This window comes from Oikopleura dioica, chromosome 2 (assembly GCF_907165135.1).
Source record: "Oikopleura dioica chromosome 2, OKI2018_I68_1.0, whole genome shotgun sequence".
Taxonomy (NCBI): Eukaryota; Metazoa; Chordata; class Appendicularia; order Copelata; family Oikopleuridae; genus Oikopleura; species Oikopleura dioica.
Window position 1 is genome coordinate 11,155,991 of NC_137292.1, and position 1,025,376 is coordinate 12,181,366.

The following is a 1,025,376-nucleotide window of genomic DNA, read 5'->3' on the forward strand; positions in this document are numbered from 1 at the left end:
GAATGGAAAAATTATAATTTGACTCTTTCTTAATCGGATGAAAAATAATTATGGAAACCCGGCCATATGGTAAAAACGGAAAAAGTTAGCGAATGTTCATACTTTAAAGAAATCTTGTTGAAAATAGTCAATGCTTCGTCTGTTCGTATATAACCAGACCTATCAGATTCTATCAGATTGACAGAATACAATAAGTTTTTTTTCGAAAAAAATCAAATAAACCTGCGAGTGACACGAAGGCGCGGTGGCTAAAGCCGTAATTACTCTGAGTAAAAAACGTATTTGGTCGTAAATCGTATTCTGATCCATTTGAAACCACCAAGGTCACGATTGCGATCAAGAATAACAAGAGAAGTTTTATTTATTTTTTACATTTTTCCGCTGCTTCCCGATGCCGCTAGACAGAGAAAAAACTTGGTAATAATTTGACAGGTGATTGCCGGTGAAACTTGCTAAATTATTATTATGTAATCGAAGCTAGAAAAATAAGCCTAGGAAAGCATTTCCTCAATTTTTATGTGGGAAAATTACTTCAAAGCTGGTTCATATAGTAATCGAAAGTGATTAATTCGCGGCTTTTTATATTACCTAGAAATTGTGAAATCTGTGTCCACCAACACCATGCCCCGAGTCCTTGTCTAACAGAAGAAATGCTTGACCGCAGAGCCCATCGATCCGCGGTGGGGAAATTTTATTCCGCCAAATTGGAATTGATTTCTTTCAAGTGCAATTAGACAGGACCTGATTAATTGGGATCTTTTGAGTGTTATACTGGATTGTTGCGCGTGCTGGCCCACGCGAAGAGCACTCGTATTGTAGAACTCGGATCGGGGAAAAGCAGATTTATAAACAAAACAAACCCAAAGAAGGGTTCAATTCAAAAGTGTCCCTTCGAGTCAGCTGCATAAAAACTCCTTTACGCGATGAACTATTTCTAATTATATCTTTCAAGGTCTATTATTATCGTGTATATATTAAATATGTCTGTTTTAAGCTTAAAATTATTTGAATTTAAAATTATAATGGGATGATGAAATATCTTGAAATCAAGGAAGAAAGTAACAATAAACAGATTTCCAAAAATAAGGCGAATTTCGAAGGTGAAAGTCAAGCTCTAAAATTCAAGTTTAGATCTCGTCGCTTGCAGCGAAACCGTTCCCGACGTTCTCCATCGCGGCTCTCAACCCTTCCTCGTGATAGGTGGCGCTGTTGTGCATTTTTTCGCTGGTTGCTACGCGCGTACTGGTTACGTGCTCCGCCGTGCGCTACGCCGCCCTTGCGCTGCTCTGAGTTGCTTGGGGGTGCTGACCGTCGTTCCTTCTTTGGTGCACCAGGTGGCGCTGGTGCTTTGCCCGCTCCGGACCGCCGCGGCGCGTCCTCACGACTCCTCCAACTAACTCCTGAAACCGAGATCGACACCAAATCCCCGACCAAAGACTCGACCGCAATCGAAAACAGCCGTCTTTAGGCTTTTTACCTCAAGAAAGAGCTGCACCCAGAAAGAGAACAATAAAACGAAAAAACACCCACATACTGACAGAATATACAGAGAATAGAATTCATAGAGATCGACGTGGATCTGAGACGATCACAACGTGGATCCACTGAGCAGCGGGATCCTTCTGGACCCCGATCCTCACAACAAGCTTTCCAGAAAACGAGCTTTTCCAGGAGAGTCTGTCTGGGCACAACCCGGACAGGAAGATCATAGGCCAGCCAAGATTGCGGCCACAGCAAGTTCCCTCAGTGCCTGGCGGCAGACCCCGCCGCACTTTGACCAGGTAAAAATATCTTATTCTATTTCTATCCTTACATTTTTTAATATACAGAAACTTGCTAGTTGTCACTTTTCTTTTTGACTTCAATCGTTTTGATAAACAGAGCTTTACTTTTATGTGAATTGAAAATACACCTCGATTACTGATTTGAATAGTCCACTGAAAAAATAATCCATACCTTCGCTAAATGTCATTTTATAGACAAAGCATCCAGCTGCCAATGCGAGCATGTTGCTTAATGACACTGGCCTCAACTTTCCACAAATGGATCTTTCCACGAGTCTGCTAGGCGGAAATTATTATGGATCGCCGTTTATGTACGACAGTAAGTACTCTTCTTTATCGCCTTCGCTCTTTATCTGGCGCTCGCTGCTGAATTTGACATTCACCCACAATTTTTAAAAGAAAGTTAGAAAATTTAGATTGTCCAAAAGTGGCAGCGGAAATTAAATTTCCATTTCCGGGTGTTGGATGTCTCGTAGGACCCTAATTTAAATGCTATTTTTAAGATCATAACGCGCATCTCTTACGACATGGCTGTATTCCAGGCATGGAGCAACATCACGGGCATACGGAGATGACAAAGACTGATTCGCCGAATTTCACCTGTACACAGCTACCAGTCCATTGGAGAAAGAACAAATCCCTTCCAGCTCCCTTCAAGGTAAAGTTTTTTTTCTAATTTGTTTTTTGATAAGAGTGTGCGGATCTAAATGAGCTAATCTCACGTGCATGAGCCAGTGCATTAAGTACTGAGCCAGTTTTAACATCGGCGCCCGTTTGATATAGCTTATATCTTACAAGCAAAACTATTAGATAACTGTTCAAGAGTCTGGGTTCCATACACCCTTGCTTATCAATATTGCCACAATAAGAGCAGTGTTAGATACCGCCGTGATTTTTTGAATGCCGTCATAGCCAAACAACAGCAAAATAGCTAAACAGACTCACCAAAAATAAAGAGCTAGAATTCCTTCTTTTTCGGCGCTGGTGGTGTGAAAAATCCAGAACGCGCGGTCGGAATTTAATGATCAATTTGGAGGAATGTTCCTCATCGACCGCCAAAAAGCTCAACCAGAGCTTGACACCGCCTTAAACACCTCCACCAAATTCCTTTCTCTTTAGATCGTCGCTCTGGATCCAATCACAGTCCCGGACGGAACCCAAGTCACGATTTACGCGGGAAACGATGAAGAATACTCCGCCGAGTTGAGAAACAACACCACTACCTTCAAGAACAATGTTGCTAGATTCAACGATTTGAGATTCATCGGAAGATCTGGCAGAGGTAAGATCACGTTCAAAATGCGCCGGGATTGATTTTTGTCGTATATTTTTAATCTGGGCCTATTTTGGCTTGGAAATAAACGAGCTCTTATCTGAATCTGGGCCACGGTGCGCAGCGCGGTGGTGCTCCCTGCCCACAGGTTGCCCTGGCGGTTTTCTGAAACAACATAATTGAAAAAATATGACTCTGGGAATATTTAAACAGGGCGCTGTGTATGATAAATTCCTTATCCGTCTTGCGGTTCGGGACACACTCCAACGGTGCATTTTCAATTTCGGCTATTCGACATAGATTTCTTTCCTCATCTCATTTATATTAATCAATGTATCCTGTATGCGGCCGCCATTTTTGAATGAAAATATTCGGTAATGACAGGCAAAAGGATGAAAATGGTCGCTTCCACGATTTTTTCGCGTAGTATGGCGATTATGGATGTCACTTGGGCAGATTTATGTTTTACACGGAGTATAATTTTGTCCCTTCTTATCGCGCTTCAAAAATGTACGTTCTCCTATCTCTGGCCTTTCATTTTTACTCGCACAATTGGCATTTACGGTTACAATTTTGAATCTCAACTAAAATCAAATCCGAGATTTCCATGATTATTGCGCATTTTTGTATGATTCTCCAGTCGCAAAATAGTATTCTAGCTTAGATTGGGGAAAGCCAATAGTTTACGATAAGCGATAAACTGTTTACTAAAGCATTATGTTCGTCTAAATCATAAGAACACCTTTGATAATAAACGTGTGCAGCGCCTTGCTCGTAAATCAGCACGGGAGATGACATCACAGTGTCGAGAGGGCTCTGAGAAAGGTTCTTAGAAACCGCGCTGCGGGTCAAATGTTGTAGCTGCAGCGGTCGGGTCGGTTTTGCCCGGTTGGTTATATCCTAACCACGAGGACATTCGTGTTTACGCAACTATATGCACCGTAACATTGCCATTTCAATCTAAATTATACATTACATATAACTCCAATCATATAATTGCCAATCAGACTATCTTTCCAAAACACAGATGAATCAGCAAACTTACCAACTCTTACACATATCAAAACATAACAACCATCTATTGAATAAGTAGCTTATCCCTTGATATTTACGCTTCCTTTTCTTCTCCGCGGTCATCTGCGGTCATTACAGCCGTCAGTTTAAAGTCAAGAATGTATCCATTCCAGAGGCACTAAGGATTGGATTAGCCTCAAAACATGTGAAGATTTGGCGGCGCTTATCAAAAGAGCAGCCCCGCGAAAATAGCGCCCGCGAAAGTTGTTTGATTATAAGAAAGGGCCGTGGTATATTCATTTACAAACAAAAAATAGCCAAAAACGTCTGCACGCGACATAAATTGCCAACAATAATTAATCCGAGTTGTTTGATTATATCCGGTGCAATCAGCGGGCCATTTTTATTCATTGGAGTTTTAGGGTCTCATCATCGTGAAAATGATAATTGGAGATTGCCAATCAAAGTTATTAAATTCCTCAAGATCTGACCACATTTTGGAACCTTGTGGCTCGCCCATTATTCACGTGACCTTTCGTCGTTACATCATCAAGTGGTTGGTGATGTATAAGAAGCGCGGTCGGGAGAGAGACCGCGCAAAATCCGGCCCGTTCCATTTAGTGTCCCGCGCGGTCAGACAGAGACCACGTTACCGCGTTACGTCTTATCACGAAGCCAATCTCATCCCTTGTTGTAACCTGTTTTGCGGCTAAGGCTCTCCAGCAATCCACAGAAAAGAGACTTTAAACCAACCAAAACGCTATAACATGATTTTATAATCAACCGCGAAATCTTTGACATCTTAAAATTTCATTTTCGAATTTCTTAAAAACATAATGATTCTCCCTACTAAATTGCTGCTTAGCTTATGCAAGTGCAAGTCCAGAAGCACGCATTTAGGGAGGCCCAGCGCACGTTTCACCTGATGGACGCGCTTTTCCACATTGTCAGCCCGCAATTAGCCATGTCCCTTAGAGACGTTTCTCGCTTTCGTAATCAAATCATCTGTGTTGCCCAAGGAGCCAATTACAGGTCTGTTCGAAAAAATATTCTAGTGCTTAAAGATTTTTCAAGCTGTATAAAATTAGCCGCCGGTTGGCGCAGTAAAATAAAATCGGCTGGCCATAATTGGTACCGCAGAATATTTTGCAAATTCGGTGATCGGTTTCGTATCAAAACCGAGAAGCACGCCACCGCAAAAGGGTACTCTTTAGCATGGTCCCCGCGGTAGCAGGAATTTCATTTGCACTATTTCGAAACGAAATTCCGTTCTCTTCTGCTAGGCGCGAAAAAGGCCCAGAGAACAAGAATCATGTGTTTGGGGCTAAGCGTTCCCAGGTATCCGAGCTGATTCTGTTTCCATCGGCCACGGCCCTTTATGTGGTACTTAGATAAGAGCCAGCGCTGATTTATCGCGCTTATTTAAATTTCAAGAGCAGGGATTTTGTTTTTGCATTTTATTATGGACGCGAGATGAAAGCGGGGTGCCGCCCGGATCACCACTCAGCCGTCCAACCCACAGACTTGCAGATAAGGGGAGCATCTTACTTAACCGTAGGAAATGGGTCTCGTCCGCCAATTCCACGTTAGGGAATAAATTCTACCGCACTGATTTGAACTAAAATACGTTTATCGAATATTACGCAGCTTGACGAACTCGCCCTGTTTTCCGAATATATCAATTCTTGGCAAGGAATTGAATGAACATCATTTAATCGAATTATACGCTTTCGTTTGAGTTCCATCGCCTGTTTTTTGTAATTACTTTGAGCAAATAAAAATGTATCGGATGGTTGTTACTGCGGTCAGCAGCTGATAATGGCGGTGGGATGAAAGGCGCCGGGCGGGATCGATCAGATCATCCCGTAATAACTCTTTCTTTTCGAGCTTGGAGGTGACCACAGAAGTTTAAAAAATTCAGACACCTTCGATTATTATTAAAAAGACAGGTGCATCTTATTTCTGATAGAATAAAGAAGCGAAATAGCTCGCTGACAAGAAATAATGCGGCACCGTGATAATGCGGTCAATTAGCTTCGACCACAAGGTGGAACCGCATGCAACTACGGCGGCTTCGAAATGCACGGCGTTATGCCAGAGACCGTCTTAGGAGCGCAGCTAGAATAATTGAACGCAACACTACGTCCCTGTTGCGGCAGCGCTCACGTGCTTTGAGGTCAGTTCTATAACACTGGTGGCTATCTTCTTTTTTAGTTAATTTGAGCGAGATGTTTTATGATTTCGAGTACTGCAAGTTTGAATTCATCCATCTTATTCCCAAGAGGAGGTGTAAAGAGTAGCTGCCAATTGAAGGACTCGCTCGTGTTGAAATTTCACGCCGCCGAGTGCCGTCGTCGCACTGATCGACGAGCCCTGACTTGGCGCTGCTGGTGTAATTGGCGCCGGATGCATTTCACCCACAGCAATCACAATTAACCTCTTGTCAGAACCATTACCAATTGGGCCCTTGCGAGTTATTCCCTGCTTACATTTCAAAATTGCTAGAATTGATAGTTAGATACCGGCGCGATTTCCAAGACTGCAGACTGGAGTCCACTAGCTACTGTAGATTAAACGGGCACTAGAATTTCCACTTTCTTTTGCGCGTGCGTCCCCGGTACACGGACAAGGTGTGATTACACATCAAAGAAAACACCGCCTCAGAGGACTGAATGGTCCGCGATTTTACCCACCGCAGCGTATTGTAAATTAACTGCTCGACACCACAACTGAGTAGTAAGGTGTCGGTGGCGCAGGAAGGGTGACAATATCACTACGCGCGCGGCCGAGCGGCCCTGCTTTGATCTTCCTCCCTCAGCTGGAGGGGTGCACTTTTCACGCCGCATTCCAGCATTTTCATCGAACAATAACACATCTACTGATTTATGCATTAAACTCCACGCGCAAACACTCAACTCCGGCGCATTCCTCAAACTTGAAATCTTTGTTCAAAGAAACAAGGAATAACTTTTCATTCTAGGCAAAACCTTCAATTTAACACTGATGATCGCCACCAATCCTCCACAAATTGCTGTTTATCATCGCGCCATTAAAATTACTGTTGATGGACCTCGTGAGCCACGATCAGAATACAGAAGTAAGTTCATCTCTTAGTTTTTGATCATAGCTTAGGGCCTAAGCCTAAAATAGATATTCTTAATATGCAAGGATTGCTCACAATAAAGATCTCTGCTAACAGACATTTTCAGAACATCGACAAAAACAGTTGGAGGAACAAGGAAGAGGAATTTCCTTCGGAGCTACACTTGGTGAGATGGAAAGGCTCAGAACAGCAGTGGCGGGCGGATATGGTACGTACACGAAAATCAATCAAAATAAATAACTATGTATAGGACCAACTAACTTTCCATCAAATTTCGGTAACGTCTATCTCAGATGTGATTTTCAGCGTTTTTTCTCTCACATGATTCTTGCAGTATAATTACGCAATGATTAACACATACTTTTTTTTTATATAGTAGACCGCCCATTGCTAAATATATTTTTTTAGCGGACTCGATGTTCAGTTCCTTTGGGACATCCGATTTCCGCAGCGCCGCAGCTGGCTGGCCTTACTCGACTCAGAGCCCACTGAGAACATTCAGCCAGCACTACGGCTCAACGATTTCCCCGACTGCCGGTGGAAACCAAACTTCCACAACGCCGAAGTCCGATAAAGCCAGCTCGCACGACAACACCTCACCTTTTCCAAGAGTTCCTGATGTAAGTTTCTCCTTTGAAAGGGCACACTTCACTTTCCATTTTAAATTTTTGAAAAAGTATATTCCTTTGCTCCGGATCCAAAAACGTTACTTTGCTTCCAGTGGTCAGGGGATGTGTAGTGTTGCCGATTCCGTCTGCGGTCGCTCATATTTCCGCAGCGGCGCTCGGGCTTAGAACTCATGTCTTTGGCATTTCCCAGTGGCGACCACCGGCAAGGAGTACCCTTCACGTTATTGCATCCTGAACGGGCTTTCATCTTGCCACTATTTTCTTGCAATTGATTGTCATTTCTTAGATGAGCTATCCCTACTCAACAGCGATGAATCCAGCGGTATCATCTTCGGCCGGCTACGGGGGATTTGATTCTTCGCAACTGATGACAAATTATCTCGCCTCAACCCAACTTGCGGCGGGAGGCCTTGGTGTCAACTACCTAGGTTCTGCCTACAGTAACTCAATGGGCTCAACAGTTCCGTCCGTTCCGACTGTTACCTCCTCTCCAGCTGCACCAGCGTTGCCCAGCCTGCCAACGGTGACGAGCCCGGGCGCTGCAACTCCAGGCTCGTCTATCGCTGCTGCTGCAGCTTTGCCACATCTCCCCTCGGTACAGACGCCTTCCCTCATCCCTCCAGTAGCCTCGTCTGCAGCAAACGCAGCAGTGAGTGCGCTCTCCTGGGCGACCGAGAATTGACCGAAATGTACCATGAAATGACGAATAACAGGAAGATTTCGCAAATTTCCAGCATCTCAAAAGCGACACACTCATTTCCTTGTAAAAATATTATAATTTATATATTTTATGACTCCCAGACACGATTTTCCATTTAGTTATTCTTTATCATTGCTGATAAAAGAATACTTTTGACTTTATTCTTTGATAATTATTGTAAATAATGTTTCTTTCCTCTTCTTTCTGCGCACACTGAATCTGAACTGTCCTTTCTTGTTCATTTAAATGCCGATATACGCTCCTGATTGGTCAAAAGCACTCTTGGCTTAGCGCCATCTGCCAGCAGGAAATCACAAAGTACCCACTTTCCTTCTTCAATCGCGAAGTTCAGAAATTCTACTTTTAAAGACTTTATTAGAATGTTTTTGATAATTTTTCAAAATAGCATCTGTGGAGGAGATTGTAAACTGCTAAATAAAAAATATTTACAAATCGAAAATGATCTGTCTTTTTTGATTTTTAATGCATTTGGAATTCATAAATATTCCAATAGATAAGACAAACGCAAAGGATAGGGATAGAAGAGATTGTCAGTTGATGATAGAAGGTTGTGATGTGGTGGTGCTGTTGCGCCGCCACGAGTGCCCCTGGCCAGCTCATTGGCCACCGCAAAAACCGCAAACGCACTATACTCGGCCACTATACGCCGCCATTGCAGCCCATCTTCTATTCCACGAAACTAACGAATATCTTTGAATATCCAACACCACCAGCTCCAATAAGATCAATAATCATTTCGAAATTTCAAAAAAAAAATATAAAACTAATTATCTCATAATTATATAAAATTGCCCCTCTAGTTTGAACTTCTGACTGACATCGATCTCACGACGATGTTTGAGTATCCTTCTCTAGGATGATTCCATCGGGGTGTTTCCAGCACTGATCTTTTCGGAAACTTCTGCGTAGCAGATGCGGACAAACTGGATTAAATTTTATTTTTTAATATCTGATCATACCGTATCAACAAAGGCTAAATCGAAGGAGGAAAACAGCTTTGGAAACATATCTGCGCTCGTTTTTTTCCTATTTGCGCTGGGCCTTTTAAAATGGCAAGTATGGCGGTTATCTCCTTGGCTCAGGTATTGAGGGGCATTCTTGCGGCTTTTTCGAAGACAAACGTGAGTCACGTGACCTCAGACACCAAATGCGGCTGTCGGGCCGTTCCACTCGGCGACCAAATTTCGTAAAAACGATTATGTCAATGCGGTAGCGTAACATTTCCGATGCTGCCCGATCCTGCTCGCCTGTAAAGGCTTATTTTAGAAAGAAAATATTTTTCGCCAGAGCAGATCGCTCTTTTGGTCGAAAAGAGAAAGGTAGAAAAAGAGAGCAATCTGTATGGATGTCTTCGGAAATGTTGTGAATTCGGCCGGAAGTGATTCTTCATCTTGCTCCTGTAACCTAAGCCACTGGACGCGGGAGCGCTGTCTCCTAAAAGTGCACTATTTTCTCCCTCATCGATCTCATCGCTCACCGCATTTCCAAAATATTTATGAAGTTCTTCTTCAGCGGTTATTTACCGCAAACCACGTCAAATACGAAGGAAAGAAACGGATAAAATCGTTCTCGATTGTCCCTCAATCTGTACAGAATTATATAAAGCTCGATAAGGACTTGTAACTAACTGATCTAGGAATCGGCGTTTTCTAATGATTTACGATTGGAAGGCGGCGATACTGTCTCGTAATCGCACCGTAAATTCAAGGGTCTCTTCCGTCTGTGGCAAGCCTGGCATTTTCGAATTCCTCAATTCTCTTTATCGCCCGTGCTAGTTACTGGTTAAATGTTTAGGAAATATGCGAAAGGGGGGAATTATTTTAGGTAACAGAGAGCTGCGCGCCTATCTGACGATGAAAGCAAGATCTTGAGCGGATAAGAAAGCCTTGAACCTCTATTAAACTTTCTTATCTTCTAAAGAAGTGCTCTATAATTTTGAAATCTTGATAATGATTGTATTTAAGGTTTTTGAACATTCTGGACTTTCAAGGCAGTGAAGGCGAAAATTGATTCAGGATGATTTTTCAGAATGCGTCGCGAGGACGTCAGCTTCGATCTTCTGATTGATAGGCTTTATGGTGTATCTGAAATGCATGTGATAATGTCTACGATTGAGCAAGTTACATGATATCTCCAACGATCAAAGGCAAGTTTGGTTCAGGGTTGATAATAACGAAGCCGCGTCCAGAGTTGGCGGAATTTTGCTTCCCTTGTCTGTATGTCGCCTAAAACGATGAGTATTTGAAAATGATGCGGATTACTTACTTCTTCCATTTTCTCAGAAGGCACTTTCAGATATTTGGTTCGCTGTTCTATGAGATTATTCAGCTGATCTCGCTCTGTTCTGAGCCTCAAAGGTTCATTGTGAGAATTGAGCATATCTCCAGCTCCTTCCAAAGTATCAAGAGATCTAAAATTTGATTTATGTGAAGCTAACTACAATCAACTGTTCAATGCTATTAACGGTAAAAATTATTTATAAAAATTATCTTGCGTGTTTCGTTCAATAACGAAAGACTACGGTGAAAAATGGAAATCGAAAAATTGAAGAGTTCATGACGATGCCACGGGGCGTTATCTTTATCTAACTCAATTTGTCTATGATCGAAAAATCTCAATGGTTTGGCCTGGGCATTTGAGAAAAAAAACGGACGCGGTCGAAATCGGCCGAGGCGAAATTCAATTTGACAAACTCGATCCGCCGCGTTGCTCTTGGTGACATAACGGAGCCCCATTAGCATCCGATACATGCTAGCCTTGGTAATAGCCGTAATCGAACAGAAACCAAAAATCGACCTCATCGTGGTTGAAAGACGTTCAAAATCTCTCGAGTCAATATGGCAATGCCTTTCTTTGAATTGAAAAAATATCACCAGTGGACTTTTGGATTTCTTCATGGTAGAAAACATATTCTAAAGAAGCTGTGAAAATATGTGTTTAGCACGTTCCTTCCGCGATCTAGGAATATCTCGCAGCTAAAAATGCTCTAATTAGCTTCAAGCAGGAGGTCTATTTTTTCGAATTGCGGCTGTGGGTGCGAATTTCGCGGTCCCCGCTCAAATTGTGGAATTTTGCGCTGTGGCTTCAGCAACTACCGGAGCCCTGGTGCCTCCTACTGTAGCTCTGAAATACTTCTCGATTAATTCACGATCAAGATATCTGAATTTTCGACCGGGGAAGTTTTCCTGATCGAATTTTAGAGCTGAAGAAAGAAAGCTACTATGATGATCTTATCCAAAAGCCCAATGAACTCTTTTAAAATTTCATTTCCGAGACTGGTTCTTAAAGCTGCATTTAGTAATATATTAAAAAATGCAAATTGTGGAGACAAGGCGACAGGCCTGCGAGGCCGCCCTGCGTCTCGGCGTGAAAAATTGCCGAATAATTCGAAAAAGTAAAAAAGCCCGGTTCGAGTTGCCTCTGTCGCCAATTTGTAGACACTAATTAGCTTCCTATGCTAATTGATTAATTAGCTTTCTTTTAATTAATTAGAGCAAGAAAGGGTGAGAGATTGATGCTTACCGCCTAAATTTATTCCGAATTGACAAGCCAGCGTCAATTATCCGCGCAGAAAATCGTCTACAATTTTTTAAATGTCAAAGAAATCATCATTTAAAACTTGATTCGCATGATTAGGATGATACTTATCAAAATGCTTGATATTTTTTTTGTTAAATTAAAGAACATATCGAAATTGCGCATATGTATTTGTGTGACCTTGAAAAATTGCATAGGGATTGCTCGATTCCATATGCTCACGTGCTGATGCAAACGTTAACAAGTTAAAAAACCGCAGGCCTAGCAATCATAAAAATATCCATGGATATTCAGCAAAGTTAACATTGTTTTCATGCGTTACGAAGATCTTAGAATAGAACATTAAATACCTGTCCGAATTCGTTTTATGAACTCCAGAGCTTCTTGAGAAATCGGTCCGCTTCTCGTTGCGATAGATTCCAAGTGGAATCTCTCCTGGGGATTTTTTCATGAATGTTGGGGAAACGGAATGATCGTACCTGTGAACTGTGTGAGAATCTTGAACAATTGACTGTAATTAAGGCTCGCTTCTCGCTCCGTTACGGTTACCTAAGATTTGAAAATGTTAGTGTCGTTTGTTGCTAAAACATGCATTGAACATTTCGCTTCACTTTTATATATTGTATGTGTATTGTTTTCGATGACAAAATATGCCGACTTTGATCGATTTTTCTCATTTGCGGGATGAAAAGAAATGGAATTTAGGGACTCTTTCTTTGTGGAATTTTATATATTTGTGCGACTACTTCTGAAATAAAAAGGCCTCGTCTTTACGTGAGTCTGCGATGGTTCCTGAGATACCACTGGCTTCCCAGTCGGTTAACCAGTTGGTTAACCAGCAGTGGCCGTCGCGAAACCAAAAGCAAAGCCGCGTAACAACAGGCGCCCCATAGGCCAACATAATTGTGGCCGCAATTTTCACCCAAAGTTTCATGCTAAGCGGCCACAGTTGTTCACGTTTGTGGCTGAAAAACCTGAGACGTCTTTCCGATTCAACAGATTTTATCGTGAAAGATGATAAGAGGCTAAACAAAGGAAACTTACAGTGCCCATGAAGCCACTGCCAGGCTCAAATTGAAGACCGAGAAGGAGACGTAGAAGTTTTGGAAGGTAAGGCTATAGAAAAATTTAGTCAGCGACCATTTAGGATTAGTTTTACCTTTGTGAACGATTGGTAAAGAAGAGCGTCAAGCATTGAGCTACAGAAAGCCCGTCCGGATGCGAATGGCCCACGGAAAAGATAGGACAGCTCGTTCGTCCCCTGGACTGCATCCTCCTTAAAAGACATTTCGTTGGAAACTGTTTCAGAAACCGTGACAGTTCCACCCTGTTTCTCGATTCGTTGTAACTTATTCACCCTTAGAAAGAAAACTCACTTTCCATTTGAGCCGGCTATTCTCAATAAACTAGTCATCGAATACTATAAATGCCAAATTTATCAGTAATCAGAGTCGTTTCTCAAAAATATCGTCTGAATGCGTTGTTTGGCTATTTTGCCTTTGTCTAGCGGATGAAAATGCTGCTCAACCACGAGCAGCGACCGCGAACTCAACCGCGGTCTTTACCCGGATAATCCCGACGGACAGTCACTTTTAGCCGAAGAAAACAAAAAGCCAGCCGCCCGGCTACTGCCAGAAAACCGACGACGAAACCGCGCAAATGGATTGCGGCCTCCTTTTAGCCAGTACCCAGGCCCAGCCAGTGGTCAGCGAGCAACGCGCTGCAGACGGAAAATTCACTGAAGGGCGAGAACGAATAAGCTCATTTATTTGAGCGAGAAAATTGGGTTTATAATTTTCTAAACGGTTTCCAACTTCGAAAGCAGTTTACCTTTTCGGTTTGTAGGGAAAAGTTCATGAATCGCATGTTGGACGCGTAGCTCAGCTCCAGAGAAACATTCACAGCGGGAAACAATCTAAAAAAGCAAGTCAATGAGGTCTACTGTCGAAACAGTTTCTTGCTAGAAACATTTTAATCAAACCAGCTGTAGAGCAAAGCACGATAAAAGTGTTGGGAAAAGCGGTGCCGAGTGAATCTCCAGTGCTACCGCGATACACCTCCAGAGACAGGTGGTGCCGTGTATCCGCGGTGCCAATTACTCTGTTAATTCGGACCTATCTGAGCAGATAGGGAGCCGCAATTTTCAAAAAAAAACTTTCTACGACGCGCTCACGAGAAACCTGCCTATTGGCTTTAATGATAAGCTACGGTAAAAACTACTGAAGAAGTAAATTCCATTCGAGTTACTATCTTTATCATCTTACAATAACAGTTTTTATCTCCATTTTTTGCGCGACCGGCTGGTCGGCGCCTCCGACAAAATTCAAGATAATCTCGTTGTGGTCAAAGATTTAATTCCAGACATCGCATACTACATGCATATTGTACATATTTGCCGCATAGTTTCCTTATATATAAATTTCATCGCGGCCTGGTGTTCTAGCGGAAAACATAAATTTTGCGGTGGCTACCTTATTGCGAATTTACGATTATGTCTTTCTGTCAAACGCAATTATCCTTTTGTTTACAAATCTGGATAAAAAAAAAGACCAGCAAAAATAATTTCCGCAAGTAGCTATTAAACTAATGAATTTAAAAGGTACATAAAACAAGCTTTATGGAGCATTTATATTTTTAGTGGCTTTGTTCCGGCAATTGAGCGGCTAAAATAATCTGGCTAATATTTTCGGGCGTAAAATTTTTAGAAATTTGAAAAACCACAATTTTTGCGCGGTGTAAGCTGCTCTAATCCGGCCACTGATCCAATTTGGGCACACACGGGCAACTTCCGCAGACAATGCCACTTCAAAGTGCGAGACCTTAATTTGGCACTGGCAGAAACACAAAAAGGGCGCAAGAGGAAATTGAATCTTGCGAATTCAATTTAGATCATTTCTTCGTCATTTCTTACCGGCAAATGGTTTCAGTGGCGATGAGTTGCTTTGAATCGGCCATGTGTTCCTCGGCCATGTAGTTGAGATCGGTAGACGGGTCCCTGTTCAGAATGATAACAGAATGTGCCCACAAGATACCACTTTTCAACAAGTCGTCGACGCTAGAATTTTTTTTAATCAAAACGATCAAAAGATAGGCACAAGAAAATCTGTTTTCCCACAAAAGGCCATTCCCACGTTCCTTTCTCATCATCAGGTGTCCTTTTTTGGACATGTTGGGATGTTGTTGGTGGTGGTGTTGGTTGGCCTGGGAAGAGGACGGCTGATCAAAGATTTTTCTTTGGCGTTGTACAACAACGCGCCCGCAAGATGACATTTGGCGCCTGAACGATCATTCTGACTGAACGCGATCCAGCCACGAGCTCGTGCCTCACCACCGACCACCACCACAACCAAGGCTCGCCTTCAAAGTCAACTACCGCAGTGGGAGCAATGCCAGAGCAATTTGCCCATTTACGCGAATAATGGATAGTAAAGTTTAGATCCTTACATCAACAAGCTTTCAAAATTGCGACGCAGAGTAATTCTACACAGGCTAGGCATTTATACCTGGTACATGAGCCTTCTTGATAGTACACAAGGGGGAACCAACTGATGCAGTCCAAGAAACTCTGAGAAGGCGGCTCCTCCAAAAGCAAAACAATTGGCCTTAGCTCATCAACACTTCTGTAGTAAGCTCTCAGCGGGATAATGAAATTATAGAGCGCCATTTGAGCCTCTTCAGCTGAAACGATTATGTGACTTGCAGGCCATGTCTTTTCCCAAACATTTCCAAGTAGCATTTCTTCAACAGAAGCGGGTTCTTTTCTGATGTAACACAATGTAGGAGTGATGTAGCCAAGGTATGGCGTGCACGGGGGAAAATCGTGTTTGCATTCTCCGAGAAGATCAGACTTTGAATTGTCGATTTTTTCTGTCCATTCCGACATGTTTTGCTGGAAAGCTTTTGGACCATCCGCATCTGGTGAAATCTTCGTGTTTCGAGGACTTTGAAAACCCATTTTAGTTGTATTGATCTCTCCTAGATCATCCAAATTGTCGTCAATGAAAGCACTGTCGCCCTCGTCTGTAAGACATACGTAATAAAGTCGATCTTCCGGTCCTAGATAGAAGCCCTGGCCCGGATTAAGCTTCAGTTTTCCATCTCGTTCTACGGCAATAAGGATTGCGCCAGTTTTACGATGGACGACGCATGAGGCTTGTGGAAAGCTGTAGCCAATGTAGCTATTGAAAAACTTCGATTCAGAAGCAATTACGTCGTAGATTTCCATTCCCGCAGATCGATTTAGATGCACTTTCCAATCTCCGTGGATGTCGTCGTCGAGGCCTTTCGTCGTGTGGATTAGGAGAGTGATAAACGTGCTCATTCCAGGGATGTCGCAATTCAAAGCGAGCAGAGCGTACTTCATTTCATCGTCGCACAAGCAATTGTCTGCAAAACCAAGATAGAAAGTGCTCTCAGAACGCAAGCATTGAACAAAAAGCTTTGTTGAAGGAGCAAAATCCTTGATTGCCATAGATCGTAGAACTGTGTGCTCGTCAGTCTCAGCTCGAGACAAAATTCCACCTCTTCGAGTTCTATCAGTGCAGATAAAAACAGCAAGTGCATCGTTTAGTTTTGCTCTGAGGAGATCATCGGAACGATACGTTGAACCAATAATCAGCGTTACTCTTGGTAAGGGGATCAAAAAATTCGTACTCTTCCTTGATTTCAATTATTTAAACTTTGAATCCCTTGACTAGAATTCCAAAGAGGTGCCTGTAAGAATCTCTTAACAGACGCATCTGGCTCTTTTGCACAAAACAACACAACAGAGTAGTTTTCAGCGTGCTCGTCAACTTCGTAGAACTCGTGGAGGAAAACAACAACATCGTCGTATTGAAGATCTGTGGTACAAAGAACAACATGTTTTCGTGACTCTCTGTATTCCACCAGCCTTTGTTGTTCGAGATAAATAACCGCAATCTGCTCCACGTGGATAGGGATAATTACGAGAGCAAGAAAGATCATCAGAATAACGATCAATTTCGATGGCCAGATCTTCGGAGACACATCCCCGTATCCAACTGTTGAAAAAGTCACGACGACGAACCAAAAAGTATCCAACAAGTTCAGATCATTCGCTCCAGCTCGTTCGAAGTGGTTTACAAATCCAAGGCACGTGACGAAGATGCATAGAACAGACATAACGAGCTGAACGATCTTGTAAAATATAGTAGAATGACTTCTTCTTGAATCTCGCTGCATGAAATTGACTGTTTCGTTGACAAGTGTTCGACCAAGCCAAATGTGGAGGAATGTGGGAACAAAGGCAACTCTTTTTATAAGGATATAAATTACTTCAAAAATAACACGTTATAGCACATCGGTCTGATCTCCATTTAACAATTCAAGCTAAAAAAGTCTTACGACCAAGAAACACCTGAAAGATTGACTTTTATCCTCCGATGAAACTGGGCCATAAATTTCGTTTTCAGTAAACTTTTGACAATAGTCTATCGCACCGTGAAACTTAAACGTAAGTTTCTTTTTGAGTAATTTACGTCCACATTCCTAAGATAATAAAGCATCGACGATAGAACCAGCGGCAAAGAAATAATACACTCCAAAAGCAAAGTCAGGCTCAAGAATGCGGACGTATTAAATCCGTTGTTGAGGATGGAAATCATTATCGAGTAGACTAAGGTCATGTAGGTGAATATCACCTCCAAGATCCAAATTGAATATGGTCGGCAGACGAGGAAAATTGGAGCCCATTGGATGTCGAATGTTTCATGACCTGATCGAGACCTTAAAATTGGCGGTTGAATTGGAGGCAAACAAATAACCCTAGAAAGGCAGTACTTACTGATCAGGTTTCTTCAATTCCACTTTACATGTTGAGTTTTCATTATAATTCGGCTCCCATACGCTTTTGCAACAATACGCATCGTCTATCGTGTCAAGGCCAGCTCGAATGAAATAGACCAGAACCAGTATTACCCTGACACAGAGCATAAACAGCCGGATCGTTGCACTAATAAATTTTGAATTAAGTCGAAGGAGATAATGTATGCGTCAATGATTAAACGACTAGGTTCATTTTAGAGGTTGTACTACAACCGTTGTTAGCTTATTTTTGCTTTTATAATTTAAAAAAGCCCTTACGCATTATCAAAGCTGAAAAGTTGATTCAAAGGTGGTAGTAAAAATTTAAAAGTACTCGATTTATTATAGAGTGCAATATAATCTGGCGTTGCACGCGTCGTCTCTCGCATCTTCAAATTTTGAAATAGAAGCGGAAGTAAACTATCAATAGATTCAGCTTGTTCACTAGTCATAAAATTTCATAAGATATGAAAACATCTGAATTTTCTGTGTACCTGGTCGCGGTATTTTTGAAGAAAAATCGATGGATCCGTTCGCCGAAACTTTCATCGCTGACGTAGTACTGTAGTTTCACCCTGAAAGAATTTTTTATTCAATCTTCAGCTGAGACTCAGCTCAATAAGCCAGTTATCAAGAGTTATTATCCGTATTTATTTGCAATGTTATTATCTGTAATTTATAGCGAGCTCTGTAAAATTATAATTACAACTCTTATTGATTTGCCAATCGATTTTCAAATGAAACAAAGCGAACTTTACTACTGTAATTACGACTCGTTGAAGGCCGAAACGAAGTCCGTATAGCTCACGAATGAAATTGAGTCTCTAATCGGCATTTTCACCGGAGGAAAATAAATATCGCTTTCACTTGCTTGTTTCTCGTAACCAGCATTGCTGCATTTTTTATGAACAAGTCACGAGGGACATTATGTTTGCTTCTAATTTTTCAAATTATTTCTCGAGCCTTCTCTGTGATAATACTGAACTTAAAAGATACTCGTACTATTTCAAGTGATACTTTTAATAAATAATTCGATCAGCTATGGAAATCTCTCGACTCAATCTCATACATGTTAAATTTCTAATGAAAGCGAAAAGCTACACTCATTCAACTCTTTTTTATTCTTTCTGTAATCTTATTACGATTGTCTGTTAATTAGATCTGTTATCATTGATCCATGTCTTACGATGTTATGTCCGTATCAGTCTCTTCATAGTCGGAAAATTTGGGACTTCCTTGGGCCCAGTAAACTCCCTCGTGCGAGTGCTTATCAAACAGTAATTTTTGACTAATACCAGTCTTTTTTCGACAAATAGACTTGAATCTTTTTAGCTTATGAGTTTCGTTGAAAACTTGTATAGTTTCTACACCATCAGGGCTTTTGAGGGTAAACTGACATTGCCTGTTTCTCCCCATATTCATTGTTTATCTACCCTCCTTGATCTATGGCTAGGTTTTCTGGAATTTCTCTTAGAAAGATTCTTCATATTTGATCAAATAAAATAAGGACATTTAGAAAAAGTGCAAGAATTAAATGCGGTTTAACAAAAAAGGCTCACTCCTTCGCTGTCTCAAACGAGTATTTTCAATATTCACGAGGACTTGATATTAGACGAGGGCCTTTGACGTGAGGACAACGAAGCTTTTTTCCAAACACTACTTCTTCTCCTTTGAGGAACGACGCGTTTAGGTGAGTTCTGGAAGTTGGATGGCGTGACGCCAAAGAAGGACTTCTGGCTCGGGCTTTCCGATCTGGAGCGGACGTTTGCTGCCTGTAGCCGGTTTCAAGTTTGGTGTATATTCATGTCGTTATTAAAAATTCAAAGCAACCTTGCTTTATTGTTAGGCAAAGTAATCGAGGCACAAGAATAATGAATCTTTTTCTAAAGAATTTCATTTTTTAAAGACCTTCGAATCCAAGGATTCGATCTCTTGATGTCATTAACAATCAATAAATCGTAGTCAAATTTTGCAAAAAAATCCTAATAAACAAATAGATATTAACTAAAATAACCAAAAAGATTAGAATGAACCTTCAAAGAAGTGTTATTGCTGGAAGTTCCAGCCTGGAACCATGTCTGAGTTTGCTTTTTGCGAATAAGATTTGCATGTTCATTCTGCAGAGAGCATGAATCTTTGATAAGATCAACACTCGCTAACGTCATTTAAAAGGAGAGCTTTACTGTGTCAACCTTTACTGAGTGATTCTCTGGACTCTTGCTTCTTTCTCGTTGTTGATTTTTCCGTGCTTTTCTGGAGAAATCAGTTTTTAGGACTGGAATCATTTTCTCTGTTTTGAATTTTTATCGCTTCATTTTCTGTTTTTTTATTTTACATTTTGTAATCTTTCTTCTTTTCTTTGTTTAAGATTGACTCAAAATGGGAGTACCTTGGCCTATCGGTGGTCTATCTGAAGTGGCCTGGTCTAGAAAGCAATATAGTTGTTGTTCTTTCGCAACAAACCCAGGTAATAAAGAAAGTGATCTTACGGAGCTATCAAGTTCTTCATGGCAAGCTAAATCAACAACGGGCCCTCGGTCATAAATCCTAAAGATCACATAAAACTTGAAAATGATCCGTTATATGTCTCTCTTTCAATTTCTACTTCCAAGCCCGAAAAATGCTATTCGAAAAAGCCTCTTCTTTCAGTGCTAATTCAAGACAATAGTGACTCTACTAGTCAAAGCCTTTCAGATCCTCCGTCAATCCTTGTCATAAAAATCCATCTCTTGAAAATAATAGAACATTTGGGAAAAATAAAGCTGAACCACTGAAGGCTTAAAACTTTATGTCCTTTGGTCAGAAAGTAATTTATTCAGGTATTCAGCCGCTGACTGACTTGGATTCTCGATTTTTTTCCATAAATAACTAATGACATGTTACCATGGTAGTAACTACTTTCTCTTCTCATACGTTGCGTGGCTCGGGGAGATTATGTTTTGAATTTAAAATGACCAACCAGTAGTCATGAGATTGGATGAACTCTGTGAAGCAAAATAACCCTTTTCTCTCGAGAAAGTTCAGATTCTCTTTTGAACTGGTAATTTATATTCATGAATGTCTGTTGATTTAGTCTGTAGACTTACTCTCTACTGTCGTTCCACTCAATCGTATCCCAAAAGGGCTTTGAAGTTGATGTTGCGAGAGACGGCCGCTCTGCCTTAGATACAGTTATATTCTGCGTTATTTCATTGGAAAGATCAATTAAATTAAATTTAGTAAAAAATACTTTACTACTAATCGGAGTTATCATTCGTCATGAGTGTCACCATGGGGTTTCGGACCCAATGCTTTCCTACATCATAAATCAGTTAAAATGATCACCTTTTTGAAAAACAAGTTATCCTAATGTATTCGCGCAAAGGTACTCTTTGACGTTAATTTTCTTACTTTAGCTGTCTTATTTTTCTGCATTATTTCTCTTTCAAATAAATCTAAGAGCATAAAGAAGGATGAGGTGCTAAAACTTGACATTTTCACGTCACCGTCAAATACCACGTCAAATGCATTTTTAATTCGAATATAAATAATTCCAGTTTCATAAACATTATCGTCATACAGACTTGGTAAATCCCCATTCCATTTTACCTGTTTATATAAAACCTCCAGGTCGATTTTCGACATTCGTATTTTTCTCTGCTTTTGGCTCAGCAAAAAGGGGATCAAATCCAATGGGGCGATAAACCCACTTATCCCTCTCCTCGATTTTGGGACTAGACTTTCACTTCACTGAGATTCTCTTATCGCTGGACAAACTTGTATTGATTGGAGAACTCGTCGACTTGCACGGCGAGAATCGCATTAAATTAGCGGAAAATAAAACACAATTACCACCGTTGGGAAAAATTAGATATCTTCAAACTCAAGTGTTTTTTGAGTCCTAAATGCCCTTTGGAAACAATTCAGCGGATCGACGAGCGGGTCAATAAATAGTTTTTCATTTTTAAACGTTTCGAACTCATACTGCACCAAACAACTCATCTCAAAGGATAATTCAATTGGCTGCATCATTAAAATTGCATCAACTTTATATTCTATTTTTCGACGTTTTAAACTTTAAACTTACTTAAATCTGCCTGAATCGCTTTTTATTGCCACTTTCGGGGTCAATTTTTTCGTGTGAAGTCTCATTCTACCTCGATTATCTATTACTTCGCATTATTTTTCAAAAATATGACCAACTGGGGTCTCATTAAACATTCTTTTATCGCGCTTTCTTTTTTCGCTAATTTGCAGTTTTTCGCCATAGAAACATGAAAACAATTACGGGAAACAGAACTAAGAAACAATACTTGAAAATTGTCAACAGCCGACTCGGTTTTCTTCTTTTCATTTTATGCAATAATCATCTGCAAGTTACTACTAGATTAACGTTAGTGCAAGTCCTTATCATTAAATCCCTAAAGAGCGATAAGCTTTTGATGAACGAATAAAACGCAAGAATTTAGCGAAGGTCAGCAGCGAAATCCCCCGCGGCGAGGTGCTTGCGTACACCCGGCGCCCACTCCATTATTTCTCCATATTTATGGTGTCAAGAGCAAAAAGCGAAAGAGATAGAAAAGAAATGCTGCGGAATTTGCGATCGTACCTCTTGGTCGCTCTTCTGATAGCGCTGTACGCGCTCAGCAAATTTACGAAGATCACAGATGGACTGGAAAAATACTACGAAATGGCCGAGGAGGCGGAAAAAGTAATGAAGCCTTGAGTTAGAGAAATTCTTATTCGCGCTTTTTGGACACAGTTAACTTGAAAATTTAGAACGCAAATAAAGCAGAATATATCCCTGAACCCAATCATCCCAAATCAAGTCATCACGGAGGATCCCACAAGCACGGATCTTCCAGTAGCCCTGGAGTGGCAGATCCGTACGACTTTTCAAAAAGCAAATGGCTCCCGTCAAAGACAAACTGTGCTGCTCCTCCAACGGGGATGATCTTTTTGAAAAAGCACAAAACGGCTTCTACAACTTTTAGACACATGTTGACAAAATATGCGCGATTCAAGTAATTTTCTTCCTCCACGCTTTTTATTAATTTGGTTTATAGAGGTCTTCCATCAGTGGGAGAGCCGCAGTTAATCGGCCCGCAAGGAGGGTGCTACCCAGCCCGTTTTGACGAACGATGCTGGCCAGCAACCGGGCACATGTCTCCAATCGTTGCCTTGACCTACCATTTTCGCTGGAACATGGACCTCTTTGAGGAAAAATTTCTAACATCCGGAGTTGCCTCAGTAACAACCATTCGCGATCCAGAAACCACCTTCAGAAGTGTTTATAACTACTACTACTTGAATCACGCTGGAAAAGGTTAATTTATCGTCCTTCTAAAAAAAATAAACATTTAGTTTAGTTTCAAAATGCGACATGCCCTGTTGGGGCGAGCCCTTCCGATCGTTCAATAATGGCCGCGAGGACCTTCCAGTCGGCGAATTTCTCGACAATCTCCCAAAGCTTTTCAATGCCTCCGAAACACGGAATTTCAGAAGCAAGAACTATCAGGCTTTTGAAATGGGAATGGATCACTTGAACGATAACACAGCCTATATTTTGAGAAATCTGAAGCGCCTTGATCAGCATAACTTTGATTTCGGTAAGCCAATCTTTTAACAAAGCATATATCAAGCTGTTTTTAGTCGTACTCACGGAATACTACTACGAAAGCTTAGTATTGCTTGCCAAGCTCTTTTGCCTCCCTTACGAGGTTCTGTACGAGCCGCAGTTGAACAAGCGCGAGTACGAAATTGAGCCCTTGACTCCTACTCAGAAGAAGAACTTCGAAACTTACTTCAAAGCTGATATCATGCTCTACGACTATTTCAACAAATCGCTTCATCATAAAATTGAAGATTATGGCCGAGAAAAATTTCATCAAGAAGTTGAGAAGCTCAAGGTAAGCAAATCGTAAAAGAACACGAAAATTAATCATTTCAGGCTGTTTATGAAAAATGTGAGGAAGATGTCAAACACTGCTTATGGAAGAAAGCACCAAGGATGAACCCTGAAGATCTCAAGATCACTGCAGTACCAGGCGAAAAAATGAAGGTGCAGGACTTCATCGACCTCATGGACGAAAACTTCGGATGGTGCTCGAACCCATTTAATCCATACACTCAGCTAAAACTTTGGCAAAAAACGGGAAAGATGACGTACGGGGACGAGTGCAATTACAAACAAGACATTTTGAATAACTTCGAATTGTGAAACTTGTACATTTTTAGGCCATACACTTTTGTACTATGCTAATTATTGAAACTGCCGAACTTCATTTTATATATCGTTATCTTAATAAATATTTACAAATTATTATGTTTTTTTGATATCTTTGTCATAAACAGAATTAAGCATTACTTAGATTTGTTTCTGTTAGAGAAATAAATTATATATTTTTTATGGAATGTTTTACCTGATACTTTTGATTGTTTGAATTGACTACAAAATGTTGAGAACTTGTTCCGAGTGAAAATTTTCCCAGGAATCATCTTATTTTCCCGCTATCATAGCAACAAACGATACCGGAAGTTGACCTTTCTGTCGTTATTGTTGGCACTCGTCTCAGTAATCGCGCACATTTTTCAAATATTTGTGCGTTTTTATAAGCACTTCAGCAGATTTTCACAAAAAAGCTTCTTTTCAAACTTCGATTTCTGGATTCTATTCAATCAAATCCGCACTTTGAGCGTTTTCAAGAGGAGAAATAGAGCACTGAAGTTTGTTCAAAAAGGGAAGGGATTCTACCAGCGAAGTTTCTAGAACAAATCTTTGACGGGTAAAATGTTGACTTTGAAAAATCAGTTTTACGATACACCAGCTGCAGGATGGCTAAGGGTCCTTAATTTTTATCATAAAATAAATTCTATAATAAATAAAATTTGCCGTCCTAATTTCTATGCGTTAATTAAGGAAAAATCAGAAGATGATGTGAGGCATTCTTCTTCACTAGAACTAGTGAATGAAGGTCGGGATTGATGCTTGAGCAAATAGACAAGTAGCAAATCTCACACAAATATTCGTAATTTTACATCCGTTTACGATCGCATGATAAATTCTCCTCTTCGAAAGACCATCTTGTGCAAATAGTTTTTAATTCATTATTTTCGAATCCCTGACATCAGAGACCGAAGAAGAGTCGAATATCGAGAATCCGTCCACTGCGCTGGAATCGTCGCAAATCGAGTTGGACTTGGAAAATCTTGAGAGTCAAGAAAGGAATGGTTAGAAAGATAGATTATATTTATTGATGATTTTTTGTGAACAGAGGGGAGAATTATTTATGCACAGTTCATCTTTTTAAGCTTGTTAACGAAGAAACTGTGCTTCATTCTTGCAACTAGTTTTTCCATTTTAGCTGGAGCAAGTTTCGGCTGTCTTTTCGGATCCCAACTGTCCATGCAGACAAAAGAGTTTTGGTAGGAAGAAAGGGAGTTGAAAAAGGTTTCCAATCTGTGACATTCGTCTGAGGACGCAGTGTCAGGAGGGGTGAAGTCTTCTTCGTTGCCAGTGCCGGCCCAGTTGGTACAGCTGGATGCAGCACGAGATCGGAGAGTGAAGAATCGCATGAACGCTTCCTGCAGCTTGTTTGCCTATAAAACAGGTCACTCAGGAGTTTAGATACTTTTTTAATTGTCAAACCTTGTTGCCTCGTTTAATCAGAGAGAGCTGATGATGACCATCAAAGACATCGCTTTTAATCAGTTTGAAGGCATCCTCGATTTCGGTCCATGCAGATTCGTATCGGGGCGTAGCCAAAGCTTCAAAAGAAGCTCCAAAGCCTCCGCCAACGACTTGATTTTCATCGGACTTGAAGACGACGGTGAGCTTGTTGTAAGTGGACACAACTGGAGCTTTGTTGCCAGTCCCACAATACGTAGCAGCAAGCTTTCCTCCATCGAGTCCATCGTAGACTAAGGCGACATCGTGAGAGCATTTGCCATCGATGGATTCGTCTTCAAGAAAAAAATTGGAAAAGGAAACCTGGATTTTGTATCCTGTTGGAGCCGAAACGGAAACTCGTAGATACTGATCTTTCTCGTATTTTCCGTCGACTTTTGGGACCTCCCAGTTCCAGGTCAAGGTGTTCTCTGAAAGCTCTTTGCTAAAGGTGTTCGATGGATCCTCTAGCCAAACTTTCTCGTCGACCTCATTCGCATAAGCTAAAGCGGCAAAAGCGTAAGGAAGCTTCATTCTCTTTGTCTTCTCTTTTTATAGAAATATGAGATTATGGCTTATCATACAAAGTGCTCCTTTTTATAGCGGATTCTAGTGGTGGTGCGGTAGTTAATTTTCTGCATCGGCCATAAACACCACCGCTTACTTCTAGCGGATCCGGAGATTTATTTGATGCTAGGAATAACACACGGCTTTGAACATGGTTAGAGAAAACTGTTCATTCAAAAACCCTTAGCTATGGCTTGGTTTGTTGACTTATGTTTTGTGATGTTCAGATCTTAGCGGATTTGACCCTCAAACTTTGATGGAGCTTTAATGGTTCCGGATAAGTAAAAGTTTTAAGCACAGCATATATTTTTTTTATGAAAATATAATAAAAGAGCTAAAAATCTTGCAAAGAAAACTCAAGGCCACATTTTTGAAAATCAACCTCATTCATTTCTCTCCCGTTATTACCGATTTATGGCTGAAATTATGCTATGTTTAAATTTTTACCCCAGAATCTTAGCTTTTAGTTTTCGGAATTTATACGCAGAGCATACTAGGTATGTTTGGTCTTAACTTCGGAATGTTGACTAACACCAATGGTGTCCTTAAATATCCTTATTCCTTATCATCATTATCGTCCTTTTCGATTTACTTGAACGTATTTACAAAATATGACCAACACGAGAATTTTTCGTCCGAACAAGACCTTTTGTTATTTTAAACAATTAAATTAATTGCTGGAACAAGCCGTTTATCTCTCAATATTATGGTAAGTTTTGAATGAATACAATTTTCTGCTCTCAGAGCACTTGATCTAGTTTTCAAACTCTCTTTCGAAGATGCTTGTTTTCATAAAAATAGCCCCGTTAAATTAAATTCGAAATAATTGCCTTCGCATTTGAATGATGTTTTCTAACCACGTTTAAAGCTTGGTAGTGGCACGAAGTCCGGAGAATACTTCGCCTACTGCTGCGCCTAGTACTGCAGGTAGCGACTGTGGATCAAACAGCGATAGCAAAAGCGAAAACGACGACTTTTCGGAAGAAGACGGCGACGATTTCACGTTCAAGCCGAGACAAGTCAAAAAGGTGAACTTCGCTGAGCGAAGAGTTTCTATCGATTCCGGAGCTGGTTCTCGAGTTTCTGTTCTTTCATACGACGAGGATGAACTCAAGGATGACATTGCTCCATTAGGCCAAAGGTAATCGGCAAAAAACTCGTTAAAATACGAAATAACTTTAAGACATGTGAGGAATCGCCGAAACACGCTATTTCCCATCAACAATTTCAAACCGTTGGTCCAGCCTGCTGAATCTCCGTCAGATCGGGAAGACGAAAGAAGTCCATCTCCACAAACTCTTGATAACATCCCCCTCAGATCAAGAAGACCATCCGTATCAGAAACAGGGGCGTTTTCTCCCCGAAGAACATCTCTTCTTCCCGGTCAAGAAGGAGGATTACTCGGCGGCCCGAATCTTCAACGAAGAGGAACAATTGTCCAAGAAGGCGGTCTTCTAGGAGTCAATCAAAGAAGAAGGCCAACCCTTGTTCAAGATGATCTGATGCAAGGAAATCTTAATCAAAGAAGAGGAACAATTCTTCACGAGGGCGGCATGGATATGCCAAGTATTTTCATGGAGCGTCGCGGAACCATTTTAGAAACGGGCAATAATCTTCCTATGCGAACCTCTTTACGACGCGAAACAACTTGCGACGGGAAAATCGATCGAAGTGTATCCACAGTTGGGGATATGGGAAGTTTGATGACGCTTTTCGGAAAACGTTCGAATGGATCTATTCGAAACAGCAGAAAGTCGTCGAAAAAATCTATCATTCCCAGATTCGTGGACAATGACCCAACGAAGCTCTCTGACAACTGCATTTTCGAAATCAATCCGCCAGATGTTGCTTTTCTGATCGAGAAAATAAGCGAAAATAAAGAAACTCTCGCGGAAGACGAAGATGAAAAGGCGGATTTCGACACTTTGACTCGCTTGGTGAAGGAGATTCTGGACGAGACGATGCAAGAGCGCGAGGTTTTCGAAGAAGAATTCATCAAATATCATGTCGCAAAGAAACGTCTCGTCGAGTTCCCCAAAAATTTCAGGACTGAGGTCAATCGACAGGCGGAGACAGCGCGAGAACAGAACTTCAATATTATCAGAAATCTGAGAAAGCAGCGAAAGAATATTGAGCATGATCTCGAACAATTCGAAAATGAGGGAAGAAGTCTTACCGCCGAGAATAAGGACGAGATCGATCATAAAGAACTCTCGGACAAGCTCATGGGCGAGTTGGTGAATGGACTCAACGAGCGAATGAGTCAAAAAGCACAGAACCAGATTCAATTAAACAAGACTCTCGAAGAAATCCAGAAGATCAACGTCGAAATAGATCTTCAACCTGGAAAGCTGGAAGATTTAGAAACCAATATCGGCGGGGAAATCACGGAGCTCAAGATGAAGACTGAAATTGCGCTCCATCACAGTCAAATAACTGCTGAAAGCAATGAAAAGATCAAAGACGAGCTTGTTGATATGAAAGCAGAGTCCGAAGACCTGAGACGTTGCACCAAAGAAAAAGAAACAGTTATCAGCAAGTTGAAAACCGTAGAATCGCGAGTCAAAAAAGTCTGCGCTGAAGCTGCTGCTCACGGACGGATTGTTGATGAAAAGGAAAGCATTCTCAACACGGCTCTAGCTCGTCATGAAAAAGCCCGACAATTGGACATTGACACAAAAGACCAGCAAGAGCAACTGAAAGTCGAGTGGAAAAATAAGGGCGAAGAGAAACGTGTTGAGTTAGCAGCAGTTAATGAAGAAGTCGAAGTCGCTAGAGCAAAATCAGAAGAGTTAGGAGAAGAAACTTCCGTTCTACAAGACGCTATAAGTGAAATTGAATCATGCAAAAAACTTGAAGGAAGCGAGCTCGAGCATATGTCAACTACAATTAACGAAGTGAACAAGAAAGTCCACACGCTTTTGGAACAGAACGCTTCGTCCAATGATAAAATTGAAAAAATCAAAGATGACACCGAAGGTGAGCAAAAACGGCTAAATGAGGAACTCGAGAAGGCGGTGAACCTTGCTGTTGAAGCTAAAGCTGCCGCTGTAAAAACTGCTGCCACGTACAATGCGCTCAATGAAGAACTCAATGATTTGCGACGAAAACTTACAAAATACAATCAAGAATCAAGTGACATCACCAAAGATCTGGAAGAAAAGCAAGCAAAAATAAGCAACTCTCTTTCAAGCTCGAAATGGCAGCTTGAGCAAGCGAAAACGAACTTGTCCGAAAGCCGCCAAACGCTCGCGATGAATATCAAGAACTTCAATGATTCAGAAAAGCAGCTAAAGGAGGACATCGAAAGATGGTGCAAGAACTTGGCAGATATGATCGAGAAAATAAAGGGCTTGCGTGAAACTTTGGCAGAGCGCACGCCACCTTATGAGCAGTGGAAAATTGATCATAATGATAATGAGGTAATTTGAAAAAGAAATCATGGAAGACACAGCATTCTTATTAACACACATTCTAGGAAGCTGCTCAGCACTGTACAGATCAACTCAAGCAAGCTCAAAACAAAGAAAAACAAGAAATTGCTCGAATCAAGAATAGAGAGAAAAATGTTCAAGATGTCATTGCTGCTTTCAAATCTAAAAAAGCAGAAAAAGCGCAAGTCAGACGAGAAACAATTGCGAAAATGGCTGATTTATCTGCGAAGATCACTTTTCTTGACAAGGTAATTTTTTATTATTTTAGAACCCATTTAGCTAATTAAATTTAGACAAACTATGAGCTGTTGGTAGAAAAGGAGCAATATGAAGAAGAAAACAACCGAATAAAAGTCATTCGTGATCGCATGCGAAATCATATTGAAGAAATGAGAAAAGCAGACAGACAAACTGGCGTCAGAATCATTCAAATCCATTATGAAATTGAAAACATGAGGAAAAACCTTCAAGATTATCGGTAAATAAGAACAACTTAGCTTACGCTTACTTTCTTTAGTGTGTCCTGGGAAATCTTTTCAAAGAAATCCGCTGCTGAAGGTGCTCGAATTCTAGCATCATTAGAAACATTCGAAAAAGAAACAAACGATCGTACTGCTGTCCTGAATCTTGTCCATAAGCACATGACGACGATCGAAGAGAGTCTTGATATCGAAAATCCGATTGTGGATCTATCCGACTGTCAGCCTAAAATCAAGAAGAAAACACTCACAGAAGCGGAAAAACGAAAGTTACGAAAAGTAGCGATGGCAAAAATCGAAGATGCCGCCATGCAAAACATTCATAAACTTCGAAAAACTAATACTGCTCCGAAACGAGGAGTTAAACTTGTGCCACTGTAGCTGTTTTCCTTGTCCTGCCGAACTTGATATTTTTGATAAATATAATCGCATTTAATTTTTCTAAAGCTTTATTCGTCTTCATTTTCTAAGCAGGCGTAGTACTTATCCTCTGCAGGTGCAATAAACATCTTCGTTTTATCTAGACGATTGAAAGATCTTTTTGGGTGCAACCAGAATGCCCCCTTTCCGCTTTTAGGCTTCCACAGTCCATTGAGGTTTACGCTGGTACAGTCGTTAAACCACCAGCCTGATTTCTGGGAGAGCGCGCAGTTGGTTGAGGATTTATCATTGTCGCGGTCGGGAGCGGAAAATTTGGCGCCAAGAAGATCGTTTTTACGTTTGTTCTTGCCCTAGCAAATAGAAATTTCTTAAACGAATGACATGATTAGGGAACATACGTTTCCTCCTCGAAAGGCGTTAGGTAGTTTTGTCATATAATTATTCCAGCCTTCTAAAAGTAAAGATTAACGCCACTTCTTCCTTAATTTTAGTTCGTTTTAGACATACCAATTCTAAGTATCTTGTAATCGCTTTTTGAGTTGTCAAACTGGAATTTGTCGTAGCAAACGTATTCGTGTGGATTTGGCCCTTTCTGAATGAAGGCGCAGATTTTCGATCCTTTTGTGTTGTGGCTTCTTTGAATCCAGTACATGTATTCCAACCCGAGCCAATATTCATCTTTGCTAACAAATTTTCATAAAATATCAATTTTGATAAAATCTTGATACCAGTTCTTTTCTTCTGATCCGGGCTGGGCCTTCAAGCATCCGAACCCCCTTCTGTATTCTTCGTACTTTCTGTTAAAATTTTCCTCTCCGTTGTAGCGATTTTGAATTACTGTCCATCCTTGCTGTGTGTCAAAGATGCACTATCTTCGGGATAATCAAATTTAGCGAAAATGAAACAGATTTCCGGACTCCTAGATATCATTTGATATTCCGTCTCTCGACTTTTCTCTTGGGAAGCCAATGTCTGGGTTTTATATTATAAAATCCATTGTCTGCTGTCTCACACTTCGCCGCATGCTTTAGGAATATATCATGGCATGTTCGAGGAATCTCTAAAAAATCAAGTGATGCAAATTCTATCAGGGAATATCGTCAAGTACCGTCGGCAAAAGAAGTAGTCAGGAAAATGGCGAGTTTCATCCTTTCTCTCCTTCCTAAAGCTAGCCCATCAACATGAGCGGTCTGAGACATTCCAGACATATTTTTGATTTCCAAGATCAATGTTAAACAAATACAAAATTGTAGACGCCAATAAAAAGTAGAATTGATTTCACTGGAAATCCTAACAACCCACTTCCTTCTGGTAACTCTGGTTCAATAACAACTGAGAATATCTCAAATCTGAATTGACGATTTCTGTGTCCGATATTCTAAGCAGTACCGAAATAACAAAAAACCTGGTTCAAAGATAGAGCGAAACAGCCGCAATCAGATTATTTTTCCGCTCTAAAAGCAGCCCTTGATACCCAATCTTATCAAAATAATGAACCTGCATCGGTCGCTTACGAACCGTAAACAACTTCGTATTTAACCCGCCTCGCGAAAAACAGGATCAGTCAGAAATGATTTTCTTAAATTTCATTTTGCCAATTTTACATGCACATGTCCTAGAGACGCCTGAAATAACAGCGGCTTTTTCGAAAAGCATCGATGGAATCTTAGTCGAAACAAACGAGGCCTCACTTTGGAGAATCGAAACTGGAGAGACAAATTTTTTGCTTTTTGATATCTTCCCTCCATGCGAATCACCCGTCATTATCTACAAAATTGGAACCTTGCCGTTAGAAAGAATCTGCAACGATGGAACCGATCAGCTGCCAATTCATCTTCCTACAGAACAAGAAGATCTCTTCGTCAAATACACCGGCTCTGAAGATATCGCGTTCAGAATCTGCCACTCACAAAATTGCGGCTCCGACGAGCAGGACAACCAAATCGATGATGTCCAATCTGTGTCGCTTTGCTCCTCTCCTACTTGCACCACCCAATACTTTCAGTACTTCAGTTACTGCTCGAGATATTGCGCTGCTCCTAAAAGGATTTGGTGCAATAATGCCTGGAGATATAGCTACGCTTGCAAAAGATGGCTTTTCTGCGCTGGAAGGTGGATTCATGACACTTCCTGTCCGCAAATCACTCCAACGACTACAAAAGCTACAACAACCACTACAACTGTTAAACCCACTGCACCGAACGTATCCAGATGGCATCTTTGTAGCACAGGATATTACTATGGCCCCAGCTGCCCAGAGGACGCAGCAGAAACAGCAACTCCAACGACTGTAACGAAAACAACTAAACGAACAACAACCACAAGAAGACCAACAACAACAACGACAACTTTAAAACCAACAACCAGGCCTTCGATCATATATTGCAATGGTATCCCGTTCCGAGGAACTCAGTGTCCAGGAGCTCGACCAACGATGTCCATCCCAACAACTACCGAGAGTCAGGAAAAAGTCAAAAATCTTTGACCCACTAAATTTTCATTTATTCGATCTTTATGACATTTTTTTGATTTAAAAAAGGCTGACTCGCAAACACTTGAATGTGGCTTCTCCGCTTTTTCCACCCGGCTGATCACTGACCGAGAACATTCGAGCGACACAAATGAAGACGTCGAAATTGTCGTTACCGGTCAAACATTCGCCAACGACACTCGAGAATTGACCGGTTCACTCGTCGACCTGTCAACTCCGTCGGCCAATGTCAGTGCCACAAACGTCATTAACGGCGGCTTTACTGTCACGCAAGAGGGCAAATATCCTTGGCTGGTTTCCATTCGAACTAAACGCGGATTTCATTTTTGCGGAGGAGCGATTCTCAACAAGCACTGGATTCTAACTGCTGCTCACTGCAAAATCAAGAAATCTGATAAACTGGTATTCGCAACATTGAAACGGAAAGGAACGTCAGGAGCAACAATTCGAGGCGTTGGACAGGTAAAAACTCATCCAAAAGCTAAGCAAACGAGATACAACACTTGGAAATACGACTTCGAACTTGTTCGACTTGATCAAGCCATTGAATTCACCGACTACATCCGTCCAATTTGCCTGCCAACGCAATATACTCCTGGCCAAAACTGCGTCGTCTCCGGATGGGGCAGAATAAGTTCTACTCCAGTCAAATATCACGATTACCTCCAAGAAGCAGAAATTTCGACGAACAGAAAAAGAGAATGCGGAGCTTACTCCCCACTTATCGACGAATCGAGTTTTTGCGCAGAAGGTCGCGCTTCTGCATGCAACGGTGATTCAGGCGGCCCTTTGGTCTGCGAGGACAGTTCTGGACGTGCATTTGTCACTGGTGTGGCTTCCTGGGCAAGTACCTCTTGTGATGTTGCAAAGCCAAGCGGTTTTGGAGACGTGGCTGCAGTGCGAAGCTGGATCGATGGAATCATATCTATGTAATTTATTTATCTGTCAAAGAAACATTGAAAAAAATATAAAATCAATTAAAATAAAATTTTGAATCACAAGACGGAGTATGATATTTAATATCACGTTGATGATGTCGAAATATAAAAAACATGCATCCCTGGTCATCAAAGTGAATTTAGAAGCAACTCGTTTAGATTAAATTCGTTTACAAATTTGGCGCCACCGTGTAAAAATTACTTGCGGTAAGCGTGGCGCTCATAAATTTAAACGCTGTGCTGGTAGAATATTTCTAGAGGGGATTTCCAATAAAAAATGCGAATTTTTATAACCGCTCTGTGTTTCTATAGCAATGTCTGGGGAGAGATTTTAGAGTTGGAAGAAGGCAGAAGAACAGGAATTGTAGATGGGCGCTATAATGGGACTGGTTTCTCACAAGCAGACGCTGGTCTTGGTCATTTCCTTTCCTCAAAAGCAGCTACTCTCAGTATCGAATCGATCAATAATGAACATAGATTCACGCTTGAGGTACAGTCAATTTAAAGTCAGCCGATTTAGGTTGATCATTTTAGATTGATTTCACCGTCCATAATGCTCCTCCAAATCCGAACTGGCATGAAGGCAAATCATATGATCAATTCGAACTGCGCTCTACTGCCGAATACGAAGCAATTCTGCAATTCATTCTTTTGGAGCTCTCTTCATATCTTGGTGTCACTAGCTCAGAGCTTAACTCAGCTGTAATTAAAACCGAGCTCGACATTAATTTGCCAGGAACGATGTACAAAGCCGTTGATGAGTTGCGTCTAAACTTGGAGAACTTGAATCTCCCGCTTTCAGGAAATGATTTTCAACTCAAATTTGTCTCAATCTCAAGTCTATAATGACCAACGTCAAAATCAAATATAAGATCCTTACTCTTCGTACCAACCCTTCGATATTTCCTTTCACGAAAATGCAGTTTCTTTAACAATCGAAACGAACGTCCAAATGACCCTAGATCAATATGCTCTGACTGGATCAACCACAGAGGACGAAATATTATTACGACACGTCGCATTAGAGAAGCTTTACCAAATATTCTCAGGCATGTTATGCTGTTTTTATCCAAGTTGCCGGCTCGCTAATACCAAAATATTTACCTGCTCATTTTATCCTTGTTAGTTACTTCTTTTTAGAATCCCCAATTCGTGCGCTTGGAAATATTATTTTACATATAATTACAATCCGACCACTACAACGACGCAAGAGGGAGACAAGTACCATACCTGGTATATATGAAGTGGAACTTACGGTGGTATACGAGTCAATCCAGTACGCCGAGGATAATATCACAGATATTGTGCTAGAGGTCTTAGAGAATTCCGGCTACACATTTGATATCCAGGAACTGTTCGAAATTATCGGGTTTTCTTTTTTAGAAAGTATTCTTTTTAACAATGCGAAAGACCACCGAAACCGCAAAAATGGACCCTTGCCTTCTCGTCACTTGCCCCAACGCAGACTGGACCTGCTCTGAAGGAGCATGCATTCGCCAAAATTTCACCGTCGAATGCTCTGGGCAGGGCGCAAAGCTTCAAATGCGCTACGGCCATATGTTCGATCGAACTGATTATTTGCCAACGCCTTTTGATTTTTCAAATTCAATTCTTTTCAATGATCAAGTGATTGAAGCTCAGGCTTCTGAGTCTGAAGATTTTGATATCGAGCTAAATATTCCAATGACGGCTTTTGACATCCATCAGTCAAACGGTACCATTACTTACGGAGGCAAAGTTGAGGGTGCTCCAGGGTTAGTAAGAGACCCGACTGGAATTTTGAACTTGGGAACGGCTCTTTCGTCGCGATTCAGATGTGAGTTCCCTGACCATCTCGCCTTGTCCACATCAGGAATGGGTTGCTATTAAAGACTTAGAATGACAAAAACAGAAAAACGACCAATTCCAAAGCATCAATGATTTCGCTCGCCGACGCGGAGACGGAATGGGTACTCGCGCCGGTTTCTAATTTAGACGGCGACGACGAAGAAGATGAAATTGTTTCCGCGCCAGCCGCTGCTGACTTTGTTCTCGAGTCCTCTGTGGATCCAGACAATCCACCGAAGATCGGCGAACGGATCACCCTCTTTGTGATGCCGGAAACTGGCTTTAGCGAGCACGATCCCATTGTTTATTACATTGATCAGATCACAGCATCAGGAAAGTCTTTTCTTTTCAAAAAAATGCCAAGAAATCGATAAAATGAAAAAACTAAAAAAGATCCTAATAACAAGTCGACCTCAACCGTCATCTATAAAAACCCTTGTGCCTTCAAATTCCTCTTCATGGACTTCTCGAATGCAGCTGAAGCAACCAGTTTGGGAGCATCACAATCTTTTTCGCTAAATACCTTCGTTTTTCCTGGATCAAGTTCGCTCGAATTTGAAATTGAGATGAAATGTAAAACCTTTTCTTTGAAAAGATTTCTTGACTATTTTCAGTATGTGTGATTGATGAAAATGGAGATCCTGTGGCCGAAGGGTGCTTATTTGATGATGAATGCTCTGATCCGTATACGAGACTATGAAAATCCTGAAAATGGTTCAAAATTCATCCCTGACTGAATATTCTGTCTTTTGTTTATAATAAAATTTAAATAAACTCAATAAAAATATTAATAAAGATCTCGAACTCCACTCTTAGTGAGTAAATCGTCCCCGTGACAACGAGCGGCTCGTTGCTAAGGGCCCCTTCGAAAAAATCCCAAAAAAAAAGAGCAAAAATTATCAACAATAAAGACGCCGAAAGAGATTCTGGTGAAAGAATCGGTATTTTCATTTTTGGTGGAGTGTTTCTAGAACACGAAAGATAAGGTGGTGTTTTTTCAAAAGTGATCAGTTCTAATTTGCAAAATGACCACCGAAGAGGCTGTCCAGGTTTGTAAAATATAGCGATATTTTGATTTAGATTAAATAGATTAATATAATTAACATTGACTTATTTAACTTAATATTTTTACAGGCGGCGAAGGCCTACCTTTCAAAGTCTGAAAATGGCGAGCCCTCAGCGTACGACCACATGGTCTCGCTCATCAGAAACCTCATCACCGAGCGACCTCCCAATCCTTACCAGGATATGGAGTCAATCTCTCGGGACCTCAAGAAGAACTCCTCCAAGGTAAATCGTTTTGTTCGTTCAATAATTGAATTTATAATTTCCAGCCTGATGGAGATATTCTTCGGGACGTTTCTGATGCTTCGGTGGCACTGAAAAACGCGGAGTTGCAGAAGACGCTCTTCTCGCGGCCCGACGAAGATGGCGAAGAAGCCGAGGCGGATGACGGCGAATGCATTATTCCAGATATTCGTCAGCTCGCCAATGACTTTGAAGAGACTGGCATCTGTCTTGGACGCGATGAGCTCTTCCGAATCTACCTCGCATTAAAGGTTTGTCTTTCCAAATGATCTAATAGTCAAATTTCCTTTAGAAATTGACAGAGACCCTTCCTCTCGCCAAGTGCCGCTTCTGGGGTAAAATCCATGGACGAAACCAGAATTACATTGTTGCCGAAACTCAGGTACCTCCAAATATTGAAATAAATATATCATCAATGTCTTTAGTTCCGAGAAGGCGAAGATGAAGAAGAAAAGGAAGAGGAAGAGGAGGAAGAAAATGAAGACGAAAACGAAGAAGATAATGATGAAGGTAAAGAGTTCCTTGATTGAGGGAAAACAAATTTTGTTCTAGAAAATAACGAGGATGCTCTACCCAAGTCCGCATGGAAACCACCTCCACCAATCCCATCTGAAGATCGATCTACTGGTGCTAACAAGTTTGTCTACTTCGTTTGCAATAACGTAAGTGATCAATGTCATTGATGATCACTGATCATCATTTCGATTTTCGCTTATCGACTATTTTAGCCTGGTGCTGAATGGACCCGACTTCCAGATGTGACACCAGCTCAGATCGCTGGTGCTCGACAAATCAAGAAATTCTTCACTGGTGACTTGAAGACTGAAATCTGCGCCTATCCCCCATTCCCAGGAAACGAAGAGAACTATCTTCGGTAAGATTTTTTTTTCTGAAATATTTTTTAGCATAATTTTAGAGCGCAGATTGCTCGAATTTCCGCTGGTACTCAAGTTTCCCCACTTGGATTCTACCAATTTGATGAAGATGATGAAGGAGGTGAGCTTTAATAGTCTTTTCTGTTTTCATTCAAATTTTGAAGGAGAGGACGAAGAGGAGTTCAAATCAAATTACATCGAGAACCCTGAATTCGACGGCATCCCAGTCCGCGACTTGGCCGATCCTTCCCTCGCCAATTGGGTGCATCACACATCTCACATTCTCCCACAGGGTAGAACTGTTTGGCACAACACCAACCAGAAACCCGAGGAGGGCGATGACGAAGAGGAGGACCAGGAAGACCTCATGGACGAGATCGAGCCTGAACAGGGTAAGCAAACCTTTCTGAAAACAAGAAATTTAAATAATTCAGGTCCCTCTCTTTTGACTTCCATCTCTGAGGATGCCGAGGTCGACAACATGCCCGCCTGGACTGCTCGATTGTCTTCGAATCTTGTCCACGCTGATCACGCTCTTGCCGTGCTCAAGTCCAACCTCTGGCTCGGCGCCACCGCCTTCTCCAATGGAAAGCGATTCGAAAACGTTTACATCGGATTTGGTCTGAAGGTAAATAATCATCTGCTGAGTATGATTTTTTAACTGCATAAATTTAGTACAACGCTGATAACTACTCGCCACCAATCCCACCACCCTTCCAGACAGAATACCAGGTCGGCCCCGAAATCACCGAGGTAGAGGACCCCACCGTCGAGGAAGAGCAAGCCTTCAAGAAAGCACAAGAAGAAGAGCTCATGAACGCCGAAGACATGGATGAGGAAGAGTTCGAAGACGATTAAATGCTGCGTCACTAATTTACTAATTATATATTTTTATAACCGTTCGCCACAACTGTAAATAAAATGTTACAAAATCTCTGACAACGAAACGCACGTTTAATAATTTTTATTTATTTGGATGGCATTATTTCTAATCAGATTAATGCATAAAGCGAGGGGTTGACGAATAATTGTTACTTATTTTCGGCGAGGAGATCCGAGATGATCAGCCTTCCACTGAGCAACGGTTGTGTATCTAGCAGTCAACAGTTGATCAGTATCGATGTGGGTGCATGATCGGCAGACGGAGGTGATATCAACACCGTTCGCATCTTTCGTCTCTTCAGGTCTGCACTGGGTAGCCATTTCGAAGTTGTAGCTGCGGTTAACGACTCGTTAATAACGAGACAGGCATCCTGAGCTTTGCAGGAACCGATGACTGACTCGATCACTCCTCCTCGTTGTCTAGTATTGAGAATTGTTTACTATGCAATATTTTTTTCAGTACGACGGTCAGCTGACAAGTCTCCTCGTTGGCGTAACAGGTAGTGACAACGGCGTTGGCTTCGAATTCTGCGATGCTTGTTCCATATCCAGAGAAATGGAAACGTAATTACAAAATGTTTTCAATCACAATTCGATTACACTGCTGCCGATTAGTTTTCCCTTGATTTAAGACCTTAACACGCCACATCATAAACGGAAATCCGGGCTGATTTTATGGTAGTACGATTCAGCAAGATTTGAATAAATATGTCACTTCAATTATTGATGTCAACTTTATCCCTCTGACGTTGCGTCTTACGTTTAATAGTGAGATCACAACTACGTCGCCAACAGGTAAATACAAGAGGAAGTCCTATCAACTGAAAAAGTCTACGTTTGTTTTCGCACACAATCTCTTTTCCCTTTAATATCCTTTAACCAAACATTTCATGTTTAAGTTATTAATAAAGCTTCCTCTGATAAGGATTAATGACTGGTTAACTCTTCTGGAATTTCTCAACGGAAGTCTGCAAAACTTTGCAAGAAGACAAACACAACCAGAAATTTTTCATAATTTCAAGGCCAAGTTATGATAACAAAAGTGTAATTTATTGAACAGAATTAGAGGTTAAAAGAGCATTTTAAAAAAACTAAATAGAATAAAGCTTTGATGAAACATAAAAATAGGTAAAGGCAAGATCGGTTCGGCTCACAATCGGTAGTTTTTGAGATTCGGTCAGTTTTTTCGTTAAAGTTTACAAAATTGAACGGTTTTTGGAAAAAAAATTTAATGATTTTATTTATAAATGAGTTTTAAATATATGTGACCAATAAATACAAATGATATTAAGCATGAATATGCGAATTAAATACAGTGGATTGAAAAAGAAGTACGTAAACCTTGTGAAACTTAAATAGAATATACAGTGCATCAGATAGGAAAACTAAAAAATGGCTATTCATAAGAACAAACGTTATTTAATAACTGAAATTTAAATTTTAAGACCTCAAAAGATTATGAACGTCAAAATTCTCATCGTAATCATCGGTTCTCTTCGACCTTTTTTATGTAGGAGGGAATTTCCTAAGTCGCAAATTATTGTTGCTATGGAACTATCAAAATATGACTGAGGTTACATATAAACTTAGATGAATTGTGTTTACTAGTAAAAATAAATATTGCGAACGCTATAAAACAGTTGTAAATAAAGCTTATTTGGCATCAGATAGAACTAAGAAAAAGTAAAGCCCACAATGTATAAGAAATCAATGCGTAATAAAGACAACTTGTTTGATATTTTTTATCTCGGAAGTAAGCAGTTTGGTAAAAAAGGGTTGAAATGTACAGTAGTTGAAACAATAATTCAGAATCCATTCTAGTGTAGGCACGACTAGGCAATGAAGAAACGAATGGAAAGAACTGGAACTTTGGATCAGTAGATTTTTTGTAATAAATAAGATTGTCTGGAAGCTCAAGAAATCAGGCTTGATTCATGAGAATGGCCATTTCCTCGGGCGAGAGGCCTTTGTTGAGCGTGCGGTTGCGCTCGCGCTGGCTCTTGCGGCCGCCGGGACCCGCTCGCGATCGACGACTTCGTCTCCTAAAAATTCATTGAACAAAAAGTCCAGATAATAACATCAATGAACATGCGAATGGACCGGAAAGTTTTCTATAAACTTCCGCTAGAAAAGGAAAAACACTCTTTTCTATGCTAAGAAAAAGAAACATGCATTAGAAGAAGAAAAAAGGTTATTTTCGAAATTTCGACTTCGAAACTTTCGAAAAAGCTATTCCTAGAATAAAATTTCTATCGCTAGGTTTTTAAACAATGTTTTTTTGGTTCGGTATTAACTTGACTTTGGACGTTTACGCCTAAATGAATTTTTGCGCACTTTGGAGATGGTCTTTGGCTTTCTAAACGGCGGGTTACAGTCGAGGGTTACAGATAGAAAGAGACAACCATGCGGTTAAAAAGAAGCTCGTTAGACTGCAGATTTACAGTAGGGATACTTACTGGGCACTATTTGATACGCTTGCTTGTGCAAGAGATTCGATCATTTCCTCGTTGCTTCCTGCAGCAGACAGACTCGCCTGGCGAGCCATTGGCTCCCGACTTGAGCTTCCGCGGCTTGTGATGCTCCCCGCTAGAATTTCAAAATAAAAAACTCTAACTTCCACGGTTCTTACTTTGTCTCCGAGTCCGTCTTTCTCCATCCTCCAACAAGTTAGAAGCCATCTTCTCATGTTCGCTTTGATCAATGTATTTCCCGTTGCCCTAAGTAATAAGTAAGTATGAGTTCGTTATAAAAATTGACGAAGATTCACTTTGGAAAAATGAATCTTATATATTTGCGTAAAGAGAGGGTTAGTAATGGAAAAACGGTAATGGAATGAGTTAGCGCACTGGAATGGGACTGCAAATATGCATTTTTGTTTGCATAAATGATACACAGCAAATTTATGTTCTTTTATTCATATCACGCAAATTCAATCATCAACCCTCGAACCTCTGCAAACACTTCTTTGAAGCGTCTGATGTATTTTTCCTTAGTCATGGCGTCCGAGTAGAGATCTACCTCGCCATCCTTATTATCTCCCTCGTCCGAGTTTAGGGATTCTGTCTCTACGTCAAGCTAGAAAAGAAACTGTAACTACAGTAATTAGCAGGTGCAAATATTGCTGCGAGAAATTCCATCCTTGCAGCATTTGTGATCTCTTAAAATTTATACATCCGATATTTCACCTTCACAATCCGTGCGAAAACGGCGTGGAAAGGCCCCGGAAAAGTTAATGCAATCATTTGAACATTTGCTTAGATCGATGGGGGACGTAACGAACGTGGCTCGTTAAATCAGTAGAATCCAAGTCTCAACGTGGCCTAATTTTACGATAACGTTTTCGTTAAAAAAGTCATAGATGTCATTAAGGGTGTCCCCAACGATTTTTTTGAAACAGGATCAACTTTGAGTTAATAATTCTACTAATCGGATAGTTTTTACATAAAAAATCAATTTGAATATTATTATTTGGACCCTTCTTTCTGCATTAATCGAGACCGATTTTGTATATTTTGATCCGTTAATCCCCTACCGCCGCTTTAAAGAAGGTCGACTTCTGTAATCTCGGGTAACTTTGAGATCGTTTTTCTCGAAATCTACTCGTTCAAATTTCAAATTTCGAAAAGAATTATGTTGCTTGAACACTTCTCTCTGCATTAATCGAGACAGATTTTTTATAATTATATCAAATGCATATATATATATACAATATATAAAATGATGATTTTAACAAAATTTGAACCAAATTTTAAGGCTCTTCTCGCTTGATTTTTTTTCCAAATTTCAATCTGAACATAGTTCGATCCTTCAACAACGCTCCCATGAGCTCAGATTGTGCACCGATAAGTAGGTTAATCCCCTTTTCCGGCGCCAAAGAGCAGGTGTTTTCGAGTTTTGACGCGCTCTTACAATAAGTAAAATTCATCGGATCTTTTTGAAAATGGTATCAGCAGAAAGGAAATTTTTCAAGCTTTCAGAAGATATATGATTTGCTATACTTAATTGAGAATTTCAAAATAGCCATTTTCACAGTGCATTTCTATTGAAGGCTAATGCATTAGCGCGCTCATAGAAAAAGCCATATCTCGAGAAGTAGATAAGATATTGAAGATCTGAAAAAAGGTTCGGAATCAGAATTTCCTAAATAAGAAGAAAAATTTGAGTCACCGAATTAGACAGTCTCGGCCTCGATCGTTGGGGACACCCTTAAGACCCTGACATGGTTGTGATGTTGACAACCGCGATATCAGTGGGCTACAAATCACTAATTAGTAATGCTAATTTTCTAGTAACTAGGATTCTACCTTGATCTTGAACAGATCTGGAAAGGCAAGTACCTGAATTTTGGTGGTGATTTTCTGGCCCTTGTGGGTCTCCGTCTTTTTCTTCTTTTTCTGGGCAATTTCAATGGCTCGTTGACGGGCAGTCTTGAATTCCAGGGCAAAATCGGATATTGTCGAACAAACAGCTGATAAAAATATTATTGATTGGAATCTGCGACAAACTTACATTTGACAGGCCATGCAGAAAAGTCCGAGATTCCGAACCACCTGAGAATCTTCCGATGGCGGACCTGAAGCCTTTTCCATACTGTTTGTATAATCATAGTGTGCTGGGCGGCTTCCTGGACAAATGACGTGAGTTTATTTTTCAAATCATCGTGAAAGTTGTCTTGCTGTTTGAGCACTCGGAGATATTCCCAGCTAACGCGGCATTTGTCCTCCAAATCGGAAATGGTGTTGGCAGAACTCTCCCAATCAACTCGAGCCGAACGGGTGACGGCGCCGAGTTCTCTGAATAAAAAGTAAGCTAAAGGAAGTGATACGCTTATAAGTTCAAAAGTGGCGCAAAAAAGATTATCGTACTAATCGAGTAAAACTATGCGACTGAAATCGTAAATACTACGTTTTTGATCCATAGGAAGTCAACTGACGATTCTCATGTCTTTGAATAGAGAATCTTATGTATGGAGAAAAAAGTGCGTCATCATGTCAAGATTAGAAGTTTGCTGTAAGAGAGGTCCTACAGAATTACAGTGATAAAAACAAATTTGTTTTCCGATATTTGTAAATTTACATTTTCCCTTTTAAGTGTTAGTTTTACGGCTTAAGTTTTCCCTTTTCTATTCATCGGGTGAATCAGAATATATTCTACAGTTTGATAAACCGCGTGTACTTACTCGTAAAGGTCCTTGGTATCCGCGCCGCCAAGGTAGTTGACAACATGATGGACAAGTGAGTGTTTGTGGACGGTATCTTTCACCTCGGGTGCACGTTGTAGGTAGTCAAGACTAAATCCTTTTGCATTCGCGTTGTTAAGGTGATTGCCTATCTTCAGCAAGCAAGCCAACACCTTCACAAGTGTTTTACATTTCTTGATTTGCTGAAGCGCCTCTCGAAGGTCAGATAGCTTTTTAATCGGATACAAATTGTATGTTTGCCAACGATAGTAAATCATCATGCTTCCTGCAAGTTTTGCATCCATTCCTGATTTGCGAGTTCTCGCTCTTTTTCTGGAAAGTCCAGCCGGAAGCTCCAGATTTTCAATCTCGCTTCGAGCTCCGGAATTGAATGAATGGTAGAAAGAAATTGTTCGGCTGAGGCGAGGGGCAATCCAGGACGCTTTTGCTGCTCATCTTGGATCATGGCGATCTCTTCTTCCGTGGGCAAGAGTTTTAAAATCTTCTCGATACTTTCTTTTGGAAGGGCGTCGGAGTTCATGTGCAGGATCGCACTTTTGATCGTGCGAATGTTTGGTAGCGTTTTCATTGAAATATTAATAGCATTTGAGCGCTTTTGGTCAAGGACAGTGATTTCGTTTTGCTTTAGGCCTAGAAAATTTTAAGAAATGAATTAAATGAAGATGAATTACTTTGACCAGGAGTTCTTTCTTTGCCCTTGGAAGCATCCTTGAGGGCAAATATGCTGTCGAGCTCGGAAGAAAAGTTCGCAGGAGCTTCAAATTCGTCATTAATCGCACCCCAAATGGTTTCTGCACCAGGTTTACGAATTTCTGTCCAGAAGAGTTTCACAGTTCGATTTGATTTTTTCTGAGGTTTTGCTGGGTGAGAGGAAAAACCGCCAGATGGAGGTGGAGGGGGACCCATCCCACCTGGTGGAGGTGGACCAGGTGGAGCTCCTGGAGGACCACCGAATGGAGGTGGTGGCGGCGCCATACCAGGCGCTGGGGGTGGACCACCAGGGATACCTCCTGGAGGAGGTGGCGGAGGAGGAGGGCCACCAGGACCGCCCATACCTGGCATTGCAACGGGCTGGCGAGGAGGGAAACTTGGAGCACCAAAAGGCGGAACTTTAGGCCCATCTTCTTCGGGTTCTGACTCTACATCGTCAAAATCAACATCGCCAACGTAAAGTTTCAAATTTTTTCGGATGAGGCTGTCTTTGATTTCGTCCCAAAAGCAAGTGAATCCATCTTTCTTCTTTGGCGGCGCAACAGGCTCAGGTTCGGGCTCATCTTCTTCATCTGATTCTTCAGCTTCTTGAGATGGTCTCTGGCCAAGTCCCTGGAGATTTTCGAGGCGATCTCTGATGGAGAGCTTGCTCAATTCTTGTGCCTCTTCAGAGTCTTGAAAGTTTTTACTCTCGGGCTCAGGTTCCTCTTCAGGCATCTCATGTTTTCCATTTACCGTTCCATTTTCTACGGATTCGCCAAGGAACTGCTTTTGTTCTTCCGGGGTTGGTGGTTCTGGAAATTCCGTGGACTCAGAATTGTCATTTTCGTAGTCTTCAATGTCGTCCACAGAAGGCATTGGGGCGTCTGCATCGGTTGGTTGCTTCTGAGCGACCAGTCCAAATGTGCGTAGCTGCTTTGGTGCGTTGTCTTCTCTTGACCAAGTGGGCTCTGGTACTTGTTGATTGTTCTCGCTATTGTTGTTTTGGTCTTCACAGCTTTTAGGTGGGGTTTCATCCTTGGGGATTGATTTTGGTGTAATGTCGGGGATGCCCGATACATTGAGCAAGTCGTCGATCATGGTGACATCGAAGTCGGGCTGGAGGTGTGCTGGGACTGGAGCAGGATTAGCAGGACTCTGACGGAAGCGGCGTTGTCGGACATTCGTCGGCGTCCCAGGCTGGGCGGGGGAAACTTCTTTACGCGCAGCAGGAGAGTGCTGGAGATCGCGCGGAGATGAGGGGTAATCGTCGGGGGCAGAGTCCGACGGGCACGAGCTCGGTAAAGAGCTTGAACTAGCCGCGGTGAATCGGGCTGATGCTTGAGCTTGACGTAGGGCGAGACGTTGCTGGAGTGGCGTTAGTTCAGGCACATCTTCTTGGACAGATTTTGGTATCCTGAATGACAACATTAGCAACTTTGTTAAAAATATTCTTCGAGATTCTAGGAGATCTTTAGTGAGATTTTACGTCAGTGATTAACAAAACGGAAACATATAGATAATTAAGAATTTTGACGTCATTACTCATTCCACGTATGAAACGTAAGTTAGGTTGTGTTCGCCGCCGTAATCGTAATCATTTTTTTCAGATCGTGACATCATCAGTGACTTCACACGGGAGCGGCATTCTTTTCGATTCCTAACCCTTCCTAAGACTGCGCCACCGCTGAGCGCCACTCGGTCATAATTTAATTGGCTCTTTCGTCGGACGAGTATAAAAAGAGAGAACTTGACGATTTCCTTATCACTTATCAAACCGAGTAAAAAAAAAAACTCAAAACTTTTTCAACTCAAAAATGACCGACTACGAAAGATACACTGTCTACGGAATCATCGACGACGAGCAAGAGTTGAACTCGCAAATCGATGAATACGGACATCCAGATGATATGTAGCTCAACAATGTTACTACAACATGCTCGGACTATCAGCGGAAGAGCTACAAACTAGTTTAAATATGCTTTTGGTGCCCTTGTCGAAGCTGCAAGAAAATTGCAACACGAATTTTTTATTTATGACAACCAGTTTTGATCGTTGCTGCCCAACAAATCAGTCCAGCTTTCATGTTTGATATCCTATGGTGGCGCAGAGCGAACGGCGCGAGTCAACAGTTGGAATTCCATGAGGGAAAAGACACCAATATAAGTGCCCGCCGAACACCAACTCAACCAGTCAAACGAAAAAGAGGACAAAAAAAAATAAAAAAATACGAAATCCAAATTTGGATACCTGACAACTCAACCGACTCTAGATCAAACGAAAAAAGAATAAAAAAAATGATGCCCTACAAAGAACTAAACGAGAAACAGATCGACAAAGAGATCAAAAAATACGGCGTCAACCGAGACCTGTGAAACCAAGAGCATATTCAACTACTTTGTTTATACCAATTTGTAATTTTTATTTTACTGCGTAAAGCGTACTACTAAACCCATTAATTGAAGCCATATGACGAGTGCTTTGATGAACATACTTTTGTCAAAACAACTTCGAGGCGATGTTTATCTGTGATTCATTCCTCTGATTTTTAAACTGCATGTTTAAACATTCCTCCCACACCATTTTCTATTTAGCTGCCTACATCCTTTTTTAAATAAAATTCAATCTTATCATAAAACACCATTGTTGCTTCTTGTGTTACCATGCAATAATTCAATCATTACAAGTGGGCTTCCACAGCCAGGAAGCATTAAGTTTACAACAAGAGCAAATAATTACTAACGCCCTTCATTGCTAATAATTCCCAGTTTACTGCGACGTAGAAAACGTAAGGTGATCAATCTCTCCAATCATAGCACCCGCGGTTTAGTCGCAGCTAATTCATTTTCACACTAATTTTAATTCTTTTTTGATTCTGAGAGAAAATTTCTATGAATACGGATGATGGAGGAGCTTTTGAGAATATGTAAAACTGCCATACCTTGACCCATCGCAAAATTCAAGGGAAGTTGTTGACAGGTTATCAATGTTCTCTCCATTGTCGTTCATAATAGAAGCGAATAAAGGAACTTCTTGGATAACGAAGTTTCTTATCTTTTGAGTGATTGAATATATAGTTCCTAATGAACAAAGATACCAAAAAAGGGAAAAGAATTAAATCTAGAGGAGATGAAGATATGGAAAGATTTGAACTCGGAGATCCTTAGAAAAATTGAGTCCAGATTCTTGGCTGTTAGGCAAATTTGAAGTTGCTAACTTAGAGCTACAGTAGCCATTGTATTGAAGGGAAAATTACTAAGTTGATCTTTATTTATTGTTAATATAAAAACTCTTCTATGATTTCTAACACGAATCAGCTTGATCCAAGCCCGTAAGACCTCTGAGTTGATTTTCCCTTTATGAAAGATGCGTCGAGAATCTTAGTATTGCTGAACTACGATAAGTTTTCAGTAAGTTTACGGCGGAAATTTCCCGCTACTGAAACCATGGAAGAACCCCGCGCGCCGCGATCCTCGAGCGCCCTCGTAAATTTTTATCAAAAATAATTTACGCGTTTTTACAAATTCGCACATCACAGAGAAATCAAAGTCTCCGTAAACGATTTCGGGTAACTTTGTCATTTAGAATTATACGGCACCAATAAATATAAAAAATAACTTATAGATAATAATTTAAACTCAAATTAAAATGAGAAATTTTGAACTTATTTGCCGACTGAAAAAACGGAAACTTTCATCATTTTCCTTACTATTCAGTGGGCTAATATTTGGCGCAGTAAAAAATGCCTCACAAATTCCACCTTCAAAGAATTCAACCCGCGCCAAAACGAATCACACATGCAAACAATGATAGTGCTCTGAATTTTCTCAGACGGGGCTGCATGACTGTAACACTGTAATAAAACACGGTGAATAAAACATGCAGGACCACAAATGAGTAAAAGAGAAACCGAACGTGGTTGATTTGACACCACCTCAAATTTACTCGTCAATTATTTGCCCAGCCTGCTTATGTACTTTCAAACATCAGTCTGAATTTTCGAAAAATTCTTATTTTCCGATTTAGATTCACATGACGCACAATGATCAGAATTTCAAATAGGCGTTGGAATTCTACTCCGTAACAACTTAATAAAAACAATCAAGGAAGACCTTCTTGTTAGATAAATAAGAAAGAAAAAGAAGATATATGGCCATTTTTCAGAGGCATTATTGATGTTGCTCGTAAACTTGAGCAACTTTGAAAGGAGCTCTAATTGTGTTATTTATGATCCGAGGGCGAGACATTATTATTCTGTGATAGATCTCTCAAAGCTTTCGCGAAAAATGCATTCCAATATTTTGTATCTATCGAAAAATGCATGATTATTTCTCTACCTGACGAAAGACGCAACATTCTGAGGTTTTAAATTCGATTTTCTCGTCCGCGTCCTCACACGCCTTCTGATCTGGTCTGATTTACTGGGTCTCTCTGACTGCAAGAGCATCTGTATCTCTCCCATCTTGCAAAGAAAATAACGATATTTACAAAAATTTAGAAGGGAAAAACATATGTTGATCTTTTTTATTTTGTATATGAGTGCGTGACGAGTCCGTGGGGGATCCGCGATGCGGGCGCTCGCGGGCCGTAACAATCGCGGATCCATCGGCGGAAGACAAGCCAGGAAAGATTATGATACACATTGAGGGATCACCGCTTTAATCCTTGGACAAATCTATCGGAAGTGGAACTAACATAAATTGACGCCACTTGTGAATTTGTCTAATTGACGTTACTCTTTTTACCGCACTCATGGACGTCTATTTTCAAATTTCTTTCGAGAAATCATATTTTTTTGGTTCTGAAAAGACAGATTTTTTAGTAAAAGGACTCTTCAAAACCTTCAGTAAAGTTGAACTTTAACGTTTCGTTTCTTCGACTGAGCAAACCTTTGATAGTAATATTTGAAATTTAAAACTATTCAAATTCAAAAGACCAAAAAATATTTTCGAACGATTCCCATGCCCATATGTTTAGCGCTATTTGCATTTGGGTATTGTCTACCTTTATAAAGCTTCTTGGATAAAGAGAATTGTAGGTTGTCTGGGAAAATATCTCGCTGGTGCTTGCCGGATTCGAGCAAATAGGTTACCGTCGGTGAAAAGAGCGAAAATAGGCGGATAGAGCTCAAACACCGCTGTCACGCTATTGGTAAAGTTTGTAGTTTTAATTTGACGCGGGAAGCGAGGGGAAGCTCACTCTCTGATGAGAACTACACGAGGAAGCTTTTCAATCAACTCGCAACGTTTGCGGAGCTGGTACAATACTCCTTTGATTTTTCGCCTTTCAAAACCCAGACCCACCGACTCTACCCTTTCATACTGAACTTGAACAACCACTCGAGTATTTATAACGGCTTATGATCGCTAGAAAATCAAATCAAATAAGAGAAAGTGGAAAGCACTAGCCTAGGACCACTATTTTTTCATTTAAATTTTTCACTTCTGTTTCGTGCATAAAAAAATGATGATTTAAACTTACTTTACAGATGATGAAGCCTTCTCAGCGATGGAAGAGGGAATCTGAAGATTACCGATGGATGCTCGTTTTCTAAAAGAAATTCGACCAGCGTCAGACTTGCGTCGCTCCCTTAGCATCACGGAGACGTCCTTTTTAGTTTCCTCTTCATCTTTGAGTCGGGTTGAAATGAAAATAATTATTAACTTTTTGACTTTCAGATGACCACGCGGCGATCATATGAGAAATTAATATCCGCCGACGGACAAACTCATTTCTGTATGAAAATTCAGCTTCTTTTTTAATACCCGAGTAGAAGTTGCCTTTCACGATGCAAGATACGACTATAATAATGATACAATATCCTGGCAGATGTGCTCTTGTTAGACAAGCTAGATAAGCTTTAGCCTTTCATAATCTAAAAGATGTTCAACCCGGCTCCTTCGTTTTGCAGTGCAATGTCGTATTGGTTGAACTGTTCCAGCAACTCAGCTGGTGGGGGTCATCTGGATCATCTACTCGCAGAAAATTCAGATAAAATTCAAGCCAATTTTTGTGCGAAAGGGGTGATTTTTTCATTTAAAAAATATGCCGAGAGAGTGGCAGGATAAAGAATAGTGACCAGGTGCGCTACTTTATTAGCTACAAAACCGGGAATGTGTTACTATAAGAATAGAGCAAATATAGAATAGAGTGACAAAGCGGTCATACATTTGTCGACAGTGAAACTCTCAATTTTCATCGTTTGAAAATATATTTTAAAAAAGATTGGTTTACTGAAGACTAGCTCCGGTAAACAGCTATATTCTACCTACAACCGTGTTAGTGCAATTTTAAAATCATCATCATATTTTGTGTTGTATGATTTTAGTGACTCCGTGCCTTTCGGGCGTATGTAATAGGTTCGATATTCACCTGGTTCGAAGTGTACCTGGTTCGAAGTGTACTCGGTTCGAAGTGTACTCGGTTCGAAGTGTACCTGGTTCGATATGTACCTGGTTCGAAGTGTACCTGGTTCGAAGTGCAAATTTTCGAAGTACTTCGAACAAATCCCCTTCGAACCAAGTACACTTCGAACCAAATACACTTTTTTCTAAAAGTGGCTCCGACACAATTAAAACAATTTTCCCAACTTTTTGAGCACATTTCCAACAAATTTTCCAACTTTTTCGAACAGATTTCCAACAAATTTTCCAACTTTTTTCGAACAGATTTCCAACAAATTTTTCAACTTCCTCGAACTCATTTCCAACAAGAATTCCAACGACAGGGTTCACGCGAAGCGTGCCAATTCCAGCGACAGGGTTCACGCGAAGCGTGCCAATTCCAGCGACAGGGTTCACGCGAAGCGTGCCAATTTCTCCACTTACAACAGGGTTCACGCGAAGCGTGCCACTTTCTCCAGCCGGCCTGCTCAACTTCCTGCTCCGCCTTCCCTAATTCTAATACCCTCTATTTGTGCGTCTTAATATATACGCGCGCGGAGCGCGCCCCTCCCGAACTTTTTCAACAGGTGTATTTTTGGGGAGGGGGTGGGAGGTTGTGGGCGTTTCCTCAAGGGCTACATTCTCGTGAGACCTGCGGCTTTTTTTGCCCCAATTTTTTATATGTTTGTTATTCGAAGTATAAAAAAAGAGGTGTATTTTTGGGGAGGGGGTGGGAGGTTGTGGGCGTTTCCTCAAGGGCTACATTCTGGTGAGACCTATAGCTTTTTTTTGTAATCGTTTTATATTGTACTCAGCTCGAATATTCTATCTCAAATTACTTTGGCAGAAGTTAGTTGTGATAAAATAATCGAGCAAAATTTTTTGTGGAAGATGCGATTATTAGTGATAGAGTACTCTTATTCTTGTATTTTTATGTCGACCTTGCTTTGGCAGAAGCGTTGTCGAAAAATTTTTACTCCTTCGCTAATAAATGCGTTCTTTCGTTTTATACTAAGGTCAAAAATGGGTGCTCGATTCGATTTAGTTCATAAGTGACGGATATTCTCTAATTTTTGCCTAATTTCGCTTTGGCAGAAGCGTTGAAAGGCATTCTCTAATTTTCCTTCACTTATGCTCTAGATCTATTGGGCGAAGCTAGTAAAATTGGATTTTTCTCGCTCCTGGTGCACCGGCGCTTGTGCGCTCTCATTGGTCCACGTCGGGTGAGTCATTCTTTCTATAGAAGTTTTCGTTAAATTTAATGAGAATGCCCTTTTTTCTGCTCTCTTGTGTTAGAAATCTCTTTAACTACCTTCTTATCTTGTTTTTAACTAAATTTATCTTTTTAAGAGTTTTTGGCGATGGATTTAGAGTCAATTTTAGTCAAATCAAACCGTCTCCTCCAGGAAAAAAAAATTCTTGTATGCAATCCTTTCTATTTATGATATTGATTTTGTTATAGAGTTTCTGTCAAGCTGCGTCAATCTTGTCCTTGCCAGTCAACGTGGTCAAGCGACTCTTTCAGGATAATGTTTCAGCCTTTGGTGGTGAGCCTCTTTATTATCTTTCTGGCGAACGCAATAATGCTATTATTTCTTCTGTCGTCAGTGCTCAAGCGAAAGAATCTGTCTTGCGTGAACTTTCGTCCGTATATTCGTGTCATGTATGGGGTTTCAAGACCGAGAATTATTGTTCGCATGAGCACGAATTTTTCATGTCTGATATTCCTTCGTCCATTGGCATAAGGTATAAATTCAACTTTACCATTTCTTTTTTTTTTTTATTCAAGATCGAATGATGTACGAGCGTCAATTGTTCCTCCTATTTCTTCTTCTACTCGGAAGAATACTAATTCTTGGGACAATCTATTTGATGTTATCGGGCCGAATACGATCTCTGACAAGCCTGTGTGGATTCGTAACAAGAAGACCAACTGTACATATAGGCGGAGAAAGGTCGCTCGGTCTTTAAATAATCCTCGCGCTGTCACCCCTTCTTCAAACGGTTAGTTTTTTTTTTATCTTTCTACGAGCGCCTGTCATGCTACATTTACGTTTATTTTAGATGAGGTTGCTGAAAATGCCCTGCATGCTGTTTCTACGAACATTCCGAGTTTCATGAACAAGCCCGATGATGAAAATCATTTTCAAATGCTGTCTACTTCATCCGATTCAAAGCTCGATCGGCCTGGTCGTTTTTCTCGCTTGTTCTCATCGCTTGACTTGCAGGTGATTCTCCTTTTTTTTTTGTATATTTTTGTTATTTCTTTATAGGAACCTGATCGCGCCCACAATGCTTCATGATATGAGAGGTAATATTAAGGGATTTTTTGTTTATTTCCAGCTTCAATCATTTTTTTACCTTACATTTCTTTCTCGTCAAAATATTCTTTGGTAACATGCGTTTTAGGAAGCTCGACTGTCTTATTTTCGTACTTGCTTGGATCGTAGTTCCAGTAGGGCGCGAATCTTTTCTTTTCTGCCTTTCCCACTGCTTTTTCTCTATTTGCCTTTCCGCCGCTTCTTCTATCTTTGATACTGTTGAGCCATCGCTTGTAGTAGCTTTCGTGGAATGTGCACGGTGGCGTTCCTGCAAACAAGTTACGTTTTTATTAATTGTTAGTAACTACCTTCATACGGTCCTTCGTTTTCGTCCATTATTATAATTCTTTCGTATTTTAGACAGCACGGGTCTCGTCTCTCTTCAATTTCTGCTTCGGTCGAATCCTGCGTGTCGACTCGTCTTAAAAATGTTAGGTTGAATATATCGTTATTTTTACCTTAATACCGACGTCTCTGCTGTCTCCTGACGCGCCTGCGTGCAATCAATTACCGTTTCTAATTTTATTAATAATAAGTATTTTGATTTGTATCTACCTTGCTGGGACGCGATGAAACTTGTTCTTTCTTGTACTTCTGCGTGTTTCTTTCGTTCGCTTTCAGTTGTTTGCTCTTTCTGGTCTGCTCTTCTGTCTTTTTCAGATTTATCTTCTTTTTCTCTGGTCTCCTTTTCTTTTGCGGCGAATTCAGCTGCATTTCTTTCTGCGAGGTTGTCTTGGTTTTAATAATTATCATGTTATATAATCTTATTACCAAAGTTCTCATTGCTGAAGCTTCCCGTCGCAAAACTCTGCTGGCTTCCTGGGGTCGAATCTTGTGATGCGATGTTATTGTTCCTTCGGTAGATTAAATCTTAATTTTATTGTATGTAAAGCTTGTTTTGTCTGTATTACCAAATTCCTCATCATCGAATTCATCATCAAATTCGGCCGTGTCATGTTTTACCTCTGCCGGGGCATAGTTGTTTTGGTGATCAGCAATTTTGTGGTTAACCTTGTAAGGCTGCAAGTTCTCTGGCGAGGACCTTCTTCCACCTGCGATATCTCTGCGGTAAATGCTATAGAAGCGAGGCTCGAATCTAGGTGTAGCTCGAGTATTTATTACAAGACGACTGATGCGCTAGGCGCCGGACAGTAAGAGCGCGGCCTCAGATAAAGATCTAACGCCTCAGGATTTGCATCCTCACATCCCCCTCAGACTTTAGATGAGGTTCTATGTACAGTAACACGTAAAGAAATGTCTTCGTGTGTAGATTCGTTGCTTGAAGAATATCTCTTCGAAATCGATTCACTAGTATTTTTGGCCTTTGTTGGAGGCGATATTGAGCTTTGCAGGCTCGAATCGATTTCTCTTTGGACGAGTAGCGGATTCGACGTGTAGTTGAACTGCGGAAGAGTCGGCTGGGCGCTTACGCGGCGCGCTTGGCACAGTCAGCGGGGCCGTGGGAAAATTCGTCGGAGTTGAATCGGCGGCGGGCGCTGATTGGTCGACAGCTCCAGCAATGATTGAGAGCTCATTTTCGGCTTCGCTGAAATCCTCAGAGTTCCGAGAATCTTCAAGGGAAGAATTTGCAGAGACAAAAGTCGGATCGACTGATCTCATAGTGGCATCTGCTGGGTAGAGAATCTGATGATCAGAAGAGCTCGATGAAGATGAATTTTGCGGTTCGGGTGAGACTTCTGAGTTTTGTAGCGGTTGTTTCACCGGAGTAATTGATTGATTCTGCAGAGTTTCTGACGCACTTTTCTCACCTTCTGTACTCTTTTCTGTGTTATTTCTAAGCTGTTCACCTAGAATTTTCGGAGTACCTATTTCAGCTGATTTCGGAGGCGCGTCGGCAGAATTTCGCGTTTTATGACTCTCATCCCCCTCAGACGGGAAATTCGAAGGTTTTGCTCGATCTTCGACAATACTCGTCAGATGCTGCCAAATGTATAGTTCCTCGTCGCGGTGAATTCGGTCAACTTGGTGTAAATGTTCGGCACGCTCATCGGCTGGTACCACATGACCACGATAGACCCAGTCACGCCGTTTTCGGCCATCTTCGACCATGCAAACGGACTCGTTTGACTTGATCAGGCGTAGTGGACCGACGTACTTCAACCCGGTAGTTTTACCTTGTGAATTCAGGTCTCTTTTTAAATACACAAGTTGACCTTCGGTTAAGGTTGATGGAGGTAGCTTTTTCTCATTGCGGCGATCCGAATCGAGCTCAGCGGCCATGTTTGCGACTTCAACGAGCTTGGAGACGCGCTCGATCCTCTTACGAACGCTGTTCCCATATTCGCCTGGATTATCGGCGGCTTTATCAATTCTCGCAGTACCGAGCCAACAGTCTCGTGGAATTTGGCCCGTCGCTTTGGATTTGCTGGCGTTCATCGCCCTGAGAACATAAGGTAAGCACTGTTTCCAATCCATATTTTCCGAATGGCTCATTGAGTACAGCCCATTTTTCAAGCTTCTATGGCTGCGTTCGACAATGCCATTGGCTTCTGGTCGCCAAGCACAGGTCAAAGTATGGTCGATCTTGTTCGACTTGAAAAATTCATCGAGTAGAGCATTAGTAAAGTGCAATCCACGATCGCTATGAACTCGGTTTGGCCAAAAGTCGTACTGAAGGCATACTTGGGTCAGTGCTTGTGCGGCGGAGAAAGCGTTGTCTTTTCGACAAGGCACTGCCCAAAGGAATCTGCTGAAAGCACAGATGATAGTGAGTAGATATTTACAACCACTCGCGGGAGTTTTCATCGTGACGTAGTCAATGCAGAGTATATCACCCGGATGTCTGCCTTTTCGGACCGTACCGGTCGGTGGAGCTTGAGGTCGGCCATGAGCGCCTTTGACTTTTAAGCATGATTTGCACGATCGTACGTAGTTTAAGCAGTCTGCATCCATGTTTATCCACCAAAGAAGCTTCAAGTGCTCCTTCATTCGCGGCAGTCCACAGTGGCCTTTTAGATCGTGCGCTCTTTTCACGAAAGTAGATCTAAGTGACTCTGGAACAACTGCACGTGGGCCGCGTCGATCATTTATCACGAGAGCGTTCGATGTGCGGCAAATAGCGAGCTTCTTTTCGATTTTCAGAAAATGGCTCCGGCGGTGGTCTTTTCCGTCGATAACAGTGGCTAGACTCACTTCTGAATTTGAATCCTGAGCCCTTTTTACCGCACCAATAATCGTTTTTAGAAATGGATCATCTTCCTGGTACGCAGCTAGACAACCAAGTGGGCCGTCAAGTTTCTCCTCCTCAAGTGGGCGCAGAATCCTCGCTGTGTGTACGGCTACTAGTTGCCGCGCGTTTTTCGGGATCTTCGCTGGATCGGAGCACCAAGAAGGTATGTAGACGACTAGTTTCGAGTCGCCAATGGTCAAGAATCTGCCCGCGTTTCTGGCTTGATCGAGCTTCGGTTTCTCACTGTCTTCTGCTCCGAAGGGGCGTGAAAGCCAGTCCGCAAAGGTGTTTTTCTGGCCGCGGATAAATTCAAGGACGAAGTCGTACTCGGATAGTCGGAGTTGCCAACGGGCAATTTTACTGTTTTTGAAAACAGTTTTGTCGAGATAAGTTAAACTCGCGTGGTCTGTATGGACCACAAATTTGGTCCCTTTGAGTATTTTCGAGAGTTTTTCGATTGACCAAAGCACTCCGAAAGCCTCTTTTTCGCTCACATTCCAGTTTCTCTCCGTTTTACTGAATGTTTTAGATACAGCGCCGACAAGTCTTGTCGTGCCGTCGATGATCTGTGTCAATACGCCGCCACATGCAGTCAGCGAAGCGTCCGTGTGAAGTGCGAACGGGTGGCGGAAGTCTGGAAAATTGATGACCGGCATGGACGACAGTCTGGACTTGAGCTTCGAATATGCTTCATCCGCTTCATCGGACCAGACAAAGGGAGGCGGAACGTATCCGCGTTTACATGGGACGAGCAGGTTAGTAATCGGCTTCATTACTGCTGCGAAAAGATTTTCACCGATTTTCTCGCCCATTCTCGCTTCCGAAAATTGTTTCAACCATGTTAGACTGCCCACCAAGCTTCGGAGCTCTTTGTGGTTGGTAGGGACAGGCATTTTCAAGAGCGCCTCGGTGTAGTCTGGATCTGGTTTGACCCCATTTTTAGTAATGACCCGGCCGAGGAACTTGGCTTCCGTCTGGAGAAATTGGCATTTTGATGGCTTCAATCGGACACCAAAAGCAACCACCGCAGCCAAGAGTTGGCGGAGTGACTTGCGATACGTCGCGAACGAGTCGCCGAACTGGATGACGTCGTCGACGTAGTTGGCCACGTTTTGGCGCATTTTCACCGTGTCGAGCATTCTGGCGACGCTGCGGGAGAATATCGCTCCGGAAAATGTATAGCCAAATGGCACCCTTGTGAATGCGTATGTCTTCCCTTTCCACTGGAATGCAGTTTTCACCTGGTCTTCCTCTTTCAAACGGATTTGCCAGTAACCACTCTCAAGGTCCACGCAAGTGAAGTACTTTTGGCCTTCTCCGAGACTGGCTATGATCTCGTCCATTGCTGGCATCAAAAATGGATCGGACTGTGGGGACAAGCACTGGTTTACTGTCGGAGCGAAGTTAACGACAAATCTTGTCGATTTGTCCTTTTTGTCGACCAGCATAATCGCGCTGTTCCATCCTTTTGGATCGTCGATTTCGCGAATTGCTCCTCTGGTCAGCATTTTATCGACATGGTCGTCGACGAGTGGGTGTTGTGCCAGCGGGATTGGATGCTGCTTGCGATTTCGTACCTCGCCTGGTACAGTACGTAGCTCAGCTTCTTCCGGAAAGACGCCAAGTTCAGTTGAGCTAGTGGCAAACGCCTTGCTGAACTCTTTAAGGTCACCAGCGACGATAAGACGTTCTTCAAGTGGCGCGCTGCTCGGCAGATCTATACCCAAGTTCCGTTTTACCCACAAGATTGGGTTATCCCTGTTAGCTTGGTGATTTTCGTCCCCGCCGTCTGGTTTGGCGCACCCAACTCGGTAATCCTTTACGAGCGGGACCTTCAGTGGGGGATGTGACTTGTACCGACCGTCGAAAATCAGGCGAAAGCTGTTCCGACCGAGTTCAACTGCGCGAACGTCTCGGCCGCGGATGACGTCTCGTCCCAGCAGGCATGGGCACGTCTCCAAAATGTACACATTGGCATCGAGTTCCGGTCCAGAGCCGAATCGAAGTTTCAGCTGTAGTAACCCAAGTGGGCTTTGAGCTCGACCGTAGAGCCCCGAAATCGTCAACGGAGCGGGCTTGAGTGACTTCAACATTGCTGCTGGAATTACTCGCCGCGGCAGTATCGTGGAGAAGCTGCCAGAGTCGATTTCGCATTTGATCTCGAATGACCCGTGTTGGTTCGCAAAGGATGCACTAGCAATAAATGGGTCTTCCACTAGTGCAGGTAAGGATTGGTACACCGGAGCGGCTCGAAGAACTGCGAGCGATAGCGCGTCTTCGCTGAAGTCTTCGTCGTGGTCAGCCTCGGTTATGTGCACTTTTTGGTCGTTTTGACCGTCATCTCCGTCATCCTTAGCCTTTTTACCACTTTTCTGGCCGTTTTGACCCTTTCGACCTTGTTGGCCTTTTTGATTTTGGCCTTTTTGGTTTTGGCCTTTTTGATTCTGGCCTTTGAAGTTCTTCCCATGCCCATTTTTCTTTCCGTTATACTTCGGTTTACCAACATAGTGCGTATTTCCTTCTGTCGGACTCATATTACGTCTTAGGCTTTCGGCGGCGGCGGCGAGTTCATCTGCTTTGAAAATATCCTTCATCCGGTCGATGAGCATGTTGTACAACTCGGGCATGTTGACGCGCAGTTTCTCGGTCAGCAGATGCGTCGCGAAGATATTGAAGCAGTCCTGGGCGGACATCTCTTTGTCCTTGTGTGCCCTTCGGAACTCCTTTGCGCTAGCTTCGTAAGCTTCGTTCAGTTTCGTCTGAACTTTCCCGGCGTAGTCATGGACTGGAAGAGCAATGTCGAACTCGATGTTGGCCGCTTCCGATATAACCAACAGGTGGTTTAGCTTTCCTCCGAATTGGTCGTTGATCAGCTTTTTAGCTTTTTGGTACGTGTCGCATGCGTCGAGTTGCTGGCCAATGGATCTGGACGGAGCAACGTCAAGGTGAGCTCTTAGACACGAAAGAAAAAAATTTTCTTTATCAGGATCAGCCCTCTTCAAAGTTCGATCGTAGATGTATGACTTGAAGAAGCTGTCGGCGAGTCCAATGAAATTATCAGTTTCGGTTGGACTAGTGCCTTGGAATTTTGACGATCCGAAGTGTCTGGAGAAGGCATTATTGATCACTGACGCCGAAATCGCCGACTGACTATTCGACGAAGAAGATACGGAGCCGAGCGGAAGTTTTCCCGACATGACGAGTTTCGTTACTGCCGCGATGTTATTTTCAACTTCCTGTAATTTACTTTCTAGTGCTGTGCGGCTAGCTGCATCTTCTATATCTTCGAGGCCTTCAGCGTAAGCTTCCTTCTTAGCTTCGAGCTTTTTGTTTATTTCGAGCGCTTTCTGGACCGTTGTGATGCTATCCAAGTCGAATTTAACAGCTGGCATAGTTCGAGCGGGGACCTTGATTCGACTGGTTAACTGTAAGCTGAGGTCAGTACCTGGACCGATCCCTCTGACTCAAGTTTTGGATACTTGGTCAGATTCTAGGGATATTCGGTCTGCGAAGGGATTCGGCAAAACCACTGGAATACTGTGACGAGATGAGATGGTTGAGGAGCAGCGAGCAAGCGTGTCGAAATTGGGCGTAAGTTATCTGTGAGACTAGCAAACTACCTCGGCAGTTCCCTCTGACGCAAGTTTTGGACTACTTGGTCAGATTATAGGGACTTTCGGTGCGCAAAGAGCAGCAGAAATCCCCAAAAGTGCCAGATCGCAGATTTGCACCAGTTGACGTGCTTGTTAGAGAAGGTAACGTTGATAACGGAATCGACGATCAGATTGATTAGCAGCCCAGGTAAAACTAACGAGAAGAAGTATCGGAAGAACTGGATTTGTACCTGGCCTGACCCCTGTGACCTTGAGAGAAAGTCACTTGGAGGGGCGTACGATGCGAAAAATTTTGGCGGGCGAAGTTGTTGTCGACGTTGATAAATTCAGTTGGAGAGCGCGCGGAATGTTTTTGTCGTTGAGTCCCTCGAGCCGTTTTTGACGACTTGGAACGGATTCGACAGCTTCCAGAAGACGAAGAAAGGATGTACGTACGTGGGGTTGTTGATTGGAGGGTTTAACTAGGTTCGTTGGATCCAAAAATAAGTACCGGTTTGTGTTTTTGTGTTACTCGAGGAGCCGTCTTGAACTTCGCAAAAGATCACGAGACACCACTTGTAAGGCTGCAAGTTCTCTGGCGAGGACCTTCTTCCACCTGCGATATCTCTGCGGTAAATGCTATAGAAGCGAGGCTCGAATCTAGGTGTAGCTCGAGTATTTATTACAAGACGACTGATGCGCTAGGCGCCGGACAGTAAGAGCGCGGCCTCAGATAAAGATCTAACGCCTCAGGATTTGCATCCTCACAACCTTTAATTTAAGTCAACAATTTTCCTTTTTTTGCTCTTTACCTTTTTTGGTTTACGATCATTGTCAACTGGGTTGCATTCCATCGGTTCTGGACTTGTGAAGTTAACCATTCTAAAATGTTTATTTTAAATTCTTATTCCATGGGCCGTTCGACATAATTATTTGAATTATCGCCCTTTGTCCTCTCTATAAATTTCTCTTTATTCATTTGCATCTAAAGGTTTATCATTATCTCTCTTAGATTTATTCATTTTGAATAAATATTTTTACATGTTTCATTTGCCATTTTAGGCCAATAAACTTTGCTCACATGAGGTTATGCTTTACAAAAGTTTTGTGTCGAACGATTTTGTCGCCTCAAAATTATTTTTGTTTTAAGTTAACAAACCTTGTTTTAGTCTGTCAGCCGCGTGCGATTGCCTGAAGTTTTCGATCAGCGCCCATTGGATTACTTCTTTGTTGTCTTCGCTATTGCCTCTGTTTCGCTAATAGTTCTTGTGTCCCCTTATTTCATTACCTGTTTATACTTGTGTTATTCTAGCGTGAATGCAGGGTTGTAACTGTTGTTCTCGCGAACGGTTGGAAATTCTAACTTAGGTTCGTTTCGTTCTATTTATTCTTAGGACGTTTCCGTTTTATATGTTTATTATTCAACTATTAAGCTCAAATTCGAGAACGTTTTTGTTTTTTAAAGTCTTACTGTTTCATTTTATTCGGAGTGAACGGTTTTCGTGTATTTTTTTGGCGGATCAATTGCTGCTGTCTTCATTTCTCAGCGTTTATTTAAATCATTAAGTGTTCGTATTTGTCCATTGCGAGTCTTTATGGTATTTTTTTGCACCTACCGGCAAATTTCACGAATTTCGTGAAAACTGCTGCATTTTTTCGCCAAAAATCTCACTGAAACGCTAATGCTCCGTGTTCAATTGTTCTGATTCGGCTGTAAAAAAAGGTTTTTTTTGTGGCCCTTAAAAGGGCCTGTTTTGAAGAGCCAGGTCGGTTCTTATCGTCGTCCTCGCAATCGCAGGGCGAGTTCCATGTCGCGCTTTTGAAGCGTCTTTCTTTTGGCGTGGGTGGTGAACTCTCCCGCATCGTTGAAGATGTCCACAATTCTGCTCTCTACAGCAGTTTGGAGTGCTTCGAGAGCTTTAGACGCGATGCGGAGGGGGTATTGGATGGTCTTGACCACTTCCTTGGTGAGGCGGGCGAAGGGGAGTTTTCGAATCAGCAGCTGCGTGGACAGTTGCATGTCGATGGCCTCTCTTTTTGCGACTGTGCCGGGCTTGAACTTGTAGCGCCTTTTCGGGGCGCCATGGCGACATTGACGGTTGTTGCAAGGGGCAGCGACGCTACATGTGCCTGTCTTGACGGGGGAGCTTTTGGTTCTTGCCATTCGCTTAGTCTTCGCTGTGTTCAGGTTGGACTGTGGTTGGCTGTGCTCCTGTCATCCCTTTTATAATTTGGGTTGCGATGTGAGGGAGACAACCCTTTCCCCCAAAAAGGGTTTAACTACAAACAATTCTAGAGAAAACTTTCCGGTGGCCAATAAATTGTCAGAATTTTGGTTTCCTCCCTTTTTTGGTCTAGAATTTTTAACGTTTTTTTGTGGATTTCCGACTTAAATATCTTATGTTCTTGATTTTTTGCCATTATTTGCTTGTTAAATTTGTATTTATTTTAATTTTTAGAAATTATGGCCGTCGAAAATCGGATGATTTTGTGGTTCGAAGAGTGCTGTCATAATATCTTGGCGGAGAACGTTGATGATGCTTTAAAAATGGCTGAGAGTGAAAGCGAAGCATGCAAAAAATTTCTTAGAGTAAATGCCATTAATTGGTCTCCGAAATTTATCCTTCTGCGCATTACGATCAAAGAAAGATTGAAGATTGCAATTTCGGACCAAATCCCATTGGAAAGGATTGAAAAAATCGTTCTCTATGACGCGGATGATAACAAAATTCAACTTATCTCCGAAGAATCGATTGAAGCAGGTTTCTGGGAGTCAGTTAACGATTTACTTGTTTGCCCAAATGGAATATTGAAGAAAGACGTTAACTTAAGAAAACAATATGATCAATCTGCGATTCAAATGGCAGATGAAATAATAAGGAACTGTGATTCTTGCTCTGTTAAAACTTGGGCTGAACGCAATGACAGATTTGATTCTGAAGATTGGACGAATAATCTGCTGATATGTATCAAAGGAAGATCCTGTAACGAGACACGAATAGAAAGCTGGGTGACTGCGCTCAAGGCGAGAGAGTCTTGTTTGGGAGACTTAAAATGGAGAATCAAATTCGGACCTTATTCATTTACTCCGGTAAGGACTTGAAATATTTTGCATTTTATCGTTTTTCTTTTAGAAGTGCTTCCCTTCTGGTAAAACAACTGCAAAGGATTGCATAACAATCAAACCGCCGCATCTTAAATGGAAACCTGATGTTAGAATGATTGAAGAAATCAAGAAGATGTCTGACTATGGCGTAACAATATTTGAAAACTATGTTAATTTTCACCCTGCGGATTTATCTCGTCTCTCCGAAGATAGATATATCATCAGAAAGTGCATGGCAATCTTCAACGCGAACAGGAACAATATCGAGATGGCTTTACTGAATAAGCCTAGGGCACTTAACATCCTGCTTTCTTTGTTGGATGATGAATCAAACTCCGATGGGACAATGATGACTATTCTCGACGAAATTTCTAATGCCAGGATGGCTCAATCTGAAAAACATTTGCTTAAAGAGCTTGAAAAACTGCTCTCAAAGCTTTATCCCTCCAAAAAATCAGTTGCCGCGCGCAAGATAACACTTGAGAAAATAAGAAAAAGCGAGAGAAGATGGAACTGGGTGGACATAATTCAGGAAAAATTTGACCTGGACGTTGTTGTCATGCATGAAATAAAACAGTTCGGCCGTAAGCTTTCTAATGGAATCGATACTAATGACGTGATTGTACGGCTTCTCGACAAAATAACCTGGCGAAATGGTCATTTTGGTATGGAACAGCGTGTCAAATCCCGTGGATATAATCATGACGATCATCATTTCTGTTGGTTTGGTAATAATGAAGAGGAAATTATAAGAACATTCATCGAATACATCACCGGAAACGCTGTTTCACAGCAAGAATTATTTCAATTATTTGGTCATTTTAATAAGGACGAATTGCTTAATCAAAGCCCCAGTGAAGAGCTCGATGGACAGAATAGACAATGTAGAAAAAGGTCGGGTGCTAAGGTGGACCGAATGAATACAGTCGAAAACAGATGTCCTTGCATCAAGTTTGTTGAAAAACATGAGGAATCGTCAAAGAAAAATGTCTAGCTAAAAAAAAATTTCTGCATATCCTTCATAATTGCCTTACTTCCAAATTATTTCATTCCGTCGTATATCATTAATCTGCCAATAACGCTGCTTTGTCAATAAGACGAATAACAAAAATATACGCGATTTAAAAAAAATGCAATTTTGAAATGAAAATTCGCATTTTTATTTTTAAAGAAGATTAATGCATAAGTTAGAATCAATCAACTATCTCAGAGAATATTTGATATATTGATCTTCTAGAAGTCAATGTGTAGCTTTAGTAGCAGGTTAATCATATCGTTCTGCAATTTTTGGAATCTGGATTCTGATTTATAATTTAATATGAATTAAACGGGTGTTTTAGAAGTCTTCCTGGTGCCCAAACAAAGCTTTTGTATAGTAATCGCATAAAATTTTTACTCATCTCAGCGCATGAAAATCATCTTGTATCCTTTAAAAAATGCTGGTTCTTCTTCGATCGACTTGACGCATTGTTGTTCGTTTTTATTTTGGTCACTTTCGGCTGGCAGTACCTCGTAAATAATTACCGGCTCTTCGAGTCAAAGTTCTCTTGAAATTCAGAAAATATAAGAGCCACTAGAATCTGGTGTTCATGGGCTTTCGATTGATTCGCCGAACTTTGAAATTTACTTAAATCTTGTTTTTGGGTTTTCTCTTGGTCTGAATTCTCGCGAGAGTCCCCTTTCCGCTTCGAACTGAATACACTTCGAGTGGAATACACTTCGAGTGAAATACATCTGAGTTAAAAATTGGCTTTTTCAGAATAACTGTAAAATAATAATCTGAATATTTAAACTTACTCTGGACTCCAAGAGTCTGAAGTTTCATAATAACTGCTACCTATCTATTTTCTGTCTTTTCTATTGATGCACGCGGAGCGTGCCATTTTAAAAAACGTTATTGTGAGGATTGATTATGCTTCCCTTTTTCCTTCTTAAATACTCTGCAGTTTTTCCTCATTTTGGTTGAATTTGTTGTTTTTGCGCATTGCAATCGCTTAATTGTGGCTTTTCGATAAATTGGCAAAATAATGCAATCAGGCGTAGTCTATTTCTGTTGCTTCACATTGGTTGAGGACTCGCTTGGTTAAGCAGTTTACTTTGAATCAAATACCACTTGGGTGGGATACATTTATTCTTAACAGGTCTCGCTTATTGATTTTGAGACTGTTTCCTTTATGTCTTCTTTAAAAATCATCTTTGTTAAGATTTTTTGCTTATTTTTTTGAGAGTTTTATTTTAATTCTCTAGAAAAAGTGGTGTTTCTCACCTACCTGAGAAGCTCAAAACACTTCTCAGTATGCTTCTCAGGCTCTAGAAAAAATTTGTTTACAAAAACAAGTTCCCAAAACAAATTCTTTCTAGAGCCTGAGAAGCACACTGAGAAGTGTTTTGAGCTTCTCAGGTAGGTGAGAAACACCACTTTTTCTAGAGAATTGTCGTTGTCAAGATTTGTCGTTAATTCTGAATGAGTATTCTTGTTTTTTTTTGTGATGTTGCACTCCATTCTATTTTCGCTAGGAAATGAAAGTTTAAAGACTGGGAGTTTTGGTATTCCGATAGTTTTATTTAAATTCTCTAGAAAACCTGGTGTTTCCCGCCGAACTGAGAAGCGCAAAAAACTTCTGCGTGTTCTTCTCAGGCTCTAGAAAAAATTTGTTTACAAAAACTCCACTCTTTTTGGACATATAATTCTCAAAACAAATTTTTTCTAGAGCCTGAGAAGAACACGCAGAAGTGCTTTGCGCCTCTCAGTTCGGCGAGAAACACCAGGTTTTCTAGCGAATTTTTGCTGTCAAATTTTGAATGAGTATTCTCGTTTGTTTGGGCGATGTCGAGTCCTATTGTATTGTTTTAGGGAAATAATTGAAATAAAAGTTAAAAATTTGTAGTTTTGGTATTCTGATGTCTGCTATGATCTCTTATCGCGCGCCTCGATTTTTATTTCGGCGCCCACTGGGAGGTTTTCTTCGTTGATTTCATGTTTTTGTTTTACAATTTGGCGCTATCTCTGCCTGAGCTCTGTCACAAAAAGATATATGATAACATAAAATGCAAGAGTTTTCTACCTTTGACTCGAACAGACATTAACAGAAAATTGGAAGCAGTCCAATTATATAATTGATAAACCTGCAAGAAGAATTCCCTTTTTGTCAAAATTGTTAGGCCTTTTATGAGATAACAAGTAATTCAACGTTTTTTTTTTTAACATCTTGAATATATTAGCAGTCACGAAATTTGAAACAGTTGTATTTTTTCTATGAAGGCAGGTATAATGTGAAGTTGACTGCTTGTAATCGTTGGGAAAGAAGTTGATCATTTTCAATTGAAGATATGTCTATTATAAAGGGTTATTGTAGTCTTTTTTGAGGTTTTTTTTAATAAAAATTTTTCTTACGTTAAATTATGCAGCATTGTCTTTTCAATAACACTTGAAGAATAATTTGTAGAAACTGTGGTGAGTCGGGCAGTGCTAGAAAATGGTTATTATTTTTTTTTTTGTGTTAAGTTAAGTTTAGGATTGCCAAAGTTGACCTTTCATGATTTCATAAGTTTAGTTTACCTTATAATGAATTGCTGGAAATTAGAAACTCTCGTCGGATGGTGATTCGTCGTCTAAGTCTAGGTCTTGAGCAGTAGTCAGTTCTTTGGCAATTGACTCCAGGGCAGTGTACATTTGCTGGGCAGATGGCTTTTGTTTCTTCTTGTCAAATTTGGGTAAAAACATGTAGAGAAGGATGATACTGATTAAAATAAACAAGAGAACTCCTGTTATTCCGTAGTTCACGAGAGGGCTGATCAGTCGAATCAGGAAGCAGAATATTCCAATGCGCATCGCCGTATTTTGAAACAGGGAGACGACACAGTTAAACAGGCTCGCCATAATGTTGCGCAGGCATCTAGCGGCTCGTTCTGAATCGCGAGAGTAGAGTGAGCAGGCGAGTTCGACGACTGTGGCCAACTTGTCTTGAAAGAATTCCTTCACTGATGCAGCGCTGTCCGGGGGTGACCTGTACAGTTCTCTTGCTGTATTGAATGGCAGAGTGATCCAAAATAGGAAGAACAATTTGATTTTCTTGATCACCGATTTGCTGCCATTGTTTTTTTCTGTTGAGTCGTTGCTTACTATTTCTTCTATTTTACCAGCGTCTTTGTCTAGGCGCTTCTTTTGACGGTTGATTTCAGCTGCGAAGGCCTTGCTGTATCCTGATAAGAAAATTAAACGGGGAGTCTCTCAACAATCCAAGAAAAAATTTATCTTCGGAAGTTATTTTATCTGTAATCAAAAATTACCTTTATCAGCCGGGGATAAATGGGATCCATCTGATTTGACCAAACCGCACGGAGTCTGATGGACACAGAAGGCGCAAGGAGTAAAAGGGGCTAAATTATTTTGTCCCCGTATTCAAGAAGAAACAGAATGAATACCTGGACATGTTTGCTGAGTGGCTGTCTTTGTCGTTGATTTTTTCATTTTGACTTGTTCTGCTTTTGATTTCTCTGCAAAATTTGTAAATATGCTAAAAAAATTGTTTTCCGGCTGGTGTGGGAAGCTGAAATGAGTGTAGAGTGAGCGTGATAATAGTGGGAACAACAGCTGCAGGAATGATTTTTCAGGAGCGGAATGAAATAATCTGAGCCCGTCGCAGACGATCCTAACTTAAATTGATCATTCGTGACTTTATGAATGGCAAATGAACTTTAATCGAGTGAAAATTTCATCCTCGCGCTCGGAAATAAACAATCCTGGAAATATACAGTGCTGTTATAAAAATTTAAACTTTCGCTGCTGTTAGCAAAATATCTTTGGTGGATAAAAATTGAGGTTTCTATTATATTTGATTTATTTTTTTGTTTTGATTAGCTTTTTTCATTAAATTATCAAGTCGGCCATTCCCTTTAACAACTATTCTTTTCAAGTTTTTTTTTGTATCTTATATTTTCGCACGCGGAGCGTGCCCTCTGGACGAAAATGCTTTTGGAATCTGTTGTCTTCTATGTCTTCACATTTACATATCGGCTCTGTGACGGCTTCTTTCCTAAGTTTTCTGTTAATCTTTTCTTTTTGGCCATATCAATCGCCGAATCATGGTCTTATCATTTATTGACAAAAATGAGCGAAGTAGGAAGTCGCTTATTTACGTTGTCTGTACTTAGGTTGAAGACTCACTTTGGTAAGCAGTAAACTTCGAATCAAATATGCTTCGAGTGGAATACATTCATTCTTAGCATTCAACTTATTGACTTATGAGACTGTGTCTTCTATGTATTCAGCTTTTAAAATCATCGAAAGGTTGTTTTTTTTACTTTTTATTTTTACAAGAGTTAATTCATATTTTCTAGAGAAACTGGTGTTTCTCACCACACTGAGAAGCGCAAAATTTTTTTTTGCGTGTTTCTCAGGCTCTAGAAAATATTTGTTTATAAAAACGCCACTCTTTATGGATTATTTATTCTCAGAACAAATTCTTTCTAGAGCCTGCGAAGCACACTAAAGAGTGTTTTGCGCTTCTCAGCTTGGTGAGAAACACCAGTTTGTCTAGAGAATTGCGGGAGTTAGCACATTGCGGTTGGCCCGCGGCACCTCCGTGCTTTCATGGTTACATGGTGTATAATCCTCCTTTTTTGAAGGCTTCAAGTTGAAGTTTGTTCATCTTTATTCTTCCCTACTTAGCACCTTAAATTGAACATATTCAACTCTGGTCAGTTCGGTCCACTACGCCGAATCATGCTCTCATAATTTATTGGAAAAAGATTCAAATCGGACAAAGTCTACTTCCGTTGCTTACATGGGTTGAGTAATCGCTTGGTTAACTTCGAATCAAATACACTCCGAGTGGACTACATTGATGCTTAATTTCTATTTTGAATTCTCCATGCTTGCACTGACTGTCAACTTTTTTTTGCTAGTTTTTTTGTCACGGTCTTGGTTTTATTGTGATTTTGCTAGTAAATTTTTCGCAAGAACAGTGAAATAGTTTAGGAAATATTGTGTCTTTGGTTTAGACCTTGGACATCGAACGAATATTGTCATCTATGCGTCGAGGGATAACAGGTACTCCATGTTAGTTCTCTTGTTCGCTTGATATTTAACTGATTTTATTGATCTATTTCTAGGTATCAGGCGTTCCTGGCTAACAAGTCTCAGCCTCATATTCTTAATTTTCATGGCATCTCCTGGTGTCTAATTAAAGGTACAAAATTGTTATTTAGTAAGGCTCTCGCCCAAAAAAAAAGAATACATAGAACAATCCAGAATGTCCATTGTATTCTTTGCTTTGAGAAAATTTTTGTTATTTGTCCCTGGCTTTATGAGTATATCGGCGTCTCGAGTAATGTCCAGCATATTTTCTATCTTGCTGGTTATTTCGCTTTGTTTGCTTAGTTAACAAGCGAATATAAACAGTCATTATTTTTTTTTAACGTCGATACAATTGTAACTTTATAAGCTTTCCTGAAGTCCACGTAAATATCCCCATTGGTTCTGCTTCCACTGCTTTCGTATCTTGATATAAAATCGGAAGCTTGGGCGATGACCTGTTCGACTAAAATAAATTTTTATTCTTTGCAAATATTTAATGTTTACGTTTTGTAATAAGTCTCTTGCTGTCCATGATGAGAGGATGATCTTGATCTGAATAAATTTGTTGTTATCGTCTTTTAATGAATATCAACGATATGCACAGGTACAATGCGTCAAATTCTCTAACATCAACTAAACTGGCATTTCGCGGCGGTCAATAATAACTCAATATGATCTAGAATTTTCCGTTCTCTAAAATTTTAATTTTTTGATCAATTTCTTATTAAATTCTATCTAAGATTTCTTCTACTAAAAAAGTTGGTTATTCGGCGTTATTGTTTCTCGATGTCAGATTGTAGTCTAAATTTTCCTAGTGATTCTGGATTTTACTTCGAATGGAATACACTTCGAATGGAATACACTTCGAATGGAATACACTTCGAATAGAATAACAAATTATGCTAATTGCTCATTTTCTTTTGGGCCGACGTAGAAAACTAACTATTACGAATTTGTGATTGAATAAAAACATAAGGCTAGAATTTTTCAACCCCTTTCAGAAAATTTGTTTACGTAGAAAAAAGATTCATCCTGTGGCAAAGATAAGTTTTTAGCTTCTTTCGACCCGAATGATGATTAATGCGTGACAAGGCTTGCTACGATATGTTTGAATCCCATGTTAGTCAAACCTGGTATGGCTAGAAAATAATTTGATTTGCTGATAGCAGACATATCTAGGGTTTTTCACCGAAGCGCGCGGGGCTCGAACCCACTTTTCAAGCATCGAGAGAATTGTGCAATGCCACTGTTTTATCAAAGTTTCGGATTTTATTGAATAAGATTATTAATTATTATTTCGTGAAAAAACCCGTGAAAGTCCTCCCGATATCGTTGATCATATTTTTGAGACTATGCTCGAAGAAGACGAATGTCGCCGTATGCGCAAATTTGAGAAGGAAATGGAGTCCAGAAGGGCTGAGATCAAAAAATTGAAGTAAGCTAATTTCTTGAAAGTAAATCTGTTTCTGTTATGATAATCTTAATTTCAAGGGCGGGAAATATCAAACTCGAGCTGGAATTATTGAAAGAAGAGAAACAGTTGATCGAAGCGGAGCAACAGGAACTTCGAAAAGAGAGAGCTAAAATTACTGCACTCAAGGAAGCTAAGGTGAGCAACCGATAATGAAATAAATCTCAATTTTCGTAGGACTCGGCGTAGACGATGTTACTTGAGGCTTTCCTGATTGCTTTTCAATTCAAAAATTTCGAAAATCAGTAAAATCCTGTTTGAATCTTATTCTCTTGTTCAATTTAAAATTTGTCTCATCTCATTTTCGATTGCAAAATTGCTTTTTCGAAATAAATAGTGCTCCTCTGAATCACGCTTTTTCTGCGCCATTTCTAGAAATTCGCCAATGAGAAGAATAAATGCGGGTCGCGAAAAATGGCGATTCTATTCCTATTTGGCAATCCAATAGACTCAATATGGCGACTTTTTAATTTGAGAATTGAATTGCATATGAAAACTATCGCCGATTAGAAATAACTCATTTTCTGTCTATCGAAAATGCTGACCCGCCCGCATCAAGCGACTAAATCGAGTAGAATTCCTATCGAGTCGGCGCTCGGTGGTCACTACGCGTCACGGGGCTTTCGAAGTCAGAAGAGAAAAGTCGCTATTATTGGCTAATCAAGATTTCATTTTCAATTGACTCGTACTGCAACTACTGGATTTCGACTGCGAGAGAAATAAGTCGCGTAGAAGATATAGAGAAAGCGTCCTGCTCATTCTTCTTCTTGCTTATTTTCTTTTTGGTAGGAATGATTTTTATTTTACTCCGCGAATATTTCAATTCTTGTTCTCAATGGTTAAGTTCTGTCGCTGCAACGGTCAACTCTGCTTGTAATTTGTCTTTTTGTGTCCATTTATTGCTGCACGCGGAGCGTGCCATTACTCTCGATCGCAGTTTTTGAAGTTTTTCTTTTATTTTATTTGCCTCGAGTTCGCTCTGAACCTACAAATATCACAACTTGTTGAATTATTCTTTCATGTGCTTTCGTTTATTTCCTATTTTTTATCAAGCGGAACTCTGTTCTCGAGGTCTGATCTCCGTCATAATTTCCGTGGCTTACTTCGAACTGAGTACACTTCGAGTGGAGTACACTTCGAGTGGAGTACACCCAAGTTTGAAATCTGAGTTTTTTAACTTAATTGTGGGTTCTCTTTGTCAACTGCAGCCCCTGTTAACCTCAGTCCTTTTTCAGATATTGGTACACTTGACTCTGATATGTCCAGTGAGTCTCGAAATAATCATCGCGGGTGTGTCGAAATTCCAGCAAACGCTCCCCGTTCTGTCTGTTTCTCGGGTGGAACTTCGAAACGACCATTCGCTATGGTCGCTTACAAGTTACTTTTACCCTACACTAACCTGGCTGGTGAATTGGTTAGCCACACAAAATATTTCGCGTTCCGCCTGTCGTCATCTGCGCGCAGGTATTCTGCTGAAATTTTACCTTAATACTATATCCGTAAGTGGCGATGACGCTGTCTTCACTTTCACCTGCGTTTCTGCGCGCTGTAAGGCGACCGAGATGTTTTACGGGCCGACATCGATGTTAACTCCGGATAGAGACCAACTTGCTGTGGCGACAAGCGAAGATTTCTTTCAGTTTGTCTCCTTTCACAACCATCGACATCAAGGGCAGTCAATTCTACATACATGCTCTGGCAAGCCGCCGCACATTGCTGCGAATGCAATGTTTCGTATCAAACTCCAGGTGAGAATCTGGGTCAAATACGTTATTAATTTGTTTTAGACTACGCCGTTCTCACGTCCTCGTCGTATTTCGGAGATCCGCTCGCACATTGACATTGTCCGCGAAGATGTGAACACTGTTTTCCCAGGCTTTCAGACAGAGAATTCGGATGATGAGCTCATTGACATTGTCCTTGAACGCCTTAAATAGGTCCTCTCCAATTTTCAGCTTTTAGGGTTTAGCTTTCGTCAATTATTAAATCTTATGTTTCTATAAAAGAATTCCAGGGTTTTTCTATTAGTTTATATTAAATTTGTCGTACTCCTTGTTGTCTCAACTTGTCAATGTTCCTTTTTAGATCCTTGTTAGTTCACGCATTCGTTTAACTTACTGACCCATTAAGTGACTTTATTAAATTTATGTGTTTGCTAAATTATCACTGCAAAATGATAACTGTCTGTACAGTATCTTCAACTCTAGGCATCCATAACTGAAAATAAGACTCATATTTTTTTCTGTCTGCCAGCTATAGATTCTTGTGCTTGTCACGTGTTATCACAGTGTTAGATGATTTTTCTCAAAATGGCGCTTTATTTCTTTCCGAATGATAACTATTTTACTATTAAATTACTTTTTCTCTTCGAAACTGTACTGGCCTCGAAACTGCATGTCTCTTGGCATAAATACCGAACATATTGCATTTTTTTCCAAATAAAAGCAAGACCTAACTGTGATTTTTTAGATGCCCCGTGATGACTCCCGCCTTTTTTGTCGGATTTGTGCATTCTCGATGTGCGAAGAAAACAATCCAAGCATCGCTATAGTTCCCTGTGGACATTCTCGAATTTGTAAAAGCTGCGCAGACAGAGTCGACAGATGTCCATTTTGCAGGGGCGAAAAGAAAGAATGCATTATCATTCGTGACGAGAATCTTGGAAGGTCAGGGTCAGTATCTCACTTAACAACAAGCCTTTTCGTACTGGGCATATGCACTGCACGTGCTTATTTGTGCTTGATGCGGACCCTTAATCAAAGAGCACAGTTAGTCTGGCAACTTGACCAGCTTCAATATCGTGATATGATGGCTGATTATGAAGGCTCTCGAAATGAAAAAATGCGCCCTTAACTGCTCTTTTCTTTTCCATTCTTGTCCTTCACGAAATTCTCATTGACACTCAATGATATCTTTTTTTTTTTTAAAAATAAAGAAAGCTTATTTTAGAACAAGCATCGTGATCGGAAAATCCGCGGTTTGAATATTTCGCCTCTATGTCGTCATCTGTAAAGGCGAAATGTGGCTGCTGTGGCCATCCTTTTGCCCCTCCATTCAGGCAAGAGGTCGCATCAAACCCCTGCACTCATGTGGCGTGCTTGCAATGCTTTCTCGCCCGTGGAACGCTCTATGGCGGAGGCATAAACCGTGATGTTTTCCTACGCTGCCCGGTCCCTAAATGCCTCAAAATCGTCGGCTTCAATAATCGCGACTTGGTCTTCATTTCACGAGTCCCATTCAACCCGCTCGACCTGCCACCTGCAAGTAATCAATTCGACTCCTCCGATGATGACGAAGACAACGATCTAAATGAAGGTGACGGCAGCGATTCTAAAAGAGACGGCAATAAGACCACTGGTGCTCCTGTCGGCGAAACCGCAGATTCTATGGATTATGATCTCATCGACTCCTACTATGATGGCAAAAACAACGATCTTGATGGAGGTGACGGCGGCGATCCTGAAGGAAATGACGCCAAACCAGCAGATTCTATGGATCGCGGAAAGATCTCTGGTACCGCTGTCATTTGGATTTCTGATGAGGAGCCCGAAGAAACCAATCGTCATTAAGTGCATACTTAGCTCACGTACAAACGCTTTCGTCGAAGGTTTTTCGACTTATCTGTCGTTCTTTTTTTGATCCCTTTCCTGTCTCATTTTGGGATCACATCAAATTTGCTTCTGTGCATACTTTATGTACCTGACATGCGACTTAATCATTTTTAGGAGAAATTTTCTTGATTTTCCTCTGCCTTTTTTAGGTTGGAAATGTGTTCGATAACCCACGAGTTCCCGATTGTTATAATTTTGAGATCATCGCTAATCTTGCATCTCCCTTGAACATGCTTTCTGTCAATTTTATGTTTGCACGCGGAGCGTGCCCTTTTTAATCATTTATTCTCTTTGTATCTAATCATGTTTGATTATCTTTTCTCGGCTTTTCTTTAAAGTAGATAGTTGGCAATCGAGGGATTTTTCAGTGATCGGATCGGGATGAGCGACATGGAATCGTTTTTGAGTTCGTGTACTGACGCCTCATCTAGCGAGGACGAAGACTCTTCAGGTGATGACGATCCGTTCAACGAAAAGGTAGAGATCGAATTTCATTTTCTTTAGTTAATTTTACCTTTTTCTAGTCTACAAATGATCCTTTGCTGTCAGAGATGCCCAAGACGTTTGTGACCTCGAGCCCGAAGATGACATCTTTGCGATCGGATCCTAAAGATGACGAAAATGAAGGTCTTTTTGGTGGCAATGTAAGTTTATTCTCTCCTTTGCGATCTCTGTGCTTATCAATTACTTAGCTTTCGCCGATACGGGGTGAGCGAAGCGCTTCCGACTCATTTTCAACTAAAGTCCAAGACCCTCGCTCTGCGAATAATTCCCAAGCTTGTGATGATAAGGCTACAAATTTAATCGACTCCAAGACGACATTGGCGAAAGATGACATCGGCTTGATGGATGAGGAGGGTGATTTCGACGACGATCCTTTCAATTCCCTTTTTCCGAATCACAAGAGAAAATCTTTGGGACGTAGAACGACCTCGAAAAAGGTGCAATTGCCCCGCAATTCTTCGACAAAATCAAAACCTTCCAGTCAAAACATCAAGGCCCATAGTGGCGGACGCACTCGTTGCACTGGCTCTCAATCTGGCCCAAAGCAGACTAAAAACCTTCAAGATGATTTTGTCAGAAACAGTCAAGAGCTTTTATCTACTCCGCATAATTCGCCATCGTCGTCGCCTCAAATCTCCCGCTCGTCTTCTCGCAGCTCCTCACCGACAACTTCGAAGGCAACAAAACCAACCACGTCGAAAAAAGTAAAACGAAGACCTGAAAAGTGCCAAGATGAGGCACTGGAGCCTCAAGTGAAGAGATTGACTAAGCCTTCGAAAAGTGCCGCGAATATGTCGCAGGAGATGACTCTCCAAATCTAGAAGATATTGCTCGTCCTTCTCAACAGCTGAATGATCAGATTGATTTTTGTTGGATAATACTCGACCTCACACTGGATTGAGCCATGCTGAGGATATGGACGTTTTTGGCAATGGAGAAGGGGATCTAAGCACGTCAAACTTTTTTCGTCGAAACTCCAGCGCAAATCCACGGAGTACCAGATCCTGAAAAATTCATCGATCCAAATTCGGAAATGAAAAAGGGTATTCAGCGTGACACCGGCGATGAACCAATGGTATCGATCCCTTTGTCTGCAAAAAGGAACATTCTTCATACCTACATATCTGGCAATGGGAATCCTTGCTGCATCGTTGAATATTTTCTTCCAGTGGACGACGGCGATGGTCAAGACCTGCGTGATCAACCTTCTACTTCAACGGCGCCAGAATCTGCCACGCCTTGGACATGCTCCATTCCAAATGCAAAGAGAAAGATTCTCAAAAAAAACAAAGCTAGGCGGTCAATTCCGTCGGCAGCTCAGACAAGAAAAGTTGTTTATCATATGCAATACAATGGTTGCAACAAAAGGTAAATGGCTTGCACGATTTTAAATAACACTTATTCGTTATCTTAGAGGCAATGGTGCTGCGTCTGTCCATCTCAAGTGTCAAAACTGCTCTGGTCGCCAAACTGTTTATTGCGACGCGTCTTACATCATGCCAACTAAATCTGGCTCTTCATGGATGATAAACCCAGAAAAGGTGCAACTCTTTTGGCATAACGCGAAGATGGATCCTCCTGGCGACCATACGCGTCTTAGCCCCAAATACGAGCACAAATGCAGAGGTCTAACGAGGCAAAAAATCGCCGAAATTACATATGAGTCCGGAATTCTGGTATTTTGTGTAGAGTTAATAGTTTCTGAATAATTATCTAGAAAATGGTTGATCAGATGGGACCTACGGTCACTGCTCAGTCAGTGCGTGATCATATTAAAACTGTACAGGAAACTTACCCCGAATGGACGCCACACTACGAAGTATCACGATACATAAAAAGATGAGAAACCGAAAACGATTCTACCGGCGACAAATGCGGGAGGAGTTCAAGCATCGTGACGAACGAGTTCCACTCGTCCCGAAGGTTCTTTCGACTCTGAATTATCACAAAAGACTCGACGGCGAAGGGTTTGCGAATTTACGGTGGCCATGCGTCGTAACCGATAGGTTTCTAATCGGTAAATAAGCTTGTTTTTGTAATTAACCGTTGTTCTTATTACGCTTTTTAGTCGCAGATTTGCTAATGCTGTCTCGATTACCTCCAGCATCATTCATTAGAATGATGCTGGATGGTACTTTCACCATATCTGGTGATTTTCGGCAATGCATCACGATCCAGATAGCAATCACTGATGACACTGGAAACACGGATTACAGATTGGTTGCCGCCATTTATCTCCTCAGTAAGAAGAAGTTGGACTATGCTGCTGCTTTCTATGCATTCTGGCAAGTGTTGACGAGCATTCACGACTCAAGCGTAATTAGCACCGTCTTTGCTCAAACTGACGGTGAGATGTCATTGTATCTTGGGTAAGGCTAAATTTTTATCTTTGCAGAAGCCATTAATTTTTCCCAATTAAGCGCAGAGAATGGCCTCAAAAAACACAGCGTCAATGTTCTTTCAACAATCTGCCAAGTCCATCTGGAGCGGGCGCTCTACAGAAACCTCAAGTCCATCATTGGCTTTCAAACTACGCCCGCAGCTGTCCGGATCTTCACGTTCATGATGAAAACGATAGTGAGTACCTTTTTGTTTTTTTTACCTAAAATTTTTTGTTAAGCAATTGGTCAGACCGGATCTCATTATGCCGAGTCTTCTGGGATTATTCGCTCTTGTCCAGAGGTTGCCAAGATATGGACGAAGAATTTCCCGTTTCTTGCGGGATTACTGTCAGCGAGTCATGGGGCAGTACAGAGACAGGTTCTGCTACTACAAATTACTCCTGTTGGCGAAGAAAGAGCGATCGTCAGTTTGTTTGTCGACGAATCCGTCGGAGTCGTTAAACAATAGCTTGAACAGCCAGTTTCGGGCTAAATTCAAGAAGGTAATTTTGATTCTATAGCGACAGCCATACTTATTATCGTGTTTAGCGAAAGGGCAATTTAGACGAGGACTTGTTGTTGTTATACGAGTTCATGGATGAATCTGGGCTCAATTATTATCAAGGTCATGTCGATAAGCAACGCGAAGATGAAAACGATCAGGCTGCGAACCGAGAGGCTTACGTCAGGAAAGTGATGGACCGATGCGAGCAAGAGGAAATATATGAGCGTGGCATGCCCTTTCCGAGAGAATTTTTCATGGACCTCGTAAATTTAGCGCTTGAGCGTTTTGCGGTAAGAAAGTTGATTTTACGTTTCATTAATTTCTTTTCAGGAGAAAGCGCCCGCGCGTCTCACTGCCATTCTTCGAAAACGATGGGCACGTAATCGGCTCGAAGAACGCTTAAAAGAAATCGAAGATGGCAAAGTCAAAGCAGCTGAAATGGACCCGGAAACCGAAGAAGATCGTCTGGCAGATGAAGAAATTGCAGAGAATGATGAGCCATGTGACGTGCCTGTCGGCGCTATTGAAGATGAAATCATGGCTTCTGGCGATGAGGGTGATGATGGGATAGAGCTGAACGTAACTCGCGCGATCGGATCACTTAAATTACCCACTACGGTACAGCATGAAATGGCTATGGGCGATCTTCTTGAAGGAGCTAGGGCGCACAGTGGCGCTGCTGGGCCAAGTCGAAACAGCGACGTAGCGAACGCGTCTCCTGTAAACGGAGCCAATGAGACGCAAGGTGATTCGAATGGAACAAAGGGCATTGGCGCTGTCGAGCACTCAGCTAACATGGTGACAGAACAATCGAATCCAACGACTGTGAACGGAATATGCGACATTGGCACTGTAGAAACCTCAGCAAACATGGAGACCGAACGTGCAAATCCGGAAGCTGCTAACGACACAAATGGAGACGACCTGCTTCAGCTTGATTATAGCAACCCTTTTGAGTCGGAATCCGACACCGACATTGAAATGCCACCATCAACCGACGAGGAAGATGACGCAGACGACGGAGAACAATCGGAAGAGGACTCAATCGATTGGGGATTCAATGACAAAGTCGACACGGCTCGTCCATCTAATCATAAAACGTCTACCTCGCAAGCCTTGCAGTCTGAGAGCGACCAACGAAATAATTCAAGCAGCGGTTTATTGGAATCAGGACGAACTCTTAGCGATTGCGCTAATCGCGTGGTGAAATTCGCAAAAGAACCTCTACAATCGAAAAGCCACGTCGATGAATTTCGGGGAGGCCAGAACCAAACGCCGGAAAATGCTAGTCTAAAACGCAAGCGACAATCTGTTCAGAATTTTGAAAGGGAAGATAACCAGGTAAACAAAGCATAATTACCTTTTTATTTATTCAAATTAGGAATCCAAGAACAAGCATTTTCGATTGGAATCTTACCCGCCGATGGCCAAGTTGAGAGGAAAAAAGAAAAAAGGTCAGCTTCGCGATTTTGACAGACTTGTGGAGAATCTTGGGGATGCAGTTGCCGATGTCGATCCATCTATGTTGACGGACGCAGCATTCAAAAAATGGCCAGACAAGCCACTCAAATTGAAAGATAAGTTGAGGCACGAGAGGGCAGAAGAAAAGGCGCTAGAAGGAATCCCAAAGGTGCCAGGGGATGGGTACGAAATGGATGCTACAATCACGAAGGTAATGCCCTAAAAGTAACCGTTTCTTCCTTTCTTCTTAGTCGATGGTTGATAATGTGCAATCACACGAGCAAGCTGAAACTGCCTTCTCGCCGATCAGAACTCGTAGTCGAAGCAAAGAGGATAGGCAAAAATCCAAAAAGGTTACCATACAAAATACCATCAAACATTTACAAATTGTTTAGAACGATTCGACAACGCCTACCAATGAATTGAGTACATCACCGACTCCCGGCGAGGACGGTCCACAAAGAAGGTCTGAGCGAAAAAAGAAAATTGTCAATTACAAAGATACTTTTTCTCGACCCCAAACTAAAAAAATAAAAAAATAATGAGTCTTTGAATAAATTTGTCTCTTTAGAACATTCGCTTGTTAAATTTCTGGCTAGACAAATGAAATCATTAGCAAATTTAAGTGAAACTACGGGTTATCCTCGGGATATGGAGATGTTCATTGAGGAACACTTATGTTGGAAACTGTTGGAAGGCAACAAAAGGTCATTCATCAAATTCATGAAGATCGAAAGCGTTCAAGAATGCGACATAGAGAGGAAAGGCTACTTCGGGGCATACGTAAAGATAAAAAATGACGAGAAACGCAGTGGAGGCGCGACAGAAACGATTTATGGAATTTTATTCTCAAAATCTCAAATGTTTGACGTAAAAGGAGCAACGGAAATATATACACCTTGTCACGGTCAATATTTTTATTCCACTCTTGAAATTTTTATAAATTTCGCAGCGATGAATTTAAATGGTAATTTGAATATTGATCACCCAAAAAAAATAACAAATTGTTCAGATATAATCTTCTTTGGAAAAACTGAACAAACCCATTACGCTGACATTGTCACTTGGGTCCAAGATTGCAAGGAAAAAAATAAACGCCCCAGATCATACCCCCTACAAAGCTGGCCATTTCTTTCGAGCGCTCCTACGATGGACAACTTCTCGCTTGATACCGAAACTCCTGTCGACTACGTCTAAAGAAAGAATCTCGAGCTTTGAATTCATTCTTTTTAGAATGTACAAAATTGTGTTCACAAAGGCGGAACTGATGAAATGCATAACCGATGCACTCGTGCCACTGCTTCCCTGGGCGATATTCGACCTTACGCCAGATGGGATAAGTGTACAATCAGTAGACGACTGCCAAAATGTTTTGGTGCAATTAGTCCTCCGCGCAGTAGGAATGGAAGAATACTCAATTGACAAGCCATACGCTCTGGGCGGTAAGTTATAAAGTGGTTCATTGAATTAAAACTGTGTTCAGTTAAGGTAGATTTGATGGCAAAATATCTCAAAACCGCGTCGAACGACGATAAATTGACGATAACCGGAGACGATGAGAACGGAAAGATGGTGATGAAATTCAAATCACCGGTATGATAAATTCAAAAAAGAAAAATATCTTTGAGCAATTCAGTACTCCCCGAATGTAACGAAGTATTCAATCAAGCTAATCGTCTTTGCAGCTGAAAGATGCAATATCTCCACGACTGAATATAGGTAATATGAATCAAGGTTAAAATGCTAATTATTTATAGCTCAAAAATCACAATGCCTTCATCTCTATTCGAACAGGCGATCAAGACACTGTCTGGCGTCGGAGATGTGGCAAAAATGACCGTCACTCCCGGAAAAATTGTCTTCTCAGCAAAGGGCGACATCGGTGAGGTGGAGACAGAATTCGATGAGAAAGAAAATAACGACCCCAAAAACAAGCTTTATACGATCGAAGCTCAGGGTCACATCGAATTAAACTACAGTAGCAAGTAAATGAACGTCCAAGATCTAAACAAAAAAAAAAATTATAGATATCTCGAGATGATGTCCAGGGCCGCATCCTTGGCGGATCAGGTCATGATGCAACTCAAAGATGGCGTTCCTATGACGATCACATATAACATGAAGGCCGGTTAAAATAATGCACCACTTTCTTAAATTCAAGCAAATAGTCACAAATTAATTTAACTTCATGAAGGAGCATGGGCACGTGAGATTCTTCATTATGCAGAAGCATGAGTCTGAGGACTAGATAAATAGGTAAGTAAAAAGGGCACGCTCCGCGTGCATGTATAACTATTACAGAAAGAATAGTTTCGTCATTTTTATAATGAGTTCTTAATCCGCAGAAACAAATTTGCATCCAGTTTTTTTTTAAGTAAAATTATTTAGCCGATCCACAGCTGCAACAACATCTTTGCGTCTTGGCCCATCACTACTCTTCGAAAAATTTAATCGACTTGTCATCGCTTGTAGTTTATATTTTTCTTTTATCTGCTTGCTACTTTTGCCTGGAAAAATATTAAATCTTTTTTATCTCAATCGTGTATTTGAGAATGCCCGAGTGCAAATTTCCATCCGCGAAGGAAATCAAGATCATTTTTGAAGTGATTGCTGCGATGAAGTCAGAGTTTTACCTGAATTTTTCAAAGGAGGGGCTTCTCATCGATGGAATGGATTCAACCGAGTCAATTCTTGTTAAGGTACCCTTTATTCTCGTGACTTAGAATCTCATATCTCTTTTCAGGCATTAATGAAAGAAGATGGATTTCTCCAGTTCAATCTTGGAGAAATAAACACGGTGGCAGGAGGTAATGTCAGAATTACTTACCAACTCTCATTTATTTTTAGTAAATGCAAAAGCGATGAACTCATTTCTGAAGACATTGTCGCGCGAGAATTCCCTTGAGTTCGACTGCCATGAATATGGAGATAAAATGTTCATCACGACGGTCAACAAGGTAACGAAGGGTAAAAGTGAAAAGATTACCTATTTTCTACAAGTATAACGTCAAAACTAAATTCAAAATGAACCTCCTGGATCTAATCGATGAGTACAGATCCGTTCCGCATATTCAGTACAGGTAGTTAAGATATTTTGACAAGGTTTATAGAAGTTTTAGCTGCTCCGTCAGACTCTCGTCCCAGCGCTTTCAAAGGGATGTACGAGGCTTGTTGAATGTCAGCGATAGCGTCATCATCACCGTGTCTCAAGAAAAAGTTACTCTCGAAGCCGTTGGCGAAGAATCATCTGCTGATGTGGAATTACAGAGGAAAGAAACGCGAGCGTCCGATTATGATATGGTGAATATTACGACGAATGAGATATTTACGGCGAAATATTCCCTAAGGTAAAATTTTCATGGTCCTATCGACATTAATGACAAATGATAGCTTGCTGTACAAGATCACGAAAGCAACGCCCTTGAGCTCAATCATAACACTGAAATTCTGCAACAAATTTCTGCCAATGCTTGCCATTTATGAGATGGAACGAATTGGAAACATAACCTTTCATGTTTCACCAAGATTAAAATAAAAAAAATGGAGACATGGTTGATCAGCTTGAATTAAAAGATATTTTTAAGAATGAGTATCTCCAAGAGCCTGAAAAATCTTAAGGATTGCCTTGAGTGCCAAATATGTTTATCTGGGGAAAACACCCAGCGACAACATTACTGCCCCGGATGTTCAAAGTTACTCTGTCTATCGTGCATGAAAGGAAGCGAGCGACAATAAAAAATTATAAAGCGGCGAATTTCGGTCAAAATTGAAAAGAAAATTCTCCTGCTAGAATGGTCTTCTGAAACGCTTACCATTGATGGGCAAAATTTTGAAATAAGATGAAGTTGAATTTTTGAGGTCATATCACGGTCTGAATCCTCGCTAGGGTAAGCGTGGCTACTTCGAACCAAGTACACTTCGAACTAAATACACTTCGAGTAGAGTACACTTTGGTTTAAAATTTGACGATTTAAAAGATTTCAGGCTTAATTTTAAACTTGAAACGTAAATTCCTAATTGAATAAACCTATTAAATATAATAAAAACAATGTCATCCGTACTAGAAGTCAGCAAGGGATCCAAATTACGACATAAAACAACTTGTCCCCATTGTGGCCAATCTTTCAAGACGGTAATTACCCCGCCACAAATGAATAATAATTTGCTTATAAGGAAGACTTTCGAGAAGTTTTCTGGGCGAGTGGAGCGCTAGAAGAACTATACAGTAAGTCAAGCTTTGTTTTATGTTAGTTTAACTGTTGAAAGATATAGAAGCGCAGTCGCAAGTGCAATTGAATCAAGGCAGCCAGAATGAAATAAATTCTGCAATCAAGGAGGAAAGGTTGTCGCTTGATGGAAATACCGACGTGTCGGGGCAGGAATTCATGGGACATGGAAGAGAATCCGAGGCAGAGGCAGAAGAAAAAAACGTTCAACCAAGAAAAAAGAATCAAAAATGGTAATTTCAAGAAAAAAAAATAACTAATCCTGTTAAAATCAAGGGCCGCAACGCAAAATTTGACATCGGTGGCGTCCTTCTATCCATCATCCATTCACAAATCGAGAATGCCGAATGAGGATGGCACGTACGAAGAGTAATAAAGTAATTTCAACTTGAAATAATATCGCATCTTAATATAAAATTTCAGATGGCGAAAATCAAGGAAGAGAAAAAATTAAAATTTAATCGCTGCTTGGTTTTATGCGAACCCTGCTCACGAAGAATCTGTACATTTGACATAAAAATTCGTAAAATGACTGGCAGCTCACATAGACAACTTAAAAGAGTGAAACTGTTCTTTATGGCGGCAGCACTTATTCCTGATTCGAGGGGATTTTGTGAAAAAGTAAACGAAAAGCTCCAGGGAAGCGAGACAATTAGAATAACATTCGGAAATGGATACTTGGCAGTAAGAAGCAAAGCTGTCAATGAGAAACAACAATCAATTTTACTACATGGTCCTGAACTGAACGAATACTACAAGGAGACAAAACAAGCCATTGATTTCTTAGGTGAAATATAATCTTGAATCGCATTTAAATAAGTTTAGTAAATTACGACCAATTCAAGAAAATGCTTGGACAAGTAGAGAAGATGGAAAAGATTTACCTTGTTGTCGATATTGGTGAAGAACCAGATTTGAGAATAATCGGCGAGGAAAGCAAACGAATGAAACAATGCTTCATTGATGCAATTTCATGTAATCCGCCACTCAATGCTGTGATAAGGGAGGAACTAGCAATCAAACGAAGAATAATAGTTGATTCGATTCGCAATTTGATCAGCGAGTTATGTCAGCAAGGTAATTTTTTCTTGAAAAAGAAGACATAAATAACGAGAATAAATAAAGAGGGAGGAGATATCGATAGACGGCCTTCAACAAGCTCTACACCAGCCACAGGCAACGATGATGCAGTCTTCAGAGTACCAGAAATTCCAAGGCCCGCAAAAGCCACGCTAAGAGAATATTATAGACGGCATTTTCCACGGAAACTTCTAAGCAGACTCTGTACGAGAAATAATGCCTTCGAGCTGCGATCACGAGATTTGAGGTACAACTAAATAGACCAGAAAAAATACCTATTCAAATTAAGCATCGTGATCGATAACCTGTCAGAAAGAATACAAAGAAATGATGTTATTCTCGAATGGGCAGATTTTATGCAGTTCTTGACAAAAAACCGTACCAAACGAGTTGATATCGGAGGACTGTATGAGTCAAAAACAAGATGGCGGAATTTGGCAAAGGATGTCTTTCAGGGCAAAGAGGTAGCTTGAAACAACAACAGTTTAAGAAGGGACTTAAGCTCTGGCTCGATATTGATATCACCGACTACAAATACCGACATTGCTGCAAGACAGAGAGTCTATGCCGAAAGTGCTGGCGATTTCTAAAAATCGCCGCAAAGATAATAGAGACTGCGCTCAAGAAAGATATAGGCCTATCACGGGTTTTTTGGGGTAACTTTCATCCGAGAAAGAAAAAAATAACAATAAATAGTGTTCAGTGGCCGAAGAGGACTGCACGCCTGGTCGTTGGACCCAGTTTTCCTGCTCAACAGCGAAGAGAACAGACGTGCGATCTTGAACTACTTGAGCAAAAAAAACCTGAACTACAGGGGAAAAAAACTTTATCATACCTACTTGAACCGTGCATACGAAATCATTAGTAAGGAATGGATCCAAATACTGAGTGAACAGGGTACGCAGTTTGTTTGACGAGCAAAATTTAATTATTCAGAATTACTACAAACCGAAGAAAAAATAAACGACATTTTGGAATTCACAAAACTTCAGGAAGGAGAAAAAGAAGAAATCAAAAAAGAAATTTTACTAAAAAAGACAGTCGAAGAAAAATGGGGCGTTATCTACAATCGTCTGAAATCGGGAGACATCCGAGACGAGAACAGTGAAAGAATAATCAAATTTGCAATCGCCCTCCCGGAGTTCGATTCGCCAGTCACGCTACAAAACAGTCACTTGATCAGAATGCCATTTTCGGTACATGAAAAAACTCAAAAGGTAAAGACATATCAAAAAAAAAAGCTAACATAATTTTAGTTGCCCTACCGATAGACGCACCGAACACAGAATGGGAAGACATCAAAAATATCCCTAGGTTCTCAGAAATAAAAGCAAAACAAAAAATTTTCGACGAAAGCAAACTATACCTGACTACATTTCTTGACAAATACTAATCAATATTCAACGAAACAAGATCATCTTCAAACAATTAACTGACACTCATGCTTAAGAATGGAACTGCCTCAAGAACTGCGCGAATTGATGTCCGACCAGCGACAGTAAGAGTAACGAAAGATTAAGTAGAAGCGCTCATAAAATTAAGACGCACGGCAGATAATAGCTACAAGTTATTTCTGAAGCAGTTGGATCGAATCACGACGAGTGAGGAACATGCATACCTTTATAATATGATGCTTCAGATCATGCAAACCATGTAAGAACAAGAAACAATAATAATTTACACTTACATTGTACGGTAAAATCGCTGGTCTATGACACTCATAGTCCACTCACGTGTCCAAAACAAGAATATTATCGCTTTTGCTCTCGCGGGCCACTTTCTCTTTCGAAGTGAAGCGGTAAGTTTTAAACAACCCCGTGGGCGCGTGCCTATGATCGTTGATTTTCCCGACTGTCCCAAACCAGAAGGATTTTTAGGTGTCCACCACCAGCGAATTTTACTGTAAGTTAATTAAGGATGGAATTAGAAGCATATATACTCGGACGAAAACTGCTGATTCGACTTCAATCTGAGACATTCAACGGAGCAGCAGAACTACGATTAGGGCTTACTGCCGATGCAAAGAAAAATATCGAGCACGCAATAAAAAAGTAATTGTAAAAAAGAAATTCAAAAATAAATTTATCTAGGAAACTAGAAGAGATTGACAGCAAGCATTTCAAAAGAAGTCAATAGTAAACTTCAGAAAAAAAAAATAGATTCTGACGAGCAACTGACCCATTTATGAATATTATTGGAAAAAATCTAAAAAATAAAATTTCAGAATGTCGGCGAAAATAAAACAAGGAATCATGCTTAAAAACTTCCTCAGGATTATGGCTCAACCAAATCATTCGATGATATTTTCTTTCGAGGAAAAGGCCCTAGTTATCCAATCCTTCGACGAAAATATGTACCATTACAAGAAACTCGTAATCCCAGAGCAAAACATCGACCAATATGTATACAAGCGGCGGATAATTGAAGGTAAGCAAATGATCGAAAAAAAAATGATAAAAATAGCTAGTTCACGAAATCGTCGAGCTTATCAATGCGCTGGAGAAATTGGCATCAAAGAAAAAAGAAACACACGTGTGGCTACAACTTCACGGAGAATTCGACACTGAACTAACTTTCACCGTGTTCGGAGATGATATTCATTACAAGCTGACGCTGAGAACAACTTTGAAACTCGAAAAGTGGAACGTGAACGTTGTTGAAAGAGAGGAGGATTGCAAAGTGCTTGTAGCACGAAAGCAATTTTTGCAAATTCTCGATTTGGCACAAGGTGAACAATAACTCAGTGTTTAGCCCAAAAAAAAAAAAAATAATACGAAATAGAATTAATTTATGGCACGCTCCGCGTGCATTAATATGACTGACAGAAAATTAAGCCGGGGACGTGATGAAAATCGAAGTAAGAGGACCACGAGACGTTCGCTTCTTCTCAAAGAATATGGAAAAAACGATCGAAATCACTTTTCCAATCAAGGATAATAAACTTGTCGGAATCAGGGTCGAGAATGCAAAACCAATATCCAGCTTGTTCAATGCAAGGTAAGATACTCATCACTCCAATATACAGTTATTATACAATGAGAGTATCCTTAATATCTTTTTAAGTGCTTTACGAATGATGGCCAAAGACATGGACATAATAAAATTTGTGACGTTCCGCATGTACGAAATGGGCGAGGCAGCAGTTGTCAATTTCACGACAGAAAAGTTCAATGTAAGAAAGTGCCATAGGAGCTCACAGCAGAATTGAATTAAGCTTCTTGTGTTGATGCCTTCAATTGCGCCTCCGGATGGTAATATGCCATTCGAAGAGTTTTACGACAAGTTGCGAATTTACGAAAACGATTCTAACGCTAAGCTTGTTAATCCCTCAATCGCCAGCGACGATAACAAGCAAGCATCCCCTTCGAACACAATCAAGAAAGAAGGTAAGATGATGAATTTTAAGTACGACAAAGAACAGATTTATATAAATACTAGAAGTATCGTCAAAGAAAAGAAAAGCCACTCGTGAGCAGAACGTAGAAAATTTGGAGAAGCCCTCAAAAATAAAACAATCTAAAAAAGAAAACAGCAAACATCCTGCTTCGTAAGAATTATTATCTGCGACTTTTAGTCGATCCCATTTTTTTTTTTCAATAAGTGTACTTTTCGAGACAGCTTAGAAAGCGGCTTAGCCCAGAAACTGAATTCTAGTGACAACTGTTTTACTCAATTTTCTATTTGTAATGAACTCAGTTTTAACAGTGATTTCAATTTTCTCTGTCATAATCATACATGCTGCAATAAATGTATATAAGCCTCACCACTCCAGAATGGTGGAAGGGGGATGATGTTTGGTGGGAGACCCTATCAACAGAAGAAATGATTGAATTTCTCGCAAATGGTAAATAAAGGAGGGTTCTCAAAATAAAATAAAAAATCATAGACGGTCATGATCTATACGGCCCGGGTCCTGATGGTGAATATTGCGAAAACGAGGCAAATTGCCGAAGATTCGTAAAAGGATATGAATCAAAAAAACTGTGAATATATTTTCATCGCCGACTGAATTTGTTCGGACGAATTAATAATTCTAAAGATAACAAAGTTTCAATTTCAGATGGGTAATTGTTTCCGCCGAACAAACAACCGAAGCACAATCTCGTCAAGATGGGCGAGCACAAGCGACTTCGACTCGATCTCGGTTATCATGCGCCAGCGAATCGAGCAAGGACTCCCTGTCCCAGGTATGAATTCAGTAAAGTAACTCATTTGGTCCCATTGCTAATAAAAATTACTTACAATATTCTTAGCCCAATTTGCTCCGATAGATCCACAGCCAAACGATGAAGACATGCGAGAATCTGGCTATGTCTCGCGCTTGAGACGCGATTATTAGTTGATCTGCTCCAAAGATAATCCATTAGAAATAACAAAGACTTCTCAATTAATGCCGATGTCAATAACAAAATTTTCAGTTTCCATTGCTTATCACCCTCCTGACAGAAAAAGAAAAGAATTATTCAACAAAAATGTAAAACTGACCAAAAATGGTGCGCTGCTCAAATTCTCTTGCGAACTCGAATTTCTATATCATGTCGACTGTAAAAGCACCAATAAAGCAAAATCATTAAATAAAGGCAGTTAAAATTGTAGATTCGAAACTTGTCGATGGAGCGTGTAGAAAAAGCGAAGCAAGCTTACTACGGAGGTGAGATCGCCAAAGAAGAAAAGATATTGGCCGAGGCAATAGAAAAATTCCAATCGCTTCTTGACGAAGGCAATCTTCAATCCGATGAAGAAAAAAAGAAGAACGGCGAATTGCTCAGTAATAAATAGCAACCGTAAATGTAATAATGTAAATTAAGCGCGGTTAAAATATCAGCAACGGATGCAATCGAAGCAAGTGTTCAACAACGGAGAATTGCTGTACGCGTACACAGCAAGTATCCACAAGCAACCAAAAGAGTAAAAAATAAATAAACAAAAAAAGTACTAAACAAATGAAGGGTGGTGGAAATTCTCGTCTACGATGAAGGCCACCCCGTCCACGAGCTCATAGTGGCATGGGAGAAGATCAGCGCAATGATCGACGAGGTGACCGCCGCGATCGACTCCCTTAAGAAGAAAGGACAGATGCCCCCCGAAGAAGGTAAAAATGATTAACGAATAAATAACATTTTATTTCTTTGCCAGCGGAATCGATGAAACGGGACACTGATGATCAATGAGAACATCCAAGAGCGCCAAAAGAAGTAACTGCAATCGGGTTATTCTTTAATTGCAAAAAAATAAACTGATTTGCATAGTGCGACATCGAAATACCCGTGAAAAAAAAGGAAAATCCTAAAGTTTACCAATTTCAGATTGAAAGCTGTCGTTTACTTTTCTATTAAACGTTCATAAAGCAGAACTTGGTGCACGATGGCACGCTCCGCGTGCGAAAATAAGCAAAGACAGAAAATGACCTGACACAGACGATTCGTTCGACTTCCTTGCAATTTATTTCTATATTGAACACACTGACAGCTTGAATCGCGCACCAAAAAATTGACTAGACCCAGCTTATTTAGATAATGAAAAAAGGTGCCTTTTACCCGAAGGACCTCAGCAAATTAACGGAGCACACGCCGCCACGAGACAATGAAAGCATAATCGCACATTCTTCTGACCCAGGTTTCGAAGAAAATGTGGAGAAAACAATGCTCACCAAGCGAAGTCGCGATCACCTTGAAACTGAGCGGCAGAAAAGGCAGGAAGAAATCGAAAATAGACCGCAAAATACGCCCGGAAATACAAGAGTCAACCCTGAGCGCGAAAACTTGGTAAGAAACATACAAAATACCATACCAAATATATATTTAGACCGATCCACTTGAAGATATGGAAAATGCTCAATTGCAGTATCATCCGCATCAAAAATGGGTCAAGCATGAGCAGAAGCGCAAGTATAAACCAGACGAACAGTTCCCAATTTCCAGCAAAATTACTCCCACTTATATTGAAAACTTGCAGGTAAATAGAGTTCATCCAATTTCTCATCATTAATATAATAAAGGCGCTTTCCCTCAACATCAGCGGCAATTTCAAGCAGCACCGTGTTCTCCAGAAGCAAGAGCAAAATACAAGACGTGAATTTACCCAAGAGAGGCAGAGAGATTCACCTGAACATACAAATGTGAAATCTTCAGGGCAAGAACCGGTGAGATGCTTACCAATGAATATATGTGACAGTAAAAATTTAAGTTTGACCCATTTAAAAAAACGGAAAATAGTCAACTAAATCGCCCGCTTGGAGAGTGGATCCAACACTATGCGAATCAAAAGCTTGAAACTCGTGAAGGATATCCAATTGACGAAGAGAATACTTCGGGCATCGTTGAGCGCTTCCAGGTTTTTACCCCAGAAAAGCCAATAAACAAGTTTTCTTAGACCACTTCTACCAACAGCGGAGAATTCGATGAACGAGTTGGGGAATGGATCCAGGATCGGGCGGAACCAAAACTGGGAGCCCGTGAGGGATTATTTTCTTCCGGCAATACCCCAACGGGCATCCTGAAAGGCTTACAGGTTAATGACGCCAATAAAGCCAACTAAATCAACCCTTAAGGCATCTTCAACAAGCAGCGGAATTGCAGATGAACGCATTCGATTGACCGGGCTTAATGACAATAGCGGCGTTGAATTGCATAATTTTGTCCCGAGGCAGCACTCCATGATGCAGGAGCCACGTCTCATAATAACAACGACGAAAACTTACGAGATTCCGGGTACAGTACCAGCTGTTCACGGTTTTCTTCATTGCACTGAAGAAATTCGTATTTGCCGACAGACGGGCAAGCTCGTCCATGAAAAAACGAATAAAAAAATTTCCACAGAGAAGAACGAAAATTAGACACGCATAAGTCATAATTTGGACGCCTTCAAAATGATCTCGCCTGTAATTACTACCTTTGCACAGATATTTCATCAAATTATAATCCTCTGCAGAACTTATTTCCATGTTCTGTCTCTGCTCCATTAAAAAGTTCTTTGGCATCTCTCAAAATTATGAGCTATAAATCCATAACAAGATAAAAAAAAAGAATGGAAAGACAATTGAGGCGAGCGCACGTGGGGATAAGAGTCATCCCAGCAAGACAAGAAATCATAGATGACAACATTTGCGAGTTTCCACTGCAAATTTATCGCCGCGTTCCTCCTTACCAGCATGACGTTGAAATAAAGTCGGGTGAATAATCAGCAAAATGCACTTTGAAATAATTATCGGATAACCGAGGCGCAAAATTATATTTTCTACTCGTCAATATAATCACGGAAATGACAACATTTACTGACCCCATTAAGCAACTTGAAATCATGCTCGAAGAAAGACGAACCGCATTAGAGGTTATGGAAGGTAAGCCATAGATCATTCAGGAAGTAAAGAAATATTTTTAGCGGCGCATGATGAGTGTAAAACAAAATACGAAAGAAAGCGACGACTCCATAAAATTTTCCTGCAAGACAAAAAAGTTTCCATCATCGGACTCGACAACAAAATACCATCAAAGAGCGATAGAGAGAACGACACCATTTCGCACTGGTTTTTTAAACTTGGAATGTGCAAGAAACGTCATTTGATCGAATGGACAATCACGAATGAAACAAGATTGTTCATGTATCGATATAACTTACTAACGGAGGAAGGAAAAAAGAAATTTCTCGAGGTAAGGCCCCTTAAAAAGAATAGAAAGCCAATAACATAACACTCAGAAAGAAACACAAGACATGGGAGAGTTTATCGAAGGCACGATACCAGAAGAAAAACAGGAAACCTTATGCAGATGCTGCGACAAAACGCGTAGAAAAAACAGGCGCTGGTATACGATGAACTGGGAATCCGCAAATTTACTGGTCGAGGAAAGATGTTGTCATATCGACGATGGAAAAGGAAAAAAATGGCTATACTTATATTATGATTGTAAATATATAAAATTGAAAGCGAATAATCGAATAATATAAAGAAGATTGATTTTTTTTTCAATTAAAATAAGAGTGGCATATGTCCCGGAAGAATGGATGGAAAGAGTATTGGAGAGTTTCTTTAAAAGGGAAATGAAAAGATGGATCGAAAAACTTTCAAAAACGTACGATCAAATGCTCAATAACGAAACGAATCGTCTAGGTAATAAACATATTCAAATTCAATCTTTCGGATTGTTGAGAGCATATCTTTAGTTTATCCTAAAAATTTACTTCTTTAGTGCCTTTGCTTGATCAATGCACAATGACAAACACCCGGAGAAATATAGGGCGAACTTCAAATCAGCTGACAATTGAACACCTCGGTGAATTCGGGAAACGATCACTTCCGCCGTGCATAAAAAATCTGATATACGGCCTAGAAAAGGATAAAAAATTAAAGCACAAGGTAAAAAAATGTTGTTTCAAATCGAAAGGCGAATAGGGACGACTGAACCTCTGGAGTTTCTTCTACAACAGTGGCCTACCGCTTGAGCAAGCGAAAAGATATTCATTGGAGAAGATGACAAAGAACGTAGAGAGCGAAGGAAGAATCAAATATTATATCGAGCATGCCTATGGAAGAAAAAGGCTCAATATGCCAATAAGTAACAGATAATAAAAAAGAAAGAAAAGCCTTAAAAACTTATAAGGAAATTACACATGCGAAGAAAAAATTGCCAGCGAAGTGCAGTACAGATCCTATCACCATTGTCCATTCAAGGAACGGATTTAATTGGAATAAGTCGATTCCAGAGGCTAACAAAGGAATACACAAGAACAAAAAAATCCTTAAAAGGAAAAACGATACCTACGCCGTAACTTGCAAAAATGGAAAATGGAAGCCGGAGACATCGAAGACATCTGTAATATGCAACTAACAACAACTAGCAAGACCATGTGCAAATTTGTTTTTCGACGCATCCATGCTGGACTTGGCAACGAAGAATTCGTAGATTACAAATCGCCAACAGAATATTTCGAAGCCAGTATTGCCCTAACAAAAGGCATTCACGATGTTCAATTAAAATAATTATCAACTGCAAATATAGAAAAAAAAATTCCACCACTGAAAAAATCTTAAAGCGATAAGATTTAAATTCAGCATTCGAAGCGATAAAAAGCAGGGCAGAGAATTCTTAAAAAGACGCAGCAGAAAATCAAAACTTTGAAATTTTCAGAGTTAGTAACAGAGTGGGAATCGGAACAACTCGAATAAATGAAATAAAGGCACGCTCCGCGTGCGTATATAGAATAAAGACAGAGAATGCAGCAAATAAACCGATTTATTTTCATCCGAAAATATTTAATTGAATGCTGATAGTTTAAATCAACCAATTCTCTAGAAAGTGAAGTGTTTCTCACCTAACTGAGAAGCGCAAAACAATTCTCAGTGTGTTTCTCAGACTCTAGAAAAATATTTGTTTACAGAAACTCAACCCCCTTTGGGCGTATCAACTAAAAAAACAAATTTTTTCTAGAACCTGAGAAACAAACCAATTCATGTTTTGCGCTTCTCGGCTTAAGTGAGAAACACCAGTTTCTCTAGAAAATTCTTGATGTTCTTTTATGAATACGGATTTTAGTTTCTCTTTATGAAAAATTGATTTCTTCTACAAGCGAAATAAATTCGTATCAAAATAATCCTTATGCATCCGCAATTATATAACTTTTTTTTTACTAGTTATGCAAAAAAAAAAGGAAAAAAAAAACAGACGACAATGAGCTCTTTTCAACATAAGCTGCGCAAGTATTGCAATAGTGCTCAGCGTCGATAAGATTAGACAGAGAATTTTATTTGCCGCTAAAAAAGCATCGTTAGACACAGCACAAAAATAAGAATGTGTCATTGTTGAGCGGGAAGCGCCGACTTTGGAGATTACAATGGCAGGGCAGACATGATTTGAGGCAACCTTGTCCCCATCAATCCTCCGCAAGCATCAATCGATTCCTTAAGAGTTTTTACGCAAAATAGATTACTTGCAAAGTAATAGAAATTTACACAATCTTTAAAATAAAAGAAATGATTTTCCCTCCGGGAAACGCATAGAATTTCCACGCATGCTTCTCAGGCTCATAAAGAATAAATATTAAAATAAATTAAAACCCTTATTGGCAAATAAAAATCAAAACAAATTCTAACTAGAGCATAAGAAACATAACGAAAATGTTTTGCGCTTCTCGGCTTAAGTGAGAAACACCAGATTTTCTAGAGAAGTTTTGTTGTGAAATTGCTAGCAGATCGAATGACTTACGAAACTCACACAACAAATTTGCTTTTCTCATCCTGTCCAAGAAGCGCAAAATTTGACAGAGCTCATTACGGCTCTATTTAAATATTCACATAAATCTTACTTGTATGGTATCATGCATTTATTTGGTAACCAGACGACTCATGAGTAAACATTCTAAATAAAAAAAAGTAATGTACTTATTGTCTTTCTTATCTTCAGTCTGATGCATTCTAAAGTAAGCTGTGCAAAACAATAACAGACGTCAGTCAAATCGAAAATAATGATTGAAGCATAAATTCAGGGGCAGTCTAGGTAGAATCAGTAACTGCTTCTTCTTTGTTTGTATATTGATCGATTGAAAATATTATTTTCCTACCTTGACCGCTTCGTAATTGAATTGAATTGAACGAGATTATTGCTTAACACCTCAAACTTTCCGTGTAGAAGGTTAATTGCCTTAACCTTGTTCATGACGAGCTTCATCGCCTGGAAACATTCATCTCTATCCATTGCTCTGATTATGACCTATAATTCATAAAACTATTGAACAACCAAAAAAAAAAACAAGATTACCCCAGCTCTTTTCAACATTTGACGGAAAACGTCCTTGAGAGAATTCTCGTTATTCACGAGTTGTTTCGCCAACTCGCTGCTTATCTTCTTCTCGACCTCATTGCTCCCGCCCCTTGAAGATTATGAGTATAGCCCGTTTATAGTTAACTTACAAATGATAATTAACCCGAGCGATGAGACGATTCACTCGTCCAATTAATAGTTGGAGACGCCCAAATGGTGGAAGCGCGTTGAGTAAGTCCTCTCGAGAAAAGTCAGGTTGTTGATTATGCGAACATGACATAGCAACCGAGTCTTAAAAATTAATTTTAAATTATCTAATAGATAAATTTGTAGATGGCACGCTCCGCGTGCAAATATATTCATGACAGAAAAAAACCGATATAAGAAGAAGAGTAAATTCATAGCAGATTCTTTTCAACAGAGCAAATCATCTTCGTTGCTTTGTGAAACTACAAGCAGACGTCTTGAAAACTTGAGAATAACAGAAAAGTATTTAACAGGTCTTCTTTTTCTGGGGGTTAGATTGGGTATTGGTGAACGAAGAAACGGTAGATTTACTTAAACAAAAACATGTTTAAAGAAATGAACTTCAAGAGAAAAAAAAATTACCCGTCTTTAGAGGGCCCACAATGGTCACTGGAATCGCTCAAATCAACCTCCTTCGAATCATCTGCTTGTGCGAGGGAAAAGGGAGTAAGAACAAGTGATGAATTCAGTTTTTTGGTTGCGGCGGTCTTGATTGCCCTTGGTAGATCACAGAGAGGATGCTTTTTATTCGGCCAACGGGTAAGTTCGATGACATTATCGATGTCACTCTTCGCCAAACTGATAAAAGGAGTATTATAAACAAAAAGACAGAATAACCTGTGTCCATTCATCAATTGAGCAATATTTTTCACTGCTTCATCGACCGTTAAAAGCTTTGTAGACGCATTTAACAAAAACTGACAGTAGAGATCTTTGAAGCTCGGTCCAAAATAACAGGCGATATCAGAGCGAGAATAATACCAACTTGACCGAGCGTGGGACGAAAGTAATGCTAAATAAATAAGTACGTGCAAAGAAACAAAAAAAAAAAACTTACTCGCAGTCCTCCCGTTTTTCATATAGGAAGAACTATTTTTCAAGGCAGAAGGAAATTTCATAAGCGAACGATCGATAGAACCATCGATATAGCATCCGGGAAGACGAGAGAGTGTGGATAGGGTATCGCGTAAATCGTAGCGATGGCGTTTCGTCATCAATGTTTCCATTATGTCGCATGAAGAAAGGGAGTTTGCGGCGAGAGATAATTTTTCCTATGAACAAGTAATAAATAGAGAAAACCTTTTATAACCTGATTGGAGAAACGCTGTTCGGGAACGACCCTTCCGTAGTTTTCAAACACCATGTTCAACATGAGATCAGGATAACAATCATATAATCTGTCCATTTCAGCGAGCTTGTCGTCGAGAGAATCCGTCGCATTGAAAATGTTCCCTTCCAAATAACGCGTCGAAGCTTCAAATAAATGGGGTTTCTTGTCTTTCAAACTTGCATGGAACATCGATTCAGAAACAGGTTGCGAATCTACAAGGCCAAATATAAGTAATTTATTTTTTTTTTTTAAATTGCGATAAAAAAAAACCTTTATTGTCCCAGGCAAGCATATTTATTGTATTGATACATTGACGAACATCAAACTGGCAACGAAGTATTATTGCGCGAAGGCATTCATCGGGTATTGACAACTTCTCCACATAAGTAATTTTCCTTAAACGACCTAAAAATAATTCGAATTCGAAAATAAATGAGTACGAACCAAAAATCTGTGTCGAATTTAATGCTGGGAAGTGTAGTTCGTACATATAACTCCGAAGACTTTTGAATTTAGGAGCGGAGCAATTATTCGCAATAGCAATTATGGGAATATCGGTGAGTTTTACAAGACTAGTAAACTCAGCAAGGCCACCACGGTCTTCACATCCGCAAATGCCGTCTACTTCATCCATGATCAATATATACTGATCGTTCATCGAGCTGATATTAACATTACTATAAAGAGGTACTACAGAAAAAAAACTACAGAAAAAATTTGAATCGACATTATAGTACCAAACTGAGAGCTTCGCAGACGACATCACGAATTGATTTTTTTCCGCGGTCATCGCTAAAAAACGCGTCAGAAAACAGCCGAGAATAAAAGAGCCGCGCATATGCAGAAAATTTTGTCCGTCTTACCTAGCATTAAATTCGATAACGTGAAAACCAGCTTCAGCCGCAACAACGTGTGCAGTGGAAGTCTTACCAATACCAGGAGGACCAAGTAGAAGAGCACCGCGTAAATGATTGCCAGAAACAACAGGTTGAAATTTCGATTTTCCGCGGTTCTTTGTTCCTTCCTCGAGGCTTGACTTCCAGTTTTTGAGCCAGGCGAGCAATTTAGCAGCGTTCGAAGACGAATGATTTTGCCCAATTATATCTTTTATACGAGTTGGTTTATATTTGTCGACGTAAAGAACAGCGTGATGGTCCGGATCGCAGGATTTAGGCGGAGCTTCCAATTGCATGCTAGAGTTTGAATGGAAAGAATTGTCGGCATCAAATCGTTCGGAAAAAGACGGGGAGGATCGTATAAGGTGAAAAAGAGCAGCCTCGTCAATAATACTGACTTTTAAACGCTTAGCCTTCTCCAATTTACATTTTCCAGGATTGAGCCCAGCAACCAAATAATGAGTACTTAGAGATAAGAAAGAAGAAACGGTGCCGCCATGGGAAGTTATCAATGAAGTGAGTTGAGGTCGATTCATGCTATCGCCGTCTCCAGTCAGAACAAAAGTGAATCCAGCTAGACATTTTCGTTTGCCCTGAGGAATAATCCGAGAGCCAGGATTCCTTGCAAGACCAATACTATGCCATGGATGATTCAACATTTTATTTTCCGGGAGTGAACTCGTGCAGGGGGCAGCCGCGGAAACATTAGAAATGTCGGCAAGAGCGGGGGAAGCATGAGTTGTAGTCGAATCAATAGCAGCGCAATTTTCCAGACCTGGCGCTTCTGAACCTTCAGCTTTTTCGTTAGACTCTAACGAAACTGGAGAACGGAGGTCATCGTTGAGAGTAGGACTTGTAGGCCGTGGCGATTGCTCGAAAACGACAGTATCTTCGTCTAGACAAACGAGATTTCTCGAATCAGTAGAATGGTAGTTTTTTGGACCATACACATCCGAACCTTCAGCTTTTTCGATAGAAGCAGTAGCGTTTTGAAAACGAGGGTCCTCCTTGACAGAAGCTGAATCGGAGGTTGCACCAGGTGTAGGACTTGCAAGACGAAGCGATTGTTTGAGGACGATAGTATCATCTTCTAGACTGACAAAATTTCTCGAATGGGTAGCAGTGCAGTTACCAAGAACAGACACATCCGAAGCTTCAGCTTTATCGACTGACACTGAATTAATTGGAGAACGAGTGCCTTCGTTGACATATGCAGAATTAGATGATGAACCAAGAGTAGGACTAGCGGGCCGATAAGGTTGGTTGATTACCACAGTATCATCTTCTAGGTTGCCTAAATATGATGATTATCAGATTAAAGACAATTCTCGTACCAATTAAATAAGGAGGTTCTTCTGAACCAGAATCAACTGATCTGGCAGACGAGGAGATATGAGCAGACGCCAACTTGTTATTTGAACCCGCGTTCGAATCAGTTTTGGAGATGTCAGCATTGATCTTTTGTTCGTTCCGTTTTCCATCGTTATCACGATTGGGCGAAATTTGCGGAGAAGTGCTTATAACTGAGCCAATTTCACAGGATCTTCGAGACAAAGAAGCACGAACAGGAATTGACTCATGAGGTATATCGAATGAACTAGGATCGATTATGCCCGCCAGACGTCCGATCGAAACCCGACATTTTTTTATTTTTTTGTAGAATTCCGTCAACCTCACAATTAGAAGCGCGAATTTAAGTAAACCAAATCTAATCAATTTTTTTTCGGCTCTTTTATGAGGTCGATTCAGAGTATTGTCCGACGAACCTCGATCCAGATTCCGGGGACATATTCGATCCTAGGGGTGAAGATCTAATAAGGGTGAAAACAATATCTTCGTCGATGACAGCGATTCCATACGCTTCAGCCCGTTTTTCATTGAAGATACCAAACGCGTCACCAGCGACGACATAGTTTACATTTTGAGAGAAGGCAGTGGTAACAGTTCCACCAAAAGAAATGATTAAACAGCGTAGCGCGCCTTCGTCCAATTTACGACCACTTCCCGAAAGAAGAAAGACCTCACCAAATAGACAATTGGGAACGCCTTCGATGTGGTCGCGAAAGGCATCTTCATAGAAATTTTCCTTGAAAACAGCATTCATGTCGATGAGAGAAATAGGAGGCAACACAACATCGAAACTCATTCCAGGGGCGTTATTCGGGATGATAGAGTTACCCACAGGAATATCATCGTAACTAACTTCTTTGTGGACAATGAAGTTGGAATCAGCAAGGTTAGGTCGACGCGAATCATTGTCTTGAGTAGTAGACACCGGAAAAATGAATCCAAGTGAACGAAGATCAGAAGAAAATAGAGCAGGGGGCGAAGTATTCTCTTTATCAGGAACGCCATCGACAGAAGCAGAGGAAGTTGATTGCTTTGAAAAGCTGGAATTAAAGTTGCAAATAACAGAATAAAAAAACCAGCCCTTTCCTTTGAGGAATCAGTTACAGATATAGAGATAAAACCAAGGTCAATTAAGCTCTTCATTGCAAAGAAAACAGCAAGCGCACATCGATCCCTAAAACAGTCAAACTAAAAAAAAAGAAAAATTTTCTAGAAAAGAACTGTTTGTAGTTCTATTAAACAAGCAAAAAAGGGTAAAATATACTTAAAGAAAGAAACTTTCTAGAATATTGTTGTTTTTTAACGCAAAAGGTTGTCTCCCTCACATCACATACATAGGAATATATAGGCTGGAAAAATGAGACAAAGCACCAGTAGCAAACGTAAAAATTTGTGAATAAGATGTCCAGCGCAGAAACAAGTGGCAATAATGTCGTCAAGAGCGGCTTCAAGCGCCACAGAAAGGTGCTGAAGGATAACATTCTTGGCATCACCAAAGCCGACATCCGTAGGCTTGCCCGACGAGGCGGGATTACGCGCATGTCGGCCGAGGTAAACGACCTGGCCAGGGAAATTATAAGGTCCGACCTTATGGACCTCGTCAGTGACGCCATCACCTACACCACACACGCCAACAGAAAGACAATCGTAGCCCTTGACGTTGTCTATGCACTCAAGAGACAAGGCCGTCAACTCTACGGATTTGGGGGATAAAATCCTACCAAAGTCTTCAAAACAGGCCCTTTTAAGGGCCACAAATACAATAAAGTTGTCTTTACAGCACAGAAGAAAGAATGAAAGAAATAAATAACAAAAATACTCTAGAAAAATGAAAGAATTCACAATATATAAATAGTCGTAAATGATAAAATGACTCACCCGACGTGGACCAATGAGAGCGCACAAGCGCCGGTGCACCAGGAGCGAGAAAAATCCAATTTTACTAGCTTCGCCCAATAGATCTAGAGCATAAGTGAAGGAAAATTAGAGAATGCCTTTCAACGCTTCTGCCAAAGCGAAATTAGGCAAAAATTAGAGAATATCCGTCACTTATGAACTAAATCGAATCGAGCACCCATTTTTGACCTTAGTATAAAACGAAAGAACGCATTTATTAGCGAAGGAGTAAAAATTTTTTCGACAACGCTTCTGCCAAAGCAAGGTCGACATAAAAATACAAGAATAAGAGTACTCTATCGCTAATAATCGCATCTTCCACAAAAAATTTTGCTCGATTATTTTATCACAACTAACTTCTGCCAAAGTAATTTGAGATAGAATATTCGAGCTGAGTACAATATAAAACGATTACAAAAAAAAGCTATAGGTCTCACCAGAATGTAGCCCTTGAGGAAACGCCCACAACCTCCCACCCTCCCCAAAAATACACCTCTTTTTTATACTTCGAATAACAAACATATAAAAAATTGGGGCAAAAAAAGCCGCAGGTCTCACGAGAATGTAGCCCTTGAGGAAACGCCCACAACCTCCCACCCCCTCCCCAAAAATACACCTGTTGAAAAAGTTCGGGAGGGGCGCGCTCCGCGCGCGTATATATTAAGACGCACAAATAGAGGGTATTAGAATTAGGGAAGGCGGAGCAGGAAGTTGAGCAGGCCGGCTGGAGGAAGTGGCACGCTTCGCGTGAACCCTGTTGTAAGTGGAGGAATTGGCACGCTTCGCGTGAACCCTGTCGCTAGAAATGGCACGCTTCGCGTGAACCCTGTCGCTGGAATTGGCACGCTTCGCGTGAACCCTGTCGCTGGAATCGGCACGCTTCGCGTGAACCCTGTCGCTGGAATTGGCACGCTTCGCGTGAACCCTGTCGTTGGAATTCTTGTTGGAAATGAGTTCGAGGAAGTTGAAAAATTTGTTGGAAATCTGTTCGAAAAAAGTTGGAAAATTTGTTGGAAATCTGTTCGAAAAAGTTGGAAAATTTGTTTAAATTGCGTCCGAGGCCATTTTAGAAAATAGTGTATTTGGTTCGAAGTGTACTTGGTTCGAAGTGTACTCAGTTCGAAGCTACTTCGAGTGGAGTACACTTCGAACCAGGTATTTTCGAACCAGGTACACTTCGAACCAGATACACTTCGAACCAGGTACACTTCGAACCAGGTACACTTCGAACCAGGTACACTTCGAACCAGGTACACTTCGAACCAGCTACAAATCGAACCTATTACATACGCCCGCCTTTCTTGTCTAAACCTTTTTTGCTTCTGTATCGCTCCTGGATTTTGTCGATGTTTTGCATTTCCAGCGCATCGGCAACATCGTAAAATGTGTCCTGATCCGGAATGCCATACATTGTCTTGTTGATCAAAGTCATCGCAAAGACCAAAAGTTCAGAGTCGATGCCGTCTTGCTCGTCGAGTACTTTCATCACGTTGAAAAATAATTTATGCCCTAAAAGATTGATTTTAATTGAAGGCAACGAGGATTATGAATATCTTATGCAATAAAGCAGAGTGAAACATTCTGAATGTTGAAAATACGAAAACATGGAAATTTCATTAATCAAACATGCTCTTGGCGTCTGCCGTCGGGGCTGAGTTATTGTTCCGAGGCGATCGGCTGGTAAAGCCACCATGAAAGCGGCCGTTCACCGCTTCCTCCTCCGAGGGTATTTTCGATTTCAAAGTATTCCCTTTGAACCGGACAATGGCTATCGTTATTTATCATAAACATGACCGCGAATTCAATTTTCTTAGTAAGGAAAAACGGTCGACTTGGTGGACAAAGATGATAATTTTTCAAAGAACTATCAGTTCCTATATCGAATTTATTTGCTAAGAATCATATTGACAGATTGACTAGAATTCAGTAAGTTGTATTCGAACAAACCCGCTAACTCTGTATTTACAGTATTTGAAAATCCTGTCATGCTCTTATTTGCCTGGAGAAAAAAATTGTTGGCGATAGAATTCACCATATGCAAGCTGAGCACACAATCAAATTACCTTGAGCTTCGTCAATCGCCTGTATCGCTTCGAGCAGCTTGGCACAATTAGCGTCCGAAAATTCGACAAAAACGACAAGCAGTTTTAGGGTCGTCTTTACGACGAGGCGAAACTAAAAAGAGGGTTCAGTCAAGAAAAAATGTTCCCAGCCGCGCAAAGCCGGATTTCCCCGGACGCTCGTGAGCTTGGCACGGAGTCCAAAAAACTTCCGACAAAAGGCAATTACCAGGTGATTTTCTTGGCTTCGAAATTGAACTTTTTTAAACGAACAATTGTTCAACACTAAGCCCTGATCTTCTATGATCATACTGTTCGGCACCTGCTCTTTTAAAAATAAAAAATAACACAAATTTGTGAGGTCTCGAAAAAGTCTCGGGAAAGTCTGTTGGGATCTGATTAGGATCTTGTAACCGCGCCATCTTTACACCACTTTCCTCAATCCGCACACATGTAGTGTGTAGAAATTCTACACTGTAGAATACACCTAAATCAGAGAAACACCCGTTTTTAGGATAGATATAGGATAGAAGATATTAGAGAAAAAGGACCAGCCTCATAGTGGGAAAAAAAGCGCGTTAGCTTGCTACCTTGCGTCTTACAAAATTATTATTTTGTTCTTACCCTACTAGCCAACAACGAATAAAGCCACTTCAAAGTATCAATATGCTCGGCAACACGATTCATTCCATCGACATAAATCATTATCTGGCCCAGCGCACGCAAAATGTAATTTTGATAATTTTGGTCGGCTTCGCCGCCGACTTTGACCAGGCAAGTGAGACCATCTCGAGCCACAAACTCGTGTACGAGCTCTTCATCGTCCTGGAAAATTTGTTTCAGGGAAAAGAGCGCGCGGCGAAGTTCTCGGCCGCGTGTATTGTAAAGTTTTTCAATACAGGCGTGAACTCTAAATGGAAAATCAAGGGGCCACCCTTCGTTGATAAAAACGAACCTGACAGAAAGCTTCGTGCGAAGAATAACGGAATGTCTTCTATCCTGTCCAAAAGTTGCAAATTCTTCCTGTTGCTCGTCGATTGAAGACTCCAAATCTTCATAGACAGATTCATAAAAGTCTAAAATTTCCATTCTCTCTGGCTCTCTTTTAGCGTTTTATACTGAATGTCATGCGAAATTGCCCCCGCGATTGGCAATTAGGCAAAGATGAATATTTTAGCGGAAAATCTCTTTACTGGGGAATCGGAGCGTTATCACAAACCTAGATAGTACAAATTGGCCATTGAAAGGAAGAAGAGAAAAAATAAGATAAAGCTCTTTTTGTTGCTCGATCAAGGGGCAAACTCGAAATTCTAATTGTTCAATTATTTCACGCCGGTGCGTATCAGACACATCGACTGTCATTTCGAATCATTGGCGCTGACTCAAGAATCAGACTCAATTTTGAACCTGAAAAATGATTGTAATCAAGGAAGACAAGACTTTCGTTTGTTCTACTCCCAGCCTAGACTTCAGATGAAGCTCTCTTTCAATGTATTCTCAGACGGATTAAGACGTAAGTTTTTGTCACTCGACTGAGAACTCATGTTTCACCTGGCTGAATAGAGAAGCCACTTGAATGAGAAGCGATTCGATCCCAAGCTTTTCAGATCACAAGATATAAAATGTACTGTATGAGCAATACAAACAGTGGCGAATCCCCCTGATTATTAATGGTAAAAATCAGGATAACAACAACCAACAGAACCGTAAATTAGAGTGTTCTTGACCTTTTAAAAGGGTCGTATAAAAACATTTTCTCGACAAGAAGACTTTTCAAAAGTTGCCAAGAGGATTTCAGACTCATCAATTTTCAAAATAAAAAGTCAGATCAGCTTCCGAAGAAATAAATCAAATCCTTCTTTTTGAATCCGTTCCTAGATAGTTCTTCGTGTGGCTGAGTTGAAGTGTGCAATCGTGCAACCTGTGTGGTGCCATCAGAAGACGATGGACTCCGGCGAGGCATTCAGCAATGGGAATATGTACAGAGAAGGTGTAGGAAGGGGGTCGTGTGGGTTCGGGGAAGTTGGTGCTAAAGCGAATAAAGTTGAAAATTGCGATTCTACGGCCGATTATTACCTTGAAAACGGGTCGGTGTCATCTAAATATTGTACTCTGGCGGTGATGTACCCAGGGGTATCTCCATTCTTGTTGTTCATTCTTTATATTTACAGTTACAGTAGTATCGTTTTTCTCCTTTCTCGATTCTTGTTCATCCCGTCTAAAAAGTTTTTGGTTCAAGCGTGAGAAAAATTAGCAGGGCGCGAAAAGGCACAGAATTGATGAATATTTGAACAGAGAAATATTCTCAAATGAAATTGCAAACTCCCGAATTTCAAACGATACTCCCCATGAATATCACAAAATTGCATAAAACAGTAGGTAAATGAGGATCGAGGCGGTTTTTTCATAAATCAGTTCGTTTTACTGATTTTTTCCACTTGAAATTTGAATTTTTCGGACTCGGCGCTGGCTCCTCCGGCGTTTTCAGACTAAATTCTAGCCTTTCTATCCATCCTTCCGGCCGCCAATCGTCTCCTTTCCATTTTCCCTGGGCTTCTAGGCTTTGCTTCGTGGCATTTGGATTCTTTGGATCCCACTGTGGATGGCCAGGGCAGAGAAAAAGCGCGTTGTCGATGGAAAATGAAAAGCATCTGTCTTCTCGTCGCAAGACCGCGGCCAGTTCTTTGATATGCTCCGCCCGATCAAGTTGAAAAATCACCCTTAGAAAAAAGATTCAATATACGAAATTTTACCGGTCACTAAATACCTATCTGTCTTGATCATAAAACGCTTGACCTCAATATTGTGCGCGTTTAACATGTTTGCTTCCCAAAATAAAGTGATTTGATCGCGCTCCGCTTCCGTCGGACTTCCTCGAATGTCCACAAAGACCATGATCGCTTGTCCAGCTTTTGAAGCCGCCGTTACTGATAGAGGGTCAGACATATCGAGCTAGAAAGAAAATAAGACAGGGAAAAGAATTTCGTGATTTCAACATAAAATCTCTTTTTGAACTGTCCCCAAAATTCTGCCACTCTTACAAGTGCACAATTTGTCTGTGTTGGTCCTGAACGTCAGCATATCCGTGAAAGCCCTTGAGTTAAGAGCATCGCATACGAAATTATACGGACCGTCGAGACAGCATTTACTTATAATCTATGCTGTTTGCTCAGGTGACCTTTTTTAAACATTCAAAGATGGTCAGAAAATTACGGAGCGCTGGTCAGCAAGCCCCAAAGTAAGAGATAAGCTAATATTGGTTCTCGAAGGAATTTATATCCATGAAAAATGTTCTGACAAACAAAACCACGTTTGGACAAAAAAAACGTTTTCACCATGCTTGAGATTGACGTAGAAACTTTATTGTCAAAGATCAATGGATCCTTGGGCATTTTGAAAGATTCTAAATGACAAATTTCGCAGGTTTGCCAACGACAGAAATTGGCGGTAGTTCTGGCACTTCTCAAAAAAGCTCTCAAACAAAGTATTGATAGAAGTTCCGAATTGATATTGTCCAAATGTGCAGAATGGACAAACTTTGGAGAAAAAATATTGACACATTTCGATAAATAGAAAAAATGCTTTTCCGAAAAACACCCGAGCTTGAATTGAAACAATTTCAAAATGAAGTCTGAATAAATTTACCGCAAAAATTATCTTTTCTTACTATTCTACTCTATATTCGGTTTGAAAAGGGTGGTGAAGATGAAGAAAAACTTACCTTAGAAATATCAATCGGTTTCTTTTCTCTTTCAAAATGGGGCAATTCATCGTCAGCTTCGATTTCATCCCCCTCTTTGAATGCTTCGTCAAGTTCTCTCGCATTTATCTCTTTACGATCGAGTCGATTGTCGCCGAATGCTGGCTCTAACAGGGAAAGAAAGCAGACTGCCGCCAGGATCCATCCGTCGCGCATTCTATTAGAATTTTTCTGTTTGCAGAGGAGTTTCGAATTTTTGAAAATTTATTGCACTTGAAATATTGACAAGGGGATCAGCTGAAACAGTCAAAATGCGAAGCAGCATCAATTTATCTTTGGAACTGTAGTTATAACGACGATCATTACCAGCCAAATGATTAGCACAACAAATAATAGAAACCACTTTAAATAGGCTAATGGAACGCAATTTCATAGAGGATTAATATTTTTGTAGTAAAGAAAAGTTTTCTAAAACAACTGACCTCGTAGGGCTCATTTTACGCAAAAACGGCCTTTTTCTTCTTCTTATTCTCTTTCATAATTATCAATGAACCACTAAAGCTCACGAATAAGACTAGTTAATTCATCGTCCTTTCTTTTCTAGGGGTAATCTATCAAATATTGTTCCTAAACTTCGTCAGAAGAAGAACAAATCATCATTTGATTCATCACTTTTTCACGATTTTAAGGACTTTCAATTCTGAAGGCGCTGACCAAAAAACTGAAGGCCTCAATAAAAAAACGCAGAATATTTAAAAATGGATTTGATACTGCGACTTTGTGTGTTTGTTCCCTCGTTGAGGTACGCCAAAAATGGTGATAAAATGACGTCCAGTGTGTGCCTAGCCTGAACGCTTCCTCCGATTTGCAGAATTTCTTTGTACAGGGATAGAGATCTTTTTCCAAAAAGAAGCTTCTCTCACTGATCTTTCGAAGTGTCTGCTAGAAATCAACGAAGACGACAAAGAAAATCATAATTCAGCTAATTTTGTAATTACAGCATTTGCTGATCTCGCTTTTTATAGTGAGCACTTTCGGGCAAAGTTTCTTTCTATCCCTGCCTTCAATACTTTGTGTGGCCTTCCGCAAGTTCTCAATATTATTGTCCATCGAAGCATCTGCCGGAAAATAAGTTCATTTTCGATTCAACGAAACGGAAGTCAGGACTTACCCATTTCTCCGAGAAGTTTGTTGTCTTCTCCCACAATATCTTTCGTATTTCTCGCCTGTTCTTTCAGCATTCTCGTCAGTTCTTTTCATCGGTTTATCAATTAACCCATTTTTCTTTCTTGAGCCATGTCTGTTTAGACTTGTACTTAAGATTTTTTCAACGCTTGAGTAAACGCACCAGATTGTGATTTTTATGCATCAGTGGAAAAATGTAACCCTGGAGGCTTTCAAAATTTGCGAAACTTCCTTAAATTCCAAACGAAAGAAAAAAGATCACGTGACCGTAAGTACGTCAAAGTTCGATGCTCAAATAAAGCGTTGTGCGCTTTTCGCGATGATTTTCATGAAGGTCAAATGTTACATATTCCGCGTAAAATCGTCAAATAACGATATCCGCATCAAATAAACCTGGTCCTAATGTCTCCGTAGCGAGAGCATTGGCATCCGCTGAATCTTCGCCAGAACCATACGATGCAGATTTGCCTCTGTTTTCGTCATTTTCTAAGGGCGGGTGTAACCAATCTCTGATTGAAAAATTTGTTCTGTACCTAACAAAAGAATCCTCCTCTGCCGAAGTGTCAATTGCTTATCCTGGATTTTAGGAGGCTTCTTTGTCAAAAGACTCTCTCGTTGCCGCGCCTCCCGCTGCGCATGTCCGCGCAGCAACAGCTGAAAATTGGATACTTGTGAAATTTATTACTCCTTCAGAAATTTAAAAAGCGTGTGAGTTCAGTTGGCGATTTGGATTATTATAATTTTGCAGCGCTACCTTTTCTCTCAACGCGCTTAGAAAAAAATTGTAGTAGGGCAAAAGTCGCAGTGGTTCATTGTTCTAGAGGTAGGGACAATGAAGAAGAGTTTGCTCAGAAGAGCTTTCAGAAATATGAGCATTCCAAATTATCCGCAAATATGCGATAAACTCATTGCCATCGAAAATATCAAAATCATGCGATTTTTATAGTGCGCCTAATAAATCAAAAAAGGTCTTTCCTGTTAATTTCTGAGAGTTTAACTAGACCATCAATCTCTGGAAATACAGATTTTGTCTTGATGGAAATCTCTTAAACTAAAAGATATAAGAACACGAAGAAAAACACGATTAAAAATCTACAACCGCGAAAATATCAATTAGCGATTGACTTTTCTGAAGAAAATTTGTTTACCTGGCGCGCTTCCAAGTCTGAAACACGGGAAATTTTCATCAGACTATCGCCTTCGTCCGTCTTCGATTTCAAGTACTGCTCACACGCCACAATCCGCATATTATAAGAGACACATTCGTCTACACAAACACAGTCAAATATTCTCAAATACTCTAAGGGACTTCTTTTACCGGATGTTACAAGCTCGAGCTTCTTTATATTTTCCAAGCGTTCCCGTAGAGATTTCAAGTAGAACCGAAGAGTATCTCATAATATTTCAAAAAACAAAACGACAACCCTGTTTTCATCCCTCGAGCCCTAAGGGAAGACGCTAGAGAATCTACGAACAGGTGTTCGATGTTTTCAAAATAAAAATAAATCTGATTTAATTAAAGATAGGTCAGATTTAAAACTAAGACCGTTTAGAAATATTTTTGAAACATGCCAGGGTGAATATACGAAACATTTGTCTTTACAAAATGCTCTGTCCGATGAAGAAATCGTTTAAGATTTATCACTTCCCTCGGTGTCTGTACTTGCATTCTAAAAGTGTCTCTTTCAGCCATTTTATCACCCCTCAAATAAATCTAATCCAATCCATAAGAAATGCACCAACGAAAAGAGAAATGGAAAGCGATAGGCAACGGTATCTGTCGATTTTATTGCATGTGAACAACTCTAAGCGGAAAAAAGTTGGCTCGCCTCACAGAGAGATGGCGGGCGATATACATGTAGAACGCAATTTGTAAAAATATGAGTAAGATTCAATATCAATTTGAACTTGTAGAAGTTGGCTAGTCCATTCGCGCCTTCAGCTTGCGGGTGATGATTTTGTCCTTTTGAATGATGGTTACAGTGGCTCCCCAGCCGGATGCAGCGTTTCGATCGCAACCAGAGAGCATGGTTTGTGAGACGCATTCGAAAAGCTCTTCCGCTGGCTAAAAGAGTAAGATTCAGAAACTGCCACGCAGTGAATGAGTTTATTTAGTACCATATCAGGGCGCCAGTAAGCTTCCGCAAGGCCATGCATTTCGTTCGCTGCGGTTCCAGCGACAACGTAGTCTTTTGGCGATTCAGCGGCGCCAAGGCAATCCATTCCTAAATTTACAACTCAAGATAGAGCTCAGATATAAAACTATTATTACCGCAAAGCATGGTAGAACCATCATCATTGAGAGCGACGATGACTGGCTCGGCGAAGAAAGGCCCAAATCTAAATCAGTCGGATTAGATCGACAATGCTCTATCGCGACAATCAAACCGTCTTTCATAAAGCAAGTTGGACACCATGGTCTTAAAGCACTTCGCGCTCATCTTTCTGTTTTCTCGCAGCTCATACATGTTCACTCTGTACTTGATCTTGTTCAAAACTGTCTAAACTCGGGCTTAAGAAAAAGGATGACGTAAGGATTCTCTACCTGAATGTCTGTAGCAAGCCCCGAAAGACCAATGAAGATTCTGTCTGTAATTTTGAAGATTTTGGGAAAGTCAGTTGAGATTGTGTGAAGCTGTTGGCCGTATCGGTTGTCGGAAGCGATGCAGACACAGTTGTCGCCCGACATACCGACGATGGATCCTCCGTTGTATTGAAAAGCCATTCTGAATTGAAAATTTTCAATTTTCTCTTGAAATTTCACTAAATTTATAATTGCAGGCAGGATGAAGTCATTTAGATTTATCGGCCCCATTGCGACCCAGCACCGCCAGATGGTGGTGGAGGACCACGGCGCATTTGCTGCTGAGGGGATGGATTAGTTCCTCCGTATTGCTCCATTCCATGGGGCGGGCGATTTCCAGGAGGTGGGCCTCGTTGGGGCGTTGTTGGGTATTCTTGCTTGATGCCCGAGTGAGCATATTCTTGCTTAACTTGAGGCGGGTATTCCTGCTTCACTTGTCCGTGATGGAGCACGCCTGGGACGGCACCAGCGGAGAAACCTGGATTCATCGTTGGTGGTGGTCCCTGTTGAGCTGCAGCAGGCTAAAAAGTTCAAGGCTAGTTGCTTGAAACAAGCTGATTTATCGAACCTGGACAGGAGCTTGTCCCGGCGCTCCGGTGGGCATAATTTGTAGGCCCATCGCTTGCGCTTCAACTTTTTTATGACGGTGTCGAATATGAGCTGTCAAATCTCGATGGGAAAGGTAGGTTCTTCTGCAGCTGGGAATTCGGCAAACGAAGACGGTTCCACGGGGACATTTTTCGATTCTTTGGACAGTGTCATTACAGCGCGCACAGGAACCGCCAGTTTTTCGCGATTGACAGGAGCATTCGAAGCAGAAAACATGCTACAACAGTTTGACAAATAACGAAAAGAATCAATCGCGTACTTTGCAGGGGATCATGCGGCCGTAAGTGACGATTGGAAGCCTGCAGCACTCGCAATTATGAAAAACATGAGTGGCATCTTTGCGCCCAATAAGATTGAAAGTCGTATTCCTATCGCTAATTTCCAATCCTTCGCCCATTTTCAGTCTAAAAATGATGAAGGTTCAAGAATTGTTGTTTGTCTCGTTATTCAATAAGAATACATACTAATTCATGTGGCTGATAAAGGGCAGTGGTAAATACATGTGTGAGAATTGACAAGTGTGAATTACTAGAAGTGGAACTAATTTTTTCTATGCCTTGGTCTCTAATTTTTGCTTTTTAGCGTTTGCATTTTTGCTCTGGCCAGTGCGTTTGCGCTTTCTGTCGTTGTCGTCGTCCTTCGAAGGACCGTTGATTTCTCGCTCGATGATATTCACTGAAGGATTAGTAAGATTCGTGTTTAAATTTTATTATTACCGAGTTGATTGCACCGCTTCTGGAGTTCTGCGCTTGTCCGGCTTCGGAAGAACCAATCGAAACGGAACTTTGGATCAAATCTGACCAGCGCCTTGATGTTGTCATACGCGTGCTCTGTATCCATTCCAAACTCTGCCAACTTACAGACGAGGAAACGATCTTCCTCTTCCGTGTAGTTCTTTCGGTTGCCAGCGGCGTACATGTACGGAATGCGAAGTTGGATTTCGGGGAATTTGTAACTTGCAACCTTCTGCGAAAGAGCCTTTTTCATGCGGATCTTCTTCTCGATCCGCTCTTCTCCCTTAGTGATGATTCCGATCAGCCGTTCGTGATCTTGGATCTCTTCATAACGATCCCAGAATATCTAGTAAAGTTTGAGTATCGTCTACCGCTCCGAATCAAAGAGCTCAAATCTTAACTTACCGCATGATATTCGGTGACTTCTCCGAGACTTTTCCCATCGATCTCTGCGGCAATGCTCTTGATATCGCCCCTTCCATACTTTTCGCTGCCCTTGATGAACGCGTTGAAGTCTCTCTTCGTCCAATTTGCGAATCCTAGCTCCAAGTAGCCATCCCGTAGCCCTAGAATAGAAAATTACAAAAATGCGCCGTCATCACAAAACAATTTCTTACTTATTTGCTCCTCACTTAGCGGCTCTGAGTTGTCGATTTTCTCTTGCTCCGCTTTCTGTTTTTTCTTAGGATGCTCGGCGTCTGGATCGATAGGGACTTTGTAGTTGACTTGCTTTCGATAGGCAAGGACTTCTTGTCGCAAAAGAGGGATCAGTTCGTGGGGATAGAACTGATAGTCTTTGATGTCCGGTTGTTTTGGCGGACGAGGTGCTTTTGGCGCTTTGGGATCGCTAAAACATGTTGTAAGGACTAAAGAAGCATGAAGAGAGTTTACTTGACACGGAGAGCTTCCTTGAAATACTGATCAACAGCATAGTTTGCCTTTCGCTCTCGCTTTGGAGGCTCGATCCAGACATCGATCAACTTGCTCTCTTTTTTCTTCTCGTCTCGGAAGTCGACGCCGTTCCAGACATGACAAGTGTAATCGGTGTTTTCGTCTAAGGTGAACTTTTGCGCCGCGTTCTCACCAATTTCTAAAAGAAATCTAGCAAATTGAAGATTTAAACAAGCTCGTACTGTCGTATTCGGCCGCTAGTTCCTCTGTTTTCTTTTCTCCGGCTTTTAGGACTTCCTCGATGTTCAGATTGACATCGAGAGCTCCTGTGCTTTCGCCAGCGAAGATCTTACTCGCTCCGTGACGGATCATGTTCAACATTTCCTTTTGATTGAGCTTTTTGTTTTGATCTGCTAGTCGTCCCTAAAATTCCCTTGAACAATCAATATCTTGACTTAAAAGATACCTGTTGAATGACGACGCTATCAAGTCGCATCTTGAGCTCTGATCGCTCGATAATACGTTCGTCGACAGAATCATCTGTGATCATTCTGTAGACATAAACTTGCTTCTTTTGACCGATTCGGTGAGCACGATCCATCGCTTGAAGATCGTTCTGCGGATTCCAATCCGAATCGTAGATAATGACCACGTTGGCTGTCATCAAGTTGATGCCCAATCCTCCGGCTTTGGTAGAGAGCATGAACAAGAACTAAAACATCTATGAGGAAAGTGGAAAAAACGCCTGAACTCACCTTTTCACTGTTGGGAGCGTTGTAAGCGTCGATAGACTGAGTTCGCTCAGAGTGGTCGGTTCCTCCGTCCAGTCGACAGTATTTGTAATCTCTCCAAAGACAGTAATCCTCGAAGATATCAAGCATCGATGTAAACTGGGTGAACAACAGAACCCGGTCACCATTCGCTTTGCACCTAAATCAAAAGGTCCGGCTAGAGTAAATGAGTTTCTTTACCTTTGAAGCAACTTGTCTAGAATAACCATTTTGCCGCAATTGTCGACGATATGCTGCTCGGTCGTGTAGGGCGGCCCGGGCTCGGCACCATCGAAAAGATATGGATGATTGGTGCACTTTCGCAAATGCATCAAAATATTCATCAGCCGCATTTTCCCACCGCCCTTGTCACCACCAGTATTCAAAATGTCGATATCCTTGAGAAGAATCTTTTTGTACCAGTCCTTCTGCATTTGAGACATAGGGACGTAGATGTTGATCATTTTCTTTGGTAGGAGCGACTTCTCTACGTCGGCCTTTTCGGGGGTCATAAAGAATCCTTTCAAATGAGGATTTAAAAAGCTTATCTGAACCCTTCCTTTACTCTGCGAAGCATAAATGGCTTGAGCAACATATGCAGTCGCGAAATCAAGTCAAGTTCTTGGCCAAGCTTTTTTTGGTCAAAATATTCATCGAAATTCTCGGCATCGACGAAAATATCTGGAAGCAAGAAATTGAGCAATGCCCAAAGCTCGTGAAGATTGTTTTGGAGAGGTGTACCGGTGAGAAGGAAGCGATTCGTAGTTCGGAATTCGCGCAAGATCAGCGAAAGTTTGGACTTTTCATTCTTGATTCGGTGCGCTTCGTCGATGATGCAGTAGCGCCAGTTGATCTTTTTCAAGCTCGTCTTTTCCATCATACACTGTTCGTAAGTCGTGACGACGACATCGTAATCGCCCTGGGACAAAACATCGCGGATGAAGATCGCTCTTTCGTCCTTGCTCGCATTCATGCAAACGCATCTCAAACTCGGGCACCAGCGGTCGAACTCGTTCATCCAGTTCTGAATCGTCGACTTTGGCACAATCACCAAATGCGGCCCGTTGACTTTCTGGTAGTTTTTCAAGTAGCCAACCATTGAAATGGTCTGCAGCGTCTTTCCGAGACCCATTTCGTCCGCTAGAATGCCACTCACTCCCTTTTCGTAGAGGCCGATCATCCAGTTCAATCCTCGAATCTGGTAGTCGCGCATTTTGCCGAATTTGACGTAAGGCGGCGACTCGCTAAATCGCACTCCCTTGACCTCGCTCGCTTCTGCTTCTTCTATTTCGGACTCGTCGACCTCGTCCGCTTTCGCTTTTCCTCGTCGTCGATTTCCATCTCCTTTCTTCGCCTTCTTCTCTTCCGCTTCTATCGCGCGGCGCTCCTTGAGCTTTGTCAACTCGTGATCAGGCCCGAGAAAGTCGGTAATGTCAGTTTGGCTGACAAGGAAGTTGAATCTGTTCTCCTTGTCTTCCGCATAAATTCTCTCCCACGAATCCCGGCTCAGCGAAGTCTTGAAAGACAGACCTCGGCGATTGTCTCGTTTCTCCGATTCAAATTCGTCGTCCGACATTTTTAGAATCTAAAAGAATAAGTTAACTCTCTTTTAATTGAACTTGGGGGTATAAGCACCACTTGATTTTTTTATATTTTCATGAACAATTTTGAAAAGTTTTTCAAGGCGGAAAAGTACAAGAGAGATTTATAAATTGTATAAATAATGCATAAATATTGTTATTATTTTTCCCTAAGATATATTTACTAGAATATTGCACATACACATGATACAAATACATAGAAGTGTTTTGACTGTATGTACTCTTGTGCCAAACACTGAAGAGTTATGCTTTAGATTCAATACAGAAATTGGAAGCATCAATTGGAAAATAGATATGTTTTCTCGAAAAAGGCACAGTAGGATCGTTTAGTTTGTTAATTACTGATTAGCAACTAGTGAAAAGTATACAATAAGATAAAAATGATACAGAGGGCGATCACCCCGCTCATGATGACAGTATCTCGCCGCTTTCGCATGGAGATTTTTTGTATAAGAAAATTGAGCTGGGGGAATCGAGCGGCGAGGTCGAGCATTCGCGTGGAAATTCCGTTGAGCATGGCGCGCTGGTGCCGTAAATGGTCCTGAGTCCGGCTTTTTTGGGGATTAATCAATCGATCTTGCGGAGAATTATTGTTTATGTGCATTAGTGGGAGTGATTTTATCCGTTCCTAGCGATTTCAATGGCAGTGTCGGCCAGTCTGTCAGAGCTCAGGAGATGATCTCTTTCTTGCGCGTACATATCTTGTCTTGTGGATCCATTGAGGCCTCTGTATTCTTCAATATCTCGCTGGACAGAGCCGAGCAAATCTTCTCGAGCTTGACTGGCAGAAATATTATTCTTTGTCTTGTTGTATTCGTTTCTGTAGTCTAGAAACAACGGTAAGAGCCGGTGGGAGTTTCAGTGGCAACGAAGAAAAATAAAGAAGAAAAACGGTACCTTGAAGAATATCACGATGACGGGTAAGAGTATGGGTTACAGTGGCGTTATTTCGAACAGCTGGTTGGTCGGCATATGCACCCATGCGTTCCGTGATCCCGTCCAGCTCGATAAGCAGCTCGTCGATTTCGCGCTCGATGCTGAAAAGTATGCTTTACTTCATGAAAGTTCTATGTAGCCATCGTGTCATTTCTTGCAAAGAAAATCTTTATCAAAATGGGAGTATTTTAATAATCTATAACTTGCTTTCTTCCTATCGAAAAATACCTTGAAATTCCTTGACGATTTCCGATTTTCGCAAAAGAAATCAATTTCGCATCTAATTGCGTTTCAATTTGCCTTGCTCTCGTTCTCAGCTCATCCCATTCGCTCATTTTCGGTGAATTTATTTATCTCTCTTTAGTATTTAGCTCTCACTTTGCTCCAGACAGTTCTCCGCCAAATTCCCTTCAATTCTCAGCGCGCGCAGTTGATTGGGCGCGGGCGGCCCGCGGCGCTCCGCTCCGCCGGATTTTCTTTATTTTTCAATTAGTTCTAGAGATTCTGACGCGATTTGTTTAAACATATTGGGGTTTCAAAGAAATTTGAATGAAAGAATACCTCAAGAAAAGATTATACGGGCGCCTTAGGTTATAATGGTCATATTTCCAGCGCCCATTAGGTCTCTATGGCGCAATTGGTTAGCGCGTTCGACTGTTAATCGAGAGGTTGCTGGTTCGATCCCAGCTAGGGACGCTCTTTTTCATTTTTGGAAAATAAAATATGGTGGCAAAGTTAGAATCGAATTCAACAATTCGAATCCATGGAGAAAGCTTTCAGCCTCTTCCTACCTTGTTCTCATACCAATGAAAGCTCAAATCACTTTGAGACAATGTTGTTGCCTTCATCAGTAAATAACAGGCTTCGAGGCTCGCAGTGGTGCCGTAACCCCGGATTACAGTGTGCTCTCGTCGATAGAATGCAAGTTTAGTTGTGCGACTTCTAAAATCTTTCTCTGATCTCACATCGGAGAACTTATTTCAAGTAGCTGTATAAAATCTGTGTTATTTAAAATTTAACAAAGTTTTGTTTTCTTCTCAAAGCCACCTCGTGAATCAAACACGTTATCTCAATTTTAGAATGAAGGATATGGTGTTTCTTTATTTCGGCTGCATAATTATTTTATAAAGCTAAAAATACAGTTGAAGGTAAATTTGCAATGTCGATATTCTAAGGTTCGGCCATGCATTCGGCCATTGATCTGTACCACCAGTACGCGTGAATTTGAACGTTGAAGTCCTTCTTCTCCCTGGACTCTTTGCCGCCAGCGCGTTTCTCTTTGTACTCGTCGGCAAAGTCATCCCTGCCTCTCAAGCAAGCGTGGTCGTGCATCGTCCTTGGCGTTCCGCACCAAGCAGCGCGCAGTTTTCCCATTCCGTCAAGGAAGTACTCACGATGTCCGCGCTGTCCAAATACCGGATCTGAAAGCATAAGTTTAAAGAAAACAAAACACATTCTGAGTAAACAGTTTTCAAGTTCGAGGATGAAATTTCGCGTTTTCGTGTAATTATCGAACCTCAGCTTGCTTTTGAAAAAATATTTACAGGCTTGCACTCAAGTATAAGCCTCTAATTTAAGGCCGTGCTCTCCAGAATCTGGTGTGAAAATAAACCAATGCGAAAGTGGTTTTCAAGTAGAAGACCCGAGTTTATCCCCGGAAACCGCGTAGCAAATAATTAAAAAATCCTACTCAAAATCGAAAAATATACATACCGTGTCTCACAGAACCCGCTGTGAGAGTCCTTCCCATGAAGAAATTCCTTGCAATTTGAACAACGATGCAGTCATCCTCGTACCCCTTGACTGGGATAGTATTTGGCAGTGGTTCGCGCTTGAAGCAAAATCCATCATTTGCTGGTTCCAAGACGAGTTTATTCGCTTCTTCCCATTTGATCTGTTCTTTTTTGTTGATGGAGCCGAAGACGAGGTCGAAACCAGTCTCGTCCAAAAAGTCCATCATGTATTTGATATTGCTGTTTTCGTCGAGGAAAAAATCGTCATCCATCCAGACAAAGTATTCTAAAAATGAAAAAATTAAATTAAAATTGAACGCGAAAAAACACACGTCGCTAGTCAAATTAGAACACCGGCGAGACATCAAAAGCCAGGTGTTATGGAAATTCAAGCTGAAAAGCGGGAATTTCAATGGTGTTAGTTGGATTTCATACTCTGCAATTTAATTGAGCTCTCTCTCTCTTTCTAATGAGCTTTTTTGGGTCAAAGCTCGAGTATCACTTAACTGTAATGGATCTACTGAGAATGCTAATTATTTCCTGACATTTTTCTTGCAAGTTTACGTACCTGTTTTAACCTGACTGACTGCGAGAGCTCTTCCAGCAAAGAAACCCTCTTCTAGCGGCATTTTATATTGCTTCACTGTTGGATATTTTTTCACGTCGATATCTTGATAATACTCCTTCGGATTATCATCAGTAACGATAATTGTGACGCCAGGATATTGCTCTAGAATTGAGTCGATCAGTCTGTACATGCAAGGGTAGCGGAGAAACGTTTTCGTCAAAAAGGTAACGCGATGCTGGAACTCATTTCCCTCGCGGTAGATAAGCACGGGCGGAGGTTTGATGCGGATCTTTTCGGAGGGCCAATTTACTTGATGATTTTGGTGCAACGTGAGCGCATCCGGCCGAGCCGGAATAACAATTGCTGATCAAAAACGGATTTAAAAAATTTCCCTTTCCTGAATTGGAAATGAAGCGAACGCTTCAACGTCTCCTTCTATCGTTACTGTAACGTAGTCCATAAATGGCCGTGCATCATATTGCCGAGAAGAATAAACCAAATTTTCGAAAAGCTGATTGATCATTCTTGCACTGGTCATTCCAACGGAGTAATGCGTCTCGCCACTCTTCGCTTCAATCTTTTTCACTTGTCTCAAACCTTCCAGAGTCGGAAATTCTCCAGATAAAGTCGTGATTGCCAGCGTCATTTTCTCTTCTGGCGCTACGTGAAGTTTCAAGTGAACGTTGAGAGAATCAAAGGGAGAAATTTCGTATCCGGAAGCGACGAATTCTAGCGGATTGTGAGCACGTGATATTAGAAGACGAGGATCAACAAGTTGGTGGAAGTTGTTCTGCCGCCATTTTGTGAAATCGTAGTTTCTAAAAACATCATCAAAATAATACATATTAAAAATTAACGAGCCAAATAAGATTATTTTCAATAGAGCTTTTTTACCTGTATTTAGAGAGCTCCGAAATCTTTTCTTTCTCAAAAATCTCTGGCATTTCATTAATTGGATGTATCTTTCTTCCTTCACATTTGCAAGTCTTCTCTTCAAAAAGCTTTATCCCAAAAGTTTCTTCTGGATTGAACGGAGCGGTAATCAGATCACCCCCTTGCCGAGGAATAAGAGCTTTCGTAAAATTCGCTTGGACAGGTGTGTCTGCATCATATGCAAAGGTATGAAAATCTCTGACAGTTTCTTCTTGTTGGACAACAGGAGACGGCTTTATATCCTGAACTGTCGGGTAGCCTTGGAATAAATGTCCAGCGAGAAAGCCAAAGATAAATATTATTATGCTCTGAGTGGATTTTCCAAAAACATTTTGACAAAATACCATCACTAAAAATTTCTTCTCTTAGGTGAACGAAAATGAGATCTTCACGAAAATGCGATGATTCTTTTATCCGCAAATGCGCATCTCGACATGGCTGTCATCGCTTATTAATAATAATAAATTGTCCAAAGAAATAAATCTTTTTCTAGCTTTTTTTCTTGAAAATCCCTTCCTTTATCGAGCAAATATCTCTCAACCAGCTCATCGTTGAAACTGAATAACTTCAATTATATTTTATATCTCTATTCTCATTGTCGTTTTCAACATTCGTCTTCTCAGCATCCTCTTTCCTCTTTTCGAACTCTGGTTACGTTCGAATAAAGATTCGTTTTTGAAAGTCAGTGAATTTCTCGCGGCGCAAAATCTCAAAAAAAGAGCGGCGCTCTTGGAGCAGACTCGCGCACTTGCAAGTTACGAAAAACGATACGTTTGTTTGAAGGTCTTTGTTTGCGCTTTATAAATTTCATACTAAGATGCATGCGAGGGCTAATTATTCTCGTTTTTGTTTCTTTTCTTGACACTTTGATTACCTTTTTCTCTGTCTCGGAGCTAAAAATCTCTAGCCTCTTTTGAAGAGATAATCAAAATTAGGAGGGCAAAGAGGGTGATCAGCTTTTTTATGAGCTTTTGGTTATAAACTTAGGAAATTCGTACGAATGACTTCAGAGGGGCTTTTTATTGTTATTTTTGCTATTTTACAAATTTGAAATAAGATAACTATTATAGAAAGATATTATCTTAAATCAGTTTACTTACCCATCACTAGGAATAAAATATCAGTAAGGAAAAATCGAAAAAGTTGCAAATGTTATCTATGTCAGAGTTGAAACCACAAGATCCGATCTCAGGGTACCCTCTAGTGGTAAGATCCCAAAGTCAATCTGCCACGAGATTTCCTTTGAGGTTAGCTTTTCTTACCATTATCCGTCGATGATTTCATTTCTCTCGAAGAATATCTTTCTTTTCTCTGCGCGTTATAAGATGTACTGAACCGTTGAATGCCTCAACTAACCTTCTGCACGTGATACATTTAAAAACATGGCCGGAGACATGTCCACTTGGGGAAGTTCTTCTACATTCTGTTTATGCTTTCTTATAAATTCAATCTGAAATTCTAATTTTCCGCTTTTATCGACCTTTAGAGAGAATGGAGTTATTCGGACAATCTAAAGTAGGGTCGGACATTTTCGGAAGATGAGCGCAGACGGAACTAATATTTTTTCCGGAAGTACCTAAGGGCATCTACTTTCGTGTGCATGGGTTGTGCACGAGATTGCCACACTTTTGGTATTGTGATTTAAATTTTAAAGCAAGAAAAGTTTCAGGTTAAAACGTCTTTGCAATAGTTCATTCTGAATGAATCATTCATGTAAAAAATTATACAGTAAAATGGAGTCAAAAACCTAAAAAAATGTAAAAAATGGCACGTTGAAATTCGTGTTTTTTTCGTAATATTGCGGCTCCACCAGCGCATTCTAATTTCTTCTTGATTACAGAGACTTAGCCCACGTGCGTACCGCAATAATGCAAAAAGTACGCTTGATGAAATTTCGCACCTGCACTGGAATCAATTTTCGTTCTTATCTGAAACTAGAGACTCTAGTCTAGAGTACATTGAACGTTATTTGATCTGCTGTAGACCCGAGTCGTCGGGCCGCTTCGTTTCTTTTTTTTGAAAGGTTAACATGAAATGATTATTTTAAGAACGTTCTGCTAAGATGTCGAAGAATCTCGTTAAGACTCATTTTTGGCGTCTTTACTACGTCGCGAAGCTTCAGACGGGACTCAAAGTAGTCCGTCGCGCGCAAAGCTCGTTCAAGTTCGTAAAGTTTTCTTATAAGGAATATGGCCCGAGCATGTGAGAAACAGGGCCAATTTCCTTATGGCAATTAGTGCCCTGCGGATGCCGTCGCCACACCCACTAATTCATACTAAATTTTCCCGATTCTAGAGCCAGTAATCACTAACAAATTTATTGAATGGCTCCACCAGAGATTAATCCGGGTTCCAACATGTCAGACGGGCTTTCAGGAATCAGAGATTCAAAAGGAAAGTTTCATTGATTTTCATCGATCATTCATTTTTTCTCGACTGTACCAAAATAACCGAAAATTTTTAGTAATTCTTTTTTTTCGTATGAAATTATAGACTATAATTTTTAGTCTTGAGAGGCTTAAGATGTCAGAAAGCTGTAAGTACGTTTATTGTCGTGAGACTTCAACTATTCTCAATTAAAAGTATTTATAGTTAGCTCATGGCCGGACGTCCGAAACCCTGCCAGTTTACGATGTAAGCGCAAGGCTTCAGACCAGACATTAGACGAACACGCCGACCCCGAAAATCCTGACTTCTTTTTGGAAAACTTCGATGTTGAAAAGTAAGTGGTTGATTCTTTATGCTACCATTTTTGCCAAATTGAGATTGATTAGGTAACGCGTGCAGCTTCTCCCACTGAGTTGACACTAGAATCCAAAACATACAGATTCCATATTTGGATAATCATCACGTGTTTGTACTCAAAGTGGTTTCAACTAGAACAGTAGCCCGCGGCTGGCCGACCCTCTTTTGGGAGAGCGTGATGTTGTTTCCCACACGCAATTTTTGAAGTTATTTTATAGCAAGACTGCAAAGAGATATGCGAAAAACTCAGATAGACTCGAAGCTAAAAAGGCCTTTTGCTAAGGGTTGGAAATTCTAGTGTTAGTTGCGCAACAAACATCGTTATAAAAATACTCAGCTAGGCATTATTAACCCAAAAGACAGACACAGAATCAGAAGATGAACCCAACTATGACACTGATTGTAGGAAAACGCGAAAGATCATGGCACAAGAGAGCTTTCCTCGACAACGATTTGGACGGCCGTGCGACTCTTTTGATAAATACTGCGACCCAGCGAATCCGGTGATTGTCCGCGGCGAGCAAATTCTCGATGCGACGCATAGAATCAAGTCCGGCATCATTCGAACCCCCTGTAATTATTCGAAGATGTCCAGAACACTTGGTCTAGACTTGTACCTCAAGAAGGATTACTTGCAAGTTACAGGCAGTTTCAAAGGTTTGTTTAAACTCACGCGTAGATAAATAAAAAAAAATTTATAAAGAGCGAGGCGCACGATATGCATTGATAAAATTAAACAAGGATCAGCGAATGAAGGGAGTTATCTCTACCTCAGGTACTTTTTGCTCATCATCTAGAACACTTGAAATAACTAAATCTTTTAGCCGGTAACCATGCACAAGCACTGGCTTATCATGGACGAGACCTCGGAATTCCCGTAACTGTCTGTATGCCAAAAATCGCTCCTCTTGTAAAGGTTGAAAGCTGCCGCGAAATGGGTGCAGAAGTCATTCTCTACGGCGATTCTTTCGACGAAACCCGCGACCACGCAATGAAAATTTCAGCTGAGCGCGATCTCACCTACATCAACGGATTCGATCATCCCGACGTCATTGCTGGACAAGGATCCGTCGGTGTTGAAATCCTCGATGATGTACCTGACGTTGAATACATCATCGTTCCCGTCGGCGGTGGAGGCCTCATCGCCGGAATCGCGAAAGCTGTCAAGCATCTGAAACCCGACGTTAAAATTATCGGAGTTGAATCAGAGCGATGCCCAAGCTGGCAAACCCGTCAAATGCTCGGAAAGCACACAAAGTGTGTATGGTCCCAGTGGGGTGCGAAAAACACTATCGCCGACGGCTTAGCTGTTGCTGAAGTTGGCTGCAATGCTTATGCCACGTGCAATGATCTGCTTGAGAAGGTCATTTCGATTTCTGAAGACTGGATTTCGATTGCGATTCTGAGACTTCTTGAGAAAGAAAAAGCCGTGACCGAAGGTGGAGGTGCAGCAGGTGTTGCGGCCATTATCGCCAATGCTCTTCCAGAATTGCGGGGAAAAAAGTAAGAAACACTCATTTCGTCGAAATAAGCATTTTTTAAGAGTATGCACTGTACTTTGTGGAGGAAACATCGATGCATCGACGCTCACTCGTGTTATCGACAGAGGACTCACCGCGGAAGGAAGAATTATGCGTTTCACTGTCAATGTTCAAGATCGCCCTGGAGGAATGGTCGAAATGCTCAAAATTGTTTCTGATGTAAGTTTATCTTCGTCGTTTTAGAACTAAATTATGATTGCAGGTCGGTGCTAGTGTAAAAGAAGTTCAACACGACCGAATGTTGCTGACTGCATTTGTTTATAAAGTCGCTCTGATCGCAACTGTAGAAACTCGAGGTCGTGAAAATGCGCAGGTACGTAACTCTGTTGCAAGGACATGCTAGATCGATACTTAGGAACTGGTGCACAAGCTAAAGGAGAGATACAACGACGAAGTCACCTTCCATACTGTCAGCGCCTGCCACTACGGAGAACCTACTCCTGCTATGCTTGCCCAGTCAGCTGATCCCACGCAAGAAACAGTCTCGGAAGAAAATCTTGGATAAAAGCTGTACGCGAATGCTCTGCTCTTGAAAATCTTTCTGTCTGGATAGCCCGTGATGCTTAATAAAAATCACTTATTTTTATCAAGTTGTAGAGTATACAGTGCATTCTATACACTGCCTCTGTAGAAAAATCCTTTGAAGTTCTTATGACTAGTTATCGGTGACTAGTTATCACCAAGCAAAGAATACTCTCAGGCGTAACGATCACTGAAACAATCTAGTGTTCACGCCATATAAAATTAAGAGTCAGTCAAAATATCCCGGCCATTTTAAGATGGCATCATTTTTGGGCATCTTGTTTGCTTACTTTTTTACCAGCAGCGTTCTATGTTGCACGAAGAAGAGTCCTCATGTTGAGCTTGATTTGGATGAGGAAAACGTCTTGCTAGATCTTCAACAAAAGTAAAAAAAAAACTGTTTTTTCAACCCTTTCATTTTTTAAGTTTTACCCGAAAAGTTGGATCAAACGAATATACCAACGGAAGAGTCTATCATTTTCCACAGCATTCTGAATACTTCGGATATACAAGGCCTCTAGTTTTTGCTGACGGAAGTAAATTCTGTGAAGCATTTCGCGGTAGTCTCATCGTCCCAGAAACGGACGAAGAAATGCTGCTTGCTCAATCTCTTGGCATGACCTTACACGAAGACTTTTTTAAAAGCGGAAGCAAGGAAGAAACTGAGAGGTACCAACTAACACACGGAAGCAGCTTCTATTCCCTTTGGCTGGGAATTGATAATTATAATCGTGGATGGATGACAAGCGCGGATAAACGGAGTATTGTCTCAAATTATTGGGCTGATCAGTACAGAGCAAATAGTATTATAGTAGTGCAGTTCAGAATCACCAAGTTTGAGTTTGACAGTAATAATCTCTCCAATGGCGTGAACAAAATGACAGTTTACTCATCAAGGTACCAATTCATAAAGCAAAACTATAATTCAATGCTTATTTAAGTTCATGGGAGTCCGCCAAAGAAGAGCTGCTCAATGTTATTTGCGTCAACAGTACTGAATTAAACGATATTCAGAACTTAGGTTGTCCTTCAAAATCGACCCTACTTTATAAAAAAATTTCAGAGACACTTACATTAAAAATTGTTAGTGGGGTAACAAATTATAACGCTTCAAATGTTTGTGAAGATAAATTCGGATTATCCACACCGACAATCGATACAGAGGATGATTTTAGGCTTTTCTACAAAATAGTGGAAATGAAGGAAAAGGTTTATTCAAGCAAGGATATTCCCCTTTCTTTGAATAAACCTTCGAAGCTTGGCTTCAACAGCTGGCGAGAGAAAAACCAGAATGCTTCATTTGACAACATTGACGAAATAATAACATTTTCTGAGAATCAAACAGTCAAATTTCTGATTCAAGGGAACGCTAGAATGCTCAAATTAGCTGCTCGAGGCAGAAACGATGTTTTAATGCAATTGGAAAGGCTATACACAGTGCTTATTTAATTTTTTTTTTAAATCAAAGTCGATAGCCTGCGAAGGATACGAAAATTGGCCTTGCAAGCTTACTATGGGAGAGAAACAAGCCTAAATCAACCATTGGAAAATGGGAAATTGAAAGCTACGATCCTGCACTTGTACTTTTAGTTTCTCCCAATAAGCAATCATTTTTCTTTTCAGTATACTCATTTCGTCTTGTGCAAAGCAAATTTGAAGCGAGGACTTGGATTCAAGGGAACTTCGCTCATCACAAGCTCTGGAAAATCGACAAAATACGCATCTGCTACGCTTTGTACTTTTATCTCCACATTCTGTCTATTTCACTTTCTCTAAATTCGTTATCACTCTTAGACGATCACGTACTCAATAAAAAGTTGAACTTTGATCGCATGAGTAACAGTCAATCTATTTGCTCACATTTATTCTCTGATGATGAATGCTCGAGAAAAGTATAAGATGTTTTACGAAAACCCCTTTTCTAGCATTAACGATTTGAGTTCGTTCCAAGAGAATGCCAAGCCATCGATTCTTCGCAAATTCTTTGACGCGATGCCCACCTTCCGAGTTGCTCTTCATCAGCAAACGTCGTGTCTAAATAGTTCCGATTCACAAGGGCTTGATGCGAAGTTTATTATTCCTTTTGGGCGTCCCTATACAACCATTTATCAAGAAATTTTCAACAATACATTCTGCTTCTCAACGAAAGAAGCTTATCACGAAATCAAGGAGAAGTCTTATTTCGCAAAATATTGTCAACTTTTGTCAGAAAAAGAAAGTGTTATAAAAGAGGTATGCTTTTCGAAAGAAAAATAAAAAAAAAAACTATTTTAGAATGAGAAAGAAATAGAAAAACTGAAGAATCAAAATGAAAGACACGGATCAGAAAACAGAAATCATTGCCGAAAGATAATCGAGTTCTATAGGCGAGAAGAAACATTAAAAAATGAAATACGTGAGCTGCAAGATATTGATGCGACCCACCTCATGGAACTAAGTGCATTGAACGGCAAAGCGATACAGCGAGAAAAGCGATTAAATGACGAAGTTTTTCATCTTCTGAGCATCGAAAGGCAACAAGAAAAAACGATTCAAGAATTTAGCGGAAAATGCGCAGCACTCAGAAACGAAATTAAAAATTTGCAGCAGAGTATAAGCCGCAAAACTAACAAAAATACTGAGTTATCGAAAAAATTGGAGTCCGAAAAGAAATCGACCCGAGATGCCAGTCAAAAAATCAAGGAATACCATCAACTTGTGCAAGTTCTAGAGGACGAGTGTCACCAAGCAAGGGAGACTAATCTTCAACTACTTGCTGAAATCAAAGAAGAAAACTCAAAACTCAAAAAAGAGAACCAGGGTCTTAGCAGAGCGCTCACTAGAAAGCATCAACAGCTTGAATCTGCTAACTCAGAACTGGAAATTTCTGCGAAAAGACAGAAAGAGTCCGAAGATGAAATCGCATCCCTCATGCAACTTCTTCAAAAAAATCAAAACGACGGTATTTCAAACAACGAATCATCAAATGAATGTCCGATTTGCTTTTCCGAATACGAAGTTGGAAGTCATCAATTGTCGTGTTTTTCTGCCTGTGGTCACATATCCTGCTCTTCATGCATTCAAACAGTACTTTCGTATCAAAGTATATGCCCATTCTGTAACTGTGACAAGAAAAGCCAGAGAATAATAAAACTGTATCATGCGTAGTTGCTATTTTTTGATAAAATTAAGTGAAAAAATAGGTCAGAAAACGCCGTTAATTGACGTTCATTTCGTCGTGTAATCGGGACATTCTTTCGTTTCAGAATATTTTTTGCAGAAAATGACAATTTGAGGTTCACTGCTCATCTAAAATGAATGAAATATAGTCAATTACGGCTGCTGGCGACTCTTCAGTAAAATATCGTTTACGGGATTAGGGAGCAGAAGACTTTGTTGTTTCAGAAAGATAATTATTTTCACAAGAAGTCTTTGAAGCGCCCTTGAGCCGAGACCCGCTCCAGCGCAAGAAAAAATTACACCAGCATTTGCCAGCTGCGCTTTCTGGCTCTTCCCACTGGCTTAGCGCCGATCAGCGCCTTTGCCACTCGCAAAACTCCGATAATCCGACGCCAAGCTCTTCGACTCCCAACATCCAACAGGCCAAATCCGAAATAAGCTAAATTTGCTAAACCTAAATCTATCTAATGATGTTTACACAAAAATTGTCGAGTTCTCATTCTTCAAATCATTTGTTTTAAATCCCGATCTACCAAATACAAAATACTTGGTTTTTGGGCCAAAGAAGTAATTTTTCCAAATGCCGCCAATTTGACCGTCAAATGATGATTGAGCGTTACTTGATTTTATTGAAAAATTTAATAGCGCACCTGAGTTAAGGTTTCTCACCAATTTTCGCCGAGTTCACATGATTGATTGACCATTTTTTGGTCAGCAAAGAAAAGAAGAAAACCAACACTGTCTCACTATTATTTCAAATAATTATGCATGTGACATGCAGCATGTCCAACTTGCAAGGCCAAACACCATGTAAAAAGGCGGCTTTGAACATGTTCACAATGAGAAGTTGACAGGCGAAAATCGATGCATTAGCGGCCCAAAGTCGAGCAAAGCGAACAAGAGGTGAATTATGACGGTGGAAGAAAAGCTGCCCTCGGCTATTGGTGGCGAAATGGCGATGTTGATATTTATTTTTTATTTTTTTAAGTTAAATCTCTTTTCTTTATTTGTTATAGAAAAGATTATCTCCATCAAAAGCGCATCAAATGCCTATCGATCATCATAAAATCAAGTTTACAACACAACCTCCTTTATTGTCAACAACTCATTACTTGTCTCATAAGAGATCAAAAAATAACGATAACACCGTTCATTAACAATAACAATTACTGATAAGAACAAACAGAAAAAAGCAAAGCGCCCTCTTTTGGAGATTCGTGGTTAGCGCTCGCGCGCCGCGCTTAATCGGCAAAAAAACGCGCTCTGAAGGGAAAAATCGCTGTTCTTTTTTTCCTTGTTTTTGCTTTTTTGGAAACTCCCTTAATAAGGGACCCTTATTTTTTATCACTATCTGCGTTGAAATAGAGAGATAACGAAGAAGAATTGCCGAAAAGAAAAAGACTCGGAAGAAAAATTACGAAGGCGAATCAATGTGCGTTGTTTGCTAAGTGCGGATTAAAAATCAAAGACACTTTTGAACTTGGGCGCCGATAGAACAACGAAAAACATACATTCCTACTCTCGGTAGTACAGAGAGACCACAGCACAGAGATTTCGCGTGAATAATAAAGAACTTCAGAAGACTGCGATAAAAAGTTTATGGCCGAATAAGGAAGGGATAAATCTTCTATTAAAATTTATAAATGGCCCACTCCTCTAGAAGAAAAAAATTTAACTAGAAAGGGCATTTTAACTTCTCATTTTGAAAGTTGAATTGAAATGCATTTCTTTGAGAATCAGAAAAAAACGCGTAAAAAGATAGAGACATTTATTGGGTTGATTTGGCCAAAGAAAATTCCCAAGAGAGCGCTCGGAGCCGCATTACCGAGGAATTAGGCAGCTCATCCAAAGGCGCTAAACCTCCAGAGAGACGCCGCAAGAAGAAAAAAGGATGAGAACGCGACGATGAGCTGAAAATGCAGATTCAGCCGAAATCGGCACTCTTTTGTTTACTTTCTATTCAAGGTAAGAAAATTTTTTTAATTGTTTTATGATAAATGGGCAAAAATGAGTGCTTTTCTAATTTTCAAATAATTTGGGAAATCAGCACTTTTCAAGTGTGACTGATCTTGTCTGAATATATCCGGCGAGTCAGACTGTTCAGACAAATTTTTCTGAAAGAAGCCTCGAGCCCAAAGGTTTTTCTTTTCTTCTTTTGTGATCGCTGAGTTTTATGTGGCTGGTAAGATCAAAGGCGAGGAAGAGCGATTTTGTTTAGTTTTTTCTCTCATTCAAGGGAGGTAGTAAAATTTAACCAACGCCAGCGTGTTGACTCATGAACTGGACAAGCGCTGCTCATGACATGCCTGGACATTTTCAGATTTATCGGACCTGAAGCCAATTTTCGGAGACCCTTTTTGGCGGGAAGAACTTCGTCTTTTGATGAATTGCTGGTCTTATTATTACTTTTATTGGAAGACTTTCTGAAGTATAAAACTGTTGTTATCAATTTTCGCTGACGACTTTAATAATTTCCGTCAAGCTTTTTCGAGGCTTTAGAACTTTTTATAGAATCGTCGCCAACAAGTCCAATTGATCACATTCAACGTCGCGCATTCGTGATCGAGCGAGCCATTTCAGACTTGAGATGTTCAAATTTTCAGAGTTTTTTTCTCAAAATTTGGCTTGGATGTTCGCCAATGAGTACGGATGCTGTTGATCAATGAGACGGAGTAATTGAAGCGCTCGTTTCAACCCCTTGAAAGGGAATTAACGCGTTTTTTGCATAATTTAGAGCCAATTTAAGTCCATTCTTTTGACGAATTGAGATCAGAGGGATGCTTGTTTTGAAAGCGGAACTTGTATTTGAACATCTTATAAATACCTTCAAAATAGAGTTTGATTTGTGGCAGAAACTTAAGGCTACGGGGGTCGACGAGGCTCTAACCATGGCCTTATTCCGGGAAACTCACAAGAGTTGGAGGCTTGGATCTTTCATTAAGAGTTAATTTGAACCTAGATCTTGATTTGTATAGAAGAAAATCTTAAGTTTATAGACATTTTCTTGCCAAAAAATCGCTTCAAAGTTGGCATCTCGACCTATATTAGGGTAAAATTGGCTTCAATTCTGAAGAATTGAACCTATAAAGCTATGCTTAGTATATTTTTAAATGAAATTTCAAACCTTTTTGAGGCTTTGTATAGAAAGAAATCGTGGATTGAATCAATAAAAATATCGAATATAATTTTTTGAAAAGTTGATCTCAGTAAAAATTGCATTTTTTGAAATAACCATAAACGATTTCTGCTCTAAAATCCAAAATATCTGACTACATAAAGAACCAAGACAACCATCATATTTCTCGTGCTCTGAGCTTTCGAAAGAGCCCCAAATGACGAAAATCCAAGCCAAAAAAATTTTTTCGGTTAAAGTTCTAGCGCTCGTATCTCGGAAACTACAAATGATAACGACTCACTTTCAACTGTAAGTCTACTTTATTTTTTGCGGTGAATTCACATGGCATAATGAATATCGTCATACTTTCAAGTTAAGACCACATATAACGTCGACCCCCGTACCCTTAAGATTCCTTTAAGGTCTGTAAATAAAAACCGGACAAGTCAGGCTTTCAAACTTTAGGCCAATAATCTCGACTGAGTCGCATGTTAATCATCCCTAACCGACACGCTCTGTGAAAATAGCTTCGTAATTGAATTAATTGCCAATTTTGGTGTTAAATGTTCGCGCAAATTATATTCGTAAGGGAAACAATGTCGTTGTTCTTTTTTGCAAATGTTGCCGAATATTGTCATTTTCGCATATTTTCAATGATTTATTGGAAATGATTTTTCGCGCTTGAAAAGACCCGGGACAGGTACATCCATAAATAAATCAAGAACGGCATGGTTTTTAGACTGAATTTTTCATCCCCGTTGTCCGCGCCTTTGCGCGTGGAACAAGGCCAATTCTCTTTGTCATCCAGTTCCTCTTTTGTCAAAAAAGAAACTGTTCTAGCGCTGCTTTTCAAAAACACGCAGCTGATATCTGCTAGAAAGTTGACCAGTGCGGCAGTAGTATTTAGCCAAAAATTGAAGGTCTCGAAAAAAGCTGTCACGTGGTTGAGTAGACTTTTCAGGAGATAAGCAAGCGCCTCGAATTCTAGGATTCATCAAGGAAACCAATTTTTACTAATATATTAATTATCGTATTTTGAAGATTACGAAGCATTCATTTTGACCCAGGAATAGTTTCTGAACACTTATTTTCTTTCTAATTAGTAATCTCATTATCTAAAGAATATAATTAGTTTTATCGAGCGTTGTCGCCGCCCGCAGCCGGTCAAAGGGCTCAAAGCATGCACCCGCGAAGGAACCGTCGAGTCCCAGGTTCATCACGGAGCCCGAGGGAGCGCTTGGACAGAAGGGCCACACCGTCAAACTCTACTGCGAGTAAGTCTGCTTTCTTTGAAGAAGCCTGGTGGTCTCCTTAAACACTTCCTAAGGGAGGTAGTTAATTACTAACGCCGCGTGTTCAGAGTATCAGGATATCCGTATCCTGAAGTGACGTGGTTTTACAACGGTGTCCCCGTCGAACTGAACAACCGACGACTTAGCAATGGCAACGACCTTATGCTCATTGACTTTGACGACTCATTAGCTGGATCTTATTTCTGCGAAGCCAAGAATACGCTGGGATCCATCAAGTCGAAAGAAATCGAAGCGAAACTCATCTGTAAGTCGTTTTTCGTTTGGTTTTGTGGAATTGCTTGATATTTGTAAAATCTGAGGCGAGGAAAAAAACTGTCAAAAATTTACGCGCGGCAATTAGCGAAGAACATCTCGGTGATATATCGCGTGGCATTTCACTAAAGGCCAGAATGTTGAAAGCCACAGTTCTGCAAATAGATTTTTGTAACCAATTTACACAGCATAAGCGTTTATGCCCCGTTTTAGGGAATAATAAATAAGCCATTCGGGAGGTCTTTAATCAGCCGCTCGGGATTCTCTTTTCCGCTGCTACTAATTAGGTGATTACCGGGCTCCTTGTTAGCCAGCAGAGGTTGTTATTAGATGCTGATTGTTTTTTGAAAAGGCCAAGATGAATAACTGCTGTTTTTCGCCGCAGAAATAAGATTTTTAACCATATTCTTATTCTTGGACTTCTACGGGATTGCTTATTGAATTCTAGCGCTCCTTGCATACCCTCTTGTTTTGAATGGCATCTACTGCATAAGCAAATCAAATGCGGTCGAAAAGAGAGCGTTAGTCTTTAAAATTAAAATTTCAGAATAGAATCTGAATTCTTCATCTATTTGCACCTATTTCATGCAATATGCACTCCCGTGAGTTTGATCAACTTGCACATGTTTTCTTGAAACGGGAAGCCATAGAAATGTTCAACAAGTAGAGTCTTTTTTCAAGCTTCTTTCTTGGGATGAAAACAGAGAGGATTTCGAATGAGAGAATTAGGGCGAGGATGAGACCGAAGAAGTTCAAGATTAGGAATTATGGTTAGACTTGCCTGATTTTCCCTGAAATAGTTAAAATTGTATTTATGAGTCAATTTTATTTTATAGAGAAAAAAATATATTTTCGAAAGAAATCATAAACTTGTGGTTTTTAGTTTTCGATGGAAAATTCAAGGAAGAACCAAGAGCGACAGAAGGAGATGCCGGGTCGGAAGTCCAATTAACTTGTGGCCCTCCTGGTGGCTTTCCAAAGCCGGAAGTCTCCTGGTACAAGGATGAACAACTGGTTACACCTGACAATCGGCGAATACGCACTGAAATTATGACGAACGGAAAGGAAAGTGGGTCAGTTTTAATGAGTCTGAGAAATTGTGAAAAAACTGTGTTGACCCTGACTTGAGCACTATTTGGTGATCTCGAAGCTCAAAGAGTCCGACCGAGGATTTTATGTTTGCGTGGCGGAGAACTCTGTCGGAAGAAATCAGACGGCGCCTGTGTATCTTCGTGTCAACAGTAAGTACGATCAACTAACAAATGCTTACAACTCTTAACTGCTTCTATCAGACAGGAGTCCTTATCAAGCTCTATTCCTCGGTCAAGTGAGAATTCCAAATTTCTCGAAAATTTCCACTGTTGACTTATTGATTCAAAAAAGAGCTTCGGTGACTCTTTTGATTTTCCATTCATTCGGTCAGGAATTATCCGTTTGTCGGAAAAGTGGCTTTTCACCGCTCGTCCAGGTTGTGGACAAAGCTGGGGCATGTCCATTTGATTTCATGGGCACACTCGGCCGGGGACAATAAGCGTTAAACGTCACAATTTGACGATTTGAGGGACCTGTGTTAGGACCCATGGCGCGTTCTGGCAACATGGACACGTGCCGGTTGATTGATCGCTAATTTGGGCACACCCAGGCAGCCACGCGCGCCGAGGTTCTGCCTCGTCTTTTGTCGGCGCTTAGATCAAACGGCCGCCGTTGTCAGTAAGGCACACAGCTACTAAGTATCTCAAATTTACGGAACACGTTTGAACACTAGAAAAGCAAACATCCGCCGCGAATACTATGTATCTGACAGATGAATCGAAACCGCTTGAATACAGGAAATTAACGATTTCAAGTAACTAGAATAATATTCTCTTCCGGCGCTTGAAATGAATAAATAAATGTACACTTTGAAGTTCAATTGCCAATTCGAAATGTTTTTATTGGACTCTTGCTCAAGAACCTTTGACCAGCTTATTATTAAATACTTATAAAGAGATACTGCTTATGCTCACCGATCGATCGAAGACTCATCATCATCGAGACTCCTTTTTTGCATCAATCTCGTAAACGCAAGAGTGTCGTATTTAGTAGTAGAAACTAAATAATGAACGCGGTTTAGGCGCCTTGCCAGGGACTAATGTAGCAAAATCACGAACGACTACTCGTAGGGGCCATCGATTTTGCCGAAACGAAAATGATCCTTTCCATTCTTTTCACCAATTTTAGCAGCGTATAAATATAGAACAATCTAATAATGGCTGTCTGAAATCATATAGCTGAACTGTATTGTAATCGACAACCTGTCAGACTCGCATACAGAATGAAGTTGATCGAAACATATGGCATTGATCTTCTATGATTTCAGTGTTATTTTCAGATCCTCCTTATTTCTTCCAAACACTGCCAGAATTCGTTCAAGTGGAGGCAAATGTGGAAGCCGTCCTGCCGTGTCCGATTTCCGGAGAGCCGAAGCCTAAAATTACGTGGACGAGGCTGAACTCGAACCTGCCGAGCAAGCGCCTTTTCGGGTCAAATGACGAACTAAGAATACCCCAAATGAGTCCTGAAGATCAGGTAAGAGCTTGCGGAAGGTCTATTTAGCGATTTTGAACGAAAAGAATCAATTTTTTATGATGGTTCTCGACCGGTTAGGGAGCGGTAAATATTTCTACGCACGTGGACCATCTTTTTAAATATACATTCACAGGAGTAACACATTTTCTTTCTGAAGGGCATCTACAAATGCACTGGCGAGAACTCGTTGGACTCCATCAGTGGTCAAATTGAACTTCGTTTATCCTCCGGGCCGAAGTTCCTCTCTTCGCCTAAGAATAAGACAATCCGTGAAGGAAAAGTCGCTCGCTTCTCATGTCGCATAACTGCCATTCCAGCGCCGATCATCACGTGGAAAAAAGCCTCCGACATCATCGTGAACGACCGCCATTTTGACGTGAAATCGAATGGAGAATTAACTATTCAAAATGTTGCTGAGAGTGATGCTGGGGATTATACTTGTATTGGAAAGAATGATTTCGGGCAAATTGAGAAAACCGTCTCGCTAGAAATCACAAAATTTGACCTCAGGTAAGAATTATAATAATGACAGTTTTTTGATATTATTCCTTCAGAGAGCCTCCCGTCATCCGTGGAGTAAGCTTTACAGATGGAGCTGTTGCATGTGAAATGCAGAATGCGAATGAGAACGACACCGTCTGGAAGTTCAACTCGGATATTCTCCGAACGTCTGCATTCTACACGCCGACCGAGAATGGCACCTACTCATGCTCCGTGAGCAACGACTATGGCACGTCTGAATTCTCCTTTGCTTTCCCTCTTCTTGACACAGTATCTGGCATCGTGCGCAATCTCAAGTTACTGCGCACTCAGGCTGACGCAATCATCGTCACATTTGATGCTCTGAGTGCTGAGGGCGACGATTTCAGGCAACGGTCAATGTGCCAAGTTTTTTAACTTATAAATTTTTGAGGAGTAATTATTGATTCCCTGATCAATCTTTTAGATTCTCCAATGTATAAAACAGGAAAAAAGACCGTGAACAAAGATTATTCCAATTAGACAACAGCTTATCCAAGTTCAAGCCGATAACAGATCTCAAATCTGACAAAAATCTCAATCCTGACGACTCCGTCACGCGCAAGTTCAAAGTTCATCCTCAGATGCTCCTTGCCGACGAAGGAAGCTTCCTTATTCAGGACTTATCGTCGAATAGATCTTCTTATACAACAGGACTGATAGATTTGTCAGCTAGAGAGCTTGACCGGTCGATTAATGCAGATGCACTTGGGATTCGCCCTTCACGATGTATGCCTGGAGAAGGATTCGTGGAGATCTTCCTTGACTACTCGAGGGTCATTGAAAATGACTGCTCTTCTGGACTCAGCGTCGTTACTGATGGGCCGGTGAGCGACTTCAAGATGATCAGTTGTGGCTCGAAGAAAACTATAATTGACACAAAGGAAAGAGTGAATTCAAGAATTTCTGTTCAGACGTGGAAATCTCTTACATTAGTTCAAGCAAGCTCATATATCAAAATTTCATTAAGTTATTCGTATCTCACTCCTTTCAAGCAACGTGGAACCTTTAAAATTCGCATTGAATCTCGCGAAAACAACGAGCTAGGCGCGTTTTTCATCGTCAAGTCCGACGGCGGCAACTCAATTCCGACCTGCATCGATCAATTGATCGAGTCTTTCAAAAGCAAAGTCAATGTAGAGACACAAATGGTCGATCTGACTTGGACGAAAAACCCTCTCATCGATGATGTCTTCATTGATTCCTACCTCATAATGTGGTCTTCGGTTGCCTTAGAATCGACGAGTCCTGCTCTTCAAGAAGTAGATGATGGACTTAATAGGCCTCGGTTACACCGATAATTTGTATTTACTTTCTATTAGATATTTTCATGAACCTCAAAAAAGAGTTCAACATTCAGAAGTTATTCAAGATGCGAATTTCCGCTACAGGCAGGGTCCCTAAATTAACAATTTAGAGTGGATACATCATCTCTCTCTTAACTTCGTCAACTAGCCACTACTCCCTTTATAAATCATTCACAAACAAATCTCCATTTCTGCTCTTTTTTCCATCAACTCACTCAAGGATGTCCTTTGACGCGCGAAATAGAAAATATTTTGAATGGAACGTTTTACTTCCATTCACTTGGTCGGACGGATTTTAAATAATCATGAGAGCTTGGCTTTAGGATTTTGAAAGTTGACGTTATCGAGGTTCAGTTCCTGCAGCTTGTCAAAAGAAAGCCGAATATCTGAGATTCTCCAATAAAAAAGAAACTTTTCCCGTTTTAAGGAGTCTTAAATTAGCACCCATTTCAAAGTTTACCTCTCACTGCCGAACGAAACTACTCAATAACTGTGACACCGCTCATTTCGCTTGCTCAAGGGATGCCAGCCAAACTAACAACATCCCCTTCTCCTGACGATTTCTTTCCAAACCTCGTGAGATCGCCGCTGTTCATCGCAATCATTTGTGCCGTTTCTGCAATTTTCTTCATCATTGTTGGAGCTGTTGTTTTTCATTGCTTTCGGGCGCCGCTTCCACCTCATAAACGTTGTTACAGGTTGGAAATAAATGGAGCCATCCTGTATTAACAATTTATACCGTAGGTCGACAGAGCATCACAATGGAACTCGGACAGTTCTGACCAAAGGGACAACCTACGACGAACCGCAAAATTGGAACGAGATTCTCGGCCAGAACTTACTCCCTGATCACACAATGCCCATTTCAAATGGCAATCCCTACTCTCGAGGGAATGACCTGAGTATGAGCTACTTATCGACGAAGAATGACGATATGAGATCATCTCACGCTGACTCGATTAATATACATCATCAGCAAACTCCTGACATTCAATCAGGTGAAATCATAGAAGAGAATCTTTTTGAGGAAGTAAAACTCATTTCTAGCACATTATACTGTGGCCCCAGTTCAAAGTGAGCTCGTAAAACTCGATCTCCTCGAAGGAACTTATCTCAACAGCTCAAAAAGGCACTTTCAATCAACTGCAAGAAGTCTTCCACCTCCACCTGCGCTGCCTAGTGCACTTCAAAACTCTTCACATTCAAGCAGCATATCGGTGATGTCCAACGGCGATTATCGGGACAGGTTCAACTTTCTACAATTTCTCGTACTTACGAATATCAGTAGATCATCACCTCACATAAGTTCAAATCGGATGACCTATCGACCGCGTCAGATGTCGAATCCGCCCGCCCACTCTGACAGCGACTACCAAGAACTGGAGGTTGACCATTATCAAACAGTGCACACAAATCGCTCCAGAAATTCAAATATAATGCCGTACTATGATATCAACGAGTTCAAGCCTCTTTATTCAAACCGCCCTATTTATTCTGAAATTCCTACAACCGTAAGTTTAGTTCGTAATATCTGCGCTAAAAGATCAATTTAGAGTCCGTACTAGAGAGGTAAAAGCATTTTTTTGCACTTATGATTCTCGCACACCCCTATACTGTTGATTATTGTCCACCATTTATCTCCTCAACTCAGCCTCCAATTTTAGAACGATGCGTACAACTACCGCCGAGATACCTCATTTTATCTTCAATCAAACAGCGGGGAAACCTGCCCTCCGAATACGCCTCTTTATCGCCAGTAAATGAAGTCTGACTCTTATCTTTCCTTGCATGTCCACTTCAAAAACAACAGTTGTTCACTAGAGTCGAAAAAGTTGACCATTTCATTTTCTGTCGTAGCCTTTGTACACCTACTTTCCTCAAAGAAATAAATACAAATGATACTATTTATTGAAGACGAGTAGATGATTTATTAGAATTTGAAATCTATCTGGAAATCGTGGAAATCAAACAGAAGTGCATCGGAACTATTAAATTTTTTGAACATAGGGAGCGCAGCGAAAGACAAGAAGAGAGAGAGGGTGGAACGGAAGATGGGATCTCAGGAGGTTGATGTTGGGCCGCGGCCATCAGGGGGACCCATTTGGTTCATGACCTTATCGAGCCACTCGTAGCATTTGAGGAAGCTGATTTCTATGAAAGCTTTTAGAAAAAGGGAAACATGGTGAATACTAACCTATCCAGCAAGGACAATCTGTGACAAGCTGCCTTGTGTAATTCTTACCCCATCCTTTTATGAAACTCAATGGGTTAAAACGAGCATGAAATAGCTCAATGGACATGATTTTTTTAACCATTCCTGCATCGAACCACGCACATGTTCCCCATATTAGCAACCTGTTGATAAGATGAGACTGGTACAGAAGAATCTTAATTATTATTATAAAAAGAAATAACTGAAACGATCTACCAGCTCTGGGAGTGTCGGGACTGAAGATAGAATGCACGCGTTCTTGAAGGTGGTTAGCAAAATTATAGATACAAAAGATGGCGTTCTTCTCTCCCGGCTGCAGCTTTCTTATTTCTCCGATTTCTAAAAAAAATATTTTGTCTTCCATGATTTCACTTTGATAACCTTTGTTTTCACGGAGATTCCATTCCATGCTTTGAATGAAGATGCCATAGGGCGAGTTATTTTGCAAGATAAACTCAAAGTTCTCCTTGCGGATTTCAATTCCTCGACCAATGTGGTTGAGGAGATTTGAAGCTTTTTGATTTCTGCAAGGATGTGATAAAGACCTTGAATGTTTTCAAACTCACCGTTCAAGATGACTTCTTGAGCGCAAACAGAACCTGCCATTGTCAAATGGAGAACATCCCCTAAATATTCAAGTTTTGTCTTTTATCAGCATAATGCTCATTTACCCGTCGACTGTCACTGGATCAATGTGAGACACAAAGTCTCCAACAAACTTGCTTTCTTCATAATACGCAATTTTGATCCAGTTGCTTGGTTTTGTAGGCGAAGTACAGTTAGTGTCACTGTTACTGTTTAAAATTCATCATTACTTTAAATAACCATTGTACGAGGTCTTTTCTTGAAATGAATCTCCATTCCTGTCAACGAGAAACTGTGGCTGAATGGAACCAAGATCGTGGTGTCCGCTGTTTGGATCCTGCGGGAGCATTGGTTGTCTATTTCGCCCCGGCGGCACGTGAGGAACATAATTGTTGATCCCGTTATTGTTCATCTGATTATCGGGGAGTAGTACCCGCCAGAACCCGGCTGGTTCGAGGTGTCCATGTATTGATCGCCATAGCTAGAAAAGCGTTTTTGAGCAGGAAAACAAGCTTGAATTCTCGCAAAAAATGAGTAACACGTCGGGCAGACTTGAAAAACATAGCGACTCGTGGTGTATTTCATGGCGAAATTCTCACGCAAGAAAAAAATTCTTTGGTACAATTTGATAAACTCGCTAAGAATTCCCTCAAAAATTTTGTTCAAAACTGAAGACTAACTAAAAATATTAATTAATGTATCGCATGTATACCTCCAGTATGGATGAGGTCTGTGGTATGACATTTTTCTGGCAGTATAAATTTGTGTCTTGTGAGAAGGCAGGGGGAGGATTTCAACTCTCTGAGGCAACGATTGCGTCTCTGCAAATCAGTGGGTCTGTATTTGTTTGTTTTATGTTTCTAGGCTTTGAAGGAGTGGCGAGCTTCTCGACATTCAGAAAAAGAGTTCCTCTAGGCGCTAAGGAGCGTGGCTGTTGGCTAGCTGCATGCTTGTAAAATGATAAACGTGTCCAATTCTCGATAAAAAGTTATTTTTCTTTTCGACAAAATGCCACCACCCTAGTGGTTCTCCTGTTTGTCTGAAATCAGAATACTTCTTCGCAGATTTCGACCTAGGACCTCTAGGGACGCAGCAACCTGCGCCCAGAAAAAGTCTAATTAAATTAGACTCAAAGAAAGAAAAAGAGAGTCAAGGATAGATGAATCGCTTTTTTATGCTCTTCGGGATTTTTTATGTTCGCCGAGTAAACTTGAGTAAAGATAGAAGACCTTCAGACAATTTTTAAAATAAAATTATCGATCAGAATGCGCGCACGTAAGCTAGAATCTTACCCTTGATTTTGATGACCTTGGGATGGAGCTGGACCGACGCGTTCTTTTTTCTGTTCGTAGTGGTAGGGGTTGAGGCAGACGTAAGATGTTTGCTGCGATTCAGCTTAAAGAGTTTTTAACAAAAAATAGACATTTGGGAAGCTGAGAATCGTTTGGAGATTATAGCTCCCATGACGAAAAGGGTCCCAATTAATTAACGATTCCGATAAATATGATTTCGATAATTGAATCTCCAAGGATTCATATACTAATAAAGAATGGAATGCGGGGGAACATGACGCTCATAATTACCATATGAGTATCTGCACGTCACTCGTGCTTCAAGATCGTGGTAGTTGCTCACGAACCAGTTTCGGAAGATTCTTTGTTCAAGAATTTCCACAAGTCACGCTTGACTGTATGAGTATGCTGCATGAAAATCCGTGCCTGAAGTAACACATGTGTGGCACAACTTTCCGTTGGGCTACTTGCATGCGGCCATCGAGTGATCTTTAATTGAGTTAATCCAACGATTTTATTAGATACAAGTATATTTTTCAAAAATTTAAGCCTAGGTCATTTTATAGTCAAAATTTGATTAAAATTCATAAATTATGAATCATAATATAAATAAAAAGTCAAGATCCTTTTCGTGTTTTTAGAATTAATATCACAATTCAAAAATGATAATACGTTTATGTAATAATAAGAAATATCAGAATCTTTATTCATTTCAAGCTTCAATAAGCTCGATAATAACCAAAGGAACTGATGGTATCTTATTATGGAAATAGCTAATCCAGATGCGATGGTACGACTAGTTCCCAAGTCCAACCCGTCTCGGAGACTAAACAAGCAAGAAACTGCTTGGAGCTTGACACAAACTTACTAAGCAGCAGCAATTATTACTGCGAGGCGAATCTTTATGTAACCTAGAATAACGGCAATGAATAACTCCGGGTTCCTTGGTATTTTTATGCACAAAGTTTCGCTGTCCCGGTCTCTAATACAGCGGATGAGGTTTTCCAAGCCACTTTTATCATCTTTTCTGTGCACTGGGTCATGACGAATATTTTGCATAAACCCTTCCATTGGGTTCTTATTTTGACCCGGTCCTTTTGAGACGTCTCACCAGCGAGCGTAAAGCAGCAGTTGTTACCTTCAAAGGCTCCAATGTGTTGGAACTTGTCCGATCTGAATTAATTGTACATAACGACGGTTCTTTATAAATATTGGGTAAGAGAATTTGAAAGATTAAATAAATTTTCTTTTTATTTCAAATTTCAAAACTGACTCCAAAAGAGTAATAAAACTATAAGAAATAATCAGTTAAATTTTTCCCAAAATTCTTCCAGTAAAATAATTTTTTGTCAAGAGTGAATAAGATTCAAGAAAATGTCTATTTTTCGATCTTTAGGAGAGCAAATAAGATTTTTGAACTGTTAAAATTAACCAATCAGATTTCAGCAGCACTAAAAAACGCCTCGAAAGCAGTTGAAGTTCAAGTCATGCCTCAGCGATTCGAAATGTCCGACAAAACACTCATCAAGTTTGTCTGTCTCGGTAAAAATACAATACAGAAGTATCGATACGTACCGAAATGTCCGTTCTGGTTTCGCGTGACGCGCGCTTCCTTGCTTTCCTTCGTCGTAAACTGCATCAGATAGTCGACGATCTCCTGTTCGTTACTACCAAAATTCATTAATACCCAGTATATAAACGTATAAGAAGAACCAGTGCAGCTTTGACTGTTATTGATCAGCCGTGAATCGAGCTGTCTCGCAGACTGACCTATAGTCGGGCTCCTCTGCCATCTCCATATCTTCTGTCGTAGAGTCGATGTTGTCGTTATTGTTCATCTGACTGTACTCTTGTAGCACTGAGTAATTCCTGACCACTCACGCCTGGAGGCAGATGCTTCTCTCGAGAACTTTCTCTCTAGAATTCAAGCTGAAGGATGAACGAAGGCTCCCGGAGGAGATGAGAGGTGGTGTTGAACCAACTGATTGGCGGATTCAGGAACTGGAACTGGATGAATCTTAGTATTTTTCTTCTATCTTCTTATGACCTCACGGGGCGCCGAAGAGTAGCCTCACTCCCCACCCGCTCTTTCTCTCTCTCTCTTTTACAAGTTTCCGCGGTTGATTTGAAAAAATAGGAAGCAAATTTTTAATTGCAAAAAAAGTTTTCTGCGCTCGGAAATGGTGATGTGCGAATGTATTCAAAGCTAAAAGCAAGTAATGATGGTGAACCAACACTCCTGATTGGGCTCTGGAAAAGTGCTGAGCACAGCACCGACGCCGTCGCTGCGCCGAGATCGCGCATTCTCAAACGCGCGGTCTATTAACGCGACTTCCAGCGGGAACCGAAGCGGAATGAGGTCTGAATTCTTCCCTCCTTTTCATGATTACGTTACGATTGCGCATCAGGTTGATTTCAATCAAAAAAGACAGGAAAACTGTAATTTTAGACGAGTTGTTTTGCTGAAAAATCGCTGAGCGAAGGGTGAGGGGCGCGATTCAAAATAGTCGTCGAGACCCGAGGTATCTCATAGTCAATGTGAGCGAATCGACCCCGCCAAACAGAGTCTCCAAGACATGAAAAAAGGATGATCCAGAATAAAATCCAGAGCAGCTTATCGTCAAATCGATGAGAGACAATTATTGTCCGACGAGTTCAAATTATCCAACACGAAAACATGCATCAAAACAATATCAAGTTCATATAAAACCGGGTTATACAATCGATAAAATAATAATTATATGAAGAAATCGAGTTGTTTTCAAGATTATAAATAGAATTTTGAATTGTTGTTTTGATGAAAATGACGTGTATGGAAGGGTCTCAGGGTATTTTCTTAGAAATTTGTGATGATGAATTTTTTATGAAAAATGAAGATTTGTTGATGAAAAATTATAGAAAAGAATGTGTACCTATTCTATGAAAAATGTGTTGCAATATGCAATTTTTTCGATAAATATTATTCTTTAATGCAATTCACTTAATCTTCCTCTAAAGCGTCATTTTAGATCAGAAGTTTCTAACTGCGGCTAGATGAAAGCTTTTTGTGTTCTTGATCAGCTTACTTGGTTTAGTTAGTTTCTTTTATGGGTGGTGCTGTTGGCGCGTCGCTTGAAATTTTAAACCTGCTGCTGATCCAGCCCTGGTTTTGGTTGCTAAACCTTCCACGTCCGATTCAGTCCGTTCTGGGCAGTCTGCGTTCTCAGTTTTTAGTTTCTCGAAAACTTGAAACTGTTTTGACAAACAACGATTGCCAGCAGTACGACTCAACTTGCCCTTTTCTGAAGCAGAGATCCTCAAGATTCCAAGTTACGTAGAACTGCAGTGATCACGTGGGACGATGCGACGAAAAGAGATATTTTTCCTCGGACTTCTGCAGACTGTTTCTTCTGCGAAACGATTCAAAACGAAAGCGGAGAAAATCGAGAAACAGTTTGGAGAGACAGATGCTGACGATATCATCTTCACAAAAGCTCAGATCGAAAAGATTCAAGAGTTGAATATCTTGGAGTCGCTGAATTTTGACATTTCGAGATTGAGGACGTTTCCGAACGAAACAGAGCCAGCATCGAGAAATGTGGCGAACAGAAATCTTTACGATATCTGGGATCAGCATGTTGATGATAGAGGAAATAAGCTGGTGCACTTTGAATTCAGTGAGACCATGAATAAGAAAGACAGAAAATTAATCCAGGCGGCGATGCAGGTAAATAAAACCATATTTTCAAATTTATTCCGACTATGATAAATTCTCGTTTTTAGGAAATTGAAGATGCTAGTTGTATAAGATTTGTGCCGAGATGGAATGAGCCGGACTACCTACGAATTTTTCAAGGTAAACTCCTTCAAGAAACCTCGAATAAAATTTTCAGGGTATGGCTGCTGGAGCTTTGTTGGCCGAAAAGGAGGCGAGCAACAGATCTCTATCGGCTCTTGTATCCGTCGACATGGCTCCGTCGTCCACGAATTTCTCCATGCTCTTGGATTCTTCCACGCGCAATCTCGCCCCGACCGCGACGAGTACATCGAAGTGAGATGGGACAATATCAAGGAGGGTGTTGAGCCAAACTTCATGAAGTTGAACATGCGAGAATGGTTCAATATGTCTACTCCTTATGATACTAGGAGTGTGATGCATTACTCAGGTCTTGCTTTCGCAAAAGATAGAAGAATTCCATCGATTGTCGTAAGTCGAGATTTATATTTTTTATTTAGTGAAAGTCTTTTTTAATCTAAACATAGTCAAGTTGTAAGGTAAACAAGTTTGGATATCCGCCTTGATTTCCTGGTGACTTTGCATGCTAATCTCAGCGTTTTCTTTAGGATTTGAGCACCAACAAGCCCGTCGTCGCTCAACGTGATGGCATGTCGAAATGGGACAAGGCGAAGCTCTGTATCCTTTACCAGTGCAATTCGTGTCAAGTTTCCAACGCTAAGTTTACTTGTGGGTCCCAGATCATCCACAAGGTAATGTGAATCGTTTCGATCCGCACAGACTTGAGTTTTTCAGAACAAACTTTGTGACGGATCCATTGACTGCGACCTTGGCCAAGACGAAAACTGCTACCGAAGATGTTGCGATTCAATGAAGATATCGCATAACAACGAAGATCACTATTTGATGCGACATATTTACACCGACTCTGAAGAGGGTGCGAAAGACTTCTACGAGAATAGACATGGCCAAAAAATCTTTGCGACAGAAGGCCACTGGGTATTTGCTGATCAAAATGGTGAAGAAGTTTTCAGCTGGGAATCATTCTCCAGTTGTCCAACGGATATTGTTGAAGAAGGCAGATCCGTTCAATGCGCTGATGTTTTCACTCCGTGGTCTATGTGGAGTTCATGTGATCCAGATTGCTACGACGGAGTGAGGAGTCGAGAAAGAAGCTGTGCTGTAAGCGAAGCCTGTCAGGATGATGACCAAATCCAGCATGAGGCATGTACGCCTGCAAAATGCGCAGAAATGGCGACAGCACAGGCAACTACCACGTCTACGTCGACAACGACTACCACCCCAGATGAAGAAGATGAAACTGAAGAAGATTTAACTCCAAGCGATTCCGCTGGATCAAACCCATTTGGGCCTCCCCAGGAAAGCTTTAATAAATTAATTTGATATCGAATTGCCTTCTACCGATCGACGAAAGTGATATCACAGTTAAATCATGGGATATCAATGAATTAAGTCTATCTTTATATTTGTCCGAATATTTCGTTTTGAGCTTCTAAAAGCCACCACCTGCGCCTCCTAAATCCACCACGACACCAAAAAAGACTACAACGACGACTTCTACAACGACTACAACAACAAAGTCAACAACAACGACAACCACAACTACAACGAAAACGACAACAACTACTAAGAAAACAACAACTACCACTACACGCAAGTCAACAACAACAACAAAAGAGACAACCAGTACAAGCAAAGCATCAACAACAACCACAACGAAGGATGTAAGCGTTGTTCTTGCAGCTGATGGGACAACTGTGACGGATTGCACAGGAAAAAATCTTTTTGATTCTTTCATAATTGACGATTCTGTGGAACTCTTCGCTTGTGAACCAAAGATCTGCAACGTCAGATGTAAACATCCAACCGCTCGAGTCGAACATCCAGGTATTCGAAGCACGGGAAATATTGTCTGTCGAACACGAATCGGAAGTCCGGGAAGATGGAGACCAAAAGTCAAAGTAACTCCGTCGGGTTTTATCAATAAAGTCCTGGTGAAGTGCTCCGGGGGCACTGGAATCAAACCGACTACGACAAAAGCTACAACGACGACAACGGCCGCTTCAGGACCAGCGGATGGCGCTGGAATTACATTTGGCCCTCCTGCAACTACAACAACTAAAGCAGTGCAAAACGTATGCCCTCATAAAATTAAACATATCAGAGATGGTTCTAGACCTCCACTTCTTGCGGCGAAGTCAGATCAAAGCTCAAGGTCGCCGATGATGTTCAAATCAACTGCAAAGGAAATACATGTAAATTCGCGTGTGATGACTCAAGCAAGTTCATTTCCCGCCAACTTGTCTCCTGTAGAAAAGGAAAATACACTCCAAAACATGCTGTCGTAAGTCAAAGCTTTAAAGCCGATATGCTAAACCAGCCTTATCATTTCAGAAAAGACAAATCAGGTGCGACGTTCATCCATCATGTGGAAATGTTGAAAACTTTTTTAATTACGATTTGACGGAAATGGATGTGATTTATCGTCAAAGCGAAGATAAAAATTCATTGGGAGATGCTTTCTTCGTTTGTAAGGAATTGTTTTTAAAAATCCGCAGAAACCATGCATTTTTATAAATTAGAAAAATGTACTTCCGTATTAATAGAGTTTTTATATAAAAAAACCAATGAAGGAACCAGAATATAAAATCGTCGCCTACAAGCAAAAAGCACCCGGATACACTATTGGGCGAATGATGGTTCCTCCCAAATTCGCCCGTCAATTTACCGAAGACATCACTGAACGAGGATATAAAGTGACTTGCCAACCAAAGAAAAAGTCTGCTAGGTGGACCGGAACAGTTCAAAAGCATCTGAAATGCGAGAAAAAATAATTTAATTTCATCTTTTTGTCCAATAGTTTTCATATACTTGTGATAATTCAATTATCAATACAGAAGCCCGCGATTTGTACCTTTGGTAACATCTGAATTGTAAACTTGCGACGTCATATTTGTATTGGGATCTTAGATTCGTTAGACTCCCTCGTCCCCTAAGGTCACTTGCTTATCTAGATCGAGCTTTGCTCGGTCGCCGCCGTGTATTTCTCTCCATTCGGTAATTCTCGCAGTTCGTGAATTAACCTCTATTTTACTCCAGCTCGAAATACAGACGTCAAAGATACTTTACTCGTTTTCTTCCTTCGTCCAGATATAGAGAGCAGGCAAACTACGCTAGAAGTGGGAGATTCAGCAGAAGCTAGGATCCCTTCAGTGGTATCAGAGTAGTCCCGTTGGAGAAAAGGTAAATTTTCCGCCATCGACAACCGAAGTTTCGCAACTTGGACGCTGATTGGCCGTCAGCGGAGTCGAGGGGAACCGAATCACCAACCGCCACCGCGCCGCCGGAGAAACTCCACTCAGAGAATTTTCCGCGCCGCACCACACCAACACCACCCCGAGCGAGCGCCACCACACGAGCGCCACCACGACCCACGCGCCGAAAGTCGCGCCCACGCAACCACGCACGCACGCCGGGGAAAACCTAAAATACTCAGAAAAACAGAATTCTTTCGCCACTTTTCACCAAAAATCGAGAGAAGTTTACGAAGAATCGACCCTTGGACCAGACCTTGAAATTTCGACAATCGCTGGACAGAGAAATCGTCGGGCGTTTGCGCAAAAGGCACCTCAGCTCATCATATTGCGACTTTTAGTCGCAGTATTTTCTGAGGGCCTGAAAGGTAATCCAAGGCCCATAAACCCTTACTGCCGATATATTTCGAGCTATGGCGGCGAACAAATCACTGCTAGAAACCGTCACCGAAATAAGAAGCATAAACGATCGAGTAAACTACCTCGAAGAACAAGTGCGAAATGACGAATCACTTAAGCCAAGCCTAGAGCCCTTGATCACAGAAAGCAGAGTAAAATTAGAACAGCTCAGTACAACGCTTCTTACCTGCGAGCTCGATCAAGGAAAAGAATCTACGAATGCTACAATGAGAGAAGAAGCATGGGTGGCCACTACCTGGTCTCGTCACGTCCAAGACTTGCCGAAGCTGGACGCCGCATGCAACACATCTTTCAACACCTTCTTGGGCAGAGCCGACATTTATCACCGCGCCTACGTCCGCGACAGACCTTCACGTGAACAGCCTTTCATCGCAGCAGTGTACAGCCACTTCGACTTGAACATCGAACGCTCACTTGGAACCGAATTTCTGAATTGTCAAGACTGGAAATCGGCCAAGGCGCTGCTAGAGAAATCATTCGCCGCGAAGAGTCACTACTTACTGAAGCTAAGCGAAGTTTTCGACGTCGAATACGACCATTCGAAGCCGTTTGCACACTACACCGCCAACGTCTTGCAAAAGATGAACGAGGCGAAGCAAGCGACTTTGAACTCTTACCGACAAGAGAAGTCAGCCGACGCCGGGGTCGATGAAATATTCGACATATTCTCGACGATGATGCTGTACTTGAATCTTAGGAAAGAAGAACCAGACGTTTTCAACGCAATCCTTCCAAGCCTATCAAAAGTTTACGATATCAACGAACTCTGCCGTCTCGCCCAATCCACAAGACAGAATCGAGTTGACAGCGCGACCGTCTCCCAGCACTTCAACAGAAATAAGAACAAAAAGAAGAAGAATGCTAAGCGCGCCAGCACCGATTCTAAGGATGGGAAAGACGATAAACAACCAGAATCCAAGAAGATTAATACGACTAAGAACGTCGAAGATTTCCAACCATTCGATGTTCACTTTTACACAGTGAAGAAGAAGCGACCAGGAAAGGCTTATTTCGCTTCGGCTACCATCATTACGGGCTCTAAAAGTTTTGACGTATCGATGGAAGTCGACAGCGGAGCCGAGTCCTCCTGTCTGTCCGCTGCTTACGTTCCCGACAAATTTCTCCAGATGCTGAAGCCCTGCCCCTTCAAGGTCACCGGTTTCAGCCCAAATATCCCCGCCGAGCAGCCGAGGGGTATCCTTCCCTGCCGCTTATCATTCAATGGTGGCCCTGCATTCTCCTTGAATCTCACCATCATGCCAGGCAGTAAATACCCAAGTCTACTGGGCCGCGATATACTAGAGAATGCGATGACGGACAGCTTCACAGTCGACAATAAGAATCGTACTCTCTCATTTTGCTACAACGAAGCCTTCACACAAACTGAGACTCAAGTGGTGAAGCTGGACGGAGTGAAGCGGACCAAAATCAAGAAATACTTGACGACTAGATCAGCGGTCAAAGACAGCGATCGGTCCCGCACTCAACCACCACGAGAAGTCCCAAAGCTGGACGCGCCGAACAAGAACGCAGCCAGGTGCCCCATTCAGCTAGCGAAGCAAAAACTCGGAATAACCCTACCAGCAGACGCAGACCCGGGGCAAAAGAAGATGGTCGCCGAGCTGTGTTTGGAATTCGACGACAGATTCGGCTGCGACGGTCAAAAAATGGGTGAATTCCCGTTCGAGATCGAAATCCCGACTGATGGTACGAGTCGAAACATCAGTCAACACCCGATTCCGCAAGCTTTTCATGGTCAGGTCAGCGATCACATCTCCGAACTGCTCGAAACGAAAATAATAGAAGAGATCAAAGACCAGAAAGGGTTTAACAGCCCGGTATTGCCTATTCCTAAGAAATCTGGGGAAATGCGCTTCTGCATCAACTACAAAAACAGCCTGAACAAATGCCTCTCCGACAAATCCGACCCTTACCATCTCCCAAGCATGGAGGATACGATCGCGAACATTGGACCGGGCAATAAGTTTTTCGCCACAGTTGATCTACGAAGTGGATATTGGCAGTGCCCTGTAAAGAAAAGCGACAGGTACAAGACTTCCTTCCAGTGGGGTGGGAAATCTTACGCCTTCTGCAGACTACCATTCGGTTATCGATGCTCGGGGAATATATTCTCGCGCGTCGTAAACACAATTCTCGACTCAAGCCCCACCAGGAAAAAGATGCTTTCTTATATCGATGACATAGTGTGTTTTGGGAAGACTTTCAGCTGCTATTATAACACTCTCCGAAACCTATTCATCGCGCTCCGCAAGTTTAACGCTAAACTCAAGGGCGAAAAGTGCTCTTTCCTACAATCCGAAGCTCACTTTTTGGGCCGAATCATCAACGAAGATGGAATCAAACCGGACCCTGCGCAAGTCTCCGCTCTTCGTCAGATGAAACCCCCACGCTCCCAAAAGGAGTTAGCTTCATTAATCGGGTCATTGAATTGGATCCGAGGTTTTCTAGAAACGAAAATGGGCGAAGCTATTTCATCCGGTTGCTTCTCGAGCAGAATGAAGCCCATAAACGATGTTCGAAATTCGGCGAACGAAACAAATTGTTTCAAGTGGACCAAAGAAGCGGATTTGGCGCTCAAGGAAATTCAACGACGACTCTCCGAGACTCCAGTCATAAGTTTTCCTAACTTTGACGAGTCTTTTCATCTCTACACAGACGCGAGCCTGTACGCAGCGGGTGGCGTCCTGCTACAAGAGTATGGCGGGAGAGTGCACCTAGTAAGCGCGATTTCCCACACCTTCAACAAAGCTGAAAGAAAATGGAACACTTCAGAAAAGGAAATGTTTAGCATTGTCTGGTGCTGCGAGCGACTGGAAAAGCTCCTGAAAGGTAGATTCTTTCAGATTCACACAGACCACCGATCTTTGATCTTCCTACACAAAAAGAAGTTCAAGAATTCTAAAATAAGCCGATGGCAAAGCCGATTGGAAGAATTCGATTTTCACATTGTCTACATCAAGGGATCAGAAAATCAATTCGCCGACTTTATGAGCCGCAGACCTGGCGAGGACGACAAATCACTTGGATACGACTCCGAGTTTCCCGTTGGTCGCGAGTACGAAATCGACAAGAATTCACCAGTACGTGTCTTCGTCCCTTTCTGGAACGAAAATCAGTTTCCGGAGAAAATCACTTTATCAGAGGTGAAGATACATAAGGTAAACGTCAAGGCTATCGCGGCGCCAATGGAGATTCCGTTGGTGTCAGCGAATTATAATAACATTCTGGACTATCAAAGGGAGGACTCTGCTCTGAGTGCAATCATCACTTTTCTGGAATCTGGTAAGGAGCCACTGGACATAAAATCGCTGGTGAAGGACTCCGACCACCGACAATCGTCTCTACTCAAGATGGAAAAAGCTCTGTTCCTGGATAACACTACCGGGTGCTTGATGTGTCAATTCAAATCTGGCGCGCGGGCGGTGGTACCGGAAGCGGTAAAAGTCACTTTCTCTTTCTAGCTCACGACTTGTCCGGTCATCTGGGCGAGCCGCGGACTTTAGAGCGATTAGAGGACGTTTGGTGGCCTTCATTTCAAGACGATGTTTCTAACTACGTCCACAGCTGCGTCCCTTGCCTACGCAGAAAAGGATCTGCTGGAACTCGTACCAAACCGCCACTTGGAACCCTTCGTCGTGGAAAAACAGCTGGCGAATCGATTCAGATCGATTTCGCTTGTATGCCTCCCGCTGGCGGATTCAAGTATTATTTGGTGGTGGCGGACACTTTCTCTCGCTACACTTGGTGCATTCCGACACGGTCCGACACTGCTATCTGCGCCGCAAAAGCGCTCATCTACAAGGTCTTCCTTCCCATGGATTTCTTGCCGAAACATCTACACAGTGACAGAGGTACCCACTTCTGCGCAAGCGTGATTGACGAAATGTGTAAGCTTAACCAGATAAAACATACAATAAGTACCGCATTTCACCCTCAATCAAACGCTTTCGCAGAAAGAGCGAATCGGACTATCAAAAACAGTCTATTCTGCATGGTCAACTCATCTTCCGGTCGAAAAACTTGGGCCGACTGCGTTCCCCACGTGATGCGCGCGCTCAATAGTGTGAAAAACAAAAGCACGAAAATTTCACCGCGAGAAGTTTGGTTTGGCCGAAAAAGTACTTTCACCCACTCTACTGGCGCAGAAATGACAGCGGAAACACCTCAGGTGTTTGGTCTCAATGTGGGAGCTTTAGCGAAATCGGCGGAAGCCATTGTGAAAACTGCGATGGAAGCTGCTGACCGAGCCATGGAGCACAGGCTGAAAAACGAGCCTAAGCCGAGACCAATCCCGCTGGCGCTGTCGTGTACATTAAGCGAGAAAACCTGACCGACGCTAAAAGCAAGAAGGAACGCTGGGTAGGTCCCCTGAAAGCCGTTTCGAGCAACGACTGGGTCGTCATGGTCGAAGATAAAAAGGACAACGTGATTTCATCCATCGAGAACACGTGGTTCACGCCGCAGAACGAAATCACGACTTACGCTGGATTGATTACTACGAGGCCGAGTACGTATTCCCACATTTAACCGAAATCGTTAAGTCGAAAGTCCCACAAAAATCGCCTGTTCCTACTTCCAAACCGATGGAAAAGTCCGGGTCGAAGTCGCATGGGGGAGGAAATCTTCTCAGGTCGCGTCGACTCCGATGGTTGCTATGGAAAAACCGCCAAGATCATCTCTATCACCTATTTTGGAAAGTAGACGCCGATTGGACATGGAAAATCTGGGAGATACAACCGCTACATCTATTTTGGACTCGTCGGTAGCTCCAGCCGAGCCGTCAGATCGCTGGTACTCTGGTGGTACTCTTTATGAAACTGCCGAGGACATGTCAGCTGATGCTACAGTGATTTCGGAGGTTGCTGCGCCCGACAATAGCCATATGTCAGTCGATAAACAAAATTCAACAGTAGTTGAGGGCTCAGCAACTGAAAACAGCAAGAAAAGAACCCGTCCAAAGTCTTCACCAGATCGTCAATACTCAGCCGGCGCCGATCCGAATGCGACTTTAACCGAAGTTGGAGCAGCTCATCTCCCGAAACATACAAAACGAGCACACCGTGAAACGAGGCCCGTCGAACCTCTAAACATCGGCACAAACTCGGGTCAGTCATACGACTAAGCGCAAGTACTGCCCCACTCAGGTCCCCTATTCATCGACCGGGGCCTGAAAAGGTACGGAAATTATCACAGTTACCGTCGCCGACGTATTTTGAGTTCTTCTACATGTGCAGCTACTCCTTCATGTCATCACCGCTCGGACATCACGAAAACTTCGCATCTGATTCAAGCTTTTTCCCAAAAAGGGTTTTTAACGCGAATCAGACTGCCTCGACGTTTCGAACCTGCCATGTTACTCATCTTACGCTTATACTCCTGCAAAAATCACACACTTTGGCCTTAGAGGACGTTTCAGTCTCATGGGGGTATTGGGATCTTAGATTCGTTAGACTCCCTCGTCCCCTAAGGTCACTTGCTTATCTAGATCGAGCTTTGCTCGGTCGCCGCCGTGTATTTCTCTCCATTCGGTAATTCTCGCAGTTCGTGAATTAACCTCTATTTTACTCCAGCTCGAAATACAGACGTCAAAGATACTTTACTCGTTTTCTTCCTTCGTCCAGATATAGAGAGCAGGCAAACTACGCTAGAAGTGGGAGATTCAGCAGAAGCTAGGATCCCTTCATTTGACAACATTTATTGACATTTTTAGCATATTGACTAATACTCTTGTCAGTAAGATATCTACAGTTTCCATCGTCGATATTTTTACAGTCATATGAAGCCGAGAATAAATATGTACCGTCTCGTTTTTGTGTAGCGTTTCATAAATACAAATGAATACGGTTGGAGGACAGTAGGGTTAAGCTACTGTGGACAGTTTTCTTCTAGATGTGGGTTAACTTTGCGAACTCGCTAGCAATGGCTAAGCATATGGAGGTCAGTGGGACTCAGTGAACTGTGCGTTGTGGTTACAGGGAGGGATGGGAAGCCCAAATTTGCGGAAATCGGGTTGAAGCCAGAGTACAATTGGTCCGGTCTTAGCGACGAGGCCGAGGAGCTGATCGGGAGCGAGCCTCCACCAGGGAGCATGCTGCTGCCAGGGAAACCTAGAAATAATGATGAAAAAAGCTCGCTTTGAGGAAAATTCTCTGACTTGATTTCAAGCATACAAATCGTTGACTTACCATGTGATAGCATCGCTGCGGCGGCGGCCTGTTGCTGCTGGGAATCGATCTGCGAGACAGCAAAAGTCCCCATCACTCTGGGATCAGCATAGGGCATCGTTGCTGAGACTAAAATTAGCAATAAGTTTAATTGCATACATTTGTTACAGAGTTAACGAGATGGGGAGATTAAACGGTCGAAATCAAATTAAAAATCGTCAACGGGTAAATAAGAAATTGATTTATTTCGTAGTGATTAGGGCGTGTTGGATAGGAGACTAAATTATCTGCGCGTCTTGGAATAATTGGTTACTTACCGGCGCGGTTGCTCTGGTCAATCATGGGTTGGACGATGCGTCGACGGGCATTGATAAACCAGTTATTGACTTGAAGAATTGTAAGCCCCGTCTGCTGGCTAAGATGTTTCTTCTGCTCCTCAGAAGGGTACGGATGCTGAAAGATTTACCGTTAGAAATTTGAATGACTCAAATTGACTGGTGTGAAAGGAATCACTTTTGAACACCCCGTGGCGCTGTCAAGAAGCGCGCTCTGATGGATGAAGCTCGAAACAAAAGCTGAACTTCCTCTTTCACATATTCTAATTGCCCGTCATGATATTTCTCAACTTACAGTTAGATTCTGGAAGAGCCAAGCGCGTAGAATGTTCGTGGCCTGTTTGGGGAAGAGGCCTCGTTTCTTGTTTGACTTGCGTCCTTCAGAATCGGAATCGCCACCGCCAGATTCGTTCGATGATGGACCTTGTTCGTTGAGCCCCATCGGATCTAAAAGGAACTATAAAAGATCGAGTCACACTAATTGATGTGATTACTCCAGATTTCCGGAAGTAATCTATCGAGCTCACCTTCGAGCAAGGTAAATAATTTAGTGACAAATGGAGTCATTAAGCGACTAACTGAAAAATGATCATCGAGGGGGGTCTCGTTTTATTTGAAAAAAAAAAGATAATTAGTCGTAAACTTCATTATGAGAAAACTTAATTGTGAGATAGTTTTTGTAGGACTTTTTCCTACGAAAATTATTCGAATAGTGATGTTGAAAGCTTTTTCTTACGTGATATGTTTTCATTGAATTAGGTTCACTCAATTAGCTCTCGTGTAGTCATATCGGGTGCCCTTAGATGCTCTTTGCTGTTTGTCGTAGTTTATAGGGCGGATTATTGTGTAACGAATCGGAAAAATGATGATGAATGTGGTCGGATCAGAGCAGCGCGCCTGTCAAATCCATCATGCGCTGCGCCTGGTCGAGCGGCTTCTACTCGCGCAAAATTGTCGAAGACAAAAAAGCCAAAATCGAATTAGCTTTCATCATGCCGATAGAACACAGACCAGCCTGGCGGCATAATGCAAGTGATTAAGCTTAACTAATGCATCTTGACAGATCACCGCGCATAGACACTATTCTGGATCGTCGAAAATGAAATCAAGGAAGAGTTAAGAAAACATCTTTATCTATCACTTTTATTCCTATCCCATAATTATTGGACATAAATGATCAAGAAAGAATTCTTTAGGTTTGATATATAAATTAGAAAAGAATATGCAAGATTGCCACAAAACAATTCTCAAGTGGCTAGTTTCTTGAAGAACGAAAAAGATAAATCGACAGGTCTAACACCTCTTTTGTCGTTTGCAAGTGAGACGGATGTGATTTTTTGAATGGTGAAGAAACTCAAGCATTTCAACCATGGCGCCTAACTGCCCCCAGCCGAGAGCCCTTGAAGTTCATAATTCTAACCGCGTTTTGTTCTGGCCGCTCTTTCGAGTTCTACAGATATGAGATCTTCTACGTCTCTTGAGTTGCACTTTATAATGATAAATTACAAGCGAGGCGATTTGAACTCAATCAGAGGCAAGAAAAGATAACTAGCCGGGGTAAAAATCAGATTGTTATCATGATACACAAACTTGGAAGGCGCTAATGAAGGCTTTTTGAAAGTAATTAGGTTTTGGGCACATGAGATCAAAGCGTGCCTGAATCTTATTTACTAAATCGATGTTCGCCCGAGTGGTTTCAGCTCGAACCTGCGCTTCCAAACAAGCGCCTTTGAACAATTAGGCCATAAGAAAAAATAAGTTCGGGAGCTCGATGACCGTATATGTGTATTATGGATGGCTGCATCCGGCCGGCCCTTTGAACAAAAAGTGCCGCTGACAGATTTACGGTCTCGAAATTCTAGCGTTACTTCTACTAGTTGATCCAATAAAATAGTAAAGCGCGCTTACCATAAGGAGGCATGGCCGAGACAGAGCTTCTTGTGCTTCCAAGAGCGCTGGTGTTGGACAACATCGAGTGATTCTGGCTCATGTCGGTGTTATCGCGCAGCTCGGACTTTTGATGTCCCATCTGGCCAAGCTGAGGTTGATGGAGGTTCATCATTAGCGAGGGATTCGCTGCCGCGTGCGAAACTCGGTGGTTTTCAGGAGAGTCCTCTGGCTTTGGACTTTCTCGGTCTTCAATGACGGCGTCCATTGGCATTTTGCCCTTGAGACACTCAATGTATCTGTCGGTGAAGTTGTTGCATAACTCGTGGACCTAGAAACAGCATGTTATAAAGTTGCAAGAAAATGGGATCAGAAATAGGGTTTATTTACGCAGTTACACCCCGAGGAGCCGTAAATGCATGGCAAGGCTGCTCCAGATGGGTCATTATCCCGCCATAAATGATCTGGCCTCATAATGGCTCATTGACCTACCTTGTCCATTTCGAGGAGATGATATCGCAGCACTTGGATCGACAAAATCATCTGAATAGAATCACCGTTACGCTTATTCAGTTCAATTATCAGCATGGCGCCGACCACGCGTCTACTATATTGCAAACGTCGTACTTTTTTGAGGTCAAGTAATAACGCGAAATAACTCAACCCTAACTACTAAATTAAGATACTGTTTGAAGCTATATACAGTTATCTTAGACACTTTGATTTGGCGCTATTGACACATTTGTGTCCAACTCCGAAAAAAGGAAGTGGGCGAAACGGAGAAACGCGGCCACTTCCGAAATAACAACCAAACTCGACACAGGTCATCACCTGATTCGCCGATTATAGAAATGAAAATGTTTGTAGAAGTCCTGAGAAAATAAACACGCAAAACAAGGACTCTCCTCCTTTTTGAATAAAACGCCAAAAGTGCTTTTCAAAGTCTTGCTTACCAGTTGGTCAAGTTCGTCGTCCATATTTATTGACGGCTTTTCTTGGTGTCCATCTTCAATCTAAATAAAACCAATTATCCGACAATTCGTAAACATTTAATTTCGCCAAACATAAACAACTTCACACATATTTCGATTAGACCGAGAAATCAAAAGCGAACGCCGGTCAAATTTATCAATCACATAAAAACGAAACATTGAAAAAAAGTGAGTGTGCTCTTAGTAGATGCCCGTAACCGGTAGGTCACAGGCGTCTGTCAAATCAATCATCATACAATCAGCGCTGCCAATTGCGCTCAATTTTCAGCGACAGGGCGAAAATTCGCGTGTTGAAAAATGTACTCAAGCTAAATTTATAGTTTTACCTGCTTGGCGAAGTGAGCAATATCATCATTGAAGCTCTCCGCCGAGGTCAGATCGCCGGAAGTTTTGTCACGTGCCGAGTTAGAGGCCAATTCGCATTTGTGGAAAATCTGCTGGAGCAGTGGGAAAATCGGATGCCTAGAGAATTGGGGTAAGGTTTCTTGGACAAGAGATTTTTTTATTTAAAAAGGGATGATGAGAATCCAGCTGATTGCAGAAACAAACAGTCGATGCATTTATGACTGATCTCGGTAGGAGATCAGGGCGCGCACGGGACTCTGCAGGACGCCATAATTATTTTTAGATTTCGGAGACAGATGATGAGGGATTACGGTGTTTGTTTTTGCCGTGTAAGAGGCTTAAGCCTCAGTGGATTGTTCCTGCACTATTGACTTTTTGATAGAAATTTAAGAATTCTGTTTAACAGTTTAACTTTAATTTATGGAATATCTTTGACAAATGAGAATAATTTTCTTAGATTAGAATGAAGTGTCAAAATATTAATTATTTTTTGACAATCGCCCTTTTCCGGTATGTGTTTAAATGAAATCAACGAGGAGTACTTACTTGTAAATCCTGTCCTTGTCAAGTTTAAGTTGTTCTTGCTGAGCTTCACTCTGTGGAGCATTTTGGGCGGGTTGAGTCGGGTTCTCGCAGTTCTGAGCAAACTCAGTCCCGGAAAAGGTGCCCAAGTTCAAATCTGTCATTTTTATTCTCTCGTGGCCGGGTTTATTGTTCGCTCTCTGTTTTGAGGTACTGTTTTGTATCTCTTACGGAGGTGATTCGTCAGGATTGTAGTTTGTCAAAAAGGTTTAACTTGGTTGCGTTTTTTGTTGGTCTTTTTTGTCAACAAGATAGGCTGTTCAGAGGATATCAGTCACACTAGAGAAATCTCCTCAATCAACCAGTCACAAGCTACGGCGACAAAAAAGTAATTTATTTCTGCTCGCCAGCGCCGCCACTCAAAGCGCCAAAATCACCCGCAACCTAAGCAAAGCTACGGCACGGGTCAACTGGGAGGCGACACCTGGTGATGCATTGGATGAAACGTACTTTAACATATGTACACTGTAATGCGCATAAATGCATCATCCTTTTGATGCTCTCAACTCTTGGATAGTTCTCAATCAAATGAAATTCTTACAATATAAAATACGGCGATCTATGAAAGAAAATAGTTTGAAGAAATTTTTGGATCTCAATTTGTTGGGATAGATAGAAGTCGCGATCGCTGAATTTGTGTAGAGCAGATTTCTTATAAAAAGAGGAGTATCCGTTCATGGGCAATCTGAGGCCTGTTGAAGGGTTCTTGACGTGTGTTCGCCACGAGTGGAGTGTGTTGTAATCACAATGGGAGTGCAAGATGAGCTCCTTCTCTTGAGCTCTTTGAGTACTTCTGTTCCTGCCCCAGAAACACGAAGGTCTCTATTTCGCTCCATATTTCATAAGTGCCAATAAATTGCCTTTTGATAGCTTGGCGCGGGTAAGCCATGGTTTAGACAGGGCCGTTGAGTTGCCTTAGAGTTTGATATACGCTGCACAGTCAGAAATCACTCAACAGATACTCGAACTGTTATCGGGACAAAATCAATCACAAATTAGGCAAAGTGCATCTATCTAAATATAAAATCGCTAGGACCCGGAAAATCGCAATTGCTATCATTACATACAGTAGCTATCAGCTCCATTTCGCGATCGACAAAATAGGTTTTGTATACAAGAAGGATCTACGCTCATTAGCCATGAAAATTGATGGTAACCCTTATTTGAGCAAGATATGTTTAACAGCAGTCGAAGACAATTACGCGATATTTTAAATCGTTATTCCGAGCTTGTGTTACTTTTTTTTAAGCACCAGGGAAATAAATCTGTCAAAAAGCGTCAGCCAGGACTAAACGCAAAGTCGTAGATGACAAGTACTACCATTTGAATCAATCAAGCGAGATTCGACTTGCCAGGACCCGGAAATCCGTAAAATCCGTAAATCTGTCGACATTTTACGGCTCCTCTTACATAAACACACACATTTTTGAAAGTTAAATCTATAGCAAGTCTTCATGAACCTGAGAATGATTTATTGCCAAAAAGTCGACGAAAAAATGTTGTCTCCTGTCGAATAGCTGCTTCCACTGAAGGTTAAATTTCAGCTTGTTATGGCGCTAGAATCTCATCCGGTCAACATACACATGCTACCTGTCAGTAAGTGAAAGAAAGAAGATTCCTTGATAATGAATTCACAAGCCCGATTCACCATTTTTTTTAAATAGACAGTCTTCATAAATAAACCTGCGCGAAGAAGAATGAGCTGACTAATCACACAAGTATAATAGGCAGGTGAACGAGACCCAGAGGATTTCCCCGTTCCACATATCTTCCACATCGAGTGCACTTTTGGAATGCCTCATTTGGCTCAGAAAGCTCATCTTGTCATCACTAGTTAATTTAAATCTTTCTTTTACGTTCCCATAAGCGACGATTTGGATGAGTACGATCCAAGGAATAGGTTAGAGCTCGTCATCCGTCAGCAGAGCGGAGATAGGTTAATTCGCCGTGCTGTTGCTGCTTTTGAAGGGCTTTCTGTTTTGGACTGATGTTCCTTCTTTGAGAATGATTGATTTACGAACAGGAGTTACTTCTTCGGGCGTCTATTGATCCTCCTAAACGACGCTTTGAGCTGCCGAGCAGAAATACAATTGTCGATAATGTGTCTACTCCTTCTCTGCCTGATCTCATTATCGGAAAAACTTTCAAAGAAATACAGGTCGCTGATTATTTGGAAAAGAAAAATTGAAGATTTGTTAATAAGATGACCATAATTTAAATTGAGGAAAATTATACTCGTGACATTTCTACTAAAGGTCTTGGGTTTTTTTGATTAGCATTTCGCGATTTGGAGGATTTGGTGGTAGGGTGATGGATCTGACAGCGCCCGTCTGCGACTATAACGGATCATCCGAGCCGAACTGAGAGCCAAAGATCACCTTACACCAGGGCCAAGTACGAAAAACTTGAGAAACAACCATAATCATTTCTTGAAGTTATCATTTCGACACTCGAAAATCATTATGCACACTGTCATAAATTTCTCACAAGAATGCTAAATATTAAATGTTTTTAATGAGAACTCCTCATAAAAAATGACTATTCATCGATGCGGTAGGTCCTTAATAAACCGACTCATTGATAAGGAATCACTTTTACATTGGCTAATTTCATTTTCATGGGAATCCATCTCGCACTGAATTTTACGTACTGACAGTTTTACGTTCAACCCCTTTGATGGGCCCGCTCCATGGCGCGAGGAAGGGGTTCAAAGAGAATTTTTCATAAATAAAAGGTGCGGCTCCCCAATTCATTGGGCGAGCTAGAGCAGAAATATATAAGTTACTGATAGCGTTATTTTCTCACGAGGTCACTTGGGGTCAGAAGTGTTGCATCCGGCCAGCAATCAGCTGAGGATTGGTGAAGGTGAGTTTGTGACAAGGGTAGAGGCTCGTTACTGGCACAGTTGAGCGGCTGGCTGATCCACCTTTCGTCAGTTCGTCAAAGGTTGCTTCTGTGGCTAGGAATTAATCAAACGCGCCGAGGCAAGAGAGGTGATGAAGGATGGGTATTTGCGCAAATGCACTCTTACTGTATGCTTTTTCCTTGAATTGACTTTTTAGACAGTCAAACACAAATCAAGGGTACTTTTATATCATCAACAAATCAAGTCTAAAACAGTCAGCTCCGAAAATCTATACTTTCATAAATGCCCATAAAATCAGGTTATCGTCTGGATAAAACGGCTCCAGATGGAAAGTGGAGAGTACAGTCGGCAAGCATAAATTGGCTTAATTAGCGGCGAAGAACTTTGATCAAGCTGGGCGAACTTGGGGGCGGAAAAATTATTCGCGGAAATCGATAGGATTTATTCTTTGGGCACAATCATCAAATAATGATTTTTCAAAATCACGAGCGCGTTCTTTACTTTTGCGGCCGTAAACTTGCTTGGTTCCTTGACGATTCTTAAATTTTCGATTTTGGACGGTCTGAAAAAATGGAATTGATGTAAGGAGACATTTACGGGACACTTTCACAGTAGGTTTTATTGCTTTATGGGCGCAATAGTACTCAGCACTGTGGCTTACACCATGTGTCCATTCGCGCGTAATGGTTCCTGGCAATAATGGCTTTATGGCATCGACGACTGACACCTTCTATCGGACCTGGTTCGCCAAGCTCGCCCAGCACGAGCTCACCTAATGAGCCAGAAATTTACATGGCCGAATATTTTAATAACGCAGCCATAAATCCCCAACAGAGGCAAAGATGAGCTGCAGTTTGGGAATTGTGATTACGCAGACACTTTTACGATCCTCTGGGAACACTGTAAATAAGTAACGCAGGAGATGAAATTTTGAAATAAACGTCCATTTGAGCTCTGATATGAAATATTTAGAAACAGTAAAAAAAGCTGGTCTTTACAAACATTCACCATAGTTCAACTTTGGACAGCCTCACAACGGACATGTATGTTTAACTCATAAACGGCATGAACAAATTTAGTTAAATTGAAACTTAAATTCATCAAAACTTCCAGGAATCACCCCGTCGATCAACACTTTGGTTCTCAGAGAATAAGAGGTTAGAAACAAATTGTTTTTGGTATTATACCAATTATAAGATAATTATTAATCATAACATTTAATGTAAATGCCATTATTTATGAAGAATAATAAATAATTATTAGGTTTCGTTCTTAAAACGCTCTTCAAAGGAAAAATGGCTGAAGAGGATCCATTACATGTACCGGAAGACGAATTCATCATGCAATTTATGTTTGACGGAGACAACGACGAGTGCAATGACATTCACAACTTCAAAAATGTCTAGATTACAATATTCGTCTCAGAAATTATCAACCACAACTGTCTTATACAGTCAACAATGGTTACTTTCTATACTGCAACTTTGCATGTTTGGCCTTAACCTGCCACAAAAAACTTTTTCGTGTCATCTTTGCAGATAATGAATATCTAACTGATCCAAAAGGGGCTATATATACTGAACTTTTTAAATATTTGCTGATCCGTTTAACGGATGGGACGTCACGGAATTGTCAAAGAAAGGAAAACTCAAACTCGTTCTCCCTTTTTGCGCTTTCATGGAAAACTGTAATTCATTACATAGACTTTGGTAGAAGACCTAATTTTATTTATACGTTTATTGAAATTATCTATGTACATAAAATAGCTTCAGAAGCTAAGCTTCATCCTCCGACTCACTTGATGTTGAAAAACTGTCACTTGAACTTTCTTCTTCTTCTTTGTTTTCATCATTAGCTTTTTGTTGTGGAACTGGAACTGAGGCAACGGCGGAATTAAAAAGATCATCGACAGTCTTTTCTATGTTTTCGCTAGGATTAGCTTCTGATGCTTCCTCTTCTTCCTCCGATGATGAGCTCGAGGAGCTTGCAGTTGTTGCCGAGGTTGTCAATCCTGATTCGATGGACTCCGCTGGGAAAGTAGCACTTGCTAATGGTTTGGCTTTTGTTACATGTGCATCTTTGAACTGCTGCGAAAGAAGTCCCATCATCTGATCTGCAGTCTCAAGTAAGCTGTGATAACTTGTCTGGAACATTTCATTGCCAGTCGGCTGCTTATTCATGAAAATGGCGGTAAAAAGCACGTTCTTAGTAAATGTATTGAGAGTTCCAGCGCGAGGATCTTCTGCAGCGAGCTTTGTTCCGAGATCACCGAGTTTTCGGCCAATTTCGATTATGTTTTCGGTACCATTTGGCTTCAGAATATCCATGCCGAGGGAGAACATTTGTTTCGAAAGTTTTTCATTTTCTGGCTCACTATTTTTTCCTATTACTGTGTGTTTGTTTACCTTATTTACCTGTAATTCAATTGATGGTTGATCTTTCCCCACTTTTCCTCCAATGAGCTCATATGAGTTGTAAATCGGTCACGAGAAGCAGCAGTAGGAATTCGATTTATCTAGAAAAAGCTTGAAAAAAGCTCTTTTACTTCAGACTTACAAAGTTGTTCATTGTAGCCCTTGACTCTGGAATGTCAAGTACTTGCTCCTGTGTTCCGTAAACTGGAGGTCGCGTAGTAGCCCGAGAATTTTCAACGACTAGAATTCAAATATCAGAAAAAAAGCTTGCGTGAAAGAATACCTGATTTCTGAGAGTTGTCTGAGTCAAACTGTGTTGTCGTTTGATCCTGAGTGTAGCTTGTTTCAGTCATTGAGCTCATTCGGGAACGGCCCATCGGATTTTCTGAAGAAAATTAGGCAATGAAAACAAGGAGGACTAATCAAATCAACTGTTTATCATATAGATGATAAATCCACACACCTGACACTGAAAAGTTTTCATAATACTGTCCACTCGTTTGACTGTCATCTCTCATGCTTTTACCAACCGCGGCTTGATATTCACTGGTCACTTCAGAAATGAATGTTTGATTGGCTGTAGTTGCGACAGACGCCATTGAGCGTGTGTCGAAGTCTTGAGGCGGAATGGGTTGTTCTTGGTGTCTTTTGGTCAACTCCATGTGCATCCTCTCGAATGAAGTCACACTTGGAGGTTTGGGAGGGGCCACTTTTACAGAAGCGTCCCAATCCGGCTTGTTGAACTTTCTTGTTGGTGGGTTTGGAGCTGCTTCTGAGAACGAGAATTCAGGGGGAGCATTTGAAGGATTCGTTGTTTTCGGAGGAACGTTTGGAATTGCTGGTGCGACTCCTGTGGGAAGACCTGGCTTGAAATATGCATGAATTGGCGTAATGAACTCTTTTGTTGGCGGCTTGTCTGCGGCTGATGTCGGGACTGGAGCAGGGGCTGATGGAGGCTGGGCTGGAGCAAGATGACCATACTTGTCATCAACAGTAGCGGTATTCTCGTAAGTATGAGGTTTTGGAGCTGGGGGAACAGCTGGAGTAGTAATTTTAACTGGCGGAGGAGCAGGAGGACCAACATTCTGTGGCTTCTCATTCAGTTTTTTCCTCAACGCTTCAGTAGCGTCGTGTTGATCTGCGACTGTACCAATCAAGCTTCTGACCATTCCCTGGAGATCTTTCATTGCTTTTCGCACGAGTTATATAAAAGAAAAATATATAACTTTCACACACAAAATAATATACTCAAGTATATTAACCCACACGCCTTTTTTAGTATCATCAAGCTCATTTTTCGTGTCATCAAATTCATCCTTACTGATTTGAGGCGGCTGGTAATGTTCTTTGTATGCGTAAGCGGCTTCTTCAAAGCGGATAGCAAATTTACCTTTTTTTTAACAAAATAAAACTTTTTAAAAAATAATAAAAATGTGAAAAAATAGTCAAGAATATGAAATAATTCATATTCCATTTTATATTTGATAAAAGGAATTTTTCGATTTGAAATAGTCGTGAAATCGAACCTGAAGGTTTCTTTCTTGAAAAAGGGTAGTTTTTATGGTATAATTACGTAATCCGGTCCTCGTGAGTTCAAGCTCTCAACTCGCTGTCGTTGTTGCTGAGATTCAGTTACTGTCATGACTGATTCCATCTGCGACGGTGCGACAGAAGTGTTGTCGTCGACTGGATTATTCTTTGGAACATCGGCTTTCTTCAGCGCTTCGTTGAAATGGCGCGCGATGGAGGCGTTCATAGAGGTCTCATCGAAATGTTTCGGCACCGATTCGATGTCATCAAAATTTGTCATTGTCGTGCCCTTGATTCTTTCCATGTTTAAATCTTGGAAGTTCGATGCTTCTTCGTAAGATGGAATTTGATCCGCAGTTGCTTGAACTTCAGCTTGGAGTTCTTTGATTTTTGCGTTCAGTGTGTCTTTCTCTTCTTGAAGCTCTTTCGCGTGTTGCTCATTCTTCTCTTTGGCAACTGTACGCATCGCGGAGAGCTCGTTTTCCAAGTCTTTGATTCGATTTTCTGCTTCTTTGGTTTGTTTTCGTGTGTCATTTCGGAATCTTCTTCGGAGGTAACCTCCGTGAACTTTCAATGAACACCAGCAGCAGCCACTGAGAAGAACGATCAAGGCGACAACGATGAGAATAACCACCCAAATAGGGATGAGCATAGAAGGCATACCACTGGCGAGAACAGGGACGTTGATGTTTGTTTTACCATCTTTATCGATCGCGCCTAGAATTTTATATAATGGTGAAGGGGCAATATTTTGAACCTGTTGGATTGAGTGTTTCATTTTTGTCGTTTTCGTCGGCCCACGATGGTGGTTTCTTTGTCGGCTTGCCTGGCTTTACTGTGGTTGGTTGAGCCATGTAAGGCGGCAGAGCGCCATTTGTCCCTGGTGCTTGTGGGTAAGGATATCCCGCTGGATACGGGTACGGGTAGCCCGGATACGGATAGCCCATTGGGTAGCCGACGTTCACACCATTTTGACCGTGATCGGGGAGAATTCCTTCAGAAGCTGCGTCATTGTACTCATCTACGTAATTATCTTGGTTGACAAAATCGTCGAGAGTAGGGGGCACTGTAGTTATTTCCACTTTGACCGTAGGTGGAGCTTCCGTTGGGTCTTCGTAACACTTGTTACAAGTACCTGTTTCAGATTAGAATCTAATTTGAACAAGAGAATTCAAAAGAAAAATTATAAATCTTTCCTTCACAATTTTTCAACTGCTCAACTTCAAAATTATCGCAAGTGCCATTTTTCTGAACTAACAGTCGCTCGCAATCGCCATCTGCTGCTTTATTAGTGCATGTTTTCTCGACTATAGGGACAAACGGAACAAAAAACAGGTTCAAAGGAATTTTCTAATAAGCGAATGAGCTAAATTTTTTTTGAACCAGTTTCTTCATTTTGAATGGTTTGAATGTTTCTCGTTGGAAATCTGGACATTTGAGCCTCTGAGTGAAAAACGCAAAAAGTGAAAATTTGAAGTTTCATTTTTTTAAGTTTCTCTATTTTTTAAGAATAGTCATTATTTGGAGACCTGTCCAGGGCGGCGAACAATGTTAGAAAGGCTGAGCTCGGTTAGAGAAAATGTCAAATCTTGGCTACGAACGAGATGGCGATTTGTCAGTCTGTGATTTGAAACAATTTAGGCACAAATTGAAAATATTCAAAATAAAAAGGAAGAAAAAGTCTAATCTTTCCTTGGCAAGCTTTCTGTTGTTCTTTAGTAAAGCTTTCGCAGCTATAATTTTTCGCGACGAACAATCTTACACAATCATCTTCTGCAACTTCATTTGCACAAGTTTTACTCTCTCCGGGATTTTCAATATCTGCTGGAGGATAAGCTTCTGAAGCAGCAAAAAGCAAAAACGCTGCAATTTTCATTTTGAAAGATTGTTAGATTTTATTCTTTAGTTGAGCATTTTTAAAGGATAGTACGAATTGAAGAATTGATACAAAGCCAAAGCTCGGTTGGAATAAAAATGTCACGAATGGGAACCGAGCACAAGTTCTGACTTACGAGCTGTCAGCCGATTTGCTCTTGCAATCTCGCGAATCTGCCCACGGCAAGTTCTGTACGCAGCGCTAGAATGATAGAATAATACGCTCGTGGGAGTCTTTTTTTTTTGCATTCCATTTGTAAATAAACTTTTGACAAAAAAAAACTATTATCCAAGAAGAAGAAAATGCTCTTATTTGACAAGCAGTCAGTTTTGTCATTCAAAAAGCGCTAAATAATTTCCTTATATTAAAAATATTATTTCAACCCTCGTGGACGCGTAAATTTCAGCGCGGCCAACAGCGTGTTCTAAAAAACGTTATATTTGGAATGGAACCAAAACAAGCTCAAACATTATGGGCAACGGGTCGTCGCTTCTCGGATCTGCTGCCTTTTGCCGGAGCATCGGTTGGGAAAAAAGTGGCCGGAGAGCTCATCATTTTTAGAACATTATCAAACCTTGCGGAAAGGCGACTTTAGATTTCCGCGATAAGCAGAGATTGAAATCATGGAAGAAGACTACAAAGTTTCAGGTTCAACTGGATATTTAAAGCAGTCAGAGCTAATCAAAGCCTATTTTAGGAGCAGTCATTTTCTCCTTGATAATGATATCGTTGGTACTCATGTGCATCATAAGCGCATGTGTGGCCAAACTTCAGAGAACAAGATCGAAGAAATATGCACCAGAGCATTCTTACGGAACTTATCCTAAAGGAGAGAAGCCGTATTTGAAAGACCTTCAATTTATCAATGAGAAATACGCAAAGAAAGCATGGTATCAATCCTTGAGTCTTACGCTCTCATGAAAATATTACGTATGATAGCCAATTACTTGATTTTTACTTTTTGATATCATCAGAAAGCACCATCATACGATGAAGTGATGGAAGCATCCGATCTGCCCAAAAAAGTCGACCCAACAAAGCAGCAATCCCGACCAAAGAGAACTGACGGAGAAAGAGATGCCCGAAGAAAACAGAGACGACGTCAAGAAGGATCTGGTCACAGACGAACCGCCGATGGTGGAAAACGTCACGAAAGGAGAACACACAGGTGCTTGAGCAGAAAATAATTTTTTATTAACTCAATTTTAGAAAACCAAGAGCTCACCATGTTCAAATTTGAAGATTTTTGAAAATGATTTGATTGCTTACTTTTTCATTCTCCATTGCCTGCTAATAAATCATATTTTTTAATTCATGTGTTTCCAATGAAAATCTCGCAAAGAAGAAAATTATATCCAACAGTATCAATAAGTAAGACTGATTTATCGCAGCCAGAGCGTCCTGCGCCCATGAGCTGGGATAAATCAATCTTACCTAAAAATTAAGCTTTATTCAAGCGAAGAATAAAACAGTCTGCAGATTTTCCGTCTCATGATGAGACAATAATTAAAGAGTAAAGTAAGTAAAGTAATAAACATGGTTTTTGTGTCGTGTCCAAAATCTTCTTCATAGACTTTTCGCCACATTCCACCGGGCATTGAGAACCAGCCCCTCTGCTTAGACAAACTTCTAAGACTTTTGTATTGAAGATTTTCTATTCATTAACATCGTTGTCATTTCATCGCATTATGCGGAACAGCCACTTCTTGGCTCGTTGCGGAACACCCTTCGCAACACTCTTCTGAGGACACCCTCCTGGTAATAATCCGGCTTCATCGCCTCACTGACATCATGTTTCTCATAGTTTCATCTTTTTCTTGATAGCTTCCGGTCTCTTTGTTTCATCTCGGCATTGCCAACTGCCGCTTAGCCGCGTATTTCAAGAACTCCTCCATTTTTCTTGACGGCATCTTCGGTACCATGTTTTTGTTGAGTTATAAATTGAGACTCCGATCTGGAGTATTTGTCTGGAAGAAAATTGGACCAGTATTTTTTCAGACTGGGGCGGTGCTTGAATTTACCTAACCGTTGCGATACTGAGGGATAACTAAATTTGCCTAATTCTACTACGTGATTGTATTGGATACATTTCTATGTATATCATTTGGTAAATTCTGACGAGACAGAATAATAACATCATGGGCACCCGTTATATCGACATAATGAATATAACGAGTGCCCATGATGTTAGAAACCCAATGAATTTCGCAAGGAATGATGGTATTACCTTGATTAAGCATCTTCTACAATCTAAAAATTCATATCAATGCATATCTTTCTCTTTAAAAAAATCTTACCTAAATCCTAAATCTGCGAGTTTGCAACCGCAAGCCATCGCTGGCGCGCGATGCTTTTATATAGAGCTCATTTTCTGAGAGGGCGGATCATCGCCTACACGGGTACACATCAATAGTAGAAATGACAATGAGCAAAAAAATCGAATTCTATTGATTTTATTGTTTTAAAAGGTTAAGAGTTTATGAGCAGACTGGACCATCAACAAGTAGCATTGGAGAATAGTAAAGCCAGAAGTCGTCACCAACGGGATCGTATCCAAGATTTGTTGCGGAATAGTTGTTTTCATCCAATCTTACTTTGTCCAATTCGCTTTAAAATGATAAATCGAAAAGTATAATAAACATCATGCAACATACTTTTCACCCATGTAAGCATAGCCGTTAATGATCTTGCCAGAGTTAATCGTGTATGATGCTGCATGAGATTCTGAAAGCTCTCCAATCATAGTCCATGTGAATCCATCAAATTTTTGGACTGCCCATCGGTTGAAGTATTCTCCGATGTCAGAAAGTGTCTTTTTATGTTTCGAATCTAACCAAATATTTTTGAAGCTATAAATAGCAGTATATTTTTATTGACGAAAAATGAATCTTTGAAACACATTCATAGAGACCGTTAGCATCACCAAGCACAAGATGTCCAACCAGCTCGCTATCTGGGTGAGCAGCTGAAAGACTCCACGAAGAACCATCGAAGCTCTCCACGTGATTATGGCAACCGCCGTTACTGTAACTGTCGCATCCACCAACAACCCACATTTCGTTGTTGTAGACGGCCATGGAAGACCAATCGTGAGCATACTGAGTACGGGCATCGATGACATTCTGATTGATACCGTCGAAAGTCTGACAACCAAACATGTCGACACCTTCTTCATCAAAGCACAGATGCGCAACATCATTGTATACAGCACATGCTCCCCACATTCCGTCAATATGCTGAATTTCGAGATTCCCTTGCTCTGTTAGTTCGCATTTGTCAACTTCCAAAGTAAGGATCATATGGGGTCGCAAATAGCCACCGATGATATAGTGCTGGCCCTTCATGAAAGCGTAGCAAGTATCGTCGATGTCGATTCCGTGATAGTCGATTGAACTGAAGCTGATTTCATCGGTGGACAGATTCACGAGATATCCGATGTTCTCAAATGCTTTCCATTCATTGAGAATTAAAAGATATTCGTCCGCCTGGCAAACTGGATTCCCACAGCCGGAACATCCATTCGGACAGCCACCCTCACAAGGACATGCGTATTTACAGTCAAGAAAAGCTGCATCACAACGAGATGGACAAGAGTAATCCGCATGGTAGCAATTGTCTTTGCATTCATTCAACTCAATACCACATTGAGAAGAGCAGATTTCGTTTTTATCGAGCTCTCTAGTATTATTTTAGTCAATCAAGGTTAGAAGTCGATACTTACGGGCACATTGGTGGTGGCGTCACCGGTGCGAGATCAATTGAAAATGGTGAAGCGGCCATATTTCTCTATAGTTTTCCTTTAGTCTTCTGAAATGTTCGTTTTTGATCAGAAGACCATGAGAAAACATCCGCATATGGAGATTTCTCATGTTTTTTTTTAATTTGAATCCAAAATTTCAAAGAGATTCCATGACATAAATTTACTTGATTCATTTCTTTATTTCGAGAATATATAACTCAAAAAGAATCAAATACAGCTGACATAATTTTTTTAGTTATAATGCACAGATGGGACCATCAACAAGAAGCATTGGCGCATAGTAGAGCACAAAAGAGGATCCATCAGGATCTTTGCCAAGATTTGTCGCCGAATAGTCCTCCTCGTCCATTTTTACTTTATCCAAGTAGCTAAAATTAGAATTTATCAATCAAGAAAAGACAAATTCGTCAACTATTTTCCGGTGTATGCGAATCCGTTGATGATTTTGCCAGAAGTTATTGTGGAGACAGTGGAATGGGATTCTGAGAGCTCTCCAATTTTAGTCCAAGTAAGACCATCAAATTTCTGGACAGCCCATAGATTCTGGTTGAGCTGTCCGACATTGGTAATTGTCTAATTATAGTTGAAAGGTTTTAATGAGTAATAGCCTTAATATATATGATATAGTCTATAAATCTTAAGATAAATTGCTCTTTTAACACTTTCATAAAGGCCATTTCCATCACCGAGCACAAGATGTCCGGATAATTGTCTATCTGGGTGATCGATGGAGAGACTCCAAGAGGATCCATTGAAGCTTTCGACGCGATTGTGGCAACCAAAAGCACCTCCATTTTCGCATCCGCCAACTACCCACATTTCGTCGTTGTAAACGGCCATGGTCGACCAGTCGTGAGCATATTCCGTTCGAGCCTCGATGAGATTTTGGTTGTAACCATCGTATGTCTGACACCCATACATATCAACACCGCTTTCGTCAAAGCATAAATATGTGATGTCATTGTAAACGGCGCATGCTCCCCACATTCCGTCAACGTGTTGAATTCCCAGCATATCATGCTCCGTCAACTCGCACTTGTCAACTTCCAAGGTCAGAATCAGACGAGGATGATCATATCCGCCGATTATATAATGCTGCCCGTTCATAAATGAGTAGCAGGAATCATCGATGTCGAGGTTTTTGTAATCTATTGAAGCAAAGCTGATTTCATCGTTTCTCAAATTCACGAGGTAGCCGATGTTTTCATCCGACATCCAATCATTGAGAATCAAGAGATATTCTTCAGCCTGACAAACTGAGTTGGAACAGCCATCACATCCATTTGGACATCCAGCCTCGCAGGGACATGCGTACCTGCAGTCAAGAAAAGCCGCGTCACAACGAGATGGACAAGAATAATCTGCAGCATCGCAATCGTCCTTGCAGTCATTTACGTCGACTCCACACTCTGTTATACAGATTTCGAATTTATCAAGATCCCTAGATGTCTCTGGGTGAAATTTTTGGGTGCGCGTCGATTCCTACGGTTTCGGGGTTTTGCGTCGATTCCTACGATGCGTCGATACCTACGGTTGCGTCGATTCCTACGGTTAGAAATGACTCATGCCTAGGAGGGAAAGATAGGGTGTGCAACTTGTCTGCACGTGAACAAAAAATACTTTTCAAAGACATGTTAATGCGAATAGTTTATTGAATATTCTTGTAATTCTGTCGATTTTTTGTCGAAGAGTTGATAGGCTCTTTATCATTTCGGGAAAAATTTTGCGAAATTTATCATTTTTCTGGCAAAAAACCAAAAAAGGCAAAAATAAATTTAGCAAAAATCAATTCTTTAAAATCACTTCTCATCAAAGAGCCAACAAAGTAAAAACAGACGATAACTCTATAAAGAAAAGCCGTAACCCATCAGATATTTTATGATAAGTTGCAGACCCTATCTTTCCTTCCTTGGCATGAGTCATTTTTAACCGTAGGTATCGACGCATCGTAAGAATCGACGCAAAACCCCGAAACCGTAGGAATCGACGCGCACCCGAAATTTTTCCTTACAACGAATACTTACGGGCAGAGAGGAGGGGGTCACCCTGGGGGTGTTACTGGTGCAATGCCCACTGAGAGTGGAACAACAGACATTTCTAGCTATTTTTCTTGGATACTTCTGATAAGAATTTGCTTTGAACAGAATTTATGATGGAACACTCCTGCATGTGTTCACTTCTCATAGATATTTCCACATTTTTATAACAGAAAAGGTCAATAATTTTCTACGACTAAGCACATGAATTTATTAAAGTTCCAAGATGCAAACATATTCAGCTGTTTTCTGAACAGTTATCTTCAAAGTGGCTCATGTTGAGTTGACCATTGAGCATTTTCGTCGTATCAAATCGTCTCGTTTTGATATCAGACGTCCTTGATTTCGTTCCCACACCATTTTTTACCAACATTGAGAGCTACAGTTTCTTGCATAAATATCTACGAGGAATTTTGTTCCCCAGTATGCGAATTTTTAAGTTGCGTTGTTGTGTGACCCATTTTGGATTCTTCCACTTGCGCTTTTTCAAACAGAAGAGATCAAGAATGTCATCTCGAATGGGCCGTCCGCCAGTTTTGCATACTTTTCTAGGGATGAAGCATAAAGTTAATATAGAGAATCATTAAGTGATATGTTATCCTTTCCTATAGTTTTATCATTATTTCCGTATTCAGAAAATTGCTGATAAAAATCTGGGATTCTCGGGAGCTCTCCGCATGCTGCATTCTTATCTTTTATAAAGATTTTAGGATCGCATAGCATCTTTTGTCCTATGTTTCGCTTTCTATCGTGATTTTCTCCGAAGAAAAATTCGTCGCGTGGGTCCAAATCTTCGGGTGACCGGGTGAAGAAATGAAAACCATCCTTTTCAACGCAAGTATACTCTCCTGCTTCTCTGAAATCAAAGCACTCCTTCGTTTCCCAAATACAAAACTCAGGGCATCTCCTGACGATCGCGTTTCCCGAGATGGGCTCAAATTGCGCTGTCCAGTCGGATGTTAAAGCGTTCTTTGGCCAGAGACACTCACCGAATTGAGTGTCAATCTCTACTTTTGGAACGCGAGTCGTCGTTGTTTTAGTTGTTGTTGTTGTTAGTGTAGTTGTCGTTGTTGATGTGGTAGTGGTTGTAGTAGGCTTTTGAGTTGTGGTGCTTGTAGTAGTAGGCTTTGCCGTTGTGGTTGTGGTCGTTGTCATCGGGGTTGTTGTCGATGATGTCGTCAAAACATTTGGGCCGTTGTTCGGAATTATGCTAGTAAAAAATTACTTCGATTATGGTGAAAATTATTTACGCTTCGCAATGAAACCCATTCCCCTCGAAATTATCATTGCAATGGCAGCCATATCCATCAGTCTTGTCATGACAGACTGCGTTTTCGTCGCATTCATGAAGTCCACTAGAGCACTCGTCGACTAGAGCCAGACAAGAAGTGGATCCAGCAGGTCTTGAAAAGCCTACTTCGCAGGGGCAGTCATAGTTTCCAAAAGAGTCCACTGGCATGCAAACAGAGTTGACGCTGCAATCATGAGTGCCCAAAGTGCATGGCGAGTCGACGGTCTGAAAGAATTCAAGACAATTCGTGTTCATTGTTGTCCATCTCAAATTGTTTCCGCTTGAAGGTGGCTCCAGAGAAGGGCATTTTTGACCATTTTTATCAGTTCTTGATTGACGATCCCAAATCTCTGACCAATTGATATTGGTCTCGTCGGTTAGTGCTCCTGTTTGAAAGAAGTATTCTTTGTTAAACAAGGGTGCATATTGAACTGACATTGGAAAACTCCACCAATGGGTAGGAAATTGCTCGTTGGGCGAGCATGTGTAGTCAATGTAGCCAGATTGCTGCGTTCGACTGTACTCACAAACAGCATTATAAAATTCATGCTGAGGTACTCCGATGGTGAATTTTTTGCAGCATTCTTTCGTTTTGACACAGTTTCTGCCAGGCTGAGTTGGGTCTTGATCGTCGTAACCGTGGCAGCACTCGCATTGGTACCCGAGCTCCAAGTCAGTACAGGTTGCGTTCCCGTGGCAGTCATGGATTCCAAGGGCGCATTCGTTCAGAATCGGAATTTCTGTGCAGGTTCCATCTTCATTCGCGCTCCACCCCTCTAAGCATTCACAAACAGGCTGGCTATTTTTGATAACGCATTGGGATCCTTGTGTGCAGTTCGATCCAGAGCACAAATTTTCATCCCAATTTGGGCCTTCTGAGGCACAGAAAACAAATTGCGCGGCCGGCCCATCTGACCATAGACCGAGCTCAGGGCAAGTACTTGATACTGATTTCTTCGCAACATAGTTGAAGGTGTCAACGGGAATACCAGTGACACCGATGAACCATTCTTCTTCGAAACGAAGGACGACTTTGTCCGGGCTGCTTTCGCAGATCCACAAATCGAAATCGAACCAGGCCTGAGAATAGTGACAAACGTCATCTTCCACGATCAGTTGAGTGCAGCAACCATTTGGAGTCAATTCACCAGAAGATATACAAGTCGCGATTGCACCAGTTTCATCTTCTGCGTTTGGACAGTCTGGTCGGCCATCACAAACTCTGCTTGCGAATATCTTGCGGTTGAATCCAAACTCATCCTTTTCTAGACAGTCCAGAGCATTCATTCGCTCTTCCGGGGCGCAGTACTGCGACTGAAGCTGGAGAGCGTCTGTCGTACTCATAAATCGACCGCCTGAGAAAAATGATCCGTCATGTTTAGTCATCACCGGCCCAGCACCGTTCGTTCCACAAGTGGAGCAATAATGAAGGACTGAGCGAATCTCGTATGGAAATTCAGTCTCGATCCACTCATCGTGTTCGAGCATGCGAAACTGTTCATCGCTGTCGGTATTGCCGAAGTGGACGTTGATAAACGATGATCTGTCTGGCCGAGATTGCTCGTGCTTACCAAGGTTAAAAATCCTCGCTATTTTCTGAGGCTACTTTATTTGAAAACCTTTCCTGAAAACCCCAAGCATGTAAAAACTCATGCTGGATGGTCGTCTCACTCAGCCCGTCACAATTACTATCCAACGAGATCACCTGCCACGTACTCGGCGCGCCAAGATCAGCCATTGTTTTATCCGATAGTCCCGTGAATCCAGGTGCGATCCCAGTCGTTGTCCAGCATCCCCCTCCGGTTAATGTCGCCCAGACAAGAAGCACGCCGAATGTGTGGTGAGTTGTCTGGAGATCTTCGACTTCGACATTTGCAACACATCCGAGGTCCGCATTCATTCGGTTGATGATCTCGCGTGTCTGAGACTTCATCGGGAAGGAAGAGTGAAATGCCCAGGGAAGAATCGTCTTCAGCTTGCCGTCAACGATTTCTCTTCAATTTAATTAAAGATAGATAAGTTATATTCTCTCACTTTTCAAACCACTTGTCATGGTCGACCAAACCTCTTGCGAGTGGTTCATCTGACCCTGGGATCTCATTCAACCCTGAGATGTCTACTCCGTTAGCCTTCAACACATTGAGATCTTTCCGCCTATAGAACACATCGTTACCAGGGTAGTTGCCGGTGACAGCGTTTGGAATCACCGGGCCTTAATATTCACGAAAAATTGACCAGAAAAATAGCTTACCAGGGATAGGAACTAAGCGATCTTGAGAACGAGCAAGAGGTGGGCTAGCCAAAGAGGCTAACCCAAGGAGCCGCACCATGCGATCACCTAAATGTCCGTTAATATTTTTTCTCTGATAAGATAGATTGGGGGAATTAAATCTCTTGTTCTGTACTCGAACCTGAGGAGCAGTAGAAAACCTTTTCAGGGACCGATTCGGTCCTTTATCCGGCCTCTCTTTCGCTCGCTCTCTGACTTTCCCTGGCCCGGTCGGGTTGCTTTTCTGCACTGACAGATTCACCCAGAATATTGCTGCAAAGATCAAGCCATAATCACATCGAGGAGTAATGAATTTCTTTAGACAAAGAAAATACAATTAAAATTATTCATGCTTCTCTGAACTTAACGCGCTGACCTAAATTGATTTTGGTTCGTGAGAGGGAAAGCCGGAAATTGACAGGTCATTCGTTGAATTTCGCACGTTTAGAAAATAAGCAGCTAGCAGAATTTTACTGAAGGTTATTAGGGGCATTATGGAATGAGGAAGAGAGAATCTTTCGATTAAATCATGTCAGATGAAAAATTGAGCCCGTGAGAAACATATCACGTGAAACCAAGAAGCACTCGATAGAATTCTGTATAACTTCTGTGATCGCATTTTCCAAACCTCATTTGAAGGAGATAATTTTAATTCTCCTTGTAATAAAGTGAATCGAGAACGCAGAATATAAAATAAATTCTGATAGCGCGCTCGATTCCACATGATAAAGTCCCACCGGGATACTCAAATATTCACCAAGAGCAAAGAAATCAAACAGAACTTGGAAGTATAAAAGCACCCGCTCGAGGTGAGCACTGTTCAAATGAAAGTTCGTCTGAAATTTTTTGGAAGTGGCCTCTTGGCTTTCTTCGGCACGCTCGGCCTCGTTTTCGGCGTTGCTCAAGTTTACCTGAACACAAAAGGCTCAGAAAATGTGAGTCCTTCTCGAGCTCGGAGAGAGGTGAAAAATGATGAAGACGCTAGAATCAAATTTCCAGGTAACAATTTCTGTCCTTCAAAGTCTAACTAGCTCAGAACTTTTTGATGGAACATACAGCTACAGTACCTGGAGCCCAAACTGGAGTAAGACTACTCCCACTTACGAAATAAAAAGCAACAGCGCCCAAACTCCATCCATTTGGAAAGACGAGTTCGATCAGTCGAAGACTCCAGAGAATTTAGATTCAACTGATATTCTTGCAGACTCGTGGAGAGATCTTTGCAAAGGTAACTTTACTTTGCCTGTGAAAACTCTCACCGCTTTGCAAATAGATACTCACGGTGCAAACTGCACGACATTTATACTGTCACCAAATGAGCAGTTTATTGTTGGACAGGAACGGCTTAACTATTTACTGAGAGGGCCATAAAACTCACTAAAAAGCCACTGAAAGATAACCGGAAAGAAATTATGGCGACGATCTAGCCAGAAGTTCTTCACAGTCAGTTCTATCGATCAAAATACAAAGCAAAGCACTCCTGACAGTATCATCAACAATTTTTTCAAAGATAAATATTGTCTCTACGCCGGATGGGCACCGAACGCCGAGGGTGAACAAGCACTCGCATTTGTTTGCGGCTTCGATGTCTACGTTCTCTTTCCGGGAAAAAATACTGAAGCGGAGAAGATTAAACGAGTGACATATAATGGTGATGAGTTTAAGATGCTCAACGGAGTAACAGATTGGGCCAACGAGGAGGAGAATATCAAGGCTGACAATACCATCTACTGGTCACCTGATGGAAAAAAGCTTTTGTTCGCTTCCTACAACGTCGAGCAAGTTGATCTTCTTCGATATTCGACCTTCGACACAAAGAACGGATACCAGGAATTTAGCAAACTAGAAGATGCCTACCCGACTATCCGAGAAATTCCATATGCAAAAGCAGGAGGCAACTATGCTGGAGTGACATTAACAATCGTCGATGATTTCGTTGATAAACCGACAGGCGACGAACTGTCTCTTCCAGTAGATATCACAGACATGGCTCATCTTAGTCGAACATCTTGGTCACCAGACAGTGATTGGTTCGTTATGAGCTGGATCAACCGAGACACAACTACTCGGAGGACATTTGCATGTCGAAAAAATGGAGACTGGACTGCCGAACAAATTGATATGGAAACTTCCACAGACCACTGGGTTGGCTTTAAAGGTCCTTTCTATCCGAAAGCAACAGAAACATATGGTAAATATCTCACGATTTTGTCAAGAGAAGATGAAGGCGATAGCTACTGGCGAGTCGTTACTGCTACGAAGAATGGTGCTGCTGCCAATTTCGAAGATTGGCCGCACACAGGGAGCGAAAATAAAAATAAATACGTTGTTTCGGATATAAGCGTGAATAAAGTTATTTCATTGAATAACAAATACTATCCACTATATACGTATGCCGCTCCTTTGCCGTCACAGGAAGGGGATCTTATAATTTCTTTCTATTTTCAAGTCTTCAAATTCTTCAGTTGAAATCCCATTATCAAGCGACATCTCTATTTTTCTCCTGACGGTGTAGATGTTTGCATCACATGCGGTCTGATGGATCTGGAACATCCGACAGGAGACGACAAAAAAAGCTGCGACTGGGTTGACACACGATTTCACCAGCGTTCTGATACCGAGTACATTATTATCGCCAGTTGCAGAGGACCAGGAGTACCCGTCACATACGTTTCTACTTTCGATATCGCTGGAAAGTCACAGCTTGAGCTTGGAAGCTACTTGACAAATCTCAATTGGGAGCTCCGAATCGATAACATGAGACTTCAGGAAGTCAAGAATGAAAAGCAAGCCGGATGGTATCAGAGGAAATCTGGCACTTTCGCATCTCCGGAATGTTTTAAATGCTCACAGATTTAGTATTTGAGTAGAGCAACTAAAAACTCTAAAAAGTGGTACCCAGAAAAGCCCCTAAACTACGAGCTGTACTTGCCATCAAATTTTGATGCGACCGCGGTTGGAAAATACGCACTTCTAGTATTCGTCTACGGCGCCCCAGAATACCAAAATGTCGATCAACGATGGACAACTGACTTCGTCAAAGCATATCTTCCATCTTCGTACGACGTTGTAACAGCTGTCATTGACGGGCGAGGAAGCGCTTACGAAGGAGATAAGTTTATGCACCTTTTATACAAAAAACTCGGACAATTGGAACCCATCGATCAAGTGGACACTGCGAGACATATTTTGAACACACACCCAGCAATCGATCCGAAACGCACGGCTATTTACGGCTGGAGTTATGGAGGATACGCTACTTCCCATGTTCTCGGCTATGACGCCGGAAACACTTTCAAGGTAAATTGAATAATAATAAAGAAGCAATCGATGTCTCTAGTGTGGAGTTGCAGTTGCGCCATTAGCAGACTGGAGGTACTACGATACTATTTACGCCGAGCGATACATGGGTGAACCGGACAAAAATCTCGAAGCATACCAAAAAGGATCGATTGTTGAAGGCCATCCACGAGAAAACTACCGAAACGTCAACTACACAATCATTCACGGAACTGATGACGACAACGTCCACTTCCTCAATGCCGTTGCTCAGCAAAAAAGCCTTGGTAAAATAACTTTTTTAACAAAATGTACCTTATCGATACTCTAGTGAAAGCTGGTATTGAAATCAAGGCCGAGTTCTACGCCGATGAGGACCACTCAATTCGCTCCACTTCGAAAATCCAACAGCATGTCTACCGAAAAATCCTTAAAAACATTCTCGACTGCTTTGGTTATGAATGGCGTAATTAGACAATTGAAATAATAAACGATCAAGCATTGTTTTTACAGCTCTTTATTCACACGAGTTTTTGATAAGGGTAATTTACACGACGTATTCAACAGAAGGATTGTAAATAAATGATGCATCTGGAAGGAGGCGTGTAGAAGATTCTGTAACTTGCTTTTCTTTCTTGATGATCGATCCGATGAGAATATGGTCGTCCAACGATGATTGAAGGGAATTGAGTCGCTGTTTCGGTGGTGATTTTGGCGTAATACAGCAAGTGACGGATTTCACAAGGAAGAGTATTCCAACCACAACAAGTCCGAAAACGATTGAAAGCTGAAGAGTCGTCGGAAGAGGGGAATTCTCGAGGGCCGGCATAGAAGAGACCAAAGGAAGGATTGAAGCGATTTTCAAAATGTTGAATGTCATGTTCTCTCGTCGGCTGTAAATTTCTTTCGTGAATCAATACTTCGCGCTCTAGTGCTTTTTAGAATTGAAAATTGACTATTTCTCTCAACCCTTGGTTTTTGCTTTGAATGAGACACACGTTGGAGCCGTTCCAGTGCTTGGCCTCGCGCTTTTGGCGCCCCTGGCGATCCATCCCTTCTTTTGCTCTAAAACAATGCGGCGCCCCACCAGGCGGCGGGAAATTTCGTATTCGCGAAAATTTTTGCTATCTGATTGAATGCGGGTTTGATTTGCGGCGGTCACCTGCTGAGCTGGAACAGCCGCGCTCCCTAAATAACGCCGAGACAGCCGTAATTGGACATCTATCAGCACAGTTGGCGGCAATCAAATACTATCAAAGAATGCAATCGAGGATCAAACAACAGTACTTTCTGAGGAAATGTGCACTTTCTAGTGAAATTTTTGTTTCAATAAACAAACCCCAAGTTTGTTTCCAACCACGACTCTTTTAGAATCGACTTCCAAAAGCGAAACTGTCAAAGTTCGACAGTGAAACTGAGGTTCCATACAGATGCCTTTATTACAGTATTCAAAACCTGTTCGCGTGAAGAAAGTCACTGAAATCGAACGGAAGCGCCGTCAAAATTGCACCCTTCAGTCGCATAATCGTATTTCCGCCCCAGATGGCCGGTTTGATAATATTTAATTCACTCAGGGAATCAAATGGAAAGGTTATTTTGGCATCTTTGACAAACAAAACACAGCGAGTTTGAGGACAAAGATGAAATTTCGATTTAGGCCAATAGGCTTGGCAAATACTCAATGGCGGTTATTTATGAAGAAAGAAGAGTACTCAGACGCCGTGGGGAATCGTAATCGGATTAAATGAACTTTATGGGTCTTCATGGGAGTTAACAGCTGCTATTTTTGAGTTTGGGAACTTGTCGCATGTTTTTGAGACATTTCTATAAATAGGCCACAAATTGGATTAGCAGGGCTTGAGTGAAGATCCCGGCCGAAAATCTCAGACAAATTCAAATGATCTAAACACACCGTCCGGATTTTGTTTGTTTCTATGCACCCAAGGGAAATACCTCCGATAAATCGGATGGCCGCACTTTGTGTTTATGTTTCTAGAGCCGGCGATTTGTTTATTCGCTTGAGCAGGGAAATAATTTTTAAGCCAGTTTTATCAAGTAAATGTCGAACATGGTCACGAAGGATGATTTCAAAAAACTTTTTGCGCGGCCGGAAATCATGAAAAAAGTGCTGGTGCAGTTTTGTCAAGCTCGTCGAGACGAGTCGATTGGTATAGGTCACTCTTGAAAATTTCAAGAATTAACCGGTTAACCGGCTGATTACCGGAAATCACGTTGTCAGCTCCCGTTTTTGTTCTAGTCGTCGGATTTTCATGTTTGAAACGTCAAAATGATCCTTATGATCAGGGCTTCTGTAGCCTCCGAGATGAGCCCCATGTCTCAACTCCTGCCGAGCTTATCACTAAAAGTTTGAATTTTACGCACTTTTTTCACTTTGAAAGTTCATAACGTAAAATTTTTACAGTAAATACTAATAAATCTTCTGCGGTTTTAAAAGAGAATAAAAAATTAATAATACCCACCGTTCAAAACTTTGCAACCAGCCGGTAAAAAAGCGCTGAATCAAAATTATGCCCTCCAATACCAATTTTTTGATTATATTTTTCTCCTCAAAGATCGAAACTATAACCGGGACATTTTTGCACAAAATCAATGCTTTTTCTTTTGAAAGAAGATTTTACGGAGAATAAAGGGGTCTTTTTGAATTTCGAATTCCATAACTGGAACTTCTTGTATCACCTCCTCCACTGCTCGCTTTTTTGTCAGGTTGACCAAGTTTGATTGTAGTAGACATTTGATGCCTTCTAGGACATTTGAGATGTTTTGTCAAGCGCCTGGATGAGCAAATCTCTTCTTGGAAAACTCGGCTTTGAGGAAACTTCAGTTAATTTCGAATTTTTCTCTTCGCTTTCAGCTCGGACGAGTTGGTAGACAATTGAATTCATCTCATGTTTTCAGTCCAACATCAATCAAATCTTTGAGCAGAATTTGAAAAAATGATGAGCGCAAGCTCACACACTCACGTAAAATTTCAAAGCAACTGCTCGCGCTCACTCACTCACCTTAAAATTGCGAAATCTCTGCTCGCGCTCGCTCATGGCCAAATTTTTGGAAAAGTAACGTCCGCGACCAAGCATAGCCAGATTTCCGAAATTTTTCTTGATTTCATCTTTTAAGGGTACTACCTTCGATTCCCCCAAGTTTAACCTTGAAAAACTCAGTACTAAGTCATCTAGGAGGTCTTCATATAGGCTTTCCTTGATTTAAAAAACGGCTAAATTTCGGCGTGAAGTCAACATTTTTCCCAAAATGGCCTATGATTTGAGTGACATGATTGACAACTGAGAAGCCGGGACTGATAAGAATTTTTCATTTTTGAACTTATTTGTTCTGAATGATCGCGGTTTACGTTCAATTGCAATAAAAATTCAATTAAGATTTGAATATAATCAAAAAAGTGGTGTTTGAGGGCATTATTTTAATTTAGCGCTTTTTTACCGGCTGGTTACAAGGTTTTGAACGGTGGGTATTATTAATTTTTTATTCTCTTTTAAAACCGCAGAAGATTTATTAGTATTTACTGTAAAAATTTTACGTTATGAACTTTCAAAGTGAAAAAAGTGCGTAAAATTCAAACTTTTAGTGATAAGCTCGGCAGGAGTTGAGATATGGGGCTCATCTCGGAGGCTACAGAAGCCCTGATCATAAGGATCATTTTGACGTTTCAAACATGAAAATCCGACGACTAGAACAAAAACGGGAGCTGACAACGTGATTTCCGGTAATCAGCCGGTTAACCGGTTAATCCTTGAAATTTTCAAGAGTGACCTATACCAATCGACTCGTCTCGACGAGCTTGACAAAACTGCACCAGCACTTTTTTCATGATTTCCGGCCGCGCAAAAAATTTTTTGAAATCATCAAGCTGGATACCACGGGTGTGCTTACTGTCGAGGATTTCATCAAATCTTTGAAAAGTGGCGACTTGAAGTATCAAGTCAAAGCTGAAAAGCAAAGAAGATTTGGTGATGGACATTTTAATCGACCAGTTTAGGCTTCAAAATCTAAAAAAATATATTCTCTAATACAAATTTCATAGCCCATGAAAAGAGCTTGAATCTGTAACGGTCGATTCAGACCATCGAGGCATTATTCTTCGCCCTGTCTTCCGGATGTCAGTCCATCATCCTGGTAATTACATAATTTTATCAACGAAAAATATTTCAATAATTTCAGTCGTTTGTCATATGAATGGCTGCTCGGACGCGCAAATTGCCCTGTCAACCTGGCAATCGCCAAAATTTTCGTCTTGGTCGAACCGATTTGGCAACGACTCTCTTTATCAAACTCCAAGAGCAAGTTCGAGGCATCTTCGAAAATGTTCAGAAGCCGGTGATAGCTGTGGCAGTCAAAGAGTAACGAAAAAAGTTCAATCAATCGAGGAGAAGATTTGTGATAATTTTCGTGCTGCAGCTGATTTTGGCAAGAAAATGATCAATTCTTACATTTCCAGTGTTTCTGGAGGCTCCGACTATGGATCAAAAGAAAGTGATATTAGGCAAGATTGCTTTCGATACTTTTGAATAACTTAAATGTAGTAATCATGAAAAACTAATGGCGAAAAAACGCGGAAACACTCATGCAATGAGCCGTAAACTTCGAAAGCAAATGATCACGGACAACGAGCGTAATCGACACAAGGAGCGAGTAACGAAATCAACCCTTTACTGTAACACACCAGGATGCTCTTGTGGAGGATTCAAGTGGGAAGATCTTCGAAGGTACTTTTATTATTTGAAAAATGCATAATTTTGTATATCTAGTGCGCAAACACAACCTGCTCCAAGTTCTGCTCGAACACGGAGCACAGTATCTGACGGCGATTACTGTGTACATCAAAATCAAAGAACTCGACTTGCTTGGAAATATATTTTTTTGTAGAAAAATAAAGATTGAATGATTAAATTTCGTCCTCGTCTTCGAGGGACTCGCCAGCTTTGAGCTTGCGGATGATTTCCTTGAGCTTGGCGACTTCCTTGTTGTCTGCGTTTTTGGAAGCTGTGTTTTTGATCTCTTTGACTCGAGCAGCATAGGTCAAGGAAGTGACGGTTTCGTCCTGGTTGTACTCGACAGGAGAGATGTTTACGAACATAAGGGTCTTTGCATTTCCACCTGAGCAATTGATTAAAATTAATGGATGAGATATTCTTACCGAGAGAATCCTGCATAAGCTCAGTAAGTTTGTTGTTTCTGTAAGGAACGAATTGAGCTTCTGTACTGAGAGCATGAATGACATCACCAAGAGCTAAGATAAAATGAGCAAGAGAGCGTTCTTTATATAAAACCTGAGAGCGATTTATTGATAGAATTCGCTTCCTTTAGCTGCTGCTGAGTAGCTCCCGTCTTTGCCGCTCTTTCTGAACCAGCCAAATCGATAAGTGAGAACTTTCCTCGATTGACGCTGCCAGTTGTCTTGTTTTTCACTTCTAGTAGAACGGAGAAGATCAAATGTGATCGAGAGGATTCGGAATTCATCTTTGTACTGGCGACTTTTCTGTTGGAGGTTCCTTTCTCGAAGATTCCATTCAACGCCTCGAGATCAGCCGCTTCTTCGATAACCGATCCCTGGACGTAGACCATTCCTTTCTTATCCTTCTTGATCAAGTACTTCGCTGGAGCGTCGATTTTATCAGCAAGAAGGTCTTGAATTTGATCACAATAAAGTTCCATCATGTAACAAGAGACTTTTGTCTCAAACTTGTCTTCATTCTCTTTTATGATTTCGAAAAGACCGCCAAATGCTCGCGGAGCAAGACCAGGAAAGTCTTCATTACCAATCATGGTGAATGTTTTGCCGGAACCGGTCTGACCATAAGCTAGAACATAAATTAAGGAAATTGATAATAATCAGACTCATACCGAAGATGCAAACATTGAATCCGTCAAAGGCTGATTGCAGGAGGAAGCTTGTATCGTTGAAAACATCTTCTTGCTTACTTTCAGCCGTGAAAACCTGGTCGAAATTGAACTCTTTAGTTCCTCGATTGGTTGTATTGATCTTGATTGTATATTCATCAGGTGACTCGACGACGTTGAAATTTCCGCGCTCTTTTTCGGTGTTGGAAATCGGCCTAGATCGACAGTACACTCTGACCTTGCCCTTCATGTCCTCAATAATGTTGTAATATTTCTTTCGGAGAAGCATTTCCTTCTGGTATTTTTCGGTGATTTCTGCAACCTCAGCCTTCGCTTCACGGAGCTCTTTCTGCAATTTCTTCTGATCAGCAGTAAGTTTTGCCACTTCTTCTTCTAACTTGTCAATTTTCTCCAAATCCTTTCCATGATTCTTTGTAGATCGCTCAAGTTTCTTCAATTTTTCAGAGTGTTCTTTGCAGAGGTCTTGTTGCTCCTTCAGTTTTTTCTTTGTTTCCTCATACCGATTCTTGTACTTTTCAAGGTCTCCATCAGTTTTATTGAGTTTTGTCTGAACCATGGTTTTTTCGCGAGTCATTGTCAGATCATTCTTGCGAATCTGTTTTTCAAGATCATTTCGTTCGCGCTCCAAGACTTTGATCTTCGCCTAATTTTTGTCATATTTTTATGAAACATTATTAAAATCGTAATGATATCTTACCTGTAAGTCCTTGACTTGAGCATTGTCCCCAGTCCTGTTTCCTCTTACGGCAGCTGCTGCAACTGCAGTTGCTGCTCGACGAGGATTGCGTTTTGCTTCATCTTTGAACTGCTCCTTTTGTTTGAGCTGTTTTTCTAGCTTTTCAACCTTTCGTTTTTCTTCAGCTAGCTGATTGTTGAGCTCGTGGTTGGAGCTGTCTAATTTCTTTAGCTGATCTTCCATCTCGATGGCATGCGTTTCAAGATCCGCCATTCGTTTCTGATCTTCAGTTGTATCCGGTTCTTCGAGCGATTTGACGAGAGCTGCGATTTTAACCTTCTGTGCTGCATCGTTCTCATCCGCTTCGGCTAGTTTTCTCTCCAATTCGATAACATCGGCTTTGAGTTTTTCTACGAGCTCGCTTTGGTCTTCCATCAATTCAAGTTGCATCTGCGTTGTGTAGAATTTCTCCAAGAGTTCTTCGTCATTCATGATTTGGTCTGCAACTTGTTTTTCTTGATTAGCAGTGCCGGCTTCCATCGCAGCGACCTTTGTCATGAGCTCTTCGTTCTCGCATTTGGCTTCTCGAAGCTCATTTTCGAGTTCTTTAACGTACGAGTCGTCGTGAGTTCCTACTAGCGGGCCATCCGGGACAGAATCACCAGAATCGCCACTATTTTTGACGTGAGAAGCAACAGCAACTGCGCCCCCGGCTTTGAGGGCGGCATTTTCTCTTTTCAGGTCTTCGATCTCATTGCTGAACTTTTTTCGATCAGTTTCAGCTTTTTCGATGACTTCTTTCATGTCATCGCCGTAATTGGCCTCACGCTTTTCTTTTTCTTGCTTGAAAGCCAGGAGAAGGCATTTGAGTTGTTCTTTTAGTCTTCCATTCTGCTGTCTCAAATTTGTCATGTGGCCGTTCATCTGCTCGGATTTTGTATCTTAGATCAAATTCAGTGTTAAATAAGGACAAAGTATGCATACCCAAATCAGACTTGGCTGCTTTGTACGCCTTTCTCATAACTTCATATTTGATGGAGTACTGAGATTTCATTTGGACAACAAACGCTGAAAAATGTCCGTTTGCCTCGACCTCGATTTCTTTGTACTTTTGCTCAAGATTTCGGATGTCTTTGAGAAACGCTTGTTTTATCCCATCATTTTGTGCAAGAATCTTGGCAATATATGCCTTTGCAGTATCGTATGGGATGTATTGTCGCTCATTTTTGCTTAAATTATTATTTCGTTTCAAAAGTGACTTTGCTTCTACTCACTTGAGAACAACTTGCGTGGAAAGATCAAGCTGAACGGGTGCCTCCTCGTTGTTTTCAGTTTTAGGGGCAACCTGCTCGGTTTGAAGTTTATTAGCAAGGTCGTCTGGCATCCATTCCGGTTGTTTCCAAGCGTCGAGGTCTGTATTCGAAAGCGTCGTCTTTGTTCTTGGTTCAGCAGAGAATATCGCCGGGTCAACCCGCATCGATTGCGAAGATGTTGGCCGAGAATCACCCGACTCAAGTGCAAATGGAACCACTTGATTCTTCTTTGGCGCAGGAGAAGTAACTCGCGAAGACTTTGGTGTCATCTCTTCGAGTGGAATTTCCTCAACTTTTGATACTTTTGATGAATTCGAGATCTTGGAGCTCTCTCTTTCCATTGGCAACGCGTCTGCTTCCGGAGTTGGTTGAACTTCTGGTTCTACGACCTCAATAGGAGCAGGCTCAGCGGCGACTGGATCATCTTCTATTTCAGCCATCGGGATTTTGAAATCGAACATATTCTCTAAGTTTTCCTTTAAATCCACATCAGCAGGTTTTTCAGGCTCAGGTTCATGTACTGGCTCTGGACTGACAACATTTTTGGCTCTTTTCTTCTTTTTCTTCCCATCTTTGTCTTTTTCTTTCTTTTTCTTCTTCTTTTTCGCTATTCCTGCGCTGACTTGAACCTCTTCTTGAACAGCTTCATTCTCTGGTGAAATTTCCTCTTGTGCTTCTTCCATTTTTTTTTGATAATTTTCAATGTCTTGAAAGAGCAATAGAACTCGTACAGTTTATGACAATGAGACAAAGCAAAGACGTTTCTATTTGAATAGAGCCCATTTTGCTCTTACTATTTGCTCACTCAGTGCTACATCAAACGAAAGACAAAATCAGCGGAAAGGCAAGTTTATTAGAATTAATGGGCAGTTTAATTTCAAATTTATTGAGGAGGTTGATGGGGATGATGCGGGTGTTGATTCTGTTGCTGCTGTTGGAAAAATGCGAGCTCGGCTGCATTTGGTTGTCTTCTGAAACGGAGAATAGAAACTGATTATTTGTTCAAAATTACCTTCCATGCTCAGAAAAATGTGCGGGTCGTGGTCCTAACGCGCCAAGTCCTTGAAGATTCATCCCAGCTAATGGATTTTGACCTGAGTCAAGATTAATTTAACAAGTTTTCTTGATAGGAGATTACCTGGTTGAAACGAATTAAGATTTGGAATCGGAATTCCCATACTCGTTTTGAGTGCATTTGGCATTGAAGCCAGACCAAAAGGTAATTGTCCCATGAGAGGATTTATCTATCGAAACATCTAATAGATCGATAAAGAAACAATGTTTTCGTACCTGCGCATTTGCATGCTGCTGCATTTGTTGGAGAACACTTGGATGCGGTAATCTTGCCGGTCCTGGCTGTTCCACTTTATGAGGCAATGAAACTTTTGGGTGCCCATTGTCTGGCTTTGGAATGGGATTCATGGCGATTGTCTTATCTCGTCGTTGGTAGATGTTCAATTCTTCTTTGACTCGCTTTAGCTCGTCCTCGTACTGTTGAATAACATTCATCAATCTGAAAAGACAGTGAATATCATCTGACAACAACGAATATCTACCTCGATTCTTTTTCCTTGGATTCATCTTGAATCTTTTTGAGCTGCTCTTCTGGTGTCTCGTTGCTCTCTTCCCCGATCTTTGGAATGCTAACTTTTTCCCCAACGCTGTCAATAGTGATTGCTGGTAACTGCATGTCTTTGATTTCAAATTTGATCTGTCCATTTTGGACTGCTGAACTAGTAGAGACTGTCTTCGATTCCGCAAGTTCTATTTCTTGGCGTTCTCGCTCCCGACGTTTTCTTTCTTTTGAAAGGTGAGCAAGGACGTCTTGATAGGTCACGACGAAGTGGGTAACGTTGATTGACTCTGCTTTCCGGCTCCACTGGTGGTATTGAACATAAAGGCGAGGCTGAACCCAGAGCCACTGTCGACCTTTTGTCATCAGTCTGTAAAGAGGTGCTTGTAGCTCTCCGCATTGCAACACTTAAAATGACCAGAGTTTACTTTACAATTGATTCGAAAACAAGAAAAAAAATACTTACATTTGCCAAAAGATTCTTCAATCTTCTCCAGATCATCAACATGAACTAAATCGAAATACGACTTCCCCAATAACTCCAAGCTCGAGTATCCTAAGGCTGAACAGCTCTTTCCTTCGACATGTACAAATTTTCCTTCCAGACTCAGGCGAACGGAGAATTCAGAGGCGTTTTTGTCAGTGATTGCAAGATCTTTGATGTAAAGAGGAGATGAGAGCCGACATATTCCAACAAAACAAGTGTTGTCCTCGGTGTTTACGTCTACTAAACTGTTGAGGCCACAGAATGTATTTTGAGTGAATCTTCTGAAAGTGCCCTTGAGAATACAGTGTTCAAAGTCATTGCTCAAATCCATCTCAGGATTTCCTCTTCTCAAATGACATGAGAATTGTACTTCGGACGATTCTAGCCCCTGGGGAACTGGGAAAGGCTCGACGTTATTGAGCATATGATTTTGTGAAGATTCTTGGGCTTGACCCTGAGAAAGCTTCGCAAAAATATCGCTCCTTTCGGCGTCATGGACAAATTGAAAGAAAGACTCGTTCATCAATGTCTCTGGCGTGTGCCCTAGAAAATGTTTTTAAAATTTTCTAATGATCTATAATTTACCTAAAACGGGTGTGATGTTTTCAGAAACATAAATGACCTGTCCACTTTTGCAGATGGCAATCAAGAATCCATCTAGGCTTTCAAGCATCAACTGCGAAAACTCAGCGTTGGAAATGTACGGAGGCTTCCACTGCTCTGTGACTTCTTTTTGCTGGGACGTCTGCGCGGACATTTCCTTATTACGTTTTAAAAACGAGATTGTTGCTTGAAGAACGGTCGATTTATCCATTTTACGGTTTGATCCTGCAACAAGAGTCATTAACTCATTGATGAGAATGTTGAACTGATCTCGACGTTTCTTTTCCGACTGATTTCGAGACTTGCGCTTTTCATCGGGTCAAAATGTTTCACTAACTTTAGATTGATTTCAAGCAACATATTCAGTGAAAATTTTGGCCTTTCCTTCGTCTTATCTTTTTCATCCTCATTACCATCATCCAGGTCGTCTCCCCAGGCCATATTATCATCGAAGTCCATGCATGCTTCTGTTTTAATATTCATTTTGTTATTTGCGCTTTCTCTCCGAAAAAATATCCCGGCTGAAATTGATTTGTGTGAACTGTTCAAGTAATTTGCCTCGGGGCTCGATTTCATTCAAGAAGAAAACGGGGATGAGGGAAGGTTCTTGATTTGAACGACTGGCGACAGAGTTTTCCCTTGGGAGATTGTAGCGCAAGAATAACTCGCTGAGATTGATGAAATAAAAGTTTATTTGAAGATCTTTCCGTAGTTGAGGGTCAATTAAGATTCGAATTATTACTCTCGTTGCCGAAAACGTAAGGTGGGTTGTTAGTCTCCAAGGAAGATCGGCGCATCTCGCAGGAAATGGCGAGGACCATGCACAGAAGAATGTCAGTAAGATAGATGATTTCGAGGATGCAGGCAGTTCTCTTTCGCTGAGGCTAGCGAACATGGTTATCAATAACTAGTCTTAAATTGGTACCTTAATTTCGTCTGAGTCCTGGTCGTTTTTGATGAATGAGATACCAAACAAAATTGTGATAATACCGTAAACACCAGAAAGGATGCACATGATGCTACAGGAGAAAAGTCCATCAATCCAATTATAAATTTCAGCGAAAATTCCCAAGCAAGCGGTCGTCATGAAAAACCTGAAAATTTATTTCGAAAGAAAATTAATGAAAAAAAATTCTTACATATTGACAGCATATCCGAGAATTGGAAGGAAATTTACGGTACCAAAACAACAAAGACGGCCTGAGATGAAAATGCCGACGAAAGATAGAATAAGGAAAAGGACAGAAAGAGCCAAAATCTAAAATCAAAATTTAGTTTCGTCAAAACTCATTCGTGAAGAATGTCCTGTCTGAAAAGAGTGAAACAAGCACGTGTTTGCCACGCCTTTTCATCCCTCTTCGTTTGAACTTACCATATACGCCCATGTATCTCTCTCGTCAGGAACAAGGGGTCCGTCAAGGTCAAAAATCCTGGCATCGTTAATATTTATTTCTTATTGAGTTGTTTGTACGCTTCAAGAGTCTCTTTTCTTTCCAAAGGGGAATCACAAAGAAGGGCTTTTGTGCTGCTTTTGCTAATCCAAAAAATGCAGAGACTTGCGTACTACCTCTCTGCTAGTGTTGGCACCTGACCCTGAGTTGGAAGGAGATAAATTCTTTCGAAATAGTAAACACCATCAGCTGGTTATAAGTTATAACTTATAACTGGTTAATAACTAATAAAGGAATATTAATATCCATTAACGGTTGTGATAAGTTATCAGTGATAATATTTGGCGGGTAAGAAATCTTTATATAAATATAGCAAATAAGCTTATGCAAAACATAGTAACTGTGTAAGAGTATCAAATAGTATTATTCGATCCGTGAGTTTTCTAGTAGGAGCCAGTGTTCCTATCGATCAGATAGGCATGTCAGCGCTTCAAAATCCATGAGTTCCGTCCACTCGCCATAATTCTTTGCGAGTGAAGCGGGCACTGGACGATCGGTGAAAATGGGCTGTAGTCAAAGGTAGAGCAACTCTCGATAGAAGGAAGCACGTCCGAATTTAGAGAACTTAAAAATATGGGATTGAAGTTTTGGAAAAAATTTAAATCTAGCACCCACGAGAACTTTGCCAATGTCAAGAGCAAGAAGATCGAGCAGGAGCTCGAGAAGGAGCAGCAGACGATGAACAAGACCATCAAGCTTCTCATGCTCGGAGCTGGAGAATCCGGAAAATCGACGATCATCAAGCAGATGCGAATTATTCACGCGAACGGTTACACTCCGGAAGACTGCGAAAAGTACCTTCCAGTTATTCTCTCCAATATGATGTCCTACATGATCACAATTATCAAGGTAGGGCAAGCTGAAATAGACAACTTGCAATCAAAGTTTTCAGGCTATGGAAGGACTGAACATCTCTTTCGAAAAATTCAGCAACGGACAAGTAGCCGAGCAGTTCATGTCCCTCGCTGGAATGCTGAGCGAAGGAAGGGGTTTGAAAATTGGCATGGAGATTTCGGAATTTTTATTGATTTTGAAATAACCCTCGGAAAGGCACTGTAACAAGAGATATCTGCCATCTTATGGTGAAGCTTTGGAATGATGGTGGAGTCGCAGAGTGTTACAGAAGAGCTCGGGAATATCAACTGAACGATTCCGCGAAATAGTGCGTTTTAACTATTGAGATAAAAAAACTTATGCACCTTCAAGTTACTTGGATGAAATTGAGCGATTGTGCGATGCAAACTACAAGCCTACCCAACAAGATGTTCTTTACACTCGAGTCAAAACTACAGGAATTATAGAGACAGAGTTCAAATGCCGGGAGTTCACATTCAAGTATTTTAAAATCAATATTTCTACTGCTAACAATATCAAGGATGTATGACGTCGGAGGACAACGGTCAGAGCGAAAGAAATGGATCCACTGTTTTGAAGGTGTCACTGCCGTGATTTTCTGCGCCGCTCTTTCTGGATATGATACCGTCCTTGCTGAGGATGAAGAAATGGTAGGACCGTTGTTGATTCCTAGGCTTTGATATTTTTTAGAACCGTATGCACGAGTCCATGGCTCTCTTCGACTCAATCTGCAACAATAAATGGTTCGCCAAGACATCCCTCATCCTCTTCCTAAACAAAAAAGATATCTTCAAAAGCAAAATCGTCAAAGTACCACTTACCGTCTGCTTCCCCGACTATGACGGTTAGTTTAATTGAAAAGAAGAGGGACTAGAGATTTTTTCAGGCCAAAATACTTACGAGGAGGCATCAGCTTTTATCCAAATGCAATATGAAGACTTGAACAAGAACAAAGAAGAGAGAGAAATTTATGTCCACAAAACCTGTGCTACTGATACAAACAATATACAAGTAAGTCAAAAAATCTCTTACGCTTTATCAAAAATTCCTACAGATTGTGTTCGAATCTGTCTCCGACATCGTCGTCCGAAACTATCTGAAAGACTGCGGTATCTTCTAGCAACCGCTAACGACGATTCAATGTATAATAACAGCTCCATTGAAACTCAATCAACAACTGCGCGACCTGATTACCTGCAATTTAACAAACGATTTTTCGCATGCGCTGCTTTTGCAGCAATTTTCAAAAATAAATAAAGCAGATTTTATCTTGCCTTTATTAAATATGCATTTATGAAGAATCGCGTGTTTTATCTGTAAGCAGCAGGAGATGAAGAATAAAAGACGGAAAGTTGAATAGGAAAATGATGTTTTTGAAAACGTGAGTTGAAAAATCGATTTTACCAATCTTCCAGCGCGTTGGAGCTGACCAGTGGCACGTCTATAGATTCCACCGCTTTGATTCCACAGTAAGGGCATTCATCGGCAACTAGAACTCGCGAAGCTGTTTGGAAAGAGAAAGTAGGTTACCTAAGTCTTCGATTTTCTGCCGAGTCGATGGACTTGTCTTGTTTGAGTTTAACTCGCTCAAGAGAGCCTTCAATTCAGCTGCCTTTTTAGGACATTTAGTCCCAGAAAGACATTCTTTGACGGCACAGGATGTTCGGAAATTATGGCCGCAGTGAAATACTAAGATAATGCTGACAGGAACTTGGCTGTTATTTTACCTAGGAAAGCTGAGGAGAGGATCGGGAGAGAACAGGATGTACAAAGATTCTCGGGTGTCAAAATGTAGCATTTTCGGTTGAGATCTTTGATATCTTGACGAATTTGACGAGCGGAAATTTGAGTTTGTTGAAGTTTGTCTTGATACTCGTCGATTTGTGCAGACACAGAAACGAGAGATGAGCATAACGCTAGAAAATCGTTATCAAATGCTCAAGTGAAGAAAGATACCTTGTTTGAAATGGTCGATTGTCGCGAATTCGGGAAAGAACTTCAGAACATCGCCCACATTGACCAACCCTTCGGATTCCTTCAAGATTTCGCCCGTCGCTGCTGGATCTTTTGAGATTTCAGCTTCTGCGATATGCATCCAGATAGATTTCAGACTAGAGTTTGGCACATCCCCGGCGTTCTTTGCTCGATGAGCGAGTTTTTTAGCTAGCTTCCCGTTTGAATTTGATAGTGCTAATTTGACGGCGTCTTCCCAGCGGCCGGATTGAGTGATGAGATAGCACATTGGGATACAGTTATTCGAAAAAGACTAGAAAGAAAATGATTATTCCAAGGAAAGGAATAAGGAAACAGACCTCGAGGCATTTGAAGGCAAAACTTAGGTCGCATTGTAGCTTCTCATCGCCTTCCAGCTTCTTCACAATGTAATCTTCTGCCTTCTCAACATCGACCGAGCATAAAAGCGACAAATGGAGATTATGAATCTCTTTAGACAAGGCTTTCATATCTCTTGACTCGATATATTGAAGAACAGATGCTCTACAAGTGACGGATCGGGTTGAAGAACTGGCCATAACTTCGAGAAGCTCTTCTGGATTGATAAATTGACAGGTTTCCCACGCAGCGCAGAGCTTTTGGGGAACATGCGGCAGTAAAGATGAGCTTTTTTTAGTTTCTTTGGGTGATCAAAGAAAGACCAAAAGTAAACTGGAGTAGAAACTATTCCTGAACTTGTAGAACAATTTCGGATCATTGCATTTTTCAAGCGTTTTCACCGCCACTGGCCAGTCTTGATTCTGAAGCGAGTTGGAAATAATCGCTTCGTAGTCACCAATCAAACTGGCGATCTCTTGGAAGTCTGAAACTGCACCGTGCTGCCGTAAAAGCGAATACAAGGTCTCTTTCATTGATAAAATCGTCGGTCGAGTAGCTGGATCGTTTATGAAAGAGAGGAAGTTCTGCCGATGGTGTTTAACTTCCTCAGCTGCAGGGCCGTAAAGGTCTTCGGTGTCTCTCAGCGACGTCAGATAAAGTTCAAGAAGCCATCCAATGATAAAGCCTTTCTCGCTGATGGACTTGACAAGTGGCAGTCTGTGCTTGAGAAAGAAGATAAGAGCTTCCTGTCTCATCGAGTTTTCCTGGATCGACAAGCTTCCATTAGGTAAAAATTTAAGCGCGATTTCTGAAGTCAATTCTTCCGTCTTCGCGTAGATCATCGCCGCTTCTCGATAACTCGCAGCAGTTTTCTTTTGATTGTTTAAAAGATGTTCTGCTTGCGCGACCATGATTTCGTTTTGCACGAGTTTGTCGTCTTTGCAAAATTTCTTTGCTTCGTTGAATTCTCCAAGATCGAGATAGATTCTCCAAACCGATCTTCCTTCATTCTTAACTCTGAAAATATAGGGCGACTCGGAAGAGAACGCCCACGGAGAAACATCGTAGTTCGACATCACGAGGCCACGCAGAGGTTCTTTCTTCTCAAAGTGATCGACAAAAACTAGTTGGTTGTTCAGCAAGCATGTGGCCGCGATACAGGTAGAATGAAGGGTCACGACGTGGAATCTGGTGAGCGCTAGGCCGTGGATAGGGCCGGTTTGCCCGTGGCCTGTGATTATTTTGTTGTTAGTTATCGTTCTGAAAGAGACTTTACTCATTTATGGACGAAAAGTGGTGTCCGACCTGTTTCTATCTGCCGAAGAATTGACTTCTCCGACAAAAACTTCTTGTCCAGACATGCAAGTCCAAGCAAAAAGCCGCGAATCGTTCTCATTCGGTATCGGAGTCACCACCAATTTCGACTCAAACGTCCCATTAGCTGGAAAATTAATGACATTGACGCCTGCCGTGTAGCCGGAGAACACTTGATCGAGAGATTCGACGGCGTCAGTTCCGATGAAATGGATGAGATTTGAAGTCGTTGCGGCTAAAACGACGCGGCGGGAGTTTGAAGAGAAGGATTTCTTTCCGTTGGCTTCGAAGGTGAAACTGGAAATGCCAGTAATGGGCGTTTTTCTTCGTTTTGAAAGTGCACCTTAACGGTGGTCCCCATCGAACCACCCTTGAAAGACCAGTCGCTACTGTCAATCGAAAAGCTGAAAATCTCCCCGCCAGAATTACCAGCAATAACCCTCGACGAGCTTATCCAGCTAGCCGCTGTGATTGACATATTCTTCAGTTCTTTGATTTGTTTCACTCGATTCGAGCTCAGAGTCCAGAGAAGAGAGCAGGGCATGCCATTCTGCAGCACAGAGAATATCGCCGCTTCGCCTTTTGGATCTGGCCAGAAGTCGAGGATTTTTCCATCTGATCTGACGATGTCGATTTCCTTCGTATCGTTTTCAGCGTGAATATCGATTCTGCGTAAATGGCGAGAACGGGAAATTATAAACGCTTTCTATTTCGTGATTTAGAAAACAGGGTCTTTGGTTAAAATAATGTAATCACTTCATTAGATTAAATTTTAAATCACATTCCTGGTCGGCAACAGCAAAATCAGTAATCTCATCCTGACTTCTGAAATCAATCTTTTGCCTTCGAAAAATCGGCCCTTCGACCCCCATCTTCTAAAAACCACGTGTAAATTCCAGAATGAGTATTTTCACAAGTTCAGTTTTTCTTTCGCTTCTCTTGAAAATTGTAGCCGAAGAATCTCACAAGCGAGCGCTTATTGGTCCGCAGCGGAAAGCCACCTCAATGTGAAAATTCGGCCTATGTTTGGGAATAACTATTGCCTCTTATGGTCCCTGGCAGGGACTCTCTTGTACCAAGGCTACAAGCTATATAATTTTTTTATATAGGCTTTATTCTTACAGGAAAAGATCGTTTTTAAAGGTCAGTTTATTTTCATTTATTTCAATCAAATGGTAAGTTAGTTACAGTAACTAGTTAGTCTAACAGTCAGACTCTAACTATGAGTCAATCTATAGCATGTAAATTTTTATGTGTCCAGTAAAGAAAGGTCCATCTTCTTGCATTTTGCAGACTATCTGCAAAGTATGGAACTGTCGTTTACTTCTTTTCTTTTTCTTTCTAAAATTTTGAAGGGTAAAGGAAAAACATCAAAATTTTCGTACCTTCTGTTCCATCAAGGAAATTCTGATGGCACATTCAATTGCGTCGTCGTCGAACTGGTTCGGATCGGTCTTCATGCATCCTTGCTCTTCCTTTCTCGTACTAAGAACAGCTCTCCTTGCCATCTTCGTAACACGACGGGAGCTGGATTTGCGAGCCTTCGATAGGCCATTTGGACGGGGTTCCTAAGATAACGATGAGTATCTCCTGTACTGTACAAGTATGTGATGATAAAGTACTGCTTGAAGCAAGCAAGAAACTGACATCACCTGCTGAGGAGGATTCTGTTCCAATAAGCTGTTCCTGATAGCAGTTTCGATATCGATCCGTTTGAATCCGTCGGCATCTGTTCCTCTAAGGATATTTTTCGTCGTTTTTCCGGTTTGTTTATCCCGATGACAGCATCTCTTGCCGCCCTCGTTACTCGCGAACTGCTGGATTTGCGGGCCTTTGACGGCATATGGAATGCAGACGATAATCAATGAAGAATTAAACTCGAGAAAAAGTAATTGACTGTTTCGGAAATTTCGAATAAGCCGTTTTTCGAATGCGCTAGTAGCGTCAAAAGATAAGATCGTTTAAAAGATTTTCACTCTGATGCTTCTATAAGAAACCAGCTGCTGGTTATAAGCAGTCCTTATCCGAATAGCGCCACCCACAGCGGGTGATTTACGATATCTTCCAGTAAATATGGCCCAAACTAGGATATTTGTGACCGCAGCATTACTTATTTGATCGTAATCATTGTAAAAGAGCGATGGTTTTTCTTTTTCAAAGACATCCCGCAAAGCTAGTGGTTCTCATAGGAAACTCAAGTTAGTAAAGTGCTCACGTTTACACTTTGCTAAATTTGTCATGAAGTCTCAAATTAAAACCGGCAACATTTCGGCCAAGATCAACAAGGACATCCTCGAAAAAAAGTACCAAGCGCATGGCCGCCTTCGTGTCTTTCTTATTTCAAGCGCCTCAAGTCTCATCAATTTGTGATGATGATTTTCTAATTAAAAAGTTATCCCCTGTACCACAAAGATTGAAAGCGTACATGGTTTCTTTATGCTTCTTGAATGGCGAGTCGCTCTACGAAAATCGCTTTTTACTTTTCTTTGAGTCAAATATTACTTCATTTTGGCCAAGTTAACAGTGAGAAAACTCTTGAAGTGAGATTGCTGGTGAAAGTATCAGAAGAACTAGACACAAGGTATGATTGAACACTCCGATTGAACTAAATGCAATATGACTGTAGTGACGGAAAAGCTTTCGTGTCATTTTTCGAAGATGTTTTCGCCATGGCTTCGAATGAAATACGCAGCAGAGCTTCAAATGTGACGATATCATCTGTTACACTTTCTTTTCCTTCAAAATGGAAGAATATTCTCAAAAGTTATAGTCCGGACAAGGTTCTCAGTACTGGCTACAAAACTTATCATTCCTCAATCAGCATCATCCCTGAAACATACAATGCTGGTTCTTTGGAATTCTCAGAGCTTCCAATTTCATGTGGAGTTAAAGGTTCAGCGATCGAATTGCCTGGCAAAAATTTGCCTAAGAACGAGAATGATTATGTCTGGGAGTTGACGAGAAGTCTGGCTCGACACTTATGGGGAGTCTATCCAGAAAAAGACAGGAACTTAAAATGGGATGAGAGAATTCTTACTCAATTCAATCAAACGACCCTTTCAAATCAAACAAACTACTGTGGAGGTCAATCAATTGTTGAGACGATTTTGTCCCAAGTTTCGTCTGATTCTAGTACGTCTCGAAGGCGGAGTGGTGCCCTGGAAGAAGTGCCGAAAACCGACATAAACTTTATAATTGAAGATGAAGCCTTATCGACCGTCAATTTCATCATTGAGGGAAGATTTAAATCAACTAGAAATTGAATAATTTAAAAGTACTCAATTTTGTGAATAGGGATGATTAAATCTTGAATGAGACCACGATTATGGATGATTTGGCGCCATACCTAAAATCTCTTCTTTTTACAATGCGAGGTATAAGGTTGAATTTCATCGAAATTACGGAAGGTAATCGACTGAGCACGATCGACTTTGAAGGCTGTTCAACAAATTTTCTTTCTCAGCTACCGAAAAAATCAAAGGCCAGTAAAAAAAGAACTCCAGATCTTGTAAAAATGCTTGAATACATCGACGGAAAATGTGGGGATTTCGTGATATTTGAAGTTGGAGGATTCATTGGAGTGGATTCAAATGTATTGAAAAAAGTGATGAACATGGGCTGTAAAGTTAGTTGGGTGTCGACCCCAGAAAAAAGAGAGATATCGTCTTACGGTGGAGAGATGAGAACGACGAAACTTCGAAGAATTGTGGAAGCTACAGGAGGAAAGAGCTTTCAGTTCGGTGTCCACGGAACTCAAGCTGGAAGTAAGCAGCAACGAAGAATGATTCCAAATTTTAGTTTTGTTACGCCCATTCTCGGAAACGTTATAAAAGGAGAAGACCATGTCAAGCTACTGGATTTTATTGATTTTGATCCTGAACGCGATGGTAGTCGACAAACTCTGCGTTTCATCGCTGAGAAGAAAGATATCATTCAAATTCAAATGCGCCTCATTTCTGATATCGAGGACGAAGTTTTGCTTGAAGATTATTGTTTGAAATATCTATCCGTAAATGTGACCGACGATGAATTTCTGAAACTTCACTCTGACCCCGAATTTCTCATCTACACTTACAAACCAAAAGAAAGAAAGGATTTCAATTCTTACGATTCGGAGATCAATTTTGACGTCTGTTTCTACAAAATAGAGGGATTTATGGGACCGAATTTCCAAGTTCAAATCGCTGTTTATGCCCTTCACGACGAGTCAGTCTCCCTGTTGAAACCGAAAGCGCGCGTTTTGTATCATGTAGAAGAAAACAAGGCTCCAATCTTTGCTGCGAAACCTGAGAGCTTCCCCGAAGCTGTTCCAATATCTTTCATTATTACATCGCTCAACAATCCGAACTACCGCACCTGCGATACTATGAACAATTTGGCAACGTATCAAGACTTATTCTTAGATGATTGGTACACTGGTCTAACAACAGGTTTGAGTTGCTCGACCTTTGATAGCGAAGGGTATTGTACTGGATATTTCATGGTGGAAATCTATTTCAACAGGAGGGGCTCCTATAAACATATCTAAAACAAGTTGTATCACAAACACAGATATTAGAGCCCCTATATTCAGAGGAATCAATACGTTCGACTGTCGGATATTCTTGAATGAGTCACCTTACCAACCATTCATGAAGGTGGATATTGGGATGCTTGTGAGAACAGAAGGGGATTGTTACGGTGGTGGAAAACTTCTGAATGCAAACAAAGAAGAACTTTGCTTCCAGAAGGCTGAAAATTTTATATCGGAAACAGAATCATGCGTGCTTCCGACTATTCATGAAGCTCACTTGTTTACTAGTGAAGCTAAATTGCTGGAACATAACTTTGTGGAAGATTACAAAAGTAAAGGTTTTCATGTTTATTCGTTAGTATTCTAATCTTAGACATTTCTACACTAAAACGGACTATCGAGCTGCAGAAAAGGGGATACAATGTAGAATATATGATCCGATAGAGCCTCTAAAAGGTTCAAAAGTTATCAATTGCAGTATGCTGGAAGATGCAGATAAAAGCGAAGACTTTATCTCTTGGTGCGTAAAAGGGGTCGAAGATACTTTTCCTCCGACAGTGCCACTCAACTTTATTATTCAAACTGAAGGAAATACTCAGGTAGTCAAAATATTACTGAATTTTATCGGAATTAATAGATGATGTCTTGGACGGCTTCTGTGGACAATTCGGATGGAGTAGAAATCTATGAAGTTCATCATGTTGACCCTAGATCAACAGAAGAAGGAACTGAACTCATCTATCGAGGTGATTTTGATGGCGAAACGACTCGATTATCGATCGGATCTGACGGAAGGATTGCAATAGAGGACTTCCAATGGTACATCAAGAACTCGAACAGATTTATATAACTTTCAGTCCTCCTTATTTCTCTGGCACTCTGGAAATAATATACGAGGAGCAAGTGAAGAACAATGCTTCAAGATTAAACAAGCAGATTGATGAAATTGTGGCAGAGTTTTCTCTCGCAAAAAGAGATTTTTACAAACTCGAGCCTGATAAATTTTCCATACTCAACGATCAAGCGAAGACCAAGTCGATGAAGCTCTCTGGGGCCGATGTTAAACTAATGATATATTTCGGCAATGGAACAGCTCTTTCGAGAACTGATGAAACCATCGAAGTAGTTATCCCTTTTGGGGAGATCTGCCTCTAGGAATGGAATCTTTCCTGTTAATTTTTTGGTTGAAGGTTTAAAGTTTCCAAATAAAGAAAATATAAAGGAGGCCATTTGCGAAATCGAATCTGGCAACGATCTCTGGCTAGCTGCGAAATCAATCGACAGGAATTCAAATGAGTCTCCATTCTCCTCCGCAGCTGTTTTCAAATATCGAAGATTTCATGTCAAGAGTAACGAGTCGATAGAACTCTCTGATGATGTCGAGACGCTGAAGATTGTTCTGGAGCAAAAGCCGAAGGGAATAGAAAATAGTGGGAACTTTTTCAAGGTACTTCTTATCAATAGAATTGATATTATATCTTCAACAGGGAATATCGAAAAATACTTGGATAGCGATCGGCTCTGTCTTTGCTTCAACAGCAATTGTACTGTTCGCAATCATCAAGTGCTGCAAACATGCATGCAAGAGAAGAAAAGAGAGGAAAAAGATTCGCGAAGAACAACAAAACGGGCGCATAACTGGACCATCATCGGGTGTACCGAGTACGAAATCGCCACCTACCGTTATTCGGAAGAAAAAGAAAACGAAGAAAAAGAAAGTTTTCAAAAAGAAAGACGGAAGAGTCAGTTCTGATGAGTAAAAATACTTGTGAATAAATTGCAAATAGCATTTATAAATACTTGCAATATTAGAAAGGATCGATTATTATTTTGAATTTGTATTGCAGTGGACACTGGACAGAAATATTGGGCAGAAGTGGATAAGGGAAAAAGTAAGGAAACAGAGACAGAAAAGGGAAGGAAGAACAATAGGAAAAGGAGGCTTATTCGAGTTGAACATTGGCCATTTTAATGTTGAGCGAATTGATGTCGGGAACTTTCCAGTCGAGGCGGCTGCCTTCTTCGTACAGTTTGCGAAGGGTTGAGAGGCGGAACTCCTGTGTCTTTCGACCTAAGACAAGATATCGCATGTAAATACTCTAAGCAAACCTTGCGAGGTGATTTCCAGGTATTTATTGTATAATTCCAACGCAGTTCTTGCGTCTTCGATAGAGTCATGGACGCCTTCTTGAATTCGCTTCTTCAAAAAGAACCACGCAAGGAATCGCAGTGACACAAGCCGCTTTCTTGGTAAGTGAAAAAGCGTTACTGAAAGAAAGTGTTGGTCATGTTCACTAAAAGCTTTTACCTGTGTCGATTATTTGATCCGGGCGAACATAAAGATTCAGCTCGGTAAAGTCATTTTGGAGACCATGGCCTACGAATTTGACGCCGACGTGGGCAAGGTAACGCACTTTGCAATATGTCGCCTTCAGAGTCGCCAGATATTTTGAACTGAAAAATAAGTAAGTTTGGGGAGGCTTGAAACAAAACGCACCTGATAGCAGCGTCAAGATCACCCGGCTGAATTCCAGAAAACTTGGTGAGATAGTCAACGATTTGCTCAGAAGTAGCAATGTAGTCATCAATGAAAGGTTGTCCAATTTTCGCGCCTTCTCCGCGAATGACAGTCACTCTAGCTACAGCTGAATGAGAGGGACGCACGATTGCGTTCGTCCCATCTGATCTCAATTCGGTTTCTTCTGCGTTCAAAGTAACAAATTCGCAGTCGAGCGCAACCAGTGTTCCTGGAAAGGATAAAGTGGAGTAGTATTTTGATGTTTACTACCTTTTTTCGGATGCTCATCGGGATCGAGAGGAGTAAATAGTTGATGCTCCTTCGTCAACTTTGAGATTGACTTGGTCGGCAATAAAACTTAAGGTCTTCTTGAATGGCTTTCCAAAAAATTTATTCTTACCAGATGAGTCAAGAGGAAAGTTGACCTCATTGGAATGATCTTTCTCAAAGTTCTTCCTAACAAAATAAAGCACACAAGGAGTAGAGTACGTCAAATCAAACGTAACAGCTTCAATGGCGGGAACGGGACTGATAAGCAAGTCATTGAAGAGGTACCACTGGTCCTTGGGCGTCATTCCTTTCATTTCGTGGAAAGACTTGGAAACCTTTACATGCGATATAAGATTTCCGATTGGGTTGCCAGACTCGCGGATAAAGGAAGAAGTTGCGTAGAGCTCGTACTCTACTGACTTGCCTTCCAAGTCTAGCACGAGATTGTGCGCAATCCAAGAATCCTTCCCCTCAGCTTTAGCGAGCTCTGTCTGCACTTTCCAGAACTCCTCATTTGCGGTAGAGTCGAGGTTACAATTCAGCACAAGAATATCAGGTAACGAAAGTGGCCGTCTAGTTTGCTGACCCATTTGATAATTTTGAGTTTCTTCGCACCAGCTCTTTGTGTAGATTTCAAGCCAGATGGATTTTTTGACGACTGATTCGAACGAAATCGCCGTCGTTTTCCAGTCCTTTGAATAATTCTTCGGATTGATCCAGTGATGCCAATCGATGTTGAAGAGAAATGAGCTGGCCTCATGACTCGAACTGTGTCCTGACTTGAATTTGGTTGTAACTTCCTGTCTTGTCTCGAAAAATCGCTGAACAAGGCTGGCTTCTTCTGCATCCGAGGAGGGCTTGAAATCTGTTGATGTTGATTCAGATGCTTTTCTGCTTCTATTTTCCTTTCGATCTTCATCGGAGTCAGCCGGAGCCGCTTTGCTTGTGTCAGTGTGAATTTGCTGCAAAATAAATCGATTCCAGCTTTGGATCAGTCGTCCAAGATTCCCGTGGCGACGAGCAACATCTGCAGAACCTGCTCCATTCGTAAGAACAAGGCGCAAGGCCGTCGCCTGCGGGGACACGCGGAAGCTGCGAAGAAAGTTTGATGCGGGTGCTTATCAGGCTTTTAATAAGCAGATAAAATGGAAATCTATTGGAAAAATTGTAAGCCCTTCCTGATCCTCCTTCTTGATTGTCAAGGAGATGGAAGAGGAATCCTAGCTCAGCAGATAAATCTGTCTCTTTCATCGAACAATGGCTTTGAAGCGCAGCCCTCAAAGGGTTGATAAAATAAAGCACCTATGAATATATTTAGTAAATCAAGTATTTTTTAAAGTACCTGAAGCATATTATTGCAGTAGGTGTTCGGGATATGAGGCTCCAAGCCAACAAACTTAGTCGTATTGTACTTCTGTATTTCTGACTGCCTATCCTCACTGGGTAAATGTGCAAAAGTCATTTCCACGGGACGGTATTTCTGGGGAGTTACTCCCTCGCGTGTGACGGTCAGGTGATTTTCGTCACCAAACTCGTTCGGGATAATGTAGGGCAATTGAAATTTCTTCATATTAACGGGCTTAGGAGCGTATCCAATCTTCTCGATCACGTTCATCGAATTAATGATTTCCTGATCAATTGGTCTTGGTCTGTAGGATTTTTTGACAGTCAATTCAGCTGGCCAATCGGACAGCAATTTCTCCTCCTGTTGCGGAAAGTGTGAAGGAATCATACTGAAGGGGGTACTCTCGTCAGTCATTGAGATCTGGGTGTACGATGTATTGTCGTGTTGAGGCCTAGAAAAATTGTAAGTGGCAGAAAAAAAACTTGAGTGTACCATTCAGTTTCCTGGTAGATTTGATTGAATTGCGGCTGCTGTCTGCTTGACCAAACGTGCACCAAACTTGTGCTCGTTCCGAACGCAACGGCTTGAGTTGAGCTGGACAAAGCAACAGATGTGAAAGTGCCGCCGGCTCCGTCCATTTTGTAATACTGGGCAGTGGGTGGAATAATGTCCGACGGTTCTACAATAACCAGATCGCCGCTGGATGAGCAAATGAGCAATTTGGTTGTGAAGGAAGGAATGAAACGAAGAAAACGAGGATCAAACTTTGGCTGGAGTGGCGCGGCCGGCTTCATCATTCGCAAGTCGTACACTTGTACTAAAACTGCGCTAGAATTCACTTCCAAGATTCTACGAACCGAATCTTGTTTGAACTTGGTGCATGCCACCGGGTCGATTGGCAGAAGTGGTTTCGGATGTGCCACAAGTGACGAGAAGATTGCTACAGACATCAAAGTCCGTGATCGCGTCAAAAGGACAAGAAAGAGTATGCTGGGTCGCAAGAGAAACTGGATCTCGGCAGTGAATACTACCCTTGTGATCAGCCGTGTAGAGATATCGCGTGTTTGATTGAGAAGTTCGGAACTTTGTACAGGTTCGAAAAGTAACTGGTCTTACACAGACTTATAAGACTCACTTTTCCTAACCTCTCCCAATGAAACTCCACCAGATTTAGAATCAATCGTCCGAAGCGTCCGTCCTTTCTTTGTAATATCTAATTCGAAAATCTTGTCGCACTTTCCGCCGACAAGAACGGTTGTTCCTGGATGCTGGCCATAGTGGAATGCAGAGCCGTTTGCAAGCTCTGCTGGACTGACCGTCCATTTGGCGATTCCGCCTCGTTGGGAAAAGGTAACGCTATTTGGCGCGAGAGTTAAAACTCCTTCACCAACGGAAAGGATATCACTTACGCGCTGATTCACTCCATGGACCTAGAGAGTCTTATTGATTGTTAAATACGAAATTGAGGGAGACCTGGAAACTTGTGTATTTGGTGAAAGCGGAGGAAAAGAAACTCGTTGCGTGGCCTGTGTCAAGACCAGTCCAGAGAAGTTCTTCTCGATTGTCAAAATGAAGGGCAGAGACCCCATTCGCGTGGCCTCCATCAATAACCAACGTTTGCAATTCGGCATACTCCCCCTCGGCTGTGTTACTATTGTAAGGCTCCGAAGAGAAATTTTGATAATCGGTGAAGCCTTGCGTTGCGTACATTTTGAGCCTCGTCAATCTCGATACATCTAAAGAATCCTATTTTAACTTCTCAATACACGGGCGCGCAACTAAGCGCTCAAAACACGGGGTCGGGTGAGGGGACCACAATGCATTATTCAGCCCCGCGCGGCGCGCAAAATTCGGATTGTCAGAAAGAGCGCTCAAAACTTTTAGCTTTAACTTTCGTTTGCGGCGGGTAAAAAGATAACAATTCATATCGCTGGAAAGCTTGAACACTCACCTATCAGGATAAACAATTACTTTTGAAAAACACTTTCTGGATTTGCAGCTGTAGAATGAAAGATGAATCCGATGCAAAACGCCACCACTTTTGAGAAAACATCCAAAATTTCAGAAAGTGGTTCGTTTTAGTCATCTTAGCTCACATTACAAAAATCAGGTCAAACGGATTATCACAAGAGAAATAACGGCGGCTCAAACTCGCCGTGGTCGGTTGAACCGACCACGTGTATTGAGAAGTTAACCGCCTCTACCGCATCCAGGGGCATTATGCGGCAAACGTTTTCCGTAAATAATAATAAATTTTTGATAAGAATGAATACTGTATTTATTGTCATGTCTAAAAGTCTTAAGAAAGGCGTCACCAAACATTAAGTTTGAATCAAAATATAAAAAGAATTATATAAATGAAGAAATGGTGGCGAGTTGCTAAACAACTCTAAGTAACTGTAGCTTTACTTTTGTGGATGAAATCAAGTCGAATGATTTTCATTTTTTGAAATTGAAACAGAAAGATTTAGCAGAAAACAGGCAACATTTGAGCGACATGAACGAAGTATGGAACCACTGAAGATTACAAATTTGATTTATCATTAATTTTGGAATAATTCCACGATACACAGAAGTTATTTCTTTTCAAGGTAAATTTCGGGATTTGCGAAGATCTAAAACTAGACTTTTCATAAATTGCAGCCTTCTCATAAATGATTTTTCACCAGATGAAGATTTTTGATCATTTCTTGACGGAATTCAAGGCTCGGGCTTGAAGTTTGTTGATCCAAGTGTTTCTAGCGTCGGAAAGGCTTTTCTCCAACTCCTCGATCGTGTGTTCCAGATCTTGATTTTTACATTGAATCTCAACCAACCGAACCTACAAAAGAATCGACAATGAAATCAACGAAGAAAAAGGATGATTTACTTTTGTCTGAGCGAGTTCCAGCTCGACAGCGCCATCTGAGACTGCATGATTTTCTGAAAAGGACGAGCGAGAGGAGCCTCCTTCTCCATTTTGCTTCTTATTCCTTTCGTTCAGCGCTGTCAAATCGGCTATCAACGCGTTTTTACGAAGAATATCGTTGCGGAGCTCGGAAGCGTCAGTATCCCTTCTCAATACTTCCCTAAAAACACATCGTTAGACAAAGAGAAGAGAGCGCGTCTGACTTTCTCCAGAGCTCCTTGAGTTCTTCATTTTCTTCCTTGAAGTTTTCGACTTGCTGTGAAAAGTTATCACGCTCGCGTCGTATTTCTTGAAGCTGAAGTCTCAAAGCATCTAATTCACGTCCCATCTGAAAGGCAAAAATCAAGAAGAATCACGCTTTGCAGTTCTTACTCTTTTCGATTCTTCCATTTGCTTGTCCATCTGTTTCTGGGCAGCGTTTTCCTTTTCGATCATATTTTGAACGAGCTAGAAGTACGAAAATTTAAGAAAAAAAGGGTTTAAAATATATTAATTTACCAGATCGCTTTCAAAATCGAGCCGGAGTACTTTCGAATGAAGCCGCTGTCTGGGCATTTGAAAAATGGCCTGAAATGCATTAAATCGAACTGTCAATTGGAAAGGTCCTACCTTCCCTGATTAGGGCCATCTTTTCTTACTGTCAGTGAAAGGGCGTTTTTTCCACATTCGCATTGAACATTGCCCGCAGCAGCTGCTGAAGAGCTTGGGCCGGGATTATTTCGAGGATTATTCGTCTTTTTTGGCGGATTTCTCGAACCATCTGCTCCACCACTGCCTGGCTGGACTTCATCAGCCCACTGGAAGTAGTTACATACTTTTGGGAAATCGCTGCAGACATAGAAGTCGCGATCTTTATTCGGACCATCTTTTCGCGTCGTTAGTTTTTTTGCTGGCTTGTTGCAGCCGCAATTTACGGCTGCTCCTCCAGAACCGCCTGGACCAGAGTCATGGTCGGATTTTCGTTTTTTTCCTCGCTGATTTCCTCCCCCACGTCCGGGACCAGGGCCTGGTGGTGGTCCTCCTCCACGTCGATTGTTCCTTGCTGCGTCCCCTTCTCTAATTGAAATTCGTATCACTTCTTTGAGCGTCTCATCGCATCCCAAGCATCCTTCGTACTCTCCTGTCATGTGGCTAGGCACGCTTCCAGGCTCGAAGCTCCATCTGACAACATAAAATCCAGCGCTGCAGTTGCATGCTCTCAAACGAGCTATCATCCTTCCACCGTTTGGTAAGAATCCGCTTGTTCTGCATTCTGGATAGCCAGTGCATGAAACACAAACGCTGCCATTTGGAATAGTTTTTACGACCATTGGTGACTGACATCTAAATCAAAGAATGAAGATATTTTTGACAATGTTTATCTTACCGAGGACAACGGGCGACAGCATCATCAGCTGGATTTCTCGGCAGTTCAAAAGGTCGATCATTTTGACGAGCAACGCCCATGCTCTGCGCTATGACAGCACCGAATCGATTCAAATTCTCTTCTGCCTTTTTATACGCCTCTCGATATGCGTTTACTTGCGCTCGAACTACTGCATCTCGCTGCTTTTCGCCATTTTCAATTTTCACCAGGTCCCTTTCCAGTCCCGATCGAAGGAGGTGATTCGCAAGTGGAATCGACAAATCTTCATAAGCACTGACTAGCCCAATTCCAAGGGAGACGGTTCGAATCGTTTTTCGCGAGTGAGTTTTAAGTATCCTCTTTGTTGAATTGTAGAAATGTGATCAGCGTGCGTAGCATCCGTTCCAATGCCATACTTGTCCATCAAACCAATCAAATCAGGTTCAGAAAGCAACAGTGGAGCAGTAGTCGTGCTCTCGATGAATTCCGCATTTGTGATGGTAAATTCCTCGTTGAATTGATACTGAGGAAGAGTCTTGTCTGACCATTTGTCGTAAGGATAAACTTCTAAGTAGCCTCTGTCGGAAATGAGCAACCCTTTTGCGGAGAACTCCTCTTCGGCAATTTCCAACTTGCACGTGGTCTCGAAGCCTTGTGCATCGCGAGAGAGACACGCGAGAAATCGACGGGCGATGAATTCGTATACTTTCGCTTCCGCACCAACTAATCCTTATTCAAGCCTTCAGAAAATGGTCAGGAGGAAATGATTTTCAAGTTCTGAAGGCCCTTTCCTGATCCTTCTTTGAGCGGATGAATCGGTGGATGCGCTTCGTCAGTTTTCCTCCCATTTCTCGGGTCGATCCCGTTTTGAAGAATCTCCGTCGCGAAGGCTCCAAATCTCGGGTCTCGCTGTTGCGCCTCCACCATCGGCTTCAAGTCCAGCGACTTAGGAAAAATATTCGTTTCAGTACGCGGGTACGAAATGAAACCAGTAGTGTAAAGTTTCTCGGCGATTTTCATGATATCTTTCGCTGTTAATCCTAGCATTCGCGCTTTTTTCTCGAGCTCGACTGTTTCTAGTGGAAAGGGACGCCATTTGGACTTCGGCTTTGATTCTAAATGCGTGACTTTGGCTCTTCCGCTTTCCTCGATTTCTTCGAAAATCGCCGCCGCAGCTCGCTCTGAGAAGAGCCGAACACAAGACCAGGTGAAAATCGTGTTCATTCCACCTCTGTTGTGATGCACTTCGATTTTCCAAAACTTCTCTGGCTGAAACTCCGCGATTGCTCTCCATCTTTCGACGACAAAGCCCAATGTTGGAAATTGACAACTCCCGAAGCTGACCAATCTATCTACGAGTGTTGGAAAGCGGTTCTGTAGGAATAACGATTGTAGTCGGGTGAAAGAAGCGCCGATCCTCAGATCCAGCTCTTGTCTAGCATCGACTGCTTCTGCAATGAGCACATTGAGCGGGACAAGATTCGCCATCGCTCGTCGAACGGCCGTTTGAGTGATTTCAGAAAACCTCGCTCGAAGGACACGGAGATTTCTGTTCGCTCGAAGACAAACGTCTCGAACCTCTGCACCGATGTTCTCTCCTTCTCTATCGCAATCGGTCCAGATGATGAGGACCGAGTGTGTTCGACTCTGCTGCTCCAGATTTTGCTTTACTTTCACCATGTCTTTTGTGACATTCTTTACGAGTGGCGCATCGAAGAGAGCGTCTGGCGGGGTCGAGCTCCAGCTCTTGTACTGGATCGGAAACTCGTAGTTTTGCATGTGCCCGCTTACCGAAGTCATCACAAAATCAGCCTGGTGTCCCTGGAACAAGACAAGTCACAATCAACGGTCAGATTCGGATTCGAAAGTTACCTCAAACATCGAGTAAAACTTATAGAGTCGGTTGTATTTGCTCGGCCCTGCTTCATTCCTCGCTGAGCCATTGCTCAATTGAGCTGCAATATTTTTTGCAGCGTCGTTCTTTTCTGCTACACAGAGAATTCTCATTTTATCATTCTAGCGAAAGATTCCTCAATTAGCAGTAGAGAAAAAATTGAGAAGAGCCCAATTCCCAAACGGTATTTACTTTTTCATCCTTGATTTCCATTACTCATATGATACCATAAAGATGCATGAGGTTGCAAGAAAAAATTGAACCATGATTGTGTTGGGTGAGATTTATTTTTTGAACTTTTACGATAAATGTATCAGTAAGGAACGTGAAGTGAGGGGCAGTTAACATGTTCTATTGTCAGGATCGTTTAGGTGTTGAACTTGTTGAAAGGGAGGGGAGTTGGGTTAGATTTTGAGGGGTCTGGGTTAACTGGAAGTGACAAGATAGGAAGCGTTACATGTGCGGCGCCCAACCTCGATACATTTTGTAGAGGTTTTCGTCCGCGCTGGCAGTTTGGACAAGCAAATCGAGGTAGTCGCTGGGAGGCAGGATCTTCTTTGTCTCTGGATCGTAGCAATAGACTCTTTTGAGAAGATCAGTCAGGTCTTCAGCTAAAGAAATGAGCTTAAACAAGCATTTCAAGACAAAAAAATCTTACCGGCTTGTCGATCCTCTCTCATCATGTTCTTCTCTTTCATGAGAACGATTGGCGACTCTTGTGACCTGTCCTTTCCGCTGCTGGTTATGAGCACATTCTTCTTGCTTCTGATCTTTTCCCACTTGCAGGTTGGATCTCGGAGAACAAGCGAGAATACTGTTCGCAACAGCTTTCCCTTGTCTTTCGCGATCCGGATGGTAAGTAAAGCCGTTTTGCGGAAAAGACCTAAAATATTGAAAGAATGTTTTCGGTTCAATCTAGGTACCTTGAACGCCAACAGGACCGAGACCGTCGACTATGTTCCTTGTCATTCGGAAAGGCACGATCTCAGGCACCTTGAGATTTCTTCCCTTCAAGAAGATCATGTTCAAGTCGATATGGACGACTTCTCCTGTTCGCTGGCAGATTTGAAGGTTGTCGCAGTGGCGATCTCCTTCAATGAACAGATTAAAACGAGCCAACGATGAATGAATTACCTAAGCCGATAATTGAACCAATGATTGAGGTAACTGCCAGTGATCGTTGATACGTCTCCCTGGCTTGGTACCATTCGCCAGCAGTCGGGAAGCTTTCGAGGAACCATTCGTGGAAAACTGGTGGTCCAGCTTTCTTCTTGATTTCTTCGAAGGACTTCATTCGATCAGCGCCATCGCCGGAAAACTCAGGTGGTGACCAAAAAAGTTGGGATGTTGTGTAGCCCCGGCGCTCATAATAAGCTTGCAAGCACTTTTTGAAGGCCTGTTAAAAAGTTCAACATCTATTCTTTAACAGCTAAGAGCAGGGATCTAAATTTTTTCGCGAAAATCGCAATTTGCGAATATTTTGCGATTGCGATGCGAAATTTCGCAGAAAATTCGCAATCGCAAAAACTTTTTTGATCTAATCGCAATCGCATCGCAACTCAGTTTTCGCTAATATTTCGCAAATTGCGATTTTTTTGCGAATTTCGGCCTTGTTAGTTGCTCCCTTGTTATTCTGACAACAGTTTTCTTTGACTCAGAGCCTATGTTCTGTGTTCTTAAGGCTTAATTGAAAGCCTGACCTCAAAAATTTTCTTAAATTCTATGAAAAGTTACTTTTTTCGCTAAAATTTCGCAAATAGCGACAAAATCGCAATTCGCGAAAAATTCGCAATTTGCGACAAAAATCGCAATCGCATCGCAATTTCCGGAGTATTTTGCGTCGCAATCGCATCGCAATTGATTTTCGGCAAAAATTTAGATCCCTGGCTAAGAGATAATGAAAATTATTTGTGAACCCGAACCCATAGATCGTCCACCCATTCAATGATTCCGCGTTTGTGCCCAATCGGCAATACGTTGTACGATCGAATCGACATATCTGCATCACGGGACTCTTCATCGTGTCGGAGAAGATAGTCGAATAGCTCGAAAGTCTCTCCGATTCTCGAATCCAAGTTAAGATCGTCGCCTCTCTTCAACAAGAAGCTGTGCTCCCTACCATCTGTGCCCAGTAAGACGAGTCGCTTTGGTTTTTGCTGGGAAGACAACTGGAGTATTTCGTCCATAAAAGAAGTGATGAAAACCAGGTTGGGATGCCATGGTTTCTTCCAGGTGTCTTTCTCAGTATCGATGGGCGGGTCATAGGTATCCGGATCGTTGTCCATGTCTTCCTCTGGTTCATGATGCTCCCCTGGAGACACTGGGAACTCTCCATAATCATCGAAGTCTATAACAGTAGCAAGTTCTGGATCATCGGGATTTTCTTTGTATTCTACGTCGTCGTCAGCTCCATGGTCGAGATTGTGCATCTCGCAGAACTCTTCGCCAGTCTGCTCGATATCCTCTTCCGGTTGTTTCTTCCCTTGCTTTGATCGAGATGAGCTCGTGGTTTGAAACGGCGAGAAATTTACATCAAAGTCTGCTAGAAGCCGCGTGTTACGCTGCTTTGGTCGCATAAACTCCTTTGTCGGGATGAGAACCTTGAAGTCATCAGGCAACTTTTTCTCGAGCAGTTTTACAGAAGCGGATGCGAGGTTCACTTTATCTTTCATTGAACGGAGACTTGGCTTGCCAGACGGTGTCTCTCTAAAGTTATGGTTGATGATCTCGTTGATCAGGGTCCACGCGGCAGAGTAATGCCTGAAGATTCGCTTGTACTCTTCATCAACGGATATTAATCTCTTTACTAGTGTCATGTAGATTTTCCTTCCACGAACGACAGCTGATCGCAAATTTTTCGATTCCATTTCGCTCCATGCAGTCTGGACTGGTTTCATTCCTCTTTTTCCCTTTCTTTCCCACAAATCAATGTTATTTTGATACTCTCTGTAAAGCTCTCTCTCATCTTTCTTTCGGATGTCTTCGTATTCCTTCGCGTGTTGCGAGAAGTTCAGGAAGTACCAGGTCATTTGATAAGGGAAAACCTTCGTCATCTTCAGGGTGATCTTGAAGCACACAGTGACAAAGTCTTTGCATCGGTGGCTCAATCGACCAAGAATCTGAGTGATGATCGTCAGAATCTGCTCTGGAGGAATTATGTTCATCGTCTTTTCAAAACGAGCGAAAATCATCCTGCTCTTATCGTGAACAGATTGCTGCATGACTCCAGGCTCGCCAAGGGCATCGGCAACATGGAAGACCAACTCAATGATTTTGAAGAGACACATTCTGTCCAAACGGTGGCCAGCAACAATTGCTTGACCGTACTTCTCAATCGCGTTGAGAGCGCAATCGACCAGTTCTCTATTCTCACTGCGAGCAGTAAGCTGACTTCCTTGGGTGACTGATCCCGGTGGGGATAGGACAGATGCATCCAGATCAGCTTGCGTCTGCTCTGCGGTGTTTTTCTGGAAGAAAAACGTCGAGTGCTGTCGAAAAAACTCATCGTTCAGCTCGGCCATCGCATAGTAGCACTTTCTCTTTTGAAAATTATCTCCAGGTCGGCAGAGCTCCGCAGTCTTACACGCTCTTTTGAACCAGCCTCTGGCCTCTTCAGTTGTCTTGTAGTCCAGACTGAGCTGTGTATTCTCCAGGCCAAAGAACAATCCTTTGTCATTGAACAACTCTGAGTTGTCTTTCAGCGCAATATTTCCAAGCAAAAAGGCGATCTTGCTCGCAGCACTTGCTCGAAACCACCTGGTTCCTTCGGGCGAACCGATCAGCAATCGGTACGGCTCACGATCATCGACTAACTCGCTGTACAATTCGTACATGTGCGATCTCTCAATGTTGTATTTCTCCAATAGCGAAATGATGAGCTGATGACTCTCGAGTGTGAGTATGTTCAGCAAGTTGAGCCGCCTTTTCAAGTGCTTATTCTTCATGTTGTGAACTTCTTCGAGAATATCTGTCGCCAAATCGATGCAAGAATCACAACCTTCGTCATCCTTCATCATTCGAAGCATCTTTGCTTTCTCCATCAAAACATTGGCGCAAATCGTGTCGAGTCTGAATTTGAACTTTTTGCCTGTCTTTGCTCCAAGAGGAAGCTTTATCAGGCCGTTCCGCAAACTGACGAGACTCCGGAGTTCGGTCCTGAGGAGATGCCACTGTTCAGGAAGATCGTCCCAGAGGCGGCGTCGCTCGTCCATCTTCGTGTACATGTCAGTTAATTTGAAGGGATTGCTTTCCTCTTCCTTGTCATCAATGTATTTCAGAAGGTTCAACATGTCATGCTGATCGTTCAGAAAAAGTGCCGGCAGGGTCGTTTTGTACTCGTCCCTGTTGGTCACTCTATCGTGGAACCATTCGTGGCGTCTTTTTTTGATCTCCCGCTCGAAGATCTCAATGTTTTCCTTTCGAATAGCGTCTGTCTGAGCCTCTAGGAGCTTGTATGTGATCGCCTGGAAGTCTTTTTCATTTCCGAAATCGACCAAACTGATCGGGAAGGTCTTGAGCGCCGTGTCCGTTGCCTTCTCCAACTGAGACCAGTCCCCAAGCTCGAGAACTCGATCAGGCGCGTTGAAGGCTGCGTCTCCCCAAGGTGGATTCATCTGTTCGTCAATTTTTTGAGCGCTCTCGCCGTTCGATCGAAACTTGTCAAGTTCCCGTCAAGGCCGTACGTTGGCTCGCGATTGTAGAGATGGTTTTCGATCACTTTGCCGTTGTCGTCGTCGAGAAGTCTGTACGCCTCGAGCTGCATGTTCATCAACGATTCAATGTTGTACGCAAAGCATTCATCATGAAACTTTTTGTCGCCTTTCCAGTAGAAAGTTTCCCACTCCATGGCCGCCATATGCTGTGTGTGCAAGATGACATCTGTGTAATCTTGCAGGATCTAAGAAAAGAGTCGTGAAATCAAGGAAGATAGCAAAAAACATACCCAGTATGCTCGAATAAGATGAACTCTCGGCATCAGATTGTACATGTGATTGTAATCGTTGAAGATCTTGGTGCTCGGCAACGAATCTCTGATATCCTCAATCGTCTTGTTCGCGATCAAGTAGTTAGTTTTTCGCCGATTTTGTTCATCAATAGCCTCTGAAATTTCTTGGTAAACCTTTGACCAGTCAAATTAAGATCAATTTGATCCTAGAAAGCAAATTTGACTTACGTGACAATTCTTTATTCATTTTGAACTGAATAACTTGAATTCGCTGGTAGATCGATTCAAATGCATCGAGAATGATGCGCATCATCATTCTCAACAATTCCATTTCCTTGAGCTCTTTGCACGCCATGCCCTCTTCGTCGCGCATGCATGGGTCAAAATTTGAGGCATGCATCTCGTATTCCGCAAGCATTCTTCGCAACGAGTTTACCAGGTTCATCACCGCCTTGTCTGAGAGTTCTTCGTACGTTGGGACTCGACCAAATTTTTGTAGCTTATCTTGGTGAACTCACTTACTAAAAGAAAGATTAAGGAAGAAGTCCGGAAGGATGAGCGTTCTTACATGTTCCTTTGGGCAGCTCAGAGAACAGCGAAACAAGATATCCGCCCAATATTTTAACAAACTTGTGGTCAGCATACTCATTCCTCTGATTGAGTGGCTTGATGTCTGCATCTGTCGATGCCTTGAAATTGTACTGACGATAAGCGGCGATGATATTAAGATCTGCCGCGTAACGAATCTTCCTGAAGTCTTCGTCCTGGATCGTCTCGATCAGCTCGTCGATGAGACTGAGGTTAGAATGCAGCCATCGTATTTCGATGGGTGCGTAGATGGGACTGCCAAAGATCAGTTTTTTCTCGTGCTTCTTGTCTCCTTGTTTACTCCTTTCTCTCTCTCTCTTATTACTCGGGCGCCATACCGGAATAATGTTCGGAACCTTCGAAATCTTCGGCACCTTTGGCACCTTGAATTGATGATCCATCTCTGAAATGATGAACGAATAAAATGGATTCACTCAAGTGAACTGCTGTTTCCGAAAAACAAAGAGGTGGAAGACCAAGACGCCTACGCACACGTGACCTACACCTGGGGCGCGCGAGAGACCCACCACATGCGTAGGCGCCACGCATAATTAACCCGATAACGAGAGCGGGAGCACTAAGTGCTCCCAGAGCTAGTTGTTGCATTGTGATTTTCTTCAATTTTGAAGATAATCCAAAAATTCAAAAAAACTTAGATTCTAGCACCTATTCCTCACTTAGTTTGATTTTAAGAAATCTTCATACTCTTACTCATACTCTATTTAATCCTTATTTTTTTACAAAAAAGGAGGAAATTTTTGGAAATTCGTCTCGAGAACTCGATGTTACATAACATTCATCAAGAGAGCGCGCGTTCTTTTCGCGTTTTTCCTCACAAAAAAGAGTTCTCAGGAGTTCTAGACCGAGCATTTTTCAAAAATCCGACGAAAGCGCCGTCTTACAGACCAAGAAAACAAGCAGTTTTGCCCTCTTTTTGCTTAAAATTGTTCTAGATGGCCCGGGTGCACTAACTGCTCCCGCTCTCGTTATCGTATAATTTCAAACTCGCGTTATCGGGTTAACTTCTCAATACACGGGCGCGCAACTAAGCGCTCAAAACACGGGGTCGGGTGAGGGGACCACAATGCATTATTCAGCCCCGCGCGGCGCGTAAAATTCGGATTGTCAGAAAGAGCGCTCAAAACTTTTAGCTTTAACTTTCGTTTGCGGCGGGTAAAAAGGTAACAATTCATATCGCTGGAAAGCTTGAACACTCACCTATCAGGATAAACAATTACTTTTGAAAAACACTTTCTGGATTTGCAGCTGTAGAATGAAAGATGAATCCGATGCAAAACGCCACCACTTTTGAGAAAACATCCAAAATTTCAGAAAGTGGTTCGTTTTAGTCATCTTAGCTCACATTACAAAAATCAGGTCAAACGGATTATCACAAGAGAAATAACGGCGGCTCAAACCCGCCGTGGTCGGTTGAACCGACCACGTGTATTGAGAAGTTAAAATTATTTTGAAGATAGTAAGGAATTTACAGAATGAGTAGTGGTTAAAGATATCAGTTGGCAGTTAAATATAAATTTCAGAGTCTTGATTCTTCGGCTGGAGCCACTCGAACTTGCTCTTTGCGGATTGGGCTTGTGAGCCAGCTAGGTAAGCGTGGCAAATGTCTTTTTCGCATTGAATCGTTATCTCTGTGATTCCAGCTTCCTGAAACTTAATAAGAACAGAACAAATTCGCCGAGTGCACCTTGAAATATTGTCCAGCAACACAAATGACTGTATTCTCGACAGCAGCTTCGCCTATGTGCAGAACGATACTGCAGCAAAAGACATTCGGAGAAAGCGTCCAGCAACGATGGTCGCGGTAAGACTCCACTTCTTTCATTTGCATTATTTTGTGGAGCGCTTCTTTGAACGCCCGCTCGATGCTGCTTGGGCATCTGAGAAGTAAGATTTCCGATGAGTTCTTTAGAATCGGCAGCGATTCGTATCCAACGAAAGAAGCTAAAAATTTCTATATCGAACTCCCGCAACTTATTTCACTACCTATGGCGAGAGCGACGAGTGAATCAAAGATTGTCCACGAATTAAGAAAAACGGATAAAACGATCGCGATGAAACCGATGTTAGCCCGAAGCATTTCTTTCCAAAGCGAAGGATTTTCATACTCGTCCATTTTTCTTAAAAACTCCTCTCCGAATAATCCGTATCCTCCGAGATTGACGCAAATACTGATGGTTGTAATTAGTAAAGCGAACTCAGTTGAAACATCGGTGGAGAAAGTCATTCTAACGATCGACTCTTTTGTAATGAGAAAACAACTCATCACGATCAAAACAGATAAAAGATAATCGACCTAAAAGAATATTCAAGATTTTGTCTGGAAATTGTTACAAACCAGACTTTCCACAGAAGCAAGACCAAAGTTGAACATTTTTGACGGCTTTGAATTGCTAACAAGGCCTTTGACGAGAGACAAAATGATCTTGTTCGAATTGAAAATGGTCAAAAGAGCAGCCCCAAAGAGCGCCAAAGAGTTGTTGTAGCCAGCAACAGCGCAAGTCAAAGCGGAAATTGAAATGCTTAGAAAAGTGAAGAAAGTCTTTGTTCTTAGAACAGGGTCTGCTGAGCTTTTCGCAGCAAGGTCAAGGATGCATTTAGATATACTAAACCCACTGGTGCTCGTTGTAAGAGGAGGAGAACTTGAACTTCCGCGCCAGTACCAATCGGCCATTAGAAAAAACAGTGAAAGAACGATGATATTCCCTTCCAATTCATGGCTTTTTCTTCCGATAATTTCTTCGCGCATAAGTCCTGATACTTTCGAAGTAACTGGGTGATCCCAAAGATAGCCAAACAGAAATGCGGCAAAGAGTTCGTATCGGTACCAGAGAACAGAAGTCTTCGGGTGACAATACAACTTTAGCTTTCGAAACTCGGCGAGCCACGGGAGAGTTTTCGTGAAAATTCCAAAAGTGATCATCGGGAAAATAATTGAAATCATCGAAATTGGCTCGTCGAGAACATGATGCGTGTGCACTCCGTAACCAAACAATCGCAAAAACGCGTACAAAACCAGAATCATCGCAAAAGAAAGTGTTTCGACGAGCACTTCCGAATCCGCTCTTTGGACCGTCTTGTCGATTTTGAGATGAGCTTTTTTCGAAAGCAAGTCCAGCAAATTATCAACAATGGAAAGAAAACACCCAGTCATTGCGTTTCCACTACCGACGCAAGAGATCAGCCCAAGGATGTAGAAGATTCCAGAGCAACGGAGCGAAGGGTTCTTGCAGAAACTTGCGAGAATCCGAATTCCATCATTGAAACCGAAAAGGACGATGCTTCGGAGCGAACCGGAGTAACGTCGTGCGTAGATCCAACACAACGATTGACAGGAATTTAATGCAGCAATTGATAGGAATATTTTGCGGTTTTTAAACAAGTCTGCATATTTAGGTCTTTGAATTGCTAAAGAAGGATCTTTACTATTAGTTAGATGCGTACTAATACGAAAAAAGGGCTAAAATTTAAATCAAACTAATAGTAAGGTCCCTTGTCCTAAACAAGCTAGTACATGAACGGCGGAAATAAGCAGAATCAGCAATATCGGATGCAAGTAATGAAGATAATCATGAATCTCATAAACTCCGAAAACAAATACCAGCTTCACGAGAAACGTAAGTTTGAATCCTTCATTGAGATCTGCATTTTTATCCGAAAAACTGTGCTGCCCGTTCAATATAATGTTTTGCGGAGATTCCATCTCATTCTGAAATAAGCGAATACGAGCCGGATCAATATATACAATTGTTTTTAATAAATAAGTTAGAATGATATCGAGGAAACGTTTTCAGTATAGTGTTTTATGCAAAGATCTCTAAACTGTCTCTCGTCATAAACAGTCTCAAAAACAGTATAAACAGAAAGCGCAGCAGTAGAAGCAAGAAAAAGTTCGGAGCGCAAATCTTTGGTCGCCCGTTTTTCACCAAAATCTGACGGAAGACATCTGTCCAGAAGATCCAGTACTTGCGAGTCCAAATTTCATTGAGGCCAATGAGTTTTCCGCGGTGCTTCTCGTTTGTTTCTGCGAGGACGACCATGATTGTTGGAGGCACGATGAAGCTTGAGAGCGCGATCGCGGCAAGTGCTCGGCCGGACCAGCACATCGCGCATTCTAGGAGTTTGATTATCGTATTGGGATCTTAGATTCGTTAGACTCCCTCGTCCCCTAAGGTCACTTGCTTATCTAGATCGAGCTTTGCTCGGTCGCCGCCGTGTATTTCTCTTCATTCGGTAATTCACGCAGTTCGTGAATTAACCTCTATTTTACTCCAGCTCGAAATACAGACGTCAAGATACTTTACTCGTTTTCTTCACTCGTCCAGATATAGAGAGCAGGCAAACTACGCTAGAAGTGGGAGATTCAGCAGAAGCTAGGATCCCTTCAGTGGTATCAGAGTAGTCCCGTTGGAGAAAAGGTAAATTTTCCGCCATCGACAACCGAAGTTTCGCAACTTGGACGCTGATTGGCCGTCAGCGGAGTCGAGGGGAACCGAATCACCAACCGCCACCGCGCCGCCGGAGAAACTCCACTCAGAGAATTTTCCGCGCCGCACCACACCAACACCACCCCGAGCGAGCGCCACCACACGAGCGCCACCACGACCCACGCGCCGAAAGTCGCGCCCACGCAACCACGCACGCACGCCGGGGAAAACCTAAAATACTCAGAAAAACAGAATTCTTTCGCCACTTTTCACCAAAAATCGAGAGAAGTTTACGAAGAATCGACCCTTGGACCAGACCTTGAAATTTCGACAATCGCTGGACAGAGAAATCGTCGGGCGTTTGCGCAAAAAGGCACCTCAGCTCATCATATTGCGACTTTTAGTCGCAGTATTTTCTGAGGGCCTGAAAGGTAATCCAAGGCCCATAAACCCTTACTGCCGATATATTTCGAGCTATGGCGGCGAACAAATCACTGCTAGAAACCGTCACCGAAATAAGAAGCATAAACGATCGAGTAAACTACCTCGAAGAACAAGTGCGAAATGACGAATCACTTAAGCCAAGCCTAGAGCCCTTGATCACAGAAAGCAGAGTAAAATTAGAACAGCTCAGTACAACGCTTCTTACCTGCGAGCTCGATCAAGGAAAAGAATCTACGAATGCTACAATGAGAGAAGAAGCATGGGTGGCCACTACCTGGTCTCGTCACGTCCAAGACTTGCCGAAGCTGGACGCCGCATGCAACACATCTTTCAACACCTTCTTGGGCAGAGCCGACATTTATCACCGCGCCTACGTCCGCGACAGACCTTCACGTGAACAGCCTTTCATCGCAGCAGTGTACAGCCACTTCGACTTGAACATCGAACGCTCACTTGGAACCGAATTTCTGAATTGTCAAGACTGGAAATCGGCCAAGGCGCTGCTAGAGAAATCATTCGCCGCGAAGAGTCACTACTTACTGAAGCTAAGCGAAGTTTTCGACGTCGAATACGACCATTCGAAGCCGTTTGCACACTACACCGCCAACGTCTTGCAAAAGATGAACGAGGCGAAGCAAGCGACTTTGAACTCTTACCGACAAGAGAAGTCAGCCGACGCCGGGGTCGATGAAATATTCGACATATTCTCGACGATGATGCTGTACTTGAATCTTAGGAAAGAAGAACCAGACGTTTTCAACGCAATCCTTCCAAGCCTATCAAAAGTTTACGATATCAACGAACTCTGCCGTCTCGCCCAATCCACAAGACAGAATCGAGTTGACAGCGCGACCGTCTCCCAGCACTTCAACAGAAATAAGAACAAAAAGAAGAAGAATGCTAAGCGCGCCAGCACCGATTCTAAGGATGGGAAAGACGATAAACAACCAGAATCCAAGAAGATTAATACGACTAAGAACGTCGAAGATTTCCAACCATTCGATGTTCACTTTTACACAGTGAAGAAGAAGCGACCAGGAAAGGCTTATTTCGCTTCGGCTACCATCATTACGGGCTCTAAAAGTTTTGACGTATCGATGGAAGTCGACAGCGGAGCCGAGTCCTCCTGTCTGTCCGCTGCTTACGTTCCCGACAAATTTCTCCAGATGCTGAAGCCCTGCCCCTTCAAGGTCACCGGTTTCAGCCCAAATATCCCCGCCGAGCAGCCGAGGGGTATCCTTCCCTGCCGCTTATCATTCAATGGTGGCCCTGCATTCTCCTTGAATCTCACCATCATGCCAGGCAGTAAATACCCAAGTCTACTGGGCCGCGATATACTAGAGAATGCGATGACGGACAGCTTCACAGTCGACAATAAGAATCGTACTCTCTCATTTTGCTACAACGAAGCCTTCACACAAACTGAGACTCAAGTGGTGAAGCTGGACGGAGTGAAGCGGACCAAAATCAAGAAATACTTGACGACTAGATCAGCGGTCAAAGACAGCGATCGGTCCCGCACTCAACCACCACGAGAAGTCCCAAAGCTGGACGCGCCGAACAAGAACGCAGCCAGGTGCCCCATTCAGCTAGCGAAGCAAAAACTCGGAATAACCCTACCAGCAGACGCAGACCCGGGGCAAAAGAAGATGGTCGCCGAGCTGTGTTTGGAATTCGACGACAGATTCGGCTGCGACGGTCAAAAAATGGGTGAATTCCCGTTCGAGATCGAAATCCCGACTGATGGTACGAGTCGAAACATCAGTCAACACCCGATTCCGCAAGCTTTTCATGGTCAGGTCAGCGATCACATCTCCGAACTGCTCGAAACGAAAATAATAGAAGAGATCAAAGACCAGAAAGGGTTTAACAGCCCGGTATTGCCTATTCCTAAGAAATCTGGGGAAATGCGCTTCTGCATCAACTACAAAAACAGCCTGAACAAATGCCTCTCCGACAAATCCGACCCTTACCATCTCCCAAGCATGGAGGATACGATTGCGAACATTGGACCGGGCAATAAGTTTTTCGCCACAGTTGATCTACGAAGTGGATATTGGCAGTGCCCTGTAAAGAAAAGCGACAGGTACAAGACTTCCTTCCAGTGGGGTGGGAAATCTTACGCCTTCTGCAGACTACCATTCGGTTATCGATGCTCGGGGAATATATTCTCGCGCGTCGTAAACACAATTCTCGACTCAAGCCCCACCAGGAAAAAGATGCTTTCTTATATCGATGACATAGTGTGTTTTGGGAAGACTTTCAGCTGCTATTACAACACTCTCCGAAACCTATTCATCGCGCTCCGCAAGTTTAACGCTAAACTCAAGGGCGAAAAGTGCTCTTTCCTACAATCCGAAGCTCACTTTTTGGGCCGAATCATCAACGAAGATGGAATCAAACCGGACCCTGCGCAAGTCTCCGCTCTTCGTCAGATGAAACCCCCACGCTCCCAAAAGGAGTTAGCTTCATTAATCGGGTCATTGAATTGGATCCGAGGTTTTCTAGAAACGAAAATGGGCGAAGCTATTTCATCCGGTTGCTTCTCGAGCAGAATGAAGCCCATAAACGATGTTCGAAATTCGGCGAACGAAACAAATTGTTTCAAGTGGACCAAAGAAGCGGATTTGGCGCTCAAGGAAATTCAACGACGACTCTCCGAGACTCCAGTCATAAGTTTTCCTAACTTTGACGAGTCTTTTCATCTCTACACAGACGCGAGCCTGTACGCAGCGGGTGGCGTCCTGCTACAAGAGTATGGCGGGAGAGTGCACCTAGTAAGCGCGATTTCCCACACCTTCAACAAAGCTGAAAGAAAATGGAACACTTCAGAAAAGGAAATGTTTAGCATTGTCTGGTGCTGCGAGCGACTGGAAAAGCTCCTGAAAGGTAGATTCTTTCAGATTCACACAGACCACCGATCTTTGATCTTCCTACACAAAAAGAAGTTCAAGAATTCTAAAATAAGCCGATGGCAAAGCCGATTGGAAGAATTCGATTTTCACATTGTCTACATCAAGGGATCAGAAAATCAATTCGCCGACTTTATGAGCCGCAGACCTGGCGAGGACGACAAATCACTTGGATACGACTCTGAGTTTCCCGTTGGTCGCGAGTACGAAATCGACAAGAATTCACCAGTACGTGTCTTCGTCCCTTTCTGGAACGAAAATCAGTTTCCGGAGAAAATCACTTTATCAGAGGTGAAGATACATAAGGTAAACGTCAAGGCTATCGCGGCGCCAATGGAGATTCCGTTGGTGTCAGCGAATTATAATAACATTCTGGACTATCAAAGGGAGGACTCTGCTCTGAGTGCAATCATCACTTTTCTGGAATCTGGTAAGGAGCCACTGGACATAAAATCGCTGGTGAAGGACTCCGACCACCGACAATCGTCTCTACTCAAGATGGAAAAAGCTCTGTTCCTGGATAACACTACCGGGTGCTTGATGTGTCAATTCAAATCTGGCGCGCGGGCGGTGGTACCGGAAGCGGTAAAAAGTCACTTTCTCTTTCTAGCTCACGACTTGTCCGGTCATCTGGGCGAGCCGCGGACTTTAGAGCGATTAGAGGACGTTTGGTGGCCTTCATTTCAAGACGATGTTTCTAACTACGTCCACAGCTGCGTCCCTTGCCTACGCAGAAAAGGATCTGCTGGAACTCGTACCAAACCGCCACTTGGAACCCTTCGTCGTGGAAAAACAGCTGGCGAATCGATTCAGATCGATTTCGCTTGTATGCCTCCCGCTGGCGGATTCAAGTATTATTTGGTGGTGGCGGACACTTTCTCTCGCTACACTTGGTGCATTCCGACGCGGTCCGACACTGCTATCTGCGCTGCAAAAGCGCTCATCTACAAGGTCTTCCTTCCCATGGATTTCTTGCCGAAACATCTACACAGTGACAGAGGTACCCACTTCTGCGCAAGCGTGATTGACGAAATGTGTAAGCTTAACCAGATAAAACATACAATAAGTACCGCATTTCACCCTCAATCAAACGCTTTCGCAGAAAGAGCGAATCGGACTATCAAAAACAGTCTATTCTGCATGGTCAACTCATCTTCCGGTCGAAAAACTTGGGCCGACTGCGTTCCCCACGTGATGCGCGCGCTCAATAGTGTGAAAAACAAAAGCACGAAAATTTCACCGCGAGAAGTTTGGTTTGGCCGAAAAAGTACTTTCACCCACTCTACTGGCGCAGAAATGACAGCGGAAACACCTCAGGTGTTTGGTCTCAATGTGGGAGCTTTAGCGAAATCGGCGGAAGCCATTGTGAAAACTGCGATGGAAGCTGCTGACCGAGCCATGGAGCACAGGCTGAAAAACGAGCCTAAGCCGAGACCAATCCCCGCTGGCGCTGTCGTGTACATTAAGCGAGAAAACCTGACCGACGCTAAAAGCAAGAAGGAACGCTGGGTAGGTCCCCTGAAAGCCGTTTCGAGCAACGACTGGGTCGTCATGGTCGAAGATAAAAAAGGACAACGTGATTTCATCCATCGAGAACACGTGGTTCACGCCGCAGAACGAAATCACGACTTACGCTGGATTGATTACTACGAGGCCGAGTACGTATTCCCACATTTAACCGAAATCGTTAAGTCGAAAGTCCCACAAAAATCGCCTGTTCCTACTTCCAAACCGATGGAAAAGTCCGGGTCGAAGTCGCATGGGGGGGAGGAAATCTTCTCAGGTCGCGTCGACTCCGATGGTTGCTATGGAAAAACCGCCAAGATCATCTCTATCACCTATTTTGGAAAGTAGACGCCGATTGGACATGGAAAATCTGGGAGATACAACCGCTACATCTATTTTGGACTCGTCGGTAGCTCCAGCCGAGCCGTCAGATCGCTGGTACTCTGGTGGTACTCTTTATGAAACTGCCGAGGACATGTCAGCTGATGCTACAGTGATTTCGGAGGTTGCTGCGCCCGACAATAGCCATATGTCAGTCGATAAACATAATTCAACAGTAGTTGAGGGCTCAGCAACTGAAAACAGCAAGAAAAGAACCCGTCCAAAGTCTTCACCAGATCGTCAATACTCAGCCGGCGCCGATCCGAATGCGACTTTAACCGAAGTTGGAGCAGCTCATCTCCCGAAACATACAAAACGAGCACACCGTGAAACGAGGCCCGTCGAACCTCTAAACATCGGCACAAACTCGGGTCAGTCATACGACTAAGCGCAAGTACTGCCCCACTCAGGTCCCCTATTCATCGACCGGGGCCTGAAAAGGTACGGAAATTATCACAGTTTACCGTCGCCGACGTATTTTGAGTTCTTCTACATGTGCAGCTACTCCTTCATGTCATCACCGCTCGGACATCACGAAAACTTCGCATCTGATTCAAGCTTTTTCCCAAAAAGGGTTTTTAACGCGAATCAGACTGCCTCGACGTTTCGAACCTGCCATGTTACTCATCTTACGCTTATACTCCTGCAAAAATCACACACTTTGGCCTTAGAGGACGTTTCAGTCTCATGGGGGTATTGGGATCTTAGATTCGTTAGACTCCCTCGTCCCCTAAGGTCACTTGCTTATCTAGATCGAGCTTTGCTCGGTCGCCGCCGTGTATTTCTCTTCATTCGGTAATTCACGCAGTTCGTGAATTAACCTCTATTTTACTCCAGCTCGAAATACAGACGTCAAGATACTTTACTCGTTTTCTTCACTCGTCCAGATATAGAGAGCAGGCAAACTACGCTAGAAGTGGGAGATTCAGCAGAAGCTAGGATCCCTTCAATCGTCTATTCTAATAGAATCGCTTTCGAACCGTTTTTCAATGAATTCTTGTTGTCTAAATATTTCTCTCCGTGCCAGAAATAAGCAATGAAACCATGCTGCATACACATATAAAAGCCCAAAGTTCCCATCAATCCACCCATGAGCAGGGTACGATAGACCTCTTCGAAAGTGTACGAGTGGCGTCGAATAGCAGACATGAAGCTCATTCCAGTGAAGACTTAAGATCGACTTAGTTATGGAATACATGTTTTACATACATTGAGCGATACACGCAAGTTTAGGTCCGACATAAGCATTAAAGGCGCGGTCTGTTTTTGGATAGCCAAGGAAGTTTCCAGTTGCTGACTGCCCGAACCAGTCGACCTCGCGATTAATGTTTTCATAATAGACTTTTCGCATTCTAGCCATATAATCTTCCATAACGATGTTCTTTCTTTTCGAAGTTTTGGCAAGAAGGATGCTGCAAGAGTCAAGCGCCTTGTTGGAGTCAAAGGCGAACTTGTCATAGGTCGACTGAAAGAGCTCTTCACCGTTTGAAGTTGGAGTTGCGCTCGGTGCCAGATGATGGAAAAATGGGAGCCTGGAGAATACCTCGTCCTTGTTCGCCCCGATCTTCGAGTAAACGCTATATTGCGAATTTTCTGACATTCTTAACCGCCCTCGATTTAATATCCTTGCTGCCAGCAAGTTGCTGGTCGATGCTTTTTAAAAAGTTTAACCTGCTTGAAATGCTGTTCATAGATTAAGTCACGGTTATATATATTTTTTTTTGGATTTTATTGTATGATAAAGGCAGTATTGTTTTATAAATGGAGCCAGCTCGGAAAGAAATTATCTAAAAAAAAACCCTCCCACAAGGAAGGGGGTGAAGGGACTGTAAGAGGGGGTGCGGTGATGGAGGGATGTGAGGCTGGACTTGACTGTGGGATTGCTCTAGTTGGAGGAGTCCTCTTCGTCGGTCTCTTCGTCGGTGTCTTCGATCTCCGACTGGGTGATGGGCAATTCGGGGTCGACAAGGTTGTACCTCTTGCCGGCCTCTTTGCCAGATGGAGCCCACTCGGTGATGCCGACGTTGCTGCAGATGGCACGGCGTTCCTTCCAGCCAGTCTTGACGCCGTCGGAGGCGGAAGGCATAGGCCACGCCTTCTTGTCGTTGACAATCTTCTTGATTGCGTCCTTGGAGACACCAATCAAGCTGGCTAGAAGAACTTCGTGAATGGCTTGAAATATAAAATAATCATACATTGTTTCTCAGCGGACCAGCGGATCTTGTCGTGGAAAGCAACGGTCCACTTGATCCAAATACGATGATCTTTATCTGAAAATAATTGTTAGAATTATCGATTTTTAGAGAATATCCTACCATCTTTGAGATAATACTCGCGACCGATGCTTCCATCTTCTTTTCGTACTTTCTTCTTACCCCAGCAGAGGTACAATCCCCCGAATTGCTTGGCGCTTGTTAGAGAAAGTCAAAAAATGCTAAGCGTACCTCAATCTCCCATTCGGACTCCTCATTGAAGTCCTTGGGAGCACACTTGACGTCCTCGTCAATGTTTTGGGTGCCCTTCGTAAGAGTCTTGCCGGCAGTGACGGCCCGTCGAGCAGCTTTCGTCGACTTTTTATTTTGGGTTTTTTTCGCCTTCGATGGCATTCTCAACCGTAGATCTCGCTTTGAAGTGTCTAAAAACGAAGATTGTAAAACGCGCGTAAAGAGACGTTTTCATATTTGGCGCTCAAAGTGAACTCGGAAACGCCTACGTAAAATAATCCATGTGGAAAAAATATTTTCAAGGTGAGTGTGAGCGATCGATATTCATAATTTACAGTCATAGAATCGGGTCAGTATCTCTATTTTAGGAACGCGGAATAAATAAAAATTTGAGAAGAGGGGCAAGAGAGTCTAGAAAGTGCGCGTTAGGCGAAATAAATAACGGTTGAATAGAGGGGACCCTTTGCGCCAATCAAATGTCAATAAAATCTCGAATCCTAGGTCTTCTCTGGTGCTATTGGGCTTTCTGGGGAATGAGGCGAAGCTGCCCTCGATTACGGAAAGGGTAAGCTGTTCTCATTGGTCGAAATGATTAACGCCTCGTGCTGAATGTATTTTCGAAAAATGGTTGGTTCGAAAACTGGCACCAGTGCCGAAAAGGAAAACACGGGAAGGGTCATTAAATATTTCATAAATTCGCGAAAAGGCTATCCCCCTATCAGTAAAGTTAAAAAGAGTTCGAACTTAAGAACTAAAGAAAAGTAATAGAAGTAGTTGAGGTGTAAAGTTTTAACTGAATAAATAGGTTCCTACTATACAAAACAATAATTTACAACAAGCACATCGATGTTCCCGAGTTTTCGGATAAATGGGCCGCTAGGGTCTCGGCGTCCGGGACGGTTCCATTGAAGTGCATTTTGAAGTGTTCGTTGAGGTCGCGTTTGCTTTTTGCTCGATGATTGCAAATGTGGCAACTTTGCTCGGTGACGCCATAATGTTGAAGCTAGAAAAGAAAATAGCTCTCGATTTTGATGATGGTCACTTACGATATGGACATCCATTTCCACAGTAGCTCGAGAAATGTAGGGACAGTGCTCACATTTGATTTCTTCTGAATGATAATCTTCATGCTTGCGTTTTTCTCCGAAGTCCTTGAAATCCATTGTGCAAAGCTGACACTTGAAAAGAGCCTTGCAGAAGCCGCCATCGCCGTAGCTGTATCGTGTATCAGGGTTGTGGAAGTGGTGGTTGTGCTTACTAAAGTGGGATTTAAGTCGATCACTTAGTAAATAATGGAAGAGATTGTTAAATCAGTTTCAAATCCGCTCCTGAGTTCCTTGACGGTGTTGAATCGAATTTTACAGCTTTGGCATTTGGTGGCATCGGGAGCGAACTCACTTGCATAGCCATGATCCTCCTCGTAATGAGCAGTAGCCACTTCTGGCTGATCAACGGGAAAGCGAAATATGCAGTGTTTGTAGTGGCAGTGTAGTCCATTGGCGATGATATCCTCCATGGAGATCTCGTCGCGATAAGTATCGATTAATTGGTGGCGAGGAGTCGCTATTTATGGCTCAGCGTTTCCTCTTTGAAGATTTTTATGCATATGATATGCAGCATATCTATGATGCTTCTGAGATAAACTTTAACGATTGTTCAAAACTTTAGAATCTGAAGAAAGTAAGAGCCATTCCTATATTGACTTTTTGAGTTGGTTTGATCGCCGCTACCGGGAGACCGTGAGGCTTTTCTGGACTCGAATACAAGGTTCGCTTTCTCGCACATCTCGTTGGCATGAGCGAAGACTTTTCTGGCGACGACAGTGGATGCGCGGCGGGTGTAGCTGCAATATTTGTGGACTCTTCAATCTTCGCCGGGATGGGAAGGGATGAAACATGACTTTGAGGTAATTCTGACGTGTCGTAATCGAAAAGTTCAGCTTCTGTAAGCGGCCGTTTTCTGGGCGGAGAAGAAACTTCTGAAGATGAATCATCTTCCGATTTACGCATTGCATCGTCAGCCGAGGGTTTCTCGGGCTTGCTTGACTTAGGCGGACACGGGGCTACATCCTCTGATTTAGAGTCTTCGTCTTTTGAAGAAAGATCCAGTGGAGATTTTTGCGGCTCTTCGAGTTCAGTTGATGATTCTAATTCTGAGTTTTCTGTAATAGACGTGGCTTCTACTTCTGCTGTTTCCTTCACGATCTCACCGAAGTTCTCGATTGTCTTAGGGGGGTCTTGACGTTCAGGCGATTTTTCAAGCTCTTCTTTTGTCTTTTTGGACAGGTCGATCGGTAGAGGGATAGGACTTTTTTCAACATCTTCAATTACCATTCTAGCACTCGTCCCAACTGGCGATGACTTCTTACGTTTCTTACTGATGGGCAATGGAAACAGTTCCATCCGAGGGCAAGGAGACTCGATGGACGGGAGGACCGTTAGCCGACTGTAAACTTTACTATCTAGTTCTTCTGGAGTCAGCTTGGTGCCATCTGGCTTGACGTATACCACGTTGTTCTTGTTCGTCTCCGGATTATGAAGAGATTTTAGTTGAAGACCAGTGATAGTCTGACCAGAAACATTTCGCGCTCTGATGGGAGTGACCATTGGAGGAGACTTCGCCGCATCAACTTCTTCGTCGTCCGTTAAATCGATGGGAGCAGCTGGTGGCGGGGGCGGAGTGGGATTTGAAATGATGACTTCGATCGTCGAACTGTTGAAGAGCTTATTTCTGTTGTCTTTATTAGTTTTTTGAATAAGATACGCGAGGGCATGTTCTGGGTTCAAAATCGAAGAAAATGGAATGAAGAGGTTTTCAGTAATCTTGAGAATCATCTTGTCAATAAGCTTCGTCGGAGTTGGGTTAAATATTTTCCAACTGGAATTTGCAATGAAAAAATTCCGTCTAGCCGCTGGAGGTATGCTCAAAATCCTCTTGGATCTGTTGATAACAGAAATCGCCATGCCAAGAGTAGCTGAGGGAATGACGTAGAACTGGGAGCCTAGTGGCCTTGTATTCGTCGGTTTCGTCATAATCTTTGGACGAAATTGCTTATATCTATCAATATTGGGTAGAGTTTGGTGGTGCGGCAGTGCTGGGATCGGCAATTTCAGGGGAGACGAATGGGGTTTATGCTCCTTCTTTTGTTTCTTTTTCATCGGCTCACTGACTCCAGGTTCAAAATCTTCGTCGCTAGAATCGCTATCGTTCACCGGAAAATGCTCGTCGGGGAAGTCATCGAGAAAATCGGGGTTAGGATCTCTTTCCAGGTCTTCTGGATCGGAGTTTTCTTTATCGTCGACGAGAATGGCCGCAAGATCGCGCTCTTTATCAGTCTTTTTGACCATCTTCGGTCTTCGTCGCGGATTCTTTCGATGAAAGTTTTCGATCTCTTGTGCTGCTCCGGCGAGATTCTCTTTTGGCTCCCACGTCGCTTCGTCTTCTGGATAGTCGCGCCAATGAACGAGGTATTCTAGAACGCCATCTTCGTCTTTTCGCATATCTAGAATCGTCTCGATTTCCCATTCTTCATCGGTTCCTTCCGAGTCCGAGCTGTTCTCATTTTCTTCAGCCGGGTCTTCTTCAATTTCTGCCTCGACATAAGGAGTCTCATCGCCGGAAGTATTCTGGGCGTAGGTAACTTTATCGACAGAAGCCGGCCTTTTCTCTACGTTTTCTTCTTTGAGTTTTCTTTTGTAGGCCAAAACATCTTTGATCGTAGGAGATTTGATCGGAGGAAACTCCTCGGAGACCTGGCTGCGTTCGAATTCAAGGACATATTTGGGCAAAATTCGCCACAATGGCTGCCAGCCTGAATTCTTGCCTTCTCCAGCAACCTAAAGATATCCTTTAAAAATAATTTCTTGGGGAAAAATGAATGTCTGCGTCCTTCGATGGAAAAATCGATCGATCAAATCAAATTTATTTTCTTTACCTTGTATTCGAGCTGTTCATTGACGACTCTTCTGCCAGTTATTTTGGCCATGTCTCGAGTTCAAAATTTGCGCTCTGAAGAGCAAGTCCTTGATTTTTGCAATATTTCGTCACGCACCACGGGCGCCGCCAACCTTTCTGGTTCGATCCATTCTGGGTACCTTAAAATTAGGTTACTCTTTGTTGATAAAGGGTAGACGATTAAAATCAGTGCGAATTTATCACTGTCGATAGCAGCTGTTGTATTGCAGGCAATATGCCAAAAACTAAGTCAAAAATAGAATTCCGATCTTCGAAGTAATAAGACTGTTAACTTTACAGTGAAAACTACAGTGCATGAAAAGATTGAGGATAAATTCATCTGGAAACCCTCTTATCCTTGGGACACTTCTAGAAAAATCAATAGAATGAGTGATGGCTGGGGCAAACCCGGAAATCGCACTAAGTGTAAAAACCCTCTATAAGCGGAAATAACGGCATGGTCGCTCTTTCATTTGATAAATTTATGAGCAGGAACACTCATTATTTCAATAAAATTACTTTCGTAAAATTAACTTACTTTTTTATAAAGCTTCGTTTCAGCTCTCTTTCAGGACACTGGTCGCCTTTTCCTCATTGTAGCTCCCGGACGAGCTCTCTTTTATTTCTCAAAGAAAAACTCGGAGATTCGCTCTGTTTTTGAGGGCTCGAGCGCAAGGATGAGTCATTTTTTGAGCAAAGTGTTCTCATAAATTGCGCCTCGAGCGTCTCAATCACTCTTTTCGTAAATACTGCTTTTTGACTTTTTTGCCGCGAAAAAATTAAATCTAGAATCTTTATCGCTAAATATCTAGAAAAATTACGAATGCGAGGGAAAATGCGCTGAGGAAAAAGTGAAAAACAAGAAGTAAGAAAAGAAAATATTCTTGTCGATTCGTGAAGATGGAGGATATTCCGCCAGAAGTTCCGAATAGAAGGGAGTCTGTTTATATCGTCCCGGATGAAGTAAGTTTTTTCATTCGAAGAGTTTTTTAGAAATGTTCTTTTCGGATATTTATTCCCATTTTAAGAACTATCCTCTGATCGCCCCTTCTCTTCCAGAAATTCCCCGAGAATCAACCGAAAACAGAAAAAATGTCATGCAGCGGATCCTCATCCGAATTATGCCGAATCCTGGTCCTCTCTTCCAAACAAAAGAACCTTCAACTCTCAAACCAAAGCTATCAAAGACGGATATCAGTATGCCGAGCGATTACAAACACGTTCAGCATGTTGGATTCGACCCCAACACCTGTGAATTTACAGGACTGCCGGCAGAATGGGAACGAATGCTTGCAGATGCGAATATCTCGAAACAGGAGATTTCTAAGAATCCAGAGAACGTTGTAGCGGTAAGAAATTTGCCAGTTGTTACGAAAAACCCACCGAAGTTTGGTCACTTTCTAGTTTCTAAAGCAATTCCAGAATTTAGCCTAGGCTAGTTAGAACTTTTCCCCTCACAAGTAAAAAACAGAACTCCCCATTGAGATTCTCAATTTGAGAAATGTGTTTCAATTTCGATCCCTGTGATCGTTTGTTTAAGATCATGACCTTCCACGACGAGAGAAATCAAGAACGCGACGAGCCAAATTTCATCTTTCATCCTCAAACTCAAGAACCTCCAAAGCCGACCAAGCCACCAAAAAAGACCATGGCCAAGATCCAAGAAAAAATTTTGGAGTCAGATGAAGAATCTATCATTTCCGACGCCTCTCAGTCAGAATCGTCGGATGAGGACGAAGGTCCACCTCCGCCAGTTCCAGCAAGGCCGAATAATACGAGGAGTATTTATACGAAGAGTTTGATTGTCGAGAAGAACAACTTTCCTGACATTAACGATAGTAGTTCGAAAGCTTCAAAACCCAATGGAGTGAAGTTTGCGGAAGGAGGAGTTCCTCTCAGGATCGATTAAAATACTATCAAGGCGGTTTTATGCGTATATTCTTATGCCATTTATCGAATTAAGGGGAACATATTTTGATTTTGTTATAGAAAGAAAAAAGAAGAGTCTGCGGAAGAAAAGATGCGTCAAGTCCTCGACCAGCTGAAGAAAATCGTCAGCGTTGGCGATCCAGAGCTCAAGTACGAAGGCTTCGAAAAGATCGGTCAAGGGGCTAGCGGCATCGTCTTTACTGCTACGGAAATAACGACGAGACGCAAAGTCGCGATCAAGCAAATGGCGCTAGAAAAGCAGCCGAAGAAAGATTTGATCGTGAACGAAATTAAGGTCATGCGCGACTTTAGGCATAACAACATCGTCAATTTCATCGACAGGTTTGACTTTGAACTTGATTCATCGAAGCTTACATTTTGATTTTTAAGTTTCTTGAAAAAGGAAGAGCTCTGGGTCGTAATGGAGTTCTTAGCGGGTGGAAGTCTAACCGATGTAGCAACGGAAACTTGCATGGAAGAATCGCAAATCGCTGCTGTCAGTCGAGAATGTCTCCTCGCTCTAGAGGTAGGTCGATATGAAGATATGTTATTTAACTGTTTGCTAGTATTTGCATTCGAAGAACGTGATCCACCGAGATATCAAGTCTGACAACATTCTGCTCGGCATTGATGGGTCGGTAAAAATTACTGATTTCGGCTTCTGTGCGACGATTTCCGCGGAGAAGTCACATCGTCAGACGATGGTCGGAACGCCGTATTGGATGGCGCCAGAAGGTTAATTCATATTATTTTTCTAGTATTTATTTCTAAATATTAGTTGTGACAAGAAAAGCATACGGGCCAAAGGTCGACATTTGGTCTTTGGGAATCATGGCGATAGAAATGTTGGATGGTGAACCACCGTATCTAAATGAAAAGCCCCTTCGTGCGTTGTACCTCATTGCCACCCATGGCAAGCCGGAAATATCAAATCCTGAGCGTTTGTCAAAGGACTTCCTTGATTTCTTCGACGCCTGCTTGGAAATGAGTGTTGATCGAAGAGCCTCTGCTCGCGAGCTGCTACAGTAAGAACAATTTTTTTGCAAAATACCCAACCATTTTTAGGCATAGATTTTTGAAGATGTCCGCTCCTCTTTCGTCTCTCACTCCACTGATAAATGCAGCAAAACAAGCAATCAGCGAAGCCAGCTAGTACTCTCTACATGTATTTAATTAAATGTCTCGAGTTCCAACTTCCACCTCCTATGATTTCAACAATTCAGTCCGTACAGCCTTATTTCTTATATCAAAAAGCAAACTTTCTATTCGCCAATAATTGTGAACTATCGCCTTAGCACTCTTGAAATTTCTTGAAATTCAAAAATCTGCTTATCAATTACCAAAAAGACCGCTTTACCTAATCTTTGACATGTATATTCTGATTGCTCTTTTTCTTCTTCTCATTAAAATAACAGCTAAACTCAATAGCTTCGATTGAAAAAATTCCAATTAGACACCTCAGTAGACAAATCAGTCTGGTTGAAGTAGACTGAAAAGAAAAAAATAATTGTTTTGTCATTAGATGGGGCTTCTCAGAGGATCGAGTTGTATAGACGTGCTTTTTTAAGGTTCCTGTATTTAAAAGACCCACTTCCACCTTTTTATACCAGGAACATCATACAGATTTGGAATCAGCAGGAAATTTTAAGAACTTTGACCATTTTAGTTTCCAAAATTTCCACTTCCGGTTCGATTCTAGAGCCGGAAGTTGACGAAATTTTTGAGTCTGGGCAACTTGTGACCTATCAAATTGATGCTTAGAAGATTTCCTATCATCTGAGAGAGGAATCAATGCCGACCGCAGTCAAATCAACCGCTAAAAAATTAAAGAAAAATCACAAATTTATGCCTTTTTCCCAGTTTTGCCGGTCGGTTTGGCCGCGGTTGGGATGGTTTTCTTGAATGATTTGTAGATGAGACGACTCGAAATCTTCTGAGTATCAATTTGATAGGTCACAAGTTGCCCAGACTCAAAATTTCGTCAACTTCCGGCTCTAGAATCGAACCGGAAGTGGAAATTTTGGAAACTAAAATGGTCAAAGTTCTTAAAATTTCCTGCTGATTCCAAATCTGTATGATGTTCCTGGTATAAAAGGTGGAAGTGGGTCTTTTAAATACGGGAACCTTAAAAAAGCACGTCATAGCAAGTAGAAGCCACTTTCCCTCCAAGAGAGGATTTTACAATGATATTCTTGAATGGGGAAAGAAACGGTCCGTTCGTCGGATGTACAAAGACTTCTATGCCTCGCCAAATGATGTTCCTGGATCGACAATGGATATTTACCGCGATCTTCATCGTTACTACGGACTTCAGCACAAATCTTTCGAAGACGCGTTGCCGGAAATTCGAGCGGAATATTTTGCTAGAATCAAGTACAGCAACTTCGATCGAAATACACCGATCTAATCAAATTTAGAGCTACTTTCGTGATGGGAGCGACGTTACAGACAGCCTTTACAGTTTTTTCGATCCTGTTATTTGTGATTTTAGCGACTCAAGTAGCGGCGCAGGTTTCAAATAAGGTTAACTCTAATAAAGGGTTAGGTTCTCTTTTACTCTAATATTTTTCTGCTCAGACGAATGAAGAAGAAGTTGAATCTACCCTCAACGAAAGAGTAGAAAGCGAGGTCGAACAGATAATCTCCCAGATCCAGTCCCAAAGTTTCGATCAAAAAGAAATCGAGCGAAAATGGCAGTTCATCGTAAACGAACTCAATTTGGGAAAAGCAGAAAACGTCGAGAAGAGTCTCGAAGCTTCTTGGACTAATATTCAAACGAAAGATTTCATCACAGGCGCTCCTTTAGCCAACAAAACTGTTTACCCTTGGAGCTTCAAAAATGCTGATTTCCGTGAATCTGTCGAATCCAGAGGCAATATTCTTCCATTCCCTTTAAATTATATTCCTCCTGTTGAGTTTCATTCCTCTGTTTTAAATGTTTATAACATGTTTCAACTTGTTGCGGATGCTGGAAGTTTTCTTATTAAAAATATCAAGGACTTGCTATAAATTTGTAATATTTAAAATCAAATGTTTGAATTAAAAATTTAGATAATGGGTCGTGATTTTTACGGAATCCTTGGTGTGCCAAAAGGTGCTTCAGATTCTGAAATCAAAAGGCGTACAGGAAGCAGGCCTTAAAATACCATCCTGGTATGTCCTCCCTTTCTATTCTGAGTCTTCATAAATTTTTCAGACAAAAACCCGAACGATAAAGCAGCGGAAGCAAAATTCAAAGATGTCAATGCAGCATTCGAATGCTTATCCGACAAGAAGAAGAGAGACACGTACGATTCCTTCGGCGAAGAGGGATTGACCCAGGGAGGCGGCGGTGGCGGCTTCGGAGGCGGATTTGGTGGCGACCCAAATGATATCTTCCGAATGTTCTTTGGCGGCGGAGGAATGGGTGGCATGGGCGGAATGGGAGGTCGAGGAGGCCGTGGAAATCCATTCGGCGGCGGACGTGGTGGATTCAAGTTTGTTGGAGTACTGTTTCTCTGGATAAACTTTTGTTCAGCTTCGGAATGGACGACCTTGATGATGATGATGGATTTGGTTTCGGCGGCTTCGGTGGGGGTTGTCCCGGTGGTCGAAGAAGACGGCCAGAACCATTGAAGCCAGGAGCGAACCTCGAAGTCGACTTGAAGTGCTCACTAGAAGATCTTTATACTGGAGCAACGAAGAGAATGAAGGTAAGCGACGAAAATACATGCAGATGATTATTTTACTTTCGTAGATCGGAAGAAAGCGAAGAAATCAAATGGGCGGCTACATTACTGACTCAAAAGTTTTAACAGTAAATCTCAAGCCCGGATGGAAGGAAGGAACAAAAATAACCTTCAACAAGGAAGGCGATGAAAAGCCAGGATATGAAGCCGAAAATATCGTATTTATTATCAAGGTTCATTTTAAGACTTAAATTTGTTGTAAACATTTGGTTTTAGCAAAAACCCCATGATTATTGGGAGCGAGAAGGGAATGATTTGAAAAAGACGATTGAGATTCCACTAAAAGTTGCTCTTCTTGGCGGAGAAGTACCGTTGAAAATGCTCAATGGAAATTCTGAAAATATTCGTATTTCGAGGATGGAAAAGGTTACTCATTCTTCATTAGTCCGCCTTATTGACCCTTCTTTTAGCCTAATACCGAGAAGGTTATTTTCGAAAAAGGAATGCCCATTTCTAAGAAGCCTGGAACCTTTGGCGATATGATTCTCACCATCAAAACCCTCTACCCAAAAAATCTTTCAACCGCTGACAAACAGTTTCTTGCCGACTTGCTCTAGGCTCCTTTCGCATACATAGTTCTCCTTGTTTATTGTTGATTTCGAAATTTAATTTATTACTGACATTTTTTTCGCGTTTTCCAGCACCGGAGATAGCAATCTCTCTACCTCTGCATACCAAAAATGACATCAACAAACTAAGAATTGCCCATTGGCATTTTCAAGTAAAAATACACTAATCAAAGTTCTACTAGGATCTTCAAATTTAATTGAGAAACTACTGTTGAACTACTGTAACAGTTCAGGCATAAGTTCGACGGCTAATCAACACTTGTATTTCCCGAGATTTATTGTAATAATCTGCAAACTCTAGGACAATTATTTATAAATACTAATTCGCGAAAACTTCAACACTATGAACTGTTTTTTTACTATCTAGTTTCAAGAGTAAATGAGATGTCATCGATTTCGAGCAGAACAGTCATCGCCATCGATAAATCGTATTATATGGGCAGGCGAGTGCAGCAAGCTCTGAACGTTGAGTCACTTGTGCGGGGAAATAATGTTGAAGGCTATGTTCAACAGCCGGGCACTGTTTATCAGTCAGCTCTTCAGTCAATGACAGAATACTGTAGGAAAGGTTTTTAAAGCTTCGAAAGGTTCATTGATAACAGCTCAAAACTTGAAAAAGAATCGTCTGGGATATTTTCGGCAGCGAACGAAAATTCTTGTTCAAGACTATTGGGATCTTAGATTCGTTAGACTCCCTCGTCCCCTAAGGTCACTTGCTTATCTAGATCGAGCTTTGCTCGGTCGCCGCCGTGTATTTCTCTTCATTCGGTAATTCACGCAGTTCGTGAATTAACCTCTATTTTACTCCAGCTCGAAATACAGACGTCAAGATACTTTACTCGTTTTCTTCACTCGTCCAGATATAGAGAGCAGGCAAACTACGCTAGAAGTGGGAGATTCAGCAGAAGCTAGGATCCCTTCAGTGGTATCAGAGTAGTCCCGTTGGAGAAAAGATAAATTTTTCCGCCATCGACAACCGAAGTTTCGCAACTTGGACGCTGATTGGCCGTCAGCGGAGTCGAGGGGAACCGAATCACCAACCGCCACCGCGCCGCCGGAGAAACTCCACTCAGAGAATTTTCCGCACCACACCAACACCACCCCGAGCGAGCGCCACCGCACGAGCGCCACCACGACCCACGCGCCGAAAGTCGCGCCCACGCAACCACGCACGCACGCCGGGGAAAACCTAAAATACTGAGAAAAACATAATTCTTTCGCCACTTTTCACCAAAAATCGAGAGAAGTTTACGAAGAATCGACCCTTGGACCAGACCTTGAAATTTCGACAATCGCTGGACAGAGAAATCGTCGGGCGTTTGCGCAAAAAGGCACCTCAGCTCATCATATTGCGACTTTTAGTCGCAGTATTTTCTGAGGGCCTGAAAGGTAATCCAAGGCCCATAAACCCTTACTGCCGATATATTTCGAGCTATGGCGGCGAACAAATCACTGCTAGAAACCGTCACCGAAATAAGAAGCATAAACGATCGAGTAAACTACCTCGAAGAACAAGTGCGAAATGACGAATCACTAAAGCCAAGCCTAGAGCCCTTGATCACAGAAAGCAGAGTAAAATTAGAACAGCTCAGTACAACGCTTCTTACCTGCGAGCTCGATCAAGGAAAAGACTCTACGAATGCGACAATGAGAGAAGAAGCATGGGTGGCCACTACCCGGTCTCGTCACGTCCAAGACTTGCCGAAGCTGGACGCCGCATGCAACACATCTTTCAACACCTTCTTGGGCAGAGCCGACATTTATCACCGCGCCTACGTCCGCGACAGACCTTCACGTGAACAGCCTTTCATCGCAGCAGTGTACAGCCACTTCGACTTGAACATCGAACGCTCACTTGGAACCGAATTTCTGAATTGTCAAGACTGGAAATCGGCCAAGGCGCTGCTAGAGAAATCATTCGCCGCGAAGAGTCACTACTTACTGAAGCTAAGCGAAGTTTTCGACGTCGAATACGACCATTCGAAGCCGTTTGCACACTACACCGCCAACGTCTTGCAAAAGATGAACGAGGCGAAGCAAGCGACTTTGAACTCTTACCGACAAGAGAAGTCAGCCGACGCCGGGGTCGATGAAATATTTGACATATTCTCGACGATGATGCTGTACTTGAATCTTAGGAAAGAAGAACCAGACGTTTTCAACGCAATCCTTCCAAGCCTATCAAAAGTTTACGATATCAACGAACTCTGCCGTCTCGCCCAATCCACAAGACAGAATCGAGTTGACAGCGCGACCGTCTCCCAGCACTTCAACAGAAATAAGAACAAAAAGAAGAAGAATGCTAAGCGCGCCAGCAACGATTCTAAGGATGGGAAAGACGATAAACAACCAGAATCCAAGAAGATAAATACGACTAAGAACGTTGAAGATTTCCAACCATTCGACGTTCACTTTTACACAGTGAAGAAGAAGCGACCAGGAAAGGCTTATTTCGCTTCGGCTACCATCATTACGGGCTCTAAAAGTTTTGACGTATCGATGGAAGTCGACAGCGGAGCCGAGTCCTCCTGTCTGTCCGCTGCTTACGTTCCCGACGAATTTCTCCAGATGCTGAAGCCCTGTCCCTTCAAGGTCACCGGTTTCAGCCCAAATATTCCCGCCGAGCAGCCGATGGGTATCCTTCCCTGCCGCTTATCATTCAATGGTGGCCCTGCATTCTCCCTGAATCTCACCATTATGCCAGGCAGTAAATACCCAAGTCTACTGGGCCGCGATATACTAGAGAATGCGATGACGGACAGCTTCACAGTCGACAATAAGAATCGTACTCTCTCATTTTGCTACAACGAAGCCTTCACACAAACTGAGACTCAAGTGGTGAAGCTGGACGGAGTGAAGCGGACCAAAATCAAGAAATACTTGACTACTAGATCAGCGGTCAAGGATAGCGATCGATCCCGCACTCAACCGCCACCAAAAGTCCCAAAGCTGGACGCACCTAACAAGAACGCAGCCAGGTGCCCCATTCAGCTAGCGAAGCAAAAACTCGGAATTACCCTACCAGCAAACGCCGACCCGGGGCAAAAGAAGGTGGTCGCCGAGCTGTGTTTGGAATTCGACGACAGATTCGGCTGCGACGGTCAAAAAATGGGTGAATTCCCGTTCGAGATCGAAATCCCGACTGATGGTACGAGTCGAAACATCAGTCAACACCCGATTCCGCAAGCTTTTCATGGTCAGGTCAGCGATCACATCTCCGAACTGCTCGAAACGAAAATAATAGAAGAGATCAAAGACCAGAAAGGGTTTAACAGCCCGGTATTGCCTATTCCTAAGAAATCTGGGGAAATGCGCTTCTGCATCAACTACAAAAACAGCCTGAACAAATGCCTCTCCGACAAATCCGACCCTTACCATCTCCCAAGCATGGAGGATACGATTGCGAACATTGGACCGGGCAATAAGTTTTTCGCCACAGTTGATCTACGAAGTGGATATTGGCAGTGCCCTGTAAAGAAAAGCGACAGGTACAAGACTTCCTTCCAGTGGGGTGGGAAATCTTACGCCTTCTGCAGACTACCATTCGGTTATCGATGCTCGGGGAATATATTCTCGCGCGTCGTAAACACAATTCTCGACTCAAGCCCCACCAGGAAAAAGATGCTTTCTTATATCGATGACATAGTGTGTTTTGGGAAGACTTTCAGCTGCTATTACAACACTCTCCGAAACCTATTCATCGCGCTCCGCAAGTTTAACGCTAAACTCAAGGGCGAAAAGTGCTCTTTCCTACAATCCGAAGCTCACTTTTTGGGCCGAATCATCAACGAAGATGGAATCAAACCGGACCCTGCGCAAGTCTCCGCTCTTCGTCAGATGAAACCCCCACGCTCCCAAAAGGAGTTAGCTTCATTAATCGGGTCATTGAATTGGATCCGAGGTTTTCTAGAAACGAAAATGGGCGAAGCTATTTCATCCGGTTGCTTCTCGAGCAGAATGAAGCCCATAAACGATGTTCGAAATTCGGCGAACGAAACAAATTGTTTCAAGTGGACCAAAGAAGCGGATTTGGCGCTCAAGGAAATTCAACGACGACTCTCCGAGACTCCAGTCATAAGTTTTCCTAACTTTGACGAGTCTTTTCATCTCTACACAGACGCGAGCCTGTACGCAGCGGGTGGCGTCCTGCTACAAGAGTATGGCGGGAGAGTGCACCTAGTAAGCGCGATTTCCCACACCTTCAACAAAGCTGAAAGAAAATGGAACACTTCAGAAAAGGAAATGTTTAGCATTGTCTGGTGCTGCGAGCGACTGGAAAAGCTCCTGAAAGGTAGATTCTTTCAGATTCACACAGACCACCGATCTTTGATCTTCCTACACAAAAAGAAGTTCAAGAATTCTAAAATAAGCCGATGGCAAAGCCGATTGGAAGAATTCGATTTTCACATTGTCTACATCAAGGGATCAGAAAATCAATTCGCCGACTTTATGAGCCGCAGACCTGGCGAGGACGACAAATCACTTGGATACGACTCTGAGTTTCCCGTTGGTCGCGAGTACGAAATCGACAAGAATTCACCAGTACGTGTCTTCGTCCCTTTCTGGAACGAAAATCAGTTTCCGGAGAAAATCACTTTATCAGAGGTGAAGATACATAAGGTAAACGTCAAGGCTATCGCGGCGCCAATGGAGATTCCGTTGGTGTCAGCGAATTATAATAACATTCTGGACTATCAAAGGGAGGACTCTGCTCTGAGTGCAATCATCACTTTTCTGGAATCTGGTAAGGAGCCACTGGACATAAAATCGCTGGTGAAGGACTCCGACCACCGACAATCGTCTCTACTCAAGATGGAAAAAGCTCTGTTCCTGGATAACACTACCGGGTGCTTGATGTGTCAATTCAAATCTGGCGCGCGGGCGGTGGTACCGGAAGCGGTAAAAAGTCACTTTCTCTTTCTAGCTCACGACTTGTCCGGTCATCTGGGCGAGCCGCGGACTTTAGAGCGATTAGAGGACGTTTGGTGGCCTTCATTTCAAGACGATGTTTCTAACTACGTCCACAGCTGCGTCCCTTGCCTACGCAGAAAAGGATCTGCTGGAACTCGTACCAAACCGCCACTTGGAACCCTTCGTCGTGGAAAAACAGCTGGCGAATCGATTCAGATCGATTTCGCTTGTATGCCTCCCGCTGGCGGATTCAAGTATTATTTGGTGGTGGCGGACACTTTCTCTCGCTACACTTGGTGCATTCCGACGCGGTCCGACACTGCTATCTGCGCTGCAAAAGCGCTCATCTACAAGGTCTTCCTTCCCATGGATTTCTTGCCGAAACATCTACACAGTGACAGAGGTACCCACTTCTGCGCAAGCGTGATTGACGAAATGTGTAAGCTTAACCAGATAAAACATACAATAAGTACCGCATTTCACCCTCAATCAAACGCTTTCGCAGAAAGAGCGAATCGGACTATCAAAAACAGTCTATTCTGCATGGTCAACTCATCTTCCGGTCGAAAAACTTGGGCCGACTGCGTTCCCCACGTGATGCGCGCGCTCAATAGTGTGAAAAACAAAAGCACGAAAATTTCACCGCGAGAAGTTTGGTTTGGCCGAAAAAGTACTTTCACCCACTCTACTGGCGCAGAAATGACAGCGGAAACACCTCAGGTGTTTGGTCTCAATGTGGGAGCTTTAGCGAAATCGGCGGAAGCCATTGTGAAAACTGCGATGGAAGCTGCTGACCGAGCCATGGAGCACAGGCTGAAAAACGAGCCTAAGCCGAGACCAATCCCCGCTGGCGCTGTCGTGTACATTAAGCGAGAAAACCTGACCGACGCTAAAAGCAAGAAGGAACGCTGGGTAGGTCCCCTGAAAGCCGTTTCGAGCAACGACTGGGTCGTCATGGTCGAAGATAAAAAAGGACAACGTGATTTCATCCATCGAGAACACGTGGTTCACGCCGCAGAACGAAATCACGACTTACGCTGGATTGATTACTACGAGGCCGAGTACGTATTCCCACATTTAACCGAAATCGTTAAGTCGAAAGTCCCACAAAAATCGCCTGTTCCTACTTCCAAACCGATGGAAAAGTCCGGGTCGAAGTCGCATGGGGGGAGGAAATCTTCTCAGGTCGCGTCGACTCCGATGGTTGCTATGGAAAAACCGCCAAGATCATCTCTATCACCTATTTTGGAAAGTAGACGCCGATTGGACATGGAAAATCTGGGAGATACAACCGCTACATCTATTTTGGACTCGTCGGTAGCTCCAGCCGAGCCGTCAGATCGCTGGTACTCTGGTGGTACTCTTTATGAAACTGCCGAGGACATGTCAGCTGATGCTACAGTGATTTCGGAGGTTGCTGCGCCCGACAATAGCCATATGTCAGTCGATAAACATAATTCAACAGTAGTTGAGGGCTCAGCAACTGAAAACAGCAAGAAAAGAACCCGTCCAAAGTCTTCACCAGATCGTCAATACTCAGCCGGCGCCGATCCGAATGCGACTTTAACCGAAGTTGGAGCAGCTCATCTCCCGAAACATACAAAACGAGCACACCGTGAAACGAGGCCCGTCGAACCTCTAAACATCGGCACAAACTCGGGTCAGTCATACGACTAAGCGCAAGTACTGCCCCACTCAGGTCCCCTATTCATCGACCGGGGCCTGAAAAGGTACGGAAATTATCACAGTTTACCGTCGCCGACGTATTTTGAGTTCTTCTACATGTGCAGCTACTCCTTCATGTCATCACCGCTCGGACATCACGAAAACTTCGCATCTGATTCAAGCTTTTTCCCAAAAAAGGGTTTTTTAACGCGAATCAGACTGCCTCGACGTTTCGAACCTGCCATGTTACTCATCTTACGCTTATACTCCTGCAAAAATCACACACTTTGGCCTTAGAGGACGTTTCAGTCTCATGGGGGGGTATTGGGATCTTAGATTCGTTAGACTCCCTCGTCCCCTAAGGTCACTTGCTTATCTAGATCGAGCTTTGCTCGGTCGCCGCCGTGTATTTCTCTTCATTCGGTAATTCACGCAGTTCGTGAATTAACCTCTATTTTACTCCAGCTCGAAATACAGACGTCAAGATACTTTACTCGTTTTCTTCACTCGTCCAGATATAGAGAGCAGGCAAACTACGCTAGAAGTGGGAGATTCAGCAGAAGCTAGGATCCCTTCAAGACCTTTTACAAAATGCGTTCTAAAACAATCAGTTCTTGGAACAACCAAGGAATGGACTACCTACGCGATACTCTGAGAAGAAATGGCCAGGGTGGAAAGCAAAACGACCCTTACAACCAAAGTCCCAAATACGTTAATCTGAAGAATGTAATTGAGGATTCACTCAAAGACCTTGCAGTGAAAAGTCCGACAGATGGGAAAAAGATCGAAGGAACAGGGAGGATTATTGTGTTTACGCACGCGACAGAAGAAAACCTTGAGGTCCAGAGCAATCAGTGGCGGAAAGACCTGACTGCTACGATAGAGAAAATCAATGCGAGCGCTAAGGCGGTAAGATATTTTCTATTTTCAAAAAATATAAAGATGCTTTGAATAAGTCATTTTTCAGAATGGAACAGTGGAGCTTGATCGGGTGGAAATCGTAATTATCGACATCAAAAACGAAAAAGTGATCAACACGGACCTGAAAATTCTTGCGGACGAAAAGTACTTCAAGCTCGAGGTTACTCATGTAGAAGCAGGTGGTTCCGAAAGTGGCAAAGAATGGCAGCTGACAGATCGAGTTGTCGAGCTGGCGACGCAGCATCACCGACTTATGCGCACGATGATCTCTGGAATTCCCATGAAAGAAGAACAGACCTCCGGCGGCGGTGGCTCGGTTAACTATGAAGTACCGTTTTTGCACCCGCAGCTTGGCAAGTCGACGGAAATGGTCGATCTAAAATGGAACACTCCAAAAATCGATTCCTCCCAACTGCGCCCCTGTTGTTCGGCCGTTCGAATTTCCCCGCTTGAAGTGAATTCGAGACATTCTGATTGCCTGACAAAGTATTTGTGCAACGGCCGTCGATCCGTCCTCCTCTCCTGCAAGGAGAAGGTCACTCACATGCTTGCTTGCAACGGAGGCGATATTTACCTTCACAAGCTCTCTACTCCGTTCACTCCTCAAGAACCGCCCAGTCTCGAAAGTGCTCCTGGTGGTTTGCGATACGATTATCGAATCAACGACATGGTGAGCCTTATCAATAAGCACACGCTTTTCCCATCCCAAACTGCTACCATGGGAGCCGCAGAAACGAATAAAACTGCGATGGAGCAATACACGCGCGTTTTCCCACTGGTGAACTCAGAATCCGCACTTTACTCAATGAGTGGAACTCAATCTGTTGATAAGATTCTCCAAATGGTTCCCAAGTCAACACTATCGGAAGTCGAAAAGATCGAATTGATCAATGCCGCGACTGATCTCATTGAAAAAGAAAAAAATAAGGAGCCAATTCCTTGGTCAAGTGGATCACAGGGAGGAAAGCCGCCGAAAAAAGACGAGCAGTACAAAATTCTCTGGTCTGAGATCAAAACACTTTTTGAGGCGCATATTGGTAAATTCTAGTCCTTGATTTTCAACTTAACAGTTTTAGATAACTCTACTGCGCACAAAGAAGTATCAGATAAAATCTTCGCCACGCGCGGTCGCCCAGACGAACCCAAAGAGACCCCGATGGAAGTAGACACGACTGAAATCGAAAAAGATCCAAATTTCAACCCCGATGAAATTCCTACAAAAACGATTTTCGAGTGCTTGCTTGAGATTGACGCCAAGAAGCCAAAGCGCCCGCGGTTTTATGGACAAGTCATGGGCAGAGAGTAAGAAGTTGACATTTAGCTTGATTGATCCTCGTTTAGCAAGGTTCAGCTTTACCCGTTTCTTGGAGGCGAATCGGACAACGTTGATAACATGAGAAAAGACGGATCCGATAATATGGAGAATAAGAAGGCCCTTGACGCGATGAATCAAAAACTGGTGAAGAGTATGATGCCAAAGGGAGATCACGGACCGGTAGATCCAAGATCGAGGGCGCAGAAAAGAGGCGTCTCGGCTGATCCCGTTCAAAGGAGGGGAGATGTTGATAGTAAGCGACCGATAAATTAATTGAAAATATAATTTTTATTCGCAGATGTTCAAAGGAGGGGAGACACGCAAGATATCCAGCGACGCGGAGATACTCCAGAAGGTTTTAAAACTCCACGTAACTTTATTTATCTGTATTTATAGGGCGTAACTTCAATCAAGATCCAAGACTCATGCACAGAAACATCCGCGAAAAATGGAAATAGAAGCTTTTTCTATCAGTATTATTGAGTACCGAGTTCTTCAATCAACTGCCACGTTTTTTTTTTCTCAGAAAAAAATGAACACACAACATGTCCAGGACTCACTTTTTCAATTCTCGGTGTTTTTTAGAATGGGTAAGAATGTTAAGCTTTCAACAACGGAATCGATAGTCGCTGGATCAGTGGCAGGACTTGTATCTGGTTTTTCTTTTCAGCCACTTGAAGTTCTTCGTACTAGAGCAATAGGTAGAGAAATTTGATTTTACTCAGAGTTCTGTATTAAATTTTAGGGACGAAAGGCGTTAATTCAATCATAATCGCTCGAAAAATAATTTCATCGGATGGCTATTCCGGTCTTTGGAGAGGAACCGTCGCAAGTCTATACCGCCAAGTCCCCGGGATCGCCTGGTTTTATGCTGTGATTGAAAAGATGTCTCCAAAAACATCCACAGATAGAGTCGCTGCTGGTTTTATAGCTCGTTCTTCTGCCACCACAGTTTTTCTCCCCCTCGTTGTGATAAAGACCCAGATTGAATGGGGAAATGGAAAATCGATTGGCGAGGTGGCTAGGAATATCTACAAGAGCGAAGGCGTCAGGGGATTCTGGAGAGGGCTGTTTCCGACGCTTCTAAGAGATGGACCTTACTCAGCTCTTTATGTTCTGTTTTACAAATCTTTACAGGATTCATTTGGTTCGGAACGAGCGAGGTATGATCAGGAAGAAAACGAATTGATATCACCTTCTTTTTAGCGTTAATTTCCTTCTTGGTATTCTCGCTGGAGCATCAGCAGTGATTCTAACCCAGCCCGCAGACGTATTGCGCTGCCATCTCCAAATCGACCAGCGTATTGGACTGGAAAACTTCAAATCTCACATACGCGAGCGAGGCATTCTACGAGCTCTATATCTCGACGGTATTGGTCCTAGAATAACAAGGCGTACGCTCGTTTCCGCCGTCAATTGGACCATCTTCGAAGAGCTAAAAAGAAGACTTTGAGAACTTATTTTCTGTATTATTCTTTGCCTATGATTTCTTCAACAATTCCTTGCAAAAAACGCCTTTCTATAAAATCTTGTTCAACTCAGATTATGGATAAAATACTCCATTCAAAATCGGACAAGACAGTCGTTCAACAAGTCCGAGAGCTGCCAGATCTTACGACAAACATCTCCGAAGCCAAAGAAAATGAAATCATGAGGAAAAGGCGTCCCCTGAAGCTAACCATCGCTAATTTATCCGCGAAAGATACGCTTTCAGTGAAAAATGAATGGTTTAAAACTGGAAAGTTTTTCAATCATCCAGTCGATACAATTGCGCCAGGACAAAAGCTAACATTTTATGTAAATGAAAGAAATCGGGTTTTGATAAATAATTATTCTAGTGCGTCAATACTGATGGCTTTCATTTGGCTGGTTTGAGCGGTGGAGTGGCGGTTGAAGTCAAATCGAAGGTACGGCAGTCTTTGAGGTTTTCTTGTTTGAAACATACGAAAACTTCAGAACCAGTACGTTGATTTTTATTCATGTCACATGGATGACGAGGTTTTTTTTGTTTTATTTCAAATAAGAGAAGCACGTTTAATTACCCGTTGTAAATTTAGGAGAGAAAGAATTTCTTTGATTCACCTCTATCTGAGCCAAAAGACCAGGTCAACAAGAATGTTGAATTAATCGCCTAATTTGATTTCCACTTACGATTCTCTTGATTTATAATCTTATTGAATCAAAACTTGATTGACGGAAACTATCGTCGATAGTCTATCGATCACCTAAAACTATTTTAACTATATTTATAGAAACGGCGTGACGAGTACCTAATCTGTACCTTCTTCAACCCTCTCGTTGGCTGCATCAAGTCCTCCATGTTTCTATCAACAGAAAGCGGGGATGATCAAATTCAAGCTCTGTGGGAACCAATGATGGAATGTGCTGTCGTCAAGGAATCTTTCTACGGCAGTTATCGAGAATCCGACAAACACATAATTTTCGTCTGGAAAGATTCAAATATCAACTGGTAGAGAAATGACAATCATCAAACGAAAAGATCAAAATTCAGCATGACACCCATTTCTGCAAAAATCATTTTAGTTTCCTCCCATTTTGTTTCACTGACCTGTTCTACGAACCATGAGTTACCTTAATTTTTCAACCTTGCAAATAGACCTAATGTGCAATTTTATTTTACGCTGAAAATGATGTTTTAGAAAATTCGCTTCGAATGGGTCTATCGAGTAGCCTTTGTAATTTTCTCCATTGGGGTTGAGTACATTCCATCTTCTGAATCTCTACTAGTCCGAATCATCCACGATTTCGGCGCGCATTTCGTTCAAAATGTTCTTGTTTCAATAATTATTCTTGAGCGCTTCACAATTTGGAACATTTGGGTTCCTTTCGTCGCTTCCTTGCTAGATGTTGATCATTTTATAGCTGCAAAATCCCTTTCTTTTGTTAAGGCAACTTCGCTAGAAAAACAGGCGCCTTTTCATAATCTTGCATTACCCCTTCTCATCATCTGCCTTGGTGGCATATTTTTATACAATAATCAAAAAGCTTTTTATATTAATTCTTTAGCTCTTAGCTTGTGCTTGTTTGTCCACCTTTGCCGGGATGGTCTCAGGCGCGGAGTTGCCTTTTTCTCCTTCAGAAGTCCTCCTATTCCCTTTCCAATTTATGTTTTTGTTATATCTGTTCATCTCTTTCTCCTAGAGTTCCTTACTAAACTATTTCTAACCTAGTTTTTGTAATCAGATTTATTTTTTAGATGCGTCGAAATGGAATACAGTACAGACCGCAGCCTTGGTATTATCTCACAAAATTCTTTTGGTATAATATTGGAATAGTTCTTGAACAAATTTTCGCTAGAAGTTGCACTCCAAGGGAAGGATATTCGACAGCTACTAGTTGAACGTAAAAATTCATGGAAAAACAGTTGAAAATCCTTCAAAAGATTACGTCCGAATTACTTCGCTCTCCTCTTTCACCTTATCCTTACTACAAATTTCACTCCCCTCGCCTCCATAGGATTTTTTATTTGCATCATATACGAGCTGTTCGACAGGAGCGCGCACGTATCTTCAATTGCACCCGAAGCACCTCCCGAAGATGTACTGAAGCGGGAATCGAAAACGATTTCAGTATTCACCAACAACACATGCTTGATGCCCGAAGGACTGTCAAGAGTCAATAATCTACCTTACACTTTAGAACGGGCGACGCAAATTGGTAAGTGCCATTGATTCAATGGCATCGAAATCAACTCATATTTCTATGGAAAAATTAAGGTGACATTCTTCTAAACCCCAGTGGCAAGCGCCACGACGAAATCATAAACGAAGACATTCCCGACGACCTGGACGTAATCTGCTTGCAAGAAGTCTTCAACGAAGACGCGTGGAAGATTCTCAACGATAAACTCCGCTCAAAATATCCTTATATTCTGTTTGATGCGCACAGAGTGCGCGTTACCAATTTCAAGTTCTCAATGGTGAACTCGGGACTATACATTGCCTCCAAGTATCCTATCGTTCAGTCAAAATTCTATCCGTTCAAAAATTCATATGCCGAAGATGCCTTATCTGGAAAAGGTAAGAACCGTTTTCGAAAAAGAAAACGGCAACTTGAATCGTGAAATTTCAGGCCTTTTATGCGCCGAGATCCGGATCGGCGAGAAAACAAGCATAATCATCGCCAATACCCACATGCAAGCTCCAACAGCCTCTTTTGTCAAATCGAGTGCGACTCGCACCGAACAGTACAAAGAAATGGAAGACTACATGTCCGAGTTTGGCGATATGGCTGAGCTCGAAGTTCAAGCCGAAATCATTACTGGCGATTTCAACACTGATCCGCGCTCGCCCATCGATGATGCTTGCCTCAAAAGGTAAAATAACGCTGAAAGAATGAATTAACAAGAGTTTCTTCCCAGCCAAATCTTTGAGGACTTCCGAGATCCACTGGCTCATTGCGAGCTTGGCTCATGTCTAAAAGTCGTTGCATCCCGCCTTGAAGAAGTCCAAACGCCATCTGGGCTCAAGCAAGTCCTCTTAGATAAAGATCCAAAATTCATCTGGTCGAGTTCGAAGCTCAACAAAGACACAGGAGAAGTAGAATCACTTGACAACGGATGCACCCGATTCGACTACATCCTGATCCTTCCCCACACACCCAAGCCAATTTCTGTCACTGCTCAGTTCCACACGAAACTCGCGGGGCTCACTGATCACGTACCTATTTCCGCGGTTTTAAGTCTTCAAAGCTAACATTGCTTTTCTTCTTTTTCTTGCTATTCCTATTTTTTCACATGCTTCTAAATAGTTCTCACAAAAATCACAAAAAACACCAAAGACAGACTATTGAGATAGGTAAATATGACTGTAGCCGATCTCAAATTTCGTTTTAACATTGCATAATTTATTGCGTGCAAATATTTCGTCTCTGACAGGAATTTTCAATTGAAGCAGAAGGTACTGTTGATGAAGGTGCAATAAATAACTTCAAAAATAATCTGAAACAATATTTTTGAAAACATCGAAATCGTAAAAATAAGGCATCAAATGAGGATAAGGCGAGCGGTTACTGAGAAGTACGGAAGAGAAAAATCAATCGTTGCATCACTGAGTCTGAGCAAATGTGCCGGAGCCGACTCCATACCCAAACCCTTTAGGGCCGAAATTCTTGCCATAGCAGCTTTTGCAGTAGATTTCCTTTTCCCGCTCGGTGATAGTTGTTGAATCCAAACGCTTATTGCACAAAGCACATTTTACGCATTGCTAAAGATAAAACAGTTACTGCTTTGGCTCAATATTAGTTTTATTACCTTGTGCCAGTTGATTCCATTTGCAACCATTTTCTCGGCAAAGTAAACTCTGTCATTGCATCGCGGGCATCGGTCGTTTCCTGCCTTGTAATTCTCCGGATATTTAGTCTTTCCTGCTGGGGCAGCTGCGGCCGGAGCGGCGCCTAAGAAAAGTATTAAATCGTCACATTGGCATTTTAAAAACGCGTTGATTTGTAAGGTGTCTCTGGAACGTACCGGTTCCGACGGGTGTAGCAGCCGGCGCAGCTTGCGGTTTGTGAACAAAGTTCTGAGGCTGGGCTTGTTCAGAAGACATTACTCCGGCTCCGCCATTGCCAAATCCGTAGCCACTAAGAACAAAAAATTATCGAATGGATCCTGTTGGAGGGTCTTACCTTGGACCGAAGTTTTTCCCGTAGCATGACTTGCAGAACGGCTTTTCATCGCGAATACAAACGAAAGAATCTAAAGACTGCAGCACAGGTTATTTGAAATTCAAGGGCAACGGCAAAATGTAAATATAATTGATAAATACAGTCTTCATATAAGAAAATATGGATGTGTCGAATTAATATATTTTCAATCACGCTTGTGTTCACCTTCTTGCACGCGATGCATCTGAAGCAAGCTTTGTGGAAAGTCCCAGCTTCAGAGATTTTCTCTTCTGCCTAATAACAAGTTACTAACAGTACTTTCAGTAATTATCTGACCTTATAAACAGTCTTTGTGCAGGCAACGCACTTGGGACCTCCTCCGAGAACAAGTGGCATTCTAAAAAGTAGGAAAATGTGTGAGTCTCTTTATGAAATTATGAGTCTCTCCCAAGAAGAGAAGTGAAATGCGGCGCCCTTTTTGTTTTACGTTTGAAGAAAATAGTGCTGCGCCACGTTAAATCGAGGGAGACCACACTCAAGCACACGTACGCTATGATGATGTCATGACTGTATCCGCTACTGACTGTAGTCCCTCGCGTAACTAAATACAAGGTACTTCCTCAAGATATTATTTGTTATATGATATATTATTTGATATAACTTATATCTCAAGTTATCACACGACTAGTTGCATATATAGACTCATGTTGATAGAACGAAGAAGTGAAGTGGTGAAGTTGAACTTTCAAAACTCAGTTTCGATATTTTCATATGTTGAGGACCAGTGAGGAAAAAGCAAACAGAAGTTGGACGGCTCCGAACCAGCGAAAATGTCCACGATATTTTTTTCTTAAATTTTATCGATCAACGATAAATTTTTAAGAGCCTGAACTTACGATCATCGATTCTTTGAGCTATAGCGCGGGCAGCAAGATATAATTTTCCGTAAAAAGTAGCATTGTCGACGGATTCGCGTTGCTCTCGCCAAATATAGAGCGCTTTTGTCGATAAAAGAATCGAAATTGGCTTGAGTTGAAGTTGCTCGAACCGGTAGTGACTATTCAAATGACGGCACTCCGCCTTTTTCAAGATTTCTAAAAGAATTCCGTATATCTAAGTCTTTTAGCTCATTAATTCGTAAATACAAATCTTTCCTTCATGGGCGTAAATCTTCCATTAACGTTTGCTACTATCCATATTTGAACAATTCTCTCTTCCACAGCTGCACGATGCATAGGTTTGTGAAGTTGGTGAATGAGCTCTTCAGATATTGAATATCCATCCTGCTCATATTGTTGAAGAATATATGGGCAAACTGGCGAGGCTTGAGGGTTGATAATTTGAATTTCTGCCGTTCTTAACGACTCAATAATATAGCTTTGACGAGGTAGAAGGTCGGGCTTTTTTGAGGTTTTTCTTCTTTCCTTTGAATACACATGTATCACATTCTGGATGTGAAATTCAACATGATCATTGCGAACCTGTCCTGAATGGAATCAATCTCTTTAAGGTACATAGATGTTTCTGTTTCTCCACCAAGGAGGAACAATTTAACTAGCTCATTATCGGAATCTTCTTTTACAAAACGAGCGCGTCCCCTCCAAGCTTTCATAAAGACTTCAGGTTCAAGTACACCAGAGACATTTACAAAGACGCCTTATTATTGTTGAAATGAGAGGCCAGAAGACAGCTAATTATAAAGTAGTGGTATTGACAACACCGAATTGTTATAAAAAAAAAGTAGTCAAGGTCATTTGCAACATTCCTAGTTTCAGCTCATTTGCCAAAAGAGCTAATTGACCCCGGATATGATCTGAAGCTTTCGGTCCGCTCCAAATAAATGTCAGTTGTCTTGCAGCTCCTCGTTTGTCTTCAGTCTTATTCTTTAGAATTTTATATTATCATAAAAACAAGTCATCATTACCTTTGCTTTCTTACTGCCCTTCCACCGACCTGTTCCAGAAATCGAGAACGTCCAGATAAGAAGCAATACGTCATCTTCTTTCAAAATGAAGTTTTCTTTCAGATTTCTCTCCACGACAGCACCGTTCTGAATGGTCTTTGCCGAATAGGCAATAGTTGCGACATTGAGAATGCGCCCATCATCATCAATTATCTCTCCATCCCCTGAGGAGACGTTGAATCTGCCAGATTTGACTCTCATCGGAAGGAGCTCTTGATCGAGGTCTAAGAATGCCACTTCTTTCAAATCAAGATCTCCTGATGATGCGCTTTGCTTCGAACTGACAGATTTCTTTCTGAGTGCAGCTTGTGGAGTGATAATGTTTTGCTGATCTTCACGAAGCCAATTCGAGAATTTTTCCGTGAACAAAGCTGTTTCACGATGAGCAGTAACCTTTGCAAAAATGTGCCACTTTTTTCTTTCGAATTTTTCCCAAATCTGCTTTCCAAGCTCTTCTCCAGCACGTCTTGCAGCGAATGAGACTTTTGGGCCAATCCAAGAGTAAACTTCAGAGCCAAACTCGAAGATGAAAAACTCGGTTTCCTGAAGAAGATTTTGCTCTGGTCGCACTCCCCATGCTTTTTCTTCTGGAGAGAGTTTGTATTTATTTCCGACTTCGTGAAGTCGCCAGCAGCGGTAATGACTTGAACAAGCGTTTTCATGATTCAAATCGGACTCATCAGCACTAGTCTCCATCTTCGTCGGAATCTTTGACTTGGAGCCCAGGATCTTCCAAAAATCTGGCGAATCATCCGCATCTTCAACAACTTTTGCGTGTGTCCCCAACTGCCCAGTTTTTGTTACTAGTTGAGCGAAATCACGGGCGCGGTTTTTCTCTATAATGTTTGACGCTTGCGGAAGAAAAGTAAAAACGCGTTCAGATGTGACGAGAACGAATGAGTCGTGGTGGGAAAGACGCTTTGCGCGTGGCGAAATAAGCTCAACTGCCACTTGACGACGGCCTTTGAATCGAATAAGCAGAGGATTCTTTGAATACTGAGAGTTCTCTTCGCCATCACGCTGGGTTTTGCGTAATCGAATCTGAAAAGAAGGCTTTAGAAAATTTTGAAATCAAGGATGAGAATCTTACTTTTGTCACATCTTCCGTCGCTTGAAGAGCTGATGTTGCGCAGGTTGCCATTTGTTTCATTGGATCACCTTTATTAGCGTTATTGATATAAATGTTAGTTTAGGACTTTTTACCTTGACACATTTTCATAGCCAAATCCGTTTTTTGCTCAGAATAACTGCTCTCTCCTTGAGCTACCGTCTTCATTGGATTTATAGATCTTGGCCTACTCTGGCTTCTCGGTCTTCTCGGCCTTTTTGGCTGGTCTGTAAGAAGTGGAGCCCTGTTCTTTCGATCATCTGGGGCGAAGTCGTCAATATCAACAGCACCACCGTACTCTGCACTCTTTTCTACGCCAAATTTTTGATCAACCGATTGGTGTAAAATGTTATCAAGTTCCTCTGTGTCAATCTGAGGCAGATTACGGACAACTGTTGATGAAACTGTTAGTTGTTTGTCTTGTTGATTCGACGAGCTCGTCGCAATCTTTTCGATGAAGGATTCTTTTGAAAAGTTAGCATGCGGTCTTAAAAACTATGGACTCACTTCTTGATGCGACAGGAGAATTGACATCTAGTGAAAATGAAATGTCTGGAACTGCACTTTTTGGTCGTTGACGACGCATTTTTGGAACATCCTATAAATTGCAGTTATTCATGCTTTGCTTGCCAATACTAACATCATACAACTTTCCAGTTCAAAAAGAAGACTTGGAAGTTTAATTCTTGTTTTGGGCACTTGTTACCTTAGTTTATTCCTAAGACAAGATATATTTCAAATTTGATTGTTTAAATAATTTGCGCAGAGAAAAGTAAGGTAACAGGTGGCCAAAACGATGGTGCCTGTGGCACCAGAAAGTAGACTGACCTTATCATCAGATCGTGCTTTTTTGGAGGTAGAGCGGAGTTGGACTGGAGTTGATGGAGCTTCCATTGATTTTTGAGGTGATTGAGGTAAATTTGGCGAGGCATTTCTAACTGGTTCAGAAGATTTGCTTGTTGGCATATAGATTTTATTCGGCAAAGGAGACTAGAAACAACTTTATGCACCGATAAATATTTTTGACTCTTACCCCCATTTTCTCTCCATATCGCGCCTCTAATTGTTGCAACTTCATCGATTTTCTCGGCGAAGGAGTGCTTTGATTACCAACTTCTGGTACTGTCACTTTTGGTGGTGCAGGAGTAAGAAATCCGCCTTTGCGATGTTTTCCTACAATGCCGGCTTGGGCTCGCTTTTCTGGTTCTTTTTCATGATTTTCTTCTTTCTTCTCTGATTCATCTTTCTTCGGCAGTTGAATTTTCTCAGGTCTGGGAAGACGTTTGAAATCAGTTGCTTCAATTTCTTTCTTCTGAACATTGAAAGGACTAGTCTTAATCCTCAGCGAAGCGCTTCTTCTCAGCGGTGCAGAGCTTTTTGAGTTCGAATTGTTCGAGTTAGCAAGAGACGTGTTTGATCCAAACTTTCGAGCCATGTCCCTGACAGAGCCACTTCGTTTGAATAGCCCTAAGTCCTCTTCTTCAGTGAGTTGAATTTCTTTGGGGCTATCGCGCGCCACTGGAGCTTTCACGATGTCATTGAAGAAACTGAGTCTGTTGGCGAAGACATTTTTGCCAGTAATAGCTCTATTTAGCGGATGTTATTCAGAAAAAGAATATTGTAACTTACTCTTCGACAATTTGCTCATTTCTAAGTTCAGTTGCATTTCTATGTTTCTCTATCATCTCCAGATCAGCCTTGCTTTTGGAAGGCTCGCATAAAAGCGCATATTTTGGAACAACTTGTCTCATAAAAATAATTTTTTTAATGAAAAATAAGACACTTCTTTGCTCTGCCAATCGAGCCAAACTGATCGCAAACGCGATTATTTTTTAAATTTATTCGAAATTATATTTTGCATTTCTAGAGGTTTCATATGTTTTTCGAATAAGTCATTTTAGAGTCTGTTAGACTCGTTTTTTCTTGTTATCGTGCATTTTGATTAAATTTTTATTGTGCGAGCGGTTCCTGAAAACGGGCTGGGAAACTGCACGCATTGCACGTGGTCGGCGAAGTTTCCCTTGTCGTCTCAAAACGCTAAGAAGAAATTTTGATTGGCTTTGAAATATAAATTTCAAGAAAAGAAATTTTTGATTGAATAGAATTTTACCTGTTGTTATTGGACTCGTTAGTTTCGTGAGTTTCCGATTGATTTTGTGCTGGCAGTGGAGGTTTGTTAGTGATTTCATTAGTTTTAGTTTCGCTTGAGTTAGAGGTATGTACAGATTTGCTGACTGGATCTGGGCACGGTTCGGGAAACTCATCTTCGTCTTCCGAAACGGTTATATTATCAGCGTTCGGCTCAGCGACCGGATCGTCGGGAGGGACGAGAACTGAATTCGATCTCTCTGGAAATTCCTCTTCGGCATCAGATTTTGATGAGCCCGGCTCTTCCCCGAGTGTAAGCAGATTTTCCGTTTCAGTATCACTCTTGCTGATAGATTCTTCTTGCGCGCTGAGATAGACACTTTCTGGGTCAGTTTCTTTTCCATCTTCTCCCTCTTTTGGGAATTCGTGCTCTTGCTCTTTATCTAATGACTCGGAGTTGTCGACGATGTCTTCAGATAATGAAACCGGCACTTTCATCGCTGGGTTCAGAGGAGTGCTGAGTTTGACCTCTTCGTAATCATCTAGAGTGGAAGTAAATGTGAACATGATTTGCTAGATTAGACAAACCGAATTCAGAAGGCACCGACTCATGACAAGATTTTAGAGCGTCTGGTGTTTCCAATTGATCAGCATATGCATTAGCATCCTTCATTACAAATTAATCACTTCGGCTTAAAAGTTTGTTACCTCGTGAGGGTCATCTTCTGACAATGACTCGTCAATGATGATCTCATGGCCTCCGATGTCTTCCGATTTATCTTCCATCTCATCTTTTTCGACTCCCTCAAATTCTTCGTCACGATCAACTTGCTCGATTTCTTGGCTGACATCATCAACCGTCAGATCCAAATCTTCGATAATTGCTCGCGCTTGACTTTCGGACAGATTCACCTCATCAAGAAGCGCGTCTTCATCAAGAGTCATATTTCGGACAGGTGGTCGTTCACGTTTCGTTTCGTTTAGCTGTCCACGGGTATTGTCTGTGTAAAGGACTTCATCGTCAGACTCTGAATCAGCACGGCGTCGCTGAACCTGCGTCTTTTTCTCCCACATAAGTCTGGCGCTTCGAGAACGAGTTAATGCTTCTTCACGGTCCTCAGCGGAAAGAGATTCTTGGCGGATTGATCGGCCTGAAATTTGCAATCAAGGAGGAGTACAAGTTCAAACTTGGCTTTGACTTTCTCATTCTCTCATGTCCAATATTAATAATATTATATTATTTAAGCGGTCAATATTGACACTTACCTGAGGCGGATCTATTGATCGTCTGTTCAAGTGCAGTTCTTTTATCTCTCAAGCTGCCCGAGTATCCAAGCGAGATAGCAGGCTTCTTCTCCGCCGGTGGTGAACTATCTTTCTTCGAAAATTGCTCTTCAATCTGTTTCCGACGCGTTTCAAGCGTTTGCAGCTCGGACAACGATTCTCTTCAAACATGATTGTTTTCTGTCAAGCGACTTGATTTAATACCTTGCATTGTTTGTAGTGCTAGAAGTGACGACTTCCGGTTTCTTTGATAGCTTTGTCTCCCACTTATCAAGCATTGACTTTGTGTCGATAGGCGAAGGATCCGTACTTGAAGCGACGACTTTATAGATGCTCAGAAACCAGGTTTAGGGATGAAGAATAAACATTCATCAAATTTGGGTGATCAAAATACTTCCCTTGAAGAAAATATTTAAGAGCATTTGCCTAAATTTCTCGCTTGAGGAATCGGAGCTTTTTCTTCGAGCTGGAAATCCTCCTGTATCTTAGACGGAGCACTAGTCGGATTCGTTCTGTATCCTTCATCATCAGAGCCTTCTGAAAACGAAGCGTCTGAGAAAATTTCTTCTGAGTTGATATCTGAGCAGCTGGCATCTGAGAATAATGAAGCGTCGCTTATCAGAGGATAAAATTAATTATATCGAAGATAATTAGCTTTTAAAGGTCATTAAATATTATTTATCCTTTCCTGCTCGTTATGTCCATTTTCTCTCTCTTCGATGATCTTCTTCTCGATTTCTCGTTGTTCTGAAAACAAAAAAAAAATATTTCAAAATCACACGACCATGACGTTTGTAAAACTAGGCGACGGTTCTTATCAAAGAAAAAGTCTTCAAAAGAAGATCACGAGTCTGGGAAAAACTAGGAGAAACAAAATTATCACACAGTTGTTGGATCGCCGAAGGTAAACACTTTGTGTAAATTCCATTTCTGGACCGAGAAAAGCAAACAAATTAGCCAGTTCATATCAGTTTTAAGGGACCATAATGATAAGTCTTTAAATTTGCAAAAGGATGTCATTATTCAAGAATTTCAGGTCCGGATATGAAAATGTTCTCTTGGTGGGTAAATTTGATATTTATTATAATTAATTCATTATCTTTAAAAAGGAAGAGTCGAATAAGAATTCAAAATATCTCTATTTAGCTGGTGGCTTTTTGAGCATCAGAAATGTCAAAATCGGGTCTGAGATGCCGCCTGCTCAAATAGAGCGCAATTTCTTCCATCGACAAACATCTTTATTAGGCTCGGCTATTCTGAGATTACTGAGAAAATGTCACGCTCATTATAATGCTGCAGAGGAAAATATACTGAGATTCGTTGTTAGGCAGGACTTTGCGGTCGATCAGGGGCATGTGGAATTACGAACTTTTTTAAATTCATTTGCTCTTATTTGAAATTGAGATACACGCGTCCTTGGGCTAATTTAGAATATCGTGAAATTTGAAAATTCAATATTTGATTTTCAGTTTTTCTAAAATGTCTTCCTTGGTTTGTTTGATAATAACACTAAATTTACCTCTCGAAATTCTCTATGCGATCTTGAGAAGAACAACAGAGCCTCGTAAAAGCGCGAGGGAAGCTGAGTAAGATCTCACTCGTAAGAAATGACTTTTCAAAATCGTTAATCAAGAATCAGAAAGATCCACATATTTATTACATCAATAAACTTAGCGCCAGCTCTTACTAATAAAAAATCCCAATCTTTTAATTAAGGATACAGCATGAATAGGTGTGGGAAAAACATGGTGTCTCTCTGAGCTGTGATTGAGTTAGTCAGGAGATGAGCCGCAATTTGCATTTTGTCGATCAATACTTATGCTCACCAGAAAATAAATTACGCCGACATATATTTCATAAAAAATAAACGACACTCTACTCTTCTCGGGATATTTTTGATAACTCTCGTGCGAAAAAAATATTTTTGCAAAAGCTTTGTTTCCCACAGGCACTTTCGGTAAAGAAAAATCAATTTAGATGAATGCATAATTTAGCCCAAGCATTTGAACCCGTCAGTTCCATCCGAATGGAATTATGCACGAATATCTACAGCCAGGTCCCGGAGAAGTGATTTTTTATTTATAAGCTCGCTTACCGGTGAATTTTGATGAGAGAACGTGACCTCCTTCTTCTTACTTGGCTTGAGATTTTTAGCTTCATTTGGAAGGGTGGCAGTCTTTGTCTCTTGAGGGAATTCTTTGATTTTCTTTTCTTTTGGAGGACTTTCAGAAGCTACGCGGGCGGATGAACGAGTGCGAATCTTCGGCTTCGGCGCTTCCTCGGACTTTGTTTGCTCTTTTCTAGCACTTTTTCTCGATATAACTGGATTTGGGCAACATGCATCTTTCTTTGCATGTCTGAGGTTTGCTCTACTGACTCGTTTGGTCGTTGGAATAGTCTTTTCATCACTCTCTGCTTTCTTATTTCTTATAACAACAGATCTATCATCTTTTTGCAAATCGCTCTTTCTGATCGAGGCTCAGCAAAACCCGGCAAAGAAACGGGAAGGAAACGCAAGTAAAATGCCAAAAAGACAATTTGGTGGAGCCTTTCCTTTGATTTATTGGCGCTTTTGAAGAGCTGGGACGGCTCCTAGTCCGCGCACGTGTCACGCTTGGCGACGAGCGCAAGGAGTTGCGGAAATTGCTGTCCGACGATGAGAATGGAGCGCGGAAATCATCGCTCATCTAAATTCACACCTTTCCAATTCTAGTCTTAAATCTAACGAAAATATAAAAGTTAACCATCGTTCAAAAATATTTCTTCATAAATCATTTTTTAGCACACTTTACTTTTGAAAACATCGTTGAACTCTTCTACTTCTATCTTATTCTCATAAAAAAAGTAGATTATTATACGTCTCCTCTTCACTCAATCTGTCGAGCTTTGAAGAGGAGACATGAGGATTTACTACCGCCAGAGTCGCCATAAACTCCTGCTTTTTAAATTGATTACTGCGTTGCTTAATAAGACTCCCCTGATCTAGCTCAACTTTTTACTTTATTAGCTGATTGCTTTCTACATTTTTCTTCCTTAAAAATCACAGTAAAGTCATCAAAATATTCGAATCGATCAATAATTTGTGGCAAAATAGAACTTACTGTTTTTGATACTCAAAACACTCGTGGAAATTCAAGAGCTTCTCTCAGGTTTCTGCATTCTTCGCAAAGTTCAATAGCAAAATTGAAATTTGAAAATTTTTCAACCTCCTCCGAGAATAACGGAATGCGGAAGTTAATCTAAGAAAAACAGACGGACAGATATTAATTCGGGAAATTGACCAAACGACTGCCTCGGGGCCAGAACTTCCTCCCTTTTTTTGAACGGAGCAATAAATAGTGCGATGAATAATCCGCATTTCTAGCGTCAAATTGAGCCGCATCGTGGATTATTGCAGGCATTTTGAGGGATAAAAGTGGCTTATTCGAGTGCTGATAGCAAGGAAGAGAAAATTTGCATATTTGGGCCTGCTTTGCATAAATCTCTCATGATCACTCCTGCTTGTGAATTGTAATATTTCAATAAAAATGAGACGTGTTTTTGTTGAATTTATAAATTTATTCTTTGGGAGACCAGAGCGTAAAAGTGATGACTATTGCAGAATTTGGAGGCCGAAATCGAGAAGGTCGCGAAAAATCCACACAATGGAATTAAACTAACCTTTTTTTTCTTATTTTTTTTGTTTTCTACTTGCCAAATTTCCACGCAGGACTCGATTGAACATTTGACGGTGGTAGAAAAATTGTTTTCATTTTGAGTGAAAAAGGGGTTGAGCACTGCGGTGGAAATAGAGCAATTAGAAGTGGGTTTTTGGAGGTATAGTTGTGCAGTATTCGTAGTGATGAGAAAGGGAAGGTTTTATCTCTGACCGATTAGTAACTGCTCGATTATATAAAGCTTGAACAAAAGTTAAAGGTTCATAGAATAAAGGGTTACTAATGAAAGGGGGTCAGTATCCACGATTTAAAACTACTAAATGGGCATGTTGGAGGAGCAAATCATTTTTCAGATTCATTTTTTGAAACTTGGGCAGGAAATCTTAGATAATTCAGTTTGAGATAAAGAACATACTGTCACTTTTTTCAACTTGAAGTTATTTTCTATTTTTGAGCGGGCAGAAAATAACGATAAGTTCAAAAAAGAGAGCAGCAAAAATCCAAATGAAATACAGAAAAAAATGCACCACCTCTCGAATTGTCAAGAAAAATGGGCATTAAATTCAGTAAGAAATTGAAAAAATAATGCTGATACGCAAAGGCCGAAAGCATAAAAACAGCGCCATCTATTGAGAGGATAAAGGAGGTCACACGCTGCAGGGCACGGCAGAGAAAATTGAGGGGCTTGGCGAAAATAAAACGAATGCGATGATGGGCGTTTAGGGCGAAAAGCTTGGGAGGTTGCGATGGTTTGGAAACTTGGACTAGGAGGAGCAGACCGAATCGGTTTGATTACAATTTGACTTTTACTGATTTTTATGGTGTTTTTACGCTTCAGGAGTTTGAAGGACGATTAGCTTGGAGTTTAAAGTTTTCACGAGTGCTGTACCAAATGAGGTTGAATTGAACGTTAATTGTTTCTTTGGGCAAAAACGTAAAAGGAACAAAACTTAAAATTATCAAGATAGGACAAATTTGAACAAAAAGCACAACCAACCACGGTGATGTGAATGTTGGTGTGTTGGGTATTGAAATATGATTGATAAATTTAGATTTTTTGGCTGAGCTTCACGGTCGAATTAGGGTCCGACCTGCGGAACAGGCTCCGGCGGCGTCCGGAAAAGGTTGAACGACTTTCGGGACAGAAGCGGAGAGTCAGGAACAGCAGGAACAGGACGGTCGAGGTAGACTATGGTTCAGAGCTCTCACCCGAGCGAACTCTAAGAAAGAAATTAGAAGCTACATCATGTTAGAATTGGCGAACCTTGATGAGTTGGTCGGGATCAGTTTCTGTGAGATCGGTCTGAACTGGGAGGAACAGGCCGAACTGATCGAACAGGCCGAGGCTAGAATCCTCTGGGACTTGTGGTGATCGATTTTGATGGGAAGTTGGTTTTTCTTGTGACTTTTCGGAATTGGTCCTTTCTTCGGGGACGTGAGGGAATTTGCTGTTTTCTGGGCCTAAAAGAGTGTCGAAATGACCGGTGGTTCAATTGTCTTACCAAAAAATTTAGGGTCTCCCTGTGAGGACTTGATACTCTCGTGGAACATTTTTTGAATCGCATAAGTTTGATAATCGTCTTGAACAGAGCGGTGTGCCCGCAGGCGCGTTCTTTCCTGGCAAAAAGTTGTCTTCGTCAACGGATGATGCTGCTTATTGCCTTCAGGTCAGTAGCTTGTTTTCTGGCTTCATTTTTCACGCTTCGAACGCGAGAAAAGATTTGCCTAGTACTGAAAAAATGATTAAAACCCTTGTGAAAGATAAAATATATATAAATCAAGTGAAGGCCCTGAGGCTCGCGAAAGATCACGAGATAAATTGAGATTGTTTACTTACGAAATGAGGTAGAGCGGTTATGCAGGGGTTAGCTTCAAGCTTTTTGTCGAGTACTCGGACAGTGGAGTCGAACTTTCATGGAAGAAATGTTGTTTTCGCTTTTTGCACTACATTTCGTTCCTTGAAAGTTCCGCTCCCCTATCGATATGAAAACGAATATCTGGAAGGTTCCATAGCGTAAATACGCCTTCACCGTAAAGACAGAAGTATGCGCAGCGTCGATTGGTCAGCTCAGTAAAGGAAACTTTACAACAAAACCAGGGTCACGCGGTTCCGAATTCTAGGGTCCCGGTTCCATGGTAAAGTTCACTGCTCCGAGCTTGCATTTATACTGGCAAACTTCTGCAAACTCTGGTTGAATAGGCGGGTACAATCAGCCAGAAGCCTAATCATGAAGCCCTGAATGTACCTACGGTTAGCTGTGGTTTCAAGAGGGGAGGAATCAATCGAATTAGCACAACAAAGACACTCTGGTCTAGAAAGCTTCAACTTCAAAATATTCTCGAAAATATACGGTATTATCTAACCATCCATGGCATAAACATTTGTCTCTTTACACTGATTATGAACATCATAAGGAGTGACATATCTGTAAGCTTATTAGGTGGCTTCCCGTATTCATTATAGGTATTACCTGTCGAAATCTCTGAGGTTCTCTCTTCATATTATGATAAAAATGAAAAATTAGGTCCGTGCCCCTATATCGTTTTTTCGATACTGAAGTGATTGATCGGCAGATTCAGAGACCATGACCTCGGCGGGGGGATTAAGTGGGTCAGCCGGCGGCCGATCGCGCTGATTTTCTGGGTCACCTTCACGGTTGGAGACCATAAATTTCACACGCGAGAGGCGGGGGATGAAGGGGCCGCGCGATCCGGGTCAGCCGACGGGCGACCGTAAACCCGTTCCGTATGCGCCTGAGCGTGACGGGAAATTTCACGCTCACGGGGAGAAATCTCCCAGTGTGAAACAATTGACACAGATTTCAGAGGACTCGAAAACATTTTCCATCCTTTGGAATAATACCCGTACTCAAAATCAGGCTTAGAATCCCAATTTCAAAGCTTCTATAAGCGGAAGACCTGGAATAGATGAACTTTGATTTGTGCGCATCACACGAATTCACCCAAAACAAAAGAGTGCTCCCCTTATCGCTCGAAAACCTCGGAACCCATTATTTTGAAAATACCATCTTCACTCGCTCATATCGCGTGAGAGGTTTTTTTTTTGTAAAATTCAACCCTTCTTCCTCGTTAGATGAGCGCGCCAAAATTCGTTTTGATGTTTGCGGAATGGGGGTTTACGAGTTTATTGGGTACACATGGTGGTTTTTATGGCCCCTTGGGTACTGGCATTTTATGATCTATCGAAAGGGTTGGGGTTTTCTCTTTCAACTCTTACTAGAAGAAGGTCTTGAATTATCAAAATCTCTGTGTATAGAAATGAATACATTTACGAATAAACCACGAGGGTAACTAAGGCTTCAACTTGTTGAAAATACATAAGGTTACCAGTGCTTCATAATCATTCTACTCTTCCCAAATTTTCAATCTCTAGCTCAAAAACAATCAATGTTATCCCAAGTCTCTCTACTCTGAAGTTTTCATAGAACCAATATCATAGAATAAAGTGGTTGTAAAATCATTTAATAATTGCTTGATTGAATTGACGATTTGAAAAAGGTTATCTCCCAGCTCTTGCGTCTGTCTTACCGCCATTTCGAGTTTGAGAGTTGTTTTTTAATCCCATGCAAACTCATCGTTTTGACATCTTCATTAGCGTATGATACTCGTACCTCTTTATAAGCAAAATTCAATCGACTGACTCCAAAATTTTAGGCGTCTGGATTCTATTACTCTGACTTACTTACTCTTAGTAATAGATAGTCCCATCTCTCAGTCTCTAGTTTTTTCGATTGTTGATTGGAGTTTGTGGCGCCGCGGACACTTTCCACAAAATTTTAATTTTCAAACAGTGCGCCAGCGACCTTGCGGGCGACAGTGCGTGCGTAGCCAATCAGAGAGCGACTTAGGGCGCAAAGAGTGCGCGGAAAGTCGTTGGCGCTGTGCCAGCGAGGGGACAGCGGACGAGCAACACGAGGGATCGATTTTTCAAGCGGCTAATGGGCACTTATTCCTTCCGATTTTGCTGGAATTGTCAGAACGAACCGGGAACTATTCGGATTAGATTCATTGGAAAATCTGGGATGAAACGAAATATTGCTTGCAAACACTTTTAACATACTAAGACGTAATACTAACTCCGATTGCTTCCAAATTCTAATTCATCAATTTTATTAATACAGTTAACCGCATGGGACAGATCGGGGATAGAGGCGCTCGGACAGAAGGTGTATTCCACTGCACTTAAGAAAACTACTGGTCGGATAAACTTGAAAATTATACCCAATACTAATTTTGGGGTGCAGATTTCAAATCCGCTATCAAAATTTGCATAGCGCTTTTCCTTATTGCAGAAAAAATGCCATTTATCTCAGGGGGATTTCAAAAATTATCTCTTATTTAGATTTTTCGAAAAAGTAAATTCAATATTTTATATATTAAATCAGCGATATCGAAAACATATAAAACCCCTTTTAGTAGACAAAATTCTTGATATTGGTTCGGTTTCAATGTGCAAACACTCAGCGGGAGGGCAATTAGGCCGCATATAATCCGGTGCAGAGGGCGGTTGGTAACCGATAATTCCTTGAAACTTATCAGACCTGCTCCAATTATATGAAGGAACAACCATTTTAATTTTTATCTTATTTGGTTTATTCGTTCGGAAGTTATTTAGCTGAAAAGTCCTTAAGTGCAGTGGAATACACCTTCTGTCCCATGCGGTTAATTACAGGTAGAAGAGAGGTAGAAAATCATGAACTTTCTGAGAGACTAGAAAATAGAGATAATAATAGGTGAACATTGAAAACATTTTAGTGCCGTTGAAGTCAAATTGAAATCAACAAGGAACCACAACCAAGTTGGATAATTAGCTACGGGAATATCTTTAAAGACAAATACTGAGATAATTAATTAAATAACTTTCTGCTGCTATTAGTTTGCAATAAAAAAATAATGAAAGGCTGACTTAGGAGATTTTTGGAGGCATAGAGAACTGCTTCGTTTTCTTCCGGTAGAGCTTGTACTCTTCTTCTTTATCCTTGTGCATCATCGGGCAGTAAGTTCCACACGTATGCTCAGGATGATTTTCGAAGAACGCCTGAAATATACGGTAAGGCAAGAAAGGAGAAATGGTGTCACAATGGGACTGAAATTGACGTAAATCCGTCAAGGATTCTATGTCAGAGGTGTTTGTCAGAAAATGCGGCGTTCATACTCGATCTCCCGAAAATAGAACGTCTCCGCCGGTGAGACGGAGCTAAATCTTCTCAATTATTCACGATCTGATGATCGGATAATAACTCAAGAAGCCACTTTAAAATTGAATAATGGCTAGAAGACGTTACCTTGTACCCGCTCTTTAGCAGATAGAGCTGAGAAAAGTCGAGCTTCGGATATTCATTTTGAAGGCGGTCAAAATTTCGCAGAGTTCGGAGCATCTTCGGACCTCGTTCTGAGCTGAACTCGCTGAAATAATGTTTGATAATTTTTTGAATATAATTTTGTGTGTTTGTCGATGAACTTAGATTTTCGCTTACCAATGAAAAATGACGATGCTAGGCTTGTCCTCCATGAGCTTGCCGTCGGGGTAAAAATGCTCTATGACCATGTCCTCTTTGAACAGATTGAGCGCGCCCTTGATCTTGCCGCCCTCGAATTCGTACGGGTAGCGTGCGTCCACAACCACGAAGGATCCTCCTGTGATGCGGCTTCCGGTCAATAGTTCCGACATTGTTTGCCCGGAGATGTAGTTCAAATCCTGGTGCTTGGACGTGCCTTCGGTGGGCAATGCCAACGGTTCTTTGAAGTCTTGTAATATTTTAAATTAAATATGTGAGTGAAATTATTGTTTACCGAAATATTCAGAGCTGAAAAACTCCTTGTCCGATGGCAAGTTATGATCCCGAACCGAGTTCGATCTGACCAACGGCCTTGTCCGTGGAGAATTGAGACTCATCGACCTTCCAAATCGTTTTGAACTCACTGGCGAGACGACGAACGAGTCTGAGAGCCGTTTCTTCGGCTTTCGGATGATATCTCCGCTTGACAAACTGTTGAAGGGGTCGCTATCTTCTGGGATAGAAACGAGCGAGTCGGATTTCAGTCCGTTATTTTCTTTGTTCTCAATATCGGATAAGGATAAATCCTTCCATGGCTGCCTGGATCCGCTTGAAAGGCGACTTGATATCGGCGGAGAGAGCACCTAAGCAGAGTTTGATCAAACGTAATCAAGTTAATGTTTGAGCTTTGCGGATTTGCGAAAGCAATAAATAAAAAAATTGATGTTTTGAAAATAATTTACTGCTGAGACTTTCCTTCATTTTTGTATATTCAGCGGATCAATAAAACACTATTAATTCAACCATTATGATCAAATAAAAACCTGTTTTGGCGACGAGCTAGAGGGACGAAGGCTGACGGAGCGTGATTTTAGCTCTGGCGTGGACTTTAGTCGTTTACGTGGCTGGGTGATTGAATACGGATCGTGGTCGGGAGAATTGGATTTTGAGGCGGGTGACGACTTCAAAGGACGCTTTGGTTTTCGACAAGGGATGAAGAAGTCTGTCATTAGCGGCTGGGATCTGTGAAGACGAATTGGACTCAGAGTTTCTGGCCCTGATAGAAAAATTGCATTAGTGATCGTTTATTAGACCATGATTTAACATGAGCAATAAGAAAAAGCTGTAGGCTTAGCTGAAACGTACGTAGTAATACTATTCGTTATTTATTCCACTCACCAATATCGGCGCCTAGTCGTGGCACTTCAATTGCTTCCGATAATTTTGACGAGCTCGGCGAACTGGTGAGACGGGCGGTAATGGGCTGATCGTTTAGAGCATGGTTCGCTGATAAATCCAAGTCAGTTACTAAATTATTTATTTTCTCCAGAATTGAATATTACCCGGAGGGTTAATTTTGCGGTTAAAGATGATTCTCTTTGTTTTTAACGAAGATTATAGCGCTCGCGCGTAATAACTCTATTTAAACATCGCGCGCGGCTTGGCAACGACCTCTGACTAGTCAGAATATTTGCTCCGCTTTTGAATACCCCCGTGCGCGCGCAGCGGCATGGGAACAAAGGAAGAAAGAAGAGCTGAAGGGTGTTTTACCTGAGGACGAGGAGGTATCCATCGACGAGTCGGACAAATTAGACAGTTGAAGGCGCCTGCGGATGGGTGTCGTCATTTTCTATCTAAAGTGTTGTGGGTAAGCTCATCTGGTAGAAGGTTTATAAGTTTGCCCTAAAGGGGATGTTTTTAAAGATAAAAGTCCACCAAGTGTTGTAAGCCTGCTAATCACGAGTCCCGAAGTTCGAAAAGTCTATTTTTACTAGGGCTAAATTTTCGCTGCGAAGTCACGTCTCTTACCTCAAAAGGTATGAAAACGAAGTCTAAACAAGAGATGCGAGCATGTTTCCGTGTTATCAGTGGTAACAAACACAAGGAACGAACTTTGCGATTGAACTTTAGACTAATCAGTTTTGACTACGTTGAGTCCCAAGACCAACTAATTCATGTGACTACACATTTCACCACTGCTCAGAGAAATTTATAAAGAGATCATTTTTGAGCAATCCAAGGTACTTATAAAACACTTATTTATATCGGGCAATAGAGAAAGCCGACTCACCGAGGATAAATAAATTCACTTTACCGCCCGTCAGCGGATCCTTGATCTAAAAGGCTACTGTCTGCTAGCCAGAAGTTATCGCGCTCAAGATAGTGGCAAAAATGCCAGCGGCTTAGCATGAACCAAGATATTTTTCGTTTATAGTTTTCAACTAAAAGAGATGGAATACAGAAGAATGGACGTGGAGAGCAATGCCAGTGCTCAAGAATTTCGATCGTTAGCTGTGAAATCGACACTCAGTCGGTGGAAAGAAAGTGAAAGAATGGACACCTTAGAGAAACTGATCTTTCTATGCGTCCTTGCTCTTGGTAAGGATCACCGGATAAATTTGATAGAGATATTGGCTTTAGGCATTCTTGGGATGATGGCATATCTTTTGAAGGAAGAGAAATTTGAAGCAGAAAAAACCAAAGAACTCCATAGAGATTTGACATACAAAGGAACGAGTTTTTCTTTTTACTTAAGTTTTAAATAAGAACTTCTTATCCCTTTTAATGTACTATTTTTCAGTTCAAAAACATAAGCCTAAATTAATGTCAAAAGAGAACATGGCGATAAGAGTGAAGACGACGCCTTATCATAAGCGGGCTTATCTTTTTATTCTTGCGTTCTGAGGTTGACCATGGTCCTCTGTCTCAAAGACAGTGTCCCCCGAATGAACTCAGTGAAAGAAATGCAAAATTTTGAGAAGCTTTTCAACCAAGATGGAGCTACGTACAACATTTCCGAAAAGTGCTCTTGCGAATCACAGCCAGAGAAGAACGTCCAGCCCCGCTACCATGTGTAAGTTCGACAATGATCAATTTGGGCAACAATCGAAAATGCAAATTTTAGACATATTGATCTTGGCAAATGCGCGAGCAACAGGACGCTGATAGCTGTCGATAAGTTAATGAGTTTGAAAGGATTAGCTTTTTTACGAAACTTAAATTTTATCCACTCACTTTAAACCCGGATAAAGGAAGAATTATGCGATTGCTCCTGTCAGCCAACGAAAGTTGTTGGCGTTATCACATCTCCAGGTATATTTTTGCTACAAGGAAGACACTAAGCCTTAGTGACTAAGGAATATCTCAAATAATTATCTCTAATTGTAATACTCAAAGACCTTCTTAAACAAAATAATTTGAGCATTGGCTCTTAGACAGCAGTTGATACTACTATACTTATATGATTATTTACGCTTGAGGAATAAAACTAATCTTAGGAGAGACTCAACCAGCACAACTCGTTCCTGTTGTAGAAGAATGTGGATGTGTAATTCAGAAAAAGGTTTTATAAGATAAAACGACGCTACCCTTATCATTTTCTGTGCAAAAGCATTACCTCCCAGTTCCAGTTCCAATTCTTCCTTTTGATTGCCTCCTCTTCTTCTTGCTCGACTGTAAAAACGCTCTAAGTATCCATGTTCTTATGCTTCTTTCAATCCCCCAATAAAGGAAAACTCCCAGAAAAATGACTGATATTATATGATGCGAGTTTTAAGGATTGCGCGCTGGGGTCGATTTCAAAAAATGCGCGCTTCCGTGGGCGGCGCTCGCTCCCAGAGGCAAATGGGCGCTGAGCCAGCAAACTAAATGCCTGTCTGCGCAGCACTCATTCGACACTCACTCAGATCCCAAAGTGAGCTGGAATGTAATCGTCAAACAAAAGCTCTCAAGCTTTGAGGATCGAACCAGACTCCCGGTTGGGGCTTTTTTCAAATTTTTTTACCCCGGAAGATTTTCACTTTGTCAAAATCACAGTCTGTCTATTCGACAATTGTGATAACTTTATTGTTAACTTTATTGACTATAGTTAGTGTCGTCTGCTAGTTAACCGGAATTGTTGGTCAATTTATTACAATATCAAGTTCAAATGAAAGTTACCTAGAGAGAAGCTTTCGTAAAGAAAGTCTAAAGTTTATTCCAAAAATAGTTTGGGTCGGAAAAGAACACACTCATGATCGGGTCATCATTTAACCGATGATCGTTTTAAATAACTCGGATGAATCGGCGAAACTAATTAAAGCCACATTTCAGACTCGAGGTAGAAACCTGTGACCTCGATTTTACCCGGAAAAATAAAGTCTGGCACATATTACAACGGCGGTAGAGAGCTTCAAATTGTCTATAAATGCGAACCGGTATATTTAAAAGTTAAAAAAATCTAAGTAAAGAAAATGAATATCATCAGTTTCTTCGCACTTGTCCAGCTGGCATCTTGCAGCATTTCGCTCTTTACGAACAGACTGTTCAACACTCAAATTTCAAGAAACAGACTTCGTGGTCAAGTACGACAGTCCTTCCAAGAAAGAACAACAAAACAGATTCGCAACCACTTTCGAAGAAGCCACTACAAATGCAGAATGATGAAAAATTGTTGAGCTGAAATTGACTTTCTCTCGTTCATATGGCATGCTTTCTGGGTAGTTCTATCCAGTTCCCTTCTTTAAAGTTCTACAAAAACATTTACCACGAATAAAAAACTTGAGATCTGTAATCGACATAAAAAATATGACGCTAACATTTGTTCTTTCCTTGTTTGCCGCTTACTCGCACGATTTTCTCCAGAATAAAGTCAACTCTTATTCAAAAATGAAGCTTTTGTCTACTCTTACTGCAGGATTGTGCCTCGGAAAGGGGATCAATCAGTTCTCCTGCCCGTAAGTTTGATTTTTAATGCAAAAAAATAAAGAGTGTCAAAAATTAGAGATCTGGATATTGAAGAAATTTGCAGCGCTGAATGTAGAGTCGTCTATGTCTCCTGCCGCAATGATTGCGGTGATCCTAATTGTGAAGCGCAGTGCTCGAATGATTATAATTTATGTTTGATGGACTGTCCTTGTAATGTTAATTGTCCAAATGGTTGCAGTGGATGTGACTACTATCTCTGCGAAAATTCAACGGAACGGATCTATTTAACTTTTTTTTTTTGTAAAAAGTACTTTGGTAAAATCCATGATCAAGCCTACAGCATCAACAACTACAAGCATTGACGCGGGGCCTGCTCATATTCAGGTTATCGGGGACACTTTTGGATACCCTCGCACCTCATTCATCATGGACTTGGAAGGGTTTAGAGCCGATGCATCGAGACTCCGCCAAGAGGAACCAACGGTCACTACTACATGGATTTCGCTGCACTGGCAGTTGTTGGTGGAGAATCTTATGTGTTCGGAGGAAAATCTGACGTGAGAAAGATCGCTAAGTTAGAAGGATGTAGTTTCAGTGAGCTACCGAACCGACTTCAGCGCAACTTCCAGACAGAAACTGGTTCCTTAGTCGCATTCGATCCAAAAAACAGCTCAAAAGGTATTCAAACAAAAAGAGCGCGGAGATTAATTTTAGTTTTACTTTGTTTTTCCGATGATACCAATAATAACATGTGCGAAACATTCGACGTGGGTAGTGGAGTCAGTTCTCTAACCGTTCCGAATTCACGATACCCGCATCGAACTGCTTGCATGGGGCAGATTGTCGGAGAGCCTGTTGCCGTTGCAGGTTATGGATACTCTACTTTTGATCGCAAAAAGATCGAGCAATTGAGAGCGAATTCCTGGGTTACATTGGCCAATCATCCAAAGTAAAGTTTCGAACAAATAATTTACAAAGGAATATTTTCTAGGGATTTATCTGCACATTCGTGCGTGAGTCTCGAAGACGGAATTCTAACGATTGGTGGTTGGCAAGATGTTCTTGTCGATCAAGTTAAATACTCAAAGGAGATTTACTTGCTGAGGAATAATTCGTGGACGCTTATAGGAAATTTGAAACAGGTAAGATCAGCAAGTTTAGATCTTAAAACTAAGTTCATGGTTTTAAGCCGTCTGGAGGACACTCATCGATAATGGTCGGTTCGGGCGAGATATTGAACGTTAGCGGCGTTAACACGTGAGAAAAAGAGGATAATATCCACGTCATAATAATTTTAAAGCCCGTTCAACGTTGAGAAATTAATTTGGGATGGCAATCGGGTGACATCGACTGAAGTTCTGTTTACAAACAGCTTCTACATTTACCGACCAGTTCTCTACGAATCTGCACTCAACGCATGTCCTGTTGTCTGCGAATAAAATAGTATATTTCAGTTCATTTTCGAGTTCGGGAAAGTCTTTCATCGCCAGATTTCTAAGCTCGAATTTCTTCACTTTGCCAGTGACCGTCATTGGGAATTCGTTTGCAGCCTTGATGTACTTTGGGACTTTGTATTTTGCCAGTCCGGTCAAGGCAAAAGTCTTGATTTCTTCGTCAGTGATAGTTTCGCCGTCAATCAGTTGAATGTATGCACAGACTTCTTCGCCAAGTCGAGCAGATGGGACCCCAATTACGTAAGCATCTTTGACCTGGGAGTAACGCTAGAAATTAATGTCGTCTTGCATGTTTACCTTCGGATGAGTCGTCAAGAAGTTCTCGATCTCAGTCGGTTGAATATTCTCGCCACCGCGGATAATCATATCTTTTGACCTTCCCATGATTTTAAGCGTGCCATCATCCCTGACAAAGGCTTATTCTAGTGTTCTTTTGATTAGCCAAATTGGTATTACGAGGTTCAAATAAGCCCGTCTCTTACAAGTGCTAAGTCTCCAGTTTTCCAGAATCGATCTTTGGTAAACGATTCTTCGGTCTTTGCCTCATCCTTGACGTACCCTAAAGAGAAAATGTCGAATGAGACCCCAAGCTGTAAAGGTCAAGTTCTTCTCTAAAATATCATCGTACTGGGAACAAGTTTATGTCATATTCCATGGTCAGCCGATTCGATTTACAAATACTAAATTTCGCGCTAATACACGCTGCCTATTGCCGTAAAGAGCAATCTAGATCATGTGACCTGACTCACATTATTGATTCAATAGTACCTTGAAAGACCATGTATCCTTTCGTGACTAGCTCTCCAACTTCATTTCTTGAGAGCGTGTTTTCATTTTCATCGATGATTTTTGCTTCGACGCCTGGATAAGGTTTACCGACAGTGTTGCAAACAATGTCTTCAGTGGCATCCGGAGGGGTTAGAAAAGTTCCACAGCTGTTCTCCGTCATTCCGTAGCCAACAGCCATTTGAATGCCGAGTTCTGATTCTGCGCGTCTCACGAGGCTTGGAGTGACGGGGGCGCCGCCGACAATGGCGAACTGGAGTGATGAGATGTCGTGTTCCTTTAGAAGAGGGTCGTTGATCATATCCACAAACATTGTTGGGGTGCTGAACCAAATTTGCATCCCTTCGATTTATTTAGAAAATATACCCAAGAAGGTGCGATGGCTTTCGGTCCTCTGCGGTAAGAATACTGGCTGCAGAGCTGAAGCCGGGAGCTGGGTAGTAGCTTGGAATCTTCATATGAGTTCCAACTAAGCTTCCAGCTACGAAGGAGAACACGTGATAGAGTGGCAGAACATTCAGGAATGAGGATTCACTCGTTATGTTATCTCTGCCGTATTCACAGCCTGAGATGCAATTGTTCACTTGAAATGGTTCATTCGTAAAGCTCAAGGTTATTTGAATTTTCATTCGTTAGCAATTATGAAAATAAAACTAGCAATATTTTGCGCTTATGAACCATCCCGAGGTTGAAATGAGATAAAGCAGCTGCTTTTGGCATTCCTCAAAAATATTAATAAATAATCATTAGTACTGTTCAGACCTGTCGTCCCGGATGTAAATTGAATATTCGCCGTTGAGTACGGGTCGACTTTGACTTCCTTGAGCTTCCTCAGCGTTGATGAGTCTAATTAACGATAAAAATCACTCGTCACTTTTCTTGAGAACCTGATGACTCGCCGAAATCGTCCCATTCGATTGCAAACGGTACTGGTCCGTCATTGTTAAAGTAGAAAACAATCTTATCCAGCAGAGGAACGTTGGAAGCGTTAAGGTTAAACTCGTCAAGGATTCACTTCGTTTCGAGTTGAAACTAAGCAGCTAACCTTTTAGTTTCACTTTAACCTAAACAACGGGACAACACGTTCAGCGAATCACTTTCCTTATTTTTAGACTCCAGGTCTGGAATCATGTCTTTCAGGACTTGCTCGTAGTCTAGCGGACCGATGCCCCTTGGACACACGAGCATTCGAGCATCGACTTTATTCAGAGCATATTCAAGCTCTCTCGCAGTGTACATTGGGTTAATGTTGACCATCTTCATCCCGGCCCTGGCACAAGCCCACTTCATCACCAGCCACTCTGGCTGATTAGGTCCCTTTGGGCGATTTATTCAAAACTTAAAATTCTAGCGCTTCAAAGAGGGCAAAGTCAAAATCGCTGTCAAACCGTTGTCCAAACCGCCACAGCGTCTCCGGGCTCGAAAGGGGCTCAACTGACAAATTATGCGCAGAAGAAGGATCAGCGCAAATCATTTTCTTGTTTAGCCCGTTCCTGAAGACCCATCGCAAGAAGAGCGGAGCCGAATTGATCCGCTTTCTCGCTCATTTCGCCAAATGTGAACTCGGTTTGGAACATTTGAAAGGCTGCCATGAGTTTGTGGTCATTTTCTTCGCAGGCTCTTACCAAGAGATCGTTGATAGTCCATTCAACAGTTTGATACGGATTTCCCTTGATATAGCTCGACGTTGCCCGAGTGAAGCTTCGAATGGGTAAATGGGTGAGCAAAAACTTTTAGTACCATTTAGAGATTCTTGACCGCATTTTAATTAATCGTGTTTCTCTTTTAAAAAAATCTTCTGGAACTCCTTCGACGTTGAAATTCGGTCGCCAATTCGAAAGTTTACGATTTACGCAAATATTCTTTATTTACGCCCATATTCTGTTTGCTCGATTTTCAAGCAGAAATTTATCTAGTTGATGCTTTTGTGAATGAACTTTGAGCTTTCTTTGTTTAAATAATCTGATGCACACAAACTGGGGTCAATAACGTTCATGGGGTCCAAAAGACCCCAAAAGTCCAATTTTACTTTTGGATATTTTCAATATGCTTTTAAGAAAATCAGATATTTTCAAGAGGGGTCTAATCAGATCTCCACTTTCGCTACTTGGAATTTTCAAGAGCAAACGTTAGCTTCTTCCCCTCAAGTTTGTCATTTTCGCCTCGCTTTAGAGTTGATCTTAGCTTTCACTGTTTTCAGAAGAAGCCAGAGGAATCCTATTACGGTGGCTGATGCCAGAACAGACTTGATTTCGCGGTCCGGCGTAAATACCAGCAGATAATTGCCCTTTCTTCTGCTCCAAAAAGGGGGAGGCCAAATAGCAGGCAACCGAAAAGTACCTTGTCATGACCACTAGAAGAGTATTTTGGACGTTCCATTGATTAGTTATTAACGAATCTCGGTACCAAATTTGAAGGGCAAATTTCTCGTCCTCTTATGTTCAAAATACGGATATACCGGATATTTAAAAAAAGTGGGTCAAACGGTCGCAAATTTTTCAGATCCCCTGCGCATATTCCATAATGTACAGATACCAATGTTCACGTTCAAGGATTGATTCCAATTTACAAGCATTTTAATCTTGAATACAACTTATAATTCAACTATCATTAAGGACCCCTCCGTCATCCGAAAACAACTTTTTTGAACATTGATTTCGAAGTGATCCCCTTAAGATTTTAGAAAAATTTTAGTCTCACAGTATAGCCCGATAGTTGCTCTAGGGCACCCGGAGTACAAGAGTGCTCGTCCACTTCTTAAGGGTGTCGTTAGGATAGGTTAAAATTTCAAACATTGATTTTTCTGTGATACCCTTAAGTTACAAATAATTTTTAAAATGAAAAATAAAGCTTAAGTCAACCTTGAGGGCACCACTATGTTATTTTAGAAATTTATTAAAAGTTTCACTTGAAAAATGATTTTTGATTTTTAACGTAAAATTGATGAAAACAACAAAATTTTTATAAACACTCCATAAAAAATAATAATTTATGTTATTTACAAATTTAAACATGCTTCCCCAATGTAAAACTACCAAAAAATACGTGATTTTCACATTTTCCGTGAAAATGTTACTCGCGCCTAGTACGCTCTCAGCGCTCCACCATTACAAATATCAAAACTTTAACTCAAGTTTTAAGGGTGTTAGAGTGGAGATAGGGCGACAAAAAATGAAGCGAAAAATAGTTTTTCGGCACGAGGAATCGAATCTGAGGTCAAAATTTAAAAATTCGGAATTTTCAAATCTTGACGGGGGTCCTTAAAAGCGTGTAGTCGGCATGTCTGGAATATATCCATCTGACCTCATTTTTGAAGTAATTTAAGGATACTGAACTTAAGGTTAGTAAAGAGCCTCGTGAATATGTTCATTAATTTTTACAAAGGATTATGATTATCTCAACGAAAATAACGGCGAAAATATTGATTTCTTATTCGTTATTACTTAAAACACATGAAAAAATGAGATCGACCTAATAATTTTGATTAGCAGCTTAAATTTAGAGGCGCCCAAGTGACCAACACAATACCTGACATTTTTAGGAGCTCCAGAATTCTGGTGGAGTTTTGGCTTCCTGGCACCAGGGTGGCGCTGTTCAAAGCGCAGTTAACCGCAGCAAAGGAAGCTTCTCTCACCCAGAGCACACCGAGATCGAATACCGATACTTACGTTATTACTTTTCAAGAGATTACTTTACTCTGATGAAGCTTGCTAGTTTACTTTTCAGCACTACAGTCTCTGCGATAAGGTAAGATTAATTTCCAAAAAAAAAATAACAGCATTTTACTTCCTTTCTTCTGATGGAATAAGTTGTATTGCCAAATTCTTAATTTACTTCTTCTCTCTTCTTAACAATTTTTTAGTCATTTTGAGATTAAAACGGAATATTTTGATTTTTAAGTCTCCTACTTTTAAATACTTGGTATTCTACAGATAAGAGTCTTATCATAATACAGACTGAAATCTTGAAATTTCCGTTTCTATGTGTTTTCACTTTCTAAGATACGATGACTAAAGGCTTATTTAGTTTTAAGTACTTGAGGAATCCGATTTAACTATTTACCTACTATTTTTTGATCAAAAGAATTTGCCCTAAAATTGGCGAAAAAGCCGATTACTTGTCCGATGAGAAATTTTGCATTTGAGTACAGAAATTTAATAAAACGTTGACATTTTAGCATCCAGCCTCCAGCGGACGTCAGAGAATTGGTAAGGGCTTTGTATCTTATTGAATTTGTTTCAAAGGTTACCTTCTAGCTCGATGAGAGGCAATCTTGCGCACCAAAGACTCATGTGTTCTTTCATAAAAAGCACAAGTCAGCTAGCTCGACACTTTCGGCAATAATGAAGGATTGGTCGAAGAAGAACAGGATGAAGATGGCGAAAACACCCGTTCCAGCATTTCTCGGAGGCTATCCAGCTTCTTTCAACGACACGCTTGTCCGAGGCCTGCCCGACGACGACGGTAAGTTTGACGTGATCTTACACCATCTTAGATTCGACGAACAAAATCTCCAGAAAGTCCTCTACGACGATACAGTCTACATGACCTCGATGCGATCTCCTCTAAGCCACTTTGTCTCCGCATTTGAATTCTTTTACAAACGATTTGCCAACACTGAAAACATGGAAAACCGCGCTAAAGGCGAAAGTCTCATTTGCTGGGGCGCACCATACATGCAAATTTTAAATAATGAAATTGGAAAGACAGCGAATGATTTCATCGCAACTGTTGGCGATAACTACGATCCAAACATGCCCTGGCATTTCAGAGCCAAAAACTTTCAGGGGTATGAGTTGGGCTTTGACACGATGCTAGAATCGGATGAAGAAATTGAAAACGCTTGGGAACTGACAGATCGACGATTCGATTTGATCATGATCACCGAGTACTACTGGGAGAGCCTGATCCTGATGAAGGTAAGAAATCGGCATTTTTGTGTGAAAACAACTGTAACTCTAATGCGCCTTTTTCGGTGACGGTTCCATTCTTCCCGCGCGACCTTTTGGTCCGATCAAAAGCGGTTCTTTGCTCCACAGACCGAGAACTTACGTAATCCTCCTTACTCAGGACTTGCTCTGCATGAGCTGGATCGACTTGTATATCGACTCAAGGACCGTAGGCGCCTATGAGAAGCCGACGTTTACCGAATCTGAAGTGGCGAAGTTCAAAGATTTCAACAGACTTGATGAGTTTATTTACCAAAAGGAGGGTTTTCTCGTCCTCGAGTTTTTTGAAAAATTTTCTTGACAATTTCAAAATCCTAAATATCAGTCAAACTCAACATTCTGGGATCGAGTTCAAGAGCGGCCAGGAGGAGTGACGAAAATGGAAGCAGACGTCGCAAAATTGAAGGTACCGATGCTTGAAAATTTTAAGTTGCCGTTTCCGCTTTTCTGAAGTTTTGAGAAGTCAACTTTTTTAAGAGTCTCTACGCATTTTGTAACGATAATGTCAAAGAATGCTACGATATCAAGATGTCAAAGAAAGCTCCTAGATCCAAAAGAGTGAGATAACTTTGGCATAATGACGTTTTTAACTGTTCTAGGCAACTGTTGAGGAGGTTCCAACTTATGATACAAGAGTTGAACTGATCGATGGAATCATGGAGGCGATGGAGCATGGCTACGGCTCATGTGATCTTGGATTTTATCAGGCAAGTGAACAGTCTTGAAAGTTTAACAATAATTTCGTCCAGAGATACAAAGATGCAAGTCCAGGCGAACGAGAAGCCCTAGCCAACATTGATACATTATAAGATATTTCGAAAAGCGAAAGTTTTTTTTTAATATCAGCACTTCTGTACATTCTTCTGTATAAATACGAATTCAATAAAGACTCAAATCCTGATGGATGTTATTAGAAAACAAGATTACTATTTTGAAAAGACGCCTGATTTGAAAAGGAAGGACTTTTTTGTTTCATTTGAATGATCGAGTTTAACGACTTGAAAAGATGATGATTTGAGTTGATTTTATTGAAATTGAGAAAGATAAACAAACTCAAGGGAAAGAAGAAAATTCGAAAAGAGAGATGTTCAAGAAAATTCTTCGGTATGCTTTTATAAATTGATATTTGAACTTTAGCCACGTCCTCCTAGGACAACTTAGACGAGATCGTCAAAACACATCTTTTGTCTATGAATATTCCGCGTTCTATAGAACGAAATTCTCCCTCGCCCGCTTAGTATTTCCTTGTTATGCACAGATGCTTGTCAGTGTGCTGCGTTTCACTTTTTATCCCTAGCCCGAAAGACAAGAAAAAAGAAAGAGACTCAAAAGAGGAGAAAAATTCAGTGGCTCTCTACTTGCTCCAGGAAAAAGTGGGTTCTCTTCCTTGATTTCAACTGTGAAAAAAGGCCTTTTTGATGAGGAAGAACCGTGAAAAGGAAAAGTTTGAAAGAGATGAAATCGACTTTGAGAAAATGGTCCGGATACCAAGCGGAATTGACCCGCGAGAATGGATTGCGACCCATACTTTAGGACTATTCCACAATATTAACCAGCTTTACGATGCGATTTCCGAAGTTTGCACCCACTGTAGAAACATGAATGGCCCAGAAAAGCGACGTTTTACCTGGGAAAGGCTTGATAAAAAACAATTTTTAGTAACAAAGTGCGATTTTATAAGCCAAAAACTAAGACCGACGACCGAGGGAAAGCGATTAAGTATTCTGCGCCGCAGCATTGTGCCATGGTTTTCAGTTATTGTCAGGATAAGCTTAGTGACACGACGCTCTTCCCGACTAAATTTGGTAACGAAAGAAAACTTCTTTGGCAGACTCCATTCTCATTTAGGGTTGGACTTTCCAGATGATTTCATTGACCAAGTTCAAGTGATCATCTTTCATTTATGGACTGTCATTTGTCATATTTATCAAAATCACTGGACCGATGTACAGGTAATTCCAATCTTTTCGATTTAATTCTGAGTTTTTTTAAAGAATCTGAAGCTAAAGAATCAGCTGAACCTCATTTTCCTACACTTCTTCAACTTCGCAAAGGAACATGCAGTCGTTCCACTAGAAGAGCTTCTTCTTCTCGAACCTCTTTTTAGAGTTCTTACTTGCCAAAACTGACAATAAAGTAATAATCATTTTGATTCAATTCTCGCAAAAAAACCTTGAAATTCTTTGAAATGATTATTTTTAAGTTTATTTGGCTTTCAAAAGAATAAATACAGAGTTTGTTCAATTTGATCAAATGTATAAAATTGAGGCAGGATCGTGGGTTGATCTTGTTAATGTCACTGGTGGCGTTTGTCATAAATTCGTGATAGTTTGTGGCTTATTACGGCTCTTCTCAGCATTAGTGGGCGAATTAGCGGACAATGCGGTTACTGTAATGGGCGCGGCAGTTCCCTTTGGCTTTAGCTTCATACCTTGTCAATTATTTAAAACACATACACAATTGCACTCGGCAGATATCCACTAGGCTTTTAATTGATCTGTCAGACTTACTTATTCTGCTGATTTTCTTTTCCAATTTCTCCATTTTTGGAGACTTCTCTTTCTCCTTCTTCTGGCTTTTCACCATTGGCGTCGGGGGAGGAGGCGCTTCTCGTTGAGGAGAAACTCTGGAAACCTCTCCTTCCGGTGAACTTGTCGTTGTTTCTCCGAGGGCCTTTTCAAGAATCTTCGGATCTACAGAGCCTCCATTGATCCCCCAGCTTGTTATTCTTGACGGGTCTAATAAAAGCTCTTACGAAACAAATAAATTAATCTTCAATCGAGAGTTAAATTAAATTGCGATTGAAAATAATTTTTATTATCGAATCGATGTCGTATCGACTTTTATTATTTACATAAGCTCTGTTATAAAATGCATTACCAAGCTCAACCGGGCGCATTTCCCCGGTTTTTGTATTCACGACCATCATCCTTCCAGGCGGAAACATTGGCGGAACCGAAGCACGATGTGGCACAATTGGGGAAGATTTTTCATAATCGGAAATGTTTATTTTTGTTGGGATTCCATTTTGGTTGAAAATCTCCGGAGGGGAGGAGGAAAGTGCGCGCCGCCATTTTGCTGAGTTTGGTGATATTGCAGTTGTTGTTGTTGCTTATTTGCTTTGGAAGATGTCGTTGTTGAACCCTTTGAATAATTCAAATGAATTATAAAGAAGAAAAATTGGAATTAATTAATGGTAGGGCGAGGAAATGATAAATTGTTTGGAATGGAACTCACAATTTCCTTCTTCGGGGTAATTAGTCGATCCGCTGCGCACAAATGAGCATCTCCGAAAAAGAAACAGATGGAAGAAAAGAGCGAAATGGTCATTGCCAGCCAGCCAGTGTAAAGTGATCTTCCGTAGACAAAGACGAAACGACCGCGACTCTCCAAAAGTGGAAATTTACTTTGTGTTTTGATGGACTGAATATATCCTCATTAGAAATCAGCTTTCAATTATTCATTTCTCAAAGAAGAATATTTTCAATCAAAACTTAAAGTTAGCGCTAATGAAGTGCTAATTTTCAATTTTTAAAGTTGAAGATTCTAGGCTTATCAGTAGACACGTAGTATTCTTGTCAGGTTTTACCTCCCAGTAATCGTCTGAAGTCTGTTTGGCAAAGATACTAACGGCTATCCCCACAAACATTCCAGAAAGCATCATTAGCGCGGCTGAAATCCAGATGATCACCCTCTTGACGCAGCCTTGCTTTTGCAAATTGGTACAAGCAAGGCCAAACGGCGCCAAGGTCAGCGCCAAACCACCAGCAGATATCGATAAAAGAGTGAGGATTCTACCGGCTTGATGAAAGAAAAAGACATAAATTAATGCTGCGTATAGTATTGATCGAACCTTGAACTTCGGACTCCAGCCGGAAAAATGAGACGGATATTGCTTCGCAACCTTTATTCAAGGGTCTACTTTTTAATCCTTTTTTCGATGTAAAAAATCTTATATAAATTTATGGCTCAAATAAGGCGCCGTTCTTATGTTTTATTGAACGAAATAACGCTTTTGCTTTCAAAACTGAAGGTTCCAAGTTCTTTTTCTAAGTTATTCTTTTTATTGTTGACGGACTTTTATTTGAGACTTATACGAAAACAATTTTGGTAAAGAACGATAACACATGCGCCAAGAAGAAGTATAAAACCGTAATACGCGGGGCAATGAGCGCTTGTTCTCGTCAATAAAAAGCGTGATAGACCCGTCACAAATTGCCCTTCAAGAGGACCCAAGTCGCAAGTGAGCCACAGTCCGCGAGCGTGAACTCTCCCCTGGAATTTTACTTCTGTTTCGTCACCTTTTCGACAGAATTGATGAATGCTTCATTTAAAGAGTTATCGAACAGTCAATCGTCTATTTTGTTGGTCTTTTCATCAATTCCTGTATGCTTCCAATCTGGCAGTAAAGTGGTGATAACTGATAAGCAAGTTCCGAGAACGCTCAATAAATAACCGACGACCTAGAAGGCAGAAAAGGTCAATTACACTGAATTCGACCATGATTGAGCCGCGCGGGGCCAGTTAATTAAAATCATCCTTGATCATTTCTAATTAGCCAAAAAATACAATTGCCTCAATAAATTACCTGCAGCCATTTTATCCACATTCTTCGAAATCGCCTCTCTCACTATTAGACTCTCTTTTTCGGTTTCAACATCAGTTCTTTGTGTTCTTACAGGTTGCCTTCTCTGTGGCAGCGAAAAAGACAAACCATGCGAAATTCGCGCCGCGGGTGAGGTCGTTCCCTTACCGTATGTTGCGGCGCAAGAGAGCGGCAATCGGCGCAATGCGAAAAAAGGATGAAATATTGGCTCTGAAGGTCAATGGGTTCTCTTCCCTTATGATAAGGGTGATCAAATTAGCACAGTGATCTCTTTCACTGATTTCCATTGTAGACTGCAGTAAAATTGGTTCCTTCTAAATCAATTGAGTGTAATACAACATAATGTTATTTCAGCAACTTCGACTTTCAGACGGTTTTTAAGACTTGTTATGACTAAGACATGAATTCAAGTAAAAAGAAATTGAATAATGTTCGATAATCGAGTATAGGAACATAATTTGAATTTCCAATATCCGAGTAAATACACAACAATATGGGCGACTAAAACTGGATCGATTTTGTCATTAGTTTTAGTTTTTTTTTTTCAAATTGCACGTCAACTGCTTCCCGATATGTCTGAAGATTTTTAATTTTTAATCAAATGTCATCGAAGACAAGTTGTTTGAAAACAATCTTCAATAATTTTTCGCTTTATCAATTAGCAATCGAGCAGGCATTTTCAAAAAAATAACACTTTAATTATTCAATCAAATTTTTATAAGTAAAAAAGGGATTCCCTAACCCTAACCCTAGCGTGGTAAGAAATTATTTGACTTGAGAAATGTTATCGTAAATAATGATTTTCGAGAACACTTATTGTTGATCATTGTCGTCAAGAGCAATTACAAACAAACGACAGAAAAAATGAGAGATACAGACACAGAAGACGAGGAAAGATTGATAAATTTCGAAAATATGACTTTTTGAAATCCTGATTTTTACAAAATTTTTTCAATCTTTTTCGAGCCCAGGTCAAGTTCTGCATCGTCCCTTGGAATTCCCATCGACTCCTTGTCTATAGAAAATATTTCCAGCAAGAAAAAAGAAGAGAAAATCGAACTGGACTATTCAAGGTCGAAAAGCAGAAGGGTTGAATCTGGGAGTGAATCAGATGCATCGAAAAACGACATGTTTACTTTCAGAGAGATTAGGTACAGTTTACGATTTTTGCTTATTGTAGAGAGGCGGGTGTTTTGATTCTTTGGGGCTTTGTGTTTTGAGAATGACGCCCATGATTTTGTTCTTGATCAAATATCGCGCTCTGTTTTAGTAATCGTTCTTTTAGCAAATTCTGCGCCAGAGCTCATCACAGTTTCAATGCTAAACCACACATGACAATGTCCTTCAGGTACTTTTTCATTATAACATGAAACACTAAAGTTTATTTTTAAGCGAGTGGTCTGGAAACGAATATTCGCTGCTGCTATCCGACTTGCAAAGAGAAAAAGAAAACCTGGAAAAGAAACAATCAGAAGCGAAGATTCGCCCGTTTTCAAGCTCAAAGCTTCACACTCGCCGCTCATCGAAAAAGCTAAAGTCGGCCCACTCGACACCAAATGTCAACACCTATCTTCGGAAAAACACAAGTTCGGGGACGATTTCGGAAGGCATGCCGTCTGGTTATAATGATTTTATGAGGAAGAAAGTTGCCCTCAGTGTTGCAGTACAGGTAAAGTCAGATAATGATGACTAGTAGTCATTGACTACAGTAATGAAAACTTTTATTTTTTTTCCAGAAAAATCTATTTTTGGAGTTTTGTTAGGTCGTTATGCTTAAATTGTGTCAGCCAAGAATATAAAATTACATTAAATTTACAATAAAAGTACATAAAAACATCAAAAAAAACCTTAAAGATTGTAAAATATTTAAGGCTTGTAAATTCCGCCTCATTAGATTTTCTAACATGCTTGAATCAAAAACCTTATCTCGAGTTTAAGGATATACACTACCAATTCCAGCACTTTCCGCATACAAACAGCCATATTGGACATTACAGGGACACAGTAACAAGAAAAATCATCAGCGTCGCGATGGAGCAACAGTCTCCCAGTGTTTTGGTAAGACAGTCGTTTCGAATCGTAATTATTATTTCGCAAATATAATTACGAGCACGTATTCTAGAATGCATCCCCTAAACGGCTCACCTCCGCTCTTTCGGAGATTCCTGGAAGCCTGAAACTCCTGGATCGGAAGGAAATGGGTTGAATTTTATCAAATTTAAAATTTTGACATTTCAAAATTTTGTTTCTTATTTTCACATTTTTCGACCTTGTTCAGGCGGAAGTGTTAGAGCCAGTGGCGAACGCTGCGAAGCCACTACAGGTGAACTTTACGGCTAAGAAAGAAGGGAACTCGCCTGGGAAAGGCCCGGGTGACTTGAGTCTTTATTTTTTTGAGCATTTTTACCCATTTGATAAGAAATTGAGCACAACGACACTGTATAGCTCGATCAATCACCCCGATAAGGAAAGAAGAAGAAGTCAGGGACGCGTAAAGGTCGTGAACGTGTGTTGGGAAAGTGCTCAACCGGAGCAACCAGAGAAGCTAAAGCAGTCCTGGGTGCTCAACTCGACTTCGTCTTCCTCAAGGTTGATTTGACGTCCTTGTTATTTGTCAAAAGAAAATTTAGGGACACCGATCTGAAAAGCACAAAAAAGGGAAAGAGCCACGACTCGAACCTTGTACCAGAAAGATTTCTCAACCACCGTCAAGAAATCAGGAAGCTCCTCCAAAATCTCAACCGAAGAACTTCCCCGAGCATCCAGAACATTCGAGCGGTTACTTTAAACCTAGAGGTATCCGGTCGATCCGTCTTGTTTGTTATCAGTTTTTAGGTATCCAACAAAAAAGGCCAGTTAGGGACCCTCCTCCGGTAGAAAGACCGCTCGATTTTGGCGATTTGGTTCAGACAACTTCCTTACTACGAAAGGTACTGTATCGTCTCACAAATTTTAATATTCGTTAACTCTTTTCAAGGTTTCAGATGTTAAATTGCCACCGCTTCGTCCAAATCTTTAGCCACAAGAAAAAAAAATCACACAAGTATTTTCTCATTTACTGCCAGCCACACGTCACTACAGTATAATAAAACACAAGCACAATATTCCTATATGTCCGAGTCACAAATAACAATAAAAAGCGGATTTCTTTGTGCCGAGAGAGCGTCAATTCTGTCACGAGTAAGCTTATGCTCCCAATCAGTTAGACAAATATAGAGATGATCTTATTACGCGCATATGCCACTAATAAAAATAATTCGCCAATAGAGCATGTGAAATTTTATGAAAAATGTTTTTAACGAGGAAGCATTTTTTTAAATTTTATTAGTTTTCTTAGGATCGTCAAGTCAGTCAACTATTAGTTTACTCAAATCGTCTCCAGTGATGAAGATGTGGCTCAGTGAAATGAGGCTCAGTGAATGCGGCCCGAACATGTCTCATTTGCGAATGCGGGCTCATTTTTATCGTATCGTAAATATTGTTCTAAAATGATTATAAGGTTTTGATTCTTGGTTTTTAACTCACGTAGAGCTCATCCTCGATGTTTCCGGCAGTGTATTGGGCGACCAAAAGCTGTCTGTTGACTTCAGCCGATTCAATATCCATGAAATTCTGAATCACTCAATAATTAGAATCATTAATAAATTAACATTCGTACCTGATGGCTAAGACTTCGTCGAACCAAGAATCCCTTGCAGGAAAAAAGCAAAAAGTTGAAAATAAATTTCATTTTCGAGAAGGTTTTTAAGTTTTTTAATTGTTTTACTATTCCAATTGAAGAAGTACTTTGTGATATCTTCCTCCCAAGCTGCCGACTTTTATATCTTTTTTTTGTGGCGCTCTTTCTCAGAAAATTATATAATAATATTACCGTAAGTTGCGCGTAGAGAATATATGTTTATGAATATACGCACAAATTTTACGATAACTCTTGGATTAGATGAACTGATTTCATTTAATGATATCCTCTTTTTTAAAGAATCGAAAAGACGAAACGGAGTATGGTATGTACAAAATGCGTGTAATTTATTTAAACATTAGTTAGGTTAGAATTGGTTCGGGTTCAGGTTAAGAATGAAACATATGATAACATGAGATTGCGGCGCTCGAGCATCCGCGGTATCTTTCTAAAGAGAAATTTTGTTTTTTGTTGTGTTTAGCGGTTAGGTGTTCAGTTATGTTAGATGAGGATTAGTCGAGTTAGTCGGGGTTAGTGTGTTAGTATTCAGTTAAGGAGGGGTGAACAGTTATTTTTGGGCAGAAAAAAGGCTTCTCAAAATGTGGCCATTTAGATGTCGACGCATCGAATAGCGTGGCCGACTGGGAAGTTGAAGTTGGTGCCGTCGCAGATTGCCAATGAGTCAGCAGCAATCGTTCCTAAATTGATTTGTTATCGAGGATATTCAAAAGATTGTTAGTTACCTTCTGGGCAAGAGAAGGTGACGACGAGTTTGTCACCGCCAAGAACTTGGTAGCTGCCGCCTTCTTCGAGCTTGAAGTTGTCGAGAACATCACCACATGGGGTGTCCAAAGGCTTGGGCACGCAGTTCACTGGACCAGTGTAGTCGAACTTGCCGTTGAATTTGGTAGTGTAGCACTTGGCCTTCTCGACATCGGGGATCTCTCCCTCAGGACAGATGAAAGTACACTCGTTGTCTAATTATTAATAATTAATTGAATCCAAAGGCTGATTTTCTAGTACCTTCGCACTTGACGCTAGCACCAGGTCCGAGCTGGAAGATCGATGGATCATCAGCAGAACCGCAATCAGTGTAGATATGTGGATTGACGCACTTGATGAAGTCAGAGATAGATCCAGGAATGATGGAGATCTGTTCGTTGCCCTTCTTGTCGACCTAATAATAATTGACGCGGCTTGCTAAACGTTCTCTGCAGTCTAAATCACCTTGACTTCGCAGATATCAATTGGACCAGGGTTGGTAGCAACATGGATTGGGTTAAGACTGTTTGGATCAGAAAGCATAAGTGGCTTCTGAGCTGGATCATCAACGCATCGGAAAGTACATTGCTCAACGTAACCGCCCTTGATCTTCTTCTCTTCGCACAAGAAGACAAGTTTGCTGTCGAGAATAAATGGAGCAAATGGCATTTCGATAAGGTTTCCACATTGAGTATCTGGTGGTGGAATACAGGTGATAGGAGTCTCTATGACAATCGGTTATTTTCTGAGTTTTGGCAATAAAAATCATTCTCTTTTAAATACTAAAACTTGAAAAAATTACCCTTGAAGTCAGTGAAAGTGAATTTTCGTCCGTCACAGAAAACATCCTGGGATGGCTTGTTGTTTCCATCAGCACAGACGAATGAGCACTTCTCGCCGCCCTCAACCTTTTCACAGCTGGTGTGGGCGATGTTGGCATCAAGATTGTAGTGATCGGCAACATTACCGCACATAGTGTCGGGAACTAAATTGGTTATTTTAGATTGTGCTCAGTAAAAGGGGTGCAAGGGGAGGAAAGGGGAAAATCTTGAATCGCGCCTGAAAACAGTTATATAAATTTTCTTCGTCCATAATCGTGCCTGAAATAATCATCAAGTGCTTCTTATATAAATTGACCACACAATTTTACAAATCAAAGCTTACAAAAGTGACGTTTTCTGAGGTTGGAATCAAGGAAGAGTACATCTCGTGGCTCATCAGAGCTCCTAAAAGGTAAAATAAGTCTCTAAGTCGAATTTTCTCTCGTTCAAAAAGGCAAATTTTTTTAAAAAGCGATCATGTTTCAGCTGATTGCTTGAAATGGCGCTGAAATTCTGAAATGCTCAGTGGATATATCCGAGATCACACGGATGATAACGTGCGCTACATCAAGTTTTGTTAATATATAAATCCGACGGTGTAGAAGGACGAAAAGGGTGATACGAATCTCCGGAATCACGGAGTCGGCAGCGAATCCGAATCTTATCTGGAGCCGTGGACGCCAGAAAAATCGATCAGCCACCAGGGGAGAAGATTCGTAATTATGACCGCACAGGTCTTTTTTCCACTCAAATCCAGAAAAGAATAAAGACATGATATTATTATAAAAATATATTTTATCGCGTTACAAAAATATCCAGTGCATGTGTACAGAACAGCGAGGGTGGTATTTTTCTCTGGGAACGGTTTTTTTTTAGGTTTTTTAAATATATATAATTAATTAAAGTTTAAAAGATTATGTTAAATAGTGAAGCAGCGGGCTAGATTTCGTACGAGTGCGTGAGCTTGTTCTCGATCTTCAGGACTTCTCGGGCGCGGTAGGCGGAATATGGACGTCGTCGGGCACTGGGTTGTCCAGGGATCTTGAAGGGTGGTTATTTTTGTTGTTCAGTTGTTACTCTATCTAGTCAGTTTTGAGAGTTTTTGAGAGTTAAATATTTGCCGAAGCAATTTTGAATGTCATTATTTTTGTTTGATAAGAGACTATCTGATTGCTTCAATCCATGTTATCTTTGGTAAGTCTCGGCTTATCTTATCCAAGAGTCCTGTTAGTCGTTGGTTTAGTAGTTAGTCTCACACAGTAACCACCTCGTTCCTGTTCAAGTCTTCCTCGTCCAGTGTTTTTCTGACGAGGTTAGGGAGCTGAACGGATGGTTAGTCATTGACTAATAGTCAAACTGGTTAGTATTTTCTAACGCGATTACTTTTCGGACGCGGCCTTTGTACAAATGTCCGTCGGTGCCTTCCAAGTCTGCTGATTCAAAATCGGTACCCATGGCCAGCCGCAGTTCTAAATTTTGGGTCATTTATTAGAGAGCACCGCTAGAATTACCTTCTTGTCGAGCTCCACGATCGTAAACAACTTGTCGATTTCCACCAACTTGTCGAGGAATAGATCCTGATTTGAAACTGAAAAATGTGCGTGAGCAAATGATAACTTATGATTCTTTTAGGGAACGAATCGTAATTATTAATCAAAAACAAGCGAAACTCAGAAATCAATAAAACACAATCAAAAAAAATACTCACGCTTCTTTCCTACAAAAATATAATAAATGAGCAAAGATTGATAAAGACTTACTTGTATCCACTGATTTCCTGTCTGATTTTGTTTTCTTTCATTTTGCGTCTTCGTTCTAGTTCTTTTTCAACGAGGAGTGTGCTGTAATCAGATGTGCCTTCACGCTTGATAGGATCGAGCAAGTCTGAAGGTTCTCCGCGAGCTTGCGATCTCACATGCTTTGTATCGTAAGCGGTGTGCGGCCTGAGCGACATTCGAGCGGGGAAAGCGGACGGAGAAGGAAGAAGCGGATTCGTTATTCGCATGTACAAATCCTTAAATTCTATTTTAGGGAAATACCGAGAGAACAAGTGTTTCAGCTATGCTGACTCAGCTCTCGATTTGTCGAGTCTTACCTTGTCGCAGGAAATACAGTTAAACAATTGCTTCCTAAAACCAGCGGCTCCGGCTTCAGTTGCCAGGTCGTTGAGTCCTCCTGCTCCTGCTTTTTCGATTTTCTTACGCAACGCGCGAAGTCGTTTTTCAATTTGCTCTGAGAATCTGTTGAAGTCGTCGTCTTTTGTGCGATGGTCGACTTCAAGGCCGACTTCTTTCAAGTGCTCGCCCATGGATTGCTCGTGCGCTGCTTGGCGGTTTATTAATTCCTGTTGAGAAGTATTCAATTTGGTCCACGTGGAATAGTGGGGATCGCATTGAATACTGATCCTGAAGCTGATTGATAATCGACTGCGCCGTGCTATCCAACTCGTCCTTTGACAACAACGCCCTCAGATCTGCAGCATCTGCCTTCTGGTCCAAACTCGTCGTAACAAAGTCCTAAAAAGACGATTTCAATTGTTCAAATAGTTACAGTAACGTGTCTGTCATTTTATTTATGCCTCGTTCTGTGAAATGTCATACAATGACAGTAGCTACTTCAGGAGTTACACTCTCAGATGTTTTTGCCGAAGTATGTTTTCTTTAGGATTTAAGTTTTCGATGTTCTTACCTTGAGAGCAGCGCGCTCTTGAAGATCTTGCAGTAGTCGCTCGAGTTAAAGTTCAAAATTATTCAAATCCAAATCTGCCGAGAATAACAGACTGTTCTCATTTAGCTTCAGGTAACAAACAGTCTCGCGAATCTGAACTTTTCCTGTAGTCTGTCCAGTTCTTCTGATTTCGCCCTTCCATCGGCAGACAGTGATTTAATCAGCTCTTCCATTGCCTTTAATTCGCGCTCGGTTCCACTCAGTTGTTTCTAAGAAAATTGTGTATTTTTGAAAGTGTCAAGTGAAAGATCAAGTTTTTTTGGAAGCTTGGCAAGTTATCTAAAATAACATACGATTTTATCTACTGTATAATTTTCTCCGTCACATGAATCACACTAAGCTGGCTATTTTAAAATTCTAGATGAGCAAGCTACGATACCTGAAGTTTCTCAACGGTCTCATTTGAAATCTCGCTGTTTCCTCTGCTACTTCCATCACTTAATGCCGCCCTCGTTTCCGCCAATTCCTTGAATTTGTTTTCATACAAGTTCGACATGTTGTCAAGCTCGGATCTGAGATTTTTCAAATCTGACAGATCATTGCCGTGAATATCAAGCGTTTCTTCATGCTCCCTCAAGTGCATCGAGTGATCCTCTGTCTTGAGTTCTTCGTCGCGGAGACGCTTGCGCAAGTCGAGAAGACTGTCGGCAAGGTTCGATATTTCGTCGTGCATTTTCAAACAAAACGATTCAACAAAATTTTTTCAAAGCTATTTTTGAAAAAATTGCAAACACAAAACTATTTTATGGCAACCAAAAAGGATGATTTATCGGTGAAATGAAAATATACAGTCGAAACTGTATATTTTGGTGAATCGTGAACCGGTGTCATTATGATTGCCTTATTAGGATCCTCTCCGACCTTTTCAGTGGATGACTTGAACATTTCCAGGTCGCGTCTGAGTCGATTATTTTCATCGAGAAGATCATTGACTCGGCCGTCGATCTCTTCTGCTCGTCGGTTGACATCTCCGATTCGGGTATCTGATGTTTCTAGAGATTGAATGTTAGTCAAGCGATGATTTGATGAATCTGTTTTTCATGCAAACATGCAAGAGGTATAAATGGGACATGCATAAATGGAGAGATAAAGGTGTAGGTTTATAGCTACTTGGTGAAAACTGTCCAGGTGCCCCAGGCATTCCAGGTCTTCCTTGAAGATTGATGAGTTGCCTGAAGTTTCCGAGAGATTGCCTGATAGAGTTGCGCGCGACGACGGATTTGCGCACCCGCTGCCTCTGGCCAGAGCTACTGCTGCTCCAGCCCGAGTTATCCTCGCTACTGAATGTATCTTCAGTAGTGTGGTCAGCCCGAGTGCTGTTGTTTCCTGGTCGAAGCTCGTGCTTGGATGATGCAAGTTGCGATCTATTTTTACTTGAGGGTGACTCTGCGATTTGGCAACTTTCAGATGGAGAATGGATTTGTGTGTTAGTAGGTGAGTTAGTCGAAACTTGATTTGGTCTTTGCTGATTGTTTGGAGTCGTTTGTTGACCGGGGACTCCACTTGAGGTTTGATTTTGGGGATCAACAGACTGAGGAAGGCTTTGATTTTGATTTGTGGAATGAGGACTAGCTTGATTTGATCCAAGTGCGTTCAGAGTTTCATTGTTGATGCTCGGAGTTCCAGAAATATTGTGGTCTTATAATCGGGGGAAATATCATTCAGCCTTTATTGGAATGTAGTGACAACTTTATGATGAGTTTCCCATTCCTGAAACTCGACGAGATGAGGAAGAAGAGCCGGTAAATGGTGTGTCTTTTTGAATGTTATTACTACCGCTGTTTTGATTCGAAAGTGCATTATTTCCATCTTGCTTGTTAGAGCTAGAGGCCGCGGGATCTGTTCTTGCAACTTGAGGGGACGGGTTAATTTTGGAGTTTGAGCCTCCAAGAGCTTGCGAGGGAGCCCCAACTTGAGGCTGAGTATTGAGATTTGTGCGAGAACTGCCTTTGCTTGAGATATTTTGCATGTTGGGACTTGGGGGCTGTGCTCGTCCGGTTAGGGAGTGGTTTGAGTTCTGCAGGAGGTAATCACGTGAGGGTGTGCCGGCGAGGGAAAGCCTTGAATCACCAAGGGTTGAGCGACTCACTATGAAAATGGCGTGAGGATGATTTTGATGTTTTTTTGACTGATGATTTCAATAAAATGGGATGATTGTATGAAATGACATAAATTTAGGGATGGAAGAATATGTATCAGGCTATTCTTACCATCAAATTCTTCATCTGTATTAATTAAAGATTAGCCGAAAATTCGAATCTTTGAAATCAAAGATATACCTTGTCGCTTTGTTATATCGTTAATATTGGATTGCACATGTTTGTCGAGCTCGGCCAGACCGCTGTTGATATCTTCAATCATGTCGCGCATATCAGCGAGCTTATGAAGTCCCTCAAAATAGTTTTGATATTTTTCGCGTTCTTCGTGACACTTGGACATTTCGTTGTCAAGCTCGTTGCCAAAGAAATCATGGCTAAAGGAAATAATAATATATAACGGACAATTTCTTGTTTTTACCTGAAAGATTCGTCGAGTTGGGACCAATTAACAGCTTCTTTGGCAATTTGTTCGACCTTAGCAGCTCGTTCTTCGAGATTGGCGAGTCTGTCGGTAAGGTCGTGTACCTTGTCAGTTGCCGCTTTGTTCTCCTCCATCTTGGACTCAAGCTCCTTTACTAATGAGTCCAAGGCGCTCAGGTGATCATCTTGTGCTTTTTGCTCGCTCGCTAGAAATTATCTTTGACGAGACAGTAGAATATTTGCATATGCACAATGAGGTTGATACGAAAAGGGAGATTGATGGAAAAACGCTGCCTCCGAAGGGCGCTGTTTTCAATCAAGGAGCCTCATCAAGGCTTGTCAAGCCTGGCTTGATCAATCAGTGACCCGGAAATCACTTTTTTAGCAGGAAAAGAGATCTATCAATAAAGTCTGAATATTCGAGCAAAATACAGCTACGTGAAATAGCGATCGAGTTGCTCCGAGAATTTACCCACCTTGTCAAAACTGGCAGGGACAAACACAATGAGATCTGATAGTGTAATGAGCTCCCTTAGAAACTCTTAATTAAATTTGCTTTTGACGGAATCACCATCCGGCCGACGCAAACGATGGCGATACAAAGTTCGCAAAGACACAGTTTTCAATAGAATTTAAGATTTAACGATTTGTTGAAGCTGCCAATAAAACATAATTTGACGGAAGCTTACGTCGACTTACCCATTCTATCCTTGGTATCCTTCAAATCGCTTTCGACGTTTTTCAACTGGCGGGCGAGCTTTTCGAGCATATCGAGCGCCTTCTCGATTCCCTCCTCGTTCGCGTCGACTCGCTTTTTCAGCCTATTTTCGGCGAAATCCTTCGTAATTGGCCCTTCGTCTCCGTTCTGCGTCTGTTGAATAAGCGTATTTGGGCTTTTAGGCCGCGTCATTCCTCATCCAAGTTCACTTTCTAAGCTCATTACCAAATGAGCTTCGTTTGAAAATTCAACATTGGTAAACTCGTTCCTTCGACAATTTTTTCCAACTGCTGAAGGCGTTCGTGATATTTATCAGTGGCTGGTCGGACCTCTCCGTTAGGCCCGACCTGTGGGAGCTCGGCTCCGATGTCCAACTTGACCAGAATCGCGTCCAGGATCACCTTGAGCTCGAGAAAGTTGACCGCTCCGGCATCGTCGCCGGAGCCAAGGGCTTTTCACGGTTAGGACTAGACCAAAGTCGCGGTTTGTTTTAACCCAGTTACAAGTGGACGGACTTGCCGAAATTTACAAAATATGCTTACTTTATAAACTTTTTACTAAATAACCAATTTTTGAGTCAGTTTGATAAAATTTGGTTAGCAAGACATCCATCCTCTTAGAAAGATCGTTACGAAATAGGTCAATTTCACACATAACGCGAAATTTTCGGCAGAAAGTTCAACATCTTAATTGCGTTGCGAAGACAAGCCAACAATTTTCAAAATGATTCAACCGTGCCTTGGTCAAGCATCACCCTCAGGTTCGAGACCATATTTCAATCTAAACGTAAAAACGTGGGTCGGCGTGGGGACTTCTCTTTCTTTTACGCAGTGTTCTTGATAGTAAAACGTAAAAAATAGTAAATCATAATTAGAGAAAAAGGTTCTAGAGACAGCTCGTGAAACGTGTTCGGTTAATTCTTGAGCTTGGCCTTTAGTTAATGCTAATAAGCTTTCTAGAGGCGAAGTGGATGAGTCCAAAATCTAAGGTCGCGCAAATCGAGTTCAAATTCAACTATTTTATCAAAGCGTAAAAATGAAAGGATTCAAATTCTAGCCCTATCTCATGAAGATACCACGACTGTTCAAATTCTTCTTCATTTTCTTTCTAATCTCTTTCTCGTTCCATCTCTATTTTTCGGCCTTATCTTTTTTCAATAAAAACGATAATTCGATAACTCTAAAATGTGGTGTCTACGGCGGTGCAGGAGTGGTAAGATGCGAGATAAATATTGGTTCCTCTGGGAAAGCAAGCTCTCAGCATCACCTCCAAAATACTGCTTACGCTGAGCAAATTTTCGCCATTTTTTCGAATTTTGCTGCTGGCTGCCGTAGCTACGCCCGCAGATCAAATACGCGCAGTATCTACTAAATCGCAATTCATGATCTGTGTCATCTGAGAAAACTTGTTAAAAACATTCCCTTCCAATTTCAGTTCCAAAAAACTACTTTCCAAAGAGCATCTTAAGGGTGTCAGCGACAGTCCACAAAGGCTATGTTTTTAGGCTAACAACTTGTTAACTCTGAAAACTACGTAATATTTTCTGAAAAAAGTATGAATATCGCCATCTTTAAAAAAGGTTGCTTTTCCATCTCTTTTGAAACTGATACCTTTTTCAGTCAGAAAACAAGGGTCAACTGAAGCTCTAGAAAATTTAAATTCACAAATTCTTCGACGTGTGTTTTCTCGCTACTGTAGCAATCTGCCGACTGATTAAAAAAGAAACATAGAAAGGAAACTTCATTGAATAGAACTCGCTATGGTGAATAAATAGAAATCACGCACGTCGCGCGTCTTTTCATTCTCCCATTCTAAGAAACTGTCACTCCTATCACCGTCTACTCAAGATGAGAAAAAAAATTTCATTGCTATTTTCAAGTTTATTGCAATTTTAGTTCAACAAGTTCGCTCTCCACGCAGCTTTGGTTGTTTCTTCGGCAGAATTCATCACTTCGATCGTGCACTCAGGCCCGGTACAGCATTGCCGACAAACGGAAGGTCCCTTTTTCCACCACGAAAAAGGCTGGCACTGATGACGGCCCCATTGTCCAACAAAGTTTTGCTTCTTGTTATCGAGACATGCTACTCGAGATTTACAGCCCATTCGAATCTACAAATAATGATAGTGTTAAGGGTGCTCTAAATCAGGAAAACGTACATCTTCGAGACTTCCATTGCGTTTTCGCACTTCGATCTGACAGACAGAGGCATTTTCGGGGCATTCAAGTTTCTCCCCTTCTTCAAGGCACGCAGTCATGTTCGCAGCGTGGCAGGTATGGCAGAAAATGTCGGTTCCGGGGCTTGGTGGCGTCGTTGGTGGTTCCGTGGTGTCTGTTGTGTATGGATTAGTATCGGTAACAACTGGAGTGGATTCTGTGGTGTATGGGTCTGTACCCGTAACAACGGGAGTAGATTCGGTTGTATAGGGATCAGTGCCAGTAACAACGGGAGTGGAGTCGGTTGTGTAAGGGTCAGTACCCGTAACGACTGGAGTGGATTCTGTGGTGTATGGGTCCGTACCCGTTACAAGGGGAGTGGATTCCGTTGTGTATGGGTCAGTTCCAGTAACGACGGGAGTGGATTCGGTTGTGTATGGGTCAGTTTCAGTCGTACCTGGCTCCGGTGTACTGGTATCCCAGGGAGTGTAAGTCGTCTCTGGGGGAATAGTTGGCTCTTCTGTCGTGGTACTCCCAAAATTTCCCCGGAAATAGTCATAATCGGGCTCTTGGGCCTAGAAAAAAAACTTAAAAAAAATTTTTTTCCTACTAAAATTCTTACCAAAACAGTCGCAGCAAAAGTAAATGCAGTAAAAAGCTTCATAATGGTGGTGGTAAAATTCCGGTTTAATTATTTTAAACGCAGATAGTGAAGAATGAGGAGAGCCGAAGTGCTTTTTATGCTCCTGATAATGAATAATTACGCCATCTCTGTCAACGGAATGAATTTTGTTTGAAAGGGTCGATTCAAGTTTTTTTTCTGCGAACGGTGTAAAAGTAAGCTAGAGATGACGAGTTGAACTTTGACTTTCAAAATTGTTTCTAGAGCTTCATTCAGCATCTCATGTTTTCATAAATATTCAGTTAGTCCATTAGGCTAGATGTAGAAATAACAATCATAGGATTTAGATGGACTCATTTTTTTTCACGATAACAGCCGGATTTTTATTGATTTTATTGAAAACAAAACTTTATATTTGTAGATGATAGCGACTACGAATACGATTACACGATCGATGGATAAAACGAAACTCGCCGCAAAGTTCGAAACCTGTTCTTTACAAAAATATTTATATAATAAAAATGTACACTTTCAGAGAAAAATTTACCTGGAGAGAGATCATAAATAAGAAGATCTCTTTCCATTCATTCTTTTTAAATTTTGATATGCAAGTTGAGCATAGAAAGCGTTTCACAAGAGCCAGAAATTAAATGAACCCAGTTTTGGCCAGGGCAGAGTCAGTTTCCACAAATATTCAAAGTGCATTAGGCGCTGCTCCATCTTGCGGCGTTACCTCCCGCATCGCGTTATCATCGCTGTGTCTGCGTGGTGGCGCTCTTTCTGCGTACAACTTGTCGAGTATAAAACAGCGTGGTTGACCTTCTGTCAAGCAAGAAATAAACTCTTATTTCAATATTCAATAGCAAAAAAGAAGAGCAGAAATGAAGCTTTTCACGACTCTCGCCGTTGCCGCTCTTGCCCAATACGCTCCTGATCCAGCAACAACCGAGGAAACAACCACCATTGTCCCAAACACTGGCCTCAGCTGCTGGCATTGCGATGCTAAGAACATGACCGAGTGCGAGAGCATCGGCGAGCAGAAAGAATGCGCGGACAATGCGCAAGTTTGCATGGTCGAAGTCCGAAAGCGAAACGGCGTTTTGGAATCTGTAAGCTTTAATTACCTCTTACAGCGTTTCTATCTTTATCTAGGTTTGCATGGGATGCAAGTGGCCAAAAGCCTGCGTCGACAACAAGAAGCAGAACTTCAAGGGCAAGTGGAAGGAGCAGCAGTGCAAGCCATGGGCCTGGTACAAGAAGGGAGCTTCCGTCTGCCGACAGTGCTGCAACGCCGATGACGATTGCGCCAAAGACTTCATGTCAAACGGCGTCGGACCACTCGACATTGCTGGCTGGAAAGAAAACATCCTTGTCCAGAACTAATTTTACAAGCTTGAACTCAATTCATCCACATTCTGAAACAACCCTTTTTTGAAATCGCTCTATCAAAGTTACTTGATAAAGCGTCCTGTAAATGTTTTCCATGCTACAGTTTCATCGAAATAAACGACAAAATCTTAAGATTTCAATAATTTTACGAACGAATCTGTTTTGGAGTAGGTTACTTCTAATGAATGTTGTGAAGACACACATGTACGGTTTCATCTCTTCAAAATTTTAATGCTGATTTGCTTTTATCTACCTCTATATCATATATAGTCTATATAATATAGTCTATATAATATAGACTATATGGTCTATCGAAATAGCTTCTCAATTTCAGGACCTGAAGGAAGTTAGCAGCTATGTTTTTCACAGAAGCCTAAAAATTTTAGGCCCAAAAACTGCACAGAAAACTGCAGTAAGAGCTCGATAGATATATACGCGAATGCCGAAGCCACGAATAAAGCCAGGAAGGGAAGAAAAATTGGCGGAAGCGATGTTGTTCGCGATAACGCCTGTTGAGCGACCACATCTTCCTGAGATCCATTTAACGAGTATATTGGTATATCATCTATAAAAAAGATTGTAGACTTTTTACGGAAACAATAATACTATTTCGAAAATTAATATTGTGTTGATAATATCGAATAGCATGAAGCTAAATAAATTCAAGTTCGAAATTGCTCGCCGAGGATAACCAATTACCATTTACGCTTTTTAGAACAGACTGCGCATCGGAAAGCGTGCATAAGACGTGGCTCAGCTAGAATCCGGTCAAAATAGATTGTCGATGGTGACTTTTGATAAGACAGTTCTTGACATTGGTGACGGTGACGGATAGAAAACTGTCATGTTCAAAAAGGGCAAAGATTTTGAATGTTTGTTTTTTGCAAAAAACTTGACGGCAAAATGAAGAAATGAGCAGAAAACGCGAGTCTTCTCGATCGTTAAAAACGTGAGGATATTTCCTCCCACGAATAAATATCAAAATTCAATTATCTTATGAAAATTTCGCTTGTCAATTCGAATTTTCAAAATGTCCGAGTTGAAGCAAAAGGGCGAGAAATGATGTCATGAGTTTGCAAAATTCCAACGCACATTTGCCCACAAGAAAAATTTTGATTTTCTTACTAATTAAATCGGATGTCACGGAGGCGCTTCTCAAAATGTTATTTTTTGAACTTACTGATTATACGTCACCGTTGGATCATTCCCTCTTATTTTGCATCAAAGCGAATTTCTTCGTTGCGAAAAAATGAACTTTCCAAACCAACACTTCATGACTTCATTGAATTTTAGTCCCTCCATATTTTCAATCCAGAAGTCACGAAGAGTCAAGCCTTTGAATTTTCCCAATTTCTAATTCCAACAAATGACGACGTTACGAAAAAGCTGAGCGGTGCGAAAATTGGAGCAAGGAAAATATTTTCTAACGAATTTATTTTTTCTATAACAGTGAGCCAGGTGCAGGAAGATTCCCTGTTCGACCAGACAGGCGATGACATAAGCGAGTTGCGGGGAGTTAGCCGAAGAAGATGGAGGATTTGCCACCCGGTGGGGCAGCGACTTTGATTGAAGTGTGTTTTACTGTAGGAGCTCCAGTTGCCTAAAAAGAAAGGAGAATTTTTTCTTGTGACAAGAGAGAATTTCAAAAATGAAGCAAAAGCCAGCGGAAGTGGCCTGTTTCTGTGACTAAACCTCTTAGACGTGTGCTTTTACATACCTCCTCCGTTGTTTTGGGAGGTGTTTTCGGTTTCGGCGTTTCTTCACGAGGACTGCCAAAGATGGAAGACTCGTTCTTTCGGTTCCCTTCAGCGTGACGCTTGGGTTGGTAGGTCTCGCCTCCGAAGATTCCAGAGCTGGAGCCACCAGGAGGTTGAATGACCTTTGACGTGGGCCGAGCGATAGAGTCCATGTGGTTTACGGGGCCATCCATTCTTAAGTATCTTTCCTCATTCTTAGGATCAAAAATCGTATGTCTCGAATAGAATCGTGACCATAGATCTCTCGAACTTTACAGCTCAACTTAACAGCTCTTAACAGTTTTCATTTCATAAAGCCATTTTTCTCTTTGAATGGAACTGAATTATTTTTACCAAGCAGAAGCGGGCATTGATTCCCACCCACTTGATGTCTCCCAGGAGGACAATGGAATGAGAACGAGCCATCTTTGGGATGAAAGTATTTACTCAACCCTTCACGGGCTTTTTCTATTGTTGTCTGGCAAATATTCTTTTAAATTTGCTCCGATTCAGTGGGTTATTTTTCTATTAATCTTGGTGGGTTTCTTTGAACAAAAAAAAGGTTGAAAATGAAGGCGTGTCCTAAGCAAAACCACGCAGACGTTGAAAAAATAATTGATTTTCGTTCTCATTCCTTTCACTTACTTTCTTACGGGACGCCTAATAAGGTAAAAAGGGAATTTACAATATTCAGGTTTTCTAAAAATATTCTGTTCTGACAGATATTAGTTATTTATTCATACATGTACAGTAGGGACGCCTTGAACGTTTGATTTTCGAAAGTTCTTTCTTCCAAGTGAGTCAATTGGAACAGGATGGTTTTCATAAAAACTTTCTGGTAAAGACCAAGCGGTAAAATCGTCTTCTTCTTCCTCGACTTTAAGCTGGGTCAGCAAAACGTAAACCTAACAAATTTTATGCTCTATAAATAATTTTTGCGGGATATTTCTTTTCATATTTGTTGACCCTATTCAACATTGATGTTCTGCGATTTCGCCTTGTCACAAAGAACCACGAGCAAAAGCGCGATAAGAAGGAGTTCCAATAAAATATAGCCAAGTGAGATTCCAATAACATACTTCTGAAAATACTGTGTAAGCTGCCGCTTTCTTTGAACCCCGGAGCAAGCTATCACCCGCGCTGGGTAAATACTTCTGACCTCGGTTTTCTATCTTGCTTTCATTAGATCCAAAGCTACGAAAACAGCTCGCACGTTTTCTCCTTTTTTACTTACAATTATGCTCGTTCGCTGAATTAGTCGTGCCAGGTGGAATTGATTTGAACTTTTTGAAAGGAGAAAGTCCTCTTCTTTCGACGCCGCTACAATTTGGCCTAATGAGCTTTCCGACGTCCGTGAAAATAGCTTTTCAACAAATTTTGAGGCGTCATCAAGGGACCCAGTTATTGCGATTCGTGCATAAATTTCGTCAATTCCAGATATTGAAAAGCAGATTATGATCGATACCCACCAAAAGATAGCTTTTTATAGGTAAGAAAATGAAGCTCTTTGATCAATATTCATCATTTCTAACCCTTTCCTAAAATTAGATACACAAGCATGGCGATTCTGAAGGCTTTTCCAAGCTTCAACAACGACCTTGAACAATATGTCCAGCCTTGCGCAAAATAGAAAATCGTTGCAATGCCCAAAATGCCAGAAGGAACCAAACCGGCGCAACAAAATATTAACCGCGCGGTACGCCACGAGTCACTTGCGTCAAGGAGACCCAAATCGATTATCAAGGTTTCACTTTGCTGATACGTAACTCGGTATTCTAGCAAAATTATTAACTTTAGATAATGAAAAAACGAAATCTACCTTCTTCGGAGTACAAGGCGAGAAGAATAGCTGACCCAAGAATTTCTCCAAGCGAAATGCCAAATATGCCAATTTCAGTCAAAAATCTCTTCATCTTCTTGAACTCTTCGATTTATGTTTCTCTAGCAATTAGATCCTCTGAGTGCGAAAAAAGACAAAAAAGACAGAAAAGCTCGTAAATCTCTCGGCGGGAAGGTTTTACGGACCATTATGCTTGCAAATTGTAAGGGAATTTCCGAAGAAAGGAAAGTTGTGATTGTTGAATAGGAACGAAGTGTTTTTGTTGCTTTATCTCGGTTTTGTGTTTTATTGTTCGGAGAAAAGAGGTAGAGTTGTTAAAAGAGGTTGTTCTGCTGGAGCGTGCGGTACTTCATGTCTTGAGCTTTTTTCGACAGCGTCCTAAATTTAGATGTTTTATTGATAACGCTATTTTTCGCGCGCTACGAAGCGTTACAGTCGGAAATCGATCTGTCTTTCGTAACAATCTATAGATTTCATCCTATCGATACTGTTTGTTGCTTGATTTATAATCACAGTAACAAAGCTATTTGCAGAACTGTTTCTGGTATTTACTCACCCACTTCGGTCAATCGTATGATAATGCTTTTGAGTCTGACTGTAGTGGTTGCTCGCCCGCGTTAACTTGTCGAAGGTACCCGACAGATGATCTGAAATAATGTCTTAAAATCGTCTGAAAGAAAGAGCCCGAATTTAAAAAATTAAAAATGAATTGAGCGAGGATGTTTAATCCATTTATTGAATTCGTAAAGCACATGTGCGGTGTCTCTCTGAATAAGTAATGTCGCCGTACTAAACCTTTTGGCACGGCGTCCCAATGGCCTTCTGAAAAATGCATCGCAGGATCGGGCACGTAGCCCAAGGCACTTTGGTCTAAGTTCGCGCGGCTCGACGAAGCATGAACAGAAGAAAGGGTTGAATTTTGCTTCGATGAGCTTTGATGCTTTTTGAACAGATACTATGTTAGTGCTGTATCAACCCTTTTCAGTAGTGAAAGACGGATTTTTATGATGATAGTTGATCGTCTGATAATGTCGTTTAGATGGCACATTATTGGTAGGTTGGGAAGATTGGTGGCTATTTTTAAAGCTGTAGCTCGAATACTCGGAGTTGAGGTTGTCTTTGGGTTGTGATTTGGCATAATTAGCGAAGTCTCTCGGAGGCGAGTCACTACTGGTACAAGTTGTACCAGAGACCAACCCTTTCGAAACGCGCTGGTTCGTCGGAGGGACAATTCCGGCCGTTGGATGATGTTTTGGTGTTGCTTTTGAGGAATCTCGGCCAGCAGTTAATTGAACTAGTTCTTTCATGTGGTTCTTTACATTTATATTTTACAGTCTAGTATATCATGGTGGATAATTTTGATTATCGTGAGTGCTCGTTATAGCTCTGTACTGACGAAGGCAATTCATCGCGTATAATCGCGACCTTTGACAGATATAAAACCATTTTCCTGTATTTCTATCGAGTTTGTGTTCTGGAGTATTGCTGGTCGGGGGAAGAGTGTAAGCTAAAAACAAGTTATCGACGATAAATAATCATAAAAATGCATAACATAATCATAAAAAGATGAAAAAGACTGGAGATGCTGGGAATTGAACCCAGGACATCTCGCATGCGAAGCGAGCGCTCTACCCCTGAGCTACATCCCCGATGCCTCTCGATCAACAATAGCCGGCTAAATTCGTCGATGCTCCGCGTCGAGCGCGCATCAATTTTTCAGCCTAAGCGCTTTTTCCGGTTGAAGGGGCTCTTACCGTTGGCTTTCGGCACCGCAGGCTTGCGAATCGTTGAGTAGGACCAATTTGCTGAACTCCTGTTACTTGCTTTAGAAGAAGTTTTTACTTACGAGGCTCTTGTTGGCGCTGTTCTTGAGCCCATCTGTTGGCATTCACACGATGTCTTGTTGGAAGAGTTGCTGTTCCATCGGGATATGCGCTTTTACGGTGCTCGACAATTGTGTTTAGGGACTACAGGCTGTTGGCTTATCAAAAGTTGTATAATGAATTCTTTTGTTTTTAAAATTTTATAAGCATATTCGAGTTTAAAATCGGTCTCGAATCTCCTCGCATTATTCTCCTTGATCATGCCCATCTGCGGCGTATAATTGATTTAAACTTTCATCGTCGTACGAAAAACTGTTGAAGCACATGCCTGAATCCCATATTGATCGGGACGATTTGTTGGTCAGATGAGGAGCTATTTCCAAAGGTAAGCGGCTGATTGTTCTTCAGGAGTTCTATCTCCTGCCTGCACCACAAATCTGGGCCGCCTGATGAGCGCTTATCTGGATAAACATCGTTTGCGCTGAAATTAAATTTTCAATTCTCTCTTATTATCGAAATGGACCCTACCAATATGCAGAAACCGCTTGTCCTCGATCAGCCCTGTCCTGTTGGTATCTGCACAAAACAAATACAAGCACAGTTGTCGACAGAATAATAAACGTCCCACCAGTGGCGATGATAATGTACCAAAAAGGTTCAGCAAGACCCGTCGATTCCATCACTGAAGGTTTCTCTTGAAGAAGAAAAGAAGCATGAGTTTTATACGCTATTTTGTTGAATGAATGACTGTAATGAGACAAGTCTCCAAGGGGAAGAATATTTATCGGAGAGCGCTCATGTCGGAATCGATGGCAATTGACATGAACGCGCCTCGGGGGATCAAGGGCGGGATCATCCGACATACCAATTTTGCTCAAATTTTAAATGTATTTATATTCTCTGACAATTTATTATACAATATTCAGAATTTTCGGACTGTCAAGGAAATACTCATTTATTTCTATTATTTTTTCTATCGTTTCTACCTACGTACTACAGTCACTTACAAGATCTTTCGCTCATTTTCGTCTTTATTCCCTCTTTTTACATTGTCATTGAATAAAAATCATAATTGCTTCATCATAAGCAGTAAGTTTCTTCATTCTCACATTCCCCTTGGGCGTGAGCTGCTTTGAGCCGATGTGGCGCCGCCTTGTCCGACAATCGATCGATGATGACACAGACCAATGATTTGAAAAATAATATAGATTAAGCTCATTTCTGTTTAAATTAAATCATTTTCGGCTCTGCGCTCAATACACACATTTCTATTCGACTTGAGGGAATTTATTTCAGAAATGAATTTCAAGGTGCGCATTTGCCGAAAGTGTATTTCCAGCCAGCAGAGACGGAAACAATCGCTGGTGCAAAAGTCAAGCCCATTTCTAAATTTACATTTTTAGTTAACCAATTTATAAAGATACACTTACGAATCATAAGAAAAATGTAAACGCACATGCTCGTCAATTTTTCATCGCCGCAGCAGACCTAAGAAATACCATTCATCTTGGAATCAACAACGAGTTACCTGTCCAAGAGCAGCAAGAGTGAGCATAACGGCAATCATGGCTCCCAAGACGAGTAAAAACATCGATAAACCCACATGCCATTTGAGCAAATCGTACTCGAAGCATTTGCCGAATGTTCCGAAATCGCAGTTTTTGACTTTGTAGTAAAATGCCAAATAGATCGCGCCTGAGATGATTGAAATCAGTCCAGCAAAACCGATTGATCCTGCGCCTTTCTGAGAATAAAATTGCTTTCTCTGTTGATCTTGAAATCTTACCTTATCAGTGTCGTTAGTTTTCTGCTTCTGGTTCATCATTCCGTTCACCAAGAACGAAAGGATCGGTGCAATAAGCATAACGTACGCAGCCCAGAGCATCAGGTCGAAGTCTTTATTCTACCAGTATTTAAATTGGTATATTTAAGTTTTAGAAAATAAAATACCGCTTGGAAAGATGCTCCAATGCAATCAAAAACGCTTCCAAATCCATCAGAAATATCATCAATGATGCCTTTTGCGCCATCTCTTATATCTTGAAGCGAGAATTACTTGCGAAAATCCTTGAAATTTCTTTGCTTACCTTCGAAAAAATCTCCTGCTCCGCGTTCTAGTCTCATTTTTTTTACAGGTTCTGCGTTGAATTCAAACTCTGACTGGGAGAGCGTCGCCGGAATTTTTCACCTTTATTATATTTGCGAATATATTCAAATTGAAAATTTGATTAGTGAAAACGGCCAGCTTATTCACCTCTTTGTCCGGAGGGCGAAAGCTGCTCGGGCAAATATTTGACGAAGAGTATTCTATTCAATGTGGGAATGCGCTTTTGAAGATACCGTAGAATTCTGACTCAAGGTATACATCGGAAAGGTCGACGTGAACTTCATTAAACATTGACTTTTCTCTTCCTTGATCTCAAAGCAGAATCTGTTTTCAAAAAATATGATAGCCAGTAAATGACTTATTCTTAATTACTCGGAATCATAGAACTTCCGCCGGAAGTTAAATTTAATCCGCAAATATGTTCTTATAAAGTTTCGACTGGCGGACCTTCTCTTTCAGATCTTAGAGATGCTAGTTTGGTCATTTTATTTATCACTTGCTAAAGCTTGCAGTAAGAACGAAAATCCACCACCTGAAGAAGAATGCCCGTAATATTTGAACTTTTAAAGCTGGGAACCCAATAAAAGCTTAGGGACAAGGACCTTCAAGAAGAATGCAATAAAAACTGTCAGATAGAACTCACTGGATGTCGATTGCTATGCGAGAGTGACTACTGTCTCTCTGTTTGTGTCAATACCAATGACAGTAAGCTTATGATATCCATGTCTTTGGTTAAAAATTTCTATAAGACTGTTTGAATGAGTGTCCATGTGCAGAAAGATGTCCTGACGGATGCACCAATTGCGATCATCCACTTTGCGCTGATCCTACACCGGTAAGGAATAACTGAAGCCCCTGTTAACAACTCCTAGGCTGAAACTTATATCATGGTTCTTCGTTACACCTTTGCGGATTATTACTATTACACATATGAGTCGTACGATTCTGAACTCATGGAAGAAGGCACTTACGACCATCGACTCTACAATCCTTACATCATCAGCGGAGATGGTTCGAAAATGGTCGAAGCAAGTATTGACGCACCTAACGCGTATCTATCTGGTGGTGTAATGCACGCAATCGTCAATGATGAGCTCTATTTATTTGTCGAACAGAATATATACCGGCTAGATGGGTGTAGTTATTCGCTGCTCATGGCAGAATTGAATTTTTCATAAGTGCATCTGGTGCTGCTCTTGCGATAAATGAAGGACAAAAAGGTATGATCGCGATTAATGAAAATGATTTACAACAAAATATATTCTATGATTTAGCTCTCGTTTGTTTTGAATATTCGAGTCCTTCTATTGCCTGCAACATCTTCGACGGATCACAAACTACGAAAACCTATTCAACATCTTATGGCCACTACTATGGAGGCTTAGGTTTGTATAATGGTCAGCCGACAACCGTTGGTTCAGGACCAAACAAGATCCTTAGGAATGTTGAGACTTTGACGCCAACAGGATGGATTGAGCTCGAGGAATATCCAGTGTAATAATTCGGACAATATTTCGGCAATACGTGAATGTTCTAGGGCTCAATATGGTCATTCCCTGATTGGACTCGACGATGGTTCGATGTTGGCTTTCGGTGGATTTTCGAAAGATGGATTTTGGGAATCTGTGTCGGAAATAAGAAGACTCAAGGACAATAAATGGACTCTTGTCGGGAATTTACTTGAAGTCATTACCTTAGTTCTCATCATAAATATCAATTCAATATTTTAGAAAACCTCGAAGGCGTCAGTACTCAAATCTGGATCATCAATTTACTTAGTTTCTGGCGATGATAAAAATGCTCCGACTCAACGAATCGACCTTGACGGAAACGAAATCAGCAATATAACCGTCATTGCTTATCAGCCACAGGGGGCTGTTGAACGTCCAGTTCTCTTTGAAACGACATTTGACCGATGTGTCTGATCTTCATATTGTTTCTTTTTTTTTTGATTGTTTTTCTTTCAATAAATTTTATTTTCAAAGTATTATGACCTTAAATTTTGTTAAGATGTTGCTTTACGGAATATTTCCTACATGCATTCATATTTCATTCTCGATAGCTGAAATTCCAAGAATTTTCTATGTTGTCTCTAGAACAGTTGTGTTGGGCATGAAAAACTTCTGTATTTCATTAGTTGCGCACTGTCTCCGGTAGAAACACACAAAAAATGGGTGTTTTTACAAGAAATTCAAAATTCAACACAACAGATCGATTATCAAAAAAGCAAAGGTAACATTTTTCAATATAAATTATATTGAAACCCCTTGTTTTAAAGTGAATTTAAATTTTAGAGAAATGCTAACAGCTGAGTTCACCCTGGACAATTTCTCTCAGGGGAGTTACAGTGATAGCGACGATGAAAGTACAGAAAACGGAAATTGGAGGTCGAGAGGCCGACGCGAGTCAAGAGTATCGTTGTATGCGCGAAAAACGATCATGTCCCTCATTGGCGTCAGTAAAGTTCATCAATCCAGAATAGGCTCAGATAATATGCGACAGCGGGAGCTGGAACGAATTATGTAAGTTCTACTCGAAATTCGGTCGACCATCGTTGATTTCAGAGACTCGCCGTTTGTAATCCATCCTTATTCAAACTTCCGCCTTATATTCGACGCGATAACGATGATAATACTCATCCTTAATCTGGTTTTCGTTCCGATTATTATGGCGTATCCCAAATTTGACAGGTAAAGGTTGCATTTAACAGATATGCGTTTCAATATTCATTTAAGCCTCTATCTGATGATTCGACCAGATAAAAACTATCCATACAGATCGTTCCTTATCATGTTCGTGTCAGATATTTGGTTCACACTCGATATTCTGGCAAACTTTCGAACTGGATACATTGAAGCTGACACCGCTGTTTTGAATGGTAAGAAAAGGTTGTGGCTAACTTTAAACGTGCATAGTGAAAAAGATACGAAGAAAATACCTCCGTGGTTGGTTTTGGTTCGATATTCTAGCTACAGTGCCTTTTGACCGGGTAACACATAAGAAAATGATTGTAGCAATGTTAATCGTTTTACAGGTTGCTGAAGTTATGACACAAACGAACATTTATGAATCTTCCGAGCGACTTCTCAGAACAGAAATATCAATCACGGAGCAGAATCAAGCATCATTAGATATCATTCGATACTTCAAAATCATCCGATTGACAAAAGTCGCTGGATTGCTAAGGAACGGCTTGAATAACTTTAGTCGAAGAATAGTCGTCGGGGATAAATAGCTTCACTTACCCTGTCGAAACCCTTAATTTATAGCCTAGTACCCCATTTCGCGAGCAAATTTTTGAGCTTTCTAAAGACTTTTCCGACTGACGAAGCTTATCCGAAACTTTACAGATGTCAATAGTTCGTGGATCAACATCGAGAGCGTCAAGGGAGTCAGTAAAATCGTCGCATTTGTTTTCTTCCTTTGGATGTGGATTCACTTTTCAGGATGTTTGCAATTCCTTATCCCGACGCTCAACCCAGCGTATCCATACTTTATGAGTTGGTCTGTCGCAAGTGGTCTACACAAAGATACAGTCCCTTGGATGACTCAGTATTTCAAGTCGACTTTTCGATCGCTGAGCCACATGTTTTGCATCGGATACGGAACTATGGCGCCTCAGTGCATTGATGATCTTTGGATGATGTTCTTGTAAGATCTTTTCTATTTTATAACTCTTTCCTAAACCAATCCCAGCTCAATTTTCATCGGAGATCTCTTGAAAGCCGTCTTTATTGGCGTCGCATCGTCAATGATGCAGATGATGGACGCTTCGAAACGACTTTACATGGAAAAGCTCACCGCGGTTACTGAGTACATGGAATACAAAAAACTACCATCTTACACCCGCCAAAGACTGCTTGACTACTACGAACAACGTTATCAAGGTAGATTAAGTCAACTGTGAACCAAAAAAAAAAATAAAATTGTTAGGAAAAATGTTCGACGAAGAAAAAGTTCTGGCAACTCTAAACCCAATTTTACGGAAAGCTCTCGTTCGCCATAACAGAAAAGATCTGGTCAAGAAAGTACCATTCTTCGAAAAATGCCCCGTCTATTTCATTGACGAAGTGATGAATCTTATGCGGCTAGAAATGTATCTCAAGGATGACAAGATCATTCGCCAGGGAACGACTGGAAACAAGATGTTTTTCATCCAAAGTGGGACGTGTTTGATCATTCTAGGGAACGAAAAGAAAAGGAAAAGAAAATCTTTAGGTATTCTTCTATGATTTCAATGCGATCAACGATGTTTCTAGCACTAAGGGATGGAGATTTCTTCGGGGAAATATCTCTCCTCATCCCCGACACAAAACGAACCGCCACAGTAATAGCTCGAGACACAACGTACTGCTATTCTCTGAAGCACAGGGATTTCTCAAAGATCCTCGATACCTATCCACCTGTCAAGGACTTGATGGAGAGAGTAGCAGAAGAGCGACTTGCCCAAACAACCGCCGTCGAAAATGAAACTGACAGCGATGATTCCGCGATGGACGGCGATGCAAAGATTCATCCCTACCCGAGTTGCACGGATTCAACGTATTCGGATACTACTGTGTCATTTTGCGCACCAACATTCCATGTCCAGCGTCCAGATTCAGATACGACTGTGGATGGAGCCGATATCAGTAATGTGCCAATGTTCACTTTTCATGTGGATGCTCCTTCAGACGAAAGTTTGGCACAAGAAAGCGATCCATAATAATACTTAATTTACTGTCTATTTATTGTATTTTTATATCTGCCTTATCTCAAAATATACCTTTTTTTCGAAGAATTATTGAAGATAACTGACAAGTTAAGCCACTATCTTTATGGACCATAAATTATGGTCCATAATTTATGGCATAAAGTTAATGTTCTTTTTAATTGCAAACGACATTCAGAATGTCACATTGATTCAATGTCATTGAAAAAGAATTTCTTTGGCGTGACAATTTAGGTTAAATGATCCTTGCTCCTTATAATGGCTGTGTAAAAAGAAAGGATAAGCGTGTGAGGCCGTCAGGTGGCGTGACGTCGCTCAGTTCAGGCGAGCCTGGTTGAAACTTGGCAAATTATGCAAAGATGCCACTCAGTGGAAAGCACATAGTTCTGACTACCTCGTCAGGAGCAGAGTTTACTTATCACTGATAGGGGGCTCTTCAGATCAAACACAGACAAAGGAAAGCTCGTTAAATAACTTTACATTGTCCACTCTACATTTTGTTCATTGCCTCTTTTTTACTATTGCCAAAAGTTGAGAATAGACTGGAATAGAAATAAGAGAACAACGAAGAAATCGACTCTTGGATCTCTTGAAATTTGGTAATTTTCTATAGCTAGGCCGAGGCATTTATATTCTCAATGATAAAAAGTGTGTGTAAAAAGAAATTAATATTTAAACAATGAGAGTATGAATTTTTGTGCACTGAGAGAGGAGTAGACGTTGAGTTTCCTGAGTTGGGGTCTCGTTTCGTGACGCAAATCTGAAAATCATTTGCAAACACTCCACCGCGGCAACAATTATTTCCAAATAATCTCGCGCTTTTTTTCAGAGCTTGTCGAAGTGATGAGAAATTATGCTATGAGAAACTTTGAGCGCTAAACTTTTATAAAGGTAATTTGATAAAAAGGGAGTCTTTTCGAAGTACTCTTCCTTGATTTCGATTCTTCCATGATTTAATTGACGGTGCGTTCTAAATGAGCAAATGTCTATATTTCTACAAATTGCATATGTTATTATAAAATTATCTCGAAATAGATTCTCCGATCGACTAGGGTTTATCTTCTCTCGCGAGATATAATTCCTCGGGAGAACATATCCAAATTTGAATGCCAAAAAAGACTGCAAGAATTAATTTAGCCTGAATGTTCGTGCAATTAGCATATGTGTTTGAACTTTTTCGTGCTGGATTTTTGTAATAAAAAGGTCAATTATTTCTCGCTTCGAGAACGTTTCACTTAGTCACGGGCTAGTTTTTAACCCAAGAAAATTATATTAAAAATAAAGGAGAACGTCGTCGGATGACGTATCACGTGACTCGTGATTAACCTCATTAGAAGCTTTTCTTCGTTATAGGTCTTTTCATTACTCTTACCAAGAAAATAAACAAGATATTTTTAGGTCGCAAAAATATTGTCTGAAACGAAGGTCAAGAAATTGACGATTCAAAATACAAAACTCAAGAGGCATGACATGGCGTTCTGGGAATGATAGAGACACTCAATGAGAGATACAACAATATTACCATACCGAAGATATACTATCAAAACGAGTATCCGCAATGTTGCGCCGCGGGAAGCTGTACCGAGCAAAGGAATGGCTTTTACTTCGAGCACAAGATTTGCCCGAGAATAAAAACTTTCCAGTCGCGACTATTGAACATTCGTATCGACATATTTCCATTCACATCTAATAATTAGCGATGATGCAAGGTCGGTGCATTAAATTCGACTTCACATCAACTGTAAATTTGCGTATTACTCGCCGTTTCTTTTAATGAATTTGATGAAAAGGAGCATTGTCTGACGCTTTTTCAAGCACCTTGGAAATTAATGCTTCGACTTTTGATCACATTGAGAAAAAGATAAACATAAGAGAGCGAAATGGGAGAGAAACTTATTAAATTTAAAAAATGGTGAGTCTGATCAATAGTAGACTTCCAAAATTGCACATGACGTAAACTTGTGTCAAGAAGAGCAAGGTTGAGCCATTGTCTTGAGACATGAAAGCGTACTTTAAATCAATCTCCTCTGGACGTTTATCACTCAAGCGCACAGTATAAAAGCCAGTGAGCATCAGTACAATGGCCCTTCGTATATAATAAATTTAATTCAATAATTATTGAAATCGAAGAAGCGCTCCGAATTTCGTCACAGACCGAGACCAACTCACTTTTTTCAACGATTTTTTCGAAAACAGTTTAGAAGTTAATAACCGTTAGGTTTTTTAGCTTTAGAAAAAAACAAGTCGAGAGAGTTATCTGCTTATCCGGAGGGGATGAATTCGGTAATTGGAGAATTGTTAATCTTAATCCTATTGACACTCGTTAGACCTTGCTAATTATGAATTTTTCAGTAGCCAAATAAGACCTCTAGACCTGAACTCTTTTAATTTCATCGCATTCAAGTCAAACCGTCAAGAGATGTGCTAGCTTTAGAGGTATTCAAGGTTGCCCCTCTCGAATATATACGTCGCCATTATTAAATATATTCACTCAATCACCTTGGTGAACCACTTTCCCATTCATCCGAAATCACTGAATGCTCCGAGCTCGGGCAAATGGGAAGAGAGATATTAACTTTGACTTAGAAAAAATGAGCAATGGGAATGGGTCTACCAAAGCATTGTTACAATGTTACCGTTTACGAAAGCCAAATGAGTGTTCCGGTGGACGAGTCGGTCCTCTACATCGCCACTGTCATCCTCCTACGTAAGTTATTGATAAAAACTACAGAAAGGAGTTTCCCTCTGTCTCCGAGCCAAGTTTAAGTTGCTTAAAATCGCCAAGGGAATAAGTTCTCAACATAAAAGCAAACTCGTGGTGACCGCTTATTTGATTTTGCATAATTATCTAATCGTTCTTCAACGTCATGAATTATTGAACAAGAAACTTTTCAACGAGCTGATTCGGAAAACAGGACGTTCCAAGCAATAGTTTCTTGCCGTAACGATGCTTATAATTAATTAAGTGATGCTGCTCTTCTCAGTAGTTGGCAATATCATCACACTGATGGCGATCACCTTCGGCGACAGAATGCAAAACAAAGCAAACTGCTTTATCTTCTCACTAGCCATGTCCGACCTGCTCTCTGCCCTGGTATCCCCGGTCGGAATCTACATTCGCACCTTCGGCTTCAATCCATACCGGTACAGTTTAAAAATACTGTATTTTCAAAGCAGCATGATATAATTTCGCGACTCGACTACTCCATTCTGCGATAACAATTTCCTTTGACCTCGTTTTCAACCTCTTTTTAGGTGGCCGCACCCGCTTTGCAATGTCTATTGGGCGATTGAAGAATCTACCTCATTCACTACTTCGATCCACATTGCTTCATTCGCTGTTTTCCGCTACGTATCTGTTTGCTTGTCACGGGCTCAAACACTATGTTTATATTTTAAATTCACAAGGGCTTAAATTTGATCCCTTTCGGTAGCCTCATCGACTGTCTGCAGTGGACCGTCGCTGGGTGATTATTTATCTCATGACATTATGGACGATTTCCCTCACTTGCGGAATCTACATTTCTTCAAATTATCTCGGCGTGAAGACGGAAACGTCTGGCGAGTGCTGGCCTCAGTGCTCGTTATTGGATATTCCTGGCGCCGATGTAAGTTCTATAAATAAGAATTCGTTTTGAAAGAGCTTTTTGCTAGACTTTAAAGATGATGAGGACCTATCAAATGGCAACTTATCCAATTTTCTATTACCTGCCCTTTCTGGTCCTGGTCTTATCCTCCTGCTTCATTGGCAAACAACTGATACAGAGCTCGAGGAGATCCAAAAACTGGCGAAAGAATCGTCAAGCAGTTGTTCAACTCGCCTTAGTTGTCATTTCTTTCTTTATCGGATATCTGCCAAATATTCTTTATTTTCTGGAACGGGTCGAAATATTTCTTCGAAAAGAGTTTTGTGTAGCTTTCCTAGTGATTCACTTTCGATCCGGTCAAAAGACAACCGAGCATGGGAAGAAAGATGGATACCATGTTGATTACTGGATGAACTTGCTGTGTTACGTCTGTTTGCGTCTTTCAGAATGCATGAACCCATTTTTGTACAATGTTGCGAGTACAAAGATGCGCCGGTCCTCGGTAAAACAAGAAATTAATTCAGTAATCAATTCTTAGATCCGCGCTGTCGGAAAAACGCTCTTCTTTTGTTTCGGCTTTCGATGGTCACTCTGGGAAAAGTATGAAGACCAAATGATCGCCAGGGCTCAGCGCAAGTGCTCAATTACAACTGGCACGACTTCACTTTTGTTAAAGGATTTGAAATGAGTCTAGCCATCCAAGCATGCCTTAGCAAGAATAAAAAGATTAATCTCTAATCCTCATCAAGCATTCACGAAGAGTTAAGAACTTTGATGTGCGCCAAAGCCACTCAGATCCGTCTATTTTCTCGTCTGTTAATGACAATAGAAGGTACGTCTGTGATTACTAAGAACGAGCCAAGCTTATTCATGCCAAAAATTTCATGTTCTATTCGAACGCACGCTTTTTGAGCAACGGGGAATCATTTTATCGAATCCCGATTTTCGTCGAAAACAACGAGGACAACGTAAACTATTCAGTCTGACGCCCAACGACGAGCCAAATAAGCGACCTTCTTCGGCGCGTCATCACTTGGGCCTGCACGAAACTGGCTCTGACGATATCCCATTTAGTAGAACCAAGGATCTTCAAACGCACAGTAAGTCCTGTCGCGCGAGAAAGTCCTCCCGAGCTTGCGAAAATGGCTACGGATCATTGATGCCGGCCCCGACGGTTCTTTCAAATCGTACTTGTCATACGCTAGCGCCGCTGCACATACACAGAGGCCGTTCTCATTGCCCCAATTGCCAAAACAACTTGGTTCCTTCTTCATCCAACGAGTCCCTCAACTGACAGACTGTTGAGTAAGCTTTCTACTGTACCTATACAACTTTCATTCGTCTCCTTTGCCATTCAACTTACAGTCAATTTGGCTCGAACAAAAGCTGACAAAGCGTAAAAATAAATTCTCTGGAAAACCTCAATTTAATGAATGTCTACCAGACTAACGATAAACTGAGGCACGAAATAGCCGAGTTCGTACGTGATAGTTAAACGACTTCGGACTCCAGTTTGTCTCTTATTGGCCCAATCGATCTGACGTGGGTTAACTTTTCTGCCGTCGCTTGGCCCAAAAAGTGACACAAGCGAGCAAATCGGTTAATTTTATCAGAGATATACGCGAGATATTGAAAAATGGAGAATTTATTGAAGAAACTTATCATACAGAAGTCTTTCAGATCGCGTGTTGAAGATTTTAATATGTTCAACGTTTCAATGAGGTAAAACTTGATTCGAAAGAAATTCAGAAATTCAAATTTTTACAGCATCCAAATCTCTAAAAATGACAAAGAAGCAACGTACAATTTGACTAAAGATGGCTACTTTGAGATCAGCCAGATCTGCGCCGAGTTCAACCAGTTCCTCGTCTTCCCAAAGATACAAGAGCCTCCAGAAACGTGTCACACGTCCTGCCAGACAGATGCCGACATTCAGGTTTCAAAAGCAAGGCTAGAAAAACTCGACTTTGTGCCCAAATTCGAACCTGTTGATGATTACGGATACCAAGGAAATGATATTGAAATCACGGAAATGGATGACGAAGAGTCGGATGAGGACGAGAATGATCCAAAGAGACCACGAATTGACGACATAGAAGAAATTGCAATGGGAGAAGAAGATGATGATGATGACAACGAATTTGCTGGGGTAACAGCCGTATTTGACGAAAGTGATACCGAAGAGCAGCCAAGCACTGATGCCAGTGCTTCAAAAACTGCCAGACGTTCAGAAAGAGAGCGAAGAAAACCGACTCGATTCAACCTTCCAAAGCCTCAACCAAGGGTCCGCCAAGAAAAAAGAGAGGAAGTTTTCATAACAAGAATTGAAACACCAACTCAGGTACGACCTTCAAAGCATTTTTCTGATAACCAGTTTTATAACAACACAAATTTAGATAATCGACGTACCTCCGTCAATGTCTGCGCCGATAACTGTTCATTTACGAAGATCGAAGCGGCGTTGTGCTGAATGCATGCCTAAAAGAACAAGATGCAGAGTATTTTGTGACAATTGTAACAGTGCAATCTGTAAGGAGCATCGATACATCATCTGCAGATCATGTGGAGAGAGACTTCTTCAAAGTACGCCAAATAGAGTTTATCAAATGAAACCGTTGAACAAACTTCAATAAATAAAAATAAAGGTTGCAAATAAAAAAAACTTTTTCTCTTGAAAAAATAAACATGCATAGTCAAATATAGCGTCTTCAAAGTCTTTCGTTTGATAATTGGAAAGTAATTGGTAGAAATGTTTAGTCCCGTTGCTTGGTTGCACTATTTGCTTTTCAACAAAAATACAATTGAAATCGTCTTCTCTACTTTTTTTCTTTCAATTGTCCTCAAGAAAGAAACTAAAAATATCAAAATGGTAGTTTTTGAGGACTACGACACAGGGTCAAAAAAGTACTTGACAGCAAATGACCTACTGAGAGCTTATCAGAAGATTTACAGAGAATCATCAAATAATGCACAGGCAGAAGCAGTCATCGCTACTTTTCCGAATAAAAAGCTGACAAAGGAACATTTCAAAGCCGCTCTAGAAGAACTGGATAGAAGGCATTGTATGGAACAGTCGATTTACTGGGATTATCAAAGTCTGTCTCGTTATAGCGATCGGGAAATTTCACCTATTGAGGCTACGACACTTTGCCAGTTGGCGCATGGCGACAGTTTTTCTCCTGATGAGTGGGAAATGTTTCTGGCAAATCGAGTCCAGGGCAAGAGTGCTCCACTTTCTTGGAATGATTTGCGAGTTCATCTCTGCACTATTCCGGGAAAATCGGGTCAGAAGCGGACAAAACCAACACTTCTTTCAGACGCGAAAAAAATCAAGCTCCAACTTGAAGATGATGAGATCAAAAGAGCGCAAGCAAAGGGAAAGGCCCAAGCGGAAGCTCAGATGGAAAATCTTCAGTTAGAAATCGAATATGAAAACAAACGGCTGAAAGAAATCTACAAGAAATATGGTGCAATCGCTGTCATTTTCGACGACGGAGGAGACGGCTCCAGCTTCACAGCCATTCCCAAGAAACAGGTGGAGCCAGAACCCGTCTATGATCTGGACTGGATCCGTCGACAAATGTCTGAAGAAGAATGGAGAAAGCTTAGTGAGAAAGAGCGCCAGAGACTTCTGATGGAGGCAAAACTTCTTGAAAGAATGCTTAGGCGAGAAATGTACGGTGAAGATTGGCAAAGGCGTTTGAGAGAACTTGGTGATGATGAAGAAGCACGGCGAAGATTACTCGAAGGTAACATAAATTGTCAAAAAAAATGAAAGGAACTCTTTAAGAACAACGTCGAAAAATGGAAAGAATGCTCGCTTTGAGACTTCTCAACAAGAAGAAAAACGAAAATGAAGGCGACGATGTCGACGACGACATCATATTTGACGTCCCAGTCGAATGGTTCGATGAAGGGGACGAAAATCTCGCTAAAATCGAAGAAGATTATTGTGTTGACTGGGTAAAACGGCAAATGGATGAAGAAGAATGGAGAAAACTTTCAGAGCAGGAGAGGCAGCGACTTATTGCTCTGGCAAAATTAGAGCAGCGTAAACTAAGACGAGAAATGTATGGAGATGACTGGTTGAGGTACCTGGCTTCTCTCCGTGATCAAGAAGCAATTGACGAGGCTAAGAGGAGACAAAAAGAAGAATTCGATCGACTTTTGAAAGCAAGATTACTCAGAAAAGGAGATAAAACTGAGGAGGAGCTTCAAAAAGAGGTGGAGGAGTTGATAGAAGAGGAGCTGGAAAACAAAGTTGAGGAAGAGTATGATGTCGACTGGGTAAAGCGACAACTTGATGAGGAAAAGTTCGATAAAATAAGTTATAACCGCTATTAACTTACCAAGAAAGTAATTTTGTATTCTTGAGAACTGATAATTGAACTTGAAATCAAGGAAGAGTGGCGAAAACTCAACGAGCGGGAGCGAAATCGAATCATGACAAAACACCGCGTAGCTCGATTGAAACTCATGAAAGAAATGTTTGGCGATGATTTCAAGATGCGGCTCAAACAGCTTGGCGACGACGAAGACGCTCGACGAAGACTCATGGAAGAACAACGGCGACTCTTTGAGGAAAAACTGGCGGCAAAGTTAAAAATGAAAAAGCCTAAGAAGCTTGAAGAAGTTGAAGATGCAGATATTTCGGAAAAAGATCTTGAGAAATTTTCAGCAGATTGGTTGCTCAAACAAATGGGTGAAGATGAGTGGAATAAACTTTCTGAGCAGGAGCGACAAAGGATGATTGCACTCGCAAAACTTGAAGCCAAAAAAGCCCAAAAAGAATTCTACGGCGATGAGTGGCTTAGGAAAGGTTTTTTTCTTTTCCGCTGGAAATCATAAAATTTTCAATATTTTTGCTGTCGCGTCCTTACGCTTAGACGCTTAGAGAAAAAAACCTAACCATAAGACGCCTTAAAGAAATCGAAGGAGACGAAAACGCCATGAAAAAGCTACGAGATGAGCAGAGAAAAGCCTTCAATGCTCGACTGGCAGCTGCTTTACTTGCCGCAAAGAAACGTCCTGAATTGCCAGAAAAAGAACCTCGCTCTCTTCTTGATGTCGAAGACAAGATCGTTGATGAAGAGAAGATGGAGGAATTTTCTGCTGATTGGGTTCAACAACAAATGAGTGAAGCCGAGTGGAAGAAACTTTCAGAACAAGAGCGACAGCGACTCATTGCCATAGCGAAGCTCGAACAGAAAAAGCTTCAGAAAGAAATGTACGCCGACGATTATCTGAAAGCAATGGAGTCACTCGAGGGCGATGAAAATGCGATGAAGAAACTCCGCGACGATCAACGAAACGCTTTTGATGCTCGTCTTGCCGCGGCTCTTTTAGCGGTTAAAAATCGACCGGAATCCCCTGAGCCAGAATCTCTCCTTGAAGTCCAAGAAAAAATCGTCGACGATGAAAAACTTGAGCAATTTTCTGCGGACTGGGTAAAGCAGCAAATGAACGAGACTGAATGGAAGCAGTTGTCGGAGCAAGAACGACAACGACTCATCGCCATTGCAAAATTAGAGCAAAAAAAGCTTCAAAAAGAAATCTATGGAGATGATTACCTGAAAGCCATGAAATTGCTTGAAGGTGACGAGGAAGCCACGAAAAAGCTCCAAGAAGAGCAACGCAAGAATTTCGATACTAGACTGGCAGCAGCATTAGCTGCGGCGAGGAGACCAAAAGTTGAGAAGTTAGATGAAATCCAAGAATTGTCCGCAGAAGAACTCCCACCCGAGAAAGTTGAACAATTTTGTGCCGACTGGGTCAAGGATGAAATGGACGCTGCCGAATGGAAGAAACTATCTGAACAAGAGCGACAAAAACTTATTGCCCTGGCGAAACTCGAGCAGAAAAAACTTCAGAAGGAAATCTACGGTGACGACTTTACCATGAAACTGAAGCAGTTAGAAGGTGATGAAGCCGCAATTAAAGCGCTAAGAGAAGAGCAAAGAACAAAATTTAATGCTCTTTTGGCTGCTAGAGTTCTGAAAAAAGAAAAACCGATTCTGGTTCAAGTTCTTGATGAAAAAATAAGGATAGTTTCTCAATTTGGAGATGAATACAAGAAACAAGTTGCATCTCAGGCGGAAATCGTCAAGACTCTGGATGAAAATGACGAGGGCGTGCTTTTTGCTGCTACCTTGAATCTTTTGCAAGTTGCGATCGCGATTGACGGTGCTGAAACATCTGCTATTGATCAGATTCCTCTCCAAGGACCTACTATCGAATCCCTCAAACTAGTCAGTAGACCAAAAGACGAGCAAAAAATTGGCAGTATCGAGAAGTACACATCCTTCAAGGGTTGGGATAAGCTTCATCCTTTCTTCGCGAAGAATCTTGAGCTCATCAATGTCTACTCGTTAGCCCTTCAAGAAGCTCAGTTCGTTTATGACGACGAAAAGGTCAAATTAGGAGCACAGGAGTTCAGAAACTATCCAAATTTTTGGCTTAGATCCAGAGAATACCAGATCTTTCATCAATTTGAAGAAGGCAAGGATGATCGATTTGTTAAACGATCTCTCCGAGAAGTAATTGCACTAAAAACTGTCATCGATGACGATTTCTCGCTGGAGAAATTCCAAGTTTTACTTGGTCGATATTTCTACCGAAATCTTGAATCACCAGAATCAGTCGAAAAAGTCATCAAAGAAAAAAATTTGCGATTTATGCTCGGTGCTCTCCTCCTTGATTTCACTGAGCTCTTCGAAAAATCTCCAGAAAATCGATCTCTTCGTAAACATATTGTTGAAAAATATAGCAGCATGAGAGACCGAGCATTGATGGTCATCGCTCGTGGCGATCCTCAACAGGGACTTAGGCCAGTTTCTGAAGCAAGAGTTGAAGTTGATAAGATGAAAAAAGAACTTGAAGCGACATTCTATGAGCGGAAGGCAATGGCTAAATATATGAAATCCCGGGGTTTTGCCTACTCTTCCCCTCCAGAAAAAGCCTTTGGACCGAATCTTGCGAGATCATATGACAGTGTCTTGACATCAACAACAGTAATCAAGGACGAGGAGATTATTCCAGAGTCAGATCTCAGTGATACTTTTGATTTGTACTTCGTTCTTTATCAATATGAGCAAATGGAAATTGCATTCCACATTCTTCATGAAAACAAACAGAATCCATCAAACGAAGAAACTCTATGGCAGAAAAACGAGAAAGAACGCCTCGATCTTATCTCAGAATTTATCGAGGCCATCCATACTTCACAGCTTTCTGTACGATCCCGTCAAAGAGCAATTCTAGATGGCAAAGAAATCAAGCAGGATCGTCAGCGATACATTCAACTTGCTCGTCTTGTCCTCGCGCAAAAGGAGTCAAGAAAAGTCCTCAAAGATCAAAGTGCACCGAAAGACAGCAATTCTTCAGCTTGGCTCTCGTTTGGAGATAATGTGATTCTGCGAATGCTTCAAAACGCGAAAGCCATTGTCACTAAGATTCTCAACGATTCCTTTCAAGAAGAGCTGCGGGATTTTTGCATGCTCATGCCGGAAGCTGATCGAGCCCAAGAGATTATCAAAACGAATGAAGAACGAGCTAAAATTGATCCTACACATGCTTCCGCAAAGATCGACAATAACTCTTTGATTCAGAAGGGCTTGGCACTGGTGTACGCTAACAAAATGCACCTCGCAATAAAGCTCGGCGCAAGTGAAATGAACTCATCAGACATTTGCGCCGCTATTCTCGCGGAGCTTTTGGAAGAATTTGACAACTTCCGCGAAAGCGAATGGAAAGTTCACTCAAAAGCAACAGCTTTGGAGCTAGAAAAGCGGCTCAATACCGAGATTGAAGCTGGAACGTCTGAGGAAATCTGGAAACTCATTTCTGGAAAAACCTCCGTAGCGAGAGCAGAAGTCGACGCTGAACACGATGAAGTTGTCGACAAAAAGAGAGACGACATTATCGCAGCTGCCCTGCTCAAAAGTGTTGGCCAGCAAGAGTGGCAACGGATGAGCGAGAAAGACCGCCAAATGAAAATTCTCGAGATGAAGAGGCTCCAACGCCAGAATGAAAAAGAATCTGTTGGCTTTTCATCAAAGAAACTAATGGAAGACTTCAACGGAAACGAAGAAGCATACAGAAAATACAAAGAATCTGAGAAAGCGAAATCTAATCAAGCTTTGGATGCAAAAATTGCTGCTCTGAAAGCAAAGAAAGCGGCAGAAACTGATGCCAAAAAGCAGGCTGAAGCAGAGGAAGAAATCGAAAAACTCACAACTCTGAAACGATCGTTATCTGATCTTCAAAAGGTCGAGCTTGATGCAGACAAAGAAAAACTGGCAATCATGGCTTTCCTGGAATCCTCTGATGGCAAAATGTCACAGGAAAAGATGAGACAGATGGCTTCTTTAAAACTACGCATGCAGAAGAAACAATTGGCAAACGGGGAAATCGAAGATACGGCAATCTGGATTAGATCTACAGACGACAAATCTGCTGCCGGGGCCGCAGCAGAAAAGCAGAGACAAAAAGAACTCGCAAAAGCTCGACTTGCGGCGCTAAAAGCTGGCCGAATCCAGAAATCGGAAGAGCCAGTTGACCAAAATGCATCTAAAGAAGATCAGCTGGCTGCTCTTTTAGAAAACATGCAGAAAGAGGAGCTGGCATTTGTTTACGCCAGAATCGAATGCAAGAAATACAAGTCACTTGGCTCTGATAGAATCGAGCTCTTGTCAAAACTTGATGCTACGAACGATGTCGAAAAGGCAATAGACATCCGTCTTGCTTTGATTGCTCTGACAAATGAAGAACCAGATGTTGAACTCATTCGTCTCCTTGCTGAAGAACAGAAGAAAGTATCTTATGAAGCTCTGAATAGGGACTCAAGAGGTGACTTTGAAGACTTATTGGAAGATGTGAAGATGAAGTCCGTTCGCAATGTCGCGTTTTGCGTCGGAAGCGACGAAGAAGTTGAGCGTGAGTTGGCTAGCAAATATAGGGCTGTCAAACGACAGGCTTCACGAAACGCAATCAAGGAAGAAATTTCTGATGCTGTCTGGGATGAATTAGATAAAAAAGAACAGGTATATTTTGAATGCTCCCATTGAAAGAAACTGTTAATGCGCATATAAAAATTGGTTTATAGCGCCTTGCTAATGTTAGAAAATTGTTTGTCATAAAGGTATTTAGTTTGAGTGCGAATATTTGACCTCAAAATCTGCATTCTAATTTTTAAAACTATAACTCATACTCTATCTACATCTGGAATCGCAGAGTAAAATATATTTTTCGATCGAATGTTTCTGAACCGAAAAGTTATTAACCTATTTCAGGAAAAACTCATTGACGAAATCGCATCTTCTGATGACATCGACGCAGCGATCAAAAATCATAAGCGAATCGCCGAACTCTCCATGAAGGCCAAGAAAGAAGACTTGAAAACAGAAGCAGAGAAGCAAGAAAGCGCTAAGAAGAGAAAGAACGTTTTGGATGACTTGAGTAAAAATTACGATCGTGAACTCCAAGGAATCCTTGCAGCGGCGGATCAGCAAGCTGACCGTCAAAAAGCAGAGAAAGCTCGTCAATTAAAAATTGCAATGATCAGGAAAGAGAGAAAACAAATCGAAAAAGAAAATAAGACCGAGGAAATCGGAGCTTTTGTACGAGAAATGACCATGGCTACAGCGAATACAGAAAAACGCGTAAATGACGAGCGAAAAAGACAGCAAGAACGCCAAAAAGAAAAACTCGCCGCAATGAAACGAAAGCGTCAGACGATGACGGAAAAGGCGAAAGAAGAACAGATTCAACAGGAAATCGAGAGCTTTTTTGACAAAAATGAAATTGAAAACAATATTTCCGATGTAGACAGTTTCACTGAAGATACATTATTTGACCAAGTTCTGACAGGTAGACCTTTTTCATACGATCATAATACTACATGATTTTAGCGATGACGAGTTTACACTCCAGTGAAATAAGCGCCCTTCACACACTCATAGTCACTGCTACAGACAACAAAGATGCCCTTGCTGACGCTGAGGCAATGGATCTAAAAAAACTTGAGAAAAAGCTCTCTGGTGGCAGCAGTTCTTATTTCAAGCGTCGACTCGAGTACTACAATATTCACCTCGACGAGCCACTTCCTGAACACATGATCCCATCGAAACAAGTCGAGCAGAAGACCTTGCTTACAAAGGCCATGATTCTCCGCTTCGTTAAGTTTAACAAAGAAAAAAACATTTCCAAAACCTCTGAGTCGCTGGACGCATATGAAGAAGCGACAATATATCTAAGCTCTGAGTTGACAACACGGCAAGCTCTTGAATTGAAGAATTTCGAGTCAATGCTTGAAGACCTTGAGGACCCGGTACTCAAGGAAGTGATCAAGCTTCTTAAGCGGGCGAAAAACGAGTTCTGGTCGCCCAACATCACTTCAGTCATGTTTTACCCCCCAATGACGAAGGAAGACGGACCCGCTCTGGCGCAAGCGTGGATAAATCAAGCTAAAAAGAGATGCTCAGGTAAATTTTCAGTCAGTAAAATAGATTTTCAATTCCACATTCAGGAGCTGCAGCAGGAATACTCATCGACCAAAAAATATCACAAAAACGCAAAGACGATCGAGCGACGGAAAACATCTTGACACGCCAACACACGATCATTCAAACGAATATCACTCCTGAAGAAGAAAAGGCTATGCTCGAACAATTCCAGCAAAATATGCTCAAGAGGCAATCGACCATCGTTGAAAGCAGAAAGTCGCAAATGCAAAAGATTCTTGAGAGAAAGAGCCAACTCAAGGAGAAGCAGCAAGAGAGAAAAGCTGCAGAGGTTGAGAAAGCGCTTCTTGCAATGGATCGGGAGAAGACAATGATGATCAATACAAGAAAAAGTCAATCAACTGGGCTTGAAAATCGACTGGATACACTCAGATTGGAGAGAACAATGACCCAGGCAAGGAAATCCCAGGGAGGATTGAACTTTGCCAACCAAGGTAAATTATCCTTTAGACAGGGGTGACAATGATTATTTAGCGAACGAGGGTGATGACATGGAAGATCTTGCGCAAAAACTCCAAGCAACAGGTAAAACAGTGGGTTTTTAAACGATAACTACAAAGTTCAAAGCAACAATCGAGCGACAAGACACAAATGAGCTGCTACTTGAAATCAACAACTCGGAAAATGCAACTACACCCGCTGAAGAAGAAACTCAAGGCGACTCACTCACAATGATGCGCGAAAGGACCATGATGCGAAAAAGCAAGAAAAAGGCTAAAGAGTAGATTCAAACATGTTCATAAAATTCTTTCTTCAATTTTTTCATTTATTCATTGCAATAAAAAGCCATTCATTCTAAATATTGATCATATTTATTACAAAAATAACAACTTCAAAATCAAAAATAGGCATCAGGATTTTGGCAACTCGTTCAGGATTGAATGATGCTTCGTAAATCTAAAACATGTCAAATAAATTGCAGACGCAATTTCGTACCGTTTAGAAGACATAAAATAGCTGCAGCATCTTGAATCGATGGAACACCCATTATTGAATTCGGAAGCTGATTTTCCCGTCGAAAGATTTCAATCTTTTTGATCATTTCTCCAAGTCCTTGGGTAAAATTTTTATACAAATGAATGTTGTTTGTGCTTGGTTTCTTCGGAGTTCTGATTTGTTCCATGAATTCGAAGGTCGGTACTTTGAACGCGTTTTTCAAGAACACACTTTTGATGATATCCTTTGTCGGCGTCGCTGAAGGTTCACTAAACGTGTTTTTATGGAAGTTAGCTAAAGAATTTCTTACATTTGGGAGTTTGATGATGAATGATTTTTGGGTGAAATGCCGCTCGGAGTAATACGACCAGAAGATTGGTCTTTTTTGTTCCTCCTTTTCAGTATAATTGGTTTTTTATCACTTGCTGGTTTCAAAACCTGATCTTCTTCTTTTCTTGTTACTCGCTTTGGTGAAATAATTAAGGGTTTTTTTCGACGCTTGAGTTTCACTAAAGTTTCATCGGGCGGTTCGAATTTGTCAGGCTTCTCTTCGGCAGTTTCAGTTTTGAAGCTGACACGAGGTGATAATGGAGAACCTTCTTCAATTAAGCCTCGAAGGCCAGTTGAACTGCCACGTGAGCTGCATCCTTCTTCGTTTTCAAGTGACAGATTATGTTTCCTTGTTATTCCTCTTCGTTTTGTTAATACAGTTGGAAAGCCAGAGTCGCCAAAATTTGGAAGTGATCCTTGTTGAAACTGTTCATTTTTCAGATGCTCATCTGGAATGATATTCTCTTGTGAAATGTCGCAGGGCATGGGAATCTCCCTCGATATGTCGAGATCGGTTGATTTTTCAAATTTTGAAGGCAGAGTTCCATTGATGAATTCTTCAAGCTCATCAATATCTGGATCTGTGAGATCTAACGTTGGCGAAACTTGGGAATCATCCATTGGAGAAGCTTGTTCAGAGGTTGGAGCTTCTAGCGGTGTTAAGGGAGTCTGATCTTCTTGCGAAAAATCTTTAGCCGTCTCATTACAATTTTTCTTTTGCGAAAGCAACTGACGGTCGCCGAGAGGCTCCTGTTGAATATTTTCATGTGAATTTGAAGAGATTCTTGCTGAGGAAGGTGTGAAATTCGGAGTATCCGGGTTGAACGAAAATGGCGCTTCGTCCTCAGACAAGTCTTCTTGATGTTGAAAGCGAGTTCTTTTGACTGGTGTTACTGGAGGAGGTATATCGTGCGTCTCGGGCAAATCCACAGCATCTTCATTGCCAACTATTTCTTCAGGCGCCTCGTAATCTTTAGTCTTGAATCGTTTCTTCAAGCATGGAGTCAGTGGAGGCAGTCCTTGAATACGGGCGCTTCGGCGAGAAGGCTCTGAAGGCGTTCTTCTTGGAGTTCTTTTTGGTGTTGTTTTTGGTGTATTTGTAGGCGTGACAAAAGTCGATTTCGGTGGCGAGCTTTGAATTGGAGTTTTGTAAACGTAATTTTCTTTCTTTGATGAGTTTTGAACAGGAGTAGAATAAACGTACGTCGTTTTTCTTCTGGACAATGGTCTTGGAGTTTTTGGAACTTGAACTTCATCTTCTTCGTCGACGACAATCACTTCTGTTGGAGGTAGGTCATGTTCGGTCAGGTCGATTACAATTGGTTTTTGTACGTTGTTTTCTTAATTAAAATAAGTTTTCATCTAAACATTTTTACTCTTACTGAAGTAGTGGTCTCTTGATTCTGGATACATCGCAAAAAATTGCTTATGTTGAATCTTGACTGCTTTCTTCAATACAGCTATCGACACCTTGATTTTCGAAAGTCTAGGACAGCTTTGAATGCAGCGCAATTCTCGTGCAAGTGAAACCGGACCTTCCTCAGCGTTAAGAATTCGTGATCGGATGAAAGACGTGAAGCCATCGGATAAGGATTCCCCTTGACAAATGTGTGGCGTCTCTATCACATGTCTTTTATTAGGTTTTCATTATTTTTATTTGAAAGAAGTTTTTTTTGTTTTTTTTTTGAATAAGAACCTTTTCCTGAAGTAGTTTCCGACTTTTAATCGGTCATTATTCTCTTTTACGAATTTTACTCTTGTGACATTTTTATTAGTAGTTTTCTCATAGATATTTTCATTCCTCGTGTAAATGATGGTGGCACCTTTACATCTTCTGTTATTTTTGTTAGCGCAGCATATCAGAATTCCGGTTTCCGTTTCGTCTCGATCCTCGAAGCATCTGTAGCTGTGGTATTGCTTCATCTGCACCAACTTGCCCCCCGTAAGTATCCAAAAACCTGTGCATGGTCTTCCATTTTTCGTGCTTGATATTGGATATGAATTTAAAAGAAAAATGTAAGATTACCGCGCGGTTATGAAGAGGACAGGTGTGGGAGCCTCGCCGTTCTCTATTTCATAAAGTCTCTTTTCTATGTCATTGTATTCTTCCATGTCAATTTTACTAAAATGGGCGATAAATAAAAATCACTGTCAACCATGGAGACTCTAGAAATCAACAAAATTCAAGAACTACAATTTGTAGTTGCGAAATTTTATCAGACTGGTGTGTTTATAATTTTAATGGGCAGTAAGATAATAAGCAGAAGAATCTAAATGTTACGTGCAGGAAAAGCGCCTTTGTCCAAGAGCTTCAATTTGTCTGTGTCAGCTCTTCACTGTTGGCCTTCTCCATTGTTTAAACCTAGTCAGGCAAACTTGAGAGTAAGTCCAAGAGGAAGAGAAAGATCTGAGATCAGTTAGTTTAGAAAAGCTTTGACGCGGCATTGAATTTTGATCAACAAGCACCATGATTTTTCTAGTAAACATCAGCTAAACCGACGTTTACTTGCAATTAAATTTGAACTCTAGAACCAAATTCCGAGGGCGTGAGGAGTTGTCACGATTTGGCAGTATCAGCAGCGACATTTCCCGAGGCCGCGCCGCTCTCCCGCCAGAAATAATAGACTTCTGACTGAGGGCCTAGTCTTCTGAGATTTTTTTTCTTCATCCCTGCATCTTGAGTGCGGCGAGACTTGCGGAGCGCTTCTTATTTTTATGAGCGAGTGGTCGAAAAATGAGCGGAATGGCCGAGCGGAAGGCGAAGAGAAAAGACTCGCTCGTGGAGTTAGAGAATTTTATAGACTCGTATTCTAATCCTGATACTGAACAAGGAAATGATGAGACGGCTCAAATGGTCAATGTGCTCAGGTATCTCTAGCGATCTGTCAGGGTCAAATAAAACTATTGAAGAGAACAAATGATGATGAACTTGAACTTGTTGAGTACAATGGGCGTTGGGATGCCCAACCCCCTCGGAATGCAAGCTATGCCGAACCCACTTGCGCCTGGGTTGAACCCACTTGCTCAGACGGCAATAAATCCATTTTTGCTGAATCCTCTTTTAAATCCACTCATGGCAATGGGTGGGAAGTCGCCGTATATGATGAGCCCGCCTGTTCAGCAGACTCAAGAAATGCCTAAACCGCCACAAATTATCCCAATTCCTAAAGGTCAAAGCGCAGGAGACAGGTAAGTTTCTTTCAAAGTATCGAATGGTTATGATCTAGTCCGTTTCCGACTGTTATGATCCCTGGCTACGGCCCATGTCTGATGGTCCCTCAACAACCACAGCAATCAGCTCACTCTTTTCCCAATCAAAAAATGAGTCAAAAAGAAGCCCAAGAGCATTTTATTAATGCGAAGATGCAGCACGGAAGTCATAACAAGAACTTTCATGGAGGGAATCAACCCTTAACGAGATCTGTCTCGGATGATAAGCGCAGAAACAGCTTAAAGCACATGGCCCCGCCATCAGATAGACGAGAAAGCTTGCCAGATTTGAAATTTTTTCCAAAGCAAGATTCGGGCAACAGAAGAAGACATTCTCTAGCAGCGGTTCAAGGAATCAAAGAAGAAAGAGTGGCCATAAAATCCAAAGTTTCAGGAACGTGTTCATTCTAGTCCCAAAAGATATTAACTGTAAATCAGCGATGAACATGAATAAGGATCAATTCAAAAACTTGCTGAATCTAAAGGAGTACGGCGAACAGTTGTGATAAAGTCCCGGGAAAAAGTTAACGAACCTTCATGTGAATCCTCAATTGACGATGAAGATGATGACGAAAGAGAAACTCGAGTTCGAAGATCGTCAATAAAAGGAGGGCATGAAATCTATGTTCAGCCTCATCGACGATCCTCGGTCCCGGACATCATGGTCACTACTACTGTCACACCGAAGCCAATCAAATCGATTCTAAAGAAAGCACCTGCTAAAGTGAAAGTTCAAGAGAACAACGAGAAGGACTTGACGTCTTTTACCCAAGGTAGGTGAATAAATGAAGGTTCACAACTATTTTATTTAGTTTTGAATAAGCTGGGAACGGAAGACGAGGACTTGCCGAAAATCGCAGACCTCATTGTGAAAAAAGCGATTGATAACGAAAAGAATGTTTCTCGGCTGGTCATTATTTGCAGAGACATGATAACTGCGAAGCCAATGTTCCGACAAAACCTGCTCGTCACTCTCCAAAAGAAACACAAAGACCGTCATCTAATCAAGGTATTGGACATAGATTTTAGTTGACTAGACTAAAGTGATTTTAGGAAGACTGCAGATTGAGATATCTTTCGCTTATAAGATTTCTCATCGAGATTTATACAACTCTGAAAACATCTGACGGTTCATCTTTCGTTGTTCTTACGAAGCCGATCAAAATAAGTCTGATTGAGATTATTGACGATGAGGAATTCGGTCCTGATGAAGGTGAAACTTTTCTAATAAGAATGGTTAACATATAACTTTTTAGGGAATTTGCTTGTCTACGCTTTGCCAAAGCTCGGCCCACCGCTTGCCATTGATGACTCTGACGCTCTTGAATTGCTCATGGCTTCTATCAGAACTCTTGCCATCACTGGAGAAGGATTATCTGATAAGGTAACATAAGCCCTAAACAATTTTCTCATTTTTAATTGAAGTCCCGAAAACAGCTGCTGAAAATTGTGGAATGTTACGCAAATTACTGTTTCAAAAGTTTGCCTCCTGCTGCCAAAGAATACTACAACCAATAAAGCCTTTTCTCCATTCAAAATCGATCATTTATTCAAAGCAACTGTTAGTCTCCACTAGTCACTCCAAAGCACTATCAGCAGAAAAATTCGCGAGGAGCATAAAATCATTGGAAAGATTATTCTTATGCTTCGGTTCAAACTTTTGCCTTTTCAAATCTTTAAAAACCTGCACTGCAAGTTCTTCCATGATCGAACCGGTCATGAAGACGAGCTTACCTCCCATTTCTTTTTGCAGAAAACGAGTCGCTAGAGAGGTCTTCATGAAACACTCCTCAGATAGAAAAGGGGGGTCAATAATGAGAATGTCGAACGATCTCTTTAGCGATTCGGGGAGTTTCAAGGGGGATTTATAATCCCAGAAGTTAAAGTTATCAAACACTGCAAATCTTTCATCAAACTCAAACAAATAGACAGAGTAGGATAACTTCTTAGATAGATAGAGATTCAGTCCTGCCTCCGTTAGACAACAAATTTTCTCTTTCATCAAAAGAAGTTATCCTACTCAGATTGACTTTCGAAGTTTTTACATTTTAGTAAATGCTTGAAACAAGTAGGCGAGGAGATACATCCAATTTTCATTCCAGGCTCGTAGATGCTTAGAATAATTTTCTCCAGCGCCTCGCACGTTGGCTCATCGTACCAGAATTGACTCAAGTTCCAATCTTCTTGATGCTCGACTTCCAGTGCCTTTTCTGCATTTCCAGTGTTAATGAGGGCTTCTTCTTCGTTTTGACGAATTTCTTGTTCCTACAAATACATAAGCTCAACACAAAATCGATTAAACTTACTCTAAGAAATTCCATCAAAGCAGCTGAAGCCTCTTCCGACAAAACAATATCCGAGCATTCCGAGTCTTCTCTATTTCTTGACATTTTTAATCTAAAAATTCAATTGTCAAGAAGGATAAAAAATATAATCTTTAGTATAAAAATAGGTAAACAGAGCTATTTTCTTCGAATAACGGCAACCTTCCATTGTGCTTCAGCATCAGATTTGTTTTCGATTGACCAAGTTTCATCGGTAAAAACAGATTCAAGTAGCTCAAGCTCGGCATTGGTAGCTTGAATAACAGCTTGGCCGTTTTCAGCAAGGAGAAAGTTTACAGTGACGTACAGTTGCTTTGCATTCTCATCTGATTGAAGTAGAAGTTTAGAAAACAGAACATCAAACTTCTGCTTCAGAGATTGATCGAACTCACTGGGAGACACAACAGGCCACGAGTGAAACGGAATCGAGATATCTTAATATTCAATCAATATAAATTTTTGGAGGACGGTACTGACCAGTATCAGAATTGTAGATATCAAAACAGTGGAGTTCTCCGTAACTTTTTGAAGCTTTCAGACCTGCATAAATCTTCGGAACCGCCACGCTCGCGACTTTTAGTCCGTTAGGAAGCATTTCATAGACTTTTAATGCTTCAGAAACAGCCTTCTCATCCTCTGGTTGGATTGGAAGAAAGTTTTGATTTTGATTGCTTCCACAAGAAATAAGCTTTATCCCGTCGCCATCAACTTGAGCCGATTCCTGTTGCTCCTGTAAGCTACGCGAAAATATAAGCTTTAATGAAGCACAAACTCACTTGATAGAATTCTGCTAGAGCGGCTTGTGCCTCTTCGGATAAAACTGGAATGCTTGATCCCTCTGAGTTCAGCGTTGTACGGCTCATTCTTTAAACGAAATATTTCAAAGAATCGGTTTTATAGATTCAGTGAGGGAATCGGAGAATAATTTAATTAAATAATTATCGAATCAAAAGGCCAGTTTCTGGTCCATAGTTTCACATTCTAGCACTCTCCAGGCAGCGGACGGCTCGGGCTCCATTGGATCTCTACAGACTGACCAAACGTGGTACGATTTATAAACTTCATCGGGCTAAAAACACAAACTCGACAACGGTTTATCTAGAGACAAAGTCACCTTTGGGTAGCCTTCTTGCTCAATAACATTTCCATCCTTGTCCGTGTACGCCATCAGCGTGTTCGTCTCGAAGGAGATCTGGAAGGCAGGCATGTTATCATGAACGGTTCCATCCAAAATCTCGAGCTTTTGAAGGTTGATCGTTTTTTCATAATAAGTGATTTTGTTCTTTGCTTGCTCTCGATGCTTGATCGCAAATCGCTGAGCTGGAGCATCAAAGCACCAATCTTCAATTACGTCCACGTCGTTGATAGCTTTTGCTTCGAGAATGATTGGGATCATTTCGGTTTCCAAAAAGTGCACGAAGGCTTCTTGGTCGAATTTCTTGTCCACTTGTCGAATAGCCCTGAATTCAGAGTGAGTTCTCAAGTTGATTTCACAAACTTACTTGATCGTGTCATTATAGCTGTTCGATGTAAGTTTTCTCATCATTCCACCAGTCCTCTGCCCGAGAATAGCGAAGCCTCGAACCATTGCGTTTTCAGAGGCATTAATTCTAGTTCCAAGATCTTCCATACGCTGGCCCATGGCGGACTCCTTGTATCTTTCGTATAAGCTCCAGTCCTTATGAACAGTGACGCCCTCTGCCTCTGTATCTGCATCGAAGCTGACGTCACGATATTTTACTTAAAAAATTATGAAAATATGAATACCGAGATGGCCTACCTTCTTTTCTCATTCTGATAGGTACTGGCGTGTAATTTGGTGATACATAAGCATCTGTGAAAACCTCCATACGTTCTTCTGGGGATTGTTTTTCTGTGAACTCGATATTTTTGATATTTTCGAAGGTTTTCGTAAATGTTTCGCCAATATTTCCAACTGAAGAGGATGCTTTTTTGAGCGTCTGAAATCACATTTAAAAATATTATAATTTGATAATGGTACCTCTCCATATTTTGAGTCTTCCATTTTCTTTGCAAATTCTTCCGCTTTGTCACCTAATGATTCAACACCGCTTGCTGTCTCTCTGAATTAACCTTATTTACGGAAGCTCGAGAATGTGCCTACTTTTTAAGTTTCTTGTATCTTTCTGACTCAGCAAACTTTTTCTGGTCTTCTTTGACCTGTTTCTGGAGCTTGGCAAGCTCTTCATCAATGCCTTCTTTGCGAGATTCCTGTTTGAGAGCTTCTTGAAAGTTTTTGAACAAATTTTGATTGCCAACAGTTGTGCTAACGGGCCGTGCGCCGAGCTTGTGTAATGATGATATTCTACGAAGCATTCTGAATCGACTGAATTCAAGAAGCTTTTACCATGTTTCTTTCCGTTTTATTTGAATAAAATGATGGACAGAAATAGTAGCTACGTTTCTTATCATTCTTGTGGGTCGATTCTAAGATCAAAGCTTTGATCCAGCCCCAAATACGAATCTGAGATGATATAAACAGTTAAAATACTCTTCGTTTCGGGTACTTCAAAGAAAATCATTTCCGTCTTCGTCTTCGTATTGAATTGGCTCACTTTCTTGAGAGCAAGAAGCTCTCCCGTCTCTGCGTTCCCAATGATGATGAACCAACCTTCCAGCTTTGGCTTAGGATAGCGAGGAGTCTGGGCGTAAATGGTTTTTCCACGCTGAAGGCAGGTTAGATTCACTTGCAAAACGAACTCTTCGGCGGCCGGGAGTTTTATCCAGCTTTTCTCGTCGCGAAGATTGCCCTTGAAGTAATCATCTGAAATTCTTATTTATCGATTATTTTTAGAAAATTGCGAAGACCTGGAATTTTTACGAATTCTTCCTCTGTATCAGTTCCAATACCAAATTTGCATTTTATCGCTGGTAGTCCCTTCAGATATTCGTCCGCCTTGTGCAAGTCTTTGCCTTGGAGGCCAATAGTCTCCAAGATATTGGTCTTCTCATGAGGCTTCTTGAAGACGAGCTCCCCCATGCATTTGATTCTCATCTTTGATTTGAGATAATCGGCTTTCTTCTGGTCAACGTTCGGAATAGCCGTAAAGGGATCATCGCCGGGCCAGCGTCCTTGTGATATTCCTGAATTTTTCAGTTTATCTTGATTTTTTATTGACTATTCACCTTGTAAAATTCGAATGACTCGGATACAGTTGGCCAGATATCCAAGTTCCGCAGAGATGTCGATCATAGCTTGCATCACACGAGCAGCGTTGTCCATCACAGTCTTTGTATCTAACAAGTAATCTGAGCTTGGCAAAGTTCCTCGATTCATGTGAACTTGTAGCAAAAGATGCGTCTTTATTTCCGGCCTGTTTTATGGCTAACAATATTCCATCCGATTCCATTAAAAGTAAATCTTTTTCAGCCATTCCTTTCGTAATGTCGCGGATCAACTTGGATAGGAACTTGTTTGGCAAGATGCTCATTTTCTTGATCTTCATTGTGACGAACAGGAAGTTCTGAAAATTCCGTTGCTTCTGTAAGAAGCTCCAAGAGATCTTCGGACGACATGTTCTTATTGAATTTCATGCAGAAATGTCGGGCTGTTTCGTGCCGGAGATAGTAATACGAGGCCAGTTGACCGAGACTTGTGGCAAAGAGAAGATTGTTGTCTTCTTCATCAACCTATAAATTCATAAATACGCTGAAGATTTTTAAATTAGTTAAACCTCTACAACACCAGAGCGTTCTAGCTCTCCAATCGTCTTTTCTACAAGTTCAGATAGGAATTCATTGATAGCTTCTCCTTCAAGTGTGTCTAGCTGGTAATAGTTTGGATTCATCAACAATCTTCTGAAGAAATACGTCCAGGTTAAGTAGTTCATCGCATCTTGCTTCGATTTGACTGTTCCAGCGACAATTTCAGCATTCAAGTGATCTGGTAGGACTCCAAGTAAGTTGCTTTCGACCGGGAATGGTTCGTAGATAAATTTCTTGTAGTAGTTCTTTTTTATATCGTGAATAAAGACGCATGCTACTGCTTCGTTATCATATTGTGGCCGCCCAGCTCGCCCGACCATCTGTAGAACATCGGTTATTCCAACATCAACAAATTTTCTCTGTTTTCCATCGAAATGCTCTGTTCCTTTAACAATAACCATGTGCGCTGGTAAATTAACACCCCATGCAAGTGTAGCTGTAGCGATCAGGATTTGAATTTTGCGATCTCGGAACAAATTTTCCACGATTCTTCTATCACTCTCAACGAGACCAGCATGATGCATTCCGATGCCGAATTCTAGTGTGTGACGGAGATTGACATCTTTGATTCGGTCAATAAGTGCGTCCAACTCAAGCTCGTTGATTAAATCGTAGTTTATCCATGCTTTTGGATTTTCATTTCCAGCAAGCAAAGAGATCAAAGAAAGGGCTGTCAGACGAGTTTGTCTACGAGATGAAACGAATATGATCACTGGTTTTGTCGGTGAGTGCTCTTGAATTGCCTGATACGCAGGCTTGTTCATGAGAGCCATGCGCGGGCAATAATGCTTTCCGGGGAAGCCTTGAACATGAATTCTCATTGGAACTGGTCGAACCGAAGGCTTGAAGTTATAAAGACCAAAGTTCTTGATTCCTAACCAATCAGCTAAATCGCGAGCATTGGCGAGAGCAGTGGAAAGACCCACGATTCGCAGGTTAGCCTTTGTTTGTGCGGAGATGAAATTGGTTCGTGTCACAATCGATTCAAGAACAGGACCTCGATCCTCACCGAGCATGTGGATTTCATCAATGACGATGAGCCGCACATCTCGAACATACTTTCGAGTTTGCCAAGAACGAGAGATACCGTCCCATTTCTCAGGCGTTGTAATGATGATGTCAGCGCTGACAATCGCTTTTTGATCTGGAGCAATATCACCAGTCATCTCAACAAGTTTCTTGCCAAGTTTTCCTCCAAGTTTCTTGGTCCAATCATCCATTCGTTCTTTGACAAGAGCTTTCAGTGGCGCGATGTAGACGCACTTTCCGCTGGGATAGTCCCGGAAGACTTTAAGCATGCTCAACTCGGCACAGGCAGTTTTTCCGGAACCAGTTGGAGCACCGATTAAAGCGTTGCTATCGTGGTGATACAAACAGTGGAAAACTTGAGTCTGTATCGGGTTGAAATGAGAAAACGAATACAACGACTCATAATCTGGGTTGTTCAGCGCTGTGACTGGAATAGGTTGAATATCGAGAAGCTCCGTGTGAGCAGGATGCAGCTCAGCGACGATCAAGCCTCGGAGATCAATCGCGCAGGTTTCTGAAGCTCCAAGCCATCGATCAGACACAACTTTGATCAAATACGCAGATGGGATCTTCTCTGGAAGAGCCACAGTGAAGTTAATATCGATAGGAGTCTGGCTGAGAACAGTTTTTCTAGTGACCATGAAGCTCTCATTGTGGTAAATCCGATCATTGTCTGGATCTTCGACCCAAACCCAGAATGGCTCTCCTCCATTTCCTTCATTCATCACCATATCGATGTTGATCTTGAGCACGACACGAACGATAGTTCGGGTAATTGGTTGAACATCGGCTTCGATTTCTATCCTCGGAATCTTATTGGCCATCTTCTTGATAAACTCTGCGATCTTCATGTTATTCACCAATTGTCCGATCTCTTTTTTTGGCATATCGCGAATCTTTTCGAGCGTAAGATTTTTCCGTTCAATTTTGTCCATTGCTGGACGATTGGTATCCTTATTCACGAATGTCTTGAACTGGTAAAAAGGGTGCCAAGTCCACCACATCTTGTTCTCCATTCCAAGGCACATCTTGTGAAGCTCATTCGTTAAATGACACATGCCATATTTTCTGACAATTTCAAATAAACCTCTTGCGATTCTTGACAAGTTCTGGTCGATGTAGTTTAAGTCTGAGTTGAGACTCGAAACACGAGCATATGATCCATTTAAATAAGCTTGAATGAGACAGTTGACTTTTCCAGCGGTATTTTCAACTCCACCGACGACTTTGTACTCTGTCTCGGTATTTAATCGATCGTTCATCCATTTCTTCATTTCTTACACGCATCTGCTCGAATTCCTTACTGTTAGCAATCAAATCCAACAAATACATGACGGAGATGCTTGCTGTTTTGTCGATTCCAGAATTGTATATTTGTACAGAATCGTGACGGATATAAAAATGAGATGCTGTTCTGCCGAGATCGCAAGCTGCTAAAGTCTGAGTACTTGGATTGTATCTGACCATTTTTGCTCGATCGAGCTCATTAGCCGCGTCGATGATGAATTTTCTCTTGACTTCGTGGATTCCACCCAGATCGGATATCTGTTCACGATTTAGTCCGTAATGAAAAGGATTCTTTGTTATTCGTATGTCGAGGTAAGTGTAGGAAAGCCAGCGAACAGCGTCGTCTACGTTAGCCACAGAGCCAGAGGCGATCTCTGCGTTCAAGTTGTCAGTGATCTTCGAAAGGAATTGGGATTCAATCGGCGCGGCACGGATCATCAAAGAGACGTAGTGCACCAATTTATCATGGGTGGTGATAATTGTGGCTTCTCCGGAAGTATCGAATTGAGGCCTTCCAGCTCGACCAAAGATCTGCTGCACGTCAAGAATTGATAAGTCAATGTATCTTCCATCAACGTAAATTTCTGTTCCTTTGATGACTACAGCATATGCGGGCAAGTTAACACCCCAAGCGAGGGTAGATGTACAGCAAAGAACGCGAATAAGACCTTGCTCAAACAGTTTTTCAGTAAGGGAACGATCGGATCGAATCATTCCAGCGTGATGACAGCCGAATCCGTACTGAAAGAACTTCGAAACTTCTTTGCTCCTGGCATTCTTAACTCGGCGGCTGAGGTCGTTGTATCGATGATGATCGGGGTCAGGTTCGAATTCCCGGCGGGTGCCCTCTTGTGAAGCCTGTTCCATTAGACTTTCACAGGTCTTAGCTGTCGCTCCACGGGAGTGGACAAAAATCATGACTTGTTTGCCGTTTCTTATATGCTGCAAGGCGATTTTATAAGCTTGTTGGTCCATGACATTGAGCTGTGCAAAACGACCACCCTTTGCTTTCACGCCAATATATCGCGTATCAAGAGGCACCGGACGAAATCGCCCATCAAAGAAGAAAAGTCCTTTGTCAAGATTCACTCGCAAAAACTTTGCCACATCGACATAGTTGGGAAGGGTAGCACTCAAGCCGACTATTCGTATCATTTGCTGTGATGTATTAACAAGTCGCAGAGTTCTTGCCACAAGCGCTTCAAGAACAGCACCTCGAGAGTCCTGGAGCAAGTGAATTTCGTCAAGAATTAACAGTTTGATCTTAGACATAAGTTCTACATCTTGCAGTCGCTTTCGTGTCAACACATCCCACTTTTCGGGAGTTGTGACAAGCATTTGCGTCTCTTCAATTTCCTTTTTCGTCAAATTCATGTCTCCAGTGTATTCGCGGACTTTTATGCCCAAGCATTGAAGTTTACTCTGAAATTTCTCCGTGACTTCTGCAGCAAGCGCTTTCATAGGCGCGACGTAGATGATCTTGAAGTCTTTAAGCTTGAGCGTTCCAACCTCGTTGATGTTTTGTCTGATCACATTCAACACAGTCAACATGGCAACATTTGTCTTACCAGCACCAGTTGGCGCCGCTACCAGAAGGTTCTCATTCGTATTCGATGCAGCGTCAAAGACGATTGATTGAAGATTATTTAGCGATTCCATCCCGTTAAAAACGAGCTTGGACACTTTGTCCAACTTCGCAATCGGTATTCTAGGATACTGCTTCGCTACTTCTGGTGGGAGCTTATTCCTAGGCTTACCGCGGTGTTTTTCGATTTTCAAGGTTCTTTTGAAAAATCTCCCCATACTTTCAGAACATATGCATCAAGACAAGCCTTGAAAAACTGCACTTGCAGAATTTTCGATATGAGTCATCTTACCTCTTTTTTTGGGGAATTTTTAGCGAGAAAAAAAGCACTAGTTTGATTAGAAGCGGCTTTTGAGTGCGTGCTAGATCGATTTTGATAATTTGATGCCTACCATGTGAAAGATAAGCGCAAGATGCATCGATACATATGAAATTTATTATTGCGGAGTGCTTCCTTCATATGATTCTAGGGCTCCAAAGTTGACGCGAGCAGCCAGATACGAAAATCCAATATTATCAACTTCTGATATAAGCATGCTATGATGATGTTTTATAGCTCAAATTGAAGCTTATTAATTACTGAACAAAATGGGGTGGTATTTTTGACCAGCCGGTTGTGCTTCCGGTTCGTCGCGGTTCTTGCCCGGAAATAGGTTAAAATGTGGGAATATGTATATCAAATGAATTCATTTTCAACAGCGAATCTTTTTACATATTCAGAAGTTCAACCGCCTGGTTATTCTTGCGGTTCATGGTGGTTCATGGTGGTTCATGGTGGTTCATTGGATTTTCGTATCTGGCTGCTCGCGTCAACTTTGGAGCCCTAGAATCATATGAAGGAAGCACTCCGCAATAATAAATTTCATATGTATCGATGCATCTTGCGCTTATCTTTCACATGGTAGGCATCAAATTATCAAAATCGATCTAGCACGCACTCAAAAGCCGCTTCTAATCAAACTAGTGCTTTTTTCTCGCTAAAAATTCCCCAAAAAAGAGGTAAGATGACTCATATCGAAAATTCTGCAAGTGCAGTTTTTCAAGGCTTGTCTTGATGCATATGTTCTGAAAGTATGGGGAGATTTTTCAAAAGAACCTGCGAAATAGAAAACACCGCGGTAAGCCTACTTATTCCCTTCATTCGGAATTTTGATTTCTTCATATTCGTTCAGATCTATTCGCTCAGTTCCCTCAGGTAGAACCAATGATTTTCCAGTGATGAAGATCGGATTCTTCCGCGCCATTTCCGCCATCTTGTCAAACACCAAACTTGTATTTCGGCCTTTCAACCTGTGCGAATCGCGCTGTTCGGGTAGCATCTTCGACCATTTGCGCCATTCTCTGCTCTCTGAGTGCTTCTACGTCTAAGATGCTGTCATTATCTTCTTCATAATTTGTTCCGCCTTTATTCGCCTTCGTTTGCTGCTTCTTTTCTCGCTTTTTGTCCTTTTGGATCATCTTCCGAAGTCGTTTTTCAGAGGTTGTTTGAACCATTCCTGGATCTCTGAGAACCCGATCAGTAGTAGCAAAAGCACCGGATAGTTTGATAGCTTCGGAAACAATACGAGACTTGTTCTTGACAATTTCAGGAATGATATCAATGTAGTCGAAGCCAATGATGGTCACAAGCTCATTGGACAAAACCTCATCCGAGTTGTTTTTCTGGAGCTCTCGCACAACAGCATTGAGTACATGAGCGGCTTCATCGGCGAAGGAACCGACTAAAGTTCGCTCAAGCCAATTGAAGTCAAAAACTTCTTGTTCGGGTTCATTTTTTTGCTTCTTGGACTTTTTCAGTCTGCAACTTTGCGCGATACTTGTCCAAATACTTCTGCAAATCATCAGGAATGAGGCAATACTCGTCGTCAAGTGGCGATTTGTCCGAGAGTTCAAGACCCCAAGGAACAAACTCATCGCAGCCCTCTTGAATGATAACCGCACTTTTGAGAATGCTGACAGCACTTTTAAGCCAACCCAGACAACTTTTTCCGACAGAAAATTTCGCATTTGTGCGGAATTCGTTATTTCAGAGTATGCTTTAGTTTTAGCTTCGCGTTGAACATATTCCGCTGTCGCTCTGTCAAGGAATCAATTTAATATTTTTGTTATGTATTATCAATAATCAAGAACAACGAAAAGATCATCCCAAAATCCCTGTAAATCTTAATCGCCAGCTCGTCTCTATCGTTCCCGGGAGCATCATTGCCAATAATCTCCTGCGCCTCGTCTCTTATATTCCCAAGCTCAAGTAATGCCTGAGAATAGCTGGCTCCTTTTTCGACCGACACTTGCCCTTTATCTCATCACACAAGGAAGTCCACCGGCTGGTTTGAGTATCGGGGACATTTGAGTAAAAGCCCCGAAACTCCTAACCCGGCCCGTGAAACGGACCATCTAAAGAAAAAAGTTTTGTGTTTATTACGAATTTGTATTTTTGAACCAGTGAATATTTGAGGAAGTGCAGGGTCAGGACTAAAAAATAAGTGTGATAATAAAAGTGAATTCTAAGTGATTGACATCTTTATAAAGTTTTTTTGTTCAGGACAGTTTTGTAGGACGTTCTTCGGATTTTGATGGTTGACGCTCGCTTTGAACTACAAAAATATTGAAAAGATATTCGAAAAATAAATACCTGAGTTACTGCTCGTGTTATGAGATCGTCTTATAACTCTTTGTATTTGAACTCTCTTGACCATTTGACCCCGTTGGCGAAGGAGTCGTCCTCGATAAAGTTTGGAAGCCCTTATTCGTGAGTTTTACATCCAGCGTGCACTGAATTCCAATTTATTTACTAAGAAGAATGAAATATCACATACCCGTATTTGCTGTTTCGGTCTTGGGGCAACAGGCTGTTGGACGGGACGGAAATGTCGGCTTGGGTCGATAGGTGGTCTTGGTTGAATATTTTGGATGTTTTGCGCGAGTCGTGGTCTGATGGGTTGCTCCATCACAGGCCGGCGTAAATTCAGCTGTGGCTGGACAATGCTCCTGAAAAAAATTACTCATAGCCTATGAGTCATAGGGTAAAACACTGAAAGAGATGTGCTTACGGTCTTGCTGGATTCGCGTGTACTCTTTGCTGCTCAGTCGAATAAGCAACCCTCCTCTGGCGATTCGGATCCGCTACAATCGTCAACGGGCTCGTGGATGTTCTTCTAAGCGGAGCATTCTTGAAATTCGCCTCTAGTCGGCGGCGTTCTTCTAGGTGCTTTAGTTCTAGCTGTTCAAGCTGTCGCTGGCGTTCAAGTTGAAGCCGTTCTTCCGCTAGAATGTACAAATAGTTAACAGTTAAAGCAAAAATTTGTGCTTACAAAAAGACGCCATCGAAGCACTAGAAGTGGGCGGTGCTGGCTGTAGCTTCACATATCGACTTTGAGGCTTTTGATAAATAGCATTGGTCTGCACAAATTGCGAGTAATCAGTGACAGGATTGATTTGAACCCGCGGTTGTGTGATAGTTTTTGGTTGCTGGGAAAGAGGCACACGCATTTTCTTCCTTGCCGGCCCCAAGGGAACAGATTGCTCCTTATCAGGTATATTGAGTTTTCTTTTTACTGTCTTAAATAGGCAGATATATAAGAAGATTGGGAAATATCAGATTACCTGTGAGAAGGAGGGGGTAAAACCAACTGGAGGCATGAATGTTTTTGTTGCCTTGACCTTACTCGCACTTTTCTCAGCTGGTTTTACTTGATCTACGGGATTTGGACCGCTAGGAGGTACCCTGATGATTTTAGGTACTGGCTGCCCCTGCGTCTGTTCTCCTCGGGAATTTGTCGGAGTTAAAACAGGCACTATGTCTTTCTCGGTAGTTGGTGGAGGTGGTACGACGCTACTCTTTTTGTCAGGATTTGAGCTAGTGCAGTCCACTTCATTAGTTTTCGATGTTGTCTCAGTATTTCGTTGTTCATTTTGTTCAGGTTCTTTCTGATCTTTTTCTTCTTGTTTCTTTATTTCAGGATTGAGTTTTTCTGGAATTTCTACCTTCTCGGAAGTGGTATGTACTTTCTCATGAGTTTCAGGGATAACAATCGTCTGTTTTGACAGGGAGATTTCATTATTTTCAGCGGAAGCTTTCTCCGGTATTTCCGATTCTCGAGGTTCTTCTTTTTCAGACTCTTTTTGCTCAAAAGCATCCGATGTCTCAGTGATTGTCGTGTCAGCCTCCAGAATGGTTTCGTCAGCACAAATTGTATCGTCAAGATCTTCCTCTTTTTCGTCATCTGCGTCATTTTCGGTTTCGGATACTTTCTTTGTCCTCGAAAATAAGCTATCTGGATCGATATTTTCTGCGCTGGAGACTTCCTCATCCTCTGTCTGGAGAAGGTCCTTTGGGACTATCTCTAGGGAAGGCATCTCTGCATCGGAAGAAGCAACAGATTGAGGATATCTATGAGGCGCTGGAGAAGATAGGACACTTCCCGGGCGCGAATCAATTGATTCCCGATCACTTTCAGAGAAGCTAAAAGTGAGCTCAAAGCTACCAGGCTCTTGCTGTTTCAAGCCGAGCTTTGGGTTCTCTAAACAGCTTTCATCAACTTCTAGCTGTTCCATTGTATCAGTTTTATTCACAGTCGACTCATCTGAAAGCGAAGCATTTTGGTTGGCTGGTCGTTTGGATTGAGTGACTTCACGCTCAAGATTGACGCGCTCACTTGGCTTCTCTGTTTTCTGGCTGGCCGTTTTGGGTTCTTGAACTTGGGAAAGAGCGGGCGTGCGATTATCTTCTTGGGTTTTATTAGCGAGGAGGGCTCCACTCAGTGAGGATGGCGTAGTGTCTTCCGATACAGAGGAGCCTTTTGTTTGTTCAAGAATTTTATGTTGATTGGCTGCGCTTTGCACTGTAGATATAGTAGCAGTTGGGCGGTCCAAGGATGTTTTCTCTTTAACGAAAATAGGAGTCAATGGGACTTTGAATTCCTCTACTGGAGAATTACGATTTTTAAGTTCACTGGTACTTTGAAGTTCAAGTTGATTATCGGTGTTGTTCTCCACTGATAGTAGCTTGTTCTTGTCTTCGTCACATGAGAGCTTCGAAGATGCGTGTAGCTGACCCTCCGAGTTAGTAATGGAGGTTTCTGACGTATTGTCCGGAGGGCAGACTTCTAGTTTTTGTTGAGTAAGTTCCACGCCTGGATCGGATTCGACAATATTGGCGATCTTATGTTTACCATCACTGCTGGACTCGTTTACAGTATTGATTTTTGCGGGATCAACACTGGGAGGATCAGTTTTTGAGTCCATCGGACTCGCTTCTTCAGCCACGTTTTCAAGACCGATTTTTGTCGGTGCTTTATTTTCCATTGAACGTTCTTTCCTTGTAGCAATTTTTGTATCGTCATCTATCGCTAAAGTAGTTTCTGAAGAATTACCATCGTCAGAATGAGTGTCGTTTGTTAATGTAATATTTTCTTTGGAAGGACTATTTGTTTCATTTGATGTTGTCGGCGGGTGATGGTTCCCCAAAGCTGCATCTGCTAATAGATTCAAGACATAGTTTGCATCCGATGCAGCTTTTCCGGGTCGAGGCGACGAGGTTTGATCGTCGCCCTCCCCTGAGGAATCATCGCGGGAGACGTTTTTTGACAGCTGAGAGGGGGAGTTGATTGCACTGGAATTATTGTCACATGATAGGTTCGTTGATTCGGGTACGGGTGATTCATTTTCTTGTTCTGGGTCAGTTAGGGTCGTTTCTGCGTTTTGAGTGGTTTCAATTCGATTGTCAGACTCGTCCGAAGGTCTTGGCTCGGGAGTTCGTGGTTCAGGAGTCACCGGCTCGGCTTCTGCCTCGGACTCTGATTCAGAAGCTTCTTCTTCAGCTCTTTTACCGAGAAGGAGATCGAGAGGCTCGTCGTCGTCCTCGTCATCGATGACCTCTTCGTTAACAGGGCTGAAGGTAAGATCTGGCGTATCAGATCCGAAGTAAGCGGGCTCTTCATCTTCGCTAGACGACGTTTCGCACAGCAGATCAATAATTGCGGTCTCTTCGGCAAGGAAATTGCCACAAGAATCGTAATTATTGCTTCCGCCGTAGTCGCCGTAGCCTTCGCTATCGGGCTCCATTTTGACAATCGTTTGACTCTGCTGCTGAGCCTCGGTGAGATGACTACCGTAAGTAATCGCTGGCGGTGGTGTAACAGCTGGTGTCGGTGATCTAATTGGTTCCGAGACAGCAGCAGCAGGAGACGCGCTGCCCTGGGACCCGTCACCAGACTTCGTGACTTCCCGTAAGTTTTTTGACGAGCTGTCATCTGGAGTCTCTATCTCCTTTGGTGGTACCTCAGGAGTGGACTCTGTGGGCATTTCTGGTGTGTGTACTCGTTCTACAGGGATATTTTCGTCGGGAGTTGAAGTCGGTGGTGGGCTTGGGCTTTTCATTCGCGCCTTTTTCTCTGGAGGTGGGAGTTTTGCTTCTTCCTCATCATTTTTATCGGGTTCTTTATCCGGTGGTTGCTTGGGGAAAGAATCTGGCGGCGGTTTTCCAGGGATGTCTTTTATAAAATTTACTACAGGAGAGGCAGAGGATCCAGCCTGTAACGTATCGGAATTGCGTCGTTTAAGCTCGAAAGAAGGAGGAATATTGATCTTTACTTCTTGATTGCTGGAAGCTGGTTTCTGATAGAGAAGATTCACAAAGTCAGTTTCAACATCAGCCTTTTCCTTCGTCGATTCCATTTGTTTTGCAATCTCGGCTTCTTTTGCAGCACGGACTTTAGCGGCTTCGCGATCTTTCGCTGCTTCTCGTTCCTTTTCTCGTCTTGCTCGCTCGATGCTTTTTCGCTCATCTGCCTCGATTTGTTGAAGAGCTTCGCGCTTTGCTTTTTCCAAAGCTTCCTTTTTGGCTTTTTCTTTCTTTTGGGCCTCAAGAAGAGCTTTAGCTTCAGCATTTCTCTTCTCTCCAGCTTCTTTTTCGAGTTTCCTAGCAAGCTCCGCAGCTTCTTTAGCCTTTCTAGCCTCCTCTTCTTGCTGTTTTTGCTGGAGTTTCTGACGCTCAAGTTCTTCGCGTTCTTCTTTTTCGCGTCTTCTGCGTTTCGCCTCTTCTTCCTCGAGTTTTCGGCGTTTTTGCTCTTCCGCTTCTTTTTGTTCGCGGCGCTTTTGCTCCAAAGGGCTTGAAGCTGAGCTCGTTCAGAACGCTCTCGTTCCAATTGTTGCCGCTTTCGTTCTTCTTCAAGTTTTCGCTTTTCGGCAGCTTTTCGTTCTGCTTCCTTGATTGCTCGTTGTCGTTGTTCCTCCGCTTCGCGAAGTTGTTTCTCGCGAATGGCTCTTTGCCTAGCTTCAGCTTCCGCCTTTGCTTTCGCCGCTTCCTCTCTGCGTCGCGCTTCTTGTTTCTCAGCTTCAATTCTGCGCGCTTCCTCGAGTAGACGAGCTTCTTCCATCTTTTGGCGACGGATTTCTGCTTGTCTTGCCTGTTCTGCTTTCATCGCTTCCTCCATCCTCCTTTCCTGCTCCTGTTTGATTAGCTGTTTCTCCAGATTCTGAAGCTCTTTTTCTTTTTTTCGCTTGCTCGATGGCGCGTTTTTCCGCCTCTTCTTTGCGTTTCTTTTCCTTCTTTGCACTTTCCGCTTTTCCAGCATCCTCAGCCGCTTGCGCAAGCATCTGAAGCGGACACTCGTTCATAGGCTTCACCACTTTCGGCTGCACTGGATACAGTTCTTGACGAAAGAGAGAATGTCCAGGTGGATTTTCGGCCGCTTCAGGTCTTGGCATGATGCGTTGACCGGGAAAGTCAGCGTCAGATGTCTTTGGAGCGATTCTTTGTCGTGGCGTGATGAGTGACTCGACTGAGTAGGGCTGGGATGTGGCATTTTGCTGACTTTGGCTTGCAGAACTGGCGCTAGAACTATCAGCGAAATCGAGTACCCGGTGAGATTGCTGTTGTGCTTGTGGCGCTTGCGCTTCGGAAACTGCGTTACGCGGCGCGATGCGCTGGGAGAGAAACTGTTGTGGAGATGGAATTACGCCACGGATAAAAGCGGATGCTGGGTATTGCTGGACGGAATATGGGGAGAAGAATTGCTGGTAAAGAACTTCTGGAGTGCCTCCTGGCTGTCCGCGGATCGGAGTCTTTAGCGGGGTCGAATTTCGAGTAAAGAATGATAAGAAAGGAAATGCACGACAAGATGAAACAGACAACTTGACAAAAAGACAGCGAAAAGCACAATACAACATAAAGAACTACAGCCTGCAAAAAACACACACAAATGAGAAAATGCAAATGAAAAAGGAATAATTAGGTGACCCCTGCCTTCTGGGATGCCTTCTGCTGCTGTAAACCAACGAGGACCGAAGGAACGCCGGTTCGGGGGCTCGGATTTCCGATCATCGACTGCTGTGGCTTGAATAAATTAGGAGCAGGGGTGGAACTATTGAGTGGATTTCATTTGGTGTATTTTTTATTAAAGCGTTTTTCGTTTTTTGATTTTTAAGTTAGCAAAAATTATCACTTCGAATAGGAGTAAATGAAACAATCCTTGGCACTGGCTGGATGGAGGATTTATCTTCCTCGACGCTTGGAACTTTTGACGGGTTGACTTTAGATAAAAAAAATAATGCTGACTACGGTCAATAAGCATGGATTAGTGTTGAGATAGAGTCGAGCCGTTCCTTTGATATCTTGCAACTGGGCAGGCTTTTGGCTTGGAGTTGAAGGACGAGAGGGTATTGCAGCGACATTGAGTGGGACTGGCAAAACGATTGGCGATACGGCGGCAGAACCGACTCGCGAGGCAACAGGCGTCGTAGGCCTCGAGCCCGGCTTACCGGGCGTCCAAGGGGACGAAACACTGGCGGCTTTGGGCGATTCGGACTTGTTTATCGTTGAACTCGAAGGTGGAGCAACGCCTGCTGGTAAAAGCAGCTCAAGGGCTTTTGGTGAGACGGAGTTGGCTTTTGCTGTTGCTACCACAGGGGAGCCCTCTCTTAAAATAGTTATTTCATAAAATAAATGTTATTATTTCTGACTTACTTTTGCGAAGCAGTTGGAGGAGTTCCAGGCACCTGAGCAGGTGAAGAATTCGCTCCTTTTGGTGGCGAATTTGGCTCGTCTTTAACCTTTTTGTCTTCGAATTTCTCCTCCGGCTCAGCTTTGACTTCGTCTTTGACTTTTTTTGCCAAGTGCTCTTTGAGTATATCTTTGAGTTTGTACTTTCGGCAAGTGCCGACACTTTTGAAGAAATTTTTACACGCTTCGGCATCTCGATTTGATTTGGGCACACGAGACAGAGCTTCGGAGATCTTTTCCCAGTCCTCTCCGTATTCGCGCAGAGCGTTTTTGTATGCTTCGATTTCCTCTTCTTTCCAAACTGCTGTTTTGCGCCCAAAACGAGTCTTGGTTGTTGTCAGCTGCGTTTCTTCGGCTCCTTGGGCAAGAGCTGGATCTGCTCGCTTTTTCGGATGTCTGCCAGGCGCTGGCTTGCGTTTCGACGCACGAACATGCTTTTTTGTACTGCTCTTGGATCTTGGACGAGTAGTAGTGCTTGACGCAGTCGGACACAGTCTTCTTTCCTCCCGGAATCAAACTGGAAATGATGTGCCACTGTTTCGGGTGATTAATGTATTCCCGTTTGAAGGCGGCCTTTTCCTTGTCCGTCCAGACTGGGTTGTCCTTGCATGTGTGCCTGTACAGCTCAACCGGATCATCAATTCGACCAGTTGTGTCGACAACTTGGAATCGCCGCTCATTCGCGTCCAGTAATCGAGGGACGACGACCGCTTGTTGCTTCATCTTTTTCATCCTAGGAAAGAGGTATAACTTGTTTTCCTGATATAAACTAACCTGTTCGCGTTGGCTTGCAAGCTCTCTAAGACTTCGTTCATTTCCGCCTCGGAGCGGGCAGATTCGCGATTAGCCGTGCGCTTGAGACGCTCCTGATTCTCACGCTGCTTTTTCAACTCTGGGAAAATCTTTTCGAAGCATTCTCGGTGACGTTGTGCCATCGCACGCGCCTTGATTGTATTCATCTTTCTCTCCGTCGTTTCGTTCCACTTTTTCAAGTCCTCGTCGTACTTTTTCGACATGATGTTGTCACGCTGCTTCTCGAGGCGCTTCTTACGGGAGAGGTAGGCTAGAAGACGGGGCTGGTGTTCTTTCATCTGCACCTTGAGCTGCTGGATACGCTCGCTGTCGAAGGGTTGGTTCATTTGCGGAAGAGTACCTTATAAGAAATTGATGGGGTGTTTGATGATCTTTCGTTACCTCTAAAACCGAGACCAGTTTCTGTCAACGCTGGGTTCAGAAATGCTGAGCCCTTGTTATGTGATTTTGCTGATTGTCTCCGATTTGCCGCGTAGATCTCTTGCCAGGGCTCAAGATCTTCCTCTTCGTTCACGTCTTCCTTGATCTTATCGTTTGGATTGGCAGGATTGGCGATGTTGTCTTCGAGCTCCTTTTTCTGAATTCTCTTCAGCTTCACTGCGGTCTCGGTCTTTTCGATCTCTTCTTCCACTTTTTTCAAATCTTTGTGAGGGTAAGAATTTTATTCCTTGCTCAGAAAGACTCTAGAGAAATGCGAACGCTCACCCTGCCTTTAAGAATTTTCTCTTTCTTCTCCGCCCACTCAGAATCTGAAGCCATTTTCGCCCGAATGTGGTGCGGACTCTTTTGAGGGTTCAAATCTAGAAGTAAAAAGAAAAAGCAATTCTGATTTCAGGATTGAAAGTTCAGATGAGAAAAAAATAAGCTCGAAGGGCGGCGCTCTGGAGGACTGTGCGTCTGACAGACTTGTATCAAGACAACGTCGCAAAATACAAAAAATCCCGTTCAAATAAGTTTTAGAAAGTAAATGTCTCTCATGTTTCACTAGTTTTATCAATTATTATTTTGAATAAAGGAAGGGTACGAATGTATCCTTGGAGGTACTAATTGGAACCGTAGCTGAGTTTCGTGAGGAGCAATGGAGCGTGGATTTCTAAGATAATCGCCGAACGCGTTGAAGCCTCTTGACGAAATCTGCTGGAGCGAGTTGAGAGGCGACTCCGATCGCAGCTCCTGTTCTTGCATCTTCATGGAGGACATGATCGATGGACGGAAAGTGCTTGGTACTCCCTTTGAAGACCCCATACTCGCGCTTTTTTGCTTTTCAAACCGTATTTTTTGAGGAAAAATGATGATTTGCTCGTTTTAGAACTAAATTAGCGATAAATTATCGTTTTACATTGATAAGAATGAAGAATAATTTTGAAAGGCAATTTCCTATGATGCGAGCTGGTCGATCCGGCGTCCGAGGTGGCATAGGACGAGTATCTACTCGATACATTGGGAGACTTGTAGGCCGAGCTAAGGCCTCTATCCATCGCTTCTCACTTCCTCCCTTTTCTCATCTTGAAAGACGGCATTTTTCGACTGGTTTGTGCTCTTTTTCGCACAAATTTCTTCACTTTCGCTTCGATTTTTTTCGATTTTCGAGTCAAAAAGTGCGGGCGCGCGCGAAAACGACGCGATTTCTTTTTGAAAGCGACGCGGTGAAAGGGAAATTGTGGGAGATGATCGCGCCCATTGGACGTTTTGCGCCCAATCGAACAAACTGCGCCCCAGCTTGAAATCGAGAATGGAGCTTGGAAGGGACGCCCCAGGGCGGATTTTTATCAACCTCGAAATTTAAAACGACCTGCTTTTCCCCTGCTTTGAAAGACTTTCATAAACCTTGAACGACATTGTCCTATAACGACCTTGTTGTGATAAATGTAGTCAATTTATTGATAATAAATGATCTAATGAAAAGTTTTTTTTCAGTAACAGTTTTAAATAGCGGGTAGTAACTGGTGATATTATCACCGTGATAATACAGTTCTTGGATAGATTTTCAAACTATTCATACAAGCTTCTGACTTCAAAACGGTAGTATCGTTTCTGACAATCCTTGCCCAGGTTAAACGGACAGTACGTATATTCGACGTCATCATTGAATCTTCTCGTAAAACATTTCAGGCAAGCAACGTGACCACAGGATGACAAGAAAGATTTTCGGCGGTCTGTGTCGTTGTAAAACTCGTCGCAAGCTTTGCAATATTGGTAGTCTTTTCTGTTCTCTTAAATTATTAATTGCATTTACCTAATTGCTTCAAATGATTTACCTCTTGCTTCAACATCGTCATCGAGAGAGAGTTTGGAGGCGACTGGATGGTATTCATATGAAAGTTGTTTGAATCGTTTCAGGCTTTCATTCTTCACATTCTCCTTTTCGATTGTCCTTTTCTTTGATTCTTGAAGGGCATTCTTGTTACACCGAACATAACATCTTTTCTCCTCAAGGGATTTTTTGGCGTTTTCGACTTTCTTCATCAATTGATTCAAGGCCTCTTCCTCTTGTTTGATTCTGTCTTCTGTCTTCTTTATCCTTATTGGCGTATTTTTGATATAGTTTTTATTGTCCTGTAGATCTTCAGAGTCCCACTTATAATATTGGTGGACAACTTTCAGTTGCTTTTCTTGGGCTAAAAGTTCTTTTATCATCCTGAAATGATGAGTAGTAAGATAGATGAAAATGACTTTTGCGGAGCAAATTCGGGACCCCAATATTTTTTGTGCTCATTTTGTAGCGCAGGTTCCGAGGAGTCGAATGGTACAATTTTTATGTGTCTAAGCCACGGGAAATCTCAAATTCTAGTGCCTAAAGTACCGTAAAATGTCAGTTCATGTCCCCCTGTATCTCCGAAAATTTTCAGAAATATATGGAGATTTTGGTATCGTTGGAAAGCGTAGCTCAAACTGGTTATGAGCACCAGGTGCGCAAAAGAAAATTCTGAAAAAAAATTTTGGGTGAAAAGTTTTTGTCTCAGAAAAAATTTTTTTCCTAGAAATTTTTTCTTGCACACCTTGTGCTCATAGCCAATTTGAGGTGAGCTTTCCAACGATACCAAAATCTCAATTAATTTCTGAAAATTTTCGGAGATACAGGGGGACATGACCATTTTTCAAAGGAGGGCCCTGATGACGTCATATGTGATGACTAAGACCCTCAAACTATACCATTCGACTCCTTAGGACTTGCTCTTTCTAATGAGCACAAGGAACATGGGGGGTAGAATTTTGCTCCGCAAAAGTGATTTTCACGTATCGTAATACCTTTTTTGTTTTCAACGAACACTTTTGAAGCTTGCTCGCAACAATTTCCCATGAAAAAATTCTCGATAGAAACTTCCTTCGACTTGCAACTCCCTTCTTTATCATATGCTGGGCATTTGAATTTCGCATCAGAGGACCCCGGATCAACCACGTCGTTTTCCTCATAGAATTTGCTCCCATACTCCTTTGTTGCACAGACTTCGCATAAGATTCTGCCCTGAACCCGCCAAGTTTCTAAGGGCACTCTTCAAAAATATTTTCGTGATCATGGAACTGCGCATTTTAGTCTTACCCGTCGCACTCAGATCCAACGCAGATTCCGAATTCTCCGCAGGAAACCAGCATACCAGGAAAAATACTCTCGAAGGCCTCAATCTTTGCCATCTTTACCGTTGAAATCGCGGCTTCATGAGCATCAATGTTTCGGGACCTGAGCTTCATCGAAAAAATAAGTGAATAAGTGAATCAATAGGCGGCCTGTCTGAACAGAGTATGCTCAGGAGATTCTCATCTAGAAATCTTATTGGACGACAACGAATAGCTCATCGGCCTATCATTCGGCATGATTAAGATTTTCGACTGAAATCCGACGTGAGCGCGTCCGCAAAGGGCCGACAATGGGAATTTATTGATAAGGGGGGTGGCTGCCACTGATACATATTCTGAAGACCCGCTTGCATTGAAATGAAATGATCTTAATTTTTATTGTTTTTTCATAAATCATCAATCAGAAGAAGCAATTTTCAGTATAAGGATCATGTGATTATTATGTTTGAGTCAAACAGTTTGACAGACAATCGAGTATTGTATAAGTTTTTATTCGTGGATTCTGATCATGTCTTGGATCGTGAAGGATTTTCGGCAATGAGGACACTGGCCATAGTGGGCGTCCGCGAGAATTCGGTCTAGGCAGTTTCCACAGGCAGAATGTCCGCATCCTTTCATCACCCATTTGGAGGTCTTCCACTCATCGCCATATTTCTCCAGACAAACTCGGCAGCTGGCGGCATCTAAAAATAATTATTAACTTCACTAACTCTATAATTTCAATTTACCATTACCTGAGTTGTCATTGTCTTCCTTCTGATCATCTTTCCGAGTGACGGAGTGATATTCGTAAGACAGCTGTTTGTATCGCTTGGACACGATGTCCATTTTTCTGTCCTTTTCTTCAAGCTTATTCTCTGTGGCGCCCTGGGACTCCTTCTTCTCTTTGAGTTTTACCTCGGTTTCCTTGATTATCTTCAAGATTTCCTCAACTCTTTTTCTTCCATTCACCAGCAGTTTCTCCATTTTATCGATGCTCGTTTTCGTCTCTTTCGATTCCTCTTTTGCTTCTTTTTGTTCTCGCTTGGCCTCGGCATGAAGGTTTTTCATGATGTGGATTTTCTTTTTTGCGGGCTGCAAAAATAATTATTCATCAAGAAAATTTGTAATAATCACCTTTTTCATTCTCTGTCAGCCATTTTGAAGCTTGCTCACAGCAAGATCCGAGGTAGAATTCACTAAAGGAGATTTTCTCCGATTTGCAGCTTCCATCAGAAGAAAATGCAGGACACTTGAATTCGGCATCGGATTTGTCGAATGTTTTCCCTTGAAGATGAAGATTGCTATTCGATTTTATCGCGCAGGTTCTGCATAATCTTTCGTCGTTGATCTTGATCGTCTCTTCAGGTACTCTGAAATAGTTTGATGTAAGTATTAATAATTCTATTGGTTCAATCTTACCCGTCACATTCGGACCCTTCACATTTTCCGAATTGTCCGTATGAAGTTACTGAGTTGGGATGAACCGTTTCGAAGTCGTCTGGTTTCTGAATTTTGATCTTCTTCGGTGTTGATGAAGAACTTGGAGTATCGAAACTCTCTTCAAAAGAACGAGTCCTGAGTTTCATTGTAAGCTGCTTGGTTGAGAAATTGATTTCGTATTCTGCTGGTCGAGATTTCTGAAAAGTATTTATGAATGGTTTCCTCCGAAAGATGGCGCCAGATGCAGTCTCTGAGACGCAAAGAAGGTTGGACTCCAACCGAGCGCTCCTTGGTTTTGCAGATGGTTTGATGATTATCTCTTACAGATTAGTTTTCAAAAATTGCTTACTTTTTTGGTTAATTCTCTGACGAATGATGCTCAAATTCAGATGTTTGATTCGGTATAATTATCGAGCATAAGTCTTGATTTCCATCAAATCAACCATCCGAGACAATCTAGAAGCTTTGAAAGTCAAAAGTGAATAATTTTGACTTTTTAATGACGTCAAATGGCCCCCTTCGATAAAAGACTGAGCACGTTTTCCACCCCATTTTGTGGGTCGACATTGGTAATTGAGGCAATCATCCAGCACTCAAAATGATCGGTCAGAATCTTTGGTTCGGAGTGCATGGTTTTTTAGAGAACAAAATAAGGATGAAGAAGACCATTATTTTGAGTGTTGCATCTGTTTTCGGTCAGACTGGAAGCCAAACTGGCGATAGGGCTCAACGAAGATATGCAAATTTGATGCTCATGGCGGAGGTTAAAAAGCGTAAAGAATCAAGCCACAACTCTTTTAGACGTACTGGCCAAAGTTTGATGATAAGAAATTATGGAGCTATGGCTGCAACGGGTTCAATAGAGGTGATCGACCGATGAGTTCGCCTGGAAATGGCCTTCCCGTTGACCAGCTGGACAAGCTCTACCACACATACAAAGCATGTCTTATGTGTGCGAGACGAGTTCATAGCCCAGCAAATTCAAATGGAGACGAATGTATCGGGGAAATCGTAAAATATGATGCAGAGAAAACTCCACGGTAAAATTCTTACAGTGACGTCGGCTTTGATCTGAGAAACGATTTCAGAAACCAATGGAAATGCAATGATCAGCCTGGAAGTTGTCCTCGACTTCTGTGCGAATGTGATCTCATGTTTGCCCAAAATATTGGCGATGCGATGGAGGTAAAATTGGAGTCAATGTTCCTTGATACTTAATTTTATAGTTTTATGATAAATCGAAAAAGCACGGAAAAAACAAATTCGATCCAGAGCAAGGTATTTAATCAACGTAAGAACGGAGTAAAGAACTCTTTGAGATTGCATCCGCTCTGCAAACGGCGGCGACTTAAGATGCTGCGGTGCCCCTGATCAGGCAATGGCCACATACAACGCGAACAACAAGCAGTGCTGCAAGGGCGAAATCTTAAACGTCGGCGACTTTTGCTGAACCCAATGTTACCCTGAGGATTATCGATTCCATGAATAAACCTCGCATCTTGAATGTTGTCCTTCCATTATTGAATCTCGGGATTGTGCATTTTAACCGCATTTTGCGGATATAATTTGCGAAATATAAGGCGTCGCTTTTAGAACGAAGATCATTCTGATTTATAAAATCCTAAAATTATGAAATCTCCTAGAGGAACTAGAGGAACATCTTTCAAAGAGGCCATGAGGAAAAGAAGACAGAGTCTATTTTCTAATCGTCCTATAGGCATTTTGGGTCACGATTAGTTCTTTTAGCGAGTTTAGTTGATGTGTTATCAATTTTTCAATTTTCTTTTAACAACTCGGTGACCCAAAAAATCAGTTGTCAAGGAGGAGTAACAACACGTATGAATGTATGATCCGCTAATGACAATATTGAAGTGCTGCATGCTTATACATGAATTTAAACGCAGGCTTATGCAATAAATCAACATTGCAATTTATCAAAATAAAAAAATTAATAGGGGTGCGGGGAGGTTAATTATTTAGAAATACAATCGAAACCCAATGCCCGGATTTGCTTTAGCGAGAAAAAGGGAAAGTGATCCAAGTTTATTAGCGATAGACCGTTACTTTACAAGTAATTCGATCATTAATATTGAAAACTGATGAATTTACACTGCCGAACTTGAGGAACTTTGCAGTGTGGTTTTTAGATATTTATTTGTTATTCCAATCCATATCATAATGTCCCCGAAGATGGCGCGTATGCGAGTCGATGCATTCTTCGCGAGACCTGATAATAAAGATGTCAAGTGCTCCACTGCTTTCTTAAATTCTCTTTTTGCTAAGAGACCTAGGAAAAAGACCATCCAAGGTTCGAGAAATTATATTGTCCGACAACACGTAAACGACGGCGAGAAAATTGTCAGAATAATAAATTTAAAAGCGGACCGCGAAAAATCTGTCAGAACTCATAATCATCGAAAAAAGATTGGAGACCAAACTTCTTCAATTCGAGTTTTATAAAGAAACTTGTTGAATACTCCACTAGAGAAACAATACCTCCATATGAATGGCTTTAGGACAGGTTGAGACTAAATTGTCTTCGTTGATTTCATCAATTACGGCCGATTTGTTTAACCTTGAATGCTTCTAACCAGATTTCAAATGGCACGCGCTAAAATCGAGGTGGTTAGATAGTTAATCATAGATGGATAAAAATAATTTTTGTGCTCAGGAAATCAAAAATTCAAGAATCAATTCCGCAATCAGTTATTTTCGGAGAGGTTCGTATCAGAAAATATGTCAGTCTCGGTGCCAATGTGACCTACATAGCCTTTTTACAATATGCTCTCGAATCAAGGTAGCAACAAAGAATCCCTCACCATATTCAGAATCAAAAACTAAAAAACTGGCTAATTAATTTTGCAGCAATTATCATATCTGCGGCTATATATCGACAGTCCTCTCCATATTCACTTTCTTCATTGCCTATAAAGAAGAAAATGCACTTTCCACAATGAAATCTTTCACTCCTCTTGAGAAACAAAGAGAGCCTCCACCTAGTGAAAATACTATGTGCGTGTCAACCTTCTTCAGTACTATTTCAAATCCGAAGAATCATGTCTTTAGCCGCATCTCATGGGGAATTCTGCTTCTTCTTGGTGTCACATTCACAGTCAAGGCAAGTCGATAAAATAGATGATGCAGTTGAAAAATATTTGAAGAATATTGCGGATTGCTTTTCAAAATATCTGAGCTATCCAACAATTACTAAAACAAGCGAGATTCCAGTCAACGCATCAGTCGAAGGTAAAAATATTTGATCTCGGGCAACAATAATAATTTCTAACAAAAGCCTTTCCAAAACTGACGATCTGCCTCAACTCCCAACAATCGATATGGAAGATACAAAAGTACTACCCTGACACTTACGAAGAAATTCTCGCCGGGCTGCCGTTTCTCTACGGCAGTTATGGCGATAATCACGGAGAAAAGTTCCGCGACTTTCGATATAAAGACAGATCAGTTTTAGGTTTTCAGCTTTTTCGGAAAGTTTTGATTAAATATCGTCTTTAGACTCGTTGGACTTGGAGAAATTTATGAATTCGACAAGTGGAGAAATGGAAATAATTGCTTGCAAATTTCTGAACAGAGATTGCCGGGATAGCTGGGATAAGATCTTGACGATCTATGGGACTTGTCTTGTGTTTACTCCTTCTTCAGGTAACTAGGACACTAGAATTATATAATAGCTTCTAAGATCGTTGGAAAATGAAGAAGCAAAAGTCCCTCTTTGGTCGTCAAAGTTCCATTTCCATTTCTGTGAAGTATGAACTTTTCTGTTCATTAATATGGCTAATTACGCACTCAGATACAATATAACAGATTGGACAGCAGGCTGGACGCACTACATTGAAGGATGTACAATATTCGTGAGTCCAACTTTCGAAGAAACCCTCGATCCCGACGACTCGATTATTCTGACACCAGGAAAGGTCTAAAAAATTAGCGACGAGTTATTGAAATAAAGCTACGTTCGAGCTACGAGTTATATGCAATCGTCTATATTGAGTCGAAATTGATGACCGACCAAGGTGGCCTTCCGATATTGTCTGTGAGGCAGAAAAAAAGTCAAGCTTCTAGGAAACCCGTTCAAGGATTGTCGTGAGCGAGACGCGGCAAAGATTCATCCGAATCCGCTAATGGTAACATGCGAAATACCGTTTCTATTTTACTTTAGAGCTTCAGTATTTCGAGAAGTACACGATGAAACACTGTCAAATGGAGTGCTTGATCAAAGAAATTAAGACAAAATGCCACTGCAACGCGCCGTTTTTCCCTTATCTCGCGAAGATCGACGATCTTGGTTTCTGCAATTTCACTCAACACAGGTTTGAAATGATCATATGGGCTCTGTGACACGTTCTTGAAGCTTCTGTGTCTCAAACCAGATCGTCGCTCACGATAATTTGGAATGCCAAGGATGCGAGGTAAAGTCCAATAATTCAATTATCGACTGAGTTTCGTTGACCCTTATTCAAATATTTAATTCAAAGTTCATTTAGATTGTCAAATGAATTATTAAATTTAGCTCGAATGTGACTCTGAGAATTTCGTCCACGGTAACCTTCAGTACGCTGAACTTGACTTGAAATCGCCGGATCACAGAAGCGACGGGCTCGACAGTTGATTGATTCATTTTATCAAATGATCCCATAGAACTTAGAAGGGCTTAATTTTAAATAAGTAATGAGCCCTCATAAAGGCAGAAGGTGTTCAACTCAAGCCAAACGGGAATATCATCCATGCTGCTCTATCAGGTAAGCATATTTGATGGACGCAGTTAAATGCGGTTCATTGAAGGCTGATACGATTTTGACCGAGACGGAATCTCCTGAGTACACCCGATTCGAGTTCATGTCCGACATTGGAGGAACAGCAGGACTGATTCTGGGCGTCTCATTAGCTTCAATGATCTCGACGGTAGAAAGACTTGTCCGAAAGATGTTCAGAAAACTCATGTGAGTACAGAGCTTCTTCTATCTTTAATGTTTGTGCTCTAGAAGACTGACAGAAACGAAGAAAGTCAAAAGAAATCCCAACCATCTGAGGGACTGGTTAATTTGACCTTTAGTTTGTCTTTTTATCTCCGGAAAATTTCATTAACCAATTCAGTGCCTTGTAAAAAACTTATAATACTGTAAAAACTTATACTGTATCAGAGTTCACCAAGTATCTTTTCCACTGCTTCATTTTTATAAATTATTGGTCGCATAACCATTTGTATCCGACTTGATTGCCTTTGCAGATAGAATATTTTCTAGACCAATATCAACTGTTGACAAAACAAGCGTTGTCAACATTTAGATTACATATTAAAAAAAAGATGGTGGAGATAAAATCGAAGCTCTTGAGCTCGATGCACCTTGATAGAAGTTACAGTCTCTTTACAGTAAAGAACGCAGCTGTTCTGCTCGAACTTTTTAATCTACTGGACGTGCACGAAATAGGCCAGCTCAATGACATCCAGGTTCGTTCATTAGTTTTTTCGAAGTTTCACGTCCTCTAGTTCACATCGTTCCTGAAAACCGTCACTGCATTCAGCCACGATAGTGTGGAACGTGTCTTCAAAATGGTTGACAATGGAACTGGACAGGACTAGTCACCACATGAAAACCAAATAAATGCAAACAAAACCAATAATTCCATAAGACAAATTTCTCACTCCTTCGAGCTAAGATCATGTTTATTTCTTTATCATTAGTACTTCTTCGAAATTTCATGAAAACAATGTGTAACTAACAAAAGATAACTTGGGAAAACTTTTATCTCGTCTGCGCGATTCTGATTTCACTGAAGGACCGAACCGAAAAGCAATTTCTCTTCAGGCAAGTAGCATTTTTTGCGATAAGATAATGAAATGTTCATCTCGATTGCAGACACTCAAAAATTGTATTTGGACTGATGGACGAAGACGGAGGAGGGACAATTTCCGCCGAGGAATTCAAACGGTATATTATTTTTTGCCTTCCATTTTGTGAGTTTTTCCGTAGCTATGGATTTTTATTCAACTTGAATGATCAGTCGATTGGCGAGTTGTTTCAAGAGTTTGATGTGTCAGGAGATGACGAGCTCGATTACAAGGAGTTTAGAATGTTTGCAATGGCTTGCATCGGTATTTTTTACCAAAAATCTTTGTCTTATTAAAAATGTCTGATAGACAAACAACGAGAGCTGGAGCAACAACAGGAGGAAGAAGAAGGAAAAGAAAAATCGTCATGCATCATTCTTTAGTTATCCACATTGCTTTATTTGATCATTTATCCTGCCAATATATTTACAAAAATAGCATTGACTCTCTTTTCATGTTTTGAGCAGCGGAGCAGTAGAATCAACAGTACTTGAAGTGGACAGAGTGTAATCCGATCTTCTGTTATTATGACTTCCTGCACTTTCATCTTTTAGCTTTTCTTGAATACTTGAGACAGTTGGCGGACTTAGCGATGATAGAGAGGATCCTTGACGCTTGGGCGTATTGGGCTTTCGAGGCAGCGAAGGAGTTACTTGTGTTGTTTGATCGGTAGTTTTTGGAGTTTTCTGAGATCTGACGAGGCATTTTTCGTTTGTGGCTTTTTCCGGAAGATCGTAGGAATACTTCTTTTTCAGTTTTCTGAATTGATTTGATAAAAATTTTCTTTTTTTTTTTTGATGATTGAATTATCACAAAATCCTCGACTTTTTCATAACCGACGAAAATATATACAACAAGAGACCAACCTTTTACTAATGAAGCAAAACGTCAAGTTAGCCAAGACTATCAAGATAAAAACTCCTCCAGCTGCTAAAAGAATAAAATTCAACTCGGCAGATTGAATTCCCTCTAGGCCACTTGAGGAAGTACTAGTGGAGCCAGAAGTTGTTTGATTGCCAACGATTCCATCTGTCTGAGTTGCGTTCGAGAGGCTTCGAAGCAAAGCTGACGAAGAAAGGGGTTCAGTTACAGTTGTGGTGGATTCTGTGGCGTTCGTTGTGGTGCTGGAGGGGGTAGTCTGGGTTTTTCGGATTGATGAACTCGTTTGAGTCGATGTTGTTGTTTTTCTTATGATCGTTGTAGTTGTGGTAGTTACGGTAGTTGTTTTCGTACTTTTTGGAGGCAGAGGGGTAATGCGTTCTTCAGTGGGTCATAAAATATTCTTTTCAAATATTATTCTTGCGAGAAATTATGACCGTTCCTATAAGTTCTTGAATAGAATACTTCTCGCAGTAAAATACTGTACCGGCCCTCAAAAGTCAACTTTCACTTCGGAAATTGGATCATTTGCCCAAATTTTAACTTGCGTCCTGTTCGAATATTCTTCAGCTTTGAAGCCATCAATACTCCAAGTAATGAGATCAAAATTGAACCGGGGCAGGGTTGGGCTCAAAGAAACAGGTTTTCGGAAGGGCGTTTCAGGCTCCAATTCTTGCACTTCTCGCTGGACAACGTGTTGTTGACAGTTTTTCACGTCCGGGCACGTTCTATTTTCGCGAGTTTTGCTTCTCGACACTAAATAGTTAGAGCTGCTAAACAACGTTTTTTGGTCTCATTGATTACCTGTGCATTTATGGCTGGCATAATGGCAGTAGCCAGCTGTCTCCGAGTGACAGTAAATGCATTTCTCCACGCGTCCGCTCAGCTCACTTGGAAGCTCGGGGCAAAGATTTACCTCTACCATGTGCCACAAACCATCAGTTTTCTCCAGATTGTAAACCAGGCTGGAAGCCTAGAAAATATTTTCACTGTGCTTTATATTCAAGAGCTGAGTCCCGTTGTACTTTTTGGCGAGAGATATTTCCGTTTTGGCGCGTAATAAGCTTCATCTTACCTCAATTGCGAATTGACTGCGAATCTTCTTTTCTGTCGATAACAAGGCTTTGTTTTGATCTTGAAGTTTGATGACTTTGATAAAATTTGATGAGCGGTTGTGAATTAGAAGTTCTTGGCTTTTAGCGCCAATTATGACGTCCTCCTTCGATAAACCGCCGGGAATTTTGGAGCTGATGAAGTCCCCTTCTAGTTCAACCTCATCAACTTTCTAAGAAACAACTTATTGAAGCGATAACAATATTCCAAGTACCTTGGTAGTAATTACGCGGGTAATCGCTTCTTTTGAAAATTTACAGATTCCCAAGCGCTCGTCTGATTTCAGCGCGAATGGAAATCTGAAAATTCCGAAAAGAAAATTCTCGTCATCAGCGGTTTCGAAGGAAGTTGCGTGGTAACTGCAGGAATGATTGTCCTGATAAGATCATTATCGGCTAATAATTTTGGTTTTGTTTTACTTGGTATGGAAATTTTGGATCGCAGCAGCGCAGTTTCAGAAGAACTGGAGGGGAATTGTTTTTTGGGCTGCTGAGGGAAGAGACTCCATTGATTGGGAACGATTCGTAGATATCTTCATCTGTACTTTTCTTCGGTTTTAGGACTGGCTTATTTAACTTCTTAATTATTCGTTAAAATTTATTATTCCATTCTAACCGGTTCCTGAATAGGAAAACCGCGCGTTCCAAATTCTCTTCATCTTTGTATACAAAAGACTTGATTGCGTTGTAAGTATTCTTTCTAGACAAGTCTAGCTCATCCCTCTTTTTATCCACCTCCTCGATCCCTCCGTTTTCGCTCAGCAAGCCTTTGATACTGTAGTGATTCAAGAACGGCGCAGGTTCCAGCGAAAGAGTCAGTACATATGCAGAATTTTGATCAGCCCCGTCCATAATTATTTCTGTGAGAGTTCGGGGGAACCAACGCTTCGTCAAGTAAAATGCTTTTGATCTTTGTTCTGTTGGAAGATCTGTTCCGTTGTGCGAGAAAAGATGACATCTTGGATTTAGAGCGTTGTTGCCGCAGATCAGAAATTGTCGGTCGTTTATCTTTATTGCTTTCTCCAAGAGATTCTTGCAAGGATAACACTCATCGGATTTGTGGCACCCTTGTGATCTTCTGCTTTATTTTGGGACTGTTTATTTGCCACGTTTAAATATACGTCGTGAAAAATTCAAAGCATTATTTAATTACGTCGCCCGCGAAAAAATCAAAGAGCAGTGATTTACTCTGAAAGAATTCTAGTTACTGTACGTAGCGCCGATTAACCACGTGCAAATTTGCCAGTCGTTGAGAACTGAGTGCTGCAGATTTATTTCGCGGATTTAACAATCCCATACCAATTAATCACGTCTCCTTTTTCCGGCAGTAGGGTGATTCGCGCGCATGGGTTTGCTACTGGACTTGTTGCTACTCAAAATTGGTTCAAAAAATCAATTCTTGTGAAATTGTGACCTTCTTGCTTCAGTGAAAATAAAACTATTTGAACCCTTTCCTGCATCAGTTAGCACACAGTAAGTGAATTCATCGACATCCAACCATACAAAAGCCGAGTTTCCAACCGGCGTTCCTATTCCAGAAGCCATTACTGTATCTATATCGACAGAGTGCTCGTCAGCTGATCATTTCTCGACAACTGTAACTTCCTTTTTTCAAAAAATGCAGCTTCGAGTTTCTGATTGTTCTCTCTTATTTCTCCAGGATCGACGGAGAGGCTGCACGCTGTGACTGAATTCGCAATTACGAGTGCAAATATTTGCACGTTCATCGGATACGGTCTCTCCGCAGTTCCCGTGGAAAAAGTAAGTAGCCAACTTTTGGGGGGCAGGCGGGACACTTCAAGTCAAGTTGATTTCCTTGTTTACGCAATTTTCCAAATTATACTGAAACACTCAGACTCGTTTAGCTAATCGCAAAACTTGAGCTTCAGTGAGTTCAAAATGAAAATTTCAATGACACCAAATCTCTCTAGATTATTTTTATTTCACGCAAAGGCAAAAAGTTTTTACAATAATTTAGTATAATAAAGAAATCGGCTGAGTTTCAATATTTATCAGAAAGTAAGCTTCCGTCACGTTTTTTTTCTCAAGTTGATTATTTTTCGAGGATAAATGGACCGACGAACAGGGTTCAATGAAAGAAGAAAGGCAAATTCAAGAGAATTCGATTGCCTGAGAAAAGCAGCGCATAAAGAAATCGGAAAAGTCCAACACAAGATTCAGAAAATCAACAAGAAATACAAGGTAACGATTCACTACGGTGCAAAAACTATTTTTGATTCTGAGGAACTCGATGAAGAGCACTCGATGACGATTTTGAAGCATACGAATTCGAGAAATAGGTTTATGTTTCAAACGACCAGTTATACATTTTGATAGTGGGAAATATATTATTTTGAAACAAATCGAAAGTATGAAGGATTATGCAAAAGATCTTTCAAAAATTGAATTTCCGCGGGAAGATGAAAAGGAAAAAATGGACAAACTAATTCGAAAAACGAAGCACTACGAAGATATCTTAGATTTTCAAGAAAAACAGAAAGCTGATTTGGTAAAGAAGATGACTGATTTGACGGAAAGAGTTAAAAATGCATTTTTATATCGGATATCGTAAAAATAATTGTTTATAAATTATAACTTAATCATCGTAAAACTCAATTAAAGGAGGTTTTAAGAGAAGAAAACAAGAAGATTTTGTGAGCTCTATCAATTTTGATGCACAAGTTTTTTGAAATAAAGACAACATTTGAAATAAAGAAGGTTTATTAAACATTTGATTTATATTCGAGGAAGAAATTTTGTTCAGCAAACTACTGAATGCAAGTTGATTATTTAAATGAGTCCCGAAAAACGCAAAAGTAAGTGCGGACGTAGCTCCGCCCAAAAATAGATCGTCCCGCCTCGGATTTATGAAATTTCAGAGGCGAAGTTATCATTTCGCGATCTTTGCGGCGATTGAGTAGCCACTAATCTCGAGAAGCTAAATAAAAATAAATATTACCACCACGCTCACCACCGACTTCAAATAAACGACTTCCGCCAGGGCTAAAAGGCTGCACCCGAGGAGGGGTTCAGAACTCTTCAACCTAGAATTAACTCATTCACGAGTTGACGCACGAGTTTGACGAAGATTCGCAAATTATACATTGCTTTTTTGATTTATGCGCGTTTCAGAAAATTCGAATAACACAAAATAATCGTCGGGTTTTTCGGCCTAAAAGCATCATTTTTATGATCCTCTAAAATCCGCTACCTGAAGAAGAATTCAAATATGAATTGCTTTCGAGCTGTCTAATTATCAAAGGCGATCCTAATTCCTGGGAACTTTTTTCTACCTGTAAGCACTTTAGCGTTTTTCTTTTTCGTGAAAACGGCGTTGAGTTATTTATGAAGAGCCCGCTTTCTTTCCTTTGTATAGCTGTTTCTTATTCTATGCCAAACAATGTAAAACATACTTATTCTGGTAAAAACGTGTTTAGCGATAAATGAGTGGAGCGAAATTCTGCTCTTTGGTTTTCTCCGACTAAATGAATAAGGACTTGAAAATGCTTGCAAATTTAATTTTGGCTTTTGTGAGAAAGGAGGCAAAGAACTCTCGAGAACAAAAAGCTTTTTTTCTTCGTGTTTTTATCAAAGATTTTTTTCTCTAAAATAGATGCAGCAAAGAAAAGTTAGCAAGACTCTGAAAGACAATTAGCCGTCCATATTCAAAATTTTCTGATCGCAAAAGCGTAAATTTACGTGAAGGAAAGTGCAAATCCGCTAATAGTAGCGACATGGAAGAAACGGTACGCCTTCAATCAAAGCGTAATATCCTCAAATCTGATAATTTTGACCGCAGCTCTACGCGCTCACAGTCCGTAAATCTTGTAAAACATCAGCGGATGTTGACTCTGCTGATACTGAAGTATCTGACTTTGAAGCTAGTAGGAACAGAATTGCTTGGTTACTATCGCAGTTGTTCTTTGTTTTTGATTCGGCGCCTTGCTAGTTCTATCTTCTCGTCAACTTTTCCCTTTTATTTTAGGCTGAGTTCATAAGCCGAAAGAATTCCAAAAGGCGCACACGTGTGACCCGATAACCTGCATGCAGGGTTGTTCTAATTGCTAGTCGGAACCGGAAACGTTCACCTTCTTTGCTCATCAATTAATCACAAGCTGACTTAAATACAGACTTTTATTTAAATCTTGGGGCTTAACATTCTTAGAAATGACCAGGCGCTGTCAAGGCGTTTTCCGGAATCTGCTTGTAAAAGGCATTTTACAAATTAATCTTTGCACAATTGTCAATTGGGAGAAAAATTGTTCAGCTCGTGGGCCACACGCAGGGCACAATAAGCCGCTTCCGTTTCGAACAATTCAAGCTCTGACTTGTGTGCTTTCAAGCCCAGAAGAGCGTCCAAATATCCGGGAAGAAAACTGCTCTGAATACTGAGTATTTTGGAATTGACGCCGAGCTCGTGTAGAGTGTTTATCTACATAGACACCTTCTTTGTACTTTATGCAAAGGAGATACATAAATTTGCGCTTTGGAAGTCAAGATTTTGGAGCAAAGACACAACAGCACAGCAACAAGGCGCTTTTCATAAATTCTGGGTATTGGACTTCTGATCAAGCAGCTTTGGACTTTGAGTCGTCATTTCATTGACCATTTTGGTATTTTTATTATTGCTTCTTGATTGATTAAAGGGGAAAATGACATTCCTCTGACATTTATGCCAAAATTTCGAGTTCTGAGCGACCCAACTTGCCCGTCTTGTCGTTTCCGAAGCTCTAGTCCTTAGTATTCCCGTTTATTTTCAAGAAAACATATCTCATTTATAACGAGACAAATTTTGTTTGTCAGAATTGCATTTACGTATTTATATATCAACAAGAAATTACACCTAAGTAGGGCTGGACTGATAGAACTTTACTTCTGCTGTTAGATAGAGAATCCGTTTCGCGGAACTCAAAGAACAGAAAGCGACTGAGGAACTAGAGCAGTTATTGTGTGTTTTAGTGCAGAAGAAAAAAATTCAAGGGCAGAGGACTTTTTTGTGGACTTTGTGATTTGGCGCCACCGAGCGCTGCGCCCGTCGCGTTGCCGCGCGCCCGTCCGCGGTCCACACGTTCCAAGCAATTTTCTAAAAAAAATAATTCTTTCTTCTTACCTTCCGTAATTGAACTTTTTTCATGCCTCATTTTTTCTGAAAAAGTACAAACGGATTAAAAAACCAAGAGAAAAGAAGAGTCGATAAGAGATTAAAAATGACGAAGGAAAAGACGAGCGAAGATGAAGACATTGGCAAAATTTACGAATTAGGAAAAAGGGATGATACTTTTAAACGATTGATTGCGAATTTTATGCGTATCAAAGTGGGGAAAGTTTCGGTCATCAAACACCATCAGTAATCTGAAAGATTAACCAGTCGAGAGGTGGAAGAGATTAGCCCTAACCGCTCGTTTTACACTGTTCAAAGTGTTTTCAATTCTCTTCGCACTCGAGAACGAAACAGTAGAGCTGTTAAGAAAGGGGATTTCCGTCTTCTAAGAAGAAAAAACCGTGAACAACTCGAACTCTGAAATGTGCCAAACGCAACTGCGAAAGTTCAAGAGGCGAATTTTGGGCATAATCCGTATTTTTACGCTTTTAATCAAGCAAAAGCTCGAGCTTAGAAAACGTGTGGTCAATTATTATGTACGGTTCTTCATCTTTATGTATCTTTTCGACCTGAGCCGCCAGAACTCATCGTAACTCTAGGCAAACAAACGAACACGCTCAAGTCAGCGGAAATGGCTAAATCAGCTTTCCAGAGACTTCCTAAACCAAATAAAGCTACATAGAGACAAAAAACAAAAGCAAGCTCTGTTTATTTCCGAGTTCAATATTTAAATCAACAAGTCAGCTGCAAGATAATTGACGTAGACTTCGTTCAAGCGTTCTGTATTCATTGTTTGTATTGATAATTATCAAATTGAAAGACCATAATATTATTTTGACAAAAAGAAATAAAATAATTTTTTTCGCTGAAGTCTCTTGAAGATCACTTTTAACCATGGTAAGATTCTATAGCATTGTTCGTGAAAAAAATTCGGAGAACCAGTTTACTCGGCAATTAAGACCTCATTATACTCAAAAAGCGCTTCCGTGGCTTAAATTTGTAGAACAGATTTGTAGCCCGTTCATTTGCACAGTGATAAGTTTTAATAATCCTCCAGTTCGGCGGCTATCTGCTTCGAATAAATCTGTCTTTTCGTCCGTCTGACTTTCCGAGCGCTCCGCTCTTAAAATTTTTACGATTTCGATTCTTGTCTGACTGGACCGATCTTTTATTATTTTCATGGAACATGTAAATCAAAGTGGTTCTACATCGATCTGTAGTAGGTGTAAGTTTCTAAGAATGTAAATTACCAGTCGTGTTTAACGCGTTCGGAACACGCATTACAGTCATTGTAAATATTTCTATTACATTCTATTTCTATTTTAAAATCCTTTGCTTATTGAAAATGCTTGCAGGAAGTGCACAAATTGGCATTAGAGCACACACAGAAGGAGATATAACCGAGATAACGAAAACCAAAGGTCAGGTGATTAAGCGATAGTAGCTGGATGGAGCCGCCTGCAGAAATATTATCATTTGGATGTCTCCAGTCCATTATACCCAGGGCGGATGTGCATGTCTAATCTGACCATCGATCTGGCTTTAGAATCTTCACGTGTGTTCCCCCATCAAAACCGTAGTATGGAAAAAAGTTTCGGTAAAAGCGGCCGAAATATAAATCACTTGTAAAGGGTAAAATGTGATAAATATTTCGGTAGGCAGCCGAAAGAATTTTACAAATAAGCCTTGTTTTTTGGAAAAATATTTCGGTACGAGCCGAAACAGAAATCAGAATTTGCTGTCTTCAGAGCAATAAAGTTTCGGTAGCTTTTTCCATTCTCATCCTGAATTGAGCTGAAAATTACATCAAATGAACGTCCCTTATCAATTTGTCAGCTCTAAAATATCGAGTTATTTTCCGTTCAAAAACGGAAGACCTTAGGACTAGTAGTGGAGACTCATCTTACTTCTACCAAAAGATTTTTTTTAGATAAAAGTACTTAGTTAAGTCTTAGGTATTTTCTATTGATTGAGGTTAGGGTTAGGGGCACTGGGCAAAATGACAGAACAAACTCACCCGAGGGGGATAGGCTAGGGTTAGTTAGGGTTACCGAAGGTAACCCTAAGTAACCCTAGACTAGACCCCGGCATCTTAGGCCCGAAGGGGCGGAGCCCCGAGGTAAGGGGCACTTAGATTTGATAATTTCCTGCTGAAAAATTCGGGGACGGACGGTGCCGGTACCAATCCAAAATTGGTACCCGGTACCAAATTTCTGGTACCCGGTACCAAAAAAATGTCAGGATACCGAGCCGAAATTGATTTTAAAAGGTGTTTTTGGTCAATAAATGAAGTTTTCTTACAATTCAGCCGCGGAGCGGACATTAGTTTTTTGATGGGTCAGAAAAAATGTTTGACTTTGGTACCGGGTACCAATTTTTTGGTACCGGGTACCAATTTTGGTACCGGGTACCAATTTGGTACCGGCACCGTCCGTCTCCCGAAAAATTCAGTCTTTTTCTACCGAAATGTTTTTGCTAGAAATGAATTCAAAAGTGAGAAAGATTTCGGTAGCCTACCGAAACTTTTTTTCCTTAAAGTGGGGAAAAAAGTGAGAAAAGTTTCGGCTGTTACCGAAAGATTAATCAGAAAATAAGCTCACCATATTTCGGCTATTTTACCGAAACATTTTTCCATACTACCATCAAAACATCGCGCGCCAGTGGGTTAAAAATGTCGCAAAAAAGGAACTTTTTTAAAATTTCAACTTGATTTCGTAACTTGATTTACCAATCAAAGACACACGGAGTGTTTAATTAAATCAAGAGCTACAAAGGCTTATCATGTAGTTCAATGTTGTCAAATGCAAAATCCTTTTAAAGTGAATATTTTTACTAATAACTTATTATGGAGAGAAAGTGCTGAGATTCGTGGGAAAGGATTTTCTAGGGTCGAAGGGGCTGTTGCCCAGAGTTACATCCGCAAACAAGCTGGCACTGCGCCCATTCGAAAATTGAGATAAAAACGGCCCTTTCTATCTTTTTGAAAAAAATAAAATCTGTTTGCTCTGACAAGCGACAAAAGCCTGCTCACAATACAAAAAAAAACGCATAAAAGGCAGCATAAAAACGCGCTTGACTGTATTTTAGGGAATTCTGAAAGAAAATTATTGTTGTCTATTTTGGCAACAGACTATCACCCTTTGATAAAGCAAGTTCACTGGCAGTGCTGGTGTTCGAAGTGCCACCAAGTGTCCCGCTATCTGGAATCGAGCTTTACAAACAGTTTGTTTCAACAAATCTGGGCACGCTCATCAGCCAGCGACTTGTCGAAAACGAAGATAAAATAAGGTAACCATAACCAGAATGAAACAAAATTAACCCAAGCTCAAACAGTTGCATCGGTTGCCAGATGACCTATCATATTTTCTGTCAATATAAGACATCTTTTTGCTCAGATGTTCAAATTGCCCGAGAAATAGCTTAATTAGCAGCCAGAAAAATGCAAAGTTTGGAAATATTTACTCGATCAAATAGCTCAACTTGTCCAGCGCTGAAATTTTAATCGTATTTACGAGCAACCCTGTTCCGTCTCCTCAAGTGCGAAAATTGCCCCTGTGAGAAATGCTGCTCTAGAAACAACATCTCAAGTCTATTTGAGCGGAGATTAAATTTGTGAGCGCTGAGATTTAAACTTTGTAAATATGTCATAATGAAGTTCAATGACCCAAGAGTACCGAAAGCTCTTCAAATTTGTCTTTCCGTATTTATAAATTTCAAGCAAAATGCCAGCTCTCAGATTTTCCAAATTATCTTTCCGTCCCGACGCTAGTAAAAATCACGAGGAACGATAATAACAAGGGCCTTCAAAAAACTGTAAATCTCAAAACTGTCGTAGATATTTTGGAACGATCGAAACTCCACCGAGTCTGCTAATAACAGGAACGCGGCCGAGTTTGTACCGACTTGCGGAAGCATGGAGAAACAGACTTTTAAAAGCCCCGGAGCATACGAAGATTTTAACTTACGGTAAGTCGCACAGCTTTTACGAGACAGTTTCCAAACATTCCTTTGACTCTGACGCAGAAACAGACGCGTGAATGGCCATTTATTTGCTAAAGTTTTCTCCGTTTCGGCCACAATCGGAAACAATAAAGCTCAAGATAAGTAATATATATTCTCTTGTTGCTTTATTGATTATTCCGGAATGGGCCTATATTCCCAGGTGCACCTGCTGCGCGCTCAATGGCCGGGAAAGCTGCGGGACACCACCAAATATGAACAGCAATTACTATTGTCCGCTTCGTGTCCTCTTTACCCCGCGCTAATTTACTACTTTGTCATATGTCAGCAATTTTAGGAAGAATGTAAAAGGTTAATAGCTCTTTGTAAGAAAGAAATCTACTTTTTGTCTTCAAATTTACGAAATAATAAGGTCCTACAAGTAAATGAGACGTTAGCACAATTTTGAACTCTCAATCAGGTGATGCAAAATCGAAACATTTTATTAATACTTTTGAAAAATTATTCTTACTATAAAAACTTTTTCAGGAATGCTGGAAGGTCTAAGAATGGAGTCAATTCCTCAAAAAACACGAATCGAGCTTCCCGAGCTGGTTCTGATGGCGGTGGCTGACCTCAATCACCAGAGCTTCCCTGCTCATGCGGCCACAATCCAGCAGCATCTAACTGAGAAATGTGACGAAATGATCATCCCCTCAACAGCATCAATCGAATATTGCCTCACAAACTTGCTAAAAGCCAAGAAAATCTACTCGCACAGTGGCGGCTTCAGGTACAAGTCGTGTATTATTTTTCTCAGGAATTTTAGAGCAAAATAGTGAAATTTTTTGGGTGCCCATTTGAGCACTCATTTTGAGTGTCTAATGAAAATTGCCAGCTCCATTGAAAGGGACTTTGTAATCAAAATAGCGGCCTCTGTGGTTATTTTCGAAAATTCCGTCTGAGTGGAATGCGGTGACGTTTGTGGCTTTTGCCCGGCGGAATCCTCCATTGTGAGCATAAGGCTTATTCTTAACACGTTGGATAGACAGATTTATACCAAACTTGATTTACAGCAAAATTTCCGAGAATAAAGATTCGAACTAAAGTTCCTTTTCAGAATTGTCGTTCAAAAACCGACTCAAGAAACGAGCAAAGGAAGAAGATCCTGCCCTCCACCAGATTCTCTCAACAAGTCGTTTGAAGTCCACGAGGCGAAAACTCCGTCTAAACAGCAGAAAAACCGCCGCAAAACTGAGGGAGCTAAGCCATCTTCTCCAATCAATTCGCCAAAAGAAAAGAACCAAAACTCTGGGAATTTTTTCTCATCTGGATTCAAAAAGCTTCGCCGGACGATGCGCAAGAAGAAATCCATCGAGACCTCCCCAGCTCAAATAAAATCGATGAACCTGACAAAGCAAAACTCGGATTCGGGAGTCGAGCTAAATAAAAATTCCAATCCTTCCGGTACTTCTCTGACTTCAAGTCAAGTTCAGACCAAATCTGATGAGTCGACTAATTATCCAGTCTTGAGCCCGTCGCGAGCATTTGACCTAGGTATAAATATCTGGATTCTAGTGAACAAACAAATTTTTCTAGGCTACGAAAACCGAGCAGAACGACACTCGGTCAGACGAGCAAATTACGCCAGTGAGTGTGAGTCAATCGCCAGTTCCAGAGTCTCTTCGCGCGTCAAACAAAAACCAAAGTACCGAAATGGACGAAGACGGCGATCCAAAGGCGCACACGGGTCTAAGAGCTCTCGTTCTACGTCAAGACCAACAAGCGAAGAAGTCCGGTGAGTCCTTACGCAAAACAACTATTTACCCCCGGAAATCAATCTCGGAAAGAATCGCTCATTTTTGCGCTTACTTTTGTACTTTCGCGGATTTAGCGTCGATTCCAGCCAAGTTTATTCAAATACAGATTCTTTGAATCATAAAGGAACTTGCTGAATAAAATAAACGGGAAGATATTATTTGAAATTTTCCCAGACCTTCTGGCTTTCAGAATTTCCGTTCTTTTGTCCATATAAATATACATTTCAATTCTCAGCACGTTACGTTCCCCGGAAGAGGTGGATAATCTGCCCTTTAGTCGGGACCTCAAGGAATCAAACATTAATTGATAATTACTGTTTAGACCTGCGTCAGCTGTCCCAAGTTCATATGGTCCTCCGTCAGAGGCTCCGCCACCGTCGCGAGGCGACTCGACAGTATTACTAGATGCTGAGGTGGACCGCTTCATGGAAATTCCTCCATTACAAGCTGCGTCAATAAACACAATCGACGAACAAGATGTCGATGGAATTTCCAACGGTGCTCGTGCCAACATGAACGCAAACAACAATGACTCGATTACAATAAACGTCAAGGATGAGAGTGGCAATTCTATTAGCGAAGAGCTCAGATTCGACAAGGAGAAATCTGACTTCCCTCCGCCTCCTGTACAATTGCTCCGTCTTGAATCAAGAAATCAAAGCTACGCCGCAAGGCCGCAATCTCGTGCTGCATCTCGTGGTCCAAGCACTCCAAGATATGCGACAAAAACGCTTCCGCGTGAAATAAAAATCCTTGAAACTTCTCCCAACAGTCCGAAATCGATCATTCCTGGTCAAGAGCCTTGTAAGATTAATCATTTTGTCTGACATCAATTGTATTTCTAGCAAAACTGCTTCCCAAGCCCCGTTCAAGCTCAGTAGGAAACGGACTGGATGTTGCTCCACGAAGTTTCTCCCCGCCGGTACGCCGAAAAGACCTCAAACCAGACAATTCTTCCTCAAGCTACAGTAATCACAATCGCATGTACCGCTCCCAGACGCCAAACCCAATCTCAATGATAACGGACCAGCTGAAACGAAATCAAATGCGGCGGAGCCAGACGCCGACTTTTGCGCTACTCTCAAATTCAAGAGCTCAGAGCGTAGATTTCGACGATGAAGAGTATCAAAAATACACAAAAGCTGTTCGAAAGCAACCTGAACTCATAAGGTAACTGGACTTTTAAAGCGTGCATTGATGCTTGAAACTTGACTCGTTGACAGACTCAAAATATTTACGCGCGAATTAAGAAATCAAAGTACGCCGTCTGACTTGAGTCCACAAAAGCCATCGCAAAAGTCATCAACTCCAAAGGCGCCTGACCGAAAGTCACTGTCACATTCGTCAAAGTCCACTTCGCATTTGGAGCCGGCCCTGTCGCCGATACCTCGCAGTATGACTCCTGGTAAGCTTCTGTTGAAATCATGGAAGACTAACTCATTTCTTCCCAGCACCACGATCTTCGTCATATTTGAACAAATCTGCGCCAACTCCTCGATCGTCTTCAGTCGTTCCTTCAAGAATGATGACTGGTCACGATCTGAGCCCAAGCACAAGAATGACCCCTCAAAAACAAGGGTCGAGCTACAACCTTGAACTTCTAGAGCAGCTCTCCTTGACGCGCGAAGAATGGGTCGAGTACTTCCGGACGAAGCGACTCCCTCCCCACGCCGAACTGGAGCTTGAAAAGCTCACATCTCAAAATGCGCAAAGGGTATCCAAGCCGCTTTTCACTAATCGATCAACACCGTTTGTGACTAAACTCTAGCAGCACTGTAATTACTGTAGAGCGATTACTGATGATTCAAGCTCAAAAATGTTCATTTTTGACGAGTGATTGTACAAAAATACTGTTCAAGAAATGGTTAGTTTAGGGACGCGCGCTGAGGAGCGATAGTACTGCATCTGTAAGTTATATTTAAGCCTTTCCTGCATTCCGTCTTCAAAATTTCCTTTGTTTTATTCAATAAATACATAAAAATATCTTTAAGTGAGTTTATTCTCAGGATAAAACCGGAATAATGATTTTGATATAATATCAAATAATTAATTACCAAACAGAATGAGCTTTATCCCAAGATTGGGTCTCCCAACTCGTTTCCCAGCCAGACTCACAATCAGGATTTTTTTCGGTGTCCCATGGGACAGTCTTATCGTTGCTCAAAAGAGACGATGAACGAGACCTTGAAGGCGTATTAAGTACAAGCGTAGAGGTCTTCGAAATTGTCGATAAATCAGAATGATTATCACTATCAGGAGTTGGAAGGAAGCTTCGATCAGAAGGAAATTCAGTCTGGATAGAATCTATCCCATCAAGCGTGCTCTGGTTTTCTGGAGATTCTTTTGAAGGTTCAGGACTACCGTTAGTATTTTTCGTGATCAAGGTCAATTTTTCTATAAAGAAATTAGATAAATATTTTTTAAACTAATCTAACCAATATTTTTTGCGAGTTGAATATCAATTTCCTTCTCTTTCGATTTCAGGAACTCCATTTCTTTGAACAGGCGATTGATCACTTCTTTTTTGCGCATAATTTTTTCATTATTTTCCATCCTGACTTCGTTGAGTCGCTTTACTTTAAAAACTATTTATAAAATCGTATGTTTAAATATTTTTGAGAAAGCCCTACAAATAGAATATAGTAATAATTTTCACCTTCGGCTGCGAGCTCAAAGGCAGTTTTAGGACTTTCGCCTTTGATGTTACACGTCTTCAAGAGTTTAATATTTTTTTTCTCTTTTAAATCATTATAATATCAAATTCATTTCTTAAGTAAACAAGCCATCACGAGTGTTGATCAAATCTCCGACTACTTTTATAGCTCCATTTTCTTCCTCTTGTCCCTCTTGTTCCTCTAAATGATCCTCTTGCTCCTCTCGCTGAACCTCTTCTCCCTCTCGAAGATCCTCTGCTTGCTCGTGTTTCTCCGAAACTTACTGGCCGAAGAGTTTGCTCTGAGGACTGCGAGTCTTCTGATGAGCTCCATACATTATTGGACCATACCATAATTTCTGAAATTTATTTTTTCAATATCCAGTTTTACTTTCAAATGAAACAGTTTGTAAGTCTATCCGTCTGATTGTGTTGGCTCTGATCACGTCATGCCGTATTTCTTCTCTACAAACGCTCGCTTATATAAGCGAGAGGTATTGATATGAATTATCAATCAGAAATACAGATACTTTTCGAATGAGCCTCTTTGTAAATATTTCTTCTGGGCTTGCTGCATATTGCAGGGAGAGGTAAAAAGGCTTATAATTCAGCAAAAATGAAGTCTCTTGTATAAGGTATTGAAAGCTCTTTTTGAGTTGATTTGATCGAACTGTACTCGACTCAGCTTCAATTCTATTCAATGACCTAGAACTCTCTGATTCTTTTTAAACAGACAAGCCCACGGTTTTAGAAATTATGCGCTCCTGGAGGCAAAACTTTGGACTTTACTTGAGTCACGCAATGCGTTACTGCCTCGGTAATCACCTTGAAAACATGATCGTGCGCTAAAAACTATGGGAGTATGCTCCTATCGCTTCGTAATAAATATACTCGACATAAAAGCGCTTAATTGTACTCTATTGTTTGTCTGCTAAGCAGACACTCAGAGGAAGGCAAATAGTGACGAAGATATTAATAAAAACGAAAAATGGGAGAGAATTCCTCGACAATTTCTGAAAGCTTTCTTGGATCATACAGAGACCTAACGATCATTGGTAAACGCATACTCCCATAATTCTTTAGTTTTATTACGTGAACTTTAAATAATCGCGGTGAACATAAAGGAAACCCACAAATAACGTTAAAATACAGCCCCTTTTGTAGTTAAAATATGAATAGACAGACGAACCAATTTTCAAACGGAAATTTAATTGACTTAAAAGGAGGAGAGACGGAGAAAAAAAGACATTTCCGAAGTTCAAAATACGCTGAAATATGTTTGCTCGAAGCTTGAAGAGCTCGGAAGAGATAATTTTATGCTCAAAGCGAAAGTAAACGACCATGAAAAATATATTGCTGACTTGACAAACAGAGTTGAGTCGCAAGAAATAACAATCAATCAGTTGGAGCAAAAAATAAACGATGCGGAATTGTCTGTTGAAGATATGCGTTTGAGATCTCCAGCTCCGAATCAGGTTTAGTAATTTTTTTTGAGAATAGCTTACCATCTTCAAATTAGCCCGTGCCTCCGCGGACTTACAGCGAATCTTCCGTTACATCTACTCGATCGGAGAGCACAAACGAAGAGCTCCTGAGAGAACATTCTTTGAAGCTTCAAGTCAAAACACAAACAATGCGCGAAATTGGCGGAGCCGGTCATTACTCTGGTGATGATCGCGATCTCGGAAACGGCGGGCGTAGAAATGACATGAGCGACGAGGGAATAAAGAAAATTTTCGAGATTATGTCGCTTGGTCAGACTGAGGTCAATTTCAAGGTATTTTAAAAAAGCAAACATTTTAAAACTGAATAAGACATATTGGAACAAAAACTACAACGTCTCAGCTTTTGGCTACACCTTAAAAATCAACTCTTACTGGGAAGGTGTTGATGGAGATTGCGAATTCTACCACTTCTGGCTCAAGCACCAAGGTACAATTTTTTCAAAAAGTTTGTTTATGCAAGTTCTAGTAATGCCCATAAGATTCAAAGTCACTGCAGAACAAATCCACGAAGCCACCGGAAGAGTTTACGACAAGCAGGAGCTTGAAAGCGCCATCGACGGAAAATGCCATAAAGTCCAGCTAAAAGAAGTCCGCGGCCATTTCGTCCGATGGAATGTTACTCTTCTTCCTTTATATTCTTAAAATAAAAAACTTAGTTCTAAAAATTGCCCTCTTCCTCCTAATAAGATGATTAGTCACTCTAAGAAGCAATCTAATACAAGACACGTTTTCAAGAAGCGCGAAATTTAATTGAAAGCAATTTTGAAAAATCGCTCGATCCGACGAAAAGTGCTCCGTAATAGAAGTCATTCATAGAACTGGCGAGATGATGATCAGACTCGCGCAGCTTTTGATAATTTTTATAAAAGAGACAGAATTCGTGAATGCACAGAAACCAAAACCTCTTAAAGAGTACGTCTGCAAAGACAAGCTCCCACGTAATAACGAGTTTATTTTTGTCTGAGAGAAACACTTTCATTTAGCTGGAGAATGCGAAAAATTCAAAGACCTTTGCAAGCTAACTCTTCATTCATACAACTGCCAGAAAACTTGTGGCCTCTGTGAAGGCGACCCGCTGCGTCCTATCAACACTGTTGGTATTTGCTACAGAGACTCTCCTTGTAACGAGGATGGAACGGACGGCGGCAATGCTGATGGATGTATTCTGACAGAAGAGTATCCATTTTTCAGGTGCAAATGCAAACAGTACTACGATGGCTGGAGATGTCAGTGGTACAATTGTCCATGCCAAAATGGTGGGAACTGTCTTGAATGCCAAGAAATAAACGGCGTCGCTTGCCGAGATAATCCCGTCTGCACTTGTCAGAAAGGCTTCAAGGTAGATTCTCAATTCAAATGCTTAGAATAATTCCGACTCTTAGGGCAAATTTTGCGAGATAAAAATCGAGAACTTCTATCCGATCGCTTATGGTCCCTGGAGTGAGTGGTCCATTCCTGATTGCACTGGAAACGATGGTAAGACATCAACGAGGAAACGATGGTGCACTGACGGATCGACTTTCAAAAACCCAAAATGTTGCCAGGGCAGAGAATCATTCTGCAAAACAACTGAAAACACAGCAGAAGTTGAGACGAAAATCTGTCCTGTCAACGCGTACTGGTCGAAGTGGAGTGAGTGGGCTGGATGCACAGGGCAAAAATATGAAGTCAGGTTTGTGTTTGAAGGGATCCTAGCTTCTGCTGAATCTCCCACTTCTAGCGTAGTTTGCCTGCTCTCTATATCTGGACGAGTGAAGAAAACGAGTAAAGTATCTTTGACGTCTGTATTTCGAGCTGGAGTAAAATAGAGGTTAATTCACGAACTGCGTGAATTACCGAATGGAGAGAAATACACGGCGGCGACCGAGCAAAGCTCGATCTAGATAAGCAAGTGACCTTAGGGGACGAGGGAGTCTAACGAATCTAAGATCCCAATACCCCCCATGAGACTGAAACGTCCTCTAAGGCCAAAGTGTGTGATTTTTGCAGGAGTATAAGCGTAAGATGAGTAACATGGCAGGTTCGAAACGTCGAGGCAGTCTGATTCGCGTTAAAAAACCCTTTTTTGGGAAAAAGCTTGAATCAGATGCGAAGTTTTCGTGATGTCCGAGCGGTGATGACATGAAGGAGTAGCTGCACATGTAGAAGAACTCAAAATACGTCGGCGACGGTAAACTGTGATAATTTCCGTACCTTTTCAGGCCCCGGTCGATGAATAGGGGACCTGAGTGGGGCAGTACTTGCGCTTAGTCGTATGACTGACCCGAGTTTGTGCCGATGTTTAGAGGTTCGACGGGCCTCGTTTCACGGTGTGCTCGTTTTGTATGTTTCGGGAGATGAGCTGCTCCAACTTCGGTTAAAGTCGCATTCGGATCGGCGCCGGCTGAGTATTGACGATCTGGTGAAGACTTTGGACGGGTTCTTTTCTTGCTGTTTTCAGTTGCTGAGCCCTCAACTACTGTTGAATTTTGTTTATCGACTGACATATGGCTATTGTCGGGCGCAGCAACCTCCGAAATCACTGTAGCATCAGCTGACATGTCCTCGGCAGTTTCATAAAGAGTACCACCAGAGTACCAGCGATCTGACGGCTCGGCTGGAGCTACCGACGAGTCCAAAATAGATGTAGCGGTTGTATCTCCCAGATTTTCCATGTCCAATCGGCGTCTACTTTCCAAAATAGGTGATAGAGATGATCTTGGCGGTTTTTCCATAGCAACCATCGGAGTCGACGCGACCTGAGAAGATTTCCTCCCCCCATGCGACTTCGACCCGGACTTTTCCATCGGTTTGGAAGTAGGAACAGGCGATTTTTGTGGGACTTTCGACTTAACGATTTCGGTTAAATGTGGGAATACGTACTCGGCCTCGTAGTAATCAATCCAGCGTAAGTCGTGATTTCGTTCTGCGGCGTGAACCACGTGTTCTCGATGGATGAAATCACGTTGTCCTTTTTTATCTTCGACCATGACGACCCAGTCGTTGCTCGAAACGGCTTTCAGGGGACCTACCCAGCGTTCCTTCTTGCTTTTAGCGTCGGTCAGGTTTTCTCGCTTAATGTACACGACAGCGCCAGCGGGGATTGGTCTCGGCTTAGGCTCGTTTTTCAGCCTGTGCTCCATGGCTCGGTCAGCAGCTTCCATCGCAGTTTTCACAATGGCTTCCGCCGATTTCGCTAAAGCTCCAACATTGAGACCAAACACCTGAGGTGTTTCCGCTGTCATTTCTGCGCCAGTAGAGTGGGTGAAAGTACTTTTTCGGCCAAACCAAACTTCTCGCGGTGAAATTTTCGTGCTTTTGTTTTTCACACTATTGAGCGCGCGCATCACGTGGGGAACGCAGTCGGCCCAAGTTTTTCGACCGGAAGATGAGTTGACCATGCAGAATAGACTGTTTTTGATAGTCCGATTCGCTCTTTCTGCGAAAGCGTTTGATTGAGGGTGAAATGCGGTACTTATTGTATGTTTTATCTGGTTAAGCTTACACATTTCGTCAATCACGCTTGCGCAGAAGTGGGTACCTCTGTCACTGTGTAGATGTTTCGGCAAGAAATCCATGGGAAGGAAGACCTTGTAGATGAGCGCTTTTGCAGCGCAGATAGCAGTGTCGGACCGCGTCGGAATGCACCAAGTGTAGCGAGAGAAAGTGTCCGCCACCACCAAATAATACTTGAATCCGCCAGCGGGAGGCATACAAGCGAAATCGATCTGAATCGATTCGCCAGCTGTTTTTCCACGACGAAGGGTTCCAAGTGGCGGTTTGGTACGAGTTCCAGCAGATCCTTTTCTGCGTAGGCAAGGGACGCAGCTGTGGACGTAGTTAGAAACATCGTCTTGAAATGAAGGCCACCAAACGTCCTCTAATCGCTCTAAAGTCCGCGGCTCGCCCAGATGACCGGACAAGTCGTGAGCTAGAAAGAGAAAGTGACTTTTTACCGCTTCCGGTACCACCGCCCGCGCGCCAGATTTGAATTGACACATCAAGCACCCGGTAGTGTTATCCAGGAACAGAGCTTTTTCCATCTTGAGTAGAGACGATTGTCGGTGGTCGGAGTCCTTCACCAGCGATTTTATGTCCAGTGGCTCCTTACCAGATTCCAGAAAAGTGATGATTGCACTCAGAGCAGAGTCCTCCCTTTGATAGTCCAGAATGTTATTATAATTCGCTGACACCAACGGAATCTCCATTGGCGCCGCGATAGCCTTGACGTTTACCTTATGTATCTTCACCTCTGATAAAGTGATTTTCTCCGGAAACTGATTTTCGTTCCAGAAAGGGACGAAGACACGTACTGGTGAATTCTTGTCGATTTCGTACTCGCGACCAACGGGAAACTCAGAGTCGTATCCAAGTGATTTGTCGTCCTCGCCAGGTCTGCGGCTCATAAAATCGGCGAATTGATTTTCTGATCCCTTGATGTAGACAATGTGAAAATCGAATTCTTCCAATCGGCTTTGCCATCGGCTTATTTTAGAATTCTTGAACTTCTTTTTGTGTAGGAAGATCAAAGATCTGTGGTCTGTGTGAATCTGAAAGAATCTACCTTTCAGGAGCTTTTCCAGTCGCTCGCAGCACCAGACAATGCTAAACATTTCCTTTTCTGAAGTGTTCCATTTTCTTTCAGCTTTGTTGAAGGTGTGGGAAATCGCGCTTACTAGGTGCACTCTCCCGCCATACTCTTGTAGCAGAACACCACCCGCTGCGTACAGGCTCGCGTCTGTGTAGAGGTGAAAAGACTCGTCAAAGTTAGGAAAGCTTATGACAGGAGTCTCGGAGAGTCGTCGTTGAATTTCCTTGAGCGCCAAATCCGCTTCTTTGGTCCACTTGAAACAATTTGTTTCGTTCGCCGAATTTCGAACATCGTTTATGGGTTTCATTCTGCTCGAGAAGCAACCGGATGAAATAGCTTCGCCCATTTTTGTTTCTAGAAAACCTCGGATCCAATTCAATGACCCGATTAATGAAGCTAACTCCTTTTGGGAGCGTGGGGGTTTCATCTGACGAAGGGCGGAGACTTGCGCAGGGTCCGGTTTGATTCCTTCTTCGTTGATGATTCGGCCCAAAAAGTGAGCTTCTGATTGTAGGAAAGAGCACTTTTCGCCCTTGAGTTTAGCGTTAAACTTGCGGAGCGCGATGAATAGGTTTCGGAGAGTGTTGTAATAGCAGCTGAAAGACTTCCCAAAACATACTATGTCATCGATATAAGAAAGCATCTTCTTCCTGGTGGGGCTTGAGTCGAGAATCGTGTTTACGACGCGCGAGAATATATTCCCCGAGCATCGATAACCGAAAGGTAATCTGCAGAAGGCGTAAGATTTCCCACCCCACTGGAAGGAAGTCTTATACCTATCGCTTTTCTTAATAGGGCACTGCCAATATCCGCTCCGCAAATCAACTGTGGCGAAATACTTGTTGCCCGGTCCAATGTTCGCGATCGTATCCTCCATGCTCGGAAGATGATATGGGTCGGATTTGTCGGAGAGGCATTTGTTCAAGCTGTTCTTGTAGTTGATGCAGAAGCGCATTTCCCCAGATTTCTTAGGGATTGGCAGAACGGGGCTATTAAACCCTTTCTGGTCCTTGATCTCTTCTATTATTTTCGTATCGAGCAGTTCGGAGATGTGATCAGTGACCTGGCCATGAAAAGCTTGCGGAATAGGGTGTTGACTGATGTTTCGACTCGTACCATCAGTCGGGATTTCGATCTCGAATGGGAATTCACCCATTTTTTGACCGTCGCAGCCGAATCTGTCGTCGAAATCCAAACACAGCTCGGCGACCACCTTCTTTTGCCCCGGGTCGGCGTTTGCTGGTAGGGTAATTCCGAGTTTTTGCTTCGCTAGCTGAATGGGGCACCTGGCTGCGTTCTTGTTAGGTGCGTCCAGCTTTGGGACTTTTGGTGGCGGTTGAGTGCGGGATCGATCGCTATCCTTGACCGCTGATCTAGTAGTCAAGTATTTCTTGATTTTGGTCCGCTTCACTCCGTCCAGCTTCACCACTTGAGTCTCAGTTTGTGTGAAGGCTTCGTTGTAGCAAAATGAGAGAGTACGATTCTTATTGTCGACTGTGAAGCTGTCCGTCATCGCATTCTCTAGTATATCGCGGCCCAGTAGACTTGGGTATTTACTGCCTGGCATAATGGTGAGATTCAGGGAGAATGCAGGGCCACCATTGAATGATAAGCGGCAGGGAAGGATACCCATCGGCTGCTCGGCGGGAATATTTGGGCTGAAACCGGTGACCTTGAAGGGACAGGGCTTCAGCATCTGGAGAAATTCGTCGGGAACGTAAGCAGCGGACAGACAGGAGGACTCGGCTCCGCTGTCGACTTCCATCGATACGTCAAAACTTTTAGAGCCCGTAATGATGGTAGCCGAAGCGAAATAAGCCTTTCCTGGTCGCTTCTTCTTCACTGTGTAAAAGTGAACGTCGAATGGTTGGAAATCTTCAACGTTCTTAGTCGTATTTATCTTCTTGGATTCTGGTTGTTTATCGTCTTTCCCATCCTTAGAATCGTTGCTGGCGCGCTTAGCATTCTTCTTCTTTTTGTTCTTATTTCTGTTGAAGTGCTGGGAGACGGTCGCGCTGTCAACTCGATTCTGTCTTGTGGATTGGGCGAGACGGCAGAGTTCGTTGATATCGTAAACTTTTGATAGGCTTGGAAGGATTGCGTTGAAAACGTCTGGTTCTTCTTTCCTAAGATTCAAGTACAGCATCATCGTCGAGAATATGTCAAATATTTCATCGACCCCGGCGTCGGCTGACTTCTCTTGTCGGTAAGAGTTCAAAGTCGCTTGCTTCGCCTCGTTCATCTTTTGCAAGACGTTGGCGGTGTAGTGTGCAAACGGCTTCGAATGGTCGTATTCGACGTCGAAAACTTCGCTTAGCTTCAGTAAGTAGTGACTCTTCGCGGCGAATGATTTCTCTAGCAGCGCCTTGGCCGATTTCCAGTCTTGACAATTCAGAAATTCGGTTCCAAGTGAGCGTTCGATGTTCAAGTCGAAGTGGCTGTACACTGCTGCGATGAAAGGCTGTTCACGTGAAGGTCTGTCGCGGACGTAGGCGCGGTGATAAATGTCGGCTCTGCCCAAGAAGGTGTTGAAAGATGTGTTGCATGCGGCGTCCAGCTTCGGCAAGTCTTGGACGTGACGAGACCAGGTAGTGGCCACCCATGCTTCTTCTCTCATTGTCGCATTCGTAGAGTCTTTTCCTTGATCGAGCTCGCAGGTAAGAAGCGTTGTACTGAGCTGTTCTAATTTTACTCTGCTTTCTGTGATCAAGGGCTCTAGGCTTGGCTTTAGTGATTCGTCATTTCGCACTTGTTCTTCGAGGTAGTTTACTCGATCGTTTATGCTTCTTATTTCGGTGACGGTTTCTAGCAGTGATTTGTTCGCCGCCATAGCTCGAAATATATCGGCAGTAAGGGTTTATGGGCCTTGGATTACCTTTCAGGCCCTCAGAAAATACTGCGACTAAAAGTCGCAATATGATGAGCTGAGGTGCCTTTTGCGCAAACGCCCGACGATTTCTCTGTCCAGCGATTGTCGAAATTTCAAGGTCTGGTCCAAGGGTCGATTCTTCGTAAACTTCTCTCGATTTTTGGTGAAAAGTGGCGAAAGAATTATGTTTTTCTCAGTATTTTAGGTTTTCCCCGGCGTGCGTGCGTGGTTGCGTGGGCGCGACTTTCGGCGCGTGGGTCGTGGTGGCGCTCGTGCGGTGGCGCTCGCTCGGGGTGGTGTTGGTGTGGTGCGGCGCGGAAAATTCTCTGAGTGGAGTTTCTCCGGCGGCGCGGTGGCGGTTGGTGATTCGGTTCCCCTCGACTCCGCTGACGGCCAATCAGCGTCCAAGTTGCGAAACTTCGGTTGTCGATGGCGGAAAATTTACCTTTTCTCCAACGGGACTACTCTGATACCACTGAAGGGATCCTAGCTTCTGCTGAATCTCCCACTTCTAGCGTAGTTTGCCTGCTCTCTATATCTGGACGAGTGAAGAAAACGAGTAAAGTATCTTTGACGTCTGTATTTCGAGCTGGAGTAAAATAGAGGTTAATTCACGAACTGCGTGAATTACCGAATGGAGAGAAATACACGGCGGCGACCGAGCAAAGCTCGATCTAGATAAGCAAGTGACCTTAGGGGACGAGGGAGTCTAACGAATCTAAGATCCCAATATGTTCCTTCGAATTCTGGCTTGTAAAATATATAAAGACGGCGGAAATGCGTCGCTGGCAAAGCTGGAGTTTCACCTGGCTGCACTGGAACACCCCAAAGAAAAGAACGAAGACTTTGCCCAAAAATAGGTTCCAGATCCGGCGGTTTCACGCCATTCGACAAAGTCACTGAAGCTCCTGAGAAAACAACTTACCCGATGCAAAACGACGTTGGACTTTCCTTGCCAACCGAGGAGCCAGAAATTCAAGAGACAACCACTCATTTCGGGGTTCCTTTAGGAATAACAAAAGATCCAAGAATGGTCAGAGCGATGAAGAATAAACCAGTGGCACCATTGCCACCTCAAGTAAGATTTTGAAAACAATATCCATCTAAAGGTCTCTAGTCTGAGCCACTAAACCCGATGAACTTCATGGGCGGAGGAATGCAAATGCCAATGACGGTCAACGGCTCAGGGGTAAACGCGCACTTCTATTTCCAGTGCTTCCCGCAGTGTCTCGGAAACAAGAAGCCATTCCTCTGCATAGGTATAAATATTTCTGAGGGCAAAATGACATGCTGAATTTTTAGTTCCTCAATGGTGCGCAGCAAATTATGACGGGCAAAGATCTTTTTGGATGTGGTAAAGAGCGAAATAATGTTACCTGTAAAAATAAATATTTCAACACTGAACGTGTCTCCGTGTTTTAGAAATATAAAGTTTTATTCAAAATAGAAAAATAAGGCAAGTCGGTATAAAAATAAATGAACTGTCGATGCATTAGCGGAAGGATTTCCCACGATTCATGGCGGCATTGAGACGATGGCGAATAGATGTCAGATTCAGCTCAGACTGAACAATTTCAATTACGGTAATATGTTTCTGAAACTACCTTTTTCGACAAATTAGGGGGCTTGATTTGAGGCGCAGAATTAGAAGAATGGATGCCAGTATTCGACCGGTGATTTACCGGTGGCGCACTGGCGCCAGAAATTTCTGACTAAATTGAAAATAAATTTCCGCTCAGAAAAGAAACACTTACATTCGAGGGCCATGCTCGAGTCGGTTCATGTCGCGATCTTGGCTTTTCTAAAGGAGGTAAGGATGCGGCTTTGAGTCTGCTTGTGACGGGGAGGAGAATGACTTCTTTTTCTGCGTTCGGATCTTTTAATCCATCGATTGTTCTTTGCAGATCAGCTCGCTCGTCTTTTTCAGAGCTTGAAAATTGAACAAACATTTGAAGTTTGAAATCCTCATGAAATAATTAATCTTTTGCTCTGTCCCTATTTGTTTTCGAATGGTTTCAAGAAGTTTTCCATTCTCTTCTTCAAGTGTTGCCAATCTTTCTTCAGTCGCTTTCTGTCCTTGATTCATTTGCTCCAGATACGCAGAATGATCCTCTTTTATCGTTGAAATTTGTTCTTCTGCTTTTTTGAGAGAGGATTCTAGCTTGTCTTTGTCTCTAGTGAGCTGGAGCATTTGCGCTTTAAGATTTCCGATATTTTTGTCTTGATTATCTTCATTAGATTGCGCTAGAAATTGGTAAAGGAAGTAGTTCAATAATTCATCTTCCTACCGATGCTCCTTGACTTCTGTAAAATTTGCTCTTTTTCTTCCAAAACTTCCCTGAATCGTTCCTCGACCGCAGCTATTTCTTTTCGCGCAAGTTCCATCGCTGTCTTCGCCTTTTGCCGTTCAATGCTTATTTCTTCTTCCAGGTCGTAGATCCGATTTTGATCCACATTTCTGCTGGATAGATTGAACAGCTGATTCTCTAAAGATGCTATTTTCGATTCGCTTTCGGCTTTCAGTTTTTCGATGGTTTTCTTTTGCGATTCTTCCAATTCGGAGCAGTATTTCTTCAGCTCGTCGAATTGGCTGCTTTGATTGTTGATAGAGGATTGGAGACTTCTACTTTCTTGCAACAAGCGTTCATTCTTTTCTTGCAAATCTTTCAAGTCACCCACTGGGACTGAGTTTCTCAAGAGATCTTCTTTCGACAAAAGCTCAAATTGCAGATTTCTCATTTCGTTTTCCAAGTAAAATGCTCGATTCTTCGTTTGATCAAGCTCCATTCTCGTCAATTCCTCGTTTTGTAGAGTGCTTCTTTTCAGCTTGATTATTTCCGAGTTTAGTTTTCCGACTTCTTCGGTTGAATCCGCCACTTTTTCTTCCAATTCTTTGTTTTTGAGCATGAAATTTTGAATTTGAGAGTCCAGGTTCGAGCTTTTCTTTTCCGCAGAGTTCAGCTTTTCTTCTAGTTGAAGACACTTGGACGTGGACTCTTCATAATTTCTCTGAACTTTCTCCCGGTCCAAATTCAAGTTTTGCAGGGCATTTTCACTGTCAGAAAGTCTATTTTGAAGGGTATTTATCTGATCTGAAAGATTTTTTCGCTCATTCTCGGCATTTTCTAGGTTCTGGGCAAATTCTTTTTTCAAGCTTTCAGTTTCTTCGTATGAGACTTCGTGGCGATATGCTTGCCGCTCTTGAAACGTCTTGGAAATTTGATGAACAGCATCTGTTGCGAAAGCTTTCAAGAAGTCGATTTCTTTTTGTGCGGATGTTTTTGAGCAGTCAATGTCATTTCTGAGTGGCTCGATGAATTGAGTTTGGATAGTCGTGATTTTGTCTTACAAGGGTGAAAATTATTTTACCTTTTAAAAGTACCTTTATTGTCTTTCAGCCCTTTCCTTTAAAAACAACAGCTGCTCTTGTTCGCTTCTTCTCTGATTCAGCAAGTTCTCTTGATAGCGATTCAGACACTTTTTTCGTGACTTCAAGGTTGTTTTCAAGATTTTTATTCAGATTCTCTAGCTCTGATACTTTATCGGACATGAGTTTGTGCTCATTTTCATTCCAACAAAGAGTTTTCTGAATATCTTTTAGTTTTCGATCATGAGTTTTCGCCTTACCTGTCGGCTTCAGTTTTCTCCAACTCTGCATTTAGTCTGGCCACTTCATCCTTCAGCTTCGCGACTTCTCGATGGATCAAGTACGAGATGCCGCAGTATTTACAGACAGTATCTTCTAGCGACATCGACTGTATTGCATCAGGAAGAGGATGGTGCGTCCTCACGAAATCGAGGCTTTCTTCTTCCATTCTCTCTATAAATCGAATCTTTTACTATCTGTCAAAAACGAGTGCAGTCAACATTTGCTCCCCCTGCTCTAGAATCGAAAGAGAAACAAAACAAAAACGGTGTAATTATTAAATTTATTTTTATTTCAATAGCAGGGGCAGTTCGCAATTAATTTCCCTAAAAAGATTAACAGAAATCGAGCTAGTGAAGAAAAGATAAATCATTATCTTATATAGGGGTTAATTTCATACAGTTAACATTCATTTTATCCATTTTTCGTGAGTTCCTTTCTGTAATTTTACTTTCTTGAAAGATAGTCGACTCCTTTGACATCAAGGAGGAGATTATCAGTACCAAGCATAACCTAAAATCATCAGAATGAATTCTTTTTAGAGGAAGAGTACCTTATTCGGGCTCTGAGCGATATATTTTGAGATGCGCTTTCCGATTTCAATTCTTTGAAGCTTCAAATAAGCGGGGTTCTTTTTCAATGCTTCACCAATAAGAGTTGCGCTAGACGGAGTTAAAACAATGCTAGAATTCTGTCTCTTACGATTCTGCTTCTCCCTGAGCGTTGATAATCTTCTGCTTCTTTTCTTCAGACGCTTGCTGGACGACGAATCTGGCCTGGAAAGCTTGCTGTTGAGCGATTTGTTTATTTTCAATCGACTAGAATGGGGGTTCGTTTTTGCAAATTAATAGAGGGTTGCTTACTTGTGTGAAAAGAGGACTAAACTGGGTGTCAGTAATAGCAACGTCGTCAAGAATAATGTGAAAATCACGGGCGCGCTCTTCCAAATCGTTTCGAATTCGAATTGAAACCTGAAAATTCGCATAAAAATGAAGAAAGAAATTTTTTTTGACCTTTTCTCGCTCTGTGAGAAGCGATTGGGCACTAAACTCAGCAATGACCGATTTTAAAGTTTCGTGAATAATAGATGGAAGAATTTTGTCAGAGAAGTCCTCGCCGATCTGTTGCGCCATTTCGGGAATCTTTCCGGGATTGGGTCTGTAGAGGACTCGGAGGCCAATGTCGACCATTTGCAAATCGGCGGTTCCGGAGGGCGAGACGACTTTATAGGCTCTAGAACGGATGTCGTAGATCAAGGGCCACTGCAGCCAGGGCACTCGGACGTGCATTCCTTCCCCTTGGATTTGGTTTTGGACTCCGCCCAGTCGGGAGAACAACACCGCTCGGTGACCGCCCTCAACTTCAGAACGGTTCATTTTTTCGTTACAAATAATAATAACCTGTGTATAAACTCTGGGAGACAGCATAAACAGCGGACAACGCGCCGATTCCGGCGTAAGCGAGCCGTTGTTGAGCCATTCTAGGATAAAAGGAATTCAGAGTTGAATTATCCGGGCCAGTTCAAACATTTGTATAAATTTTTAATGCACTAAGAGTGATGAACGCAACTTTCTTTAGGAACAAGTTAATGCAGCATTTTGAAAATTCATGAGAATGGTAATATGACGTTATTACTCAGTAATACGTTTTTAATATTAATTTCTAGAAACAAATGTAAAAAGAACAAATTACAGCTATTCACTCTAAATTTGCGTCTTTCGCCATGAGTAGATTGTACAGTCATCTGCGCGATCTGGCGCCCATGGTAGCCCTGCTTGCTCATGCAGTAAATATATTCTTGTTGAAAAAAGAAAGAAACTCATTTCGTTTGATTGGACTGAGTGGGGGCGCTCGGCCAATCAGAAGCGCGCTTGGTTTTGGCTTCGTCCGAGTGAAGCAGCGCAATTTTCGACGCCCTCTTCCGAACACGCGAAAAAGTGAACTTTTGAGACGTTTCTCCCAATTGGCGATAAGCTGTCTGACAGACAAGAGAGAGACTGCTGAGAACCGGAATTAGTAAGAACAAGGAAAGAAGACGAGGAGGCAAAGAAAAACGCGAAAATGGGGGATACAGAACTGAATATAGACGAGATGATCACCCGACTGCTCGAAGGAAAGGGTTAATTTAGGAATTAATCGATAGATCTAATGATAAGTTTGAGAATGTGGAAAGAAATTGAAGAACAAGTCATTTTTAGACAACTTTCTTTGAAGTGAGAACCAGTTTTTTATGAAAGCCTTGATTTTTTCATAAATTTTCAACCCTTGAAAGTCAAAAATAACCGCCCTGGCCGCCAAGTTCAAATGTCAGAGCCAGAAGTTCGCGCTTTATGCGAAAAATCCCGCGAAATCTTCCTGAGTCAGGAGCGGGCTCCATCGATTTTTTCTTCCTAATCTTGGAATTTCCGAGTTGAATCAGAGGAGAGTGACAAATCTGCCACTTTCACCACTTGACCCGATTTTCTATCTCCTGCTTAGGTGATAAAAAGATACAGTAATTCGTGAATTTGCGCAGCAGATCTCTGCGGATTAGACCACGGGTCAGAGGCGATTAGGAAAAAAGGAAAATTCATGTTTCGTCTTTTACTAATTTGGATGCGTGCGCGGATCAACGCGGAAATCGATCTTTTCTTCGCCGCGAAATTGTAAAAAGCATTCTTAGTGCTGTAGCATTCAGTACAGTTGTTTCCGTTTTTCGGGGAAGATTTACGAGCGATTCGGATTCTTATTGAGGCCCATTTGCGCAGTTACAGTTACTCAATGTTTGCGTAGTTAGCATTCCAGCTTGCAGCTATTGTAAAATGAAATACCGCTCGATCAAACAGATGGTTTTAAGATACATACAGTAATAATATTAATGTTAATATTATACAACAAATATCGTATTAATATACCGTTGAGCCTGATTTTTAGCCAATTCTTTTGGAATTAGAGGCGCCGCTGAAAATCTGCGGTGATATCCACGGGCAGTATACCGATTTACTGCGGTGAGTTAATAAATATTTTTGCTTCATAACTGTTATTTATTCTGTCTTTCTTTTCAGGTTATTTGAGTACGGCGGCTTCCCACCCGAGTCAAATTACCTCTTTCTTGGTGACTACGTCGATCGAGGCAAGCAGTCACTAGAATCTATCTGTCTTCTTCTTGCGTACAAGGTGATAGCTGATTTGTTGGTCTCATCAATATTTTCTCGATAGATAAAATATCCAGAAAACTTCTTTCTTCTGAGAGGAAATCACGAGTGCGCAAGCATCAATCGTATTTACGGGTTTTACGACGAATGCAAAAGACGATTCTCGATAAAAGTTTGGAAGACCTTCACAGGTACTTTGCTTTAGAAAGACATTTTTTCAAATTGGACTTAGATTGTTTCAACTGTCTCCCCATCGCCGCCATCATCGACGACAAGATCTTTTGCTGCCACGGAGGTCTCTCGCCCGACCTTCAGAACATGGAGCAAATCAGGAGAATCCACAGACCGACCGATGTCCCAGACACTGGACTGCTCTGCGACTTGCTTTGGGCCGATCCAGAAAAGGACGTTTCTGGCTGGGCGGAAAACGACCGAGGTGTATCGTTCACCTTCGGCGCCGATGTCGTCAACAAATTCCTGAACAAGCACGATTTAGGTAAGAACACAGATTTTAATGCAAAAATCAAATGGGCTTATCTAGATTTAATTTGCCGCGCCCATCAAGTGGTCGAAGACGGCTACGAATTCTTCGCAAAACGGCAGCTAGTGACCCTTTTCTCCGCTCCAAACTACTGCGGCGAATTCGACAATGCCGGCGGAATGATGAGCGTTGACGAAATGCTGCTCTGCTCCTTCCAGATCCTCAAGCCCAGCGAAAAGAAAGCCAAGGCAGGCCGTTTGAAGCTCTGACAATTCAAAACAACATTTTCAGTACTCGTACCACGGAATGACGAACACGCGGCCGACCACTCCGCCCCGAGCGAAGAAATAAGAAAATTAAAAAAAAACATGCATAAAGAAATTACTCCGCTACACTTCTAAAAATTATTCTTGATTCAATTTCGTTTTTTACATAATACCTTTCACCCTCTTTTTTAAAAATGGTTTTGTACTACTTGACTAAAAGCGTCCGATATTATTCCAATTGTACACAAAATGTGAAGAAGAAAAACTTCTTTCTCAATTTCATTTTCTCCATGTTTTCCTTTTTCTTCCTTCAACGAATCTCAAAGATTCTCCTTCAGTTTTTTTTCGAATTGAAAATTTTCCAGATTTCCAATATCTCCAAGCTCTATCTCCCTCTTCTCGAGCCCGTTTATTATCTATCTTCCAAGCAAGTTCTATAAACAAAGCCTGCACCTAATAAAATATAATTGTCAACTTGATTTCAACTAGAATTTACTTTTCCTTCGCAAAAATAAACTAATAATAAGCACGCTTATTTCTTCAGCTAATCATCAATTTTACCTGACGTACTGATAAGCGTTCATTTTTATCAAACAAATTGATATTCCTTCAAGTTCGATAAGGAGCCTGTTTGGTGATGAGGATGCGTGCTTATCGATATTTAGCAAGATAATTTTAATTAAAAATTTAAGCTCAAGTTTTCTTTGTTTGTTTGTTTCTTTTTACTGCTGACAAGATGAAAGAGAAGGCACATGGAACCTCTTGAAAATATTTGTCCTTTATTTATCAAAATCTCGATTTTCATTGTTATTCTCCCAGCAAAAGAATCAAGCTAGACTTCTCCTTCTCCTATTTATACACAAGCACACAGCATGCCTTTTGTCGTTCCAATATTTTCTTTTTGAATATTTCCATCCTTTTTTTATTTCTCCAGCTTTTGATTTTCGTCTTTTTAAAAAGATATTGATTCGCTTTATATTCAATTACAATCATATTTTTGCTTCAGATGAAATGAGCTACCAACAAGAGTTTACAATAAAACACTGTTCGAGTGAGACTCCAAGCTTTCCATCAAAGAACTTACAAGGTATACCCTTATTTTGAACAAACCCTGTATTCAATTTAAGATTGGAACTCTGGGCAAGCATGGAAATCGGGCGAATTTCCCGAGACGCCCGTACAGCTCATTTGCCAATTGAAGAAGCGATGCAAAGTTAACAAAATTCAAATGCTAGGCCACCAATACATGATTCCGCAAAAAGTCGTCCTCTTCATCGGCGATTTTACGTCAAAAACGGCAAAGAAGATCTGGCGCAAGATCGGATTCTTTACGTTTTTGGAGAACCCGCTTGAGGATCAAAGAGAATTGAAAACGATAAATCTGTCGCAACATGTCGCGATTGGACAGTATATCAAGTTTGAAATTTATGAACCGTACAACAAAAAGTCGAATTTGTTCAACAAGGTTGCTGTCGATGCTATCAATATTCTAGGGACGGGTTTTTATGATCCCAAAAGTTATCATGTGTATAGAATTTCCAATATAAAACCTTTTGAAAGGCGAGGAAATTCGCGATGAAGCAGAAGTGTTAGCAAATCGTTACTTACGAAAAGTCGAGATCGACGACGAAAAGGAAAATATCCGAGAAGCCGCAGAGCAAAGCAGAATCAAGCTCGATGCAGAAACAGATTTGATAGTGACGAGAATGATGGAAGAAAAGGCAATCGCTGAGCAAAAGGAAGATTTCGATATGGCTTCCGCGCTGAAAAACATCATTTCTACTACGCGGGTTGTTGGCGAGCAAATCCATCAATGCGACAAGGGAAAAGATCTGAAGGTCAAGCAAGAGGAGTACGAAGAAGCGAAAGGGTTCAAGATCAGACGAGACGAGCTTAAACTCAAGCGGGACAGAGAAATCGACGAGGAGCTCTATCAATATGGCTTCTCAACAGCTTATTTTCTGAAGCGAGTTGGTTCGAGCCAGAGTACTGTCACTCCCCTTGATGAAATTCCTTCGCACAACACGGAAAACGAATACATGAAGATGAACTCGCACAAGGTAAGCCAAAATAGAAAACACAGTTTTATCATCAAAGAACTCATTAAAAATTCTCTTGCTTGTAAAATACACATTACTTTTAAAGTCGCGCGAAGAAATCACGCCGGACTCTTCTGAGCGACACAAGCAAGAATCGATAGAATCAGTCGGGCACCAGCTGTCACTGCCGGTGGAGAGCTCATACCAAGAGAGCGCCTATTCTGACTTCGACTCTGATAATCATAATCAACCAATTCCGAACCAGCAGCAAATCAATAGCGTAGAGCGAGAGGATAATTATTCTGACCCATTTTCGGTTGCGGCTTCGGATGATCGCTCCTTGGCCAATAATCAGAGAACTTTTGAGGAAATTTTAGCTGCGGAACTTGCCAAAGGAGGGGGTTTTTATTACTTATTTATGGAAAATCCGGAGTTGTGATTTTAAAAAGTCCAAAACAGAGGCCAAAAGAAATGGTCGCCCTCCAACTCCAGACGAAGCGTACGATTATGAACTCAAAGAGAAAACCAAGTCGCTGAATAAATTCGACGTGCTCATTTTCGGCGAAGAATTCTGTCTCAAAGCTATTGATAAAGCTTTCCAGCCGCGGTTAGATGCTGCGACTGATCTACAAAGATTCGTGGAGAACGATCCTGTAAAATTACTTGAGAGTAAAGAAATGACGTAAGGACTCAGGTTTATTCTTGGTTGAAATCTTTTTAGTGGCGGAAAGAGCGAGCAGAGAGATTTACTGAGGTCTTATCTCTCTTACATTGAAAAGTTCATGGAGGATTTGGTTCAACAAGTGTACCTTGGAGGCATCGAGGCTGGCAAACGACTGATTGCTACTTTTGCCCAGTATTCTCCCAATGACGTAATTTTTTTCTCTGGAGCCAATTTTTAAACAAATTTTAGATAAATACGATATTAGAAATGATTCTACCGATTTTACTGAGACGAAGTCAAGAAGAAGTTCATAATTTGAACGGAGCGGCCCCAACACGAGGAAAGGTCAATTAATTAATCGCTTTCATATTTTTTTGCGGGCTCTATGGATTTCATATTTTGACCTGAAAAAAGTGAAGCAAAAAGAATTCATCGAAGCTATTCTTGACATCCATGCAATGCCTCCTTCGAGTAAATCGGCGAACTACATCACCAAATTGTTCCTTCCCCTCTCGACCGACTTCAAGTCTAAGAAGAACAATAAACCAGCGCCGCCAAAGTTGTACTACTCTCGTCTCGAAATTCTGATACGAGTGATCAAAGAACAACTTCATTTGATCACTAAACACTGGAGACAAGAACGACTTTTCGAGTGAGTACCTTTTAAATAAGATCTCAGCGAGTTTTAAAATAATCTTTTTTTTTTAATAGAGAAGCATTCGCTCGAATTGACGAAGGGATCCGCCATCAGAACTCGCAAGTCCGTGGAAAAGCATGCGAGCTTCTTTATCTTTTGTATTCCCAAAACAGCGGACTGGCTCGAAATCTTTTCGAGGAGCATGTGAAAGGAGATGGTGTAGAAGTCAAGAATGATCTTCCTCAAAAAATGATCGACACAATTTACGACGAGTTTGACCGTCTCGATGGCAAGCCGACAAAGAAACAACTTGAAGCAGAGAGAAAGAAAGAAGAAGCAGCAAGAAAACGAGCTGAGCAGGCTGAAATTGAAGAGCTTCAAAGGCAAATTGCTGCAGCTAGACAGGCGAATAGAGAACAAGAAATGAGAAGTGGTGCACAGTACCAAGCTCCTCCTGCAGAACCAGTTCAGCAAGATGGTATGATAGCATTTGATGTAGTAGATCGGAAACCGAGATCGGATTTTATCTATTTTTTTTTTGCTAGTGACGGCGATATTTTGATAAAGTGTTCGCACAAGCCTCTTCAAGAGGCCCTCTTGTTCTTGCATTTAAATTTTAAAGTCAACAATTCATATGAACTATATTAACTAGGTTGACAAACGAGGTCTAATAAGTATTTACTAATTAATTAAGTAATTAAGTAAACTTTATCTAAATATCCATCCTTCAGACCAATTTGACGAAGATGAAGACGATGAAAACTCAAAGCAGTGCATATTCTGCCTGGAGCAAGATGACAAGTTTATCGAGCAGCAAGACGAAAAGGACGGCATGGATATGCATTATTGGAAAGAATGTCCAATGCTGACAAAATGCAAGGAGTGTAAAATGGTCATCGAGATCTCGGGCTACAAGTAAGTCCAAATCACGCCCGACTGAATCACGCTTTCATGCTTTTTTAGTGAGCATTTGGTGAAAGAGTGTCCGTCAAAGGCAAACTATCAAGACAAAAACCTGGATACTGTCAGCAAAAACGGAAAGGTAGAGAATTTAAAACCAAAGTATGAAGAGCTAAAAACGTAATTTAGACAAAATGTCCACTTTGTTCATCAGCTGTGACGGATACCGAAGAGGGTTGGAGAGAACATCTCATGGCGAAAAAAGGCTGTAAAAATAATGATCGTCGAGTAGGAACGGTTTCGTAAAAGCGTGTAATTTATGATAAACATTTTCACAATTTGTCGCCTTTGAAACCAAACTTTAAGCGGCGATAAAACGAAAGAACGCAAAGCTGTGAAATGGATTTTGGCCCCTGGAAAGCTTCATTCGTCCACAAGTTCACTTCAACACATTTTTATATTCACGAAATTCGCGCTTATTCTCCCTGTATATTCAAAAATGATCACCTAACATTAGTTGCGCCTAAAGGAAGCTTAAATTACGAACCTTTTACATTCGACGTTTTTACGCACTTTTCTTCAAGCACCAGTATTCTTTTTTACATTCCTTCTTTTCACTCTTTTTTGTGACTAGATAATGACATATTACTGTATATCAAACTTTAGTCTAGATTCTTTTTACTACTGAAAAACATTTTATTTTTCTACCAAATCATTTTAATTCAAAATTTTCAGAAAAAATGTCCGAATCCGAAGATGACCTTTTTGATTCGGCGCCGATAAGGGAAGATCAACGTACTAGCCAAATCAGCAGGTGATGATGCCCCCTTAACATTCCTCTGACCCTAATCCTTATCGCTGAGTCATCAGATGAAATTTTGTTTCACAGCGGGTGATTAGGCGTGCAAAATTTTTACCCCCGCTGTTTTTATGATTCAGAAGCGAGTCAGAACGCGTTTTTACAAGTTTTTTTTAGTTTCAAAATTTCCGTCAACTCGTCAGAGAGAAGGGTTGAAGAAAAGTCGGGAAGTAAGCGAGATGAAGTTTTTACGACTTATATGGTCGAATCCGTTAGGTAAAGTGTCACCAGTTGATCAATTTTGAGACGATTCTAGCAATAAAACGTATCGGGTTTGGCGTCGCTACACCAACTTTCTCCAGTTACGACAATATCTCGAAGTGGAGCACCCAAGTTGCATTATTCCCCCAATGCCGGCTAAGCGAACCGGCGATATTTGGAACCAGCTCACCCAAGGGAGGCTTTTTACAATAGAACGTTCAATTAAAAATTACACGTGATATCGACAAATCTATTTTCACGATTTAGCAAAAAATAAGAGCCTTGCCGTGAGACAACTTCGATCCCGAGTTCATAAGCGTGCGACAAATGGCGCTGGAGCGCTTTTTACATCGTATTAAGGTACATCAATATTCTAAATAATTGAAAAGGCATTTTGTGGTCGGAATAGGCTCAGCCCATCTTAGCTGCTGATCCCATAGTCTACGAGTTCCTCACCAATGAGAAAGAGTGGAACGAGAAGGTCGAGGCCACCGATTACCAGAAACGCTCAGGAAAACGCGGAACAGATAGAGAGAAATACTATTTTTGAAATAGATAAAGTTTGAACTTTTTCAAAAGGAGCCCTTTTAGCCGATCAAAAGATCGTAAATAAGCAACCTGGGCAAGATTGATGCTCCTCCTCTTTTGTAAAAAATGATTGATTGATTTGTTCCCGATTGATTAGCGTCCTGGCTAAAGCAGAAAAAGGCGCACTTGAATGTGAAAACTGAGGACTCACGGATACAGGAAATGAAAGCCTACGTCGAGGATCTGAGCGAGCATTTGAAAGGCGTACTAAAAACGAGGATCAAGATAAAAGAGCAAATCTTCGCCAGCAAGCATGTTGCCTCCAGTTTTGCAAGGTAAACATTTAGTCTAAAGAAGAAAGGTGTTTCCAGTCAATACCTTTCAAAAGTTGACACACCGTCCGCAATGGCTAGTGATGACGTTTGTTTTCAGAGTTATCGGAGAATTGAGTCAGGTCGAAGTGTCAGTGTCAAGCGAGATTTCAGCACTCAAAGCTGCTTATGTAGAAGCAGCGGGAGAAATCGAAGCGAATTCACGCGCCTTCGCCCAATATAATAAAAAAGGTACCAACGAGAATTTTTGACGAGTAGACATGCTTAGTTGAATTTTTATTTGCAGACTACAAGTAGTTATAGAATAAAGAAAATCAACAAAGATATTTTGATTATTTTGTTTTTAGAAAACGAGCTGTCAAACGACTTGACGGAATATTTGATGTACTGTGAAGCGATTCAAGACCTAATTACGCGTTACGAAATCGTGCAGTGCCGTCAAGACGGTCACACATCAAAAAAGAGAGCGCTTGAAAAAGAAAAGTATGAGCTTGAATCAGGTGGCGGGAAGAGTTTCTCTGCGAAGGGACTCAAGAGGGCCATTTTGGGTGGTGGAGAGCATCAAAGACTGCAGAGAATCGCTGAGTTAGAAGTGAGGATTAAAGATCTCGAGAGCGACGTCAAAAAGCTTCAATCGACAACAGGAATGGTATTGAAAGCTCTCGTAAGATGATAGCTACCGAAAGAGATCGGTAGCGAGTCGTAAATCTCTCAAGCGATCATTTCCATATCAAAACTCGAAGCCTCCTTTGTGCACTCCACTTCCCAGCAATTAGAGCAATTTGAGTGGATGAAAAATCACGAAATCGGGCGTATCCTGCGTGACATTTCTCAGCTCGAAACAGAATTTAATCAGGAATCCGCGGAAGCCTGGCGGAGGGTCGAACACTGCTTCAAAAGCCCGCAACTTCGAAACCCTTCAAACGCTGCCGAAGTTGCTTTAGCATCATCCGAATAATTATCATTGAGAAAATTTACCTTTCGAAAAACACTTTTTAATTTTCTAAATCTGAATGCTTCAATCCGATAGTTTCCTATTGTGCAATACCCCTGTATTTCAATTTCTGCTTTCGTTCCATCCTTCTGGTAACTAACGGAGTTATTAAGAGAAGATTTGTTAGATACTCTGATGGCTCGCAACTTCAAACAAGTCCAATATTCGTAAACTCAACTTGAACTGAATTGATAGCAAGGAAGAAAACAAAATGGGGGACGAATCTGTCACTGTTGCGGTGCGCGTCCGCCCGATGAACAAGCGAGAAATTGCGCTCGGAACATCATGTTGTATAGATATGCAATCGAATCAGACAATTTTGAAGCAGATCGATGGTCATGTCGCGCATAAAAATGATAAGGTACCTTTCTAAAGCGTTTCTATATCTAGTTTATTTCTAGGTCTTCGCATTTGACTACTCCTTCTGGTCGATGGATCCTAAGCAAGCCCGATTCGCGGATCAGCAAGTTGTCTTCGACAATGTAGGTCAACGCGTCCTGAAAAATGCAATGACTGGCTTCAATGCCTGCGTGTTCGCATATGGACAAACTGGGTCAGGCAAATCATACTCAATGATGGGCTGTCCTGGGCAGGAGGGAATCATTCCAAGGATATCGGCTGAAATGTTCAAATATGTGGAAGAGAAAACTTCGGAAAGTATGAGCTTTCGTCTTGAGGTTAGTTACCTCGAGATTTACAACGAGAAGGTGCGAGATTTACTGAATCCTGGGAATAAGAAGCCTCTGAAAGTCCGTGAGCATGCTTCAACGGGACCCTATGTTGACGGGCTTGTAAAAACCGTCGTGCAAGATGCCTCCAAAATCGCTGAATTGATAGAAGAAGGTGGCAAATCAAGAACTATCGCAGCGACTAACATGAACTCGGAGTCCTCGCGTTCCCACTCTGTCTTCACTGTAAACATCACTCAAGAAGAAAAGGTCGGCGAGCTAGTGGGAGAGAAATGCTCTCGTTTGAGTCTTGTCGATTTGGCCGGGTCTGAAAGAGCTTCGAAAACTGGCGCAGCGGGCGATCGGCTAAAAGAGGGCTCCAATATCAATAAGTCGCTGAGTACGCTCGGGCTTGTGATATCAGCTCTGGCAAGTGGAAAAAGCAAGTTTGTCCCGTATCGTGATAGTGTCCTCACCTGGCTGCTCAAAGACTGCCTCGGAGGAAATTCGAAAACTGTGATGGTTGCGACAATTTCACCGGCCGCGGATAATTATGAAGAGACTCTTTCTACCCTGAGATACGCCGACAGAGCAAAAAAGATTGTCAACAAAGCGGTCATCAACGAGGATCCAAATACGAAGATAATAAGAGAGCTCCGCGAAGAAGTAGCAAGACTCAAAGCGCTCATTGGAGGCGGCGGCGGACTATCTCCAGCTACTGAGATTTCGCCCACAAGCACGAGCAGCAAAGTAGAGAGGAAAGAGCAGCTCGCAGAGTCAGAGAAGCTCCTCTCAGAATTTGAAAAGCCATGGGATGAGCGCGTTCGAGAAACCGAAAAATTACCAAAACTCGTCAAGAAACTCTTCAATCGATGGGCATTTCTTTGTCGTCTAAGGGAATCAAAATGTCTGGCAAGCAAGCGTTTCTTGTCAATCTTCATCCTGACCAGGCAATGACCGAAATGTTGGTCTACAATCTTCCTGAAAGCGGTGAAGCTGTGATTGGATCATCTGCCGATTGCTACATCAGACTTCAAAGCTTCGGAATAGAGGAGCGTCACGCTATTATCACAATCGAAGGCGAGCAGATATCCATGACGCCACAAGATGGAGCAATGTGCTGCATTAACGGGATGAAAACAAGCGAAAAAACGCCGCTGAGAACTGGCGACCGACTCCTCTGGGGTTCGAATCACTATTTTAAACTGACAGTTCCGTGGGAAAAGGTTCAAGTGCAGACTCCAGCAAACGAGTCGGTGTGTGACTTTGAGGCCGCCCAGAGAGAAGTGATGATGAACCAACTTCCTGACAGTGCGAGAGAGACAATCAAGCAGCTCGAGAATCAGATTCTAGATGACGATGGTGCTACAACTGTCATTACAGGTACATTAGGAGAAAATAAAAATCTGTAGACATTCAACTGTAGAAAATTCGACAGATCAATACAATTTTGACTCTGTCACCGAGTATCACTACAAGAGACGAGGTAAAAATGACAGAGTAACCGGCCCATTTGAATCCATTAGCTAACACTCTATTATCATAACATTAATCACGGAGATCTTAGGGTCTCATACGATCAGACGCTCATCAATTGGTAATAGGTTTTTCTTGGTGAATGAATTTATTTTACTGGTGGAGCACAGTTTCACAGACGCATAACTTTTTGAAAATTGGTGAACTTTTCGCAGCTGAAAAGTTTTCTGGCTTTATTAAGAATTAACCAAGGTGGAGGTTAATGAATTTTAATCAAGCCATTTTCAGGTATCAACGACAAAGAAAGAAGCCACTACGAGGACGTGATCGGGAAACTTCAGAGCGAACTAAGTGTTGCGAAAAAGGAGTCCCCAGCAAAACGTGAACGGCGAATGCGTCGACAAAGGCTAAAAGAAGGCGTGCGTCTACTCAAAGGAGATCTTTCAAGGGCGCAGCATATGGTGATGGAGGCGAATAGTCTGTGCACCCGGTTGGACAAATCTGTCAAGTTTTCTGTAACCCTGCGAATACCTCCTTCGCGACTCGGACCAAGTACCGATAATGAGCCGAAACTACTGTGTCAGGAAAGGTTGAATAGTAATGAGAGTTTACTGATTGATGATTAGTTTTCGAATCGACATATTTTTGTCGTCGAAGTTCCTCTTTTATGTCAACCGTGATAGGCTGCCATCAAACTTCAGCGCCCTGGCCGTGAGGATACTATTTGGACGGTGGAAAAGCTTGAAGATCGTCTCAATGAAATGCGTGCTGAGATCCTGTCCCTTTCCTCTGAAGAGGATATATCTGATATGTCTTCCGATGTCTCCCTTGCTCGATCTCCGATGAGCCCAGACGCTCCATCTCGAGCTGATCTTTTTGCTGATGATCAGCAACAAAGTCTAGTCGGCGTTGCTTCCTTCTACCTGGAATCACTATTTTATGATTTGAATCAACCCTTTGAGTACACGTCACCAATTGTCTCACCCAATGGTACTTCGGCTGGAAAGCTTTCTGTGAGGATAGAAAGGATAGCTGGAAGAATACTAGTCCCAGAAGACGAAGAAGATTATCTTGCGTCAACTCCTAGTAGTGACAGTAACGAAATAACCGTCGTTGTTGAAGTACTTGAAGCAACGAAATTGAGCCCGACTTTGGCCCATTTCGTCGAATGCCAGTACACTTTTCCCGGAACAAACAAACGCGTCTCCGTGCATCCTATTATTGATGAGACGATGTCACCGAGAACGGATCGTGATCGTCTTGACGTGCGTTATCGAAATACGCAAGAGTTCACAATCAATCTTGAGCCGCACATCCTCGGCGAGTTTGAGCGTGGCGCGTTGAATATCGAAGTACTGGGGCACCAAGATCGATACAGAGCTCGAGAAAAGAGGGAAGAGGCTGGAATTGATTGGGGCGCAGTTGAGGAAGAAGGAAGAAGTCTTGCGGAACGTTGGTCTGATGTTTCGAGGAGAGTGAAGCTGGATGTAGAAATTCAAGAACTCGATGACGGAAACTACCAGCCAGTAGAAGTTGAAAAGCTTGATACTAGTTGTGGAGGTGTCTTTCAGCTGCGAGCAGGAATGAGTCGCCGGCTTTTGATATCCACAACGCCGCAGGTTGAAAAGGGACAACTCCCACTTGTTCTGGGTGAGATACACGCTGCGCAAATAGGCTCGATCCTCATTGACGGAGACAATTTCTCTGAAATCAAGACACCTGATTCGTATCAAGAGCATGATTTGGCGAATTTGCGGGAAAAATGGAGTTCGGCGCTGGATGAGCGGAAAGCGTTGCTTGACGCCGAGTTGCAAAAAGAGCAGACGGATGTTGATCGTGAAAGTGCGTTATTTCAGCAGGTTGCTATTTTAGCCGAAGAGCGTAATAGCGTGCTCGTTCCTCAAGCGCAATCTGGCATGCCTGGTGCTCCGGAACCGGATGATGGTCCTGTTGCTCCCGGAACTGAGGTAAATGAAAATATTTCTTCCTTTTTTCTCAACATCTTTAGGTCCATGTTCCCGTGCTCTATCTCGGCCTTGACCAAGATATGCCCGAAGATTATGCGCCAGGGGCGAACTCACTTCTTCCCGGTGAAAACGAAGAGAAAATGTTCAACCTTTCTATGATCAAAAACTGCTGGGGAGAACAGGTATTGATGCAAATTTCATTCAGCATTTCAACTCTATATAGGGAGGAACGCATGCAGTCTTTGCCTGGGATAGCTCGGTACACGATCATCAAAATTTGAACAAGCCCGATGGGCACGCTCAAGTGTATCTTGTCGTTTCGGTGCGTCTCCGTATCAATTTACCTGTCGAGCGCGATATTGTTCTTCGAAAGCGTATTCAAGTCGCAATTCAACCACAACGTCGTGGACTGATGCAAAGTCTCAAGAAAAATCTACGACTAAGGTAGTTCATTTTTAAATATTAAAAAGGACTCACTCTTTCAGTCAAAAATCCATACAAACATCCACTATTCCATCTTACTTACTATCGAATAGTAACAAAAATAGACTTGAGCATTTGTTACGGTGAGAATCTCATACTACCAAAAGGAAAACAATCATTTGCCTAACTTATGATAGTTGCGTGTAACAAAAGGAGCGTCCTTTAGTTTTCAATTGAGTGTCAGTTTTGATCATGCTGGTTTTCCACAGGATTGTTGAGTGGCTTTAGAAATCATCTATGAGTATTTTTGAAGAAGACCTCTTTGATGTCATTTTTTGCAACTTCAAAAATACTCAAGGCGACATTAAACTAATCCTGTTCTAGCTCAAACATCAGATACACGAAAAACTCGGTCGTGTATGAAATCATCTCCACTCTTCCCCTTCCAGCTGAAAATCATACGCTCGATGCTGGCGCTGATGATTTAGCCTCACTAGCAGCTGCTTCCGCTCGTGAGCGAACAGAATCAACAAGTGAAGAAATGTGGGATCCAAATACCGCTTTTGATCGTTATGTCAAGGTATTTTCCATTTAAAATTTCGATTTCTTTGAACATGCCACTTTCAGAGCTTACAATCCGTTGAAAGAATGCTCGATATAGAACGAATCAAGCAACAGGCAGCGCTTCATAGACTTCTTGATGAGCTGGGAATCCCACGATTATTCTCAAGAAAACGCAATATCGGTAACATCATGAAATATTTCAAAGTTCTCATCATGATTCTAGGTGACAGCATGATGTCTCCATCGGTCGAAAGTCGGCCAATGCTTGGGCTCGGGCAGATTCGCACGTCGCAAACCATGCCTTCCATCAATAATTTCAGGAACGGAGAAAGACAACTTCAGCCACTTCTCCTCTTCTAAGCTATTTTTAAAACTCATTCATTTTTGACTTCCACTGCCTTGAATAAATTTCTTCACTTCCCTTGTTCCCTTCTTCTCTCAATAGCAATAGTCACTCAAAAACTAAAAATCAAGCGATTCATTTAAATTTCTCTGAAAAAGGGGTCAACTAGTCGACATCACAACCACTCTTCCAACACCATCGTCTGAAGTCCATGAAGTCATTGACGAGCCGACGAAAGAGGAGATCGATCTCCACTCTGGTACGAAAACAACTCATCTGCATTTTCAATTAATCTCATCATTTTAGAACTACACGCGATTCCCCGATTGTATTCCAATTTTTCCGACGGATCGAATCATTCCGCGATGGTTTCTCCCGCCGTCAGTGATCTTTCCGGAGGCGAGAGCGACAGCGATGATGACTCGGACGATGATAGCGATTCCGATGACGACTCGGATAGTGACTCTGACTCTGATACCGATTCTGAGACTTGTTCTGATTCGGATTCAGACTCCGACGGAGGAGAAGACCAAAAAGAATCTATGGCTGAGGGCAAGGCCATCTCCCCGGTTGGAAACTCACAGGTTAGCACACCCTGTCTGTCAGCCACTAACCCTCTTTTCAGCTTACGGATTTGAGTAATCTCCACGGCAGTGCTAAATAATCTATTCTCCCGTTCAAACTCGAAAAAACGAACAAACCTGCTCCACTCCAAAATTCTACTGTACTGTACTTGTATTTTCCTCTTCTCACTTTTCATGCAACGAAACGGATAAACAATACTTACCTCATATGGCTTCAACTAGTTTTAATATAATTGTTTATTTTCACTTTTTTCTGCAAAAGCAATCGTTGTTTTATCTCGGCTAACTTACATTACCTTCGATCAATTTCTGTGTCAGTCACAAATTTCTTCTGGCCATCGCAGGAACTAAGCAAGAAACTAACTTATTTTTTTTCCTCGCAGGAGCACTTTTTTGTCAATCCTTTTCTATATTTATATGCACTGATATCATAGTCGAAGATAGTAGAATTGGTGCTTGCAATAAAATATGGAACATTTCAGTGTCTTCCTTGCTATATTTTGAATGTGATCGCTTTATACCTAGAATTTAACGCTACTCATAGGCTCGATTTTCAAAATCTCTTCAACGTATGAACAATTAACAAAATCCTTTAAGTATCCAATTAAATACTCCCGCTTCTGACTGTGTTGTACAGTGCCTTCATGTGCCATTACTTCATCGAACTTCTGAACCTGAACCCAAAAAAAAGAAAGAGCCCCTCTTTCTTAGAGCTACTACCTTTTTGTGTGTCTTTTTTACAGCATGCTTTGTCTTCATATTCTTTCATAAACTTGTCTTCATCCAATCTGATTTTTGCGTTTTTCAACTAATTTCGCATTTTCGAACTGAGCACGCTTGAACCAAACAAAAAATAAAAAACATCAGCTGTCCTGAAAATGCGGTTTAAAAACCTCTTTTATCAAATGTAGAATGAGCGGCTGTGACAGTGACTCCGACTGGTCTGATGCTCCTGAGTTAGAAGAAGACGAAATTGTCAAGTGCAGATCCCTGTTTAGTTTGTTTGAGGGAAGCGTAGAGGAATGCCTAGCTTCGGATAAGAGGGTTTTTGGCTGGAGCTTAGGTTCGAATTATCTCTCCTGCGGTCTCTTTATTGAATTTAGATGAGTTGAAAATTGGGGAATACGATTTCATAAAAGTCATCAATTACTGCCGTGTACAGAAATTTACTGAAGCCCCTTCAAAAGGCGCGTTGGAGGGCGATTTAAAAGCTGAATGGGACAAAGATGAGTTTTACAAGCCCGTTATTCCCGATGATCCGTTCTTGATGCATCAGTGGGTCAAAGATGATGATGATGATCTGATGGCGAGTGGAGATAATAAAGATATCCCAAGGAACGTGTCTCTTGAGAATTTTTGAATAGAAAATCTGGTATAGATTCAAGACCATCAAAGAAGTTCTATCACGGCCCAAGTTGATGTCCAACGACGCCAAGAAGAGATCAAAAAGCTTCTCGAAGAAACTGAAATCGGCCAAGGGCGTCTCAACGATGGATACTTTGATTCATACGCTGATTATGGCATTCACGCTGAAATGCTTCAAGATAAAGCGAGAACAGAAGCCTACAGAGACGTGATTTTGAAAAATCAGCATTTGTTCAAGGACAAAGTCGTGGTAGATGTTGGATGTGGTAGGAAAGCCGCTAAAGATTAGGTTGAAGAAATTAATTTCTAGGAACTGGTATTTTATCCATGTTCGCCGCTCAGGCAGGCGCGAAAATTGTCTACGCTCTAGAAATGTCAGAAATCGCATTCGACGCGATTGACGTTGTTCGTGAAAATGGCTTGGCCGACAAAGTGAAAGTCATCAAAGGCAAGGCCGAAGACATCGCTTGCACTCTGCCAAAAGCCGATGTTATCATTTCGGAATGGATGGGCTACTGCTGTTTATACGAAGGAATGTTGGATACAGTGCTCGACGTGAGGGACAAAGTGATGCGACATGGAGGGCACATGATGCCGGGAACAGCTGGACTCGACTTTTTCGCAGTGAGCAGCGAGAACTTGTGGCATACTCATAGAGGGTTTTGGGACAATGTCTATGGCTTCAAAATGAAGACGATGAAAGCTAGAGCGCATAAGGAAGCAAAAGTATGTTTTTTGTAATTTCCAGCTGTTTGTAAATCTTGCTCACCAGGTGCTTGAAATCAAATCATCAGAAGTGGTCTCTCCGCTAGAACGGCTAATCGAGTGGAATTTAAATACATGTACAAAGGAAGATCTTTCTTTCTCCAAAAAGCTGTACCTGGAAAGTAATATTGAAGGAGAGCTTCACGGAATTGGCTGTTCTTTCGATTGTGACATGGTTAAAGTCGATGACGACGAGACGACGAATCCGTACTTGGCGCAGTTGATGGGAAAGACTGTTGTCAAGGTTAGATAATCAAGAAACGAAACATGAATAAAAAGTGGGTTTAGGAAAGTGCGGAAAGTGTCCCAGAAACATTCGTCAATGTTCTCTCAACATCGCCTTACTCGACTCTTACGCATTGGAAGCAAACGCTGTTCATGTTTGACTCACCGGTACAGGTCAAATGTGGCTCGGCGATAGAAGGAACCGTGAAAATCTCGAGAAGAAGAACGAACGACCGCGAACTTGAGGTCTTCCTCAAGCTAGAATGCGAAGGAGCGGAAATTTGTAATAGAAAATATTCTGTTTCTTGAGCTTAAACTAAATCAGCTCAGAAAATGAAAGTAACTTTTGATTTGCTTTAGAAACTAACGAACTGTTGGGTCGGAACCGGTCGCATGTCCGCATCACGGACGCGGAAACGACGTGAACCTGGATGGTAAAATGCCTTTAATATAATCTGTTTCTGATTGTCTAATTGAAGGGTTGAAGCTGCAGCAAAAGTGATCGAAAATATCGCAACGGCAAATGGCAGCACTTTGTCGAAGCCACTTGAAATTGACATCGCCGATCTGCTCAAACAGATCCAAAGTGCCAAGCTCAAGACAATAAAGGGCTCAATTGATGAGCGCGACGCCCTGCGCCGATCATTAGGTAAGCCTTGTCTCCCATGAAATAATACACAAGTCTAAAGCTCCTCAATTCTCTGATTTATTCAGCAGTTATGAGCCCCGTATATATTTCTTATGCTCTTTCTCAAGGGACTTGGTGGCTGTCTCGATCAAAATTAATAATTTTTGATTTGCCAAAATCGATTTTTTCACTATTTCGTTATTTAGAGCAAGCGCAAGACCAATTTTACTCCGAAAATGATAAATTTGGTCTGTTGAAGTTTCGACCCAAAGTTGAATCCAAGAGCAAAACTGGAACGAAGCGCAAGAATCAATCAATTTCTGGGAAAACATCCTCCTATGAATCGTCACAAAGAGGGAGACCGAAGAAGAAGAAAGATAACTTTTCCGATGTCAGGCAGAGAAAAATATCAACAGAGGATCTCCTTGCTCCGGAAACGCCTCTCACTGGGGTGAATTTGAGAGAATTAATCAACGAGGAGGCTTTTCATGGGCTCGGCCAGCATCAGAAGGTAGAAAAGATATTTTCCCCCAGTTCTTGATTTCGATTTCAGTGGGAGTTACTCAAGCTACTCCCTTCTTGTGATGTAGAAATCGACGAAAGTGGAATGCCATCTACATCCCGCGACGCTTTCTCAAACGAGTTTTTCTCGCGTTCACTTCAATCTTTTCCTGAAAGAATCGCCGACGGTGAATTTACCTCCGCCGTGAAAGCCCGTCTGAACATAGAAAGTGGGCGCCGTAGAATCGATCCGTGGAAAGAGAAATTCTTCGAGGAAAAATGGGGAGAACTCATGAAAAAGGAAGATCCTCGGAAAGACGCCCAAGCGGAGAAACTCCGCCATCTTGAAAACGCCATTTCTAAGCTAAGGTATTCAAGATCTTTTGATACAGAGAGATAAAAGTCGTGTTTAAGTACACGATGCTCGCCCAAGAAGTACACACCTGATCGCACTGAAACTTTGTCGCCAAAAACAGAACCTAAACAAGATCCAGCGCCTTTTCATTTACCTTTACAGCCTTTTTCGCCCGTTTCGCCTACTGAAGAGAATGTCATCAAGTCCTGGCAGGCGATTCAAGGAACAGTTCAAAATTTTACCCAAGAGATATCAAATATGGAGGATTACTTAATTTGAACTTTGTTACTAGCAGTCAAAACCTTATCAAGTCCCGAGCATAAAAAACCCGAGCAAAACTACCCTGTTACTACTACGCAAAGATTAATAAAAACTCCTCCGATTTCCTCCGCCAACGAACCAAAAGCGGTCCCATTCAACGTGATTCGATCGGTTGTACCTGCAGTTAATGTACCGCCAGATCTTTTGAGGAAGGACAACGGCGTAAAAGTCTCACAGAAGATGGTGATAGTTTCGCGCCCTATTATCGTCAAGGCTGTGGTGAGCTCGATGCAACAAACGCAACATCATGGCAGCTCAGTCAACGTCTCTCCGGCGACGTCCTCTCAAGTTTCCTCCGACTCGCCTGCTTCTAGAGGTCCTTCATGTTCGCCATCGGCCAACTTATCAGGTTCAGGTACGAGGAAATTTATGCTTCTCGATTTTAATTTCTTTTTTAAGAGAATCCTGTCCTTGCGATTCCTTTTGCATGCGTCAAATCGCCGCAGACAAATCGAATCACCAGCCCAGAACGACCCATGCCCCAAATCCCCAAGAACTGCCCCAAAATCAGCCCCAAGGTTAAGCCTCTGACGATGAACCTCCCTCCCATCCCTCAACTCATCCCAGCGCCGCATCAAGGCACATCTCAAAATATCAAGAAAGGACTGACCTTAGCTGAGATGCGGGCAAACATTCAGGAGCGGCGGCAATCTGTAATACGTTACTGTCCCTCTGGTTCTGCGATCCCGACGAGAGTTATAAAATCTCTACAACAGGTAACCCAGCAGACGATGGACAAATTAATAAGTTTATCCTAGGCGGTTCCTTCCGATCGCGTGCTCATCCTCTCTCCCGTTTCCAGAAAACCAGGATCGAACTCGAGCCGCCCTCAATTCCGCCTTGACTGTGGCCCTTCAAGTTCCAAACAAGAACAGACCTACCGATCACCTACGAAGCTGCAGCGTGCGCCGCTTACGACCAGTGTGATCCAAACACTTCAAATCGCACCGAGCAGTTCACCAAAGAAGACTTACGTGATCAAAGTCAACCCCGCAGTGACTCCGTACGAACCCTCCAAAAGCTCGAGCAGCAACGGCCAGCAGCAAAGTATTCCGCACTTGCATCACCACTTGGCAGCGGCACGAGGCCACAGTTGCAAGAACACCGGGGCTTACGCGCAATGCGAGCGCTGCAAAAACCTGTTCAACATGCCAGAGTCGAAAATCCGCCACAAGTTCCTCTGCTTTAATTGCTCCAAGTAGCCATAAACACAGAACCCTCGTTACTATATTTTTTTTTCTTAAGTTAAAGCTCTATCCCGCTCTATTTCGGCCTGGCCCGAGTTCAGAAAATTATTTTTCCTTTAAAACTTCCCCAGGAGAAACTCTAATTAAAAACTCACAGAATTGCCTTAAAAAAATTTAACTCGTGGTGGCGTCCATTTATTATGCCAAAAATTTAGTTGAAAGAAGAAAACATTCAAAGAATTTTAAGTTGAAACAAGGTCTACCATCAGTCCTTTTGTACAATCTTCCGATAAAGAATATTCCTTTTCCTACGTGTCCAAAGAAACTTATCATTTCTGAGTGAAGTTCAAACAGTGTCAACTTTTCCGCTTTCGGGTGATTTTGGGTGACCTCTTCTGTAATTATACAATTAGGGTGTATTTTAGTTACCATTACTGCCCTAACAGTTTAAAAATCTTGATGACTGATATCTCTCCTGTCAAAGTCAGTTTCCTTAACAAACATTCTTCCATTTTTGTTGTTTGATTATATTTTTGTGAATTCAACTTTCAATAAAAACAGAAAATCAAGATCCACTTAACTTTCATATTCAGCTAATTGGCAGCTAAATCGGAGCAAAAACGAATGGAGGGTGCTCGACAAAAGGTGCTTGACAAGCTTCGCGAACAGAGCATTCCAAGCTCACAGTTGTTCCAAGAGTTTCTCGTCGAGTACGAGCTCCTCTCTGAATACCGACTCCTTCAGGTACTCTTCCTTGATTTCAGAGGTCATTTTACTATTTTTAGAAAAACGGGCCGCACACCGGCGTCTACATTATTCCATCTGCCAAGTCGACGCTCATCTGGTTCGGCGTCATCTTCGTCCGCTCAGGCTACTACAGTGATGCAGTTTTCAAATTTCGAATTCACATTCCTCACGATTTCCCCCAAAATGAAAAGCCTCCCTTTGTCGCTTTCGATCCTCCGATTTTCCATCCTCTCGTCGATCAAAAAACGGGCGAGCTAGAATTCAACAAATTTATTCCAAAGTGGCAAAGACACGTAAGTTTCATTAGAGCTTCTCTGTTTCATATTCATTATTTCAGAAAGATAGAATCTGGCACGTGGTTCCTTGGATGAGACGAATTTTTTTGAAAATCGAAACTGAAAATCCGGCCAACCAAGAAGCAGCCGACTTGTATCTTACAGACCTCGAACAATTCAGAACCAAAGTCAATATCTGTAAAAAACTAAGGTATTCAAGCACACTTTTAATCCATCATTCATCCCTGCTAGTCAATCAATACTCTACGAAGAAGCTAAAACGAACGATCCAAATGAAATTGAGTTTTCGGAATTATCAGATGAGACGTTCGCAAAGCTTCGCGCCAAAATGATACGAAATGGCGAAAAGACTCTCAATCAACCTTTGAAAAATTCTAGGAGCTGGATGACAAAGGGATCAACGCAGCTTTTCTCTAAATAAGGGTTTGTTGTCTACTTGTTATCATAAATAACGCGATTTCAGGACCAACAAAAAATTTCAGACCTACGGAATAGTCACTATCAAAATGCTCAATGAAAACTATTTAACTGTACTTTTGACCTTCTTACACTTTTTTTGACAATCTAACTTTCTGATAATTTCTGCCTTGTTTACTAAAAATCATTTGTCTTTTATTTTCTCACTTCAAAAAATTCTTCATCAAAACGACTTTCAACTGTACCTAATGCGCGCACCAAATATTGGTGCAGCTCTATTTTTAAATACCTCTTTTTATCTTCTGTCAATAAACAGTAATTGTGACAACGAAGGTGATCGAAATGAGCTGTAACATCTGTCTTTTCCTTTCCTTGATTTCCCTTGTTTTCAGGTAGAAACTTTTAAACGCACCGCGTGGTCACAACAAAATATTTTCAATTACTCAGGGCGCAAGAATGTTCCTCCGCACAGATAAAAAGATGCAATTGCACGCAAAACACTGTCAGATTTCGGCGCGTCTCAGTTTTCGCGGTAAAAGAATCTGAACTTTCTCAACTCAAGTTTTTTGCCGTTGCAGGTGTTCTTTTGTGGTGAGCAAGTTGAACTTTTTGAAACAGAGCCGCATTTGTCAATCAATACAATGATGACGTGTGTCCTGTTTTGTGGTTGAATAAACTGCTAATTGTCGACGTAATACCACTTTAGCAATGTGATCATTGCTCTTGAGACGGCCAGTAGTTCCTTTGTTTTCTTCATTGACTGCTCTAGGCATCCGCGAAACTCTACCATCTTTCCTCGAAAATGATCTTTTGTGACATTTTACCGCATACCATTTCGAAATCGCATAAATAATGAAGAATTCACTTGTTTCATTGAAGGATACTCCTATTGATACGAGATCAGACTTCTCTCCTTTGAACTTTTTAATCCGAATCTCTTCTATTAAGCTTTGTGGCTTACAGGAGTGCCTGGGAGAGCTTACCCTTTGAGAAATTCCTACAGCTGAACGGTTTTCGGTTTGGAGTTCACAAAATAAAGTACGGTAATTCATGACTCCGGCAAGTACTTTGTTAAGTTGACACGAGTTCCAAAGTTCGCAGCGACCTGAAACTTGCATCCCCCGAGGTCCTTTCACACGATTGATGAACGGTCCTGTCTTTTCTGATCGATCAAGTAGCTAATTTCTTGAATTCAAGACTTTGCTGCCCTACTTGGAAATTTCCCTACTAAACAACAGGTCTAAAGTTGACTATGAACTAACAATATCATTAAAGCTGATTATTATGAGTAGTTTTAGAGCTGCAAATGTATGGCCAGTTCGAAAACAACCCGTGAAATCGTGGAGCGACCGCGAAAAGGGCTTATCGTTTGCCGTGGTTTCAAAGCTCTTTGCTCACCCGCGGCGCAAAAGTGTGTTTTATTCTACGAGTTTTCACGAAACAAAATTTGAAAATCCACTAGCGTTACGATTTGCGTCAATCTGGAGAAAGAAAAGCCCTCTATTAACAAAAAAGGAACAGGTGCATCTGTTGCTCTTCAATCATTCTTCGTGTTTCCACTCAAGTCTGCCCGACCCTTCCCGCAGAGCAGATGGCCCTTTTTACCATTTTCAGACGATAGCTAACTGTCTTTTGTATTCGAGTTTTTAAAATCTAATATTTCATTTTCTTACCCATAAAAGTAGAAAACACGGAATGAAGAAGATTCAAACCAACAAAGGCGATGAAAAGTGTCAAAAATTTACTGCTTGTGACGATAATTTATAAATCAGTGTACTCATGTTTCACATTTCAACTTGTCACATTTGTGACCCAGCGGCTTTGTCGGAAACGACAACATTTTCTTACGAAAAAGTCCTTATTTCTGATGGTCTGTTTGACTTGGGAGGCAAAAGAACCAAAAATTTTGAGAAAACCTCAGAGTGAGTTTGGGGCTGATCGATTGTTTCCGATAGAAGCGGTCCGGAGGACAAGCTTTCTCTCAATTTTATCCCGCAAAGAACATCTCAAGTATGACATCTCCACTAGAAACCTCGATATCGATCGTTTACAGCTGATATTGATACCTATAATTCTCGTAACTTAAGATTAGTACATGAACACTGACTGGCTGACGGAAATTTGAAATTTCGAAATTAATTCGCGCAAATTTGGCGATGAATCGCAATTCAGAAAGAAAAATGATGTTGCAGATCTATCTCTTGTCTTTTAACAATTTAATACGGATAAAAATGGAGATTTCATGTGGTGAGGCGCCGCTTTCAAGTGGTAAATTTACGGTCTGTGGTTTCAAAGACAAGGTATTAAATTTACAACTGCTTCGGACAGAACAGAAATCGCTTCCGGAGAAAATACGATTTGGCTATCAAAGAAGGGACTTGATATTTACGAAGTAAAATATAACGAGCGAGTCGTTATCGTAACACAACGTCATTACATCTCTTTGAAAAATGGCTACATCTGAGTCTTTTTATTTTATTTCGCACATAAAATTCTCACTGCTGGCAATAATAATTTTTACCGAATATGGTCTGATCAAAACAAGTTTGCTCTACTCGTCTATTTTCTTATTTTAAAAATAACTCAAGCTATTTTTATTCGTTTTATACTTTATTTACATTAAATTGTAGACACAGATCCAGGTGAAATAGACATTGTGGTAAGAACAGCTGTAAAGAGTGATCAAAAGAGGACGTTAAGTTATTTCTTTAATACAGTGGATTGAACTTTCATGAATATTAAAAATATAAAAAAGGATGACGCAGCGAAATAGTGCAACGAAGGAACAAACTCGTCTTGAAATATGTTTCAAGAACAAGAGTCATTGAATGGGCGATGATATGACGACATTATTCGTTCACAGCGGGTATATATCGTTTTATATACAAGCATTTGTATATCGTAACTTATACATGTGAACTTGTTGGAGAGAAGAGGCACTGAAGGGCTTTGGGAAATAAGTATTTTGTTCTTTTTTATCTTTTCTTCGTGACAGGTAAATTTGCAGTTGGGTTTTTTAGAATTTCGGAAAATAAAAGTGTAAGTTTAGACGGAGGGACTGGTAAATCGGATACTGTATCAAGTGTTATGCCAGTTGTTCGTGACAAAAGGCTCCACTGTCATCGAAACAACTTCATTTTCATTTCACAAATTACCACAAGCATCTTTTCTTATAGAAAAAATTCTTGAGGTTTCAGTTTTTGTGTCTTTGGAGTAAAATAGCTTTGCATACATAAAAATGGTAATATGAAAAAAGAGCAAGAGAAAAATCGGATACCGCGAGTTTTCGCTTGTTTGAGGAGTAGGTGGCACTGGAGAGCAGATTTCGCTCGGCCAATGAAAAGCGCGCATGGAAGTTGATGACGCGAGAATGAGACTTTGTTCGAGCCGTCTTTTTGTGCTTTTTGACTTGTTCAACCAACTTGACGGCATTCGTAGTTTTTGAGGCGGTGGGAATAAGGTTACGAACGTAAAGAAATGCGAGACGCGAGGAAGTCAGTGCAGTTGCTGCTCACAAGATGGCGTTGTCGAATTTAGTAGCTGTCGAAGCGTCGTCCGGAGAAGAGCGACATTCTTGGTTTGCATTGAGGGCCGCATCTAGAATGAGGATTTAGAAGCAATTCAGAGGTTTTGAAAGAAGATAATATTTTTTGAGAATCAAGGGTACTTACACACAACGTTTGATGACCATGAGCTTCTTCTTAAACTTAACTCCATCGTCGCAGACAAACTGAATCTTCTTGACCTTGAATCCTTTGTACTTTTCGTTATTATCAGCGACGGGCTCCATATCGGGGCAGCAGTGGGTGCCGGGGCATTGCGGGCAGAAACGCATTTGATAAGGCTTCTTTGTTCGGCAGCCGGAGAAGGAGAGCGACTTCTTCGTGTCTCGGCTGGTTCGGACTTTGTTTTGCTTGATCTTGCAGATGGGGAGTTGTCGACGGCTTCGGGATCGAGGTCCACCGTAGGCGAACTTTCGGCGAGATTGGAGATTTCTATTGACATTTGTAAGGATTAATTGATATATTTTAGTGTTACCTTGTTCTTCGGCTCAAAGCTGCCTCTTCACTTTCGCAATTTCGAAGTTTGCAAAGCATAATTTGCTTCTCCATCACACACTCTTTGTTGTTATTCGAGAGACGGTCAGAAAATCCCCAACCGCACGTTCTTGAGCAAGCAGACCACTTGGTTGTCTGAATCGTGCAGCTTTTGATGCCTTTCTCCGGGTCAGCTGGTCGCCACTCTCTAAAAATTGCGATGATTTACGGTTTAGGAATGTTAATGAAAGTCTGGCCAAGTTGGGCCTAGTCCAACGTTGATTACTCCGAGTTTACGGCCGGGGACACGCGCCAGAATCTCTCAGACATCAATCACATGCCTAAATTCTTCAGTCCATAAAATTACTAAAAAGGCTCAACGAGGATATCTAGTAATGATTGTTCCAATATGACTCAAAATTGAAATATGTGACACATAATCTCAGTATCAAAGAAATAATTGAAGGAGCAAGTGGCCAATTTCCGGAGTAAGAGCGGTTCTTGGCAGCCGATCATCGGCTACCAGTCAAAATTGTTATGACGTAAAAGGGCTCTCCGCAATTCGAAAGGACTTACCTAACGGTATTTTCTGGTTTCTTCTGCATTCCAACATCGATGATGCCTTCTTGGATGCATTGCGGATCAGGTGATCGCTTATCTTTCGACTTTCGACAGCCCAAGGATCCATCCTCGAGACAGAAGCACTCCGTATCGCAACTTTGCCAGAAGCTTTGTCCAGTTTGAAGTGGCTGGCTGTAGTTGTCGACGTAACACTGTCTCGTTTGTAGAGCTATAATTCAGGTTAACCACTATCGTTATTAATAGATTCGCTGTAAATAACAGCCCGTGATGTAATGAACGGGAACAGTATCAGAGGGCCGCATATTTAGAGTCTAATTTTTGCGGTTTTAATGTCAATTGAATTAAGATTCGGCGACCTTTAGGACTTCACACCAGCTGAAATAGACCCCGTGGATTCGAATGGACGCTAACCAATTTCGAAATAATTTTCTTTTGCTCAACTACCAAGTAGCATTATTAGGACAAGCCCGGTCACTGGGGTGCCAAACTCTGATCTGATCAAAGGCAGGAGGCAATGAGAGCAGTTTCATGTGACGCCTGGCTGTCCGTGTGTGCCTAAGAAAGGCCAACAGCGGATACACAAGTAAACACGATACTGCAAAATGACGCTTAGGACAGTTTTAACTTACGTTTGCAAGTTCCTGAAGTGCAGTGCAGGCCAACAGAGCTGTCGCAGGGCTCAAGTGGGGAGCAGGTCTCGCCATTTTGACGACCACAGGTTAAACAGCAGTCGAGGGGTTCTGGAAGCCGGACAAGTCCGTAACCAGCTGGGCAAAATTCGGTTCGCTTCGCCCAATCTTCGTTGAGCTCTGTCAGGGAGAGGGAAGTCCCGCCGACCTCAGCACACTTTTTGACATCGCAGGAAAACGCTCCCTAAACATCGATCTTGAGTGATTTATAAAGATTTGATCGTTTTATGATGTTGCTTGTTTTCAGTAGCGACTGGGTGCAGAGCTGAGCATATATACTCAGTACAGATCCAATCGCTGTATTTATTGCTTTCTTTGTTTGTCATAACTTTTCAACTTTTTCTGGGCGGCTCTTGGTTATAAATTAATTTAATCATTTTATTTCCTGGAATTTGGCTTACTCAGCGGCGTTTTTATTGATAATCTGCGATTGCATAACCTTAAAGCTAGAATTTTGATGGATAGGAAGGGTCTGCTTGAAGAGAGGCTTTTTCGCACAATTAGAGCATCAAAATTGTGATAAATCTATTCAGAGTTCAGTGGAGTTTGGACCGGTGAAATTAGGTTCGTCGTTGTAACTCTTATGTAATCAGGTCATTTTTCTAGCGCGGGAAAATCAGGGAGAAGGATATGAAATAACCACATGGGAAATGGCACTTTGACTGGTGATGACAGACGCGTAATTTGATCAATAAGTTCAAAAATGTCGAACTTTGATAGTATCTATAGGAACTCTATCAGCGCCTGACCTATTTTCGCAAATACAAGCAGTGACGATTCCGAGCTTGTTCTTGAAGTGGTTCATTGACAAGAGGAAATTCGCCATCCTGAATGAACCATTTATCGAGCTTCAAATGCCTCTTGAACTGGTGGGCTCTATTCATCGCGAAATCAAGTCCACCTGCTTCTGATCCAAATTTACCCCTGTTCGGGCAGTTATTTTCTTTTTATTCATCAATCCCCAGTACTACAAAGCCTTTTGGAGAATTGATTGGTTAAACAACGATTTCAACTTTGTTAGCCTTTATAAAACAAACACAAAGTAAAGGGATTAAAAGTTGCGCTATTTGCTTTGCAAAAATATTATTTCAAGCAACGACCTCAATCACGAACGGACAAGCCCGCGAAAGAACCTGCCATACAAAGATGCATTACGAAGAATACTTTGTAAATTACGAACTCACTGAATTTTTACAATTCTTATTTCAAGACTGTCTATTTTCAACCTTTTCTGGAATCTGTTCGTGAGAGGAAAATAATCAGAGGGATTTACGGCCCGCCAACATCGATTGAAACCGAGCAGTTCAACAGTTGAAATTAGGTTCTTCAAAGAGCTTGTTTTTGTGGAATTTGGTGGAGGCGGAAGTGATGGGAGCGCCTCTGGTGCTGGTGCATGTGACATATTCTGAAAGGAATGTCCGAGCAACACCTACGTCACAAGCAGCAGCACCAATGAGCAATTATGACCGTGCAGAAGGCATTTGCAACAGCTCACCTGTGTGGGCACACCTCAAAATCACCATTTTTCTAATTTTATTTTCCATGCACAAAAATGCACAATGCGCACTTTTCCGCGCTGTTTTGGGTTGATACGCGCTCGGTCACATGAAAATGAGAGGAGGAACTTCCGAAGCTAATGCTTGCTTTGATCCTACATATTCGTAGATGTTTTTATGTTTGCTCTAGTTGGCGAAATAGGTTCGAACTCTTATCAGAGGTCGACTCTTGTTTTAGATGTAAAACAATCAAGGAGGTTTACATTTAGGTCCTTATTCTTGGTGATAACGCAATCTTCCGGAACTTTCCTTACTTTATTCTGATTATGTCTTATCTACTAATTCGTCTATAGACATTTTTCAATAGAATAGGTACGCTCACTTACCGCTAATAGAAGAGAAAGTATCTTCATTGTCGATTTTGAATCGGTATTTTTGGCGTTTCTTTTTGTATGTTGTCTTGTTTCTTTTCGTGATCTCTTAGAAGTTGTCTTTCAAACTCGGCAGAAACCGTCAAATCTATTTTTCAAGTTGAAAAATGGTCAATTTGTGATAATTTCAGTTTTTCAGTAATCTGGTAGAAATCTTTTGGTATAAATGCCTGTTGCTCTCTATGTATGCTTTCAGAGTGGACTCTCGCGCTCTCTATCTCTTCGATGGAGCTCGAGGGCAGGCTCGGGCGAAGAGAGCTCCACAGTTTTTTTTTTCGTCGTGAAATTCGCGAGCCAACTGAGCACAGGCCAAGTCTGGGATTTTTCAATAACTAGGCTACTCTGTCACTTTACTGTTTTCGTTCGCTTTTGTATCAGGATCAAACGATAGCGTTCAATCGAAAATGAGAATTATCGTTAATCTTGTCGCGTTATTCTGCTCAAAGAAAATTAGTTCCCTTTATGAGAGTGTCTGATTTTTAACTGTGATAAAAGATAAAATATAGAATTTGAAGAAGCTCAAAATATCTGCACAAGCCTTCTATCTTCAACTGCAGAAGCCGTCTGCGCGACAAACTGACGATAACGAACTTGATACGAGACTTGAAGACTGATTTGTTACCATGCGCGCTGGGCTATTGACAACCAAAGCACCACTCCGGTCTCACAAATGCAGCTGCATAATTATGAAACGAACATTTTTCCCGTGGAACAGAGTGATACCTTGATCCACAAAGGGAAATCAAATTGTGGGAACCAATTGCATATTTGAGCGACCTTTGGTTCCTGATATAAATTCAATTGACAGCCATTTAGCTCAATCTTAGGCTATTATGAAGGTTTGTCTGTAAGAAAAATACCTCTAGAATATTCTATTCAGAACAAGAAGTTTTTCTAAGGGACGTTAATTCTACAAGGTTTGCGAAAAAAGTAGCTGATCATGTTTTATCGAGCGGATATAGACCTCCGAATGTAACAATGATGTCTTCTTTCCTGAGAAAACACCGCGTATTCCCATTTACAACTTGTTTTTAAAAGGCCAAGTGCTAAACTTCTCTGGCTACTTCCTGTGTTTCTGACGTCACAAGAACTCTGGCTAGAGTACCTTTTGCTTCAGAATATTATCACTTCCCAAAGTTAACTGCAGAAGCAATAAACGCCGCTTCAAAAATATGCTCAACTCAGATTTGCATCAATTTGAATCGCCGGGAATAGAAATAATTAACCCTCATTTTATTCAAAACAATAAAAATCGCTATCAAAGCGTTAAATCTTAAGGATACGTTTACAGCATTTCCGGGAGGAAGCTCTGTTTATTATGAACCGGCAAATAAAGTAATTAAAAAATAATAAGTAAAAAATAAGTTATATTGTTTTGACTTAATACATTAAATTCTGCCTAAATTACATAACAGAGATTTTGCTTTAGAATAAATTTGACTTGCTGGACTCGAAATGCGGAAATTACGACATCAGTGATTTACGATATCGCCGATATACTAGAGGAGAAAATCTTAACCCAGGGTTAATCTGTTCAAATAGAGATCTGTAAACCGCGAACAAGGGTTCCCTCATTACCTCATAATTACGGCTTCTAGCGCTAGTTAGGCTAGCCTCATGTGACCCCTGTGTTCGTCAAAGAAAGTCAGCAACTAACTTTGTTGTGCACTCGGCTGAACTAGCCACGGTTTAAAAGATTTAAACCAAAACCGCCCCACGACACGAGTTGCCGGCAAAACAGAACAGATTTGTTTTACAAAATGTTAACGCGTGAAAATAATTTCTTTAAACTTTGGCGGAGTTTTCTAACTTTGCTGCGTGAAAGTTTTTTTTTGAGAATTTTTCGAAGAATTTGCAGGGCAATGTCTGGCCGCAGAGTTTTAGCACTGGGATAAGCGGAAATCTCGGTCGAGGGCTCTTGGAAAGCTCTAATTGTTTGCGATTTCAGACTCAATGGAGGAACTTTTTCATTTAATTCGAACAAAACGTTTTAGATCCAGGAAAAGTATTCCCTCCCACAGCTTGTTTTCAAGTAAAAAAATTTGTTTCATGAACAATTAACAGTCGTTTCTTCTGAAAATTCTAGCAATTCGGGGTCATGCGAGAGCTCATTATATTTCCAGCGCCATTATTATGACAATTGTGGCTTTACAAAACCGTTTCGCGAGGCAACGCGTCAACGGGTTATCCTCTTACTTCTGTATTATTCCATAGAAAACAGAAAGAGAGAGAGACCTTCAAACTCAAAAATTCTCGCAGGGGGAAACGATCGATCCTTGATTATCAAAAAAGACGACCTTGACGGTTGTCAAAATAATTCCCAAAAATTGAGCGTCGAACGTCTACGCTCAAGGCTCTCGTCGACCTTTGACTGTGCTGAGAGCATCACCTGTCCCAGAGGCTTCCCTGGCGTCTCCGAACAAACGCCCTTGTCGCTGATTGTCAGTTTTGAGTCACCAATTCCACTCGAAGGAGAAAAGGGAAAATTTCGATGACAAGCAAGGCTTGTCAAGCTCAAGATTCTTCGTCAAAATTGAGTGAACTTTCTATTAATTATATTGATCTTCTCTTCACAAGTAGTTGCAGATGTGAGTCAAAGTTTTCACTCGTAAGAAGAATGGGAAAATTTCGAGGGCCCCAAAAATAATGAAAGTTATGCAGTATAACTGCTTAAATTCGATCTTTTATGGTTTTCGGACTCAGTCAATGGTTCATTTAAATCAGAAGTATGAAGCTCCAAGTACTTGAATTGTTTATTTAGGTGTTTAAAGCTCGTAGCAACAGTACTGTCGAATGTCTCCCTTTACCATGGCGCTTTTGATCTGATGGCGTCTTCTGACTTCTCATCCGTCCGGGTGCCCCTCCGGTCTCCCAAAATCTCCGATCGCTCGACAGCAACAATAAATAAACACTGGCATGCCTTCCTTATTCGCTTGACCGGGAAATCCAGATCAAATACATCAAACAAAAAAGCTCTTATATTTGCCTTTGAAGGTTTTTTTTAAGTTATGTTTCTTCCTTGATTTTCATTGATGCAACCCTATTTGCTAGAAGCAACAAATTTCCAAATCCGAAAAACTTTTGACAAAGCACTTATTTGATATAAAAGTCGTCATCAAATTTGCGCAGGTGGAGGATAAACACCATAAATCTAAAACTTTGGGGCGTATATAAAATAGAAATGAAAATGAAACTCTCGTGACCGTGCGTAACATCTGCAGTTTCAAATAAAATTGAATGATGAGAGAACAATCTTTTGCCAGGAGTCTAACAGAAAATCCTCCAAATGAAGCCTCGCGAATATTTGGCAGGCCATAAAAGTCCTTCCTTGTAGATTCAGAGGATTGATTTGTTGGTGATAAGTCGATGAAGTCTACTTGTATTTGCGCAAGAATTCGTCTGCTTCTGAAAACTGGATCAGATCGTAGTTAATCTATCTTTTGTTGTTTTCGCTGCAAAATTACGTATCTGAGCCGGCAATAAATTTGGACAACGGCAATTTTCGCTATAAGCAGTTGATCTTTTTCATCTCGCTTGATTTAGCGGATATGTTGATTTTTATAGCGGAAAGATGAAATATGTAATTTACGATTAACAGGCTTGCTTTATTGAGTGACGTGAGTGCTCTATGCGCAGGTGCATCCAACCCAGAACAATATCACACTCTCCAAAAGAGGCACTCTTCAACTTCAAAGAAATTATTTTATCAAATTCAAGTATATTTTATTATTCCATGTTGGCACCATTCTGATTTGCTTTCCGACTCCTTTATGGAGGGTAAATGAAAAGATAAGATAGTAAGGATGACCATTTTTTAACGGCTCTGTACCTTTAAAAATAGTATAAAACAGCTTGTGATGGTCAAGGAAAATAGCAATGAAAATTCAGTAGCCGAATATCGTAAAAGCTAAAATGCTGCGCAAATCCCAACGCTGTAAAGAAACATTGTCGCGAAAGTGTTTTTGCTCGCTTCATAAACTTGAAAAGAAGCATTGTTCGCTAAGAATAAAATGGATTGAGTGATAGTTGCACAATTTTATGATAATTTTGCGGCTGTCTCGTAATGATCTATTAGGTCAGCCTTGGACCTTGAGTTTGAACTCGATCGAGGAGGTGACCTTTCTGGTCTTCGGGCGAAAATGAAAATGGAGTTTCAGTATATTCACGCTTTAGTTGAGAAAAACTGCTAAGTAAACAAGCCGGGAGAACGAGTCAAGGGCAAGGTTAAAATAACTTTCCTAGTCATTGGTACTGTAGTGTTTTGCCGAACATCGCCAGATAAAAATAAACCTAGATTAACCTAGCGACTAGAATTCTAGTTTTACTCTTGACGTCTTATCTTATCTTTTCTTCTACAGATGGTACCGTGCTACCGGTAGCTTATTACGTCTTCAATTTCTCCTAGGAGATAACTTGCCTTACGATAATTAAAGATCTAAGAGCTGCTGAAGGAGCTTATTTCCGCCAAATATCAAATATAATCAGATCAGGAAGAGAAGTATTAACAACTTCATTAAAATCCTTGTAGATTTACGGCTGTTCTTGACACTCAGGTGGGCGTTTTTTTTTCGTAATTTCGAAAACAACGTAAGCTTCTTCATTTATGCCTAGGTATCAATTTAGAACCCCTTGAAAATCTTCGAGCACAAAAAACTTCCGGACAAACAAAAGCCAACTCTCTTGAATTCAACTCAATTTCCGCAAATTACCGAACTTCAGAGAAACATGCCACGTGATCGAGTCAGCCCATTGTTGTCGAGCTCGATATGTATTTTTGAAATAGAAGCAGGTGAGGCAATAAATCTGTATTTTGCGGATAAAGCAAGCATCAATCAAAGAGCGATTGGGAATTGACATTGGATGACCACGAGGCTGCCCGTGCGGCGCTCAGTATCGGGATTTATTTCGCTCAGCAGTCTTATACAGGGCCTCTACTGTCGATCGAAAAGCACTGTACCCAACACGATCGGGTGAATTCCTCGAGATGCTAGAACAGTCTTCCATGCTATCAATATTAAAATTTCTTTAACGCAAATTCTTTGCGACAAAGAGTCAAAATTTAGTGACTTATATAAGTCTGTAAATAATTTATTTCTTCGCGGGTCATTAAATTTCGTATATTCAATTGTTGTCAGCATGTTTGATTAGAAGAAAGTGAACATCATAAGACAAAGTAGCATTCTAGCTGGTGATTTTTTAAACAAAAGGTAAAGACAGTGAAGCCTGGAGTTGATCCAGGATTTCTGTCGCAATGAGGAGTGTTAGCCACATTTGAGTGAAGGCTGTTCTGTGGGCACGTGATTAGAAAACATAACCGGAAAGCGATCCACTGAGTGACATACTTGAAGTTACTAGAACGAACTGGAAAAAAAAGCTTCTCAATCCCAGCTGAATCAGGCTTCGACCACGGTGGGCTTGCCAGATGGAAATATTTATGGCGACAACATTAGCTTTTATCGTTTTGTTGAAAGTTCATGCGATATCATTTACGGGACCGATGCGCCAGTAAGTTTGAATTGTGATTCGATACCTTCGATTAATAGGACTCCTCGTTTCAAGCGCTGATTGAGAAGATCAGCAGTTTACTTTCGAGTAAATCAAAGACTCGTTATTCAGGAATTTAGGGTGGAGACGTAGACTTGAGTATAAATCGCCCAGATGCGTCAAATGAGACGTGAAATTGTTGTCTCGATTGTACTGATGACTCTATTTCTTCCTTCATCGGAAGTGGATAATTTTGCTGGAATTTGAGGAGTATTCGTGTTTAGCAAGCAGATTCCTCGGTAATGAGCTCATTTGATTATCCTCTGCTTTGAAAGACTTGATGTTGAAATTCTGTAGATTCAGAGTACCAATGAAGAAGATCAGAATGACTTAGTTTTAGTGATGCCGCATCACTGATGCGTACATTAGATAGAGGATGAAGAAGCAACGCGTGAACAAAGATCAATACGGTACCATCTATTTTATGAATGATTATGTTACAGACTAAATTTAACGAAGTTGTCCTTCAATAAATCATTCAAATTTATTGACGAGATTTGATTCAGAGTCTGCCCAGCTGAATCCACTGAAAGCGAGCTGCGGGTATTTACCGTACTTATAGTGGACAAAAGAAAAATGTGGCTGACAAAAGAGGCGTCTTGCTAGTATGGCCGTGTTTTTAGAAGTGATATTTGTCAGGAATCGCTCAGGAAACTCATTTTTCTAAGCGAAACAATGGCAAGCATTCGTGAGGTCACCCATTCTGCGGGATCGCCGCCGACTGAGACGACAAACATACAGCATAATGTAAGTGCTACACATGGTGATCTCCAAATACTAAACTGTTGTGACGTTGGCTCAGCGGTTACCATGAATGGACGCCAAAGTAGCATCACCGTATTATTATTTTATAGTGAACTTTGAAGAGATAAGGAACAACTTCGAATACCAATCGTTCCTTTGTGACAGGTTCCAATATTTCACTACAGTTGTGAACTTAATTAAACGTCTTTGAAGATTCAATCTAGGAGAGTGATAGTCCTCCCAGAAATTATCAAGTGCGTCTTTTTCGCTTTCGTATCACATGCCATCATGTACCTCGCAAATTGAATTCTATTTCTGAATATTGCTAATGACCCGAGCTGTCAACAAGCCCGGTCAGGAGGGTTGAAATGGCCACTTTTCGCTGAACTTGCGCGTTCCTCTCATTTTTTCTTTTTGATAATTATGTCCAGAATTTACCTTGTTCCCTTCAATTAGCTCTTTAGAGATTTCCCGACAATGACTAGGGCTGAGTATGCTCTCCAAGTTAAAAGTCTATCAATCAAGTACTTTACAAACACTTCTCGAAATCTTCTCCTGAAGCTGATCTGTATTATCGACTAGTATTTGTTTTCCTTTATGTCTCCCGAATTACCCACTCGATCAAAGATTCAAGAAAAATGAAAATTTAACTTATAAAAAGGCTGAAAGCAAGCTAAAAATTAAAAAGTTCAACTGGTACTTGTGAATAGTTTTCGGAAACTGGCGACTCGGGTGGCTATTTATCATCATTAAGACCACATCAGCAGACGGTCAAACCACGTTTTCTTTCGGATAGTCACCATTTCAAAGAGTCACTGCGATCATTATTATCGGCGAAAACGTAACGCCAAGAACCTGCTCCATAAAAATCAAGGAAGAGAAAACAAATGAGTATTGCCCTGCTCAATCAAATGCAGCCTAGTACCGCGAAACATTTTTATTTGATTACGAAGAAAAAAATTGATCACGTGGCAAACCGACTCAGAATTCGCAAGCTGAAGAAAATATCCTGTTTTAGAGTCGGACAGGCGAGTTCTACCTAGAAACAAAGGCACTCTGGCTGCTCAACACAGCCGGCTAGGCGGCGACGCGAAGTCACCTTTGATCTCAAAATCGAAAAAGCACCTTAGATGACACTTTTAGCAGAGTAAAATTTGTCGATATCGAGCGTCTTCCTGGCGGCCGCATTATTACAGGAGCTTCCTTCCTCCGCCAACGATACAACAGTTTGTACTGTGCTACGTAAACGTCTTAATAGATACCCTTACGTATCGGGCGTTCTGACGCCAGGAAGAATTTCTAGTTGCTTGACGATCATTCAAAACGAAAGGACAGATATTCTTGTTTATTATTGAACAAAAATTAAATTCGGAAGTTTCGCTTCTTCACAAGGTAATCGCTCATGGCGCCAGCATCGTCACCGAACGGGGATGACATGTAGTTCTGAAATTTTTTATCAGAAATGCCTTGTATTTAATTTATATGATAATACTTTATATAATATTTAAATACAATTCTATAATATGCCAAGGATTTAGGTGAAAAGAATCTTCCAATCAAGAGCAGAGTTTCTGGGTGCTTTCCCTATTCATGAGGTTATCAAAAATACTACCTGTTATACTTCCTTAATTTTTCTGTATTATAAATATAAAACTGTATTTATAATTTACTTTGAAGACGTTGAATCGGCGGACCAGTCGGTCGGCGGAAACAGAAAGAAGCAGTGACTGAAAGGGTTCAAAAAAAGAAGCTCATTTTTTCATTGAGTTTGCCTTGCCGTAGAAATAAGCGTGTTTTAAAACTCGTTGCTCAGAACTGATTATTTCTTCGGCAGGGCACACTCCCTAAAAATAGAATTTTAAACCCCAAACGCGAAAACCCAAGAAGCAAGTTCATTCTTTTTTATTCTTTAAAAAATGACAGTCAATATCGTTTTTGAAGAAATGTCTTCTGTTGGACGGTTTTTATACAAGCTGCTATTAGCACCTGCTACTTAAAGTGGCACGGGCAAAATTATTCCGTAAAGTGGCATAATGAAAAAGAACTTTGATCAAAAATTAAAAAGCTAAAGATGGTTCTCTGGGAGATCCAGAACTTCTATGTCGATTTGAAGATAACAGATAAAAATAAGTCTCTTTACTTTAAGTAAACAACGTCATCTTAATTTGCATAAAAATAGAATTACTTGGGACAATGAATTAAATTGCATCATTTTAAATTTATGTTTCTTTTAAAATCTGAGTTGAGCATAATTGCTTCGCTCTAAGAGGATCTTCTTTGAGAGGGTTGACCAGGTTCGTGAAGACTAGGTTCGTGGGACTAGGTTCGTGGGACTATGTTCGTGGGACTATGTTCGTGGGACTAGGTTCGTGAAGACTAGGTTCGTGGGACCAGGTTCGTGGGACTATGTACGTTGGACTATGTTCGTGGGACTATGTTCGTGGGACTAGGTTCGTGAAGACTAGGTTCGTGGAATTTGCATTTTTATATGTTTATTTTATTATTTTGTTTGTTAGGACTCAACATTTTGGTTGTTCAAAAACCCACGAACCTAGTCCCACGAACCCTTTCCTTGTTAAATATTTACCATTTAAAAACCCACGAACCTACTCCCACGAACCTAGTCATCAACCCATTTCCTTTACTGTCCTAAAATTTTTACCATTTAAAAACTCACGAATCTAGTCACACAAACCTAGTCATCAACCCATTTCCCTTACTGCCCTAAAATATAGCCCGATTTCAATACTCTGGCAGAACCCACCACGAACCTAGTCCCACGAACCAAGTCCTCACGAACTTAGTCGTCATTCCCTCTTCTTTAGGAGATAATTAATTCTGAAGTTCATGGTATGATTGAAATCCATGAATAGTAACTGACGATTTTCAATAAGGATTTCTGAGTGAAATCCTGACCCACCTTTTTTATTAGCTCATCTGAAAGAGCGTAAAAAGTTATCCCAGAAGAGCCCTCAAAATCTTGATTTTTTGTTAAAGATGACGTCACAGCAGGTGATTGAAGTTCCAAAGTACCGGATTTCTCCTACGCCCGCATTTCCAAGTCCTCTTAGCTACCCGGGCGTATGATAGCTGAAAATGATCGTCTCGTTGAGCTCTAGGTCAGCATCGTGTTTTCATCCCTTCTCAACCTTTCTTTCTCAAAATCAATATTTTTAGCAAACAGGTGATTTCAAAAGGGGTTGAAAAAAATTAATGGATTGTGATGAAAACTAGATGCTGACCTAGAGCTCAACGAGACGATCATTTTCAGCTATCACACGCCCGGGTAGCTAAGAGGACTTGGAAATGCGGGCGTAGGAGAAATCCGGTACTTTGGAACTTCAATCACGTGCTGTGACGTCATCTTCAACAAAAAATCAAGATTTTGGGGGCTCTTCTGGGGTAACTTTTTACGCTCTTTCAGATGAGCTAATAAAAAAGGTGGGTCAGGATTTCACTCAGAAGTCCTTATTGAAAATCGTCACTATTATTGAGCCTTTGGCTTGATGCATGCTGACATTCACTGCTTAATTGAGTACTAAATTAATTTTGATCAGCATAGATGCTTAGTCATCAATTCTATGAAGACGAACAAGAAAGTGAAATCAAAGAGGAATCATCATTCAATAAAAGAAAATAAATTGGTTTATTGAGATGAAGGAGAACTAACTAAGCGCAGCAAGAAGGATTTGATGCCGCGTTCTTAGCACAAACATTGGCCTTGTAGTCGCAAACGTTTTCCAATGTGTTGAACACTTAAATTTCATAAAATAATTGAGTTGGAAGCTTACTTAGATTAGCAGGACATTTCATTTCCCATTTCAAGTTTCCCACGCAGGAGTTGAATCCAAAACAGTCGGCTTCATTTTTCGAGACGCCATCTGGACATGAAGCATCCTCGGTGTAATCTGCTGGGTCCGGAATTATCGGTTTTGGGGTTTTCAGCGAGCCTAAATATTTAAAAGTGACGTTGAAATATGATTTCAATACCGCAGTCAACATTATCTGGCCAGTCACAATATCCCTTTTCTTGATTGAAAAGTAGAGTAACCGGGCATCGCATGATCGAAGATCGTATTCCGCCATTACACTGAAAGAATCGATCGCATTTCTTCCAGTGTCGGAAAAGCCCGTCCACTTCGCACTAGAAAAGCTGAAATATGAATGTGAAGAATAGCTTACTTTTCGAGGGTCCGGAACGGGCAGGACACACTCTGGATCCATCAACTCGCCAAAGCATTGAAGCACTGTCCAGAAATTGGCTGATCCGCTGTTCATACAGGCGATGAAGTCATTCAAACATTCTGTTGTGAATCCTTGACCTCGGACAACTGCGGAAAACGCGCCTGAAATTCAGACTCATGAAAATAAATTGCTGTTGAAACTCACCGAAAGTAACGAATCTAAATACTCGCATGACGAGACTGATGAGAATCTTCATCTCTGCTCAATTTTTATAGAACTCGTCGCAGCAGGGGACTCTTTTCTAGCGAAGCACCTGTGATCCATCCATAGAAAACATCAAAACAGTCTTTAACACCCTCTCCATGGAGCTTTTGTTTGAAAAAGAAACAGTGACGTGCTACGCAAGCGGCCCTTAATTCGAAATGAGAAAGTGTCATCAAAAATGCCAATTATCGGACACTGTCTGCTTTTTAGTGAACTTTGGCAGTCAAGGTTAAGATTAGATTAAGCTCTGGAAAGATTTTGGTTTCGGTGTGGTAGCTGGGCGGCGCAAGATGAAAAAAGTGATTCTGGCACTTGATGGAGGAGGAGGCGCGAAATTCGGAACAAATTACACCAGTGGGCGATTTTCGCACGAAATCGACTCCACCATCGAACACGAGATTAGATTTTCATACCAACACCGTAAAGTACTTTTTGGGTAATGTTCCAAGTAAAAAGTTACTCCTGATGAATTTGTTTCAGCACTAATCGAAAAATTTTAACCTTCATAAATATCAGCTCGCTAAAATTAAATTCAATGGAACATAATTTTCTCGAGTGAAAACTCATGTATAGAATCATTTTACAAATTAAGTTAAAAAGTGATTTGCTTATTAGATATTTCGTGAACTATAAAAATATAATTAACCCTTGGATTCGTAACATTCACGATAAAATAACAGCTAAATTAAAACATAAAGGACCATAAAACTGAGCCTCGAAACCTCTTTTTATTATTTTATATCTTGGTCTTAATTGATGTTGAAAACTTACTCTCTTTGTTTTTTCTCATGATCACGAGAAAAAAATAACAAACTTAATTAACTCATACCTTTGAAAATCCTCTTCACTTCATTCGTCAGGGGAGTAATTTCATGAGACTATAAACGTGAAAATGCTCGATATTATCATTGGAATTGGCCTTGGCTACCAGGCGTTATTGGTGTAGTGGTGGTGGAGTGTGGTGGTGCTCGGTGTGGTGCCGGGTTCTTCGTACCGGCCACTTGGCGCCTTGCTTGAGCTGGACGAGTCCAAGAAAAACGCCGCCCGCCAGAAATCCCGAAACTGCCAGATTTTGCCCACTCCGGGAACAACTACCAAGAAACAAAATTTTCCAGAGTCAGAAGACAGATCAAACTCAGCACCCGAGAAGTGAATGAGAAACTAACCCAACTCTCCACGTACAGAAGATAAATAACAAATACACACGCACAGGTAAGTCGATGCCCAGCGGCCATGCTCAACCTCACAACATACACACACTCATTTAGCCGAAAATAAAGGGAAAACTCGGAAATGCCCGCTTTTAAAGCGAAACAATCCCTATTTCCGAGAATTATATTTTTCTAAATTTCCATGAATTCAATCTAGTGAATTTCTACGCAAAAACATTAAAAATTTTTAAAAATGACAACGTTTGAAAAACCTAACTTTTAGAAGCATGTCAAATATGCCTGCCGAGAGCTCGGGAGTCTCCCTCTGGTCCCGAGTTCGTGAACTAGAAGGAGATGCCCTCCGCCAAATCCAATCTCTCTACGACACCAATTTCCCCATCGAGTTTCGCCACTACTTTGCAGAAATCATTGAGCGCCAGCCATGGGATCAAATCGACCCCGATCAGGCAGCTGATGAGTCTCAGGCGAAATTCATCCTTGACAACTTTCTTGGAGAAATCAATCGGCAGTGTGAGCTGCTTTCTGATGGTGGGGACTTTTTGCAGCGACTCAGGTGAGCAAGCTTCGAAAATCATTAAAAATTAATGATGAATTTGAAGATTTTCCGAAATCGGTCAGCACTTTAAAAACGTTTACGGAAATCACCCGATGGAGCTGGTGAGGATCGTTAAGAAAATCCTCTCCATCGAAACTCGCCTGGTCCAAGAAGCTACTGCGGCTAACATGAACGGTCAGGACGATGTGAAGCCAAGCACAGGGTCCGAGAAAAACGGAAAAATCAACAAAGACTTGGAGCATTTGTACGCGCTCACTCAAGATGCCGAGTCCGATTTGAGAAGAGAGAGGCGATTTTCTGGCAGTTAGATTTTCTGGCAGTTAGACTTTCTGGCAAAGGCGATTTTCTGGCAGTGCCAGAAAATCTAACTTTCAGAAAATCGCCTTTGCCAGAAAGTCTAACTGCCAGAAAATCGCCTCTTTTGATTTTGAATCTACAGTTAATGATCCTGGAAGGTAAAAAAGCGGAGAGGGTTTTCGACAGTACCACCAATTTTTTCTTACACGTTATTTTTAAAAATTCATTGACAAAAGCCACTTTTGACCCATTTATTTAATATTATTGGCTGTAGCAAACATAAATCAGCTTCTTCCGGGAATTTTTGTGTTAATCACTAGGTGTTATTTGCATCTGATTTCGAGTACTTGGTCACAGTGGGCGCCCACTGAGATAATGGCGCACGCTAATGCTTTTTGAAACTGAACTTGTTATAAAGCTCTCCAGAAAATTCTTCCTCAGGTGGTGAAATCGCCTTTATAGGATGGATATTATTTGAGCGTGCGCCATTATCTCAGTGGGTGCCCATTGTGACCAAGTACTCGAAATCAGATGAAATAACACCGGGTGTTAACAGGCGCGTGGCAGTCTCACGGCCACGCGTGGAAATGATTTCACTCAATCACAGACCGGCAAAAGCGTAGACAAAATCGACCACCCTGTTAACGGGTTAACACAAAAATTCCTGGAAGAAGCTGATTTATGTTTGCTACAGCCAATAATCTTGAATAAATGGGTCAAAAGTGGCTTTTGTCAATGAATTTTTATAAAAAATGTAAGAAAAAAATTGGTGGTACTGTCGAAAACCCTCTCCGTTATTTTTACCTTCCAGGATCACTAACTGCAGATTCAAAATCAAAAGAGGCGATTTTCTGGAAATTAGATTTTCTGGCATATTAGATTTTCTGGCAGTGCCAGAAAATCGCCTTTGCCAGAAAGTCTAACTGCCAGAAAGTCTAACTGCCAGAAAATCGCCTCTCTCATTTGAGAAAACTCCAGTCAAAGCAAGAATACTTCGTGATCAACTACCAAGAGTCGGTGAAAATTCAAACTTCGCTTCAGCAAATTCAGCAAATGTCCGCATCTGATCCCACTCGTGCCCAACTTGAACAGCAGCTGACCAAGAAGAAAAACGAAGTTGACCAGTTACTCCAGCTTGAAGCTCACAAACTCCTCCAACAGCGAACCTCCCTCGCTGAGAAGCACCACAAGACCTTTTCCTTACTAACTGCTCTTCAAAATCAAATTCTCGATGAAGAACTCATCCAGTGGAAGCGATCCCAAGCACTAGCGTACAATGGTGTGATCCAAGAAGGCTCGCTTGATCAGCTGCAGCAATGGTGCGAGCGACTGGCCGAGATTATCTGGCAATGTCGTCAGCAAATTAAGCGCGTGGAACTTCAGCGTCAACAATTGCCTATCAACAACCAAGGTGTAGATCTTCTTCCTGAATTGAACACGACAATCACTGCCCTCCTCTCAACCCTCGTCACTTCCACTTTTATCATCGAAAAGCAGCCACCGCAGGTTCTCAAAACGCAGACTAGATTCGGCTCAACAATCCGATTGCTTGTTGGTGGGAAGTTGAATGTGCATATGAATCCACCTACTGTCAAAGCAACTATCGTCTCCGAAGCTCAAGCAAAAGCTCTTCTGAAAAACGAAAACGCACGTGCTTTGTCCGAGACATCTGGTGAGATTCTCAATAATTCATCAATAATGGAGTACCATCCTCAAAGCGGTGTTCTCTCCGTTAACTTCCGAAACATGTCGCTCCGGAGAATCAAACGATCTGATAAACGAGGTGCTGAGTCAGTTACTGAAGAGAAATTTACCATTCTTTTCCAGGTACTGATTACTGATTTTCTTCGCAATTTTTAATGTTTAGTCTCAATTTTCTGTCGGTGGAAACGAGCTTGTTTTCCAAGTGCGAACTCTCTCACTCCCGGTAGTGGTCATCGTCCACGGAAATCAAGAAGCAAATGCAACCGCTTCTATCCTTTGGGATAATGCCTTTGCTGAACAGGGACGAATTCCATTCCAAGTTCCAGATAAAGTGGCTTGGAATCGTATCATTGAAACGCTGAATTACAAGTGGAAGCATGAATGCCAGAGTGCACACGGGCTGACTACAGGAGCGATGCGTTATCTTTCTCAAAAACTATTCAGGTTTGAAAAATACAGTTTTCAGTGTTTCAAGAGATTCTAGACAACCACTTGCGCCAAACTCTGAAAAGCCCGTTAGCTGGGCACAATTCAATAGAGAGCCGCTACCGGGAAGAAATTTCACCTTCTGGCAATGGTTCAACGGTTAGTGATCTCACCCTCGAAAAACTGATTGAAGCTTCTTTATAGGTGTGATGGAACTTACAAAATCAAAGCATGTTCAGCCTCACTGGCTTGACAGGGGCTGTGTTGGATTTATTTGCAAAAATGAGAGCCAGGTAGCGATCATAATTTCTCTCAAACATTGAGTTTGTTTTTCTTAGGAAGCACTCATTCAAAAACCCGGTGGAAGTTTTCTCCTCCGATACTCAGATTCTGAAATTGGCGGATTGACGATTGCCTGGGTCTCTGAAAACGAGAACAAACAGAAACAGGTTTGAATGAAAAGTGTCCTCAGTGGGTCAGATTTGAATATTTTAGGTCTGGAATTTGCAGCCGCACACTGCAAAGGACTTCAACGTAAGAGGCCTTGCCGATCGAATTCGAGATTTGGAGCAGTTGCACTTTGTCTACACCCAGGACGAGCGCATTGTGGGCAAGGAAGAGATGTTCTCCAGATATTACTCCAAGTCGCCGAACCCGCCAAGCCAGCCAAACGATGGATACGTAAAGGCTGAGATTCAGGTAAGAACTCTTACTCCAATTAAGAAGATTCATTGTTTTAGGTCACGATCCCGAACATTGCGGGAATCTCTCTTGGCTCTCCTGTCCACGAGGGAAGCGTAACATCACCGCGATCACCATCAAGTGGCTATGGAGACCACCAATCTTTGATGTCTTCCCCACAAGCAGGCCCAGTGCAGTACGAAATGCCAAGCCAAATATCTCAGGATCAAGTAAAGACGTCGACATCATCAGAAAGCTCATTATTTTCAGATGGACTTCTCTGAAAACGCGCAGCAAAACAACTCTGCAAACGGTGTCGGCTTCGATCCTCAAAACAGCTTCGACCAGTTCGACTCGTCAAACACCATCGACGTGAATGAGTTGCTTTCGAAAGTGAACTAATCTATAAAAAGAATGAACATTTTAACTGTATGTACACAAGCATCAATCCGAAAAAGACCTTACACTGGGTTCTTTGTTTCAGGTCTGATCGAAGAGCTGGTTATTTCCTATCTCTAACCCATGCTTACTAATTTAAACAATACAAAATCATAAATGTACTTCTTCCGACCAGCCCAGATCCTATCAACACCGTCACAATACACTTGGGCCGCACAAACCACAGCCATCCCTTCAAATTTCTGTGTTTTTTTATTTCTTGCGAATTTTAATAAAGCGAATTGCATAGCATTGGGATATTGTGATGATCAACAAATTCTCATTGTACAAGGTCATCAAAGTCGTTCTTATCAAAAATCAAAACAGTAAAAGACGCATTTTTTTGTGAGAGCATTTTGAAGTGAAATAAATTCTTATCAGTTATCACCCCCGCTGCCGGAGTTAGGCTCATTCAGAAAGGATTCTGTAGTAAACTTGAGAAATAAAAAACTGAAAATAGAGAGATAAAAAAAGTTTCGTCTGAAAGTCAAACGTTAGCAATAGGCTATTGCTACAGAATTACAATGAAAATAGGAAGGCTTATCAAAATTAACAGGGGTTACTGTTTTATCAGGCAAAATAAGTTTTTTATTAGTTTGGGGATTTTCTACAACGTTGCTCTCCGTATGTCTGGATTTTCGGCAAAAATTTGAAGGGGTTCCAGGGACAAGGGGGGTCACCAGGAATATTGGTGTCTAATCCGAGCCACCTGCACTTGCCTCATTCTTTCGGAGTTAGCACCTCATATTCCCCATCTAATATGGCCCATATTATTCGGCCCCATTTCAGAAAACGTTTTAAACTTGAGAAAGAGAGAGATCTATAAAACATAACTTTTGTGTAAATATCAAACGTTAGAAACAGACTATCTCTACAATAAAAGAATGAAATTACTAATTATTTCAAATAAGGAAGGCTTATCAAAACTCATAGCGGTTTTTCGTGTCGATATTCCGTACACTTCCTTTTGCTATCAGAAAATCATTCCTTTTCTCATGAAAAAACTCGACTTTTCTGAGCCCTCCATAAACAGGATGTACAGGTTTCAGGTGGATAATCGGGGTCCACCATTCGAGTTTGTTTCAAAGACCAAAAAGTGGAAATTAATTTTTTTTGGAAGATGTCCAACTGGGTAACTAACCAAAAAGATAATGATGCTTGGGGTTCCCGAAATTCTAACAATAAGACGGGATGGGATGACAATGAGGATAATCAAAATAATAACCGAGATGCAAATTACGAACCTACAGAACAACAAGTTCGGAAGTCTAGTTATGACGAAAATTCGAAGGAAAAGAAGATGTCTCGTAAGCTAGGTAAACTGGGGTACTTGTGATAGTTAGCATTTTTTGATAAGCCGGTAAAAGAGGAAAAAGTTATTCGCAGAGAAAAGCTTCCATATTTCAACAGTACATCAGGTCGGATACTTGTCCTTTCTACATTTTTCTCCGTCGTCGTGGCGACTCTGGGATTTCGACTATACTTTGGAAGTCTCGTCAGTGCCTGCGTCAAGGACACCAGCAATCGATTATCGAAGAATCCAGAATGGAAGGAAAGACATAAGGAATGTGTTCCAATCATAAATTCGACTAACGATAATCAAAATAATTTTGAAAACTAACAATATAATTATGCACTCAATAAAGACGCGTGATGATCTTAACCCGACTCCAGATGAGGACGAGCTGACCGAAGTGCTAAAGGATGAGATCTTCGGCCCATGCATACTTCTACCGATTATCTGCTCTATAACACAACTCACTTCGTTGATTATATTGTTGAAGTCGAAGATGCAGAAGCCAAAATGGGGAAAACAACTGACGATGGCCATCATGTTCTTAATCGCTGGAACTTCATGTGTCTATTCAGGTTTGTTTTGAAGATATTTTCGCTTGCGATGCTATATAAATTCTCTAAAACAAAATTAAGTTATTTGCGCGCTCTTGAATTTGATGCAGAGAAAGCTCTATTGCATCTTCTGGGTTACCGCTGTATTCCCGACACTGATGATGTTATCGCTTGGTGGACATTGCTTCGTTTGCTACATCGTCTTCTCTACAAAAGCCGAGCATCGAATTGAAGAAAATCTGAAGGAAATTATGGACAAAGGTTCGTGCTACTTCTCGCACACAGTTTTTTTCATCGCGTTTTTAGATGAACTACAGACAAATCGACAAGATCTGGAAGACTTCCGTGCGTCTTCGGGTGGAATCCCGCCTGCTGGATCAAAGGTAAAGAAAATTAACTGTGATTTCGTAACAAAAATGAATAAAGGTTAAATACGAAAGACGATAAGAAGAAAAAGAAGTGACTTTGTGTAAGTTTTTGCTTTTATTTTGTGCAAGATGACAATAAACTAGAATATTATGATGATGGTTGTCAGGAAATACGATATTTAGTAGCAGAAAATATTTTCCTCCTTGTGCCCGAGCTCGGCGAGATTAGGCATGCAGGCGAATTTGATCATTGGAGGAGGACCACAAATGAGGATCATTGTATCGTCCGATGCGGCGGGCAGGGACTCCGCGATCATGTCTTCGGCTTGTTAGGAATAAAAATTAGGAACTTGGATACCTTTGTTGATATGGCCAGTTTTGTAGCTCCATTCTTTTCCTGCAGGCGCGTTGTCAACTGTGAACATAAATTTGAATCGTCCAGGATGATTTTTCGCCGTCTCTTCGATTTCTTCCCGCAGCAAAATGTCTTCTTCAGATCGATTTGCAAACAACAATGACAGCTGCGTATCTTCATTCGATTTTACTACTGCGTCACTAAAATACGATTTATTCTTGTTTATCAAAAGAACGAACCGAACAAGCTGCATCATCGGAGTAATGCCAGAACCTCCAGCGATCATTCCAATGTGCTTGATGCCTTTTCTTATTTTGAAATCCTTGTCGGAGGGAAGAAACGACTCGCGAATGTGGAACTCGCCGTTTCTTCGGTAGATAAGCTTTCCTTTTGGTCCAACGAAATCCAGGGTGTCTCCGATCTTGAGTTTGTTGATGTACTGGGTCATCTTGCCGCCCTCTGGAAATCTCTCGCAGGGAAAGTAGACCTACAAATAGCGTTAGACAGCGCCTCAGACATTTAAAACCTTGATCAACAGGTCACAGAACCCCAAATCATCTTCTGACGAGATCGGAGTGTAACTGCGCATGACAGTTTCTCCGTCAACCTCAGCAACTGTTCGCACATTCAAGCCGACAGGTAAACCAAGACGATGGCCTTCTGGAAGACCGAATCGGAAAATTTTCGTGTCAGGTGAAATTTCCGTGATTTTCGTCAGCGGTAGAGGAACAAGTGTTTCAAGGTCGTTTTTGAGCTAGTAAATGTCAAACTCGGAAGGTATTTTTAGTATTTACCACTTGTGGGGGTGTCTTGAATGATGTTCCTTTCATTTTTCGCAAAGTTTTCAGCACTGAAATCACAAAGTTAAAGCAATCTTCTTGGTTTACTCTAGAGAAAACAGTCTTAGTACTTATTTTTCTTCACAATAAAACTCTCATTTCTTTTCGTCGTTAAATTTAGTAGCTACAAAAACACTTCCTGTATAAAAAAATTACCTTGAGAGGTCTCTCTTAAAAGTAAATGTCTGTCGTTTTGCCCTTCTGAGATCACTTAGAAGTTGTTTGCTTAAATATTACGCCAAGATATGAACAGAGTCGACCTCTTGTTGGGGTCAAAGTTGTAAATCTTACGAATAAAAATTATATGCTAAGGTGATCACACGGTGGTTTAGTATTGGCGAGACTTGGTTCGAGTTTATCGGAAAGATAATCATCAATCCATTACCAAAAGGGGACAGTAGCCGGTAACTCAGTAGGATATTGGTGCGCTAGGCGCCCTCTTTCGGCGAAATACGTTTATAAATCCCCAGTCAAACGCCCAAAAGTCACATCCAACCTCCATTCCGAACATAAACGTTTTTCCGATGAAACTCAGATCTCGCAAAGCTGATACTGATGAAGCTTCAACTTCTACCCCGAAAAAAGCCAAACTGGACTCTTTTGAAAGTATTCACCCAGGCATGTTGGTTTCTTACGGAAAATTCGGAAAGTGCTTCGGATCTGAATGTGATGGGTAAGATTTTAAAACGAAATTTCACAAAAAAAAAATATTAAATTTTAGAGTGCCGATGGCAACGGCAGATTCTGAAGTCGACAACCGACGATTCTGCAGACAATGTGCAGAGAAAGAGGGTCCGTTACTTGGACGTTCGAAGTGGTGGCATGAATATCTAACCTACGATCCTTCGGATGCTGAATTCAAGTGCCCTGCCTACAATACTGACGGAAGCTGCAAATCACTCAAGGTATCCTTCGAGGACTTCTATCTCGGGTCATGCTGCCAACCTGCATCAACATGGTTGATTCAAAATAAGAAAGGTACGAGATTTATTGTCAAAAGAATTTCTATTCATGCATAATTCTTAGGACAGGAGAAAAAGCTGAAAACAATTCGACAATTCTACGACTCGCAGACTAAAAGAAGTAACTCAGCAAGCATGGCAGTCGACCACAAAAAGAAGGATCTCTGGAAGGCAGAACGGAAGCTGAAAGAACAAAGAAAGAAGCTCGAAGAGATGAAGAAGCAGATCGAAGAATGCGAGAAATCTGTAGCTGAAGAAGAAAAGGCTCTGGAAGATGCACGAAAGAAAGCTCGCGACGCAGATGAAAAAACGGAACCATACATCAAGCGATACAAGCAAGTGCTGTACGAGTATCATTCAGTTGCTACCGAGCTCTCTCTCGATAGTGAACGGCTACTACCAGGTATAAACCATTTTTTAAAATCCACTTCTATAAATTTGATAAGGGAACAAGAAGGACGTATGTGGACTCTGCAACGAGTACTACAACGAAGAAAATCGAAAATCAGCCTTGGCTAAATGTGGACATACTGCTTGCTCCAATTGCCTTTTTATGCGAATTCACTTTGAGGGACGTTCCTGTCCATTCGGCGACTCGGAGAAATGTAACTCCCATTACACACCGTATTACCACCGCTATCATTATAATAGCGATGCAAGTGCTGATGATAACGAAGGGATAGTCACATTGTACGACTAGCTTGACTTCTGAAAAGAATATTATTACTGTGATAATAACTTGACCCTGCGACTGAAAACATTAACTAATGATAAACAAATAAATTACTTAGTAAAACAAAAAAGTCTGTTTTTATCATAATTCAAGGCTATAATTTCAATCAGTACTCAGACAATATCTACCAGTAAACGGTTTGATTTAGAAGTTGAGAGTTGTATATCAGTAAGCAAGAATTTTGCTAAAAATCAGAGCTTTCTCCCTGTTCGTTTTCTTATCCAGTTTGATTCATTTGCGCTTTGAAATGAGTCGCACTTCGCTAGATCGCTTTTTGAGTCGAAGCGTGAATTGAAAAAAAAGATAAAATCTAAGGTTTTTCGAGAATTTGAACGAGAAAATACACCTAAGTACCTTTATTCTTGAAAAAGGCCATTTTTTCAGAGTGCGACTAAGAGAAGATTCAAAATAACTGTTCGCTTTTTAGAGAAAGCAAATGAAGCTCCGTGGAAGGTCTATCCTCGAAGAAGTCAACGATTCAACCCCGAAGAGAGCGAAATGTCGGGATCCAGACAACTTCGAAGAAATTTATCCTGATGCGATTACAGCATACGGACAGTATGGAAAATGTCATGGATCAGAATGCGACGGGTGAGTTTTCACAAAACTACTGATTTGTTAGTTATCCTAGATTTCAGCGTACCTGCGGAGACAACCGAAATAGAGGGCAAGAGATTGTGCAGAGCTTGTGCGAGCAAGGATCACGATGATCGCCAAATCGAGGGCAAGAAATTTGACAAGTCTGATGCCGAGTTCAAATGCCCGGCTTTCTCCAAGGCTGATAGCTGTAAATCCGAGAAGATCTCATTCGAGGATTTCTACCTCGGATCTTGTTGCGAGGAAGGTTCCAAGTGGCTAACAACGAATGAAAAAGGTAATCTTGCAATCGATAACTTTGAGTTCATTTATCTGATGATACTTTTAGCCAAGAAAAAGAAGCTTCAGGTGATCAAAAAGCTCTACGCCGAAGCAAAGCAAGAGCAACGGAAAGCCAAGCTAGAATCGGAAGAGAAAAAGAACAAAATCAAGAACATGCTGAATCTTCAGAGCGAACGAAAAATCAGGACCAAGGAGATTTTCAAGACGATTCTTGAAACAGATAAAGAAATTGAAGCGTCAAAGAAGGGCAAGGAAGACACGGAGGAAAAATTACGGGAGGCAGAGGAAGATTTCGACATTGTAGCAAAGCGGTACAAGCAGATCTCTTACGAGTATCATTCTGTCGCCAGCAAGAAAGATATTGGCCAAGAAAATGAAAGTGCAGGTAACGAAAATTTGCTTTCAACTCTATTCTAACGTTATTTTAGGCTATGGAACCTGCCAACAGTGCATGGAAAAGTACAGCGATGCTCGGCCTCGAAATAAATGTGTCATCCAACCATGCGGCCATGTTTTATGCCGAAGATGCCTTGATGAAGCAATCAACGAGAGCGAATGTTATAATCGAGGGCATTGTCCTCGATGTGATTGCCATTTTTACCGCGGAGAAATCATCACGATCTACGAATAGCCGTTTTCTTTCTGATCAAATTGAAACTGGAACATTGAAACTGTCGTTAATCGAGTGACAATCAAGACAAATTATGAGTGAGATATCTCACTCCGATATATCGGAAACTGTTTCATAATTTGCAGGAACCACCGGCGCTAAATAAACATGAACTCTGGTTGAAACTACCAAAAATGCAAATAACTAGACCAAATCCTCATAAATATCTGAATCACTGGCCACACAACAAACAAAGATTAGGGACTACATAGCTAGAATCTACCCTCAAAGATCAAATTATCATGTTTTGGCTTTTTCTTCAAGTCTCACTCGCCTTTGCCAGTGCGAGTAAGACGCAGTATCTTGTCGAAAGAATCAGTGAGCATGAGGTTGATCAGGCCAAATACAACCCGTTTGGTAAGAAGAAGAGTGGATACAGAGATATTTTCGATAGTGAAGGAATCATAGAAGAGTTAGCAAGGTTTGATGAAATCGGAATCATGAATGATAGAGCAGATCAGTGGAAATGTGGGTTAGAAGATGGATGGGAAGACAGGAATAGTGATTTAATCATAAAATTTTAAATAATATTGATGAAAAAGGTGAGATCGTTGAAAATCATAGACCTAAGAATTAACGCCTGGTACCAGTACGCCGATAGAATCAAGAACAACCACACTCTCTGGGATGGATATACTTTGGCTCTTCTCAAGAATGCCGATTTCAACAAAGACAGATGTATAAACGCTCTGAGAGCCTTTGACGATGATCTCCGAGGAGATGACTGGCTTAATGGAGCCCTGAACCCAGCTAAGATCATGTGCTCATCTTGGGGCTACAAAGGCGGCGAATTGAATCAGCCACAAAATTTCATCAAAAAGTTTTCCACTGAACCTATCAGCACCTTCCCAGCAAAAACAACACAGTGTTATTTTGCTCAACGTTTTGATGATAATGGAGACCTAGTTTACTCTGGTCAATACGCTCATGAAGCGACTTTTGGCGCTGTTGAAGCTCTAAGAAACATCGTTGCCAAAGGAGCAAGAGATTTTATTGAGTGTAGCAACGAATGTATAGAAAAAGGACTCGAGCATGGTTTCAACGAAACATCAGATGAAGTTAACAACTGCCCTACGACAAACTGTGGCTTGAAATTCACCACGGGCAAGATTGGTCTCTGCTACCCAGCGCAATGCACTCCTCTTGAAATTCTCCTTGCAAGAAGAAATATCCCCGCCGAAAAGTTTCCTGAGCTTCTTATGACCAACCAGGGAAATTTCAATGAGAACATGTTTTTCATGGAAGAAGAAAAGCCGTGGGTGCAACGGGCTTCGGATGTCGCTTGGGTTAATCTCAATACTGGAATAACAAGGATAACAAAATACGTTGAACCGATTTACAGAGTAACTCAGGCAATTAGAATCGAGAATTTCTTTGGCAAAAATATAATTTTTAGGGAGGATTGATTGGAGCCTCAGTTGTCTTGGGAATCTATGGACTGATGCTCCTTTGTGTAAGTTATTTCCCGAAGAGTGACTTCCAAATACTCGCTGCCTTCCACCTCCCGACGCATTATCAATCGATGGTCAGTACTTTTCGACCTGCCAAAGCTATTCAATGCATCGACGGAATTCGCGTTCTGTCTATCTGGTGGGTACTCATGGGACACATCATGTCACAGACGTGGAGCCTCCAAGACAATCTAGCTGAAGTTTCCTTGCGACTAAGAGATAGTAATTTTCTAATAGCTATAGTGAACGCATTACCTTCTGTTGATTCGTTTTTTCTGATGGGCGGCTTGCTTGTGTCCTACATTGGGACTGATAAGGTTGGTTTGAATATCATCTGATTTTATATTATTTAAGATCATCAAAACATCGAAAAGACCACTCGGCTTCATCGTCACCTTCTTCTTTAATATTCTCAACAGATGGATGCGTCTTGTCCCCGTTATTCTCTTAGGAATCTGGTTACAAACATCAATCTTTCCGCTGTTTGGACAAGGAATAGGACAAACTACTAGTAACATCATGGGTTCAGCTTGTCTACGTCTCAACATGTTTGCAAAAACGATATTCTTCGTGATGAACTTCTTTGTTGAGGGTTCGAGTTGTCTCGGACATGTTTGGTACTTAGGTTGCGAGTTTTGGTATAGTGCTATTTTTCCCATCAACGCGGCACTTTATGGGGTCCACAAGGCTCTAGGAATCACATTTACTGTGCTACTGAGCTGTTTTAGCATTGGATGGGATTGGTACCAATCTGCAATAATAAATGCAACTCCTTATCAGCAACTGCGACTTTCTTACTCGTATTTCCTGGATAAATATTTTTTTTCTAAATAATAATTTAGAATTGACACAAATACAATGGCCAATGATGTTTACACTCGCCCCTGGGCTCGTTATCATTCTTACGGCGTTGGAATTCTCTTTGGATGGCTTATTCTTTCAGAGAGAAAAGGAAATGGTTTCAAAAAATTCGTCAAAAATAACAAAATAGTTGGGTATATGACTGTTTTCGCTCTCTGGTGTGTGTCATTCTTTTTTCTCTACTTCACTATCTACTTTTCGACAATGTGCTTTCAAGTCGATTTTGTGGGGATTTGGGAGAATCGAGTTGACTTGTATTACGATGACAGTGATAAATGGGACTTTATTTGGGGCTGCTCCTCAACAAATCAAGGTTCCGCTGCCTGGAATGGTTTTCACAGAGCCGTCTGGGCATTTGGACTTGGGTTGTTGATTTTTCTTTGCGACTCTGGGTTCGGATTTATGATTAACTCCATCTTAGCCCACACCGTAAGTCGCCTCGATCCATCAAAAAGGAAAGATAAAATTTCAGGGCTGGATTATTTTTGCGAAGACATCGTTTGCTTTCTACATTGTTCACTACAGTCTAATCGTCATCTATCAGCAATCTCTCACAATGATGGTTAATGTTGATGAGTACTGGGTTACATGGACCTTCTTACATCTCATGACTCTAACGACTGCAGTTGCTGTATTGATTTACATAACGTTCGAAGTACCAATGGCAAAACTTTGGGGGATCGCATTTGGTTTCTTGCAAAGGCTAACTGCTCCGCCACGAAACGCAAAGACCGAAAGCTACAAGGATGATTCTATTGAAGAAAGCCCTCCAAGTTATCATTCAGAAGAAAGAGACGAAGAACTCGAGTTATCAATGCAAAAAGCTGAGAAAATTTGAACACTTCATTCCTGATTACACAATAATATATTGACTCCTAGATATTTTTCTCTTTTATTAAATTAACTATCTACGCACGGCCAAATGAGCTACAATAGTCCACAGGAAAACCTAAAGTAGAAAATATCACTTCGCCCTTGATATTCGATCGTACCTTTTTGAAGGGGAACCTGGTCGATCTGATAGTAGGTGTTGTACTGCTTCACCGGGACGTCGATAAAACAAGGAAATTCTGATGAGCTTCCAGTGTATTTTAGTTGGCAGACATGCTAGTAACACTTTAACAAACGCTTCCTTTTGCTTCAAACCTGATATGGGTATTCTCCTGCAACTTCATCTAAGGGTGGGTTGCATTCAATCTTGTTAATTGACGGATAGCACTGGAAACCGCCTTCTGGCACGAAAGAAGTGCCAATAATCGCATTCGAGAAAATCTTTTCCATTCCATTTTCCCATTCAGCGTTCCATAATCGCGGACATTGCTTTACTTATACAGGATTACAAAATCTAATCTTAGAATTACCGGTAATGCAAGCGCAAAACTAAGGAAACAGCTCACTATTTTCATCCTCTTTCTCTACTCAAACAATGGCCCAAGATATTTTCTCACACTAGACCTACCAGTGCTAATCTTCAATGATGGATAGCACAGGTCAAGGGCAGCTTGCTAATCTAACATACGTTCTTGTTCAAACTGCCCTGCTCTTGTAAATACACAACGGCGAACTTTGAATTTGAATTGAGTTGAATTTCAGAATTCTTGAAGAATGGTAAGATCAATATAAATCGAACAGAAGAAAATACAGAATAAATACTTTATCCTCAGTATTTATACTTATCCAGGTCATCTTGCATGGCTAGAAAGAAAATCAAGGTTTAAAAGCACTTTCAGAACTACCTTTTGGCTTTATTGTATTTCTAGCACCATCTAAAGCATTTTTCGAAGCCTTTGCAGCGAGAACTACAGGTTTAACAAGCGTTGCCGGAACAGAGCTAACCGCAGATCCAACAGCGCCTGCGAAGCCTCTCTGTTGCCATCCATCGCCTATGTTTTTCCCAACTTCCTTGTATTGCTGCTTGAGTCCCTAAACGTTTGGTTAAAATCAAGGCGTTAATATCGTTCTTACATCATGAACAACACCGTATGCGTTCGAAATTCCTTCCCTCAGGTCTGTAGGCTTCCTTCTCTGATCTTTCGGACTTTGGATGTTATTTGAAGAAACCTAAAGACGTTGAAATTGAGCGTCTCTCACTATTCTTACGAAGTCATGTGTAAACGAAGCGGTAAAGTCGATCCAGTCGAAGAATTTAGAAGAAAGTTCAAGTGCCGCGACAGCTGTAGAATTCGAAAAGGCAGAAGCACCCCGTCTCACACCCCGTAGAACTCGACCGTCGCGTTTGTAAGCTTCCACGGGAGCATTGAAGAGCTCAACAAAGCCAGATACTTCGATGAATTTCATAATCTAGTCATAGAATTTTTTGACTTACAAAGCTGGCGAACTGAATGAAGAGGTCCAACGCCTCCTAAGATCTTTGGAATCTGATTTCGCTTGATGTCGTTGCCCCAGTCGGTCAGAATATTCGTCAGAAGTCGTTCCTGGCCGAGAACTCTTAAAATCAAAGATCAGTACATTGCAAAAATGCAGATTTCAAACCCATTTCGATTGAGATATCTCTTCAGAGTCACTTGGCTGCAGTTCAACTGCCCCAAACCAATTAACAGGCCCAGAATCGTTCCATATTCACTTGTTTCAACTCTTTTCCCCTAGAAATACATATTGAAAGAGGTTTGGAGGAATATTTTCAAACCTGATAGTCGATTCGAATGCTCAAATCAGGAGAAAAGTTCACTTCTTTAAAGAAAATCTCCGGTTTTGCTTCAAAAGGCACTTCTGGACAATCCTCCTGGGCTGGAGGTGAGTCGCGAGGTAGCATCATTTCTTCTTGCATCGAAAATTGAGACAGTTCGTTGAAAAATTTGTACAGGTGAACTGCTGTATCCTGATCCAGGTTTATCTTTAGTGGCTGGATTGACACGCGGACTTTTGCATCTTGCGAGACAGAGTCATTTTGTTGCTCAGGATTCAGAAGAAGGAATTTAACGACGATTGAAGGGTTCATGTTTGGATCGTAAAGATGTCTGTCTCGACTCAGGAGCTTGTTGAATTGAGATGTAGCCACATAATCGACGATTTCAAGCTCTTCGATCGTTGCAGCCAATCTTTGTCGATAAAGTTTGTCTGGGAAAGATGATTATGAGAAATCTGAACATATTTTCTTACCTTCAAAGACATCGTGTCTCAATTTGAATTTCTTGACCATCAACTGGACCATCGTCTTCTTTTCTCTGGCCGAGTATATCTTTGGAACATGAATTTGATGCATCGTTCTGTCCATTCTCGTGAAGTCGCCTGACTGAAGAGTGATCGGGAAATCAGATCCTGCGAACATTTGCCAGGTGATGTTCAGTTCGCCGATACGGAATGTACTTGCTGGGGTTGGCATGTCTTTCGGGGGACCGAGCAAGTCTTTCCGCTCGTGTGGAACGCGGAAGAAGTTTTCTTTGATCTAATAAACATTACACACTAATTTTGAAAGAATAAAACGTACCTTAAATTCGTCAAAGTACCGAATCGACGGCTTTGACTTGTTCTTTAAGAAACCAATTCCAGGTTCAGCTTCCAAATCAACAAAATCGTCAAAGTCCTCGTCATTCAACTCGACTGAATCTTCCATTTCCTTGTGAGTCCGCAATGCTGAAGTCCTTGATTTCGTGTCCACTAAGAAATCATCGTCTTCAAGCGCGTCGAGAAGATCGTTTTGAAACTCTGCTTTGACGAGAGGAGTTGATGACGTCATCGACGATGTCGGGGTTGATACTGGTCCCGGATCAGAAGTTCTCGGAGTAGAAGGAGTATCTGATGTTCGTCTGGAGCGGTTTTGAATGACCGAGCTCGTCGAATTGGAAGTATCGCCAGAAGAAGACTCGAAATCTGGCTTGAAGTCACCCTCCTCAGCGACATACTGAATCAGCCTATTCAAGTAAGTGAAACTGTCGGCGCAAGTTTCCAGCGAAATATCTCCCCGAAGAGAAACATCAGACTTAACAGCAGCTTCCGGATCGATTCTCACGGATATTTCAAGCAGCTTTGCGACCAGGAGCTTGGAGTAACTGAAGACCATAAATTATAAAAATATTCTAACATATCGAATTTCTTCTAGCACTTTAATAATCACCGTTTACTCATGGGGAGTGCACTAGGGCAGGAGTTCAGTGATAAGTTTCTGATCTACAATCGCACTATGTCCCCTTAATCGATTGGAGGATAATCCCTGGCAATAGTCAACTGTACTTATGTCAGTTTCATGCCCTCCATACAGGCAAAATGACGACAAAAATTAAATGAAAGAAAAATATTAACGGGCCGAAAGAAGGGTTACGACTGACAGACCATTAATCTTAGCTTAAACCTACTTTAGTCAGTGTTTCAGTTCTCTTACCAGTCGTTCTTGAGATCGATGTTTCGATGAGATTCTCCGAGCTGTCTCCTTGTCATGTGAACCGCGATATACTCTCCGATCATGCTCAACAGGACCTTGTTCGAATTGGGTCGGAGAACTGTGGAAAGCGTGAAGTTATCTATCGACAGTATTGCACATTCAGATGTGTAGAGTGGCCGATAATCGAGGAAGATATCCTTGAGAGAGACGTGAAGAGAGGTGATGTACGCAGGCGGTTCGTATCCCACTGGTAGCTCTTCTTGAACATTGAAAAGAATAGCAAGATGTTCCCACGGTGCTTGGCCAGGTTTAACCATTCGATACCTAACGGTTGTATTTGACAATCCAACAGCAACGGTATAATGAGCAAGACTTCTCGAGTCTTCTTCATTTTCCAATTTCAGCGAGACTTTGAGCATCGGATCCAGCTCTATCTCGCTCTTTCGCGGCCGATGAAAGTATCCAGCGCTCTCTTCGAACTTCGGATACACCCAGCAGGTAAATTCTGCGCATTGATCTGGTCGATGTTTTATTGAAAGAGTCTGGGCGGAAATGTAGATGTAGTCGGCGACGCCTGATAGATATTTTCCTGCGAAGATCAATTTGAAGTCAGAAATATCAATCAGAATTTCAGGCCCGGGAGAGTTATTTGTTTGTCTGCAATTGAGCACTACTTCACCTTCTTCTATATCTAGTTCGATTGCTATGGGAGTGGGTTGAGAAGATCCAGGCAGCGGAGTTCCCTTTTTAGCTCTATGTACAGGTGGTAGCTCGCTATCGTCTTCGTCATTGTCCAAATCGAAGAAAACCTGTTTCGGTGCGTGAACTTCTACCGGAGAAGCAACTGTTACCGGCTTCCACATGGCCAAATCCCAGGCAAGTCGATTGAATAGTTTTTCATAGAACTTGTTCGACAAGAGATCGATCCGAACTTTTGGAAATGTGAGCTTTACGAAAGTAAGCGAAGAGTCGTAAAGATTGCGACGGAACTTTTCGAGCTCAATGGCATCTGCTGGCGCTTCGACGGATTGACGGTAAGTTTCGTCGCCATAGGAGGTTCTTTGGGAAGAGAAAGGCGTTTGTGGCGTAGACTGGGCGTACTGATGGAAGGACGAGTACATTGAATGGGCAATTTTAGAAGCGACGGGCTTCGTTTCTACCAGAATACTTGGAAAAACTATCGTTCGTCCATCGTCATTTGACGATATTTGAATACAAGGAGGCGTTGATAAGTCCCACTCGTCGTTGAGAAAGAAAAGCTGGACATCTTTTATGGATAGGTTGACTGAATTGGCTTTGGAGATCGAGACTGTGAGTGAATGTAGATCGACCTTGAGAATTTCATCTCGAACGCGTCGCTGGTACCACGGCGCTCGATGAAGCTCATCTCGACGATCGGGAATTGGAATGCGCAGTTTTAGGGATAGGTCTTGAGCAGAAACGTTGATTTCCATGCTAAGCTTCCTCTGGTCGGGGCGGGATAGGTCTGCAATAAGAGAATCGTGCGATTGTGGATCTCTACGACGGCCGGACTTTGGAGGCTGATAGGAAAGTACTCTTGAAATTCTGTCGATAATTGACGGATCGAACTCAAAATCAGCTCGGCCGAGCTCAAGCCTCAGGCTCGACCGTGATCTCGTTTGGGAAATGTTCACTCGAACGCAGTAGCCATATTCGGGCAGTGATTCAAGAAGGGACTTTTGCATATCTTGACGAAACTTGAGAATGGGAATCTGAAGGCCTTCTTTTTGCTGGTCGGGGGCGAGAACTGAGCCATTGTAGAGATGCTCCCAGATCCAAAGTTGACCCATTTGAGCGTGTAGTTGCAGAGCTTCGCGTTGATAGCCAGTAAGGCCGCTTTGTTGCACAGAACCAGAAAGAGGAAAGGCAAAAATGGTCAAACGATCGGATTTAGACATGTTGTGAATTTCACTGGCGATGTCGGCCATCGATCGATTCACTAGCCCAAAGCTTTGTAATTCACGCATCTTCTCAAAGTGATCTTGCGCCATTTCGCGCATAGTATAGTCACTCACTGGATCGTTGTGCAGAACAGTAATGGAAAGGGAGGATACCTTGAATGAATATTGATATCCTCCGTAATTCGGATCCACTTGGTTTGCTAAGAAGTTATTTCTCCTCCCACCCGAAGCTGTGGACGAACCAGATTGAGTCATTTGCGAAGACCCCATCGACGGTGCAACAGAAGTAGCTCCAGAGCCATACATTGAGTAGAACTGCGGCTCCTGGCTTCCAGGCTGGAAGTGCATGGGCTTTTCTTCTTCATCTGTATCGCTATTCTGATCGACGTCTTCGAAAACTTGCTCTTCGATTTTTCCGAATTCGTCGTAGTGAATCGGTCGCGATTGATGAGCGCTCTGCGATTTAGGAGCGTTTGTTGGCTGCGTTAGTTCGTTGATAAGATCCATTATTGAATGCACTTGAGATGGAGAGACGAAGAAGCAAAAGGGTTGGAAATTCGCGTCGAGCCAGAGCTTCGGAGCATTGACCCCTGTGCGCGGTTGAATTCGCACGCGAACTTCTTGCGTTCCCATAATTTCTCCGATAAGTGCGAAAGGATCTGCCAATGCTTCCATTGGATCGCCCGAATCGCAAGATTTATAAGAACCGGGGCTGGAGGGCGGCGATTCTGGGGCAGGACTTCTCCCTTTCTGCGAAGAATGGTCGCTCTCCGACGCTGAATCGCCGGGCTTCTTTTTATCATGCCAAAACGTCGCTCCGGAAAGAGAAACCTTCTTCATATAAATACTCGTTTTTCCTTCTTCTTCAAGCGAATTGTCTTTTCCATCATTTTGTTCATCCGAGTACTCAATTTTTTTGATTCTGATTTCCATCCTCGTCAGATTCTCTTCCTTTCCTCTTTCTACTCGCAACACAGTGTCAAACAGGCACACTTTTACCCTCGCCAAGATATTTTCAATATACTGAGCGAGGGAATCAAGCCCTTCTGTTTCTTCTTCAGTGTCTTGAACGACCTTTTCTGCGATTTCAATCGAAGTCGTCATCGTGCACGCCGTTTGAAAGAGACTCTCGCACATTCCCTGCATCGTTGGTACTTCCTCAGCCATTTGGATGGTCAACTCGAGTCCGCGGAGGGTTAAAGTACAGGATTCTTTCATCAAGTTGCTCCATGGAATCTCGACTTTTATATTCCTCACAAATCCGTCGAGAACTTCTATCGGGACGCCAACGGAAGCCAGCTGATCATTGAGACTCGACAGATCAAGGTTGAGATTCGAAACTGATCCAGTTCCATTATACAGATCAACCGAGAGCTGCTCAAGTCTAAAAGAAGGAAATGCAAGGGGAAATGCAATAATTTCTATACCGAATGCGTTCTTGAAGAAAATCGCCGAGATAGTGCTGCAAAATGTACCGACATCCGCGCTTCTTGATGCTCTCCGGCCAAGGAAACCATTCCAACATCTTTCAAAATACTTGTTCTTTATCAACTTCATCACGGATTTCATTTTGATCTTATGAAGAAATTTTTGACAAAACGAGAATCCATTCCTTTCTCTATCCTTCTACCATTTCTTTTTGCATGAAATTTATGTTGAATTTCTCTTTCTTCAAAACTCGATCGAGTTTTTACTTCTTCGATTTTTCGATTTTGAGTCTCATCACATGTTTTGGCCGTGGCAGACGGTTCAGACTTGCCTCATCACAGGACGGCTCAAGTAAAAAATTGAAAACTCGAGCGCGCGCGCTCATTGGCTGGCGATGGAGAGAAACGAAAAAAGCTGCCCTCTGTGAGGCTCGAACTCACGACCTTCAGATTATGAGACTGACGCGCTAACCAACTGCGCCAAGAAGGCAGGTGAAAGCTACCAAGGATGATGTTATTATAAAATACAATATAATGTATAGATTCTAGAGCAGGCTTCTTCGACTTTTGAAACACCTGGTTTAGTTTAAATTTACAGTGGGTTGCGCAGGTACTGCACCCTTTGTGATTGCGTCGTTGCTGCACCCTTCGCCCGCAATTTTTCTATTGTTTCTTTCTAGACTTGCTCAAAGTGATTGCGTGACTGGTGCACCCTTTACCCGCTCTTTAGGGGTGCATTACCTGCGCAACCCACTGTACAAGATCTTATTTTACTGGTGATGCGCTATCGTTTCGATCTACTACAAAATAAGATATTATAAATGTCAGACTATGACTTGAATCTTCAATAATGATTCCGTGAATTCGTTAGTCTAAAAGAAAATTCCCCGTTGAAAGATAAAGGATCTTTCTTTGGAAGAAACTATCATAACTCTTTTTTTGAACGGGTACACTTCATATGATCATCCCCATAAAAAGTACGCATACCTCCCGGGACCCTCGGAATTTGCACCTAGGCGGCTTTGTACGTTAGCCAAGGGTGTGAAAGTCACAAACCTGCCCGATGCAATGATTTTCAAGCGCGCAAGAAGTAAAGAGAGCCCCTTTTATCTGGAATATAAGGAGTCCCTTAGAAAGTCCGCGAGATGAAAACTTCTGCGTTTCTTCTTTCCGCGGCGAGAGCGACCTGCCCGGAACAATGTGCCTGCGAGGGTACTGTTGTTGACTGCACTGGCGCCCAAGTTCAGTAAGTAAGCGATTTCGCCGACGCTACCTTCAAGCTAGAATTATTTCCAGTCACTACGGTTTTGCGAGTTGAGGTTCTCGCTTTATCTGCTTTTTGCTGGAGACATAAGAAAGCAGCCAATACTGCCAAAAACTGAAAAATATATCAACTTTTTGGAATCGGTGCTGAAACAATACTCAAAGATCTTAAGCTTTTGGCAGATGAAATTTTCTCTCGTCAAAACTAATCGTTTTTGCAGGTACATTTCTGAACTGGACTTTCCATCAGATGTGACTGAAATCAACTTGTCCGACTCCTCTCTTTCTGCTTTGAGAAGCTTCGACTTCAACGGTGATAATGGAGATTTTGCAAATCTCGAGACTGTCATCTTCGACAACGCTGAAATCGAGTACATCGACGATTCTGCTTTCGCATACTTGCCGAGTCTGAAATCTGCTTCGTTTGCTGACTCTTCTGTTTCATATGTCAGGTAGGAAACAGCTCGTACTATTGCTTGAAGCGAAGTTTTTCCCAGTCACTACGGTTAATTGATGAATAACTATCAATTTATCTGCTTTTTGCTGGGTACACCAAAATGGGCTTATACTCTCGGCAAAGTGACCTCCATCGTTTTGATCGTTTTTAAAGTTCCAAACAACTGTAATTGAAATATCAAATATTTCTTTCGCTGAAAACGGTTTTAAATTGATCCTAGCAAGAAGGCATTCTACGAATGCGACAAAATCGAGAACGTAGACTTCTCAAATACGAATCTCAAATATCTTGACGCGCACTTTCTCATCTACGCGGATAACTTGGAATCGCTGAACGTAGCTGGAGCTGCCGAGTGCGACTGCGTCAACAACTGGATGAAACTGTCAGGAAAGGTTGTCGATGAGTTACCTGCTGTCAAAATGAAAGTTCTTCCTAAGCCACCTTTGTAAAGACTTCGATGAAATCATTTCCGGTTACGACTGCGAAATTAACCTTGATGATGCTTCAAAATGTGCGCCAAAGTCTGTTCTTCCCGATTACGTGTTCACTTTTCAAGAAGGTCAGCCAGCAACTGCAATTGTAAGTAGTGATACTTCCTATTAGCTTACCTTTGCCACCCAGCTATCAAGGCTTGACGATTTTGAAATAATCGTTCGAGTTTGCTTTTCCTGGGGAAAATAATAGATTGCTTCGAGTTTGACTATTGAGTCGGAGAATGTGTGAATGATGAAAGTGCATATTTCTTCGAATTTCTATAATTTTTCGGATCTCAGTCTTACAAATCTTTACTTGTCGATAACACGATTACCTTGAGTTTTCTAGTGTTTCATCGTTGGTTCCGACATAATGACCATCGACGTCCAAAACGGTGGAAAATATCGAGGACAGCGAATCAGCCTTTACAATGTCGGAATCGAAAACCACGACGAGTACACTTGCACAGCCAATGCTCTCAATCACGAGTCTGTTCAGAACTTTTTTACCATCAATGTCATCTCAAGGTGAGCTTCCATCTTGAGCCTCATTTTTCATTGATCTAGTGAGGAAGCCAATGAACCAACTGCCGATGATGCGAGCACTGAAGAAGAAGTAGTAGAAGTTGATGATGATGATGATGATGAGAATGAGGTTGACAATGCACAAGAAGATAACGATGATGATGAAGACGCAGAGGAAGTCATCGAAGAAAGTGAAGACAATGAGTCAGGTTCGAACTCAAAACGCCTTCAGGGCTAGCCACTTACCAACCAACCAGTCGCTCTCGCTTACCAAAAAATTAAGAGGACGATGAACCTAGTGAGGTCACATCAGAAGTTCTCTCCACAGAGCGACCAGACGAATTGGAAGTTATCTCAGAGGACCTAACTGGTAACGACAGCGAATCTTCTGAAGAAGATAGCGAAGCAAGCTCTTGGAAAGATGTTAGCGCTAATACAGGTAAAATAAATATCAAAATGAGATGATAACCCAGATCTCTCCCCCGCCGACTTTCCAAGTAGTCGTTTGGGTTTTCAAAATCTGGGGACAAAAAAAAAGATTGATTTCAAGGTGAATCGTGAACGTATTCTAAATTCACTCGGGTTCCAATCTAACAAGCTAAAACTTCAAGCTCTGATCATAAACATTAACATCAACTTGTAGCATGTCTGTTCGGCGTTCTTTGCGAAGAAGGAAGCTCCGAAGGAAGCTCAGAAGGCAGTGGTTACGACGGTAGTGGCGATACGGCTGAATACTCGTCAGCAATTTCTCTTCGATTCTCCTCCATGTCTCCAGCTTCGCTTTTGCTTGTACTCCTCGTCGCTTGCCTTCTGTAAATAAAAAATAGCTTGTCATCCTTCATCAATTCTTCTTCTTCAAAAGAAACCAAAGAGCATTTGTGTAAACAAAAGAACTCTTACGAGAGCTACTTCAGACAAATTTTGTTCATTCAGACGAGTGAGACAAATGAGCGGTGCAATTTCGAATATTTCGCTAGCCCAGAATTATATCCTTGTGATTCATATTCCGCGCCCGTAACCTTACAAAACATCTATCACGAGCCATGTGACGAGCTCTTTAACAACGATAATGAGTATATGACGTGAGTTGCTCGGCGTTAAAAAACATAACACCAAAAGTTCAAAATTTCCATAAAAGTCTGTTCTGACGAATGAGCGAAATAAGCCGGGAGATCAAGTTTGTTTAAAAATCACTTTATTTCAATAGATCCAGCAGTCGAAAAGACACAGTGAGAGTACAGTATAAATATGTTTTTAATTAAATGCGATGAGTTCCGTAATTTTATTATGGAATGAAGTAATCACAGGGAGATTTAATAAGCTTTAAATTTTAGCGTTATTTTATTCTGGAAGTGGATATTTGAAATAAAAGAAATGAAAAATTTCATATTGCAAAGACAAGAAATTTTAGCTGAGCAAGACGAGAGAACATATAAATTTGCTTTTCGTTTTAATTAAAGAGCGAGTAATTAAACGAGTCAAATAAAGTTTGCAACACTTTTAACGGTTTTCTTTAAGTTTTCAGGATATGTATTTCAGGATATTATTTTTTAAAAATAAAAGCTTATTTAAAAGCTAGTTACTAGCTGCTAGTTGATGTTAACTTTAAATTTTAAAGTTTAAAATCAGAAGAACCAAAAAGCAGTCGTATCGTTAAACGATTAAAAAAGAGCTTGACTTATTTACTCGATGTGATATAAATATCTGTAGCGAGTAGTGTTAGCATTCAGAGAGGGAGAGACGTCGGAAGGCCGGTAGACGAACGGATTCAGAGTTTTCATCGATCGACAGGGTACGGATCAGGGAGCGCTGAATTTTATCGTTAGTAACCAAATTCGGGCATTCAACTGACTCATGATACAGACTTATTACAAAACTGTATTTACCTGCATGATAGTCGGAACAGTCGGGACTGAGAGTCGTCTGTCCGCCTTCTGTCGGAGTCTGAGCGCCTCGAGCTGATCAGGCTTCTCGTTATGGAGAAAGTTGCAGCGGCTGCCGTACGAGCAAATGCCCGTTTGGTGGAAGGTCTTGCAGGGGATCGTCTTGAACTTGGGGTGCTTAGTCACCTGGCGAAGTTCGTCGATGCCATGAGCGAACTGACACTTGTCCATGAAGCGACACTCGCCAGTTTCAGTGAAGCGCTGGCACATTTCCGTTTTGTATCGAGCAGTGTTGAACTTGGTTCCGTAGAGTGGTCCTGGAGTGGACAAGGATCGACCACGGTTGCGCACCATCTCCAGCATATGCTAATGTAATCGTAAAAAATGACTTTCTTTATTAAAATCCTTACCTCATCATCTTCCACTGAATTCTGACTGGCTGATGAGCTGCTGCCGCTTATGTTAGTGTTCGCATCGTCAGAAAAGTGATCCAGCCGCTCAGCGTCGTAATTCTCGCGGATAATATTGCCAAGTGGGCTGCCCAGGCGGGAAGTGTAAAGTCGGGATGTTGGATTCTTCTTGACGTTCTCAATGGACTGGCGGAGGTGGTTGAGCGGCTCGGAGAGCTGAGTGAGAACAGCAGCAGGTTCCTCAAGAAGCTGTCGACCCAGTTGACGGAGTTGCTGGACGTCGATTTCGTCGTTCATTTGCTCGAAAACCTTACGGATAAATTGACGATCTCTGGTATAAAAGCTAAGATCTTACCGTCATGGTTGGTTCTCTTGTGGATTGCTCTTCTCTTTTGAAATGCCCGAATTCGCTTCTAGAAATCAGCATGCAAGCTTTGGCAGGGGAAGAAAGTACTTTGGGCGAAGCAATTAAATAAAAAGGATTTAATTATTATTTAGAAAAGGCGTTTAGATATTTTTTATTTTGAAGGTTGTTGGTTACGGTCAACCATGGAAATATATACGAGCGTTTTGCGACTCAGTGGCGCCGTCATCCGAAGCGCCGCGACGCGACCCATTCTGTATCAAGCGCAGCTTCAAAGGAAAAGAGCACCTTGAAATTTCTTCTTGTTGTGCTTTATCGGAGATCAGACTTTGTTGGTAATAATTGAAACGCTTACGTGTATCGGAGGAGAATATTCTTGTAGCCTTTGATCATTCAGTATTACTTATCGCTTTAGTACGCGTCATCCGTTAATTCATGTATGCAAATGCTTACATGTGTTTTTATGAAACTAAGGAAATAACCCAAATCTCAATAAAAGCATTAAAAATCAGTATTTAACCAAATATTCAATCGGTTATTTAAAAACGTTAAATTTAAAGGTTTGTAAAGCAAAAAAACTTATTCAAAATTACCAGTGTATTTTGATTCTCATCAACGTTTGTGAGTAAAAATCTGCAGCAATAAAAGGTCCCGTCTTCAAATTTACAGAACAAATGCATGTGATGTGTCGCGGACAGCTGCAAGTGGGGCCGAGATTGGTAAACCTTTTTCTTCATATTTGCTCGATGCAAATATCCTTCGCCACCAAGACCGGGTCATCTCCTGGAGAGAAGACTACTGCGCGCGATTTTGATGAGTGATAAGGGTCGCCCGCCGAGTTTTATTGGACTAAAAACGGCCTGTAGGTAGTGGAGGAAATACACTAACTTTTGAGCTACCGTAAATATAATTTGCTGAGCGGTGTTGATGATAATTCCAATTCGTACACAATTAAGGTATTTCATTTAGTGGTGCTTTCTGAATTTGAACCAGCCGGGGCTCATGATAGCACTGCTCGAGCGGATTTTCTTTCACTCGAAACTTGGCTAAATTGGCGTTTGAAATCGTTCTTGATTTCGGATTTTATGAAAAGAAGCACAGCTTAGAAAACGAGTAGGATCTTTTAGGACTGACAGAAAATGGAAAGAAGGAGAAGGAAAATGATTGAATTTTAAAAGGAGTCACGAGCTAGAAGAATATTAAACATCGATTATATTACCAATTCTTACACTTTATTGAATCATGACTGGGAATTTCTTCCCTGTATTTGAGCTTTCTATAGGTACGAAGATTTTTTATTGAAAAAAAGAACTTATCGGAAAAGCTTTTATCGCCAAATAAATGTGCGCACTAAACGATAGCAATTTGCGCGTTTGGAGTAAATTATCAAGTTGATATCGCGATTGGACGATATTCACTCTTAGTGACATATTTGTACATTTTCAGCGTCGTGTGCGTTCTACTGATAAGAAAGAGAGCTGTTATTTTCCGCGCTTTCATCTACTGATGAGATTCTTTCGTCTGCCTGAGAGGTATCTTACTCGCCTATCAGTAGCTCGGGCCATTCTTTGGATACTCTGAGAACGAGCAAGATGGGATTTCTTTCTTTCGTCACGAGACTCCTGAACGTTCTGCGAAATCTCCGAATAAACACTTTCTGCCTTCAACCCAGTAAGCACTTTTAGCGGATATTTTTTGCTGCTATCGGGTTCAATAAACCTTTTTTCGTTATTCAAAGAGATCCAATGGGCCGGAACACCGTCTTCTCATTGTGCCCAGATCCGGGGAGAATTCAGCCCTTTTGTCAAAAGTCAACATTGACTATTTTTTTTCTGAAACATAAGCCCCTCGAGCGTGAAAAATTTTAGTCCTGAAAGTGGGGACAAAGACAAATAACGGCTATTATGCGCGAATTAGCGCAATCGCGTCCTTTTCCGGATAAGGGGGAGCTTTTTAAACATTGTCGACCTACAAAAACGAGCTTTTTTGAAGCATAAAAATAGGCTGCAATTGGGTCAGGCATTTTCAATGTTCAAAATTTGAAAATTGAATGGATTTTGTAATTTTGAAGAACTGAAGTTTATTTGCCTAGTTTCTCGCTGTAATAATATTTTTACAGAAAGCTTCTTCGTGAACTTTTTCAGGATCATTAATTTGGGGAACGTCAGGGAAGATGGGCGGCGTGTGATCCAGATTTCCAAGCAGGGCGATGCATTTCTCCTCGCTGTCAATGATTTGGGTGACGCAGCGTTTCACGTCCTCGCGGGTGATGTTTTCGATGAGGTATTCGGTTTCGGGGTAGTGAATTCGACGGTTGTATACCAGCAGGTGACGGCCAATCTATTTTTATTAAATCTTCTGACTTCAATTTCCTGTCCTACCTCATCAGCAACGGGCTGAGTTCCGTCAATGCCAAGGCAAATGTCCGTGAAAAGACTTCTCTTGGCATTCGAAAGTTCCTCGTCGCTGAGATTCGTGGCGATTCGTTGTAATTCTTCATGGAAAGCTTCGACCATGGTAGAAGCCTTGTCCAGTTCAAAGGCAGTGAAAATGAAGCCGAAGAGGCCCTTATCATTGTATAATGACATGTAAGCCTGAAATTCCACATTATTACTTTGAAGAATAATAAAATTTCAATTTTAGAGAGCATGAATGACAGTGGATGATCGTCAATTATTTCTACTTGAGTTACTTTGAAAGTACTGCTTGGATCGATATTCTGCATTTTCTTGACGAATGGCGATGTGAAAAACTGGAATCCGCCAGATCCATGCATGAAGACACCAATCAGCTTGGCGATTAAATTCATGGTTAGACAGTCGGAGTGAGACCAGCCGCAGATTGGGTAAGTAACGCAGCCGACGAGCGTGTCAGAGCCTGGTTTGTGGTGGCGGATCTCGCAAGAGTGGAATGGTGTATCAACGCCCCAGAAATTTGCATAATGATCGGTTCTTCCAGCAGGAAGATTCGCCTGTCTGAACGTCAATCGTTTGATTCGGAATATTAGATTGCTGTAATTACCGCTCAAAAGTAGGCGTTCCAGGGCCGATGTAAGAGCCCCAATCATCAAAATACTTCCCGGCGAAATCGACAACTTGCTCATGATTGACGCCACCCGTCCCGACAAGGACCATTCGCGAGGGATGATAGTGCGTTTTAATGAAATTCTGAAAAAGGAAAATTAGCATGTCTTCGCGTCAATAAGTGAGAATTGATGTGTCGATTCACGAAATGAATTAAATTGCGATTTAATTATTACCTGGATGACATCTTTTGTGATGGCATTTGAAATGTGGAAACGCGTGCCGAGGATGTTGTAGGAAAGAGACGAGTCGGTGAAATGGCCATCGACACCACCGAAACAGAAGGCATGGATGTAATCGAAGAGCACTTCTTCGTAGTTTGCCAGAATATCATCGTACTCAGCTGATATTACGCGTCGTTCGATTGCGATAGCAGATCTGTAAAGATATGGTTATTAAAGCTGTCAAACTTCAAATATAACAATAAAATCAGAGCTTAGTTAAAAATTAAAATATCATCAATAAAAATGACTGCTGGCTCGACCGGGCCTGTGTAGAAAACTTAAGTCACGGGTTAGAAAAATCAACAGTAAAAAGCCGCGCTACCAGTTCATGTCTTTTTTTTAATTCCAGCGTAGAGGCTTTTTATTAGAGTTTTTTCCGGACCCTGACCCAGGTTTTCCTCACAGGTTGCAGATCCCATCGTCCTTGAATTCGAGATCAGAGGCAAAGAAGTTTACCTTGATAAATCAGGTTTTTGAATAACATCAGCCAAGATCTCCACTAATTTCTCGGTATTATCTCTTCTTCCTTGAAAATAATAGGACGTATGCTCCCTCGAAGTATAAGCATTTAATAGAGTTCCAGTCGCTTCTGCGTATTCGGAAAGCTCGTGCTGCGACATCTTCTCGGATCCCTTGAAGACCAAATGTTCGAAGAAATGGGCCGTTCCCATTTCTTCCAGTTTTTCGTAGCGAGTTCCACAGTCGATCCACAAACCAACTAAAGAATCGTTTGTTGCTTTTATTCTACGCTTAATTTAAATTGTTTCCTAAAGGCTGAAACATCAAAGACAAACATTATCTAATAAAATTGAATAGAGCTCATAATGAAAGAATTTTTACAGCGTATTTGTTACAGCTTGTCTGGGCAATAAATCTACTATCTTTCAGTGCTTTTCAATGCGATAAGAGAAAGATTCTTTTGAGATAGAGAAATCGTCATTCAGGTAGTATCATTTTTTTATTCAATTATCAACATATTCGTTTCGTGACTACATCTATCTCATACAAAATCAATTAAAGACATTACCGCAAGTCGTTGGTAAACCCATATCTTCTGTTGCTACCCGAAGTCCATTTGGAAGGGTGGTTACTTTTGTGTCGCAGTAATTTACCAGCTGTTTTGCCTAAAAGAATCTGTAGATTAAAATTACCAAAGATTAAATTTCTTGGAAATTATCTAAACTTGAGATTCCAAGGAGAATTTTTATCAATAAATTAGAAATTTTCGATTAATTTTTTTTTTTGAACCTGCGCAAATCTTCTTCTTATCGGGAATTGTTTTACTCTTCTAATCATCTTGCCCGAGATCACTTCAATCAGCTGTTTTCTTCAAGTCTCTCAAGATTCCAAAATTGTGTCTTAGGGCGTTTGAGAAAAACGAGGCTCGACCAATCGGCGCGGCGCGAGAATTCTGCACCACTTCGCGAAGAAGGAAAATTGAAAAGAGAAAAACGCGAATCAAAAAATGCTGGGAGGAAAATTGATGACCGTTATCGGCGATGAAGATACTGTTACGGGCTTTTTGATGGGTGGAATTGGAGAATTGAGCAAAGAGCGACATCCGAATTTCTTCGTAGGAAAAATATAAAGAAAATGGTATAATTAGTATTCAATTTTAGGTGGTGGACAAAGACACAGAGACGAAAGACATCGAAGCCAACCTGCGAACCTTCCTGGCTCGCCCCGATGTGGGAATAGTGATGATCACGCAGTGCTACGCGGAGCGAGTGCGGCACCTGATCGACGCTCATGTGGAGCCGATTCCGACGATTTTGGAGATTCCGTCCAAAGACAACCCATACGATGCGGAAAAGGATTCCGTCCTCAAACGGGCCAGGTAAACTTTTCCCTGACGAAACGGTCGTATTTTTGGAAATTGGCAAAATTGGAAATGGAACACCTTCAGCTGAGGGAATCCAAGAACGAGAGCCATAAATAGGGCTAACTCGTGATCTCACAGTAACGCTAAAAGGCGAATTGAAGACCCTTATGACCTCTTTTTAACTCGAATCGAATTTTCAGCTTCCATTTTTTAATGAATTTTCCCTAGAATTTCGTGTATTTTCGAAGAAAACAGCTTTCTTTTTCATGCGGAACGACATTTTTTTGCTGCAAATCGATTTCTTCCGCAAATTTGACTCTTGAACCCTGGTTATAGGGGAAAGAAAAAGCTCCAGAATACGGAAATTCATCTCTTTCATTTTCCGAAATGAGAATTTTACGAGGTTTCCGTTCGATTTTCCCCAAAAATTAACTTTCAGACCCGGCAACGCATCGGTCAGTTGACCGATCGTCTGGTGAACACTCAGCTTTAGAAATTTTCCGTCGTTTTTTGCTTGAATAGACAGTTTAAATCAAAACAACGAGCAGTGTATCGCGTTTAGTCTGGTCCAATTTACAACTGAAAATAGCTCCCGATTCAATCTCATGATTTCAGGGCCGTTATCGGTGGCGAAGGGTAGAATTTCAGGCGAAAATAAACTTCCATTTCACGATCAAATTTCTTCATGTTCATCCTTTTCCACAATATTGTCAACTCATACTAGCAAAAATATATAAATTACTTATCTCGTCATTTCTCTGTTCAGCATTTAATTCTTTACATGTCAACTCACTGAATAAAAAAATTTCGTTCAAAAACTTCTCTTCTTCAAACAAAAAATTTTAAAAATCCGTTTTTATGTTATTTTGCCATCATATTTTCTATCAATTTTTATCGTTAGAGAATATTACAGAAAGGGTACTCAAGTTCAGATTTTTCTCGAAAAGGGACCTTGAGGTTCAGTTCATTTCTATTTGTTTGCTACTGAAGTAAACCTACAGTAAATAAGTTATCAAGTTTGAATTTGGAACTTCTGTTTGATTCTTTCTTTTCGATAGATTTTTAGATGACAGACAATAAAGCATATTCTGCTGAAGTAAGTTTAGGTGCATGAAGCTGGGTCAAAATAACTATTATTCGAAATTGGTGATGATCTTTGTATTCTAGTGGAGGAAATTTAAGATTCCTTGTTCGTTCAGATGACCGAAATCGGGGTGGGCGATGAAACTCCTTCGCCAGAGAATTCGAACGAAACGGAAGAAGTCGAAAACGAAGTAGAAGTAGCGACCTACTTCAGCGAGAGAATTCATGTCCCAGAGTCTCAGAAAGCGTTTTCATTCCGGAAATTGTGGGCGTTTACTGGTCCGGGTTTTCTGATGTCGATCGCATACTTAGATCCTGGGAATATTGAGTCGGATTTGCAGAGTGGGGCCATTGCTCAATTCACGCTGCTGTGGGTGTTAATGTGGAGCCATGTTTTGGGCCTGTTTATGCAGCGATTTGCGCTCAGACTCGGAGTTACTACCGGTAATAATCTGTCACTTGAGTTAGTTTAAAACGAGAACCGGTTTTAGGGAAGCATCTGGCGCAAGTCTGCTACGACGGCTATTCTCCTCCAGTGCGAATTCTTCTCTGGCTTTCGATAGAATTAGCCATTATCGGCAGCGATATGCAAGAAGTAATTGGCACGGCCATCGCGTTCTCTCTTCTATCAAACGGTGCGATTCCTCTCTGGGGCGGTGTGCTCATCACAATTGTCGACACAGTCGTTTTCCTTTTCCTCGACAAGTATGGCCTCCGAAAGTTAGAAGCATTCTTCGCAGTTTTAATTACGACAATGGCGATTTCCTTTGGTTTCGAGTACGTCCAAGCTGCGCCCGATCAAAAAGAAGTTGTTTACGGCATTGTTGTACCTCACTGCACCAATTGCGGAGTTCCTCAGCTGGCACAAGGAAAAGATTGAAATATTCGAGCGAGTAAGCACGCGTTCCATCGTAATTTAAACTCATAATCATCCAACTTTGTCAATAATAACTGTACTTAATAATCGCTGCATAAAACTTCAAAGAAGTAATTCTCAATCTTCCCAAAGCAATCGGAATAATCGGCGCCGTCATTATGCCCCACAATATTTACCTGCACTCCGCTCTTGTGAGATCCCGAGAAGTAGACAGAAGAAAGCCAAAAGAAATCAAAGAAGCGAACATGTACTTTTTCATTGAATCCGCGATGGCATTGTTTGTTTCGTTCATAATCAATGTATTCGTCGTTTCTGTTTTTGCAGAAGGTTTCTACGGGAAAACGCTGGAGAATTTGAACACCACCGCTACTGGTAAGCTTGATTCTCAATTATATTAAATTTTTATCGGACTGATACGTTCTTTGAACATTTAAAGGTCACTGTTAAAATGATTTTGATTTTAGAGAATCTCTTGAAGGGATTCTTCAACCAATAAATCTGATTTCGTAGCTTTTTACGAAGATGTACTGCACTCGAACCCGCCCTATTCGATCTTCCCCCTCGAAAACGAAGATGCGAACAGTACAGATGTAGCAGTAGATATATTCAAAGGAGGAGTCTTCCTCGGCGCTGAATACGGTCTGCCAGCATACTACATCTGGGCCGTCGGAATCTTTGCAGCTGGCCAGAGCTCAACCATGACCGGCACTTATAGGTGAGTCTTGCCATTCTTTCCACTTATGGAAAAAGCCTACACGTGTTACTCTCCTTTTCAGTGGCCAGTTTGTCATGGAAGGATTCCTCAATCTTCAGTGGTCCCGTTTCGCCCGAGTCGTTCTCACTCGCTCTCTGGCAATCGTGCCTACTTTCGCCATTGCCTTTTACTCGGATATTTCGAGCTTGACCAACATGAATGATATTTTAAACATCCTTCAATCGATTCTTCTCCCTTTCGCGATTATCCCTGTTCTTCATTTTTGTGCTCAAGCGAGGTTAGTGCCATTATTTTGCTTGAAATGATGAATAATTCAGAATAATGGGTGAATTTGCGACTGGAAAGTTTTGGACTATCTTCGGTCCATTGGTAGCTTTTGTGATTATTGGAATCAATTTGTATTTTGCTTACGATATCATTATTGGTTTTGAAAAAGTAGCTGCGTATGCGATTTCAGGAGTCATTGCTGTCCTCTACTTCAGTAAGTCTGAATGGATTTATCGATATTTATAATTCTTTCAGTCTTTTGCTTCTACATGATCTGGCTCTTCTTCCGCGACGCATTCCTCCCGCGGCTACGATCGCTCTTCTTTCACAGCGGAGAGGACGAAGAATTACTGGTCGACGACGAGTAGTTAACTCTTGCTCCGAATTTTTATTCTAGATATTGACTGTTCTTCATTATTATTTCAATCTCTTCACATCTTAGTTCCGAAATTTTCTTATCAAAAACCCACTTTTATGACCGTAGCGGTCAAAATACCAATAGGTACTGTACCTTTCTGTATTTAAAAACACAAGAATCCGACTATTAAATATACTGATACGCATGTAAAAAAACAAGTAAACCGAATTCAAAATTTAGAAAATAATGATTGGAATCTATCGCTATTATTTATTGAGGCATGATCAAAATGCTCCATATTCCCGGTAAGTCTTCGTCAAACACATTGATAGATTCTAAACAAAAATTCTTAAAATAAGAAGTCAGCAGCTCGAATTCATTCAAGTATGACACGCGCACAAATATGAGAACTTCCTCTCTGTCTCCGTTTATTCTAGTTATGCTCGGAAATTGCGGAAATTCTTGAGCTTGAAACTAATGATTCTATCGCAAGAGCTATATAAAGTTTAAGCTGGTAAGAAAGCATTATTTTAATCAAGGATATATCGAGTTCTGAAGCTCTATTTTCAAGAGATTAGCTTCACCTTTGACTGAAGTCGAGAGCGTATTGACAAAAGCGCGTTTTTTTCGCACTGTGTTTTGGGTAAATTTTGAGAAAACTAAAAAATGGAGTAGCGCCGCCAAATAAAGTTTTGGAGTGCTGTTGACTCCCCCTTTTGTCAGGATGCGGCTAGGCGGCTTCCGTAGCGACCAAACTTTTCATTTTCGATTCCATTCCGAGGAAGTTCTTCAAGAATTTTTTGTAATTGAGTTGTAGAGATAGAGAGAGATAGTGACATTGATTTTTAGAAGGCGCATCTGGCGACGCGCCGAGAATCAGAAGAGAGGGAGAAATGACGATTCCAGTGCTCGATTTATTCAACTTTGAAAGCGACTCGGCTGAAGGATGCGAGGAACGGTTCATTTTAAATCTGATGAAATGTGGTATAATCTAACTTACAGTTATTTTCCTCTTTTGTGGACATTTTTTGTCACAAATTTTCGGAAAAATGTCCACAAAAATGGGCAAGGGTTCCCAAAAAAATGTCCCGCCGTAGTGTATTAAAATTTTTTCAAATATAAGTTTTTATGGAAAAATGGCGAATTTCATCCTCGAAACGCCTTTCTCTTGCTTAAATTAATTTATGAGGCTGTTGTACTCAAAATGGAGCATTTTCAGGAGGTATATTTGATGAAGATTATTACCTCAGTGAGTATGATTATCGATTAAAAACTGTAGTTGGTTACCCCGGACAAAATGAGATCTTGAGTATTTATCTTGAATACGGCAAATCCAACTAGGGACAATGGAAATTTTGAATCTTGAAAAAAGTATGTCTTGACGTCACCAAGATCGCTTCAAGCCTGCGCTGCACTGGACATTCGACCCGTTGAGCTTTTAAAGGTAACTAATTTGAAAGATGTATTTTTGAAGGTGAACTTGAATGTTGTATCTGTAGTTGTCATGCAGTATTTTGTCAATAAGGTCAGATTTGCCTTTTTGAAGTCAATTAGTTTGCAGAGCTTTGCTCGCTAAGGACTGATAGTGTCAAATTGTTTGGCTAATCGAGTTTCGGATTTTGGAAGGAACTCTATGCAGATCAGAAATGAAGCCTTTAATTTGTTTGTCATACTTAGGAAGTGCTTAGGAAACGTAAGGGCTACAATTTTGGATAAATCGACATGAAGCCCTTGTTTTCGTCTTGTATTCTTCCTTGTTTTCAACATCAAAGAGGCATCAGAGCTCGTGATGAAATGCGCCATACAAATCCACTAATCCCATGTCACATTGTTTCTTGTGCCAGGAATCAGCTGTACGGCGGGAGCTAAGGCCTTTTTTTCTATTGAAAACACTTTTAATCTCCTCAAATCGCCAGAACCATGGCAATGAAAAACTGCCATCCACAGGCGGCTTTTTGGAACTTGGATTGAACTCAGGAAGTTCGTTTTAGCGCAGAACTTCGAGAAATAAATTGCACTAGAATAAAAAGTGTACTAATGGGAAATTGGCAAGCGAAATGGCGAGGGAAAAAGGTGATTGATGGGAGGTTGGCATGCGCTAAAACGCAAAGTTGGCCGCAGCCTGCTGCTAGTGCAGAACCGCTAGAACAATTAAAATGATGATTTTTGAGAAACTAAGCTGAGTTTGACACTTTCTCTTTTTCGATAATATCTTGTTTTCATTAAAAAAATCCTGTTGAACTCGAACAGGAATCGATTTTTGGGTTCAGAGAGTCAGAAGAGTTTCAGTCTAGGGCTTTATAGTTATGATCAATTGAACAAGAACTAGTGAATCCACTTTTGAAGTCGAGTGCTTTTGAGCTTGATTAATTCTCTTTTCTTATTTCAATTAGTGCCGGACCGAGAAATGAGAAATCGCCAGCTCAGTGTTATCTTAATAATAAAGCCCGTCCGTGGCTGTCGGCACTGTGGGAACTCTGTATTGAAAGAAATTCAGGTGACGCTCAACGAGCTGGTAGCGGAGAGACCAGAGTTGTCGATCAGAGAAGCGAAGGAATTCCTGGCGAAAATCAACGAAGAAAGAGATGAAAAGCTGCAGGAAGCTAGGGTAGCGAGGAAAAGGATCATCGAGGGTCAGCCGGTGAAAAGACGCAACGAAGAACCAAACAAGGAAAGGGGATGCAATTGAATGGGTGAATTAAGATCTTGTATCTATAAGACGTCGAACAACCCAATCCACATTTTGCAAGTTTATTGATTGCTCGCAGCTTATGCTTTTATTTTATCGATGGCACTTGAAACTAACTTGAACCTTTATTCAAAAATCGAGAAATTCATTTGCACCAACTACATGCATCTCTTAAAAAGCCCTCGAAAATGCAGAAATTCACCTCTGAACCGACTGTAAGAAGTCAACCATCTCGTGGAACGAATATGATCAAATCCTCAAGGTAGTTTTTTGAGCTGAAATCATCAAAACCAAGAGATAACGGGTAGTTATTCCAGGACTTTTGAATAATTAATCGTCCGCGGAGAGTTGAATGGATAAAAATTTTAGTGTTCAAATGATCCATTTAGTAGACTCATGTAGAGAACGGATGGAAAAGAATGAATAAAAGTACCTTGATTTTAGGTTTTCTAAGTGATCTTTTTCATCCCCAAAGCTCGTTTTTCGCCTTGAAAGATGAACTTTTCATAGGATAAGGATTATAAAATCGCTTTGATTTGGCATTTCCTGTCTGATTCTGATTCTGAATCTGAAATCTCGATTTTCAGCTCGCCTCACGTCAGACCTCCGGCGAAGTTGACCCCACTGGGGTTGTCTATGACCAAAATCCCTTCCATCGGCTCATCCGCATCATCGGTCGTCTCTTCCTCCCGCCGCCGCAGTGACCATGACCGTCTCATGAACGCAATGATAAGGCGATACCACGAGAAAAAGAAGGAGGCCAAGAACTCCCGAGAAAAATGGCATCAATGGGAACAAGATCGCCTCAAGACTGAAAGAGAGAAGATGAAAGCCCAAAGAAACACGCAGGTTAGTCATTAAATTTTTTTGATTGTTTGGCATAGCAAAAGATTAGCTATTTATTCAACGAGACAAGCTAAATATTTGATGTTCGTGTGAGTTTTTATAAGAATTTATCCTTCAGACAACTCGACTCAAAAACGGCTGTTATGAGATAAATGTATTGATTTTCTATTTTCGCTCTCGTTTTCGATTCAAACTATCGTTCAATAGTCAATTGCCCAGTCAGTTTATAAAAGAGACGAAATTAAAATGACCCCGTTATAATTCTTTTGTCGTTTGTCAACAAAAGTACTGTTAAAGCTTTGATTTAATTACTGTTTATATCTTGCCAAAGATCATCGCTTGTAAAAGGCTTAATTCCCACGTGACCTTTTCTTGTCGCTCCCCATGTAGTCGGGTGGAGGAAAAGACTGGCTCTTGGATCGGTTTAAAATTAATTTGTTGGGATAGGAGCCCTAAATGAATAAACGCAAAGTGAGATTTATTCAGGCGCGCGTGGCGAGGAACAGACGATCAGATATTCACCAACTGGCAGAAATGAGCGAACGAAGGCGGCAAGAAGAGGAAGTAACACTCAAGGAGCGAGAAAAGGCGATCGAGGAAAAACTTCAAAAAGCATATGCAAAGGTAAGATTCTTTATTGAAACTCGAATCGGAGGGGCAATAATAACCGTCATTTCTGGTAATAATCATTCGATGTACGAAAATTCTCGTTAGATAAGAAAAGCCCTGCTTTGATACTGGAATCTCAGACTTGTTAAATTGCTGTGAGGATTACACAAGATCATCTCTTGTCTGAAAAGTTGCACCAGGCTTGTGCCGCAGGGATTCGCAGGAAAGAGAGCGTGAGAATAAAAAGAACTTATTTTTGATCAAATTAGGAGTCTAAGAGGGGCATGATTAGGTAATTTTTAAATGTGCTTTTTAGGCTCAATTGATGAAAGAAGCGAAACAGCAGAGGATCAAAGAAAACATGGACATGGAAGCGAGGAAAAAGCGATACCAAGAAGAGCGATTGAAAATGATGGAAAATGAAAAGATCGCGAGAGAACGTCAATTGAAAAGTGATCTGGAGAAGAAACTACGCGATGCTGATGCTGTCCGAAACCAGAAATTGCAGTCCGATGCGGAAGTGCTTCAACGAAGGAATCAGATGAAATTTCTGGCTTTTCAAGAGACGTATGAGGATGTGCAGAAAATCAAACAAGAAGAAAACGCGGAGAAAAAAGAGAGACTCAGTAAGAGACTCGAACAAGCGCAGAAAAACAACCAAGAATTGGTAAATAAGACTTGTATCTTCTTTTTCTTTATTTCAAGATGCATAAACGATCACATGCTTTGAAAATCGCTGCAGCTCAGAAACAACGTCAGCTTGAAGAAGTTCGGGCAGCGAAAGAAGAGCTGCTGAAAGAACAACAAACCAGAATTCAAGAAGAAGTCCTCCGAAACGAGAAGCTCGCTGAAGAAGCTCGTCGAGGTAAAATTCTTCGATAATTTATTGAGCAAATTTTATCGGTCATTTTCAGGAGTGAGCCAAATGAAGCAGATGAAACTGGAAGAGATCAAAGAAAAGCATCAACTGGAGAGACTACGCGCTCAAGAAAATCTCCGACGAAACGAAAGAGCTTTTGAGGCTGAGCGCGAGAAATTAGAGCAACAAGTCGATCAGAAAATTGCAAAGAGTGAAAAAATTTTGGAAGATCGAGAAAGAGTAAGTCACAATGACAGTTGATTATCCGTTTATTTTTTCAGTGATATTTTTTTCAATTATTTGTTTCCAATGTGATATGTAGAAAAAATTGAAAGACAGAAATCAGACAAAGTAAATTTTACGGCGTAGAATATTCAATTTAAAACAACAAAATCACCATGGCTGCCATGGCATTCTGAGGTTGTCGAAAAACATGTCGAAGTCCTCGATATTTTCTGGCATGTTGTCTTCAGGATAGCCGCCCATATTATAAAAGATCGTTCGTTGTTGTGCCATTAATTTCTTGTACTGCTCGTTCTGATCCTTTGAGAAATAGTAGAAAGAATAGGATATTTCATTCAAACCTCCAGCTTTTTCTTCAACTCTTCTTTTTTTATGCGAAATTTCGCTTCGCAAATATGACTATCAACCACTCGATGGCGCACGCGGCAAAAACAGCATCTATGATTAGTAGCTATGAAATCGCCCAAAAAAACCAAATCCCACCTGACAATTCGTTTACAAGATTTTTCCAAGTGAGCGGCGAAATCTTCATATTTCATTTCCACCTTATGATTAGTTAAAAAGTATCTTCAATAAGTTTTACCTTGCATTCGCTATCAGTGCATTGAACAGCTCGCGCATTCATCATCTTCAGAAAGAACTTTGACGCGGGATAAGGTTCTTTGTCAAGAGGGAAAAACTTGGAACAAAGAGAGCATTCCCTGTCAAAGCCGATTTGCTTGAACGCGCATTCCCGGCAAACATTCTTGTTGCAGCAGGCTGTTACGACGGGATCTTCCATCTGTCTACGGCATTTTTTGCAGTCAAAAAATTTTGACGCAAAATCTTCTTTGTTGAGCGTTAAAGCGATTCCCTTTTCAATCAAAGGTTTCCAAAATAGACGCCCTTCTGAAATTCTCTCAGGATCATCTGACTCGTAACCCTCAAAATTATTCATTTTTTATTAGACTTATTCGTTCCTTCAAATATTCGAAAATGAGTTTTTTACACCCGGACTGTCCCTTTTTATTGCAGCGAGCTGATGATCGTGATGTTTCAGAGCTAGACATGAAGCTGACTAAGTTTTTGGATTCGACTTTTTGAGAACTGATCATAACCGAGCAATTCTGATTTATTCTTTCAGACCATCCTGATTTCGAAGGTTCAAGCGCGCAAACAAGCGGCGGAACGCGATGCCATCCGCAAAGAACTCGAAAGTTTCGACCAAAAAGTCTCCACTGTCAACATGCTCGCCGCCGTCGTCCATCGCCGCGACAAGATCATCTAAACCGATCTCTTCTCGGTTAATAAATAAAATTGTACATTTCTGTGAAATTGTTGCTTCCCTTTCTTTTCGACTCTAATAAAAATATTTTCATTCCGTTTTTAATAAAAAGTGTTTTTCACGCTCGATTAGTTTATAGAATGCTGGCTCAAAAGTAAGATAAAGCATTTTGGAAAAAGATGGTCCTTCAGTATGCAGAAGGTTAGTCAAAAAAGCGTAAAAAGAGGTGTTAGTTTCAAAGATAATTAGTTTTGAAAGAATAGGGTGTTTTAGAGAAGATTTAATGAAGGCGAATTTTGTATAGGGTTAGAGCAGAAAGTGGACTTACGAAGGGTAAATTTGGACGCTCTCAAGCCATGGATAGCTGACAAAGTCTCAAGGCTGCTCAACTCTGAAGACTCTGTCAAGGTACAGTTTCGTTCGATCGTCATTTTGTAATCTCTGTAGGTACCTCCCGATGTTGCTATAGACTATTGCTACAAACAACTTAGCTCGAAAGGGATTCTCCCAAATGGGAGGCAGATGCAGGTCAGTCAAGCTTTCAGAAGATCCCTTTTCAATCAATTCAGGATTCAATATCAACATTAATACAGGGAAAACCCGCAAGACTGTATATGGCGGAGCTGTGGCCACTACTTGTCTCCGCCCAAAACGTAGGTACCCCCAAATCTTCGCTGTCCAGAACACCCTATTTAGAGTCCTATGGGTATTCCGATGGCCATGATTGAGGCTAAAAAGCGTGAAATCTTAGCCCGGGAAGGGAAAAAATCTAAAATTGACAAAATCGGTAAAAAGATCGACTCGGCGGTAAATGACTTGAACGGTAAGAAAGATCATCAACCAGTCCTCTTTTTATGTGTTTTTCAGACAAAGCTGTCGAGGAAGGAATGCGTAAGTACAACGTTAATTCCGGGAATCGGGTTTCTAAGATCCGCGACGCCAGTCGGGATAGAAGTAGATCTAATTCAAAACGAAAGCGCAGGTAAATTTGACAGTAAAACGACAGAAAGCTGAATCCCATTTGTTTAGTAGAACGCGCTCTCGTTCAAAAGAGTCAAAAAAGAGATCCAGCTCACGTCGACGCTCCAAGTCCTGGTTACCTCTTTAAAATCCTTTTTCTTTTGACTAATTAAAACTTCGTGATAACCGAAAAAGTCCCGGACGAGGTCGAAATCCAGGTCGAAGTCGAGGTCGAAATCGAAGAAAAGATCAAAGTCAGAAGAAAAGAAGCGTTTGAAGAAGAAGAAAGAGGCGAAGAAAAAGAAAAAGGTATGGAAAATTATCGTTTCAAAAATAATTTCATTCTCAGATTGCATCGAAGAAAAAGAAGGCGAAATTAGAGAAGAAGAGAAAGAAAAGAAAGAAAGAAGAGTCATCATCTTCGTCGTCGTCTTCCAGCAGTTCTTCTTCTGAGAGTTCGTCTTCGTCCGACTCCGATTCTGAGTCCGAAGAAGAGAAGAAGAAGAAAAAGAAGTAGGTTCTATTTTTTTATTCCCATTTCTATAAATAAATTAAGGAAGCAACGAAAGAAGAAGCTGTCGAAGAAAAAATCGTCCAAGAAAAAGTCAAAGAAGAAAAACGACAGCGACTCGTCCGACTCTTCTGATGAAGATTCTCAGGTTGAACAAGGTGGTGTCCCAAGAGGCTCCAGAGGGGTTTTACTAACTCGTGTTCAGACGGAGACGTGCCGCCAGAAGCTGAAAAACCAAAGTCTTTGAGCGAGCTGGAGAAAAAACTTCGCGAACGAGCTATAAGCTCCATGCGCAAAAAGAGCGCATAAAAACACTCTTTCCTGAGGCAGAAATAATCACAGAAGCTTGAACCTTCTTTATCTCGCAAAATAAGTTCCAAACTCAAGTTTCCTATCATTTTCCTTCACATCTTTACTGTTTTTTTCTAAACAAAACTCTCCTTTCTGAGTTAAACATGTTTCTCGTAAACAAGTTCTATTATTTATCGTTTGAAATAACTTTCCAACTGCCCTGACTTCTGATATTTATCATTGTTACTACTGTTACCACTATTTTTATTAAAAATGTTTTACCAAGTGCATTTAATATCTGCGTGTATCCATACTTTGCCTCCTCGAGACGAGAAATCTCCGCCAATACCGTATAAACTACGCAATACAATCTAATATCTATTTAAACCATTTTTTCGAACTTAACTTTTTCCCTGGTGATAAAACTTTACTCAAAACTCGATTGAAAAAACTATTTTTGCAAAACTTCTTGCACCTTTTTTCTGTTTCAATACACGGAAAACCATCATAGCTTCATTTTTTATGTTTTCAGAAATCGTTAATCGATACGGAAAATATAAAAAAAAAACATGACAATAAAAGATTATGTGTCGCCATATGCAGCTGTTTCCGAGGTGCAGGAAAAGTGGAAATTAGTACCCGCGTTTTTGGAAAGTAGAGGACTCGTCAAGCAGCATTTAGACTCGTTCAATTATCTTCTGACACAAGGACTTCAAAAAATTATAAAAGCGAATGCGCGCACAGATGTTGATCAAAACTTCTTTTGGAATTACGATAATATTTACGTCGATCCGCCAGATGTTGAATATGGCATGAGAAGTGAGGCAATTACTCCACATGAATGTCGACTTAGGCTTGAGTTCGCAAGTTGTCTCTTTTGCGAGACTGAAGTGGTTCAATTTGTTGAACTCTTAAAAACAGAGACATGACATATTCGGCGCCAATTAAAGTTGATGTTACTTATGTCCGTGATAATCAAATTAGAAAGGCGCGAGGTCTGGTCATTGGCCGAATGCCCATCATGTTGAGGTCGGCTAGGTGTGTTCTAGCGGGGATGTCGCAGGAGCAGTTTTTTAAAGCGAAGGAGTGCCCTCTCGATCCTGGAGGGTACTTTATCGTCAAAGGAACGGGTGGTACACTTCACTTTTGGATGCGTTGTCACGAGTGACGTACTGTATCTCATAAGCGGCTAATCGATTAAAGTCAGTGCTACCCCATTTGATAAGGTGCGGAAAAAGTGCTATTGATGCAAGAACAAGCTGTCTCTAATCGCATCCTGGTTGAGAAGGACAAAACCGGAATGTTCTGCGCAGTCGTCAAGTCAAAATCGGACACGGCGAATACCCAAACGAATCTTATCCAGTCGAAGAATAAAATTTACGTGAAGCAGAATAAGCTGCGTGAGCCTGTCAATGTTGTCGTGCTCTTTAAAGCGCTGGGAATCGAGCGGGATCAAGAAATCGCCGAATTGATCGCCACCGAGGACTCCACCTTGGCGCTCCTGGCGCCCAGCTTATTCGAATGCCAGCAGCTTGAAATCTTCTCCCAAAATCAAGCGATGAAGTACCTGGAAAAGACAATCATGCGCATCCAGAACCCGATAGTTTCGCGATCGCAGATGCAGTCGCGCTTTCAAACCAGAACACCTCGTAACAGAGAACAAGAAGTCCATGTATGGCTCTGTAACACATTGCTGGTCAATGTGCCCTGTAAAGATTTTAACCTGTACGAGAAAGCTGTTTTTCTTGGACTTATGTGTCGACGACTTCTTCAAGCGCAACAAGGCATGATCAAAGCTGACGATAGAGATTACTACGGAAACAAGCGAATTCAGCTAGCGGGGGATTTGATATCCTTACTCTTCGAGGAACACTTTAAAAATTTCAACGACGAGCTGAAACGTACGATTGGGAAGAAACTTGAAAAGAAAACAGCGCAGGGGAGGGGTGACATGACTGCGGCCAAGTTTGAATAATTGCTGCCTTTCACTTTTGAATTTATTATGGTCGTCTTTGGACTGCTCATTTTGGCCTTTTAATTAGACGAAAAGACAATTTTAAGGACAGTAATTAACATTAGAATCGTCTTAAATCAGCACCCCTTTTTGACAGGTCGTTGACGTAATATCATCAATGAAATCACTACAAAACAAAATCACTCTAGCAATGGAAGCGGCTATTCAAACCGGCAACTGGAATCTAAAACGTTTCAAAATGGACCGCAAAGGCATCACGGAAATACTGAATCGAATGAGTTTTATTTCTATAGTGTTTGGGTTGTCAAAAATGCACATTGTTGTCGCGCGCTTGAATCCGTTATGCGCGACTGAAACGTGCTTTTCTTTTATTTGATATTCGTTCCATTTGTTTTTCAACCTACTTTCCAGTTGGCACAATGACCCGAATCAAGGGACATTTCGAAAAGACGATGAAAGTCACGGGACCCAGAGCGCTGCAAGGATCTCAATGGGGAATGCTCTGTCCTTCTGATACTCCTGAAGGGTGAGTTGACTAGAAACTTTCCGAGAACAAGTTTGGGTTCACACCGTTGTTGAAAATAAAGATTGTAAATCAGACTGCTCATTTAACTGAGTCAACCACTCAATTTCCTGTTTAGGGGAAACAAGTATCATAGCCGGTTTTTGGGGTATTATGGGTTATTATCAGCTCGCGGATAATTTTCAATTGAAGTTAGATTGAACTTTAGATCTCTAATTGAGCCTAGTTCCGTCTTCTAGTGAAATCTTGTAACGAATTTGTCCCCTCTAAATTTCCACTTCCTGACCGAAAACCTCGGCGTAAAATAGAAATTCTGCTTCGCTTTCCAAAATCACATAACGCCCAATCTCATAGTTGATGTAACGATCAGAACCAGACTTGTTCCGGAAAATTAGATTTCCCCTGGCGACCGACCTAGGACCTTCTCGCGTGGTAGAACTTGGCGAACGTGAAAATTTTGTTTAGAGCGCAATGTGGCCTTGTCAAGAATATGGCGCTCATGTCACACGTGACGACATTCGAAGATGATAAGCCGATCCATAGGCTTCTTATTAATCTTGGTGTGGAGGTTAGTAATCATTGATATTAATATTCGATGCACGTTTTCAATATTTTTTACTTCTCGCCTTGATTTTTATTATCAGTAGTCCAAAGTGTGGCCACGAAATGGCCATGGTTAGTTATAAGTCGAGCGGGTTCATGGAACTGGAATATCGCAAAATTTCGAGCTTTCTTTTGCACTCGAAAACGAGGTCATCAAAGACTATTTTAGACAGAGCGAGAATTCAAAAGCCGGAATGGAAGGCTTCGAGGTTGCTTCTCGTCGCTTAGTACGGGATTACCGCTACCAACGTTGCATGTTTACTTATGAACTTTGCGCGGTGCCGTTAACGAGTGGTTAGACGAGCGACGCTTTCGCTTTTCTTTCTTGAGCCTTCTATTTCCGGCCTAGTGCCAGGAACGATGTTAAATTTGCGTCTAGGAAACGAGCACTTTATCTGGCTACGATTTGCATGGTGCAAATTATTTGGTGTTTCTAAATGGCGCACTAGTTGGCGCCACGCGTAACCCAAAGAGTTTGACGCGCACAGTGCAACTCATCAGAAGGGCGGGTAGACTTCCTGAGTTTGTTTCGGTCTATGTCTCGGAGGAACATCGAGCTGTTTATCTCGCCTCGGATGGCGGAAGACTCACCAGGCCCTGTATAATTGTTGAAAATGGTAGGCCTAAGGTAACGACATTATTTGAGTTTATTTTTCCTAATGTTTCGACTAGGTCACCCAAAAGCATATCAACGCGCTACTGGAAGGCAAGGTGAAGTTTCCGGACTTTGTCAAAAACGGCCTCATCGAGTATTTGGACGTAAACGAAGAAAACAGCGCTCTAATAGGCACCCGGATTAGACAATTGTTTAAATACCAAGTACACGTAATGTTAAGTACGGACAGTTGTCCTCTTCGTTTTTCCCTGTTATCGTGTAACGATATTTCCCGTACATTGCTTATCCAAATTAAAAGCCGTTTACGAACGTGATATCACAGAGCAGCATACGCATTTAGGTTGGTTGGAACATTCTTAGCCTAGTTTCTAAAGCGAAGTTTATCTTTTCCAACCTTTTTAAAAGAAATTGAACCCTTCGCCTTACTCGGAGTCTGTGCTGGTTTGATTCCTTACCCAGATCACAATCAGTCACCAAGAAATACGTATCAATGTGCCATGGGAAAGCAAGCTATGGGTACAATTGCAATGAATCAAAGAGAACGAATCGACTCCTGCTTGTACAATCTTGTTTACCCGCAACGCCCGCTGGTGAAGACGCGAACTATTGAACTCATCGGTTTCGAGCAACTCCCAGCTGGTCAAAATGCGACTGTTGCTGTAATGTCTTATTCTGGCTATGATATTGAAGACGCGTTAATTCTGAATAAAGCTTCTGTCGACAGAGGCTACGGACGATGTCTGGTTTATCGTAACGAAAAGACCCAGCTCAAACGTCAAGGAGGACTTGTTGAGACTATTGAAGAAAGAATCGATGGTCCAGCGCTCGATGCTCAAAGTGGGGAGAAAATCCGCGCAGATGAGTGCCTTGACATGGATGGAATCGTAGCACCGGGCGAGAGAGTCAAGGAACGGATAGCTAATCAATCTTTCCATTTCCACCCAGATAATCCTCTGGGTTCACAAAAGCTTGACGGAAATTTCGAGTGTGAATCGAATTTTGGCTATCTGATTAACAGGAGTACCATAAGTTAATCAACAAAGTGGTCTCAAAAGTTGTGGCAGGGGAAGGTAATCTACCACAGGATGAACCGAGGGCGATTAGAGCTCCAACGATGGCGAAATCGCAGCCAATTCACATCGGCACGGGTTAGACAGTTCTGAGGGCATATATTATAATATCAGAGGGTTGGGCGTTAGTTGATCTTGAACACGGCTGTCTAACCAACCGCTAGAGCGAGTTATGATCTCAGAAGATGCAACGTGGCGAATGGTGAAACTTTCTTACCGACAGACTCGACGGCCGGAATTAGGTGAGACATTTTCCTCGAAGCTCGTTCGATTTTTTTTTACGAATATATAATACTAATATAACTATCATTTTCAGGCGATAAATTCTCGTCACGTCACGGACAAAAGGGTGTTACAGGGTTAATCGTTCCACAAGAAAATATGCCCTTCAACGAGATCGGAATGTGTCCAGATGTGATTATGAACCCTCACGGTTACCCATCACGAATGACAGTCGGCAAGTTGATGGAATGCATCGGCTCGAAAGCAGGTGCACTCTCTGGAAAGTTTCACTACGGTACTGCGTTCGGCGGCAATACGACGGAAGAAATGGCGCAGACTATGTTAGACTACGGATTCAATTACTATGGAAAAGATCTACTCATGAGTGGCGAAACAGGAGAACCTCTGGAAGCTTATATTTTCATGGGCCCAATCTATTACCAGAAGCTGAGACACATGGTTATGGACAAAATGCACGCTCGTGCTACTGGAAAGGTCCACAATTTAACTCGACAACCACTAGAGGTAGATAATGAGAATGTTTCTGGTTTTAACATAATTCAGGGACGAGCAAAAGACGGAGGACTGCGACTAGGAGAAATGGAACGCGATGCATTGCTGGCTTACGGAGCATCGAACCTCTTGAATGAGCGATTCTTCTATTCAAGTGATAAATATAGGGTTTGCTAAGGCGATACTGGGTGCGATTGTTTAATAAATTTAGGTTGAAATTTGTGGCGATTGCGGGCTTCACGGCTATTCCGGATGGTGCCGCGTTTGTAGAACGGGAGAACATATGGCAAGGTAAGAATCCTTCGAATAGAGCTGTGTTTTTCATTTTTTAGTATTAACATGCCGTATGCGTGCAAGTTGCTGCTGCAAGAACTATTCTCGATGAATATCATGCCGAGGATACAATTGAAAAGCCAACTGTAGAACGACTCGACGCGAAAGAAAAAAGTATTTATGAAGAAACTTTTCTTCCTGTGTGGCAATGATTGAGCTGAACTGTCGAGAAATAAAAATCACGGAAAACTGATTCGCTCAGTATTTTCAAACGAAAATTTGGATTTATTGGAGAGCAGCGTTAGACAGTTTGTTGGTGAATCTAACAAGAATCTCAATCCGCAAGCGCATGTTCGACTTGAAGCATTCTTAAGTTTAGAATTATAGTGGAACGTTGTGCTTCGTAAACTGATGCATTGAGCCTCTTAATCAATCGTTTCGTTCAAAAATTCAACAACAGCTGCATAGTCTTACACAACTCCTTTCTGTCCCTGTTGCATTTTTTCAAGATCATGGATTCTAATCGGCTAATCAAAGACACGAAATTCAAATATCGCAGGCTTTTGCAGACCAAGCATAGTCTTTGGTTGTTACTGTACCGGTTTACTGCTTCTATTGAGTCTATAGTCTATTATGTCTAAAATACAAAGTTTGCTTCTAAAAACGCCCAAAATATTTTCTGCTGAATGCGTTCGAACATACTCTTGCGAAATTTCGCGGTCTCGGCTAATTCCTTAAAAGCTAAAAAATTGCCTTTAGTTTGGCGGCACGCGGTGCAAGGCGCACGTGTACTTCCGCAACCTTTGACTGACTTTTAAATTTCTTCCCGCAACGTTAAAAATCTCGGCCCTGGGAAAGGCGATGCAACGCGCTTATGTATAACTAAGGGATATTCAAAATGGAGGCGATAGCGTTTTCGTCAGAGCACTTTGTTGCTGTCATAGGTTAAACTCCATTTGCCTTGCATTTTTAAAATGTCAAATACCGACTTTCAAACTGTAAGCCAACTTTTTTGGGGACGTCTATCATATTATGTCTGCTTAAGTCTAATTCGAGAAGGTACTGCCAGTATTCATCATACCTTAGGTCGTGTACTGTATTCTAGCTGCATAAATCTACCAGCAGACGGTCTTTTGTTTTACCATTTATTTATTTCGGAAACGGTGATTTCAAAGTCTTGTTTATTTATGAGCTCGCTGGAGATTTCTTCAAAACTAAACATACCACACGTATAATAATGTTTATGTTTTTGCAATTAAGGAAATCTTTTAGGATGCCCTTCTGACAAATTGACTGATTATTTGGGTTGACGTCACTTTCAAGGCAAAGGCGAATTCATTATCGTATATTTATGTACAGACTTTGTGAAACCGTGCGTTATTTAAAATGATGACTATGATAGTCATTATAAATCAAAGTCAGTGAAACAAATAAACAGAATCATAAACTTTGAATAAAATTGAGCATTATGGTCAGTCAATATTAAAGCGAATGCCAAATAATGGGAGCAAAAAGTTTTGCCACAAGTGTTAAAAATCTGACGAACATTGATGTTCAAGAACAACAGAAAATTGTGGCGCATTCGTGACATTTTTCGATGGCGCTAGCACGCACGCCTGAGCGCGCACGAAATCGTCCGCGCTAAACTATCCGCTGATTTTTTTTATAGAAATTGATTTGTGTTTTTTATTGCTTTTGATAATCGGAAGTTGTTAATATCGCGTTTGTTTGAAAAGATAATTGCTGCCGAAGATTAATTTGCTAGAGAATTACTAGAAAATGAAGCTCGTTGGATTGCTGGTTGCTGCTTCTCATGGGCAACTTTTGCCGAAACTCGAGTTCAAGGGAATGCCTGTACCAGGCCCGGAGTTAAATATTTTCGATCATTTTCTAAAGATGATTTTATTGAAGCCTTTTATTTAATCCGAATAAAGCGCATCTTCTGAACATTGAACCAAAAGATCTTGAGTCACAGAGCTCGTCAAAAGCAGAGACGACTACTGTGATGCCAAGTACATCAACGATTACCACTTCTCGTGCGTCATCTACTGTTACAGAAAGTATTGTAACAACCACTACAGATTGGTGAAAAAAGAGTCTAGAATGAGCACGAGATTTTAACTATCTAAATAACACGATAAATGCTTTTTATATATTTTCACCATAAATGAAGACAGTTCACAAGCAACAACCACCCATGCAACAACAACAGAAGCTGCGCAGAGCATCGAAGAATTCTTATTTTCAATGGAGAACAACGAAAATTCCAGCGTCTCAGGAAGCGCTACATTTAAACCCCCGTGATATTAAAATTTGACATTTTTGAAAAGCAAGAGAACAGAACCTTTCAGTGACATTAAATGACTTTTCACGAGCAAGATACTTTGCATAATACGAAAGAAGTGAACTTGAAGGGGACTTTTATTTGATTAGCGAATAAAATAGACTCAAGAAATGAGAATGATACGACCAGACCGTCGAGGGGATCTTTTGATTTGAAAGCAGCGATGGAAGAAAGTCGGGCGCAAGGATATGGTGAGTTGATCATGTTCTTGAAAACATGATAATATGAGAATGATTTTTTACTGATTTATTTTCAGGATCAGTTACTGGAGCGCGGCTGAGATTCGCCGGAACACCTTTGGGAGACGTAGCGCCAATTTATTTGTGCAAGAATCGCTCCGGAAACCACTGCTGCGACAATAAAGATCCCGACTGCTTCACGCCCGGTGGCTGCTTCTGCGATTCGTCATGCCGAGCGTTTGGTAAGTCTCATTTTCGATGAAATTGTGTACGACCCAAATTAGGGGGTAACGAAGATCAAGAGTCAAGAACTTTCGTTGCACGCAATGATTATGCTAAGAACACGTTGGGTTATCAAGTTTTCAACTCTAGAATAAATGCCAGCGGATCCTACTAAAAGCCTCTAATTGCGGCGGAGAGAGAGGCGCTCTGATCCACCTCAAACCCCCCGTTGTGTTCGTGTCTTTTAAGATTCATTTCAGACGACTGCTGTCCGGATTTTGAGGACGAATGCGTCGATAAAAAGTGTCTTGAAGAGACTAAAAAGAATTCAGGTTAGTTTTTGATAAAGGCTGAAAAATTTCGAAGAGCAGTTTAGATTTAGAAAAGGGTAACAATGTTTTAGCTGGAAAACTCGCGCTCCGAGGAATCGAGTTGCGGCGAATGAGACATCCCGAGGTGATCATGGTCGCTTCAGGAGGTCAACCAACGCACGTAGAACCAGACGGCTGTTGCAACGGTATTCCATACAATCATGGAATCAAATGCTGCTGCAATGGAGCTCTGACTGATCAGTGTCCTTGTCCAGAAACTTAATTTCTATTTCATATTTTTTTTCTTAAATTTCTAACGCGCTGAAATCTCTTCAGTTTGTAACTTCTGTATAATAATGTGCAAGTGTATAGAATTCGTAGTGGGTAAGTTCATTAAACCCGTTTTTAGTGGGTTTATTTATTTGAACCTAAAGACTATAAAATAGTCAAAAAATCCACTGGTGAAGCTTTCCCTATAAATCATAGGCTATCATTAATAAGACACGAAGCGCTAGAATAATTTTTAAATGCATGTGAAATGGTAAGCTTGAAAATCAATAAAAGAAAATCAAAACGAAGAAAAAAAAATGCTGAACAGAAGCTGCTTGCCCAATGAAAGAGTTCTCCAATGCTGGAAAACCTCAATCCTTGCCGTCAGAAACTCCTTTACTGTAAAATTTCTTAAACTCCCGCGTATAACGCGAGCAGATCTTGTAAATAAATACGCTCTTTTCATATTATTTCTTAGTTTGTAAATCATTTGACTAATTGGACAACTTGGTCAGGTAATTATGGAGGAGCGCATGCTGCATTCATAAAAGTGCATAGATTATATTTTTAGTGCACGTAGTTGTATTTTTATTGTCTATCATTTTGTTAGCGGGAACTTTCATTTAACGGAAACAGCAAAAAGCAGACAAGAGACAGAATATTTCGTGCAAATATGATGCGAAACGCAGGGATTCATGCTAAAAAAATTTTCTGAAATATTTGTTCGTATCAAAAATATGAAGAAAGAAAAATCTGAAATCCCAATAAAAGAGACTAACAAATTTGAAAGGCTCCAAGGAACCTAAGCCCCAAGGCGTAAGATTTATTCAAAGTCACATTTTTTAGTTATATATTTCAGTCGGTCGGGCACAATGGGGCTCCTCGAAAAAGCTGGGCAAAGCTCGGCAATGGGACTCTCTTTACCTCTGTACTCAACAATCTCCAAGAAGGAGGTGACTTTCTAATAATTTGAAAACAAGGTCGCTCGTCTGAGAATTTTAGGCTCCACGTTTTTGTGAAATTCAAATCCTATTTCGAAAATCTTGGTCGGAATAATTTCAAACGTGGATTTTTCGTTGAAAGGAAAAATTTCCGAAATCGAAATCAAGTTAATTTCATTTTTCAAAAGAAATTCAGATTGGATTGACCAAGTTATACTTGTGGCGTTTGAAAAGCGGAGGGAGGAAATCAGACGGCGAGAAGCTGAGGAGGAGAAACAACGGGAGGAAGAGGCGAAACGTGCGTATGAATTTCGCGACATGGAAACTCAGATGTGAACAATTACTGCTTAAAAATTCACTTGAATGAAATGCTTTATTGAATATAACATCGCACCATTATCATTCTAATTGACTTCTTGGTCAACTGCATCAGCATGGGAATAGAAAATATGTTGAAAACACTCCCAGTTCTCATATGACTCTGACTGCCATATCTAAAAAACGAGACATGTTGTGTCGTCTAGGCCTTCTTGGACTCGTTCTTGGCCTCCCTCAACCACCAAGAGAAACTTATCCTTACGACGTTTCCTTCGGTGAGCTTGGACATGGATTCGGTCAAGTTGATAGGGCATTTCCGAATGTCGTAGAGCTTCATGGGATTCCCTATGCTCCCGCACCAATAGGAGAAAAACGTTTTGCGGTATCGGAGCTTCTCGAGACTTTTCCTCACGACGACATGAACTTCCAAGAGAAGCCGTCAGTATGTATTCAGAGCAGATTTGATGGCGAATCTATCATACCATGGCAACCAGGAGCAAGTGAGGATTGTCTTTTCCTCTCAATCTGGGCGCGTAAGGACGGTGTCGAAGATCCTTCCAAGAAATATCCCGTTCAAGTATTTTTTCATGGAGGAGCTTTCATGGTAAAATCTCGTTATCTTCTTATTTTTGCTATTTGATAGATCGGAACTGGCAACTTTCCGGATACTGATGGAACTGTTATTGCTGAGCGACAGAATATTGTCGTCGTCAGTGTAGCGTATCGCCTAGGTGTTCTAGGCTTTGCTCACAACTCCGAGTTCCTAGCTGACTCAGGTAGCTCAGGCAACTTCGGATTTCTGGATCAGCGAGTTGCGTTGCAGTGGGTTAACAAATATATTCACCACGTTGGAGGAGACCCCACCGATGTGACCATTTCTGGCTGTTCTGCTGGTGGCCAGTCGACTCTAGTTCATATAACCTCTCCAGATAGCTGGGCATATTTTAACAAAGTGATTTCTTTCTCTGGGCCGATGGGTAGGCTTACCGGACTAAATTTCGGTCCATTTTTCTAGCTTAGTTTAGGGGGCATATAATATAGTTTTAGAAAGCCCAGAAGCTGAGCTTTCATTTGGGCACAAAATCATGGGGTCTGGGTCATGCCCGGAAGGCAAATTAGTGCAGCGGAAGTTCCAAAATGGGCACAAGAACTCTTCAATCGATTTTTTCGAAGGGTTTAAGGGATTTTGAGCGGTCGAAGCCTACTGAAATAGAAAGCTCAGGCTCTGAGCTTTCTAAAACGCCCATAAAATTGGGCCTTCACCAGGTTTTGGGCCACCTGGGGGCGCTAGAAAGTCGAGTGAAAAACCGGAAATACCGGAAACTTCTATTTTTGAGTCCTAAACTCACAGTCTATGCCTAAAATTAAATTGAGAAGAATAAACTAAGCTTAAAAATATCGAACCGCGGTTGAACCGGGTGGTTAATCTTGCGGTTCATTGCGGTTCAACTCTAGAAAGTCTTCGAATCAGTGAAATATGGGTATTTTTTGACGAGAAATTGAAAAAACAATGAAATAAAAGATGAACCGCGGTTGAACCAGGTGGTTGACCACCCAATCAGTCATGCTGAATTTGTAAAATCTTTCGGAATTAGCTCGAACTATTATTTTTTCAAATAAATTTTATATAAAACATTATTCTACAAAATAAAAATTATGAACAATCGTCTTGCAATAGTTTATTAATCAAATCTTTCTTTAAAGCTCTAGAAACAACCAAACCTGAAAATTTTGACCAAACTTTGAAAATAAATGAAATTTGTTATTATTTATCTTTATAAGGTAGAAATATATTGAAAATAAAATAACCCCTAATCACGAGTCATCTTTTATTTTATTGCTTATTCAATTTCCCGTCGAAAAATACCCATATTTCAATGTTTCGAAGATTTTCTAGAGTAAAACCACAATGAACCGCAAAGTCAACCACCCGGTTCGACCACGGTTCATCTTTTATTTCATTTCTTATTCAATTTCCCGTCGAAAAATACCCATATTTAAAAGTTTCGAAGACTTTTTAGAGTTGAACCGCAATGAACCGCAAGGTCAACCACTCGGTTCAACCGCGGTTCCATATTTTAAAGCGTTGCTTATTGTTTTTAATTCAATTTTAGACATTTACAGTGAGTTTAAGACTCAAAAATAGAAGTTCCCAGTATTTCCGGTTTTTCACTCGACTTTCTAGCGCCCCCAGGTGGCCCCAAACCTGGTGAAGGCCCAATTTTATGGGTGTTTTAGAAAGCTCAGAGCCTGAGCTTTCTATTTCAGTAGGCTACGACCGCTCAAAATCCCTTAAACCCTTCGAAAAAATCGATTGAAGAGTTCTAGTGCCCATTTTGGAACTTCCGCTGCACTAATTTGCCTTCCGGGCATGACCCAGACCCAATGATTTTGTGCCCAAATGAAAGCTCAGCTTCTGGGCTTTCTAAAACTATATTATATGCCCCCTAAACTAAGCTAGGAAAATGGACCGAAATTTAGTCCGGTAAGCCTACCGATGGGCCTTACCTTAAAAAATACAGATGAAGCAGCCTCTTACAATTCTTGGTTTCTGAAGCGAGTGGGCTGTTGCTTGGATGATCCTGAAGTTTGCTCTTTGGCTGATGTAGCTTGTCTTCGAGCTCGAAGTGTAACGGAAATTCAAGAGGCTGCAAGTGATCTTCGTCATCGACTCGAACCAATTCAAAACGGACAATTCACTCCTATTGCTGAGCCCTGGGCCGTTGTTATTGACGGAGAAGTGCTGACAGACAATCCAATGAGACACTTTCAGCGAGGGGAACTTAGACCAAGTACTCCGTTTGTCAATGGAATCAACGAGGAGGAGGGCTTCATATTCGCCCCAAGCAGAATCCTTGGGCCACCTCTGAGATATAAAAAAATGATGGAACAGCTTTATGGCGACTCGTCAGACGAAATTTTAGATGCATATCCTCCATGCACTGGAATCGACTGTGATAGCTCCCCTGAATTCGCAGCTTGGATGACTGACTATTCGTGGACTTGTAGCTTTCAAGCAGCGATTACTCCAGCCATTCGGCCAACAAACCCTGTGTATGGCTTCTTATGGAACTCGCCCATTCCTCAGACATTCAATCGAACAGCCATGGGCATCCTTAGAAAGTGTGTCAACGAGCAACGACCATGCCACTGCTTCGAGACAATCAACTATTTCGGAAATGCGATCAGAAGAGGACTAGAACTGACTCAGGCTGAAAAAGAGTACATAGAAAAAGTGCAAAACTATTTGGGAAATTTCATCAGAACGGGTAATCCAAACGATTTCACCGGAAATCCACGAGGATCAATGGATTTTGAAGAAATGGTCAACATGAGGGACTCAGAAGGTCAACTCAATGTTGTCGGCCTAAATGGTCAATCAAAAGAGCACTACAGGTAGGATATAAATCCCATGCTCAATGAAAACCAGTTTAGATCATCTTTCTGCGCCGTACACGATGACATTGACGAGTATCTGAAACATTGAGTAAAGAAAACTGTAAAATAAAAAAATCTCTAGAACAGCTGTTTATGAAAATATTTAAAAGCTGAAAATCGTCAGTTTAAGTCTTGCGCTCAAAGGGAAAGCAGCATGCCTAGGGTGGGGATACAGAAAATGGACTTTTTACTCGTAGCAGCAACGATAAAAACTTTTTGGGATAAGTTATTTTATTGCCAACCAAAAAAAATTCTTGAAAAAAAAATTTTGAATTTTGATTGTCACGTGATGAAAATCGCCATTAAAAGTGCCAAAAATGCCAAAATAGCCGAATGAACATGGATTTTTTTTATTCTCGGATATGTGATAGAGAATTTGATTCTGAATCTAATGGTACCAAAATCTTTTTGGAATTGCATCGAGAAGGTACTTTAATCTACAAAAAACTGCTATATTACGTAATAATTGATGACGTCATAAGCAAAAAAACACTGTAAATTACTGTAAAATGTAGTATTATAAGTGTTGAAGGTCATAGAACGACTGTAATTGACTCCGTAGAGTACATTTTGTTGGTTTTAGGTGCAAAAACTGACTTTTAAAATAACCATGACGTCATTAGTGATGACTCATTTTCCAAAATTATTACGTAATAAGGCATATAAATAGTCATTATGGATCTTTAGGAGGCCGATTCCAAAAAGATTTTGGTACCACCAGATTCAGAATTGAATTCTCTATCACATATGCAGGAATAAAAAAAATCGATGTTCATTCGGCGATTTTAGCATACATTTAGTGCTTTCCCACGTGACCTGAAAAAATTTCAAAAAAATTTTTTTTGCCAAAAAATTTTCTGGGGCTGATTCCATCTTGTCACCAAAAATAAAGTCTCTACGACGTTTGCTGAGAAAGCTCATTTTTTTGTGTCCCCTCCCTAAGCATGCCGGAGGAAACCTTCAAGCAACGCGCCTCGAGGCGAGGAAGCATGTTCCAGCCGAAGAGAGAGATCCCCCGAGATTCTACAGCAGTTGTAAGTACACTCAAAGCTCTTCTTGTTGATTGATTATTTCACAACAAGTCAGAGGACGCAGTTTCTTGTGTACTTTTAGTCGATAATTTGTTTACTGAAAAGTTCTCTTCTTGCACCTCTGGGTTATTTGAGCGCAGTGTCAAGTTGACGGCAAATCCTAGCGTTACAATCAGTCAACTAGGCCAGTACTTCAACAATCGACACTTTAGTAAACAGGAAATTGGGTCCTAGCAACACCCAAAAGCGGGAAAACTAGAAAGAGAAAAACAGTTTTATGGCGATGGTGACCCCAAATATCTACAGACAAAGTGTAATCTTTCAATTTGTATAATTTTTGAAGGAAAGCCCTTTTTTATTTTTTACAGAAATAAAGCTGAATTTCTAATTCTTACTCAATATCGACGCTTCGAATCAGGAATTATATTTGACTAGAATATTTCTCAGTGCAAGACTTTCAAAATGATTGACAGCATAAGACCCTGCGCTCAAAATTCCTTCCAACATAAACTAACTTTGTCTTTTTCAGTTCAGCTCAATTCTTTCGATGCAAGAACACCAGAAAAAGAACCGTCCAAAATACTTAAACACTTACAAAATGGAGCCTGATAAAAAGATGAACATGTTTAAAATCAAGAACTCAATGCAAAAATGTCTTGAGAGTAAGACTTTTTGGAAGAATCATTCTGATCCGTTTTTAGAGCTTTGCGAGGACAAACAATTTGAAGAAGTCGTAGAACGAGAAATGATCCGAACAATTAACAATCAACTTCATAATAAAGTCAGGGACTTGGTGCCAGATAGATACAGATTCATCGTCCAAGGTAAGCTTACCCATCTTTCATTAACTAGTCAAGAATTAAGTCATTGTGTGCGAGCGAAACGACAACGACTTCAGCATTTCTTCACGCTCGCTCATGAACAACGATCACGATTCATACACGTCCGTCAGCTATGCCAAAGGAGATATCGTCGTCGTCGGAATCTGTCACGTTCTCTACCTCGAATAATCACCGACAAACTGATATTTTATGGACTTGTACTCGAATAAAAAATATGAAACTGCTATAAAACAATGCAAAGAAAAGCTCTTTTCAAAGTTTTTCTTGGTAGCAACTATGACATCAATATTCTTAGCAAGAAAGGTAGAGCAAGAAGAATTCTTCATTGTGAAATATTCGAGAGAGATTTTCGACTGAATGAAATGTGATAACCGACCTTTGGCTTACTCATGGTCATTTAGGCTTCGATGAAAAAGACCGTCGAGCTGATAATAGAAAACTAAGTAATTTCAACCGATGACCTTTTCCTGATTGGATATAAGAGGAACTTTGACCGTTGTCTTCTCTGATGAGCTGTTTTTGAAGACAAATGCTCTGTCTTCTTCGTCGAATCCATACATACACATTGCGTGCTTGATGTTTTTCAGCTCAGTTCTAAGCATCGATTTAAAACACGATTAAATTTGTTGATATAACTTGACTGGGCAAACAAGAGTCTTTTTAGAATCTATGGCGCTGAAGAAATCTCCAATGATTCCGAATTTCTTGAAAGTTGCCGGAAATTTGTCAAATTCCGTGGGATGTGAATACACTTCCAGCACTGGTTGAACTTCCCCGATTCGATAGAAGATTGGTTTCAAGCTGCCAAGAAGGTGTATACCTACATCAGTTAAACAATTCAGAAACAACACATTCTTAACCTTCTCGCTGGAGAAATGTCGGGCGTGAAAGTCTTTGCATGACATGGTGAAGCAAGGCAGCTTGTATTTCATCTTCGTTTGCATTTATTTTAGTCGGAATAACGTTCATCATCAATTCTGATCTCAAAGTCTACCGAAATCTAAATATACTTTGCTCACATCAGACTGCTGACCTTGTGATGCGACGGATCGCCGAGAATCTTTAAAATTGCATCCCTATTTTCTTCCGTCAGATCTGTATTGTCTCGTTTTCGTTATCTAGTGGTTTTAGTGAAAATAAATCAGAAATAGTATAACGAGTCCTTTGATGGTTTCACGGAAGGAAGATCGTAACATGCTCGCAGTCGCGAAAGCCCAACATTTGAACGAGTTACCCTATCAATCAAAAATTAAACCAAAGTTAAAAATTTAACCTGTTCATGAATTCTTTTGCTGATCATTTTAGTCGTCTTTTGAGGATATACTGTTTGTTAGTTCATAGACAATTTTCAATGATTTGAACGATATCCGGCCTTTGAAAGTTCGGCATATGATGTAAAACTGTTCAGCGTATCCATGATATTCACGGCCGAGAAAGGACACTGCTCGAATTTCGCTACTCTCCGCTTTACATCACTATCAATGCTCCCATCCAGAGTCTGCAAGTCTGCACTGATTCCAAGATCCCTTGCCGTTACTTTCTTGCCGTTCAGAGAGCTTCGATGGTGGGTCAAAAACATCTTGACTTGTTTTATGCTCGGCCTTTTTGACGGATCATCTGAGATCATTTTGGAAATGAAACATGTCAATTTGTGTTTGAGCGCTTCTTCTTTTGCAGATCGAAGGCTTTTACTGTCAACTAAAAAAAATTGATATTTCAGAGAAGAAACTTTCAACCTGGAAGCATGTAGAGCTTGAACGCTAACTGTATATCGAAAATAGAAAGCAGAATCGAAATGCCAAGCGAATATATGTCCGAAAGAAAAGGAATCGATTCAGTCAAAACTTCCGGGGCCATGAATAGAGGAGTTCCACCGATAATTCCAGCCATGCCGAAATCAGCCAGTCGAACGGAAAAAGTGCCGGTTTCATCACTTTTGAGGAGAATATTTTCTGGCTTCACATCGCCATGACATAGACCTTTTTCTCCGATTGCCTTCAAAGCAGATGTGACCTATGAATTTCGTGAGTTTTGAACGCGATTATTAAAAACCTGGAGAAAATAATTCATAAAGGAGGACATCTGGAACTCGATCTGGTTCAATGTTGCATCGCACAACTCGGAAACAATGACAAACTCGTCTTCTCCATTTTTATGTTGCAAGAAGAAGTCAAACATTTTCAAAACATGCGGATGTCTTATTTCCCTTCCAATGTAGAACTCGGAAGCCTGGCCTCTGAACTGCTGCGCCATTTCCTTTTCTCGCATCGGATCCATTAATTTTTGAGGTGCTTTTTTAAGAGATTGTACCAGATGAAGTCCGCGATTTGGAATGAACTTGGCCGCTGCATTTTTGCCGTGCCAGGTGCACTTGTAGACCGATCCTTGGCCTCCGTTGCCAAGAAGATAGTTCTTCTCGATGAGCTGACCGGAAAAGTGTCGCATAGATGGAATCCTTTGCTTACAATTTCTTGGGCATTTCTCATCGCAGTCAATATTGTAAAGAGACATGTAAGTCGTCGTCAAAGGATTTCCTTCAGATGAGTATCCAGTCACGTACTTTTTCACCAACTCTGCGTAAGATTCAAGTTGCTGGATTTCGTGTTTATACTGCGTGAATGAGTCCGTTCGGAAATAAAGACTCTTCTCGAGTCTACAGTCTTTTAAATCTTCATGTGCATCGAAAGCGTATTCAATCAAGTACCAGTTAACAGCATTTGAGTCAACGGGGCCGTAATTTGAAGCAATAAATGGATTCAAGCCTCGTTCAAGAAGCTTGCTGATGAGTGGCTGGAAAGTTAAACCAAGACTGTTGGTGTAGAAGCCGCAAAAGTTCATCTCTAAGTTGGGGAAGTTGTCCAAAAGAAAAATTGAAGAGCGATAATAATGTCGAGTCGCGTAAAAGGGAAATGTGAATGCAAGTTGGGTTGGAATCGAGATGACTTCTTGCGCTTCATCGATCGATATATCGTCAAGCATTTTTGACATCAAGAAAAGCATGGTCTCATCATTTGATGTCTGCATTTCGAATATTTCTTTTTTGGAGTATGCGCATTCCATGAACAATATTCTCATAATGAATTCGTTCGGCGCTGTGAAAACCGTATATCCACCAATACTGTATGTCCAATCGATCGAATCTTTTGAAAGAAAATTCAGTGTTTGAATTAAAAATGCCTACATTGATCCCAGAATTGACTCTTCAGTATATCGAAATTGAAAGTGAAGCTTGCAACAACCCGAAAGTGACTTGCACAAGCTCCATTTTGCAAGTCGATCTTCATGAGTTCTTCAAAAGTGTGCGGATCAGTGTTTTGCGTCTTGTACTCGTTTTCCCGATTACTTTGTTTCAGAACCAAATTAAGACCTTCAAAATGATTAGTGATGAATTTATAATTATAACGCAAACCTGCGTATCCTCCAGGAAGATTAAGGGTTTCCTTCCGTGAATCAATCCGATAAAGTTCTGTTTCGAGCTAAAAGGGAGCAAAGAGTTGTTTTCTATTTATACTTTTATGAAGACAGTGACCCCTTGCCTTGTGAAAATGTTCTGAAAGAGAATAGCCTTCGTCATTATCGCCAATGAGTTTTTTTAACCTTTTATACACAGCGATTGCATCAAGAATATCCGCGTCCGAGGATCGCTGAATAATCGTATCGTAAAGAATCAGTCTCCCTGCTGCGAGTTTAGAAATCGTTCCAGCATCTATCATTTTCGTCGAGGCCAAGCTCCAGAATTCAAGTCGACTCATCTCTGAGGTTCCCATTACTCTCTCGCGAGGAGGAAACTTTAGAAACTTTTTGAAAACGCCAACTTATCGTGGCGCTATAAATGAAGCACCGAAAGTTTAATCATTGGTTAATAATATCGATCCTTTGGAGTACTTTTCCGTACATCCGTTTCAAGGGGACAAGAACTCTGAGTCAAGAAGCAGTCAGAATAATTATGAGGAGGAGCGATACCCAGTGTTTTCTTCCATGATTTCACAAGATCAAACACAGATCTGGCTAGAACTTTTCTGTAGATTTATTATTATTTGCTTTTCCACAGAATCCAATCGAAAAATTCGAGTATTTAATAATTTAGAAAAAGGATTCTGGAACAGAATCCGCTAAAAATTTTTAACGAGGGTCAAATCACTTTCCCACACTCCTCAAAAACGTGACCCCTAAAGCAGTTTACTGCCCGATGTCCAGGCCTAAATTAGAAAAAATACTTCCGGAAAAGGTACACAAATCAAAAAGTCGCTTGACCTCGGTCGCTTTTTGGGGAGTTTATAGCGGGTTTTATATTCAACAAATATGCTTACATCCTAAGTTTGTTTATGAAATTTTGAATTCCTATAATTTTCCCTGATGTTTTGCCGATAAAATTGGTGAATATAATGAGTAGATTAAAATGGGTTCCTGAAGCACAAATGATTCAGCATTTTATAACCATTGCTTGAATAACAATCAATTAACTCGAAAAATAAGCACGAATCAAAGTACCGACTCATGGGTTTTTATTTACGACTAAGAAAAACGGCATTTTACGAGGCTAAAAATGTCAGAGTTCTCCGCTGGTCGAGATCAAAGGCAAGGTATTATCATCGCGGGCGGGGAAAAGCTCAATTTTCGCTAAATTTAGATCAGTACGGGAAATTTTTAATTTGGGGATGTGCACTGGCATGGCGCCGCGCCAGCTGATTGCCCCGACTCTATTTTCAGATTTCGAAAAAAAAATCGAATATTTTCTGTATAAAATCTTTTCCTATTTCCATAATTTGAAGTTTCTTTAATCCTCATTGTCAAAACTAACAAATCGGTAGACACGTGATATGTACGAACGGGAAAAACACGTGCTAGCGCTAGTATTTTTGGCAGGCACATAATATCATGTAGATTAGATATTGTTCTAGGACTTTTTACATGGGCGAAGGTGTTTTATGAATAGATTAGCTTGCGATTTGCTGTTTTAGTGTACAATAGAAATAGCCAAAACACTGAGTTTATGGTAGTTCTCATGTCCGTTTTGTACTTTTAGCAAATTGAAAACCGTATCTCAGGGATATGGCCGGAATGTGGCCAGCTGAGACTGGCCTTTTTCTTAATAAAAATTTAAGTTAAAACCTTCCATCAAGAAATTTATCATTGAACCTTGCTGTTTGGAAGTCATAAATCCCAAGAATTCAGAGGAGATACAGAGGTTGGTTATTGATCAGTGGAGTGACGCGAAAAAAGTTCTCAAGTAGACCCTTGAGTGTTGCGATTAGAGCCGACACGTGACTTCAAAGAGCGATTATTGAGAATAAATCCGAAGATCGTTGGTGTTATTAAACGGCGCGTACATTTTTATAACAAGCACGCGCGTTCTTTGGACTTCAAATTTATCAACCTGCGCGCGTCAGGCGCCATTTTATCGAGTCCAGGAGAGGCTCTCAGTGTGCCTTGCGCAAATTTCATGGAAGCTGATTCTTGAACAACATTGTTACTCTTTCGTTAGGCTTAGATTTGATAAGAATCTTAATTTTCTTCTGAAAAGTGCCCCTTTGAAAAATAATCGCAAATCGGAAGTGTCGCATCCGATCGGATCTATTTGAAGTCTTCGTGCCCTAAAAATTTTCCTTCACGCAGATTGTCACTAAAACAGTTACCAGGTACAGGTAGCAGCTGATTTCCGCTTTTATCTACTCCGCTTTACGACCTGTTTTCAGAACGGTTATTGATCAAGATCGAGGTTTAAAAAATAGAACTGATGATGAAGCTGATGGTTCACAGGTGCTTCTCCTTTCTAGGTCAATTTATGCTAGAAAATCAGGTCATTCAAAACTTCCAAATCTTGTATTCTTGCCCTAGAAGTTCAAAAAAATCAAGATATCCCAGTAAAAACAGTAGGCTTTTGCATTTATGCAGCTCCCGTGAAAGAGCATTTCCTGATCCACTTTTAGAATTTCCTCCGATGAGCGAAATAAACTTTCGCCTTTGATCAAATTTGCCTTTCAAAACAGCTTCGAGACATTTTCCCGCTTTTTGAAAACTTCAAAACTTTTCATTCAAACAAAAACTTTCATTCCTCGAATTTCGAAAAGAGTCTATATCAAAATTTTAAGATAGTAGTATCCGGAAAGGATATATAAAAATCCACAGGGCGCTCCTGTCCGTCTCCTGATACAAGCCACAAAGACACACAGGAGTAAGTTACAGTACACTCACGGAAGACAACGAAAACCGCTACTATTTCCAAGTCAATATAATCAAGTCTCGCGATACTGCCGGTTTCGGAGGCGACTTCGCGTCTGTGTCTGTAGCTGCTGTGAATAGCCCCTTTAGTTCCGCTTATTTCTGCTGAAGAAGAACTTCAAAAGTCGCCCCCGGATGTGCCATTTCCGTATCAAGCTGGATTAGCGTTTTGTCAGGGCAGTTTTTGGGCTCTTGAGATTTGATTTTGCGCCCCGGTCGCTACAACAAAAGTGCTCAATCAATTCCAGTACTTTTCATCTCAAAATAATCGCGTTATTGAGCCAAAACGGCCGAATAAAAAATCTACGGAACTTGTAACTTTGATTTCTGAAGTTCTTTCAGACGTCAATTGCCCACGTGCAGCATGTTTACTGTCAGCTTAGAGTGCCCCATCTGTAGTGATACAGGCTGACCTTTTCCAAATTCTTACTGTCAACGGTCACTACAGCCAGTTTTTTATCACTCTATCAAAAAATTATCACCATCTGTTTAAAATTGTGCACTTACCGTTTACGCCCACCATTTGTTCAAATTTCAACGAAAAACTGTGACCCTTAAAAGTTGGTTGATAATGTTATATTAACTGGCTCCCACAACTTCTAAACATAAGCCATTTTCGACCGACAAAAAGCTGCGTGTTTAGGGATGAAGGGCTTTCAAGCATCATCCGGCGGTATTTCTTCTTACCAACCTAAGCGGGTAAAAAGCAAGCCGCAGCGGATATCTTTATTCTGATAAAAACAGATCGAGTTCAAAACCGCTCAAAACATCGTTTTACGAAGCGCTTTTTATTGAATAACTTTACGATTTGAATGCCCAGTCCTCACTCGTGTCTATCATTCTTAAACGGTCCATCTTTTACGAATCTCACATGGTCGAATTTACGCCCAAGTTCAAATTGATTGACATTACGACATTTATAACATCCGGGCTTCGCTTTTTCCGGCGTCAAATAAACAAGGCCAAATGGAAAGCTTAGATTTGCACTTGTCGTTTTTTTTTTCTTGGCCTTGTAATCTTAAAATGGGAGGAGATAATGAAAGGGAGCTTTCTTTTCAGATTTGGCAAAATTTCAGCTCATTAGCAAAAGTAACAACTAGTCAGAAAAATTGCCCCTTGTCCCGTGAATAACTCGACAAGGAGGGGCACTCATCTTTTCTGATTTATGATGTTACTGTTTTCAAAAGAACTTGGGCAGAAACGGGGTCGAAAACCGGGGATATGCGAGCCCTAAATGTTTATATAATCTGCGTGATTATTTACAATCGCTATCACCGAGAAGAACCGCGGATTTTTTCAAATTTCTACTTTGCCAAATTTCAGTTTATCTCATTTCCCGTTTCCGTAGATTTATGAGCCGTAATATCGAATTGAATAGACCCGTGGACTTGAGCGGCGACCATGGTCTTTGCCACGGTTCCGTTTCAGCTCTAGCAGATCAGAATGCTGACTTTATGGTGCTTTATTTTCAATTGAAAACATTAATGAAGAATTTATGAGTCTCGCTTCTCAACTGTCGATTTTGCGGTAACAGCCCTCCGCCAGTCTGAGCTCGGCAACCTGTGTAGAAAACCTGAGTCAGGGTCAGTACTGACCAAAAATGAAAAGCCGCGTAGCGGCTTTTTTTAAAACGAAGCCGCAAAGCGGCTTCGCCAGAAATCAGTTATTAATCAACTTCCTGGATTTGCGGCTTCGTTTCTAAAAAAGCCGCTACGCGGCTTTTCATTTTAGATCTGTACTGACCCTGACTCAGGTTTTCTACACATGTTGCTGAGCCCAGCCGCCAGTTTCTATAAACTGCGGCTTATGCTTTTCAGAAAATGTTTTTTTTCCTATTTGTCTTGGCAGAAAGAGTCTTGATTTTTTTTTCAGCGTACTCTTCTTGGGCACACACCTGCCGGCAAATTTGACTTGGCTTGCGTTTGCTCAGATGCTGCGCGAAAGAATGTTCAAAATCGAAAGAATTGATAAAACGTAATTTACGCCGCAAATTTGATCGCGCGGTTATGATTTTATTCACAGACGATCAAAGATTGAAAATTGAATAATTAATTAAGCAAAGTAAGCAGTTATTTACAAGGTTAATCATCGAAGAAAAAGGATGGCGGAATGTACAGATACAGTAGATGGAAGTTTTGTTCGAATATGGATACAGATATCTACAGAGGAGATGAAATGAATCGGTGTGATGTTAAATAATATTATTAAATAATTATTGCGTCAATTTACAAGACTCACGACACTTGAAGTGACTTGATTGAAGGAAAAAAACATTGACTGTATCTATTTATTTATCCTACTGTCTTGTTAGCTTCTCACGCGTTCCTACGTCTACCTCAGAGTAAATATGAATATCCATCTTTGAACAAATAGAAAAGTTGGAGAAAGCTTGCTTAAAACGAAGCACGGTCACTTTTGGTTTCGCGAAGTTGGTTTGAACTTTAAGTCGGTTGGAGTTTGGATTGCCATTTGGATCGTTTTTTGTACAGAAGGAGTTTTCTTCTTCAGTCGTCTATTTGATCAGCAGAGGGCGGGGAATGTCGTAAATCTGAACAAAGCGAAATTAGATTATTTAATCAATTAGGTTAATTAAGAGTAGCGGGATTGATAAATTTCGATCGATTTCGACCAGAGAAGTTGACCTCAGCGGTTTGGCCGTGTCAACATGACATTTGAGCGAATTAATTAATTGCCCCCTTTTTTCTAATTAACAAAATTTAGAAAGTTCCGATGATCGAAAAATAAAGAAGAAAGTTCATCCGAGCAAATGGTAAAGCAAATAGAAGGCGCTCGATCATTCATTTTTGAATTGGGTGTGATAAATTGCCCAATTTCTACATCAATCGCTTCACTTTTGAAGCTTCCGGTAGTCAGAGAACATAATTGCCCATTTATTTGACGATTTTTTTACTTTACTTTGACTCATTATGACAGGCTTTTAGTAATTGCGGCCAATTTTCCTTTGAAATTTATATTCTCATGATCGGTATCTGTTTTCTTAATATTTTACACGAGTGAAATATGGGACAATAGCCGTTGAATCGATTTTCGAGCTCAACTCGCCTCAAGATAACGGTGATCTCGCCCTAAACAGCATATGGTGCAGCTCGCCCTCCTGCTGAGCGCAAATTTGATCCTGTCAGAGAAAATTGCTTTTCGCTGGCTAATTGCACTCCGAATAATGTGAGACGCAAATTTATCTTGCGCCACGGTCCCGCTTGGAATTCGCGAAAATTTTTCGGTAATAAAATCTTCGAAAAAGGAATTTTCAGGTTTTATTAACCTTTCGGAGGGTTAAAAGTTGGGGCAATTAATTTATACGTCCAAATGTCAAGTGCCGAAAATGATTTTTCAAGTACTTACATCGTCCTCCTCTTCTTCAACTTCCGAGATGATTCGATGAGGCCGCGGGATGTCATATTCGTCCTCTTCTTCCTCCTCAAGAATCTTTGTCGTCGAGCCAAAGGGTCGAGGAACGTCGTAGTCTTCGTCATCCATGAAGTTCTCGGCGGGCTGTCCGTCTGGAACAACGCGGGCGTTCGGGCTAGTTACTGGGACATCGTAGTCCTCCTCGTCGTCGTCGTATTGGTTAAGCGATGCTCTTGGTGTCTCCGTGCTGACTGGGCGCGTCTTCTGAGCTGGCAGCTGATCGTAATCTTCGTAATCATCCTCTTCGTCGACTTCGTATTGGTCCGAGAATCCCCTCGAGCTTCGTTCGGAACCGATTCCAGAGGTGCTCGCAGATCTTGCCGAGTAGATATCTCCACTCAAACCTTTGCCATTCGACGATCCACCCTTTGTCAAGTCGATGACGGAACCGAGAGTTTCTTCAATCTGCGCCTTGATGATCTCTTGCTCTTCGGCGGTAGAATGTCTCTTCTCGCAAATCTCTGAGTCTTCTTTAGTTCTGCAGCTAACGCAAGCTCCCATTTTTTCTGATTTCTGTTTGAGTTACTCTTCGAGTACAATTCTGTATTGTTCGTTTGAAAAATATATTATGATTGCGTGAAGATCTTGCGCGGGGTGTATTATTTCGCGCAGAGTGCGCTGCGCGGGGCACCCCCAGCGCGCCATCCACGAGCAGGCGCTAAGGTGCGATCTCCAACCAGCGGCTTTTGAGCTTTTCGTTCATCTGATGGTCAAGTTGCGAGGCGGCTGGCCACCTGCTGCGTGTAGATGGGGACTCTAAGAATCGGTAGCAAGGTTAATTATTGATACGGAACAAGATGGCAACAGGACAAGGTGGTTTTCTACGAACAGGTCGATAGAATTCAACTGCAGGAAGTTTCAGTCTGCCTTGAAGCTTGTCTTCTCTTCCAAATTGTAGATATATATTCAGGATCCTTTATTTTGAGGAAGAAAAAGTAGCGTTTTAAATGAAAAGAAACGGGCTTTGAAATTAAAATGGGTTCTTCTCTACCTTTTACGGCATAAAAACAGACGAAAGAAGAAAACAACGGTATCAATAAAAACTTTCGACCTTGTTATTCTGCTCTTCTCAAAAGAAACGTCGGGATAAACAAAAACTGCAGAGATCAAGGTACCTTGTCACCGATTCAAGCCGCGTAAATATTTATCCCTGTCAATTTGACCTAGTTTAACTCCAATAAATGATTGATACTATCATCGCGCGGCCGATTGAATCCGTCTGATAGTCCCTTTTTATTGAAAAAAGAAGTGGGTCCTAAGTGCAAATTGCGGGCTAAAGAGTCGCTAATCTCTATTGAGAATCCACAGACTCTTGAAAGACAAACAGTGAGTGCCAGAAAAGAGGATGAGAAAGTGACGTATCAGACAGTTAGGCGGGAATAAATCATTCAAAAGTGAGCTCCTGTGTATTCATCAGAACACTGAAACACTTACTTTGCGCTTCTGGGACAACGCTAGGCCACTTGACCTGCTCACGGGCCAGCCGACGAGCTGAATTTCGCGACAGTTAGCTACTTGACTCTTCCCAGATGCTCGTCAAGTGTATAGCTTTTTTCGTTAGTTGAGGGGAAAGCGTCTTTTCCACCTGACAAAAGCCTGTGACCTCTTCTGAGTCAACCATCCATGAATTGATTCCCCAAAAAAGAGGATGATAAGCTCCAGCACTAAATAACTAAACGGATCTATTGAAGCCTAAAGTCCCCGTTTTGCGAACAAACAGCTTATAAAAATACTCTCCAAAGAAAAGTTTTAATTCAAAAAGACTTTGAAAAGAAAGTATCGCTTCTTTATTTTCTCAGAAAACATATAAAACACGATTCTTGCTGTTTCAATCAATGGCTCACGGAGTGTTCAGCAAATTTTGTAATGATAAGGTCAGTTACTTCAAATTTTCCGCCACCCGGTAGTGCCAAGAATTGTATTTTTACGATGGAATTTATGCCTCCCGGAAGGCTGCAAAAAGGCCATGTTGTCTATTCAAGCGCGTGAAATCTTCCCTCCTGTAGAAAATTGCTGATGGACTGGAAATCTAGTTGAGTAATACAATTTTCCATATTCTTGGTATTTTTGCATGAGAAGACAAAAACAAGGGCTCCTAATCATTGATTAGATCGACTCCCAGGGATTGAAACAGACGCTGAAAAATGTCTTATCAGAAGATGATATGAAGCAGCTTCAGTCACAAACTGATTCCGATGCGACAAAACTTGAGCATTTAAAAGAGCCCACCCGCGGGCTGGCATTTCCTCCTCTTTTCCCATACTAATATGCATTTTCTGATGAATAGGATCATTTCGCAATTGTCGTTGATTGAGAGGACTCCAAGGACAACTGGAAGATGTGGTACCGCCAATGTCCAAATGCCAAACATCGATTGTCCACGCGCCGCGTTTGATGCATTTTCAATTTTAATTTTAACTTGAATAGAGAATGAAATAAAAACTCAAAGGCATATACCCTCCTTTTCAAGTCTGTATTGATTATATTATCTTTTTTGATGGCTGTGTTCCATGTTATCGTTAAAAAAAAAGAATAATTGATCTGGTGATCAAATGATCGAAAACAAGGCATTTGCACGCAACCTCACTTGTCCCCAGATTCTAGGAAAATTATTGCCATAATAGACATTTAGCATTGATAACTTATCAACACAAGGGGAATTGAAGTTCCGCCTCGCCAATTTGGTCTCAAACATTTTCGATTTTTGTGTGATATTTTGAGCATATTTTCAAAACAATTTTAGTTTGTTAAGATCCATCTGCTCAACTAAATACATGGATGTTATCACTGACGCATTTTTAAAATAAACAGTTGGGATTTAAAAACGCCCTAAACACAACATAAGAAAACATAAATATCATTTTCGTTCTCAGAAAATCGTTTAGAGGCCTAGGCCTTTTTGGAATGGAGATTTGACAGGGCGGAAGAAATCTTCGACTCCTGCTGGGAAACTATTTGTTTGGAAAAAAATCCTTTGGCAATTTGAGAGCTCTGACGGGGGGCTGACTTTATGCCAACTCAGAACGCGCAAGGAGTGATCTAAAGGACCGCTTCCTGAAAAACTCCTTTGAGCGGGTGCCAACGAAAGGTCAATTAGAAGACATAAAAGACTCACTCGCACGCTTTCGCTCTTGAATCATGATTATTTAGATAAAGAAATAAAATAATATAAATTTGCCTTTTTAACTTGTTGACAGACGAAAGATTATTCACACTTAGAAAGTTCCCATCAAAGTGCGCCTAAGTCGCCATAAATAGTGGTACAGGTGCTAAACACATACAGCTCAATACTCTCAGAGAGGCATCAAGTTGAGCTGGAAAAACGGGATCAAAAAGGGCAGGGAAACAAAATGACAGCTGAGGAGTTTTCTAATGGATTGTATAAACAGAAACCTTTCATAAGTTATTTACGTGAGGAAATTGAATCCAAACGGAATAAATTTCAAAAGAAAATGCTCTTCAACTTCGGCTTCAAAAATGGGCTAAGTTTTTCCATAATTATGATAGCAAAAGCCATGCGCTTATTTTTGTTGGGCTGATCTTATAATTTGCACCCTCTGTAGCCTGTTGGTACGTTGTGATTGAGAGCTAAGGATATGATGCGGAAATTTGCGGATTATCCGCCAGTTGGGCTATTGATTGTTTATTGCGAGCATCGGAAATGAAGGATTTGCCTATTCTAACGCCACATGTGTCCAGTACCCGTAACGGGTTAAATCCGTTTTTCCTCGGCCTTGAATATCCAGTTGACCAGCGCACGGGAATACAAGAAAATCCGGAACGAGCGTGAAATTAGCCCATGATCACGCGGAAAAGAGGGATGAAATTGATGGGAAAGATCCGAAATCGATATAGTCATCCTTATTATGTCTTTTGGAATTTTAGGTTTTAGCGACAAGCCGACCCTGAGCTCACTGATGTGGACGGAACAGGTGCGCGCCGCTCGATTTTCCTTTCATTTTTTAAATTCCAGTTCCATTCGCCTCAGAATATTTTAGCATGAAATTAAAATCATGTCTTTTTTGATAGTTTCTTCGATAAAAATACATATTTTTACAGGGCTAAGTGACCTAGCTAAATTCATTGAACTATTCTCTCAATGCTCGAGTAGTACCAAATTGCTCTTTGATCGAGAACATTTTTTGAAAGGATCAAAAAGCCCTTCGTCTCAGATAAAAGCTCAAGGTTGTCACGGATCAATTCCTCCTTTCTCCCCCTCTTGACCGGAAATTGTCTTTCGTCGAGAAAAACCGCTTTGCGCAATTTTGAAATTGACTCTTTTTTGTCCGGTCAATTGTTTTTGAGGAAATATTGCGCTGTTTGATTTCAGCGAAGACGGATCACTTTCTTGAAGATTAAGATACTTCAAAGGCTATTTAATAATTATCAATCACAATCTCCAACAAACTTATTTCAAATAAGTTATTTGAAGCTTTATTCAATTGAACTAAACATAGCATTTTTCAGCGTTGATAGAAATCGGCGGCTCCAAAACACCATCGGCGACTTCTGGATTCGGTGAGTCTTGGAAGTAGTGGTACTCTTCAAACTCCCTTAATCTCATTAGCAAAAGAATTTGTATAAGATAACAACCTGTAAAGAACATTCTCAAATGTCAATCCTGTGATAGGATACTCAGGAGTCCCAATAAAACAGCCAGCTTGTCTGAACCCTCTTCCTTGCAAATTTCTCATGGTTATATCATAAAACTCCGCGATGCTCGTTTCGTTTCTTTCATTTGACGATGAATAATAAATCGTCGACATCTTCACCGGTCCATTACAATTTCGGAAAGTCAAGTCTTCAAAAGTGATGTTGAAGACTTTTCCGCCTCGACCAATAGAGCTCTTGAAGTCAATCCCTGCATCAAACAACTCGTCAGAGTCGAAGTTTCCAAAGACACAGTTTCTAACTACAATATCCTTTTCCCGCGCTTGAAAGAAATTCCTTTTGAAATCAAGGAAGAACTCCATGATCAACAACCCTTTCAAACCCTGCCTGAACACCACCGCTCATTTCGCTCCCAACAGCAAAGTTTTCATTAATAAAGACTGAATTTTCCACGAGCACATTTTTCGTTGGCATACCAAATTCTCTACCACAGTAGTCAAAGCCGCTCTAAAATTTGTTCTTTGAATGATCAAAATCTTTATTGCCTTTAGCGCAATAACATCATCTCCAACATCAACGAATACATCGTGGATATGAACATTTGAGGTGCTATCAATGTCGATTCCATCGGTATTTCGGCTGAAACCTTGGAATCATAGAATAGATTCTTTCCAACCTGTTGTGCTGAGCGAGAATGGCAACATCAGAAATCTCGATATTCTCAGAGTAAACAAAATGAATCGTCCAAAAGGGTGAATCCTTCCATGTGAGCTTTTCGATCTTGACATTTTTGCATTCAAGACATTGAAAAAGCCTTGGCCGTTCGAACTTCAAGGTTTCCGAATTCCTCGTCCACCAATTTACGCCTTCTCCATTTATGACTCCTTTGCCCGTGAAGAATACGTTTTCAACTTGCGAGCCGTAGAAAACCGAGCGGTAAAGTCCACTCTTGCTCGCTGCTAGTCCATCTCTTGCGATGCAATAGCTCGGTAGAGTCGGCATGACCTGATAATCATCTTCGTTTTCTGATGCAATTATCTCACAACCCTTAGGGAAATGATAAGTTCTTGAAGCAATTTATAAATAGGTTCAGAAAGTGATCCAGCTTACGTATTTGTGGAAAGTGTTAGCGATGCAATTTTCATTTTTTCGGCTGGAAAATTTACGACGAGATGTGCGTGTGGATCTTGTTCTGCGCATTCTTTGATCTGAGTACTCAAGAACGATGTCAATTCAACAGGTGGTAGAATCTCTGTTGGGAGAATTAGGTCGCATGTTTGTGTGACTTTAGAGTTAATCACTCCTAAGAAGAGGAAAATTAAAGAGTTCATCGTGCATTTGATTCCCTTGGAATATGAATAAGTTTTCTCGTGAGTAGGAACATGTGTTGCTATCGCAAGCATCTCCCCTCCCACTCTTTGCTTCTTTATTCTCTACCTGCAATAACGAAAGAAAACTTAATTTTATATAGTTCTATTTTATTCATTCCAATAACGCGGGCGTTTGACGAGTATGATTTGACAGTTGAAAAGCTACTCGTGGATCTTGATCATCGTTCCCTCGTAGAACCATTGTCGGCAGTGTGGACAACGCCCTCTTTCGTCCTCGTCATCATCGTTGTAGATAATTTGCTCGAGGCATCTCCTGCAAGCAACATGACCGCATCCTCTCAGCACCATCTTGTTCTTGAACCAGTCATCGCCGTACTCTTCCATGCACACCCGGCATTTTTTGCCTATAATAATGGCCACATCTAACTATTCTCTATTTTACATTATCGTACCTGCGTTCTCGTTTTCGTCCGCCTTGTATTCTTGGCAGCTGACGCCGTAGTATTCGTAAGAAACCTGCTTGTACCGTTTCGCGACGAATTGCAACTTTTCGTCTTTCTGCTTCAAGATTTCCTCTGTCTTTTCCTGAACTTTCTTCGTCTCCGCGATTTCCTTGTCCGTTTCTTGGATTGTCTTTGAGATTTCCCTGATCGTCTTCTTTCGATAGACCTGAGAATTCTCTATCTCCTCGATCTTCTTCTTTTTATCATCCAATTTGTTTTTCGCTTTTGTTTTCTCTCCTTTAGCTTGGACATGGAATTCCCTGATGACGGCAAGCTTCTTTCTCTGGGCTTAAATTCACATAAAATCATTTGAAGAGTATAAAAAGTTACCTTTTTCATTCGTTGTTAGCCACTTGGAGGCCTTTTCGCAACATGATCCGAGAAAGAATTCACGAAATGAGATCTTCCTCGATTTGCAGCTTCCGGTTTCGGTAAACGATGGACATTTGAACTCGGCATCGGACTTCTCAAATTTGTAAAAAAGAGTTGTTTTGCTTATGCTATGCTTCGTTTTCGCACACTTTTCGCAGAACCTCTCGTTGCCTATTTTGACCGTTTCTGATGGTACCCTGAATAAAGGAATAAAATTATTTAGTCAACAAAGGTCTAAAAATCGTACCCGTCGCAGTCAGATCCTTGGCACATCCCAAACTGACCGTAGGAAGTGATCGCACCAGGAAAGATCTCCTCGAATTCGTTCAGCTTTTTTTCTGTTCTCGCTCTCTTGGGTGTCGTATTGGGAACATCGTCATGGGTTGACCGGGATCGAAGCTTCATTTTGCTAGAAACAAACTTTTGTTTCAGTTTAGTTAAAATATCTCTATATTTTTAACAGTTTACTCATTCAAAAAACATTTTTTTAATTATATTTTCTCACTTTTTATCTTCTCTTTTTCGGGCTGCGACGAAAATGATTTTTTCAGAAATAGAAATTTCGAAACAATTCTCGAAAAAAACTTGGATTTTTATCTTTTTATCGACTCACGCTTCGAGTCAAATTCGGAAAAGGACGTCCAAAAACTCATATCAACCTGATTCCGAAACGCAAATGAATCATCTCGATCGCGAAAAGTTTTCGCCAAAAATAGCGAATTTTCTAGGAATCAAATAGGAATATCGAATGTGAATTATCAAAAAATTCTCTAGAACTTATGTTGTTGTCTTTTCTAAATTGATCATTTTATCAGTCCGTGGACTTTGGTGGTCCGAAATAGTGAAAATTCAAGGTACGTTTCAAGGTTTACTGTTTTCTGTCCACTGTTTTTCTTTGTTTACTCGTTCATTTTAGAGCTGCGATAAAAAACTGCTGCGAAGCACAGAGAAGAGTTCTGTGGGCAATTTCAATGGAGAGAAGATTTACTTCATTGCTGGGAAACATATGCCCAGATTATGTTGCAGAAAGCAATAAAAACCTATCAAATGTCTCAAAATCATTCTACTGTGTCTTTCTTAGCAGGATGTTAGCTTAGATGCCGGTAGTCAGCGGTTATCATGAGGTTATGAATGTCGTTGTTGATTTCAGTAGTTCTAATTTAGTAGTAGATTCTTAATTTTTGAACTTCTTAATGCGATTGATCTTTGTTCTATTAATAGAAATCTGCTTTCCAAGGCAAATATAATTTATTTAACAATTTTAAATAAATGACGTCAATCCAAACCATGTAGAGGCAGTTCAATTAAAGCTGCTAATTTGTCGCTCTGTGTACCTGACAATCATTCAAATCCACTAAAGGCTAGTGCGCTACGCACTTGAAGCGTCGTGATCGCACAAATCTGTAGTCCACGTTTTGACGCGCTAGAATTAACGGGAACAAGTTCAAAGAACACTTTGCTTTAGGAAATAAAAGATACGAGGTCGTTCTCATCATAAACGGTTATTTACAAGCGCCAATTTGGTGCAAATATATCTGGCTTGGTTAATAAACAAATTAATTTCAGCGGCTCTGAGTCTGAAATAAGTGCAAACGTATACAATCAGTCTCAATAAACGCGGCCAGCGTCACAGTACGAGAGCCGTCAGCACAAGGAGTGTAGTCACCGCTCCCTGCCCCCGAGCGAGTGAAAGCAGCTTCTCCTCCGCTTTAGTCGATGACTGAAGGGAGAGAGACTGCGGTGCGTGTGTGTATCCTTAGTGTGGTAAGGAGGTAACACGCGCGCGCGCCCAACAAAGAGAAGAAAGAAAACGAAGCTAGACTGCCGTAGTGCGTCGTGCTAGGGTTAACGCACTAACTCTACACGGCCCCTATCACCCAGGAGCATAATTGACAAACATTCTTTTCAACAGAAAAATTGATTATCCACTTTTTTGGCAGTAAGAGATCCCTTGAAGACAGAAAATAAACAACAAAGAGATAAAAGCCGAAATCAACGAGGAAGACTTCCAGTAAGTCGTAAAACTAATTCGTGAGCAAATTGTTTTATGGCCTTTGCAAGCAGCCGATCCGTTCTTCTCGTGATTTGATCATGTGATGCCCTGTTAATTTTATCTTTCTAAAGTTATTCTTTGACCTTGAGACTCATCGTTGATATCAAAAGTGCCAAAGCCAAGAAATAGCATTTTGACCTTATCAAGGGGCAATTTTATTTTCCATATAAAAAGTGTGTAATCTATTGACCAAGTGCTGTTTAATACGATTTCCACTATTAAATGACGTCGCATAGGAAAGGGGAAATAAAAGCAAATACTAACGAGAGGAGGACAATGGAAAACTCACCTCCATAGTCAGATTTATATCAGGCGTCTTACTCTTTAGGCACACACAGTGAATACAGGGCCCATTTTATCTACGCTGACAAACGGAAATTGTAGGATTAATTGAGCCACGCTTGAAACGTTCAAAAAGGACAATGCTTCCAACATAGAGCTTTTTATAGAGCCAAAATTTGAAGAAGACCCTGGGTTAATATTTTACGAAATGTAAGTTTTCAGAAACAACTTGAGTTGCCCTCAAATAACCTAGAATAGTTTGAAAGGAAATTTTCCTTTATTACCATTAATAAATACGTTAATAATCGAGTGATTCGAATCCATTAAAAATGAAAGAAACTGACGGGCTGGAAAATTTCATTGTTCAGTTAAATTATGATAGAGAACGAAGCATTTGTTTGAAATAATAACAGAATCAAAGAGAGAACGAGACACTTGATTCTGTGAGTTCGGGCGAACTCGTCCTCTCGATAGCACTTGTTCCCACGAATTGAACGTCGTTGGGCGTCGCTTGGCCTTTCCAGCCGACGTTCTGGGATCACTTTCAGCTGTCCTCCAAACGTCCATCAAAATACGTAGTCACAATTCCAGGGAGACGTTCAGATAATTAGGGGTACGTTCACTTACGCTTTTAACTTTTTAAAAAAGATCAAATCAAGATTTTTTTGAAAATGAAAGATCATTTTTGAATGTTTTCGATTAAAGCTCTATTCAGAAAATGTATAATTATTTCTTAGTTTAACTTATGGTTGAGAATCTAATTGTGATTCTACAATAAAAACGTTTCTGCAGATTCTGCAGCGCAGAATCGATTGCGGAATAAATAATTAAGGGTTGCATTATTGGCGCTATTAGATTCGTAGTCATAAAATGAAAGTAGAATGACTGGAGCGCGATATTATAGCAATGATCAAGGTCGTGAGCCAGGGAAGCCAACGTAACGATGAGCGCACATCGTTAAAAATGCAACGCGGCATAAATAAGAAACGTGCCCGTGTAGCAATCATCTTAGAGGCAAAATGCAGAGAAAAACCCCAGCCGCACAGTAAACCATCGAAAAAAAGTAAAAAAGAAGAATAATAAAATTGCTATTAATCTTTTGAAATTAGAATTATTTTATGTCACTGGTTAAAGTTTTATTGCGCCAGACTGGAACATCCTTGAAAAGATAATTAACTGACGATTAAAGAATAATTACAAACGTAAAGCCAGATTCTGATAATATTATTTATTTTATTATGCCTGGTATTGCAAGCAATTGTTTTATATTCCGCCTTTGCCGCACGATTTTCCAAGGATTAACAGCGTAAAGACTCTCTTGAAGACAACACTCATTTCGTTCACGAAAAAATAGCCCCGGCCGATCTGATTAGTTAATCATCGGAATCTACAGTTTCCCCCATTTCCTCGTATTCTCGGCGCTTCTCACGTTGCTTGAAGAGCGCTTCTGTGCGCAGAGTAGGCTCGGCGGCACGAGAGCACCGTCAAATTGGTGTCAGATTTGGTGAAAACGGGTTTCGGTGAAATCATCAAATCGACTTCGGATGATGCTCGAGCACTTGATTCGAGAAATTAATAAAAATTAAACGCCCCATACTTTTTTCTTGCCTCCACTTTTTGGACGAGAGACGATGGTCGAACTGCTTCGGCCGACGATAGACGATGAGGGCCATTCGCCCTCTCAGCGATATAGTCCAATAGTAAACATAACTACAAGCTATTTTCTTGGGAGACCTCATTTCTTTAAATGGCTTTATATCTTACAATAACCAAGGCTTTCTCAGTAACCCTTCCTCTCAGATCGACGAGCCATCATTCGGGTGGTGGAAGAACATGGAAGTCTCCATTCCACCCGCGCTAGAATCAAGTTCCGCGACGACTATCGACAGCCAAAAGTAATCGGGGTTCAATCGATTAATTTTGAAAATCTACGAGGGATAAGTTTACGTCCACAAACGTAACATTTAAGAAATATTTTCCCCGGAAGAATTATGTCAACATTCTTCACGTTTCAAAGTTCTCGAATCGTCGAAATACAAAGATGGACAATTCTCTAAAATCGATTTTCAGTGCGAAAGAAATGGACACAAGCAGTGATCCGGAAGAAGTGAATGTTGACATGAACTCCCCGAAGCAAGAACCCGTCGATGCAGAGGCTTTTCAAATGTAAGTGTTGCCATGGATTGGAAGAGCTCACTTTCCTAGAGACAGCTTGTAAGAATCTATCCTTTCTTCCGTGAGTTTGGTCAGTGAATATCAGCGGCTCTGTAACGCATTGTCTTTTACGAGCTCGTCAAATAAACGGGGCCTCAACGTAGTAGCATCAGTAGCTGCTAAAGTACAATTTTAAGGGAGAGAACAGCCACTTCCTCGCCCATCACAAGTTCGGCGCCGTCGCTTTCGGCGACTTCATCGCCAATGTCATCTCATGGCAACTTCCAGCCGCAGAGAAATGTCCCTTCAGGAAGTTATCAACAGCAAGCAGTGAGTGAACTGTTGAACGCGAAAGAAAGAAGACGACATTTTCTCAACTCGGTAAGAATTTGTTCAATGATTTTTGGAGGGAAAACAAACTCAGTCATTTCAAATGGACGTAAAGTCACGTAAAACTAATCAGGGCTCAATCGATAATAAGTCAGAAAATTTATTTTATGGACAATAATAAAATGTCTAAGTGTTTTTCCTTTTTATTTGACTTATCGATTCTATGTTTATGACTAGATTTTGAGCATATCTTTTTTTCTAAGAGAATGGTAATTTTTTGAATTTTAATTATTTCCAATTATTGCGAATTGATTTTCCCGTCATTTTTGGGAGTCCAAGCTGCGATTTGAGCGTCATCAGAGCGCTTTATTCTCCTTCGCCAGTTTTACGACTACACGGCGATGCGTTACGCACGATGTCGCCTGAGTCTCTCCGTCTATATATCCCTTGATTATAGATTCATTCGTGTTCTAGAGTATGACACCAACTTTCAACACGATCCGCGAAACATGCGAGCTCAAGCGTCAGACATCTGATCCGATCAAGTTCTCGCCGCTGGATCCGCACTTGAGCAGATTGAGCGATCGTCTTCCAAAGCAGCACTCTGATCCGCACCCGATCGACACCCGCGCGACGATGCAGTCTCATCTCTTACAAAGACTTCTTCAGCGTGATTCCGGTAAGTCTATCACATGGACTATCCGTGACGTAAAATTATATATTTAATCTGGCACGCAAATATTGATCGATGTCGTAAAGGCGCACTAATTATGATTTAGCTTTCAAAAAGCCCCACTCCTTATCTATATTTTCAGACGGAGAAGAATTCTTCAAAGTCACATGTGGGATCATTGAAGCAAAATTGATCTGGAAGCTATTCCGCTGCCCCGGAATCAGCCAAAAATGCATCCGAATGTCAAACGGGGAAATGATCACCCCAAAGGATCTGGTAAAGAGCGCGGGGAAACAGACGCTCAAAGACTGGAAACGGGCGATCCGAATAAATAACACCATGCTAAGGTTTCTCTTACTAAATTCATACGAATCTTATTTTGATTCAGAAAGCACATGAGTGAGGAAGGCGGTGGCTTAGACTACTATCTCCACGACCAGCACTGCTCGAATACTTGCAAATCGTCGAAAACAATGTCCGATATTTCAATGGGCAACTCTGTCGGTTCGAATCCATCGATGGGCTCTTCATCAACTTCCACATCTTTTGATGATCCAACTGTTCGGCCTCTCTCCCTCGCAAATCAGCAGAGCTTCAAAAGAGGCTCGTTCGAGCGCTCATCGTCAGAGGACTCGGGAGATCTTCTATCGCATACGGATGATGATCAGGCCAGTGAAGCCAGTTGTCAGACATTTTGGCAAGGACTTAACTCGCAAGCAGATGTATCTGGTGATATCTTCGGTGCAGTGATGCACAAGATACAAGAGATACAGCTTCGAATGAGGAGTAATCCGACCCCTTCTCCATCTGGTAACAGATAGCATTTCAGCTTTTTCTTACTTTTTCTTCAGACGCCGTTGCGATGACAAAAATCCTCGACAACCTAGGAATGATGTCATCCGTTCAAGAGCGCCTTCGAGGTGTATCTCAGCAGCTTGCGGATCAAGATAATCATGTGAAGCAAAGCTCTAAAGGTAGTTTTTTGGTGATAGATTTCCAATAAGACAAATTTAAGATCTTCAAATGAAACTGGAACAGCAGAAGCGTCAAGAATTGGACATCAAGACAAAGAAACGCGCTATTGAAGAAGCCCTCAATGCTGCACCAATAACGAAAAAACCAAAAACCCGCCCGCTGGTCCGCCAGCTGCCGCGACAAAAGGCTATTGATGCTAGTCGCAACGCGTACTCGCCGCAACGTAAGTCACTTTTTGTCTGACGTGGCTATTAAAAGACTTATCTTCAGGTCTCCAGCCTTACTCGCATATAATGCCCCTCGGACCGGAGTATTCACGCATAGATCCCCGCCTATCCGGCTGGCACCCTCACCTATTCGTCTCTCTTCCATATACGACACCGAGTTCACGGTTTCCACCAGAGTCGGCGCCTCCTCTCGCTCTCAGCTCATCCCAGAGTCCCATTCCTCCTCCGATCGAGGAAGTTCTTCCTAAGTAAGTTTTCAGACTGACGCTGCCTTAGCGTTAGATAATCGAGTGTTCTAATCTTAACCTTTCACTTGTCAAAGCGAGACATTTATTGTCATTTTCAGCCGATTCGACGAAAAGTGCACGATCCGATCTTCCCCCGACCATACGATACGTTCCATTTCGCCTGCCGCTGAGCGACAGTAGTTATTCTATTCATCTTCAAATATCTCTCCGCTTTCCAACTAACCGGTGATTCTCCTGATGCCAAAAATGCACATTCATAAAAGGAAAGGACATTTTCCTTTCTTCTCCGAATAATGGCGCTATTTCGTTTATTAATATTTTTCCAAAAAGTTCAAAAACAAACATACTCTTCTCCAAATAATCTTCCCAGGCGCGTATGACAACTAATTTTCTTCTCTTGGATATCTTACATGCGTCAAGTCTTCATCACTTCCATGGAAAATATTTTCGTCGTCGACAAATCTCGAAGTTTTCCCATATTTTGGGCTTTATCTATTTTGCTCATTTAGTTTAACTTAGCTAACTTTTGATTGACTTTTTCTCGTGAAAATTTTGAGAGGAACATTTCTCAAAATTTTTATCGAGAAAACTTTTTATCTCGACAAGGTCTGACCATTTTGTCGACGGGTTTGGACCGGGTCGAGGTCGTGCCCTCTGCTCCAGGTCCATGGGACGTCGACACCCATGGACAGGAGCTTCTTTATCTTGTACAGTTATTTTTAACGAAACTACAGTAGCTTGAAGCACTCATGTTTTAACTCAACTCGTAGCGACATCTTTGCCCCTTCCCGTATCTCTGTGAGATCAGAATTTTACTGGGAGCTCCTCTTATATCTTTATATTGTAAGCAAGAATCAACTTATGACACCGCATCGACTTTTCGATAAAGTGAAATTTTTCCTGTTTCTCTCGAAAGTTCACTGAATAAACTACGGCAAAATTAAAGCAATGGATATTTTTACCGTCTTTCAAAGAAAAAGTCTTATGACCATGTTTTTTTACAAGAAATTTTGGATTCATTCTTTGTCATTTATTCTGAGTCTATTGAATATTCATTATGAATTGTTTGTTTCCAGCGAGATATTTGAAATATTGTGCAGGTGTAAGGAAATTTACAAACTGAGAGGAACTGTACAGGTCATTTTCTAACTTGTAACTTTTCGGTTTTTATCCATCAATGTCTTGTACTGAAAAAACGAAATTGATTATGATATTAAAGATTTAATCCTTACCGCATTTGGTCGCTCCGATTTCATCGACTCCCTGCCAAGAAGGAACTTGTAAACCTCTGCAGATTTGTTTCGCCGGTCCTTGGCGTCTTCTTCCCGCGTTGCATTGAATCGTACACACAGACTTGTACATGTTCGAATCTGTGCAAGACATCGACGCACCGTTGATTCTTAGCTCTTCGCATTTGCTGACTAAAATTTCTTTCGTAAGCAGACTTTTTGTTCGATTCTCGTTACGTGACACGAATATAATGTCAGAGAAGATTATTTTGTCATTTTTAAATACCAAAAATAATCTATGGGAATTTTCTCGGAGGAAAAAGAAAAAAATATCTTACATTGACATGTTGGCATATTCGTAGAATCCTGAAGAAGACGCTCTTCTTCTTGAACAAGTTCGGGGCTCTCGTTGTACTGCCAGGTTAGTTGCCCATCAACGAGCACGCATGATACCTGAACAGAGTTAAGAAATGATGAAGATTTGAGCAAGGACATACGATAAGTTGATCTACTGGGGTGACTCGTTCTTTGAAAGTAAGAGAGTATCCCTGGTTGCAAAATATCGAGCAACTCGATCCATACTCCTCGCCCAAGCTGCATGACGTAACACCTTCTATTGGATTGTCGAGAATAAACGGGCATCTTTTGACTATGAAAAGAAAGGAAATATTAATACGGCTCTTGAATCGCTTGAGAATTTGAGCTTACTTTCGCATTTTGGATACGCGTTATTGATAAGCCCACTCCACTTGCCACTGCCAGCGCAATTTATTGCTGTTGAATCTCCTTTTCCGCCGCTTTTAATTAAAAAAAATCAGGGTGGATATCTTCAATGTCATTTGTTACCTGATGGTGAAACCTTCATCGCAAGTAATTGTGCATTTAGAATTGGTTTTCTTTCCATTTGAGCAAGAAACAGTTCCATTAAGAGGCTTCAAGGTAGGAGCTAAGTCGCAATCTTTCTCCTCAACGACGCCTGAAATTTCCTTTCCTTTTTGGTTTCAACTTGTTCGATTTACCTAAGCATGGAAGCTCGGCAGCATTGCATAAGTCATCCATACAACAGCATCGGCAAACGCTTTCGAACCAATCTGGCTGACATTGTTTTCCCCATCTTCCGGAATAATTATTCGATTTTTGCTGAATGTGACAGGAGTTTTTGTCTTTGCACTTCTTTGAAATGAGCTTTTCGCCGTAGCCAAAGTTTCTGACTTCTGTCATGCACGACGCATCGGCTAGCTAAATTTATGCATGACTGTAAAATTATTCCAAAAAGGAGCATTACTTGACAGGTGGTTTGTCCTGCAGCATTGCACTCGTCGTTCGTTTTCGCATTGACACATGTGAAGCACTGTATTTCACGTTTGTACTGGCTTGGCTGCTCTTTTTCTGAAAAAAAAGATGCTTGGTTTTTGGTTGATTCTTGATGATGAATTGGCAAAAATTAGATGTGTTGAGTATAGATGTCAGGATTCCTGACAAGGCGTGTTAAAAAGTCTGGTATAATTTTAACTTACGGGGGCTCTGGCCTGGTTGGGCAAGTTCTGAAAACGTTAAGAAAAGTTCTGCTCTTTATAAATTACTTTATAAAACTGAAAAAATTACCTGGATATCTTCCTAAAGCGGCCATATACTGATCCCATTTCTTCTGCTTCTCTGGCGGCCATTCTGGCTTCGGTGGCAAATAACCCGATCTTGTCATCCGAACCAATGCTGTTGATTTTTCTTGAGTCTCTGATATTTCTTCGGAAGGATCATTGTTCCCTTCGATTTGTCTTTTTACGTTGTTTCTCGTCCTGTCTCTTTTTGGTCCCTTCGTTCAGGGGTCTGGATTCGCTTTGCGAAATCGCCATATAGCGAAGCGAAGCGAGGCGAAGCGAATTCGCTTCGCTTCGCTTTCGCTTTTGAAAATTTCAATTCGCTTCGCTTCGCTTTCGCTTTTCAAAAAAATTTCGATTAGCTATTATTTGATAATTAAAATATTAAAATCTTTTCAAATAAATCCAAAGCTTTCTTCTCGAAACCCCTAAAACCATCATTTTTGGTCATATCCAGCCACTAGGAATTTGCTTAGATTTAGAATTAAGAATAAAATCGTTTTTATTTATTTTATTGTTCATTGAATTTTTTAATTTTTTTTATATTCAAGTTTGATTATTGTGACATCTTTAATATTTTTACGTAATAACACCACCACCTTCGGGCCGTCTCAGCCCCGTCCCTGGCTTTTTAATTTAAATGGGCTTGATGTAGGCTGGGATAAGAAGATAGTTTAGAGATGATCAGTCTCAGTTCTATCCCCAACCCCACCCACACCTATTTTTTAATGAACCCCAGTTCATTCATCCCGAATTTAAATTATGGTTTTACATAGTATTCTGTGGGGCCTTTCATGACTTCAAATGAATTACCATAGCAAATTATTTTATAGCAAAATTTTGTTAACGTGACGAGAAATTTGCTGAATGAAGAATTCCCTTCAAGAAGATTATTCTTCTTTCAATTTAAAATTCTTCCACCAGGAGGGGTCCTCCAGGCATGAAAAAACGAGGCAAATGCTCGCTTGGTGTCGCTAATTCGGGCTTTAGTTTTCGGGGCAATCATCAAAAATCATCGGTATAAAGAAAAATGTATTTTATTCATCCAAAAAATGATGAAAAAATTTCGCTTTTTTTCGCTTTACAAAGAAAATTTTCGCTTCGCTTCGCTTTCGCTTTTGAAATTTTAATTCGCTTCGCTTCGCTTTCGCTAAAATTTTTTAAAAAATTTTCGCCTTCGCTTCGCTTTCGCTTTTCACTTTCGGGCAAAATCCAGACCCCTGCTTCGTTTTCTCTGGATTGTTGTTTCCAAATGTTAGAATTGGGAGAAGCAAAAAAACTGTTTTTGAGGTGAGAAAAAATAAAGCTAAAGTAGTAGGTAGTTTTGCAAATAAATAGATTTTACGTGCTTCTGATCATAACACCTCTAGCTTGTCGCATCTCTTAAATTTCGAGAAATTTAGCTCGATAAAATTCATTCCTTTTTAGAAGTCATCTGACAGCGTTCGCAGATTGGAGAGCGTGAGGACCGACTGGTGCCGCGCAGCTTTACCAAACTCAATAATTCATCAAGACTGAATATCGATCTACAAATGGGATGCCCTTCACTTCAAAAGAAGCATCTACTTGATTCAGGTGAATCAAGCAATTGTTTCTTGCTTAATAAATAAACTGCTTGGATTTTTGAACTAAAGGACATTTTGCAGCTAGAATGCTTGACAGGTTCAAGGTTGAAACTATTTAAATTGCGAGTTCTAGACTAGAACTTCTAGCTGATGAGATTCCTAGCAGTCGCATTCGTCCATCAAAAAATTTTCGTTTTCAGTCAAGGAAGAGCAAAAGACTGCCAACATCTAAATAACTCATTCAATAGGAATCATGGATGCTGTGAAAATATTTCAAAGAGAGGACTCTTCGTTGATTTCAATGGAGTCATCTCCGTCATCTTACATGATTTAACCTGACTTGGACAACTACTCGTGCAATTTCGCTACTGTCAATACCGGTAGCCAATTGATCTTCGAGAAACTATTTCTAACTCTGAAGTATCTACTCCAAGGAAACGCATGTTATTATACCTAAAGATTCAGATCGCTGAAGTTGATGCTGATTTTAGAACTGCGTCAGCCAGACACTTGAGCTACTGTGGAATCAACGTTAATACTTGATGACCAGCGACACTCGTATCGAATGGCGATGAATAGTATACGATGGCTATTCACGATGCATTTCGGGCCGCGTTTTTGGTCTTGTCCGATTAATTCTTGATTAGTGAGAGTGTCGAACATGCAGCCAGTTTAGCGCAAAACGAGATTCTACTCATGTTTTATTAACTGCGATCAAATAATCTGGTAAAATTGCGTCAATTCGGGACGAACTTGCTAGAAGAATAATCCAGAAATAACTTGATTGCGTCAAAACTCCTCCTTGTCTTCCTGCTCAATTTTTACCTGTAGAAAGAAAATGAAAGAGGTGTTATTTCAGTAATGAATCATTACTAATGATATTCATGTTCAAAGATAAACAGGGTACAAACAGATAAAGGCAAATTCAAAAATAATGATCAGGAAGAAAAAACAAAGCAGGAAAATAGCAACTTTTAGCCGTTTCAAAACTTAAATCAAATAAAATGATTATTGGTTGATGAAACACGTTCCTGGGTTCGGTTCGGGTGCAAACGATACATGAGCCTTTTTCAAAATTGTCAACGCAGATCCTTCTTCACTTTCTACAGCTGCCAATCCGTGTTTATCAGCTTCAAACAGGGGTGATTTTCCTTTAGAAAATCCCGGTGGGAGCCGCATGACGAGGGCTACCACAGCTTATAAAATCGTTTAGGATTATTCTTCTTCTGTTAAAACTATTTTATTTGCCCAAAACGTTTTCCTACGACGAGAAGAAACGTAACAATCAAAAGAACTCGGTAAATCACACTCAGAATTCGACATTCTTTCTTTTCTCTCTGCCCGATTCGGTGCTGAACATTGACTGTAATCGAGATTACTGATTTGTCTTTACTTTTAATTCTTTTGCGACGAGCTTTTTCGTTTTCATTTTCTCAGTACTGAGCGGAAATCAACTCTTTTCAATGGGATTTGCATTCGTGATGATAGCCCCTTCATCGGGAATATTTTCTTCGAAAAAGTCGAAAAATCTGCGAAAAAACATTTCAAAACTGGAATAATCTCGAGAACATGTCGCTTACTTGTGTTGGACACAACACCCCGGGCCAGTTTAGTTTCTTTCTTTGCCTGTGGCATGTGAAGACCCCCCAAAAGTGCCGCATTGAGAAGTTATATGTTACTTCCCTCGCTACCTGTAGCAGATCCCTTCAACGTTTTTCGAGAATACACCCACGCAGCCACAAGTTCTCATTATTTTCATCACTTATCAGCAGTCCCGTCTTACCATTTCCAGAGTTATTCCAGGTAATCAAGCGCGTCAGTCCTTTCTATTCGGTACTCCTCCTTGAAATACCCTCTCATTTGCGAAAATAGCAGTAAACATTATAAACTCTTGAAGAAATAAGGAGTAAGGTCAATTCTAGCGCTGGAATCACGCCCTGCAACCCTGCACCAGGCATCGGCGATCTCTGCGACCCCAACAAGCGCATCGTTTTCATCTTCGCGCCGCTACCTATCTTCGTCCCGTGGCTCTTCCTTTCTCCACCAACGATTATCTTACCAATCGTTCCCAGCCCAGCCAGTGCCGAGATGAATTCCAATGATAGCGACAAGAGGGACAAGACAAAAGTTGGTGAGTCATTAAAACACTAGCCTAAGGTTCGAAAAAATGGGCTTGCTTATTGGCCGGTAAAACGTTGCACGAGGGGGACAGATTCCGAAAAGCGCAGAGCTTTGATTTTGTTTTCTTCAATTTTTCAATTTCCGAAACTAGAGATGCATAAAAAAGACTCTGAGTCTATTTCAACTGACTTCCAAGAATATGGTAAAGAGATTGCGACGATCGAAATTGAAGCTACTTGATAATAAATCATTTCACGCTAGAAAGTGAAAGCTTATTTAACACTAAGAAATTTCATTTAGCCATCCGATCTCAACTTCTGTGCTTCAAAGAAGGCCTGACAACTACTCAGCTGAACAACTGGTATCGCAGTTTCTTCAAAACAGTAAGTTTCGAAACGGGTGTTTTCAAGTCCGACAGACTTTATCGGACCGGGCGTGGGAATCGCATTTTCTCGAGAACTATCAATCCAATTGGTAAATTTAAAAAGTGACTCAGCTAAACGAAAAAGGTTAGCATTTTCATTTGATTTTTACAAAGAGATTTTTGGGAAAAAAGAATGTCAAGCAAGCGAGAATTGGTCGAGGATCCATGGCGCAAGCCAGCGTGCTTTTACGATACTGACGAACTCTTTTCGGGGTCCGATACCGAACCCCTATTCGGAGAGGTTTCAGAAAGCAAGCGCTTCGATCTCAGTTATCTAAAACGCCATAATGAGTCGCTCACGTCCGATAACAGTAACCAACCTGCAACTCAACTTGGGCCCTCCGATTCGGGAATGATCTCGGGCGGATCTGAAGCTCCAGAAGTCAACCCCCCGAAAGGTGGGTTGTCAAAACTTCGTTGTATGCAAGACCCGCAATACGAAGATATTAGAAAGGCGGTTCAAGAGTGGGGATCCAATATTTTCATTTTTTTTCTTTAAAGAATTTCTTTTTGATCCCCTTTTTGAATACAGCGAAAAACAAAATTTGCCCGGTCCAGACTCTCTCGAATTCGGCTGCCCACTCCCGAAGGATTACTACAAAAATAATCCCGATTTTCAGCCGATAGCGCAGACGACCGGCGAAATCGAAGCTTGGCTGACCAAGCAGACTGATCTCTGCCGCTCGAAAGGCAAGACTGTTAGTGGTGAAAAACTTTGGGTGGGTATTCCGACTCAAGAGACGAAGCATGTGTCTGACTTGATTTCTCATCAGAAGAGTGCTAAGGAAAGATTTAAACAATCGAGCAACAATTAAGTTATTAGCCATTAAAAATCTTGCAAAAGCCGAAAAAGACTAAGAAGATCGCGCGCCAGTCCGCTAAATTCGCGAAGTCTATCGAGCAGGCTCCGCCGGCGCAGAAGGGTGCTAGCAGTTCCGCCTCCAAGAACAGCTACCGATCGAGCTACGGTCGAAAGACATCAAAGCCAAGTCTTTCGCGACGATCTTCAAATGCTTCCAACACGAGTCAAGCGTTCCAGCGAAAGCCTGTCAACAGCCCTGTTGTTCCTGCTTGTGCTGGAAACTCGATGAAGAAGTCGTATGAGTTTGACAGACGCACGGATCACACTCGGGTATTTAACGGTTACAATTTGGTAAGGCTCATGCAAAAGAGCCGGATCTGAAAGTTCTTTTCAGGAAGAAGACCGCAAGGAATACGAAACAAACACGATCACCATCAAACGGCCACCCAGCGTTGTCGAGAAATCGTACAGCTCGACTCCTACCACTGATAGCAGCGATGAAGAAAGTAAGGATTGCTTTACTTGCTCAATTTTTAAAGAGTTTTTTCAAGGCTACGACAAAAATGCGATCATTTCGTCGATTAAAAAAGCGCACGAACAAATGAGACGAAATGGAAGCATGAAATCTTCTTCCGAAAATCATGAGCCAAGGCCTGAAAGCATCAGGTCAATGAAAGATGAGGCTAGAGTCGGAAGCGTGGCTCGCACTGACAGCATCCGATCTGCATACGATCTACCGCCAGCTTGCGTCGATCGTAGGACGCCCATGTCATCCTCCGTACTCGGAGAGCCTAAAGAGGCCAAACTTGAGAGCCTTAGGGATGACACTTCGTAAGTCTATGACTATTTACTCTCTTTATCGTCAATTTTAGAGTCGCAAAGAGCGAGGTCAGTACAATCCGAAGTCGCAAGTATGGTATCGATGAAATGCGGTAAGAATCAAACTTCGAATTCCTTGCTTAACATATAATTAGGCAATTCATTGGGTTGGAGCTCAAGAGTCACGGCGACAGCATGTCGATCTCCAACATTCTTGGGCTCTTGAACGATGATTTCATGAGTGGCGTTCTGAAAAGACCTGGACTCTCTAAGGAGAAATTTCTCAACGTCCTTAAAATGTTCGAAGGTAAGATTTATTTGCTGTTTTCTCTCATTAACTGGTCTTCTTTGAAGAGTTCTACGTAGAGAACGGCAGAGTATTTTTGCAGAACGCCGAGTCAACTGAGGAAGAAGAGGACACTGAAGAGGATAGTTCGGAGTCAATCTCCGACAGTGGCACCGATGTCTCCGAGCTTGGAATGTTTGGCGTTCCTAAGCCGCAGACAACCCTTCAAAACACAGCAAAACCTGCACCTGCGATCGAGAGCGAGCCAATGTCTAGCATGGCGAGACAAGTGGTATGTCTTTATTTCTTGAGCTTATCATCGATCATTTATTTAGTACGACGCCAAACAGGAGCTCGCTGCTCTTCGTCTTCGCGACGCTAACCTCCACACTCAGCTGGTGCAAATCCAGAATCGCATCGCTGAAAACAAGGAGGAGATGGAAGCGGCGCAGGAAAAGTACGAACAACTTGCTGACGAGTTCGTCGAAGGATTTATGAAAGCTTTCTGATTCGTGAGAGAGCTTTCACTGCCACTTTCTTCACTCCTTTATCTGCCACTCATATTTTTCACAAAAATATATTTATCGTATATTTATGCTAAAACACGTGTCGTTTTCTTCCTTGATTTCGCAGGGCATACAGAATTACGCTAGATCAATTTGTTATCAATGTCTCCCAGAGGCTCAAGCTGAAATAAAGGTGGTGGAAATCTCTAGAGCTACGCAAGAAAATTGTTGTTTGATGATTTTTGCAGGAGTTCCTCAGTCTGACTTTGCAGTTTTCAAGACAAGAACGATGATGGAAAGCGAAAAGGTTACTCCTTTTGGGTAAGTCAATTGTTAATCGTTTGGTTCAACAGGTCTACTAGTCGGGTGGTCCATTTTTTAATATTTCTTGCATTCAAACTAGGATTTGTTAAGATCTACGCAGATTGTATTTATAATTTAAAATTTAAGCGACATCTCAAATACGGTTCCCCGTAAAGAAAAACGGGAGCAAGCCCCTATAAAGATTGGCCCAGGTGGAGACAACAACGAGAATGATAAGGAAAATGAAGGAAATTCGAAACAAAAAGTTTTCAAGGTAAGTATTGATGAAGAAAGCATTTACCCGAGCATCATTTATCATCCATTTATTAAGGCAATCATTTATCCTGCCGGAAATAGTCGGACTGAATCGGTAAAAGGTTCAGCTGGCAGATAAATAACAACTTGCTCTAGAAAAAGACACGGGGCACTCGTGGAGGACGCAAAAATCGTGAAAAGATCGCCCGGACATTCGAAAAGAACTTTTCGTCAAAGACTTTGCCAAAGTTAAAGATCGACGCTCCCATGAAACTCGACATCAGTTTGAGTTCCGCAACAGAAAGCGAAAAGTCCTACAAATATTCGGTTGAAGAACTTATTTCTTTCCGAAAGAGCTCAATTGCAAAGGTACACTTAGTACAAAAAAACTCTCCTAGCCTTTTTAAGTCGGAGCCGAAGTTTCTTTGCGAATGTCCACTTACAAAGAAAAAGTCCGGGCTTGAGGAAGTCAAGATCCTTCCAGTCCCATACCAGCAAGACGGAACGGTAAATGACTGATCGGTACTAAGCTAAATTAACTTTTTAGATCGGAAATATCATCGCAAAAATTCTTAACAGGGACGCGATTGAACCGATCAAGGGCGATCTACCTCACTTTGTCCGCCGCACGAGCATCAGCCCATCGAAAGTTGAAGCAAGAACTGAAATGGTAAGAACTATCGAAAAGCGCGGAGTAATACCGATGCATTCATCAGGATAAACCATCTGTGTGCAAGAGGTCCGAATCCCGAGAGTCATTTATCCGCGAAGACGCTCCACGAAAGCATAAGATGCGGCCACCGACCGCTCAAGCTTTCCAGCCCTACGAGGTCGCCGAGGATTATGACATCGGATACAACCAAAATTACGAGTATGATCCGAACGTAGAGGTACTACTTCTATATTTTCATATCTCCCATCTAGTTTTTAGTATTGTCCAATGCCGGTCTATTACTACGTTCCATACTTCGTGCCAGCTGTGCCTGTCTACGCGGAGACCCCAACTATGTCTAACTCTAGGTAAAATATGGACAATTAGGTCATCACCAATTTATGCATTCAGCTCGCTCTCAAGCATCTTCTCTCGAAGCGAGAGCATCCCTGAGTTCATCCCGAACTCAGCTCGATCTGCTCCTCCTACTCCAAAAGAAGATGACGAACCTTTGGCTACACCACTAGAAGACTCTCTCGACGAGATCGAAGAGGAGGAAGAGATTAAAGAAGAGGCCAAGGAAGAGCAAGAGAAAGTATAGCTTTTCGTAGAAGTCACCCGCATGGCGCGCCGAGAACAATTTGCGGATCATTTACCTGTACTATTCTGATTTTATTTATCTTTTTCTGTATTTAACCCCCGAAAACTGCAATCGAACAGATCCAGACGCAAAATATAGATTTGTTCACCAAACCAAATCATAACAAAAATCACAATTCGTAGGAAAAATCTTCAGAATTGTGTTTTATTCTTGTTGAATTAATGTAGCACTCTTGTTTTTATTCATATTGTAGGTAGAGAATTGAAAAGGTCTGAGGAGGTGAATTTGAGAAGTTTTATAATTTAACGAGAAGCGATCGGAGTGCCAAAATTTGAGTTTTGAAGAGTTGTCCAGTTTATTATCGGAAAATGTTAAATATTGAACCGAAAAGGAAATGAAATAATAAATAAATGTATTAACAATGAAAATCGCTTGCCCGGTATACTTGGACAAAAAGCCTGAATATTTACAGAAGTTGTATATTCACTTAAAATCTCTGGTTCATGTTGTAACGAAAAGGTTTGACCGAAATTCAAGCTGAAATTAAGAATATACCAGAAGGTAGGGAAATAATTAGGAAGCTTTGTTAATACAATTTCTTGATAGATATTAACTTGAACGCGCTATTAGAATTGGTGAGAATAAGCCTCGAAAAAATACGCCGTTGATTTCATTAGAGGGGATATCTTTTCGAGGAGCTCGAGTATGAATTTGAATTAGGATCAGAAAAAGGAGCACTTTGCGTCAATCGTCCTCGTAGTCTTCACTATCCATGTCGTCATCATCATCATCATCGTCATACCAAAAGTTTTCGGATTCGATTTCTTCGACGGTCTCTTTCTCTGGCGCCCATTTTATGCAGTACTCATCTAGTGTCGTTGGAACTAAAAATATGTTATTTAACGGAAAGAAACGTTCAAATGTATAACTTTAAATAATATAACTTGATACAAATATCAATACTTATTCAACTCATGGTTACTTTTTACGCCATCTCTTTTGGCATCTTCTTGTGACTTCTTGACCTGCGCAACGATGATAGTCTTGTACTCGTCCTCTGCGCCCCCGGATTCTTTCCATTTTCGATACATCACAGAAGCGTCAACATTAGCTGAAGAAGTAGATTTTCAGAAAAGAGAGGATACCGATGATTCTACCTGGACTATAAGTATTTGGCTCATTCAGTAAAGATATCACGGACAGTAGAACTGTTCGGACATTTTGCGTTGGGTTCCATCGCTCGGAAGGGAGCTCGCCGGATTGAGGATCGTCGACTGGAGGGTGTAAAATTGAGATACAGACGTCGCCATTCTCGTATATGTTTGGATGCCACATTTCCGTTCGAAAACGAAACGTTGGTGGGCTAAACTTGAGTTGATATGGGTCGCAAACAACAAGGAGTACTTCAAAACTTTACCTGTAAGGATAGTCTTTGGGGAAAGTCATTTCTGCCTTGAAATATCCACCTTCGTAGAGCGTCTTTGGAGGCCCAAAGATCACGACTTTCCATTCGTACATGTTGTGATCCGATTTTAAGGATATACTAAACCCCTCGACTGGCTCTTTTGTGAGCTTCGTCAGCTCTGTCGAGAGAACCTTCGCCGACGATGCAGCTGAACTCATCGACACTAAATTAAAAGGTTTCAGTTTTCCTTCTTTCCGTGTTGCTGTAATTGAGATATTATCAGGATTATTTCAGTGCTGGTCAGTGAGTAACGATGTTTTCAATTAGAAATCAGTTGGCTTGAAAAGCTGCTCTTGGATTTCGCGATATTCTTTGACGAAGACAATTTCGATTTCTTCCTTGATGACGTCGTCGAGCTTGTTGTACTCGTTCAAACAGTCAACGGGCAGGAAGACCTTCTTGATTTCAGCTCGTTTGGCAGCGAGAATCTTTTCTTTGATTCCTCCGACAGCAAGAACCTAGATAATTATTTGCGAGATTAATTATAGAAAAACGAGCCTTTTTATTTAACGAGATTTCTCCAGTCATCGCGACATCCTGAATTGGAACTCCAGTGGCAAGAGACAACAGAGCTGAAACAATCGTCACGCCGGCGCTTGGGCCATCCTTTGGCGTGGCGCCTTCTGGGAAGTGAAGATGCAAGTTGTTGTTTTTGAAAAAGTCGGCGTGCTTTGTGCCGGCAAGGATGTTCTTTGCGACAGTATAAGCAATCGACGTAGACTCTTTCATGACGTCTTTGATGTTCCCGGTCACCTTGAGAGTGCCTTTTCCGTCACTTGATTCAACGATGGCAGTTTCGACGTAGAGAGCCGATCCGCCCATGGATGTCCAAGCCAGACCACAAACAGTACCAGCTGGTGGGTCATCATACATGCGATCCTAAAAATCATCTTTGAAAATCACAAAAATCTGGTAGCTTTTGCAAAAGAAAGGTTGAAGGTGTGAGATACTCAAAAACATTCTAGAGCAATCATCACATGATTTATTTTTCAGAATACGAACCTTGGTAAAGACAGCAGGTCCAACGAAGTCTTTCAAGTTGTCCACTGTTACTTCCACTTTCTCTCCATTTACGACTGAAGATTGATTTCATTTCATTACTACTACTTTAATTTTCACCTTTTCGCGAGGCCTTTCTGAAGATCTTCTCGATGTGTTTTCGCAAGTTTCGGACACCAGACTCCCGACAATGCTTGTCAATAAGATACACTAGCGCCTCTCGGCTGAACGAAATGTCTTCCTCCGTGATTCCTGTTTCTTCGTGCGACTTTGGGATTAAATATTTCTTTGCGATTTCGACCTTTTCATCGGTGATGTAGCCCGCGACTTCGATCATTTCCATTCGATCACGGAGCGGCCCACTTAAAATTTTATTAGAAAACGATGCTTAGCCGGCTAATACCTGATTGTGCTAATATCATTCGCCGTGCAGATAAACAACGCCTTAGACAAGTCGATTGGAACATCCAAATAATGATCGAGGAATCCAACATTCTGCTCCGGATCGAGCAACTCCAAAAGAGCGGAGCTAGGATCGCCTTGATATCCACGGCCGAGTTTGTCGATCTCATCAATAAGAATCAACGGGTTTTCTGACTGAGTCTTTTTCAAACATTGCACGAGTTTTCCAGGCATTGCACCGACATAAGTTCTTCTATGTCCTTTTATTTCAGCTACATCTGACATTCCACCGACAGAAAATCGGTAGTATTTGCGACCCAGTGAGCGAGCGATAGACTAATGACTATGATTACGTCTTTAATTCTTAGAGGAAACCCTACCTTGGCGATAGAGGTTTTACCGGTACCAGGAGGACCATGAAAACAGAGAATTTTACCCTGGACACTTCCTCTTAGTTGTGATGTGCAGATAAACTCCAGTATTCTATCTTTTACATCCTTCATTCTGAGAAAAAGTTAATAATGTATGAAATAAAAATGAGTAGTACCCGTAATGATCTTCATCAAGAATAGTTTGAGCGGCATTTTGATCCAAAGTGTCCTCAGTTTCTGTTCCCCATGGCAATACAGTAAGCCAATCTTTAATTGCTAGTTATTCGTATATTACAAAGATTAATAACCTAGATAATTCCTTGCTACTTGGAACTCAGAGGCTGCTGGTTCCAAAAACTCGAGTCGTCCGAGTTCATTATCAATCACCGTCTTCACAGCTTCTGGAATCACCTTATCCTTGATAGCATCTCGGAACTTTTGAATGACGGTTTCTTTATCGTCTTTTTCCATTCCTAACTGCTTCTTAATGACCTTGAGCTGTTCGCGGAGCATGTGATCTTCGTGCGCTTTTCGAACTTTTTCCTCGACTTTCTTTCCGATGTCCTGTTGTATTCGTGAAAGCTGCAGCTCCTTTTTAATTTGCTCGAGGGAGAGCGCAAGTCTGACTTCAATATTTTTCTCCGTCAAGATCGCCATCTTCTCTGCTGTATCGCCACTGGACAAGGCGCCTCCGAAATCGGCCAAAAACGCGGCATCATCGACAACCCGCACTCCCTGGCTCAAAATTTGATGAACAGCTTCTCGGTAAAGTTGATTAATTTGAATTAAATCACGGCAACTTTGAATGATTTCCGCGCTCAGTGCTTTTGTCTGCTCGTTGATGATTAGATTTTCTTTCACATTCGAAACGTCACCCCAGAAAATGCGATTGTTGTTGTTTTCGATTTTCATATTACGTTCGGCATTGGCGCCGTCGAGGGTTAGTCTTCGAATGCCGCTGATTAGAAGGCGAAGGGACGATTTCATTTCGACACATTCTTCGATCTGGACCAAAGTGCCAGTAGTGTACAATTCGGAAACAGAAGATGCCACGTTATCATCTTAATTCGGAGCTTAAAGATGAAAAACAATCATAGAATTACCGATAGTGTCGTCTTGTCTAACAAAAATGCCGGCATATGGAAACTTGAGGCCGATATTCTTTAAAATAAGTTTTTGCAACACTGGATCGTTAACTTCTATGATTCGCTTAAACTTGGGGAAGATGGGATTCGACGTTGCGACGATGATAGGAACTGTAGGAATGTTGGTTGGAATCACGGGACCCATATCAGGCAGAGCATCATTGTTTTGCTCATTTTCTTATGAAAAACATAGCATTGAAAGACGAAAGAAATAAATTACCGATAAGAAGCCTCTCAATGACCTTTCGATGAGACATTTCATAAGCAAACAACGAAGGCGCCCGTTTTAAATCAATTATATATTTCTTTTCTAGCGCAGTAAGCTCCGCAGAAATTGCAGCTCCGCGGCGCATGCATGTTCTTGAGAGAAACAGATTCCTCTGGAAGCCTCGAATCAAATCCCTCCGTCCGAACATCTGAAGATATTCACAGTCAGTTTCGAACGATTTTTATTGTTATCTGTATGTGCGGGATTGAAGAAAGAGTGACAAGTAAATGATTTGTGAAAAAATAGAGCATAAGTGGAAATACAGTTTGTTTTTTAAGACAGAGTATATTTTTAAAATGACTGAAGAAAGATATCATTTTTATTGAGTAGGCTCAGGCTCTTGTACTGGATTTTCGACGGGCGCGGATTCATTTTTCTCGTTGGTTGCTGGGGAGTCAAAGTATGAGCGGACTCTTCGGGTTGAGTTTTCTTCTCTTTCCCTTTCATTACTTTCTTCTGTTTCGTCTTTGCCCGTGAAAACTTCTTCACAAAAGTCAATGTCCGGGAGGTCATCTCGCCAGAACTTGTTCTCTAAGTGTTGAAGAGAAGATGTCGAAGTAGTCATACTATTGCAATTAATTAGGAAGATCACAAATGGACTATTTTCTAACCTTCTCTGGGGAAAGAAGAAGTCAACGATTTCCGCCATGGAGCTATAATTTGTCTTGAATATCTTTTGGAGCGAAGGATCAGAGTTTTTGACGACGCCTTTTTTACTGATTGTGAATATCCTCTTTTTTGGGATTTCAACCTTAAATGAAATGTAATAATCTTTTCGTAAGAGATGTAATCTACGTGTAGATAGGAAGTCTCATCTGTCATTTTGTTCCCGAAGCCGGCGTAGAACGGCGTCGGGTAAAACTCAGGGAATAAGTTTCTGATTCCAGTGAGGCAATCGATTTTGAACTCTTCTGGATTACGAGTCCATACTTCGCGCAGCAAGGCCGAAACCAGTGATGAAGGATTTAACAAAACAGGCCCCTAGGATCATTAAATTGCTGAATTAATGATTGGTCTTACCTTTGGTAGATATTTTCCGTCTTTTTCTGACCAATTGATATAGGTCTTTGTCATGTGACTTTGGCTGATGGCCCGCGAGCTTACATACATGAATTTGTAGTTATTTCTGAAAGTCATTTTGAAAATATGCGACATAATTATTCTGGATACCTGGCAATGTTCTGGTACAATTGGTGGATCCCGGCGTGCGAGTACTCGACGTGAATAATGTTTGAGACTTGGCCTACCACATCACTTTTGGTTATTGTTCCGTCAATATCAGAAACTGGGAGAGACAGATAAGAAAATTATAAATATAATTTCCAATTGGAAACTTGAATTACCAATAATTTTGTCAGTATGGTGCCATAAGTAAATGCTCGCTTCCGCATACCCAAGGCCTTGCATTTTTGAGCAGACCTAGAATCAAAATTGTATAAATCTGACATAATGAAGAGCTTACAATAAACTCCACTTTGTTTCTTCCAGGTTTGAGATTTAATTTGACCAAATCTTCGTGCTCTAATGTCAGTGTTTTTCCTTTGAATCTGTCGAATGTATTCGGCTTCGTTGGTGATGTACTATTCTCCTCATTTAACGAGTCATCTAACGAGTTATTTTCATTATTGTTTGCTATCGAAGATCTGCTGTTCTGCTTGCTTTTGCCGAAGCCGAAGAACCATGGGCGTCTCGCTGGAGTTTTTAGTTTCTGTATTGTTTCTTGGTCCAAATCACTTTCGAAGAAGATTCTGGCCACGAGAATGGATGCCACTGTAAGGAAATTCATGTATCGATCGTTTTCGCGAATGACGAGTCTGGGATTCTCGATGATGCTTCTTGGATCTTTCGAGTAGGTCTCCCAGCTAACTCGGTAGCGATCGAACTGCTCCGCTGTTATTTTGTCTTCTGGGACTCCCGGGCCTCCGCAAAGAGAAATTTGAACGCCGCAGCCGAAGAAGGGCTCCGTCTCTGTATTACTATCTTCGTCATCTTCCTCTTCATCGTCCGTGGAATCGATCATCGAATCAGCATCATAGCCAGATGGTTGCTCGATATTCTCGCTTGGTCCAGAGGATGGCTCAGGCACGCTACTAATTACCGGGTCGCTGTTTGATGTGCGTACTTCGAACTCTCTTGACGTCGCGCTTTTGTACGAGTGCTCAGACTTATTGCTTGTCGATGAGATGGACTCTTCCACTGGCAACTGGCCCCACTTCCAAACTTTAACGTGGCTTGGTGTCGGAGGAGGTCGCAGGGCGGATGAACCGAACTCGATTTCTGGGTCGGATAAATATCCCTGAATCAGATAAACATGTGGCGTAGAAATAATTATTTACCTGTATATTTGGGCGACTTGTACATTCGATCTCGGAATCAGACAACGCTGATGCCGGATCAAAAACAGGTTCCGAGTTGCTATTTTTCCTCCTTCTAGCGTGATGGTGGTGGAATCCCTTTTTAGGCGTTTCTGGTGGTGAAATTATGCCATCTTCATCGATGTTTACAAAAAATGCGTCGCCTCCACGTCCGAGCTTCATCGTCACTTCCGTTCTTTCGCCATTGACATTGATGTTGACGGTCCGACCGGCAGGCCGGGTCGAAGTCGCGAAGCCAATTTGGACATGGAACGGAGAAGCGCGAAGGGTACCATCTATTGGTTATTTATTAGTCTTATTGAGCCAAAATTGAGATGTTACCTGGCTGTTCAATACAGACAATGTCGATGGCCGAACTCAGCGGACTGAAGTTCGTGAAAAAGTCGAGAATGCCCATCTGGCTAACTTCTCTTGCGGCCGCCCGACGGCAACCCGATTTTCACCACTTATTCTTGAAAAAACGAAAGTAGACAATTGCGTTTTTGATTTTTGGGCACGAGACGTCTGTTATTGCACGAAGTGAGTAATAGTAAAAATAGTTGTTTGAATAGAGCTAAAGTAGAAATACAAAATGATGATAATCTGCGTAGATAGGAGGGAATGAAGATTGAATCATCAACAGTCGATGATTTAAAATTGACCTCTGACCTTTTTATGTGGCTCAGATGAAAATATTTTGCAACGTTGCATCAGCTTTCTCAAAAACAAGTCATTACCCAAGGGCACTCAGAATCATAATTTGAGCCTTTCCTTAAGTTTCATCTTCTGAGCGAGGGGAGCTTCGGCAGCTCGATATTCTTGAGTTCATTTTTCAAATTTGGCAGTTCGATACTCTTCAGCGCGCCGGCCACCATTGACGGTGTTTTGGAGAAGCCGATCTGCATCTAGGGTCGGCACCGACCACCATTTTCCCAGGTCGGGTTGGTCGGTCTCCCAAAAATTTGGCGAAATCCGTGGTCGTTTTGGTTGGTCGGGTCGCCTTACTTTTTGGTCGGTTTTTGGTCGGTCGGTGGTCGGTTTTTGGTCGGGTCGGGTCGGTTTTTATCCAAAAGAAATAATGATCCGCTGTTAGTTTTCATTTAAATTATACTCGATGAGTGAAGAAAATGAATAGGTTTCCGACCAAAACCGACCAACCCGACCGTCAACCGGTCAATATCCGACCAAAACCGACCAAAAACCGACCAAAAACCGACCATCGACCGACCATACCCGACCACCGACCAAACAAAGAATAAAAATCACAGGTTGGGTTGGTCGATACCCAAATCAGGTCGGGTTTTGGTCGGTGGTCGGTGCCGACCCTAGATCTGCATCATTAATCATTTATTTTTGAAGACATGGAAGAGAACAACAAGTTACGACGTGCTGTTACCGATGAGCAAATACATACAGTACAAACAGTTGGATAAATGCGTAAATGAAGAATTGGAATCGAACGGCGTCAATTAAACAGGCATTACATAAATAGCACCAGATTTTCACAAGCTCTAGAATCCAGAAAGGAGCTAGTGCAGAAATCCAAACTTAGGCATTTTTATACTCGAGCGGCCTCTTGCAAGCGAGTCCTTGAGACCAGGCAGAATACTCGTCTACAAACATGACAATTGGACGGACAACGGATAAATGATTTTGAAATTGTATAACTGATGGTTACACAACATGCGACTTTTCATACCTCCTGTTTACAGATTTTCTCCTGCTCGTGATATCTGCTCACGATTTCGTGAAGACTTGTTTCTACAAGGATTGAATACACAATCGACTGTACAACGAGGTTACCTAAGACCATTCCGCCCATAATCATTTCGTTCAAAATAAAATGCACTTTGTCCATGTGAAAGATCAAATCCAACTCACAAACATTTTCGAAACATCTGTCCAGAACTTCCACGAGAACCTGCAATTGAAAGAAAGACCCAAAAGCGTCAGTGATTCGTACCTGTATCAAATCCAAAATACCAAGCTCAGATTCGGACGAGTCAACGCAAAAGATGAAATACAAGGTTGCGTAGTGTCGGTAAATCAAGCGGTAATCAGATCCGCCGACTAATTTGCCGCCCTCGAGAAAGCTGCACACACCTTCTTCTCTACGCGAAACCAAGTTGAAAATTTCCTAAAGAAATAATACAGAAACTGCGGGATTAATTTATTTGATGGTAAATGCGTTAAAAGAACTACCTACAGAAGAAAAGGATTCATCTTATAATTTTATAATCTTTATAATAATAGATCCTTCTGAGGGATCCTTTTTAGTTGTGTGGCGATCTTATTTCCCAATTTCTGTTTTATGCAATTATTCATCAAAAGAGGGCGGGCAAGGGACGTCGCAGCGGGATGTGATCGACTAACAGGTTCGAACCAACCCATCAAGGCTTGCGTCCCTTCGTCTCCTACCTAAATGCTCTTGGGGCTCTAGATGAGATCACCACAATGGTACGAACGCTTCATATAAAATTTCGATCAAACTTATAAATACACGTAGTACACGTATTGTTACCTCAATAATCGATTGTTGATCTTGCTCGCTGTAATGCTGATAGAACTTCGTAACTCTTGGCTTGCCTTGGTTGTTGAATATAAGAACAGCTTTGATCATTCTAAAAATTCTATCGTGAAATAGTTCAGTATTATTTAGTATAGATTTCAATTTGTCATTTTCAGTATCCAGCAGACTGCAACTCAGCCACCTTGGCCGATTCCTCCAACAAAGCATTCTGCTTTTTCACATTTTCTTTCATCTTTTCTTTCATTTGTTTCAATTGATCCATAATGGACAGTTTCGTCGGCACAGCTTCGCTCGCTTCTTTTACTCTTTCCTGGAACGCCTTTACTTCTTCCTCCACCATTTTCTTTCCTCGCTTGTTGCAGGTATTTCTACAGTCGTTTTGCGTCAGTCGATTGGGATTCAGAGCTCGTCTGTTTGTTTCCGCCTTGGAAAATGTTAATATTTGAATAAAAAAGTGTAAATACAATTATATCCTCGGTAAATAACTCCGGCTGCGTTGGTAAGCTATCCATGAGCATATCAAGAGTCGCCGCGGTTCCTCCCTTTTCCTTTTTCTCGCTGAAATTCAGCTTTGACTATCGATAGTAAAAAGATGATCACTTACACATAATTTTTCATATCCTGCTCGACTTGTTTAGAAATATTCAACCGCTGAATAAGAAACTCTCGTCTGGCTTGCCTTCTTTGCTTTTTCGTCACATTCTAAAGAGTAAAATAGAAACAAAATCAAGGAGCATCAAGGTACCTTTCCATCTCCATCCCGACCAAGCCGGGAAGTCGAGCTTCGAGAACTCATTCTTGAAGACGCCATTGACATTCGATCATCCTCCAAGGTCTCCCCAGAGAAAGGATTCTCCGTCAATAGAGGAAGCTTTGGCGGCGGGACTAAGCAATTAAAAAAACGAGGATAAATATCTCCTTACTTTTGAAGACGAGTCCAAGCTCTTTGAGATCTTCATCGTCGCTAGAATCGGCCTTTTTCGCCGCGTGATGGTATTTGGTCCGCTCTTTCTTTACTTTTGGCATTCTAGGAATAAAAATATAAATCAGGGAGGTAATTAAATAAATAATTTATTGAACAGTTCATTGATAGTCTTTGTGAAAACTGGATAGAATTGCGAAATTGTGTTCCTGTGAAAATAAATGAAGAAGTGATGATTTTGAAAGATTTTCTTAATTCCTTTTTGAATTGAATATAATAGCAGCTTGATTTTAGTTCGTTTTCATCTTTCGGTAGGCTCGTTTGCGCACTTTTTCGTGCATTGAAAATAAAAGCTTGTTTTGAAGAAAGGCTGGAATGTTGGTGACAAAAGCGTGCTGCAAATCGTGGAAGAAGTACCCGCATGTGCTCTAGAATTCTCTTTGAAGGCGTTGTCAATAGCAGGGTGGCTATTTTGGACTTGGGGGTTAGTTGGAATTGGATTGGATCCAATCCAATAAGGTTTGGATGGAATTTGGATGGCCAGGGTATCGGATTTTATTGGGTAAAATTGGGTAATTGGGGGAAATTGGGGATTGGCGACATTGGAAAATTGGATCTTCTTGGGGAATTGGCAGTTGTTGGCAAGATTTGATCCGAGAAAAAATTGCGAAAAAATGCTCGACCAATCAGGTTTGTTCTCAACCTACACTCATCACGCGCAGTCTACCTTTCTCAGACGGATAAATACTGATCATTAGAGAGTTTTACTGCGATTTAAATGGCATTTTCTTTTCTTTTACTAGTCAACCTTTTTTCAGAAGGGATGAGTCCACCTGCCAAGCGTTCCAAGAGATGCATTTATGTGGCGAGTGACGAAAAAGACAAGGATAAACGAAAAGAAGAGGTTGATAGAAAGAAAGCGGAAATTACTGCTGATGAAAAAAGTGAGCAACCGACTGGTGAATGGAAGAAATGGACCCCTACAAAACTACAAGACAAGATTCGAGAGCTCAACCTTGAATTTGAAGAGTACTATTTCGAGGGATTTCCGACTTGCTACTTGCGCTGCGCAAGAATAGATGGAGCTAAGTGCAAAAAATGCAGAGGAGAGGTAAAATTTGCATTTTGTAAAAATTCTTAAAAAACCTTAAGCCATTCCATACATACGATCAAAATACAGATGTCTATAAAAAGACTCTCGAACCGATTGTGGATCGCCACGCGCAAGCACCAGATGAGCAGAGAGTACTCGCGCTTCTGAATAACACCAAGGACCACAGAGTTGATGTCCAGAAGAAAGTTCTGCAAGTCATGCGCGATACCGGAACAAGCTTCCGGTTTTGGTCACATGACTCTGTCAAGGCCCTGATGCGCTGCCTTCTCAAAAATGTATCCTTTAGCCAGATGCTCATCAATCAACTTTGCCTTTCGAAGGATGCCATCAAAATATACATGAAAGAAGAGGCAAAGAAAATTCGGGAGCGCCTTCAACAGATTCTTCCGGAAATGGCAAAAAAGGGCCGCCTGTCAATTTCTCTAGGATAAGGATTTCAAAGTTTCTTTAAAAATTTTTGAATAATTTGTCTTATTAACAATTTAATATCCTTTAAAGACCACAAATACGTGAAAACTAAAGAAAATACGCTCTGGAAGATACTCGGGGTTGAGGTCAATATTCGCTGCAAAAACGGATTTTGGAACTGTTTGATCGGTTATGTTCCGATGCCGGACTCAACTGCGGATCACACCATAGAAAAACTGAAGCAGATATTTGAAGAATACAACCTTACCGATGCGATAGAGAAAAACTTGGTCTGCATTGTGAGCGATCAGGCAGCAGAGTCCGTGCCCGAGCATTTTACGATCAACCGTAGCATTTGCGGAAGTCATTCAATGTGTTGCAACCTTAAGAGAGCGTGCGAACAAAATCTCAGACCAGGTGGACCGAAGGATAAGAAGTACGAATCACTTGAAAAATTCATCGACAAGTGTGAAGCTACAGTATCGGCGAGTGATCTTCCGGCTGGTGTCGGATACAAGTCAATCAATGCGTTTTTGATTTCTCAAGAAGTGACTAATCGCTTGCTTATAAAAGAGTTTTATAATGCAAAAATAAAAGCGAGTACTGAAATTCTTGAAGACGATCAAGTCAAACGACTTGTTGAAGAAAAGACGGATGCATTCCTCAACAGAAAGGAGAAAGGGAAGGCCATCGATCGAATTTCCGGCTCCACGCGCTTCCGGAAATTAATCTATGGAGTTCAGCGTCTCCTTTTGAGCGAAGATAGCCTAAACAACCTCTTTTCTATCAACCACCCTCAACGCCATCTTCTCGCTGAGTGTCCAGTCCCAGATCTGCAGTTTGCGCGATCGATCAACCCTCTTCTTATCGAAATTCATCGCAGTATCAATATTCTCGAGTCTGACTCGCTTGCCTGCGGATCAGCGTACTACAAGCAAATCGAACGAATAATGATTGAGTGCGTCAATCGAATCACAATCAGTCGGACCGAGGAATCCAGATTTGCGAAGGCTGTGCTCATCAGTGTGGTGGAACAGGTTACAAAAAAGCGGATTGATATGAATGGAAACGATGTCCCATGTCAAGTACCCCTTCGTTTTACCAACAAAGACTTGGCAAGCATTTACCTGGCACCCGACTCTACATCGATAGCGATGAATTTTCATCCAGTCGTCGCCAAAATGAAAGATTCCCGAGTCCCCTTCATCTCCAAAATAATGGTATGTATTTATCTTCATGCCAAAAAAATTAAATAATTCAGAAAGTACTCGTCGACGGAACCAAGGATTGGCTCGAAAAAGCGAAGAACTGGATCACAGAGGTTGATCGAACAATGGAAGACGACGAGCTGACAGATGAACAGTTGTTACAGCTCCTTGAAGCTGGCGTTAATAATGTTCAATGTGACAGCCAAAATAACGCTGTTGGCCCACTTAGTCACCGCCGCGGACTAGGAAAGCCAAAAGAAATCCGTTCCAAGATCGAAGAAGAGATTGCTCAGTACGACGAAGTAAATGATACTGATATAGAAGCGCGTAAGTAATTTTCATCATTAATCTACTTAATTTGAAATTAGACAAGAAGTATTGCGCAATGAAGAAGGTTGCGGAAGATGATATTGTTGGAGAGTTCTGGCGGCGATACGCTGAAACCTTGCCAAGATTGAGCAGAATCGGATTAATGGTTCGGTTTTTTTGAGTTTAAAAATAAAGCATTTCTTAGCTTCATCACTCTTCCGTCTCAAGTTCAAGCCTGGAGCGAGCCTTCAGTTTCACGACATTGATGCGATCTATTCGACGCCATAAACTTGCTGCCAGCACAATCCTAGACATTGCCCTTGGATCTACAGAAATAAACTTTGAAGAATAAGTATTGTTTGTTTGATTTTTTTTGAATTTGCTAGCTGGAAAATATTGGAAATCCAATGGAATCGGGGCATATTGGGAATTGGGAAAAGTTGGAATTTTGGAAGAACTTGGAATTGGATTTTAGTTGGGAATTGGGCGAAAATTGGATTGGATTGGATTTTGGATGGATAGACCCGGTTAGAAATTTTTTGGATGGAATTTGGATGGATAGACCCCTATTTTTTGTCCAAAATAGCCACTCTGGACTTGGCAAGCATTTACCTGGCACCCGACTCTACATCGATAGCGATGAATTTTCATCCAGTCGTCGCCAAAATGAAAGATTCCCGAGTCCCCTTCATCTCCAAAATAATGGTATGTATTTATCTTCATGCCAAAAAAATTAAATAATTCAGAAAGTACTCGTCGACGGAACCAAGGATTGGCTCGAAAAAGCGAAGAACTGGATCACAGAGGTTGATCGAACAATGGAAGACGACGAGCTGACAGATGAACAGTTGTTACAGCTCCTTGAAGCTGGCGTTAATAATGTTCAATGTGACAGCCAAAATAACGCTGTTGGCCCACTTAGTCACCGCCGCGGACTAGGAAAGCCAAAAGAAATCCGTTCCAAGATCGAAGAAGAGATTGCTCAGTACGACGAAGTAAATGATACTGATATAGAAGCGCGTAAGTAATTTTCATCATTAATCTACTTAATTTGAAATTAGACAAGAAGTATTGCGCAATGAAGAAGGTTGCGGAAGATGATATTGTTGGAGAGTTCTGGCGGCGATACGCTGAAACCTTGCCAAGATTGAGCAGAATCGGATTAATGGTTCGGTTTTTTTGAGTTTAAAAATAAAGCATTTCTTAGCTTCATCACTCTTCCGTCTCAAGTTCAAGCCTGGAGCGAGCCTTCAGTTTCACGACATTGATGCGATCTATTCGACGCCATAAACTTGCTGCCAGCACAATCCTAGACATTGCCCTTGGATCTACAGAAATAAACTTTGAAGAATAAGTATTGTTTGTTTGATTTTTTTTGAATTTGCTAGCTGGAAAATATTGGAAATCCAATGGAATCGGGGCATATTGGGAATTGGGAAAAGTTGGAATTTTGGAAGAACTTGGAATTGGATTTTAGTTGGGAATTGGGCGAAAATTGGATTGGATTGGATTTTGGATGGATAGACCCGGTTAGAAATTTTTTGGATGGAATTTGGATGGATAGACCCCTATTTTTTGTCCAAAATAGCCACTCTGGTCAATAGGTGGGTTTTTACCTCGAGTCGGGTGGCGGAAGCAAGGGCGCTTTGGACGAATTTCTTTGGAGAGGGCTGAAGAAGGCCTGCTCTGACTTTGGACATTTTGGAAGACACGAGGTGAGGAGAAATGAGCTGGACTTGAATTCCGTGATCTTCGTATTCATATCGAAGGCACTTGGTAAAATGGTGAACGTAAGCTTTCGTGGAAGCGTAGAGCGAGAGCAATGGGCAAACCAAATCGCCAGTTCCAGAGCCAATGTTGATCACAAGTCCTAAAACAAAATTAACTGGCTGTAAAGAGCTTCATTTGTACCTGTTTTTCGCTCGGACATGGGACCAATAACGGCGGCAGTTGCCTGGACCATCGATGCGCAATTGACGTTGACTAATTGATCCAATTTCTCCGCCGAATTCGGAATCATATGAAAGAATTCCGGAAAGTCGTAGCTCACCCCCGCGTTGTTCACCAATACGCCGATTTGCTTTTCTCTCGCGAGTTCTTTCAGTTTATCGGCAGCTTTTGCCGTCTCGTCCTTTAATTTTTACAAATTTTTCACGAGTTTATCTCTTTACTTGTTTAGATAAATCAGCGCGAACGAGCACTACTTTCGCGGAAGTTGCTTCAGTAATTTCTTTCTCCATGTTTTCAAGCTTCATTTGATTTCGTCCGACGATGATGATATTTTGACCTGCTTTCGCAAGCTGACGAGCGTATTCGGCCCCAATACCATCTAAAAATGCGCTCTATCGAACATCTCTTCTGAAAACAAACCTGTTCCGCCAGTAATAACCGTCCAATCTCCAAACTTTCCGAAATCAACCGGCTTTGAGAGACCAAAAACCCACAATCTCGACAAAACCCACGAAGCTATCTGAAAACTCAATCAAAAACAGCACTAAAACCCTTAATTCCAACCTTCAATGCGAAGAAACCCAGCGCTAGATATCCAACTTTCTCTATGCAGTCACACTCCACCATTCTAAAAATACAGCACAACTCAAATTTCGCTCAGAAAATCAATTTTTTCAACAATTTATTGGGAAAAGAGGGCTTCTCTCTGGGGACAAGGCGAAAAAATTGATGCGAGTCGCAGCGCGCTCTGATTGGCTACGTGCCTGGAAATCCTGAAGATCCTTGGTAGCCAGAAAGAACTGGAATTTTCTGCCTTTTTATTTATATTCGATATCTATAAAACAGTATCATTATTTTAGTTTTATTCAGCGCGAAAAACTTCGTCTTCGTAAATGAACGATTTCATCGTCAAACATAATTGTTCTCTTCGTTGTTCGCTTCCTTCCCGTTTCTCGAGAATATGGAGTCGCCCTCGGGCCTTTTCTAGTGCTTTCTCTTTGTGTGACGAATCTCGACGCCCTCATCTCACTTGAAAAAAATGACATAAATTTCACAGAAGAGTTTACCTGAAATCATCCTCAAAAATGTCTCCAACGGAATCGGCAGTTGCTCTGTAAGTGGGAAGCCTCGCGTCTGAAGCTCTCCTGTTGGACATTCGTGACAGGCGTTTATCGGAAACTCTGCCAGTAATTCTTCCTGTTACTCTAGCCCCGATACTAAAGAAAAATTTTAGCACCTCTTTGCAGTCTTCCTTGATTTCGAACCTGAAAACGGAACTTCTCCGTGTTTTACGACCTCCAGAAGAAGAGGCGGAATTTGTGTGTGTTCTTTTGTAGCTTTTTCCTCGAGAAAAATTATCCTTTATCAAGAAGAAAGTTTTTCCGCCAAGAATCTCACGAGCCTTGACTGCTTTTGCGAAACCTTTTCCAGTGATTTCTCGTTCTCGGATGGTGAAGCGGGCTTTTTCGTTGGAAAAGAGTCCAGTTTGGCTTTTTGCTTTTGCAAGGATATCCGCTAGAATTCCCATGTTAAGAATTACTAAAACGAAGAACTACCGATGGCCTGGGTAAGATGAATTTGATCCGGTACCCCGTAAGTCTCGCAGTTCTCCACAATTTTCACATTTTCCCCGAAAAGACACCACTTTGGCATGATTTTGCCAACAACCGCAGATGTGACCGGTCCAGTGTGAAGTCCGATTCTCATTTGGAATCGATCATTGGGTAAATGAGGAATTTCGAAGTCGCAAATGTAGCGGTTTCGAATTGACAGCGCGAATTGGGCGATTTCCGAGGCATGAAACTCGTATTCCGCGGGACATCCTGAGACAGCAAAGTAAGCGTCGCCAATAGTTTCGATTTTTTGGCAGTTGAATTCAGCAATCGTCTCATCGAAGAGTTTGAAGAGTTTCCCGATCATTTGCATCACCTGAGTTGGCGTGCTTCTTTTTCCTGAATATTCATTTAAAAAATTCTTTAGAAGGGAAAATACCAAGAGAAGTAAAGCCGCAAATGTCAGAGAAATAGAGAGAAACATTTTCATGATGTCTAGCAAAAGTATTGGTAGAGTCTCCGTACTTCATGTTTTCAACTATTTGAGCTGGCAACAGTCTTTGGTTTGGCTTTATCAAGTAAAATATTCTCGAAGAAAATATATTTAAAGCCGATCATAAAGTTTATATCGTCAGCTCTTTGACGCTCTCTTTCATATTCAACCTTTTTAGCAGCTATTTGCCGTTCCAGGTCGCGAGAATAGTACTCAAGAGTATCAAGCATAATTTCAACAACATCTCTTTTGACAACAAGCCCCCTGGTATTCAAATCTGAAAGGGCGGAAGCAGCAGATTGGTACCGCAACGACGGATCTGCGTGGAGACACCTCTCAAGACTAAATTAAGATAATTATTATGAATGACAGTTTATGATATCGAAAATGTTTTAAAGTACCTATCTCTTTGAAATCGTGTCAATTCAACTCCGGAAAAATTTTGTTTCACTAGAACAAGTTCATTTGTCAACATCTTTGCCACTTTCTCTTCGATGGTTATAATTTCTGCTGTGAATGCCGGTCCCTGAGCAAAAATCAACTCCTGAAGAATGATTCCAAAGCTGTACATATCCTCCTCCGGGTACTTCGATCTTGGGAGATTTGATAGACCTTGACGATAATTCCAAAAAGAGAAATCATTTCTAATAAGCACTTCTGGCGCTATCCAGAGCAGTTTTTCTTCTTCCAGATCATGATAGTGGCAATTCTCCGCACAAAGCCCTTGCCTTCGTATCCACCGGTCACAGGTAGCCAAGTCGAAGTCCCCGATTCGAATGTGAAATCTACTGTCGATCATGCAATTTCGAGAGGTAAGGTTGCCGATAATTTTAACAGGGCTCTGATGGATGTAGTTTATTCCTAAAAGAATCTCTCGCACAAAGTTGATCTTTGTTTCGATTGTTAGATTGAGACTTCTGTTAAGATAAAGAATGTCGTATAAGGACCCTTTGCGTAGTTTTTATGAAGTTTTCGCACGAGCGCTATTTTGCAATATAAAAACTGTTCCTTTGTTGTAGTAGTCCCAAACGCGCAAAGCAGAGCCCGGAAGAGAATCTTTGACGACGCCGTGAAATTTTGCTACATTTGGATGGTCCAATTTTATCTTTTAAATGAGTTCTTTTATATTTAATTTTCGCTTAGTTGAGAATATAGAAAACTCTAACAATTCTCGAGCGAGACTAATTGAAGCTTCATTGTACGGCATATTTATATCAACTTGCTTAATTGCTACTAGCTTCGCCAGATCACTTTTATTCTCCGGCTTCAGAATAGCCCATTGGTAGTACTTCCTCTTCGGAAGGTGCACTTGGTCGAAGACGTTCATCGAGTCGGCCATCTCTTCACTAGAAGAAAGCTTCTTCGACAGCTGTTTGATAGACTTCGGGTCCAAAATTCCACCTGCTCTTCGAACATTTCGTCCGCCACGATGATTAATTTCCGCCCTTACTGGGTTGAAAATAAAACGATTTCTGTCTAACTCGATTTTTCTTTTCTTTGAAAGTCAAATAAGGATCATCGTTTTTTTATCTTCTGAAAATATGGCGCGGTATGTTAAACGATTATGCAAAACGTATTCGAAAATTCTCTGATCCCCTGCCCAAATCGACTAACTGCGGAAAGAACGACGCAAGAAAAAAGTATGAAGCATACTGCAAAGTCTATCATATCTCCTTTTTCTGGTCATGTTGAGCGAGACTTCTTTTGAATGAATTTTTTTTATTTTACGGCGAGATGCAAATAAAGTGCTTGAAGTGCGTATGTCAAAGGAAATCATCAAGCTTTGTTCAAAATGGTACAGTTGACAAGTCATACTGTATTTTCTTATCTCACGAAAGGTGATTTTAAGAGAAAATTCTAGTGCAGTGCAAATGCATAAATGATCATCTGCGTAAATCATTACGGAGTCAATTGCTTTAATTTTTTGAAAGGAATTATGCAGGCTCAATTATCGGAAGATGTGTATAAAAACATGAGCGTTCGGTGCATTTCGAAGCACAAGAGAAGATCGCCAGTGGACGCAAATTCTAGGATCAAGAGTTCTAGAATCTCCCGTCCAATATGGCTGGCGACAATGGAGGGAACTCCAGGAGAGGCTTAAAATAAAGAACCATAAGTTGGTTTTCTCGGAGGAAATAGATTTATAATAGATAAAAGTTTATTGGCCGTTGAAATTAAGTTTTTGAGCTTCATAAAGGAAATACTTGTCGCTGGTTCTGGCGATGTACGCGATCAAGCTCAAGTCAGACACCGAGAACCAGCGTTGTATCAACGATCACGTGGGTCACAACACGAAATCATGGCCCGACATCGACTGTCTCACGGAGCCGGACATGTGCCGTACGAGAGAGACAGAAGTGCCCGAGGAATGCGACATTTTCTGCTGCAACGAACAAGACGTCGATTTCATCTGCCACGCTGTTGCTTATTCGATGAGCAAGGGAATGTGCAGAATGTACGGCTTCAGGATGGAGGATTATGATCAAGTGGCGAAGGAGCGCGGCCTTGTCGCGAAGAATGGAAAAGGAGATGACTGGATGTATTTTTACAGAAAATGGGACAGTCAGCTCCATGACATTATCAATTTAACGATGAAAGAGGAGAGCGAAGACATCAAGACTTTCATGCGGCTCGATTGGATGGATGTCTACAAGGCCGATTGCTACATCGTTGATTTTGAAGGTGAAAACATGGAGGAGAAAAAAGTTATCCCGAACATCATGTCGAGCGAAATTGAATTCAACACGAGAATTCTGCCTTATAATTCTCGGTTGAATATGTCAATTACGGCTGGAAACGACAAAACTAACAGTGCTCCTCACATTGTGGAACTTTTGACCCGCCCTCCTCCGATTGACAACCTGACCATCATCGCCTCAGACGTGGATGTTGATTACTCGTGGAAAACTGTGGAAGGCTCTGAATCATTCACGATCAAAGTCATCGAGCTAGAAACAGGTGCTGAAATTGCAGCATCTCAGGAGACAAAAGACTTCAATTTCAACCACGCTGTCAAGCCAGTTACTGGATATCAAATATTCATCCACTCAAACGCGATCGACTTCTACGGCAATGCAACGGAGGGTACAACTCGCGAAATGACATTCTATTCCGAGTTCCCCAAGATTAAAAAAGTCAGCATCGATGCTGTTGATTGTGACGAAGTGAGATTTTCGTGGGAAGATGTCGGCTACGGCGCAAAATACAAAGTACAAGTCTACGACCTCGACAATGGGCAAAGCGTTTTCCTTGAAGATGTTGATGGAACAAATGCACGAGTCACCGGTCTTGAGAACGCAAGAAAGTACCAAACAATCGTTTACGCTTTTGATGAAAACACGAGAGGTGATCCAGCGGAGATAGTTTTTATCAGTGAACTCTGCAAGGCTGAGGATCTCTTCTCACCGAACCAAGAAGATACTGCTTTCGAACTATCTTGGAACCCAGTAGTACTCGCTCAAAAATACAAGATCAAGATCGAACCCTCTCCTGCCGATGGTCTCACGAGTAGATATGTTCAATCAGCTGCAGCTTACATCGAAGCTCTCACTCCCGGAATTCAATACAAAGTCTCGATCACTGCGATCATGAAACGAACCGACAAAGTTGAAATTATCTCAAAAGAGGCGCTTCTTTTCCAATATACAAAACTTCTTGCTCCAGAAGATCTCTGCATCCCAAATAAGAACCTTCATAATTCAAGTGCTACGCTCACGTGGACGATTATGGAAGGCGCTGATCTTTACTACCTGGCCCTCGCTACCTGTCGACCCGTGAACAACTTTCTCATTCGCCCCGGATTCTACCGCTCTAAGGGGCAAAACTGCCCCAGATGGCGATCAGAAGGGGTGAAAAAATGCGAAATAAAATCGGACTGGGACCAAGGATCAAAATATCTGATGCAGAATATTTCCAAAAATGCGGTAGACAAGCACGAGCAAATTTTTCAGCTGACGGCGGATAGCAAAATGACACTAGACGGACTTGAGCCAGGAACAATCTACATGTTCTGGCTTGGAGGAGTCAACAAACAAACTTATTCGGAAAGAGCGGAAATGACCTTTATCACTCGATTGAAGACAACTGAACTGGCTGAGTTCTTCGATGTAACGCATGATTCTGTGAAGGTAAAATGGAAACTGGTTAACAAAGCGGACAGATACTCAATCATCGTCACCCACGATATTGCAAGACGAAAGCGAGTCCAGCGATTGACGACCAAATCCGACTCAACGGACATAATTGATCTTCATCCAAACTCTCCGTATCTCATAGAAGTCATTGCCGAGAACAAAATCTCTTTTTCGTGGCCGTTTCCACTAAAAATGCGAACAAAACTGGCGCCGACAAAGATTCTCTCTCCTTTCAAACCACCACGAGGAGATGAAACCGGTGACGATTATTTTGACATTCAATGGACACCAGTAGAAGGCGCTGAAAGCTACGAAATCGAAATAACTGATGACCTGGATCATGATAGAAAGCGCCGAGAAGGAGATCATAGTTCTGATCGACCACCTTTCCATCTGACTCACCGAGTCCGACCAAAGAATCTCGAAGAGCATCAGTTCTTTGCTGCGGGCATGAATCATAATACTGAGCATGAAATAAAGATCACAGCTCACAATCGTTTCACGGATGGATCAGTTACGACCGAGCGCTTCTTCACTCGGCCGCACACTCCCGAAAACTTCCGAACTGTCGAAGTCTACGATGATCTTGTCAGAGTTGCGTGGGACGCCTGCGAGGGAATTTGGGATTATGACATCAATGTCTACGATGACAATAATCACGTGGCGAAGGTCGTTCTTCATAACAAAACTGAACATGAATTTAAAGAGTTGATTCCCAACCATCATTATATTTTCGTCATCCGTGCTTATGGGCACGTCGTTTCTCATCCGGCAACGATCAAGATCTTCACAAAGATCCAAGGAGTCGATTATTTAACGATGACAGAAGTTTACGATGATACAATGAAATTGGATTGGAAAGAAGCGAATGGAGCGAGCCATTATCTTGTGTATTTCAGCCATCAAGAAGACCCCGAAGAACGCGTTGAACGAACAGAAACAAGTGACGTGACTCTGACGGATCTGACACCAAATTCGATTTACACCATCAAAGTCGTCGGTATGAATGCAAATACAGAGGGAATGCCAATGTTCACGACTGTTATTACAAAACTTGGATATATCAAGAAACTGCGTCAGGACATACCGGCGTCGACGGATAAAACAATAATGATGCGCTGGCTTCAAGTTCCCAATGCGGATCATTTCATCCTGAAAGTCACAAGCAAACGGACAAACAAGCGTATCCAAGTGCACAAGATTCCTGCAAAGGACTCTTCTCTTCTCATTCGCGATCTTCGACCGGCAACTATCTATGTGATCGAGATTCAGGCGTTTTCTGATATTTCTGACTCCTATCCTACGGATTTCAGCCCGCAAACTAAAATCACGCCAATCAAGGGATTCTCTGTTGATTTCACCTCAGACATCCTTCTTCGATTGATCTGGAATTCATTCACTGATAACACCTATCACATCGCAGGAGACGGAAGATACTGGAAAATTGACACGAATGACTTCCAATGGATCCCCGACTTGGTCGCCGATACAAATTACAACTTCACAATTTGGGCAACCAAGGACATCTACTACTCTGACAACACGACTCTCACTGCTCTGACGCACATGTCCGCACCGACTGTAAATGTCGACTCACGGACTCATACAGTGATCAAAATCAGCTGGACACAAGTACCTCGTGCAGACCAATATCGTATTCAATACGTCGACACGCCGACATTCAAAAAAATCGTCGATTCTGGCCGCGAGAAGACTTTCCGAATGCGCTATCTTCTCTCTGAAGATCAAAATATCAGAGTTCGAAATCTCGATCCGTACACTGAATATCTTTTCTTTGTCCGAGCAGAACGGGGTCAGCAAATTGGTGAGAATGGAACTGTCACTGATTACACCAGACTTTCACCAACTCAAGCGATTGAAATCAAGTCAAGAACAGATAAGACCTCCCAGTTGAGTTGGGCCTCTGTTAACGGAGCAAAAGGGTACACGATTAAATACCAAGCCCAAGAGCCCGTTCAAAATGAAGAACTTTCAATTTATGTCGAGCAGACTAAAGAAAAGCTGGTCAATTTGCTCCCTGGATCGACCTACAAACTCGTCATCATTGCTGAAGCGCCAGAAACAAGTGGCCAGCCGGCAAACGATGAGTTCGACACCTTCCTTGAAGCTCCTGAGCAAGTCACTACAAAGATCTATGACACTTACACTAAAACAATCTGCTGGAACCCAGTTTTTATGGCTGAAGGATACACGATGAATTACGCATCGATTGAGCCAGAAGACAAAGTTTCTCGGGCAAAGGACTTTACCGATTTTGTAGAAGGAAGTGAGACCTGTGGATACATCGACGACCTTCTTCCGGGTTTAAAATATCAAATATCAATTTGGGGCTGGAATCAGCGATATGACGGAATGAAATCAAAATACAAGTCGGCGACATTGTTGGAAGCGCCGGAAGACTTTGAAGTGAATTTCTACAACAACACTCAAATTGAAGTGGTTTTTGCGCCCGTGACTCGTGCTCTTCGATACGAGCTGGCTCATGCAAAGATTAATTCTTCCGATTGGGTCATCGACGGAGAAACATCAGACCTCAAATTCCCCATCAACTCTCTGACTCCATTCACCGAATACGACATAAAAATCAACCCGATCAACAAAGTCACTCGAGGTTACGAATCGAAACTGGCTCACTGGAGCAAGCTTAATCCAATTTCCAACTTCCAGCGAATAAAACTGACTCCTAACCAAGTCACATTGAAATGGGATCCAGTCGAACACGCAGTAAAATACAGGGTTTTCTATGTCTCCGAAGTTTCTAATTTGACCCTCCAAGAAACTGATTATGCTGGAATCATCATCACTGGGCTTGAAGAAACAACTCTTTACAATATTTCCGTTGAACCAGTTGCTGAAAACGAAGTTCCCGGTGTAATGACTCTTTATCCGGTCATTACTGAAGCAAAGACAGTTGAAGATCTAGTCATTGAAGACATCGAGCCCTGGCGAATGATTTTGACATGGACTGGAACTGAAAAAGCTATTGCTTACGAAGTGCACGTCAACTCGACTGAGTATTCCTACATCATGCGAGTTCGAACAAACCGCGCTTTTATCCGTCAATTAGAGCCTGGAATCAAACAAAATTTCAAAGTCTATGTCATCACGAGAATCTCACGCTCTCAGCCCGTCCCCGTCGCTGGATTCACTACACTTCCTCTGCCGGATTCCGCTCGAGTTACCAAAATCACCCATTCGAAAGTCATGACAAAATGGAACGCTGCTCTAGAAGATTGGGCCCCGGCTTTCGACGATCTGTACTATCGATGTGTTTTGATCAAGGACTACTCAAACGAGACCGTGGTGAACACGACAACGACGGAACTTGGATTTGATTTCACGAATCTAGAGTTGAACACTCGATATACCATCATTCTCAGCTCCGAGAGTCCTGACACATCATCAGATGAGCGAATTATTGAAATCAGAACACTTTTGCCGGATTCACCAGATTTGGACATGAATGAAATCAACGATGACAACGTTGTTTTGACATGGAATAAAACTGTTGGCTTGAACTACGCTGTCTATGTAAAACCCTTAACATGCCCGGCTGACAAAGTTGTTATTTGCGACATCGCAGAGACGGAAAATGTCGTGGTGGAAGGACTTGTACCTGCTTGCCTCTATGATCTGGTCATTTATGGACAGATTTGTCCAAAAGATAGAAAACTGACCATTGAAGATGATCGAAAACGAATCGCGAATCAGATGTTTTATACAAAACTCGAGTCTGTTACCGATATCGAAATCATAGAAGAGGATCGTATTGCCAATTTCAGCTGGTCACGTGTCCCAGAAACAAGTTTTTATGTAATTCAGTGGACGTCGCCGGAACTAATTTCCGAAAATGTGACAAAAACCAGCGAAGATGAACGAATAGTCGCACAAAATCTTCAGCCGAATACGCTTTACGAAGGATCCATTTGGGGAACAAATCCAGATACAAAGTCGAATCCTGCTCCATTCTCACTTCATACAAAAATGACAAGAGTAAATGCGACTTTGAGACAATCCGGGCCTGATTTCTTGGAATACGCATGGGACAAAGTAAACGGAGCAGAGCGATATGATTTCAATGGCATGCCTCAGTTCCCGGGAGAGGATCCTTTTGCTAAATCAACAACATCAACTTCAATCAAATTCGATCAACTCATTGATGGATCCTTATATCTCATTGAAGCAGAAGCTGTCAACGAAGACACAACATCTGTTCTTTCGCAGTATTACGTTTGGACACGTCTTTATGAGCCGGATGTTGTAATCTCAAATGTTGAGGACACTTCCCTCGTTCTCTCTGTAGAGCACGTCGATAAAGCGACCAGAATTGTCGGAAAAATAAACGATGCGCCAATAGACTTTCCATTGAACTCAAGTGAGAGTCGAACTGAAATCGTCCTAGATAACCTAGAACAAGGTTCAATGCAATCTGTGAAGATTCAAGCTGTCAATGATAACTGCACCTCCCATTTCGTCGAGAAAAATGTCATGCTCTTACTGACTACGCCAACGAATATAACTGTTCTTCCTTCAGCAGATTCAGTCACTCTCGAGTGGTCCGCGATTTCGAAAGCTTCGAATTATCTCCTCACCCTCACCGCAGAAAACGGAGAAGCAACTCAAATAGAAGTGAGGATTCCTCAGTATACCTTTTTTGGCTTATCAGCTGGAACGCTATACAAGATTACCATCCAAGCGGTCAATGAAGAGACAAAATCAGCAGAAGCGCTCATCGAAACCTACACTAGACTTGACACGCTTTCTCAAGTAGATCTGATTGAAATCGAACCGACAAGTCTGTCCCTCGAATGGAACACTGTCGACGGCGCAACTGGTTACGAAATTTCAGTCAAGCAGCATTATGATCAAAAATTGAATCTCACGGAATCTACTTTGCTTTTTCACACAACGAATAGCAGCTATCAAGTAACAGGACTTGTTCCTGGTGCAAAATACAGCTACTCAGTCGCTGGTAAAAATCTCAATACGCTTTCCGACGCAGAAGTTTTCACAATCTACACTGAGCTTGAAAATATTCCCGAAGTAGCAGCTGTTCAGGTTCACCATAATGACATGACTGTTTCGTGGGGCTTTGTTCCGAACGCGGTGGAATATGTTGTTGAATTATCTGATAGCGCCGGACGACAAATTCACTCCGAAACTGTCCAAGCTCAAGAAACAGAATGGATCGCGAATTCGATCGAATTGAAAAATCTTCAGCCAGGTGCTTTTTACAACGTCAGTCTTCAAGCTTTCAATGATGTTACAAAATCTAACGTTGCTGTGCTGAGCCACTACACCTTGCTTAACCCATTCAACCCCCGAGACGTGGTCATTTTCGAAAAGCGACCAGAAGGAATTGTTTTCTCTTGGCAACCGATTGACGGCGCAGATTCATACAAAATTATAATTGATAAGGACTTTGAATTAACGTATTTCATGGACCGCGGTGAGGAAAACCCTCGCGAGCTCATCACTAACGAGACTTCCTACGATGTCACCGATCTACTCCCCGATACGAAGTACAAATACGAATTGATCGCCTTCAATCAAAAGACATTCTCTGAGTCTTTCTACGGCTACGAAGCGACTCTTTTGCCAGATATCGAGCTAGCCGAAATCGTTGAAAAAACTTACGCAAGTTTCAAGGCTCAATGGTCGAACGTTCCCGGGGCCGCAGATTATCTCGTTCAGCTGAGATATACAAACGGACAAGTCTTATTCTTGACGTCCTTGTTCAAGGCTGAAATTGACCTGCGATTCGGATCACTCTTACCTGGCGTTTCGTACACTCTAAGTATCATCGGTCGAAATGAAATCACGGAGACAAGGTCAAAATCACTCTCTGTTTGGACTAAACTTTCTCCAATCATCAACTTGAGAAGCAACGACGATGAGCTGCAAGAAGACAAAGTGGTTCTAGAGTGGGAAGATGTCCCCGGAACAGCCCACTACCACATTGTCGTTCTCGAAGTTGAAACAGATGTAGTTGTATTCACTGAGAACATCACCGAAAACAAGTATGAGAGAAGAAATCTCACGGCAGGGACTAAATACCAGTTCACGATCCATGCTGTAAACGAGTTTACCGAGTCCGACACTGAACAAATCGCTGTAGCAACACCTCTCTCGAAACCAACTGACTACCAAATCAGCGTATTCCACCCTTATCTCATCAAAGGCTCATGGAAACTAGGAGATGCACTGGCTCCTCGGCACAGGCGAATCACCTGGCGATGCGGAACTGATGATCCAAAATACTGCGATTGTTCCGACTTCGAGGGATGCCCTGGCCATTATGTTTTGAAAAAGATCCGGGCTGATGGAGAAAAATCTTGGACACCCGAAATGCTCGGCGGCGGAGACGTTATTGAGGATTCCATTCAATTGGACAATGACATGGTTTACAGAATGTGCATCCGTGCTGAAAACCCTCAGACTGGCGAGAATTCTCGGCCATTTTGCGTCACTCTTAAAACCGGAATGATCGCTCAAGAAGCTGCAGAAGACCAGAAGCTGTGCATCCAACGAGATGTCAACTGGATCAATCCGCTTGAGATGATTCCAGCGATTTTGAACAATGGCGAATGGACCTACGAGCAAACTCCTAAAGGAGTCATTCCAAGTTACAATGCCGACTTGACCGCAACGTGCAAGAAAATCGGAAAAGTATACAGTTGGGACTTGAAAGATTTTATCCGAATTCATCAAAAATCTTGCTCACCAGGTTGGATAAGCATCGACAACGATTTCCCTGGAGTAGTTGTCCAATGCCTTTTCCCAAAACACAAGTCGGGCACGCCTATCTTTCCAAAATCAATGATCGAAGTCAACTACTGCGAAAAACGAAGCGTAGATCCGAAACGACCTTGGATCGCGCTGAGAAACGTTGCTAACGGCGGTCGCTGCGGATGCCACTATCTTAAAGCTTGCGAAAGATGGGACTATAAGCCTTTCCCTGGCTTTACTGTCCGAAACGCAGCGCCGATTATAACGATGCCGCTTGTGAAAAATGAGCAGGCTTGCTTGAAAAAGTGCGACGTTCAACGAGAACGAGAATGCGCAAAGATTCCGCAAGTAGTAAAAGAGGGAAAGACAAATTGCGTCTGTAAGAACTGCTGTCTGATGACCACTTTGTCAACTGAAGACGGTTGCGTTCTCTTCACATCATCTCTGAATCGAACGTCGACGAGAATCGAAGCGAGGGATCAGACAACTGTCTTCACGAACTTCCTCGGCGCGCAAGGATCCCCCGGCTTCCGCCTCCTTGATTTCACCAACAATGGGGTGGCAAGGCCGGAAATGGATTACGAAGTGACTTTGTCATTTTCCTACGCTTCCGAAACCTGTGTCAGAATAATATTCGATCAGAACAACGTTACCGAAGCAGTTTATCATGACATCATCATTCGAAAAGGACGAGATTATTCGAAATCAAAACCCTGCATGGAGACATATCCAACATTGAGCTTCTACCCGGTTGAGCACGTGATCGATTATGATCTGGAAGAAGGTGAAACAATCAAGATTGTTGAAACCTATTCTTACAGCGACTATGGCATTTATGACAGCATCGTTGAAATAACATCGACGGATGATGATCAAGCCGGTGATAATATCGTAAAAGACCAAATGATTCAAAAGAAAATCGGCATCAACCAGTTTGGCTGCCAATATCCAGCGATCAAGATCGAAGGCCCGTGGCTCGCGGACGAGACGAAAACAATTACGCTTCCGAAGTCGAAGAAATTGATTCTTTCGGCAACCAGTGACATTCAATGCGAAGTGAATCCAGGCTACAGTTTCCGCTGGACAGCAAAACTGATTGGTTTCGACCATAGCTTCGACAACATGGTTATTGACGGAAACATGACTTTGGAAGATCACCTTGAGCTCATCGAAGAGTCTTCCGGAGATGTCGAAAATCTGGAAGGCTCTGGCAGTTACATCGAACTCGTTCTTGCTGAAAAACTTGAAGCTGCTCTGCAGCCACGTGATTTAATCGAAGGCTTGTGGAAAGTAACAATTGAACTGGAATTCAACGATTTGGACTTTTTGGTTGAAGACGTTGTCTGGATAAATGTCATTCCAAGTCCACTCGAAATCGACATTGAAGGTGGCGAAAAACGAACTGCTGGACATGGAAAAACCATTCAATTTAAAGCTGATGCAATTGATCCAGACGAGTCAAGCTCTGACCAAACCAAAGGAATTGAATTTGAGTGGTTTATTTTGGGTACAAACGCGACAGAAACAATCCCTATCGATGCATATTTTGAAGAGCTTTATGCAAATCAAAGCCTTTTGCCGTATCACTGGGAGGACAAACCAACTGAAGAGGGCAAATTTGATCTTTCAGACATGTATCAAATTCGATCTAAATCCGAAGTCTGGATCAACACCGACTTCTTTTACATGAACGAGCCATTCAAAGTCATACTCGTCTGCAGCAAGGATATTCGAGAGGCGATTTTCGAGCAGACTGTTACGGCCGTTGCAGGTGATCCGCCAGATTTCTTCATCAAGTGTGTGGAAAACTGCAAGGATAAATTGAATCGAGGCGAAGTTCTTTCTCTTATGATAAAATGCAAAAATTGTGTTCGCGGAAGATCGCCTCGATTTTTCTGGAGCTTCAGTCTTTACGACCTTCCAGAGGAGGAAGAAGAGGATGAATACTCTTCATATGATGAGCCCGATGAGCCAGGATCAGCAATCGTTGATGATGTTCCATCCATGACGGCAACGTTCAACCAGAGAATTATGAAAGTCCACAAGAACTATTTCTTGCCCGGGCGAGAGTATTCGATTGACGTTTCTGTATCTATGGACGGATACGACGAAGAACTCGACCAAATCGTTCGACAAGAGGCTTCCAACCAAATTGTCCGAAAAGTGAACCTTCCACCAATTGATGGTCATTGCGTTGGAATCGGAGGCGAATCTACCTGCGATTACATTACCCAAGAGCAATATGAACTGGTTCCAAATGAGAATGCCACGGTTATTTTTACCGAAGACATTCCGGAAGCAGAATGCTCAGAAGCCTGTTGTTTCGGTGAAGCAATCAACTGTCTTGGATATCAATTTACCGCAGCTATCAATGAAACGAATGGAAACTGCACCCTTTTCGATATTGCCGAGGACGATGAAAATGTTGAGCTTCTGTATGTTCCTGAGGATTCTTATTTCAGCCGATACAATCGCCGTGTTTTCGCAAAAGTAGAGGCGGTCAAAGGCGAAGTGAGTTTTCAATGCCAAGACTGGTTTGATGAAGGAACTTTTCTGAACTACGAGGAAGCTGCTGGTCGCCAGCCTCAGCTTATGTACCGATTTACGACAAAACCGATCAATGAATCAATTGATCCTTTCCTGCTCTACCACGGTCCGTCCCCTCAAACACCAAAACTCTCCCTCCCGCTCGGCAACAAAGACTTCTTCTTCTTTGGTCTCCGAGTTGTTGCTGAAATCTGCGATTTGTACGGAGAATGTGTTGACTCCAACGAAATCCTCGTCCAGTCCTTCCCAATGATCTCTGTCGACGTGGGCGGAGACTTGATGAACGCTGTTTCTGGAAATAGCTCGAAATTGCTTACAGCAGTGAGCACTAAGAATCCGAAAATTGTGGCATCCATCACTGGCGCTGTTTCTAGCTATTTCATTCAAAACATTTCGGATATTTCGTCCGATACCTTGATCACAACAACCGCAGCTTTGACAACCGTGGCGGCCACAACAAGGCGATTGATTTTCGCAAACAACATGCCAACTCCAAATCCAATTGTCGAAGGACAGCCAGAAGAGCCACTGTTCGATCTTTCTCAAGTCGTCGCGAGACCAGTAGAAACTGATGGAATCGCAGCGGAAGAAGACTCAGAAGAAATCGCAAAACAAAAAGCTGAAGAAGCGGAACGAGTCCGTCAGTGGACACTTCAAATGGCTGCTGAGGCATCAAACTTCTTGTCATCCGGTTCTCTCGAAACGCAGAGCTCGCTTTCTCGAAGAAAAAGGCAAGTTCGAGATTTTATCCGAAAACGAGCAAGGCGATCTGCTGATTATTTCTACGACGAGTATCAAGGCGGGTCAGACAATTCATCCGATTATGAAATGTACGAATTCTCTGGAATTTCCGAACAGCTTTATGGACCGACTGAATCGCCAATTTATGTCACGACAATGTCTGCTTATGAAAATGATTTGTCCTTGGAAGTCGAATCGTCCGTCAAAAAGGGGTTGAAGAAAGAACTGATGAACGCGATGGGAAGCATTGTCGATGTAATTGTCTCGCCTGAGTCATTGATGCAAGTATCAGCAGCGGTTTCTACTTTCACTGAGACAGGAGATGATTTGGACGACGAAACGCAGCAAAAAGGCGCTGATATGGCAGCGTCAATGACTTCCAATCTCAAAGGCTTCACTGAAGAAGCGAACAAAGAGCAACTGAGCAAGATCGGAGGAAAAGTCATGGCCAGTCTATCCGGTATCGTTTCCACTTCGACTCCAGACGATCAAGTGCTGAAAGAAGACAAGCTCGCCGGAAAAGAGCCGAATTTCGACCAAATGGAAAAGCGAGACATCAACCCGATAGAAAACGAATGGATGAGAAAACTCGCACGACTTGAAAATCGAAAGAACATTGCCGAAAAAGCGCCAGCAGCGAAAAATATCACCTCAAAGTCCCTTGGCTCTGTTTCTGACCTGACAGGAGCGTTGACTACCAAGCAGATGGGAGGTGAAGAAGCGACTGAGGTTGAGTCAGGAGATCTAAGCGTCAACACTCAGAAAATCAGCGCAGAGGATGCTTCAGGAGCCCAACTGAGGAACAAAAATGGCGTTTCCATCAAACTCCCGGAAATATCCGAAGCGACTACAGCCGCGCTTCTCGAGCAGGGTCAAGAAGAACTCGATATTCAAATGTCGACTTTTGGCAAAAACCCGTTCAAATATGATGATAACGCTTCTCTAGTCAATTCTGCTGTCACTGTGTTAAACATGCCGAACGGAACTGATGATATTTTGAAATCTGGAATGGGTCTCGCGATCCCCAATGATTTCAGCGCAGATAATCAAATGATGGAATTGCATTTCCCCGACGAGGGAGTTCTGCAAGTCTCTCGTTTCGAAATCGTCGGCCCCGGTAATGCCATTCTGATGGTTTACGAGCCCCCACATCTGGAAGACACAACTGTTCATTATGAAGTGTTCATTAGAAACGGATCTGCGCCGGTTTTAGGATCAACTCCAGATGAGCATATTTTCGATTTCAAATTCTCTTTGCCTTTGAATCTTGAAATCTGGGAGATGGAAAATCCTGCGATCGACAAATACAAAGTTTTCATCCCAGAGAATGACATCGAATGCGAAGTTTATCCTTGCAGTTGGTTCGTTGGAAGCATGTACACTACATCCAACATGACTACGCCGCAACAAAATCGACGAAAACGACGATCACCTGATCTTCCTGACACGACGCACCATCTTTTCCTCTCCACACCAGGCTGCAGAGTGCTCAATCAAGAAACCGGAAAATGGTCAAGCAACGGCTGCCATGTCGACTCTCGATCAACGCCAGAATACACCGAGTGCTTCTGCAAGGATCTCCCTCAAAAAGCCATTTTCTCTGCTGAATTCTTCGTCCCTCCCAACAAAATTGACTTTTCCACAATTTGGTCAAAATTCTGCATAACATGCAATGCTGGAGTTTTCAGCTTCGTCATTGTTTTCCTTGCTCTTTGGCTGATCGCAGCTTGGTTTATTTTGAAAATGGACAAGAACGATGCCATCAAGTGGGCTTTGCGAAGTCTCATTGACAATCGACGAGAAGACAAGGTACTGTATCAGATTTCTGTAACAACCGGTGGCGGAGGCGACTCATCAACAAAGTCCAAAATCTATTTCCGTCTGGAAGGCATGCGAAAACGATCTAGAGTTCGAAGGTTAGGCACAACTAAAAACGCTCAGTTATTTGAGCGCGGTACTAATAAGCATTTCCTCATGCGAGAAGCAGTTGACCTTGGCGAACTAAAAGCTCTTCAAATATGGCACGATAATTCCGGACGGGGAGCTTTGAAAGGCTGGTACTGCCAACAAGTTGTCGTCACTCATGTTCAAAGCAACAAACGCTGGTTCTTCATGATTCAAGATTATCTAGATGCGGCACGATCCGATGGCAAATGCGAGCGACTCGTCCCCCCAGCTGATCCCGATGAGAAGCAAAACTTCAACAAGCTCTTTGCCGCCACAAGTTGGTCGAAACTCTCCGATGATCATATCTGGCTCTCGACTTTTCATCGACCAACTAAATCTATCTTCAAGCGAATGGAACGTTGGTCTTGTTGTGCTTGTTTAACCTTTATTACCATGCTCACGAACATGATGTTCGCTGGACAAGAAGATAGCTCAGAAATGATCAGAATCGGTCCTTTCCGGTTCTCACCGAGCGCGATCTACATTTCCGCCATTTGCTCCCTCATCGTTGTTCCTGCTACGCTCATTCCGATCACCCTTTTCAAAAAAAGAAAGTCAAAAGCAAACGATGGCACAGATAACCGAGCAAAGGGTTTCCTACCTTGGTGGTCAAAATACGTTGCTTATGGGCTCAATTTTTGCGTAACAATCATCTGCGCCTTCTTTGTGATTCTTTACTCAATGGATTTTGGAAAGGCAAAATCTGACAAGTGGCTTCTCAACGAACTCATGTCCTTCTGTGTTAATATCGTTGTAGCTGAACCAATCAAGGTCGTTTTGATCAGTATGTTCATCGCTTCGATCCTCCGAAAGCTCGATCAATCGTTCTTGGACCTAATTGAAAACACGGAAATCGAGCAAGAAGACAAGCGATTCTTGGATCTGTGCTGTATCGAAGACGACTCTGGAGAAGCTCCTCTGATTACTCCCGCGCCACCAAATGAAAATGACCTGAACGCGGCGAAAGAATTGAGATACAAAGAAGAAAAAATGGTCGAAATCATTTGGGACATCATCGCTTACTTCATTTACATCTGTATCGTGATCTTCCTTGCTACAGGCAATCGAGATCCAATGGCATTCGCGCAAAACGAAAACATCAAAAACATGCTTTACTACGACAAGTTCGAAAAAGTCGAGTCTGTGGACGATTTCTGGAACTGGATAAATAGCTCTGTCCGGGACAGCATCTATCCAACACATGCATACAACGGACGAAAACTCAACTGGCGAGAAAGAGCGTTTATGGAAGATGGCGCAAGTTTCCGTGTTGGACCGGCGCGAATTCGCTTGCAGCGCGGCGATCCATGGTCTTGTCGCATGTATGATGAAGAAACCGACTTTCCTGGGTCACCTGAGCCGCGAAAACGATGCGATCATGGGGACGAAATCAAAGGAAATTACGACACTGGATGGCACAATGAGATTGACGCCAGTACTGTTGACGTCGATGATATTTTCGAACAAGCGTGGATCTACCGCAGCTGGAAAGAACTCAACGGTGCACCATTCCAAGGAGACATCGGAATCTACAACGGTGGTGGTTATTCCGCCGAGTTAGGAGTCAACCCTGAGACATGCTCCGCCATCGTCAAGTATCTTCATCAAAATGCGTTCATTTCGCACACAGCTTCAGCGTCTTTTGTCGAGTTCACTATCTACAACACTGCTTCCAACCTCTTCAGCAAGGTGCAATTCGTTTCCGAATGGCTTCCCTCGGGAAATTCGGTAAACAACTTCAAAATCGACACTTTCCGACTGTATCACTACGAAGGAACAGTTGGATCGATGATGGTGGTTGCGCACATCTTCTTCATTGCTCACATGATTTTCAAAATCGTCTCGACAATCAAAGACGGATTCTGCAAGTTTGGATTCTGGGGCGTTGTAAAGGACAATTGGAAGCTTTTCGAAGTTATAATGATCCTTCTGGACATTTTAATTCTCATTTTCTACTCGGTCCGAATGATGGTCAGCGACAAACTCATCGATCTTTTCAAGGATGACAAACGCTCCTTCGTGAACTTTGACCCAGTTGTGGCGGCAGATTCGACGTTAGGTTGGATCATTTCTTTTGCGGTTTTCTTTTCCATTCTCAAATTTGGCAAGTTGCTTCGATTCAATCAACGAATTGAAATGCTTTCTTCCGTTATCAAGAAGATCGGACAGGAGTGGTCGGGATTCTTTGTGATGTTCATGACAGTTCTGATGAGCTTCTTGTCCATGGCAATGATTATGTGGAACAAGTACTCAAGGAAAGGATCAAAAAATATATTTATTTACTTTTATCTAAAGATGTCACAGCGATTCGAGATATCGATTTGAGAATGATACTGATCCTAAAAAAGCTACTTCTCAAACATCATCCGCGGATCTGAAACCCTCCTTGACGGAATGCTGGGCGGTTTGCTCTATAAAACTTTGACGGAGCGATATCCTGTCTTCGGTGCCTGGTATTACCTATTCTTCTGTTTCACGATGATGTTCCTTATTTTGAACGTACTCGTCGCGATTATCAACACTTCATGCGAGTTGGGAAGTGAAGAGCTTTTGAGCAAATCGAATGAGTTTGAAATAATGGAATTCATGATGAAATCGTTCAAAACGAAAATTTCCTGGCTCTCTGGAGAACAAGCCGATCCAGAAGTAGACGATGTTACTGCTGAAGTCCAGCTTAGAGTTGAAAAACTCAAGAGCTCAAGAATTAACAGACTGCAGAAACAAGAAGCTGAAGCAATGAGCACTTTTGAAAAATCGATGAAAGCGCTGAAACGACTCGACAACGTCAACTTCGAGAGGAGCCTTGGTATCAACCCGGAAATGAAGTACAAAGCATCGACTTTACGAAGACGACCCTCCAAGTAAACTGAAAATTATTACCGGATTTTATGCCTGAAAAGACAATGATTATGGACACGGACACTGTTTTTGTACTGTAGTTTGTAGTTCCTTTACTTTCTTCTGCATTTCAAAATAAATTTTCTTTGTGAATTTCCTTTTCAAATTTACAATTTTCCACAATTCAAGTTCTCGGTTGTCAAGTCAACCACTCTTATCTCAAGATGAAATGTTCCCTTTTTGCCTGAATGCATTTTCCTTGCTTCAAAATTTGTCATAAAATTCTCATCAGAAAAATACTTGTGATCAATCATCGTCCGCCAGACAAGTAGCAAAGTGCGCTTATCAAAAAGGCCTTTCGATTCCATCATTCTTGCGTACGCGCTAATGCATGAAATTGATGAACAAAAAATTAATCTCCGCGCGGCGCAGACAAAAAAATCGCCGACCACTCGTGGCGCAATTCGACGCCGCCTCGCTGTACCCACTCATGATGTTCCTATCATTCTTCTCGGATTCCGTTTTACCCGAGTTTCTTTTCGAGTTATTTATGAAGAATTCACTGCTATAATAACCAACAAGAGAAAGAGAGAGAAGTAAAAATGGCCTATCCCGGCATATGGGCGAATTCTTATGGCCAGATGTACCAAGGTAAAGCTATTAAATCGAACATTTTTATCATATGCACTAATCTTGACGACAATTGTTTATGGCACATTTATAGAACATTTTTATGGGTCATTCATGATAATATCTCGATGGTGATTCTTCATACATTTAATTTAAGGATATAGCCGTTCTCAAGGCACTTTCGTAGCGCCGAAATGGGGCGATAAAATTTTTTCATTTCAAGACAGGTCCTACCTAAAATTATGTCTAGAATTCGATTCTGATGTTTTTTAAAATTTTTTTCAAAGAAAATTTCTCTCTGGAGCGATTTGAAATCTTACGATCACTTTTTCTCGAAATTTTTCAATTAAATCGCTAAAACTAAACCGTGTTTTATTATAAATAACTGCTAATCTATCTTCCTAAGGCCTCAAAATTTCAAAACCCGAGCAAATTTTCATTCTAGCGTCCTCTTCTTTTTGGCTTTTCTTTTTCATAAATGCTGCGTTCAGGGCGCTGGGCCAATCAGCGCGCTCTTTCACATGCGCGCCTCACCGCGCGATGGAGGAGGGCGCCCAGCGCAGCAAACCAGAGCGCTGTCTGACGCTTCGGCTTACTCAAGTAAGCCTCATAAAAATGGCTCTAGAACCATAAATAATTTGAATCTATTAAACTTTAAGCCCTAGGAATGTAGAGAAAGGTCCAAATTTTTAATTTATCAAAAAAACTCGACCGATTTAATGGAAAATTCTCGAGAAAAAGTGATCGTAAGATTTAAAATTGCTCTAGAGAGAAATTTTTCCATTTAAAAATTAAAAAGAACACTAGAATCGGGTTTCTTAGGCAATTTTAGGTAGGGTTCCTTTTGAAATGAAAAAATTTTATCGTCCCCTTTTCGCGCTACGAAAGTGCCTTGAGAACGGCTATATCCTTAATAGAAAACAAAACCTTTTCCCCGTTAGACTTCACGGGAAAGTCATGGCTAATTTAAATCTGAAACAAATTCCATTATGCGATTGTTGGTGTGAAAAAGGACTTTTACGCAGGAATTGGAGCATAAAAGAACAATGATGAAGTGGTTCGTCGCATCAGATTAGATTTCACCTCAAGCAGGTCACACCGCGCCTCAAGATTTAGGCTAAACTGGCGGCACTAATTTGTTGCAGTTTTAATCCTGTTTCGAATTTTAATATTAAGGTGCACCTGGCAATAATAACAACTATGCCCAACCAGCTCAGTACCCCCCAAGCGCTCAAACTCCGGGTCAGCAGGCGCCGATCCAAGCTAATGGTCAACCTGAATACGGAGCTCAATATTACGCCGCCCAAGGACACTATCCAAACTATCACAATAACTATTACGTGAGCAGTACTCAGCCTGCATTGACGGCTACTTCCGGAAGTCAAGTAACGTACCAGTTGCAAGAGCCGCCCCAAGAAGCAATGGGAGAGATAAAATATACAATCGATGATACAGACAGGTAAATAAGATTTTTCTTGGCGGATCCCAATATTTCATAGAAGGCGTGGCGGTAAGAAATCCAAGAAGCGGGAAGAAAACGGCGAGAACGAAATCGACCGTGTTTTCATCTGGGATCTGGACGAGACGATCATCATTTTCCACTCCCTTCTCACGTCTTCTTATGCCCAGCGCTACGGAAAGGTGACTTCCTCTCTTGGAGCTCATTTGGGCGTCGGGTTTCGACAAATTTCGAGTTTGAAATTCGCAATTATCCTCCCGGATAAGCCGCGACGCCATCTCGCGCAGAGCCCCAAGTGTTCGGTTTCACAAAGATCGCCAGATTAGACGCGAAAGTCCACGGCTTTCTTTAGCTAATGGATTATCATTTTTCTTGGAAAGAAATGGCTCTTCAACTGTTTTTAAGGATACGAATGCAACATTGCAACTTGGGCTGAGGATGGAAGAGCTCATCTTCAATCTCGCAGACAACCATTTGTTCTTCAACGATTTGGAAGAGTGCGACCAAGTCCACTGTGATGATGTCGCTGCTGATGATAATGGACAGGATCTCGCGAATTATAATTTCCAGACTGATGGTTTTCGGTAAATAGCTTTTCTTGCACCTTTTATTAAGGATATACCCGATAAAATTGAACTTTTCTAGCGCCGAAATGCTACGTAGGATCATTTTTATTTCAAAGGCAATTCTACCGTAAAATGCACGCAGATCTCAAATCTGGTACTTTTTTATATTTTCTCATTTGAATTTTTCTTTTTAGAGCAATTTCAAATCTTACTCTCTCGATTACTCGAAATTTTTGGTATAAATCGGTCGAGATTTTTCGATAGATAAGTTCTTTAGACCGTTTTCTACAATATTGATGGTTTACTTTTCCTTAATTCCGAAGGAAACTGATTCTAGAGTCATTTCATTAAGGGCTACCCAGCGCGTGAACGCTCTACAAAGCGGCGCGCTGGGTGCTCACTCAGTCGACTCCTCTTTTCCGAGAGAAAGTGAGTGGTTGAGCGCACCGCTCTGATTGGTAGCACGCGAAAAAGCGCGCAGAGAAGAAAAACAAGAGTATAAATGAGGAGAACACTAGAATGAAAATTCAATAGGGTTTAAGAATTTAATCCCATCAATTTCGTAGCTTAGCATTATTCTTATACAGAACACGGGTCATTTTTAGCGATGAAGTGAAAAAATTTCGAGAAATCGAGAGAGTTCGTTTTCAAATCGCTCTAGAGAGAAAAATTGTAATAAAAATTTTTAAATAAGTAGCAGAATTGAATTTAACGCACAATTTTAGGTAGGATTTCTTTTGAAATAAAAATGATCCGACTTCGTATTTAGGCGCTATGAAAGTTTAATTTTATCGGGTATATCCTTAAATTCAATTTAGAACAGCAAATGCAGCAGGCGCTATCTGTCTCGGGCCGGGAGTTCGAGGAGGAGTGGACTGGATGAGAAAACTAGCTTTTAGATACCGAAGGATCAAAGAACTCTACGACACCTTCAAGGACAATATTCCAGGTAATCCATTCGATAAATTTTTTGTAGGAATTTTTATTTTAGAGCTCCTCTCAAGTCCAGTTGGAGAAGCTTGGCGGCAGCTAAGAACGGAAATTGACCAGAGCACGGATAACTGGTGTGCCCTCGCGCTGAAAGCGCTTAGTGTCATTCATAATCGGTAAGAACTGACTGCCTAAAGCTGCAAATAATTTGAGAATCCTAGACCTGGATGCGTAAATATAATGGTGACAACAACTCAGCTGGTCCCTGCGATAGCGAAGTGCATGCTGTACGAATTAGGGCCTGTTTTCAATATTGACAACGTCTACTCCGCAACGAAAATCGGAAAGGAGAGCTGCTTCGAAAGAATTATCCAGCGTTTTGGAAAGAATGTCACGTACGTCTGTATTGGCGACGGGAGAGAAGAAGAGATTGCTGCAAAAACGGTACCGAAAAATGTTACTTTCATTTTTTAAAAATTGATTTCAGCATAACGTTCCATTCTGGCCAATCTCGACGCACAATGACTTGATGGCTCTTCACCAAGCGTTAGAGCTTGAATATCTGTAAAATATTGCAAACAATCAAAAATACCTGCCGAATAAAGATTCTGACTATATTTTTTTCCTAAATTAGATGACGAAAGAGACAGGAAGAGTTAATCCTGAAAATTGGATTTGCGGCGATTTTGTCATGGGTTCCGAGTTGTTAGTTACTTGGGAAATTTTTAGAGCAGAAGAGAAGATGAAAGGAAAAGGAAAATGGAAATATTTCTTTTTATTAAATTTTGCTAGAGCCCAAGACATACTTTCCCGATTTGCGGAAACGAGGGTTTTAGATACTTTATCGATTACGGTTGATAGAGATGGCGCTTGTTTTTATGAAGGCAGAGAATATGAAGACGGAGAAGTTGCTCAAATAACGGATTGTATTTATCATTCGTGTTCATTTGGATCTTTGACACAGCTTTCATTTTGTGAAGAAATAAACGAAATATACGAAGAAATGGAAAATGACGCGACAAAAGATCAAAATCAAGAAAATCGTTATGCATGGACATGTCCAGCCCAACAGGCAATGACTCCGAGCGGCTTGTGCATCCCTTGCTATGGCCTTATAGATGTTCCACTTGATTCTGAATCCTGTACTTGCATTGACTACGCTTACACGAACCCGATAGATCCTTACGAGTGCATTTGTCAAGCTGGGTACCAAGAGCAAAATGGGATTTGTGTAGAGAGTGTCAGCACTACTACAACGTCGGTGACTTTGACCACAACCACGCAAGTACTCTGCGAGCTCCCATTCGTCAGAAACAGTGATAACGTCTGTGTCAAGTGTGGTGGTGCTTTTGAAACTAGCACAACTGTCTCGCATTGCACTTGCCAGGAAGAAGCGTCGCTTATCGCCGGACAAAATCGCTGCCGATGCAACTTGGGATACGCTTATGTTTCAGATGAAGACCCTTTACTGCCGGGAAGTTGCACTCTCTGCAGCGGTCCGATGGATGTTTCGGTAAATGACGGCTCAACTGAATTTTGCTTGTGCGGCGAAAACGCTGAGATAAACCCTGATTACGATCCAAGTAAGCCTTGGGATTCCAATTCATGGTATTGTAGATGCAAGAGTGGGTATATTTCCGTCCCTGACACAAATTTACCGAGGATAAGTTTTGGCTCATTTGGAAACGCAAGATATTTTGCAGTTACTAATGATGGTGATGATGGCAATCAAATTCAATCACCATTTCAACACGACTACGGCAAATGCGTTTTGCCAACGGGAGAGTGTGAAGAAGGCCAAGTCTTTAACTCCGACGGTGTTTGTATTACTTGTTTGGGGATTGTACCTGACGTTTTAACGACCCTTGATTGCTCTTGCAAAGAGAATGCATCTTTACAAGCTGGGTCAAACCCGCCAGTGTGCGCTTGCGATGAAGGGTTCACGGAAATTGATGGAGAATGTGAAAGTACTGTTCCAGGAGTTTGTGGAACATCTGAAGTTCTAAATAGTGATGGAGAGTGCATCATGTGTCTAGGATTGGTTGAATCTCCACTTCCGGGTGTTACGTGTAGCTGTATTGAGAATGCATCTATGTCACAATACGCGCCCATCTGTTTTTGCGACAATGGGTTCAAAGAAGAAAATGGAGTTTGCGTTCAAGATTGCGAATCAATCGGCTTAGTTGAAAATGAAAGCGGAGAGTGTGCTCCTACAACTACGTCTACATCTACAACAACATCCACATCTACTACGACACAGACAACTACTACTTCTACAACTACTTATACAACGACGACGTCTTCATCAACTACCACGACGACGACAACGACTACAGAGCTTGGTGAATGTGAAAATGGAATGGTTAGAAACAGCATTGGAATTTGCATCCGCTGCTTTGGAGCAATAGAAACTCCGCTGTCAACTGAGCTTTGCACATGCGGTCCAAATGCGACAATTCTATCATATGCTCCTCTATGCGTGTGTAATCCTGGGTTCATTGATGATGACGGAGTATGTATTCTGCAGACAACGACTTCATCAACGACAACATCTACGTCGACGACTTCAACAACGACAACACCTACAACTTCTACGACATCTGCGACATCTACGACAACGACGACAAGCACATCAACAACCGATCTTGTTTGCTCTGACGACATGGCTTTGAATTCGCTTGGAGTTTGCATTTTGTGCATAGGAGTCCATGAAGACCCTCTCCCTGGAGAGACTTGCACATGCAAAGAGAATGCCTCCCTTATTGATGGATTGCCCGTATGTCTGTGCGATGATGGCTTCAACAATAATGATAATTACTGCATTCAAACAACAACCACGTCTACAACATCAACAACTACCACGTCTACGACGCTAGAATCGTGTGAGGCGGGCCAAGTTCGAAATATGCTTGGCCAGTGTATATCTTGTATGGGAGTTTATGAAGATCCTCTTCCCGGAGAAACATGTTCGTGCAAAGAAAATGCATCTCTTATTGATGGACTCCCTCTCTGCTTATGTGATGACGGATTCATAAACATTGATGATTACTGTATCTCGACAACAACGTCAACCACAACGACCACAACAACTACCCTTGCACCATGTGAATCAGGCCAAGCGCATAATATCAATGGTGATTGTATTCCCTGCATGGGTATTTTTGAGGATCCCCTTCCAGGAGAATTTTGCACTTGCATTGAAAATGCTTCTCTTGTTGGTGGTTTTCCAGTTTGTTCTTGTGACGACGGATTTGAATTGATAGGTGATGTTTGTTCACCGCTTACAACAACGACGACAACAACTACAACAAGCTCATTTCCTACAACAACGGAAGCTTGCGCTACTAATTTTGCGAGGAATATTCTCGGAGATTGCATCCTATGTTTCGGCGTTATTGAAGAGCCTCTTTCAACAGAAGACTGCACTTGTGGCGCAGATGCGTCTCTTTCTGACCTAGCACCTTGGTGTCAATGTAATGAAGGCTTTACAGAAGTTGAAAACTCTTGTACAAGAATGCTTACTACTTCGTCAAGCACAACAACAACAACTTCGACATCTCTTGGCGATTGCGAAAACAACTTTGTCAGAAATATTTTTGGGGACTGCATCGCATGTTTTGGTAATATTGCGATTCCATTAATGACAGAAGAATGCAGTTGTGCTGAAAATGCCTCCTTATTTGATGGAATGCCGGTTTGCAGTTGTGATTCCGGGTTCATAGATGATAATGGGTTCTGTGTTCCAACCACCACTTCCACAAGCACAACATCTACTTCTTCCACGGTCTCCTCAACCACATCTCAAGCAGATTGTGAGAATAACTTCGTCAGAAATATTTTTGGCGAGTGCATTGCATGTTTTGGTAATATTGCGATTCCATTAGTGACGGAAGGATGCAGTTGTACGGACAATGCCTCATTATTTGAAGGAATGCCGGTTTGTACTTGTGATATTGGGTTCACGGATGATAACGGACTTTGTGTTCCTATTACCACTTCAACGACTACCACCGTCATATCTTCATCAACCTCGTTATCATCAACAACATCATCTATTTCATGCCCTGATGGAACGTATCTGACTCCTTCGGGCGCATGTAAAAATTGTGAAGGACTTTTTGTGCTCCCTATGACTTCTGAAACATGTGAGTGCGTTCCAAATGCTTCTTTAGCGGAATTCGCGCCTGTTTGCCTCTGCAATGACGGGTATCACGAAAGTAACGGCGGCTGTTTACCGAGCCCAACAACGACTACGAATCCAATCAGCACTACAACTGGTTCGCTCATAAGCTGCCCAGATGAGCTTGTAATGAACAATGTTGGAGAATGCATCGCTTGTTATGGAGCAATTCCAGCGGTTTTGGCAACAGAAGACTGTTCTTGTGTTGAAAACGCAGAAATGAGCTCTTTTGCGCCTTTTTGTCAATGTATAACAGGTTATTTCTTCGTAAATAATGAATGTGTCGAGACGCAGGAAGAAGACTGCGATATTCATCACGTGAAAAATGCAAATGGAGAGTGTGTTATGTGCATGGGAGCAGTCGCTGAGACTCCACTAAATACTATTGAATGCTCTTGTGGTTATTTTGCTGAGCTTGTTAGCTACATGCCTTACTGTCGTTGCATCGACGGATATGAAGAAATAGATGGGATTTGCATTATTTTGCAGACTACCACTTCACAATCTCCAACAACCCCAGAAGGAAGTGGCAACTACGGGGACTACTGTATTGTTAACGGTGTCGTTTATGACAACGGACAAAGCTGGAAAGACGGAAATTGTTGGCTGTGTGAGTGTGACGAAGGAGTTGTTGCTAAAACTTTCATTTGTGAAACGAATCTAATTGGAGAGGTAAAACACTGCACCTTGCCGAACGGCGCAACAGTTCAACACGCTCAATACTATCACGTGTCCAACTGTTTTAAATATTTCTGGTATGGTTTTTATACGAAAATTTTATTCAGATGTACAAAGGTTTTTTTAACATACTCAATATCCTCCCCAGCTGCTTCCATTTCTAAATATTGATAGAAAAAATATTGATAAGTGCTGTTACAAGTAAACACGAGAATTAGGCTGCTTCCACTGATTCGGTAAAGCTTGAAGAGATTTGAAACTTGGACCATCTACTTCAGCCTTTTTGCACAGGTTCGCAAATCCCGAGTCATATTGTTTATGATATTTGTATTTTCGAGCCTTTCCTTTGCAGGCTCTTCCATTTCCCAGATCTTCAGATGGCCTCTATTCCGTCGATGTTCATCTAGACATTTTTAATAGAAAATGAGTTATCCGTACCGGCATTGACAACGTATTTATTATGCCAGTCTCGGTAAGTTCCTGAGCCAAAGGTTGTGCCTGGCTCATAAGTTCCGCTAACATTAATGCGACGTTTTTTCTCAAGATCGGTAAATGCTGCTTCGTTCGATTTGAACTCATCAAGTCGAGCAAATTGTGCATCAAAAGATGGGTTCAGAAAGAATGGCCAGGAAATTCTATCGGTCTTGTGTGCTCGAACTCGATGCCAAGCGCCCTTTGCCACGCCATAAGTAAAGTACTCAAGCATTCGACCGAGATTGATAATCAATGACCCCTCAATTGGCGGGATCGGATACCATTTTCCTTCATATTCCGCCTCAAGTCCTCCCGTCTGATCTTGGTAGAGCAAGGTAATAAGACCCTTGTCCAAGTGTGACTCGATTCCCCACTCTCCTTTTGGAGTCTTGTCGTAATAATTTCCATGAAGACAGCAAACAGGATCGGTAGCAAATTGTTCCCGAAGACGACCTTGCTGAAGACTAAAAATTTTCTCGAACCAGGTCTTAAAAGAAATTACAAAATAGGAAATTACATGGTTCTTTTACCAGAAGGTCTAGTCCGGTATTCTTCATCGCCAAAAACATTTTCCAAAATTTCTCATCTATTCTTTTGATATCGAGCTTCAGATTCGGATCAACCCTAAATGCGTGAATTGATCTTTACTCAAAAATTATTACTTTTGAATGAATTCAGAGTCCATATCAAAGAGGTAGAATGAATGTGCCATGTTCCGAATGTAAGCTTCTAATTTTTTCTGTTCAGCATCTGACGCAGTAAAGACTTCTCTAGTTAGTGCTTCGATTTCTTGTAGTTCGCTCTCAGAAAGTCCCCAATTTTTGACATAGAAAAAGCCACTAAAATAAGTCGGAATCAATTCAGATAACACAGGACCTACACATCAGTTAGGCCTCTTCGTAATTCTTCTCTTTCTGAACTCGAGCTTTCGAGCTTATTTAGATCAATAATCGGGAAATTAAACATTTTTAATTTTCTTTGATTTGAGCGATTTATTTATTTCAGCACCGGAAGTAGCTGAAATAGTAGTTGATTTCAGATTCTTCCACCACATCCTTTAAAAATGACCTCAGAGTCTCGAATTTGAAAAACCAAATAAAGTAATGACGAGCAGCTAGAAGAGTTCGACACTTGCGAAGCAGGATACTCGTATCCGGGCGGATGCAGATTTGAAGGCAAAAATTACATGAATCATCAACAATGGTACAAAGATAGCTGTAACTACTATGTCTGCAAGGAAGGATCCATTGAAGTTGTTTATTTTTGTACGACAACAACGACTCAATCAACTACCACGAGAGACCCTTCTGCCGGCAGCTGTACGTTCGAAAATGAGGTTTATCAGAACGGGCAAATATGGTACTTGGATCAGTGTATCGGCTACAGTTGTTACATGGGAGTCGTCCATCAATTCAATAATTGTCATAGCACAACGAAACCACCAAGTTATCCAACTCAGGTAAATATCCGACAAAAATTATTTTTTACTAATTTTGATATTCATAGTCAACACTTCCACCACAAAAACCTTGTTGGTTCCAAGGTATTGAGTATCATTCTGGAGCTCGATGGAACAAGGATCAATGCCATACTTATATTTGCAATGATGGAGAAATCGGATTTTTCAACCACTGTCCGGAAACTCAAACAACTTCTACGCCTCCGGTTGGATGTACTACTCCCACCGGTCAGTTCTACTATCATGGGCAGATTTGGAAAACAGGCACTTGTCTTCAGCACACTTGCATATCAGGAGAAGTGACTACTTCTGATGTCTGCACGGGAGGAGGATATGGGTAAGATCTATATAAAATTGACAAGTCATAAGAAAAATAAGGGTTTCATCGACACGATCATGTTGGATGTGCGACGCGCATAGCTACGAAGAATGTCTGCAAATCGGTATGCGCCAAACATGTCCAGGGGACTCTGTCTGCTTTCTCGAAGTAAGATCACGTGGTGGTCACATGGAAAGGATGTGCACTGGGTGTCAGCAACGCGAAGCTTGCCAAGGAAACAAACTAAACAATCAGGACCAGTGCTTTATGCATGGCTATAACGCAAATGGATCACCAGATTCAGTTTGTCGAGATTGTTGTTCTAGCAGCGACTGTTCTTTGGAAATAAACATGAATCATCCGATGATTGCTGCTTTTCCACCTCTTCAGACTCATTCCTACAATTCTGGCAAGTCCTGTGATGCAATTTACACACCTGACGAGAAGCATCATTCTCATGGCGACACCTGGGGCGCGGGAATATGCCCTCATGATTCGACAACACCAATGTACGAGTGGACCTGTCTTGATGGAAAAGTTCATTTTACGGAGCCATGCAAGATTGCATACGCTCAGCCAGGATCCGAGTAAGTAACAATTGCCAATTTCTGTCTTATAAAATCGTTAGATGTGTGAATGGTGCACCTCACAACGCCGGGTACAATATTGGAACATGCTCAATTACAGGGGGTCCTCTTGCAACTTGGAAGTGCTCAAATGGCCAGCTTACTTATGAAAATCCATGCTACGAGGCGTTTTTGGGTTCACAAAGCACTTACTCGTCAGGTTCAACAAGCCAATACTACCAAACTTATGATTCAAACAATAATCCTTCAACTAATGTTGAGGAAGAGCTACTGATTTTAGCGGTTGATAGTTCGTTTGGAGTTTATTTGATCAACGGCGCGTACTTGTCTGCAGAACAACACAGGTTTATCTCATACTCGATAATGACTTTATTCAACGACCTCTATATTTAGTTTTACAGAACAATATCTGTTACAAGAAATGGAGCGATTTGGGCATGCAAGTTGGGTCGAAAACGGATTTCCCGACGACCCAATCACTTCCGTCGACTACTACAATCGAATAAACTTCGAAGACGGGACGTCGCTTACTCAAAATGAGCATAATATGAGTGGCGAAGAAATATCATTGCTGCGAGATCTACTAAAATAAATTCTCTACCAATGTCATAGAACTCAACAAACTCTCTCTCAACCCCCAATATCAGAAAGTAAACTCAGTTCTTTTTTTATAAAAATATATTTATTACAAAATTAAAATAAGGATACATTTTATGGATCGGCATGATGGAACGTGCTTTTCCGCGGCTTGCTCTGCAGTCCGATCGCTACTTTCACGCCGCCAGACAGCGAGAAGTTCACCGTTGTTGTCTCCTCCAGAACTTTGCTCACATCAATCCAGGACTTCGAAAAGTGACCATCTTTAGTGTAATCAATCAATGGCCCATCACCGGAAGTATCGTGAATGAGAGAAACTCGTGAATGTTTTTGCTTTTCAACCTTCTGCGGCTCTTCTTCTTTAGCTACCAGTTCGAGATTATCGTTGATTTCGAATTTGACCTTTTGCGTCTTGCTCTTCTTGATGATGTCGATTTTCTTCTGCGAGTCTTGCTTCTTACGTCTGCAGCTGACAATGTTTCTTTTGAGAACATTAAGCTTCGGTCTTGGAATGTACTTGTGTCGCGCTTCGCAGAAACTCTTCCAGAAGTTAAGTAAGAGCGGGAACACGTCGATTGTGATATCATGGAAGAGTGATCTGTTCGCCATTCCAAGCTTGATGTTTTCGATCACTGTCGAGGCGATTTCGGAAGCGACATTGATTCTGCACTTGGGTGGAATAGGCGAGCTCAAGAACTGGTCTGAAATAAGTCTTGCTTTGGCAGCGAGATTTTTCTCATCCTGTGCATTGTAGACGCCAGAATCGCCCATTTGCGCAACATGTTCCGCTTGAGTTCTGTAGCATTCAACTTCGAGCCAGAAGCGGAAATCATTAATAAGGAGCTCAGCTATGACATTTCGTCCTTGCATGCGTTTTTGGTGGAACATCTTGTCATTCGCCATAAAAGGGTCAATAGTCGTAGCTACCACTTCGACCCAACCTTCTTTGTGGTAGAGAGTTGGGTCGCGGCCAACCGTGAGAAGATACTGTTCAAATTCTTCTCTCAGTTCTCGTTTCTTCATCGTTGCCACGAATCTAGCTGCTCGTTTGATGAATGCACTGAAGACTTTCCAAATGTTGGTTCCATTTCGCCCACTGGTCATTTTTAACAAGTCTGTACGATCGCGTCCTATCTCCTTTGGCCCATGTGGTCCAGCTTTTTTGACTTCTGTGAAGGTGGAGAGATAGCGTTCTCCCCACATATCCTCAAGAGCTTTCATCACACAAGCTTGGGCAGAGATGAGCATTGAAACATTGACTTTCTCCGGAGGAGTCCGCATTATCTCTCTCAGAACTTGGCCGTCGATTCCAACGCCGAGAGCACCACTGGAAGCTGAGAAAAACTGACTGACGATGACTTTGATCTTCATTTGTCTGACTTTTGGGTCTTCTACGTGCTTCATTACTTCTACAGCTTTCCAAAATCGAACTGATCGCTCAAAATGGTAGGCACGAGCGAATCGCTTGAAGAATTCAAAGTGAACTGGATCGCGAACACAGTCGACCAAATGTTTCGGTCGCAGAATAGGTCGCTTGAAGACAACCCCGTTCTTCCTGATCGTCGCTTTCATGTAGCTTGGTACTTTTCCAGAGTCATTTTGTCTAACCATTACGCGTTTCTTGACGACTGATCCTTCCTTTGGATAATCATGAGCTGCCATAAGTGCTAGTGTAGCTGGATCAACTTTCGGCTTGCGAAGATAAATTGGTGGCGCCTTGTCTGGAATATCTCCATCATCGTCCGACTCTTCTCGGAGAAAGTGTGACTTTGGCAGGTTAGCTGTCAGGCGGCAAGTTTGCTCAATAAGATAGTATGATCTCTTCGATCGTCGTGCCATTTTAGTTTCTTCAGAGATTTCCTTATCTTTTTGGAAAAGATCAATACGTTGCACAGTAGATTTTCTACTGGTCATCAGCGCTAGACGATCCTTCATCTTTTTCTCAGCTGCACTCTCTACGAGCGGGTTTCCAGATGACTTTCTCGCTTTAGTTTTTCGGTTTTTCTCCACGATGGTTCTTGCTCTTCGCGCTTTGACAATTTCGTCTTCTTTTGTTGCCTTGATGTAAGCGCCAAGCGGTATGGGTGGCGCTTCTTCTCTAAATGCGGTCTTTATTGAGTCCTTGATGAGGGTCGCATTGATTCTGTATTCAACAACATCGAGTATTTTGAGGGCCTCGCAAAAGTTACGCACGTCAAAGTCGATATAATCCGTCCAGATGGCGCACAAGTAGTCCATGCACTTTCTTTGGACTATCCTCAGCTGCCAGGGGAAGGTGACGGTGTTGAGAATGTCGATATCTCCGAAATAGTCTGAGTATATGGCCATCCCAGGTATGACCTCCCGCGCGTGATTGTTGAATACGTACTTGTTAATGATATTCTCCATCTCGAGCTCTAATTCGCTCTGATGCATACATCCAAATTCTTCTCTGAATCGCTCAATGTCCTGCCAAAAGTCGAGAGCGAAGACGGCGGTGTCGTCTTCTTCTTGCTCGCTCAAGTAAGCCATAAACGGTCCAGCGGCAAACTCGTCTGATCGCAAGGCAGCCTTGAAATGGCGCATCTCGTGCCGGAACACCGAATCTTCGTAAATGGAGTATATCGATTCAGGATCTTGATCGCCAGCACCAAAGTTGACTCTAATCTTTTCGGTAAATGTTGACACCTTTAATGCTTTCTCGATGAATTCTTTCTTCTTGCGACCGAGACGGCGACTTCTTTCGTCCATGATATCGTTTACATCATTTAAATTTTTCCGGGTATGCTCTTTTTTCGGCTCTTGTTTAACTGTCGGTTCATGTTGCAAGAGATGTCGTTTCTTGAGCGTTTTGAGCGGACGTATTTTCTCAATGGCGTTGCGGCGACGATTCAGAATTTGGGGATTTATACTCGCCATGAAACTATTTCGGAGTGTATCTTCGTCATTAATCTCATCATCGTGCACTTCCAGACGGTTTTCTCGCTTCGTGATAACCTGAACAAATAATGAGCAAAGAAAACTCAAGTAAATTATTACGAATTTATTAGTCTAACGATTCGACGGCCACGTAAAAAATATTTTTAAACCATACCTTTACTTTTTGGTTTTCCTCATCTGCGTTTGCTGACATGGCGAACAGCATCTTTGAGCCTGTGATTTTTTCTTCTTTTTGCTTTGGTTGCTCCTCTTCGTTTTTCTTAGCAGCCTTTAGGGCGGCGAGTAGTCCCTTAGCTCCACCGCCCAACTTTGGCGCTGGACTTGTTGCGCCATCGCGAGATGCCACATCCGTTTCTGAAGTGTTCGCCTTCTTGGTTGCAACTTTCTTTTTCCAACCAAGAGCTAGTGACTTTGCTTGAATGATTGAGGCAAAACCAGGAGCAGCTTTCTTGGAGGCTCTGAAAAAGATAGTTCAACTCAAGGAAGATATTTCAAAAGATTACCTTGGTGGTGGCTCCTCTTTTTCTTCATTTATTGTTTCTTCCTCTTTTTTCTCCTCCGTTTCCTGATCTTTATTTTCATCCATTTCCATTATTTCATTTCCCATCTTGTAGCGAATCTTTTTTCCGACAAGGCCGATTGCCTGATTCTGATCATTTGACTTTGTGGCTCTCGATTTTTTCGTCGTCCTATTTGGGAGAGAAGCAATCGAGGCACTCTGTCGTACCGTTCCTCTTACAGTTCTTCGTTCATGGTGGTCTACCTTTTCTTCGTCTTCAGATCGCTCACCTTTGTCGAGTTTTGGCGGAGGTGCTTTTTGTTCTGGCTTTTTGAACTTGTTGATTGCTTTTTTGACACTGAATTACGGTTTAGTTTTCCGCTACTCGAGCAATAGACTTACTTTGCCATGCGGGAAAATATGTTCGTCATGCTTTGAGCTCCTGGCTTATTGCTATTCTGCTTCTCTTTCTGCTGAAGATTGATTTGACTCAACTTTTTCCCACGAGTTTCGCCGATTCCAAGTTCTCTTCTTGAATTTCTAAGGATGGAAGCACCGCCATCTCTTCGCTGCCCCAGTTCGGCAAAGGTTAACCTGCTCTACACAAGTTTGAAATGGCCGTCGAATCAACATTTTCACTAAGGTAAAAAAATTGGACTTACCCTTGTTTGACGGAACCCGAGATTATGCTCTGACGTCGGTTTTGCGAAAGTGACGTTGATCCCGATGCCAGAGAAGTTCTTATCAAGTGCGAATCTGGAAGCAGTTTCACGAGAAGTGAACGAGTCTTGATTGAGTCGACGTATTGGCTGAAAGAGTTTCTATTATTTTTTGGAAAATAATAAAATGACTTACCCTTCTTGAGTTTATCTCTTCTGTTGGCTCAAAGAACAGATTCATGCTTGGATCGTCATCGATTTTCGTGTTTGAAAAAGCTCTGCCAAGATCTTCACTGCTCAATCTCGAGGTCGAAGCGACGAGATTCTTGAGTAAACCGATAATTGACGGATCGTCAGAGTCATTTTCGTCTTTTTGTTCTTCGACCTTGACGTGGAGCAGGTATCGTGGCAGCCAGTATGTGCAAAGGCGATTGAGCACTTGTTGGGAGATCTTCTTGCAATGGTCGATTGTCGAAAGACTGTCGTTGAAATAGCCGAGGATCTCGATCAAACTTCGGGGCAGACACCAGTTTGAAGTCTCGTCGAAGAACTTGTCACGAAGATCTGCGAGGAAAAACTGACTGTCTTGGTCATTCTAAAAGACTTTATTCATTTCTAGAACATTCAATGTTTTTTACCTCGTGATGATGAAGGAGCACATGCTGAGCAGAAATGAAGAACGCCACCAATTTGATGCCCTCTCCATTCTCGTTCAAAAACGTGCAGAACTTCGAAAAACGGCTCATTCTGTTGAACGAGCGCTTTTGCAGCTGGCAAAGCTGATTGGCAACGTTTTTGTGGATGGCAGCTTCGGTAGAGAGGTTGAATTTGGTGAGCATTTTCGCGAGCTTGTACTCCGCATAAATGTAAGATTTTAGGAAAAACTTCATTCTTGTTTCCCAGCACCACTTGAATCAAAACGTAAATTTATGTTCGATGATAAGTTTTTACCTTCGCAATTTGTTCTTTACTCAGATTATCTTTCATTTCGGGGTCGAGGAAGAAACTTTGTTCAGAACGGACATAGACAACGCGCTGGCCAAAGAGGGGCAACGAGCAAAATTTGTTGAAATAATCACAGAATACATCATCCTCTAAGAGCCGCTCGAAGGCCTCAAAGGGAACTAAAAATCTCTTAGGGACCCATCTAACTACCGTAATTCGCGAACAGACTTCGAAAAAATTGATAAACTTACTTTCGGTCGCCATATTCTGCAATCCGGGGGCCTGCAATTGATGTTCCTTCGATGCGGCCTCGCCGGCAACTGACGATTATCGGCGAAAATTGCATCCGACAAAACATGTTCTAGAAAAACCTTGCAAAATTTAAAAAATTGAAAGGTGAGATTACAATTTGTAATCAATTCTCGCAGTTACGACTTGGCACACCCACGACCTGAGACTGTTTACATATCTCTTGCGAGCCCTTCTCATAATATCTTTTGTTGACGGATCTTATTATTTTCATTCTGTCAGAAGAGAGAAGTTTCAACATGGAGCCGATAATAATTCAAAATTTTATAAATGGCGAGTTTTTCCCTTCCGACGAGTTCATCGATTCTGTTGATCCCGCGACCCTTGAAATCGTTTCCAAAGGTGAAATTAATATTTTATTTCTTCATAAAACTAGTTTCAAAAGTGCCAAGATCAAGGGCAGATGATGTTGACAAGGCCGTAAAAAGCGCACAAGCAGCCTTCGAGAGTTGGTCTGTTTTGCCGCCCGCTAAAAGAGCGCAGGAACGGATTAACGCTCTTTTATTGACCTTCCTGGCAAGTTCGTGTGCATAAATCTGCCCGCGGTTGAACTTGTTCGGGAAACTCTCTGTTACCCGGTCCAAAGTACATTTTCAAAATTGCTGATCTCATCGACGCGAATCTCGAGCGACTTGCTCTCCTTGAGTCACGAGATCAAGGGAAAACTGTTGGTGCTGCGAGGATGATTGACATTCCTCGAGCAGCGGAGAACTTTCGATTCTTTGCCAAAGTCATCTCCAATCCTGAACCTGAAAGGACAACTCTATCCGAAAATGCTCGTGGGACTCCATTCACTGCGATTTCATCAACTAATCGAGTTCCAGTAGGAGTTGCTGGACTCATCTCTCCTTGGGTAAAACCATCTCTTTCCAATTTTTACTTGACGATTATTAAAGAATTTGCCCTTGTATTTGCTCTCATGGAAAATTGGCCCAGCGCTCGCGTTTGGAAATACCTGCGTTTGTAAGCCGTCGGAAATGACATCAACGACGGCTTATGAGCTTTGCAAGCTTATGGTTGAAGCCGGCCTCCCAGCTGGAGTCTGTAACATGGTATTTGGATATGGACATGAAGCCGGTGAGGCTCTTGTTTTGCATCCTGATGTACCTCTTGTTTCTTTTACTGGATCAACTGCAATTGGTGCTAGAATCATGGAAAAGACAGCTCCGATGGTGAAGAAAGTATCACTTGAACTTGGCGGCAAAAACCCTGCTCTCGTCTTCGAGGTAAGTGATTTAAGGTAGTATGTTGTTGAAACTTATTATTGTAAGGATGCGGATATTTCCGCAGCAGCAGCTGGCTGTGCCATGAGCAGCTTTACCAACCAAGGCGAAGTCTGTCTTTGCACAGAGCGAATTTATGTACACGAGTCCGTCTTCGACGAATTCATGGATAAATTCATCGCTGAAGCTAAAAAATTTACTGTCGGGCATCCCAGAAGTCCAACGACTCGCTGTGGAGCACTCTGTGGGAAACCTCATTTTGATAAAGGTTCACAAAGTTGCATTATTGTTTGGGTTTTCTCATTCCTTTTTTTAGTTATGGGATTCTTTGACTATGCTCATGAAAAGGGATACGTCGTTTATGGCCACGGAAAGGATCAGCTCGAATTGCCACAGAATGTTTCCAACGGTCTCTTTGTTCATCCGACTATTTGTGCAAATGTTCCAGAGGATGATAGAGTAAGTAACTGCTAAAGAGAAAGTTTCATATAGATTACAGATGATGACTGATGAAATCTTTGGCCCGGTCACTGTTGTTAATAAATTCTCGACAGAAGCTGAAGCTATTCAAAAAGCAAACGCCACTAAATACGGTCTTTGTGCGACTGTTTGGAGTCAAAATCTATCGCGTGTTCAGCGAGTTCCGAGGAAAATTAAAGCCGGAACAGTTTGGGTTAACTGCTGGCTCATTCGAGATCTTCACATGCCATTTGGTGAGGTCTCATCATAAATACATTTTTCAACTCATTTTTAGGTGGCATGAAAGCATCAGGAGTCGGACGAGAATCTGCTATTGAATCGATGGAGTTCTTCACTGAGCAGCAAACAATCTGTTCTCTTTATGACCCCAGATCATAGAATATTTAATAAAATCATATTTTCTGCCTTGAACTTTTTTACCAATCAACAGAACATTTGCAAATCTATGTCACAGAAATTTGTTCACCATTGACGAAGTCAAAGTCTAAATTTGACCCCACTCCAGGCAAGAATTTCGTTGAGATCACGCCTTGGCACCAATCTGTCAGAATCGTAGCATTTACTACTAACAGTCTTCATAATTACTATCTCTATTTTATTCCAAGAGACAAGAATGAAGAAGATCGAAAGCTTGGGCAAGCTCAAAAAGAAATGGGAAGATAATCTTGATGAAGTGATTCAATTCTGGTCGAAGAATTCCATTGACGAAGAGTATGGTGGCTATTTTACCTGTATCGACGCGAAAGGCACTGTACTTGACAAAACAAAGTACCACTGGCTTCAGGGACAGGCTCTTAAAAGATCAGAATAGTTCTGACTTTCTCTATTCCAGAAAAAGAGCCAACCAAACAGGGTCGTCAAGTGTGGACTTTCTCAAGACTTTATATCGATTCAGGCAACATGGACTTCTTTGCCGTCGCTTATACTGGCTACAAATTCATGCACAAAGCAAAGGCCGCCGACGGAACTTTGTTTTTTTCAACGACTCAATCTGGAGAGCATTTGCATTTTCAGCGCAAGCCTTACGCTGCGGTTTTCTATTCAATGGGTCTCTTAGAGTTCTCCAAGGCAGTTTTGAAGCTGCCAAAGGATCATGAAATGAAGTCCAAACTTGATGCGAAGAAGATAAAGGCGGAAGCTGAAGTTTACTATGATAAACTTCGAGCTTGGATGGCGGATCCGACCCTCATCGGAGGCCAGGTATGTACCGATGGTGTTCTCAAACTTTATTAATTATATCGTTATTATTAATATCCCTAAAAAGGCAGCGGATCGAAATACAAGCAAATTGGGCGATGTTATGTGCATTTGTGGACTTGCTGTTGATTTCTATGAGGACGAAACTGATGAGACCAAAAAGTCCAAATACATGGACATCATGAAGGATGCAGCGAAAACGGCAAAGCTTCATTACTCGACAGAGCATAAAGTTTTCATGGAAAACGCACTCCTTGAAAAAGGACTGGATTTTTCCACTCCAGCTGGGCGATTGTGTAATCCAGGTGTTGATAAATCCCAAGTGTAATTTTAAAATAAATTTAAGGCCATTCAATTGAGGTGTCCTGGTTCTTGCTTCATCTGAACAAGTATATTCACGATGAAAGACTTCAAGTAATCGCCCTTGAAGGCCTCTTAGGGACTCTAGACTTAGGCTACGACAAGAAACATGGAGGCATAACCTACATGCTTGATATTCTCAACATGCCATTGATGGATGCAACTGTAACAGCTGAGAATAAACTCTGGTGGCCGATGTCTGAAGCTCTTTACGCAACAATTCTAGCTTTTGAGCACACAAATGATACAGTTAGAAAACAAACCAAATATCAGCATCATTTTAAACATTTTAGGTGTTTTACGATTGGTGCTTGAAATTGTGGGAATGCATCGAAGACAAGTTCATCGATAAAGTCAACGGAGGTGATTGGTTTGGCTATCTTCGAAAAGATTGCACCGTCTTTAACCAGCTAAAGGTATTAATTCTTTGAAAAAAAATGGGTTCAATTTAATGATAATAAGGGTGGCAACTACAAGGGATGCTTTCATGTTCCACGAGCGCTGATTTACTCAATTTCCTCTGCTGATCGAATTATCAAAGCTTCGCAATAAATTACTGCTCAGAAAGATGTTTTTTTGGCAGATCATAATTATGGTGCCTCTTTTGCAAAAGGACTGTCGCTCTTTGTTGTCTTCTTTTCCAAAAACAAAAACTCTTCTATTTTGTGACAAGCATGGGTGTTATTGTTTCCCGAAAAGATCTCGCGCCGAAAAGAGCAATTCCGGCAGTTCATCAGATAACTCCCCTCTGCTTGCAGATTTATGGAGAGATTTCTCCCGTTAGTCTGCGTTTTGAAGGGCCTGGAAGAGAGACAGAGAGAGGCGGAGAGAAGCGAGAGATAAATTATCGGAGTAATTATTGACGATTTCAACTGACTTGATCATGAGTGATAAAGTAAGGTAGCAAAACAATGAACACGAAGGCACATTTCTAGGAAAACGGGCGATACGAATACAGCGGAACAGAAATCGGCTCATATTTCCCTGTGATGCCACATGCCTTCGCGGCTAATCCCCACGTGAATCCACACATTCACCCTGCTCCACCTCCTCCACACCGCGAGTTCCCAAATCACAGCGCTTTCGCCACTTTCGCACACCCAGGTAATCATTCGTTCGAGTAAAAAATTGTTTATTCGCATAAAATGGCATACAAAATTAATACGGCTTGAAAAGGGTTTGCATGTTGCCTTGAATTCCTCGAGCAGAAGCAGTTGGCGTCAGAAAATCGTACATTCCAATCGGTTTTCTAAAAGCAAAAATGAAATTAAACTTGCTCAGAATTTTCAAAAACACTACCCATCGTCTCGATAAACCGGTTTTGCTTCTGGCTCCTCAAAAAGCTCGAGTATCATTCCAACAGTTTCTTCTAAAATGGCGAAGATCTTGAACAGAAGGCGGAAGATTTCTTTTGGAATCATAAAGCCGAGTTTCAAAATCTAAAATTTTCTTTGCGAGATTTATTGCAAATCAAGAAGTCTTACGCGAAAAAGGGTTGCAATTGTTGAAGTGATGATTCTGAAGATCTTAGTAATGAAATCATAGACGACCATTTCGAGGTTAAAAAATAGACAAAACTGCGTTTTCCCAAAGAGAAAAGGTCAATCAGCGCTTAAATTCTAGAAAAAATATCTTGGTTTTTCGTTCTAGTTTTGAGAAATTGTCTTTCAATTTGGAAAATTTGCCATTTTGCAGTGACGAATAAATTTTTTTGCTTTTTCATGATGTTTTTCTTCCCGATTTTGCAGTGAGAATAAAAGTGATTAGGGATTACTCTCCTTTTCTCACGATAAGAAAGTCCGCAGCAACGCTCCCGGATTCGTCAATTTCGTTCACTTTCATTTCTCGTCTTTTCAAGTTTTTCCGCCAACTTGGATATTTTCAACGATTTTCGACTTGTTCCCTGGATCCTAATTTCGCTAGAACAGAAACCGCGCGCGGGGTGTTTTTTATTCCGCCATTCAAAGAGAGACTTTCGCCATTTTTGACAACGATATTCGTCCTTGAGAGATTTCCGATTTTCTTTTCTGATGGAAGACCTTACTCAAGAAGAGAAAAAGGTTCAGGAGGTCGAAGAGATCGCTCCTGAAGAGACCTTCGACGCCGAAAATACGGAAAACGCGCCCGAAGACCAAGATGACCAGGCTAGGGCAGATAAACACTCAATTTTTCATGACATTTTTAAACTCTTTTCTTATCCTCTTGAAAGAACGAAAGCGTAAAATCTGATGAGGCTACACCTGAGCCGTCAGAATCGAAATCCCCTTCCTTTCAACGGGCCATTCCAGCGATTGACTACGCTCATAAACCCAAGCATTTGCGCGAGGAACGGGAATAGCAACTCTAGAAACATTTTTATACACTCACACCTAAGATGTGACATCTTGTAATTCCATCGCAGAGATCTTTTCGCGGTGACGATGGAGATCGTCTCCATGGATCCTTCGCAACCCCGGGAGGGTTTGCTGAGTTTGCCGCTTCGTACTACCAGCATCAACGGCATCATCCTCATTTTATGCATGCAGGTGCACCCATGTTTTACGCGCACGGTCCCGGCGGGGAGCATATGCAGGGCTTTCACTACGGTAATTTGAATGTTAATTGAAGTTATGTTCGTTCATATGAGCTTTCAGAACCGATGCCCCGAATGGCGCAAGCGCCTATGATGCTAATGCCTCTTGGGAACGGCCAATGGGCGCCTGTGTTGATGACCTCTGGTCACCTGCCTCACTGGAGCTATCCGTCTCAGTACTACCCTGCGTATCATCCTCACCAGCCTCCAGTAGCGCTTCACCCAGTCGTCAGCTCCAACGGGAACAACAACTCCACCGGCTCGGTTCCCAACAACTCGACTGACGTAAGTATCTACATCGAGGGCGAGATGGTGACCCTACCTAAGCGCGACCAAGCAGGATCCTCGATGCATGACAACTCATCTGACCCGCAGCTCAACCTCAGCGAAGAGAATTTCCCCTCCCTCCCAAAGTCAAACAAGGTGCAAGAGTTCAATCCAAACGGAACTGTTAAGTAAGTTTCGTATTTTCGAAAGTAACAGTGTTCTTACAGAATCGTAGTCCGCTGCCTATCCCCTGTAAAACGAGCACACGCATAGAAGAAAAGAGTTCCATTGGTAAGAATATTTTCTTTTGATTATTCTTACTTTGTATAAATTAGTAATGAAGAATAAAGATGCGGCGATCCGAGTCAATACAGATAAGCACACTGGATTAGTAACAGTTGAAAATCCCCCCGAATGGGTTAACGAAGAACCCTCCAAACTCGGTAAGTTCATCAGATAAACTCGAGATGTTCATCCTCGATTTCAGAAAATAACGAGAATAGCAACGAGTACACGACCGAGGATGAACTCGAAATTCGCGATGTCTCCCAGCGACTCTCCTCAATCAGATTTCGCGAACACCAGGAACTTCCCCTACGCGAAGTTCACGAGCTGCCACAACTTCGGTAAAGCCTTAGACGAGCGCTGTTTTCTTTATAAATTTATTTCAGACCTGCATATCCCGGCCATAAGCCCACAGCTGCGCAATCCCGCCGCTTGCAGGAACTAAAGGCTCAGTAAGTTCCATTTCCATGCGATCTAAGTTGATGTGCATTTTATAGACCGCGGTCAGTTGATTATTCGGAGCAATCTTCTCTTCAAGATAACCTGGCAGTACCTGTCAATACTCCTTGCACGCCATGTGATTCTGAATATTCAAAAGGTGCGTTCCTTTATTTTAACTTCTATTTATAAAAGTATGCATAGTAAATATGCCGAATCTCGATAAGTCAGTTGCTCCAGACGATCTCGTCAAGGCCACTGAACGGGTCCGACGTGACCGGGAGGATCTTGATGTTACTGCAACTATTCGCCACCACAGGTAATAAAGAAGTTTCATGTCCTATCTTTAACGTTCACCTAGGCGATTCTTCAGAGGCTCAGAGCGCGAACTAGAGTGCTATAAAGAAGGACAGCAAAGCGAAGAACGCGAAGTTCAGCAAGTCCAGATTGAAGAGCAGACCGAAGCACCCCAAGAAGAGCCCTCTGGATTTCGGGTGTGCGTCTGCCAGTATCCACCAGGATCTGAGAGCAACGGGCAAGAAATGGGACGCTTCATTCACAAGGTTGGTGGTCACCTATTTTTAATGGGCAAGACCTTTACGGCAGGTTGTGAAAGCAGTTTCAAATTTGATTTCAGCCTGACTACGATCAATCTGGCCATTCAAAAGACTGGGGCGATCGCCAAGGCGTCCCACCAGTCGCTGCTGGAGGATACGTTGGCCGTCCTTATCGAGGAAGAGGTCGCGGACGTGGATATCGTGGCAGAGGACGCGGTCATCGTGGAGGACGTGGCGGCTTCCGGGGCAATTTCCGAGGACGGTAAGTCAATTCAAATTGGAAGTGTGGATCCAAGTCTCACTTAGTTTCTTCAGAGGCGACTCGAACGGCTTCCGACCTCGATTCCGGGAGAGCTCCTTTCCTTCTGAGGAGCTCGGCCCTCCACTCCCTCGCCGCCGAAGAAACCCACGATTCGATTAGACCCACCAAGTTGTCTGGTTCACATGCAAGTTCAACATTCAGTTAAGTCACCATTTTCTTCCCTTTAATTCCTGTACCCACTCATCGAACTGCCACCTTTCAACATGCCGCAATTATTTAATACTGACGAATTAACTCAATAAAAATTGATATTCTACTCAAACCCATCTGATGTCAAAAAGAGAATGAACCTTGATTCAAAATGCAAATACAGCTTTATAAATGTTTTATGCATAAAAAGCGTCAACGCCGAAAATCGTTGTACTTTGATAACAATTTTTGATATTTATTGAAAGTCAGTTATCGCTCGTTTGCTCAGTGGAAACTATTGCGGTCCGTGTTGGGCGCCGTCCAGTTTTACCTTGCCTAAGATTTCCGGGCAGCAAATTTTAATACGGTTTTTTATTAAAGAGAATTGCTGAGATTCAACTTGCTATAATTTCTGTCTAGCAGCTTTACAACCGGAATATACGATCGTTATAATCAAATGACTTTTAGTTAACGATCATTGCTTCTCTAAAACCGCGTACTTATCGTTTCTATTAGAGAACCACGGCACATAGTTCAAATCTCTTACAAGCATACAAACAGTTATTATTTGTTATTTTTCAAAAGCTATGCCGCTGCTTGTCTATCCATCAAGTTTCCATAAAAATGCCGAGAAGTGATGTTTACACAATCGAATGCAATCGAAGTTTGAGTTTCCACTTTGGCTGAAGGTCACCGAGAAAATATCTAATGGCGAGGAAAATGAGGAGGGGATTTTGAGACACCACAATTTGAAGAGCGATAAATTCTAAAATACCAAGAGTAGCCACTCTCAATCAGCGGGGAGCAACCCTAGTTCGCGAGAGAAAGAGAGAAAGGGATCAAAGTTTCCGGGAATAACAGCTGCTGATCGGTTTGAATTCAATTATTCTGTTGGAAATTATTGATTATTGAATGATAGTTATTTACTTCAATTCTTAAAGTTTATTATTTCCTTGGCAGTAATTAAGAGTCTGCAATATCAAAATGATGATCAATCAATGCTCAATTGGAGATTTCAATTAAAACCGCCATTTTCTTTAACCGCGGTGGAATTGTTAAGCCGGGCATTGTCTCCTAGACGTCGTATTGATTGAAGGGCTTTGAGGCACAATAGACCCTGAAAAAATTCCGAGGTCCGTGAAAGTCGCTTTTGAAAACAACGACCAAATAATTTTAAAGTTTTTTGCGCTCGCTTGAGAAGATGGCATTTCAACAGGGCTTTTAAAAGTAAACCGGAATAACCTCAGAAAGGTTAGACAAGTGTCTGCGTCCCTCAAGACTACTGATAGCTGAGAATGCACTCGTTAGAATTAAAGTGATTAATTGGATTATTTTCACTGTGCTGAATTGCCCCTGTCCGTAAGTAGTCGAATCCCTCAGAGACTAAGAGATTATTAGTACAAAGCAATTTCAAAAGTAAGACGACGTTCTGTCAGAATTAGCCAATTTCGTCTAGTTTCTACAGCGGCGAAGATAATTAGCGGCCGATCTTTAAACTTAATGCCTCACAAATTGAGCATTTTCGAAAACTCACATTACTCCAAATCTTGAATCTCCCCTAGGGCGGTGGTGCACCCAATCCTCGACCGATCGAGTTCCGATAAAATTTTATAATTCCCCTTTTTGTGACCTCTTTGATTCGCCGCCATAGTGGAAACCGAACAATTTTTAAATCATTTTACGACGCTACAAGAGAGCTCTGCTGAAAGAAGCGTTAAAAAGACGAGCGTTTTTACGTATCGCTCAATAACAAATGGACAAAGCAAACGGAAGATTAAACCAACAGTAGACAGATTCCTCGAGAGAAAAAAAAGAGAAGGAGAGAACCCAGTTTAATTATTCCTTTGAAACTAAATAGTATTCCAACTTGGCAATCATTTGAAAATGATGGCTCCTCCGCTAATTTAATTATTTTTTCAATTCAGCAAATGGCAGTGGCTCTAGGTTCAGCCTGTAACTTCTCCTCATTTCAGTATTTTTCTTCTACTCTCACGGGGGCGCTCCTCGGCTCCCCTTTTTCTTTTTGGGATTCACGCTCTGTTGAGGCTGCCCATATTTAGCCAGGAGCAAGAAGCAAGAGCGAAATTGACGGACCTTTTCTTCAGAGATTGTTGCTCTTGAAATCGCGTTCGAGCTTGACGAAGTTTTTTTAAAGAAGAAATAAGAGAAATCCCAGAAGAAAAATGGATGGAAATTCGTCCGTCCTGGACGATCCAGCGGCATATCCAACATGTGCGATGGGAATGATTCTTCCTCTCGTCGACGAATCAAATATGAGCATGAGTATAAGAATACTCATGTATCTCGTAGGAATGTGTCATAATGCAGCTCTTTTCTGATGACTCATCAGTGATGAGCAACGTTAATTTACGCGCGTTCCCATGAAATAGTTTGAAAACTGGACGTCCGTAAAATGGAGCTTTACTACTTTTTGTTTTGAGCTGTTATTGAGTAGAAAGAGTTCAGAACATTAATTTTACGATCTAATAAGAACCTTTACTCGACGATTTTAAGGACAAGAGTAATGTGAATAAGTAATGGTTTATTTTAGATTATTTAAATAATTTCTCAGGCTCATCGATCGCTGCATGTCCGGATTTGACAATGCATCATCTGTTGAACATATTCTCCCTGACGAGTAGAATTTTAACTTATGACACTTGACCAGGACTCTTTTGGTTTTTTGTTGGCGTCGCTATTGTAGCAGATATTTTTATGGTCAGTATTGAAGTTATAACATCGAAAGGATAGGGTTTTATTTGTATTAATTTATACAAAAAACTATGATTGCAATTATTTCATTTAAAGCACAGCGGAGCAATAATTCAACCCGAAAATAAGAAACGCATATAACTGTCCTTGTTGATGGTCAGCCGGAAAAGCACAAAGTCCGGTTCTGGAACGCAACAGTGGCAAATCTAACCCTGATGGCAATGGGTTCTTCTATGCCCGAAATCTTCCTCAATATCATCGAAATCGTCTTTAATAAATTCGAAACTGGTGCGCTCGGTCCAGGTAAAATACAGATTTCCGAAGAGAGATAAAGAAAGAGAACATCACAAAAGGAGAAATGAAAGATGAATAAGATGGTCAACCATCAACCAAATTATCGAATTTATTAAAAGCGAGCTTTACAACATTAATGAGTCTGAAAGTTAGGATCATTTAATTCTAGCGTTGTTTATATAAAATTTAAACATTAAAAAAAAGCAGCTGTTAAATTAGAATTATGAATCACCGCAAGAGAGCTTCTTATCAGCAACAAATACCATTTGAAGCGGAACTTTCTATCGCTAGTCAATATTTACTTGACGTAAGTTTTTGCCGGAATTTTTTGACTGCTTTCCATGATTTTATTTACCCAGCGATTGCAAAATAAAGTTGTAATTTTTACCAGTCCTTTTTGATATCAAGGAAGACTAATGCAAAAACTTAGGAACCATTGTTGGATCCGCTGCCTTCAATCTTATGGTCATCATTGGAGTCTGTACCTTTGGAATCCCAGATGGAGAGAGTATGTCGATGTCAGTCCGGCTGAATTTAATTCTAAATTTAAGAGCGAAGAATCGACAGATTCTACGTTTATGGCATTACAGCATTCTTCTCAATCTTTGCCTATGTCTGGCTTTTGATTATTCTTCGATTCATCTCTCCTGGCGTTGTTGATCTTTGGGAAGCCTTAGTGACTCTGCTCATGTTTCCCCTTCTCGTCGGTGTTGCTTACTTGGCTGACAGAAACATGCTTTGTGGACAAACCAGATCTGACGATGACGATGGTATGTTCCCAGTCCGATAAATAACCCTTAAAAATCACTTACCCGCGACTCAGCAAGCGTTGCAGCGTTGATAATGAATGTAAAATTGATTTTGCGCATTTATTCAGAGCTATTGTAGTGCTTTAACCTGTAAAAATTGAGCTACAGTTGTTTTCAAGCTGCAAGTGCAAATGCTCTAGCTCTTAAGCTTCTTGGTCGAAACCCAAATCTGTCAGCTTTACTGACTGTTCCAAATTGTAAAAGCTAAACGCGGCAGTGCTAAGGAAATATAAATCTATTAGAAAACCAAACATATGCTTTCACGGTGAAAATCCCCTTTGCCGAAGCCATGGTCAGATGGCTAATTAAAACAAAAATGATTGAAGTGCTTGCAGTAGCTTTATATCTTTACTTCGTTGAGAAATATGTTAAAGGCTATTTTCAGAAGGACAGAAGCAAATCATGGAATACAATCCAGACACTCCCGAGGGTATCGAACTTCTCGGAAAGAACCGACCCAATTCAATCGCACTTGTGGACGAATTCATGAAAGATTTCGAAGGCGATCCACTCACGATCGACGAACAAGCTGCTGCTATCGCTGTTGCTTCGAAGATGCAAGGTAGTATCTGTGTCGTTCCGTCATCTCCATGTTCTTACTTCACCTACTGAAATCATATTCATATTCATAGCGTCATTAACATTGACTACAAGTAGCTATCGAAGGAAAATCTTTTACTTTGCCAATTTCAACTTTCTCAGATGGTATTTCATTATTCAGGCCCATCGCAAGGCCGATCACGAGCTTGGTACCGGGTTCAAGCCACACGAACACTCACCGCCGGCGCAAGAATTGAACCAAACAAAGCCCTCTCCAGAGTAAGCAAACGATCGCAATTTTATTAAAAAACACTAGAAATAACACGCATAGACTTGCTCTTTTAATAACCCACTCAGAATAATCAGTAGAAATATAGACAGTTTCAAATGCTTTCATAAGGCATAATGACCGGAAAGAAGCATTCTAGTGCCAGCCTTCTAAAATCAAAACATAAAACTAAAATCAACATTTCAGGACACAGTAAGTCCCTGTTCACATTCAAAGCTTCACGGTAGACCAAGAACATATATCCTCGAATATTGAACTAGATCCGTTCCGTCTGATTGTATAAATATTTAACACTTCGCTTTCATTGAATCAATGAAAACTCAGCAGTAAAAAGGTGTATCTAACCGATGCCATTAATCGCATGGCGAGTACCAACTCTGCGCATGTGTAAATGTGATTTGCGGATAAATACCAATCTTGCCGTCCTCTGCCTTCTAAAAATAATACTCAACCTGGAGGAAAATAACGCAGCAGTTAATTTTGCGCAATATCAATAGCAAATTAATTCAATTCCGTTTGCTGAAATTTTTGAAAAGAGGATGAGTGAGCCACGTCAGCTTCCATCAACTATTGATAGTGCGTCAATTTACTGCTCGGATATTTTTGAGGAAGAACCGAGTCAAAGTGGGAAATTCCACTTGACATTATTTTTGGAGCCCAACACTTTTGGAGGGAGGCGGAGCGACTGGCCGTCAATTTTTTAGTTTAATCATTAATTCACGTAGATGGCTCGTTCATTCTCCAACTTACCGACTAAGAACAACACTTCCGAATTCGCCATGTTCAACTTTGCCTGCACTTCTTCTTCGGTCATGGAGAACGCCAAACAGATCGAGCTCAAAGTCATGAGAAGCGGGAATGTTGAAATTCCAGCTAAGTGCAAGTAAGAAAATCGCTCAAATACTCAACATCGAAAATTATCGGCCGAGATCTCTCGCCGTAAACTAAACTCAACTCTTACTTTAACTTTTAAGAATTAAGTAAGTGACCTGAACAAGATTATAAATACAGTTTTTTATGGAATTTCTGGACATCAAATTTCTGGACATTTTTCGAATTTTAAGGGGTTTAATTGGGACACTTTTAAAAAGCAAAAGTATCAAATTTCTGGACATTTTTTCTCAAAAAAGATTTTCGACTCCGAAATTTATAGTCAAATTTGAGTTATGAATCATAACTTATGATTCATAACTTATGATTCATAAGTTATGAAAGGTTATTCTATTTACGAAGAAGACTTTTTCTTGTAGAATCTTAGTATTTTAAGCAAAATTCGCTGCTTCATCGCACTTTATTATTGTTTTTAATCAATTTTTTGAAAAAAAAAACGTTTAATTTTCCTCCGTGAAAAATTTTAAGCAATTGTGGTGGGACATTTTTTTCAAGGTTATGTATCAAATTTCTGGACATTTTTGTGAAAAGTGTGCGACAAAATATGTCCAGAAATTCCATAATTAACTGTACAGTATGCGTGTATTTTGTAGTTAATCACTTTGCAAAGGGTCTAAATTAACTCGCAAATTGACTTGAATTTGCTCAGAGAATATGTCTTTCTTGTTGTATATTTCTATATGGGCCAAATTATTTGGAAACTCTGAAATTCAGATTATCTGAATTATAAACCAGATGTTCTTGGAATCAAATCATTTATTTAAATTCTAGCTATGAAACGATCGACGGCACAGCGACGAAGGGAGAAGACTACGTTGAAAATAAGGGAGTTCTTGAATTCGGCCCAAGAGAGACGCAAAAATCTATAACTGTGGAAATTATTGATGACGACCAATGGGAGCCTGATGAGACCTTCTTTGTCAAACTTTTCCTGTTCGTAGTCCGACAAACTGAGTGTTTGGGCGATTAAATAATTATTCAGGGGCAACGCAGCAGATCCACGAGTCAAGCTTGGTGACAGATCCATTAACCAAGTCACAATCATCAATGATGATGGTAAGATCAAACGATGACTAGCAACATTGAATATCACTTTTTGATACTCTTCCTTGTTTTCACAATAATTTTAAAGATCCTGGAACCTTCCAATTCAAAGAACCAGCATTCATGTGTAAAGAATCCCAAGGTGTCCTCAAGGTATCCTCAAAATCAAACAACGAGTGTCTACTAATATTCTATTCTAGCTTCCAGTGTGCCGAACTAATGGTGCTGATGGTACTGTATCTGTTGAATGGCAATGTAAAGGCATCACCGCAACACATGTATTCTTGGCTGAACGTATTTTGGTACCCAACTGTTCTTTTTAGGGAAGCGACTTCAAGGAAGACCGCGGTACACTCGTTTTTAACCATGGAGAGACTCAGAACGACATCGAGATCACCATCATCCAAACGCCAGACAAAGAGCCCGACGAGACCTTCAAAGTATCCATCGTCAATGTTTCCAAGGGCGCTCAAATGGGTCACACGAGAGAAACGGTTGTCACAATTATCGGTGATGAAGAATATAAAAACTTGGTGAAGAGAGTTGCTGCTCAAACTCACGTTGCACTGTCGAAGGTAAGTTTGCCCACAAGTCTCACTAGCCAAGTTTTCGGCTACATTTATATAGGATCAATAATTCTTTCTGACCCGTCCTTTTTTGCGGCCAGTTATTAAAATGCGGTATTCCTCGTATATTCGTCGTTGGCAAGAGTTCGAACTCGGAGCTCGTTATTTTTGTCCAGAAGTTAATATACCGTTGTCTGGTTGAGCAGAAGTTGCTATACTCCTGAATAAATGAGCAAGACATGTGGTACATGTCGATAGGCCATCACGTTACCTATACTCGTTAAATAATTGAAGGCCGGCCATATTAATTACTCATTTTGTTCTCTAGATGGAAATTGGCGGCGAATCCTGGTACGAGCAGTTCGTTCAAGCAATGAATGTCAATGGGGGCGATATCGAAAACGCCACAGGCTTTGATTACTTCATGCATCTCATTACCTTCGGCTTCAAGACGATCTTTGCCATCATTCCTCCTGCAAACATGGGCGGCGGTTTTCCTTGCTTCTTTGGCAGTCTTATTATGATTGGTTTAATGACAACGATTATTTCGGATTTCGCGAATATTTTCGGTTGTCTTGTTGGCCTTAAACGCAGGGATTCTAATTCAAACACTTGAATATTTAAACGACTCTAAAAAGAGGTGGTAGATTCAAGAGGAATCTTCAACTTCGAGGAACATGATTATTTAGACGGACTACGTGGACATATTGTTTGCTATTTCAGCATTAACGAATATGCCAGAAGTTACAGTACTTTCGGATGTTCTAAATCCTCATACGACCATCAATATTAAAGATCTCGTGAATATCTGAATTGAATCCCCTATTCAAGCCGCCGTTAATTCTATCACCCTGGTTGCCCTCGGCACGTCCCTTCCAGATCTTTTTGCTTCCAAAATCGCTGCTACCAACGAGCCCAACGCCGATGATTCCGTTGGAAACGTGACTGGCTCGAATTCTGTCAATGTATTCCTTGGTCTTGGTTTGCCCTGGACGATGGCCGCTATTTACCATGCAAGCCAAGGGTATGTCCTTGCACTTCCACGTTTTATTAAAATATTAGTAGCGCTTAGGGAAGTTTCAGAATTCTGTGACATGGCAAAAAATTTTTTTTTGATTTTTCAAGTGGATTTTGTTAAGTGATAAAAAAGAAGCATTTTGATATAGATTTCATCGAATTTGAGTCAGTAAAATGAAAGTTATTGCTCATTTAGTGTCTAAAAATAGCAAAACTTTGCGCGCAGTTTCTGACTCATCCGTGCATGGAATTTCAAATTTCTTTGGATAAATAAAACACTCCAGGCCTGAAATTCATGTGTTTTTAATTTTTGTTTTTGATTAGGGAATCGCCGGTAAAATGCATGTTTATTTGATGGTGTCTGGTGATTAAAAATCGGCTGAAATTTGAGACGAAAACAGGAACGCGCAGCGACAAAACGGCCTCGAAATCAGGCGCTTAAAATAAGGCTCATCCCATTTTCGAAATGGAAATTTCGGAAAGGAAAGGGCAGCGACTAAACGGGGTCGAAATACGGCACCGCAAAATAAGTTTGGCCCATTTTCATCATGAATATGATCTTGAGTCATATCATCCATGTCTCCCCAATTTCGCCTTTTCCAAAAATGAAAAATCGGTCAATCCTAGGAGTTATCAAGTGTTAGACCCACCATTCGACTCGTCTCAACGCGCTGAACAAAACTGCGCTATCAGTTTTTCAACCTCTTCTTTTACAAATATAGAATCAGACCTTCCACGTCGACGAAAATCTCAATCAAGTTCTTGCCATCTGCCGAGCTCTGATCTCGCCCGATGAAAACTTTTGATAAAATAATGAAAACCAAAAATGGTTCGGCGCTACAATAGAGGATGCACCATATATGGTGTTCTTGGCGGGTACTCCAGCCCCGTTCCTTGACTTTTAATTTTAAGGGGCTTGACGGCCCTTCGGGCCGTTTCAGCCCCGTTCCTTGACTTTTAATTTTAAGGGGCTTGACGGCCCTTCGGGCCGTTTCAGCCCCATTCCTTGACTTTTAATTTTAAGGGGCTTGACGGCCCTTCGGGCCGTTTCAGCCCCATTCCTTGACTTTTAATTTTAAGGGGCTTGACGGCCCTTCGGGCCGTTTCAGCCCCATTCCTTGACTTTTAATTTTAAGGGGCTTTTAAGGGGCACCGAAGGGCCGTCAAGCCCCTTAAAATTAAAAGTCAAGGAACGGGGCTGAAACGGCCCGAAGGGCCGTCAAGCCCCTTAAAATTAAAAGTCAAGGAACGGGGCTGAAACGGCCCGAAGGGCCGTCAAGCCCCTTAAAATTAAAAGTCAAGGAACGGGGCTGAAACGGCCCGAAGGGCCGTCAAGCCCCTTAAAATTAAAAATCAAGGAACGGGGCTGAAACGGCCCGAAGGGCCGTCAAGCCCCTTAAAATTAAAAGTCAAGGAACGGGGCTGAAACGGCCCGAAGGGCCGTCAAGCCCTTAAAATTAAAAGTCAAGGAACGGGGCTGAAACGGCCCGAAGGGCCGTCAAGCCCCTTAAAATTAAAAGTCAAGGAATGGGGCTGAAACGGCCCGAAGGGCCGTCAAGCCCTTAAAATTAAAAGTCAAGGAATGGGGCTGAAACGGCCCGAAGGGCCGTCAAGCCCTTAAAATTAAAAGTCAAGGAATGGGGCTGAAACGGCCCGAAGGGCCGTCAAGCCCTTAAAATTAAAAGTCAAGGAACGGGGCTGAAACGGCCCGAAGGGCCGTCAAGCCCTTAAAATTAAAAGTCAAGGAATGGGGCTGAAACGGCCCGAAGGGCCGTCAAGCCCTTAAAATTAAAAGTCAAGGAATGGGGCTGAAACGGCCCGAAGGGCCGTCAAGCCCCTTAAAATTAAAAGTCAAGGAACGGGGCTGAAACGGCCCGAAGGGCCGTCAAGCCCCTTAAAATTAAAAGTCAAGGAACGGGGCTGGAGTACCCGCCAAGAACACCATATATGGTGCATCCTCTATTGTAGCGCCGAACCATTTTTGGTTTTCATTATTTTATCAAAAGTTTTCATCGGGCGAGATCAGAGCTCGGCAGATGGCAAGAACTTGATTGAGATTTTCGTCGACGTGGAAGGTCTGATTCTATATTTGTAAAAGAAGAGGTTGAAAAACTGATAGCGCAGTTTTGTTCAGCGCGTTGAGACGAGTCGAATGGTGGGTCTAACACTTGATAACTCCTAGGATTGACCGATTTTTCATTTTTTGGAAAAGGCGAAATTGGGGAGACATGGATGATATGACTCAAGATCATATTCATGATGAAAATGGGCCAAACTTATTTTGCGGTGCCGTATTTCGACCCCGTTTAGTCGCTGCCCTTTCCTTTCCGAAATTTCCATTTCGAAAATGGGATGAGCCTTATTTTAAGCGCCTGATTTCGAGGCCGTTTTGTCGCTGCGCGTTCCTGTTTTCGTCTCAAATTTCAGCCGATTTTTAATCACCAGACACCATCAAATAAACATGCATTTTACCGGCGATTCCCTAATCAAAAACAAAAATTAAAAAAAACACATGAATTTCAGGCCTGGAGTGTTTTATTTATCCAAAGAAATTTGAAATTCCATGCACGGATGAGTCAGAAACTGCGCGCAAAGTTTTGCTATTTTTAGACACTAAATGAGCAATAACTTTCATTTTACTGACTCAAATTCGATGAAATCTATATCAAAATGCTTCTTTTTTATCACTTAACAAAATCCACTTGAAAAATCAAAAAAAAATTTTTTGCCATGTCACAGAATTCTGAAACTTCCCTTAGTAAAACGTGCTTCTTGAGAGCTCATCAAAGTAGATTGGGAGAAACAAAAAAGAATAAAATCATTAATTTTAGATCTGTCTTCCAAGTTCCCGCTGGTAGTTTGGCCTTTTCCGTCACAGTTTTCTCGATCTGTGCCGTCACAACCATTGGATTCCTTTTCGCAAGGCGGACACTGTCTTATTTCGGCAATGCCGAGTTAGGAGGCCCCAATAAACAGAAATGGGCATCCGGCATCTTCCTGATCACGCTGTGGCTATTCTACGTTCTGATGTCCACTCTCCAAGCCTACGATTTCATTCCTGGGTTCTAGAATACTTAAATTCACGAATCTTAAAATAATCAGTAAACAGTTTAAATCAGCATTTATGAGCGCTGTGATATCATGGCGAATTATTTTTTCTATAAATTTGGTATCGTTTTTGATACCCTTAGATCTTGCATTCAAGTTCACATGACTGTTTTTGTAGATAAATACTGCCTTACCTCGAACAGAAGCTTCTATTTTCCTTGAAATAAAACACGCATTCATTCAAAACAAATCTGACAAAAAAATAAACTTGTTCAAACGAACAAAATATAATCTTTTGTAGTTCTTCTTTGAGGTTGATATCATATCTTTGATATGTATTGGATTATACAGTTTTCATAATACAGAAATTGAAGGTCAAAAAATAAATATCAATCTATGATCCGTTCAATTCTTTGTAGAGTGAGTCGATAACTTCTTGGTAATGTTTCTGAATCGCTGGGCGTTTTGCTTTTTGAGTTGGCGTTAGGAGACCGTTTTCGATCTAAAGCACAATTGAATGTTTGAGAGAGGACAATTCTCCTACTGAAAAAGGTTCGGTCTCCAAGAAGCACGCCTTCGGAATTTCATGACCCTTGACTCCGTCTTTTCGTGCATAATCATTAAGCGCGCCGAGAAATTGAGCGGCCGTGTCGATATCGGCACACGCATCCTTGAAGCTTCGTCCTTTTCCATATTGCTTCATGAAGGACTCTTCATTTGGAACGATGATTGCCACGTTCATCGCCTAGAATTTATTAGGCGGTTGATTTGATCCTAGTAAATTTACCTGGAGGGAGGATCCCGAGAGGAACATTTGCATGATTTGCGTATGCTTCCCGTAGATGCCCTCGATTTTCTCCGGCGCGATATATTCGCCCTTAAAATTTGATTAACACGTCAGACTTGATGAGTGTAATCTACCTGAGCAGTTTTATAGATGTGCTTCTTCCTGTCAATAATTTTGATGGTCCCGTTCTCCAACCAGGTGCCAATATCGCCCGTGTGCAACCAGCCATCTTCATCGATAGTCTCAGCAGTCTTGCCAGGATCGTTGTAATAGCCTGATTGAATTATCGATGAGACACTTGACAGTGGTGAAGAGAAATTACCTTGCATGACGTTGTCGCCACGGAAGCAGATTTCTCCTTTTCCATCGCGCGCATAATAATCCATGTCGGGCACGTCAACAAGTTTAAGTTCGTTCCAAGGCTGGGGCACTCCAACGCTGCCGTCTTCCTTTTGATAATTGGTGAAGGATGTCCCAGTGCCGCAGCCAACATTTTCAGTTTGACTATGAAAAGCTTATTATCGATCAAAGTGGCAATATCTTACCCGTAGGCTTCGACAATGTAGCAGCCAAAAACCTCCTTTATAAATCCTTTAACTTTTGGATCCAAAGGAGCTGCGCCGCAGACCCAAGTGTGAACTCTTCCTCCAAGATTTTTCCTTGCTTTTCCTAGCGGAAGCCAATTCCACATGGTAAAACTCTCGACGTTTCCTTTATCAAGATGTTTTCGTTTCGCTTTTGTCGCTCTGTTGAACATGAAATTCTTTGCTCTGCTGTCTTCCATCTGATTTTGTATTTTTTCGTAGATTCTGTTCATCACTCTTGGGACTGATCCAAACACCGTTGGCCTAACATTTTTTATCTCCTGCATCATAGTCTTGATGTTGCCAGTGCCAAAGTACCAGGAGCCGCCAGCAAGCATCATAGTACAGTGGACGCCGCGTTCGAAAATGTGAGCCATCGGCAAATAGCTGAACCACACATCGCTTGTTTTCCAAGGCTCTTTGACCGAGAAGATTGTAATGCCACAGCAGACGGTGCAGATGTTCTTGTGAGTCAAGACGACGCCTTTCGGATCGCCAGTCGTGCCGGATGTATAATTGATCGTAGCAATGTCTGAATAGTGAAAATAAATGAATGCCCCTTTTTATCATTTTACCTGAAGAAGTCGGCGGAACATTATCAAACGAGCTGTCTTTTCCGATGGCAATGAAATCATCGAAACTTATGATTTTATAATTGGAAGACTTGACCTTCTTGAATTTTTGAAACACAACGATTGTTTGAAGATGAGCAGGCTTGATTTTGAGAATGAGGTCAAGTTTCTTTTGATTTTGAACGAAGCAGATTGGAGCTTCAATCTGAAGAAACAGTATAAACAATCTCGTAAAGAAGTTTTTTACTTACGTGCTCAAGAATGTATTTGACTGCTTGTTCGCCAAAAGTATCGTAAAGCGAAACATTGCATATATTTTGATAGTATCCTCCAATGATTACTGCGTCGTATTCGTAGCAATTCGACGAGTAGATCGCAATTTTGCTTTCTCCACTGATAAGTCCGTGCTTTTTCAGTGAATTCGCCAGGTATTGAGATGTTGCAGCGAACTCGCCATAAGTACGGGTCGTGTAATCTGTCAAATCTGGCGTCGGAGTGCCACAAATGATAGCATTATCACCGGCGGTTTCTCTTCCTCGTTGGAAGCACTCAAGAATCGTCTGAATAACTGTAAAGAAAGTTCTGAGTGATACGCTTTACCTGTGGAAAATCAGCTGGCAGAGTCCAAAGTCCTTTCTTCTCGCAGAGAATATTGTGTCTTGCGAAGGTTTCAGAATCTGCTTCATAACTTTGTGGCGCGTCAACGTAGTCTAATTTCTTGTTTCTGCTTTCCATCTTTGCTTGAGCTTGATTTTTTCAAAACTGAAGGGAGAACTGTAATACATAAATATACAAGCATCTTGTTCTAGAAAAAGAGATATTTTTCCTGGAAAACGGGCTAATGAAATAAAAACACAACACTCCTGCCGTGTCGCTCAAACTGGGGCCCAAGTTTTAGTACTCATGAGAACTTGATCATATCATTCAATAGCCAATTTTATGAAATCAAACCGGCAATTTCAATAAATCAAGAGAAACAGAAGACAGATAAGCTTGTCAAAAAACTATGATTCGGCCAGTTCTACGCGTTTCAAATACCCCGCGGCGATATTTCTCATTCTTCTCCCTTTTTTCACTTTGCATTTTGTAGTACTCGCACTTTGTCTTATGTCGGGTAAAGAATTCAAATGGAAAGCCCGGCAATTTTTCTCATGCTCTTAGCTTCATCCTTCGTTTTATATATTCTTTTTCAAGATGAATTGTCTTCAAATGAGCTCGTCGTAGAGAAAATACCGGAGATTCTGCAGAGACAATGGTCAAAACAAACCTTGATAGCTTTTCTTCACATTGGAAAGACTGGTGGGACGTCTATCGATGCTACGGTAGAACCAATCGTCCGATTTCTTTCAAAGGCGCCTTACAGAAGAGGCTACCTCGGACGCATTCACTTTGACTGGTCTTACTTGAAGAAGGCATTCTATGGTTATGATGTCGATGTGATTACAATGCTCCGTCACCCTGTCGACCGGGCCATCTCACAGTACTACTTTCACAAAAGTCTTCCTCGACAACAGACTGATTACGATTTCTTAAATTCGACTGTGGAATCGTTTTTTAGCAATTGGACAATGATGATGGATCACAGGCGACGGATGTCACGTTTTTCGTGCCTTCGCGAATATGAAAATTTTTGATTGATAAAAGAAAGATTTACATCCTTCTCAGAACAATTTGGCAAGACGGTCAGGGCGCTGTAGCCTGGTTTACAGGTACTCAGGGACGGATTTAAATAATAGCTTGTTGCGCACTCAAACGTCATTTGTACCAAAAACAAAAATTACAAACCTAGTCATTCAAAATCCTCCAGACTGGCCACGTTGTTCATCACTCCGCAGATATACTAAAAGATAACCACCCATCTTTATGGGCTATTGAACGAGATAAGAGAGAGTTGATGCTGTTGAATTCTACCTGGGCATGTCATTTGGCTGCGGACAGGCTGGAAGAGACTCTTTGGTTTGGAATCCTAGAGAAACTTGACGAATCAATGGAACAGCTTTCTCGAGCGCTAGGATGGGGAAAGATAAAGATGGCACACAAGAGGCCAACAGTTCACAAAGGTGGAGCATCGGAACAACTCAAGAAAAGGATAGCTGTCTTGATGCCGATGGACATTTGGCTTTATGATTATGCTCTGGATTTATTTAATGCCAGGTAACTCCTTCTCAAGTTTGAGTTATTTGACACTCTTCTGAAAGGAAAAATGACTTGATGCAGCCAAAAAGACCTCCATTACCGCAAACAGGGCCAGACTATTTGCATTCTCAAAGTTATTCTTTTTGCCGAAGATTCACTATTTATTGCTGTATGAATATTCACGACACGGAAATATTCAAATGAATGGAAAAGAATATCTTCCGTGAATTTTTGAAAAATTCGTGAATATCTCAAATATTCGCGAATGCTGCGCGCTCTGATTGGTCAAGCTCCGAGCCGGCGGCCGAATTAAATCGGGCCCTCAGGCTCACAGCTCGCGGCCGCCACCAAAACTGAAGCCCCGTCCCCGTCCGCTCAAAATTTTGTGAATATGCACGAGAATAGGCTAAAATGAATAGGCACGCATTTCTTTTTCGAAAAAGAATATTCAAAGGCAATTTCGTGAATTTTTTCAAGAATGCAAATAGTCTGGCCCTGACCGCAAATCCGCTGTAGAGCAACGAGTAAAATATTTGCGTGCGACTTGGGAACTGGATTTCCGACGAAGGTTCTTAAAGGAAAGCCGACAAAGAAGTATTTGGAGAAATTCCAGAAAATTGTAGATACAAATAGTACAGATGCATGAATGTATATTGCCAGCATGATTCTTCACTAAAAACTCAATCAGCCAATAAATGCTTTAGAATATTTTCCGCTTATATTTTAAAGTTCGCGCTTCGGGGATTGACCGGTTGATAACATCACCGAAAATTCATTCCTGAATATTTCTTCAAAAATTATGCATCGAGCAAGTTTGTGTTTTCTTGTTTGTCAAGTATTGTTCATTTTAATTGCTTATAATATTATTATTTCAAATCGAGGAAAAAGAAAACAAACTAATATTTACATCGGCATTTTCGCCACATTCGACAATTTTGAACGAAGAGAAGCTCAGCGGGAAACTTGGCTGCTATCATCAAAATTTAAGCACAAGTTTTTAATAGGTAACTGAAATTAGAAATAAAACAGAGATTTAAAATATAGATAACTGGACGCCTGAGTGGGCGCTAGAAAATAAAAAATATGGCGATATCATCAGTCTTAACTCAAGCTTCACTGGATACGCTTATGGCTTTGGGGATAAGCTTTACCGCTGGTTCAGATATGCAAAGGAGAATTTCCCGGAAGGAACGATCGTTGGAAAAAGCGACGATGATTTTTACGCATGCTCGAATCTATACGAAGTGGTCCTTGAAAACATTCACCCGCGCATGTACTTTGGTTGGTGGCATTTTCTTGAAGAAGCGGGAGAGTTGAAAATGCCGAGCAAAAGAATAAGAGTTGACAGCCAGTTTGTTCTCATTGGGTGGGATCTACTTTTGATAGTCCTAAATAAGCCATACTGCCATCCGTCAATCGACGGAGAAACCTGTAACATAACAAATCCAGATGTTCGATACGATACAAATAGCGGTGGTTCTGCTTTGGGAACCTGGTTGGGCCATATCGGCGATATTCACGGAATTCAGTAAGAGAACTCTTCAAAAACACACTGCTAAACGCTTTAGAATGAATAAACGAATGGCACACACGAAGGCATACGAAAGTAAAGCTATTTTTAATGAGTACAAAGATCCGACAACAAAACCATACTGCGGAGAAATGGTTTCATACCACAAAGCGACACCTGAGCTACAACGATATCTCGAATGCTTCGACCAAGATATCGCCGCTTCAAAAATATTCTGTTTAAAAGCTAAAAATCTGACGGCTTATGATCTGATAAAAAGCCCTAAGAAGGGCAAAAATTGATCCTTCTATCTTGTCTTTAGTTTCGAGTCGACTGTCTGCTAGGATAAATTCCGACGTCATAATTTAGTTTTTTAACCGGGTATACATCTTATTAGGAAAATCAGCATATAAACAGCTTTTTCTCCGCATTTGTCTATTTCTCTTCATTTGCAGAGTATGTCCGGCAATATCAGCATCGCCCATGAAAATTATACCGAAAACTTTTTTCTACAGAATATTACTTTGACTGATTACCTCACAGAGCGTGAAATAAGAGCGTTTAAAAATCGTTGGAATGCCAAGAATATTTGCAACAAGCATATAGAAAGATACCACGAAAGTGTATCAAAGGGAGCTAGAAGTAAATCACACTGCCCTCCACTTCACCATAAACTCAGCTGCCTTCAAGCTGATTCGGACTATCGTTACGGAGATGTTGTCAGGTAACTCTTGAGAGTGATTTTTTAATAAATCGAAAAAGACAAGTTTGGGATGAATCGCAAGATCTGTGCATGTGGTTCTGTTGTGGAACAAAAGAAAGCTGCTGTACGAACCATGAACCTATCCCGAATCAATCCGGGCACAGATACAATTGGTTTGAGCTTTCCAGTATCGAATGCACGAAAACTATTCCCGTATCTTGCGACTCCAAGCTGATGTTAAAAAACTATACAGAAATCATAGAAGAAGAAATCCTTCCTGAAGAGAGTCTTCAGTCCGATGCAATTAAAAAACACTTGACAATAGCTTATATTGGCTTCGCTTCTTCTATGGTCGCCTTGGTCCCTGCCTTCATTATTTTTATTGTCATGGTTCAGTTAACTATACTTCTATAAAAATATACAAAACAGAACCATACCAAGCTGTGAAGTCTTTAAGACACCTGATCAATTTTATACACTGCAATCTTATGATTTCGTTCATAATTCGCAGCGCTTTTTTCATCCCAGGAATAGTTATTATCGATAAATTATGATCGAGGCGATACGTTTTTTGACGCTTTGAGTAACTGTCGCTCAGCCTTCGATTCCGCTGATGAAACAAGAACTCACCTCATTGAAAACCTAAGAATAATTTCTAATGGAACAAAAGATTTCCGCAACGTTGATGCTCAAGAACTACCTGGTCAGGTCCATGGTTAAGAATATTTTAAGTTCTGCGAAATCAAAGAGACTGAAAAATTCTGACCATCGGAAGATCTTGGTAAAAGAAAACTCAAACTACGAGCTCGTGGAAATCGGGAATTTTGTGTCGAGATGTCGAGTTTTATGGAAATGATTTCTTAGAAAACCTGACATTGCAAGTCCTTTCAAAGGTTTTGAAATCACAGAAGATTGTTTTTCTTTTCGCGAGGATGTCGAATCACTTCTGGCTTCTAAATGAGGGTCTCTTTCTTTTAGAGCGGCTTGTTTTGAATGTTTTTGAGCCCTCAAACTCAGGTAGATTTTGAACCAATTCTTCGTTTATGAACATTTTCAGGAATATTGAGGCGATGGCAAACTTACGCTATAATTGGCTGGGTTGTTCCCTTCGTTTATATTTCCTCGTGCATTTGGGTTTTAGCAAAAGATAACGGTCAAAATAATAATTAATTTAAATCATAAATGTTTTGGTTTAGACGCAGCATGCTGGGATGACCTCTACGACGATCAGTACACCTTCAAGATGATAAATATTCCAATCATCATATGCGTTGTGGTCAATTTTCTCATCTTTGCCCGGCTCATGTGCTTGATGGTGCCGTTGAATAATTATGGAAATCCATCATCAGCGCTTTTGAACAATCACATGATGCGCTTGATTCGCTCCATTTTTATGCTAATTCCTCTCCTAGGCCTCCACTTTATGTAACTTCAATAACGCTAAAAAGAGACGAGAGACGTTTTAGAGTTTTTCTTTTTATCAATCTCGGCGCTGTTCTGAGCAAGAAAGATGGCAAGCTACCCGAATCGCTCCAAACAGTCAACCTCTTCTTTGATGTCATCCTCACTTCCTTTGAAGGCCTGGCCGTAGCACTGCTTTACTGTTATTTCAACACTGAGGTTCGGAAAGCGCTGTGGAATATGATTTTCAGTTCTTGGTCCAAAAATAAACAGCGGTTGAAAGGAAGTAGTTCGTTTTTGATCAAGACTCAGATCTGGAATGTCAGCCTCGAGAAGAATGTCTACTGTGTTGTCAACGAAGAACAGTATCTTACGAAAGCAGAGCACTCAAGGTATCCATCAGGAAAGTTCTGGGAATAAGGCCTATTAGATTCGGATACGATCTCACAAAGCTTCGACAGAAGAAGATCAACAGATACTCGACGCTCAATCTTTTCGGCAAGACCGTCAATTGCTTATGAAAATTCTGGTTCGACTCTAACCTGAACTTCCTGAACTCAAAATATAAGACTTTACATGTCAATTATTAAGAAGTAAATACTTAATCAAGATTCCTCAAAAATAAAAGAAGAGTTTTCAGTTATTTCCTAAAAGACAAGTTTATTGCGGATCCAAGAAAATAGAGCGTTAAAGATCAGTGAAAAATTTCTTTCGATAAATGACAAGTAAGGTGCAGGGATAATTAAATAACTTGATAGAACGAATCAAACGAGTAAGTGGAGCTTGTTCCCCTCCATAAAACCAATGTCACATTGCTCAGGGTCAAGATCTTCGGACAAGTCTTCATATTTTTCAATGCATAACTCGTCTGAAAGTATAAGAAAAAGCTGAGGGCTACTTTGATTACCAAGTTTAATAAGCGGCAGTGTAGTTTCTTCATCACTTTCCTGCGGAAAGTCAATTTTTGTCGACAGCTTGTCAGACTTTGCCATCAACTGCTCGATAACGTCAATCGTGAATGTAAACACTTTAGATTTTTTGTGTTCCGGCTTCAAAGCAAGATGAACAAATCCTCTGGTACCGATTTTGACAAGAGCTTCTTTCGTCATTTCTCCTCGCTCAAAAAAGCAGAGATAGCTAACACAGTCCGGATTCTCTTCACAATCGTCAGTATCCGGGTTCTGCAAGTATCCAAAAACTAGCTGCTTCGATAGGGTGCAATAAGGATTATCCACTTCTCTCACGTAGTAAATACGGGATCCATAGAGGCCATAAAATGCAGTCTCTGCCCAGAAACATGTTGGGAAGATGTAGGAACTTACTTTTCTCTGCTTCAAGTCGACGTGGACCATTTTGTCATCTCCTTCATTGTCGAAGACTTCAGCGATGATAAGCCAATGACTATCGTCGATGAACCTGGCGAACATGTTATAACAACCGCGGTATTTGCCCTTGAGATTCAAATCATACGTCCAGATATTTTTCCTCTTTCCGCCAGAAAAACTCACAAAGTCGACAGTTCTTGTGATTGATCGAACCTCGTTGTCGTCATCATCACTGTCCTCATCATCGTCATCTTCAGATGGATCACTCTTCACAACGGGATGAATACTTTTTTGTGGGTTGGCGATAAAATCACGCCACGTTCTTTGGCGAGAAAAGTTGAAGCTCATCTTTTTAATATCGCTATCTGACAAGCACCACGTTGTTGAATCGGTGTCTAAACGAAATTGCGGTTGACAGAGAGATTCAAACGAATTCGTACCTTCAACAAGCATCTGAAGATTGATTTGCTTTGCTGTCAATGCCTGTGAGAAGAAGATAAAAGGCTCAAGCATTCCGGAAAACATTGTCCCGGCGAGAGAGAAGGAATTTTTAACAAGTTCAACTTTTGGTTCGTTGTCGTCTCGATTGATTTTGAAGAAGAGCAAATCACCCTCCGTGGCAGGGCGGTATAATTTGCATTCTTGTAAATAGTCTTTTTTCCGAAGACTATTCATTTATTCTTATAAGATTAATCTCGACGCGAGATTAGTCTGTTTGAATAAAAAAGATTAATTCGGGAAATTTTCGAAATAGTTCCGAGATTATTTCAAATAATCTTGAAACGCGCGCTGTGATTGGTGGACCAATGGCCGACGGCGCGAGAGAAAAATGAAACTCAAACATGCTTGGAGCGCAGCTTGAAATTTTGTCCGCGCCGCCTCGCACTGCTCACAGCTCGCCAGCGCCACCAAAATTTTTCCCCCGAGCCACGCGACCCTCGCTAAAAAGATTAATCTCGAAACTAGTCCAGTCTTGACTAATCTCAGAATCTTTTTCCAAAGAAGATTAATCTCGCAAATTTTCGAGATTATTTACAAGAATGCAAATTATACCGCCCTGCTCCGTGGACTCATTCTCAAAACCCTTCGGTTTTGACTCTTTCGTTGTTACAAGCTACAAACAACTTTCAATGCTTATCAAATGAGTTCTATTTACATATGATCGAGAGAACTTGACAAACGGTTCATCTTTGCTGAATTCAATGCTTGCTTTCCGCTTCAAACTTTTTTGTTGTTTTTCAAGTCAAGTCGTTTTTGGATGATCTTAGCAACTTCCGATAGTCTATCAGGCTTTCTTTTGTTTTCCATGTAAAATTCCTGTCCAAGGAGCTCAAGAATTACATCGCTCTTGTAATGGCGATTGAGAAGGTAGCTACAGAAGTCGACGCTGGTGAGTGAATCGAAGCTACTGTACCCATCTTCGATTTTTTCCAACACTAATGGTGCAATAAGCGCGAGGACATCAAATGACATGCGTTTGAAAATAAGCTCAGACAAAATAACAGAGTGCGGATGATCCTGCATCCCTTTGAGGATCGAACGACGAGCCTTGTCCGCCATTCTAACGCACCTTTCATAATGTTTTGTGAAACCTGCATAGAAATGAAAACAAAAATGACTGATCGTCGAGCCAGAGCAGCCAAAAATGAGATATTATATTTTGAATTTAATAATTTTGATAAAATAGTACAGGACTGAATTTGAAAAAAGATGATCTACGTGGTGCAACCCGGCAAGTTTCAAAGGCAGAGCATATCGCGGAGCTGTATTGTTAACATAATATGGGATTGAGTGCTGTATATTTTCTCGCAGAAATTATTCTTTTTTTTTTACTTTGATGCCGAAATGAGTGCTTTAGTTTTTTGTTTGTTTCGAAGGAATCAGTAACTGTTATTTTAAGAGTGGAGCAGTGTTCATAACGAGGGGCTTTCGAGTTTTGAGCTGATAGAGAATGATAGTTTAGATCTAACTTGTGAATAAAAGCGTAGCTAAAAACGTCTTTGAAATCAAGGAAGAGAATGTCTTAGAACATAGTTCAAAGTTCAAAAAGAATGTAATGGAATAAATAAAAAGTAAAAAAGTATGGTAGATGTAGATAGGTTCAAATTGATGATCACAGTATTGAATACCGTGAATGGAATTATTCAAGGACTTACTTTCATAGTTGATTAAAATTTAAAGAGCGTGTGTTCAAGTCAAAATGCTTTTATTGTGTTGAATTTTGAATGAATGAATGATAATTCGAAAATTCGTCATGTAGCGGCCGGTAAAATACTTTGAGTACAAGTTTGTTATATATTTACAGGTAGAGCAGTATTTCGAATGCATATATATTTTTATTTGGTTTTGTTGATGGGTTTGATCACGTGACAGCGAAAGAAACAAAGATGTGGTTTTAGTAAAGTTAGAAATAGTAAACTTGATGACGGTGATAAAAGCGAAATGGGACGAAGAAGAGGACACCGCCAGCTGGAGTAGTTTGCGATTTACAGTGAGGTCATTTTAATAAAAAAGAAGAGTGAACATTATTATTTTTTACCAACAGAAAAAGAGGGTTGAGCCTAGCACAGACTAGAACGTCACAAAACATGTACCAAAAATAAGAAGAACCACTGTTTTAGCAGTATCAGCACTAGTGAAAGCAGTTGACAGCGGGCGAAAGCGGCTCATGCGTCGCCGGGATCTTGGTTTTGGTCCTCTTCATCTTAAGTCAAAAACGTTAGAAGGTAAGCTGACAGAAAGGGCTCACCTTCGATGATGACACTTCGGAAGATCACGGTTATTGTGGGCGACTTTTCCTTCTTGCGCTTAGGAACGGCATGCTTCCAATTCCTTTGCATTGGGTCGTGCATGATCACAACTGTGCCGTCCTTTATTGGAATATTAAAAGTATCTTCTTTATTATTGTTTGGCTTGAACTTATAATCTCGCCGCGCTCCGAAAGATACTAAAATCAGAAATAAAGAGGCAATAATGAAAAAAGCGGCTTACTTGAGGCGATTGGAACTGACTGGTCGACGTCTTCCTCGTCGTGTGCAAAGACGCCGAGGCTGTTCTCGCCGTCGTCGAATTTGTTTATGATACACATGTTGTATTTAACATTGTGCAGCGCCTCCATTTGGACCTTTAGCTTCGTTAGGACGGGGCACCAGTCGGAGCAGGCGAGGGGTGCTCGTTTGGTTTGTTTGAATTCGAGTCCCTTGTCGGCGTACAAGGCTTTGTCGTGAGGGAGGTTGTAGTTCTTGCCGTATACCGATACACAAGTTTCTTCGGGACTAGGAATACAGTAGGACAAAGGCTATAATTCAGGGCTTACTTCAAGTACTCGATTTGATCCTGCAGCTCTTCATAGTAAGTCTTGCACTCGTCGGCAGTAAAATAGGTAGCGTGCTCGACCTTGCCCTCCGCTCGTCGGAAGCTCAGCGTTTCCCATTTTAATTTCTTCGTCTTTTTGACTTCTTGCGCTGGTTTTTCTGTGATTTCTGGTTCGACCTCATCGTTCTTACGCTTCCTCGATACGAGATTCTCGGTTGATGGCTTTGAGTTCTCCAGCGGGTTGGGCAATTTTCCGATGGGCTCTTCCATGGCCGCGTTCAGTCTAAAATACTTTAAGTTAGGATTTTGTTTCTGAAGAATGCCCGTTGACTTTATTTAAATAAGAGGTAAAGTAATTTCACTCGTTTTTCATGTTTTATCGTTTCCCTCTTGAACTGTGCTTGAAATTCAACTTGAATGGGCTTATAGAATCTCGAGATCCACATGCTTCACAAAAGGAAAGGCTTTTTTGACGGAGACTTCGATGTTGTCGATTTCTTTGCCGAGATGGTCGATGCCCCCGTTTATATGGAGCGTGAGGTATTCATCGATTTGGCGCAGCCTCTAGAAATGAATCGGTGACTCATCGCACTAGTGATTCGGCTAGTAAGCAGTGGAATGCCTAGATCAATCACCGATTTTTACCTTGAAGGGGAGTTTTGCTTCCCCAGCGTTTTGGAACTCTGCATAAACTTCCGCGGCGTCCAGCTCGCTCAAATAAGCGGAACCAATCACCCCACCGTCGATATCGATTTCCGCTTTTAGTCGCACAACCTCGGGCCCAATATACGTCGCCTTTACGTCGTACACGCCTTTGATTGCAGGATGAAGCTCTAAAGTTCGTTTAAATTCGCGAAAAATTAACAGGCTAGCGTACCGAGATGATCCTGGATTGCGAGCACTTGTTTTTGCGGGATACTCTTGCCAATGAGAAAGCGCGAGTTTTGGGTCATGAGAAAACTAGCAACCCCGCCAAGCATGAAACCGATTATGACGGAACCCGAGGCGTCGAACAAGTGATTGCCAGTTATTTGGGTCAGACCTAAGCAAACGCTTTAGGTTTCAGAAAATACATTAAAATTCTTACCCATACAAACACCAGCGACAACACAACCCAAAACAGCGCAACTGTCTTCTAGCAAAACCACATTTACTGACGGATTTTTTCCTTCGCTAATATATTTCCAAAAGGAAGTATTTTCTTTTGAAGCCTGCTCACTTGCCGTCATCATTGCCTATTTATTGTTAAGAGACGTCGAAGACCGAGTTTACCTTTATCAAAACGATCGAGTCTATAAGCGCCGATCCAGCGAGAACAAGATACGCCATCTGCAGCTCTGAACCGATAAGTTCATGGGGAAAGACGGCACTCGTTGCGCCATGCCAAACCGATACTCCTGCCCCGAGGCAAAAGATCCCCACGCCAGATACAAGCGATGTTACTAGCAGTGAACGTTAGTTACAGTTATATTCAAGAAGCTCCTACCGTAACGCATGTTTTCATACCCATACGGGTGGTCTACTGAAGGTTGTCTACGAGCCATATAAACGCCATAATATAGAACAACTGAATTCGCTGTATCCACGAGGGAATGAATTGCTTCCGATAACATTGAAGCAGAACCAGTTTTAATTGCAAAGATAGTCTTAACGGCAAAAATACTAAAAACTCGTCAAGAATTTTACATTTTTCAGAAACTCACGATGCATTTCCACAGAATTGCCAAATCACGACTGTATCTCCTTCATTAACTTTTGCACTTTGCCCTTTCGTTTGTTGCGCCATCCGGGTATTCTGTCGATTTCGATACTTTTCCAAGTCATTCTTTGAGGCCTTGACATTCCGCCCGGCCATTCTTTGCCCAACTTCTATAACCTTATCTTCCAGAAAGACCTTGATCTCCTTTCCATCTTCATACGGACTTCGTACCATGAAGAAGTCCAAGTCTTTCAAATCTTCCTCGGTCACACCGTACTCGTCCTTAGCTCGGGAAAGCGTAATGGTATTATTTTCTGAAAGGCTTTATAGACTTATCGGCAAGTTCTGTTTTTATTCGCGTACTTGAGGGAACCGGAGGGATCAGTTTCTTCCGATAGTCCAGCCGGGTGGTGTAGGATCTTGAAGTCGATAGAAAACATATTCGAGGGGGCCGTATTCGACGCATCATTCTAGTAAGTTGAAAACTTTGATGGTTGTAAGAAGGGCACGGGTGTAACAGATCACGATGACCTGGACGACGGAAAGCCGAGCTAATTAATAGCGGAGGGTTTCAAGACGAAAGGCACCACCAGATGGTACCCCCGCTCTGACCACTCCATAATCATTCGAGCTGATCCCGGTTAGTTTTGACACCATATGAGAAATTTAAACGGTCAGTTATGATTTTTCGTGTTGTTCGGCACAGCGGCCGCTCATATTTATATTTATTCCTTCAATAAAAAAGATCCTTCGATGTTCTCATTCAAAAAACGTTCGTTTAGTTATTTACAAAGATTTCATCCGTAACGTGCTTCGGCGCTTCTGGCAGGTTCTTCTTGTGCTCTTCCTTTGCTTCTCTTTCGATGACCTTGTTCATGTAACTCTTGCCCTTTTGGCCGTAGCCTTGGGCGCGTCTTCGCTCGTTCGGGCTCACATAATCTAGAACACAAATATTCACATCAATCACAAGAGCGAGGATAATAGCAACAAATAAAAAAACAATATGCGTATTTTACCTGGATTGAGATAGATCGCTGGCCCCGAAAACGGTCCCTCCTGAATCCTTTGCAAGTTCAGCACCAGTCGCGGTCCGATTTCAACCGTCTCAGGCTCAAACTTCTGATCCTTGACCTTGTTCGTTCCTTCCAAGATGATCTGATAGTTTCTGATCCAGATTCTGTCGTCGAGGATGGAGAAGTTGAGGACGTGGTCGATGAATGGCTGCGATTTGGGGTGATAGCGGGGAGTGCCGAAGACCTGAGTGAACATTTCTTTGATGAGGGCGTAGTGAGGTTCTTCGTCGAAGTGATGGTCGAAGACGAGCAGGGGGCGAGAGCCCTTTAATAGAAATACTTGGACGGTTGAAGTTTTTTTAATACCTTTAGGCAGTTTCCTGAAAATTTCAATTCACCCATCGTGTTCAACCCCTCGACATTGAATCGAATCGTCGGCCCTTCATCAACATCAGCCACTGTTATGTAGAGATCCTTCTTTTTACGCCCTTCAAAATACAGGATTTTCGAGCAGTTCTTCATTTCTGCGATTTCTTTTATGATCGCCTAAATTTTTTGAGATTCACTAGAAATTTATTGAAAGATGAGTTTTACCCGGTCGTTTTTCTTTTCGAGCTTGACATCGGCTTTGGAATGTGGCATAATGTTTCGAAGGTCTTGCATAAAATGACGAGTTCGGTAATCTAAGATCAATTGAAAACACTTGATTTCGATGATTTTTCCTACCAAGGCCTCTTGATCCAAAGATCAAGCATCTGGTCTTGTTCTTCCACTTTCCCTGCGACATGGTAGGCATGTCGTTGACCTCCAATATTTCGCCAAGTGTGGCGCTAATTTCCTCATTTTTCGCCTTCTTCGCGCTGTCAGCATCTGTCACTTTTTCGCCGTCTCTCTTCATCTCCTCTAATTCTGTTTATCTAAAGCGGTGTCTTGTTAGGCGCGTCTTATTAGTACTGTACGATTCTTTTCTATCTACAGTCGGGGAGTGGCGCAAAACAGCCAAGAAAAAGGAGCGGCGGGCGACCGAGCACCCTTTTTTGCGTGGGGAGAGATCGAACCAGTCCGACTGCGCCCAATCAATAGCACAAAATAAGACAGTCAATTGTCTGTCTCCTTGCAGCGCGTTTTTATCGTTTTTCGATAGCTAGATACGGACAGTAAGAACTTTTATACAGGCAGTGAATATTTCTAATTTCTAGGAACTTTGGTTTGTTCACATGTCTTTTGAAAACTCTTCCATGTAAATTTTGTACAGTTTCTTGTGCTCTTCTGCAGCTTTAACAGCTAGGAAAGAGTTAAAACAATATTCCAATTTGAATAATAAATGTACCCAGCTTATCTGCTTTTTCATTGCCGAGTTCTCCATTGTGGCCCTTGACGTGTCTGAATTCAATGTCCACAAAGTTTCTCCGGATGTCGTCTATTTTCTGGAAGATTTCCTGGTGGATAATTGGGCTCTTGTCGTACTTAGTCCACTTTCCATCCTTCGCAAATCGCTTCCACTTGATTATCCAGACGTCCAGGGCGCTGATGCAGAATTTCGAGTCCGTCCGCACTTCGATTTTTTTGAACCCCTTTTCTTTCGCATGCCTTAACATTTCCATAATGTGTTTCGACAGTAATTTGCTCACTTGACAGCGGCGAGGATGGCCCTTGCCTCGCCAAAATTGTTCGTCGAGTATTCATTTTCAAAGCGGTCGTTCGGGATGGAATCCGCTTTCGCCGGGCCCCACCAAACACCTGACCCGCTGAAGCGTAGCCCCTTCTTGTTTTGATTGCCCGGGCAGGCGCCGTCTGTGTAAACCACATATGTTTCGCCGTCTTTTTTCAGCAAATATCCGTCTTCTGTCTCTTTAAGTGTGTTGTAGGGCTCATAATCGGCATCTTTGTCACTCTTGCCTTCTGGATAATCAGACTTTTTATCATCGTTCTTCGATTTTTTGAACTGGTTAAAATTTGGTTTCGCATCTCCTTTTCTCTTCGAAGGACCATTTTTCCGTTGGGAAGTGCTAAGAATATCATTCTCCTTATCAACTCGTTCTTCTTTGACTGAATCTTCCGTTGATGTTCCACTTCCGAATTTCTTGACAAAGTCTGAAGCTGCCAATCGATCTGGAAACTTCTTAAATTTCGCGCCACTGAAGCCATTCACATTTGCTTGACATTCTGCCCATGTTAGATAAACTCCAGGATTTTTGCCTTTTGCGACTGCGTAAAATGGCATACTGAAGAGCCTTGATGCAGATTATCACGACTTGGTGCTACTTTACGTGTATGTGAAGATGTTACGACGAATAAATCTATTTAGCATACATCCATTCAATCTTAAAACTAGAGTGAAAATATTTACTAAGAATTGTAGAAAGTGATGAACTATTGAAAATTGTGGCAGTAAAATGAGAAGATGCTTTTTAGAGAGATTTTTTCGGTTTTCTAGGAGTCAGGAAGAGGGATCTTTTCGCTGTTTTCTCCTCTTTAGATGCGGATTCGAGATTCTTCCTGAGAGTGGTGAGTTCTTTAGCGATTTTCGACTTTCGGTTTTCGAAAAACTTGATCTTGTTTTGGACAATAGTCTGTTCCGCCTCAAGTTTATGAATTGAAAGCTTGATTTCTTCGGCTTTGCTCAGAACCTTGCGCCGTTTGGTCAATCTTGGAGTTTCAGGTGTTCTTGAAATCGACAAATCACGCGTTGAAACGCATCGTTTTCGCTTATCCGAGAGAACAGGAGTTGAGTTGTCCTGTTCTTTTCGAAGGTACTCGAGTGCGCCTTTGAGCGACTTGAATTCTTCAAATCGCGCGCCTGGGTATCCATTAACTTGGGCGTACAGCTCGTCCCAGGTCTGAAAGAGTCCGGTTTTACGACCCACAGCGACTGCGTAAAACTCCTGCTGCACTGGTAAACTCATTCGCCGCCCGTCCATATGGAATAGATAAAAGCAAGATTTCTATAAAAGATTTTCGTTTATTTTCTTTCTAGGATTCATTTGAATCGAATTTCATATTTCATTGAATACAGAAAGAGTGTGAAAATAGCAAAAGAAGGCAACAGTATGTTCAGATATGATTCATATCATATGATTATGAAATAAACAATCTCAGTCAGGGCGGGATTCAAACAGAGCACTTTTTGAACGTTATGAATTTTTACTTTCCGATTTAGAGCAACGACCCGTGTTAAGATGGCAAGCTTAAAGATATCATCATAATTTAGTGGGTGGTTTATTATTGTTAGTAAGAGCTTTCTGCTTCACTCGTGTGTTCCATGCGAGTAGATCTTGTAGCGTGTTGAACCAGTCGTGATCCATGCGGGATACGGTAGGTAACGAATGCTGAGATTGTTGATTAAATTATTTATCGATGAAGAGATCGAGTTTACCTCTGAAGCCTTGATAATTAAATCTTGATTCTTCTGCAACTCTGGTCCAAGACGTCCATCGAAGCTAACAACGGCGTGTTTCCTCGCCTCAGGAACGACTTTAATTTTTATTACGGAAGTGGAAGGGACAACGATAGGCCTGAAAGACAACGAATGCGGACAAATAGGAGTGATGAGAATAGCCGGGACGGCTGGATGAACCATTCCTGCGCCAGCCGAGAGCGAATACGCGGTTGAACCGGTTGGTGTCGCTATGATGATGCCATCAGCTTGAACTTGCGTGACCAAGTTGTCGTTGACATACAGCTCGAGATTGCTGAGGTAGTGATGAGAGCCGCGATCGACGACGATTTCGTTCAGAGCGGTGTTTGAAACATCGGGCGAGTCGGAGCCCGGAGTAATGAGTTCGGCATGCAGTCTGGAGCGAAGAAGAACCTTTGATATACAGTGTTGGCAAATATTAATAGAAGCGTGTAGCGTCTAGGCAGTCTGTTTACCTTCATGTTCCCTCCTATCACGTCATTTATGTGTTCTTTGAACTCAGTGAAGTCAAATGGGGTCAAGAACCCAAGCGATCCCAAGTTGAAAGACATCACGGGAGGAATACACGAGGGAAACAAGGAGGAAGCGTAAAGCAGGGTTCCATCGCCACCGAGGCAAACAACGAAATCGATCTTTTCCGAGATCTTTTCGAACCCCGTCATGCCTTGAAAGACTTTCAATTCTGATTTGATCTCTTCGAACTTCTCAGAATGCTCTGACGATGAAATATCATCATCTGTTAATGTTTTTTCTTCCACAAAGACAAACATGTTCTTTTCTTTCAAGAGCTAAATCGGATAGTAAAAACAATTTCTAAAACAATTTTACCCATTCCGCAAGTTCAACGAAGGGTCCAACAGTATCGTAATGGAGCTTTCGAATAACCAAGACAGAATCAGGCGACACTTCCCATTCCATCCTGCCCTTCGAACTGATCTTTTCTCGATTATGAAAATTTTCAAGTCCAAGTGGAGGCATTTCAATTTATGGGTGGATGATAATAATGAGAACGCTCTTTTATGATGTGAAAAAAGGCACCTTGCTTCCTAGACAAACAACAAATAGTCTATTCAAGTGTAATGTAATATTACTAATGTTCCATTAATCAGAATCTTCTAGGCCGTCCATGAGAAACGTTTCATAGTCGAAGAAATTGAACAATAGGGCGATTAAGTAGTGCAAAGAAAGCTAGCTCTAACCGAGACCTGAGGAGAACTCAGAGTAGGCATGATATTGACATGACGCCCATGCCGGGAGGGTCGCCTATGGGCAGTCCCAGTTGGCTTTTACAGGGTCAAGATATGAATCAACAACGGATGAGTTCACTTGACAATGTGGAGATGGTGGTCGGTTTTTCTTTTAAGAGTGCTCGAGTCACAGAATACAGGCGGGCTATTACTTCTCTCCAGTAAAAAGATTTTTATGAGCCCTTCTTAGGGCTTTTTGAAGCTATGAATTCTATTCAAGTGTTTATTTTGTCTGCCGAAAATGTCTAGAGTCCTGTAAAATCAAAACCGACCAACACCCCTTCAGATTAATATTCATCCTTATTCAGTAATCATTGACCCCTAATCAAAGGTAAATGCTCCATTACAAACCCAGCCCGGTCCGACCGATATCTATGCTGAAATTTATAACTAAAAATCATTTTCGTAATCGTAAATAAATAGAATCAGGCAGGGTTCTGGAAATCTCTCCAAAAAGGACATAAAATACAGTAGATGAAGATCTACAAATCACGTTGATCTACAGTGTGGTAATCTTTAGTCAAGTTTGACACAAATCTTGCCAATTGATTTCTTGGAGTAAAGATAATCAACTCCATCAGGAATGGCTTCGATTCCCTGCAAATTTGGGCCGAAGTCAACTTTGCTCGAGATTGCGCCGCTATCGACAAGACGCACAAGATTTTGATAAGCATCGGACATCAGGTGAGGGTAGTGCATCAAGAAAAAACCGTTCATGGAGGCGGATTTGGTTAGGAGTTTGACAGGAATCACGGACGCTGAACAATATTGAATTCTTTGTCGTTGTTGTTTGGCTTTTAGTAAAATAAAGATGAATTACCATAAGAATTTTTTGGCCGGAAATTTTTTTTGCGAGTTATCACTATATTCTGAAAGCCCATATCAGAATTAGTGGATTCCCAAAATTCTAGCGCCCGATGACGTCATTATGACGTCAGAAAAGATGATAAAATCATCAAGATAGGCAAAACTTTTTAACCGTTTTTGAGAGGGTTCTTGTTTGAAATTCGTGTTTTTCTTTTCAGAATATTGTTCAGCATGAAAAACTGAATAATCACCCGACATTAAACCGTCCGATATCGTAGTTAACCGACCGGTAATTTCGCCAGTTAAAAATAAAACCGGTCGGTTCGATGAAATTTTGCTGGGTGATTGTTCAGTTTTTCATGCTGAACAAGATTCCAAAAAGAAAAAATTGAATTTAAAACAAAATCCATGTCAAAAACGGTTAAAAAGTTTCATCATTTGGGGCCTTTTTTTAACCTTAAATCATCATAAATGACGTCATAATGACGTCATTAGGCGCTAGAAATTTGGGAATCCACTAATTCTGATGCGGGCTTTCACAATATAGTGATAACTCGAAAAGAAATTTTCTGCCAAAAAAATTCTTATGGTAATTCATCTAAACATGAGTTAGATTTATTAATCGATTTCCTGTGGATATTGCTTTGCAGGTATGATTCTATAATTCTGTCTGGTGAGATTACTTGAGGCTCGTCTTGGTGGCCGCGTGCGAATTCCTCGTACGATTGATCGTTTACCTTGCGGGGACACGCCTCGAGCCATTCCACCCTTCTCCAAGTAGCTTGAGATAAATCCGATTTGAACACATTTGCCAGCAGTTGCCAAATTGTCAATAACAGAGTCGAGAACTTTTCCACCAACACTTTCGTAAGCCACGTTGACGCCGCTCGGGGCGAGTTCTGGCAATGCCACGCCTAGTTTCTCTTCGGAAAGATTGATCACGTGCGTAGCGCCAATGCTCTTGAGAAAGTCGGCCTTCTTTTGATTAGAGCAAGTCGCAATGACTTTGCTCGCGCCGGAGTGAGCGAGCAACTGGGTCGCAAACTGGCCAGTGCCACCAGCAGCGGCAGTAACGAGACCGACTCTTGGAGGCTTGCTTGAAGCATCCTTCTTGAAAACGTCGACTCCGTTGACATTCAGAGAAATTGCTGCGGTCAGGCCTGAAACCAAAAGGGGAATGTATTTTGGGTCGGCAGTGGGGACCGGAAACACTAAAATAATACTTGAAAGAAAGATCGAAAAGAAAGTATCGTTACCTTTGGAAGTGGTGTGATAGTCGGAGAATGCGCCGTATTCCATGTAGCACACGTGATCTCCTTCTTTTGCCATCGCTTTAGGTCCTGCTGCAACGACTGTTCCTACAGCTTCGAATCCGCAAGGAAAAGGAGGTTGCACTCCAGGCATGTATGCGCCAGAAGTAAAGTTAACATCAGACGCGTTGATTCCAACAGCGTGATTCTTAATGACCATTTCTCGACCGCTGGGTTCCGCAAGTGGCACTTCTTGAAGAGCTACTGACTCGCGAAAGTTCTGAGATAACTTTTGGACTAGCCATTGCCGAGTTACTCTAGGCAAGCTCATTCTGAATAAAGTCAAGTTTAGGCCAAGGGTTAAATTAAGCGTTCATTGTTTCGGCAGTTGGCTCAGCCACGCGGAAAAGTTCAAGTTCTCTCGTTCTCAAATTATTGGACATCTATTGGTTTTAAATACAGCCAGGGCAGGAGTGCAGATGATCATCTATGAAGCCGTCACAATCGCCACACAGGGAGCTCTGGCACTTGTCGCAGACGACAAATTGTCGACCCTGCTCAACAGTAGAAGGAGCGAAATTGCAGCCGACGCAGGGTTTGATCTGATCGAACTGACTGCGCTCGAGCTCAAGATCGATCTCTTCGTCTTTCTGCTCCGGAATAGAAGGCGTAACTGTTGACGGAGGAAAGAGGTGATGGTAGCACCGAGCGAGATGAGCTGCAGAAACGAGGGATAACCTGCAGACGTCACATAACGTTGGGATTGCTAGAATGTGGTATTTTTGATCATTTGGCCTCTCGATATACCTTTAACTCTTGTTCTGCACTGGGGGCAAATATATTTATCATCTGTTTCTTTCTGTGGGAATCCCATCTTCACTAGAACACCCTGTCTGGCAGACGACTCAACAGGCGGCCTCGTCAGCTCCTCAAGCTTGTCGGAAATGTCGATAGGATCAAGAGGCACAAAATACTTTCCATCAGTCCGCTCTGTCAGCTTCTTCCAAATATTCACTTCTGCCGAGAGAGACACAACGGAGCAACGAATTCCTCCATTTGCCACTGTAAAAAAAGTAAATATTAATTCAAGTACTCATCTAAAAAAACTGTCGTACCCGTCTCAATGGTCGAAAATGGACTCGTAACATCGATGGTGTTTAACGATCCGACAACGAAAATAATCTCCCGATTTGAGTGATCGCCGACTGCGGAGAGCATCGATTTCGCTGCCGCGATTCCGTTTACCATTGAACACTGTCCACCCGTTTTGAAACCCTTCACTTCGATGTCTTTTAACGCGTTGAGCAAGCGCGCTTCGGATCCCCCAAGAGGAACTAGAAAGCACCTTCATCAACCATTCTGTGTAACCAAGTCAACATACCCACAATATTAGCTCGTTTATTCTGCAGAATAACAAGTGCAAGCTGGCCAAGCGGACATGCTGCGAAAAACTTGGGAACAAACTCTTTCAAACTTCGTATCGCGCATCCAGCTCTATTCGGATAGCGATCTATCCGAAGATCGGGATCTGCCATCGAACGTGACAAGTCAAGCGCCAAAACACAATGCCTAGATTTATTTTTATAGAGGCACTTTCCACCGACTGCAGCTACCTGACGATGTGGATACGCTTTCCCGCTTCTTGGGCCAGCCGTTTCTTGGCAAAGAGCCGTTTTGCCGCGGAAGAACCGGAGATTAATGCACCAGTATCATCCTCTCTGAGCGCCTCCCAGGTTCTCTCATACCCTCCTTCCCAACGATAACCACTATGTTTGTCTCCACCTTCATCCATCAGTCTGAAGGTGTTTTCAAGTTTATTCAGAATCGGAGAAAAGCACAGATATAATAATCCTACTGTATAAATAATTAAAACATGACAGGCATTATTCGATAAGGGGTTATGATTCATAACTTATGAATACTTCGCTAAAAAGATGACTATTTCTAGCCTATTGCACCGTTGAAAATTGAACTAATTTTTTGTTTGTTTGGGAGTTTCTGGGAAGACACTTGTGGGCTGAAACGTTTTTCAGTTGTCGAATTCGATTTAGAGTTCATCTTGCTTGGAGAAGTATTTGACCTTGTCGTTAGGGTTGGGGATGATGGTAGCTTTGCCTGGCTTCCATCCGGCTGGGCAGACCTCTCCGTGCTTGTCGACGTACTGGAAGGCTTGGACGAGTCGAAGGGTTTCGTCGACATCGCTACGAAAAAATATTATATTAGTGCTGAATACACCGTTGATATCTTACCGGCCGACTGGGAGATCGTTGATGGTAATTTGTCGGATGACCTGATCAGGATCGATGATGAAAAGACCTCGGAGAGTGATTCCTTGATCCTCAAGAAGAACACCATAGTCACGCGAGATCGATTTGGTCAAGTCTGATACAAGAGGGATGTTCATCTTTCCGAGACCACCTTCTTTTCGTGGAGTCTTGGTCCAGGCAAGATGGGTAAAGTGAGAGTCAACAGAAGCGGCAACGACTTCGGCGCCAATGGCTCGGAATTCTTCGACTCGGTCGCTAAAATCGGTGAAAAATTGAAGGTCTAAGGGGACGAGCTACCTGAAGGCGATAATTTCAGTGGGGCAGACAAATGTGAAGTCGAGGGGATAGAAGAAGAAGACAAGGTACTTGCCCTTGTAATCAGAGAGCGAGACCTGCTGGAAATCACCGTCAACGACAGCTTCGGCAGTAAATGCTGGAGCAGGCTTGCCAATGGCAGCCTAAAACACTTTGAGCCTTTCAATTTTCAATGGAGTACTGAAATGAGTACAAATTCTTATGATAACTGAGTAAATTTAATCCCTACACATCACCTAAACTTACAGTATGAGTCTTAATCTTTCGTGACTTCTTTATTCGCAAAATTTGAGCTTCATAATCTAAACTTTAAGCTCCTACCTTGAGATCTCCAACGGCAGCGGCCAAAGCAACAAAAATCGAGAGCAACTTCATTCTGATGCAAAAAATCATCATCAAAAAGTTTTTTTGTGAATTGCATAAATGCTCTTTATAAATATAAAAAAGGCGTTGATTGCGAGTTTGTTTGTTCTAAATTTTAAGAAATGATTTCTTACAATGGCGGGTCTAGCAAGAATAAGGATTTTGGATAGTGTTAGATCGAGGAGGATAGGCAAGAATATTGTCGTCGGTGATAAATATATTTTAGGACCGACTCAAAAATTAATCATTTTTCTCAAATAACCAGTTGCGGCTTCTGTTAGATAAGATTATTATTTATAATTAAGATAATCTAAATAGATTCAATAATCCTTTGAATCTAATTCCGAATAGATCATTTTCTGCAACTTATAAAAATAAAATAACGAGAATAAATTGAAAACGATGATAAAAGTCTCTTTTATAATTGAAGAATATCGGCACAGCAATGAAAATATAAAGAAAGACTCAATTGCACTTAGATTATAAAGACGCGAAGGTAAAAAGCGTTTCAAGTGAGGTGAGAATTGTTCAAGAACACACAATGATAAAATAAAGTATAAAAACCAGCGCGTTTTATCTGAGTTTTAGGTCATAAGTGCGCAGATGATAAGATAGGTTTTGAACAGTGAGGAAATAAATTAATTCCCGAAAACTGTCGTCTCAGACCAAGAAAGAAAAGCAATCAAGGGGAGATGCCCTTAAGGGGGTCCCCAACGATTTTTCCGAAATTGGCCATTTTCGACCGGCGCTCACGCCGACACAGACTTATATTTTTCAAAAATTTTTTCACGTACAAGTAGGTCAAACCTAGATCTAGTGAAGCGTATCTCAGATTCTTTAAAATTCAACCACATCTTGCGCAACGGCGCCGAGAAGGAAAGCATCTCGCAGATAATCGCGTGTTTGGCCATTTTTTCACCTGAGATTACTCCAAAAATTTAGGTTACAAAAAAAATTTTTTCTGCTGTTTCTTAAAGCTCTAACACTAATCTAGTGAAGCGTCTCTCAGTTTTTTCTATTTCCAGAAAATGATTATGTAACAAAGACGATCAAAAAAATGTACGATTTCGGAAATTTCAATCATGTAAATTGCCCTCTGGGCATAACCCAAACCCATATTTTCGGGCATTTTCAGAAAGCTTAGCTCATAGCCTTTCTAAAAAGGTGCTATGTGCGACCCTTAGACAACTATAAAAAAGGGTTGATTTTTCAATTTTTATGAAGATGAAGCAAAATTGGTAACTTCAAGGTCGATTTTAGACACTTTTTTCTACAAAAATCGAAAAATGCTAGAGACCTTTTTTGCAGCTTTTTGCACGAGGAATTCAGATCTGAAGAGAAAAAAATCTAATTCGCAAAATCGCAAAATCGTGGGGGACCCCCTTAATTCAATTCCAAGCACTGATAACGAGCATTGGTGCAATTGTAAAATATAGAAATAGAAAAGGCCTCTCTTATAGCCGATTAGAAACAGAAAGCCTGATAGCGGTTATTTTTTTTTTTTTGAAATTTTAAATATATAAATTGCTAGAAATTTTCGATAAGGCTAGAGTTTTGGTTGAGATTGTTGAGCTGGTAATACAGATTCAGTCCGATCTCGAGCGATCTCTTGGTTTGTGGCAGTAGTGGATTCGGCAGCGTCGTTTTTATCAGTTTTTTTTGTTACTCGGCGAGACAGAGCGGAGATGGGGTTTAGGTAAGGTCTTTCCGAGCAATTCAAAAGGGCATCAAGGGAGCTCACGCGTATCACGTGTCGTCGCTGTTTACTTCGTCTGGGAACAGCTTCATCGCAAGTTGCGTTCTCGTTCCAAGCCCTAGATTATCAATTTTACGATTGATTCAATCAATGAACTTCAGAAGTTCATTTAGCATTGAGTTAGTTTAGCAATCTTAAAATAGGGCAAATCCGACAATCAATCCGCTTGATTGATTTCACGACAATTAACCCGCCGTAAATGTCAAAGACAGGGAGCTTATGACATTAAGTCTACTCTTTTTACCTTCGGCATTAGACCGTTCACATCTATCCACCGCTCCATCGCCTCTCTTCACGCTGCACTGGCGCAGCGTCCATCTTCTCTTCAACGCAGGTTCTACTGCTCGGAAAACATGGAGCTCCGAGTTTTCCATAAACAATTCGTATCTAGATTGAATCCGTTAAGAGCGGGTCATACGAGTTTGGCGCTTACAAGTCGATGTTATCAATGAGATCTTGATTCTTTTGACTCTTCTGAGCAAATTTGCTACGGGCTGCCATGTAGTCCGAGTTAAAGAAGCATGTTTCGTCGAAGCTAGAAATGACAGTATTACTCACTATCGTTAGGTGTCGTTGGTACCTATAGATATCGAAATGGCCAGTTGATCCTTTGATTTCGATCTCTTCCTTGACATCAGGCGCTATCTCCTTGTTAAACTGCGTAAAAGGCACGGGGAAGTACGCTTGCCATCCTGAATTCCAGTTTCAATGGCTGGTAATCCTAATGGTCAATTACCTGCTATCGCGTTCATTCGACACCTGTCAAACAGATCTGCATTGACGTCTGCGTGGGGTGAGGCGAGGAAGAAGAGAGAGTCCGCCGTGAACTTCTTAGTTCGGACAATCACGTCCAGAATTCGCAACTAAAATTAAGCCTAGCGCGGTGATATTTTGAGTTTGCGTATGTACCTGGCTTGGGATGTCGGTCTTAATCGACATCCATGGAATGACCTTTGGGCGGTTCTCTTGGCTACCATATTTCACTTCCAGTGCGCCGAGTCGCTCTTTTTGTACAGTGAAGGGATCGTCCTGAAAATGTCAACGATTATACATTGCATTTCCTTATTAATAATTATTAACCTTTTGGTGAACTTTTTCAGCCTCTGCAGCGCCGTATATGAAAATAATAGTCAACAGGATTGACTCTTTGTCCTTGCCCATCAGAACTTTCTAAAACAGTAGTTCGTTATCATGTTCTTTAGTTCAAAAATAAGTTAATTGGACTAATTTGGTGTTGAAACTCGTCTAACCTTTTCGAATTTGTCCAAAAACACCCGGAGGGCTTCGGCTTCGTCCACCGAAACAGGAAGGATCATGTTTATTTTGGTCGTATCGGTCACGTAAGGCATCGGGATAATCTCCACTTGCGAGAGCGGTCGCAGAAGATCAACACGATGGCTGAACGAATATTAAGTCTGAACTCTTGAAACGCAAGCTTACCTTAATTCAGTTTGTCCAGCATCCACGGTGACACGGAGTTTCAAATCTAGCATGTATTCCATACCGCGTTGGGGATCAAATCGTTTGTAACCGTTCTCCAGCTTGATCAGGTCGATTTCCATTCCTTGTGGCTTATATTTTTCTTGCAATCGCGAAACAGCTGTTGCTACGATGTCGTTGACGTCTTTCTTCTCCATATCAGATAGCTAGTTTAAAAATAAATTTAAAAATAAAATGGAAATAAATCGTCCAAACCTCGCATTTTGGTATTTCGCCTGGGCATGTGAGCGTGTGCGTGGAGTCAAAATAGTCCCAGTTGATGACTTCCCATCTATTCGAAGGTTGGAAGGGAGGATTGACACCAATTGGCCAGCTGAGACCATCTTCTCCTTGTGGAGTCTTGGCTGAGAGATTCTTGATCTCTTCTTGGAGGAATTCAATCTTCCGGTAAGTCATGTCGATTTCGACTTCTGAGAAGCGTTTGTGCAATTTGTAAACTTCGGTGGTAGTGACGACAGGGAAAGCGGAGACAGCTTTTTCAAATAACTGACAATTAAATTTAGCGTTGCTGATGTGTGGTAATTTCTTACCTTTGAGGAGGCTGTTTCGACGTCAAATTGTTCGTCGTTTTCGAGGTTTATTGATTCGTAAGTTTGAACTTCTTCTGTATTTACACATCCGACTTCTCCCTTTGTTAGCGTGAGCAAACATCGGCCGAGCCATTCGTCCGGCGAATCAGCTGTTATTCCACTAAGAAGCAAAATGTTATTCTTGGCTCTTTTGAGACAGTATTTGTTTACCTCAAGCATTTGTTCATTTCCGGCATTACCGCCATCATAAGCGCTCTTGACATGATGAAGCCGGCCGATTGTTTACAGTAGTAACCGTCTATTTTCTCGTCGTGGATTCGGGCAGGAAGGCCGAGGTACAACTTGCGCGTGATAGACATGTGGTTGACAATTTCGTTGACCCGGTAGCCGGCGACGTAAGAATTGTCGTAGCCGACGAAGAACCAGTCGTAGACTTCGTTGTAGTGTTGATAGAGATAGTACAGAGTCTGGTAGAGAATTCGAATCTCGTCTTCTTCTGGGTGGACAACAATGTTCATCCCAGCTGGTTGATGATTCTTCCCTCTGAAGGGTTGCTCGTGAGAGCCAAAGAAGAACAGCAGTTTTTGCATGTGATGGCCAAGCGTTTTATTCTGTGCAATCGCAAGTGACGAGACTGTATCCTTTGTAGTTATCATAGATGAAACAAGACGTTCGCGGATTCCAAGTTCGGTAGAAATATAACGGCTTCGCACGACTTTTTTCTTGTTCGCTTCCAGGTCGACTTTTGGCTTGAGCTTCGGATCAACGATGATTTGAGGCTCGAAATCTTCTTCTTCATCAGATGCGGGAAAAGCCGGCACGGAATTGTCCAGCGCAAGGGCTTCATTATTACTGTCAAGTGAGGTTTCGTATGTTCGGCATTCATCTGGCTCGATTACTGGCGCTCGGAGAAAGGAAAGGGCGAGGCCGATCGTCAGTCCCAGAAGGGTCGGGAGCATCCCTTTGCATCGCGTGATTCCACGAGGCATCATTTTTCTGTTTTATATTTTGATCTCTTGTTGTTTTCTTTTATAACTGCATCTGAAAATCAAAAATGATTAGAAGGGATAGAAAAGTAAACATTCTTCAAGTACAAAAATAGAAAAATTTACAGATACAAAAAGGATTGACAATAAAAACATCAGCTGTTGCAATTCATAAATTCCGATAAACTGTTGCTAATCGACGATTCGTTGGAAGAGAAGTCGTCAAATTTCCGCGGGTCCTGTTTAGGCGGCGAGAGCTCTTCTTTACGAGCGGGCAGTGGGGAAGCTAAAATGAAATTATTTCTATCTTTCTGTTCTCTCCGTTTCTCTTACGAGTTCATGAACGATTCTGTTCGGCGTAATTACGAGCTGTCTTCTCGATTCATAAAAATTTCAAACAATACATAGTTTATTGACTTTCCCCACATAAATGGTAGTTAGAATTTCATAAGGGCATAATTTGAATGAGTAGATTCGAAATACTTTATCTCTGTAAGAGGGATACAAATTATCCCGAACGGAAGTAGACTTACCTTTGAAAAAGTGATGGCGGAGGCTTTCGGCGGCGGGTAATCTCTGGGTTGAATCATAAACCAGAAACGACTTGACCAGGTCAGCTGTGTAATCTGGCGCTTTGGCGAGTATCTCGCCGATATCTTTTCCTTTCGTTTCGTGAAAAACAATCTTGGCGTAGTCGGGCAGCGACTTTCGCCCGGGCCAGGTCTCGTCAGTTGGCGTCCCCAACGTTTGCACAACAATGTAGAGCTGCTCGATGTCGGACTGACCGGGGAAGAGCGGCGAGAAGAGAAAGAGCTCGCCAATTATGCACCCGACGGCCCATAAATCGACCCTAATTGTCGCGATTGTTACGGGAAAGTGCAGAGATGGGTTACTAACCCAAAGTCGTAGCGATGTGCGCCGTACAGCAGCTCAGGCGCGCGATACCATCGGGTTGCCACTTTGTGGGACATTGGACACTCTTTTTCGTAAATTCGAGCTGAAGAAATAATTCTAATTTATTCATGAGAGTGAGTTCTTGTACCTTGTCCAAAGTCGCCAATTTTCAGCTGTCCCTTGTTGTCGATCAACATGTTTGACGGTTTCAAATCTCTGTGCAGAATGTTTTTTGAATGAATATACGCTACGCCCTCCAGCATTTGCCTGGCGTATGTTTTCGCGATCTCTGGCCGCATTCGTTCAGCACTTCGGATTATATCGCCCAAGTCACCTTAGACGTGTTTTCAACGCGTTTTTAAGTGCTTCGCCAAGTTCATAAAAGACCCATCGTTAAAAATTAAGTATTTGAACTTTCATAACATGTCTAATTAAACATGATTTACGAGTTTGCTTTTGTAACACGTGCCTTCCATCAGATCAGTAGCCAAAACAACGGCACTTCCGGCCGCAAAAACATCGCGTAATTTTAACACGTGCTGCGCGCCACGGATCTCTTCTTCTGGATAATCATCGTCGTAATCAATCTCCGGGAGACGGGTCGTTTGGCGCATTGCTTGGATCTCTCTGATCAGCTCTTTGGGTAATCCGGCATTGAGTTTCTTCTCAGAAATTGGAATTTTCTTCAGTGCCACTTTCTCGCCTGTCCGCACCGCCTGTCCCAAGTAGACCACCCCATGAGCACCTTCTCCGATTCGATTGTAAAATTTATACTGCTCCATCTAAACACCAATAAAGGAAGTTTCTTTTTCGCCTTGAAGAAAAATGATGATGAATTGAACTGTTCAGAATAAAAATTGAGCAGTAAACTAATTATTGTAGAAAACTGTGGAAAAATGATAAAAAACAGAGGAAACGAACTTTTTCATCGTTTGAAATCATTGAAAAATTCATCGGCCTCGATATATTGCCTGAGGTTTCCAACATCGAATCTGCCGGCAATGGGGCAAGTGTATATTTGAACCTTATCGTATAAATATCGGAGCAGTAGGCCGGTTGCATCGCGCTCTGCCAGAACAGCGTCGCGCTTCTCCCTGAGAAAGTCGGAAATCAAAACAAATACATCGCTTTTGAAATAATAGAAGCAAGGACAGGCTATTCGCGAGGTTGTTTCTTCGGGCGCCGGTTTCTCTTTGAATCCTGTCACGATTCCTGTCGAATCTGTCTCTAGGATGCCATACTTCGTTGTCTCCAGCTCTCCAATTTTATACGCTGAGAAAGAATTTGTTAAACAATGTTAAAAGTTTCCGACGCCGAGTTAAATAAAAGGTCAGTTTTAATTCAGATTTTGATGGTTAAGTTCGAAATATTCAACAACAAAAATAGGTTCATTTCAGTTTAACCGCTGCAACTTGCAGGCCAATTTCAATAAGGAGTTGAGATTCGAAATCCTAGCACCCCCCTTTCTTGTGCTCATTGGAAAGAGGGCAAAAAGTTACGCCAGAAAAAAGTACTTTTAGAGGATGAGTCCCCGAAAATGACGTCACGATGACTCACTGAAGTTCCAAAAGTCCAAAACTTTGCCACGCTCTCATTTTTTTTCTAGGAATGAAAAATTTGAGTTCGATATAGAAAAATGATCGTCTTGAGCCACTCTACCTGAAGAGCTACATATGAAAGATCCAACTCAAGAAAACTCTAGAACTAAAACTAGAAAAATTTTTTTCTAGAGTTGGATTTTTCATGTGTAGCTCTTCAGGTAGAGTGGCTCAAGACGATCATTTTCCTGTATCGAACTCAAGTTTTCCATTTCTAGAAAAAAAATGAGAGCGTGGCAAAGTTTTGGACTTTTGGAACTTCAGTGAGTCATCGTGACGTCATCTTCGAGGACTCATCCTCTAAAAGTACTTTTTTCTGGCGTAACTTTTTGCGCTCTTTCTAATGAGCACAAGTAAGGGGGGTGCTAGGATTTCGAATCTCAACTCCTTATTGAAATTGGCTGCCAGCCTGCAAGAGAAAAAATTTGATCTTTTTCTTTCTAGCTCATAGATGAAAAGAATTCGATGAGGAATAGAAAGAGTTCATCGTTTCTTTTCTTTGCTGAGAAGCTATTTATTACGGAACAAGTCAAAGTGGCTTATTGAATTTCGAAGCGGAACTCGTCATGCTTCTTACCTGTCACATATGCTCGCAACTGGCAATTCGTCTCAGCCTTCTCTAGGAATTCAACCATGTCAAAGTTGACATCCAACAAAGTGTCTCCGCCAATGACGAGAAGGGGCTCCTCTTCAAGCTTGCCCGCGCGAATGGCGTACTGGATTGAACCGATCGCGCCTAGCCGACTCTCGTTTGATTTTGTTCCATCACTGAGTACTTCCACTGAAGGGAGACTTAAATTTGCAATAATTCAACTAACCAAAGGGATAATTACGTCCTCCACTGGCAGTTAACTCCCTTTATCTGGGGCGCATCGATCAAAAAGCAGAAAGTCATATTTAAACTTGAGTCGCAATAAATTATTGGATTTTATGGAGCAAATGACAAATTATTTCCCTAATGGCAAATTAGTAATTAGAAAAAAATAGTTTGATGGGCAAACCAAATTATTGTTATGGCGAGATAAGATACCAGAACTACCACTCTTACAAGCAAAATGCTTAATTGATAAGGGCTATCACAAAGTCCGCTATTTTAGGTCGAACAAAAGATTAGCTCGCGACAAAACTCTACTTCGTTAACTGGTACTATACTGAAAGTTTATTTGAGTGGCTAATTGTCGTGAGAATGCGCTCGTTCAAGTAGTTTTGAAAAGATCATCATCTGCACGGACGGATGATAATTACGCGCGAAAATTTTTGTGAAACTTTGCGTTTTCAAGACCAAGTGCGAACACTTAGTCGCCGAAATAACTACCTAAATCTGTTCAGGGTTGGAACAGAACAAAGTAAGTAATATCAGTAATGGCCTTGAATTCTACCGCGTCGCGCTGCGGGAATTCATCAAAAACCCATCAGCTTAGGTAACGAGAAGAGGAAGCGGAAAGCTGTTATTATAGTTGATCCATTTAAATCGGTACCCGGGCAGTTTTCTATTTCTTACGATAGCCTAGGAGCTTTGGTATTGGGTAAACAAGAATGAATTTTGATTAAACAAAAGGGTACCTTTTGCAAAGTTGTTTTTCTCTTTCCACTGGGCGAATTGACCAAAGTATTTATCGTTCGATAGAACAACAACTTTTTTCAGCCGTTCAAGGGGCGATAAGAGCTCGACCCAGCGAGATATCAGTGCCTGGCCGCCGATGGGCAGCAGTGCTTTCGGCAATCCCTAATAACAAAAAGTTTTATATCGGCTTTTCTTAAACCATCAATCAATGAAAGTTCCTCTTATTCATGTACCTTGAGCTGTTCATATTTTCCACTGGAGTCATTCTCTAAATCTCTCTGTAGTCTCGTGCCGTATCCCGCTGCGAGGATGAGCGCATTCATATTTTCTGTCTGCCTCACTAAAAAACTACTGGTAATTACATTTTTCTCACTCAGTTTATGCGTGCCAATATTGTACGCAGCGGGGCTGGCCCGCGGGCCTTTCACTTAGTCCCCGACCGTTGGCTAAATTTAACACTGATAACGAGCTGATTCCTATTCTCTCTCTCCAAAAACACCCGGCATCGGTATCTGCCTAGGAAATTTATGATTGTCGCGAAATGAACGTCCCTCTTTTTCCCTTTGAAAACAACGATGAAAAAGTATTTCTTTGAACTCCTCTTTCTCAACTCATTAACTGTATTAATAGTTTTAATCTCTGCTGGGAAGATAAAAGGGTAAGTTTAATCCGCACTAGCGCTTTTAGAGCTTTTAGCGTCTACGTCGCAAACACAGGGCAATTTTTACGATCTCAAGCGACAGTGCGCAGATAATTTCGTCACAGAAAATATGGGGGAGAAAATCAAAGCTGTAAAAACCATTTTGTAAATGGCGATATGATGACTTACACATTCTCTGTAGGAAATAATGATGAAAACGCAAGATTCTCAAGTAAAAAATGTTCTCCGGAAACTAACAGCTTGGACTTTCGCAAAGTCGGTCAATTTCGAACAAACACTATTGCTACCGACAGACGTTAAAATTTAAAGTTTAGACAGTCGAATAGACACTGATAGGAGCGTTGTAATTTCTAACCAGAACGTGAATGACAAAACGCCGCGAATTCGATGCGCCAGGGTGACAGGAAAAAAACCAAATTCAAACATTCCAAGTAAAGAGCTTTTTTTAAGGATTAACGATAAAAGAGCTATCGATTTTTGAAAACTTGATACAGTCAATCACGAAATCGTTTTGAACTTGCGATTATCAATCAAGGTGATCCATTGAAAAACTTGAAATATTGACAGATCCTACCCATCGATCTCTTTACTGCTTATTAAAGTACCGATTCATTCAGTAAATTCAGCTTTTTCAGAATGATAAACGAGATCATACCTTGATTACAACAAATACGTTCCTGACGTCATAGCCGCTCTCATAAATATGCCACAAATAAGCTAATAAAGCTGACAGATTTTCCTAAAATCTTGAGTAAGTTTGTATGGGGCAGCTTAAACGGGCTTATCCTCGGTCAGACCTCGATTAAAAATTATCTTCTTTTCAAAATCACGAATAATTTTTCAATTTAATGCTTCGATTGCTCGAGTCTACTGTTTCCGTCCAATAGATTCATGAAGAAGGATGCAGCCAAAGGTTGCGATGACAGTTTTACCGGTAAAACCCCGCTTGTCATCGGAAATATTATTTTTCTTCTGATCACTAATCAACTTGTTGGCAAATCATGAAACACGAAATATGTCTTTAAACTGCTCAACTAACGGTTATGACCTCAAAACGGAAGTCACAATTCACGAGAAAAAAAGCGTAACGTCACTACTACCCTATTTTCCCTCTGTTTTCAACGGTCTACTCATTTTCGTCCACAGCGACTGCACAGTAGACCATGAAAATTTTGATGTAGACAGTTTATGACTGAGCCCGACAACCAGCTGCTCTTTTACAAGCATAGACTTGCCTCCAACTGAGCTTTTTGTCAATAAATCTTCATCAAATCTATCATCAAACTACTGCAAATGATAGTGACCACAGACTTCTACCGGCCGACTAATGCTCTTACAATATACAAATTTGTGAATGACCAAATCGCAAACAAGATAAACTATCTTCCTTGCATAAAACTTTTCCCCAAGAATAGACAAACAGAAAATCATTGACATTTTGTTATTTCAAAATTTGATAGAGCATTCTTATCTAGTCTTCCGCGGCGCCGTAACTTCGGTAACACTGAAATTGTCTGTACTGATAATGTCAGCATCGCGAGAAGAGTTACCTTGGTCACTATGTTTTTCATTCAGCAAACTCGAATGAACCGGAAGATTGAATGCAAAAAATTCTCAAGAAAAATCTCTTCCTACGAATCTCCAATTTCTGCAAAATAAATCTTCCTTGACCTTTCTCTTGACATTCCAAAAAAAATGAAAAATTGATCACTACTCTCACACATACAGTAGCCACAACAGAACAATCACAGTTTCCTACCTTTTTCTATTTGTTCTTCTACTTTATTCTTTTAATTTTTCCAATTTCCCTTTTCTCCAAATCTTCGGAAAACACTCTCTTTATCAAATTCTAGTAGTTCTCGAAATAATTCATGTTTTACGGTTTTTTTTTCCGCGGTTTCAATCAATTTGCCGCGTCTATTTCCTCTTCAAAATAAGAAAAGCTGACTTGAAAAAATATTGAGCGTACATTTCTTTGTTGAGTTTATTTTGTAAGTGTTGATTTTGGTTCCGATTGGAGCCGGAGTTTTCAAAAGAGTAGAAAAAAGTGTGGAAGAAGTTCGGGCGGCGCATCCGCTGATTGGCGCAAAAGCGCTCGCCTACGAGACATAAGGGAACTACGCAAGATATCCGCCGAGGCTCATCGGAACCGAGAATTACTACAGTACAAAAGTAGTTATTGCAAGAAAATTTCGCCACCGGCCACGCCGCCCGAGACACCTGTTTTCTTTCAACGCGAATTACTATTGATCTCTACTTGTTTAAAAAACGTAAAAAAGGGCCGTGGTCTGAATTATTATGATGATTTCAAAAAACTTTTTGCGGGGCCGGAAATCGTAAAAAATCCGTAAGTGCAGTTTTCTTCAGCTAGTCGAGACGAGTCGAATGATGGGTCTAACTCCTGATGACTGTCAGGATTTACCGGTTTACCGGCTGGTTACCGGAAATTACGTTGTCACCCGCCGTTTTTGTTCTAGAAGTGGTAAAAAGATGAACGACCCAGGAAATTGTTCCTTATAGTCGGTTCTACTCTAGGCTCAAAGATGAGGCTCTTATCAATACTCTGAAGAGAGTTACAGACAAAACGGACAATTCCGGAAGTTTTTTATGGGGAAAAGCGCCAAATCTCCGGAATTGTCCGAATTCTACTTGAAACTATTTTTCTTCCAAAATGCTATTTTTAAGGGTGTCAACCTGAAAATAGGCTTTTTTAAGTGCTGCCGATGGCTTTTTTGGCTTTTCTCTGATTACTTTTCTGAAGTAATTTTTGAAGTAACTTTTCTTCGTTTTTTTTCGCAAAAAGGTGGTCCAACATAGAAAATAGACCTCTCAGTTGAATTTTTTGTTTAAAATTTCCGAAATTGTGCGCTTACAAAATTTTACCAATTTCCCTCAAATCTCCGGAATTGTCCGTTTTGTCTGTATCACAAAAACAGTAAATTTTACATGCATTTTGTTGTTGCTGCACGTTCCTGATTTTAAGTCCCATTTCTGCCATAAATAGTATTTTAGTGATAACTCTCTTCAGAGTATTGATACGAGCCTCATCTTTGAGCCTAGAGTAGAACCGACTATAAGGAACAATTTCCTGGGTCGATCATCTGTTTACCACATCTAGAACAAAAACGGCGGGTGACAACGTAATTTCCGGTAACCAGCCGGTAAACCGGTAAATCCTAACAGTCATCAGGAGTTAGACCCATCATTCGACTTGTCTCGACTAGCTGACGAAAACTGCACTAACAGATTTTTTACGATTTCCGGCCCCTCAAAAAGTTTTTTGAAATCATCTTATGTTACGATCAAAATATCATAACTCACATTTTTTTGAATAGTTGTAAGAGGCCGTGTATGTCAAAAAGCGAATTCCCGGAATTAGCTACTGTACGTTTTCTCTTTTGAAATGAAGATCCTGCGCTGACACTGGAATTTACTTTTTAGGCATATTCGGTCCATCGAGCATGAAGTAGGAGATTCGATGGCTGGATCTCCTTCTTGCCCAAAAACTAAAGTTAATGATGACCTCGAAAAAAGCTTCATCCACGATAGAACATGCCTGCTTCCGAACGAAAAATGGAAGACTTGCTGGAAAAGCTGCCAAAAGCTCTGCGCGTAAGTTTCCTATTCTTCCTTCTTATCAATGTTCTATCTCCCACGGCCTTTATCTTGGCTCCCTGTCAAGTCCTTATTTCCGGAATTCGCGCTCATTTCCCCCTAAGAAATCCTACATCGAAAGTAAACTTTCCCATATTTCCCATGACTATCCGATGATAAGGAAACTTTCTTGCTTCCACTGGACAAGCATGTTTTCGGCGATGGTCAAAGTTTGATTTTTTAGAGATAGGGTTGTGTTTTGCAAACAATGGCGTATTTTCGCTATTACTTTCAGGAAGAGAGACATCCCGTTTGGTGGCTGTTTCTTGAGATTTATGTTGAGTAAGCTTTTCAACACCACCCTGAAATTCAAGTATAAATAGCTAAAAAATTCCGATAAGATTTAGTCAAGATATTGCCGCGGGGCCCGAGTACCACTGAATAGAGCTTATCGTTTCTGTTTACATAAAACAATTACAAGCACCCTAAAAGGGCAATTTTCACGAGGTAAAAATTTAAGCAGCGTATGAAGCGTTCAGTTTGAATTACGAAATTCCGCTTCTTAGGACAATTTTTATAGCAAAATAGATGTGAATTTATTTTCAGAACATGGATGTGTCGAGGCAAGAAGTAGAACAGGAACGTGTTTAGCTTGATAATTTACTAAACTTCGACATGAAACTAATTTAAAGATATTATGATGACAATGTCAGTCTTAACATTGAAAACGAAAAAATCTCAGGGTAAAAATGGATTGTTGATGAACACGAAAAAGATTTCAAAAGCGTTTGCTGATGAAGAGTTTCACGAAATTTTCCAGGAATAATAGGGCTCGCCACTGATTTTATTGCAAAATTTCGTCAAGGAAATGATTCCAAACAAGAATCTTCTGACCATTTATCGAGTATTTCAAGTGGCAAGCCCAAACAAAGACTGCCTAGAACTTGGAAAGCCGGAAATAAACGCTGCATATTTGCAAGAAAATGCGGAAATGGAGAAAGCAAATGGAGTGCACGCCGAATTTATACATCCACATCCAGTGTAAGTTTAAACCTTCCACTGATAAACCTCTTACTCCATTCTCCTTAAAACCTTATAAAAAAGGGACACCGTAGATAAGGGTCTCCGCAAGGGATAATTCGGAAACGATAGGTCATATCTAGCCACGGGAGAAAGTAGCCGTAGATTTCAATTGAGCCCGTTCAAGCCTCGCTGAAAGCCCATTCTAGTCACTCTCTTCAACTGGAAATCATGCCACCGGAAGTTTCAACATTGCACACAGCGTATTTGAACATCGCTCAAAATAAAATGGTCGCCCAGTCAAAATGCGAAAGGGATAAAGATGGCAACCGCGGCCTTCTATGGCACCTTCCACATACGATCTCGCCTCCGCGTGAAGACTTTTACGATGGAAAAAGTGGCCTCAAATTTAGAATTTATGATGTTGTCTTTCATCCAGATACGATTAGAATGGGCAAAACGAACTCGAACTTTATGACCATGCTTCATAAATCAGCAATAGATGCAGTTTCGTCTAATTTTAAAGGTTCAGGTCGTAAAAACAAATATCCAGCTTAAAATTTTATCGTTTGACACTTTGATTACCCGTCCAAATTCTCGGTGTTCGCTAGATACCCTCGAATAATTATCCTCCTGTCAAAGTGTCAAACGGCCAAACACATAGTTAGGCATTTTATCGGATTATGTTCTAATGAAGACCTTTGTAAAAGTAAAGGTCAGTCCTAAATACGAGCAAGTAATGGACAGGTCGTACGTGGGAAAAGAAGAAACCTGCGTCCTGACAACTCCACTTCCCGCACCCGAAGCAACAAAAACTCCCCGACCAAGTTCAAGGGGAAAGCCAAGCAAACTCAACCCAAAGAAAGAAGAGGAGATTCGTGAGGATTTGCAAAAATTCATGGAGAACAGGCCTGGTAGAACAAAGGGTAAAGTGGTGACGAAATCGACATTGAGAACACGATGGGATGGAAAAGCAGGAGTCAATGATGATGGAACGTTGAGTCCGCGATGGCAAATTAAGGAAGGCTCTTCGAAATTTCGAAAATTTTAAACAATTCTTTCTGATATATTTTTGCTGAAAAAGCGTAATTTAATCTGTCTCGGAATGTGCAAAAATGTACGTGAAATGCATGAAAATTCCAATTCCAAGAGCCAATTTACAGCAGTCTAAAAAGATGGACTTGACGGATTTCATCTCTAGCCCGCAATGTAAGCCAAAATCCTTTACAAGAAACTTAGACCATTACATAAATTCTAGACCCAGATTCGGACAAGAAAGATGATCTTGTCGTGTCAATTTGGCTACCGGACTTAAACTCAGCGAAAAACGTGAAGATAGATATTGCCGAGAAGACATTGACTCTTGAAACGACCAACGAGCCGAAGTTATACTGTGCTAAAATTTCACTTCCGTACAACGTCGATTCTAAAGTCGGTAAAGCGGTGTTCAGAAATGCCGAGGTAAATTTTTGCGGGGTGCTCAAAGCTTGAAAATAGGGATTTAGCAAATTCTCGAGATCAAATTACCCATCGCGATGAACAAGCTTTCTTTTGACGATGCTGTGAACAATATTGAGCCGCCTGAAATTCCGGATGATTCGTCTGAGAAGAGGGGGCCCAGACTGGACTTGACAGAAAAGGAAAAGTTGCATTAACCATAGGGTATGGACCATAGCAAGTTCTCATGTATTGGTACCAATCTTCTTGACTCTAACGCCAAGATTCGGATTACCATTTTCGGCGGTTCTGAATGTCAATTTTGCATCTTTAAAAAGGAACTTGAAGAGGAAATCCGCCGCATCAGCAACCAGCCGCACTGCTCGTTAGCTGAGCTCATCCCCGCTCACAATTTGTTTCTTCCTGACTTCAAGGCGAGCGAGTCTGAACGATGGTGTCTATTCGAGATCAATGTCTCAGGTACAGTCAAGTTGATTGATGGAACAGCCGCCATCAGTTGAACTTGAACATGAATCTCGCGTGACTAAAGCTTGTTTTAGAAGTGCCATTTGATATGGAAAATGACTGTGAAATCACCGAAAACGGGTTCCACCTTGCTAACAAATTTGATCCTGCAATAGAAAACATCGGCCTTAATGTAACCATTGGTAACGGTGGTGTCAAGATTGATGAATGCCACAAGTAAGTGCTGATTATCAATTTATAAACTTACGAATTTCTAGGTACACGCACCGACAATTTGCACCTGGCAAGAGAGTGCTCGAAGTCAAGCTGAGAAAAAAGAATGATGGACTCTTGAAGCATTTCAACATGGGAAAAACAAGAAACTCACTCGATTCGTACCGTTTTGATGCTCTTATAAGCGACCGACAGGTACTTTATATGACTGTATAAAGATTCAAGAATTCCAAAAATATCCTCAACTAATAATCTAGGTCGAAGGTGACCGATCATTACCGCAGCAAAACGAGCCCGCTGTCTGGCTGCCCACGTCTAAGGCCGGAACTCCGATTAAAGAGCGTGCAGTTTTGAAGGCTAATCGAGGGAAGAAGAAAAATTACCGATGGTAGGAACTTTCAAAAGTAGCGAAATTCACACACCACATGTCTTCAATTAAAAGTGTATCATGTATCTGCCTTCTTTGAGAATAAACAGTATCTTTTATTTTCATATTTATACGTTTATACAGTGAATATTTGTTCTTCTGTTATCTCGTCTCGCTTTATAAGGCTAATTTGCAGTAAATAGGCAGCTAATTAAAAAGTTACAAGCCCAGTCCTTAGAAGGGTCAAGCGCTGCAGAAATTCCCTCAGTGTATCATGCCACTTGTCCGGGTAGTCGGTGTAGAAATGATTACTGCCCTCGAGCTGCATGATCTCGCAGTTTGGCATTTTCTCGAAAAGCTCACTGAATCGTTTCCCCGTGTTCTTATCCTTTGTTCCGTAGACGTATAATGTGGGGACCAAGACTTGAGAGAATGTTGAGGGGCCGTAAGCATTTGCGGTGGCAGGTGTCAGTGCAATAAAGGCCGCAAGCTTTTCAGGGTCTAAGGAGATAAATTCAGCACCCTCCAGCTTTATCGAAAACTCGGATTATTCAATAACCTTCTTATCTTTGCAAGTTTAAGTTGATGATAAAAAGTGTAGACTTGCCGATGTCTAATCGACACGGGAAGGATTGAGTTAGAATATCGCCTCGATAAATAAAAGTACTTACTTTGTAGAACATATGGCAACGCATAAGCTCCTCCAACACTTGCAGCGATTAAAATAATTCTAAAGCAGGTTCTTATCAGCGCTCTATTGTTAGTATGCTAGTTGAGAAAAGAACCGGATCTTTTATCGTCAAAAACTTTTAATTCGAAAATGAGGTTGATAAGATAAGCAAGCTTGTTTTTCGGCACCGGCACGGATTTTGAGTCTTTATAAGAAGGTAGATCCACCGCGATTGAAGATAGATTCATGTCATTTTTCAAAAACTCGAGTGTGCCTATTGATTCCCACGTTTTTGAAGAAAATGCAGATCCATGGAGGAGCAGAGCAACGAGATCCTCTCGGTTTTCTTTTGCTAGCGATAATTACGAGTAGCCTAAAACAGCCGATGATCTAATTATACGATCATGATGCACTTCTGTAACATGAACGTTAGCCAAAAACATAAGTACCCCCTTGACTTGTCTGTGGGTTAACGTATTTTACGCATTTCCTGGGGCCACCACTGAACGATAGAACGTGCCATCCTTGAGCCGGCCGCCAGTGACAGGCGTTCCATCGGTCAAGCTCCCCAGCTCCCTCTCACGGTGGTAAAAGTATTCAGCGCCAAAATACAGGGCAACTCCAAGGTAGAACAGGCCAACGGCGGCTAGTCTCTCCTGGTTAGACATTTTCTCTTTTCATTCTTTTAATATCACTCGGTTGCTTAAATATTTTTTTTCTTTGCAAAATTCTATTCTAACCCACCTAGGTGAAATTCGCATATTTTTTTCGCTGCTCTTTTTATCGGTAAAGTTTCAAATTTTTGCGGATAATGAGACGCATGCCGGTTATGCGGTAACCGAGGAGAACTCAATACCGATCGGTTCCCCCCGGCAGGACCAGATAATCCCCTCTTCACTTTTTGTTATCTGCTACTTGCTTATCATAATAATCGCTCTCTCAAGTTTGAGTCAAGTTGGAGTGGATCATTTTGAGATTTGAGCAGTCAGTTTACTTGCAGTTCGGTATTTTTATATTTTGAAGTTTTATTCAACCTTGAATCAGAAAAGAAAAAAGTTACTGTCGGCTACCGCAGTCGACGTTCTGTGGCCAGTCGCAGACGAGAAGATCGGCGTTGAAAAGGAGACCTTCTGGACAGGGCTGGTCAGGCCATCGGTGTCCGTGAGAGCACTAGAAAGTATGTTTTAGATAAGCATGGATCAGCCTTGGTTTATGTTTTTAAAACACTTGCGCGTTCGTGCTCGCTTGATTCAAGTACTCAAGAGCATCGCACTTACCTGGTAGTAAGCATCGCATTTGCTCTCGTGAGCGTGGACGCCATCAGCGCATTCTTTATCACAATCGACGTTTTCGGGCCAGTCGCAGACGAGGAGATCTGGGTTGAAGAGAAGTCCTTCTGGGCAGCTCTGATCGGGCCATCGATTTCCATGAGAACACTGAATAAATTCTTATCACTTGAACTCAAAACTGCAGTTTACCTGGTAGAACTTGGTGCAGTCGGATTCATGAGGATGAACGCCATCAGCGCATCCAGTTGATTTCACAGCAGGGCTAGCAAAAGCAGCGGTGATAAAAGCAAAAAGTTTCATTCTTGGCTTTTTCAAGTTCCGTTTTCCTATGGGAGTACGCAGAATGAGGAAGAACCATGGTTTATATTCTGAGATTTGACATTTACTCTCGTTAAGCCGTTTCCGTTTCATGCGTAATAACAGTACAGCAAGACTTTGCTTTATGGCCGCATGCGCAAATTGCGGCTCGAAATTCGTTAGAAACAGTCTTTGTTTTCACCTTGAAACAAGAATCTTGCTATTTTTATTTCAGCAGTTTATAATTTCAATTTCGCTATGAGAATGTGCAATTCTCCTACAAGGGTCACGAAATAAAGTTTCGAAATTTATTGAAGCGAAAAAAATAAGCAGGTGTTTTTAATGTCTACCGGAAAATTTTCCTTCGGCTCCATTAGAAAAAAATAAAAAAAAGTCTCTAGACCCCCTTCGTGTTTTTGTAAAAACAGCGATTTGAGTGTCAGATTCGCAGAAATCCCAATAAGAGATGGAGCAAGTTCAGGCGATTTACCAGGATATCAGCGAGCGGCTAACGTACTGTATGACCGGATGGAAACCAAAGCATCCATTTGACTTTTTCGACTTGCGACGATTCGAGTTCATGAAAGACTCCTACAAAGGCTTTGATCATTTCTGGTGGTTCGAGGATCACAGATATGCAATGATGTCAAGCCTTGCATACCTCTGTAAGTTAACATTTGTATGAGAATGGCATTCAATCATCATTTTTAGACATTGTTGTCCTCCTCGCACCTGCTTGCCTCGGAAACGGATCTAAGGAAAGGTTAAAAATATCTTTTTGACCAACGATCCCAAAATACGAATATAACGAACCCTTTAAAGCCACTGAAAATCAAATGGTTCATAGTGCCATATAACTTCGCACTAGTAGCCTTCAATGCGTACATCTTCTTCGAGTTCTTGGCATCTGGTTGGGCCACAACCTACAACTTGGGCTGTGTTAACGCGAAACCATATTCTTACGACGAGCAATCGAATCGAATGGCGAATGCAAGCCTCCTCTACTTTATCTCCAAACATATTGAATTTATGGACACGGTAAGGAATTAATTTAGGTTTTTCATCTGAAATCTCTTTAGTTCCTCTTCATCGTCATGCAAAAATGGAGAAATGTCTCGACCCTTCATATTTTCCACCACAGTTCAATGGCCTATGCAACCTGGTGGACTACGAAATTCGCACCAACTGGATACGGAACTTTTGGCCAGCTCCTCAACTCATTTATACATGTCCTAATGTATTCCTACTACGGACTCGCTGCTCTAGGAAAGTGCTTCATTACGTAATAAGGAAATCATTAAACGAATTTCATAAAAAGCAGAATAAAGGCCCACAGCTTCGTCCTTACCTCTGGTGGAAGAAATATTTGACCAGCCTTCAAATGGCAAGTTTACTTTTCAACATCCGAATTTCCTAATCGAAGCTTCTGTTTTAGATCCAATTCTGCACCGTCATCGCCCACATGACCAACATCCTCTGTAATCATCCAGGCTGTCAATACCCGATCGGCCTCAACATCCTTCAGGAATTGTTTCAAATTCTTAAATCTTCCCAAAATTGCAATCAAGGAAGAGTATCAATTTGAAACAAATCCTACAGCTCGGATTGTGCGCAATCTTCCTTGGAATGTTCGCTCAGTTTTACCGTCAAACTTATAAGAAGACCCCAGTCAAGGAAGTTGCTGCAAAGAAATACGCTGAAGGTAACTTACTTATAAATTATCTTTCAACAAAAAATCAGTAGTGCGAGGCGAGCCAGAAACGAAGAAAGTTCAATAATCAACGCTGAAATTGCCTTTGCCAACACCTTTTTATTTATCATTATGTATCTCAACTGTCTTATTATTCGATTTTTTTTATTTGAAAGTTTTATTAAAGCTTGAATCAAAAAAGAAAGAAGTTATTGTCAATTTCCGTGGGATGGGTCAACAGTATCGCAGGGTTTAGCTTTCGGGGAAGGTCTGGTGGTAGAAGTTTCTTACTCGAAATCCAGTGGCAGAGTCGTGGAAGTCATTGGAGACATCGACGAAGAGATCGCCGCTGAAGGCATCTACCACGTCTACAATTCTAGTGACGAGAACTTCGTCATCAATGGACATTTTGAGCTCAAGAGTGTCTTTAGTGTCCGTGTATCGCTGTTCGACCTGATATTTGTTCCACTCGCCAACTTTACAGCTTGGATAGTAGTTCACCATGAAGTTTCCACCATTTTCAACATGACCGGAGTTCTTGAGCGGAGCGCTGAACTTCATGGTGTCAGCACCGGCAAAAAGAGCAAAATATCTGTCACCAAAGACGTCCCACTGGCTGCCAGCGTTGATGTGGATGATGTTTTGCCAATCATCAGGCGTTTCTCCGCATTTGACTTCAGCGGACACTTTGAAAGCGGGTGAGCCTGTTGTAGTGGCAATATTGTTGTTTCTGGATGGAGTCATTCCACAATTATCGACGAAAGCTTGGCAGTTTTCTTTTCCACTGCATGGATCAGCCGATTCGGGCCAGTCGCAGACGAGGAGATCTGGGTTGAAGAGAAGCCCTTCGGGACAATTTTGGTCAGGCCATCTTTCACCATGAGAGCACTGAAGAAGGTCTTCTGTATCTGATGTCAAAGCTTCTGCTTACCTTATAAAATTTAGTGCAGTCGGTTTCGTGAGGATGAACGCCATCAGCGCATCCGGTTGATTTGATAGCAGGGCTAGCAGAAGCAGCAGCGACAAAAGCAAAAAGCTTCATATTTGCTTTTATCGAGTTCCTTTTACCTATAGGAGTATACAGGGCTCTAAATAGACTAGTCCGGGCTCGGACTTAGTCCGAAGTCCGTCCGGTCTAGTCCGGCCGGACGGACCAGACTTCTGATTTTTGGCTGAGAAAATTTTCGGACTAGACCAGACCAGACTTGCCTTTTTCGCCGGACTTAGTCTGAAAAAGTCCGAAAAAGCTGGACCACTTTCAGACTTATGTTTTACTCCGAAAAGTCCGAGAAGTCCGAGAAAGTCCGAGAAGACTTGACCACTTCCAGACTACTTACAGACTTATTTTCAGACCAATTAAATCCGAAAAAGTCCGAAAAGTCTTCATTTTTCTAAGTGAAACCCTTAAGATAACATCATACACTTGATGCGGTGCCCTTTAAAAGGGTCTAAGCTTAATTTTCATCAAAAAAAAATTGATCAGTTAACGCCGAAACGCATATGCGACCAATTAATTGGTACAAGTCCCTTTAATGCCTTATAACCAGGGCTCTAAATCTGAGGCGAAAATCAAAAGTCCGGTCTGTCCAGGTCCGGGCACTTGGCCGAAATTTACAAGTCTGGTCTGGTCTGGTCCGAATTGGAAAACTCGGACTTTAAGTCTGGTCTAGTCCGGGAAAAGTCCGAAAAAGTCCGAAAAAGTCTGGTCCGAGAAAAAGCCAAAAATCCGGTCTAGTCCGGTCTAGTCCGAAAAAGTCCGAAAATTTTTCGAATAAAATACAACAAAAACTCGATTTTTTCGAAAATTTCAAATACGTAATAAGTTTAATTGAAAATATTTTTCAAGCATTTATATCATTATGATCACCTTAACGCCGGAACGCATAAAATTTTTCAATGTTTAACGCAGATCGTACCAATTAATTGGTATGCCCATTTTACCACTTTTTAATAATGAAACTATTAAGTTAACTCTATAAATGATACAGATAAATAGTTCTCAGACGCTTAGCTTTAATTTCATCCCCATATTATACCGATATGATAACATAAATATGAGTAAATATGCATATTTCTAAATGTGCCGATTCTCACGTCAATAAAGAAATAACCTTTCAAAAGAGGAAAAATACCTGAGTTCAGTTATAAGGCATTAAAGGGACTTGTACCAATTAATTGGTCGCATATGCGTTTCGGCGTTAACTGATCAATTTTTTTTTGATGAAAATTAAGCTTAGACCCTTTTAAAGGGCACCGCATCAAGTGTATGATGTTATCTTAAGGGTTTCACTTAGAAAAATGAAGACTTTTCGGACTTTTTCGGATTTAATTGGTCTGAAAATAAGTCTGTAAGTAGTCTGGAAGTGGTCAAGTCTTCTCGGACTTTCTCGGACTTCTCGGACTTTTCGGAGTAAAACATAAGTCTGAAAGTGGTCCAGCTTTTTCGGACTTTTTCAGACTAAGTCCGGCGAAAAAGGCAAGTCTGGTCTGGTCTAGTCCGAAAATTTTCTCAGCCAAAAATCAGAAGTCTGGTCCGTCCGGCCGGACTAGACCGGACGGACTTCGGACTAAGTCCGAGCCCGGACTAGTCTATTTAGAGCCCTGCTTATAACTGAACTCAGGTATTTTTCCTCTTTTGAAAGGTTATTTCTTTATTGACGTGAGAATCGGCACATTTAGAAATATGCATATTTACTCATATTTATGTTATCATATCGGTATAATATGGGGATGAAATTAAAGCTAAGCGTCTGAGAACTATTTATCTGTATCATTTATAGAGTTAACTTAATAGTTTCATTATTAAAAAGTGGTAAAATGGGCATACCAATTAATTGGTACGATCTGCGTTAAACATTGAAAAAATTTTATGCGTTCCGGCGTTAAGGTGATCATAATGATATAAATGCTTGAAAAATATTTTCAATTAAACTTATTACGTATTTGAAATTTTCGAAAAAAAAATCGAGTTTTTGTTGTATTTTATTCGAAAAATTTTCGGACTTTTTCGGACTAGACCGGACTAGACCGGATTTTTTGGCTTTTTTCTCGGACCAGACTTTTTCGGACTTTTTCGGACTTTTCCCGGACTAGACCAGACTTAAAGTCCGAGTTTTCCAATTCGGACCAGACCAGACCAGACTTGTAAATTTCGGCCAAGTGCCCGGACCTGGACAGACCGGACTTTTGATTTTCGCCTCAGATTTAGAGCCCTGGGAGTATAGAGAAGGGGAGAGCCAGAGCTTATATTGTAAAATTTGACATTTACTTTCATTAAGTCGTTTCCGTTTCCGTGGGTAATAATAGTGCATGAAGATTTTGCTTTATGGGCCATAAATTATGGCCTAAGTTCATTTTTTGACATCCGAATTTCTTAATCCAAGCTTCTGTATTAGATCGAAATCTGCTGACTTGGCTCACATGATCAACATTCTCTTCAATCATCAAGGCTTGATAGATGAAAATGACTTCTGCGGAGCAAAATCGGGACCCCAATATTTTCTTTTCTCATCTTGTAGCGCAGGTTCTGATGAGTCGAATGGTACAATTTTGATGTGTCTAAGCCACGGAAAATCGCCAATTCTAGTGCCTAAAGTACCTGAAAATGTCAGGTCATGTCCCCCTGTATCTCCGAAAATTTTCAGAAATATATGGAGATTTTGGTATCGTTAGAAAGCCCAGCTCAAACTGGTTATGAGCACCAGATGCGCAATAGAAAATTCCGAAAAAAAAATTTGGGTGAAAAGTTTTTGTCTCAGAAAAAAATTTTTCCCTAGAAATTTTTTCTTGCACACCTTGTGCTCATAGCCAGTTTGACGTGGGCTTTCCAACGATACCAAAATCTCAATAAATTTCTGAAAATTTTCGGAGATGCAGGGGGACATGACCATTTTCCAAAGGGGGGCCCTTATGACGTCATATGTGATGACTCAGACCCTCAAAACTATACCATTCGACTCCTTAGGAGTTGCTCTTTCTAATGAGCACAGGGAACATGGGGGGTAGAATTTTGCTCCGCAAAAGTGATTTTCATGTATCGCTTTCTGAGATCGCATTTGTTGATATTACATTTTTTATAATGTACAAAAGGTATCCTCTCCAAGGAGATTTTCAAGGGACTCGGAGGTAATTCTTTTTAAATAAGCGGAAGCAAAGACGTAAACAATGAATCTCGCTGAAAAAAATATATTTATATTTTTTAATAACGGAAATAAAACGGAGAGTGAGCAGCTTTGCTTAGCTTCTCAGAGTACAAAACAAATTATCATTATGACATTGTGTAAAACCTGTGACAATACACGGAAAAAAGTTATCGAGGTAAAGAGATAAATCAAAAACTTTCCTTACATATCTGTTTTGTGAGAACACTGTATCATATTTGATGTTTTCCTCATTATAATTTGTCGTATTAGCCCGAGCATCGAATTCATGGATTAGAGAATAAGAAGCGCCCCTTGAAGACTCTCGATGAGCCCCAGACTTATGAAGCTGATGCCAACACATTTGCTCGTCACAATATTCTGTGTGAAGGAAAAGGCGTCTGGACTCTTCCTGAAGGAGTACCACAGGTATTTCGTCCTCGATTTTTCTATCGCCAAGACTTATCCAAAGACCTTGATGGAATGCTTCCAACAGGGTCTCAAAGCCGCTGGAGAAGACGGTGTTTGCTGCGGAACCCCCAACGCTGAAGGAAAGTACGTGACTCAAACTTACGGCGAGCTGAAGACCACTGCTCAGCGACTGGGAAACGCCTTCAACAAGCTTGGGCTTATCAATGGCAAGAGCAAGATCGCTATCTTCTCTGCTAACTGTTTCGAGTACGACGCCATTATTATTGGCGGCTACTTTCAAAATCTCTGCAACGTTTCTCTCTACGATACTCTTGGAGAAGAAGCCGTCAAATTCATTCTTGAACAGGCACATTCAACTCTTTTTCAACAAAGTCATCGGCATCATTTTAGACCGAGGCCCCAATCTGCTTCATTCAAGACCAAAATAAGCTTGATTTGATTTTGAAGGTCAAGCCTGAGCACCTTAAGACCATTGTCATGCTAAGAGAGTACCAAACCGACAGCACTGAGGTAAATATTATGAGCTTCTCTGATTTCGTGAGCACTGGAGATAGCGACGATTCCAAAAATGTTCTTCCAACCTCATCCGGTAATCATTTCATGCATGCGAATATATAATTGTATTTTAGATATGGCCACAATAAACTACACTTCTGGAACAACAGGCAACCCCAAAGGTGTAATCCTTACCCACAAGAACATCTGCACTGTCGCTATTGGTATCCTCGTCTTTTCCACTCCCGAACCCTGGGACAACACCGATATTTGGTTTTCGTATCTTCCGATGGCTCACATCTTTGAACGAGCTGTCCACTGTGTGCTCATGAGCATCGGCGCCCAGTGGTGGTTCAGCTCTGGCGATATCAAGAAACTACTGCCTGAGCTTGCCGTTGTCCGTCCAACCATTTTTGGTTCAGTTCCTCGAGTCATGAATAAAATTTTCGACAAAATCAAAGCAACCATGGCCGAGAGCAAAATCAAGGGATGGCTTCTTGATGCAGCCACTTCTTCAAAACGAGAGAGACTCGACAACGGCCAGGTCACAAATGATACGCTGTGGGACTGTCTAGTGCTCAAAAAGGTACAAAACCTTCTCGGTGGGCGAATCCGCACTTGGGTCTCTGGCGCTGCTCCTTTGAATCCTACAGTCAGAGGTTTCATCAGAGAAATCTTCAGCTGTTACGTTATCGAAGCCTACGGGTAGATTTCGTATACTTCGTCGATGACCTAAGCCTTCTTTAGTCAAACTGAAAATGTTGGCTGCGGAACGGCGACCTCTTTCGTCAATTACCAGATTGAAGACGGATGCGTTGGGCCTCCCCAGCCATGGAATGAGATAAAACTTGCAGATGTTCCAGAAATGGAATATTTCGGAAAAGACGGCAAAGGAGAGGTTTGCTTCCGAGGGGACAATACCATGCAAGGTCAGCTTATTTTGCTAGCTTTTCTTTAAAAAAACCAGGATACTACAATGATCCTGAAAAGACTGCGGAAGCGATCGATGAAGACGGATGGCTACATAGTGGAGATATTGGACAGTGGATGGAAAATGGAACCATTAAAATCATTGACCGAAAGAAACATATTTACAAAACCGCCTTGGTAGCAAACGTAACACTTTCTGAAACTTTTATCTATTATAGGGAGAATACATCGCGCCCGAAAGAATTGAAGGCATCTATTCAAATCACCCACAAATCGCTCAGATGTTCCTTTGGGGATCTTCTCTTCAGGTAAAAATGAATCTCATCTTTCTCATTACAAAAAATAAGGCCACCAACGTTGCAATTATCGTCCCAGAAGAGGATAAATTCATGAAAGAATATGGAAAAGGCCGAACATTCGAAGAAGCGTGTACCGATCCTGACACTATCGCTAAATTTCTCACTGCTATTAATGAATTTGCCCGACAGGACGGAGTCAAAGGATATGAAGTCCCGAAAGCCATTTATCTTGAACACGAGCTTTTCTCGGTTAAAATCATTACCGAGAAAGAGACATTTACTTTCTTTAGATTGAAAATGAGCTGCTAACTCCTACCCAAAAAGCCAAACGACCATCAATTCAAAAGAAATACATGTCGATTATGGAGAAACTCTATGAAGAACTGAATAACTAAATTAACATTTCTGGACAATAAAAATAACCTTACATACAATTAGAACAACTGAGAGTTTCAACTTGGAACTCTTACGGGCTTAACTCAAAGGATGTTTGTTTGACGTGCTTTAAATGCTGATAAAAGAAGGTAAAATTGCTTAATTTTCTGATAAAATATTGAAGAAATAATTATTCTATTAAAAATTTCTATCATAAAAAGTGAAAGATAATTCTTCGATGCTTCTCATCCTCGATGATAATGACGAATAAAATGGAATTTTGAATGTTTATCAGCCGTTGCTGTACCCAAAAACATTTGAATTAGCTTAAAAATAGGCTGTTCTTGCCTGCAGCATATAAAAGTCCTTTTAAAATTTAATTCTATCTGGCGTAAATTGTCATAAATCCAAAATGTTGGTCAAAACAAAGGCACTATCTTGGACGCTTTTGGCGATTTACGAGAACCCCGATCTATCGGAATGATGTATTGTTGTGAAGAAGACGACATAAACGCCAATGTCTACCCTAAGGCCGTTTTGTGCCGATCAGCAAAACGGTCTTTGCCACACACTTTCCACGTTGAGAGAGTTTTTCGGCAAAGGTAACCGTTTTTATTCCATTACGTAGCGTTTGTTTTACAGTGGATTAGGATTTTCGGTCACTTTGGTATGGAAAAAGAGCTTTCTTTTAGCATGAAAGTAGAGTAGAAAGCAAAAAGTAGTAGCGGAATGGATGGGTTAAAAATATAACCTTGGACAACAAAGGCCAGACACTCAAAACTCCAAAAAGCATAAACAGACAAAGTCTGTTCCGAAGTGTCCTAAATCCTTTGATGTTGTGTCCGTCACGGGGTTGACGCTCACTCATCCCCTGATTTTAAACCTCCACTGCGCTACAACTAGAAAGTAATCGAGGTCATATGATTTTACGGATTGCGAGAGCATTCAAGCGTGCTTTAGTTTTTAGGAGCCCGGAGCAAATATCAGAAATCAGAAATTTCCGCTTTTCGCAACCGTAAACATATAAAAATCTGCAAAATTTTTCTTTTTTTTTCTTCAAGATCAAAAGTCAGAGATTTTCGTAAGAGTCGAAATAAGAAAGAATGTGCAAGAGTTGGGGCAACTCGTATCAGGTGATGATAAATATTTTTAATGCACTGTCTCCTTTTTAACCCAAATATGGAGCCAGTAAATAAACCGTTTATTTAACAATAAGATTTTCGAAAAACTAAGAGATTATACTTTTTATAAACGGAAGCAAAAACGTAAGTGGCGAATCACGTCGTAAATATGCATTTTTTATGTTGATGAAGCCGATAATAGAGGCAGGGCGATAAGCTTCTTTTAGTTTCCTAGGGTACTAAAAATGACATTGTGTAAAAATAGAAATGTAACCGAGGTAAAGAGATGGACACAGTATTTTGAGAAAATGGCTGTTATGTAAGAAGTAATGCATATTTCTCTAGAATAGAAGATATTGTTAGTTCCAGGAACATTCGACCTTCCATAAAAAGTTGATATTTTTATCAAAAGAAAACATAATGCCCTGCTGCAGTAATGAGGTAAAATTATTTTTTAAAATTAAACAATCAAATCTGCAGCGGAATGCGGGCAAGAGACATGCTTACGTAACTACTACGAAGAATGCTAGAGAAAAACAATGGCCCCATAAAACTCGTTAACACGGCTTAACAAAATCGTTAAAAACAAACTTTGGTAGGAAAAATGGCGTCATTTTTCATGTGAGTTAAAACTTTGGCTCACCTACCATGGAGTTGAGCTCTAAGGGGAGATTGAGAATCTGAGCTACTGAAAAATGCACTGACTTTTTCAGTAGCTCATTCTTTGCGCGCCTAATTTGGGGGAGAAGCCGCGCGAAGTCTTGTCGGCTCTCTCATTGGCTCGGACTTTCCAGATTCTGTTCTTCTGAATCTCGAAAGTCTTCTAAGCTGCCAAGCGAGCGTTAAAGAGTTTTTCTAGACTTCCCCGACAGTGATTTGGGCGGGATACGGGGAAGGGGGCCAGGGGCTTTCTCCCAAAAGAGTTAAACTCCATGGTATTTTCACGATTGGCCTTTGTATACTTTCCTTTCTTGATTTTCAAACAATAAAGTTTTTCTGCTGAGTGAGCAGCAGCATCCAATTCAAAAGCACTGACGCACTGCGAGAATCGGTGATTTTTATCGTCGTTTATCACTTAAAAAAACTACCAGTTTTACGATTTTTCCGTATTTTTGTTTTCCAGTTAATTATTTGTCTCATAGCCCGAGAAAAGAGAGAGCGTGTATCAAATTCCCGGAATGGAGAGTAAGAACCGCCCCTTGAAGACTCTCGATGAGCCGCAGACTTATGAAGCTGATGCCAAAACATTTGCTCGTCATAATATTCTCTGCGAACAAAATGGTGTCTGGAAACTTCCTGAAGGTGTTCCACAGGTATTTCTTCCCCAAGCTTTCCTGTTCTAAAAGTATTCAAAAGACTTTGATGGAATGCTTCCAACAGGGTCTCAAAGCTGCTGGAGAAGACGGTGTTTGCTGCGGAACTCCAAACGCTGAAGGAAAGTACGAGACTCAAACCTACGGCGAGCTGAAGACCATTGCTCAGCGACTTGGAAACGCCTTCAACAAGCTCGGACTTATCAATGGCAAGAGCAAGATCGCTATCTTCTCTGCTAACTGTTTCGAGTATGACGCCATTATTATTGGTGGCTACTTTCAGAATCTCTGCAATGTCTCACTCTACGATACTCTTGGTGAGGAAGCCGTCAAGTTCATTCTTGAACAGGTAAATCAAACTCTTTTTCAACAAAGACATCAGCATCTTTTTAGACCGAAGCCCCAATCTGCTTCATTCAAGACCAGAAAAAGCTCGATTTGATTTTGAAGGTCAAGCCTGAGCACCTGAAGACCATCGTTATGCTCAGAGAGTACAAAACCGACAACACCGATGTCAATATTGTCAGCTTCTCCGATTTTGTCGGCACTGGAGATAGCGACGATTCCAAGAATGTTCTCCCTACCTCATCTGGTAATAAATTTTACCTCATCGGAATATTCAATAAAATTGATAGACATGGCCACAATTAACTACACTTCTGGAACAACCGGCAATCCCAAAGGTGTCGTGCTTACCCACAAGAACATCTGTACTGTCGCCAACGGCATCACCATCTTTTCCGTTCCCGAGCCTTGGAACACCAACGACGTCTGGTATTCCTACCTTCCAATGGCCCACATCTTCGAGCGAGCTGTCCACTGCGTCCTCATGAGTGTTGGTGGCCAGTGGTGGTTCAGTTCCGGGGACATCAAGAAACTCCTCGATGAGCTCGCTGTTGTCCGACCTACCATCTTCGGCTCTGTTCCTCGAGTCATGAACCGACTCTACGACAAGATTCAGGCAACTATGGCTGAGAGCAAACTCAAGGGCTGGCTTCTTGGTGCCGCTACTGCTTCCAAGCGAGGTAGACTCGACAAGGGCCAGGTCACCAAGGATACTCTGTGGGACAAGCTCGTCCTCAAAAAGGTCCAGAATCTTCTCGGCGGGCGAATCCACACTTGGGTCTCTGGAGCTGCTCCTTTGAATCCTAAAGTCAGAGGTTTCATCAGAGAAATCTTCAGTTGCTACGTTATTGAAGCCTACGGGTAAGTTTTCCCGAATCTTTACATTCCCTAACCCGTTTTAGTCAAACTGAAAATGTCGGCTGCGGAACCGGAACTTCCTTCGTCAATTACCAAAAAGAAGACGGATGCGTTGGACCTCCCCAGCCATGGAACGAGATCAAGCTTGCTGATGTCCCAGATATGGAATATTTCGGAAAAGACGGCAAAGGAGAGATCTGTTTCCGAGGAGACAACGTCATGCAAGGTCAGTGATTTTTCAATTGTCCTCTTTATAAAAAAAACAAAGGGTACTACAACGATCCTGAAAAGACTGCCGAAACCATCGATGAAGACGGTTGGCTTCATACCGGAGATATCGGACAGTGGATGGAAAACGGAACTATCAAAATCATTGACCGAAAGAAACACATTTACAAAACCGCCTTGGTAAAAATTGAATCTTAAAACTTTTGTTTATTTGAGTTTTTAGGGAGAGTACATCGCCCCGGAAAAGATTGAAGGTGTTTATGGAAAACATCCACATATCGCTCAAATGTTCCTTTGGGGATCTTCTCTTCAGGTGAAATTTAATCTCATCTTCCTCTTTATAGGAAATTTAGGCCACCAACGTCGCGATCATCGTTCCAGATGAGGAGAAATTTATGAAGGAATATGGAAAGTGCCGAACATTCCAAGAAGCCTGCGCCGATCCCGATACTGCCGCTAATTTCCTCAGTGCTATCAATAAATTCGCCCGCGAAGATGGAGTCAAAGGATATGAAGTCCCAAAAGCCATTTACCTCGAACACGAGCTTTTCTCTGTAAGAAGCAATCTTTGAGAGAGTGTGTAAACTCTGTGTTTAGATTGAAAATGAGCTGCTCACTCCTACCCAAAAAGCCAAACGACCAGCAATCCAAAAGAAATACATGTCGATTATGGAGAAACTCTATGAAGAACTGAATAACTAAATTAACATGTCTGAATACTCCTCTAAATAAAAATAACCTCACTTATAATTATATGCAACGCTGAGAAAAAACTTTGAGCATTTTCAAAATCGCCATTGTCAAGAATAGCGGTATGAATATACGGAATGTCGAATTGGAACTTTTATAGGCTCTACTCAAGAGGTTTGTTTATTTGGTGGAGTTGCGACTGTGCGAGAAATAATTTTTTCATTAAAAGTTTCTATCAACAATAGAGAGTGATCATTCTAATGCTCTAGTTTTTTCATTATAATGAATTGACAGATTCCCGCGATCATTATCCCTGAGTGATTAGGGATAAATCGGATTGGCCGATTTGGACGATTTTACTATCAAAATGATCGCCGAAACCTGGCGATTCATAATAATGAAAAAACTCAAGCATTAGAAAGAGATTACAGTGAGCTGATTTTTAGACCTACTTATGATGTCATGCTTTATGATTTGAAATGTCATGCCCTTCCAATTATAATTGGAAGGTACTGTTACAGATCGCTTGAAACTATCTGAGAAAAGACACGCCAACTTGGGACTTTATCAGCCCCAACGTAATCAGATGACCTTTTGGTCAAAATTTCACAGCCGCTCAACGCAATTGAGAATCTCATTTAAAGAAACCGGGTTTTAGGAAAACGTTACGTGTAGTTTAAAGGGTACAATCCCTAACCAACCTTTTTGTCTAAAAAACAAGTTGTTTAACATAATCGAATGATTGTGAATGCAAATTCTGGCCTTTGGAAAAAAAACCGCAGAAAAATAGCTACAGGATCAATTAAGCTGACTAAGGATTCCGTTTTTCGACTAGTCGTGGATAAGTTGGTCAAATAAAGATTAGTGGTTATTATTTCGTGGATCGGAGAAAGCCGCAATTCGGATCTTCTCGGTCGGGATTTTCCACTTTTGTTCGTATACTGAGTTAGTATATTTCTCCTTTTCAAGTCCCGAGCTTGACTTTCAAAATACAAATTTGGTTCTGAACTGCTCTTTTTTTTTCTTTTGAGACTTACGTTATTTCATAACACAGCTTTGAAATCTGGTTTGCATCATTTGATTCATACTTTTTCACATCAATAGGCTCCAAAAATTATCCTCTTTATAAAAAATGGGATGAAACTTTCCATTTTGTAAGTTTCGAGCTGATTTATTTTATCACTCGGCGGAAAGGTGCGAGGCCCTTTTTCGCGAAATTGGTTTAGAACGAACAATTGGCTGACCTCTGCGCAAGAGTCAGATACGGAGGAGGGTTTTTAAGTTTGAGATACGTTCATTTTGATCGAAACTAATTGAGAACTGGGTAACCTTGGCTCAAAGATAAAACATCTGATTTCAAAATTTTCTGAAATTTTAAGAAATTTTGGCGAATTTCTAAGCAGTTAGCTCCACCCTTGAAACACCAAAAATTACATGATTTTCCAAGTGCCTTCTGAAAAGTTCACTTGGCAAGTCTTGAGCCCGGTTAGTACCTGAATTTCATGCTCCGTTAAAACGATTAAGTTAGCGCTCATGTCATTGTCGAGATTTTTACGAAAGGTTCTTTCCCAAACCACAAGGGCGTATTCATAAAGACGTGGCTCGCTGGTCGTTTCTTGACGTTTTTCGAAAACAATTTCAAACTGAATTAACCCGCCAGCTGCGATGGTGTGGAATACGCAACTTTGAATTCATTACTATCCTTGAGGTTAAACTGAGATGGTTTTTTGACTGAGCAACCGAGGAATTTATCGTAGAAATTATGGTTGACTGAAGAATGAAAAAGAATTCTAACCAGCATGATAGATAATGTCACATAATATTGTGACCAAATAAGTAAGCTTTTAAAGTATTTTTTGCTTCAGATTCCAGTTGCATTTCAATTTTAAATTTACAGTAAATGAGAAAATAAACAAAGTGCCATTTTCTCTTGAATAACTATCGTTGAACGCAGATCGAATATTAGCATAAACAAATAAATCAAGCTGAATTAGCGTTTCTAAATCATTTTTTCCTCGCTTTGCGAACTGGGGATGGAAAAAGCAGCACTTGTCAACGCTGTCGATTTTCGTCCGCCATGGGAAATATCATTCAGCTTATTCATCAGCTGGTCGCTGCCATTTTCAGAATGTCGGACTGACGAATTTTTCGCGAGAAGTGAAAAGGTCTCCCTGTTTTTAAAGCAAGTTCAGCGATTTTGGAAGTTGCGAGGTTTCACGGGTTCTCTATTGAAATTCAATCTTGGAAAACCGCGACCGAACGGTTTTTGGTGCATCAGAAAAACGACTGTTTTCATTCATCGTGGGTTAAAGAAGGAAATTTTAGTTCGGAAAAAACTAATCTTGGAGCGAGCTCAATTTATCAAAATATCAACAATTTCTCTCCACATAAAATGCATGAATACGAATGAACTTGAGACCTGGGATATTCAAAAGATCTGGAAAATTGCTGAAACAGCAGTCAACTATCAGACCTTCATCAACCTGGAATACATGTATTCTTTTAAGTCATTCTTTGATTTCCCTGCTCCGATAAATATTTCGCGTCTAGAATTTGTCCCTTTCCATAGATTCAAAAAATGCATGCTATTATTAATTCTGAGAGAAGAGGATGTACCAGAAGTATCTATGGTTAGCAATAATATCCTGAACATCATATTCAGAGGAAGCTTTAAACCACAAATCGCTGAAGCCGCTCCTCGCGCGGTAAATTTGCAGACTCAGGAAAACTCAGGTGGCGCTGTTCGAGCATTTTCGTTCCCATATAAGCGCGCCGACGCAGCTAATTACCATCCAAAAATCGAAATAACTCGAGTTAAAGTAAAACAGTCAGCAGCTCAATAACAAATAAAAAAATGAAGCTTTTCAACTTTTTCACCGTCGGAGCTCTTGCTAGCGAGATGACTCTCAGCCGAACCCGACGAGATGTTGCCTACTCCTTCTCTGGAGAGGAAGCTGCTGACTTTTACTCCGACATCCTTGCTGATATCTCCGGTAAGTACTTTCTAGAGATGCAAATAGTCGAAATAAAAGAAGATCTCACAGACGCTAATTGTAATTCTTAGGAGGTAGCGTTGACGAAATCGATCAGCTCATCATGAACCTCATGGACAGCGGAGAGTTAGAAGGACTTCGAGCTATGGACGAATTCTCCATGCGAAAATTCCGACAGCTCAAGATCGTCGTCCTCTGGCTCCAGCAAGAACAACTTTTCGGACGATACTGCTACTACGGTTGCTACTGGTGAGTATTCATCGTTTTCCCTTACTTTACGATTTCCTGAAACGCTGACGTCGATCGTCTTTCCCTCTTTGGTCGAGACTTAACCGTATTTGACTTTCCTTTTTAGTCTTCCAGAAGGCTCTCACGACATCGCTTCCGGTGGATACGGAAAGCCCCAGGATAACATCGATCGATCTTGCAAGGACTTCAAGCAGTGCTACAGATGCCTCAACGAAGAATACAGCGATGTTAGCCGAGGATGCGCCGGTGAAGAGTTCGGCTACCGATTCGACCTCATCACCAACGATGATGGCACCAAAGACGTCCAATGCACCAACAGACTCGGCTCTTGCCGACGAAGCATCTGCGAGTGTGATCTCCAGCTCGCCCGAGCTCTCTCTAAATATGAGAGTGAGTGGGACGAAAGCCTCCATTCCGTCAAGGTAAGCACATAATCAGTTGTTTCAGTTGTTAACGGATCATTCAGGGAGGTTTCGACCGAGAGGCTACCTGCGTGAAACCAATCGGTGGTGGCAACCCAATCGTCGAGTGCTGTGGTGACAAGACCACCTTCCCCTTCAACACTCCCCGACGAGCAAATCAGTGCTGCGATGGCACAGAAGTCAAGCCAGAGGGCCAGTGTTAAACTTTCAGTTGGTAAATTGAGAAAATTACCGACCATTCTAACAACTCTCTTATAATTTTTTAACTGATCTACCAACTCCGTTTAACTGTATATATTTTTGACTTTCTAACCGTTCTTATTAATAAAATATCAAAAAAGAATTATCGCTCAGTCTTTCTCTATAAAAGCAAATGCTCGTAAATGATCTCCCAAAGTCTGTTGGAGTTTAACCATATTTAAAAAGATCAAGTTAGTACACTTTGAGGTATCTTTGAGATCACGAAGGGAAAATGACTCGAGAAAACATCACGAATTAAGGCTAGGGTGGTCGAGTAACTCGACTCGAGTTGGCCCAAAGCAGAGCTCATAAACTCTGGACTTATGAATGCTAGAATACCCAGTAATGGCTAAAAATAAAGATCTATCCTAGATCTTCTGAAATACAGAAGGTTTTTTCGTTCTGCCAAGAAAAAAATCACTTCCGGAGGCTTTAAAGTTGGCATCTCGGCCAAAATTGCGAAAATAGCCAATATTCAAGGCTCAAAAACTCCGAAATTTGGCAGAAATCTTGGCAGAACAAAAAAACCTTCTGTAATTCAGAAGATCTAGGATAGATCTTTATTTTTAGCCATTACTGGGTATTCTAGCATTCATAAGTCCAGAGTTTATGAGCTCTGCTTTGGGCAAAATCGACCACCCTAGCCTTAAATTAAGAGTTTTATTGTTCTCAATGATTACATGAATAGAATAGATAGTCAGACTTTCTTCGTCAGTATTCTTGACTATAGGGATCTTATAAGGGAAAATTTCCCTTTTCAAAAACTATAAATAATGAGCAGTCTTCGATTTTCTTTAAAACGCGGTCGATCAAGGATCGATATAATTTGCCTCGGCGAAAAATAGAGAAAGACAAAACTACCTTTTTACTTTTTGCAAAAAGGAGGTAAAAATAATGCGAAACTCAGCAAGTGTCTCGAGAAGCAACGACTTTGAGACCAAGAGAAATGTAGAGCTATCAAAACTTCACATGATCGGCGATGTTCTCATCCATGTTTACAGAATGATAGCAGACCAGGAATACCCAGATAGATGGGCTCTGAATGCTGCTTGCTGTCAAAAGTAAGTAACATTTCAATAAAAATATGCAAGATTCCAAAATTTCTTTCAGAGCTTGGTTCAAGCTGTACCTCGAGGAAGCTGATCGATATTATCACCACCAAATGTTTTCTCCGCGTTCGATGGCAGCTATTGGATCAATTTTTGCACATTCTCTCCGTCATATGGCCAAAATACTCAATATCTACGATGAATGGACCAGGAATTCCTTGAAAAGCTCTCTTATTTATAAACTGGAGCAAGAAGAATCAGAAAATCTCCTCGACTTTTGGTGCGAGCAAGAAATGGACCCGCGAAGAAGACGAGAGCTAATTCAACAATGCGTTCTGAAAACAGAAATACCACCGGCTGCTCTTGGACACTATTACTTTTAAAAATGTCGATGCTGAATCTTACAAATAAGCGCTTCTTTCAATCTTCGAATCTGCTGTATCTTCACTGCTCAAAACACTGACCAACTATTCTCGTCAAATTTTAAAATTTCTACGTTTAATAAATACGTCTTCATTAATTTCCGAGTCAAGAATTCCGACATTTAAAAAGGGAAAATGTGACATTTTAAATGTCCGAGTTGTCATAACGACTGTTTCTATAGGCAAAAATTTATAAGTTCACATTAGTTACAACGGTCTGAGAAGTATCTAGTGTCTTACAAAATGCGTTATTCACAAAAAAGTTGACTGAATTCAAAGGGAAAATACGGTTCTCTATTTCAATTTGAACACCATAATAGCGTTTGAAACCGGTAGAGACGGTCATTTACCAGTAATTCTAATCTTTAGCTTTGCGCAGTGGCAGTATCGTAAACGATGAGGTTTATCCGAGTTGCGATTATTGCTAATTGAAAACTATACCCAATACCCCGCCATGCGGACGTGAAATACCGTCCACATAGGCAATTTCTGAAGGAGGCTACGGTCTCCTCGTAATAACGAAGATTTTGAACAGCCAAAATGGTGCAAAAAATCTGCCAACATCAACCCTAAAAATTTTCATGATGATCGTATGAACGAAGACGCCCAAATGAAACTTTATATTTGCGGAATCCTGCAAGTTTTATCAGAAGTAAGAATACAAATTGGATAACTATCCAATACACTTGTATTCTGTGATCGAATATATTTAAAAGATCTTTATTGCATTAAAATATCTGTTACACAAATTTCATTCGGTAGTTGCTCGACAGCAACTGAAGCTCCAGGTTTTCGGACAGTGTTGCGGATTTCAGTTATTTAAATTTTCAGTCGATAGTATTTACAGAAGAGCAAAAAGAGAACGAAAATTTTGAATGGGCACGGTGAAAAAAGAGGATGAATTATGCTGAAGGACTTATGCTTAGTCGATGACGATCACGTCGTCGTTTTTCTTTTTCTTCGGTGGATTTTGAAGTGGCTGTGGCTTGTCCTCTTCGTCGGAGTCGATTATAATCGCTTGGGTTTGAACTAAAATCACAATTGACCATATTTGACAGCGTTTCTATTTATTACCTGGTCGAACGCGTTTTGGGCTAGGTGGGGCAGCTTGCTCAGGTTTTTTCTCCGCCTTTGCTGGGGGTTGCAGTGCCCCGGCACGAGCATTTTTGCGCGCTAGAACTTGAAGTAAACATATGTTTTAAGATGCTTGTCTACCTGGAAATTGAGGAAGATTTCGAACAAGCGGAAGTCTCGCCAATTTAGCTTTTCTATCTTCCTTGATTTTCTCGACTTCCGCAGTGTTGTCTGGGTAAGATTTCTTTGGAGGTTTCTTAGAAGGGCCTGCTGATTTGTTGCTATCTTCTTTGTCAAGGATCTCGCCAAGTGCTTCTGGGAAATATTCGTGGAAGTCTTTGAAGTTCTTCTTATTCCACTCTCCTGATGCATCAGCGAGCTTCTGTCGTTTCTCATTGGACTCTAGCATGCTTCCGATCCCCACTGACTCCTCGGCCATAAATGAGGAGATGCCATTGATGATCGTTCGTGGGCCCCACATCGGCGACCACGTTTCTGGGTGGTAGCTTGAAATCGACAGACACAGCTTTCTACCGGTAGCTAGTCGACCGTTTGGCGTCATCATATAGATTTCTGGGCCTTTGAAGGGGTAGTCTTTTGGAAACATGAGGTGGCCAACGTAATAACCGCGTTCGTAAGGAGTGTCTTTTGGGCCTAAACGCTATCTTTTCTGACGAAAATTCTTATAAATTAACCTTTGATACAGTACCACCATTTCATGAGATTGGCCGGATCAGGCTTTGCCCATTGTCCTGGTGTAGGATCGTTTTCCATATCTATCAGGTCTTGTTTCAGACGTTTTACGGCCATAGGACTCGGTCCAACCGACATTTTCACCCTTTTCGATTTTGCTAGTACCCCTTGAATAGAATTTAATTCATTGCAAGTTAGTTTAATTGTATTGACAGTTAACTTGAGTAGTACATATATTTTTTTGTATCTGTAGATTGAGCAGTTGCTTTCAGCATTTTTATGACAGCGTTTGGTAGCGAATTATGATTCAGATTATAGTGGAAAATGAAAATAAAAAAGTCAAAAACGAGTGTAATAGCGGTAGGTTTCTATAGAGAGGTAGTTGACTTTTTCTCAGTCGATGATAACGACATCGTCGTTTTTCAGCTTCTTTGGTGCATCTCGTCGAGCTCCAGGTTCATCGTCGTCGGAGAGGATTATCGGGTCGTCAACCGCTAAGATACAGTTAGATTATAGGACAAACCGTTTCATTTTACCTGGGCGGACACGCTTAGCGACAACCACGGCTGCTGACTTCTGCTTCTCCTTTTTTGCTTGAGCTAAAATGCATGCACTTTAATTTCATAATTTATTGCTAATTGCAACCTTGAGCTTGAGGGAGTCTTCGAACAACAGGGTCTCTCGCCGGCTTACCAGCTGTATTGCTCGGCTTTACAGGTTTGACCGGCTTCTTTGAAGGACCTGCGTCATTATTTTCACCTTGTTTGTCTAGAATCGCGGCCATCGCTTCCGGAAAATACTCTTGAAATTCTGGCAACTTTTTGATGTTCCATGATCCAGATTCCTCTGCGAATTTCTCCCGGTGTTGCTTTGACATTTTGAGGGAGCCATGTCCGTTCGATTCTTCCGCCATAAAAGACCGGATACCGTTGATGATAGTCCGCGGGCCCCAAAGAGGGGACCATGTTTCAGGGTGCCAGCCGCAGATAGTCAAGCAAAGCTTTGTGTCTAGGGCTAATCGGCCATTGGGCGTTCTCATGTAGATATCTGGTCCCTTGAAGGGATATTCTTTCGGAAAGATGAGATATCCAACATAGAAGCCGCGTTTGTAGTCCGTATCCTCAGGCCCTAAAATTCATTTGGTCGTATTCGAATCTCAAATGAGGATGAACGAACCTTGGATACAGTAATGCCATTTCAAGATATTTGCTGGGTCTGGCTTTGCCCATTGCCCCGGAGTGGGTTCGCTCTGCATTTCAAGAAAGTCCTTTTGGAGTCTTTTCACTGCCATTTGATTGTGACCCTGCGACATTTCGACCCTTTACGATTTTCTCACTGAATGAATGCAAATGAAAAAGAGGTTTCAATTTTTAATCATTTATTTTGTTCATTTTTGCTGGGCAATTATGCGTCACCATATATATTTCATATTTATCTCGCTTTGTACAGATTTAAAATCGTAAATTCGACAAATGTGCAATGCTGGGAGGGCTTCCAGCTGTTTTAAGGCATTTTCCAGTTTGGAAGAGGGGTTTTGAATTGAAGCTGACATAAGCTAGTTTTTGTGTACAAGAAGAAATTCGCAGAATAAAATATAGAATGCATTGAGATTTCTTATATTCTGAACTTTTTCGGACACTCGAGGTTAGTTGTGGCTCTCATTTGAGAACAGTTAGGATTAAGTTATTCTAGCAGTGGAAATCGCGAGAGCTTGGTTCTCGTCTATGTCTCCACGGTATCAACATTTGGATATTTCTTTCTCATCCGCGCAACATCGTCACGGAAAAGAAGCGGGTCAAATCGAACCTCTGTATCTATCAGCGGCACAGTTCCATACTCGTCGACAAAGAAGTTCATACACTGCTGACGCTCCGTAAAATGCGCGTTATTCTCCCACCGACTCGCGAGCTTCCCAACGACGGGCTGAGGCTCGGTCGAGTCGGTTTTTGTCATGTATTGCTTCTTTTGAGTAACTTTGACAGGTGGCTGGCCGGATATGTCGGAAACCATGAAGTTCATTAAGATGTCCTCGCAGTTGCTGTAGTCATTTACTTTCTTTAGCATGGTGGATGGAAGACTTTGGAACAGGTGGAAGTAGTACTTGTGAATGATAGCAGCGCCAGTAAGAACGATGCTGTAATGATTGCCCCATTGCGAAGTATATCGCCACGGAGTCGTCTTGCTTGAAGACCGATTGTAATGTCTCTGAAGATTGGTTATCTACTGACGGGATGTAAACAACTTACCCGCGACGGAAAGCCAACAATGCGCTCTGGAAACGATAACCAGGTGGAGAATGCAAAAGCTATTTCTTCTGGATGCAAGGAAACATCGTTATCGAGAGACAAGACGGCATCATACTCAATTTGATCGTAGGGGAAGAGTCTGTTCGACACTTTTAGTTCATCTTCTCTTAGCAGCAAAAAACTTTTCCCCTTCGGGGGAGGAGGCCAGCGGGAATCGACTGGTGGAGGATGTTCGCAAGCCCAAAGGACGATTACTTGCCCGCTATAAGTCATAAAATGGAGGCAAAATGAAAACAATCTTACCAAGATTCAGTTTTCCAAAGATTTTTGATCAGCTTGATAATAGGCGCGGCGGAAGAAGGCACAGTCTGTACGGTGTGAATAAGGGCAGTGAATTTTGTATCGAGCGAGTGCTCCTTCTTCTCAATGTAAAACGGTGTATTGCTTGGGCGTAGATTTGGAACTAAACTGAGCGCGCCGGGTGTCGAGTTCCAGACGAATTGGGGCGCACTTGCTTCAGGAAAGATGCGCTGACGGATGATCTCCAGTGTCGTTTTAACAATCTGGTCGACGGAACTGAAATAAGTACTGTACAAATTGGCTCCTTCTTGGCGCATTCTGAGCACGTTGGCTGGGGAGACGTCCTCCAGGTGCTGTCCAAGCTCCAGTAGAAGTTTTTCGTCCCAGTTGATTGTGGAGCGCTCCCAGTCAATGACTTCACTAGAATTTCGTTGATATATGATTGACGTAGAAAGTTTAGACCTGAATGGAAGAACCCAATCATCGGCTAAAACAACAGGGACACAAGCTTGCTGAAGCGTTTCGATAAAGCGGAAGCTTCCCAATCTTCGACCTCTGGGAACGAGACAGAACGTGGAATTTTTGAGTAGTGAGATGTAATCCCACCGATCGTACTCTTCGTTATCAGCGGCACATTTATCGAGGCATTCTCGATTAGGGCAGAGTTTCTCCCAATCTTTTCCGTGACGGCAAGTTGTCAGCATTACGCTTCTCGAGCCATCGTGGAGGTGATAAAGAGAGTTACGAGTAACTGAGCCGATTCCATTGAGATATCGCTTTCCTAAAAGGCTTGTTATAAATTTGTGATCAAATCTTTTGTCCCAGAATGATAGGGATTGTAGGTCAAGGGTGTTGCCGGGCAAATAAATCACCGTCAGACGTAGTTAAGATAAGTTTTTTGTTTACCTTTGAACGACATGAGATGCGCGCCGAAAGAAGGCCACTTTGCAATTGCGCTCTCGGCGTAGTGCTTTCCCTTGGCGGGGTGGGTCTCGCCCCAGAGCGGCAACGACACGTCAAATCCACTGCGGTACTTCTGATACGAAATCGACGCCTTGGCTAGCATCGCGTGCCCAAGGTCAAACCCGAGGTCCTCGAGATAATCTGGCCAGGTGCCAGAGTACAGGTTGAAGACGAGGTGGTTCTCTCCATTGTTCCACGTCGGTATTTGGGACAGTCGCCCAGCGAAGTTTTTTACGTAGCGTTCTTTCGATAGAGGATCTCGGTCAATCGAATCCACAGATAAGACTAATAATTTAATAACAATGTTCGAATTAGCTAATTGCACATACTCTTTATACAGGCTTCACTGATATTTTCTGTGTAATAAGGCGTCCGTTTAATCGAGTTCAATATCTTCAGGTAGTTAGCCGAGAGCGTGCCGTATTCTTCTTTACGTGGATAAATGTAAACCTTGAAACCGTGCTTTTTACAATTTGCGTCGTTGAAGCAGTTTTCCATGCGGCACTGGCGCGAGTCCAGCACGCGATTCACCGTTTCCACCTCGTCAAAAGCTCCGACACCATTTTCCTCTGAATAAACTGATGATTTAACAATTTATTGCCAGTGAAATACCATCGTCGTAGGAAATATTAGGCTCATTGTAGTCGCGTGAGCGCCGTTTCCGGTGGTTTTCGCCGTGTTCATCGTTGGATAAAGCGTACTGGGCCTGATGGTTGATGTAGAGAATCACTAAAAGTTGATTGAGTCGGGAGTAGGAAAACTGTTACTTACACAAAAAGATAGCAACACATGCAAGTCCATAGCGCTTTATACAACGCATCTAAGTTGGGTTCTCGTGGAAGAAATCGTTCTCAGTGAAAATTCTTCCAACAGTGTTTCCGATTACGAAAGTGCATCTGAAAATTCCTTTGTCAGAAAAAAGGTAAGAAAAGATTGTTTGAACTTGAATTCATGGGTATTCATGGGTTTCTTAGGTGAGTTGAAGGAAATTGGCTTTCACATATTTTCTGTTGATTCAATAAATAGGAAGTTACACCAGAACTGGCTCTGGAGGCGCGTTTACAAGTTGACGTTGTGCTCATATGTGCTGTAAGAGTTGCAAGATCGGACTTTGAAAGGCTTCGAGGTCTGTAACGGTTTGGCGAATGTCGCTTTTTCCGCTCGAGATGAGAAGAAAAGCTCAAGGAAGCAATAACCCCATTTAAACTAAAGATAGATTTCTTTTTCGAAAAACCGCCCTTGACGATGTTGTGTGCGATGCCATCCATGGATGGTTCTGGGGAGCTGAGAGCCTCTCCAGTCTCGGCCTCGATAAGTTTCTTGACCTCCTTGTCGATGGACTTGACCTGGTCGGCAGTCAACAAACCAGCGTCGATGCATCGCTTTCGGAAGCCAGTAATGGGGTCAAGGGTCTTCTTCATGCTCTGGACCTGAAAACATGCTAGCTTTGGAAGTGTTTTTTGAAAGGTACCTCGTCTCGAGTTCGGTAAGAAGTTCCAGGGTCGGACCTATTATAGATAATAACAATGAATAAATAAAATTATAGTACATAGAGTGACCGTGGTATCTGTAAGTCTTCAACTCAATAAGAAGGGGACCATTTTCAAGGACGAACTTCTTGGCCCACTTGGTAGCTTCTCGGACAGCAACAACATCCATACCATCAACAAGAATACCAGGAATGTAACCAGCTCGCTTGTAAAACTCAGTCGAAGCGGAGTGTCGATCGACGGAGGTACCCATGCCGTACTGGTTGTTCTCGCAGACGAATATGGCTGGGAGCTTCCAGAGCTAAAGAAACGGATTAGTGAGATGGGTTTATGATTGAAAAATTACCTTAGAGAGGTTGTAAGCTTCAAAGATCTGTCCCTGGGAGGCAGCTCCATCGCCATAGATGGAAATAGAAATACCACCATTGTTGGTGTACTTCTGGTTCCAGGCGAGTCCAGCGCCAAGAGGAACTTGAGCACCAACGATTCCGTTGCCTAAAAGATTGATTACTAAAACCCGATTTATAATTATTGGATAAGCAATCAATTATCATATTAAATTAGCCATGACCTCCCAGAACAAAGGTCAAACAGAATATAAGCGAAAATTTTAATGGCTTATCATTCTTTAAATCTAGGGTTAATTATGATTGGCAGACGCGCCGTCGATGGAGTTCAAAAAGTGTTAATTATCTTAAACCCGCAGAAAAAGTCAATAAAATCGGCAATTACCTCCGTAGAATCCATCAGCATACATGTGCATGGATCCCCCTCGGCCGCGGGCACATCCCAAGTCTCGTCCGAAGAGTTCCGCAAGGACCTCCTTGACTGGAATGCCGCGGACGTAAGTCCAGCCGTGCGCTCTGTAGCTCGTAATTACGTCGTCGGTGCCTTCAATTGCATTCTCCATGCCGACGCAGCACGCCTCCTGTCCGTCGTAAAGGTGACAAAAGCCACGGATCACTGATCGCAATTCACACTGGGCTATTACGAGTTTTAATCACCTTTCTGTTTGTAAAGCTGATCGGCTTTGAGCTCCATGCGTCGGATAGTCTGCATCTGGGTGTAGTACTTAATGGCTTCCTCGCTGGTTACGGTGCCAGAAGATGGAGGACCATCAGCGGGAGCGATGTCATGGAGGAGTACAGGGTTGAAATCGAAGCTTGCAGAGCTAGCGAATCGATTGAGCGAACGGAGAGGAGCAGAGAGGACGCGGCGCAGCATTCTGAATAATTATGACTTGTTGATAAGATGTGTGCTAAGAGCTTGAGGTTAATTTGCACGTTTTTGACGTCATTTTACGGAGAGGATTTAAAACCTTTTATGGGCGTTCATAATTTATTGAATGTCATTTATTTGTAAATTTTAATCGGGGCTTTACTTTTCGAAAACTTTCTCATAATTAAATATCACGAATTGATAAATTTGTCCCGCAAGAGTTGAACTTCCCGAACCAAGAAATATAAAAAAAAAGTGATGAGCTAATCCTTTTTGACTTTCGCGGACAAAGAAGATTTTGATTATCGAGCTTGTCAGTCTGTAAATAAGAGGTGCCTCCTAATAAGGTGCCCCTCCATTCACAATTGACAAGTAGGTCTCATTATCTTTGTCTAAAAATAAGAAGAAAAAACGAAGAAGACGAGGAGTCTCCGAAATTTAATCTGTTAAAGGTGGTTTGGATTCCCCGTTTTTTCAAAAATAACATCGCGTGACAATGAGCCATGAAAAAAGTACTCATAAAGTTAATCAGTAAAATCTCTACCGATCACTAAGTTCGTCACGTAGAGGAAAACCCAAGCCGGCTTTTATGATGGTTTTATGGCTATCAATGTGCCTTTGAAGAAAGGAAAACCAGCGTTCATAAGAAAGTGACAACGAGTCAATCATCCTTACTTAGCACTTTTTCCTTTCCGGAAGCGGGCTTTTGTTCTAAGGAAGAATTGGGATAGCTTCTCTTTGTGAAAAAAATAATCGGTCGATAAGGGGTGCTAAACTGGTTTCAAATGAATTTCCAGCTGAATAATCTAATGTGGTCTATTTTCAGGGGATTTAAGAAATCAAGTATAAATCGAAAATGATTTAAAAGTATGTAAAGAATTTGTTATTTTGAGATTGAAATATTTACCATTTTCCCGATTTTCAAAATTTTCTCGTTGTTTATCTTCTCCCTGGCCCTTTCTCTCTCGTTCCCGCGCTCGTAGGAGCCAAACAATAAGGGCATATTTGGCTTGTGTAAAAAATACTGGCGAAAAAAGGGTAAAATTTGCTTCGTCGGATTCCACGTTGGCCCAGTTTTCCGGGCACAGCGGGGCTCAATCCTGGTGATGATGGGAGAGCTGGTCGACGAAGCTGGCCTCGCGGGCTCCCTCTCGAGGCCCTTCAGCCCGAGCTCGTAGTCTTTTTGAGGCCAGCTGCGCTCTCTATCAATCAAACTTTCTCAACTCGGCATGTGCCTTTTCATCTTTTCACCAAAAATACCAACGACCGCAAAAAAAATTTGCCCCCGATATGCCGGAATCTTTATTTTTCAAAAAGTGACTAATTAGTCTTCCATGATCGCGATGAAAAATTTCCGCCCAGCGTGAATTTATTTGAACAAGGCGAGAAAGAGTAGAGCAAGGTCTCAAGTTCATGGGACTTTCAAGTATCACGTACTTTTGGTACCTACTGAGCGGAAAGAGTGGACTTGATATTTGATTTATATGGCAATAAATGACAAATCAACTTTATGAAAGTGCATAAAGAATGAATATAAAACCCTTTAACGTCACATCAATGTTAGTAAAAAACAAGCCAAGCGAAATTTAATTAACAGAATTTATTGGTAATTGAAGAAATGCGGTAAATGGCAGTTATGATAACTTTGGCAAGATATAAATTTTAAATAAAACGACACAACCGATTATTTCATTCTAGTGGATCCATCGACAATTCATCTGGATTTTCTTTTACTTCAGTTGGTTGCAGAGTAACGGTACTCTGGCCGTTGCCTGTAACGATGATCGGAGCCAATTGCGCCGGTAAATCTTCCGGAATATTCTCTTTTTCGGGCATTCTCTGTCTCTGAAAAATAAGAGTTATTGAAATTAGGGAGAACGAAGATTACCTGTTGCTCCGCTTCGTAATTCTTTTTCATGTTCCGCATGAACGATTTGAACGCTTCTTTATCAACCTTTGATTTCTGGCCAGCAACGACTTGAAGAATTTCTGAAAGAACTATAGTCATTTATTTCAGGATATTTTCTCACTCACGTCTTGCAGATGGAAGACCGTGTCCTTTCGGAACGGACATGAGCATCAGTCCACTCGTTGAGAGTCGCTTAAGTTTCTGGACAGACATCTCCGCATGTATAAAGCCGCACATTTTCTTGTCAGAAACTCTTGGTGCTTCGAACCTGTCTCTAGTCATTTTCTTGGGCTAAAGCAAAACTGAATGTAGAAAGCTTGTATTAGTCTTACATCAATCTTGAAGGGGCCTTCAGGACCAAGTCCGGGAGGAATGAAGCCTCCAGTTATTAGCTTTCTTCCTTGTTGCCGTGGAGGCAGATGTCGAAAATGTTGCTCGGGAAGTTTCAGTGTTGCAGGAGTGCGATATAAAGGTGCTCTGTAATCACTTGATTCTTGATGATTCACAGTCGGCCCAATTCCTGTCAAGACCCTACGATTTGCCTACGAGAGAGGTCATCAGAAATTGACACAGATGACCTTACATGTTGCTGAAGCTTCTCAGGGCGTAACTGAATGGGTTGAACTTGAGGATTAGGAGTTTCTTTTGGTTTCTTCAGAGTCTGAGTGACAGGTTTTTGCGTGTCCATATCCAAAATTGTTTCTGATTCTGCTGGCTTGAATTTGTGTCTCTGGCTTGACTCTTCCACTGGAGATATCGCATTTTCCTGGCTCGATGTTGCGGACATTCTCAATCTTTAAAATTCAATTAACATGACAGAGAATTGAGTTTCAAGAATTTTCTGGGCAGTAAATGAATGGCAGATAATTGAAGAAACACACGGGCTAAATATATATAGAAAAATAGGTAAATGAACTGTATGAAAATAACTGAATTGTGCGTGAAATAAATAAATATAGACGTTCGCTTGTCTATCGACATTCTGGTGACCAGTGCTGATGATTTTTGAAGCCACTTATTGTACTAAAAATATGTTTATCGCTCATGCATTTTTCATCGAGTATTACGTGTATTTTTGTCGACAGACACTGCACTGTATGTTCCATTGCTTATCTTCTACTTGCTTTTTGCGCTTTGCTTAACTTCAAAGATAGGAAATAATAAATAGGTATTCATTTTTGGATACCTTTCTCCGCTTCTTTGCGCTCGCGAGCCTTCTGGGCTTGTCTATACTTGACTCTATCCTTCGTTCTTCTTAGCTTTCTTGGCTCAGGAGCCACTGGAACCTTCGCCTTTGGCGACTCCTCTGGGATCTCTTTTTCGTCTTCCGATGAGGCAGGAGACAGCGACTTGACTTCGATATCTTCGAGCTTCTTTCGTTTCTGCCGAGGAGATTTTATAAGTCTTATCGTTTCGGCTTGTTCCTTCGTATTCCTCGTCTTGATCTTTTCCAGTTTTTCTGGAGTCCTTTTCTTCATCTTTCGTTTGAGTTTTTCGACTTCCTCATCGACGTTCTCTATCTTGATAACCTTCGTCTTCTTTTTTTGCGGAGCATTGATGTCTTTCTGAAACAACAGTGAATCATTAAACGTGACGTATTCACTTACGATTCTGTCGGACCTTCGAGGCATCGATTCCTCGACTTTTTCTTCTTTTGGAGCCTCCAGTTTTAAAGTAGAAGACACTTTCTTCTCTGACACAGTTGTGAGTTTCTTTTGAGGTTTTTCGGGGAGCGATGCTATGACAGCATCTTTCTTCGATGGAAGATTTTTCTCGATGGGTTTGAATCCCATGGCAGCAAAGCTAAGAAATCTGCCTTGCCCATCGCGGTTTTGATGCGATTCTTCATCAATCGTTGGGCTTTCTCTTTTAGTTTTCTTCAGGAAATCGGAAATTTTAGGTTGCCTTTCCGACGGTGTTATGGCCACTGAAATTTCTTTCGTCCGATCAGCTTGAGTTGGTCTTCCATTTTCTGATGACTTTGCTTCTTTCTTTACTGTTTTCTTTTCTTTCGGTTGAAACAATGTCACAGCAGCTTTCTTAGAATAAGATTTCTTTCCATCCTTATCAGTCGAAACATCTTGGTCTTTCACGAATTCTTTCTCTTTCGAGATAGAATTATCAATTTCCTGCGAGGAACTTTCTTGTAAACAACCTACAGAACCGTCATTTTTCGTAGATTTTTCGATTTTTTCAGACGATTCATTTTCCGTTTCTTTCTTCAAAATTTGAAGAGTTGATTCTTTCTCCTTATTCTTCTTAACTTCTCTCTTGAATCGACGGAAAGATCTTTTATCTTCAACTTGAAGAGATCTTCGGGAGAATGACTGGGCTCGAGTACGGAATGCTGGCGGCGAATAGAATCGTACACCTTCTTTAATATCGGTTTCCTGGTTGTCTTCAACTTCGTTTTTCACCTTTGCTTTTTCCTCCATTGGTTTTATTTCTTCTTTTTTCACTTTTGCCTCTTGTCCCTCTTCTTCTTTAACTTTTCCTTCATGATCAGTAGTTCCCGATACCTCTGTCACAGCAGGAGCCTCAACAGTTAGAGTGCGTACGTTAGAGGGCATTATTTCTTCCAAAACGACATGATCGCCGTTTTCTTTCACTTGAACAACTTTGTTGATCTTAGAAGTTATTTTTGTCGATATTTGAGCTTTAGCGACAGTTAAGCTTTGATCGAGAGGCTCAATATCCACCCCTGGCACGAAGCCCTGCACAAGATTTTTCAGTTTTTCAATTGGACTTGTCTCATTTTGAGGACTAGTCTTCACTCGCACCGGCGTTACTTCAATCACTTTTAAAGGTTCCGCTGCTGATTGTCGAGGAAGACGAACTTCCGATTCTTTGGGCATGCGGAGTCCAACGGGAAAAAGAAGTGGTTTGTCTGATGTTAAGTTTATAACAGGGCCCTTCCCAACATTTGTGACATCGGGTGGGCAGCTGATTTTCGCCGGATCTACAGATCGTTTCATTGTTTGTTGCAGGAGAACTGTGGGCATCTCCTTCGACGGAGCTGCAGAAGCCTCAGCCCGAGGCTCAGATTTTTTGGAGAAGAGCAAGTCGTCTTTATCCAGCGCAGCTTCCAACTTTTCAAGGGTACTCACATCTTTGAACACACGTTACTTTCTTAAAATTTCTACTATAACTACCTAAATCATCCGTGTAAATATGATCAAACGATGGAGGATTGACTCGAAGATCTTCCAGGATATCGAAAATCTCATCAGGCAAAGCTGGTTCGCTATCCTGAAGAGATTATTAGTACGGAAAAAACGGTTTAACTTACAATTATACCAGGGAAAGCTCTTGAAGGAATGAAAGGAGCTTGATTGGCCATCGCAGGCAAAGGACTCATGTATGTGTTCAATGACGAAATAGGCAACGATGGGGGATTGGAAGATTGAAGGGATGCATGACTGCGATAGGAGCTAAGAGAAGTCACCCTTGTTCTGGATGGCGTCCTGGCAACAGTAGTGACGGCTCGAGTGACCTGAAACTCGGGCATTGGGAGAGATCCAACAGGAGAAAGAGGAGCCATTCCAATGCTAGAATAAGACCGGGGTCCTGAAGTCATAGTTGAAACCTCGACGCTTGTTCGAGTCGGCGGATTGCTGGCTTCAACGATTTTCTGAGTATTAGTGGAAGATGATGGCATCGGAGTTCTAGATACTGGCTCTGTTGCTTTCTTCGTCGTTGTCGGAGTGGTAGACTGAGAATCTTCTTTTGGTTCAGTTTTTTCTTGAGTGCTTACATCTTGCTTGGCATCCTTCAGTTGATCAACGATTTCAAAAGCATCGGAAGTGCCATTCTGCTCATTGTCGTCTTCGATGATGATGGGATTATCGTGATTTACCGCAATACTAGTAGTTCGTCGTTTTCGCCTGGGCATGAGAGATCTGTTAGAACAACCACCGAAGATATCTCGATTCAACGGAAGCGTTTCTTCAGCCATATTCGTCGCTTGTTGCATTTGAATCGAGTTTATCGATTCGACGGACAATCTATTGCGCATTTGCTGAAGACTTTGAAGTCTGGTGGAGGATCGTCTGGTCTTTGGGCCCTGAACTGCCTTCATTAGTTCGTTTTCATGCTCCTTCATAGTCTCTCTTTCAGGTGTTTGATAATTATTGTCAACATTGGTGTTGTTGACTTGATCTAGAAGATTTCCAGCGAAATGTTGCTGACTTTCAGTATGATTATCTTCGATAACTTCTGTTAAAGTAATGATCTCTTCATTTTCATCATGATTATAAAGTGCATCTTCTTTCTTATCGGGAAGAAAAGCAGCAAGAGTTGCCTCTCTGGCAAAGTCAGGCTCCGTCAGAACAACGTATCGGTTTTCTTTTTGTTCCTCCGAAATTGAAGGAAGAAAACTTTTGCTCCCACTCACTCCTGAACTCGGCGAAGCGGAGTTTCTGGGTGTATTAATGTATGATTGATTTTCTCTTGTTTCAGAAAAGCTCGCCGCGTTTCGTGTTCTGAATGTTGTTGGAAGGTTCAGAGAAGATGGCAGGGTATTTCCTCGAGGTCGAAAAGGCATTCGTGACATGTAATGCTGCTGATAAGCGATAAACATCTCGTCTCTCGTCAGGGCCGGGGGAAATGCAGGCATTGGCTGCTCGTAGTCTCTAGTTAGCAACCACTTTAAGGAAAAATGTAAGAAAATGTCATAAGTAGCCGTGTAAATGTACCTGCTCCCAACATTGCCGTCTCGTTGCGTTCTGTCTTTCGAGAAAATCGTAAAATGCGCGATGATGGCCTCTCATCTCTCTAATATAAGGTTAAACAATCTTTTTAAAACTGATACGGTACCTCATTTCGTGCTGAGAAGTCCCCAAAATCGAGTTCGAATGCCTGACAGACTACAGTAGCTGAATATAAGGATTTAGTCGGTATCTTTTTGAATCGGATGATTAAGTACAGAATAATGAATTTGTTTCAATATTGCAAAAGAAATTTTAAATAGGGAAGTGGCCTTGTCTCGCACAATGATGACTGGCAAAGTCGGCAACCTTTGAACCTAGAATGAGAGATTCTGACTGACTCATATTTCAGCGTTGGATACATCTTGGAACTGCCTCTAATTTCCGGCCACCGGTGTTGTTAAATAATATTAATAAAGTTGATAAACGTAATTGATAGCTTTATGAACATTCCAATCATAAAGGGAAATGTACAGTTTGAATACGGGGAATGTAGATTTTTTGTATACTGAAGATGGTTTTCTGTCTTGGTAGAAATAAAAAAGGGTAAGAAGAAAATATACGAAAGGAAATTAACCTAAAAGCGCAGAATGAAGAAAAAAGGATGGTTTACTCCCACGCGCTGGGAGGAAAGTTCCCAATGACTTGGTCAATAGGACCGACGGGGCTGCCGTTGAGCTTGTAGCTCATCTTACACTTCATTTTCAAGGCGACTTTGTTCGGGTTGTTGATTCGCATCTGTTGGGTAAGCGATGCTCCTGGAGAAACCGATGTGCTGGACGGTTGGGCGAGGTTGATTTGCAACTGCTTGGGCACAGCAGCGAGGAAGGAGAAGTCGGAGACTTCGTATGCCAGGGAGCTGTTGGTGATCGTCATGTTTATTGCAAGGATATTGTTATCGACTAAATGATAAAATGAGCAATATTTTGAAACAGCTAGCAAGATTCTTGCTTGGAACAAATTGGAAGACGTTCAGATTTATCTCTTACCTTTTTGGAAGTCCATTTTCATTCCTAAAGTATCATCGCACCAAGGCTCTATCGACGGAATCGAACTAGCGGCGACTGGGGCCGGCTGAGGAGCAGGAGGCGCAGTATTCATACCCAGATCGCCCAACAAGTCCACAAGGTTACTCGAGTTCATCACAGGCGCGGGTTGAGCGGCAGGTGTCGACTGGCCTATATCGCCAAGGCCGAGAAGATCATCAAGAGCGCTTTGCTGAGCCGTATTTACCGCTGGCACTACTTTCTCTCCCTGAGCGGGGTCATTTGCTTCTGAGTAGATTCTCTCTTCCTCTGATTTCTCGAAGAGTGGCATTCGCTCAAGAATTCCAGGTCGCTTATCATCGTGCTAATTACGTAATAAAATCTAATCACAAAATGAAACGCAAAAACTTACATTGTTGAATAGCGAGGAAAATTCTACTGATCGTTGTTGTAGCTCAAGATTCATTGAAGTTCCATATCGCGCGAGGATCTGCTTGATGGATGGCATCAAATGAGATGGTAGACGATTGGCAAGCTTGGCGATGGCATTGACCGCATATGATTTTGTAATGGCACTTGACAAGTGACTCTCGCACAGAGAGTTCAGGCTCTTCAAGATTTCTAAAAGGATTCAAGCCCCTGCGTCTGAGAAAGGGTTTTACCTTCTGGCTGAACAGGATCAGCATACTCTGATCCGGAAAGAAGGACCTCTCCGTACTCCCCAAGACACCAGCAGGCAACTTGATTTAGCGGTTGGTGAAGATTGTTCGTTTTGATCGCTGTAAAAAGCTGGCTGACTGTGTAAGAATGGAGACTTGCTGTCGACGAAATAAGATGAATGAGGATTGGAATTGTTTGATCAGGCACGTGGTTTCCGCCTGTTGTCAGGACCTGGAAATAATTTGTTCAAATTAGCCACTAAATTACAAACGAGTGAACCTTCAAAATAGTGTCAATATGCCACTGAGCATTTGGCGCATATCTTCCCGCAGAAATGACGATGTTGCTGGATACATCGCCCTTGAACTCGCTTGGGCAGTTCTCGAGGAAGATGAGAAGCTCTCTCATCGTTCCACGAACGTTTTGGTCGTTAATCAGGGCGAAACAAAGGTCTACGGCACGGCGAAGAACAGATGGATCTGGGTCCTTCAAGCAGTCCAAAATTGTAGATCGATGACGTTGAACTTGATAAAGAGATGAGTGTCTGAATTAGTAAACAAGTTAGCTTACCGGCGTTCATATCAGTATGCACCGTCTTCAAGAGCGAGTTGAGCGCCACATAGCGGATATTCTTATCGCTCGACAATAAGAATCGACCAAGAATATTGATGGCCAAGACTCGAAGACCAGATTCAGACTTGATGCCCATAATCGTAAGCACAGTTTCATAGAGGATCGCATTGCCAACATTTTTCGATGTTTCAGTATTAGTAGCGACTTGAGCAAGGATGTCATTCATCAGCTCACTAGAAGAACCGTCGTTTTTGCCGAGAATGCGGAGGAGGCGGATAATTCGCACTAGAAAGCTCTTTATAATTTTTTGGAAAAGGATGATTACCTTGAAGAAAAGGATCAACCACACCAGAAACATCGTGTTCAGGAGAAAAGCCAGACATGATCAAGTTTTTGAGCATTCGAACGAGAGCAGGCACAGATCGTCGGAACTTGTCCGTGTATTCTGACGATATATTTAGTCTGATCAAGTTTTGCATCCCTTACCATCTGAAATATTACACATTTCTGTCACAAAAGCGACTCCAGCAAGCATCACTCCATGATGTTTGTCATTGAGGAGGGAAGGAACAAGTTGAATGAAGTTGTCGATGAGTTCGGGTTCTTTTCGAATGATTCGGCAAGCGCAGAGTGTAGCTTTTTTCTTCAGATAGGCGGGCCCATTTCTCATGATTCGCTCGACATCTTGAGCGAGATCGCGTGCCATTTCGGAGGAACAGATGTTTCCGAGAGTGCAGAGGGCGAGAGAGACGACGTATTGGGATGAATGTTCTGGAAAGTTAGATTTGCAGTAAGATTCAAAATTTACCGAGATCATTTTTAAGCGAGTTAGTGATCAGCATCGTAACTTCGCGATTTTCGTCGAGCAGAAGCATCGATCCAAGGTAACCGATCCGTTTGTCAGTAAATCGAGGCGAGACTACTAGCTTCATGACTTCCATCTGGCCAAAATGAGCAGGAAACCCCAGCATATGCACATACAGAAGCTTGGCCACATTTCGGCATCTAAAGATATGATAAGAGGTGAGATAAAATACTCTTTTCTCACCTGAAGATATTGTCCTCCTCTCGGAATCCATTTCGAATCTCGGCACACTCTTTCTGGATTACCTCACGCTCTTCGGCCGCGGTTTTCGCCGCCCGAATGTTTCGAATAAGATCACGAAGTCGTATTGGCGTCGGCATTCTGCAAGGAAAACATTTACTCATGTTGTCACATTGTGAATTTTCGATTTATATTTATTGAATTATTGTTTATGAGGATTCTTGGCGAGAAATAGGAAATCTGTACAGGTAGGAATAAATAGTAAAATTGTCATTTTTGTTTGTTTATGATTTGCTGTGTTTTTGGATTTGAAGAAATTTTTTGAAGAAGAAGAATTGCACAAAAATACATATTTAAATATATAAGAAATCACTGTTAAAAAAGTACATTGAAGCTATAATAGCCTATTATTAATAGGTCATCTTTGAGAGTTTTTGAAGGAAGTGAGCTCGTAAATGGTGGAATAATGTTTCTGAATGTAGCACAAGCCAATCAAAAGACCCAAGAGACAGGCACCCACTGATGGTCAACACTGAGCCGATCAATTTCGGATAGAAGCTTTTGAAAGGTCTCGTCAAAGTTGTCATTAACGAGCGAGGAATCGAAGTAGTGAGCGTATTCCTTCGACAGTCGCTCAGACTCAAGTACGATTCGCCGGCATTCTGAATCGTCTTGTTCGACTTCGCTCCAGCCGTTTTCAACTTGGCTGCGTTGCTTCGCTTTCAGCTTGAAAACAATTCTTACGAAAAGGAGTTATTGAAAATGCTCACCGTGTCGAAGCTTGGAGACTTGATAAATACAACGTAAGGCATAAATTGAGGCGTTTTGAGGTATCGTAGGGTCTAAAAAAGAAATAAATAAGATACGTTGAAGAAAACGATGACTAACCCAAGGGTTAGTATCCAACACGCAAATCTTGTTCTGGCTAATCACATCTTGTATACTCTTCATTCTAGTGCCGAAGAAATGCCCATCATAATTTCCATATTCAATAAATTCTTTCTGAGCGAGAGCATCGTTGATTTCCTCTAGGCTTCGGATGTTATACTTATCCTTGGATACGTCTTGGCGGGTTGTATCTGGACGTGGACGGCCAAATCGCTCGGGATGCTTCGAATTATTTTTTATTTTCGGCAAAATCAGAGCTATTCTTACTGTTGTTATCAGGCGTTTCGCGATGGCTTCTCGACCAACTCCAATTGCGCCAATCAAGATGAGCATTTTTCTCTTGAAAGGAGGCATTCTAGCGACGGACTCGTAGATTTGGCAGTCGCATCGGTCAAATTCCTTAATCATTTGATATTGTAAGAATGCGTGATTTATTTTTACCTGTGATTTGGAAGCCGAGAAGATCCTCTCCGTCGTTTCCTTCGTAATTTGTCTTCGCTGCGCTTCTTTCTGGATTTTCTTCGTTCTCCTCCGCTCTTCTAGCCATTCAGATGGAATCAAACCGGTTTGTTTCGTCTAGTAAACGAGTAATAAATAATTATGAGTGAGTTACTTACTCTTATATTCTCCGCCTGCCAATAGAGCTTGTCACTTTTGTCATGCACAATCAGAACATCGCCCGATTCAAACCCGACGCCGACGTTTTTCTTCGGCAAGAGCGAATCTCTGTCCGGCCGGTATGAAAAATATGCGCGAACGAAGGGGGTCGAAACTGGTTTCGGCTTCTCCTCGGCGTCTAGCTTTACAGCAAGTTTGAAAACCAAGCTGCCGTCGGTGTTAGAGATGTACTCCTGTAACTCGGCCGCGTTACTGAAGATTCTATTGTTGACTGCTCTGATGACGTAGCCGCGTTTTAGAAGTCCCAACTTGTCTATATATGAGCCAACCATCACCCGGTGGATGATAATGTCATGTCCACGGTCGACGACGCTGCAGAACAAAACAGTCAAAATCGATAATATGATTAATAAAATTAAACCTGAGGCCAAGAGGAACGCCAGGGCGCTTATTTATTCCTGCGGTTTTGATGAATTCTTCATCAGGCTGGATCTTTGGAATGAGGTTTTCTTCGTTCTCGTCAAAGAGGGATTTCGGGCGATCTTCGCAGGCGACTATTCGGTCATGACAGCTGGCCAATTGCTAGAAAGAGGTACGATAAAACACGCCTACGCAATTCTAACTCTCCCTTCCGGCAATTCGCTTACCGGCCAAGAGCAGTCATGTAAAAGTCTTACCTTCATGCTCCTAGAATTAAGCAGTTTCTTGAGCTCATTCTCTAAATGTGTCGAGTCACTAAGGGATCTTGCCACCGTGTCCAGCAATACTCTGGGGTTATTTTAAGTTAGAAGAAAATAAATATTAAATTGGCGGTACCCGAAATCGGAGGTAGCCGCGGCCGGCCGTTCAGTGATTGATTTGGACCTCTCCGAGCCTTCCATTGAATCATTGATGCCGGTAAGGAAGAGCAGGTCAGTCTCCCGAGCTGAGTTGCCTCCGAGCGGGTGATCCGAGTTCCGCATTGTCTGAAAGGAACAATTTTAAAGAATCGTAGATAAACTCATGGAATCAATGGAATCATGCACAGAAAATGAATTAAAGAATTAGAAATGACAGTGTTCTATCTAAGTGATTCATGCGACAACAAAATCTCTCCATTCAGGACATTGGGTTTCATCAATTGGATCTAGGAAGGGCTCGACTAGGTCGGAAAGGATCTTGTTTCCAGCAGCAGAGAAATGGAGACCGTCGGACAAAAGAGCAGCAGGGTTAGCTTCAGCAGCCATTTTTTCGTACAGTGGAATCAGTGGGATTTCTAGTTTTTCTGCAACTTCTTTCACTATTACGAATTATTCATTGAAAACATTTCACTTTTATCTTACCTGCTTTGGCATATTCAGCGGCTCTGTCAGAATTTCTATTCGAAACTTTGTGATTTTCATCGGGGTATTTTTCCTGGCAGAACTTGAGCCATTCGGACGCAGAAACCCAGGGGGTCTCAATTAGGACGACATTTCTAGCGCCTGCGAGTTTCACCTTGTTTGCAATTTTCTCCAAGTTCTCTTTGAACAATGGAATGTCTACTGTCTGTGTGTCTGTAGCGGCATCGTTGGCACCCATCATGATGAAGACATAATCGGCGTGTTCGAAGTCTCTACCAAGCTTGTTCAAAATCGACAACAACCAGGTCGTGTTGTAGCCGCTGAATCCGCGGTTGACAATGTCAATACTTCGCTGGTACTTGCTGAATGCGCCATATAGATAAAATTCTAACTAGATTGTCAAGTACCTTTGCAAGTTGCCAAGCCATCCTCCAGCATCATGCCCTTGTTGTGTGATCGAATCTCCAAGGCACACAACTTTTCTTCTCGATGACATTCTACAAAAAAGACGATTGGCGATTAATACAGTATTCGATGTCTGAATGGATTCCCAGGAGAGGTTACAGTTCAGCATCTAATTTTTTCACATCGGTGATTCAAAATCCCCAAATTAGCTGAAAACGAGACTGGTTTTTGGCTCAATCTCTTTTTCCCTCTCAACTGAATTTAATTTGGTAATAACTTTTTGGATTGCAAAACAAAATATTCAGACTGTGGTAAAATCAACTGTGTTATAGCGTTTTTTGCGGATTCGTTTGGAAGAATTGTATATGTTTTTGGCATGGCGAACAATTGAAAATGCCTCTTTTTCATGGTTTGAAAATCTCTCAGGAAAACAGACAAAACGGGCATATCTGAATTTATTACGCGTTCAATCAAAGTGTGAGGCCTAAACAGGCGCATTCTAATTAATCCCGCTTTATATATCGACCACTGGCAATTCATCTATAAAACCTATCACTAGCCTGATCCTTCTGCGCCGCTTCTGCATCAGATAAAAAAGGGTGCTTGTAAAAAACGGAATAGGAAAAATTTCGAATCTTCTGCTTTAGACTACGAATAGCTATTTTTGGGAAGGTGCCAATTTCGAATTGTCAGGGGGGAAATCGATAGAATGGTACATTCATGATTTTTTCAAAGAAAAATAATTCAGAATTTACATAAATGGCCGGTAACTATTATCATGAGAGTCGGGAAAGTAAGGATTTTTTAGAGATACGGTATCTCAGATACCAAGAGTATCAAAATCTTCGATAGAAGATTCTTTTTTCGCATGAATCTTATTGGCTGGTCAACTCTTTTTCTTATTTGTCTACTTTTCAAGGAAATAAAACTTCACCGTACACTTATTTATTTCGTAAAAATACTTTTCGACTTGAAAAAGAAACCTCAATCCTCTATTTCCAATTTCGCCAGGATTCCATTTCTTATTCTTCGAATATTCAATCTCTCAGACGAAAAAAACTGTCGAGAAATGTTTTGAAGTACAGAGAGACTCTTCTGTACTCGGTTCGATTTTTTTTCAAGATAATCTTTGGCGCTCAATCGCTCAATGAATAAACTCGTGAGTCATTCTTTGCGCTCGAGGGAGTTGAGCTCATTTTATTGAATTGTTGCAGCTTACTGAAACTTACTGTAGCTTGTCTGTAACTGTCTCGCTTATCGAATGATCAAATGTGAGTTTTTGTAAGAAGAGAAAGTAACGAAATGACGTTTAGACTTGATTCGGAGGCTTGGAAATTCGAAAATGGAAGTTTGCTCGGTGCTCAGAGCAGAGTCACGTGCTAATTTTCATTTTAAAATATGGGGAAAGACCAGGAACATCAACAGAAGTACGTATGAACAAGACCAATCATCCTTACCATTCATTTATGAGCATTTATTCATTCCTTCTTCAGTCGACTCTGATCCACTGGAAAAACTTGCCCACAGAATCAGTTGTATCCTCGAAAAAGACCTGAAGCGGCAGCAGCCGGCGAAAAAGAAGAGAAACGAAGATGGAACTGCTGAAAAATCGCCCTCGAAAGTACCGACAACGTTGTTGAAGAGCTTCGGGAAAGACTTAGACTTGGAAACAACAAGTATTGATGATGCGCTGAGGTATAGCTATGTTTCTTTCGAAGTGGCCCAATGTATCTGTTTAGGTTAAAGGATTTGACCCTTCATGTTGGGGAAACAAGCTTCCGCTGCATCGTCAATCCGCCTAGAATAAAAGAACTGGCTATTACGCCGAAACCAATGGTCAATTTCAACGCTTTTGTCGACTGTAAAGCTCTCGATGCGAAGAATGGCGTCGTTTTTAAATGGTATGCTGGAGAAATGAGCGAATCCCCGGGAATTGAGAAGGATCCTATTGTGCTGGACACTATCAGAGCTGGAGTCGATCTGACTTGCACAAAGAAAGGAGTTCAGAAGCCGACGTACTTTCGGCCGATTGGAGAGTCGAGGGAGAACAGATTCAAGATAGACAAGGATTTAGAAGGGAAGATTCTCGTTTGTCTCGCATGTCCTGTTGTTGGTGAAGGAGATCCGTCTATTTCAGGAAGGTGCTTCTATAATAATCGAAAAAAGGTTGATAAATCCCCAAGAAAATGAAATTAAGCCCGTTAAAAGCTGCTGCTACCTCAAAACTGCCAGTTTCAGCCGGTCCCGGCCTCTGTCCCTACCAAACCCGTCAGGAAGAAGAGACTCAGCGTCGGTACTATGAAGAAAGCACCGATAAATTCCGCGTTGTCTCGTATAATATTCTGTCTGACGGTCTAGCGGAGACAGAATTTTCCAAGGACGGATTGTTTCCATATTGTTCGGATGAATATGTCTCCTGGAATCACCGGAGCCACCTTTTGCTAGACGAGATCATTGGCTACAATGCAGATATTGTCTGTCTACAAGAATTGGATTCAAAGATGTTCAGGGGAGAATTTTACAAGACGCTGGAAACTGAGGGATTTGAAGGAGTCTTTTCGAACAAATCGGCCAGTCCTGAAGGAACCTGTGCGCTCTGGAGAAAAAAGAGTTTCGAGAAAGTCAGATTCAGTGAATATCCCATCAATGGAGCGCTTTTGGACAAGGATGAAAAGCTTTTTGATGATTTGAGAGAAGTTGTCATGAAATGTAAGCCAGTAAAGAAAGCTCCGGATGGAAAAGAGTCTGAAAAAGAAAAGGGAAATCAAAAGTCCGGCCAGCTGATTCTCCAACTGCCACATGTTCTACAAGTAGTGACGCTTAAAAACAAAGCAACGGGGAAAATCCTTCTTCTTTGCAACACTCATCTTTTCTGGCACCCAAGAGGGAGCAACACAAGAGCCTTGCAGGCAATGGTCATTTCCAGGCTGATCAAAAGGGAGCAAGATCTTTTGGAGAAGGAAACGGGGGAGCAAGTGCCGGTAGTATTCTGCGGAGATTTCAATTCGGTTCCCGAAAGGACAGCGGTGAGGTATTTGACCGGAGCGACCGTCTATCCTTATGATCTAGGTATGATCAAAATACCGATAAACGAAAGGAAAAAACATGTTTAGATTTTTTCACGAGTGGCAAAGATGGAATTTTGCGATTTGAAAAGGAAGTTTCTTCCCCGATTGTTTTCGAGCATGGAGTGAGGCCACTACCAAGTAATGTCGACCCTTTAAAGCTGCGTTTATGAATCCTTTCAGAGTACAGCAACTTCGTAGCTCCTTTCATCGGCTTGTTGGACTTCATTCTCATCAACAACTTGGACTACGTCGAGAGCTGCAAAGATTTCAAGCATGAAGATGTGACGAAACACAGCGGGATTCCGTCAAAAGTGTTTCCTTCTGATCATTTAGCACAAGTTTCTGTATTGAAGTTCAGATAGTAATATATTACTTCGGTATCACGGATACACTTACAAAAGTAATGAGCCAAAATATTTAGCATTACTTTTTGCATCGTCCTTCTATTGCAGGATATTCTCTAGAACAGCCGGTAAAATCATAGTTTTTCACGAAGTTGCATCACTCCGACAGATTTTAGCCGCAAGAGAGCAGATTTTTGAGCCTTAGAAATGCCCGGTATTGACTTTTTAGATTTTAAATATAGTGAGACAATTTTTCAGCCAAGAAAAAGACTTATCAGAAGGAAAACCTCGATGGAGTCATGACGAGGGCAGCAAGACGTATGAAGAGTATGTCTAATAATTTGACTGAAGAGAGTAATTTATGACTTTTATGTTGCTTTTGGTTTTCAAACCATTTCAGAGGCATACGAAGAAGCAAAGGTCACGCTGAGCCCAAGCGCAAGATCTCCAACTCCGAGTGGAGATTTTACAACTCCGCTGTCCTCGCCCATCCGGACGTAAGTTGTAAGCAGAAATCCAAGCTTATTTTTTTCCTCAGGGAAGATGAAAAGGCTAAGAAAGCTCAACAACATCCTGGACCTCGGGTGATGAGCAATAAGCAAATTATCTGTAAGTCATGGAGTCTTTCATCTTTATAGCCATTTTAGTTTCTGTGAGTGTCGCACTCCTGGCCATCGTTGCCTTTCAAGTTGGCCGAAGCGATTGGGGCCAGGAAAAGGTCAGAATCATGCAGAACGCATGGGAGGACCAGCGAGTCCAGTGGCTTGAAGAAAACCCGACTCTCGATGGTACTTACCTTGGGTTTATCTTCATTGCGCGTTTGTTAAAAGAATATTCTAGCGATCGTAAAGATGTTCTCGAAGAAAGCCGAGTCCCTCGACTTGGCCAAAATGTGGAACGAGCTGACCTGGGAAAACGTCAAGGAAAAAATGACCTGGACTGAGGTGAAAGAAGCCATCTCAGCAAGCTCGTTTGAAATCAAACGAGAAGAGTACAAGATCGCCAGCTGGTTCAACGCAGTCAAGGCTGCTTGGTACGAAGAAGACGATCAACAGGAAGATTGATCAAAAAATTTTTTCATTTATTTATTCTTTTTGTTAGTTATACAGTATATTCACCACCCTGCCACTTACACTGAATAAATATTCACAAATTGAAACTCGGCGCGCAATCGATGCAGCCCAAAAAGCAGGCGCCATAACGCGCACACATGCGGGAGAGCACGGTGTTCCACTCGCGCTCCGTTCCCCATCGCTTCCGGCCTTTGTGGCTAAGATCAAGTGTAGTATCTGTTCTTCTCAGTGTGACAGCTGGGACCGTCCCTACTGGGACGTCTATTGTCACCCTGATTTTTGGAACTAGGGATGTAGTTAGGGGCTTGCTCCGCTCTTCCCACGGGTTGACTCGCTATTGCAGTACCGGCGAGCTCGGCCCACTCCCCCACGGGGGAGAAACATAATCGGAACAAACATGAAAACCCGGTAACAGCCGAATAAATACCGTAACTAGTTATTCTCATTTGGGCCAGCTGTCAGGGGATATCCCGCTTCCGAAATATGTACTACCGTTTGCCATTTTCTCAGAAGCAGGGCCGGATTACCGGTCAGAGTCAACACGATTCCTGAGCGCTAAATACGAATCAGAACTCAAAGAGCATGAGTACGAGAAACTCACAAATAAAAAACGAAGAAGTTTTCTGTCGAGGGTGCCATTGTACAGGAACACTCTATGTTTCCAATGGACAGGTCAACCTTGTTCCTTTCCCGTCTAAGCCCCACTTCTTCACCCAGAAGTTCGGCGTTATCTTTCACAAACAGTAAGATCAATAAATAATTCAAAATCTTGATTGAATATTAGCGGTGGCGGTACCAATCGACAATGGGCTGCGTACATGAGTTTGGGAACAATTTTCTGGTTATCAATAGTGCTAATAACAAATTATATTGGGCTCGAGAAGCTCACTTCTCATCTGACCTTCTTGACAACTACGTGCAATAGAGAATACAAAGTTTGCATCCAGCGTGGTCTCTTTTATGATGACTGTGTTGATGCATTTGATGACTGCAGAGGGACGAAAGTATTTAAATTCCCAGAATATCATCATTATTTGGAAGCTCATATTCGAAGGCCGATTGTACAAGACATGTATAATTACACAGAACTTGAACAGATAACGAATCGCAAAAGATGCAAGAGTTATGAGTTTTACGACTTAAAGATTTGCAGGTCTCTCTGTCCTATTCAGGGCGAGGGAGTTTTAGAATGCAACACGATATGTCGCCAACTTCTTGGGAGTAAAACTGGACTTTGGGGACTTATATGTCCTGGAGACGAGCTATGCCCAAATGGATGTCCATGTCCGCATTATGAGTGTGAACAGATTTCAGATAATAGCATGCTTCAAGTTGGTTGGTACTCTGGACACTTGGATGATTATTTTGACCCGGCATTAATCGGGCCTGTTGTTATGAACTCGTGGTATGAACTCTCGGAGTTGACAATCATGAGGATTGATGGATCCTTACTTGCCCTCTATGACTATAGAACTGGTAACAAGACTATTTATAAAAACGTTCATTTTGGAAGACCATATGGGGTAAACTCTGGATGGAATGGACATAATTTTGGGGGGTTTGAACGTCCTGATGCTGATTATTACGATTCGTATGGTAACGCGGTTCATTGGGCACCAGCTGAAGTGGACAAGAATAATGTTTATGTCATGCAAGCAGAACCAGCGACTTCGGTTTTCTACGAAGGAAGGATTTTATAGTTCTTCTCTAAAGATTCTGCAGCGATTTGAAATAATAATTTATCCTTCTAAAGATGAACATTATTTAGTAACTATGGATTTGAGGGTGTTCAAGCTCCTTCATGATGGGAACATAGATGATCTTAACCTAGACATTGACCATCGCAGGATGTTCCGTTATGAAAGGATAAAATTTAATCAAGGAGGAGTAGTTGCCGGTTTTAAAGGTCGCATTTATTTTTGCCAGCTCCACATACTTCGAGATGGTTGCTACTACGCGCTTTTTGAGAAAAATGCCAAGATCTATAGATTGAGTGGTAACAAAAATATCTTCCATAGAAAGAAGCTAAATGAACTCAACACTTGTAGCATATATTCCAAATCGTCACTCCGCAAGATCGCATATGACAGTTTGGGACGAAGAGCTTCATATTAGTAGTGTGAGGTTACAAATGGGAGCATATGGCTATTTCAGTGAAAATTATATAAGAGTTTCAAGCTCGTCTAATCCAGGTTTGGAAACTTATCCCGTACGCTTGATAATTTTGAAGCTATAAAATGGACAAGAGATGAAAACATGCGTGGCTCTTATTCATCTGTTAGAAATTACTGTTTTCCACACTGTAATGGAGATATTTATCTGAATGATGCTTTTCCGATTCCCGATCGAGAGGGCGTGCTTATTTTAGCGACGTACTCATTCAATTTTTTCGATCTAGCCACCCACAGCTGGGAATGTAATAGATTACTGGTTGCTTACAGGTTTTCCATCATAAAGAAAAATATCTTTCTTTTGTAGAATCAGGAGTGGTATCTTCGTAAAAATCGATCATAAGCTCATCTACTACAGAAACAACAACTTTAAAATTTTCGACATCAAAGCCTTCGAATCTTACGGAGATATTGCAATTACTACGAACCAATATGACGAGACAAAAATTATAACATGGGATTTAAATGAAGAAAGGATGGTTATATCAAGGAAGGTCTTGTTTGACATTGATCTGATTGCTATCTGAACTTAAGACATTAAATTTGCCAAATTGCGATTTTTCTGCTCAAATAAAAACTTAAGAAATAAAGTTTTATGACCTTATTTCATCCAGAGACGTGTTCTTGCAATGTTTATTCAAGGCTGAACTTAGAAGGGGTCAAGGGCAGTGAGGTGCGTGAAGATAACCGGGTTAAATGGGTAGGGTGTCAGTGGATGAGTGCTCTTGCGAAGAGAGAAATCGAGCACAATCATTGTCAAGCTTAGCAAATTATGTGAGCGGGAATGGGAGGTGAAGTTCCAATGATTTATGTACAGAGAGCGGGGAGTTTACTCGATCTCTTTAACTCCTCGCTTGATCCAGGCCAACCATTCTTCTTTGGTGTGTTGCGGCGCTGTGACATGCATCAAATCGGCAGCCTTTTCAAACGCGACTCTGAATGAATGAATGCCATTTGAATACTTTAAAATATTAAATCACCTCAGCTTGTTATCTGATTCCTCAGAGCTAGACTCGGAGTCAGAAGTCGAGGGTGCGACAACTGTGTTGTCGATTTGTTCGGAAGTTGTATCATCATTCTCATCAAGATCGTCCATCTATAGAACTGTAATCTCATAAAGTGCATTGATTAGTACCTTTTCGGCGTCGATCAGCGGCTGAGCATCCTTTTCTACGGCATTCGATTGGATGGATTGCCGATCTTTTTTCATGAACGATCCAGGGAACTTCTCGATAATGTCCACCCCATCGACGAGAATGAGCGCGTCAGCTGTCACTGGGCCAGTCGCGTTGACATTCTGGATCGTTTTTGGCATTCCTTCCTTGCTGTAGATCTAAAAAAGAGTCGAATTAATGGGTGTAGGGCGGCCACGTTCTGCAGCAGAACGGCGTTCTGCAAATGCAGAATGGCGTTCTGTAAATACAGAACGGCGTTCTGCACTCAAAAAATATATGCGCTTCGCGCCTGTCTTAAAGGAAATCTCAGAATTTCTAAAGTCAGGAGTTACTATTTCAGCATAGCTGAATGCGTTAAAACTGAAAAGAATCAAGTTACATCGTTAAAAAAAATCCTTATGCAGAACGCCATTCTGCATTTGCAGAACGCCGTTCTGTATTTGCAGAACGCCGTTCTGGCAGAACGTGGCCGCCCGTCACCCGAATTAATGATTGCCTCATTCGGTTTTCTTACCTCATCGAGAAAGTTGTTAACAGCTTGTTCGTCGCCATCGAATTGCCAGCCAGACTGAACGAAAAAGTACATCATCGGCTCTTTGCATTGCTCTTCCGTGATCTTTCGACAGGACTGCTCGTAGTTTTCATTCTTGATCTCTGTCTCGTTTCCATAGTCGACGAAGAAGACTGTGAAGATGTGATCTTTCTTCTCCATGACACAGGCTCTGTACCAAGATTTATCTTCGTCCCACTGCGCGATGATGAAATCACCTTCTTCCGGCAATTCGAGCAGTCGGTCTTGGTGAGGCGCGCATTTCTCAAGTTCCTCCTGAAGCACGTCAAGGCGTTCTTCGGGATCACCTCGAGCGATAAGGAAGCCATTTTTGTCGAAAGCCTGGATTTGAGTATCCTCGTCTCCTCGGAGCGGAATCGTAAGCCTTTGATCAGAGGCCTCTTCTAAAGCTGGGCTCTCGGGTGTGTTCTTTTTGGGCTCTTCTTCTTCAGCTAATGAAACTCGGGTAACTCCTGTTTCCTCGTTGCATGAAACAGTTGTCGGTTGAATAACAAAGTCCGGATTTTCATCAAGGCTTTGGTTGAGGTCCTCGAAGTACTTGTCTTCCGCGTCTGCGAAACTCAACATCGAGAAGGCCGCCGGACGGGCATATTCTGCGGACACTTCCCAAAGATCTTCAGCTTTCTTCACAGAACTGGAGTAGCCGAAATCTATCCAGAGCAGCACAAACTCACCCCCGCTATTGATATCAATAATCTGAGCTCGTGAGTTCCCGTCCGGGGTTGGGGAGATGCAGAAGTCGCCGATTTTGGGATTCATGATCTGCTTTTTGTTCTTGATCGCATCGAGGGACTCGGTGAAGCTTTCAGTCCAGTCAAGGTCAGAATCGGCCACGCTTCCAATCACATAGTATTGGCCGTTCATTCTTACAACGTCCGAAACAAGAAGCGACTGAGACGGGCCCGAGTAACTCTCGTAACGGATGAGGTTCACTCGGTTCGATCCTTCTTCCGCCATTTCTTCTACCTGCTCGGTGGCTTTCTCGCTGCCGCAGCTCTCGGAAATAGGCTCTTCATCCTCCGAAATAGATGGGAGAGAGTGTTTTTCAACAAGAGGAACTTCTTCCTCGTAAATTTCTGTTTTTGGGATGACCTCGGGCTCTTCCGAAGTTTCCCCTTCGAACATTCCGGAAAATTTATCCATAAGAACGATGTCTTCTCCATCAATGAGAACTTTCGCGGAGGCGGAATTCGGGCCAGATTGAACAACGCCCTCGATCTCTTTCTTGACTTTGTTGTTCTCATAAATATCATCAAGAAACTGGTTCACAGTTTCTTCTTCTCCATTGAATGGGCATCTGATATTGACCCAGAAGAAAAACATCGGTTCTCTCGCCTGCGCTTCGTCGATCTTTCGACAGGAATCCCCAACGCACGACTTGGTAATCTCTGCGCAATTTCCATAGTCTGTGAAAAAGACGAGAATGTTGTTTTCATCTTCGCTCTGGACGAAAGCACGATACCATCGGTCGTCTTCCTCCCATTTCGCAATGATGAAATCGCCAATAGCTGGGGGATGCGAAAGCTGTTGCAATTTGAGGGCTTCAGATTGAAGACGATCGTCGAGACCTTCCAACTCGCTTGATTCGTCCACACGTGCGACAAGGAAGCCTTTTTCTGCACAAAACTCCTGAATGCCCACGACGAGTTTGTCTGAGCTTGGAATCTGAATAACAACTTTTGGATCAGAATCTCCAGGGGCGGATTCAGAAGGTGCGTCCTTAGTGTTTTCCACGTTCTTCGATGCTGTCGGGTCCTCAAGCGAAGAATTCTCTTCGGATTTTTCAACATCGCTCTCATCTGCAACGGACGCTATCTCGTCCGCCTGATTAGACTCTTCCTCAACAGACTGCTCCAATTCAAGATTATTGATCTTGCTGTTGTTTGATTCTTCAAACTAAAAAAAGATTCCTTTATCTATACTTAGGAGTAAAAAACCTTGTCAGAGTCGAGAACTGGCTTGGAATCTTCTTCTTGTTCCTCCTCGTCGTCCTTTGAGGAAGTAGACATACCCTCCGATTTGAACTTTCCAGGGAACATATCCAGAATATCCACTCCATCAACAAGAATAAGAGCGCTCGCCGAGATTGGTCCGGTCACTTTTATTGCCTGCAACTTTTTCGCCATTTCAGCTTTGTCGTAAATCTAAATATCATTATTTTAAAATATCAAAAGAATAATGGTCGTTTACCTCTTCCAAATAGGCATTCACAGCGTCTCTATCGCCATCAAATACCCAGCCAGAGTGTACCATAAAGGACATCATCGGCTCGTCGCACTGGGTATCGAGTATCTCTCGACAAGATTTTGGGCATTTGTCATTGCTGATTTCTGCCTCGTTTCCAAAGTCAACGAAGAAAACCTTGAAGCTGCTATCGGTTTTCTCTACGACGTAAGCCCTGTACCAGCAGTTGTCTTCGTCCCACTGCGCGATAATGAAATCGCCGACATTGGGAAGCTCAAGAAGTGGACTCTGGCTCGGTGCAGCCTCATCAAGATGAGTCTGAATTGCTGTTAATTTTTCTTCTGTATTTGTAAGAAGGACAATGAATCCTCTCTCAGGGACAAATTCCTCGATAATGACGTCCGTAGCTTCCACGGGCACTGGAATCTTGAGATCTGAGGCTTTCTCTGGGGCTTCTTCTAAAGCCGGGGTCAGAGGAGGTTTAATGTTTACAGCCTCTTTTTTCTCAGATCGAACGCGAGTTATTCCTGTTTCTTCATCACAGGAAATGAAGGCTGGTCCAATTTCAAGCTCTGGATTTTCATCGAGGGCTTTCGTCATCTTCTCGAAGAACTCGTCATCTTCGTCTTCAAAGTCCAAGAGAGAACACGCTGCCGGACGACCGAATTCAGAAGTCACTTCCCAAAGATTTTCAGCCCCTTTGATAGTGCTGAAGTATCCGAAATCGATCCAAAGAATCTCGAACTTCTCATCGCCAGAGATCCCCATGATCTGTCCTCGTGAAGTTCCATCGGACGTTGGAGAGATGCAGAAGTCACCAACTTTTGGAGAAGCGATCGGCTTCTTATTTGATATCGTGTCGAGGGACTCCGTGATGTTTTCTATCCAGCTAATATCAAGATCGGTCTCATTCCCAACGACGAAATATTTTCCACATTTTTGTACGATGTCTAGCACGACGAACGGCTTGTCTGGGCCCGAGTATCGCGCATACGGGATGATGTTCACCCGGCCTTCAAGACACAAGTTCTCTTTGTCTTTCTCTTCGGGCTCGTTGTCTTTTTCAATATTGGAACTGGGTTCTTCTTCTGGTACAGAAGGAAAAGAGCTTCGTTCGGAAGAAACTTCCTTTACTTCGTCTTCTGGCTTGGATAAAGACCCAACAGAGTTTTTCGGAGTGAAAGAGTTGGAAAGTTTATCAGAAAGCACGATATTTTTTCCATCGACGTAGATTGTAGCAGAGACTTTATTCGTTCCTAAACGCTCGATTTCAACCACTTGTTTTTCAGCTGCCGGATCCTCATACAACTATAAAAAAGTTTTATTAATAATCATTACATAATTTATTATACTTCATCAAGGTAACTGCTGATCGCTCCCATATCGCCAATAAAGCGATAGCCAGTGTCCACCCAGAAGAAGCCCATCGGTTCTGCAGCCTGCTCTTTCTCAATTTCACGACAGGAGTCCGCAATGTAGGACTTCTCGATGACAGCGTTGTTGCCATAGTCGACAAAGAACACGACGAAACTGTCTTTGTCCTCGCTGACGACGCAGGCACGGTACCATCGGTCATCCTCGTCCCATTTCGCAACGATGAAATCACCAACTTCAGGCGCTCGCGAAAGTTTCTGTAATTTTTGAACCTCTGTCTGAAGACGAGCGTCGGAAACCTCGAAAGAGTCGTCCAAACGTGCGACGAGGAATCCTTTTTCTGGGCAGAACTGTGTAATATCCGCAGAGATTGATTGTGGAATTGGAATCACGAGCTTTTCAGTTTGAGCTGGAGTTACCAAGATTTTCGAGTCAACAGCTGCATCCGTGGTCGTAGACTTCTCGATGATCGTGCTACCAGTCACAGTTTCCTCTTCATATTTGGCCTCTGCTTGGTCTTTAGCCTCACTTGCCTTCGAAGAAGCGTATTCAATCGAAGAAGATACAGCGGAGTCTTGAACATTCGCATGACTGTCAGGAAGTTTTTTGTTCGCTGGCTCGACAAGAGTAATTCCAGTGACTTCGTCAAATTCAACAGGGGCGACGGTAATTTTGATGTCTTCAGTCGAATCTTCGAGTTGTTTTACTAAATCCTTGACAAACATAGAATCGTCGCTGCTGAACTTGAGCAAAGAACAAGCAGCGGGACGGCTGAACTCTTTAGCAACTTCCCAAAGATCTTCCGAATTTTTGGTAGTCGACAAGTATCCAAAATCGATCCACAGCAAAGTGAATCCTTTTTCATCGATGGTAGTTATTTGTGCTCGAGAGTTTCCATCCTCGGTCGGAGAGATACAAAAGTCGCCAACTTTTGGAGCTTCGATCACTTTTGCCTCGTCGCCCTTGATTTCGTTGAGAGTCTCGGTGAATTCGTCGATCCAATCGTTGTCGACTTCGGGAGCATAACCGACAGCGAAGATTTGATCGCCCATGCGAGTAATGTCGCTGACGAAAAAGTCATTGCCGGCGAATCGTGTGTAGGCAATGCAGTTCAAACTGGGCTTGACGGCTGGTTCTTCGGCTTTGTCGCTTGTAGAGAATGCACCGGACTCCGAAACCACACTATTGTCGGCGGACTTGTCTCGGGGCTGTCGGATGGTCACAACTGTAATTTCGGGGTCCTCTTTGGTGGCATGGAAAAGAACATTCAAATTTTCAGTCTCTGGCGTAAGATTCTCTGGCCAGACTGCAGGTGTGCATCTTAAATATCAACTTAGTACGAAAATAGATCTATAATAATCTTTATAGGAATCATATCACACCTTCTGACAAAAGGGGCAAACTCGCTTAGTTCTTCTGTCAGCTTGTAGGCCTTCTTGAACTGGGTCGCGTAGCCGTGATCACAAACTCGGGCAATTCGAAATTTGAGTAAACTCGAACTTTCCACAACACCCCGACAGTAGTACTCTTCGCCAGTTTCTTCGTCTTCCGCCAAAATAACGTAACATTCACCGATGACGATGTCTTTCGCGGGGACGTCAACTTTATCCGCGTCTCCAAAACGAAGGCAGATTTCGTCAATCTGTTCTCCTTCTGGATCGCTTTGTTGAAATAGCCAAATGCAGTCGGCCTCGACGACACTGACTGCCATTTTGACGTAGCCGTCATCACGGCCCGGCCATTTTTTCTTCGGGAGATCTTTGAGCTTCATCCCGCTCGTAAGTTCGTTACACACGCTAAACTAACAAGAACGTTATAGTAAGAGGTTTGAAACAACAAGAAAGAGGTACAGAAAATCATTAAATAAATTAAAGATGAAAGGTTGTTCAAATTTTGAGAATATTGAACACGATGAATAAAATTCATTGACCGAGCAAATTTTTCGACACCCAGAATCTCTAGAATAACTTCCTCTAATCCGGATGCAGCGAAACGTGTTGAAAATTGGGTCAATAAGTTCACATCTAAGTGTGCTGGCCAATGAGCGTGAAAACGAGAGTGACTCATTCTGTCGGAAATCAGGTGCAGTCCACGCCTCCATCAGATGTTTAGGTTTAAATTTCGCGCACTCTTTCAAAACCTTCCTTCAATAACTCAGATTTGTAACTTCTCGGATGAAATAAACAGGTTAGCCTTTTATTTACACTATGATTTGAAGAACAGATTTATTTTACTCTTAGATGATCGGGTATTCTTGCAGGGCCAGTGAAATTTCCCCTGAGATCGTTGAAGGCATCGTTGAGATCTTTTTCGAAAGAAAAGGCATTGATCAGTTCCACCGGACTGCTGTACTTATGCTGTTCGCAGAAATAGTACTTCGGTCGTAAACTCGTCGATGATTTCTCCTGGAAGATCTTCATATGCCGCTGCTTTTTCTCCCAAGTCACCATTGAAACAGCTTGAAACCCGGTTAGAAAAGAATTGTGAGCTTTGTCTTACCATAGGGCGCTTGTTTGACATCGGCACCAGCTCGATCTCGAACAAGGAATTGACCAGCAGAAGATTGCTCTAAAATACGCCTGGCTTGATCTCTCTCCATCATTCCGACATAATATGGCTTTTCTTTCAATTCCCTGTGATTTTTATCTGAAAGGGGTTGAAAATTATGTTTGAAGTAAAAAATCATCTACCGTGAAAGTCGTGTGCTTCGGTAGGATCAACAGAATAAGGGTTTTCTTCAGGTCTTCTGTAGGTTTGAACATTTTCAATGCACCCTTCGTGAACATAGATATTCGGAAACTTGGTCGATCTGAAGCCCTGCATCTCCAATCCATTGAAGAGTTTTTTACAAATTTTACAGCAGCTGATTTTGGGAAAGTAATTTTGGCAGTTGTAACCCAGTGGAATATTGAACGCGGTCCAGCCTTGCTTCATATTCTTTGTGTAAGTCTGGTAAACATTGCTCAATCGCGCGTGGAATGTCTTCGCAAATTGCTCCGTTGGAAATTTTATTTCATAATTTATCGATCTGCCATAAGTCGTTTTGACTCTGACTTTCCATTGGCTTCGTTGGCGCAAAACAGCTCTGGATTCTTCTGGCTGGCTCACTTCCGGTTTGTTGTTGCCAGCATTCACGATGTGTTCGAATTTTATTACATTGATTAGGAATGCTTTCGCGTTTCTTTCGAAGCCGACGATGACCAGAACGGTGTGGAAGACGAAGACTTCAATTTTCTCCCAGTTTAATTTTTCGCCATCTTTCGAGACTTTGTCAGCGTTGAGGCCTTCTTTGTACTGCGTTTTGTCCTTTGTTCTCAAAGGAAACCCGAACTCTTTAGTTGGAACCCCTGTCCTTCGACTGATTTTGTTACGCTCAAGGATGCCTGTATTGTCCCCACTACACGCGTTGACGTACGAGTTTATTTCCTTCAATAGATCAAAAACTATCTTCAGATTGTCATAATCAGGGTGCTCTGGACCAGATTTGTTGATCAATCGCTCCACAAACAGTGGATATCTGCAGAGTCTTTCCATCGGAATTACCAGGGCTTCTTGAACCTCTCGTTTGCAGATTATTCTAAAAATGGGTTTCTTCGTTGATTTCGAAGCATTATTTATACCTTGATTGCTCGGCATTAGTGCGAATTACGTGTAAAGCTTTCTTATAAGCTGGATTTTTGTCGGCATCCCGGTCGATCAGCTTCATTTTGTCTTTAGCGCTCTCAATTTTTGTTAGGTACTCTTTGTATTCAAGCAAGTTCGACATCATTTTCAGGAAGCATTCTAAATATTTGGTAGATTCGGGAATGGTGCTTTTTCTTACCAGAGATTTTGCGGCTCTCAAATTGTTTCTCGCTCTCCCTCTTTATGTCCTTGTAGAAGTCTTCATGAATTTCCTTGATTTTCATCAAGTTTATAAAAACAGCTTTCATATCTTCTTTTGATAGAATTTCAGAAAGAGGCTTGATCCAATGTTGGTCAATGTCTCGGAGAAGACTGAGGTAGGTAAGTTCTGAGCTGACAAGTTCATCAATAATGCGCGTTCTAATCTCGATTTGCCCTGGAAAAATATAATGGTGGTTCTTTTGGATCTTTTGTCTACCTGGAATGCCATAAATTTGCTGCTGGCCCATGTAAGCACCCGTTTGAACTCCATCTTCTTCGACATCGCCGCCGAGACTGTCCATATCGTACGGGCTCATCAGAACGGTATAGAGATCTGATGGGTTAGCGTCATAAACAGGAATTGGAACTAAAAATATGCGTCAATAAAATGCCAATGCTCCAATTATTTTTACCATCAGCATCCATGACACTCAAGCGAGAAAGAGTCGAAAGAGGACGCGGTGGGATAGCTGGGGGTACATCATCTTCCGGGACTTCGTCGTAAGGTGTTGGTGGCACTTCGTTATAAAAATCTAAAAAATTGATGCGCGCGTCGCTACTGAATCTAACCTGAAGCTACGGGATCATATGGAACGCCAATTTCACCCAAATCTCCATTGAAATCAAATCTCGGTCTTGATCGGAACTGGCTTGTGATTGGAAAATGTTGAATCTTTGTGACCCCGTTCAAACGGTTCATTTCCGGAATACCAGATAAAGCACACAAAAGCTCCAGGAGGTAATCTCTTTTAACGTCGTCTCTCGGCAAAAGGGGCAAGGTAAATAAATCTGTTTCTCCTATTCTTGGGCTAAAAAGGTGTAAAGATAAAGTAGTGAAGTAGAAACTACTTGATATATGCGAATTCTTCGGCTAAGACATTGAAAAAATTCCTTGCATTTCTTCGTGAGGATTCTTCTCTTGCGTCAACCTGCGGGGATGCATCGATGGAAATATTTCGGCGATGGAAACAGCCACTTTTTGAACGAATCAATAATTGATTTTCGAATCATTAATTAATAGGTCATTATTGACCTTGATTTTATGCTCGTTTCCTGATCACCTCATCGAGAAGATTGCATAAAATATGGCCGCTTTTGAGGTTTTTAGACAGGAATTGAAATTGCCAATCTTATTCCTAATTATCTAACCATTCTCGAAATCAACAAGCCTACCTAGAGCTCGTTTGTCAAAGTCAGTAGGCTTTCCCATCCTTCCAACCATCGCCAACATTTCGAAAATCTTCCCGTACATTTGGTCCACGTCTCTCGCCATGATTACCCTTCAGTATTCAGATTTGATCAGCAGTTAAACAGAGATTCTTTCAAGGTTGCTTCTGAGTTGATTTCTCTGGGGAAAAAGCTTCGTAGTATATTTTCTCCACGGCCGCTCTGCTCGCGTAACCCTGAGCAAACGGCTGCTCCCGCATTTCCCAAAATCCTGGATTTCCCAAATCCTGGATTTCTCAAAATCCTGAATTTCTCAAATCGCCAAATCAGGATTCTGCCGATTCAGGATTTTGGGAAATGCGGGATTATTTTTTCTTTTGAGTCAGTTTTCTTGCTTTACCAAATTTGAATTGATTGATCATATAACTTTTATTTCTTGGCTTCTCCACAGTCTATCCCGACTTCACCAACTTCAATCCTGGCTTCAACAATTTCGATCCTAGCTTTACATACGTCAATCTTGGCATCTCCAGCGTCTATCCCGGCTTCTTTAAATCCGATCCGGTCGTCACTTTTTTTCAATCCTAGCTTTTCAGATGTCAGTCCCGGCTTCTCAGTTCTCTATTATTGCTTCTTGAATGTCGATCATGGCTTATCCAAGATTAGATTATTGTTGGAAAAGCCGTGATTGAAAATGATGACATTGAAGAAGTCGGGATTGACGTCGATGAAGCCGGGATTGACATTGGAGAAGCCATGATTTAAGTCGGTGAAGCTAGGATTGACGATGTACCAGAATTGACGATGGAGAACCCATGATTGATAAAATATCAATGATATTGGAGAAGACATGATTGAAGTTGGTGAAGCCAGGATTGGGGTTAAAGAAGCCAGAATCGGCTTCTTTTCGGGCAAACGGAGACCAATTTAAGCTAAATCCTTAATTTCTCAAAATCCTGCTTTTCCCAATCCTGCATTTCCCAAAATCCAGAATCGGCAGAATCCTGATTTGGCGATTTGAGAAATTCAGGATTTTGAGAAATCCAGGATTTGGGAAATCCAGGATTTTGGGAAATGCGGGAGTAGCCTGAGCAAACAATTATTTCCTCAGAAAAATATGAAAGTCTTCATTTTTCAATCTTTCGTAAAATCAAGATAAACTCTGTATTTGACTGATCTTCTGAGATAAAAAAACAATGGTGATATTTGAACAACCCAGATTTACTCTAACGAGGGGACTTTTTGACTTGACAAGAAAAATAAAAAGGGAAAGGAGAATTTTACTAATCATTAGTATGCTTTGTTAAAAAAAGATATTTTTATGAGCCGAGTGATGAAAAACATAAAAGAGATAAATAAAATAGATGAATAAAAAGTCAAATAAGAGACCATGACCTTCATGAATAGTCACTATTCAAACTTACTTATGAAAATATCCAACCGTTATTGAAAAGAACTTCAAGTATCAGATTCTCTTCCAGCTTTTCTTCAAAACTTCAGTTTCAAAGTGAACCCAGTTTTCGGAACGCTCGGAGCACAAAAACGATAAGGCGTAATAACGTGATGCTAGCGCTGATGATTCCGTCTCAGACCCTCAGGCAGGTCTCATAAAGACCTATTGTTTCCGCATGAGGCGAAATTATTTATGACTCAGGGAGATTCAGTCTCTGAAGGTCAAATATTTTTCTGCTAAATATTTAACTAAACTTGGATCCATGATGAAATTTATTCAAAAGAGAAACATGTCAGGTAATCATTTTATTGCATGGCAGCTAGCTCTTCCTTTAGCTCAGGAAAATCATTGACGGCTTGATCGCGGAGAAGGTATTTTTGAATTTTGCCAGTGACGGTTTTTGGGAACTCAGAAGTGAACTTGATGTACTTTGGAATCTTGTATCGGGCAAGTCCTTCTTTGCAGAACTCGACGATATCTTCGGAGGTGACAGTATCATCTTTCAACTGTATGTACGCAGCTACTTCTTCTCCCAATCTGGAAGAAGGAACGCCGATCACATAGCAGTCAACAACCTTGGAAGAAGATAGACAATGTTTACTGGCGAGGATTGTGTTTACCTTGTCATGCGTGGCGATGAAATTTTCGATTTCCGTCGGCTGGATATTCTCTCCTCCTCGAATGATCATGTCCTTCGATCTGCCGCTGATCTGAAGCGTTCCATCGTCACGCACCAGGGCAAGATCGCCGGTTTTCCAGTATCCATCTTTCGTGTAAGATTCTTTTGTTTTAGCCTCGTCCTTCACATATCCTAAAAACGATTCTCTAACAAAATTTATTCCTCGTCCTCACCTTGGAAAAGAACGAATCCCTTCGTAACCAACTCTCCAATTTGTCCCTTCTCAAGAGTATTTTCTTCATCGTCGATGATTTTCGCATCGACACCGGGAATAGGAAAGCCAACGGTGTTGCAGGTGACATCTTCGGTCGATCCCGGGGGAGTCAAAAATGTGGCACAGGAATTTTCCGTCATTCCATAACCGACTGTCATTTTTACACCAAGCTCTTGGTTTGCTTTTCGCACAAGAGCAGGGGTTGCTGGAGCTCCCCCAACAATCGCGTACTTCAAAGAGGAGATGTCGTGATCTGCGCGTGTTGGATCGTTGACAATGTCTTTAGTGAGTTGAAAAAGCTCTTAGTTTATAGAAAATGTTTTCTTCCGAAAGTAACTCGATCCTGTAAACATTGTGGGAGTTCCAAGAAGAAATGTGCATTTTTGATTAGCACAAGCTTGAATAGAAGCAGCGGAGTTGAATCCAGGCGCCGGATAGATATTTGGAACGCAGTTATAAGCGCCGGATAAAGAACCACCAACGAAGGAGAAAACGTGATAGAGCGGCAACACGTTCAGGAATGATGTATTTTCGTTGAGAGAGGGTTCAATAACATTCAAAGCTCTGGTCAGCGAGATGGCGTTGTTGGTAAGGTTGAAATGCGAAAGTGAGGCCGCTTTTGGCATGCCGGTCGTCCCAGATGTAAATTGAATATTCGCAATTGAATGTGGATCAACTTTCATTTCATTGATGGATTTCAGATCAGCGTCGCTACCAGCTTGCTCCAGTTCTGACCACTGAAAGGTTCCAGCTTCGGCTTCAGGGGAACTGTAGTAAACGATTTTCTTCAATGTTGGCACGGAAGGAATATTGAGACTGAATCGGTCTTGCTCGGCGAGATTCGGAATAAATTCCTGGACTTTTGCATGATAGTTGAGTGGGCCGATCGTCTTTGGGCAAACGAGCATTTTTGCGTCAACTTTTTCCAGCGCATATTCAAGCTCGCGTGTTGTATAAAGAGGGTTGATGTTGACCATTTCGAACCCAGCTCTTGCGCAAGCCCACTTCATCACCAACCACTCTGGTTGATTCGGCCCCCAAACAGCAACACGATCTCCAGGGCGAATTCCCAAATTGAAAAGACCTGCGGCGATTCTCCCCGCTTCATTGTGCATTTCACCAAAGGTAAAGGCCTTTTTATGCATTTCAAAGGAAGCCATCAATTTTGAGTCGTTCTTTTCGCACGCGCCAAGGACAAAATCGTACATGCATACTTCTTGTGAAGTGTACGAAGCGCCCTGGATTTGGCTTGACAATGAACGTGCGAGTCTTAACAAGTTCGTTGATCTTTATGAAAACGAAACTTAGTGAACTCTACTTTTCTTATGGGCACTGCTCATTGCGTAGCAGTCTCTTGAAGAGAATAAGTTACCTTCTCCCTATTGTACCCTTCATCCTTCTCTCTAGAACAGAATGAAAATGGTTGACCTAGATTTTCTAAAAGAATCTCAAGTGGATTTTAAAAAACGTAGGCGTTTCTGGTCTAGGAAACAAAAAGATTGAAAAGCTCCTTGCCTCCGGGAGTCGTTCGACGCCCAAAAAAGCAAATAATTTAGTTCAAGCAGTGCAAATAATGGTCTAAAAACGTTCATTTTGGGCATTGACCTTTGGACAAGAAGATGAAGCCATAATATCAACAACAATCCTTATAAAATAAATCATTTAGCTAAGCGAAATTGAACACGCTAGAAATGTGGAATTTATTAAGTTTTTTCATGAAAGGAGCGTTGAGGGCCAACTTGAGGCTTTATTCTTGAATTTCGTCTTTCAGTTCAGGAAAATCTTCGAGAGCTTGTTTTTGAAGCAGGAACTTTTGAACTTTGCCAGTCGTCGTCAGAGGATAGGTATCTTCAAATTTGATGTATTTTGGGTGTTTGAATCGGGCAAGTCCGTTTTTGCAGTGGGCTTTCACGTCGTCGATTGTGATGGAAGCACCTTCGTTTAGCTATAAAAATATGTTATAGAAGCAAAAAAATGACTGCTGCGAACTTGAATATAGACAGCAACTTCCTCGTCAAGACGCTTTGATGGAACTCCAATAACAAAAGATGCTTTGACTGCTGGCATTTCATTGATGTAGTCTTCGATTTCCGTCGGCTGAATATTTTCTCCTCCACGGATGATCAAATCCTTTTCACGGCCAGTGATTCTGAAATTATACAATTCCGATGATTCGAAGGAAATTCTTACTTGAGCATTCCATCCTCACGGAGGAGGGCTAAATCTCCAGTCTTGAAGAATCCATCTTCGGTGAAAGATTCCTTGGTTTTTTCATCATCATTGACATATCTAAGTTAAAAGTAATGATAAACTGAATATAATACGTTTAGCTACCCATTGAAAAGAAAGTATCCTTTTGTAACAAGCTCTCCAATAGTTCCCTTCGGAACAACATTTCCGTCTTTATCGAGGATCTTCGCTTCAACACCTTGGTAGGGCTCGCCAACACTTTCAGAAACAACGCTCATATCTTCAGACAGAATCGGTGTCTGGAAGGTACCACCAGAATTCTCAGTCATTCCATAGACAATAGACACTCGAGAGTCCAGGACTTCTTTTGCTCGCTGAACCAATACCTTCGAAACGGGGGATCCGCCGAGTACCGCGTAATCTAAGGAGCTTCGATTGGGATAAATTTTGATCTTGATATGCTTCTATCACAGATATTATCAAAGTTCAAATCCCAATTCTTAAATCAAGCTCCTTGGCCAAAGGTGAGTTGATCATGTCGACAAACCTAGAAATAATTAGATCAATCAAAGTAGAATCAACAAACATTGTAGGAGTGCCGAGAACAACATTGCATTGATAGTCAGCGAGACAATTGAGGGCTGCATCCGCATTGAATCCCGGAGTCGGAAAGACATTTGCCTGAGAAAATCATATCGTCCTCATTCTTACAAATACTCTTAATGTACCTGCAAAGAGTAACATCCTTGCATTGACCCTCCAAGATAAGAGAACACGTGATATAATGGCAGAATATTTAGTATCTTCGTTTCGCCTGGGACTGAAACTTGGCCATTTTTGTTCACATGGTCATGAACTCCAATCGCATTGTTCACAAGCCCATAGTGGCTTAACCCAGCCGCCTTAGGCCGACCAGTTGTTCCGGAAGTGAATTGGATGTTCGAGTTACTGTAGGGGTCGACTTTTACGCTTCGAACTTCCGTCAGGTTTTTGTCTGATCCCATTTCTTCGAGCTCGTCCCATCTTATCGCGCCACCGACTTCTTCGTAGCAAGAGTAAAAGACGATCGTTTTCAAGTCAGGCATTGCCTTTGATTTGATGCTGAATTTGTCCTGGCTTTCAAGATCAGGAATCAATGATTTTAGAGCTCCGTGATAATTGAGAGGTCCAAGCTCTTTTGGACAGACGAGTGCTTTCGCGTTGACCTTGTTCATCGCATACTCAAGCTCTGGTTGAGTGTAGAGAGGGTTCAGACTAACTTTGATTTGGTTTGAACTCCAGTAACTTGTTGCTAGACTAGGAATGCTGTCTATCAACAAACAAAAAGAAGTACTGACCAGATAGGCGTTTTTCAAATAGTTTCATAGAACGGTTAAATATTTGAACTGTTCACACAAACATGCCCTTTGCATTTGGGGCAACACACCTCAAGAAGTAAAAATCAGAATAACGAATAATTTCAAACCAGTTCCTAACGGCATGCCAAGCTTAGCAGTGGCCCACTTCATTATGAACCATTCTGGCTGATTCGGTCCCCAAACTGCCACTCGATCACCTGGCTTCAAACCAGCAGCAAGCAAGCCGGCGGCGAATTTCTCTGCAGTCTCGTGTGTCTCTTGAAAAGTGAATTCCGTAGCAAAAAGATCGAAAACAGCCTGTTGAGAGTCAGGCATTTTCTCGACCGCTCTCATGAGAAGTTGATCGGTGGTCCATTCTTTTGGAGTATAAGAAGTACCGTTGATAATGCTCAAACACCTTTTGGCTCCCCGTGTTAGGCGAACTGTTTTGTTGGCGATCATTTTGCTAACTCTTGTTGATCGGAATGCGGGCCAAAAGTTTATGCATTCGAAAGAGAGCTTGCCTTGGCTTGCCAAGACAAATATGCATTTACCTTTGGTTTCTTTCTCCTTCCTTCTCAGTACAAAGGTCGAATTTTTGGACACCACGGAAAAGAACTTGGTCGGCAAAATCTTGATATAATCCTCAGATAATAAAATATCGCAGATTAGAAGATTTTTCCTACAGTGGAATATAAATTATATTATATAATTATTTACGCAAAATTTTAAATGGAAAAATACTGAGTAGAATAAAAAATCCTGTTTGGCAGAAATCAATCTCATTTCCGTCGAAAAGACGTTAAATTTATTCATTTTTCTTTTTGAAGGCCGTTTCACGAGACATCGAAATGTCTGGCACCCTTGTGTTTTTTCTGAATTACCAGGATCAGTGCGTATTTTATTAAACATAAAAGAAATCCATCTACACGAAGTATCATCATTTCTACTACAGCCATATAATAAATAATTGATCAAATGAAAATCCAGATCATTTTGATCGCTTTGGCATCAGCTTTTGACTACGGACAACTAATGCAGGACTATCATCTGAATGCTGAGCCTACTCTCAGGCGAAGTAATGTGAAACAATGGCGAGCACCTCGATTCCATCCTAGGTCGATGAGCAAGTACTTCCGCAGTTATCTTCGACGAATATCTAACTAATCAACTGACTTTTCTCAATATGTTTCCCTGTTCCTCCGCATTATTTATCTATCCAAATTATTCAACATATTCTTCTCACTATTGGCTTAAATTTAAACATAATAAACTCCAAAAAATCTACTAAATAACTTTTACTTAAATTAAAATCAACCATACTCAGATTTTTGAATATATATAAAAATATTTATTGGCTTACAGAAAATATTTATTTACAGAAGGGCAAAATTCATCTTTGGACTTTCAAAAGAGCAGGGAATGTTTTCTTCCTCAGCCTCTCGACTTCTTGCTTGAGGACACTAATCTCGTTGTGCTGGCGCTTGACGATCTCTGCCAATTGTCGATTTCGAGCATGGTTTCGCATGATTTTACCCGTGTCGGGCATGATTTGGCCGTTCTTGATGTTGCGTTTTTCAGAAACGGCAATCAAAAGCTCTTCGATGATTCCGTCGAGATGAGCATTTTCACGAATGAGAGCTTCCTTTCGATCGCGAAGTTTTTTCGCTTCCTTATTACGACGAGCCATTTTCGACTAAATTTATGTTAGAAATAGGTCACTCTTTGTGAGTTTACCTTGTGTTGTTCATTTTGCGCCTTCAAATTTCGATCAAGTCGCGCTAGATCTTGGTTTGTCTTATTCTGTCCGAGATTGCCAGAGAGAAGCACAGCTTGAAGTTCCCTAGTAAGTTTCAAGAGCTGAATATCCTGCGTCTTTTGGATGAGGTCGTCCTTCTCCATCTCGAGTTTGCGCCTTTCCCATTCGAGTGAGTGAATTCCCTTGAAGCATTTTATAGTAAGAAGGATGAAAATTATTGATTTACTTTTCTGAAATCGGCGGATTCGATCATGGCTTCAATTTTCGCCGTACCAAATTGTTTGATCTCAGCATTCATGTCCTCAACTGTCTCCCGATGAATAAATTGCGCTTCTGTATAATCTGAAATCAGAGCTTGAAATGATATTTTATAAGAATAAATTACCTGTGAGGAATTTGCCAGGATTGACCTCGACCTGGCCCTGCTTGAGTAAAATTTGGATGAGAAGATTTTTCGCCTTGTTTTTCATCTCCAGCTCGTGCGAATTCGATTCCGTCAGCATGTCCGACGCTTGAGCTTGAATTCTAGCGTCTTCAGAAGCACGAAGCGATAGGAAGTCTTTCATAACATTTACTTTTTGCTGATGATGTCTAAACGGAGTTTTTTACTTGTGAACTGCGTCAAATATCTTACCTCACAATAGCTTCTTTTCGCATTTTCTCTTCTCGAAGCGTAATCGTCTTTTGCCAATCTGCTTCTTCTACACCTGTTGGTGCCTCTTCTATGTTATCAAGCTCGGCCATGGTTTCATCTGGCTTTGGTCGGCGCTTGTATGCCTTGAAAAGCTGGTCGATAAAGACGTTTGACTCATCGAATTCGTTTTTGAAGGATTTTTCTGTTATCTGAAACTAAATTTGACGAGTGAAAATTGTGACAGAACTCACCTTATCATCATTAATTTTATCATCTAACTCTTCTTTAGCTGTATCGTAAAATCGCTTGAACTCATCTAAATACTTCTTTTTCTCTTTGACTGCTTCTTGAAGATCGCTGATCAGCTGTTTTATTAAGTTGTCAATTTCTTGCGCTTCTTCGTCCCAGGTTAGTCCTCGTTGAATTCGAGCCATTCGGAGATATTCTTGGTCGACAGCCAACTGAGCAATCAATCGTTTTTGGTTGAGTTCTGAAAACTGTAAGACAAACATAAAGAACTGCGATTTTACCTTGAATAGTGAGATCAAAAGAGTGCATTCCCTCGACGATTCCCTGCTGAGTCTTTTTTGCTTCGATCTCGAGTGACTTTTTAAACTTCGTTCTCTCTTCTTCGAGAGCTGCAACTTTCTTATCGTACTCTTTAGCCTGTTTAACTTCTTCGTCGGTCCAATCAGACTCCATTTTATCTGGATCATCCATGAATGCAGGTCTTGGGACATCGATTTTGAGGACATCTTCTGATTTCACTTCCAACACGCCATCCATCATTTCAAGCAGCGCTCGATCGCGCGCGTTATCACCTTTATTGGCTCTTCTTGCTTCTTCTAAGCGGCGTTCTTCTTCCAAAAGCGCTTGCTGTTCTTCAGTGAGTACTCGCTCGACCTCGACTTCTTCATCTTCGACTTCAAAAACGAGCTCAGTTTTCTCGCTATCGTCAAACTGCGGCTGAAGAAGCTCAAATTCGACGCCAGTGTCATGGGAGATCTCGGTGATTCGTTCGTTCTTCTCGGCAATCTTGGCGATCTCGCTCTGTTTCTGTCGGAAAACCTGGTCAAACTGCTTGTTGAAATGCCTCTTGATCATAGTTATTCGATTTTCGATGAGAATCATTTCTGTTTTGCGGGATTCGGTATCGATAAGAGAGAACTGGCTTTCAAGCAGGTTATCCTCCCCGATGAGCTGGTCGGTGACGGACCCATAAGGATGAATACCTGCGGTTTCTTCGTCGTCAACATTGGTGTCAGAGTTTTTGTTCTCTTTTTTCTGCACAGGTTCATTTTCTCGCTGGGCTTCTCTTTCTGTCTTTGCGTTTTCATAAATCCCAGAGAATTCTTGAGTAGTTGGCCGGATCTCAAAATTCTTGACAGCGATCGGCATGTAAAATGCTTTGAGACATCGAGCGCCAGCTTCCATATTCTTCCAGCAATTATCACTGATCGAGTCAACTAACTTTCCGTAATCTTCGATTTTGCCGGAGATTTCTTTTCGCAACGATTCGATATCAGAGACTTCTTTCATCGCCATTTCTTCAACCTGTTCTTTATCCAGGTTGAACTCCTGGTTATCAAGCTTCTCCAACTCGTCAGCTTCGTCATTTTCTTTCATCATTTTGTTGACAATCTGTCGCAAATCGTCGAGCTCAGAGGTGAATTCTGCTTTGATTCTTTTGTATTTTTGATCTTCGATTTCCGCAGCTATCTTCACCTGAATGGCAAACCAGTCTGGTTCGTCTGATGCCAGTTTCACATCCGAAGTATCAGCCAGGAATGGAAGATCTTTCGCTCCTTTACCAAGGGTGATTGCTTTTTGAACAAAATCGCTCTTCGCCTTTAGCTCGATCAACTCGATATTATGTTCGGAGAAGACAAGGAGATTCTCACCATTGCGATCAAATCTCAGTTCATAAGCTTTATCTGATGAAGGCAGTTGAATCTTCTGGGTTATGTTTCGGATAAGGCTGAGTGAGCCAGAGCGGCATGCTTGTGCAACCCAGAAGTTATGAAATGGAGCAGCAAAGGAGATCGATGAAGTTGGCCACTGACTTAGCTGTCGTACGAATGAAACTTCATCTGGGTAGACCTTGCCAAGAGTGAACTCGAGCTGATTAATCGTAGCAGTTTCAGAAGACACTGCCCAGCAACTCGCAACGCTACTCACGCAGCTAAGGAGCGATACCCGGGAGCAAGGTGGAATCATCACAGTTGTGGCGTTAATCGCTTTTTGCTCCAGCTCGAGGAGGTTGTTTACGTGCTTCACAAGATGCGACTCCTTGAAAACTTCTTGCGAGATCTCGAATACAAGGAGAGCATCGATCACAGTTGAGGTCGACCCCTCGGCCAGATTGGCCAGAACAGTAAGAGGAGTGTTTGCATTTGAGGCCGAAACTGACAAGCCTTGTACCACGCCGTCGACTGGAAGATATCCCATAACATCTGGCAGGATTTTTTCAGAATTCTTCCATGTCAGCACCAAGATTTTGTCGTCGCTAGCAGACCCGACAATCAATGCTCTGTTGTAAGTGTCGACTGCGATGGATGTGAGGTTCTCCGTGAACAGCTTCTTTGATGCCATACAGAGAAGTGTCTTGGTGTCAGGATCTACTTTCAGGGCAACTAAAGATCCACACTCAGTTCCAAGGAAGAAAAGGTTCTCTGACGCTGTTGATGAGATTGTCAAAACCTGTGAATCGACATGAAGCACGTGACATCTTTTGAGCGTTGACTCGTAAAGCTCAAGCGTTTTTGAATCCCTCGAAATGACGATTCTACTATCAGAGGCGATCGCGGATGCAACTATCTTGGATGAACTCTGATAAAACTGCAGCGAAGTACTGTTATCTTCAAGCCTGATGACTTCTCGCTTTCCACAGGAGTACTCGACGAAAATATGGGTTTCAGCAATGGCATAACAGTTGGTAATATTCTGATAATTTGTTGAAGAAAGCTGCTTCAGAGTTTTAATCATTTTTCCTTTTTGTTTTCTTGTCTTTTCTTGCCCAAGTAGCAAAATGCCATCTTCACCAATCATGACCAACTCGTCACTCTTCAACGCCATGCCTTGAATGCCATCAGAACAAGGGATGAAGTTCTCTAGAGCTAAGCTCGTCATGTTCTTGTACTCGGAGTCAGAAACGAAAAAGTCGTCATGTTCTCCATTTTGTCGGATAGCGTAAATTTCACCGTGCGAAGTCGATAATAAGATCTTGGAGTCTTTCCAGAGCGCTGATGTTATTTCGCCATTATTTTGTTTTTCAATTTCGAAAGTAAGCGGCAGCTCTTCAACGTCGTTTTCCCAAAGATTTTCGGTTCTTCGTGAAAGCAGATTTACGGATCCATCCATGATATCGCTGAAAGTCACGTTCTTCTCCGTAAGCGTGCATTTTTCCTCATCAAAGCTTTCAATGGTGAACTTAGTGATATGCTTCTTTCTCTGCATGAGAAACTGATTGTTCGCTGATGGGTTGAATTTGAGCGCGCGAAGGTCGTCGATGATGTCGATAGGCTTTTCAATGATGATCTTTCCGGTCTTGAGGTTGGCGACTTTTAGGCAGTAGTTAGGCAAACCGGATGCGAAGACACAAAACAGTCCATCTTGGGTGACATCGGCGGCTTTTTAGGTTTTTAAATCGAAAAAAATCAAGATAAATAATGAAATTCTGTTATGTAGATGGTGAAACCTTTCCTAGAATCTCATAATCAGCTGCGTCCTCGAGTTTGGCTCCATATTCTTTTCCATTTTTGAAGAATTGGATTTCAACTTGACCAAGAGCATCCCTAGTAGTAACGCCAAGAATATCCTTTCCGTTGCCGAAAATACGGATGATATTCTTGGAACACTCGATCGAGGACTCTTTCGATCCGTCGACATTATAAAAATGGATGTTTCTGCATGTGGCGATGACAAGATTATTGCCGAGGATTATTGATGGGATTGAGCTTGGTAGTGAGTATCCCATCCTGAAAAAATGCTCAGCTGAGTTTGAAGGGGCTAACCAAAAAAGGTCCTAGCTGTCACGTCCTAGCTCCAGACTTACTTATTTGGATATTGAAAAAATACCGAATTTTCCAAAATTTGACTTACGTGGTGGCGCCTTATCGAATGAACTATTTTTCTCACTTAAAATCTCTGTAAACAACTGGTTGTTCTAGAAAAGTCCCATATTTTAAATAAAATTTGTTTCCTTTGAGAAAATACTCAACGCGATGCGCGTTTCCATGGATACTCCTCGATGCCTTTCCCTTTGCTTCAAATTTCGTATGATTTTCATTTTTACATTTTTGATCAAGAGTGACCAAGTGGTGCCTTTCTAAATGTATTTCCTGTAATCATGTCTTATCATTCGGCTCGTGAAATGCAAACAGCTAACTTTACTACAAGACTTTGAATCATTCTGGGGATTATACTTTATTCGATGTAATTGATCAGTTTCAATTCAATTAACTTGTAAGATAGACCTACAGTAAGAATAACCTTCGAAGTTGATTAAAATTGGGTACGGGCAAGCTAAGCTAGGGAAAATTTACAGTAGAGAAGGCAGTAAGAATTGTGAGGTGTAGTGGGTACAAGGGGCAGTTGGTAATTTGAGGTTGATATTTTATCAACTCGTTGGCACAGTGGTGAAAGATGTGCAGAGTTAGATGAAGAACAGGGAGTCTTGGAACTTCGTGCGAACGGTGGTTCGCTTGTCGTGGGAGTTGAAGTACCCTCGGACCTTTGAGAGCTCATTTTCGAGCTGCTTGGTTCCCTTCCAGTGAACACGAGCTCGTTCAGCGACGATGGAAGCGAGTCTGACAGGGGCGCATTCCGAAGTACTGAAATAATTTTTACCTCTTTGATTTGAGAGGAGTAACTTACGCTCGGTTAGCCCGCATGGTAGCGAGAGACAGCGCGTATGTCATTTCGGACATGTTTTGGAGCTCGACGTTGTTGTCGTCGTGCAGGACCTGATAGAAGGTCGGATTTACGGTTCCGCAGGCCGCCTGTGAAGCAAGGTGGAAACTGTAGCTATCTAAATAAAAAGTTGGTGAAAGGGTGGCGCGATTTGGACTTACCTGGAACGCCGTTTCCGTAGCCGGCGACAACTGTTCCAGCGGGGATGTTCTCACCCATTCCATCCTTGTCCTCGTCATTAACGCAGAAGTATTTCTGCTTTGAGCCTCGGACCGAGCATATGAAGGTGATGCCAGGCTGGTAAGACATGTCGATTTCGGCGAGGGCCTTGCGGATGCCTTCCATGAGCTCGTTCTTGAGAATGGCCTGGATCGCTCCTTCGCTGGCTCCTCCTCGGTAGATGATGATCCGCTCCGGCTTGACACCGTTGTTCTTCGTGATGAACTGGCCGATGAGGTGCTTGAGGGCGGCCTTGAGCGTATCCTTGTGGATGATGGCGAGACGGGGGTCTTGGTGGTGAACGTAGTTGACAAAACCAGTACCACCTTGAGTCGTGGACGCAACAAAACCCACGAGAGATGGGTCAGTCGACTCGGGCTCCGCGTGTGAGATGCTCATTCCCATGATCATTAGCGGAGTTGGTGAAGGTGGGAGAGGAACATCAATTCGCCAGTTTTCGCCGCCAAGTTTGGCGTTGAGCTAAGAGTTTCCTTTAGATATATTCATAATCTAATGAATAGTACCTTGTACCAGAGGTTTTTGAGCATCGCTTCGTCTGGCCGCATCACATTTTTCGACTTGACCATTTGAGTCAGAATGCCATTGTTAAGCTCGGCGATGGATTTGACGACTTCGTAGTCATGGCCAGAATCAGGGACGCAGACGAGCACGAATGGGAGTTCGTTGAGCGATCTGCCCTTATCAGCGTACTCGGAGACGATTCGATCGAAGTCAAAGCCCGAGTCAAGTTTGATGTCGAGGACTGGCTCAGACTTGATTTCCACGCCCAGTTTTCTCCCGACTTCTACGAACATTCTGCAGAAGCTGTCCCAGGTCTGTCGATCTCGAATCTGGTTTCCGATGCAGATTCGTCCCCACATCGGCACCACGGCGGCCTTGTTGAAGGTGTTGACATTCCAGGTGCCGTTTCCTTCGCCCTTGGATTTTTCAACGTCCACTTGTTGGCCAGCGTTGGCAGTGATAGCCGGCATATCGAGGACTCGACCTTCAGCGCCCATCGCTTCTTTGTTGATTCGTATGCCAAAGTCTGCAAGCATTTGGTCATCGAAAAGCTCTTTTGTCTCGACGATCTCTTGAATCTTCGCTTGTCGGACTGGCGCAGCTTCTGCCGAAGCTCGGATGAGCTGAGCTTTGTCATCTGCAGAGATGACCTTAGGTTTTTGCCCCGCGAGGACGCGGCACATGTCGGCAGGGAACATCTTCTTTCCGCCGCCCCGACCACGGCCTCTTCCACCGCCACGCCCTCGACCACGACCGCCGCCACCGGCTTTCGCAGTTGTAACGACAACAGGGAAGTTGCCATTTGGATTATAGCGGGAATATTCATCTCCAAGCCGGGTTTCTCGGCAAATTGGACCAAACCCGTCGAACTTGTAAATTTTTCCGTCCTCTCCTTAAAAACAAAGTTTTTTCAAAAATATGTCTTTGCATATTACCTCGCACTTCGATGTGGAGGTGTTTAAGGGAATCAGCGAGTTCCTGGGAGTTCTCCGGGTCGTACGAATCACGGAGAATGTCAGCAATCGGCTTGTGCTGCATGAACATTCCATAGGCCACTATTTAAAACTTGATTCAGGAACTTTTTGATACTAAAATACTCACAGTCGAGATTAAGAGTGACTTTGGTGCCGATGCCTTTCCAGTTGGAGATCTTGGCACTCTGATGAATTCCGTGCCAGACTTCCCGGCCGCGAGGGATGATTCGACGATCAGCATCCTTGTTCGCGATTTGACAGAAAGCAGCCCGGCCCTTTGAGATGGCGCTGAGGTAATCGTTTATAAGGATGAATATTCACTATTTTGTTAGACTTACGCTGCATGAAAAGCGGGGTTAGTTCGAAGAATGATTTCGATCGCCTGGATCACTTCGGCAGGATGTTCTCCTCCGCCCTCCATGAAATCGAAAAGAGCTCTCATCTCGACTCTTTGTTCGCATTCTTCGAGAGTTCCTTCCGCTGTTTCCTCCTTGTCGCCAGTTGGGTAAGTGACGCGGAAACCAACTCCATTGTGGCGATCTTCGTAGACGCTTCCATTGCGATCGTCTATTTCGCGGAAGCCTCGAAGCTCCCGTGGAGAAATCAGCATCTTGTCCCCATCAAACGCGAACTTGACTCCGAAAATCTGGGACAGAGTGTTGACGATTTTCCGCTTGTTCTCCTTCTTCACGTCTGGAGCAGGCCCTCGGCTTGGACCTTTCTTGGCAGAAGCAGCGACCTTAAAGTTACGAACTGAAAATAATTGAAATCCACTCACTTTTGCGTTGAAATGGTAGATGTAGAAGACTGCGCCCTTGTCGTTCTTGAAGTCCAGGAGATAGTTGTTCGTCTTCAGCGAGATCAGTTTTCCACGGGTGAGCTCTCCATTCATCCTGGCCACTGGAATATCCGCAGTGGTTTTCGCGATCTCTCTGGCTAAAATAATGAAGTCAGTAATTGATTTTAATCAATTATCTTATATAAGATTTTAATTTACCCATTTTATGTTGCTTGCGGTCCTCTTCGGTTTCGGAAAACTTAGCAATATTGGCCTTCAAGTTGAGCGCGTCAAACTTGCGAGCAAGATCAGCCTTGGCATACTCGACCTGACCATCACCAGTGTATGCTTCGCGCTTGATGTTCTGGAGGCGCTCCTCTCGTTCTTGAGCCTGAAATCTCTATTAATAGTCGCTCTTGAGCGCAAGGCGCCAACATGCGGTTATCGAAGATTCGAAATCGTCTAAAACGCTCTGGCGACTAGGCGATATCATATCGCTCTGTCTAGCCTATCGATTTCTTCCGTTTTATAACCCTTGTAGAGACGTACCTTGTCTGGGCCCTTGCCGCGACCTCCGCGCCCGCCACGACCACCGCGTTCGCCTCGACCACCACGAGGTCCTCCTCGTCCGCCACCACCACGTCGGTCACCATATCCTCGGCTGTCTCCGTGATCTGAAAACAAAATTTGAAAATGTGAGAATTTAAATCTCAATCGAAAATTTCAATTTGAATAATTTAAGAGAATGATTAAATTTGATTAATGATTTATCGCAAACTTACCTCGACGATCGTAGTCGCGACCACCCCCGCGATGATCCCGGTCGCGGTCCCTGTCGTAACCTCCTCTGTCTCGATCGCGGTCATAGCCGCCTCGGTCCCGGTCGCGATCGTATCCACGATCACGATCTCGTCGATCATAAGATCGATCCCGGTCGTCGTATCCCCGATCGTATCCCATCTCTCGTCTTCGATTTTTATCTGCAAAAAAAGTGAAAAAATTGGTTCATAAAATGAATGAGGAAAAGTGAGCTGGACGGTGGTTTAAATACTGAGGTTCGAAAATTCTTGATCAGAAATGATAAAAGGGGGAGAGTCACAGGTAACCGGATATTGGAGCTTCAATCCTGATGAAGTAGGATCGTTTTTCTCTTTCTGAATAAAGGGGATGAAGAGGTGGAGTGTAGGGAATTCAGGAGCGGAAATACGAAGAAATAACCGAGGATTTTCTCTCGCGGGAGTGGGTGGCCTTCTGAGCAATGAGAGGAAGTCTCTTTCAATTCTCGAAATGAAAATCTCCTGTCATTGGTCAAAAGCAGTTACGCCTCGTGCTCAATGTATTTTCAAAAATGACCATCTGCCATTAGGGTTTCGCACCGGCTCGAAAGTCGCCAAAATATATTTGCAAAACTGGCGACGATCATAAAAGCAATCTTTACTTGGGGTAATAAACCGGCCAGGTTATCTACGTAGAATACAATTCTAGAATATTTTATTAAAATGAATCAATTTTAGTATTCTAGAAATAATCGGGAAATTCAGTTTTGTTGGAGGGGGGGGGCGACGAAAATACTGGAAACGAATTTTCTTTCGCTGATTTCTCTCTCAGAAATCATTATATTTTTTCACTTTATTTACATACCTTAGGTGTTTTTTTCGATGAAGGGAAGTTTCGGAAGTTTCCAATTCTCGTTGTAAGATCTTTGATCAACAAACGACTCAATGCTGACGTAATAAAACGCGGCTCATTTTTCAATGGACAAACTTCGTCTCGCAGACATCTCAAAACACAATTTCGACGTTCTGCGATATGATTCTGCTGTTATTACACTGTAAAAGTGAGACTTCGTAGATTGGGCTGTTAGTAAATAATTTATTAATAATGATTGATCATTTTTGAATCCAGTCCTTCACCAGAATCAGGTGTAAAGCGACAGTTTTGGCAAGAAAGCAAAATAAAACGAAAATAATCTTAGGAAGGAATAAAAAAATGCACAGTTGGAGAAAGCAAAACAGCGTAAATGAACTTAGATATTAATTGGAATTATTATTGTGCTAGTAAGAGCAAATTTAGAAGTTTTGAATTTGCTGCGAATTTTGACGATGCTGGTTCAGCAGAAGAGCATGGATTTTCAGTTGGGAGAAGCGGCTTAGGAAATCGTACATCTTTTCTTAGCTGAAAATAAGGTTGGGAAATGCATTTTCAAAGCAAATACAGCAGGTTACCTCTTTTGAAGAGTGACTTCTTTGATTTGGGTTTTTCTTCCTCAGCTGGAACAGTTTCTTGAATCTCTTCCGCTTGTACAACATTAGTAACATTCACACTAAAATTATCTTTTTAACATCGTCAATCTTAGTCGCTCTAATTACATAATTGCTTTTTCCTCTTCATCGTCGCTAGAGGAAGATGACGAAGAAGAGCTCTTTGAGCTTTTGGAAGACTTGGATTTCTTTGACGCTCCCGAGCAGCAACTGACGTTGTCTTGCTCTCCACAATCGACCGGGACTTCTTGGACGATCACTGGGGCGACGACTGGAGCTGGAGCGACCTCTTGATTGACCTGTACGATCACATTGACTTCGACATTGACCTCCTTTTCCTAGAGTTAAATGTCAATCAAGTGCAGAACTTTCAAAAGTACCTTTTCTGAGTCACTATCCGAGCTGCTGCTGCTTGATGACTTATCATTCTCCTCTTCTTCCGCCTTCTCAGCCTCTTCATCTTTGCTACCCTCTTCGGCGTTATCTTCATTTTCAGCGGGCTCATTATCGTCTTCATTCTTATCATTATCGTCACTCTTTTCCGCGCTTGACTCAGTGCCATTTTCTTTCACTTCGTTCTCTTCTTCTTGTTCTACAGATTCCTCTACTTCTTCTTGTTCTTCTTCTTGCTCCGGTTCCAGCTCTGGTTCGGGTTCTTCCTCATATTCTGGCTCAGGCTCAGGTTCTGGCTCGACAATTTCATCTTCTATTTCAGGCTAGAGATAGTTTTTTGTAAGTCCGTGCAGTTACATAATCATAACATACTTGTTCCTCTTGAGTTTCTTCCTCTTGTTCTGTGCTATCTTCTTCCGGCTCTAGAATTCAATGTAAGGCTCTTATCAATCACTTCAGTTTCTCTTTAGCTGCATCAGTCTTACCGGTATCTTCCCACTGTCTTTCGATTGTCATTATTGGTGCTTGGGGGTTATTAAAAGTATACTTATTGTTTTGGGTGTTTAGTGATTGCTGCGGAATTTGTCTCTCCGGGCGGGCTTCAGCTCTCGATTATGGAGAATTCTCAGTGGCGGCGAATCATGTTCTAAGCTAAATTCGAAAACTGCGCCGGGGGGCCGCACTATCAACCTTGGCGCTCAATGAATCAATCTTCTCCCTTTTAGAAGAATTCCTCTCTCCTTTCTCTTCCTTTTGTTGAAATCTTAATCCTCAATAGGTCGTTTTTTATAGCCTGACTTGGTATGAAAGGTGTTGTTTTAGCGCCGCCTTCTCCGGAAAGTTGTTTTATCAAAACAAAACACGTTACGTGACGATAAACGTGCGGTTTTAAATTTTATGTTGACAGGGATGAAATTCCGTCTACAGGTATTGCTTGTTCAAGCTTCACACAGATACAGGTATTAATTTCAATTTGTGAATCGAAGTTTATCAAATTTTACCATTCTCAAGTGCAAGCAGCTTTCACCTGGAAATTTAAGTAGCAAAAGCTGATAAGACGCCCCGAAGATTTTTATTATTTCTACCCACTTCTCGTAGCGTTTCTCGGCTTCCCCCTTAAAATATCATCTTGTGAATATGATTCGAAGAAAATTTACTGGTACTGATCATGATGACATGAGTCGGTTAGATTATCTGACTACTGTTTTGAGTCAAAGTTTTCGTTGAATAAGGGGCGTGCGTTTATAAGCGATTGACTACTCTATCATCTAATCAACTTGATATTCTCATCATAAATCTCGCGTGTGACAATATTTAAACGTTCGATTTGTTTGTTAGTATTTTATATTTATCCAGTGGTCAGTCACATTCTCAAGAACTTCCAGCGCTTGTCATTTTCTTCATAATGAGATTACTTTTTTCTCTTCTATTTTATGATATAAATGCTTTGAGATGTGACGAGAGAGTTTATCTTGAGAGAAGCAACTGGGAAAGTTCGACAATGATAAAAATTTGAGTTTGATAAAAATGATGATATTTCGAACTTCTAAAAGCCAGATAAAGAGGAACTGATCATCAAAAAGACAAAAATATCAGAAGATGATTTCATTGGACTCCAACCCGATTCCTCGCTCGAAAAAGCTTGGAGAAATCGGTAGAGACGAAAAACAATTAGCTTTGAATAAAACCATTTAGCGCAAACCACGAAGAAGGCTTTAGCCGCAACACCCGTGTCCTCGGAGGCAAAGACAGTCAACATGGTAAATTCCCTCACATGATTTCTCTTCAAACGCACAAACTTGTTGGCTCGAGCTTTTGTGGAGGAGCTCTGATTTCCGATAGTTGGGTGCTATCAGCTGCCCATTGCTTTACTGACATCTCAAGCGAAGAAATCGAGCAGACTTGCGGTCGAAATGGATGTCGGTATTATGAGCCGAAAGACTTTGACGCTGTTGCTGGAGCTTTCAACAAAGAGATCCGAGAAATCGAGCAGCAGCGCCGCCAACTTGCCGAATGGTTCATCCATCCGTTTTACACCGCTAGACCAGTATCTCATGATATCGTCTTACTCAAGACTAAAGAACCCTTTCAATTCACAGAGTATATCCGCCCAGCTTGCTTGCCAAAAGCTGAGGAGATTCTAGAGCCGAACCAGATCTGCTTCATCTCTGGCTGGGGTTACATGGGAGTGGAAGACAACTTGGAGCTCATCGAGAAGCTGCCAGATTTGCTTCAAGAAGGAATCGTGCCGATTCGGACGAAAGAAGACTGCAAAGAACGATACGGACGGAACTTTGTCCCAGACAAAAACATATGCATCGGAGGTCGTGGAATCGTCGCAAGAGATGGTGACTCTGGCGGGCCATTGACTTGCATTCGCCTAAGCAAACGAAGAGACGAGCTTTATTACACTCTCTATGGACTTTCTTCCTTTAGCGCTGCAAAACTCACCTCGCGCTTGCCTTCTGTTTACACAAAAGTTTCAATGTACGTAGAATGGATCAACGAAAAGATCAAAGAATCTAAACGCTCTGAGGCAGAAGGATCTCATTTCCAGGGTTTCCTTGCGACAACTCTTGAAGATAACGAGCATGAGGAGGCTGGTAGACTGTCGCCAAGAGCTAATCTTCCTGATGATCCGAATGAAGATATTTCTGATTCTGAGTCAAACGGGCAAAGCGCTTTTGACTCGGAGGAAACTATTGGAGAACTCGCCCCAAGAGCACCAACACCAGAAGACCCATTTGCAACGGGCGATCTACCTCAAACAGAAGATCGAGGACCAAGAGTGGACGTAACTATTTCCAACGCGACTTTTGCTGGCGTGGCGATTCCCCAATCCGTAGATGCAAAACCGAGTTTCCAAAGCTTGAGCGAAACATTCTATCAAACGGGACCTCAATTGCGATCGATGCAAAGCATGGAAAGAGGCCCGAAAATTGATCAATATGATGAAGAAGATACATTCACAGCTGAATGTCTTGAAAATGCACTTGGGTAAGCGTAGCTTATTTCAACGCTCAATTAAATCTTCAAGACTCGAATATAATGGGACGGAAGCAATAGCAAAACGAAGAACCTGCGTTGCATGGAGTAATTTATCGCCACGAAATCGATTCAGAACGCTGCCGTCAAATTTTTGCAGAAATCCTGACCGTGATCCTAGAGGACCTTGGTGCTACGTGTCTATTCCTCAGCGTCGGAATTCGAAGCCAATTTACAGGGTAATTGTTAACAACAGAGAAATAACTTTATTTACAATTTCAGTACTGTGACATCCCGTTGTGCTCAGAGTCACTTGCAGCTCCAACAACGACTACGACGACGAAGAGAACGACAACAACGACATTCACTCAGGGAACTCTAGCTGACTGGGAAATACCGATTGCAAATGCAATGGCAAGCGTGAACAATGCCTCTGACTTATCATCTTTGTAAGGAACTTTAAACTCATCATTTTGAACTAATTTTCATCAAAGTGATTACATTCCAGACTCCGGAGGAGATCCATTAGCTGGAGACAGCAGCAATTACTGGGCAACAACGACGACCGAAACAACCACGACAACAACCACGACAACAACAACGACGACGACCACAACAATGACTTCCACAACGACGACCTCCACAACAACATTAATGCAAACAAGCCGTCGAACAACCAAAGAGCCACAAAGACGATACCGACATCGTCAATATGGCCGCCCACGTGAATGCATTTATGAAAAACGAGGACTTCACTACTCAGGGAGAAAGGACCACGCCAAAAATGGTCATCGATGCGTTGCCTGGAGCTCTCTCTCTCATTTGAACCCAAATAGAAACCACGAGAAGAACTATTGCAGAAACCCGGATCAAGATCCGAACGGGCCTTGGTGCTACACAGGCAGAGATGAGTTGGGTGATATGGTCTTCCAGGTATTTAAAGTTGGACATGAAGATTTTCTCTATATTCTAGTACTGCGCGATTCCGAAGTGCCAAAGACGTCCAACTGGTGGAAACAGTGGTCGACTGCATGAAAGAATCACGACCACGCATTTGCCAAAAAGTCCACAAAAAGAAACGGGTACTCCAAGCCCGATTATACAAAATGGAGCTCCTAAATTTGATCCTTGTGATTTCGGAGACGAGGGCAGGCTCTCTAAATTCTAAACTAAAAATTTTTCTTCACTCACTCTTTCAATCTTGATTTGGCTCAGTTTTCAAGCAATATTATACTTTGCTCCGTTTCTTTACTGAAATAGTGGGTGAAAGTAGTAAAAAAGAAGAAAAAAAACGAGCCAAATCAAGATCATCTCATTTGGTGGCATCAATAGGCCTCAATTATTGTCACCAGAAGAGGAAAGAAAGAAGTGTGAAGAAGAGTTATTCAATTTTCTACCAGCTAAGCCAACAAGTTAAAGTCAATTTGAACACGTAAATTTGATAGAATAGGATTTACCCCGAAATCAGCGAGGACAACCGCTCAGACTTACTTCGCCGGAGACAATTACGACTGTAGAAATGGAATTCAGTACTTTGGCTCGCACAATGTTGGAGGAGGGATGAAATGCAAGCACTGGTCAAGTCTTCGGTTTGTCATCGATGAATCAAATGCGTAAAAATGATTTAGCAACATCTCATATTTCAGGCAAAATCATCAATTCCGTGGTTTGACGCAGAATTTCTGCAGAAATCCAGATAATGATCCAAGAGGCCCTTGGTGCTACGTTCAAATTTATCCAAAGGACTGGGTTTTCAGATAATTATACCATTTCGCACCAGAGTGTATGGTTTGAAAGAAAAATTGAAAGAATCCATGAAAGCTAAAATTTCGATACTGTGACATACCAAAATGCTAATAAAACACATCTAAGATGAAAGTACAGCATCTCTCATTATTTTCTATAACCGAATTAGCTTCAGAAGATTTCTTATTTCCTTGATTACTGCTTTATCGCCAGAACTTGTTGTTTGTTTTACATAGAACAGAATAGCCTTGGACAGATCTGAGATCTCCTCCAGTCATTTATCAATAGAGAAAGCGAGAAAGGATACAACTGGGTTGAAAACTTGAAAAGTCAATAAATGTCAAGTGCATCGAGCTCACAATCGAACGTTTCAGCAGCCTCTCAAAAGGTAATTCACCACTTTATTCACTGGAATTCCTGGGCGCTTACTAATCTATCTTTTATAACCGTTAATTGTTGAAATTGCTGAAGGACAGATTCTCCTTGTTCTGAACTTTTAGGCGCATTAGCGCGGGCGCACGAGCTCTTTTGTCAGATTTGGAGTCTGACGCAAGTTTTTCTCAGGCAAGGCATAGTAAGAGACCGACGAATCAGGGAGGAGAATCTCACGCCTATTTTTCACCACTTTTCCAGCGCTGGTTAGAGATCACGAGTTCATTGATTTTCACTTTACGGACTTGGTCAGAGAAGTTCAAAAAGAACGAAATCATTGAAGGAAGGGCTGACCGACAAGAGATTTAAACACCAAGTTCTTTTCTAGACATGAACTTTTTTCCAATTTGAAAATTCACGTCAGCTCCAAAAGAAATAAAAATTTGAATAAAAAAGTTTCCGCAGTGAAAGTCTAAACCCACTAACCCTCATATGGGTGCCCAAAAATATGAAGAAGAGAAGTTTCTCGAGAAATTTGACCAGGTGGTTGTTTGATTTTTTCGCCCAGTGAAACCCAAGGGCGATATTTTTCGAACCAATCTTGATTTTTTACAGCCGAGATCTGGATCTCGCCAGAAAATTTTCAGTCGGGCGCGGCTCATTTTTTGAGTTTTTTTGTTATTTTTTTATATTTAATAATGGGTGTATTAGAGAAGAGTGAATCGGGATCATCGGATTCAGAGACTACAGGCTTTTTTCGAAGAAGCGGTTCTGTAAGGAGAATTTTTGTTTCAAGTCTTATCTGATTCATTATCGTAGTTACGTTGAACTCGTGAGACGATAAGTCATTTGAGTTGATTGCTTCGTTATGCAACAACTCAATAGCATCTAGTAACAAGTAAATTTTAGGAAGAAAAGGATGAGAAAAAAGGAAAGAAGAACAGCTCTATCACCACCATCCTATCCATTTGGAACTGCATCATGGGATCCGGACTTTTGACCATGCCCTGGGCTTTTGAAAAAGCTGGATTCGCTCAAACCATGGTTATCATGGTCCTCTGCGGAGTTTTTTGCTACTACACTGCTTATCTTGTAAGTTACTGAATAGCTGATGCTTGAGTTCTATCTAAATTCTAGTGCATCAAACTTGCCGACCACCAACGAAAGAAAGGCGAACCCCTTCCCGAATTCCAGACAGTTTGTAAAATCTACCTCGGCCCATGGGGAGAATATATTGCGCTCTTTGCGGCTGACGTCATCGTCATCGGCGCGTTGACGGTTTATTACGTACTAATGGCTAAGTTTCTTTACGGCGCCGGGATGTCCATTTACGAGCTCAGTACTATGGTAAGATGTTGACTTCTTGCCCCTATTCAACACTCGAATGTAGCCTGAAGGAAGCGAGATTAAAACTTACGTCGACCCGCCAAAATGTATCGCTTACCAAGAAAGCCGACTCGGTCTTCCGTTTTCACCAGCTGCCCAAGAAACCGGTGACGAAGAGACTTTCTCCGCTGCTTGGCAAAAGAACGCAACAATCCCGCTTTATATCCTCGTTGTGTTCTTCCTCACCAATATCAAAAACGTTACTTTCTTCGCCAAGTTCTCTGCCTTCGGAACTTTCACAGGTTTTACATCAATTGGTTATGTCGATAAATAATTGAGCATAGTCTTCCTGATCTTTTTCGTCACAATCTACAAGGGCGCTCAGTGGGGTTTCAGTGACAATGTCGATTTCGTCAATACAACTTCAATCCACTACGTCTCACAATTCAAAGCTACAGGAACCGCTGCTCTACCTGGAGTTCTATCGATGGGATATTTTGTACATTCAGCTGTTTGCACTTTGCGTATGTTTTTCGGCAACCAGATACAGTTTTTTTCCATCTTAAGAGGCCCCAACTTAAGAGGACTTTTGCGTCAATTTGGCTGATTTTGTCACCCTGAAAAATTCCAACTTAAGAGGACTTTCATGATAATTTTTATTAAATTTTAGAAAATTTCTATAAACCTGAGCCAGCCAGAGTGCACCATCTGTGGATAACTGGTCAAAGAATCAGCTCTTTCGGCGAAGTGATTTTGATATTTGAAAAAAGAAAGAAACTGTAGGGCAATTTATCGATAAGCTACCCTTAGACCCCCTTCCGGCTATTCTCAGTTAGGAGTAGGGTTAGGAAACAGCCTTACTTTGAGGATTACTAGATGCACCATGTGCGGTGCACAACTATAATAGCGCCGACACCTCTGAAGGTGTTTTTGGCCGGTAGGCTAAAATTTTCCGAAAAATGCACCGAATAATCTCCCTCTTCAAATTTGATGTCTGTATCCGATGCTGAAACCCAAATCCGAGCCAATTTTGGCATAAATATTGATTTTTCTTGGTCAAAACTTCTTGTTATCAAGTTTTTGTAGCAACTTTAACCTTCGGACGCATTAGGAAGCAAAAATATGGGGTTTTCAAAAATTTCAATTTTTAAAAATATGTATACCTGATTCGACTCGAAAATTTCCAACTTAAGAGGACTTTTTCTCAGCCCTTGTAATCTCAAAAGGCCTCTTAAGATGGAAAAAAACTGTACTGTTTAAAATTTCTTTAGTGAAAGACAACAAGAATCAGGAAAAGAACGCTCGTGATCTTGGCATCGCCTACATCCTCGTTTTCATCACCTACACTGCCCTTGGACTCATCTTCTACCTCTCTTATCCTGGCTGGAAGGGATGCATCTCAGATATGTTCATCGAGGTTATTCTTTCTATTTTTTCAAAAGGCGAAACAATCTCTTAGAACTTCGACAAGCGAGAATGGATTGTGCCAATGATGGACATTCTCATGTTTATCCGAATCCTGACTGTCTATCCTCTGCTCACCTATTTTATCCGCTGCCAGAACTTCCTCGTTTTCAGCAAGACCGAATGGCCTGGATACCCGAAAGTCGCCATGGTGAATTTCTTTATCGTCGCCCTTGGATATTTTTGCGCTACCTTCTATGACAAGGTATAATTAGTGGTATTCTTGGATGTTGAATTATTATAGATTGGGAATATCATTCGATACAGTGGAAGCTTCTGTGCGATGATCTACATGTTTTTCTTACCCTGCGTTGTCTACATGGTGCATCAAAAGCAAACCCTCGGCAAAGTACCCATCTCTTCCTATCTCATCCACGGTGTTTTGATCCTCATCGGCATTGCCAATTTCATCAATCAGTTCATCGTCAAAGACCCATACGATGAGTTCGTTGGAAATACCACAGTTGCCGCTTAGAAAAATTACACTCTGCACACTCACACACAGTTAGCCCAACTACCTTGAACCTAGTCACATTATTTGTGCCAGACCTTTTTCCTGCGATGTGATAATGTTTATATATAAATAAATATTATTATCTCATGATGAACTCTTTTAGCTTCGTCGATAGCCGTTACTCTTGCCATTTTCGTAGGTAGGTATCACAAAAATCTACTAGCCATTTACCTCTATTAAAAAATGGAAATATCGTCCGTTGCCAGAATAAAAACCCTATGTGGAAAGATCTGATACAGTATACAGTATATGATATACTTTATATCATATACTGCATATCAGGTACAGTTTGATCGATCAAGACTGCTGAGAACGCACTCATTCAAAGTTGAAATTCATCATAGATTGATGCATTAGAAACGCGGGCATGACATGCGCGGTACAGTTATCCCAAGAAAATTGCCTCTCGAGAAGAAATAATATCGTGGCTTTATAAAAGAGAAGTCCATTCTTTCGAGTTTCAGAGCAGTAAAAGCATGAAACCTTTTCAATTTTTCCTCCTTGCAAAACTAGCACACTCTCACACGGCTGGAAAATATCCCGTGACTTTCAAAAAAGTTATGGAGAGACTTCAAGACTACGATCTTTCGAACGAAGATCTGCTCGATCAAATCTTTGAAAATTATGTTGGTTAATTCATCTGTTATCCTTCAAACAAGATTCTGAAATAAAAAAAGCATTTGATTTTGGCCGCCAGTCACAATTGCGCACATTTGTGTCGGACAACTGTAATTGAGTAATTGTAGTGTTGTTTATCTTAGAAGGCATTTTTGTTGTTGATCGGATCGGTTATCCCCTTGTATTAGCTTCTAATGGAAGGATTCATTAATCGAAGAAGAAAGAGAAAACGCCGAGAGCTGAGGGCCCTTCACCCGCTCGCTAGCCAGATGCTCCAACTCAAAAACCATAAAAAAACGTCGGAAACTTTCGCCACAAAATTCTAAAGCGAGTTTCATCGAACTTTAACAGTATATAAATGCATGGCTAAGTGTGAGTCTTAAAATCAAGATTGATGAATTAAAATAATAATCAAGGTATAAAAACTGGCATAAAGGAAATAGCTTCTTTTGGATTTAGGAAGTTAGGAGCGTGGCATCTGCTCACTACAGGGTGCCGTGTATACAGTATCCCTGTCGTTCTGTATTTACTCTCGTTGAATGGCTAATCGATTAAGAATTTTTCAAATTCTGAAGCTTTCGGTTCACATTATTTGTGTAACACAATCTTCTTTCATGGAAAGTTGGTTGAGCTGTACGAATTTGGTAGTAAAAAGGCTGAGAGATTTTTGCAAGTGGCTGATGACTTCCTCTGTCATAAAAAGCATGTGTTTCTAGTACCGGGCGGAAGCGATTTCTGCTGCGAAAGGTTGAGCCTTTCATAATTGGCACGTGGGTTTGTTATTTGGACAGTTGGTGCAAAGTTGGAGCTTTCAGTGGAGCAGAAGCTGAAGTGGAGTCAACAGTCTAGAAAATTTAATTGATTTCCGGCCGCACCTAAGTCCCCAAAGTGGATGATCATCACTTCTTCCACTAAAGCCGGTTAACCGAGCGGAAAGTAAATTCAATTTCAGTTTCACCAACGGCCATTCAAGAACTTATAGAACTTGAAATCCCGTTTTATCTTCCCGGTCGTGCTGAAACTTTATGAAAATCAAAGTGTTCTTTTTCACTAATGCTACTTGAATTCATTTTGATGGGCCGAATTTAAGCACGGAAGTAGCTGTTAAACCCTTCTGCATAATTAATCACTTGATTCGTAACTGTATTCCTAACTGCCGCGCCTTCTGACCAGACGGATTTGGCTCCGTGCGAACATAATGTAACTCGAGCTGTAACTCGCCTCTTGCCAAAGAGTACAGAATCGGTTAAACAGGCGTCTTCTCTATTTTGCATTTGGACAGTGATCAAAAATTAATTTTTAAGCGCATCGCAGAAAAGCACATACGTACAGCGCTTGTTCATTAACGCGTTTAGGTGCATTTTACAGTTAATATTTAGCCAGCCACTTGAAAATCTGACTTGAAAGTTTGCCTTTTGCATCTTTGATCGGCCTTTTTCGAGCTACATTGAGATTCAATTAGATTTCTTGGACGAAAATCTAGCTCTGGATTTGTTTTCTGGAGCAGGTGAAGTACGTTTTTGAAGTTCCATTCGATTGAACGGTTCCGCCCAATTAATCAAACTTAGCGATATCAAATTCTCAAATTTCCAATTTTATTCTTATCCCTTAATTTTTCCTTTGAAACCGAAAAGTACAGGGAGGAGGAAAAGGGTTGAGTAGTGATAAATGAAGTGTCAGAAATGGTGTCAACAGCTCGTAATATGTCGGCAAGTTCTGAGGCGTATTGTGGTACCACGCCGCGCTAATTGAGCCACATTTACGCTCTTCAAAGGAGACCAGTGACCTGGAAGCGATAACCTGCCCATCTGGCGAGCCAGTACTTTTATAGCACCTCCAATAACTGATGATAGCTGATTGATAATAATTTTCAATATCTCTTAACACGATCATATCACATTTTTTATCTAAAAATGGGGTTCTAAGTTTTAAAATAAAATTTTCAATTATACCAACAATAAGATTCTTAATATTATTCCTAAATGATTTTTACAAAAAAATCTGCTTTCATCACCTTTGAAATCTATTTTGAAGCCTCTGAAAGTTCTGATTATTTTGCTCGAACTTGATAAATGAAATTTCATTTGTTAACATTTATTGTCTAACACATGCTTTAACATGTTTTTCCCTAAAATCTTCGAGATGCTTTAACACGCTCTCATTACTTTATTTGCCGAGTTCCATTCTCACATCTTGAGTTAAAACATTCAGCGGTAGCGCTCCTTCACGGTGAAAGTTTCACCTCATAAACCCAGGCCAAAATCAGATCTACCAAAACCTAACAGTAAATTTGGAACAACCACGGGTCAAGTGATGGCGCTGTTCTGTGCGGCGCTGCTCTTCCGACGAGCGAAGTATCTTTACGGTCGATTCATAGTCCTCAGCCACTGACAAGTCGAACTCAAAGCAGCTACATTCAAAAAGATTTTCTCGAGTACTTAATCAAATTCAGAACTCAGAAAACAGAGAAAGAGAGAGAGAAACCAAGTCAAAGAAAGGATGTTAGAGCCACTAGACGCGGCAAACTTACCGATTTCGGTCAGCTTACCTTCTGGCTGCTTGGATACTCCTGTGATGAGCTTTTCTGAGCTTTTAGAGCAGCCGATGAGCTACGACTTTCTCCCAAACAATGTAAGTGATTGAAACACTTTTGCTCAATAAATTTGGACTTTTAATTCATCCGGTGCTTCGAAGCCCAGAGGGGGACCCGAAAGGTGCCCCCAACAGTGCGTCCGGTCGTGTGCCCAGAAAATGTTTATTACCTGCGGCGGAGCTGTATCGATTAGGAAATAAATTTCTCAACCTTTCAAGAATACAAATTAATTTGACGACGAAAAACGGCGAAGAACTATAAAATGAAATTTATTCAAAACTATAAAAAGACGCTCCTGATCGATAATTGTATACTAAACTTTTAAAACTTTGATCGATCTTCTTTTTAAAACCAAATTTCAGTCTCTCGATTCTGGCCGGGAAAGTTTCACATCAACAGGATCGGCTCAATCGTCTCCTACATCACCTCTTACATCTCCGGCGGAGCAAACTGCCTCTCCTACCCTTCCAGAAGCTCAAGTTTCTCTCAGTCAACAGCAAACTCCAGCGACATCTTCAGCTCAAAGCCATTATCCGCAGGAATTTTATCCTCAATACGTTCCACAGCCTGATGTAAGATTTTGCTCATTTAAATATTGGTTTTAACTGTCTCTTAGGTCTATCTCTACCCACAATCATATCTCCCCGTTCAAAATCAACAGTACCAGCAATATCACCCGGAAATGACTACCAACTACAGCAATACGGCCGCTTTTTACCCACAGATTCCAAAGTCAACTCAACTCGCTCCTGAACAAGGCTTTACTGGAAACTTCAGCAGTCATTTGCCATCAAATGTCCCTCCACCTGGTACACGTCTTTCGAGGAAATCTCCGAAAAAGAAGAAGAAAAAGGATCCTAACGAGCCAAGCAGACCTGTTTCCGCATACGCCTTATTTTTCAGGTAATTTAAAAGCAAAAGATTTCAAATTGAGATTCTCTTCCTTGATTTCAAATTGCAACAGATGCGTTATTAGGAAATTTTAACGCCTATCATTCAGAGAAACACAATCGCTCATCAAAGGCCAGAAACCCGAAGCAACTTTCGGCGAAATCTCAAAAATCGTGGCGTCGATGTGGGACGCACTCGGGGATGAAGAAAAGACGGTAAGAAGCGATAAATTACATTATGCATTGATCAAGGCGCGCGCAAACTCGTGTCGCTTTCAATTATTTCCAAAGCTCACTCCCCTTGGGCTAAAGACGAGATTTTGTTTACTTTTGAAAGGGGATAATGTATATTGATGGAATCGGATCAGGGAATGATTATTTATTCGCTGAATACGAGCCTCTCATCTCCGTCTGTTACCGATGTAACTCAGGTTGAGCGCCGGATAAGCCTACAACTAAATAATACTCTAATGGGAACTGATCGAAATGCAGTTTGTTCTGACCATAAATACAGATATCTGACTGATTTGAACTGAAATAAGTCGTAAAAAACAATTTAGGTCTACAAGCAGAAAACCGAAAACGCGAAAAGAAACTATCTCCGCGAGCTGGCATCCTACCGAGCATCCCTGGTTTCAACATCCAACGGCCAACAACAACAACACTCAGTCCGGGCGAAGCCTTACTGAGCACAAGGCATCACCATTCATTATTTCATATTTTCTCATCGCACATAAATCCTAAACTCATCAACCGACGCGTAATTGAACTGTTCAGTTATATAATTTGTACATTTGCGCTTTCTACGGAGATAAAAAATATTTTCATAAATTTCTGTAAATAAATAAAAAATTTCAGCAAAAATTGAACCGAGATTTCAACACGGAGGCGTGTTATTTACACAGTCCTGTGCTCGTATTTATCTTTTTGTCTACCTTTCTTTACGAGAAATTTTTTTTTTTCAAAAAAAGGAGAACGAGAAAAATGCTCGAATTTCTTTTTATTGTAATTTCAACTTTTGTCACGTGCCATGCTGAGTTTCTGGATGCAGAGGATACGCGTTGGGTCAGAGTTTGTACGAAATGGATTCCATGCCTTTTGCTTGCGATTATGATCCAAAATGAGAAAAAGAAGACGAAATGCATCCCAGGCAAGCTTTAATTCATTAATAGAGAGCTTCCACCCAGTATATTTTACAGTACTAAGAATCTGAGCTGTCCATATTTATCCGTAGTTATCATTTTCTAGGTGCACCAACAACGATCCAAGTTGGTTTGTTCTTTTCTGCCATCGGTGAGTAACAGAACTAAGGACTATTTGTTTTACAAAGCTCCTCCTGACCTTCAACTCAGGTGATGTTTTTCTGGTCTACGGAATGTACGAAAACTACTTTATTGCTGGCGTATGCTTCTTTGGCATTGCACAAATGTTTTACACAATGTCATTCGGCTGGGAAGTTTGCAACTACGTCTCGATGATGATGATGGTCTCTATGAACTACATTCTTCAGGTAAATTGTACTCATCCTTGATTTTCATTCACAAAACTCAAATAGAGAACGGTCATCGCCGAGGTTCAAGATGAGAAAATTCATGTCATGGTTGTTGGTTACAGCGTTCTTCTTACTTTTATGGGCTGGAGAGCTGTTGATGCTGCAGTAGCACCTGATGCTTCTGGTAGTAATTTTTATGATTCATGTTTTGAGTCTGTTTTTAGGCTGGGAGCGAGTCTATTCTCTTCTGGGAGGCATCATTTTCGTTATTTCCGACCTTATGATCGCTGTGAATCAATTCGTTCGACCGATTCCAAATCACAAACTTTATATTTTGAGCACTTACTTCTTTGCCCAGTACTGTCTCGCTCAATGGTCAATTTGCAAGGCTCACCGAATGCCCAAGATAAAAACCAACTAATTCCATGGAGATTAATTTCGCATCAAAATAAACGCCACGAAAAGCCTATTCATTCTTTTAATTTTATTATCTTCTGAGGAAAGAGAATCAGACATGTGATGGATTGGATTCTAATACCGCTTTCGAAGGTCGCCCGCGAACATAAATTATCTCCTTGCTCAGCGTCTTGAAAATTGAGTTGTCTTCGTTGTTGGCAGTTTGATTTTACCTTGGTCGATGATTTTGGTTTTATAAAGGCGAGTTGGAGCTGATGTCTTCCATAAATAAGTGCACTTTTTGAAGTGAATATTAGCAATTATTATCCTCTATTTTCCGCTATCTTTTTCTTTGTAAAAGATCTTTGAATTTCAAGAAGAACTCTATTTGTTTAGGACATTATTTCACTATTTCTTATAAGCGCCAGATGCACAAGCCCGCCTGATATGCTCAGAAACAAATTGACGCTCATTTCCAGTTTCGTCGAAAAGAAATTCGAGTAATGTCCGATAAAACCGAAGCAGACCTGAATGATTCAGGCTGAATCCTTCACTCTCTTTTTTCATCACGAATATCTTACCGAACAAACGAAGCTTGAGAAGCAGCAAAATATGCTCAAAGAATAGGAGCAAAGAGTTTTCAGATGACCAGCTAGAATGGATAATATTCCTGTGCAGAGAAAAACTGTATCGAGCCCAGAATAGCCATAATAGTAAACAAACCAATCGTCCCAAATAGACCAGCTGGTCCAGCTATCTAATCATAGAATTACAAATCGTCGTATTCATGAAGTCAAACCGTCACAATTTGAATCCAAATCATCACTTGAACCCGATTGACTAGAGCCCGAATCATTTTCATCGTTGCATAATTTTGGCTTAGGCGGCGCTAGAATGAAAATCTAGATTAATAAAAAGAGGATGATTCTACCTAAGTAACAGTGGAATATTATCGTAGCTACCGTAATGGCAATTTGAGAAAATGCTAAGTTTTGGAGAATTTTTTCTTGCGTCATTTCTTTCTCTCTTTTTTACAAATGAAAGTTCAATGCGTTTTCTCTTTCTTTTTCGTTTCTCGGTGCAATCAACAGTGACTTTGATTGAGGGCTCACTTTTCTTTGGTTTCTTCGATTGTGCTCACTAATGAGATGCTGGGCCAGTTCAATTTAAAATCGAAATTGGGCACACTGGCCGGGATCGTACGTAACTCGCAGGCGTTCCAACTGATCTAACCACAGATCGTGGATGCACCAGTCCTCCCTTGGGCCCCGAGCAGGTGTCAAATCCACATTGAAAGGCGTAGATCATTTTGGTTATTACCTTCCTCGTCCGAGTTTCGATTTTTATGCACGGTATCTTACAGTCTTTTACAGACTCTGTGTGATATTTTTTGCGCGAGAAATCAACGAGGAGTAATTAGGCGAAGCAGACCTATTTTAATGACGATTTTGATAGGCGAAAATCGCATTGATATCTTTCCAAGTACTAATTTTGAATAAACACCATCTAGTCATTGTATCCCATAGAAACTCTAGTCATCAAAGCGATCCCGCGAAAGTCAAAAATAAAAAGTTCAATCACGCGAAGACGCGAGCCGTAGAGGAGCTTAAAATTTTTATGAGGCTGATCGAGCCAGGTGAAGCGAGAAACCTGTTTGGATTTTAAGGAAATTTATGTGCTGTTTCTATTTAGGCTGTGTATTTGCTCCGTCACGGAGGTTGAAATGGACCCCTCCCCATGTTTTTTCATTGAAGGGCAAATAATGCAAAATAAGCTTTCAAAGAATAATTCCCAAATGAGCAAACTTTCGACAGAGTGAGAATCCAGTGCTGTCCGAAAATTCATTGTGGTCAATTTTGTGGTGAGTTTGACGCTCATTTAGACCAAGAAAAGTACTCTTCATACAAGTTTAAAAGCTCCTATGCTTTAGAGCACTCCTTTGACATTGTGAATAAATGAAATTTTACAAATGCCAATAGTTGTGTTAACAAGAAGTTCTTGATCCTTCTTCTGGGGAGTTAGCTATTTATCAGGATCAACTCGTCTCGTCTCTAATTATTGCTTTCATCTGACGTTGATCCCCTTACTTGTGGCAGTCGCTTGATTGACGACGACTTTTGCGCTGATCGACGAGTTTATACCGCAGCATTTTTACAGACTTCAAGACGTACTCAGAACAAGTCCTCGTGATATCAAAAGCCCTAAAGAGCATTTTTCTTTTAGGAAATATGGTGGAAGAGCCTCAATTACGTTCCAACTTACCTGGACGCAGGTGTCCATAGCTGCACTTTCCCCACATTGGATCAGAGGCATTTACTTATTGACCGCTTGATTACTACTTTCTTCCTTATCAGATCTCTCGTACCTGATCATCACCTGTTGCCTTTGGCGCTGTTCTGAATCTATATAAATCTATCTTCTCTCATTTTACCATTCACAACAAAAATCGAAAACTCACAATGGTTAATCTTCTTTCAAACACTAACCTTCGATTCCTCACCTCCCTCCTTTCAATCTTCGCCATCGCCGCCGTCTTGTGTCATTGTTTCGTCTTCATCATTTTATTCTCCAACATTGGCATTTCTGCGCAAATTTCCGAAGAACTTCCTTACTCGATGATCGGCCAAGGAATTTGGTCCGGTGGAATCGCCCTCGTCACAGCTTGCATTCTCTTCACCTTCATCGCTTGCAGAATTCAGTGCACTTTCTCGAAGTTCTACTTTTCTAGCGACGAGAAAACTAGCGAGAAAACAGTAGTGGTCATCCTACTCGGGACGTTTCTGACGACTCTGGTTTGCGCGCTCATCGACGGCTTTGGCTGCGTCAATCTCGTCCGATCCGTTTATTTCGAAAGCGTTGGCGGGTCAGTTCTCTTCGCAATGTTGCTTTTTGAAGGCATCAGTCTCCTCGGCTGCTCGCTCGTATCTTTCATCATCATGGCCTACTACACGAGCAACAACGAGCTTGTAGCGAACTTCCGCGCTCTGCAATACCAGTCAGATGTCAATTCAATCCAACGCTCCGTCTCCGGCCGAACCGACGATTTAACAACTCTGGTGGATGCAAGGATTGTCAACTCGCGGAAAAACTCGACATTTTTCTACGTTACGAGCGAAAATACTTCCGGATACAGATCGTATTCAGATGTTGATGAGTATATGTCCGTGATCACCAATTCGAACTTTTACGACTAAACTGGTTCTGTATATAAACTGTATTTTGTCTGAATCTGTAAATAAAATGAATATTCTAAATCGATTCTGATATTGTTAAAATGATCTAGGGTCTAACGATCTCCCATAACTTCATAAGTAGCGATTTTCCTAAAGCCATAAATCCCCTGAAGGTCAGCACCTGCTTTTTTCTACCCTGCTGCAAATTTGACGCGTCTTCTGAGCTCCGACGCTCTTGAAATCATATTTGTTAATACCCTGGCTATTCAAAAATTTATTTTGGGAAAACGTGGGGAGAATCTAATCATCCATCTCAATTTTCATGTTCAAGTTTGTAGATGAAAGAAAGAGGTAAACTTTTAATTTTCCTTTTCCTTTGGCTACCCTTCAGCTTGCTTATTTTTAATGGGACTTGAACTTTTCTACTTTCTGTTTACTTTTAGAAAGTTTTTGGAAACAGAAAGCCAGGTCTCAGCTGTCCCTTTTTCTTCTGATAAGGATTCATCTCCCGCCGGGGGACGAATCACCACTACGCTTATCAGTATTCTGACAGGCCTCAGAATAATTGATGGCTTTTACTTCCGTGAGAAGTAATGATTAAAGCTTTTAAACGGTTCTAAAAGGGTCTTTTTAAGCGATTTAATAACTTTATTGGCTTAAAAAGTTGATAATGTCGATTTCCGCTCGATATAAAATTATCGCCTTGTTTCTTTTTTTTTGACCTCAGAGTAGCATCAGAATGACGTGAAGATTTTTAACTAATAAGCCGTGTTAATCCGATTTTCCAACAGTGGGTTTTGGGCATTAGAGGGCGCTAAAAACGCGCTACTCGCGACTAGCGCTGATTGAGCTCCGACTCTCTGAATCATTCACGCTTATTTAGCGCAGCGCCAGAGATCTCCTCCAACTCGACAAATTTCATTTTCTCTAAAAAAAAGAACATTCAAACTGACATTTTTTTCAAGCACTAAAAAATTTAAAAAAAAGAGGTTGGGCAGATCGACATCGAAAACAAAAAAAAAATACGAATTTGAAGAAGATTTTTGAGAGAGGGTCTATCAATTTTATACGAAAATTTCAGGTACATTTCTTGCCTTTTCGTTTATTTACCGACATATTAAAATGTCATTATATATTTCTATAGCTAAAGAAATTACCAATTAACCCGTATGTTCTCTGATGACAAGATTAATAACAAGTCGGACGCAAATTACTGTAATGGTAATTGAGTTTTTGAGTAGTTGTCCTTTGCTGCACAAGTGCTCCTTGTCATTTTTTGAAAGGTTTCTTTCTGAAGAGCGGAATCCAAACAGATTCACAACGTCATGAGAAAGTCCAAACACTGATCCGAAAATAAGTACAGGAGATTACTGTTATTAAATTTTCACACACTCCTGAGGGACAGCAGTAGCATCATATGCTTGTTAGGAAATATGCATATTTCTGATCATTCACTTAGAAAATCGAGTGGATCAGTTCAAAAAAAACAATGATGAAAATTTTAAATTTCAGCTGTCGAAATTTCAACAACTTAATTTGGCTGGCCCTTTGATGAAAAATTTTACGAGCAGAATGAAGACACTCACAAAGTCGCAGAACCATTTTTATTTTTTAATAAGGCAGCTTTATTAGTAAAACACTTTCGCACTAAGCCGTACTTAGACATCCTCGAAAGGAAAATGCTGATTAATTAAAAAAAATGAATTTTGGCGCCGGACCAAGCTCACGCCAAGGAATCGCCCTTTTACGATATTTTCGAATTAATTTATCATCTATTAATCTCTTTCCTCCTTCCAATCAAAGACTTTTAGACAGAATGAGCGCTGGAATCAATCATCAGTGATGTCAAACGCCACCGAACTTTTCCTGACAGTAACTTCCGCCACAATTGCAGATTCTGATGAAAATCAATTGAGCCAAGCAAAATGTCTATTGCCAAAAATTTGCCTTTGCGAAGCAGGTACTTTTTCTTTCATAGAGACAAAAATGGTCAGAAAACAAGCTTTTATTGAGGAATTATTGTATCATATAATTGAATGATTTCGCATTCAGAGCTGTTCTTCTGGAAAGAACTCAATTTGATCCCTAAACCTTTTTTTCCTAAAATCGATCACTTTCCACAACTTGCCAAATAACAACATCAGAAGGCATAATTGGGGAAGCGAGGTCTAATTAGAGTGAATAATTTTAGAGGATAACTGTCGGACGTCATTATCGGCAGTTGAAGGTTTATAACCGATAGTTGACGCAGTTGCAAAACTTGCAATAAAATATATATTATTCAAGGCAAAAACATTCTTGACTCTCACTTTTAGCTGACAAAGAATGCCTCGTAATTCTGGGAATATTGATGATTGCCGCAGCACTCGCTCTAGCCGCTGTGCCCGTTTGTGTCATCTTCATTCGCTCAAAGCGAGTCTCAAAGGTAAATGTTAAAATGAATAATATTTTTTAAATAAAACTTTTTCATTGAAGATCAAAGCGGCGCAAAAGGCAGACCTGGAATCAATAGCAGAATCCAACAGGCGCGACACTTTGCTAAACAGGTAAATTTCACTCAGACAAAATAGCGCGCCCCTCTGGCGATTTGGCAAAGGCCTGGAAATTCAATAAAACACCTTTATTAGAAGCAATGCGCGCTTCCGGCGAGAGTAGCATCGATCTGTGACAGATTTTGTCAGAAATTGACCTTAAAATTCAATTAGAAATTCTATCGGTGCGTAATTTTTAAGGCTAAATTTTCACTGACTATTATGCTCTTGAATAATTTTGAATTATAGCGCGAAATTATAATAATTAAGCTAAATTGTGGATCAAAGACACCACTTGAGATATTCCAGATGTTATTCTCTTCATTATTGATCTCAACTGTAGATGAATTAACCGCCTCAAAATTTCTGTTTTAGGTCGAGTACAATCAATTACTACGCTACAGAGTTGGAAACCAACACAGTAAAGATGGATTCTGCAAACAGAACGTATTCAAATCTAGCGCCGAGTGTTGGCAAATCAAGTTCTACTGGCTCTACCGACGAGTCTGGCTACACTTCCGATTCGCTACTGGCGACTTTTGAACTGCAAACTTCTTTTTCAAACTCAAACTAATATATTCAAACAAAAATTGTTAATTAACAAATTTATTGGAAATCGTGGTCAGTGATAAATTACTTGCTCTCAAGAGCCTTTGATCGAGCCTTGTTAACAGCGGCTTCAGCCATTTCAGCTCGCTCGTTAGCTTCGTCAAGTTCGTGCTGGACCTTTCGGAATCGGGACATGGCGGAAGAAGCAGATTCAGTGGCGTCTTCAGCGGCCTTCTTGTAGGACTTGACCTTGGAGTTGAGCTTGTCGATGCTGTCAGAAAGTCGGACAAGGTTCTTCTTGTCTTCATCGTTCGCGTAGTTGGCTTCCTTGTATTTACGCTCGAGCTTTCGCATGACCTTGGTGTTGTCGCTAGTTCGTCGCTGCTCGCTCTCGAGTTCCATTTCGATTTCTCTGCACTTGGTCTCGAGCTTCTGGACGGCCTTCTTACCACCCTTAAGAGCGACCTGTTCAGCTTCGTCAAGTCGCATCTGGAGATCTCGAAGGGAGTTCTCCTGGTTCTTCTTCATACGCTCAAGATGCTGGGACTGGTCCTGCTCCTTCTTTAGGTCTTCAGAGAGAAGGGCGGCGGTAGTGAGGGCCTTCTTAGCAGCATCCTCAGCAGATCGAGCCTCACCAATGGCTTCTTCGACTTCGGTCTTGACAGCGTTGAGCTCACCCTCGATCTTTCGCTTCTGGTTGATGAAAGCGCCGTTTTGGGTGTGGAGCATGTTAGATCGCTCGTTAGCCTCCATGAGGTCGTTTTCGGCCTGTTTTCGGGTTCGCTCGGCCTGCTCGAGTCCCTGTCGGAGCTCTTCAATTTCAGAGGTCATAAGGCCAACTCGTCGCTCAGAGACAGCAGATTGTTCTCGAAGATCTTCAGTCTGTCGCTGAGAATCATCAAGTCTCTGGTTCAAGTCCTTGAGCTGAAGGAGGAGATCCTTGGTGTTCTTCTGGGCATCCTGAGCCTGTCGGGAGGATGTAGCCATGTTGACCTCGAGGTCATTAAGATCGGATTCCATCTTCTTTCGGGATCGGATGGCTTCACCTCGAGCTCGCATCTCATTGTCGAGAGAAGCTTGGATCTGCTCAACAGATCGTGAGGCATTTCGTCGAGCGTTGTCGATTTCTTCGTCCTTCTCAGCCAATCGTCGATCGATTTCCTGCTTGAGCTGCTGAAGTTCAACCTGGACTCGGAGAGTCTTGGCTTCTTCGGACTCAATGGCGGCCTCGGCTTCTTCAAGAGAGGACTGGATGTCCGCTCGCTCCTGGTCAGCCATTCGCTTAGTCTTCTCAAGCTCATGAATAGTCTTGGATCCTTCTTGGAGCTGGTCGACAAGCTCCTGAGCCTCTTCAGCGAGATTCTTGTTTTCTCGTCGGATAGCTTCAAGGTTCTCAACAGTCTCTTCAGTAGAATTCTTGAGCTTGAAGAGTTCAGTCTGCTGGTTTCGCACTTCTTTTTGAGCAAGCTCAAGTTCGACCTGGGCTTCTTCTTGCTTCTGTTTAGCTTCTGCAAGGAGCTTATCGAAGTTTCGCTGCTTCTTGTCAAGCTGAGATGCAGCGGCGTTTGATCGTTCAAGATCGGCGGAGAGATCTTCAACTTCACCCTGGAGTCGGGTCTTGGTCTTTTCGAGAGATCCGCATCGGCCTTGAGCGGCTTCGACCTGCTCTTCAGATTCCTGAAGTCGAGCGACGAGCTTCTTCTTAGCTTCCTCAAGTTCTTCAGTTCGCTGAATAGCATCAGTCTCGTACTTGTTTCGCCACTGGACGCACTCGTTGTTAGACTTGCTGAGATTTCGCTGAAGTTCTTGCTTGGACTCCTGCTCTTCCTCCATCTGTTCTCGGAGCATATCAGTGTCGTGTCGCTGAGACTGAAGTTGGTGAGAGAGCGAGTTCTTAGACTTGGACTCTTCATCGTGCTGTCGCTTGAGCTCATCGTGAGTTTGAGAGAGGGAGTTCTTGTTTCGAACAAGCTGAGTGTTAACAGTGTCCTTCTCTTCAATATGTCGACGATAGTCGTTGATCTCCATCTGGATTCGATTGTTATCGTTGTTGGAGTCGGAAAGTACGACGGCGCCTTCTTCAAGTTTCATCTTGAGGTCAGCGATGTTATCCTCAAGGTTGCGAGTCTGCTTTTCGTAGTTAAGCTTAGATTTGGTGAGAGACTCAACATTGACGTGGAGCTCATCGACTTCCATCTTTGCTTCGGACTTTTCCTTTTCGAGCTTCTGCTTGATTCGGTTAAGATTTTCAATCTGCTCGCCGAGAGAGGTGGTCTGATCACCCTGCTTCTTTCGGATATTAGAAAGAGATGATTCGTGGTTAAGAGTGGCTTCCTCAAGTTCTCGTCGAACCTTGGCGGCTTCAGCGTCTCGTCGCTTGGCAATTTCGATCTGAGCTTGAGTGTTGGATCCAGCTTCTTCAAGTCGCTCAGCGAGCTCCTCAAGTTCTCTGGAAAGATCTCCTCGAGTCTTTTCAGATCGAGCTCGTCCACCTCGCTCAGATTCGAGCTCTTCTTCGACTTCTTCGGTTCGACCCTGGAGCTCCTTGATTTTTTTCTGGAGCTGAGCGGCCATAGCCTGCTCATCCTCAAGCTTCGCGTTGAGCTGGGAGAAATCAAATTCAGACTTCTTCAAGGCTTCTTCCTGACCAGCCTTGTCATTTTCAAGATCCATAATCTGTTCTTGAGAGAGTCGAATGTCGCCTTCAAGCTTTCTCTTGGCTCGTTCAAGGTCCATTCGAGACTTTTTCTCAGCTTCGAGGCCGATTTCAAGATCATCGACCTGCTGTTCGAGTTTGCCCTTGGACTTGGTGAGATTGACGACCTTTTCTTCCTCATTTTGAAGATCTCCAAGAGTCTGCTTGTGAGCTTCTTGAAGAGCTTTCTTCTCCTTTTCAAGCTTGTGAATGGCCTCGCTAACAGAAGCAAGTTCCTCGGTAACGTTCTTGGACTTGTTCTCAGTTGCGTGCTTTTCTTTTTCAATCTTGGCAAGAGTCAGCTCAAGATCATCAATATCCTTCTTAAGTTCGGAAGATTCATCTTCGAGCTTTCGTTTCTTAGCAACAAGCTCGTTGTTCATTTCTTCCTCATCTTCAAGTTTCTCCTGGAGATCTCGGATCTTTGCATCAAGCTCGATCTTAGCAGCAATGAGTTCTTCGCATCGACCCTCAGCGTCATCAAGGAGAGCGTTTTGAGTCTCAGCCTTTTGGGTCAGTTCATTTCGCTCCTGTTCGAGAGCAACAGACTGCTCCTCGAGCTCAGCTCGTCGCTTTTTCTCCTTCTCGAGCTGCTTTTTGACCTCATCATAGTTCTTTTCAAGCTCCTGCATCTTCTTGCCCTCTTCGGCTTGGGAGATAAGAGGCTTGATTTTGTAGATGATCTTCATCCATTCCCAGTCCTTCAAGTACTGGAAGGCTCGGATATTACCCTGGATGATTTCGATCGAATCTCGTCGCTTGATCATCTCAGCGTAAGTTCGCTCAGCAAGTCGGTATCGCATGTAAGACTGGAGAGAAGTGAGAATGGCAGCAATTTTTTCATCACGCTCGTCTTCGAGATCACCAATAACACCAGCTTTGAAGAAAAGTTTAGTGTGGCCGAACTTATGCTTCTGGTCGGAAAGAGCGATTCCAGTACAAATTTCCTTAGACATGGCTTTCCAGTCACAGAACTCCTGGTCCTTCTTTGCTTCAGCGTGAAGAATGACATATCGCTTGGCAAATTCTTCGTACTGGACTCGAGAAGGGAAACCCTTTCGGCAAATACGGATACCTTCCAACACACCGTTACATCGAAGCTGATGGAGAACAAGATTCCAGTCCATGTGGCCGGGCTTTTTGATTTCGTTGGGGACAATGCAGCGGACAAAATGGGGCTGAGTAGATCGAAGGTTTGACATGAGTCGACCAAGGGATTCTCGGTGAAGACCGGAGACAGTCTGGAAAGAACCACCCTTTTGCCGCTTTCCACCTTTTCCTCCGCCACCCTTTTTGGCAGCTTCGGCGGCTTCTTCAGCAGAAACGTATGAGTCCCACTGAGCGAGGATACACTTGTTGGAAGATTTCCTGAAAACAAAGTTAAAATCAGTAAAAATAAAGTGATATTACTTAAAGAGACCGACGACAGAAGGGTTGAGAGGATCCTTGTTCTTGAGAAGCCAATCAGTGACGTTGTAACCGACAGTACCGGCGTAGTGGTAAAGCTCAAAGTGAGGAGCAGGGACGTCAGCGTTCTTGTGGTTCTTGGGGTTGGGCTTGCCGATCTTGTCGTTCTTACCCAAATGCTGCTGGAAGAGCTTGTCTCTGAAGGTCATATCAGTAGCCTTCGGGAACATGCACTCTTCTTCGAGAGTGGACATGATACCAAGAGGCTTTTCGATCAAGTCGATGGTAGCGGCCAAATCCATACCGAAATCGATCATTTCCCACTCAATACCTTCCTTCTTGTATTCTTCCTGCTCGAGAACGAACATGTGGTGGTTGAAGAACTGCTGGAGTTTCTCATTGGTGTAGTTGATGCAGAGCTGTTCGAAGGTGTTGAATTCAAAAATTTCGAAACCGGCGATATCGAGAATACCGATGAAGAAAGATCGAGGAAGGTCAGTAGAAAGGGCTCGGTTGACGACTTCGACGAGCCATTTGAAGAGTCGATCGAAGACAGCCTTGCAGATGGCCTTCAGGGCGTAGTTGACCTGGTCAACGGTCTGACCCTTGGTCACGTAATCAGCGCCGACCTTAATTCGTGGGGTACAGAGGGCCTTGGTATATTCAGAACCAGAGATACCCAACATGTAACCAGCAAGATCAGCAGCTTCATGTCCATCGGGTTCAGCCTGTTCTTCTCGGGGCTTCTGCTTGAACTCCATGTTGCCAGAGTGCATCAAACCAGCAGTAATCATGTAGATACCAGCCTTCTCCTCAGCGTTGAAACCGAGAACGTCAAAGGAAGAGTCAGTAGCATCGAGTTCTTCAACATCGTTGATAGACTTGACCTTAATCTCACCCATTGAGCAGTATTTGTAATCATAAGGGTTGTGCGTGATCTGGGTCATTTCGTTGATGTCCTTTCGGCCTTCGCAGCAGATCTGGTAGAAAATATGGAAACATCGCTCGGCCTTGAGCTGGAAGACAACTCGAGACTTTTCGAGCAGGTAGGTATCGATATCACCAGAAGCGAGTTTACCAGTGAGACCGAAGTGAATTCGGATAAATTTACCGAATCGAGAAGAGTTATCGTTACGGGTGGTCTTAGCGTTACCGAAGGCCTCCATAGCAGGGTTGGCAGCGACAATCTGATCTTCGAGGGTTCCACCTCCCTTGAGAGCTGGAGCACCGTCGTCACCGTCTTTACCTCCAGATCCAAGGGCGGCGACAACGGCGAAGTACTGGATGACTCGCTTGGTATTGACAGTTTTACCAGCTCCGGACTCGCCGGTGATCAACATGGACTGGTTATGTCGTTCTCGCAACATATCGTTGTAGGCGTTATCGGAGATGGAGAAAATATGGGGAGGCATTTCAGACTTTCTCTTGCCCTTGTAGCAACCGACGACGTGGTTGTCGTAGACGGAGAGCCACTTGTAGGGGTTGACAGTGATACAAAAGAGACCGGAGTAGGTGTAGATCATGAACTTCTTGTATCGCTCGTCCAAGTTGTAGACCACAGCAGCCTCAGAGAGGTAGGTCATGTTGGCCAAATCCTCGAGCAACTCGTACTTTGGAGGGTTTTGCTTTTCAACCTAAAGACGGAGTAAATCAGTGTTTTTTCAAATCAACAGCTTACCTGCTCGTCTTTAAAGTCCTTCTCCTTGTTATCATTCAATCGTCGGACCTTGGTGGTTCCGGGCTTGTCACCCTTACCGATGACGAGACCCTTGACGTAACCAGTCTCAGAGAAAGGGACCCAGACCTGCTTGCCACCCTCAAAGGGCTGGTTTCGGATCTCCAACATAGTGGTATCGGGAAGTCGGAGCCATTGAGCGGCACTACCGGCTGCCTCGGGATCCCAAAGCGACATCTTTAAAAATAATTAATAAAAAATTAAGTCTCTGGGTATACCTTGTTGAAGTTTTAGTTCAGAACAAAATGTTGAATTGCAAAAAGCTGGGGCGTATTTATGCACACGATTTGAAGGTGTTGACTTGCTTGGAAGAGCCAAACCGGCTCTGATAAAGATGACGAGTCGCTAATTTCCTGCGTTTCAGCTGTACTTAACCAAGTGCCAAGCGCGTTTGTACCTTTCTACCGCACGAGAGTGACGTTAATCTTGTTGAAAGATAGGCAATATCTGTAAGAATACGAGCAGGAATGGTATTTTATACCTACCTGATCTCCCGTGCGGTACATTGTCACCATCGTTGATTGACGACTTTCACACTTTGTTTTATTCTTGGCGCGTGCATATCACTATTAGCGCATCTAAAATAATCCATCAGGAAAGTGATGATAAGCCGGTTATTGGGAAATTTACTTCTGGGTTTGTTCCTGTAGAAAAAGGTACTTTTCCATCAATCATGGCGTCTGTTAGGCATATGGTGATGGAATTAAATGTCAAAAATGCCGTCTTTTCATGAAAAATTTATACAAAAGCCTGGAGTTTCATGAATCAATGCTTCTCGCAGCTTCAAATTTGATTTTCACCTTTGAGTTTTTAAAAGAATAATGTCCTATCGAGATTACCAAGATGAAACGAAGTATGAAGAACTGTCCGCAATAGTTTGTACTGCCCTGAAAGCAAGAAAGAAAATATTTTTAAGGACTGCATCTCGATGTTCTTTCTTTCGATCGCGATAATTTTGACAAGTTTGCTCTGCGCACTTTGGATATTGGTCGAGTTTAATATCGAAGAAGTTATTAATTTTATCGGTATCGTTATGTTCATTTTCCTCTACCTCTCAACTTCGTTTTAACAGTAGTTCTCTTTGGTCAGGCGCCTTTGTTCGACTCGCCGCGGAAACCACCTTCCATTGATATTACCAACATGTCCGATGTCGGTTCGGAGGCAAGGATGGTAGTTCAAGTTTACGTTTTTATTGCTCATTTTTAGGCGATGAGCAGAAGGAGCCGCGCGGAACGATATAGCATTTACAGAAACAGTTGCCATTTTATCGTTGAAGAAGGTAAGAGTTCAATGACAAAGAAATGTGAGTTGAGTTTTAAAATTTTTATAGAAGCAAACGAGCTTCAAGAAGGAATTATTGAAGAAGTCGAAGAAGAAGAAGATGGATTTTCCTAAAGGAAAGACATTTCATATGTGCATTGAAAATCTAAAACACGAAAGAATTAATAATATCGGAAAAGTGATTTCATGGTGTGGATTTGGGTTTATTAGGGCGGGGAAGGTGGTTTGCGAGATCTTGCAAAATCTGCGCTGCGGTCGGTCGATCCGTTCTGTCCTTGAAGAGCTCGATCCTGGAGCTAATTATGCAGAGATCAGCTACCATCATTTACAAGAGATCATTTCTATTGGCTTTTTAGAAGCCTTTATAAAGCGAAAAGAAAAATGTAAGTAAAGCGAGTCTGATCCTTTACGGGAAGTCAGAGGATAAATAATTAGAGAATGAATGAGAAACTGTCCTTCAATCAGAATATAGGCAGTAATTATAAATTGATATTTAATTTAATTCGGAAAAGGGTGTGAGACAGAGCGCTGCATGTCACAATAATCGACTTTGAAATGACGGTTAATAATTTACAACCGAAAAAAAAAGAAAAAGAATTAATCGCCATCTGGCTGTTACAGCCGAGGCTCTATCACTTCTGTTTACTATTCGCATATTGAATATTCACAGATAGAAATCTCGAGTTAATTTTAATTTTGGAAAAAAATGAAAGACTTACATGAAGTGGGAAAAGAGGATTAAAAAGAGTGGATAATTTCAGAGTCAGCGGGTGACTCCCGCGACGATTCCAAATTTCATTTTGCAAGAGAAAAAATCCAAGAAGGTATGAAAATTATTCTTGATTTAAAAAATATCAATCAGATTTTGTTAATTTAAGAGAATCGTTTGCACATATGTTCCGCATAAATTATTCGAATCTCGATCGAAACAAATAGAGCTTTGATAGAATAAACGGAATAACAGACACTCCAGTAGTACTACCCATTTTTAAGGTGTTGGGTACAGTAAGAGTGTCAATCAAACAGGCGGCGGATGATTAAACTTGTGACAGTTGCATTGTTAATACTCCTTTGGACTTTCTTTTTATAGTTTCTCCGATATCAACTTCTCGCCCTCTCATAACGAGTTGCAGAAAAAAGCAAACAGAGAAATCATGTCGAGCGAAATTCAATGTGAAGGTCAGTGAACAGTCATTCATGGTATGAAAGATGATGACAACTTTTGTAGATCAAAAATTCATGTGCCGCGATGAAAGTTGGCTGGTTCAGTGCAACAGAATCGAAAAGATCCGACTTTTATGTCCAAAGGTAATCTTAATACGAGGCATGAAAGACCGTAACCGTCCATAGACATGTGGTTTATGCTCCGAAGCAGGCGGCACGGTCAACATCGTCATCAGTGGAGTCAAATCAATCGGCCAAAATTCCATTCCAACCCTGACTCCATTCGAATCTGGCAACTCGAACTCAGCGCTTCTGTCTTCTCCAGCTACTCCAAACTCGGAAACAGTTGTTCAAATTTCCAGCTCCAGTGGGTTCACATTCCCTGTTCCCGGAGTTGTTTGGTACCTTGTTCTCTTGGGCACATTTTTATTAGTGATTGCTGTGGGACTGATCGTCATTTTTGAGAGGCATCATTTGAGAAAACTTCTCGGAAAGAAGACCTACTGCTGCAACAATCCTTGTAAGCTAGAATATCTTAGGATAAGTTGAAACATGATTTAGATTACCTCAAAGAAAATTCAAGCGAGAACACTCACAGAGGCGATGAAAGCGTTTTTCCTTCTCATAATGCTACACTTGAAAGACTTGGAAATCAGGTATCAAAAGTAAGCAGGAGAATAGTTGATGAGCTCAATATTTAGAGCACGTTACCCTTCCCCAACCCGCCGCCTGCTGAAGGCTCGCTGTCAAAAGAACTTGAAAAAGTCAAAAAGACTACGAAATCGATACAACAACTCCTCTTGGTAAAATTGTAACTGTTTGACCCTCTTTTAATAGATCTTTTTCTAAGTTGTCGCTCAAGTTTCCAGCCCTTCTACGATGCTCGAAAACAACAGGATGCATTTCAGATCTTTATGGCTCGAAGCTGCCCCTAAACCGTAAGTTCAAATGAGTAAAATCAGCCTTGAGCACTGCTTTAAGAATCAAGCCGGTAAAAGACTTGCGCTGGAAAGACCAAGAAGACATGAACAGATCGTATTTACCCGCGGATAATCTAACGACAGTTGTTTCCCAACGTCATTTGGATCAAAAACCAACGTCTGAGGTTTCTGGCTCCGGTGGCTCCCTCAGTGTCAACGACGGTAAATTAAAAAGAAATCGATTCAATCATATGCTTTTAGAAGTAGACGATGCTGAGGCTGCCGAAGCCGAGGAGGCGGAAGCTGAGGCAAACGAAGCTGCCGAAGCAGGAGAATGTATAGTTTAAAATGTGGAATAAATTATTTTCAACAAAAATGTTTATTTTGTCTAATTAATAAAATGAGGAGGTTCCAGAACACAGTTTAAAATTGAGGTAACAAGTGTGAATGTACAGAGTGAGGAATAGATGAGTAAGAAATAAATTATATGTACACAAAGATCATTTTTTGGCATAATACAATTTTTGGAACTTTTAAGCTTGGACGATGAGTAATCGGAACTTTTAAGTGTGGACGAGGAGTAATCGGAACTTTTAAGCTTGGACGATGAGTAATCGGAACTTTTAAGTGTGGACGATGAGTAATCGGAACTTTTAAGCTTGGACGAGTAGTAATCGGAACTTTTAAGGGTGGACAAGTAGTAATCGGAACTTTTAAGGGTGGACAAGTAGTAATCGGAACTTTTAAGGGTGGACGAGTAGTAATCGGAACTTTTAAGGGTGGACGAGTAGTAAAAGGATTTCCTAAAAATCCAAGAAAAAAAATGGAAATTTTCATTTTTCCAAATTTTTTCAAACTTAATTTTAAGGGTGTAAGAGGCCTACCGGCCTAGAGAAAACCCCCTTAAAATGCGCCTTTCGGGCCCCTCTTTCATTTAAGGGACCCAGTTAGGTAGATTCAGGCGCGCATTCAGGCGCTCAGCTGATGATCAGTTGTGAAGATTTTTTCGATCTTTTTTCTGCAAAGCATATCCTCAGACTCTCAGCTTTCATTTCCAATTCTCAGAATTTTTATACGACCTAAAGTTTGGTCGCTAGAACTGAATGAAGTTCACTAGTTTCAAAAGCTATCTTGTCCTACAGTTTTCATTTTTACCAATCAAAATTACTACTGGCTGAAAGCTGAGAAAATTCTCTACAAATCCCACCTAGTGTGCAATTTTATGTCAATACTGATTGTAATCAGGAAGCGATTCTTGGAAGTACTTAGCGCGCGCTCAGTGGGAATCCCTCGCAAATAAGCCTTTTGAGCGCTGCGTGACACGCTGCGCGCGCTAAATTTGGTTCATTTACATGGTTATCAGTTTCTGTACGCCATATATGAGGACAAGAAAATTGCACACTAGGTGGGATTTGTAGAAAATTTTCTCAGCTTTCAGCCAGTAGTAATTTTGATTGGTAAAAATGAGAACTGTAGGACAAGATAGCTTTTGAAACTAGTGAACTTCATTCAGTTCTAGCGACCAAACTTTAGGTCGTATAAAAATTCTGAGAATTGGAAATGAAAGCTGAGAGTCTGAGGATATAATTTGCAGAAAAAAGATTGAAAAAATCTTGACAACTGATCATCAGGTGAGCGCCTGAATTCGCGCCTGAATCTACCTAACTGGGTCCCTTAAACGGGGTTTCATTAGGCCGGCAGGCCTTAAACACCCTTAAAATTTAATTTGAAAAAAATTTTCTAAGATCACTTTTCCGATTACTAGTCGTCCGTGCTTAAAAGTTCCTTTTTTTCGCTTAACTTTTTAGGAAAATCCTTTTACTACTCGTCCACCCTTAAAAGTTCCGATTACTACTCGTCCACCCTTAAAAGTTCCGATTACTACTCGTCCACCCTTAAAAGTTCCGATTACTACTCGTCCACCCTTAAAAGTTCCGATTACTACTTGTCCACCCTTAAAAGTTCCGATTACTACTCATCCACCCTTAAAAGTTCCGATTACTCCTCGTCCACACTTAAAAGTTCCGATTACTCATCGTCCAAGCCCAAAAGTTCCAAAAATTGTATAATGCCCATTTTTTATACAGAACCTAAATTTGTACTTTTATGCTGTAAATTTTTCGTTTTCGTTTCTTTTTTTTGGCTAGTTAGATGTTGACGCTTTAGAAGTTGGCTTTCGGACCGACTTTTCGGTCTTTCGTTTTTTTGCAGTGGAAGGAGGTATTATTGCTGAACTGAACTGAGCACGCAGGATGGGAGTCAAGGATGAGTACGTTTGTAGAAGTTGGGTATCGTTTTTTTTGTCTTTGAGTATTTGGCTATTTACACTCTCCAAGCCCGCTTGTTGGAGCTTCTATCAGGTTAAGGCGTAGATCTAACTCCCGTTTGTTCAGGTACACGTCCGAAATGCATCCATGGAAGCCTTCTATTGAGTCACCGAATTCGTTTTTCATTCCACCAATAAACGCAAAACCGTCCGCGGCGAAATCGACAGTAGTTAGTGCAAGGTCGGAGTCGGCATAAGAACCATTGTCGATGAGAAGATTGAGGGTTCGGAAACCGACGTCCTTTTCTTTTTTGTAGACGACCTAAATAACAGTAATAACAGAAACAATAAGATTCTGTCTCGAAGAAAAGTATTTGTAAATTTACGATATTTTCATCAATGAAAAACATTAATCAATTTTAGAACAATCAGAACAGGGCTCCGAATCGCGGGGGCGCGCGCCGTGAGCGCCAGAGGTTGAACTCAAGCGCGAACGAGAATCTCGGGAGCAAGCGGCGCCCTCCCGAGCAAGTTGGGGAGCAAAATTTCAAAATGAAAGCGCCGGCGGGTCCGAGTTTGCGCCTATTTTCTCGGTTTATAATCGATCAGCTTGTGAAAATTGAATGAAAGAATCTTCCCCTGAAGAATATCTTTCAAAATTATGATGAATTATCTTCATTATGAATTTTGACATGAGCTATTTTCAAAAATTCGTTTTTGCATATATACTTTATATACACTCTTCTTTCTATTGTCGTTTTAAGTTTTTCTCTATCGTTCTTAATTCAGTCGCTATCGACGAAAGAAAAGTTTAACTTCAAATGGATTCAGCACTTTCAATTTTGAAAATATGAAATTATATAAAATTGCTTCCACCGGAAAGCCCAAAAAATTCTGATCAAAAGTTATGTAATGAGGTGTTATGAAAATCATCAAAGTAGTAATAAGAATCTATAATCCATACTATGGAGTTTAAGTAGTCTAAGAGTAGTCTAAGACTATGGTCCATAGTTATTAGCGCATACTTTGCGGGAATCAAGCGCAAACAAGCCAAAATATTAACGCGAATGACCGCTGTGGAACCGATCCACTCCGGAAAAGCTCACCTTCCACTCGGCAGGTGATTGTTATCATAACCCCATTAGGTAACTTTAGTACAGAATTTTTTCTTCTTTTCGGTGAATCAAATTTCGTTGAGAACAAATAAAGTTTGCAGGAGTTTATGCCTTTTGAAGTTGAATTTCTCTTTTTTACTCTAACTCAAGAATTAATTGTGATAATGAAAATCTGAAAGTGGGAGGTGAAGGCTGAGAGAATGTAGATAAGTTTAACAGAAAAAATTTCGAAAAAGCTTTTCTGAAAAATCAATGACGACCGCGTGAAGAACGTGAAGACCGCGTTACTCGCGCGGGTACTCCTATACATCGGCGCGGCGCTGCTAGCTCGATCCGCGCTCCGCCAGAACCTAGGCGCGATCGAGCCCTTGGTTCGCGAACGAGAGGCTCGGGCGCGCCCGGAACTCGCCGTGAGCGCTGAAAAATGTTGCTCCCGAATTTTTTCGGGAGGGCGCACCTCGCGCCCAAGAGTTTTGTTCGCGCGCGCGGTTTGACTTTGCCGCTCCCGGCGCACGCCCCCGCGATTTAGAGCCCTGAATCAGAATGCTTTATTTAGTTACCTCAATATCGGTCCATTCATCTCTGTCGATTCTATAAAGTGACTCCAATTCAAGAAGAACATCGTTTCCGTCTTTTATGTCTTCGATCTCAAGTCGCACAACCAAGTAACCGGATCGGACATGGATTTTCAACGAGCTTGTTCCCAATTCATTGCTGCTGTAGTAAATTGTTTCCCTTTCTGTGTTCTCGGGAACTTTGATTTTCATCTGCACCCTAACTTCATCCTGAAAGAAGACGATTATGCAGATTCTGAGAGGAGTGGCATATAGTTTTACGACTGAAATTATCTTACCATCATCATAAGTGGCTCAGTGACGAAATTGAAATACTTGGCTGCATTGTTAAACTTGACGGGCCCAACTTTACGGCTGAAAGGAATTGCTGGCTCATATGCAGGCGCGACCATTCTTCAAATTACTAATTAAAATCATTCTCAAAAATAGTCAATTACCTTCTCAAATCGGCGTCCTGCCACAGGGCCAACTGTTCATCGTTGAGTTTCAAGGACCGGAAGACGCCGTGGAAGCCGACCAGCTGCTGGAAATAGCCGGACAAATGAGAGAATGTTGAAGGATGGATTTGACCGATGACAAGACGACCCTCGATTCTGTTTTTTCGGCGATTGTAGGTTTTTGTTTGACTTTAATTGATAAATAAGTAAGGAAGCGTTATTCGTTGCGATGTGTGCTAAGATATGAAGATTTCTTTTCGAAACTTTCGAAACAATTAAGGGGGTAGAAACAGCTTTCTCGATTTTGGACTGCAGCTACATAAAAGAAAGTAAAAGATTTATTTATGTTCACGGAATTTCCTCATAAATGCTCCTAGAAAAAGGGTTGAGCTTCACAAAAATATGAATGAAATTTGTTTAACCATCAGAGGACTCGAGATAGACGTGTTTAAAAATTTGCGAAAATCAAGAATTTCGGAGAGATAAGCTGCTTCTGAGCCCGCTTACTCAAAAATTTGATGACTAAAACGAATTTCGAGAAAGATGTTCCTAGATCTAAGATGTTTCTATCTAAACCCAAAGAGAAAATTTTAAAATGAAAGATTTTCTTGTCTGTACCGCCGGTCAAAAATCGCCTTTTTCGGAGAAAAGCTGTTTCTACCCCCTTAACTTCAAATTTCAACAATTAGTTAAGCAGTTATGGTTTTATCGTTCCTGTGATAGCTTCTACATTTATCCTGGCACATTTTCATCTCCACTTTCCCAGGTTTGAATTCAAGCCGGACTTTCGTATTGACGCCATCTTCAAGCGGAAATTGGTCCTCAAGAATTTGCTAAAATATCATTTTCGCTATTGTTTAAAATTTTGGCGCACTACCATTCCGGCGGTGTCGGTGCCGTGGAGACTCAGATCGAGCCGCAGACGACGCTCGTCGACAGAGAGGACAACAGTTTTGGCGATGTGCAGCAGACCGTAACTGGCCTTTCCCGGTGTGGATTCGAACTCAATCTCGATTGAGCTGATCCGCTTTGGCTCTTCCGAATCGAACATGAGAATGCTGAAGAGATTTTTATTCAAGAACGGAATATTAGCAAAACCTTGATCCGTTCATCTTGACTCCTTGCGATCGATGAGGTCCCTTTGAAGCTTCACAAAATCTAAGACCGTCCCATTCGACACAAGAATCGTCTTTTTCACACTCATTCAAACTATTTTGACATGGTGATCTTCCATCGCATTTCTCAGTTCCATAACTGTAAACCGATTTGACCGGGTAGTGAGCGTTTTCGTAAACTCCCGATTTTACCGCCGAGCCGCTTATCATCTGGAAGCAGCCGGTAAGACCCTTGTTGATTCCGAGCCTTGAGAGGATATCCAGCTCTTCGTCTTTTGGAATTCCACCAATGTAGATATTGGACAAGTCCAGTTCTCGCGAATCCTTCTTTCCGGCAGCGATGTATTCCTGAAGATTTCCCGTAAGCGAAAAATAATTTCTCATAAGCCTAGGCTTTATCTTGAACATGAGTACACAAAGCACTGACTTTCAAGTTTTTCTTTTCAGAATCAATTTAGTCAGCTTTTCAAGCTTATCCGAGCATTGCGTACTTTTATCGAAACATGAAACTTAAGATGCCAGATGTTTACTTTTAATTCTTGGCCTGTTTCCGATTTGAAATAAACATTTCATTACAAACATGGCAATTTAATATCATCTCAAGACAACGTGTTAGTTTAGTACTACTTACGGGGCGGGGAACATGGTCCAAGATCAAAGTGATCCCACCGCGGTTGAATTTGAGCTCGACAGTGTGCCACACATTATCGTTGACCGCTTTCTTGTACCGATAAGGTTCGTTTTCTGCGAATGAAAGTTCCAGTTTCGAATCTTTTATCTTCAACGCCAAGGTCTTATCCAGCGCGAACGGGTTGCCCGCCCAAAAAATGACACCATTAGGATCGCGCGTTCGGAACTTGAATTTGATCTCGAACTCGTAAGTTGTATCACAGCGCTCGAAAGAGTATCGCTCAAAGGACTCTCCGCCAAACCACTGACCATGGAGAATGTTGAATTGGGTGATTGAACTTCGACCTGAAAAAGAAGTTGAGAATTGAGTGAAGATTTATTCGAAGATACCGAGGTTTTCTTGAAGGTATGTGTTGATCTTTGATTCGAGGTAGGGTTTATCTGGTGAAATTTCAATGTGAACTGTGGCGGATTTTTCCTCGACTGAATCAATACTGGCAGATTTCTAAAGAGAAAGATTAACATTAAAAACTTTAGTTTAGCCAACCAATTTGATATCCCTGAGTTCGGCGGCGAAAACTTCACTCAGGTCTTTTTCAATTCTTGCTTTGTCATTCCAGTCCATCTTTTTGGCTAAAGTTAGAATCACATCGTATCCCATGCTGTCAAAATCGATGGAGCTATCCTGTGGCAGTTTCGCTTCCGATAATGAAATTGAATTATTTTCGCATTCTTCGTCGTCGCAGGTCAAAATTTGTGGATCTATGTATCCCCCGGAACCTTCTTCGTCTGCATTTTCCGTCGGCTCTGGCGCTGGTGGCAAAATTGGCGGCATAATTATCTCCTCCATGATTTCCGATTCCTCCGATGACTCATCCTCACTGTCAATCTCTATCTGTGGATATCCGCTGAAAAGACATTGCTTGAAGTATTTGACAGCTTCCGGCTGGTTTTCTGGCTTTTTATTGCAATGTAGCCGGCGCATGCCACACAGACTTCCATAAATGCGATGATCGTCTCCGCAGACAGCTCCGGATTCGACTTCCGCCAAAGTGCAGCCTTGGCACTCGTCTGGTTGCACGTCGATTTTTATGTCGCATTTTTGTCCAATGAAGCCTGCTTTGCAAAAACACTGTCCATTTTCATCACAAAGTGCGCCTCTACTTCCCTGCTGAGAGCAAGAACATTGAACACAGAGGCCATTTAATTGATAGTAGTTCAGCTCGCAAATATCACAGTGTCTTCCTTTGTAGCCTGGTTTACAAAGACAACCTTCTTCGTGATCACAAGGTCCTTCAGGATTGTAAGCGCCAGGATGGTTACAATTGCAGTTGCTCTTGGTAATGACCAGTTCTCGCTGATTTTTACAGTTTCCATCTCTGTAGTATTTACACAAGTTGTCAAAAACAACGCCTTCTGCAACGACTTGAGATCCGAAATCCGGACAATGCCAGTTACAGCGGCAGTAAATTTGATTTGAGAATTCTTCATCATCGTCGAATCTGTCTGAAACATCGACTCCGCCAAATTTACACACTTCTCCGCCTCCAGAACCTTCTACCTCTACGCCGCAATGTTCCAGCGGTACTTCGTAGAGCTCCTGGTTGAAGTGACAGGCCTGGCTTCTGAGCTCGCAGCGCGAGTCGTAAAGAATTCCGTCTGAACCACAGACGGCAGAATCGCCAAATTGGTGCTCACATTCGGGGCAGCGGCACTCTACTCCATCAACGGTTCGCTCGACACCAGCAGTGTAGATTGGACAATTGCTCTCGTCATTATCGTCTGAATTTTTTAGATTAAGGTGTCATCGAAAATCAAAAACCACATCGCTTGAATTTTAGTTTATAAATTGCAAACAAAAACAGATGATAAAAAAAATTTAAAGCTCTCTGATATTCCTTCCCAAAATATCTAAAGAGGTCACAGGAAATTTGTTTAATTGCATTTAAGACATCCTTGAAGCTTTTGAAAACGGCGCTAATTGCGCATGCAATTCCGAAACGCGACGCTTTTAAGCCGATCCAAGATGATTATTGTCTACTCTGTGCAAGTCCGTTGATTTCATGGTCAGTTGACTTTTGTCCCCGAGATCCGCACAAAATGTACTCGAAAATTAGAATTGGCATTTCAGCTGCCTTCCGGATGAAAATGTTAGAAAAGAAGACGGAATGATAAATTATGTAGCGAGGGGTAATTGAGCGGGGCGTACCTGGACAATGGCCATCCTTGGCAATGTGGACGGGTTGCTGGATTTCGCATTCGAATTGTCTGAAAGAAAATTAATTTGATGAAAAAAAATCACGGTAAAAAACCGGAAAAATCTTACCTAAGAGCACACTCGTTCTTGAACTCAATATGGTTATCACTGCAGACTGGTCTATCGATATTTTTGCAATTGAAATCGCACTTGCACCGTCCTCTCTCACAATATGCGCCAAAATAGCACTCATTCTTGCACGTTTCCTCTGTTTCTTCTCTTTCCGGGCATTTACCAGAACTGACGAATTCGACTCCCGAGCCAAACTCGCAGTTTGTCCGTTTCAGGACACAAAGAGATTGATAAGTGACCCCATCTGATCCGCAAACAGGATGGTTCTCCGCTGGGCAAAGCGGGCAATTGCACTTCCATTCCGTCCCGAATAATTTGCATTCCTTATCTTTACACTCTTCACAAGGCGGTTCATAGCAACTCCCGATTTTCAAGTCAATATCTACGCCCATCGTACACTTGGCAAGACACTCTGATCCAAAGACTCTTCTAAAACTTCCCTTTGTCGCGCAAACAGTAGACGAAAATATCGTCGGCTCATTTTCGCAATCCAGGCAACTGCCTTCGCAGTACCGCGAGTTTTTTGTCGGCGCGCCGTCCCAGTAAATTGGATTACATACTCGACAGATTCCTTCGTGCTCGACGGCCAACGAGTGGATGTTTTCCTGTAAGTCAGGGATGAGAGGAGATAGAGTCTTATCGAGTTTGTTATGGAGTGTTAGACTAAACAAAGACCTCAAAATTGAGTTTATTTTTCAAAATTTCGGTCTATCAAAAACTCGTTTTCTCATCCCGCTCCTTGCATTTTCTTCTATTCAGATCACACTCTGATCTGTACGTATTGCCGTCATTACCACAGACATCAGCAGGTATATTGTCATCGCAGGCCGGGCACCTGCAAATGCCAACATTACAGATCGATCCGTTGTGACACTCATCGTCTTGGCGACATTCAATTTCTGACATTTGGACATCGCGACAAAGGCCGTGGTACTGGATGGAGATGAATTTCTGATCGCGACATTGTGCCGCGTTCAATTCGCATTCGTTCAAATATGTGACTCCATCGGAGCCACAGACAGCTGCTACTTCTTCTCTCTCACAGCGCATGTCCACGCATTGACATAGTCCAGATGTCGGGTCACAAACAGCTCCAAATGAGCACGAAGTTCTAGCACATTTATCTTCCACGAGCTCACCTAATGAACACTTGAGTATAATTCTTTACATAAGTTATACCATTAAAATGCCAAGATTCATTTTCTTGACCAATAAAAAGCTCGGTTCAAAAATCTTTAATTTCTTATTGGTCCAGAAAAAGATAGGGCTTAAAATACATATTTCACAAAAATACATGCTCAAAAAGTTGAATGTGCTGAAGCATGCTGACATTTACTAAATGCTTTAACAACCGGCTCATAACCAGTAATTATTTCATTTCTCTTCTCATAAATGCAAAAGTTGGTGCACGAAGCAGTGCATTTACTGCTAAAAACAAAGCAATTTAGCCCTCAGCCATCTTATTAATTACAAAAAAGATAAGATTGATCAACTTTGAAAATCGCAAAAATTCACCGGATCAAGGGTGCTTTTTTCAGGAATTTTTAATTTCGCGCAAAAATTGTTTTGTTGTGGCGGGGCTTGGCGGTTTGGGCTTTCCAAGGGCAGTGAATCTTTTTATGTGGCTCCCGGAACCGCCATGGGACTGTTTATAATAAAAGTTTGTTTTCGCTTTGTTTGTTATCAGTTTTGGCCTCATACGGTACCTTTGGATAGAGCTTCTACTTTCTCCAAATTTCCATGCGAAATCGAAAGCGGACTACTCGCGAGCGTCAAAATCGTGCCTTCCCGATCTGTCTTGGCAAAGATGATTTTCGTCTCTCCCTGCCGAATCTTGGACTTGCATATTGCTTTATCACCAAAGCCGTAAATCGGCAGCGTGATGTCTTCGCCGTATTCTGTCAGCGTCTGAAGATGAAAAGTTAATTTTTATTTTACGCGCAAATTGAGCTTTAAAAATAATATGAAAGACAAGAATCATATTCCGAATTCAGAATTGTTATTGGCTTCTTTTTTTCTGACACTTGTCATTTTAATTGCATTCCAGTTAAATTTATTCAGAACTATGAAAACGAAAATGACGAGAAATTAGTCAAATTAATATTCGTTTTGAAAATGAAACTCTTTATAAGATTCTCATAAAGGATTCTTAAATTTCTACAAATTGCCTTTCTTATATCTTCATTCAAATAGCCATAAAGATCTGGATCCGCATAGACTCGCTGGCAATCCTAGAAAACGGGGGAGTACTCAAACGTATCAATAAAACATCGGACTTCCGGAGTCACTAATGCCCATAAGTAGCGATGAAAAGAGCGCTCATTTTTTTGGACTGGCCTAGATCCAAGAAACTGAAAAAAAGCTGACAGGTGAGAGTGAAAAAATTGCGCTTTTGTAACTACTAATGATCGCCAAGCGTAATTACTCTTGCTTGGACTCGAGTTTTTATCCGTGAGATTGACAAAACTGAAAATTTATTGCATTTGGTCGTAATGCTCAATTTACGTAATGGCGAGTAAATCAAAAATTTGATTATGGACGGATGAAAGAGCAAGTTCAATTTTGTGGGCGTCGGTATTTAATTAACCCAACTCGGATTAGCGCTCAAATGAATTCAATTCAAATTGAAAGGAATTAATTATCCTCAATGTGGGTATACAATGCCGCATATCTTCAGAAGAAGGTTCTCCCGAGCGAAAAATTTGTAAAAGATTTTGTAATAACTGGAAACCCCCAAATCACTAACTGTTGTTTTTTGTTAACTTCCGTTTTCATTAATTCCTCGAAAGAGCGAAAACAACCGCTCCCTGGTTTTCCGGCCCCGCATCAGAGAGATTATTTTGGCCCGGTGGACTTGTAAAAAATAAATTTCTCGATGGGATAAGCTTTTTGATATGGTCGGGCGGATCAAAGTCCCCGTCTGTGATTCCTTTCGCACCAAGCTTGACCGCGGAGGATGGTCTCGATAAGCCCACTTGCATTTTTCCCAACTTCCGGGTTTATTTCCGACAAGGGTTCAAAAACATCGCTGGAAAAAGCAACATAGATGACAACGAAACAAAATTTGTGTTTTGTTGAATCATCTTATAAGTAAAAATCATGTGATTAAAGCTTTAAATGCCTTAGAAAATAATTTATTTCCGATTCAAAGTCTATGAATCAATTTGACAAGATGATAAAAGTATCTTTTTCTTTGAAAAAATTGCAACTTCCGCCCCCTACTTCCGCCGGAGTTACGGGACCAGGCCAGGGGAAGTGAAGAGCAGTAGTTTTAGGCTTACCGTTGATTTGCCGTGAACTTTTTCGAGGTGGTGGGAGCCTTTCATGATGCGCCAGACTTTCGCTTGCAGACAAATTCCAGTTTGGGACTCGTATCTTCCAGGAGATATTCAAAAAGTTTTAAAGAGGGAGTAAAATGAGGACGGGCGATTGATACCGTCCATATGCAGTCTCATCTGCCTGGCCTAGAAATTGATTTTGCGAAAAAAAATCATATTTAGGACAAATTAACGAAAAACTCTTTTATGAGAAAATTTGTATCTCCTTTCCTTTCGCATGTCGCACTGAGAATGACCTCTGCCTCAGAAGATCTACAGTTTCCGGTTGAAAGTCAAAGTCGAAGTTTCCGGTCATTAAGAATTAACTGATAATTATGCGACGCAGTTTCGAATAAGTGAGATCAAGTGAGAGCGATTACGTTAAATTTGAGTTTCTTTCAGAAGGGGAAATTGCTCTTTTGAGACCTTTTTTTTCAGAATTTCAACCGTTCCTGGATTCGACTGGATCTGGTTTGCAGCGCGGCCGAAATGCATTTAGGGCTTATTTGAGTGAATAAATTTTTCCCAAGAAATTTTTAATGATCATTTTTGAAGGAAAAACTTCAAAATTCCTGCTAAAAACGCCAAGTTCTTTGTTGAAGTGCTTTGAACTGAGAATCAGAGAGCTTCCGTAGGATTAATTTCTCATTTTTTCCCTGGCCAAGTGCAGTTTATAAAAACAAAACTAAGGATTACTCGTTGATGCCTTTCGAAGGTTCTCTCGCGCCTCGGGCAAGTCCACAGCTAATCTCCCCAATCAAAACAGTTTTGACAGGCAAGTGCACTCAGCGCAAGTGTAACAGAAACTTTTTCAAACTCTTGAGAGCCGGCTTGACTGTTTCGAATACTTTCAATGTCAAGGGTCAATTAGAGGACTTAGCCAAAAAATAGTGTGGCGGTAAAATCCTACCTAGCTCCGGTATACAGCTCTTCTATCAAATATCTTTGGCGGTTACTTTTCCGGAGAGTCTCGAAGACTATTATCCCAGGTTGATCTTGAGAAAATGAGAATCCCGGGGTTTTCAAATGAAAGAAAAATTATGTATGGCACAGGATTTGATCTCGTGACCTCTCTGTTCAATGATTTTTAATGATATAAGTTTCAGTTTGTTCTAAAGTTTATCTTATTCAAAACTAACCGATTTACGAGATAATTGACTCTCCGGAAGCGTGTTTTTTATATAAACGTTTTTTGAATGGGTCATTTTTTTGGTTCAATATTTGGCCGCAGCAAAGGCCAAGTCCTCCAGTTTTCATTGTAAATTGGCGGACAAGCGGAAGGGTGTTATTTGTTCTGCACTCGGTGAGGGTTTAGGAGCTCACTTAGCCTCTTACACTCTTCATCTTGTGTGCTTTTTGCTTTGGCTTTGATCGACGGGCTCTTCAGAATTTGGATTAGAAATTTTGCTTTTCAAAAAATTGCATGGTACACAAAAATGGTAAGAAAATATCTCATATATCGGTTAGTTTTGAAAAGGAAAGGTACTATCGAAGGTTTGCTTTATTTTGAAATAGAAAGATGATATTTCAAGCGCGAAGGTCGGCTTATTGATAAATCGCAAAAGTTTGTAAATGGGATATTTAGGGTTCAAGGTTCAAAATCTCGCACTTTCTGTTTGTTGACCAAATTTTACGCTGGCATCAATTACAAAAAAGTGGATGTTCAAGAATCAAGTGATAAAGCGAGCTCTCAGATGGTAGCGATTTCAATGTCGTAAAACACGATTTTTGATATCATAAAACTTGAGTCTGACATTGACACGCCAAATCCGACTGACTTCCTCCATTTTTCATAAAGCTTTTTTGTTTCTACGCTGAGGTCACGTGTAAAGAAAGAAGGTTTATGAAAAAGTCATCGTTTTTTTCCGAATTTATCAATAAATCATAATATTGCTGATTAATCATTCACGGAATTTTTGCCAAAGATTGATTAACCGTCAGTTTTTCCCTCCTCGTGGTAGAATTCTAGTCAGATATAAATCACAAAAACATAAAAAAAGCATGATTATTCACCAGAAAGACCCTTTTTCTCTCTAATCATTTGTATTACGGAAAAACAATTCATGAAATTGACTATTTTGAAGCCACTATGAGTTGTTTCTTCGTACTTTTATTCACCCGTCCCTTGAAAACACAAAGCCAACACCGAGATCTTCATCCTCTTATTTGACTTGCTTCTTGTCGTTTCGAATCTCTTATCTTTCCGAAATTTTATAACCAGCACATAATTTTTCGCCTCTTTTATGCCTTCAAAAATTGTTAAATTTAACAAAAATACAAAAGATCTTTTAGTTGTATTATACAACTTGTATACAGAGTTTAAAACTTTAGTTGACGGGTATTTGGCGGTGACCTGGTGCGCGCGCGGCGCTCCAACTCATGAGCGCCATCTCCTGGTGATAGGAGCGTGCGCGCACGCGCAAAGGCTTTTATTCTTGAGTTATGAAGCTTTTACACTTGATTTTCTTAACCACGGTCATATCATAATTAAATGAAATTTTTGGTACTAAATTTTCCTATTCTTATCAATGTTATCTACCTATATTTCTGCCACCTAGGGCAATCTAGGGACTAAGAACCCTAACGGAGCTTATCTCATACCCTTGAATTATGGGCAATTGGCCGTTTCCTTATCACCTGTTTAGGTTTAGCGCATCGTCGGACAAAGTGTCCGGCTTCTTTACACAAAACAAACGCCGGAAAAATGTTATCACTTTTGCCTCCCACCGAGCCAGATTCAAGTACAGGTTGAATTACCATCATGTTGCGAGATTTTTAATTGGGAACAGAGCCTTTTTCACTTTTACTTATTTCCACTTGTCGAATATGTATCGCCATAGAAACCGTGTCTGCTTTCTCCCCAAACATTCAGAACGCTTGGGATTTTCTTATTTTTTCCCTATTTTTTTCGGAGGAAAAATGAATCGGCATCAGGATTTTCCTCCAGTTGGCCTGCCCTTTTTGCCAGGTAGAGAAAAGCATACCAGTAGAGAAAGAAGAAGTTCTTTTAAATTCCAAGAGGTGTCGAAGCGCATGTTTGAAAATATTTTTTAGGAAACAGTCTTGTTGACCCGACGAAACAGCGATTTCACCTCTCCCAGTCGCTTGTTTATGATAAGGGATACGCGTTGAAGAACCAGCCTCAGTACAAAATTGGAGGAGGGAAGATTGAGCTGTCGAAAATTGACCCAGCAGAAGTTCAATGCCTTGATAAAGAGTTTGCGGCGCTTCAGGTATTTTTTTTTGTAAAAATATAACATTTGAAGCTGCTCTTGAGCGTGAACTTTTTATTAAAATTTTTTTCAATTTTCAATTAATCCTGAAAGCAGCGTACTTTGTTCAGTTCTCGGACGTTACTCGATGTGAGGACCCGGGCTTCATCCCGGCGCACGTGGCGCTCGACAAAAAGGTGCTCCACTTCAAAGGCTACTTTTCCGAAGAAATCATCGACTCGCCGGTCGAGAGCGAGCGGGTTCGATTCCTCGACATTTTCTACTATCTGGTGGACGATTCCGTCGCTATGTCTGAACCGCAACAGGAAAACTCAGGGATTGTCCAGGGGAAGTTTTTGACGCGCCAACGACTTCCCCTTGGCCAAGGTGATCGATTACTTTCTTGGAAGCATTTGAATACTGCCATGGATCTGATGGTCTACTCAAAGGTACCCGTTTTGTTGAGTTTCTATTCAGTTAAGAAAGTTAATTTTGTGGCACCAATTTATCTAAATACTAACTTCCTCTTATTATTAAATCACCCTATGTGGTCTCAAAAGTTCACTCTCCGGATTAAAAATATGATTTCTACTTCCGCAACCTAATAAAAGATTACCGATCTATTTGTTCAGAAAGTCCGTCTTTACTGGTGCGATGCTTTTACGCGAGAGTGGCTCACCTCGGAAGGTATCGAAGTGAATGCAAATGAGTCGTCTCCTGGTGATCGGTACATTTCTTCACGAGAACAACCTGATAGATCTTACGTCTCGCCTTCGGAAGTTGATTCACTGCATAAATTCTTGACTCTGGATCGAGTTGTGCTGAGATTTTTTGCAATTTGGGATGAGCGAGATCAGCTTTTTGGCGAAGTTCGAAAGGTAAATACACTTGTTCTAAGACTTGTTCTAAATTTGAATATTGAATGTGGCCTTGAAAGAGAAAATTAGCATATCTCGAGTGTTTCAATTTTTAGTTCATTGTGCACTTTTACATGGCTGACGATACGCTGGAGATACGGGAAGTGCACCAGGCGAACAACGGGCGCGATCCCTTTCCCATTTTGGTCTCGCGACAACGCATGCCAAGACATTTGGTGGCGAAGACTTATCCTTCCGTCGAAAAGGATATCGTCTCTGGTAGGCGTTCTCAGCAATGTCAAGGATTCTACTTGTTTTAAGAGTCGGTTGGATTCTTCGAGGCCACGGATCTGAGGGTTGGAGAGAGCATCTTTGTGAATAACAGAAACATGCTGTTGTATGATTGTGATGGAGCTACTCGACAGTTCTCCCAAAGTAACAGTCAACTGCGACAATTCTTAATTTACTTCAGCAAAACTTGGAATCGTCCAGCCAGAAGCAGTGAGCATCGATCAGTACTTCAAACACCCCGATCCCCCAGTAGCTGCTGTCCCCGACTGGAATGGTTTTGGATCGCTAGAAGATTCAGAAGAGAATTGCAAGAGAATCGTACCAGACCGACCGAGAAAGAATTACTTGAAAATGCTCCTCGCTGGAAATGAGAAGCTCAGATTCAAGGCTAAAATGGTAGAATATCGCTAGTTGATAAATGAATGTTATTTAAGATTTTTAGGTCGGAAGGAATGAAATGGATGATATGAGAGTGTTTGTCTTTGAAATTCGTCTAGCTGACGATTTGATTTGTATGATATATATTATTTTACTGATGTTAATGTTTTCTCTAGCTATCTTCGAAACAACCCCTAGAAACTCAGGAATGCGAAGTGGTCGATTCCTAGAGCCATCAAGAATAGCCAAGCCAAACTCAGATCCAAACTACCCAGAATACTACGCTATTCCCGACTTTTGTATTGGTGCCGAACTAACAGGTAAAGCTTCAGCTTCGAAGTAAAGAAAATAAGTTTCTTTTTTAGTTTTTGCAAATCGATTTGTCATCACCGAAGCTGATTTACACGTGAAAAATTGGGTGACGGAAAACGCCGCGTCGCTTCCATCTTCATTTGTTGAAAACATTCAAGCTTCATAGAACTTTTTTATAAACACTGTATTGAAGAAAATAAAATATATTTTTGTAAGAATCATATTCAATAGTAGTTCATAAAATTGAACAAAAAATCTCAACATTCAAAAATTTCATGTTTTCTCAAAGTCCATCCTCAAACATCTGGCGCTACCGCAAACATAGTAAAATGGTAAAACTAACGTAAACATCTTCTGTGATTGTGGTCGCGTGGTTTTGACTTGACATTGAAGACTTGCACAAATCCTCACAACAGCCAACCACAAACACACCTGTCTTGAATTGCTCCAAAATTAACGCGATCTCATTCTTGCAAAAATGCTTGAAACCGGCAAAATATAGATCATATCCCACGTTTTCGTGTTCTACTTCGTATCTTGTGACCTTTTGATTAATTCACCCTAAGTTGTTTCTTCTTGCTGTCGAAAGTGCATTTCCATTTGCGCCTTATCTTACAATCTGCCCGTGAGGCCTACATACTAGGTAGTACCTTTCTCAATCGATCGATAAATAATTTCTCGATATAAAAAATAAAAGACATCCTCTTTAATACTTTTCCTAGACACAAATATCCAGATACAGAGAAAGAATTAACAGAAGTAAGCATTTCCGGGCATTTTGTTCAGTGTAGGACTCATATATTTTTAAACCGATTGGTTGTACAGAAATATAAGGCATTTTCCTGTTCACATTTTGTGATTTGTAGACGCCTGAAGCAAAGATGAATATTCAATAGCTCTTGAAAAATTGATCCCTGTTCTTTTCCCCGCATCTCCAAGAGAAAGGGCTAAATATCTATGCAAAATCGACAAGAGAGGATAAATGATACCGAAAACATGCCCGACAAAAAGGAACCGTTCTCTATTTTACCATTTTCCAATTCTTCAGTACATTTTCTTAAAAATGATCGCACGAGTAATTAAGTCAAGAGTATACATAATTGAGTTAGAACAAAACTGTGTGCCACGGGACGAAATCTGTTAGTTAGCTCCTGAACTCTCGAGATGAGTGTTTAACACTTGCTTTAGAGCCCTAGCATATTTCTAGCTTTTTTTTCTGGGCATGGAATCAACAACGAGAACGCGAAATGAGCCGCCGATTTATAATCAGCTTTTGCTTTACTTTGGCATTTTTAGGCAGAGATAGAAATCAAAGAGAAAGTTAAAAAAAGAATCAACGAAAAAAATCGTCCAAGAAGCAACCTTATCTATCTCTTTTTCTAAAGCACATTTGTTTTCATCGTCGTCTTCGTGTACTTACTGACCCCAGGACTGACAGACCCATTTGAAGATGAAGTCCCTTCAACCTCGAGTACCTTTAATTCTGTAATCAAGGAAAGAGTTCCATCCAATCAATCACTCTTGACCACAAATGTGGTCAGTAGAACTAAAATGAACAACAGTTACTCTTCGTTGTTTTTCTTTTTGGAATTCAAAATAGAAATCGAATGCTTGGCTTGGACTGGGAATGCTTTTGCTTGTTCATGTGATGGTGATGATTTTCATTTTTTGCTCGGGATATCTAGGAATGGAATCGAATGACAATTTTCGCCCATAATGTCGATGGATAAAAATTCCACCGAAGCTTCACTACGCAATTCTGCAAAATCAAACGGGGCGAAGAATGTTATTTCATATACGGCCGGTCGCCGCTGGTCCCAATTTTCATCGCGATTTCCTTCTTCCTTTCTGAGTCGCTGCCACTCTTCTACATCGCAATATAATGTTTAGATATAGCTTGTACTTTTTTATTTTGCCAATAAAGACCCGTTTTTCCAGTACTTCAAATCGAGAAACGAAACAAAGGAAGATATTTATTCAGATTGTTTTAGCGGGCTTTTCGCTCTTCTCGTTTAATTATTTATTAAAAAACCTTGTGCAGACTCTATAAAGTCAGCAAAATAAACTGCCAGAACATACAGCAGCACTCATCTTCAATTGGAAATTCAAAATATCTCTTGATGGCTGAGTAGTAGAGTTCACTGAGTGAACTTATAGCATCGAGTCTTTGCATAAATAATTTGAAGGTAGACTTCCGCTGACGACTTTCTCAATAGAGCAACCTTGAAGACTGAATTCAGAAGGTAAACTTGACAATTGTCTCTTTTGAAGAATCTTGCGGAGATGAGTTTACTGGCATTGGATTAACTCGCTCTTTCTCAAACGTTCAAGGGCACTTTTTGTACTAATCAGCTGCTCATCACTCCTAAGCGCTTTGATTTTTGACCTTTCAAATCTTAATTTACCCATGGGCTCGCAGTAGTTTCGCAATCAAAGACCACCCAGGTTTGGCTGCTTGGAGTCCTGTTCTTTCCAGTTTTCATTGATTCTAATACCAATTAGACTAATTATATGGATAGAAAAAAGAATAAAAAACATCTAGCTGACATAGTAGATTAATGTCCTTTCTATGTCATTTTGACCTCCAAAAGCTTCGCACAAAGCTCTACTTTCTTCGGGATTCAACGAAGATTTTGAATGAAGCGTGGTTTTTATGTAAATAAGCAGCGTTTATTGATGATATCATTTATATGTACAGTATTTTTGGAGCAGTCAAAACGAAATCGCTTTCACAAGTTTATCATTTTTTCTCTTCTTCATCATTCGATCTAGCGTTTCAGGGAGAAACATGTAGTACTGGTTGTTCTGTAGGCTTTTTGGGTGCACTTGCATCTCGCTTAATTTGAAGTAGTTGAGTTCCAGTCGGATTTCAAGTTTTTGTTCTGGTGTCAGTTTCGCCCATTTTTGCTGAAATAATAGATAAATATCGGTTTTCATAAAGTTGATTGGCAGAAAAATTTTCTAAAGAAGAAGTTCTTACCTTGCCCTTTCGGTCGTAATACGGGGCTTCGGAAATGTCGAGTTCAGATTTGAAAGTCACTGGCTTCTTCATGCGATCTCGTGTAAAAATTTTGTTGTCTATTTTTTATTAGAAAATTCTGCTGAAAAAATCCGAGAACTTAATTTTATACTAATGCTAGACAACTAGATGTCGCGAGCGCGAGGGCGCCGGAGACCACTCCTAGAGAAGACTTTACTCTGGCTTACGGCGTGAAGGGCAAATAAAACCTGTTTCTACTGGGTCTTCAAATACAGAAATCTTTCATGGTAATAAACTGTATTCAGCAATATTAAAATAGTTATTATGATAGTCTTTCATTATTAAAATGCAACTGAAAAGGACTGTTTTAAATGGTCTATTACCTTTGACCGTGAGAATATTTGTCCTCGCTAAACTTGCAATGACTCCAGGAGTCCTGATAGAAAGGAGAATATAAACTTGAGATTCGCATGAAACTCATGTGAAAAACACTAACCGTACTTGACGAACACAGTACACATTGTGTACTACACAACTTTAGTAACCCTGAAGAGATGGCGAAAAGCTTCTCTTGATGTTACATCAATGCAAATAAAAACATAAAATATTCATGGCTGCAATTCAATATCGTTTATTGCTTCTCCTACGATCTGATGCTTTTGACGCAAATTTGACTCGTTTTTAACACGTTGCTATTTAATAAAGAGCTATTTAATAATATTATCATGAAAATTTTATTTAGCCAAATCTTTTTCATGAGTGAAACTTGAAATTTGTGTTCGATAAAGAGGGGAATTTCTGCATGAAAGAAACAGTACAAATAAGATAACCCTTTGAGCAAATATTTTCAAAAACTCTAGTTCAAACTTTTTGGGTCAAACATTCAAAGAAAGTTAACCCTAATCTTGTTTGTTGCGAATTGAAATTATGCATCATTTTTCGATTGACAGTACATAAGAACACAAATACGCATGTACCTTGGATAGCCAGAGCGCTTCGGTAGAACACATGATTCATGCGCTCTTTTTGTAAATACATTTGTTAGTATTTACGCAAAAGCATGAATCCGAACAAGATTCTCCTCCTTTTTGAAATAGAGTCTCTATGGATACAATCCTTGGACTTTAGTTTGAGCTTGATTTTCGAAATCAATGATGAAATCAATCAGAATTACGAAAAATTAGTTTCTAAGTGTTGCACCAAAATGAGACATCAATATGGTTCGACAACGGAACAAATATGAAAGAGAGAGACTTTATTACTGAGGCAACACAGTTTTTTTTTTCGAAATCTTATTTCCCAAGAACATATTTTGCCACTTCGATGAGGCCAGCCTTGACTTCGTCCCAAACTGGCATGATTTGGTCAGCTTAATAAGGGCCCATTTGCATTTTCTTTGAACCAGATCATATATCTACAGAGTTGACCCTTTTAACAGATTGTTTATCTAATCTAACACTGTATGTTTTCAAAGTACAATTTTTTTCGACTGTAAGAAACAGCCTTTGTCATCTGACTCCCGAATGAAAATGGACCCTTTCATGGAAGCAAGAAACCATACTCGCCAGTATCGCGCAGCTCCCAAGTCCAGGACAATGGCACCTCGTGAGGATTTTTGACTTTGGAGGGCGTTGGAATGAAATAACTGTATTGTGGCATTATTAAAAACGATAAGACGCGTGATCTTGATGCATTAGCGCTTGCATTAGAGTTCACGTGACTAGTTTGAGTGACTTTGTGTTGAATATTTAGCAATTTGAATTTCAAATAAATTAGTGAAGGTGTAGTTTCGAAATAGATAAAGAATACTTTCTAATCATTGTTTTGTGGCCTCAAAAGTGATAATGATGGCTCATAAACTAAGAACAGGAATAGTAAGCTACTAGTGTGAACTTTATGTGACTACTGCATGCGTTGCAATAACACCCTCAACTTGAGGGCCTCAAGTTTAAAAACCCGCCTCAAGCACATCCATCGCATAATCTTTGCTCGTGCCAGAAGAGGGGTACAGACTATCTCTGATATATGGGTGACAACTGGTACATTAAAATTGAAACTTAACGCCTAATGAACGAACTCTAACAGTTTCATGTTTTCTATATCACGAGGATTTCGCAGCTTTCATTCATCTAAAGAAGCATTAGCCTGGTAAAACACCGCGCAAGTAATCGAGGCCTAAGTGCCTCTCATGAAATTCATAAAAGGAAGCCGTAGAAATTCTCATGCTCGGTCTAGCACCTTCTATCCCATTGTCGATCTCTGTCGACACTTTATTATTACCCGTCCTAGATTGACCGTAGAGGTAGGTTTCGCCATGCTGTTCTGTCATGGCCTTTTAGAGATCAGTGTATATTCGAGATGGTATAAAATAATTAGGAGCGGATCGGAATGATCCGCGATTCCAAATGTCAATAGCGAAAAAAATCGTCATTCTAATTCAGTCATTTTTGAACATTCAGTTATACATAAAAGGTGAGATGTTCCTTTGTTATATGTACGATAATACTGTGTTTAGTACAGAATAGACTGTATACTCCGCCTGGTGGGCTCGAGACTTTTTTGGCCTAGCAGTCATGGAAGATCTCTTCCTGAGACGCAGCTGCTCCAGCTGCCTGGAGTTCCTCAAGAGTTGGTGGCTCGTCTGCTATGATAGAAAAGTCCACTGCCCAGCTCGACAGAAGTTTCTGAGCGTACGCATGGAAACTGATATAGACTTCGATTTTTCCTTGTTCATGAATTGAGCCAATGGTCGTGTTCCAGGCAGCCATTTCTGATTCAGTTTGATCACGGAAAAATAGCCGGGCATCTATTTTAAGGAAAGAACGTCATGAAAAATGTCGACTCAACTCCCTTCCTATCCGTGGAAAATAATCTTTGAAGAATGAAAAGTAGTGAGTCTCAAACTGTTCCTGGTTCAGAAAATGGTCCAGTTCCGTAGTAAGTATTCGAACAAGGCTCACCCGATGCTCCTACAGTAGACCAGGCAATATCCGAATTCCTGTTCAAATCAACGCCCTTGCAAATACTGTCAGACGGAGCTTGAGAAACTGTCAAACTAGAGAGACGACGTAATCATTAAAATCTTGAGTCTCAATACGTGCAAACAAACGTACTAGAGCGTATTCAAATGATCGTGAGAAAGAAAATTCCATGAATTTTTCTCAATATAAACTTGTTGTATCTTTTTATCACGTTTTCGCTCAATAAGCTCCTTTCCTTCCTTGCGTAGGAGTTCTATTCTTTCTCCACATTCTGTCAGTTGTCCAGTTGTATTCGTAGCCATCCGGGTTAAGATTTGGCATGATATACCAGTTGAACTCGTAGAAATTCGAGAACTCAGTATCGCAGGATGCATCGTTTGCCGCGCATTCCGCCAGGTTGATCAGCAAGTTCCGGCAAGTTGCATGAGAAATGAATTCTCGGGAGTGAATCCCACAATCAATCACAATCCATGGGAGGTCTTTGGATGGGTTCCGCAAGCTAAAGCCTTTCATTGCTCGATTTTCGTAAGAGCGGCCGATTTCCTCCTGGCGTAGGACAAATCCGTTGTCCAAATCGGAAAAACTGATTGCTAGCCAGTCAAACCATTCGTCGAGCTTTTCTTTGATTCTCGAATAGATAAAAAAATCAAATAACAATTGTATTTCCGGTTATGATAATCAGTTCCTGATCGTTAGTTAGATACTGATCATATTCCTCCAAATAAAGCCCAGTCGGTACATCTGGCTCCGGAATCGAGAATCTTGATGATTTCACTGACTCGATATCATGGAAGAAATCATCCATTGCTTTTCTTGAGTCATCAAAAACATTGCTTTTAATAAAGAAAAAAACTGAGCGACTTTTCCTGTAAGGAGAACATGATGGTCATCTTGGCTAACGATAAATTCAACTCGCTGCTGGTCAAGCTGCCATTCATCTGATTTTCGGGTTAATATGCTAATTTAGCCAAAAAACAATCAAGGACAGTCCCGAAAAAGAAGGTGTGATCACCGCTGAATCAACACACATGGGATTCATTACCATAGGATGGTAGCGTTTCGAGATAGCTAACAATTTTCCTGCCGACATCAGCGCTCTTGAAATCGATCGAAATCTTCTGGTATCCTGAATAGTCCTTCCAGCAGGATGCCAGACCGAGCAAAGATGGAAACGGTTTCATTTTCTCTCTTGCGAGTGAGACACATTCCTCTCTGAATCTACCGGTCTAACATCTGCTCGACTCTCATGTTTTTGGTGCGCGTATGATAAATGTTGCTTTTCCAGAGCGCATTCTTCACAAATAGTTATTTGGAATTTTGAAGAATATTTATTGAAAGGCACTTTGGAAAGAAAATCGTACAGAAAAATATCAAACCCAAACTTTGACAGTTTGATCTACAGACCCGCTGAAAACTCTTCCTCTCGAAACAGCAAGCGAGGTTACATTCCCTTGATGTCGGTCGAGAATCTGAAAATCATTATTGATTGCTGAACGAAGTAAATTATTCTTTACCTGAGCGCAGAGCTTGTTCTCCATGCTCCAGACTCGTAGACTTCTGTCTGCTGAAGCTGAAAACACACGCTCACTTTCGCCTATTCTCAGACTTCGTATCGAATGGATGGTGCCAGCATGGCCACGTAGCCGGCAGAGAACTTCCATATCTTCATCGTTGTTCCACACATGAACGATTTTTTCATCCGTACCAGCAAAAATGTATTCTTTCGTTATATGAAGCGAATAGACTTCGCCTTTTTGAGGATCAAAATTTGAAATCAAGGAAGACTAATGATCTTTTGAAATCCAAGCCTTGCATCGTTACTTGCTTTAGTAACTTGAAGCTATCAATATCCCAAATCGTTATCAGCTTCGTAGAACCGCCATAAAGTTTCTTATCCGAAACTGCTAGTGATCGAACATAGTTTGAAACATCCTTCAACTCTTGTAAATATTCGATGGGCGCTGAAATGCTCCCGTCATCGGAAATTCAAAATAATGGAAGCCAACCTTTTGAGTCATTTGCTATTGGGAGATCTTGAATCTTCCAAACTTTAACACTGTTTAATGATCCAGTAAACAGGTATTTCGATGTAGCTGCTATTGAGCAAACAGCCTTGTCGTGCGCCTTGTCGATTCTATGGACAAAACTGAGCTTTGTGACGTTCCAAAGAAGAATTGATTGATCCAAGCCAGTTGAGTAAAGCTGCTGATTTTGAACAACCATCGCTAGAATCGGCTTGGTATGACCTTCGAGGGTTTTCTGGCATCTGAAAGTCTGCGTCGTATCCCAGCATTTGATATCAGCATCCCCACCCCCAGAGAAGAGAACATCTCCGGTCATCGCCAGACACCAAACTTGGCCTTGATGACCAACAAACGTTCCCTTGACTTTGAAGATTTTCCCTTGTGGCTCATGAGTCGCGAGTATTCCAGCGTTGAATTTTGCTGTCAGGTCATTAAGTTGATTCGATAGAAGACTGACTTCACTTCGAAGATCACGCAGCTCTAGAAAATGTTGAAATCAGTGTTAGTAAAATTTAAAAAACCGGATTCGAATCTCGTGACAAGATTCGATGAAGAGGTATTTTGCTGAAGATCGAGTGAAAGCTTTTTGGTTCATTTCCAATTGTTACTCAGTTTTCGTCAATAAAAATCAAAATGAACTTCCTTCCTGACTAATCCGATCGTCCAATCTTTTGATGCTCGGGATAATTACTTTGTCATCTCTTTCCTTGATCTTGTTGTCTATTGCCTGGCTGAGGGAATCTCCCATGAGTGCAAAGATGCATCCATTTTCATGCTCTTCTATTGTATCCTTCTCGCCTATTTTCGGACATCCGCTTTTGTTAAAGCTGCATCGTCTGATTGTGCACTCTTCAAGGTGCTTTGCTAGCTGGTGTTTTCGGAGACCGGTGCAATTTGGTGAGTTGGGACAATTAGCCGGCGCGTAAACACATTCTTCACGATGTCTTTTTCTTTCAGAAAGCTTGAGAACCTCTGGGCATCCGTCTGGATCTTGTGTACCTTCTTCCGAAATCCCAAAGTCGCAGTAAATATCCAACTGGCCAATTTGCTCCGCCAATGAAAGATTCTCGACGACCATCCTCATTTCAGCCCCGCATTGACTGCATCCTCCAGTTTGATGGGTACAAGCCCGGCAAACTGTATGACCGCAAGTGAGCACCACGGGAGTTCTGAAAACTCCCTCGCAAAGTTTGCATTTGAGAAAATCTGGCGGAGGCTCGACAAACCAGTAATCTTCATCTTCGTCGTCGACGAGATCGGAATATCGCTCGGATGCTATTGGTCTTCTTTATTTATTTGAAAATATATTTTACATGAAGGTTTATATAAATAACTAAATCCACAAAAGTACTCTGCAATTTTTATAGAGAATGTACCTATAGTTCTGCTCGATTTGATAGAAGTCTTGTTCACCGGCGATCCCAAATTCGACCTCAGCGAAGTAATCGAAGCAAGGCTCGTTCTGTTCGACATTCTTGAAATTCTCTTTTTTCGCGATTCAAACGTTGCGCAACTTTCATTGCCCAGCTCAGCCCCGCCAATTGAATTCACGCGCTCGTGAAGCTATTTTCTCAGCTCTGGCTTTGCTTTTTCGTGGATGATTAGGCCTGGTTTTTAAAGGACGTTTTAGCGAAGATTTACAAAAAAAATAGATAATTTATTAATGAAATTTAATTGAATAAATCCTTTTCTCCTTAAAATAATCTACAACTCAATTACTTTTATCATCCTCGCGGATTCTACTTAAATAGGCGGTTGAAAGTAAATAAATTACCGACAAGAAGTATTATTTCCGGATGCTTCTCTGAGGTTGCGTTTTCTTCCGAGCGGTCTTCCAGCTCGGAAAATAGCGCCCCCGCGCCCCTTCTCCCGGAGGACCTATCTTCGGAGGCTTCAAAAATCTGGAACGGGCCGTGACATTGGCACAAGGCCAACAGCCCTTCATCCCGTTTCTGTCTTTTCTGAAGCGAGAATTTTAAAAATTCCACGGCGGGCAAAAAGCAGAGAAAAAGAGAAGAAAATGAAGTAAATAAGTCGAGGAGTGGAAAAAAGAAGCCGAAAATCAATGAAAGAATTGAAAGAGAGAAGCGATGAAATATGAAGAGACTCTAGTGGAACAGAAGAAAATGTCACGAAAATTGAGCCCCGACGATTTGACTCTACGCTGCCCGATTTGTAGGGACGCCAGACCTACGGAAGGTGCCCTAAGATATCATCTCAGACAGCAGCACAGGAAAAAACGAAGTGGTGAGTTATCGATTTAGGTCGAGCTACAAATGAAATAAGGATTTGATTAGAGAATTGCCCATTCTGAGTTGCGTTTTGTTTAGCAATATTACACATGAATTGCTTTTGAGACCTTCTTTTTCAGAAGTGGAGAATCTCGTCGGAATCGGAAAAGATGAGCTCGACAAAAAGCGTCCTCGACTTTCAACTCCTCCTCGCCACATCACTGAAAACGAAATCAAAGCACCGATCATTCCCTCCAGCCTGACCGAAGATGATTCTCACTTCCTGCTTTCCAGAGTGCTTTCCAAAACAGGAACTTCGCCAAAACGCGAAACGGAGGTGAAAATTGAAAGCGAAGAATCGCTTCAAGAACCTTCAAAGGCGACGGGAATTAGAATCTCCTCAGAGCTGCTTGTTTTAAGATTTACCCCTCTTTGTCAATCAGTAATAGCATGAGAATGACATCGTTTTTGCATGTTAAAATCCCGAACACAGAATTACGTCTGCCAATGCGGAAAGCGCTTCGAATCTTCCATGTCCCTGTCCGTCCACTGCTCGCTCGTGGGGCACAAGTTCGCCGAGCATTTCAATACTAACCAGCATCGAAAAACGCGCGAGCCAAGTGACCGAAAGAAAATACTAACGCAAACACTTCCGGTGTGTATCTCCCTCCACTTCTTTCATTTTCTAACATATCAGATCTACTGCTACGCTTGTCCTCGCGCATCGAAACATACAGACCTCGCAGAATTTACGACTCATGTGATTGAGAAACATCTATCGATACGAGAGAAGGAGAAGAAAGGAGCGGTATGAAATTTGAATATCTATCCCATCTGAAATGGTTGTCAACTGGATTCTTTAGAATGGAAATCAAGTGACAGAATCAGACCTTCGAAAAGCACTCCTTCGATTTCCCCCAACGATGATGGAACCAGTCTCGAAATCTTGCCGCATGTGCTCTAAAGATCACAAATTCAAAAAGGCAAGACTTTCATTTTTCAAATCAACGCTAGAATGCTCTATTTAGATGGTAGATTTCCGCTTGCACATTCTGAGCCACACCGAAATCCCCAAGTATCGATGCAGATTCTGCCTCGACAAAAAGTTCACTGCCAACAAACGCGAAGAGATATTCCATGTAAAGGCGATTCTTCTAGAGCTATTCCCTTCATTTGTGATTCTAGCATATTCGAAATCGCCACGAGAAAGTCCTGACAAACGGCACGACGGATCGAGCGGTTCTGGAGAGCTGCAAGGTCGACCCCAAACTACTGTGGCTCGCTTATGGCATCGACTACAACTAGTCAATCACTCATGATGATAATCAAAGCTAGAATTATTAACAAGGTCCATTTTAAATCCGATTTTCTTCTTGTTTTCAGCTTCTAATCAACAATTTTCTTCACACCCAAGTTGTTCGAATTCAAAAACAAATGTTCGAGACCTTAAACTGTCTGTACGGCTTACAGACTTCTCTTGCTTATAAATACCAGTCAAAAAAAAAAACTAGAATTCATCCAACAGACCTTCCTCATTTTTTACTGACCTCCGATTTGATTTCAACAGTCCTCACTTATATTATTTATTTAAAAATACTGACCTACCAACTCTCAATCCAGCTCACCTTTACTAGCTAATTACAGTAGTATCTGATCTCACGAGACTTTTAAATGTCAATCTTCTTCTTTTTTGATGTTGTGGTGCTTTCAATGTCCAACTTCTAGACCTAAATCCTTACACAAATACTCTTCCTCATGATTTCTTAAAACCTTAAACTATTCAACATAAAAAAATCCCGTGTCAAAGTTCTGAATTACACGGTATTCGTATTTTCTCATAAGAACTTTTTTCAACTTCAACTTTTCATATTTTCCAAGAATATCCTTCTCCGTTTCACCTCAAAACCTCATCTTTTCTCGATTTCAGAGAGAAAATGCTTCGAAGACTTGCTACATCGCAACTCGTTCGACTTTCCCGAACTGCTTCTGCAGAAAGTGAACTGATCCTCGAAAGGCTTTCGGGAGATGACAAAGGAATCGCTGTGATTTCGTTCAATAGACCAAAGGCGATGAATTCTTTTTCGAAGAATATGGTCAAGTGTATGCGAGAAGCGATTGAAGGTAACTCGATCTGGCTTAAAGACTTTTCTTGAATTCCCTCTTTTAGATGTCAAGTTCGACCAAGAACTCCGGGCGGTCGTTGTCCGAAGCACCTCAGCCAAAGCCTTTTGCACTGGTGCCGATTTGAAAGAACGCGCTGGCATGACTCCCGAAGAAGTAGGCCCATTCGTAGCCACTCTCCGCCGAATGGTACGAGATTTTTATGACCTTCCCGTTCCTACTATCGCCGCCATCGATGGCTTTGCCCTTGGCGGCGGACTGGAATTTGCACTCAGTGCTGACATGAGGTATTTCTCGTTCCTAACTTCAAAATATCAACTAAAAATATGCCAGAATTGCATCTTCTTCTGCCAAAATGGGACTAACAGAAACAAAACTGGCAATCATTCCTGGCGCCGGAGGAACGCAAACGATTTCTCGAATCATCGGAGTGGCAAAAGCAAAGGAGCTTATCTTCACTGGAAGATTCGTTGGCTCTGTTGAAGCTGAAAGAATTGGCCTTGTAAATAGAGCAGGTAATCAAAGACAAATATAAGGAGATGATCCCGCGTGTGTCATTTTCCCTTTTTGATGAGCCAGAGGCACTTTCCAGTGCACGAAGTCGATTTTATTATAGAGCCTTGCTGAATAGATTTTTAGTTGAGCAAAATGATGATTCAAATGCTGCTTACTTGGCCGCTCTTGACTTGGCCAGAGAGATAAAACCTCAGGAACGGTTGAAAAGAAGAAAAAAATGAACTTCCTACCCCCAAATTGTGAGGCGTAAAAGAAGGAATATCTATTTTTAACCTCGAAAAAAGGGACCTGTTGCTCTTCGAATGGCAAAAATGGCGATCAACAACGGCTCCGAAGTCGATCTGAGCAGCGGCTTGGCTATCGAGCAAATGTGCTACGCGCAAGTCATCCCCACTCAGGATCGCCTTGAAGGTCTTCTCGCCTTCAAAGAGAAACGAAAACCAGTGTACAAAGGACACTAACTTTCTATTTCTGTATCTGTTTCAATCTCTAGGTACGTTTCTGTGCCCTTATTTATTGATTTGGTGCATTTCTTTCCAAATTTACAACATACTCGTACTACATCGATAGTTGGCGGTTGCTTGAAGTTGAATTCAGATGTCGTCCGACGAGGAAAAACGACCGAAAAAGTTTTCTGAAAAGGATCGTTGTTATCGATGCGGATTACAAGGACATTACGGGTAAAAGTAATATATACAAAGTGATTATTTTTATGAAGATGTTTTATAAATTCTGATTGTTAATTGAATTCGTTCAGTTACGATTGTGACCTCTACCATGGAAAATCTTTAAAATCCGAGAAAGTCCGAAAACATAAACGGTCCTTTAAAGAAGATGACAAATGCTACGAGTGCGGAAAAGAAGGGCATTACGGCTACGATTGCCCGGATAGGATGCTCCGAGTTCGCGAGGGAGAGCTAGAATCGGTAAGTTGTCACCTTGCTATTTAAAATTGCATAATTTGTTTTTAGGTAAACAAGAAAATCAGTGGCAGGGCTTCGCCGAGATATGACGACTACAAAATCGGTAAATTTTTTCCACGTAGCTCGAAACTAACAATTAATTGTCACAGAATCACGTGATCGGAGTCGTAGTAGATCACCTGTGGCTGAAACACGCAGACCACGTCACAAATCAAGATCTGACAAAGACGAAAAAGTGATTGCTAATTCGAAGTCGAAGAACGTCAGGGACATCCGTAGTCTTTGGTCACTTTGATATTTAGAGCCTTAGAAAACTTTTTGATTACTGCCTGTGTACAAAACAAAAAATCTCCCTATCTCTGTGTCCATAAGAAACTGACCAAGCTTACACATTAATTTTTATTATTAGGGACAATCGTTCATGAACTATGAGTGCCGAGAATATGGTAGAGATTCTTCGGGACCTGCACGCGCCTCGCACCAACACTGATGCAGATGAACCTCCTGATGAACAAGACTACCATAACCACGCCTTCGTCGAAAGAACGTGAGGTTACACAAATATCAATCAAATTCAATACAATATAAGCACCTACAATTGTACTGGATTTCCAGTCTTGGAAAACATAACGCCAGCAGAATACGCTGCTGCTACCGTTTTCGCACGACTGGGTCTACTTCATCTTGAAATAACCATAGTCGACTGCATAAAAATATGCCCACACAACTGCAGACCTGACCGAGCTCCGACATGCCAACGTGAATGCGAAATTTGCAAAGCGACAACAGTGGAGCGGTAAGCGAAGGATACCTTTATCTTCCATGTAACTTCTTTGTTTTAATTTGGATACTTAGATTTTTGGTCATCATCGAACCATCGAACACCATGATCAACATCCACGAATAGAATACCATTGCTCCAATTTAGGGTTCAACCCTAGTGAAACTGATTACGGACGATTGGCTATCGTTACAGTTATATTTCCAGTCGCTTATATGATATAAGTTATATCTTAACAATATCTGTCGTCACCTCATCTAATTTAGATTCTAATCATCATCTTCTTCACAAACCTAGTAGGTTTGCTAATATCAACTTTTGAACTTAATTGTCCCAAGTTTCACTAATCATCACCATCATCTCATCTCCCATTATTAGTTTGCTTCAGTTTCTTCGTCTTCCGTCACTCGTCATTCTCTCATACCAAATTGTTTCAATATCGCGAAATTTAAAATGGACTCTTTCAGAATGTCTGGCAGTGAAAACTTCTACTGCTTTACGTGCAAGGCGAATCGAGATATTACCCCAGAATGGAAATGTAGATTCTGTAACTCTGGTTTTGTTGAACGCAGTGACCAAGCTCACATCCCTGATATTCCTGTTCCAGCCCCTCCTTGGGCCATCCCTAGTTACCAAAATCCCTCACCTTTAACAAATATTACCCCCACGCCGCAATTTCCGGCACCCCTGCCTCACCCAAGTGTTCCAGCCGGTCCAGCCCTGAGCCAGCTTCACAATGCTCCGTCAAACTTCTACTCCGGAAATTCCCCTCGAGCAGCTGGGCCGAGCGAAAGAATGGATCGATCATCGGAAATTCGAGAAGCTCCCAGACGAGGAAGACGTCCTGTCTATCCGAATTTTTACCAACGGGCAAGGCCAAGTTTGCTTGTCGATCAAGACGGCAACTTGATCCCTTCTCAAAATAATCAAAGTATTCAAATGATCCCGGAAAACTCCAGAACTTTATACAATATTTGGCAAAGAGTCGGAAATAGAAGACGTAAGATAGAGACGTTTTAACTTTGGAATATACTGTTTTATAGCGAATTTTAATGTTAATCCGAATGATATAGCTTGGACAGAAGAAAGTCTGACGAATATTCTTGATAGGGTTTGTCGAAAATAAACTTTTGAATTTTACATAAATTTGCTGTAGCTTCGAGTGGAATCAGAGTCAACAGAAAGACAAAATTCTGGTAGAAATTTAAGCCACCTGAAAGAGACGAGAGATCTACCAACTGATCATAAAAGCGTTAGAGCATTCATGACGTTCGTATAATCATAATTTTCTAGTGCTGTATTTGCATGTCTGATTTCGAAGAAGGCGAAACCTTCATTCGACTTCCCTGTGGACACGTTTTTCATGCAGAAGAAATCCGAAACTGGCTGCAGCTCAATTCTCAATGTCCTGTTTGTAGAAAAGACGCAGTTTAATTTTCTTTACTTTCCTTTCTATAATTCCAAAGACGTGCTTTTTTTAAGGTTCCTGCATTTAAAAGACCCACTTCCACCTTTTTATACCAGGAACATCATACAGATTTGGAATCAGCAGGAAATTCTAAGAACTTTGACCGTTTTAGTTTCCAAAATTTCCACTTCCGGTCCGATTCTAGAGCCGGAAGTTGACGAAATTTTTGAGTTTGGGCAACTTGTGACCTATCAAATTGATGCTCAGAAGATTTCCTATCATCTGAGAGAAGAATCAATGCCGACCGCAGTCAAATCAACCGCTAAAAAATTAAAGAAAAAAACAAAAATTTATGCCTTTTTTCCAAGTTTTGCCGGTCGGTTTGACCGCGGTTGGGATGGTTTTTTTTGAATGATTTGTAGATGAGATGACTCGAAATCTTCTGAGCATCAATTTGATAGGTCACAAGTTGCCCAAACTCAAAAATTTCGTCAACTTCCGGCTCTAGAATCGGACCGGAAGTGGAAATTTTGGAAACTAAAACGGTCAAAGTTCTTAGAATTTCCTGCTGATTCCAAATCTGTATGATGTTCCTGGTATAAAAAGGTGGAAGTGGGTCTTTTAAATACAGGAACCTTAAAAAAAGCACGTCAAATCATATAAAAAAAATCTCAGACAACTCGCTCATCAATGTTTTTTGCAAGCTTGTACAGTTCCCTCTCGCGCATTTCACAATCATTTTTTGCATTCTCTCCTGCATTAACACTTCTTTCAGCCGTTTTCTTCAATATGTTGCTGTGCAATAAATGTATTTACGTTTTCATTTGGCCCTTTTGCATATTGATGAGTAATTTCAGGTAGGGATGAAAAGTGAGATTCGCAGTGAATCGGACGGAGAGTCAGAAGTCGAGGGAAAGGTCACGACATGCCAAAGACACGATTGCGATGTCAAACGAGTTAATTATGACGATGTAAGCTGCATCTGGAGAGATAGGCGATTATTTATGTTTTTAGTTTTTCGGAAAAGGCAAATATTTCTGCTGTCGAAATTGCGCCGTTGAGTACAGGTATTGAGCATCAAATTGTGCTTTATTGCTTCATTTATTGATTATCAAGTGTCCTCGCGTCAACGGAGCAATTTATGAAGAACAGCGCTGACCAAGACAGGGCTGATCTTGAGGACAGATCTACGCTCCGCTTCAACGGCAAGAGTACTGTTATCGCCAAGTCTTTTCAAGGGAAGAAGAGAGACAAGAGGGAATCGCTCTTTTTGTGGAGTCGTTATTTGGCGGTACGTTCAATTCTAGCGTTTTATATGCAATTTTAGCAAACAATTTTAGCAAACAAAATCGCGGGCGGCTCCAGTCTGTGCCTTTCCGCACGCCATCCTCAGCGACGATTGGGATCTGATTCAACCTGGGATGAAGGTCGAAACGTACAATCTTGACTCACACAGTCCCTCCAAGCTCTTTTGGTTTGCGGAAGTCATTCGTATTGAAGGATACAAAGCGCTGTTGCGGTAAGTTGAAGACAACTCTTGTTGAATGGATTTTTTATTTGACCGATGATATATTTGTTTATACTGTGTTTTTCACTGAAAGGATTGAGATTTGAGAGTGTGGCTGAGACTTTGAAGAAGTTGAGGGCAGGAAAGAGAAAGTTGTTTGTTAGATTGAAGCTCTTCTTAGATACTTGACGGCGTCTTCTGATACTTCTTGAACTTTTCAGGATGCACAAAAGTAGTTTAATTGTAATTAACTTATCACGTGGTCTCTTTTGGGAATCCTTAACCCATAGCACCAGCGAACGACATAGCTCTCGCATCATCCTCACTTTGCTCAGCATTTTGTTTGACCTCAGTTTGGTTTTTCTTATCAAGGTTCATGGTTTAGCTCCTTCAGCACCTATAGTAGTACTAATGTACCTTAATTCCACGGGGTGTGGGATTATGAAAAGAGGGGCTAACTTGAACAACCTTATCCTGTTTTGCGGGTGCTAAACTGTTTTGGCTGTTGCTGGAATGGACACAGACTTTGTGGCCCGGCTCTAGCAGGACCATCGAAAGCAGTACGATGCTATTTGAGTAGATATCGTCTGGGTCAGTGTGACGTGCTTCCGCAACTCGTAATTTATTCACTTCAATGGCCACTCCACATGCGTTTGCACGAGGAATTTCACAACAGAAAACTTATAGCGGGTTTATTTTAGGTATTTCCGTTATTTTAGGTAATTATTGACGTTTCTTTTGAAACCCGGAAGCATAAACTCCTTTGACTTTAGCTGTGAAATAGCCAGTTTCTACATTGAAGCATCCACATGTTCGATCGTATAAACTCCGATCGAATTTAACCACCCCTTGCCCCTCAAATATTGCACTTCTCGTATATCTATTGCCGCGTTAATTGACAGCGGAGACATTTTGTTGCACTCACCGGAAACTGAAGGGATACTCACTGTTGCTAGTTTCTGATAGCAAGCAGTAAACTGTATTCTGTGCTGAGGGTTTATTTGATTTTTATTTATCTCAAGAAAATTAAAAGTTTATTTCATGCGAATGTAAAAATAGAAATACGCCTCGGTTCCTGAAGAGCAGCAGAAGCTGCCTTACCCGCTATCTCATTCTCCATATTTTTCCATAACTCTCTTTCCAATTCTCAAAGCAGCTAATCTCTTTCCCTAAGGTTGTTTAATGTCTGAATATATTTTTACTTTCGACAGCCTACGTAAATCTCGCAACTGTTGTGCTCTAGGAAGTTGAGCTTGTTGAGGAGGCTGAGATTGACGAGGAGACACTCTTTAAATTGCGCGCATTCCAAACTAGCTAACTGACAAAATGTAACATGAAATGATAGGTATTTGGGTATGGAGAAAAATCTAATGGACTTCTGGGTGTCACTATGCTCAACTGATGTGCATCCAGTCGGCTGGGCTGCTCGACAGGAGCTAACAATCTCACCGCCCAAATGCATCGAAAAAACACAGGTTAATCAATTGTTTAATGATTATATTTTTTATTTTTATTGCAGCGCGACTGGAAGAGATACATCATCGAAAATCTCCAAGGAAGACCCACATATCCCCGTGATTTCCAGAACACCACCGATGAGGAATTGAAAATCGAAGGCCTTAATAAAGGCATGTTCTTAGAAATCGTCGATCCAACTTGCATCAGGAAGACAAGAGTTGCCTTCATTGAAAAACTAACTGGTGGTGGTCGAATTTCCCTCAAATTTTTTGTAAGCGAACTTACTCGCTATTTATTTCAATCATTTGATTTAAGGATGGCCAAGACGATGAAATTTTTGCCTGTCACATCAAATCGCCCGTGTGCCACCCTCTCGGCTGGAGCCAAGAAGTAGGCCACGATCGGAGAGACATTCCAGATGATCTGTATGAAGACTTGAAGAATAACTGCATCCCCGCCGAGCTTTTCAATCAGGTACTTGACAAGATGCATGTTAGTTGCGACAATCTGTTACTTTCTTAGGACGCTGAGCAAACGACTTTCGTACCTCAATTCGAGGAAGGGATGAAAGTTGAAGCCGTCAACGCCACGCGCGTTAATTCCATTTGCACGGCGACGATTAAAAAGATACTTGGCAAAGGATACCTAATGATAGGAATCGACGCATCATCGAATCCTGAATTTGCGAATCTCGTTTCTAGCGATGCGGATTTCTGGTAACCGCCAGCTATCTTTATATATTCAAAGCTTTGAAAACTATTTACTTCGCGAATCAATTTTAGGACTGTTTTGATTTTAGCTATCACTGGACCTCCTCGTGCCTTCAGTACACGGGCTTTGCACGTGACCACAACCTGACCTTGACAAACGCAGCTCTTGAGGAAGTCGAATGGGATGACGAGGACTATATGCCAGAGAAAATCGCTGATCAACTAAAAGAGCGCACAGCTGAGAAGACCAATCCCTTCAAAGTAGGATGGAAGCTAGAAGCTGTAGATCTGATGGATCCTAAGCTTATTTGCCCATCCACTGTCAAGGTAATTCCATCATAATGAGGAATATAATGACTTTCTTCTTCAAAAAGAATGTCTGCGCTGGTCTACTCCAAATCGGATTCGACGGATGGACAGATGAGTATGATCAATTCATCCCTTGGCGTTCTCCAGACATCTACCCAGCCGGTTGGTGTGAGCTTGTCAATCACCAACTTCAAGCGCCAAAAGAGTTCGTTCCAGATTCCAAGGCCGCGAAAAGGTAATTCGCTCTCCTCCTTGATTTTAACGCTAACAATCAATCCAAGACGACGTACTGGAAAAAGCTGACCCTGTCCCACTTTGCACCTTGACGATGAAGCTGTCCTGTATCGAAACAATTCCACTTTAGCACACGTTATCTTTCCTTTAGATTCATTTTTACTCACTTTTGACCTTCTCAGTTCTCTCTGAAAAAATGGAGCAGCTTATACCTTTGCTTAACAGTTCCATATCCGTTATTTATCTATTTTCCGCGTCTATTTATTTATATATAATATGTTTTTGATATTATATATAATTTTAAAAGTCGGTTTTCTTATTTTACTAGCTTTTTTCTTATTTTTGCGCTACTGTTTCTTGAGAAACGGCAGTAACGAGCTTTGGTGTTTCCCCTTCTTTCCTTCACTGCCTTGCAAAAAAGTCCAAGCCCCACATTTTTAGTCCTGAAATAACTTTTTTTTGTCGATTACAAAGTCAACTACTATCTTAAAGTTCTGGAATCACGAAGTCTCATTTAGTGAGCTTCAGCTTTTATCGCCTAGGCTTCTATTTTTTCAAGCACCTACCATTTTCACAATACACACGTATTTTTCAAATTTTCTGTACATCGCTATCTCTAGACGCCGAACTATTGATATAAAAATAACAAACAAGAAACTTTCAAATCAGTCGATCATCTTATTCAGAGAACATCGAAATTCGGCTTAGAAGAAGAAAAATATACTCAAAAAGAAGAGAAAATGCTGAAAAATAAAGGTATCTTTTAATTTTATTGTGTAAATATTGCTCTATTTTTTAAAAAATCGTCTTCACATGACTCTGTATTCTCAGCGTCTATGGACAAATGGGTCGTTTTTCCATTTAATTCTTTTGCTTTTACGTTTTGAAAGCTCTCGTAAAAGAGAATTGCAAGGGATCCTGCATTCAAAAAAGCATTAGAATGAGTAATCCTTTCAGAGGCAATTCATTCAATAAATAACTGGCGCTGTTTGTCATTTTTCTAAATTTAGCCAAATCATTCGACCCTTGAGGGTAATCACTTGATCAGAAATAAATTGTCTCAGACGGATTTTTCCGAGCGTAAATTTATTTCTCCCTTCAGAGAATTAAAGAAACGCGAAACCGACAGTGAATATGTTGGAATCAATCGTCGGAAGCATACTCAACCGCTTCCTCGGCGAGTACTTCGAGAACTTCTCCTCCGCAAATGTCAATGTCGGACTCTGGAATGGAGATGCAAAAGTAGAGAATCTCCGGATGACGGAGAATGCGCTGAAGACGGCGCTGAATCTTCCCCTTGCCGTCAGAAATGGCCACTTACAGACGCTAGAACTAGCGATCCCATGGAAAAACCTGGGAGGAGAGCCGACCATTATGAAGCTCGACGGACTAAAAGTCGAGGCCATCGTCACTGACTCCGTCGAGCACTCGGCCGAGGACGAGCTTCGATCAAAGCAAAAACTCCTCGATTACATCGAAACGAAGCTCGACGCGGAAGCTGTTGTCGAGACGACATCATCAAACTCAGAAGCGTACACGAACAAAGTACTCAAGAATTTACAAGTGGAAATACAAAATATCGAGATCAAAATAATCGACACACAATTGGGCTCTTCGATTGGACTCTATCTCGGCTCGTTAACGCTTAAAACGGCGGATACAGAATGGAGAGAAGTCGGCGTCATGGATCATATGGCTGAAGAAGCGAGAATGTTCAAAATCGCAAAACTCGAAAACCTAGGCCTCTTTATCAACTCCGACACAGACACAGAACCTCAGTATATACTCGAACCACTCACAGTACTAGCACACTTGCAACATAATCTAAGACCAGACGACAACGAGCTCCGAGGCGACGCCTCCATCAATCTCCAATCAATAGGCTTGAGGCTTACTTCCTCGCAATTTCGCTTCATCACTTCTAGCATAGAAAAGCTAGAAAGAATACGCAGAAATGCAAAATTCCGGAAAGGGCGGCCGACCTTATCGACAAAAGAAGATCCGAAAGCGTGGTGGCGTTATGCGGGAAATACAGTTATACAGATGTACAATATCAAAGAAAAAGCGAAACTATTCAACAGAAAATATATTGCAGAATACTGCCAAAACAGGAAAACATACAGAGAAGTCTTCAAGCAAAAATTACAGGGGACCAGAACCTCTCAGGTGAGCAGATTGAGTACGACAAGTTGAAAATTATTCTTTAGTCCGAAATCGACGCGCTAGAAAGCGCCCTCGACATACCAACAGTTATCGAGCTCCGCCAAAAAGCCAGATCCTTGGTAAAGAAGCAAACAAGTGCACAGCAGTCTTCATGGTTTGGCGGCTGGTTTGGAGCGGCTGCTCAAGACGATCAATCTGGAAATCTTGAAATCGACGAAAACGACAGGAGTAGAATCTCATCTATCCTAGACGGAGTCGATTTGACCAAATCGAAAGATCCCCCGGGAGTCACACGGTACCAGCTTCAAGTGTCTCTTCCCTTGCTAAAAATTCAATTGGGAGACATTCTTACCCTCTCGCTAGAAGAAGCCTTCTTCACATTTAGAACTACCCCTGGTTGCAAATCAGAAATGCTACAAGTCAAATTCAACCGCCTTCTTGTTGACTCGATCTTGACGAAATCACCTATTGTCACGACGAATACAGCTGATGGGGGAGAGTTTTTCTCGTTCACCTTCACGACGAATCCTTTTACAAAAGATACCTACGAGAAAATAGCTGATCGCTCGCTGGTCGTGAAATCATCAGGCATCGAAGTCAAGTATGATGATGATGCTGCGCGAGCACTTTCGTCCTTTTTCATGTTGGAGATCGAATGAACGAGGTCCGACAAGTCATCCAGGATGAATACATCCAGCGTTACGAGCAAAGCAGAGCCGGAATGTCTCACATAATCTCCACGAGAAAATTGTTTCTCATTGACATTGATTTGAAAGCACCGCGTGTTGAAATACCAGGGCCAGAAGGTCAATGCCTCGAGATGAATTTCGGAAGATTAGTTGTTAAATCCCGCCGTGCAAAAGTGACAAGTCTGAGCGAGTTCGATCAGTCCCGCTACTCGATTGATCAATTGCAGGAAATGGTCTACGCGAGCTACGATGTGAAACTTGTTGATCTCAAAATTTCGGTTCAAAAGCGTAAAACTCTTGCAGATCAAGAACTTGCTCCAGTTCGTGAAATACTGTCGCCTCTTTCCATCAACTTCGAATTCCAGCGACTCGACTCCAAAGCGCAGGCGACAGTCGAACTTGCAAAGTTTAAGATAAAGGGGCAACTTGACATGCTGAAGTTGAACTTTTCCGATTACCGAATGGCACAAGTGTCGATCATCTTGAGTAACATCCGAAGAGCATGGAGAGCGCACAGGCGAATGCAAGAAGATATAATAGACTTTGAGCTACCTGATGCGCCGATCTACATTCCGAATGAAGAAACTCGTCCAGGGGTTGATGCTATCGAGATCGCTGAATCATATAGCAACATTAAACTGACACCGATTGCTTCCACTACGAGCAACGAAGAGTTCTTTGATGCCAATGACGAGTCATTTACCACGCTCGATAGCCTTCCTATTTCCCACGCCTCGTCGTCACTGGCAGATTCTGCTGCCAAGTTGAAGCTTTCTTTCGCACTGAATATGATTCGCGTTCAGCTCGATCGAGAAACGCCTTCGATTCTTATCGCAGATGGGCAGATTCGAAAAGTTGAATTTACTCTCAAGCAGACCAAGTTCACAACAGACATAGATGGTCAGTTCGAAGCGGTCAACCTTCTCTACAAGCCAGACAGCGAAGAAGAATCGCTCAATTTGATATCTTTGGGTGCCCCAAATCAGCCTGCAGTTGAGATGACCTATGGCGAGAACCGACTTTTAACGATTCCCGAGACGGATGTTCGATTCGAAGCTGCTAGTGTCAGAGCCAGCATTGACCCACAAGCGATAAACGAAGTCTCAGGCTTTATTACTACAATTCTAAATGCGACAAATGGAACAGACTCGTCAATTGACACTAGGGGCAACTCGTTGCTTTCTCGCGAGTCAAGCAATACGCTTACATCAATGGATCTTCCTGAATTGAATGAATCGTCAGAGTCCGTAATGAACATCGTCATTTGTTCAAGGAAATTTGACATTGATCTCTTCTCCAAGCAGAAACTAATTGCGCAGCTATATCTCAATAATGGTGAAGTCGGATTTGTCACGAGAGAGAATCAGACAGTCGTAAAAGTCATTGTCGGCGGTGTTAAGGTTGTCGATCCAAATGCGCTGAATCCTCTTTACAGAAATGTGCTGACAGTTGTCGATAGTGCGTCGACTTTCTTTGATATGACAATCACCCTCTATGATGTCGATCTTAAAGAAGACGCGAACAACATTGAAGCAATTCAAGGTTCCATATATCTGAGAACTGGTTGCATCAAACTGATTTTCTTCCAAAAATGGATTGACTACTTGGCATTTTATTACCCTGACGAGTTTGCAACTGGACCAGTCGACTGGGACTTCATAAAATCCAAAGACGGCTCATTTCTCATGTCAAAATATCTCATGGATGTTGAGATAAAAGATCCAATCGTCATCATTCCAGCTTCGACGACGCACAATTTTGGGTTTCGTGGGGATGTCAGAAACATAAAAATTCGCAACGAGTTCAAAACAATCGCAACTACTGGCCACAAATTCCATCCTTTGTTCAACAAAATGACCATAGATATCGAAGATCTCTGCCTCTATAATATGCCGAATTACAACGCTAGTTCGACGAAGCTGTCCTCAATACCGATCTTGGACGAATCACTTACAATCTTTGTCGAATCAAGCGCAGGCTGGGAATTTTACAAAGAGGTTCCTGGTTTAATTATTGATATTGACATTGAAAATGCAACTGCTCATCTTAATCAAGAAGATATGGTTGCACTCTGGTGCGTCTTGAATGGAAACATCTGGATACGTTACGATCCTAAGCTGGAGGAGCAGATTGAATTGAATACCAGACGAACAGGCAGATTTTTGTCCATGTTGCAGCCAGAAGAAACATCACTTGATGATTCTTCCTCTATCCAAGAAGACTCATTCGAGGAACAGGAAGTTCACATTGATATGATCGCTAATGTTAACATCAAAACACTTGCGGCGAAAGTCTATGTCAAAGAAGAACTCTACTCAAGCTTTATTGCTCAGGATATCAGCGTTGTTTTCACCTCGAAAACTAATCTCATAACATACCAAGACATAATCATCCAAGATATTCTCCTTTACGACGAGCGAGAAGAAAACAAGAATATAAGTGGCGAGTCGAACTGCCTTCTCCAGAAACAAGAAGATATTCCCGATCCTGTGATCACGCTCAAAGTCCAAAACTTTACAAAGCCAGCGAAGCAGATCACCGATATGGACGTAAAATCTATGCGAATGGTTTTGATCATGGACTTTATTCTCACGCTGAAAACAATCTTCGCCGACACAATATATGAGCCGGTCGTTATGGAATGCACGCCTAAGACACAGAACTTAGATGTGCACCAAATCCACGCTCATATGCAATTTCAAGCGAAGATGGATCGGCCGCATATTATTCTTATGTCTGATTTGAAAAATGCACAAGATTCTTCTTGTATTAAGATGAGCGCAGACTTGAGAGTCGTCTATATCGCCAGTTTGACCGAACAGAACTTGGACGTCTGTATTGACCAGCCGCAGATCTATTCAGTGTCCTTCAAGAACTCTTTTGGAAACGACGAGGTCTACTTTGGGCATAAAATTCTGAACTCAGAGGTGAACATCGCTTTCAATCAACTGACATCCCCGAGATCGAACATGATAAACATCAAATGTCCAGAACTAGACATCACTTTCAATCCGGAAGCTGTCAATACCCTTTTTCTATCATATCAAGTTGCAATGGGCCCACAAGAAGAGCCCCCGGAACCTGAGAAGAAAAAGATCTGCCTGGACGTCCAGCAAACTATAGATCCCAAGGAGCTTTGGTTTGTTCCGAATGCACTCGGAAGTGACGTCGATTCCGACCTTTCTCTTGAGATTGAACGAATGCGCAGAGAAGAAACTATTGACGAGATGTTCACTGTGGTCATCCCTGATCTTACCATTCGCCTTGAATCACTCATGAGCTCCTCCATGGGAGTCGCAGAGAGTCAAGTTGTCCCCTTGCTCGTTCTGAACTCGTCGCTCGACACCGAAATTCGCAATTGGAGCTCAGAAATGTTCGCTGATATTTCTATGAAACTTGATGCAGAAATTTATCATGAGTCTCGCCCTGGTTACGAGCCATTTATTGAGCAAGCGGAGTCTAATTTAAACCTTCCAGATTCCAAACTTGTTCCGTTTGGTGTGAAGCTCAAGTACAAGACATCAACATCGTCTGAGCGAACTTACCTTCCCGACGATGATGATGGGTTTGCACATGTCGAAAATAATGCAAAACAGAAGCTCGTGATCTCTTCCGACGTTCCCCTCAACATGAATGTCTCGTCAGAAGGAGTCGATGTACTAAACCATCTTGCCACTGTGTATGGCCACAGTCTCTCAGACGCAGCGAAAGGAACGTTAGCAGATGTACCGAAAAAGCGACGAACAAAGCTTCATAACTCGGAAGTAAAGGCCCCTATCATTGTAATCAACGAGACTGGAAATGATCTTATTTTATCGACGAAGGACTGGATTGAATTTGACCCAAATCAAGCAAAGACAGATATTCGACGCAACTCACTCACGCGAATAAAGGGAAAGAAACCGACTGACATCAAGCTTCATCCTGTTCCTCGAGGATCTCCTCGACCGGAAATGATGAGTTTCAGCATCCCAAGCTCGACTCCACGATACTTTCAATTTGGAAGGCATATCCATGTTCGGTCTCTTTCCGCTTACATGATTGGATTGTCCCCAGTAGGCTTTTCTCATAGACAAATAGACGTTTCCTCGCTCCAGGAAAACGCATACATCTTTGTGGCCAACAACAACCCAGCTTTCAAGGTTATTTTGGTCGTGAAAGTAGAGGGCGTCACTGGTGCAAGGAAAATCACCATTCAGACCTCTGTTACCATCAGTAACGAGATTCCCTTTCCTTTGGAGCTTATAAATGGTGCACAAGCTCGGTGGCAAGTGAACGACGAGACAAGAAGTGCTCCAATGCCAATCCGAATGATGAACAGCGCATGCATTTTCGACGTGACATTCGCGGACCCAGATGTTAGCGTCGCCGACAATCCGATCGTCTACTCAACTAAAACTTCATTTTCTACTCGTCTACAACTGTCAGTAAAGCACGAATCAACAATCCATCACATGACAGCACAAGTAAAGATGATTCCCTACAAGCGATCATCTCTATACAAAGTTCACATCCGCTTCTGTCCGGTATTCTCTCTCACAAACTGGCTTCCTTATCCGATATCTTGTACGGTAAATTCTAAATTCCAAAAAGAAAAAAATGTTATCATCGATTCTGGCCGGCTTATGCCATTCATGTCATGGAGCCAAGATTGCGCGATAGTGATAGAATTCGCTGTGCGAAACTCTGGAATCAAGTACACTTCAGAAAAATACGTCTTGCCGAGATCGATCGACAAACGAGAGACCTCTGTATTCAAGTTTAGCCGCTTAGATCCTTCAGGGACGACGAAAGAATGTTTGCTCAAGAAACAGATAACGATCGACGCTCATGAGCATAAAATGGAAGTTTTTGCGCCTTACTGGATAATCAACGCGACAGATTTGGATCTGGAACTTCGACCAGTAAATAATATCGGCAGAGATAGCGATGTTCTAAAGCAGCTTCATTGTGACCCGCTTATGATTCTCCCGACAAAGCATAACGAGATGAACATCTCTGTGTTGAAGTCTAACAAGTCTAATAAAACCCATATAAACACAATCGGTCACATGGGTACGGTTTTCTGTCCTCCTTCTAATCAGGACAGACAGAGTTATCTCCTTGGCATCAAAATCGAGCAGACCTCTTTCGCGCTCACTACCCTCGTCAAACTCACGCCCTTCTACTATCTTGTCAATCGAACAGATGAAGAATTGGAAGTGAGGGAGGTCTTTGAAGGCATGATTGAACTAGATCGCAAGTCTCAATGGATTCCGCTGGATCCTACGAGCAAAATTCCCTTCTGGCCTCTTGATTCTCGCTACTCAAAATTACTCGTTCGCAAAGCCAGGAGTCAGTTCATCTCTGAGAAGATATCTTACCACTCGCAAGACCAGGGTATTCTTCTCAACATGGGCGACGTAGAAGGCCTTTACTCAGAAGTGTCTCACAATGACAACGAATGTTTAATTACCTTCACTTCCTACTTCAAAGGTGCCGCTGCATTCGACATCATCAATCTAACCGGTTTCGCGATTCATTACAAGCAAGAAACTCCTTTGTCTAAATATGCCCATTTGTATCCTGCTCATCGCATACTTTACACCTGGAGATATCCAAGTGAATCGAAGAGTCTTGAGCTACGGATCGATGGCAAAGAGGCAGCAAAATGCTCCATTCGAGAAACTGGTCAGGATGCAATGATAGTAAGAACGTTGCGCATTTCTGGCGCTCAAATCTTTGTCATCCCTGTATTCATTGGCACCCAAAGAACGGTTGTCATCACGCAAGATCAATTCCACAAAAATCGTCTGCTTCATGTTGACAAGCAAGTAATCGAGAAAGAAAACCAAATTCAGCTTCGAGGTATTGGACTTTCTCTGGTCGATTCGATAAGACGAGAAGAAGTCGCTTTTATTTCGATAAAAGGCACAGGCGGTATTTGGTACCAGCAACGAGAGGGCTCGCGAAAGTGGAGAGAATGCTCTCCTGAGCTCACCTGGGAGCTTGAATCACGATGGCGCCAAAACTCGAAAACTCGGAGAAGCAATTCAAGATCGGACGGTTTTAGATGTGGAAACTACCAGGTAGATCTTGGACAACAAACGATGGTCTGCAATGGCAAAAACTGGACTCTCAATAGATCCGAACGGCAAGCCGTTGATATTCGATATTTAGAGACTGAGAGTTCTTCAAGTCTTGAACTATCGTTACAGGTACGTTCCCTTTAGAAAAAGCTTATCCTTATACTTTCTTTAGTCTGTCCAAATCGATAACACATCGCCAGCTCCGAAATGGCCAGTAGTCTTTGCTAGAGTCCCACCTAAACAAAGCGTTGCGGCAGTAGAAGTCGCCGATAATGTTGCTATGGTTTACGTAAGCATCGTCAAGGATAAATCACATGATTCCAACATCACAAAGTACAAGATGTTTCACGTTTTGCTCCAAGAATGTTTCCTACAGGTAACTTATAATTTCAAACTCTCGTATTTACTGCTTACCAAGGTGGAAGTCGACTTTGTCGCCAAAGTCCTCCAAGCTTTTGCAGAAAATTCCAAGCGCGGAAAGAAACGGAAAACGGAAAGTTTCCGTTTATTCATGGAAGACCTCGATTACGCTACGAATCCTGTTTCTGCAGAGAAGATCGTCGCTTCTTCTATTTCATTCTTCGAACACATGCATCTTTCTCCCATTCGAATGCATTTCCGATTCTCTCTCCAATACGGCGCTGAGGAAAACATCTTGGAAGATCTCAATTTGCTCCACAAACTGCAAAATCTTGGAGTCGGGCAAGTTGCAAAGGGAGATGTTTCCCTACAGCTGAGTTTCTTCCAGACTGAATATGAATACTTTTCCGATAACATTATCCGCGAACGCATCCTTGCTCACTATCGCTTTCAAATCATCCAGCAGCTCTACAAATTCCTTCTTGGCATTGAGCTTTTAGGAAATCCAGCCAAAGTCGCAGTTGACATGTTCTCAGGCGTCAAGGACTTCTTCTACGAGCCTTACCAAGGAATCACTCAATCTGGAGAGGCATTTATCGAAGGTATCGGCTCAGGAACGTCAAAGCTGTTTTCTGGTGTCGTCGGCGGAGTTACTGGAGGCTTTAGTCGGCTTACTCACAGCATTGGCTCTGTCTCAGCAGCCGTTACATTCGACAAAGAATATCAGAATAAAAGAACGGCCGATAATGTCAATAACGTCAAAGGTAAAAAGTACTTTTAGTTCAACGAAATCACAATTTAATCTTAGGCGTGAAAGAAGGCGTAGCAAGAGCTGGAGAAAAGTTTTTCGGAGGATTATTCGGTGGCATCGCCGGTGTTGTTGAGAAACCCATCTCTGGGGCTCGACAAGAAGGCGCTGCTGGCTTTTTCAAGGGCGTTGGTAAAGGTGTAACTGGCCTCGTCGCCAAGCCACTCACTGGAATTGTTGATGCAGCGTCTACCACCCTGGCCGGAGTCCATAGCCAGCTGGAGACCAAAGTCCAAGTCGACAGGATCCGATATCCACGAGTTGTCGATGAAGGAAGGCTTCAGCCTTATCGACGCAGATTAGCCTACGCCCAACACTGTCTACGCTCACTTCAAGATGAAGAAATTGCACTTGAAACTCCACTTGGCCTTGGTTACAGCGATAATGAACGAATAATTATTGTCGTTACGTCGAAATCGATTTGTGTGATTGACACAAGAACGACTACCGGACGATTGAAGGCTGAATTCACCCAGGATGTCGCCAACGCTAATATTATCTACTCTGGAGATCGAGGACAAGCAATAATCCAGATTCGAGATCGTCAAGGGCAAATACGCATGATTAAAGTCAGGGCGCTTGCTGATCTTGAGCATTTAAAACGAGCCATTTCAAAGAACAAAGAGATTTCTGCCCGCCAAGAGTTCGACACGATGTTTTGAGACAATCCTCCCGTCAAGTGCTAATATTAAAATCCCTCGTGAAAAGAGGACGTTCTGTTCAAAGGAGTTCAACCTACTAATGAGCTTACTGTACTACCTTCACTTTAACTTTTTACCTATCACTGAAATACTCATGAAACATTACACTCATTCCATATTGAAAGAAAATTCACTGTTTATTCAATTATGCGACCATCTGTACAATAAATCACGAATTTATTCAAGAGCACAATTTACAAGATATCGCGGTTGCTCTCCCCGGAATCTTTTTGAGGCCTTTTTATTCCCCTTGGTATCCTTCAGGGCAATTCGTGTGTCGACGGGTTCTGTTGAGTGGATCGCAGAATTTCTTAGCAGGAGGATATTGATCATTGAGTCTGACCTTTTCCTAGAAAAAGATATAAACAGACAATTAGCAGCAGACAAATACCTTCAGATCAAGACAAAATGGGGAGAGAAGAGTTTTTAGGTATGGATTCACAAATCCAAGAGCGCAATAGTTGAATGGGAACCAAGCATCAGGAACATCAAGAGGGTACTGCATATACACATGCTAAAATTTTATCATCAGCTAAGCTTCAACTAAAAAAAAATCAAACCTGTAATAGCTTGGCGAAGCTCTTTGGCCCCATAGTTTTTATTCCTTCGTTCTCCCCAAGTTTTCCTCTTTTTCGCAGATCAACTTCAAGCTTTTCAAAGAGCTCTTCATGAGGGATGAATTCTTTATCTTCGATGTGCTTATCGAATTTTATTTTCTCGTCCTCAGAGCGGAAGCAAAGTGATCTCCAGACAAATGTTATTCTAAAGCAATCATAATTATATCATTATCCAAATTTGAAGCGTACCTAAACTCCTCTGTTTTGAAAGTGTCCACAAGATCGTCATTTGCTAACAGGTACCAAGTGTCGTTTCCCTGATACTCGATTCTGTTGAAGTGGCCCTTAATCATATGGGCGGAGTGATAACCAGGTCCAGTTCGTTCAACTCCGTGGATCATTCGACCACCGTCCATCATAATTGCTTGTCCTCGTTTAGGAGGCAGACTCTTCGAGGGAGCTCCAGGTCCATTTGGGTAGAAAACGTATCTTCAAATAAGTAATCAATCAATTCTATTCTACTTGCTCTAACCGGCCGCCGTTGGTATAATACGGGTTTTCTTTGGTTCCATGAAGATATGCAACACCCTGCGCCTGTGGAATCATGATGTCATCATAAAGCTCTGCCTCCTTGAGAACATGGAGGAACCAATCTGGGACGGTCATTTGGTTGATGCCCCAGAACCACTGATTATCCTGATGAAGCGCAAGGTCAAATCCTGGAGGAAGCATGACGATGTTGACTTGAGTTGGTCGAAAATACACTTCTCCGTCATGCGGTTTTCCCTGAATTTAGTTCGTACTTAATCAAATAGAATGAAAACAAACCTGAGCGGCCCAACCGTCTCTGCAAATATTTCCGATCTTTTGCTTGTATTCCTCTGTTTCAAAGAGAGCCTTGATCTTTGGCTCGTTGACCTTGTCCATGTAGTAGTTGATAAAAGAGAAGACACGAGTTGTTAGTTGTTTGACGGTTTCTTTTGATCCGTGCCACCCGCCTGTGAGAAGAAGATGTCTGAAGATGTCGTTTCTGCCAGTGAAATGACAAGTTTTGCCATCGCCAGTAGTGAATGAGAGCTCCTCACATGTTCCATCAGGGAGAATGGGTTCTTCTTCGCCGATTGTCATCACGCCACGGGCTGCAGCTTCGATTGCAGTTGTAAAACGGCGTTCATTGAGGATGAATTCTCGCAATTCTTAGAATAAGGAACTAAAGAGATGAAATAAGAGTGCTGAATATTACCTTGGATCATATCTTCACTAAGAAAATCATCAATAATCTCATACGGAATCGGTTTATCATAAACTCTCGTGTTCCCATAAAAAAGAGGAGGCAGCACTCTGAGAGCAACAGCGATAAAAATTGGAATGTAAAAAAGCTTGAGAAGCCATGAAGAACTCGATTTCTCGCCCATTTTGCCGGTATGCAAGGCTTCCTTTGCTGAACGATTAGTTCTTCGGTCATATTTGCGGATTATGTTTGTTGTTTGGCTTTTTTGGAGGCCATTGGTCGGAATTTGTTCAAGGCCGTTTTTTGTTCAAGGACAGGGGTCGGATTATTTAATTTTCAAATTTTATATACACCTGTCTCCGAGACAAGAATACTCAATAAAAAGATCCTTGTAGTCTCTCTAGAGTCCCAAGAATATCATCAGTAAAAGAAGAGAATCATCCCCTTTCTTTGGAGTAAGAAATAATTTGCGAACGAAATCCGACGTGAGTCACTTGCTTTTCCCTTTCATGAAGTGATAAATCCGAGCTAGAAATGCTGTTTGCGGCTGAATTTTTCATTTCAGAGAAAATGGATACAACTGAAGAGGTGAAAATAGAGCTGACTGACGACAACAGCGACGAGATCGACGATTTTCATCGAGAGATACGGACAGAGGTGATGGCGGAAGCGAAAAGAAATTTTGATATGCTTCTTGAATGTCGACCAACTGTTGATCGTAACACTGCCTACAAAATGTTCCAGGACTATAAGGTATGATAGGTTTTTTTTAATAAAACCAAATCATCAATTTTTCAAGATCGATTTGGCTGAGAAGAAACGATACTACTTCCACGAACAATTCGAGAGCCTGATAAAACTCACCAAGGAGTACATAAAAAATAATACTGAAGAAATTCACGTGGCTTCAATCAAACGGCCAGAGACGATTGCAACAAAAGGTTCCTAGCCGAACCTTTTAAATATCAGTTCTACTTGTATGTCTTTTAGCTTCCACTTCAAGAAGTATCTGCCCATTTCCGCACGACTCAAGCGTTGAAAACATAGAAAATATCTTGCAAATCACATTATATGCACCCGAAGTGCGCCTCGAATTCCCTTACGATCAGCCTCACATCGAAAGCTCGGTAGAATGGTCGCTTCATTGGGATCCCTGGGTTGCGAAGGTCAAGACCAAGGACGAAGCAGAAAGTATTTTCAACGAATTTTCTGAGCGAGAGGAAGATCACGAGACGTTCACAACTCGAAATCTCATACATTCTTGTTTTCAAGCAACGAAGAAATTGCAACCTGCAAAAATAAAACCTCTCAATAGAAAATTGGCTGACAGTTATCGATCTTCTTCGCTTCAGAAAAAGATCTGTACTCGTTTTGTAAAAAGGTAAATCCCCTTTCTTTTCGTTTTTTTGACAATTTTTTAGTTCCAACAAGGAACCAATGCCTAAAGTTCCCTTGAAAATCATCAATAGAAACACAGAAAAAGGAATCTTCGCACGAAACAACGCCAAAGAGAAGGAGATAGATGATAGAATCAGAAAAGCAGTCAGACATCATGAAGTCTTCAATAAGTCTATTATTCCTGCCGGCAAAATTGCGGAGATGAAAGCATATTCTAAGAAATTCGCCCAAACGAATGAAAACGAAGTCATCAATAAAGCCATCACACTGTCCGACGTTTTCACTAAACCTCCTATTCCACCCCCAAAGAGTGAGAAGACAAATGGTTGTGCGCCGAAACAAGCAGAGAAAAATGACAAGGTCAAGAATCAGGAGGCGCTCATCAAACCTGATGCTCCAACGACAAACGAAAAAATTAAGGAAATTGAGAATACGTTGAAAGAAAAGATGAAAGCTTTTGCTACAAAACTTGCCGAAAAGAAATAATTAAAGCACTGACTCATTTCAAATAAGTTACACAGTTGTACTTGCCAATCATACCTTATTCTTTATCACTGAAAATACACTTATCAACATTTATTCCGCGTTGTCTAACATTTCACAGTAAATATCCCGCATTTCTGCCTCAATATCGAAATCTGTGCCAACCCAGTTGTGGATGATCTTCCGTAAAATTTCGTTTTCGAGTTCTTTTGGTACTTCAAGTTTCGCCTAAAATATGGGTTTTCCAGCTATCTCTCAAGAAGATCAAACCTGACTGCCCCGAAGAATAAGGCGTATTCGAACTGTAGCTCTGACCGTTTTGATCGCTTTCTTCCATCTTCTTCTTGCTTGAACCTTTCTCAGTTTCTGTCTAACTCCCACTAGAAGTTTGACTTTAGTATGCTGTGATGATTTGCGCGCTTGAAAATTTGACATTTTTGAGATGACTCTATCGATCGTTTCCATGAGTTCATGCTTCGTAACATCGTCTTTCTTATCTCCACTTTCGCCCTAAATACTCTTTGATGACTTCAATCGAAGCAATAATGCATACAGTTATCCAAGGATGAGCTAGAGCATCAGAAGCGGACATTCGTTGATCGGGATGCTTGACCAACAGCTCTTTTATAAAATTCTTTCCTTCATCAGTTATGTCATCGAAAGGATTCTCATCCCCAAGTTCAAACGTCCAGTCCATCTTTGTTACTTTTTGGACAAATTCTAGGTCGGTTTCGAACTCAAACGCCATGTATCCAGATAGCATTTCGTAGCTGCAATAAAGTTAATATTAAGAAAACACATTTCGAATCTTACGTCAGGCATCCAACAGCCCACATGTCCGTCCGGTCTGAAATTCTATCAAAATTAAGCTGCTCGGGCGCCATGTAACCGCGCGTTCCATTCATGCAGCAGAAATTCTCATCGGGCGCGATTTTCCGCGCCAGTCCAAAATCAATGATTTTGATTTCTTTGTAAACGCCGTCTTTTCCCGAGACGACCAGATTTTCGGGCTTGAGATCCATGTGCACGATTGAATTGTTGTTCAAATACTCGAGCCCGAGACAGACTTGTCGGATGAAGCTACTATTCGTTTGGTTTTTAAAAAATCAAAGTCATTTTTAAGTTTCGAGTTCGGAACCAAAGCTTATGGCAATTTCAGTAATATTGACGAAGACTTCTTCATCGCACATGATGTCGAACAGTTCCCGACCCTGTATGTATTCCATCACCATGTAGAGTCGTTTGGGAACTCCTGACGTAAAGTGCTGATACAGACGGACGATGTTTTTATGGTCAAGTCCCATCATTAGTTTGGACTCATCTTCCGCGGCTTGAGTGGAATTAGCAATTATTTTGGCCTACTCGTTAAAGTTTCATACCTTTTAGAGCAGTTCTAGAGCGAGTCAAAGTCTCCTTGATCGCAACCTGTTGATCCCCTTTTTCTGCCAGTAAAACTCTTCCAAAAGCCCCTTGTCCGAGTTCTCTCAAAATCTGATATTCTCCGATAAACTTCATTTCTTCCTTGTTCTCTCTGAAATCTCTTGTTCTTTTTTTTTGTTATTTATCCTCCGGCAAATAGGAAAAAAATATATCCGGAATTCGACACGAGGCAAATAAAAGATTTTGCACTTATTTTACGAGACCTCGTTTCATTGAGCAAATTTGAACTAAGATTCCAATAGCAAAAGGAAATTCCTCGATCTACTGAATTACGGGTAAGAAATTAAATGCCTACCCTCGAGGTCAAATATTTGACAGTCTTTATTTTTTGAAATCCAGCAAAAAATCAATTTCAAAATTGGTACAGTTACGTTTACCTCATTTTTATCTTAAAAAAAGATAGTTTCCTTCCAGGGGAATTCGTCTTGCCCCCTGGCGCGTTTATATAGAATTTTTATGAATCATTATATAAAAAATCATTTGCTAATTTAATTTATCGCGCGCTTATCTTACCCCATTTTTAATATTTCTCTGTTGCGTATCAAATGAATGTCGAAGAAAAAACGGAATGGCAAAGCAATAAAGTTCGTCAAATTTCTGACAGAGGAGGAGGTTCAAGAAAAACAAACCTGCAATTTCGCGATTTTATGTTTTACCGTTGTCTAGAAGTGCAGAAAATAAAAACTTCAGTTTTTAGATAAATTGTTATCTCTATAGACTTGATGGATGGGTGCTAATCACCTCAGTGCACTGAGAATAATTTAGACTTTTTGACGAGACAAGTTTATATTCGAAGAAATTTATTATCCGTTTTTATACAAAGCGAGAAAAGCTAATTATTTATAGTTCAGCCAGAAGAATCGTATTTCTCATGATCTCTTGTCGTCGCAATTTTCTTCGTCGTGACGCTATTCTAGCTCGTCGAATGGTTTCGTGGTAGCTCATGTCGAAATCGACGGTGACATCAAGAGTAACTTGCTCCGTCGTCATCGAGAAGTCGGACGAGCTTTTTCGCCTTCTGAAGGAAGATTGGACTCGTCGTCGAACTTGTGGCGTGGAGAATTTCTTCTTCAGGGAGAGTTTTCGGGAGAGCTGAGGGGTGAAGAAGTTGCGGGAGAGTTTTTCGGTCTGGATGCTGAAGGTTCTGCCGGAGGTTCGAAAAAGAGCGAGGAGTTTTGTCAACTTTGGCATCTTTTCCTTTGTTGTTTTTTATAATTGCAATTTTTGTTTCTGTTTCCCAAAAGCTCTTGGTTCTTATTTATATGAGTGTCAGCAGGTGACCTGAAACAACGCTACTGACCTCCAGCGACGGCGAGATTAGAGAAGCAACTGCGTGTGCGCCAGTCGCAGCGTGCGACCAGGTGAAACTCCTTCTTTTGCGATTGCGATCTTTAATGAGCCTGATTGCTTTGAGTACGGCTGGAGACTTCTCTTTCCCGACAAAGGCCGATAGAGTCAATTTGATATGGAAAAAAAAAGATGTTTCTTAGATGGCAAACTTTGAGAAGGCTTTTAGGTCAGAAGCTTTAGATTTGCTCAGAGCAGACTGTATTGCTTTATTTTTGTTGTTTTCCTTCTTGTTTTCATAATTTATTATCAAATGATGTGAATTCTAAGAAGTCTATTTCCGTCAAGGATTTCTATAAGCATTGTTCGACACACCAGACATTTGGCTTACAATTGGCGTGAAGCACGGTAATCCACCAATTCTTCCTACTTTGAGCTATTTTGAAATATTTATATGCCATTAATTCACTATCATTCTTGTACCTGCGTGTAATAAGCAGCAATGAGACCAACAAAAGTGCCGATGAAAAAAATTACGATGGCGGAAACACCGTAGCTAGTCAGTTCCTCTGACATATTTTGCTGATCCTCTTTTCCGATTTTTTCGAATTTGCGATTGCCTTGAATTAGCGTATTTACGTTTCACACGCCTGCTTCAAGAATCAAACAAATTAAAGAGTTTTGCTCTAAAATGTTTTATTTACAAAAATGGAAGTTGGAATGCAAGCGCCTTTTCTGGCAAGTTTGGCAGTTAGAATAAGTTAAAGTTGGTCTTCAGTTGGAGATTTTAGTTGCTCAGATTACGACTGTCAGGTTTTTGGCCATTTTTCTTCTTTTGCGACTTTCGAAGAGTCCCTAGAGGAAAATAAGCAATGGTCAAGAGTCACTTTACAAACCGTGGATGAATCGTTCATTCTCAGCAAAATCAAGTGTCACATCGGCCATGTGATTTGACATTTTCTGCACCTTCTCTGCCGCAATTTTCTTGATCGTTCCGTCGGGGAAAATCACCATCGCCGCACTCCTATCGTCCGACTGCACACTTTCTGGTCGACTGCTGCAAGACATGAAAGCCTCACTGTTATCCCTAAAATAAACAGTCATTGAAAGCAGTAGCTGTGATATTTGTATAGATTAGGATTTATTTGAAAATCAGGACAAAAACGCCTTTGTTTAGTGATATCCTGCCATTTCAAGTTTTTACTTTGGAGAGGCTTTTTATTAAAACAATTCTCCATCGATATATAATCTCTTCTATTTATTACCTGTCTGAGCGATTTTCTGATTGTCCATCAATCTGATCTCGTGACTGAATGAATTTATCCTCCTTTGCGCTGCTTGCGACGGAATCCGATTTTTTCAACAAGGCGATTTCGAATTCAGAACCAGAGTTGCTCTGCCCAGCTGGTGGTAAGCGTTGCTGGGAGCTCTTGGCAAGCTCAAGATTTTTGGCCATTTCTCGCTGCATTCTTCGACGAAGACAGCAGCAACAGATCGGGATAGCGATTAGGAAGGGGATGAGGACACCGATGATGATCGATAGTGGAGATCCTGCGTTTGCTTGTGTTGGGAGCGAATCATCTGGTTTATCATCTTTCAATCCATTATCATTTGATGTGATGAAAAACGACGATTGAAAAACGACAAAACGACGGAATGAGAACTCGACGACATATTCTCCTGCATCTGGTCGGTCAAGAACGTTGAGAATAAGAAGACTTCGATCTTTGTGATGTTGTCCTGGGAAAAGACTGGGGTCGACCTTTTCCCCATCAGCGCGGATAACTTTGAACTCGTCGAAAATCTCAATTTCCGATGTGTTGATCCTGATGCTTTCCAAGGTGTCGGCCGAAAAGTCGTTCTTCGGTTGGACTGGAACAAGACGAATGTCACAAGTGTCACTCGACCCTCCAGGGGTACATCGTCCCACAGCCGCGTCCCAGCCGCAGTCAACATCACCAATAGCTACACATGTTCCACACGTTTTATACACTTCGCACGATCGGAAATCCATCTTCAACAATTCTTCCTCCCCGCGGAGGATCAAGCTGTTCTGTGTCACTTTGAGTTGATGGATTTTTTGAAGACCCTGGGAAAGTTGGACGCGGAAATTTGGACTGACGATTGGGCTATTTGCGGGCTGCAGTTTTACAGTCAATTTTGACACCGAAAACTGTTCATTTGTCTCCATCAGGGCTTAAATAATGTTATTTATGGTGATCACTCAAAGTGAGAGAATAACAAAAGCTCTCCCCCGTAATGAAGGGGAGCCCTGATCAAGAGCTTTGAAATATTGAAGATAATGGGCTAATGAGCTTACCAACGCGGAGTGCGTCTTTTTTGACGTCTGCGTCGAATGATTGGGCTTTTGTCGTCAAAAGCGCTTCTGAGGTGTAGTCCATCGCAGGTCTGCTAGAAGAGCAGGAAGAGCCAAAGAACTTGGAAAGCTCGCTCGTTCGAAACATGCAAAGAGCGGACTCATCGTACTCTAAAATATTCATTCGAAATTCATCGTGGAAACTCATGATTATGAATGTTTATTTGATAACAAATGATTGTCAAATTAGAAGTGCGCTCTATAAATCCACTTTACTCATCAAAGCGTCAATTCTAGTCATAATTAGAGAATCCTGCTTGTCAACCTAATCATCCTGCTCTCCCTACTCAGCGCCTGAGGGCTGCTGTACTCACTGAGTTGTAAAATCCCAGATGTTTGAATGTTTTCGCAAATTCTCAATTCCCCTAATCTCTTAGAACTTCCCCCAGGAGCGAAGTATTCCAGCGAGCGGGAAAAGAGCTTGATAAAGTGAGGCTTATCTAGCGAAAATTGCCAGCTTATCTGTTCCTCTCCCAGGTTTTTTATAAGATAGAAAGTTCAAAAAAGGCGGAAGGATGGAAAAGTGCCAAATTCAGCGCGCGGTAGGGATTTTTGGTTGACAAGGGCGGATGTAATTTACGGATAAACGTACTTGGGTTCAGGTTTTTAAGAGATTAACGCCCACAATACATTACTGTTTTATGCCAAATAGGAAAGGCCTCGCTCAGTTTACCTTGACTTTGAAGGAGCACCAAAAGCAGCTCTTCTTCATTATTCAAACGGAGCGTGCTCGCTTGAATGGGCTTCGAAAATCGGCAGTTTCGCTCTTTATCGCAGCACCGCAAATTTGCGCGGACGACACTCGACCAGCTTGTAGGACTTTCGATCACAGGGCCTGAATAAAACTTGAGTCTCGATTTTCGAATTCATTCGCGGCTCAATATCAATACTTCAAATGAGCACTTAGGCTATCTTGTTTAGTTAGTGAAGCTTGAAAAATACGAGATTTTATTCTCATCTTCTAAGTTCAACATTCAAAATTGGACGGTTGACATTAAGAAGTGATAATTTATATGATGCGTGAAATTTCGGACATAAGTTTGGACAAATTCCCGGCAGCGGTTTTTTTACAAATTTCGCTGTCAAAAAGAACCCTTGAGATCTCTTTGCTCTAAACTTGAGAATTCTATTTGCTTCAATAATAATCGCTCAAAGGATTTTTCTCACTTCACGTAGCTTATTTATCAAACAACTGTAAAAGAACGCTCTAACCTTGTTCTACTGAGATATTTCTAAATATACACTTTCGACCCTACGATGCCCTGTTTTATAAACAACCGGTACAGCAATTGGTTTTGTTGATTTTCGCCAGTGTGTTTTCGCAACAGCCTAAATTGGTTCGCCCCTTGAAAACTCAACCCGGCGCGAAATTGAAAGTTTACCCAAAAACTGGACCGGAAGCACCGGTCCTAATCGGTAACCACCGGTGATAGAAGTCGCTATCGACTATTATCGATTAGGGCAAATAAAACAACCAACCGCTCAAATCGGGGGTTCAGGATCAAAGAAGGCGGTTAAGGTCGTTGTGGTTGATTCTTGAGTTGAAAATTAATCACGGAGAAGGTTTCATTTGCGATATAGATAGCCGCGTGCGGCTTCTTCAGTGATACATGTGTGAGAGCGAAATAAAGATACAAATTTCGACAATCGAGGCCATCGCGAAGCATCTCAAGAGGCACGGTTGTTGTTTCAGAACGCACAAAAGCTCGCTGATCCGGAAAAGCAACGCGTCTCACCTTGAAGTTTGTCGTTGTTTACGCAAAGTTTGGCGATGAATGGGGCTCCCAAGGGATTCTCAGTGCCCAGCAAATAGGTCACTTCCTGTTCGTTAGCAGCGGCGTAGAGCTGCACCTGTGCTGGGAAAATTTCATCCAAAGGCTTATCAGAAATCGAGTACGGCTTATCGCCTGTATTGACGAGCTCGAAGAGTCCAGAGTGATGGCCACGTGACACCTCGGCAACGGCTTTATTGGGTTCATAAATTTTGCTCTGAAACTGAGCGGTTTCATCCCTTTTTTACGCCGCGGCAGGGCGATAAAAACAAAGGGACAATTATTGGGTTGAGTATTTTTGTGAGACTCGAGCGGGGGACAGGTGCATCTTTGCGGAGAATAGAAGTATTCGGGTTATGGCGGGGTAATTGCTTTTAACATGATTTCGACGTTTTTATTCAAGAAATTTTCTTTGAAATTTCCTCTCTGCGGTTTCGTTGATTCGGTTTCTTCAGATCAAAATTTCAGTAATTATTGTAAAATTCAAGCCTTGCGGCTTTCTTTCGAGATAAATTAGAAAGATGATGGATGGAGCCTAAATCTAAATCCGCCGTAACGCGATAATGTCCGATATTTTGTCAATGATTTATGCCCGCGAAAGTTGTTTTCAATAAAAAGAACCCTCCCTAAGAAACTTGAATCGCGACCAAGCGTTTTCACAAATCCGTTCGTAGCGCCTGATCCGTCGGAGATGAAATTATGAGCTTCGAAATAAGTGTTTCTGTACTCGCACTTCGGCTGGGCGTAGTACGAGCCGCAGATGAGTTGGTCAGAGCCGACGGTAGATATGTGATGAATGTAGTTGGAACAGGCTTGGAGCTTTGCTCGAAGACAGCTGTTTTCGGCGAGGGATGAGCCAGGGAAATTGACTTCATGGAGCCTACAAATTTGACCATCAGTTTTTCGAAAGAAAATAGAAATAATTATGTCCGAAATCCGCTCTAACAGCCCCGTGCGGTCTTTTTAGGGGGTGAAACCTATCAAAAAAAGCCTAACAGGCTAAAAATTTGTAAAATAATTAATAAGTTAATACTTAATATTATTAGAAAATTGCGTTTGACCTTAATTATAAATTTGAAAACGAACCTTGGTTGTAGATTTTCGAAAGATACAAAAGCATTTTTTCCATAAAGATAAAGATCGTCGTGATCTTTTGCAAGTTTGTAAAATTCGTTTTCTCCAAATTTGAAGACGCTTTGCAATGTGGCCGTGATATTGATAAAAATGTCCGGCTTCATTTTCTTTTCTTCTTTTTTTCTTTCTTGTTTCTCTCTGGCTTATTTACGTTGTTTTCTGTTTGTTTTCTATCTCTCCTTCATAATTATTGTTTGTCTTCAAATAAAAAGCGGCGGTTGTTCAATTTTCTTATGAGTGTTTCCCGTTTTACGAGCGAAAAACAAAATGTCAGCCGAGCTCTTATTTTCCTCTAGTTTTAGCTTTTTGCTTTGGTCAATTCATGGACGCGCAAATTTTGCGTCGCGCGATCTCTAGCGCCCGAGTTTCCGCGCTTTTTTCGCGCGTGACTGTACTCTCGGAGCAGGTGCGCCGGGGTCAGATTTGAAACGACCTTGTTTAGCGTTCTCAGACGTTTAAAAATAGATGCTATTCTGATGAGACTCACTCTTTCAGTGATGACTCATCACTGATGAGTACTGAAAGACTTTAACGATCAAGGCTAAAATAATAATTTATCAGTGATAATTTATAATTCCAAGTTAGTTTTCGCCCTTTCTACCAGAGTAAATGACTTTCAAGTTGAAAGTTTCAACTGTAAATTGTCAGTTGTACGGTCTGTATTTTTGATGCCATTTTTCCTAGCATTGGAGAATGACCTTGATAATTTCTTCGAAAATTGGCCGAGCCTTTGATGGCACCGCCGGCAATTATATTCTGGCAAACGCGGAGCCAAGTGATGAAAGCCCTGTCCTTGTAAAATAGGTATCCAGGATTTACTACATCCAGCAGCTAAGAATTTAAGCACTTTGACAAGAAGACAAGGTCACATTTTCATTTCTGAAGATTTATCTTTTTCTTTTGAGTGACGGGAAAATTTATGGCTGCCGTGAAAAACTGAGCATATCGGTGATTTTGATAAGGATAAGCTTGGGTTTTATGGTACTTTCAAATTTCACACTGATATTCAATGCTGCTTCGATAGTAATTTGTACAGGTGGATAATGCTAATTGGCAAATTTTATGGACACTGTAAGTGAGCCGGAAAGCTCAGATTCCTCGCACGGATGGGCAAATTTTCAGACTTCAAAATTTTCAAAAATATCTAAACGGCCGCTTTTTGAAAAGTGGAAATTCGACCAGTCTCCAAAACCACGTTTCAAAATATCAAAGACCTATTCTTTATTATTACGGTTTGGCCATTGAATAAAGAGGAAATCCTCACAAAGAAAGTTCCGCGTGAAAAAGACCGACCTTCGTTCCTTGCGTACGTCGCCAAGTGGAAATTTATTATGCTTGCGAAATAAAGAGAACTTGTTAATTATTAACCCCAGGCCACCCGGTCGATTGTTTAAACCAGCTTTCTTGGCTGCCGTGTTATTCAGCTGTGGATCATTATTTTGCATATTTAATTTTTTTCTTGTTTTCTTCGTTGATTTCAAAATAAGCTGGAATTATGAATGCTTGGTTAGCTTTATTGCTAAAGAAAACCTTTGGTTTGGTTTTGAACTGATGTACCAGTAGAAATACAGTGCTTCAAAGTAAAAAGGAGTAAAAAATGATCAATTTAGGGGGTTTTTGTCAGATTTTATGTACAGTACAAAGGACAGGTGTTTTTGTCATTTAACCCTTGGTCTTCTTCTTCTTGTTTTGCTTGCCGGTTTCTGAGGGTAGGACGCAAACGTCAGCCTTGTGTTCCCACTTGCAGACATAGCCTGGAGCGCGATTTGGAGTTGGCTGACAGGAGCATGAGGCCTTTTGGCTGTTGGTCTAGAAACGAAGGTAGAACTCAAAGTTTGATCTACTGCTTTACCTTTTTGATGGATCCATCTTTTGAGATTCCGAGAACAAATCCGGCATCACATTGAAGAGTACATTCGACCTTGGTCTTGGGAATAGCGACTCCAGTTGGGCAGCTCTTGAACTCCTTACCCCATCGAGCTTGAAGGATGGAGCCAGCCTGAGCGAGGGAAATTTCGCCATTGGAAAATTGTCGGGCACGCGCCATTTGTTTCTTTTCAGCCTTGCTTGTTGCAATGTACTGGCCATTCTTGACTGGTCGAAGTGGTGGACACATCATTCCTAAAACGCATGAATACTTGTTTCTGAGAAAATAACTTACTGTTGCAATGAGTCTTGATCTTGCCCTTCCATGTGCACATTTTGGCGATCTGTCCGTTGACATCTTTACGCATTCGGCAGCCACATTCCAAATCGAAATCTGGGCTGACTTGCATAGCTCGGACGGCACTAGGTCCACAGATAGCGAAACAGCGAGTACCTTCGCTGACTCCATCACCTTGGCAGTTCCAGCCGACCTTGCCTGACTCGGTAAGTTTCTCTTTGCCTTGATCATAGATTGGCGATTCTGGTAAGCAAGCTTGGACATTCTTTCCCTTGACTGGTGGACAGGTTCCATATCCCCAGCCGCAGTCAGGGTGATCCTTCTCAGAGTCGTCACCACCCTTCTTTTTCTTGTTCTTTTTGTCCTTCTTTTTCTTGTCCTTTTTAGCTTTCTTATCCTTCTTCTTTTTGTTCTTTTTGCCCTTTTCTCCTCGATCAGCAGACTCATCAAACTCGGATCGGTCTTCTTCAGGAGCAGCTTCAGTTGCGGCTTCAGTGGGCGCTTCAGTAGGAGCCTCAGTTGGAGCTTGAGTGGCTTCAACTTCAGCGACAGCTTCGGTAAGATCATCGGTTTCAGCTTTCCAGACGACTTCTTTAGGAGAAGTAATGACAACACTTCCGTCGTTTTCGAAGTTCTCTGGGACGCAAACACTGATTGGTTTGATCCAAGTCTTTGAGGATCGGTCGCACACGGCGTCCTTGGCACCATCAAGTGGTTCAAAGCCTGCAAAATTGTTAGATTTCATCCAAAAAGATTATGAAAGACATACCTGAGTCACACTTAAGCTTGCATTTTCTGACACACTCCTTTCCAAGAGTCTCGTCGATACAAGCAACACTCCAGTTGCAGATGTATTGACCATTCTTGACATTAGGTGTCTGGCAATCAGCTTGTCTCTCTGGAGCCTGAAGTTTTACGCACTGCGTTGGTGGACTGGTGACGACTCCATCCTTGCAAGCCCATTTTGCTTTGCCTTCTGGAACATGACCAGCCTTGCACTGAAGTCGGCACGTGATCTTGCCATCTTTCTCCTCGCAGTTCTTATACGCACCGTTCTTGACTTTACCAGGTTTTCGCTGGCACTGGTCGACGATTTCTTTCTTTGGTGGTTGTGGTGGTGGCTCAGGAACACTTAAATTGACATTATTAAAGATTTTTTTCATTCAATTTTACCATCGGTGGACGCTCTTCGAGTAAGGCTTGATCCATTCAGTATCTGTTTGTCGACAGCCGATCTTGACAGAGTTCGCCTGTTTAGGAACAAATCCACTGTTACATTTCATCTGGCAGACGAGGTAAGTGGTCGACGCAAATCGAGCAAGTTGGTTACCCCACTGGGCATCGGTAGATCGTCGCTTTCTGCTTTCTTCATGATCAGGCACAATATCCCAAAGACCTCGCTCAGCAACTTGAGACATCGCCTTATCAAATTGTTAAAAAAGTAATTTTTCAAAGATTTCATACTTGTTTGTTGTAGTTGTTGAACTCTTCCTCCTCTTCCTCAGAAATCGAGACGAATTCTTCACCACGCATAGCTGCTTCGTTAGTGGTAAGTTTACATTTCCATTTGCCGTTGTCAAGAGCTTGTGGAGCAACACAGCTGACAGTTTCGCGGCCACCATAAGTAGCCATGCAAGTTCCTGGGACGACTTCCCAAATTCCGCTGTCCATATTACAGATAGCCATTGTGGAACCCTTTTCAAAAGTTATTTCAGAGAAGAGATGCGTTTCATTTCTACCTGCATAACGTAACCATTGTTACAGGTGGCAGTACATCGCCTGAAACCGACAGAGTTGTAGTCCTCGTTCTTTTGGTTCTTTTTCTTCTTTCCGCGCTCTTCTTCAACAGATCGTCGCTCAACAGTCCTGAAAATAAATTTATTTTGATCAAGTCATTCTTATCTTACTTGAGAGCTCGCTCGAATTCTCCCTCTCGTCGTTCTCGGTTCTTTGGGTGATTGAAGCAAGCAATTCCATATTTCTCTGGATCACAAGGAGCTTCTTTGCACTTCATGTTCTTTTGAACTTGGAGTGGATTCTTTCGGTTGTAATAAACACCATCTCTGCAGATGATGATAAGCTCTCCGTGCCATGGACGGAAGTTTTCTGCGCACTTGATCATGCAAAGCACTTGGCCGCTTGAAGATTCTCGGCAATCCATAACACCACCCTTGACTTCATTGATAGCTGGAGAAAGCTCACAAGCGCCGGTAGCGCCGACAAGCGTTTTTGGATCAGGAGTTGGAACAGTAAACTTAGGATTAGCAGTTGTCTTGACTGCCTCAACTGGTGCCTTTTCTTCTTCGCTGTCGTCACTTTCGGACTTCATGTAGTTAGTGTCGGCGGCGATGTAATCTTCGCATTCCACATTACCGTTGTCAAGAGAAGGAACATTCTGGCAAGTAGCGACTTCTGGGACACAGTTGGTTGCTGGAATCTGCCAGATACCGTTGTTCTGATCACATCGTGCTTCCCATCGTCCGTTAGCGGGTCTAAATATTTTTACCACAAAAAAAAACAAAGAAAAGTGTTACCTGTAACCAGGGTTGCATCGAAGATTACATCTGAGGAGGCCATAATGGACATTACCGTAGCCAGCGTATTGATCTTCATCGCAGATGTAGTAACCATAGTTGACCTGAGGTCGGTAACAGTATTTGTTTGCTGGGGGCTGTTTGTTGCAGAATGCAGCGGGTGGCTGAAGCCATTGCCCAGTAGGAACTCGGCAGACAGCAATGTACGAGCCGGAGAATGCATATCCATTATCGCAGTTTGCGAGGCAGACGTAGTTCTGTGGCTTGCCGTAGTTGTAAGAGCGGCTCATTTGCTTCTTGGAAAGCTTAGTATGTTTGTTTTCGAGCTGATCGCCAATGACTTGAACTTCATCGCTGTAATAATCAGCACCACTGATTTCTCGTCGTCTTCGGCCAATCTTTTTAGCTCCCTTTCGAGGTGGTGCTGGATCAGTCTTGATAGAATCCCAGTCCTCAGTTCGTGTTGTTGAAGATGGGTAAGGGGCATCATAATCTTGGAGATAGCACTTCCACTGTCCATATGGAATGGGGGCAGGCTCTTTGCAATATTCTGGGTATGATGGAAGAGTCTTCACCTTGCAGCCGATCGGTTGAGGAGTAAAAGCACCAGAAGCATAGTTGCACTGGTAAGTTGTTCGATAAGGATCTCGTGGGACGAATCCGTCATAGCAATGAAGCGTGCATGAGGTTGTGTAAGCAGTCCCTTGTTTCTTGTAACCGCAACTGAGGTAACCACCGTTCACATACTTCTGATTACACATGGGGTTGTAGTGAGATTTAGAGCAGTGAGTTGGTGGACTGAGCCACTTTCCGGATGTCTCATCGCACTTAGCAACCCATCGTCCATTTTGCGGGGTGTAGCCAGGTGAGCAGTTCAAGTCACAAACTAAATGGCTAGAACTGTATCGACCCATAACAGCATTTGGTTCGGACCATGTGCTTCCAAAGTCCCCTTGATCATCGTGAGCGTCACTTACAAGCTCAGTTGTCTCTCGCCGTTTTCTACCATATGATGGTGGGTTGTAACCACCTTTCGAGTAGCCATAGCAAGATTGCTTGTAAACGGTAGGGTCACAATAACCAGGCTGGCAGTAGAAATTGTTGACGTAGAATTTACCGTTGGAGCATCCAGAGAATGTCTGGCTAGTGGCTGGTCGGTACCCGTTGCTGCACATAAGTTGACAGAAGTATCCGTATCCCTGCTTCTCGCAAGTGACGAAACCACCACTGACATTTGTTTTCAATGGACAAGTTCCGTAAACTTGGGCTGCTGGGTAAGTGGCCTTGATACCATTACCGTAGTAGTAGGTATTTGGCTTTTCACTGTATGGTTTTGGCTCGCCATAAACCTTGGAGCATTTGTAAGAACCGTAGTTGGCATATGGCTGAGAACATTTTGTTGAGTACCCGTCGAACGCGTTACATTTTCCTGGTTTGGGGTACCAGAATCCAGTAGAAAGATCGCACATGGCCTTCGACGAGCCATATCCGTAGGTTCCGTCGTAACAAGTCAATGTACAGACGAGCATTTTTCTAGTGTTGTATTGCTCCCATCTGTTGGATCCTTCATCTGCATCATCGGAAACAGCTCGGAAACCATCAATATTGAAAGTATTATCAACAGCGATGTAGTCAGAGAACTCGTAATCGATTCCAGAGTCTCGGTCAGATTGTTCATCTTGATCAATGACTTCGCTGAAACCATGTTTGTCGACAGCTCGTCGTCGTCGGCCATAAGCTGGGGATTTTGGATAACTTGGAGCTCCATAAGCAGGCGGGCTTGGATAAGAGCTCGGGCTTGCATATCCAGATGGTTTGTAGCTATATGTTGGCTTGTAAGCGCCACCATATCCTCCAGAACTGTAGTATGATCCACCGACCTGTTCAACTCGGCAATACCACTGTCCGAAGGGATCTCGTGATGGAGGTTGACATTTGTAGTCCTGCTTGCAATAAGATGGTGGGATAACCCAAGTTCCGTCAACGCAAATTGATACAGGCTGAACAGCCGTGTATCCAGGCTCGCATGTAAGAGAGCAAAGCATTTTCTTGCTGGCCATATCTTCCCATCTGTAACCGTCCATTGATTTGAGGCCCATGTTTTCCAGGCTATCTTCGAGAGATCGGAGATTTCCTTCGTAGGTGTCTTCGTTACCTTCCCAGACATCACCTCTCCATGGCGAAGCTTCCTTCTTCTTTTTAGGCTTTTCTTTTTGATCTTCTTCTTCTTCACCAGAGCCTTCAGTTTCGGTTTCGTTACCAGATCGACGCTTTCGGCCGGGATAAGGATTGTAGTACCCTCCAGGTTGTGGATAGGCACCACCATTGTAGCCACCATATGGTGTGTTTGGAATGGCTTGATAACCATTTGTCTGAACAGGCATCCATTCGTGCTCGTAGACACAAGTGTATTCTCCATGGGCAGGATTGTTTGGTTTGGCACATGGAGTGTACTTCTCGCATGTTGGTTCTTCGAACCAGTAGCCCTTTACACACTTAGCATGACCACCACCAACGTAGAAGTTCTTGCAGTTGACATCGCAAACAGTGCATGTAGTCCAAACATTACCGTTGACGACTTTTTTGACTTCCTCGGTAATCTTGGTCAAAGGAGCGTCTCGTTTACAGCCCATGATAGACGGCGTGAAAGCACCAGTAGCGGAATTACATTCGAAATGGGTCTGTCCCTGTGGGTACGAATTCTTATCACAGATTAACTGACAGTAGGCAGTAGCTCCGGGTTGAGCAACGGGTTTAGCCGTCGAATATGTTCGAGCAAGGGATCGCTGAACAGATTCATCTTCATCAGAATCATAAAGAACCATCATGTCCTCATCAGCACTATCGAAACCAGAATCTCTGTATGATGGTTCGTCATCGCCTGATCCTTCTGCTTCTCGTCGACGTCGCTCTTCAGCGTCTTCATCTGCGTTCACAGTAACGTTGAAGCAAGAGTCACCAAATGTGTACTCATCACAGTATCCAGCAACACAAGAAAGCTGTTGGCTGATTTCACCGTCGGTGCAGGAGGCATACTGGTTCATTTGAGCCGGTGTATGATCAGCATCACATCTGAGTTTGCAGACGGAGCTCTCACCAACTTCTCGGCAGTCCAAATGTCCATTTGGCATAAGGATTTCAGCTTCGCATTCCTTCTTGGCTGTTAATCGCTGACCATAGTAGTTATTTTTAGCTGGTGCTCCTGGCTTGCCGTAGGTCATATCTCCATTAGAGGTATCGACGGCCTTGATGTAACCGTATGAAACTTGTTGCTTGTAAGTGTTGTACTTGCTAGAATCATAGCCTTTTCCATAATAAATTGGCTTTTCGTAGCCATGAACAGGGTTGTATGCACCAGATGCGTAACAGTGAATCCAACCGTATGAGACTCGTCGTCGAGACATGCAAGTTCCGAATCCAGAATATGTGACAGAATTTTTAGTGCTGCTTTGTTTCTTCTTTTGATTCTTTTTGATTTTGCCTCGTTCTTCGCCCAAGTCAGTTCGGCCGAATCGTGATTCTTCGTCTTGATCATCGTAGTCGATGTCTTCCATGTATGGTTCTGGTTCTCCAGCATCTTCACCTTCGTAAGAATCAACTGGATCCATAACTGGGACACCATCAACGTATTTGAATGTCATGAAATCGCCATCTTCGTCGACCTCAACAGTTCCTTCGTATTCTTCATCTTCAGTCTCTCGTCGCTTTCGTCCCTTTTTGGTGCTTGAGTATGGTGAGTTAGCATATTGAGTTGAGGCAGCATATTGTCCGGGTGAAGGTCCACCGTAAGAAGCTCCTTCGTAGAATCGCTGTCCAGGCATCTTCTCTTGGTAAACAGCAAGTGGAGCCTGACATCGCTCTTTCTTGCAGTTAGTCATTTTTGCTTGTGAAACTTTGTATTTTTCACATGGAGGTTCGTACTTGCAGCCCTGTGGTTCCTTTCCGATCCAGATACCACGCTTGCAGGAGAATTTCCAAGTGTCCGACCATTTGGCGGGGACAAATTGACCGTTGCCCTTGCATGTAAGCTGGCAAACTGTCATACCATCCTCTTCCCAGCAGTCGTACTTTGCATTTGGTTTTTCTGGCTTTTCACATTTGAGGTTCCATTCGCACTTGCACCACGAATCCCATTCGCCGGACTCAGCGTTGCATCGCATAGCTCCTGGTTGTTCTGGATCGTAGTATTCAACCTCTTCTTCGTGTTGAATGGTCACTTGTCCGACAGTATTGTAGGGTTTATTTTCATACTTGACTGGAATCTTGTGATAGTCCGTTGATCCATAGGAAGTGCTATATCCACTTGTGGAGTGAGTTTGAGAATAGGAAACAGACTGAGAAGAAGATCCGACGTAAGACGCTCCGTATCCAGGCTTATAAGATCCAGCGTAATTTGGCTTGTAAGATCCAGCATATTGGTTGGGATAAGCTTGTCGTCGACCTCTTCCTCCTTTAGATCCTCCCTTAGTGCTGGCAGGCGCTGTTTGGCACGATCCTTGTTGGATAGCATAATTTTCATGACATTGAACCATGCAAACGTGGTTATCTGTAGTGATTGTGCTTCGTTTATTCTCTGTTTCCTCGATGATTCTCTGACATTCGACGTAAGCATTGTTGATTCTCGGTGGAACATCAAGACATCGAGTGTTGAAAATACAATGAACTTGATTCTCCCACTGTCCGTTGCAGTTATCGCACTTGGATGTCAGGGAGATCATTGGGTTGTATCCTGCTGGATATTGCGAGGAATAGCCTTTGCCAGAAGAGTAGCTTCGACCGAAACCGTCAGTGCTACTTCCGTCAGTATAGTCCTCGTCATATTCCCAGTAGTCATCACCTTCGGATCGTCTCTTTCGTCCGTAACTCGAGCCGTAGCTCTTATCACCATAGCTGCCTTCGTATCCGGCATTGACACCGACAGTGTGGAGATAGCTGCTAAACTCGCCCCAAGCGTCACCATGTCCCCAACAGGAAGCGCCGAATTTATCGGGATCACAGGCGCCAGCGACGCAACCCCATGCGGTCTTCTTTTTAGGCATTGAAGGGAACATCTGGCCGTTTTCACAAGTAGCCTCAAGGAGAGCATCAGTAGATGGCACGAATCCTTGATTACACATAACTCGGCATGTGTATGGTTTCTTCTCAGTCTTACATTGCCACCAACCATTGTCAAGTTCATGAATTGGCTTGCATCGAGCACCCCCTTGTCCTTGCATTGGGTTGTAATTTGGTGGAGGAGCAAGTGCGGGAACAATTGGAGCACCGATGTAGAATCGTCGACATCGAAGGTTGCAAGTTCGGAATTTTCCGGCATCTTTGCAATCCCACTGACCTTGTCCTTGATCCCACCATGGTTCGTCTGGGCAGTGTCGCCAGTGATTGCACTTTCCTGGCTTGTAGTTCTCAAGCCAGACACCATTGATGCAAACCGCTCGCTGGGTTGTTGGGCTGTAGCAGTCGTTACAAGAGAGGACGCACTCTTTTTTGACAGAGAAGTTCCATTTTGACTTGTCAACTTCAGGCGCGTTTGGAACACCCCATTTCTTTCCACGGCCAACAATAGTTTGTTTTTCGTGGGAAAATGGATCGAAATCTTCAACACCGGTGTAGAAGTCATCTGATTCGAGCTCAAAGAGGTCTTCAGATGACATTTCCTCGGTGCCGTTTGTTTCTCGACGTTTTCGAGCAAATTCACCCTTTTCGAAGGAGTCCGTTCGGGTGTAACTGTAATCATCATCTTCTGGGATAGTCTGTTCCCAACACTGGAAGACACCATAAGGTGTGGAAGGAGTTCGGCATGGAGAAGAGTAAACACATTGAGTTGGTCCGGGGCTCCAGTATGACGTCTTGAGCGAACATTTTGCTTCTTTTTGGCCATTCTTTGGCTTGTGGAATCGAGCGCAGAAGATTCGACAAGTAAGTTTTGCATCCCACCAGGCATAGTTAACAACGACGGTTGTCTGCTGGACATTTGTCACCTTGGTTGATGTCTGAGTGACCTTGACAGTAGTTTGGCCGCTGTAGCTATTTCCATAACCGCCTCCATAATATCCTCGGCCTGATACTTCCTCGCCTTGCGGTTCAGATTCATCTTCTCCCTCTCTTCGCTTTCGACCATATGGTGGGTTAGAATATGGCTTTCCGTAAGAGCTACCATAATTTTTGTTAGGGTACGCACTTCCATAATTGCTGCCGTATCCTCCGACGTAAGCAGATCCTGGTTGAGGAATGAGAGAGTGTCCCTGATCATAGTACCCAAGATTAAGAAGATTATCGTAGCACTGGTAGTAACCCATCGGGCCAGCAGATGGCCAGTAGCAATAATGCTCGAAATTGCAAGTTCCGATAGCCTTTTCAAACCATTTTCCGTCAGACAACGAGCACTGAGCTCTGTAACCAGCAGTTGCTCGATGGACAGGGTCACATTTTAGGTAACAGACGTAGCAAAGATCTGGACCGGGGTAACTGTAAGGGCTACCGACTTGGTAAGGATCATTGTACCCTCTGTAGCTGTTTTCTTCAGTTTCATCGTCCCAGGCGCTTCGGTCTTGAGCCTCGTCTTCTTCTTCTCTTCGGCGTCGACCTTTATTCTGGTTGTTCTTCTTATTCTTTCGCTTCTTATCAGCTTCTGTATAAGCAGAAATGGGGATAGGACTCTTTTTGTAAGGATTTTTGCTGACGTATGCATTAGCTTGCTGCTTGTACTTGTTCACATACTGCTGATTGTATGGGGGAGCATTTGATGGTAAATATTGATCATACGGATCGTACTGCTGGCAAGGTTGAATTGAGCATTGATAAGCATAGTTTTCTCCTCGTGGTGGATCTTGGCATTTATTCACAAATTCGCAATCGGAGTTTCCGTTCCATCTTCCTTCAGTGCATTCGAACTCATTGACTCCAGTTCGCGAGAACCAGTATCTTGGGCATTTCAATGTACACTTTCGGTTATAAATATCTCCACTGCACGTGTATGATCCGTAGACAGCCGTTAAATCTGTACATTTTACGAGTTGCTTGCAGTAACCGCTTGCACTGTTGTACCAGAACCCAGTTTGAGAGTTACACTCGGCTGTGGCACTGCCGACAAGCTCCCAGCCGGGATGACAGGTGAGCGAACATTCCTTTACGTAGCCGTTGTAATTGACATATGCTCCTCTATCATCACCCTCTTCTTCGCCTTCTCGACGTTTTCGCGCGAGCTTTAATCGGCAAGTCCAGTAACCTCCCTTTGCTGGAGGAACAGCGCATTTTCCTGTGGCTTGTCCATAACCTGGCTGACTAACATATGTCCCCTGATTCTGATAACCTGGATTGGGCTTGTAATTGGAAGCCTGGTAGGTTTCCTTGTAGGGCTGCTTTTGATAAGGCTTCTGGTAGCCCGATTGATAGCTGGGACCGTAGTACCCACGGTCACTACCTTCTTCGGCGCCTGAAAATTTTAGTTTATTTTTTTTCTCTTTTAAAATCTTCTGATTGAAAGTCCTCTTATAGAAAGTCTCTTACCGTAAACGGCGGCGAAAACGGTGAGCAGTTGCTTCATGACCCGACCGTCCGGTTCCGAATGAGAAAAAACCTACTGAGCATAAGAGCAATTGTTTACCGACCAGTGCGCTCCAAAATAGAGGTTCCAAAAACTGCGAACTGGTAGTCGATAATTTTGGTCATTTTGTTTAGGCCAGGCGACCACATCGCATCAGAGTTTTCCAGCAAGACGTAAGAGTCCCTTATTTATTTGATATCATGCACCGCGAAAAATCCCGCTTTTCTGATATTTTGTTACATTCTTAATTGGCAAAATGGAGTTACCCGCTGAAGATTTAATCAATATCAAAAATTTTCATCAATTATTTTTATTGCCCTTCTTTCATGTTCAAAATTAAAGACTATTCGTGGAGGGAGGAGTCATCTGTTGTCTCTTGCAAAAGCGCGCTGCGGTCATACCACACGTCAGAAAAACTTTATTTCCGAAAATGGGAGAATATAACTGCTCTCAATGCAATAAATCTTTCCGTTCGGAGAGAGCCTTGAAATTTCATGCAGAAAATCATGCTGATGAAAAATCGGACAGAGAATGGGCCTCTCGGCGAGAAAGATCGAGAAGCAGAATCAGAGAATTGAGCGCCTCGAGAGACTCCTTAGGAACTGATCTACGAATTTTCTGATGATTTTTTTGTCAAAAACGAGCTCATTTGTGGATACAGTTGTAGAAAAAGATGCTTATCAAGCAGGAGAAAGGGGTGGAAGAACTGCGCGTCGAGATCTGGGGCTTGGTGCTGGACTTAGCAAAAATCTCGCAAGCTTGGATCAGAAGACAAAAACCTGTGGAGAGCCTGGTAATCCTTTATATAATTATATGGTACATGGATAAGAATATTACTGCCTCTATATCTTATTGACAATCAAGGTTGTGGGAGAACCTTCTCCACAAAAGTAATGCTCGACTTTCACATGGACAGGGAGCATAATAAGAAGCAAGACGGAGCGCTCGAAACTGATCGGCATAAATTGTCAGCTTCATATGATAGAAAACACAGTCTTCCTCCATCTGGTAAAAGTGAAAGGAGCTCAATGCTTTCGATGAGCAAAGAAGAATTCATCGATCAAGGAAAAAGTTTGCCTGCGATGATTGCGGTCAGCGCTTCGTCTCCGAGCGTGCTAAAAACGTGCATGAAAGCACGATGCACGCAGACAAAGCAGAGCCAAGTGAAAAATGCAACAAGTGCGGAAAAATGTTCAAATCTGCGCGTGCTTTGAGAACTCACTTGGATATTTTTCATGGAAATGATGCCGGGGATGAGGATGATTTCAAATGCTCGATTTGTAACAAAACTTATTCTTCGCAAAGATCACTCAATGCGCATATGTCTTCTCATGGCAGAGACGCTGATCAAAGGAAAAGTTACCAGAATTTTATTCTAGAGAAACCATAACAGTTAACATTTACTTACTCGTTCGAATTAAATAGTAACTGACGTCGTGGAGAGTTAAAAAAGAGCTGAAAATCGACTTGCCTCCTCGAAGATCTCTATTAAATAGAGTCTATTTTATGTCAAAATAAATTAACTTTTTGAAGCAACGCACCTTCCGGGTACTCATCAACACGGGGATCAAGATGGTCCAGCTTTCAAGCAAAAGATGCAGAAACCGAGAACGACCGAGTCTACAACGTCAAAATGCCAACTTTTATCAACGATCGTTTGAAAAAAGAAAACGAGACGGAAAAGAAATCACTTCTCGACAAGGCACCATATGTGGTCAATACTGACATTAAAAGTATCTTCTGCAAGTATTGCAATGAAGCTTTCTACACAGAAAGAGCAGTAGAAATGCATATAACATTGGCGCACGATGGAGATGTTGATCGAGCGAAGAGAAGAAAAGCGAGAAAATTTGAAGAAGCAGAAAAAATGGAGATCGCTGAGGAAGAAGAAGATCTTGTCAATACTTTCAAGTGCGACGAGTACCCTTGTAAAAGGAAATTCCCCACCTGGCACGGCCTGAAAATCCATCTCAAATCTTCTCATAAATACACGACTGCAGATTTTGCTCTCAATTGCGACACTTGCGGTAGAAAGTTCACGACAAAGAACTCTCTCGAAAATCACATCGAAAATACGCACTATTTGAAGTGCCAGGAGTGCGACGAAAAATTCCAGGAGAATCATCAGCTCGAAGCCCATATTAGAAGACGCCATAACAAGCAGGTCAATAAATGTGACCAGTGCGGTCGGGAGTTTAGAAGCGCTGAAACTCTAAGACTCCATATGGAAATTCATAAGAAGCCGGAGTTCGACTGTCTGAAATGCAAACGACAGTTTATGACAAAAGGGGAACTGGACTTCCATATCATGGAGCACGAAAACGACGAAAAGATGAAGAAACTGAAAGAAGAACAAGAAGCTGCGGCGAACTCGAAAAAGTGGTTTTGCGATAATCCCAAGTGCAACAAAAGCTTTCTGACCGAGAAGTCATTTAAAATGCACATGGACATGCATGCTGCGGAAGAAGATGTGAGGAAAGAATGTCCGAAGTGCCATAAAACATTTATGACGGAGAAGAGCTTGAACTTTCACATCGAGAACTTTCACCCAGACGTTGACTTGGATCAAGTTGAACTCGATAGATCCAAAGGCGTGAACTCCTACGAGCAAGAATACAAAAAAGATGGCTGGAAATGCGACGAATGCCACCGCTTCTTCGATTCCAAGCAGATCTACGAGTACCATATGCAACGTCACGCAAACACCTTCAAATGCACCGAATGCAAGGCAAAATTCAAGACAAAGCAAGGGCTCGAAATGCACGTAGAAGAAGAACACAGACGTAAATCTGTCGAGCTTCATATGTGCAAGATCTGCTCAAAGGAGTTCGAAAGCGCGGCGATGTTGAAGTTCCATGAAACAACTGCTCATGAAAGTCAACACGATTTTGAATGTGAAAAGTGCGGAAAAATTTTGTCAAGTGAAAGTGGCTTAGAAATGCACATGGAAACGCATGAATTTCTTGAATCGATGGAAATCAAATGCCCGGTAAAAATCAATCTAAAACGGATATACGGAAAAAGCAATTTTATAGGAATGTGGCAAGAAGTTCTCAACTGAACGTAATCTGGAGCTTCATATGGAGTCTTATCATCGAGAAGAAGTCATTATAAAGGTAGCGTAGAAAGAATACTCGTTGTCAATTCTTGTAGTGTCTGTATTGCGATCGTCAATTTGACTCTGATGCTACGATCGGAATTCATATGAAACACAACCACCCTGCGGAATATAAACAGCAACAGCGAATGCGACAGCAGGAAAACATCAACTCAGCTCCGGTTAAACAGCGGCTCAAGTGTCCATATGAAGACTGCGACGCAACCTTCAAATCTGAAAATACGCTTAATCTACATGTCAACAATGCGCATGGCTTTGAAGACATGGAAGAGTTCAGGTGAGCCTTTTTGGAATCATTGATTTCTAAGTCGAATTTTAGCGCGAGAATGAATGCAATGACGAAGAATCGAATTCAAGAAACACTCGAGGATTTTGATCTCGATATGCCAAAACCAACTCGTCGAGCAGCTCCAGAACCAGAGCCTGAACCAGAACCAAGGAAATACAGATGCGAAGAATGCGGAAGCAACTTTAGCTCTGAGCGCACTTATAAGCAGCATATGGAATATATTCATCCAAAGGTTTGATTTTATGAAAAAGATTTTCTGTGAACTACTTTCTTAGGAGGAAACGAAACCAGAACCAGCCTGGAAATGCGAGGAGTGCGGAAAGACCTTTAGAATCGAAGCGGGCTACAATCTTCACATGTCAAATCATAAGCAAGAGAAAGAACAGTCAAGCTACAGCTGCGAGCATTGTGAAATGACATTCGATTCTGATCGCCAGCTCTCTCGTCACAGCAGAGCTTGCGCCGCCAAGGATAGAAAAGATGCCCAAGAAGAAGCTCAGCGAATCAGGTAATACTTTTTTATCCGCTTGATTTCATCAACTCTCAGATCGCGCTATGAGACAGCAAGAGAGCCAGAAGAAGAACCTGAGCCAGTTCAAACTCGCAAGTCTTCACGGTACACGATTCCGGACGATTCTCCCGAGCCAATTAGGAAGAGTTCAGTTGCACCAACCATTACAGACGATGATGAAGACGATTATCGACCAGCTTCGCCCCAATTTGCATGTGACCTCTGCAAGGAACAGTTTAATTTAAAACAAATTTCTATTCGCGAATATTCTTTGAACTGTGAAAAGCAAAAATTCTTGTCAGAAATGATGGTCAAGTACCACGACTGCCCGGAGAAAAAAGATGAGCCCGACGAATTCAAATGCGACAAATGTGGTAAAACATACTGGTCGGAAAAGATGCTCAAGATTCATGCTCGCACGCACATTAGCTTCGATGATGACGTCGACGGTGTTGATGAGGGCATTTTGAACATGAAGATTGAAATGCCTGCTATCAAGAAATCAATCAGGAACGGGGTTAAAATCATGTTTCAAGCTTCAAAAGCAGGCTAAAATCAACCCTTAAAAGCACGGCTAATGACGACGAAGATGAGCTCACATGTGATCAATGCGATCAAACCTTCTCATCTTCAATTCTCCTGCGAATCCACAAGAGAGCGCACGAACGCGAGCACCTCTACGACGACGGTGAACTTTTGTCCGCGAAAAAACTTGACGATAATGACGACGATGAGGCAGGAGCTCCTAAGACTTCTGTTCAAGAACTTTTGTAATTATGTTCTAAATTCTCAAAAATATATTCTCAACGCATTTTTTACTTTCAGAAAACGAGAATTTTCTAACTGATAGAATGGATAAGATGATCTAATCGCAAAGCGCTAATTAATATGTTAAAATCACGCTTGACTGATCACAGATTTTCCGTATATTAAAAGAGCTCTCGAACATAAAATGTTCCAGAAAAAATCTTACGTTGATGGACGTTTTGCCCTGCAGTTCTCGGCCTCTTGAAGATTGAGCTTTTTTTATTGCTTACTGGCAAGTAGACACCAAAGATAATGTTTTAGAGCTAGCTCTTCAGATAAGACTGAAGCGGTAAAGCCGGGAGAAATTCTTGCAGTTAATCTTGGCCTGCTCAAATTAAAATCAAATCCATTATTTTTTGGAACGCGGGTTTACATATACAGACAGTTATCTGTATATAGAAGGCGCTTAATCGACTGCTGCCCATTTTGTACTGTCGCATTCAAAGAAAGGAATAGAGACATGCAAAAGAAATAACTTGCTTCAAATATTATTGAAGCAGTCTGGCTTTTCAGACGAGATAAGAGAAAATCGACGAAAGAATCGACAAAATTGAAAATGGAACGTGCAGAGTGACACATTTACAGTTCAACGCGTCGTAATCAATTCCAGCTCGACGGAGGCACTATTCTGACTTCTTTGAGGTCTAATTGGTTTCCTCATTTAAAGAGAGAAAAAAATCGGCGCAAGAAACAATGGTAAGATAGATCGTTACATTTTTCCTTGGTCTGATAGACTTCCTGTCCATGTTATTATTGGTTCTCGTAAGAGTTTGCGACGCCATCAATAATTTGCAATAAAAAGATTTTTTTTCGGTAGTCAAACCTGAACAACCAAGAATTAGCAACGAGAGAAATTATGAATTAATTTACGGTCTTGATTTATATTTACATAGTGAATCTTTATTTTTTTAATTTTCGTGGAATGAAGAAAAGAAATATCGGAGTTATCGTATACAATGTGAGTTAGGGCTGCGTTTGAACTCAAAACTTGTTCTGAATTTTTCGCTAAGTACACTTGGCATCTCGTCACTAGGGCTTGACGGGCAGATTCTAGTTTTCCACGGCCGTTTTCCGTGGTCTCTGCCACGTTCAAATAATTTATGTACCTGCAGAAAACAAGGGGACGAAAATTTTTTTTATTTAAAAACGAAGGGAGCGTTATAATCTTTTAAGCTGGAGGGCACGTTATCTTTGACTAAATAAAATATATTTTATCGCCCCGCAGTTTTAAGTATTTAAATTTTCTGTCGCTTTTTAAATAATTAAGTGTGCGCTTTTCTCGCCTAAGTGATAACATGTTCTCCTTCTTGACGAGTTAAATGTTATTGACGGCAGAACGTAAACCGGCTATAATCCACTCGCTTGGAATTTAACTGCCCCTCAGTTGGAAATCAGTTAAAAGAATGAACAAGAGGCCTAGTAAAGAGAAACAAAAACAGGAACCAAATGATACTGTTCAGAATCCACCAGAAGAGCCCAAAAGATGGATGAAAAATTTAGGCGGAAAGAGGAATAAGGATCAGCAGGAAAACGGTTTCATTATATGAATTTAGAAAAAGAATTGTTTAAGAAATTTATAATTGAGCGAACATATATATAACCTTGTGAAAAGAGAGGTGGAAAAATTTCCGAAAACAGCTATGAAATCCAAAACCCAGCGAAACGTGAGCAGGCTAGAGTTTATGATGTTTTTGACATTGGAGCTAGACAGTTTTTTTTTTTATTAATTTGAAGACTTCTTTTTTAAAGACTTGTCTCTCATGAACTTTGTTGAAAGGAAGCAGTGTCTCCTTGGCAAGGGCCGACGACAGTTTATCCATCATCTGTGGGCTTTCAGCCGCCTCATTGTTACCCGCCGCCGATAAATAACGTAAGTCAAAATTGCCAATTCGTCGATAACCTTTGTCAAATGGAGAATTCATTAGGCAAGAGCTTTTATCCATCGAATTTAGCACGAAGCGAACATGGCTTACTTCCAATCGATTGCATCCCACCAGCCACTTAGTTACCTGAATCCTTATTCGCTCCCTTCAATTCCTCCTTTTCCTGCCATCTCGACGGAGAGCCAGCCTCTTCCACCGGCAACTATTACGTCAGAAATCGGGCTTCCTTCATATCAGTACCCCCCTGCTGATCTCAGAAATTCGAGACAGAAGAAGCAGGATTCAATATTACTCGACAACAGCAATTTCAACTACAAATTTGCGAGTACATGTCTTGAGCTGTGGTCTTATGAAGACTACGCGCGGGGTCACGTGATCTCACTTCCGATGTCAATGGAAAACGTCGAATACCGTCATGACCAGCTAGAAACACTCGCCGCGAGACTCTTCAAAGATCTCCGGAGAATCAATAGGCTTATTAATGGAAAAATCAACCCTTTTTTCTATCTTGATATAGGGGTCACATAACACAGCCTTAGAAAGCCCAGAACCTAAGCTTTCATTGAGGCACCATATGAAGGGGTCTGGGTTATGCCCGCAAGGCAATTCAGGGGCCCGGAACTCCAAAAATAGGCACTAGATCTCTAAAATCGCCTGGGGCAACCGCCTCCACGCTCGAGAAGTCTCGTGACTACGTCTCAGTGAAAGCTGAGGGTCTGAGCTTTCAGTAGATGTCAAGTAATCCTGCTTGCCTCTCTCCTGAAGTCATCTACAAACAATAAACTGCCAAAAAAGCATGATATTTTTCCATCTTTTGCTGGAGAAAAGCCCGGATTTCCCTTAATTTTGGGTGCAAAAACGACTTCTTTTCGCTTCTAACTTACTCGTTAGCACAGGCAAGCAGGATTGTTTGCTATCTACTGAAAGCTAAGAACAAGCTCTTTCACTTAGAAATGGTCACGAGACCTCTCGAGCGTGGAGGGGGTTGCCCCAGGCGATTGAAGCGTTCTAGTGCCTATTTTGGGACTTCCGAGCCCCTGAATCGCCGTGCGGGCACGGCCCAGACCCCTTGATATGGTGCCCAAATTAACGCTCAGGTTCTGGGCTTTCAAAAACTGTGTCATATGAGCACATTATCAAGCTAGAAAAAAAATTATTTTTTTTCATTAATAAGCCTAAGAATCAACCAAAACGACCCTGGAAAATCAAAAGGAAAATTCATCAACCTTCTTGATACTGTGCTTAAGCTCAAAAGAACCCTCAGTGATCCAAATCCAAATCAGTCGAGTTTGGCAGAGGCCGAAAAGCTTCGGAAGACACTGAAAAACTCGAGTTGTATTTTGAGCGTCACAACTAGAGTGAATGATAATCGAGTGCAGTTAGAAAAGTGGGATTCAATGGGACGCCCAAAAAAGGTAAAATAAGAACGGTTATCTCGCAGAGTGTCTGTGGCAAAATTGTTGGTTTAAAATTGTCAAGTCCTGACGTAAGAAGTACTGTACATTTACTAGGTTTACCTGTTCTTCGAGTTGTACAACCTACTCCACAAATACGACAAGCATCGACAAACCGTTAAACGAATCCGCCCAAACAACAGTAAGCGAAATTCCACCTTCCATTTATTTCATCTTCAGTCTACCGTGCAAATTGTAAAAGCGATGAGCTCACCACTAAAATGAACCTGCTGTGCCTCAACCCATTCCACTGGGAATGCCTCATGGATAGAAATGAGTTTACCGAAAGAATGGTGAAAATAGGTTTGCTGACCAAAATTTATTTTGATTTATCGTCGTCGTAGTTTGGACAGAAGATAAGGGTGTTCACATGAAATCAATCTGCGGTCTCTGGGCGGCGGATATTCACAAGGAAAGGGCTCAAATGTAGGTAGTTATCCTCACGAGTGCTGAAGTTTCTTTATTAAAAAGCGTTATTTCGACTTTCATTGAGAATTATCTGCGATGTTCTAATTCTCCGAGCATCGTTTTTATGCTTTTTCATCATCATCAAAACAGCATGATTCGATTCAGCATTTTCTCGCTGAATTCAATGTCTTCCCGGCGTTATATGGCCTCATCAGGTCACTTGAGAAATAAGATACCTTGGTTGAGCCTGGTCAAAGTTCGTCGATTGGAATGAAAACTGCTCACCGGAGAAATTTCTGGACCTTGTCAAGATGCGAGTTGGCTGCTCTGAAACTAAAGATATCACTCAAAGTATGCAATTTGCTTCTTTATAAGTGCTACTAAACTATCTAAGTGATGAATATGTACTGCAAGAAGCTAAAATTCCTCGGTGTTCGAAAACTCGATTGCATTTACTACAACGAGAAAACTTCAATTGAGAAAATACGAGAGATCGAGCGACGCTTGGTCAAATTTTGTCGGCCGGAAGTTTACGAAAAGTTTGCTGTTGGAAATGATATTTTCAATACTGACGTCGAGACCAAGTTTAGGCCGGTGTTAAAAATGCGAGCATAGTGAACTCACGAAGAAATTAACGACTGTCTGACGATTGAATCTGAAAAATGAGATTTATGCGAAACTCATAAATGAGTCCCATGAATTAAAAAAATAAGCAGATTTAGCATTTTATGGGAGAATAGGCTATACAAATTATGACAACGTTAACAAAGATACATGGTTTTTTCGCCAGGTGTGGCTCGCACCTTTGAACAATCATAAAAAAATTACCATTTTTGAACACATCCAAAAGATGGACTTGCGACGACGTCAAAACCAGCCGTATCTGTTGCAACCCCGACCATGTTGATTCCGTCCACCCGAATAAAGACCCTTTCCGGCTTAATAATGTCTTTGGGTACAATGCTGCTAGCTCAAAGTTGAAAAAGATAATTGAGAGTAAATCTGCTAATGCTCCCTTGTCCAACTCCGATGGACACAAAATCTGGTGCTACTTGTATTTTAATAGATGTAAGACAGTCTATCTTAGACAGACCCTTAAAAAATATTCATTTCAGATGGAACGCGTTCACGAAAAACAGTTCACGACCAATTCGTAGGCTGGTTTCTTACAGACAAGGTCAAAGATGTCAAATACGACTCCGAAATAAACATCGAGCCCCTGATGACGCAAACTCACATGGGCAAGAATCTTAACGAAGGCGAGCTTCAAAATCCTTCCTCTTTCAAGTTTGCTATTTCCAACGGAGGAAATATTAACATGTCGATAGTCTTCAGAATAAAACGATTGATGACAAAAAGCGTTGCCAACGATTAGGGCACAAATGCTCGAAAGCAATTTGTGACTTGTCGTTTGCTAGGCCAAAGAACTTTCAAAAAGCATCAGGTGTTCGTCTTAGGTAATTCCTTCTTACCAAAGGGAAGTACTGAAATAAAAGGATTCTCTAGTGTTACCCTAAAACGAGAACCGACCCTTATCGGCTTTGATCAAAGCGATTCTGCCGACTGCCACGATTCGATAATAACAATTCACAATAATGGAACGGAGAAGATTTGGTACCACTCGATGCTCACCGAGATTCAAAAACTTGGCAAAACAGCCGAGAAAGAAAGCAAAGTAGTGACGTACAACGACTTAGAAGCCATCGATCCATCCGTCTATCGCGTCATTCATCCGGGAGAGAGTGTTCCTGTTTTCAAACTCAACTTGGAGTTTCGACGATTGACGAGCTCTTTGACTTCGAAGCAACTGCGGAATGTTCGAGAGAGGTTCTTTACCGTCTATGTTGTCCCTGAGTGGGACTCAAAGACGGAGACGATGTTTTCCGATATTGGAAATGGCGTTGCTAAGTTTACTCGTAAGTTACCACTTTGCTTTCCTACTGTAACTCTATTGTAGACGCTGATGGATTAGGTGGAATAGAACATCTAGCCTTTATTTCGGTAATCCACCTCGACTACCTCAGTCACGCGGAAAAGCGTAAAACTCAATCCTCGCTCTGCCCAGATTCCGACACTTGATGCTATACCAGTTTGAAGATTTATGCATATGCAGCCCTGCCGAATAAAAGAATCAAAGTTGAGATTTTTTGCAAAGCTTTCATCATATTTTGTTTTATTTTTTATATTTTTCGCAAAACAGGAAAGTCGGCTAATTTACCAAATCTGATTTGAGAGTAATTGAATATTTAGAATTGGAACAAAAGTAAACAAGGGGGAAGTTTTTTTTTTATCAGTAGCAGTCGATTTCTTTATCAGTAGAAGGTTTATTCAGGGTAAATGTAGATACATGAAAAACATCCCGAAGACTTGATGATTTATCTTAGCTCTTTAGGAAAGTAACAGAGAGTCCAGTATAAAACCACCGAAAGGGTGGGCTAATATCAGCAACGCTCTGTATGTAGGTTAAGAACTAGAATCTTAAAAAGGGCTAAGAATCGGTATTAAGTTGAAGCATGTGGTAGTTCCTACTTGAATATAAATAAATAAACGAATCAGGAGCAAAAGGAGATAAACTAAAAGATATAATATACAAAACGTGCATATTATCGCGCGGAACTACTGTAAGAGAAAGAGTAAAGGATAATAAAGGAAATAATAATAATAACTTAGTTAATAAAAAACTGAAAACTGATGAAGGGTGTGCGTGGGCATCGCGGTAAATATAAGAGCGCCACCACCCGGCAGATCGACGCAGAACTTTTGGGAACACTTGAAAGAGTCACGTGAGAGAACAGGTGGCATGGGACTATGGGTTTGGGAAGCAGGTAGAGGCGAATTCCACAGGCACACAGGCAAAAACGCGTAGGCTATTGACTGAACGCGCCTAAGGGCGGTTCAAAATCTCCCTTTAGGGGTTGAGAATTCAAGATGATGAAAAAATTCTAGTTGTTGGGGGCATGTTAAAAGCCTTGTCTGCCTCTTCGATATGGGAAGATATGATAGGCTAGGGAAAATAATTATGCTTTTTCAAATGAAATTGGTCTCGGTGGGCATTTGGTGATTTTTTTATACTTTCGAAATTTCACATTACTAGATGGAAGTCATTTTCTTTCGAATTTGAACCGGTCGAAAAGTTTTCCATAATCGAGAAGTTTGTCCCTGAAAAGGTCGCCTTCAGATCTTCGGCCAAGGTTTAATTTGGTCAAGGCGTGTCCTTGCGGGAGGTTTGATTTGGCCAAAGGGACTTCACTTCCGGGAGGGCCACAAAAGAACAATTATCATGCATTAACGCCCATATGAAGTGGTGTAATGTCTGGGAAGGATAGTTATGGTCTGTGAACTGCAGAGTAGATTATTATAGATGTTCTGGGCATAGTCCGAGCACAGTATTAGTACAGTACTGTAACTACTTTAGTTTTTGTTTCATGAAGTCAGATATGAATTGAAAGATATTATACAAGGCGGTGTCTAGTTTCCCAGAAAAGAAGGTTGAATTGAATCTCTTGATATGGGTTCTCGTAAGAAATGAACTTTTTGGTGGATTTTACAAAGACGAAAGCTTTTCCAGGAGGCGCAACTCAAAAAGAAAGAAAGAAAAACTGTCCAAAAAGGTGGAAATGACAACTGAAGCACGCTGGATACTGTGAGTGTCTCAGGCAGAATGTGTAGGGGTAGAACTTCGGGCAGGGGCGCGCATGGCCCGAAGACGGGCGGCGGGTGGACTCGCAGCGCGCTCATTCCGACTCCATTTTGATGCCTTTCAGACGCTGGTTTTCTAATTGCAGCTCCATCACTGTTCGCTTTAGACTTTCTAATTCGGCATCCTTTTCATCATTCTGAATAAAATCGGTGAGTTAAACGATTCTCCGTTAATTATAATTACCTGTTTTTTCAACGCGCTCAAATGTCTTTCATATGCCTCCTTGGCTTTTACAGACTCTTCATAGGCTTTGGATAATTTTTGTTCAGCCTGCTGTGCTCTCTTTAATCCAGGTCTGTACATGTTGATTATTTCTTAATTTTCGATGAATCGAGCGAAGATTAAGAATCTTCTGGCTGTGAATACGATGTCAGACCGATTTCCTGTAAGTCAAGCGTCAGCTGATGCGTTTGTGTCTGTCTCTTCGTCCGGCAGTTTGCCGCGTAGCCTCGATTCTTCAGTGTCCTTCTGCGCTGCTTGATGTTGATCATTTGCTCTTTGGTGCAGCCGGACTGTTTGAGCTTTCTGTTCAACTCGCGGACTGAGATGCTCTTTAGTTCTTCGTCCGGGATCTGAATGAGAGCGTTTTTAATGCCGTTTTCTGTCGACTCGGGCAGACTTGGCCAAAACAAGCTTTTCATGCCTTCTAAGCAGAAAGCTATAAACCAAAATCAGCAATCACGTGCTCGAATTTGTGCCCGTTCTGATTGAAAATTCTTGATGCGCTTCTCACCGAAAGCAGAAGCTGTTGTCTACCGGCAAAAATAGTTTGTTGATAAGCCAGCATAAACATCAACATAACAAATGGCCATCGATAAATCAATTTCCTGTTACCAATTTAATTCTTACGTGAGTCACATCTTTGTCAAATTTATGTCGCTTGATGAGATATTCAAGATCACCAAAAAAGCTTGCAATCGAAGTCTCCATCTTAGCTGTATTACTTGGGGACATTCAACAGGAGTAGAACGTCTTTTCCTTCAAGGAATTCGGAGTAATTATTTGTAGCTAGAAATCTACAGTCTTGGGTTAATTGTTATTTTAATTATTTGCTAGGTCTTTTGTTGGAAAAAATTGACGTTCTACTCCTTGAAAGCGCGCGTGATTATTCTCCTATTTTCTCTTGTTATTATGAGTTTTGTGCTGGTGGCGCAGAGTGGGACTAGGAATTAAGCGGAGTCAGCGCTTTTGCGAGGGAACGGGATTTGCATCGCGCAGCACCTTCTCATCTTATTCCTGGCCTCACTAAATGTCTGCAACCGGATTTTAGCCAAGCTAAGCATCTTTCGAATCAGTCGTTAGAGCATTTTAGTGTTTTTACGCCAAGCAAGCCCGATTGATACCTTTGCTGTTCCGGCAATATTGACCTTTCCCTCCGACGACTTTCGCATGGCAAGGCCCAAGCCGCCCTGACGCCATCTGATGCCGCAATTCGAACTAAACAATGAAATTGGAATTACATAATGTTTATATGTTAGAATTTCCGAAACTGCCTACTTTGCTATTTAATCAATTCGCTCAATAAACAGACATCAAAAGTCAAACAAGACCATTGAGGGTACAAATAGACGCGCGTTCAGATTCCCACTGTCGCAGAGACTTTTGAATTTGATTCTGAACGCCCAGAATTTGACCTCCAAAGAAAATCAATGAATTTTGAGTATTGTCTTGCGAAAAAGATAAACAGAAATCAAGGAAGAGTCACTTCAACAAAACACTCATTTTTAGGCTAATTCAATGCTTATTTGAAGCTTTGCCGTAAAAAATTTTAACAAATTATCCAACGTTGCAGAATTAATTGCCAGTCTGACATTTCGTTGAGCGTTTTTTACGGCAGGTTTGATATTCCAACTAAGCCAGCGTTACTTACCCTGAGTCGCTGTCATCTGAATCGTTTGACATATTCACTTTATCCATCTGTCCGTTCTGCTGTTGTTGCTGCTGCTGCTGTTTCCATAGGCCGGCTACGGTTTCTGGAAGGTTGTCTGGCAAACTGCGGGGCTGGTCCTGTCCGAAGTTGCTTCCAAGTCCAAGAGGATGTCCAGACGAGGAGGATTGGCTCTGGTTGGCGGCTTCAGCGAGCGAGTTGAACGCTGCCGAGGGATAATTGTTATCTTCATCTAGAAGGGCTCGTTCATGTTCATCAGGGGCAGTAGAAGCTAGATCCAGAGCGTGAGCGTGATTATACGTAATCAATTTGATTAATTAGACTTTTGATAATGAACATTTCTCAAAAAGCAAAAAGAAGTCAATCCATTTAAACAAAACACCCTCGTTATCAAAGTCCGAAAAATATTCACCATTTTATTTGAAAAATTGAAATAAAATGGATAATTGGATTTTTCTGATTCTGTAAATGCTAAAATCCTTCTTTAGGATTCACACAATCGAGCACCGCAAGCGAAAGAGGAAGGAAGTTTAGAGTTACTGTCAGTCACTTACATCTGTTATTCAAGCTACTGTTGATACTGCTGCTGATGCTTGTATTCGGAAGGTTGAAGTTGCCGTTTAGGAAGTTTGCGCCTCGGAGTCCAGCTTCGACAGACTGAATGAATCCATAATTGGAACTGACCGGTTGGGATTGAGTGACTTTTGGCTGAAAACATTATGATTGAAATCATCAAGCAAGCAAAGAAAGCAAGCAGCTTGTCTATTCTAGCCTCATGGAAATTTGAAGATGGGTATTTCTGCCACCCGGCGACAATCAACGATGGAACAAGCCTGTTTCATTTTGTAAAATGAAGCTCAAAATGCACAGTTTAATGTGCTCCGAAAAGCACCTTGTAACTAAATATTGTCAATTAAAAAGCACCTGGCTGGAATTCAAGCAGCGAGCGGCGTTTTCCGATTTTTTTATTTTTTGCGCGAGTGGTTTTAAAGCTGTCTTGTTCTTTGCTTACCGTGGTTTCGCTCAGAATGTTCTGCAGCTGTACCTGTTCCGCGGTGATCTGAAGACTACCGTTGGCACTACTGGTGACGGCGTCGTGCGCATTCTGTGAGACCAAGTGCAGCGAAAAGCAGTTGGGATTCGAGAACGCCGCAGCCGCCAGCGGAAACTCGATGGGACCACCGCTCTGACCTATCACCATAGGTCCGAGCCCGTTCCCGTTGGACATCTGAAAAAAGCACAATTTTAATCAATCATCGAAAAATAACAGTATCAAATAAAATTAAAGAACATTTTTTCTTAACCCCACGAGTCTAAGTCGACATATTTTGTCGAAATCCGGTTTTAATCAGCTGTACTGCTGTAAAAAATGTCGACTTAGACTCGTGGGGTTACGCCCTCCAATTGGACTCGTGGGGTTAAGAAAAGGATGATCGAATCAAGAAAAGACCAAATCCGCCATAAATTCAATTAAAAAGTTATCGCTCAAATTACGAAAATTCCATCAGTTCTATCATTTCAATTGCTAATAATTTCAAAAAAAATCGACAAATCAAAAGAAACTCTTGACGATAATTGTTTATCTTTTAGCTCTTAGATTCTCAAATGCCCTCAAGTATGCCACTCTTGAAAATCGAAATCAACAAAGACTACTCCAAACCTTGCGCCGCAGGTATTCAATTTTTAGGTTATCTAGGCCGAGGAAATTGGACATTTTTCGTTCTCTATAAAATTGACTGTTGGAGGCAAAAACCTCACTAACGTATGTGAAATCGTCGGACGGAAAATGTCAAGTTTTAGGTTTAGAAATCTGCGGATTATCATACCATACTCAGCAAGATACGATGCTTGAAATGTCAGCGAGATCTCCTCTCGGATGATGCCTCTCCTTTTTTCAAAATTGGTATGTTTTATGGTTGAATTGTGCGAAGACAAAATACCAAAACAAGAGCGGCAAGAAATTTTATGATGAATTTTATCTTGAAACCGCTTTTTACATTCATACCATCGTCTCTCCATTAATCAAATTATTATAATCAACAAGCGTTAACGGTATCAATTAAAATTTACAACAATTATTAAACATCTCAGTGAAGCAAGTTCATAACTGAAATATAGCGAGACAGACGTCTCCGTTACTAAGTGCGTTCTACCGGTACAGAGATAGATAATTTGCTCCTTTGATAGACCCTGATAGGATCAAAATAGCTATCTTTACTAATCAAACAAATACATGAACTAATTACCACCTTAGCCCGAGAGCAAGTTCAATTCTGCTTCTGGCAAGTGCCTAAAATATTCTGATCTTACCGGGGAGCTCTCTATTTCTTCAATTAATTCCTCTTTTATTTCGATCATTGTTGAAAGATGATGAGTGTGAATATCCTCAGCGAAAAAGTACATAACTGTAAAAATCTGGAAATTCGTCTCTTGCTTTTAGGAAATTTTATAATAAAGTGTCCGACAATTCCCGGAGTGGCGGTAAAACGGAAGGATTAGCACTTTAGCACTTTACGCTCGCAGAGAGGGGTTCTATTTGTTAATTCCTTACCAATTGGAGCATATTAATCCCTTGACTAGTATTGAGAAACAACCGTATTTGATACATTGTTTGATTAAATTTTGGATTAGATACATTATTGGCGAAACGAACTTGATAAGTGTGGGAATCTTGAGAGGCACCTGATCTGGCTTATCAACTTTAGAAACTGAACAAAATGACCAACCGCCAGTAACACTTGAAATCACTGACTCAAAAGTTGAAGTACCTAAGGGTACCTAAGGTAAGATCGACTCCTAGTCTTGTCGACCCCTTACCGTAATTTACGGTCCGTAAATTACAGTCATAAATTAATGATAAAATTAATACTGGATGAATGAATGCTCATCATATCGAGCACTGTAGCGCAAAATTGCACCCCAAACAAGATCTGTCTTCTTTTGCCTTTGGTCGGCAGAAAAATCAGTCTCTGCGCAAAGGGAAAAAATACGCTGAAAGCCACAAAAAATACATTTCAAGTTTGCTTCGCCCGCGTTTGCGAAAAAACTCCACCCGAGTTAGTCTTGCCACGTCTTTGTCTGTCAGATCTTTTTAAATGCTATTGGCCTAAGAGAAGGCAGCAGCAATAAGTTGAGAGACATTGAAGTTGGAGAGAAGAAGACTGAAAGAATCTTCTCAGGAGCTTAAAAAAGCTAAAGCGTTTTTTCATATAAGAGAGAATGAGTTTTATAACAGAGAATATGTAATTGTACGAAAGAAAAAACCAGAGCATCAGTTAAAATCTATCATTATTTTTTAGAAAGATAACTTAAAAATTGTTTCAATAATAACCACAAAAAGGGACTCTTGTATAAATTCAAGTGCCAAGGGCGGTCCGAGCCGAACGGTAAGGCCGAAAGTCGCCATGTTACAGTTTGTTTACAAGAGTGACCACAAGTAAGCCCTAAGAAAAATGGTTTCCTTGAAATTCCGCCGGGCAAATTTGAGAAAATATGGAAAAAACCAAGAGAGAAAAGATCGGAAAAAGCGCCATCCAACGGGCAGCACCACTGGTGGCTCCAATGAACCACACCGTGTATTCTTCTCCCGCTGCGGTGGCCTGTGCTATGCCCCGTGCTCACTGTATCCTTTTGTCAAGGCTTCTAACGGAGTTTAATTAAGGTACTCAAAGACACGAGAGCTCAAGAGCATTTGACGCGGAGCTTTTGATTTGAAGCTGAAATCTGTTCTGCTGCTCTAATCAGTACGTGAGGGCCCTGCGCGGCCAGTCTCAAGGTCATAATTTCACAAAAACCAGCTTTAAAGACAGTTAATTGGCCATTTCTAAGCATCAATAGGCGGTTCTCGGTAAAAACAAAAACCTCAAAAATTTTGGCGGATTTTGGCCCTTTCCTTGTTGATTTCCCTTCTTCGAAAAGTCTCTGACAATTCGGCACTCGCCGGCGGACAATTCACATTTTTTCCAATTTAAAAGCGCTGCCAAAATCTCTGAAATTCGGAAAATTCTCACAAAAAACCGCTGAGCGGCCAACTCTGTGCAACGAATAGGAGGCAATGGTAGCACCTTGAACTTCCTTCTTTTCGCTAAGGTAGCTATCGATTCTAATTCGTCATTGCGAGGGCGAAGCGCATGGCTCCCTCCATTTCAGAGGGCCCTACCACGCCAGAGCACAAGGGTGGTCAATAGCTTCCAGAGCATGTCTCTCAGACGGGATAGTCAAAGCTGGACATATGCTCTAAAATTGCTCGAAATTTTGCGGGCGCAGTTTGACCAGGCTTCAAATTACCCTTTAATTAAGAAGGCTAAGTCTCCTAACTACCCACTGAATCTTATTGTTGCAGGGGTTTGAACAGATACGCAGAACCCTAAGACATGTTCTTCCTTAAGAATTCTTGATTTTGATTCTGATATTAGCTAGCAATTACAGGTGGCTTTACTAATACGCGGGTCTATTTGCAGCATAAATAAAAAACCCAAATTGATTCACGGTTTGTTCAATGAAATCAAGGAAGAGAACCTGCCGGAAAACAGGTTTTTGTCGACGAGTATTCAGTTGGAGCCATTTTTGGTTGCAGGTGATATACAGTTCCGTGCTAGCCCTAAGAGCAACTTGACCCGAGTGTGGTTGCTGGCGAGGACGTGAGGCGGTGGACGGTGACGGATCGTGACTGACTTGCCCCAGTCGCCTTCAGCGCCATAATTCGACCAGCGAGCGCCAGCACCAAGACCTCCACCGCCACCGCCAAGACCATATTTCCTTAAGTCTTTCTTATCATCTTTTTAATAATGAAACTTTTTCCTTGATAGCCGAGATCAGTAGAGCCAACGTACCCAACTAACTAAGTTGAACTAAGCAAATACGAGATGAATCTTTTCTCAAATTTGTTGAAAGTCTGTTAATTATGATTTTGCGGTTGTAAAGTTTTAGGTCAAGAGCTTGGGCCAAAAGCGGAAAATTCGCGAATAAGCATTTATAAATATTTAACATCGATCTCTTCTATTGAAGATTCTGGATGTTGGAATCAAAATAAATGATGAAATTCAAACTGGAATTTTTTTTCAAGTTTAACGACCATCACGAGATATCTTTTGGACAACAGATCGATCATCGATCAAGAGACTCTTTTGATTGTAGCATGTAAAGTTTATCCGTGAAAATACGTATGAATTTGTTTTTCGCGATCTAAGATCTTGGAACGAGTAATTGTCGATTCGTGTAACGGTTAACGAAATTTCGAAATTGAAACTCAGGAAGGGAGCCTTCAACAAAGCCCTGTTTGGAAAAGGAAGCTCTTTTTTCCGTCTGATCACGTGCTGAAGCTGTCTATCTCTTTGATAATTCAATTTTATGGGGCGACTTAAACCGCATCGAAAAGTTCGAATTTAAGTCAGTTGTTCTCTTTTTTTAGAAGTTTAAGATCTTTTTAGTTCAAAAATATCTAAATAGAATATTCCCTAGTCAAGCAGTTTTGATGATGCGAGGTAAATGCAGTGATTCTATTGCCCGAGGGAATCCTGTTCTAGGGCTTGTAGCCTTTCTAAACTGAACTTCGGAGGCCAAATTTACCTGCGGTTTAGTACGGTGATTGACTTTTTAAAACGAGGATTGAGCAACAAAAGATGATTATTCCGCTACAATTTGATTCAATATTGACCAAAGTCTGGGAGACTTAAAATCGCTGCTCGATTCGTAAGAATACTTTTATTCGGAATCAAAGTTAGAGCCTTTAACTTTGCTTTAATTTTACAGACAATAAAGAGAGTAAGTTCTAATCGTAGTCGACTTCGATTTCTTGAGTTGCCACGGCGTCTAAAATTGTTTTAATACTATCAACCCTTTTCCGTTTTAATTTGCTCTGTTCAAAGCTGGTCGATATTATGTATTCTATCACGTGCGGGTGCACGTGACCCTCGTCATCGACAAGGGCTTAGGAAAAAAAAAGAAATTACGATTCACGTCGTCTCTCACCTTGAATCGGTTTGGCTTCGATAATGCACGAAGTCCTGGCAGCGTCGATGCATTGGCAAGTTTGTTTCTGAGTTGCTGTTTCGATAACGATTTCTTCTCCCTTTTCCTGGGGTAGCCAAACTGCTTATTGTTGCAATTATAAATATTATCATTTTCGCGCGTTTTTATCAGCGGCGTCCTTAGCTAACCCTGGAACGATTAGCGCGCTAGAAGATAAGAGGAAGATATCTCCCAAGTCTACAAGTGTTATCTGTGGAAGTATTTAACAGTCTGCTCCCCATTTCCTTCTCGTAATACTCCCCATTCAAGATGCAATACCGGCTAAGTTCGCAAGAAATAAACCTCGTCTTCTCATCCCCTGAGCATTTGCAATCACGGATCTTTATTCGGAGATTGACATAATATCAAATTCTCAAGTTGAGAATTTCAACTAAAGAACAAAACTACGATGAATTGTCAACCACGTTCCAGGTTGTCGTCTGTGCGTGTTTGCTCAAACTCGGTATTCAAAGGGTATTTGTTCTGCGTATGCGCGTCCCAGCAACCTGGATTGATCTCCTTACAATCCACTGAACCTTTTCGTGTGCCCAAACATTCGCACTAAAGAAATTTTAGAAGTCAGCAACGAGGAAAGTTTAGAAAACTGTCAGTAACTCGTCATAATTGCGTGTCAAATTGATCTAGCTTGTAGCAATTAGTAGCAATTATATAACTACCCGCGTTTGTTGTCAAACAACTGAAATCATGAGTTCATGTACACGTCTGACAGAAATTTGAACGAATATTGTCTAACTAAGGCCTTTTTTGAAAAAGAATAGAAAGACTTGTACTTTGACGAGCCTTACCTCGTAATCCATGTGTTTGTCCATATAATTGTAGAGCTTGAACTTCTCCCCAATCTCGTAACCCCTATCGTTGATAATACAGGGAAGTGACAATGAGCTGCATCTCATCGAGCCATCTGCTTGGCAGACGCATGAAAACTGCCCCTGCATTCCTTTTGTTGGACCGTCGTTGAAGATTTTGTTTCTTTCGGAGATTTTCGGAGATTTCGCTTCAACAAGATTCGATTTCCGTGGAAAACCCGTTGCCTGACCCACTCCTCGTTAGGTTGATAAAAAACACCTGTATCTGGATCTCTACAAACCGCATTGCTAGAAACTTGCCCAACAGATGCAGCTTCGGAAGAGAGCGCTAGAATCGTTCCTACGGCAAGTTTCATTTTCCCCTTCTGATCGTCTCTCTTTCGATTCTTGGCCCAAAGCCGAAGAGGTATTTCAACTTTTTCAGATTGATGATTGATTCGGGAAAATCAACCCAGATCAACAACAAATAGCTAATTTGAGAGCAAACAAGCGGGACTCATTCAAACAGCTGATTTGTGATACATACCGTTTTACAGCTGATTCAGCTAAAATCAGACGAACCAATTTACTGATCTCATTATTTTTTTTACACTTTTTTACTCAAAACCGCATCTCTGAATTTTGAATAATTTCATGTCTTGCAGGGAGGATTTGACCTTCTTCGAATAAATAAAATAAGGGACGCTGCTTACAATAAATTCAGAGGAACCAATTCCTAAAGATCAAGACTCTGTCTAGACAATTTGATATTTTCTTGGCATTTTCTTCCGCAAAATGCAAAAAGTCTATTCATTTGAGTCTGATGATTTAATTGAAGATTGTTTTATTACAAAAATATAATATATATCATACGAAATGATGATTCGCTATGTACAGAGTTATACAGAATAAAATAAATAATATAATATCATTTTTTTTTCGTTGAGCTAGTCAGCAAGCTGGCAAAGTACCGCAGCGCCTCTGTTAATCCAGTGCGCTGGCTCTTTCTTAGTTGGTAGATGCATCGGTACGACAAAGTTCGTTGAGTGCCCAGTTGTTGATAGAACACCCTGACGCAATCCTTCTTTGTACAAAGGACAGATGTAGTCTGCCTTGTCGGGCGTGAAGTCCATTTCTGGCACCATCATGAAGACGGGCACGGGCGTGTTCATCACTCCAAGGTCGCTTTCTGTCATGCACATTTCATTGTCGTCCCATTTCCACGCGTCGGTGAAGATTCCGTGAACAAGAGCGCCATCTTCTGGGTCTGCGATTTCGTCGTCTTCTGGGCACGTGCCATCGTTTGCATCTAGAAAACTCGTAAAATTTGGTTTGGTGGGGTGAAGAATATACCTAAAATATCTTGGTAGGTAGCCTGATCGCGATATCTCTGTGTCATCGTAAACTTGAAACTCAGATGATCAATTGGCAAGTCGTACTTTCTCGCGTGTGTTTGAAGCAAACCAGTGAGGAAACCCTGAGTATAGAAGAATCCAGAGATCCAGAAGGTCTTGCACGTTCCCAACTCGATCCATCTCTTGGTGAAGATTAACCGAAGACGCAAATCGTTGACCCAGGATGAGAGAGGCTTCAAAGATGGATACGCGGCCTACAATCAATTAAAAAAAGGCAAAGGGGTTAAATTTTTACCTTTCTGTAAAGGTCCGGCACTTGATTATTCAAGAAGGCGATAAAGATTGACTCCATTTCTTCGTTCATAACGACCAAACCCGCAATCGCCTTTTTCAACGTCTCAAGTGACGTTTTGATAACTCGCTGAAGCTTGGCAAATCTTTCGACTTCCTGCTTCAAGACCGTCGTCATACTGTACTCTCGTCCTTTGTGATCCAGCTCGAAGAGTTCTCGTTTTCCCTCTTCGATGTCGAGCACAACATCGATTTTTTCCAGAATGCTCTCAGCCATGGCCATGACCTTGTCATCATCGGATGAGCCACCGCTGCCGCCACTTGACCTAGGCTGCAAGTCAAGAATCGTTCCCACAATCGCCTGCGTTTCCTGACGCAAGAACGCCAAGTTAGCATTTTCGTGCATGCCAAATACAACTGGCTCGTCTGTAAGTGGAAGCTGCTCAATGTAATCCTGGAAGCTCTTGAGGGTATCGCCTGCTGGCGCGTAGTAAACTGATGATCCGGAGAACTTGTAGTTGAGATCAAGAGTTTTTGGTGCGAAGAAACGGACCAAAATGGCGTCAAGACATCGCTGATCCCAGGCATCAGTAACTCGGCCACCATAAGTGATCATTCCTAAATTGAATGTATAAGACAAGTATTTTTAATCATTTAATATTAAAACTGATAAATTTCAATAAATAAGTCAGCAAAAATTAATCTCTTTACCTGTAATGTAAGTAAGAGCATCCCATGGAATCTTGCCACCCTTACAGAAGAGGTCCAAGTTTAGAAGGCAGCATTCACGATCAGAATCGTTAAATTCATACTTGATGTTCCATCCCAGAGGTCCAAACTTCTTTCGTTCTTGCAAGATTGCATGGAAGAAGCACAAGCTGAATACAATACGTCTCCAGTCGAGTTTTAGCTCGTGACTTTCGAAATGCGCCGCGTCGATTTCTGCAAGCGCTCGTCGAACGTTTGCGCGCAGACCCTTTGGCGGCTCGTTGGTGACTTTGACCGAGGATTGGAGGACAGAGACTGGGAAGTAATTCGCCGGCATGGCCGAGAGGTACAGTCTGAAGTCCTTGTTCAGCGTGACGCCGGGCTCGTTGAAGCCCTTGACGATTTCCTCGAGACGGGGAAGCCACGACTTGGCCAAGTGACAATTCTGAAGGAAAACCCAGTCGCCGTTTTTCGTCGCGGATGTAATCAAACGCTCAGCCACGGGCCCTTGACCTTGACCGAGTGAGATGGCGTGGACTCGCTCTAAATAATTGCTCTCAGAAGCGAATCGCTGGAAAGCGCCCATAGGATCTGAGCCAGCTGAGAGGACGAAGACCAAGGGGCTTGAGGGAGTCATGTTAGCGTAAAGATCGCCAATGGAAACTGGTGGATTTTCGACAAATGGCTTTCCGATGTTGAGAATGACAAAATCTTGAATTGCAGTCACGACTCGTTCATCAGCGAAGAACTTGAGAAGCATGAGCTTTGCGAAACTTGATAGTCGATCATTCCAGTGGCCGATAATTTCTGGCTCTTCTTCTTCCTCTACAGGAGATTTTCCAGGCAAAGGGGGTGGAGTTTCATGTGAGTATGCGTGTTCGCCTTTAGGTGGGTTCAATCGCAGCTCGTTGCCGCCGAGGATGATATGAATCGGCGTGCGTGTCACGTCGGCTTTGAGCCCCTTGAATATCTCGGGTTGCTCGTCTTCCAGGTCCACGATTTTGTTCCACGTATCTTCTGTAAGTCCAGCTATGCCTGTGGGCATAGAAGGCCGTTCTTTCTCAAGTGGAGGAAGACCACGGAGGAAGAGAAGCCACTGATCGTCTGGGATAACTCCACGCATTCTCAGAATATCCACACACATCATGAATGAGAACATCAACTTATGCCGTTCAAATAGACCTCTGGAAACGTTTTGATAAATTGCCATTGAGCAAACATCAATCAGTTGCCTCAGGCGTGCTTCGAGATCATCTTTTTTCGGCGCAGTGGAGATGGTATTGTTGAAAATATCCGTAAAGTATTTGAGCGAGAACTGGTACATAGGATCGACGTTTCCGAGCGCTGCGACGACAAAATAGAGTACTGAGCCGCGGTTTGCAACCGGACGGTACTTTTCTCGTGCTTCCGAAATGGAAGCCTCAGTCTTTTCGGCTTCCTGCATTCTGTTGTTAATGACGCCAGAGGTAACCTTGGAATCGGCCAGCGTGTTGATAAGTGCCTCATTGTCCAATATATTGCCTTCGGAAGTGAAGAGGAGGTGCAGGATTTTGTCTTCAATGCCACCGAGCTGTTCTTTATCGGCATTGATCTTGACGACAAGTTGCGTACGCGTTTCCTCCAAATCCGGTCGTTCCAAACGCACAACGTCAGCAAGGACTTGGTCCTCCAAACCACTTAGGGTGACGGTAAAGTTAATGATCGTGACTTTGATGCAAATCTCTGGCAAGTAGTGAGGGTTGGACATCTTGGTGGTCATGTAAAAACGGAAGTTCTTGTCGTAATCGATGTCACTGTCACCAAGTCGAATAAGTGTTCGACCGCCAGATACAAAAGTCTGTTTGAGTAAAATTGGCTCAAGAGCGGGATCAAGAGTTTCTTCAATTTCTTCAAGCAGGACTGGTTGACCAATTCGAATAGCATTTTCAAGAGTTCGCAAGAAGGTAGAATCAGAAAGTTTGATGACCTTCAAGCCGTTCTTTTGCTCCTTTGATCGGATCCATCTGTTGGCTTGATCCTGAGGATCGATCATCAATGGCCATCGACGAGCTCGAGTAACCAAAAGAGCATTTTCTGTTGAGACATCGTCTCGTGGCAAGCCTTCCGTATTCCATTGTCTAATTTCATAAGGGTCACCAAGGATGGAAGCAAGTGAGAGTGTTTTAGAAGTGGGAATTCCAAGTTCGATGCACTTATCTTTCCAGGTGTCGATAAGACGTACTCGATATTCGGAGGTGAAGGCACCGTAGTAAGAAACACACGCCGCGGCGATAAAGACATCTCCCACAACGTTGCCGATAAGCTCATCGTACATGATCACATTCTCACCCCATCGAACTTGTTCATCGGCCAAGGCGGTTGTTAATTTGGCCGCACGCTTCAATCGCGCTTCTGTGAGTGCCATTTGTTCCATCAACGAGTTTTTCTCGTTAACAGAGGCTTCGAAAGATGCCTCAAGACCGGCGATTTTATCTTTGACTTCTTGGAGCTGAGCCTGTTTCTGCGCCAAACCTTCCATGACGATTTTGAGTTCGGCCTGAGCGTTAGCGAGTTTTTGTCGCTTTGGCTCGACTTCTCGGATCACACGTGAGTAGACATCCATCGCTCGAACCCACATGCACATAGAAGTGCAGGCTTTGGAAACTTTCGCGACTTTCTCGGGAACAAACTCTGGGTTCTCGATGTATTTCTTGAGCTTCTTTGTTAACGACATTGGGATGTTGTCCTTGTCGTAAGTCATGAGCTTGTTCAAGAATTGAGAGTCACCAAGAACGTTCTTTGCGCTCTTCCAATCTGTCTTAGCACCCATCAGAATACACACAGCCTCCATGACGGTCTGGACCATTTCTGGTGGAGTAGTGAAAACTCGCAACTCGGAGATGTCAGATTTATCAAGAGAGTTAAGCGCATCGTTAGCAGCTTCAAGAGCTGGCAGAGCTTCATCAAGATCTCGTTGGGCGTCGTCTGCGATCGCTTGAGTCTCCGTCTTTTTAATCATTGCGGCTGCTTCTTCAGCAGAAACGACCTCTTCAACTTGACGAGCCGCGACTTTATCTCGGTCCAAGTCAATCATCAGCGCTTCAGTCGCCGCTGATTTCTCCTTTAAGACTGGTTCCAATTCTGTCAAATGTGCTTTCATATCGTCGATAATCTTGTTGGTTGATTGAATCTTCTCGAGACCCGTTTTGTATCGATCTCGAGCAAGGACGAGCTTCTTTCTTTTGTCTGACAGCATCGAAAGGTAGACGTTGATAAGTTCAAGATAAGAAGTCGGCGTGGTGTAGTACCTTCTGCGCAAAGCGTTGAAGAAGTCTTCTGCGGTTTCGGTGACCGAAGTGTGAATTTCCACGCACATCAATGAAAGGGGCTCTTTGAGTTCTTCGGGTATCTCATCTTCCACAGTTGAGAAGAAAGTGCGCGACACTGACAAGAGTGCATCTCGAGGCCACTGGACGAACCAATCGATCGTACAGCAGTTGACTAACGAAGGGAACATTCGACATCTATTTCGGAAAGCAGAGCCAACTGGTGACATACAAAGAACGACGTGAAGCTTTTCTCGGACTCTGTTGATCAAAAATTGCCAAACAACATCTCGGTTACCTTCATTCAGTCCAGCTTCCTTGGCTAAGGGACGTGCAAGACCCATGATCTGCTCAAGCTCATCCTTCTCAAAGAGGTTGGGAACTTCACCGGAGTTGAGGATATTGTTGATGTCTTCCAGGAATTCTTCGACAACAATTTGTGTGTCTGTAAAAAGGAATACAGTATCGTTTTGAACAGCAAGTTTGTATAACTTTCGCAAGTCTTCGTGAAAGGCTTCGATTCCGTAGCCTCGAGTCAACTCAATCTGGAAGCAATTGTAGCCGCACATGTGAGCAGCAAGACGGGTTAGTGATTGTTTACCAGTACCACCAACACCGACGAGCAAGGCATTTCCTCGTTCAGTTGTAATCATTCGTACAATTCGTGTAACGTGATGAATGGCGTCAGTGAAGAAGACGAGCTTCATTTCTTTAGACGAATTGAGATTGTAATCGTCGAGGTAGTCTTCCATCACGGTCTTTACTTTTTCGCCGAAGTCAGTCAGATCGTCGTAAACTCGATCGGCTTTTTCAATACCAGGCTTCATGAAATCGCCAAAGATGTACGGTTTTTCGAGGTATTTTTCAAGGTCCACTTCTTGTCGGAAATGTTTTCCAGCAACATCAAGCAACATCGAGTTGAAGTAGTCCTTATCTTCGTGGTCGATGAGACGATCATGGAAGACTCGGCTGGTTTCGTGGCAGAAAAGTCGGAAGATACCGGCTTCATCTCGGACAACAGCTGGGTCAGCTCGAAGCATACCCTGAATGACCTTGGACAAATCTCGTAAGTTGAAAACGTAGTGTGACTTAGATGGAGTTGGAAGTAAATCTTCCTTGATTTTTGCGTAGATGTCGATAGCAGCTTGGACAGCGCCGGTTGACATTCCTCTGACATTTGGCGCAAAATCTTGAAGGAAACCGCCAAGAATAGACGAGAAGATGGTCTTAAGAGCTGTATCAGATGGAGATGGGATGGAGAACATAGCAAAATGACGGATCATTCTCGGCGAAACTGGATTTCGTCCACCACCAGGAGGAGCACATGCAGAGCAGAGAATGACATTTTCAATGTCTTTCCAGAACATTTTTTCGCGATCGTAGAGGCCACCGAAATCTTGGTACTGCCGAAGAAGTTCAATTGGTGGTTGAGAGCCGTAAGTGTCCAACTTGGGCATGTTAAGATCGTCAACGAAAACGACAATCTTCTTTCCGATCGGAGCGCCGAGGAGGTTTTTACGCTTCTTTTCAAGCTTGCCTTCGATCATTTCTTGCGTTCGAGCGGATGATGTTTGAGCAGAGAAGCCAATGAAGACTGGGTTGAAATCTTTTTCGATGAGGCTCTCTAGTTGAGCTCTGGCGACGACGGATTTACCGACACCAGTCAAGCCGGTAAAGAGGACAGAATGATTCATCGTTAGGAGTTTTTCCATGATGAACCCAAATCGAACGGTATCTACGGTTGGCACGAGAATATCGAAAAACGCAGCGCTTGGATCGTATTTGAAAACAGGGAGGATCTTTTCCCATCCTTCGAATCGGCCCATAGATGGCTCCATATAGAATGAGAAAACATCGCCAGATTGAGGAAGTCTGATGTCATTGTTTTCTTCCATTTGTTCGCGGATAAAAGTGTCAAACGATTCCCAACCAGATTCGTTGAGGTTTCCAGCGACGGCCCAAACGTACGCAAAAGCGAAGATTCCGCCAAGAGTCTTTGTCGCATTTGCTGGATCAGCTGCCAGCTTAGGAGCTTTGGGATCCTTTACGACAGATTCAATCAAAGAGCAGAGGGTCGCCACTTTAGCTTGGTTGACTTGGAGCATCATCTGAATAATAAGTTAAGCTAGTAAATCGTCGCTGCGTCAGGGACTCATTAAATCGAGAAAGGGACAAAAGGACATTTTCGGTTTTCGTTTTTACGATAGTTGCCTTATACAATTCCCCTCTATGTCGTCGTCAATTGAATGAATAGAGATCATATTTGCCTGGGAAGTAATCGGTGAATAGACTTCTGACTGGCACTCGCAGACGAAAATTTAGAGACGAGGTAAATTTTATTACTTGGATTTTTACCCATCTTTTACCTCGGGACTTTCTAGGAGAGAGCGCAGACTCTTTTCAATAAAAATCACTTGACCGAATGATTTTTTTCATAGAAAACATTTTTGAGCGGCACTCTGAGACGCGACAGTAATTAGTGATTTCAAGAGCATTGAGCTAGAACGGCTAGGACAAAAGACGGCTCATCTCTCATAAAAACATTCTTGATGTTTGTTTGACCACTTCTCCCGCTACCCTTATTTCAATTTTAGCTACGTTCGAGTCTTCCTCTTCCGCGCCCTTTTTTGGCAGTTGGCTTTGTTTGAGAACGAGACGATTAAAAAAAAAAGAGAACGAATGGAAAGAATTTAACAAAAAGTCTTGAAAAGAGAAGAAAGATAAAAATGGTTCTTTCAAAAGAAGCCAAAATTGGGATTATCGTCGGCTCGATAGCTGGCTTCATTGTTATCACATTAGTTATTTGGTGGATATGTTATGTAAGTTAAAAATAGTGGTTAAAAATATTGACGATAATTAAAAGGTCCGAAGAAAGCGCAAAAAAGCGGGTGAATATCGGCCCGAGAGAATGGAGCGTGCCCAGATTCAGGTGAACACAATCACAAGTTCTGGCAACGTCGAGCGTCTGATTTGACCCTGCTTTCGTCATTCGTTCTTTAAGTATTTTAAATTTTATCTGCATATATACCGCTCTATATAAATCTGCACAATCAAATAAACTGACACCAGCATTCCATGAAAACATGCGTGACACCCCTTTTATCGGTGGGTTTCTCAAATATAAGAATAGTTCAAATTTGCATAGCCTCGGATTGTCAGAGCAACGAAGCGCTTGGGGCCAAAAAATTTTAACGTGCATACGAAAAGCTTTATTTTTTAAACGATGGCTTTCGGCTTTTTAAAATGCTGTACAAAGGAGCAAAAACCGGTCGATCCTGCAGAAAACGCCGCGCAAGAGAACCCAGCACTTCAAGAAGGATCTGAAGCTCCTGAGCTAAAACTTCCGCCGAAAGAAAAACTCATCTAATTTCAATTCAAAAATGAGCATGAATAAATTCCTTCAACTCTTAAAACAGCTGCTTTTAAGCAAGAAAATAGGCGCGATGAGTAGTAAAAATGACTCGACGGATATTTGCGAAGCAAATTTGTATAGCTTTGAGATGTGAAAGAGAGATGGAAGCTATTAACGTCAGCGAGGAGAAATATTTTTGACAGGCTATTCTCCCCTATTCTCCCAATATTTTGCAACCTTATCAATGCCCAATAGGTCCCACGAAAATGTCCTGTTTAAATTTTAATACCTGTTTGCAGTTTTTGCTAACAAATCGGAGGCCATCCTCGACATAAGCATCGAACAAATCAGACAGGAAATCTTTCATAAGAGGCGTTACCAACTCGTTGTCAAGTCCTTCAAGCCACGTTCGCATGTACGGCCTCCATCCGAGATCGTTAGAGTCAATGTAGACCATACCACAGCGAGATACAGTGGCAGGTGAGGCGACAGCAAGATCTTGCACTTCGAAAACCATGTGGATTTCGGCGGAAAGTTTGATACGTTCAGAGTTGGCAAGACACAACATCTTGTTATCATCCAAGACAGTGTTCATGTTTTCAATCCAGAGGGCGTCGACCGGACCGTCGCAGATGATCCACTTATGATCGTCATTATAAGTTGAGGATGCTTGTCGCACACACTTCGCCATGAGACCGTCTTTCCATTCCATCGTGAGTGGATCTTCTTCACCGTACAGCTCACCCATTGTGATTGACTTTGGATTCATAACCATCAGGGTAACTGGTTGATACTGAGGATTCTTCTGGCCTTTCTTTTTCAGAGTTTCGAGGGTATCAGCAAGGATTCGATAGACTGTAGTTTTTCCTCCGCCAGTTGGTCCGACCAACATGACACCGTGTCGTACAACCATAGTTTCGTATAGCTGGATGACTTTCGAGGATTGGGCAGGGATGACCTGCAAGTCTTTTGCAGCAGTGCATTCTTCAATAGTCTTCAAGAAGATGCCATAATCGTGCTCTGGAATTTCAACGCCAGGGAACAGATCAGATAGAATTGCTTTGAAGAGGATCGCATCTTGCGTCAAGAACTTTGGCAAGTTAGAATCTCGCAGCGCTCGGATAAGGGTGACGTCTTCAACGATTTCGGGATTTTCTCGCTTGAGAGAACCGGCCATGACGAGGACAGATTTGACGGCACGCATACCGAAATCATAATGGTCTTGCTGCGAAAGCTGTTCGGAACAGAGTTTGTACATTTGGGTCATCTTCTTGGCCAGAGGCTTGGAGTTTTCGAAACCTTCAGAGTACAAGATGACCTCAGCGATGAGACCGTAGTCGGGAACCATCATGGAAATTGGTCGGAAAAGCGCCTTCAAGTTGTCAGGAAGTTCCGTTCGTCCAGCGTAACCGGGGTTCATCGTAATAAACGCAGCGCAATTCTTCTCAAGTTTAATCTCTCGACCTTCGAAGAGGAAGCGAGTTAAGTTCTGGGCCTTGGCGTTTCTGATCGTCAAGATTTGTTGAGCAATGACAGACAAGACTTCAATACCAATACGGTTAAACTCATCGAAACAAGCCCATGCACCGGACTGAGCTAGACCAGAGAAGAATTTACCCATGATTTTGTAATCGAGATCTTCTGAGCAGTTGAAGACGACACATTGTGTTGCGAGACCCTTCGCCAAATCCTTGGTTGTTTCTGTTTTTCCAGTACCAGCGGGACCAGCTGGGGCGCCACCAAGATCAAGCTGCAAAGCGCCCATAAGACACAAGTAGCAGCGATCAGTGAGTGGGGTGATGACAAGTCGAGGACAAGCGCCGAGGTATTCGTAGGCGTAAACGTATCGAGAGGTACTCATACGGACGACGCAGTTATCAATATCTGTCTCCCAGTAATATCGCATTTGTTTCAAAAATTCGAAACTATCACTGCGATCGATCTTTTGTGCGCAGAGCTCTGCAATAATATCTCGAGCGTGGACGTCGATGGTGATGAGGGCTCCAAGAATAGCTCGATGAATTGGAGGAAGTTCTCGGCGGACAATCGCGGCGAGCTGATTCAGCCGACGGAAATTTTCCTTGAGGAATTCATCTAGAGCTGCGAGTCTGTCTCCGTCTTTTTCAAGACATTCAGTCAGTTCTTTTACCCAGTAGATTTGAGATACAGTAAGGACGACTTGAGAAGCATGTCCGGCGACTGTCCACTCGGGGCGGTCTTTTTGCAAGAAATCAGCGATCGCAGCTTTGGTGAGTTTTCGCAAGTTAGCAATCATTGCTTCTTCGACCTTTCCTAACCACTCTTCGACGTTACCTCGGGCCTTGAGACCTTTTCCGAGACTGACCACTTCTTTCTCGGGAGATTTCATCGCAAGAATATCAGTCGTCGCGACCATTTCGCCAGTTGCCTTGTCTTTAGCTTGGCCAAACTCGAGCGAAGCGATTGCGTCGAAGCATTTTCGGAGATGAGGTTGTACAGCGAGAGGATTCCTTGTCTGAGCAAGGATTTCAAGAAGCTCATCGTTGGACAAGAAATAGAATCGAGGGAACACCGCTCGCTTGGACTCGAGATATTGCTCCAAGCATTTTTGAATTTGATCGAGGAGGTTGTTATTGTTCTTGAAAGCTTCAAGAAGACCGGGCGTAGTGGATGAACGAAGGGCGACAGGAAGTCTGTTGACTTTTCGCATAATGTCTTTCCATGATTTGTCGACAGCCAAGAACATTTTTGCTTCAGCAGGCAGTTGTCGCTGAATGTCGGGCGCGGAGAAAATCGACTCAAGGTAAAGCCAGTTTCTTTGACACGTGAGCCACTCTTCAAGCGTTTCATTCATCAGGTTCAAGTTCTTTTGCCACTCTTCGACCTTTTCTCGAATCGGGCCGACGTATCTGGATGAAGCAATAGTTGCTACTGCAACTCGACTGTCATCAAGCTGCACTTGAATTTCGTCAGTTCCACCAAGAATAAATACATCTTTTGAATCTCGATGAGGGAGAACAACGTATTCAGCCGTTTTCCAAATGTCTTCGACTTTCTTCAGCATAAGAACAAGTGCTGCTTCACCAGATGCTTGTCCAGAAACTTCTTCGATCTCTTCTGTGTGTTCGAATGCTTCCCATTCGTCCAAAAGCTTCAGAGTGAGTTTTTGTTCTGAATCTTCTGCGGGAAGTTCTTGTCCAAGAATTTCTTCGATCATCTGCCAATGACGGGGTTTGAAAGCATCGTTTCGCAAATTTGTGATGACCGACATTCGATCTTTCTGTTTCTCGACTTTCTTTTTCAGAATTTTTACCACATCGTTTGGTGGGAGACCCTTATCCAACTGATGGGCATATTTTGCGTATTTTTGAACGACGGTTCCCATCTCATCCGGATCAATGGTGTTGAATTCAAGATCGTACCATTCAACAAGGAGGTTATCCCACTCTTCCATCGAGTTCCAGAGCAGCTCCTTGAGTCGAAGCTCAGCGTGGACTTCTTCGAGTTCTTCATACTTGGTGACTTCAATGCTGAATTTTTTCTGATACGTTCGGTACTCATGAGCTCGGTCTTGCATGCCATTGATGCTCTCAACAAGTCGTTGGACTTTTTCGAGTATGACTTTTCGCTCTGCTTCGGCATCGAGAATCTGAGGATCTTGGATTTCAAGCTTCGTGTCTTTCAGCTCCTTGTTCATTTCTTCGATGTCCTTTTCAATCAAGCCAGCGAGGTTGTCCACAAATTTGTCTCGGTCAGAAACACACTTGTCGATCGCTGTCCTGCAGTCCATGACGGCTTGTTTGAGAAGTGTCTGGAATTGAGCAAGATCTTCTGGCGGAATAGGAACTTGGAAGTTCTCCATAAGTTCGTACATTCCTGTAACGATGTTGGTCTGTTCTTCAATCGGTTCGATTCGCTGCTGAATTTCATCCAGGAATGTGAGGAGCTTGACGTAGTCCACTGTGCTAGCAAGTTCTGATTCCAGCTTGAATGTAGCTTGGCCAGTCTCGTCCATGATTGCGTCCATCTTTTTTCGAGCCAGCTTGGGCATAAGGTCGTGAACAGCTTGGAGGCATCTGAGTGGATTGGGGATAAGCGTGTTCTTGAATCCCTTGCAATCGAGATTTAAGAAGCCGATTGGGCGAGCATCAGGGACGGATAGAGCGTCAGCATGTTCTGAAGAGTATTTTTTCAGGGCGCCGTTGAAGAATTCCACAGATGGATCAAGCTCCATGAATTCATCTTCTTGCAATCCTTCGTTCTCAAGGTAGAAGACGACCAGTTTATCGAGAGTGTCACTGTACTTGAATGCAGATCTGAAAGCGCCTTCGAGACACTCTCGGATAGAAACAACGAGAGGCAAAAGGTGGAGATCATCTTTGAAAATTGCCTGAAGAGAGGGTCCTTCGCCACATGTTTTCTCTTCGAAGTTCTTGTTAATCATTGGACGGGTAAACGCGTCGAAGTAGGGATCCGGGACAAGATTTGCGACGGACAGGACGGTGTTTTCGAATCCCTGGATAACTGATTTTACTGTCTCATTAAATTCGTCCAGCGAAGGCTTGTAAGTGAATTTGCCGCCTTCGAGGTAAAGAGAAGTGACGAATAAAGGCACAATTTCTTCGTCGGGTGCCTTGTAAGTCCAGTGGTCGAATGTTGTAGGAGTAACTAAAGTTTGGTTTATGTGGGTTATAAAGTGAATTTTTACCTTGAATCATTTTATCGAATCTTTCAAGAAGCTTTGTGACCGAGTTCATCGCAAGTGCATGCATCGTAGTAGTGATGAGATAGTCGCAAAGTCTGATGAAGGACGTAAGTCTTTGACAGTGTTGACGCTTGTTCGCTTGCTGCGTGTAAGTCATCTTCTCGGGCTCATCGCCTTCGACATCGTGTGACTCGCCGTTGTGAATGATCTGGCGATGGGCGTTCTCGGGCATTTCTTCTGGCACGTCGTAGTAAATGTCGTCCGGCAAGAAACCAGCATCCAGGAGAGCTTTGCTAAAGAAGGAGTGTAGAGGTTGAAGAGGAAACATCCTGCCTTGATAAATGAGATTTTCATGCAGAGGCTCTTTACCTGTTGGCATGTTTCAGAAAGATAAATGAGGATTCGATAAATGAGCGGCGGAAATAAATGAATGCCCTGCTTTATACCTGCAGCCGTCTTTAACAATAGGTTTCAAGGTCTTTAGTTCGTTTAACTTTTCAAGTGCCTCGCTGCAGATTTGCTCTTGTTGCTGTTTGAACTCGCTCAAACTGAAATGAAGGTTATTTACCGACAGGCGGTGCGCACGATCTCGCAGATGAGGCCGCGGAACTTGTCGAGCTCCTTCTCGACGTTCTGGAGGTAGTCGATCTGTTTCTGGAGGTATTCTTCGATTCTAAGAAATTTGGGATTCAGAAATGTTAAAAATATTTCCTGTGTAAAACTTTTGAGTCAAATTAAGGAATCTATCTGAAATATTAAGAATGACTTACTGATAAGTTTTATCCCGGTCGATGCGACAGAGAGACATATCGGATATCCTGTAGCACATTTCTCGAACATTTCCAAGCGCTGGACGGAGTGATTCATTAATTATGAAGCTAAATACGGATACGGTATAATTATTTTCAAAGGAGCCCTTCTTACAGATTTTGCTCCAGTTGCTTTTTCGATTTCTGGAACTTGTCCTGGCGCACGTTTTTCCTCCATGTTTTAAACGCTTTTCCTCTGCGGAAGTTTTTGAATAGTGGAATCGTCATCAGCTTACAATAAGATGCATACTCGGCTCTCCACCTTGAGAGCTCGGTGATTTCTGTTTCGCCGTTTACCCGTCTGGTCACCATTTCGGGACCTAATTTAGGGATCGGACTCGCTCTTCTTCGAATATAAACTCAACGAATTTACGATCCCTTTCCTATAGTAGTATGCTCTTGTTCTCCAATAACACTTTCCACTACCTTGATTGACCACATCGAATAATTCACGCTATTGCGATCAGCTCTAAAGTCATTCATTATCTTTTGAAATCAAGGAAGACTTTTTTTACCTCGGAACGATATATAGAAATCCAAGTTCTGGTCTGCGAGTTATTATGTCCGCAAGCATTAAAGGGTCCGATATATCTGCAGAAATAATTTGCTGGATCAAGCCGTACTAAAGTTGGAAATTAATTTTCTGCGAGGCGGTGGGTAGGACTTACTCGTGAATGATCAGAAACTGGTACTTTCGTTAATTGCTCCAGTTTCTCCCTTGACTTAGCATCTGTTTCATCTTGGACCACGCTTGGTACAGGGCTACAGTAATCAATTAAGGAGGTAGATATCAAGAATCGGATTTCTTGTCAGTGTTTTCTCAAATTTTTAACATAGTGACCCCCTTATTTTTCTGCTCAAAATTTATTTCAGATAATTATCTCTTTCCTATGGAAGCCAAAAATTAGGATTTCTTGAGCTTTCGAGGTGCTACAATGCAAATCTGGCACCTCCGATTGTCGTCAAAAAGCCCATTTTAGGAAAGTCAGCGATCTTTGACGAAAAATTTTGTTAAAAATTTTCTTGAAAATCGAAATTTCGGTTTCCATAGGAAATAAAGAAAGGTCTAAAGTTTTTGTTTCCAAAGTAAAATAAGGGTGTCACTATTTTAACTTTGGGAGAAAAGTCTGACAGAAAATGGCGATTCTTGATATCTACTTCCTTAAGTTCTTGTTAAAAGGGATATGAATACCTAATTGGTTTTAGTCGTTTGACTGGTTTTGCGTTTGTGATTGGTGGTAACGCATCGCGCTGGCGCTTCCGCACCTCGTCTGGGTGCATGTATGTTCGGAACGAGTCCAGGTGTGGCAGCGGGTTAGGAGGCTGCTCCTTTTCCTCCTCGCCCGAGTGGTGCTCGGCACCAGCTTCGGGTTCCACGCGCCATCCGACGTTTAGCTCTCGACCTGGCACCCGTCGTTCCGGACGGGCTTGAAGCCGTTCCTACATAAATTTGTAAATAAAAAAATATAATTAAAATAAAATTAAATAATTAAAAGAGCAGTAAGAACCCCATACATACCTTTAAATTAGGTCGTGTCGGCATCGCCGTAAATCGACTAACTGAAGTTTTCCCGTTTTTCGACCGACAACAAACCGAGTTCTAGAAAAATTCTCTTTTAGTAAACATTTAGTGATCACTGATAAGGCTCTGGAAAGAATTTCAAAGGATTTTCTTAATTTTAATTTGCGGAAAGAACTAAACAATTAGAAAACTGAAGCTCGAGCGTGGTTGCTATGGGGACTGTGACCGAGCAAATCATGACACTTTCCCTTGAACGATAAAATTAATAGAGAATAAAATGAAATGCTAAAATTACTGCAGTTAGCCTTTTATTTACGAGGAAATTTCGAAATAAAATAAATATGTCTGTATTAACAATTCAATAAATAATTCCAGTAATCAGATTGAACCTAGCCTTCTTTTTGTTTTCAATGACCAGTTTTGGCATAGCAGGAGAATTCTTTACGTCTTCAACTCGTTGTGCTGAAATCTCTGCTCAATTCAAGCCGATTTACTTTTTGAAGTTACCGATGGCTCTTTCGTCGAGCTCGTACTGTACTTTTCGCGTTTGCTTCTCCATCTCATCAGCGAAATCAAGGAATTGATTGAGCACGTCATTTTTGTCGAGCTCAGGGCAGCTTCCCCAGTCTACTTTTTGCGCGAGTACTTCCTTTCAAAATGAGTAAGGATAAAATTGAAGAAGCAACTTTACCTTGTTGTAGTCAAAGTCAATAGCGATTCTTCGATTTGCTTCGTAAATTTCCGTCAATTCTAGCTCCACAGCTTTGTTCGCCAAAGTCAGTTCTTCTTTTTCTAATTCCGATTTCTCAGGATCGCCTGACATTTTCAACTCGTCTCGCATTGCGCGTAATTTTCGCAGTCTATTCGCGAAGGAATTGTATTCTAAAATGGCCCAAAGTTCAAGCGAATAAAAAACAAGGGAGTACCGTCGAGTGCTTTTGGAGTAAGATGTTTTACTTTGGCATATTCGAATGTTTGTAGAACGGTTCCTCCTAGATAGACGATCTTTTGCTCTGTCGGATCGTTTGCTATTCGAACTTCCTTTCTCCTAGTTTCTACAGAATTTTCTTAGTGCTGCAATGAAAATTGGTAAAAACAAGTTCCTTGAGCTCTTGGGCGAGTTTTCGCAAATCATTTCTCGTCTTTTTGTACTCAGCTGATATTTTCAAAGTCTTGTCGAACTGAAACTGAGTACAAACCACTTCCCTCATAAAAAGGACTTACCGGTGCACTCATCGTTGCCTGACTTTTAAACAACAAACTGAAGATCAGCTAAGACCAGGCCGCTGAAAATTTAGATCAACAGATCGAGATTCTAGAGATCGCAAACCATTATTTAACAAGATGAATTTAAATTCTTTTGACTACTTCCGCTTCTGGGATGGAAATGACGCATAATAAGTCGAATGAATAAATAGAGAAAATGGGAAAGAAAAGTTCTTTTTTGACAAAACTATTTGCCCAGGGAGCAGACGAACCTGATCCAGCTGAAGAAGGATTTATTCTTAATTCGATCACCTTCAACTTGGCGAAGCTGATTTTTGCTCCGAGTCTTCCTGCTGGGTTTTCTTATTGCAACCTTGATCCTCGAAACGACGAAGACTTTCGGGAGATTTCGGGTTTGCTCAGAGGGCATTTTATTAAATCCAAACGAACTGATGCGTCTTTTACCCTTTATTACCCAGATCCCGTTCTACGCATGGTTCTCTATCGCACGCCCCCAGAGTTCAACGTCGGAATCCGATTTGAATCAGGTTTACTGTCCGAAATGTGGAAAAATGACGTCGATGACTTTCGTTTTGGAAAGTAAAAAAGAGCTTATTGCGTATGCAAACATTATGCAGCAACAGATTTCCATCAAGGGCAGAAATTCAAATGCTTTCCTTATTGATTTTCTGGTTGTTCACGGAGATTTTCGCGGGCGCAGGTGTCGAGTTTGGAATATTTAAGAGCTCATTACAGTTCAACGAACTTACAGGAAACTAACTCTAAATGAAGATTGACGCCCTGTCTTGCCGCCAAGGGGCTGCAGAACATGATCAAATCGTCGTCTTTTAACAAGGAATCCGTCGTACTTGTCACGTGCGCTTATGATCTCCCGCTCAAGAGGTACGTAAACTCTAGTAAACTATGAACTCCACTTAGAACCTACTACTGTTATTGCGTTTTTCAGAGTGGCGCTGCATAAAATATACCACAGGCCGATTCGACCCATCAAACTTATGGGAGTTGGAATGATGCCGATCCAGATTGATATTGACAAGTGCAGGCAAAAGTTTAGCTTGAAAACTGGAAAGAACAGACTCAACATGGAAAGACTTCAAGCCAAAGATTCTGACAGCGCCAGACTGAGGCTTTATCACTTCCTTGAGGATGGCGATATCGCGCCAATTTTCAAGAAAACAGATTTCGAGCACTTTTTTCTTCGGTCAACTTTGTATTCTTGTTTTCATCAATGCTATTGAAACTTTTTAGGGATGATGGTGCAACAGTGTCCTTTGTGTTGAAAGAAAACGAAGTTGTGAAAGATTTTGTGAGCTTTTATAGAGCCGACACGGAGATAAAAGACGAAGATGGTGAAATCGGAAAGGAAAAAGGTGACCAAAAGTAGCATAAGACTCTTATGATAAGAGCTAATTAGCGACAAAAAGGCATCTTGGATGAGAATTGATGAAATGAGCAGCCGTATGCTTTTAGACAATATTCTTACTTCGGCGGATTCATTATCAATTATTTGAGAAAGAGTAATGGTATTCTGGCTAATGTACGTTGCCAGTGATAGGCCAAAAGAAGTTGTCGAGAGTTGCTTGGAATCATTGAAAGATTTGGGCGGTGATATGCTCAACATTTCAAAGTAAAAGCAAATTTTTGTAACTATCAATATGTAGTAAAAGGGGTTCCATTGGAAAAGAGCATTTTCCCGACTTTGAAAGCAGCAATCTTTACCTGGAAGGAACCGGTACATTACGATATTACATGTTCAATTGGCGGAGCATCGGAGAGTATCCAAATGTTAAAATTACGCTTATATAAAAAGACATCGTTTGAACTGACCCTTTGCTGAATAAATTAAACGCCTAAGTGCACTTTATTTTCAACAAGTTTTGTTTGGGTTCATGAACTCTGTCCTCTCATTACTTTCGCAAATAAAACCAAACTTATTCTCATAAATCCAGCATTAATGTCAATCAGAAAACACGAAGACGTACGCGGCAAAACTGGAGACATCTTCCGACATTCGACTGGCAAGACGATCCACATATTTCCTCGATTCTCCGACCCGCTTACAGCAATCGACAGTAATTCACCGTCTGTCTAAAACTGTTCGGCTCACTGTTTATCGTTATGGGCTATTAATAATTCACCAAGCGTATTGTACGAGATCAGTACCGTCCCGTTTTTACCTTCCACAATTGGAAGTCAATCTGATTGAAGAAAAAGCTAAAGGGCCGTAAGTTCATGCTGCGCTAGAATCCATTTTGGGCTGGGTGATCGATCGAAGTTTAGCTTTTGAATCAAGCTGGAGAAAACTCAACATTCGTTGAATGAAGAAAATAAATAAATTAACGGATTCTCAAGAACCAAATCAAGCTCGAATTTGCCCTTGACATTACTCTAGAATTTTATCCTTTTTGATCATCAAGGACTCGTAGGATAAGTAAGAAAAGTTAATTTTGAAGATGCAAAACGCATTAGAAAAGAATCCGGAATAGAAAGAAATAGACTAAATATTAATGCTTTCAAAACTAAAACAGAATATTACAGCTGGATAAAATCATACCCATCAAGCTGCCTTTCCAGTCGAGAGAGTCGATTTTAGAATAATGAAAAACAACTGAGAGACAAGAAGAAAATTTTCCAGTTGGCTGAAATCGCAGATGGACAAGTGTTCAAAAATACTCTAAAGTTTTTAGTCATTTCGCAAAGGTGGAATAAACAGAAACTCTTTTATTACTCCTATAAATCGATTTCAGAGTTGAAAGCCCTGATTCAAAAGATCAGAAACAAGCAACTATAAGTTCAAATTCGGTAGTACAGTCAGGGCTTGCAATTTCACTGATATTCTTTCTGGGGTTTTCTCTTTCTTCGTGTAATTGCAAGCCCTAAAATGTACAAAATAGTGCAAATTGTTTTCAGGGTTTTTACCAAAAACCGTGTATTTGCAAGGCCAGAAATTGCAAGCCCTGACTGTATATTCGACCATTGACACAAAAATTTATCCCCTTTCTGGTCTTCGAATTATTCAGCTTTTATCATCTCCGGTGCAATCTCCGGAGAACCTTTAATATTATCAAAGGTCGGGAATCTGGTCTTCTTTGGTCCAGAAATAACTTCGGCTTTCTCGTTTTAGACAAGATTTTGAACATTTTCGCAGAGCATGGCTTTTTACGTTGCCCAAGACTTGTGCCTGGAGAAAAAGTTCTTTGGAAAATGGTCCGATAGAGCGACAACCTGTAAGAAAGAGAGTGGTCATAAGAAATCTTCGAAAAATGCTGATGATGAAGGTAAGTCTGCAAAATATTTGTTTGATGAGCAATTATGTGATGGGCGGAACCGAACGATTGTGGGTGCTTCAAATAAAAGCGATCGTAAAGATCGTAATAAACAAATTGTAAAACGCGGAAGAAGGTTGTTGAGAAAGTCATATTCTGCGAATCGATCAACAAACTCAGTGGCAGTTTCACTTGATTTAGGGAGGAAAAGGGCTTTGGGCATACGCTGGTACAAGCGTAGCGCGCGCTTGCAAATTCGCGCCCGGGCGCCATCCCCCGGACAAGCGAGAGAATAAACCTGAAGGCAGACAGCTTGTTTTCTTCCGATATCCTTTTCTTTCAACTTTTTTTGGAAACTTGATATCGGGCAAATAATCGTTTTCCTTTTTTCAGAGAATCTTTGATTTAAAGAAAAAGAGGATTTTGGAAATCAAGGAAGAGAACCTTCGGAGATGATGATTCTTAGGCTTGTTTTCTTCTTGTAATTTAATGGATATTGATGGTTGATGATAAATGGAGGGAGTAGAACTTGGGTAAATGGAATATTAACTCTGAGGTCAGCAGATTTGAGCCTTGATCTAGTGATCGATCGGTGACGTTCGGGATCACTTTCCATGTTCGAATTTTATCCCCCTGGGGAATTTATTGCCGTTGGACCAGAGGTTAGGGCCTATTGAATCAAATCGCTGAACTAAATGGGCAGTTAACAAATTATTCCAAAAGGGACGAGCCTTGACACGATGATCGCTTCTTGATTATTTATCCCAAAGTTATCAGCTCTTTTTCAAGATTGAAAACATAAAGACTTTCTTGAGCAAGGGTCGTTTTTTCGAAAAATGGACCAGAAAAGAAGATGTGGGAGATATAATGAGAGATGAACGATATAGAATGTAGCTCGCTCTTGGACGAAGCTGATGCAGCTGAGCAAAAGACAGGTATTTTTCCGTCTGGAAAGTCTGATCCGGCTTATTGCGCAGATGGACTGCACCCAAATCGGGATTATCGTTACGAATACTATTATTTTTGCTTGAAAGAAATGAACCTTCTGCTTGATTGAAAATCCTGTTAGCCGTAGATGTAGGACGGTAGATGCGTGAATCGTGCGTCTATTAATGACGTCCTTAATCTTGGCAGATACTGCTTTCAAAATGTCGATACTCCAATTAACGTGGCTACCGTCGTTTTTTTTCGTATCCTGGTAGCCACTATTATCTCGAAAGAGTATAACATTCAGAATGAACTTGCTCATTCATACTGGATTGTCGATGGGTCAGCGAATTAATACGGCTCTTACGAACCAAAATGTACAGACATTATTAATGCGACATCTAATTACCTAACGAGAAGCTTAGCCCACTGACCAGAGAACAGACAACTGTACTGTCTATCAGACAGGCTTAAGAAAGCTTAACATGTGTAGAACAGGCGAAGAGGCTTCAGTTTCAGTCCCGATAATTTAATTTGATTCAGAGTTGTCCTTTTTTTGCTGTGTGAGGCTTATTGTCGATCGATTCAGCTGAGCAGAACGCAAATCTGACGGCTGCAATAAGTTCCTTACGTCCCACAATGTCTGAAAAAAAATGCTAAGCCAAATATGCCATTAATGTTATCGAGAGTTCATGGAAATGGGAATGAACTTGTTCAAAATTTCAAAAGTTCAAAATTATAAAGTATTTTTAGTATCCGGCTGGGCCGAGTTTGCAACACAAGACCTCCCGCGGATTCCGCATAAAACTAGGAAGCTTGATGATCAAATCATTGTTATAAATGTTTCCGGCGTCCGTTACATGTGCTGGAAGTCTACTTTGGAGGTAATTTACCTAATTTTTCATACCTATTCTATAACTAAATACATTTTCCTAAACAAATATAGAAACAGTATATAGAAACGTCAAAAAGCTGAGAATTTATTTCAGTAAACATATTGTCAACCCTGATAAATGTTTGATTCGATAATCGGACAAGCTTTTATCGCCTGAATTTTAATGATCCCTGCGCCCCATAAGTTCCATATGGTTAAAAGTGAGCGGCAAAAGTTATTGCCAGAAGAAATACAATAGTGATTAGCGCAATATGACTGGGAGTGGACAGTGGACAGTGCTTTTATTACAGTAGCAACAGGACAGTGATTGTTACCTTTTGGCCCCGAGCACTCGTTCATCACAATAAACGCCATCTCCTCCATCTCGCTAACACATATTTAGGCACACATTCACTTCTAATCTAGGAAAATAGTTTACTGTATTCATAATTCTAAACAAATGCTGAAATTCCCTTTAGAAATTCCCTGAATCTCTTTTGGGCTCCCACGAGCGCGATTTCTTCTACGATCAAGTCAATGATGAGTATTTCTTCGACCGAGACCCAGAAGTTTTCCGACACATTATCAGCTACTTCCGCACAGGTTCTTTCATGCTTTTTTGACGATCACTAACGATCCTAGGAAAACTACACTACCCGAGAACAGAGTGCATTGGTTTGGTGGAAGAAGAGCTTGTTTTCTTCGGGATTTCCCCTGATATTATCCACGATTGCTGCTATGAAGACTATCGAGAGAAGAAAAGAGAGTTTATGGAGAGAACGATGGAGGACAAAGTGGAGGGTGGCAACGAAAATTCCAAGGTAGACCCTTCTTCTTCCACTAGCTGAAATTAATGAATTTTCAGCTTCCGGTGCCGCATATCTCCCTACGAAAGAGAATGTGGTCTCAATTCGAAAATCCGCACACATCTACCGCTGCCCTTGTGTTTTATTACGTTACAGGTTTCTTTATCGCCGTTTCTGTCATGGCTAACATTATCGAAACGATGGGTTGCGGCGAGGACCCTGTAGATCCGTCGAAGGAACTGGTCCAGAGAGTTAATTGTGCTCTCTTCGCGAAAAACGGCGACTATCTAACACAATAAAGAGCTCATCTTGACCGAAATTAGGTTTTATCGTGTGGCGACAAGTACAAGCTTATCTTCTTCTGTCTTGACACTGCCTGTGTCATGATCTTTACAATCGAATATATTCTGCGTCTCTATGCTTCGCCCGACAGGTTTGTCCTACTTTATTGCCCCGGCTAAAAAGTTAATCTTAAAGGAGTTCGTTTCTCCAAGATCATTTTAGACCTAAGCAAAATCAGTAAAAATGCAATCATTTTCGCATCCAAATAACTGATGATCATTCTTATCCATTAACAACTTTTTAGGTGTAAATATATGCGAGGAGTTATGAGCGTAATAGATGTTGTTGCGATTTTGTGACGGGATGAAATCATTTCTTTTTCTTATTGAAACCATCATCAATATAAGTCCAATAATTTTTATCCCACTAAAGCCATATTATGTTGGACTGTTTCTGCCAGCAAATGACGACGTCTCCGGTGCCTTCGTGACCCTGAGAGTGTTCCGAGTGTTCAGAATCTTCAAGTTTTCAAGGCACTCCCAAGGTAAGCAAAAAGTTGGACAAAAACTCATTACTGGTATATATGAGCGCTGGTAATAGAATTCACAAGCGCGAATTCTCAAAAGAACCAGTCTGACGAAAAGATAAATGGGCCGATCATTGACGCGCTGTTTAATATTTCAGTAAAAATCTATACTCATTGCAAAACTAAAAGCGAACAAAGGGCCATTAACTAGCTTCATTAGGGCTTCTTTATTAGTGCAACTAGCAATTAAACTTATGAGTTATTGAAATATTCTGACTTGGAGACAGACAATAGTCGACTTTGATTCTTTCAAAATTGATAAACCAAGTTAAAGAAATAAAATGTCGTTCTAGTTTTACTTCTACTTTGAAACTTTAAAAAGTATCCTGATTTGTGCCTTTGAGCAGCAAAAAGATGAGCTGTTTTCAATATTCTGACCACTTTTGCTCTTGACAGGGACATATAAGGAACAGCCTATATATGTAATATACAAGGCTTATTGGTAAACTAATATAAGAGGATTTTGTATTTGCGTCGAAGATTGATTACTTTTCGCGCATCCTGGCGAGGCAATAAGTTCTACTATAGCATCACGTAGATTAGCTTCTCGTCATTGAGGCCCTCTCCTCAACAGTAAACTTATATAGCACCCAGTAATAATTATTCAGGTTTGCGGATATTGGGCTACACGCTGAAATCATGCGCCTCCGAGCTCGGCTTTTTACTTTTCTCCATTGCAATGGCGCTGATTATCTTTGCCACTGTCATGTTTTACGCAGAAAAGGGATCAGCGGAAACCACTTTTACGAGCATCCCAGAAGCGTTTTGGTACACCATTGTCACGATGACTACTTTAGGGTGAGTAAAGAAACAAAATCTGTTGAATTTTTTCATTATTTTTTGCGCAAAATATCGTTAATCTAATTTGATAATCCCTTAGCTATGGTGACATGGTGCCGACGACTGTAACTGGCAAGATCTTCGGCTCCGTCTGTTCCTTATCCGGCGTGTTGGTAATCGCGCTCCCAGTTCCCGTCATCGTCTCCAACTTTTCGCGGATTTACTCGCAAAATCAACGAAGTGATAAACGCCGCGCGCAAAAGGTATGAGAAACGACTATCCAACTTCAAGTCGACACCGAACTATTTTTAAACTGAAAAAGGCGGGAATGAAAAATTCACCTTTGCAAGCCACAATTCGGCTCTTTTAAACATGGGCCAGTCGGTTAGTTTGGGTGAATAAAAAAGTGCAAAGGAAGGAACTAAGTCACCGGGCGCTCGTAGGGCCTACTCAAGGGGTTTATCAATAATTCTAGCGCGCTCGTCTGGCCCGAATCCGTGCATCCAAAAACAGAAAATACACGAGTCTCGTCAGCGTCCAGGATCCGAGCAATTCAGAAGACGCACCTAAACAGGTAATCACAATTTCTTTCCAGAGCAAGGCGGTTCTCGATGCAAATCATATCTGATCCCTTGCTAATAAGTAACTTACGAAACGAGATTAGGGTTCCCCTCGAGTCTGAATAAATCAACTTATCTATGATCCAGTTAACTCGGCTAATTGTAGAATGGAATCAGAATAAACGACTGCGCTGCTATTGACGAACGTACAAACGAACCTTACTCCGAAGACCGAATTAATTATAACACTTCACCATCACCTCACTTAATTAAGGAAAGCGGTTCTAAACTTAAATTTGCCGACTTCATAAAACTGAAAATCGAAGACATGGAAACAACCGCCTTTCAGAATATTCATCAGTCGCAACAAGAAAGCACAAGTAAGGCGCTGAACCACATTGCTAAAAAGACAATTATTGAAGCTTTGAATAAATAAACAAAATGCTCTGTATAGTAAATAAAATAAAATTTGCTTTGAATTTGAAGATTGGTTTTTCCACCCAATAACCGGAAGAACATGAGTTGTTCTTCAAGAGTTAGTCCGATCCAATATGGAAATCTATTTCTGGAAAGCAACTAGGGCGGAAGAATTGGCAGGCTATTTTTAGTGACATGAATGGGGCCACGCCGCCGGGCAACTAGCGCGGCCGGTAGTTGCGCACCCGCTTCCGCGGCGCTAGAGATTCATTCCAGAACCCCATAAAAATCGGTTGAGAACCGAATGCTCATCAAAAAGTATTAAAAAACCAAAAAAAAAAATTTTTTTCAATATGAGAGTCAAGTCCCTTCCAGTCCACAACTACCGCCGGGTCGCCAAAGACAAGCATTCCATCGGGAAAGGCTCGTCCAATGACGCATTTCAAGCCAATTCGAAGCCAAAAGCGAAGCAACTCTTTCTCCTGCCACCAAAGAAGCGACTGCTCATGCCGGTCCAGAAGGCCTCTCGAAAATCCGCCAATCCAGAACGAATCCTGATCGACACTGGCTACGAGGGTGATGTAGAGTCCGACACCGACGACCAAGAGAGTGGATTCTGGCGCGACTACCTGTACGTCATCGCTCAGCTCCATGTCCACTTCAACGCGACCAAACAGCGATGAACTGACCAACAATTGCCTGCTCAGAGAAGATCAAAGACCAATCTACGCTTGCTCCAGAGAAGTTCCAGACTAGACCATCGACCAATGCTTGCTCCAGAGAAGTTCCTTAATATAATGAATGAATATGAAATTTATAAAATGAAGCTGCTACAAAACCTACTATTTGTATGATCAAACATATTAGTAATATCTATGTTTTAAAATGAATCTTTTTCTTTTCATAGACTCTCTCCTCTCATAAACGCGAAGACTATCGATTAAAAATAAAATATTCAAATAACATCTTGAAATTCTATTTCAGTATCATTGTGTCTAAAAATTCTTGCAGGCAGCATTGTTCAAAGCAGTGAGTGTGGTCCAGGGGCATCTTGAGCGATACAGTCGAGTAGAATATGATCGAGCAGTAGTAAACCTAGAAAAGACATTTGAAATATAAAAATATACACTCAGAACCGACCTCTTTTGGGATTTCCTTCTGTTGGACCCTTGAAGAATTTCTGATCGAAAATCCAACAAAATTGCAAGTAGACGGTCTTTTCAGTTGGCCAGACCTCCCGGTTGTTGAGTTTGATTGAGCTTGTCACTTCATACTTTCCCTCAGTTACTTTCGATAATTCGTGGTCTTCGATGAAGTAAATTGAATCTTCTTCAATCCCGTAGCGAACTCGAACCGCGAGTTTTCTGCTTGGATCAACTGGTGAGTAGAGTGATGCCTTTTGAGGGATTTCTTGAGAATACTCGCGCGATTTACGCAATTTAGCAACTTGATTTGGCAATAAAATAGATAGATAGAAATGCCTCCCTTGAAGGCCGTTTTAGTCCCAAGCGTGACTAGCCATTTCAGTTGTTGATGCTGCTTTGGTTTATGAATTTGCGCGTGAATCTTACAAATATCCTTTGTAGTCAGAATTTGAACATTCGGAGCAAAGGAAGAGTCACTAAAATGATCTCAATAAACGCTGATTTCTAACACTCAAACCTGAGAATTGAATTGAGAAAAGACTTCAAGAGGGAATAGCGTTTGATCCCTCTGCATTGATCGATTAGACTTTTTGTGAACTTTGATGGAGTAAACTCGTGCTGGGCGATTTTTAGCGAGACCTCGTCAAGGAGAATTTGAAAGTTTGCCGAGGAAAAAACCGATTCTTCGTCTTCGTTGAAGAAACACAGAATGGCGAAGACGATGAGTTTGTATTCTCGCAGGTAGAACTTTTCTTGCTCAGACAGGCCTTTCAGTAGATTTTCAAGGCGGTGAATTATTCCCAAGCAGTGATGAATTGGATTCATATTTGTTCTGGAAAGATAAAATTAATATAGGCGGATAATTGACTGAAATAACCTGGAAAAGGAATAATTCCTCAAAATGCTCTGTATCTCCAAGAAATCCGCATGCGCCAGAATCAAATTCAGTTCACTTCTGTCCGAGCTCGCTTTTTTCATCCTATTCAACGAGGCTAGCGCTGATGTCAACGATTGAGTAGAGTTGATTTGTGGCAACAACTTGACTCTCTTCTTGACGAATTCGGATGATTGGCAGTGGATAAACTCGCCTTTGTTTTTCGCTCTTTTTTCTTCGAGAAAGTCGAGTTTCGGCACGAGTTCAGGGTGTACATCGCGAAGGTAGGAGTAGTGTCGCTTGATGAAAGGAGGGAAGAACGTTGCCATTGACTTGGAATCAGAAGCAGCGTTCAGAATGAGAATTAGCTTCGCTGCGTAGCTCGTGTCGGAGATGTCGGTCTCGCAAGTGTCATAAAAGGGATGAATATTGAGCAACTGCGGCGTCAGAGCGGCGGTAAAGTGTGGGTGATTCTTTCCGAGGCAGCAAACAGCTTCGTAAATGGATGATTGATCCTCCGGGAACTTTTGAAGACTTCGGATGAGCTCTTCTACTGTTCGATTCAGGCATTTTTTGGAAAGAAGACGGCAGCAGGACAGTAATCGATGGGTAGAAATTCTGAAATAAAGATGAAACGGCGAAATAGCCGCTTCTTCAATTATTTTTCGCCCCTTTAGATAGCTTAAGCTATCTTTTTTCCCATTCTTTAACGATCGTACCTAATTTCGCGCCTAGAATCGGGCAAACAGCTGGTCAATACATTCTCATTCTGATCTTCAAGCAAAACAGGAACACGAGAAGCCAGTTTTACGCAGTTATTTATCGCATTTAGACGAACAATTTCCAACTCATCGTTGAGCATGTCTACCATGTAGTCCATCGACTCTTTGGCGAAATCTCCAGTGGACTCTTTAGCGGCTAAGGTGCAAAGAGAATCCAGCGATGCAACTCTGACCGTTTTAAATTCATCTTCCAGGCCGTGAATGAAGGCTCCACACGCGCCCCGGGCGATAACGTTATTGTCATCCTCTACTTCTCCTCTTACAGCTTTGTCGTCACCGAATTTTCTTCCAGAAGAGAATTCTCCGCCACCTTCTCCTTTCGCTTTTTCGTTCAGGCTTCGAACGCGGTTCAGGTTCGTCATGAGATTCTTCTCCAACGTCTGGTGCAAGAAACGCATCGAAACGCCTTCAAATTTTCCGAGCAGAGTGGCTCCTTCTGCTCGAACACTTGGTTCTGGGTCGTTCAAAGAGTCGCACAAATGAGCAAAGGCGTCGTCTACGAGTCTGATTTCTTCGTTACCTTCTTTGTTCCGAGCTGGAATCATTTTCTCGGGCATTTGAATTGCGAAGGCGAACAGAAGTCGATATGCAGCTAGACGGACTTGGTGAGAGATGTCTCCTAACATGCTGATTGCTTGAAAAAGGGTCAACATATATTAAAATTGAAAAAACTGCTTTGGAAGCACTGCTTCATATTCAAGTTCATATTCAAGTTTTTGGACCTTTTCCTTTGGAATACTGCGCCAAATCGAGATCCCCGCCTCTCTTAAAAATAAGATAGAGCGCATTTAATGCTGCCAGTCGAATTCGCTGATCGTGATCGTCGAGCATTATCAGAATCTTCTCCCTCGATTGCGTCGTGTCGATATTTTCGCCGATGAAGGAAATTGACATAATTTTGATTCTACTCTGGATCCAGGCATCTTCGCCGAAGAGATTCGAAGTCGCTTGATCGAGGAATTTCGATTTGAGATCGCCCGCGATTTCGGAGAGCTTGAAGCATTTTCGGACGAGAAGCCAGACTTCTGGGGCGTAACTTGTTGGGAAAGAATTGATCCTGGAGGACAAAGAGTCTTAGAATTCAATTTTCGTAAGCAAAAGAAAACTTTAACGAATCTTTACCAATGATATGAAAAGCTAGAGTTGGGTCTTTGCTCACTTCTGAATCGAGCTTTCTGAGTAGGATTCTAGCGTCGCCTGCGTTAGCACTCGTGAACAAAGTATCCACGAGCTTGAGAGTTTCCGCTGTATCGGTCGCTAATTGAAGTTTTTGACGCTTTACCGGCTCTTCAGTAGAAGTGACGGTTTCGCTGACGATTCCTCTCTTGTTTTTTGTTTCTACCATTCTAAAATTACAATTTTCAGCAGAAAGTCACTTCTCGAAAGCATAAAGCATTTAACATTCTCTTATTAAACTTTTATCATGCTAATTTGTAAATTGAAATAGAACTAAAAAAAAACTGAGAATGGCGATTTATTCAGAATGACTCATTTCAAGGAGCGTGCGTCACGGTATGAGCGCTCGTCTGAAAATCGAACACACCTTTCATCGAACTTACTGTTCAGTAGTGTTTGCTCATTGGAGCATTTAAAATAGACGATTCGAAGTCTTCCTGCAAGTGTGATTCAAAAATACGAGCGCTATAAAAATCTGAATGCCTTCTGGACGTTTCCAGTTCAAAGTTTGCCAGCAAACGGCCCTGTTTAACCCGGCGACGATGGAGGTCTGTTTGCTTTTGGGTGATGCAAAAATTGTACAATATGCCTGTATTTATCTTTCTGAGGATTGTGAACTGCTTTTGATTCCTCAAAGACCAAACTCTATATAATTCGAACTCTTTTTGACATAAAACAGATACAGTATCGAAGAAGAAGAGTGAGAGACTTAAAAAGATGAAGCTTGGAATCTTGCTTTGGAAAAATTTCACAATACGAAAAAGACATCCAATTCGAACAATTTTCGAAATATTATGGCCACTTTTTCTTTATATGATCATGGTTATTATTCGAATGACCATCACTCTGAAAACCCAGCCAGAATGTCACTATCCGGCAAGAGCACTCCCAACTGCCGGTGCTCTGCCCTGGCTGCAGTCAATCTACTGCAACTTGGATAGCGCAAGAAATTGTGCACAGGAAGAGGTAGCATCTGAAATTCCAGGAAAGCTCTTCAACCCGCCAGGAAGCGATCCCGCCGTCAGTTGTGATGATTTTTGCACAGCGACATGTTTACTCCAGCAAAAGTGCAATAATACGATTGAAGCACTAGAAGACGCAAATCGCTATTTATGTCCAAATCACCCTCCTATCGACTTTCCTCCGCCAGAAGATACTCAAGAAAGAAGCCTGAGAGATACAAATTCGTCGAACCCATTTGACTGGACTTGCAAAGAAATTATTAATGGAACAGGAACGTGGTCTAATATTTACACTTAGACACTCCGAAGTTAATCATTATTGACCAAATATCAAGCAAATGATCCTTTTGCCGCAGTCTTCTACGAGTCTTACAGATATCTTCTCAATGGGAAAGTGCTTTACTATCCCAAAACGGCGCAAACGGATGCAATTATTGCCAACGCAAACGAAACATTCCTTGCACTTGCTGAGCTCACAGATGAGCTTGAGCAGCTTTCCCCGATTCAGAAACCCGTTCAAACTTTTTTGGGAAAACTTCTTGGTTGCTTGGACTTGGACAAATTCGAAGGATTCACAAATGAGACGGAGCTTATTATGAAGGAGGGCGAGCTTTCTTGCCAAGCAAATGCTACGAATTGCGAGCGATCACTCTGGGCTACTGTAATGTTTGCCGATGAAAACGGCGAAGACTTGAAGCCAACTGTTACTACCGAACATATAATTTACACAATCAGAATGTCGAGAGATGTCGTTCCGAGCACTCGCTCAGTAACGCCGACATACTGGGCGCCGAATTCAAATGATGGTGCCGGACGGATGAAATATTTTGACTCGGGCTTCATCTACTTGCAAAATATGATCGATGATGGAATTATCCGACAAAAAGAACCAAGCGTTCAAACTGATGGTATTTACATGCAAATGTTTCCTTATCCTTGCTACACTCCCGATGCTTTTCTTGATGCTGTCTCTGGCTCGACCCCGCTTTTGCTTACTCTCAGTTGGGTGTTCACAGTTGCCATAATGGTGAAAAATATCGTCGTGGAGAAAGAAACGAGGCAGAAAGAACTGATGAAGATAATGGGCTTATCTGGTGGTGCTCTTTGGGCTTCTTGGTTCATCGATATTTTCCTGTTGATCTTGATCTCGTCAGGTTCGTTGGCGTTGCTGATGAAGTACGGAGGAATCTACCAGTACTCAAATGGGTTTATTGTTTTCCTCTATGTCTTCAGTTTTGGATGCTCAAGCATCGGAATAATCTTCCTGCTTTCAACATTTTTCTCGACTGCGTCTATTTCAGCCGCAGTAGCTGGGATTGTATTCTTCCTTTTGTATCTCCCGTATAACATCTGCTCGATTTTCCGCTACCAAATGACAACAGCTCAACAACTCTGGTCCTGCCTCTGCCCGACAATTGCTCTTGGTTACGGTTCCTGGCAATTCGGTGACTTTGAAAAGCAAGGAACAGGTGTTACTTTCGACAACTGGAATATTGAGCTGCAGACTACTGATAATTGGGGAGCAACGGCCAATGTTATGAGCTGCATTTTGTTCATGTTTGCTGATGGAGTTATCTACTTTTTGATTGCTTGGTACATTGATAATGTCTTTCCCGGGAAGTATGGTATTCCAAGGCCTTTCTACTTTTTCCTGCAGCCTAGTTTCTGGACTGGAAAGACAAAAAGAACGACAGATGATCACTTTGAAGACTTATCGAAAGTGAGGCAGGAGGAAGTTTCAGAAAATTTATTGGCTGGAGTTGAGATTCAGGATTTGGGAAAAACATATAAGTCAGGAATAATGTGCACAAAGAAGGAAAAGGTAGCGGTGAATGGATTGAGTTTAAATTTTTACGAAAGTCAAATTACTTCATTTCTTGGACATAATGGTGCGGGAAAGACAACAACGATGAGTATGCTTACGGGATTGTACCCTCCAACATCTGGAACAGCAAAAATTATGAAACACGATATTCATGATGAAATGGATGCGATAAGAACGATAATAGGAATGGTGTTCGAAAGTCTTAAGACTTATTGACAGAGCTACTTACCCCTAAAGGCAATATCATAATCTTTTGACAAAGGGAATTTCAAATGTGTGTCGAATTCTGTTTCACTGAAATTGAATAATTCAACAAATATTGCTTTCATATAGCCAAGGAATGTATATTTATCATTAAAAATTTCATAGAAATCAGGAAAGGAGTTATCTTCAAGAGCAATAAACTGATGGATATCATGCTCAATTGGACATAAAATTCTCATTAAACAGAGCATAAAAGAATATGCCGAAGGGAGGAAATTAAAAATTTTAAACACATACGAAGTGTTCACGTGAAAAGGCAGAAATTGTTTCGCGAAAGGGTTATCTTGATTTCTAAAAGTATCAAAATGCTCTCTGAAATTACGCATAAGCTCAAAATATGCAAGAAAATTTTGGCCATTATAATTATTAAACTCGTAATTAAAATTAATTATGTTGACATATTCGGTTGGTTTTATCAATGTCTGTCCACTCCTTTTTAAGTTCTCGTAAATTGGTGTGAAACGTACAAATGCCAAAGGAGATCGAATTCTACTGTCTTCATGTCTTTTAAAGAATGACAACAACGAAGACTCATCTGATTGTGATGGTCTCTCGTTAGAGACCTGATAATAGCCAATTAGAAGTAAACCGAATAGAATATTACGCCAGCTTAAAAGAAAGGCATTTTGAGGTAAAGAAGAAGGATCGTAACAGAGATAAATTTTTGAATATTTGGCAAAAACTCTATTATTTTTGAGAATTCGAAAAATTAAGTAATATCGTCTTTCAGCCATGATATCTTCAGTGGTAAAATGATCTGGGAAATATGATTCAAAACAATTTTGTTCTGACCTTGGTTTCCTTCCTTGAGAGACATCCATATATTCTTTATAGATGTCCTTTAGAGTTTCTTTTTTCTGAGAAAGCCAAGTCAGTTGAGAAAAGAAATAAGTGGCAGTATGAAATACTTCTTTATAATTGCGACTTTCTATGCAATTCATATGCCAATCAGTATTCAGCTTGTCTATGATTTTTAATATCCTCGCTCTTCGAATTGCCTGCGATCGTTCATCTTCAGAATGACCCCCTGAATTTGAGAATTGCCTATGGATTCTTTGTAGATCTTCTTCAGATGAATTACTCTCCATATTCTCCTTTTTTTCCTTAAAATGAAATCTTTTTGAAGGTGTTAAAATCAACAATTATTTTATATTTGCAAAAATGAACACCCTAAAAGGCTTTTGTCCGCAGCACAATGTTTTATGGGATGATCTTACCTGTAAAGAACACGTCTATTTCTTCTCCAAACTGAAAGGATATCCCGCAGCGCAAATCGATGATGAAATCAAAAGTCTCTTGAAGCGAACTGGACTCACTCAAAAAGCTAATAATCTGGTTCCGAGTTTGTCTGGTGGTATGAAGCGGAAACTCTCTGTCGCGCTTGCTTTTTGCGGAGGTTCGAAGGTAAACATTCGGCCAGTCCGCTTCAAATTTTCGGAATCAATAGAGGCGTCAATAGCCTGATTGATTACTGTCATACAATACGATTATCTTCGCATGAATCATTTTTAGGTTGTTTTATTAGACGAGCCGACTGCTGGCGTCGATCCTTATGCCCGACGTGGAATTTGGGACTTGCTCTTGAGCTACAAGAAAGGCAAGACTGTCATTCTATCAACACATCATATGGACGAAGCTGAAATTCTCGGGGACAGAATTGCGGTCATTTCTGATGGACAACTTCAATGCGTTGGCTCTTCTTTGTGGATGAAACGAACTTTTGGAAAAGGATACCTGATCACGGTAAACACCCCAGACAGGAAATCTGTATCGGAACTGGTGTCAAATATATCGCCGGATGTAACTGTAGAAAGCACGAAGCCAAATGAAGTTTCTGTTCGAATCTCTTACGAAGCAAAAGAGGGCACTTTGGAAGCTATAATGAAAGAGCTGGAAGCATCAGATATGGAAGGGATGAAGAATTATGGGGTCCGTGATACCAACCTCGATGAGATTTTCCTTGCGCTGAATGAAAACGCCGACGAATCATCAGAAAATAAATACAAAGATGCGGAGAAGCTTTCAGAAGATTCAAGTTGCTTTTCAAATCGAGTCTCTCCAGATTCAGAGGAAGCCATTTTATCTGACGATCGAGTTACCGGATTTGCGCTCAATATCCAGCAATTCGGGGCTATCTTCAAAAAACGATTTATCAACACTTCAAGATCGCTCGTTTCATTCGTGACATCTACATTCCTACCGCCTCTCTTTGTCTGCTTGGCCCTAGCTGTTACTGAAGTCATCCCTGAATTCTCATCAACTCAGCCGCTAAACCTCCAATTCATGATATTCGAAAACTCTTCTCAAGCCAGATTCGACAGCGTTTATACATTTATTTCTAAAGATGACAATTTCGACCCAGGTCTTTATGATGCGATGACAGCTTCTCCGTCGTATGGCACCTGGTGCATGGACACCAATTATAGAAATGAACAGCGCGAATACACGATTGCCACGGACGAGGCTCAACTGCAAGAAAGGTACTGTCAAAGTGCAAACTTGGAGATCAAATGGGACAACTGGTCGCCTGGCGCACGCGATTCTAACCTCACAGCTGTCAAAATTGGAGATCCGCTTAATCTTGACTGTGAATGCACCGAGGGTGATTTTGTGGAGCCGTTAATGAACTGTGGAAAGTATCCAGATGACTTCGAAATTAAAGAATACCAAGGACAGAAAAAGTATGCAGCAGGAAGCCCGATTCCGATAAGAACAGACTACACAGGCGTTCAAGTTCTTGACATGACAGGAAGGAATATCTCAGATTGGCTAGCAAAAACTGTCGACAAGAATTCTTTCAATTTGAGACGATACAGCGGCTACAGTTTTGGTGCATCCGCGCAAAATGAGACTGACATGTATAAGAATCTATTCGGAATCGATGTGAATCTGGCAAACCGCTTGGCGAAACCCAATAATAATAAGATCTGGTTCAATAATTTCGGTCAACATGGATCTGTCTCATTTTTGAACGTTCTATCTAATGCCCTTTATCGACAGAAAAACGACGGTTCTAAACTTGGAATTGAAGTTGTCTCCTATCCAACTGACTTTTCTGTCTCTCAGATTGATCAAGCCGCATTGCGAAATGCCAGTAATGATACCCTTGTATCCATCTGCGTTATCTTTGCATTTTCCTTCGTTCCAGCGAGCTTCCTCGTTTTCTTGATTGATGAGAAGACTTCCGGAACCAAGTACTTGCAGTTCCTGGCTGGAATCAACCCGACTATCTACTGGCTTGCCAATTTCTTGTGGGACATGATTACTTACACACTGCCTGTTTTCTTGTCTGTTTTTATTTTTCTTGCCTTTGGAAACAAAGCATATATTGGTGCGGATATGATTGGCTCAACTTTTTTGATATTTATACTGTTTGGATTGTCCGTGACGCCATTGATGTATCCGTTCAGGAACTGGTTCAACAAGTCTTAATTCAAAGTAAAAACGGCACTTGAAAACCAGTACAAAGTTGGGTCTTTGAAAAATCAGCGACTGCCTATGTTTCCATGACTTGTGTGAACATTTTCATCGGAATCGCAACCACCATCGCTACTTCTGTTGTTTACGCGCTCGGCGAGTCAGACCCAGACCTCAAATCTATTCACTCGATTCTTGACAGTATTTTTCTGATCTTTCCTCATTATTGCATTGGGCGGGGCTTACTCCAGCAAACGCTGGATCAAGGAATGTTTTTTGAAAATTATATGACTCAATTTAGTAGGCATTTTTAAAAACCAAAATAAGCGTATGTCGATGCTTACATTCAGCTTGGCTATCCCGTCCCACCTCAAACGCCAGTCCTTGCGTGGAGTAAAAACGGACTTCCTTGTCTTATCATGTTTGTCGAGTTTATCGTCTTTTCCTGCATCGTGCTAATGAAAGAGTACAATATCCTGCGTAAAAAAGCTCTTCTCTCGATGTTTGGCACATTTGCCGTTTCTCTGATTGTTGGAATCGGTCTTACTTGCATGGTTTACTTGAATGAAGATTTGAATGCAGATGACTGGTTGTATGGACGATCTGGCTTCCCTGCCTTTATCATGTTGATCGGATTTATTATTTTCTCGGCTATTGTTTTGATAATTGAATTCAAGTATACTCGAAAACAGAGTCCCGTCGAAGTAAAATCTTCAAACAAACAACTTGAAGAAGATGTCCAAGCTGAGAAAGACAGAGCTTTCAGCTCTAACAATCAAGATATACTTCGAGCTCAAGGAATGTGGTTCAAAATATACCAAAATTTGTTGTATTAGAGCATTTTAAACCACTAACAAGGTCTTACAAAAGTCTTCCCCGGTCCATTCACGGCTGTCGACGAAATATCTTTCTCAGTCCCAGCCGGTGAATGCTTCGGTCTTCTTGGAGTAAACGGCGCTGGAAAGACAACAACATTCAAAATGCTCACAACAGAATACGCCCCAACAAAAGGAGACGCCATGATCAATGATCTCTCCGTAGTTCGCGACCAAACAGAAGTCAAGAGACGAATCGGATACTGTCCTCAGTTCGACGCATTGAATGCAACTCTTACGAGCGCAGAACACATCGAGTTCTATGGAAAACTTCGCGGCTTGAAAGGGAAACAGCTGTCAGACTCTGTTAACAGAATTATTAAGCGAATGGATCTTGAACGATTCAGGTAAGTTTTCATTGTTGAATTTTAATCATTCTTACAAAAATAGACACGTCGAGTTTCAAATGATTATTTAGAGACATTCCCGCAGGGGAGTACTCTGGCGGAAACAAGCGCAAGCTCTCTACTGCCATTGCTATTACTGGAGATCCAGACATTATTCTGCTCGACGAGCCAACAGCTGGAGTTGATCCAAAAGCAAGACGCTTCTTGTGGGATGTTGTTTTACAAATGGTCAGAGACGGGCAAGGAATTGTAATGACCTCTCATTCGATGGAAGAGTGCGAAGTTCTCTGTGGCAGATTAGCAATTATGGTTTCCGGACAATTCGAATGCTTGGGCACTCCGCAGAGGTTGAAGGGTAAATATGGAGGAGGATATATTGCAACGATAAAGGCAAACAAAAAACAACAAGATATCGTAATTGGAAAGCTGCGAGAAAAGCTAGAAGGACTGGAAATTCTAGAGCAGAGGTCAAACATGGCGCAGATGAAACTCGGTGAAGCCAATTCTCCCTTGGTATGATTTGGCGACAATCCTTGAATAATACAATATTTTAGAGCATCTTCCAAATTCTGATGGATGAAAAGAAACAAGATAATTTGAATGATTTTTCATTGTCTCAAGCTTCACTTGATGATGTATTCATCTCTTTCGCGTCGAAATACGACCCCGAGAATGAAACTGTTAACGTCGACTTCAACGAGGCATTTGAACAAGAAGAAACAAGCTCACACAGTTCAAATGAATCATATTTGTAAATTTCATCTTTCACTGTAAAATTTGTATCCTCTAAAGTTATTTTTTAAGAGCTTTGAATAAGAAATAAAGATATTGCATTTACAATTCCAATTTTAAATGAAGTTGGCTGTCTTTTCTGGTCACTTTTCCCGTTTCAATTATTTATTTCGGAGCAGAGTTGAACTTCAAGTTGGGAAAGTTCTGTAGAAAAGGAGATAAGACTACTCATTCAAAATAAAATAGAACAGTTCTGGACTGAAAATGGTAGCTTTGAGCCCGCAATTACCTCTATCTTTTCATGAGAAACATGATCGTAGCGCCACCTACCAATAAAATACTCGACTGCGAACTAACAATTACATTTTAAAAATGAAGTTCTCCACCGGTTTTTTCGTCTTTTATTTGGCACGAGCTGATCATATTGAGGAAGCAGAGGCTCTTGTAAATTTTGAGAATGAACTTGGATGGGAAGATGCCCTTTGGAACGTGACGATGTTTAACGATACAAGTTATACAGAGAATTTTCAAAATGAAACAATTTGGGATGAAGAAAGAAGAAGGCCAGATGATGGGAGATCTCCTCCAGGAGAAATTGCCGTTCGGCGAAGAATTCTTTGCGGTGGAAACGTAAATGACACTGCTTACATCACTTCTCCTGAATTTGACTTATCGAATGCGAACAGCTTGTATCCAAACTACAGACATTGCGAGTGGCTGATTCAGTTTCCCGAGTACGTCAAATCCTTTACCATCACCCCAACGCACTTCGAAATCGAAGATCATCCTCTCTGTCTTTGGGACACGCTATCTATTTATACGAGGAAAAAGTCCGATGGAACGTACAACAAAACACCGCATTATTTCTACTGTGGAAGTATGACTGATTCATTTGACTACTACGACGACTACGACAATGGAAACAAGTACGCTCAAATCGCTGGTGTAAGTTCCAGAGTGATGAATAAAGCGATAACTATTGAGGGGAACCATGCTAAGATCGACTTTATCAGTGATAGTCAAGTCGGCAAAAGAGGTTTTCGACTGCATATTGATAGGCCTCGGACGTAAAAATATCGATTTTCACCATCGGAGCTTCGTATGAGGACGAGAGTAGGCTCATTCGAAAGCTCTTAAAGAGAACTTTCTTGGCGGCAAATAAAAAAATTGGACCCTGTCTCCCTGTTTCAAGTTATTTCGTAAAAACGTTTTTCGACTTTATCTTTAACGGCTGATTACTCAAAACTGGGAGACAGGGCCCAATTTTTTCATTTGCCCATAATAAAGCCCTCTTCAAGAGCTTTCGAATGAGCCTATTCTCAATCCCATACGAAGCTCCGATGATGGTGATGGATTTTTACGTCCGAGGCCTACATATTGAGAAGCCAGAGCTTTGCCCGAATGATTTCTGGGAGCCAAACCACGACTGTAAGAACCCAAGCACGTATACTTATATATGCTTATTTTTATTAGATACGGACTGCATTCCTCAAGGCGTAGAAATGCAATGTGATCCCGCGGAAGTGCAATTCAAGGCGAATGTAGCTCACTTGTACAAAAATCTCGATGAGAGCAAATGGTCTAATGTCAAGGTTAATTTTGGGTCTTGCATCGGAAACATTTCCCCAGGAACGGGATTGAGTTGAAACAAAACAAATAAATTTTAGCGAAGCCAAGTTTTCATCCCAAACAAGATTCCAACGGCTGGATTTCAGAAACTTTTTCTAGTACTGCGTGCAATGGGGACTTGACCCAAGACTCTGTCTCTGGCCAAATTGGATTGAGTTGGAAGATCAAGGGACAACTTTCTGCGAGCAGGTATAAAGAATGAATAATTTAAAAGTTAAAAGTCGATTTAGTGGTGATCTTGTCGCGACACCTGACCTGAGTTTTGATGTGAAATGTCTCTACAACAACAATCTTTCCATAAACACCGGAGGAATAAACGTCAACGGCGGTCTAGTGATAAAAGATTCGGTTATTTCTCAAGGGGATCTTTTGTCAAGATTTTCTCTTGAATCCTATAGCGATTACACATACACATTCAAGTCAAACGAGGTTCACATCGGCCGCCCGATCTATTTTAGAGTCTCTACCGATTTAAATCTAAACAAACCATTTTCTTTCCAAGTCACAGAATGCTCTGCACATCAGTATATCATTCCAGGTCTTGGCAAGTCCTACACAGTTCTTAAAGACACGTGCTCTCCAGATTCGATGGTAAAATTCGATAATTCCGACCTTATCGGAGACTGGCAGGGGGATACTGCTGACTTTAAATTTAACAGCTTCGTCTTTTCATTCGAAAATCCCCAAATCTATCTCAAATGTGGGGTCAAAATTTGTCTTCAAAATTCCGACGGTTCTTTTTTCCTGCCAAACTGCTTGACAAACTGTCAATAAATTAGTTTCAATTGGCGTCAGTGTTGTTTTATTATGAGCATTAAAATATTGAAATGACTGTGTAAATGAACTGTATAAAATATAAAGATACGTAAAATAAGGGCTTTATACGCACGTTGGAAGCCAGCGTAAACAAAATGTCTGATTCCAGGATTTTTTAGCTGAATTTATAATAAAAATATTCGAAATTGACTTTGAATCCTTGACAATTTTAAGCATAAAAAGGATGAGCAGCAGCATTCGCAATTAGTTTTGGCAGCTCCAGATTCCGCGTGATCGTGCTAGAAGCCCACTTATTCCAAGTTATTGATTAATTCTACCTTCATGCTTGTTCCAAAAACCCGATTCATTTCAGACATGAAATCACACATTTGACACGGCTCCTTCTTCTTCATAAATGAGCTGGGCGCCATTGATATCACTTGAAAGACGCGTTTTACTCGCATCAAGATTTTAAAACTGTACTTACCTACGGATAGGAAGTCACTTTTTTGTTGCTCTGGAGTTTTGGCCGTATTTTTGCCAGATAAGAGAGCCCACTTTGTGGCAATTGGTGACTTTGTTGGAGTGCAAGGACTTCCTGAATTTCAGGTTCTTTTAAACTGCCTGAGAGACAAAACAGCAGTTTGAAATATTAATTGATGAACCTCGACCCTTTTTGCGATCCAACAGGCGAGCAAAGTTGTGCGTTGCGAGGAAACAAAGATAAGTTTAAAATGCATTTATCTCTTTGATCACATCCATTCGGCGACGTTAGTTTTATAGCGTGCTTTGACTTCAGAGGCGCGCGAGGAGTCTAAAAGTACTGAAGTTATATTAGTGCTAAATAGTCTATTTAAAATAGAATCAATAGAATCTTTGCACGCTGTAAGAGTGAAGATAAATCTTTAATATAAGAAGCCTATAAGAAGGGTTATTCGAAATAACTTATTGCAATCTACTTGTCCTGGAACCTTTCAATCTACGATTTCGGGCACATTTCCATAATGGAATTTCACTATTACAGTATCTTCCCTTATGATAGCTTCAAAATTTTTTTCCGAAGTTCAGAGGTCATTCTTTCGAATGAAGTTGTAACCCAGGCAGAAAACCAGCATTAACTTACTTGATCCTTCAGTGACTGAGCTCCTCTGTCGTCGCATTATGTTGCTGTTAACTCAAATGAAGCAAAATAGATTCGCCCGTCTGGCAAGATAATTTAATGACTTGCGACTAGCTTCGCAAGTCTACGGTTACGGTCTGACTGTACTCTACTTTAAAAGCCTCCGGAACGCTAATGCACTTTGAATAAGCCTGGCGTAAGTCTGTAAGAGCGGCGCTGTAGATAAACGGTAAGCGAGCACTAACTGTATCAAACTGTAAAAGAGAAGGCTTACCTTTGGAGAGCCGACAGGCGAGCAAAGAGGTGACGGCCTTGAACTCAAGAATCCAAGCGCACAAGGACGCTCTAAGAAGAGAAATAATATTGCGGTGATATCATGGAAGAGTACGGACTTTTGAGTGAACACACAAGTGACATTGGAAATTTATTATTAAGCACGGGGCCGTCGCTCTAACCACATGCTGACAAGCCTTTTTCAACGGTCAAATTTGGAAGGTGCAAGACATAAATTCTTGGCAGTCTAAAAGCTTAATAAATATATTTTTAATTGAATTATTGGCACTTTTCCTCTTTACCAAAACCATTCATCTTTTAGTTCAAAAATGACGCACGCTTTTATTCCAATATACAATTTTATCAGCAAAAAACGAGGATATTTGATGAATATAATGACTGTAAAAAAGACTAAATCAGACAGACTTTTGATTCTCAGATTTTGAGTGAAAAATATTGTTAATATGGTATTCAAAAAACAAACATATGGAGTTATATGCATTTTTTAACTGTTAAATTTTTTAAAAATCGAAAATCCCACGTCGCTAAAAAAGAAAAATATCCTAGTTTTTTGCTGATAATTTTTTTTTCAACCAACCAAAATATCCTTACCTAAAGCATGTTTATTGTAGCAGCCTTCGTATTTGTCCAAATATGTGCTTCGTATGGATCTCTTACTGTTTATCCGCATGATATGAGTTAATGAGAACGATTAATTAGGAAAAAGTTGAAATCCGTTTTCTCTGATAGTGCTTGTTGCGCGGCATCAGTGGCTGTAAGTCAGCTCAGCGGATCGGCAGGTGAGAGCAAAGATTATCCACCTCGCTGGACTTCGGAATAAATCATTCATCAGCAGGTGCCACCAGAACATCTCAACCTATCTTCCTACCCCTCGCGCGCCTGACACAAAAAATTACTAACGAGTGCACTCTCACAAATTTGACCACGAGTTTTAGATGAAAGAAACGATCAGAATGCCGATAATTTCTTAGATTTAATTATCAAAACAAAATGTTTTCTTAATTGATGAACAAAGTAAAAGCATCATTTTCGCATAATCATTTTTTTCTGAAAAAAGAAAACTCAAAAAACAAACGATTTTTGTTAAAATATCCATCGAAAATAAAGAAAGAAAATCAAAATAAGCGATATACGAGTGTCAATAAAAATCGACCGTTACATGAAATGATTTACGTCCAATGGTGTTTTCTTATCGATTAGTTAAAAAATATCTTAAGAATATTGCTAGTCATTGAAACTCTTTGAATCAAAGAATTATTCAGAGCTTTTTTAAACATTATTCTTTAGAATGTTCAAGTGGGCACTTCCCTAATTTAGATTTTTTTGTAATTGAAGAGAGCTCATCATTCATAATGCAGCATTTTTCTGTCGAGAAGACAGAATCGACGGCAGCAAAAAAGATTTCTTGCTCAGAAATATTTAGTTCCTTCCTGAACCGGGTCATACCGGGTATGTTCTACAGAGGTAGCATTTTCGCGTCCCTTGGCTTATCCAAATTAGCTGGTCCAACAAACCAAACCCGCCGTGTATTATACTATTTTTTATTTTTACTATACTATATATTTTATATTATACTATATTTTTATACTATTTTATACTATTATAGTATTTTCTGAGCTTCTAAGATGCATTCAGGCAAACTTTTTGTACGTATAATTTTTCATTCGAGCTCTTGATCTGAGTCCTGTATGAACTGTTGGATACTTAGCACTCTAAAAAGTGAACAACTTCGGTTTGAATTAGTGATGGGTGATAATTGGCCGAAATCGGTCTGACGAAATTGCGGTTAAGAGTCTGATCACCAGAGTCTGGAATTTAAAGATTCGTACTTGAATTTTCTAGTAAATTACTCGTTACGTGTTGTACGATACCTGGCAGGATTCAACAACAACTTAATCATCTGAATAAAATAATGAACGCTGAAAAGGAACTTCAATTAACGAAGAAAGCGCTAGAAGAGAAGAAAAAGAGGGAAGCTAGTTCTCTAAAAATAGTCTGACCCGGATTGATCCCCAATTCTTCGAACCATTTCGAACTTCAGATATCAAGAAAATCCACTAGATTCAGACTAAATAGGCTATTCAGCTGATTTTGGTCCCAATAAACAAATAAAAATATGAACTGATTTATTTTTAGTAGATAAAACAGTTACTTATGAAGAGCGAGATCCATAAATTTTCGAAAAACTTTGAGTACATCGTCGGAAGTCGAAGCAAAATCGTTGAAAGTAGCTCGTAAGTAGGTTCTATCCTTCCAGCACGCGGATGTGACAATAAGTCCGAATTGTGTCTTTGCTCTTCGGACAAAATCATCGTGGTCCTCGTTGTTTCCACCTTTCAATCTTTGCGTGTCTCATTAATTGATAGGCAACTCGTCTTATGCTGAAATAGAGACAAGTTCCTGAAACAGACGAGGCCGAAACTTCTTTCTTTCACTAGCTCAAAGTACTTTGGATTCTGGAGAATCAACGCTTCGAATTCTTCTGCGAGTCTTATATGATTCTTAACATGTTCCTTGATTCCTTCAACCCCAAACCATTCCATTGCTAGCCAAACTCTTATTGCGCGAAATTTTCTGCCAAAGGCGAGAGTCCAATCTCTAAAATTGACTTGGAAGACGTTCTCATCGTTGATTTCATTCTCGTGGCTGCGCAGGTAATCGGGATTTTCGACGAAATTATTCGTCAAATCGAATCTGTTTTTGACCCACATCGGTGAGCTATCGAATCCACCGATGCCCATTTTGCTGAGATTTGTGTTGAAGCTATCTACTTTCTCAACGCCAGCTAGATAATGCCTGTTTTCTTCTAGCACAAACATTGGACCAGTATAAGCGGAGTCTTTAAAATTGGGCTCAGGTTAGAACATTGATATGAATAAAAAAGCCTGGTTCACATTGTAACTTGAACCCTGCCGACATGAATCCAGACAGAAGGAAACTGATTTTCCAAAACGTCAACGATCGACTTCAAGTCGTCAAACGCGCATAATCCAGTTGTTCTAATAATTGACTCTTTAATTTATTCTCCGAGCAAAGCTCTTACCCGAGAGTTACGGCAACAAAAGCGGGAAAGTATCCTTCGGCAACATCTTTTTCCATTTGCTTGATAAGCAGCTCCCCCGTCATTTCGGCTTGATCATTAGTCTCGACTCTTCGAACTTGCATCAAAGAAATTTGCGCGGCTCTAGAACAGGAGCAATGTGCTTGGTCGGAGCAATAAGCAACGAGTTTTCGAGGATCAACATCGTGTGTTGCCAAAAATCGGCCTCTAGCAGCCAAGCAAGCATTCAAAACGGCTTCTCCAGCTGTTCCCTGAAAACAGCCTCCGCCTGCTCCTTTTGAAGAAAACTTGAAATGCCCAGGAAGACCGTAGATGTCAACTAACCAATCCATGACCTTTTGCTCTAGCTCGGTCAGAGCTTTTTGAGGCAATTTAAAATGCTTCCATTAGAATTTTTGAAAAGAAAAGGGGCCCTTTTCTTTTAAAGGGCCTTTCCTGGACTAGAAGACCACGAAAAGCCGACACAATTTAGCGTATTTTCGAGCATCGCGCCTAGCGCTAGAATCTTTGGCGATACATTTGGAAACCAAGCGCTGTTCTGCGGATGACTCCAGTGAACCATTCTTGGCGAGATTTCCTTGCGAACCTTGTCTATCAATATGTCAATGGATTTTTCTCCTGATGTGGGTAGCTTAGCATCAAGAGCATTGTAAAGGTCTCCAGGTTTTACCGGATTGGAAACAGGACAGCTTTTCAAAATGCTACAAAGGTCACAATCTGAGTAGAAATAACTCGTTTACCTGTCGTATTCGACAATAAAGTTCGCAATTTTCTCTGCCGCGTTTTTGAAATCGTCTTCATTAAAATCCATGTTTAAACTTTACTAAATCGAAGTAAGTCCATTCTTCTTTTGCGCACGGTCAATAAAACGCAGGCTTGTGTCAATAAAACACAGCCCATTTCAAAATTTATATTTTGATGCCCTGTCCCAGCTTCGTTTCTTCATCTTCGTGACTTCAAGTTCAAAAAATGATGCAATTTTGACAAGAGGCTGCACCTGTGAGAGCGCGTCGCGTGCCTTAGTTCTTAAAAATCGACACTATCGACTCGAAGTTAATACGATATCGTAACACCTTGTCAAGATTAAGGTCCTGCAAAGCCTAAGCCAGAAAGCATTGAGAAGCAGAAATTGCTAATGCCCTGAGAAACGCGTAAATAGCCACTTAATCTTTCATTTATTTATCATTTCTCATCCACTAAGCTCCAATTTTTCCGCCGCTGGTGGAAAATCTCAGAGCTGCTCACCTTTGACACTAGAATTTGTAAAACAAGCGAAGAAAGAAAAATCCAATTTGTAAAAGTTGAAAATTTGGTAAATAAGGGGCGGTATTATGAGGTAACAAGGTTTGATGGCGTCAAAATTTGATTTTGAAATGTGTGAATGCACCTTTGTTTTGCCGACATGATGGAAAACATTTCGATATTCTTTCCTGTCTGTAACATCGGATTTGAAGTCTTCGCTATCAATCAACTCCTTAGTTACAGAGTAAAGAAGATAATGTGTTGGGCAGACCAAAAATTGAGGAAAATTTGGAGCTTTCCAATTTTAGAAATTGAAGCTTCGATTCTTCGAAAATCTAAAAATACTCGCTGTCCGCGCTAAAACTGGTCATTACGGATGAGTCCGATAAAAACATCATTAATCCTCCCCAATCTGCTTATCGGATGCGATTTGGTTATGTTTATTTTCGCTTGTAAAATGTCAACTTGGAGCTCTTCATTTTCGCTACAATTCCGTCCATGGGAATCGAGTCTATTTAGCTTTGGGGAGGCAATCGGTGAAAGTCCGGAAAGTCGCATTCTAAAAGCAAATTTGTGAAAATATTTAGGGAAAAGCTGTTTGTCCTTGAGAAGCAAGATTGATTGACAACGATTAATGCCAAGTTAGTTGAGGGTACACACTGTGTACTACACAGCGTAAGATTTACGGATAAGGGACCTTCCAACGATAGGATGTTATGTTAAGAGAATTGAGTTCATAACTATTGAGTTTCTGCATACCGATGAGTGTACTATTTTGATTGGGTATTAGTCTTCGGAGTCTTCAATTTAGAAAAAAATATATACAGCTAAATAAAATAAATCTTTATGGCTTTTTAAAACCATCAATTTCAATATCGAAATCATTCAAAAACCAAAGCCTTCAAAAATGAAAACACTAAAATCCATGAGAAGGTCAAGAGCTCTCTCGGGGGAGAGTCTCCCCTTTTTCATGCTCTTTGGCGTACTCCAAATTTATTAAAAAGGTCAATCTCGCATATCGCGTAAATTCACGTGACCTCAGTTGAGGTCATCGCTGCGTAAAAATCAGCTGGCGACTATAAAGATTACAGCGCAAGTCTTTCAAGGACTTGCTTGGCCAGCTCTGGCATGACTCGTTACAAGCAAGGAACAGTGATGGATTTAGACATGTGGAGTGGTTTTATTAATTTACCACCCCTGGTCTACTTGAGAATTCGAAAATTTATCGCCACGCGGAACATGTTCACTTGTTTGGCAAGAACTCGAGTATGAGATTTGGAGAATTGAAATGGAAACCGTGGGAAGGCGCGCGAATTGCACAGAATTACAACTGTGAAATTCTTTCAAGGGGATAGTGGCATGGAAAATAAAGTGGCTGGATATGTGTGTTCAGAACGTTGTCATTATTGGCTAATCCTGTTTCGGGAATTTTAACCTCTGACCGAGGTAATGGTCAAATTAGGGACATGATGGGCCTAGTAGTGATGCTGAAAGCAGTTGCAAAAAGAGGGTTATCATTCGAGCCTATGATTCGAGCCATTCAAGATCTCTAGAATCTGAGCTAGTGGTTAGGGTTAGGGACTGGGAACTTTTAAGGGGGGTCCGGGGGGCGAAGCCCCCTGGTTTAGGCCCCTTCTGGGGGGTCCCGGGGGGCCTAGCCCCCTGGGTTAAGTTTAGGGTTAGGGGCAGCCCAAATGATAACCCCCTACTACCAGCAGTTGGTGTCTCTCCAAAGACACCGATAAAAGCGTATCTACCGATAATATATGCTTTATTTATAAAATGTAAAAATCCATGTCTTCTTTGGGCAAAAAGCTCATGTATCTTTCAGCATGGGCAGTTCTGAATCCCTTTGAAATGGGCGGCGAGTATATAAGTAAGTAATTGCTCGAGAATCGCTTAGGAGAACTGTTTATCGTCTCGATTGGGATTATCCGTTTTGGTAGAGCGTGAAGGCACCATCCTTTGAAGTGGCCCATGAGCTTGACTTTCGAGCAGATCATGGGAATCGCCAGATAGTGATTATTTCTATCAATGAACCCATCGCATCAAGCAATCGTATCTTTATGTCGGCTAAGTAACAACACAGCCGAGATTTCACGCTTTCATTCACTCTCGGAAAATTGCTCTCTTTCTTGGTACTTGGCCAGAAAATCAACTCAGAAAATGAGCTTGCCTGAATCACAAAAATAGAACTGTAACTTAAATCATTACAGAAGACCGCCTCTGAAAATTCAGGATGCAAAAATCCTTCAGGAACATGGACATAGTCCAGCGGAAATTCGCTAAATCCTTCCCACAGCTAAATCTCCCCATCCGTCGCAATCAAATCCTTCAGTTCGATGTCGAAAGTGCTTATTCGAGAAATTTGCGCATTCCTCAACGTCGCAAAACACGTTCTAAGTCAGCGATTACGTAAATGAATCCTTCCGCACAAATGACAACTTTGGGGCACTTCCCAGCCAAAGATACCGTGACCTGCTAATAAATACGTCAGAAAGCGGGAAAATGGGGAACAACGGAGGGGGCAGCCGAACATGCGAAAATTGAGGGGATGATTGAGTGCTTCGTGAGTAGATTAAGGATAACAAGAGATGTTATAAATATTTTTAAAGAAGGAGTTTTTGTATTCAACTAAAAATAAAGCTTTGATAGGCGCCCCATCTTCCTCATCTGGAGGAAATCTCCTTCGAGTCCGATTTTCAAGAGCTGGCCGGAAAGGATTCGCCAAGTGCCTGGTTTGTTTCCGCAAAGGTGGCTAATTACTTCTTCAGATCGGCTCTCGAGTAACAGTGTGTATGTTTGGCATAAAGGGTAAGTCTAGCGTAGCGAGGCGAAAGTGACCCCGTGGGATCATCCGACGCTTTCAGGTGAATCAGCTCGCTAGAGGATTTACCTTTTCACAAAAGATGAAATGGTTACATAGATTTCACTTTACGGCCCTGCTTTGTAGAATTGGCAAAACTTCACTATCTATAGTCTATCTAGTCACCATTCTTCACTCATTATAAGACGCCTTAATCAAACACTGGTTGAAGTGAAACTATTTCACCTTGGTTTCTAGAGCCGTCACGCTTCTGTCAATTTTTATTGATAAAAGGTAACATTATCGGAAAATTTTCTGTAGATTTAGCCGATCTGAGATTCGACTGACTCTTTCAAATCAAAATCGATAAGATGATTTCAATGAAGAAATATCATTTCTGAGATGAGAATCGCCGCCAAACTCGCGACGGGGGAGGCCGCCTTTGATCAATTTGGGCGAGCGGCGACACGGGACTGTACTTGGACTTGTTACAGTTGGAAGTGGCCTAGTTTTCAGAGCGGAGATCTCACACTTTTATCGGAACTTGAGCGACTGTAGTTAATCGCAATAAACAAATACAAAGAGTGAGGAATACTTTTGAAACTCTAGTCGATGTCTTCTTGGAAATTCGAATTTTCAAATAGAGCATCAATTATTTCAATTTTCTCCGTACAAAGTACCATTTTCAGCATGATTTGCGGTAATCCTATTCCTCCTTCTCGACCATTTCGTGCATCACCAACCCTCAATGCTCGTCAATATTGCCCGTCGCCCCGGAAATGTGGATTCGGTTAATTATTTTTCGCCGTAGAAAATTACGATTATTTGATTAAAAATGGCCCAGGCAAAGAGAGGAGGGGGACGGCGCGTTTTCCGCCGCTTCCGGAAGCGGCTGAGCGGCTCATTTAGGCTCAAGTTAGCTCGTGAAAGAGCTCACATTTCGCGCAACCCTCTAACAGAAAAAATTTCGGAAGTATCTACGCGCAAATTTGACGGGTGCTAGCGGCGGTCCTACTCCTGTGCAAACACTGTAATGTTTTAGTTTTTTAGATTTTGACTTCCTTCCAAGCCCACTCCAAAGCTCAAGCATTTTTACCAGAAAGGTCAAAATTAAAAAAATGAAAGCATCAATTATCAAAATTGAAAGCAAGCAGAATTGAAGGCAACAAAATAAGGGACCAACGGTCATTATAGATTTTTGAACCTTCTGCGAAGGCTTTTTAGTGTCAATAATTAAGTCGATTAAGCTTACAAAAATATCATCGAAAAGAGATTGCGAAAATATTTACTGTTCAAAGGAGAAAATGATAGTTGGAAGGAAAAGCTGTTTTGAAATTTAAGTAAATATATTCCGATGATCATCTTTGTGATTAAAATAATTAATAAGAAAAAATCAACGAGATGCTCATGAATTACCTTTATCAGAAAAGTAAACGCACTTAACGGTACATTTCTGAACCAAAAACTGCTCAATTCTGACTTTGATTAACTTTCTACTGATCAAAGAAAACTCCGATCGACACCTCCCGAAGCACTCATATTTATTAGCTGCTAATCACATGTCAGCCACGCTCAGAACCCCTAAATCGGAAGCGCACCTCCCCTACCGATACATTTTTGCGCACAAGAGCGCGCACTGTTCGTGGCGCTGTTTAGCGAGCGCACGCGCATTGCCGCGCTCTGCGATTTTCGTTTTGACTCGGATCGCGCTGATCGCTTCGATTATCAGTAGCTACCAGTATTGTGCAAGTGCGATTTTAAGAAAGAAAAGAAACTTTGCTTTTTTGATGATTCTTGAGAGCTATTAAGAAAATTTAACTGAAATCAAAGAAGAGAACAAGAAGAGATCCTCTGGAGATAACAACAAAAAAGGTAAAAATACGACCATAACTGTTTATTTTTGTTTTCGTCAATTGTCAAAGGTTTTTTTATACGAAAAATTTCGCAGTACGATTCTTATTGTTGATTTTATCTAGTTAAAAGTGCGACTGAAAAATTTGATTTTGAATAATTGACAGCCAGATAACTAAGTAATCTGGCCAGATCTTTGTCCTTTTTTTGATGATCAAGCTCAAGTCTTGAGCTCCAGATCCTGTGCCCCTCTTTTTTTCACGCTTGCCTAAAGAGACAATTACGGAGCTTATGGGGTCCACGGATCAATTTTATGAGTGACATTACGGTTGATTTTCGATAACGCTGGTTCGCTGAACTAGGCCACTTTTTACAACATGTTTATTATGATAGTTTTCTTTCCTCCGCGGCTGTGAGTTTTGGCTCCTGATGCGATTTCGCTGATCATTTTTATGGGCCCTTGCCTGTCCAAAATTTTCTCGGACGCGCGTGGCCGAACAACTCGTCAACTGTGACAAATACTTGTGGTAATTGTTGTTTTACATTCGATAACCACGCGGATATTGTATATTCGTTATCTATTTGGACAACTCCTCAACCGTGCTACCCCTAAGAAAATATTGAACTGGCCTTTTCGCTTATTTAGTCTCCTAATTTGCCTCTAATTCCAGTCAACGGAACTGTTTCTGAGATTTTTCTAGCGCCCTTTCGACGAAACAAAACACCCCCTACTTTTGGGTCAATTAGCGACCGTGGTCAGAAATATAAACGGAAGCCCTTAAACGAGTGTAAATTCCACTCTTCGAGGCTTTTCCGGCCTTTGTCTCTCGCCCACAGTCATCATTTGGGATTTACGCGTGTCTCAAAACGATTCCCAGAAATTCTAAATTTCAGTAATCACAAAAAATATGGGTTGTTATTTTAACCCCCCTGCTTGAGCCAAAAACGCTCCCCTAAAAAAAGCAATGCAGATGCTTGTATGTTCTTGAAATACAGTATTCAGCAGATACAGTGCTTTGGCAGTGACCTTGATGAATTTTCTAGAGTCCATCGTGGTCAAATGCATTTTTTATCGCTGCCATTTTTTATTTTGCCTGGCGCGGATTCTTGCATTAGGCTCTTGTCAAACAGGTGTTGCCTCCGATAATAATCATGTTCGCCCATGTTCCCAATATGTACCTATAAATATAAAAGCTGCACGGCTGGGGGAAGTGTGGACAAGCCAGTAACTCATCAATACTCCAATACAAATCACACGCCTCAGGCTAGTGGCTAAAAATAATTTCCAAGATTGACAGCAATAAATTTAACCCACCACAATTCGCGGTCACTGCCAAAATTAGCACTGAATAGGTCAACCATAGTATCACTTGAGATTTTAATTAGATTTTCGCGCTACTTCCTATTTTTAGGGTTTCGAAAAAAAAATTCGATAAATGGACAAACATGATGTCCCTCAGAGGTGCAAATTTAGCTCGCTGCGGGTGTTTTTGTTGATTCTGTCCCAAATAATCGCCGCGCACAGTTGCCAATTATGTTCTTGGAAGGGTTGATTCGGGTTAAACCAATATTGGCCTAGCCCAAAGTTCCACAACTGCCAACACATCCGAAAAATGCGCACTTCCGCCAAGCTTAGCGCCCATAAACTTCCCCATAAAGCCAAGCGAAAAGTTGGCGCGAATCAAAACTAACCACATAGCATTCGAGCTGCCACCGGTTGGTCAAGCGCGAAATATGCGGTTGATCCCCTTAGAAATTAGGGTCCCAGCAAGTGGGCGATAAAATAGTTATGTCGAATTCCACGGTTGTCAGTGGAGACATTCAATCGACGATTATTTTTCTTCAAAAAATTGGAGATCGTTGACAATGACCATTTCCGGGAAAGGCGACAGCGGAGGGTTAACAATGCCTTATCCAGGAAAACTTTTTTCCGCTGGTGAAAAGTAGTAGATGCTCGGAAATAGAGGAGTATTTATGATAATGATCACAGCAGGGCGCCTGATAAAAGTTGAAATGGAGATCGATTTGATCCGCTAGATGAACCCGCTTCTTCAGAATACAAAAATAGAAAAGAAAAATGTTCTTTACTACTCCTTACTATCGACCCTTACCTTACTTAAAGCTCTCACGGTATCGGCACACGCCAGGCTTTTTGTCTGATAATGCCAGCTTTTTATCAAAGCCGACACGACCCCAGCCCATATGTTTTTAAAATAACTTTCAGCAACCATTCAACCCCTCAATTTTACAAATTTCTTGGCAAAGGGGATGTTCCCATCAACAAAAATAATTGTATTAATTGGCGGATGGCGACAATTTACTCCTGCGCATCATTAATTGTCAGTTTTTTGCTTTTGAAGGGCCGCAATTTCCCGCGCTTTGATCCGATTCGAAATGCCCGCTCTCACCGATTTTCGAAAATTGTTACGCGCCAAGTTTAAAAATAGCTATTCTTTAACTTTTATTTTCTCAAAGTCAATAATTACTCATTTTGAAAATGTTGATTTGGAATTCTAGCTTCGTATCTGATTAATGTTTTACATGCAATTTCTTGGTACTTTGGGTAAAATGTGCAGACCCCATCTGTGCTGCCCATCTGCCATCGTTAGCGCCGCTAAACCTCCAAATACCCACGAATCGTGAAATTTTTAGTTCTCATGGAATTCAAGCTCCAATTGTGAGAAAAAAGAGACATAACATTTTTGGACAGAGATTGATTTTTTATTTACGTTTGGAGCGGATGAGATCAAAGTGCGACTGAGCCAGCTACTCATACAGAAAAATCTAGAGCAAGTACACTTTTTTTTAGGTGGGAAAATTTTTGATTTCAGCGCCAGATTCGGCTGGCTGCCAAGGGCGCGCACCGGAACTGGAAGATCACGAGGTCACGTGGCGGGTTAATTCGAAATCTTGGAGAGCATTTACCAGTATTCAGAAATAGAATGAGTATTGGCTCGGCTTATTGAGCTGCTTGAGGGGCACAAACGGTGTCAATAACTGTGCCCTGTGGGAGCTGTTGACGCCTAACGCGGTCAAAATCTCATTTATTGTCATTTTTTCGCTTTTGTTTCGTCGATTGGTGCCCAAATAGCGTCGCGCTGAAGGGGTCCTCATACCTTTTTTCGCGCTATACAAAAATTGTTAACAAAAAATAAGGCTCTTGAGGGGTTCAGGCCTCGTGACCACGAGACGTTTAGGCGCAGGGGTGCGATACTTTTTTTGTTTTATATTTGCCTATGTAAATATGCCCAAACTTCCGGGAAGGAGGTAAGTACCGTTTTAAAGACTCAAAACTTTGACCCGTGTCGTTTCTAAAATCGGTCTTTTGGAGGAACAACAAATCATAATTGATCACACCAGTCCCGGCACACGAGTTAATGCCGGTTTTGCACGCAGGCAGTCGTAAAAACGCATGACGGATAGGGGGGTTAATTCGTCAAATGCGCGTCTTACTTTCCGCCCCTGTCACCTGATGAGTGTTCTTTTTCATGCCGGTTTTAAATTGCTCCTTTCAGGAAACGAAAATGCTGATACTCCATCTACTTGGGCACTTGGCGGCCCAAGCGACTGCTTCTCAGTGGTTTTTGCAGCCGACAACGAATATCGCGAAAAATGGAAGTGAAGAAACACGAGTCCATTGCTCGACAAAGTCAAAAGCTAACCAGGTAAATAAACAACAGTAAATTTCCATATGGTAGATTTTGCGTTAATAAAACCGCCATCTGTGGAGTGGGCCGATCTTGTTAGGATAATATACGGGCGATATGAGGGATCAGACGGCAGAAAGAGACTGTAAGCGACAGTAAATCTTACCGCCATGATTTTCAGGTCACGTGGTTCTTCCAGCCTGCCGATGACTTCAACTGGATCACGGTCAAAGCCTTCCCCAGCCAGGATTACGTAACGATCTACGACAAGTACACAAGATACAGTGTCAACGAGGGCCTCACATCCGTCGATAATCAAATGGGTAAGTGCTTCTCCCTCCCGCTTCATATGTCCGAGGCGTGTTATGTTAACACCTTAGCGCAAGTGGTGCCGTTTTTCATCGCACAAGTACCCCGACTCTATCATTCATCGTCAAAAAAGAGCTCGCGCGGCGAAGTTTTGGAAACAAAACCTTTTTCTTCCGCCAAATTTTCAAATTTGCATCCATTTTCCCATGCTCTCACAAAAAAAAGGGGTTAAATTTAACCTGTCGCTCAGAATATAACTCCGCGGCGGGATGAAGCAGGCGGGGATCGACGATGACAGCCGCTGATCCTTTCGGTTTTTTTCGGAAATGCAGAAAAAGGCCAAGGAGGGTTAACGATTATTGGCAGTGAATATTTGATAGGTTGCAAACAACTATTTGCTAAATTTGATCACATGGGGTGGAACTAAGCTGCGGCCGGCGGCTGCGGGTGGGGAAAATATGTTTTTGCGATTTCCGGTTTAAGAACAAGGTGATCAGTTCTAATCACATGACAAGCATGGGTAGCATTTCGCGGAGACACCAGAGCCGGAAATTCAAAGCGCATTTGACAATATATCCTGATTTTACATGGCTCTTAGGTCTAAAAAAAAAACTAGAGCGTTTTTAATCCGGAAATTTTTTCGCTGCGGTGGAATAAAATTTTTCATATTTGTCGAGCTGGCAAAAAGTTCCCAGAAATTATTGCCTATAATCTTTGCTCGCCAGTTTGGGCATCCGCCAAAGACCAATATAAAATCCCTTCTCAATGGCTCATAAGTCTAATGGCTCATTTTGAGGCAGGCATTTAAACGTTTATATCCGGAACTTGCATTTTTCTTCAATTTGGGGCTATCGACTTGTGGTTTTCTTTTGAAATTGAGGATATAATATTCACTCAACGTATTGGGGTTTTATTTGGTTAATTTCCCTTCTGCATGAGAGTGAATTATTCATCCCGGCGCATTATCTAATTGATATATTATCTTATGAGAAAGTGCATGTACACATAGTTATGTTTTTTCAGCCCTTTTTGAATAATAGATCAGGGTCGTTCTTCTCAGAATTCGTTAAAAAGGGGGAGACGCTCCCTTCGGTACTTAGGGCAATCAAAAGAAGCTTGATGAATGGGCTGAGCTCTGATCCCTTTTCGCAGCCATTCCCAGCCGATAATGGGTATTCGGCGGTGTTTGGTGTTGTGGCTGGTGCAATCGGCTAATCCGCGACCTTAGCACCACTTAGGCCCACTTTCGAACACAAGCACATTTTCAAAGGGCGATTTAGGTAAAAACTCGAAATTAAAAATTCGCGGTAGCCGGATTAATTTTTCGAGATGATTTTTGAATTTAGGCACCATGTAAATAACCTTCAAAGGTCGCATGCATAAATAATCGAGAGCTTTCGGAAAACAAAAAAATCCGCGGCCAGCTCGGATCCAGATCGAGGGCCAAGTAACTGACAAATATGAGCTGATATGAAAAACACACATGCACAAAAGAAATTCCTGGACAGCGCCAAGTTGTTCTGAAAGCGTGTCCCAAAATAATGTCAAAGCATTATTGTAACAATGTCTATTCAGTTTACGCTTACGATCTTGTCATTTCTCCAGTGGCTTGGGAAGACCGAGGGCGATGGAAGTGCGAAGTCGATCTTGGAAAACACGGTCTGCTCACTTCTGCAATCGGAGATCTTGAAGTTGAAATGCCTCTGACTTCTGTTGACTTGGAAACTACTGATTTCTCCGGAAGCATCCTCGTTGACAAAGACGACGATGTTCAAATCAAATGCTCTACCTCTGCCACTTTCCCCGCTCCAAACGGAATTGAAATTCTCATCGGATCCGCCAAACTCAGCAATATCCAAATTCAAGAGCAGCGTTCTGGCTCGCTGACAAAACTCACCGCCATTGGAAAGTTGACCAACGTGCCTGTTGACTATCAAAATCAACGCATCACATGCTCTTCAAGCTGGACAGGAACGATGGACACGGCCGAATTCAGCGACATTGCCAGCTTGACGGTCTTCCACGCGCCGGAATCCCTTTCAATCGCCGCCAACACCGTTAAATATGGACAATTGCTCGTCGCCACGTGTAATGAACGGTAAGTTAATATATTCACCCTTTGCCGATTTAACCCTGATGTTTAGCATCAAAGGAAACCCTACGCCGACGTTCGAGTGGCGCCTGGATGGGCGATTTATGGGCAATGGAAAAACGTTGGAAGCAAAAGTGTCCGAGAGTGACGACCGCAAAGTGCTTGAATGCACGGCAATCCACCAACCGCTCAAAGGAGCAACCCAGCGTGTCAAGACGACAAGCCAAATCCGCGTTGAATGTAAGTCAAAATAATTATGCTTTCGCCTGAATAGCAATGTACAGTAGTGGCAAGAATATTAAACTTTATTTCGCGCTGATTGCCAACACGCAAGATTGTCGTTCAATTAGTCCCGCCCTTCACAACACTGACATGCGGCAATATGTTTAATTTATTATAAACTTTATTATAATAGTAACGGCATGTGTGCCCAAACACAATAAATTCACATGCCAGTGCGAATTAAGAAAAAAGTCTTGCTTTAGTTGAACTCGTTAATTAGCTTATCTCAAGATATGAATAAAATAAACTGTGTGCCCAAATGGTGGCTAATAAATTATTAAGATCCTCCTGCTGCGGACTCGCTGCGTGCCCAACAACGCAACTTCGGAGATGTTGTCGAAGTAACGTGTCAATCTGGCGCCGCTTTTCCCGCTGTCGACCTCGAAATATTGCTCAGTAGTGAGCTCGCCGAAGCGGTAGTGCTGCCACAGGATCAAAAAGCGCGCCGCGGGGGCTTCCTGACCTCGCGAAAGGTCACCCTTCCGAAAACCGCCGGAAATCACAATCAAAAAATCACCTGTATCCAGTCCTGGGGCGGTGGCGTATTCAAACAGTCCGTGGACGAGCTTGTCAAAGTCGAACATGCCCCGCGAGACGTGCGACTTGTCCTCGATGACGAAATCAAAGTCGGCGAAAATCGAATTGGTTGCACTGCGGTCGGCGGGTACCCCTCCGTTCTTCCTGATGACGTCTCATTCTTCAAAGGCGATTCACTTCTCAAGACCAAAAAGGAGGCTGAAAACGACTCAGTGTTCACCGTCATTACTCTCGATAAAAGCGATAACGGAGAAGAACTAAGCTGCCAGCTCCGTCATCCCGACTTGGAAAGCAACCTCAAAGCCACTACTTCCCTTGAAGTCACATTCTCTCCCGAAAAGCTGAATATTCTCATGGATAAAGAAATCTACAACACTGACGACACGATCAAGTTCACTGTCAATGTTGGCCCGACCTACCCACTGCCAAAAATACTTTGTTCAAAGACAATCTTCTCCGGAGAATCCATCGAACTCACTCCTACGTCATCAAATCCGTCTCCCGCGCTTCCATATGGATTCACCGTTACTGAAACATATGACGTTTTCGCATCATTTCTCGACCACGAAGCCATCCTGTCCTGCACTGTCGCTGACAAAACCGTTGAGCAAACCCTGTCCGTGCTTACTAAACCAACATTCATCAACGACAGAGTTTTTGAAGTCAAAGAAGGCGAGGAGGAATTCAAAATTAACCTTTTTGAAGTCATTCGAGCAAATCCACCTATCACTGAAGCGAGCTGGCGCCGGGCTGAAGCCAGATCTCGATCCTTTGACGCCACAAATGGAGTTCTTTTACTCAAAAAGATCACGAAGAACACAGCTGGAGAATATTTTATCGACAGTGGAGATTCGGGAGCTTCTGGGACAATTTCCATCAATGTCTTGACAGCTCCAGAAATCACTATCGATGGAGTGACTGAGCTTAAAAAGGGAGACAAGTTGACTCTTGAGTGCATGGCTGAAGGTTATCCAACACCTGAAATTGAGTGGATCAACAAACTCGGCGAGAAAATTGATTCTGACGGAATTCTCATCGTCGATGAAATTTCAAAACCATCTGAATTCACCTGCAAAGCTTCCAACTCCCACTCAACTCGATCTGTTACAACTCAAGTAACCGTTGCTTTTGCTCCAAAAGTAAGCGCTGTTGAACCCCGAGTCCTTGTTGTCTCCGAAGAAAATGACAGCATCGTTCGAATCAGCTGTGCTGTCCTAGCCGAGCCTCCAGTGTCATCTCTACGATTTATCTCACCAAGCGGAATTGCATCGTTTGGACACTTTGACGGTGAAGTCTGGTCGCGAGACTTGGACAGAATGAGTTTGATGAACAATTTCGGTGCATGGACTTGCGTCGGCGAAAACGATTATGGAAAGTCGCAGGCTGAAATTACTGTTGTAAAAGCTGGCGCTCCAGATAAAGTTGAAAACCTTCGACTAAACGATCATTCTGGAAGCTCGGGCATCCTGACTTGGACCAGTGGATTCGACAATGGATACGAACAGAAATTCAGAGTTCAACTCAAATCTGCTGATCGAATTGAAAAATTCTCAACCGTGCGAACTGAAGTGCCACTCATGAATCTTACAGCGCAAGAATACACTGCTACAGTTTGGGCAGTAAATGAGAAGGGCAGTTCTATTCCAGTTGAACTCAGCTTCAATGCTTCCCCACAGGCTTTGACTGGAAGTGTTTATGCAATGTCCTACGCTCTTGGATTCATCCTTGTCTTCGCTCTGATCGTCGTTGCGATTTTCTTGTACAAGGGTCATCGACAAAGAGGACTCAAATATCCAACCAAGCCAAACCGTAAGTTTGTCTCTAAAAAATAAACGCTTATTTTTCCCCTAGAATCCGATACAGATCGCTCAAGTCTGCCAGAATCCGAAGCGCTTGTAAAACCGACAAGCATCGCCGGGGGAAACATCTTCGAAATTAACCCTGATGATCTCAGCCCTCCACTTGACTCAAGATCCGACTCTGACCGTAAGTTCTACTTTTCAATTGCCGATCATTTATTTTCATATTGTAGATATGTTGAGATTTTACTCCTTGACGAAAGAACAGTCTCAAAACGGAATCCTCGTCGATCATTTTGGAAACCCAGACCAGCTTGATTACAATTTCCTGCCAAAAGCACCTGCTTCTGAAGCTAACTGCCGCCACCACCAGCTTGTTATTACCGATAGAAGCTATACGACATTACCAAAGGTAAACTTTGGTAATTTTTCTATTTCATCTAACATTTCTTCTAGCTCTTAGCCGATACAACAAGTGGCTACTGCAGCTCAAACTCATCCAACTCGAACCAAATGAGACGATCTCAAAGCTACCAAAGCCGCAGAAGCAGAATCAAATCATCAGAAGGCGTACTTGTTTAAATAACCGCTCTTTTAAACTTTGTAAATTTTTTGTATATTGTTGTTAATTATTATTTACAAAAAATGTTCATTTTATGTATATAAGACCTGCTCTCACATCACTGTACCATTCCAAGCCGAATAAACAATAAACTCAACGAGAAATTATTATTATGTATTTCTTCTGAAGCAGCAACCAAAGTCAACTTAGTTTCGCTGGTTCATGTTCTAACCAGTGCACCAACTTGAAATTTTGCAACGAGAAGATATTGTTGAGCGCTTAATTTGAAAGGCCTCGCCATTGCTTCTATTGAGAACAGTTTACCAATTTACATGGCTCTTGAAAAATACGAATAGGATAGTTATTAAAATGACTGAAGGGGATGTATTTTTATCGCTCAGAATTAAGCAAATGCTAACCCTTAGAATAACAATCAATTATCTCGAGGGCGAGCGCGTGGTAGAGCACTTATATTTGGTTTTAACCAGACCAAACGGTCGGACAAGATCGCCTTGTTAGAAATATGAAAAAGCTAAAGTATATTTTATTTTTTCTTCGAACTCATGTAGAATGCTACTGATGTGAGAGCTCTAAAGAAATATTCAGAGAAAAAATTACTTGAAGAAAGTTAACGATTTAAACAATACATACATTCTTGAGAGCTCTTAAAAGTGGAGATTGCTGGCATAGCTTTGGCACCTACTGTTATCCTGAGCCTTCTGCCTATAACGTCCAATGCACGTTAGTGAAATCTCGAAATTGAACATTGGTTTAATTGATATTTAGTCAAACTTCGATGTCGCTTACGTATCATAGTTGCTTGTTCGAAAGTCCGCCATATGTCCTAAGAATAAGTTCAAGATTCAATAAATACGTTACCAATCATTTAATGAAGATATTGAACTGAGAGAAGCTACTGTGATTCAAAACCGACTAAAGAAACCTTGAAAAATGGTTGGAGAAAGCTTACAATTGGTCTCGAAGACTGCGCTGTCAGTTCACTACAAACAATGGACAACCTGACTTTTCGGACAGTGCTCGTGACGTTTATGCATAGAATCCAAGGAGTTAGGATTCTTAAAAGACGGGAAATACCACTGAAATGCGAGTATGAAATTCAAAGCATTCAGTCAAGTTCACGGCCTCAACTGCGATCGGCGGTCGTTATCGATGAGGGCTTTAAATGTAGGGATCTCAATTTTCTTACAAATTGCGACGGATTAAGAGCTTCCTCATAAGATAGTAGGAGATCCCAATTACAAGCCAGCGATGTGAGCCTCGATCAATTGGTTGGCGACTCGAACTTCCAGTTAGAAGTTAATGACTTGGGAAACGGATTTTTGCTTGGAAAGAAATTCAGCATTCATATTTCTTTCGATTCGCCTCTGGAAAAACTAGGCTGGTCAATTGACTCCTGCAGTGTCGAAGTTCAAGGTGATGAAAAATTCGACTTCTTGAAAAACGGATGCGGCCTCGATTTCCTTGACATTTCAACAAGTGCGGATTGGTTTCAAATTGGATCAGGAAATGTTGAAATTTTCCTAAATGCTTTTGAACTTGGCGATTCTAATGGCGCATTTTCGATGACCTGCGAGATTAAACTGTGCTACGCCAGCAATGGACTTGAACCTGACGAAGAAACTTACTGTAACTTATTTTCTCAGAGAAGATGCGAAAACGAGTTCACTGATTTCTCGCTTTCCAGTTCAGATATTTTTATGCTCAAATAAAAACACTCAAAAAGGCAAATTATTTTTTTTTCTTCCTTGATTTCGGCGAGTCAGGTTGAGGGCGGTGAAAATGACAGAAGATGGGATGAATAGGACATGGGGCGGAGCGTCGCTTCTTTTGCTCGTTGTGCGCAGATTGAAAGGCAAATAGGACTGGCATTGTTTGACAATTTCATTGAAATAGACTTGGAGGAAATTAAACAATTCGCTTCACTCTAAAATTTTCTATTGATCGACGAGAACTTAAATCGAAGACAAAAATTTCATCATAAAAATAACTAGAAACAATTTTTACGAACGAAAAACTTAGAGAGTACTTATGAACGAAGAAGATGAGATCGATTAACAATTTGATCTTCATCCTTATTTACAACCGGATTGACGCTGCTGAAATATGCAAAGCGGGAGAGGTCAGAATTGGTGAAAGCTGTTTTGAGTGTCCCGCTGGATTCAGGTTCGTTTTCAGATCCCTCATCTTTGAGGCTCGAGTTTTCAAGTTTTTTAGATTCTATTTAATTTAAATTTTAAATTTTATTTGAGTTGAATTCGTAGATATAATTTTAAAACATTATACCATCAATTTTTACGTTTCTTATGCATGAAGTTTGTTTGAACAGAAATCTGCGCGAAAGCTGTAGAGCTCAATTAGTGTGGATGATGGCACAGAGCTTGGCCTTTGTCTTAGCAACGCTGCCTTAATATTTGCCTCAACTAGCGATTACGTTTAGATGTTCCGACGAGAAGCTTCTTTCGTGTGACCTTGGCGAGTATCAAGACAAAGAAGGGCAAGAGTTCTGCAAGCAATGTCCGGAAACCGCAATTGACGAAAGGGTTGATCTGGAAGAACCGAGTGTCGCTTGTAATGAATGTCCTCCTGGATACGTAAACATAAAAAATGAGTGCAAACCGCCAGATGATAGTGAAAAGCATTCTCGTGTCAGACGGGAAGTTACCAATTGTAAATCAGGATTTTATCTTGTGACAAGTGCGGTCAGTGGCGAAAATGAGTGTGTTCCTTGTCCAGAAGGAAAATATTGCACTGGTGGGAATAATGCTCAGAGTAAAAACTGCGCAAAAATTGGCGATCATACATATTCTGGACATGGCATGTCTACATGTCCCTCTTGTACGAATATTGTCTCTTTATATGGAAAAATATGCAAATCCGACAAAAATAACAAGTTGAGCGAAATAAGAGAATGCCCAGCGGGTACAAAGGCAGATGCAAATGGAAGTAATACTACAAACTGCTCTGCAAAGAACTATTGTCCTGGAAACTGCAAAGAAATTTCTTGCCCAAAAGGAACCTACTCGAAGGCTTCAGCGAGTGAGTGTTCTATTTGCAGAGCTGGTAAATATTGCTCGAATGGATCCGAACGAGATTGTGGTACTGATGAAGTTAGCGCTGACGGTCAATCATCCTGTATTCCATGCCCACCCGGATACGCTTGCCCGAATGAAAAACTCCAAGACGCAGTGCGATGCTTGCCAGGCAATTTTATTCAAGGAACATCTTGTACTCCGTGTCCTGCTGGAAGTTATTGTCCCTCACCTACCGCTGGAAGAAAGAACTGTCCCGAAGGAACTTTTTCACAGGCCGGGGCTACTTCGTGTTCACCTGCTTTACCTGGATTTGAAGCTAAGAACGCCAACACAGAAAGTCCAACAAAATGCTCAGCTGGCCAATATTCAGTTGATGGGAAAGAGTGCATAGATTGTCCGAAAAATAACTACTGCCCCGCTGTGAATAGACCACCAATTCCTTGTCTTCCAGGATTTCACACAGCAAATACAAAGTCAACATCATGTGATCCATGCCCAGCGGGAAGTTTTTGTGAATCAGGCCAAGACCCAGTACCTTGTGAGGATGGATTTTATTCTCATAAGGGTGCTTTTACTTGCACAGTCTGTAAACCTGGCTATCTGTGCACTACAACTTCGCATGACTCTCCTATGTCCGATCCTTGTCCTGCCGGAAGTTACTGCCCTATCATTGATGAGGGCGATGGCGCAAAACCGACAAGAAAAACATGTCCGGAAGGAACATTTCAACCAGAGACCGGAAAATCATCATTTCATGACTGTCAGCCATGTCCTCCAGGGTACGTCTGTACGACGAATGCACTACCAACAGTGAAATGCCCAGCTGGATTTTATTGTCCTGGCGTAACCATTTCTCAATCTCTTATTGACGAGCTTGATGACAGTTCAACAAATCTACAATACAATAACAATCCAAATACACTTTCTATTAATGGCATGCAGTATCCCTGTCCTCCAGGAACATATAACCCTGACGAGGGAATCACTCATGTGTCACAGTGTAAAATCTGCGACGCTGGAAAGTATTGCATTGAAGGTAGTGAAAGTCAAACCAATTGCCCGGCACATCACTATTGCCCCCAAGGATTTCCAGCAACGGGTGGCAATGTTACTCCATGCCCTGCTGGCTACCACAGTTCTAGTGGTGGACTTGCGAACCCGCAACAGTGCGATGTCTGTAGTAGAGGAAAGTATTGTGAGAGTGGAAAGGGTGAAACAAATTGTCCTGCTGGAACATATCGAGCAGAAGAAGGTGCTGAATCAAAAAGTGACTGCATTCCATTGCAACCAGGAACCTTCAGCTCTTCTACCGGAAAAATCGATGACACTGGTACTATATGTCCAAAAGGGAGTTTTTGTCCTCCAGGATCAACCGAAGCAATCCCTTGCCCAGTTGGAACGTATGGTAATGCAACTGGACTACATTATCAGCATAACTGCAAACCTTGTGAACCTGGAAAATACTGCCCCTCGACTGGTCTAACTGACGCAGACCAAATACAGTGTTCTCGAGGTTATTACTGTCCGCTCGGCACAATATATGAAAAACAATTTCCATGTGAAGCTGGAACTTACTCTGATGTCGGAACTGAGTGTCAAAGAAAAGCACCTGATGCTTTTGACTGGGTTAATGTTATCTCTTGCAATTTGGAATGCCAGATTTGTGATGCTGGATCATATTGTCCCGCCGCGACAGAATCAACACAAGTTACAAGCCTGAAGTGTCCATCTGGTCATTACTGTCCTGAAGGAACAATGAGCAAATTCCAGTTTCCTTGTCAAAATGGAACGTATAATGAATTTGAGGGAAAATACAGTCCTAACGATTGCATAAAATGCACAGAGGGACATTGGTGCGGAGAAGGAACAACTAATCCAACACCCTGTCCTGATGGAAGATACTACAAAAATGATACTAGTCTTATTGGAGCGAGAAATGTTGACGAGTGTGATTTATGTCCAGGTGGTAAATACTGCACAACAACAGGTTCGTCCGATTGCGATCCAGGAACATACTCACGACCTGGTCAAACTTCATGCAAACCATGTGTTGCAGGCTCATATTGCCCAACTGGAACATCAGAAAAGGCAATGTTGAATGACTTAATTTGTCCGGCTGGAAAATTCTGCCCAGAAGGTTCGGAAAATGCACTTTTGGATTGTGAAGAGGGCTTTTATTGCCCGAAAGGAACCGATCAACAATTAAAGTGTTTTCCCGGAACATACAATACTCAAAGAGGGAAAGCAGAAGCTAGTGACTGCGTTCAATGTGATGCAGGCTATTACTGTACTGAAGGTATGGCTACTTCGCCGATAAGTAACGCCTCGATGCTTTGTGATGAGGGTTATTATTGCCCAAAAGATATCGTTCTGAATGCATTTCTCACAAAATACGACCTTGAAAGTGGTGATGTTCAGCAAGCTCTCAACCGCAAAGTAGGATCATGGGGGCCCAAGCAATTCCCTTGCCCAGGCGGAACTTATCGAGATACTAAAGGCGCAAAAGATGACAAAGAATGTACAGATTGTTCGGCGACAAAATACTGCCCAGAAGGAAGTCCAAAAGAACTTGATTGTCCTGACGGCTACGTTTGTGGTGCTAAAACTGAAGTTCCTATTCCCTGTCCAAAAGGAACCTACCATGATACAACAGCTACTCCGTCCCTCTCTTCTATCGACGAGTGCACTGATTGTACTGAAGGAATGTACTGCGACGGAGAAGGTTTGACAGCACCTCGTGATAAATGCGATCCTGGGTATATTTGTTTCACTGGTTCTCCGATTTCGAATCCGCTAGACATCTACGGTAGTGAATGTTCCGCGGGCGGGTACTGTGAGCAAGGATCGTCCCAATTAACACCTTGTCCCGATGGTACATTCTCGAATGCAAGTAGAGCGACAACGGACAAGGAGTGCGTCGACTGCCGACCAGGTCTGTTTTGCGACCCTGGAGGGAGTGCTATTATTGAACCTACTGGAGGATGCCTTCCTGGATATTATTGTACTGAAAAATCTAATACATCCACTCAAAATAGTTGTGGCCCAGGTACATTTTGTGAGGAATTGTCTTCAGTCGAGTCCAGCTGCACTTTCGGAACATACAACCCTTCTTTCAATAATGATTCATGTGTTGCTTGTGATGAAGGAAGTCTCTGTAAATCAACTTCACTTTCTTCACCTGGTCCCGCATGTCCAGAAGGAAGCTTTTGTCCTAGTCCCTTCAAATTTATCAATCCTAACGATCATACAGATATTATTCTAATGAATACATCGTCATCATATCCAAAACTACTTCCTGAAATTGGATCTTACACTCCAGTTCTTTGTCCACCAGGAACATATGGGGTGAGTGGTGACAAAAAAGATGAAACAACTTGTGTACGTTGTCCTGAAGGCAAAGCTTGCTTTCATTTTGGAATGACATTTAGTGATATTGAAGATTGCGAAGCCGGATTTATGTGCGGAGAGGGGAATATTTATAGAACTCCTTCGGAAGGCGATGGCGATTCAATGTCGAGCGGGCCTTGTGAGCCTGGTCATTATTGTCCTGCTGGAACCACAATATCAGGGTCTACTGCACCCAAGAAATGTCAACCAGGAACATTCAATCCTAACAAATTCGGTAAGGCTCTTGATGACTGCTTACCTTGTCTCGCTGGTATGGCATGCACAGCTGAGGGCCTTGAATGGCCCGATGCAGAATGCGAGGCAGGATACTATTGCACTGCTGGTGCTTCAAGCGCACAGCAAAATAAGTGCACTCTCGGACACTATTGTCCTCCTGGTTCGAATAAAGAAAAAGAATGTCCAGTCGGATATTATCAAAAAGAATTAGGTCAATCAACTTGTACGCCCTGTCCTGCTGGTAAACTGTGTCCGACAGAGGGAATGGACGATCCCCAGCCTTGTATCGCTGGAAGCTACTGTTTAGGGACACATTGTGAGCCAGGTTCCACGTGTGATCTTGGCAAGTTGAAACCAGGTACGCGACAGCTTATTCGATGCGGTTGCGAAGACAATGGCAAAGTTTGTGGAAACACAAACGTCGCGTGTTATGAAGAACGAGTCCCCACTTATTGCCCGATTGGATATTATGGAGTGGGAGACATTCTCAAAAGTGAAGGTGAATGTACTCTCTGCGATGCTGGAAAATATTGTGACGAGCCAGGAATGACTTCAACACAACAAAAATCGATAGGAAAGGGGCATTTTTCTACAGGGGGTGCACGAGTGAAATATCCGGTTGAGACAATTTATCCAAACGGAACTTTTGATTATCCCGATTGCTTAGGATCAAATACATGTGGCTTATGTGAGAAAGGATATTTCTGCAACCAAGAAGGACTTACCACCGCCACTCCTTCTGCCAATAAGTGCCCGAAATTTACTTTCTCCAATCAACCTGGATACGGCGAAGACAATTGTATAATATGTCCTGTCGGTTACGATTGCAACACAGAGGGAATATCAGAACTAACGGACGATCTGCTTTGTGAAGAACATTTTACTTGTACTGGCGGCGGCGCCTCAAAAAATGACTGTGAAGCAGGTAAATATTGCCCGAGAGGATCAAGTGAAGGACTCCCTTGTACTCCAGGCTATTTTTGCGAAGGAACATCGACAGGCCGTCAAATCTGCCCTGCTGGAACATTTTGCGAAGGAGGAAATGACGCTCCTGAGCAATGTCCACCAGGTTACAACTGCCCTGTAGCTGGAACTTACCAACCTCTTCCATGCCAGCCAGGATATTATCAAGATCAACAAGGTCAAATTCAGTGCGAGCTATGCAGTGCAACAAAGTACTGCCCGGATACGGCGATGAGTCAATCATCGGATGATCTTCCTCTCTGCGATCCTGGATACATTTGTACTGGAGGGGCGAAATCACCAAAACAGGAGCCTTGTGAAGAAGGAACTTATAAAGATAGCTCAATGGATAGTTGTGAATCCTGTCCAGATGGAAAATATTGTCCGAACAAAGGAATGAGCGATCTCACAGAGTTTGATTGCCTGGATGGATTCGTTTGCAATGGCATTGTTAACAACGAGTCCCCAAGAGGTGATAAGCAATGTACCCCAGGCCATTATTGCGAAAAGGGTTTCGAATACGAATGCCCAAGTGGCACTTTCAGGTTGACTTCGGGATCAAGCTCCATAGATTATTGTGTCGAATGTACTCCTGGTTTTATTTGCCCGAACGCTACTGTTTCTCCTACAATCAAATGTCCACCTGGATTTTTCTGTCCATTAGGTACAGGTGAAAATGAAGAGCAGCCGTGTACTCCTGGTCATTTTTGTCCTGAAGCATCTGATCGAGAAATTTTGTGTCCAAAAGGAACGCTTTGCAGTTTTGATGAGATGGCTGAGCCTGATGCATGCACTCCGGGAGACTTGTGTGATCAGTTAGGACAAACGACAAGAAAAGATTGCCCCGAAGGATACAAGTGTCCAGTGCCAGTATGTGCTTCAACCGACGCATTTGATCTTGAAAAATTTCATCAATACACAACTCTATATGCATGCGACGATGACATTGTTCCCGAGTTTAAGATTCCTTGTGGCAAAGGTTACTACAATGACCAGCTGAACCAGGAAGATTGTAAGCTCTGTCCAGAAGGAAAATATTGTCCTTATATCAATACAATCACGCCTGAGGATTGCGTCGCTGGGTTTGACTGCGTTGGTGGCTGCAAAATGTCAACTCCTCGAACAGAGTCTATCGATTGTGTTAATCCACCGAATGCAACATCAACTGCTACTTTCAAGTACCTTTGCCCTAAAGGATATTATTGTGAGCCCGGTCAACCAAAGAAACCTTGTCTTGCCGGCACGTACAACCCAATGGAAGGCGCTGTTAATTCGGACTGGTGCCTTACATGTCCCACTGGTTCGACCTGTGATGAAGCTACAGGAGAAGTACCAACCGATGGAACTGTCACGTGTGAAGATGGAAAGTACTGCACAGATGGCAAAATTGAAGATTGTCCAAAGGGCTTTTACTGTGACTACTCTACTAATCCCGGCAGATCCGAGCCATATCCATGCCCAGAAGGAACGTTCAATGATAAAACAGGACTATCGAAAGTTGAAGAATGCTCGGAGTGTACTGCAGGATACTATTGTGATAGACAAGCAATGACTCAAGCACCGGAAACACTCTCCTCGCCACCAAAATGTCAAGCTGGCTTCTATTGCCCAATCGGAAGTAAAAGCCGACAAGACACAATTTGTCCAGTGGGATCATTCTGTCAAGAAGAAGTTGGAGCCCCTTCTCCTTGTCCACCGCGAGAATACACATCAAGCAAAGGCCAAGAAGCTTGCAAAGGATGCCCAGAAAGATTCATATGCCCCGGTGGAACAGCTCCTATCCCATGCCCAGCTGGAGAGTACTGTGGAGCTGGAGTTTCATCTGGTGCAAAATGCCCCGCTGGCACTTGGTCAAACGTCGAGAAGCTCGCCAAAGAGAGCGAATGCATGGCTTGTCCGCCTGGTAAAATATGCAAAACTGAAGGAATCGACGACGAGAACAAGCTTGAAAATTGTCCGGCTGGCTATTGGTGTCAGCATTCAGTTCAAGTTGATCCTGCTGGGTCGAACTCAAATTGCAATAATGGCAAGTTTGGTAAGTGTGCTGCTGGTTTTATGTGTCCTGAAGGATCATCACGCCCCATTCCTTGCAGCGCTGGAACTTATCAAGAGAATGAAGGCCAAGAAAGCTGTGAGCCATGTCCTGCTGGTGAGTTCTGCTTCGAAGGCGCTGCTGTACTCGAAACAAATACAAATTACACACAAGTCAAACGCGGGAAGTGCCCCGTTGGCTATTACTGCCCTTCTGGAACAAAATCTCCATACGACTATCCTTGTCGAAAAGGTACCTATGCTGACCTTTCTTCTCCCCGCGAAGACGACAGCGCCTGTAAAATTTGTGATGCAGGAAGTTTCTGTGGCAAAGAAGGACTCGAACTGCCATCTGGCTTATGTACACCTGGGTTTTACTGTCCAGAAGGATCAACAGAAGCAACGGCCAAAAAGTGCGGAAGTGGAAACTACTGCCCTGAAGGATCTAAAGAACCATTACCCTGTCCAGCAGGAAAATATTGTCCTGGAGTTACTATGTCGGACATTCCGGATAACAATGTAAATGATCCGATTTGGGACTGCTGGCCAGGATACTATTGTTTGGCAGGATCAAAAACACCAAATCCTTCCACTGGAAAATGCAAAAAAGGCTTTTATTGTCCCGCTGGTAATGACGCTCCGAAACCATGTGATGCTGGCACTTACCTGGATTTTGACCTTGCATTCAGCTCAGCGCACTGTAAACCTTGCAAACCAGGTTATTTGTGTAGCGAAGCTGGTCTTTCGCAGCCATATGATGAGTGTAGCGAAGGCTTTTATTGTGTCGACAATATAGAGATAGAGTGTGAGGCTGGATATTATTGTCCGAAGAATTCCGGATTCCCGCGATTGTGCGAGTCTGGAACATATTCAGCCCGTGCCGCAAGTTCTTGCAAAGCATGTGATGCTGGCAAGTACTGTGATCCGTTTGAAACAGGAGTAGTTGTGCCTGTGAGTTCGCCAAAAGAATGTCCTCCAGGATACTATTGCCCGTCTGGAACAAAGTTCATGTATGAGTATCCATGCCCAGCTGGAAAAATTCGCAAAACAGAAGGTGCCGCTAGCGAAAATGACTGTGATCCGTGCCCAGCAGGATCTTACTGCAAAGACCGAGGTCTTTCTGCGCCAACAGGAGACTGCTATAAAGGTTACGAGTGTCCTCAAGGTCAAATTCGTCCCAATCCTTCCGACCATAAATGTCCGGCCGGTCATTATTGTGGCAGAGAAGGTTGTGGAGATGGTATTGGAACGCCATGCCCTGTTCCATGCCCAGCTAATACTTACAATGATATGCCTGGCGCAACCATGCTTGAAAGTTGTCAACCTTGCACAAAAGCATGTAGTGGAACTGGTAATATTCAAGACGGTGATGCGTGTGCAGCAGGACAAGATTGTGAGTTTGATCCTCCAGTTCCCTGTCCAAAGGGCTATTACTGTCCTGAAAACGAAACTTACAAAGTTGAATGCCCACCTGGAACATTTAGAAACGAGGTAGGTGGCAAAGAGTTGAGCGACTGCACGAACTGCACAGCAGGGACTTACTGCCCAGACAGTGCTATGGAAAATGTTCTTACCGAGTTCTGTGATGATGGGTATGACTGTCAAACTGGTGCTGAAGTACCAAAACCATCGACTATGGTCTGTCCGATTGGTGTTTATTGCGAAGGTATCGGAAAAGCTGCTCTTTGTACAAATGGCGAGACAACAGTATTCACGGGCGCTGATAAGTGCCATACTTGCCCGAAAGGCTACGATTGTGTTTCCGGCAGTGAGCCTGTTATTTGTCCAATTGGTTTTTACTGCGAAACTGGAACTCCTGCAGAATGTCCATCTGGCACGGTTGGCAAAATTGTTGGGCTTACTAATCAGTCTGAATGCTCTCCATGTCCATCAGGCAAAGTTTGCCCAGGAGGTTCGATTGAAAATGAGTGTCCTGCTGGAAAGTATTGTCGAGAAAACGCATCCGAACCAGCAACAAATATTGAAGAATGTCCTGCTGGATATGAGTGTCCCCTTGGGACGGGCGAACCTAAGCCCTGCTCTGCTGGATTTTTCTCAGAAGGAAGCGCAACATCTTGTACAATTTGCCCCGAAAAATTTTACTGCGAAGGACCAAAGGATAAGCAACCGTGCCCACTGGGCTATGTTTGCCCAGAAGGTACAGAATTTGGAAGACAATTTGCGTGCCCGAAAGGATCTTATTCTGATGAGATTATTTCTGATATTGCGGATTGTATTGCATGCGACGAATTCCATTATTGCGAGTTCCCGGGCCAAGATAAACCAACAGGTAGATGCGATGATGGATACCGCTGCGAATCCGGTGAGTCTTCTCCAACACCAGAAGACAAATTATGCTTGCCTGGTCATTATTGCGAAGCAGGCGAACAATTACGTTGCAAAGCTGGATTCTTCTGTCCCCGAGAAGGCATGACTCCAGCAGATCTTGTCGTTCCCGCTGATGACAATGCGGTTACTCCGAATTTCCAATGCAATGAAGGATATTACTGTGATGAAGGCACTCGCGTTGGTAATCCAGGCTTGATCAGTAGTGACGAGCGATGCGCATCTGGTGAGGACTGTGGTGGTCCTTGTGAGCCTGGCCATTACTGTCCAAGAGGAACGGAAAAAGCGACTATGCAAAAATGCAAAAAAGGAACTTACTACTCCAAAGTGGGAGCAAGAAATGAGCAAGATTGTATCCCCTGTTTGGCTGGCTACACATGTGATACTGATGGACTTGCTGATCCAACGCTGTCTTCTCAATGTGAGCCGGGCTTCTATTGCCCTGGTGGCAATCGCGATTTCTCAACGATACAAGTTCCATGCAAAGAAGGCCACAAATGCCCTGGCGATGGAAATATTGCTCCAATTGCCTGCGAAGCTGGATATTATCAAATGGACCAGGAACAAGATTCATGTGATCAATGTGACCCCGGCTATTACTGTCCAGTTAAGAGTGTCTCACCTCAAGAAGAGGAGTGTCCTGATGGATTCTATTGTCCGGCAGGTACTCAACACGGTGAGATGAATCCATGTCCTATCGGAACTATCGGCGCTGGTACCAAGTTAGAAACAATAACAGACTGCGCCCCTTGTCCAGCAGGTAAAGCTTGTCCCTTTCAAGGATATCCTTCCACGAATAGCGACTCGTTACCATTATGTGCACCTGGTATTGTTTGCCCTCTCGGTGGCAATGCAACTCACATTCTCGATGGCGAAAAATGCGAAGTCGGTCATTATTGTGAAGCCGGTACAGAATCACATTCGAATGGTACTGGTTCGAAACTTCCAATCGAATGTCCGACTGGTACTTATAATGACGTCGAGGGTGCTCAGCTCGAGAGACACTGCAAATTCTGCAAAGCTGGCTCGTACTGTGATAGCCCCGGAGCAACGCAAGCTTCGAAATTATGCAAACCTGGATTCTACTGTCCCATGGGAAGTACTCAGATAGACCAGATTCCCTGTCCGGAAGGACATTATTGCGAAGGTGATGGAAATGCATTCCCAGAACCGTGTCCGACTCGAACTTTCCAGACGAAAAAAGAATCAGTGAAATGTGACGATTGTACAGAAGGCTTTTACTGTAACGATAAAGGTCTAATTAATGTCGAAGGCGTATGTAAAGCAGGTTATTATTGTCCGACGGGTTCTAAATATCCAACTGAAAAGAAGTGTCCTGCTGGAGCCCATTGTCCTGCTGGATCGAGCAACTATACTTTGTGCGATCCTGGATCATATGCTCCTGTCGAAGGAATGGATGCATGTATCGGTTGCCCTCCTGGATTTATTTGCGACCCGAAAGACGTTGTTCTAAATTTTACCGACTGGAGACATGCAATTACTCACACGACGTGTATTCTTGGCCATTATTGCCAAGCAAACACAACGAATGAAGCCGACGCTATTCGTTGCCCAGACGGAACATACTCAGAGCCATCATTCCTTCAGCCACCAGATTTAGCGAGCTCTTATGAAAAGCAAGTAGGTCTCAAATCTATTGATGAGTGCACTCCTTGTCCAGCAGGATTCTGGTGCGATGGCGTAATCAAAACCGAGTGCAACTCAATTGGCGATTACTGCCAGTTTGGCGCCAGGACAAATCAACCAACAGGACTGAATAATACCTGTGGTCCAGACGGAGGACCTCCAGAGATCGGTGGGCCTTGTACTGTTGGTAATAGTTGCGAATCAAATAAAACTCCTTACTCGTGCGAACCTGGATTCTACCAAGACGAAGAGAGGCAAGAAAAATGCAAAGCCTGCCCAGATGGAAATTACTGTCCTGCTGAATCAATAAATCCGATTCCATGTGAAAGCGGTTATAGCTGTGAGAATGACAAAAGATACCCTTATTTGGATCCGTGTCCCGCTGGTACATTCGATGATGAGATCAATCAGCAGTGCCAGATTTGCCCAGAAGGAAAATATTGTGATCAACGGGGTTTGAATCAAACACAAATTGATTCGATGGATTGTTTGGTAGGCTTTTTCTGTGGAGGAGAAAGTGAAGATCGTAATCCGTACGTAGAAGGAAGGACAAAAGACACGCCTTCCCGCAACGCACAGTGCGTTCCCGGTGAGTTCTGTCCTAATATTGGCCTCGGCTCGCCCGAAGCTTGTCCAGAAGGAGAATACTGTGAAACTGACTTCCTTAATGCGACTTCCGGAGAGTGTGCTCAAGGATTCGCCTGCCCTAATGAAGGAACTGAGTTTATTGATGGTGATCATGATGTTGACTCAGTAGTCGGAAATCCCTGCGGTCCTGGAGTATTCTGCACAAACGGCACTGATGATGATGGTTCGCCCTGTCCAGAAACAACATACAATAATGGTTATGGTCTCAGAGAAGAGAAAGAATGCACTCCTTGCTTAGAAGGTTTTATGTGCGAACCAGAAGGACTTGATTACCCGACCACCCCATGCGCAGACGGACAGTTTTGTGTCAATGGAACTGTTAATTCCTGTCCAGAAGGCTATGCCTGTAATTCCACGTCACCTTTCCCCCTTCCGTGCTATGGCGCTTACTCTTCGGAAAATTCAGATCCCTCTCAATGCGGCCCTTGTAACAGCGGAGAGACATGTATGATAACGAGTTCAGAGCATGGAATCAATCTTACTTGCGCGGATTTCCCTACTTCCCTAGACGAGCCCGATTTTGAGCCGTGCTTATTGCATGATATCTCAGATTATGAGGATGAAGGTTTTGGAGTAAGCAATGGACAACCTTGCCCAAAGGGCAGTTTCTGTGAAAGAGGAAAAATTCCAACATATTGTCCACCAGGAACGTATAATGATGTGACTGGAGGATCAAGTCGTGGAGACTGCAAGCCAACAGATGAGTATCATTTCAGTCAAACACCAGGTTCTGAAATATCGACTGGAGATGGTGTTTGTGCTGACGGTTTCTATTGTGTCGAAGGATCGAGCGACAGAACGCCTCAAGACCCGAAAGAAGGCAACGGCGGTCCATGCACTCCAGGATTTTACTGTAATAGTGGAATCAGAACGGAGTGTCCTGCAGGTACATACACGAACTCCGCAGGAGCAATTCTTGAATCCGATTGCTATCCATGTGATATTGGACACTTCTGTAAAAATGGTGCTATCACTCCCTGTGATGACGGTAAAAAATGTTTCACTGGAATAGAATCGGACACAAGAGACTGTATAGAGGGACGGTGTGAAGCGCCTGATAAAGACTTCGGCCCTGTGATAAATGTACCCTGTAATGCCGGTGAGTACTGGAAAGATGACTCTTGTCAAATATGTCCTGCTGGAAGTTACTGCAACCTCGATAGATCAAGTGTTGCGACAACTGAACCCTGTCTTCCAGGCTCTGCTTGCCCAGAAGGAACCGCTTTTGAACATACTGTCAACGCTTGTAAAATTGGTCAATACTCTCAATCTGGCGATGAAGGACTAGAGGTACTCGACTGCGTCCCCTGTGATCCTGGTCATGCTTGCACCGAACCTAAGCAACCAGAGCTCGGACCAGAGTGCCTTGCTGGATTCTATTGTAATGAAGGGAGCAAAGAACTTGCTCCATATGAATCGCAATGTGAGACTGGTCACTATTGCGCTGACGAAGGCATGACTGCGTTTGACGATCCTATCAAAAAGCAATGTCCACCTGGAACCTTCAATAACATCAAGGGTGCAAGCAGCTTGGACGAATGTCTTCCATGTCCACCAGGCTATGTGTGCGAGAGTTCCGGAATCGATGAACTCTCATTTGATATGCGATGCCCTGAAGGATTTTATTGTCCTGAATACGGTACACAGAGTGCGGCTGACGCTATCAAATGTCCCATCGGCTATTTCTGTCCCACTGGCTCATCTACTCCACGACCGTGTGAACCAGGTACTTTTGGAACTGAAAGAGGTGCGATAGATAAATGCGTGGACTGTGAGGCAGGTTATTACTGCAATGGAACAAATTACGATCCCGGTTTCAACGATCTCACCAGGGACGAGCAGCTCAATGAATGCCCATTATATCACTATTGTGAGAAAAAATCTGCTTACCCAACCACATGCAAAGCTGGAACATATAATCACGATAAGACAGGACTTAAAGAATCTGAGGAGTGCGATGATTGCCCACCAGGTGTTTTCTGCACTGCTGGCCGAATTGCGGATGAATGTCTGGCAGGATATGTTTGCAAAGGAAAGGCATCAAATGCACAATTCGAACCTTGTAAAAATGGCTTTTATTGTCCCGCGGGCTCCAAAGAACACCTCAAATGCCCAACTGGCTTGATGATAGTCGGCGCCGGTAAATCCATCAATGAGTGCGACTTGTGCCCAGGAGGTAGTTATTGCGATGAAGCAGAAACTCCAACGGTAGCAAAACCTTGTAACCCTGGACATTACTGTCTTTATGGAAGAGACGACTCGGATGAACAAGAAGAATGTCCACTCGGAACTTATAATCCTTTCCCCGGAGGTGTTGATTTGAGCTCTTGTTTGAGTTGTCCTCCTGGTAGTTACTGTAATGAGACCGGAATTGGAAACATCAATCAGCAGAAATTCGCTTGTCCCGAAGGCTTTTTTTGCCCTGGCGGCCAAGGTGGTCAGCCATATCCAAACGATACAGACACTTTGAATGAGCCGATTCCGTGTCCTCTAGGAACATATGGACCACTTCTCAGTTTAAGAGGCCTCGAAGCGCAGGATGACTGTGAACCTTGCCCGAAAGGATTTTATTGTCCCGAACCAGGAATGAGTGACCCATCAGAAGAGGCTGAAGTGCAGGAATTCAAGTGCCAGCCTGGAACATACTGTCCAGAAGGCTCGAGTCAAAACTACACATGCCCAGCAGGATTTTTCTGCGAGAATGCAAGTGAAAAGGTCGCATGTCCAGCTGGGACTTATTGTCCACCAGAAAGACCTGAAACAGAAGGAAACGATACAACTCGACCTGAATTTGGGAATGAAGAGCCCTATGATTGCCCGATTGGAAGCTACTGTCCAATTAGCGTATATCCTGATCCTGATAATCCAGACAAGAACATAACTATCGGATGCATGCGACCCATTCGCTGTCAAAATGGATATGCCGGTGCGATTGAGCCTGATAAAAAAACTGAAGAAGGCAGCTGCACCATTTGTCCTCCTGGAACTAACAGCGTACCGGATCGATCTGGATGTGAGGTTTGCAGAGCTGGAACAATTTGTCAAGAAGGCGCCACAACTGACTCTCCTCTACCTAAAAACATCACTCTTGAGGAAAGCAAGGCATATCTCTGCCCTCCTGGGTACTATTGTCCAGAAGGCGCTATTATCCCGATCGGTTGCCCTCCAGGAACATATGGAAAGGTTGAAGGGTTGACAGACGCTATTTCGTGCAGCGACTGTCCAGAAAATTATTTCACGCATCTTTCTGGCCAACAAGCTTGTCTTTCATGTGGTGGTCAGGCTAGACAACCTACTCCGGGGTCGTCTTCATGTCTGTGCCAAGGTTCTGGACGCGAGTTCCAACCTTCAGATCGACAGTGTGTCTGCAAAGTTGGCTACGCTGAGAGAATAATCAACCAACGTAAAGAATGCATCCGGCAAGTTTACGACATTTGTAGACCAGGCACTTATCGAGCACCAGAAGGCGACTGTAAGACAAAACTGGAATTTGACGAGTACTGTACCAACATGTGCTCTCCACGAGGTTATAATAATGATACCTTCGATAAAGAGCTTGGAATTTGCAATTGTGCTGATCAACGAGATTTGGAAGAAATTTGTAATTATCAATGCAGAAGCAAGCTTAACCAGGTTGAAACTAGTCCGATCGTCTTCAAGTGCTCTAACGGAACATCAAAAATCATGGCTAGAGTCGATGGCCAAGATGATCCTCTAGAATTCGATTTATCAGACACAAGCTTGAATATAATCAATTCGGACAGCACTTTAGATCGAACAGTATGTGAAGTTGACGACGTCGAGCAAGTAATTTTCTTTATGTCACTCACACCTCCGATTGGCGGAAAAAGACTCGTTACAGGATCATATGAAGAAGACGCAGGCATCTTAGTTGATATTCTCGATCCAAATAGAACGAAAAGATCTCGCCGGCAAAGTCAAACTCCTGATAACGGAATCGATAATCCTATTATTTGTCTAGAACAGGGCCAGATGATCTTCTTCGAGGTAGATACTGACAGTTACCCAGTTTACGACGAAACATCTCTTCTCAACACCAACGAGGACTTCGATTTCGGCGGTTTTAGACTTGCAAGCGAAATGCTCTCTATAATGGACAGTGTTGCTCGCGTTTTTGCGTTTAGATTCGATAATCCAGGAACTTATGTGTTCTACATCGCCCAACCTTGTAACGATCCTGGTGGAGAATGCGAAGTTGACAAGACGCAAGTGTTTTACATTACAGTTAATTCCGACAGAACATCGTGCCCCCAGATCGGTCCTTTCTTCCCTGCCACTTCGAGATATGGAACTCTCATTGGCGCTAGATTTGCTGATGACATTTACATCGCGCCTGATTGGCTTTACATCTCTGTCCTCATCATTATCGGATCGGCTATTCTTGGGTGCTTGGTCTGGCTACTGTATCTCTTCAGAAAGTATGGATGGACAAAGTGGGTCATGGAAACAACATTCTACCGATGGGTTAACTCTCTTTTGGATATCGATCAATTCGTCTCCAAAGGATCTGCTCGAAATGACAAAGAATTCGTCGATGACATTAAAGAAGACGAAGATGAGATCGAGGCATTCGATTCAAATCGTTTCTTCGATTACGGAAGAGTTTTACACCTTGAAGATTTCGACACTCAAAAGTTTACCGTCTGCTTTTGGAACAAAGCACTGGACTTATTTCTGGTTTAAACAATCAAAAATCGGAAGCAAAGGGAATGCTAGAAAAATTTAAAGAAGATGTGAAAGACCTGAAAACTGACTGGATCGAAACTCTTGATCTCGACCCTGAAGATTTCTTCTCGGAGGAGGAGAAGGTCGCATACTTTAGTAAAAAGAAAGAACTTGATAATGAGATTTTGAGAAGGAAGAATCTTGCTGCTTCTTATGGAAAGATCTACAACGAGGTCGCGAATCTTTTCGAAAACAAATTTGAGGAAATTAAATCGTCTTCTTTGCGCATCCAGAATCTTCTTCACCAGACACTTCGAAGTCTTTCATCCATCAACGACAATTTGAGCGTCGCGGACCGTCCAGGAGTCAGCGATCTTCTATTGCATCATCGAAATGTTGCGATTGACAACACTGATCAAATGTACCAAGCACTCGATCAAATTATTTCTGCCATGTCAAATCAATGTCTGCTGAACGGATCATCGGGCTATAAGATCGGAATAACAGCTGGTGGCTTTTCGCCATTCTCCACTAATACACGCGAAGCCAAAACAGAAGATATAGTCGATGCAACTGGAGAAATAATTCATCCTGATTTACAGCTCGATGAAGCTACAGGTCTGATTCTCCTAAAATCTGAAGCCAAGATACTTGAGAACGGGGAATTCATTCCCTGCTACGAGGACATGTTCTTCCATCCACAAACACTGGAAGCGCATAAAATCGCGGGAAATATTTTATATGACGCCGCTACTGGACGAATTTCCATTGCAGTAGATTCTGCCATTGCTGCATCAGACGAGTCAGAGTCACTCATCCCCCTTCTTCCTTATCCTCGTGATCACCTTGGAAATCCCCTTGAAATTGAATACTTAGATGCACCAAATCCAATGAAGCTCAAGTATGGAACAAGACTAGTGGAAAAATCTAGTGGCCTTGCCGTGCCAGTCCTCGCAATCACAGTTCACCCGAAAACAGGTCTCGTACATGCTCTTGGAGCAAGCGCACTATCCAACGTCACGAGTCTGAAAACACCTATCGAACGATACTTGGTATTCGATGATGAAGACGGAACATCCAAAATGGTTAATGGGTTGAAATTCGATGCCGATGGCAAGATCGTCCCTTCTTTCTTCTCGTCAATTTCCGTGACCCTTGAAGGAGGATTAAACAAAACTCCAGAATTTGTGCACGAGTTAGCGCTATCTAATGGATCTTATTGGGGACAACTCGAAGCTACAAAAGCAGCTTGTCTTGCGCGAGTTCTAGATTCTCTTGATGACTTGACTGAAAACTTGTCAACGACCCTGAACGATCCAGCAAGTGCGAGTGCATCAGCTCTCGAGCACTTCTCAAAACAACTCACTGTTGCCGTCAAACATCTGAATCTGTCAACGGATAAGCTAGTACAGGAAACATTCAAGCGTGTTCTAAATGTTACTCAACTAAAAGAAAAGATCACATCGGTTGAAGGAAACGGAGGAGTGTGCGGATTGTACGAGTTCGACTCTGGTAACATGTTCTTGCCAATTCTTATCGGCGAAAAAGTTCAAGACACAAAAGACGAGTCAGTTGCTATGCCAATTTTGGATGTCGAAATCGCCGATGATGGAAATCTCCTCCCAGTCTTCGGAACAACAACTGATCCATTCTCTGGAGAAAATATAGCAATCGAGCTTGGAGATGAGACTGTTGATGCGACCACTGCGGAGCAAGGTCGAATCGTAGGAGCATCTCGAGACAAAAAGACAAATACCATCTGTCCAACAGTTCAAGTTGGCAGTGCTCTTAACCCAGCCAAACCTCCCTTCGGTTCAGTTTCTGAGCTCCAGAACCATATCACAACTGTTAATTCCGCAATCGAGAAGCTTGTTAAAGCAAGTGAAACTGTTAGCTCGACGATATTCCAAGAAACAGAGTCGAAAATGACCATTAACGAGGGCTTGGCGGAGATCAAATCTGTATTGGAGGAAATGATTAGTGCCGCGGAAGATGTTCAAGGCTCAATGGAGATTGACATCGTATCCACTCTTGGAAAATTGATGTCTAATGACGTTCTCTACTATTTGGATCAAAACCCGACGGATGTATCGAACCACGCTAAAGATCTTTCAGCACTGGCCGGGGAAATGAAACAGACCATGAACAAATTTAAAACCCGATCGCAAGCTAACTTAGTTCGAAACTCTTTGTCAACATCATTGGGAAAATTCCGTTTCGAAATGATGAAGCTAAACCAGTCGCAAGTACTAATTCGACAGCAGCAGATTCTTGCAGAAAGTCGCCTTGTGACTGACTTTGGAACTCGAGCAGAAAGCAACATGTACTATCATGGTCTTTTTGTGAATGTTCACGTGAGCACTCGTGACGAGATGCTTCCTGTTCTGAAGAAGCTGGCAGAATATCTTGAAAAGGGACTGAGCATGTATCTGACGCCCGAAATGGTTGAATATCTGGAATCTGCCTGCGCAAAACTCAAATCTCGCGAAGTGGATGAAGTTATAACCAACATAAAAGAAAAAGTAGAAGAAATTCATTTCACCACCGACGCCCAACCAGCTGCCATGACCAGTAACGATGAAAATGAGCGGGATGAAAAGGCAATTCTGATTCATGAGGGTAATCAACAGAAAATGCGAATTGAAAACGCAGAGAGGTATCGTGAAGCCATCGAGAAGCTTGAGTCTGAGCGAGAGGCCTTCATTGACGAGAACATTCTTGAAGTCCAGACGATCAGCAAAAACGACGAGGAGTTCAACGCTCAAGCGGATCACTTCTCAGCTACTCTAGCCAAGATCGACGATGATCTACAATGGAACAACAGGCTTCTCGCTGAAGAGACTGCTCGAAACACCAAGCGCTCTTCTGACCAGGCCCGACCAGATGGAGCGGAAATTTACCTAGAGGATGATCTCAAGGCAGATTTGAGCGAAATCGAAGCACTTGAACGAAAAATGCTGGATGAAATCGATGGTTTTGAGGATTATGTCGAAGAAGCGAATGAAGACCTCGCTGATAAACTGAAAGGACTCAACTTTGAGTTTTCTTCAAAACAAGGCGACGAAGTCGACAATATCATCAATGAGTGCTCTGAAAAGATTCGAAAACGAAAGGGTCGACGAGCTCCTCGTGCTCTTTTGGAAACAGAACATGATCTTACTGTAATGTACGAGCAACTAAAAAAGGCGGCCGAAAACGATCCCGAGGCTCAACGTCTTCTTAGCGAGTTAGATGTCGTGTTCGACGCACACATTCTTGCTCGAAACGAGGCAAAGAGAAAACACAAAGATCGACTTGAAGCTCTTGCCCGGCAACGAGCTGCTCGTATGGCCGCAGCTAGAAAGCCAGAAGCGCTTACCAATGACATCAACGGTGAGGTGGAAGAAGTAAACAAGTCTTCTACTGTCAGTGCTGAAGAGGCGAAAATCCAAGAGCTCGAAAACGAATTCAATGAAAAAATCAACGAGATCAACAAATCTTGTCACAAGGACTCTGATGAGCTCGACGAGCAACTTCGAAATAGAAATTTGGCTGATGATATGATCAAGGTAATCATTTTTCCCATAGACAGTCGTAAATTTTACTCGTAGCTCCTATAATAAAAGCCAATGACTATAAAATTAAAAATGATAAACTCGATTTTAGGATCTGAAAATCCGAATGGCAAAGGTAGAAAAGAACCGGCAGCGACAAATCAAGGCAGCGATTGCGTTGCGCACAGCGAAACTTCAAGCGGCTAAACGACGAAAAGCAACAGCCGAAGCCTCTGAAGTGATGCAATCCATGGCAAACATTTCAGATCTTGGCGATGTCACCGAAGAAGACATTCGAAACCAGATCCTCGAAGAAGTGACAAACGGTAAAGATGCGAATCAGGCCGTCAAAGACGTTCTCCAAGCACGTCATCGACAGGAAATTCTTGATATGTCTCGCAGACATCAGTGTGAAATCGAAGCGGCAAAGAAAGTGGCGTTGAACGAAGCACGTGATGCAAGATACCTGGATCGCAACGCAATTGTGGAGCAGTTCGACCGGGACGTGTTGGAATTGAGCACAAGAGACATCGATGACGCAGAGTACGACGCTGAGTTTAAACGACTCAAGGCTCAGCTCACGGCAGAGTTGAAAGCATTTGACGAAGAAACGGAACGGTTAGGTGACAGAATCTTCAACGAAAAGCGCAAGGGACTTGATGTGAAACAATCGGCAGAGCATCTTGGCTTACTGGAACGTCAATTAAGCCAAATCGACGAGGAAATTCGTAAATGTACAAGTGATGCGCAAATTCAGTACGAGCTTCAGCAAAACCGTCTAAAAGCCCAACAGAAGCACCAAGCGGAGATGGACGAAGCTGCCCGACAAAAAGCTCTGGAAGAGGAAGAACGACTTCGGCAACAACAAGAAGATTTGTTGAATAAGAAGAATCGATTGAAATCGGACAAACAATCGGAGAAAGAACGCCAAAAAGCAGCCGAGGAAGCTGAAAAGGCGAGATTAGAGGCAATGGTTCTGGCGAATGAAGAGCGCGCGAGAGTCAAACTCGAAAATGAGAGAATACAAATTGAAAGCTCGAATAAGAACGACTCGGAAAAAGAAAAACTCCTGCGTGAACTTGACGCCAAGCATGCAAAACAAGCAGCTGATCGGGCAGCGCAAACCGACAAGGCAAGGAGTGAGCTTGAAAAACGACTTGCAGCTAGAAGAGCGCGTGCAGCGGAATATGCTGAAGAAGAATCGCTCGCGGAGGAGGAAATTTCCGAGACGCCAGCGCAGATTCTTATAAAAAGTGAGCAGCCTCAGCAGAAGAAGTCCACAGTTGATCATAGCCAGGTTCTCCTTAAATCTGGTTTGATTGAAGATCTCTCAGCGCTTGAAGCGATTCTAAAAGCTTCGATAAGCTTACAGACGGGAGACAATTCGCAATCTGCTCACTCAGATCTATTCCTTGCCAAGCAAGATCAGCTGAGAAAGACTTCTCCTGGTCTGGTGATCATTCATCCTTCTGATCTTTCTACCCTTGAGTTCGTCGGTTACCGACTATTCCAGCGTCAATTTGAGTTGCTTTCGCGAGTTTTCCATCTCGAACCTATCACGATTATGATTGCCAACGAGTTCCCCGCTCAAGAGGAAAGAAAATCCTTCGCACCATCGTTCTACAGGTAATAAACCTCAATTTGATTTGAAAATTTTTATTGACGACAACAAGCCATAAAACATGTTTTTAGTTATCAAAATGGCATCGCACTTTTGGACCAACAACATCTCAAGTCCTCGGGACTGATGTCAGTGATGGCTGCTCATCTAGCAAGTCACCTGGCCGCCGATTCACATTTCATCGACTCTGACGTTGTCTTCAAGAGAACCTTTTTCCGCGCAGTCAGCCTTTTGTGCGCGCAGATACCCGCCGAAAGCCTCCATTCTTCCACTGGTGAAGAAATTCTTGACTACACAAGCAAGGGTCAAAAACTCCGTGAAGCAAAATACAAGGAGCACCTTCGAAACGCGCCTCAGGCGAGCTCACATATCAAACATCAGAGAAGCGTCACGGAGAACAAGGCGAAAACAACGCAAAAACTCGGACAAGGTACAATTGAATTTCGATAAAAAATATTCAACAAATTTAGCTCTAGAACTCAAGCATGACATCGTCCTCAGTGGAGAAAATAAAAATTCGAGCGCTGAAGATTACTTTGATCGCTTGTGTGCCCAAATGTTCGATGCTTTGCAAGAGGAAGATGAAGACAGAATTCAAGCATTGCAGAAAAAACTCGAAGCAGCAGCTCTATAAACCTTCAAAAACAGAAAACAAAAGTTCAATTTATTTTATTTTTGTAAATAAACATTGTTATTTTCTCAGTCAATCATTTGATTACCGCAATCCGCAATAATGATCGATCATCATGGGAACTTGAAAATAAAGTCCTGTGAGTTCGTAACATTATTTGCCTTATTTGGAGAAAGCCGGTCTCAAAGAATGTAGACCTCAATAAAAATTCTCCTGGCTGTCTACTTTCGTCGTGTACCAATCACCCAGCAAATGTGAAAAACACCTAAAACCTCGGCTTCAAAATGCCATTTACGTTTTGATTATTTTACGAGCGCATTCCGGCTATCAATCAGACACCCACCAGATGCTTTATGATGTCAGCTGGTTGTTAAAGCCAAGTTCTTACGGTTCATTGCGGTTTTACGCAATCCGATGTTTTGATAACTAAATTTTATCCACAAAGCATTTTCTGAAATGATAATGTTATTATATGATTGATATAACAAGTTGTACTTAAACAACAAGTTTAAACCAATTGATTTAATGCTTTCCGAAAATTTGATTGTATAAAAAAGAAAGATAATAATAATCCGCGCGATTCTGAAAGAGGCGGGAGAAGAACCTTAGGTTCTCTGGTAGAACCAGAGAGGCAGAACGGCCTCTATCAATTGCGAAGCGGGTGGGCGTTGAAGCGGGAAGGGACCTCATCTCAGCGTCAAGGCTGACAATTGTTGCTCAAACACCTCTACCTTAGGTACTCTCATTATACTTCTCGCTAATTTAGATAAAGAATTTCGAACAAATAGTTTTTCCTGCTGATAAAAAGAGAACACTTATGAATTGATTATTTGAACTGATTGATGTATTCTGGCAACAACGAAGAAAAAATGAAATGTGCAATTAGAAAGATAGAAAAAGAAAGGAAGGAAGAAAAGTCAAATCCGTAGCAGGTTCGTCGTCGGTTTTAAACTAAAGCCGGTTCACTCCCGAAGGTTTGTTCAGGGGCACTTGCAGGCACCAGTGACTCGGACGTCGACGAGCTTGGTGACGGTAACGATGGAGACTCGGGCATCGAGAACGATGCTAAAAGAAAAGAGTTAGCGGTTTGTTCAATATTATCCTATCTCGACTTACTCGGAGGCCATGTTAATTTCTGGGGCTTCGAAGCAGATTTCGTCCTTGGCCATTTTGAAAAATTTGCTTTATCGATATATCTAGAGTTGATATATTGAATATGCCACGGATGCGGCTTGATTTTATAGTTGAAGCTTTTACGATGTCCCTCGGAACACAGATCACCAGCGCCGGGAGAGGGCGATGAGTGCGAAGTGGATAAAACAAGCGGCAAGGGAAGAAGAACCTCAGTTGATTACTCACAAAAACTAAAACTTTATCAATATGCCAAAGAACGAGATTTGCGTCGCTTCCCCCGAGGTCGTCATGCACGGAGAGTAAGTTCACACCCTTATTTCAAAAGAAAAGCTAGCCCACAATGTTTTTTTTTTAATAATTTTTAACCATTTTATTTCAGCATCAACCTCCATGCCCAGGTCGCCGTCGTCACCAAGGCCAAGCTCGATGATATCTCCATCAAGGGCGACTGCAAGTGCGATTAAGAAACTTCTTTTTTCTTTTTCTATCTTTTGTGTTTTTCGACAATCGACTCCGTTCTGGACACTTTTGCGCCCCTTTCTGCAATAGGTTACTTTTGACTCTTGCGCGGATAGGGAACGCTTTGTGCTCGGCGCGGTTTCGTGACAAACCTTCTTTTCCTTACCTTTTCAAACCTTTACTGTTTATTTACCACTGATTTTTATGGCAACAACGGACGATAAAACTAAAAACTGTTGTTTTTTTCTTTTTATGCAGGAAAAAAGATAGGATTAACGAGTTATAGATTTCCGAAAAGATTTTTCGCATCTTTGAAATCATAGAAGACTCTTGAAACTAATGAAAATTTGGTCACTCGAGACTCTTTTAACGATCAAAGCCTAGACTTGGACTCATAATTTATAAGTGATAAAGGAAGATCGTAAATAAGGCCAGACATCGTGAAAAAAAGATGGCGGGCAGGAATACGTTTCTTAGCGGATTATTTTCAGTCCAAGTAGCAGAGAAAGACTGCGCCTGCCAGTAAATCTATATTATATAGTCTATATAATAAAGACTTTTTAGCAATGACTTATGGGCAATAAATTATGGCAAATAAGTATGAGCAAATTTTAATTTGGGAGAACTATCAAAATCGATTTATGTCAAATTCTTGAGCACACTTTCAAGAAATGTATGAAATAAGAAGCGGCAAGTCGACTGGATACGTCAAATTTATCAAGAACCCGCCGATGATCGAGGAGAAGCCGGTTTTACGAGCGCCGCTTTAGCGAATGACAAATTTGATGAAACAGCTATTGAACTTGAGCTTCTGAAAATACTAGCTCATCTATTATTACAAAATGCTGGTCAAAATTTTGTCTGCAAAGAAAGATACGGTCATTGTTTTAGAATCATTCGTTGTTGCCGGTAAAAATTCAAATCGCATAGTTAAACAGTTGAAGGTAAGGAAAAGATGCTGAAATCATTGATTTTTCAAGTCAAACAGCAGGTGTCAGAAAATGCAGAAGTAAAAAACGATCGAAGACAATTTCTTAATCGCACTTGCAGTCGCCCTTGATGGAGATATCATCGAGCTTGGCCTTGGTGACGACGGCGACCTGGGCGTGGAGGTTGATGCTAGAATAGAATTGTTAAGTTATGCGATGAAAAATGTTTTTAGGCAAAGGAGACTAAGGAAAAGTAGTGGTACTTACTCTCCGTGCATGACGACCTCGGGAGAAGCGACGCAAATCTCGTTCTTTGGCATTTTAAATTTGTTTTTGGTTGTTCAAATTTTGACAATTTTTCCAGTCTCCGACCCTCACATTTATAGTGGTTTCATATGTCGCCATCTACATGCTCCCATCTAAGAGCTAGAGGACCGTGGATGCTGTCAATTAGCCGGCATGTCGTAAAACATTTTAGATAAAACACGCGCTCAGACTAGAATTCATCAGTTTATCCTTGATACTCAAAAAAACTTTACCAAAATGCCAAAGTCCGACGAAATCTGCTTCGAAGCCCCAGAGATCAACATGGCCTCCGAGTAAGTCTTTTAAATTCCACGGAAGATCAAAGTTCTAACTTTTCAATTCTAGCATCGTCCTCGATGCCCGAGTCTCCATCGTCACTGTCACCAAGCTCGTCGACGTCCGAGTCACTGGTGCCTGCAAGTGCCCCTGAACGACACCTGTCTGACAGACACTGATTGCAATTGGCTAACGATCGGCTAACGGAACTGACAAACGATTCTTGCTCTCCTTTTATATTTCTACCATCTTTACAGATTCATTATTTCATTCGTTGTTGCCAAATAAATCAAGTTGTACAAAAATAATATCTCATTCTCGTCATTTCTCAGAACTAAGGAGCGACAAGCAGGTGATTACTAGGTTAGATCTTACATCTTCGTGTTAACCCCGCGACGTTACGAAGTAGTATTTGGGATAAGGCAATTAGCCCAGCAGTTCTGGACCAGAGTATTTGGACCAGGAACCCGAAACCAGATGTAGACGATGGAATATTCTAACATGGTTTACATAGCATTCAATAATACCCATTTTATACCGAATTATCGTGTTTTTGATGATAATAGAATTTCTTTGATCAATCTTCCGGCGGTAACTTTTATGATGATAAATGGATAACTCGTAATTCGCAGCACCAGATCGTCGAGAATGAAGATCATTAATTTCTTTGATGATGGATTAACAAAAAAAAAATAGTGCTTACTTCGGCATAGGCCACGTGAGTCTATTCTAAACGCTTTTCTAGGTTTAAAAAGGAGCTCTTGCACCTGAACCTCTTTTTGACAAATGAGCGCTCAAGCTAAAAGGGTCGCGCCAGGCGCTTGTGGTCGCCTCAAAGGAATGCAATACGATTTCTTCTCTCCCTTTTGCTCACGTGTCTTGACGAATACAGAGGACGAATGCGCATGGCTTTGGAGTTTCTAAAGTAAAAACCTCATCAATTTGTCTGTCTTACGCGGCCGCGATTATGTATTCAGGAGGCTGTGCACATGTGGCTGTCAGCCCTAGCGAAGGAGAGGCTTATTTTTACTTGGCCAGCAAGGACATTATCAGTTTTGAATTACTGTCAGATAGACACACAAGGTAACTGGGTAATTATAATTTTTGCTGAAGTCTAAGCATTGTTTTGAAGTACAAGTGTAGTAGATAACTCTTTCTAAAAATACCATTGCTTTCAAAAAAGATTTTTTGTATTTTGCCATATTGTTAATTTCTGATGGGCCTTTAATTTGACCTCCGATGCAAAATTTCGATATCATCCCCGTCATAAGACGAGTGTTGCATTAGATAAGACGAGGGTCCGGAAAATTGATAAACGAACCAATTTAACGAGCAGCTCTCCGTCTTTTTTTATCATAGAGGGGCTGAGTTGAACATCCAGACGGTATAAGTAGGCCTCGGACGAAAAAAAGACGATTTTCACCATCCGGTCATCGTACGGGAATAGGAGTGGGCTCATTCGAAAGCTCTTGATAAGGGCTTTCTTTTTGACCGATAGAAAAACTGGGCCCTCCCTTTCTGTTTCGAGTTATTTTGAAAAATAATTTTCGAAGCTTACCTTCAAAATCAAATATCTCGAAAAAGGAGGACAAAAAGAGGACAAAAAGAGGACAAAAAGAGGGTCCAGTTTTTTTATAAATCCAACAGAAAGCCCCTTTTAAGAGCTTTCGAATGAGCCTACTCTTGTTACCCTACGACGACCGGCTAGTGGTGATGATTTTTTACGTCCGAGGCCTAGGTATAAGGGCTCTTATAAGGACCGCAAACTCGACAGTGTGGAGATCCGATGGCGGACATCGTTAAATGCGAATTTTACTTAGATTTTCTCAGAGATGTTACTTTTATTTTATTTTTAAACGTCCTCTATCTTTTGTTTTAAAATTATTGTTCAGCCAAATTCGTTTTTCTTTTTCAAAAAAATGAACAAGAACAACCTATCAATCCAGACCGAAAACCGAGTTAACGATTTGCCCTCACTCTTATTCGCGGATTTCTACGCTAATCTAAAATCGAAGAACCGCTCGATACAAGAAAGCTTCTTGTAGCATCAACATCCGAACAATGTCATTTCACTTTTGGTATTTGATTTTAGGAACCTCTAATGCTTACATTCTAATTCGCGATGGACTTTCCTTAAGAGCCCGCTTTGTATCGCAAACACTGTCCAACCAGGTCGTTAACAAAAGGGCGTCTAAACACTGAGAAGAATTCAATGTCGACGTGTTTGGAAGGTAGCTAGAGATGAGCTGAGGGGATATTCTTATAAGCAGGTGACTTTAGTGCGGCGAAATCAAAGCAGCTGGCTTCCGCCAAACACGTTTCAAAGTCGCACAAGATTTGCCCGGTGCTGTTCTACATACTCCCAAGCGCACTTTTCTTTCGCGGTGGCGCTTGAAAAATCTCAAGCGACTTTTCTTAATTTGACTAAAAAGTCGCGAAAGATGATTCAACCAAATCAAAATTCATAATTTTAGAAACTTTTTAGTTCTCTAAAAATATAAAAAAAAAGAGTCAAAGTCAGTCAATTTTCCCCAAAAAATCGACCTCCACCCCCTTAAAATCGCAAAACAAGCCCTTGTCTCATAAATCTCGAACCGCAGTTGAACTAAGACAAATCAGCAGGACCGTTGTTGTTCGATGTTCAAACACCAGTTTTATGCATCTTTTGCATCCACCGAAGCAACCGGCTTGCAAGTTGACTTGCTTGTTACGTATATTTTGCACCGCAAAAGGAGCTGCTTGAGGAAATGCACAATAATGTGATAAGAGTTTGTGAGGTCGCGGCGATAGCGTAACTCGATTTAGAAGGAGCAATAGGTTCACTCAACCGGGTGCTTCTTATCTACTGTAATTTTTTGAGCCCTGCTGATGCTACTGTAGCTCTTTTTCTTTCGTAATCAGCGGAATGAAGAGAGTCGATAAGGATAATTTTAGAAACAGAGCGATTCCAGATCTTCATTTACCATTTCTTTCCAATACAAAAATAAAGAAAGAGAGATCCATCTCTTGAATCGTCAGTTTTCAAAATTACTTCATCGCTTCTGATAACTTATCAGTTGAAGCTCAAGTAACATTCAATCTTTATCCGACATTTTCTGAAAGAAAGATTCAGATAAGTAATCTGAGATAACTTCTTTTTTGTAGACGAAGCTTTATTCAATGATTGCCTTTACTGAGTAAGAGTCAGTAAGTATAGACAAAACTGGGACGTATATTGCAAAAACTTCAAAGATAACGAGGTATTTATATGTCAACTGGTGAAATTCCACTAAATTCGAACGGAAATGTATCTTGTCGTTGGATCAATAATTCTAATTTCTATTCCAAATATATTCGTTAATGGAATGACAATTAATCCAGAAATAATTGATGGACATGGGTTCAAAAAACTCTTTTGGTAAAAATAGCTTAATGGCCTTCTTGTTGGATAATTGTCAAAGAATGAACCTTTGGATCATAAAACCGCGTCGGATCTTTGAAGTTAGCGAGAACCAAGGATCGTAAAGCGAGTTCTTATTGATTTCGCATTTTTCAGCGGGAAATACCCCCGCGAGGAAGCCCGTAAAAGTACCACGCGCCCATGTTGGCAAGCTGGCCTAGTCGGCGCCGGCGAATCGTAAAAAGGCCCGTTATATTTATGGAGGAAGCTCTATTTATTATTCGATTTTCGGAATACGAATTTATTGGACACCAGCTGGGCCATCTGCTCGAGTTCAGCAAAAATGGCAATCCATAGTTAATTTTATTGGGACCGAAAATACTAAAACAAGCATTTGCCGGGTTTTCTTCTGATTAAATTCCAAGGAGAAATTCCAAGTTTGTGTGTGATTATTATTAACACAGTGAAGAAATTCCAACGAGGTGGAACAACGTGGCGATTGTGTGGAGAAGTGATTCTAATCCCGTCTTTAGGCAATCTTATCACAAATACACAAGTCCCAGTTCTTTGAGTCCTCTTTATCGGGGAGGGTCAGGACTTTCCATGAACTTCTTAGAGTTTCAAAATAGCCTTGTTTTTCAAACTTGTCGGCCCTTTCCTTCCAAAAGCAAAGAAGGTCTTGGAGTTTGAAAATTATTGCTTTTAAATAGATAACCATTTGGGATGCCAAAGTAGTCACATGATTGTCCAGGGCTGACATCATAATCGTCTGAAAATTGCCAGTAAAGTCGGTCTCACATTCTTGCATTATTTTCACATTATGGCATTTGCGAATCTCCGTCCAATTTTCGACATCCTCTTTCGACTGGACTCTTATTGTAATCGGCAAATGGGAGAGATTAGTCATATGCACGTTTTTCGTAACATTTCTTTCTGTCGAATATTGAGGGCCAAAATGCGCATGTTAGGGAAGAGACCTTTTAAAAAGCAGAATTTATTGGGGTTTGAAAGATGGAGTCAAGTGCTGAATTAGATCTGGGAAGGATACGGTATTTGCTCGGCCAAATGAGCAAGCGTGGCGATTTTCGGGCAGTGACACCCTTATTTTTTCTGACAAAATGAAGGTTAAAAAGGCGAAGATGCCTAAATCAAGATAAGTCTGCTTTTTCAAAAGAATCTTCGGGGCAAATTCTGACCTCAACGGAGGCAAAAAAGGAAGTAAATCGGAGAAGCAGCAATCAACCCGTTGAAAGAAAAACAGAAAACGTCGCTTATCGCTAAAAGTTTTGAAAGTAGAAAAAGTCAGAAAACAACTCCGCTAAGCCGGAAACTGAGACGATAAGAAGACAAGACTTGAAAGGGACTCTATAAAAATATTAGCTCATCGGCGAAAAAAAGAGTGATTCTGAAGCAAGATCAAAATTTGCTTATTCCATTATTATTTTGAAACTTGCTCTTCATTAAACCCCAAATGCTCTCAATCTTTCTGTGAGTCAGCTCTCTTTGCCACTTTGTAACTATCGATTTTCTTTTTTTAAACATGCGTCAAAACAGTAATTACTTACGAGCAATACACTCGAAAATCCTCGAGATTTTTCTCCGCGCAAGGTGCAATTTTCTTTTAACTCCGCTAATTCGCCGGCTTCTGAGTTTCTGAGTTTGAAAAAGTGACAGTTCAAAGCACCTCTGAGCTTGGAAATGTCTATCCAGTGACGAGTTAAACTCTCGGGGAGATCCTTGGAAATGGAATACGGAGGTACAAAGTAGTAAATTGGAACGAAAATCTGTAATCTACGGATCAATCAATAGGATTGACATGGACAAGGAAACGACCACGCAATTGATTATTATGGATTGAACAGCTGTCACTTGAATTTCATGACTTCTTACGTGTACTGGATGAGTTTTGTTCATTATAGACTATAATTTATAGTAAAATTTTTTTTGAAAGTAAATGGCCGATCCTTCGTCCTTATCACTTTTCACTCGAGTTCTATATTTCAAGTACGAACGATTTATTTAAAATAAAGAAAAAGAGCTAGAAAAAGCGCTAGACGGCCAAAGAGGCACGCGGTTTCCCGTTTTTCTCGAAGATGGGAAACTAAAGAGACCGCCGCAAATTATCTCGGCGAAATTTGAATTCTCCTAACGATCCCTCAAAAACACATTTTTCTCCCATTCCGGATCTTTTTGCTCAACGTTTTTTATGATGACGCATTTGTTTTTATGATTATTATTTAATTCAGTAAATAAATAAGGGATTTACAGAGTAGAAAGTCGAAGTAGCGGGAATTCTTGCCGTAGATTTTCTTCTGACTCGAATTTCAATGATTCGTAGCTTTCATCAGCTTTATTAAATTTTAGATTTGCGCAAATGTAAAACTTCGAGAAGTCATTTTAAAAATGAGTTGCACTTGGTTTGGACCTCTTTTTAACCCTTCAAATGGCCAGAAGAGGGCGCCAAACACATTTGATTCTCAGCGGGATAGAATCAAGATCTGCCCTGGTTCGATGGTTTTCAAGCTACTGATTATCATCTACAAAGAGCTAATTTGGTTCGTCCCAAAAACTAGTAAAAACGGAACAAGTCTTTCTACGACTTCTCCTTGGTTACATAATTTTTCATTTTAAAAACCACTAGAACCTGAGTCGAGATTTTGGGTCTAAGAAATCACAACGTGATAAGGATTTGATAAGAGGAAGTCATTTATGCCCCCAATTGGCGATTTCCCGAGGTGGTTATGTAACTCATTTCAAATCGAAGATGCGATCATTTGCTGCGAATTCAAGGCACGGACCTGGCAGTATCTGATATGAAGTCAGTTGCGAGTTCCAAGTGACGTTTCCACTCTGAATGCAAAGTTGACACCGAGTTACTAAGACTCTTGTCGCTGCTTTGAATTTTTTCCTCTTTCTTTTTTTAAATTCTGTTCTGCTTAAAAGTTATAACATTCTTACGGCGAGACAACTACTGTAAAAAGAAGGAATGTCGAGTTCAAGTGCTTTTTTCGAAATAAAATGTAAATAAAAGTGAACTTGACGCCATCTGAGAATCCACGTAACTTGTGGAATTATTTTTAGCGTGAAATATCACTGTGGTTGTAGTACAACTCTCCATGCTAATTTCAGGAACAGCTCCCTCCTCAGCTCGAGCTCAGACAATTTGATAAGCACTAGCGTTCGCCCACAGCCCTGTATTAGAAAAAAACCTCGATTGTGGTCAAAAATAACGCATCCGCTTTAATCAGCAGCCAGGGCCAATTTCGAACAATTTAAAAATTTTTGCCCTTACCTCGAAAAATGAGCGAACTTGTGGGTCGGCCTTCTTTGAATCTGAGCTAGCAAAATACGATCATTAAATTTTGTGGATGTGAACACTTTGCTACGGCCCTTGAGTTGACGGGTTAAATTGAAGAAGTCGCCGGCGTCGATTTCCGGAATTGGTGGTTTTGGGTCTGAAAAAAACACTATTTTTGTGAATTTGAAAATTTAATTAGCAATAATTTGCATAAAAAAGGATACTTACTAGCACTGAGCATTTGTCTAGCTCGTTCCTTGTCCGTTGTACTCTGTTTTCGTTTCCTGAAAATGTTAGAAACAATTTATTTTGAAAGTGTGGAAGTGAACAAGTTTGGATTCGCGTGATTTTTCGAAATTATGCGAAACACGTGTTCGATAATATTGAATCCGTAACAAGCTGTGAATCCATTCTTAGAACACTCGAAATCTGACTAATTCTTAAACGATCAGCAGGAGCAGTTTCTTATCGTGTTCAAAGGTTACCAAAGGAGTGCGATAAGCGACGAGGGGTTAAGGGAATTCCCTTACACGCCACAAGTAATTTTACAACATTCTAAAATCATTATCGAACTCTTTGATAACCTCTCATTCTTGTCCTAATTGTTAAAATATTCGTCCTAGTTTCTCCAAAAACAACATAAAACATGAACGTTAGTCGATTGTGCAACACTTAATTTTTGAGCAGATATATCAAAGAAGATCATATTTTACGTTTTTACCGTTTATATGAGCTTCGCTACAGGCCTCGTCATCCTTTTGACATTTCGCTTTTTCTTGCTTTTGTCTTTGTAAACGATGAGAAATTCCAGTGTCAAAATTTTTTACCACGAAGATATTTCACACGTAAATTTGAACCAGTATTGGTTCATTGTAAACACGCAATGCTGGCTAATCAGGTACTGATTGCCCTGTATGTTACAGTTCTACTTGCAGAAGAATTTCTTCTCCGCGCTTTTTCATTCTTGAAATCGCGAATTTCAAGAATCAAAGCTGATTTTTGGCCATTTTTTTCTCACAATTTTCTGAATTGAACGATCGTCGCTATCAGGTGTTGGAAACTGTATCTGAAGAAGAGCAAGCAGGGGACGACCATAACCTAAAATCGTTGATTTTGAGAAGATTAAAGGTATTTTGATTTTGAAGCGCCATAAAAACTATTTCAGACTTTTTAATGAGATAAAGCGGTCGCTGTAAAATCATCAATAAAATCAGCCTCAATGAAAGAAAAAGGCCGACATTCCTATGATTTGAAATGAAGATCACGTTTTTGTTATTTCTTGTGACGTGAGATAAAGTAACCTGCCCGGACGCTTTAGGACAGTGATCTTTTTTCGAGGGGATCTGCTTCACTTCAGGACGGAAGTGGCACGTGACGCGGCCGGACAGATGAGACGTGCTCGGAAAAATACCACCAGAAAATGGTCGACATTGGGATAGAACAACTTCCGCAACTTACTCAAAGTCAAAAAACGAAGCAGAGGGAAGGCTTCAAACCTTCCAAAACCGGAAAAACTTTTCGGAAAACTTTCTAAACCTGTCTTTTTTGATTAAAAAATGACGACAAATTTGAGTAAAATTTTTAACCAATCAGATGTCCGCATTCAGCCGCTAGTCCAATCAGATTTTAGGAAAAACTTGAGTTATTTTTCGCATTTTTTGTCGATTTGGGTATGTAAATTTTTCATCATTGACTCAAGTGGAGAATAACTGCGCTAAAAAGTCCTCAAAAAAGCTTATTCAAAAGCTTAAAAAGCTCTTAACTTGCAAATTTCAATGGAGATTTATTCGATGAGCCCCCGAAAAGCAAGCTCTTTTATTTATTGTTGGCTTTAATCTTGCCTTTGGGAAACTTTCAAAGCGCAGGTCGCAGTCCCTTATCTCTTGTGCCTAAGGTTCCTTAATTCGCGATTTGTCGATTTCAAATCCGCCACAAAGACGTATTGAAGGGATCTTTCTAAAGCACAGATAAGGGATTAATTTATAAACGTGAATGGAGACACTCTGTGAGCTAAATAGCTACCGGTTGATAAAAACTAGCAACGAGCCGGGCGAGTCGGAATCTGACTTGTAAATCCGGAAAGACACAAAGAATTTAACGAAACGCACTTCAAACAGGTGAATAATATGATCAGGTTTCTCGCTAAATAACTGTATCTTACCATTGACCACAAGGAGACAAAAATAGCAGCTGCGATTCTCTGCATCGGCCACTGACTGACAGAATCTTCTGAATCTAAAAAAGTAGATTTGAGAAAGCCTCTTTCTTCCCCCGTTATTTGCGGCGTTTTGAAAATTAAACCCAAAAGATGTGGCCAAGGGAAGTGATTAGTATTCTTAATCTGGCAGATTTAACCACGTGACGCTCGATGTGAGGTTGGAAGAAGGATGCAAATGAATTAAAAAATAGTCTACGGTAGATAATCAACCCTCGGCCGAGTGGCCTGTGCTGACCTTTTCGGTGCAGCTTACAGTTAACTTATCCAAAGATGAGTTAACAATTTTTGGCGAAATGATATTCACATTTTTTTTTTCGTGTAAACGTTCAAGTTCGCCTGAGCTCCTTTTTATAAAAAAATGGCCAAAAGGGAGGCTAATCCAAGACGTGTCAAATAATGGTCAAAATGCGCGAAGAGGTTAAACAGGCGCCTCGGAATCCTCCTTATCATAATCTATGTAAAGTGGGTCGTCTCCTTAACTCACAAATCATAATCCAAGTACGTGTTCGTGTTTCTCAACTCGACGCCCTTATTAACCCTTTTGCTCAGACTGCTCCCAGACAATTGCAAAAATTAATACTGCATTAGCTCGTGTCATTTCTCGCTCGGTCACTCTTTCGAAATCTTGGAAGAAAAAATATAGCAGGAAACGATGATTACGAGCTGGTTATTGCTAAGAAACGTGCCTTGAGTAGCTTTTTAATTAGCCTTTTTTCGATATCAACAGCTGCGTATAATTATGATCGGTGCATTATAAGTAACAACTTGCACTTATAAGCATTTCTGATTTTCCGAGTGCCCCACTCTCTAAGTTGATTAATTATTATTGCAAGGTTCCAGAAAGCCAAAATTAAATTTGGAAATAAAATCTCGTGCCAGCTGCTTTTTATCCCTCCAGAAAAAAACTCGTGATTATCGGATCAAAAGGCCACGTCTCTCTCCATTTTTTAAATTTACCCATCTCAGGTGCTTTCTCTAGCTTCATCCTTTCTTTCTCTTCTGAGCTAGTAATGACAGAAGTTGGGCTAAAACTCGAGCAAAATATGGGACCCAGTGCGGCTGAATCTCTTATTCAAAAGGCCGTTCATAATTGAAGCCGGGTAAAAAGCAGATCTCGAGGCCAATATTATTGACAAAATAATCAAATTAAAATTAACTTTCACTTACCTTTACTGTCGTTTGCCATGTTTATTTTCTTTCTGACTGTAGGTTTATCTGTTTTTAGAGCAGAAGGACGTGTCAGTAACGAAACGGAATAAATAACTCGATTTTCATCTGCCACAAAATAGACAAAAAATCAATTGAAATGAGTGAAATGCATTTCAAAGATTGCCCAAGCTCAATAATCCCGAAATAATCTTTTTCAAGCAAGATTTATGTACATGTCTTCCTCTCACCGATGAATTTATATAGATGCACTTTGACACCTGACGAATGAAGGGTTGAAATGTGTACATTCATTTGAATAATGCAGTAAAAGTTATACTTAACAATTTCTGGCCAGAAAAGGAGTGATAGTTGAGGTATATGTCCGTTAAAGTAGGAACACGCTTTTCTAATATTTGAACTGTTATTTGATTTATTAAGACAATCGGGAGTTCACGGTCCCCAATTTACGTAACCCCTCATTGTTGTTGTTCCCTTATTTACCCCAGGTAAATACGAATTTAGCTGATCTTGTTTGACTGACTCTAATTCCATCAATTCCGATATTGAGAAAAAAATCATAAATGAAAAAATGATTTGGGACTATTTATTCGGTACTCAGAAAGCAGACCAAAGGAGCGGGCAAAAACGAGTAAAAGTCGCATCTAGAATTTTTGGAGATTTGCCTCGAGTAGCTCAATAAACGATAAGAGCGCGATTTGCGGAGGACTCCATTTCAGGTCAGTTCGGAAATCCCCCCTCGAAGATAAACAAAACCTTAAATTCCCTCCTTTTTGATAGTTATTTTTGTTTTCTTCCCGCTTCTTTTTAATCTTTCTTCAGCCTTCGTTTTTCGTTGTTCTGTTACTTTCTAATTTCATTATTCAGAAACCGCCCGCTCGAGGATCCACAGCAACTTCAGTCTGTTGAAATAGAATCCAAAGAAAAAATCCGCCGGAGCGTACTCTGCGGTAAAGAAGGTCTCTGGAAAGGAAATTCGGCTAAAGAAAAATCATCTTTTTCATAATAATGATTCACTACAAAAACTAAGAATTTACCGAGTTACAGTTCCCCCGGATGCGCCGCAAACGATCCTGGCATGTTTCGAAAACGGGTTGAAAATCTCACGTGACCGCGTGGTCTGCGGCCTGCCCCAGCTGAGTGATTACAAAAAACGAACCTTTATTACTCTAAATTATGCTTCGATCGACAACAAATGGCCGTCATCTTCTATTTTCGCGAAAATAGACGAAAAGCATTTAGAACGCATATTTTTCGACCCCCTTGCTCGTTTTGTAAACTTCAATTACAATTTTTCCATAATAATTATTCCCCATAAATCATCATTTCTGGGTGAAAATAAGGGTGGTCTTAGGTCGCAAAGGAGCTAAATTTATGTCAATTGCTACCCACTTTCTGACTCATATTTAAATTCTAGACAAAGAACTCTGGTTAGGGTTAGGGTTAGGGTTAGGGTCAGTCATGTAGTCATGTCACTAGTCATGTGGCTAGCTTTAACCCACCCGGGAGTTCTGACCCTCTAAGTGCTCAAGAAGGTGTCCTTTTAAAAAATTCCAATCTTTTTAAACCTCTTTTTTTCGATAACGCTCCAAAACTGGATTTTTAAAGCGTCCAAGACTCCCAATTTTCTCAAGCTGTCTTGACTCACGTTTGTTTTATCTGTTTTATAAAGCTTATTTCCTCAAGACTTGAACTCACCGTTTAAAAAAAGGGATAAGAATTACGAAAGGTAGCGCGAGATGCGGTAATTTGTTGGTTTAGTTATCAACTGGCGCGCGTGAGGAAGGTGTCCTTTACAATTCAAGGGGGCCCTTAATTTCGCTCAAATAACTTGCTCGAGCTCAAACACTTCATGCGGCACCTGGCCATTTTCAAACTTCTAAAGGTTCTTCCTAGAATTTCGGCGCTTATCATATAATCAGATTATAATCCTTAGTAATAGAAAAGCTTTTTTTGTAATCTCCGGAAGTCCGATGGAACGTACAAAACAATCACTTATGATCAACTAAACGAAGACATTCAAATGGCTGCGAAGGCCTTTCAAAAAATGGATCTCCTTCCAAAAGAAGATAAATTCGCCATTTTCAGTCAAAACTGCTACCAATACGACGCTGCTATTCTAGGAGGAAAGGTGTCTTGCTTAAAATTACCGTAAAATGCCTTTAGAAAGCTCTAGGTTCACAAACGTTGACGGAAAAGTTTGTCGTTTGTGACATTCCCTCGGAAGAGAAAAAACGAGGAGGAGTTAAATTTAGAAACATCTGATCGTGCTTCTTTGCATATCTTTTGCAAATTGTGTTATGGAAAGTTTTATGGAAATTTTCGGCAAATTTTAAACCGCGCCCAGCGTTTTTTTTCCTCAACGACAAGGTTTAGAAAATCGAATCAGATCACGTGGGACAAATAGAAATGCTTATCATCCATTTTCTATATTATCCTTTTATTTTTATAATAGTCAAAATTGTCATGTGAATTAAGACTTGAGAATGCTAAAATCGTTTGAGCTTTTTCGCAAGGGCCAAAATAGAAATAATGGAAGAACAAAGTAGACCCTTTGTCCACTCTTAAATGACACCTCCTGGCAGGCTACTACCGCAACTTGTGTAACGTCAGTCCAGGGATACGTAACGCTGTGGTAGACTCGCTCTTTCCACTCCAAAAAATCAAAGTTCACGCGCAAAACAGTACTCCTCGGCGTGACAAAAAAGTGTGAGCAGTTTTCCTTCTGCTTATCGCATTTATCGGGGTTCTGGAGGCTCCCTCCAGTCGGTATGTATGGGCTGCAATTTTCAAGAGGAGATAAGTCCACCCGACCAAACGTAATTCTGCGGTCGCCTCATCCTTTTTTTCGTCACCGCTGCACGCGATGGTCAATTTTTTCCACTTTCAAAAAGCCAGAAAAAATCTACCGATAGTTTATCTTCTCAACTACTGAGGCGTCATTTTTTGAAAAGAACTGTGTTTCAAAAATTCGTCAAGGTATCGATGGAGATATCGGTGAATATTGATAAGTGAGTTAAGGCCTCGAAAATTCGCATTTCCTAAATTGGCCAGGTTTTGGTACTTCAGAGGTTCCTAAATGCCCTCAGGGTACGTGATTACCCCCCCCCACTATCAGTAGTCAAAATGATCCCCAGCTTCTGGGGATTCTAAATCTGTATTATACTCCTACCCGACTATGCTAGAAAAAAAGCTCAATTATTAGTGATTTCCCCTACGAATATTGATCTCTTGACCATAATTTTGGGTAAAATTTCTGAGAAGCCGTATTTGGTAATTTAAGAACGAAACGCCTAATTTTCAGTAAAATATTATCAATCCCACGTAAACCCTCCACGATGCCCATATCTAGCGATAAAGGCTATACTAAGACTTTGTAAGTACATAACGTTATCCCTGCGATAAGTCTCTACGATACGCTTGGAAATGATGCTGTCAGGTATATCCTTAATCACATCGAGGCAAAGTGCGTTTTTGTTGGAGACGAAAAGAAGCTCGATGCGATTTTGGAAATTGCCGAAGACTTGCATTTCTTACGATTCATCGTGACTTTTGAAGGTCTTTGGGTGGCGCTTTCCGTATTCTAGAGCCCTCTTCATATCCCCTTACATGAAAGTACATGAGATTTGAACGGATCTACGCCCTCGTTAGACGATGATTTCAAAGGGAATTTTCCGCCCACCCAACTTACAGAATCTCCTTCCAATAAAACGAACACGAATCATGGAAAGATCAAAATCATCTCCTGGGAAGAGTTTTTATCCTCCGGAGCGGATGTCAATCTTGTCGAAAGAAAACCGTCTGCCAAGGCATATAGTTTCAATACAAAACAGTAGAGGAGAGTCTTAAAATCAGCGTTTAAATTTTAAAGCTCATGATATTTTATTTAATAAGTTTTAGAAACTAAACTCAGGACATTGCGACGATCAATTATACTTCAGGGACGACGGGCAACCCAAAGGCAAAATTTCATGCTTCATCTTAAATTCTTAACTTATGCAATATCATTTTTTATGGGGAAAACATAATTTTATATGCTCCTCATTACCCGTGGCTAAAACAGTAAGCCTCGCTAAGTGTAATTTCAGGGTGCTGTCTTGTCCCACGAAAACGTTACAACCCTGGCGCTGGGAATTATCACGTGGTTCCTCCCTCAGCCCATCGGCTACAATGAAAGATGGTTTAGCTACCTGCCAATGGCGCATGTTTTCGAGCGATCTGTCAGGTTTGTGTTTCTCATAAAGGGGTTTGATTTTTGATTGGACTTTTTATAAGGACTACTGAGTCTACGCCTACTTATCTAAACATTGAGCCAAAGGAAGAGCACCTTCCGGATTCCACCAGGATCTTGCTCCTTGAGATCATTGGTCACGTGGCTTGCGCGGTCAAATCCTAAATACCATATTTATTTAAGCTTGTGATTTGCGATATTGCAGCTAAGGCGCTTGTTGAGTAACGTTTCCTTTGAAGGTGTATCATTTTCACGGTGGGGGCGCAATTTTGGTTTTCCTCCGGTAATCTACTGAAGCTGCTCGATGAGCTGGCCATCGTCCAGCCGACTGTCTTCGGCACTGTTCCACGTGTTACGAACAGACTTTATGACAGAATCAAGGAACTAGCTCTTAACATCAAAATATTCATCCGTCCCAATTTTTACACTGAATATGCTCTGTTTTTTAATGTAAGAAAAATTCGGTTTCGGCAAAATAATAGTCTATCAACAAATAATCTCAGGATAGTTAAGGAGGCACTTAGTCTCTGAAACTTATTGCGCTAAAAATGGATTTACCAGGACAACCCTCATCAGACGTATCTTGAGCTTCGACAAGGCTGCTATGGCAGAGAGTCCTTCAAAGAACTGGCTGATATCTTTTGCTCAAAGTGCAAAGCGAAACCTGCTGAATCGTGGTATAGGAAGGTCAAAAAATAAACTGATAAGAATCTTATCAACGATGATAGTCAAAATAAAGCAACTAACGGTCGTTGTTCTTGTATTTTGCCAACTTTAACTACATTTTCTAAGCGACGGTGTTAGAAATCCGTTAGATATAGTGTCAAGCAAGAGAGGATAATACAGCTGTAATTCATTTAAATATAGTTTTGACCTGACTGCAAGTGACTCGCGAGACTTGGTGGGACTACTTTGTCCTGTCGAAGATTCAGAAGCTGGTGGGCGGCAAAGTGCATACATGGGTATCTGGAGCCGCGCCGCTAGTAATCGGATGCCAAATCGCCTCTTAGAGTCGCCGGATAAGCCCCTCCACACCTTGTTTAACCCTAAGCCGCCATTACACTTCCGCAAAGATGGCCACAGCGCCACGGAAGGTTTAGAAAAGTGTGTGCTTATCGATTCTACTGTAAATCCGAAAAACGAACGAGCAAAAACGAGATTCGTAAATCTCGCTTTAGAAATCCTTCCCTGTAGTCAAAATCCGTCCTCGGAATAATCGTGGAAAAAGTAATGATAGGGATTCACGGCTTTGAGCCCTAGATTTTTCTTCTATCCATAAATTTTCGTGTTATCGGCGTAGCTTAGGTCTCAGATGACCTGTTTGGTCGAAGATAGGTGAAAAGAGTTTAAACTTTATCAATTTATTTGGAGTTATTATTAACGCTTAAATTTGAATAATTAGTAATTATTTTAATTTGTCAATCCGTTCAACAGACCCAAAAGTCCGCGCTTTTGTCCGCGAAATTTTCGGCTGCCACGTGATTGAATCTTACGGTACAACGGAAAATGTTGGCTGTGGTTGCGCCACAACTTTTACCAATTTTACCGTCGATGATGGCTCTGTCGGTCCCCCGCAGCCCTGGAATGAAGTAAAGCTGGTGTCTGTTCCCGAAATGGATTATTTCGCGGAAGACAATTGTGGCGAAATTTGCTTCCGAGGGGCAAATACGATGCTGGGCTACTTTAAAGAGCCGGAGAAGTAAGCACGATTTGGTAATGTCTAAGTAAGAGTGGGCAATAAGAGAGGAGCCTGAAAGGTGAGCCGCCTGAGCCGTCCTAATTCTTTTGAACCAGTTATCGAACGTGACACCAGCGTCTGATCCATCGGCCCGAGAATACCCTTAACTCTTAAAACGGGCTCAGCTCCTCCCAGGACACGGGAAGGCATTCCCCGGAATCGTATATCATCTTTTTATCCAGATCATTTAGGACACGGGAAACGATTGACAATGACGGCTGGCTCCATACAGGAGATATTGGAAGATGGGACCAGTATGGAAATTTGCACATTTTTGACAGAAAAAAGAATATTTATAAACTTGCTCAGGTATTGTTACTTAGCTAATGAAAATTTTAACCTTTCATTTTGTCATTTGATTAGGCTTTTCTTTTATTTTTTAGCAGGAACTGTGCATAAAACAATATTATCGTGCCAATATCCCGTTATATCACTCGTTTTTGTGTTAAATATTATGTCAATGTTTCGAAAACACCTAGAAACGGATGGCGAATCGGCCGAGAGGAATGAGTAGCTTCTTAAAACACCGGATCTTTACTTTTGTGTATTCGAGATTAAACTGTAGTTGGAATAAGTCTATCCGCTTGACCATAAAAATGCGCCCGGGCGCTACTCGTGAATTATTAATTCATTTAGGGAGAATACGTCGCTCCAGAAAAGATCGAAGGAGTGCTTGGAAAGCATCCTTTGGTAGAACAAATTTTTGGTAAGCTTTTTTTTAATGATTTTTCTCTTCATTCTTCGTTAATTTTAGTCTGGGGAAGCAGCTATCATCACTACAATGTCGCAGTTTTGGTTTTTTCAAAAGAAGTGCTTCGGAAAAAATTTGGCAGCGAGTCTGTTAGTTTGGAATCGGACGAGTTACTTGCTTGGGTTCACGCTGAAATTGAACAGTATGGGCGCTCAGAGGGATTAAAAGGATTTGAAATTCCAAAAAGGATCATCATGGAGCAAATCGCATTCACGGTACGGCCAGCGTTAGAAAAAGTTCTAAAAAGGAAATTACTCATTTGTTCAGGTGGATAACGGGCTCCTAACACCAACGCAAAAGGCCAAACGCCCAGCAATCTACAAGAAGTACAAACCGCAGATTGATGATTTGTATAACAAATAAACTTTTTTAATAATACTTGAGTTTCGTTTGATTTGACAAGAGATTTGCGAGCACTTTTAAAATTTATTCGAAGAGAGTGGCAGAAATGATAGTCAGATAAACAAATCTCTGTCTCAGCTCGAAAAAGTCTAATCAAAATTGAGGTTATTTTCGGCCAAAATTTGGGGATGGGACTGGAACCGACAAAAAAATTTCAACAAATTTTGCGTGGAAATTTTCAACCAATCAGGAGCCTGGATTCAGCAAACCGGCCAATCAGCAGCCGATTAGCCGCCCACGCAAAATTTGTCGAAATTTTTTTGTCGGTTCCAGATACCATCCCCGAAATTTGGGCAGAAAACACTGTAAACTCAAACTCATCATCGGGTTCTTGATTTTTTAAAGGTTCCACTTATCAAGTAATGGGCAAGGGGACTTTTTCTTTGAAATTTCTGTAATGAACTGGTTCAAATCGAACAAGAATCCAACGACGTTGAACCTTGGCCACCTTGGCCCGGCGTTGCGGTGAAATTGCTACTCGTAATTATTCCATCGATTTGAAGAAAACGTGCCATCGAAGCTCAATTTATGATTCAATCCACATTCCATTCCCCGAAACTCTCCACTTTCCTCAAGCCAGCATTGTCAGGTGGCAGCGCTATTTCGCATTTTTGCGTCATTAATCGAATCTGGCAAAATTTCGTGAGAGTACCAAAACGAAAAGGCTGACAAGAAAATGGCCGTTGCGCATTGACAAGTTAATATTTTCTGAACGTGTTCAAGATCAATTTAAAGAATCCGCCCAAGCCCTAAAATATATTTTTAAAGCAGTTTTAAGTGGCAATTTGCGGCTGGTAAATCCGGCCGAGCAAGAAATTCAGGCGCCTTAGTTGAAATACAAATTATTTAATTCGGGGCTTAATGAGGCGCCGATTTCCTAGGCTAAGTCGTTTTTCATTCTAAACCTTAATAGTGACGCAAATTGGACTTGATTGAGCTCACGTTGTTTCTTGAGCTCGATTACTGTCAACGTGAAAAAGAGCCCACAGTTAGAATACTGCAACGAGCAAATGAAAAGATAAAATCTTAATTGACTGAACTTCGACACCCCAAAAATACGAGAAGCATTCCAAACATCCTGAGTGGATGACATCCGCCCGGGCTCTTTCGCGGTCGAGCCCTTGAAACTGTTTTGAGCAGAACTCGAAATGGACTGAAAAAACAAGCACCTCCTTTTTGATCGTTCCTAAAAATATCTTCGTAAAAACTGCTTATATTTGCGAACTTTCTTTGAATGAACAGCAAAAACTAGAAGTAAACAATTTTAGAAAATGATAAAATTGATGAATATTTCGTTTTAATCTTGACAAGTAGCGATAAGTAGCGAGATTGAGAATTTTATCCTTGATTTATGTTTAACGGCAAAACGTCTGTTTGGAAAATCGGAAATATAAATTGATTTTTAAAATTTATTGGTTCTTTTGAGTCTCAAAATTTCAACCTGAAAATTGCAAACAATAAAACACTTACAAAAAAGCTCGATTTTTCTTATACAAACTCGATTTAGATATAACTTTTGTCGATCAATTTGCAAAAAAAATGAGTTCATTATTAATCAAGAAAGTGCTAGAATGCATTGTCTTCTACATAATCTGCAATTCAAAGGCGTTTGCGATCAAATAAACACGAAAACATAGATTGGTGGGGGGTAAGCACAAGGCTAAGTTTATTGAAAGAAAAAAATCGACGCTATGTTCCGCAATTGCTAAAAATAAGCTAATTTTTGTGTTGATGTTCCTCGCAGAACTTTTGATTAAAAATGTCAAAATTTAGCTATAAATAAACCCTATTCGGATCGATAAAGAAGTAAAAAAGGAAGAATAGCAATAAAGAAACTACAACCTCGAAATTTTTCTTAATTATTTTTACTGTGACACCGATTGTATCATATTTACAAGAATTTTGCGAAATAAAATCTTATTTACAAAGAGCGTCAATCGTTAAGATTTTGAAAAAAAATGTTCGAATTCGAATACTGGAAATTTCTTATTCTTAGTTTCTCCAAAAACTTCTGGGAGCTCGAAAGCCAGATTTTTTGGCGATGAAAAATGCATTTGTCCTGCTTGAAACTCGTTCTGTAAGAAACTGTATTCAAGCAAGACTGCATGCATTTTTAAAAGGGGAAAAACTCTGCCTTTTGGGCATGTTTTTAATCATAATTTTTAACAATTAGTTATTTTTAATTCTAATTGAGAAAAAAACGTATGTGCTTAATTTGTCGAAACAAGACAAATTTCCTTCTGTATGTGGTTTTGTACAGTGAGGGTCAGGTTTCATACCGAAAGCGGGTTAAGTTGAGCTTAACTCGTTTTGGCTTCTTTTGAAAGCTGAAAGTGTGTTTTTCGTGATGATGATGATGTGAAGAGCAACTTCAGTTATTCAGAAGATACTGCTAACTTAACTAGAATCGTGTTATGCGAGGGAAGATTTAAATCAATCAAGAAAGAAGACATGAAAAGGAAATATTTCATATCAACCCCTCTTGATAAATGAGAAAGAAAAATTCTGGTCAGTAAAAAGCAAATAGCGAGCCCAACTTACATGAAAAAGTGTTAGGTATCTTCTTTCTTTCCCTAGAATTCTAGCAAAGCGTTGATGTTACCTTATCGGCGCCAATCAGAATCAAGCGTTTAGAACAAGTACAAGGTACAGTCATGAAGAATGAGGTAGAAAGTGTCGTCTGTCCAAAACAGTTGGAAAATCAATTTACAGGTACATCCAGGATTTTTGAGGGGCTTCGCGAAATAAAAAGCCTATTTTCGCGCTCTTACTCGCCCCTTAGTAAGATGAACGCAATTTTTTCAAATACGCTATCTTGTGTTGATCCAAGGAGCCAATCAGAGCGCGCGGGAACAGATTTTTGATTGGTCTGCGAATTTTTGAAATTATATTGCAATTTTTCAATTTTGAATTCGACCTTTTCAAAGCAATTCTAAAAATCTATCCCAGGCTCAATTAAAAGTGATGAGCTTTTTAGCTTGCCCGAGCTTTTCGGGAGAAGAAAAATAAACTCAATAGAAGATAATTTACAATGAAGATAATGAATACCTACACGCGTAGCTAAAAAAATGCTACGAAATGCTAGAATAAGGGTTTATAGGCCTGGATTAATGTTAAATTGCTGTTGGACTTCTAAGTATTTATCGACGACAGTGCCAATTTCGGGCCGCGAGAGGGGCTCGTCCAGCTTGCATTCTTGATGAATTCTAGCGTTTGGGTCTCATTTTTATCCAAACAAATATTTTCTGATATTTCTGCCAGACGAACGAAAACTTGACACAGTACATTTGAAATGACCTTATCAATTCTGACCGAATATAAACCCCTTAAAATAATCAGAAGTCCTTGCCTCTTGATTTTTTGAGACCGCAACCTGTAAAGTTTGTTCCATACGTCTGTTGCTTCTTCTGATTCGCCCAAAATCGCTTTGGTGATGTCCGGAATCTTCCAAATATCAATTTTCTCCGTGTAAAAGATGCCTAATCCGCATTGTTTTTGTTCTGGAGGCACCAAGCAGCCCATGTTTTCTGTATCACCTGAATGTCAAGAGAACGGGGTTCATTTAAAGTTATTATTTAAAGTTATTAAATTAATTATCAAAGCATTATGATGAAAGGAGACTGATTAAGGTTACCTTCTATTTCTGAGCCGCCTCGGATAATGTTACAGTTACATCTGACGGTTCCATCCTGGGAAGCAGCAATGAGCTCGTCCACGTCGTTGAGAACGACTTGAAAGTCATCCGTGAGGAGAAACTAGAAAAGTATGGTAAGTAAGAGAAACCTTATGTTTGTTATCTCAAATCGCGATCTGCTTTCCTATATGAATTTGTTGAACATTTGTTCAAATATAAATTTTCGAATCCTTCTTCTGCGCGAGAAAAGGAAGAATTAGGTTTTCAAATAACCTTATGACTTGGGTTTGCTTAAGGAGGGGGTCGACGAGAATCGGGATTTCCGTGACCAAAAATGCGGGAAAACCTGATAAGATAGGCAAAATCTGATTTTACTGGTGGATAGAAAAGGGTTTTAAAAATCAGGCGGTGAAAACTACAAAAAATTTTGATCAGAAAAAGTCGGTTAAAAATCCCGTCAAAGTAGGGCCATTTCGCGAAAATGCACTAAAAATGGTCATTTTTTTTACAGTTTTTTTCATTTCGACCCTTTTATCTAATCTTTATCAAATGATTTTAGGCTCAACAGATGCGGGAGAATCTGTAGATTCCAAAAATATAAAATTCATATCCTGACTATGTGTATAAGCGAAATTACGATCACCCCTGAAAAAATTCTCGTCGACCCCCCCCTTAATGAGTCTGAATATGAGGACGAGTTAATAAGAAATTTAGGTGCTGGCGCGTGGCGCACATGTCAATGGTTAAGGGTGGAGACGTTGCAAAATGCAAATTTGACCGGACAGAAACCGACGTAACGCTGACTTGGATGGAAATTGTATTTGTCACACGCGCCCACCCCAAAAAAGAAAAAAAAATCGCGCAACTTGACAAGCTCTTGGTCAGCTTTTCGATTGAAGATGATTGGAAAGAAGACCGAAAATGCGAAAATGCAGAAATTATTGTATCAAAATCAGCCAAAATTGAATATCAAGGGCGAAATCATCAGCTTGTAAAACGATAATCGAACGAACGAGTCCTAATGTGCGTACTTTCTGGGCATTTCTGCCAACAGATATTACACGTGCTCATGTGCTTCGACTACGCTTGTTCAAAAAAGAAGATAACAACACTTTTCATCGAAAAATCGAAAATTTCTAAACAGCCATGGAAATTCAATACATCATGAAAAATTATTGAAAAATTGCAATTTTTGACCGATTTAAATCTAAATTTTAGCAAAATTAGGACTTTTCGGTCATTTTTTATCAAAAACTCAAATTTTCGAAGGCGATTTTGAGTGTGTTAGAGTCGAGATAAACCCCCAAAAAATGAGCCCTCAAATCGTTTTCTTTGACCTATTACATCCATTTCCGGGGTCAAAATTATGAAAAGTCGATTTTTGATTTTTCGAAAATTATTGAGTCAATAATTTATTGACGGGGAGAGGGGTCCTTCAATGATCTTTGTCATTTCACATTTCATTTTTATAAATAATAAATAATAAGAAAATTGTCTCTTAATAATTTTAAAATTGAATATCTAAGGGCGCCATAAATTATGGCCCATAATACCTGTGAAAGAGTTATTTCCGTCCTCGAAGCGTCACAGAGAACTCTCGGTGCTCTTGGCACTTGAGTGTGGAGCTTGTTGACAACGTCGAGGTAGCTCATCACAACTCTCCAGCGGAGATCGAGATCGTTTGGCAACTGGCTGACGGACAGAAGAGAACCAAGAGAATGGTATTGGAGGACTACTTCTGGCCAGGCCGGTTCTTCGCAGACTCCAATCAATTGGGCAACAACGCCGGTTTGTTGAAGGTCGATCATCGATTCCAAATACTGGTTGAATTTAAAGCGCTTTACTCGGGCAATAACGACAGCGCTTCCGTTTAAATCGGCAGTGTAGATCTAAAAGCAAAAATTAAGTAGTAATAATGCTCTTCTTAGAAAATATGATTGACGTGATTTTGATTAAAATAAAACGAATAATTTAGGAACGGGCAATTCCGGACAAAATTAAGAAAAATTATAAGAAGACAATTTTTGCGAAAAAAAACGGAAAATTTTCGGAAAAAAAGCAAAGAAGGGTCAAAAAGCCATGAGAAGCACTTCCTTGACAATTCCGGATATTTGGCGCTTTTGCCCGAAAAAAAAAAAAAATTCTAAGAATTGTCCGACTTGTCTTTATTCGAATAAATGTGCTATTTTTGCTTTTAACTTACTCGTTTAACTCCGCCACCACCAATGAGATATCGATCTTTCGTCGGCAGTTGCTTTTTGATTTGGGTGCAGTTGAGACGAGGTCTGCATTCCTTCATTCCAGGAAGCTTGAACCATCCTTCAGGACAGCCCACGTGACAATCGTAAACACAGTCAGTGCGGTTCTGGTAGATTTTTAGACGCTCTGAAAGAGAAAATTTAAGCATAAATATTAATTTTTTATTGGTTTGATTGACGAGTTAATTCATATTAAGATTAGAAAACTTAAATATAAAATAATTTTAGGTTAGTTGATTCTACGTGATTTATCAGAAATGAATATTTAATAGTTCAATTATTTTGTAACAATTTTATTAACAAGACGAAAGGCCCTTTAACGAAAAGCCTTCAGGGGACCTCACTTTCTGACAGTTAAGGGGGTAGAGCACGAAATAATTGTCATTGAATTTTTTTTATGATTTACGAAAATAAAAAAAAGCTTACCATCAATTCGACGATTGACCTTGGCGCGCTCGGTGTCCCTGACTTTTCGAATGCTTCCAGACTCGCCGGGAAGATCTGGCAGAATTGGGCAGATTTCAAAGTCAGGAAGCTCAAAGTCATCGTTGGGCAATCTTCTCGCGCTCTGGATCATCATTTCGTGAACAAACGAGTTTGGCTCCTGCTCGGCGCCAAACTTGTCGGATTCCTCGTCAACCGAGGAAAGCTCACTTGTCGTTGTCGATGTTTCGACTGTCGTTGAGGTTTCTGTTTCTGTTGTTATTTCAACATCATCTGTAGAAAGCGGAACTTGCGAATTTTGAGAAGCGGCATTTTGAAGGAGACTTTTCAGACTCGTGCTCACGTGACTCGTGTGCCGCAGCGAGCCAGGTTCGAATTGCAGCGAGTTACTGTCAACGAGGTTATACAATTACTTAGCTTACAAAAAAAACAATCTTAATTTCTGTTTTCTATTCCGCCCACTTCTTAGTATCTTAGAGTTATACAGAGGAAAAAAAGCAGCATTATCTGAATAAAAAAAGTTATTTTTTTATTATTTATTTTTCATTAGAATAAAGTCTCGAAAAAAATATATCTTATAGAAAAAAAAGGCAAAAAAAGGAAAAAAATGAGTAAAAATATGATTGCTTAAGGTGCAAAATTTTTCAAAAATTCGAATTATTTAACCCATTCCTGTCATCGGCAGATCTGCGGCTTCGGGAGAAATTCGCTTCAGCCCCGGAAGATCCCAAAAGGAAAAACCAGGACTGTCACTAAGACGCTAAGCAGACCTATACCGATTTTGTGTTTAATATCCATCCTTCTTCTTTCTCTCTATCTCTTGTTCGTTCCGTTTGTTTTTGTATAAAAAAGGTAAATCAATGAGTTTTATAAAGCCTGGGTATCCCGAGAGTCGACGAAAGACAAAATTTTATTTCTAGCGCGCTGTGAATTTTGTTATCTTTCGAAAAAATATGTTCGTGTTTGATCTTTCGAAAAAAAGCGGCCACTGTCTTTAAAAAGGTTTTTTATAATTTTTATTTCAAAAATTTTGTCTCTCGTGTTGCCGATTCCGATTTTTGTCCGATCAAATTCTGAAAATAAAAGAGTGTTAAATTTATAAATAATAAAAAAAATTAAAAAAGAAAGAGCAAATACGAGATTTTCGCCGGGAAAAAGAAGAAAATATAATTTTTGAAATTGATACTTGATAAATCATATTCTTACTTTTTGAGTCATCGGAAAAAAGCGCTTAAAAATTGATTCCTAGCGACCATTTAAATGAAGTCTTATTGGTCTATCGGTAGAATTTAAAAATCTGATTGGTCAGAAAATACACCAAAATTACGGTGAAAATTATGGAAATTTCGTGTCGATTTGAGCTAATTTTTCTTATTATCCATGATTTTTTTAGCTCGTTTATTATTATTTTTAATGAATAGAGTCGATTAATTTTTCAAATAAAATTAAATGCGTTGATAATAAAGTGATTAAAAAAAAGAGATGATATAAAATATGGTTAATTTTAGAAAAGACTGTAAAATATTTTATCTATTATCTATTTAATCGTTTTCTTTTCGTATTTTTTCTGTTTTCTTTTTTCAAAAATCTCTAATTCAATCTTCTTTTTCCCATTGAATCTCTTATAAGAAAAAGAGTTGCAAATCGACGTTACGGCGTCATCAAAAATACGCGTTAATTTTTGCCAAAGTGTTTAGTTATGAAAGCTGGATAGTAAAGTTCAGAGCTTCAGGGGGTTACTACGAGTAGGGCGACACCTAGCGATTGCAACCCGCCGCCGCAATTTTGCTTTTGGGACCGTCGAGATTGCTCTTGGCGCCGCGAACGAGGGCGCTCGCGAGCTGCTCGCGAAAACTCACAGCGTAACAAGAGACAATCATTGAAATTCATCTGTTTTAATGAGGTATATTTTGAATTGCCTTCAATCCTGCCCTATAAAAGAAATTGAAAAATATAGTTTCTCCTATGTCTGAAAAAATGTTTTATGATAAAAATAAACAGATAAACGCTTAATCATGAAAGTTACGAAATAAAAAAGGAACTTATGAAAATTTGAATTTTTTAAGAAAAAAATGCGCAAATCGCAAATTTGGTTAAATATTAAATCAGAAATTGAAGATTAGTAAAGTTGAAAATAAATTTCTCGATCAGGTTAATGATTTAACTCTTTCGATAAAAGAATAAAACGTGTGTTCTCATTTCTACAGTTCTTCAGAAAATTGGATTTTACGACAAACGGGTCCGGAATTCCGAGTCCGCATGTTACGGAAAAGCGATAATCAAGGAATAATGATTGGGCGTGAGGAGTATTCCAGTTGCGTGATGATCCATTTTTCGATCTTGGTGATCGTATTTTGGCAAGATTGCGTCTGTAACAAGGCCGTCGTAAAGTTCTTGCTTCATCAGAAAAAGCTTGCTACGCAGTACTTTTACTTTTTAGCAATATTTTTATTGATAATAAGGTTCTCTCATTGCCTATCTGTTTGCTGCTCAAAACAAGCAATTTTCGTGTAACTCTATTTCAGGGTTCCAAATTTGGCCAAAAAATTTTGAATTTGAGCGAGCGATGAGCGAGCGACATTTGAGCGAGGGCTGAGCGAGCGAGTGGCTGAGCGAGATTTTTCAAATATCGGCTGAGCGAGCGGAGCGACTGAGCGAGCGACGTTTGAGCGAGATTTGAGCGAGGTTTGAGCGAAATCTGAGCGACATTTGAGCGACATTTGAGCGACGCTCGAGCGAAAATTTTGTCTTTCAAAAGCGGGTAATTTTGATTTTTATATAAAGTAAGTTATTCTGACATATTTATATTGTCTGAAAATTAAAAAAGGCAATCCTATAATTTTGGGTGCCAGTAGAGTAATTCTCAACCAAACTCAGATTTTGGCATAAAATCACAAATTAATTGAGCGCGCGACGAGGCAGAGGCCCTTACGCGCGCATTTTCTGGTAGAGAACTCATTGGGTTGGCGGGGCAAAACTCTCGCTCTTGTTCAGAACAATTTCCTAGGTCATAGTTGGGTCGAATGAGAGCCGGATGGTTTCGGACCGGGCGACGCTGGGCGGCGCAGGGCGGCACAATTCAGTACCCCCCAAAATTTTTACTACCCCAGGCATTCAAATTTGCCAAAAAATCAAGGCGAAAGCGAAGCAAAGGCGAAAACATTTCAATGTTCGTCAAGCGAAGCAAGAAAATTTTGGTTGACGAACGGTTCGCCAAAATAGACCTCTCAAGTACGGTTCGATGAGAAGGTTCTTAGCGAACCTTACTTCATTTTTCTGGTCATCAAAAGAAGTTCTTTTATAGCCCAATCTCGCTGCTCCCGCATTTCCCAAAATCCCGCATTTCTCAAATCGCCAATTCAGAATTCTGCCGATTCAGGATTTTTGGAAATGGAGGATTGAGAAAAGCAGGATTTTGAGGAATGAAGGATTCAGCTAAAATTTCATGTCCGTTTGGTCTCCACTACTCGGCGGAAAGGAGAAAACAAATAGCGCGGGTAGCCCGTGAAAAGACTCTCCGTGCGAGTAACCCGCTGAAAAATCTGCGGGCTGCCCGGAAAAATAGTGCCGGGTAAAATCAAAGGACTCGAAATCAACAGCCATGCCTATAATCAAAATCAGGCTAGCCGTAAAATATTCTATGTTAACCTACTCAACAGTTGTAGACGGCGGGGAAAACCCAACGACCTAACACGCCAACTGGATATTGAAAGTTAACATAACCAATTTTTGAGGTTAGTCTAATTGTTGAAGAAACCTGTTGAATGGCTGTAATAATCGAAAAAGAACTAAGGAAGCACTCGTAAAAAATAAATTATCGGGTTGGCTTGGGTATCAATGATAAATCAGGCTGACCGAAAAATATTATATGTTAACTCACTCAACAGATGTAGACGGCGGGGAAAACCCAACGACCTAACACGCCACCTGGATATTGTGAGCTAACAAAACCAATTTTTTAGTCGAGCCTAAATTTTGAAAAAATGTTTGGCTGAGGACGGTGGGTTTCAGCGAAAATAATTTTTTTATTGTTACCAACTCAATAGTTGTAGACGGCGGGGAAAACCCAACGACCTAACACGCCAACTGTATATTGCTGGCAACAATATGTTAAAATTATTCGCAGAATTTATTTAAAATTCTCTCTTTTTAATAAATCCGTGACTTAAAATCCTCCCCATTCATTCGCTTACCGCCAAGGAGTTTTTAGATCTTGGCCAATAAGAGCGGAGAATTGGCTAGTGAGTAATAAACTTCGCTCAAGCGTCGCTCAAGGATGACAACGGATTCGGTTGGCCCAACTCCCGCTGAGTGAGAACGTGCAGGAGGTGTCGAGCCGAGTGAAGGAGATGCAAGGGACCACGCCGCCGGTGTGCACTCCTGCAGAGACTGCTCCTGGGCCCAAGTCGGAGCAAGTCTCGGTCACCGAGACTCGGTGTGAGTCCTTGAGTAAACATAAACTGGGGGCATCTTGAGTCGGGAATTGTGATCAAGCACGGCCTAGATGATCTTCAAAACTGAAAATATGGAAGACTAAGAATTAGAATTCTCTGAAAACTTCCATGACAGGGTAAAATTTCATACTGATTCTGATGGCGCTATCGTTAAAGTCTTTTGGTGATAGATTTTCGAAATAAATCACTTCCAATTATTATCAGCTGCTTGAATCAAAGTAACAATCTTAATTACTTCCGGTTTGAAAGTAACTATGATATTGTCATGACATTGTGTTGCACAGGTCAAAGAGGCCGTTGAGAAGATAAGTCTATCAAGAAAAGCATTCGAAAGAAAATGGCCCGAAGATGGACATCACCAGAATCAGATTTTTTCATCCTGATTCAACTTCAGTGGTCAACAAACGATTTCTTCAAGCTGAATTTACGAATAAGAGGGGCCTGTCGATCAAGATCTGGATACTCCAGAGCGAGATTCATCTTGAATTTTTGACATTAATAACAAATTACGACTTCATAATCGTGATCAGCGATAAATTTTACCCTAGTTGATAATTTAACTCGGCTTAACACCTCCTGCACGTTCATACTCGGCGGGAGTTGGGCCAACCGAATCCGTTTTCCCCCGTCGCTCAAACCTCGCTCGAGCGGCGCTCAAACCTCGCTCCAACGTCGCTCAAACCTCGCTCCAAAGTCGCTCCAGCCTCGCTCAAACCTCGCTCAGCTATCATATTTTTTGGCCTTGAGCGAGCGAGCGACTGAGCGGTTCGCTATGAAAATCAGTTGAGTGAGCGGAGCGTGAGCGATCGCTCGCTCGCTCACCGCTCGCTCACGCTCAGATGTCGCTCAGCGCTCAGCCAGAATTGGAACCCTGCTCTATTTCTTTCAAAAATAATCACGTGATGGTCTTTTTTTCCGACTGAGAATGGAACGCAAATGAAAATGTTCTAGCATTTGACAATCATATTGGATCTTGTTACTGTTTGTAACATTTTAAAATACCCGCGAAAATGGCATCACTCGCGCAAATCAATTTTCAGCAGTGTCAATGTCGAACATTTCCATAAGCAGAAGTAGAATTTATTGAACGGGGTCTTCTTGGTAGAGTTTCAAAAACTTTGTCATTTCTGACGCTAGAATAAAGTCGAATGTTCAAAACAAGCGCATGAGAAAACGGTTCTTCTCTGACGCAGATAATCTAACTTCGGCTTATTCTGTCAAGGTATTTTCGGTCCCTGACTCAGGTTTTGTACACAGTTTGCCGATCCCAGGATCCCAATAAAAGTCCTCTAGTTATTTTAAACTAAGTTCTTTTCTCTTGTTTCCGACCACAATTGGCTGTTCCCAAACGAAAGTTTTTTACTTGGTGGTTTTTCAGTTTGTTTTGAATTTTGTCGATTTTGTCAGATGAAAATCAGACACTGGCGTTCTACAAGTTCACGCTTCTTTTTGTTGCCACCATCTGACACAATCTGCATAAAAAAAATCTGAAAATTTTGCGTCTTCTAACATCTTTTCGGCTTCGCTTGAAAAGAAAATTTTGAAAAGAAACTGAGCTCTTGTTAGATTTTTAGAATCGAGCGCGAAAATTTCTAGCTGTCATGTGATGTGGCGACTTAGACTTTGTCAAGGTGGCAGGAGAAAAGACAGGTGATTTAAGAAGGGCTCAAAAACGCAAATAAAAAAGATAATCCCTCTTTTAAAGCACTGACTCATAAAAAATATAACGGAGTTAATTTTCCGCGAAAAATCATATTTTCTCCAAAAAAAAACGCTTGAAATCGTTTTTACGTAAAACAAAGAGTTCGAACAAAGGGGTCACCTTAAAGTCTATCCCTGTAATAAATTGATTTCATCAGAACTTTTTTTAACCAAGAATGGGAAACTGTTTTGGCTACCATTTCGATAATTAATTTTTCACCTTATTTCTGTGATATGGCAAACAGACTATCAAATTAGATTGCCACGTGTTTGCAAGTTGTTTTGCGATACTCACTCAAAAAGGACTTATTTTAATAAATACCAAGTACAGAAAAACATGTTATTTGCTATTCAACAAGATAATTATTTTCTCATTGTGTTTGATTTAGGCAGATTTTGTTAATTGATTTTTTTGTGAATTCAAAAAGCCCATATTTCGAAACAAAAATTGGTCCTTTTTTTCTAAAGGAAAATATTCTCTGTTGAAGTTCTTTTTTTAGGCTGTTTCAAATTCCCTGTTAGTGAGTATAAATTACGGGAAGAAATTCGGAAATTGGCGAAAGTTCGCCTCGTCGTGGCGGTATTTTGAGAATCGAGTTTGTCGAAAATCGGCACTGAAAAAAGGCAATGAGCTGTCCTTTATCTTGTTAATGTCAACTCAATTAGGGCGAATGGTTCCGTTTAGAACTTAGAGGACGTCTTCAGTGCCCCCCGATCAGACTGTATCTCAGCATGTAATTACTCCAAGAGGTTATGATGAATTACCATAAGAATTTTTTGGCCAATATCGAGTTCTACTTCCTTTTAAATTTTCTGGAGAGTCGGCACGAAAAAAAAGACAAACAAGAGGGCCCAGCCGTTATGCTTCACGTGTCACTATCAACCGGTGAGAAGAAAGAGTCGCTACAGTAATTATACTTACGCAAAGCTGAGATAAGCCGCCAAACATCTCAGATATCCGAAGAGGCTTCTACTCCACTCGAAACATGCAACAAAAACGACCAAATTTCAAAAAAAAACTGGACGCAAGCCTCTCTATCCAAAACATCAATTACTGTAGCTTCTCTGCTTTCGCGTCATGAATGATATTCGAGCGTTAACAGAATTTCGTGGCGCCCGCAAAAGCGCTTTCCGCTTTTTTGCAGGTGGCGAAAATTTCTTGTTTAGAGGTGGATTTATGAATAAGCTCTAGAATGCTTTTGAAGATTTTCTTAAACTTCTGTGAACGGCTTTTGCGGCTTCTTACTGTTCAGAGAGGTGTTGCATCTTGCTTGAACTTCTGATGCTAGAAGACTTCTAGAACTGTTCTTCTCATGAATCGATGATAATTACGAATGGGCTCCATCCACAAGCAGGGTGCTGAGTTTAATTTCAAAAAAAATATAATTTCGAAGTCAAGGCTTCAAAACGTGCTGGGCATCTGAGAATTCACTGCTTGACATAGCGAATGAAAATACTCTGCATATTCTTCATGTAATCTTCAAGGTCTGAGCGCCTTCTCTATAAGATCCTGGCGCATTATTTGCGCATGTTTAAGGCTAGGGTGGTCGATTTGGCCCAAAGCAGAGCTCATAAACTCTGGACTTGTGAATGCCAGAGTATCCCATAATAGCTTTAAAAAGAGATCTATCCTAGATCTTCTGAATTACAGAAGCTTTTTCCGTCATCCCAAGAAAAAAGCCACTTCCGGTGCCTTCAAAGTTGGCATCTCGGCCAAAATCGCGAAAATTGCCTATCTTCAGGGCTCCAAAACTCCAAAGTTTGCATTATGGTCCTATCTGTTCTTACTATTTTTAGATTTCTTGGACCCTAATCTTAAAATTTACAGAAGATTTTTCTCATTAGATAATTTTTTCTTTAGAAAATTTTTCAATAAACCAAGGTACCTATTTTTGACTATTCATTCCTATAAAATGCCCTGCGGGCATAGCCTAGACGCCACAAGCCCTACCCTAAATGAATGTCCTTAGCGTTAGCTTTCCAAAAATGTATCATATGCCACTATTGTAAAGGTTTGAAATTTCAAAATATTTGGTTCACTTTCAAAATACACTAATTCTCTGCAGCTTTGGTCGCAATTTCCGGGAGTTCGAGTATAGATAGCCAAAAAGTGCATGAGGAGTTTTTTGCTCCAAATTTTCTGAGGAATCCAAAAATGCGGGTCAAAAAAAGAACCTGAGACTTGGCCGAAATCGACCACCCTAGCCTTAAAATGCAACGAGAAACTGTGAATTCTCAGTAAAAGCTTCTTTATTTCAACTTCGGTATTGCATAATGATTGTTCTATCGGCTGTACAGTAGTTTCCTTTTAAATCAAAGGGCGGAAACTGAGTCAGAAAAATTTCGCGGAGCAGTAATGACTTGTTTTGAGGTTTTCTGTTTTGCCTATCGTGAGATTGACAGAAACGCTCAATTAACTTCGCAGGGCACTTTCTTTGAGATTTAACAGCCACCAACTTACGTGTCTCTTCCCTTCTCTCTTGCCCTTTTTTGTAGCAAAACTTTTTATTGAGTAATTTGTTGAAATTAACTGCGAGTTTCTTTATTTTGAATTGGCGCTTTGGAAAATAAACTTGTTGTTTCTATCTCGGTAGCATTTACAAAAATACTGTGACGCTAATGTTTGCTTCACCTGACACGATATCAAAACAGTTAATACTGAGGAAGATACAGGAGCTTATCGCAAGGTTCATCCGTAATTAGTAATCAAACTCGGAAATCGGAGCAAATCAACCCTGAACTTTTCATTCCGCTCATGACATAACAAATTTTTGAGCTCACGCAGTTTTAGAAAGTGAGCAGCTTATCCTTGTTCAAGGTTTTTCCCCGTGGAAAATAAAAAGAAAAAAGGTCAGGTGCACTTTTGAGGAATTTGCTTCTTGGTGTCAGTTACTTACTTTGCCGACCTTGGAATGCGGCGGTAATTAGGCACCAACGCCTTTAACATCTCCCGATCTTAATAGACGCGAAAAGTTAGCAGCCCGGGCATTTCTTTTCATTAGCGCCTTTTTAAACTTTAAGCGCACTAAAGTTTTTCGTCCAAAAATCAAGAACATGTAAAAAAATTGCCACTTTTAAGGATCCTCCCATCAAGATGAATTTGGTCAAAATTTTCTGTATTTTTTGGTCATTTTGGGTTCTTTAGACAACGAGGAGAAATTTTTATGTTGTAAATTTTTTCGCTGCTATAGAAATTTTTGACTAAAATTGGCTTTAATTTTAAAGAAACATCATTTTTTCTTTTTGAAAATTAGTGTCCACGTTTTTAAAACCCTTTCTTTTATTTAGAGACCGCGGGCGACAAAAATCTTCTGAGAAGAAAAAGAATATTTCCGTTTAGACGAAAGATCAGATTAATTTGCTCATCTTTTTGCTCAAAGACCGCTGTTCCAACAAACAACACGTGTCTCGTGCTATCTTCAATTCTTTCCTTTCCAGTATCTTCAAGTGTGAAAATAAGGGCGGCTTTAATCTTTGGCGCAGCGACCACTAAAAGGAATTACCGGTTCAAGCAGTACGCCAAGACCGCCACTTTTCGCTTAATCTCGTTTTCCAAGAGCACAGAAACATATTTTAAAGTGAAGAGGAGGCCGCTTTTAGAAAATTTAAGAAACGAGTCAAAGCGTGAAAATTTAGCGGGACGAATTTAACACCTTTGAAAAACGACGAAAAAAGTGAAACTAAATTTTTAAAGGATTTTTGGGGTTCTTTAAATTACAGTTTTTCTTGTCGGGAAATTCAAAATTTCGGTTACAGTATTCAGATTTTGCGTGTTTTCGCGTCCACGTTTGGAGCGCCTCGTTCATCCCATAACAAATTCGTTTACTTCCGTTTGATATTCGCGCACCGCGAAAATCACCAGCCGCGGTCACTGTTAGCTAATCGCTCCCCCCGTTCATCCAAGACGTCGGCGCAACGGACTTCGCGGAATCGACTCTCACGAGGAGAAATTACTATTTGCGCTGGCATTGTTTGCAAAACAGAGTATTATTACTGTTCTAACGTGGTTCCGGATTCGTAAAATTGTGAAAAAGCAAAACGCCCTTGCATCGAAAAATAGCCATTCTGGGGGTCAAACAGGGACACGAAGCCAACTAGTGCTAGAATAAATCGAAGACGATCGCTGGTTCAGTTGAAGCTGTCAATTTTCTTCCGGCTGATTCTTTATTGCCACCTAATTATCATTCTGCATCTAAAATTAAAATATCTCATCACATGCTTACTGCTCGCAACAAGGAAGAAATGATACTGACAAACTTAAAACGAAGCTTCAAGGATCAGCTTGTTTTAAATGTGCGAAAAATGATGCATGTGGCTTTGGTTAGAAAAATCCGCTTTTAATCCCGCGCAGCTTGTTTCGGTTCTCCCAACAAGGTCAAATTTGTCTTCTTACTCACAGCTGGAGAACACGTAGTTTTTCTTTTACTCGAAGCTTTAGAACAACTCTTTTAATAAAACTGCAGAAACAGTATTTTGCTGAATTGGACCCACGTGGCAAGCTTATCAAAATATATATCCTTGTTTAATGGATTTTAGAGCTTTGCGAATGTCTCTCGGAGGAAATCGCTGTCACACTCTTCAAAGCGTTATTATTTAATTTACAACTTTTGAAAAAAACGGCTGACGAGGGATTTTAGAAAGTGTCTCTTTTTTTCTCTCTATTTTTATTATTTTTTTTATTTATGCGCTGGAGAGCACTGTTTTGGGAATATTTTGAACACGCGTTTGACACCATGTTTCCCTTGGCCAGAACCAAACGCTCCTCAACATACATACAGTATGCAACATACTGTATTAATCTGATAATGCGGAAAATACGATCCAATTCAGAGACACAGGCAGGATCAAAGGTAGAACCCTAAGGGAGTTGATGAGAAAAAGCCTTCTCGAAAAATGGATCAATTTGCTCTACCACCCTTAATAATACGTACGCATATTTCAATCCAATCATCGGCGAAGCCAAACAAAAGCGTCTAACTGCGAATTTCCGCCGACGATGTAGCATTTCTTGAGTAATGTCATTACAGTCGCCCTACCCATGACGAGCAGTAAGCGGCTTATGCAGTACCTAAATTATCACCTCTTCTTCGTTCCAGGTTTTTCTGATTTTCATAGAACACCACAAGCAGCTCCCGTTGAATTTTTCAATATCTCCTTGTTGTCAAATGTTGCAATCGCGTGGTGAATCTGTTGACACGCAGTCTGAGCGAATTCTTTTGATTAAGGTCATGCAAGCAACGTTGCCAAAACAGCCCAGATGTAAATTTAAACATATCTAATTCGATCACAGGGGTCAAAGAAGGTAAGTAATATGATGCTCAAATGAAAGCTGAAAAAATCAGCAATTTTTGAATAAAAAAAGAGTTCGATAGCGCTAGAATTTCAAATAATGGAGAGAATTGATCCGCCGTTCTAAAGTGTAAAATATCACACTGAGAAATGGAGAAGGGACGCCCGTCTAGCTGGCCACAAATCGAAAAATTGCGGGAATTGGATTTTGGACATTTTTTCCGAGTTGGCGAGATTGGATTTCGGCCGAGCGGCGAAAATATCCAATTAATCCAGTTCTTAACGTGGCTCTCAAAATGTTCTGATTCCGAGCTCAGCAGGTGTCACCTTAATTAAATACTATTTTTTCCTACAATTTTGCAAAAGAAACGAATATTCTTTGGGCCAAAGACTTTGGCGTCGCTTGCAAAAAACAGTCCTTCGATGATAATCCCATTGCCACAGTGTAGAGAAAACTAGCCGCAGCGCATCACGTGACTCGGATGGAACTCGTGGAAGCCAAATCCGATCCTCCGCTTCTAGAACAATAAAGCCTCGTAATTAGCCAAACGGCGGATCTCTTCAATTTTACTGCTGTTCTTTCAGTGAGGATCAGACCTTGTCTGATTGTCTGTGCTGTTGTTAATCGGATGAGCGACAATTAACGAAGCAGTTTATGTATTGCCGGATGAGCAGGAGCGGAAATATTTGCTAAAACACATGTTAAGCCATTCTAAGCTCGTTTATGATGGTTTAAAATCAGCGAAAACGTGGATCTTCAGGGGTTCCTCTTGTTCATCTTGCTTGAAATATTTCCACCACTCAAATGCGGGGAAAATCAAACAGCGCCAGATTTTTTTCGTGGCCAAAAGGAAGTTCATTTTTTGACTCTGTTAAATTACCGTTGTGAAATCACAGCTTATCATTAGAATTTCTCTGTTTGAAAATAAATAAAATCCGGTTCAAAAATTGTGACTACGTAAGAAAAAATGATGTGCCAGGTAGATAAGTTTTTCTTGTACTCATGTTTCTGCGAGGGGCCGCTTCTGCGAAATGAATAAGTCCCTGAGGTTGATATGATGGGTAAAGCGACCCAATAATTAGTCCTTTTAAGCAATTTGAGGTGGCGAAAACTAGAGTTTCCCCGCGCAAGAACTAGCTCTTGTGGCGAGCTCATCCCACCGCCAACATGTCTTACCCACAGCCACCAGCAGCTCTTCTTCTTTTATTTAATCATACTTTAACGTGACACCACAATATAGAAAAAAAATCCACTTTTCTACCGGTAGTTGGCCGATCAATTTTGTTAGAGAAAAAGTACTTGTAGAAATCAATCAAAATCTCGTCCGGCAATTTTGGGCCAACTAATGGTCGTCCGGATATATCCTTGTGTTTCTCATGTTCGAGTTTGATAACTACAATGATCTACAACAGGTCAAATTCGATCGACAAGAATCTGAAAATCTACATGATTTTTGTTTATTCTTGAAAGAAAGAAATGATCCCATCTTTTCAAATTTAGTTTCCATTAGAGAGGATAAATGAGATGTTGCGATCATCTTCTTCTAGCTGAGATTGGTAATTGTCATAATCCGTGCGCTGGTGGAGATGCAATTATTATGATTACAGGGCAGCCGGATCGTCATCCTCGGCGGTCAAGGTTGAGAAAATTTGAGGCCGCGAAAATGAGGTGTCACGAAAACACTGAAAGAGTTTAAATTACCGCCCTTCGAGTTGGGAAAATTGAAGATCTTGGATAATCCATTGCTGGGAAAAAATGCTCGGCGGGGGATCCAGTCTATCAAAAAGCGGCAAAATGGAACGTGCGAATTATAATTTTGAAAACGATGACGACGGATGAAGTTTTTGAAAAAATGCGGAATCGAGAGTTTCGAGCGAAGAGTTGATTTATTGGACACAATCGCATTTTTGCTACTTTCCGCAAAATAAAATGAAATTTCAAGCCGCAAATCTTCGGTCACCGGTGCATTCGAGTTCGAAATTCGAAAAGCAAGATTACACACGAAAATGATCGATTTTTGACGATTTTGTTTTGGAGCACTCTTCTCGGCCGAGGTAAGAATTGCCGCCATTAGTATCGCTAATTCGTCAGTCTACCACGTCAAGTCACACACAGGGGTTAAAATGCTTAACCCGCGCTCGGCTCGGCGCGTTACAATGGCATGTGCATAATTCGGGTTAAATTGACAACATGGCTCCACGGGGAGGGGACATTTCCACGAGGCTCAACTGAATTTTTTCCCACGTGCTTGCGCAAGGCCACTTGTTCTTGCGCCTTTTTAGAAGCGTGTGCGAAATGTTCATTCAACAAAATACAACTTTTACTCGATTCTCACACACGCTGCTGAAAAAATACTCGCTGTAACAAGTTACTAATTGAATTTCTACGCCTTTTAGAGGCTCCATTTCAGCGTTCTCTACTGTCGAGAACAACCAGATTTCGAGCCTCGAGGGAGCGTCTTTCCCCCACTTGAGGAAATCTCAACAAGTCAGGAAATCGCGAATCACGCGACTTCCAAAAACTGGAAACGTATCTATTATAAACAACCTGTAAAATCGGGTCTTAGCTGGGTGCTTACACTCTTACGATTAGCCGCATTAATCCTCAAATATTTTCCAAGTGAATGAAAATTCAATATTTGGCGATAAAATTCGCGAAGCGAGCTTGCCGCGAAACGTGTGATCGGACATATAAATTCAGTGCCATCGCCACATCCATCAAGTACCAATTATATTCATTACAGTTGTGCCAACAACTCTCTTCGAGGAGACGCTAAAGAAGATAAGCGTCAAGAGTGATTGTTTCTCGGAAGAAATGAGCCAATGAGCCAACATATTCAACAGCCGATAAGATACAGGACAATCAATATCCACTCAACTCGAGAGGAAGATATTGATGAGTATTCGATTAGTTGCAACCGTAAAAAAATAAAGTGGTATTCACCATGAGCGAAATTTTTCCATGGCAATTTGTCAAGCCATAAAAAATGTTCCATCTAAAATCGTTGGTATTAAATACTGTATTTAAGAAATACAGGAACACTTAATCTTTTCGATGTTTGGTATAACATTGATCATCAATATAAATGGTATCGAAAAAGCAACTCGAAGATATCATATCTCTTCTATATAAATCTTCATGTCTGTCCCTCAATTTTACTATTATCAATAGAATGTCTTGTTTTTGTTTAAAAATAAAGATGGGCTAATACCCTCTGTTGGTCTTCCTCTGCGGAAAGTCGAGCTTGTAACCGACTGTGTGAGAGTTGTTTATGTTTTTTGCGTATGTTCGAATAAACACGTTTGGCAGGCACGTGCGCTCAATGAGAGGAAACGGGCGCTTCCGAGCGAAACCGAACGCTCGGTCAAATGCAGGATGATGTGGAGGATTGCGTGCACTCTCTTCAGTGACTTCTCGGAAGTTGCAGCCTTTTATTGAACTTGAAAAATCAGCACCAGAAAAAAAATGCCAAAGCCGTTTTGTTCTGCGAAGCGAAGTCTTGCCAGCTAGTCGATCTGTCCGAATTGCGGCTCATTTCAATTTTGCCCTGACGTTTCTTGACGGCTCCAAATCCCCAGATTTTGTTCCACCTCATACCAATCAAGCGAAAATTCTATTTCCTCCAATTTTCAATTTTCGGGGAGAATGAACTTTAGAAATTGCAAATTTATGAATTCGACCAATAAAAACGCAGCAAATAATGGAACAGCGCCATCAATATGATTTCTCCAATTTTCTATAAACCTCTCTAAAGATTAGCTTCAAAAATGCTCTCGTAACCTTTTACTTGGGAAATTTCATTTCCTGTTTCATTTAGTGCTTGTCCTTCTATAACTTATATTGCCCTTTTTCGCGTTCTTTTCTGGGGTCGGAATGTTACGTGGCAATGGAAATCAAAATAGCAAAAACCTTTTCGCACCGGAAATGGGATTAAAAGTTACTTTTTGGAACTGCGCTGTAAATGTTAAGGGCACGTAGATCAAACTCGTCCTCACCCGAAATTGTCGCAATTCATTTTCAGCCAATAAGAAAGAAGAAAATGCTTGAATAGCGACTCCAAGCGAGTTATTTCACAATTATTAAAATTACTCAATGGATTCTTCTGATGAGCGACTATAAGGAAGAATTATTGAAGAAGTTGAATAACTTACGAAACGAGAAAAGTCGAATTAAAAATAGAAAGTGCTCTTGGGGGCAGAAGTGTTCTTTGAAAAAGAAGAAGCTTGAAGGCGATCGGAGATGCTTTAGAAATTTCTTTCAAATAAACTGGTCCGATTCGATAATTCAGCTAAACTATTAAATCCCTTTTTCCGCTCATTTTTCAGCAGAAAAACTGACACAGCGAAATTCGATAATTGGCTTGAAATTCGTTCTTTCAAAATAAGTAACTTCCGAATTTAATTAATTAAGTGTCCCTCTTTTATAGGTCGACGATTGTTGATTTTCGGGGCGTAAGTGTGTGGATACTTAAACTTTTGATAGTTGAAAATCTCTAAATAGGTTGCTCGTACAGAGATAAGGAGCGTAAGGAGAGTGCCGATAAGGGACGTGAACCATTTTTTGGAGCAACTGACCGGGGATGAGCTGGAGCGGCTTTATCCCGAACTTTTCTGAATTTTCGCCTGTCTACTTTAAGAAATTCAAGGAAACAAGGGTAAGATGCAAAAAGGCGTTGTAATTCGATGAAAGAGATGAGAACTTTCAGCGAAAACTACGGCTCATCCTTCAAGTCTTGAACTTAGGTGTGCATCCGCGTAAAAGACGTGTGATTCACTGTCAGAAGTCAGAAGGTGGTAGATACTTATGTATGACAGGATCTTGCGGTCACAAGCGAAATCATCTTTGGCGGAACGTGAATCCAACGAGCAGCATCGACTAATAGACACTTTCGAACGCGGTGATTTTGGGGACATTCTCGTTCCATTTCTCGCGGTCGACATTTTGATGGAACGCCTCATTTTCTGAGATAAAGAAGATTTTCAGGATTTAGCGTCCGTTGACAATGTGGAATTTATTCGATTCCGGGAGGTATTTTTTTCAGAGAAAAAGACGGTATTCTTAACAATAAAATCAGCAAACAAATCTTCAAAAATAAATCTGAAAAAAAAACATTCAACGAAAAAATTCCTTTCTATAAAGAATTTGGTAGAACAATGATTTTCTCCCAACATGATACCTGCAGCTGTAATCTCCTCTATTAATTTCTCATTACTTTAAAGTAATTACATGAATTTCAATAATTAAACAGCATGTAATCTAACTCCAGCAGTCCAGGCACTCACAGCAAGTTTCAAAACAAAAATAAACAATTCCTGACTAAGTACTGTTAATATCGATTGTGGCGCTCAATAAATAACGTGAATTTCGGAAGTGGAGCGAGTTATTCTGGATTTCTACAGAACTGGTTGTTATCAATTCGATCTTTATCCTTTTTCTGTTTTATTTTCTATTTTGAGCATCGTTGCGGGCTGCCGTTCCATCCCCAAGGGTCGCTCTTGACCGGGGACGAAAAATCGGAAACGCGCGCGGCGAATAATTCTAGCGCACTTGATCAGATCACCGCCAATCATGCGATTGGCCCCTCGAGCGCGAAAACAGATTTTGTTTATTAGAGCTCAATGGGCACGTTGGATGATAACGTGCGCACAAAAGAAAATTCTAATGCTTGGATTCTACGCTAGGGTTCTTGAGCTTCAATTGATATTTTCATCGAGCATCTCGATCCGATTTCGAATTCGTTCCATCACTTTTCCGTGAATCCAAAGATTGTCGACTAAGCATAGATTTGATAGATTCAAATCTCGATTTATCAGCGGTATTTATTTCATAAGAGAAAAAAGAACAAGAGGCAGAGAAAGTCCAAGAAACGATGCAGAATTCCCACCACCATCTGAATTGTTCTTTCCTTCGTCGTCCTCAGCAACTGGCCAATCTCGTCCTGATTTGCAAGTGTTCGTATCAGAGTTGTCCCAAACCCGATCTTCCGTTGGAATCCACTCCCAAATCGGTTCCATTCCACCGGCCTTGAAAGTATGTTTGTGACCTAATTTTCAACGATTTTGTTATCCTTACTTTTAGTTTTGCGGACTCAACTTCAACAGCTTTCCACACTCGAAGAATGTTGTCACTGAAAGCATCAATTAATTTATGACAAGATCAAGAGTGTCAAAACATATGATTTTCGGTAAGTAATCGAACTTTCTTCAAGATCGCTCAATTAAGAGTCGCAATTACCTCGCAACTCCTTGGATAATCGTTCGAATCTCGCTCTCAGGATAGTTTTTCTGCTCTAGTCGCTCGATGAGCTTCGCCATGACTTAGAAAAGCACCAGGTTAAATACAAACGCAAAACAATTATTACCAAGTGGGTACTTGGAAACATCCTCAGCATCGTGAGGCAAAGTTCGAACGCCATTGTAGTCGCCACCGATTCCAACATGTTCGAAACCTTAATATTTAATGCTAGCCGATTTTCTCATCCGCTTACCTATTTTTTCTCCGATATGCATCATGTGATCAACAACATCATCTGCAGTTACACAAATAACATAATTTCCATCTTCGTCCTGCGAAACAGCGTTTCGTTTGACAAAATCGCTGAAGTGGATAAATTTTAATTAATTTTACGACCTTCTGACAAACGTGTAAAAGACGATCATAATGACGCCGCCGTTGTCCTTAACCAAGGGGAGAACATCGTCTGGAACGTTGCGGTGAGTGTCAGCCAGGGCCCGCGCAGACGAGTGCGAAAACATTACTGGCGCGGTCGTGTGGGCCAGTGCAGCTACAAGTACAAGATCGTTAGTAACCTTGATTAACCACAAGATCCCCTCCCCACGATTGTCGACTTAGCATCAAAATTGTACCTCGCATGGTATGGTGACTGACATGTGAAATATCAACAATCATGCCGAGTCTGTTCATTTCCTTCACGACTTTGACTCCAAAGTCCGTCAATCCTTCACTAGTCTTGTCATCATCCGGGCTCGCAACGACCCAGGGCAAGCTGCAGCTATGCGTCAGTGTCATGTATCGAATTCCGAGCTCGTAGTACTGTCTCAAAATCGCCAACGACTCTCCGATCATGTGTCCTCCTTCTAGTCCCATTACAGAGGCTATCGAAAACTCGTCTTTTCGGATAAGGTCTTCTGCTTCTTGTGCCGTTTTCGGAATGATCATTTCTGGGTAAGCATCGATCATTCTTCTCGTAACATCTAGTTGCTCAAGTCCCCACGAGACGGCGTCTTTTGATTGGAGGAGCAGCCCCAGTAAACGCTCCAAAATTGCGCCCTCAGCTGACCTTCTTGAGCCAATGGGATGGAGGTATGAGATCTGACTTGGTATTGCATGTCTGGTGGATTTTGAGCAGGCTCGCGTTCATAGAGGTCAATTTTTCCAAGATCCTACAGGAGGATGAATGTATGCAAAGATTTTGTCATGTTAATATACTTTTATATAATCAAAAGAACCTGATTCTCAGGAAAAAGGTCGGTATATGTCAAGGGAAGATCATTGTGGCCGTCGAAAATTCCATGGTTTTTAAGGTACTCGTTTGCCTTTGCAATGTATGCTGCAGACGGGGACTGGTAAGAAGCAACGCATTCAGGCAAATTCTTAGGAGCTCTTTCATTGCCAAGTATTTTCGCATCAGTAGCGGCCTATTATTTGGCTTAGAATAACCTCTATTACAGATATTGTCGCATAAGTCTGCAAGACAAAAAACAAATGCGCCCTCCAAAAATGAGCTGTGGCTACTCATTAGCGGCTGAATCTCTTCATCTACACGTTTAATCCGAGTGGGATGAAATCGAACCCAAGCAATATCTTAAAACCTTAAGGGTCACCACTTTTTAATTGGCGATATTTAAGCCTCTCCTGAACCGCAAAAAATGCAGCAAGCTTCATTTCCCGAGGTGAAAGTACTCTCTTTAGAATCGACAGAATATCTGAGAGTTTATATTGCCAATAGTACAGTCAATATTTAAAAAAGACGCAACACAAAGAAGTTGTTAAATTTAATGAAAAGAGATCTTTTGGAAATTTCCCGAAACTAAGCTAAAGTTTCAAAAACAACTCGCTGTTTTTCCAAAGATTAGCACTTTGGAAGCAACAGTTCTGGTGAGAACTGATATTGACTTGATATTGAGTATTTTATTTTGCCAAGAAATCGCTAATCAAAAAGGATCAAGCACAATAAAAGTATATTTGTCATCGGTTACCATACTTCGGTAGACACGCTTTTTGCAGAAAATGGAAAAAGCGACGAGTTACCCTTCTAAGATGAAATTAATTATTGAATTGCGAAGTTAGATCAATTACCTCTAGTAGACAAGTCACTTGTAAAACAAGTTTGGGACAAGTTATTCTACTGTAATAGACAAGTCCAACGATTCTTCAATCAATGTTCGTCGATCATGTTCCCTCAGCAATGCCGATAACAGCCATAATTACGAAGCCACCGAGCATACCCAAATTTTGAATGAGCAGCCGCAGCCATTTTTTCTCGGATGCATTCTGTATCTTCAATTCTGGCATAATGTCGACAAAGGGGATGTACAAAAACAATCCAATTACACAGGCCATCAGCCAGTCGGACGCACCTGTATTTTCTGAAAAATAAAGATTACAACTCCTCTTGGCCCAAATCGTCATGTTTTTTGGAAATGACAAAATAGCTGACCCATTGAATTTAATCTAATTTTTCACCTGAAAGAGCTAGGCCTAAGTAGAGACCCCCGTAGCTCCAGAAAGCCGAGAATGTATTTGCTCCTAAAGCAGCGGCATTCGACAAGCCAAAATTGATGTAAATCGTGAAATCTGCCAGCTCATGTGGCAACTCATGAAGAAAAATAGCCAGTGAAGTTGCCAGACCAGTTTCCCAGCTTTGCGCCCAAGACACTCCAATAGCAACTCCATCGACAAAATTGTGCACAGAATCTCCGACTAGAATTCCGAGAATAGCACTTCTGTTTCTCTTCCTTCTTTCTTTGTTAGAAATATCTTCCTGTAATTCAGGACGCTCGTTGAGCTCATTCTGAACGTCAGGTTTTGTCGGCGCGATAGCATTTTCGGATGACTGTAGATCAGGTTCTACAGGATTTCGACGCGATTTATCAAAAACGTTGAAAAAATCGAGAAATATTTGATTCTCTGCCGGAATTTTTAATAAACCCTATTTGTGGGAAGATATTATTTTTGCCGCATGGCTGAGAACCTAAGAGAACCGCGAGCCTGATCCTGATTCTCAACTTGATGCGTCTCTGAGCCGCCATGAGAGTGTCCGTGACCAAACATGAACGTCACTTGCTCAAATACCCAAAAAACGTAAATGATGCCAATGACGACCGACAATTTCTCAACCGCATGAACGTATCCTTCTGGAGTCGTGATCCCTAGAACTTCGGGTAGAAAGTGCAGAAGCGCAGATGCTAGCATAGTCGAAACTCCGAGGGCGATGAAGAAATCGAAAATGAGCTGCATCGTCGATTTGGAAAGGCGCTTTGTGCAAATGATTATTCCGATACCAGCCACGGCGACCAAAGTGATGAGGGTATTGGCCAAAGTTGCGTAGCCCCAAGCTTGAGCTTTCGTCTTTGATAAAAGTAACCGTTACTGTGTTTTTTCAAGAGATAAGAAATTAAAAATAAGACGGGATTATCTTGTTCAAAGCAAGATAAAAGTATAAACTAAATTTTTCTAAGATAAAAAAAGAGGGGCCAGTTTGTAAACTCTGGGGCAAAAGTCTTTATTATCGGGTTAGCGATATCTATCAGAGCTTCTTGCATGATGCATTGCGTCTTAAAATAATTCTTATATTTAGGGTTACGAAAGGGTTAATTGAGAGGAATACGTATTAGTAATAATAAGACTCATTTTATTTTAGGATGCATAATTACCCATTCTTCAGTTTCTCTCTCAATCATAACAAAAAATATCGAAAACCGAAACAATTTTTTGCTTGATTTTCAATTTTGAAACTTCAATTTATAGCAAACAAATGTCCTTGGACTTTTGAATGCACATAAATATGGCTGCTAAAATGACCGAATTTCACAATTCCATTTGCAAATTCCGGAGCTAATGATGCTACTCATCCATAAAAAATCTAAACGAAGCTTTGACGCTTTGAAGCTTGTTATGAAAATTCCAAGTGAGGGAAGATGATAAAGGATAATCATAAATATTGTCTGATTATTTTGGCATAATAAGAGGGCAAATGAGATTCCCGGGAGCAAAAAGAGAAGCGGCGAAATAAAACTCATAACTTCAATTTACTTGGTTTCAAAGTCAGTCTAAAAAAAGAAAGGATTCCAGGTCGATAATGAAATTGCTGGGTTTCTAGTTCTGTGGGTCGGTAAGTTCGGCGTTGACAGTAGCTTCGAGGATGATGCCGACGACGATGAGGATGGCGCAGATGAAGGCAAGGTAGGTGGTCTTAAAGAAACTGCGTAAGATGTCTAAAAATGCAGACAAATTACTATTTTTGCAAAAAATTAGAAAAACATTTTGACTGAATTTAAGCCAGCTATCTGGGTCGAACCATAATTGTGTTTTTCTGAAAATAAAAAATGATGAGGTGGTAAAATAGAACGCGACATCAGAAAGAACCCATAAAGTCACATGACTGATAAATTAATGATAACTATGGGATCAGGGCGGATAAGCTGAAAATTCTTTGATGATAAGGAAAAGCTGATATTCGGGGGTATCTATCGTTTTTTTTAAAATATGAAAAGATGATAAATTAATGCTACAGGGGAAACACCCCAAATATTTCATTGACAGGTCATTCTTGATTATTGCGAACTTCCAGGTAGATTTAATAGCCATATTCCGAATCCAAACAGAGTGCCAGCACACGCGACTCATGAAGCGCAACATGTACATTTTTGGAAAAGAGGGCGTCACTGTCGGATGTATTGGCAATAGTGCACGTTGCTAGATTCGAAAATTTAGAACGAACGTTACGTTTGCGCCAAATTTTTACGATTTGCGCAACACGGTTTAATCCGGCCCAGAAATAAGTGCCTTTTGACCTCGCGCTGTTTGGGATTGACTCAAATAGAGTGAGCGTTTTAAAATATGTAATATTATTATTTTACATGCAAATTTGACTCATCATTTTATGGGGAAAATTAGCAGACTGTTCTTTGTCCTCTTTACTTACAGATTTCTCAGCGTTTTCTTCAGCTTCGGATTGGCTTATGCACTCTTTTTCGTCGTCAGGGATTTCGCGGTCAGGGAGGGTCGATTCCTTCATTGTGACATATCTGGCAAGAGGCAAAAGTCGAATAGGCGAGTCCTTCTTCGCCGCCAACATGAAACACTTTCTTGGGTTCGTAATTATTATCTAACTCAGCGATAGCCGTAATAAGCGCCCGTCCGTTTTCTACAATTGTCAATTAACTTTTTAAGAACCGTTTGAAAAAGGCAAATAAGCAGACCAAAAGGCAATCCAATGTCGCGGCGAACACATACTCGAAGCAGGACTAAAACGAAATAATTTAAAACACTTTTTAAAAACGTCTAGCGACAGAGTTTTTTAATTAGCAACTTAAAAAAAGGAAGGCGTATTACAAAAAGTTCAGTCTATTTCACTCTTGGAACTTTTGTTCCCTTTTTTTTCTTTCAAAAAGGCAGTACAGAATATTGACGGATTTACTAGCAAAGGCGCTGTTGGCAAAACATGAAAAATCGGGTCCTCTCGGGACGGCTGAGCTGGGCGGCCTTATTTTATTTTTTCAAAATTTCTGAAAAATTCTTCACATTGCCGGCTCGGAGCACAACTATCACGTGCCACGGAAAACACACATTCCCAAACACATGTTGCCACCTGTGGGAAGCATCGAAAAGCCGGACGATAAGAAATCGGATCCATTTCAATACGTAACCAGAGAATGCAAAATACATGTGTCGAGTTTGAGCCCGGTTCTTTTCGGGGGAAACGTGTGTTTTAGCGCACTAGTATTCTTGTGTATCGAATTTTGTTAGAGAGGACATCTTCTCATGACATCATCGGGTCAGAATAAATCCTCGGGTGACCGCTCAACTCGACTGTAAAAATGAAGAAACCCCGTCTTTTTTCGAGATTTTTATTGATTTTTACAAACGATGAAAGCTTCATACAGAAAAATTTCATATGTCACGTGGCACTTCCCCAGTTTTATCTCTATTTTAGAATGTCGCTTAACTGTATGTCTGTGACTGATTCAGTTTGTTTTGAAAATGCAGGGCCTTTATCACCCTGAGTTGCGCTTATCATTTTCTTCGTTACTTGTGTTGAGGTTATAATTTTCTACTTTCGTCATTGCTTCTCAAAAATCGCTATAACTATAACACTCGCGCCAACGTGAGTGTTGATATTTCGCCGCTGCGAGAGTTGAAAACAAGTTCCTTGCGTAAACATCCTTTTTTTCGCGCCAAAAAGGGGATAGGTCTTCAGAAAGCTTGTGCTCAAAAGTGGCCTTGGAAAATGCCTTGTCTACAATTCTAGTGACATTTATATATCCTTCCCTCTTCTTATCATAATTGGCCTTGAGTGGGGCTCCCTTAAGACTCAGACTTGGGCATCTAGTTTGAGTCGAATTTGCTTCCGTACGAGTTTTTTTTTTCGTACTATTGATCATGTGAGCTATCAGGTCAAATGCTCCAGCGGAGAAGTCAGAGCGGTCACATCCGCTTTCGAACTGGACAATGTCTCAAACGAGCGCGATTGATTGTCACAGTCAAAATACTCGATACGTAGTCCTTGAGCTTGTTTATCCGGGCCACCGGTTTGATGAGAAGCGATTTTAGGAGGCTTCTGTTTTTTAAAAATTACCTTGAGAGTGCCAGAGCGGGTCGTATTCGCGAAGATACCGATGATAAGCATTCCAAGGACGAAGATGAAGGCGAGAAGAATCTGGGCAAATCTCCTGAAAAAAGGGTCTTATTGAAAATTTTCGTCAAAAGAGAACTTCCACGTAACTCCAGTATTTATCCCTCTACAAACCTCCATCAACCCTTTTCACCTGTTAGTGGCCGGGTCATGCTCCAACCGTGTCTAATAATAGCTAAATGTATCTGCAGCTACATTTAGTATTTTGGTCGCTAGAGCTATTAAAAAAACGATCCTCTAATTTGATCATTCTTGGAATGCGAAAATCAACACTTCCGGCGGATGAAGCTACCCTTCCGGCCGAACTCACATTTTGGACAAGCCCTGAGTTTATGTATTTTTAGCGTCGATTTTTAGATAGCGACTCGTGAATATTTAGAAACGCTCGATCTTCCAGGACTTTCCAAAATTCAAAATAAGTATTACACTGACCAATATGCATGTTCAACCATGGAAAAATTCAGAAGAAAAAGGGAAGCCAAGGTCAAAAACTCAAAAAAGCGTGTACTCTTGGATAAAATGAAGCTCGAAAATCGTGATTATCAGTGTCTGCCCCTTAAGATTTCAACCTTTTATTCGGTTGACAAATTGATTAAAAATCCTTACGGCAAAGTTGATGTTCCTCTCACCCAGGTCCTGGACCCCACGTGTCAAGAAAATGTGTGAAACCGTCACTATAATCACTTTTTAAACGCATCCCTAGGATTTCTTTTAATGAGGGAAAAGCCAAATTGAAATCGAAATTTGCGGTTTCTTGGCCCCTTCTTAATTAACACAAATGAACCTCCTGCCTTTTCTTTGGAAATCCAGCTTTGTGAAACACCTTTTAAACCAAAGAAGGGTCACCTTAAGGGTCGCTAACGAGATTTGGTGTTTTATTTGAACGAAGGTTTATTGGATTCTGACGCAAGAAAGAGAACATGAAATTTGGTTAATTAAAATCTTTAAAAAAAAGAAAAAGGCAGATGGTCGGGAAAAAGGGAGTTTAGAAAAAATGACTCAGAAAATAGAAAATAAAATGGCTCTCTTTGGGAAATTTTAGAGACAGAGCAAGTTTTTTTATGCAAATAGAGTGGCTCTGGGAAATAGAACGTGTGAGCTTGTTTAGTTTTAATGAATGTTTGAATAATTTGCTCAAGAGAGAAGAGACTTTTTAGATTCTAGCGATCGGCAGGTGTTTGGTCGAAGCATAGTCCGATCGGCGGTCGGCAGCTGCATTCCAAAATATGCACCTGTCGGGAAAAAATAGGAAAGGCCAATTCTCTTTTCAAACAAACTCGCCGGCAATCCGGGATTTCAGGCTTCAACCCTGTTTCCGTTCCCACCGTTCCACCAAAACATCGAATATTTACTCGACACAATAACTCTCAATTATTGACGAGCAGAAAAACTCGAAGAGAACCAAACAAAAATGAAAATATAAATAAGCGTTCATCTTTTCTGAAATAATCCATAAGCGATGTCTGTTTCGTTCCATAAGAAAAGTACTGTAAGTGAAGATTGGTTAATTAGGAGTAGCAAGCCCAAAGAGAGAGTGGCAGTTGAACCGGAACACGCCAAAGTACCAAGTGCTCCTCGCTGCTTTATCTAATGAGGGTGACGCCGGTCGTGGTCTGTCTTGTGGTCCAAAACCAACTCCTCAACACGCACATCCAGGCCAAAATTAAAAAACGAAATTTCCACAATCTGCGATCCAAGAATTTTAAATTAAAAATTTAAGCCCCTCTTACGAGCATTAAAATCACAAATCGACGATTATTTCTCCTTTTGGCACGAAAAATGGCCGGATTTGAAATTTCTTCTGAACCTTGCTTCGTTGAAGGTGGCGGAAATTGGCTGATGTTCAGGAAGAAAATCCAGATTGGGTCGATTTCCGCGGCAAATTAGAAGGAGACCGTGGTCCATTGAAAGCCTTTAGAGAAAGAATGCATCGGAATTAAGGGGTCATTGCATTTAAATAATCTTGGGCCTCACCTCCAAGGGTTCAAATTTAATTCCACCGACGGTAGTGCCTGCGACCTAGACTAATGCCGACTAGGGATTATGTCATAATTGGATGTGGCAGTGGCAAGTTTACGGGCAAAACTGGCCGCTTGTTTAGAGCTGCGCCCCGGCAAGATTCAATTTATAGCCTTAGAAAGACACCCTTGCTTTTTCACGACTCAGCTCTAAAAAAGTACGGGACACGTACTTACGGGGCGTACACCAAATATCCAAAAAACCGTAAATAGCCACCAATATCAAAAGTCAGCTTATCAAATAAATTCAGCGGCTGAAGTTTTCTTCTGTTGATACGTCAATTTTCAAGTCGACTTACTATCTTTAAGACGATCGAAAATCATCTTCTAATAGAATAATGCAAAAATAGCTTTTCCCTCGTTTTTGGATGGTCAAAAGCTGGAGTAACCTTTATTTTTACGATGTTCTCTTTTAATAAAATCAGATAAGAAACCATTTAGAGGGTTGTATCGTACACGATGTACGCTGAGATTTATTCTGCATGTCCCTAAAGCTAGCAAACATGTGTACCGCTCACAGGGCAAGACTTCCTGATCACGATTTAGAATCTTCCCCGCTAAGTTTAGAAAGAAAAATGCTTCTTCTACTGTTGTTCGTAAAAAAAAAGAAGTTATATTTGTTCATTTGAAGGCTATTTTTAGCGTAGACAGAAGATAAAAATGAGTTCAGATGAAATTCTTGGAGATAAGGACCGAAGGGGAATAAATTATTCCCTTGCGGAAATAGATATAAGGGGCTCTCAATTGAAGTCTCTTCGAAAAAGGATAAGGATGTCTTTCTTTTGGGCAGGCGCTTTGCTGCTCTTCAGAAATGACGCTAATTGAGCACGCTAAGGACATAACTTCCACTGACAATTTTCAGGGTTTATTGTTGAATTTCTCCATTGTCTTTATATGAAAACAAATAATTCAAAAAACAACTCATCGTCAAAACTCATTCTAAAAATATAGAATTCTGTGGGTTCAAATTCGCGCTTTATTTCACTGAATTTTTACTGAAACCGCGCAAAACTAGCCATTCGCGTGAGTTCTTCTAAATTCCCCTATCTTCAAACCCTTATCAATTTTTTTTATTATAACATCATCAAAGGAGAACATTGATTTCAAACATCAACAGTTTTCAATCTTTTTTCAAAGTCGCGCAACTCCTGAGTTCATCCGAAATTGAGCCGCGATTTTCGGCGATAGGGTGACGGAACGAAAACGCTCCCCAACCGCGCCAATAAAAACGCACTCAGAAATTTGCACAAGGGTTATCGCATTTGCGTTGATAATTTAAATATTTGATTAAACCTGAGGTGAGCTGGAGCGAGAAATAACCGAATTTCGAGTCTTTAGAATTTTTTCTAATAAGCGTTTTTTTTCGATCACGTGACAGATCATTCTAATCCGATCGATCGTTGTATTCGTTAAAATTTTGAGAATCATATTCTAATGCTTCCGTGTCTCAGGTGGATTTTCCCAGCTGTGGTTAACATTTGGGCTTATTCCCAAATTAGAGCGTTCCCGGGGCGCTAGAATCTCTATCTTCTTTGAGCAAATAATTTTGATTTTTAGAAAGGAAGCCGGCCGCAGGTGCCGCGTTGTAGATCAGCTTGTCCTACCTCGCTGAGTCAAAGGCGAGATTAACCTGCCATCGTTCAATTATTGAACCTGGCGCATGTGAGATGGCGGCATGGCCTTCTACACTAATATATAATTATCATGCTAGTTTTACAAGGAGAATTTTTGTAACACCATCGTTTCTTCGAAAATGTCGTGACTTTATCTTATCATTTTCTCCACAGAAAATGGTAGCACACAAAAATGCACGCCTGACAAAAATTTTTAGAATGTGAATTTTTCTGAAAAAAATATTTCAATATCATGCAAAGGCTTGCATAAATCTTATTGGACAAACGCGTTCCATATAAAATTGACAATCTGAAGTACTGTATCTTCCTTAGTCTAGACGAGGGTCACGTGTCCGCATAGTTCTGTAAGGTGTCACCGCGCTTGTCACTGTTCTAGTGGGATCCCGTCACTTGGTCCTCGAAAAATGCGAAATCATACTCGGACAATTGCGTAAAGCAAAACATGTCACTCAAATTCCACGCATACAAAAAAGAAACACGCAAGGCTTTAGCTGTTAAAACAGCCCGTTGAATTTTACGAAACCCGTTTTACAAAGTACTCAAGCAGTTTCATCAGGTTTTAACTTTTTAGAAAATTTTTCAAAAGCTTTTCATTAATAAAAACTCACCCTATTGGCAAGGTAGAAATGTTTACTTAGCGCTTTTGAATGAAAATAACTTTGATCAAATTCGACATCATCGAAATCATGCTCTTCAACGAAAACGCTTGATCAGTGCGAGTGGAACTGGCCTCTTATGTGATCACTCAATGCCAAGTTGCTGCGAAAATATTTAAAAAGAAATCACATTTTGAAAAAGCGGTGTCTGTTTAACTTGATTCATGAGGGATTATCTTTCATGTGGTCGTGTCTGGGGGGTACTTTTTCACTTCGAAAAAAAAACTCAGCTCAACTTTTCGGGAAAGAAAATTGAAAAGAGTTAGTTTTTCAAAGTTTTTTGACTTATTATCTTAGAAGACTTAGGTTCAATTTCCGGTCGAGAATTGCGCGATCGTATTCATTTGATTTTACGGCTCCGGTCTTGGAAATGTCTCCCCTCAATTGAATTTCGCTCCATTATACAACATGTGTTATGTTATTTTATCGAAAATTCTAACTCGATTCTAATTCGGAGAGAGCGTCTTCCAGAAATGCCGGAATCCGATCAGCACCTGCGCAGGGAAAGGGGCCCGGTACAGCGAACAGATTAAACCGGAAGCATTCGACCCCATCTAAGAGTTTTAAGGCTCTCTCTTCAAAAAACAAAGTCAACGCATAAGCGCATTTGCTCAAGAGCACTTCAAAAATATCAAGTTTTATTCGCAGAATAACATCTCAAATAAGCGCATCTAAATATTGCAGACGTACAATCTATTTGAATCCTGGGCCAGTTCAGTCATAATTTCTTTCAAAATGTGCCCAAAAAGTTAGTGATGTCTTCAAGTTTTTAATAATTTGTTTCAACTATTTTTCTGTTCAAAATATACCGTCGTTACCAGATCGTATAGGGTACGTTATGTCGTAAAATGTTTAGTGTTGTTTGGCTTTGGGAGCCTCAGCTGCTGGAGGATTATCCTGGCGATGAGCCCTTTGTTGAAGGAAGACTTTGGGAAAGAATTGCGCGACTTTAAAGGCGATAGACGGCCCCTTTGGTCAAACAAAGTTGAGGGACACGTATTTTTATATTTTCTAATTTTCAAGTTCTCGATTAAAGAAATGCTCATAGAAGTATTAGAAATGATATGAAAATGACGCTCATTTTAAAGAGCGATTGCGCACTCACCCATCTTCAATTTCGCAAAATCTTCAAAAAAGCGAGCTCTCATCGCTGAAATCTTCGTGGGTAGAATTCCGCGTGTATAAGTAAAGTCTAAGTCGAGAAAAACATGTTCTAAGAAGCTGGAATAAGCGGGAAATCGAAACAAGCGAAATTGAGAACTTTGAAGAAGCGCATTCCTCAAATAAACCTTTGAACGCGCCCCTCAATTTTGTGCTCGAGTCCATTGTCCGTCGAATCACGTGGTTTGGGTCCCTTCCTGGCAATCAGGCGCATTCCAGCCCCCGCCCGGTTGTGCCAATTTCGGCAAAAAATCAGTTAAGTACCAGCCGGTCAAAGTGCCGACAGAAGTGGGAGCACTCAAGTGCCCAATCGCGCCAGTTCTAAACGAACACTCAGCGGCAAAACACTAGAATCTTGTAAAAATCAGAATAATACCGCTCAAGTTCATTCAAATCAGACCAAATTTCATGAGTCATTGTTTTTTTTTTTATTAAAATCGCAAGGTGGCGCAAAACGTATTTTTCGAGCTTTCTGATTGGATAATTTAGAAAACCAGAATAGAGCTGTTTGTAAAGGTTCAAAGTGGTGTTCCTTCACGTGGATAATCAGATCTTTAGAAGCGTAACTCTGGAATGTATCCGTTGTTGGGTCACATTGCCGGTCGGTGTGAGCGATATGCATTAGTAGGACTTTTGTTATGCATTGTTTTCCATTTGAAATAACCGCCCTCCATGGCTGAGCCGGGCCCCTAATCTCGCGAAATGTCAAACACCAGATTACGTCAAGTGATAAGGTGATAACAATGAAGCATCCAGTCCTGCCCACGCTCCCTACCCTACGTGGAGAAAATAACCTAATTATGCTCCCTCACTTTCTACTTCGTGATCTCAGATCTGACTGTAACAAGAACCGCGACTATCTATTCGATCATTTCAAAACCAAAAGCGCGCTGTTTCAAAAACCACAGCTGACCAAACTGCGCTTCAGAAAAGCTTCACAAAAAATGAGCTTGGGAAGGAAAGCACAAAATGCGTAATTCAACATTTTCGCAGTCACGCGAACCGCGAAATGTACGAAAAAACAGCTAGTAAAGAAGTTCTTTCTAAAGCTCCTCTTCTCCCGTAAGCGTCTTCAAGATAAGACGATACTCATTAGCATTTTTTCTCAAAGTGCTAATCTAGATTGTAATTGGCTCGGTACGTGGTTTAGTGTCTAAGAGGCCCATTGAAAAATCGTTGATCGGCGAGGTTATCCGATAATTTTGTTGAGCCTCTTGTTTGAGTTGAACCCGCTTAGGCGAGTTAACCCGCCCGTCGCGTTGCAAAGCCCGATGAGGGATCAACTGATTCTGATATCGCATTTAGACACTTTGCTTTCTCAGCGGCAGATGGGGAAATGGCCACTTGAAATGAAACAAGGGGACTTGCTGTGATCCTTTCGGATGAACTAGGGGATAAGTAGAGCAGCTCTACTAGAGCTGACAACGAACAGAGTGCTGCCAGGCCCATTTCTGGCTACTTTATGTTTAGTAGTTAAACCAAAGTTTCTATCCGCTTATAAGTTAATGCAAACTTTCGCCAAAATTTCGCTTCCCTAGCAAATTTATCTCCTTTCACTTTCTTTGTCACGTGAGGCGGAACTCTTGAAAACATGATTCCAAATCATAGAGGACGATCTCGGTCTTGCTCTCTATAAAATCGCGATTTGCGGCGTTGGGGTCAGAGGGAATGTTCTAAGGCGGCGCGAATTGTTGAACATTTTTTTCTTGTTTTTAGAACGTTTTTTGGAGCGCCGCTTACTCAAAACTCAACCACGTGGATCCAAACTGTTTACGATTCTACAGACGCGTGAAAATTTCACGCTCTTTCTCTCTTTCGCTCTCTTTCGAATAAACGCAGACAAAGAAGCATTGCGTTAGACATACGTTCGCGAAATTCTAGCGTGAGCTAATTCGCGCGCAGTTAGCCACACAGCAGAATTCTTTCTCATGGGATAAGCTGGGATCTGTTACTGAATATGTATGTGTGCTCACATAGTTTTGACAGTGAGCAAGATTCTGTCGTGTGTGCAGAAATTGAAATCGCTTGATAAAGAAAAAAATTCTTGTTTTGCCTCTTTTGGGGTCATGTTTTTCGTTGAAATCTTAAGAGCCATAAGTGAAGGATTACATATTTTTCAAAAAATGAATTATGTCAGATACAGTCAGATGAAAAAGCACTGGAATCTTGTACAGACAAAAAGGTCTAAGTATTTCCTTTTTTTCTATTTTTCAAAACTTTAATCGAAATTGCCGATAAGGGGTTCATCTCACATGACCAATGAAGAGATCCTTTACTACCAATTTGAAAAGTTCAAGCAAGTCCTTTGTTTATCCAAGGCCTAAATCTGTAAGTCCCTCAGTTCAGCTAAAAAGAAGGCCCCTTTTGACTACGTACCGGGCACTTTTAAATACGTGTTAAATATAAACACTTTCTGCTGGAGCAAATAAACACACTCAACATTTTCCACTAGGAAAAATGCAAATTCTCGAAGCCTTGTGTGCAAATAATTTGCTCTTGCTTTTTGGGAGAAAAGGGATCGAAAGAAGCATATATTTTTTGTCACGTGGAATTTCGACGGATGAGAGGGGACAGCCTGGAAGAAAGATTTGTATAATGAATGATATACAGGAGGGTGAAGGATATACACTTGATATTTATACGTCTCATGATGCAACGGGCAAAAAGGGTACAAAGTGGCTAAAGTCGCGCCACCCAGAGCTTTTTCGCTTCTAAATTCAACAAGCGCTTATCTTGCACCTTTCTTCCTTTTTAGCCGATTTTTAAGGGCTGGCATTCCCAACATCAACAAAGTCCAGCTTGACAGTCTCTTGAGATCACTATGGTGAAAGTTTTGTATAAGAAAAAAATCATTTCGCGGCTAAATTATTCGAAAACTTTAATTTTAATTGTAAAATGTATATAAGGAGAACATAAAAGGGATTTCCGATGTCAGCAGTTCTTGTTTTTCACGTTCTCATCCCCCTTAATCTGTGAGCTCTCATCCCTTTGCCCCCGCCTAATCGTAAATTCTGCTATCTCGTCTCTTTTTTTTTCTTGAAAATTGTCAACCCATCCGTTCCATTCAGATTTTAGAAGTGCCGCGGCGGGGTTTATCACAAAACGAGTCTGCTCATACGTTTTGATGTCAACTTTGGTATTTATAAATAAGCGGGAGATATTATTATCCGGAACCTCAGCGGCTGATAGCAGCTCATCCTTTTTCGCTGATAAGATTAGACACATAATCAAAATTGGCTAAATAAGGGGATCCATCAATTTGTCGGAAAACATAGAAGAGGGCAATTTTTTTGCAATTTGAACCGAGGGTTAGAGTTAGCCTTATCCGGTTCGAGTAATGGTCAGGGTTAGGAAGAGTTTTATCAAAAAACATCAATATAAATGAACTCAATTTTTAACCCACGAGAAAACTCCTCCTTCTGGCATGAAAAATTGGATCCCACTCGAACTTGAGAGAGCCATGTTACAAAAGCGGGCTTTCCTAAATCCAAACGCAGCATTTTGTTACATGTTAGGCCTGCGCAACTGCTTACCCTTTCAGATTCTGTAACTGCTCGTTTTTTTACTCGTCTCTATTCTAACGCGTTTTAGTTTATTTCCGCGGAACGAACAAAATCACCTCTCCGAGGTAGTTTCTAAAGCTGAGCTCGCAGGACTGAATCAATAACGAACAGCAAGTCAGAATGCAAATTCGAAAAAGGAAGAAAAAAGTTTAGAAATTCGCGACAACTTGTAACTGCTTGCATAAGGGCGGAAGGAATCAGCTATGCAAGGTCGCCCTATGCTGTTTATTTAGTAGTCCACCTAATTGACCACGAATACGGTAACTACGCGTAGCAAGACTTAAAAATCAGCAAAAAAGGATTTTGGGAACTGAGTGGTAAATTAGTACAAACTGCTCAAGAAAAACACGGTTCAAAGATTAAACTATTTTTGTGCATAAATTGAGCTGTTTGTTTTTTCGCCCCTTGGTAAAAAAAAAGCTTTTTCCAAGACAGAGAACTGATTTGGAAATCTATGTTAAAAGATTTCCACATAAAAAAACATAAAATTTTTATATTTCAAAGAGCTCCGTTTTTTTTATCTTGCTTTTGTTCGAAAGTGTAAAATAAATTGTCAAAAAGGAAATATTATTTTGAGTACACTCGTTTATCGAATAAATTTGCGAACAGGAACACTCGGTTCTTTTGTATTTGCCCCAACAATTCAGAAGAATCGTGGTTTAGATTATAAACAGGCCTTAATTCTTACAATTGGAAGAATTGAATTCTAAAGTTGCGAAAAACAATCGCGTCGCTCCATCAAGTTTGGAAAACAAGCACATCTTTTTACAGCGCATAGTTCATTCAAATTAGACTGATTTTTCGATGAAATGAGAAACTCGAAAATCGAAAGTTCACCCGGTGGAGATATTGGAAGAACGTCATTTCTGGTTATTTTGTGAAATAATAACTACGGAGGAACGCGCATCATTAATCAATGTAATATTAATTAATTGACTCAGCGTCCAAGTAATCCATTATCACTGAAAGGATCATGTGAGGTTAATCAGAACATACTCGTCTTTCTCGTTTTCTGACGAGTGAGTTAAACCTCTACTTCGTTACCCTAATTTTCAAATTCGATTTGTTTTTATTTGGACTCTTGGAAATTAATATTTCAGGGAATTATTTGAGTACCAAAATCTCAGCTTATTTTCTATCAATTTTTTCGATTAATATTGTTTTTCGATTTAGCATAAGCGTAGCCTTAAAGACCTGTGTAGAAAACAATAAAATTTTAATTAAGCCTTTTTTATAAGCTCGTTAAACTAAAGCAGTCTCGTTATCAAATAGTCTTTAAAAAAAAAGCTTAAAAAATTGCTCATTGTTCAGAACCCTGACTCAGGTTTTTTCCTAAGGTTGCCAGGTCAAGATATAAGCGCAAAAAAATAATTATAATAAAAATTATGCAAGCAATATTCTTTTCCTGAGGAAGTCCAATTTTCCTAAAACACGGTCCTATTTTGCTCCCGTTTGAAAATCCGGATTTTCGCGCGGTCAGTTAATGATTTCGCGCTTTGAATCAGAAGCGGAGTTATGACGCCTTTTCTCGCAAAAAGGCTTGTAAGAATTAATCGGTTTAATTAAGTTTTGTTTCTGATCTGCTTCTGCGAAGAAATTCTGAATTCTGAAATCTCCCGTAGTTGCTCGAAATTCAATTCACATGCTAGGGCTGGTACACGTGCTTAAATAGCTTGTGGAATAATTACGTTAAGAAAAACGCTCTAACACGGCCAGAATTATTTAATCAAGAATCTCAATTGGGCTTACCATTTTCTGTTGAAATCGTAACCAGCGATGATGTTCTTCTGGAACTTGGTCGCTGCGATAAAGTTCAGAAATTTTCCCCCTCGATAGGAAGTAACCTCAGTAAGTAGTAAAGATTTGCAATTGAAACTAGAACTACTAACATCCACTTAAAACAGATCCGAGTAAAAACAAGCTTGTTCCAAAAATACTCAACTATTATGATAACATCCTCTATTGATATTTGAATTAGCTTTGGTAGTTAATGATACTGGAAAATTGAACGGGAATAGAAGTAGCTACTATTGAAAGAATGAATTTCCTTGTTGCGCCAAAAAACCGCCCTTCCGATAAAAATAAACCCCAAACAGTTCCACATCAGCGCTGCGGTCTCGGAAAATCAGATTTCCTTTAATTTACATCGCTTGATAAAATTTTAACGTAAGTTTATCCCAAATCACCTTCGCTAACTATTATCCCATTTCTAATAACTCAGCGGCATCAATAAAATATATTAATCACATTATTTAAAACGTGAGTTTTTGATTTAAAGACCCCCCCGTCAACGATTTTCCTAAAAAAATTTTGAAATTCCGAAAAAGATTTTTCGAAAATTCGTTGACGGGGGGTCCTTAAGTATTTATCATTCAAGAAACAGGTAAGTCCTCAATCTTGAGAAAATTATGAGCCATACTTTGTGGTGATTCTAAAAGCCACAAGGGTGACAAAGAACAGATGAACATTTTTTTCACCCACCATTTTTTAATCGCGGTCCTTTTCATGATTACTGCAATTGCCAATTAAGCAGCACTTGGCTTATCAGAACTGGTTGTCTCTTTCGTCCCAAAAAATGCCCGGCTGGCGGTTGCACAACCAAGTGCTTTAATCAACCAAAGAGAAAGCTGCCACTTGATTTTGGAAAATTTTAAATCTTTTTAAGCCCAACGCCCGCGCGCGGGATCAATTCTAGGATTCTATTTAAAAAGGGATTGATTTTCTGAACATGCCGTAATGCATCCAGCCGAGGAGGAAGCAGAAACCAAAGATGAGCAGCATTACGCCGAACTGAAGCACAGTAGTGTCGCTTTTATCGTTGAAAAAAGAGCTTGTTCGACAATTCTCTTTTTGAATCTCTTGATTTTCAACGTTGCCCAAAAGAATTGGAAATTTCCACTGGCTGCTGATCGGCGTCCATGTCAACGGGAAGATAGTCGGAAAACGTATCGGCTGACATCTTTTCTTTTCAAGGATGACCTTGTCAAACTCTGCCACAAACAACTTTTATCTTATCTCTTGAGTAACTCGCTACGTCCCTATCTACCCGGATCATCTCCTAAAACTTTTTTCTAAAAGACAAAAACTAAAATTTTGAAAATCAGATTTTTTGACACAAAAAAAATCAAAAAAAAATCAATTTAATACCAATCTGGTCTGTGTGTAAACTTCCTTCTTCTCCATTTTGATCTCTAAGGTTCTCATCCCTTTCCTTTTTTTCGTTCCCTTGACTTCCGGAAAATCGAAGTGGCAAAAATCAACCACAATAGGGTAGTAAGCCCGTAGCGCTAAAGTCTCTTCGCACACTTAGATGATTTTGAATTTGGGAATTAGCACTTGCAGCCATTGCGTTTACGTAGCTTTTAATTACACTGTTCCTTCTCACTAAGTAATACCAAGTGGGAGGCGGCCGCGAGTGACCTACTGGCAGAGCATGTTTTCCTGGAGCTTTCAATTAACTCCTCCAAAAACCGTCTTTTGATCGGGCAAGTGCGCTTTCTCGAAAAATGACGGAGTTTTGTCGCTGCCAAGTGTCGGCTACTCGACTCTGAAAATCCCTGCGCAGCTGGCAAAAGTCCCCTCTTTTCTGGAAACAGCGAATTATGATTATTAAGCACGAAAGAAAACATCCTAGAATCAGGAGGCTTAGAAGATGGCCCTCTTGTCAAGCAAAATTTAGAAATGAGTGACATAAGAAAAAGAGATGAGTTTGAAAGATGTTGACAGTCGAATGTATAAACAGATTTATGAAGCTTCTCCAAGAAAGGACGTCTTAGCGCTTTTTAAGAAAACTTTTATAAAATCCGCTTTCTCTGGAAAAAAATGCTGATTTACGAGAAAAAACTGGTAGTAAGTAGGAGGTACCACATTGTTCATAAAGAAACATATCAAACTAATTCACTTCAGAAACCAATTTTCGACAATACATATTCGTTTGTTAATAATAGGATAAAATGATTATCCAAATTGCTATTCTTGGATCCCGTATTCACTCAATTTTGATATTTTTATCAATAACAAGGTGATTGCTCCTTGTTCCTTTCTGAACCTGCTTGGCTTTTATTGACAAAAATAGATAAAAACTCTTGTTTTCCGCAAAACGTGTAAATTCGAGCGAAAGAGTTTATTTATCTCCGGCGTTACCCTTCCAACGCCTTCCAAATAACTTGGATCCGATTTGAGAGGCCGCAGCGAGTTTAATTCGAAATCACCCTCATTAGCCTCCTCATTCTCGTAAATACGCGCAATCATCGAGTAACGAGAATATTTTTAATAAAAACGTAATATGCCGCTTTTTCACGGTTACGCAAGTTCCGACGTAAATTGACAGGACGAAGACATTCCATCATTTTGAAATATTTGGACACCCTTACTTGCTACTGTATCTTCGGAATTCGCGCTCTACAAATTACTATAGACTAGATTTCAATTAGCTTGGCTCGGTAACCTGTGTAGAAAACCTGAGTCAGGGTCTGAAAGAACTGAAATGAAAAGCCGCTTTGTGGCTTCTTTAAAAAAAAGCCGCTGCGGGGCTATTTATTTAAGCTTTTCAGAACCTGACTCAGGTTTACTTCACAGGTTGCTGAACCCAGGTCCCGGCTTATTGAAAGTCTTCAGTAAAATATTTTTTTTCTAAAATTCGACCGCTGTTGGCTGAATTTGCAAAACACGGCAACGTATCATTTACGCGGTGTCATAATCGCCAGTAAAGCTTTTCGTGATAAATAACGCCTAAATTGAGCGGTTTGGGGACCACTAAAGCGATTAAGAAGAATTGCCTGTGATTCGACTCGTTTTTTTTCAGAGAAAGAACGTAAAAAGTTTCGCGGGAAAGAAGTTTGCATCGCTCGTGGTGGAATTAGAAGCTGCATTGTTTGTGCGCTTTCGGTAGTTATTTGCCGGTTGTTGTGTTGCATACGCGGCGGAAGTCGAGTTCACCTGAACACGGTTCACGCCACTTTGTCGACGGCGCGCTAGGATTTTTCTAAAGCGAAGAGCGGGGAAGTCGCCTCCTATGTCAAGAAGCAACGCGGAATTTAGAAACACATACTTTCGTGCAACACTCAAATCTTCAGTGCTCACCAAATCTAACGTTTCTAATGAAGCCTCTTCTTCATCTTCTTTCCCATGCCAAAATGTAATAGCAATTATCACCTTGCGAATTCATATTGAAACAAGTATCGTCAATAAAAAGATTCTTTGGAAAATCATGCAACAAGCAATTTTATTAGTTTGATAAATATGTTTTTGGCATAAAAATATAGACTCAGTCTAGATTTTCCTGGACAAGGAATTTGATAATACCAATTTGTTTAATATCAAGGATTGCATCTAGAGCGTTTTTATTTCAACGGAATACGGTATTTATGGAAAATAGAAAATAAACAATGAAGAGGGAATTTTTGATTGAGCAAGCTTCAAAGATAAGCTCTTACTAATCAAATTGATGTCCAATTATAATTGTTGTTGCATAATGCTTTTTGGGGCAAACTTGAACATAACAAACCCCCCTTGTTGTCAATAAACACAAGCCAAGTTCGTTTCATTTCAAATAGGAAAAAAACATGTGTTCCGAAGAACTGAAAAAGGCTTAATTGCTTTTTGCAAACAAATCAGGGAGAACAACGTGATGCACATTTGTTGCGAATGCGATTAATGGCTGAGCAGAGTGCCCACTGAATGTAATGTTTCCACGATAATTAGACGAGAGGATTAACATTTCTTCCTCAATTTCAGAGAATAAACATTTACAACATTTTTGCGCTAATGAGACTTGATTTATTTATTTGAAACATGCAGATCATGATTGATGATGAAGATCGGAATCGTGGAAAACTGAACATACTATTGACCTACCAAAGTTTATCTAAGGACAAGTGCTCTTTTTGACTTGAAGAGTGATGATTCCCGCCTGAAACAGGAACTCGATACAGCCTGCTGCGGTCATACTCTCTATGGCTGCGATAACGACGCCGCCGACTATGTAAATCGTGTACCTTTTATAATTTTAATTAAGAAATCTGATGGCTAATTTTATCTCTTACGCGCCAAGAGCACACCCAGCAACGACAACAACAGTTCCGAAAACCTCGGACTGGACGAATTGGGAGGCTCCTTCGAAAAAATCGCTTATGATTCCCATTTTGATTTTCTCTCCCAAGTGCGAGTTTTTTCCTTCAGAATCATCTATTTTATGTCTTCTGTTTTCCCTTTTACACCGCCGTATTAAAAAAGCTGTTTTTTTATGATTTACTCACTCAAAGAGCCGTAATCTTTCACCTCGATACTTTCATAAATCTTACCGGCTTTATTAGCTGACTCAAAATCCGTCATTTTATATTTTCGAAAAGGTCAAGTTTTAGAAGTGACGCAAGATTGTGCGATTTAAAACAACGGCTGTCCGTTAATCTTTACTCGATATCCGTTGAAGGATGGATTAGTTCTCCAAGAATGTGCTTTGCAGAAAACATTCGAAAATCCAAATCTCTATTTTTCTTATCACGTGGCCTGGTTTACCCACGGGGAGGGGCTTATCGATGCTGGAATCTTTGCATGAGCCACCAATGGATCCGTTAAGGGCGTCGGCGTTTCCTCTTTTACTGCCTTAATCATTACCCTTTTTAGCTTTAGGGATGACCTTAATACAGTCCTTCGAATCTCATTTTCCGTGTTCTTTTTTCGTTCCCTTCTAAGAGTGGCTCTTAACGATTTCTAGAGTAACAATGTTCTAATCAAAGATTGATAAGGGTGGAAAAAAGTTCAAGCCGATTGCAAGTGTTATCCCGTGACCCCCGAGGAAGCTGTCGATTGTCTCTGGAAGTGATAAAATCCAAGACTGCGAAGACCGAACTGGAAGCGCCTTGATAAGAGTTGCTGTACTTTAGCCACAGTGTTTTTTAAGGAAATAGTGGCACGTACCGGCGGAGCCAGACAAAGTTTGAATAAGGAGATGTACGGGTGAATTGAGTAAGTGGCAAGAGAGCAAGCCACTTGGTCTACGGGCGGTCAATTTTAGGCTCAATCAAGGGCGGATTTTAATAGAAAGGTCCTTCATACTTTCTTTCTAAAATGCGAAAGGAACCTCTTAAGGGGGCCACATCGAGAATCCCGGATTTTGAGCCGACCCTCTTAAGACTTCACAATCGAATCGTTTACAAGTTTCAAGTCTTTTTTGCTCTACCACTTTTATTGGAGGCATTCAAAGGTAATTATGGAACCATTTAAACGAAAATTGCTGGCGAAAAAAGTGGCTTGGCCGGAGCTTATCACACAATTCGGCGCCTCAAGAGCTCTAAAGTCGCCGTTGTATTCTTTTGGCGGCGGGTGCTTGTGTGATATCTATCTCTTGTGCATATCAGTGCTCAAGACGGGCTGAGACTTCAATGTAAAGTTTTTGTATTATCGCGTAAGAGTGTATTTAGCGAACAAGCGATTAGCCTGAAAAGCGCTCACATAACACAATGGCTAAGCGTAAACTATTTTGTTCCTTAGAATAACATTCAGAAGAGTAATCTTCATTTTTTTCTCGAATTGGAGACATTTCTTATCCGCCTTGAACCAAGTGAAGATAAGTTGCTAAGCCAATTATTGAAAATACGGATAAGAAAAACAGCCCCTCTTCGAAATTCTCTAAAATAAGCCGATCAATAAGACTCTTAATATAACTAAGAAAATGATGATTTTTCAGCAATAGCAGGTTAAAGTTGATAAAAAAGAGCGTTCCAATTTCCAAATTTGAACCAAAAACTTACTGTATTTTGAAAATAACTTGTTCAAAGAAGCACCAACAAATTAAGCCTTTATCAAAAGTTCGGGGCGCATCCTAATCCCCTCGTTCCAAGTGCTTCTAGCCGTGTATCAACATCCATCAACACTCGGCCCGCGTTTCCTTCAAAACTGACCCAATTGAATGCAGTAATTTACTGTAGCGGCTTCTGGGAACTTTGGACTGCGAAGGTCATTAGGTGTTTCGTTGAATTTCCTTCTATGCCGGCACTGGCCAAGAATTCAAAAACGGAAGTGGCTTTACGTAATCGCCGACGCCTAATGAGCCGACTCTAGAATCACGTGAAATCAACCGATTGGAGCAGCGCTTCTAATATTCATTTCCGACACAGATAAATTTATACCGATGCCGTAAGTTAATCACAATTTTGCAAAACAATTTTACAATTTTACAACTCCGGTTTCTCAATTTAAAGAATGATCAATTGCCTAAATGCGAGGCTCGTCATCTGGCTTAATTAGAATTTCCTGCGTAACGCGGCCAATTCCAAAATCTGTCAAGACTTCAATTCGCAGACAAACCCAATTTAAATCGCTTGAGCTTTTTTCTTGCTCCTTTTTTAACGAGGTCGGTTTTGGTTTTTATTTCAAGAATGATTTTTTCGTCTAACTGGAAGTCGAGTTTTAAAAGAAAAGATACATTTTTCTCGGCGAAATTTCTTCATTTTAATGCTTTTTGTGATCATGGGTCATAATAAAATAGGAACCCCTATTTCATCTAGGAGCATAGAAGATAAGCTGATCTGCGTGACCTCTGAAGAACGTGTCCAGCTTTAGATTAAAATTCGGCTTTCGTTAAATCTTTTTTTATCATTTGTCGATTCTTTGGCTCAGTCTGCGGCCGATCGGCAGACCACACAGCTGATGTCATTAAGGCGGCTTATTCCGAGCTCCATCCACGTTTCATTTCCCCCGAATCCGGACTTATCTGCCTGATTGATGAAATGATCTTTTAGCTTCTTCATTTTCTATGTTTTCAATTGATACAATCATCAACCTTCTTTGTCTACATTCCGACATTTCACTAGCGATCAATTCAAGCGGCGATAATTTCCATGAAATTAGTAATTATCCGTCGCTTCTTACAATCATTTACATAATCCTTGGAAAATATCTCTAACTCAATTTTACCTTTGACGTTTTCGCTTATATAAAACCAAGTAATTCTTATTCCTTACATAAAACTCGAAAATACATGTATTGAAAGTTAGCCAGTTCGATAAAATTATTAGTTCGAATCCGTGAGTTTTTTCATTCGTAAGTAGCATGTACTTCAAACATTTTGATCAAACAAGAACGGGAAAAAAGCGGGGATTTAGGCGACATTACAAAAATATTGTAAAACAAGAAAATATATTTGAGAAAAATGAAATTGAATACGTTGAATTCTAATTCCGGAAGGAGCTGCGATTCTGTTAGACGTATGTACTCAGTTAAAGTCGAGTTCACCAAGAGACAATTTCTTGCTATTGGCGAGGTTACTGTTTCAGAGCTACAGACCTTCATGAACGTTAATCCTCGCGTTTCCATCCGGGTCTAGAATTAGTTCTGCCTTCTTTTTGCTCCAAAAAAAGCTGCTGACTTGTGGCCGGAAAGATTTCCGGTCCCATCGTCATCTGATTACCTAATCGTCTCTCCAGTCTTGGTACTTCTATTTCCGTATTTTCAAAACTAAGGAAAAACTGGCCTTTTGATCGTCAGAGAAAAACATTCTCTTTAGAGGATTCAGTCTAAAAGTTTCAGTTATCTTTTAGTATGCTAGGTATCTCCTTGAATGTTGCCACAAAATGCTTTGCAACCTTCCGTTATTTTCTTGCTAATTACTGGCATAGAAGATTTCTAGCGGCATGTGCTCAAAATCATTTGAATGCCTGTTTTGCTTTCTATGCGATTCGCTAACAGATCTAGTCAATTTCAATTAGCAAAGACGATTATTCTCTATAATATGATTTTCTGCGAAAGAACTTTTTGTTCATTGTTTTTTCTCTAAATTGAAAGAGAACATGTTCAATCAAGTTATACCGCAATTGCCGCTTATTTTCAAAGCATCATTCTAGTGCTCATCTTTTTGCTAAAAGTAGATAAAAATTGGAAGATCAAATATTTCTGAATTTGGAAGCGCGCCTTATCAATAGTTTTACAAGCGATTTATATTTGACTTTATGGTTACGGCAAATAGAAAAAGTCGAATCTCTCAGAATGATTTGACTCTACCTTTTGATTTTCGAAAATGAGTCGAAGAATAAGCCCTGATTTTTTACCTGGAGAATGTTTTGCAGAGTCCAAAAAACTGGAAAAGATGATGATCGATAAATTCGAAGAACAGAAACAAGAAATTTCGAGAATTTCAACATTGCTTCAGGATATTCAGAAGAAGGTTGAAATACTTAGTGAGAAGTTCAAGGAAGAAGAGAAAATCGAGGAGGAAATTTTTATGCATGGCCTGAAGAAGAGTCAATACGATTATTTGGCTAAATTTGGGTTAATTATGGGGATGTCAACATTTTAAAAAGTTCTTTAGTGCGATAGGACATTTCGCAGAAAAGGACGAATGGTCGACATTTGGGGGCAAAAAGTCGATATCAACAAACAAGAGCGCCCAAACGCTGCTTCTTCTTGCGCTAGAAAGTGGATTGACAAAGTTTTCATTAAAAGCGACAGGCGCTAAATTCAGTCTAAAACACGAGTGCTCATCGATTCGATATAATTATGATCGTGTTGATGGACACTTTGCTGAGCTGAGTTTGGCAGTTCAGACGAAAGGTAGTAAGCTTCACAATTTGTTAAAGTATGTTCAGCGAAAACAATCTTATCTTAGGCGAGAAACGGGAGTTTATTGCTGATTGCTTTGCGATTAATTCAGTGACTGGAATTCAAGAGGCCAAAATTGGAAGCAGAAAAACGTCAGAAGCGAAAGTTGTTTCCTTCAGATTTGATCTAAAGTCGACAAAAGCCGAGTCTATCTACTACCGATTTCATGTGACCATTCTTAACTGTATCTCTGTCAACTGTATTTGAATTGTTTCTGAATTTTATTTTTCATATAGAAACGCGATCTTACTGGAGCCCAGCCGTCTTGATTTTGTAATTTTCTTTAGCGCGCGATTTTGGAAAGATTTTCATGTTCCGACTCTGAGTTTAATAAAAAAGAGAGAGAAGGACCACGTGGGAGCGTTCTAAACGTGAACCGAAGCCATATTGGAAAGTATAAAGATTACAAACGCTGCCTGTATTTGAAAGCATGAGAGTGAACATTCTACTCAAAGATTACAAAATCGACGAGGTTTAGAAGAATACCGCTGAAGTAACCATTTTTGAAGGCATAAAAATTATTCAAGGAAAAAGCAAGCCGTCAGCAGAAGAAACGTTTTTAGAATGTTTAAGTCAGCAAAAAAGTATGTGCGCGAAAATGGACGTCCGAATTTTCGCCACGTTTTCGAATATAGGCGTATATTTGGCGAGTGTGTAAAAATGATTTTTGTTGTTTGTGAGAATGGCTCGAGTGGCGACTTAGCCGCGGCGACGATTCTATTTCAACTACAGTGTCACACGTGGGAGCGGCGACTTGGGATCGTGAATCCAGATCCCTCATTCGTGAATTTAGGAAATGACACTCGAACACATTCGCCCGTTAGAGTCCTTTTAATTTCATTTTTAGAGTCTCCAAATTAAAAAAGTAGAAGCGCTAGAATTCAAAGTACTCGGCGCTGACCCGACAGCGAATCTGTGTGAGCTGAGCTGCCACAAAGAAAACAAGAACGTGTCAAAAATGCATTCAATCAGCGTGAACTGCTTCACTATTAAAAATTGTAATCTGCCTTTACCGAAATATACGCGTTAAAAATTCATTGTTCCTGACAAAATATGCCCTACTAAATTGACCCTGTTGTAGATCAAAATCAATTTCTACTGTAGTATCTTTGCTAGGCAATCTTGGAAACCATACATGAGGGATGGTCTTTGAATGCTTATTTTTAGCGGCTTCGTTTTTTAAAAGAGCCGCTATGTGGTTTTGGACCCTCGTCAGACCCGAGATCTTTCGGACCCTGGATCCGAGCCCCTGACTGGACACAGGTTGCCGAGCTAAGACTAATTTGAAATGGATGAGCGATGAGTACAGGGAAAATTTCGAAATCTGCGGTGTGATTGAACGCATTCTAAAAACTGGCATCGAGCGCATTTCTTACAGGTGTTAACATTCTTCTTATCAGAGTATCCGCGCCTTAAATGACACGAGCGTTTTACGAGGCTACTCAAGCAATGTTGGTGCCTACTTCTTCTGAAGCAATCTGTTTCGTAAGCGAAGTTTTTAAGCATTTACAGACACTTGCGTCATCCTCAAAAAGCGAATATTAAACGTAATTCTCGCATCTCAAGTGCATTTTTGAGGGGCGCTTTAGAAAAATCGCGCAATGTGAGAAAAGAATTGTTTCAAAGCGTCGAGTTTCAAGCAGTACAGCCTCGTAACCACGTGACAGAAATCTCAAGAGTGAGGACATTATAAGGCTGATTTTACAGATTCGATTTCAGAACTGTTCTTTTCCAACCTGTAGCACCGCGATTCTCATTACTAAATGACGAAGTTTTGCTTTTTTTTTGACTCATTGCAGTTTCGAGTAAAAAACGACGTAAACACCACAGAATCGCGGTACTACAACTTTTTCCCTTTATTATGCGCCCTTTCTTTCGGAATTTAAAATTTCAATAATAATAAACCCAGGTAAGAATGACGCTTTTCATTACTTGGTACCGAAGAATCTAAGTAAAGTATGATTCCAAGGGGCAATAAGGAATAGCCGATGTGACTTCACGTTCGTAATTGAATATTTATCATCAACATGTATCAGTTTTTTATCTCCCGTATTTGACGTAAAATATATAGTTCTTTTATCGCCTGAAAACATTGTAAGCAGGCAGTATCCGCGAGATGCCAAAATAAGCCAATTTAAAATCTCAAAACACATTTGCAAGACTCCCTTTTCGAAAACAAAGGAAAGCTTGTCATAATATTGTTGCGAAGTTTACATCGGTTCAAAGCAGACTATTAGACCGTAATTGTGGTTTTACGAAGTTTAGTCTAACAGTAATCGGTTGTGTGCATTTGGAGTCACGTTTCTGATCAAATAAAGTGATTCTGCACTTGATTCGTTAAAAAAGTCTCGTGCAAGAGAAAAATGTCAAATGCACCAGATAAAGCGTCGACAGTTGACTGTAGTGAGCTTGACTCCATCAGAACTCCATCAGAGTTTCAAGATAATCAGAGCAATTCCTCTGGACTTTCGGACGATGACGTCGGGAGAATGATCAAACAAACATTAGATCCGGTTTGGGCCGCTATTCACGAAATTAATAAAGACCGTTTTACAATGATATCAAAAATCAAAGAGCTCGAAGAACAAGTCAAAAATTTGACGAATGAAAATGCAAATTTGAAGAACGAGGCCGACACTTTGCGTCAGAACGACCGGTATTTTGAAGGCGAATTGGAAAAACTTGGAGTCGAAAATCAACAGCTAAAGAACCATAGTAAAGAATTACGTTTGATTTCTCAGCAAGAAATAATCAAAACCGAAATATTTGTTGGACCCCTCCCTCAAGATATGAAAAAAGAAGATATAAAAAGAGTATTTGAGGAATTTGGCGAAGTCCAGCAAATCAAAAGAGATTCCGTCAACAAACGAAACTGTTCAATCATTTTCAAATCTGAAGAAAGCGTCGAAAAGGCTCTTCAACGTAGGGTAAGTCTTCAAAATTTTCTGCAGTCTCGTTCTTGTTTTTAGGATCTTATTGTTTGGAAAAGTCAAAATCTGAATATACAGAGGGCAGTTGATAACAAAGGCAAAGAAGACAAACGACGAACACTGTAGAGTCTATTTCCAACAGCTTTGCACAAAATTTCAATTGAGGATGAAAGTCAAGTGTATGTTTTATATTAATACCAATTATTGAGATTGCACATCTTTGATTTATTAAGATAAGGCGGTTTTAATAAAGGTATTTAAAAAAATATGTTATTTTCAAATTAGAAGGCGTAAAAGCGGCGTTTCTTATATACCGAATTCGATTTTTTTAAAGGTTTTTAACTCCAAAATAGCCATTTTTAGGGCTTTAAGCCTCTCGTATCCCACATTCAATACCAATTGTGCTAAATTTTTGTGGGTGGGGGTTTTTTACCATGCAGCATGGTCCATGCTGAATTCGGTACTGATGAGAAAAAACGGTTTTAAAATTTTTTTTTTCTGCGTCCGACCCTACTGTAGACTCTTAATTAATAGACTCAATGAAGGAAGGTTACAATTATCCTGAGGATCATCCTCAGGATACCCTCTAGAAGTGAATCCTGAGGATTGTCCTCAGGATACCTTTCATAAACCTATCCTGAGGATAAGACACAGGATACACTCTAGAAACGAATCCTGGGTATCAGATCATAAAATTTCTTCGATAAAATTAGTCCTGAGGATAAGAAAAAACTGACAGATTCAGTCCCAGAGTTAACTACAAGACAGGCGCGGAGCGCACACACGCTCCTTGACTTAGAACCGCGCAAATCTTTTCCTCAGAAATCATCTTTGATAGGTATCCTAGGGTCGATCCTCAGGATACGCTTTTAAAAGGTATCCTGAGGATTGTCCTCAGGATTCATTTCTGGAGGGTATCCTGAGGATGATCCTCAGGATAATTGTATACTTCCTCAATGAAGCCTCTGAGGGTCTGTCAATGAAATAACTTTTGTTATGAATGTTATGATTAAATTATGCGCATTACCGTAAAATCATCAAATATCCACAGGTCCACGGAAAAACTCTCACTCTAAGACCCTGACTAAGAATGAAAGTGTTGATTTAACCCCCTGCCGCGTGGCTTAGCCGCACTTAGTATTTGTCGAATTCCATGCATCTCTCCGGGAGAAATAACTTCTCATAATTCATGCTCAGCGCTAAATTTCATCACCCGCCGAGCACTGCGAAATTTGAAGGGCGAACAAATCCAAATCCACTTTATAAAGCACGGTGTTGAAATTTCAGGAGAAAATAAACGAGCTGAAAATTGAAGTTTGAAAAATTAAAAGATTTGGAAACTACTGCTTCACGATTTTTAACAAGAAAACGGCTGATAAGGGGAAATTGAGTTTTACGATCAGCGCTAAGTCGATCAAAATTGTCGATTAGCGTGCGAATTTCAGGAAATCGCCTTCTTCCCAAAAACACCTGTTACAAGCCGTAACGATCGAGCGAAAATCAGAGGGCGCAAAAACTCGCCCAAGAGAAAGCTATAAAATCAGAAACCGATCGAATTTGAAAGTACAGTCACTCAGCTTCTGATTTTGAAGAGACGATTGACGGGCAAATATTTGGTAAGAGCAATCAAAAATACAATATTTTTTACTAAGAAAATAGTCGATTGATAAATCAGAAGTATGATAAAAAGTTAAAAAAAAGTATGTCTCATTTTAACGGGCGAATTCTCCCGGAAAGTCGTTATTTCAACTGATTTTAATTAAAATTACAAAAGCTTTTTTAAGAAATCGAATATCAAAATCGGAGTTTTTCATAATCCCCTAGCTTTGAATTTCGGAGATAAAGATAACTTCATCCAGTAAGAATTAATGGTCATCTAGTAATCTTAGAATTTCATGGGATGAAAATGAAACTCATAAAATCACTCTATAATTTTCCACTTCTGAGAATTTCCTTCAGATCTCGAGTATACAAAACTGCAATAACCGAAATCCACCGTGACGATCCTCTTTTGACCCCAAGAGCTGCTCAAAGAGTACTTCAAAAAATCTGTGCGTTTGGAAGATCAAACAACCACCGCCGCCTGAAATCGCCATCTGCTGAAGCGCCCCCTTCTAAGATCCATTTTTTCCGACTTCCGTTTTGTTCGATTTTCGAAAAGAATCAGAAGATGAAGATTTCGATTTTTTCGACCTTGCTTCAGCTCTCGGCCGTGTTTGGACTGAGAGACTTTTCAGAAGATCGACTCTGGGCGAAATTGGATCCTCAATGGGTTGAGTCGAGGATTTTGGTGACAGACGCAAAGCAAAATTACTTACTCGGCTATTTTACGGGCAAATACGGCTCTACTTCGGAGAAAAAGCGATCTTCCGGTACATTAATCGTCTAATTCTAGCCAGTAAACTCGTTTTTTTCAGGATATCTAGTGCCTATCCCTGATATCGAGTCCTCCCGGCGATACAATTCAGTTTTGGGCCGGGGTTGCGCCAGTCCCGGTGCATACAAATTGACTAAGTGGCGACCGAAAGCCAACCGCCGAAGAGTCAGAAGAGGCCAGTGGATTGCGCTGCTCTACCGTGGCGGATGCACTTTTCAGGAAAAGATTCGACTTGCAACAAAACTCGGAGCAGCGGGGGCGATCATCATTGACTCATCCTCTAACAGGTTAAATAAAATCCAAAACTTCTCTGAAAATCATCAAAAAATTCAGGTCGCCAACATTGATGAACACTCTTGGCACTTCCATCGTCTCCACCAGCGTTTCCAAAATCACCGGTGATCGTCTTAAACTCTTATTAACCCGCAACCGGCCTATTCACGTCTCCATCTCCGTTGGAAGAATCGAACTCGATCATCCCCAAAGGACCCCTTCAAACCAAACCTATTCCATTTATCTAAGCCAAAATGGGTTTTCTATAACTCGTTTTTCAAAAAGTAGCGCTACGCCCTTATCATATTCATCATCTTGTGTATTTATTGTCGTCATGTATTCTGTATTCAATCTATTATCATTGTCGCATTTGTAAATTGTAAAATCACGAGCTAAAATCTGTACAAAAAAACTGCTAGCTCTTTGTATATGTAGACTGAATAAATTATCATAAAGAATCGTATCTATTCAAAAACGTATTTAATTTGAGTATGGAAGCAAAAAGCTTACCTCACCTTACATAAGAGCAGATCGCTCTTATGGAGCATATCTTGAGCACAGGATTAGATTAATTTAGGTTACGTGAGCTTACATAACCAGCTGGTATAAAATCGAGCTGAGGATTCTTGCGAACACACACATTTAGGAATTGACAATTTGAGAGTCGATGGTAGATTTTTTCTACAACAGGGACTCTTCCAGGCCCTACAGGTGCACAATGTGCGACCGGTGCTACAAGTACATAAGGTACAAATACAGTTTTCTTCTAGGGTTACGGTTAGGATAAGGGTTAGAGTTGGGATTCGGCCAAGATTCTTGTAAAAGCCCCTAAAACTCATTCAGCCGCTTTGAAGAGCATTTCGAAGAAACGCACATGATGCAGTACATGCAAATGCGACTCGCCAGAAAGCGCGAGGTCGAAAATCAGCACCAAGAAAACATAGTGAATCTACTGACCCCTCCAACCACCCCAGAAGACCCAGAAAATTCGAAACGCGAAAACACCGAAAAAAACAAAAACGAACACGGAGAGCTGAAAATCGATGAAACTGTAGAAAAAATGAATATGAACAAAAACGACGATCATAAACCAGTTCGAATTTCTGTCATCAAAAGGCGTCAAATAAATTGATCTTACTGAATTGCCTGAATAATCGAGTTGTTTCAAATTACTGATGACAAAGTCCAACATGATAATTAATAGTACGGTGAAACCAATGGTATGAAACAAACAGGAGTATTCCCTTGGCACTGGAAAAGCGTATGATGTTCCCTAAATATATCAATTAGCCAAACACGTATTGTCGATTCGGTATTAAAAACAAAAGGATCTCTCTTATATCAAACAAAACCTCTTAATTTCATCAATTTTTAAGTATTGAGTAATTTGAAATTATTTTGCATATAAGAATTATTACCAATGGCTTATCAGGAATCATAAATTTAATTCGAAGACACGCCCTTAACAACAAAAAACAGTCATCCAGTTGTCTTTCGAAATCGAAAGATTTAGTTATAATTTATAACTTATAAATCGTTTTGCGTCTTTGTTTATTGTCACTTAGTAACTACAGTTTTTTACTGAAGATATTAATTCCTTATTTTCATAGTCAATAAAAACGAAAGGTCAAGAGGGATGAGAATTTATTTGAAGCATTTCGCTTCCGCTGAAATGACGAATTGGTGGGTTTGGAGTTGTGAATTTGACATTTTGGATGCGACACCGTTTTAACGTTGGAGCAGTCTTTGTTTAATTGAGCCCCACCACGATGAATTAGATTTCCACCTAACGTGCCAGCTTCTCCGCTATGATAGAATTTGAAACAAATCCGCTAAAGCGACAAAATACAACCTCAAAAGACATGAAATTCTAAGTACCAGACGGCGAATGCTTATTCTAGTTCTTGGGCTTTAATTTTTGCGCTCTCTTATTAGCGCGGCTTTTTCAAAACAAAGCCGCGAATCGGCTTCCTAAAATTAGCTTTTCAATCTATTTTAAAATACTGTTTCTTCAAATGAGCCGCCACTAGGATTTTCAGCAAAGATCTTTCAAACCCTGACTCAGATTTTCTTCACAGGAAACCGAGCCCTGATCGAAATGACAGTACCACGTGACCAAAATTTTCGAAGATGAGATTTCTTTTTGAATACGATCGTATAATTGCCCCTTTGTTGATCACTTTCTGGCTTGGATAGAATGCGAAAGTATACCCCCTGTACGTAATTGTCAGATTCCCCCGGCGCAGGCGGATGAAATTCAGCAATGCGGCCTGTCTTCTAAAAAATAGAAAATGTCCGCTTATTTTCCTTCTGCAGCTGATCCCGCTCTTTTACGCGCGGCCGATGTCTCCCAGGCTTGAATTATGTCAGCAGGCGCGTGTGACACTTCGCTCTGATGTGAAAATTGCCCTTGTGCTTTTACTAATGGTATCGAGCCAGCGAAAAGCACCGCCGAAATGAATTTTCGCCAAACGCCACGCCTCGGCAAATGTTTAGAAAATTATCCGCAAACGACACTGACTTTCTGGAGCAAATTATGATCACAGCTCATCTTTTCAATGTCGATTTATTAAAAGAATCATCCGCAATAAATTTTAAATAGCCCATTTTGTTTAAAAAAGCACAATTTTTAGACCATGTTTATTTTCTTATTTTTTTAATCGCATTACCTAACATGGATTAAGCTTACAGTAATTTGAACGTTAGTAGAACGCCCGTCACTTACGATTTAGGCGATAAGGGTTCTCCTGCTCTTCCGCTGCTGCACTCAAGGTTTAGACTACACTTCCCGGCGCTTATCGCTCTTACAAAACGATCAAATTGTTGTTTTCGCTCCTCGCCTAGGCCTGTTATTTTAAGTGGCGTGTACCCTACCTTAGAATGATTTTTTGACGCTTTAGAAAACATTCGAAAAAATCTGTAAATAAGAATTTTCGAAAAGACTATCATTAGCTTCTTTAAAAATGTGTCTTTTTTCGAGTATTGGTGCAAAGGCTCAATAAATTTCTTCAAAAATATATCAAATTTGAAGTTCAAAAACTGGAATTTCGAGGAAAATTCTAAGATTTGCTAGAATTCTATAAGTCCTGTAAGAGAAGAAAGAGGGCTTCTATTATTTTAAAGGACCTTTTGAACGCTTCTTCTTTCTATTTTTCTTTCCAGAAGAGATTATTTGCTTTGATGATGGCATGATGATCTGATCCTTCGGGCCGTTCGTGCTGAGTCTACCAGTTTAAAGAAATAAAAAGGTCGCTTTGATCTGGATTATCCTTCGGCGTGGTTGGACGTGGTCCCTTGAAAACAAAGCTTGAGCGCACGCGACTACATCCAAAATATAAAAATATTCAATTCGAGCAAGTGAAGGATAAGTTATGCAAAGAAACGCAATACCCGGACGGATTTCACCTCGCGCAGAGGGTTTTCCAATCATTTGAAACTGTAGTTGTCGAATCAATATTCTAGGTTTTGGCCAGAAAAAACGCGAGTTACTGTGGCAATCCTGGATTGTCTACCCCCATAGTTTTGCCCGCCATAACTGTAAAATTTATAAGTAAGCTAAATTTCTTTCCGTGGAACTTGAAATTTGCTTTACAAATATTTTCCCAGAGAGAGGTTCCACCAGATTTTTAGCGAGCATAAAAACAGATTGAATTAGTAAATCAAATCTATCTACCTCGCTGAGAAATTCACAACTGTACTAGCAGCAGGCATATAATTTAAGAGAAGCTGCAAAAATAAGAAAAATCCAGATTTTATCAAGATTTCCAAATTTAATAAAAAGCTTCTTTGGAGTTCAATTGTAAATGTGTTTTGAGGCTCCGACGAGTATTTTTGCCCGGATGCGGTTGTTAGCCGCGATTCCGGGGAAGATTTTGTGACTCAAGGCTAATTCTGAACGGGTTGTATGGAACAGGGATAAAATGCAGGAAGGGGGAAGCTTTAACTGTTTTTGTGTTTTTGTCTCTGGGTTTAGTATTTTTCGGTTGTTGGACAAGATGTTACGACATGCTAAAACGCTTCCCCAGCTGGGAGATAGCGAAGAGTTGGAGAAATTGATAAGCCGAAGAGGGACCGAACGATTAGATGTTGGAAGACTCAAGAAAATACAAGAAGATAAGCAAAATGAAAATACGAACGACTAAGATTGGACTACTGATTTGCCCTCGCGCCAGCTACTGTACAAACGAGCTTTTAGAAATCGCCTTTTTGTACAAAAATTAGCGATTCTCGAGCCTTTGAATTGAAAAATCCAACTGATGTGCGGCTTTAATACAGTATAAGTGACTCCTTTTCGTTTAAAAATTTTTGAAAATTTGTTCCGGATGAGGCTGGATCCGGGGCAAGCCTGACACGGAAGGGCTGATTCGCCTGCTTTTTTCGCCGCGTGCACGTTTCTGCTAAACGCGTTTTATATATATTTTGGCTTCTCTGATATATTTTGTCATGCGCTTTCTGTCAAACAATAGAACGGTGTGAGAACTGTTGGGGGTAAACGCGGCGGCAAACGTAGCGGAAGCAGCAAATTTAATTAACCCATCGACCTTTCTCGCCGATTTGACAATCAACAATGACTAGCTGCTTTTGCGAAATTAACACGATTCAAACCCTTCCCGAGAAAGAAATTAGGTTTTCGAGAAGTTTTTCATGACATTATTGTCACAACAGTGTCCTGTTTTACCCTGACTTGCTTTTCGAAAAGTACATTTTTACCTGAAGCTTGTACAAATATACAAAACAGTTTTCTTTTCATTTTTATATCTTTTGCTCGACGATACAGAATCGGAGCCAGGACTAGTGTTTCTAAGGAGAGTGCAGCTAATAAATTTTGAAAATCTTGTCTTCAGTGAATTCGGCGCGGCAACTTGGGCATGTCTTCTGGGGAAGAGACGAAAGGCAGTTGAAACAAGCTCGGTGACCACATGGGATGACAAGAGCTTCGGGATGCTCGTCGCAGAAAATTTCGAAGCAGACTTTGCATTTAAGTTTGTCATCTGGCTCATCCTTGACAAGATTCTTGTCTGACTCGTCTGTTGAATCTTATTTATTCTTTTCTAAAAAGGGCCAGAAGACTGAACGTACCTTCAAGATTATTATCCTCTTTCATTGCATTTTTTGTCAGAACTAAGGATCGCTTTTGAACTTTTCTACGCCATTCTTTTATCTTTTGCAGTTCCTCATAAGCATTTTCTTTTTCCAACTTTGCTTCTTCAAGTGCTTTCTCAGCCTCCTCAACTTTTTTCGCTGCATTCGTGTTTCTCTCTTCTGCAAGGCCTTCTTCTTTTCGGGTCTCTTCATATATCTCATTGACCACAGCTGCGCGCTCATATCTCACTAAAATAAATTATTTAGTCATATTTCTGTCTGAGGAGAAAATATTTTTTCCTCACTTTTAGGTCTTGTCGAATTAGCAGCATTTTCACAGCATGAACCAACATAAAACTCACGATAAGTAAGTTCTTCCGCGCCACAACCTCTATCAATGTTACTCGCATAGCATTTAAACTTTGCATCTGTTTCATCATATTTTGGATCCTTCTGTGTAGGAAACTTTTTGATTACACACTTCTTACAGTATCGATGACCATTTATAGCAGCGGTTGATTTTGGAGCTCTTTAATCTCTTTGATATCATAAATAGTAAAAACACTTACCCTCCACAAGAGAAGCATTTTCCAATCAGACCAGATGAAGTTACATATTTTTTGCTCACATAGATTTGCTTATCTATGTCCTTCATTATCAAAAACGAATCAAAACTCTAAACCACCGAAAATAATAATGTAAAAACTTGATCGGCGTTTGTTTTTTTCACTTTTCGAACCGGCCACTCAGGAGTCGACTCCCAAAATATCTGCTGATTCAAGATTTGATAAATGTGAAATCACAAAAGAGCTCGATTCTGAACATCATGCTCATTGTAAAAACTGTCACGTGACTGAATGCTCCAAAAACTAGTGACAGCTGGACATCCGGGCGCCACGTTTTCGGTTATCAAGAATGAGCTTGCGCCTTATCAACTGACAGTGGGAGCGATAGTAGTATTAAAATTCACTCCATGTTCATTTATTATCGAATTCGAAAGACCCTATTTCAGCGAAAAATGACAAGGAAAGCTGCAGCTGGAACATGATAAGGTCCAAAAAAGCTGCGGAAGATTTGTAAACTTGCTCAACTAAAAACGTGTTTAACAAAAGCCATTTTAAAAGATGAGATAGAGACGCTCCAAAAATAAATCATCCAGATGCTGCGGCCTCGAGTTTTTCATTTTGGGTTGAAAGAAGCATTTCGCAAAAATAAATCATCGTAAACTGGCTCAAAATCGAGGCTGTTTTTATTTTAGAATGAAATCTGATTCAATCTGATTACCAGATTTTTAGATTTCCGCCTCGAAAAGTTATGCAAAGCGGTGGCGTAGAGGTCAGACCTCGAGGTGGACTGGTAATTAAGCGCTGGAGCCGGAAGCTGATCAGGAAGTCGACACGAAAAACCAAACTTGGACTGAATAATATACAGTAAGATGGATGGCCAAGACGTGTCCGAGCAAAATCCGTTGCTCAACTTCATCTGCTCAATTAGATTCGATCTCGAACGGCAAAATAAGGGATGAACCAGGATTACAGCAACGACTTTTGCAGCTTGGCGAGTCTGATAAGTAGACAGGAAAATTTACGCTAATGGAAATAATAATTTTCCGACAAACAGGTTCTCCTGAAGTTTTGATAGAAATACCCTTAGTAGATGAGATAATTATGAGAAGCAAAAACTCTGCTTAAAAATACAGTGATTTAGCAAGGCTCAAATATTTACGCCGGAAGGAGTCAACCCTGCCAAAATGCAAATATCCACGATTTAAGCCGGGTTGATCCCTTATTTTGCCGCTTGAGATGCGTAATCTGATGTCACCTTTAAAAGCTACTGGAAAACCTCTGGCGCACAAGCTGACTGGCTCAGGTGGCGCGTAAAGCCTGGGCTGGGTCGCACCGCCGCCAACAGTGGTCTTCCGTTGTGGCCAGTGAGTTAATTCTTGAAGCAGCTGCAGAGTTAAATCACTCTCAGTAAACAGATTCGGTCGCCTGTGCCAGTTATTTTCAAGCTGGATCCAAACTAGATTCGCCCAGAGCCGATTTGGCCACACGGCTTCACCATCACAAACGTGACTCAATACCGGACAAAGCTGCGAGATTTCAATTTTTTTTCTTAAAAAGATTTGATTTTGAGCTTTTTTCGTAGATATTTTATTGATTTTCGTGGCCACTATTTTAACACTGTGAAGAATTGAGTTAAGGATGTCTACCCTGTTAAGCCTAATATTTGAATTATTCTTACAAGTCGTGCAGTCATCAGTTTACGACTGTTTTCATCTCTATTTACAGTTACCCACTTTACTGAATGCCATTCTTTGAAATTTCGTCAGTAGGACCACAGAATTAGCCTCTACCCTTTAGCACAGCTCAGTACAGTAATAGCGGCTCAGTAGTAATTGGTAGCACACCTCAAAGGTCACACGAAAGTGACAGGTTTAGAATAGAAATTGCTTGGAAAAACGCGGCTTGGCATTTTATGCGTCCAGTGCCTAAGCTGTTTACTCTAGAATTGAATTCTGTGAACGGAATTTAAACGTGTCTCCAAAACGGGATTAATGGTCCAGCATTTTCTTTTTTACCCGTCAGATGCAGGATTCAATAGTTACCTGGACTAGAAGGCATAAAAGGAAATGCTTTTTCCGCTGCGGCTCCCCGCCACTTGAGCCCTTTTTCTTTGTCTCACCCTTTTGCGCGTGAGACAGGATTAACGCGGCCAGGGGAGAGCAAGTTCTAACCGTAAACTTGGTGGAAGAAACCAGGCCTAAGAAATGGCACTCTTTCGTCATGCTATGGAACTCGTACCTTGAACGAATTCTGTCAAGCATGCCGACTTTAAGTCGTCAATAACAAAGGGTACTTTTCTTAAGCTTTATTGACATAAGCCCTTATGAGAAAAACATGTTGTAAGAAAAGTATAAAACTGGATCTTTCTGACTCACTGTATGATTTCTAAAGTCTCGAGAAAACAAGCTTTCCAGAAAGATACGTGTCTCTCTATGACCTGGATTTATTTTTGAGTCGCCCGAGCTAGTCTGTTTCGTTTTCGTCGGTAACCATAAAAACGTGAATTTAAAATTTGGCTCAATTAGAGAAACCAAAATAAAGAAGCCGCGCCGCGGGTTTATTCACACAACTGCCATTTAGAAAAGCGAGAAGTTTTGGATCAGTCGCTCTAAAGAAGATCCGAAAATAAAGCAATTCACGTGCTTTCGGGGGGTTTTTAGCAAGTACAAGATCAGCTTCTGTAACCCTAAATAAAGAAATAAGGGAAAATAGTTCTCGATATAGTTGCCCGGGAAAAGATTCTTCGAAACCCACGTTGACCTCCACCTAGACTTTGATTTTCTCTTTAGACTGGGCGCCGACGACTCTAAATTTATTTTCTTGGATATTGGCCCGAGAACTGGCGAGAACTCGCGGTGCCCCGTTAGACTCGGCAGCCAAATCGTTTTCACACTTTGCCCATTTGTCACGCTCCGTGATTTAGAATCCGATAATAGGAGAAAGACCCCTTGCAGCTCACCCGCGTTAACGTGAATCTAAAGACGACTCGCTCAATTTGATTTGCACAATTATTACGTTCTCTAAAATGCTGCTTTTCTAAACCAATTTAATTTTGTTCGAAACTTCTTAGAAACACAAAAAACTGTGACTTTAGATGTCGTTAAAAATATTCGCCTTTTACTGAAAAAAGATGGCGCTGTTCGTGCTTTTGGCTTTCTTATTGGCTGATTGAATCTATCGAATTGACGATGGTTCCCTTAGGTGGTTAGAAGCATGAGAATTTTGGAAATTGGCAGTTCACCGATTAGAAGAACAGCGATTCAATTTGTATTTTCTATTTTGGGCCGGGCATTGAATATTCGCCACATACGAGGCTGAGAAAATTTGTGCGCATTTAACAAAAAGGGCGAATCTCTGCCACCCAATTTGCATAAATTTCGCATATTTTCAGAATTGCCAGCTTACTGAGCATCAGTGACAGTATTTCAGCAACTCTTATTAGATTTTACCGAGTCAAAATTGGACATAGAAGAGATTTGAAAATACAACAAAAAAGAAAGCGCCAAAATCCGCAAAATCAAGGCCTAAAAATTCACCGACTTCCGGCTGAATCTTGAATTTTATATTTAAGATTCCGGCGACTGTTTCCGGTGCTTTGTGGTAAATACGTGTTCGAATCTTTGTTCCTCGGATTCGGCGCGTTGTTTTTCTGAAAACTGATTAATCTAAGCGCTTATTGTCGGTTTCAATATTTGATCTACAACAAAGCGCCTTGTTTTGAACACTGGGCTGTTTCGATTTGCAATAAATTTAATTAGACGTGAAAATCTATCTTCGGCTTTGTTTAGAAACAATTTGTAGGAAATGCAAAACAGGAGATTTAACTCGAGAGCCTGAACAAAGAACATGTTGACGAGAATTAAGCATATTTACGACTGAAATGTCGATTTACGGTTTATTTTATCTGTCACATGAGAATCAAAAGATGCTATTAGTCAGAGAGCCCAGCCGCGGAATCTGCTATTCAAATTGAAGTCAGAGATTCGGAGTTAAATTGAGTTGAGTGTCGATTTTAAGCTGTGTTCTTCGAGCTCCTAAATAGGCTTTGAGTTTTTCTAATCCTGTCAAAGCGAGACAGGGCCTCGACAACATTACAAATTTCGGAAAGCTTTCGGTCGAAATCCCATTTCCACACCTTTTCCATTTTGAAAAAGAAATCTTTGGTCTACTACGAATTAACCCGGGTTAGAATGATCTCTGTGTGCAGCCCGGCAATCGCAATTCTTGCGGGCGGATTATTCAAGATAACGTTCTAAATCAATGGAATTTTTCATCATTCAACGTCATTTCATCCCATTCTTCAGACAGGAACAACTCACTTATCACAAGATTACTCAGAAACTTATAAAACGAATTTTGAACAGCGAAAATATCGAAATTTTCTTCTCAAAAGAAGGTTACTTGATTGAAGAAGCATTTTGATTGGCTTAGAAATGGTAGAATGGCGCTATTTTTGACCAACATTTTGATTGGATAAATTTTCTTTCTGGCGACCAATCACAATGCAGAAAATTCTAAACAGCGCCACCACCATTCGAAATGAAGAGCCAATAAGAGATTTTTGATTCTAATTTTGCAGAAATCAAGCATAGAACGTTTAATTTCTCAAATCGGACAAACTTCCGATAAGCAGAATTATTACCGCTAGACAACGTCATTATTCATCAAACATCCGAAGCTCCACTAATTGAGTTGTTCATGATGAGCTTATTGCAAGTTCTATTTTCCGCTTCGCCCAGCGTTTTTCCGCGAGCGAATATTTTTCATTCCAACAGTTGCTGTTTATTTTTTCCACTCCGTCCACATGCTAATTGAGTTTAATGTCAATTTGAATATTGTTGTCAAATAATCGGTTGCTCATTCAATTAAATCTAATCAAATCAAGGTGGCAAAGTGTATTGTCCGCAGATTTTTTGTAAAGAGAAGCTCAACTTTCTTGAAGAAATAATTGAACTCTAAAGAGTCGTAGTTTTTCAAACAGAATTAAAAGATGATGTTTGCAAAAAAATAAAGCTGTTCGCCAACGACCTGATCCTTGTCTGATCCTTGCAGATAATCTAAAGTCACATGCTCTCCAAGTTCAAATTACGGAAGACCCAATGGTGCTTTTAGGCTGGATTCTTGCCCCGCTCGGTGATTTTGGCGTCTCAAATCGGCCCGGATTTCCGAGCTTAGCCGGCGAAGCTGAATTTCGACGATGTTCAATGTGCCACGATCAGCTCAACCGGATTAGCGAAATTCGCTCAAGAGGATCAGACGAGCAACATGACGTTCCAGTTACTGACAATTTAGAAGCGAGTTTAGCCAACATTCGTTGAACGAGATAAATGTGATTATTGAGGATCTACTCGACAGAAAAATTGGCTAATTTTCTTCGACATACGCTTCAGTGAATAGATACGATCTCTCTTCCCTAAATCAATTCCGATTTACTTGTTTGCCAAGAAGATAAAATCTACCACATAACAATAAGCTACTACTCTAAATCTCGATTGTTTTCTTCTCTAACATTTCTTCTATTGCCGGTAGCGGAAGTTCGTTTGAGAATTTTCAATTAATCAATATTCATATTCTCAATTCTTTTGTTTTCTGTTGATAAGGAACAGTTTCACCTCTTTTAAATTTTTAACTAATAAAAAAACGAGAATTTTTTTCAGGAAAAAAACTTCAAAAATGATCAACTTTTTTAGATTCAAAAAATAAAATACGTGAAGTTATTGAAGATAAAAATAGCCTCTTTTGTTGAATTTCGTTATCATTCGATCATTTATCGGTAAAATCGTAAAGAGTTATGAGGTGTGTCCCGATTGATGCGAGATGCGAGATTCGAGGAATCTTTAAAACCTGCCCGCGCTGGTTTGAATCCTTTTTTATTGTTTGTAAAAGAGTCTCAAACGAATACCTCTGAAGAACTGAGTACTGTTATCACTTTTCTCAAAAAAGAATCTCAGAAGAAGAAAAAAGTGAGTTTGGCTTTTCTCCAGATAGGGGTCAGAGAACTCGTGTCCGTCAGAATCGTGCTTTTTATTACCTCGCTGATTGATTTGATTGGTTTTGATAAGCGAGATTAAATAGAGAACTCAGAGCGATTTCTTGATTTTAAGAAGGTCCGTCAATTATAATTTATAAAGTGAGTCAGGGAGGGAAATTTAATCTTGTAGTTTCTAATGTCTCTTTTTAAAGTTTACCTAATGTCCCCTTGCTATAGATTTTTTGTATTTTGCAATTCTGGCAAGGAAGGTACTGAGATATGATCTAATACAGAAATCGGATGGAGGAAGGAAAAGGGAACCTGAGGGAGTATGAAATTGGCGGATTTGGCCCATTCCGGGACAAATCCAAGCCTCCCATTAGCTGCGCTCAGGAATTTGTTGCGCGTACTGGGGAAGAGCAAAATAAATCCCCGCTTTGCTATAAACAGCACTGAACACGTTCCATTCAGGCCCTGAAATATGGCGGGTGGTTTCTTTGAAACGCTTGGCTCTCTGCAAGAGTCGCCGTTTGCAGACTACATGTGGGTCCTGATTCTCGGCTTTATCATTGCCTTTTTCTTGGCGTTCTCTGTTGGTGCGAATGATGTGGCGAATCCGTTTGGAACTTCTGTTGGATCTGGTGCTTTAACGCTTCTTCAAGGACTTGGTTTGATTTTAACCCATTGACGCACGTCGACCAAAAAGTACAAAATGAGTCATTGGAATATTCATTTGCTCCCCCAAGGAATGCAGTGGAAATTTCGAGTCTATGCATATCCGTTGGCCGATTATCCGGCATAAATATAGACGCTACGGAAATTAAGGGCTCTTGAATTTGTTGAGTTTCGTAGGCTGCGTGGATTCCTTCTAAACAAAACCCCAATGACAGTATGCATCGCCGCCACGTTTATGGAGTCACTGGGTGCCTTAACTTTAGGTGCGCTAGTAACAGTAAGAGAAAATGCTTTAATCGTATTCAGGCGGCGCTGTCTCGGACACTATCCGTAAAAAGATAGTGAACCCCGACCTCTACAACGAAACTATTCCTCAGGAATGGGCAAACAACATTTTTATGCAGAGAGCTTTAACCATTTACGCAAATTATATAACCGTACTCATCTTATGCTAAGGTTACTAATCAATGACACGAAGGTAGGTTAAGTACACACCCACCTTCTCAAAATTTTGTATCATCATAGTAGACAAATAAAAAAATAACGAGGGTCATGAACTAATCATCAACGATTTACAGCTCCCGGTTCGCACAGGTTGAAACCTGTGCAAAAAATAGTTTTTCTTGCCCCAAAAAAGTTCATGATTGGACAAGCATGCGCGATGTTAGGAGCCGCTTCTTGGCAAATTCTCGCTTCTGTTCTGAAAATGCCTGTATCTGGAACTCACTCGATCGTCGGAGCTGTTTTAGGAAAGCGTTTAAAATATGAGACAAGTTTCTGAAATGCGGATAATTACAGTTGTGATAAACGTGAACAATAAGGTTTCGCCCTTGTTTCGCGCAAAGGGCAAGGCATCTTTTGGACGACAATCTTCAAAATTGTACTTTCGTGGTTCATCTCGCCCATTTTGGCTGGCATTTCCGCTGTGGTTCTCTATGTTGGTCTCAAATTCCTCATCCTTTCGAGAGGCACGGGTTGTTCAATTCTGTGGCGAGCGGGGGCATTTCAAGCTGGCTAAAAATTTAAAAATTCGGCTTAATTCTGAACTAAGGGTCTTCCCTCCTTATCTTTGAACAACCAATGTTTCAGAAAATAAGACCGAGAGAGCCTTAATTCTCTTGCCATTTTTCTACGCTTTCGTGATATTGCTCAATGTGTTTTCGGTTCTGTTCACCGGCAGCAAGAGTATACTTCAAAACACGCTTCCTGTTTTGACCAAATATTATTCAGTCTATCAATTGGAAGTTCTAAAGACGTGGCACATGCTTCTCATATCGCTCGGCGCCGCGATGGTTGTTTTGATCGTCTTTTGGATCTTCATAACGCCCAAACAGCGGAAACAGATTCAGAAAATGAGGGAGGGTCCGTAAATCATTAATTGACTGATTGCAAACAGTGCTCGTATTTAGGAACGATCGAGGCGAAGGAAGGATGCCTGGATAAGCTGGAGAAGAAACTGGGCTGGGATGCAGAGACCAGGAAACAGAAACGATTAGGAAATGGTTTCTAATTGAGCATGTAAATACACAATCATGAATTAAGGGAAGTTCCTTTTAGATAACTTTAGGGGTCCTTTTTGGGGTTTTATACTGATCGCCACTCATTGATCAATTTATATTATGGCTGCGAGACAACGATTTCTGTTCGTGATGAAAGATTACTGGAACATGATTCAAAATTAGAAATGAAAGCTCATGTTTACTAGTAAAGTTACTGGGGTTTGTAATGCTGAAATTTAGGTTTTAAAACAGCTCACAAATGGTCAAATAAAAAATTAATAATTTACCAATATTTTTTTCGGAAACCTCATCACAAGAAAAAGAAGGGTGAGGCCCATTAGGTGTAAATCCCATTAGGTGTAAATACCCATTTAGTGTAATTTTCTAGAAGGTGTAACACACCTAATAGATATTTACACCTAATGGGTATTTACACCTAATTGTTCAATATTTTTCAAAATTATTTTGTAAAAAAGGGATCGACACAAGCTGTCACACATTCTCGACGACCCCCCAACGAGCATTTTTTTTTGGAAAAATATTTTTTTTTAATTCTTTCTAAATTGCACTCAAGAAACAAAAAACATCTTTTCGAGCAATTTTCGAAGTCAAAATTTGAAAATCGCGCGCTATCGATGAGTAATCGTGACAAGCTGAAGCGTTTCGTCATTTGCGCTCAATGAATTATCATTTTTCTTTCTTTTTTCAAACGAGAAATCTTTCTGCGAAATATGTTTTCTTGCCGACGTTTATTTAGCTGAAGTTTAATCTATTTCCTGCAATTTTTTCTGATAAATTTTTATATTTAAAACTAACCCGTAGGACCTTTAATGGTACCTTTTTTGATTACAGATAGATGATCAAATGTATATTCACAAAAGAGAAGAAGAATTGAAGCTTAATGAAAACAGCCCGGCTGAAAAATGATGAGTCCAGGAGCAGAAGAGAGATGCTACTCCGAATCAAGAGGAAAGTTAATATTCGCAGAAAAAGGAAGACCAGTTCATCAAATCGTTGAGAATCTCCCTCGACCGCTGACTCATGAACTTGAGGTAATCTTTTAGAAGGGATTTTTGAAAATAAATTGTAAAATTCTAGCGTCGAACGCGAAATCCAGGCGGCGCTGATGACCAATTCCTCGAGAGCACGAACGTCTGTCACGAAGAACTTTCCTTCGCGGAAAATGTCGACCTTTTTGGCAAAGTTTTGAAGCCGATCCACTCGCTTTCTTGGGACCCGTTCAGCTCGCTTCTGGCGCTGAGTTCGAAGAACGCGACTTTTGTCTAAATCTGGGACTCGGATCGAGAAGAACTCGTTCAGCGACAAGTTGGACAAGTTGTGTTGCCTTCGTCGGATTTAGTAACTCGGGAGAGAAACTGGTCGTTTCTGAAAGCGATTCTATCGCCATTTTTAGGTAAAACTGCGCTCAATTTATGACCAATAAACTGTTCTTTCAGCTGCGTAACCTGGACAAATGAAGGAACCTGGTGCAATTTGGAAGGCCCTGCTTTGAACGTCTGTTGGTCACATGACGATCAAAAGATCATTTTCGCCATCAAAAACAAGGCAAGTGCTCCGTCCATGTTTACGATTTCTCACCCTCATTTTAGATCTTCATCGCGTCTTTCGAAGGAATCATGGGCCCGGACGAAGAAGCTCGCGAAATCGAAGGCTTCGAAGGCGACGTCCTCCAAATGTCCTGGCATAATCAACGCCTCGCAGTTGCGGTTGAGGGGCTCAGCGATACGCTTTTGTACTCGAAAGTAAATAACTGAATAAATCTCTGTTTCTGATTATGTTTATTTAAGAAAAAGAAGTACTGGAAAGTAAAATCTTACAGCTGGTTCGCCAAACATCAGGTACCAATCATTAATTCGCCAGTGGATATGCACGCTGCCAAATTTAGTCGTAAATTTTTGGAGCTCTCCTTGAGTTTTGTTGAATAGTTCTCCAGATTTAGGCACACGATGAAAAATAATCCATACGCCACATTAATGCCGCAGTCCATGTATTTTTGTTTTGGGCATTTTTGATATATAGGAGCCCAGTCCTTTTCGTCTTCTTCGAATACTTCAAGAAACACTTAATTAAATTTCCAATTGCGCTTATGATACGGTTAATTAATCTAATATTTTTTGAAATTTGCCTTGATAGACATCTCCATAATCTTCGAAATTCAAAGAGTCGTAAATTGTAAATATTTTTTCCTCTCTATCCGCCTTGACAATTATCCAGTGTCCAACTCGACCAGGGATAAAGACAGGGCAAACAAATCGTTTTATTTCTGATGGATGATAACCAGTACCAGCAAAATTTTTTCCTTGAAAGACCATTTGTGAGAATTTCGTGTCTTCAAGAATAATATCATTAGTTTGGTGTTGCTGTTGGTAATGTCTCATAATGATGATAAACAAGTCCAGAATTTTGTCTTTTGTTTCTGTTCGAAGTTTGTAAAGTGGCAACAGATCTCGGACGCGAACTTCCTCCTTTTCTATTAAATTGACCAGCTGTCCTTCAGGCCATTTTTGTATATTTTTAGCGATATTTTCTGCTTCAAATGACATCTTGTAGCCATTAAACTTTTCAAACTTGAAAGTTGGAGTTTTGAACATTTTTCTATCAAGCTCGTTTTCGTATTTCATTGCATTTTCAGATTCCTCAAGAAGAATGGAATTGGACGATTCATCGTTGTTTGTTGCTGACTTAACTTCTGTGTATTCCGCGGCTTCTTCAAGGACATCAATACGACGCTTTTCTTCCTTGATTTCATCTGTTTTCCTCACAAAGGCGCCGCTATGCTCGCCCATTGCTGGAAGGTTCTCTTCGTTGATTTCATGACCAGGTGAGCCCTTTTTCTTTTTTGCGTTTTCTTCTTTCTTTTCGACCAAATTGAAATTCATTCCAGCGAGAAAAGTCTCAAACACTGGATTTCTGCGATCCAGGTCACAAAGGAACTTGTCAAGTGCGTCTTTTGAAGAGAGTAATCTTTTTGCCTCGGTCGACGCCCCTTTTAGATCTTTTGAAGTCGATATTACAAGCTTTTTCAGCTCAGCATGGCTTATTTTTAGAGGCATGGAAGAAGACTGTCGATCCAACTTTCGATAGAATCGTTGCATAGCGTTAAATTTAACCATCCATGTTGTACCAGTTTTTTGCGTTGTTTTTATTGGCCATTTTCCATCTTCAAGATAGCTCAACTCATCGTTAAACGTCGTTTTCTTGCGATTTGTGATCACTTTGCAAAGCTCTTGAACATCAGGCTTAGACTGCAGACCGCGCAAGAGTCGTGCATTTACACTCTCGCTAAATCTTGGTTCATCGTTGATTTCAAAAGTTAATTGATATTTTAGAAACGAGTCAAGCTGTTGTTGTCGCTGGTCATGAAGCTGATGAGAAGCGCTGCTCAATTCGAATAAAAATAGAGAGACCGTGGTCGAAATCATGGAGAAAAATTTAGGTAAAAATGATCAAACCAAGCCTGGCGTTATTAGTGCTATCGATTTCCCCAGTTTTGATCATATTGGATGATTTATCGGCCCATTCACTAGGCTTGAATGTGGCGTCTTCGTTGAAATAGTTCTTGAGGAGGTAGTCGCGATAAGCGATCCATCCATTCTTCTTTTTCTTCTTTTCGCCGTCATCAACATCCACCTTTTCTTTCGCGTTTTCGTCATCATCAACATCCACCTCTTTTTTCGCGTTTTCGTCATCAACATCCATCGACTCAACAGCATTACCGTCGATTTCAAGATTTTTTTGGCACTCTTCTGTGATGATTTCGATGAAAACAGCCCGAAATTCATCTTGTCCAACAGGGAAATAAGGCGCAGAATACAGACAATTCCTTATTGATTTTATAAAATGAAATTAACTGACTTTCACAATACTAATCCCCCTTTTAGAAACCCTCAACGATGATCAATAGATCAGAACAAGAAGCTCAATCAAAAGGAAATGTTGAACATGATCCGTCACGGAGCGAGAAAGATCTTCGCTGGCGAATGCACAGGAGCTCTCGATGTCAATCTGAACATCGAGGAAGTCCTCAAAGCCGGAGAAAAGAAAAAGCTGAGCAAAACTACAAGTCCTTTATTAAGTCAACCAAGAGCGCAAACTAGCAACAAAAAAAAAATCAAGTTCATCGATACTATTTGCCAAGGTACGAAAATACGTCAGAATTTGATTTTGTGGACGATTTTTAATTGATTTCAAATAATACCCATTCTAAGCGCACAGTTATCAATACACACCTCCAATGAAGACCAAAAGCGCCTGTGTATTCTTCATTTTGAAGCTCAGTCAGAAAAAATTCATCTTCCGCAGAAGATTTGCCCGAATGGCAACCGAAACCTCAAGCGAGTCGGAGAGCGGAAACTTATCTACAAATCAGCTGATGCTAAAAGATCAAAGGTAAAATAGCAAATGTTAGCAATCTCATTTTATAAAACCTTCCTGATGACTTGTGTCCGTTCTTCCTCCCAAGCCTTCAAGAGGCCTTCCTGTCCTGCCCGGCGTTTCCAGGATTGATACAAGTGGAAGGAACACTTTATATGAATAACGCCGGGCAGGACAGTTTTGTGAGCAGAGATAAAGGATTTCTCCCAGTCACTGCACACATAGCGAAGATTAGGGAGCCCATTCGTTTGGCTTTTGAAGAATGCCCATAACGCTTCATATGTTTCCGCTTTGTGATCTTTGAGGAGACAAGTCATTCGGTCAACGCAATAACCCTTGACAGGTTTTTTAACGCACCGTCGATTTTTGATGATTACCCCGAAAACAAAAGCCCGAATAAGCGACACCAAGCGACTTAAATAAAAAAAACCCGACCTTGAATTTGTTCGATTGATCGCGGCAAGGTTCGGTTACCATCACAAGTTGTGGCCACTGTTTTTTGACGGCACTCACGACACTCATTATTCCATCTTTTCGAGTTTCATATTTTTTTTCAGATCACGAGCGAACTCACAAACAACCTGTCTCATCTACAATAACAACAACTCAACTGTACTCAATAAAGGTAAAAAACTCTTCCTATATTGAGACTTGATGCATATTCACTTCGGCGAGCGTCATGGTCCAAAAAAAACACTATATTGTGGCGCGTGAAATCGTTGCTAAGGGAAGGGAGTCGTGAATCCGCCCACCATCGTTGAAACATATATAAGAAGTGGCATTTTGTCGGCACAATTTGTTTTTCCTTGGCAGCGACATTTGAGTTTTTAAATCGAAGCGCCGCTTTTTTGGCATTCTTTTTGGCATTTCCACCGAAAATTCGATTTGAAATTTCACTGTCAACGACTTCATCTTGCAACAATTCAAGCATTTTTCTCGAAGTCCGGGGCTGTGATTCAAGCTCGTTTCGACGGAATCTGTAAACCACATATCTTTTCCAACAATCAATCAGTGCATTCAAATGACCACCAAAGCCACAAACTTCAAACGCCACATGAGATTTTCTTGGATCGTAGATTATAAAGTTTTCAACATCGTAAAATTCTTTCGATTTGTAATCAGAATTTCGTACAAGCACCGATATTTTCGCTTTACAGTTAGATGTTTCCAGATTCTTTCGAACGTGGTGGTTTTGACAGTTGAGATTCATTCTTTTCCATCCTTTTTAACAGATCTCAAAATGATAATTTTTGATTTCAGCGCACGAAAAAACCGTCACAATTCCAGCATTTTGGCAAGCAACAGTGCCAAAGCGATGTCCACAACATGATTTACTCGATTGAGAAGCGTTTTAGGTAAGTTAATGCCCTAAAGATGCATGCCGTATATATTAAAGGGTAAATCATTCTATTTGACCTGCTCCTGGATATTTTGCTGCTAGTTCTTTTGGAAGATCTTGAAAATCGTCTTTATTGCGCGGAGTATATGAGAACAATTCATTAGGTCCAAAGCAAATAAAGAAAATGAAATTGACCATGCTTGTTGCCAATTGAACTGATATCAACTATTTAGTGCTCTCAAGATTTCAATTTGATGATGAAGAGTTCTCCGCGAAAGGGTTGCTCATTTCTGACCGAGGCTACTTGGAAGTTTATCCTTACGACAAATTGCAAGGTAATTCAATTATTAATAAAGAGCACTTTTCCTTTGGATCGGTACTGGTAGAATCATCGATGATTTCTTGAGTTTCAATCATCGTTGGGGGACGTTCAGGCGTAAGCAAGTCTTTGAGCTCAAGTTTAGCTTTTGGCGCTTTCTTAACCATGTCGCTGACTTCTTTTGTTAATTCCAAATCCTCATTCTTTTCATCATCCTTTTTACGCTTCATTTTTATCTCTAATAATAAGTAGACTCCTGCAGAAAATCGAGAAGTAAATGTTCAATTTTTATGAAAATATCTGTAGACTTAAGTTCTAGAAGCACTAGAATTCAAATTCATATAGTCAATATAATTGTATAACAGTGTTTTAAGCAAAACGACAACGCAGCTGCAAATGGATGAAGATCTCAATGAATACGAAAGTACCAGCTCCGAAAGCAGACCTCAACCTCAAAGATTCGATGGCATATCTTGAGAAATACTACAAGTCCTCCTCAGCAGCTACAGCGATTTCTTTTTTCACAAAGAGCGAGAAACTGACACAGAACTCCCGACCACTTCTGCTCACCATGCTTAGTCACAAAGAAAACGACGCGATCGTGATTTAGTGCCTGAAATTGCTCCAATTTGGCTGCGTCACTTCAGAACTACTACGACCTTTGTACAGTATTGTGCGCACGTCAAAATGTAAAGATGTCGTTAACGAGTCGATGATTATCCTGTCGCAGCTTAACTCGGAAAAGTCGATTGCAACTATTGGCTCGTTAGGATTCATTCATGAGATTTGTCTCTTCATCGAAAAGTACAAATCAGGTACTGTCCTACTTCGTGACGAATTTCCTTCTGTTGTCAATTATTTAGAGGGAAGTATTCAAAAACTGTGTAAAGGCATTATGATCGGCTTGTATAAACGAATCAAACGCAGAGCTCGCTTCCAAAGAAAAAGTTCGATGAAAAAGATTTTGATGGAGCAAGTAAATTCAAGTCCGATGCTTTGGTTCCTGCAGAAGTCGTTTCATTTTATAAAAATAAAGAGGCTTCAAGGACGATATTATCAAAGAGCTTCCTTCTTGACCGGTTTTATTGAGAATCTCTTTTATTCGTATTATTTATATTCAGGCAGATCAAGGTTTTTTTTCTTGTTTTTCTTTGTATTTTCTCGTCAGCAGTCGGATTTCGCAGAGTTTTTCGATCGAAAGAAATGAATTCGGCAACAATTTACACCAAATGTCCCAAAACAAAGAATTTTCACCCAATAGGTGTAAGTTCCCATTAGGTGTAAATATCCATTAGGTGTGTTACACCTTCTAGAAAATTACACCTAATGGAATTTACACCTAATGGGTATTTACACCTAATGGGCCCTACTCGAAAAAGAAGAGAAAGAAGCCCTTGAATACTCGGCTGGAATCCCGATGACGGCGTAAGTAGGCCACAGAATGGCAATTTAGTCCCCCTCAGTAACCTCAGTAGACATTTCTGTTTCTTCTCAGTGACCGACGAAACGAGTCTTCTGGTTCGCTTTCATCACTTGTTTCGAAGATTTCGAACATCTCCACCGGCAGCAAAACGAGCATCTACGGAGTCGTCAAGAAGAACGACCTGATTCTCGAGGACGACGAAGAAAACGATGAGAGCCTAAACGATGGATCGGAGGGTGAAGGTGAGAAAAAGTTGCGTTTTACGTTAAACATGGTTCTTGATCAAGTTTTGGGCGATAAAACACAGCTAGCTCAATAGCAACTTTGATCCAAGAAAATCAACCACTAAAATAACTCGCTTATCAGCCTGAAATTCAAAAAATAACTACCAGATCGCGTAATCGCTTGACAAAATAATTGGATGATTTGCAAAAATGAACTAAAAAATTGAACAGCTTGCAATCAGTACGCCAAAATAACCGGTTATAATCAGACGTCGTTCAAAAATTAAAGTACCGTAGACTGTACGGTCCATAGAGAAAAGTCATCTTGAATAGACATCGCCTGAACAATTTCTAACCCCTCAAATTGAAGTTCAAAAGCGACCGGTTTGTAATGAACACTCTGACGGTCAAATAAGCTCTCTCACAAGAAATTATAGGCGCTTTGCCTCGGCACATGCCACAGGAATCTTCTCGCCGAAATTCCACATTATGCACATTCGCAAAAATACCGGCAGAGCGCTTGTTCTTTCTTCTGAATTCACTTCGCATTCAGTCGAAAAACGCTAAATGTGTTTAACCTATGCTCGGGCGAAAGTGAAATCGGGATTTGATTCAACTAACCTCCGGGTTCCCACGCGTGACAGCAGCTCAGTTGCGTGAGGCGACAAATGACTGTAGAAGCTATTTACAATTAACTCTAAGTCTTCTAGAGATGCGATACATGTTCAGCCACTTACAAGCATTCTCCGCCTGCTTAGACGCATTCGCACACGGCGGCAACGACGTCGGGTAAGCACCACTGTAAATACCGATTTAAATTTGCTCGTTCGAGAATAAGAACCGGATCAAGACAAAGGGTTCTCACGTTCTCAGTCGCCGGATAAGCTCCAATTGACAAATTTCGCTTTCTTGAAAGAAATTACACGAGGATTATTTTAACCACTATTTTGTAGGAACTCCATTGGTCCAGTTCTAGCGCTCTGGTCGGCCTTTTCAGCTGGAAATCTTCTTTTCGGGCAGGGTCATTATTGAAAAACGGGATTATTGAACCTTGCAAAAATTGAGGATGAATATGAGCGAATATTGTGACCCCGAAAAAAGCTGATGCTCCTGATCCATGGATTATTGCGTACGGTTGTGCTGGCATCGTGTTGGGATTATGGGTGCTCGGGCGACGTGTGATTGAGACTGTTGGAGAAGATATTGCCGAAATCACCCCTGCAAGGTAAAAACTGCAGTTGCCACTTTTCCCTTGCCGAAATTGCAATGGCTCTAATTTTTAACTCCGGTCGAGCGAGAATCACAAATTATTGACACAGGGTTTCATGAAGCCAAACAACCTTCACATTTAAAATCGCGATATGCGCGGCGACCCAATAATTTCGCGAACTTTACGGGCGAATTACACGGGCACCATCATTCCGAACACGCGCCGACTCCGTTTTTAGAAAAATGACTCGGATCTAAGTAAGCACAAGATTTGAAAAAATGGCTCGACTCAGCAAGTTCCATAAATTCCAGAGTCATGACATTTCCATTGACGGAAAAAAGAGGTCCAGTTTTAATTGTACAAAGTTTGTGGGTAGCAATTAATTTCCGTGTGTTGGAAATGTAACGTGTAAATTTCGCGTATTGAATTTTCGCCTCTCAAAATGGAAAAACAGCGAAACTGAATCTCTCGTAATCTTCACGTCTTCAGGTGCACTCGGCGGTACCATACACGGAGTTCACTTTTAGAACTTTGCGCGCCAGACAAAATATTGTTTCTGCACTGACACACATACTTGATAAAGAAATGGCTGAATCTGACGTTGTAACCAGGTTTTAGAGGCTTCTCGATCGACATCATGGCCGGGCTGACTGTCTTGTTGGGATCCAACTATGGAATTCCTCTTTCGACAACTCATTGCAAGGTATAAATTCGGGGCTGCCAGAAAAATTTTAGAGTTTTCGAAAAGCTTTTCTAAAGCTATAATTTTTAAGTTAAGTTAGAGTACAGGCAGAGGTGCTTTTACTGCGCGAAAATCCTATCTCGCTCTAAAATAAAAGTTTCGTTGGCTTAGCGAACCATTATTATTGCCTGCGTGAAATTTCCAAAAATATTCTAGCACTCGCTCGTTTCATTCAAAAGAGATGCAGCATATTTTCTGAATGGAAATCTTTCGCAAGGGCAATTCTAAAGCTCCGGTTTTTATATTTTTCTTAAAATAAACATGCAACAAAGAAAAGCCCTCCAATTTCGTAATCCTTTCCTCTACCCTTATTTATGTTTAATCAAGGTGGGAGCGGTGGTCGCCGTCTCTTTAATTCACAATCGCAATGCAGTTTCATGGAGAACGTTCGGCAACATTGCCTGGGCCTGGATCGTAACACTTCCTGTTTCCGGCGCTATTTCCGCCTTCTTTTACTGGCTTATCATCAAGTTGCTGTAAATAGATAGAATAAATGATTAAAATAATCTTAAAATCGAAAGCTGCAAAGGCTTAAAAACAAAGAGAAAACTATCGTGTAAAACTTCATTTTTTTTCGAAAAATTTTGGCCGCTAAAAATGATCGATCGTTTGAACAGCTGATTTGCGACTCACGAGCTTGATCGTGTTTCGCCGCTCGTTTGTCTTCATGAGTAGCGTTTAGTTTTTTGTCGCTTTTCACCAAAACAAGTGGCGCTTTTTGATTTTTAGGTGATTATTTGACTGGTATTTTGAATGATAACTCTGAGTCTGATACTATTTGGAAATATGATTTTGATAATCTCAATCAATCAGCTTTTGGCCCCGCCCTGGTTACGAAACGATAATTATCGAACTTCAGTTTTCAAGCTAAGATTTTTTCCAAGAGTTAACCAAGTTGCCAATTACTTTCTCTTTGTCATTCCTTTTATAGAAAATATGCAGATAATAAACTACAAGTGCTACAAGCAGATGTTTAGACGGGTCAAGAAGTTGTTTACCGCCTCGGAAATGATTAGGTCAGCCGGGAAATGATATTTCCGTGGGTTACCTACCACGACCTTTTTCTTTTCCGATGATGCGTGTGTTCTTGCAGCGAAACTTTATTCAGCCTATTTATTCAAGCAGATAAATGGGCCAGGAGATGCGTTTACATTTCGCACGGAGTAGGCTCCTCTTGTTCGAACAAGATGGTCTGTGCCGTTTCTAGTGGAAAGACGGGAGCTAAAATGACCATGGCAGATGCTATCCACAGCCACTATTTCTTCTGAGCATCTTTTATGGTTTTCTTGGTGCTACTTATAATTACATTATTGCAATTAATGAATGTCAATCATCAAAAAACAGCTTGGATTGAATAATATCAAGAAAACCTACGTAAGCCAAGTTATTGCACTGGCCAGTGTTCTTGAGCAAAGGGGAATTCC

General features: G+C 41.4%; 234 protein-coding genes, 19 long non-coding RNA genes and 5 other non-coding genes across 317 annotated transcripts in view; 117 read left to right on the top strand and 141 right to left on the bottom strand.

The window, feature by feature from the left end:
- The first annotated feature begins 1,177 nt into the window (after positions 1-1,177).
- On the top strand, positions 1,178-8,953 carry LOC145699056 (uncharacterized). The gene is made up of 8 exons (XM_081776307.1): positions 1,178-1,781; positions 1,980-2,103; positions 2,288-2,442; positions 2,904-3,066; positions 7,052-7,168; positions 7,281-7,382; positions 7,583-7,794; positions 8,090-8,953. Exons 2-8 carry the CDS (start codon positions 2,007-2,009, stop codon positions 8,483-8,485), a joined length of 1,242 nt encoding a protein of 413 aa, XP_081632433.1. The 5' UTR covers positions 1,178-1,781; positions 1,980-2,006; the 3' UTR covers positions 8,486-8,953.
- Positions 8,954-10,471: 1,518 nt separating this feature from the next.
- On the bottom strand, positions 10,472-19,363 carry LOC145698246 (potassium channel subfamily T member 2-like). Its single transcript, XM_081775448.1, has 17 exons — positions 19,071-19,363; positions 18,379-18,459; positions 17,865-18,032; positions 17,560-17,806; positions 17,439-17,497; positions 16,759-17,333; positions 15,565-16,690; positions 14,973-15,116; positions 13,892-13,976; positions 13,221-13,337; positions 13,106-13,177; positions 12,541-12,610; positions 12,412-12,496; positions 12,047-12,103; positions 10,790-10,934; positions 10,649-10,749; positions 10,472-10,608 (listed from the first exon to the last, which is right to left on the bottom strand). The coding sequence occupies exons 1-17, from the start codon at positions 19,304-19,306 to the stop codon at positions 10,536-10,538; spliced, it is 3,441 nt and encodes a 1,146-aa protein (XP_081631574.1). The 5' UTR covers positions 19,307-19,363; the 3' UTR covers positions 10,472-10,535.
- Positions 19,364-22,405: 3,042 nt separating this feature from the next.
- LOC145697375 (galactosylceramide sulfotransferase-like) lies at positions 22,406-24,141 on the top strand. Its single transcript, XM_081774568.1, has 6 exons — positions 22,406-22,574; positions 22,643-22,887; positions 22,930-23,189; positions 23,233-23,472; positions 23,516-23,772; positions 23,814-24,141. Exons 1-6 carry the CDS (start codon positions 22,410-22,412, stop codon positions 24,081-24,083), a joined length of 1,437 nt encoding a protein of 478 aa, XP_081630694.1. The 5' UTR covers positions 22,406-22,409; the 3' UTR covers positions 24,084-24,141.
- Positions 24,142-24,653: 512 nt separating this feature from the next.
- On the top strand, positions 24,654-30,446 carry LOC145698248 (uncharacterized). The gene is made up of 8 exons (XM_081775449.1): positions 24,654-24,707; positions 24,783-24,837; positions 24,995-25,084; positions 26,961-27,237; positions 27,280-29,518; positions 29,575-29,778; positions 29,824-30,008; positions 30,048-30,446. Exons 1-8 carry the CDS (start codon positions 24,654-24,656, stop codon positions 30,388-30,390), a joined length of 3,447 nt encoding a protein of 1,148 aa, XP_081631575.1. The 3' UTR covers positions 30,391-30,446.
- On the bottom strand, positions 25,101-26,104 carry LOC145699970 (uncharacterized). Its single transcript, XM_081777240.1, has 2 exons — positions 25,512-26,104; positions 25,101-25,462 (listed from the first exon to the last, which is right to left on the bottom strand). Exons 1-2 carry the CDS (start codon positions 26,061-26,063, stop codon positions 25,151-25,153), a joined length of 864 nt encoding a protein of 287 aa, XP_081633366.1. The 5' UTR covers positions 26,064-26,104; the 3' UTR covers positions 25,101-25,150.
- A 12-nt stretch (positions 30,447-30,458) lies between the features above and the next one.
- Positions 30,459-31,254, bottom strand: LOC145698249 (angiopoietin-2-like). The gene is made up of 4 exons (XM_081775450.1): positions 31,119-31,254; positions 30,898-31,073; positions 30,789-30,841; positions 30,459-30,740 (listed from the first exon to the last, which is right to left on the bottom strand). Exons 2-4 carry the CDS (start codon positions 31,040-31,042, stop codon positions 30,459-30,461), a joined length of 480 nt encoding a protein of 159 aa, XP_081631576.1. The 5' UTR covers positions 31,043-31,073; positions 31,119-31,254.
- Positions 31,255-32,914: 1,660 nt separating this feature from the next.
- Positions 32,915-33,863, top strand: LOC145698250 (chymotrypsinogen A-like; the record flags this gene model as incomplete). Its single annotated transcript, XM_081775451.1, has 1 exon — positions 32,915-33,863. A coding segment is annotated over one exon (900 nt), but the record flags the coding sequence as incomplete, so codon positions are not given.
- Positions 33,864-34,093: 230 nt separating this feature from the next.
- LOC145698251 (uncharacterized) lies at positions 34,094-34,665 on the top strand. The gene is made up of 2 exons (XM_081775453.1): positions 34,094-34,309; positions 34,354-34,665. Exons 1-2 carry the CDS (start codon positions 34,097-34,099, stop codon positions 34,663-34,665), a joined length of 525 nt encoding a protein of 174 aa, XP_081631579.1. The 5' UTR covers positions 34,094-34,096.
- Positions 34,666-36,536: 1,871 nt separating this feature from the next.
- On the top strand, positions 36,537-38,765 carry LOC145699963 (radial spoke head protein 4 homolog A-like). The gene is made up of 11 exons (XM_081777231.1): positions 36,537-36,695; positions 36,781-36,936; positions 36,981-37,205; positions 37,247-37,336; positions 37,380-37,464; positions 37,507-37,616; positions 37,683-37,828; positions 37,871-37,950; positions 37,997-38,221; positions 38,264-38,457; positions 38,505-38,765. The coding sequence occupies exons 1-11, from the start codon at positions 36,672-36,674 to the stop codon at positions 38,685-38,687; spliced, it is 1,518 nt and encodes a 505-aa protein (XP_081633357.1). The 5' UTR covers positions 36,537-36,671; the 3' UTR covers positions 38,688-38,765.
- Positions 38,766-39,739: 974 nt separating this feature from the next.
- On the bottom strand, positions 39,740-105,039 carry LOC145699978 (FH1/FH2 domain-containing protein 3-like). Its single transcript, XM_081777250.1, has 18 exons — positions 104,902-105,039; positions 104,700-104,854; positions 103,781-103,877; positions 103,450-103,735; positions 102,829-102,940; positions 102,062-102,274; positions 50,500-50,550; positions 50,083-50,230; positions 44,583-46,018; positions 44,205-44,541; positions 43,891-44,127; positions 43,221-43,504; positions 43,049-43,179; positions 41,661-41,786; positions 41,341-41,428; positions 41,168-41,297; positions 41,006-41,067; positions 39,740-40,753 (listed from the first exon to the last, which is right to left on the bottom strand). Exons 1-18 carry the CDS (start codon positions 104,979-104,981, stop codon positions 40,644-40,646), a joined length of 4,083 nt encoding a protein of 1,360 aa, XP_081633376.1. The 5' UTR covers positions 104,982-105,039; the 3' UTR covers positions 39,740-40,643.
- LOC145699975 (uncharacterized) lies at positions 52,339-53,327 on the top strand. Its single transcript, XM_081777246.1, has 5 exons — positions 52,339-52,405; positions 52,447-52,730; positions 52,774-52,988; positions 53,049-53,212; positions 53,258-53,327. Exons 1-5 carry the CDS (start codon positions 52,346-52,348, stop codon positions 53,285-53,287), a joined length of 753 nt encoding a protein of 250 aa, XP_081633372.1. The 5' UTR covers positions 52,339-52,345; the 3' UTR covers positions 53,288-53,327.
- LOC145699968 (uncharacterized) lies at positions 94,266-96,854 on the bottom strand. The gene is made up of 7 exons (XM_081777236.1): positions 96,603-96,854; positions 96,131-96,564; positions 95,876-96,091; positions 95,416-95,823; positions 95,264-95,375; positions 94,812-95,215; positions 94,266-94,407 (listed from the first exon to the last, which is right to left on the bottom strand). The coding sequence occupies exons 1-4, from the start codon at positions 96,810-96,812 to the stop codon at positions 95,760-95,762; spliced, it is 924 nt and encodes a 307-aa protein (XP_081633362.1). The 5' UTR covers positions 96,813-96,854; the 3' UTR covers positions 94,266-94,407; positions 94,812-95,215; positions 95,264-95,375; positions 95,416-95,759.
- LOC145700744 (uncharacterized) lies at positions 97,149-100,012 on the bottom strand. The gene is made up of 4 exons (XM_081778069.1): positions 99,974-100,012; positions 99,348-99,899; positions 98,854-99,316; positions 97,149-98,813 (listed from the first exon to the last, which is right to left on the bottom strand). Exons 1-4 carry the CDS (start codon positions 100,010-100,012, stop codon positions 97,483-97,485), a joined length of 2,385 nt encoding a protein of 794 aa, XP_081634195.1. The 3' UTR covers positions 97,149-97,482.
- Positions 105,040-105,081: 42 nt separating the features above from the next.
- LOC145699819 (LRP chaperone MESD-like) lies at positions 105,082-106,741 on the bottom strand. Its single transcript, XM_081777077.1, has 3 exons — positions 106,547-106,741; positions 105,593-105,777; positions 105,082-105,545 (listed from the first exon to the last, which is right to left on the bottom strand). The coding sequence occupies exons 1-3, from the start codon at positions 106,739-106,741 to the stop codon at positions 105,230-105,232; spliced, it is 696 nt and encodes a 231-aa protein (XP_081633203.1). The 3' UTR covers positions 105,082-105,229.
- A 68-nt stretch (positions 106,742-106,809) lies between these two features.
- On the bottom strand, positions 106,810-109,381 carry LOC145699817 (uncharacterized). The gene is made up of 9 exons (XM_081777074.1): positions 109,283-109,381; positions 109,029-109,103; positions 108,859-108,977; positions 108,244-108,364; positions 108,110-108,196; positions 107,697-107,777; positions 107,587-107,643; positions 107,373-107,401; positions 106,810-106,927 (listed from the first exon to the last, which is right to left on the bottom strand). Exons 1-9 carry the CDS (start codon positions 109,377-109,379, stop codon positions 106,850-106,852), a joined length of 744 nt encoding a protein of 247 aa, XP_081633200.1. The 5' UTR covers positions 109,380-109,381; the 3' UTR covers positions 106,810-106,849.
- A 98-nt stretch (positions 109,382-109,479) lies between these two features.
- Positions 109,480-110,463, bottom strand: LOC145699820 (uncharacterized). The gene is made up of 5 exons (XM_081777078.1): positions 110,256-110,463; positions 110,099-110,211; positions 109,983-110,050; positions 109,829-109,935; positions 109,480-109,775 (listed from the first exon to the last, which is right to left on the bottom strand). Exons 1-5 carry the CDS (start codon positions 110,433-110,435, stop codon positions 109,632-109,634), a joined length of 612 nt encoding a protein of 203 aa, XP_081633204.1. The 5' UTR covers positions 110,436-110,463; the 3' UTR covers positions 109,480-109,631.
- Positions 110,449-111,327, bottom strand: LOC145699818 (E3 ubiquitin-protein ligase Hakai-like). Its single transcript, XM_081777076.1, has 3 exons — positions 111,163-111,327; positions 110,863-111,120; positions 110,449-110,815 (listed from the first exon to the last, which is right to left on the bottom strand). The coding sequence occupies exons 1-3, from the start codon at positions 111,298-111,300 to the stop codon at positions 110,513-110,515; spliced, it is 699 nt and encodes a 232-aa protein (XP_081633202.1). The 5' UTR covers positions 111,301-111,327; the 3' UTR covers positions 110,449-110,512.
- A 14-nt stretch (positions 111,328-111,341) lies between these two features.
- LOC145699822 (SWI/SNF-related matrix-associated actin-dependent regulator of chromatin subfamily A member 5-like) lies at positions 111,342-114,888 on the bottom strand. The gene is made up of 10 exons (XM_081777079.1): positions 113,862-114,888; positions 113,500-113,799; positions 113,284-113,458; positions 112,995-113,240; positions 112,771-112,951; positions 112,529-112,727; positions 112,255-112,484; positions 112,043-112,203; positions 111,620-111,983; positions 111,342-111,578 (listed from the first exon to the last, which is right to left on the bottom strand). Exons 1-10 carry the CDS (start codon positions 114,872-114,874, stop codon positions 111,454-111,456), a joined length of 2,994 nt encoding a protein of 997 aa, XP_081633205.1. The 5' UTR covers positions 114,875-114,888; the 3' UTR covers positions 111,342-111,453.
- A 29-nt stretch (positions 114,889-114,917) lies between these two features.
- LOC145699823 (Golgi SNAP receptor complex member 1-like) lies at positions 114,918-116,249 on the bottom strand. Its single transcript, XM_081777080.1, has 4 exons — positions 116,064-116,249; positions 115,797-115,936; positions 115,528-115,726; positions 114,918-115,450 (listed from the first exon to the last, which is right to left on the bottom strand). The coding sequence occupies exons 1-4, from the start codon at positions 116,168-116,170 to the stop codon at positions 115,252-115,254; spliced, it is 645 nt and encodes a 214-aa protein (XP_081633206.1). The 5' UTR covers positions 116,171-116,249; the 3' UTR covers positions 114,918-115,251.
- Positions 116,250-116,457: 208 nt separating this feature from the next.
- On the top strand, positions 116,458-116,531 carry TRNAN-GUU (transfer RNA asparagine (anticodon GUU)). The gene has a single exon. It is a non-coding gene; the product is annotated as a tRNA-Asn (tRNA).
- Positions 116,532-116,937: 406 nt separating this feature from the next.
- On the bottom strand, positions 116,938-119,373 carry LOC145697103 (beta-1,4 N-acetylgalactosaminyltransferase 1-like). The gene is made up of 4 exons (XM_081774254.1): positions 119,031-119,373; positions 118,137-118,954; positions 117,549-117,854; positions 116,938-117,256 (listed from the first exon to the last, which is right to left on the bottom strand). The coding sequence occupies exons 2-4, from the start codon at positions 118,324-118,326 to the stop codon at positions 117,006-117,008; spliced, it is 747 nt and encodes a 248-aa protein (XP_081630380.1). The 5' UTR covers positions 118,327-118,954; positions 119,031-119,373; the 3' UTR covers positions 116,938-117,005.
- A 1,961-nt stretch (positions 119,374-121,334) lies between these two features.
- Positions 121,335-123,938, top strand: LOC145699962 (L-threonine ammonia-lyase-like). Of its 2 annotated transcripts, XM_081777229.1 has the most exons (8): positions 121,335-121,466; positions 121,665-121,790; positions 122,220-122,470; positions 122,517-122,588; positions 122,638-123,316; positions 123,357-123,513; positions 123,557-123,667; positions 123,710-123,938. In XM_081777229.1, exons 1-8 carry the CDS (start codon positions 121,393-121,395, stop codon positions 123,857-123,859), a joined length of 1,620 nt encoding a protein of 539 aa, XP_081633355.1. In that variant the 5' UTR covers positions 121,335-121,392; the 3' UTR covers positions 123,860-123,938. The 2 variants fall into 2 exon arrangements, with proteins under 2 accessions (XP_081633355.1, XP_081633356.1); XM_081777230.1 differs by lacking the exons at positions 121,335-121,466; positions 121,665-121,790 and adding an exon at positions 121,993-122,097 and having other exon boundaries at positions 122,183-122,470.
- A 1,837-nt stretch (positions 123,939-125,775) lies between these two features.
- On the top strand, positions 125,776-132,843 carry LOC145698252 (uncharacterized). The gene is made up of 5 exons (XM_081775454.1): positions 125,776-126,108; positions 126,151-126,991; positions 131,283-131,424; positions 131,511-131,707; positions 132,599-132,843. The coding sequence occupies exons 1-5, from the start codon at positions 125,776-125,778 to the stop codon at positions 132,841-132,843; spliced, it is 1,758 nt and encodes a 585-aa protein (XP_081631580.1).
- LOC145698253 (uncharacterized) lies at positions 132,843-138,022 on the top strand. Its single transcript, XM_081775455.1, has 12 exons — positions 132,843-132,956; positions 134,087-134,283; positions 134,441-134,793; positions 134,838-135,152; positions 135,272-135,692; positions 135,798-136,084; positions 136,149-136,193; positions 136,565-136,807; positions 136,854-137,107; positions 137,157-137,355; positions 137,398-137,620; positions 137,774-138,022. Exons 2-12 carry the CDS (start codon positions 134,266-134,268, stop codon positions 137,867-137,869), a joined length of 2,454 nt encoding a protein of 817 aa, XP_081631581.1. The 5' UTR covers positions 132,843-132,956; positions 134,087-134,265; the 3' UTR covers positions 137,870-138,022.
- Positions 138,014-142,422, bottom strand: LOC145699973 (SMAD family member 2-like). 3 transcript variants are annotated; one of them, XM_081777243.1, is made up of 9 exons: positions 140,199-140,295; positions 139,185-139,387; positions 138,993-139,109; positions 138,888-138,947; positions 138,703-138,845; positions 138,538-138,660; positions 138,427-138,496; positions 138,304-138,368; positions 138,014-138,260 (listed from the first exon to the last, which is right to left on the bottom strand). In XM_081777243.1, exons 2-9 carry the CDS (start codon positions 139,316-139,318, stop codon positions 138,169-138,171), a joined length of 804 nt encoding a protein of 267 aa, XP_081633369.1. In that variant the 5' UTR covers positions 139,319-139,387; positions 140,199-140,295; the 3' UTR covers positions 138,014-138,168. The 3 variants fall into 3 exon arrangements, with proteins under 3 accessions (XP_081633369.1, XP_081633370.1, XP_081633371.1); XM_081777244.1 differs by lacking the exon at positions 140,199-140,295 and adding an exon at positions 139,619-140,004; XM_081777245.1 differs by lacking the exons at positions 138,014-138,260; positions 138,304-138,368; positions 138,427-138,496; ... (2 more) ...; positions 138,888-138,947; positions 138,993-139,109 and adding exons at positions 140,490-140,560; positions 140,625-140,687; positions 141,142-141,225; ... (1 more) ...; positions 141,774-141,865; positions 141,969-142,422 and having other exon boundaries at positions 139,186-139,387; positions 140,199-140,301.
- A 339-nt stretch (positions 142,423-142,761) lies between these two features.
- Positions 142,762-145,332, top strand: LOC145699964 (uncharacterized). The gene is made up of 5 exons (XM_081777232.1): positions 142,762-143,904; positions 143,961-144,033; positions 144,071-144,384; positions 144,522-144,665; positions 144,709-145,332. Exons 1-5 carry the CDS (start codon positions 143,539-143,541, stop codon positions 145,315-145,317), a joined length of 1,506 nt encoding a protein of 501 aa, XP_081633358.1. The 5' UTR covers positions 142,762-143,538; the 3' UTR covers positions 145,318-145,332.
- Positions 145,333-153,374: 8,042 nt separating this feature from the next.
- Positions 153,375-158,344, bottom strand: LOC145699967 (homeobox protein Meis1-like). Its single transcript, XM_081777235.1, has 9 exons — positions 157,959-158,344; positions 157,394-157,529; positions 157,029-157,088; positions 156,568-156,618; positions 156,097-156,406; positions 154,484-154,635; positions 154,171-154,306; positions 153,875-153,982; positions 153,375-153,796 (listed from the first exon to the last, which is right to left on the bottom strand). Exons 1-9 carry the CDS (start codon positions 158,096-158,098, stop codon positions 153,603-153,605), a joined length of 1,287 nt encoding a protein of 428 aa, XP_081633361.1. The 5' UTR covers positions 158,099-158,344; the 3' UTR covers positions 153,375-153,602.
- Positions 158,345-162,592: 4,248 nt separating this feature from the next.
- On the bottom strand, positions 162,593-164,487 carry LOC145697163 (uncharacterized). Its single transcript, XM_081774324.1, has 5 exons — positions 163,738-164,487; positions 163,558-163,659; positions 163,417-163,514; positions 163,275-163,375; positions 162,593-163,233 (listed from the first exon to the last, which is right to left on the bottom strand). The coding sequence occupies exons 1-5, from the start codon at positions 164,459-164,461 to the stop codon at positions 162,636-162,638; spliced, it is 1,623 nt and encodes a 540-aa protein (XP_081630450.1). The 5' UTR covers positions 164,462-164,487; the 3' UTR covers positions 162,593-162,635.
- A 345-nt stretch (positions 164,488-164,832) lies between these two features.
- LOC145698254 (uncharacterized) lies at positions 164,833-166,081 on the bottom strand. Its single transcript, XM_081775456.1, has 3 exons — positions 166,063-166,081; positions 165,562-165,939; positions 164,833-165,521 (listed from the first exon to the last, which is right to left on the bottom strand). Exons 1-3 carry the CDS (start codon positions 166,079-166,081, stop codon positions 164,833-164,835), a joined length of 1,086 nt encoding a protein of 361 aa, XP_081631582.1.
- A 1,158-nt stretch (positions 166,082-167,239) lies between these two features.
- Positions 167,240-167,991, top strand: LOC145699093 (uncharacterized). Its single transcript, XR_014133975.1, has 3 exons — positions 167,240-167,328; positions 167,378-167,848; positions 167,890-167,991. It is a non-coding gene; the product is annotated as an uncharacterized LOC145699093 (long non-coding RNA).
- Positions 167,992-168,029: 38 nt separating this feature from the next.
- On the bottom strand, positions 168,030-169,018 carry LOC145696479 (uncharacterized). Its single transcript, XR_014133808.1, has 2 exons — positions 168,978-169,018; positions 168,030-168,930 (listed from the first exon to the last, which is right to left on the bottom strand). It is a non-coding gene; the product is annotated as an uncharacterized LOC145696479 (long non-coding RNA).
- A 112-nt stretch (positions 169,019-169,130) lies between these two features.
- LOC145699880 (uncharacterized) lies at positions 169,131-169,486 on the bottom strand. The gene is made up of 2 exons (XR_014134102.1): positions 169,335-169,486; positions 169,131-169,287 (listed from the first exon to the last, which is right to left on the bottom strand). It is a non-coding gene; the product is annotated as an uncharacterized LOC145699880 (long non-coding RNA).
- A 43-nt stretch (positions 169,487-169,529) lies between these two features.
- Positions 169,530-170,493, bottom strand: LOC145698255 (uncharacterized). The gene is made up of 2 exons (XM_081775457.1): positions 170,402-170,493; positions 169,530-170,358 (listed from the first exon to the last, which is right to left on the bottom strand). The coding sequence occupies exons 1-2, from the start codon at positions 170,458-170,460 to the stop codon at positions 169,530-169,532; spliced, it is 888 nt and encodes a 295-aa protein (XP_081631583.1). The 5' UTR covers positions 170,461-170,493.
- Positions 170,494-173,011: 2,518 nt separating this feature from the next.
- LOC145698944 (uncharacterized) lies at positions 173,012-175,329 on the bottom strand. Its single transcript, XM_081776184.1, has 2 exons — positions 173,727-175,329; positions 173,012-173,686 (listed from the first exon to the last, which is right to left on the bottom strand). Exons 1-2 carry the CDS (start codon positions 175,253-175,255, stop codon positions 173,044-173,046), a joined length of 2,172 nt encoding a protein of 723 aa, XP_081632310.1. The 5' UTR covers positions 175,256-175,329; the 3' UTR covers positions 173,012-173,043.
- A 14-nt stretch (positions 175,330-175,343) lies between these two features.
- On the bottom strand, positions 175,344-176,287 carry LOC145698256 (uncharacterized). Its single transcript, XM_081775458.1, has 4 exons — positions 176,179-176,287; positions 176,019-176,105; positions 175,802-175,979; positions 175,344-175,761 (listed from the first exon to the last, which is right to left on the bottom strand). The coding sequence occupies exons 2-4, from the start codon at positions 176,095-176,097 to the stop codon at positions 175,344-175,346; spliced, it is 675 nt and encodes a 224-aa protein (XP_081631584.1). The 5' UTR covers positions 176,098-176,105; positions 176,179-176,287.
- A 573-nt stretch (positions 176,288-176,860) lies between these two features.
- Positions 176,861-179,821, top strand: LOC145698257 (prolyl endopeptidase FAP-like). The gene is made up of 8 exons (XM_081775459.1): positions 176,861-177,035; positions 177,073-177,264; positions 177,310-177,372; positions 177,430-178,484; positions 178,521-178,859; positions 178,929-179,336; positions 179,377-179,602; positions 179,647-179,821. Exons 1-8 carry the CDS (start codon positions 176,861-176,863, stop codon positions 179,787-179,789), a joined length of 2,601 nt encoding a protein of 866 aa, XP_081631585.1. The 3' UTR covers positions 179,790-179,821.
- A 3,375-nt stretch (positions 179,822-183,196) lies between these two features.
- Positions 183,197-184,234, top strand: LOC145696307 (uncharacterized). The gene is made up of 4 exons (XM_081773321.1): positions 183,197-183,464; positions 183,510-183,831; positions 183,872-184,054; positions 184,097-184,234. Exons 1-4 carry the CDS (start codon positions 183,446-183,448, stop codon positions 184,212-184,214), a joined length of 642 nt encoding a protein of 213 aa, XP_081629447.1. The 5' UTR covers positions 183,197-183,445; the 3' UTR covers positions 184,215-184,234.
- On the bottom strand, positions 184,166-187,910 carry LOC145696305 (uncharacterized). The gene is made up of 7 exons (XM_081773319.1): positions 187,161-187,910; positions 186,871-187,115; positions 185,908-186,827; positions 185,193-185,853; positions 184,619-185,149; positions 184,486-184,578; positions 184,166-184,445 (listed from the first exon to the last, which is right to left on the bottom strand). The coding sequence occupies exons 1-7, from the start codon at positions 187,880-187,882 to the stop codon at positions 184,234-184,236; spliced, it is 3,384 nt and encodes a 1,127-aa protein (XP_081629445.1). The 5' UTR covers positions 187,883-187,910; the 3' UTR covers positions 184,166-184,233.
- A 133-nt stretch (positions 187,911-188,043) lies between these two features.
- On the bottom strand, positions 188,044-190,167 carry LOC145696306 (neuronal PAS domain-containing protein 2-like). The gene is made up of 7 exons (XM_081773320.1): positions 189,845-190,167; positions 189,239-189,802; positions 188,756-189,179; positions 188,490-188,712; positions 188,338-188,443; positions 188,212-188,293; positions 188,044-188,170 (listed from the first exon to the last, which is right to left on the bottom strand). Exons 1-7 carry the CDS (start codon positions 190,101-190,103, stop codon positions 188,083-188,085), a joined length of 1,746 nt encoding a protein of 581 aa, XP_081629446.1. The 5' UTR covers positions 190,104-190,167; the 3' UTR covers positions 188,044-188,082.
- A 375-nt stretch (positions 190,168-190,542) lies between these two features.
- On the bottom strand, positions 190,543-191,399 carry LOC145699371 (uncharacterized). Its single transcript, XM_081776642.1, has 4 exons — positions 191,235-191,399; positions 191,002-191,120; positions 190,788-190,956; positions 190,543-190,746 (listed from the first exon to the last, which is right to left on the bottom strand). The coding sequence occupies exons 1-4, from the start codon at positions 191,235-191,237 to the stop codon at positions 190,582-190,584; spliced, it is 456 nt and encodes a 151-aa protein (XP_081632768.1). The 5' UTR covers positions 191,238-191,399; the 3' UTR covers positions 190,543-190,581.
- A 463-nt stretch (positions 191,400-191,862) lies between these two features.
- On the top strand, positions 191,863-193,427 carry LOC145698259 (guanine nucleotide-binding protein G(i) subunit alpha-like). Its single transcript, XM_081775460.1, has 8 exons — positions 191,863-192,162; positions 192,206-192,302; positions 192,364-192,475; positions 192,520-192,648; positions 192,689-192,818; positions 192,859-193,012; positions 193,055-193,179; positions 193,223-193,427. Exons 1-8 carry the CDS (start codon positions 191,887-191,889, stop codon positions 193,286-193,288), a joined length of 1,089 nt encoding a protein of 362 aa, XP_081631586.1. The 5' UTR covers positions 191,863-191,886; the 3' UTR covers positions 193,289-193,427.
- On the bottom strand, positions 193,428-196,741 carry LOC145698260 (vacuolar protein sorting-associated protein 18 homolog). The gene is made up of 8 exons (XM_081775461.1): positions 196,595-196,741; positions 195,805-196,515; positions 194,857-195,759; positions 194,481-194,787; positions 194,125-194,434; positions 193,896-194,084; positions 193,699-193,857; positions 193,428-193,657 (listed from the first exon to the last, which is right to left on the bottom strand). Exons 2-8 carry the CDS (start codon positions 195,858-195,860, stop codon positions 193,569-193,571), a joined length of 2,013 nt encoding a protein of 670 aa, XP_081631587.1. The 5' UTR covers positions 195,861-196,515; positions 196,595-196,741; the 3' UTR covers positions 193,428-193,568.
- A 5,116-nt stretch (positions 196,742-201,857) lies between these two features.
- LOC145696168 (PAN2-PAN3 deadenylation complex catalytic subunit PAN2-like) lies at positions 201,858-206,191 on the bottom strand. The gene is made up of 12 exons (XM_081773162.1): positions 205,933-206,191; positions 205,611-205,889; positions 205,317-205,542; positions 204,952-205,276; positions 204,457-204,910; positions 204,293-204,416; positions 203,245-204,231; positions 203,115-203,201; positions 202,824-203,073; positions 202,635-202,780; positions 202,436-202,594; positions 201,858-202,397 (listed from the first exon to the last, which is right to left on the bottom strand). Exons 1-12 carry the CDS (start codon positions 206,167-206,169, stop codon positions 202,270-202,272), a joined length of 3,402 nt encoding a protein of 1,133 aa, XP_081629288.1. The 5' UTR covers positions 206,170-206,191; the 3' UTR covers positions 201,858-202,269.
- Positions 206,192-206,216: 25 nt separating this feature from the next.
- Positions 206,217-208,866, bottom strand: LOC145696169 (DNA topoisomerase 3-alpha-like). Of its 3 annotated transcripts, XM_081773165.1 has the most exons (7): positions 207,977-208,117; positions 207,866-207,934; positions 207,740-207,814; positions 207,571-207,695; positions 207,329-207,527; positions 207,126-207,280; positions 206,217-207,080 (listed from the first exon to the last, which is right to left on the bottom strand). In XM_081773165.1, the coding sequence occupies exons 2-6, from the start codon at positions 207,920-207,922 to the stop codon at positions 207,143-207,145; spliced, it is 594 nt and encodes a 197-aa protein (XP_081629291.1). In that variant the 5' UTR covers positions 207,923-207,934; positions 207,977-208,117; the 3' UTR covers positions 206,217-207,080; positions 207,126-207,142. The 3 variants fall into 3 exon arrangements, with proteins under 3 accessions (XP_081629291.1, XP_081629290.1, XP_081629289.1); XM_081773164.1 differs by having other exon boundaries at positions 206,217-207,280; XM_081773163.1 differs by lacking the exons at positions 206,217-207,080; positions 207,126-207,280; positions 207,329-207,527 and adding an exon at positions 208,734-208,866 and having other exon boundaries at positions 207,632-207,695; positions 207,977-208,690.
- A 144-nt stretch (positions 208,867-209,010) lies between these two features.
- On the bottom strand, positions 209,011-210,724 carry LOC145698261 (DNA topoisomerase 3-alpha-like). The gene is made up of 3 exons (XM_081775462.1): positions 210,585-210,724; positions 209,498-210,533; positions 209,011-209,441 (listed from the first exon to the last, which is right to left on the bottom strand). The coding sequence occupies exons 1-3, from the start codon at positions 210,717-210,719 to the stop codon at positions 209,011-209,013; spliced, it is 1,602 nt and encodes a 533-aa protein (XP_081631588.1). The 5' UTR covers positions 210,720-210,724.
- A 159-nt stretch (positions 210,725-210,883) lies between these two features.
- On the bottom strand, positions 210,884-215,230 carry LOC145696100 (uncharacterized). Its single transcript, XM_081773087.1, has 5 exons — positions 212,529-215,230; positions 211,741-212,002; positions 211,530-211,697; positions 211,265-211,489; positions 210,884-211,217 (listed from the first exon to the last, which is right to left on the bottom strand). Exons 1-5 carry the CDS (start codon positions 215,217-215,219, stop codon positions 211,060-211,062), a joined length of 3,504 nt encoding a protein of 1,167 aa, XP_081629213.1. The 5' UTR covers positions 215,220-215,230; the 3' UTR covers positions 210,884-211,059.
- A 600-nt stretch (positions 215,231-215,830) lies between these two features.
- On the bottom strand, positions 215,831-219,866 carry LOC145696103 (proton-coupled zinc antiporter SLC30A5-like). Its single transcript, XM_081773090.1, has 5 exons — positions 218,496-219,866; positions 218,144-218,453; positions 217,845-218,101; positions 216,120-217,804; positions 215,831-216,072 (listed from the first exon to the last, which is right to left on the bottom strand). Exons 1-4 carry the CDS (start codon positions 219,309-219,311, stop codon positions 217,664-217,666), a joined length of 1,524 nt encoding a protein of 507 aa, XP_081629216.1. The 5' UTR covers positions 219,312-219,866; the 3' UTR covers positions 215,831-216,072; positions 216,120-217,663.
- A 27-nt stretch (positions 219,867-219,893) lies between these two features.
- LOC145696107 (uncharacterized) lies at positions 219,894-227,461 on the bottom strand. Its single transcript, XM_081773093.1, has 3 exons — positions 227,037-227,461; positions 226,808-226,996; positions 219,894-220,271 (listed from the first exon to the last, which is right to left on the bottom strand). Exons 1-3 carry the CDS (start codon positions 227,425-227,427, stop codon positions 219,961-219,963), a joined length of 891 nt encoding a protein of 296 aa, XP_081629219.1. The 5' UTR covers positions 227,428-227,461; the 3' UTR covers positions 219,894-219,960.
- A 78-nt stretch (positions 227,462-227,539) lies between these two features.
- On the bottom strand, positions 227,540-229,787 carry LOC145696108 (uncharacterized). Of its 2 annotated transcripts, XM_081773094.1 has the most exons (5): positions 229,318-229,527; positions 228,272-229,274; positions 228,143-228,230; positions 228,023-228,097; positions 227,540-227,978 (listed from the first exon to the last, which is right to left on the bottom strand). In XM_081773094.1, exons 2-5 carry the CDS (start codon positions 228,431-228,433, stop codon positions 227,713-227,715), a joined length of 591 nt encoding a protein of 196 aa, XP_081629220.1. In that variant the 5' UTR covers positions 228,434-229,274; positions 229,318-229,527; the 3' UTR covers positions 227,540-227,712. The 2 variants fall into 2 exon arrangements, with proteins under 2 accessions (XP_081629220.1, XP_081629221.1); XM_081773095.1 differs by lacking the exons at positions 227,540-227,978; positions 228,023-228,097; positions 228,143-228,230 and adding an exon at positions 229,605-229,787 and having other exon boundaries at positions 228,457-229,274; positions 229,318-229,533.
- On the bottom strand, positions 229,702-232,951 carry LOC145696101 (uncharacterized). The gene is made up of 4 exons (XM_081773088.1): positions 232,764-232,951; positions 232,206-232,365; positions 229,975-232,107; positions 229,702-229,844 (listed from the first exon to the last, which is right to left on the bottom strand). The coding sequence occupies exons 2-4, from the start codon at positions 232,254-232,256 to the stop codon at positions 229,839-229,841; spliced, it is 2,190 nt and encodes a 729-aa protein (XP_081629214.1). The 5' UTR covers positions 232,257-232,365; positions 232,764-232,951; the 3' UTR covers positions 229,702-229,838.
- On the top strand, positions 232,930-236,959 carry LOC145698262 (serine/threonine-protein kinase PAK 2-like). Its single transcript, XM_081775464.1, has 10 exons — positions 232,930-233,188; positions 233,254-233,574; positions 233,766-234,126; positions 234,205-234,496; positions 234,545-234,680; positions 234,721-234,889; positions 234,933-235,179; positions 235,220-236,527; positions 236,572-236,677; positions 236,732-236,959. Exons 1-8 carry the CDS (start codon positions 233,126-233,128, stop codon positions 235,305-235,307), a joined length of 1,677 nt encoding a protein of 558 aa, XP_081631590.1. The 5' UTR covers positions 232,930-233,125; the 3' UTR covers positions 235,308-236,527; positions 236,572-236,677; positions 236,732-236,959.
- A 241-nt stretch (positions 236,960-237,200) lies between these two features.
- On the top strand, positions 237,201-238,795 carry LOC145696104 (dnaJ homolog subfamily B member 5-like). Its single transcript, XM_081773091.1, is given in 7 exon segments — positions 237,201-237,266; positions 237,269-237,307; positions 237,351-237,630; positions 237,672-237,846; positions 237,891-238,055; positions 238,099-238,248; positions 238,293-238,795. Coding segments are annotated over 7 exon segments (1,014 nt in total). The 5' UTR covers positions 237,201-237,208; the 3' UTR covers positions 238,440-238,795.
- A 6,813-nt stretch (positions 238,796-245,608) lies between these two features.
- LOC145696102 (integrator complex subunit 13-like) lies at positions 245,609-247,818 on the top strand. Its single transcript, XM_081773089.1, has 6 exons — positions 245,609-245,936; positions 245,995-246,985; positions 247,025-247,250; positions 247,290-247,516; positions 247,562-247,618; positions 247,660-247,818. Exons 1-6 carry the CDS (start codon positions 245,619-245,621, stop codon positions 247,719-247,721), a joined length of 1,881 nt encoding a protein of 626 aa, XP_081629215.1. The 5' UTR covers positions 245,609-245,618; the 3' UTR covers positions 247,722-247,818.
- A 31-nt stretch (positions 247,819-247,849) lies between these two features.
- LOC145699038 (mitochondrial glycine transporter-like) lies at positions 247,850-248,787 on the top strand. The gene is made up of 3 exons (XM_081776288.1): positions 247,850-247,964; positions 248,009-248,426; positions 248,470-248,787. Exons 1-3 carry the CDS (start codon positions 247,850-247,852, stop codon positions 248,714-248,716), a joined length of 780 nt encoding a protein of 259 aa, XP_081632414.1. The 3' UTR covers positions 248,717-248,787.
- Positions 248,788-248,808: 21 nt separating this feature from the next.
- LOC145699039 (uncharacterized) lies at positions 248,809-249,895 on the top strand. Its single transcript, XM_081776289.1, has 3 exons — positions 248,809-249,060; positions 249,102-249,170; positions 249,516-249,895. Exons 1-3 carry the CDS (start codon positions 248,809-248,811, stop codon positions 249,735-249,737), a joined length of 543 nt encoding a protein of 180 aa, XP_081632415.1. The 3' UTR covers positions 249,738-249,895.
- Positions 249,896-250,737: 842 nt separating this feature from the next.
- LOC145696105 (sphingomyelin phosphodiesterase 3-like) lies at positions 250,738-252,050 on the top strand. The gene is made up of 4 exons (XM_081773092.1): positions 250,738-250,941; positions 251,001-251,303; positions 251,356-251,599; positions 251,645-252,050. Exons 1-4 carry the CDS (start codon positions 250,878-250,880, stop codon positions 251,976-251,978), a joined length of 945 nt encoding a protein of 314 aa, XP_081629218.1. The 5' UTR covers positions 250,738-250,877; the 3' UTR covers positions 251,979-252,050.
- Positions 252,051-252,118: 68 nt separating this feature from the next.
- Positions 252,119-253,327, bottom strand: LOC145696130 (cysteine and glycine-rich protein 2-like). The gene is made up of 6 exons (XM_081773120.1): positions 253,225-253,327; positions 253,114-253,182; positions 252,910-252,986; positions 252,752-252,864; positions 252,536-252,678; positions 252,119-252,488 (listed from the first exon to the last, which is right to left on the bottom strand). Exons 1-6 carry the CDS (start codon positions 253,282-253,284, stop codon positions 252,330-252,332), a joined length of 621 nt encoding a protein of 206 aa, XP_081629246.1. The 5' UTR covers positions 253,285-253,327; the 3' UTR covers positions 252,119-252,329.
- A 249-nt stretch (positions 253,328-253,576) lies between these two features.
- LOC145698535 (uncharacterized) lies at positions 253,577-254,288 on the bottom strand. The gene is made up of 2 exons (XR_014133929.1): positions 253,785-254,288; positions 253,577-253,737 (listed from the first exon to the last, which is right to left on the bottom strand). It is a non-coding gene; the product is annotated as an uncharacterized LOC145698535 (long non-coding RNA).
- Positions 254,289-254,615: 327 nt separating this feature from the next.
- Positions 254,616-259,941, bottom strand: LOC145698263 (uncharacterized). The gene is made up of 15 exons (XM_081775465.1): positions 259,758-259,941; positions 259,536-259,653; positions 259,314-259,492; positions 258,756-259,198; positions 258,636-258,714; positions 258,070-258,589; positions 257,928-257,996; positions 257,589-257,660; positions 256,993-257,545; positions 256,788-256,949; positions 256,467-256,557; positions 256,055-256,423; positions 255,942-256,009; positions 254,813-255,892; positions 254,616-254,771 (listed from the first exon to the last, which is right to left on the bottom strand). The coding sequence occupies exons 2-15, from the start codon at positions 259,607-259,609 to the stop codon at positions 254,616-254,618; spliced, it is 3,915 nt and encodes a 1,304-aa protein (XP_081631591.1). The 5' UTR covers positions 259,610-259,653; positions 259,758-259,941.
- Positions 259,942-262,875: 2,934 nt separating this feature from the next.
- Positions 262,876-264,890, bottom strand: LOC145699100 (uncharacterized). The gene is made up of 4 exons (XR_014133976.1): positions 264,825-264,890; positions 264,490-264,718; positions 264,252-264,448; positions 262,876-264,207 (listed from the first exon to the last, which is right to left on the bottom strand). It is a non-coding gene; the product is annotated as an uncharacterized LOC145699100 (long non-coding RNA).
- Positions 264,891-267,234: 2,344 nt separating this feature from the next.
- LOC145699072 (uncharacterized) lies at positions 267,235-272,042 on the bottom strand. The gene is made up of 8 exons (XM_081776322.1): positions 271,904-272,042; positions 270,058-270,140; positions 269,686-269,814; positions 269,331-269,563; positions 268,802-269,150; positions 268,486-268,756; positions 268,294-268,414; positions 267,235-268,046 (listed from the first exon to the last, which is right to left on the bottom strand). The coding sequence occupies exons 2-8, from the start codon at positions 270,131-270,133 to the stop codon at positions 267,915-267,917; spliced, it is 1,311 nt and encodes a 436-aa protein (XP_081632448.1). The 5' UTR covers positions 270,134-270,140; positions 271,904-272,042; the 3' UTR covers positions 267,235-267,914.
- On the top strand, positions 270,522-272,016 carry LOC145699073 (uncharacterized). Its single transcript, XM_081776323.1, has 7 exons — positions 270,522-270,885; positions 270,928-271,013; positions 271,245-271,360; positions 271,412-271,463; positions 271,536-271,599; positions 271,785-271,849; positions 271,898-272,016. Exons 1-7 carry the CDS (start codon positions 270,738-270,740, stop codon positions 272,012-272,014), a joined length of 648 nt encoding a protein of 215 aa, XP_081632449.1. The 5' UTR covers positions 270,522-270,737; the 3' UTR covers positions 272,015-272,016.
- Positions 272,043-274,511: 2,469 nt separating the features above from the next.
- LOC145698264 (medium-chain acyl-CoA ligase ACSF2, mitochondrial-like) lies at positions 274,512-276,906 on the bottom strand. The gene is made up of 10 exons (XM_081775466.1): positions 276,868-276,906; positions 276,516-276,749; positions 276,320-276,431; positions 276,195-276,278; positions 276,116-276,154; positions 275,799-276,015; positions 275,415-275,755; positions 275,118-275,205; positions 274,944-275,052; positions 274,512-274,901 (listed from the first exon to the last, which is right to left on the bottom strand). The coding sequence occupies exons 1-10, from the start codon at positions 276,904-276,906 to the stop codon at positions 274,512-274,514; spliced, it is 1,653 nt and encodes a 550-aa protein (XP_081631592.1).
- A 2,176-nt stretch (positions 276,907-279,082) lies between these two features.
- Positions 279,083-281,286, top strand: LOC145696429 (galactosylceramide sulfotransferase-like). The gene is made up of 8 exons (XM_081773463.1): positions 279,083-279,179; positions 279,610-279,640; positions 279,689-280,351; positions 280,503-280,638; positions 280,705-280,787; positions 280,859-280,939; positions 280,981-281,088; positions 281,131-281,286. Exons 1-8 carry the CDS (start codon positions 279,133-279,135, stop codon positions 281,188-281,190), a joined length of 1,209 nt encoding a protein of 402 aa, XP_081629589.1. The 5' UTR covers positions 279,083-279,132; the 3' UTR covers positions 281,191-281,286.
- Positions 281,287-281,421: 135 nt separating this feature from the next.
- LOC145699499 (MOB kinase activator-like 1) lies at positions 281,422-282,539 on the top strand. The gene is made up of 5 exons (XM_081776771.1): positions 281,422-281,485; positions 281,679-281,754; positions 281,827-282,186; positions 282,230-282,333; positions 282,376-282,539. The coding sequence occupies exons 3-5, from the start codon at positions 282,126-282,128 to the stop codon at positions 282,508-282,510; spliced, it is 300 nt and encodes a 99-aa protein (XP_081632897.1). The 5' UTR covers positions 281,422-281,485; positions 281,679-281,754; positions 281,827-282,125; the 3' UTR covers positions 282,511-282,539.
- Positions 282,540-285,904: 3,365 nt separating this feature from the next.
- Positions 285,905-288,086, top strand: LOC145697247 (uncharacterized). The gene is made up of 9 exons (XM_081774425.1): positions 285,905-286,138; positions 286,273-286,335; positions 286,380-286,656; positions 286,926-287,045; positions 287,110-287,188; positions 287,273-287,576; positions 287,618-287,783; positions 287,823-287,917; positions 287,965-288,086. Exons 1-8 carry the CDS (start codon positions 286,116-286,118, stop codon positions 287,862-287,864), a joined length of 1,074 nt encoding a protein of 357 aa, XP_081630551.1. The 5' UTR covers positions 285,905-286,115; the 3' UTR covers positions 287,865-287,917; positions 287,965-288,086.
- Positions 288,087-288,330: 244 nt separating this feature from the next.
- LOC145700775 (uncharacterized) lies at positions 288,331-288,597 on the bottom strand. The gene is made up of 2 exons (XR_014134224.1): positions 288,513-288,597; positions 288,331-288,470 (listed from the first exon to the last, which is right to left on the bottom strand). It is a non-coding gene; the product is annotated as an uncharacterized LOC145700775 (long non-coding RNA).
- A 392-nt stretch (positions 288,598-288,989) lies between these two features.
- LOC145699235 (uncharacterized) lies at positions 288,990-290,442 on the bottom strand. Its single transcript, XM_081776496.1, has 5 exons — positions 290,231-290,442; positions 289,894-290,153; positions 289,690-289,843; positions 289,410-289,643; positions 288,990-289,364 (listed from the first exon to the last, which is right to left on the bottom strand). The coding sequence occupies exons 1-5, from the start codon at positions 290,400-290,402 to the stop codon at positions 289,276-289,278; spliced, it is 909 nt and encodes a 302-aa protein (XP_081632622.1). The 5' UTR covers positions 290,403-290,442; the 3' UTR covers positions 288,990-289,275.
- Positions 290,443-291,024: 582 nt separating this feature from the next.
- Positions 291,025-297,028, bottom strand: LOC145696193 (uncharacterized). Of its 4 annotated transcripts, none has more exons than XM_081773191.1 (17): positions 296,952-297,028; positions 296,479-296,664; positions 296,195-296,404; positions 295,494-295,701; positions 295,256-295,449; positions 295,187-295,201; positions 293,838-293,968; positions 293,356-293,442; positions 293,081-293,185; positions 292,938-292,976; positions 292,653-292,765; positions 292,345-292,591; positions 292,010-292,263; positions 291,761-291,837; positions 291,633-291,718; positions 291,524-291,570; positions 291,025-291,290 (listed from the first exon to the last, which is right to left on the bottom strand). In XM_081773191.1, the coding sequence occupies exons 1-17, from the start codon at positions 296,983-296,985 to the stop codon at positions 291,227-291,229; spliced, it is 2,097 nt and encodes a 698-aa protein (XP_081629317.1). In that variant the 5' UTR covers positions 296,986-297,028; the 3' UTR covers positions 291,025-291,226. The 4 variants fall into 4 exon arrangements, with proteins under 4 accessions (XP_081629317.1, XP_081629314.1, XP_081629315.1 ...); XM_081773188.1 differs by having other exon boundaries at positions 291,517-291,570; XM_081773189.1 differs by lacking the exon at positions 295,187-295,201 and having other exon boundaries at positions 291,517-291,570.
- Positions 297,029-298,084: 1,056 nt separating this feature from the next.
- LOC145697394 (uncharacterized) lies at positions 298,085-299,060 on the bottom strand. 2 transcript variants are annotated; one of them, XM_081774588.1, is made up of 4 exons: positions 298,992-299,060; positions 298,827-298,944; positions 298,372-298,544; positions 298,085-298,323 (listed from the first exon to the last, which is right to left on the bottom strand). In XM_081774588.1, the coding sequence occupies exons 1-4, from the start codon at positions 299,031-299,033 to the stop codon at positions 298,105-298,107; spliced, it is 552 nt and encodes a 183-aa protein (XP_081630714.1). In that variant the 5' UTR covers positions 299,034-299,060; the 3' UTR covers positions 298,085-298,104. The 2 variants fall into 2 exon arrangements, with proteins under 2 accessions (XP_081630714.1, XP_081630713.1); XM_081774587.1 differs by having other exon boundaries at positions 298,372-298,944.
- A 774-nt stretch (positions 299,061-299,834) lies between these two features.
- On the top strand, positions 299,835-300,514 carry LOC145697034 (uncharacterized). The gene is made up of 2 exons (XM_081774170.1): positions 299,835-300,100; positions 300,144-300,514. Exons 1-2 carry the CDS (start codon positions 299,873-299,875, stop codon positions 300,372-300,374), a joined length of 459 nt encoding a protein of 152 aa, XP_081630296.1. The 5' UTR covers positions 299,835-299,872; the 3' UTR covers positions 300,375-300,514.
- A 1,283-nt stretch (positions 300,515-301,797) lies between these two features.
- On the bottom strand, positions 301,798-302,438 carry LOC145699202 (uncharacterized). The gene is made up of 2 exons (XR_014133988.1): positions 302,098-302,438; positions 301,798-301,980 (listed from the first exon to the last, which is right to left on the bottom strand). It is a non-coding gene; the product is annotated as an uncharacterized LOC145699202 (long non-coding RNA).
- Positions 302,439-303,682: 1,244 nt separating this feature from the next.
- LOC145699134 (uncharacterized) lies at positions 303,683-304,597 on the bottom strand. The gene is made up of 3 exons (XR_014133980.1): positions 304,513-304,597; positions 303,936-304,334; positions 303,683-303,891 (listed from the first exon to the last, which is right to left on the bottom strand). It is a non-coding gene; the product is annotated as an uncharacterized LOC145699134 (long non-coding RNA).
- A 936-nt stretch (positions 304,598-305,533) lies between these two features.
- On the bottom strand, positions 305,534-305,605 carry TRNAA-CGC (transfer RNA alanine (anticodon CGC)). The gene has a single exon. It is a non-coding gene; the product is annotated as a tRNA-Ala (tRNA).
- Positions 305,606-307,044: 1,439 nt separating this feature from the next.
- LOC145699201 (uncharacterized) lies at positions 307,045-308,038 on the bottom strand. Its single transcript, XM_081776465.1, has 6 exons — positions 307,867-308,038; positions 307,730-307,818; positions 307,566-307,682; positions 307,308-307,523; positions 307,210-307,267; positions 307,045-307,164 (listed from the first exon to the last, which is right to left on the bottom strand). Exons 1-6 carry the CDS (start codon positions 307,901-307,903, stop codon positions 307,085-307,087), a joined length of 597 nt encoding a protein of 198 aa, XP_081632591.1. The 5' UTR covers positions 307,904-308,038; the 3' UTR covers positions 307,045-307,084.
- Positions 308,039-308,354: 316 nt separating this feature from the next.
- Positions 308,355-309,374, top strand: LOC145698265 (uncharacterized). The gene is made up of 5 exons (XM_081775467.1): positions 308,355-308,434; positions 308,479-308,591; positions 308,636-308,721; positions 308,759-309,106; positions 309,161-309,374. Exons 1-4 carry the CDS (start codon positions 308,355-308,357, stop codon positions 309,062-309,064), a joined length of 585 nt encoding a protein of 194 aa, XP_081631593.1. The 3' UTR covers positions 309,065-309,106; positions 309,161-309,374.
- A 661-nt stretch (positions 309,375-310,035) lies between these two features.
- Positions 310,036-312,634, top strand: LOC145698266 (potassium/sodium hyperpolarization-activated cyclic nucleotide-gated channel 4-like). The gene is made up of 10 exons (XM_081775468.1): positions 310,036-310,118; positions 310,181-310,408; positions 310,451-310,576; positions 310,622-310,764; positions 310,802-310,875; positions 310,921-311,066; positions 311,199-311,537; positions 311,583-311,773; positions 311,820-312,104; positions 312,146-312,634. The coding sequence occupies exons 1-10, from the start codon at positions 310,057-310,059 to the stop codon at positions 312,589-312,591; spliced, it is 2,040 nt and encodes a 679-aa protein (XP_081631594.1). The 5' UTR covers positions 310,036-310,056; the 3' UTR covers positions 312,592-312,634.
- Positions 312,635-315,172: 2,538 nt separating this feature from the next.
- On the top strand, positions 315,173-316,872 carry LOC145698267 (growth hormone secretagogue receptor type 1-like). The gene is made up of 6 exons (XM_081775469.1): positions 315,173-315,304; positions 315,564-315,741; positions 315,853-315,955; positions 316,032-316,205; positions 316,252-316,686; positions 316,723-316,872. Exons 1-6 carry the CDS (start codon positions 315,196-315,198, stop codon positions 316,870-316,872), a joined length of 1,149 nt encoding a protein of 382 aa, XP_081631595.1. The 5' UTR covers positions 315,173-315,195.
- An 871-nt stretch (positions 316,873-317,743) lies between these two features.
- Positions 317,744-318,828, top strand: LOC145696367 (uncharacterized). The gene is made up of 3 exons (XM_081773389.1): positions 317,744-317,906; positions 317,952-318,525; positions 318,581-318,828. The coding sequence occupies exons 1-3, from the start codon at positions 317,821-317,823 to the stop codon at positions 318,815-318,817; spliced, it is 897 nt and encodes a 298-aa protein (XP_081629515.1). The 5' UTR covers positions 317,744-317,820; the 3' UTR covers positions 318,818-318,828.
- A 207-nt stretch (positions 318,829-319,035) lies between these two features.
- LOC145698268 (uncharacterized) lies at positions 319,036-327,487 on the top strand. Its single transcript, XM_081775470.1, has 9 exons — positions 319,036-319,933; positions 319,975-320,511; positions 320,560-321,003; positions 321,081-325,225; positions 325,475-326,051; positions 326,093-326,665; positions 326,710-327,138; positions 327,179-327,229; positions 327,272-327,487. Exons 1-9 carry the CDS (start codon positions 319,051-319,053, stop codon positions 327,427-327,429), a joined length of 7,797 nt encoding a protein of 2,598 aa, XP_081631596.1. The 5' UTR covers positions 319,036-319,050; the 3' UTR covers positions 327,430-327,487.
- An 88-nt stretch (positions 327,488-327,575) lies between these two features.
- LOC145698270 (uncharacterized) lies at positions 327,576-329,903 on the bottom strand. The gene is made up of 4 exons (XM_081775471.1): positions 329,353-329,903; positions 327,951-329,310; positions 327,641-327,909; positions 327,576-327,601 (listed from the first exon to the last, which is right to left on the bottom strand). The coding sequence occupies exons 1-4, from the start codon at positions 329,381-329,383 to the stop codon at positions 327,576-327,578; spliced, it is 1,686 nt and encodes a 561-aa protein (XP_081631597.1). The 5' UTR covers positions 329,384-329,903.
- A 602-nt stretch (positions 329,904-330,505) lies between these two features.
- LOC145698271 (uncharacterized) lies at positions 330,506-331,591 on the top strand. Its single transcript, XM_081775472.1, has 3 exons — positions 330,506-330,838; positions 330,881-331,159; positions 331,198-331,591. The coding sequence occupies exons 1-3, from the start codon at positions 330,705-330,707 to the stop codon at positions 331,589-331,591; spliced, it is 807 nt and encodes a 268-aa protein (XP_081631598.1). The 5' UTR covers positions 330,506-330,704.
- A 48-nt stretch (positions 331,592-331,639) lies between these two features.
- On the top strand, positions 331,640-332,718 carry LOC145698927 (CBP80/20-dependent translation initiation factor-like). Its single transcript, XM_081776167.1, has 5 exons — positions 331,640-331,953; positions 331,993-332,189; positions 332,234-332,393; positions 332,437-332,564; positions 332,606-332,718. The coding sequence occupies exons 1-5, from the start codon at positions 331,842-331,844 to the stop codon at positions 332,696-332,698; spliced, it is 690 nt and encodes a 229-aa protein (XP_081632293.1). The 5' UTR covers positions 331,640-331,841; the 3' UTR covers positions 332,699-332,718.
- Positions 332,719-333,196: 478 nt separating this feature from the next.
- On the bottom strand, positions 333,197-333,570 carry LOC145698272 (protein-lysine N-methyltransferase DDB_G0272708-like). The gene is made up of 2 exons (XM_081775473.1): positions 333,487-333,570; positions 333,197-333,445 (listed from the first exon to the last, which is right to left on the bottom strand). The coding sequence occupies exons 1-2, from the start codon at positions 333,568-333,570 to the stop codon at positions 333,197-333,199; spliced, it is 333 nt and encodes a 110-aa protein (XP_081631599.1).
- Positions 333,571-333,639: 69 nt separating this feature from the next.
- Positions 333,640-335,841, bottom strand: LOC145698926 (mitochondrial import inner membrane translocase subunit TIM44-like). The gene is made up of 8 exons (XM_081776166.1): positions 335,630-335,841; positions 335,507-335,588; positions 335,285-335,465; positions 335,007-335,244; positions 334,619-334,964; positions 334,281-334,573; positions 333,982-334,241; positions 333,640-333,938 (listed from the first exon to the last, which is right to left on the bottom strand). Exons 1-6 carry the CDS (start codon positions 335,839-335,841, stop codon positions 334,451-334,453), a joined length of 1,182 nt encoding a protein of 393 aa, XP_081632292.1. The 3' UTR covers positions 333,640-333,938; positions 333,982-334,241; positions 334,281-334,450.
- Positions 335,842-335,866: 25 nt separating this feature from the next.
- Positions 335,867-343,232, bottom strand: LOC145698276 (activating signal cointegrator 1 complex subunit 3-like). The gene is given in 8 exon segments (XM_081775476.1): positions 335,867-336,289; positions 336,334-336,609; positions 336,652-336,843; positions 336,906-337,155; positions 337,200-339,510; positions 339,512-341,293; positions 342,260-342,385; positions 342,387-343,232. Coding segments are annotated over 8 exon segments (5,880 nt in total). The 5' UTR covers positions 342,974-343,232; the 3' UTR covers positions 335,867-335,933.
- Positions 343,233-343,528: 296 nt separating this feature from the next.
- LOC145698277 (uncharacterized) lies at positions 343,529-349,454 on the bottom strand. Its single transcript, XM_081775477.1, has 9 exons — positions 349,377-349,454; positions 348,632-349,195; positions 348,287-348,579; positions 344,735-348,254; positions 344,443-344,689; positions 344,182-344,395; positions 343,948-344,119; positions 343,764-343,903; positions 343,529-343,725 (listed from the first exon to the last, which is right to left on the bottom strand). The coding sequence occupies exons 1-8, from the start codon at positions 349,452-349,454 to the stop codon at positions 343,781-343,783; spliced, it is 5,211 nt and encodes a 1,736-aa protein (XP_081631603.1). The 3' UTR covers positions 343,529-343,725; positions 343,764-343,780.
- Positions 349,455-350,162: 708 nt separating this feature from the next.
- On the bottom strand, positions 350,163-352,200 carry LOC145698928 (nuclear receptor corepressor 2-like). The gene is made up of 5 exons (XM_081776168.1): positions 352,005-352,200; positions 351,656-351,728; positions 351,327-351,587; positions 350,907-351,285; positions 350,163-350,865 (listed from the first exon to the last, which is right to left on the bottom strand). Exons 1-5 carry the CDS (start codon positions 352,188-352,190, stop codon positions 350,310-350,312), a joined length of 1,455 nt encoding a protein of 484 aa, XP_081632294.1. The 5' UTR covers positions 352,191-352,200; the 3' UTR covers positions 350,163-350,309.
- Positions 352,201-352,816: 616 nt separating this feature from the next.
- Positions 352,817-354,687, bottom strand: LOC145698929 (uncharacterized). The gene is made up of 4 exons (XM_081776169.1): positions 354,487-354,687; positions 354,195-354,439; positions 353,204-353,563; positions 352,817-353,158 (listed from the first exon to the last, which is right to left on the bottom strand). Exons 1-4 carry the CDS (start codon positions 354,633-354,635, stop codon positions 352,938-352,940), a joined length of 975 nt encoding a protein of 324 aa, XP_081632295.1. The 5' UTR covers positions 354,636-354,687; the 3' UTR covers positions 352,817-352,937.
- Positions 354,688-354,896: 209 nt separating this feature from the next.
- On the bottom strand, positions 354,897-355,583 carry LOC145698930 (uncharacterized). Of its 2 annotated transcripts, none has more exons than XM_081776171.1 (2): positions 355,256-355,583; positions 354,897-355,204 (listed from the first exon to the last, which is right to left on the bottom strand). In XM_081776171.1, exons 1-2 carry the CDS (start codon positions 355,569-355,571, stop codon positions 355,011-355,013), a joined length of 510 nt encoding a protein of 169 aa, XP_081632297.1. In that variant the 5' UTR covers positions 355,572-355,583; the 3' UTR covers positions 354,897-355,010. The 2 variants fall into 2 exon arrangements, with proteins under 2 accessions (XP_081632297.1, XP_081632296.1); XM_081776170.1 differs by having other exon boundaries at positions 355,250-355,583.
- A 31-nt stretch (positions 355,584-355,614) lies between these two features.
- Positions 355,615-356,350, bottom strand: LOC145698278 (uncharacterized). The gene is made up of 3 exons (XM_081775478.1): positions 356,293-356,350; positions 355,923-356,140; positions 355,615-355,873 (listed from the first exon to the last, which is right to left on the bottom strand). Exons 2-3 carry the CDS (start codon positions 356,087-356,089, stop codon positions 355,615-355,617), a joined length of 426 nt encoding a protein of 141 aa, XP_081631604.1. The 5' UTR covers positions 356,090-356,140; positions 356,293-356,350.
- Positions 356,351-356,558: 208 nt separating this feature from the next.
- Positions 356,559-357,416, top strand: LOC145699130 (basic phospholipase A2 beta-bungarotoxin A1 chain-like). Its single transcript, XM_081776381.1, has 5 exons — positions 356,559-356,706; positions 356,745-356,983; positions 357,032-357,128; positions 357,170-357,221; positions 357,263-357,416. Exons 1-5 carry the CDS (start codon positions 356,599-356,601, stop codon positions 357,391-357,393), a joined length of 627 nt encoding a protein of 208 aa, XP_081632507.1. The 5' UTR covers positions 356,559-356,598; the 3' UTR covers positions 357,394-357,416.
- A 3,843-nt stretch (positions 357,417-361,259) lies between these two features.
- Positions 361,260-362,231, top strand: LOC145697110 (EF-hand calcium-binding domain-containing protein 9-like). The gene is made up of 6 exons (XM_081774260.1): positions 361,260-361,410; positions 361,450-361,534; positions 361,687-361,768; positions 361,820-361,891; positions 361,934-362,055; positions 362,101-362,231. The coding sequence occupies exons 1-6, from the start codon at positions 361,267-361,269 to the stop codon at positions 362,172-362,174; spliced, it is 579 nt and encodes a 192-aa protein (XP_081630386.1). The 5' UTR covers positions 361,260-361,266; the 3' UTR covers positions 362,175-362,231.
- A 1-nt stretch (position 362,232) lies between these two features.
- LOC145698279 (uncharacterized) lies at positions 362,233-363,595 on the bottom strand. Its single transcript, XM_081775479.1, has 3 exons — positions 363,475-363,595; positions 362,658-363,051; positions 362,233-362,550 (listed from the first exon to the last, which is right to left on the bottom strand). Exons 1-3 carry the CDS (start codon positions 363,593-363,595, stop codon positions 362,244-362,246), a joined length of 822 nt encoding a protein of 273 aa, XP_081631605.1. The 3' UTR covers positions 362,233-362,243.
- A 2,179-nt stretch (positions 363,596-365,774) lies between these two features.
- Positions 365,775-366,367, top strand: LOC145699489 (uncharacterized). 2 transcript variants are annotated; one of them, XM_081776761.1, is made up of 4 exons: positions 365,775-365,801; positions 365,848-365,984; positions 366,027-366,082; positions 366,153-366,367. In XM_081776761.1, exons 2-4 carry the CDS (start codon positions 365,853-365,855, stop codon positions 366,352-366,354), a joined length of 390 nt encoding a protein of 129 aa, XP_081632887.1. In that variant the 5' UTR covers positions 365,775-365,801; positions 365,848-365,852; the 3' UTR covers positions 366,355-366,367. The 2 variants fall into 2 exon arrangements, with proteins under 2 accessions (XP_081632887.1, XP_081632888.1); XM_081776762.1 differs by lacking the exon at positions 365,775-365,801 and having other exon boundaries at positions 365,822-365,984.
- A 5,660-nt stretch (positions 366,368-372,027) lies between these two features.
- LOC145698749 (uncharacterized) lies at positions 372,028-376,619 on the top strand. The gene is made up of 10 exons (XM_081775966.1): positions 372,028-372,171; positions 372,719-372,849; positions 373,372-373,615; positions 373,943-374,379; positions 374,422-374,620; positions 374,965-375,446; positions 375,488-375,812; positions 375,893-376,047; positions 376,094-376,356; positions 376,517-376,619. Exons 3-10 carry the CDS (start codon positions 373,374-373,376, stop codon positions 376,562-376,564), a joined length of 2,151 nt encoding a protein of 716 aa, XP_081632092.1. The 5' UTR covers positions 372,028-372,171; positions 372,719-372,849; positions 373,372-373,373; the 3' UTR covers positions 376,565-376,619.
- A 10-nt stretch (positions 376,620-376,629) lies between these two features.
- Positions 376,630-377,999, bottom strand: LOC145698750 (uncharacterized). Its single transcript, XM_081775968.1, has 3 exons — positions 377,299-377,999; positions 377,078-377,218; positions 376,630-377,036 (listed from the first exon to the last, which is right to left on the bottom strand). The coding sequence occupies exons 2-3, from the start codon at positions 377,193-377,195 to the stop codon at positions 376,693-376,695; spliced, it is 462 nt and encodes a 153-aa protein (XP_081632094.1). The 5' UTR covers positions 377,196-377,218; positions 377,299-377,999; the 3' UTR covers positions 376,630-376,692.
- Positions 378,000-378,155: 156 nt separating this feature from the next.
- On the top strand, positions 378,156-379,597 carry LOC145699778 (uncharacterized). Its single transcript, XM_081777042.1, has 5 exons — positions 378,156-378,350; positions 378,519-378,770; positions 378,815-379,072; positions 379,110-379,227; positions 379,267-379,597. Exons 2-5 carry the CDS (start codon positions 378,612-378,614, stop codon positions 379,440-379,442), a joined length of 711 nt encoding a protein of 236 aa, XP_081633168.1. The 5' UTR covers positions 378,156-378,350; positions 378,519-378,611; the 3' UTR covers positions 379,443-379,597.
- A 5-nt stretch (positions 379,598-379,602) lies between these two features.
- Positions 379,603-387,649, top strand: LOC145699777 (uncharacterized). The gene is made up of 6 exons (XM_081777041.1): positions 379,603-379,738; positions 379,784-380,139; positions 380,183-380,472; positions 387,008-387,317; positions 387,357-387,498; positions 387,542-387,649. The coding sequence occupies exons 1-6, from the start codon at positions 379,627-379,629 to the stop codon at positions 387,595-387,597; spliced, it is 1,266 nt and encodes a 421-aa protein (XP_081633167.1). The 5' UTR covers positions 379,603-379,626; the 3' UTR covers positions 387,598-387,649.
- A 15-nt stretch (positions 387,650-387,664) lies between these two features.
- Positions 387,665-390,058, bottom strand: LOC145698280 (uncharacterized). Its single transcript, XM_081775480.1, has 6 exons — positions 389,867-390,058; positions 389,770-389,825; positions 388,528-389,583; positions 387,994-388,483; positions 387,844-387,951; positions 387,665-387,803 (listed from the first exon to the last, which is right to left on the bottom strand). The coding sequence occupies exons 1-4, from the start codon at positions 390,052-390,054 to the stop codon at positions 388,119-388,121; spliced, it is 1,665 nt and encodes a 554-aa protein (XP_081631606.1). The 5' UTR covers positions 390,055-390,058; the 3' UTR covers positions 387,665-387,803; positions 387,844-387,951; positions 387,994-388,118.
- Positions 390,059-390,161: 103 nt separating this feature from the next.
- Positions 390,162-391,411, bottom strand: LOC145700482 (prohibitin-2-like). The gene is made up of 6 exons (XM_081777755.1): positions 391,286-391,411; positions 390,899-391,245; positions 390,749-390,856; positions 390,588-390,703; positions 390,439-390,547; positions 390,162-390,398 (listed from the first exon to the last, which is right to left on the bottom strand). The coding sequence occupies exons 1-6, from the start codon at positions 391,362-391,364 to the stop codon at positions 390,333-390,335; spliced, it is 825 nt and encodes a 274-aa protein (XP_081633881.1). The 5' UTR covers positions 391,365-391,411; the 3' UTR covers positions 390,162-390,332.
- A 382-nt stretch (positions 391,412-391,793) lies between these two features.
- LOC145700481 (serine/threonine-protein phosphatase PP1-beta catalytic subunit) lies at positions 391,794-394,742 on the top strand. Its single transcript, XM_081777754.1, has 8 exons — positions 391,794-391,995; positions 392,155-392,247; positions 392,797-392,872; positions 392,930-393,041; positions 393,084-393,210; positions 393,252-393,515; positions 393,561-393,748; positions 393,792-394,742. The coding sequence occupies exons 1-8, from the start codon at positions 391,947-391,949 to the stop codon at positions 393,849-393,851; spliced, it is 969 nt and encodes a 322-aa protein (XP_081633880.1). The 5' UTR covers positions 391,794-391,946; the 3' UTR covers positions 393,852-394,742.
- Positions 394,743-394,775: 33 nt separating this feature from the next.
- LOC145698282 (centrosomal protein of 104 kDa-like) lies at positions 394,776-398,716 on the top strand. The gene is made up of 13 exons (XM_081775481.1): positions 394,776-394,853; positions 394,894-395,265; positions 395,327-395,826; positions 395,912-396,223; positions 396,255-396,487; positions 396,527-396,677; positions 396,719-396,814; positions 396,889-397,121; positions 397,181-397,584; positions 397,838-398,021; positions 398,070-398,148; positions 398,196-398,296; positions 398,371-398,716. The coding sequence occupies exons 1-13, from the start codon at positions 394,778-394,780 to the stop codon at positions 398,402-398,404; spliced, it is 2,775 nt and encodes a 924-aa protein (XP_081631607.1). The 5' UTR covers positions 394,776-394,777; the 3' UTR covers positions 398,405-398,716.
- A 25-nt stretch (positions 398,717-398,741) lies between these two features.
- On the top strand, positions 398,742-401,006 carry LOC145699750 (sorting nexin-4-like). Of its 2 annotated transcripts, XM_081777017.1 has the most exons (7): positions 398,742-398,820; positions 398,983-399,081; positions 399,122-399,266; positions 399,364-399,426; positions 399,476-399,929; positions 400,027-400,157; positions 400,274-401,006. In XM_081777017.1, the coding sequence occupies exons 1-5, from the start codon at positions 398,747-398,749 to the stop codon at positions 399,614-399,616; spliced, it is 522 nt and encodes a 173-aa protein (XP_081633143.1). In that variant the 5' UTR covers positions 398,742-398,746; the 3' UTR covers positions 399,617-399,929; positions 400,027-400,157; positions 400,274-401,006. The 2 variants fall into 2 exon arrangements, with proteins under 2 accessions (XP_081633143.1, XP_081633142.1); XM_081777016.1 differs by lacking the exons at positions 398,742-398,820; positions 398,983-399,081; positions 399,122-399,266; positions 399,364-399,426 and having other exon boundaries at positions 399,704-399,929.
- Positions 401,007-401,030: 24 nt separating this feature from the next.
- On the top strand, positions 401,031-407,191 carry LOC145699751 (kinesin-like protein KIF13B). Its single transcript, XM_081777018.1, is given in 15 exon segments — positions 401,031-401,281; positions 401,322-402,429; positions 402,432-402,971; positions 403,015-403,074; positions 403,353-403,616; positions 403,722-405,031; positions 405,073-405,213; positions 405,255-405,475; positions 405,517-405,597; positions 405,839-406,034; positions 406,082-406,199; positions 406,242-406,336; positions 406,518-406,620; positions 406,668-406,945; positions 406,987-407,191. Coding segments are annotated over 15 exon segments (4,704 nt in total). The 5' UTR covers positions 401,031-401,131; the 3' UTR covers positions 407,026-407,191.
- A 669-nt stretch (positions 407,192-407,860) lies between these two features.
- On the top strand, positions 407,861-409,628 carry LOC145700712 (uncharacterized). The gene is made up of 6 exons (XM_081778038.1): positions 407,861-408,008; positions 408,049-408,277; positions 408,341-408,576; positions 408,621-409,036; positions 409,083-409,319; positions 409,364-409,628. The coding sequence occupies exons 2-6, from the start codon at positions 408,213-408,215 to the stop codon at positions 409,607-409,609; spliced, it is 1,200 nt and encodes a 399-aa protein (XP_081634164.1). The 5' UTR covers positions 407,861-408,008; positions 408,049-408,212; the 3' UTR covers positions 409,610-409,628.
- A 26-nt stretch (positions 409,629-409,654) lies between these two features.
- Positions 409,655-412,861, top strand: LOC145700713 (uncharacterized). The gene is made up of 8 exons (XM_081778039.1): positions 409,655-409,734; positions 409,780-409,949; positions 410,135-410,439; positions 410,482-410,798; positions 410,844-411,005; positions 411,075-411,460; positions 411,505-411,821; positions 411,864-412,861. The coding sequence occupies exons 1-8, from the start codon at positions 409,694-409,696 to the stop codon at positions 412,305-412,307; spliced, it is 2,142 nt and encodes a 713-aa protein (XP_081634165.1). The 5' UTR covers positions 409,655-409,693; the 3' UTR covers positions 412,308-412,861.
- Positions 412,862-412,884: 23 nt separating this feature from the next.
- LOC145700714 (AKT-interacting protein-like) lies at positions 412,885-414,080 on the top strand. Of its 2 annotated transcripts, none has more exons than XM_081778040.1 (5): positions 412,885-413,036; positions 413,078-413,332; positions 413,377-413,525; positions 413,567-413,758; positions 413,799-414,080. In XM_081778040.1, exons 1-4 carry the CDS (start codon positions 412,917-412,919, stop codon positions 413,754-413,756), a joined length of 714 nt encoding a protein of 237 aa, XP_081634166.1. In that variant the 5' UTR covers positions 412,885-412,916; the 3' UTR covers positions 413,757-413,758; positions 413,799-414,080. The 2 variants fall into 2 exon arrangements, with proteins under 2 accessions (XP_081634166.1, XP_081634167.1); XM_081778041.1 differs by having other exon boundaries at positions 413,567-413,755; positions 413,797-414,080.
- A 2,272-nt stretch (positions 414,081-416,352) lies between these two features.
- Positions 416,353-421,158, bottom strand: LOC145698755 (CCN family member 2-like). Its single transcript, XM_081775973.1, has 6 exons — positions 420,943-421,158; positions 419,001-419,244; positions 418,366-418,579; positions 417,791-417,997; positions 417,424-417,747; positions 416,353-417,349 (listed from the first exon to the last, which is right to left on the bottom strand). Exons 1-6 carry the CDS (start codon positions 420,967-420,969, stop codon positions 417,286-417,288), a joined length of 1,080 nt encoding a protein of 359 aa, XP_081632099.1. The 5' UTR covers positions 420,970-421,158; the 3' UTR covers positions 416,353-417,285.
- A 9,739-nt stretch (positions 421,159-430,897) lies between these two features.
- Positions 430,898-432,616, bottom strand: LOC145699354 (chondroitin proteoglycan 2-like). The gene is made up of 6 exons (XM_081776622.1): positions 432,554-432,616; positions 431,665-431,871; positions 431,458-431,621; positions 431,266-431,419; positions 431,067-431,225; positions 430,898-431,030 (listed from the first exon to the last, which is right to left on the bottom strand). Exons 2-6 carry the CDS (start codon positions 431,714-431,716, stop codon positions 430,945-430,947), a joined length of 615 nt encoding a protein of 204 aa, XP_081632748.1. The 5' UTR covers positions 431,717-431,871; positions 432,554-432,616; the 3' UTR covers positions 430,898-430,944.
- A 70-nt stretch (positions 432,617-432,686) lies between these two features.
- Positions 432,687-437,250, top strand: LOC145699809 (signal transducer and activator of transcription 5B-like). The gene is made up of 11 exons (XM_081777070.1): positions 432,687-432,936; positions 433,162-433,449; positions 433,496-433,741; positions 434,718-435,576; positions 435,617-435,897; positions 435,938-436,038; positions 436,084-436,172; positions 436,218-436,328; positions 436,375-436,578; positions 436,620-436,790; positions 436,831-437,250. Exons 2-11 carry the CDS (start codon positions 433,163-433,165, stop codon positions 436,960-436,962), a joined length of 2,481 nt encoding a protein of 826 aa, XP_081633196.1. The 5' UTR covers positions 432,687-432,936; position 433,162; the 3' UTR covers positions 436,963-437,250.
- Positions 437,251-438,629: 1,379 nt separating this feature from the next.
- Positions 438,630-439,348, top strand: LOC145698283 (uncharacterized). Its single transcript, XM_081775482.1, has 4 exons — positions 438,630-438,867; positions 438,928-439,107; positions 439,153-439,229; positions 439,273-439,348. Exons 1-4 carry the CDS (start codon positions 438,630-438,632, stop codon positions 439,291-439,293), a joined length of 516 nt encoding a protein of 171 aa, XP_081631608.1. The 3' UTR covers positions 439,294-439,348.
- Positions 439,319-440,689, bottom strand: LOC145697274 (NADH-cytochrome b5 reductase 2-like). Of its 2 annotated transcripts, XM_081774459.1 has the most exons (6): positions 440,565-440,689; positions 440,364-440,419; positions 440,096-440,323; positions 439,809-440,056; positions 439,573-439,769; positions 439,319-439,533 (listed from the first exon to the last, which is right to left on the bottom strand). In XM_081774459.1, exons 2-6 carry the CDS (start codon positions 440,397-440,399, stop codon positions 439,394-439,396), a joined length of 849 nt encoding a protein of 282 aa, XP_081630585.1. In that variant the 5' UTR covers positions 440,400-440,419; positions 440,565-440,689; the 3' UTR covers positions 439,319-439,393. The 2 variants fall into 2 exon arrangements, with proteins under 2 accessions (XP_081630585.1, XP_081630586.1); XM_081774460.1 differs by lacking the exon at positions 440,565-440,689 and having other exon boundaries at positions 440,364-440,488.
- Positions 440,690-440,917: 228 nt separating this feature from the next.
- Positions 440,918-442,095, top strand: LOC145699808 (uncharacterized). Its single transcript, XM_081777069.1, has 4 exons — positions 440,918-441,081; positions 441,130-441,386; positions 441,435-441,773; positions 441,817-442,095. Exons 1-4 carry the CDS (start codon positions 440,933-440,935, stop codon positions 442,068-442,070), a joined length of 999 nt encoding a protein of 332 aa, XP_081633195.1. The 5' UTR covers positions 440,918-440,932; the 3' UTR covers positions 442,071-442,095.
- A 367-nt stretch (positions 442,096-442,462) lies between these two features.
- LOC145698284 (uncharacterized) lies at positions 442,463-446,837 on the top strand. The gene is made up of 10 exons (XM_081775483.1): positions 442,463-442,694; positions 442,742-442,977; positions 443,029-443,367; positions 443,411-443,612; positions 443,936-444,153; positions 444,217-445,004; positions 445,049-445,420; positions 445,458-445,903; positions 445,946-446,393; positions 446,437-446,837. The coding sequence occupies exons 1-10, from the start codon at positions 442,540-442,542 to the stop codon at positions 446,800-446,802; spliced, it is 3,570 nt and encodes a 1,189-aa protein (XP_081631609.1). The 5' UTR covers positions 442,463-442,539; the 3' UTR covers positions 446,803-446,837.
- LOC145697320 (uncharacterized) lies at positions 446,789-447,436 on the bottom strand. The gene is made up of 4 exons (XM_081774506.1): positions 447,326-447,436; positions 447,111-447,284; positions 446,957-447,071; positions 446,789-446,913 (listed from the first exon to the last, which is right to left on the bottom strand). Exons 1-4 carry the CDS (start codon positions 447,368-447,370, stop codon positions 446,873-446,875), a joined length of 375 nt encoding a protein of 124 aa, XP_081630632.1. The 5' UTR covers positions 447,371-447,436; the 3' UTR covers positions 446,789-446,872.
- A 75-nt stretch (positions 447,437-447,511) lies between these two features.
- LOC145699807 (autophagy-related protein 2 homolog A-like) lies at positions 447,512-453,997 on the bottom strand. Its single transcript, XM_081777068.1, has 12 exons — positions 453,838-453,997; positions 453,653-453,776; positions 450,304-453,609; positions 449,413-449,974; positions 449,085-449,370; positions 448,612-449,042; positions 448,458-448,567; positions 448,291-448,412; positions 448,065-448,246; positions 447,930-448,025; positions 447,701-447,887; positions 447,512-447,659 (listed from the first exon to the last, which is right to left on the bottom strand). Exons 2-12 carry the CDS (start codon positions 453,748-453,750, stop codon positions 447,625-447,627), a joined length of 5,415 nt encoding a protein of 1,804 aa, XP_081633194.1. The 5' UTR covers positions 453,751-453,776; positions 453,838-453,997; the 3' UTR covers positions 447,512-447,624.
- A 71-nt stretch (positions 453,998-454,068) lies between these two features.
- Positions 454,069-454,142, bottom strand: TRNAM-CAU (transfer RNA methionine (anticodon CAU)). The gene has a single exon. It is a non-coding gene; the product is annotated as a tRNA-Met (tRNA).
- A 557-nt stretch (positions 454,143-454,699) lies between these two features.
- LOC145698285 (uncharacterized) lies at positions 454,700-455,821 on the top strand. The gene is made up of 3 exons (XM_081775485.1): positions 454,700-454,898; positions 455,137-455,367; positions 455,593-455,821. The coding sequence occupies exons 1-3, from the start codon at positions 454,798-454,800 to the stop codon at positions 455,819-455,821; spliced, it is 561 nt and encodes a 186-aa protein (XP_081631611.1). The 5' UTR covers positions 454,700-454,797.
- Positions 455,822-455,827: 6 nt separating this feature from the next.
- On the top strand, positions 455,828-457,205 carry LOC145699256 (uncharacterized). The gene is made up of 5 exons (XM_081776517.1): positions 455,828-455,951; positions 456,195-456,373; positions 456,413-456,579; positions 456,654-456,809; positions 457,014-457,205. Exons 2-5 carry the CDS (start codon positions 456,219-456,221, stop codon positions 457,184-457,186), a joined length of 651 nt encoding a protein of 216 aa, XP_081632643.1. The 5' UTR covers positions 455,828-455,951; positions 456,195-456,218; the 3' UTR covers positions 457,187-457,205.
- Positions 457,206-457,548: 343 nt separating this feature from the next.
- LOC145696468 (uncharacterized) lies at positions 457,549-459,177 on the bottom strand. Its single transcript, XM_081773513.1, has 4 exons — positions 459,019-459,177; positions 458,664-458,972; positions 458,257-458,619; positions 457,549-458,179 (listed from the first exon to the last, which is right to left on the bottom strand). Exons 1-4 carry the CDS (start codon positions 459,088-459,090, stop codon positions 458,090-458,092), a joined length of 834 nt encoding a protein of 277 aa, XP_081629639.1. The 5' UTR covers positions 459,091-459,177; the 3' UTR covers positions 457,549-458,089.
- A 1,924-nt stretch (positions 459,178-461,101) lies between these two features.
- On the bottom strand, positions 461,102-463,733 carry LOC145696142 (mitochondrial-processing peptidase subunit beta-like). The gene is made up of 8 exons (XM_081773132.1): positions 463,583-463,733; positions 463,362-463,458; positions 462,791-463,052; positions 462,287-462,488; positions 462,049-462,194; positions 461,720-462,002; positions 461,409-461,621; positions 461,102-461,367 (listed from the first exon to the last, which is right to left on the bottom strand). Exons 1-8 carry the CDS (start codon positions 463,628-463,630, stop codon positions 461,116-461,118), a joined length of 1,503 nt encoding a protein of 500 aa, XP_081629258.1. The 5' UTR covers positions 463,631-463,733; the 3' UTR covers positions 461,102-461,115.
- Positions 463,734-463,737: 4 nt separating this feature from the next.
- Positions 463,738-464,974, top strand: LOC145696149 (V-type proton ATPase subunit F-like). The gene is made up of 3 exons (XM_081773142.1): positions 463,738-463,907; positions 463,954-464,171; positions 464,772-464,974. Exons 1-3 carry the CDS (start codon positions 463,800-463,802, stop codon positions 464,794-464,796), a joined length of 351 nt encoding a protein of 116 aa, XP_081629268.1. The 5' UTR covers positions 463,738-463,799; the 3' UTR covers positions 464,797-464,974.
- A 91-nt stretch (positions 464,975-465,065) lies between these two features.
- Positions 465,066-467,663, top strand: LOC145696151 (natural resistance-associated macrophage protein 2-like). The gene is made up of 8 exons (XM_081773144.1): positions 465,066-465,252; positions 465,356-465,683; positions 465,731-466,105; positions 466,246-466,488; positions 466,627-466,831; positions 466,893-467,108; positions 467,149-467,312; positions 467,354-467,663. The coding sequence occupies exons 1-8, from the start codon at positions 465,223-465,225 to the stop codon at positions 467,464-467,466; spliced, it is 1,674 nt and encodes a 557-aa protein (XP_081629270.1). The 5' UTR covers positions 465,066-465,222; the 3' UTR covers positions 467,467-467,663.
- Positions 467,664-467,694: 31 nt separating this feature from the next.
- Positions 467,695-474,045, top strand: LOC145696140 (uncharacterized). 2 transcript variants are annotated; one of them, XM_081773129.1, is made up of 11 exons: positions 467,695-467,761; positions 468,306-468,407; positions 468,827-468,900; positions 469,954-470,124; positions 470,322-470,407; positions 470,733-470,994; positions 471,478-471,615; positions 471,917-472,267; positions 472,306-472,465; positions 472,515-472,699; positions 473,826-474,045. In XM_081773129.1, the coding sequence occupies exons 1-11, from the start codon at positions 467,737-467,739 to the stop codon at positions 473,967-473,969; spliced, it is 1,698 nt and encodes a 565-aa protein (XP_081629255.1). In that variant the 5' UTR covers positions 467,695-467,736; the 3' UTR covers positions 473,970-474,045. The 2 variants fall into 2 exon arrangements, with proteins under 2 accessions (XP_081629255.1, XP_081629256.1); XM_081773130.1 differs by lacking the exon at positions 467,695-467,761 and having other exon boundaries at positions 468,388-468,414; positions 468,829-468,900; positions 473,826-474,044.
- A 33-nt stretch (positions 474,046-474,078) lies between these two features.
- On the top strand, positions 474,079-476,236 carry LOC145696144 (uncharacterized). 2 transcript variants are annotated; one of them, XM_081773136.1, is made up of 11 exons: positions 474,079-474,167; positions 474,271-474,374; positions 474,414-474,494; positions 474,536-474,619; positions 474,663-474,789; positions 474,834-474,948; positions 474,996-475,053; positions 475,119-475,235; positions 475,276-475,439; positions 475,483-475,598; positions 475,643-476,236. In XM_081773136.1, exons 1-11 carry the CDS (start codon positions 474,146-474,148, stop codon positions 475,744-475,746), a joined length of 1,092 nt encoding a protein of 363 aa, XP_081629262.1. In that variant the 5' UTR covers positions 474,079-474,145; the 3' UTR covers positions 475,747-476,236. The 2 variants fall into 2 exon arrangements, with proteins under 2 accessions (XP_081629262.1, XP_081629263.1); XM_081773137.1 differs by having other exon boundaries at positions 474,080-474,167; positions 475,483-475,595.
- A 24-nt stretch (positions 476,237-476,260) lies between these two features.
- On the top strand, positions 476,261-481,776 carry LOC145698286 (DNA-directed RNA polymerase III subunit RPC2-like). The gene is made up of 16 exons (XM_081775486.1): positions 476,261-476,581; positions 476,650-476,858; positions 476,955-477,664; positions 477,837-477,994; positions 478,113-478,229; positions 478,692-478,794; positions 479,209-479,457; positions 479,502-479,616; positions 479,744-479,785; positions 479,851-480,347; positions 480,464-480,593; positions 480,686-480,757; positions 480,832-481,262; positions 481,302-481,418; positions 481,462-481,541; positions 481,583-481,776. Exons 1-16 carry the CDS (start codon positions 476,298-476,300, stop codon positions 481,671-481,673), a joined length of 3,405 nt encoding a protein of 1,134 aa, XP_081631612.1. The 5' UTR covers positions 476,261-476,297; the 3' UTR covers positions 481,674-481,776.
- Positions 481,777-483,195: 1,419 nt separating this feature from the next.
- LOC145696801 (uncharacterized) lies at positions 483,196-485,319 on the top strand. The gene is made up of 7 exons (XM_081773894.1): positions 483,196-483,384; positions 483,458-483,608; positions 483,701-483,799; positions 483,967-484,058; positions 484,124-484,288; positions 484,529-484,600; positions 484,672-485,319. Exons 1-7 carry the CDS (start codon positions 483,303-483,305, stop codon positions 484,860-484,862), a joined length of 852 nt encoding a protein of 283 aa, XP_081630020.1. The 5' UTR covers positions 483,196-483,302; the 3' UTR covers positions 484,863-485,319.
- Positions 485,320-486,298: 979 nt separating this feature from the next.
- On the top strand, positions 486,299-489,636 carry LOC145698287 (crystal protein-like). The gene is made up of 5 exons (XM_081775487.1): positions 486,299-486,712; positions 486,752-487,085; positions 487,156-487,282; positions 488,590-489,504; positions 489,544-489,636. The coding sequence occupies exons 1-5, from the start codon at positions 486,299-486,301 to the stop codon at positions 489,593-489,595; spliced, it is 1,842 nt and encodes a 613-aa protein (XP_081631613.1). The 3' UTR covers positions 489,596-489,636.
- A 792-nt stretch (positions 489,637-490,428) lies between these two features.
- On the top strand, positions 490,429-491,618 carry LOC145696908 (dynein light chain Tctex-type 5-B-like). Its single transcript, XM_081774019.1, has 4 exons — positions 490,429-490,580; positions 491,107-491,239; positions 491,279-491,401; positions 491,442-491,618. The coding sequence occupies exons 1-4, from the start codon at positions 490,491-490,493 to the stop codon at positions 491,585-491,587; spliced, it is 492 nt and encodes a 163-aa protein (XP_081630145.1). The 5' UTR covers positions 490,429-490,490; the 3' UTR covers positions 491,588-491,618.
- Positions 491,619-499,629: 8,011 nt separating this feature from the next.
- On the bottom strand, positions 499,630-501,669 carry LOC145696498 (uncharacterized). Its single transcript, XM_081773545.1, has 2 exons — positions 501,005-501,669; positions 499,630-500,189 (listed from the first exon to the last, which is right to left on the bottom strand). The coding sequence occupies exons 1-2, from the start codon at positions 501,569-501,571 to the stop codon at positions 500,154-500,156; spliced, it is 603 nt and encodes a 200-aa protein (XP_081629671.1). The 5' UTR covers positions 501,572-501,669; the 3' UTR covers positions 499,630-500,153.
- A 3,848-nt stretch (positions 501,670-505,517) lies between these two features.
- LOC145698288 (uncharacterized) lies at positions 505,518-506,043 on the bottom strand. Its single transcript, XM_081775488.1, has 2 exons — positions 505,664-506,043; positions 505,518-505,623 (listed from the first exon to the last, which is right to left on the bottom strand). Exons 1-2 carry the CDS (start codon positions 506,041-506,043, stop codon positions 505,518-505,520), a joined length of 486 nt encoding a protein of 161 aa, XP_081631614.1.
- A 1,096-nt stretch (positions 506,044-507,139) lies between these two features.
- LOC145697485 (uncharacterized) lies at positions 507,140-508,527 on the bottom strand. The gene is made up of 5 exons (XM_081774695.1): positions 508,393-508,527; positions 508,135-508,296; positions 507,846-508,084; positions 507,465-507,803; positions 507,140-507,416 (listed from the first exon to the last, which is right to left on the bottom strand). The coding sequence occupies exons 2-5, from the start codon at positions 508,290-508,292 to the stop codon at positions 507,214-507,216; spliced, it is 939 nt and encodes a 312-aa protein (XP_081630821.1). The 5' UTR covers positions 508,293-508,296; positions 508,393-508,527; the 3' UTR covers positions 507,140-507,213.
- A 1,131-nt stretch (positions 508,528-509,658) lies between these two features.
- Positions 509,659-515,767, top strand: LOC145698984 (glucocorticoid modulatory element-binding protein 1-like). 3 transcript variants are annotated; one of them, XM_081776228.1, is made up of 11 exons: positions 509,659-509,898; positions 512,023-512,117; positions 512,293-512,388; positions 512,574-512,757; positions 513,181-513,385; positions 513,522-513,726; positions 513,768-514,189; positions 514,231-514,353; positions 514,395-514,577; positions 514,625-514,829; positions 514,928-515,767. In XM_081776228.1, exons 2-11 carry the CDS (start codon positions 512,056-512,058, stop codon positions 515,007-515,009), a joined length of 1,767 nt encoding a protein of 588 aa, XP_081632354.1. In that variant the 5' UTR covers positions 509,659-509,898; positions 512,023-512,055; the 3' UTR covers positions 515,010-515,767. The 3 variants fall into 3 exon arrangements, with proteins under 3 accessions (XP_081632354.1, XP_081632356.1, XP_081632355.1); XM_081776229.1 differs by lacking the exon at positions 509,659-509,898 and adding an exon at positions 509,999-510,432; XM_081776230.1 differs by lacking the exon at positions 512,023-512,117.
- Positions 515,768-515,996: 229 nt separating this feature from the next.
- Positions 515,997-517,851, bottom strand: LOC145698289 (E-selectin-like). The gene is made up of 9 exons (XM_081775489.1): positions 517,664-517,851; positions 517,344-517,447; positions 517,078-517,297; positions 516,905-517,034; positions 516,767-516,855; positions 516,556-516,707; positions 516,397-516,511; positions 516,062-516,250; positions 515,997-516,016 (listed from the first exon to the last, which is right to left on the bottom strand). Exons 1-9 carry the CDS (start codon positions 517,758-517,760, stop codon positions 515,997-515,999), a joined length of 1,116 nt encoding a protein of 371 aa, XP_081631615.1. The 5' UTR covers positions 517,761-517,851.
- Positions 517,852-520,860: 3,009 nt separating this feature from the next.
- Positions 520,861-522,614, top strand: LOC145696576 (uncharacterized). The gene is made up of 4 exons (XM_081773641.1): positions 520,861-521,024; positions 521,144-521,352; positions 521,643-521,725; positions 522,387-522,614. The coding sequence occupies exons 1-4, from the start codon at positions 520,894-520,896 to the stop codon at positions 522,579-522,581; spliced, it is 618 nt and encodes a 205-aa protein (XP_081629767.1). The 5' UTR covers positions 520,861-520,893; the 3' UTR covers positions 522,582-522,614.
- LOC145696575 (uncharacterized) lies at positions 522,614-524,264 on the top strand. Its single transcript, XM_081773639.1, has 7 exons — positions 522,614-522,919; positions 522,963-523,074; positions 523,120-523,399; positions 523,441-523,500; positions 523,543-523,694; positions 523,742-523,965; positions 524,009-524,264. Exons 1-7 carry the CDS (start codon positions 522,854-522,856, stop codon positions 524,180-524,182), a joined length of 1,068 nt encoding a protein of 355 aa, XP_081629765.1. The 5' UTR covers positions 522,614-522,853; the 3' UTR covers positions 524,183-524,264.
- A 120-nt stretch (positions 524,265-524,384) lies between these two features.
- LOC145696143 (uncharacterized) lies at positions 524,385-526,138 on the top strand. 2 transcript variants are annotated; one of them, XM_081773134.1, is made up of 9 exons: positions 524,385-524,500; positions 524,630-524,756; positions 524,814-524,852; positions 524,894-525,106; positions 525,146-525,244; positions 525,285-525,407; positions 525,454-525,627; positions 525,669-525,757; positions 525,801-526,138. In XM_081773134.1, exons 1-9 carry the CDS (start codon positions 524,415-524,417, stop codon positions 525,988-525,990), a joined length of 1,140 nt encoding a protein of 379 aa, XP_081629260.1. In that variant the 5' UTR covers positions 524,385-524,414; the 3' UTR covers positions 525,991-526,138. The 2 variants fall into 2 exon arrangements, with proteins under 2 accessions (XP_081629260.1, XP_081629261.1); XM_081773135.1 differs by lacking the exon at positions 524,814-524,852.
- Positions 526,139-526,208: 70 nt separating this feature from the next.
- LOC145696150 (ubiquitin-conjugating enzyme E2 R2-like) lies at positions 526,209-527,645 on the bottom strand. Its single transcript, XM_081773143.1, has 4 exons — positions 527,408-527,645; positions 527,148-527,353; positions 526,973-527,101; positions 526,209-526,874 (listed from the first exon to the last, which is right to left on the bottom strand). Exons 1-4 carry the CDS (start codon positions 527,611-527,613, stop codon positions 526,735-526,737), a joined length of 681 nt encoding a protein of 226 aa, XP_081629269.1. The 5' UTR covers positions 527,614-527,645; the 3' UTR covers positions 526,209-526,734.
- LOC145696139 (lon protease homolog, mitochondrial-like) lies at positions 527,638-533,661 on the bottom strand. 2 transcript variants are annotated; one of them, XM_081773128.1, is made up of 10 exons: positions 530,593-530,809; positions 530,331-530,549; positions 529,536-530,288; positions 529,404-529,494; positions 529,237-529,360; positions 528,858-529,192; positions 528,575-528,816; positions 528,458-528,531; positions 527,954-528,334; positions 527,638-527,913 (listed from the first exon to the last, which is right to left on the bottom strand). In XM_081773128.1, exons 1-10 carry the CDS (start codon positions 530,786-530,788, stop codon positions 527,719-527,721), a joined length of 2,610 nt encoding a protein of 869 aa, XP_081629254.1. In that variant the 5' UTR covers positions 530,789-530,809; the 3' UTR covers positions 527,638-527,718. The 2 variants fall into 2 exon arrangements, 1 of the variants encoding a protein (XP_081629254.1); XR_014133791.1 differs by lacking the exons at positions 527,638-527,913; positions 527,954-528,334; positions 528,458-528,531; ... (3 more) ...; positions 529,404-529,494; positions 529,536-530,288 and adding exons at positions 531,252-531,391; positions 531,436-531,621; positions 531,661-531,766; ... (3 more) ...; positions 532,977-533,290; positions 533,337-533,661 and having other exon boundaries at positions 530,408-530,549; positions 530,593-531,206.
- An 85-nt stretch (positions 533,662-533,746) lies between these two features.
- LOC145696147 (AP-3 complex subunit sigma-1-like) lies at positions 533,747-536,586 on the bottom strand. 4 transcript variants are annotated; one of them, XR_014133793.1, is made up of 6 exons: positions 535,516-535,620; positions 534,958-535,131; positions 534,798-534,915; positions 534,694-534,755; positions 534,409-534,607; positions 533,765-533,893 (listed from the first exon to the last, which is right to left on the bottom strand). XR_014133793.1 is itself a non-coding variant. In XM_081773140.1 (5 exons), the coding sequence occupies exons 1-5, from the start codon at positions 535,612-535,614 to the stop codon at positions 533,774-533,776; spliced, it is 573 nt and encodes a 190-aa protein (XP_081629266.1). In that variant the 5' UTR covers positions 535,615-535,620; the 3' UTR covers positions 533,747-533,773. The 4 variants fall into 4 exon arrangements, 2 of the variants coding, with proteins under 2 accessions (XP_081629266.1, XP_081629267.1); XR_014133792.1 differs by lacking the exons at positions 533,765-533,893; positions 534,409-534,607; positions 534,694-534,755; positions 534,798-534,915 and adding exons at positions 535,989-536,082; positions 536,129-536,226; positions 536,270-536,409; positions 536,448-536,586 and having other exon boundaries at positions 534,991-535,131; positions 535,516-535,948; XM_081773140.1 differs by lacking the exon at positions 534,409-534,607 and having other exon boundaries at positions 533,747-533,893.
- On the bottom strand, positions 536,580-542,114 carry LOC145696145 (very-long-chain 3-oxoacyl-CoA reductase-like). The gene is made up of 6 exons (XM_081773138.1): positions 542,000-542,114; positions 541,856-541,955; positions 541,657-541,814; positions 541,397-541,616; positions 541,102-541,355; positions 536,580-536,874 (listed from the first exon to the last, which is right to left on the bottom strand). The coding sequence occupies exons 1-6, from the start codon at positions 542,060-542,062 to the stop codon at positions 536,737-536,739; spliced, it is 933 nt and encodes a 310-aa protein (XP_081629264.1). The 5' UTR covers positions 542,063-542,114; the 3' UTR covers positions 536,580-536,736.
- Positions 537,236-538,006, top strand: LOC145696146 (uncharacterized). Its single transcript, XM_081773139.1, has 2 exons — positions 537,236-537,557; positions 537,599-538,006. The coding sequence occupies exons 1-2, from the start codon at positions 537,270-537,272 to the stop codon at positions 537,989-537,991; spliced, it is 681 nt and encodes a 226-aa protein (XP_081629265.1). The 5' UTR covers positions 537,236-537,269; the 3' UTR covers positions 537,992-538,006.
- On the top strand, positions 538,044-540,371 carry LOC145696141 (uncharacterized). The gene is made up of 5 exons (XM_081773131.1): positions 538,044-539,188; positions 539,230-539,503; positions 539,545-539,651; positions 539,691-540,190; positions 540,232-540,371. The coding sequence occupies exons 1-4, from the start codon at positions 538,169-538,171 to the stop codon at positions 539,835-539,837; spliced, it is 1,548 nt and encodes a 515-aa protein (XP_081629257.1). The 5' UTR covers positions 538,044-538,168; the 3' UTR covers positions 539,838-540,190; positions 540,232-540,371.
- Positions 542,115-562,949: 20,835 nt separating the features above from the next.
- Positions 562,950-566,644, top strand: LOC145700421 (protein phosphatase EYA4-like). 2 transcript variants are annotated; one of them, XM_081777686.1, is made up of 8 exons: positions 562,950-563,088; positions 564,244-564,526; positions 564,567-564,708; positions 564,932-565,110; positions 565,911-566,041; positions 566,084-566,198; positions 566,244-566,466; positions 566,510-566,644. In XM_081777686.1, the coding sequence occupies exons 1-8, from the start codon at positions 563,040-563,042 to the stop codon at positions 566,588-566,590; spliced, it is 1,203 nt and encodes a 400-aa protein (XP_081633812.1). In that variant the 5' UTR covers positions 562,950-563,039; the 3' UTR covers positions 566,591-566,644. The 2 variants fall into 2 exon arrangements, with proteins under 2 accessions (XP_081633812.1, XP_081633813.1); XM_081777687.1 differs by having other exon boundaries at positions 564,570-564,708.
- A 133-nt stretch (positions 566,645-566,777) lies between these two features.
- On the top strand, positions 566,778-574,389 carry LOC145700272 (uncharacterized). Its single transcript, XM_081777522.1, has 6 exons — positions 566,778-570,957; positions 572,456-572,813; positions 572,861-573,150; positions 573,192-573,719; positions 573,761-574,063; positions 574,113-574,389. Exons 1-6 carry the CDS (start codon positions 567,026-567,028, stop codon positions 574,309-574,311), a joined length of 5,610 nt encoding a protein of 1,869 aa, XP_081633648.1. The 5' UTR covers positions 566,778-567,025; the 3' UTR covers positions 574,312-574,389.
- LOC145700746 (uncharacterized) lies at positions 571,150-572,320 on the bottom strand. Its single transcript, XM_081778071.1, has 5 exons — positions 572,235-572,320; positions 572,017-572,193; positions 571,885-571,978; positions 571,319-571,841; positions 571,150-571,283 (listed from the first exon to the last, which is right to left on the bottom strand). The coding sequence occupies exons 1-5, from the start codon at positions 572,318-572,320 to the stop codon at positions 571,150-571,152; spliced, it is 1,014 nt and encodes a 337-aa protein (XP_081634197.1).
- Positions 574,390-574,415: 26 nt separating the features above from the next.
- LOC145700273 (uncharacterized) lies at positions 574,416-579,654 on the bottom strand. Its single transcript, XM_081777523.1, has 9 exons — positions 579,590-579,654; positions 579,345-579,517; positions 579,032-579,301; positions 578,590-578,988; positions 578,397-578,543; positions 578,137-578,333; positions 577,739-578,092; positions 577,390-577,693; positions 574,416-577,292 (listed from the first exon to the last, which is right to left on the bottom strand). The coding sequence occupies exons 1-9, from the start codon at positions 579,600-579,602 to the stop codon at positions 574,431-574,433; spliced, it is 4,719 nt and encodes a 1,572-aa protein (XP_081633649.1). The 5' UTR covers positions 579,603-579,654; the 3' UTR covers positions 574,416-574,430.
- Positions 579,655-579,851: 197 nt separating this feature from the next.
- On the top strand, positions 579,852-581,728 carry LOC145696752 (2-aminomuconic semialdehyde dehydrogenase-like). The gene is made up of 8 exons (XM_081773835.1): positions 579,852-579,989; positions 580,033-580,142; positions 580,234-580,500; positions 580,544-580,873; positions 580,919-581,138; positions 581,187-581,329; positions 581,370-581,583; positions 581,625-581,728. Exons 1-8 carry the CDS (start codon positions 579,887-579,889, stop codon positions 581,726-581,728), a joined length of 1,491 nt encoding a protein of 496 aa, XP_081629961.1. The 5' UTR covers positions 579,852-579,886.
- Positions 581,729-581,922: 194 nt separating this feature from the next.
- LOC145698290 (N-acylglucosamine 2-epimerase-like) lies at positions 581,923-583,470 on the top strand. The gene is made up of 6 exons (XM_081775490.1): positions 581,923-582,140; positions 582,203-582,550; positions 582,615-582,852; positions 582,894-583,156; positions 583,201-583,323; positions 583,370-583,470. Exons 1-6 carry the CDS (start codon positions 581,964-581,966, stop codon positions 583,457-583,459), a joined length of 1,239 nt encoding a protein of 412 aa, XP_081631616.1. The 5' UTR covers positions 581,923-581,963; the 3' UTR covers positions 583,460-583,470.
- Positions 583,471-583,641: 171 nt separating this feature from the next.
- LOC145699274 (uncharacterized) lies at positions 583,642-587,614 on the top strand. 7 transcript variants are annotated; one of them, XM_081776542.1, is made up of 13 exons: positions 583,642-583,802; positions 583,843-584,011; positions 585,541-585,764; positions 585,807-585,934; positions 585,982-586,037; positions 586,082-586,189; positions 586,234-586,372; positions 586,418-586,483; positions 586,529-586,629; positions 586,674-586,788; positions 586,831-587,032; positions 587,107-587,288; positions 587,333-587,614. In XM_081776542.1, exons 1-13 carry the CDS (start codon positions 583,791-583,793, stop codon positions 587,445-587,447), a joined length of 1,617 nt encoding a protein of 538 aa, XP_081632668.1. In that variant the 5' UTR covers positions 583,642-583,790; the 3' UTR covers positions 587,448-587,614. The 7 variants fall into 7 exon arrangements, with proteins under 7 accessions (XP_081632668.1, XP_081632669.1, XP_081632667.1 ...); XM_081776543.1 differs by having other exon boundaries at positions 585,807-585,902; positions 585,974-586,037; XM_081776541.1 differs by having other exon boundaries at positions 585,807-585,929; positions 585,974-586,037; positions 587,333-587,613.
- LOC145699275 (uncharacterized) lies at positions 584,028-584,461 on the bottom strand. Its single transcript, XR_014133993.1, has 3 exons — positions 584,392-584,461; positions 584,207-584,346; positions 584,028-584,156 (listed from the first exon to the last, which is right to left on the bottom strand). It is a non-coding gene; the product is annotated as an uncharacterized LOC145699275 (long non-coding RNA).
- A 2,518-nt stretch (positions 587,615-590,132) lies between the features above and the next one.
- On the top strand, positions 590,133-598,967 carry LOC145696637 (sodium/calcium exchanger 3-like). 2 transcript variants are annotated; one of them, XM_081773708.1, is made up of 15 exons: positions 590,133-590,220; positions 590,316-590,492; positions 590,914-590,991; positions 591,035-591,253; positions 591,678-591,854; positions 592,014-592,111; positions 592,847-593,004; positions 593,784-593,945; positions 593,995-594,068; positions 594,145-594,209; positions 594,257-594,334; positions 594,380-594,631; positions 594,951-595,212; positions 595,454-595,646; positions 598,471-598,967. In XM_081773708.1, the coding sequence occupies exons 1-15, from the start codon at positions 590,193-590,195 to the stop codon at positions 598,706-598,708; spliced, it is 2,259 nt and encodes a 752-aa protein (XP_081629834.1). In that variant the 5' UTR covers positions 590,133-590,192; the 3' UTR covers positions 598,709-598,967. The 2 variants fall into 2 exon arrangements, with proteins under 2 accessions (XP_081629834.1, XP_081629833.1); XM_081773707.1 differs by having other exon boundaries at positions 590,134-590,220; positions 591,678-591,857.
- A 40-nt stretch (positions 598,968-599,007) lies between these two features.
- On the bottom strand, positions 599,008-601,380 carry LOC145697421 (long-chain-fatty-acid--CoA ligase 5-like). Its single transcript, XM_081774624.1, has 9 exons — positions 601,231-601,380; positions 600,882-601,190; positions 600,634-600,835; positions 600,020-600,590; positions 599,797-599,978; positions 599,609-599,748; positions 599,475-599,564; positions 599,232-599,432; positions 599,008-599,189 (listed from the first exon to the last, which is right to left on the bottom strand). The coding sequence occupies exons 1-9, from the start codon at positions 601,363-601,365 to the stop codon at positions 599,082-599,084; spliced, it is 1,938 nt and encodes a 645-aa protein (XP_081630750.1). The 5' UTR covers positions 601,366-601,380; the 3' UTR covers positions 599,008-599,081.
- A 321-nt stretch (positions 601,381-601,701) lies between these two features.
- Positions 601,702-604,980, top strand: LOC145697423 (uncharacterized). The gene is made up of 5 exons (XM_081774625.1): positions 601,702-602,215; positions 602,296-602,784; positions 602,829-603,770; positions 603,811-604,294; positions 604,335-604,980. The coding sequence occupies exons 3-5, from the start codon at positions 603,566-603,568 to the stop codon at positions 604,576-604,578; spliced, it is 933 nt and encodes a 310-aa protein (XP_081630751.1). The 5' UTR covers positions 601,702-602,215; positions 602,296-602,784; positions 602,829-603,565; the 3' UTR covers positions 604,579-604,980.
- Positions 604,981-607,029: 2,049 nt separating this feature from the next.
- Positions 607,030-609,271, bottom strand: LOC145700504 (uncharacterized). Its single transcript, XM_081777778.1, has 5 exons — positions 608,862-609,271; positions 608,766-608,819; positions 608,146-608,317; positions 607,288-608,100; positions 607,030-607,248 (listed from the first exon to the last, which is right to left on the bottom strand). The coding sequence occupies exons 3-5, from the start codon at positions 608,228-608,230 to the stop codon at positions 607,145-607,147; spliced, it is 1,002 nt and encodes a 333-aa protein (XP_081633904.1). The 5' UTR covers positions 608,231-608,317; positions 608,766-608,819; positions 608,862-609,271; the 3' UTR covers positions 607,030-607,144.
- An 85-nt stretch (positions 609,272-609,356) lies between these two features.
- On the bottom strand, positions 609,357-611,332 carry LOC145700521 (DNA oxidative demethylase ALKBH2-like). The gene is made up of 4 exons (XM_081777803.1): positions 611,022-611,332; positions 610,697-610,980; positions 610,455-610,652; positions 609,357-610,409 (listed from the first exon to the last, which is right to left on the bottom strand). Exons 1-4 carry the CDS (start codon positions 611,288-611,290, stop codon positions 610,372-610,374), a joined length of 789 nt encoding a protein of 262 aa, XP_081633929.1. The 5' UTR covers positions 611,291-611,332; the 3' UTR covers positions 609,357-610,371.
- A 44-nt stretch (positions 611,333-611,376) lies between these two features.
- Positions 611,377-613,361, bottom strand: LOC145700510 (proton-coupled zinc antiporter SLC30A9, mitochondrial-like). Of its 2 annotated transcripts, none has more exons than XM_081777789.1 (8): positions 613,083-613,361; positions 612,724-613,041; positions 612,507-612,682; positions 612,293-612,462; positions 612,108-612,255; positions 611,898-612,062; positions 611,666-611,853; positions 611,377-611,584 (listed from the first exon to the last, which is right to left on the bottom strand). In XM_081777789.1, the coding sequence occupies exons 1-8, from the start codon at positions 613,157-613,159 to the stop codon at positions 611,444-611,446; spliced, it is 1,383 nt and encodes a 460-aa protein (XP_081633915.1). In that variant the 5' UTR covers positions 613,160-613,361; the 3' UTR covers positions 611,377-611,443. The 2 variants fall into 2 exon arrangements, with proteins under 2 accessions (XP_081633915.1, XP_081633914.1); XM_081777788.1 differs by having other exon boundaries at positions 612,724-613,033; positions 613,083-613,359.
- A 135-nt stretch (positions 613,362-613,496) lies between these two features.
- LOC145700516 (ribosome biogenesis protein BRX1 homolog) lies at positions 613,497-614,765 on the bottom strand. Its single transcript, XM_081777797.1, has 5 exons — positions 614,459-614,765; positions 614,327-614,415; positions 614,099-614,278; positions 613,736-614,057; positions 613,497-613,658 (listed from the first exon to the last, which is right to left on the bottom strand). The coding sequence occupies exons 1-5, from the start codon at positions 614,628-614,630 to the stop codon at positions 613,498-613,500; spliced, it is 924 nt and encodes a 307-aa protein (XP_081633923.1). The 5' UTR covers positions 614,631-614,765; the 3' UTR covers position 613,497.
- On the bottom strand, positions 614,677-616,065 carry LOC145700515 (ribonuclease H1-like). Of its 2 annotated transcripts, none has more exons than XM_081777796.1 (4): positions 615,998-616,065; positions 615,364-615,957; positions 615,063-615,322; positions 614,677-615,016 (listed from the first exon to the last, which is right to left on the bottom strand). In XM_081777796.1, the coding sequence occupies exons 2-4, from the start codon at positions 615,954-615,956 to the stop codon at positions 614,946-614,948; spliced, it is 924 nt and encodes a 307-aa protein (XP_081633922.1). In that variant the 5' UTR covers position 615,957; positions 615,998-616,065; the 3' UTR covers positions 614,677-614,945. The 2 variants fall into 2 exon arrangements, with proteins under 2 accessions (XP_081633922.1, XP_081633921.1); XM_081777795.1 differs by having other exon boundaries at positions 616,003-616,059.
- Positions 616,027-616,673, bottom strand: LOC145700525 (uncharacterized). The gene has a single exon (XM_081777807.1). The coding sequence runs from the start codon at positions 616,651-616,653 to the stop codon at positions 616,144-616,146; it is 510 nt and encodes a 169-aa protein (XP_081633933.1). The 5' UTR covers positions 616,654-616,673; the 3' UTR covers positions 616,027-616,143.
- A 58-nt stretch (positions 616,674-616,731) lies between these two features.
- On the bottom strand, positions 616,732-618,796 carry LOC145700512 (NAD kinase-like). The gene is made up of 6 exons (XM_081777792.1): positions 618,724-618,796; positions 618,356-618,433; positions 617,979-618,086; positions 617,606-617,938; positions 617,109-617,543; positions 616,732-617,061 (listed from the first exon to the last, which is right to left on the bottom strand). The coding sequence occupies exons 1-6, from the start codon at positions 618,739-618,741 to the stop codon at positions 616,933-616,935; spliced, it is 1,101 nt and encodes a 366-aa protein (XP_081633918.1). The 5' UTR covers positions 618,742-618,796; the 3' UTR covers positions 616,732-616,932.
- Positions 618,792-620,807, bottom strand: LOC145700514 (prostaglandin reductase 3-like). Its single transcript, XM_081777794.1, has 3 exons — positions 620,461-620,807; positions 619,942-620,415; positions 618,792-619,155 (listed from the first exon to the last, which is right to left on the bottom strand). Exons 1-3 carry the CDS (start codon positions 620,783-620,785, stop codon positions 618,914-618,916), a joined length of 1,041 nt encoding a protein of 346 aa, XP_081633920.1. The 5' UTR covers positions 620,786-620,807; the 3' UTR covers positions 618,792-618,913.
- A 13-nt stretch (positions 620,808-620,820) lies between these two features.
- On the bottom strand, positions 620,821-622,363 carry LOC145700511 (general transcription factor IIH subunit 2-like). The gene is made up of 5 exons (XM_081777791.1): positions 622,068-622,363; positions 621,836-622,023; positions 621,570-621,788; positions 621,262-621,516; positions 620,821-621,220 (listed from the first exon to the last, which is right to left on the bottom strand). The coding sequence occupies exons 1-5, from the start codon at positions 622,361-622,363 to the stop codon at positions 620,907-620,909; spliced, it is 1,272 nt and encodes a 423-aa protein (XP_081633917.1). The 3' UTR covers positions 620,821-620,906.
- On the bottom strand, positions 622,279-623,489 carry LOC145700524 (peroxiredoxin-like). 2 transcript variants are annotated; one of them, XM_081777805.1, is made up of 5 exons: positions 623,358-623,426; positions 623,283-623,291; positions 623,019-623,179; positions 622,704-622,976; positions 622,279-622,655 (listed from the first exon to the last, which is right to left on the bottom strand). In XM_081777805.1, exons 1-5 carry the CDS (start codon positions 623,409-623,411, stop codon positions 622,502-622,504), a joined length of 651 nt encoding a protein of 216 aa, XP_081633931.1. In that variant the 5' UTR covers positions 623,412-623,426; the 3' UTR covers positions 622,279-622,501. The 2 variants fall into 2 exon arrangements, with proteins under 2 accessions (XP_081633931.1, XP_081633932.1); XM_081777806.1 differs by lacking the exon at positions 623,283-623,291 and having other exon boundaries at positions 623,358-623,489.
- Positions 623,490-623,806: 317 nt separating this feature from the next.
- On the bottom strand, positions 623,807-628,247 carry LOC145700505 (chondroitin sulfate glucuronyltransferase-like). 2 transcript variants are annotated; one of them, XM_081777780.1, is made up of 12 exons: positions 627,396-628,246; positions 627,186-627,345; positions 626,851-627,141; positions 626,596-626,801; positions 626,406-626,553; positions 626,236-626,325; positions 626,065-626,184; positions 625,892-626,018; positions 625,736-625,847; positions 625,589-625,690; positions 625,400-625,542; positions 623,807-625,213 (listed from the first exon to the last, which is right to left on the bottom strand). In XM_081777780.1, the coding sequence occupies exons 1-12, from the start codon at positions 628,175-628,177 to the stop codon at positions 625,146-625,148; spliced, it is 2,349 nt and encodes a 782-aa protein (XP_081633906.1). In that variant the 5' UTR covers positions 628,178-628,246; the 3' UTR covers positions 623,807-625,145. The 2 variants fall into 2 exon arrangements, with proteins under 2 accessions (XP_081633906.1, XP_081633905.1); XM_081777779.1 differs by having other exon boundaries at positions 625,589-625,847; positions 627,396-628,247.
- Positions 628,248-628,253: 6 nt separating this feature from the next.
- On the bottom strand, positions 628,254-629,687 carry LOC145700518 (cyclin-dependent kinase 20-like). The gene is made up of 5 exons (XM_081777798.1): positions 629,535-629,687; positions 629,214-629,399; positions 629,069-629,168; positions 628,705-629,021; positions 628,254-628,457 (listed from the first exon to the last, which is right to left on the bottom strand). The coding sequence occupies exons 1-5, from the start codon at positions 629,677-629,679 to the stop codon at positions 628,327-628,329; spliced, it is 879 nt and encodes a 292-aa protein (XP_081633924.1). The 5' UTR covers positions 629,680-629,687; the 3' UTR covers positions 628,254-628,326.
- Positions 629,688-629,884: 197 nt separating this feature from the next.
- On the bottom strand, positions 629,885-634,929 carry LOC145700520 (UTP--glucose-1-phosphate uridylyltransferase-like). Of its 2 annotated transcripts, none has more exons than XM_081777801.1 (5): positions 634,648-634,929; positions 632,461-632,567; positions 632,227-632,389; positions 631,241-631,444; positions 629,885-630,337 (listed from the first exon to the last, which is right to left on the bottom strand). In XM_081777801.1, exons 2-5 carry the CDS (start codon positions 632,548-632,550, stop codon positions 629,991-629,993), a joined length of 804 nt encoding a protein of 267 aa, XP_081633927.1. In that variant the 5' UTR covers positions 632,551-632,567; positions 634,648-634,929; the 3' UTR covers positions 629,885-629,990. The 2 variants fall into 2 exon arrangements, with proteins under 2 accessions (XP_081633927.1, XP_081633928.1); XM_081777802.1 differs by having other exon boundaries at positions 634,858-634,876.
- A 53-nt stretch (positions 634,930-634,982) lies between these two features.
- LOC145700509 (protein kintoun-like) lies at positions 634,983-640,132 on the top strand. 2 transcript variants are annotated; one of them, XM_081777786.1, is made up of 14 exons: positions 634,983-635,160; positions 636,416-636,500; positions 637,089-637,119; positions 637,256-637,306; positions 637,415-637,523; positions 637,712-638,028; positions 638,213-638,521; positions 638,664-638,711; positions 638,761-638,963; positions 639,008-639,137; positions 639,273-639,419; positions 639,500-639,641; positions 639,683-639,848; positions 639,896-640,132. In XM_081777786.1, exons 2-14 carry the CDS (start codon positions 636,441-636,443, stop codon positions 640,028-640,030), a joined length of 1,848 nt encoding a protein of 615 aa, XP_081633912.1. In that variant the 5' UTR covers positions 634,983-635,160; positions 636,416-636,440; the 3' UTR covers positions 640,031-640,132. The 2 variants fall into 2 exon arrangements, with proteins under 2 accessions (XP_081633912.1, XP_081633913.1); XM_081777787.1 differs by having other exon boundaries at positions 634,984-635,160; positions 639,683-639,833.
- Positions 640,133-641,682: 1,550 nt separating this feature from the next.
- LOC145697181 (peritrophin-1-like) lies at positions 641,683-642,314 on the bottom strand. The gene is made up of 3 exons (XM_081774347.1): positions 642,154-642,314; positions 641,953-642,111; positions 641,683-641,845 (listed from the first exon to the last, which is right to left on the bottom strand). The coding sequence occupies exons 1-3, from the start codon at positions 642,262-642,264 to the stop codon at positions 641,732-641,734; spliced, it is 384 nt and encodes a 127-aa protein (XP_081630473.1). The 5' UTR covers positions 642,265-642,314; the 3' UTR covers positions 641,683-641,731.
- Positions 642,315-642,654: 340 nt separating this feature from the next.
- Positions 642,655-644,147, top strand: LOC145696544 (very long chain fatty acid elongase 1-like). 2 transcript variants are annotated; one of them, XM_081773599.1, is made up of 8 exons: positions 642,655-642,926; positions 642,973-643,016; positions 643,081-643,299; positions 643,341-643,525; positions 643,588-643,645; positions 643,697-643,783; positions 643,858-643,963; positions 644,002-644,147. In XM_081773599.1, the coding sequence occupies exons 1-8, from the start codon at positions 642,728-642,730 to the stop codon at positions 644,037-644,039; spliced, it is 936 nt and encodes a 311-aa protein (XP_081629725.1). In that variant the 5' UTR covers positions 642,655-642,727; the 3' UTR covers positions 644,040-644,147. The 2 variants fall into 2 exon arrangements, with proteins under 2 accessions (XP_081629725.1, XP_081629726.1); XM_081773600.1 differs by having other exon boundaries at positions 644,005-644,147.
- Positions 644,128-645,014, bottom strand: LOC145696546 (uncharacterized). The gene is made up of 2 exons (XM_081773601.1): positions 644,883-645,014; positions 644,128-644,839 (listed from the first exon to the last, which is right to left on the bottom strand). The coding sequence occupies exons 1-2, from the start codon at positions 644,991-644,993 to the stop codon at positions 644,204-644,206; spliced, it is 747 nt and encodes a 248-aa protein (XP_081629727.1). The 5' UTR covers positions 644,994-645,014; the 3' UTR covers positions 644,128-644,203.
- Positions 645,015-648,220: 3,206 nt separating this feature from the next.
- On the top strand, positions 648,221-650,648 carry LOC145698291 (long-chain-fatty-acid--CoA ligase 1-like). The gene is made up of 10 exons (XM_081775491.1): positions 648,221-648,268; positions 648,364-648,519; positions 648,563-648,868; positions 648,913-649,111; positions 649,152-649,722; positions 649,765-649,946; positions 649,985-650,124; positions 650,166-650,255; positions 650,295-650,495; positions 650,537-650,648. The coding sequence occupies exons 1-10, from the start codon at positions 648,221-648,223 to the stop codon at positions 650,639-650,641; spliced, it is 1,998 nt and encodes a 665-aa protein (XP_081631617.1). The 3' UTR covers positions 650,642-650,648.
- Positions 650,649-651,206: 558 nt separating this feature from the next.
- On the top strand, positions 651,207-661,214 carry LOC145700507 (long-chain-fatty-acid--CoA ligase 1-like). Of its 4 annotated transcripts, none has more exons than XM_081777784.1 (10): positions 651,207-651,223; positions 652,885-653,055; positions 653,099-653,404; positions 653,449-653,647; positions 653,691-654,261; positions 654,303-654,484; positions 654,527-654,666; positions 654,710-654,799; positions 654,840-655,040; positions 655,084-655,239. In XM_081777784.1, the coding sequence occupies exons 2-10, from the start codon at positions 652,921-652,923 to the stop codon at positions 655,186-655,188; spliced, it is 1,929 nt and encodes a 642-aa protein (XP_081633910.1). In that variant the 5' UTR covers positions 651,207-651,223; positions 652,885-652,920; the 3' UTR covers positions 655,189-655,239. The 4 variants fall into 4 exon arrangements, with proteins under 4 accessions (XP_081633910.1, XP_081633911.1, XP_081633908.1 ...); XM_081777782.1 differs by lacking the exon at positions 651,207-651,223 and adding an exon at positions 651,597-651,754; XM_081777783.1 differs by lacking the exon at positions 651,207-651,223 and adding an exon at positions 652,148-652,183.
- Positions 657,958-659,183, top strand: LOC145699299 (uncharacterized). Its single transcript, XM_081776569.1, has 4 exons — positions 657,958-658,169; positions 658,241-658,418; positions 658,525-658,840; positions 658,885-659,183. The coding sequence occupies exons 1-4, from the start codon at positions 658,031-658,033 to the stop codon at positions 659,041-659,043; spliced, it is 792 nt and encodes a 263-aa protein (XP_081632695.1). The 5' UTR covers positions 657,958-658,030; the 3' UTR covers positions 659,044-659,183.
- Positions 659,897-660,610, top strand: LOC145699414 (uncharacterized). The gene is made up of 2 exons (XM_081776687.1): positions 659,897-660,141; positions 660,191-660,610. Exons 1-2 carry the CDS (start codon positions 659,975-659,977, stop codon positions 660,510-660,512), a joined length of 489 nt encoding a protein of 162 aa, XP_081632813.1. The 5' UTR covers positions 659,897-659,974; the 3' UTR covers positions 660,513-660,610.
- Positions 660,919-661,059, top strand: LOC145700868 (U4 spliceosomal RNA). The gene has a single exon (XR_014134238.1). It is a non-coding gene; the product is annotated as a U4 spliceosomal RNA (small nuclear RNA).
- Positions 661,215-661,244: 30 nt separating the features above from the next.
- Positions 661,245-662,456, bottom strand: LOC145700519 (ubiquitin-conjugating enzyme E2 J2-like). 2 transcript variants are annotated; one of them, XM_081777800.1, is made up of 4 exons: positions 662,321-662,456; positions 661,767-662,270; positions 661,626-661,724; positions 661,245-661,580 (listed from the first exon to the last, which is right to left on the bottom strand). In XM_081777800.1, exons 1-4 carry the CDS (start codon positions 662,454-662,456, stop codon positions 661,474-661,476), a joined length of 846 nt encoding a protein of 281 aa, XP_081633926.1. In that variant the 3' UTR covers positions 661,245-661,473. The 2 variants fall into 2 exon arrangements, with proteins under 2 accessions (XP_081633926.1, XP_081633925.1); XM_081777799.1 differs by having other exon boundaries at positions 661,247-661,580; positions 661,767-662,279.
- Positions 662,457-662,496: 40 nt separating this feature from the next.
- On the bottom strand, positions 662,497-663,675 carry LOC145700522 (ubiquitin-conjugating enzyme E2 J2-like). Its single transcript, XM_081777804.1, has 4 exons — positions 663,495-663,675; positions 662,964-663,446; positions 662,855-662,917; positions 662,497-662,812 (listed from the first exon to the last, which is right to left on the bottom strand). The coding sequence occupies exons 1-4, from the start codon at positions 663,628-663,630 to the stop codon at positions 662,712-662,714; spliced, it is 783 nt and encodes a 260-aa protein (XP_081633930.1). The 5' UTR covers positions 663,631-663,675; the 3' UTR covers positions 662,497-662,711.
- A 4-nt stretch (positions 663,676-663,679) lies between these two features.
- LOC145700506 (exostosin-1b-like) lies at positions 663,680-666,724 on the bottom strand. Its single transcript, XM_081777781.1, has 8 exons — positions 666,599-666,724; positions 666,440-666,556; positions 666,157-666,396; positions 665,771-666,112; positions 665,327-665,645; positions 664,868-665,284; positions 664,565-664,826; positions 663,680-664,523 (listed from the first exon to the last, which is right to left on the bottom strand). The coding sequence occupies exons 1-8, from the start codon at positions 666,645-666,647 to the stop codon at positions 664,041-664,043; spliced, it is 2,229 nt and encodes a 742-aa protein (XP_081633907.1). The 5' UTR covers positions 666,648-666,724; the 3' UTR covers positions 663,680-664,040.
- Positions 666,725-666,750: 26 nt separating this feature from the next.
- Positions 666,751-668,561, bottom strand: LOC145700513 (pyruvate dehydrogenase E1 component subunit alpha, mitochondrial-like). Its single transcript, XM_081777793.1, has 7 exons — positions 668,322-668,561; positions 668,050-668,280; positions 667,664-667,812; positions 667,377-667,618; positions 667,299-667,335; positions 667,066-667,257; positions 666,751-666,955 (listed from the first exon to the last, which is right to left on the bottom strand). Exons 1-7 carry the CDS (start codon positions 668,539-668,541, stop codon positions 666,887-666,889), a joined length of 1,140 nt encoding a protein of 379 aa, XP_081633919.1. The 5' UTR covers positions 668,542-668,561; the 3' UTR covers positions 666,751-666,886.
- Positions 668,562-670,126: 1,565 nt separating this feature from the next.
- On the bottom strand, positions 670,127-671,322 carry LOC145700543 (uncharacterized). Its single transcript, XM_081777832.1, has 5 exons — positions 671,028-671,322; positions 670,777-670,986; positions 670,570-670,735; positions 670,424-670,524; positions 670,127-670,380 (listed from the first exon to the last, which is right to left on the bottom strand). Exons 1-5 carry the CDS (start codon positions 671,229-671,231, stop codon positions 670,225-670,227), a joined length of 837 nt encoding a protein of 278 aa, XP_081633958.1. The 5' UTR covers positions 671,232-671,322; the 3' UTR covers positions 670,127-670,224.
- On the bottom strand, positions 671,312-675,332 carry LOC145700541 (uncharacterized). Of its 2 annotated transcripts, none has more exons than XM_081777830.1 (8): positions 675,260-675,331; positions 675,139-675,217; positions 673,734-675,089; positions 673,597-673,693; positions 672,052-673,553; positions 671,631-672,009; positions 671,512-671,586; positions 671,312-671,467 (listed from the first exon to the last, which is right to left on the bottom strand). In XM_081777830.1, exons 1-7 carry the CDS (start codon positions 675,262-675,264, stop codon positions 671,561-671,563), a joined length of 3,444 nt encoding a protein of 1,147 aa, XP_081633956.1. In that variant the 5' UTR covers positions 675,265-675,331; the 3' UTR covers positions 671,312-671,467; positions 671,512-671,560. The 2 variants fall into 2 exon arrangements, with proteins under 2 accessions (XP_081633956.1, XP_081633955.1); XM_081777829.1 differs by having other exon boundaries at positions 671,325-671,467; positions 671,512-671,581; positions 675,260-675,332.
- A 47-nt stretch (positions 675,333-675,379) lies between these two features.
- Positions 675,380-678,567, bottom strand: LOC145700542 (AP-1 complex subunit gamma-1-like). Its single transcript, XM_081777831.1, has 10 exons — positions 678,418-678,567; positions 678,178-678,374; positions 677,856-678,140; positions 677,695-677,814; positions 677,367-677,654; positions 677,076-677,320; positions 676,799-677,027; positions 676,549-676,757; positions 676,140-676,500; positions 675,380-676,052 (listed from the first exon to the last, which is right to left on the bottom strand). Exons 1-10 carry the CDS (start codon positions 678,552-678,554, stop codon positions 675,760-675,762), a joined length of 2,364 nt encoding a protein of 787 aa, XP_081633957.1. The 5' UTR covers positions 678,555-678,567; the 3' UTR covers positions 675,380-675,759.
- A 37-nt stretch (positions 678,568-678,604) lies between these two features.
- LOC145696098 (protein PALS2-like) lies at positions 678,605-680,887 on the bottom strand. The gene is made up of 9 exons (XM_081773084.1): positions 680,737-680,887; positions 680,598-680,688; positions 680,342-680,502; positions 679,920-680,292; positions 679,744-679,878; positions 679,570-679,701; positions 679,303-679,524; positions 679,185-679,256; positions 678,605-679,140 (listed from the first exon to the last, which is right to left on the bottom strand). The coding sequence occupies exons 1-9, from the start codon at positions 680,880-680,882 to the stop codon at positions 678,907-678,909; spliced, it is 1,566 nt and encodes a 521-aa protein (XP_081629210.1). The 5' UTR covers positions 680,883-680,887; the 3' UTR covers positions 678,605-678,906.
- A 34-nt stretch (positions 680,888-680,921) lies between these two features.
- LOC145697135 (uncharacterized) lies at positions 680,922-682,258 on the bottom strand. Its single transcript, XM_081774293.1, has 3 exons — positions 681,650-682,258; positions 681,243-681,604; positions 680,922-681,199 (listed from the first exon to the last, which is right to left on the bottom strand). The coding sequence occupies exons 1-3, from the start codon at positions 681,814-681,816 to the stop codon at positions 680,994-680,996; spliced, it is 735 nt and encodes a 244-aa protein (XP_081630419.1). The 5' UTR covers positions 681,817-682,258; the 3' UTR covers positions 680,922-680,993.
- Positions 682,259-682,800: 542 nt separating this feature from the next.
- On the top strand, positions 682,801-685,102 carry LOC145698567 (2',5'-phosphodiesterase 12-like). Its single transcript, XM_081775773.1, has 7 exons — positions 682,801-682,918; positions 682,961-683,074; positions 683,141-683,342; positions 683,387-683,773; positions 683,845-684,716; positions 684,761-684,853; positions 684,896-685,102. The coding sequence occupies exons 1-7, from the start codon at positions 682,909-682,911 to the stop codon at positions 685,075-685,077; spliced, it is 1,860 nt and encodes a 619-aa protein (XP_081631899.1). The 5' UTR covers positions 682,801-682,908; the 3' UTR covers positions 685,078-685,102.
- Positions 685,103-685,225: 123 nt separating this feature from the next.
- On the top strand, positions 685,226-686,196 carry LOC145699026 (uncharacterized). Of its 2 annotated transcripts, none has more exons than XM_081776277.1 (6): positions 685,226-685,273; positions 685,318-685,413; positions 685,460-685,556; positions 685,598-685,668; positions 685,707-685,847; positions 685,900-686,196. In XM_081776277.1, exons 1-6 carry the CDS (start codon positions 685,267-685,269, stop codon positions 686,121-686,123), a joined length of 636 nt encoding a protein of 211 aa, XP_081632403.1. In that variant the 5' UTR covers positions 685,226-685,266; the 3' UTR covers positions 686,124-686,196. The 2 variants fall into 2 exon arrangements, with proteins under 2 accessions (XP_081632403.1, XP_081632404.1); XM_081776278.1 differs by having other exon boundaries at positions 685,318-685,386.
- A 113-nt stretch (positions 686,197-686,309) lies between these two features.
- LOC145700865 (U2 spliceosomal RNA) lies at positions 686,310-686,500 on the top strand. The gene has a single exon (XR_014134235.1). It is a non-coding gene; the product is annotated as a U2 spliceosomal RNA (small nuclear RNA).
- Positions 686,501-688,918: 2,418 nt separating this feature from the next.
- Positions 688,919-695,404, bottom strand: LOC145696083 (uncharacterized). Its single transcript, XM_081773069.1, has 8 exons — positions 694,990-695,404; positions 693,586-694,927; positions 692,240-693,541; positions 691,987-692,193; positions 689,993-691,945; positions 689,439-689,636; positions 689,284-689,399; positions 688,919-689,238 (listed from the first exon to the last, which is right to left on the bottom strand). The coding sequence occupies exons 1-8, from the start codon at positions 695,376-695,378 to the stop codon at positions 689,133-689,135; spliced, it is 5,613 nt and encodes a 1,870-aa protein (XP_081629195.1). The 5' UTR covers positions 695,379-695,404; the 3' UTR covers positions 688,919-689,132.
- A 255-nt stretch (positions 695,405-695,659) lies between these two features.
- On the bottom strand, positions 695,660-700,241 carry LOC145698976 (protein vav-like). Of its 2 annotated transcripts, none has more exons than XM_081776219.1 (12): positions 700,084-700,241; positions 698,666-698,772; positions 698,546-698,621; positions 698,342-698,467; positions 698,063-698,301; positions 697,906-698,025; positions 697,710-697,859; positions 697,431-697,667; positions 697,228-697,390; positions 696,298-697,184; positions 696,107-696,253; positions 695,660-696,065 (listed from the first exon to the last, which is right to left on the bottom strand). In XM_081776219.1, exons 2-12 carry the CDS (start codon positions 698,763-698,765, stop codon positions 695,833-695,835), a joined length of 2,478 nt encoding a protein of 825 aa, XP_081632345.1. In that variant the 5' UTR covers positions 698,766-698,772; positions 700,084-700,241; the 3' UTR covers positions 695,660-695,832. The 2 variants fall into 2 exon arrangements, with proteins under 2 accessions (XP_081632345.1, XP_081632344.1); XM_081776218.1 differs by having other exon boundaries at positions 695,661-696,065; positions 698,666-698,895.
- A 130-nt stretch (positions 700,242-700,371) lies between these two features.
- Positions 700,372-702,512, bottom strand: LOC145697046 (medium-chain acyl-CoA ligase ACSF2, mitochondrial-like). The gene is given in 4 exon segments (XM_081774182.1): positions 700,372-700,687; positions 700,733-700,923; positions 700,965-702,274; positions 702,378-702,512. Coding segments are annotated over 4 exon segments (1,794 nt in total). The 5' UTR covers positions 702,401-702,512; the 3' UTR covers positions 700,372-700,417.
- Positions 702,513-702,704: 192 nt separating this feature from the next.
- Positions 702,705-705,017, bottom strand: LOC145698293 (medium-chain acyl-CoA ligase ACSF2, mitochondrial-like). Its single transcript, XM_081775492.1, has 8 exons — positions 704,661-705,017; positions 703,924-704,486; positions 703,782-703,876; positions 703,707-703,742; positions 703,340-703,624; positions 703,196-703,294; positions 702,995-703,154; positions 702,705-702,950 (listed from the first exon to the last, which is right to left on the bottom strand). Exons 1-8 carry the CDS (start codon positions 704,992-704,994, stop codon positions 702,753-702,755), a joined length of 1,770 nt encoding a protein of 589 aa, XP_081631618.1. The 5' UTR covers positions 704,995-705,017; the 3' UTR covers positions 702,705-702,752.
- Positions 705,018-705,866: 849 nt separating this feature from the next.
- On the bottom strand, positions 705,867-710,550 carry LOC145696634 (cilia- and flagella-associated protein 43-like). Its single transcript, XM_081773705.1, has 7 exons — positions 707,456-710,550; positions 707,177-707,415; positions 706,926-707,134; positions 706,677-706,882; positions 706,518-706,633; positions 706,270-706,473; positions 705,867-706,228 (listed from the first exon to the last, which is right to left on the bottom strand). The coding sequence occupies exons 1-7, from the start codon at positions 710,379-710,381 to the stop codon at positions 705,926-705,928; spliced, it is 4,203 nt and encodes a 1,400-aa protein (XP_081629831.1). The 5' UTR covers positions 710,382-710,550; the 3' UTR covers positions 705,867-705,925.
- Positions 710,551-711,340: 790 nt separating this feature from the next.
- On the bottom strand, positions 711,341-716,085 carry LOC145697362 (protein argonaute-2-like). Of its 2 annotated transcripts, XM_081774554.1 has the most exons (12): positions 715,971-716,085; positions 715,112-715,309; positions 714,879-715,003; positions 714,549-714,720; positions 714,330-714,487; positions 713,890-714,290; positions 713,679-713,839; positions 713,513-713,632; positions 712,580-713,469; positions 711,998-712,535; positions 711,801-711,954; positions 711,341-711,757 (listed from the first exon to the last, which is right to left on the bottom strand). In XM_081774554.1, the coding sequence occupies exons 2-12, from the start codon at positions 715,287-715,289 to the stop codon at positions 711,580-711,582; spliced, it is 3,075 nt and encodes a 1,024-aa protein (XP_081630680.1). In that variant the 5' UTR covers positions 715,290-715,309; positions 715,971-716,085; the 3' UTR covers positions 711,341-711,579. The 2 variants fall into 2 exon arrangements, with proteins under 2 accessions (XP_081630680.1, XP_081630679.1); XM_081774553.1 differs by lacking the exon at positions 715,971-716,085 and having other exon boundaries at positions 715,112-715,325.
- A 108-nt stretch (positions 716,086-716,193) lies between these two features.
- Positions 716,194-717,679, bottom strand: LOC145697416 (uncharacterized). Its single transcript, XM_081774618.1, has 6 exons — positions 717,469-717,679; positions 717,356-717,405; positions 716,971-717,306; positions 716,699-716,928; positions 716,555-716,652; positions 716,194-716,504 (listed from the first exon to the last, which is right to left on the bottom strand). Exons 1-6 carry the CDS (start codon positions 717,497-717,499, stop codon positions 716,479-716,481), a joined length of 771 nt encoding a protein of 256 aa, XP_081630744.1. The 5' UTR covers positions 717,500-717,679; the 3' UTR covers positions 716,194-716,478.
- A 672-nt stretch (positions 717,680-718,351) lies between these two features.
- Positions 718,352-721,729, top strand: LOC145698294 (uncharacterized). The gene is made up of 9 exons (XM_081775493.1): positions 718,352-718,476; positions 718,541-718,637; positions 718,679-719,980; positions 720,021-720,207; positions 720,251-720,417; positions 720,463-720,901; positions 720,942-721,042; positions 721,435-721,557; positions 721,615-721,729. Exons 1-9 carry the CDS (start codon positions 718,389-718,391, stop codon positions 721,727-721,729), a joined length of 2,619 nt encoding a protein of 872 aa, XP_081631619.1. The 5' UTR covers positions 718,352-718,388.
- A 596-nt stretch (positions 721,730-722,325) lies between these two features.
- LOC145698572 (sodium-coupled neutral amino acid transporter 9 homolog) lies at positions 722,326-725,484 on the top strand. Of its 2 annotated transcripts, XM_081775780.1 has the most exons (9): positions 722,326-722,426; positions 722,517-722,629; positions 722,996-723,178; positions 723,224-723,433; positions 723,477-723,714; positions 723,757-723,936; positions 724,684-724,829; positions 724,872-725,081; positions 725,121-725,484. In XM_081775780.1, the coding sequence occupies exons 2-9, from the start codon at positions 722,579-722,581 to the stop codon at positions 725,349-725,351; spliced, it is 1,449 nt and encodes a 482-aa protein (XP_081631906.1). In that variant the 5' UTR covers positions 722,326-722,426; positions 722,517-722,578; the 3' UTR covers positions 725,352-725,484. The 2 variants fall into 2 exon arrangements, with proteins under 2 accessions (XP_081631906.1, XP_081631905.1); XM_081775779.1 differs by lacking the exons at positions 722,326-722,426; positions 722,517-722,629 and adding an exon at positions 722,704-722,859.
- Positions 725,485-728,311: 2,827 nt separating this feature from the next.
- LOC145698965 (uncharacterized) lies at positions 728,312-730,339 on the top strand. Its single transcript, XM_081776209.1, has 5 exons — positions 728,312-728,639; positions 728,964-729,173; positions 729,218-729,504; positions 729,602-729,707; positions 730,052-730,339. The coding sequence occupies exons 1-5, from the start codon at positions 728,508-728,510 to the stop codon at positions 730,178-730,180; spliced, it is 864 nt and encodes a 287-aa protein (XP_081632335.1). The 5' UTR covers positions 728,312-728,507; the 3' UTR covers positions 730,181-730,339.
- Positions 730,340-730,444: 105 nt separating this feature from the next.
- LOC145698966 (lysoplasmalogenase TMEM86A-like) lies at positions 730,445-731,445 on the top strand. Its single transcript, XM_081776210.1, has 5 exons — positions 730,445-730,641; positions 730,740-730,784; positions 730,844-731,001; positions 731,047-731,167; positions 731,208-731,445. Exons 1-5 carry the CDS (start codon positions 730,476-730,478, stop codon positions 731,402-731,404), a joined length of 687 nt encoding a protein of 228 aa, XP_081632336.1. The 5' UTR covers positions 730,445-730,475; the 3' UTR covers positions 731,405-731,445.
- Positions 731,446-735,454: 4,009 nt separating this feature from the next.
- Positions 735,455-737,695, top strand: LOC145698968 (uncharacterized). The gene is made up of 5 exons (XM_081776212.1): positions 735,455-735,633; positions 736,364-736,512; positions 736,868-736,977; positions 737,028-737,098; positions 737,459-737,695. The coding sequence occupies exons 2-5, from the start codon at positions 736,395-736,397 to the stop codon at positions 737,655-737,657; spliced, it is 498 nt and encodes a 165-aa protein (XP_081632338.1). The 5' UTR covers positions 735,455-735,633; positions 736,364-736,394; the 3' UTR covers positions 737,658-737,695.
- Positions 737,680-743,646, bottom strand: LOC145698964 (uncharacterized). Its single transcript, XM_081776208.1, has 3 exons — positions 743,413-743,646; positions 741,738-743,368; positions 737,680-741,695 (listed from the first exon to the last, which is right to left on the bottom strand). The coding sequence occupies exons 1-3, from the start codon at positions 743,644-743,646 to the stop codon at positions 737,717-737,719; spliced, it is 5,844 nt and encodes a 1,947-aa protein (XP_081632334.1). The 3' UTR covers positions 737,680-737,716.
- A 448-nt stretch (positions 743,647-744,094) lies between these two features.
- LOC145698971 (uncharacterized) lies at positions 744,095-744,654 on the top strand. Its single transcript, XR_014133965.1, has 3 exons — positions 744,095-744,344; positions 744,386-744,494; positions 744,542-744,654. It is a non-coding gene; the product is annotated as an uncharacterized LOC145698971 (long non-coding RNA).
- Positions 744,655-746,613: 1,959 nt separating this feature from the next.
- Positions 746,614-747,040, top strand: LOC145698969 (uncharacterized). The gene is made up of 3 exons (XR_014133964.1): positions 746,614-746,717; positions 746,765-746,852; positions 746,896-747,040. It is a non-coding gene; the product is annotated as an uncharacterized LOC145698969 (long non-coding RNA).
- A 189-nt stretch (positions 747,041-747,229) lies between these two features.
- On the bottom strand, positions 747,230-751,417 carry LOC145698967 (uncharacterized). Its single transcript, XM_081776211.1, has 4 exons — positions 751,228-751,417; positions 751,069-751,183; positions 750,776-751,000; positions 747,230-749,422 (listed from the first exon to the last, which is right to left on the bottom strand). The coding sequence occupies exons 2-4, from the start codon at positions 751,180-751,182 to the stop codon at positions 749,153-749,155; spliced, it is 609 nt and encodes a 202-aa protein (XP_081632337.1). The 5' UTR covers position 751,183; positions 751,228-751,417; the 3' UTR covers positions 747,230-749,152.
- A 499-nt stretch (positions 751,418-751,916) lies between these two features.
- On the bottom strand, positions 751,917-755,902 carry LOC145698295 (uncharacterized). The gene is made up of 8 exons (XM_081775494.1): positions 755,299-755,902; positions 755,182-755,240; positions 753,520-754,754; positions 753,363-753,477; positions 752,974-753,317; positions 752,326-752,690; positions 752,105-752,285; positions 751,917-752,060 (listed from the first exon to the last, which is right to left on the bottom strand). Exons 1-8 carry the CDS (start codon positions 755,691-755,693, stop codon positions 751,917-751,919), a joined length of 2,838 nt encoding a protein of 945 aa, XP_081631620.1. The 5' UTR covers positions 755,694-755,902.
- Positions 755,903-756,012: 110 nt separating this feature from the next.
- Positions 756,013-758,934, bottom strand: LOC145698296 (agrin-like). The gene is made up of 4 exons (XM_081775496.1): positions 758,876-758,934; positions 758,583-758,676; positions 757,008-757,209; positions 756,013-756,440 (listed from the first exon to the last, which is right to left on the bottom strand). Exons 1-4 carry the CDS (start codon positions 758,932-758,934, stop codon positions 756,013-756,015), a joined length of 783 nt encoding a protein of 260 aa, XP_081631622.1.
- Positions 758,935-761,498: 2,564 nt separating this feature from the next.
- Positions 761,499-763,882, top strand: LOC145696229 (EF-hand domain-containing protein 1-like). Its single transcript, XM_081773229.1, has 10 exons — positions 761,499-761,586; positions 761,673-761,851; positions 761,962-762,279; positions 762,463-762,708; positions 762,804-762,966; positions 763,009-763,122; positions 763,160-763,374; positions 763,421-763,490; positions 763,533-763,676; positions 763,722-763,882. The coding sequence occupies exons 1-10, from the start codon at positions 761,538-761,540 to the stop codon at positions 763,832-763,834; spliced, it is 1,611 nt and encodes a 536-aa protein (XP_081629355.1). The 5' UTR covers positions 761,499-761,537; the 3' UTR covers positions 763,835-763,882.
- Positions 763,883-766,329: 2,447 nt separating this feature from the next.
- Positions 766,330-766,780, bottom strand: LOC145698798 (phosphatase and actin regulator 2-like). Its single transcript, XM_081776020.1, has 2 exons — positions 766,649-766,780; positions 766,330-766,575 (listed from the first exon to the last, which is right to left on the bottom strand). Exons 1-2 carry the CDS (start codon positions 766,718-766,720, stop codon positions 766,381-766,383), a joined length of 267 nt encoding a protein of 88 aa, XP_081632146.1. The 5' UTR covers positions 766,721-766,780; the 3' UTR covers positions 766,330-766,380.
- Positions 766,781-769,212: 2,432 nt separating this feature from the next.
- Positions 769,213-770,434, bottom strand: LOC145698297 (carboxypeptidase B-like). Its single transcript, XM_081775497.1, has 4 exons — positions 770,334-770,434; positions 769,874-770,257; positions 769,609-769,703; positions 769,213-769,454 (listed from the first exon to the last, which is right to left on the bottom strand). The coding sequence occupies exons 1-4, from the start codon at positions 770,432-770,434 to the stop codon at positions 769,213-769,215; spliced, it is 822 nt and encodes a 273-aa protein (XP_081631623.1).
- A 522-nt stretch (positions 770,435-770,956) lies between these two features.
- On the bottom strand, positions 770,957-773,173 carry LOC145698298 (E3 ubiquitin-protein ligase TRAF7-like). The gene is made up of 7 exons (XM_081775498.1): positions 773,030-773,173; positions 772,285-772,928; positions 772,175-772,217; positions 771,636-772,133; positions 771,438-771,590; positions 771,144-771,379; positions 770,957-771,098 (listed from the first exon to the last, which is right to left on the bottom strand). Exons 1-7 carry the CDS (start codon positions 773,124-773,126, stop codon positions 771,000-771,002), a joined length of 1,770 nt encoding a protein of 589 aa, XP_081631624.1. The 5' UTR covers positions 773,127-773,173; the 3' UTR covers positions 770,957-770,999.
- A 90-nt stretch (positions 773,174-773,263) lies between these two features.
- Positions 773,264-775,779, top strand: LOC145698995 (uncharacterized). Its single transcript, XM_081776241.1, has 7 exons — positions 773,264-773,900; positions 774,025-774,263; positions 774,378-774,539; positions 774,582-774,692; positions 774,748-774,867; positions 774,913-775,023; positions 775,070-775,779. The coding sequence occupies exons 1-7, from the start codon at positions 773,744-773,746 to the stop codon at positions 775,187-775,189; spliced, it is 1,020 nt and encodes a 339-aa protein (XP_081632367.1). The 5' UTR covers positions 773,264-773,743; the 3' UTR covers positions 775,190-775,779.
- Positions 775,780-775,811: 32 nt separating this feature from the next.
- Positions 775,812-777,079, top strand: LOC145698996 (methylglutaconyl-CoA hydratase, mitochondrial-like). The gene is made up of 5 exons (XM_081776242.1): positions 775,812-776,005; positions 776,052-776,292; positions 776,339-776,520; positions 776,645-776,713; positions 776,804-777,079. Exons 1-5 carry the CDS (start codon positions 775,819-775,821, stop codon positions 776,980-776,982), a joined length of 858 nt encoding a protein of 285 aa, XP_081632368.1. The 5' UTR covers positions 775,812-775,818; the 3' UTR covers positions 776,983-777,079.
- Positions 777,080-777,115: 36 nt separating this feature from the next.
- Positions 777,116-780,456, top strand: LOC145698994 (uncharacterized). Its single transcript, XM_081776240.1, has 9 exons — positions 777,116-777,201; positions 777,279-777,447; positions 777,493-777,547; positions 777,594-777,991; positions 778,034-778,240; positions 778,693-779,225; positions 779,269-779,336; positions 779,382-779,477; positions 779,519-780,456. The coding sequence occupies exons 4-9, from the start codon at positions 777,873-777,875 to the stop codon at positions 779,657-779,659; spliced, it is 1,164 nt and encodes a 387-aa protein (XP_081632366.1). The 5' UTR covers positions 777,116-777,201; positions 777,279-777,447; positions 777,493-777,547; positions 777,594-777,872; the 3' UTR covers positions 779,660-780,456.
- A 5-nt stretch (positions 780,457-780,461) lies between these two features.
- LOC145698991 (MBT domain-containing protein 1-like) lies at positions 780,462-784,220 on the top strand. Its single transcript, XM_081776236.1, has 11 exons — positions 780,462-780,604; positions 780,648-780,700; positions 780,750-780,924; positions 780,974-781,152; positions 782,486-782,615; positions 782,660-782,869; positions 782,914-783,072; positions 783,121-783,314; positions 783,398-783,635; positions 783,683-783,852; positions 783,899-784,220. The coding sequence occupies exons 1-11, from the start codon at positions 780,497-780,499 to the stop codon at positions 783,918-783,920; spliced, it is 1,638 nt and encodes a 545-aa protein (XP_081632362.1). The 5' UTR covers positions 780,462-780,496; the 3' UTR covers positions 783,921-784,220.
- Positions 782,221-784,555, bottom strand: LOC145698997 (uncharacterized). The gene is made up of 3 exons (XR_014133966.1): positions 784,418-784,555; positions 782,357-784,294; positions 782,221-782,309 (listed from the first exon to the last, which is right to left on the bottom strand). It is a non-coding gene; the product is annotated as an uncharacterized LOC145698997 (long non-coding RNA).
- LOC145698989 (intermembrane lipid transfer protein VPS13C-like) lies at positions 784,535-786,673 on the top strand. The gene is made up of 3 exons (XM_081776235.1): positions 784,535-784,607; positions 784,954-786,017; positions 786,059-786,673. The coding sequence occupies exons 2-3, from the start codon at positions 784,986-784,988 to the stop codon at positions 786,671-786,673; spliced, it is 1,647 nt and encodes a 548-aa protein (XP_081632361.1). The 5' UTR covers positions 784,535-784,607; positions 784,954-784,985.
- Positions 786,670-794,825, top strand: LOC145698988 (intermembrane lipid transfer protein VPS13A-like). Its single transcript, XM_081776234.1, has 4 exons — positions 786,670-792,900; positions 792,944-793,147; positions 793,190-793,895; positions 793,940-794,825. The coding sequence occupies exons 1-4, from the start codon at positions 786,670-786,672 to the stop codon at positions 794,599-794,601; spliced, it is 7,803 nt and encodes a 2,600-aa protein (XP_081632360.1). The 3' UTR covers positions 794,602-794,825.
- On the bottom strand, positions 794,801-796,657 carry LOC145698992 (uncharacterized). The gene is made up of 7 exons (XM_081776237.1): positions 796,441-796,657; positions 796,026-796,393; positions 795,730-795,983; positions 795,447-795,686; positions 795,201-795,402; positions 795,032-795,154; positions 794,801-794,989 (listed from the first exon to the last, which is right to left on the bottom strand). Exons 1-7 carry the CDS (start codon positions 796,610-796,612, stop codon positions 794,882-794,884), a joined length of 1,467 nt encoding a protein of 488 aa, XP_081632363.1. The 5' UTR covers positions 796,613-796,657; the 3' UTR covers positions 794,801-794,881.
- An 88-nt stretch (positions 796,658-796,745) lies between these two features.
- Positions 796,746-798,405, top strand: LOC145698993 (uncharacterized). Its single transcript, XM_081776238.1, has 5 exons — positions 796,746-796,913; positions 796,994-797,181; positions 797,228-797,369; positions 797,419-797,809; positions 797,850-798,405. Exons 2-5 carry the CDS (start codon positions 796,999-797,001, stop codon positions 798,310-798,312), a joined length of 1,179 nt encoding a protein of 392 aa, XP_081632364.1. The 5' UTR covers positions 796,746-796,913; positions 796,994-796,998; the 3' UTR covers positions 798,313-798,405.
- On the bottom strand, positions 798,394-800,444 carry LOC145698299 (myosin light chain kinase family member 4-like). Its single transcript, XM_081775499.1, has 7 exons — positions 800,263-800,444; positions 799,689-799,840; positions 799,429-799,639; positions 799,123-799,389; positions 798,863-799,079; positions 798,580-798,819; positions 798,394-798,537 (listed from the first exon to the last, which is right to left on the bottom strand). The coding sequence occupies exons 1-7, from the start codon at positions 800,265-800,267 to the stop codon at positions 798,403-798,405; spliced, it is 1,227 nt and encodes a 408-aa protein (XP_081631625.1). The 5' UTR covers positions 800,268-800,444; the 3' UTR covers positions 798,394-798,402.
- Positions 800,445-801,715: 1,271 nt separating this feature from the next.
- LOC145697517 (uncharacterized) lies at positions 801,716-806,642 on the bottom strand. The gene is made up of 8 exons (XM_081774743.1): positions 806,272-806,642; positions 805,812-806,065; positions 805,150-805,377; positions 804,087-804,248; positions 803,357-803,524; positions 802,302-803,232; positions 801,933-802,123; positions 801,716-801,891 (listed from the first exon to the last, which is right to left on the bottom strand). Exons 1-8 carry the CDS (start codon positions 806,421-806,423, stop codon positions 801,824-801,826), a joined length of 2,154 nt encoding a protein of 717 aa, XP_081630869.1. The 5' UTR covers positions 806,424-806,642; the 3' UTR covers positions 801,716-801,823.
- A 1,170-nt stretch (positions 806,643-807,812) lies between these two features.
- LOC145699997 (uncharacterized) lies at positions 807,813-818,568 on the bottom strand. The gene is made up of 10 exons (XM_081777260.1): positions 818,524-818,568; positions 811,018-818,449; positions 810,391-810,975; positions 810,223-810,349; positions 809,948-810,178; positions 809,657-809,904; positions 809,253-809,614; positions 808,481-809,206; positions 808,172-808,440; positions 807,813-808,128 (listed from the first exon to the last, which is right to left on the bottom strand). The coding sequence occupies exons 1-10, from the start codon at positions 818,558-818,560 to the stop codon at positions 807,982-807,984; spliced, it is 10,164 nt and encodes a 3,387-aa protein (XP_081633386.1). The 5' UTR covers positions 818,561-818,568; the 3' UTR covers positions 807,813-807,981.
- A 1,528-nt stretch (positions 818,569-820,096) lies between these two features.
- Positions 820,097-823,219, top strand: LOC145696411 (uncharacterized). Its single transcript, XM_081773441.1, has 6 exons — positions 820,097-821,549; positions 821,596-821,676; positions 821,714-821,955; positions 821,998-822,199; positions 822,243-822,475; positions 822,515-823,219. The coding sequence occupies exons 1-6, from the start codon at positions 820,194-820,196 to the stop codon at positions 823,029-823,031; spliced, it is 2,631 nt and encodes an 876-aa protein (XP_081629567.1). The 5' UTR covers positions 820,097-820,193; the 3' UTR covers positions 823,032-823,219.
- A 3,108-nt stretch (positions 823,220-826,327) lies between these two features.
- LOC145698300 (uncharacterized) lies at positions 826,328-827,052 on the top strand. Its single transcript, XM_081775500.1, has 4 exons — positions 826,328-826,583; positions 826,680-826,764; positions 826,803-826,925; positions 826,967-827,052. Exons 1-4 carry the CDS (start codon positions 826,566-826,568, stop codon positions 827,050-827,052), a joined length of 312 nt encoding a protein of 103 aa, XP_081631626.1. The 5' UTR covers positions 826,328-826,565.
- Positions 827,053-827,782: 730 nt separating this feature from the next.
- Positions 827,783-829,148, top strand: LOC145698301 (uncharacterized). Its single transcript, XM_081775501.1, has 6 exons — positions 827,783-827,820; positions 827,881-828,098; positions 828,146-828,317; positions 828,359-828,487; positions 828,537-828,946; positions 828,988-829,148. The coding sequence occupies exons 1-6, from the start codon at positions 827,783-827,785 to the stop codon at positions 829,107-829,109; spliced, it is 1,089 nt and encodes a 362-aa protein (XP_081631627.1). The 3' UTR covers positions 829,110-829,148.
- Positions 829,149-829,190: 42 nt separating this feature from the next.
- LOC145697131 (uncharacterized) lies at positions 829,191-833,882 on the bottom strand. 8 transcript variants are annotated; one of them, XM_081774284.1, is made up of 7 exons: positions 833,664-833,882; positions 833,173-833,326; positions 832,601-832,889; positions 832,074-832,167; positions 831,114-831,302; positions 830,914-831,012; positions 829,191-830,866 (listed from the first exon to the last, which is right to left on the bottom strand). In XM_081774284.1, the coding sequence occupies exons 1-7, from the start codon at positions 833,844-833,846 to the stop codon at positions 830,765-830,767; spliced, it is 1,110 nt and encodes a 369-aa protein (XP_081630410.1). In that variant the 5' UTR covers positions 833,847-833,882; the 3' UTR covers positions 829,191-830,764. The 8 variants fall into 8 exon arrangements, with proteins under 8 accessions (XP_081630410.1, XP_081630409.1, XP_081630415.1 ...); XM_081774283.1 differs by having other exon boundaries at positions 832,098-832,167; positions 833,631-833,882; XM_081774289.1 differs by having other exon boundaries at positions 832,601-832,850; positions 833,173-833,275; positions 833,664-833,881.
- A 4,420-nt stretch (positions 833,883-838,302) lies between these two features.
- Positions 838,303-839,904, bottom strand: LOC145697296 (uncharacterized). The gene is made up of 6 exons (XM_081774482.1): positions 839,680-839,904; positions 839,434-839,617; positions 839,057-839,188; positions 838,872-838,968; positions 838,589-838,687; positions 838,303-838,429 (listed from the first exon to the last, which is right to left on the bottom strand). The coding sequence occupies exons 1-6, from the start codon at positions 839,808-839,810 to the stop codon at positions 838,389-838,391; spliced, it is 684 nt and encodes a 227-aa protein (XP_081630608.1). The 5' UTR covers positions 839,811-839,904; the 3' UTR covers positions 838,303-838,388.
- Positions 839,905-840,287: 383 nt separating this feature from the next.
- On the bottom strand, positions 840,288-855,566 carry LOC145697406 (dynein axonemal heavy chain 6-like). The gene is made up of 14 exons (XM_081774601.1): positions 855,457-855,566; positions 855,130-855,377; positions 854,606-854,699; positions 854,453-854,559; positions 854,320-854,406; positions 854,053-854,256; positions 853,899-854,006; positions 853,575-853,676; positions 853,132-853,421; positions 848,734-853,091; positions 841,791-847,200; positions 841,084-841,697; positions 840,787-841,042; positions 840,288-840,742 (listed from the first exon to the last, which is right to left on the bottom strand). Exons 1-14 carry the CDS (start codon positions 855,478-855,480, stop codon positions 840,381-840,383), a joined length of 12,264 nt encoding a protein of 4,087 aa, XP_081630727.1. The 5' UTR covers positions 855,481-855,566; the 3' UTR covers positions 840,288-840,380.
- Positions 847,332-848,489, top strand: LOC145697409 (uncharacterized). 2 transcript variants are annotated; one of them, XR_014133876.1, is made up of 3 exons: positions 847,332-847,421; positions 847,687-847,911; positions 847,956-848,489. It is a non-coding gene; the product is annotated as an uncharacterized LOC145697409 (long non-coding RNA). The 2 variants fall into 2 exon arrangements; XR_014133875.1 differs by lacking the exon at positions 847,332-847,421 and adding an exon at positions 847,454-847,643.
- Positions 855,567-855,791: 225 nt separating the features above from the next.
- Positions 855,792-856,726, bottom strand: LOC145697408 (uncharacterized). The gene is made up of 5 exons (XM_081774604.1): positions 856,684-856,726; positions 856,386-856,640; positions 856,151-856,341; positions 855,967-856,108; positions 855,792-855,921 (listed from the first exon to the last, which is right to left on the bottom strand). The coding sequence occupies exons 3-5, from the start codon at positions 856,298-856,300 to the stop codon at positions 855,818-855,820; spliced, it is 396 nt and encodes a 131-aa protein (XP_081630730.1). The 5' UTR covers positions 856,301-856,341; positions 856,386-856,640; positions 856,684-856,726; the 3' UTR covers positions 855,792-855,817.
- Positions 856,727-860,136: 3,410 nt separating this feature from the next.
- On the top strand, positions 860,137-865,240 carry LOC145697407 (potassium voltage-gated channel protein Shal-like). Of its 2 annotated transcripts, none has more exons than XM_081774603.1 (14): positions 860,137-860,418; positions 860,757-860,887; positions 861,633-861,763; positions 862,233-862,356; positions 862,396-862,574; positions 862,619-862,793; positions 862,881-862,992; positions 863,146-863,196; positions 863,273-863,385; positions 864,036-864,225; positions 864,308-864,470; positions 864,683-864,781; positions 864,934-865,031; positions 865,107-865,226. In XM_081774603.1, the coding sequence occupies exons 2-14, from the start codon at positions 860,827-860,829 to the stop codon at positions 865,201-865,203; spliced, it is 1,593 nt and encodes a 530-aa protein (XP_081630729.1). In that variant the 5' UTR covers positions 860,137-860,418; positions 860,757-860,826; the 3' UTR covers positions 865,204-865,226. The 2 variants fall into 2 exon arrangements, with proteins under 2 accessions (XP_081630729.1, XP_081630728.1); XM_081774602.1 differs by having other exon boundaries at positions 860,138-860,418; positions 864,934-865,039; positions 865,115-865,240.
- An 898-nt stretch (positions 865,241-866,138) lies between these two features.
- LOC145697419 (integrator complex subunit 4-like) lies at positions 866,139-868,616 on the bottom strand. Its single transcript, XM_081774621.1, has 6 exons — positions 867,923-868,616; positions 867,207-867,821; positions 866,847-867,161; positions 866,669-866,805; positions 866,325-866,579; positions 866,139-866,279 (listed from the first exon to the last, which is right to left on the bottom strand). Exons 1-6 carry the CDS (start codon positions 868,609-868,611, stop codon positions 866,206-866,208), a joined length of 2,085 nt encoding a protein of 694 aa, XP_081630747.1. The 5' UTR covers positions 868,612-868,616; the 3' UTR covers positions 866,139-866,205.
- A 77-nt stretch (positions 868,617-868,693) lies between these two features.
- LOC145698302 (uncharacterized) lies at positions 868,694-869,330 on the bottom strand. Its single transcript, XM_081775502.1, has 2 exons — positions 869,108-869,330; positions 868,694-869,058 (listed from the first exon to the last, which is right to left on the bottom strand). Exons 1-2 carry the CDS (start codon positions 869,328-869,330, stop codon positions 868,694-868,696), a joined length of 588 nt encoding a protein of 195 aa, XP_081631628.1.
- Positions 869,331-869,815: 485 nt separating this feature from the next.
- On the top strand, positions 869,816-877,656 carry LOC145698304 (phospholipid-transporting ATPase ABCA1-like). Its single transcript, XM_081775503.1, has 9 exons — positions 869,816-870,401; positions 870,459-872,147; positions 873,390-873,616; positions 873,725-875,616; positions 875,682-875,830; positions 875,957-876,394; positions 876,488-876,851; positions 876,923-877,364; positions 877,406-877,656. Exons 1-9 carry the CDS (start codon positions 869,879-869,881, stop codon positions 877,604-877,606), a joined length of 5,925 nt encoding a protein of 1,974 aa, XP_081631629.1. The 5' UTR covers positions 869,816-869,878; the 3' UTR covers positions 877,607-877,656.
- A 311-nt stretch (positions 877,657-877,967) lies between these two features.
- On the top strand, positions 877,968-879,959 carry LOC145697347 (tolloid-like protein 2). The gene is made up of 3 exons (XM_081774538.1): positions 877,968-879,011; positions 879,057-879,401; positions 879,443-879,959. Exon 1 carries the CDS (start codon positions 878,079-878,081, stop codon positions 878,652-878,654), a length of 576 nt encoding a protein of 191 aa, XP_081630664.1. The 5' UTR covers positions 877,968-878,078; the 3' UTR covers positions 878,655-879,011; positions 879,057-879,401; positions 879,443-879,959.
- Positions 879,960-883,514: 3,555 nt separating this feature from the next.
- On the bottom strand, positions 883,515-885,301 carry LOC145700807 (aromatic-L-amino-acid decarboxylase-like). The gene is made up of 5 exons (XM_081778130.1): positions 885,184-885,301; positions 884,881-885,144; positions 884,426-884,803; positions 884,296-884,381; positions 883,515-884,221 (listed from the first exon to the last, which is right to left on the bottom strand). Exons 1-5 carry the CDS (start codon positions 885,252-885,254, stop codon positions 883,719-883,721), a joined length of 1,302 nt encoding a protein of 433 aa, XP_081634256.1. The 5' UTR covers positions 885,255-885,301; the 3' UTR covers positions 883,515-883,718.
- A 4,904-nt stretch (positions 885,302-890,205) lies between these two features.
- On the top strand, positions 890,206-899,724 carry LOC145700806 (adhesion molecule nephrin-like). Its single transcript, XM_081778129.1, has 9 exons — positions 890,206-890,363; positions 893,858-894,007; positions 894,171-894,312; positions 895,874-896,396; positions 896,443-896,630; positions 896,955-899,018; positions 899,061-899,195; positions 899,242-899,420; positions 899,465-899,724. Exons 2-9 carry the CDS (start codon positions 893,867-893,869, stop codon positions 899,588-899,590), a joined length of 3,498 nt encoding a protein of 1,165 aa, XP_081634255.1. The 5' UTR covers positions 890,206-890,363; positions 893,858-893,866; the 3' UTR covers positions 899,591-899,724.
- Positions 899,725-901,539: 1,815 nt separating this feature from the next.
- Positions 901,540-924,429, top strand: LOC145699990 (uncharacterized). Its single transcript, XM_081777253.1, is given in 6 exon segments — positions 901,540-901,754; positions 902,029-918,582; positions 918,585-922,116; positions 922,214-923,727; positions 923,794-924,152; positions 924,193-924,429. Coding segments are annotated over 6 exon segments (22,245 nt in total). The 5' UTR covers positions 901,540-901,632; the 3' UTR covers positions 924,357-924,429.
- Positions 924,430-925,175: 746 nt separating this feature from the next.
- On the bottom strand, positions 925,176-925,540 carry LOC145697312 (uncharacterized). Its single transcript, XR_014133866.1, has 2 exons — positions 925,470-925,540; positions 925,176-925,418 (listed from the first exon to the last, which is right to left on the bottom strand). It is a non-coding gene; the product is annotated as an uncharacterized LOC145697312 (long non-coding RNA).
- Positions 925,470-926,179, top strand: LOC145697313 (uncharacterized). Its single transcript, XR_014133867.1, has 2 exons — positions 925,470-925,786; positions 925,867-926,179. It is a non-coding gene; the product is annotated as an uncharacterized LOC145697313 (long non-coding RNA).
- Positions 926,180-926,831: 652 nt separating this feature from the next.
- Positions 926,832-927,354, bottom strand: LOC145697005 (uncharacterized). The gene is made up of 2 exons (XR_014133841.1): positions 927,143-927,354; positions 926,832-927,065 (listed from the first exon to the last, which is right to left on the bottom strand). It is a non-coding gene; the product is annotated as an uncharacterized LOC145697005 (long non-coding RNA).
- On the top strand, positions 927,221-927,765 carry LOC145697006 (uncharacterized). Its single transcript, XR_014133842.1, has 2 exons — positions 927,221-927,474; positions 927,527-927,765. It is a non-coding gene; the product is annotated as an uncharacterized LOC145697006 (long non-coding RNA).
- Positions 927,766-934,171: 6,406 nt separating this feature from the next.
- LOC145700462 (uncharacterized) lies at positions 934,172-934,945 on the bottom strand. The gene is made up of 3 exons (XR_014134211.1): positions 934,856-934,945; positions 934,363-934,418; positions 934,172-934,291 (listed from the first exon to the last, which is right to left on the bottom strand). It is a non-coding gene; the product is annotated as an uncharacterized LOC145700462 (long non-coding RNA).
- Positions 934,946-940,598: 5,653 nt separating this feature from the next.
- Positions 940,599-944,602, top strand: LOC145698305 (long-chain-fatty-acid--CoA ligase 1-like). The gene is made up of 14 exons (XM_081775504.1): positions 940,599-940,609; positions 940,926-941,077; positions 941,213-941,328; positions 941,433-941,480; positions 941,608-941,744; positions 941,990-942,190; positions 942,264-942,427; positions 942,636-942,751; positions 942,929-942,977; positions 943,185-943,449; positions 943,680-943,797; positions 944,125-944,194; positions 944,243-944,454; positions 944,507-944,602. Exons 1-14 carry the CDS (start codon positions 940,599-940,601, stop codon positions 944,600-944,602), a joined length of 1,755 nt encoding a protein of 584 aa, XP_081631630.1.
- Positions 944,603-946,279: 1,677 nt separating this feature from the next.
- Positions 946,280-951,389, bottom strand: LOC145697023 (protein O-mannose kinase-like). Of its 2 annotated transcripts, none has more exons than XM_081774159.1 (7): positions 950,960-951,389; positions 950,479-950,660; positions 949,829-950,164; positions 948,276-948,396; positions 948,015-948,168; positions 947,244-947,847; positions 946,280-947,037 (listed from the first exon to the last, which is right to left on the bottom strand). In XM_081774159.1, exons 1-6 carry the CDS (start codon positions 951,111-951,113, stop codon positions 947,736-947,738), a joined length of 1,059 nt encoding a protein of 352 aa, XP_081630285.1. In that variant the 5' UTR covers positions 951,114-951,389; the 3' UTR covers positions 946,280-947,037; positions 947,244-947,735. The 2 variants fall into 2 exon arrangements, with proteins under 2 accessions (XP_081630285.1, XP_081630286.1); XM_081774160.1 differs by having other exon boundaries at positions 946,280-947,042; positions 947,183-947,847.
- Positions 951,390-968,221: 16,832 nt separating this feature from the next.
- On the bottom strand, positions 968,222-970,327 carry LOC145698306 (dipeptidase 1-like). Its single transcript, XM_081775505.1, is given in 10 exon segments — positions 968,222-968,445; positions 968,495-968,549; positions 968,657-968,738; positions 968,784-968,870; positions 968,910-969,019; positions 969,065-969,206; positions 969,289-969,672; positions 969,675-969,825; positions 969,892-970,080; positions 970,304-970,327. Coding segments are annotated over 10 exon segments (1,428 nt in total). The 3' UTR covers positions 968,222-968,241.
- A 507-nt stretch (positions 970,328-970,834) lies between these two features.
- On the bottom strand, positions 970,835-972,345 carry LOC145698307 (zinc transporter ZIP4-like). The gene is made up of 4 exons (XM_081775507.1): positions 972,319-972,345; positions 971,654-972,013; positions 971,129-971,498; positions 970,835-971,031 (listed from the first exon to the last, which is right to left on the bottom strand). Exons 1-4 carry the CDS (start codon positions 972,343-972,345, stop codon positions 970,835-970,837), a joined length of 954 nt encoding a protein of 317 aa, XP_081631633.1.
- A 335-nt stretch (positions 972,346-972,680) lies between these two features.
- Positions 972,681-987,297, bottom strand: LOC145697310 (uncharacterized). Its single transcript, XM_081774498.1, has 7 exons — positions 987,208-987,297; positions 987,064-987,140; positions 986,081-986,132; positions 975,243-975,336; positions 973,846-973,911; positions 973,590-973,748; positions 972,681-972,856 (listed from the first exon to the last, which is right to left on the bottom strand). Exons 1-7 carry the CDS (start codon positions 987,288-987,290, stop codon positions 972,761-972,763), a joined length of 627 nt encoding a protein of 208 aa, XP_081630624.1. The 5' UTR covers positions 987,291-987,297; the 3' UTR covers positions 972,681-972,760.
- A 2,789-nt stretch (positions 987,298-990,086) lies between these two features.
- On the bottom strand, positions 990,087-990,479 carry LOC145699813 (uncharacterized). Its single transcript, XR_014134087.1, has 2 exons — positions 990,376-990,479; positions 990,087-990,327 (listed from the first exon to the last, which is right to left on the bottom strand). It is a non-coding gene; the product is annotated as an uncharacterized LOC145699813 (long non-coding RNA).
- Positions 990,480-997,290: 6,811 nt separating this feature from the next.
- LOC145697311 (uncharacterized) lies at positions 997,291-998,405 on the top strand. Its single transcript, XM_081774499.1, has 2 exons — positions 997,291-997,854; positions 997,897-998,405. Exons 1-2 carry the CDS (start codon positions 997,291-997,293, stop codon positions 997,981-997,983), a joined length of 651 nt encoding a protein of 216 aa, XP_081630625.1. The 3' UTR covers positions 997,984-998,405.
- Positions 998,406-998,947: 542 nt separating this feature from the next.
- LOC145697309 (RING finger protein 150-like) lies at positions 998,948-1,000,957 on the top strand. Its single transcript, XM_081774497.1, has 4 exons — positions 998,948-999,473; positions 999,817-1,000,229; positions 1,000,275-1,000,521; positions 1,000,568-1,000,957. The coding sequence occupies exons 2-4, from the start codon at positions 1,000,028-1,000,030 to the stop codon at positions 1,000,881-1,000,883; spliced, it is 765 nt and encodes a 254-aa protein (XP_081630623.1). The 5' UTR covers positions 998,948-999,473; positions 999,817-1,000,027; the 3' UTR covers positions 1,000,884-1,000,957.
- Positions 1,000,958-1,001,157: 200 nt separating this feature from the next.
- LOC145698308 (uncharacterized) lies at positions 1,001,158-1,001,639 on the top strand. Its single transcript, XM_081775508.1, has 2 exons — positions 1,001,158-1,001,254; positions 1,001,351-1,001,639. The coding sequence occupies exons 1-2, from the start codon at positions 1,001,175-1,001,177 to the stop codon at positions 1,001,637-1,001,639; spliced, it is 369 nt and encodes a 122-aa protein (XP_081631634.1). The 5' UTR covers positions 1,001,158-1,001,174.
- Positions 1,001,640-1,005,263: 3,624 nt separating this feature from the next.
- On the bottom strand, positions 1,005,264-1,006,303 carry LOC145699332 (uncharacterized). 2 transcript variants are annotated; one of them, XM_081776598.1, is made up of 4 exons: positions 1,006,159-1,006,303; positions 1,005,895-1,006,118; positions 1,005,587-1,005,838; positions 1,005,264-1,005,534 (listed from the first exon to the last, which is right to left on the bottom strand). In XM_081776598.1, exons 1-4 carry the CDS (start codon positions 1,006,242-1,006,244, stop codon positions 1,005,323-1,005,325), a joined length of 774 nt encoding a protein of 257 aa, XP_081632724.1. In that variant the 5' UTR covers positions 1,006,245-1,006,303; the 3' UTR covers positions 1,005,264-1,005,322. The 2 variants fall into 2 exon arrangements, with proteins under 2 accessions (XP_081632724.1, XP_081632723.1); XM_081776597.1 differs by having other exon boundaries at positions 1,005,264-1,005,543.
- Positions 1,006,304-1,011,966: 5,663 nt separating this feature from the next.
- Positions 1,011,967-1,024,437, top strand: LOC145698309 (sodium-dependent phosphate transporter 2-like). The gene is made up of 16 exons (XM_081775509.1): positions 1,011,967-1,012,118; positions 1,012,598-1,012,786; positions 1,013,015-1,013,064; positions 1,013,108-1,013,176; positions 1,013,437-1,013,556; positions 1,013,623-1,013,769; positions 1,013,891-1,013,986; positions 1,014,032-1,014,163; positions 1,014,211-1,014,303; positions 1,021,733-1,021,778; positions 1,021,849-1,022,018; positions 1,022,711-1,022,789; positions 1,022,954-1,023,014; positions 1,023,101-1,023,225; positions 1,023,829-1,023,913; positions 1,024,280-1,024,437. The coding sequence occupies exons 2-16, from the start codon at positions 1,012,608-1,012,610 to the stop codon at positions 1,024,430-1,024,432; spliced, it is 1,605 nt and encodes a 534-aa protein (XP_081631635.1). The 5' UTR covers positions 1,011,967-1,012,118; positions 1,012,598-1,012,607; the 3' UTR covers positions 1,024,433-1,024,437.
- On the top strand, positions 1,015,224-1,018,413 carry LOC145700749 (uncharacterized). Its single transcript, XM_081778074.1, has 9 exons — positions 1,015,224-1,015,352; positions 1,015,399-1,015,456; positions 1,015,513-1,015,714; positions 1,015,758-1,015,866; positions 1,015,911-1,016,063; positions 1,016,109-1,016,159; positions 1,016,954-1,017,142; positions 1,017,651-1,017,757; positions 1,018,203-1,018,413. The coding sequence occupies exons 1-7, from the start codon at positions 1,015,224-1,015,226 to the stop codon at positions 1,017,005-1,017,007; spliced, it is 756 nt and encodes a 251-aa protein (XP_081634200.1). The 3' UTR covers positions 1,017,008-1,017,142; positions 1,017,651-1,017,757; positions 1,018,203-1,018,413.
- Positions 1,018,255-1,021,404, top strand: LOC145700750 (uncharacterized). Its single transcript, XM_081778075.1, has 7 exons — positions 1,018,255-1,018,459; positions 1,018,530-1,018,710; positions 1,019,253-1,019,320; positions 1,019,956-1,020,050; positions 1,020,268-1,020,369; positions 1,020,728-1,021,168; positions 1,021,217-1,021,404. Exons 1-4 carry the CDS (start codon positions 1,018,255-1,018,257, stop codon positions 1,020,036-1,020,038), a joined length of 537 nt encoding a protein of 178 aa, XP_081634201.1. The 3' UTR covers positions 1,020,039-1,020,050; positions 1,020,268-1,020,369; positions 1,020,728-1,021,168; positions 1,021,217-1,021,404.
- An 885-nt stretch (positions 1,024,438-1,025,322) lies between the features above and the next one.
- LOC145698310 (serum paraoxonase/arylesterase 1-like) overlaps positions 1,025,323-1,025,376 on the bottom strand; it is a 3,229-nt gene continuing 3,175 nt past the window's right edge. The window contains exon 7 of the mRNA XM_081775511.1: positions 1,025,323-1,025,376. This exon is cut by the window's right edge and continues 50 nt beyond it. Coding sequence (XP_081631637.1) covers positions 1,025,323-1,025,376 — 54 coding nt within the window.

Excerpts from the sequence above, each read along its gene's own strand:
- LOC145699056 (XM_081776307.1), top strand. The coding sequence starts at position 2,007 with ATGTTGCTTAATGACACTGGCCTCAACTTTCCACAAATGGATCTTTCC. Across the intron at positions 3,067-7,051 it reads CATCGGAAGATCTGGCAGAG|GCAAAACCTTCAATTTAACA; the intron begins GTAAGATCACGT and ends TTTTCATTCTAG. Across the intron at positions 7,383-7,582 it reads AGCAGTGGCGGGCGGATATG|CGGACTCGATGTTCAGTTCC; the intron begins GTACGTACACGA and ends ATATTTTTTTAG.
- LOC145698246 (XM_081775448.1), bottom strand. The coding sequence starts at position 19,306 with ATGAATATGGGGAGAAACAGGCAATGTCAGTTTACCCTCAAAAGCCCT. Across the intron at positions 16,691-16,758 it reads ACAGGCACCTCTTTGGAATT|CAAGAGTAACGCTGATTATT; the intron begins CTAGTCAAGGGA and ends TGATCCCCTTAC. Across the intron at positions 13,977-14,972 it reads GCCACTGAAACCATTTGCCG|ATTGTTTCCCGCTGTGAATG; the intron begins GTAAGAAATGAC and ends TTGCTTTTTTAG.
- LOC145697375 (XM_081774568.1), top strand. The coding sequence starts at position 22,410 with ATGGTGTCAAGAGCAAAAAGCGAAAGAGATAGAAAAGAAATGCTGCGG. Across the intron at positions 22,888-22,929 it reads ACAAAATATGCGCGATTCAA|AGGTCTTCCATCAGTGGGAG; the intron begins GTAATTTTCTTC and ends TTTGGTTTATAG. Across the intron at positions 23,473-23,515 it reads TCAGCATAACTTTGATTTCG|TCGTACTCACGGAATACTAC; the intron begins GTAAGCCAATCT and ends AGCTGTTTTTAG.
- LOC145698248 (XM_081775449.1), top strand. The coding sequence starts at position 24,654 with ATGTTGACTTTGAAAAATCAGTTTTACGATACACCAGCTGCAGGATGG. Across the intron at positions 25,085-26,960 it reads GGAAAATCTTGAGAGTCAAG|AAAGCTTGGTAGTGGCACGA; the intron begins AAAGGAATGGTT and ends CTAACCACGTTT. Across the intron at positions 27,238-27,279 it reads ATTGCTCCATTAGGCCAAAG|ACATGTGAGGAATCGCCGAA; the intron begins GTAATCGGCAAA and ends AATAACTTTAAG.
- LOC145699970 (XM_081777240.1), bottom strand. The coding sequence starts at position 26,063 with ATGAAGCTTCCTTACGCTTTTGCCGCTTTAGCTTATGCGAATGAGGTC. Across the intron at positions 25,463-25,511 it reads TGATTAAACGAGGCAACAAG|GCAAACAAGCTGCAGGAAGC; the intron begins GTTTGACAATTA and ends CCTGTTTTATAG.
- LOC145698249 (XM_081775450.1), bottom strand. The coding sequence starts at position 31,042 with ATGTACTGGATTCAAAGAAGCCACAACACAAAAGGATCGAAAATCTGC. Across the intron at positions 30,842-30,897 it reads TTACAAGATACTTAGAATTG|AAGGCTGGAATAATTATATG; the intron begins GTATGTCTAAAA and ends CTTTACTTTTAG. Across the intron at positions 30,741-30,788 it reads ACGCCTTTCGAGGAGGAAAC|GGCAAGAACAAACGTAAAAA; the intron begins GTATGTTCCCTA and ends TCTATTTGCTAG.
- LOC145698251 (XM_081775453.1), top strand. The coding sequence starts at position 34,097 with ATGCGAATTTTTATAACCGCTCTGTGTTTCTATAGCAATGTCTGGGGA. Across the intron at positions 34,310-34,353 it reads AACATAGATTCACGCTTGAG|ATTGATTTCACCGTCCATAA; the intron begins GTACAGTCAATT and ends TGATCATTTTAG.
- LOC145699963 (XM_081777231.1), top strand. The coding sequence starts at position 36,672 with ATGACCACCGAAGAGGCTGTCCAG. Across the intron at positions 37,465-37,506 it reads CGAAGAAGATAATGATGAAG|AAAATAACGAGGATGCTCTA; the intron begins GTAAAGAGTTCC and ends ATTTTGTTCTAG. Across the intron at positions 37,829-37,870 it reads AACGAAGAGAACTATCTTCG|AGCGCAGATTGCTCGAATTT; the intron begins GTAAGATTTTTT and ends GCATAATTTTAG.
- LOC145699975 (XM_081777246.1), top strand. The coding sequence starts at position 52,346 with ATGGATTTAGAGTCAATTTTAGTCAAATCAAACCGTCTCCTCCAGGAA. Across the intron at positions 52,406-52,446 it reads TCCAGGAAAAAAAAATTCTT|AGTTTCTGTCAAGCTGCGTC; the intron begins GTATGCAATCCT and ends ATTTTGTTATAG. Across the intron at positions 52,731-52,773 it reads CCTTCGTCCATTGGCATAAG|ATCGAATGATGTACGAGCGT; the intron begins GTATAAATTCAA and ends TTTTTATTCAAG.
- LOC145699968 (XM_081777236.1), bottom strand. The coding sequence starts at position 96,812 with ATGTTCCATGCAAGTTTGAAAGACAAGAAACCCCATTTATTTGAAGCT. Across the intron at positions 96,565-96,602 it reads AACAGCGTTTCTCCAATCAG|GAAAAATTATCTCTCGCCGC; the intron begins GTTATAAAAGGT and ends ACTTGTTCATAG. Across the intron at positions 95,824-95,875 it reads TGTGGGCCCTCTAAAGACGG|TAAATCTACCGTTTCTTCGT; the intron begins GTAATTTTTTTT and ends TTTTTGTTTAAG.
- LOC145700744 (XM_081778069.1), bottom strand. The coding sequence starts at position 100,012 with ATGAAGAGCTTAATTGACCTTGGTTTTATCTCTATATCT. Across the intron at positions 99,900-99,973 it reads TTGGTTTTATCTCTATATCT|CAATCAACTTCCTCTGCTTC; the intron begins GTAACTGATTCC and ends AGCTTTTCAAAG. Across the intron at positions 99,317-99,347 it reads CTGTCATCGACGAAGATATT|GATCGAATATGTCCCCGGAA; the intron begins GTTTTCACCCTT and ends CTTCACCCCTAG.
- LOC145699978 (XM_081777250.1), bottom strand. The coding sequence starts at position 104,981 with ATGAACAACAAGAATGGAGATACCCCTGGGTACATCACCGCCAGAGTA. Across the intron at positions 46,019-50,082 it reads AAGGCTTCATCATCTGTAAA|GATACCAAAATCTGTCCAAG; the intron begins GTAAGTTTAAAT and ends GTTGTCATTCAG. Across the intron at positions 43,180-43,220 it reads TTCTGCATGGCCTGTCAAAT|CTGTTTGTTCGACAATATCC; the intron begins GTAAGTTTGTCG and ends TATTTTTATCAG.
- LOC145699819 (XM_081777077.1), bottom strand. The coding sequence starts at position 106,741 with ATGCGCGACGGATGGATCCTGGCGGCAGTCTGCTTTCTTTCCCTGTTA. Across the intron at positions 105,778-106,546 it reads AACCGATTGATATTTCTAAG|CTCGATATGTCTGACCCTCT; the intron begins GTAAGTTTTTCT and ends TTTTCTTTCTAG. Across the intron at positions 105,546-105,592 it reads TTTATGATCAAGACAGATAG|GGTGATTTTTCAACTTGATC; the intron begins GTATTTAGTGAC and ends CTTTTTTCTAAG.
- LOC145699817 (XM_081777074.1), bottom strand. The coding sequence starts at position 109,379 with ATGCAAGTACAGACACCGAGGGAAGTGATAAATCTTAAACGATTTCTT. Across the intron at positions 108,197-108,243 it reads GAGGAGGATTCTTTTGTTAG|AAAATGACGAAAACAGAGGC; the intron begins GTACAGAACAAA and ends ACCCGCCCTTAG. Across the intron at positions 107,778-108,109 it reads TCTCGCTACGGAGACATTAG|AACTGACGAGAATGCTGAAA; the intron begins GACCAGGTTTAT and ends ACCGATGAAAAG.
- LOC145699820 (XM_081777078.1), bottom strand. The coding sequence starts at position 110,435 with ATGGCTTTTCAATACAACGGAGGATCCATCGTCGGTATGTCGGGCGAC. Across the intron at positions 110,212-110,255 it reads GGCTTGCTACAGACATTCAG|ACAGTTTTGAACAAGATCAA; the intron begins GTAGAGAATCCT and ends GCCCGAGTTTAG. Across the intron at positions 109,776-109,828 it reads CTTACTGGCGCCCTGATATG|CCAGCGGAAGAGCTTTTCGA; the intron begins GTACTAAATAAA and ends TTACTCTTTTAG.
- LOC145699818 (XM_081777076.1), bottom strand. The coding sequence starts at position 111,300 with ATGGGCGAAGGATTGGAAATTAGCGATAGGAATACGACTTTCAATCTT. Across the intron at positions 111,121-111,162 it reads GCCGCATGATCCCCTGCAAA|CATGTTTTCTGCTTCGAATG; the intron begins GTACGCGATTGA and ends AAACTGTTGTAG. Across the intron at positions 110,816-110,862 it reads CGGGACAAGCTCCTGTCCAG|CCTGCTGCAGCTCAACAGGG; the intron begins GTTCGATAAATC and ends TGAACTTTTTAG.
- LOC145699822 (XM_081777079.1), bottom strand. The coding sequence starts at position 114,874 with ATGTCGGACGACGAATTTGAATCGGAGAAACGAGACAATCGCCGAGGT. Across the intron at positions 113,800-113,861 it reads CCATTTATGCTTCGCAGAGT|AAAGGCCGACGTAGAGAAGT; the intron begins AAAGGAAGGGTT and ends TATGACCCCCGA. Across the intron at positions 112,204-112,254 it reads GCTAAGTGAGGAGCAAATAA|GGCTACGGGATGGCTACTTG; the intron begins GTAAGAAATTGT and ends TTTCTATTCTAG.
- LOC145699823 (XM_081777080.1), bottom strand. The coding sequence starts at position 116,170 with ATGAGCGAATGGGATGAGCTGAGAACGAGAGCAAGGCAAATTGAAACG. Across the intron at positions 115,727-115,796 it reads TCATCGTGATATTCTTCAAG|ACTACAGAAACGAATACAAC; the intron begins GTACCGTTTTTC and ends CGTTGTTTCTAG. Across the intron at positions 115,451-115,527 it reads ACTGCCATTGAAATCGCTAG|CCGGACTCAGGACCATTTAC; the intron begins GAACGGATAAAA and ends TCCCCAAAAAAG.
- LOC145697103 (XM_081774254.1), bottom strand. The coding sequence starts at position 118,326 with ATGTACAGACTGATCGACTCAATTCTAGAGCAATATCCTGGCGTCACA. Across the intron at positions 117,855-118,136 it reads AGTCAGTCAGGTTAAAACAG|AATACTTTGTCTGGATGGAT; the intron begins GTACGTAAACTT and ends TTTCATTTTTAG. Across the intron at positions 117,257-117,548 it reads AGCGGGTTCTGTGAGACACG|ATCCGGTATTTGGACAGCGC; the intron begins GTATGTATATTT and ends TTATGCTTTCAG.
- LOC145699962 (XM_081777229.1), top strand. The coding sequence starts at position 121,393 with ATGGCTCCACCAGAGATTAATCCGGGTTCCAACATGTCAGACGGGCTT. Across the intron at positions 123,317-123,356 it reads CCAGAATTGCGGGGAAAAAA|AGTATGCACTGTACTTTGTG; the intron begins GTAAGAAACACT and ends GCATTTTTTAAG. Across the intron at positions 123,668-123,709 it reads GAGGTCGTGAAAATGCGCAG|GAACTGGTGCACAAGCTAAA; the intron begins GTACGTAACTCT and ends ATCGATACTTAG.
- LOC145698252 (XM_081775454.1), top strand. The coding sequence starts at position 125,776 with ATGTTTTACGAAAACCCCTTTTCTAGCATTAACGATTTGAGTTCGTTC. Across the intron at positions 126,109-126,150 it reads AAGAAAGTGTTATAAAAGAG|AATGAGAAAGAAATAGAAAA; the intron begins GTATGCTTTTCG and ends AAACTATTTTAG. Across the intron at positions 131,425-131,510 it reads ACCGTCAAACTCTACTGCGA|AGTATCAGGATATCCGTATC; the intron begins GTAAGTCTGCTT and ends CCGCGTGTTCAG.
- LOC145698253 (XM_081775455.1), top strand. Across the intron at positions 135,153-135,271 it reads GCTGAGGGCGACGATTTCAG|ATTATTCCAATTAGACAACA; the intron begins GCAACGGTCAAT and ends CCGTGAACAAAG. Across the intron at positions 137,108-137,156 it reads AACTCCTGACATTCAATCAG|CACATTATACTGTGGCCCCA; the intron begins GTGAAATCATAG and ends ACTCATTTCTAG.
- LOC145699973 (XM_081777243.1), bottom strand. The coding sequence starts at position 139,318 with ATGAACAATAACGGGATCAACAATTATGTTCCTCACGTGCCGCCGGGG. Across the intron at positions 139,110-139,184 it reads CCACAGTTTCTCGTTGACAG|TGACACTAACTGTACTTCGC; the intron begins GAATGGAGATTC and ends AAACAGTAACAG. Across the intron at positions 138,948-138,992 it reads GATCCAGTGACAGTCGACGG|GGGATGTTCTCCATTTGACA; the intron begins GTAAATGAGCAT and ends TTGAATATTTAG.
- LOC145699964 (XM_081777232.1), top strand. The coding sequence starts at position 143,539 with ATGCGACGAAAAGAGATATTTTTCCTCGGACTTCTGCAGACTGTTTCT. Across the intron at positions 143,905-143,960 it reads TAATCCAGGCGGCGATGCAG|GAAATTGAAGATGCTAGTTG; the intron begins GTAAATAAAACC and ends TCTCGTTTTTAG. Across the intron at positions 144,034-144,070 it reads CTACCTACGAATTTTTCAAG|GGTATGGCTGCTGGAGCTTT; the intron begins GTAAACTCCTTC and ends TAAAATTTTCAG.
- LOC145699967 (XM_081777235.1), bottom strand. The coding sequence starts at position 158,098 with ATGACAGATTTGAACTTGGGCACCTTTTCCGGGACTGAGTTTGCTCAG. Across the intron at positions 157,089-157,393 it reads TTGCTCACTTCGCCAAGCAG|ATTGAAGATGGACACCAAGA; the intron begins GTAAAACTATAA and ends GGTTTTATTTAG. Across the intron at positions 153,983-154,170 it reads TGACCAGAGCAACCGCGCCG|TCTCAGCAACGATGCCCTAT; the intron begins GTAAGTAACCAA and ends TGCTAATTTTAG.
- LOC145697163 (XM_081774324.1), bottom strand. The coding sequence starts at position 164,461 with ATGAAAGATCTCCAGGGAATGGTCAGAAGCTTGATTGGTACAGTCGCA. Across the intron at positions 163,515-163,557 it reads AGACAACTCTCAGAAATCAG|TCGTTGAAAATTCTCGGGCT; the intron begins GTATTCTTTCAC and ends TTTGAATTCTAG. Across the intron at positions 163,234-163,274 it reads AACCATCAATTGAATTACAG|TGAGCCAGAAAATGAAAAAC; the intron begins GTAAATAAGGTA and ends AGGAAAAAATAG.
- LOC145698254 (XM_081775456.1), bottom strand. Across the intron at positions 165,522-165,561 it reads TGAAACACTCAATCCAACAG|GCGCGATCGATAAAGATGGT; the intron begins GTTCAAAATATT and ends ATAAAATTCTAG.
- LOC145698255 (XM_081775457.1), bottom strand. The coding sequence starts at position 170,460 with ATGGCCGCTTCACCATTTTCAATTGATCTCGCACCGGTGACGCCACCA. Across the intron at positions 170,359-170,401 it reads ACGCCACCACCAATGTGCCC|AGAGCTCGATAAAAACGAAA; the intron begins GTAAGTATCGAC and ends AAATAATACTAG.
- LOC145698944 (XM_081776184.1), bottom strand. The coding sequence starts at position 175,255 with ATGCTCGAACACGATGAGTGGATCGAGACTGAATTTCCATACGAGATT. Across the intron at positions 173,687-173,726 it reads AATGGGTTTCATTGCGAAGC|CATAATTCCGAACAACGGCC; the intron begins GTAAATAATTTT and ends ATTTTTTACTAG.
- LOC145698256 (XM_081775458.1), bottom strand. The coding sequence starts at position 176,097 with ATGGTGCGGCTCCTTGGGTTAGCCTCTTTGGCTAGCCCACCTCTTGCT. Across the intron at positions 175,980-176,018 it reads TCGCTTAGTTCCTATCCCTG|GCCCGGTGATTCCAAACGCT; the intron begins GTAAGCTATTTT and ends GTGAATATTAAG. Across the intron at positions 175,762-175,801 it reads CATGACAAGTGGTTTGAAAA|AGAAATCGTTGACGGCAAGC; the intron begins GTGAGAGAATAT and ends ATTAAATTGAAG.
- LOC145698257 (XM_081775459.1), top strand. The coding sequence starts at position 176,861 with ATGAAAGTTCGTCTGAAATTTTTTGGAAGTGGCCTCTTGGCTTTCTTC. Across the intron at positions 177,265-177,309 it reads GTGGAGAGATCTTTGCAAAG|ATACTCACGGTGCAAACTGC; the intron begins GTAACTTTACTT and ends CTTTGCAAATAG. Across the intron at positions 178,485-178,520 it reads TAATTTCTTTCTATTTTCAA|CGACATCTCTATTTTTCTCC; the intron begins GTCTTCAAATTC and ends CCCATTATCAAG.
- LOC145696307 (XM_081773321.1), top strand. Across the intron at positions 183,832-183,871 it reads TCAAAAGAAAGTGATATTAG|TAATCATGAAAAACTAATGG; the intron begins GCAAGATTGCTT and ends ACTTAAATGTAG. Across the intron at positions 184,055-184,096 it reads AAGTGGGAAGATCTTCGAAG|TGCGCAAACACAACCTGCTC; the intron begins GTACTTTTATTA and ends TTGTATATCTAG.
- LOC145696305 (XM_081773319.1), bottom strand. The coding sequence starts at position 187,882 with ATGGAAGAAGCACAAGAGGAAATTTCACCAGAGAATGAAGCTGTTCAA. Across the intron at positions 185,150-185,192 it reads ATTCAATGTTTGCATCTTCG|CTTATGGTCAGACCGGTTCC; the intron begins GTATGAGTCTGA and ends TTTATGTTCTAG. Across the intron at positions 184,446-184,485 it reads GCTTATGCAGGATTCTCTCG|GTGGAAATGCAAAGACCCTT; the intron begins GTAAGAATATCT and ends TCAATTGCTCAG.
- LOC145696306 (XM_081773320.1), bottom strand. The coding sequence starts at position 190,103 with ATGACTCTTGTTGCAGGATCAAACCGTAAAATGGATAAATCGACCGTT. Across the intron at positions 188,713-188,755 it reads TCCAAGGAAAAAGAATCGAG|ATTGATGAATGTTATTCAAC; the intron begins GTAGATATTCGT and ends CTGTCTTTTCAG. Across the intron at positions 188,171-188,211 it reads CATTTTTCTGAGCATGGAAG|AAGACAACCAAATGCAGCCG; the intron begins GTAATTTTGAAC and ends TCTCCGTTTCAG.
- LOC145699371 (XM_081776642.1), bottom strand. Across the intron at positions 190,957-191,001 it reads CTCGGATATGCTGTCAATAT|GTTTTTCATGACGACCGCTT; the intron begins GTAAGAATTTTT and ends ATAAATTTTCAG. Across the intron at positions 190,747-190,787 it reads AGGACTCAGACGAAATTAAG|CCTCAGCGAAAGAGAACTGC; the intron begins GTACCAATTTAA and ends CATGTTCGCTAG.
- LOC145698259 (XM_081775460.1), top strand. The coding sequence starts at position 191,887 with ATGGGATTGAAGTTTTGGAAAAAATTTAAATCTAGCACCCACGAGAAC. Across the intron at positions 192,163-192,205 it reads ACATGATCACAATTATCAAG|GCTATGGAAGGACTGAACAT; the intron begins GTAGGGCAAGCT and ends CAAAGTTTTCAG. Across the intron at positions 192,476-192,519 it reads CTGAACGATTCCGCGAAATA|TTACTTGGATGAAATTGAGC; the intron begins GTGCGTTTTAAC and ends TGCACCTTCAAG.
- LOC145698260 (XM_081775461.1), bottom strand. The coding sequence starts at position 195,860 with ATGTCTGGACAAGAAGTTTTTGTCGGAGAAGTCAATTCTTCGGCAGAT. Across the intron at positions 194,085-194,124 it reads AATCGACCATTTCAAACAAG|CGTTATGCTCATCTCTCGTT; the intron begins GTATCTTTCTTC and ends ACGATTTTCTAG. Across the intron at positions 193,858-193,895 it reads CCTCTCCTCAGCTTTCCTAG|TATTTCACTGCGGCCATAAT; the intron begins GTAAAATAACAG and ends GCATTATCTTAG.
- LOC145696168 (XM_081773162.1), bottom strand. The coding sequence starts at position 206,169 with ATGTACGCAACGCAAGGCTTCACCGATTATCAAAATTTCTCTTCGGAG. Across the intron at positions 205,277-205,316 it reads CCAAGTTCAAACAAGATTCG|TACAAGTGTACGACTTGCGA; the intron begins GTTCGTAGAATC and ends GCGCAGTTTTAG. Across the intron at positions 202,398-202,435 it reads CCTGGAAATCACCTCGCAAG|GTCGAAAGACACAGGAGTTC; the intron begins GTTTGCTTAGAG and ends ATCTTGTCTTAG.
- LOC145696169 (XM_081773163.1), bottom strand. The coding sequence starts at position 208,813 with ATGGGCGTTGCTCGTCAAAATGATCGACCTTTTGAACTGCCGAGAAAT. Across the intron at positions 208,691-208,733 it reads GCTGTCGCCCGTTGTCCTCG|ATGTCAGTCACCAATGGTCG; the intron begins GTAAGATAAACA and ends TCTTTGATTTAG. Across the intron at positions 207,935-207,976 it reads GATGGCCCTAATCAGGGAAG|GCCATTTTTCAAATGCCCAG; the intron begins GTAGGACCTTTC and ends AATGCATTTCAG.
- LOC145698261 (XM_081775462.1), bottom strand. The coding sequence starts at position 210,719 with ATGAGAATTCTCTGTGTAGCAGAAAAGAACGACGCTGCAAAAAATATT. Across the intron at positions 210,534-210,584 it reads AGTTTTACTCGATGTTTGAG|GGACACCAGGCTGATTTTGT; the intron begins GTAACTTTCGAA and ends GTCTTGTTCCAG. Across the intron at positions 209,442-209,497 it reads CAAAGAAGGATCAGGAAAGG|GATTAGTTGGTGCGGAAGCG; the intron begins GCCTTCAGAACT and ends GGCTTGAATAAG.
- LOC145696100 (XM_081773087.1), bottom strand. The coding sequence starts at position 215,219 with ATGAATCCACCTTGGGGAGACGCAGCCTTCAACGCGCCTGATCGAGTT. Across the intron at positions 211,490-211,529 it reads CGGTCCTGTTGGCGTTCAAG|GTCTTTTCCGCAAAACGGCT; the intron begins GTACCTAGATTG and ends TCAATATTTTAG. Across the intron at positions 211,218-211,264 it reads GAGAGAGGATCGACAAGCCG|CTGAAGACCTGACTGATCTT; the intron begins GTAAGATTTTTT and ends TCATTTCTTTAG.
- LOC145696103 (XM_081773090.1), bottom strand. The coding sequence starts at position 219,311 with ATGACTGGGTGTTTTCTTTCCATTGTTGATAATTTGCTGGACTTGCTT. Across the intron at positions 218,454-218,495 it reads TTGCTTCTGTGGAAAGTCTG|GTCGATTATCTTTTATCTGT; the intron begins GTTTGTAACAAT and ends ATATTCTTTTAG. Across the intron at positions 218,102-218,143 it reads ACTCGTCGCTCTCGCCATAG|CTTCTTTCGTTGGATACGAA; the intron begins GTAGTGAAATAA and ends AGAAATTTTTAG.
- LOC145696107 (XM_081773093.1), bottom strand. The coding sequence starts at position 227,427 with ATGTCAGAAAATTCGCAATATAGCGTTTACTCGAAGATCGGGGCGAAC. Across the intron at positions 226,997-227,036 it reads ACTTGCGTGTATCGCTCAAT|TCTTCACTGGAATGAGCTTC; the intron begins GTATGTAAAACA and ends GTCGATCTTAAG. Across the intron at positions 220,272-226,807 it reads CAAGAATTCATTGAAAAACG|AATGCGCGATGTGCTGGTCC; the intron begins GTTCGAAAGCGA and ends TCAAACTCCTAG.
- LOC145696108 (XM_081773094.1), bottom strand. The coding sequence starts at position 228,433 with ATGCCATCGAAGGCGAAAAAAACCCAAAATAAAAAGTCGACGAAAGCT. Across the intron at positions 228,231-228,271 it reads AGTCCGAATGGGAGATTGAG|CAATTCGGGGGATTGTACCT; the intron begins GTACGCTTAGCA and ends ACAAGCGCCAAG. Across the intron at positions 228,098-228,142 it reads CGAGTATTATCTCAAAGATG|ATAAAGATCATCGTATTTGG; the intron begins GTAGGATATTCT and ends AATTATTTTCAG.
- LOC145696101 (XM_081773088.1), bottom strand. The coding sequence starts at position 232,256 with ATGGCCAAAATAACTGGCAGAAGAGTCGTCAATGAACAGCTCGAATAC. Across the intron at positions 232,108-232,205 it reads ATGAACAGCTCGAATACAAG|GTTGCTGGAGAAGGCAAGAA; the intron begins GTAAAGAAAATA and ends GGATATCTTTAG.
- LOC145698262 (XM_081775464.1), top strand. The coding sequence starts at position 233,126 with ATGGAGGATATTCCGCCAGAAGTTCCGAATAGAAGGGAGTCTGTTTAT. Across the intron at positions 234,497-234,544 it reads ATCGTCAATTTCATCGACAG|TTTCTTGAAAAAGGAAGAGC; the intron begins GTTTGACTTTGA and ends TTGATTTTTAAG. Across the intron at positions 235,180-235,219 it reads TCTGCTCGCGAGCTGCTACA|GCATAGATTTTTGAAGATGT; the intron begins GTAAGAACAATT and ends AACCATTTTTAG.
- LOC145696102 (XM_081773089.1), top strand. The coding sequence starts at position 245,619 with ATGCGTTCTAAAACAATCAGTTCTTGGAACAACCAAGGAATGGACTAC. Across the intron at positions 246,986-247,024 it reads ACTTTTTGAGGCGCATATTG|ATAACTCTACTGCGCACAAA; the intron begins GTAAATTCTAGT and ends TAACAGTTTTAG. Across the intron at positions 247,619-247,659 it reads ACGCGGAGATACTCCAGAAG|GGCGTAACTTCAATCAAGAT; the intron begins GTTTTAAAACTC and ends CTGTATTTATAG.
- LOC145699038 (XM_081776288.1), top strand. The coding sequence starts at position 247,850 with ATGGGTAAGAATGTTAAGCTTTCAACAACGGAATCGATAGTCGCTGGA. Across the intron at positions 247,965-248,008 it reads TCTTCGTACTAGAGCAATAG|GGACGAAAGGCGTTAATTCA; the intron begins GTAGAGAAATTT and ends ATTAAATTTTAG. Across the intron at positions 248,427-248,469 it reads TTTGGTTCGGAACGAGCGAG|CGTTAATTTCCTTCTTGGTA; the intron begins GTATGATCAGGA and ends CCTTCTTTTTAG.
- LOC145699039 (XM_081776289.1), top strand. The coding sequence starts at position 248,809 with ATGGATAAAATACTCCATTCAAAATCGGACAAGACAGTCGTTCAACAA. Across the intron at positions 249,061-249,101 it reads GACAAAAGCTAACATTTTAT|TGCGTCAATACTGATGGCTT; the intron begins GTAAATGAAAGA and ends TAATTATTCTAG. Across the intron at positions 249,171-249,515 it reads CGGTTGAAGTCAAATCGAAG|AAACGGCGTGACGAGTACCT; the intron begins GTACGGCAGTCT and ends CTATATTTATAG.
- LOC145696105 (XM_081773092.1), top strand. The coding sequence starts at position 250,878 with ATGCCCGAAGGACTGTCAAGAGTCAATAATCTACCTTACACTTTAGAA. Across the intron at positions 250,942-251,000 it reads AGAACGGGCGACGCAAATTG|GTGACATTCTTCTAAACCCC; the intron begins GTAAGTGCCATT and ends GGAAAAATTAAG. Across the intron at positions 251,600-251,644 it reads GATGATGCTTGCCTCAAAAG|CCAAATCTTTGAGGACTTCC; the intron begins GTAAAATAACGC and ends GTTTCTTCCCAG.
- LOC145696130 (XM_081773120.1), bottom strand. The coding sequence starts at position 253,284 with ATGCCACTTGTTCTCGGAGGAGGTCCCAAGTGCGTTGCCTGCACAAAG. Across the intron at positions 253,183-253,224 it reads GCACAAAGACTGTTTATAAG|GCAGAAGAGAAAATCTCTGA; the intron begins GTCAGATAATTA and ends ACTTGTTATTAG. Across the intron at positions 252,987-253,113 it reads GATGCATCGCGTGCAAGAAG|TCTTTAGATTCTTTCGTTTG; the intron begins GTGAACACAAGC and ends CCTGTGCTGCAG.
- LOC145698263 (XM_081775465.1), bottom strand. The coding sequence starts at position 259,609 with ATGCTTGATAAGTGGGAGACAAAGCTATCAAAGAAACCGGAAGTCGTC. Across the intron at positions 256,558-256,787 it reads AAGCACGATCTGATGATAAG|GATGTTCCAAAAATGCGTCG; the intron begins GTCAGTCTACTT and ends TGCAATTTATAG. Across the intron at positions 255,893-255,941 it reads CGACGGAAGATGTGACAAAA|ATTCGATTACGCAAAACCCA; the intron begins GTAAGATTCTCA and ends CCTTCTTTTCAG.
- LOC145699072 (XM_081776322.1), bottom strand. The coding sequence starts at position 270,133 with ATGACGACACCCATCCGCAGGCGCCTTCAACTGTCTAATTTGTCCGAC. Across the intron at positions 269,564-269,685 it reads ACGACTAGGCGCCGATATTG|GGCCAGAAACTCTGAGTCCA; the intron begins GTGAGTGGAATA and ends TTTTTCTATCAG. Across the intron at positions 268,047-268,293 it reads TGCTAAAGAGCGGGTACAAG|GCGTTCTTCGAAAATCATCC; the intron begins GTAACGTCTTCT and ends CGTATATTTCAG.
- LOC145699073 (XM_081776323.1), top strand. The coding sequence starts at position 270,738 with ATGGAATACAGAAGAATGGACGTGGAGAGCAATGCCAGTGCTCAAGAA. Across the intron at positions 271,361-271,411 it reads GTCCAGCCCCGCTACCATGT|ACATATTGATCTTGGCAAAT; the intron begins GTAAGTTCGACA and ends TGCAAATTTTAG. Across the intron at positions 271,850-271,897 it reads GATGTGTAATTCAGAAAAAG|CATTACCTCCCAGTTCCAGT; the intron begins GTTTTATAAGAT and ends TCTGTGCAAAAG.
- LOC145698264 (XM_081775466.1), bottom strand. The coding sequence starts at position 276,906 with ATGATTTGCGCTGATCCTTCTTCTGCGCATAATTTGTCA. Across the intron at positions 275,206-275,414 it reads AGGATACATGGTCTTTCAAG|GGTACGTCAAGGATGAGGCA; the intron begins GTACTATTGAAT and ends TTTTCTCTTTAG. Across the intron at positions 274,902-274,943 it reads TCTTGACGACTCATCCGAAG|GTCAAAGATGCTTACGTAAT; the intron begins GTAAACATGCAA and ends CGTTACTCCCAG.
- LOC145696429 (XM_081773463.1), top strand. The coding sequence starts at position 279,133 with ATGAAGCTTGCTAGTTTACTTTTCAGCACTACAGTCTCTGCGATAAG. Across the intron at positions 279,180-279,609 it reads ACTACAGTCTCTGCGATAAG|CATCCAGCCTCCAGCGGACG; the intron begins GTAAGATTAATT and ends TTGACATTTTAG. Across the intron at positions 280,352-280,502 it reads AGAGCCTGATCCTGATGAAG|GACTTGCTCTGCATGAGCTG; the intron begins GTAAGAAATCGG and ends CTCCTTACTCAG.
- LOC145699499 (XM_081776771.1), top strand. The coding sequence starts at position 282,126 with ATGGTTTTCAGTTATTGTCAGGATAAGCTTAGTGACACGACGCTCTTC. Across the intron at positions 282,187-282,229 it reads GCTCTTCCCGACTAAATTTG|GGTTGGACTTTCCAGATGAT; the intron begins GTAACGAAAGAA and ends ATTCTCATTTAG. Across the intron at positions 282,334-282,375 it reads ATCACTGGACCGATGTACAG|AATCTGAAGCTAAAGAATCA; the intron begins GTAATTCCAATC and ends GTTTTTTTAAAG.
- LOC145697247 (XM_081774425.1), top strand. The coding sequence starts at position 286,116 with ATGTTTACTTTCAGAGAGATTAG. Across the intron at positions 287,577-287,617 it reads TCGACTTCGTCTTCCTCAAG|GGACACCGATCTGAAAAGCA; the intron begins GTTGATTTGACG and ends AAGAAAATTTAG. Across the intron at positions 287,784-287,822 it reads CGGTTACTTTAAACCTAGAG|GTATCCAACAAAAAAGGCCA; the intron begins GTATCCGGTCGA and ends ATCAGTTTTTAG.
- LOC145699235 (XM_081776496.1), bottom strand. The coding sequence starts at position 290,402 with ATGTGCGGTAATGTTGCCGATCACTACAATCTTGATGCCAACATCGCC. Across the intron at positions 290,154-290,230 it reads CACTTTCACTGACTTCAAGG|AGACTCCTATCACCTGTATT; the intron begins GTAATTTTTTCA and ends CGATTGTCATAG. Across the intron at positions 289,644-289,689 it reads TGCTAGCGTCAAGTGCGAAG|ACAACGAGTGTACTTTCATC; the intron begins GTACTAGAAAAT and ends ATTAATAATTAG.
- LOC145696193 (XM_081773188.1), bottom strand. The coding sequence starts at position 296,985 with ATGGTCTCGAACCTGAGGGTGATGCTTGACCAAG. Across the intron at positions 295,450-295,493 it reads CAACTCGACGAATCTTTCAG|CCATGATTTCTTTGGCAACG; the intron begins GTAAAAACAAGA and ends TATTTCCTTTAG. Across the intron at positions 291,719-291,760 it reads TCGTGGAGCTCGACAAGAAG|AACTGCGGCTGGCCATGGGT; the intron begins GTAATTCTAGCG and ends CCCAAAATTTAG.
- LOC145697394 (XM_081774587.1), bottom strand. The coding sequence starts at position 299,033 with ATGAAGCTTTTTACTGCATTTACTTTTGCTGCGACTGTTTTG. Across the intron at positions 298,945-298,991 it reads CTTTTGCTGCGACTGTTTTG|GCCCAAGAGCCCGATTATGA; the intron begins GTAAGAATTTTA and ends TTTTTTTTCTAG. Across the intron at positions 298,324-298,371 it reads GCAATGGAAGTCTCGAAGAT|ATTCGAATGGGCTGTAAATC; the intron begins GTACGTTTTCCT and ends CATTATTTGTAG.
- LOC145697034 (XM_081774170.1), top strand. The coding sequence starts at position 299,873 with ATGAAGCTTTTCACGACTCTCGCCGTTGCCGCTCTTGCCCAATACGCT. Across the intron at positions 300,101-300,143 it reads GAAACGGCGTTTTGGAATCT|GTTTGCATGGGATGCAAGTG; the intron begins GTAAGCTTTAAT and ends ATCTTTATCTAG.
- LOC145699201 (XM_081776465.1), bottom strand. The coding sequence starts at position 307,903 with ATGAGACTAGAACGCGGAGCAGGAGATTTTTTCGAAG. Across the intron at positions 307,683-307,729 it reads TTGGAGCATCTTTCCAAGCG|AATAAAGACTTCGACCTGAT; the intron begins GTATTTTATTTT and ends AAATACTGGTAG. Across the intron at positions 307,165-307,209 it reads TTACATTTTTCTTATGATTC|AAATGGGCTTGACTTTTGCA; the intron begins GTAAGTGTATCT and ends ATGTAAATTTAG.
- LOC145698265 (XM_081775467.1), top strand. The coding sequence starts at position 308,355 with ATGCTAGTTTGGTCATTTTATTTATCACTTGCTAAAGCTTGCAGTAAG. Across the intron at positions 308,435-308,478 it reads CCACCTGAAGAAGAATGCCC|GGACAAGGACCTTCAAGAAG; the intron begins GTAATATTTGAA and ends ATAAAAGCTTAG. Across the intron at positions 308,592-308,635 it reads TTGTGTCAATACCAATGACA|ACTGTTTGAATGAGTGTCCA; the intron begins GTAAGCTTATGA and ends AATTTCTATAAG.
- LOC145698266 (XM_081775468.1), top strand. The coding sequence starts at position 310,057 with ATGGGTGTTTTTACAAGAAATTCAAAATTCAACACAACAGATCGATTA. Across the intron at positions 310,119-310,180 it reads CGATTATCAAAAAAGCAAAG|AGAAATGCTAACAGCTGAGT; the intron begins GTAACATTTTTC and ends TTTAAATTTTAG. Across the intron at positions 311,774-311,819 it reads CTACGAACAACGTTATCAAG|GAAAAATGTTCGACGAAGAA; the intron begins GTAGATTAAGTC and ends TAAAATTGTTAG.
- LOC145698267 (XM_081775469.1), top strand. The coding sequence starts at position 315,196 with ATGGGAATGGGTCTACCAAAGCATTGTTACAATGTTACCGTTTACGAA. Across the intron at positions 315,956-316,031 it reads CTGTTTTCCGCTACGTATCT|CCTCATCGACTGTCTGCAGT; the intron begins GTTTGCTTGTCA and ends CCCTTTCGGTAG. Across the intron at positions 316,687-316,722 it reads CAAAGATGCGCCGGTCCTCG|ATCCGCGCTGTCGGAAAAAC; the intron begins GTAAAACAAGAA and ends ATCAATTCTTAG.
- LOC145696367 (XM_081773389.1), top strand. The coding sequence starts at position 317,821 with ATGGAGAATTTATTGAAGAAACTTATCATACAGAAGTCTTTCAGATCG. Across the intron at positions 317,907-317,951 it reads ATGTTCAACGTTTCAATGAG|CATCCAAATCTCTAAAAATG; the intron begins GTAAAACTTGAT and ends AAATTTTTACAG. Across the intron at positions 318,526-318,580 it reads GAATTGAAACACCAACTCAG|ATAATCGACGTACCTCCGTC; the intron begins GTACGACCTTCA and ends ACACAAATTTAG.
- LOC145698268 (XM_081775470.1), top strand. The coding sequence starts at position 319,051 with ATGGTAGTTTTTGAGGACTACGACACAGGGTCAAAAAAGTACTTGACA. Across the intron at positions 320,512-320,559 it reads GGAAAAGTTCGATAAAATAA|AACTGATAATTGAACTTGAA; the intron begins GTTATAACCGCT and ends TGTATTCTTGAG. Across the intron at positions 327,139-327,178 it reads ATTGAACTTTGCCAACCAAG|CGAACGAGGGTGATGACATG; the intron begins GTAAATTATCCT and ends ATGATTATTTAG.
- LOC145698270 (XM_081775471.1), bottom strand. The coding sequence starts at position 329,383 with ATGTATCCAGAATCAAGAGACCACTACTTCA. Across the intron at positions 329,311-329,352 it reads ATCAAGAGACCACTACTTCA|AAAACAACGTACAAAAACCA; the intron begins GTAAGAGTAAAA and ends ATTTTAATTAAG. Across the intron at positions 327,910-327,950 it reads TCATCATCAAACTCCCAAAT|TGAACCTTCAGCGACGCCGA; the intron begins GTAAGAAATTCT and ends AAACACGTTTAG.
- LOC145698271 (XM_081775472.1), top strand. The coding sequence starts at position 330,705 with ATGAGCGGAATGGCCGAGCGGAAGGCGAAGAGAAAAGACTCGCTCGTG. Across the intron at positions 330,839-330,880 it reads CAAATGGTCAATGTGCTCAG|AGAACAAATGATGATGAACT; the intron begins GTATCTCTAGCG and ends AAACTATTGAAG. Across the intron at positions 331,160-331,197 it reads GGTCAAAGCGCAGGAGACAG|TCCGTTTCCGACTGTTATGA; the intron begins GTAAGTTTCTTT and ends GTTATGATCTAG.
- LOC145698927 (XM_081776167.1), top strand. The coding sequence starts at position 331,842 with ATGGTCACTACTACTGTCACACCGAAGCCAATCAAATCGATTCTAAAG. Across the intron at positions 332,190-332,233 it reads AAGACCGTCATCTAATCAAG|GAAGACTGCAGATTGAGATA; the intron begins GTATTGGACATA and ends AAGTGATTTTAG. Across the intron at positions 332,565-332,605 it reads GAGAAGGATTATCTGATAAG|TCCCGAAAACAGCTGCTGAA; the intron begins GTAACATAAGCC and ends TTTTAATTGAAG.
- LOC145698272 (XM_081775473.1), bottom strand. The coding sequence starts at position 333,570 with ATGTCAAGAAATAGAGAAGACTCGGAATGCTCGGATATTGTTTTGTCG. Across the intron at positions 333,446-333,486 it reads CTTTGATGGAATTTCTTAGA|GAACAAGAAATTCGTCAAAA; the intron begins GTAAGTTTAATC and ends ATGTATTTGTAG.
- LOC145698926 (XM_081776166.1), bottom strand. The coding sequence starts at position 335,841 with ATGCTTCGTAGAATATCATCATTACACAAGCTCGGCGCACGGCCCGTT. Across the intron at positions 334,965-335,006 it reads AGCTATAATGACACGATCAA|GGCTATTCGACAAGTGGACA; the intron begins GTAAGTTTGTGA and ends CTCTGAATTCAG. Across the intron at positions 334,574-334,618 it reads AGCAAGAAGGCTACCCAAAG|CCCGATGAAGTTTATAAATC; the intron begins GTGACTTTGTCT and ends TTGTGTTTTTAG.
- LOC145698277 (XM_081775477.1), bottom strand. The coding sequence starts at position 349,454 with ATGATCGGAAATCCGAGCCCCCGAACCGGCGTTCCTTCGGTCCTCGTT. Across the intron at positions 349,196-349,376 it reads AGCAGAAGGCATCCCAGAAG|ACTCCGATCCGCGGACAGCC; the intron begins GCAGGGGTCACC and ends ACCCCGCTAAAG. Across the intron at positions 344,690-344,734 it reads TTACCCCCTCCTTCTCACAG|ACAGTAAAAAGAAAACTCAA; the intron begins GTAATCTGATAT and ends TGCCTATTTAAG.
- LOC145698928 (XM_081776168.1), bottom strand. The coding sequence starts at position 352,190 with ATGGGGTCTTCAAAGGGAGTACCAAGCACTTTCCGTCCATCGATCATG. Across the intron at positions 351,286-351,326 it reads AACTGGTCTCGGTTTTAGAG|GTACTCTTCCGCAAATGAAC; the intron begins GTAACGAAAGAT and ends ATTTCTTATAAG. Across the intron at positions 350,866-350,906 it reads TTGCAAGCCAACGCGAACAG|GATGAAAAAGATGAAGCAAC; the intron begins GTTAGTTTATAT and ends CCTCTTTCCTAG.
- LOC145698929 (XM_081776169.1), bottom strand. The coding sequence starts at position 354,635 with ATGAAGCTCAGGTCCCGAAACATTGATGCTCATGAAGCCGCGATTTCA. Across the intron at positions 354,440-354,486 it reads GTTGGATCTGAGTGCGACGG|AGTGCCCTTAGAAACTTGGC; the intron begins GTAAGACTAAAA and ends ATATTTTTGAAG. Across the intron at positions 353,159-353,203 it reads TGACGATGTTGAAGCAAGAG|AGAACAGAAAAGACTACCAA; the intron begins GTAAATCATTTG and ends TAATAATTTAAG.
- LOC145698930 (XM_081776170.1), bottom strand. The coding sequence starts at position 355,571 with ATGAAAAACCTTCATGCCGAGGCCAAGCGAGAACAAAAAGAAGCAAAA. Across the intron at positions 355,205-355,249 it reads CAATGACAACTCAGGTAATG|ATGCCGCCAGCTGCCGAGTT; the intron begins GTAAATTGAAAT and ends AATTATTTTTAG.
- LOC145698278 (XM_081775478.1), bottom strand. The coding sequence starts at position 356,089 with ATGAAACTCAGGACTCGTTCTTTTGAAGAGAGTTTCGATACTCCAAGT. Across the intron at positions 355,874-355,922 it reads GAAGGGTCCGAATGTGACGG|AGTACCTGAAGAGACGATCA; the intron begins GTAAGATTGAAC and ends AAACTATTTCAG.
- LOC145699130 (XM_081776381.1), top strand. The coding sequence starts at position 356,599 with ATGAAGAAGACCATTATTTTGAGTGTTGCATCTGTTTTCGGTCAGACT. Across the intron at positions 356,707-356,744 it reads ATTTGATGCTCATGGCGGAG|ACGTACTGGCCAAAGTTTGA; the intron begins GTTAAAAAGCGT and ends CAACTCTTTTAG. Across the intron at positions 357,222-357,262 it reads CAAATTCGATCCAGAGCAAG|ATTGCATCCGCTCTGCAAAC; the intron begins GTATTTAATCAA and ends GAACTCTTTGAG.
- LOC145697110 (XM_081774260.1), top strand. The coding sequence starts at position 361,267 with ATGGTGGAGATAAAATCGAAGCTCTTGAGCTCGATGCACCTTGATAGA. Across the intron at positions 361,411-361,449 it reads GCCAGCTCAATGACATCCAG|TTCACATCGTTCCTGAAAAC; the intron begins GTTCGTTCATTA and ends CACGTCCTCTAG. Across the intron at positions 361,769-361,819 it reads GAAAAGCAATTTCTCTTCAG|ACACTCAAAAATTGTATTTG; the intron begins GCAAGTAGCATT and ends TCTCGATTGCAG.
- LOC145698279 (XM_081775479.1), bottom strand. The coding sequence starts at position 363,595 with ATGGTAGAGGTAAATCTTTGCCCCGAGCTTCCAAGTGAGCTGAGCGGA. Across the intron at positions 363,052-363,474 it reads TGCCAGCCATAAATGCACAG|AACGCATTACCCCTCTGCCT; the intron begins GTAATCAATGAG and ends GACCCACTGAAG. Across the intron at positions 362,551-362,657 it reads TTTTGCTTCATTAGTAAAAG|AAAACTGAAAAAGAAGTATT; the intron begins GTTGGTCTCTTG and ends AAATCAATTCAG.
- LOC145699489 (XM_081776761.1), top strand. The coding sequence starts at position 365,853 with ATGGACCGACGAACAGGGTTCAATGAAAGAAGAAAGGCAAATTCAAGA. Across the intron at positions 365,985-366,026 it reads AAATCAACAAGAAATACAAG|GAACTCGATGAAGAGCACTC; the intron begins GTAACGATTCAC and ends TTTGATTCTGAG. Across the intron at positions 366,083-366,152 it reads CATACGAATTCGAGAAATAG|TATGAAGGATTATGCAAAAG; the intron begins GTTTATGTTTCA and ends ACAAATCGAAAG.
- LOC145698749 (XM_081775966.1), top strand. The coding sequence starts at position 373,374 with ATGCTGGAAGGTCTAAGAATGGAGTCAATTCCTCAAAAAACACGAATC. Across the intron at positions 375,447-375,487 it reads CATTCCTGGTCAAGAGCCTT|CAAAACTGCTTCCCAAGCCC; the intron begins GTAAGATTAATC and ends TTGTATTTCTAG. Across the intron at positions 376,048-376,093 it reads ACCTCGCAGTATGACTCCTG|CACCACGATCTTCGTCATAT; the intron begins GTAAGCTTCTGT and ends ATTTCTTCCCAG.
- LOC145698750 (XM_081775968.1), bottom strand. The coding sequence starts at position 377,195 with ATGGAAAATAATGAAAAAATTATGCGCAAAAAAGAAGTGATCAATCGC. Across the intron at positions 377,037-377,077 it reads TCAACTCGCAAAAAATATTG|AAAAATTGACCTTGATCACG; the intron begins GTTAGATTAGTT and ends ATTTCTTTATAG.
- LOC145699778 (XM_081777042.1), top strand. The coding sequence starts at position 378,612 with ATGCTCAAAGCGAAAGTAAACGACCATGAAAAATATATTGCTGACTTG. Across the intron at positions 378,771-378,814 it reads GATCTCCAGCTCCGAATCAG|CCCGTGCCTCCGCGGACTTA; the intron begins GTTTAGTAATTT and ends TCTTCAAATTAG. Across the intron at positions 379,073-379,109 it reads AGACTGAGGTCAATTTCAAG|ACATATTGGAACAAAAACTA; the intron begins GTATTTTAAAAA and ends AAACTGAATAAG.
- LOC145699777 (XM_081777041.1), top strand. The coding sequence starts at position 379,627 with ATGATGATCAGACTCGCGCAGCTTTTGATAATTTTTATAAAAGAGACA. Across the intron at positions 379,739-379,783 it reads CTGCAAAGACAAGCTCCCAC|CTGGAGAATGCGAAAAATTC; the intron begins GTAATAACGAGT and ends ACTTTCATTTAG. Across the intron at positions 380,473-387,007 it reads GGGCAAAAATATGAAGTCAG|ACGGCGGAAATGCGTCGCTG; the intron begins GTTTGTGTTTGA and ends AAATATATAAAG.
- LOC145698280 (XM_081775480.1), bottom strand. The coding sequence starts at position 390,054 with ATGGAAGAAGAAAGCCTCGATTTCGTGAGGACGCACCATCCTCTTCCT. Across the intron at positions 389,584-389,769 it reads ATGTCCGATAAAGTATCAGA|ACAAAATCACGACTATCCAA; the intron begins GCTAGAGAATCT and ends CACCCTTGTAAG. Across the intron at positions 388,484-388,527 it reads ACAGAAGTCAAGGAGCATCG|CGCAATCTAATGAAGATAAT; the intron begins GTAGGAAGATGA and ends ACCAATTTCTAG.
- LOC145700482 (XM_081777755.1), bottom strand. The coding sequence starts at position 391,364 with ATGGCTCAACAACGGCTCGCTTACGCCGGAATCGGCGCGTTGTCCGCT. Across the intron at positions 390,857-390,898 it reads TTCTCACAGAGCGAGAAAAG|GTTTCAATTCGAATTCGAAA; the intron begins GTCAAAAAAAAT and ends GCGAATTTTCAG. Across the intron at positions 390,399-390,438 it reads TCGCTCAGAGCCCGAATAAG|GTTATGCTTGGTACTGATAA; the intron begins GTACTCTTCCTC and ends TGATGATTTTAG.
- LOC145700481 (XM_081777754.1), top strand. The coding sequence starts at position 391,947 with ATGGGGGATACAGAACTGAATATAGACGAGATGATCACCCGACTGCTC. Across the intron at positions 392,248-392,796 it reads CCGCGAAATCTTCCTGAGTC|AGCCAATTCTTTTGGAATTA; the intron begins AGGAGCGGGCTC and ends AGCCTGATTTTT. Across the intron at positions 393,516-393,560 it reads CCTGAACAAGCACGATTTAG|ATTTAATTTGCCGCGCCCAT; the intron begins GTAAGAACACAG and ends GGGCTTATCTAG.
- LOC145698282 (XM_081775481.1), top strand. The coding sequence starts at position 394,778 with ATGAGCTACCAACAAGAGTTTACAATAAAACACTGTTCGAGTGAGACT. Across the intron at positions 398,149-398,195 it reads CTGTCAGCAAAAACGGAAAG|ACAAAATGTCCACTTTGTTC; the intron begins GTAGAGAATTTA and ends AACGTAATTTAG. Across the intron at positions 398,297-398,370 it reads AAAAATAATGATCGTCGAGT|AGCGGCGATAAAACGAAAGA; the intron begins AGGAACGGTTTC and ends AACCAAACTTTA.
- LOC145699750 (XM_081777016.1), top strand. The coding sequence starts at position 399,817 with ATGAAAGCCTACGTCGAGGATCTGAGCGAGCATTTGAAAGGCGTACTA. Across the intron at positions 399,930-400,026 it reads GTTGCCTCCAGTTTTGCAAG|AGTTATCGGAGAATTGAGTC; the intron begins GTAAACATTTAG and ends GTTTGTTTTCAG. Across the intron at positions 400,158-400,273 it reads CGCCCAATATAATAAAAAAG|AAAACGAGCTGTCAAACGAC; the intron begins GTACCAACGAGA and ends TTTTGTTTTTAG.
- LOC145700712 (XM_081778038.1), top strand. The coding sequence starts at position 408,213 with ATGCATCAGTGGGTCAAAGATGATGATGATGATCTGATGGCGAGTGGA. Across the intron at positions 408,278-408,340 it reads GGAGATAATAAAGATATCCC|AAGTTCTATCACGGCCCAAG; the intron begins AAGGAACGTGTC and ends AGACCATCAAAG. Across the intron at positions 408,577-408,620 it reads CGTGGTAGATGTTGGATGTG|GAACTGGTATTTTATCCATG; the intron begins GTAGGAAAGCCG and ends ATTAATTTCTAG.
- LOC145700713 (XM_081778039.1), top strand. The coding sequence starts at position 409,694 with ATGTCCGCATCACGGACGCGGAAACGACGTGAACCTGGATG. Across the intron at positions 409,950-410,134 it reads CGCCCTGCGCCGATCATTAG|AGCAAGCGCAAGACCAATTT; the intron begins GTAAGCCTTGTC and ends TTCGTTATTTAG. Across the intron at positions 411,006-411,074 it reads AAGTCCTGGCAGGCGATTCA|AGCAGTCAAAACCTTATCAA; the intron begins AGGAACAGTTCA and ends AACTTTGTTACT.
- LOC145700714 (XM_081778040.1), top strand. The coding sequence starts at position 412,917 with ATGGAGGGTGCTCGACAAAAGGTGCTTGACAAGCTTCGCGAACAGAGC. Across the intron at positions 413,037-413,077 it reads CTGAATACCGACTCCTTCAG|AAAAACGGGCCGCACACCGG; the intron begins GTACTCTTCCTT and ends TACTATTTTTAG. Across the intron at positions 413,333-413,376 it reads TTCCAAAGTGGCAAAGACAC|AAAGATAGAATCTGGCACGT; the intron begins GTAAGTTTCATT and ends TCATTATTTCAG.
- LOC145698755 (XM_081775973.1), bottom strand. The coding sequence starts at position 420,969 with ATGAAGATACTTTCTCTTCTATTAGCG. Across the intron at positions 418,580-419,000 it reads CACTTCAGGAACTTGCAAAC|CTCTACAAACGAGACAGTGT; the intron begins GTAAGTTAAAAC and ends CCTGAATTATAG. Across the intron at positions 417,998-418,365 it reads AAACCAGAAAATACCGTTAG|AGAGTGGCGACCAGCTGACC; the intron begins GTAAGTCCTTTC and ends CGCAATTTTTAG.
- LOC145699354 (XM_081776622.1), bottom strand. The coding sequence starts at position 431,716 with ATGAAGATTCTCATCAGTCTCGTCATGCGAGTATTTAGATTCGTTACT. Across the intron at positions 431,622-431,664 it reads ATTTAGATTCGTTACTTTCG|GCGCGTTTTCCGCAGTTGTC; the intron begins GTGAGTTTCAAC and ends TCTGAATTTCAG. Across the intron at positions 431,420-431,457 it reads CCGTTCCGGACCCTCGAAAA|TGCGAAGTGGACGGGCTTTT; the intron begins GTAAGCTATTCT and ends CAGCTTTTCTAG.
- LOC145699809 (XM_081777070.1), top strand. The coding sequence starts at position 433,163 with ATGTCAAATATGCCTGCCGAGAGCTCGGGAGTCTCCCTCTGGTCCCGA. Across the intron at positions 435,577-435,616 it reads AATTTACCATTCTTTTCCAG|TCTCAATTTTCTGTCGGTGG; the intron begins GTACTGATTACT and ends TTTAATGTTTAG. Across the intron at positions 436,579-436,619 it reads ACGTAAAGGCTGAGATTCAG|GTCACGATCCCGAACATTGC; the intron begins GTAAGAACTCTT and ends TCATTGTTTTAG.
- LOC145698283 (XM_081775482.1), top strand. The coding sequence starts at position 438,630 with ATGCACTCAATAAAGACGCGTGATGATCTTAACCCGACTCCAGATGAG. Across the intron at positions 439,108-439,152 it reads GAAGGAAATTATGGACAAAG|ATGAACTACAGACAAATCGA; the intron begins GTTCGTGCTACT and ends TCGCGTTTTTAG. Across the intron at positions 439,230-439,272 it reads TCCCGCCTGCTGGATCAAAG|GTTAAATACGAAAGACGATA; the intron begins GTAAAGAAAATT and ends AAATGAATAAAG.
- LOC145697274 (XM_081774459.1), bottom strand. The coding sequence starts at position 440,399 with ATGAAAGGAACATCATTCAAGACACCCCCACAAGTG. Across the intron at positions 440,057-440,095 it reads TCTGTGACCTGTTGATCAAG|GTCTACTTTCCCTGCGAGAG; the intron begins GTTTTAAATGTC and ends CGCTATTTGTAG. Across the intron at positions 439,770-439,808 it reads CCGATGATGCAGCTTGTTCG|TGACGCAGTAGTAAAATCGA; the intron begins GTTCGTTCTTTT and ends ATCGTATTTTAG.
- LOC145699808 (XM_081777069.1), top strand. The coding sequence starts at position 440,933 with ATGAAACTCAGATCTCGCAAAGCTGATACTGATGAAGCTTCAACTTCT. Across the intron at positions 441,387-441,434 it reads GTTGATTCAAAATAAGAAAG|GACAGGAGAAAAAGCTGAAA; the intron begins GTACGAGATTTA and ends CATAATTCTTAG. Across the intron at positions 441,774-441,816 it reads TAGTGAACGGCTACTACCAG|GGAACAAGAAGGACGTATGT; the intron begins GTATAAACCATT and ends AAATTTGATAAG.
- LOC145698284 (XM_081775483.1), top strand. The coding sequence starts at position 442,540 with ATGAAGCTCCGTGGAAGGTCTATCCTCGAAGAAGTCAACGATTCAACC. Across the intron at positions 445,005-445,048 it reads CGATTTACAGAGTAACTCAG|GGAGGATTGATTGGAGCCTC; the intron begins GCAATTAGAATC and ends TATAATTTTTAG. Across the intron at positions 445,421-445,457 it reads CCTACATTGGGACTGATAAG|ATCATCAAAACATCGAAAAG; the intron begins GTTGGTTTGAAT and ends ATATTATTTAAG.
- LOC145697320 (XM_081774506.1), bottom strand. The coding sequence starts at position 447,370 with ATGAAAATAGTGAGCTGTTTCCTTAGTTTTGCGCTTGCATTACCG. Across the intron at positions 447,285-447,325 it reads GTTTTGCGCTTGCATTACCG|CAATGTCCGCGATTATGGAA; the intron begins GTAATTCTAAGA and ends GTATAAGTAAAG. Across the intron at positions 447,072-447,110 it reads CAGGAGAATACCCATATCAG|CATGTCTGCCAACTAAAATA; the intron begins GTTTGAAGCAAA and ends AAGTGTTACTAG.
- LOC145699807 (XM_081777068.1), bottom strand. The coding sequence starts at position 453,750 with ATGTTGGAATGGTTTCCTTGGCCGGAGAGCATCAAGAAGCGCGGATGT. Across the intron at positions 448,568-448,611 it reads GCATTCGAATCGACTATCAG|GGGAAAAGAGTTGAAACAAG; the intron begins GTTTGAAAATAT and ends ATGTATTTCTAG. Across the intron at positions 447,660-447,700 it reads AAATACAATAAAGCCAAAAG|CCATGCAAGATGACCTGGAT; the intron begins GTAGTTCTGAAA and ends TTTTCTTTCTAG.
- LOC145698285 (XM_081775485.1), top strand. The coding sequence starts at position 454,798 with ATGAAAACTTCTGCGTTTCTTCTTTCCGCGGCGAGAGCGACCTGCCCG. Across the intron at positions 454,899-455,136 it reads TGCACTGGCGCCCAAGTTCA|GTACATTTCTGAACTGGACT; the intron begins GTAAGTAAGCGA and ends TCGTTTTTGCAG. Across the intron at positions 455,368-455,592 it reads TCTTCTGTTTCATATGTCAG|CAAGAAGGCATTCTACGAAT; the intron begins GTAGGAAACAGC and ends AATTGATCCTAG.
- LOC145699256 (XM_081776517.1), top strand. The coding sequence starts at position 456,219 with ATGACCATCGACGTCCAAAACGGTGGAAAATATCGAGGACAGCGAATC. Across the intron at positions 456,374-456,412 it reads ACCATCAATGTCATCTCAAG|TGAGGAAGCCAATGAACCAA; the intron begins GTGAGCTTCCAT and ends TCATTGATCTAG. Across the intron at positions 456,580-456,653 it reads AAGTGAAGACAATGAGTCAG|AGGACGATGAACCTAGTGAG; the intron begins GTTCGAACTCAA and ends CAAAAAATTAAG.
- LOC145696468 (XM_081773513.1), bottom strand. The coding sequence starts at position 459,090 with ATGCTGATTTCTAGAAGCGAATTCGGGCATTTCAAAAGAGAAGAGCAA. Across the intron at positions 458,973-459,018 it reads CAAGAGAACCAACCATGACG|GTTTTCGAGCAAATGAACGA; the intron begins GTAAGATCTTAG and ends TTTATCCGTAAG. Across the intron at positions 458,180-458,256 it reads CTGTTCCGACTATCATGCAG|CGCTCCCTGATCCGTACCCT; the intron begins GTAAATACAGTT and ends GATAAAATTCAG.
- LOC145696142 (XM_081773132.1), bottom strand. The coding sequence starts at position 463,630 with ATGATTAGAAGAGTAAAACAATTCCCGATAAGAAGAAGATTTGCGCAG. Across the intron at positions 463,053-463,361 it reads GGGTTTACCAACGACTTGCG|TTGGTTTGTGGATCGACTGT; the intron begins GTAATGTCTTTA and ends ACGATTCTTTAG. Across the intron at positions 462,003-462,048 it reads GGAACGCCTACTTTTGAGCG|ACAGGCGAATCTTCCTGCTG; the intron begins GTAATTACAGCA and ends ATTGACGTTCAG.
- LOC145696149 (XM_081773142.1), top strand. The coding sequence starts at position 463,800 with ATGCTGGGAGGAAAATTGATGACCGTTATCGGCGATGAAGATACTGTT. Across the intron at positions 463,908-463,953 it reads AGCGACATCCGAATTTCTTC|GTGGTGGACAAAGACACAGA; the intron begins GTAGGAAAAATA and ends ATTCAATTTTAG. Across the intron at positions 464,172-464,771 it reads TCCGTCCTCAAACGGGCCAG|GGCCGTTATCGGTGGCGAAG; the intron begins GTAAACTTTTCC and ends TCATGATTTCAG.
- LOC145696151 (XM_081773144.1), top strand. The coding sequence starts at position 465,223 with ATGACAGACAATAAAGCATATTCTGCTGAA. Across the intron at positions 465,253-465,355 it reads ATAAAGCATATTCTGCTGAA|ATGACCGAAATCGGGGTGGG; the intron begins GTAAGTTTAGGT and ends TTGTTCGTTCAG. Across the intron at positions 467,109-467,148 it reads CATTTTTGTGCTCAAGCGAG|AATAATGGGTGAATTTGCGA; the intron begins GTTAGTGCCATT and ends TGAATAATTCAG.
- LOC145696140 (XM_081773129.1), top strand. The coding sequence starts at position 467,737 with ATGATCAAAATGCTCCATATTCCCG. Across the intron at positions 470,125-470,321 it reads GACGCAACGAAGAACCAAAC|AAGCCCTCGAAAATGCAGAA; the intron begins AAGGAAAGGGGA and ends GCATCTCTTAAA. Across the intron at positions 472,268-472,305 it reads AGAAAAACAACCAAGAATTG|ATGCATAAACGATCACATGC; the intron begins GTAAATAAGACT and ends CTTTATTTCAAG.
- LOC145696144 (XM_081773136.1), top strand. The coding sequence starts at position 474,146 with ATGGTCCTTCAGTATGCAGAAG. Across the intron at positions 475,054-475,118 it reads CCAGCTCACGTCGACGCTCC|AAGTCCCGGACGAGGTCGAA; the intron begins AAGTCCTGGTTA and ends TGATAACCGAAA. Across the intron at positions 475,440-475,482 it reads GAGAAGAAGAAGAAAAAGAA|GAAGCAACGAAAGAAGAAGC; the intron begins GTAGGTTCTATT and ends AAATAAATTAAG.
- LOC145698286 (XM_081775486.1), top strand. The coding sequence starts at position 476,298 with ATGACAATAAAAGATTATGTGTCGCCATATGCAGCTGTTTCCGAGGTG. Across the intron at positions 476,859-476,954 it reads CTTTATCGTCAAAGGAACGG|GTGCGGAAAAAGTGCTATTG; the intron begins GTGGTACACTTC and ends CCATTTGATAAG. Across the intron at positions 481,419-481,461 it reads ATTCAAGTGATAAATATAGG|GTTGAAATTTGTGGCGATTG; the intron begins GTTTGCTAAGGC and ends TAATAAATTTAG.
- LOC145696801 (XM_081773894.1), top strand. The coding sequence starts at position 483,303 with ATGAAGCTCGTTGGATTGCTGGTTGCTGCTTCTCATGGGCAACTTTTG. Across the intron at positions 484,059-484,123 it reads AAGTCGGGCGCAAGGATATG|GATCAGTTACTGGAGCGCGG; the intron begins GTGAGTTGATCA and ends ATTTATTTTCAG. Across the intron at positions 484,289-484,528 it reads TTCGTCATGCCGAGCGTTTG|ACGACTGCTGTCCGGATTTT; the intron begins GTAAGTCTCATT and ends GATTCATTTCAG.
- LOC145698287 (XM_081775487.1), top strand. The coding sequence starts at position 486,299 with ATGTTGTGTCGTCTAGGCCTTCTTGGACTCGTTCTTGGCCTCCCTCAA. Across the intron at positions 486,713-486,751 it reads TTCATGGAGGAGCTTTCATG|ATCGGAACTGGCAACTTTCC; the intron begins GTAAAATCTCGT and ends GCTATTTGATAG. Across the intron at positions 487,086-487,155 it reads TTCTTTCTCTGGGCCGATGG|AAAGCCCAGAAGCTGAGCTT; the intron begins GTAGGCTTACCG and ends ATATAGTTTTAG.
- LOC145696908 (XM_081774019.1), top strand. The coding sequence starts at position 490,491 with ATGCCGGAGGAAACCTTCAAGCAACGCGCCTCGAGGCGAGGAAGCATG. Across the intron at positions 491,240-491,278 it reads AATGCAAAAATGTCTTGAGA|AGCTTTGCGAGGACAAACAA; the intron begins GTAAGACTTTTT and ends ATCCGTTTTTAG. Across the intron at positions 491,402-491,441 it reads ATACAGATTCATCGTCCAAG|TCATTGTGTGCGAGCGAAAC; the intron begins GTAAGCTTACCC and ends TCAAGAATTAAG.
- LOC145696498 (XM_081773545.1), bottom strand. The coding sequence starts at position 501,571 with ATGGGAGCTTGCGTTAGCTGCAGAACTAAAGAAGACTCAGAGATTTGC. Across the intron at positions 500,190-501,004 it reads TTGAAGAAGAGGAGGACGAT|ATTTACGACATTCCCCGCCC; the intron begins GTAAGTACTTGA and ends CGCTTTGTTCAG.
- LOC145698288 (XM_081775488.1), bottom strand. The coding sequence starts at position 506,043 with ATGGAGTTCTTCCTTGATTTCAAAAGGAATTTCTTTCAAGCGCGGGAA. Across the intron at positions 505,624-505,663 it reads TTTGAGAATGTTCTTTACAG|GGAGTTTGAAGAGTACCACT; the intron begins GTTGTTATCTTA and ends AATGAGATTAAG.
- LOC145697485 (XM_081774695.1), bottom strand. The coding sequence starts at position 508,292 with ATGAAGCTTCGATCCCGGTCAACCCATGACGATGTTCCCAATACGACA. Across the intron at positions 508,085-508,134 it reads CAAGGATCTGACTGCGACGG|GGTACCATCAGAAACGGTCA; the intron begins GTACGATTTTTA and ends TCCTTTATTCAG. Across the intron at positions 507,804-507,845 it reads GCTAACAACGAATGAAAAAG|CCCAGAGAAAGAAGCTTGCC; the intron begins GTAACTTTTTAT and ends TGTGAATTTAAG.
- LOC145698984 (XM_081776228.1), top strand. The coding sequence starts at position 512,056 with ATGGAAGTCTCCATTCCACCCGCGCTAGAATCAAGTTCCGCGACGACT. Across the intron at positions 512,118-512,292 it reads ACGACTATCGACAGCCAAAA|TGCGAAAGAAATGGACACAA; the intron begins GTAATCGGGGTT and ends ATCGATTTTCAG. Across the intron at positions 513,386-513,521 it reads ACTTCTTCAGCGTGATTCCG|ACGGAGAAGAATTCTTCAAA; the intron begins GTAAGTCTATCA and ends CTATATTTTCAG.
- LOC145698289 (XM_081775489.1), bottom strand. The coding sequence starts at position 517,760 with ATGACAAGATCGGGTTATTTGCCACCGAAGCCAGAATGGCCGCCAGAG. Across the intron at positions 517,035-517,077 it reads TGCCGAGCTTCCATGCTTAG|GCGTCGTTGAGGAGAAAGAT; the intron begins GTAAATCGAACA and ends AGGAAATTTCAG. Across the intron at positions 516,708-516,766 it reads CGCGTATCCAAAATGCGAAA|TCAAAAGATGCCCGTTTATT; the intron begins GTAAGCTCAAAT and ends TTCTTTTCATAG.
- LOC145696576 (XM_081773641.1), top strand. The coding sequence starts at position 520,894 with ATGTTACTTCCCTCGCTACCTGTAGCAGATCCCTTCAACGTTTTTCGA. Across the intron at positions 521,353-521,642 it reads GAGGGACAAGACAAAAGTTG|CCATCCGATCTCAACTTCTG; the intron begins GTGAGTCATTAA and ends AATTTCATTTAG. Across the intron at positions 521,726-522,386 it reads ATCGCAGTTTCTTCAAAACA|CCGATAGCGCAGACGACCGG; the intron begins GTAAGTTTCGAA and ends CCCGATTTTCAG.
- LOC145696575 (XM_081773639.1), top strand. The coding sequence starts at position 522,854 with ATGAAGAAGTCGTATGAGTTTGACAGACGCACGGATCACACTCGGGTA. Across the intron at positions 523,400-523,440 it reads AGCCTTAGGGATGACACTTC|AGTCGCAAAGAGCGAGGTCA; the intron begins GTAAGTCTATGA and ends CGTCAATTTTAG. Across the intron at positions 523,501-523,542 it reads TATGGTATCGATGAAATGCG|GCAATTCATTGGGTTGGAGC; the intron begins GTAAGAATCAAA and ends ACATATAATTAG.
- LOC145696143 (XM_081773134.1), top strand. The coding sequence starts at position 524,415 with ATGATTTTTGCAGGAGTTCCTCAGTCTGACTTTGCAGTTTTCAAGACA. Across the intron at positions 525,628-525,668 it reads AGTATGATCCGAACGTAGAG|TATTGTCCAATGCCGGTCTA; the intron begins GTACTACTTCTA and ends TCTAGTTTTTAG. Across the intron at positions 525,758-525,800 it reads CCAACTATGTCTAACTCTAG|CTCGCTCTCAAGCATCTTCT; the intron begins GTAAAATATGGA and ends TTATGCATTCAG.
- LOC145696150 (XM_081773143.1), bottom strand. The coding sequence starts at position 527,613 with ATGAGTTCAGCTGCATCGTCGGCGAAGGTTCTCTCGACAGAGCTGACG. Across the intron at positions 527,354-527,407 it reads CCCAAAGACTATCCTTACAG|CCCACCAACGTTTCGTTTTC; the intron begins GTAAAGTTTTGA and ends ACTCAAGTTTAG. Across the intron at positions 526,875-526,972 it reads CAAAAGAGATGGCGTAAAAA|TTCCAACGACACTAGATGAG; the intron begins GTAACCATGAGT and ends ACATATTTTTAG.
- LOC145696139 (XM_081773128.1), bottom strand. The coding sequence starts at position 530,788 with ATGTTCGGACGGAGGGATTTGATTCGAGGCTTCCAGAGGAATCTGTTT. Across the intron at positions 530,289-530,330 it reads TAGACAAGACGACACTATCG|ATGATAACGTGGCATCTTCT; the intron begins GTAATTCTATGA and ends CTCCGAATTAAG. Across the intron at positions 528,335-528,457 it reads GACCTGCTGTCTTTACCAAG|GATCGCATGTATGATGACCC; the intron begins GTTCGTATTCTG and ends GATGATTTTTAG.
- LOC145696147 (XM_081773140.1), bottom strand. The coding sequence starts at position 535,614 with ATGATCAAAGCTGTTCTTATATTCAACAACCAAGGCAAGCCAAGAGTT. Across the intron at positions 535,132-535,515 it reads ATCAACAATCGATTATTGAG|GAAATTTTCAACTTGGTTTC; the intron begins GTAACAATACGT and ends TTATTTCTTTAG. Across the intron at positions 534,756-534,797 it reads TATGGGCGGAATGGTCTTAG|AAACAAGTCTTCACGAAATC; the intron begins GTAACCTCGTTG and ends CAATCCTTGTAG.
- LOC145696146 (XM_081773139.1), top strand. The coding sequence starts at position 537,270 with ATGAGTCCACCTGCCAAGCGTTCCAAGAGATGCATTTATGTGGCGAGT. Across the intron at positions 537,558-537,598 it reads GCAAAAAATGCAGAGGAGAG|CCATTCCATACATACGATCA; the intron begins GTAAAATTTGCA and ends AAAAACCTTAAG.
- LOC145696141 (XM_081773131.1), top strand. The coding sequence starts at position 538,169 with ATGCCGGACTCAACTGCGGATCACACCATAGAAAAACTGAAGCAGATA. Across the intron at positions 539,504-539,544 it reads TGATACTGATATAGAAGCGC|ACAAGAAGTATTGCGCAATG; the intron begins GTAAGTAATTTT and ends ATTTGAAATTAG. Across the intron at positions 539,652-539,690 it reads TGAGCAGAATCGGATTAATG|CTTCATCACTCTTCCGTCTC; the intron begins GTTCGGTTTTTT and ends AGCATTTCTTAG.
- LOC145696145 (XM_081773138.1), bottom strand. The coding sequence starts at position 542,062 with ATGGTGGAGTGTGACTGCATAGAGAAAGTTGGATATCTAGCGCTGGGT. Across the intron at positions 541,956-541,999 it reads TGGGTTTCTTCGCATTGAAG|ATAGCTTCGTGGGTTTTGTC; the intron begins GTTGGAATTAAG and ends TTGAGTTTTCAG. Across the intron at positions 541,617-541,656 it reads GCGCTGATTTATCTAAACAA|GACGAGACGGCAAAAGCTGC; the intron begins GTAAAGAGATAA and ends TAAAAATTAAAG.
- LOC145700421 (XM_081777686.1), top strand. The coding sequence starts at position 563,040 with ATGGCCTATCCCGGCATATGGGCGAATTCTTATGGCCAGATGTACCAA. Across the intron at positions 563,089-564,243 it reads TTATGGCCAGATGTACCAAG|GTGCACCTGGCAATAATAAC; the intron begins GTAAAGCTATTA and ends TTTAATATTAAG. Across the intron at positions 566,042-566,083 it reads CTTCAAGGACAATATTCCAG|AGCTCCTCTCAAGTCCAGTT; the intron begins GTAATCCATTCG and ends TTTTTATTTTAG.
- LOC145700272 (XM_081777522.1), top strand. The coding sequence starts at position 567,026 with ATGGAAAATGACGCGACAAAAGATCAAAATCAAGAAAATCGTTATGCA. Across the intron at positions 570,958-572,455 it reads AACTGTTTTAAATATTTCTG|TAATGACGAGCAGCTAGAAG; the intron begins GTATGGTTTTTA and ends AACCAAATAAAG. Across the intron at positions 572,814-572,860 it reads CACCAAGTTATCCAACTCAG|TCAACACTTCCACCACAAAA; the intron begins GTAAATATCCGA and ends TGATATTCATAG.
- LOC145700746 (XM_081778071.1), bottom strand. The coding sequence starts at position 572,320 with ATGTTTAATTTCCCGATTATTGATCTAAATAAGCTCGAAAGCTCGAGT. Across the intron at positions 571,979-572,016 it reads GACTCTGAATTCATTCAAAA|GGTTGATCCGAATCTGAAGC; the intron begins GTAATAATTTTT and ends TCACGCATTTAG. Across the intron at positions 571,842-571,884 it reads ATACCGGACTAGACCTTCTG|ACCTGGTTCGAGAAAATTTT; the intron begins GTAAAAGAACCA and ends ATTTCTTTTAAG.
- LOC145700273 (XM_081777523.1), bottom strand. Across the intron at positions 578,989-579,031 it reads TGCTCCTTCATCATCACGAG|AATGACCAAGACAGTCAGTT; the intron begins GTAAAAAACATT and ends AAAGTCTTTTAG. Across the intron at positions 577,293-577,389 it reads AGGAAAACCAAAAAGTAAAG|GTTATCACGAAGCGAGAAAA; the intron begins GTATGGTTTAAA and ends TTATTTGTTCAG.
- LOC145696752 (XM_081773835.1), top strand. The coding sequence starts at position 579,887 with ATGGAGCCGATAATAATTCAAAATTTTATAAATGGCGAGTTTTTCCCT. Across the intron at positions 581,330-581,369 it reads ATGTTCCAGAGGATGATAGA|ATGATGACTGATGAAATCTT; the intron begins GTAAGTAACTGC and ends TATAGATTACAG. Across the intron at positions 581,584-581,624 it reads AGATCTTCACATGCCATTTG|GTGGCATGAAAGCATCAGGA; the intron begins GTGAGGTCTCAT and ends ACTCATTTTTAG.
- LOC145698290 (XM_081775490.1), top strand. The coding sequence starts at position 581,964 with ATGAAGAAGATCGAAAGCTTGGGCAAGCTCAAAAAGAAATGGGAAGAT. Across the intron at positions 582,853-582,893 it reads TGGGCGATTGTGTAATCCAG|GCCATTCAATTGAGGTGTCC; the intron begins GTGTTGATAAAT and ends AATAAATTTAAG. Across the intron at positions 583,324-583,369 it reads CCGTCTTTAACCAGCTAAAG|GGTGGCAACTACAAGGGATG; the intron begins GTATTAATTCTT and ends AATGATAATAAG.
- LOC145699274 (XM_081776536.1), top strand. Across the intron at positions 586,484-586,528 it reads TTGCAGGAACTAAAGGCTCA|ACCGCGGTCAGTTGATTATT; the intron begins GTAAGTTCCATT and ends TGCATTTTATAG. Across the intron at positions 587,289-587,332 it reads CGGGGCAATTTCCGAGGACG|TTTCTTCAGAGGCGACTCGA; the intron begins GTAAGTCAATTC and ends AGTCTCACTTAG.
- LOC145696637 (XM_081773707.1), top strand. The coding sequence starts at position 590,193 with ATGGTCAGTATTGAAGTTATAACATCGA. Across the intron at positions 594,335-594,379 it reads AAGGCATCACCGCAACACAT|GGAAGCGACTTCAAGGAAGA; the intron begins GTATTCTTGGCT and ends TGTTCTTTTTAG. Across the intron at positions 594,632-594,950 it reads CTCACGTTGCACTGTCGAAG|ATGGAAATTGGCGGCGAATC; the intron begins GTAAGTTTGCCC and ends TTTGTTCTCTAG.
- LOC145697421 (XM_081774624.1), bottom strand. The coding sequence starts at position 601,365 with ATGGAAAGCAGAAACAAGAAATTAGACTACGTTGACGCGCCACAAAGT. Across the intron at positions 601,191-601,230 it reads TGCCAGCTGATTTTCCACAG|ACGATTCTTGAGTGCTTCCA; the intron begins GTAAAGCGTATC and ends ACAGTTATTCAG. Across the intron at positions 600,591-600,633 it reads TGTTCCGCCGACTTCTTCAG|ACATTGCTACGATCAATTAT; the intron begins GTAAAATGATAA and ends TTCACTATTCAG.
- LOC145697423 (XM_081774625.1), top strand. The coding sequence starts at position 603,566 with ATGCATCGAGCAAGTTTGTGTTTTCTTGTTTGTCAAGTATTGTTCATT. Across the intron at positions 603,771-603,810 it reads TAAGCACAAGTTTTTAATAG|ATAACTGGACGCCTGAGTGG; the intron begins GTAACTGAAATT and ends TTTAAAATATAG. Across the intron at positions 604,295-604,334 it reads GGCGATATTCACGGAATTCA|AATGAATAAACGAATGGCAC; the intron begins GTAAGAGAACTC and ends TAAACGCTTTAG.
- LOC145700504 (XM_081777778.1), bottom strand. The coding sequence starts at position 608,230 with ATGTTTTCCGGAATGCTTGAGCCTTTTATCTTCTTCTCACAGGCATTG. Across the intron at positions 608,101-608,145 it reads TCTTCAGATGCTTGTTGAAG|ACACCGATTCAACAACGTGG; the intron begins GTACGAATTCGT and ends AATTTCGTTTAG. Across the intron at positions 607,249-607,287 it reads ACTGCCGCTTATTAAACTTG|ACGAGTTATGCATTGAAAAA; the intron begins GTAATCAAAGTA and ends TTATACTTTCAG.
- LOC145700521 (XM_081777803.1), bottom strand. The coding sequence starts at position 611,290 with ATGGAAGAGCCCATCGGAAAATTGCCCAACCCGCTGGAGAACTCAAAG. Across the intron at positions 610,981-611,021 it reads GATCAAATCGAGTACTTGAA|TCCCGAAGAAACTTGTGTAT; the intron begins GTAAGCCCTGAA and ends CTGTATTCCTAG. Across the intron at positions 610,653-610,696 it reads GTCAGTTCCAATCGCCTCAA|TATCTTTCGGAGCGCGGCGA; the intron begins GTAAGCCGCTTT and ends TTCTGATTTTAG.
- LOC145700510 (XM_081777788.1), bottom strand. The coding sequence starts at position 613,188 with ATGATGCGTCGAATACGGCCCCCTCGAATATGTTTTCTATCGACTTCA. Across the intron at positions 613,034-613,082 it reads GATCCCTCCGGTTCCCTCAA|AAAATAATACCATTACGCTT; the intron begins GTACGCGAATAA and ends AAAGCCTTTCAG. Across the intron at positions 611,585-611,665 it reads AAGCAAAACTCCCCTTCAAG|AGGCTGCGCCAAATCGATGA; the intron begins GTAAAAATCGGT and ends ATTCATTTCTAG.
- LOC145700516 (XM_081777797.1), bottom strand. The coding sequence starts at position 614,630 with ATGAAGAGAGACGGCGAAAAAGTGACAGATGCTGACAGCGCGAAGAAG. Across the intron at positions 614,416-614,458 it reads CTTTGGATCAAGAGGCCTTG|ATTACCGAACTCGTCATTTT; the intron begins GTAGGAAAAATC and ends AATTGATCTTAG. Across the intron at positions 614,279-614,326 it reads TCGAAAAGAAAAACGACCGG|GCGATCATAAAAGAAATCGC; the intron begins GTAAAACTCATC and ends CAAAAAATTTAG.
- LOC145700515 (XM_081777795.1), bottom strand. The coding sequence starts at position 616,043 with ATGCTAAATAGATTTATTCGTCGTAACATCTTCACATACAC. Across the intron at positions 615,958-616,002 it reads CGTAACATCTTCACATACAC|TATGCCATTTTACGCAGTCG; the intron begins GTAAAGTAGCAC and ends AAGGCTCTTCAG. Across the intron at positions 615,017-615,062 it reads TGAAAAAGCAGATAAGCTGG|CTGTTAAAGCTGCAGAAGAG; the intron begins GTACATTTATTA and ends ACTCTTTCCTAG.
- LOC145700525 (XM_081777807.1), bottom strand. The coding sequence starts at position 616,653 with ATGGACGGGCGGCGAATGAGTTTACCAGTGCAGCAGGAGTTTTACGCA.
- LOC145700512 (XM_081777792.1), bottom strand. Across the intron at positions 617,939-617,978 it reads TCGTTGAACTTGCGGAATGG|CTCTTGAAAGAAAAGAACAT; the intron begins GTAAAATTGTTT and ends TATCCGATTTAG. Across the intron at positions 617,544-617,605 it reads TGATAGGAGGGAACATGAAG|GTTCTTCTTCGCTCCAGACT; the intron begins GTAAACAGACTG and ends TGTATATCAAAG.
- LOC145700514 (XM_081777794.1), bottom strand. The coding sequence starts at position 620,785 with ATGAGCTTGCCTAGAGTAACTCGGCAATGGCTAGTCCAAAAGTTATCT. Across the intron at positions 620,416-620,460 it reads CTATCACACCACTTCCAAAG|TGTTTCCGGTCCCCACTGCC; the intron begins GTAACGATACTT and ends GTATTATTTTAG. Across the intron at positions 619,156-619,941 it reads TCGAGGCGTGTCCCCGCAAG|CGTCCGTGATTCCTGTCAAA; the intron begins GTAAACGATCAA and ends AATATTGTTCAG.
- LOC145700511 (XM_081777791.1), bottom strand. The coding sequence starts at position 622,363 with ATGAATCATAACCCCTTATCGAATAATGCCTGTCATGTTTTAATTATT. Across the intron at positions 621,789-621,835 it reads TAAACGAGCTAATATTGTGG|TTCCTCTTGGGGGATCCGAA; the intron begins GTATGTTGACTT and ends GGTGCTTTCTAG. Across the intron at positions 621,517-621,569 it reads ATTTTCGACCATTGAGACGG|TGGCAAATGGAGGAATTCGT; the intron begins GTACGACAGTTT and ends CTTTTTTTACAG.
- LOC145700524 (XM_081777806.1), bottom strand. The coding sequence starts at position 623,432 with ATGATGATTTTTTGCATCAGAATGAAGTTGCTCTCGATTTTTGTTGCT. Across the intron at positions 623,180-623,357 it reads CTGCCGTTGGAGATCTCAAG|GCTGCCATTGGCAAGCCTGC; the intron begins GTAGGAGCTTAA and ends AAAGTGTTTTAG. Across the intron at positions 622,977-623,018 it reads ACTGAAATTATCGCCTTCAG|CGACCGAGTCGAAGAATTCC; the intron begins GTAGCTCGTCCC and ends CACCGATTTTAG.
- LOC145700505 (XM_081777779.1), bottom strand. The coding sequence starts at position 628,177 with ATGATGCCTCGTGGAATCACGCGATGCAAAGGGATGCTCCCGACCCTT. Across the intron at positions 627,346-627,395 it reads GAAATGAACAAATGCTTGAG|TGGAATAACAGCTGATTCGC; the intron begins GTAAACAAATAC and ends TTTGCTTCTTAG. Across the intron at positions 626,019-626,064 it reads AGACCGACATCCCAAGCCAG|TTGCGAATTCTGGACGTGAT; the intron begins GTACATACGCAA and ends GCTTAATTTTAG.
- LOC145700518 (XM_081777798.1), bottom strand. The coding sequence starts at position 629,679 with ATGCGCCAAACGACCCGTCTCCCGGAGATTGATTACGACGATGATTAT. Across the intron at positions 629,022-629,068 it reads GCACATCGCTACGACTTTGG|GGTCGATTTATGGGCCGTCG; the intron begins GTTAGTAACCCA and ends CGCGACAATTAG. Across the intron at positions 628,458-628,704 it reads CCGCCATCACTTTTTCAAAG|CTTCCCCACTGCCCGCTCGT; the intron begins GTAAGTCTACTT and ends ATTTCATTTTAG.
- LOC145700520 (XM_081777801.1), bottom strand. The coding sequence starts at position 632,550 with ATGAATGCGCTCATCCTCGCAGCGGGATACGGCACGAGACTACAGAGA. Across the intron at positions 632,390-632,460 it reads GAAAATATGAACAGCTCAAG|GGATTGCCGAAAGCACTGCT; the intron begins GTACATGAATAA and ends TTTTGTTATTAG. Across the intron at positions 630,338-631,240 it reads GTTGCGAGCATATGTGACAG|CGTATAAAATTGGAGAGCTG; the intron begins GTAAGAAGCATG and ends ATTCTTTCTCAG.
- LOC145700509 (XM_081777786.1), top strand. The coding sequence starts at position 636,441 with ATGCCTGCTTCCGAACGAAAAATGGAAGACTTGCTGGAAAAGCTGCCA. Across the intron at positions 638,964-639,007 it reads CGGTGTTCAGAAATGCCGAG|CAAATTCTCGAGATCAAATT; the intron begins GTAAATTTTTGC and ends ATAGGGATTTAG. Across the intron at positions 639,642-639,682 it reads AAGATTGATGAATGCCACAA|GTACACGCACCGACAATTTG; the intron begins GTAAGTGCTGAT and ends ACGAATTTCTAG.
- LOC145697181 (XM_081774347.1), bottom strand. The coding sequence starts at position 642,264 with ATGAAACTTTTTGCTTTTATCACCGCTGCTTTTGCTAGCCCTGCTGTG. Across the intron at positions 642,112-642,153 it reads ACTGCACCAAGTTCTACCAG|TGTTCTCATGGAAATCGATG; the intron begins GTAAACTGCAGT and ends GAATTTATTCAG. Across the intron at positions 641,846-641,952 it reads AATGCGATGCTTACTACCAG|TGCTCTCACGGACACCGATG; the intron begins GTAAGTGCGATG and ends CATACTTTCTAG.
- LOC145696544 (XM_081773599.1), top strand. The coding sequence starts at position 642,728 with ATGGAGCAAGTTCAGGCGATTTACCAGGATATCAGCGAGCGGCTAACG. Across the intron at positions 643,017-643,080 it reads CTTGCCTCGGAAACGGATCT|AAGCCACTGAAAATCAAATG; the intron begins AAGGAAAGGTTA and ends ACGAACCCTTTA. Across the intron at positions 643,784-643,857 it reads CGATCGGCCTCAACATCCTT|CAGCTCGGATTGTGCGCAAT; the intron begins CAGGAATTGTTT and ends AAACAAATCCTA.
- LOC145696546 (XM_081773601.1), bottom strand. The coding sequence starts at position 644,993 with ATGAAGCTTTTTGCTTTTGTCGCTGCTGCTTCTGCTAGCCCTGCTATC. Across the intron at positions 644,840-644,882 it reads ACTGCACTAAATTTTATAAG|TGCTCTCATGGTGAAAGATG; the intron begins GTAAGCAGAAGC and ends GACCTTCTTCAG.
- LOC145698291 (XM_081775491.1), top strand. The coding sequence starts at position 648,221 with ATGACATTGTGTAAAACCTGTGACAATACACGGAAAAAAGTTATCGAG. Across the intron at positions 648,269-648,363 it reads CACGGAAAAAAGTTATCGAG|CCCGAGCATCGAATTCATGG; the intron begins GTAAAGAGATAA and ends TTGTCGTATTAG. Across the intron at positions 649,947-649,984 it reads AGGGGACAATACCATGCAAG|GATACTACAATGATCCTGAA; the intron begins GTCAGCTTATTT and ends TAAAAAAACCAG.
- LOC145700507 (XM_081777782.1), top strand. The coding sequence starts at position 651,725 with ATGTGCAAGAGTTGGGGCAACTCGTATCAG. Across the intron at positions 654,262-654,302 it reads TACGTTATTGAAGCCTACGG|TCAAACTGAAAATGTCGGCT; the intron begins GTAAGTTTTCCC and ends AACCCGTTTTAG. Across the intron at positions 654,485-654,526 it reads AGGAGACAACGTCATGCAAG|GGTACTACAACGATCCTGAA; the intron begins GTCAGTGATTTT and ends AAAAAAACAAAG.
- LOC145699299 (XM_081776569.1), top strand. The coding sequence starts at position 658,031 with ATGAAGCTTTTCAACTTTTTCACCGTCGGAGCTCTTGCTAGCGAGATG. Across the intron at positions 658,170-658,240 it reads CATCCTTGCTGATATCTCCG|GAGGTAGCGTTGACGAAATC; the intron begins GTAAGTACTTTC and ends TGTAATTCTTAG. Across the intron at positions 658,419-658,524 it reads TGCTACTACGGTTGCTACTG|TCTTCCAGAAGGCTCTCACG; the intron begins GTGAGTATTCAT and ends TTTCCTTTTTAG.
- LOC145699414 (XM_081776687.1), top strand. The coding sequence starts at position 659,975 with ATGCGAAACTCAGCAAGTGTCTCGAGAAGCAACGACTTTGAGACCAAG. Across the intron at positions 660,142-660,190 it reads AATGCTGCTTGCTGTCAAAA|AGCTTGGTTCAAGCTGTACC; the intron begins GTAAGTAACATT and ends AATTTCTTTCAG.
- LOC145700519 (XM_081777799.1), bottom strand. The coding sequence starts at position 662,456 with ATGTCGGTTGGACCGAGTCCTATGGCCGTAAAACGTCTGAAACAAGAC. Across the intron at positions 662,280-662,320 it reads ATGGTGGTACTGTATCAAAG|GCCCAAAAGACACTCCTTAC; the intron begins GTTAATTTATAA and ends GATAGCGTTTAG. Across the intron at positions 661,581-661,625 it reads CCCAAAACGCGTTCGACCAG|TTCAAACCCAAGCGATTATA; the intron begins GTAATAAATAGA and ends TTGTGATTTTAG.
- LOC145700522 (XM_081777804.1), bottom strand. The coding sequence starts at position 663,630 with ATGTCGCAGGGTCACAATCAAATGGCAGTGAAAAGACTCCAAAAGGAC. Across the intron at positions 663,447-663,494 it reads ATGGCATTACTGTATCCAAG|GGCCTGAGGATACGGACTAC; the intron begins GTTCGTTCATCC and ends AATGAATTTTAG. Across the intron at positions 662,918-662,963 it reads AAGACTCCCTCAAGCTCAAG|CTCAAGCAAAAAAGGAGAAG; the intron begins GTTGCAATTAGC and ends CATGCATTTTAG.
- LOC145700506 (XM_081777781.1), bottom strand. The coding sequence starts at position 666,647 with ATGCGTTGTATAAAGCGCTATGGACTTGCATGTGTTGCTATCTTTTTG. Across the intron at positions 666,113-666,156 it reads CAGTGAAGCCTGTATAAAGA|TCTTATCTGTGGATTCGATT; the intron begins GTATGTGCAATT and ends TTAAATTATTAG. Across the intron at positions 664,524-664,564 it reads TTGTTGGCTTTCCGTCGCGG|AGACATTACAATCGGTCTTC; the intron begins GTAAGTTGTTTA and ends ACCAATCTTCAG.
- LOC145700513 (XM_081777793.1), bottom strand. The coding sequence starts at position 668,541 with ATGCTGCGCCGCGTCCTCTCTGCTCCTCTCCGTTCGCTCAATCGATTC. Across the intron at positions 667,813-668,049 it reads TGCTGATGGATTCTACGGAG|GCAACGGAATCGTTGGTGCT; the intron begins GTAATTGCCGAT and ends TCAATCTTTTAG. Across the intron at positions 667,336-667,376 it reads AGATACCACGGTCACTCTAT|GTCCGACCCTGGAACTTCTT; the intron begins GTACTATAATTT and ends TATCTATAATAG.
- LOC145700543 (XM_081777832.1), bottom strand. The coding sequence starts at position 671,231 with ATGTCCGCAACATCGAGCCAGGAAAATGCGATATCTCCAGTGGAAGAG. Across the intron at positions 670,987-671,027 it reads CTGAGAAGCTTCAGCAACAT|GCAAATCGTAGGGTCTTGAC; the intron begins GTAAGGTCATCT and ends CCTCTCTCGTAG. Across the intron at positions 670,525-670,569 it reads CGGTCTTCCATCTGCAAGAC|AAATTCTTCAAGTCGTTGCT; the intron begins GTGAGTGAGAAA and ends TAGTTCTTTCAG.
- LOC145700541 (XM_081777829.1), bottom strand. Across the intron at positions 673,554-673,596 it reads TATTTACACGGATGATTTAG|ATGTGAGTACCCTTGAAAAG; the intron begins GTAGTTATAGTA and ends GTGTGTTCAAAG. Across the intron at positions 671,468-671,511 it reads GTCTGTCGACAAAAATACAC|TACAATAAGTGGCTTCAAAA; the intron begins GTAATACTCGAT and ends ACATATTTTTAG.
- LOC145700542 (XM_081777831.1), bottom strand. The coding sequence starts at position 678,554 with ATGCCGACGCCAATACGACTTCGTGATCTTATTCGAAACATTCGGGCG. Across the intron at positions 677,028-677,075 it reads ATATTGACACTATTTTGAAG|GTCCTGACAACAGGCGGAAA; the intron begins GTTCACTCGTTT and ends AATTATTTCCAG. Across the intron at positions 676,501-676,548 it reads TTTCCTCGCTATTCAACAAT|CACGATGATAAGCGACCTGG; the intron begins GTAAGTTTTTGC and ends TTACGTAATTAG.
- LOC145696098 (XM_081773084.1), bottom strand. The coding sequence starts at position 680,882 with ATGCGGAACTCGGATCACCCGCTCGGAGGCAACTCAGCTCGGGAGACT. Across the intron at positions 680,689-680,736 it reads GCGGCTACCTCCGATTTCGG|AGTATTGCTGGACACGGTGG; the intron begins GTACCGCCAATT and ends AAATAACCCCAG. Across the intron at positions 679,525-679,569 it reads CGAAACGCCTGATAACAACA|CATCCCGAGCGATTTGGCCG; the intron begins GTAAGAATAGCT and ends AATAATTCGAAG.
- LOC145697135 (XM_081774293.1), bottom strand. The coding sequence starts at position 681,816 with ATGCTGAACTGTAACCTCTCCTGGGAATCCATTCAGACATCGAATACT. Across the intron at positions 681,605-681,649 it reads TGGCTTGGCAACTTGCAAAG|CAAGTACCAGCGAAGTATTG; the intron begins GTACTTGACAAT and ends TGGCGCATTCAG. Across the intron at positions 681,200-681,242 it reads CGCTGAATATGCCAAAGCAG|TGAAAGAAGTTGCAGAAAAA; the intron begins GTAAGATAAAAG and ends AATTCGTAATAG.
- LOC145698567 (XM_081775773.1), top strand. Across the intron at positions 683,075-683,140 it reads GACCAGGAACATCAACAGAA|TCGACTCTGATCCACTGGAA; the intron begins GTACGTATGAAC and ends TTCCTTCTTCAG. Across the intron at positions 683,774-683,844 it reads GTTGTTGGTGAAGGAGATCC|CCCGTTAAAAGCTGCTGCTA; the intron begins GTCTATTTCAGG and ends AATGAAATTAAG.
- LOC145699026 (XM_081776277.1), top strand. Across the intron at positions 685,557-685,597 it reads CTGTCCTCGCCCATCCGGAC|GGAAGATGAAAAGGCTAAGA; the intron begins GTAAGTTGTAAG and ends TTTTTTCCTCAG. Across the intron at positions 685,848-685,899 it reads AGAAAACCCGACTCTCGATG|CGATCGTAAAGATGTTCTCG; the intron begins GTACTTACCTTG and ends AGAATATTCTAG.
- LOC145696083 (XM_081773069.1), bottom strand. The coding sequence starts at position 695,378 with ATGAAGCTCAAAGATCTCCCGAAGAAAAAATGGCCGGGCCGTGATGAC. Across the intron at positions 693,542-693,585 it reads TCAGCAGTTACCTTGATGAA|TTGTATGAGGATCCGGCAGC; the intron begins GTATAATAAATT and ends ACTTTTTTATAG. Across the intron at positions 692,194-692,239 it reads TGAATGCCTATTTGGAAGAG|ATTTACGACAAAGCTGAAAT; the intron begins GTAAACGACCAT and ends AATGATATTTAG.
- LOC145698976 (XM_081776219.1), bottom strand. The coding sequence starts at position 698,765 with ATGGCGAGAGACGTGGACCAAATGTACGGGAAGATTTTCGAAATGTTG. Across the intron at positions 698,302-698,341 it reads GAAGAATTCGCATATATCAA|CCCAAGAATAGGAGAAACAG; the intron begins GTAGTTTCTACT and ends ACACCTTTTTAG. Across the intron at positions 697,668-697,709 it reads GCAAATTTATGGCATTCCAG|GGCAAATCGAGATTAGAACG; the intron begins GTAGACAAAAGA and ends ATATTTTTCCAG.
- LOC145698293 (XM_081775492.1), bottom strand. The coding sequence starts at position 704,994 with ATGATCGCCAACAAAACAGTTCGCCTAACACGGGGAGCCAAAAGGTGT. Across the intron at positions 703,155-703,195 it reads CGTGAGGATGGAATGCTCAA|AATCACTGGCCGTGAAAAGG; the intron begins GTAAGAATTTCC and ends GTATAATTTCAG. Across the intron at positions 702,951-702,994 it reads AAGTTGCTGTCTATATTCAA|CTAAACGAAGGTGCTTCCAT; the intron begins GTTCGCAGCAGT and ends ATATTTTTATAG.
- LOC145696634 (XM_081773705.1), bottom strand. The coding sequence starts at position 710,381 with ATGCAGAGAAAGAAGCATATCACTAAGTTCACCATTGAAAGCTTTGAT. Across the intron at positions 706,883-706,925 it reads CGAAAAGAAGCTATTGTGAG|ACATCATCAGCAAAAAGTAA; the intron begins GTAAGATATTTG and ends AACTCCGTTTAG. Across the intron at positions 706,474-706,517 it reads AATCCGCCGATTTCAGAAAA|GGAATTCACTCACTCGAATG; the intron begins GTAAATCAATAA and ends AAATGCTTCAAG.
- LOC145697362 (XM_081774554.1), bottom strand. The coding sequence starts at position 715,289 with ATGGGATACGATCGGGGATACGACGACCGGGATCGATCTTATGATCGA. Across the intron at positions 714,488-714,548 it reads CCGCAAGCAACATAAAATGG|CCAGAGAGATCGCGAAAACC; the intron begins GTAAATTAAAAT and ends TCATTATTTTAG. Across the intron at positions 711,758-711,800 it reads ACCATGCGGGCTAACCGAGC|TACTTCGGAATGCGCCCCTG; the intron begins GTAAGTTACTCC and ends AAATTATTTCAG.
- LOC145697416 (XM_081774618.1), bottom strand. The coding sequence starts at position 717,499 with ATGACAATCGAAAGACAGTGGGAAGATACCG. Across the intron at positions 716,929-716,970 it reads CGGATAGTGACTCAGAAAAG|GAAAAGGAGGTCAATGTCGA; the intron begins GTACTTTTGAAA and ends ATTTAACTCTAG. Across the intron at positions 716,653-716,698 it reads GAAGAGGAAAAAGCAATTAT|TGTGAATGTTACTAATGTTG; the intron begins GTAATTAGAGCG and ends AGATAATTTTAG.
- LOC145698294 (XM_081775493.1), top strand. The coding sequence starts at position 718,389 with ATGAGATTACTTTTTTCTCTTCTATTTTATGATATAAATGCTTTGAGA. Across the intron at positions 719,981-720,020 it reads TGTCTTGAAAATGCACTTGG|ACTCGAATATAATGGGACGG; the intron begins GTAAGCGTAGCT and ends TAAATCTTCAAG. Across the intron at positions 721,043-721,434 it reads TTGCCAAAAAGTCCACAAAA|AGCGAGGACAACCGCTCAGA; the intron begins AGAAACGGGTAC and ends TACCCCGAAATC.
- LOC145698572 (XM_081775779.1), top strand. The coding sequence starts at position 722,785 with ATGGGTGTATTAGAGAAGAGTGAATCGGGATCATCGGATTCAGAGACT. Across the intron at positions 722,860-722,995 it reads TTTTTCGAAGAAGCGGTTCT|GAAGAAAAGGATGAGAAAAA; the intron begins GTAAGGAGAATT and ends AGTAAATTTTAG. Across the intron at positions 725,082-725,120 it reads GCGCTACCTTCTATGACAAG|ATTGGGAATATCATTCGATA; the intron begins GTATAATTAGTG and ends GAATTATTATAG.
- LOC145698965 (XM_081776209.1), top strand. The coding sequence starts at position 728,508 with ATGTTAGAGCCACTAGACGCGGCAAACTTACCGATTTCGGTCAGCTTA. Across the intron at positions 729,174-729,217 it reads AATACGTTCCACAGCCTGAT|GTCTATCTCTACCCACAATC; the intron begins GTAAGATTTTGC and ends ACTGTCTCTTAG. Across the intron at positions 729,708-730,051 it reads TCGGGGATGAAGAAAAGACG|GTCTACAAGCAGAAAACCGA; the intron begins GTAAGAAGCGAT and ends AAAACAATTTAG.
- LOC145698966 (XM_081776210.1), top strand. The coding sequence starts at position 730,476 with ATGCTCGAATTTCTTTTTATTGTAATTTCAACTTTTGTCACGTGCCAT. Across the intron at positions 730,642-730,739 it reads GAAGACGAAATGCATCCCAG|GTGCACCAACAACGATCCAA; the intron begins GCAAGCTTTAAT and ends ATCATTTTCTAG. Across the intron at positions 730,785-730,843 it reads TTTGTTCTTTTCTGCCATCG|GTGATGTTTTTCTGGTCTAC; the intron begins GTGAGTAACAGA and ends CCTTCAACTCAG.
- LOC145698968 (XM_081776212.1), top strand. The coding sequence starts at position 736,395 with ATGTCAAACGCCACCGAACTTTTCCTGACAGTAACTTCCGCCACAATT. Across the intron at positions 736,513-736,867 it reads AATTTGCCTTTGCGAAGCAG|CTGACAAAGAATGCCTCGTA; the intron begins GTACTTTTTCTT and ends TCTCACTTTTAG. Across the intron at positions 737,099-737,458 it reads CGCGACACTTTGCTAAACAG|GTCGAGTACAATCAATTACT; the intron begins GTAAATTTCACT and ends TTTCTGTTTTAG.
- LOC145698964 (XM_081776208.1), bottom strand. The coding sequence starts at position 743,646 with ATGTCGCTTTGGGATCCCGAGGCAGCCGGTAGTGCCGCTCAATGGCTC. Across the intron at positions 743,369-743,412 it reads AGGACTTTAAAGACGAGCAG|GTTGAAAAGCAAAACCCTCC; the intron begins GTAAGCTGTTGA and ends CTCCGTCTTTAG. Across the intron at positions 741,696-741,737 it reads TCTGTCGTCGGTCTCTTTAA|GAAATCTTCCAACAAGTGTA; the intron begins GTAATATCACTT and ends CTTTGTTTTCAG.
- LOC145698967 (XM_081776211.1), bottom strand. The coding sequence starts at position 751,182 with ATGGTCGCGCCTGCATATGAGCCAGCAATTCCTTTCAGCCGTAAAGTT. Across the intron at positions 751,001-751,068 it reads CTGAGCCACTTATGATGATG|GATGAAGTTAGGGTGCAGAT; the intron begins GTAAGATAATTT and ends GTCTTCTTTCAG. Across the intron at positions 749,423-750,775 it reads ATGAATGGACCGATATTGAG|GTCGTCTACAAAAAAGAAAA; the intron begins GTAACTAAATAA and ends ACTGTTATTTAG.
- LOC145698295 (XM_081775494.1), bottom strand. The coding sequence starts at position 755,693 with ATGGGCGTAGATATTGACTTGAAAATCGGGAGTTGCTATGAACCGCCT. Across the intron at positions 754,755-755,181 it reads CAAGGATGGCCATTGTCCAG|ACGATAATGACGAGAGCAAT; the intron begins GTACGCCCCGCT and ends TAAAAAATTCAG. Across the intron at positions 752,061-752,104 it reads GCACCGACACCGCCGGAATG|CAAATTCTTGAGGACCAATT; the intron begins GTAGTGCGCCAA and ends ATGATATTTTAG.
- LOC145698296 (XM_081775496.1), bottom strand. The coding sequence starts at position 758,934 with ATGACCGGAAACTTCGACTTTGACTTTCAACCGGAAACTGTAGATCTT. Across the intron at positions 758,677-758,875 it reads GTAGATCTTCTGAGGCAGAG|ATACGAGTCCCAAACTGGAA; the intron begins GTCATTCTCAGT and ends ATCTCCTGGAAG. Across the intron at positions 757,210-758,582 it reads AAGTTCACGGCAAATCAACG|ACGCTGACAGAATACGGCGA; the intron begins GTAAGCCTAAAA and ends TTTCATCTTCAG.
- LOC145696229 (XM_081773229.1), top strand. The coding sequence starts at position 761,538 with ATGAATCGGCATCAGGATTTTCCTCCAGTTGGCCTGCCCTTTTTGCCA. Across the intron at positions 762,709-762,803 it reads TTTTTGGCGAAGTTCGAAAG|TTCATTGTGCACTTTTACAT; the intron begins GTAAATACACTT and ends TTCAATTTTTAG. Across the intron at positions 763,677-763,721 it reads TATTGGTGCCGAACTAACAG|TTTTTGCAAATCGATTTGTC; the intron begins GTAAAGCTTCAG and ends TTTCTTTTTTAG.
- LOC145698798 (XM_081776020.1), bottom strand. The coding sequence starts at position 766,720 with ATGAAGAAGCCAGTGACTTTCAAATCTGAACTCGACATTTCCGAAGCC. Across the intron at positions 766,576-766,648 it reads ATTACGACCGAAAGGGCAAG|CAAAAATGGGCGAAACTGAC; the intron begins GTAAGAACTTCT and ends CTATTATTTCAG.
- LOC145698297 (XM_081775497.1), bottom strand. The coding sequence starts at position 770,434 with ATGGATGATTTCTTCCATGATATCGAGTCAGTGAAATCATCAAGATTC. Across the intron at positions 769,704-769,873 it reads AGAAAGAATAGAACTCCTAC|TTTGACAGTTTCTCAAGCTC; the intron begins GCAAGGAAGGAA and ends TCGTCTCTCTAG. Across the intron at positions 769,455-769,608 it reads GTCTACTGTAGGAGCATCGG|ATGCCCGGCTATTTTTCCGT; the intron begins GTGAGCCTTGTT and ends TCCTTAAAATAG.
- LOC145698298 (XM_081775498.1), bottom strand. The coding sequence starts at position 773,126 with ATGTCGAACAGAACGAGCCTTGCTTCGATTACTTCGCTGAGGTCGAAT. Across the intron at positions 772,134-772,174 it reads TGTCACGAGATTCGAATCCG|AGCTGCGTGATCTTCGAAGT; the intron begins GTTTTTTAAATT and ends AACATTTTCTAG. Across the intron at positions 771,380-771,437 it reads AAAGCAAGTAACGATGCAAG|GCGAAGTCTATTCGCTTCAT; the intron begins GCTTGGATTTCA and ends ATCCTCAAAAAG.
- LOC145698995 (XM_081776241.1), top strand. The coding sequence starts at position 773,744 with ATGAAATATGAAGAGACTCTAGTGGAACAGAAGAAAATGTCACGAAAA. Across the intron at positions 774,540-774,581 it reads TACTAACGCAAACACTTCCG|ATCTACTGCTACGCTTGTCC; the intron begins GTGTGTATCTCC and ends CTAACATATCAG. Across the intron at positions 774,693-774,747 it reads AGAAGGAGAAGAAAGGAGCG|AATGGAAATCAAGTGACAGA; the intron begins GTATGAAATTTG and ends TGGATTCTTTAG.
- LOC145698996 (XM_081776242.1), top strand. The coding sequence starts at position 775,819 with ATGCTTCGAAGACTTGCTACATCGCAACTCGTTCGACTTTCCCGAACT. Across the intron at positions 776,006-776,051 it reads TATGCGAGAAGCGATTGAAG|ATGTCAAGTTCGACCAAGAA; the intron begins GTAACTCGATCT and ends TCCCTCTTTTAG. Across the intron at positions 776,293-776,338 it reads GCACTCAGTGCTGACATGAG|AATTGCATCTTCTTCTGCCA; the intron begins GTATTTCTCGTT and ends AAAATATGCCAG.
- LOC145698994 (XM_081776240.1), top strand. The coding sequence starts at position 777,873 with ATGAGTGCCGAGAATATGGTAGAGATTCTTCGGGACCTGCACGCGCCT. Across the intron at positions 778,241-778,692 it reads AAAGCGACAACAGTGGAGCG|AATGTCTGGCAGTGAAAACT; the intron begins GTAAGCGAAGGA and ends GGACTCTTTCAG. Across the intron at positions 779,478-779,518 it reads TACCAACTGATCATAAAAGC|TGCTGTATTTGCATGTCTGA; the intron begins GTTAGAGCATTC and ends ATAATTTTCTAG.
- LOC145698991 (XM_081776236.1), top strand. The coding sequence starts at position 780,497 with ATGAAAAGTGAGATTCGCAGTGAATCGGACGGAGAGTCAGAAGTCGAG. Across the intron at positions 780,605-780,647 it reads AACGAGTTAATTATGACGAT|TTTTTCGGAAAAGGCAAATA; the intron begins GTAAGCTGCATC and ends TTATGTTTTTAG. Across the intron at positions 781,153-782,485 it reads GGATACAAAGCGCTGTTGCG|GTATTTGGGTATGGAGAAAA; the intron begins GTAAGTTGAAGA and ends ATGAAATGATAG.
- LOC145698989 (XM_081776235.1), top strand. The coding sequence starts at position 784,986 with ATGTTGGAATCAATCGTCGGAAGCATACTCAACCGCTTCCTCGGCGAG. Across the intron at positions 786,018-786,058 it reads AGGGGACCAGAACCTCTCAG|TCCGAAATCGACGCGCTAGA; the intron begins GTGAGCAGATTG and ends ATTATTCTTTAG.
- LOC145698988 (XM_081776234.1), top strand. The coding sequence starts at position 786,670 with ATGAACGAGGTCCGACAAGTCATCCAGGATGAATACATCCAGCGTTAC. Across the intron at positions 792,901-792,943 it reads GTCTTGAACTATCGTTACAG|TCTGTCCAAATCGATAACAC; the intron begins GTACGTTCCCTT and ends TACTTTCTTTAG. Across the intron at positions 793,896-793,939 it reads TAATGTCAATAACGTCAAAG|GCGTGAAAGAAGGCGTAGCA; the intron begins GTAAAAAGTACT and ends ATTTAATCTTAG.
- LOC145698992 (XM_081776237.1), bottom strand. The coding sequence starts at position 796,612 with ATGGGCGAGAAATCGAGTTCTTCATGGCTTCTCAAGCTTTTTTACATT. Across the intron at positions 796,394-796,440 it reads TAGTGAAGATATGATCCAAG|AATTGCGAGAATTCATCCTC; the intron begins GTAATATTCAGC and ends CCTTATTCTAAG. Across the intron at positions 795,984-796,025 it reads GAGACGGTTGGGCCGCTCAG|GGAAAACCGCATGACGGAGA; the intron begins GTTTGTTTTCAT and ends AACTAAATTCAG.
- LOC145698993 (XM_081776238.1), top strand. The coding sequence starts at position 796,999 with ATGGATACAACTGAAGAGGTGAAAATAGAGCTGACTGACGACAACAGC. Across the intron at positions 797,370-797,418 it reads AGAGACGATTGCAACAAAAG|CTTCCACTTCAAGAAGTATC; the intron begins GTTCCTAGCCGA and ends TATGTCTTTTAG. Across the intron at positions 797,810-797,849 it reads TGTACTCGTTTTGTAAAAAG|TTCCAACAAGGAACCAATGC; the intron begins GTAAATCCCCTT and ends ACAATTTTTTAG.
- LOC145698299 (XM_081775499.1), bottom strand. Across the intron at positions 799,080-799,122 it reads TGGGCTGTTGGATGCCTGAC|CTACGAAATGCTATCTGGAT; the intron begins GTAAGATTCGAA and ends ACTTTATTGCAG. Across the intron at positions 798,820-798,862 it reads TAGCTCATCCTTGGATAACT|GGCGAAAGTGGAGATAAGAA; the intron begins GTATGCATTATT and ends AAGAGTATTTAG.
- LOC145697517 (XM_081774743.1), bottom strand. The coding sequence starts at position 806,423 with ATGAAGCCGGACATTTTTATCAATATCACGGCCACATTGCAAAGCGTC. Across the intron at positions 804,249-805,149 it reads AAACAACGACAAACTTCAAG|GCCCTGTGATCGAAAGTCCT; the intron begins GTGAGACGCGTT and ends AGTTTTATTCAG. Across the intron at positions 802,124-802,301 it reads TCAGAAAATCGCTCAGACAG|GGATAACAGTGAGGCTTTCA; the intron begins GTAATAAATAGA and ends TGTTTATTTTAG.
- LOC145699997 (XM_081777260.1), bottom strand. The coding sequence starts at position 818,560 with ATGAAGCAACTGCTCACCGTTTTCGCCGCCGTTTACG. Across the intron at positions 818,450-818,523 it reads CGTTTTCGCCGCCGTTTACG|GCGCCGAAGAAGGTAGTGAC; the intron begins GTAAGAGACTTT and ends TAAAATTTTCAG. Across the intron at positions 810,179-810,222 it reads ACAATGGTTACGTTATGCAG|GGTTCCACAATGGCTATCTG; the intron begins GTAGAAATGAAA and ends ACTTTTGAAAAG.
- LOC145696411 (XM_081773441.1), top strand. The coding sequence starts at position 820,194 with ATGCCAACTTTTATCAACGATCGTTTGAAAAAAGAAAACGAGACGGAA. Across the intron at positions 821,956-821,997 it reads GAAGACATGGAAGAGTTCAG|CGCGAGAATGAATGCAATGA; the intron begins GTGAGCCTTTTT and ends GTCGAATTTTAG. Across the intron at positions 822,476-822,514 it reads GAAGAAGCTCAGCGAATCAG|ATCGCGCTATGAGACAGCAA; the intron begins GTAATACTTTTT and ends ATCAACTCTCAG.
- LOC145698300 (XM_081775500.1), top strand. Across the intron at positions 826,765-826,802 it reads ACGAATCCGCCCAAACAACA|TCTACCGTGCAAATTGTAAA; the intron begins GTAAGCGAAATT and ends TTTCATCTTCAG. Across the intron at positions 826,926-826,966 it reads CGAAAGAATGGTGAAAATAG|TTTGGACAGAAGATAAGGGT; the intron begins GTTTGCTGACCA and ends TCGTCGTCGTAG.
- LOC145698301 (XM_081775501.1), top strand. The coding sequence starts at position 827,783 with ATGACAACGTTAACAAAGATACATGGTTTTTTCGCCAG. Across the intron at positions 827,821-827,880 it reads ATACATGGTTTTTTCGCCAG|ATGGACTTGCGACGACGTCA; the intron begins GTGTGGCTCGCA and ends CACATCCAAAAG. Across the intron at positions 828,099-828,145 it reads CTACTTGTATTTTAATAGAT|ATGGAACGCGTTCACGAAAA; the intron begins GTAAGACAGTCT and ends TATTCATTTCAG.
- LOC145697131 (XM_081774282.1), bottom strand. The coding sequence starts at position 833,846 with ATGTCCAACGGGAACGGGCTCGGACCTATGGTGATAGGTCAGAGCGGT. Across the intron at positions 832,890-833,172 it reads CAGTAGCTTGAATAACAGAT|CTTCTACTGCCCCTGATGAA; the intron begins GTAAGTGACTGA and ends CTCTGGATCTAG. Across the intron at positions 830,867-830,913 it reads TGAGCGCGTTGAAAAAACAG|AATGATGAAAAGGATGCCGA; the intron begins GTAATTATAATT and ends GATTTTATTCAG.
- LOC145697296 (XM_081774482.1), bottom strand. The coding sequence starts at position 839,810 with ATGAAACTTGCCGTAGGAACGATTCTAGCGCTCTCTTCCGAAGCTGCA. Across the intron at positions 838,688-838,871 it reads TGGGGAGTATTACGAGAAGG|GAGAAGAAATCGTTATCGAA; the intron begins AAATGGGGAGCA and ends CCCAGGAAAAGG. Across the intron at positions 838,430-838,588 it reads CGAAGCCAAACCGATTCAAG|ACGCCGTGGCAACTCAAGAA; the intron begins GTGAGAGACGAC and ends AAACAATTTTAG.
- LOC145697406 (XM_081774601.1), bottom strand. The coding sequence starts at position 855,480 with ATGCCGACACGACCTAATTTAAAG. Across the intron at positions 854,560-854,605 it reads CAGTTTCTGATCATTCACGA|TACGGCTTGATCCAGCAAAT; the intron begins GTAAGTCCTACC and ends TTCCAACTTTAG. Across the intron at positions 854,407-854,452 it reads TTTCTATATATCGTTCCGAG|AGCTGATCGCAATAGCGTGA; the intron begins GTAAAAAAAGTC and ends GAATGACTTTAG.
- LOC145697408 (XM_081774604.1), bottom strand. The coding sequence starts at position 856,300 with ATGCGAGACGAGTTGAAAATGTCAGGCGATCCTGAGAAATCGGAATTA. Across the intron at positions 856,109-856,150 it reads TTGACTTTGACTACAACAAG|GAAGTACTCGCGCAAAAAGT; the intron begins GTAAAGTTGCTT and ends TCATTTTGAAAG. Across the intron at positions 855,922-855,966 it reads GCTCGACGAAAGAGCCATCG|CACAACGAGTTGAAGACGTA; the intron begins GTAACTTCAAAA and ends CAGAGATTTCAG.
- LOC145697407 (XM_081774603.1), top strand. The coding sequence starts at position 860,827 with ATGAACGATATAGAATGTAGCTCGCTCTTGGACGAAGCTGATGCAGCT. Across the intron at positions 862,993-863,145 it reads CTCTATGCTTCGCCCGACAG|GTGTAAATATATGCGAGGAG; the intron begins GTTTGTCCTACT and ends ACAACTTTTTAG. Across the intron at positions 864,782-864,933 it reads CAGAAGACGCACCTAAACAG|AATGGAATCAGAATAAACGA; the intron begins GTAATCACAATT and ends GGCTAATTGTAG.
- LOC145697419 (XM_081774621.1), bottom strand. The coding sequence starts at position 868,611 with ATGTTAGGAGACATCTCTCACCAAGTCCGTCTAGCTGCATATCGACTT. Across the intron at positions 867,822-867,922 it reads GATTCTAGGCGCGAAATTAG|AATTTCTACCCATCGATTAC; the intron begins GTACGATCGTTA and ends TCTTTATTTCAG. Across the intron at positions 866,806-866,846 it reads TTTCTCAATTCAATTCTCAG|TGACTCTTCCTTTGCTCCGA; the intron begins GTTTGAGTGTTA and ends AGATCATTTTAG.
- LOC145698302 (XM_081775502.1), bottom strand. The coding sequence starts at position 869,330 with ATGGTAGAAACAAAAAACAAGAGAGGAATCGTCAGCGAAACCGTCACT. Across the intron at positions 869,059-869,107 it reads TCTAGCTTTTCATATCATTG|ACTCTTTGTCCTCCAGGATC; the intron begins GTAAAGATTCGT and ends TTGAATTCTAAG.
- LOC145698304 (XM_081775503.1), top strand. The coding sequence starts at position 869,879 with ATGAAGCTTGGAATCTTGCTTTGGAAAAATTTCACAATACGAAAAAGA. Across the intron at positions 873,617-873,724 it reads CTTTTTGCGGAGGTTCGAAG|GTTGTTTTATTAGACGAGCC; the intron begins GTAAACATTCGG and ends AATCATTTTTAG. Across the intron at positions 875,831-875,956 it reads TATTCACTCGATTCTTGACA|CGTATGTCGATGCTTACATT; the intron begins GTATTTTTCTGA and ends AACCAAAATAAG.
- LOC145697347 (XM_081774538.1), top strand. The coding sequence starts at position 878,079 with ATGTTTAACGATACAAGTTATACAGAGAATTTTCAAAATGAAACAATT.
- LOC145700807 (XM_081778130.1), bottom strand. The coding sequence starts at position 885,254 with ATGGATTTTAATGAAGACGATTTCAAAAACGCGGCAGAGAAAATTGCG. Across the intron at positions 884,804-884,880 it reads TTTTCGTGGTCTTCTAGTCC|AGCTCTGACCGAGCTAGAGC; the intron begins AGGAAAGGCCCT and ends ATTGCCTCAAAA. Across the intron at positions 884,382-884,425 it reads TTTGTTGCCGTAACTCTCGG|AACAACTGGATTATGCGCGT; the intron begins GTAAGAGCTTTG and ends GTCAATTATTAG.
- LOC145700806 (XM_081778129.1), top strand. The coding sequence starts at position 893,867 with ATGCTGATACTCCATCTACTTGGGCACTTGGCGGCCCAAGCGACTGCT. Across the intron at positions 896,631-896,954 it reads AAGCCAAATCCGCGTTGAAT|ATCCTCCTGCTGCGGACTCG; the intron begins GTAAGTCAAAAT and ends TAAATTATTAAG. Across the intron at positions 899,196-899,241 it reads CTCAAGATCCGACTCTGACC|ATATGTTGAGATTTTACTCC; the intron begins GTAAGTTCTACT and ends TTCATATTGTAG.
- LOC145698305 (XM_081775504.1), top strand. Across the intron at positions 941,481-941,607 it reads GGACGACGGGCAACCCAAAG|GGTGCTGTCTTGTCCCACGA; the intron begins GCAAAATTTCAT and ends GTGTAATTTCAG. Across the intron at positions 942,428-942,635 it reads GCGAAACCTGCTGAATCGTG|TGACTCGCGAGACTTGGTGG; the intron begins GTATAGGAAGGT and ends CCTGACTGCAAG.
- LOC145697023 (XM_081774159.1), bottom strand. The coding sequence starts at position 951,113 with ATGATGATCCAGAGCGCGAGAAGATTGCCCAACGATGACTTTGAGCTT. Across the intron at positions 950,661-950,959 it reads GGTCAATCGTCGAATTGATG|AGCGTCTAAAAATCTACCAG; the intron begins GTAAGCTTTTTT and ends TTTCTCTTTCAG. Across the intron at positions 947,848-948,014 it reads GTATGGAACAAACTTTACAG|AATTCATCAAGAATGCAAGC; the intron begins GTTGCGGTCTCA and ends CCCAAACGCTAG.
- LOC145698307 (XM_081775507.1), bottom strand. The coding sequence starts at position 972,345 with ATGATTGAGAGAGAAACTGAAGAATGG. Across the intron at positions 971,499-971,653 it reads AAGTTGAGAATCAGGATCAG|TCATCCGAAAATGCTATCGC; the intron begins GCTCGCGGTTCT and ends CCTGATCTACAG. Across the intron at positions 971,032-971,128 it reads CTTAGGCCTAGCTCTTTCAG|AAAATACAGGTGCGTCCGAC; the intron begins GTGAAAAATTAG and ends TTTATTTTTCAG.
- LOC145697310 (XM_081774498.1), bottom strand. The coding sequence starts at position 987,290 with ATGTCAGCCGATACGTTTTCCGACTATCTTCCCGTTGACATGGACGCC. Across the intron at positions 986,133-987,063 it reads CCTCGGCTGGATGCATTACG|CGACCAAGTTCCAGAAGAAC; the intron begins GCATGTTCAGAA and ends ACTTTATCGCAG. Across the intron at positions 975,337-986,080 it reads TACGATTTCAACAGAAAATG|GAGATTTGCCCAGATTCTTC; the intron begins GTAAGCCCAATT and ends CCCTTTTTTCAG.
- LOC145697311 (XM_081774499.1), top strand. The coding sequence starts at position 997,291 with ATGTCAAATGCACCAGATAAAGCGTCGACAGTTGACTGTAGTGAGCTT. Across the intron at positions 997,855-997,896 it reads AAAAGGCTCTTCAACGTAGG|GATCTTATTGTTTGGAAAAG; the intron begins GTAAGTCTTCAA and ends TCTTGTTTTTAG.
- LOC145697309 (XM_081774497.1), top strand. The coding sequence starts at position 1,000,028 with ATGAAGATTTCGATTTTTTCGACCTTGCTTCAGCTCTCGGCCGTGTTT. Across the intron at positions 1,000,230-1,000,274 it reads GGAGAAAAAGCGATCTTCCG|GATATCTAGTGCCTATCCCT; the intron begins GTACATTAATCG and ends CGTTTTTTTCAG. Across the intron at positions 1,000,522-1,000,567 it reads ATTGACTCATCCTCTAACAG|GTCGCCAACATTGATGAACA; the intron begins GTTAAATAAAAT and ends CAAAAAATTCAG.
- LOC145698308 (XM_081775508.1), top strand. The coding sequence starts at position 1,001,175 with ATGGTAGATTTTTTCTACAACAGGGACTCTTCCAGGCCCTACAGGTGC. Across the intron at positions 1,001,255-1,001,350 it reads CGGTGCTACAAGTACATAAG|CCGCTTTGAAGAGCATTTCG; the intron begins GTACAAATACAG and ends AAACTCATTCAG.
- LOC145699332 (XM_081776597.1), bottom strand. The coding sequence starts at position 1,006,244 with ATGAAGGACATAGATAAGCAAATCTATGTGAGCAAAAAATATGTAACT. Across the intron at positions 1,005,839-1,005,894 it reads TAATTCGACAAGACCTAAAA|TGAGATATGAGCGCGCAGCT; the intron begins GTGAGGAAAAAA and ends AATTTATTTTAG. Across the intron at positions 1,005,544-1,005,586 it reads AGAGGATAATAATCTTGAAG|ATTCAACAGACGAGTCAGAC; the intron begins GTACGTTCAGTC and ends AGAATAAATAAG.
- LOC145698309 (XM_081775509.1), top strand. The coding sequence starts at position 1,012,608 with ATGGCGGGTGGTTTCTTTGAAACGCTTGGCTCTCTGCAAGAGTCGCCG. Across the intron at positions 1,013,177-1,013,436 it reads CTACAACGAAACTATTCCTC|AGTTCATGATTGGACAAGCA; the intron begins AGGAATGGGCAA and ends TTGCCCCAAAAA. Across the intron at positions 1,023,015-1,023,100 it reads CAGCTGGAAATCTTCTTTTC|GCTGATGCTCCTGATCCATG; the intron begins GGGCAGGGTCAT and ends ACCCCGAAAAAA.
- LOC145700749 (XM_081778074.1), top strand. The coding sequence starts at position 1,015,224 with ATGATGAGTCCAGGAGCAGAAGAGAGATGCTACTCCGAATCAAGAGGA. Across the intron at positions 1,015,457-1,015,512 it reads CCTCGAGAGCACGAACGTCT|CCGATCCACTCGCTTTCTTG; the intron begins GTCACGAAGAAC and ends AAAGTTTTGAAG. Across the intron at positions 1,016,160-1,016,953 it reads GCTGGTTCGCCAAACATCAG|ATTCCTCAAGAAGAATGGAA; the intron begins GTACCAATCATT and ends TTGCATTTTCAG.
- LOC145700750 (XM_081778075.1), top strand. The coding sequence starts at position 1,018,255 with ATGTTGAACATGATCCGTCACGGAGCGAGAAAGATCTTCGCTGGCGAA. Across the intron at positions 1,018,460-1,018,529 it reads CATCGATACTATTTGCCAAG|CGCACAGTTATCAATACACA; the intron begins GTACGAAAATAC and ends ACCCATTCTAAG. Across the intron at positions 1,018,711-1,019,252 it reads CTGATGCTAAAAGATCAAAG|ATCACGAGCGAACTCACAAA; the intron begins GTAAAATAGCAA and ends ATTTTTTTTCAG.